Raw genomic sequence first — 1,115,190 nt, 5'->3', positions numbered from 1 at the left:
TTCAATTATTTACACAAATAATAAAATGCAAATGGCAGAAGGAAGGTATGGGGGGGGGGGGGGGAATCCTCCAGTTGACAACCAAAAATCATCTGAATGAATGTGTGGATTGAAAGGAATACCCCTAGTAATCTCCTAAGAAGTGGAATTTAATTAAGTTTTCATTCGATTACAGAGACAGCTCGAAGAAGTCGAATAAATGCACAAAGCAAGACAGCCAATCTAGAGATTTCTCAATCAAATATTATTGGATTAAATGAAATATAAACTAATCTAATTTATGGTGACTTTCTTTGGTTTCGATTTAATCCGAAATAACAAAGATTTTGACAGAGGTTTAGAGTGTTTTGAGTCTTTTAATTATCTGCTCATCTTCATACACACACACACACACTCGCACACAATGCCTTTTCATTCGACTTGCTCTCTCACCAAAAAACCAAAACAATGCGAACGCAGGAGAGTTTTGCGTTGCACTTTGATGCTGTTGCTGTCGCAGCGCTGCCACTCTCCCGCTTTTATTCCATTGAGCTCTCTCCTTGTAGGCAAGGCGGCAGATTTGACAGAGCAACAGCAGGGTTCTGTAGATTAACATGTTAAAAGGCTGTTTCCCAAGCAGCGCTGCTACACTCCCATTTTTATTCCATTGATCTCTCTCGTTCTCTCTCTCTCTCTGTAGGCAGCTCTGTCAGAGCAACGGCAGGCTTCTGTAGATTAACATGTTAACAGGCTGTTAGCGATCGGTTCGCTGTTACGACTCTGTCAGAGCGCTGGGAGAGCACTCGGCTGTCGGCTGTCGTATGGTTTCGGCTTCGTATGGAAGCTAGAAGCTAGATTTCGGCTAGCGGCTGCTCCGACTCTTTGAATTGTTTTTGCATAGTTCTGCTTCGATTGCATTGAGTCACAGTTGCTGTTGTTGTTCAGCTTCTGCTTTATCGCTCTCACTAGGTCGGTAATTTCTTCAATCCTATGATTCTCTCTATAGCTTTCTCAGCAACACCAACAATAATGTGGATCCGCGTGTAGCTATCAAACCTCTGGCTGTCAAGCCTCTGGCTCTCAAACCTCTGGCTCTCAAGGCTCTGGCTGTCAAGTCTCTCGCGCTCTCACGCCTCTCCCTCTCACGCCTCTGGCTCTCAAACCTCTGGCTGTCAAACCTCTGGCTCGCAATCCTCTGCCTCTCTCTCTCAGGAAATAAATGAACACACGAAAGTATTCTTTATGGAAAGTTCCTTACATCCCGCCAGAATTTGGCATCAAAATTCCTTTAAAAAAACTTCACTTATTCCATGTTAAACCGATAAAATTCCATAAATATTTAAAGCCAAGCCAAAAAGTTATAGTTTTCCAATTAAATTCCACATGTTTTTTTTTGTTGCGCTGCGGTTCAGGTAAAAGTTAAACTTAGTCCCAGATCAGCCGCCGCACAATTCCTTGAAATCTCTTCGAAATGCACAAAATCGTAAGTGAAAATCCCCTCGAGGGCGAACAAAAGCCCGCATAAGTCGAGGGAGTAACTACCCAACAATTGCAAAACTCAATCTCGCCAGCCACAAAATGAAGACATTTTTTATCTCATGCGAGTGTGCGAGTGTGCGAGTGTCTGTCTGGTATCCTGAGGTCTCGTCTCAAGGATAAACCCCGTTTGAATGTGATTTCTGCGGCAAACCCAAGGAATGTCGCTTCTTTTCTCTCTCGCTCGCTCTCTCTCTCTCTCTCTCTCTCTGCGTGTGTTTGTTTCGGGCTACAAGCGGATTTGTTTGTTTGTTTGGTTTGGTTCATTCGTTTGTCTGTCTGTCCGTCGCATTTTATCTTTTGCCTCTTTATGGGCAGCCATTTTTTTTATCGCCTAACGTGATAGAGACCAACCCCCCACCCTCCCTGGGGGAGAGCTGGGCTCTGCTCTCTCTCTCCTGGCTTCTGGCTTATCTTCCAAGCGGCGTTTTGTAACAATTTTTATTGTTTTCTGTGACGGGGCCAGGCATCGCCTGAAGTTGGTGAAGATTTATCTTCTGCTTCGGAACGGAGAGCTTTACCCTTCCGATAAGCGACGAGAGATAGAGAGAGAGAGAGAGAGGGGGCCTTGGGGCCTTGGTTGAACGATTTATTTTCTATTTTGTGCCTGCAAAATGAACTCAAAATTAAATCAGAAGCCAGGCACAGCGAGCGTTGCCTGCTGTTTCCGATCAAAAACTGAAAATCCGACCCATATTCCCCAGGACTCGGCACGGCACGTGGCAAACAGCTTTGGACTGCAGCTCCTACTGCATTTTCCTTGCCCCCTGGGGGCAGGCAATCGCTTGACTTGATTTTTGATACGATTTCTGGCTTATTTCACAAATTTTTTGAGCAAACCAAAAGCGAAATGGTCGCCAAAAGGTAAAGGAAAGTCACGTTTCTCCCTCATCAATATTATGGCCACATCCTGTGGAATTATGATTCAGTAAATTGCAGAGGGGCCTGCGCTTATCCTTTTCTATAAAAACTGTAGGCCGACATTGAGTGACAATGAGAATGCAACAAACAAACAAAACAAAAACAAACACAGAACATTTTCTCCGCTAAAGCGACTGTCAGTTTCATGTCATCCAGGAAGCGAGGGGGGGAGTGGATTTCCTCTGACGACTTGACAGCCGGGCCGGGGGACGGGGGCGGGGGCGGGTGCGGAAAAAATCTCTACATTTATCACAATTTTCCAGCAACAAAAGAAAAGTGTCACCATGTGTGTGGGTGTGTGTGTGGGCGTTAAGAACTTCTTGCACTTTATTGAAAAAATATCCAGCGATATTTGAAGCTTGAACTTTTCCACCTCAACGGTAATCGATCCTCTTGCAACTTATCTCATATCGCACATACACCTCTTTTTTTGTCAATCATTAAAAATCAATCAAAAGGCACTCCAGCCCAGCAGCCAGCAGGTAGCTAATGGCAACGGTCCTGCCATCCTGCCGTCCTGCATCGAGCGAAGTAATGAAGAATGTGCGTGTGCGCATGAAATGCGCTGGGTAATTTAATCAGGCTTCCACTTGGGACACGAGAATACGGGAATATCAATCACACTTAATTTCCAGACTGCACGAGCGACGTGTCAGCCATGGCGCATACTTGATCTTTGAGCTCCCTCTTTCTCCCCCCCAATTGAGTGGGCAATCGAGCATAATTTCATACCTCATAAAAAAGGCTTCTAGCAAGTGTTTTTCATTTGATTGAAGAGCATTGTTGCAGGTCCATTTGGCAGGAATTTGGGAGGTCTTAGAGGAGGTTTTAGAGGCGGTTTTAGAGGAGGTCTTAGAGGAGGTTTTAGAGGAGGTTTTAGAGAAGGTTCTGGGGGATGTATTCTTGAGGGACTTCTTTGGCGAAAATTCTAAGCTAATTTTATATTTGATCATCACTCAAGTTTTTCCTGTCTCTCTGTCTGTCTGTGAGTTGCATTTCCGCCTCACAAATTACGTATACGTACACGCCGAGTGGTGTATGCCCCGAGGACAGGCTGCAGAAGGCAGGCGGCAGGAAGCTTGATGGCATTTCCCAATCAACGCCAATCAAATCAATGCCGTCTAATGGCATTAACCCATCAGCAGAGAACTTTCAGTGTGAGAGGATTGGGTTGGGGGTCCAACCCATCTACTCGTATGCATCCTGGACCATCGGCCCACCGTCTGACGTCCTGAAGTCCCGCCATCCCCCCACAACTCTTTTGCAAACTTTGCTTTTGATTCGATCAGGAAATGTTTGGAGTTTTTTCCCCTTTTTTCCCCCTTTTTCCCCATTTTTTTCTCCACTTTTTGCGGCCTGCAGTTGTTGGCCTCTTCTGTAATTTTGCCAACACGCTGGCCACTGCTGCCACTTTGTGGGCGTGGCAGTGACGTCTGTATTTGTCCGGACAACGACATTGCATCCCTTCCCCCCGCCCCCCGCCATATGGAAATTTTTATCAAAAATCACTTTAAGGCTGAATTTTTTGATGTCCAAAGAACGTTTTCGGAACGTGCCCAAATGCCAAATCACGTAACACCTCATTGAGCTCATTAAATGGACACGCTGGGGTTAATCTTAACCCCCTTTGAGCCGCAGAGAATTTCTTAAAGGCTGAAAATTTGCAACCATCTGCTGGAGCCATAAAAGCGCTCTTCCGAATGGATCTTAACGACCAGCAGCGTCTCATGAAACATTAAACAAAATATAAATTGAGGTGGGGTCGAGGTGTAGGAGGGGAGTGGGGGCGGGGTCTCTCCAAAGGGAGGTGTTTGTGTGTGCTTGTCCCCTGTCATGTTATTGATGAAATGTTGTCAGGCCACGTTTTTGTAGCTCCTTTGGTGAAGCCGATACCCCTTGCAGGGAAGGGTATAATGGGTTTGAGGGGGAAGAAAGAGTTTTTTTTTTTGGGAATTGGAGCCCAAGTCGTGGACATGAAAGGACTTGCAAGGCAGAGGAATAGCCCCAGAAAGTATGAGGTTTTTTCTTTGAGAATAAATCCCACAGTAGCCAAATAAGGTATGATATTTTTTGCACCTATGGATAGATAGCCATTTTTCGATGAGAAATCAGCCCATCAGTAATTAAGATAATTTCTGGCTACTTTTTTTGAGTGTTTTTTTTTTTTTATACAGAGAGCTGAGAACGATTTATAGGAACACCTTCCATACGAAAAATCTCTCGAAATTCCAGGGTATCTACCGCCACGAAACCTGGTAGGGTAGCCATCTTCCTGTCATGATTGTGTTTTTTTTTTTTTATTTGTATCCATGATGAGCGGAAAACTATGGCAACAAAATCAAACAAAAGCCAGAGGATGATGGACGCCAGGACGAAGGCGTTGGAAGCAGGCGCCAAAAAACACATCAAATATTTAAGGGGGTGCTGTGGGGGTGTGGGGGTTGCCTAGCAATTCAGCAGACACGAAAATTTAATAGCTTCAACAACGGGGCAAACGAAAAACTTGATGGGCCAAAAAGTTGTATGACAGATAGAGAGGGAGGGTGGAGCAGGGGGTGCATTAATAGTCAGGGGAGGGGCGTATGGGTTGTGCAACAAAATTTTCAACACTTGCCGAAACATGTCATGAATGCGAACATGAAGGCGACGTGGCCAAAAACTGGTAGAAGAGAGAGAGAGGGAGAGCCAGGGGCAGCTGCCAGAGGGCATAAAGTAGAACAGGAAGAGGAACAGGAGAGAGAGAGAGAAGGACACACACACAGAGAAACACGTGACATGCGGCGGGGCACATGCTTTCGTGGGTTCAAAGTAGTTTGTCATAAAACAGGAGCCGAAAAAACAAAAAAGTGGGATCCTAGAAGCCAAAAAGAGGGTCCCAGAAGTCAGGCAGAGCCTTAAAAATTATATAATGCTCAGGCATATTGTTTTTTATAACTTTTCTTGGCACACCCCCCCCTCCACCCCCCCACGTACCGCCCCAGAAAAAAACCCGCAGTTCAATGAACTCCAAAAAGAATTCCATTTGTTGGCAAGCCTTTGGTTCGTGTTGTTCTCCTGTCGAGCGCCTGTCATTTCCATTCTCTAATTCGACTTTTGGCCAAAAACCAGAAAAACGTAGGGCCCCAAGAAGAAGCACGAATTTAATGCCAGAAATTTTGTATGGGCAATTTTTAGCATCAAATTGCAATTAATCAGAGATGGGACACATGTGTGTGTGCAACATTTTGTTGCAAGCAGAACTGTTGTGTTGACAGCGATAAATGTCCCGAGCATTTATAATAATTTGCGACTAATTTATTGCCCGACACATTGCCCCTTGATTTGGTTTTCGGTTTGTGGCGCGACTTCGTTGCACACTTACAGACATCTGGGGCATGCAACCAATGCGACCAATAAGTGAAATTAATGTTGAAACATACCTGAAACGAAACAGAGCGAGAGAGAAGGGAAATTAGTTTTCGAAGGTCTTTAAAAAATATAGAAAATAAATATGAAAGATTTGGGCAAGAAAAGTGGAATATATGAGGGATTTATTTGGTTTTTTTTTTTTGTGGTGGAATTTGTGTAGCTATCATATCATAACAATTTTTATAAAATATTCCCAAAAAACAATGTCTGATAATTTGTATTGGCTTTTATTCAGTTTTTCTTCTAGAATTAAATTCTACACTCAAGAGAAAGGAAATTAGTGTTGAATTCTGAGAGCTAAATATTTTTTTGTTGAAAAACTTTAAACTGTAGAAAATTATGCAGTTTTTTTTAATGAAATATTCCCAAGAAAAGTCTATAAATATTGATTTAAGATTTCGTGAGCTTTTCCCCACAATTTATTAATTTATTTATTAAAAAGCATTTTTGTGTAAAAAACCAAATAATCAAATAAAAAAAAAGACCAAGAAAAAACTATAAAAATTGATTTCTATACATTTTTGATAAGTTTTCAGCTGTAATGATTTTTTTTTTCACAATTTATTAAATCTTTTTGTTTAAAAAACCATCAAAAAACATTAAGAAATGAATTTATAAATTAAGAAATAATCAAATAAAGACAGATAATTTATTAAAATTTAATTAAGATACTATTATTGATTTAATTTAATTACTTTTCATAAATTTAAGCAATTATATTAGTCCCAACCCCAAAAAAAACCCTTTCAATGCTGCAAAAAAGTCTTGAAAATAATTTCTAAATTCCCCGAAAATAACCATAATTTTCGTTGCAAAAGAAAAAGGGTGATAAAAATATTTTTCACAGTATAGAAAAATTTCGTAGCTTCTTTGATCCATAAATTCTTATACCATTTTTTTTTGCTAGCTTATCGTGAAATATATTTTCTTGGCATTTTCCGAACCAACTTTATTTTCGTTTAAAGTTTTTTGTTTTTTGTTGTTTTTTCTGTTGCAAGCGCACTTTGTCGCATAAATCTCTTGCATATGCATTGAAATGTGTCTAATGGGAGTTAAAGTTGCCATAAATAAGCAGAGGATACCCCCAGCAGTGGGTAGGAGGTGGGTCCTGGGTCCTTGTCCAAAGCTTAAAGACACTCAATGTTTGAAAAGGCGTAGGAGAGTGGCACGCACGTACTCTGGACACATGTACGACAACACAACACAACCGCTGGGGTAATAACTGTCCTTGTGTTCTCAGTCATGCTGTTGCTTGCTGGGGTGTCCTGTTTGTATCCTTCCACACACACAGAGAGACAGAGAGAGACAGAGTTTCCGTTTCAGTTTCGTATTTTATGCAATGCGGCGCATAAAACTTTGCGCTTAAACCTTGTTGCTGGCAAAGCAAACAGACAGAGACACTGACCACCATCTCTGTAGACCCTCAACAGTGCCGCCTACACTCCACTCCACTCCACTCCACTACGCCGCCCCTTCCATGATGCTTCAGATGCCCCGGCAGTAACCGTATGCTCGCTCTCCCGCCTCTGTCCAGAGCGGTGGATGTCTCAACACATTTTGCACGGTTCGTTTGGGGGCGCGTGACATGTATATGAGAAATTATACCGATGACTGCCTGCCTGCCACATGCCCCTTTCTCGAGAGAGGGACAGAGGTGCCAAAGGATGGCTGGTTGCATGTGCCGCATGCTGTTTTCATGCTCGAATGGATAGCCTCCTCCTGCTTCCAGTCTTATTCGATTTTCCACCTTTTCTGGTTCTTTTTTTTGGCTGGGCGAATAATTTATTATTTTTTTGCTCTCCCCCCCCCAACCCAAAAGAATGCATAATTCTTCGGCCACAGAACGACTTTGGTCTCCTTAATTCACTCCCGGACAGGACATGTTGGGCCCGATGTCCTTGTAATGAAATTATTTGTCAGCGCAAATGATTTTCAGTTCTCTTATTTTTTTTTGGCTCCTCTTAAAGTTGGATTTTCCCAGCTTTCAACGAAAGGGGCGATTTTTTGGCGTCTGGTTTTTCGACAATCTATAAATATTTAATGGTTTTTTTATGCTGCAACAAATATTTGCACAGCATAGAGGCGGCAAATCTCTGTGGAAACCAATCCTTTCTCTCTCCTCTCTTTCTGCTTTTCACGGAATCACTTTAGGCATTAAAATATTAATAACAATTTTGTGTTGCATATTTGCAGGCTCTTGATGATGATGATGGACGACAGATGCGAAAAAAGCTGGCAGAAGCAGGTACAAATAAATTGACAAAATGCAAATCAGCAAAAGGGTAAAATGTTTTTGTCGGTAGATGAACTGTTGTTGTGGTTTTTTTTCGGGCATTGTTGACTTTTGAAGGGATTTGCCAGTCACAGATTGAATGGCATGTCCATGGAATGTTGGAAGCTGATGGATTGAGGGGCCTTTGTATGATTTAAGGCAGGAAAAAATCTTTAGCTAATGCCCAAAGTACATCACAATTATCGGTACCATAAAGCTCGATAAATGGCCACTGGTTATGGCGATAATTAATCGGAATTTAAGTGATTCGATTACGGTTTCGATGAGATTGTTTTGGTTCGTACAGAGGGAATTTCACCTCATAAAATATTGATATTTATTCGATTAGTTTTTGATGAAAGTATTCATTCAATCTCTCATGAATTTTCTTAAATATATTGCATTTATCGATCTCAGAAAATATCGATTTGTTCCGGTTTTTTTAAAATAATTGTATGATTTTTTTGATTGTTTTATTTCTATCGTTTTAGCATAAAATATCGATATTTCTTCCATTAGTGTTCGATGAAAGCATTCATTCAATCTCTCATGAATTTGCCAAAATATACTGCATTTATCCATATAAAAAATATAGATGAAATCCTATATTTTTTCAATAATTTTATTATTTTGTAATGGTTTTATTTCCATTGTTTCAGCATAAAATATCAATATTTATTCGATTAGTGTTCTATGAAAGCATTTATTTTATCTCTCATGAATTTTCCTAAATATACTGCTTTTATTGATCTAAAAAATATCACTTAATTTCGATATTTTTAAAATAATTTTCTGATTTAATAAACATTTTATTTCCATCGTTTTTTTTGTAATATCGATTATTTATCGATAATTTAATGATTGGTCTGCGGCCTCAATTCGTTTGTTTCCTCATTAAATATCGACCTATAGATTTTTTGCTTAAATTTTATTTTTTGTATTATCGAATATGGATAAATCGATAAATATCGATAGACATACTTTACTCCCCACGTCAATTTATCCATATTCTATAGCTTTTAGCTCTTCTTTAGCAGAGCATACCCACTTCGCTGTGGAGCAAACCTCAATTCCAATTTCCGTTTGGGGCCTGCCCCTGCCGCATGGCATGTGACTTTTGAGCCGCATCAATTTGCGCTGCATGCAAAAACAGCAGCAGCGGGGGGCAATTTTTTTTTTGGTTTGGATTTGAATTTCTGGCTTTTGGCTGATGTTTAACATAAATGATTTTATAGCCCAAGGGGCAGGGGAGAGCAGGGGAGACCTCTATATAGTTGTCCCCCAGGGCATGTCGATGATGATGAGGCTGGCTGGCAGGCAGGCAGGCAAACGATTAATTGCCAGCGATAGCAAATGGTAACGAGGGGCGTGCCCCGTTCCCTCTTCTATGACATGCATTGTGAACAGCTAATCACTGTGAAATCAAGCCCCACAACCCAGTCCCAGCCACAGAACCGAGTGCCCAGAACCCAAACTCAAACCCAAACCCAAGCCCGAGCGATGATCATTGGACCAAAACGTGACATAATTTGGCCTCCACCGTTACGTAGGGGGTGTTCGAGCGGGGGGACGTCTAATTGCTGTTGCAGCTGCACCCTTTTGCATCCGTAATTAATGCCGGCAAGGCTGCGCCCATTTCCTCCATTGAGAGAAGCGTAGCAGTGGCGCAGGAACCATTCAATTTGTTGTCCATTTTCCACCGATTTTTCGATTTAATCCATATTTTCACCACCCCCCTTCCCTCGCACCACCTCTGCGCATTAATTCATTGCAAATTTAATTAGTTTAGTCGATAATAATATTGTTTTTTGGGCACACAAACACACAAACGAGTGTTTGCTTTGCCATCAATTATTATTTTTCATTTGCTGTAATGGAATTAATGCCGGTGTTCAATTCTTATTATTATTTATAATAATTGATGATGTGCATGGGCTAAGCGAAAAACAGTTTTCTAATTTAATATTTAATGAATTGGGATTTGGATGTTGTTTCAAAATTTGTTTAAAGCAGCGGGGATTAAAGAACAGCTTTTATTTGATAGGTTTTCAATCGATTTTTATGCATGAAAGGTCTATGGAATTTTGCGAGTCTGAAAGTCAATGAATTCGTATAACACCTGCCAATCAAACGATTCTTTGCTTCGTTGAATTAGAAGCGAAGAATAGCCCTGTTTTGTAGTTTTTTGGGGAACTTTTTTTCGGAAAAAAAGATTATTTTAAGATTTTTGCTGAAAAATAATTTTTCCTTGAAGGAGCAATAAAATTAAATTCAAGTGCATGAAAATACAAAAAAAAAATACTACAAACATACTAAAAAAATACTACAACAAAACTATAAAAATACTAGAAAAATTCTAAATAAAATACTAAAAAATACCATAGTAAAAAACTAAAATAAATACAAAAAAGTGACACAACATATAGCAATAAAATGCAAAAAGTATGAAACTAAAATACTAAAAATTCTATTAAAATACTAAACAAAAAAAAAGTATATCTAAATTATTACGAAAATTAAAATTTAAAAATACCAGACTTCTGTGGCATTTTGCAATAAAATACCAAATAAAATACCGGAAAAAATAGTAAAAAAAAATACTAAAAATACCTTTAGAGTACTACAAAAAATGGAAATCAATGCCAAACAGTTGATTGGTGACATATTCGATACTACCAATACTACCAATACTTCCTGTAGAATCTACTCTGAAAAGTGTGCCAAGGAAAATCGTTTCGAAAGGCATAACGGATTATCCTCCGAGCAAAGGATAGTTGACTTCCTTTCGTTCTTGAATAATCTTTCGTGTAGCTTGCTTTCATTAAATTTTGCTGTTCCTTAAGACTTCATGGAGTCTCATCTATAGACCTAATTTGCGGCTAAGAAACACATCCTGTCGTGTCCTTCACTGTCCTGGCTCGTTGCCAATGGCAATGTGTGTAATGTTTCCAGAAGTTCTGCGGTTTAGAACTGCCTTTCCATTTGGGTTTATTAAAAATTCCATTACAACCGCACAAATTGAGACCGAAAACTGACAAATCAAAATTAAAGTGATTGCTGGGGCATGCACCATAGCAATGGTAACGACTGCAACTAGCGACAATGTTAATTGCAATTGTAATTGCAAGCACACAGATACACACACACAGATACAAACACACCGATACACAGCAGAGAGAGAGATGAAAATCACAGGAAGGAAATCGGCTTTTTGCTTTTTTTGGGTGCCCTGGCGCTGGGGTTCTGTCTGGTTCTGGGTGTCTCAGGTGAAATATGCGCTAATTAGTGTGTCCGCCGCTGTGCGAGAAGGGGTGCAACTGCAACAAGGGGGCAGGGAGGGGGTAGGATGAGGTGTAGAGTGCTGCAGCGAAAGGAAAGCCATTCACTTGCGAAATATGCGAAAAGCAAAGACAACAGAGAGTCCGAATCAGAACCAGCAAGAGCAGCACCAGCAGCACCAGCAGTAGTTTCTTGCAACAGTAGTGGCACAACAAGTACGCAGTTGTTGCAATTGCTGCCCTGCCCAACAATAGGAACAACAAAGAGATCCATATACAGGCAACAGCTCTACAGCTATACTGCTCTACGGCTCTGGCAGCAACAAACAAAAACCAATTACAATTATATCTGCGCTTGGTTAATCATGTGAGGCCCCGACGCTCTACTACGCCAAGAGCCCAGGCCAGGCTCGTGTGCCTTCCACTTCCACCAGTCGAGAGGCAAAGCTTAAAGCTACTGCCTGCACGATGGGTTTTCTGCCGACGCTTTTTGGGGGGAAGACATTCTACAAAAGGAAATCCTATAATAGAACTAGACCCATGAAATCGGTGTTGTTTTCAAGGAAATATTTTCATTCTCATTTTTCCAAATAGAATTCCTGTTTGGTATTTTTTGTGTAGTATTTTTTATATATTTTTTTTAGGTATTTATTCCAAAGACTTACTAAGGTAATGTAAAATTGTATCTTTTTTATAGGTATTTTTTTATATAGTATTTTGATGGTATTTATTTTTTTTTGTATATTAAATGGGTTTTATTTGGTACTTCATTAGCCGTTCATTATTTTTTTTTTGTATTTAATTTGATATTTTTTTGGTATTTAAATTGATATTTTTACTATTTATTTGGTATTGTTCGTAGTTGTATGGTATGTTTAGTATTTATTTGTCATTTATTTATTTGGTCAATTTAAGTGTATTATTTTATAATTTTCAGTATATTTTTAGACTTTAGTATTTTTAGTATTTATTTGGTTCTTTTGGTCAATTTTAGTATTCAATTTGATATTTTCAGTATGTTTTTAGCTTTAGTATTTTTAGTATTTTCTTTGAAATTTTTCAGTATTTTATTTGATATTTTTCAGTATTTTATTTGGCTTTTTTGTATTTTTCTGTATTTTATTTGTTCTTTTTTTTAAACCCCAATTTTATTTCAGTTTATTTATTTCTCGTGTAAATAAAACGGGTCTTTTAGTATTTCTTATGGTATTTTTTAGTATTTTGTTTTCAATAATGTGATTATTGCATCGGTGCAAAACTGATCGTGGCAAATACAGAATCTAAAACATCTCTCGTTTCTCTGCAGCTAATTCTGTTCTTGTTTCTGCTGCTGCTGTTGTTGTGGCACGTTGCACGTTGGCACGTTGTTGCTTGGTGTTCCGCTTGGTGATCCGTTTCGGGGGGCTATATGCGGCGGATATCCAGGATTTGTTGGAGGCACAACAACACTTTTAGGGCTACTTTATGCTACAGAAAAGAGGCCTGCAACTCATTCGAAATGTTGCCTGTGTGCGTGGCATGCAACCGCTGCTATAAGTTCATTTCCGCTCGATTGTATTTTGGCGCTTTTTCTCGTTGGATTTTCATTTTTATTTTTTGCTTTTTCCAAGAGTCAACATAAACAATGGTCAATGGTTCTGTTTTTAATGCAGTTTTCGGTCTTATTTTGTTATTGTTTCGTGCTTGTGGCAACAACACACTGTTGGGTGTGTGTGGGCTGTGGCTGTGGCTGTGGCACGTGAGATAAGCCACAATTGGCGCTGCGGAAAATTTAAGTAAATATGAAAAAGGAAAATCATTTTTCCTCACCCACCACCCCGCCACGCCCCGTACCGCCCTGTTCTGCTGCTGCTACTGCGGCAAATGCAATTTGCATTCATTTGTGGCACTCTGCCATTGATAGGGCATTACGCATACGCAACGTGTTGCAGGAAACCAACCTAAAAGATGGCCAAGAGATTGGAGGCAGGTGCCACATCAAACACACTGATCACGTTGCCTAATCAGGTTGCCAAATCATTTAATGATGCCCCACTCTTGTGTCCTGTGCCCTTGGGGGGGGCGGGGGTCCATACACAGAATGTTTTAAATATTCGGCAATGACTGGGTTGGAAAAACTGTTTTTCCCCCATGAAAGTCATGTCACGCCTGCGGCTGGGGCGAAAGGGTTTTCGTTGCATTGTGGGGGTGGGGGTGGGGGTGTGGGGGGTTGGATCCTGCGGCCTGTCTAGTCATTCTATTTGCAAATTGACGTTGACAGGCCCTGAAACAGCAACAGCAGCAACCAAAGAGCTGACAACACATGTTTCATTGATTTGCTGGCATCGGTTTGGAGCCAAATTAGTTTACAAGCCGCGCATAGATCATGTTTTGGTGGCTTAAAGCGTAAAAGTTGTAACCGGGATTTCCGAGAGAGAGAGTTTTCAAAGGCTTGTTGTGATATGAGGGATTTTTGGTGTCCGGAAAGTCCATAAATACAAAAGAAAATATGTGTTGTGATTTGAGGGATTTTTGGTGTCCGGAAAGTCCATCAATTATTATCAAATTCAAAAGAAAATATGTGTATTTTGTTGTTGGATTTTTGGAACCGAAAAGTAAGTCTTTAAATCACAGAAAAATAACATTTTGAAGGAATAATTGCACTGGAAAGTGTTTTGGGAGTAACAGTCTTGGTCCTAAATGGAAAATGGAATGCGCCTGAATGATGTAGCCATGAAAAAGAAGCTTAAAAGTGGTTAAAAATCCCTAAAAACAGGAATCCCGATGGATTTGTGGGATATTTAAATGTGTTTTTTCCACCCAGAAATGTTTCTGCGGGGAATTAAGTAAACACTCGAACCCTAGGCTTTGAAAAAGAGTAATATATACCTATATATCCTATACATCCTATATATCGTATATATCCTATGTATCCTATATCCCATATCCTATATATCCTATATCCTATATAAAGAAAATATGTGTATTTTGTTTTTGGATTTTTGGCATCGAAAAGTGAAATCATAGAAAAATCACATTTTGAAGTAATAATTGCACTGGAAAGAGTTTCGGTAGTAAGACCCTATATAGTCTATATATAGACCCTATATAGTCATCCCATATAACCAAATATATCCTCTTTCTCTTCCAAAAAGATCCCCTTAATGGCGAATATATCCTGGACTTTTGACTGGATATTTTCAGAATATTTAGAGCCATCGCTTTTTTGAGTATTTTCTGGCCTTTAGAGAGATTTTCCTCTCTCAATTCAGGCCCTATTTCCTGCCCCTCATCCCCTCTTATACCTTGTAGATTTATTTACAGCAAACAATAATATTTAGGAACGGAACAAAAATCTGTGCTCTAACCGCACAAAAATCCATGAATCAACCTCCTGCCGAATGGCTGCTGCTGCCAGATTTTTGCAATTAATTTAATTAGCTTTAGGACACCATTAAAAACAGAAAAAAAATAGTGGAAAAAGGGGGTACAAGAAGTGCCATTTAAAAATGCAACAAATCGCATGGGCAACAAAATGGCAAACATTTTAATAATTAAACCGCACAGAAAAATGCTTATATTTGCGGATATTTTTTTTATTTTATTTTTTTTTTTGGCTCTAAAAAGGGGGCAAAAAAATAAAAGAAATGTAAAATTTTTGCAAGCGCATAATTTGTCAGCGGTGCAACAAAAGGCAGGTCAGGGTGCCCCTGGCTCCCCTCTGGCTGTTAACGAAGAGGGATCAGCATTTGGGGCCATAATTAACATGCGGCAGTGGCAGTGGCAGCAACAGCCAGAGCCAGAGCAAGAGCAAGAGCAAGAGATGATGGCGCACAGGAAAACGAACGTCCAAAAAGCTCATTAACATAATGTGCGGTTACCTGGCTGGCACCACCCCCACCACACCTTAAACCCACTAGTCACCTAGAATCTTAGCCTATTTTGCCAGCACCCAGCCTCGTTTTACACCTGCATTTCCAAGGCAATTGCAGGGAGATAGGATTTTTTTCTCCATTTTTTTTAGTAGTAGGTCTGGGGTTTTTTTTTTATGAGAAATCTGCGGTCCACTTAATGGGCCACAAAATGTTAAACACAAAAAAAAACATGGAAATAAGAGCACTAGCCCATTTGGCTAAGATTTGGACTAAAAAATACCCTTTAAGTGGAGAAAAAATTAAAAATTATGGAAGAAAAAAATGAGAAATACAAATATTGCCAGAGAAATTCATTTCTGAGAGGAATTACCATAAATGTTAGCACTTTCTAGCTTTTAATGGGTATTTGACTAGTCTTATATTCAATGGATCTGTATCTAGACGCTTAAGGGAAAGATCTACCAAATAAGAGCTCTATATTTGTATAATTTTGGAAGAAAAAGTATTTTTTGATAGTTGTTGATGTCACGCGTCATGCAGCAGTGCCCCTCAGTCGGTGGAAGGCGCCTTGCAGCCTGGGAACAACAATTTTGAGCCTAGAATCCCTACCCACTCAATCAATACACCCTTCTGCTCTACAGGGTATTTGAAAAACTGCATAAAAATGATAGAAGGCTGAAAGCCTTACACCTCATAGCCAGGCCTCACACTCCTCACACTCCTCCCCCTCCCACTCCCACTGCCACCTCTTGCCGCTTAAATCCAATGCGTATTTCCTTTCCCTTTGGCTTCAGTCTTAAGGACATGCCTTTTGCTATTTTTTAGCTTGGGTCCTGGCCACACAACGTGTCCAGAATGCTAAGCAGTCCGGGTGCGGAGGGCTGGGCGATCCATGTCGCACATTTCACTTTGGTTTATGAAAAATTCATAACAAAACATTTCTCCCGTCACGGGCCAAGGCGACACGAACCAACCCAAACCAACCCAAACCATTCCCCATTTAAATGTTAATGCAATTGAAGGGAAACCGTTGGAGGGTCCTTTTATAGGGATAAACTACCTATGTATCTGCCACTTGAACCGGGAATAAGTTTCAAGAGAGCGCACAGAGCGCACAGAGCGCATGATGTGGCAGCCAGTTAGTTATCAAAATGATGGCAGTAATTAAATGAAAATGCACTTGACAGCATGGGGGGCAAAAAGTTCAGCGTTGCACCCAAGAAAGTTGCAAAAAGACGCCACAGAGAGAGAGAGCAACGCTTAAGTAATTTCTTTCAATCTGTAGAAACATGCGGGTTGGGAGATGGTATGTCAACGTCATTACGTCCTCCCGTTGGCAATTGTCGCATTTGTATTGCTAAACCAACAACAGAGCGCAGAGCCATGGCCACTGGAGTTGGCTTAAACGATTCCACACATAAATATGACAAGTTGTCGCCGGCAGCAGCAGCAGCAGGAAAAAAGGGAAGAGGCAGCAGTTTTTCTTGAGACATCTTTTGGTCCTTGTGTGGGGGCTCCTCAAGTGGCAAGATGCTTATGAAAACTCATGTGATGTATTTGTGGCCATTAAATGTGGCAAAACGACAGAACCTTGGCTATTTACGGTCGGGTGCTCGCTCCTGCTCGCTCCTGCGTGCGTGTCTGTGCGTGAACAGTAATGAATATTTATGTTGGCCATAATATTTTCATAGCCTCTATTAGTTGTAGTGTGTGTTGGGTATTTGTAAATATAGGGAAAAATCCCTACCACCCTCCCTCCCACCCTCTTTTGTGTGTGGGCAGTTTTCCATCTCCGCAAATCATTAATCAATTTACCGCAAAATGTCATCGTCACCTGCTCTCAAAAAACCAAAAAGAGCTACGAATATCATCATGATGGCGATGATAATATTTCTGTGGCATTAATTAACAGTAAAGACAGAAATACGCCGTTTTTCTGTATTTTATTTGTTCTTTTTTTTAAACCCCAATTTTATTTCAGTTTATTTATTTCTCGTGTAAATAAAACGGGTCTTTTAGTATTTCTTATGGTATTTTTTAGTATTTTGTTTTCAATAATGTGATTATTGCATCGGTGCAAAACTGATCGTGGCAAATACAGAATCTAAAACATCTCTCGTTTCTCTGCAGCTAATTCTGTTCTTGTTTCTGCTGCTGCTGTTGTTGTGGCACGTTGCACGTTGGCACGTTGTTGCTTGGTGTTCCGCTTGGTGATCCGTTTCGGGGGGCTATATGCGGCGGATATCCAGGATTTGTTGGAGGCACAACAACACTTTTAGGGCTACTTTATGCTACAGAAAAGAGGCCTGCAACTCATTCGAAATGTTGCCTGTGTGCGTGGCATGCAACCGCTGCTATAAGTTCATTTCCGCTCGATTGTATTTTGGCGCTTTTTCTCGTTGGATTTTCATTTTTATTTTTTGCTTTTTCCAAGAGTCAACATAAACAATGGTCAATGGTTCTGTTTTTAATGCAGTTTTCGGTCTTATTTTGTTATTGTTTCGTGCTTGTGGCAACAACACACTGTTGGGTGTGTGTGGGCTGTGGCTGTGGCTGTGGCACGTGAGATAAGCCACAATTGGCGCTGCGGAAAATTTAAGTAAATATGAAAAAGGAAAATCATTTTTCCTCACCCACCACCCCGCCACGCCCCGTACCGCCCTGTTCTGCTGCTGCTACTGCGGCAAATGCAATTTGCATTCATTTGTGGCACTCTGCCATTGATAGGGCATTACGCATACGCAACGTGTTGCAGGAAACCAACCTAAAAGATGGCCAAGAGATTGGAGGCAGGTGCCACATCAAACACACTGATCACGTTGCCTAATCAGGTTGCCAAATCATTTAATGATGCCCCACTCTTGTGTCCTGTGCCCTTGGGGGGGGGCGGGGGTCCATACACAGAATGTTTTAAATATTCGGCAATGACTGGGTTGGAAAAACTGTTTTTCCCCCATGAAAGTCATGTCACGCCTGCGGCTGGGGCGAAAGGGTTTTCGTTGCATTGTGGGGGTGGGGGTGTGGGGGGTTGGATCCTGCGGCCTGTCTAGTCATTCTATTTGCAAATTGACGTTGACAGGCCCTGAAACAGCAACAGCAGCAACCAAAGAGCTGACAACACATGTTTCATTGATTTGCTGGCATCGGTTTGGAGCCAAATTAGTTTACAAGCCGCGCATAGATCATGTTTTGGTGGCTTAAAGCGTAAAAGTTGTAACCGGGATTTCCGAGAGAGAGAGTTTTCAAAGGCTTGTTGTGATATGAGGGATTTTTGGTGTCCGGAAAGTCCATAAATACAAAAGAAAATATGTGTTGTGATTTGAGGGATTTTTGGTGTCCGGAAAGTCCATCAATTATTATCAAATTCAAAAGAAAATATGTGTATTTTGTTGTTGGATTTTTGGAACCGAAAAGTAAGTCTTTAAATCACAGAAAAATAACATTTTGAAGGAATAATTGCACTGGAAAGTGTTTTGGGAGTAACAGTCTTGGTCCTAAATGGAAAATGGAATGCGCCTGAATGATGTAGCCATGAAAAAGAAGCTTAAAAGTGGTTAAAAATCCCTAAAAACAGGAATCCCGATGGATTTGTGGGATATTTAAATGTGTTTTTTCCACCCAGAAATGTTTCTGCGGGGAATTAAGTAAACACTCGAACCCTAGGCTTTGAAAAAGAGTAATATATACCTATATATCCTATACATCCTATATATCGTATATATCCTATGTATCCTATATCCCATATCCTATATATCCTATATCCTATATAAAGAAAATATGTGTATTTTGTTTTTGGATTTTTGGCATCGAAAAGTGAAATCATAGAAAAATCACATTTTGAAGTAATAATTGCACTGGAAAGAGTTTCGGTAGTAAGACCCTATATAGTCTATATATAGACCCTATATAGTCATCCCATATAACCAAATATATCCTCTTTCTCTTCCAAAAAGATCCCCTTAATGGCGAATATATCCTGGACTTTTGACTGGATATTTTCAGAATATTTAGAGCCATCGCTTTTTTGAGTATTTTCTGGCCTTTAGAGAGATTTTCCTCTCTCAATTCAGGCCCTATTTCCTGCCCCTCATCCCCTCTTATACCTTGTAGATTTATTTACAGCAAACAATAATATTTAGGAACGGAACAAAAATCTGTGCTCTAACCGCACAAAAATCCATGAATCAACCTCCTGCCGAATGGCTGCTGCTGCCAGATTTTTGCAATTAATTTAATTAGCTTTAGGACACCATTAAAAACAGAAAAAAAATAGTGGAAAAAGGGGGTACAAGAAGTGCCATTTAAAAATGCAACAAATCGCATGGGCAACAAAATGGCAAACATTTTAATAATTAAACCGCACAGAAAAATGCTTATATTTGCGGATATTTTTTTTATTTTATTTTTTTTTTTGGCTCTAAAAAGGGGGCAAAAAAATAAAAGAAATGTAAAATTTTTGCAAGCGCATAATTTGTCAGCGGTGCAACAAAAGGCAGGTCAGGGTGCCCCTGGCTCCCCTCTGGCTGTTAACGAAGAGGGATCAGCATTTGGGGCCATAATTAACATGCGGCAGTGGCAGTGGCAGCAACAGCCAGAGCCAGAGCAAGAGCAAGAGCAAGAGATGATGGCGCACAGGAAAACGAACGTCCAAAAAGCTCATTAACATAATGTGCGGTTACCTGGCTGGCACCACCCCCACCACACCTTAAACCCACTAGTCACCTAGAATCTTAGCCTATTTTGCCAGCACCCAGCCTCGTTTTACACCTGCATTTCCAAGGCAATTGCAGGGAGATAGGATTTTTTTCTCCATTTTTTTTAGTAGTAGGTCTGGGGTTTTTTTTTTATGAGAAATCTGCGGTCCACTTAATGGGCCACAAAATGTTAAACACAAAAAAAAACATGGAAATAAGAGCACTAGCCCATTTGGCTAAGATTTGGACTAAAAAATACCCTTTAAGTGGAGAAAAAATTAAAAATTATGGAAGAAAAAAATGAGAAATACAAATATTGCCAGAGAAATTCATTTCTGAGAGGAATTACCATAAATGTTAGCACTTTCTAGCTTTTAATGGGTATTTGACTAGTCTTATATTCAATGGATCTGTATCTAGACGCTTAAGGGAAAGATCTACCAAATAAGAGCTCTATATTTGTATAATTTTGGAAGAAAAAGTATTTTTTGATAGTTGTTGATGTCACGCGTCATGCAGCAGTGCCCCTCAGTCGGTGGAAGGCGCCTTGCAGCCTGGGAACAACAATTTTGAGCCTAGAATCCCTACCCACTCAATCAATACACCCTTCTGCTCTACAGGGTATTTGAAAAACTGCATAAAAATGATAGAAGGCTGAAAGCCTTACACCTCATAGCCAGGCCTCACACTCCTCACACTCCTCCCCCTCCCACTCCCACTGCCACCTCTTGCCGCTTAAATCCAATGCGTATTTCCTTTCCCTTTGGCTTCAGTCTTAAGGACATGCCTTTTGCTATTTTTTAGCTTGGGTCCTGGCCACACAACGTGTCCAGAATGCTAAGCAGTCCGGGTGCGGAGGGCTGGGCGATCCATGTCGCACATTTCACTTTGGTTTATGAAAAATTCATAACAAAACATTTCTCCCGTCACGGGCCAAGGCGACACGAACCAACCCAAACCAACCCAAACCATTCCCCATTTAAATGTTAATGCAATTGAAGGGAAACCGTTGGAGGGTCCTTTTATAGGGATAAACTACCTATGTATCTGCCACTTGAACCGGGAATAAGTTTCAAGAGAGCGCACAGAGCGCACAGAGCGCATGATGTGGCAGCCAGTTAGTTATCAAAATGATGGCAGTAATTAAATGAAAATGCACTTGACAGCATGGGGGGCAAAAAGTTCAGCGTTGCACCCAAGAAAGTTGCAAAAAGACGCCACAGAGAGAGAGAGCAACGCTTAAGTAATTTCTTTCAATCTGTAGAAACATGCGGGTTGGGAGATGGTATGTCAACGTCATTACGTCCTCCCGTTGGCAATTGTCGCATTTGTATTGCTAAACCAACAACAGAGCGCAGAGCCATGGCCACTGGAGTTGGCTTAAACGATTCCACACATAAATATGACAAGTTGTCGCCGGCAGCAGCAGCAGCAGGAAAAAAGGGAAGAGGCAGCAGTTTTTCTTGAGACATCTTTTGGTCCTTGTGTGGGGGCTCCTCAAGTGGCAAGATGCTTATGAAAACTCATGTGATGTATTTGTGGCCATTAAATGTGGCAAAACGACAGAACCTTGGCTATTTACGGTCGGGTGCTCGCTCCTGCTCGCTCCTGCGTGCGTGTCTGTGCGTGAACAGTAATGAATATTTATGTTGGCCATAATATTTTCATAGCCTCTATTAGTTGTAGTGTGTGTTGGGTATTTGTAAATATAGGGAAAAATCCCTACCACCCTCCCTCCCACCCTCTTTTGTGTGTGGGCAGTTTTCCATCTCCGCAAATCATTAATCAATTTACCGCAAAATGTCATCGTCACCTGCTCTCAAAAAACCAAAAAGAGCTACGAATATCATCATGATGGCGATGATAATATTTCTGTGGCATTAATTAACAGTAAAGACAGAAATACGCCGTAAAAGGTTAGCTTTGGAGTGATGAAACTGTTGGATACCCTTGGAGAAGTCAGTGCTTTTAGGTTCTTCTATCTATCGTTCCTTTAAAATAAATACTGATTGATTCTTATGTAGGTGACATTTCAACAATGAGTTTTTAGTATTTATTGTGGTATTTTTGTAACATATTTTTTATTTTTATTGGTTGTGGTATATTTTTGTATTTTTAGTGTATTTTAGTTTATTATTTTTTGGACCGTATTTTAAGATTTATGGAATCAACTTTTTTCAATTTAGGAAATATTCTCATTTTAGTATTTGTAGTCTTTTATATGGCATTTTGTTATTATTTTAATATTTCTAGTATTTTAAGTGCAATTTTTTTTAAGTATTTTATATATATTTTTATATTTACCAAAAGTATTTTTTATGGCAATTTGTTTTAAAATTTTTATTGGAATCAAAGAATTTTTTGCTTAAATTTTTTGCATTTGTTATTATTTTGGATGGTATTTTTTGTATAGTATTTTGTATAGTGTTTTTTAGTGTTTTAGTATTTTTGTTTGTATTTTTCTGTATTTTTTATAGTACTTTTCAGTATATTTTTAGTATTTTTCAGTATATTTGCAGTATATTTTCAGTATTTTTCAGTATTTTGGCTGATTGATATTCAAAAACGTGAAACTTTAATTTTTAATTGTGGTTTAAGTGTTGGAATATTAAAGCAAAAAAAAAAACTGTTTTTACATAAACTTGTCGTAAAGGATGTTTTTGCAGAAATGACTATACATTCACTCCGTTTTGATTCCTATCAAGAGAATACATATATCAGGCTTAATCCATTCTAGGGTACGATTCACTGCAAAAGAATCATGACACCCCCTTCCGCCATGGCCCATGCCCCATGCCCCATCGTCCATGGTATAATATGATGATGATATTTGCCTGGCGTTAATTAAAAGCCGCAGTAGCAGAAAAAAAAGGCCAGACAGACAGACAGAAAGTCGGGGATAGTCACCGGCGCTTGGAAGGCGTGACCCTGCAAATAAACTTTAACCCCAATGGCAGGTAGTGCCTCTGTGCACCTCCCCCCACCCCCTGCTGCCGTGTGTGTGTGTTTGCCCTGTCAACCAGTTAACATTTTTCTGCCAACTGCACTTTTCGCATATGCAAAATGAATGTGGATACAAATTCTGTACGAGTATATTTTCCCTTACTTTTTCTTGCTGCTTTTCCACATTTCTTTTTTTTTATGTGTGTATATTTTTATGGTCTGCTGACAAATTACGCGAACTTTCCATTAGGTGGGAAAGAGAGAGATGACTTGCTTTAAATCTTAAATTTTAGGGCCCATAAAAGAAGAATATTCTCAGGCTTAGGCTTTAAATTGCTTTTTAATTGTTTGTCAGTTGGAAAATTCTCTGTGTTTGAGAAGTAAACCAATGAAAATTTCTGTTTGAGTAGGAAAACCCCACCAGAACACACACATCGCTCTGATGAAAGTGGGAACACCTGTCGCCAGCAAAGATTAATATCGTGAAGCTCATTAAAATGTCAGACACGGGACAGGAGGGACCCTGCCACTGCCACTCAGTTTTTTTTCATCCACCTCTAAATAATTTTGTCTACATGGAAAAGTTCAAGGAACTGCACGGCAGGCTCTTCTTTTGTTTGCTCTGTCCCTGTCGCTCGTTCTCTTGATATATGGTCCAGGGGCAGGCAGCAGGCAGCATCTACATTGCCATGCATCATTTGGTGGCATGGAATGAAAGGGTGGTGGGGGTTGGTACTAATAAATTTATTACTGCCACACACACACACACACACACACACACACACGCTAATGATGTAACCACACATTTGGTTTGGAAAATTATCTCCACATTAAAAATAAGGCTGGCGGGGGATGGGGGACGATTTTAATGAGCATTTTCCAGCGGCTTTCTCAGACTTAAAGTTTGACTTTGAACCCAACCATAACCGAAAACTCCAAGGCTTAAAAGTTCCCTTCCCCTTTCCCCCTTCCCCCTGCCCGCCTAACTCTTATACTTGCAACTCATTTCCTGTCTGTTTGAGTGCCTAGGAGTTTTTCCTGTTGACAAATTGGCTTTAGGATGAAAGTTGCTTAGGCAAAAGTTTTCGGGGGCTTTAAGTCGGGGATCCCCGAGCCGGGACATTAGAGGCAACAGCTGTCCTTAAACCAGAGACCATTTACAGCCTGCTGCTATTAACGGGGCCATTTACCAAAATGACTTTCTGATTAGATGGCCAGGCCGGGGGAAAAGAAATCTCTTATCAAAGAAAAACTATGGGCTCTCTATGGTTTATAGTTTGGAAATGGCAAAACTGCCACTCAACTTTTTCTTTAGCCAGCAGACAGACAGAAGGAGAGACGGAGATTCTCTCTCTATCTTTTGCCTAGTCAGTCATCAGATGAAATTGCCGCGATAAACTTGATGAAAGTGTCTGCCTGCGAACCACCGCCTCCTCCTTCCCTTTTTTTTTTGCCACTTCGTGCAAGAGATTTATCAAAAACTGGGCAATCTGCCTGGGAGTTTTGTGCCTTCTGTATCTGAATATTTTTGCTGCCTCAGCCTCTGCTTCAGCCTCTTGTATGCCTCCTGCTGCTGCCTCTGTCTCTGCCTCTTAGCGTGTAAAGTAATTTGTTAACCAAATGACAGGCAGATGCCCCAACAACAGAGCAGAGCAGAGCACAGCAGAAGATGGTAGCAGCAGGATTTCAAATGAAATATTTAATTATGTGGCCAAGCAACAAGTAAGGAAGGAGCAAAGGGAATGGGATTGGGAATGGAGACAAGAATTTGGCATTCAAATGGTCATGCAAATCCACTTTACACCATCTTACAAAAAAAAGTGGGGCCTACAGAATTTTTGATCATCTCTCTCTTCAATAATACAAAAAAAACCTAACAAGAATATTACAATATTTCCGTTTAATTGCGGCCTCCAATCAATCAATAAAATTCCAATCCGTAAATAAATGAAAACAATTGCAACATTTTCCCTACCCCTACCCCCCCTTTACCATGTGTTGCGGTCTCGAAATTTAATTGAAAATCATTTTGTTGTTTAATTTGTGCAACAATACAGCAAACGCATGTAATTTGTGGGTTTTATTTTTGCAAAATCTATTGTTTTTTTTTTCGTTTTGGAAAGGGAAGGAATTTATTTGCTGAGGTGAAAGTTGTGTAAAGATTTCCTTGCAATTTTGTAATGTGTACATTTAGTAATTAAATATTTTAAATGGTGCCTAGAAATGGGTGGGGGGTTGGCTTTAATTGATTGATTGATTGACTGATTGATGGATGGTTTTGTGGGAAAGATTACATGGTCCAGGGTCGTTTCTTTTCATTATTTTAATTAAAGGTTGGGCCAACCATAGAGTTAATTTTTCGAAGGGAAAACTTATATATCACTCTTATACGACTTTTGTACACCTTTTTTATGGCTACTCTTATACATAATCAGCTTAGGTTGTTTCATGAAGGGAAAAGTCGTATAAAAAATCATTTGAGATGATTTCATAAAAATAAAACTCTTATACGGCTCTTATACCACTCTTATACAAAGTCATTTGAGATGATTTCATGATAGGAAAACTCTTGCACGACTTCTAAACCACTTTTATATGATTTTACGAACTAAGCTGTTATGCAACGCTTATACAACTCTTATACAAAATCATTTGGGATGATTTTACAAAAATAAAAAACGTATATGGCTCTTATACAACTTTTATACAAAACAAATTGAGACAAAAAAATTCTCAGAAAGAAAATTCTTATACGGTTCTTATACAACTCTTATACAAAATCATTTCAGATGATTTCATTACAGGAAAACACTTGTACTACTCCTATACTACTCTCACTCTTCTGCTGATTTCACGAATTAAGCTCTTATACACCTCTTATACAAAATATACTAAAACGTTTAAATCAAGTAATAATCTTAAAAAACTTCTATGAAATCAATCGAGTATATTTCGCGAAGAAAAATGTTATACACAAATATTTGCAGAGGATTGCCTCAAGTAAACTCTTATACACAATTAATTGGAATAATTTCACATATGAATAATGCTATAAAATTCGCATACAATTCTTATACAACTCTTATACCAGCTCCCATTCAAAATCCCATTAAAAGGCGCACCAACTTTTTGGAAACAAATCAAAGGCAAAAACTCGAAAGCGCCCTGGCGCCTGATTAATATTTATTATTTCATTAGCTCTCATTACACCATCGCATCAGCCCCATCGCATCAGCAATCCAATTGTTGGAGGAGAATTGTGGTGTGGTGCTTGAATTGTGGTTTTTGGCGGGTTGGCTTTCCATTCGGCATTCGATGGGTAACTTAAGTGTGGGGCCTGAGGCCCTGGGGCGTGGCCAAGACATAGGCACATATGTATGTGTGTGTGTGTTTGTGTGGGGTAATTGGATATTATTGAGCAACTCTTTTGGGGGTAAGGTAGCTTTTGTGGTAAGAGTCTGCTTGCATAAGTCGCCCTTTCCCCCTCTCTTTCTGTCGGTAATATGATCCAACACCTCAAATCCCCATAGCCTAAACCGCATTTGAATGTACATACAATACAAATTATAAACGTACGTATTTTTTTGTATATATGTATAACAAGTTATTATTTTTCATTTGCTACAAACATTTTTTAGACATTTTCTTTCTGTAACTGCCACGAAGCAACGAAATGCCATTAACTTCCTGTATTTTTGTGGATGTTGGCACTCGGCTAATTGTTGTTGTTGCTGTTGCTGCCCCGCATTCGTTGTTGCCTCTAATTTGTCAAAAACATTAAGCCAAGAGAGTCGTAAGTAAAACAATCAACTCTGGAGAGACATTTGGACATTTTTTTGTCGCTTTTTTTTTTGTTTGTTGTTGAAAATGCGACGAACCATGAAGGTTAGCTGATGGAACAGATACATATATATATTTAGAATATTATGGGTGGGTGTACGATTATATAAATGTATTTATCCATGGGAAATTAGCTGCGGTTGGTGTTGGGTTTTTTTTCCTATGGTTTTTATTGCTCTGGGAAGAACGTTACGAGTACAAAAAAAAATCTGTGTGCTTGTACAGTACGTTTCACTGCCATAAAAAAAAAGTGTGTGAATCCGAGGTTAGGTCGTAAAGATAGATCACATGATGCCTTCGTTAGTAAAGTTCATTCTTTAAGACGTTTAAATTTAACAATAAATAATAAATACTGATGGTTGGCTAGGAAGTGGGAAAACTTGGTACAACCGTCCTTCGATGCTAGATATTCGTTTAGTGATACACTTATAAACAGTATTCGACATTCAATAGCCGTGGTATTATATACTGCACTCCCTCTCATGAAAATTCCATTCCCAAAATATGATTTTTAAATATTTCTATCACAAAAATGTACCCTGAATATCATTGTGGTGTAGTATTTCGTTATGGTATTTTACTGCTAGTTTTCTAGTATTTTTTTATATCTTTCTAATTGTATTTATAGTATTTTCTGGTATTTTTCTAGTATTTTTCAACAAATATTTTGTAGATTTAATAAAAGTATTTTATGGAGAAAATTTGTGGTATTTCAGTAATATGTCCGTGTAATTTTCTAGTATTTTCTGGTATTTTTCTAGAATTTAATGTTTTTCTGAAAATAATCAGTATTGTTTTTTTTATTTTATTTTGTATTATAGTTTAGTATTTTCTGTTACCTTAAGTTATTTTTTTCAATTTGTTCAATCAATCTATCACAAATATTCCCTGAATATGTGCCACTTTCTCCACCAAACAGTCCTAAATCACATGAAATGCAACACTTTTAACCTTTTTGTACTACCAAAACGCACTCTAGCATGCGGCATAGATCGTGTTATGGGCAAAAACGCAATGCATGATCATTAAAAAAACAAAAACGCAAACGCACACAACTTCATTTAGTAATCACAAGGGACACAGCACCATCTTTATCGTTTGTTTCTCTCTGAGCGTGTGTGTGTGCGCGTCCGGCACTCATGACAATTGTCAACGACGAGACGAGACACAAATTAGCATTAGTATGAGTAATTAACTTAAATACAATAGAACAATTTAGTTTTCGCCAAATTGCACATGCGACAAACGACAACGACACAACGCCAGCGACGGGCAGAGAGCGACATTGTGTGTGGGTCGCCTGAACCGCCTCCTCCCGCCATACAATTGAAAATTTTGCATGCTAAATAAGGCAGCAGGGAATGCGGAGGGGTTCTGAGGGGGCCGTCGACATTTTGGACTGTAATTACGAGCGTGCACGTCAACTGCTGGCTGACCGCTTCAGCGACTATCGAAGCCATCTAGCGCTCATCTCTCCTATCCCCCCTGCTCCTCTGCGCTCCCTCCATTATGTTCCCATGCATATTTGATTTTCAGTTGGGGATTATATACGTACTCGTACGATATTGGGGGAGTGCTGCTGCTGCTGCTGCTATCGGATCTGTATAATTTCTGTGTGTAAGCGATTTTTTTTTTTTATACGTTTTCCTAAATGGACATTTCATGACCCAAATTTCAGTGTCAGCTAATGAGCATTTGATTGACTTTTTTTGCGCTTTATCAATGATATTCCAAGCGTAACCCCAGCGACATTATAATTTTGTACTTGCGTGTGGAATGATGAAGATACGTTTGGATGGTAGATACACGAAAATAGATAAAGCACCACATACCTGTAATGATAAAAAAAAGAGTAAAGGATTTGGTATTAGTGGTGTATTTTTAAGTGCACAAATTGGTTGTATGGAATTTTCGCGCAATTTTCAGAAATTGCATTATTATTATAGTACTTTCTGGTAATTAACAGAATTTTCTAGAATTTTGTTTAGTATTTCCTGGACTTTGCGCTGATTTTTCTAGTTTCAGAAATTTTTAAAAACCTTCTCATCTAATTATTTGGTATTTTCTGGCAATATTTTCTGGTGCTTTTTAGTATTTCTTTCCTTTTTTATTATGTTCTGGCTTATTTTAAAATTAACTAGTATTTTCTGGTATTTTGTAGTATTTTCAGATAGCTAAAGTCTATCATAAATGGTATTTTTCCTATCATTTTCGGGTATTTTGTAGTATTTTCAGATGGTAATGGTATTAATTGTATTTTCTGGTATTTTTTCTAACATTTTTTGGTTTTAGTGATATTTTTTATTTATTCAAAAACTTTCCCTAGTGATAAATATTTTTGGACCAAAGAAATGCCATAATTTATCCTAAAATGAAATTCTATGGGAATTCCCTTCTCAAATTTTGCTGAATCAACAGGCCACACAGACCTCCCCACCCTGCCTGCCCCACACTTAACCCTCAATGTTGACCGGGGGGACAATTTGAGCTTACAGATTGCCAATGGGCCCTTCAAAATGGCTTTTCCGCCATTCATGCGCCCGCCAAACACAATGCCCCATTCATTCACGAATGCTGCTCCTCGATGATGTTTTCTATATGTAAGTATTGCTTTTTGCTCCCTCTTTTTGATGGCCTTTTCTTCTATTTTTTTTTGTGCTCGGTGAAATTAAGTAGAACGATTCCTTTCTTATTTGCCGCCTTTGCTGCGGTGCGACCGCCGCCGTAGCCGTCGCCGCCACCGCCACCGCCTTCCTGGTTCGCCTTTTGTGACGTAAATAGGCGGAAAAGAAAATTATGTTTACGCAAAGGGTGTGCGGGTTGGGGTGTCTGGGGTTTTGATGGAGTTTCCGCAGGTCTCAGGTTTCTATGGCGTACAGCTTTTGGGGGACGGGGGTTGGGATGGTCCGCCTTCCTGTAGGCCTGGATGAATGAATGGATGTACAGTGGTTTTTCAAAGGGATGTGGAAATGGTTTGAATTTAACGACATTAAGTCGATAAGGAATGGAATGGAATGGAATGATGAATGTTCGCTCTTGGGGCAACCCATGGCGAATGAACTGGTTCAAAGTTGAGTTGGAGGCAGAGAACTGGTTTGCTTTTTTAGAATTCCTTTTTTTTAGAAGTTCCGTCTGTTATTTTACTGTATTTATAGTTTTTTTCTACTCTATGGTTTTTTTTATGGTCTGTTTTTTGTCTAGTTTCAGGTATTTTTTGGTAATTTCTGGTATTTTTAAAAAGTGTTTTAGTAATTACCGGTATTTTTTTTATTGTTTTCTGGTATTTTGTAGAAATTTAAAAAATTTCTTATGAGTATTTTCTGGTATTTTAATTAATTTCTGGTAGTTTGCTAGTAGTTTTATATTTTCTCTGTAATTTTTCTGTCGTTCCTCTTTATGATATTTTCTAGTATTTCGTGGTATTTTCTGATATTTTTAGTTGTTTTAGTGAATTCTCGAATTGTTCTAGTATATTCTGGTATTTTTATTTAGTATTTTGTGGTATTTTCAAGACTTTTTTACTGCTTTTCTCGAATTTATGTCATTTGTCTAGTATTTTATTAATTTTGTTGATGATTTCTAGTGTTTTATAGTATTTTCTGATGTTTTTAATGTTTTCCCTAATTGTTTTAGTAATGTCTGGTATTTTTAGTATATTCTGGTATTTTCTAGTATTTTATGCAGTATTTTCTGGTATTTTTCTATTAATATTCCATAACTAAAAAATTAGTCGGTAATCATGTTGCAGGGCGCTATTAAGTGAAATAATTAAAATAATTTCTCCCTTTTTAGCATTAATTATTCAACAAAAACGAACTTTAATTCGAACTAGTTCGACGGACCCTTGCACAAAGGACACACACACACCCACAGTGGACAGCCGCCTGCCCCTTCATCCCTCGGCTTGGAAGGAGCAGCATAATACTCTACCCCCCCTTACATGGCACGCAAATTAAATGAATTGCTTACCCCCAGCTACATGGCTACCCCATGCCGCATGCCACACCCCGGCCCCCCCCCCCCCCCCCCATCCTTTACACACCCATTAAAATCATGCTTCAATGGTTTTTGACCATTTTTACTCGAGATTCTTTTTGTTGTTGTTGCTTTTGTTGTTTGCTGGGGCAGCGCTTCAATGAAGTTTTTTGCAGCTTTGTTGCAGCACCCAGCGCCAGTGCAAAAAAAGTTCCAAGCCAAGTGGCAAAGTGGAGCAGCAGCAGGAACAGCAGCAGTCCCCGTCCAAAAGGAATGAATCCACTTTTCTGTGCCCCATTCTGCTGCCGCTGCCACACGATACCCGGTGGCACTCCTTTTCCTGTTCCTCTAGGTAAATGAACCTATGCAAGGAACACTTGCCTGCTAAATGATTTACGCACTTTGGGCAATTTAATGGAGCAATTTTCCCAGGCCCAGGCCACCGGCAGTGGGGGCCCATGTCGAGACATCGCTTTGGGGCGCCCCTCGGAAGAATGGAGCAGTTCAGTTTCTCCCTTTAATTTGTTAAATCAGCTGGGCGTTTCCGCCATCCCTTTTTTTTATATTTCTTACACCATTTTCTTAGTTTTTTTTTGGGTATAGAAAGGCAGTTTATTTATGGGGAAACAGAGAAGATAATTTTTGGCGGGGGGTGTTTTTTTTTGTAGGAATGAATCATCGAAAAGAATCAATATCTATGAGGGTATAGCTACGGCCTTTCGTGGGTATTTAAAGGTGTCTAAAATTTGCCCTAAAAGAGGCTAAAACGTAGTGGTAATAAGGGGAAGACCTTAGACAGGGGCATCCTTTTTCCCTGGCTAATTTTTGGATTTTCTTGAAAACTACTTTTTAAGATGGAGTATTTGCTGAAGTAGGGAAATGTTGAGGTTTATGTGGAGGTCATTCTTTAATTTATTTGGAAAATTGCAGCCTTAGATAAAACCCTACTTTAGTAAATTTGTTTGCACCATTTTCTTGGTGTATTTTTTTTAGGGGATTTATTGGGAAAAAGAAAATGATATGAATTGTATGAATTTTTTTTTGTAATAATGAATCATTTTTATTTTAATTAATAATTATATCCAAGAGCTACAAGACCTTCAGGCTGTTTATTTTATTTTCTAATATTTTTGTTCATAAACTTCTTAAGTTTATAATTTTTTTTTTTAATATTTATATACTTTTCTGTAAAAAAAAAACAAAAAAACTAAACGGAAGGAAAATCTAAGGAAATTTTTTTTTTAAATTTTATTTTCTAATATTTTTGTTCATAAACTTCTCAAGTTTTTAATTTTTTTTTTAAATATTTCTGTTCTTTTTTTGTTACAAAAAAACTAGAAGGAAAGAAAATCGAAGCAAATTTTTGGCAGTTTTGTAGTATTTTTCTCCAGATATTCCTTAAAAATTTATTTAATGATCTATTGGTTCCCTTAATTCAGAGATTCAACCACTCCCCTGCCTCGCGCTAGCTATTAAATCCTTTAATCCTTTCTATTTATATTTTTGTAATTTTGTATTTACAAGTTTAATCCGGTATTTCTCTTCACTTTAAAGTTTTTTACTGTTTTTTTTCTGTTTTTCTTTATTTTTTTCTTTTTGTTTTTTTTTGTATTGATGTGTCGGTTTCCCCCCCGTTAAAGCTGTGGTCCCTTCCATCGTGACAGCGTGATATTCTCTCTCTTTGGCGCTGCATAAAACATCAAAAGCTGTGTGTGAAAATCTAAAGGACAGCAAAAACCATACTCCATGGGCCCCTGCCCCCACCCCGCCCCACGCCCCTCTTGCATGCTAAACAAATAAGAACCATAGAGCGCAAAAAAATATGGAAAAAAAAACAAAAAAAAAGCTGCGTTTCGACGACTGATGGCTGGTGGCCCCTAAAGCTGTGCTATGATTTTTTTTCGGCTACCCTTGCAAGAGGGGGTGCTTGGGGGGAGGGTATTTTGATTTTTGGCTGATGTTTGAAAAATCAGAAAAGAAGTATATGTTACAGGGTATCCAACGATTCGATCTCTGTGGCTCTGAGGATTTTCTGAGGTTTTGTTGTGGGGTTTTTTTTTTTGTTTTTTTTTCTTTTCTTGTTGCTGCTGCTGTTTGATGCAAGTGCATATTGTTGTTGGTTGAAGTGTGTGGCAAGGGGAGGGGGGAGCGAAGGGGAAAAATAAAATCGCATAAACAAAAGGCGCCCTAAAGTTGATTTCCGGTTTCCGCTCAAATGGTTGCTGCCTCTGCCGCTGCCTCTGCCTACCCTGCCCCACCCCACCCCACCCCAACCAACAGCAGCAGCAGCAGTACTTTACCCTTGCACCCCTCCCACCCCCTCTCCTCCCTGGGCTCTTGACGCGTTCGTGTGAGAATTCCGTGAGAGATTGAGTGCAGCTGCAGGGTAATTGTGGGCACATATACGTGCATGGCTGTGTGTGTGCGTGTGTATCAGAGTGTGTGTGGGTGTGGCTGTTGCGAGGGCGTGTGTCTATTGGGGTGTGTAAATTTCATATTTTATGATTGACTCCCAACCGAACAACAGCCAGAAAAATTCCAACAAACCGAAACGAAACGAAACGTAGCAAAACTTTAAGTTTTTTTCAATGATGCCGAACAGGATTAAACAAGTTTTCAAGGATCGCCATCCAGAGTGGAGGATTATGTAGGATTAACAGAATTTTTGGCTTGAACGCCGATGGTTTTCAGTGAGGCAGTGCCTCTCTAATGAAGGCCTCCAAAAGCACGAATTTCTGTGGGATGTGGGGAGGGGATTCACCGAGGAACTCGAGCGGAAACTTGCCAAATAGCAGCAGGAGTGAGCCAGGCCAGCCATGTGGCATGTGGCATTGTCATTTGTCTTTGACTCGGCTCTTTTCTCTGATTGCGTGCTGTCAGCACATTAAGAGGCAACATGTGGCGGCAGCACATTAACGCAGGAGGGAGCGCAGCCCCAGCATCGGCCCCATTTTTGGTCACTTTTTGGATTGGGGAAATTTACAATTTGAGTGAAAATAAATAAAAGAACTAACAAATAGGGACTAAGGCTAACAGGACTAGGGAAAAAGAGAGGGGAGCTCTGAAAAAAGGGAAACCTTTAACTTCGGAAAAAGTTTTTCTACTGAAAAATGAAACAAAATAAAGTTGAAAATCCCTTGTAAATTTATATCTTTACACCTGAAGATTATTTTAATTACATTTTTTGATAAATAAAACACTTTTATATCGAACCAATGACATAAAAGAGCATAAACCTCTAGAAGCCCTTTTTCAACCGTAGAGAGAGAGAGAGAGATTCTACTGTTTGTAAATTAAATTTTTCCCTGGCTGCTTATAAATTTTTCAATTGATGGGACCTTGATGCAAAGCCCCTCCCCCTTTCCCCCACATTGCCACGTCCGTCCCCAAACGAATTCTATCAATATTTAATTGAGCTTAACCTTTTTTCCCCTCTCTCTCTCTCTCTCTCTCTCTCTCTCTATCACTCTCTGACCGCAGAAACTTCAACTTTTGCCACCTCCTGTTTGTTGTGTCGTGCACCTTTTTTACAAAAGAACAACAACAACAACAAACAAGAGAAATAAAAACACAAGACGACAACTCAAATGAAACTTCAATTATTCCACGTAAAAAATAAGCAGGCGGTCAAGGCTGTGGTGGGTGGGTGGGTTGCCGTCGCCTCTTGACCATAAATTGTAGGTAAAACAAGAGAATGAATAGTGGAGAGGAAACGACATATTTTGTACCCTTGAAGGGCATTTGATACTCTATTTTTTTGAGAGGTTTATGCCAGGATTTTATTAGTATTTTTATGTATTAATTTTTATTTACTACAATTTTCGGTATTACATTTTTGTTAATACATTTTTCTTGGGTTTTGAGTTTGTTCATTTATTTCTATATTTTCGTTAGAGGCTTTCTATACGTTTGCGATATTATTTGATTTTTGTATGTATTCTTTTTTTAATTAATTTTTTTTTATTATTTGTTTTTTATAAGTTTACGATGTAGTTTATTTTTTAAGAATTTTTATTTTTAAACTTATTTATTTATTATTTTTAAGTGAAAATTGTTTGGTTTTTTATTAAAGGGTTTTATTAGTATTTGATTTGTATTTTAAATTTTATTGATTATATTTTTTTGGTAGGATTTTTCGATTAATATTTTTTGTGTATTATTTATTATTTTTTGGAGAAAATAATTTGTTCTTTTATTATGGAGTTTTGTTAGTTTTTGATTTTTATTTGTATTTTTTTTATAAATATTTTTTTTATGTACTTTTTTTATAAATATTTATTTTCTAATAATTTTTTAAGTTTTTTTGTTATATATCTTAACACAAGAAATATTTTCGGTTTTTTAGAGAATGCTGGTGTCAGGATTGCTGAAATTTATATAATTTTGTTACGAATTTAAAAAGCTAGCGGTTTTTATAGATCTACCGCGATAGGAATAGCTTGGAACACGAAAAACCTCTACAAATTTGTCAAATTCTTAAAATATCCTGAAACAATAAAAAAGACGCTGCCTTTAGACACATAAACCTCTTTTTTTCATAATAAAAACCTTTAAGATAATGTACTGATAATATCCTTGTAAGTCCTATACATTTTCTACCTTCTAAGGAAGACTATCATTTGCCCAAAACCTACTAAAAAATCATCATACCCTGTCTATCTCTCTCTCTCTCCGAAAAAAACACTAAAGAGAGGCACATCATATATTTGTTTCTGTTTTCTGTGTTCTTTGTTGTTCTGCGGCCTAGTCACGATTTTTTGTTTACCCGATAGACAGGGGCAGGGGCAGGTCCTCTTTGAATCTTTTCATTTACCGTTACCCCACCCCGTGCCCCGCCACCGTGGCAGGGGACCCACCAAAATGATGGTCCTTTTGCACTTATTTGTTTGGTGATTTGTTTGACTTGCGTGTCGATGATGACACAACAGAAAGAAAGAAAAACGGCAGCAGCAACAGGAAGAGGAACAGGAACCAGGAACATCACGAAGCAGGAAAAGTACTAAGTAAAATTTTCCACACCAAAAAGAAAAAACCGGGCACCACACCTCCAACAGAAAAAAAGGCAAGAAAAAAAAAACACAACTTATAATAATCATAAAAATGGCAGCAGACAGCAGATGTCGTCGCAGTGCATATGAAGCGGAAAAGGGGGCAGCAGGCGGTCAGCAGGGGGGGCTAAGGGTTGATGGAAGTGGGGGGAGACCCCACTGCTGACCAACACCGGAAATTGTTGCAAATGTCAGCAACATTTCTTCTACACATATTGCGTGTGTTTACACTCGTGTCCTTATTTATTGTATGAGAGATAAAAAGAGGAAGGAAATATGAATGGAAAGGGTAAAGAAAGAGGGCATGTAGAGGAAGAAAGATCTGCTTTAAAGAGCTACATTTTGTAACACGTCGGGAAATGGGAAATTTGCCAAAAATATTTATGAGTAACAAAGAAAAATACGGCGAAAATGTTAAGAAATGTGCAAAGCATAGAGAAGAGAGGGGAAAAAAATAAAGTAGAGAAAAAAAATGAGAAAAGAGCGATGCACTTAAAGATGTGGCATTTTTATGCGTGGAAAAACTGTGCATTTTCTTAAGGTGCAATTGAGGAAAACGTTTTAATTCAATTGTAGAAAAAGGAAGCCTGCGGAGGAATATTTTTCAGGAGGAGTAAGATATTTTTTAGTGGAGAATTTAAGTTTTTTTTAAGAGATATTTGTTTTATATTTATGTTTTATAGAAAAGTGTGGCGAATGTTCCCAAATGTTCCTTGCATCCTTTATAGAATAGAACATCCTTAAAGCTTTTAAAGGGTCTGAAAGAATGACCATAAAGAACACTCTCAAGTCTTAGAAATCAAATGAGAGATTTCCTTGAAATAAAGGCGGTACTGGGAGTCTTTTTCTTTGGAATAAAGAGGATTCCTTGCAGGAATGAGAAGATGGCATATTAAATACCATAATTTGCATACAAATTTTAAGAATATATACTTTTCGGAGTCTGAAATTATTTCTTCTCTTGTGATCCTCTTTACCAACACCTGCAACATGCTCATCTGAGACGCTCTCTCTCACTCAGTCACTGCTCAGACTCAGCAACATTGAATCTAAACCAGATCCATATGTATATCGAGCCAGCTATCGTTGTAACTAATATTCATTGAATACCGATTACTTATTCTAAAAACCTGGACAGATAATTGAACCAAATAATATCCTCATCCAAATTTTGTGTAATTTTATATTTGAATTTTTTATTTTTGTAAATCATCGTAATTTTTCTGCGAGTGTTGTATAAGTCGTTTTAACAGTAGCAGCAAACAACAAAATTTGTATCAGTGATATTTTTTTATAATCAAATATACAAAATAAAATCCCAACTATAATAAAAAAAAAATAATACAAAAATTACAAAATAATAACTGTATTTTTTAATCTTTTTTCTTCTTAAACAACAAAAAAAAACCGTCCCTTAGAGGGTTTTTCCCTTAAAAATTATGCTAATTATAAATAAAGGGTTACTCAAATGTTCTCAAATTATCAGTTGTTAAAAATTAAGCACTTTCTAGCCAGCAATTAATCTTCATAATTGTAGTAACCCTACTTTATCCTAATACTCGTGACCCTTCACCCTTCGCATCAATCTAAATCTTGTTTTTAACCCCCAAAAGACTATCCGCATTACTTCCTACTCCTTAGATGAAAACCCATTTTTATTGTGCTTTAATTACTTGCTTTTCTTTCTGTCTATCTTTTTTCTTGGCATTTTTCTTGATGGTTGGAATCTCTCTTTCTCTCTATCTCCGTTTATGAGGCGTTTGCATGTTCTGTCGATTTGATGGTAACGCATAAACAAGGAAAAACCAAGACAGAGACAGGGAAAACCTGGGACAGAGACAGGGAAAAACCGAGTTAGAGACAGAGACAGATGGAGAGAGAGAGAGAGAGAAACAGGGCTAATGAGTTTTAAGGGGCACCCTGCTTCGCATGGAATCATTCTCGTGGGTGCCATATCCATCCCCGTTTGTAATGAGCGACGGAAAATCTCCAAAAGAAGGCAAGAACCTTCACCAGTTTACGATGTCCGTGGGAGGACCCCTGGGGGGTTGGGGTTGGGGCTTGGGTTGGGGGGCTATGAGCACGTTATTAAACGAGAAGCCCAAAGGAGAGCAGATTCCTGCAGTTTGATGTCAGAGTTCATGGCGGCTGGCTGGCTGGCTGCACTTTTCATCTTCATCAGAGCTCTCCCCCTCTCTTTCTCTCTCTCTCACCCTCCTACGCATATAAGGTAATTAAAAGTTATGGCTGGGCCAGCAACTTATTAATTTCTGCATTATTTAAGCGTGTAATTTATGTGTTCTGTTGGCATTCTTAATTGCATTACACACCGGCGGTAGGTTAATGCATGTTAAATGCATAATGAGAGACCACCAGAGAAAGAGAGTGAGAGCAAGAGAGGAGAGAGGGGCGGAGAGAGCGGGTGGGAGAGGAAACTGTCATATGAGCACTGATCTGTGTGGCATGGCGTTTGTTTTATTAATTGAAGTGTAATCAGAGACACCTGCCAACAGTCACGTAGCACATTTCGCCCCCCCCCCCCCCCCCCCTCCCCTCCCCACCACCCATTCACTCCCCCTGCCAATCGCCACAAGGTCGAAAGCATTCCGATGAGAGTGCAGGGATAAGGCGAAACTCTCTCCACTAAAAGCCGCTGAAAATTATACGAAAACCTTGGGAAAGTGTGAAACACTGGGAGAAAGAAACACCATCGAAGGGAAACTTGAGGAAAATTTCATTAAGATGTATGGATATTCATGGAAATCGGAGGTACAGGCCTTGGTTAAACGATTGAATACCCCATATCGAATATTTATCGATTCCTCAGAACTAGGAACCCGAAGAGGGCAAAATATTGTTTCAAACAGTATCGTATTTGTTTAAATATCCTATAGATTGATGATCCCACATCAAGTAAATAGTTACATAGATTATTATCCCTTTTTGGTAAAAATTATCGGTTATTATCGATATGTAAACTTTGACTAATATGTAGTATAATCGTTATCGATCAGAAAACCATTATTGATATAGATTATTATTTAATTTTATCGAAACGGTAATTATTGAGTTCTATCGATAACTTATTATTGAATTTTATCGAAACGACAATTATTCAGTACTATCGAGAACTTATATAGATAATATTTCATTGGTAATCGATAACCATGTTGTTCTGATAAATGAATGCTATCGAGTACTATCGGCTATGATCAAAATCAAGTCAAATATCCACAAAGATTATGGTAGATTTTTTTGGAGTACTATCGTTATCTTATCCAGATGCAGTAATATTGCATAGGTAATCGATAATCATATTGTTGTTTATCGAGTAGTATCGATAATTATCGACATAAAACATCAGCAAGATTATGGTCGATTATTATCGAGTAGCATTATCGAAACGATTATTATTGATTAATATCGATATCTTAGCTAGATTATTGAATTTAATCAATAATCGATAACCATGTAGCTGTTACTAACGAATGTTATCGAGTTCTATCGATTAATATCGACATCAGACGGATTATTGTCGAATATTATGGAGTGTACTGTCGATATATCCACTTTTAAATAAGGGACTAACAATAAAGTTAGGATTATCGATTACTAGCGAATGTTATCGATTGGAAAACTTAATATTATGGATAAATATCTATTATGCCTATCCTATCTCCCCCCTTTTTGCTCAGTGCATCACTTAGCTCAACGGCAGTTCTCTATTTTCTGTCTCACCAAACTCGTTTTTGTTCGTGCCTGTTTTGGGTCCTTGGTCCTTGACTATCTTTCATCGGCTTGCAATTTGATTTTGTCGCTTTAGTTTAACACAAATTATTTCCGATAACATCTTCAGCGACAGTGAAAGAGAGAGAGAGAGAAAGTGGAGTCTACTTCCACTTCCACTTCACTTTCCTTCCTTCCTGTTGGAACCTTTTAATAATTTCATTTAGTGCCAAAAATTGTCTTAAACGCAAATTGAATTAAGCCACCAAATGGCGGAAGAAAAGCCAACTTCTTGGCACTTTTTTCAGTTTTTGTTTTTTTGCTTTTTTTTTAACCCCAAACTCAAGGGCCTGCCACTTGGCTAATGGCGCTCAAGGACTTGGAGAAAAGGAGACTGTTTCAGGTAGCCGAAATTGGAAATGGAATTTTTGCACCGGACATTTTCCTCATTCTTTTTTTTCGGACCACGTAAAGCAATTTGTGTGGAACTGCATTGATGTCAGGGGCTTAAAAGCCTTGTCAAAAAATGGGAAAAACCCCCTTCCCAACGACAGGTGTAGGGGGGAAAATGCAAATGTAAAGCAAAAGTAAATAAAATACCCATACAATACGGTTGACATTTGGCTTTCCCGCAGAGAGAGAGAGAGAGGAAAGAGTTGAAATGGGAAATGGGAAAACAGAGATCGCTCTTTGGGGAGGCGTGCGAATTGTTTAGCAACAAAAATTCATTGGTCCAAAAAGCTTTGGTTTTTTATTTATAGAAAGAGAGGGACAGACAGCGCCTGTGTGAGGGAGAGCAACAGTTTGCGGCCAAAAGCACAAACAAAAGTTTTTCCCAACTTTTTTGGGGGGGATCCGGGGCCTTATTTGATTTGCATTTCGCAAGCAAATAAATAAGCAAATTGAAAAAAATGAGCCAAGAAAAACTACAACTAGAAAAGCTGTCCCCCAGACAGCACAGAGAGGAAAAGGAAAAGGAAAATGGGGTAGGAAAATGAGTGGCAGTGGGGGAGGTGGCCTGCCATTTTGGCACATAGCAATTTCCGTTGAGTGCAGCAGCCGGCAGCCTGACAAAAATGTGGAATATCTAGACGTGTAGGTCCTTCCATCCTTTGAGGTCTTCTCTGAGGGGTAAGCAGATTCCAAAAAGTTAAAAGTTTAATTGTGCGCAACTGCTCTCTTTCTGCTGCTGCTGCTGCTGCCAGGAGGATGTGATGTCACAGAAGGTTGTGCCTCGAGAGGCAGCAGGACACATCTCTCTCTCTCTCTCCGTCTGTCGCTGTGTGACAAGTTTTATTAAGTTTATTTCTATATATTTTCACATTTTGCATTTAAACAAAGGCAGGGGCCACTGTGGCACTGGCAGGACGTGATGCCACAAAGTTTGTCGTGAGGATGGAGGAGGCGGGGGGGCACAGTGCTACTCGATTGCATGTTGCACAAACACACCAACACACTGTGGATTTGACATGGCACGATGCACACACTTGACTGCTCGATGGCCCCTGCTGTGTGTGTGTGCCACCAGTGCCCCCCCCTATTTTCTGGTCACTTAAAGCCGCCTTTAAGCAAGGCAGGGGGAATTGCCTCTTTTGCCACATCAAAACCGTTTAAAATGAAAGAAAAGCAATATGTTGCACTGCTGCTGCTGCCGGCTGCTGCAGATGACAAGCAAACATCCAAGGCATATGCCCATATACCACCTGGAATCAAGCTGTGAGCCTCAGCCTCAGCCCCAGTACTCTCCCTCCCCCCCTCTCAGGAGTGTATCCTTTCTTGAGTTTTCGGCCTGTGTAAAATATTTACCAACCATCAGTCGCTGTCATACTTTTTTAATTGACTTATCAATAATTCATGCAACAGCCACACACAAACACAAACACATACACATGCCACATGTGGAGTGTGGCACAAGAGGCAAAGACAGGTGGCAGTATGGGCGCAGGAATGAATACTCATAAATACAAATGAAGTCTCACTGCAGTCTCAGTGTGAATGAATAGAGCAAAGAAAAAATGAGACAGAGAGAGGGAGACAGAGAGAGAGAGAGAGATGAGGCAGAGACAGAGAGAATCAGAGCTAGAGGGAGAGTCAGAGATGGAAGAAGAATCAGGCTGCAGGCTGCAGTTCAACGACTTAAATTCATATACAGCCTGCCCCCACCCACTCTCTTTGTAGCACTCTCTATAATGCATCCCTGCATATCTTTTTTTTTTGCGAGTTGCAGTATCTTTTTCCTGTAGATTTCACAAAAAACGTCGCGGTCCCCTTGAGTTCTCCTCAGTTTCTATCATCCTCTGTCTTTCAACAGCTTGCCAGCCATTAAAAAAGATTTATATCGATAGTATTCGATAGTTTTCCATATAAATTATTGAGTTATTGTTTTCTATGTCGATAAATTCAATAAAAACTTGTTTCTATATAATTTATCGATATCGATAATAGCCGATTAACTGATGTCTAATCATATTGATTCTATTGATAATAATCGATAACATTCGGTCAAAATTTACCCCAATTTGTTATCTATATCGATAGACAGTGCCAAAATTCCATAATAATTTGTTTTGATATAAGTTATCGAAAGCGATAATGGGCGATTAACTGATATATTATCATAAAGCTTTATATTGATAATAATCGATAACATTCGGTCAAAATTGAGCCCAATTTGTTATCTATATCGATAGCAATTCATAGAAAAGGCTTAAATTCAATAAAAATTTGTTTTAATTTTAGTAATCGGTATCGATAACAATCGATAATGCTTGATAGCATTGAATAATAGTTTTTAGCGATTATTTTGCCCATTAGTCATCAAATTGAGTACTAATTTATCTATATTTTTATTATCGATACCAAATAATCCCTAGTTATCGAAAAAATTCGATAATAATTTGTATCTATATATATTGGTTAATGATATCCAAAATTATCGTTCGTTATCGAAGACATTAAGTAATAATTTTAGTCTAAAAAATATTGGTGAATGAAATCGATCATTTTTGGTAATATTCGATTACAGCCGATACATCTTCCCACTCCATTTTGAAGTTATATTTCTCCAAAGATTTTGTAGATATTTTCTTGAAATTTTCATACCACATTCCCGTAGTTTTCTCTACCATTTCTATGCCCTCTTCTTGCCTTGATATCCATACCATTTTCCCCGTGTCCTTTACCTTCGCAATCTCATCTTTTATCTCAGGGTTTTTCCACTCGAAAATTGCCTTCGTATATATTTTTTTTTGATTAATTTAGGACCTGCGCTAGTCAGAAATATTTCACATTTTTACTAAGGAGAAAGTTTATCTCTTTTGCACTTTACAGTTTACTCTAGTTCTTTTTTTTTATGGTAAAGGGGTTTCCCCCCTCATGTGATTGATGCATTTTTAATGCGCAAAAGGAGTTACGAGAATGGAATGCATTTTCCACAGAAGAAGGATGGAGGAGGAGGACACCTCTTTAAGGATTGCATTCGGCAGAAGATGGAAATGCTGCAGCGACTCAAAGTCTTTCGTTTAGTCTCTTCACTCTTTGCTTTTTTCTCGCTTTTTAAATTTTCCAAAATCACGCGCTCAAAGTAAAGAAAAAATTCATAATCGAGGAAAAAAGTAGAAGAAGGAGGCAACCTTTTTATCAAGGATGAAATCAAATTTAACGCATCGCTTGGATTTTTAGGGGGCAGGGCATGAGGGGAGAGGGGCATGTAAGGCCACGTATCCCACTTGACATGAAGGCAACGCAGCGAAACGCAATGTAGTTTGCGGGGGGCGGAGGGGGGCAGGCAGGGCACGTGCCGCGTGGATTACGCGTGGCAAAGAGCTCCACACGAGGCCGCCGCCGTGATGCCGAAAGAAATATGAAAGGACACAAGGCAGGGGCAAGGCGTGAGGCAGAAGCAGCGTGAAATATGTGTAGCATAAGACAAGGCGCATAATCAAAATGTAAGCAACAACAACAGCAGGAGCTGAGGAGGCAGCAACAGCCATCAGCATCCTCCGGTTGCACATGCCACTTACACGAGTGCAGAACCCCTGCCCTTAGCCTAGCCTTTGGCTTCATAAAGCAGCAGGGATCTTGCCCCCGAAAAAAAAACAGGAAAAAACAAAAGGCGATGGAATAAAAATCTTATGCCCGAGCTACCAGTTGATGTAGCGCGCACTTTGGGGCACAGAAAGAGAGGCAGGGAGGAGGCATGAATGACATGAGTGCTTCGTGCGGATTCGAGTGTGGGCGGGCGAGAGTGAATGAAATGCAGGCGTACAACCAACCACTCGACATATCGATCATTATATTTTCAGAAAATCAAGCGAAAGTCTTTACCGAACAAATGAAACCGAATCGAGGGGGCGAAAGCCTTTTACCCTTTGAGGGATTTATTTCAAGCGAAATTTCTTTATTTTTGGATTTATTTCCAGAGATTTTCTTTATTTTTGGATTTATTTCCAGAGATTTTCTTTATTTTTGGATTAAATTCCCGAGAATTTTTCTTCATACGCTGAACGTAGAAATTATAAATGAATTAAGGAAATGAAGGGAAGATTTATATTTATATTTAAAAGGAAAAAATTCCCCTTTTTTGTAATTAATAAAATAAAAATTCTCCCTGCAGGTCATATTTGATGGGAAATTCAAGGAAAACTCTACCAAAAATAGTTTTAAAAAGATTAAGGGTTTGAAATGAACAAAAATCTATGGAAAGATCTCTCTTCTTTTGAGGTAAGTGAAAAATATCTTTAAAGAAAATTGATTTTAGAAGAATAAGGGATTTTTTTTAAACGATAAATGATTCATATTTTAATTATTAAAAGGAAAATCTTTGTGGAATGAAATTTATCTTTGAAATAAACCACACAAATAGGTAAGAAAAATCCATACAAAATGTATATAAAATAAATTTTATATGGTACTTTATTTAAAAAAAAAATAAAAATAATAATACAAATAATTTTATAGATTTATTAAGGAACGAAATTTTTTTTATATTTTAATATAGATATATTTTTTTACTTATAAAAATAATTTTTTTCCTCTCAAATTATGATATAAAATATTTTTTTCTCTTTAAAACAAATCACATTAAAAAAAAGCTCCCCTAAACGAAAGGCTCTATCCAAGTAAATGTAGTTATACAATATGTATCTATACAAATGTGCCTATACAAATGCATACACACATATCCATAGGAATGAATGGAATCTTTTGTGACTTTTGTGGAACTTTTTTGAGTAAGAAAAAATAGGCCCAGTCCCCGAGATAATTTGCATTTTTCCTCATGGAAATGTAAATTTTTTGGCCCCAAATTCTACATTTGACTGGAGTTTTTCTTCTGTGGAAAAGTATTCCCCAAGCTGTCACTTTTGTAGCAGGGAAACTTTTTTCTCTTCTGTTTTTCCTTAGTGGCTAAAAGGGAAAAATGGCACTGTCGTCTGTCACTCACCTCTTCCTCGTTGCTGGCCGTATTAACGGAGTCCATGCTCTGCGAGAGTCCCAACGGGGCGAGTGCCATTTGATTTTCCATTATGGCGGCGTTGTTGTTGCTGTCGCTGACGCCTCCTGACGCTGTTGCAACTGTTGTGGTGGTGGCTGCTGTTGTGGCACTACCGGCCGGCGAGGGTGTCGTTGGCGCTGAGGCCGTGGCAGAGTTCGATTCGTGCGAGTGCGATTCGTGGGCGGGGCTGTCCGGCAAACTGCTGCTGCCGCCGCTCGTGGGTACAGCGGCAACGGTGGCTGTTGCTGGTGTCGCTGCTGCAACTGCAACGGCAACGGCTGCTGGTGCTGGTGCGGGCTGTTGTTGTTGCTGTTGTTGGCTGCTGCTGTTGCTGGCGATCTGTTTGCTGCTGCTGCTGTTGCCACTCAGCAGAATGTGCTGTTGCTGTTGCACGTACGGCTGGTGCCTGTAGTAGTGGGCCAGCGACTGTTGTTGTTGCTGGTGCTGCTGTTGCTGTTGGATCTGCTGTGCTGCTGCTGCCTGTTGCTGTTGCTGTTGCACCACCTGCTGTTGGTGCACTGCCGCCGAATGTTGCAAGTGCTGGTTGAGCAAGGCAGCGGCTGCCGCTTGATTGAACTGTGCCAGACGCTGCTGCTGCTGTTGCACTTGCTGTGCCTGCTGCTGCGCCTGCTGCTGCTGTTGCTGCTGGTGTTGCAGTTGTGGCTGCTGTGCTGCCGCTACTGCGTACGCAACCTGTTGCTGTTGCACCTGCTGCTGCTGCGCCTGCTGCTGGGCCTGCTGCTGGTGGTGGGCGGCAACGGCGGCCGCAAACTGTGTGGGATGGGCGAAGCTCAGCTGGTGGTGCGGATGGTGGGGGTGCTGCTGCAGCTGACTCCCAAGATGGCTTCCAATGTGATTTCCCAGATGATTTCCCAGATGGTGTCCTTTGAGGGCGCTGGCTGGCACTGGGACTTGCACGGGCTGCAGTGGTTGCACGGACACGGGCACGGGCACAGGAACTGTCACGGGCAGCACTGAGACGGCGGCGGCACACTGGCGTTTCGGCGACGGCGACAACACCTGTGGGGCACTTGCTGGCGTCTGCGGCAGCGTCGGCCTGCGTTTAATCGCAATCGACGAAATGGTGATGGCTTTTTCGAACACCGCCTGCTGGTTGTTGTTGTTTGTTGTTGTTGTGTTTGTGTTGGTGTTGTTGTGGCTCTGATTCTGGGTCTGGTTATTGGTTATTATGGGTATGGTGATGGTGGCTGTGGATGGCGTCGTCGTCAATTGCGGCAGTTGCGGCTCGACTGCGGCAGCGGCGACGGTGGCTGCGGCTGTGGCGGCTATGAGCAGTTGATGATGGCTGCCCAACAGGTCCTGGTAGCTGGCTATGTTGGCGAATCAGTTCGTACTGCAAAATGGAGCAGAGAAAAAGGGGGAAAAATATGGTTAGAAATGAGGTATAAGAAGAATCAGCGGTATAAATATTAGAGTTGGGTGTAGACAAATAAGTATAAGAGTAAATATAAGAGTAAGTATAAGGTGTAGTACAAGAGTAAAGATAAAGATAAGAAGAAGTATGAGAGTAATAATAAGATGAAATAAAAGAGTGAGTATAAGATGAAATATAAGAGTGAGGATAAGATGAAGTATAACATGGAGTATACGATGAAGTATAACAAGTAATATACCATTAAGTATAATAGCGAGTATAAGGTGGAGTATAAGCGGAAATAAATGATTTCGTATACAATGAAGTATGAGATTGAGTATAAGACAAAGTATAAGAGCAATGATAAGATGAAAAATAAAATGTAGTGTAAGACGAAGCAAAGCACTGAGTATAAGATAAAGTATAAGACGAAGTAAAAGATAAATTTTAAAATGAAGTATAATATGAAGTTTGAGAGTATGTATACCAGTAGGTATACCAAAAAGTAATATAAGAAGAGGTAAAAGAGTATGTACAAGAATAAGTAGTATCAGAAGAGATATACGGCAAAGTATAAGAGGAACTATGAGAATAACGATAAAAAACCGAATAAGAAGTAGTATAACAGTTTGTATAAGTGGTACTAAAGGAAGTATAAGACGAAGTCTACAAAATTTGTATGAGGCGGTATTAGAAACAGTAGTTGAAGAAGTATAAGATGATGTATAAGAAGATTTAAACATGAATGTGTAAAAGTAATAGACTTCGTATAAGTACTCGTATAAGATGAAGTATAAGAAGTTAAGGATAAAAAAGAAGAGGCAGAGATTAAAAATCTGGTGAAGGCAGAAATAGAAGAGATTTAGGAAGAAGATAGGTAGTAGAAGACACGTAGAAGAGCTTGCGATGAAGTATAGGAACGGGAAACGAGAATAAGTGGAAGTAATGTACATCTCTAATGTTCTTCAGATCTATTAAAACAAAGATCAAATCTTCACAAAAAATAGAAGTTTCGTAGGTAATGGAAATAGAGATAGAAGAGCTAAAGAAAGTGGGAGAAGAGGTCCAAAAAGAAATCAAACTAGATTGTCTGTAAAAAGAAGTTGTAATACAAAAGACAGACAAAGAAGTACAGGAATAAGTACTCATAGAATTAGCCATTAAAATGGGCTAAAAGTGGAAAGAGCACAGCAGAGAAAAGAGCTACTCCTCGTATAAGTACTACCTCGTATAAGTAGCACACAAATATTTGCCCTGCATTTGAATGTTGTTGAATGTTGAGGTTATTGTTTTTTTTTTGTGGGGCTGGCAATGCAAATACTATCTCGATATTGTCAAAATACTCGTACTTTTGGGGTTTATTTAACATAATGCAAATGTTTACACAATAAAACACACGGCACACACAGAGAGAGAGAGAGAATGCCACAGATGAGGACTGGAGCAAACGCTGCATAAATCAAAAGTAAATATGACGACAAATGTGTGCGAGGATGGATAGATGGAGAAAGGGGGGCAAAGGGATGACAAATATGAGAGAAAAGGTCGGCATGTGAGGAAATAGAAGGAAACCTAGGAATAACAGTGGGTATAACCCCTTTTTATTCGAGGGGAAAGCTCTTAAGGAGGTTCAGAAACACCCATTTTATGGTTTGGAAATATCAAACCAGAAGTCAAAAATTTATGGAATTCCTTCAACTATTTCTTGGAATTCAAAACTTTCGCTTTAAAGCCATCTTTCTAGATCATCTCCGGCAGTAATTTAAACGGAACTTCCTTTTGAGATAATCACACAAAAACATCTGTTGCAATGCACTGTATGCCTAGGGGGCACACAGAGATAGAGACAGAGAGAGAGAGAGAGAGAGAGAGAGAGAGAAGCAGCATAAATTGAGTAGGTCAGTGCACGGCCGGCAGACAGACAAAACACAGACTGCCCTTGTTCTTTCTTGCAGTGTATGTACGTGTACATTTTTGCCTTATCATAGTGAGACATCACCAAGGGGCAGGCAGGCAACAGTGTGGCTACAACAAAGTCAGCTGCTGGCAAAACTCCTCTTCCAACAACAACAACAACAAATTTGAATACACAAAAGAAGAAAACACAGAAATGGAAATAAGAGGCAACCGCAAGGCAAACAAACAACGCAAAGATACACATGGGAGGAGGAGGAGGAGGAGGAGAGGGAGGAGGAGGATTGTATCTGAAACAACTTGAAAATTGAGCTGACAACAAAAAACCGAAAATTATATTACAAAAATGCTCTACGCTTCAGCAGGTCACAAATATGCACATAACTAAAGCTCAGATCTTGAAAAGATACAAATACAATATGTATCTGTATCTAAGGTGAGAGCAGGCAAACAAGGCTATGAATGGGGCAAGGCCAGAGGAGTACCACCCCACCAGCAGCACTTTGAAGCTCATATGAATTGTAATCGTTGGCTGTGGCAAAGATGTATCTGTGCGATGGCAATGGTTTTGCAGGCAAGATGTCATCGAGTGGACAAATAATGATATGCTACGGCTATGTTGATGCGGGGGCCTCCATTTAATCCTCCTATGATTTATGAATGCAAGAAAATGTCCCATAAAACCAGACAAAAGTTATAGATTTTTAGCGAATAAAATGTTCACACTAGAGGCGGGAATATTAGGAGTGGAAAAGGAGAAATTCCATAATTTTATTGGGAAATATAGATGGTGTTTATAGGAGTTTATGGCGATATGTTGTTGATATTTTTTCGATTCCATTTCCAACTTTTTCAGCTTTGAAATGTACTACCCAACTATGCCTCAATCAGATCTCGTGCTAAACCTTTTCAGACCTCAAATAGATATGAAATCTAGGCAAAAGTTAATATTTAAAAGGCCTTAAATAATTCTAAGCTAATTTAAAAATTAATCAAGAATTTTTGTAATGCATTTTTAAGGCTTGTCTCTAAACCTTTTTGCATTTGTATATTTTGCGTTTTATCGATTCGCATATGGAACGTTTTATGACCAAAAATTGCAGATACTTTTTGTCGATTAATGAGCAGAGCAACCCCCCCCCCCCCCCCCCCCCCCCCCCCACCCCCCTTCCCCCCAGCCAAGCGATATCTATAAATGGTATATGGGTATATTTGTATGGCACATATTGTGGATTTATTTCGATTGAGTTTGACAAAAATGAAATTGATTTCCGGTGGAGGCCAGTAATTGCCCGAAAGATTGAAAGATAATGATGATGCGATATACGATGCGATATGTAGTTGAATCGAATAGAATAGAACTTATTCTCATTGAGCTCTCTCTCTCTCGCTCTTGGAGCTATGACTAACAATTGTTTATATAAGCAGCACAGAGGGCACACAATGGCTGCCTCAGAGAGCAACAAATAATTGATGCAAAACAAAGGAATGGGGAGGAGCGGGGCAGTGGGGAGGGGAGGCTAACGAGAGAGTAACAACAATACACGTAATGACGCTGCCTTTTGGCGGGGCTCTGCGATTATTCCCATTGCCATGGAAATTAGTCAGTAGACAGTAGACAAAAAAACAACAACAACAACAACTACTACTAGTAGTAGTCATAAATATTGCTAATGAATTTCCCGCACGCTCTCAAACAAACAAAAAAAACGAAGAAGCGAATTTCATCTTTTTTTTTGTTTTCGTTTTGGAACGGAAGTTTGCTTGTTTCTGTTGAAATATAATTAAATGTAATTTTTATAATGACAAATGCTCGGCTGCGCCCCTTTCAAAAACGAAAGGGAAGTCGTAACGAAAACTTAATTTGAAAAAATAAAATCTATTTTTGAGGTTCCGCTGGCAAAATCGATTTGACTGCTCGCTCGATTAGCTCTAAGGGGGGGAGGGGGACGGGCAACGGAGGGCTCTGTAAGCCATAGATACACACGATCCAAAAGCTAATCGATGCACGCCCACGATGCCCACGGGCATACCGCGGAAACGAGTTTTATTTTTGCCCATAAAAATAAAGATGATTTTGGCTAGATCACTTGTCAGGCAGGCAGGCAGGCAGGCAGGCAGGCAGCATCCAGCAGACAATTACAATTAGCATTGCAAATATTCCAAGCAATAAAGAGTATCTACAAGTACGCGAATGTATCGCTAGCCCGGGCACCCACGTGATCTTCCCTTTGAGCGACATCTCTCTAGGCAAAGATGAGATGCAAATGTATCTTGTTTCGTGTCAAATGCCCAAATTTGTCATCCCCAATCTACAGCCCCACAATCATCATCATCATCGTCGTCGTCATTCGAGACACTTGGATGAGCCTGACACGCCTAGTGGCATCTAGGAATAATAACACTCTCGTGTGTGTTTGTTGGCCCCGCCATCTCCAAGTGGTTCTGGCCATAAAAATTGTCCACACAAATATATACACTCTCTGGTTATTGTTATTGCTCTGCTGCTGCTGCTGCTGCTCTGTCGCATAATTAATATTTAATAAGCACACGACGAAGTCACAAGACAGGCATTGCCATTGCCAGCTAAAAAAAAAAAAAAAAAGTTTTTCCAGCCACTGAAATATTCCGTTTCCCTCAAGCGCATCTTTTTTTTTTTCTTTCTGGCTGTTTCTCAATTTACAAATTTTCTTTGCACACTCTTTCGATGGGCGATGGAGGGGTCTATTAGCTATGGCGAAGGTCGTTTTAGGGTAAAGGTTCCCTAAACTTTGTTATCGATTAATAATGGAAGTAAGAAATGCAGCTAATGGAAGTTTTATAGGCCTTCAAAACAATAATCGGTGACTTTGTCGATTAATTTTCGCGCTAAATATTTTAAACAGTCGATTATTAGCTAGCATTTTTATCGAAGTGAATTCAATGTCAAAATAATCGATCGATAATATATAATGCATCGATTAATCGATACACATATTCATTCTTCTCTATTCCTTATCCAAAATATCTGTTTTATAGAGCATTTAAAGGCAATCCGACTCTTGTCGCATGTTATCGATTAAATATCGAAGTAAAATTTGAAGCAATAGATAAAAATCTGGCATATTTCTCAATTAATTTACAGTTTGTCCTCTTCAAAATGCATTAATCGCATGTTATCGATTATTAATCGTCATCGAAATATATTTCTATATATCTATTCAAAGATAGAGATAAATACATATCTTTTTATTTGGCAGTGGTTATTGTATGTTATCGATTAATAATGGTTATCGATAAATATATATTTAAAATAAATTTAATTTTGTATGTTATCGATTAATAATCTTGATCGATAAATAGAGTAATATCAATATAAATATATATTTAATAGCTTGTTGGGTTTTAAATGCTATCGATTAAAAATTTGTATTGATAATTCGATAAATGTCTATTCAAACGACGGTTGGGTTTTTGTTGTCACCGATTAATAATCGTTTTCGATAAATCGCTAAATATCTACCATCTTCATGGTTCTTAATCCAAGTCTAGATATTCTACAGCGCATCAAAAGTTCAGCCAAAAGTTCTCTACTGCCACCCAAAATTTGTTTGTTTTCGTTTTCAACTTTTCCCTGAGACAGAGGCAAAGATTGTGGCCGAGAGAGAGAGAGGATATGGCGATGGAGGGGGAAGAGGAAGCAGTCGCGAATCAGCCTCAGTTTGCTTATGTGCCCGCATATATTATGATGCCTGCTCAAGAACACACACACACACACACACACACACACACAAGCAGAGAAGCGGCCACCTGGCCAATAGTACTGGCCGAAATCCCAGTGGGACGCCGTCGAGCCCTAGGCCGAAGGGGGGGGGAAGGAACAGCAGGTAAGTGCCTGTTTTCCTACTCTTCTTCGCTGTGATTCTTGGCGCCACTTGTTGGTTGCTGCCTTCTTTTTGTTTTTGGGCAAAATTGGCCAAGCACACCGCAAGTGGTGTTGGATAACGACGGAAGAACAGCTGACTAAAGGCACGGAGCTAAGTGCGGGAAAACGACAGCGTCTGGCCAATAGAGGGCGCGGCCACAGCAACCGGAGTTGCCAGATCAACGGCCAGATCGGAGATGAGCGATCAGCGGGAACAAGCTGCGGCTTGCAGCACTCCACTGACAAGCTCATTCGCCTGGGATGAGGAGAATCCCTTTCGCCGGAAAAATGCTCTGGCGCGATCGCCAAACCAGCTGGCGGAAGCAGTGGAGGAGCGCTCAAGATCCTCTCCTCCAACGCTGCAGCGCCCCCAAGAGGAGCAAGCAGACCAGAAGGAGAGGGCCATGGCGCATTTGGCGAGCTTGGGCCAAAAGGCCAGAGAGTTGAGGAAGCTGATGGTGCTCCCAAAGAGGTCCATCACGAACCCAATGAGGGATCTGGTGGATGAGATCGAATATCTGCAGCGAGAGTTGGAATCGTGCTGGCAGGCGATCTCTGCGGAGCAGGCTGTAGCCAAGGTTACACAGCCGGCAGTGACGGAGAGGGCGGGAAAGAGGGCACGGCCAGAGCCCAGGAACACCACCCACCCGTCCCCGTCCCCGTCCCCAAGGCCGAAGAAGCCAAAACATGGACCCAAAAAGTCAAAAAAAACGGAGAAGAAGCCGCAGGAAGGCCAAATGAGGGACGCCGTAGCTCGCAAGGGACCGGAGGACGCCCCAAAGGATCGAGATGTGGGGTGGGTGAAGGTCGTAGCTAGGCAAAGGCCAAAGCCAAAGCAGCAGCAACGACCAAGACCGCCACGCAGCGATGCAATAGTCATCGCCGCCACCAGCACTGTCTCATATGCAGACATACTAAGGAAGGTCAAGACAGAGCCAAGTCTTAAAAAGCTAGGGCAATCGGTGCAAGGGGTGCGACGCACGGCAAAAGGAGAGCTGTTGCTGATGCTGGAAAAATCGGCGGACCCGAGAACCCACGAGATGCAGGCAGCAGTCAAGGAAGCGCTAGGAAGCACGGTTGAAGTAAGGAGTCTTACCGAAACTGTCATCTTGGAGGTAAGGGACATAGACGAAGTGTCCACCCAAGAGGAAGTCCTAGCGGAACTCAAAGCGCAGGCAGGGGTGGAAATCTGCGAGGCCGCAGCCATCTCCATCAGACCAGCCTATAGGAGCACGCAGACCCTGACTCTGAAAGTTCCACCGGCTATAGCAAAGCCCCTCCTGGAGAAAGGAAGAATTCGCCTGGGGTGGGGGTATTGCAGAATACGACCCAAGTCAACTCCCCGAAGATGCTACAAGTGCATGGAATTTGGCCACATCGCGCCTAATTGTAAGAGCAGCCAAGACTTCACGAAGTGCTGCTACAATTGCGCAGGAGCCGACCACCAGGCCAAAGATTGCAAAGACGAACCAAGTTGCATTCTTTGCAAGCGCCACCGGGTGAAGGACCCGAAGCACCAAACGACGAGTTCGAGGTGCCCGCAGTACCAAAAGGCGATGCAGCAAATGAAGGATAGATGAAAATCATCCAACTAAACCTCAACCACTGCGAGATGGCACAGCAGCTGCTGGACCAGACCATAAGGGAGCACCGTATTGATGTAGCAGTCATAAGCGAGCAATACCGGAATCGCAACTCGGGAGAGTGGATTGCTGACTCGAGCAAGAAGGCAGCGATATGGAGCTGTGCGAGTCCCACACAGCAACTACTGCAAACATACGTCGGAGACGGATTCGCCAGAGCCCGGATAAATGGAGTGCACATATATAGCTGCTACCTGCCCCCGAGCCTCAGCCTACAGCAGGCGACGCAGGCACTGGAAAGGATTGCTGAAGATGCGCGGGAGAAACACCCTACGCTCATAGCCGGCGATTTCAACGCTTGGGCGACGGAGTGGGGATGCCCGAGAACGAACCCAAGGGGACAGGCGCTCTTAGAATGCTTTGCGACGTTGGATGCCGTACTGCTGAACACAGGCACACAGCAGACGTTCGGCAGAGCTGGAACGGGGTCTATAATAGACCTTACGTTCGTGAGCAGCAGCCTCAGCCGCAGGACAACGTGGGAAGTTAGTGGCTTATACACCGGGAGTGACCACCAAGCCCTCATATGTGAAATCCAGGAAACGGGCGCACCTAACCCGTTCATTGGTAAGCAGATCGGTTATAAGACCGAAACGCTAGAGCCGGATATAGTCCGGGCCATGTTTGAGGACTACGAGACCAACGGTACGGCTGACGAGAGAGCACGCCAACTGGCTATACATACGCTGGAAGCATGTGATGCCTCCATGCTAAGGAAAAGAAGAAGCCTGAACAACCGCAGGCCAACGTATTGGTGGAACGCTGCAATAGGTAGCGCCAGGCAGGAGTGCCAGCGGAAAAGACGACTATACCAGCGTTCGAGAGGTTCCCCGGAATTCGAGAGGCTCCAAGGAGAATATAAGGAAAGCAGACGCTGCTTGAAAAGGCAGATCAAGGATGCCAAGCGCAAATGCTTCGAAAAGCTCTGCGATGACGCAGATGCGAACCCTTGGGGCTACGCATACAGGCTGGTAATGAAGAGACTGCGAGTGTTCAGTCCCCCGCCGCCAATGTGTGCAGATCTGCTGGTTAACATAGTAGAAACCCTATTTCCAGAGAAAGTGGCAGCCCAGAGGGTGATGGATAGAATACCGCCACCTGAAATAGAAGCCACCACGGGAGCAGAAGTCCTCGAAGCTCTACAACGGATCAAGAACGGCAAAGCACCAGGACCTGATGGGGTCCCAAATGCCGTTCTCCGCACGGCTATTGAGACCAATCCACAAATGTACGTGGATTTATTCAATGCGTGCATGTCCGAAGGGACCTTCCCCAGACCATGGAAGCGACAGCGGCTAGTCCTCTTACCCAAGGGGAACAAGCCGACCGAGGAGCCATCATCCTATAGACCACTCTGCATGCTCGACACAGTGGGTAAGATCCTCGAGCGCATAATCCACACCAGGCTGGAGAAGGCAGTAACGCGTCAGCTCTCACCGAGACAGCACGGGTTTCGCAAAGGCAGGTCCACGGTGGACGCAATCGGCGAGGTATGTGAGATAGCAAAGCGAGCTATCGATGGCACCCGATGGATGTACGGGACCAAAGAGTATTGCATAGTGGCAACACTCGATGTCCAAAATGCATTCAACTCTGCCAATTGGGATCACATACTAGAAGAATTGAGAAACTTTCAAATACCGCCGTATCTGCAGAATATCATCGCGGACTACCTAAGAGACCGAGTGCTCATATATGAGACGGATAAAGGGACACGTGAGCACCAAATCACTGGAGGAGTTCCCCAAGGATCGGTCCTCGGCCCGCTGCTGTGGAACATCATGTATGATGGAATCCTCAAGATGGATATGCCAATGGGCGCTACGGTGATAGGCTTTGCCGACGACATAGCAATAGTCGTAGTGGCAAAACAGAAAGAAGCGGCGGAAGAAATCTGCAACGACGCGGTAGAGAGAGCCAGAACATGGCTATCAGGGAGGGATCTCTCATTAGCCACCCACAAAACGGAGGCGGTGCTCATAAGCAGCAGGAAAGTAGTGGAGACGGTCACGATCCGAGTAGGAGACTGCACTATTAGCTCCAGTCCAAGCCTGAAGTACCTGGGGGTCATGATTGACCACAGACTCAGCTTCAAGCATCACATGGCGTATGCAAGCAGCAAGGCAGGAAAGACGGCAGTGGCCCTATCCCGCATCATGGCCAACACCGGAGGCCCGAAACAGCCAAGGCGAAAGCTACTAGCGAGCGTAGTTGGCTCAACGCTAATGTACGCTGCACCAATATGGGTTGATGCAATGAAGCATAAAACATATGCCCGAGAATGCAACGCAGTCCAGAGGCTGTGTGCCCTGAGGGTGTGTTGCGCATTCAGAACGGTATCCCAAGACGCCGCACTTGTGGTCGCAGGAATGATTCCCATCCATCTGCTGGCAAGAGAAGCCGCAGGAATCAGGGCACAGCGAACCCTGGGGACTACGGACCAGGACACCAGAGGTGCCTTAAGGCAGCGCACAATCCTGCAATGGCAAGATTCGTGGGATAACAGCAGCAAAGGGCGATGGACCCATAGGCTAATCCCAGACCTGAAGAGTTGGCTGAACCGTAGCCATGGACAAGTGGAGTATCACCTGACACAACTGCTGACAGGACACGGTTGCTTTAAAGCCTACCTGCATAGGTTTAAGCACGAGGACGACCCCTTCTGCGTGGTCTGCGCAGGGGTCATCGAAGACGCAGAGCACTGCTTCTTCGAATGTCCAAGATTTCGGCAAGAACGAGAGGATCTAAGCAACAAGCTTGGAAGAATGCCAGCGGTGTCAAACCTGGCAGAATGCCTGCTGGAGTCGGAAGGAAACTGGGCCTCGATTAGATTCATGGCCGTAACTATGGCTACCAAACTGCGTCGCGAAGAAAGAGCACGCAATGCAAGGAGATAAAGGATAAAGGAGATTATTAAGAGAAGAGCCCTACGGGCATCTCCCCCCGGCGAAGTAATATCTCGCGACAGTACCGCCGGGATCCGGGATAGGTGTGGTTGGTTTTAGAGCGGTTAGAGTCCCTCACTTCGGCTTCGGCTGAGTCGGCATGAAGCTTTCCTGTAGTCACACAACAAGAAAAAAAAAAAAAAAAAAAAAAAAAAAAAAAAAAAACACACACACACACACACACACACAGACAGACAGACAGAGAGATATTTTTTGTATAACTTGGCCGGCATGCTCCAATTCTTTTGGATGCTTTTTGGTGCAAGAGAGCCTCAGTGGGAGCTTTAGACCCGTGTCTCCTTGAAGAGGAGGTGCCTTTGGGGAAACCATTCCGAATGGCAAATGTCTGAGTGTGCAAAGTATCTACAAGATAGTTTATTCTAGGTAAAAACTAAAAAAGAGAAGAAGAAAATTACAAAATCCATTAAGTTGCTTGCACGCAACTTAAACATAAATCCATCATACGCCATGTGGCACACACACACACACAGGTACACACACAGAGAGAATAGAGGGGTGCCTTTAAGTAGTGGCAAGGTAGATAGATAGATAGATACTCGCATGGGGTTGCATGTCTATAAGGCACACGCCCCCATCCCCATGCCAGTGCTGCATTCCGACACTCGAGTAGGTAAGTAGGTTGCCTTCAAACCACATCTATATCTATGTACATCTATAGCTAAATGTATCTGTATCTATAGTTACGAGCGTGTGTATCTCCATTGCAAAAGGCTTTCAATTTAATTTCCTTTAGACGAACTTTTGAGCTTACACTTCTGCTGTCTGCCGTCTGGGCTCTTCGATACGTGTGCAAAAGATACTTTCAAATTTGTCGGTGGGGGCCTTTCAATGATTTGATGTGTATCTTTTAGCTGATGGCTTGAGAGATACGAGATACCATAAATCATAGAACCGATTATGCCAAATTGCAAACGTTAATGTAATAAAATTGCCGCAGATACAGAGAGCGGGAGAGGCACGTCTTGCGGGGCACACACAAAAAACTGCTAGACAATAGACAGAGCACTTCTCTCTCTAACTCTATCTCTCCCTTTGTCGCTCTTTCCGAGTCTGAGTGAAAACTAGTTCAAAAGTTCAAGCATAAAAGCTGAGATTGAGAGAAGACTGCCACACGACTGCTTTGGAGAAAGGGGTCTGGTCTGGGTCTGCTCTGGGTCTCTTTTGGGCTTCTGTTTTTTGTTTCTTTTTGGGCATGAATTGTGCTTTTTGACTGTGGCAAAACGTGAAGCACCGCAAATCAATCGCCAGTATCGTGTGTGTGTGAGAACGAACAATATGGCAATCATTACGTTCATTTTGGCAGGCAATTTTCAAACCACAAAACACAATCCAAAGGCAAAGCCAAAGGCAAAGGCAAAGGCAATGCCAATACTGTTCTGATGACAAATGCTTTGGACCTGCCTGACAAATGCTATTGTCGTCGGTCTCGTCTCCATCATCATCAATGTCACAAATATCAAAAGCAAAAGCAAATATCACCAGGGCTCTCTGGGTCTCCAGACTTGCAATTAATTTCCATCTTGTGTGTGCATTTTCCAAGCCAGTAAATGCCTTTATGGCCCTGTGGAAAAATCTGTGTTCAACACGAGATTAATTAACATTAATTTTGCATAATTAAAGCGTGCCACCAAAAGCAAACAATAGACAGGAAAAGCACACAAAAAATACCGAAGGAAAGAGCCCAAAGAAAGCGTCAGAGAGATGGAGAAATGCCAAGGGAATCAACGAAATGAAAGCCCAGAGAATCATTGAAATTAAAGGCCCACATCTATGGAGGAAATGTCCTCCGAAAAGACTGGGTTTTTTTCTTATGTGGGTCAGTGTCAAGCTTTTTTTTTGCTTGCTGGTTTTAAACTCAATTTATATACATTTTCTAGCACAATTATTTTGCCTCGGTTTTTTTTTTTAAATCAGAAAAGATTATCAGACTATTTTTGGAATTTATCGATTAATTTATTGTGCCAAATATCGTAGTAATCGAAAAAAATCTACCATTAAATTAATTAAATGAACAAAAGAAATCGAGCAAATAAATTTATCGATTGTATATTAATCGAATATTCATTATCAAAAGGTCAAAAAATCAATAAATATTTCTAAAAATGTTAAATATCTTAAAGATCAATAATCGTGTCCGATTAATTTAAAAAAAGTCAAATATCATATCGATTAATAATCATGATCGATAACTTATAAAATCTTCAAATATATTATCGATAAATATCAATGTTATCGTCTATTTCAGAGTTAAAATATCATCAAAAAAGTCTCCATTTTTTTTTCTATGGTTCACTGTCAAGGATTTTTCCACGCTGGACACGAAAATGCTCTCAATTAATATCAATTTTCCAACTCAATTAATTTTGCCGAAAAATCCAGAAGAAAAATGCCTAAAGATTGCCAGTGGCTTATGCCTAAGAAATCCCTGAGATGCATGTACATATGTATGTATCTGTGGGATGTTTTCATGTACTTCCGGCTGCTGCCCATTCATCAGTCGTTGCCGTCGTCTGTGGAGCATCTTTTGTCTATAGGAGACAGACATCTCATGAAATTGCCTCGAATTAAGAGCAAAGTGCGTGTGCGTTTGGCTTCAGCCACTGCCGCAGCCACTGCCTCTGTCTTTTTTTCTTTCTTTTTCCATAAATTGCGCTTTGTTTATTGTGGCACAGTGGCTGCCCCAACCCCAACCCTGGACCCTCTCCGCTCTCTGTGTGGCCTCCTGCTGCCTCCGCCGCCTGCCGCCTCATTCATGAGTGACCCGGCAGCTCTTGTGAATGATGTCATTAATTAATGTGAATGAGTTCAGTGTATGATGTCAATTAGCTGCGGAAAAGGCAGGCACTACAAGACAGAAGGCAGGGGGCTTTAGGAAAAGTGCATTGTGGATACAGATGCAGATACAGATACACTTTCTCGAGAGAGGCTTAAACAATTGAAGGAAGCTTATAAATTTGTTCGTGATTATCATAAGCAGCTGCCACTTTTGCTTGGGCAAAAGAACTTTCCCAAAAAAAGCCAGGGGAAAAGTTTTGCCGGAAAAGTGCTTAAGACTCCGTCCAGGAACTTTCAGAAAACGAAAGAAAAATCATTAAAAAAGATACCAAACGTAAGCCAAAGGAAGGTGCCCAAAAAACAAAAAATAATAATAATAATAATACTAAGTAAAATGCAATAAAATGGAGCAGCACACCAACTGGTGAAATTTCCCCAGCGCATGATTTATTGTTGGGGAGAAACAAAAGGAAAAGGCAGTAAGCATTATGCAGATCAAATTCAATGGAAAATGGACAAAACTTTTCTTTACTTACAGAAAACAGAGACAGCGACAGAGCTTGAGCTCGAAGCTTTGTCTTTCTTTGGGGGGCGGGCAGGGGTTGGTTTTTCCCTTTGAAACTCACCTGCAAAAAAAGAGAATAAAAGATAAGACATTTTATAAGTATTTTAAAGATTTAAAATTAGTTTTAGAACATAGATCTAAAGCAAAAGAATGAAAAAAGTTAGCCAGGAATAAAGCTTATTTTAAGGTAAAATATTTATATATTTTTTGTAGATTTTTGCTGTTGGAAAGGAGATAAACCCAGAAAAAATGTAGAGAGATTTCCTCCAGTACTAAAGAAATTTGAAGATTGTATCTTTTAACGCTTTTTAAAGCATAAATAAAGTAAAAAAATGCGTTAAAAGTGCTCATAAGTGAAAGGATTAAGGAATGGAATGATAGAAATGGACGGAAACCCAAGAAAATGTAGAGAAATTTTAACATTTCGTAAATTACTAAAGGAATTTGAAGATTGTATCTCTTTAAGGGCATAAATAAAGCAGTATCTCTGTTGAAATTACCCATAAATGAAAGGCTTAAGGGATAGAGTGATGGAAATGGAAGGAAACCCAAGAAAATGTAGAGAAATTTAAAGATTTTCTCCACAACTAAAGGTATTTGAAGATTGTATCTGTTTAAGGTCTAAATGAAGTAGAATCTGTGTAGAAATTACCCATAAGTGAAAGGATTAAGGGATGAAATGGTGGAAGGTAAAATAAAAGTAGAGAAGATGTAGAGAAATTTGAAGATTTCCCCCACAACCGATGGAATTTGATGAGCGTATCTGTTATACCTTTTTTAAGGCATAAATGAGGTAAAAACTGTGTTGAAATTGCCCATAAGTAAAAGGATTAAGCCATGAAATGGTAAACAATCCCAAGAAAATCTTCACAAAATAGAAGGCTGCCGCCACAACTGCTTTTTTATTTAGATTTTGTCAGACTTTTGCTTTAATTTTCGGCGTTTACATGTGACTGGCATTCTGGCAATCACTTGAAATGCGCTGTGGCGCCACCAAAAGCCACTAAAACTTTACGGCACATAAAAACTCGACATTTAGGATCTTTACTCAACTACAAAAATTGAGTAATTGAAAGCACCAGATACATTTACGACTGCTATTAACGCGTATCTATAAGATACAAAACCATTTCAATAGATGAAGCCATAAAAGATGCAGAAACTAGAATTTCAATGATTATTTGGTCTTCAACTTAAAGTCTTTTTTTGGCAGATATTTTGCCAGAGAAAGAGAGATTTCTTGAGAGAAAGGAGGGGAGTTGCTGCCACACAGAAATTACATGGCCTGGTCAATGGTTTTTGGCTTTGTTTTTTGTGGCTTTGGCCAATTGTTTCCAACAATTTGTTTAGGTAAAGAAAAACGAAGAAAAGCAGGCGAAAGGCGATCGTTTTAGTCTTAGTTTTTTTGTCGGTCTCTGCCTCTCTTTCTCTGTGTTTCGTTGGAATCAATTTTTGTGGTCAAGAGCCTCCTTTCACCAAACAAAAACAAGAGCAGGGCCGGGTCCAAAAGGGGGTATGGCGGAGAGGCCTAGCACTGGGTTCAAAGCTCATGAGCTTGGGTACTCCTCTAGTTTTTGGGCCTCAAACTCCTTTACTTTTTGGGCCTCAAACTGCTTTACTTTTGGGCCTCAAACTCCTTTACATTTGGGCCTCAAACTCCTCTACTTTTGGGCCTTCAACTCCTTTACTTTTTGGACCTCGAATCAAAGTATCTTTCAGCTATAATTCCCTTTTTTGGGAGTGCTTTTGGTTAGGCTCCTATTTTGGGCTGGAAAACCATTTGCTGTTTGTCTTCCCATTTGAATGAGGAATTTATTAGGGCCCCTTGTCTCACTCTTTTTCTCCCTGGCTTCTCACACTCTTCCTTCACTTCTTTCTCACTCATTTCCCCTTTTCGCCTGCCTGTTCCTGGTTCTCCTGTGCTTTTCCTTTTGTTTTCTTTGCTGACTTTTTGGGGTTTCCCTTCTGCAATCACTGGTGCATTCATACAGATACAAAAAGTATCTTTAGCTGCGACACTGAGGCATTACCTTTGCACAACCGACAGAGAGAAGTATCTACAGAGTTTGCTTGGCCTTCTACGCGGCTTGTCGTTTTCGCTAATGATGTGCAAATAAGAGGGACAAGAAGGTGGCAAATAAAAGAAGGAGATACCCAGCACAAGAGAGAGCAGAGGGTGTGCAAAAGAGAGAGGGAGGGAGATAGACTACAGTAGAAAATAGCGATAAGAGAAGCGTAAGATTAAACCGAAACGCTAAGCAAATTCCCAGCCATCGCTAGGCTGCGGCAGACGGCGGGATTTGTTCAGTTGCTGCCTCTGGGCCTGCAGCTGCTGCTGCTGACGCCGCTGCTGGTTGCATTCCTCAATTAGCTTGCAGATACAGCTACACCTACACAAACACACACACACACGCCCATAGATAAACTGCCTACACGCAGAGAAAAAAGAGCTGACAATTGAATAGTTATATTTGGTTTTTGATAATTATGTCATTAATTTTTCAAGGAGAGTGGAAACATTTTATCTCAAAATATTTCATATTTAAAAGTAATATATTTCATAAAAAATATATTTCATACTTAAATAAAATATATTTCGTCTATAAAATACATATATTTCAAATTTAAAGTAATATATTTTTTTAATTAAATATTTAATGTATTATATATATTTTTTAAAGTGTCTTACATTTGGAAAATAAATCAATTTAAATGCAAAAAATATTTAAAAATAAAAATATTGTAATATATCGAAATAGAAAACAGTATAAAAAATAAATAAAAATAAATAAAAATGAAATAAAAAATCAAAGAAAAAATTGAAAATATATAAAAGTAACAAAAATATATATTAAGCATAAAAATAAATAAAAAATCAACAAATAAAAATTTAAAATAAAAACAATAATTTTTAATTTTTTTTATATTTAAATCAGAGTGAATTTTATTTTATTATTATTATTTTATTTCTTTATAAAAAATTTAAAAATTTTTTTTTTTAAATATGGTTGTGCTTTTAATTTTTATGTTGATTTTTTTCTCTCAGTGTAACGCATACCTACATACATATATACTAAAACTCCTGGGACAAAACCCGCTCTGAAACAAAAAACTAAAGCGGTATTTACTTATAAGCAGCTCAGAAAGTTCCTCGTCTGAGAAGAGAATCCTTTTTGTCACTCTCTCTTTCCCTCTCTCTCCCTCTTTTGTATATTTACACATGCTATTTGATGGGCTACCTGTTTCTCCAGGCTGCCTCATGGGGTGGCCTCTGATTGGGGGTGTCTCACATGATGAAGTTATGGAGGGGGGTTGGTGGGGTTTTGTAACCCAGACAGAGTCTCGGATTACATGCAGGCAGCCCTTTTTTGCTTGCTGATGGATTCCCCAGTCTCCCCTCCCTCTCTCTGTTGCTGTCTGATATTTCCCTTATTTGCTTAAAGCAAAAGACAAAAGACGGACAGAAACTGGTTGCCACTGAGTGAAGAATCATGTGAGACAGAGGCACAGAAAGAGAGGGGGGGGGGTCTCTCCAATGGAAGAGGATTGACAGTTGGCACGGAAGTGGTTTTGATTTAATGCCGCCGCGCCGCGTCGCTCGCTTTGGCGCTGAAATGACGCAAGATGCGCTACAACAGATGCTACCTGCCACTAGCCCCTCCACTCAGAACAGGTGTCGACAGACAGGTGTGGGAGAAGCAGAGGAGACAAGAAAAAAAGACAAGGCAAAAAGAAGCGCTCAAAGAAAACGAAAGGGAAACAGCAAGAAGTGAAGGATGAAACGAGAGACAAAAGTTGATTAGGATATGCCTTAATAAGCGGCACTTGTGCTGTGGCGGTGGCGGCGGCGGCGGGGGAGGAGGTGACCGAATCGGAAGGAACAAATTTACTTCTTAAACTCTTGCTCTCTCTCTCTCTCTCTCTCTGTCTTGGACCTGCACCTTTTTTCCATAGGAGTTAATGAATTAATGGGAGACGGAAGGAAAACTGAAAGGGTTTCTTCACTCAGAGAATTAAATTATTTATTTAGATTAAATATTACATTTTTAAATTCATAAATAGGGAAATGAAATATAAAAATTGTCTCTGATTTAAATATAGTCTTTTTATACAAGCCATAATTATTTATATATTTTTAATTTTTTGTGTGTTTAATTTTTTGTGTTTTAATGTTTGTTATTTTTAAATTTATTTCTTAATTTTTTTGTATATGTTATTCCCCTTTTTAAAATTTTTTAAAATTTATTTTAGTGTTTTCTTTCAATGCGAGATATTTTATTTTTTAACTGGTTTTTTAAACGAAATTAAGTTGTAATTATATTTTTTATATGAAATTTAATTAAATCAAAAACACTTTTCTTTTATGATTTCCAGTCTAGAAAAATAGAAATTTTTATAAATTTTGAAATCTTAGCTTAAAAATATTTAAATTGATATTCAAGGCTTTTTTGCAATCTTTAACTTTTTAAGTCATTTTTTAGACATTTTTCTTGAAGAATTTTTGCATATATTGGCTTCCATTTTACATATATCTCTTGCTGTAAGCTCTGATACTCCCGCTACCTTTCTCTGCCTTTTGTTGCCCCACCTTCTCTCTCTCTCTCTCTCTTTCTCCCTGCTCAATCAAATCATAATCGTCTCTCTTATGCTCGGCGGTTTATCTAATTTGTAATTGCTGCCCGAAAACGAAAATGAAATTCGAAAACAGCTGAAGACTTAAACCACAGGAATACAAAGTAACCACAAAGTAAACGAGAAGAGAGTGGGAGAGAGACAGGGCTTAAGAGAGAGAGAGAGAGATAGAGCAGAAGAGGGGGATAACAAGAGGCTATAACAGAGGGGGGACTGAAGACTGAATAAATTCCACCACTGGGGGGTGCTGCTGCTGCTATGCTTGTGGGCTTATTGGCAATCAAATTTTGTGGAACCCAGAGCTCGTGTCGACATCGAAGGACAAGTGGCAGGAGTATGTATCCTGGTATCCTGGCATCCTGGCATCCTGGCATCTCGCAGCTGATTAGCATAATTGACTTTGTGTTAAATTTAGCGTTTAATTAATATGGAAACAATACGCAGGGAAGGAGAAGCAGCCAACAATTGGAGCAGACGCCAGACGCATTTCTTGGAGGCAAAATTAGGAGCCAGGACTGTCTAGCCCCAAAGGAAATTTGTTGATTTTAAGAGACACTAGAAGCCGACTCCTCCACCTTCTCTCTATCTATCTTTGGCTTGATTGCAGCAAACATTCACACACATGTGTGTGCGTGTGTGCATGCCCCAAATCCAACCTCCACACTCCCTGTAGCCACTTGAACAAAAGCCTGGGCCATAATTGACTTTACCAAGCGCCAGAAGCCCGACCCCACAACCACTTAACACCTCCCCAAAAAGAACCAACCGAAAAACAAGCAAACCAAAAAAAAATGCAGAAGGAAGCGCCAGAAAGGGCAGAAAGAAGCGGCGGAAGGGGCTGGAACGAAGGACAGAAAAGGGCAGAAGGAAAACTGTGGCACTAAGGAAGCGGCGTTCTAGAAAACTTTCAGCAGAAGCCCAACCAAACCCCGACCCCCTCTCGGCCCAGCAAAGCACTTAACATGTTCATCAATTGCGCTCCTCGTTGGCTTGCTACCCGACATAGACAAAGTGTCGTCTCTCCGAGGGGAGCAGCAGCAGCAGCCGAAGAATGGCAGAGGAATTCCGCTGGTGCTTTTAGAAGGGGAAGGGAGGAGAGGACAGGAGGCTTAGGACTGGTATTCCATGAGGCAGCAAAATCTGGGGAAAGCCAAAACAATGCAAGCGATCTGGAGCCCCACAGGCTGCCGGGCCACGAGATTGTTTTGAGGGCGACAAACAGCAGAAAACACCACAGAACACACATGGATGGAGAGTGCTAACGAGGAAAGAGAGCTTGAGGATGATAGCAGCAGGGAATACCCTTTAAAGTGGAGGGGAAAACTATGTTCTAGGAATGTTTAATGAGCATCTATGTGACGAGTCATGCACACGACATGTATAGTGTCTCCTTTTCTCATTTGGAGCTCTGTTTTCATACTATGCTCGGAGATTGTGCCTCTCGAGTCTCGAGCATCAATGGGCTGACTCATGCACACGCTATGTATGTTGTTTTTTTCAATATTTGCAGATCTACAGACTATATCTTCTATCTTTTCCCTCTTATCGATCACAAACTTCTCTTTAACATAAAAATACCCCAAAATTAGGTAAGAGTATCTAAATATTTCCCAAGAAAACTGGAACACGCTGCCGCCACGACACTCAAAGCTTGAGGGAGTTTGTCGAACGCCCACATGCCTCATGCCACAGAAACTGTAATTTGTTGGATGCCAAAGCCAAAGCCAAAAACTCTCAAGGTCTCTCCAGATGTTTCAAGATGTAATTTGAGCAGAAAAAGAGAGCGGGAGAGGGGGAAAGAGAAGTGGGCGATCCAAGATTAAAGCCCAACTTTGGTCAAACGTCTAGACGACAAAGAAATCACAAGAATCGTCAGCTGATGATTGTCATTCTGGGCCTAGAACTAGTTAAACCAGTTTGTGCCCTTTGGGCCATCTTAAAGATACTCGCACACTTTTTTTTTCCCCCCCTCAGTCATGATTGATATGCCTTTTGGGGGGGCCCGGGCTCGATGGTTTCTTCACTCAGCAAAGATGTCAAACGTTTTTGTTTTTCTTTTAAAAGTTTATGCAAATTACTCAACGCTGATGATAGACGGTGGTGGAACGATGGAACGATGCAAAAAGTATCTAAATAATTGCCCATAATGAGTAGAGAAAATGGAAAGTATCTGTCGAACGGTTGAATGACCAAAAGCGAAAAAGGAGGAGAAGATTGAAATGGAGTGGGGAGAGTGGAGGCTGGAGTATCTGCGGTGCAAATAAAACACATTTTTCCCATTGAAAGTATCTGTATCTGCAGTTGCGCAAATTTGCATTGGCGTCAACAGGTGCTGTGCCGCGAAATCTATTTATTTAGTTGCATCAAACTTCAACTTGAAGTTGTTTCAATTTTCCAAAGGCATGCAACTACTTTGGGGGCAAAACTGTTTGCATTTCACGCCGCCGATGCCGCCGCCACAGAGGCAGTGGCAGAGGCACACTTCGCCTCACCTCATTGCACTTCACATTAACCGAAAATGCAAATGCGGGCCGACACAGGGACAGACACAGCGACAAAGTGATGCAACATCAGCAGGCGGCAGCAGGCGGCAAGCAGGGACACAGCGACAGCTACAATGGAGCCCCCAGAAAAGTCAACCTAAGCAGAAAAGCAAAGCCAGATGGAGAGGCAAGCGATACAGAGGCAAGGGGCGGAGATAGAGAGGCAAGAGGCAGGGGCAACAGGCAGACCTACACAGGCAGAGGTACAGAGGCAGAGATAGAGAGGCAGAAGCAAAAGCAGGAGGCAAGATCCATAGCTGCAGAGACATATGAAGAGGCACAGATAAAGTCCAGACTCAAAGCCAGCGACAGTTGTAGATCCCAGTGCCCAGAGCCGAGAGGCTAGAGAAAAAAAATCACTGCCAAAAGGCACACTCGATCTTCGATGGCTCTCTGATGGGCACTGCCATCTCCTCCCGTCTCTAAAGCTTAAGGCAAACAAAGACCCAGGCAGCCCCGCGGCATCAGTTACTTTGTAATAATCCCCCCCCAACTAACAGTTGGGAGAGCGAGACTACAAATATCTCCATATGGCGGCATCGTACCAAAAGGTAGAGAGAATGGGAATGACTTTCTGATGATGACGACGACGATGACGGCAGTCTGTCAATGCAGCAGCCAACAGCAGCAGCAGCAGCAGCTTATCAAACAACTAGAGATGGCAGCGTTAAGGAAAGGAGTTAAAAGATTGTTCTAGGATTGGAATTGAGGGGGAAGAGATTTTGAGAAAGGAATGACAGGTATAAGAAGATGTTGAAGTGAAACTATGGCTTTAATTCCTTAAAAATAAGAAGGAAAATTGTAATAAATATTTTATTATTATCTCTCAAAGTCTAAGGCTTGTGTGCCTTAAAAAAATGTCTTTTCCAAGGGTCCAAAATCTTTCTATAATTTTTAGCTATTTTTTATGACATTTTTGGAATATTTCTATATATTTTTTAAAGACCATTCTATAAGATCTTCTTGATACATTTAAGTGAAACTTCTGGTGTCTTTCTATAGATATTTTTTATAGAAGAAGGGAAGTACAACCTTGTAGGGAATTTTTCTGTATTTTAAAGCTACATAAATCCAATCGATTACCGAGTATCATGATGTTGCGGCACGTGTGCCTCTACAACAAATATTTTTGACTGCTTTTAAGTGCACTTTCCACCAATTATTTGTGTAATATTACGGACTGATATTTCCCATATATATTTTCTCAGATTTCAGCTAAAATTCCTCAAGATCTAGGCTTTTATAATTTGTTACCCTCTCTGACTGACGAAGAAACCGCTTTCTGATCAGGCCGTCAGGCCTTCTTCATGCCATGCCACAAGAGTTTTTCCTATAACTTTTGTCATCTCCAATGTTTCAACCGCACAGCACGTCTTTTATGCTATTACTGCTGGCTGCCTCTTACCTCTGACTCTGTTTTCTGTGCCTTTGAGCCCGCTTATTGGCATTCGCCATTTCCCGCTGATTTTTCGTTGAAGTCCATTGTCTTTTCAGCTTTCAGATACGTTTTTCAATGGTGTTTTCCCCTGCTGCTTTTATGTGTGTTTTTCTTTTTGCTGTTGGCGCGTCAGAAACTCGTGCAACGGGGATCAATCTCTCCATTAGAGTCGTCATCGCTGGCTGCCTCAATGCCTGCCTCACTGCCTGCCTGCCTGCCACTTGGTTATTGCATTGTAGGCAAGATGGACAGGAGACAAAGGCAATGTAATGACGTTTGCGTCATGAGCAGGCGGCATCTGAAGAGTGTGGAGTCTGGAGTCTGGAGTGTGGAGTATCTGTATCTGTATCTGTTTGTCGTGCACTTGTAGAGCTCCGTGTCTCGTATTTCGCATTTCGCATTGTGTAATCCCCAGGAATTGGGTAATATGAAATATGCAATACCATCCCCCTACCCCCAACCATATACAGCTTTTATTTGCTACATATAGATCTACGAGATACATTTGCATCTTTTGCATAGTTTATCAATTTGTTGGGATTTCTGTGGCATTGAGAGACTTTTGATAAATTGCACGAAACGAAAGCAGCAATCAGCGAGCAGCTGTATCTGCACCTACGAAAATGTATCCACAGAGAGGTAGAGCTATGTATCTACTGAATGCATAAATATGGAGGAGACAAATTCGAACAATCAATCAGCGGAAGAAGACGACACTCGATGCAAAATGAATGCTAAATTGTTTATAAATACATTTCTGACATTTTCTTATGTCTCTCTGTCTGTGGGGGGGCCCCAAAAGCAAATAAATTAAGATATTAAACGAAGGAGGAAACCCAAGAAAGAGATGTAGACCATAAAGGTGAAAGATGAGAAGCTTAGGCAGAAGAAATAGGGAAATAAATGCCTCCAGAAGCTGCTCTTACACGTTACCTAACAAAGGAATGCCATTTAGGTGTCGTTTAATGGTTGCCATTCACATTTTTTGCATCGGAATGCCGTTTTTTAGACAAAAAATGCACCAAAAGACTCTGCTTTTTCGTTTACATAAGAATGACACTGTTTTATCGAAGATAGGAACCGTTTTTCGGTTGCCATTCACACTGTTTGCATACTTTTTAATGGTTTATATTTTGTAGTGCAGTTTTTGAGACAAAAAGTGCACCAAAACGAACTCTAAAGACACTGCTTTTTCGTTTACATGGGCATGGCACTGTTTTGTCGAAGAAAGGAACAGTTTTTCGTTTGCCATTCACACTTTTTGCAGTCAATTTATTCAAATTTTTCTGTCTTCAAAATTGTATTACCTTTTTAGGTTAGAATGGTTCTTTTTTGTTACACGAAAATGTCTTAAAAAGAAAACCAAGTCTTTTTTTCTTCTTTGACATGTGAATGGCAATAAATTTCCCATAAAAGAACCGATTAAATGGAACATAATCATGGGATTTTTAACAGTAAAGTGTTTCTAAATAATTTGTTACTCCAAAAAACCATCGGTGAAACATTTACGGATGGATACAATTTCCATCGATGAAAAAACGCCTCTACGGGTAAAGAATCGGTAACTCAAAGAAGTATCGTTGAGCAAAGTATCGCGGAAAAACGTGTAAAAAGTTGTCGTTGGCCAAAACCATCGGTGAAAACCCTATCGTGTAGGAGGCAATAGACTAACCGCCTAAGCACGTGCGCCTACAATAAAATTTCGAAATTTATTGCCAAAAAACAGAGGGAATAGGGATAGGGGTTGTACCCACTCCCTCTGCCTCTGCCACCCCTCTGGGGTCCTGGCTGTGTATTAATGTTGCATGTTCATTTTCGGTTTGCGTGTGCAAGCAGGTCTTTCGTCTCGTGCCGCCTCTCTTATGCTGGTTGTAAATTACGGTGGTTACCGGCCACCAACCCCCAACCCTTGTTGCAACCCACGGAAGGAAGGAGTGTGTGTCTCTCTCTCTCTCTCTCTCTCTCTCTCTGTCTCTGTCTCTGTCCTAACGAGCCTCGCGACAGCTGATGGTCAGGCCCTTTCCTGGGGTCTGTCGTTGGTTTTATGGCCACCAAAAGGCCACTGAACCGCACCTTAAAACAAAAACAGCACAAAAAGAAACGAGCCAGCAGTCGCTCAAGTAAACTATGTGGCTTGGAGTTTGATTAAAACAGAGCGAAAGAGCAAGAGAGAGAGAAAGAGAGAGAGGGAGTGAGAGAGAGAGAGGTACTACAGTAATAAATGGCCATACATGGACACTGGGGAGCAGACAGCCAGCCTCTGCCGAGCGGTCTCAGGTCTCTGCCGGTTCTTGTTTCGTATTTTTTAATAGTTTTAGCTTGACCTCGTCACCGGTTAGCGTTTTGGCCCAAACACCGGGCCCGGTTCGTTGCCATTGCCGTTGCCGGTGCCGCTCCCCTTCCTGCCTGCCTGCCTGCTGTCGTTCCCCTTCCTGTTGGTTGGCGGCCCATCTGTTTCCCTATCTTTCTCCCTCTCTCTCTTCCCTCTCCACCTTTTCTGTTGTCGCTGTATTTTGTCATGTTTCAGTGTCGCTCCTCCGCAGTGCACTTTTGCCATTGCCATTGCCCTGGTGACTGACTCTGTCACTCCCTTCTCCCCGCAGGTCCCTTAGGGTCTCTCTCTCTCTCTCTCTCTCTCTCACTCTTTGTGCCTTTGGGGGTTTCGTTCTCGTTTTCATTACATACCCCGTGCGAGATATCGCAATCCCTTGGCAAAGTCATTGACACACCTGTGGTAAGCATTATCTCACGGTGGTACCAACGATGGCAGAGCGGGGGAGAGAGAGAGAGAGAGACAAACAGGGTGGGAAGTATCTCTTGTTCTCTGGAGAATTTTCTGAGCATTTGGACCCTGGTGTCTGGCCATTTTGTTGATTGTTAAATGTGATGGATATTTGTACACCCAAAATATTAATGCTTTAACCACAAAATTATATTCAAATATGCATTTAAATATAGGGGAAACGTTGATTGGTTTGAGGGGTGAAAACTGTTCCGAAAACGGAGAAAACTGTCTTGAATTAGGTGAGAATTTCCCTAATAATTTGTGTATTAATTTGGTTTAAATAATTAATAATTATCATATTAGTCTTTGGGTCTAAAAAGGTCGCAAAAAACTGTAGAAAATGTTAAAACCCTCTGTAAACTAAAAGAATGTATTTTTAATAATTATTAAGCATTAATCGGGTGTAAACGATTAAATATTTACTAAAAAAAAAGGATTCTTTGGACACTTTATCGAAGAATTAAGGGCTATTGAATGCTTGGAACTAAGCTGTTCTAAAATTTCTATAAACTCTCATTAGTGGCCTAAAACTAATACTTAATGTGTTCAAGGCTGCTACTAATACAAAAATTATAATACATAAATAAATAATAATAATAATAAATAGTTAAATAGATAATATTTATTATTATATAATTAAAAGAGAAATTAATAATATTTATTATTAATAAATAAATAATGTAAAATAACAAATTTAAATTATTTATTTATTTAAATATTTAAAATAATAAATAAATAAATAAAATTAAATTAACAAATTTATATTATTTATTTATTTATTAATAATATATATTATTATTAAAAAATAAAAATATTACAACTTTTTTTTAAATATTCTCCTAAGCAATTAAAAGCCTTTTTCGACTTTTGCCAGTGCGATGTAGCCTTCAGACGATTGATTACAGATTTTTTTCCAGTTTCAAATATGATTTTGTATTTTTTTTAGTTATATTTTAAGATAGAACATATTTTATTTATTTCGTTGTCGAATAATGAAACTTGTTTGACTTGTTTTTCGATTGGCAAGACATTTTCCTTTAGTTTTTCATTTATTTTACCCTTCAAAAAAACTATATTTATTTAAAAGCTGTCAAAAACTACACCAAAAGCATGTTCTTTCGCTTAAAAATCTATTTCTCTTTTCTTTTGCAGACAATCAAGGGGATTGCCCTTTAAAACTTGGTTCAAATGCCACTGGCAGCGGCAGCAGAAGAAGGAAGTTCCAGGTGATTATCTTGGCTCTCATTTGCAGTTACTAACATTTTCCCCCTCACACCCTCTTTCTCTTGTCTTTTTCTCTACAAAAAATAGTAATTTTCCCACCCCCCCTGCGCGCACCTTTACCCGAAAGTTCAAATAACATTTTCCGAAAAACATTTTCCTTCAATGTTGGTGATAATTGTGTGGCACACACACACACACACACGCAGAGAGAGAGCCCGCAGAAGCCCCTTAGACCTCGTAATGACCCTTATGTGAGTGGCACAGCCCTCCCCTCCCATGGCATAATGATCATTCGATGCATTCACCCAAGGGAGTGCATACTGTATATTATGATGGTTCTCAGAGAGTAGAGAATTCTCATAGTGAAATTCAATTAGATATTTATTGATGATTGATTTTTACAGAGTGGGAACACGATCTTTCCCTCTCTCTTTCACTCTCCCACTCTGGTTATGGGGGAAAAGCCACCGCTAATTGTCTTTAATTCAATTACGGAAACATCTCCACAATTGGTTGATGACCTAACAACACCCCTCCCCTGCCACTCCCACTCTATCTCCCTCTCTCTCTCTCTCTGGTACCCTGTTTGTAAGCTGATTATACTGATTTCATATTGCGGATGATATTGAACGATTTGATGGTTAGATTATATGATATTTCCGCTCTTTAGATACGCCAGAACGACACGAAAAACGAGTATAAAACAAATAAAAATACACGCACACGCACACAAACACGCCTGTGACAGATAAAACAGACATGGAAACCAATCTATCTATAAGTTTTTATTGATATAGTTTCATATCTCAACCATTACGCTTTTTCCTCCCTCTCTCTCTCTCTCTCACACTCTTTACATTTCTCTGTATCTTTCTCTGTCATGTCTGTCATCAACGAAAAGCAAATCAAATATGAAATTATTCATATGTGCAATCCGAAGAGGCCTTGTTATCTCATCTCTGGATATTTTGTATACAGATACATGCATAAAATACATACACGTTATACAGTAAGACTTCTTTAATGAGTTACAAATCATAAAGGCACCGAAAAGTAAGAGCTTTGGTGATTTAGAATGAGAGGAATGAGAGTATTTTCTATACTCTCTAGAGCATTTCCCTGGGAAAAATGTGAGAAAACTATCATAAATAATAATATTATTATTATTTCCATTGTACAGAAATCTAGCCAGGAATCTGTGGGATATTTTTTCAAGATTTACGTATTTTAAAACATATTTCTGGTTGAGAAGAAATCTCCATTGAAAATCATTAATAAGATATTTGTATAAGAATATTTTTCTATGTTTTTTGATACTTTAAAATATGTTATGATTTCGGAAAACATTTCTGTATATCCTTAAGGAAAAAACTTGGGAAATTCAAAGATCAAAGATTCAAAAATAGATAACTGAAGATTTCTTCATGGAAGCTTTTGGAAAATCAACAATATTATATATGTACATTTAAATAGAATAATGTTATGTCCCCATCCTATGGAAAAACGATTAAATTCGTTGTAAAATAACCACCAAAAACGAGCTTGAATATAGAGGATACCTAGAGACGAATACTTTTGTGACTGACTGTATGTAGTATTCCATCAGAAAAACATTATTTCAATATTATTATCATTCTTACAGGGCTTTTATGTACTGAATCATACATTTAAGATATTTTATCTTCACATTGGAGTAATTTTGCCTGAATAATTATATCATTTTTTAGATCTTTCATCAATATATATTAAATTTTAAAGTTTAAAAACCAATTTATACAGAGAGAAAATTCTATAAAAATCCCCAATAATATCTACTACAATATTTTTATATTGAATTTACTGAAGTAAGAGCTCAAGAAGTTCCACTGTATCTTCACTAAGTTTCGAGTTTGCTGTATCTCCACTGTATCCCTATTTGTTTTGTGTTTCATGCATAAATATCTAGCCAGTTCCAAGTAAAATTATTTGAGACTTCCCTTAACTTCGAATTACACAAAATTCTACTTTCAGTCATGGGAGATTCTACTATTGTGTGTAGTATTTATTATGTTTGTGTCCTGTCCTTAAAGCGAAAGATATATTGTAAACAAATATCATCAATCGATAGATAAGCGGGCCCCTCAAACACACGCCTCAGCTGACGCCCCTTACCCCCCTCTCTCTCTGAAGCTATCGATCAATGAGGGGATCGACCATCCATGCGGTCTCTAGGTCTCTATGGCATTCCAGGAATGAAAGAGATAGAGCTAGAGAGAAAGAAGAGAGCACTGTTTGCGGAATGCAATTGTCGGCTGATCGAAGCTCTCGATACACAAGAGCATGACTTTGCCTAAAAGTTCTGCTCGCTTCGCTCTCTTTATGTCTCTCTCCCTCTCTCCCACTCTCTCTCTCTCTAGCGCTAACAAGTCTTTCTATCTCTGTTTCTCTTGGTTTATTGTTTTAGTTGCTTTTGCTTTTGCTGTGCCTTCGCTTCGCTGCTTTGAGCAGCTGCTGGCTTGTCTGTTTGTCTGGCCTTAGGGCTACACACACACACGCATACACACAAACACATACATATGTACACAGTTCATTTTAATTGACATCGATAATTAAAAAAAAAAGAGAAAAATACAACAATTTGCTGCTGTACTTTTTTGCCGAGCTAAACAGTTTTTACCCCACCCCACCGCACCACCCCACCACTCTCCCACTCTCTTTTGTCTCTTTTCTTAACATATTCCCTGATCTATGACCTCTCTCGCTCTCTCCCTCTCTTGGGCCATTGTCTCTGGAAGTTGCTCTACTTTCCCAAGCCTCTCTCTCTCTCTCTCTGTGCTACTGCTGCCAAAGGTCGAGGTGAAACACTTAACGACAGCGATAAAAGTTGTCTCTCCCTGTCTCTCTTGATTCTCTATCTTTTCTAATTACCCAACAATTAATAAAGTTTCTGATATCTCAGTCGGTAGTCGAGTGGGCAGAGGGCACTGATTACCTGAATCACAGCGAATGTCTCCTTCTATCTCTATCTCTCTCTGTGGAGAATGCGGAACGGTAAAGACCCATCAAGTAAATCGCTTATTGAAATATTGATAAAAAATAAAAACTCAACATTTTATGACTCTTTGGGCCCCAACACCATGAATGTTGGCTTTAGATAAGAAATTCTTTGACCCTAAAAACGGGTAGCAAGCGGACGACAGAGGCGCCTTCTTTAATTGAGGTGCAATTGAGGTTTTGTTTTTGGGGAGGTATTTTGGTTTGAGATTTTTATATACAAGACACATAAAAGATAAGAAGTCATAAGGAAGGTTTATTTTTACTACCAATTGGTTGCTTTTTTTAACATACATTTTTATCAGTTTTTAAAGATAATTATCTTTTTAATGGATTATATTATATAATTTTAATTGGAGATTACTTTCCCAACTCTAAATATTAAATCTAAGTATTAAAAATCGTTGGAAATTCGTTCCTTAACCGCAAATAAAGTAAAAATCTTGGGAGATTCACTTCTTAACTCCAAAAATTAGTTTAAGATCTTGAGAGTTAACCTTTCTTTGCTTCAAAAGTTCTTACAGATATTGGGAAATTCCAAAAATAGTTGAAAATCTTTGAAAATTCATTCCTTATCTCCAAAAACGTTCCTGAAGTAAAGATCTTAGAAGATTAATTTTTTGACTCCAAAAGTTGCTAAAGATCTTGGGAGATTCCTTTTTTAGCACCAAAAATAGTTGAAAATCTTTGAAACTTCCTTTCTTAACTCCTAATAATACTCCAAAATGATCAAAGATCTGTGAAGTTTTAGTAGATCTTTTACTTTCAGATACATTTTTAGATCAGTTTACCATTCAATAGCTTACATTTCAAAGTTCAAAGATTTCTCTTAGAGTTTTGAGATCTGTCTTTAAGCTTCAGATTGAATTTCCTTCTTCTCTCCAGCTTTGCATAGTTTTGAATCGCCACAAAAATGACTCAATCGCTGAAGCAAAAGTATATTTCATCATTCCATAATTCTCCCTCTGCTTGTTTCACGACTATTACAACAAAAACACTCGCTCACACATACATAAAAGCCCCCGGTTTCAAGGCGAGAGGCCCCCAAGAGGAATTTCCTAGAAACTGAAACCTAGAAACATTTGCCAGCTCTCAAAAGTCCAACTTAGGCAAAGATAAAACATACAAGACATACGCTATATGTATATACATAGGTACTTGCATATATATATTGTAGTTTTGTTGTAGTTTACATATATATAGCGTGCGTTTTTTTTATCGTCACGTCGCAACTATAAAGCATTATATAATGGCGTTTGGGCTTTGGCTCCCACAGTGCCCCCTCTTCTTGAAGACGATAAGAGTTTCAGGCATAATTTGTGGGTCAAGTACAGACCGCAAAGTGTGGGGGGGGGGGGGAGGGTAGCAAAAGCAGACTCTGTGATCCGCTTAGGAATACAAATATCTATCTATATATATATATATCTATCTATCTAGCATTATTTTCTTTCTTTCTTTTTCTCGTTTTTTCAGTAAATCGGTTTACAATTTACTTTTTATTATATTCCAGAACCCATAGAAATTTTGTTTTTTTTGATAGATTTTCTATAGACTTTTGTGTCGTTTTCTGTGTAGATTTTTTTTTGTCTAGATTTTCTATAGATTGTAGCAGAATTATTTATTCTATAGATTTTTGGTGGAACTATTTTTTTTATAGATTTTTATGGAATTATTGTTGTGTTAAATTGTTATAGTTTTTTTTTATTTAACTATTTTGTCTATATTTTCTATAGATTTTGGTGTACTTTTTTTCTTTTAAAATTCCTAAAAATATTTGGGTATTTTTTTGTCTAAATTTATCTATTTTTTCTCTGTATTCTCTATAGATTTTTGTAGGACTATTTTTTTCTATAGATTTTTGGTGGAATTATTTTTTTTTATAGATTTGTATAAAGTTATTGTTGTGTTAAATTGTTATAGATTTTTTAAGAATTATTTTCTATACATTTTTGTAGAATAATTTTTTTTACTTTTTCTCTCGATTTTTTTACACTTTTCTAGATTTTCTATAGATTTTTGAGTATTTTATTTCTAGATTTCCCATAGATTTTTGTTTATTTTTTTCTTTATTTTCTATAAATTTTTTGTTTACTTTTTTTGTCTAGATTTTCTATAGATATTTAATTGGTTTTCTATAGATCTGTTCGTCCCTTTTTAATGGTTTTTGTATAAAAATAAATTCTATAGATTTGTAATAGATATTTGAAATGAATTTTAGTGAGGTTTTTGTTTTCTGTAATTGTTAATTTTATTTTCTTTTTGTTTTGTAGTGTTTGCAAATATTTTACCTTTTTGTTCGATTTATTATTTATTTCCACCGCTCTCTTTGCTATTTTCTGGTGTTGTTGCCTGTCACTTTTAACTGGTTTTTATATATAGCCAGATGGTTGTTGTTACTGTTGTTGTTGGTGTAGTTTTACTTTTCAGCTGCACTGTAATTGAAATTTTTGTTGCCGTTGAAGCTGTGTTGTTGTGTGTGGAGCATTTCAAATTGTTTTGCACCGCCCACTTTTTGAATTATTTCTTTTCTATCGCTTTGGATTTTTCGCTTGATTTATATATACATATACACTGAGGGATATATCGGACACTTACTCACACACACTAACACACACGTTATATATTTTTCCTCTCGTTTTTTCTTTTTTTTGTATCACAATTTTTTGGTTTGTTTTTCAATTCTTTCTTTAATTTAATAATCCTAGAGGGAGGGAGGGGGGTGGAGGTAGGCTTAGTTATATCATCAATTGCATAACGTGTAATAATTAAGCACTTTGTCTAGTACTTTTTGTTGTTGCAACAAACACACGACACACAACACACACGGAACTCTTTTTGGGGCTTAAAGACCGAAAGTTCTTTTGCATTCTCACAAAAATAAAATAAAAACCTGTTAGCTAACACCGCAGCTGATTTATGTTTCCAAGAGAATATACCTACACATATATCTTCTATTCTCGGTGGATTGTATATTTTTTACCTTTTGCCCCCTCCGGAGAACCGGTTCCTTGGACTTGGACAACAATTGATACAATTTGCGGTATTTTCTTGGCTTTTAGCGGGTGTTTGGTCGGTACTGGGTGTGTGGGAAAGCCAACCGGACCTCACTTGCATAATGACGACTGCAGTAAGCCACAATCCCAGAATACTACAGTCCAGAAAAAGGTAGAAGTCAACGACTTTCACACGCCCAAAGGCAGGGAAGAGACCTCCAAGGGGAAGAGAGGCCCAAAGGCAGAGACCTCCAAGGGGCAAAGGGAAGAGAGGCCCAAAGGCAGAGATCTCCAAGAGGAAGAGGGAATAGAGGCCCAAAGACAGAGACCTCCAAAAGGGAAGAGAGGCCCAAAGACATAGCGAACCTAATGAGGGGAAAGGCAGCCGGCATTGACGTACCAAGAGTTGAAAAGGTCACAGACATGGGACATGAGAGACATGGTGGGGTTTCGTTGCAGAGAATTGTGGGGATCGGATCGGATCCCATGTCTTTCTGCGCAATGGTTTGCCTTAGCGGAAATAATCGTAAAGTAAGGTACAAAACAAAAACCATGATTTCTGGCCCTGGCTTTCAAAAAGAAAGAAGACCAATGGTGGAAGAAAGACCATGGGAGAGACAGAAAGAAGTGAGAAGAGAAGCCAAAGCCAGAGCCAGAGCAATGAGCATGAAATAAAAGTTTAGCACAAAACGGAATTGAAATGAATGGCTGTGGGTCTCTGGCTCTGGCTCTGGCCAAGAACTAGACGACTCTGACTCCCCTCGACTGTTGTTTGAACTTGGCTAAAATAAATAAAGCCATATAACCGACAACCCAACAACTGGGGAGAAGAAACTTCAGACCTCTCTGCCACTGCCACTGCCACTGCCGCTGCCACTGGCACTGCCCCTCTGGGGTGTCGGCAAAAGTTTTGTTAACATTTGGCACCCCCCAAATGAAAATGAAATAGTTTTTCTTTCTAGGGATACAGATGCATTATAGATATAGTACATACATATATATTTAGTATTTTTTTGTGGTTGATTTATTGGCTTTTGGACTCATAATTTTATTTTAACTGCTAATTGATCCGAGGCTTTTAATCAAGAGAAAAAGAGCGCTTCAATTAATTGGCGGGTCGGTGTGGGGTGTGGGGCGGTTTCCTGTGTGTGTGTGTGTGTACTTGCAGCACATTGCAGCACGCAATGTGGCACACAGTCAAAAGGAAGTTTCTCAGTTGCCATGGGGGCTTTGGATTTCAATTTGCGGTTGCAGCTGCCTGTCTGCCTGACTGCCGCCTTGCCCTTGCCAGCCCCACTCCTAAATGAGGAAAATATTTGCGGTTCACGTGTAAGATTCTTGCATAAGATTGCTGTCAGTCCCTGCACCCCGCGCCCCCCATCCCCCCCAAGTCACTAAGTAAACAGTCCCCAGAGGAACCCTAATAAATCGAACACAAGACTGCAGCCGAATGATTGGATGAATGGTAGAGCAAAACTTTGCAAGTTTTTGAAAGTAAATATAGTATTTTTTTAGGAAAATTCAAATTGAAATTTCATCTAAATTTGAATGTTTTTTTAAAAAACTTTTTAAAAATCTAGAAAATATCTTGAGAATATCTAGAATTTGTCTAGGGATCTTATAGGTCGAGTTTTAAGGCATGAAATTTAGGTGTAAATATTTCCAGAATACTTTTAGAATTTTGTATAATTTAAGGATTAGAAAAAAAGGTCTTATAGATCCATTTAGAAAATCGCAAAATAGAAGAAAAAATGTAAATATTTCCAGATTATTTCAGAATTTTGTTTAATTTCTGGATTAGAAAAAAAGTTCTTCTATTTGGAATATCGAAAAAAATAGAAGATTGATAGAAAAATATACAAATTCTGAAGAGAATTACTCTTGAAGTTTATTTTACTATAAATTCCATATAGAATCTTGATTTCTGGATAACAAAATTGTACACAAAATCAATACAAGTGTGTATAGAATTTTAAAGAATTTTATTTGTGTGAAGAAATATATGATATCTGCCATTAAAGAGATGTTTCTTATATGATGTTTTACTCCTATTAACACATTTATTGGCTTTGAAATTAATGCCCCAAAGACCATCGATTAACAGCCAAAAAAGCAACTCAATCCATAGGGAATTTCCATCTTATGGTAATCCAATCCAATCCAATCTTTCATTCCGGTGGTTCTCCCTCTCTCAATTTATTCCACTTCTTCTCTTCCACGTTTTTTTTTCGGTTTTTGCATAGCTAAATTATGTATTTAAATATTTATTTAGTTTTTATTTTCTGCTTAATGAATTGTTGGTTTTATTTAATATTCGTTTTTATCTCTGTTATGCGTTTAACCCATTTAACTTTTTTTATGGTTGTTGTTGGTGTAACTTTTGTTTTGGAGAACTCTTTTAGGTGACTCATATTTTTGTATCTCTTTTTACAGAGCGGAGTATCTGTGTATCGGATACACGAGCATAGTCGTATCTGTGAAAATTGCACAACCAAGCACTCCCTGCAATTTGTTAATAAACAATTACAGTTCTCTTTAATTGTTTATGTATGCAATTAAATTGTTGAATTAGAGTTTTGTTTCGGTTTCAGATTCGGTCTTGGGGTCTTTGGGGTCTTGTGAAATAGAGCTTAGACTTTGGAGCATTCAAACAACACGAAGCACACAAATCACGAATAATCATGGTTCACAAACGAATAACGAATATAATTGCGAATGCGTTTCCGGCTTTTAAATGATCTCCGATTTGGTTTTTGTTTTCCTGAGAGAAGGGAGTGTTTTTAAAACCAAAAAGTGGATTTGTTCCCAGGGTTCCAGTAGGTCTTGGAGTCCATTTATTTTTAGGAGAACTATTTCTTCAATTTGGAGAGAAATCTGTTTAGATCTTTGCATAGATCATTTTTTTGGGAAACTCTAAGAGGAGATTACTATATCACATTCTTTATGGAAGAAGAATCAATTGTAAAACAAGAAAACTTTAGTTCCATATGCCGATACACACCTCCATAAAGTTTCAATCAAATTGGATGAAATTTTGTATAAATATACAATACAAAACATTGCTTGTAACACCCATAAACAGAAAGATATTCCAACCAAACTTTACAAACTGAAGTTAAATACATTCATTCATATTTCTGCCAAAATTTCATTAAAATCGTACCACTATATCCTATAGATATCATGGATTATACGATCGGATTCTTTGGTACCGAAGTTAACTTTCATTCTCTCTAATTGTTTTCCTATTGTTTCTATTCGTTTGTCTATGACTGTGTGTATTGTATTTGTTGCAACTTTATCGCGCGTTTTGACTGTAAGTTTTGTTGTTGTTTATTTTTTGATTTACAATTTTCTCAAGTATTAACCGCTTGTTGTATTTTTTCCCGTGATGGTTACAGTTATTGCAATTTGTTGTTGTTGTAGTTGTGATTAATAATTATTATATTTGTTGGTTTTTTGCTGTAGTTTTTTGTTGCTTAAAAGTTCCGCACTAGAGACTTGAGCGCCAACTGCGTTTCCTTGTCCGCGGCCCGAAAAAGATTGAGGCAACAAAATCGACAGTGGCTCGCATTTTCATAGTGCCAGTACGTTTTTCCCACCGTCCAAAAGCCGACGCGTCGCTGCTGGCGTCACTGGCTGCGAAGGGTAGGTGGCAAAAAGGTATGGAAAACACGGAAAAACACGCAGCAATCAAGCAACGTCTGGGTACAAAGCTCACCTTGTATCGTTTTCCCTCGACATACCTTGGATTGGTGTTTTGAAAATAATTCTCAATTTTGCGTATCGGTAATGAGTTTTGGGAGTGGAAGAGAGCGGCTACGTCACTGGACATGCGACGGATATGTTGCTGGCATGTTGCTAAGATCAACCTTGTCGTGGCAACACACCCTGCAACATTTGAACGCTTCGCTAGCAACATTGTGTGCCCGAACCCAGAGCCGAAAGAGCCCGAACCATCTATTCGTGTCTCTTTTTCTCTCTCGGCCAACTTCGGTTCTCTTTCAGCCGCCCGAAGTGTAGCGGTAAAAACTGTTTCCATTCGGCATTTTTCTCACATTTGTTTTGCTTTCGCAGTTCGCCATGAAAAAAAGAGAGCCAGCGCCGCCGGCGTGTGGATGCTAAGAGAGGCTCCCTACCCGGAATGTGGATGCCATCTAGAGCTAAGAGAAACAGGTAGTAGAGTATGGCGTAGCTTTGTGCTATTTTTGGGTACCCGTACGTACCCTTTTTTCGAGTGGAATTTACCGTTGCAAGCACTTGAAAACATGAAAGCGAAAATGTCCTGAAGACGCACTCCACAAAAACAGAAAGAAAAATGGGCACACTAACAATAAATCACGTGCGGTACGTATACACTGCTCCCCACTCCCCACTCGCCTCCACCCACACTCCTCTGTCAGGTGTGTGCGTCAGCTATTTTTCCAATCAAAAAGGAAAAGTGCAAAGGGGTCGGGGCACAGTGGGATGTCATAGAAATGGTTAACAAATCATTTGCCATTTTTAGAAATCTACTTGACTTGGACTACACAGGGTGTGAGAGGGGGGGTGGGGAGGGAGGGGGGTCTGTGGAGTTATGTAACTCTGTCACTAACTAACTTTAAAAACCCCCGTCGCTGTGGCAGGAGGCATGTGGGAAACTGGAACGGGATCTCTGTGGAGTACGTGTGAGGAGTGGACTTTGATTGGAAGGTGAGTGCCGGCAACTGCAATGCGATCTGTGGATGCCAACGAAGTGGATGTGGAGTGGACTTTGACGTGAGATCGGGATCTATTAAAGAGCGGGGGACTGGGAGGAGTGGATCGAAACGTATTGAAGAGAGAGAGAGAGAGTGTACCAAGGAAAAGTGCAAGGAGACGTGGATCGAAATCTATTGAGGACTGGTTCCGCGGCGACCCGGGGCGTGGGGAGTGGGGAGACTAGACCTAGGAGTGTCCCCAGAGACAAAGGCGGAGAAGGAGGAGGAGGACTGTGGTATGTACGAAAATTGCCAAAAAACAACACTTAAAAGTTCATTCGGTGTGCCCCTCTCGCTCTCCCCCTCTCCCCCTCCCTCTCTGTTTCTTTTTTACTAACTATACCCCCCTCTCTCTGTCTTTTCCCCCCCCTGATTGGCTGAGTTTCGGGTTTATTTTTCCTCCTTCTTCTTTTTCGCAACGATTTCTTCTATTTTTTTTTGTTTTCCGGCGGTGTGGAACTTTGAAACTTGCACTTTTTTCCATGACATGTGAGTGTGTGTGGGAGGGCGGGATGGGGTGTAATGTGTATAAAGAGGATTGGGATAGATGCAGACGCAGCGTAACAACGGGATCAGATGGAGCAGTGTCCCGGGGAGAGTGCAGATGAAGTGGATTGAGAGGTTAGAGAGAGAGAGAGTGTAGGGGATTGAGGAGACCAGAGGTGTATTAGAACGGTGCAGCGATAGGGAACTGTGGAATATTTTTTTGGAAAACGAACGCAGAGTAAGGGATTCTCGTGGGTGGGAGGGGGGAGAAAGACGTTTTTAGTGATAGGTTTTGAGTGGCACTCCGCCCCAGAGTTCATTAGCTATTAAAGAAGAGTGTGGCAGTGGCACAGGAGGGAAATGAAATGAAATGAAAGGCCACTTAAGGCTGCATGCATGACCGAATATCACATCGATATGGGGAATACAATAAAAGCTCTTTAGAGTGGAAAAAGATGGAGCAATTTTTCGAAAGGAGCAACCTATAGCCCTATTAATCCCACTCATCAATAACTCATAGCCCCCCCACCCCTTACGTCGATACATAATTCCCATATCCCGTACTCCATGGGAAAACTAACCTCAAACAAAAAGAAAACTATAACTGTAATTGCAGGTCCTCCCCACCCCCCTACAAATTGTATATATTACACGAAAAAAGTCCCTTCCCTTTGTTTTTTTAGCCACCCGATAATTTGTCATAAAAATTGATCAAACAAGCCAGAGAATAATGATAAAATGCAATTTGCATGTCATGAAGGAAAGGAATGGAAATAAACCCTGCCCTCTGCCGCCGCCCACCCCCCATATCCATGGGGCATATCCTTGAAGGCATATTGCATGTGTGGGGCTCATCGAGGGGGGGGGGGGGGGGTTGGGTTCCAGGTACAACGACAGGCAGTCACGATAAACCATTTACAATATTTATTTATTCATAACTCACCAAAGTAGAATTAACTTTGCATCCACAATGTTTTCCAGGAGTTTTAGTTATAGTTTTTTCTCCCTTTTTGGGTTTTAGGGGGAAAGGCTTTTTTTCTGAGACTGAGGTTTCATGTCAGGCCACGATTTCCTTTGCGATTTGCGTACACAAATTGAAAATTGTCGTCTCTGGCTCTGACGTGATTTTTAGTCATAAGTTTTTTGCTTATTTATTGGCTTTTCCAAAGGGAAGTCCTTTAATCTTGTTTATTCAGGGAAAACAATATTCTCAAATTGAATTTCTTATGGGCGAAGGGTACAAGTACTTTTCGTGGGCCCGTTCAAACACATGATAGATCTAATGGTCTATCAGGTAGAAGGGCCAACAGCCGGTCCTTTTGGCTCGCACAAGACGACAGGTGCAGGCGGCTTCGACTTGTAACACATGCCACTTGCCACATGCCACATGCCATTCAGGTGTGTGTACAATACATGTCCATATTTTTGATGGTTTTCTCGTTTATTTTTTCGGGGGTTACTTTTGACTATATTTCGGGGCAAGGTGAATGCACTCACTCACGCTGGTATAGATATATTCGTATTCGGAAACCAGTCCACAGCCAGAGTCAGAGTCCAGTCTAAGTACTGCATTGCACTGCAAATGCAATTGCCAGAAGACAATGACAATGGTCTGGCCTGGCCTGGTCTGGTCTGGTCTGGTCTGGTCTGTGGGGTACAGGAACCAGAGCCGCCAAACAGTCAGACCCCCAGCCAGTGTTTACACTGAGGGAAAACCTCTTGATCTAGAAATAAGGTTTTGCAAGCCCAAAAGGTGTAGCCTTAAATAGCATGGAAATAAAGGTTTAAATTGTGCAAAAAATGAGATAGAGGATTGTCAAGAAGCGCAGCCTATATCCTGCTCAAACGACCGACGGGCGCTGCCGCATGGTTCGCAATCCAGCAAATAAGATAATATTTTTCTATCTAAAAGCCGTATTTAATAGTGTTGTTGATCATGGAAGCTCTTATTGGCAGAAATATATTCTTTGTGCAGAAAAAGTAAGGGTCTTTGGAATTTATATATTATATATAAGATTAAAAATCGACCCAGCAAGAGAATACATAATGGAAAAGCATTTTAAAACGTTTGTATTACCTTTCAAAATTGTCTTAACAGGAAAGAAGGCAAATTATCTATTAATTTTACCCTCCGAAAGGTGATATCTGAAGATATGGTAGAAGAAAATTGAAGCCAGCATGCAAAGAATTGTCTCTAAAGGATTTAGTACTTTAAAAGTGCACATCTAAATATTTTTAGATATTTTTTTATATATTAGATTTTTAAATATTTATTTATAAATGAGTTCCTTGAACACTCCACAGAAACCTTCAGCGACTTGTTTACTTTAAACACAATTTTCTACCCTTAAGTTTCCAGTTTTCTTTCCAGTGTAGACACTGAAAATTCCTACCAGTCAGTCGAGTCATTGCGGGGCACTTACTTGCCATGAGTTTGCCACTTTTCCTCTTCTTTTTTGTTTTTTTGTTTTTTGTCTTCCACTCTGTGGAACGGAGAGTCTCAAAGAGTTGCAGAGTCGGAGTTGGAGTTGGAGTCGGAGTCGCAGCAGACTCGGACAATGGCAATGACCACCACAAGCGACGGACGGGGCCATGTCGGACACATAATGCAATAAACAATCATAGAAATGCATAATGCATGTCAGATTAAGAAATTATTAGCCGCATGCTCGCAACTTGATGAATTTTCATAGTCTCCATATAGTCGTCAGGGCTAGCGGTTCTCTAACTTTAGTTACAAGAGGGTAGGGGTTTTTCTAAGCTAATTTCTCCGGGAAATTATATTAGTAAAGACTGAGGGGTCATATGGTCATAGTCATTTGAAGCTAATCTTGGAAATATCTTTTTGTAAGAGTTGGAACTTAAGGAAAACCATATTTATGGTGATATATTTATAGTGCCAATTTTTAGTGGAATTTTTTTTAGTAGAGGAAACTTTTTATGGTCGATTGTGAATCGGAGTAATTATCTGTATATTATATATTGTATCTTTTATAGGTAAACAATTTTAAGCAAGAAAAATACTACAAACAAATTTGGAAAAACTATGAGATAATATTAAATTATTTTTTCAAGAAAAGTTCTATTATTTCTAGAAACTGTAGTTCTTTTTAATAATGTGTTAAAATTATATTTAATTTAAAAACAATTAAATTTAAAATTTATAATAATATTATATATAATATAATAAATATTTAGTATTTCTACCAAAATTAATAAAAATTTTCCTTGACAAGATTTTTTTCAAGTGCCAAAAATGTAGTTTTTCATTTAAAAATTATATTTTATTAAAAAAAAATTTAATTTAAAATTTTAATTAATATATATCTATTATATTTATACAGAATAAGCTGAATGTCTTCAATAAAACCTCTACGATGCCTCAAAAGTAAGTAAATCTTTCTTAAAAGCCAAAAAAATAATCCTATATCTATTATATCTATCTATCTATATCTATATCTATTGCTTTTAGAACAATTTCTTTAATTTGTAAAGCCATAAAGCATAGGAAAAGTCAAAGAAAACACAGGAATTCTTCCAACTTAACAATATGTCCACCATTTCTATGGTCTGTACAAACCAGTCCACTATTTCTCTTCATTTAGCGATGGAAAAATGCAACATTCAATGCACTTTGATCATTTAATTAAAGTGGAAGCTACATTCAAATAGATTTCCATAGAGATGGCTCCCTTTCCGGCTGGTTTTTGACTGATGTTTGAGAGGATTTCCACATGAAAGTTTTGACAAAACCGAAACAATTGAGAGAGTTATGCAAGCGGGGGCATGTGCCTTAAAGCCGAACCCCTCGCACGAAGCAGAGAGCCAAAAGAGCAATAATTTGAATAGTTTCGGATGGGTAGAGGGGCGGTACGAGTACGAGTACCAGTAGGAGATCTGTGGGTGGGATGTCCACAGCTGGGCGGGAGAAGGGGAGGAGACAAATGTTGACGGCCATGCTTCAATGCGTGCGCAACGGCGAATGCTTCCGTTTCCGTTCTTAATAGCTTTATTGTGATTTACTCAACAGCAAACAACGGCAGCAGCGGCAACAGCGGCAGCAGCAGCAGAGAAGAGACAGCAGCAAAAGCAATCAACGGAATTACAACAGCGTTAAAAAAGGCAGCAACGATAACTGATAAAAACAACAATCAATGATTGAGAACAATTGAGGGAGCGAACGGGAGACAGATACGAAATAAAATGTTAAACCCAAACCCAAAAAAAAAAAAAGGAAGCAAGAAATTTAAATGGGGGAAACAAAAAAGAAAAACTTTAATGAGACAGGTGATGGGGATAGTCCACAGAGAGAGGGAGAGGGAGAAGGGTGTGTTGTGACTGTTGGGAATGTGGGGAAGATAGGGTTTTACGCTTGAGAATATTTAAAATATATAAAATATGCAAGGATTGCACATAAAAATAGGAATTAAGGGTTTAAACTTGAAGGTTTTTGGGGGATTTGGATAGAGCGGAATATATGGAATCGATAAAACGATCGATTAATTTATAAACTAATTTATTGCATACTAAAAATATATATAAATATTTATCCACAAGTTTACTGAGCAGGCTTTGCTTAGATTTATCGCTAAATTAATCGATAATCTTGCTGTTATCGATTGTGGAAATCAAACTGGAACCTAATCGATAAATTAACCAATTTAGTTGTCGTTATCGATAGGAAAATATGTAATAACTGGGAAGTAAGCCTACTAAGTCCTACCCCAGCTCACTCGCTTTGCACACGCAAATATGAGTAAAATATAGGACGACGTTTATCACCCAAATATTCAACTGATATTGAAGGAAATATCAAAGTCCATTAAGAACAATTTATTAATCAACTTAGTTTTCATTATCGATAATAAAATATGTAATACTACGGGGGCAAGCCACCTACCCCCAGCTCACTCGCTTTGCAAGCGCAAGTATGAGTCAAATATCTTACGATTTATCCTATTCAATTGATATTGAAGAAAATATCAAAATCGATTAAGAACGATTTATTAATCCATGTAGTTGTCGTTATCGATAATAAAATATGTCATACAACGAAGACAAGCCTCCTACCCCAGCTCACTCGCTTTGCTCGCGCAAATATGAGTCGTCCGACGAAGACCCATTGAGAGATCATTCAAATAATCAATTGATATTGAAGTAAATATCAAAATCCATGAAGACTAGCTCTCCAAATCCATTCATTGATTGCATTACATATATTTCAACATTCAAGGGATTTATTTCAACAATTTTCCCATAGAGAAGTGGCTCCCCAAATGATCTTTAAAGATCCCTTTTGGCCTTTCTTTAAATCTATAAAATCAACCAAAAGCATAACCCTTTTTTCAGCTGTAACCCATTTAGAGAATGACTGACATTTCAAGGCTGAAAACATGCAGAACTTTTAAAGGCCACTGGGTGAGTGAAAGCTATACAACACTTTTTGTTTTTTTTCACGCCAGAGATATGGGGTTGTTCCAAAGCTTATAGAGAAGGGGGTGGTAGGGGGTGTAAACAGGCCGTCAATCAAGCAACACCCCCACCAAACCAACCACTGGTCAAAGACTGACTCTCACTTACGTCACCCCATAAAAAAAACAAGGGGAATATCACACAAAAAAACCCCGAAAAAACCGAACAAAAAACCCTGTGTCTTAAAGCACCAAAACTCGTATGTGTGCTACGATTGCAGTGGAGTACATAAAACAGGGAATGCTACTACTTACGAGTATGTATCGCGTATGGCAAGAGAGACAGATATGTCAGATGGTAGATGGTAGGATGGTATTATGTATATGGAAACAAAAGTGGTGGCTTGAGCTGCTTTGTTGCTTGGTTGCGTTTGCAAATGCTCAGCCAGGTGAGACGCCAGCCGCGCATTTTGTTGTATCCACTGACTGTCTGCCACTGCCACTGTCTGTGCCTCTCTCTCTCTTCCCCTCTCTCTCTCTCTGTGTCTCTCGCCAACTCAGGTGTGACAAATAATTATACCATATACCTGTCTGTATATAAAAGATACACAGCAAAAGTTCATTAAAAGGCGAACCACCACCACCTTTTTCCGAGGAAAGACAAGCAAATACTATGTTGGGTCTTGTGTTGGCCGGGCCGACACTTTTCTGACTCATTAATGCCTCCCGCTGCCTGGCCGAGAACATTTTCAATTAGAAAAGTGCGTTCTGAAATGTGGAAACTCTTTCGATCAATAGTTAAAGGCCAGAAAATAGCGGGAAAAACTGGACCAACGCCTGCAGGGGGGCCGGCCTGACTGTCTTGGACCAGGTCGGAGCCGAGGAGCCAATTGTGCAACAATTTGTGGCATTCACGCCGCAGGGAAGCAGATTGCTTTTCTGGTTTTTTTTCGGGGGGGAATTGATTTTGGAAACTGGGACTCTCCAATCAGTGTAAACGGTTCATTTCGTTTCAGATCAATCCCCCAGAGCTGATGGCCAAACGGTATAAGCCTTTAAGGAATGGTCGAGAATCTTAATAATTAAAGCGTTTGTCTTTGAGTTTGCGGCTAACCAACTTTATATCGAAATACCTTCTATTATTATCTATATAATTTATGATGGCGCACATTTGCATACGAGATTAGGCCATCAAAAGAGCCAAAGAGCCATCGTTTCGGCCTCTAATTACCTGCGCATTCAATGCAAATGAATAACCAATTGTTTTGCCGCCAAAACGGGGGCTTCAATTAATTGATTGCTTTTGATTGCCTGAACATAATTTAGCAATCAATTGATTGACTCTCTAATACCCGCCCCGATTATCGAACGTTTATCGAGCACACTCACCTTTTGCCAATCGGAAATTTTCATGCAAATTTCACGGAGCTTCCTGCCGTTTTTCTTTCCACAAATTAAAGTCTGCAAAGAAAATTGAGAGAGAAAGAGAGAGGAAATGTTTAAACTTTAGTTTTTCACAGCTTGCAACGTTGATTAAGGGTTTCGAGGGGGTGGTGAGGTAGGTAAGGGTGTTTAACACTTGATTGGCGCCATGCAAGGGCACACTGCGTTACAGGAGTGTAAGGTTGGAGCAATGAAATTTCCCATAAATTTAAAGATTAATAATTGCCCGAAGTCCGGGTCCCTATTTCTATTTTTCTAGTTTTATATATTGACTCGATAAATTTATCGATAAAATAATTGACAGATTTATTCCATTGTCTATATTTATATTTACTCATAAGTTGAAAGGTAAATTTGTCGATAAATTAATCGATAATTCTGCAAAAATCGATAAAGTACTCCGATCTGCTTTCAAAATGTAGCCTAACAGATACATTCATCGATATCATATATCGCTATCGATAATGGTTTTCCAATCGATACCGATGTACATTCACAGATAAGTTGATAGGTATATTTATCGATAAATTAATCAAGTGGGATTATCGATAAATATGAACAGTTTTCAAAATGTAACTTAAAAATTAATTCGAATATACTATTATAGCATACTAGATTTCTTTATATTGTTTTATTCGATTAGTAAACAGAATCGATATCTTTGCCGATAAAAAACGATAAAATCTCAAAACCGTTGCACTAAATTCCACAATATCTGCGACTTTTATTATTATTTGATATACGATCATGGTACTCAAAGCAGAGCTATAATTTTGATCAAATCCACCTTTCATTTTAATCGATAACTAACACCCACCGATAACTAATGGCTTCCTGATGGCTAAAGTCGATAAAAACACCATAAAAGCGCTTCATTATTTAAGGTTTCAATTCAATTAACTCTTTCTGTATTTTTTTACTGCCCCTACACTATGGAAACGCACTGTATGAATGCAGCCACCAACTCCCAGGCATCACCAACAACAGCGTGTGCCCCCTCCTTTCGGGGAGCAGCAATCTCCTCCTCCAACCATTGATGGATACCCCAATCTCCTGGCACCTTTTGTCGAACATACTTTCGCCCCCATGCCCGTTCCCCATTCCCCAAGCATTCGGTTTTTATTGCATTGCAATTGCAAAATGCTCTCGCTTGCAGTTCAATTCAATTTATCTTTGATTTTCACGGCAGCAGCACTCTTCTCCACGAGCATCCACCTCCCACGAAGCACCTCCACCCCACCTTTCAGTTTGATTAATTTTGTATGTTTTTTGAGTCCGTCCGAGTGGAACGCGGGAGCATCTTTTACTGGGGTTGCCGTTGCGAAAGGAAAGCCCCCAAACTAATTACAGTTTTTGCCAGGACTACTGCCAGGCTGGTGACTAAGAGCTTACTTTGTCCATGGTCCACGGTCCATTGTTCATTGTCCATTTGCTTTTTAGTAAATTACATTTGCAATTAGCGACCACCGAAATCAATTTGCCTTCTCCCTAAACTCTTTCGCTTGTTGCTGGACCTAAAATCGTGTTCCTTGTGCTCCCTAGACCGCACTTTGGCTGTTCCTCAGACCCCCCTTTGGCTGCTCCTCAGACCTCCCCCTGCTGCTCTTCTCCTCATCAGTTCCCTCCTTGGCTCCTCTGCTGTAAATTTTGTGTATAGTCCCATCGTAAATCGTCCTTTGGTGCTGCCAACTGCATTTATGCAGCAGCAAGGCTCCTGCCGAAAAATTGCAGCTGACAAAAGGCCACACAACAACAACAAAAATCAACACGAAAAAACAAAGGTACGGCACGGGCCGGCTACCAAACTAATTTTATTACAACGCCACAGCCAAAGAGCCCCCACAGGAAGGGAGGCACGGCACGGCCCGGCCCGGCCCGGTCCTGGGAAAACAATGTCAGTTTTACACTTGGTCATTTTCGCTTTTTAGACCAGGCTCCTGCCACTCTGCCTCTGCCACCTCTGCCTCTTTTATTTATCTGTGTATTGTTGTACGTATACACGTTGGAAAATTTAGCATATGTTGTTTAAATATTTAATGAAATCCGCCATAGTGCCTTACACAGAGTTGCAAAGGCCCCATACCCTCACCGGTTGTTTTTTTTTTTTGGGTGAGCAGGGAGGCTCAATTTTCTAAGCCAATTTTGTCGTACAGCCCACAGCACAAGCGACCGACAAAAATGTGGCTCTAAAATTCCACTACTGGCAAGAGCAGTGGGGGATTTGTGGATGCTGCACTGTGTGCCACACTGCATCCAAAGTGAATCTAATAGAATAGTCAAAAGTTTTTGTTGGCCAAAGTGCTGCAGGCCCGCCTGGCCGCCCATCTGCCCGGCTGCCTGTCAATGCCAATAGATTGTTATGGTTATGGCCGGGGACTTAAAGGCCAACTAAAGATAATCCCCCAGTGTACGGCCAGATAAGGTGGCAACATAATGTTGTGGGCTATGGGCCAGTATGCTGTCTAGAGTGCCATTTAATGGTCGATTTTTGATGGGAAGTTGTGGAGTTTTTTGAGACAAGTAACTTTTAAGGGCTTAAAAATTAAGTTGCCTCCTTTGTCGAAGGAGATATCGGGGGATATCTGGATGTCGAGACACGTGTGCGTCGAATCTTTCCTCATTTTACAGATGTACTTTCTGTGGAAAATCTTCAACTTATGGCAGGATTTTGGTATCTTAAAGATGGCCATTGATTGCTCTCTTGAGATCTATATCCTTTTATACAATTTTTTCACGTGATTCCCAATCGCATTTGCATGGCTCTTCAATCCATTCCCAGCACTCCTTCTTCTCCTCCTACGGCTGCTGGCTGCGGGCCATAATTTGAAGCCAAGACGAGTCGAAGATGTCTGCGGAGGAGCGAGTCACAACAAACTCAAGAGGAGCTCTTGCTCGGGTTTTGGGGCGGATTTCGGGGCGGATTTCGGGGCGGTTCGAAGCCCGGACAGCATCGACAGGCTGTCAATTAAAATGGAAATGTTTAAGTTTCGCTTGCAATACTCGTATAAAAAGAAAAAAGGCTGGCTGTGGAGGGAGCTCCTTGGCTCCTGGCTGAAACGAAGGCGGAGGACTTACTGGCAGGACTGGCTGCCTGTCTGGGCTGGCGGTTTGGCTCGTTCATTCATCCAGAAAGCGGCAAGTTCTTCCCTGCAATGTTGATTTTTCATGCTGCTTTTTTTTTGTATCACAGTTGAACTTTGACCCAATTTGTTGTTCGCTCCCGGCTGCAGGCACGCGGGCAGGAAGGCAGGCTCCTCCTGTCGTCATCCAGGATTGCCTCAGTCGTCGCTTGCTGCTGCACAACACTCCAAGTCGAAACCAACTCCTTGTGTGCCACAGAGCCCGCTGATTGCACGTGGCACACACACACACAGAGAGAGAGATAGAGATATATACTATATAGTAGAGTGTTCTACAAATTTAAGTCTTCAGCAACGAGTCACGAAATCTAGAGTAGTAGTCTCTGAATATGTGGAACGTTCCACGTTCCTCCACCCATCGCTGCTGCCACACTGGTGGAACGTTTCAACCGTTGCACGTGTATTATATTTCGTATTTCACATTTTCGCATTTCGTTTTCCCTTTGCGTTTGTTGAAAGGAAATTGTGTGATGTGCCTAGTGCCTCCTAGTCCCAGGGATCTAGAGAGCCTCCTCCTCAATGGTCTATACACTGAGGGATATTATGGCAAAACTTGGCGGCGAAAAAGGAAGCTTGTGGCATCGTATAAACTTTAAACTTATATGTATCTTCCAACAATCCAATGTCTGTAGAGTGAAAATATTCCTAGATCTCAAATTTCATAAGATATAGATAATTTTTCAAAGATATTTTGCTGCAACTTGGGGAAACAATGTAGAATGCTTTTATCTACCGGTATACAAAATTTCATTAAAATCAGCCTATTTATACAGATGTTATCAGTAGAAATGTTTTTGATCGACGCCCACGTGTCGTGACATCAAGATACCCCCCGATACTGTGTTTCTATGTACATCAGAAGGTTTTCAGGATATTCATATCATTATCCCAGATTATCTCGGAGATTTTCACTTCTTTTAGTTTGTTTTGAAGCTTTTCTTTCAGTGTAGTGACAGTGCTAATAGCCGGCAGCTTGTTTAAGCCATCTCTAGCTTTTCACTCAGAGTCGGAGAGTGTGAGAGGGACAGCGAGAGAGACTTGTCCCTGCTGCAGAGTCGATTTTTATATGCAACTCTATAACAATTTCACACACACAGAAACAGATGGATACCCCAGACGGACAGAGGCGCAGACACGGACACAGATGGAGACGACGACGACTACGACGGTTACGTGCCATTTGTGTGTGCCAAGCAATTTCGCCTGGGAACACACTCTTTGCAGGCACTGTGTGTAAGCCTCTCTCTCTTTCTCTCTCTCTATCTCTGTCCCGCCTGCAATCCGTTTAAATACAAAGATCTCTGCTTTTGAGCTTGTCTGATGGGTGAGAGGGGCGGGAGGTCGGTCGGTCTGCACCTTTCGTTTCGTTTCCTTTTGCATTTCGTTTACTTTTATGAAAATTGCTTCCATGTGTTCTGGCCGAGTGTTTTTTAAGGATTGCGCCAATGTGTAATGAACTGTACTGTACGAGGTCCTGAGAGAGAGCTGGTCCTGGGCCTGGTCCTGGGGCTGTGGCTGGGGGGTCCTCTGCTTCGGGCAAATGCCTATACTTAAGTCTTAGCATATGCTTTGGGCCAGTCGTCCTTTGCCTCAGTCTCAGGCTTCGCTTTGCTGCAGTTTCTGCCTCCAGCTGGTGTAAGACGATTCATTTTTCACCGACGGCAAAACCCTTCCTTACGATGACGTCTTGGACTGCAATTTCCACTGTAACACCTCAAAGAACAGAGCTTTTTAGCATAAATGAGAATGGTCTTATTTAATCGATGGATAAAACGTTGAAATATGATCAATTTTATCGGTTTTTTCATCGCTGAAATACATTGTAGCTCGAAAACTTTCAGCTGGATTTTCCCCCATCAAAAATTTTATTATATGCCAAAAGCCCATCGGTAAAAAGCATATAATTTAACAACAATATTTACCCAAGCCTCTCCGTTTCAGCAAAGCTTCAAGAGGGAGGGTATCGAGAGGCTTGGTCATTCTTTAAAAATAATTTTATTTACAGGTGAAGCATGGCTCCCTTAACCCTCCCTCCCTCCCTCTATCTCTATCTCTCTCTCTCTCTCTCTCTCTCTCTCCACGTACGTCTCTGTTTCTCTATCCCCAGTTTTGTGGCACTCGATTTATATTGAATAAATGCAAAAGGCGTGTTAATTGACAGACCATGAAGAAGGAAAAATATTTTTGCACTTTTCTCGTTCTCTCTGTCCCCTCGCTTCCTCCCGTCGCTCAACAAAAGCTCTAGAAACAACAATGGCTATGGAGAGCGAGCGAGAGAGGAATATCATTCAAGCTGCTCTCGTGCTGAGCTGCAAAATGACCAACTAAATAAATGACGGGGGAGGTACAGGTAGACCAGAGAGAGAGAGAGAGAGAAAAAAGCAGAACAGCCGGGCAGTGCGGTGCGACCAGAATGCATTAAGTTATGCGGTTCGTATATTTTTTTGTTATTTTTTTGTTGTATACTTTTAAGCTTTGTTGAATTGGAGTACAACGATTTGGTTATTCAATTTGTAAAGCAAAGCAATCAAGTGAGAAAATAGTTTCCGAAGGGTGCCGTTGTACCAGATGAAAGGCTTATAAATTTAAAGCTCAAAAATATGTTCGGGTGAGTGTGAAAGTGGTAAATGTTAATGGTTTTGAATCAAAATTAAGTCGTTTAAATTGTTTTAAAAGTTTGCAACTTTTCTATTGCTTTGAAAAGCACCCCAAGGGTAGGAAAGTTTACCTTAAGTTAGTGATATACCCCAGTGCTATTCAGAGGAAAATAATATAAGGTAAAGCATTCCCCCCGATAGCTAATTTGCCTGGAAACTAAAATAAGCCACTCTAGTGGGAAGACCTTACCTTATACCTTGCATGCCCTGCCTGTCGGCTGCCTGCGCTTTCAGAACTCGCTCTCTCTATTTGTGACTCTCTCTCAGCGACGATCTTTAGATCGTTACAAAAGATAAGCAAGCAAATCGTGGAATTAAAATCTTGCAAAAAGCGTCAGGCGAGGGGGGTCGGCGTTCGTTTATCTCTCGTTTGTCGCTGAGCGCAGCAGCAGCGGCGGCGACGGCGACGTCTATTCATGTTTATGCATGTCTGTCTGCAGTCTTTACTTGGAGCGTATGCAAACGTTTTGTTTTTACGTTCTCTCTCTCCTGCTGTGGCTCTCTTTTTGTAGCTTTACAAGCTTCTTAAAGTTTTTGGTTGAATTATTCGCACTGGCGTACCGTTAAGCCGTTCAATGCATTGAGCAGCGGCAGAAGCAGAGCAGAGAGGAACAGCGGCAGAGGCAGTGAAAAGGCAGAGGCAGAGGCAGAGAGGCACTGCAGCAAAGGCAGAGCGGCAGAGCAGATGAATGGGAAAATGATGCTAGGCAATTATGGTAATTTGTTGTTGCTGTGCTGCTCTTGCAATTTTTGTTTTTGTTATAGTTTTATTTTTAATAGTCGAAGAAAGAGTGGAGGGGGCAGAAGATGGCGTCTATAAATCTGACGGCCAGCGGCGCATACTTTTATGACGCTTGGTTGGCTGGCTAGCTGGCTGGCTCTCCTATTTCTTCGACTCACCTCTCCCCACCCCCACATGCCCCTTGGTCAAGCCAAGTTGCGTGCGGCACTAAATCGTTCATATTTATCTATAATAAAGGCAATTTTGAGCCATTTCCCCCGCCACCCCCAACCCATGCCATGCCATTCACCGTACACCCACACCCAGCCATTCTACACTCGTTTCATGAGCGCCACATCAGAGCTTGGATACTGGCAGAAAAATCGATTAAACAAATCGAGTAAAGTGTTGCCAGTGCCTGCCAGGCACGCCATATAAACAGTATATGGAATACACAGACACAGACGCACACAAACACACATACATACATACACATCTATAAATATATATATTTATATATATATAGGTAAATGGATAGGGTGGTACTATAATTATATGGCTCAGGCTATGGCCCCCTTTCTGGCCCAGGCGACGACGCCTCTGTTTGTTGGGGCCACAGTGCGTTGCCGTGGCTACGCGTCAATACACACACACACACACACACACACACTCAATAGTATAAGGAAATTCAAAATAATATTTACTTAATTTTTCCTTTTTTCCACACGCACACACACACACCACAAGTTTTTCTTTAAAGTTTTCCTTTGCATTTCCTTAAGGATTCTACTCATTTCTCTCACCTTTCTAGACCTGCAATCGTCGAGTCCTTGCGCAATTTAACCGCAAATTTCTGGCAAAATTTCTGCGTATAACTCTTGATTTTATAGATCTTCTGACCCAGCGACATCTTTCTTCAAGATCTTTTGGTTTTTTTTTGTTTTTTGTTTTTTTGAAATCTACTTATGTCACCATTTTGCAGTATTTATTGGATTCTCTTTCTTTGGATTCACAAATTGTACATATTACTTTTTTTTGTGTTGGTATTGTTTTGGTATTATTTGTGTGTGCCACTACTGATGGTGCTGCCACTTGCCACAGAGTCCAACTGCCAACTGGCATGCCAGGACGGTGCGTGGTGTTTTTTTTTTGTTATGGCCTTCTCCAGTTCTCGCGCGGCTTTCGTTCCGTTTCCCATGGCAATGTGTTGGAATTTTTTGCGTGCTGGCCTGGCTAGCGGAGGTAGGTCCTTGGCATGATGGTAGTGTTGGCCTGGCTAAGTCCTAGCATACATATGTACATCCTGTGCATGTCCTTGCTCGCTCCTCGCTAGCCCTCGTTCACAGCCAAAGAGAGAAGGCAGTACGAAAACAGAGAGAGAACGAAAGAGAGCTGCCTTCTTGTTTGGGTAGTACCAACAAGAAATCGTTAGGCTGTTGCCAGGGCAACCCCAAACCCAACCCCAACCCCCCCTCTGGGAGCTCCTGGGTACTGTGTGGAAATATGTGCACTGAGAAATATGCATATGAATCCTTAAATATGTTATGCCAACTAATTGCAAAGGGAATTTGGGAATGACAATCTAGAAACAGGTCGAAGGATCTCGTCATTGGGTTTGATATTAATATTCTACTGAATTTTGAATGATTTGGTGGCCAACAAAAAATTTTAACAAATTTATTAAATATTGAGAAACTTTTTGTTAATCGATATTTTATCGAAAAAATGATACTTTGATGAATATTCCCCTAATTGGATTTATTATTAATATAAATAATAATAATAAAAAATTGTTAAAAATCTGCAAATTAATAAGCATTATTTTGGTATCGATATTTATCGATAATCGTTGACAAAAATTATATTTCGATGAATAAAACCTTCATTGGGTTTAATATTAAAATTCCATTGAATTTATAATGATTTGGCAGTCAAGAAAATGTTAAGAAATCGGCAGAATATTGATAAACGTAATCGATTGCTTATCGAAACTAAAACCTAGTATTAGGCTTAATTTAAATATTTAAATGATTTTAAAATAATTTGAAAGAAAAAAATAATGTTAAAAAAATCTGCAAAATATTGAGAAACCGTTTGTTTATCGATATTTTATCGAGAATCGTTCAGAAATATAATATTTCAATAAATAAAATCCTTCTTGGACTTAATATTAATATTCCATTAAATTTATAATGATTTTGATTCAAAAAAATGTTAAAGAATCTGCAAAATATTGAGAACATTTTTTTATCGTTTTTTTATAGAAAATCGTTGACAAAAAATATTTTGATAGCCCAAAAATTGATAATTTCTGCCCCAACAAAATATAGATTAACCAAAAAGAAGGACAAAAGTCCTCAGACAACGATTTTGCAATCCAAAAATGTTAAAAAATCTGTACAATTTCAATAAACCTTGCTTATCGATTTTTGATCGAAAATCGTTGAATAGATAGCTAAAAAATTGTTCATTACTGACAATAGCAATTAGATATGTTTGAAAAAACAGCAAAGTTTAATTTCAGCAAATGCCAGTTCTGCCTACATTCTCTTCTCTGTTTGCTCTCTCATTGACCTGATTTCTCTCAGTGTGTTTACTTAATTTTCTAAAAAATTTGAGCCATTTTCTTTGGCCCAAAGATTTCAATTAATGTAAACGCCTTCAAGTGGGCCACAATTGCGGTAATTAGAAGAGCAATCACAGAGTGACAGAAACGAGAACCTACGCATATCGATCTAATTTTCGAGCGATGGGAAAAGGAGGCCGGAAGGAAGCAAAGAACGGGAGGGTTTTAAAGTGGTGGTGGTACTGGTAGTGGCTACAAGGATAAGTGGGTGGGCGGATGATTGCATGGATGTGTGGGTGGGTGGGGGGTGTCTGGTGGTATTTGGCTCATTGTTTCAGTGGTTCTGTGGGCTCGGGTCAGACTATGCAAATTTACTTGGCATATATACAACGCTTTGTCTCTCTCTCTCCCCACCCCACTGTATCTCTCTCTCTCTTTCTCTCTCTCTCTCTCTCTCGCACTTGGGCACTGGCTCATTTGCTGCCCTCTGCCCCTCAGCCTGGCATAAACAACAAGAGAAACCTGTTAATCGAGCTAATTGCATAAATTATAATGGATAATGGGCACGCACACGCCCTGACAGGCAGCAAGGACACACCAGGACATCCGAGGCATCACACACAAAAATTTTCCAGCAGTTGAACAAAAGAATGTGACCAACATTTGACTAGAGAAAAAGTTTAACCAAAAAATTGGTAACAGAATAATATTTTTATTTCATTCACACGGAAAACATTTTGGAATGCCAATAAAAAAGGAACAAAAAAGTACGTTTAAGTGAGTTTTTTTAGGCTTTAACTAAGAATAGTTATGGGAGGATTTTCTCCAGTGAGCCTTGAGTTTCTTCTTTAAAAACTGTCGGTAAAAAACCTGTCGTGTAGGCCACAGTATCTTAAATGAATTTCTTTCGAGGAAATTTCCAATTATGCAAAGGAATGTGTTGTTTTTTTTTTGGGGCAAACCAAAATTATTTTTGATTTTTAGTCTACACATCTCTGCCTCTCTTTCTCTCCTGCTCCTTGTCTCTCTTTTTTTGTAGGCCGCACTCACACACACACAGCACACATCTCCAATGGCAACACAGAGGCTTTCGTGGCGTCGGCGGAAAAACTTCAAAGTGAAAATCAATTTCACTTTAAGCAATTTCGAATTGAATTGAATTTTCATTAGACAACAGCACAGCAGGAAATGCGCAGAGGAAAGGAGTGGGCGGCGGTGGGGGGGTGGAGCGGCGTTGCCAGGACTCAACGAATGGCGATTGAATTTCCATAAATCCGTGGACCAGCCCCAACCCGTTGGCCCTTTGCTGGCACTTAAAGGATCTGTCGGGATCTCAAGTTGAAGTTTTGTTTTTCCAAGTGAATGGAGAGTGGAAAAGTGCGTGGGACAAAAAAGGGGTTAGAGAGTGGGCGTGGGGGAAGGAGATTTTGATTGACGTCTTTGCCGCCTGTCAGTTGCCAGGACCTGCCCTGCTCCTGCTGCTGACAGTCTCCTGGGGTTGGGGGGGAAATTGACAAATCGTAAAGGAATGGCAGTGGAAAGGCCTCCATCTTGTGTGGTCACAAGTATGTCACAAATAATTTTAATTATTTAGGAAAACGTCAACGGGCAAAGGACATCTCATCTAGCACTCATCCTTGGGGAGCCCGTCCTTGGTAGCCAAGCAGCAAAGGAAATTTATTGTATATACTACACTCAGGACGAAAGGTCCTCCCTTTCTGGCTATAAATCAAATCAAATGCTTTCTAGAGCACAAAACTAGGGACTGGGGGGGGGCGGCATTGTTTGGTCCTGCTGCCTGTCTCTCTGCCACTCATCAATTTTTGAAAAATTATTAAAAATTTAAATTGAATACCAAAATACTTGAAGTGCACTCCACACACACACACACACACACACACACAAACAGGACACTACCACTATACACAGGAATGCTACGTGAATGTCCTGTCCATCAGAATGAGTTGTGTGCGTTGTCAGAGGCATGTCAAATATTTTCCCCCCTGCATATGAAATTTTAATTTTAATTGTTCACACACACACACGTGCGCGTAGCTGTAAAGGATATAGCCTGAAAGGACACTTGTTTTCGGTCGAGAGTACAATTCAATATAGATTTACTGCCTGCCCTGCCCCCCGCCCCTTCTTTTTATGTGACTGACATTTTAATGGCTGAAATGAAAAGCCTTTGACTGCTGCAGACCAGATTTTCCAAACCCCCAGCCTCGAGGAACGGGTGGGGGGGCCTGGGGGGATACCCCATAAAGCCCGGCCCGTCGGCCACTTAATGACTTCCATTTTATTGACTTTTTTGTGCAGTCTCAGGGCAAGGGCAAGGACCCGAAAGTGTCCTTCATTAGCCGACAATCCTGAGCCCAAAAAAAATCCATAATTATAATGCACCTTACATAACGCTTCATTAAGATAATGATAATGAATACGTGACCGCAAAAGAAAGAGACAGCCAGCGAAAGAGGGGGAGAGAGAGCAGCAGTTCCTGCTAGGTAATGGCACGCATGAGGATGTGTGTGTGTGTGTGTGTGTGTGTGTGTGTAATGTAACCCAGCCTTGGAGGCACTATCACCACCCCTCCCTCCCACCCCCCACAAATGGCCAGCGGGCATGTGGCATTAACCACTTACCGCCCCAAAAGGCAGGGCAGGGCAGGCACCAGTACGGACCGTCGTCTCTGCGTGACAGAGAGCCCAGACCCCAGGAGCCAGTAGCCAGAAGCCAGCAGCAGGAACTGGGCACAGCCAGAGTATGGTCGATGCCTCGTGTGGCTGGGCCGACGACGTCCCTGCAATGGCGCGCGCCGCATGAAATGCGGTCGATAATTTACATAAAAAAAAACCAGCACTCACACACAGACACAGAAAGAAAGACAACGTAAATTAAAATGAAATAATATTTCATCAGGTAAAGGTCTCTGGCACTCGAGAGCGCTCGAGAGAGTCCTCCTCCTCCTCCTCTGACAGCCACCGGGCAATCACTTTTGAGAGGACATTTTCATAGACGGATAGGCAAGGAATCAGCCCCGACCACTGAGAATGAGATGAATGATAAATGCAATTGCAAGAGAGAACTATATTTTAGGCTCTTATTAATCTATGACTTAAAGCCATGATGCGGTTATCGGAAATCGCAAGAATCTTATCCAAAAAAGATTGCGATTTCGAAAATAGATCTAAAATTAAATTGAAAACAAATTTATGAGCGGGAATAAAATATACAAATTTTTGCGGATGTTTTAAGTTTATAATTCTATAATTGGAAATTTATTTTAATAGGTCTTAATATATTTAACAAATATATTTCTAATCATATCTCAAATTTTACCTCAACCAAAACAACAAAAAATTGACAGATGAAATATCAATATCAATAGTTGGATTACAGATGTCGTCGAGCTATTTTTCATCAAATAAAATAGGACCATATGAAGAACTATCGATAGAAAAAAGTTCCCAAAGCCGAAACACACAGATTTCAAATCGTACGAATTTTTTCCTATATTCTAAACGCAAAAATTTGCTAAAATCCGAGCATGGCTGCTTAAAATCAATGGAAGGAATTATTATGGAATTAAAGTAGGGACTCTGCCTTCGTGTTCTTCTTTTATTTCTCTCTTTTTTCTTACATCTTATATATCTTTTATCCTCTTAAATTCTTTTTAACTACCTTTCCAAAGGATTACTTTCAGAGCCATGGCCCCACTTTCTTCCTTACTATTTATATTACCTATCCTACAGTTTCTTTAACCATCCTTAGAATCCTTTTTGGCAGTAAATCCTATATCTATTCAACAGATATCAAATTTTCATTAATTTTTGTTTATTGTTCTTGTTGTGTCTCGACAAAAACGTTTACGACTGTTTCTGAGTAAATGCATTCCGTAAACCACTAGAAGGACTACAACAGGTATTTTCCTCATTGTCTTTTAGTAGAACTCCCCTAAAACCGCACTAAAATCTTTACTAACCCATCTAGCATAATTTTATTCCTCTTTTTTGTGTGTTATTTTTTCCAATAATCAATTGTCAATCATCTTTTCCATTATCCATTCCATTATTTTCCATTATATCTTTATTCCATTAAATTCTATAAGAATTAGTCCAATTTCCCTTCCCTTCACTATTTTCTTCACTCAACCAATCGTATATCGAACCGTCCGAAAACCCTATACCCCTATATCTCTATTCAAACACTTAGCCACTTAATTCTCACTCTACGAAGGAGCAGGTAGGGTGGCATTCTATACTCCTGATAATAAAAACGAAACCCAATAATCATTACACAACAGAGCGACAAATGCCTGCCGGGCGTAAATGGGGCGTGGTCAGGGCCCACGCTCTTTCCCTGGAAAATGGAGATTAGTGTTGTTTTTGTGTGTGTTCGCCTCTCAATTTTAACCTACAATAAATATTCTATTCCCTGTCCAAGGACAAAAACGAGCGACACAAAAAATTCATCAATAACGGAAACGAAACGATGGAATTGGGGGAGGGGGGGGACTACCAATAATTTTTGGAAGAGGGTGGCAGTAGGCAAAAGACCATCATAATTAATTCACTTGCATGATAATCAAAAAATCATTTGATTAATGCCTTTCCATACCCTCCGCCCCATCCGCCTGGAAAAAGCTTACGCAGAGCAAACAAACTGATGTTTGCTAACAAAATACGTTTTTTTTTCCCCCATTTAAAGAGGAGAGGATGATGAGAGAGAGAGAGAGCGAGAGAGGGGGCGCGGGAGGGATGTGGATGTGGACCCCAAACCCAATGGCAAATGAGTTTTATGTTAAGAGCTAATTTGGGTTAATGCCGTAAAATGTGGCGCAGTTAAACAAATGCCAAAAGGGTGAGGGGGAGTGGTGGGGGGGTGGAGTGGGAGAGAGCAAACTTTCATCTGGTGGCTGCCCGGTGCCGCTCAAAAGTATGCTACAGAAAATTGCTGCACAATATGCCACAAGAAAAATCATGTTTCTGCCTTAGTATGTGTCCGTGTGCATGCACGGGTGTGTGTGTGTGTATATGCCATAGTATATGTGTTCATTAGTGTGTGTGTTTCGTGTGTATGTGTGTGTGTACGGTCGTGATTGTGTCGTACAAGAAGTGTAGCATACTTTTGTGCGTTTTCTGCCTCTTCCAAAAGATTTTATTATGTATGGGACAGCGTGTAAGTGTGTATATATTTCTCTGCCTGTGTGTGTGTGTGTGTTTTCCATCCCCCCTCGTTTTGTCCGCCCCCGAGGCTGCCATTTTAAATTAGTCAAAATGTCAACTTGACACAGATTCTTTGGCCACAGCAATGGAAAAGCGGTTCTTGCGGCTAAGATGCCAAGAAACTGCTGCTGCTGCTGCTGTTGCTGCCTCTTCTGCCATGCCTTAAAGGCTGGCTTAAGTCTTTCAATTAACTTCTTGGCCTGAACTACTCCCGGCCTGGCCTACTGGCTCTGACTCTGGGTCGTTGGATGTCGAAGCAAATAAACTCATTTGGGGAGACCATCATTGTTCTCTCTCTATCTCTATCTATCTGTGTGTGGAATATCTCTCTCTCTCTCTATCTTTCTCTATCTGTGGAATCAATCAGTGGCTGTGTCCTTAAAGCATTCCTCCACTAAACGTTCACCTGAGAGTACGTCTCCGATTGCGAATCTTCCACTACTCGGGACAAATATTGACAAAACATTTGCGTTTTCCTTTGCGTTTACGCTTCTCCAGTGACATGGCTTTGCCGGCTCCTTTGCTGGATGCTCCTGCTGCTGCTGCTCCATTTGCTTATCTTAAATTACAAATCAGTCAATATCAAATTGAAAGCAAACAGAGGGAGACAGACAGAGAGAGAGAAGGGGAAACCCCTGCATAAGAGAAGGTGCATCCAAGGAGCAGCAATTGGAATCCACTTGATGCTGTGGAAATCAGTTTCGGTGGCTTTTACTTCTTGAAATTTGAATTTGCTTTGCAGGAAGAAAAGGGGCACTCCTTGGGGCAGGAGAGGGTACTCCTTGGGGCAGGAGAAGGCCCCTTCTTGGGGCAGGAGAAGGCCCCTTCTTGGGGTAGGAGAAAGCCCTCCTTGGGGGCATAGAAAACCCCATTATTAACATCATTTGCATGTCTAATAAATTGGCCCAATTTAAAACAGGTTTTTATAGCCCCGAGACAGCTGTCGAATGTGATTAGAACTGGTCATCGTTAAGGGTTGAATGGGGTGGTTGGGGAGGGGGTTGAACGCATCTGTTCATATGTGGACTTTTGAAAAGTTTGCTCCCACTGACCCATTAAAAATTAAGCCTAATGGGACAATTATAAAACAACAACAACTGGAAAAAACTCTGGGAAAAACCACACAAGTTGCCCAACGCCCTGCCGGCCCCCTCGCAACTGAAAGCAGCTGTCAATCAGCAGTCAGTCAGTCAGTCAGTCAGTCAATCAATTTCCCACTGACATGGATACGTATATTTTCCGGGATATATCCTGGTAGATTGTGGCCGTCTTGCCAGTCCCCTTGTAATTTTCATAAATATTTAATATATATGTATATGCCTGCGCCTCCGCCGCCGTCTCCGCCTCGAGGCTATGGTATATAGGATAGGATATATAGAAACAGGACCTGCCCGTAAGTGACAATTATCCAATGGCTCCCCGAAACCCCTGGCCCGCTCCTCTTCTCTGTCGGAGGTTAGCATTAAGTGTAATTTTTTGTTAGTGGCAAACATTTCATGAATTAAAAATGAGGCACACACACACACACACACACAGGCAAAGCCATAGAGAGAGGGTGGGTGGGTGGTTGTAAAGGTAAAGGAAGGACAAAAAAGTGCGTGGCTTTTCCAGGCTTTGGGGCTGTTGTTAGTCATCCGAAAGTTGCGCCGAAAAAATGAAATGTTCTACTACGTCATTGTCACACATTGACGTACAGAGGGGTACAAAGGGATACAGCTAGAGAGTGGGGGGGGGGAGGGCGTGTCATCTAATGTAATGAACCGAAAAGAGACAGACAGACAAAGGGAGCTCCTTGGGCTTTTCGGAGGGAGGCACAAAAATTTGGTATGCCACGAAGGTTCCTTGGGTTTTCCATGGTTTTCCTCTCTCTGTATGATGTATGGGTAGATGGTATGTGGGCTGTAGGCCCTGTCATATGACAGGTCTGAGGTGCCCCAAAACGTAAGCTATTTAAATGATTGCTTCACACAGATACACACGCACACACACACAGGAGACGCAGGCTAATTGCATTTGTTGTGGCAGGGTGGCAGAGGGGGGGAACACCCTGGGAAGTATGCTACATGAATTTTGATTAATTTGTGATGCGTAGGGAAGTGAAGAGAAGCGCAGAAGTGTTTAAGCGAAAGAGAAAGATTGACTTTTGACACCTTTTAGGGGCAATAAGGAATTACTTCTACTGGAGCTTCGATCTGCAGTCCTCCTCGATTGCTGGCCCTCTTCGGTAGGTCCTTCGATAGCTTCCAACCTCTCCTGTTGCTCCTTCGATAGCTGTCCCTCGCTCCTATAGCCCCTTCGATAGCTTCCAACCTCTCCTGTAGCTCCTTCGATGGCTTTCCCTCTCCTGTAGCCCCTTCGATAGCTCTGGGCTTTCGCCCTCACTCGAAAGTGATGACATCATCTGCCTTTGGCCAATCAACCTGCGTGTGCCATAAAATATGCACTCTAATGTTGAATTACGCCACTCAGTAGACGACTACAGGAATACCCCTTAAAAAAGGGCAGCACTACAAAGCAACACTTGGCTAAAAAAAAGAGAAAAACCACCTCTTTCTCTCACGCAATAAGAACCGAGGAATAGTGGCACGGGCGGGGAGGCGGTGCCACAAGAAACACAAAAAACCCGGTATAAAAAGTAGCAGAAACAATTTGCATGAAATGTCGACACGACGTGGAGGACCACGTGGAAAATTACCTTCACCCACTTTGGTGGGAAAGTTTCGCAGCAGCAAAAGCAGCGGCAAAAGCAGCGGCCACGTTCCCTGAAGCTCATTTTTGCAGTCATTAGACGATGACGCCTGAAAGTATGCAGCCCCAAAGACTGGCTGCCGCTGCCCCATGGCTGAATAATGAAGGAACGTGGAAAAGTCGGAAAGTCGAAGCAGCTGCTGCTGGCACTGGCACTGGCCAGTGCGAAGGGGCCGCATACATTTTTGATGCTGCCTGCAAATTGTGGCAGCTGCAACGAGCGAAGCCTTAAAGTGGCCACAGGCTAAGGCTCCTCCTACACGGTTTTAATGGACAAAATGTAAGCCACACAATTTGTCCAGAGGTAGAGCCAGGGGCACTCTCTCTCTCTTTTGTCGCCAAGGAATTATTCAATCGTTCAGTTATTGTTGTTGAAGCCTGGAAAATGTTGAAATGTTGTGGGAGGGGGGGAGGTGGAAAACCGCAGTAATTGAAAATTAAATTTAATTTTATGGCCAAAGTTAAACATTTGCCAGCAGAAAAACACACACACGCATGGGGCATGCATGGGGTTAGAAGCCTTTCTGTTTGGCTTCGTCATCGTAGGTGTCCTTAGGCTCCAACCCCCCTCCCCCCTTTAACCCTCTCCTCGTGTGCCGTGTGAACTCCAACAATTGTTGCGGATTTTCGCAGGCGATAATCATAAAAACGAAAATTTTAATAGCGCGCGTGGCGACGCTGGTGACGCCCTGCGGCCCCCCTCCTGCCCTGCATGTGTGTTGGTGGATTTTTCTAGCTGTTTACACACACACACACACACACACGCATATTGATTTTGGTCGCAAGTTTGTTTTGTGGCTGCAGCAACAAATTTTACTTCGACAGGCTCATTACGGTTTAACGCAAAAATGGAGATAGCTAGATGGCAAGATAGGGGAGGGGAGTGGGGGGGGGGGGGGGGCGAAAGCGTATCCCCTGTAGAGCCCATACGCATATGAAATTACGGCCGAGCCTCTTGGCCTCTCTGCCTCTGTTGTGTTTATTTTTTGGTCTGTTTTATGGATTATCCCACCTATGCATAGGCTCCTCACCCCCCTCCAACCATGGTTTATGATTGCTTTTGGAGCCGGGCGATTTTTATGAGTACAATATATTGAAACGTTTATTTTTTGACTTTTGAATGTACGATTTTTGGATTCAGAGAAATATTTTGTACCCTCGAGGATGAAAAGCCTAGAACTGATGGGAAAATATGGAACGGAACTGAGGGAATTCTTTTTAAAGAAACCAAAGACTTTTCTGTAAGACAGAGTTTATGGACCGTTTAGTGGAAGAAGAAAGATGTGAAGGTGTAAGAATAATAATAAGGAAAACAAGTATAGTAGAAAAAAATATAATAATATTATAAAATAAAATAAAATACTAGAAAATAATAATTATATTATAAATAATTATTATTATTATATATTAAATTATTAAATAATTATTATAAAATAATTATATTATATAGAAAGTAAATAAACTCAGATATGTATATACATTTCAGCAAAAGAAAAGGAAAAGAAAAGGCATTAAAAACAATATGTAGGTAGAAAATATATAGTTCTTCATTGAAGGATTTCGATCCAATTTAATCTGAAATTTCCCATCGATTAAGTAAAGTTGAATTAATTTTTCTTTAAAGAAAAACAAATTGTGTTTTTGAGCCGAAAAATTTGACAATAAATAAAAAGGTTTATATGAAAGGCTGGTATTTTGGCCTAATTATTGGCTTCTGGAGCTTTGAGATTTGGTAGATCTACCACAAGTTCTTTTTTTTTTTGTATATTTCGTTACAATTTTAATTCTGAACATTTTGATCAGTATTTTAGTCCACCTTTCAGACTGTCGTTCAGCTGATGGCCCTACTGTTGACGGAATTGGGCATACCCTTGTGCTATGAGGCGTTGGAGGAGGTCAAGGCGCAGGATTTGGTCAAATAAGCAGCGCAGTTTCCATAGACCAACATCATCCTCCCAGATATATGCACTCCCGAGTGGGTTTTCTTACTACATTATCTTTAAAGAAAGACCTTTGGCTGTCAGTCATGTACTCCTCCTACGTGATGCCAAAACAGCTGCTGTCTTGAGAATATCGAAGAAAGTCACAAATGTTCAAGCTGCTTTGGTTTGCAACAGAAAAAACTAAAATTTTGACATTTTTTAACGAAAACTAAAAACTGAAGACAAGTTTCTTTAAAAGACTGAGAGTTGTGTTAAAGATAAATAGATTCCTGATGGACTCTTCTGGTTGGCTGCATTCATTGATTTTCAAAGAAATTTATTCATAGAATCCCTGGCTACTTTTGTCAAATCTATTGTAAATATTGTACTTAAAGAAGTGCTTACCTTTTTAGCATTAATTCCTTTTGAATGGTTCGTCCTCTCATAAGAAATTGGTCCTCGTTTTTGATAAAGTAAACAATGATCCTTCTCCTGAATCCTTAATATCCTTAGTCTCTATATATAATTGATATGTTTTATAGCTGCTGCTGATGCTATTGAGGCAACCTCAATGATATGTTTTCTGATATTTTGTATATCTCTTTCTTCTTTTACTCCATTCGTTAACTGATGTAAAACTTCTAACAAAAATCTGCTTCCGCTTCTGTTTCTGTTTCTGCTTTTTAGCTTAAGAATTCATTCCTCTATGTATAATTTGTAGATATTCTATCTCTTAGGTGTAGTGTATGCGATATTTATGCTAGGGTTTTGCTCTTTGAAAGAGCGTTTGATATGTATGCGATAATTTGCACAACGTTTTCTTCCTTAGACTAGTTCATTTGGTTTTTTGGCTTTCTTTGAGATAATGGAGCTTGGTTTTTTGGGGTTTTCAGCAAGCTTTTTCGAGCGTTTTACATGATATGTATGGGTTTCGCTTTGGGTTTTAATCAATTGTTTGTTACATCTCCTTGTGGTTTTTTGTTATAAACCTTTCAGAAATTTTATTTTGTTTCTTGTTTTTCTTCGTATGAAGGGTTTCTTAAGGTTTTTTCGAAGTTACTTGGTTTTGGTTTAAATCATTTGATGCAAATGTATAACATTTGCCTTTTTTGGGGTTTTAGACCTCTTTTTTGTTATTTATGGTTTTAATCAGTTGATTTTTACATTTCTTTTCTAATCCTTTTAATTTTCGCGCTCTTTTTGGGTTTTAGTCCAACAATTTGTAATTTTCTTTTTATTTTTGGTTGTAATCCTTTGAATTCCTTTTTTTGGCTCGTTTTTGATGATTTTAATCCTTTTTCTATTTGTTTTTGTAACAAATTATTTTTCGGTTTTAATCAGTTGATTTTAATAATTACTTTATTTTTTCCATTTTCGATTTAATTTAATTTTGTTTAAATCCAATTTATTCGTTTTTAAGAATTACTTAATTTTTTTGTTTAATTTCCCTTTGCTTTCTTTTGGAGTAATTAACGTTTTGTTTATAAACTTAGCTTCCACTTGGAATGGGTTCCACAAGATCCACTCTCTCTTTGCCTTCCACTGAAGCTCTCTCTTGGTTACTCTCTTTTATTTTCGACGACGCAGTAACGGATGGATGGGATGTTGATGTTTCTCTCCCAACTCCGCGTTCTCTCTCTTCGTCTCTCCCTCTGCTACTCCTTCTCGTTCTACCGCACTCTCTCCCCCTCTCCTTCTACCCACTCTCTCTTCCCTTCCTGGTTTTCAGGCGGCAACGGCAGCGGCTACTCTTCTCCGTCTCTCTATGTATTCCTTTTTTTTTGTACTTTTTTGTATTTTATTTTATTTTGTTGTTGGTATTTTCAGTAACTTTTACCGATTCCGCTTTGGGTCCACATTCGCCGAAAAAAACCGAGCACGGGCCAACAACAACAACAACAAGACGCACGCAATTATCCTGTTTAGAGGCACTCCGAATCATTTATTCAATTAGGTTTTCATTGCTGGCTTATATATTTTTAGCTTTTGTATGAGAACTTTTTCCGGGCCTTCTCTCCTGCTCTCCTCTCCTCTCCTCTCGTCTCCTCTTCTCCCACTCTTTGGCCGCTGCCGTTACCCCGGTCTGCCCCCCGGTTACCCGCACAAATCGGTAATGAAGGAAGGAAATTATACAACCGCCGCCGCGTTGGAAGGATGCTATGCTGCCTGCCTGCCAAAAATTTGCGTAGCACTCGCGGATACGGGATTTTCGGGGATTTTCGGGGATTTCGACTGCGCCCTGCAGCGTATGCAGCGATTTATTTATTGCACAATTGATAGAAAGATTCGTTCAGAAATTCGATTGCTTCTGTGTGTGTGTGTGTGTTTCTATTTCTTTTTATTTTGTGTCTGGTGTTTTTTTTTCTGTGGTTCTCTCGCTGCGTGTGACAGAGTCAAAGTGTTGTCGTTTACTCCCGAGCCAAGGCAGGCTGTGTGCGATGCTAGGCCATGAATTTTTCATGCATCCTTATTAGAGATTTTCGCCCCATCTCTGTTGAGATTGCTCCTCCGCGCAGAGGCAGAGCACACACACACAGCCAGAAAGCATCCCAAATAGAGAGACAGACAGAGAGAGAGAGAGAGAGAGAGCGAGAGCAATCAAAAAGAGAGTACGCGCTTTTTTGGGGAGGTTTATTTCACATTGAAATTGTTTATGTGGGTGGCTCGGCGTGTGGCGCATTTTTTTGAACGTTCCCTTGGAAGACATTTTTTGTTTTTCCTAGAATCTTTTTTCTCTCGCATTTTCTTTGTATTTATTTTTTTGTGAGAATTTTATTTCTTTTCTGTGCTGGTTTTTGGGGGGTTGTTTTGCTTCTGCTGCTGTGTGGGCGTTTGTGTGGGTGGGTGGGCGTTTGGTTTGGTATGAGGGCGGTGGTGGTGGCTTTATCTGTTTATTTTTCCGCTCTTCTCAAACAGCTTTTCTATTGTCAGGCCTTAGCTTGTCACTTTGACATTTCATTCAGCTGGAGAGAGTGAGAAAGAGAGCAGGAAAGCCAAAAGTTCGCTCTGCCAAGAGAAAGAAACTTTGGCTGCTGCTTCTTTCGCGTTTGTGGTTGTGGTATTGGCTAAGCTTTCGGGATTGCAAGCACGATGGTTGTGGTCTTGGCTATTGGTGGCCATTTGTGAATTCGCCGCGATGGAGCGTATTTGGAGTGTCTGCGGAAGGTTTTACACTCAGAGAAAAATGGCACACAACCGCATTTAGATTAAATATTCGGTTAAATATATTAAATTATATTCGGAACGTACGCTTCTTCCATGTCTTTTGTTTACCTTATCACCCCATATTTTCCCATTAAAACACTGCTTATATCCTTGAAAAAAAAACTTTGTTGGCTTTTAAGAGAGACTTTGAGGAAAAACTTTTATCAAGAATCATCCTTCTTATAGGAGAAAATAGTAAAGGAAAACATAACTATAAAAGTGCCAAAATATAGCGAAAAAATCAACTTTTGCCTATTTTACTAGGTTTTCAGATCAAAGTTAATGACATTTAATGCCAGTTGGTTAAATTAATTAAGTTTTATGCAATTTAGAAAATAATATCGGAACGAAAAAGGGTTTCTAGTAGCCTTTAATTTTTTTTGTTTTGGTCTCGTTGGACCACGGAAGTAGCCATATTTAATTTAAATATATAAAGATATATAATTGAAATATGAAATATATTTATTTAGATCAAATTTTTGTATAATTTTTACAATTGTTTTTATAATTTTTTGTTTTGTGTTTAATGGATAAATCGCGGGAATTTTATGTCCTACCTAGGATATTGAGTTGACTATAAAATATCTAAGATCTTGAACAAATATAGGTATAGCCCTATAGTTAATCAAATTTAATTTTCCATAGAATGCTCATCCATCGCCTTTAATCCTCCCTCTATCAAGCCTTTTCCTAGCCATACATTACCGCAAAGCAACACTCGAGTAGACTTAATTTTTACCCCGAACCCAAACCCAAACCCAAACCATAACTTGGTTTGTTGGTTAAACAACAATAGAACCACAAGAGAAATATTCAAATAAATCGGAATGTTTATACGCTCATGCGAGTACTACTAGGCGTATAAATAGAACCAATAAATAGACACAAGAGCGGCAGCTGTGCAGCTGATTACGGGAATCGGAGTCGGAGTCGAGTTCGAGGTAAAGGCAAATAACAAAATTAAATTATACTACGATTATACGATTGGTATACACTTTGATGCGATTTTATTTACCCTCCATCCGCCCCTCTAGCGCCCTCGTGGGACAATGGCAGTTCCTTTTGTGGGCATCCTTCTGCTGCCTTCTGCTGTTTACCATTAGCCTCTACCCTTTCCTGCCCCACTGAAGCTTTTCCCCCCTCTTTAATTGCGCCTCTCGTCGGGGCATCTGTTGGGGGTCGTGGTATTGCCCTTCGTCTGGGTGTCCTAGCCCAAGTCTTTCTTCTGCTTCTGCTGTGACTTTTCTTGGGTTTTTTTTTTCTAGTAAAAATGGAAATCAATAAAAAGCTCAATGACGTCAGTCGCACACACACACACACACACACACAGATACAGATACAATGTAAGAGAAGGAACGAACGGCTATGCCGCAGGCTCCCACAGACTCCCACTTCCGCTCTCCACCTCCCCCCCCGCAACATTTCCGCAGGAAATCAAATCGCTCTCTCTCCCCCCCTCTCTCTCCACCCCTCTCTCTCTCGCCTGTCTCCCTCTCGTGTTGGAGCCGAAGACATGGCAAATGAACAGGCTATCAGGAATCCTCAAAAAGTATCTTTCTGTTTCTGGTTTTCTGCTGTTTTGTTGCCTTAGATAAGCAACTGGCTCTCAGATGGGTTTACGAATGGGACTCGGGGTTAGCGGTTTGGGGGTGGAGTTGGGTCATGGGGTGCCAATTTACGCTAAATCTTATGATGGGCTGCGATAAGCTGCCAGATATAACCGAAAAGCAGCAAACGACAACTGAAATTCAACACAAGACGGGGTCACATTTTGTGGGGGGGGAGAGGATTTTTTAAAGATATTTTTTGGGCTATCACGTGATTTTCTTTTGTTTCTAAAGGGCCCACAAATGGGAAGCATGAATGGAGGGAGGTTTTTTTTAAAGAGAATCTAATTTGAATGGTAATTTTTAAGTAAATTATTTATGCATTTTATTATTTTAAAAATTTATCATGTTAAAAAAAAGTGTGAATACATTTATATTTAATTTTTTTATTGGTATTAAAATTGTCTATTTTTTTATATAAGAAGGGGAAACAATTTAATTTTTTAAATGATTTTTATTATATATTATATTCTATTATGTTAAACAAATTTAAATAATTTTGTTTATACAGAAATATAACGAAAATATATAAATTTATTCAAATATATTAACAACAATTAAAAAAAAAAACTTTAATTTAAAAATTAAATCAAAAAATTCTAGAATATAAATATATGCCTTTTTACTACAAATTTAAGACCTTTACTGGTTTTAAAAATTATAAAGAATATTGTAATATAGTTAAGCTTATAAAAATTAGCTAATTTTATAAAAAACTGATTCCTTTATAGATTAAAATTTTTCTTATCTCAATATTGCGACAGAAACGTTTTCAAATCAGCAGTAAACCGAAAAGAAATTGCTGTGCCGTCATTGTACATTTCTATATGTCATTAGTAATTCAAAAAATATTTAACCACCCATAATAATCATTCTTGATAGGAAAATTACTATTATTAAAGCTAACTGGATCAGTGTTGACAGACTTGTCCATTGTCCAAGTAAACTACTGCATTGAAGGCAAGTTTAGTTATATTTGTGAGTGGTAAAAATTACCAAACCTTTTGATTCTCACTTAAAAATTAAATCTATTCATAAAACACAAAATTCCTGCCTCACTCCTTGGTTAGCGCTCAAAAGTAGGCAATGAAAAATGCATTGAAGATGAAAGGATACAATTAGCCCCCGAACAACAACAACAATAACCAACAACCAAGCGTACCTAAAGAGTTTTGTAATTTTTATGAATATGCAACATGATGTTGCTTGCCCCGTGCCCCAAAACAGCAACATACATCTGTAGATGAGACATTTAATGCGCCCCCAAAGGATGGCCCCTTCCAAAAGTAGTTGAGGCAGAGAGGGATCCTTTGGGGAGGGCAGGGAGTGGGTTGCCACACACAGAAGCGAACATTTATTCCAGCAGTTAGTTTGTAGTAGGTGTTAAAATTGCACATGAAATATGAAAAGCCACTCATAACTGTATTCACACACACACACACACACGCATGCAGCGACAGGGAGAGAGTGAAAGAGAGAGAGAGAGATGTGCTCCCACTTTAATACAAGAGGGACATGTGCTCCCTGTTTCCCGCATTAGAAGAGAGATGTGTGCTGCCACATACTGTGACATGTGCTCCCTGTTTTCACACACACACACACACACACAGAGACAGAGGGCTCCCTCTCACACACACGCACACTCACGCACATCTGCAGAGAGAGTGGCTCCCTTCTTTCGTGGGTTAACAACTCCCGCAGTCAGATTTCACCACAGCGTTAACCAGCACCACAAAGGGAGAGAGAGAGAGAGAGCGTGCGAGCGAGCATTAACCAGAGAGCGGAGCAAACTCTGTGCGTGTGAGAGTAAGAGAGTAATTCCTGAACTGCTGACGACAATCAAAATCCAAGCGTCGGCGTCAACGTAGGTGGGAATCGTCCGTCGTGTGGCGTATCGGCGCTGCCCTCAGCTTCAGCTTCAGCTTCAGGTTTTGCTTTCAGTCGTTGTCGTGTCGTCGTGATGTCGTCGTTGCCGTCGTCGCAGTCGTTGTCGTTGTCGTCGTCGTCGTCGTTGTCGTCGCAGTGGCAGTTGTTGTTGTAATCCATAGCAGCAGCAGCAGCAGCAGCAACAGCAGCAGCAGAGGCAGGAGCAGAAGGCAGAAGGCAGCAGGCAGGCAGGCAGCTGGCGGGGGGGCAAGGCAGGGCTTCAAGCTTCATTCAACAACCAACAAACAGCAGCAACTACAACAACAGCCACAACAACAACAACAACAACTACAACAACAGTAGCAGCAGTTACAACAACAAATAACCCAAAACAAAAAAAATATTTCAAAATATTCAACAATGAAAAAAATCTTGAAATCAGAATAAAAATTGTATGCGCATATGGAATGCACATACGAGGCAAAATACGGCCTTATAGAAATACATATATATACATCGTACATATATAGTATATATATATATATTTGCCTATGTTATACACACACAAATCTATATAGAAAATCTAAGTGCAAACCAATTGTGATTTAAGCTAATGACAGCAACTAAATAAATAGCTAAAAACAACAACAACAACAGTAGCAACAACAACAAATACCAGCAAACAACAACCAACAACCAAAAAGAGTGTTTAAAAAGTAAGGCAACAACAACAACAACAACAAAATTAAAATTTTAATTTTTTTTTTTTTTGTGTAGGGTTTTTTCTTGGGTTTTTCTTTTCTGTACACACACAGCCACGCAATCCCACCCAAAAGGAAGAAAAAAAAAAGAGGAGAGCAGCAAGCACTCCGCTCTCTCTCTGCAGCACTCCTCTCTTATCTCCCCTATGGTCCGCCACTCTCTTCCCTAGCCCATGCTCCTCCACGCTCCACGCTGTGCCCTCCCCCATGGTCCTCCACTCTCTTTTCCCTACCCCACGCTCCTCCGCTCTCTTCTCTCTCCTTTGTTGTGTGTGAGTGTGTGTTGGCCATGATCTCGTCTCTTGTCTTGCTCTTGCACTCATCGTCCAGTGCGAATGAGCGCATTTAATATGCAGAAAAATAAAGCAAAACACACACACACACACAGACACATACATACACGTAACGTTTAAATGCTAAATCCTTGAGAAAGGCAAGAAAAGGCACTTTTCATAAGGGAAAATTTCACTAAGAAAATGTACATTTTCTTGCACTATAATTTATTTTTATAATAAGAAAAAAGAAGTCAAGTCCCAAGGAAATTAATCAAATGTTTGTGTGTAAAAAACAAAGAAAAGGAGAGACAAAGAGAGAGAGAGAAAGAGGGCAGGAAAAGAGAGAGAGAGAGAGAGAGAAGTCACTCACTCGTTTTGTTAAAGTTCACCACACACGAAAAAAAAGTAACAAAAAATAAAGATTAATACAAAATAAAACAAAATTAAATATAAAAAATAATATAAAAAAATTACAAATAAAATGTATTAAAAAATAAAAGTATTTGTGAAATCACAGTGCGTATGATTGATATGCGCTAAGCCCGTGATGGCTTGCCAGCAAAAGGAAATCCACACACAGAGTGGCCCCACAATAAACATCCCAGTATTTCCTGTCAGCTGCATTGGCGCAGCTGTCTCTCTCTCTCTCTCTCTCTCTTTCTCTCTCTCTCTCTCTCTCTCTCTCTCTCTGTCTCTCACTGTCTCTCTGTTACAATAATTGAAGACACAGAGCAGACACCAGGAGGCACTGGCAGCATGCAACATAATTACTACTCAACTTCAAAGTCTCCTCTTAGACGGCCATCGAAGCTGGCGAAGGCAACAACAAGATTCCCAGCGAGAGATATATTGTAGTGTGTGTGCTTCATAAATAATTAAATATGTATATTATTTTACAGTGACATAAACAACAACAAAATATACCACAAATATTGAAACCCCCAAGTCATAAAAAGGCCTTGTAAATAGCAAACAAAAAAAACGAAATCCAACTGAAATTTCTTATATACAGCATTGCTTTTACTACAATTAAATTCCAAACTCAACAAAATATATAACAAGTGTCTCGAACAAAAAAACAAGCAACAACTTTTCTAATTTATAAAAAAAAAACAAAACCGAACAAAAATCTTTAAAAAAACAAACAACGAATGAACAGACAACGCCGTTTACACAACTCTAAAAACAAAAAACAAAAACAAAAAACAACTTGATAGAGAAATGCATGTAAGTTAATGAAATTGAAGGGAAATTTGTGATTGCATTTCGGAGAAATATTTAATGAACATATTCTGTGGTCGAATTTGGGAAAGTTTCTGAAGAATTGAAGCTCAAATTTGAGGTTCTAAGAATTTTCTCAATGCAATCAAAGGATTCTATTTTTTTATTGGCAATACACAGAATTTCATGTGCCTCAAAATGGGAGGAAGGGAAGAGAAATGGGAGAAGGAAAGAAAAGGAAAATGATTTAATGCGGAGGTGTTTTTTAGTTCTACTTATTAGAGTTCCTTCCACTAACTAGTCGCTTTATTACTATTTTTTTTATGATTTATTATTATACAATTTTTTATAAATATGTTCTCAATTAATTTATTAATTCTTTAATAGAGTTATTAAGTATTAGTAATTAATTATTAAAATATTTATTTAATTATTTAATTAACTTTTGAGGGTATTTATTAATTTATTATTTATTGTTATTATTTTTATTATTTATTATTTAGTATGTGTTAAATATTAATTAGAAATTAAGTCATTTTAGATTCTTTTTTAATAATTATTTAATGCAAAGCGTACATAATTTTAATGATTTTTTTATATTATTAATTTAATTTTTGTGTTATTTGTTTTCAATATTTTTTATTAATTTAATTTTGGTGTTATTTCTTTTTTATATTTATTATTAATTACAATTATTTTATTTTATTTTATTATTTTAAGTAAGCATTTAATTAATTAAATTTGTACTTAATATTTTTAAATTTGTATTAATTATTTTAATTAATTTATTTTAATTTTCAAATCAGTATTTTTCTTGCCATTTTGGAGCATTTTTCTAGCCTCTTGCATAAGCACTTAATAACGATTAATGAGTCTGCTATTATCTTAATAAGGATAGCCCCACCATCTAGCTCTCATTTTGCCACAAAATCAGTGCAACACAAGCCGCCAACGTGCAACAACAATTGCCAGTCCTATAGCAAAAGAAAGACTAAACAATGGCCAAGAGATTGCCACCTTTTTGCTGGCTTTTGTTGCTGCTGTTCTGCTGCTCTGCTTCTCTGCTTCTCTGTTTACTGGGCAATAATGAACAGGGGGTTGGGCCCCATCGATGGGCGTTAAATTTAATTAAAAGGTAAACTAGTTATAGAACACAGCAGAACAGTAACACGAGAGGCAATGAGGCAGCAACAGGCGGGCAGGCAACCAGCAGGAATCGATTTTCTTTTCGACTTGTCCGATGCCAAATGGCAAACGTCACTAGGCAACACAGCAGAGGGTGGCAGGGGGAGGTTTTTAGACAAATGATTATAATGACGACACACACACACACATACAGAGAGACAGAGGGACAGACAGAGAGACTAAGAGACCTAAATGGACGTCATAAATGTTTGACAATGCACACGAGGCGTATGAGTAATGGCAAATGGGTGCACCCCGCCCTCCCTCTTTGTGTGGGTGTGGGTGGAACAACTATCCATTGACACAGCATTTGTGCCCCTCTCTGGCTGCCGCTGCCGCTGCCCCCCTTTTGAGGGTCAATGTGTGCATAAAATTGCTTTTTATGCTTCGATGTCATTGCCTCTTCTGACATTCTCTTCTCGAGTGCAGCAGCGGGCGGGGGGTAAAACAAATGCCTCTTGTTGGCCCAACTTGCAGCATCCGTTGTGCCCCCGAAAGGGGGTGACAGCCTTTTTCTTTGTTGTTTGTTAATTGCATGGAAATTGTGAGAGCAATTGAAAAAGTTGAACAGGAAACAGGACGGGCACAGAAAACAGGGAACAGGATATTCATTTGTTTCAGAGGTTTCTCTTTGCCACAAACCGTGTCCGAGTGCCGAGTACGGAGTGCAGTGACTTTTGTGACTGCTCTATGAATGAATAAATGAATAAATATAATTATATGCTCATGTGGCATGTGGCATGCGGCATGTGTGTGTCCGAGAGTGCCACTGAATGCAAAATGGTCATTAGGAGGAAGGAGGGGGGCGGAGACCTCTTTTTGGCAGCCAAAACGGCAGAAAATAACAGCAACAGCAACGGCAACGGCAACGGCCACAAGAGTCGCCAAGTCATTGCCTCGTTTATAGTTTTTGGCTTTGGCTTTGGCCACGTTTTCTTTTCTTTCATGAGTGTTTGTGCCCCCCCCGTCAAGTCGTTTCCCCAAAGTCCATTGCACCCATTGACGGGGCGGCATGACGGTTTAAGTTTTTTCCTTTTTTGCATAAATTTCACAGCGATCTCACACACAGCGGGATAGGGGGAGGGGTTGGTGGGGTGCCACCACCGTGACGTCACCGTGAAAAACTACATTCAAGATAAGAAAAACAAACGAAGGAACAGAACCCCCCCCCCCCCCTCCCCACCGTGTTGACAGGTGTGTGTTCTACCCTCGTTCTCCCCTCTCTCTCTCTCTCTCTCTCACTGGTTGCCCTTTTGGCCGCCAAAAATGGAAAATGGAAAACTACAAAAACTGAAAATAGGGGAATTTTAAGTGGACAAAAATAGGGCAAAGAAAAAGGGCCAACAAAAACGGAAAAGAGAAAGTTTTTAAGGCCAGGAGTTCTATATTTGAAAAGGGCTTTCGGGGAAGGGGAGGAATTTGCAAGAGGGAGGGTTTTTCTAATTAAAGAAAAGAGAAAAACCTGTTGCTGGGAAATTTTTAAAGAGATTTTTGGGATAAATATACGAAGAGTAGAAGGGAAAATGGTAAATTTATATGAAAAATGTGCGAAGGACTAGCTGTAGGGAAGAAAAATGTGTGATTTTTGAGAGAATTAGATAGAAAATAATATAAAAAAAGATGAAGTATGGTATAAAATGAGTGTAGGATGGGTAAGGGTACTCATGAGTGGAAGATTTTCAACTATTATCCGCCAGGGCATTGGGAATTTAGGGAGAGATTAGTGATTGTTTCTACAGAATGAACGGGATGAAAAAGAAGGTCTTTCTTTTGAAAGAGTTGAAGCATTCAAAAGGGAAGATGTTTAAAGCGATTAAAGTAGAAGATTCTTCTTTCTTCGGAATGAAAGCCATGAAAGAGTGGATCTAAAGAATGGAAAGGAGGAAAAGGGGAAAATATGTCCTTCTACAAAATGTAAGGGATGAACAGGGGAAGATGTTTCTTTCTAAAGATCGGAGGAATGAAAAGGCTAAGATGTTTCATTCTAAGAAATAAAACCCATGAAAGAGAGGATCTTCCTTGCTAAAGAATAACGGCGGGGAAAAGGAAAGATCTTTCTTTCAGAATAAAAGGGATACAAGAGAGGATCTTTCTTCCCAAGGAATGGAAGGGATGAAAGAGGATCTTTGTTCCTAAAGAATGGAAGGGATGAAAGAGCGGATCTTTTTTTTTCAGAGAATAGAAGCGAATGAAAGCAGAAGATTCTTCTTTCTTCGGAATGAACTCCATGAAAGAATGGACTTAACTTTCTTTATAAAGAACAAAATTAATGAAATGGATAGATATTTCTGGAAAGAGAGGATCTTTCTTGCGAAGGAATGGAATGAATGACAAGGGAATGGCCATTCTACGAAATGGAAGGGATGAACAGGGGATGTTTCTTTCTACAGAGTAAAAGGGATAAAAAGCGGAAGGTCTATCTTTCTAAAGAATGAAAGGGATGTAAAGAAGATGATGTTCCTGAAAACGAAAGGGGTTTCTTTCCGAATTAAAGGAAATGCAAAAGAAGATCTGTCTTTTTATGGAATGCCCTCCCTTCCAAGAGGAAGATGTTTCTTTTTTCAGAATGAAAGCCAGGAAAGTTGGAAGAACTTTCTTCTGTTTCCGCTTAAAAGCGATGAAAGGAAAGATTTTTTTCTTTCCACAGAATAAAAGCCATGAAAACGATGACAGGGGAAGGCGATTTCTTTCTCAAAGAAACAAATTCTTCTTTTTACGGAATGAACGACAGAAAAGTGATGGCTCTAAGGATTCCAGAAAGTTCTTAATTTAATAATTAATGCAGAATTGTGGTAAACAGATTGCTTGGTTGTATTCCAAGAAAAAAGGTGGAAGGTGGATATATAAATAGTATTCCTGGAAATACCATATTTCCTAGGTAAAGGATTTGTGTTTTGTTAATTGCATGAGCCACCCCCCCCCCCCCTCCCCCCCACTACTGGCGTTGCACCATGTCTACCATAATCTAAAGGTTATAAGGTTATTGCTGGAACATATTTTTAGCTCAATGCAGGGCTCCGCCCACTCTTCCAAGAAATATTTTCATAGAATTTCCCTTCGCTGGTGGCATTTTCCTCAAATTCTCATTAAATATGTATTTATTGTACCCTTGAATGTTTGGAAAACTGTTCTGAAAATAGAAGCTAATCTTTAATACAGAGAAAAGTGCCGAACCCACGCGCCCCACGTATCCACGGACCATCGTTTTCTCTTCTATTTGTTTCCTTCTTATTTTCCACAATTTACATTATTCTCGGCTTTCGATTGCAAGCATTTAGCATGTTGACCTTTTGCTTTATGGTTTTCTTGTGTTGCAATGTTGCCCCTTGCCCTCTGAAACAGAGGGGGGGAGGGGGCGTTTCTGTTAGACATTTTGAAATGCATTTTCAATGCGGTTTCTTGCTGTTTGGCTCTTCTGCTGCTGATTGCGATGGCTAATTGAAAGCGTCAATTATCAGTTGGGGGAAAAGGCAAGAGGCAGCAACAACAGCAGGAGCTGTGGCAGAGTTTGGCAGTGAACTTTCACATTTCACATGGCGGACAGAGTGTGGGGGCGGCGGGCGGCGGGCAACGGGCGGCTGGCTACTGCCACGTATGTGAACTATTCCCTTCACTCGTTTGGTGCGGGGGCGTATGCGTAATGTGGCATAACCTTGGCTAATGGCCAGGCGGCGCCACACACACAGGGCCAAAGAACTGACCTCCTCCTCCTCCTCCTTGCAGTGCAGTGCTTTACTCCCCCCCCCCCATTGGATTTTTCATTATTATTATAATTTATCCTTGTGCCTGATAAGTTTTTCCTTTGCGCTTTGGGGGTTTTCCATCATCTGTTCTTCGGGTTGTACGGTCAGCGGGAATGTGTTTTTATCTGCCACGAAGTAAACGACAGGCGGTTGGGGGGGGGGAATATAATTACAGCGGGAAATTTTGAATACAGGGAATCCAAAGGGGAAATTTATGGGGGAATTTCTCTCGCTCGCCAACGCAAGCGCGCGCATTCGAGAGGAGGTTTCGTGGTGAATAGTTAATGCCCTTCCGCTCTCCTGCCTCCTGCCTCCTCTCCCTCTCCCTCTCTCTCTCTCTCCTGCCTGCCTGCCTGTCTTTTCACAATTTACTTTATTTATTTGTTTATTCAACTAATTAAATAAAGTTTTGAATACCAGAGAATGAATATTCCATTTGCATGATTTATGTGTGCAGAAGAGAAAATCATAAAAATCAAGGAAAAACAATTCAGGCAGAAAAACACCAACTTTTACTAGAAAGAAGGCATTCCTTGGGTTATATTTTCATATTTTCTACAGAAGATTAGAGAAATTTTCTACAGAAAAAGACCTTTTGTAAAAGCATTAAGGTATTTCTTTTTTTTTAATTATTGCATAGTTTAGGTACAAAAAATATGTATATTATAAAATTTCTACAGAAAAAAACCACCCGTAAAAGCATTAAGTTATTTTTTTGTTCGAATTATTTGCATAGTTTAGGTACAAAAAATAGGCATTCCTTGGGTTATATTTTCACATTTTCTAGAGGAAATTAGAAATTTTTTAAATTTCTATTCCAATTTCCAATAAATTCAAATACAGAAAAAAACAAGTTTTTTTTGGTCAAAAAATAGGCATTCCTTGGGTTATATTTTCCTACTTTCTACAGAAATTTTCAAATTTCATATATATAAATTTCCAAATAATACAAATACGACCTCCATGCCTTAACAGTTAATGGTGTCTTAATGTTTCGTGTTCCTGTGGCCAACCATTCCCTCGTTTCCCATTCAGCGACTGTGTCTCGCAGCAGAGCTGTGTGTGTGTGTGTGTGTGTGTGTGTGTCCTGGTGTCCTGATTTCACGCTCGGTATGGCATCTGGTGGCATAAAGCAGCCACTTAAGTCTCACACAGCTGGCCCCCAAACCGAAAGCCCAACCCCAGGCCCAGGCCCAACCCCAACGCAGTCATCAATTTTGCATGGATGTTGTCGCTGTTGTTGCAGGCGCCTCATGCTGCATTTGCTGCATTATCAATTCATGAGCCACAGGGAGCTGATGCTCTGACGTTGAATCCATAGCCGGGAGCCTGTCACAGACAGACAGAGGCACAGGCCCAGGCACAGGGCATAAAGCAGAGGCCCATAAACACCACTGGAAGCTCTGGATTTTATCTCGCTTGAACTACATAAGTTATAGGCCAAGAGGGGGCATGTGTGTGTGTGTGTGTGTGTGTATGCCCTAAGGATAAGACACCAGCAGCCATAAACCCGCAATAAATATCCATTCAGATGAGCAAATCAATTGGAGTTTCGTTGTGCTCGGAGTTTTGATGCTCCATGAATCAAATTTAATTCAAAGACAAATGTCCTCCGACCTGGCGCATCTGCTGCAATATTTATGCAATCAAAGCTGCTGCAAATCCTGTGGCAACAGCTGCTCCTGGCCGCACAGATTAGAGGTCGATACCCTTCCTGCTTTGTGCCAGAAGCTCCTCTGCGTTGAGGGCATTTAATTACGTTTAGGGACGTCGATTGCTTCCTGTGGCATAAGGAAATGAGGCACATTGAAAGCTACTTGCTGCCGTTTCCTAAGTTCCGTAAAGTGTTTGCATCCGGTTGCATACTGCAACACCCTCCCCCGCCCCCAATCAGGTGGGTAGTAGGGGGATTTGTCAACATAAATAGCACCCCCCCCCCCCCCGGTTCCACCCTTCCCCCCTCAATGTCTCTTCCGTCTGGCCAGGCAATCTCCTCTTTATGCGTGGCAGCTATATCTAGTATATCGGTTGGGGAGGGGGGGTGGGGGGGTTGTACAGATGGCCTCGTATATATTTTCGCATTTTGTACGTGCGTCACCGTGTCAACCGCAATGTCCCCACTGTCCCCCCTGTCTCTCTCTCTCTCGCTGTGAAGGGACCGACCCACGACTACGACTACTTGCCCCGTTTTGCGGCTGGTTGGTTGTTGGTTGGTTGCTTGTTTGCCCTGGCACGTTGATGGCCATAAATACAGTTACATATGTTTGCATTGCGGCCAGAAACTCCATCCACCACCCGCCCTGGTAGGGCCCTTGCCTGGACCTCATCTCGTTAAAATTTCTCATTTCCGTTAGTTTTTTTTTTTCTATATATACTTTGTTCTCATTTTAGTTTATATATTACAATTTCTTTCACATGGCATTTTATGTTTTTACGGATTTAAATTAAATGGGAAGAAGAAAAAAGTGTTGCCTGCTTTTGGGATGCGATTTACAATTTAGTTTTAATCCATTAAAAAATGCTGCCTGCTTTTGGGCTGCAATTAAATACTTTGCTCAGAGACATTAAAAAGTGTTGCCTGCGCTTGGGATGCAAACTAAAAATGTTTCTTGGGTCCTGCCTAAAAAGTGCTGCCTGCTTTTGGGCTGCAATATGAAATACTTTCTAAACGTGTTGCGGTATTCTCCCCTTTTCCATGCTCAACAGATTATTGGCAAGTGAAATTAAATGAAATTTAAGCAATTTTTCCATATCTATGCAGTTATTGGAATTTTCTCGAGAAAACTCTCGGACTGTTTTTGTTCCATTTCCCCCGAAGTGGCAGGGAATCTGTGGTTATTTTTCTTCTCTCTGCAATTGAGCTGCTTTTCCAGGAATGATTTTATAAACCAGAATAAATACCAGCAGCAATTCTCACAGGAATGCAATTAATTTCCACTTTTACCTACGCTTTTCCGGTTTCGAGATTCGTTTTTCTAAAGAAAAATTTCTATGTGGACTAAAAGCAGTATTTTTCTCTTTCTTTATAATGAAATTTATATGTCTTTTGGTTTATTTTTGTTTCAGGAATTTATGGTTTCCCTTTTGTTGGAGTTTGAAACCAAAATTTTATTACTTTTTGACTATAATTTATATCCCAAATGGGAAAAAATCCATTAATAACGGATTTCTCTAAAAAATACTTCAAATCTTTCTTTTTTTCCCTCCCTTTGTGCACTTTAAGGGGGAAAAGTCTCTATAGATTAATAATGAAAATAATTGATGTAATCGCAAGCCGCATACCCCTATTGTATGGCGCTTTTTGTTGGACTTCAAAGACGATTTATGCATAGATTAAAGGCATAATTTATGCCAGCTCTGCTCTATTTTCAGTCAGAATTTAAGCAATTTTAAGCCCACATAAAACATACAAACCCTTTAAACCTTTTTCTTGTCTGTTTTGCTTTTTCTAGTGCTAAAAAACTAGAAATTTACAAATCCCTGTGTACCGAGGAGGAGTAGAGTGTTGGTGCCTGTAATTTGGAAAGCAAAAATGACGCAGCCACGCACAAGGCAACATCCACAGCGGCAACAACAACAACAGCAGCAGCAACAACAGCAACAAAATATACAACAACATAAACAAGAACAAAAACTGCAATTAGAGGCAACAGCTACAAAGGGCCGGCAACGATATAGAGCGGCAGTAGAGGCAGTCGAAGTGGCAGCAGTAGAGGACAAATGAGGCAAAAACCAGAAGACGAAGAAGAAGAAACGAAGAATTTTCCACACAAATTTGCATTCAACCAAAGAAATACAAAAGTCTAAAAACAAAGGAGGAAAAAGGAAGCCAAACAAACACAAAGAAGGAAGTTGTGCGCCATCCATCCGCAAAATAAAACAAAAACCAAAAACAAAAAACGGGTCAGAGGGCATGGCACACATACACAAACACGCACACACCCAAGAGACACACCACACACACACAGAGACACAGACACAGAGAAACGAGTGCATTGTGAACAAAAATTTTTCAACGAATTTCCAAATGTCTACAAAACAAATCTAACAACAACAAAAACAAAAAACAAAAAACAAAACAAAAACCAAAAAAAAAAGAAAGAACAAAAGACCATAAGAAATTTTGAAATTTGCTCTGTGATTTTCTATCAGAATGGTTTAACAAATAATCCACATATTAAATTTAAATATTTATAAATACATATTGCTAAAGTGCATTCAAAAAAAAAAAAAGAAAACAAGCTTTAAATCCAACTAAAAAAATTTCTATAAATATTTAACAAGAAGAAAAGTTTATTGATACTAAAGCTAATTAGTGCAACTAAAGTTAGTTTAAAACGGCGCAACTGTGAGACGTGGAAGAGACCATCAACAGACCCACCCATAGACCAGCCAATCAGCCAATCAGCAGCCATGGACGACATGCCCGATCTCTCTCATTTGACCCCCCACGAGCGCATGCAGATCGAGAATGTGCTCATGCGGCAGAAGCAGGAGGAGGAGGCACAGAACGAGATAATGCGGTAAGCTATAGATAGATGGATAGATAGATGGATACATCCTCTACTCCATTCAGTGATTGCATTGTTCTTAATGGTTTTCTTTCTCTCTCTCCTCCGTGCAGTCGCAAACAGGACGAGGTTGTCACTTTGGAAATGCAAATCAGACAACGCTCCGAGCAGCAAAAGAAGGCCGGCGTCGAGCTGGATGCCACCTGTCACATATGCCTTAAGACCAAGTTTGCCGATGGCGTCGGACACATTTGCCATTACTGCAACATACGCTGCTGTGCCCGTTGCGGCGGCAAGGTGACACTTCGCAGCAACAAGGTGAGTGCAGTAAGCCGCCATCCGACATCCGCCATCCGCCATCCGCCATTTGACTGACAGCAGACTGAATCGAATCGAATCGAATCGAATCTCACTCTAGAATGGAGCTGCCTTCAGACCCCATCAGGCCTTTGGGAGAGGGTCAGCGCGTGGCAGCGCGTAAATGCTGACTTTTGGGCTTGGATTCGGGGACAGCTTAATTTTCCGCTCATTGATAAATAGGTCGACGACGTTGCCAAAACTCTGACGCCAGGCGGCTGGCGACCCCTAAGCAGCCATCACTCATACGCCCCATTGGCAGTGCTTGTCGCCTTGTTGCCAACTGTCCCCAGTGACGCGTAGTGTGCATAAATAAACGCCACAGTCGTCGCCGCCGCCCCTCCCCTACCCGTCGTATGGGGGATAGATAATTGGCGAGAGTCGGCGGCCAACCGAGTGGGTGTCCATGAGCTCTGGGGTCCAGTCTGGCGCCTCACAATTTGACACTCATTATTTAAAAAAAAGAAGTGGATTCTGGGTAGGAAGATAGTCCTTTGAGGGTGTTCTTTCTAAAGGTCAGGAGATGAGAGGGACCTTTGCGAGGGATCTGTAAAGGAATGAAACAAATGTAGTTGGGAAAACTGCCTCCTAATCAAGGACTATAAAATAAAAGGATATTGCCTCGAGAGCAAACTCCATTTCGATGCTTTTTGGGGAACTGGAATAATGCTTGGCCTCTGAGCGCCGTGAATGCCTTTTGCAGCTGAGTCGGTCCCCCGAATCCAACAACAATGTACATATTCTTTGGCGAGGAGCAGAAAAAAGTTACTCTTTGGTCTGCAGAGCCTAGAAAAATAGTACAGAGCATTGGGCGACTAGCAAAAGTCGGTGCCAAGAGAGCAAAAACAAAAGATATGCGATATTCAGGGCATGAATCATGGCTCATTTTGGTATAAGAATAATCTTTGATATCCTATTAGGAGGCTAGCATTTGTACGCCCCTTTTCCAGATGAAAGCGTACATAAATGATCGAGGGGAACTGCTGCATGACGCGTAAAACAATAGCGTACCTAGAGGAAAGGATTAAGAGAGTCCCCAGCACCTTTAATAATTCTTAAATAATTCCGTTTCCCCTGAGAATTCAATCATTCAACGTTTACACGTGACTGGCAGCATTCCAAACAGTTATTGAATGAGAGAACCATTCACCACCAGAGAACTCTTCCTCCCCAATCGATGAGCATTTCCTTGAGCTTTCTCTCTCTCTCCGAATTGTTGGCATTGGAATACCTTTCAACGGTCTATGGACTTCTTACCCCGCAGTGCATATCCCTGCACTCCCCGCTCCCCCTCCCCCCTGTACAGTGCAGTGCATCGCATTTCAATTACTTTTTTTTTTCAATTTTTTATTTAACTCAGTGAACCGTATCGCTGGGAGGGGGGGGAGGGGAGGTGGAGGGGGTTACGGTTCCTCCCCGCGAGCTTATCATCTGCTGGCCGTGCTGCCAAACGTTTTTCCATCGTTGAATTGCTGCCAAAATGTCACACAACCTCAGACACGACGAAGATACGATACCAGATGTTGACGGGGTCCTCTCCGTGGCGGAAGGGGGGGCGGGACCAAACATCAGCGTGGAGAGCAGGAGGGGGTGTTTTTATCGAATTTCAAGTGGCATTCCAATGGCACCATGACGAGGACCATTCCTTCGGTGTGTCCAAAAGCTTGTGCCACGAAATACCACCGATATGTGGTACCATTGAAAGTGCCGCAAATTTAATTCTGGATCCAAATAGTCGCCGGCATGAACGATATGGAAATGCCAGAAGCCGGCAAAGTACTCGAGAGGTAAACGCTCCACGAAGGTGACCATCCGGATGTTCCAGTTCCAAAAATCCCACATTTTTGACATGAAATAGAGCAGGGATCCCCTAACAGGTGGCTCCTGTGGCTCCTCCTCATACACTTCCTCATCGGCATTCGCAAACAGATCGTCCAGTGTTGCCTCTTCCATATTCGTAAATTTATTACTATATCCTACAGATAGATTTTCTAGAGAGTGAACGATTGATTGAAGCGGCAATGATATACGGTGTGTCTGTGTTTGTGTCTGTCTTTCAGGTGATTTGGGTCTGTATACTCTGCCGCAAGAAGCAGGAGCTGCTCTCCAAGACGGGCCAATGGATCAACAAAACGGGAGCCCAGCAGGACGGTTTTATCCGCCGCATCGAGCCCGACGGCAGCAGCGTGAGTACAGCCGCCATATGACCTGGTCTCTATAGTGTTTCCTGTATCCTTTCTTGCCCTTAGGACATCTCCCAGCAGGCCATTGTGGATCCGCACGACACGACGGACAAGCGGCCCAAGCTGGAGCGTACGCGCAGTGCCGCCGAGAAGGAGAACCTGCCCATGCAACGGGCTGGCAGCATGCTACGGAGGCAGTACTCGCAGCAGGAGCAGCCCACGAATCGCCGTCTGTCCGTCTCGGACAGTGGCATGGATCCCATGATGAGCCCGGGCCAGCATCCGCATCAGCAGCAGCAGCAGCATCCACAGCAACAGCGAGGCCGAATGCAGCCAATGAATCCGCAGCAGTCGCAGCAGGGATACGGGGGCTATGGCATGCAACAACAACAACAGCAGCAGCAGCAGCAACAGCAGCAGCAGCAGAGATCGGGTGGCGCCTATCCAGAGGATGATCCGCGTTACTATCAGGTGGAGTATAGAAACGACTTCTTTTAGACCGAAACTAATGCTTTTTTCTCTCCAAATAGGGCGAACTGGATGGCTTGATGAAACAACATCCCCATCTGGCGCATCCCAGCCAAGTGCAGCCGCAGCATTCACAACAGCAGCAGCAACATCCACAGCATCAGCAGCAACAGCAACACCCACAACATTCGCAGCACCAGCAGCAGCAGCATCAGCAGCAGCAACATCCACAACAGCAGCAGCAACATCCACAGCAGCAACAATTTGCGGCGAGACAGCAAACGTACCAGGCACAGATACATACTCCACCGCAATCGCACATGCAACAGGGGCAACAACAGCAGCAGATCCATCCCCATTCCCAGCAGTCGATGTCCATGTCCCAGCAGATGGCTGGTGGCTACCAGAAGGCACCGCCACTGACCCGAAACCTGACCATCAGCGGGGGACATGCCATGGACAGCAGCTCGTACGGTCAGCAGCAACTTCAGCAGCAGCAGCAGCAGCAGCAGCAGCAGCAAAATCGAAGACCGCAGTATGCCTCACAGCAGCAGCGATCCTTCAGCAGCTCCGAGGAGGAGTTCCAGAATCAGCTGCTGCAGGCACAGGCCCAGGCGGCCGGGGCAGGAGCCACTGTCAGTGCGGGCTCCGATTACGATGGTGAGTTGAAACGTTTTCTCCAATTTCGTCACTCTCTCTCTCTCTCTGTCTGCTCTATCCCCCTCACTCTCTCTCTCTCTCTCTCTCTATGGATTGCCTTAGCGATCTCCCCCTTTCTCTCGCTATCGCTTCAATTTTAATGCTCTCTTAATGTCCCAACCATCCACGTGGCAACAAGCCGCAACAATTGATGTTTTCTCGCCAAAATATTTCACTATCTCTAAATGAAAACTGTCTTTGAATCGCTCGCTCGCAAACCAAAGAAAACTTTCAAAAAAGTATTTTCTTTACTAAAACAAAAAGTAGCACTCTCTCTCTCTCCCTCTCTCTTGTCTCTTATTGGTACGTTGTCTTTTTCTTTGGCTCCGTAATTGATGTGCGTTTTTCCAACAAAAAAAAAACAAAAAAATCCAAATTCTTCAATGCCTTTAATCTTTAGTTTTCCTCACACTTCTTCATTTATTTCGTGTAAATATTTTAACGATCTTTTGTACATACATTTGCCATATCTCTCTCTGTGTCTTCTTTACATGTCTCAAAATGTCTTTAAGTTAGACCTTAAGTTAAGATCTTTTAAGCTAGTTTTAAGCTCTTAATGGAAGCTCCTTCTCCGGCTCCCGATTTTGTGGGAAAAATGGAAATTTAAGCCACCGCAAAAGCCAAAATGCAGACTGCAAAATGCCGGGGGGCTATAAAAACACAGAGCAGAGCGCACATGCATACGGTACACTGTAAGAAAAAGTCAGGAAAATCATGAAAACCACGAAAGAACTCGATCTGTAGAGGTAAATCATAAGAAAATTTAAACAAAAATTTGACGTATAGCCACAACTTATACCCATTCTCTCTCAGTGTACTCTTAATAAGAGTCTCTTATACTCATGATATATGGGATTTTTTCGAATATTCAGCTTTTAAAAGGGAAAGTTTCATACCGGAACACACTTGTCTCTACTCTCTATTCGCTCAGTGTATAAATTCGCGGTTATTTGCACACACGTGCAATGAAAGAGCGAACGTAAAGGAAGCAGAAGAAGAAAGAGGAGGAGGAGGCGGAGGTGAATGGGAAGTGGAACGAAGAATGTTTTGTAGCGCGGAAACATTTCGATGCGCTTATCTTTTGGGAAGGGGCAAGGGGGCACGGGGGCACGGCACTTGACTCGACAACAGAGGCACCCGTGAATCTGTAACGGCGGAAGAGGGAAAGGAGTAAGAAGAAAAATAAAAATAAATTGTTTACAGAGGGAACAGAATGGAACCGAAAACGAGGCGGCGACCGCGCGACAAGTGCGCACTTTTGGACGCTGCATACTTTTAGGCGAGCGAGCCACTTTTGTCGTACCGTTAAATGCAATCAGCATAAATTATAGACCAGGCCGAAAGCGAACCAAGAGAGTGGGGCAGAAGGAAGGACGGGGAGGGGGTGGTGGTGGCACTACCGAAAGGTATGAAAGAAAAAGCCAAAGATATGGGCCAGGGGGGGGCGGACTCGAAGGTTGCCTGCCTGCTGCCTGCTGCACACAGCTGACCCGAAAACACACATTTTCCAACAAACAAGCAGCGGAGAAAGGCGGAGGTAGATTGAGGGAGGAGGCAGCATGAACGACAAGCAGCTTTTCCTTTTTGGCAGCCACCACAAAACATCAAGAAGTTGGCCAAGCAGCCTGCACTTGGCCAATAACTGCGGGGGCCAAGGAGGGTCTGTCTCCATGGTTGCGCTCTTCTTCTGCTCTTCATGTTTTTTTCCCCCTCCCCCCCCCCCCCTTCTTGTGTTTAAAAAATGCCGGGTACGATGTTGTCAAGTGCGAGATGCTGGGGCGAAATTTATTATCCTAATTAGAAAGTTTCTTGTTGGCACTTGCTGCTGCTGTTGCAGCCTCCCAGTCCCAGGCCCAAGACTTGGGGCATTCCCCCTGCTGTTGCTGCTGGGACAAGAGTATTTTCTGTAGCGCCTACAAGTATGCAACATGCGGCGCTTGGTGATTTAAATTTTTTATTGCCTGCACATTAGCGCGCAAGTTTCTGGCAAGCATGTTGCACTTCCCCAACACTCCCCGCCCCCTCTCCAGCTGCTGTCATTTTCAATTTCCCAGCAAACTAGCATATAATAATTATTGATTTCAACTTTGGCCTCAGCCACAGTGCCACAGAGTGTGTGGCATGAAATTACGGGCTCACAAAAGTTGCGACTGCCGCTCTCCCTTCTCCTTGATCTGTGGTGTGCAACCAGGCCGATAAGGTGGTCGGTCCATGGCCCACCTGGTGGCAAGTTGAGGGCCAAGAGCTTATGTCTTCTCAGCGTGTGTGTGTGTGTGTGGGGGGCAGTGTTGCAAAAACTTGTGTCCGCCTCAGTGTTGTAAATCAAAAGTCAGTGTTGCAGAATGATAATGCCACAAACAAAAACAAGAAGAACGAAGAACAAGTAAATATCTTTTCAAGAAAGTGGAAAAGGGAGCAGGTACAGAGAGTGTGTGTGCGTGTGGGTGTGAATGTCATTGGTTGCCACAGTCTGAGTGGGTGCATGGCAGCGCCTTTCCCTCCCAGGGGGAGGTGAGTGGGTGCACCTCAGTCTGAGTGGGAGTGGGTGCGTGGGTTGAGTGGTTTTCTCGGTGCATCTGCACTCAGAGCTCAAGCCCGGAAAACCCACCACGCGCCGCCAACACGCGCCTCCGCTAAAACCCAACACTTTGTTGCCAATTCACAATGCACGCGGCGCGGTGGTCGGTGGCGGTGGCGGTGGTCGGTGGCGGTGGTCGGTGGCCACCAGACGTCATGCGTTGGAATGCGCTTTCCAAAGCTTGGAAAATTCCCACACACAAAATTTCCATTAAACAAAGCGCAGGCGCTGCTTCCCTCTCACTCTATCTGACTCTCTCCTTTACACCTCTTACATATTCCATGGTTTGGGGTGGCAGCAGCAGCAGCCAACGACAGCAGCAGCAGCAGCAGCTGATGTTCTATAGGGAAGCGCGCGTAAAAGCAGCCACAAATTTTTAGTTGAACTTGAGATTTCCTGCATGGGCCAGTATGTTGTATATTGTTCTACCCAGGAACTAGTTCGTTTTGGAGCTGTCACTAAGGGAACTAGTTCTTTTGGGGGGAAAGAAAATTTAAATTTAGACGAGTAATTGTAATGATAAGGTAAAATTTAACGAATAATGGGGGGAAAAGGTTGTAGTAGTGATATGATCTATCTATAATCGTGGAATCCACTCTTTATTAGCGGCCACTCACATTAGATTTACAAGCGAAGGGCGCTCCAGAGCCGTGTGGATCGGGGTGGATCGTGTGGATCGTGAGAGCAAGCGCGAGCCGACTCTCAGAACGTTTACAGCGCTCTGTTACCGTGAGCGCTGTCAACGGCGAGCGGTAACAGTCTGTTAACCTAGGCTGTTGGCAGCGCTGTTATACTGTTACAGCTCCTGCCCTCAACAATGGCTCTCATTATTTGCTGAAATAATTGTTTATATCTACAAAAATATGCTGCCTTTTATTTCCATTGAATTGTACTTCCATTTCTCTTTATTTCCCTTGTGAGGCCATGATCCAATACTCGTTGATTATTTGGAATTTTTCAATTTCTTAACTCTTTTCCTTGCCGATCTCATGGGCCTTCAACTAATTCCATACTAGTGGCCGTTATATTTAATTTATAGCTATGCAGGTCTCATAAAACACCTTCCACCTATGTTTATACGTTTCTGTAGACTGCCATTACTTGCGTCACATTTGTCATTTGGCTGTCGGCTGACTGGATTCTAGACCGTAGAATTTCTCCACTTTTTACACTGCACTCCTTAGTTTGCTATCTGTTTGCCCCTTCCTGCGTTGCAACCTGCCGCACGACGTCATTTCATTCAGTGCATTTCGGGGGTACTCTGTGCAGCGTCATGCTCTTTACTACGAAACAACAACAGCAACAACAACGAAGGCAAGTTGCAACCCACCATGGAACCAACACGCGCGCGCCTACACTGCACCACACAGCCGGGGCTGGAGCACCACCCCCTTAACTGGAAAGCAAAGACAAACACGTTGCTTTTGGGCCTGTTTTGCCTTGAAGGTGGAAGGGAGAGACAAACACAAACACAAATGGAGTCCAGGTCCAGTCTTTGGCCCACCCCCACCGCCAACCCGCTGACCCCAACGTGGGGCAGCAGCTGTCAATGTTATCGCTGCTGGCGTCGCTGTGGCCGCTGCAGTCGACGCCGGCTGTGGCAGCAGCAGCAGCGCCAGAAGCAGCAGCGTGGCCACGCGCTTAACTTTATTTTTAGTTCGGGACTGGAAGCGCCATGGGAAAGTGCCCCTAACGGCGGCAACAACAGCCAAACAGCGTTGTAACATTGTTATTGGAAAATGTGTTGTAGGCTCCATCCAGCAGCAGCAACAACAACAACAACAAACGAAGGAACGGCTGACTGAAAGACCGAGAGTAGGCGCAAGCAAGGGAAAGCTGAAAGCTGGCTGTAGGAAAAGCAGCGTAAAAGCAAAAATTCCATTGAGATTTTTGTATGAAATCGAAACGAAATTAGTTTTCGATGAACTTTAAAGGCGAGCAAAACACACAGGCCGCATCGGACGCGCTCACGCATGTGGCACGTGTGGCAGCACACACACACACACACACACAGCAAATCAAAATCCAAAATACTACAAAATTACAACAGAATAAATGGCACAAAAATGCAAATAAATCTCCAACAAAATAAAATTAAATTAAATAAAATGGAATAAAAGTGTGCAAAAAGTGAGTGAAAGAAAGCAAAAGCGAAAGCGAAAAAGAGGAAAAGGGAAAACCTTTCCTTTGCTATTTTTGTGAAATTGTGAAAGTCGTGCTAAAAATAACCTTGGTGTGGAATTTTCTTGTACAAGCAGCAGGATATTCAGTCTGAAATGTCCTCCTGGCTGCTGGCTGGATTCGAAGCGGGAAAAGGAGTTGCTTCGTTCGAGTGTCGTGGCGTTGGGCCCCGGGAGAAATCTGTTTAACAAATTGCACTTAATTGGCCATGAGGCCAGGTCCGTGAATAATTGAGAGCTCTTGGCATTGAGCCGCAGACAAGGCTAATTGGCTGCAACAACAAATGAAATACAACAACAAAAACAAATCTGTCTACATACATGATAATCCAATGGAAAAGTGTTAGTAATTTAAATCAAAAGTGAAAATCCAAGTTCAGGTAAACGCAACCTCGAGGCCGCTTTAAATCTGTTTAATTGAGCGAAAGAATTGGCGAGCAAATTTGCTGTCAAATCAGTCAATCGTCTGGCAATACACTGCGCAAATTGTGGCGCCCATTGGACGCTTTAGCATATGGCCAAGCCACTCAGAGAGAACCTCGGAAAAGCCACCCACATGAAGGGCCTTCCTACACAAACACACCTACACGCAGACACACACACACTCGAAGAGTCGAAGGCACACACAGAAGAGCCCGAGGAAACGGAATATTATTATTGTTTTATTTTCCTAGAGGATGAAATGCTCGATTTGTTTACTGTACTGCCACGCAATCTTCTCTTACTCGAGGGTGTGTTTTCCCAGGTTTTCCACCTGAGCTTGTGTGTCTGAGTGTGGGTTGTGTGTGTAGGTGTAGGCCTGCTGCTTGCATGTCTCGCAATTTGTACAGCAAATTAGGCAACACTCCAGCCAAGAGCCAAATGTGAACAAAAAGAGGAGGAAAAGCGTGGAAAAAAAAAGAAAATTCGAAGAAATAAACCCCGAGAGATATTCAATTAAAAAAAGACAAAAACCCAACTCAAAAATCAACCAAAATTTGAGCAAAATCAAAACAAAACGCCGTCTTTAAGGTGAGTGTCTGTCGGTTGCAGTTTAGTGAACGCTTCTCCAGATTGCACCCACAACAACAACAACAAAAACAACTACAACAACAACTGCCACACAGTCCATACACCAGCCACCCAAACACCCACACCAAAAACGCTTAGACAGCCAAAAAAGCGGAATATTTTAAATGCAAAATGCAAATAGATTAGCGCACAGAAAAAAAAGCTTATAGCGTACAAACAAAAAATGGTATGGTATGCCATGTCCATGCCAAAAAAATCCTAAATCCCAGCAAAAACAATCAGAACAACGGCAACACAGCAGCAGCAGCCATAGGATCGGGAATAGGAATCTTTAAACCTTTACGGGGGGGTCTTCATCGAAGGGAATTGGGGAGAGGTTGTAGCATTCTGCATGTAGTAATCTGCAGTGTAGTAATCCAAAGGGAAGTGGTATGATAAGTGGAAAGAGTAATCATATAATTGAAGGGTTAAAAAAGGTAGTAAAAGTGGCCTGAAAGGATCCACTTATGGCTTTCCGCTTATAGAAGAGACAGGCCTAAACCCAAAAAAGGTACCATAAAGCACTAGCTCGCTCCACTAGATTCAGAGGTGAATTAGAATTAGAATCTCTCTTTCAAACCAGCCTTCAATGCGAACCTCAAATGCAGTCTATCTGTCAGCCACAGTCTCTCTCTCTCTCTCTCTCTCTCTCTGTCTCTTCCAGTAGAAATCCCATACGATTAGCTACAAATTATTTGGAAATTAATTACATTTTCGATTAAACACAGCAAATCAATAGACCCCCGGGTGGGGTGTGGTATAAAGAGCAATGAAAAACCAAAAAATAAAAAAGAGCCCTACGGAATGGCAACCACAACATCAACGCGAAATGTGTCGCATATGGGCGCTGTGACCAGGCTGTGAATAAGTAAATATAGACCGCATTTGTGGGTGCTTACGGATATATCGTACGGTTTGGCTATACGGAAGTAACAGTATGTGTGAGTGAGTGAGTGTATGACTATTTTAAAATGTGACCAACTGTAGGCAAGGCGAGGCGTGAGGGAATTGGGAATGGGTAAGGGTAAGGGGGAATGGGAGGATGAATTTAATTAAAACGTTGACCAACACCAGTTGACATTGACGTTGATGTGGTGTGTGTGTGTGTTCTTGTGTTTCCCTGTTGCTGTTGCTGCTGCTGTTGTTGTTCGTTTGCATGTGCAACTGTGCGTATGAGTGACATTAATGCGAACATTGAGGCCTGGCAGGAGGCGGGGGGGACAGGGGGCCAAAGGCAAAGGACGCCAACGCATGTTGTGCGTGTGCGAGGGCCCCTCTCTCGCTCGCACTCTTTCTCTCGTGAGGGGTCCCTTCTCTGTCTCCTTAGGTGTTTGTTTGTGTGTCCCTCTCTAGTATGTGTGTGTGTGTGTGTCTACTGCTGTGTGCGTGTGACTCTATGTTTGTTTTTGTGGTTGTTTGTGTGCTATTTATGCGCCTGCGTCTGTCTGTGTGGGTGGGTGTGCATGAGTGTGTGAGTGTGCGTTGGTTTAAAAATAGCACAAGCTACTGCTGCTCCCAGCTCCCGACTCCCTGCTCCCCGCTCCCCTTTTGCTCCTTGTTCCTACTCCCACTGCCGCTCCTTCTGCTGCTGCTGCTGCTGCTGCGGCTACGGCTGCTGCTGATGATGATGATGATTTTAGTGTCCTTTTGCCAGCCCAACTCCCATTACACCTACATTCCCATCCGCCCACCCACTCTCCTCCGCCCTCTGCCCACCCCCCTCCCTTTGGGTGTCAGCCGAACTGGCTTGAATTTATGGCCAAAAATATAAAGCAGGAAGCAAGCACACACACACACACCCACACCCACACGATTTTTCGTCTGCGTTTTGTGTTGGTGTTTGTTGTAATTGTGTTTTGCGATTGCACAATGCACGATGATTGTGCAGAGAGTTTGCACAAACTCAACAGGAAAAGAAACACCAACAACAACAGCGATGCCAACAAAATCAACAACAGAAACACCAATTAAGCAAGTAGCAAACAAAACAACATTTAAAACAACTACCAACAGCAATGACTAAACCTACACCAACACCAATTACAACAACACCAACACGAAGCATTAGCGTCGGTACAACAACAACAATAGAAAAGGTCGCCAAGGGACAGAAATGACCGTGTTTTTGTATACTTTATTGATTTTTGCTTTCTCCTTTTCTTAGTCTGCCCCCAGCCCCCAGCCCCCAGCCCCCACCCCCCCTCTCGACACTTCCAACCCATTGTCGCCTCTTTCTGCCCAGCGCCTCTCCTCTGTGGAGTCCCGCCTGCAATTGTGCGTGTGGTTTGCTGCCACTCGCTTCCCAAATAATTTACTTTACTTTTTTCTTTGTGTTCTTTGTTTTATTTTCTTACCTTCTTTTGTTTACATTGCTGTTTTGCTTTTGTTGTTGTTGCTGTTGTTATGTTTATATATGTATGTAATTTTTGTGTAGTTTCTTTTTTGTATTTTGTTTTGTTTGCTGTTTTGTTGTTGTTGGCCATTATGCGCACAATAAACGTTTTGTATCGTGACCAAAGTCAAATGAAAGTATGCCAGGGGTATGGCCCACAAACACAAGGGTATCTCTCTCTCCGTGTGTGTGTGTGTGTGTGAGTGTGTCGGAAAAACTAGTTCTTTTTCCCACCCAAGGCGAGTGTCTGAGTGGAGGTTTCTCTTGCGTGAGTGTGTGCAAAAGTGAGAGCATTTGTTTTTAAAGAAATGCTGGAAAATGCGTTGCCTGCTTTCAGGGGCAGACAAAAATAAATGCAAATTTTTGTTGAATTTGAAAATTGTTTTGAATTTTGATGTAAAAATAAGAAGAAGCTTTTAGCTGCTTTCTCGGGCACTCCAAAGACAATCATTTAGTAAACTAGTTCCGCCAGAAGCAGTCCCTTAGTGAACTAGTTCCGTGCACCAAAACCAACTCCTTGTCGTCGTAGTATTTGTACTATAAATATATATAATTAAGCTCAAAATTAAGCTAAATTTTTAACTAGTTCATTTAGATGTACTTCTATTAGTTCACATCAAGAACTAGTTCATATAAGTATTAAAACTTAAGTTTAAGTCTACTAAAGTCACTTTTACCCTCTCGTATCGTCACATTTTTGCTATTATTTTCATATGTGTGTTTCTCCACTCTTTCTCTCTCTCCCTTATCTCTCTCTCTCTCTCTCCCTTATCTCTCTCTGAACTGTCTCACAACCAAAAAAAATCTTGCCCGCCACAAAAACTACTATACTATTTTACTATGCCAAAAAAAAAACCACCCTCCCCTTCTAAATGTACAAAAATTTCAAATCAAAAACGAAAAAAAAAAATTATACTAAAAACCACTCAAAACCAAATACATAGCAGGTAATTTTGGCGGCGTTCAAGGTGTCCAAAAAGTTCTCTCGCCCGGCGATCTACAGATTCATGCAAATGTAAGCAAAAAAAAAAAAAAAAAAAAATACAAAAAAATAAAATACAAATGAAATTTGAATGTGTGTGTGTGTCTCTTGTAATTAATTTTCTTATAAGTTGTTTCAATGTCCACAAAACCGAAATTCAAGGAATGTACAATGTTTGTTTCCGTATACGTTGTTTACTTTCTTCAAGCACTGTCGTACCCACACACTTTCTCACCCCCTCGATACACACCCTAGAATTTTGTTGAACTTGCAAAACATTTGTTTTCCCTGATTATAATTATACAAATATAACGAGGATGATTTTGCTTCAGACTGTACTCTGCTCTGCTCTCTCAATCATCACTTTCTCTCGATTACTCTCCACACACACAATCTTATGGCTGTGAACACGTTCTCTCTCAATTCCACCACACTATTTGTATTCGTTACGTTTTCTTTTTTCCTTTTACTTATTCTGTAAATGTGACTTTTTTGAAAAATATGAAATTTCGAAAAAAAACAAAACAAAAAGAAATACTTGGTGAATAATTTGCATGGATATCGTAACGCTGTTTCCTGTTTCCTCCTTACTTCAACAAAATACAACCAGAAATGACACTGCACACACACACACAAACACACACACACACACACACATAACACTGTCCAACCAAGTCATACTAGGCCTGCCCCCTTGAGATCCGATCCCCCCTTTGAATAACTCTTAATGCTCTTGCAACTTTTAGCCATCACAGATAAGTATTTGAACCCCAAAAGCCAGGCACGGCACCCCTGAGTACTTTGAGCACACCCCAGACCAAGCAAAACCCTTGGCACTTTCGTAGCTCTTAATCGTAGGTCTACTTATGATATCCATATACTTAGCTTACTCATACATCTACATATCTATCTATCTGAAAACACTGAGAACATGCCCCCCGGGGGGTCTAAGTCTACGCTTCCCCCGTTTCCACCGTTTACGTATTTTGATTTTTGCTTTATCAATCAGCAATCAATCAATTAACAATCATTATTTTTAAACATTTGTTAAACAATTCGAAAAGGACAACAAACTAATAAGCAGGCAAGCAGCGAAGTACCTACCCCCTCGAAATCGAGTCCCCGAATCCGTATCTCCCTCTCCCTTAGAGCAATCAAATCAGTCCAACCCACCCCCACCACCCCCTTGTACATCTCTACAACATCATCTACTACCATTCTACAGGCGGCCGTCTACAGGTGCGCACCTCAGTGGATCCCTGGCGCCAGCAGCGGAGCCTCAACGAGCGCGATCTACTGAGCGTCAGTGCCGGCGGCACATCCAGTGACTACCGCCTGTTGGCGCACACCAGCCAGCGGCAGTACGCGTCGGCGGACCAGCGGGATCGCTACGAGCTGCAGCTGCAGCATCGCGAACGCCTGGAGCAGTATCCGCTGACCAGAACGGCACGACTGGACGTGCAGCAGCGCAACTCGTTGAATCGCACCAATCACGAGCGACAGTTCGGGGCCTGTGGCAGCGGTCCAGCTGTTGGGGTAGCCACTGGTGGTGCTGGCGCCTACCGACGTGCCCCGCCCTTGGCTGCAACCGGTGGCGGTGGCAGCAGCAGCAGTAGCACCAGCAGCAGCTACTATCCCCCCCACAACCACAACCACAACCACAGCCAGGGCCAGGGCCAGTCCAAGCCACAGATTGTGATTGGTTCGGGAGCCTATGATCGAGGTGGCAACATGTCGGCTGACCAGGGCGGCGGCAGCTCGAGGGGCAGCCTGAGCAGGGAGCGTGCCCTGTTGGGAGCCAAGAGCTTGGGCGGTGGCGGTGGCAGCAGCTCCGTGAGCTCCACGGAGGCGGCCTACTGGGATGAGCCTGCCGGGGGCAGCACCTCCTCCTCATCGGCGGCCCAGGACTCGCGCCGCTTCACCGAGCGCAGAATAAAGAAGACAGTGCGCTTCGATGCCCACGAGGATGGGGCCTCCATCATGGCCGGAACTGGGATGATGGGCAGCGGATCGCTGCCGCCGGTGACCACGATCCTGCCATCGACAGCGGTGGATGTGGGTTCGGCCACGCTACTGACCAGCGGAAAGATGGGAATGGGCCAGGGACAGGGACCACCGCCCATGGAAGGGGCCAGTGCTGGGGACTGGGCACGATGGGAGGCCGAGCGACAGGGCAGCCAGGACTCGGCCACGAAGGACTCGGGCATCGATACGAGCAGCACCTTCACCAGCAGCGAGGACTCGAACCGCGGCGACGGCCCCAAGGTACAGCCCGAACGAAGACGAAGCTCCAAAAGGGGGAAGAACCAGAACCACAGCCTGAATCCCCAATCCGAATTGCATTGTGTCTGTGTAGAGTCTCTCTGAGTGGTGTACTCTCTCTCCCCGACTCTCCTTCTGTCAGTCTGTGTGTGGCCCACCGATGAACCGAACCAAACGATCCAGCAACTTTCTCTTTAACTTTCTCTCTCTCTCTGTTTGTTGTTCTTGTCATGTCCCCATCGCATTGTAGAGAACACGCCTTAGACCAAAACCCTAGACCCCCAAAATCCATTTTTGGTTTGTAATCTCTCTCTCTCTCTCTCTCTCTGCGCTCGTCTCTGTTCTACTACTCTTGACAATTTTCAGCCATTCCAATATCCACAGAAACAGAAAAAAGATCCAACAACAAAATACAAAAATTCTTGCATGTATATTTTGTGTATTTCTTGCATGGAACTCAATCACACAGCAAAAGCCAGAATTATATCCTGCACGTAACTCTTTTTGCATGATCCTCTAAATGTTGTACCTGTTGACCAACACTGTTTTTTACTCTATCGCTACACAACACTCCCCCGAAACTCTTGAAACGTGTGTGTTCTCAACCGAAAAAAAAGTATATTTAGGAACAAAACCAAACAAAACATGAATGATACTCGTAAATGTCCAACCGAATCTATCTATCTATATCTATACAATCTATCCTACATCTATGAGCTATGCCAAACTATCCGTAATTCAAAAGTAGAAAATGTTTCTAGAATTTAAGAACAAAACAACAACAAAAAACGGGAATGTATGTAAACCGAAAACCAAAAAAAAAAAACTACAAACAAAAAAAACTGTACAAAATGTTGCTTTCTAATTGCTGTTATTCGTTTTCTTGCGTTTGTCAAAATCTATGTGTAAGATTAACCTTTAACCTCTAGAGTGTAAGTCTCTATATATCTCTCTCTCTCTCTGTCTCTCTAAGAACTCTGTGTATGGTGCAATAATCAATAACTAAATCAATAATCATTTATATACTACTACTATTCCTGCATACGATGGCGTCCACAAAAAACCAACACCCCATCCACGATATCCACCGATTACACACGATATATCGATTACAACAACAACAACAACAACCAAAATCTATGCAAAATTGCCATTGCACGATCTATCATCCGTAACCAAATATAATCACTGTCCAACCAACCACCAACCACCAAACCACCATCCACCAAACCACCACCCAACCACCCACTGTATCCACATGTATCAATCGATATATAGAATCCGGTGAATTGGCAAACATCCGCGGATAATACTCGCTTGATTGGGCACATGATATTACGTAAATACTATGATGGGGAAGATATATTAGGCTTAAAGGTCAACGGCGGCCAGCCCATCGGAGGAGTAGGAAGAGGAATAGGAGGTGGACCATTGGGAGTAGGAGTAGGAGGAGGTCCATGCGGTGCTATTGTGGAGAAGGTGAAACGCGGATCGGTGGCCGATCTAGAAGGCCGTATACGACCAGGTAACATCTGCCATCCAACATCCTAGCCATTCTACTCACTCATTGAACATTCTCTCTCTCTCTCTCTGTTCTCTCTCTCTCTCTCTCTGTATCTCTCTCTGTCTCTGTATGCGTTTATCGATCATACACATCACCATCACACACATCAACAATCGAATGTCATCGATGCAGGCGACGAGATCATCGAGTGGAATGGCCGGAATCTGCACAACAAGAGCGCAGATGAGGTCTACGACATTATCGACGAGAGCCGCCTGGATGCCCAGGTGGAACTGATTGTCAGTCGTCCGATCAGTGGGAGTGGCGGCAGCAGCCAGAACGTCAGTCCCAGCAGTGCCTGCTCCACCAACACCAACAGCAGCAGCCTTCCGCCGCGCCGCTCTACGGCCAATTTTCCGCACAGCGGCCTGGCCACTAGCATGGCTGGCAGTGCGGTGGTCAGCAGCGGCGGACGATATCTACAGCGCAAAGGTACTATATAGTCTATAAGGAGAGCTGTTCTCTATTGTGTGTGTGTGTGTGTGTGTGAGTGTGTTTGGGTGTGTCTGGAAAAGAGAAAGTCCTTGGTTAGCATACACTAGACCCTTGGGTTTGGGTCTCCTTTGAGGGTATACAAATATACATTTCATTAAAACCGACTACAGTCAGGAAAATACATATAAAGCGGCATTGATTGTCTTTCGCCTCAAATAAATACCAGACTAACGATACAAACACCCGACTGAAACAGTAACCGCAACAGCAACTCATATTTGATCGAATCTAAACCAATATTCAACACACCATCCTAACCATCTTTCTACCTCTATTTCCTCTTCGATGTGTAGCCCCAGCGGTTGAGGCCATTGAAATCCATCGTGATAAGCCCAGTGTTTTGATAACCTCACCCGGCTCGCCGGATATCCACGTAACAGCTGCATCGGGAGCGGGCAACGGGGTACGGAGTCAACGTGGCGGCGCCTCGCAGCATATACAGCGCCTGGGACCAAGCCACAGCACTCACAGCCACAGCAGCAGTGGGAGTGGCAGCGTCAGCGGCAGCAGCACCACCAGCAGCGTCCACGCAGCGTCCGGCAGTCTTCAGGGCGCCTCCGTTCCCGCCGCCGCGTCGACGAACTCTTCCTCCGCCCCGGGCGGAGGTCTGCACGGCACAACGACGGCGGGCCATCATCACCACCATCATTGCCACCAGCCATTGCCGTCCGTACATTTGCATGGCGCCCACGGGGGCCTGGGGATGGGCAGTGGGGCGGGAACGACGACGCAACCGATACCGATCGAGGGGCGGCTGCAGCTGAAGCTCGGCTACGATCAGAACACACTCCAGCTGATCGTGACATTGGTGTGTGCCACAGGCCTGTCCCTGCGCCAGAGCGGAGCAGGCCGCAATCCCTATGCAAAAGTGAGTAAAATATTACAGATCCTAGAGGTGTGATCTTATGGTGTCGTCCCCGTTTTTAGGTGTTCCTTCTGCCCGATCGCAGCCACAAGTCCAAGCGGCGGACAAAGACAGTGGGCACCACCTGCGAACCGCGCTGGGCGCAGACCTTTCTCTATTCGGGTCTGCGACGCTGTGATCTTAATGGACGGCTGCTTGAGGTAGGTACTAGATGGGGGTCCCCATGGATTCGTATTGATCTTTGGTATACCTCCTCTACCCTAAAGGTGACGCTGTGGGACTATGTGCGCTATGGGGCCAACGATTTCATCGGCGAGGTGGTCATCGATCTGGCCCATCACATACTGGACGACGAGGCCGAATGGTATCAACTGCAGCCGCATCAGGACACCTCCTATCTCGTATGTCTTGGCCAGGCCAGGTTTCCGTGCTTACGTTTCGTTTTTCTCATTTTCCGTTAGTTTTTCGGTTCCATTCCGTTGCGTTCTTGAGTGTGGTGTTGGTAAACGTAACAAAAAAAAAAGGAAAAACTAAACCCCCAGGCCCCTCCACCAAGGGAAATAATAGTTTTTTAGGCTTCAGGCCTGAGATGAAAGTTTGATGCGAGCGAAAAACTTAACACAAAAGAGAAATGTTTTTTGATTTTAGTTTTGTTCAACAATTTTTTGATTTTCGTTAAACTAGATGTAAATGTCCTTCCCGCCCCCGCCCGAACCCCCCGCCCTGCAGCAGCTGTGTACCCGGTTTGAACTAAATTATTAACTCTCAGCATTTGCCATTATCTTTTCTTTTGTTGTGCACCCTACCGCCTACACCACTGCCCCCTGAAAACCACCATCAAAAAATCACCAACAAAAAAACAACAACAACGAACCTACACTACAACTACAACAACAACCACCACCACACGTGCGCTCTCTCTCTCTCTCTCGTTTCGTTCCGTCGTTCCATTTTGAACCGAACGAACATTTCGACGCAAAATTTATGACAACGACCAACAACTGCCCAACCACCCACATATTGTACCTCCCACCACCCACCACCCACCACCCACAACCACCGATGTACGATGTACAGTTACGTGACGAGGGCAGCGATGTGGACGGCCTGATACTGACACCGACAGATCATTTATCACCGCCGAGCACCATGTCGCGTCTGAGCGACTCGGACACGACGTCCGACTGTGACATCGATGGAATGACGCCGGTGGCCAGCATCTCCTCGATGGGAAGCTCGGCCAGTCCGCCGCCCATGTTAGAGGTAACAGCCAACAACAGCAACAACAACAAACAGCAATAACAACAACAACAAACAGCTACAACAATACACTGAAAAACCAAAAAATTAAATCAAATTTATTATTTCATAAATGTATGTATATAGTACACACACACACACACACACACACACACACACACATATATACACACGAAAAAAGAAGAAAGAATGGAAAAAAAGAAGATGAGGAACAGCCAACAACAGTAACAACAACAACAACAACAACAACAATAACAAGAGCAGCAATGACAGCAGAATCAGAGTGAGGACATCTCTCACGGATACAACAAACAGACTACTCGCACACACACACACACAGTCAATGGCAGCAGCTACCACTTTTAGTGGCACTTGAACACCCTGCTGCCACACAGATATGCGAACTTCCTCTGACTCACACACGCATTCGAGACAGTTGGCTCTGTTTTTGTTCTGTATTCCGTTCTGCGACAGCCCAAAAAAAATACCGACCAAGTAGAACAATTTTGGATACTCTCGCTGGAGGGTATACATAGATAAAAGGTATATCTTTGGATAAGATTTAATGGAATTCCAAGCAAGGCTTTAAATCCACAGATTCTTTAGGGAATGTAGGAATTTTTGATAAATATCGTCATCATTTGGGCTTCAAATATTAGCTCCTATAAACTATCATTACAGATAATATAAATAGTTAGATGAGTAACGGCCGTAGATTTTTTTGGTACACCATTTGTTAATGGGTGGATTTTGAAAGTGGCTCCAGGCTCTAATATTGTCTTTGGTATCACTAACTAGTTCAAGTTTTATCAAACTTTAGTAATAATTCTAATCTGTTACAAGTCTGACCAGAATTGATCAAATTTCGTTATTAAGAAACAAGTATATTTGATTTTGGGATTGGGTTTAAGCAGCTTACTCTTTCCCATAACGAAAAGTAACGTTATAAATTCATAAAGAATTCATTGAGTCTTCAACAACAATCCCCAAGCAGAAGAGTATCCAAATATCGAGTGTGGCGTGCGTTAACTTTTTGTGCTTTCAATTGTGTGCTTTAGTTAAGTTTCGCTAGTTTATTATTATCTCTCTCTATGTGTGTGTGTGCCGCTTTTTTTTCCTAACTGTATCTCACATATCACACATGCCACGAGCAGCAGCAGCATTCAGAGCATCAGATTCAGACACTCAGCCTCAGCCTCTTGAGTGAGGCCGGGAAACGCACAGCAAAATGCCAAAAGACACAAAGGAGACAGAGGCAACTGCTCTATCAAAGGATACCATGCTCCATTGCTGTTCCAGTTCCTGTTCCTGTCAGTTATCAGTTTCGCATGCCACTGCCACTGCAATGCTACACAGACACAAATACAGACTCAAAGACACATATGTACATAACTGGTTCATGGTCAGGGACAGAGAATCAGAATCAGAAACAGAAACAGAAACAGAAACAGACAAAAAAAACAAACCAGAGACAGACCGTGTTTATGGCATACACTATCCAACGATTGTACAGAGTAATGTTTTTTGGTTTTATTGTATGTTTGTTTTGATTTGGTTTCAGTTCGTTCCGAGTTTTTTTCAAACTAATTGGTGTCGTTCGTTTGGTTGTGTGCGTGTGTTAAATTTTTCTCTCTATCTCTCTCTCTCTCTCTACTATTCTAAGCTCTAACTAACACCTATACTAAAACGAAAACAAGTTTTGACCACGCGTCTTTTCAGCTAAACGATAAACGATAATACATAAATGTTTCATTTAAGATGATGAAAGTCTAAGTCTAGTCTAAGAATGTTTTAAGCTAAGTTAATGCCGTGTAAACTTCCAAACTTGAGAACACATACTGCCCAGAGCGATATCTCTCTCTCTCTCTCTCTCTCTTTAAAGACTCTATATACTATTTCTCCAATCGAACTCCAAACTGCCGCTATTGCATGCCTCTGTAGAGTACCGCTTTTGCCTTTCCATCACTTGTCACCCAATCGAAAACAAACCCACATACGAGTATATCCTTATGGCTTTCCTTGTGGCTTTCACCTTTTGTAGCTTTAAGTGTGTAGCGTTGATATGTGTTGGTTTGATCCAGCAAAAACCACCAGAGATTAAACCCAGAGACACACTCCCAGATGACACACACACAAACACAATGTAATATATGGTCCTGCCACTCACACATCCACACACATATATGTATACCCCACACGGATACCATTGCTATTCCATTTTGATCCATATGTAAATTTCTTTATTATTCTACTCCTTTTTTCTCTCTCGATCTCTCTATATATCTCACGATAACCCATAACCCAACCAATCACCCGAACTACAACCTTTCGTCCCCATCCCATCCGTATCCGTATCCGTTTCCGTATCCGTTCAACCATGATCCGATCCAGCTCGATCTAAACGAGCGTCGATCCAGACGCGACATGTCACCGCAGGGCCGCAAACGGGTGGCCGGAATGGTGGCCCGTGATTATCGTACTGTCTCTGGCATTGGACAAAGTTATCATAATCAGGTTTGCACCTCCTAAGCTAAATTAACGAAAAACCACAGAAAACAGAACAGACAATAAAACACTTCAAGCTAGAAGAGGATTCGCAGCGCATACCCTACGCTGCACACCAAGCGATCAGAATAGAACAGATCAGATCAGATCAGTCGAATCATCAAACAAATATATCTATATAACAGTAGTAGCTATCTATAGAGCCAGAATCACACCGTCAACAATAGCTGCACTTTTCAGTAACGAACTTTTGCTAATCTTTAACTCGAAACTAATTTACTAATCAACCAACTAATCAATAATCTAACAACCATTCTGCACCTTCATCAATCAGATCAGCCATTCTCTTGTTGAAGATTGAAGAAAGTGCGGCTTCTTTCTCTCTCAATGTATTTTAATTGATCAACTTTTGTGCCTATCTCTCTATCGCTCTTCAATCGTAATTCAGTATCTACGTATATCCATTATGTATATCCAATATCAATGTTCCAGTAGAAGTTGCAGTAACCAACAAATACACTATCCACCATACACTGTATACCACTCGGACACACCACTAAACCACTCCACCACCCAACCACTCACATGCCTAGTATGTAAGGGGAATCGTGGCAGGGATATGATATGATATGATGTGTCCCTTTGGGGGCATGGCATTCTTTCTGGGGGCTACCTTCATTGGAGCCGCACTAAACTTGACTCTACTCGACTCTAGGCATCTGCCACGGGCTATTATCGACGCGGCGGCGGCGGCGTTGGAGTCGGCGGAGGTAATGGTGTCGGCGGTTCCTCCTGCATTGGACCCGGTGGCATGAGCCTCAGTCATCGCAGTCATTCGGCGGCACCCAACGACAGCTACCACAGCGGAGGCGGCGGCGGAGTGGGAGGAGTTCCCTCTGGTGGTCCAGGCTACGGCTATAGGAGCACCAGTCCACGCAGAGGCTCATTGTCGCCACCGGACGATCGGTACATAGACTACCCAGTGCTTCCAGTACACGGCTCGCCCAACGCGCCCTCCATCTATCCGGGTTCGGGTCCGAGTGCGGGCGTTGCAGCCACATCGGCCACACAGCAGCAGAGATTCCAGTCGCGGTCGGCCACAGCCACGCCCACAGGATCGCCAAAGAAGAGGCAACTGCCACAGGTAAGACCACCAGACACACATGCGTTTTTATCGACTATCTCATCAGAATATCGACTTTCCCTTTAGGTGCCTCAAACATCGCGTAGCGCCATGCTGCGGGACCGGCTCGGCCAGGACTTTGACGAGCGTCTGGCCTCGGGCAGCCGCTTTGGGAGGCATCGTACACGACAGCCGCATCACCAGGCCACCTACCGGAGCACCGGGATGGGCGGCTGGGAGCGCCACTACACAGGGCTGTCCGACAGCGACCTGCACTCGATGGACGCGAGGATGCGGCCGCGGCACTCGCTGTCGCCGGACAAGGACTTTATGGGCGAGTTCGGTGATTCCGATATGGAGTCGGTGGTCAGTGTGACGTCCAGCGCCTTCTCCACGCAGTCGGAGCGGCCGCGCACCTCGCGGGGACTCAGGTGAGTGGCACCAGCATAGCGTCCGCTTCGTTTTAGCCAACAAACAATAAAAAAAAAACAGCTTAAGCCAAGCCTAAGCAACGCTGCCAAAATTATGCTGAAATTCCGCTACGGGCCACACATCCACGAATTGGCCGATTCTCTCTGTTTCTGTTTATTCATTTTGTGGAGTAGAAGAAGCTACATGCAAAATCCAAAATTCCCCCTCAATTAGGCTCTGAATTAGTCGATTAGAAACAGCGCGCTTACCGCCCGAAACCGATTTCGAATCTGTAGACACACAAAAACCACACAGATACACAAAAACAACAAACAAAACTGAAAAACACTGAAACAAAAGCAAGGCAACAAAAAAAACATAAAGTTTCTTTTCTGCATTTACTTTTTGCGTTTACCAAAAAAAAAAAAAAAAAAACCAAACCGACAAATCCAAAAAAAATATCGAATAAAATGCAACTCGTTCTCAACGCTCTCGCCGCTCTCTATCGCGCGCTCTCGCCACTCTCTTTTGTGTTTGAAATGCTTCTCAACACACGCTTACACACGCCACCAACCACTCACCAACACTCACCACAAAACACCACAAAACACCACAAAATACACCACACACACACTCACACACCACATAACACACTCTGACCTCGGACGTCGATCGTTCCAATTGTATTCCATGTATTTTGATCATCAAATAACAACAAATAAAACATTCCATCGAACCCACCACCAACCAACGTTATCCACCACACGCCGAGTGCTGTCTTCCACCCACTAACCACCACCTACCCCCCACTCACCATTTGGTCATTTGAAATGCCAAAAACGAAACGTAAAACACTCTTTGCATGACACCACCCCGATATAAACCAAACCCGATAAAAACACCACCCGTTACCGATACCACCCGTTACCGTTACACGATAAATAACCGATAGCTTCCCCCGCAACTGGCGCAATCTCTTTGGCGTTCGCAACAGCTTCTTGGGAGGTGCCACAGGCACTGGTGGCCCCGTAACTGGACTCCGGATGATGCATCCCTTGGATGCAGCCAGCCAACGTGCCAACACCATCGAGGTGGACGACTGCGACTATCTTTCGCACATGGCGGGTGGCGGCACACAACAGCAGCTCCTCCTGCTGGAGCAGCTCGAGCAACTGCAACATTTGGCGGCCATGGCGGCCGCCGATTCCCCACCCATTTCGGCGGGGCTCGGCCACGGAGTTGGAATGGGATGTGGGATGGGGATGGGAGCACCGCAACGTGTCCTGGTGACGGACGCGAACAGCGGCGAACTGGTGGAGCAGTTCTTTGTGGAGCCTGCGACAGCCGCTGAGGAGACATCGGTCATCGATCCGCTCGATCCACTCGAACCACTCGATCCTCATGTGCATCTGCATCCGCATTCTGTCTACTATTCGCCTCATTTGTCCACCAACCATCCGTCATTTTTGACGCCCAACGACATGTTTCAACGACGGCCCAACGGACAGACACCAACCGCCTCCCCCTCCGCCACAGCCTTTGCTCATGCCTATCCGCTGCCGCTGCCGCTGCCCAGCTTTGAGCAATTCAAGCGCATTACTACGCCCGTCATGAATCTCTTCCGCAGCTCCTCGCCCATTCCCAATGTCCACGCCCACGCCCATGACCACGCCCACACGGTATCCTCCTCGCCCAGCTCGTACGTGGGCTATGTGCGGGACCATCTGGACAAGAGCTGCAGCCACTGCCAGAACGGCAGCCAGCCGGTGGTGCTCTCCACGAATACGGCCCTGGCAATGCCCGGACTGACAATCGGAGCCTGTACGGATCCTTGCTGCCTGGTGGACGCGCATCCGCATCCGCAGCACCAACCGATCGCGTACCCGTACAGTGCGGAGCAACTGCTTCGCCGCCCCTCGCTCTCCGCCTCCATGTACCAGCCGAGCAGCTCGGAGCCCTCGCTGCCCACCATGGACCCGGCAATGTGCGGCGAGTGCGTCGACCAGCACTTCCTGGGCGGCCTCACCGGCCCCCAGGTGAACCTCGGCGCCGTGCCCACCTATCACGTGCACACGCCCACCCCGACCGCCCATCGGCGGGCCAAGGCGCAGCTGGCGGCGCCTCCGTCGCTGCCCACCCAGTCCGTGCTGCGTCTCTCGCGCCAGCTGAGCGAGGACGCCCTGGTCTCCTCCATGCCCATCTCTGAGTCGACGGCCAAGGCACAGCCCACCTCGATCCTGAAAAAGCCTAAGCTCGACCGCCGGCGCATGTTCCACGAGGGCCAGTCGCGGTCCCTGGACTACGACGACCTGCACAACAAGAGCTGGGGCCGCCGGCGCATTCGCTACGAGGATGAGGTGGCCCAACACGAGGCGGCCGCCTATCCCTATCCCCATTCCTACCCCTATCCCCATTCCTCGTCGTCTCCGTCGGAGGGACAGCTGCCCATGTCGCGGCGCTACGGGTCTGAGACGAACATCCGGCAGTCGTACATGGGCGCCAATGTGGATGCCCACAATCCGCTGAGTCACTCGCATTTCCTCGTCACCGACGACAAGATTGTGACCATCACCTACGACTCGGACGTGGGCTGGACCCGGCGCGGCGTTGCCCCATCACTCTTTCGCGGGCCGCACCGGCAGCAGAGAGGAGCCATGTCGCTGGATCTGCAGCGGACCAATCAGCAGAAGCTCTACGGCCCGGCAGCGCCGTACCTGAAGCGTCGGCGGAATTTGCCACATCCGCCTAGTGCACAGAACGCGCACAACTTCTCGCCCATGGAGGCACGGGACGGTGGATCGACGGGGATGGACTATACACTGCCGCAGCATGGTGGCGAGCAGCGGGGCAGCGGTAACATCGGAATCGGAGTCGGAAACGGTAGCGGGGGCGGGGGCGGTGGTTCACACAACACCAACAATATTAACAGTTACAGTAACAGTACCACACTCAACCAATCACACCACCAGAATCACACCACAATCACCAACCACCACAATAGCCAACAACAACAAGCGAGTAGTGTTAGTGTTAGTCAAAGTCACAACAAAAAAGGGAAAGAAGGCATCAACGCTATCGGCGGAACGATGGCATCATCGGAGCAACAGACGAAATCTAGTAGTGGGAGCGGTGGTGCAACATCTACTGCCGCCGCTGCTGGCAATGTCGTCCTCGGTGGTAATAATGCTAATAATGCTTCTTCTTCCTCTTTTGCAAATCCCCCACAACAACATCATGGTGTCGCCAATCAACCAATTACAACAAATGCATCACCCAACACCAACACCAATACGAACACCAACATTAACAACTATAACAATTACATGAACAATAACAACAACAACAACAACCGTGCCCAATCATCATCAACAACACCACACCAACAACAACAAAACACCAATTCAACAACACCAATGAACACAACAACAACGAATGACGTTAACAACTTGACTCATGACGCAACAAATCCCACACAACAACAACAACAAAATACATGCACAAATCTCATCAACAATACAACAACAACAATCACAACTTCAACAACAAACACATCGTCGAATGCAACGAATGCGGCGACAACAACGACGACAACGACAACAACTTCAACAACAACAACTGCAACAAATGCTACAACAACTGCCACAAATCCAACAACGAATACAAATACAAATAATACGAACGATACAAACGCAACAACAACGAACGCAAATGCCGATGCGGATGCGGACGCGGATGCTCCGCTCGATGCCATCGACTGGGATGCTATCGATGCCATGTTGGATGACGACTTCAGCGAGTACGACAAGGACAAGAACGGCCCTGAGGGCGGTGCCAAGTCCACAGAAGGTGGCACCGGGGGAGAAGATAAAGCTGGTAGAATTTTTTAACCATTCTAAGAAATTAAATATCCCATAGCTAATGGGCCCTTTCTCTCTCTGCAGATGGAAGCCAATCGGATACCGCTAATGATCGGAAGAAAGGCGGCGCCGTGGACCAGGAACGCTCGCCAAAGGGCGGCAGCGGCATGGGCAAGAAATCCAATTCCACCTCCCAGCTGTCCGCAACAGGTAGGACAATTTTGAATCCATTTTTTCGTGTTTGCGCTCGTTTACAGTTCTCTCGTTCAGTTGCCTTGTGTTTCGTAATCGATATTCAGACAATCAGACAGACATTCTGATCTGTCAGACAGTCAGTCAGTCAATCAATCAGTTATTCGCTAGTCAATGCATTGTAGGCTCAAACCGGAGATTGTATCCGGCTGATGCTGCATTCCATCGCCGTCTCTTTGGTTTTACATACATTCTTAGATCCATATATTTGTCTTTTTGCTTTCCTTACTAACCGTATAACCATATATAACCATTGAAGCTAACCCATTGCTATACTAACCAATATCGTAACTACTAAAAAATACTAAAAAAAAAACAATTAAATAACATATGAAATATATGTATGTATATGCCGTACTCGAAGGTCGTAAAAGACGTATGGGCTTTGGAAAGAAGGGTAAGAACTCGTTCACGGTGCATCGCAGCGAAGAGGTGCTGCCCGGTGATATCACGCGCGAGCTGCGCGGTGGCGGTGGCGTTGGCGTCGGTGGTGCCGCTGGTGGTGCCAGAGGTACGGCCGGAGGCGTTGGTGGTGGCCTCTCGCGTGGCTCGTCCTCGGAGGCGGACCCCATTGAGCAGTTTTTCGGCGATGGCGCCGGTGGGGAAAGGTGCGCACAAGTCCAACTTACTCTTTCTCTACTCTATCTATCTTCTAACTCTTTCTGAATCTATGCTACTATACAACTATCAGTTCTATTTTCGGTTCACTTTTAATTTTTGGTGACTTTCTTATGGTTTTGAGTTGCCTTTTTTCGTAAAGAGGAAAAGAAGAACAAGAAAATGGAAGGAAAATCAATGAAAAACTAAAAACTAATGATCAAAAGATGATAAACATTAGTTAGCCCAGAAACAGTAACAGTAACAAAACTATTAACAGTAACAGTACCTGTAACAAAAACCAGTAACAGTAACAACAAGAAACACTCTCCAAGTAAGCCTCCAATCCAACAAAAAAACAACAAAAAAAAAACATCCCTTTAAGCACACAGGATGTCATGTCCTTCTACTCGTAGCTGTAAGAGCTTTTCATTCTCTCTTTTTCCGTGTCTCTCGCTCTTTCGCTCTTAAATGCTTTTCTGCAAAAAGCTTGAATTCAACCAAAAGCAAAAGCTCTCGCTCTCGCTCTGACGCTCTGCAGGCATGACAAACTGTACCCAGCCAGCCTCTCCTCGTGATGATTTACTTGATTTATGATTTCCGTTCCACCTTGAAACGCAGGCGCAGCAAGCCCAACCAAAAAACAAAACTAAAAACCAAAAAACCAGAACAAACCCAACCAAAAACCAAAAAAACCAACAAACAATCCAAAGTCGATACGTATTTTTAGGCTTAACAGGGAATACTCGATTGAATTCCCAAGGCGATGATGCGAGGCACACGAAAAGCTTTGCCTGGCCGCAGTTGCTGTTGGGCAAATGCGGCACAACGCAAAGCTTTTGGCTGTGCGGCAACACACTCTTCACGCTCACTGTATGTGGGGGCGGTTTATCGGGGGGTGTGTGTGTGTGCATTTGCATTTTCATTTCGTAGCGAGATTTGTTTATCAAGAATAATACTTAATTACTAACTAACCCCCGTTACAATTGTTAATGCCATTTATCGATAATACTATTTCTATATATTGATTTCTATATCCAACACATATCCAACATTGTACTCTAAAGTTCTGTTCGATTTGCATGCATTGAGTTATACCAATACCAATACCTATACCCATACCTATATACCTATGCCTTATATACTCGTTACCAGCCCCACTCGTACTCGACATACCAGCTACTACCAATCTCTTGCAGCCTCCTTATCTCTGTATCTCTGTATTGCATAATGATATCACTACTCGTAAAGCTTTAGCTAAAGCTTAGAGATACGATCCAATCAATTCCCATTTACTATGTAGCTTGTGTCGTGTCGTGTGCGGTAAGAGTCTATCCAAAACATTATTCATACTCGCCGGAGAAGAAATATGTATCGTAAGGGTCCCCGTCCCCACACACCACACACCATACACATCTGCCCAACATTGTCCAACATTAACCAACACTGAACAGATCGGTGTCGGCATGCCCGAGGATCTTGATCAACGAACTAATGTTTATCATCTGTTTCCTACAAGAAAATTTCCTTTCTTCAGTTTCATTATGTTTTGCGAAATCAATTTGGATATTTATCTATTTAAAAAAAAACATATATACAGGGAGCTCTGTCACAGAAAGTCAACAGCCATGCCATTCAACAAAACAACAACAACAACCAACACACATTAAAAGCTCACCACAACAAGAACAAGAACCACAACTACAACAACAAATACCAAAGCAGCATCCACCAAAAAAATAATCATCTGAGAATTGGCCAAACCAAATACAGCAACCAAATTCGTATTCAACAAGCATTCGAACAAGCGATACTAGAAAGTGCATCAACAACAGATATATAATAATACTCTAAAAAACAACTAGAAGAACACATATGTATGTATGTACATCCAAGCAACTGTTTAGTGGAGTCCATCTGGCGGAGGTCCAATGTGGGAATCGATGCCAGTTCTTTAAATTGCAAACAAAAATAATCACCCTGCAAAATTAGTAGCCATTGAATTGCCAAATGAGTAAATGTTTTATGTTGATTTTTTGATGATTTCGCTAATACATAAATATATATATACATATAGGATAATGTGTATAATTAGTCTATAATGTTCTATGTTCTTATCGATATTCAGTTGGTGTTCTCTCTTTATAATTTTTACTCTTTTGTTTGTTGTACAATTTACGTTTACGACTCTTCTCTGTGGCTTTGATTTCTGTACAGTTTTTTCGCTACTTCTTCGGGTGCTGCCAGCTTCGATTACGATTACGATTACGATAACGATTTCGATATAGATTCGGTTCCGTTTTCCAAGAGCCCAACGTCGATGATAGTTCCATAGGCAGGGACCAACTGGTCCAGCGTCGCAATCTCTCTTCACTCTGCATTGTTGCTGTTTTTTCGCTTTTGAGTTTCGATAACGATACGATAACGATAACGTAACACACCCTTTTTGTATATATATATATGTATCTGTACCATATGCCACCACATGCCACATACGAGTAGTATATATCAATATATACCAATATATATATAGATATTCAATCAATATGTATAAATATCGTTGTTTCCGACAGAACAAGAGCAGTATCAGGCACAGTATTCAGGCAGCTCGACTAGCTCCGCTAGTCACCACCATCATATCACACTACCACCACCACATCCATATTACCAACGGCAGTCGCGCGGCTCGGCGGGCAGCATCCAGCGATCGGTGGAGGTGCCGCCGGTGCTATCGGTGACCCGTTACAGTGCCGGCAGTATACACTCGATCTCTAGCTCCGAGGGTTCATCGTAAGTTTACCCCGTTCGATCGTTCGGCATTCTGCCGTTAGCGATAACGATAACGATAGCAATAGCAATTAAATTAAAATTTCATCAACAAAAAATATCTATTATGAAATTGAAAACTCTCCTCTCCATCTCTCTCTCTCTCTCTCTCAACTTTGCCTGTGCCTCTTCTCTCTCTCTGTGTGACTCTCCTTTAAACTGTCCAACTTTTAAATAAAAAACTATTTTTCGATTGGCTTTTGTATATGGTTATCTATGTCGCGTTCCTAACTATAATTTTACTCTAACTCTTACACGCTGTCTATCTCTCTCTCTTTTCCTATAACTCTTTGTGTCCTTTCTTTGCCGTCATCTTAATTGTTGTCTATGTGAGCCTTGAAACCGTTGAGAGCGAGCCTGCATTTCCGTATACCTCAAATATATTTTCTCTTAAATGTTTTCCACGTAATTTTCCTTCCGTTTCCTTCTGTTTCGTTTCGATTCTACCACTTCTTTGTGTATTTTTCTGTAACCACGTGAAAAAGTACAATTTGTATTGATTTCAGTCTTGATTTAATCCTTTTGATTTCCAGCAATATCAACATATATGTATATGTATATAAGAAAGTTATTCTCACCTCTCGATGTGCGTGTGTAAATGAGACAACTGTCGAGTACTTAGAGTACGACCTAGACCTAGGCACCTAGACCTTTCCAGCACTGTGGCTCTTTATAGGGTACTTGCCCACCCCTCCCTCCCCTACCATCCAAAGAATAGACAAACAAGTCTATCATCTCTTGAGATATAGACTGATCATATAAACGACTACGATCCCCAGCTAGTTCAAGTAGCTTCTCTGCACTTTTGCTCCTGAGAACGCTCCGAACGCTTGCATGACCCCATCGTATTGCGATCTGTGACTCCTCTACTTGTCTGTCTTTCTCTGTCTCTCTCCTTTTGCACTGCCACAACCACCTGTCACCCAACCACCCAACACTCAACCATTTCGGACCACAACAGACGCAGTCGCAACCACCAAACCACCAATCACCAACCACCAACAAACTACAACTACATTTAACTGTCTTTCTACAACTCCCTGTGTATAAGAGTTATTTCTTTTTCTTGAAAAATTTGTTGTGAATTCTTATGATCTCTCTTATTTAAATGATCTTAAAATTAAAGCCAAATGAAATCGCTATCAAGAGACTCTACTAATACTATACTCTTTAAACAACTCCTATCCTGCGTCATATCCCCAATGAAACATACAGATTCTCTCCCTCGTTGCGCAATGATGGAGCCCTCAATGAGTTTGTCGAGGGCCTGGGACCAGGACAACTGGTGGGTCGCCAGGTGCTTGGTGCTCCCTCACTGGGCGACATCCAGCTATCGATGTGCCATCAGAAGGGCTTTCTAGAGGTGGAGGTCATTCGAGCCAGAGGGTTGACGGTACGTTCTACATACTCATCTCAAAGAAAAAAGCACCCACAATAAAGGATAATCTCTCTGTAGCAAAAACCCTCATCGAAGATGCTGCCCGCTCCATATGTGAAGGTGTATCTGGTGTCGGGAAAGGATTGCGTGGACAAGATGAAGACTTCGACGGCGCGTCGCACCCTGGACCCGCTCTACCAGCAGCAGTTGGTGTTCAAGCACTCCTACGCTGGTTGCATACTCCAGGCGAGACTCTTTGAAATGTATATTCAAATCAATTGACATCTAACTAATCGTTTGACCTCTCTTACAGATAACCGTATGGGGCGACTACGGGCGCATCGAGAAGAAAGTGTTTATGGGCGTCGCTCAGATAATGCTCGACGATCTGAATCTGTCAAATATCGTGATCGGCTGGTATAAGCTCTTTGGCACCACCTCACTGGTCAGTTGCTCTTCTATAGGTTTAGGCTCTAGGCGCTCATCGTTAGCATCACTTGATTCACTCAAACTCTAGGATTTAGCGATACATCTGCGAACTAAATTCGAAACGTACAAATACAAATTGAAACTTAGCTAGAACTGGCACTAGCAAGTTGCTAAAAAACACTTGCATTATCTATATATTTATGTATAAACCCAGACACACACACAATCACACAATATATATAATTAAAATATACATTTGCATACGTATGTCTCGACATTTAGTTCCGTATTGACCGTAATGTGCAAACCAAGTAAAAGAATTGACCATTAACCAACCAGCAACTAAAAGTAAATAATTTGTAGAGTAGTTAATCACAAAACAAACACCTGTCAAATCAGCAGACCAAACTATCAACCGATTACTGATTGGTTCGATACGCTTAACAAAGCGACCAAAAACAAAAAAAAAAACAAAAACCTAAAATAATATTGATAAAATAGTGAACATCTCAAATGCATTTGTTTTTAGCTAGAATTATTTACATATAAAATAATGACACAGACACACGCACTCCTGTAAATGAAACGCTTGTTATATTCACACACACAGACACCGAAACACCCACAACCACCACAACCATGAGGCCAACAACCACCAAAACAACAACAACAACAGCTATTGACATTGTATGATGAAAAGTCAAATGAACCACAAAAAGGTTGATCGTAATCGCAACCAAATCAAAATCGAAAACAAAAATGAATATATATCCTCTCTCGCTAAGTCACCATAAATCTACCGTTACTACAACGTAGCTTTCACATAGACTCGTTCAATACTCATATAGGTATGTTTCTCTATCCCCGAACTACCCAACCAAAAACCAAAAACTAATCACATACTCGTAGAAACCAACTCACATTCTCACTCACATTTTTTTAAGCATTTTTCTAGTGCATGCCGTAGATGATTAACCAAGAAAATACATATAAAAAATAAGTTCTCGACTATTATCATTTGATAACCACAACTGAATCGTCAGTAAAGTGGTGCATATCATATATTGCTCACACGCACAATAACGAATAACACTACACACAATACTCCAATACTCTTACATTTCTAAAATGGCAAACACCTGGCTAATGATAAATAGCATAAATACAATACACAATTTATACTATAAAATAGCTTACGCTTAGGCTAGCGCAATCTAACAATTAATCTTCTCCTAAGAAACAAAGTTTTACAATGTAAATCAATTTTGAAACCACCACAACCCAGGGTCGTCCGATTGTTTGGGCCGGTGAATCAGTTATAATGGAGGAGCCGGGTGAATAACACTTTCCAACACTAACAACACCACAACCAACAACAACAACAAGAAAAATAACAACAACAACCACTACAACGAAAACACTTTAAGCACCCAAGCACAATTCCAATTCAAAGCGAACTCAAAACTGAACTGAATTCAGTAAGTGAATAATCCAAATCCAATACAATACTGGCGTCTCCTGCTTTTTACTTTCTCTAGCGCGCTAGTCAACACACATTCTGCCACCTTTGCCATTTTACAACAAAACCAAAAAAAAGAATACACATATTTGAAATAACCTAATTAAAACCGAAAACAAAATCATAAAAACACAGTTAATCCGTATAAAAAAAAAACGATTAACAGCCAACAGACATTTCCCTTTATGTAATGCATGTGTGACTAATATATTTACGAATTTTCACATCAATTCTTACAGTAACCCTTGCAGAGAGCTGCCAGCCAGGCAGCCAAATAGCAAAGGACCAAGGTCAGCCTGCAGCAGCATCAGCAGCAGCAGCGGAAGCAACGTGGCATCCGCCGGCCTGTGATCCCCATTCGGCATGTTGCTGGCCTAAGCTAAGTCCAGATCCGTAATTTTTTCTATTCTACAACCGAAAGGCGAGGGAGATATTCAGCAACAAAAAGTAATGAAAATTAAAAAAATTAACAAAAAACGAGAAAAACAAAAATGAAAATTAAAAAAGAGAGAAAATATCTAATTTTTGTAAGTCATGAAAACAAATGCATTTAACGAACCGAGAGAACCGAGAACACAAGAGCAGAGCAGTAAACAGATTAAACGTAACTATGGAAAACAGATACAAGATAGATATATATATATATACGAGTACATACAATACATATACACATATATAATGGATAACATTTGAAAAAAGGATACTTGTAAATTATGCATATTTAAATTAATTTTTACTACACACCTAAGATCACTATTATTTTCGTAATACGATTACTACGATTATTATTACTAAAAACTATTATTGAGATAAAATGAGATAAAAGAGGAAGAAGGAGAAAAAAAAACCAATAACCGAAAACCAAAGAAAGAAAGTACATCTAAGGAAAGGAGAAAGTTCAAGTGCTGACAGTCTTGCCTAAGCCAACGCCTAAGCTTGAGCAGCGTGCGGAAAGGGGATATAAAATGTTTAATAAATAATTAGCTAAATCTAAATCGAAAATCTGTAAATGAAAGTTATAGATTTTCAGATGATGCGATGGCAGTTATTTAAGTATATATACATATATAAATTAATATAAATCTATATATAAATATATTTACAGTCTAAGCAAGCAAAGAACCACTAACACTTAAATAAGCCTAACTTACGATTAAACCTAAACTTAATGTTAATGTTTAGGTTTAAGGTTTGGGTAACTACAAAACGGGAGATTATTTCTAGAGATATATGAGATATGTACGTATTAATCGAACAACAACCACAACAAATATTTACCAAGCGCGAGATGAGCAAGTTTAACTTAATACAAATTCTCAACTTAAGCTGTAAATAGGATCACACACACACACACACCACAGCCGGACTATCGATTGTCGTCGTCTACCGATTACCAGATCTTAGGCTTTATACAAAATTTGTTTGCTCTGCGCTCCGTCAAAAACTCCACAGCAACCCCAAAATGTGCGAGTTTTTGCCGGCTAGCGATGGGCACAGTATACAGCCACAGCTACAGCGACAGCTATGTATCATATAATTTAAACTAGAGCAATGAGAACACACACTCTATCTCTCTCTATCTCTCTATATATATAGACACATACTATATACTACGTATAACGCGATTTTGTTGTAGCTAACCCGCGCTTCACATTTTCACGCTTCTAGAGAATCGCTATAGAATCCGTTTGCGCCGTTTGCTCGGTTCCAATCAACTTGCCTCGAAAAACAAACGCATCAAGTACCTTCAAGTTAATAGTGTGAGCTGTAAAAATCGTTACCTGCTTGCCAAAGACACATAAATTACATTAAAACACACATAGCGTCGTAACACATTAGCATAAATGGAAAAATAGGAAAACTGTAAGGAGGAGGAAAACCAAAGATAGTTTGCAAATTACATTACATTTTAGTTTGAGAGACATTCTATTGGCGTTCTTTTGGGCAACATTTTGCAATGCATTCCCGAAGGGAGGAGGACTCCCCAATTGGTTCACTTTAAGGAAACATATCACAGGCCTGGGACAGACAGTAGGACAGACAGACAGAGTGATGGATGCGAGCAGTTAACTTTTATAAATAGTATACTCGTATTAGGACTATAGGGCAAAGAAATATATACATTCAGATATATAAGAGAAACGTAGCTATTGTTCCTATCCAGTTGTTTAATGTTCGTTCATTTTGCTTTCACTCATGGCTACGGATATTGATTTGAACCTTTCCGTCCATTCATTCAGCTTTCAACACACAACAACGCAAGATAAAGTTAAATATATATTGACAGGTTCATATCCATCCAAGCTGCAGCTTCCTAAATCAGAACTACGACCACTACAGAGATACGTAAAGAATTGCCAAATCACGACAGGCAGAATGCATTCAAAATGTTGCCACAAGAAAAACACAACAACAAGAACACACATTAGAAGAAAAGTCAGGATATGAGGATGAAGAAAAGGCGCTTCAAATATTTGAGAAAAGAAAAAACTACCAGCGAGGTTTCCAGCAACTAATTATACGATATATAAATCAGAGATACATTCAACATAAAAGCATACAGACATTATAGATAGTTAATCCGATTTGTACACTCCACTTCGATAGCCACGAACTTCATACGAACTTTTCTATGATAAAACTCTCTCTCTCTCTCTATCTCTATCTTTGTATTGTTTCCACTGCTCTCCTTCAGCAAACATTCGAAAATGCTTTAATTAATCAGCAAACCAGCAAAGAATATGGACAGGATGTGAAACAAACGGCGGCAAGGGCCGAAGTTGAAGTGCTCTTTCCGTGTACATACCATTGGAATGGAATTACTTGACGCCTCCTACGACACGAGTACAGTTTCGGAAAGGGCATTTCCTCCGTTTAGACATAGAAGATGATTCTTATTAGAATTCCTCTAGAATTCGTTACATTTAAGTCACACAAATGACAAAGCATATAGAAAATGTTACTGAAGCAAATGATATATTACGGCAAGTTATTTCAAGGGCAACCGAAAACCAAGAAACAAAAACAAAACAAAAATGCTACCTACACAACAACCACAAGAACAACAGAAGAATATATCATTTATTGCGAATGTTGAACACAAAATTGATTAAGAGGCAGGGGCCAGCGCTCGCTGGGCGCTCTGGATACCTTGTATTGTATTTTAATATCTCGACAACAATCGAAGGTCGAGAAACGACAATAAACTGTGAAAAGAATATGTAAAAAACAAAAACAAAACAAAAAAAGAAACTAAAATTATATTATTAACAAGATTTGCAGAGAAGGCATTATTAATATTGAAGAACACAGAAACTTGAATTGTGTAAAACTAAAAACTAAAGAGAAACTTTAATGAAAGGCAACATTTAAATAACAAAACAAAGGAAAATTCATTAAAAATTGTTTTCTAATAAAGCAGAAAATGGCCTTTGATTTCCCCAGGACCCCATTCCGCCCAGGAAAACTCGAAGATTTTTGGGGTTTCACATAAAGCGGTGGTATTTCTTTATTTACCATTGATAAACCATTTAATCCATATACGTATAGAATGTATAAATAATTTAAACATTTATGCATTTATTGATTTACCATATTAAATATATTTAGATGCGTTTATCCGTGTGCCATAACGGGTATTGGATTGGGTTTAACCTTACTATCATTTACAAGTTTCGCTCGCTTATACAAAAAATCTAACCCATGATATACGCAATAATTAAATTTGTGTAATTTTTCTGTAGGCATACTTAGTACTTTTACTTTTACTTTGACTTTTATTTGGGTATTTCATTTGAATTAATTTTTAATTGAATTATGAAATTATGTTACAAAAGTTTCTCATTTGCTTAAACGTTGATAACCCGTTTATTTTAGTGCGTTTCTCAAAGGAACCAAAGTTAAAGACGACATACTAAACTATCTTTACGGCCTATCCTCTATCGTATCAATGCATAGGATTTCTAAAGTTTTTTCGGGGGTCTCTTGTATAGGTTCTGGTGTATGTAAGTGCATTTCAAATTGTTTTATAACACTAATCAGTCTTTATAACGAAAATAAATACGATTGGCCTTTCGAATCCTCCACAGCGATGGTGCGCGCTTGTTTTCTAAGAATTATCCTGAACAATCGAACTCTCCTCCAGAAATGTCGTTATACTAATAACCATTCGAAGTTTGAATGCCAAAAAGAAAGTAGTTGACCAAAGGAGCCGAGTAAAGGTCCTTGGTCAGGACAAAGGACATCGGATGTTTGTATATCTGCTCGAAAACATGCGGACCAAGCAGAATAGTCTCGATATGAGGAGAAATGGCGTTTAATAGCGATTAAACGTTCAAAAGGCAATATCCTTATTGTCCTTGATGCCAAGCGATTCGGAATATTCTCCCGATTACAATAAGGTGTGGCATGCCTAAATCGGTAGAGAAACAGTGGAGCTATAGCGATTTAATTATTAAAATAAAATCTGGGCAAGCCCAGATCGGATCATAAATGGCAGAGAAAAGTAAGTATGTAGGACTGGGAAAAATATCCTTGATCCTTGACAAGGACTCTATCGGCGATGTTACCTTTATCTTAGGAACCCATCGGACCACTTAAATCAGAGAAGTCTAAATATGTAACCCTGGGGAAAATATCCTTGATCCTTGAAAAGGACGTCATCAAATCGGGGACATTTTTGCGATCATAGAACTGAATTTGTATGGCTGGCGATGTTAGAGTCCTTGTCCAAAGATCAAGAATATTTCTCCGATCACAGGAAGCCATGACACAACTTGATCGGCCTTCAAATACCGAAGAAAATAAAGTATGCTTATGATTAGAGAAAATTTCCTTTATCCTTGAAGACGTCGCACGTGCCGATCGGACAAGAAATAGCGGAGCTATGACATAAACAATAAATTACTTTCAACCTCTTTCAATTTGCTCGCAAAACAAAAATTTGTCGATTTCAGATCTGGGCTACCAGGCCAACAGAAACCAGCAGCAAGCAACTGTAGAAAATTTAAAAAAAAATTGCAGCATACTTTTGGGGGCTACAAACCACCGACCCTCTGCTGATTTATGTTTGCCTGGTATCCCAGACCGAAATTTCTGATTTGAGCGGCTGAACAAGAATTTACTTTCAGCCACTTTCAACCACTTTCAGCTACTTTCAAGCACTTTCAATCACTTTCAATTTGCTCGCTAAACCGAAATTTGTCGATTTCAGATCTGGGATACCAGGCGAACAGAAATCAGCAGAAGGTCACTGGTTTTTTTTTTGTTTACAGTGGCGCCCCCATTTGTCGCCGGGGATTTTTTGAACTACATTTTCGATGGTGGCGGATATTTTTGTTGTTTTCTCCGGTATTTGTGGACCGATCGGGGAGTGCGACAGCTTCCTGGAATCGGAATAAAATCCTTGATTTGATGGAGTCCTTACCAAGGATCAAGGATCAATGATAAAGGATATTTTCTCTAGTCTTAAGCATACTTTATTTGCTGGCCGATCAGGTTGTGCCATGGCTTCCTGTGATCGGAAAAATATTCCTGATCCTTGCACAAGGACTAAAACATCCCTAGCCACACAAATTCAGCTATCTCGGCCATTTGTGGCCCGATCAAGGCGTGCGATAGCTTCCTGTGATCGCAAAAATGTCCCTGATTTCATGAAGTCCTTTTCAAGGATCAAGGACATTTTCTCAAACAAAGAATATTTTGTTTTCTCCGCTATTCGTGGTTATACATAGCTAACAATGATCAAATAAATGTCCTTGATGAATTCCTTATCAAGGATATTTAACTAAGCGATTCTTTACGCTATATCTCGGCTATAGCACGGCCGATCTGGACGTGGAATGGCTTTTCGAGATAGGAAGAGTCCTGCTAATCTTTTGGCACCTGCAAAAAGGACATTGATATCCCCAAACAGCCTGGAAGGATGCCATAATTTATAAATAAAGCCAAACACAAAAGATACTTCATAAATTTCGATCATTATATTCTCAGCGCAGCCTGAAATATGCCATACTTTCTATAAGATCAATCGTTCTCGAGCTCTGTTCAAGGATAACCAAATGGGATGATTGTTCTAATCCTTAAAATGTGAAAGTAGACCAATCGCCAATCGAAAATGGACAAGAAATAAACAAATCTATGCGGCGGCTAGACGACATTTTGAAGCAATGTGCAGGAGTCCAAAGTGGAAAGTCTTAAGTGTGTGTTTATGTGGAGATATGTATGCGGGGGGGACGTGGATAGTACATATATCATTTGTATCATACATTAAATAATATTATTCATATTGTCGCTTTGTTACATTACATTTTACATCCATCTTAAACGTTAAGCGCTGCGAGACCATAGAAAATACTCGTACATAGGTGTATGTATGCAGAAGCCTTGCTGGGGTGTCTATATCCTCTATATCCGACTAGCTGAAGCATATGGTTTTCGGCTATTAAGTGCCATTAAATTGGTTACCATTTTACAATTACTAATTCTTACAATAAAAACCATACAATCGCTGCTTAAATTCGTATGCCTTTTGTTCCTTCCGAGTGTGTGCGGGTGTGTGTTAATAAGTTTAGTGAAAATTGCTTAGGGGAAAATACTTTGAGTGCTTGCACATGATCAAGATTATGATATTTCTTCCTTCTGTTTACGAGTAATGCGTAGATATAGGGGGCTGGGGAGGGAGGGGTCTTACAGTTAGCTATAGATATTCCATTCATATATGATATGATAAACTTTAGTTTACATTGATTACTTAAACACATTAGATTAGCTTATTATCTTACACATTGTATACGAGCATAGCCATGTATAAATATATATATATATGTAGATATAAATATAAATAGATTTAGATTTGGATTTGGATGTAGATTTAGATGCATGAAGATATAGTTAGTTTTAAGGTTTCCTTTGCGTGGGCGTTTGTCATCATCAGCTACGACTGTGTGTGTCTGTCTGTGTGTGTGTGTGGGTTGTTTGTGCTACAACATACTCATATTCATACTCATAATCGCACTCGCTTGAGTGTAGGTGTGTAGTCGATCATTGTTTTAGGCAAAGCAATCGAAAATGAATAAATACATACTCGTACACTCATGTATACCCAAATCGGGACTCGTTCTCCAGCCGATCTCGAGTGCATTGTTTTTGGAAGATTAGTGGATTAGTGGTGTGGCTTCTCTTGGGCACGGAGCTGTACAAAAACCGAGAGGCTAACTTAGAAGAGTACGGGGTTACGGATACGGTTAGGGTGCTACAGTACTACAGTACTACAGTACTACGAAAAACTGAGTAAATAGTTGGATGAGCTTGAGCTTGAGCTTGAAGCCTAATGCAGCTGGGCCGTCACATACAGTCCGCAGTCCTGATCGGAGGCCATCGAATAGTTGGCCGAGTCGCGGTCCTCGGGTATGGTGGGATGCGTCTCGTGGGGCAGCTTGGCGAAGGCATGGTGTCCGGCCCCGTAGCCCAAGTGGCCGTACGGCGACTCGGCTGCCTTGGTCACATGCGGCAGGCGGCGCAGGAAGTGCGGATTCGAGTAGCGGACGCCGTTCGGTAGGGTGGTGTGCGGCGCCTGCATCTGACCGTTGCCCAGGGCCACTGCAGCGTTGGCATAGTGCATCCCAATGCCGGACGTCTTGAAGCTGGTGACCTGCGAGGGCGGCGGCGGTATGGCCCCACCACCCATCGAGGTGGTCATGGCCGAGGTGGAGGCATAGCCGCCGTTGCCAGCGTTGCCGGCAAGCTGCTGGCTGTGGCAGCCCACCGGCAACGGCATCGTGCTGCAGTGGGCCGTGTAGTCGAACTTCTGCTCCGGGGCGGTGCGCTGCATCGGCAGGGTGGCACTGTTCATTCCGGCGGCGGAGGTGAGAGAGGCCGCAGGATCGGCATTGAAGCTGGACATGCGCATGTTGGTGCAGCGGCCGTAGGGCTCCTCCTGGATGGGCGGCTGTGGTGGACGCGGCGGCGGCTTGCAGCTGGCCCGTGGCCTGATGATGACTTCCAGCTCGCGCTCCTCGCCCGAGTGCACACCGCTCGAGGACTCGGAGGGGGCGCGCTCTGGCGGCGAGGTGGTGGTGCTCTCCGTGATCGAGTTGGTGTCACTGCGTGGCGTCAGGGCCTCGTTGGGTACGCCCGAGTCGGCGCGACGCAGGCAACGGGGTGTGGAACTGGAGGCAATCTGGATGGACGCGGGATAGACAGAGAAAGAGTCGGGAATCAGTGAAAGTGGTTAAGGAATCGGCTATCGGGTAATGACTGATGAGGATGGTTGGGGGTGTGGGTGTGGCTTCAGATGGGCCGTGTCTGCAAGTGAAAATGAAATCAAATCAGATCAGGCGTCAGTCGGGTAGGGTCCGTTGTCGGGAGCCTTCCGCTGTCTGGGCCATCCATCAATCCGTGCACTGGCCCGTAGACTAATTCGGACTTCTATCCAATCCCTATTCCCACTCCGAACCATGTCCCCTGTTCTGTCTGTGGCCCTGGCACTGATTTATGCTGTCTCATAACAGCAAACATAAATCTCCTGCAACGCTCGCCTGCACTCTGCCTCTGCACCAGGGGCGTGACATAGTACACGCCCCAAAACATGGGGCACGCATCGCATCGCAGCGCCTCGCCACGTCTCGTCTGTGGTCCCCAGACCTGGCTTCTCCTACACGAAACATTAAATTATCCTGTGCTTGGATTTTACATCGAAAATGGGATACCCTCTTGCATCTAAAAGGGGGTTTGGAATGGTTGGACTATCGTTTGAAGCAATCAATTTGATACTAGCATCAATCAATCGACAAAATCTTTAATAAATTGTACCCTAAATTGGGATTTTCAATAAGAATACCTTAAGCTGTAATGCTTCCAAAATTTGATACCTATTCCTCTGAAATTCATACCTCTTCTGCTGTTGGAAGCCCCTACCTTGGACATTTGTCTTGTCCCCATCGTCTATAAGAATTATTTCTGCACATTCCACACGCTTCTTCTTTGACACTTACATGCGCCTCATTTGTGTGTACGGCAACCGTGACGGGAGCCAAGGGGCTGACTAGATGCTGATGCGTTGGATTCCCCTGCTGCTGCTGCTGTTGCTGTTGCTGGAGAGGATGATGTGGCGGCTTCTGCGGCTGGAGCGGCTGCTGGAGATGCTGCTGTAGATGCAACTTGTGATGGTGCTCGGGCGACAATTGCATTATCTCGGGCATGGCTTGGGGGGCACGACCGTACGGCCCGGCATGGGCGTGGGCGTGGGCATGGGGCAGCACTGCCGGTGGCTGTGGCATGGGTGCACCCTTGACGGGCAATGGCGGCGGCGGTGGGGGTGGCTGTGCCGCTGCCGCTGGCTGTGGCGGCTCCAGATCTCTGGTCGAGGCATATGTTATACTATCGTCTCGCACGCAGGCCAACAGTTTGCCCTCCTCCGAGATGTTGTCGTCGCTGATGCCGCCCAGTCCGCTGAGGTTCGCATAGTCGTGGGGATGTCCATGGGCAAATTGAGGATGTGGATGCTGGTGGTGGTGCTGCTGCTGCTGCTGCTGCTGTTGTCGCTGATGCTGCTGCTGCTGCTGTTGATGGTGCTGGTTGGTGGTTGGCGGCGGCGGTGGCAGCTCATCATACTCCGACAGGTGGAGCAGACTAACGCCCACCGATGACGAAATGCTGCCTCCACCTCCAGCCCCGGTACCAGCCCCGACAGCACCCAGTCCCAGACCACTCTTCATGCTGCCCATGGTGATGCCCACAACGGCGCCGGCAGTGGCTGCCCTTAGTGTCGCGTACTCGCCGTCGTCAATTTCCCCCGCAGAACTGGCAAAACATATCGAGGCTCCACGGCTCGTATGGCTGTATCGGGGAGTAGATCAACGATCGTTGGGTTATTGATGGGGTTCAAAGGTTGTACAAGAAGGTTAGTATTGTTGCTCTATTGTTTGGTTGTTGTTGTTGTTATCGCTGGGAGGAGCGCAAGGGCTTGTTCTGTACTTTTGGGCATGGAACTAAAGATGAAAGATTTCAAAGATTACTAGATCTTTCATAAATCTATCTGCGATATGGAGTTTTATGGAGAATTTCTATCCGAATTTAAGCTTTGATTCATTCTTTTTTTTTTTAGTTCGTTTTAGTCCTAAATTCTCCCTTTTAAGTAGTCTCTGATCTCTTGCATTTCCTTAAACGCTTCCGGGTGATGCAGCAGCACCCCTCGGTTGGTTTTGCTTAGCCGCCACGCAACAAGCTTCGGTTTTGGGTTACCCGTAAATTAATATCCCAATATTTAAATGCCTTAATTACTATATAGACGGAATTCATTCAAACCTATTGATTCGAGTGTTTAAAAATTGTCAGATTATTTCTTTACAGCTGGAAATCCCTGTAGCTCCCTGTATTTTATTCCTTAAAAATTGTCAGACTATTTCTTTCCCTTGTATATACTTTAAAAGTATGGAAATCCCCGTAGATCTCTGTAGTTTATTCCTTAAAAATAGACTAAATATTGTTGTGCTTTAGAAACACTTTGAAAAGGTGGAAATTCCTGTAATTTGTTCCTTAGAAATTGTCAAACTATTGCTATACTTCACAAACACTTTAAAGAGATGGAAATCCCTGTAGATTCGAGTGTTTATTCCTTAAAAATTTTCAGAATTTTTCTTTGCTTTACAAACACTTTAAAGAGATGGAAATCCCTTTAGCTTTTAGTGTTTGTTCCTTAAAATCGTCAGACTATTTCTTTACTTTATATACGATTTAAAGAGATGAAAATCCCCGTAGGTCTCTGTAGTTTGTTCCTTAAAAATTGTCAGTCTATATCTCTACTTTATTTACACTTTAAATATATAGAAATCCCTGTAGTTTCGATTGTTTATTCCTTAAAAATCATCAGATTGGAAATCCCTACTATTTTTCTGTGTAAATACCTTTCCAAATTACTCCAACCATTAGTTCGATTCCCTGTTTTGGTCAGAACAAACCCCCTCTTCTCTCTGTGCTTTGTGTTAGTTTAATGGTTTCGTTTTCCAGTTAGTTAAACAATTTACAAAACACACAACGATAGCAACAACAACAAACAGCAACAACCACAATACAAAATTGTGCGCAAGTATTGATTGGTTTTTAGTATTTTGTTAATTGAAATACACTTCGGCCATCACATCACACACTCAATTAGCTAGAGTTAGTAGTAATTAAGTTTCTAGTTTAGAAATTATTAAACAATTCGAAAAATGAAAATCAACAAACGAATCTCTTGACGAGTATATAAAAAACAGGCGACAAGCGGAACAAAAATAGTTTCTCTTCATCATTAAACATCCTTCAGCCTTCAGCCTTCCTTCCTTCCATCCTCCATCCTCCATCCTCTAGACATACAATACATCTACATATATATGTCGTATATATGATTCTGTTTTAGTATGAACAATCAGTTTTAGTTTTGGGGTTGATGGACAAATCAAACAACAGAAAGGACAAAATGCACGCACGAATATCACACAAAGGAAAAAATACAAATAAAAATAGTGCTTGGAAATGTGTGAGCGAAATTTGGTGTTGCAAAATCACAACTAGTGTTGGGCAATTAGTTTTTAATGAGACGTGCAGATACACACACACACACACTGGCACACGCCGAAAAATAAATGAATGGAAGATGAAACAGAAAATGGAAATTCCTGAAAATTGTGCATGGGTTTTCCAGATAATGGCTTGGGGTGTGTACGGGATTATGGTTTTGGTTATCTGTGTGCGTGGGTGTGGGTGTGTTTTTGGAGGTGCAGTGTGGACAAAAACTAAATGAAACTAGATGCTAAAGGTTAATAGAAAAACAACGGACAAATATTGGGAGCCGGTCTGCTCTTTTGGTTTGTTTTTTTTTTTTGTTTTTTGTAACTAAAAAACGATTTTTTACCGCTTGCCATCAGTTTGTTCTTGGTCACCAATTAGTAGGACATCATCAGACGTACTCGTAACTTCATTGAAGGTGACCTTCAGCTTGGGCGAGCTGGGCGTCAGCTTCGGCCAGTAGATATCCTCCTGGGCAGCCAGACCCATGCCCATGCCCATGCCCATGCCCAGCTCCGTGCTGGTGGCCGTGCTCATCATGTCCGGCTTCGAGGTGGAGTCGTTGCCGCCGTTCATGGTCGTGCTGGTGGAGTTGCCGCCGCTGCTCGAGTTGCTGCCCGTCCGCTGGCCACTGGACATCAGCAGGGGCTGGGCACTGGCCTTGTTCAGCAGGCCCCCGTAGGTGTTGTCCAGCGGCGGCAGCTTGAAGTGCCAGCGCCGTTTGATCGTCAGACAGAGCCAGACGACAATCCACAGCAACAGATGCGTGACACCAATGAGAGCTGCCAATCCGCATCCAAGGGCAGGCCACAGACAAAGGAAGAAAGAATGGAAATCCAATATTAAGATTAAGGCAAGCGAATGACAGTTTAATTGGACAAAGGCGACACTCGATTGTCTTTTGTTTTCAAGCCCCATGTCCGCTAATTGGATTAGGGGCCACAGACCACAGGCCACAGACCACAGACAAGGGGTTCAAGGCGTTGTTTGACCTGCTTGTTGGTGCCGTCCAATTAATAATTGAACCAAACAATCACTCGATTCAATTACTAATCGGTTTGCCATATTCTCACCTGCCAGAAACGTGGGGCAATGCAGATTGTTCTTGTAGGTGGCACTCAGATCGTTGAGCAGCGGTGCCTTGACCACCGCCAGGGCCAGGACAAAGCACAGCGAGGCGCAGTGGGCAAAGTAAATCCAGGTCTCGTTGGCCTTCAGAGTGATGATCGAGCGATCCCGCATGCGGGTGGCCAGGCGACCATGTCCGTACAGATACATGACCATCGAGGAGGCCAGCACCAGGGCCGTGGCCAGCAGATACAGGGCCAGCGTAACGACGCCGTTCAGTATGAGTCCCGGCTGATGCACGGGCATGGCCTCGGCATAGATCTGCAGCTTGTACAGATTCGAGACGCCCACGTAGCCAAGCACGATGTCCAGGGCGGCCACAATCATCTGCAGACTGAAGACACAGGCAAAGGACTTGGAGGTGTTCCAGAACACGGCCGGATAGCGCACGGTCCACACCAGCAGGGCGCACAGGAGGTTCACAAACTCCGCACTCGGCGGCTGGGCAAATATGGCCACATCGATGGGCTTGTCAATGCCAAAGAACAGCTGCAGCATTCCGGCAAAGCCATCCAGCCGGACGTAGTCGCTGCCGGGCGGTGTGGTCGGCGGTGCCGGTGTGGCGGGCGTCAGGGCCGGCACCGACTGAAAGTCTCCCTCCTCCAAATCAAAGTCCTCGCTCTCTTCGACCTCGTCCTCGTTGGACTTGGCCACAAATTCACTCGAACTGATGCTGCCAGTGCCATCGCCCAGCTGATATTCCGGCTCGATCTCCACGCCAGCGCTGGCCGAACGCTTGCTGATCCTTCGCTTCTGGTTCTTCGGCTTGATGGCTATGATCTTGGAGTTGCTCGACACTGGCGTCGAGGGTATGATGATCTCTGGCAGGACTTCGGGCCGCACGCGGTGGATGTTGCTGTCCCGCGTGGTGGTCTCCTCCGGCTGCTGCTGCTCCCCTCCAGGATAGCTCTCCAGCATTGCCTGCTCGTGCGATGCCACATGATGACGACGCGGCTGCTGCTGCTGTTGCTGTTTCTTGTGGTGCTGCTTGTGATGCTTTCGGGTTTTGCTGTGATGAGGATGTGGCTGTTTGGTTGTTGCCGCCGCTGCGGTTGTCCTGGTCGTTGTGGCAGGAGTCGTCGTCGATGTCGTTGTCGTCGTCGTCGTGCTTGTTGTAGTGGTGCTTCTTCTTGTGGTTGTTGTTGTTGTTGGCGCCTCGGTTGTCGTTGATCCCGAGTCCTTGCCCTTCCCCAGTGTCCCCAATGTCTGCCAATTCTCGATATTCAACTTGTTGCTGCTGTCGTTGTCGTCGTCTGTGGAGCTGCTCCTGCCTGTGGTTTTCGGTGCAAACTCATCAAAGTCGGGCAGTATAACCGTGCCCTGCTCCTCCCCGGAGAGATCCACGTCCTCCTCGTCGTCGTGTATGGCCTCCTCCAGCTCCTGGCGCTCCTCCTCGTCAATATCTTGATTAATTAAATCGGGCACTTCAAAGTATTTGCCCGCATTCAATTTTGTGGATATGGGTGTCGTCTTTGCCGCCGTCTTTGTCGTTGTCTTGGCCGCCGCCGTCGTCGTCGTCGTCGTCGTCGTAGACTTCTTCCTGCCACCAGCATTTGCTGCCTTATCTGGTTGAGGTCGTAGGTCGAACAAGTTGTTATTGCCTCCCAGTCCTGGTCCCAGTCCCCGAATGGCCGTGAACATGGTATCGTTGTAGTAGTCCTCCTCCTCTTGACTGCCGCTGCTGGTTGCGGTCATGTTCAAAGTCTGTGAATGGTCCTCATCCAGCTCGTTCGGCAGCTGCTGATGGTAGTGCTTTGGCAGGGCCGTGGCAGGTCCCACCACCGATAGGGCCATCAAATTGCGTCGATTGATAACAACAAAGTCCATTTCAGTGGCCCAAATTTGTTCTGCAAAGAAGAGACAGCCGGAAAGGATGAGAGAGAGTGTTGGAGAGAAGCCAGAAGGCACTGCCTTGATGGATGGCTGCTCAAGTATATGGAATTAATTGCTTTGAGCTCGAGCATCTCTAATTGGAATACATCACGCAGGATTACATGTAAAGCACCTGTTAAGGACACACACACAGAGAGGGATGCTGCCTGGGCAGTAAATAAACACAAGCCACAGCCCCTGCGCCAGGATCTGGAGCACCTTCTCTCTGCTCTCCCTCTCCCCAAACCAATCGTTAATTAAATGAGGCATCGTTGGGGACGCTTGGTCCCCGCCCAACTGATTAATAAACATGTGTCGCGCCAGCAAATGTATCTCCGGAACCCCTGAATGTATCTACCTATCCCTTTGGTAGAGCTCTGCTCTGGTCGGAGCCCTAAATGTTGACTAAATCTCGCCAGCACTGCCCAAAATGGAATGCTGCCCGGACTACAACACAAAGGAGAAATTGTGGCAGCCATTGTTCGCACAAAAGGATTTGGCCAGGCCAAAAACAAGAACACAAAAAAAAGAAACGAAAAGCCAAGAGAGAAAGCGAGTGGAAAACTATTCCCCATACAAATCCCATTTCCGTTCGCATTCGAATGCCGAAGCGAAACAATGGACCAACAACAACAACAAGAAGAGGATTGTGTTGTAGCCATTAGCCACGCCCCCGCCCCCTGGTCTAATTAAACGAGCATTTGCAGCATATGGTGGCAGCCTTCTCTGGGATCTATCTATCGTTCGACCACCATCTACAGATTACTTCCATTTAACTATAAGCATAATAATATCGATGTTTATTACGGTCAAGCATTCGTTCGACAAGGAGTGTGCTTTGGGGGGGGCATCCTGGCGCTTCCTGGAGCATCCAATCAGGCAAACGAAGGATAAGCTGAAATCTGCAAATATCTAAGGTAATGCATGCCAGAATCAACGGTTATCCTATCCAGGCGAGTGCCTGGAATTATGTATTTCAATTAGGAGAAGATTTAGTTTTTCTTTTCTGGCAAATACTTGAGTTACTCGCAGGGAAAATGGTTTAAGTTCTAGGGGCTTTTAAACTTAACAGTTTCTTGGGTTTATTTCGGAGATATTTAGAGTATTTATATAAGAATTATCTGGTTTTTCTAGGTAGAACATAAGGAATAAGGATTAGGGGTTGGCAAAATTTAAATGAATTTTCATTGAATTTAATTTAAACTAAGTTTTAGAGACAGTTAAAGAAATCTACAACTAATTAAAGGGAAAACAATTACCATAGAGGTATGGTCCCAGTGTTGCTTAGCACTTAAGGGTGGGTTTTCACAGAGCTTCCCTCAAGAATTCCGACTGGTTTTTGGTTAGTTCTTTAAACAAGCCTCTTTTAAGCCATAGTTTTGTCCACGAAAATGATTGCAGATATTTAAAAATCCATGTTTTAGCCCCTACCCAAAGGGAACTCCTTCTAGTTCTGCCCTAAACCCTGATTAATTTCCCCTAGAAACCCTATTTTATGCTAAATACAAAAGCTTTTAGTCAGCTATTAGCCAAGAACTGATTCAGAAATGCTTACAGGCTCTTAAGCCCCAACTTTGTTCATTGAAAGGCAATCGGGCATAAAGGAATCCTGTTGACAGGCTGCCCGGCCCCTGGATATTGGGAATTGATTAAGGGGAAACCCTTCAAGAGTAGTCCGACTCTCACTCGTACCTTTCGCTGCTGTGGCTCCTGGCTCTTGTCTAATCCCTTATTAAAGCCCCACTTCAGAGCCGCACAATTTGTTTGTCTTTGGCAGCTCCTGGGCTCCTGTCTTCGATAGGGGAAGCGGGTCCTTTCCAAAGCTCGCTAATTAGTTTACTTTATGATGTCGGTTATTGCATATCGTATCCTACGAGGATACTTGGAGGATGCCCTAGTTAATAAAGGAACCAACCAAAAGCAGCGGGAAATTTGCCAAGTTAACACTTTCATAAAATTATTTATTAGTGCGGTCGGGGGGGGGAGGGTTTCTTGCCCAGCCGGTAGTCGTGGGAAATAAAAGAAAGTCCTCAAAATGGGAATTGCCGAACAAATATTAAAGACAATGCCGGAAGATCCCCCAAAAGACACGAAAACTGAGTCTGAAGCGGGATTACAACAATGGATGCCATAATAATATGTCGTTGCCGTTGGTGTCGTCTCCCTGGCAGGGGCGGCGGCGGTGGGGGCGACGGCGGCAAGTGGCTCGTAAAACCGACAACACCGAAAATCTCAAGATTAACCCGGAGGCAGCCACGCTCCACGCTCTGCTCCTCCTGGTGCCTTGACTCTGCCACCTCCTTGATTATGCCAATGACAATAACACCAACGAGACTGAGCGGCCAAACAGGGAGGAACAAGGAGGAACAAGAAGGAGCAGCTAGGAAGCTCCAAGGATAAGAGTAATGAAAATGCGCAAATCCAAGTCGGGCAACGCCCACTGGCACTGGCAGTGAAGGAGGGACTTCCCGCTGCGGTAATAGTTGCGATAAGACGACGAACGTACTGTGGGTGGGAGAGGGGGACTGGGGGGGCCTGTTCTCTCCCTTCAACCCCAAAGCCTGCGCGCTCGTTAAGTCTTTAGCATGAATAATGATAAGTTTTCTTCGGGCCAGAGACGAGCCACGAACCGACGACCGACGACCGACGACCTACAGGCCGGGGCTCAACGTCTTTAGCCACTTCCGGAGGACCAGCATCCTTAACGTAATCGGAGAGGGCCTGTTTAGCCAGCCTTTTATGCGCTCAATATGGCGCAGGTCCAGGCTCTCTCCTTCCTTCCTCTTCTCACGCTTGCCTCGGCCATTACATTTTTCATTTGTTTTTCTACTGAAGTCGAGAGATGTCTGCATTAATTATTTATGAGTGCAACATGGCGTATAAGTGATTTCCCCCCCCATAAAAATTGCCATCCCTCTCGGACAGTGATTTTTGTGTCATCTATTAATGAAATTAATTAAGGAATTGTGGTCTTCCAGCGGATCCTTCCGTCGTTCTTAACGCATTTTCATTGTCTTACAACAGCTGCCGGCTTTGCCAAGTTTTCTCTTCCTTTTTGTTGATTTTTTTGCATTTTAATAAGTTTTTCTTTTACTTTCAAGTTAGGCGCATAAAAGCGGCATTTGATGGCTCGATGGGGAGTTGAGTTTTCCCTTGGGGATATATTTATTTTTTGTAACTCTGAGAGTTTAAAGAAAACTCCAGAGAACTCTCTCTAGGAAACAGAAAAGGTTTGAGTGGAGTATTCAGGGATTGGAACTACAAAAAAGTTAATCAAAAAATGTAATCCATTAAAGTTTATACTATTAAGCAAAAGATCCATCAACTATGAACCCTAGAGGTGATGGAAAAATGAGTATAAATATCTACTTTGGCTTTTAAATATAAAAAAAACACCGGCTGCCCATTTAATAAGCTCTTTATTCCCTTCTCATTTTTGCAGGTGCTCTGTTTTTCCCTTAATTTTCCTTCTTTTTATAGGAGCATCCATTAATTTCCTTATCGCCTCTCCTTCGCCCACTGATTTATCACTCCCTCATTTCCTGTTCGGCAAGGGAAATCCCTTTTAGTCATCAAATATTTGGCGAAGTTAATGCAACATAATCATAAAATGCATTTGTGGCTACAGTTGTGCCCCACCGACGCCCCCTTTTTGGGTGGGTCCTTTTTATGCGAGTTGGTGGAAAGTTTTTAAAAGCATTTCTCGTTCTTCTTTCTTTCGTTTTACGATTGGCCCGCGACGCCTAATTGCTTCATCGCTTCTTAGTCTGATTTTATGCTGATATAAAAGTTGAGTGAATTATGGAACATAGACCAACCCCCTCCCTAGCCTTGGCCTAAACACTAATCATTGGCCTGCCGATCAAAGGGGGAGGGGAGGGGTTGTGGAAAATGCATCTAATTGCTTGCTGAAAATAATAATTCTACAACTTACAGCCATAAGCGCATCAGGAAGGGCCGTCTGACAGGCCAATCTTGGAGGAGCTTAAGTCTTTAAGGATGTCAGAGCCTCGTTGACAAATTGCCCAGAGAGGGAGAGAGGGGGAGAGCGGATGGGAGTGCAGGCAAGCGTGAAAATGGAGCCAAAGGAGTCGCGAGTCGCGACAAGGCATTGCACTTAGCTTGACCAACTGCTGTGCTCCCCCCCCCTGTCTCTCTTTCTCTTTTAACTTCTTCGGACATCTCTCGCTGGGTTCTCTCTCTCTGTCCCTTCTTTTTTTTCTATCAACTGCAACTTTGGCTTTGACTGCAGGATTTTATTTGTGCCAATGATTTTCTAATTTAAGTAGGGGAAAAGCGATGGGGATTGCAGCTGCAAAACGTTGTGCGAAAACAATTTCCCCCCGGTTTGGTGGGAGAGAGAGAGGGGATGGAAATGTCTGGCAGCGACAAGAGATTGACTTTGTGGCAGGCAGCAGGCAGCAGGCAGCAGGCGGCCAAAGCAGCGGCAAAACAACAAAAATAACATCGAAATTAATTGAAAAATCACAGAGCCCAGACAGAGTTAGGGGCACAGACGGGGGTCAGTCAGTCAGTCAGTCAGTCAATCATTGATTCAGCGAGGATTTCAATTCATCTCGTCATGGGTTTTTATGATGCCAATGCAAGTGGAATGTCGGATGGAGCCTGTCGGGCTGGGGCATGGGAGTCCTGTCGAGTCCAACTCCAATGTTGGTCTCTCGGCCACATTTTTAATTTACTCCGCGAACCGATGTTGCCTTTGTCTGCTGTCTCTCTCTCTCTCTCTCTCTTTGGTTCAATAAACCCCCGACATCTGGGATCTGGGCCTGGCACTGCGGGATCCCGGTCCGGGCCCGGACTTTGACTCACTTTAAATGTAGTTAATTTTGATTTGCCTCTGCCTGCCGTTTGCCTGCATCTGTGGGCCGTCATTGTTTCATTGGTTTTGTTGTGCTTTCCACTGGAAATTGTTGCCACTTGCCACAGCTACTGGTGCCCTAGTCGCTGGGCATTTAGCACTCGTAAGGGTTCGAAAGGGTTCTAGGGGTATGTATAGTATTCAAGGATGTTTGCTGCAGAGAAGAGCATAGGACATTGATTCTAGGGCAAGGAATTGCCACTGGGTGCCGTCTGGAAGCATTCGACTTGGAGGAAAAGAATATGGAAAGAGGAAAACCCTTGAACCAAAATACCGAAATATTTAAACAGGAATTGGGATTAAATCTTAAGAGTTCTTTTACTCTTTATTATATCTAAAGGATTTAGAAAGAAACTGTGGAAGGGATTGGTATTTTTGTGGGATTCAGAATGTATCTGAAGGAATTATTTTATAGAGATTTCTCATTGAGAGCTTTCCAAGAATCAAATAATTTTTAGAAGCAAAGTATTTTTCTTCGATTTGATTCACTGAATTCTTAAAAAAGGATCTAAAAGAAGTTTTATTCTTTATTTTGGAGAAAAAACTATCTTGAAGGAGAATATATTTGATGCTTTCGAGATTTCTGATCCACAGAAGACCATTTGGAATTCTTTATTTTATATCTCAAAGATCCCTTCTTGTCTCTAGACTTTCCCCGGCTTTTGCAGGGCATCCCTGGATTCGTGTTATTTTAACTAATTTCTGCTGCCTTCCAGTTGGTTTAGTTTCTCTTTTTTTCTAGTCTGTTCTGTTTGCTGGTTGCCATTAACTGTGGAATTAGTTTACTGTGCTACTGTCACTCCCCTCTCCTCTGGCCTCACATGTGAGACTCGTCGATGCGACTGTACACAAAGCACACACACTCAGAGGCAGACAGAGATATATGCACCGACAGAGGCCTCCTCCTTACAGGACACAGTAGAGTAGCGTCCTGCCTCACTTGCCTATGGGCCAACATTTGCATAGAGTTTTGGGTCGCTTGGGTGCCTTCCGCTGCCACGGATATTGCCGCCTTTGCCCTCTGTTAATAACATGGCTTATTGCTGGCCATAATGGCCGCACCTCGTTCCCTGTCAACCTGGTTGCTGTTCCTGGTCCTGGTCCTGTTCCTGGCCCTCTGCCTTGTCCTTCTGTGTTCGGTGTTTGCTCCTGCGGTTGTTAGCCTGTGTGCACGCTCGTTCGGTTGTGTTTTTGTTTGTCGAGCGGTCATGCATACCATATCGTAGTACCTCGTACTGCACACACACACACACACACACACAAATATGTATTGTAGATGTTTGGCTAGCAGATTTCCCCAGCGATTGCCTTTGAAGCTTTTTCTCTTTCTCTTTCTCCTTCTGCTGCTGGTGCGCCTTCTGCTGCTGCTGCTGCTGCTCCTTCTGCTGCTCCTCCTCCTCCTCCTGCTAATATACTTTTTTTTGTGTTCTTCTCCCTCCCTCACACATACCTATTCCCTCAAGCTCACTTTGTTAACCGTCCTTCAGAGCATCCTAAACACATCTTGGTTAAACAGTAAGTGCCGTGTGTCCCTGCCATATGGAGAGTAAATGTATTTAAATTGAAAGCACAAAGCTTTCGTTCGTTTCAGGCACACAAATAATTTAATTAAAATGCAGAATGGCAAACGTAACAGCAAAATTGATTGCATCAACAAAGGCAAATTATTATGATTGATTTTGCAGGCCCTGGCAGGCCTCTGTTCCACATGCATCATTCTGCAGTCTGCAGTCTGTTGTTGGGTCGTGGGTCGGTTTAATAGTTGTCATCATTGTCATTGTGTTTGGGGGGTGGGGGGAGAGGGGCCATCAACGCCATCATCAATATGACAATGTACCACGCGGCGTATGGCAGGACAGACACAACAATGAAGCTGAGGATAACTGCAATCCTCTCGCCAGGCAACAATGCTACCCAACACTCCTCTGTCCCTCTCCCTCTCTCCACCTGCAATCATCATTCCCCAACAATACTTTACCTATAGTTGTGCTCCATCCATCTACCATTCGCCTCCTTGCAATCCCCTGTGGAGCTCTTCTGCTCCCTCTTTCTGTCTCTCAGGAAGTGCATAATCGAAATGCAATAAAAATAGTTCACCAAGAATGCAAGCAGTCGTGCATTGAGACTATAGGGTTACCCTGCTGCTGGGGTTTATTTAAAGTCTTTTGTACTTTTATAAAGTCTGATTGTGTTTGCAAAATAAAAGGTGTTCATAGATGTTAAAAAAAAGACAGAGCAACCTAGGCAGCAAAATAAGGTGCCGTTCATTTATTCGCAGAGCGAGCGAGAGTAAACCACAGAGACGAAGACTCAACCGAGTGTATGACGCATTGTTCTTGTTGCTGCTGAGAGCGCATTAGAATACAGAAATTGCAAGATAGACAGCCGAGTATCGAACCAGAGCAGAGCAGCAAGACAACAACAACAATGCAAGCAGCGAAGCTCTCTCTAATTTTCGTGCCCGACAAACAGCAGAACTGTTGCTGCCGAGAGAGTGCTGAAATGGAAGCTATTGCGAGGGAGTGTGCCTAACGTGAGAGGATCGACGCAAAAAAGAGCAGTGACAGAATGAAATAGCAACAACAACGGAACTGCGACGCAATGCAGTCCGAGAAAAAGCCTAAATATAAAGCAACAACAACAATGTAAGCTTCAAAGCGTCTCTCTTTTCTTCATTGCTGACAAACTGCAAAGCTGTTGTTGCCGAGAGAGCGATGGAATGGAAGCCACTGCAAGAGAGTGAGTTTTTATTGCGTGCTAGCAGCACTGCAGAGATCAAGAGATAAGACGAATTCGACTGCAAAAATGCTAGCACAGTGGAGAATACAGAGAAATCTGCACAGCAAATTCAAGGCATGTCCGATCGTGTGGGCTTGCAGTAATAATATTTAAATAATGCTCTTCTTTCGGTTACAAATCCTTCTACAAATTTCAGTGCCACAAAAAGAACCCTCTGCCTGTCATACCCATCTCCAAAAAGACACAATAAGTACTTCCTCTTGTCCTTTTTGGAATGACGCCCATAAAAAAGTACCGGAGATGCAACAACAGTGACGGCATCCTCTCGCTGCATACTTAAACATTTCCGTTTCTGTTGCATGCCCCTCTGTGAGAGTGACTTTTCTTTATACTCCCCAGGAGCTGCCACACAACAAATGTATTGTGCGCCGGCTTCGGTTCGGTTCGGTGTCGGTCTATTAATTATGCTCACTCACCTTTCGGCAACAGTCCGTTCTCGATGATGCGTGCTTCGAGCAGCAGCCGCGGCAGCAGCAAACAAAGCGCAATCAGGATATGGACAAAGGCCGCCGTCGGTCCGCCGTGTGTCCACAGGGCACGCAACGTGCCGCCGCGTGACTCCTCCTCGAGACCGTCGTGGGGGGCCAGAGTGCAGCGTCGTTCCCTGGCGCCAGTGGCCAATTTAATGCCGTCGTTTGCCAAGTTGCCAACCTGTCAAGAAGTCAACCAAACAATTTTGGGGGATTATTAAATGGAAAAATATAGTTTGTTCAGTGGAGTGTGCCAAAAAAAAACTGTTCATATATTCATTTGCCAGCTGGAAAAGATATGCACATGGGGGGAGGGGGGGAAGGAGCCTGCTCTGCCGTTTCCTTGATCCATCGCTGGGCCAGCCCCAAGAGCGGAAATTAAAATTTTCTCAAGAGTATGCTCCACTTCCGGGAAATATGTAATTTATTGCTCTATCAGAGGGACTTTAATAACCGTATATTTTGTTGTTGGAAAGATGAACAAATAATTTAGTTGCCATACAATTTATTTTCCCGAAATTTTCGATTTTAATCACAGCTTCGCTTTTAGGCATGAAAGCCCTATTGGACACGTGTGTGGGTATCCCAATGGGGCTTTCATTATTTATCTCTGTTTCAACTAAATGGTGGATTTTTCTCATTTATTTTGGCGGTTTTACCGAATGCTTTTGGCACATGCAGAATATGTTGCTTTTGTTTCGATTTATAAATTATTTTTAAAATTTTCTAATTGAATAAATGATACTTTTTCAATAATAGTTAACAAAAATTGTATTTTAAATACAATCAAAGCTGCATGTGAATCGGAAATGACACAATTTTCATTTGCGGTGATATGGCCAGGGGCATATTTTAATAAAGAGACGGAGAGACTATATTTTTCTGACTATTTTGTTACAAAAAAAATACTTTCCCTCCCCCTTTAAGCTTTAAAATCCCTTAAAAATACAAAAGACTGCCTTTCCTTAGAAGAATTTATATTTTAAGAACGAAAACCATCCCTAGAAATAAGGACGAAATTTAGTTGGAAACCTCTTAACTATAAGAATTGTATAAAGCCTTGGAATACCACACAAAAAAGAATTCCTTTGAAATTTAGAGAGCCTCTTTTAAGATTTAGAATCCCTTAAAAACCTAAGGACTGCCTTTCCTTGGAAGAATTTAAATTTAAAGAATGTAAAACATCCCTAAAAATAAGGACAACCTTCAGTCGAAAACCTCTTAAATATAAGAATTGTATAAAGCCTTGGAATACCACACAAAAAATAATTCCTTTTAAATTTAGAGAGCCTGTTTTAAGATTTAGAATCCCTTAAAAACCTAAGAACGGTCGAAAACCTCTTAAATATAAGAATTGTATAAAGACTTGGAAGACCACAAAACAGAATGAAATCAACAGCAGAACTAACAAATATTTAAGGTTCGATAAGTAAACACATTCTCATTCGTTGCCAAACCTCAACATTTAAATAATGCTTTTAAAGTATCTTCTGCAATATATGTAGATTACTCCAACTGGAACTCTCTTTGGTTATTCCCAAGAATCAATAATCCAAAGCCAAAGCCACAAACTACTCAATTATTCCTAGTTTGCCTACGACTTCAGGGCAGTCAAATGATATCGCACAGACACAGGATTTTCATCAATACTGTTAGCATAATTATCTTACCCTCCAGCTTGAATCAATGTAAATTAGTGAGCCAATCAATCTTCATTCTCTGGGCAATACAATCGGTTTAAATTACTGCCCCTATACTGCCATTTGTGCCTGGTTCTACTCGAATTTTGTTGCATAAATTACACCCAAAAATGCATAAATCATAGATGAGCAACAGGCAGCACACCACTAGAGTCCTGTCAAAGAGTTGAGATATCCCTCAACTATTGAGGCTGACCACACCACAGATTTGTTGGTGACCTCTCTGGCCTCTGGGGCAATTAATATAAAAGTTATACAACAACAAAATCCTGAAAAATATAAAGAGTACGTGGTTTTTTTGAATGCATTTTTTATACGCATAAAAAATGGCAAACACATCGCGATTTGATAGAGGAAGACACACAAAGGCGTTGCGCATACGACGCGTTGGCGCATAAACAACACAGCACAAAAACGGGGAATATTTTTGCACGTGACAAATGGCAAAATGAAATATTTATATATACAAGCGTATATCCCATATATAAATCCTGTCGAGGATACACTTGCGCACTCTATAGAACATAAAAATCACGTGCAACATACATATATAAATAAATGCGAGCTGTCGGGCTTTTAAATTAAAAACAATCCCAAGCCTCAGGCGAGGGAATCGACAATGGGAATACCCCATACGGATGCTGGTAATTTTTCCAATATATTCCAAGAGTTTAGAGAGCTGTCCCGAGGAGTGCTTAGCCCGAGAGATGCCCATCTAGACGTCTCATAACTACCCCTTATGTTTCCAGTTTCTTTCGTATAGAATATACCCTTTAAATGTCCCACCAAGTACCGGGTAAAACAAGCAGACATCAGCATGATGAAGGAGCCACATTCGGAGCCGGTTGAGTGCCAGGAGTAGAGGAGCAGGAGCCCCGACCAGGACCAACATCGGCAGCTGCAAATGGTTCACTTTGTTTGGCTTGCTCGGGTTTTTGGCTCTGGCTCTGGGTATCTTCTTCTTCTTTTTTTGGTTTCGCTTCGTTTCGTGCAGCAACAATGATTGCAATTTGCAAAAAGGGAAAATGCATTTGAAGTGCATGCGTGGCGGGGCACAAAGGGGGGCGGTGGAGCTGCAGGGAGTGCGGGTAAGTGGAAAAACCCAGCGAGATAATGCATTTAAATGTGCCAGAGCATTTCGCGGTTTTTTCACTGACGGCGAATGAACTCAACCTCCAACCAGGCCCCCAAATGAAGCTCCCTCTCATCATTTTCCATATGTCAGAGACTGCCTGAGGCTAACCCCTCATTAGCCCCTATTCAGGGCAGTACACCTGAGGGGTAGGGGGGCTTTAGTTTTTCTAACATTTATTCGGGAATTAAGCGACATGCAAAAATATTTTGCATATTTATTCTAGAAACACTAGAAAAGACTGGTAGCTTTTGTTTGGAAATAAAATTCGGCTTCAAAATATTCATCTACATTTATAAACCTTAGAGAATTTGTGGGAATATTTTGTAGGGAGAAAAATGTGGCAAAAGTTTATATTTGTACACAAGAAAATTCTAAATTTTAATAAAATTTTCAAAGAGATTTCTAAGCCTTTGAGGGAAAGAATTTTCCAGCATTTGCAAGTTTTTCTCATACAAAATTCTACAAAAAATTCAGAAGATTATTCCCAAAAAAAAAGAATAGAAATAAATATTTTCTTGAAGAAATGTTCTTTATTTGGGAGTTTTTCTCATACAAAATTCTATAAAAATTTATGAGAAAAAAAAATAGGAATAAATATTTTCTTAAAGAAATTCCCTTTAAAGGTTCCTTCTTTTATGAAAAATATCTGCTATAAAATAATATTTAAAACTTTTAACAAAAAACTCTCTTCAAAAGTCCCCAAAATTTTTAAAACTTAAAAAAAAAATGTCAAGTTTTATAAGCAAATTTTCATAAACCCTTGAAGCATATAATTTTCTAACATTTTGGAAGTTTTTCGACATAAAAAACTGTACAAATAATCCAGAATTCCCAAAAATCCAAATAATTATATGGCAAGCAATAAAAGATTATAAATACACTTTTTCTTAAAGAAATTCCCTCTAAAAATGTATTCTTTATACAAATTATCTTCTAAAAATAATTCTTTAAAACTTTTAGCAAAAAACTCTCTTCAAAAGTTGCCCAAATTCTATCCTAACCTCCTCTAACGCAGTGTGGCATATCATATCTTGTGTGCCACATACTAGTTTTCCACTTTGATGCACCTACCACACCAGCCAATGTTGGGTTAACCGTCTATTCGTTACGTCTATTCCCCTGACATTTAATGCGGTTATCCAGACATGTCCCGTCCCCAACCCCTCCACTCTGCACTCCCCGTTTCCCCAGTCTATTCCTATTCTCTATCTTTATTCGTTTAATTTCGAATGCTGTGCAAATATAAAAGTCGCAAAGTTTTCGTACATGGGGGCTGTGTGTGACAATTGGAGCCATTCTCTTTCTCCTCTGTGGCTCCCCGTGATGGTTTCTGCCTTATCGGTTGCCAGTGCCACACCATGGACGTAATTGCGTCTGTACTGCTAAAAACTAAGCAAAAACTATGCAATACATTCCTGCTGTTTTTGTCTGGAGTCTGGGGTCTGGGGTTTCCATGGGGCTTTCGTGGGGGTCTGGTCTGGTCTGGTCTCGCCTCGATAGCCACGCCTCAATGGTCAATGTTGGGATTTCAGTTTTGCAATTGCAAATGACGATGATGATGATGATGTTGTTGTTTCTGTCTTTTATTAAACGTTCACCGACGTGTGATGAACGTCTCTCTCTCTCCATCTCTGTCCCTCTTTGGCGGTCTGCGGATTCCGCTTCCCTCTCTCTCTCTCTGTGGCAGTCTGTCTGGTCGCTGACTGATAGCCGCCAGCCTTTGGACGGTTTATTCACCGACTTTTGTCCTTCCTGCCTGCTGCCTGCCTGCCTGGTTCGTTGTCGCTTTTGTGGTTATTTGGCCAATGGGAAAAAATTGCATGCCACTATTTGCATACAATTTGTATACCCTTTTTGGTGGTTTCAAAAAGTTTGCAAAATAGATTTCTGTGATCTGTCAAACGAGTAGAAAGTCAGAAAGTGCATTTCCATTGCAAATTGTTGAATAAATGAGGCTTTTGTGGTCTGGATTTTTGTAAAACTATTCGGAACCGATGAAACCCTCTTTTAAAAGGTGTTAAATCCTCTTTTAATGGAAATATGAGCCATAAAAAAAGTTATTTTTGAGATCTTCAAATGAATAGCCACATTTTTTCGATTGGAAATTTATCAGAAAAACCTATAAGAAATGATAATTCATTCGAATTTAGAGTCGTAAGTGAGATATATCTTATAAATATGGCTCATTTTAGTTCAAAAACAACCCCTAAAAAGGTTTTTAAAAGACTATTTCATGGTCTGACTGTTAGGTTTCTATAATCTGTTGAAGAACATCAAGTTTTTTCCTAATAGAAATAGGTTTTAAAAAATTCTGTCATCAAATAATTCCGAATTACTACAAAAACAATCTTCCAGGGGTCTAACATATCATTTTAAGCGTTATTAAATGAGTTAATAACACACACAAAATTAATGATCGTGTCGACACACATTAAAAACTTGTTGTTTTTTTGTACCAAAACATGTTCCAGGCAAGGGCTCTTCAAAACTTGTTTGCACATGCGAAAAATACCCTAACCGTGTCTCTCTCCCTCTCTTAAAAGCCATAATGAACTACTGTTTTTGGCGGTACAGGACACATACACTTAATGGAATTATGCCTTTGGGCAAGAGGAAGGGGGTGGAGGGGGGACCTGCCAGACTCTTCCTGTGATAGGATCTATGGTCTATGGTCAGTAGTTGGCTGTCACATTCAATGGCGATACCCAAAGCCAATCTCAGACCCAATCCTTTGGACTCCCACACGCACACACACGTGGTCTTTCCTTTCATTTGGCTCTTGTTTTTAAAACAAGCCAATTATTTGCGAAAACTTTCACAGAGAGAAAGAGGGAGAGAGAGCGGCATGTCCTGTGTCCCATCTTTTCCTCTTTTTAAGTGGCTTTCAACAGGACACGTGTGTGTGTGTGTGTGTGTGTGTACGGTACATATGTACAGGAGTAAATGCCATTTGTTGGCTATCGTATTTTTGTTTGTTTTCTATCGAGCTTTTGTGCCCCATCATCATCTGCCATACACTTTATAGATGGATGATAAATAAACTATACAAAAACCACAAACACAGCCATCAGATAAATGCATATACATACATATATATAAAATTGTTAAAGGAAAGAAGCTGCAGGAAGTATAGGTTTGGTCATCAGACGTTCGAGGGGGGGGGGGCAGGGATAGATATGAGAGAGAAAAAGCCATAATTGCATTTATTATGCTGATAAAAGCAGAGACACTAACAGCCAAACGGAGCGGAGCACGGCAGAGAGAGAGCGAGAGAGAGGCAGGGGGCAGGACAGGACATACACAGGACACTCACTGAGTGCAGCCAGGCTAAAGGATAACCAACGCAGTTGCCAGACAACACTACGAGTGTCCATGTGTGTCCTCTGTCTGTGTGTGTGCTGTGTGCTCTGTCAGCCATTTTGTGAATGCTGCAATGCAAAGGACCCGCAACGTATGCTATGCTGCTGCTCCTCCGGCTTCTCTGGCTCCTGCTGATGCTGTTTTTGTTTGCAAATAAATTTAATAACGACGAATAATGCCACTAAAAATAATTCACAGAGAGCGAGAGAGAGACAAAGGAGCTAGGGGACCGGCAATATGGAGCACCACCGGAGAGACAACAAAAAATTTAATTATTGAGTGCAGCCACACACACACACACACACACACACACACACACACAAATATGCAGCCAAAGGACAAAGGACTCTCCCCACATGGGTACCGAGTTAATTATTGCTGGGTCGGGCCTCATGATCCCAGTTTAAAACCATTTGAAACAAACAAAACAAAAAAACTCACCTTAAACACCGCCGAAGTGAAGAATACTGGCAGCAGTATGAATACCACGCCAGAGAGCACTATCTGTAGATTCAATTCCGCCACGGGCTCAATTTTCCAGGGTATCAGCGAGCAGCCTAAGGGAAAAAGGAGAGGAAATTGTTAGAAAAAAACGGAAAAGAAGGAAACTTTTTGCATAGCACCTATAATTATAAAGATAGGCTGCCCTTTTTTTGCTAGAATCAAATATAATGGGTTTATACGCCTAAATTCCCAAAATTATTATAGTCGATAATTTTAGCATTAAAAACTCTGAAAAGTTCACAAAATTTCCTCAAGGTTTCTAGGTTATAACCTGAAATGTAGGGTATCCTTCATTTGTGTAGCATTCCGATAGATTTAAGATGGTTTGGAGGCCCTTTAAGTACGACTTTAACTAATTTATACTTTCAAAAATTCGAAAACTATACTAGAGGTTCTGAAAAGCATATATTTTATCCTGCAATGTAGCTATCTTTCATCTGTGTAGCATACTAATCGACTTAAGATGGTTTGGCGGCTCTTTAAGTTCGAATATAACTAATTTATACTTTCAAAAGTTTGAAACTTGTACTAAAGATACCGAAAAACAGATATCTTACTGAATAAAGCTTTCCGAATAATTTTTTAATATTAATTGAAATTCCCAACAAAATTCTTCCCTATCCAAGGATATCCTAAACTCCTAAATTCCTATTAAAACCCCACTAAATCATACAATATTCCATGTCCAACGAAGAAACATATTAAACCACAAGCTATTATTGTATAACAAATGCACATCTGCAACTAATGTGACAATCGTGTGTCTTGCCACACAAAGGATGGAAAGTTTATTTAGTGTACTACTCACCCAAGAACCTGTAGGCTCCATGCATGGCCAGATATCCCTGGAAGAGGGTGAGCAGGACACCGTACCAGATCGACCAGAGCGAATTCAGATGCAGATAGCTCCCTGAGTCGTGACCAGAATGCTGCAGATTGGTGTAGCGACTCTGGTGGCGCTTCGATTTGATGTACTTGGCCTGCAGCTGCTGCTGCTGCTGGGTGAGGCTGCTGCTGGTGGCTGTGGTGGCATTGGTGAGCACCGAGTTGCACATGCTCGAGTTGAGGCTGCCACCGCCGCCCCCGCCACCGTTGCCTCCTCCAGCGTTGGAGCCGGAGCCTGCACCATGATGATGCTTGCCACCCATTTTTGTTCGCTCTATAGAGGATTTCCTTTGTTTGTCTTTCACTCCTTTCGATGACACTCTTTTGTTGTATATTCCTACGGTTGCTGTTGTTGTTTTTTTTTGTGGCTCTTTCCACGCGACAACAAATAATGTTGACAATCAATTTCTGGCTGACTGTCTGTCTATCTCCTCTATGGTAGGAGGTCTTCTCGTATTTGTATTGATTTTGTATTGATTTTGCTCGTTGATTTTCTATTTACTCAAGACCTGCTTTTCCTGATGATGATTTCCCGGCTGCTGCTGCTGTAGCTGCTGCTCATTGTTTTTCCCCTTTTCCACTTCTACTCCCCGGTCGGCTGTTGTCGCGGATAATATTTGCTCGCTGATATGGCTCATTATAGTAGCATCGTCCGACGATTCTGTTTGCTGGCGCATATTTGTGGAGACTCCACCTCCAGCCGCCTCTAGCCTTGATTGCCGCTGATTTGATGATGCGACGACAAAGACTGCAACGATACAGAGCACAGGGGAAACGTGTGAATTAGAGAATTAGTTGTGGGCGCACAAACAAATAAAACAATTGATAGGTGGGATAGGCATACAATAGAGGAAAATACATTACATTCAAAGAAACAATTTATTTTATGATAAGACTAGGGGGCCAGCCGCCTGCCGAAATTCTCATTTTATGCTCAGCACGATTGAGAGCGGGCGCTTTGACGAGAGAGAGAGAGAAGAACAAAGTTTGTAGCAAGCAAAAAAAACAGACCCGAAAAGAGAAGGCGTAGCGGCTCACTAGCACGCGCCGATATGAGTCAAATTTGTATGAAATAAAGAGAGAGACAGAACTGTAACAAATGAGCAGATCAAGTAGGCCTGGAAATTGTGTTTTCGATATGTCAGTATTATTTAACTAGGAAATAGTCAGTCGGAGCTCAAAGCTGACGTGAAAGGATAGTTTCTGGATAGTCGGCTCCCCTGGAGACGTATCAGTTCCAGGCATGGGCTGGTACACCGGACTTCCAGCAGCTCCGCCTTCCATTGTTTGTACAGAAGAATACCACTGGTAACGCAGCTCCCCTTCAGCATATGGTTGAGATCTCTTTGGATAGGCGCTGAGCCGGCATACAAACAACTGTAGGTACGTAAATTCGCCAACGCTATCAATAAATGACACAATTTCTGGAAACATCATGGCCTTCTTGTAAGTACCTCCGCATAATAGCTGTCCAGCAACCTCTCAACTTTTAATCCTTGTAGAGACCAGTACCAGGCAACAGAAAAGAGGCCCAGCAAACCACGCAACACTTGGACTATCCCTTCGTACTCTTTTCACTTGCAGAAGTGCTCTCACTACTAGTGCGCTCTGCCTCGCTCCAACGATGTTCACTTCAGGTGCAAAAGGGATAAAGCTACTACACACATCAAACACAAAGGCACAGAATATACCGATTCTGTAATCCAAATATGATTCGTTGCAAAAAGTGGGTTTTTTTTAGTACGGAGTCCACATGTATAGAAACAACACGCATGTTTAGAAACATTCAGAAACATTATCTGTCACTCGGCAATAAGTTTCTTCGTTCTTTTGGGCAGCCCACGATCTCAGTTTTATTTCCATTCCTTCATTATCCCCCTCCCCAGGCACTGCACTGCCATTCGATGTTCTGCCAGAGAGAACGAGAGAGCAATACAACAACTAAACAGCTGCATTCTGCCTGCAAGAATATTTCTCTGCCGACGCGCAGCCGAAACGCAGCCGTCACCTTCGGCTGCCATGTCGTGGACATGCATGGACTTGCAAGGCAGAGAGCATGGCACCATCAAGAGTGGGGTGAGGTTTTTATGAGAAAAATTCTAAGTTAACTTCCGGGTAATTTTTGTTTTTTTTTTTTTGGGAATTGCCAAAGAATTTTCTTTATTTGAAGAACCCTTTATGTGGATTCTTAAACAGCCTACTGCCAGGGCCCTAATGCTCTCCCTTAGGCACACATTCGCCATCATTCATTCCACACCTCCTATAGACCCTATACACCCTTTCAGACCCTGACCATCACAGGGTATAATCAGATCGCACAATTATAACAAATCCTCTTATAAACCGATAAATATTTCACTCTGTTTGTGTTAAATATTAGATTATATATTTAGGGAGGCAGACGACAATTATCAATCTGTAGAGCGCTTTAAAAATTCATCAGAATTGAACAACACACTTAAGCACATGAATTATTTAAATGGCGAAAGAGCGCAAATCCAAGCCGTATTTTAATTAGTCGATGGAGTGGCAGAGAGACTGTGGCCGAGACTGGCTGGCCAATGGCCAATGGCCAAATTGACGCGCTCAAATTGGCAACAATTTAAACAAGATTACAACTGGCAAATGGATGAGTGGATTGGGGATTGTCGATGGGGGGGTTGGAGGAATGAAAACTATAAATCAATCCTCAGCGGGTGGTGCAGGAAGTAGAAGCTGGACGGCGGCCATGAGGTGTCTGTAAACCAATTTGGCACACAGGAGTCGCCAGAGTTGTCACTGTTGCTGTTGCAGGGTTGCCTTTGGGGTGTTGCTGGGTGGCTCTGGGGTGTTGCAGTGTTGCTTTTGGGTGTTGCCGCGCTGTCGCATAATTAAGGCAGCGCGCGAGTGGCAGACAGACACAAATGCGATTCGAGGGAGCGGAGTGGCAGACAGACAGAAAAGGAGGTGCCTCCAGGGAGGTGGGTCTTTGTCTGGGGCCCTTGTTTAATGCGTTGCGTCTCGCCTCGCCTCGAGTTCTGCCACATTGGAGGCAACATAATTATAGGCCATAGACACACACACGCACACAAAGAGAGCGGAAAAGGAGTATGTGTGAGTGTGTGGCAGGTAAACTATTTGCAGCTTTGCGTGTTGCAGTGTTGCAACAAAACATGTGTAGCGGAACCGTTAACACTGATGCGGCAGCGGCAGCGGCAGCGGCAGCCGCGACTGCCTTTCAACAAAATGTTGCGTTTTGTTCAACACCACCGCAAGAGAGATAGAGAGAGAGAGAGAGAGAGTTGGATGTTGCCCCAAAGGGAAAACGCAATTTTCTTGCCTCTTTGGTCGGCCGCTCCTCCGCCTCCTTCTCTGCTTTTTGTTATGCAAAATAATAAAATGTTTGCAATTTGTTCGAGTCCCTCTACGGTATTTGTAATTAAAAAGTGTTGCACACAGAAAGCCAGAGAGAGAGGGAGAGGGAGAAAGTTTTATACAAATGTGCAACCATGCTCCATGCTCTTTTTTACAGCCGCTTTGTACTCCTTTAGGTCCAGTAATTGACACGATTTAATTGATAATTGCTGTTGTACGGAATGAATGTAAATACCACGTCAATGGCCCCCGGCACTTGCCAAAATGGCCACGGAATCGGACAGGGTTTATCGCTTAAGCGATACTTATCGATATGCCATGGAAAGCTGATGGTTTTTATAATTATGATATGAATTTTGGTAAGAGAATGTGGCTTGGTATGAATGTGTATTGGTGGAGAAAATTAAGCCTATGGAGCGTATATTTTTTGAGAGCAGATATTTCAAGAGTAAAGCAATTCGGAATCAAGCAAGAATCGATTATGAAAAGGTTAGGAATCGTTTATTAATCGGCTACAACCGATATACTTTGTAGTTTTGGGTTTAAATCAATTCTGAATCAATATGAATCGGTTAGAAAACGGTTATAGCCGATAAACCTTGTTTTTTCAAGTTTAAGTCAATTCTGAGTCAGTCATGAATCGGTTTTGAGTCTGTTATAGCCTATATACTTTGTAGTTTCGGGTTTAAATCAATTCTGAATAAATCATGAAGCGGTTAGAAATTGGTTATGAATCAACTATGAAATGGTTGCGATTATAACCGATATACCTTAGAATTTCGACTGTAAATCTAGCAAGAATCAAATAATAATCGGATATTAATTGGTTAAAAATCGGTTATAGTCACCGAGTCACTTTTTTATAGTTTATTAGGTGAATCAGTTAAAAATCTTATGAAAACTTAGTTGAAATTTGTAGACATATGTCTTAAAACCACTTGGGAAGCTGTTCAATCGATTACGTATCGGTTATGAGTGAAAAACTCTGTTATTTCTTCACAACATATACTTTTTCACAATGCAAAACGCTTCCAAAGCAGAATTAGTGGCTTATGGGACGACTTTTCATAAGTTTTCAACGTTTTAAAGACCAAAAATACTTTCGAGGCAGTCAAACGATTGTTTTATTGCATTACTAGTAGATATGCATGTCGCTTTCTACACACCAAAACTTTCAGCAAGGAAATTGCGAACAACTTTGCCAGCAGTTGAGGTGTCAATTCGTGCACTGACATCTGCCATAAGACGACAGGCCAGGCACTTGTCAAGACACACTTGTCCTGCCGACAAACTGTTACCAAATTCAGGGACAAAGAAACAATCAACAGAATTGTAGAACGCACTTCCCAGACAGCAGGAAGACCTTATCCTATCAGAGAGGGTCCCCCCCCCTCACAGAGCAAACATTCGGCTAAGACCTGTTCCGTTTGCTGTACTCGAGCTGGGGGCTCACATGTTGATATTAATTTTATGTTAATTACAATCTTCACAAGACTGTGTTTGTCTCCCCTGCAGAGGCATTCTGGAAGTCCCCTGGAATCCAAGGGCCATGTGGCTGTGTCTCCAAGGGAAATGGAGGGTGGTTAATGGGCTTTCCTTCTGGATTTCCTTCCCTTTTCCTTGACGCATACTCAACATCAGATTAGCCCGGCCGCAGAAGTCATAAATGCAGATGTTTACATTTCTTTTTCCCTCCTTTGGCTGTTTCTTTGTCTTTCAGGGCCAGGACTTTATATCCTTGGGGCAATTTGTCGCGTTCGCACGACTTTTACGCAAATGAAACAGCCACTTTATGGCATCCCTAGAATTTTCTTTTTGCGAGTCATGGCGTAAAATTAAAATGCTCTCCCCACACTCGCCCCCCACTCCTCCACTGCCTGCTAATGCAAATTAAAAACTTCACTCAACTGCATTTATTTGGTTAACATAGTTCTGCCACCCGCCCCACCCGCCCCTCTCCTGGGGCGACCTTCCCTGTGACTCATTCGCAGACGCCACTCCACATTGCCCCCCAAAAAAAAAACAAAGAAAAGAAAAAAAAAAAAAGAAAAGACAAAATATGCTAAATGGCACTTGGCACCCTGCTGCGACCCCCATTTTCTAACATTATGCCTGTGGCATGCTCAAGTGGCTGCCACACTCCAAGCTAATTTATATGGCAGCTTCTTTCTTTTCTTCTTTCTTTCTTTCCACTTCATTTGTTTTCCACAAAAAAAAACATTCCTGTTTTGGTTCCGTTCTCTCAAATTTTGTGCTGACCAAAGCAAAAGGCTTTTGCAAAGAGTTGCACAAACACAAACACAGCTGCCCCATGCCGCATGCCGCATGCACTTTTCATTTTAGATTCTTTAGATATTTATTCAGCAGGACTCGAAATGTTGCATATTTTCATCATTTGATTTCATCTTTTCTTTGATTTTGTTTTCCATTTGTGCTGGCTCTTTGCTTTCTTTTGTTCGGAGTGAGAGCGTGACAAATGTGTGCAACAACATCCCCCTCCCCGCCACCCTCTGTTGCAGCATCGTGACTCACTTTTCAAATGTATTTTCAGCAAAAAGTTCCCAACAATAGACCAAGAAAAGGCAACTGGGAAGGCTATAGTCTTTATAGAGAGAGGGTTTCGACACAGAGATATCCTGTAAAGGGTATTGGGTGGGTTTGGAGGCTTTTTGGAAGCTTATATGCTTTTCTGTAGGCTCTAGGAAGGTTAAGTTGTTTATACTCTAGTGATATCCGGTATAAGTCTTTTTGGAAAGGTTTTTTTGAAAGAATTGAGCTTGAGCAGTCCTGCCTCTTACAGGGAAATGTTTCTCCTATTTTTGTGGAATTTTAGAGTATTTTTAGATCATATTTATAGACATAAATCGTGACAAAGCTGCAAGCTATATCTCAAAAATTATGGTACTACAGAAATAGCTGAAATCTCTTAAAGAACTCCTTGAGCTTCGAAGATGAAATGCTATCTGCTGTTTTCGCTCAAAAGACTCATTAACCTGTCATACCCCCCATTTAATGGGTACAACCAGAGAAGAGGCATTTATTTCTGCATTGGCTGGCAGGAAAAAGTTTTTTCGGGCAAGTTTTAGCAGCGGAAGTAGCAGGAGGGAGCAGGGGGGTCTACACGAGGTCGCACGTGGCTTGTTTTGAATTGGATTTACACATGTGCAGAGTTAATACGTGTTGCCCCATCCAGTGACATTTTTTTTTTTCAATTTCAACTTTCGAAGCGTGGAAAAAAACGTGCGACATCTGCAAAAAATACGTTGCCTACTTTTCAACGGCGCAAAATAATCCCCTGGCTAAAAAATTGCAATTTATTTTGATTTATAATCCAAGAAAATATACAAAAATAATTAAAAGCGAAAAACTAATGCCAGAGAGCAAGCCGAGTGGAAAATTGGGTCAGAAAGCTACTAAACCAGGCACCCAGGGCCAGTAAACCCCAAAATCAAACCAAAAATCCCAACAATAATAAAAGGGCGGGATAACAAAATTTATGACGGCAATTAAATTGCGCGACCAGCGGGCAAATAAAATTAAAATAAAACATAATAAACTATAGAAATTAGAATGAAAATCGCATAAAATGGGGAGCGCACAGCGTCTGCATATAAATTATCGTATCGAGTGGGTTTACCAACACTGGCCAGCCCTAGGGGGGTGTTGGCAAGCCGCATGCCAACGCTTTCTGCGATGTTACCAATGTTTTTGGAAAGCGCTTAAATTGCGTTACTTTCTCCACAGCTGGAGGCGTTCGGGGTGGCTTTCTATGCAGTCGAAACAACCCCCTCAGAGACCTGCATTTGAACCGCTTGCCCTGTAACCCCTCACGTGTTCCGGGTCGTAAAAATGCCAGGGAATTTATCGCTTTCGAGTGGATTTTTTTGAAGGGGGCGCTAGAACTCTCGACACAAACAACATAGCGGTACGCTACCCATGCTAGAGGGTAGCATTTATTTTGAAGAGAGGTTTGTCAGCCATAAAAATCCTTGATACTAGAGCTATATCCAGGCAAATCCTATGATTCTTGAGGAAACTTCTTTCAGTTGAAGGTGGGATCTGATTACTATAGCATATGGATTAAAGTTGGGCACTCTTATAAGTGTTTAGCATACAAAATACGAAATACATCGTTTCAAAGGCCATCTAATTCCATTCTTTACAGTTTTCTTGAGAAATCACTCGAAAGACCATTCTTAGCAAAAGAAACAGATTTCTTTTTGAAGATAAGTCCATAAAAACCAATAAATTAAATACTCTGATCGATAAAAGCCACAATCGAGAGCCATAACCGGCCCTTTGAAACACTTTTCATGGTCGGAAAGGGTATCCTAATCTTCGTTACTTAATTAATTGATTTTTCTATGTTTGCTGTTGTTCGATTCTCGTTTGCCGGCTGCTGTTGTAGTTATTGTGGCTGTTTGTTGCTGTTGCATGAGTGGTTTTTGGGCAGGTTCAAACAAAATATTCAAAGCACAAAAAAAAACCCAACTTTTGCCGCTCAAGAAAATCGATGAATCCTTCAACAACAACATAGCCCCCCTGCCCCCTTCCATTAACGGTCCACACGTACAGGTGGGGTCGCGGGAGGGTGCACCGCCATTTCTCGTATATGGTTCAGGACACGCCACATTAAGCGGCATTTTGTTTTGACATTTCCGCAGGCAGCCAGCCAGGCCCCCAACAAGTCGTTCGGCGTTGCCCACTTTTGCGGGCACAAAAAAAAGGGAAAATACCCGCAGAAAGCGAGAAAGAAAACTGGGGGAGGGGGCGGGGGAAAAAGGTTGAAACTGCGCACTTGGCAGAAAACCAGTAGACGAAAGAAAAACCATCGGCTTTCATCAAATGCACACGAAAGGCTGAGCAGCGGGAAAAGCTACACATTTAACAGGGCTTACGTACTTTTTCAGATGTGAGCGGGACAGGGTATACTCGACTAGGGGAACGATTGAGAAAGTATGTAATATAGAAAATAAGTAAGGAAGACAGAGCAGAGGAATTTTATAACCTATAACCTTCTTCTTTAGAATCATTAAAGAAATAATTACGTACCGCCAAAATAGGCTTAAAATACAGCAAAGATAACAGATATTAATAAAACGAATAAGAAATCATTAAAAATAGATTTAATAATAGAAGAAAAAATAAAATAAACATGAAATATACATGTAAAAAAAAAAATTAAAAATATAACATATAATAATAATAAATATAAAAACTAATTTAAATAAATACACAAAAAAAAATATTAAAAAAAATATACAAAACAAATATACAAAATAAATTTTGAAAAAAATAATAATTACTGTATAAAATAAATATAACAAATAATAAAAAAAAATATTCAAAACAAATAAAAAAGTAATAGTAATAAATAAAAAAAAAAACAAAGTATAAATTCATATAACAAAATTTATAATAATTATACAAACAAAATTCACATAAAAATTAATAATAATATATAAAAATTAATAATAATAAATATAAAAATTAATAAAAATAAATATATGAAATAATAATAACAATATATCAGAAATAATAATTATAAATATATATATAAAATACAAAAAAAAAAAAAAAATGGTTATAAAAATAGTGATGAGCATACAAAAAAAAAAAAAGATATAAATTGAAAAAAAAATATAAATATTTTACAATGATGTTAAATAATAAATACCATAAGAACTATCATGTAATATTGTATTACAACTGTAATTCAAATGTTAATGTTGAGCAAATAAATTGCTAGACCATTAATACATTTTTTTATTTATAAATTATTAATAAATTATTTTTTTAAGCTTGCAGTAATCTTTGACTCAATAGATAAAACAAATTATTTAATATATGCTTACATTTTAAGCCGTATTTAGTTTCAGTACAAAAAAAAATCAAAATTCTAAAATACACTGAATAATATTCAAAAATAAACTTTAACAAATATAAATCAAATACAGCTAAGGATATCCTCATAGGATATCTAATTATTCGTTGCTTGAATAAACATTTGCTTTATTCAATTCATTTTTTGTTTCTTACTTTCGTTTTATTTTTGTATTTATATATACATATGTATATATTTATTTTGGTTGTGATTATAGCAAGACTTTGGGGTAGCCTTTGCCCATTTCTTGACCAAACAAAAAAAACCCCTCCTGCTTTGACCCTATTCCTAAACGGGGCTCGATTCTAAGCAGTGGCCTGCCTCTCCCTATTGGCCTCATTCCTTGTGGGCCCCCTCTCTTCCTGTCTGTGCTTGTCCCTGCAGGCCCTTTCTTCACAATAATTTCCTTTCAATTTCAGTTGCAGATACAAACGAGGAAAATTGGTTTTTTAATTAAGTCTGAAGTCGGAAGAAAAAGTAGAACTCTATATCACTATGTCCTAGCTCTCTGTTTTCTCTGGCATTCTCTTCTGTTTCTCTGCTATTGACTCTTCTTTTTTTTAGTTGCCATCAGCAATAAAGCAGAGGCTAACCGACTGACCGATCTATGGGGCCATCAGGGCTTTTCATTTGAGTTGAAAACAAACAGAAACAGCAATGCGCCGGGAAAAGCTACAAGGAAAATGGAGTACACGGGGAAGAGTCCTGCCTGCTGCCTGGCGCTTCATAATGATTGCATTTTCCAAATGAAAATCAATGTCCTGCCATGACTTTTGGGGCCAAAAAGTATTTTAATTGATTTTGTTTTGTGTGTTTGCGTGAGAGGAAAATTGATAAATCTGCTACAAGCATTTCCACTAAAGCCATCAATAAGCTGTTGAATAAATTAACCAGCCGCACAGGAGACCAGCTACATTTGTGAAACATTTTCCAGCCAGATGTCAGAGAGCCGTAAAATCCAATAAATTGAAAGCAATTTCAAGTGTTTTTGGCCAAAAAACCACAGCCAACAATTGCAAAATGTTTTCGGGATTTATTTATATGACATTGTCAATTATTTCTCGAGAGAAAGAGACAGAGAGGAATGCATCAATCCATCTTTGGGGGGGGGTAAATGTGAGACGAAAGTATTTTGTTCGAGGCTGAAAGAAAAAACTAAAGGACAAAACCGCAGGGCGATAAAGGATCAAGTAGCAGCAGCAGCCAGCCAGAAGTGACAGCAGAATCGACCTCAAGCTTGAAAGCTATTAAAAATTGCACATGCCACATGCCACACATGGCTGCAAAAATTGAGACAGAAACAAAAGAGCAATCAGTCGAGGAGAAAGAAGAAGGTTTCAATTTCACTTAATATCAAAACCACAGGGAGGAAAAAAAAGAGACGGTGGCCTGAGAAGTCTCAAGGATTGAGGATTGCGAGGAGTCGAATGTGGTTGCAGGACTGGAGGGGGAGTGCCCCACTGAATGGCAGGAGAAGTCACTGGTCACTGGTCACAATTCAAAAGGCAAAAAGGCAACAAAGTTGTTGTGCCAACAGGCAGGAGGATGTGCCGGGGGAGGGGAGACACACAACACAAAAGGATAAAAATGCAGGCCACAAATGGCAGCTGCTGCCCCACCCCGGCACCTCATTCTAAAGGAAGAAAAACCTAAAGTCAGCAAATCAAATGGCATCCAGATGCCAAGTGCGTTCTGGGGCAGGATTAGGAGTAGCAGTAGGAGAAGCCAACCAAGCCTGCCACATGAATGCCGATAGTTGTCAGAGATTATGACACGAGAATGCCACAAGCAGTCAGGCAGCCGGAGAGAGGGAGACAGAGGGCTTTGAGGTTGGAAAAACTTTCAAGCAATGAACACATTTGCGCATATTTGCATAAAACTCGCTGCAAGGATGAAAACTGCAGCTGGAGGGAGGTGCAGGCGGAGAAGCAAGGAGCCATCACTGAGAAGAAGGAGCAATCACTGGCTGGAGGAATATTAAAGGAAAGGAAAGAAATGCCAGAGCAAACTCAAACATGGACATTAAAAATGGGCTTGCACTCGTCTTCTGTTGGCGGTACATCACGAACCATTGATGCACTCTTTTACACGCTCTCTCTCTCTCTCTCTCTCTCTCTCTGGCATGCCACAGCCCATGTGGCATTGCAATCGCATCTGAAATGCGATTTTCCAAATGGAAATCTTTGTAAAGTGAGAAAAGCGGAAATTGCTCAACGGAAATACATGCAGCAACAGTCTCTCTCCCTCGCTATCTCTCTCTCTCTTTCTCTCTCTCTGTGACATTTCCCTCTTATGAGGATTTGCTGATAGAAAGTTTATTGACGCTATGAAATTTCAAGGAATTGTCCTTAAAGAAGATTTTTTCGAGTAGATACAAAAATATTTAAGAATACCTACGATTATATTCTGTATCTTTTTCTGATGCTTTGGATTTTGTATCTTTTTTTGGGGGTACAATAAAATCGTTTATCTTTTCATCTTGTGCATTTTTTTCCATCTTTGGGTATTGTATCTTTTGGTGCTTTATATTTTTATCTCTCTTTGTCTTTGTATCTTTTTATCTTGAATATATTTATCTTGGATTTTACCATACTTTACATTTCCATATTTAATCTATCCATCTTTTATACCTCTTTTTATATATCTCCTCAGTATCTATCTTTTATCTATATCTTTCATCTATCTTTATTAGATCTATATATCTATCTCTCTATTAATCTTGTATCTATCGATCTTTTATCTCCCTATCTTTTATCTATCTATCTTTTAACTCTGTTTATATCTTGTATCTATATATTTTGTGTCTATTTATCTACCTTTTGTCTCTCAATCTATCAAGTATCTATCTATATTGTATCTATCTATTTTGTATCTATCTATCTTGTATCTATCTCTTGTGTATATATCTATCTTTTATCTACTTATCTTGTATCTGTCTATGTTGTATCTATCTTGTATCTACCTATCAATCTTGTATCTATCTATCTTGTATCTATCTATCTTTGATCTCTCTATCTATCTTTTATACAACTATCCTGTATCCATCTATCTTCAATCCACATTCAGTATCTTCCATCCATCTGCGTCTTTTCTTTAAGACTCTCCCTCTCAAGAGTATCTGCAACTTGCATCCCATCCATAGCCGAAGTACTACAATGCCATTTCTCTGCAAAAATATTCAACCATAAAACTTGATCAACTTGTGTGAACATGCCACGGAAGCAGGGGCGACTGCGACATGCCACAGGAAGAGCAGCCGGAGGAGAGAGCCGGATAAGAGGCGGGTCCTGTCCCCTGGTACTTATTGGGGAAATTGTGGAAGTTCATGCCTGACGAAGAAAAAACTCATAAAAACTGCTGACAACAACAAACAGAATTACAAAAATTTATTCCCAGGATGCTTTAAGCCCCCCGCCGCACATGTGTACCAGTGTGAGTGTGTGTGTGTGTGTGTGTGTGTGTGTGTGTGTGTGTGTGTGTACGAGGAAGCTAAAGATGCAAAGGACACATCCACCCTTCATTGACAGAGTCTATAAGGTTCATATAAGCTACGATTATTAAAAATTGAAAATATTTTTCTACTAGCAAAGGATTTGCCAAGGCAAGAAGCGGAGGCGGAGGCGGAGGAGCAGTTTTCCAAAGTTTTTTCTTTTCCTTTTGATTGCAGTTTATGCATATGAACAAAGTTGTTTGGCATTTAAACTGGGCCCAAAAGGGGATAAAAGTAGGAGAGATAAAAGACTGCGCAAGGGAGGAGTTTATTGATGAATCTATGAAGGAATAGTAGTAGAAAAATGGAGGGAAATAGTAGTAAAAAAAATTGAAGGAATAGCAGTTGAAAAATTGAGGAATAAAAGTAGAAAATCGGAGGGAAGTTGCAGTAGAAAAATTAAGGAGTAGCAGTGCAAAGAACAGGAGTTGATGCAGGCGGGAAGGGGAAGCTGTACACTCAGAGAAAAAACCCAGAGTAAAAAGAAACAGATCGATTTTTAAATTAAATATTCGGTTTTTAAATACAATTTTAGCAAAATTAAATAGAATTCAATTTGATTCAAACAAAAATGCATTACAAATTATTTTAAATATGGGGCATAAAAATAAAAATAAAAAAGAATATATATAAATATAAAAAAATATATATTAAAAACATAAATATAAACATACAAAAATATAAATGTATAAAAATATAAATATAAAAAAAATATATATGAAAATATAAATATAAAAAATATGAAAATTACTATATATGTAAATATACTAAAGGGCCAAACCCCTTCGCAAAAGGTTCCTCGTGCGCCAACCCCCGGCTCACTCGCTTCGCAAGCTCACGCTGATAAATTTAAAAAAAAAATTATTAAACAAAAAATAAAATAAATTAAAGTTTCTATTAAAATTTTCCACAGCAAACAAAATGAATAAACATTTTTTTAAATTATTTATATTAAAACTGTAGGAAATTTTCTTAATTGAAATATAAAAATATTTATTTTTAATATAAAATGTATGGTTTTTCAAAATTTTATTTTTTTTATTTTGGAAAAAATATTTTTTATTTTAAATTTAAAAAATTATAAGTGAAAAAAACCCTTTTCTTGACAATTTCTACTAAAGGTGCAAAGATATATTGGTAAATATTTAAATCCCAGTGTAACAATTCGATTCTTAGGCATTTTTTGTTCTGAAAGAAGGAAGAAGGAGTACCAGGAGCATCCAGGAGCAGTAGCAGAAAGAACAGCTCCAAAGCGAAGGGCAAAGAACATAAACGATTGACCATTTACATTGAAATCGAGTAGCAGTTAAGGAAGGAAACTCAATCCCCCAGACCAATCACAATAAAGCCAGAGCAAAATGTCGCAGAACACAGAATGCAATTAAGTTATGAGAAGAGGGAAAGAAAGGACGAAACAGGAGACTAAAGGAGAAGAGGGAGATAAGCGGGTTGGCGGGGGGGAGATGCCATTTAGTTGGTGACTTAGTTAGTGACTGGGGAAATACAACTTTTTGCACCGAAGTGTAGGGGGGAAAAAAAGGAAAAGGTGCACCATCAAAGTTGGCTAAATTGTGGATAGAAAAAAGAGAAATGCAATGCATTATTCATTTACTGGCTGCGAACACCCTACCCCCGCACCCCCTCGCTATCTCTCTCTTTTGGGTTTATCCACTCTCCCATCTCTCTCTCTCTCTCCTTCTCTTTCTCTCCTCCTTTCAGCCATTAGTCAAAGCGTCAAGCGTAAAATGCTAAACTGAAATTTTGTGTTGAACAAATGTTGACAGCTAACGCGGCAGTTCCCCTCCAGTGGCAGCCACCCGCCCCTCGCGGCACCCTTCTTTTGATGGGGCAGCTCCATTAGGCGGGAGGCAGCGCCTTGACAGCTGCCGCTGCCGCTGCTGCGACAAAGTGACGCAAAGTTTAATTGAAATTCTAAAAGGAATTTGCACAAAACTCAGGCATGGGATAAGCGGTAGGGCGGCAGAGGGAGGGGCTGGAAAACTTCCCGCAACTTCAAATTAGTTTTACATATTATTATATATTGAAAAAAAAAAATAGGTAGAAAGCACAAGTTTTTTTTTCCAAACAGCACAAATTCTTCATAAATCCAATGCACATAAATATCTTTTCTTTTTTGTTCGTTCCACATAATTATTGGTGATTCTTGGAATATTTTCCATGAACGAAGAAAACTTTAGCTAGATCTCAATTGAAAAGTTTGGAGTAACTTTTAGATGCGAGATACTTATTAGCATTGGCCAGATGTTCATCGGGGATATGCTTAAAGATACACTTCAAGAGAAATACACAGAGATAAAAATTGAATAGAATTAGCATATATGAAAAGACATATGCGTTAGACAGAACTTAATAAATAAAAATAATGTTAAAAACATTTATTAATTAATTAAAAAAGTAATAGTAAAAATATTTAAAAAAAAAATATAATTTATCAAAAATAAAAAATTTTATTTATAAAATATTAAATATATAAAAACTAAATAAAAATATCTAATACTATATTGATTAGATTTATAAATATTCAATATTTTTTAGAATATTATATTTATAGAATATTCTATAAAATTGTAAATAGTCCATTAAAAACAGAATTTGATTATGTAGGAAATAGACAAAATAAAAAAATTAAATACAAAAAATAATTAAATAAATTAAATAAAAATTTAAAAAATTTAAAATAATAGCTAGATTGGAAATATCTACAAAATCTTTTTTGGAAATATTTTTTTAATATAAAGTACACGGGGCTCGACATTAAGATACCGGCTACGCGGTTTCCATATATGGATATTAGATAATTGCTTAAGAAACGTGATTTTTGATAGTAAATAAATTATAATAAAAAAATAAAAATAAAATAGTTTTCAATGAAAAATTCCTTATTCAAAGAAAAAAATCTTACAAAATTCTTAGAATTCCTAAAAAGTTGTATCGTATATCTTGTTAATTTTTAAACCTCTTATAAATTTAAATTCAAAAATATATTCCAAGACTTTTCTGATTTCAAAATTAAATCCACCTCTTTGCCTACTTCTTAGACATTTATTTTTTTTCGTTTTCCAAAAAGATTCCTATTACCCTCTTAAGATATATTCTTTCCCCCGTTTTAAGCACTTTCTTCTACACCTTATACCCAAAATTTCTCTCAGTGTTACAGTACTAACCAAAAGCTTAATGACCAAAGTGGCCTAATCAATTTTTATGGTACGCTTTCAAGCTGCAGCCCACAAATTGAGGGAAACTCGCATTCCCTTTGATTCATCAGGCAGGCACAAAACTGTTTTGCTTCGCTGGAGGTCGAAAGCCACTTGAAGACTGAAGACTGAAAAATGAAGAATGAACATTTCCATTTGGCCTTATGAAAAATTAAATGAAGCCAAAGCCGTAAACTCTGAGCCCCTTCTGCTCCTTTATCTTCGTCTCCCACACTCTCTCTCTCTCGAGGTAAGTGCCAAAAGTCAAGTGGCGCAAACGTTTTTGGTTTCAACAGCAGGAGGCAGGGGCACGGGGGCACTCTCTCTCTCTCATATGGTGCAAGCTGTTCATAATTTGTTGCCTTTCCCCAAACGAAAAAAAAAAAAAAGAAAAAGAAAAAGGAGAAGGCACATATTTTTCTTGTCCTCGGGGTCTGAATTTGAATCGGAATCTGAACATTTTTCTTTCCTTTGAATTTCCCTTTTCTGGCGCTCTGTCTGTTTATTAGAGCAAACTTTTTTTGGGCACAAGTCTTGAAGATTTCAAGACAAATTTAATGTGGCAGATATCCCAGTGATAAGCGAAATTTATAAGTGACACAGCCACATAGAGACTCTCTTGAAACCGAGCCACAGCAGAGGAAAAAGAGGCGTTAGCCCAACGTTTGGTAACGTGAAACTTTCTACTCGTTTTTTTTCATTCTTTTTGGAATCACAGCTGACAGTTGAAAATAACACTTATCGCCCCATGGAATGACACAGGAGCGAGTGGCAGTGGGCCAAGAAAGGGTGCCCGGCGGAGGCAAGAAACGGGGCTTGAAAGGGTGCCCGGCGGAGGCAAGAAATGGGGCGTGAGGCAGGGATGAGGGCCTGTATAAAAGTTGGGTTTATAGATATGCGATCTTTGCTTTTTATTGGCTTTCATGGGGTGTGTGGGGAAACAGAAGGAAAGGAATCTAAGGAGTAAACCAGTCAAAGAGCTAGTACAGGGAATAGGTAGAGAAAGAGAGGGAGAGAAGAGAAAACCAAACGGAAAAAGATGAAGACTTTAAAGGAAAAGATTCCCATCTATCCCATCCCCTCCCATCCCTTCCCATCGTTTATGTAGTTTTCTTTTCTTCAACTTAATCCTTTCTTATTGAAAACAGAATTCTGCTCTGTCCTTCTTCCTCCAAAGATAAATCTTTATGCTTATAACCCTCTCCTCCTCTCCCTCGTGTGTGTGTTTGCGAGACGGCACGTGCGGCCTCTGAAAACGAGTTGGCAGTATCGAATGGTGGAGGGGGATGTGTGTCGTTAGGCGGACTGCCGTGGCAACGCTTTAGACCAATTCGCATTTCGAGCAAATTTATGACTTGATTACAATACGCATCCCCATACACAGGCCCCCCTGTTGACGCTGGGGGGAGGGGAGGGCCTCGGAAACAAGTCTGAAAAGTAGAGGAAATGCGCGGACAAGTTTTGGTTGAAGGCAAATGGCAAATAATGTCTTATTATGGCAGAAGAAAAGCCGAACCGATAATGTAACAATCACAACGTTAGGGGGGCTTGGAAGGGGCATGAATAGAGGGAAGAAGAGTGGAAATTATATGGAAATGAGGGAAAGATTTAAGAGGAGTGTGGGTTATATTTAAGATATAGAAGAACAACAAATATATAGCAAAGTGGTGGAAAAATAAGGGATACAATTTTGTTGAAGATTCCTTCATGGAATAAACAAATAAATTATTAATACAAATTTAAAGGTAAAGAACTTTCTAAAATCTAATTTAAATGGAAAATGTATGAAAACAAAAACTGAGAAAAGATTTAACCATCCATGCACAGTACAAATAATAAATAAAATTAGTTTAGAAAATAAATTCAATTGAATTAAATAAAACAATATATAAAAAATGTATAATAATTAAAAATTATAGATAAAAAATATATATGTGTACGAAAATTATATATAAATAAATATAAAATTATATATAAACAAATATAAAATTATAAATAAATAATATTTAAAAAATTATAAATTAAATAAATAAATTGGTAAACTAAATATTAAAAATATTAAAATATTTAATATATTGAAGCCTGACAGTGAACCTGTATGAGATAGAGAAAAACCAACAGAAAAGTAAGAAACGAGGGGGAACGTTGTGAGTTGCTGCGGACACCGCAACTCTACAGTTATACCCGATACTTAGTCAGTATGGCTCTCCTCCGGCAGACGCCGCTAATATTAAACGACACGACAAGGAGTGCGTGCGAGAGAGACAGAAAATCAGTCTGAGCGTGACGTCGGGGGCTGCGTAGCCAGTGCAAATTGATTTGTTCCTTTTGGGTATAAAAATGATCCGATCTGATCCAGATTCAGCAGTCTGATAGATATGGTCGTTATCTATGATTATGCGTTTTTAGTTTTCTCGAATCTGCAATATTGTGGATGCAACAGATTTTCGTCCTTTGTGGGGGCGGAAGGGGGTGGGGCGAAATTCTGAGATATACGTTTTATAGTGAGATCTAACAGAAGTGCGGATACCAAATTTGGTTACTCTAGCCTTAATAGTCTCTGAGATTTGTAGATGCCCCAGATTTTCGTCCTTTGCGGGGGCGGAAGGGGGTGTGGCGAAATTTGGACACGAAACGGTCAAGGTCCGATAACACAGGAGTGTGGATACCAAATTTGGTTGCTCTGGCTCTTATAGGTTCTGAGATCCTTGAACTCATATTTTGCAATTGACAAAACCGACCATGAAACCTGTGTGTTAGAGAGAGACAGAGCGAGAAAGAATGAAATTGTATTCTTGATTCTGGCTATAATAATTATACGATCTGGTTCAGATTTTGCACTGTAGAAGATATGGTCATCCTCGCCGATTCTGCGTTTTTGGTTTTATCGTATCTTTAAAAATGTGGATGCCACAGATTTTCGTCCTTTGTGGGGGCGGAAGTGGGCGGGGCGAAGTTTTGAAATATTTTTGTAGCAGTGACATATCACAGAAGTCTGGATCCAAAACATCGTTGCTCTAGCTCTTATAGTCTTTGAGCACTAGGCGCTGAAGGGGACGGACGGACGGACGGACGGACGGACGGACGGACAGACGGACAGACAGACAGGGCTCAATCGACTCGGCTATTGATGCTGATCAAGAATATATATACTTTATGGGGTCGGAAACGATTCCTTCTGGACGTTACACACATCCACTTTTACCACAAATCTAATATACCCCAATACTCATTTTGAGTATCGGGTATAAAAAGTACACACAAAACGCACAATGAATGGGGCAAAGGAGGCGCCACATAGCATCGCTATCGGGGCGTGGCATTGTAAATTGTGGCGACAACAATTCAATTTATCGCCCCAATGCACACCAACTCGATTGGGGGTATTTTCGTTTTTTATTTTTATTTTTTCTGTGGCTTTATTTCGATCTATTTTTGCTTTTTAAAAATGTATCTGTGTTTTTTGTGAGATTCTTTAAACTTAATTCAATTGATTAAATTTACTTCTGACTGCCTGTTGCTGTTGACAGGCAGCACGCACATAAAAATATGATTTAATTGTTGTTCAACAACAATATATATTATATATATACACGTACATATGTATATGGTAGGTATATATCGTATATATTAAATAATACCCAGCCAGGCGTCACGTCAATTTTTAATATGACACTGCAGTGGCTGTGGAAATTGATTGATTGATGGATGGTTGGATGTACCCGGGAGTGAAATCAATGAGCCGGACTTTTGATTCTTGAGTGGCTGTCAATATTCTCACTGCTCTGCCTCTGGAGCTCATTTCTCATTAAGAAATCGGTTTTATATACCTATATATGGGATATACTCGTATGTATCTTTGGGTTTGTGCTGGCAGTGAAAAATTATTTCGTCTGCAAATACAGAAATTTTTCATTGAATCGAATTACAATTCAATTGCCTTCAATGGCATGTGTTGTATTCTGGTCCTGGGTGCCACAGAGCTCCCTCTTTGCCTTTGTTTGCTTGCTCAGATTCGGAGAAAAGTTCTCCCAAACGGCGTTACACAATACGAGTAAAAGGAAAGACACTCACAAAGAGAAACATATACATGGTAGCCAAATCTAATAATCAGCTTGCCACCTAACGAATGTTAAGTTTTGAATGGCAGAAGTAGGAAGTGTGAAATGTGTAGTAGAAAGCGAGGAGCAGCAGAGAGAGAGGGGGTGACGGAGATGTGTAGTAGAAGGAGACGTGTAACAATGGAAGGTGTGGTAGAGAGAAGTGTAATAGTAACGAAATGAGTAGTAGCGAGAGTAGTAGCAAGAGGAATAGGAGCGAGAGGAGTAGTGGCGGAAGGACTAGTAGCGAGAGGACTAGTAGCGAGATGAGCAGTAGCGAGATGAGCAGTAGCGAGAGGAGCAGTAGCGAGTGGACTAGTAACGAAATGAGTAGAAGCGAGTAGAGTATTAGCGAGTAGAGTATTAGCGAGTAGAGTATTAGCGAGTAGAGTAGTAACGAAATTTGTTGTAGCGAGTGTAGTAGTAACAGGAGTAGTAACGAAATTTGTATTAGCGAGAGGAATCGTAACGAGATGTGTACTAGCGAGAGGAATAGTAGAGAGAAGAATAGTAAAAAAAAAAAACCTAAAGGGGAAATCAAATACAAAAAACCTATGGGTACTACCTGGAAAATATCTACTTGAAGCTTATAGCTGAAGAAACGAGAGGTGTAACGTTTCCCCAACGGTAAAGTAGCGAGTAGTGTAGTATGTAGAGGTACAGTACCGAGATATTTAATCGATAGAGGTTTGGTAGAAAGACTTACTAAAAAGAGGCGTATTAAACGGTATAAGACATTATAGAGGGGTATAGCATACGGGAAATGAGGATTAGACAAAGATAGTTACGAGAGTCGTAGCACAGAGCGTTTTAAGAGCAAGTATAGAGGAATTGTAGCATGAATAGAGGTAATGGCGAGTATAGAAAACCAGTAACGAAAGATTCAGTATAGAGAAACAAGAGCAGGTGAGCAAAGAACTAGAAGAACAAAGCACTGGAGAAATACCAACGAGACAATGGCATAAATGCCACACCAACTGTTCCTCCATGTCCTTCCTGCTGTCAGCGGAATTCCAAAAGAAATATTCCAAGGTAGAGTTAGAGCAAAGCGATTGATAGAGAGTGAAGGTAACAAGACAAAGAGAACAGAGAACAGAGAGCCGTACAGCGAGTACAGTACACCACAAAGAGCAAAGGCAGCTGCGATGCCATCTCCTCCTTCCCCCACGTTTTGTGAGACGGTGACATTTGAATTTTTTGGCCATTTTAGCGAAAATTTCTCAATTTTTTGTTGTGGTTCTGCGCGGAGTGTTGTTCAACCCAACTCATGATTTTTTGGGGGGTTTTCTTTCATTCTTTGCCAGTTTTCTTTTCTTTTGCTCTTTTTTTTTGCGCTTTTGCCAGAAAATAACGTGACATGCATAAATAATTGAGTTTTTCGGAAAATGCGCCATGGCAGCAGTGGCAGTGGCAGTGGCAGTGCCCGAGCGACATGGCAAACAAACAAAGGAAACCAGGAGCAAATACAGCAACAACACATACATGAGAAAACGGAAATGAAATATGGCGGAATGGCAAAAATGGCAAACTAGTGAAATGCCAAAATGGCGGCAGCCACCGTATTGTGTTTGGCGAGAGCGAGAAAGGGAGATGTGGAGCCTACAAAATGTGCCTTCAAATATTTATTTCCAATGTGAAGGCATAGCCCTGAATGCCAGCTATCAGAGAGAGCGAGAGAGAGATAGGAGCAAGAGTAATGGAGAGAGAAATACAGAAAGCAAAGATCAACGCAATATACAATAGAAATATTTCAAAATTCTAACTACCATCGTTTTAGCTTATGGCCAAAAATGTCAATAAAGTCCAAAAGGGTTTCCACGGCCAGCATTGTTTCTGATTGACAATTAATCAACGTAATGGAAATGGCCATTGTAAAGCGTCTTCCACATTCAGGACACTCACAGATGTTTATATATATAGAATATACAGTCTTTGTGTAGGCAAAATGGACAAATCAATTTGCCAAAATGAAAGCCAAACAAAAGCCCCGCCGCGATAAAGGAGGCAGCCCAATGGAGTGGAATTCCTGCATGGAAGTGAATTCCAAAAGCTAAAAGCATAAATATTTAGACAAAATCTATTTCAAACAAATAAACTGGAGTATTGTGGAGGAACAGAGCCAACCGCCAACAATTGGTGGATAAACTTTTATTACATTATTGAGTACTCATTGGTTGTAATCGTGGCGATAGGGTGTATTGGGCTATGGGGTTTTAATGGTAATTATAATAATATGCCAAAGACATATGAAGCTCCTTCTTTAAGCATAAGTATTTGTTGGAATTGTTATGGTATAAAGTTTCTAGTTTCTATGATCGTTGAGTACCCTATGACATAATCAGGAATAAATTATAGTAGAAAACCAATGATTTGATGAGTATATAGAAGACTTAAGAAGATTAGGGGAGAGAGAATATCATTTAGAGGGTTGATTTCAGGGAAAAGTAGTATGTTGTAATCTTATTCTAGTATTTTCCTAGTATTTTGTGCTCTATTTTCTAGTATCTTTAGATTTGCCTTGTATTTCTGAATTCTTTTAAAGTATTTTCTAGATTTTTTTCTAGAATTCTAAACATGTACATATATATTAAATATACTAGAATTTGTATAATAATTTCCCAGTATTTTCCATTAGATTTAGTATTTTCTAGTTTTTATACCATTTCTATCTTTTTTTGGTATTATTTTAGTATTTCTAATTGTTTTAAGTAGTATTTGGTATTTCTGGTATTTATAGCATTTTCTTTTTTTCTGGTATGATTCTAGTATTTTAAATCTGTTACTCAGTATTTTTTTAGAATTTTCTAGTATTTATACCATTTGCTTTTTTTCTGGTATTATTAAATTATTTTAAATTTGTTACCTAGTATTTTGTAGTATTTTTATAGACTTTTCTGGTATTTATAGCATTTTCTTATTTTTCTGGTATAACTCTAGTATTTTAAATTTGCTATCTAATATTTAATAGTATTTTTATAGAATATTATAGTTTTTATAGAATTTTTCCATTGTTTTTTGGTATTATTCTAGTATTTTTGACTCTTTTATCTAGTATTCTAGAGTATTTTCTAATACTTTCTAGTATTCTTGTGGTATCTGTAAAAGTTTTAGACCTAAAGGAAAGATTTAAGATAATGAATATGAAAATCTAATGGAAATCTAAGATGCCCCTAGAAAATTCTGTTTGGGATATAAATTTCTGAGGCAACATTTCTCCCTAAATAGTGTACAAAATGAATCATTTATTTTCCATACAAACATTAAGATAATCTTTGCATCAAACATCAGACTACTTCCAGCGATCCATTAAGATATTCCCCCCCATTTAGTATCCACTTAAATGCCTGCTAAAAATTTCCAAGGGCATCATTTATTCCATCAAACCCACTCTATATATGCTATTCTTTTTTTTTCCCCAATTTGTTGCAAAGTTTTTTTTGTTTTTTTTGTGTCCCGCCAACGTCTCCTTCTGGTTTTTATGGTCAATTTATAAACTCTGTTCTGCGAAAGTGAGCGAACAAAATACTTTTACTTCTTTTGTGTGGCATATAATAATTTATAAGCCATTTTTACGGCACTGTTGCACATACACACAGCTCTCTGTTCTGCCTGCCTCACATGGTATCAGGGCTTTATCGAATGGTCAATTTGTTGGCACTGGACAATTGAGAAATATTTAATGGCTGGGCATTGTTCCCACTATTTTTGGCTGGTTTTGTGCTTCAGCTCAGGCTGAGCTCAGGGGGAGATCAACCTCCGCCCTGGATCTATCTCCTTCCTGGAGTTCGCTTCTACCTCCCTTCTGGAGTTCTCCTTTCCAGCATTCCAGTCCCCCCCTCATTCGAGAGTTTCGAGTAAATTCAATTCTGTTTAAAATGTTTTCCAAAGTAACAATTTTTGTGTGTGCCCTGTAATTGCATCGAGAGAGAGAGAGAGAGAGAGTGCGGTGTGTGGTGACATATGCCAAAAAATGTGACTGCAATGAAACCGGAAACGAGCAGCCGAGAAAACTACAGCCACAACAAAACACCATCCTTTCAATTTTCGGCGGGGTGGGGGGAGGCGGGAGATAGAGGGACATTGTGTGCACTCAACTGTACCGCAAAAGACTTGAATGTGTCTGCTGCTGCTGCGTGTATTGTCCTTTCTGGTGTTTGCCCTGTTGGGTTCTGTGTATTTTATGACTTGTGTAGGTCCTTCCGAAGGAAGGGAGCATCTCCCCCTCTCCCTTGGTTGCTGGCATTTCAAAAGTTTTTGCAACGGCATTGCAAGCCCCACATTTTCAACATTGTTGCTGTTGTTGTTGTTGTTGTGGCTGTTGCTATTTGGGTTTTTAGCATGTGACGCCATTTGTGGCATGGTCCAACACAGTCCTTTCCCCCCCAGAAGAAGCTCCACGCACAAGCAGCCCCCCCAAAAACCCAATACGAGGACTCTTTTTTGCACATCCTCAAGAAGAACGAGACAGCAGGAGAGCGAAAAACTAAAAAGGATGTAGAATTCTCAACCAAAAGTCCTGCCGCCCCCGCACCCCACACTATTCCACCTTCCATCGCCTTTCCAACATTCGAAAGTCCTTTCCCGCATTTGAAAGACCATCTCTCTGGACAGAGAGGGGTGTGGCAGGAGAAAGGAGGCAGAAAGGGGTGTATGGAAGGTGGGAGAGGACAGAGAGGGGTGTATGGAAGGTGGGAGAAGACAGAGAGGGGTGTATGGAAGGTGGGAGCAGAGACAGAGGGGAGGCAGGGGTGTGTGGGAGGTTCTCTCAAGTACTGAACGGCCATTGTTGTTGCTGCCATTGTTGCCTGAATGCATACCCTGTAAAATGGGGCATATCTAAGTCTTAAAACAAGTTTAAGACTAGGATTAAGCCTTGAGATTCCTACAGAGAGTTAGGACCGTGTTTAAGCAGGTTCTTAGTGGCAGTTCGGACTGTTTCTAACAAAGTTTTTAATGAAAGTTGGTACTAGGTCAAAGAAAGTCAAGGGAAAAGCACCACAATGTGAGGCAAGAAACTGTTTAAGAGTTCGGATTAACTATTCCTTGTTGGAAACACAGGAGATTGTATGGAATATACCTCTTTTAAAGGCACAAATGAAGGATTTTTTGTATGAAATACAGTGGCGAGCACGTGTGGTTACTGTTCATCACTTTTCAGTTTCTACGCCTGTAAAATCTTTAAAAATGCATCAGTCCTTGTACATATGACACGTCATGGTTTTCTCTTGGGAAAGACTTTAATCTTTGAAATATGGTGGCCTCCTTTCAAGACTGGAAGAGTATTTGTTAAGGAAAGACGAAAAAACCTACAGGTAGGTGGAAAAGTCTTTGTAAAATATAACTCTGAATCTTTAAAGGTTAGAATAACGAAAGTTTCTCCTTCTGCAAACAGAATAAACTCCACTTTAAGCTCTTAGATACTTAAGTATTATTTTAGGCCATAAAAGCATAGATCTGAGGTGTTAAAAGCTACAAAGAAATATTATTTCACAGGCATACTACAAAGGGAAAAAAAGTTATTTAAAATAAGGTCCTCCAGAAACTACTTTCTTCATATAAAAATCATATAAAATCCTGGTTTCAAACTCTACCAAATCATTTTTCAATCCATATAAAGTATACCCCTTATCTAACATTTTTCCACCCAATTCTTTTAAATAATTCCTGGATAATTCCCTAAAATTCGTGGATAATTCCTGAGTAATTCCTGGATAATTCCTAGATAATTCCAGGAGTATTCCTGGATAATTCCTGAAAAGTCGTGGATAATTCCTACATAATTCCTGGACAATTCCTGAATAATTTCTAGATAGTTTCTGAATAATTCCTAAATAAATCCTCAAAATTCGTGGATAATTCGTGGATAATTAATGGATAATTCCTAGATAATTGCTGGATAATTCCTTGATAGTTCCTGGATAATTCCTGGCTTTACACTCTACCAAAAGCCAGTTCCAAATACCGTTGCATCATTCCATATACCGTAATGTCTAATATTTTTCTACCCTATTTTTCTGTTGTTTCTTAAAATAATTCCTTTAGTAATTCCTGGCTTTAAACTCTACCCAAGACCTTTCCATCATTCCATCTACAGTATACCCCTTGTCTAATATTTAGTACCCTATTTTGTTCTGTGTGTTTGTTGAAACCTTTTTCACTTATTTGCTGTACTAGTCTCTGGCTTCCGTTTTGTTTCTTTTCACTTGTATTCGTTCCTACCTTTTTCGCCTAGGAAAAGGTAAAGGGAAATTCTTGCCTTTAGTTTTTTTTTTTTTTTTGCTTTGCTTTCATTCAACGCTTTGTTTACGACCAAATCCAAAACAATGCCATTTTTGCACATGAGCGCATTTGAGGCAAGTTCTGTCGTCGTCCAACGTCGTCGATGTTGTTGGTGTTGCACTTAAACTAAACTTTTCAGCTGCTGCCACACAGCCACTAGTGGTCCTTCCTGCCGCCCCACCACCCCCCCTGGCCATATGACTCTTGAAATGTCTTCCTGGTCTCCGACTTGTGTTGAATATTTAATCCTTTTTTCCTGCTTCGCCTTCCAGGGCCAGAGAGAAGTGAATTATTACGAGGCATCTTTCCTTGCCTCAAACCGAAAGGCAATCTAGCACACACCCACACAGAATGGGGGAAGGAGAGGGGGTGGCAGGACTGGTAGTGTGGGTCCTGTTTGCTCCTTTGGAATTCCAATTGCCCGAATCATTCGACTCATTGGCCATTGCCATTTTCCTACTTCTTTTTCTGCTGCTGCTGCTGCTTTCCCAATTTCTTCTTTTCTTCTCCCATTTTTCTCTCTAGTTTCTCCCAGAGAACCTTTTTTTTCCCTCCGGCTCATCTTTGTTTGCCCTCCGCATTAGTAATACAAATTGCACATCGAAAGAAAGTTCAACAAACTGCATTTAAAATGGAACAAATACACACACACACACACGCACACTACAGTGCATATATGTATGGGGAAAGGGGCACTCAGGACTGGCCATTTTTAAGCATTGCTCTTTTATCGATTCAAAATTGAGGGAAAATGTTGACTTAAAGCTTGAAATAATTCTGCCAGAAGCGAGACACAATGGCAGCATAGAAAGGCTTTAAAATGTGGGAGATTAAAAGCATAAAGCTTTTATTATTTAATTTCATATTTGTATTTAAAAAAAAAAAATAATAAACTTCCACGATATATTTAATGCTTGAAAAAAAGATGAAAATTCTTTCCATCATTTATGGTTAACAGTGGAATTACAGATACAATTTAACAGTGTTCCCTAACGGTGTGGCCCAACACTGTTTTCTACTAGTGTCCTTTAAGTGTGTTTCCCAAAACTGTTTCCTACTAGTGTCCTTCAAGTATGTTTCCCAATACTGTTTCCAACTAGTGCCCTTTAAGTGTGTTTCCCAACACTGTTTCTTCCTTTAAGTGTGTTTCCTAACACTGTTTCCTACAAGTGTTCTTTAACTGTGTTTCCCAACACTGTTTTCTACAAGAGTACTTCAGCTATGTTTCCTAACCCTTTTTCTTACTAGTGTCCTTTAAATTTGTTTCCCAACACTGTTTCCTACTAGCCTCCTTTAACTGTGTTTCTCAACACATTTTCATATTAGCGTACTTTAGCTGTTTTTCCCAGCACTGTTTCATACTAGTGAACTGTGTTTCCCAACACACAACACTTTGGGATATTTGTACACTTTTTGTGCAGTCGAATTGCTCAATTTTATACTTTTTGAGCACTTTCCCTTTTTTAATTTGACAGAATAAGGTTCTCGTTATAAAAACACTCGCTTCTCGCTGGCGAAAAGCTTATTTTGACAGCTGGTTACTTAACAGTGGGGCACTCTGTTCATTTCTGTTAATTTTCGTAACATTAAAGATTTTCGAAACATGGGTTTGGGCCACAAAAATTGACAAAATATCCCATAAGCCCACAGTTTTCTAATAATGTTCATTGGCAGACTCTTTCCAATGAGTTATAGCCACAAATCTTCCCATAAAGCGGGCCACAAATATTTCATCGAATTATCATGAATTATTAGATTTTATCGGCACACAGCAAAAACCATTTCCATATCCACACTGCAATAAATGTGGGATATGTATGCATATTTTTCTTTTATTTAACTAAAAAAAAATGATTGCACATTCCTTTAAATATTTATTGAAAGCCACTTTTTTATTCTCACTGTTTTTTTGAGTAAAATTCCAAAATTGAGCAGTTAAATATTTGTTTTAAATCCAGAAATTCTTTTAAAGAATTTCCACAAACGAATTCTCAATTTTTCATTGGATTGACATTTTTTAAACCTGTTAAAAATATAATTGAATTTTATGACCAAATAAAATTCAATTTATTGAAATGAAAGTTCATTAAAAGCTACTACGGAAAAAAACAGCCAGTAGATATATGGCAAAAAAAAACATTACAAAAAAAATTCAAGTAGAAAAATTCAAGTTAAAATATGTAATACATAAAAAAATCAACGCACCATCAATATTATATGGGCGGAACCGCAATGGACTCTGATTTCAAGATTTCGGTTCCAATTGGTTGGCTTCGATTTTTGTTCGATTTGTCTCCTGCAAAAAAGAGAGAGAAAGGAAATAGGGATATAAATAAATTGATTTATGGCTGCGGCAAGAAATCGATGAATCAAGCGAGCTGTTAAACAATAAAGCCAAAAAGCCGCCACTTAAATAAATGACCAGCTCTTTGTGCTCCAAATGGGAATAACGACGATGATGATGATTACCCCCTGTAAGGGCAGGGGTGTAGGCAAAAGGGGGGAATAGTTCGCTGGGAAAAATGTTGAAAAAGAATCGAGAAAAAAGAGTGTAGATTTATGGATTTTTTACGACGAGTTTTGTTTATAAGACGAGGATATAGACCTCGTATTTAGGAGATGTGTGGTCTGTAATGGGTAGTATTTTTTGTAAGGGGAAACTTGAAGAATTTAAAAGATTTTTAAAGCTACTGCGAATGAGGGCAAACGATGGTTAAAACACCATAAGAGAATTGTTTAGGGACTGATCTAGAGGATTGCTAAAAGAGCGTATTATTTAATGTTAAAAACAACAGCAAAAGCAACCCTTATCCACGAGACTCGTTTCAATCAAAGCTGAGCTTCGTCACGCACGCTACATGTATTTTGTTTTTGGATTGTCGCTCGCTAGCCTAGGTCCCAGTCTACATTCTCAGGCATTCTGTCGCCCGTTGTGGAAGAATAAATCTCGAGGCAATGTGAATAGAAGACCGCCATGATAAATTCTCTTTCAGCAGATATTTTTCTCAACTTCTATAAAAGATACAAATTCTAAGAAAATTCTAAAATGAGAATCAAAAATTCTAGAAATTCTATGAGAAATCTAAGTTTTTACAGCTCCTCTCCCTACGCCTCTGTCCATCAAAATGCCACACAAACCCACAACAAAGCCCCACTACATATCCATCAACACATAACAAAACGCAGAACCATTATTTAATAGGACAATTTTGTGTGTTTATTGACTTTATCGAGTGTCGAAAATAGCATCATAATCAGTAGAGAGCAAATAAAAAAACAAATACAAAAATTGGGAAAATACAAAGGACACCAAAAGGACCCCCCAGAACCATTAGTGGAGGAGCAGGCGGAAGGCGGGGCTGAGGACAGAGAAACAATTTCCAGCACTAAATCAAAAAATAAAATAGAAAAACGATGGCGTTGGTGGCCTTCCCCAAAAAAGATGAAAAGTGAAAAAGTTGTGGGCCGCCCCGCTGCAGGAGAGTACTCATGTCATATTATTGACGATGATGGCAAATGAAACAGCTACCGAGTCCCCCTAATGTCGTGGGAAGGGTCCGTGTACATTGGGGGTACTCTGTGGAGGGGGGTAGGGGGTGGCATGTCTGTCGGCAATTTCATCAGCTTAAACCGATGACAGTTGAAAAATGTGCTCCAACTTTTTTTGTGTTTGCATTTTTTCCGCCCACTCTGACATTTTTCCACACTTTTCGCTGTACATTTTCCCCCACTTTTTTCCCTCGCTTTTTCCCTCACTTTTCCCTTACATTTTCCCTTACTTTTCCATTCTTTTTTGCCCATAGATATATATTTAAAAATTGTATAAAATGGCGGTTGACGTTTGACAGCAGGGGAAGCGGAGGCTGTCACTGCGGTGGCAATGTTTTTGAAAGTTGGCTAGGAGAGAGGCAGCTGCCTGCTGCCTGATGCCTGACATTTCATAAAATGCCACATCGCCTTATGCAAATGACGCGTGCTTTTCTTTGTGGGCGAGTCCCCAAGCAAAATCGAAGCATCGATTGGGACGCCCTCCCACCGCAGGTGTTCGGCTTAGCCACAATGTTTTTTGGCCATATCAAACGACAAATCGGCCACAAAAACGCACACACACTGTCAAGCCACAGCGTGTGGCATGCCACACATACACACACACAAAAACTTCTACCATTCTCCTTCGATCGAACCGCAAAAAACTTTCACACGCCAAAACAATTTGTTTCAGTTTCCGGAGAGACAAATCCTTCGGTCCCGGCGATGTCCTCTGCATAACAAATATTGCCCGTAATTTAATTAATCCTCGAAATCCACGAAAGTATCAAAGTTTTCGACCATCAGGCCAATAAAATTGGTAACAGGAGGAGGGAGTGGGGGCGAGGAAAGGGGTGTAGGAATGGAAAAAGGGAGGGGAATGGGGGCACAGTGGAGATTCCACAACTACGAAAATTATTGGGAAATGGATTTCCTTCAAGGTTTTAAAGCATATCCCAAGGAAAATTGAAGTTTTGATCCCAAATTCTGGCTTTAAAAATAACTAAAAATTATCTTTCAATTTAAAAAAATTAATTTTCTTGAAGTAGAATCTATTATAAATATGGAAAAAATTGTTTATGATCAATTGGTGCTCCTTTAAAATGGTATGGGATCGGGATATACGACTTTTTGGTGGAAAATATGCTGGGATTCCATTAATAAAAGGCAGAACCAAACCTTAAAATTCAAAAAATTGTAGAAATACCTTTTATTGAGGACTCTCTATAGTCCATACCCATATCCTTTGCGGATATCAATTAAATGCCAAACACAAACACAAAATACAAAGCAAAGGGGCGGCAGGGAGGCGGTAAAAAGGCAGCAGAGAGGGGGCAGAGAGGCAGCAGAGGCGATGCGGCAGAGAGCCAGCAGAGAAGCAGCAGAGAGGCGGCAGAGAGGCAGCATAGTGGCAGCAGGGAGGCAGCAGAAAGGCGGCAGAGAAGCGGCAGAGAAGCGGCAGAGAGCCAGCAGAGGGGAGGTGGACAACCGGCAGATGCTGGGCAGAAGGCAACAGAGAGGCGTTGGAGGAGGAGTGTAATGAGAGGAAGAGGCGGCAGAGAGGCGTTGGAGGGAAGGCAGATGCTGGCCAAAAGGCGACAGAGAGACAGCAGAGAGGCGGCAGAGAGTCGGCAGAGAAGCGGCAGAGAGCCAGATGATGCTGGGCAGAGAGGCGTTAGAGAAGGAGGAGAATAATGAGAGGAAGAGGCGGCAAAGAGGCGTTAGAGAGCAGGCAAATGATGGCAGGGAGGCGCCAAAGCGATGAAGCGATTTCATGGCGACCAAAAATCTATTAGGCTTTCCCCCAGACCACCCCCAGTCCCCCTCCCCACGCTCAAAACTTTCCATAGAGACACAGGCACACACTTTGATTAATTTTAAGACAATAATCATAAAGGAGGTTTTTCGGTCCCACAAACCACCTCCTCCATCTCTGTCTCTCTCTCACTCTTTCGCTGGAGAGCACGTGCCTGGGGTGCCTATCCTTAAGGATACTTAGGCGGGCTCCTTCGCCTTCGTTTCTTCAGCTCTTACAGAACCCAGGCACGTCTCTCTCCCTCTCTTTCTATCTCTATCTCCATCTCTTTCCACGTGGGTTAGTTAATTTTCGCCGCCTCGAAGTTCTCGCAGGCGATAGAGGAGGGAAAAACTTTAAGTCGATGGAAAACTTAATCAAAGTTCCTTACTGTATTTTCCACCGGAAAAGTTTCCTTCCACCTAACGGCAAAACGAGTCGAGTTTTCGGGGCACGCAACACTATTCTGCCTCCAACGGGGCAATGGCTTCGTTAACTCGTTCCGAGGGGCGCCCCTTTCTCTCCCCCCCCCCCCCCCCCCCCCCCCCCCCCCCTTTCTGTGGCACTTGCCACAAACTGTTTGCGTGTCTGAATGTTATTTATAATATGCTAACCTCGCTGCTGCCTGGCTCCTTGGGTCCTTCTGCCGGCCAGCCTTCAACTTGACCAAATGTACAACATTTCAAGTTTTAATCCTTAAAACTACTCCGGGGGTGGGGGTGCGCTGCCTTTGTGGCGTTTAACTTTTAATTGGATTTCAGTTTTTGGCTTAGTTAATGGCTAAATGAACTCGCCCCCGCACACCCCTCCCCCCCTGCCCATGCCCCTGCCCCTGCCCTGCTGTTGTGTGCAAAATATTAGCGCATAATTTCAACAATTACTTCCAACGGACTGACCAACAGAGGAACAGTCCTGCTCCTAATGCTCCTCCTTCTGCGGCTCCTCCTTCTGCGGCTCCTCCTGCTGCCCCTCCTACTCCTCCTTCTGCTCCTCCTCCTCTTTCTCCCCTGCTTAATCATTTGCATATTTTCATTAGAAATTCTGCATTCACCTTTTGGCATAATTATCTTTCTGCTTTCGAGTATAATTATCATTAATTACAGACTAGAAACATTGCGAAAACTTTTCCCACACACAAAAATCACTGAAGTACGCAACTAAACTTTAAGGTGGAATATTTATTTCGAAAATAAAAAGAAAGCCCAACATTTTTGAAGGTTTTTGCGGCAGAACAATTTTTTTTTATTTTTTACTCTACATTTTGGAGGGTTTTTACTGCAACAATTTTTTGAAGGTTTTTACTGCACAGAAATTTTTTTTTTTTTTTTTTAATTTTGTAATCCAATTTTTTTAAGGTTTTTGCGGCACAAAACATTTTCTTTTTTAAAATTTATACTTCAAATTTTTGAGGGTTTTTGATGCGAAAATTTGTTAAAAGTTTTTGCTGAACAGAAAATTTTTTTTTTTTTAATTTTTTACTAAAAATTTGTGAAGGTTTTTGCTGCCCAACATTTTTGGATGTTTTTTGTTTAAAATCTTTGAAGGTTATTTCTTTGCTTCAATCTTCCAGGGTTTCGCCCCATTGTTAAAGGTCATTGGATCCCTCGTTCGTATCAGCTGCTTCCCACACACATTCCTCTTCCTCTGTGCAATTTCCATATTGGATTCATTGAAATGGATTAAAACGAGGACCAAGGAATCATTTCCATATTAGGTTCATTCAAATGGATTAAAATGAAGGCAAAACGCAGGAAGAATTTAGGCAATGAAACCCCAAAAATGAAGGCAAGGAACCACCGACAAAAAGAAGAGAGGGGAAGGAGAGAGAGAGAGAGAGAGGCAGCCCCAAAAAACAGGGCAAAGGGCAAATGTTAGGAAAATTTTAAAAGAAAAATCTAAGAGGAAGGGGGAAAAACGTAAGAAAAAAGACGAAAAATCCAGAGAAAAATACAGGAAAAAAAATCTAAGAAAAAACGAAAAAAAAGTAATAGAAGTAGAAGTAGAAGAAGTAGAAAAAAACGTCAAGAAAAAAAAACGTGGGAAAACATAAAAAAAAAAAACAAAAAAACGTAAGAAAAAGAACAAATTGTGAGGGAAAAAGTCGAAGAAAAAGCCAAAAATGTAATAGCAAATCCAAGCAGTAGAAGAAAACGTAAGACAAAGAATCAAAGAAGCAAGATAAAAAAAAAGTTGGAAAGAGAAAAAAACGTAAGGGAAAAAAATATGAAAAAAGAAAAATGTAATAGAAAAAAACAAAAGGAGGATAAAACGTATAACAAAATAAAGAAAATAAAAGAAAACGCAAAGTAGAAAATCTAAGAAAGAAAAAAGAAAACGTAAGGAATATAATAGAAGAAACAAAAGAAAACGTAAAGGAAACAGATCTAAGAAAAGGCGAAAAATTTAATAGAAAACAAAAGAAGTAGGAGAAAAATAAGGAACAAATTTGGAAAATATAAAAAAAAACGTAAGGGAACAAATCGAAAAAGAAGAAAACGTAAAGAACACAAATTTACGAAGAAGGAGAAAATGTAGGGGGCTGAAAAATCTAAGACAACGTAAGGGAACACATCTAAGAAGAAGCGAAAAATTTAATAGAAAATCTAAGAATTAGGGAGAAAAAGGTATGGAAAAACGTAAGGAAAAGGACAAAACGTAAGGAGACAAATCTAGGAAATAGGAGAAAACGTAATAAAATCAAAGAAGAAGAAAGAAGAAAACGTAAAGAAAACAAAATCTTAGCAAAAAGGACCACAAAAAATATAAGCAAATATCTATGAACGAACAAAACGAACGAGCGAGAAATTCCTCACTCAAGCTTTCGGGGGGGGCGGCGCCGTGGGGGCCAAAAATGTTCATAACAAGCAAGGCAAAAATGCCAAACCAATCCTCGACCTCTCATCACCCCTCAAACATTCCACAGCCCCATCACACACACACCAATACACCGCCCTCATCCGTGTAAACACATTCAACATTCAAGCCATCAACAATTTATCACAGCACAAAAACTGAACGAAATCTCATTTGCAAAAAGATGCTGGAAGGAGGAAAAGGGTAGGGGGCGGTGGGGGGAAGTAAAAAAAAAAGTTTAGCAATTCCAGGGGGTGGGGGAGCACTCAGTGCTTGTCAAACTGGGTGCACAGAGGGTATACCCTTTTGATGCGAGTACAATAAAAACCGGAAGCTTGGGGACACAGCAGATTTATGTTTAAGGCACAAATATCATCGGAAAAGGGAAAGGAAAAACGTAAGGGGGCCAGGGGGTTGGGAGGTTCCGGTTTCGCTGGTTTTTCCGCAAAAAACTTCACAGGGAAATAAATAAGGGAAATAATGTTTAACTCTCCCGCAGTCCCAGTCCAAGACAATCAAATTCTGCAAGTTGCGGGTGTCCTTCCTTCCTTTTCCTTCCGTAGGAAAAGGGCTTTTCTCATTTATCAAAAATCTGTTTGGGGGAAATAAAGAAATATGCGAATGGAGTCTCGTAGCAATTTACAATGCTGATCCCGATATGATTGCCACAGAAAGAGAGGGTGTAATGCTCGGGAAAATTCTCTGAAAAATGCTATGAAAAACTGATGGTAGTAAACGCCTGTGGTGCTGCTTTTTATGGCATTGAAAAATGATAATTTCCCCAGCAGCAAAACAAAGGAAAAACAAAGGAAAAGTCAACAAGCCCTGAGAGTGGTGTGGATGCAACAACAGCAGCAGCAAGCAGCCACTTGCTACTATTTGAGGAATGTGTCACCTTTCCCTGCCACACCCGTACCCGCCGTACCCTTTCCTTTCTCTCTGTTTCTCTTTGTCTCTCCCCCTGAAATGAATCTTATTTTTTTGGCCACTGGCAAAATTGTTGCAGGGGAAAGAAGTCGTACGCAAACAGCAATCTGGAAGGACTTTATGGATGGTGCAGGGACATGCCTTTGGGTCTGACTCCTCTTCTACTTTGTCTGCGTCTTACACGAGTATGTGTGTGTGTCCATGTGAGGGAATGTGTCTGTCTGTGCTCTTTGTCTCAACCTGGTTAATGGTGCGACAGGACTTTAAACTTTTTTTTATTGTCAACTTAAAAGTTTTTAGTCGTCTTTTTCGTTTATGCCCCCCAAAGTGTCAATTCCTGAAAATAAGTAGACATTTCTTTTGTGGAGAAATGCTTTGGAATGGGGTTTGTAGAGGTCTTTGCTGGTGGGTTTTCGGCTGTTGTATTTTTCTAGAATTTTCTATTACTGTTATCTAGTATTTGCTATTATATTTCTAGCATATTAAGTCTTTGTACATTTTCCCAGAATTTTTATTCTGTTATTTGATATTAATTTTCTGGTATATTTCTAGTAGATTTTGTATTTGTGTAGTATTTTTTCAGAATTTTTAATCTATGATTTTCTATGATATTTCTGCTTTTTTTTAGTATATTTAATATTTGTCCAGACATTTTCTATAATTTTTCACTTAGTATTTTCTATAATATTTCTGGTATATTTCTAGCATATTAAGTCTTTGTGTAGCATTTTTCTAGAATTTGTAGTCTGGTATTTTCCATTAATTTTCTTGTATATTTTTAGTATATTTAGTATTTGTGTAGTATTTTTCCAGAATATTTAATCTAGAATTTTATATAATATTTCTGTTATTTTTCTAGTATATTTAATATTTATCTAGCCATTTTCTGGTATTTTTCTAGTATATTTAGTATTTTTCTAGCCATTTTCTATCATTTTTATTTGCTAATATCTAGTATTTTTCTGCTATATTTAGTATTTATGTAGAATTGTTCTAGACTTTTGAATCTAGTATTTCTATTATTTTTCTGGTATCTTTATATTATATTCAGTATTTGTGTATCATTTTATTCTAGTATTTTCTATGATATTTTTCGTATATTTATTAGTTCTTTAGTATTTTTATATCTAGTGTTTTCTAGTATTTTAAACTAGTATTTATCTTTTCTTGTCTAGTAATTTATCTGGTATATATAAAAATTTTCCGTTATTTTAAACTAGTAAATTCTAGTATTTTTTCATTATAACTTTCTAAAGAGTTTCTACATTTTTTAGCCCACCATTTCGTGGTCAAACATTTGCTTTATTATCTTTACTATTTTCAAAAACTTGCACCCAAAAATACTACCTTCTTGATCTTTGAACCTATCATCTTATAATCACTTTCAGAGTCTACCGATACCAACTGACAGTATCATCATTTATTTAAGCAAATAAAGCCTCAGAGTTATAATAAATTTTGAACCCACAAAAACCACCACACCACAAGTTAATTCTGTGTAAATTCTTGACTTTTCCTATGCATAAACGTGGTCTGCCAACATTTCATTACTTGGCACGCAAATTGTGTACAGCACAGAGAGTCGTCTGCCGCATAGCCATGGACCATGGCAGTGGCATGTCAAAGGATAGAGGGACTCCTTCTGGATTCCAGGCAGCTTTTTCCTGCTCCTGAGCTCAAGAGCTCATTGCAGGCAGCAAATGATAAATTTTACATTTTCTTGCACTATTTTTTTTCGGCTGTGTGTGTGTGTGTGAGTGTGTGGTTTTTGCTCCTTTGTTGTCTGGCGCGTGGAATTAAGTTCTTGCCGGCACAGATTGAGTGTGTCCTCCTGGAGGTGGCGGTGTGGCATGTAAATAAGTTGCAACACATGCGGATGCTGGCGGGGATTTTATCTTCAAAGTTAACGAGCAGAGAGAGAGAGAGAGAGAGAGAGAGAGAGAGCGACGGAAAATTCCTTCGTCACTTATAATTTATGGCCATTTGAATGGAGGCTTTGGGGCAGGCGCCAAAAAAGATGCACCAGGAATCTGAGCCCTGAACCCGACCCCGAACCCAAGTTTGGGGGCAAATCTTTTGCGTCGCTGGCAATTTGCCAACAAAACGAAAAAGGATTTACCTATCGCTATCCACACCTGACAGGACAGGCCAGGACCCCGTCCTGGTATTAAAACAAATGAAATGCCTTTCCCATTTGCTCCCCTCCCCCCGCACTTCATTAGCATTTGGCTCTGGGTGTCACGTGCCAATATAGTGGGTCCCACATGGCACATCCTGTTGGCGGTTCGTTCCATTAGTAGCGGGTCCGCCTGTAAATCAAATTGCCCGGGGAAACCCTTTTTCTTGGTCGGGTCAAGACATTCTATTAGTTGGCCATTTTCACGCCCCATACGATGGCCAAACAACAAATGAACCTTTAAACTGGACGGACCCTCGGCTCGAAAGGTGACCCCGAGACGCACACACACAGCACACCCTCTCTCACCTTTCATCCGCATCTGTTACGTTCGGACACACCCCCAAAAACAGACACACACACACACACGCTTCCCTCCCCTGAACACCACTCTATCGTGTTGTGACTAGGCAAACGCATTGGAACATCAATAAATTAAAGGTACAAATGTAATTTCGTGTCCTGACAACGCTCCTGGAGGAAGTAAGCCCCAGGAAAAACAGAGCAAAGGCCGGAAAGGAGAACTCTTAATGGTCGGAACATGGAATACTCTAAGAAGTTTTGGTTGGAATTTCAATAATAGAATATAGGATTATGATTCCATCCGAAATATGGATGTCATTTCCTTCAAAAGAATAAATTTTATCCCTGCAGGAACCTCTGGCTTTTCCACTTAAAAAAACTCCCAAAAGAGAATTTCATTAATCGATGAAGATTCGATAAAAATTCCAAAGTTTCAATAACAGTTCGATAAACAATTTGTAAACATCTGATCTAAAATCACAAACAATTATGGCTTTAATCAATGGGAAAATCGATTGCTTTCGATAACATGGGGAGGGGGGATATCGAATCCTTTTGATAAATATACCAAAGTTTCGTTGATAGTTCGATAAAAAAACGGTAAGCATCTGATTTATGTTGATCAATGATATGTGTCAATAAATAGTGGAGAAATGTCGATAAAAACTCGATAAATTTCGATAAATACATGATAATTTTCGATTAATATCGATACGCATAAATTGAAGATTTTAAAGAATTTTTTGAAGAAAATCTCATTAAATCACACGTGGAAACACTTCAAAAGTTGTTTACTACGAATTCTGGTGCTACACTGAAAGAAAAGCGCTTCCGTCTATGAAGATTTACTATAATAAAGCTAAGCCAGAGCATCGGTATCATTATCTGTTTATTTGAAGCCATTTTAAGACCTTCAAAAACATAAAATATAACAGATTTTCTCATATCCCAAGACGATAAAAGTAATGGATTTTCTATTAAATCACTACCAATACCAAAACGTTACAAAAACCTACTCAAAATCGTTAAAGCCTTTTCCAAGAGTATTTCAAAAACGGAAAAGAAAATAGAAAAAATAAAAGCCGGAAAAACATAAAATAAATATATATTTCCTCCCCTCGGGGGGAGTTAGACATAGATTAGGGTGTTGCCATGCCATTGGCTGGCCCCCACTCTCTCTTCCGGGGTCACGTCTTAATGTCCTGCTCCTTCTCCCGCTTCCTGTTCCACTCCTGCTGCTCCTTCTCTTAGCCCCCCACGAATACCCCTGTCAGTTTCAGCCTCTGGCAATATTTTAGTCATTTTATGACACGCATTCCTCATAGACAGGACATCCATACGGAACTTTCTACCCAAACAAATTGCAATGAGTCCCCGTATCGATGTAACTCCCTCCCTTTCCCCCTCTCTGGGAGAAGGTTGGGAGTAGAATCCATTTTCAATCTGCTGTTTTCGTTACCTTTACACCTCATCGTCATCTGCCCATCATCATTGTCACATACAGGACTAAAAGGGGGGCTGCTGCTGCTGCTGGACATTGCTACATTGCCGCACATTGCACAAGGGGCACATTAGGGGAAGGTACGAGAATTGCGACTGTTGTCGAGCCCTCTCAACCACAGGTGGATGAAGCCAGCAGTAGCCAAAGGCAAAGCCAAAGCCAAAGCCAAAGGCAAAGGCAGTAGCCATTGATGGCTGGAATGGGGGGGAACCCTTCACAAAAGGCAGCTGCTTTCGGCCAGGAGTGTGCGAAGTGTACAGTGAAGTGCAGAGTGGAGTAACGCACTCGCATGACAACTCACAGATCTCCCCAATCCTGTATCCTGTATTGCCCATTGCCCCCCACAGAGAAAGAGAGTGGGCAGGCCAACCCCTGGCAGAACCCCTTGGCAGAGTGAAATTAATGGGTCGGAAAGTGTTGAGATTAATCATCGCCGCCGCCACTGCCGCGTCCTGGTCGCGGAAGTTGCTGCTGTCCCTGTGTGCCCGTTTATGGTCGAGAGTCCTGCCGCCACTGCTTCTGCCTGCCCCTGCAGTACTGCTCATTAAGATCCTGACGCAATCTGTGCAACTTTATCATGCAACCGAAAAACTTAAAGCTTAACAAATGAGGCGTCTCGCATACTGCAAGTAAAGGGAGGGGAATGAGAATGAGGGGCCAACATTCAGGAGCACAAAAGAGGAGCAGCAGGAGCATCAGAAGGAGAAGGAGAACGAAGAGAGGAAAGAAGAGCACTGAACACCTGCTAAATGAGACTTTAAGCTCGAGTCGAAAAGAGGACAGGCTCTAGGCAGAAAAATTCCTTAACCAAAGCGGGGAATACCCTTATAGGACATAGAAATCGAATGACGCTGAGTGCCCTTTGCCCCGGAATTCTTTAGCCGATCGCGATGAATATTCCCAAACAGTTCGATTATATTTAAAATATTCATCCTGTTAGAACTCAGCTTTATATCCTTAAAATTGTGGGAATCCTAGAATTTGCTTGAACTTAAAGAAGTTCTCCATTTAATAGTATTTATCTAGTATAATATTTTTCAAATATATTACTAGAAAATACTTAAATGTAGTATTAAGTATTATCCTATTTTGATAAATTTTTTTTTAAATCAAGTTTTTTAAATAAGTATCTTCCAGAATTATTTAGTTTTCTATCTTCTAATATTTATCGAATTTTTTAATTTAGTATCTTGTAGTATTTTAGGCATTTTTTTATTTAGTATCTTCTAGAATTTTAAGATTTTTTAATTTAGTATGCTGTAGTATTTTTAATATTTTTTATTCAAGTTTTTTTAGTATTTTTCATTTAGTATCTCCTAGTATTTTAGTATTTTCTAGTATTTTACAATTTATTAGTATGTTCTAGTATTTTAGTATTTTAGTATTTTCTAATATTTTAGTATTTTCTAATATTTTAGTATTTTCTAGAATTTTTAGCATTTCTAGTATTTTCTAGTATTTTTTATAGGCAGGTATTTTAAAATGACTTTCTGAAATTGCTCTTTGGAATACCAACATAACAACAGACCTTTTCATACCTCTGGTATAAAAATAGAACAGGGACATGGTAGAAGACAACCAGAGACATAGAAAGAGACAGGCTACTGGAGAAGAGAATCTAGAGAAAGGGAGGGAAAACTACAGAGAGAGAGGGAGTGAGGCAGGGAGCAAGCTAAAGAGCAAGAAAGATAGACAGATAAACAGACCAGCGGTCTGCTGCGGCATGGAAACATAAATTAAGCTGGAATCTAAGGCGGAATACGGGAATCAGAGGGGCAGCCAGAGAGAGGCAATCATAGAGAGGGAGCCCGAGAGGAGCAGGAGGAGGAACCAAACAGAGTGGAGGATACCACAAAGACAGAAGCCAGAGGTGGGAATCGCAAAAGTTCTGGTGCGGGCACAGAACAGAAGCACACAAAAATGTTTTAGGCAACTTTCCTCCGCCTCCCAGCCAGAGCCACTCAAGAGGCAATCTGAAATTAAAAGAGGAAGAAAAGAGGGTAGGGGCATGGGCGGGCCGGGGAGGGGAGGAACCCCCTGCTAGGTGGAAAAGTAAGCAGAGATAAAGACACTTTTCCGACCTGACTTCGTCATCAAGTCGAGAGTCGGAAAAACACACACCAGTCACTGATATGCAGGAAATCGAGGGGGAGTGGGAGGAGGAGGAGGGGGTGGTAGATGAGGTGGTGGAGGAGGTGTAGACGACCACAGGCCGAAAGTAAATATCACACAGCATGAAATGTGGCATTCAGAGGGGGCACCACTGACACACATAGATACCACACACACATACACACACACACACGAACACTCCCACACAAATATAGATAGAGAAATTGTTTGAGATAACGATAGACAGTGGGGGGGGGCCAATGGGGTCAAACAAAAAGCTTAATTAAAGACAAAAATCGCTACGGAAATCGTTACGGAAAAAAGTTGGTTATTCTCCATTCCGTAGACTCTTTTTTTTACCAATTTTTAATTGACTAAACTTTGACTTAGATTTTGGCTTTTGATTTCGGAAAATAGAAGCAGAAGACCGGATAATAGAAATTATTTATTGGGCTAACACAGGGATGGATGGCAGGAAATTTTGAGAGGCTTTCGAAGAGGGGATTTCGAATACTTGAGAGCGTTTGTAGAGCATTAGATCAATATAATCATGTACTCTTGAGCTGTAGCCTATAGATATGCTGTACCATCTATCGTTTCCTTAGCAAACCATTCCCAAAGATGAAAGTATATCTGATTAAACCTTTTCTCGGACTCAAAACCGAAAAGTTTCTATGCACAGATTATATAGTTGTCACAAACAATCATTCCTTAATATTTTTGAAACAAATTACAACTAAAACTCTGTCTCATTAGAGCATCTGTGCTCTAAAAGACCTTTGAAACATTTAGATTCATGTTTTCCAACTGCTAAACTAAGAAGGCCTTCATTTTGAGCGTGACTCGCCGTGCAGCAGCGCACCTCGACCTGAAATACGCGCGAAATTAGCTTCGATTATACGTCACAGGCTCCATTACTGGCTGACGATCAATAAAATGATAATTTTTACTATTTTTTGTAATAAAAACTTTAGATCGGATAAATCTCATTATTTTCCAACTTTTATATAGAAAAATACCATCATCTAGGGTATAACCACATCCAGTAACTGCTCATTCATGTTCTTTCTCTCTGTGTGTGTGTGTCTTTGGATTTGTCCACCACTCGTTTGTCACTTGAGCAGCCGAAAAGTGCAAAATGATAAATAACCAGAGGCAGATACGGAGAGGACACAGGACACCGAAACTTCAACTTCAACCTGAACCTCGGACCCGGACCCGGACCCGGACCCAGACCCAGACCCAGACCACTCGTCCGTCTTTTCTCATTTGCACTCGAGGCAATTCAAGTGGCAGGCATGGGGCTCCACTTGGAGTGGACTCCCCCACGCAGACAATCCCACTTTTTGAGGGGGGTTTTTTGTGTTTTATGGCCTGGGCACTTGAAGTGATATTTCCTCAATTGATAGGCAGCGCCACAGGAGAGGCCACAGCCACAGGGGGAGCGGGATTCAGAGGAAGAGTCAGAGGAGGAGCCACAGGAGGAGGCAGCGCCGCAGGAGAAGGCAGCGCCGCAGGAGAAGGCAGCACCGCAGGAGGAGGCAGCGCTGCAGGAGGAGGCAGCGCCACAGGAGGAGGCAGTGCCGCAGGAGAAGGCAGCGCCACAGGAGGAGCCACAGCCTCAGGGGCAGCCACAGAAGGAGCCAAAAGCAGTGGCACTAGAAGGCAGACCGACAGATAGACAGACGGAAGGACGAACAGCCTCAATGCGGTTATCAACATCGATTTCCAAAGCTTGTGGCAGCCTCTGGCAGTACATCCACTCGTACCAGTCACAGTGGCAGCCACAGCCCTGCCTCTCTCTCTCTCCCTCTGTCTCAATGGACCTTAACTAAACACGTACTTTTCAGCGTCTGTCAAACATAAATGAAGGAAAAGGAAGCAGTTGCAACAGCAGTCGTGGAGAGTCGTGGGCGGAGCAGCAGCGGGTTTCGGAACGATAACTTTTCTGCTGCAGTGTCGGACATTTTCTGCTTATTGGCAAAATGACATGACGGTCCCCTGTCTGGTTGCACGTTGCACGCTGCACGCTGTACTGCGTGGCGTACACATCTCTTGAAAGTTTTGACACTTGGCTCAAGGTATTTCAGCTACAGCAACGCGTTTCATCCCATGACAAAAGGGGATTATCCTTTAGATTTCAATAAAAAGAACAACATTTCCGTTTCTAAGGAAATTGAACTTCATTCAGATAGTATTTTAGCCTCTATCTGGGTTTTAGAACATTTTGTAGGAGGATTCTTTGAGCAAAGAACCATAATTGGTAGTTATTATCTTAAGTATCTTTTTGGTTTTTTGGCATAAAAGGAGTCTAAGAGAGTTAATATTATGTAAAGAATATAAGTTGGTAGAATTTTAACATGATTTCGTATAAACCAACAAATTTCTATGAAAATTTGTTTTGTTTTTTAAGGAAACCTTTATTTTTCTTCAGTTTTAAAAGTAGTATTTATGCCAGGGGATTTTCTAGCAGAGTTTTGGCACTCTTTGCCGCTATTCTTCGTTAGATTCAAGGTACTAGCCTACGACTCTTCTAATACTTATATTCTTCTACTACTACTCTTCTTTTACTACTCGTTTTCCACTAATCTCCATCTGCTACTCTTCTTCATTCACTCTTCTCCTACTACTATACTGTAGTAGAGTAGCAACTCTTCTTCTCCTTCTTTTCTCCTACTACTTTTCTGCTACTACTCTTCTGAGCCTCTTCTACTACTCGTCTCTACTAGTAATCTTCTTCTACTCTTCTTCTACTACCCTCCTTCTCCTTCTTTTCTCCCACTACTCTTTTGCTACTACTCTTCTTCTACTCTTCTGCGATTCTTCTACTACTCGTCTCTACTACTCGTCTCTACATGTCTTCTTCTACAACTCTTCTACTACTTATTTTCATCTACTACTCTTCTGCGACTATTCTTCTACTACTCTTCTACTACTTCTCTTCTACCATTCTTCTGGTGAGACCCTGCTTTAAGTACTCTTCCCTTTATCTGAGATTCTCCAATATTTCACGTTATTTTTACTTCCGTACTTCCAAAACCCTTAAGTAGAACGTCTCCCATGTGACCTTCTATCATTCATCGAATTCCATGTCTCCTGAATCCTTTTTTCTAGATCTTTATCAACTCCAAAGTTTCATTTATAATTCTCTACTCCCTTTTATCTGAAGCCCTGCCAATGGTATGATCTTTTAACGATATTTCTAGACCCTTAAATAAATGTCTCTAAAATCTTTAAAAGATCTTCCTCGTACCTCCTTCTTTCTTCGTTGATCTTTAACTTATTTTCTTCGTTATCTTCTAAACTTCGTATTATTCTACTTCTCTTTTTCCACTGATCCCTTGTTTGCTTCCTTATCCACTTCCTCCAAGAGTGTCTCCCAGATTCGTTTCAGCTTAAGAGATATTCCCCCCACCTCCCCCTCCCTCTTTCGTTGGATATTCTTATCGATTTTTGGTTTAGTTTGCTTTTGGTTGTGGATCCCCTCCCCCGGCACTCTCTTTCTTCAACGAGAGGAATTTCGTTGAGGAATTGTCGGAAAAGTAAAGTTTTTTTTTCTATTCCGAGGGGGGGCGGGGAGTGGCAGTGGGAGAGCCTGACAGAACTGTCAAACAATGCGAGGCCGAACGGCGTGGCGTTGGAATACCAGAGAGGGGGAGAGGGAGAGGGGGAGGCAGAGCCCCGAGTGGCTGGAAAGGGGAATTGTTTAGCGGCGGGGGGTCCACAGGGGGGGGTACGGGGTAGTGGGGAGCGACAGTTCAAGTTGAAGTGCCTCGTGTACACAATTGTAATTTTCGTAAATCTGAACGACAACTGCACTGCACAAAGCACACAGCAAAACTCTGCACAAAATGCTCGAAATGAGATGAAGATGAACTCAGGAGATACCTTCCCCCTCACCCACCCCCTTCTGAAGTTTAGTTTTTGGCAAGTTCCATTCATTTTAATGAAGGAGGGAGGGCGGAAGGGTGGTAGGAAAGAGCATTTTATTTGGTCAAGTGAAACTCAAGTGGAATCACTTCATCATCAGAGTTTGATAAGAGTTTTTCTTTTAGAATTAGAAACGAAACTGCGGAGTAAATCGAAAGGGAAATGCAAAGGGGAATGCCCTTAACGATGGAAGGAGAGGAACAATCTAATGGTGGACCGTACACTGAGGGAAATGGAGGGGAAAAATAACAGCTAAAGATCATTGCAGAAAGATTCTCTTACCAATGGGTATTTATTTTTAATATAAGGGTTGTTTTTGTGTTATATCTTCTTCGGAGTCCTATTTCAAGCTCTTTATTTCGAAATTTTGAAGCTTTTGGTACCAAAGTCACTGTCTAGCAACAACCATCCTCGTCTGGAAAATAAATACCCATTGAGAACACAAAAATAATAATCTCCTTGGGAGTCCAAGCTTCAAGGAGTTTCAAGCTATTTCTTTTTATTTTTAAAGTTTTTGCTACCAAAGTCACTGTCTAAATGGGTCTTAGACTTACAAAAATGGTCCAAGCCCTCAAATTATGGATTTCTCTCCATATTTCTCGCTTAAGGAAGTTTAAAATTATTTTTCAAGGATTATAATAGAGATAGATCATCTAAAACTGGTTTCCGATATATTTTAAGCTATTTCTTTTAAAATGTAATAGTTCTTAGGCAAGAATTCTCTTATTTCTTTAAGAAATTGGAAAAACCATTAAAAAATTACTAATATTTAATGTTTTATTATTTCTCTTCAGAGGCCTTCTATAATAGTAGATTTTCTTCAGACTTCCCATATGCTTATTTTAATGATAGTTGCAATCCTCCTTGGACTCCTTCCAACCCTCATTCCAAGCTCTTTCCAATCCTCCTTCCAATCCCTATTCCAATCCTCATTCTTATCGTCATTCCAAGCTCTTTCCAATCCTCATTCCAATCCCTATTCCAATCCTCATTCCAATCCTCATTCCAATCCTCATTCCAATCCTCATTTTAATCCTTATTCCAATCCTCATTCTAATCCTCCTTTCAATTCTCATTTCAAGCTTTTCCCTATTCCCCAAAAACATTCCCCAAACCTCTGTTTGAGTCACGTTTTTCTCCCACTGCAACCATAGAAATTAATCAGATTTACACCTAGAAAAAGTCCTCAAAAGAAATTAATACATTCTCTAGGAGTTCTTGCCTTGAGTTTGAGGTTAATTACGAGTTCAAGGGATCTTTATCTATCCGCTCTAGAGGTACAGACAGACAGTAGCAGGTAGGCAAATAATTTATGAGCAATTATTGTGACACACAACAATGACGAAGAGGCTGTTCCCTCAACGCTAAGCCTCGGTAGATAATAATCTTTGAAGAGATCCTCTCTGCACATTTAACACAGGCTACAACCAAAGCAAACAAATTGCGAAAAGGATCGGCTCTACTACCTGAACGTATCAGAGGAAAGAGGAGGGGGAGATAGACCTCTGGCAAACAAGGACTGAACGGCAGGTGTCCCACGAAAACGAAGGAAATCAGTTAAGGCACAAAAGGTAAAGACCCTAAAAACCCCAGTCCATGTCCATGTCCGTATTTCGTATCTTTTTGCACCTGCCACCAGACGCGAACCACCAGACACAGAGCTCAAATCAAAGAAGACACAAGAGGGACTAAAGCTGCCCCCGAAGATCACAGGTAACTCGATCGCAAACGACATCTGTTGTTGGCCTTTTGCTGATTTTTCGGGGGGATACTGAGGCCGAGGGGAGCCCTACATATCGCGAACCAGTCGAAACCAAACCCGTTTTTTTTATTGTTCGTTTCGAGGGTAACCCAAATTTTTTGGCGGATACCGTTGGCCATATAATTTTGGGCATTAGCTTTTGGGTTCAAATTAATGGTCAGCGAGACAGTCAGTCCATTCAGTCGATCGGTTGGACGACGGTTCCAGGTTTCATCTGCGTCTGCTTCGGTGTCTGAAGGCAGCTGTTAGATTTCAGAAACAGGAAGAAAAAAAAACGTGTTTCCTTTATGCTTTTAATGTATTTTTTTTTTGGCAGTTATGCTTACACTCCACAACAGGGTTTCAGTACGGGTTGAAAGCTTAAAAGAAGCCATTATTTGTGTGGGCAGAGAATGGAAGATTTTTATGGAGCAATATATTTTATGGTTGTTCCATAAAGAACGAAATTCAATTAAAATATTGATGTTTTATTGTAGCAATCGAGAAGAACGAGTAGCAATCGTCACAGTAGAACAAGTAGCAGTCGTTATAGTGGAACGAGTAGTACAATTTTGTGTTGAACGAGTAGTTGTTCGAGTCTAAGGAGTAGCTTTATAATAAATTTCTTAGCAGCAACAGCATATCGAATGGTATTAGTTTTAGTAGATAAAGTTAAACAAGTAGTAGCAGTAGAACGAGTAATATTTCTGATAAAATGATTTTTCGTTCAGTATAAAGAGTTATAAGAACTGTTAACCGTCCTTATAGTATAACGAGAAGCAGTCGTTATAGGAATAAGTCGAGAGTAGAACGGGTAGTAGAACGAATAATAGAACGAGTAGTACAACGAGTAGTAGAACGAGTGGTAGAACGAGTAGTAGAACGAGTAGTAGAACGAGTAAAAGGCTTAGTAGAGCGATTAGTTGTAAGCATAAACGTTCAATAGCTTTAATATAACGAGTAGTTGCAGGTTTGAACAAGCATAACGAGTATGAGCTGAACTATAACGAGCAACAGTTTAAAAAATAACGAGTTACATTAAAAACCCATTAAAACGACCCTGAAAAATTTCACAAATTAATTCCACTCATGGATTTCATGAAAACCCAGACCATATGTCGTCTGTGTTGGATAATTTGAAAATATCGTACTCGCAATAAATAATTACTATCGAACAGAGACCCAATCGTATTGAGCACGCCGTCAATTAAGCATTCCGCAAATTGGCATTCAATTGATAAAAAAAAAAAAAGAAGAATGTCTGGTCTGATGGTCCTCCATGCGTCTGGTTAATTTGATTGCATTTTTAATGGCAATTTGCAATGACATTTTCAAGAATATCTGCCATATTAACAGCGATACACGGTTTTATTTTGCGTGTAATTAAAAATCTGTATCTTTTTTATACTTCCTTACCGCCGAAACCACCGCGGAAACAGGCAATGCCATGGAATGTTGATGGGGCCGCAAAGATTGAGGAGGGGCTTAATCGATTTTTGATTTCTTATTGATGGGCGTGTTTTTGATGAAAAGGATAGTGAGGAAACTACGTCGTTTATTCAGCAACGAGCAGCCCAGGAGTAGCTCTTTAGCTCTCGGTCTAATGGACATTATCGATTGAAGTCTATTTTTACTTTTATCTGACAATTATTAAATCGATAGCATTTGCCATTCGGCCCTTAATTGAGTTGGTTATTACCGACGACTGACTGCCTTGAACTTGTCAGTGGGTGAACGCTTGGGGGAGCGTCCGACCACGCAAAGGGTTCCTTCGGGGGTGGTTTTACAGCTACCATGGTATTAGTTTGATTGGATTGGGTTTGTAGTGCTGCAAGGGTGGAGGTTTTAACTAATATGTGGGACATGAGAGGGCGACCCACATAGAAAATGGTAAGGGAAATTAAGTTGTTCGTTGGTGGCTTACATGGAGAATCAGATTAGGTTAAAGAGCGGAACAATACACAGGGAAGAAAACTATATAACTACTCAAAAAATACTAAAATATTCTAAAAAAAAAAAAACTTTAAAAAATACCACACAAAAAATATGAAAAATATGTTAATAATATACTAAATGAATACTACATAGTAACCCAAAATATACTAAATGAATAGAATAAAAATACTAAACAATGACAATGAAAACTACTAAATAAATACCAAAAGTATTAAAAAAAACGAATACAAAAATAAATAAAATAATAATAATAATCAAAATACAACAAAAATAGTAAATAAATTCATCAAAAGTTCGAGATAAACTTTACAAAAAATACTAAATAAATACTACAAAAAATACTATATAAATAGTACAACAAATAATAAATAAATACTAATTAAATACTACAAAAATACTAATTAAATACTACACAAAATACTGAATAGATACTGCAAAAATACTAAATAAATACTACAAAAACACTAAGTAAATACTACAAAAAATACTACAAAAAATACTAAATTAATTCTTTAAATAAATATTACGAAAAATGCTACTTAAACCAATCAAGAATACCGGGCATATAAATACGTGTCTGCGTGGAAAAAATACATTTCCTTTAAAGGAACCGAATTTCTTTAAGCAATATTTTGAAGTGTTGTTCTTTCTGTCAGTGCAGGGATCCAGTAACAGTAATTACGTTTCAATTAGCACTTGCTCTGAGTCTGCCCCCCCCCCTCTGCCGTGGTTCGCCCTTAAGTAGGCTACATGTATCATGGCGGAAAACCAACTCATATGCATATCAAGCGGCACCGCTCCGCCTCTCTTTGTGATAATAAAATGAAATCCCGCACATAAATTATACTCCATTTAATAAAGCAGCGAAGAGATAAAGAAGTTGCCAGGAGGCAGGCAGCAATTCGTTGGCATTTATAATGCTCAACTGTCAACAGGAGGCAACGGATCCTCATCCCCCCACAATGCCTCATGACAATGAATATGATGATGATGATGGTGGTGGCATGTAGCAAGTGGCTTCGTTGAAAAAAAAAAGAATAAAAGTCACAAAAGTCACGCAATTCGCATCAAACGGATGCAAAGGAGACTGCCAAAGGATCAGTGGCCATGGTTTTGGTCTTGGTCTTGGTCTTGGGGATGTTCTTTCAGGTCTGCCAATAATTCCAAAGCCGAAATGGCATATTTTTTCCCGTTCGGCTTACGCACATGTGACGTGACTGGTTTATGCCGTTAAAAGAGAAAATTCCAACCTGTCAATGGCCCAATCTTCACCTCCATTTTTTCCTTTATTTTTCTCTGCATTTTTTTTTGTTTTTTTGTTTAAGCTTTAAGCGAGTAATTTGCATAAAATTCGCGACAGAACAGAGGGGGCAGAAAACCTTCTCACGCTGAAGGCTAACAAGGATTAAGTAGGAAAAGAACAGACACAGACGGAGACGGAGATGGAGAGACAGAAAAAGACACAGAGACAGACACAGAAACAGAGACAGAGATGGAGTGCAAAAAAATGACTTCACAGGATGCCATGTGGCGAGGGAAAAAAAACTTACGACACTGCTCCACGAAATGAAAATGAATTCGGGGCCAGAAAGAAATGCCAAGAGATCCCGGTTAACAAACTCCTCCGGAAAGACGAAACTTCAATGCTCTTACCTAAAAGAAAAAAGAGAAAGAGGAAATAAATAATTAAACCAAATTGAACTGCCTGGAAGATAGAGTTTCGGGCATCTACCGGTGGAAGGGGCATGGAATGAGACTATGGTAGAACCCTTAATTAAAGCTCTCGGCGCACTAAGAGTTTTTCACTGACGATTTTTAAGGAACCGAAGGAAAATCCCATGAAATATAAAACACTATAATTCAAATTTTTCTACCATCTAAGCGAATCTTTTTATGAGTATTTTTAATCTCTAGTATTTATATTTTTTGTAAGTAATTTGTTTTTTTTTTTTTTTTAGTTTTTATACTGCATATTTTTGAAGTATTTATTGTATATTTTTAGTATATATTTATCATTTTATTGTAATTTTGTAGAATTTTACGTATTTTATGTGGTATTAATTCATTTTATAATTTTTTTTGTTTTGTTTTTGCAATATTTTCCTAATATTTTCTGGGGTAAAATATAATCTTTTTTATTATTTATATTTATTATTTTCATTATTGAATTATTGTTTTAATTATTATTTTAATTATTATTTTCACTACGATTTTCACTATTATTTTAATTTTTTAATTAGATAATTATTATTTTAATTATTTAATTGTCTGTAGTTAATTTTTAGTTTATTGTTGTATTTTTTTATTATTTTTTTATTAATCTTAAATAACATTCAGATACGTTTTTTAATATTATTATTTTTTAAGTATTGGTATTTTGTAGTATTTTTATAAAAAAAGGAATATTAAAATATATTTGTTAGTATATTCTTTTTGTTTATATTTTTTCTAGCATTCTAGACTGAAATTTTAGTCTAATTATTAAGTATATTTTTTGGTATGTCTAAGTATTATTATTTTGTAGTATTTTGTTGGAAATCTTTGCGTTTTTAAACAAGTAAAAATTACAGGTTCTCCCTAAAAATCCGATGCAGTAAATGTAAATGATATAAAGTTTTGCCCAGAAAATGTATCGTGTCTGAACTTAATTTTCTCTTAGTGTATTTCTCGTGGCAACAACAGGCACCGCAAGAGTTGATGTTGCTGCTGCTGCAGCAGCCGCAGAAATTTAATAAGTTTTAATACAAAAGTTCGTGATGCTTCATTATGAGAATGCAAGCAGGCTAGTACTACTGCAGCAGCAGCAGCTTCATTCCCCCCTTACCCCAAAACCCCCCTTCCCTGTCCTGTGTTTCTCCCTTGGCAGCCTCAACAGCATCCTCATCCGCATCCTGTGCCATTCTCCATCTCTTTTCGGTTAGTGTGTATTCCATTTACCCACATTATATACTCACTGTAACTGTACAAACACATACAGTGCGTTTCAGAAGTGTAGGACTAGTTGGCTAAAGATTCACGGAGTCTAAGAACTAATTTAAAGCAAATTATCTAGGGATTTTCAGCCAAAAATTGATTGAATTTTGAAACCTCTTAAATTTGATTAATTTATGCATAAATCGATGATAAATCGATAGAAATTGCTTTGATTTACATCAAACTAGTGAAAATTTCCAATTAGATGTCATTAATCCAAACAAATATTCTTAAATATTATATTTTGGGAGATCCAAAGATCCTTTTCAAGTCCTGGAAGATCATAAATCGATATATATTTTTCTTAGATTTACATCAAACTCTTAACTCTTCTTAAATATTCTTTCTTGGTAGACCCAAAGTCTTCTCAAGTCCTGGAAGATCATATTTATATGGAAGTTTATCTCAAATTACGCCATCTTAAAGGTGGATAATCCCCTGGGCTCATAGAATTTTGCCATCCAGCATCTTTTACTTCCCTTGAGACCCTCTTCCCGTCTCGAAACGCACTGTATCTGTTTTCTGTGAGTGTTTCGTGTGCCGTTCAGCTACTCAGCCGTTGAGTGTGAATGTTTTCAAGTCCCTGGCGCTGCCACTGCCACTGCCGCTGCTGCTGCTCTTGGCTGGTAATGTTCCTCAGCTCCTCCTTCAAGTCACCCAAGTGCAGTCCCCCCCCTCTGCCCCATCGGTTGTCCCCAAGTTCGGGATTCCGGGGGGTAAGGGTAAGCGTCGTCGCATTTCATGCAAATGAAGTTAACTTGCATATGCAAATGAGTTTTGTTTGTCTGGCTGCCACTGCGTGGCATGGCCCCTTTGCTCGACGTGGCATGCCACATTCGCGTGTGGGCGGGTTATGGGGCGGCCAAAACTGCGTGCCCCGTAAACATTTCCGTCAGCCGTCAGCTGATTTATGGCTAATGAATTTCATTTTTGAGAATTTTGTCACAATTAAAGTTGAAAATTTTAAGCCCTAATATGGCAGGAAAAAGTCCCGTCAAATCCTGACACACACACACACACACAATGAAATCCTTTGGCGGTACTCATTCCCTACCAATAATATTCCACTTTCCCCGTCCCCACCATTTTCAACACACAATTTTACAAAATCCCATAATATTCTTTCCAACACTCACACAGAGATAAATCAACGCTCTCTTTGTGTGTGTGAGACAAATGCGATTAGCATTTTATACCATTTAAACACTGGAGCACACACCCCAAAACCCTCCAGAGGGGGAGGGCAGGGGGACAACAGACAAAGCATCGGAACAAAGCAAAAAAACATTGTGACAAAAGCTGGCAGGGCCTCCACCTGCTGCTCTGCCTCTGCCTCCACCCCCCCCCCCCCTCTCCTGGTCTCTGCCACAGACACAGTGGTGTGTGTGCATCTCCCTTCATGCAGACCAAACACAATTACATACAGCTTTAGACTCCAACGAAAGGGGGAAAGCACACACAGAGCATTAGAAGGGGGGCCTCGAATGGGGAATACTGTGTGTTGCAGGGTAACAAGATCCATGACAAACTACGATCGAAACATAGTATTTATTTACATAGTGAAAGATTTAGGGGAGAAAGGGGATTAATTTCCAATGGATTTACTCTTGAAAATTGCTGAAAACCAGGTACTTCGTAGGTATTTCTTAGACAATAAGAATTCTCTTTCCATAACCGATTCATAGCCGTTTTTAAAACCGTTTCATAACTGATCTAGAAGTGTTTCTAACCGTTTCTTAAGCTTTTAAAACCAGTTTTTATCATAGTTTCTTAGCCGTTTCATAACCGTTTCTACCCAACCGTTTCATGACCTTTTCATAACCGATCAATAGAGGTTTCATAGTCGTTTCATAACTGTTTCATAGAAGCTTCATACACGATATATAATCGATTAATAACCCTGTTACAACAGTTTTATAACCGTATCAAAACCATTTCAAAACCTTTTTATAACCGTTTCAAACCCACTTCAAACTCGATATAAAACCTCTTTTTATGAACCTTTCATAAAATTTTATTATAAACGTTTCATAGCCATTTCATAGCCGTTTCATAACCATTCGATAACCGTTTCATACCCGTTTAATACCCGTTTCATCCCCGTTTCATACCCTTTTCCTAACCGTTTCATAACCACATTCCAAAAGTTTAAAAACCCAAGTAAACTTCTTCATAACCATTCGCAATCTATTTCTAATAATTTTAGAACCGTTTCAGGACCGATTTATTACCAAAAACCCTCTCCATTTACAGAGCACAGCTCGTTCGTTCCGCGAGCCATCAAAAACATCATCTACCCAACGATTCAATATTATTTTTGATCCAATTCCTCCACAGTGATACATGCTTAAAAAATTTCTTTAAAAATTGATATCCCATCGAAGCATTCAGAAATGCAAAGCAACTCAGCTTCAGAATAAATTATTATTATTAAATAATGATAATAGCTAGTTAAAAACTAAATACTAACAAAAGTTGGAGCTATAGCTACTGAGGCATTAAGCTCTAGGGTTGTCGGGTCAGATTTAATTATTAACTTTTCCTCCACCAATTTTCATAATCAATTTCAATCTTTAAAGATTAAAATGAATACAAATTATATAAATTCATATAAATTTAATGGCTAATTAATAGGCGGTTCAGGCAATCAAAACCGCAATCAAAACCATATCAATATCTGCCACAATATACCCTTTTAGCAGGCTGCCACAGGGGAAGCCCCCCTGCCCTGCCCGAACCCGCCCGAGTAGAAGGCAAAAATCAAAAGGGAACAAAATGGATGCGAGTAGCAAATGTGCAACAAAGCGAACAATTGTAATTTAACTGCAGTCAGAGTCTAGTTGGCAGTGGCAGGCAGTGGCACGCCAGAATTGTGTGAGGAGAAGGCCTCAAGTGTTGTATGTAAGCGGCTTTTGTTGGCCAATTGTTTGCTTGGTGCCCCTCCCTCCAGCCCGCCAGACAGACACACATAATCCACTTTTGCCATAGGATGGAAGGATAGGCATCCCTTTTTCAAATCAAAATGCAGGAGAACCAACAACAAAAACAACAAGTAAATCCGGAAGTTACACATACGCCCCGTTGTGTTTCTGTATCCCTCATATAACTGTCGGAGTTTTTCCTCTGATTTTCCTGTGCTTTTTTCTTTCTGCAACGATTTCGTTGACAAATGTGAGAGCAGTGCCAGTGTCAGTGCTCTCTCTCTCTTTCCAACACCCCGAAACGAATGTAAAACAGCATAAAACACTCGTCGTCACTATTTCCAGATCGCCCCGCCCCTCCCTCCTCCGGCTCCATTATAATGTTCGTGAAAAACTTGACACTTAATTGTCTGTCCATGTCCATGGGCGTCATGTGTTGCCGTTGTTCTCCCCATCTATGGCATCTCGTCTGGCGCCTGTTTCTGTTGTCAATTGTTGCACATTTGCATGACAATTGGATTGGGGCACGTCAGACAGAGAGAGAGGCAGCTGGAGTTGGGCCAATGCCCGTTGTTTCATGATGCGTCGAGTGAAATGAGCCGCCTCTTGGCTAAATGCTAGTTGAGCAGTCAGTCATCATCATCATCATCATCATCATCATCCTCTTCACTCGCCATTCATTCTCTTCATTTGGCATTCTCTTTATGGATTCTCTGGGGTACTTCAAGGCATGATTGCAACAGCGAATCGTATTCGAAAAGATGCGGGAATGAAGGCTGAAGAAATTCTTTAAAATTGAAGCAAACATTGTTAAACCTTTTCAAGGCAGGAAAGGCTTATAGATGGATTCATAAATGGCTTCATAAGACGCTTATGAATCGGCTAGGAATCGCTTATGAATCGGTTACTGACTATATGAAGGAAATTTGAAGCAACCCTGACATATCGGCTATAAACCCATATGATTCAGATCTATGGAACCATGTTGGAACCAATTCCACCTCATTTCTTCAGTATTCCTTGCATAAAAGCATCCTTATTCCAACCGTTATTAACTATATCGTTAAGATAAAGCTTATGGTTATTTTTTGAAGCGACCCTGATATATCGGCTATAAACTCAGATGATTCAGATCTATGTATACCTTCGTGGCACTATGAGAACCATTCTTAAACCAAATTCCACCTCATTTATTCAATATTCCTAGCATTTAGGCATCCTTATTCCATTCGTTTCCAAGAGCAATCCCTCAGAAGTGCTTTCCATTAGGTAGTCACCTGCATTTACCTGTCCCCCCCTACCCCCCTACCCCCTGATGATGCAGGAAAAGCTCTTCCTAAATTTTCAGCAGCTGCTGCCACAATGCCACGGGGCATTTGTTTCGGTTAGCGGTTCTGGTTCTGGTTCTGGGTTTGCTTTAGTTTTGCCGGGGGGGCGGACCCCCTCTTTGGGTTGGGCTAGTGGGCGCTTGGGTGAGCCGCGACTTTTGCTTCGTGTGGGGGAGAAGGGGGTGGGGGGTTTGCACTTTGCTGGTTCGCTAATGAAAATGAAGTCGTTGTAAAAGGGTTTGCCACGTGGCTGGGCTTCCTCTATCTCTCCGTCTATCTCTTTCTCTCTTTGTTTGTTTTTTTTTTTTTGTGAAATCCTTTAAGCGCCATTTAGTTTCAACGAGCGCTTAGCGTAATGAACACAATGGCCGGAAACTGTTTGAAAGAGAATGTTGGGTACAAAATCGAATGGGGTCCCCCATTGGAGCACATAATCATGTTTTAATAGCCTTTTCCCTCCAAGGAAGATAGATCAAGGACACACACACCCACACACACATATATGGGTAGTATAGAAATAACAACTAAAAATCCCATTAATGAAATGATGATGACAATGCCAAAAACTTTTGTTCCTGGCAGGGACCCGAAACCCCGAAATACATAAAACAAAAACTTATCCAAAAGTCGACGATGAAGAAGTCAACGAATACGTGTGGGTGGCAGAAGACGAAGAAGAAGGACAGAAAAACATGCACACAGTTAGAGGGAGATAGAACGAGGGAGTCTCAGCTGAGAGCCAGAAATAAAACATTACACAAAATGCCCAAAAAATTAACGACAAATTGCGCATCATTAAAAGTAAAGAGGGGGGGGGAGACGAAGAGCCTACCCAAAAGCCAATAATGAAGGCACGTCAAGAGCAAAATGAAGCTGAAAGACAGGCAGTGAAAAGAGCTTTAAAGACAGCACAGAAAAACTCCCCCAAAAAGGAAGAGGAGAGGGGTTCCGGGGGCGCTGTTATCGTGGGGGGGGAGCACATGCCTGTGGCAACACCTGGGTGCAGTCATTTGTTTGATTACAAGCCACGAGTACGACAATGAACCGAAATTTGAAGATAGCAGAGCAAAAGAGAGAGAGAGAGAGAGAAAGACAGACACAGCTGAAAGAAGAGCCTGGAGACGGCAGACAGAGCAAAACCGAACATGAATAGACCTGTCACAGCCTCCACCCGCACATCGCACCGAAAACCCCCAAAGAGAAATATTTGCACCATTCATTTTGTTAATTTAACACAACTTCATCTTATAATAATGGTTTTTTAGGGCCAGAGCGGATTTTAAGCCAGAGTTGTGGCACTCTGTAATTGCCAGGACTAGACAGGCACACATCCTTCTTCCTCCTACTGCTCCTTGTCCTCCAACTGCCACTACTTCTAATGACTCACTCGCCCTGTGGCCTTCTCGTCTCGGGTTTCGCTGCTCTTTTTTTTTCGCCCGGAAGGTGACAGGGCGCCATCGTGTCCTGTCGGGCATGTAACATGTTGTCCTTGTTGTTGTTTTTTGTTGTTTTTTTGTGTGGTTAGCAGGGCATTAATTTTAATTGGTTTTCAAAGAGAAGACGCGCAAACAAAAGAAATTATGTTTATTTTAACAACACCAAATAAATTTAATTTTGTATAAAGATTTTTAAAAATAAAAATAATAATTGCAACTGCTTTTGATTTAATTTTTTTCTTTGGGTTTACAGAGAGAACGCTACGGTCTGCCATCAGCGTCAATTTTTTTCACTCTCTCTCCCACCTCCCTCTTCGGCTCAGGCTCGGCTCGTCAACACGATCAGTCCTTCACACCCGAAAATAAATATAAGTAGTATTTAAGCTTCACTTAAATAAATACCGTAAATACTTTTCCCTAAGGTTTTAGTGTCATCTTTAAGCAAAGGATTTTCATTTTTAATAAATTTTGCAGGGCCACAAGTTTGCTCTTTGGTCATTTTAATCAGCATTTTTTCACTTGGCCGCAACATTTTTTTTTTTTTTTTTTTTGCTGTCCTGGAAACTGACCGCCGCACTGGCAGCTATTTACCCACACCCCCCTCTCCACACTCCTCCCCTTCACTGGGCGATGGTACCAGACTTTGTTACGTTCTGTTTGCCTTTGCCTTTGCCTTGCTTTCGCTCTCCCTCTCTCTCTCGGCGCTTTTGTTTGCATTTCTTGTGATTTGTTGTACCGCTTTTCGAGGGGTACTTTGATTGTGACGAGAGGTTGGCAAATATTTTGTATGCCACATTAAAAATATTCCAGTGGAATACCTGTATTTTCTATGAAATTTTATTAGGAAACACCGCTTAACATGTATAAAAAATATCATATTTCAGCTATGAGAAATCTCTATTTAATATTATTAATTATTATGTAACTTCTGATATATTTTGACTACTGGAAAGGGTATGTAAAATTCACTAAAGTGACATATCTTTCAACATTCCTCTGCTCTTTATTTTGTATGCTTTTTTGCTGCGGCTAAAGCTGTGGCTCAGTTTTTAATCAAAACATAATGTAAATGGGATGCAAAATACACAAAAAGGAAGAGAGAGAGAGTGGCAGCCACTAACCCAACAATGCCACTGCACTGCTACTTCTACTCCTCCTGCAGACCGGCGGACCTCTGCTTTTCCTCACTCTCTCCCAAGCCCTTTATTTGGTTTGTTCTAAAAAGTGTTTGCTTTTCTGTTGTCGTCCATTATTCAAAAGCATAATGTCACAATAGACGTAAAAGGTGCAAAATATTTACCAAAGGCAACAGGCAAAAGCGAGTACCACTAACAATAAGAGAGAGAGAGACAGACAGAGGCAGCATATCACAAGAGCAACAGTAATTGCAGGGTATATTGAAGAATGGATGGGATAGGACACCTTACCTTCTTATTAATGTACCTTTCCAACAACAGAAACTCAACTTCAAAACACTTTTACAGTTTGCCGCTTCCCAAGTAACACTAATATGAGGCGAGAGACCAAATAAACGATGATCTTGACTGGAATTACCATAACTCGACTCTGCCCCCACAGGTCTCCACCCATTCGGACTGCATCAATTTTGACCAGGAATAAAACGAGAAAGAACTCCTGTCTCTCATTGTTGTGGCGTGCCCGTCAGTCGAGTGTCTGTCCACGTGCCAGGAATAAGAAAAAACCCCCGCTGGCATGCGCTCAGGGAGAGGGGAAGAGCAGGACATGTGCGGCGATATATGTATATAACGGAATTTCAAGCGCATTTCATTTGTTATCTCGCTTCGCATCCAAAGACCAAGGTGCATTTACATAAGGTGGCAGCCATACCGTTCCATTCGACTTAGTTTCTCTCTTTTGGTCACGTGGCACACAAAAGTAATAAGAAACTTTCCTAAGAGTGCTCTGTGGCAATGCCTTACCCTCCATTAAGTACATCTTGTTCTCAACTAGCCCATTGACCTCTCTTCCTCTTCCACTTACTGCCTTCGTTTACCTGATTTGAGGCACAACATCATTTGCCTTTTGACAGCCCAAGAGCTATTCCATATGTTTGTCACGTGTTTAGCCGCAGGCGGTGGCAGGGGTGGGGCGGCAGGCACTGAACTCATTTACCCTCTCAACTATCGCCACTTCAGAAAATAGAGCCACCAGCCCGAGGGGGACAGGAACAGACCACACTTCCGTTAGCAGAGTGCTCTCTCTCTCTCTCTCGCTCAGTTTTCTTGTGTGCATTGCACTCATCTTCGCCCTGTTCTCTTTGTTATTTGGAAAATGTCACAGGCACACTTGAAGTCGATCAGAGATCTGCACTACACTGAGAGAAACTTAAGAAAATTAGTAAAAACGCGAGGGGCGTAGAGATATAAAAATGGAGGTACTGCCCATAGAGTCCCGCTCAGCGCCCCCTGGCCCAAAAGAACTCGAAACACGCGAGAGACAAACAAAAATAGCGAAAGGCGCACGGAGGCCGCCGCAGTCATACAGAGAGGGATGGACGGGATGTCTCCTCCATCACGATGACTGGCCTGGCCCGGCCTGGCACTACTTTAATTATAGCCCACCTATCTCTCGGGGCGTCTGCGAAGCGGAAGTTTGTTTAGGATATTTTGGCATTGTGTGTGCAAGCTCATGGATGCAGCTGCTGCCTGCTGCCTGCTGCCACATCTCCCCTTCATATACGTACGAGTGCATACGGCTCTCTTCCCCCCCCCAACGGCTCTTCTATCCGTTCTGAATCCATGATGCGAATTATTCAAATATCTCTCCTTTGGAGTTGCGCTCCTTATCCCCACATGCGGGTGGGCTCCACTACACGGCTCTAGCATACAAATTAGATGCTGCGATAATCGACTATTCAGGTTGAGTGCCTCCAGGTCCCTCCGTCAGTCAGTCAGACGAGGACTTACCTGTCGTTCTTCGTTCTCTCTCCCTTTCTCTCCCTGGAGCAGGTTTCCTTTGCTGTTCTTAAGCACTTTCAAAGTGAATTTTTCAGTCCCAAATAATCCCTTCTTTGATATGTTTTTCCTTTATCTGCAAGAGAAAGAACAGTTTTAGTTTTTGGTAAACTAAATTCGAAATAACATAAAACTAATGTTAATCCCGGTCTCACGGCAAACGTGTGTGTGTGTGTGTGTGTACAATGTTCTACCTGTATGTGACTTGAAGTCAAGATTTTTGGCGACATGAGAGAATGACTAACGAGAAAATGAAATTAAAAAATCATAAGAAAAACCTGCAGACTTGATTTTATTATTTTATTGTTTTGTATTCAAATATGCAGATTCGATTTGTTTAAATTTAATAAATTCCTAGCTATTTTTCTATATATTTCCACTGCATAAACCCAATCATAGAAGTGCCCTCGGTTTCCGTGTCTAGACCGGCGGCAGTTGTCCCAACTTTTCTATGCCAAATGCTGCCACCAGGAAAGAGAAAGACCAGAAACAGACCCAGAAAGAGAGAGGTAGAGAACATAAAAAACTTGTGCAACGCAATAAAAAAAAAACACCGCACAGAAACAGAAACTGAAATCAAAAATCAACAGTGAAAAACTTGGAAGCCAACCCCAGAGAGACAGGATTCAGAATACAGGCAGCAGCAGTAGTGGTACCGAAACCCAAACCCAAAAACCCACCCAGACAACTAGACCAACACCCACCCGAAAGCCACCCATACAACTAGACCAAGCCAAACCATTTGGGGGTGGCGTTTTTGGCTATTTGCCTTTGCTGCGCCTGTGGTGGAAGCAGCAGCGGGGAAGAAAGGAGCGTCGTCTCGTCTGGTGCTGCTGCTGCTGCTGCTGGATCCCAGACATGGCGGACGACGAGCCTAATGGGATAAACTACGTGTAGCATTACGCGGATATCCCTTTAAATACGTTACGCACACATACACAAAAACTGCTGCTCCAGACATTCTCATTTGATACGTTTTTTAGTTTTTAATAGAACGCAAAACTTGGTTTTCCATGAGTTTCGAGTAATATAATTTGAAATTCTACTACATAGAAAAGCGTTGACTCAAAATAACCCCACACAAAACGAGAACAAATATCCACAAAACAGTCTCCACAGACACACACACACACAATCACACATACAAAAACACCCACAATCAAAGCGCCAGCCTGCTCCGCAAGAGGGTGGAACTTTGTTTTGCCGGCGAAAATGCCGCAAATAAAGGCAGTCACAAATTGATGCGCGTTTTTACTTACCGGCAAACTTTCGAGTTATCAGACAATATGGTACACTTTTTGACTTTGTTTTAGTATTTGTTAAATATTTCTCTTATTCATTTTTGCTTCAATTGCCAACAATAATTAATTTCTCCCAGTATTTTGGGCACTCCAATAGCACAGACACATAGACACACCCACACACAAACGCGCGAGCACACTTCAATGTCCCGTTAGAAAAAAGCGCCGCATACGCGACCGGCGAACATGCGAAATTACCGCTATCAATTTGTATGCGATATAAAACGCACGTTTATTATTTTATCGAATATGAATATTTATATTTTTTTTTAAATTCATTTGTTGATATTCAGTTAAAAATTCGACACTATTTTACTGTTGTTCGCTTGTTTCCTTGTCCGGACACGTTCAACGTTCTTTCATCTTCATTCAAATACGAAAGTAAACACTTTTCAACTTATTTTCTCAATTTTCTCGACGCGCTCAACACGCGCGCAACCGCTCGCGCTTGTCCGAATTTTGTTTTTGTCCAGTGTGACCTGCGGATTTGTCGATAAGATATACGGTCTGACCCTCACAAATATACCAAAATATACCGTCTCGATTCAAAATATACCGTGGATATACTGACGAATTATTCAAGTTCCTCGTTTTTGATATTCCGTCGAATATTACTAGGCTAAATAGAATCCTCAGCATGCCCACATAGTTTTATCCTGTTGATGAATACATTTTCTACAAGATTAACTACTTTTAAGTACTCCCATTTATTCTATTTTTACTGAAACAAGGCTTAAACAAAAGAGCTCAACCAAAAAACAGTCGCAGTGTTGTCACGTCAATGTTGCTGGTACTTGACGACTTGTTGCTGATCAACTAGAGTATGGACATTGTATACCCTATTTCGTTAATTTATTTTGAAGATCCTGTTTTCAAAACGGTTTAAAACGTACGTATTTAAGAAGTTGTGTTGTTGTTGTTGATATGTTTTTAGACGTATTCATGCATTTGATTATTTCCTGAATATACATATCCTGATCCCGATACTCATTCTTGGTCTCCATAAGACACTAAACTGCTAAGTATCGTTGTGATAGCATTAAAACAGAGACTTAATAGTTTTTGCTATCATTGGAGCCTGGGAGGACAAAATTTTCTTCAATTCTATAATACCTACTTCCCCAGGGTATGCAGATCCGCACCATGTTGAGGGATAAAGCTGCTCGTTTTCTCGGCACATGAGTCAGGCCCATGCAACTGAATGTTGCCAGCAACACTGCTGTGCCCGATTAATACCCGATTCAAAGAGTGCGAAAAAGAGAGAAAAGAGCTAAACCAGCCGAGTGGTGCGCGCCAAATAGAAATTGTTTGAAAGTGAATGAGCAACAGGGATTTAAATGCAATCTATTGGAATAAATGACACACGTAGGTACGATTCGTGAGCGAAAATTCAAAAACCTGCGTATATCATTTTCTGTACCCCTTGTTCTTAAATACACCTGTAAAAATTTAATTTAATATATTAATGAAATTTAAAAAAAAAAACAATTCGCTTGGCCACATGCTGCTAGTAAACTGTCCAAAAGGTGTGTTAGCAGAACAAGTTGCTGCTGAGTTCCACCTTTTTGTTCTAATATTCCTTGCGACGCCAGCACCGAAATAGCACCCAGAAATAACCTAGCGCGTTTTCTGAAAAACCACTGGAGCGGTATTAAACAGCTGATCAGGCAAAAGGATAAAAACCCGTCACTAAAAAACGCGCAATTGCCGGAAAACACTTTGAAATATCCAATTCCAGCCGCAGAATGGCGGCGGAACTGCAGCATAAGAAGCGCCACGCCTGCGTGATCGTGCTGGGCGACATTGGCCGCAGTCCACGTATGCAATACCATGCCCAGAGCCTGCTAGAAGACAACTACAATGTTGATATAATCGGTTATCTGGAGACGCGTCCCCTGGAGGCATTGAGTGCATGCAAAATTCACGAACTGTCGGCCGTGCCAGTGACGAATTTGACGCCCCAGCTGAAGCTACTCTTTAAGGCCTTCTGGCAGACGCTCAGCCTGCTGATGGCTCTGATCTCTATACGACGGCCCAACTTTTTACTCGTCCAGAATCCGCCCGGCATTCCCACCCTGATCGTTTGCTATTTGTACTGCGCTGTGACCCGAACCAAATTGGCTATTGACTGGCATAATTACACGTACACGGTTCTGGCAATGGGCACGGCCGGCGGCGAGCAGAGCCGGCTTATTCGTTTGGTCAAGCGGCTGGAGCGCTACTTTGGCTCCAAGGCTCACACACACTTCTGTGTGACGCGGGCCATGCAGGACGATCTGCAGCGCAACTGGAACATTGGGTGAGGACCGCAGCAGCTAATTTGGGGCGCCTGACAACCAATAAACACTGGGTTTGTTCTCCTTGCAGGCCCGTCACCGTTTTGTACGACCGTGCGCCCACGCAATTCCACCCGATTGATCTGCCCCTGAAGCACGAGCTGTTCATGAAGCTCTCCAAGGACTATCCGCAATTTATGCCGCAGTGCTATGCCGACCTCAAGCAGTCCGGCGTGCTGGAGGCGACAGCTCTCACCCAGAAGCTGGCCAATGGCAGTGTCCTGTATAAGCCACAGCGACAGGCCATACTCGTCTCGAGCACCAGTTGGACGCCCGACGAGGACTTTGGGTTACTCCTGAAGGCCTTGCAGGCGTACGAGAAGACTGCTTTAGCCGAGCCACAGATCTATCCCGCTCTGCTGTGCGTCATCACTGGAAAGGGTCCGCAAAAGGAGCAGTACGAGGCGGAGATAGCCAAAATGCACTGGCAAAAGGTCTCAATAGTCACACCCTGGCTGGAAATCGAGGACTATCCCAGCATACTGGCCAGTGCGGATTTGGGCGTGTGCCTGCACTGGAGCACCAGCGGTCTGGATTTGCCCATGAAGGTGGTGGACATGTTTGGCAGCGGCCTGCCCGTCTGTGCGTACAATTTTAAATGGTAAGTGATCTTTAATCAAGTAGTAGAGCCCTCCTCTGTACACTCCCCTTCTGTTATAGCCTGGATGAACTGGTCAAGCATGGAGAGAATGGCTTCGTCTTCAGCGACCATCACGAGCTGGCCGAACAGCTGCGCATCTGGTTCGAAAACTTTCCGAACAATCCCAGCATCCAGGAGACCCAGTCGCGTTTCGGACGCAGCCTGCAGCAGTTCCAGGAGCTGCGCTGGCGGGAAAGTTGGCGCCTGAATGCGGCACCCAAACTCGAGGCATTTCTTTAAGAAGTTTTTAGCATTTTATTTATAAAAAACAAATGAAACTTATGACAGATTAGAGGATTAAGGCAGACTGTTTAATTGCTTATTGGTTGAAGAGTATAAAGAATTCCTAGAAACTCGATCGACATAGGGGGCAGTTGGTGGCTCCACTCGCTCGGTATTGGGAAAAGCAATCATTATGCATGGCATGCTGACACGGGAGATGTTTCATATTTTTTTTGGTCAGCGGATCCAAGCAGATAGTGCACTGATCTCCGGGCAAACTTGGATTTACGATATGGTTGCACAGCAGGCAACTGCGGCGAAGGTAACGAAATTCCTGGAAGCAGTCGTTATGCAAGGCATGGCCGCATTGCATTCGATGCATATTATAGCTTGACATTTCACTCTGGCAAAGGGGGCACAAGTCGCCAGGCTTGCTAAAATAGTGCACAAATAAAATGGTGCATTTAAAAATGGTTCTTTAAATGCTATAGGTGCTCTTACCTCGTGCGGACACGCTGGTTTTCAAAGTTGTTTTTTGGTCTGCCGCCATTGTTTGCGCCTCTCTCCTCATTACGACGCCTCTGGTGCGGCGGTTCAGTCTGATCAGTTGGTTGGCTCATGTATACAGCGAAACCAGCGGTAACCAGAACCGTAACGATTCCAATTATAAGATTTAAATAAGCCATTTTGCCAAAGAAAAAGAATACGCACAGCGCAGCGCTGATGAGGGCAGCGCAGCTAAGGGCAGGCCGAAGTTTTCCTTAAAGTCCCCAAAAAATAAATAGAAAACACCTGTCTACAGTGAGACCGTCCCTGGAAAATCCTTAAATGCCACACTCTTTTATTGGAAGAAACATCGATACAATGCATCGGTTTTTAATATTATTTGTGATTAAAATTGTTTTTAATAATTATAATATAATATTGACGAAACTAAAAGGAAAAATTATCTAAATATACACGTTTTTAATCTTGATAGTACAATATTCTAAAGACATCGATAGTGCCATCGATGATGGTCTTGCAGCCCTAGGTGACAACGGTCACACCAATTTTCCGTTCTGGGGTTAAATTTTTGTAATAAAAAAAAAACCTTTTTTAGCTTGCATTTGTGTGTGAAAACTGAACTGGTGTGAATAATTGCCGAGAAATATTGGAGCACTGTTTGGTCCCAGCGTGTGATATTGATTTGTGTGTGTGCGCTGTTTGGGGTGCAACGGCAAGCGTTTCGCCGCCGCCTTCTATCCCCCTCCAACAAAGAGCCTTAACGATTTTTAGAAAGTAATTAAATAGTATTAGCAGCCGATACAGTAAGATTGATATGGCGGAACGCGAGCGTAGCATACACGAAATGCTGAAAGATACGCCCTCCATGAACGATAGCTGCGGGGCAGTTCATACCGGCACAGAGGGTGGCAGCAGCATGGTTGTCGGGATCGGGCTATGCGGCAGCGTCAGTAGCCACAGCATTGGAGTCGTCGCTGGAGGTGGAGGCGGGGCCGGTGTCAGTGTCGGTGGTCCCTTCAATGCCCCCAACAGCTTGCCGTTGCGAAATCATTCAGGTAAGAGTACCCGCAACCATAGAAGCACATTTAGTATATCGTATTGATCGATTCAGCACCCACCACACCAATGTCACCGACCAGTCCGACCTGTTCGGGCAATGGGATGATACTGACATCTGCAGATGGCAGCGGCAGCCTGATACGCACAAGTGCTTCCAAGATCGATAGCATCAAGAACTGGAGCATATCCACATACAAGTGTACGCGCCAGATAATGCTCGAAAAGCTGGGCAAGTCGCAGCGCACTGTCGACTCCGAGCTGGAGGCGCAAATCGAACAGCTACGGGAGACGCAACGAAAGTATTTATCAATCTTACGCCTAACGAGAGCATTTAGCTCGCATTTCCAGCATGTGGTCGTCTCACAGCATGCCCTGGCCGATTCGTTTGCCGATCTGGCGCAAAAGAATCCCGAACTGCAGAAGGAGTTCACCTGCAACGCAGAAACGCAACGAAATCTAACAAAAAACGGCGAACTGCTGCTCAATGCATTAAACTTTTTCATTTCGTCGGTGAACACGCTGTGCAACAAGACCATTGATGATACCCTACTGACGATACGACAATACGAAACGGCTAGGTATGAATCATAATTTTATTTATGCTTTTGGAAGCAGACTCTAACACAGGCAGGTCTCTCTCTCTACTTTAGGATCGAATTTGATGCCTATCGCATGGATTTGGAGAACACCAAGCCGGAGATAACACAGTCGGCAACCGCCTTGGAAGAAACCCAACGAAGTTATGCCCAACACAAGGATCAGTACGAGAAACTGCGCTCCGATGTGGCTGTCAAAATGCAATTTCTCGACGAGAATCGCGTAAGTTTTACGATCTTCGATTAGCGGAATATGTTCGTTTATGAAATCAAATTCTAACCACAGATCAAGGTGATGCACAAGCAACTGATTCTGTTGCACAATGCCATTGCTGCGTACTTTTCGGGCAATGCCATGGCACTGGAAAGCACTCTGAAGCAATTCAATATCAAGGCAAGCAAAGACACCTTTTTCCCCCGCCGACAAAATGATAGCTTATGTTCCTCTTTTTAAGCAGCTTAAGTCACCGAATGCCGTCACCGGATCCTGGCTGGAACAGTAGTATCCACTCGAAACACACACGATTCAGACATGCCACAAGAGGAACAACCAGCGCCATTCCTTTTCACTTACTGAACGAGCACGCTCTCTAAAAAAAAAAGTTTAATTGCATGGAAGGATCGTAATAATATTTAATTCCTAACTTTAAGTCGAATTCCTAAACCGTAAGATGAAAGTGGTGATGTGACTGTATGTTATATATTTTTCCAACTGCTTTCCACACTGTATGTATTGTATGTGCCCCCCGTATCCCCCTGTATCTCCCATACTAACCGAAATAGTTCCTGGTTTCTGTTTCAAAATTGGTTATTGCTTTAAATTGAGAACTGATTGCGCTTAGACCAAAAAGAAAAGCAATCGGTGCAATGGTATATTTTTTGTTCTAGATATATACATCTACTATGTATATCCATGTATAAATTATTTCAAATCGAATAACAACATTCTAGAGCTTGATTAATATGTATTCCCTGTTCACTAGTCAACGTATTATTTACACTAAAAGAAAATCCATATATATATATATATATATATATATAAATAAAAACTATTTAATTACACAAAAATGGCCAGACCAGTTGTCTCTTAGTTCTTTTCCAGCTTCAATTCGCTCAGTTTCTCATTGAGGGCTGTTTCCTCGTCCTCTTCCGCTTTGAACATTTCCTGAAATTAAGATCGCATTGAAATTCACTGGAATTAAGGGGTCTGTCTATTGGCTACGCCTTACCGGATCGTAGATGACTTTTATAATGAGGGAACAGCTGGGGCAGGTGGCCACCTCCTCGCCCTCGATTAGCTCCTCCTGCCAGGGGCATTGATTATCAAATTAGTATTGTATTGGGTTGTGTTTTTGTTGTATGTTGCGCATACGAGGCGGTTACCTTGGATATCTGAAATCGATCGCCGCAGGGACAGGGATAGTAGTACATCTCCTCCTCCTCGTCGTATTCGAAATCCTCGATTTCCACCTCGTCGTGGTAGATGCTCATCGCGTCAGAGTCGCCAATGCAATTGATTCATAGTCTGGGAAATTTCCGCCCGCTTGAACAGAAATCCACGCCAAACAAACAGGCACACGTTGTGGCCGCGGAGCTGCCAACTTGGTCCAATGAACAGCTGATCGAGCGTCCCTTAGTACCCGACAAATTGCTGTATTTTTATTTCCTCGCCGGTTGAAATCGTGAAAATGTCCAGCAAAAAGTTTAGCGACATTAATCTGTACGATCTACTTGGAATATCCATCGAGGCCGAGCAGAATGAAATACGGAAAGCGTATCGAAAGCGCGCCCTTGACTGCCATCCGGACAAGAATCCCGACAATCCGCAGGCGGCCGAACGCTTCCATGAGTTGTCCAAGGCCCTGGGTATCCTCACAGATGACACCGCCCGAGCTGCCTATGACAAGGTGCTCAGGGCGAAAAAGGCCGCCGAGCTGCGGAGCAAACAGTTGGACAGTAAACGCCAGAAACTGAAGCAAGAGCTGGAGGAGCGCGAACAGGCGGCCCTGCACAAGCTCCATTCCAGCCAACCGTACAGCACCGTGCGCAAGAGTGATGAGGACGTGCTGCAGGAGCAAATCGAGCGTCTGCGCCGTGAAGGATCTAAGCTGCTGGAGGAGGAGCAGCAGGCCATGAAGGAGCAGCTGCAGCGCACCTATGCGGAGAAGCACAAGCCGCAGCAGGCCACATTCGACTCCGCCCAGCACCGCATCAAGATCAAGTGGAAGACCGATAAGGGTGACTATAGCCAAGAGAAGTTGCTAAAGTTTCTCAAGAAATACGGCGAGGTGGTGGCCCTGGTGATGAATACCAAAAGAGGCGGACGCGCCATGGTGGAGCTGACTACGCGCGAAGCCTGCGACATGATCCTGGCCTATGAGAAGGGCGACTCCTCCAATCCTCTGCACTTTGAGTGGGTAACACCGCCGGCCGAGGAGAAGCGGAGTGCTTCGACAGCAGCCAGCAACAATTCTCCGCTGGACTATGAGGACTTGGTTATGCGCAAGCTTCGACAGGCCGAAGAGCGCAAGCGTTTGATAGCAGAAATGATGAAGGATGAGCAGGCCAACGAATAACCGCTAATTCAACTCAATTTTATTTAAGTTTATTATAAAAAACGTTGTTAAATTTAAATCACTGTAATTAGGCTAATTTTAGTTGTAGATCAAACACAACAAGTTGACACTTCTTAAATCACAGTAATTAGGCTAAATTTAGGTGCAAACCAAATGCAACAAGTTTGCAGTCTGGGTTCAGCTGAAGAACAGCTGTTAAGATTTTGTTGATTGCAAAATGCGAAAAAAATGCCACGAAAGAGAAATAAATCAAGTTTTTATATTAATTGAAAGCGTTTAAAGTAATTTCTCACCATACGTTAAGATGGAGAAGCGCCAGAGGGAGCTGGAGTCCCTGGTCAGCACACAGAAAGAGCAGCTTATTCGCTACGAGAAGCGACTCAAAGGTAAATGAGTCAACAATTGCTAAACATGAAGGTAAATCAATGGGACTTATTTTCTTGCAGATGTGGTTACGGCCTACAAGGGTCTGATAAAGGAAAAGGAAGCCCTGGAGACGAGTTTGGCTGCCCATGCAGAGGCCACAAGTGCAGGATCTCCCGCCAAGGATGCGGATCCTGCAAATGTAAATGGCACCGCCAGTACAGACTCCACCGATGGGGCAGAGGGTGCTTCTCCCTCGGCTGAGGGACAGCTGCAAACTCAGATCATCACGTTGATGAACTCGCTGGCCACCCTGTCGGCGGAAAAGTCTCGAATGGAAGCCTCCTTCCAGGCGGACAAGAAGCAGCTGCGCAGCCAGATTGCCCAAAAGGAGCAGAGCATACAGGAGCTGCATGCCAAGGCCAAGGAACAGGCCGCCAAGGCCAAGAGCGATGTCGATGAGGTCAAAGCCAGGTGGATCATAGAGCGGCAAGAGCGCGAAAAGGAGACCAATAACCAAATGCTGATGATTCGCGAGCTCCAGAAGCTCTACGCAGACGAAAGGCACCTCAAGGACAACATCGAGATGCAGCTGAACAACTTTAAGACGCAGTTCGCCAGCAACGAGGCCGAGAACAGTCGCCTTCGCGATCTGCAGGCGCAGCTCAAGGAGGCCAAGAATCAGCTAAGGCAATTTCAGGCCAAGGCCGAACATGCAGCCGTTGCCAACAACACGGATAACGCCTCCCTGCTGCACCAGGTGCGCCAGGAGATGCAGCAACTGAAGGAACAGCATGCGGTGGCCATTAACCAGGAGCAGCGGAGGGTTCTGCGGGCCGAGGAGCAGAGCCGCAAACAGGCGGCTCTACACGAAGGTCGTGTGGCCAATTTGGAGGCACGCCTTGCCGAGCTGAGCACCACTGTGGGCAGCTATGACCGACTGCGTCAGCAGGATCAAGACAGCATCCATGCACTCAAGCAGCAGCTGCAGGACTTAGAGCAGGCCCAATCCCGCCCGGCCCCCCCTCTGAGGGCTCTCAGTGATGATGTGGATACTGCCACATTGGTGGATGAAATCGTACGCCTGAAGAAGCTGCTCACCACTGCCAATGCCCGCTCTACCAATCCGATCGATCTCAATGAGATTCTCTCCCTGGGCACCCATGCAACGTCGTCGTCATCGTCCGAAAGTCATGTGCAATGCGAGCAGCAGCTCCACGGTGTACAGAAAATGCTGGAGGCTGGCAAACAGCAGCGCCAGCTGCTCGAACAAAAAATCCAGCTGCAACAGTCGCACATCCAGACGCTGCAGGAGAAGGTGCAAGTGCTCAACCGAAACATTGACGAGTCGGAGCAGGAGCTCAAGCAGCAGGGGGACAAGCTGAGGCAGGCCCTGAAGAACGAGCGCACCAAATGGCAGGAGGCCAAGGCAGAGCTCGAGAACGAGACGCGCTGCAAGCTCAACGAGCTGGAGCAGCTGCTGCAGAAGCAACGACAGAGATCCCTGCAGCTTCTCGACGAGAAGGAGCAGGAGATCAAGACGCTGCAGACCTCATTTGAGGTATTTCATACAGCCGGTGGTAGCGGCGCCTGCAGTGCTCTGCCCGCTCTCTCTCTAGACACGGCTGCCGAGTCCTATAACTACTCCTCCGATGGCGACAGCGTGGAGGTGGAGAGCGAGCAACGGGAACGCGATCGCAGGCTGCAGGTGAAATCCAAGAAATTATCCCTAGGCGAGAACTGCCACATGCTGCACTATGCCAACGAGCTGGCCCGCAAGGACATCGAAATCACAGCGCTCCGAAAGGGCAAATATTCTGCGGAATCCACGCTGCGAAAGGCCATACAGGATAAGGTGACTTCGCAGCAGGAGATGCATGAGAAGATTGAATGCCTGGAGGAGCAGGTGGACAGGTGAGAACAGTACTCTGTCCTTTGGCCAGGACTTCTTTTAAGCTACTTTTTCTTTGCCCAGACTCGAACGTTGCAAGACACGCGAGGGCGCCAATCTGGAGTATCTGAAGAACGTCATCATCAGCTACATTGTGACGAAGGATGCCGATGGCAAGCGGCACATGCTGAATGCCATCTCGGCGGTGCTACAGTTCACCGGCACCGAGATGCAGGCCATCAATGCTGCATTCCAAAAGAAATAACATTCGTAATTGTACAACAGAAAAGTTCATTATTAAACCACAAATTTAGCTAAAGCCAGCAACGGGGAATTTTTCCAAATGTGGCGCCACCACACCGGGAAACATGGCCAAGAACTTGAAGCGACTGCCCATTTGCTTGGGATCCGTTAGCATCTCGTAGCCAGAGCGTATAATGGCCTCGTTCTCCGGCAGAGCATTGGCCAGGAGCTGTTCCAATCTGGCCTCGCCCTGCATGCGGCTGAGAAAGAGCCCCTGCTCGATGGGACCACAGCAGTGTAGGTGTCCCCTTGTCTCGGCCGTGCTCTTCACCAGCTTAAAGTCCACGTCGGCAGTGAGATCTGCTGTGCCCGGCTCCAGCAGTGGCTCGTGCAGGGCATGTTGCTTGAAGGCACGAAATGTGTCCGTTTTCTCGCCAAAGTGTCCATAGTCCATGATCAGGCCAATGCCGCCATCCCGTTCAAGGCGTTCGGCCAGCAGACCCACCTGTCGATCCGTCTCTAGCGAGTACTCCAGGGTCTGGCGTGTCTCGCCGGGCATTGGCTGAAATACCCGCGACACTGGGGTCTGTGACTTGGACAGGACATAACGAAAGTTTGCCGCCTCTGGCTCCGACTCAGGCGCCACATCGATGAGCACCTCCTGCCACTGGCCATTGGCCAGCTGCAGCTTGTGCACGGGCAGAGCATCAAAGAATTCGTGGGCCAGCACTAAAGAGAATCCCTGAGGGACATCCTCCAGGCGACGATGCCAGTAAGCCTTGGTCCCAGTGGCCGTTGTGCCCACCTGATAGTGCGGCAGTTGAGCCTCCTCCGGCAGCGTTTCGTGGGTGTAGCAGAAGCGCTGTGCCTGTGCCTTGCTTAAGAACGGACTGACCTCCACCATGTGCATGGAGAACTCGGCCCCCAGCTTGAATTTGGTGAGGATTTTGAGGACATCACGGGCCAGGGTGCCCCTGCCAGGTCCCAGCTCCACCAGCTGAAAAGGCGATGGACTGCCCATCTTGCGCCATTCAGCTACCAGCCATATTCCAACCAGCTGCAATTAAGGCAAATCAAGGAATATGCTTTCTGTTCTGGAGAATGGGCTCACCTCTCCAAAGATCTGCGATATTTCTGGCGATGTAATGAAGTCGCCCTCACGGCCAAACACATCGCGGTTCATGTAGTAGCCTGCCTGGGGATTGGTCAGCACCTCCCTCATGTATTCGGCGACCGTGATGGGTCCAGTGGCCAGAATCTTTGCTCTCAGCTGCTTGGCCAGGCTCCCATTGCCCGTGCCGGGTACAGCATCTGCAGTCTTTTCAGGCTCCGCCTTCGGAGCACTTGTGGCACCCAAATTCGGGCGACGCACAGACTTATAACTGAAGCATCGTCTGCTGCCAATCCTCAAAGCTTCGCGTAACATTTCGGAGCAGCGCAACAAAAACAAAGTTCCCTCCGAAAGGCCGAGGGAGCTGCCAACTCATTTGCAGATCAGCTGATTGCCCAAAAAGACGTTATTTTTTCTGTGCAGGGAATTTATTCCACATTCTTTGCATTTTGCACCTTCAGAAAATCTTAAATCAAATAAAGCGACCAAACAAAGCAGCGATAGCTCAAGTATCCTCAGAACACCTTGATGCCAGCGACCACCTTCTCGTTGTCATAGATCTCCTTGGCGTAGCACAGATTGGGGAAATCGAAGGCGGCACCGTAGCGGTTCTTGCATCCCGTGGTGGCCTTCTCTCCCGGAGTGTACACGGGTTGGCCGATGATGTTCGATGTGGCAAAATTACAGGTGAGCACAAAGTGGTTGTAGAAGTCGCGGGAGAAGCGCACAGCAGCACATCCCACGTGGGTGTTCTTCTCGGCCACGGCAATGGTGAACTTGGCCACATTCTTGTTGGGCAGCTCCTCGGGGAAGTTGGCCAGAATCTCGGGGGTGGCATTCGAACGCTCGGCGAACCAGTTCTCGATCTGCTCCTTCAAGATCTCCGCATCCGTGTACTCGGACTCAGCTCCGCTGTAGCTGAAGATGACATTGTTCTGGCCGGCATAGGCAAAGCGCTCCGTGCTGCGGCACTTGTCGGTTATGGACTCGCAGGTCCTCACGTTGTACGAGGCGAGGTGGGCCAGTTCTTCGCACCACGACATCTTGGCCATGCGCACCGCCTTGGGCAGGTTCTCGATGGTACCACCAGCCACGTTGTTCCGCAGTTCGTTGAAGAGCGTGAGGATGAGCTTGCGATGGGGCTCGATTTTGATTTCGCGCACATCCTTGGGGCAATCAACACTGAAGTTCTAAGAGGGGAGGGGAGGGATTGATGGATTGGAAAGTGGACTAACTGGTTCTAGCGTCTGGCACTTACTCCTTTATTATTGCAGGCCACGTGCTTGTCCATGCAGGTGGGCAGTGCACAGTAGTCGACGGCGATGGCAGCTCCTAGGATCGCAGCAAGCACAATGAGATAAGTCTTCATATTGATGTCCGCTGTTGGATTCCAACTGAAGTCCCACCAGCGGAGTGCTTCCTATTTATAGGAAGACCACAAACCTCTCCTTGGACTGGCTAATGGGCAGCTGTTTCTTGTATGCAGAATGTTTCTCTATTCTGTTTTCCAGCGAATGTAACAAATAGTTATGACAATTGGATTTGGCTATTATCTGGATGCGTCAGCGCCACCAGTGCCGCTCCGCTATAAAAACTGGCCATTCAGATAAGTTTTGCCAGTCTCGTTCCAAGACCAAGCAATTCAAATGGCCTTTACGAAGATAGTTGCGCTCCTGCTTCTTGCCTGCGTTTTGTACGACTCTGCCTTTGGGGTCGACTACTGCGCCCTGCCCACATGTCTGGACAAGCACGTGGCCTGCCACAATAAAGGAGTAAGTACAATTAAACCTTCGTGTAATCTTCTTCCTCCAATCATCTCCCTCTCCTCTTAGAACTTCAGTGTTGATTGCCCCAAGGATGTGCGCGAAATCAAAATCGAACCCCATCACAAGCTCATCCTCACGCTTTTCAACGAACTGCGGAACAATGTGGCTGGTGGTACCATCGAGAACCTGCCCAAGGCGGTGCGCATGGCCAAGATGTCGTGGTGCGAAGAACTGGCCCACCTCGCCTCGTACAACGTGAGGACCTGCGAGTCCATAACCGACAAGTGCCGCAGCACGGAGCGCTTTGCCTATGCCGGCCAGAACAATGTAATCTTCAGCTACAGCGGAGCTGAGTCCGAGTACACGGATGCGGAGATCTTGAAGGAGCAGATCGAGAACTGGTTCGCCGAGCGTTCGAATGCCACCCCCGAGATTCTGGCCAACTTCCCCGAGGAGCTGCCCAACAAGAATGTGGCCAAGTTCACCATTGCCGTGGCCGAGAAGAACACCCACGTGGGATGTGCTGCTGTGCGCTTCTCCCGCGACTTCTACAACCACTTTGTGCTCACCTGTAATTTTGCCACATCGAACATCATCGGCCAACCCGTGTACACTCCGGGAGAGAAGGCCACCACGGGATGCAAGAACCGCTACGGTGCCGCCTTCGATTTCCCCAATCTGTGCTACGCCAAGGAGATCTACGACAACGAGAAGGTGGTCGCTGGCATCAAGGTGTTCTAGGAAATGTCACGAACAAACCGAGTGCAATGACGATCGTTGATCAAACTCATCTGAATATGTAATCCAATGCTTCTGCAGATATAAAGTGCTAACATGTACTCAAATCCTTAAAGGTTTTATTTATCATGAGATCTATTGTAGTTACACGATTCCAAGAGTCGCTATATCTTGACTTATATTATTATCCAGTTGCGTTTAGTTTCCGCCAATCCTCTGGGTAAAGGAAATGTGTAATTTCACAAGGAAACTGAGTGCACAATCTTTTCTTAAAATTAGTTGATTCTACCCCGACGACCCCCATTGACAAAAATTTGTACATTTAGCTTAGGCGTAATCAAAACTCTTTTTATTGAGCGCTACCCTACCGCAGCAGAGGGCGGTAGTAGAGGCAGGCAAAACACCAACAAAGTTCATTTTGGATTAGGCGGTGGCGGCGGCGGCGGGAGCAGCACTGGTGGTGGCAGCAGCCTCCTCCTTGAGACGATCCTTCTTGAGGGGACCCATGAAGGCCAGCTTGTCGGCTGGGGTCTGGAAGCGACCATGGCCCATCTTCGACGAGGTGTCGATGAACTTGAGCTTGATCTGTTCCAGAGCCGAGCGCTTGGTGTGCTTCAGCAGGGACTTGCGCAGGGTGATGATGCGCTTCTTGGAGCCAATGCAGCAGCCCTTGATCATGACAAAGTCGTTGTTGACCTCACCATAATGGGGGAAGCCACCCATGGGGGTGATGCTCTTATCGGTCAGATCGTACTCGGTGGAGGCGTTGTTCTTGATGACCTACAATTGAAAAGAGGGTAAAAATTTGCGTTAGTCTTTGGCACACAACAGGGATAGTGAGTGGGATTGGAAAGGACAAACTGTACCCCACGCTGTTCTGTCTGTCTGTGTTCTCAGTCCTATCATTATAGATATCATGGTATATCAAGGTTTTGTTTGTTTTCGATGTCGTATAATATTTTTAGTTTTTTATCATCATTGCCACAGGAGACGAGAAACAGCCGGGTGCAAATATTGTCTATTATATGTGGGTCAAAAGGGGAAAAAGAATGCTGCTTTACCTTGCCATCCTTGGTGTGGATGCCAGCACCAATGCGGTAGATCTTCTTGTTGATCTCGGTACGGTGGTGGTAACCCTTCTGACCGGCACGTGCCACAGTGGTGGACACACGGGACGGATGCCAGGCACCGATACAGGCGACCTTGCGCAGACCCTTGTGCGTCTTGCGGGGCAGCTTCTTGGTGTGCCAACGCGAGGTGACACCCTTGAAACCCTTACCCTTGGTCACGCCAACGCAATCGATCATCTCATCCTGACCGAACACATTGCTGACCTGGATGGGCTTCTCCAAGTGCTCACGGGCCCACTTGACCTTGTCCTCGATGGAGCCACCGTTCAGCTGGATCTCCATGATGTGAGCCTTCTTTTGACGCTGCTTAATCAAGCGGATCTAAACGAGAAAACAAACGAAATACTTTGATTAGCTCCTTCCATTCCCATGAATATTAAAGAGGTTGGGGGACTGTACGTGATATGGTTTAACCGAGCGATCATAGCCTGAGCGGCTGCGCACCGTTACTGGAATATATCAAGCGCCCGCCACCCGAGGGGCAGGTTCATCTGCGACGTTGCATTCCTTAACTGTGCATCGAGAGACACAGCGTGAATGCTTTTTAGGCCAGGCGCACCAAACGGCCAAGCCCCCAAAAGGACCCAGCACAGATGGCGCAACAAGGCCAAGGACGTCGTACGATCAAGGAGTGTCAATACAATAAAAGGGTGATATTTACCTGCGAGTGGGCAATCACACGGATGACCTTGCAGTAACGCAGCATCTTGCGGAAGTCATTCTCGATGCTCTTCTTTCCAAGATCATCGGTCCACTTCTTGCTGGTCTTGGTGAAGGCCTTCTTCTTGCTCTTGTACCTGAGATATGATTATGGTCAAGTTGTAGATGCAGTCAGAAACAAGAGAATCCATTGGGTTTTCAGTGCACCCCAACTTCTTAGCTGCTGTGTCATTCGGGAGGGGAGAAATAGAACAGGAAGTGCACCTCATCGCAATCGTAAAGGCGAGCGGAGATGCAGTCTTCCATGTCGTGCTCACTCGACAAGTTCTTCGAGTAAAACAAAGATCACAAGGATCAAACTCAACTTGACAGCTCACACGACGTTCAGTGATTTAAAAAGCTCTCTCAGCGTACTGATCGAAGAACTTTATGATATGAGTTTTGCATTTAGTAAGGTTTCTCAAGGAAATACACTATAAAAAGGTCCATCCAAAAGCGCGCACACACACACGCGCAGCATACACGACACGTGGTTCTCTACGAGACCGATCAGAAGGAAGGCAGCAGATGGTAGAAGGTTTCTCAACAAGAATTTTGCTCATTCAGGTACCATCGTATCATCATTCAGGTCAGCAGTTGCACGTGTCTGCGCATGTGTGCACACTCGTACAAAAACAAAATGGCGGCGGCATGGATAAACTGTACCCACGTGGGAGGAGATACATACCAGTTCTTGTAGAAGCGACGACGGCACTCCTCGGACAGATGCTGGGCCCAAACATTGACCAAAGCACGCAGACCGAATGGAGTCTCGATATAACCGACGGCACCAACCACAATCATGGGTGGGGTCTCCAGAACGGTGACGGCCTCAACGACCTCCTTCTTGTTAATCTCTGCAAAATGGTAAACAAAATAATGTTTGGTTTAGACACGTGCAACAGCAGTGGATAAAACGAGGATTTGGATGAGGTTTAGTCAGTCCGCCCTAGTAAAGTAATAATCACGGTTGATCATACAGTTTCTAACCATAAATTTTTTACCTTTTATCATCATGAAAATCGATTCTTAAAACACATTTAAAAAAAAAGTATACTTACTGGAACCAGGACGGTCAGCCTCACGCACAATGTGGGTCATACCGGCCTTGTAGCCGATGAAGCAAGTCAGATGAACGGGCTTGCTGGCATCATCCTTGGGGAAAGCCTTAACCTTTCCACGATGGCGTGCTGAGCGCTTCTTGGGGTAGAAGGCCATGGAGCCATGACGAGGCGCGGAGAACTTACGATGAGACTGCAAGCAAAAAGAAAAAAACGAAAATCAGAATTTGCTTTGAGGTTATGTCGCACACGTGGCTATAGAAAATACAATTTTCGCGAAAAGCGCTTCATTTGTACATTATCTGAAGTGCACAGCGCGTTTGCACTAAATATTTAAACATATTTTCAACGTTGTTCAGTGAACCATAATCCACATCAACTATTTCTAGTCTCAGAGTGGTGCATGGTAATCTCATCATAAAAAAACACATCGCATCAATATGCAATTCCACCAAAATACTTTTTAGTACCGTCCATCCATTAAACAGATCAAGATAATCAATTCTTTTAGTTTATCCGAGTTCACTTTATATCTTCTATTTTCACTATTTGCCGCAGCAAAACTTACCATGACGTCTGTTCACTTCAGACGATGCGATGAAAGAGAAAGAAGGCGGAAATTAATTTTGGAAGTCAACTCGCTTCCCAAGATGACTGCGCCCAGAGTTGCACAAACATCGATACTACTATTGAAAGATCAGGAATGATTTCAGCCCTTATCGATGTACAGGGCTGCTACAAACAATCGGTACTTTTGTGAACGCACTTAGTCCACTTAAGCCCACTTATAAAGTTGAACAAGTTGAGGTAAATGGCGTAAAATAATATCGTTTGTAAATTCTGCTCGTAGATCCATATTTTCTCCCTCTACGATCCTAAATGAATCCATTTTAAGTACTACTTTTTATTTGATTGTTTATAAAATTCGGTTTTCTTTTCCTTTTCAAATTTCATTGTTAAAGGTGGCGTCGGTTTAACACTTTAAAGCCCCTGACAGCTAAGCATGTTATCTAGTTGTTGTTTGTTTGTTATCTTATCTATTAAGATAGTGTATGAACGCTGCAGTTAGATTGAATTAATTTTCTTTAGTTTAGTGGGAGTTTAAATAAACGCGAAGGATGTTGAAAGTGTGCCGAGTGTGCCTGGATGTTGACGTACCACTGGTGGACATATTCGCTGAAATCTGCGATCCCAAACTGGATCTGTCTGAAAATAGCCCCGCCTATGTGATAAGCCAGTTCCAACCAAATCATTCTGTGGTGCGCGGGGACTCTATGCCGCAGTTTATTTGTCTCTCCTGCATTCATGGCGTCCAGGCTGCATATCGTTGTAAGGTGAAATTGGACCAGGGCCCTGAAAATTATCGAAAACTCTGTCTAAAGCAAGCGAAGCAGAAAAGCTGTGATGAAGAGGAGGAAAGCCATGAGATCAAGGCGGAGCCCGAGAATGCTATGCTGCCCGAGAAGACGGAAGATTTAGTGGAGGACTTCGCTGATGCGCAGCCTCGCGTGCAGATGAGCTTTTCAATGGATAACCATGAGATTCGGCCAATGGTACAGATCCCCGGGCTGTCTCAGGTGACAGAAGCGGAGGTTCACATATGCAACAATTTACAAGGGAATAAAGCCAATAAAACGCAGAGGTAAGTATTACTGAGCAGAGTGTATACATAAATTATAATTGATGTTGTCCCCCAGTCGTCACTGTGGCAAGTTACCGTTCGTCTGTGATGTTTGCGGCAAGGGATTCATGACTGAGTACCACCTGAAAAGACATGAGCCCACTCACAGGCACAAGCGGACGTCCAAACTGTAAGTACTTGGCTTGCAACACCGAACCATTGCTTAGCTTTCTTATTAATGCAGCAACAGAAAACATCTTGGAAGTAAGAACACATATCGTAGTCCGGCACTTGTAAAGAAGAAACCAGAGTCGGAAGAGAGTGATTTACAAATGCTTTCCTGCCATGACACCTCTAGTCGCTCAAGGAGTCCATCATTGCTAAAGATGTAGGTTTTCAGTCATACCGAATGATTAAATAGACATTAAATAATTTTTTCTTCAAATCAGAATGAAGTGCACCCAAGACCCCGGCGACACTGATATATCAAGCCACACCAAGAAGAGCTGCTCGACCAAATCATCGCCAAGGTAAGTCCATCTTTTGCCCTAGCAATGGATTTTCGTCTTAATATTAATTTTTTCCCAAAACCAGAAAACTGAATCTTACTTGCCAAGAGTGCGGTAAGACGTTTGCGTTCAAACAAGACTTGGTTAGGCACATTTTAGTTCACAATGACGAAAGTCCTTTCAAGTGTACGTATTGCAAGAAGCAATTTGCTCGCAGGGATCATCTGGCTAATCACACTCGTATCCATACTGGCGAACGTCCTTTCGGCTGCTTCCAGTGTGGCAAACATTTTACGGAAAGGTCTTCGCTGCGGAGACATGTTCGTAGTCGCCACGTCACAAGTCCTCCTGCGAAAGGAAATTCAGTTCGAGTGCGGATCTTGAGGAACATATGCGTGGGTACGGCATAAAGAAAGAAGAACGTTTTGACGAAAGTTCTAAACTGGAGATGCACAAAAGAAAAGCGTCTAACAGGTTAAGCTTAACTGGAGAAAATATGCTTAAAAATCATATTCTCGTGTATTTTCCTCGTATAAAAAATGCATACTTTTTATCACGCGGAAAGTTTGTGCCTTTTTTGTTTAATTTTCTTACATACCAAACAGTACATTATTAAATAGTCGTATGGCTAAGGATTGTAATTAAGGGGTAATAAAACTGTTGAATAAAATGATTATGCATGTAAAAAATAAAATAATTTTAGCCCAAAAGACCATTTATTCATTCATTAACGTGTTAGAGTTAAGTTGAGTTATTTAATTTTTTGTTTGTAATTCTTACGCGCCAAAATTTGAATTTTGATTGCTAGTCTTTATCTGACTAGTGGTGATAATTCACACGATAGGAAAAGCTTGACATATCCGGAAAATCGAACAAATGCAACTGAAACGCAACCATAACTCAATTTTTGGCCCCTTTGCTTATCTTATGAATAACAATACCTTGTTTTGCCAAAAAGGAAATCTTGCGGCAAGATTAAGGTGTATAAATACACCTTGTAACATGTTTTGGCGATATTTTTCCTATCGAAGTTGTCTTTGAATTTTCTAATGGTGTGGCAGCGCTACAAATATCTGAGAGTCTAGTATTTGCTTAGTATTTTTGTAAATGAAAGGGCATACTTTTTGAGCATTTTGGCGCATTTTCTGCTTGTTTGTTGCAAAAAATTGCGAAAGAAAATAAAATTAAATACAGTAATGACGACGTTGGAATTGTGCGAGAAGTACTTTGAAACACGAGATGTGTACAAACTAATGAGTCTGCAGAAGGATGCCAAAGAGAAGGAGATTAAGAAGGCATACCACAAGCTGTCACTATTGGTGCACCCGGACCGTGTGCCGGAGGATCAAAAGGAGGAATCGACGGAAAAGTTCAAGGTCCTGTCGAAGATCTACCAAGTCCTGACGGACACCCAAAAGCGGGCATTGTACGATGAACAAGGTGTCATCGATGACGATGACGATGCGGAAGCCAAGTTGACCTCATGGCTGGAATTGTGGAGCAAAATCTTCAAACCAATCTCCGAGGAGGATATCAACAACTATGAGAAAGAGTATGTTGACTCTGAGCTGGAGCGCACTGACATCAAGAAAGCCTATCTGGGTGGCAAGGGCTGCATAAACTACCTCATGAATCATATCCCCTTCATGAAGGTTGAGGACGAGCCTCGAATAAAAGTGATTGTGGAGGCAATGATTGCTGCCGAAGAGGTTCCAGAATATAAGATATTTACAGAAGAGCCGTCCGCCAAACGCAAGAAGCGGCACAACAAGTACGCACGTGAGTTCAAAGAGGCCACTGTCATCAAGGAACGCATTCAGCGGCGCCAGCAGCAGAAAGATGAAGAAGATCTGGAGGCCTCCGGTGGCAGTCTGCAGCAGATGATACTCGCCCGCAAAAGTCAACGCGAGTCGAACTACAATTCTCTCATGGACCGTCTGCTTGAGAAGTACGGGGGCGAGGATGAATCTCAATCTGTGGACTTTGGCGACTTTGAGAAGAAAAAGAAGTCCAAGGCAAAGAAATCCTCAAAGCCCAATCCCAAAGAGAAGCTCAAAGGCGTTAGGACCGGCCGAGTGGAGAAGGCGAAGAACTAAGCCGCCGTTGAACATATTTCACAAACATACATACATATTCGTATTCGTCAAAAACTTTTGTATAATGCAGTTTAAGTTGAAAAATATTATAAATTAATAAGTATACACATTACAGTTTCATTTTCATTTAGAATTAGTGAGCCATTTTGAAAGGCACAAATATCTTTGTTTAAACAAGTAATAAAAGTGAATATTCTATTGATTCATAAGTAAATCAAAACAAATGAATAAAATTAAATGACGCTGAAAATTGTTCTTCCATTTATTCTTAGTAGAATTCCATTCCTACAGCAACGCAATCTCAAATTACCAAAAACTAATCGGACGAGATATTAAACAAGTATAAAGTTTATTTAAATGTTCAGCTAATTTTGCTACACCTTGCAATGCGTACCTTCCCCCAGAATCTGGTCACACCACCACTGTCCTATCGATATCACATTCAAGTAAAACGTAAACAAAACAAATTGAGTACGAAGGAGAATTTTAATTTAAAAATTAATTAATTTTGGTCCAAAAATGAACTGCGTTGTGATAAATTGCAAAAATGCCACACGGGGCTCTGAAAGAAATCATGATATGTATTTCTTCAAGTTTCCGAAGAACGCCGATTTAGCCAAACGTTGGCTATCATTTTGCGGCAATAAACATGCCCTAGGAATGAAGAATGCCTGTATATGCATCAAACATTTCAAAGACGAGGATATCGTGGGGCTTGAAAAGTTCAAATCAGGTGAGTACTGTTGGTATGTAATTAAGGCAACGTAGTAAAACCCATCCACAATTATCAGGATGGACAAGGCATGTTTCATTGAGCCTCAACGCTGTGCCGTGCATACACGTGAAAAGTACGTCGGAAACGGCCCAAAATTTGGAGGAAACGGAATTTGAGGAATTTCAGACAATACCAAATAACGCGGATGAAGCTGATGAAGGAAATCTGACGCAGTTCAATAAGTGCCGTACTTGCTATCGGGACTATAAGTTTGATTTGGATGAAGAAGATCCATTCGCAGAGGCCAACAGCATGTTGCTGTTTCGCATCGAAGTCATTTGCGGAGTCTGGGTATGTTCGATAAATTATATTCAAGCACTTAAACTGAAATACTTTGCTACCTAACAGCTTAGCAAGATCAAAGGTGGACCACGTTACATGTGCCCGGATTGTCAGTTGTCCCTAAAGAATGCGATCGAGTTTCGTGAGAAGGTCATAAGCACGGAGGTGATGCTAACACAGGGGAGGCCCGTGTGTGATAAACCAGCAGTCGAAGTAGAGTCGGTAGCAACAGAGACAGGTGAAGGGACATCAGCACCTGAGTTGACATCAGAATTGGTATCGATTAATATAGAAGAAGTCGACGAAGAATATACACAGTATGAACACATTTATGATGTACCATCTAGCCCTATCCATAGCCCTAGCTCTAATAAGATGGATCATATAGAAATATTAGAGACCATTGAGGAAAATATCGACGTTGCTAATGCAGATTCATTCAGCGTTGCCTGTGGGACGAAAATCCTCAACGAAATGATAAATGATAATGACAAACACGAAAGGACAAAGAATGAAACAAAAGCAAAGAAACCAACCAAGGAACGCGCCAAGCCAAGGAAAATGAAAATTAAAGCAAGACGCCAAGACGATGACGAGGATGATTCTGAATTTATAATCTTCGGCGCGTTTGACAAGAAAATGAAGTTGAGTGCAACAAAATTCCCAAAACGTACCTCATTTAAAAGGAGAGTTAGGGGTAGACGAGTAGAGAATAAGTAGAGAAGATCTAAGTCGCTTTCAAATCTTCATATTATTATTATTATTATATAATGATAAAATAGTTCTCATATTATTATTATTATTATATAAAGCTAATAAATAGTTAAAACTAGGTATTAACAGGGTATGGGGCTATAGCTGCTGAGGCCTTAAGCTCACTATAGTATTATTATACGTTTGAGGATGTATGTACTTATATACATATGTACAGGGTTGGTTCTATACGTTATTTTTGTGGAGGAGTTATTATCTAAAATACTAATTGTGTATATGTATATGTACAGGGATGATTGTTTATGAGGTTATATGTAGTGAATGATTTTAGATTGGTCTAGATAGTTGAGGATTATTTTTGCGTTTTTGGTGTTAGGGTTGGAGATGTATTGCATGGGGTCGGTGTTATGGAATGTTGAGGATCTTTGAAGAGAGAGGGCGGGGCATGTGTATATTATGTGTCTTATGTCTATGGTTGGGTTGTGGCACAGTGGGCATGCGTTGGAGGATGTTTTATCCATGTAGTGGGCATTGGTGAATCTTGTGTGCCCTAGTCTCAATCTATTTAGGATGACTTGGTGTCTTCTGTTAAGGTTGTTTAGGTTTTTGGGGGGAGGATGAGTGGAAGATAGGTTAATAATAATAATAATAATAATAAATAATAATAATAATAAAAAAGACACTTTGTGAAATAGAATAAGTTGTATTATATGATTAATATTCAAAATAATTGAATAAAACATTTCAGTAAGTGATGATATTTGTTCCTTTATTTTTTGTAGACGAATGAATTCTAAAATCGGTGATAATTATGCAGACTCTTGAGATAAAAAAACTCCAATAAGAAACAATTTGTGTTTTTGTGACGTCACAATTGCTGTTTTGTTGCACCCTTCAATACTTGGCCTTGCACCAGCATCTGGTCGCACTTTCGAAGTGACACCACTATCCGATGCTTTTTTCGTGCTATCGATAACTCATCACATCTTAATATAAAATAAACACAATTTTATCAACATTTATTTGTTGGCCCAAAAATGAGATGCGCAGTGATTAATTGCCAATATGCTACAATGGCCCCAACTAAAAAGGAACAAATATGTTTCTTCAAGTTTCCGAGGAACGCAGATTTAGCCAAACGTTGGCTATTATTTAGCGGCAATAGAGATGCCCTGAAAGTGAAGAATGCCAGTATTTGCATGAAGCATTTCAAAGACGAGGATATCTTGGGGTCTAGAAAGTTCGAATTGGGTGAGTACTGTACGTATATCATTGAGCAGACAATATATTAAAATTCATCCAATTCCATTAGGAATTGCCAAGAAGAGGACATTGCGGCAAGGCGCAGAGCCGTGCATAAGCCCAGGAAACGAAACGCAAATGCGAAAGAGACTATTGGCTGAGCTTCTGGCGGATGTCGAGGAAACGGACATGGCCCCGGAGAACACTGAATCCACTCCCAGCTATGACCGATATAATACTGGAAATGCTTCGGAACCGGACGTTGTCAGTCCGCCGCCCATTGAGGATACTGCCTACCTTCAGACAATATCACATGAAGATTGCCCCGAAGCTGATGCTGATGAAGTGGAAGCTGATGAAAACCAAGAGAGCCACCAGTTCAATAAGTGTCGTACCTGCTATCGGGATTACGACTTCGATTCGAATGCCGAAGATCCTTTCGACAAAGCCAACAGCGTTATGCTGTTTCGTATCGAAGTCATCTGTGGAGTCTGGGTATGTCTGATAAATTACATTCAACGAATTGAACTGAATTGTTTTATATCTCACAGCTCAGCAATATTGAAGGCGGACCACGTTTCATGTGCCCGGATTGTCAGTTGTCCCTAAAGAATGCAATCGATTTCCGTGAGATGGTCATAAGTACGGAGGTGATGCTAACACAGGGGAGGCCCGTGTGTGATAACCCAGAAGACCAAATAGAGACAGATCAAAGAACATCAGTACCCGAGTGGCCAAATGATTCCGTATCAGATAAAATGGCAGAAGACAACGAGGACGACGGCGGCGAAGATACTCGGTATGAAGACATCTATGATGCATCACCTAGCCCTGTCCGTAGCCATTGCTCTAATAAGATGGATCATATGGAAATAATAGAGACCGCTGAGGAAAATATCAACCCTACCAGAACAGAAGTCAGCGTTGGCCGTGGGGCCAAATTTTTTAACGAACTGCTAAACGAAGTCCTAGGTCAAGATAAAGTCAAGCCCGAAAGGTCAAAGCTGGAAATAAAAGCAGGAAAACCAGCCAAGGAACAGCCCAAGCTAAGGAAAATGAAGATCCAAGAAATACGCCAAGACTATGACGACGATGATTCTAAATTTGTGGCATTTGAGAAGAAAAATAAATCCAAGGCAAAGAAATCTTGAAAGCATAACCACAAAGAGGTAGAGAAAAAATACTAGGATTGGTCAAGTAGAGAGGGCCAAGAATGTTGCCGCACTTAAACATAATTATTAACCATAATTGTATTTTTCAAATAGTTTTGAATTATGTGGTTTTATTTTCGTTCAATAATGTTTTTATGTAAATTTCGAACATTCACGCCTTTTTGGAAAGCAGAAATTTTTGTTTACTCTATTGGTAAATAATTGATAAATTCTGAAATTAATATAAATATATAACTTCACATCGTGCCGGTTTTATTGCACACTGTAATGCGCAGCCAGCAGCAGCATATGGTCATACTTTCGAAGTCGTGCATACTACCACTATTTATTCGATACGAGCTATCGATATCTCTTGAAATAAAATAAACACAATTTTATGAAGAACAATTTTTGGGCCAAAAATGAGATGCGCAGTGTTAAATTGCAAAAATGCCAGAACTGCCTCTGAGAAAAATCAAGATTTATGCTTCTTCAAGTTTCCGAGGAACGCAGATTTAGTCAAGCAATGGGTATCTTTTTGCGGCAATAAAAATGCCCTGAATGTGAAGAATGCCAGCATATGCATCAAACATTTCAAAGATGAGGATATCGTCGGGGCTCTTAAGTTCGAATTGGGTGAGTACTGATCGTATATCATTCAGACACCATGGTAAAATTCCTCGACAATTATCAGGCTTGGCGAAGAAGAGGACATTGCGGCCAGGCGCAGTGCCGTGCTTAAACCGGGAGATAGAAACCAAGTCGGAAAAGGCTCGCAAAGAACGAAACCAAAAGCGGGAGAATCAGAAACTGGTGGCCGAGCTTCTGGCGTATGCCGAGGCAAAGGAATTGGCCCAGGATGACAATGAACTCGCTCCCAGCAATGTCCGATATAATACTGTTTCGGCCCCGGCTTTCGTGAGTCCGCCGCCCATTGATGAAAGCGCCACCCTTCAGACCATATTACATGAAGATGACCCCCTCACATCAGATGAAAACCACGAAAGTCTAAACCAGCTCAATAAGTGTCGTACTTGCTATCGGGACTATGAGTTTGATCCGAATGCCGAAGATCCTTTTGACAAGGCCAACAGCGTTTTGCTGTTTCGCATCGAAGTCATTTGTGGAGTTTGGGTATGTCTGAAATGTATTCCATTCCATTCAACGACTTCAATTTGCTATTTCACAGCTCACGAGCATCGATGGCGGACCACGTTTTATGTGTCCCGATTGTCAGTTGTCCCTGAACACTGCGATCGAGTTCCGTGAGAAGGTCATAAGTACGGAGGTGATGCTAACGCAGGGGAGGCCCGTGTGTGATAAACCAGCTGTCGAAGTAGAGTCGGTAGCAACAGAGACAGGTCAAGGGACATCAGCTCCTGAGTGGACATCAGAATTGACATCGATTAATATGGAAGAAGACGACGAAGAAGATCCACAGCACGAAGACATTTATGATGAATCATATAGCCCCATGCATAGCCCTAGCTCTAATAAAATTGATCGTATAGAAATTATAGAGCCGATTGAGGAAAATATCGACGCTGCCCCAGCAGATCCACTCAGCGTTGCCCGTGGTGCAAAAATTCTAAACGAACTGATAAAGGAATTCAAAGGTCAAGATAAAGTCAAAACCGAAAAGACAAAAGAAGAAACAAATGCACCGAAAAAAGAGAAGGAACAGGCCAATCCAATTAAACCCAAAATCCGGGCAAGACGCCAGGCCAATCCCAAATCGAAATCGGAGCGGAATCGCATACGCCGCGCCCAGCTCAGAGACAAGCCCCTAACCCATGTGTGTGATCAATGCGGGCAGATATTTCGTATGGTGCACAATTTACAAATTCATATGCTTCGTCACAGCCGCACGAAGAACTTCGAGTGCCCGGAATGCCCAATGACATTCTACGATGCCTACATGAGGAACATTCACATACGCGTCCGTCACAAGGGCGAGAATCCATTCGTCTGCAGATATTGCCCCGAAAGATTTGCATATGCGGGGAAGCGTCAGAAGCACGAAGCGTGAGTAGTAGATGAATTCAAAGATTAGTAGCATCGTTTAAGATCTGGTTTCCTTCTAGTAAAGTACATTGGGCACCCCCTCGCATAAAAGTAAAGCGGATAAATCCCGCGCCAAGCCCACGAGCTAAGACGCGGTACTTTTGCAAACTATGCGATAAAAACTATGTGTCGAAGTACGCTTTAGCCTGGCACACTAGATCGCATGCAGAGGCAAACGCCTTCAAATGCCAGCATTGCGAAAAGACCTACTCCGAGCCAGCGAAGCTGAAGAGGCACGAAATGACTCACGGGGAAAGGCCACTGCAATGCGACGTCTGCCTGAAGGGCTTCTATCAGCGCACCAAGCTCAAAGCTCATGAACTCATACACACTGGAGAACGCCCCTTTCGGTACGAGTATAATTTCCTCTAGATTATTTGACCCTTAACTGTAGACCCTTTCTTGCAGGTGTGAAATTTGTAACGTTAATTTCCGGTACAAAACTAATTTAAAGACTCATGCGAACACCAAAATGCACCAGGAGAATCTACTCAAATCGGGAGAGAATGTTAAAATTGATGTCGACTAGAACTAAAATGTATTTATTCTATTATGGAGGCCTGATGGTCGCCGTTTTAAATTTACGACTCTCTTCAGGGTCCTCGTCAGTTCTTCCTTGAAAATGAAAGAACCATGTTCAATATCAATCTTTAACCCATTTTGGAAAAAGGAAAAAGTTTTATAAATATACGAATAAGAGGCATCGTAGCTCCATTGGCTAACAGGTGGATATTCGGATTGATTCGAACAGCCTCTGTAATCTTCTTGCAAAAAAAATTCCCAGCGGATCTTCAGCTACTGCCGGATAATTAAAATTATATTTGCCATATATGTAAATTTGTAAGCCATTTTGGAGAAAGAATAAAGTTAGATTTACATTTATACGAATAAAAAACAATTGTAGTTCCATTCTATAACTAAATCAATAATTAAGCCATTGCTTGTCTTGTGTGTCTGGTCACACTTTCGATATAATCGAATAAATAATCCATTCGGTTCCTTAATTCTATCGATATCTCAACAAATCAGTGAAAAAGAAGCGTCACTTTTTTTTAACATTTGGTTCATGGTATAATACCTGTAAAAGGTAAGGAAAATTAGTCAAGTGACCTTTTTTTGTTTATTTCGGACGCTGCAGGCACTGACACTAACATTTGCATGCACATGCACATTAATTATTAGTGGTTCTAATAATTTTGCGCTTGTGTCTGTGTGTGTTTGCTTGTATTGAACTTGACCCATGTGTATTTACATACGTTTAGTGTCTTTTTTTTTAGAGAAACTAAAGAAATATGTCGAGCTACTGCGGTGCCTGTCGAAAGAGAACCAACCTGAAAACGTTTAGAATGCCAGTTAATGAACAAAAACGGAAGTTATGGGCAGATTCGCTGGAAATCGAATACACAAATCAAAGGATTTGCGAAAATCATTTTAAAAAGACTGACTTTTATTATGCCGACAGTATGAATAGTAAAAGGCGACTTCGTCTGCGCCCCGAAGCCATTCCAGAGCAATGTTTATTGTTATTCAAGGACAAAAAATTAGGTTCGCCGACAGAGTAAGTAACTTTTCTAGTTATTAATTGGCCACACGAACAAAAACTGCATTCCAGTATAAAGGTGTGTGTGTGTGCGTGGCAGCATGATACAACTACAAAAAGGTACAGCCATCGCAAGCGCTCTCTTGCTTGGGTAGTGGTGGTATTTTGGGTCAATGGCGCTCGAGAAAAGTGGGGATAGTTCACACAGTACGAAAAACAACTATGCATATATATAGTGCGCAACTATATTATATATTTTTGGTTCTTTTTACAGTGGAGAACAATGGTAAACTGAAACATTTATCAATGGTTAGATGCTCTAGAAATCGACTATAACCATTGGCATAGGATTTGCGAAAATTATTTTAAAATAAGTGGCATAACCGCCTCCGTCTGCGCCTCAATACCACTCCACCCCAATCAAACATATTACCGATTGCAAAACAAACGAAAATCGGGATGGCCGTACCTTGTCTAGTTGTATCCTGCGTGGCAATACAGTTTCACAGCACCATACTCTAGTTTAAATGTTTAATGAACATACAATTCATTATTAATTAGCAGCGCCGAGCAAGGAGAACACCAGCTAAACGATGACACGGAATATGACACTTATCAAACGGAAGACCCATCGGCCCCTTCGTGCGAAAGTCCGCCTATTGAGGACGATGACTCCCTTGAATCCATGTTTCTCGATGATGACGATCCCCTGGCAGGCGAGGACAACAAGGGATCTTTTAGTCAGTTGATGAAATGTCGGGCCTGCTATCAGGAGTATCAATTTGACTCGAACTCCAAAGATCTGTTCCTCAAGCAGAACGCTGTTTATCTGTATCGCATTGAAGTCATTTGCGGAGTTTGGGTATGTCTCGACTACATTCCATTCAGGGACTTGAATTCAAACACTTTGCTATTTCACAGCTCACGAGCATCGAAGGCGGACCACGTTACATGTGTCCGGATTGTGAGTCGGCCCTGAACACTGCGATCGACTTCCGTGAGAAGGTCATAAGTACGGAGGTGAAGCTAACGCAGGGTAATCCCGAGTGTAATATTGCAGCGGTCGAAGTAGAGTTGGAATCGGCTCAGAATTTTCATGAAACGGCAGCAAATGAGTGGCCCTTGGGTTTGATTTGTAAGGAAGAGGATGAGGTAAATTATGCTAAGGCACAGAGCACTATCCTTAGCCCGAATATAGAAATGCTGGAGCCCCTGGAAGAAGATATCAACGCTGACCCATCGGACCCACTCAGCGTTGCTCGTGGGACCGACATTCTTAAGGAGCTCGTTATCGAATTGATTGGTCAGGATAAAGTCACACCTGAGAAGCCGGCAAGAAAAATGAAAGCTGATTCCGGAGACGAACAGACCATAGAAGATGCCATCGAAGATTACATGGATGACGTCATGGAGGAGGAAAGCGAAGAAGCCAAGAAGCAGCAGGACAAGAAACCGACAAAGGCAAAGAAGGCAAAGGCTAGCGAGACACAGCCAAGAAAGGTGAACGCCAAATTGAAGCGGGAGCGGGAACGCCAACGTCTCGCTAAGATGAGGGAAAAGCCCCCAAACTATGTGTGCGATCAATGCGGTTCGGCCTTCCATTTGGTTCACAATTTGCAAATTCATATGCTCCGTCACACCCGCACGAAGAACTACCAGTGCACGGAATGCCCCATGAAATTCTACGATGCCTACATGAGGAACATACACATACGAGTCCGTCACAAGGGCGAGCTGCCTTTTGTATGCAGGCATTGCCCCGAAGCATTTTCAAATGCGGGCGCGCGTTACACTCACGAAGGGTAAGTCGTCAATGCAATTAAATCAAGATTAGAAGTTCACATTGAGATGTGGTTTCGTTTTAGCAAATTTCATGGCGTGAAAATACACCACAATTCGAGGAACAGAGAACCAAACAAGCAACCAACACAGCGCTTCTTTTGCGAAACTTGCGACAAGAGCTATGTCTCGAAGTACGCCCTTGCCTGGCACATTAAATCGCATGCAGAGGCAAATGCCTTCAAGTGCAAGCTGTGCGACAAGAGCTATAATGCACCAGCGATGCTCAAGCAGCACGAAAGGGTACACAAGGAGAGGCCACTGAAATGTGACGTCTGCCAGAAGGGCTTCTATCAGCGCACCAAGCTCAAAGCTCACAAACTTATACACTCGGGCGAGCGACCACATCGGTATGTAGACCTGTTTGAGATCCGTTTCCAATAATAGTTGAATACATACGGTTTTTTTTCCTTTCAGGTGTGAACTTTGTAATGTTCATTTCCGGTACAAAACAAATTTAAAAACGCACGAGAACACCAAAATGCACCAGGAGAATTTAAGAAAGGTTCATGAGAGTGTAACAGCTGATATTGAATAAAATCGTATTTGTCTTTCCAATGTTATATTGTTTCATGTATTTATGCTTGACTGTTGCTGCACCGTTTTGGTTTTTCGCTTCTTTCGGCGTTCGTTTTCGATATGACTGGTGGATTTAATGTGCTGCGTAAAGTTGCCGGCCCTCAAGAACCACAGATCACAGACTTCGCAGCTATAGAAAAGGTTGGTTAATGAGTAAGCAACAATATTTAATTGAGAACTCACTGGAAAGTACGTTCGCCCTTCTTGATAATCTCCCATTTGGATTGGGGTGCTCGTCCTTTTTTGCATGCCTCGCTGCAAACAGGGCATTGCAATTCAAGTAAAAAAAACCAATTCTTCTGTCGGTGTCTACTACTCACCGTTCATGTCGGACCCGAGAGCTGTTTGTGCTGTACTTGAGTCCGCAGAAGGTGCAGGCGTAGGGCCCCTCTGTATGCTTCAGCTGGTGCCGTCGCAGTAGATGCAGTGTGTAGCACTTCTGATGGCATATCTCGCACTCGAACGGTTTGGTGCCCGTGTGCCGCAACAGGTGGACATTCAGATTGCTGGTGTCGCGGAATTGGCGGCCGCAGTGCTCACAGATACAGGGCTTGGCGATTTGGCTGTCCCGATCCACAATTCGTTTGGGATTAGCATCGTCAATCACCTTGACGTGAATGAGTTTTCGTCCCAGGCGCATTGTTTGCTTATTGGCCTTAATTTTGCCCTTCGTTTTGTTGGACCCTGTGACTGGGGGTTCAGTTTCGCTTTTGGCAGTAGCAATTACTGCCTCAGTCTCCGATTCTCCATACTCTGCTTGAAGCGGTAAGTAGTCGTCGGCCTGGTCCTGGTCGTCTTCATAGCTGCAATCTTCGAGATGTTTTCCGAGATACCTTTCGGCTTCATAAGCCTTCTGCTCATCCACCAGTTCATCCTCCACTTTGATTTCGTTGGCTACCAACAGCTCGTCGATCCCCAACGGATCGTCTGCAGCTACCACTTGCTGAGCGGGTAGTTGTAACGACACCGAAGCCGGACCTTCGCCCAGAGTCAATTTTACCTTTCGTCTGGTCAGGTATTTTTCAATTTTCGCACACCGCCTGCGGAAGCGACACACCTTTCTGAGCAGCTTCTGGCAGTCTGCGCACATATAGCACGGGAATTCAGGGTCATTCTGCAGCTGAAAGGATCCATTCATTAGTTGTTTGCCTTCATTTACGTCGGTTTTTTTACTCACCCAGCAATTTGCTATGGTTCGCACACAGAGCAGCAGCTGGCGACCCTCCCGCGAGAAGATCCGGAGGCTGTTTTCTGTGACTATTGTTTTGCCGCAAGTGCGGCAGAACTGATTCATTCTGTTAAATTAATTGGTTTGGAAATTATTTAAATTTGTTTCGTCCACGGGAAAATCTGCCCCACAAATCCAATAGATCTGGCAGTGCCTCGATTAATCGCGACAGCTGATCGCTAGTGGTGGGTATAAAATTTAAATCGATGCTGCTATTGATGTCACTGTTTCACGAACTATCGATAGACGGCACGAAATGTGAGCATGCAGCCCTGTGTTGTTCGCCAGAGGGGTGGTAACTCTGGCGATTTCCGCCCTCCATCTTTCTGCATTGACTTTTCACGATGGTGAGTTCGCTGCTTTAGAATTTTGCGAAAATACTTGATTTTTAGTGTGAAAACGGCGGACAATTGAAAGAAAAACATGAATGAAGTGTTGCCCAAGTGCTGTGCCATGAAATTCTGCCTACCAATGGGCTGGAAAACGTGAAAAAATGGAGGAAAAACAGAAGCACGCCCTAACCTCGAAAGCAGGCGGCGATGCTCTAGGTGCTGCTGCTGGTGGCAACAATTGTCCACTTAAGTGAATTGTTTTGAGTGAACCCACATTAATGTGAATATCTCTTCTCGCCTCTTTTTCCGTGCAGCCGCCTAAGAAGGACGCAAAGTCGTCGGCCAAGCAGCCGCAAAAGACACAGAAGAAGAAGGAGGGCTCTGGCGGCGGCAAGGCCAAGAAGAAGAAGTGGTCCAAGGGCAAGGTTAGGGACAAGTTGAACAACCAGGTTCTGTTCGACAAGCCTACCTACGAGAAGCTGTACAAGGAGGTGCCTGCCTACAAGCTCATCACCCCCTCGGTGGTCTCTGAGCGTTTGAAGATCCGCGGATCTCTGGCCAAGCGTGCTCTCATCGAGCTGCGCGACAAGGGTATGTTATCTAAATTACAATTTCCAAACAAATCATTTACTAATTCTCAAACGTATTCTTTTCGCTTTCAGGTCTGATCAAGCAGGTCGTGCAACATCATTCCCAGGTGATCTACACACGTGCAACCAAGGGTGATGAAGCGTAAAATGTTTTATCAACGCATTTTTATAGTCGCATTCGTTTTACAATGAATTGGATTGTATGGGAGAGCACTAGGACTCTGCTGTGTGTAAAATGTTGAATAAACTTGCTTTCTTATTGATGTAAGGGACATTTGCTTGAGTTTATTGTTGTTTTGATAAGTGTTGGCACCAGCTGGTGTACACAATTGTGGGATCTAAAGTTTTTTGTATACTCTCGTTGCTGCTGTGAGATAGTTTCCTTATAGCTAATGACGTTGGCAGAATAATTCTAGTTTTTAAATAAACTATGCATTGTTCAGTGCTTCTTCTTCGGCCATCGACATTCACTTTTAACGCTAACACGTTAACACGCGATCTGCACCTGTGACAAGCGAAATACTATTTACTCATTATGATAATTATTATTCGGTTACATGAAGAATATATTTATTAATGTATAAAAAACATTTAAATTGAATACAGCTGTTGTTTATTTGTTTTGTCATTCCCTGCGGCCGCGGACGTGGAAAGTTGTACCCAGCTGACATTTAGCTGGCTTGCAACTGTATCCATTCACAGCGAACGCAGCGAATTTGTTTATGTGGTTACCCCAATATTTGTGACAACACGGCAGATTGCTGGCCAACACACATGAAAATAATACATGAAGAATATATTTAGTAATATGTACAAGACATTTAAATTTAATGCAGCAGTTGTTTATTTGTTTTGTCATTCCCTGCGGCCGCTGACGTAGCAGACTTTTAGATGGGTTGTATCCATTCACAACGAACGCAGCGATTAGTGGAGCGAATATGTTTATGAGGTTACCCCAATATTTGTGACAACACGGCAGATTTCTGGCCAATACAAATTTTCTCGTTTTTTGAAGATGAATTAAATTAAAGACGCTTAGTTAAACATTAACTGCACGCAACAGTGTGCAACGGACAACCTGTGCAAATAAGACTACCGTCGGCCTGGTCGACGACGTAGCAGGAAGCGTTGTGCGTTGTGAGGTAATTTGCACAATAAAATAATGGCCGCCGACGCCGCAGACATATGTACATTCTTTTGGGGGCCAGGCCAGAACAAGTGTTTGCAGCAGAAGTAGCCAGCCAGCCAGCTGGAGGAAGTCAACGGCTAAGCCACACCGATTATACCACGTATGCAAACAAATGACGGACCTGATAACAGCAGCGTAAAGCGTATGTTTTATAGATTTCTCGTGTTTGGTGTCTTTGCAGATTTACACGTTTCCCAATTATGATACCGCTGTCGCACAAGGACCGCAGTAGCTTCGGCTACCGGGTCAAAGAACAGTTAAACAGCTGGAGGCGGCTCATTTTCTCGGATCGAAACTCGCGCAATTTGTTTCTGTTTCTGCTCCTCAACCTGAGTTTTGCCTTCGTCGAGCTTTTCTATGGCATTTTGACAAACAGCCTGGGTGTGTACCCCTCAAATTCAATTGGTGTTAATCTTATCCAGGCTTTACAATGCTCTCAATGTTTATCGCCTAGGTCTGATCTCTGACTCGTTTCACATGTTCTTCGATTGCACGGGTCTCTTGGCCGGTCTGGCTGCCTCGGTAATTACGAAGTGGAAGGCAAACGATAAATTCTCCTATGGATATGTGCGTGCCGAAGTGCTGGCAGGATTCGTCAATAGCCTGTTCCTGCTATTCATCGCCTTCTTCATATTGTCCGAGGGTGTGGAACGGTTATTGGAGCCGCCCGAGGTGAAGCACGAGCGTCTCTTTGTGGTTTCCGTGCTGGGGCTCCTGGTAAACCTAGTCGGAATCTATGCGTTTAATCATGGCGGCCATGGGCACTCGCATGGTGGAGGCGGACACGGACACTCCCACGGCGGTGGCGGCAGCGTTGCCAATCAAGGACACGGCCACTCCCATAGTCACAGCGACATTAACAATCACAATCATGAGGCCATCACCTTGGATAATGGTAAATCAGCCGCGAAAACGGTTCACTTTCAATTTCAGCTTCAAATTGTTGCTCTTCTTTCTAGGTCATGGCCACTCGCACGACCACGACAGTCACGGTCATTCCCACGGCGACATGGGCGGCAGCAATTCCCAGATTATGCGCGGCGTCTTCCTGCACATTCTGGCCGACACCCTCGGCTCTGTGGGTGTCATCATATCGGCTGTGTTGATGCAAATGTTCGGCTGGATGATAGCGGATCCAATTTGCTCGATTTTCATCTCCCTTCTGATTGCGCTTAGCGTACTGGGCCTGATTAAGGAGTCCATACTGATATTGATGCAGCGACAACCATCTTCGTTGGACCGATCACTGCCGCAGTGCTATCAGAAGGTAACCGGCCTGGCCGGCGTATATGCCGTGCAGGAGCCGCACTTCTGGACGCTCTGTTCCGATGTCTATGTGGGCGCCCTTAAGCTGGAGGTGTCCAAGAATGTCGACCCTAAGTATGTGGTGACACATACGAGGATGATCTTCGAGTCTGTGGGCGTTAAACAGATCTACATACAGCTCGACTATGTATGATGCAGCGGAACATAATCTTGTATATGTATATTTAACGGCGCGTGTTGTATTTTTGTGTAGTTCGACCAAGATGATAATGGATTTTTTTTATCTAAATTTTAGTTTATTAGGCAATCTTGTCGGTGCCACCACCCACTAACCACGCCACACACCTTCCGAAACCCCTCCAAAAAAAAAAAAACCAACCATGTGTAATCTTAAATTGTACGAGTAATATTTGGCGAATTTTGTTAACTTATTTGTTGAGAAGCGATCGGCATTCATTCCATTTATACTGAAGCATTAAAAAACGGAATGTTTGTGTGCAGTAGGGCAGCCGGTGCTGTCGTTTTCTAGAAGCATAGTGTAATTGTAATATAAGCGAAAGAACTTGTGCAAGAGTAAATCTATATAGTCTCTTTTTATAACCTTGTTTTTAAAATCTGAATGATCAAAAGCCAGAAGCATACATACCTACAAATAGTAACTAGTTTGACTGACATTTCCAAACACATTCCCCTATAAATTGGGGTCAACTAACTGTTCTTGTCACAGTTTGCAGCATCAAAATTATGAACGAAATAAAATATAATTTGTTATTAGCATTTTTATACGTAAACCGAATAGAATTGTTGTTTTAATGTTTCATATGGGGAGCCCTAAGACCCTCGGGCCTTAATCGTTCATTGGCAAGAACATGATTTTATGCCGAACAAGGTCAATACCATTCAAACTTATCTAAAAAATCACGAAATATTCAATAGATAAGATTTTAATTTTTCAGAAGAGTATCGTTTGTGTTTATCTACAGATTTTGAGTTTGATTTATATTGCCATCTCAACGTTTAAACGATCAAATGTTATATTTTTTATGCACAAAATTCATTAAAGATCTTTATTGAAATATATTTCAAAAACACATTACCATCAAGTTGATTTCATTTTAATTTATTCCCATTTTCCATGAGAGCTGCCTTTCCAGGGAGTGCACACTGTACTTTTCTCTCACGCGACGGGCAACAGGTAGACACGTTTTACTCACACACACACACACACACACCCATCAGAAGGGCATTTGTATGGGTTTGCCTCTACGCGCATATAAAAATGAATACATTCATGCGAAAATTTTTAGAAATAATACATTTGGTTTGTTCAAAATGATAAGCGGGCCCAGTGGCCATTGAGGTTATGTCGAATGCAACGTGCGAAAGTAGGCCAAATTGCACTGCAACGTGCAAAAAATAGTAATCAATGCCAAATGGCACTGCGCATGACATGTGCTCGCCTGTGAGTGTGTCTGTACATCACTGTCAAGGGTCAATAACATGTCGGTTGGCCAAAAACTCCCAGCCGACCGGCGCGGCATGACTCAGATGGCGACAAACTCCCTCCCTTCACCCCCTCTCGATTTTGCGCTCGCTCACACCCATCAGGTAGATGCAGGCGGCGGCTGCGACGTCTACCTACTCATACATAGCTGTAAATTTCCCGAAAATGAATCGACGCCGCCCATGAAAAGTACAGACATGCTAGTATTTACAGTTGTATATGGTTTCCGTTTAATTCAGTACTTATGTTCCATTTTTCGGTAATTTCTCTCGATCGATATCTGTTTGAAACATAAACGAAAATGCACACAAAATTGCGTTGTTGCTATCAAAATATTATTTTTACCTTGTTATCAAATTACAATAGTTGTTTCAGTTGTTCTTATTTAGTTTTAGCTACTGTATTTTGGTTTTTGTTTCTCCCGGTTCGCATTTAGCTACAACCACAAATTTGCCTGCTCTTCTGCATTTAAACAATAAACATTGAAATGAAAATTATAGAAAATTTTGTTGTACTTAATAAATCAAATAAAATCGCATCGCTCGGTACAGGGGATTCGTCAGCAGTGTAACATAAATTTAGGACTTTCAAAATTGTAACTAATTATCGGATAAATATATAGAAGGTATGCATGAGTATGTTCCTCTGGTTGGGCTGGGCGGGGGGCCGGTGATGATGCCCCATTCCTGTGCGTCTGCTGCATGGAGCGTTGCTTCTTTGTAGCCGTGGCTGAGGGCCTGAGGTTGGAGGTCTTCGATGGTCTCCCCATGCAGAAAAAAAATCTAGACACGCACACTCAGAGCTTAGCACTTCTCCTCCTCGAGACCGTGCTTGAAGAACATGAGCACTGGAATGCTCTGGCCATCGATTTCGCGGTACTCGACCAGGGCGACCATGCCGTCGCAGTCCATGGACTCGCCGGTGAAGAACTGCAGCTCCTTGAAGCGGCCCAAGATGTCCTTCATGGCTTTGTTCATGTTGGTCTTGAAGACATCGACCTGGTCGGGAGACTTCTCCGCCAGCTTGGCCAACACCTTCTTCATGTAGTCCTTCAGGTAGAGGGTGTACGATTTCTTGTCGCCGAATGCAAAGCATTCCACCAGACGATGATTCAGCACCACATCGACACCGGACTCAACGTTGGTATCTGTGCCTTCATCGGCCTCCTCGGCAGATGCATTGGCACCATCGAGTTTAATTTCGCTGCCCTCACGGCTGATCAGCTTGCCATACACCTCGTAGACTACGTCATCGACCAGCTTGATTTTGTAGGTGTCGGCGAACATCTCGTCCCCGGTGATGATATCCTTGAAGATTTTCATGATTGCTGGTGTTGGATTGGCGAAAAGATGGCGTTTAAACTCCTTGCAAATCTGCTATTATAACTGCACCGAACCGGGACCGCGGGAACAACGTGCCACGCGCTATTTCGAGCAAAAAGAAAGAAAATGGCGGACAGTGTGACCGTGGAGTTATGGAACTTAGCCCACTTAGCCCCCTTAATTGAATAATGGTAACTCTTGAGCTTGACACAGCGGAAAATAATTCTGTTTGTTTACTAGTGTAGATCCATATTATAATTCTTCTATACTTACATAAAAAACAATGATATTATTCAGACAGTTTTCGTGGGTGGTTGTTCGATACCCACTGGTCTATAAAGGGTTAATCATAATCCATCCCTGATCGCAAATCATATTGCTCGATTTTGATATTCGGTCTAGAATTACTAGCTAGATAGATCTCTCAGCCCTGCCCACATAATTTAATCCAGCTAATGAACCTATTTTCTACTTGACTGGTTTATTTTAAATACTGGCTTTTATTGGATTTTGCCTAAAAAAGATTTTAGCGTAAAAGGCCAAACAAAAAAAACGTAAGAAAGCAATCGTTGCTATTGCTCAATTTTGCTCAGCCCTCCCCACATAATTTTATCCGTTCGATGAATCACTTTTCTACATGACTAGATCATTTTAGTACTCCCTTTTATTTGATACTGTCCTAAATAAGGGTTAAACATAAGAGGGAAAACGTAATATCGGTATTTTTGTGCGATAAGCGAGTCAATGGTAATTTTCAGCTTCTGGTATACGGTCATACATACAATTCGAGAAAAACACTGAAATGTACGTAATTTTCGCAATTTTATACATTAAAACTAATTAAAACGTTTTCCTTAGGTATGCACTCTCCAGCACTCTTATTCGGTCGCCGGCCTTGCGCCAGGGCCTCAAGATGGCCGCTGTCAATCGCCAGGCATCGATGAAAGTTGTCTCCGTCGGCTCAACCATTAAGGATGAGACCTACTTCGAGAAGAACGCACGCCTGGGACGCGAGTTGTCGCCCCATTTGTCCATTTACCAGCCCCAGCTGACCTCCATACTGTCGGTCATGCACCGCGGCACTGGCATGGCTCTGGGCGTTGGCGTTTGGGCCTTGGGTTTAGGCGCTCTGATTTCGTCTCACGACATTAGCCATTATGTGACAATGGTGGAGGGACTCCAACTGAGCGGCGCCACATTGACGGCCCTCAAGTTCATCATCGCCTATCCGGCGGGATATCACACAGCGAACGGCATTCGCCATCTCTTCTGGGACACGGGTCGTTTCCTCAAGATCAAGGAAGTGTACTCCACTGGTTATGCAATGGTCGCTGCCTCGTTTGTGCTAACTGCTATACTGGCCCTCATCTAGACGGATGGATGGATGGGATGTCTTTCTCCAGGACATTTGGTGCGGGTGTGCAAGTTAAATATTAGTGTGAATATCGTGTTATAATTCATTGAATGCATTGAATACATGTAAAGTATATTTATTATGCCCAGTTTTGTTCTGTTGCGTAACAGTGGCTTCTCAGTGGCTACGCGGACTGCGCCGCATTTGATAATTTCCGGCTGCAATTTTCGCCAAATGGCGTGTTTTTGTGATGGCTTTAGACGGCTTTTTCTAGGGGTTCGATTTGCGAGTAGATTCAATAGGCATTTAATCTACTATGCCAGCTGTGGAATTCGCGATTAGCTGCGATAGGTTGTTGATCAATTGCACTCATATTAATCGGATTCAAACTGGCCTAACCGGAGGGTGATCTTACTTACATTGTGAGGGTATTGCCTCCTAACTAGCCTACTAACATCCTGTAGATATCCTCATTTTTTAAGATTCCATATATAACAGACTTAAATTGAACTAAAATAGATCTAAAATATTATATAGCTGACAGAACAAGAACAGATCTAGAAGAAGAACGAAAACCCATTTTTTGTTGACTTTCTTCCAACTTAATTAATTTATTTATTGTGCATTTTGGATTATTTCTTGTAAAAAGCTGCAAACTGTCGTCGTGCAACACTCGTGTATGTGTACGAGTTATGAGGCTAAAATTTATCTAACAACTAATATCACAATCGATGTAATGTAATTGAAACTTGTCATCTGGTGAATTTTCGGATGCTTTGTGGCGGCTTGGCTATTGTATGTTGCCATGTTTGCTGCCCTCCCCCTCGCTGTCACTCGCCTTGTCCGCCTGATCCCCCGAGCCAGAGGTTAGTGGTGGGCCATCGAGCAGCTCAAAGTCACAGACCAAAGAGAAATGATCCGATGGATACTGATAGCTGGGCGTGCGATTTTTGCCAATCTCTTCCCCTGCCGGAAATTCCAAACAGTTTTTGATCTGCAATTGGATGGGAACAGCGATTAGAAAATGTCTTTATAACCTTTTAATGCGGTCCCACCTTGAGGTGATCGGGTGTATAGAAGACATAGTCAATGGTGTGACACTCTTCGCCCTCCTCGCGTATCTTCCAGGTGGTGTAGGGCGGCTCACGCTTGATCGACTGCGAGACAAACTCATTGACATCCTCGCTGGGCTGTAGGATCTGCTCTCGCTCCAGCTTAACATCCGCGTAGGCGCTGCCTAGCTTGAACAGATCGCAGCCGAGTATCGTGGCATATATGGGCTCGATGGGCTCCGCATTGAAGTCTCCACACAGCAGCAGAGGCGTCTCGCCAGCAAACTGTTTAACGAATCGCATCAGATCTCGTCCCTGCTCATTGCGCAGCTTGGCCAGCAGGGCGCCATGCCGTGCCTTCAGATGGGTGGTGCAGACACAGAACTCCCGGCCGGAGGCCTTCAACTGGAGTCGGGCAGCAATGGCCACCTGGTTGCTCTGCACACGCCACACCTCCAGGACCCTAGTGTCGTAGCCCATCAACTGCAGCTTGTCGCGTTTGTAGAAAATGGCACAGCCATCGGGTCCGTTGTTCTGCTCTATGTACAGACAAGGCGAGTCCGGTTTGGGGAAGAAGATGCCCGCATAGTTCTGGCTGCCCAAGACGGTCTGCAGGAACTTGAAGTGGTCCACTTCCTGTAAAAGAACGAATGGGGATTCCTTGTTAAAGCGCAACTGCATGGCGGCCAAGGGGGAGGTCATAAATATATACTTGCAGACAAATGACATCGGGCTGATTCTGCAGGATCTCTTGGACAATCAGGTACTTGCGATGCTGCCAATCCAATGCCTCTTCGGGACAGCGTACAAAGCCATCGTTATGCTGGCCCAGAGCTAAAAGAAACCGATTAGGACAAGGATTAAGGATTAATATAAACAGTACTTACTCTGCGACAAAATATTCCACTGTAGCAATCGAATGTTCTGCGAACTATCGCCCTCAATGGGTGCACTGCAAACTAAAAATCCATCCATAAATTATAATAAATCCATAAAAAGCTGTAAGTATCATTTTTGTTACCTCTGGAAACAGAGTTCAGCTGGAGACAACGCAATCCATCGGTGACATCCTCGTCCATCAACAGGGGCTTGAGGAAGCATCGGGACAGGAGTGATGGCTGTTCGATGCCCACGCCCCTTGACTGCTGCACATGTTGCAGCAATGCCGATGTGCTCAGAAGACCCTTGGGCAGCTCGAGACCATCGTCCTGGGAGTCCACATTGTTGATCTTTGGTGCCGAATTGAATGAGCCCATTCTGTAAGAGGTTTTTGGCTATAAATTATGGATTCTTTGTGGCAAAAAAATGCAGCTAAAAACGTGCTCCACAAACCATAAGGATATGGTTTCTTTTGGCATTTAAATCGATATTTTTCAAACAAACAATTTTCAGCTAAAGACGGCAAGAACATCAAGAACAACAGCAACAAAGGAACGCAATGCAACAACAACGGAAGGATACTCACAACGCATCGGGCTTTCTATAAAGGATTTTTCGCAGTATTATGCTGAAAATGAATAGGCTATGACTATGTCGACGACTCGTATATAATTTTGCCATATTTCCCTTGCTGCAAAAAGAATCATAGTGTGTGTGTGTGTGGGGATTGTGTGGGATTAAATACAGATTTTACAGAGCTTTTGAGAGTTACAAATTTCAAGGAAAGCATGGAAAGCAAAATAAATAGATATATAGGCCAAGAAGAAGGTATGAAATTAGGAAATTAGCAGCTGGGAAGAAAGAAGGAGACCTTCGAAACAAAACCGAATCCTGTCTTCTTATAGAATACTTTGCAGGACTACTCTCAGCGCAGCCCTTTGGGTTGCAATATTTTTCTGTCTTAGGATCAATAAAAATAATTACTTTGAAGATTAAACTATTTCAGAACACTTTTCTTTGATCTCAGAGATATTTCTGGTAAAATACAGAGAATTCCCTGTCTTCAGGATCTATTGATTTGTTCCTTTTACAACTTTATCCATCGACAAAGAGACTTTTCAATTGAATACTATTCATTCTGAGAATCAAGACCCCAGTGTCCTACCCACTCGATAAATCTTTTATATTATCACGACTAACTCTTTAGTTTAATCACAAACTAGAAATAGATACGAGTCTCTAATGCACATTTCAGCAGAGAAGTCATGTTATATTTTTAATCAAATCTCTCAGCAATTAGCACGTTTGCTCTGGTTCTAAACTGACGTTTAAGCGCAGATCTTTCTCTCTTATAGAGGGAGATATAGAGAGAGAGATAGAGATGCTTCCCACCCACGCAAAAGTCTGTTAAAAAACCAACAAAAAAATGTCGCTCGGTCAATAGCTTCACAGCTGTTGTGGGGAGGGGGCTCTGTTGATTCTGGTTCTGATGAAAACCAGTTCGGGCATCGAGAGAGAATCTCTCTGGTACGGTTTGGGGTGTATGGGACTGGATTTCGGTGTACGGGTTTCAGTTTGTCAACGCAATCAATCACAGGCTCAGTCCAGAGCGAAGAGCAGCCACAGCCTGGTCGTCCGATCTGATCTCTCACCTGGTCAGCATCACCTTCTGGAGGTAGGACTTGCGGTCGTTCTTGCAGGGTGCCTTATTGGCACGCTTCATATGCAGAGCTTGCTCCATGACTGATGGCAGGACGAAGACGAATCGGTTGATGGAGGTATAGTGTATCTGGTAAAGGGTGAAGGATTTCCAATTTGGGAACTGGGTTGGGGACCGTGGCCGAAATATTTGTTGGAACGAGGTGCGCTTGCAAGCGACTTTGGCGAAACTGAATGCCAACTGAAGTGCGGCGCTTTATTAGAGAGATGATTGTCGCCGGCGGGGCGAAAAAGAGAACGAAGATTCCGAGATACAGATACCAGAGACGACAACGACAGCGGCGACGACGACGCACAAACGAGTATTCCAGCTTGTACATGTATCTGCAAGATATACAGAACGAGATCAATACGTTCTGCCTCACGTGCGTGTGTGGTGAGGTATCGGCCTCAGCCTCAAACAAAAGAACAATTCTTGACAGCCTGCTAAATATTTATGGGACACGGAATGCAGATTGGGGTCTCTCTCACTCTCTGTCCCAGATGGCCGGTCAGCTAATGAAAACAAAAGTGTCCCGCATCTCTGAGATATGCACAAAAAAATAACACATCCTTAGCTAATGTCCAGACGGTGGTGTATGCCTAAACAGTATGATCTCAAATGCTAATCCATCAGACAGATAGATACAACGCAGTTACATTCGTAATGAAGTATCTGTATCTGCAAGGGGTATCTTCTGGATATCCTAGGGGTTGTAATAAAGGGAGTGTTTACCTGGGTATGGGCACGGCCACACGTCTCGCAAACGTCTTCGATGTGACAATCAAACGCGATGTTTTCATTAAAAACTCCATCTTTGATCACCTTTGGTGCACTTTCTCGTTTGGGGTTATCTTTTGTGTCTCTTTAGTCTCTGGTTTTTAGTTCTTAAATTTCTGTCTCTTAGTTTGCTAAAAACTCTGAGTGTTTTATTAGGATAGTTTGAAATGTTTTTTATTTAATTTCAGTATGCCAATGTCAAAGAGACGCGGCCTCATCTGTGTTTCCTAAAAAAATACGGTCAGAAATATATTTTATGGGGTTAGGCATTCATTTTCGGATCTCATATGCTGAAGAACTTCACCCACTTGCAAAAGCGCTTACGAGCCGTAGCTTTTAAATTGTTTTTACTTGAGTATAGGCCACGTGCCATACGATACGTGTGTGCTTATTGTATGGCTCTTATCAGCTGTCGGGGCGTGATCCAGAGACAATTACAAAGTACTAACATTCATTGATAGGTTAACCAGCCAGCTGGCATATTTTATATACTATTTATTGATTAGGTTTATTGATGGCACGGCAAATTCCTATATAGAGTAGTACAGTAGTATATTTGCACAGCAAATTACTCTAAAGAGTACTATATAGTGTTCATCCCATCTAAATCGTTATAGAAATTTGTATAAAAAAAATAGGTGACCCCGACAAAGGGTTTCCTCTATAGAGTATAACATAAGAATTATCCCATCTAAATCGTTACAGAAATTTGTTTAAAAAGAATAAGGTCTTACTTTTTTGAGTCAGCAAAAGGTGACCCCAACAAAGGGTTGGTACTGCATTCCTCTACAGAGTATAACATAAGGATTGTCCCATCTAAATAGTCATAGAAATTGGTTTAAAATGGCATTACTTTTAAAGGACACCAAAAGGTGACCCCGACCAAGGGTGGAGTGACACGATTCCCTGTAAAATCCAACCTCTTTTATAGCTCTATAGCACGATCCAATTCAAAGAAAATTCAAAAAGACTTATAAACCCAATAAAATACCTAAATAAAGTAAAGATAGGTATATAAAACCCCTAATAAATATTAAATTGAATGCTAATGAATCAATAGAACTTTTGAATAGAATTTTTCAGTAAATAAAAGTATCTAAAAATATCATCAACAGATTAATTTTTAATTAAAATCGTTCCTGCCACATTTTCCCCGCCTTTCACTCAACTAAAAAATACAGACAACCAGACCACCCTGATGATCAATTCGCACAAAAATTGTGCAAGGTTAGTTTTTGCTGCCGCTGAAAAAAAAACGGGCCTGAGTGGCTGTGGGGCCGGACAAAGCTTAAGAACACTTGACACAGAGCACAGCCATGAACTTGATTTATCAGCCCCCCAGGCAGGCAACAAGTTTCGGCAACAGTTACTGTCTGTCTGTCTGTCTGTCTGTCTGAATCTCTCACCTCACAAGATACAAGAGCAGATCGCGAGGCGGCTCATAATCGACGGTAAACGACGATGACGGCGGCACCGTGTCTCCTCCAACGGCAGCTGCAGTCTGTCTTCGATTGGAGTTGGAGTTGGAGTTGGGGCTGGGGCTGGGGCTGGGGCTGGCCACACCCTGCTGCTGCTGCTGCTGTTTCTGTTGCTGCTGCTTGGTGGCATCCAGTTCGACATCCATTTCAAAATCGATTTCCAGTTTACGTGCGGCCAGACGCTGTCTCATTTGCACAGTGGAGGTCATTGCCGAGGTCTTGGCCAGTGCTTCCGCAATTTCGTATTGCTTGAGGAAATCCTGGCGCAGACGCTGGCCACCGAGGGAGAGACCTTGCGGCTGGCGGCACTCATCTCCGCACAGACGCAGGCACATCTCATTGATGGCCGACGTGGCGGAGGAGGTCATCTGGTGATCTCCTAGTCCCAAACAATTCAGACAGGGTTTGGCCTCCGCCGAGGATCCGGCCAGCTTTGGTTCCTGTTGATAGTGGGCTGGCGGTGGGGGTGGCTCTTCCCCTCCATCGGGCGATGGTGGCTCATCTGTGACATTAAAGTATCGTGGGGGATTCTCGTCATCTTCATCCCGCTCCTCCTGGACATCCTGGCGCCGGCGAGTGCCATCATCCAGATTGAGATTCAATAGCAGAGCCGTCACGGGCATGGCCTTGCCCAAGGCGGGCTGCCGGCGATGGCCATAATGCTCTTGTATGCAGTTCTTGTTATCCATTTCCGTTTCACTCTTCTTCCATTCGAACACTTTTGAATATTATTTTTGCAATATTTTAGGAGAGAGACCGACTAGCGACTACCGACCGACTGTCCGTTTAGAACATCCAACAATTAATACGCGCGTGCGTTGCTTTTCCTTATTTATATCTTTGCTTGGGGGGGCTCTAGCCCGAGATCGAGGCAATCAAGTGCTCCCTCTGGGCGCTCTCCTCTCGCGCATCGCACATCGTACATCGCACACTCTCATTAAAAGAGGCAGACCAGACAGTTGTCTGTTTTGTTCAGTACCAGTCATAGGTAAATGCTCTCGATCGCTCACTTTGCTCGATCGAAGCCGATTCGGTCGTTGCGTTCGTTTCGTTGTTCCTCTGGCTAAAGGCAAACCACATTTGATCACTTTCCAAAATGTCAAATTCACAATTAGCCGAATCACAATAAGATTTACTGTGATTTACTGCCTAAAAGTTATAGATTGAGTGCCTGCCTGCCTGGCACTTTCATTGGACCTCCCCCCTCACATAAACTTGACCTGATGAGTCAGTTGGGGCTTGTGTGGAAAACATAACATGAATTGTTTTGTTCAATTAAAAAGAATATTCACTTGAACTTGTGGCTGTGTTTGAGGTTAAAGCCACAGTGAAATAATTGCTGAACAACTCAGAGAGATGGCTGTATTTATAAGACAGGAAATGGGCATTAAATAATGGGAATTATCGGAAGGAATGCCTTGTTTAAAAGAGGACATCCATCTACCTCAAAAACCCTTTAAAGAATAATCAAAAATCACCCTAACTTCCTTAAAAAGTGATCTTCAAAGTGTTCCCCAAGCTCCCGACTTCCTCAAAGGGTAGTAAATGTTAGGTAGGTCGTACCTTCTATTGTAATTTCATTTCCAAAAACAACAATAACTGATAAATAATGAACAATTTCCAATCAGAAAAGAGATTGATTAATCAACTGTCTCTCCATCTGTCTGTCTGCCAGTTGACAGTCATTTTTGTTCCTCCTCCCAGAAAGGGGGGGAAAAGCACACAAACAGACATCAAACCTCCAATGCTAATTTGTAGCTAATAAATTATTATACAATTTCATGACTTTTGTTGTTGCCTTTCATGATTTGCATTAATTCAAGAGCAAATTAATTGCATTTCATTTGGTGGCTAATAAACTAAAAGCGAATTAAATACAAAATACAACAACATACCAAACAGAACAACTTTCATTCGTTTCCGCAGTGGGTACATAGTCGTATTTATGTGCTCATGTAGAGCCTACATGTAGATTTCTCATTGAAATCGTAGACTGAATGAAATGTTTAGTTTATTTTTAAAGACTTAAGGACCCTTTTTTCTCAATCTAATCATTACCTTGAGTACTTGTGCAGATCTAGATCTAATAAAAGGTTACAAGTCTAGTACTCTGATATAAGATCTGTTTTTGGATCTCTTTCTTTGATGGTGGCAGCATGGGATGTCATGAAACACAAAAGATATTAACTTGAGAAGTAAGATCAAAGTATTTTTCCAGTTTAAAGCGTGGATGAAGTTCTTTTGGAAGCAGTTCTAGAGCAAAACTCAAACATCTGCCCAAGAAACGAGAAATTTACACGAATTTTACTTATGATTTACATATGTGCATGAGCAAACTACATGCATGTGTAGATATTCATGTACATATGATCGATATCAGAGTCATTCACGTGTACCATACTTTTAGGCGTGTAGAATTGATCCAAGCACAACACAAAATATACAATTCTATGGCGTGTCCCGCCCATATAAATATAAATACACTTAATCTGCCTCCACATACGTTTAATGCAAATAAATTGTTGGAAATATTCCACATGAAAGCCCTTGAAGATGTAATACGTTTGTGTGACAAGAAAAAGTCTAATTACATTGACGATTATACACATGTAAAGCCCATCAAATATAAAGAAGTGCTGACTTTCATGGAATAACTATGCAATAACAACAACCCAATATAACCCCCAACAAAATTGTCTTTATATGTTTGCTCAGTTGATAATGAACTTGGTCTACATGTAAGTACCCTTCTATCTTTAATATTCCTATATTTACAAACCGTTCCAGCACCCAACAAGAAGTAATTCTCGGATATCCCACTAATTAAATATAATATTTACTTCCAATTCCCTGCATCTGCTCTTTGGCTGCTTAAAGATTTGATATAAATTCTGTCTTTTATTTGTTGTTTTTCCTTCTTTTTGGCAATGCACTGCGGAAAGTCGTGTTGAGGCGGCCGACATTGAGTTTTATTTATATATGCGGCTATATGTACTACGTGAGTATACGAGCGGGTCTATAGAGAATCGTCCGTCAACTTGTTGGGAACGAATGCCACATGAACTTGTACGCCCGCTGAACTTATGACAGTTCTAGGCCTCTAGGGAGGGCGTATGCGTGAGGCATTTTTAATACTCTGTAACGGCATTTACCTTGTCAGTTAAATTACTGGGACACCTGCTCCCGTACAGAGGTGATCGGGTCATCGATCAGGCGTCTGGCTCTAGCTCTATATATCAAAAACGAAAAACCAACAAGGGACGTCTGGTATTTAACAAGCTTATCAGTTGTTTGGCACTTATTGAAATTACGAATGCTTTGGTTTAGTCGACTAATCGATGACCTATAAATGATCGCACTAGTGAAAAAGATTATGTTTGGAAATCTATTGATAGTTTATTGTTAAAAAGCAGTTGCGGCGGTTATTTTGAACCCAAAAACAAGAGGGTACTATGACAAAAGCTGCTCAATAATTTACCTTCTGATATAAAGAATTGCTCTATTTGTATGCCATGAGACTCTGCTATACGGTGACTCGAAGGTTGTCCAAAATGGCGCTGCTTCCTTTGCTATATCATAAGTTATCATCGTTTGATTTTCTGTCATGCCTTGACGAGACAGTTTTTGATATTACAGGGCATCTAAAGATGCTTACCATTGCTGTTCTTACAGCAGAGACTTTCCCTGACAACGGTCTGTTGTAATAAATTGCCTACCAAGACTGTTTTCCCATTTATGTGTATGAAAATTCCATTTCTTTTGGTTAGCAACCCATCAATAAAGATCTTCTAGAAGCTAGAAGCACAAGTACATATTCTCCTGTCGCCTAACTAGCACACATATATCATCTGGTTTCTAGGGTATAGGCACACTTTAAACGCTTAAACGCTTTTGCTTAGGTTTGATTAATTCGTTATACAACCGCCTAGCGACAGATTGTATGTTTTAATCGTAAATGCTCGCCTGTACGAGTATGGGCACTATATCGCGTCGACTTTGGCTTGGAAATAACTGGTTCTGCTCCGGCAAAAGCTGATTCCAGCCGCCTTTCATTGGACTGGACTCGAAAATTCGTTCGTTCGGTTCGTGGGGCATTTTGCAAGCGGGTTCTTCGTTCAGCAGAGGATGGGGTCTATCGGGGTCTGTGCAGAACTCACCATTTTGTTGCCCACTATGCTCTATGCACTCCCACACATGGTTAAGTAGTGAAAATCGAAGAGTATCCAAAAAAGCAGTCGAAATGGATCGATAAGTAGATTTTCAAAAAGCGGAAATTTAATTGGTTCTAATGCCTCCGACGAACTGCAAAGAACTAAACTCGATGGATGGTGCTTTGCGCCATTTATACTCCCACTCCCACCACCGAGTACCAGCGAGAGAGAGAGAGCATTGCTGATAAGGATATTGATAATGGTGTGCTCTCTCCCCCTCTAACGCTCTCTGTTTGGGTGTCTGTCTGAACGAGGCGGTTGCACAATAATCGCTACACTCTCTCTCTCACTCTCACTCGCTCTCTGGCTACCTCATTATCGTAATAAGTTCAATGGCTCACTCTCTCAGGGTCTGTAATGCTGCTCTGTGCTCGTATACATATGTATGTTTACAGTTCGTTTAGTATTTGATTTTGGTTTCTATGGGGGCTGACTTGTAACTCTGTTTGACATTGATAGCGAATACAAGTCCACAAGTGTATGGCATGGAAGGGTAAGAGCAAAGAGCTACCGAAGAAATATAGCAGATCGTGCACAAGGCAGATGGAAGGAAGGAATAAAGATATAGAAAGTATACTTATTGTTTCAAAAATATTTATTATTCTGAAAATAAGGAAAATGGTGTTTTATTCTTTTTTGTTCCATTTTGAGATTAAATTACTTGGTTCAAGGTTGTGGCATCTAAATTCTGAGTGAAATTTCAATAAAAATTCCCAGAACCAAGGTTCATCTGTTTATAAAGCATACAGTTCCCTTAAAGGCGACTCCATCCTCTCCATAAAACAGACATTTAAAGCCCTTGAAGCAAAACTCTAGTTTCTTATATATATGTATTCTTCCCTTTATAAATATCTCAGAGATTTAACTCAAAGACAACTCGAGTACATACTCGAATAATTCATTACCCATTAATTTATTGCATGGGAGTGGGTCAATCCATGAACGATTTGTAAATCGGAATTGATAACAAAATGCCTCCAGTGACGCGCTGATCGTGTCTGGCTTCGTCTGGACTGTATCTTATCGGCTATAACAGGAGCACAATTGCCACTTCATAATAGTTCTTTGAACACAACTCTTTCGCCCACATGTTGGCTATAAAAGATTCAAAGGGTGAATTTATTTGCAAGGCTGCTTTGATAAGCTCTGGTTGGGAGAATGCAGAAAAATGTGACGTTGCCTGGATGTATTTGGTTTTAATTAGTTTAAAGCGGTTGCATTTGCGTTGTTCTATGAGCGAATCCAGAGATTGTCAAGGTTACTGCTGTTCGGTGGGGCAGTTGGAGGGGCCACTACAACTATTTAGTTCTATGTGTATTTTTATTGCTCTCGGCCCCAGCCCAGTGCTCTGGCCATTGCGATAAGATTATGGTTTTTCGAGTGGACCCCACCACGGCCTTGTTTGAGTGCTTGCGGCCGGTATAAAGTTTGCTTTCTATTTATCATATATACATATATTTATATTATATGATACTTCAAATGGGTTTTCGATGTAGTCAGCTATAGTCTGCCATTCTACTGTTTTGTTTACGTGTACTTTGAGGCGTTCTGGGTTTTTGGGTCTTATCAAATTCGGCAAACCGTAAGCGTGCCCGTTCTATATAATGTACAAAAGAAATCATATATGTATGTATGTATTTATTTCTTATATTTTTTTGTTTTTGGTATTGGAACTGTTTTCTTTGAGTGTTCTTATCAGAGTGGGACTTTTCTAGCAGTCTATGTATTTCGAGTGTTTGTCCAGAATGGATTATGAGACTCGATTCACATACGCTCTTACATTCATATGTATGCCATTCATATGTACATGTGTTCTAGAACTGAGTCATTCCGGTTGTTTCGAGTTTTCGGTTGACTGCTGATCTGCCGGCTCAAGTCTTTAAGTCGCTTTTGGGGTAGGTTGGGTTGGGTAATGAATGTTGAGTGCTGAATAAGTGGATTTTTGCTTTGGGTGTTGACAGAAAAGGATTACTTAAAGTACATACTTTGTCTGTTTTGCCTGATAGATTTCAAGATTCATCAATTTGGTGCTAAAAATTTTGACAGACGAAGAATGTTGATTGAAAAGTGATTGTTGGATTGATTTTGGAATTTAAAGATTTTAAAATGTACAATTTATTATAGTTTAAATGCAAATAAAATATTGTTAATAATTATTGAGGGTTTTATGGGTTTATATCTTTTATCTCTGAGCTTAATGGGAAATTGATGGAGTCTAGATTAGATGATGGTCAATTGATAAATGCCATGTTAAATTGTTTGTGGACTACTAGATTCCTAGATGGACATGTTCTACCACTGTAGGCTAGGGTATGATTAAAGCCCACCTGACCACAACACACTCAAAAATTCTGCCGGGGTAGCATCTGGCATCTGTCAATTATCCATTTCCTCCAAACAAACTGAGATCTTTTGTATCGGGGTATTCCCCACAATTGCGAATGAAATTATGGGGTCTCGGGTCTCTTGAACAAGGGCAAGCCCCTCTTTAATCAGTGGGGATCTTTTGTGCTTGTTCAAATTATGTACACAACGCCCTCAAACGCACACACCCACATGTACATCCATATACACAAAGAACCGTTATGGTAGGAGTAATTAAAAACCCATTTCTGTTGTCAACCACACACTCATCCACAAACACACACACACACAAAGGCACTCGTAAAACAAGAGCAACAAACAGGAACTTGAGTAAATTATATGCAGGAAGACCCCCCAAATACCAACCCAAATAGCAAGCCGCAGGGCAGGGTGTGTTCAAATGGGGTGACTAAAGCACTACCCAATTAGCTTTAATGTAAAGAGATAGATAGAGAGCAACACACCCTAGAAAAATGCACCATGACTCTAGCCAATTTTCTAGCGGCCTCAAACCCAAACAAAAAACGTGCGAGGCGCTAATATAGAGAGACAGAGAGGGAGAGAAAATTAGCCGGGGATAGATTGAGAGCCAGCCAGAGAGTGTGGGAAAGCTCTCTCCCCCTCTCTTCCCTGTCACTCGCACTAATCAGCAGCTAAAGAGGCTCGCATTGAAGCAAAATTTATTTAAAAACAAAAAAGAAAACCCCCTGCAAGAGGAACAAAGAAAAAGCTGAATAAATGCAGAGACCTGCACAAAGGAAATTTGATTTATGAAAAGCAACAAAGCAACGAAGCAACAAACAAACGGGAACCACAATGCTTTTATTGCAGCCTACTGTGGTTGTTTTTGTTTGCTGCACGGCACGGCCCGCTGCTGAGGTTGTTTTGTCAATAAGTCACAGATTTTTTTCAAGAAAAGGACAATTGCACGGGCACGTGCACGGGCACCTCCCACAACAACAAAGGACACAAGTATTAGATAATTATGGAAACTTACAAAAATTTCTTGAAAAGCTTGTAAAACGCCACCACCAAGAAAACGAATGTGGAAATCAGCTTCATATTTTGCACGTACGCTTCACTCGCTTTTGTTTATGTTAATTTCATTTATTGTTTTTCGTTCCGTTTCGTTTCGGTTGTTTTAGTGCAAGTCAAAGTTTTTCAATAAAAGTTCACTTGTTTATGGTATTTTTTATTGTTTTTTTTTTTAGTGAATGTTTGTGGTTTAAACAAAAAATAACGAAAAAATTAAGCTAAAATTTCACTATCAATGTCATTTCCGCATCCGCGGAACACGTTTTACACTCTAGTGGGAAGATAACGCTTTCTGTGACGTATGGCGACAGACGGGAAGAGAGCGACTAACTGTGCGGCAGAGAGAGAGAGAGAGAGAGAGAGAGCGAACGCGCGTCCCGAAGAGAGTGAGAGTGTAACGCCGTGAATAAGTGCAAGGCAAGCAAAAACGACGACTGGTGAATACTCTACGGCAGGTGGAGAGGGCAGAGGTAAGTACCTCAAGAAATGTATTATTTTAACAAAATGAAGATATAAAGGCCATTTGATTATGATTGATATATGATTTATTTGATTTGTTGTATATATTATTTTATTATTTATATAATAATGATGTTTTTCATTAACATTACTTGAATTTTATTTATATGTTCTAGTAATTATGAAACCGGCTAATTGAGACAAACACTAAACACTTTATTAACATATTGTCCTCTGAAGCACATACACTCCATAGTGCAGTGTATACCGTCACGTCCACTTGTTGTGAGCGGGGCAATAAACTTTTGTGTGGGCGCCCTTAAGAGAACCAACTAACGTAGAAGCTTAAGAGAGCCAATAATCGAAAGAGAAGCAGAGCTTTGACTGCACCTAAAAGCTCTCGGCTTACAGCTGCTTAAGAGCTTTGTTGTTGAGTATAAAAACTGGGTGTAAATAAGTAGAAACTTTTAATAAAAGCTAACCGCTTGCACTTTTGAACTTATGATAATTTAACAGAGCGTTAACAGAGGTGGTTTTTGGCTGAAATTCGAAAGGGCTTTCCAATCAGGAGTTCGAGGGTCTGAAGTCATAGGCCGGTCCCATGCGTATGGAAATATTAATCGGTTCGTTCAAGCGCTCTTGCATCAGCCTAGAAAACAAAAGATTGATAAATAGGGAGAACCTTCAGAGCAAAACAATAACAAGTGGCTTATCTGGGGCACAGGTGTACCACATATATATGTATATGTATATTGTTCTTACCGTTTATCAGCCTCGCTCTCCCAAGACCGATAGCCTTTGCGTTTGGACGACTTACTTAATCGCAGCGATCGCCTCAACTCTTTCGGCAGCGGTTTGTTCGTCTCACGCCTCAGAAATTGACCGAATTTCTCGCATTTTTCCGTCAGACTGTGCCACACCATTAGGATCATACGTTTGTGGCGGGATCCGCCAGATCGGTAGGTATTACCATTGGCCCCAGAGTCGTGCAGCTCTGTGGCGGACACAATCCACGACGACATGTTGACAAAGACTGACTAGGCCAGAAGCGACAGGTGACGACCACTTGGCCAGCCAATTGATAAGGCCCCTCTGAAGGCAATCGACGGCACACTAAACAAGTGCCGGAAATGAGAGACTAAAGACTCTCCGTTGCAGCTAAATTAGCCCCAGCCGCACACAATCGCATTGCCAAAATAGTTCCCGAAAATAGTCCTGAAAATTCAATAAGTGAGAGAAGAACAGAGACCTGCCCAGAGGCGGCATTGGACGCTGCTCCAAAAAATGTCACCCAAAAACGTGGGGTGGCTACAGTTATGAATTTTCGTTCAATAAAAATCTCTCCGACCCACTCGCTGCAAAGGATATAGCCACTGACAGCATGTCCTGTAACAAAATACAAATAGCTGCGTTTTGGGTTCGCTCCCATGTGGCCAACACCTAGGGACATTTACCACCCAACCCAACCCAACCCCCGCCTCGGCCCAAAAAATTGTGGCTAGCAAGTCCAGCCAGCACTGACCATTGGCCATTACCTCCTTTTGGCCCTGGCCATTGGGGGTATCAGCATCCCCAAACAAAATTGCATGTGGTTGAACGCAGTTTGGGGCACACAGAGGAAGAGGCCATTCATGTGTGGGGGTGGGGGTAAGGGTGGGGGTGTGTTCTGTGATGGTCAACTGCATTGTTATAACGAAAATTCGTTTATTGCCATATTGTTGGATTTTGATTTTGTCTTCGAAACGAGAGAGCAGGGCGAATTTTCCATCCTGGAACCAGGCTCTGCTGGTTGCTTGCAGGACCCTGTAACGTGCAATTATCTGCAGCATTGCATTGTCATGAGAATTGCATAGGAGACGCACCCACACAGGATATAGAGGGCAGGGTGGTGGGATACGGAACAACTTTCTGGCAGAGCCCTTAAAGCTCTTCTTTAGTCGGGGACTCAATTGCATTACAAGTGCCGCAGTGGTTACCCATAAACCGAGTGTGCAACGGAGTTCATGCAACCAGGAGGGCAGGAGGGCAGGAGGGCAGGATAAAGATGGCAATCAACAGGAAACGAAGCAGGTTCATATAGGATTCACATGGTCGTATTGCGATAAGTAATGAATATGTTTATATTATGGCATGTGGAGTGGCACTAGCAATGATGAGACCCTTTTGTCTCTGGCTTCCAGCCAGGCTTATTGGTAACAAATCAGAGATGACAGACAGATGGCAGCTAGTTCAGTTTTGGCTTCGGGCGGTGCCTGTACCTATGCTATGCTGAGCAGAAGAATGCATTTTAAATTCCATATAAAATACCATAAAATACCAAGCAGCTGTGGCAAAATGTTGTGGAATCCTTTTATGAAAAAATCCATAACTTGCAATATGTTCATTGGCTGTCTGCTGGCTGCTGGCTGTTGGCTGTTGGCTTTGATAGCAAATTGAAATGCAATAAAAGTAAATAGCATATTTATTCGTATATTTCTTGTATTCATTGGCCTTTCCCTCTATCCCGCTCTCTCTGTATTTTGTGGGTTGCATTTTATTAAATTTTCTATAAAATTCGTTTGGCTTCTGCAGCTCTGCACATCCCATCACTGATCCTTTGACCCCCCCTTTGGTCTGACCTTTCATTTTGTGTGTGGGATATTTTGCCAATTTAAATATTTTACATATTTCGTACAGTAATATACTTCTGTTTACCGTTCGGTTTGTGCAAGAAACATTCTGCAAAATATGCAAATAAACTGTTGCATTTACTCGGAAATCAATCAAGTACTGGGCCCCCTACATACATCCTACACCCACTTTATACAGGGAATCGATATACAGGCATGTCCGTGGGTGTTCTGTGGGTGCAGGACCTTTGCCTGATTCCAGCCGAAAGTGTTTTATATTTCATTTTCATGAATTTTCATTGATTCTCATTGATTTTCATTGACTGTACAGTACAGTGGGCAAAGCACTGTCAAATATTCAACGTGAGGGTTAAGTGCCTGCCAAGATCTTCCATTGGCAAATATTTAACATGAAATATTTAATTTTAAGGACGGATTTGGTATATTGAAAACATGAGTAAGCCAATATGAAACTGTTTGCTGGGGAAAGTGCATGGGAAATTGCTGAATTAAGTGCCTAACCTTACTTTTAGTGGTTGTGCCTCGACAAAAACGTTAATCAGCTGATTTCTGCCCTATCTTTATATTATATATGAAAAAGTTTTCGGTATCGACGAGAGCGAGTGAGCCGGGGTTTGGTGAGACAGCGAATCGAGTGCGAAGGTATCTTCCCCCCAGTAAAATTGCAATTCTCTGTGGTTTGTTCCCCGAAATATCCCTTAAAATTATAAATTAATATTATCCAATTTGTAACACTTTTTTCACTCTTTCTTCCCCTGTTTTTAGTCATTAATTCTTTATTAAAATCATCTTAAGCCCTAAAAATATACAAAAACCTAAGGAGGCCCTCATCTATTTTAAGTTTCTCCCAATTTAAGTTATCCCCAGTCCCCTTTTTGGTCTCCCAACTAAAGCCCTCTCTAGGCTTTTTTTCGCTGCTGCTGATGTCCTTTCCTTGGGCCTGGCATCGCATTACGGCGTCGGCGACAGTCGGCGAGATAAATGTATGCCCAATGCTGATGTGCATGCAAATCTACATTTTTGGACGATTGTCAAAGCCGAAAGCGGTTGGGCTATGGTTCCTGGTCTATGGGTGTCTATGGGTGCTGGTCCTCTCTGGTAGACAGATGTCAAGACATCAGACTCGTTTCTATCTGTGTTGTGGCCTAACATATGTGCCCCAAAACACACACACGGACACCCTTGGAGCAGGGAGACAACTACATGAGCGCATTACAAGCACTAACAAAAAAAACAGAGAGAGAGAAAACAAATGAAAGTTTATGTTATAAAATGCCAAAGTGTGGTGGCACAATCTATTGGCAAAAGAGGCGACAAACCACAAAAACAACAACAACAACAGGGCTAGTGGACGGAGTGTGGTGCAGGCATAAAATAGGGTATATAAGATAAAGGATATGTGTGTTACTGGGGTGTGTGTGTGTGTGTGTGTGTGGCAAAAGTCAACATATGGCGTTAAAGATGCGAACGTGCAACGAATCCTTGAAGTTTTCTCTGGCAGTTCTATAGGTCTGATTTTTTCAGATGTTTCTGTTGGCGACTGTACTTTATTTTTTGAGAGCTGGCTTATGAGAATTTCCCCGCAACTTAAATTGTAATCAAACTTTAAAGAGTTATGGGTAGGTATGCCTCCGTGAGTATCGTTCCAAGGCCTGACTGTCAAATCTTCAAACAAAAAAACCCATCAGCCTACCACACACGCGAAAGGAGAAGGAGAAAGCCAGGAGGCCAGGGGCCAGGGCCATCGCATCAAGGAAGTTTTCCCATTGCCAACCCATACAATCGACCGACCATTTGGCTGAAATATTTTATGCAAATTTTCAATGTAATAAAAATTTTGTTCTCCTCGTGCCATCACACATACACACACAGACAGCACACACACATACAGAGAGGCAAATAAAAATTGATGCCAATGCCGTTTGTCTTTCTCATACATTTTTGCAGCTTCTCTTGTTTTTTTTGGGGTACCCTTCTGTCAGAAGGGTATTATGATTTGGCGAAGCGATTTGTCAGGCAGGGATCTTGATGGGAATTAATAGAGGAGGGTATATAGCATATGTCTTTGTGTACTTATATTTGACAGACTTTTTCAATGAAAAATATTCCTCAAAATTGCTAAAGACGGCTATAAATCGGAATCACCAGGATCAGATGACATATGTCTAACACATGAACAGGTCTTTCAGAGACAAGTCTTTATGAGAAAAGGCAGGTATAGATCGGATTTACCAGGATCAGATGACTATATCATATGGTGGGACACATAAACAAGTCTTTTGAGAGATAAGTTTTTATGAGAGAACTCTTTTGGCAAGCCTCTCTCTTCGTTCGTGCACCTGCCCCCGGCTCACTCGCCCCGATATGAGTAAAATACCGAAGGAGAGTCGCCAAGGTCGCCATCTTTTCCTATGGAACTTCTAGGGTAACTAATGCTTCTATTCCCCCTCCAAAATCGATCCTTCTTCTCCTGTTTCTTTTCCCCCTCCTTCTGTGTGTGTGTGTGTGTGTGTGTGCAATGATTTTCAATATGTCGCAACTCTCGGCCCAAACTTTTGCGCTATCTGTCGACTGTTGGGGTGGTGGTGGTGGGGGGCCATCAGCATTCCGCCACCTCGGACTTGCTTGAAACAAATGCCGAGTTAATGCTTTGGCATACGTCGCCGACGCCATTGCCATTGCCGATGTCGACAATGAATGCCGCATGGACATGACCTCAATTGCGTTGGATACAGACAGGGGGAGCACACTCACAGATACTCCCATGAATATATGTATATGGACATGTATTGGTTTGATCGACATCAATACGCCAGGGCCAGGGCCTGGGCCTTCGCCACTTTGCAACAGCATCACACCAACAGGGGCAGCCACCACCACCGTGGCAAGAATAACACATTGCCATCACTGTCATCTTTTAGGCTGACAAGTGCGAGTGCTGGCATTACGAGACTTTGACGTCGATATCGACAAGTGCAGTGGCAGCGGCAGCAGGACCCCGCTCTAGTGGTAGCAGCAGCACCCCACCCCACGATGTGTCCATCCCATTTCTTTTTCCAGATGCCTCGTAATCCCGGCCAGGCCCGCGGCGTCACCAAGCTCATGCCACCATTTGGGTTTAACATATTGTCAGTTGGCTTAAGTTTGGGTTTCCTTTTTCCCCCCCCTTTTCCGCCCTTTTTGGGGCTGGAGTTTCCGACATTTTCCCGACTCTTTTTTGAGGCGTCGACACTTTTGGCGCACAGGTAACATCCCACTCAGCTGTCCTGCGGTGGCCTGGCTGTCCTGATGTCTGATGGGTTCATTGTTTTGCGTTTATGATGCACTTAAATTTAATATTTAATTTTAATGTATTTTGCCAGCAATAATGCGAGTGATGGCATGTAGCAGAAGCGGCAGGAACTTTGTTGGAGGGAGGTCTTTCCGAAGGGGGAAAGGGTGTAAAAAATGGTGTGTAAAGAAAAGTTACCTAAAGCTTTATTATCTTCAAGTATATTCCACATTTATTAAATTCAATGAAAGCTTCTTACAGAAGCGTTTAAATTGATATCGTATCTAATCTTTTGTCTCTTGGATAGTGGTTTGTTGAAGCCACAAGCATTATGTACTTATGGGTATTTATTTTGTATTATTTTGACCTGGTTTTGAGCTCCCTGACAGAAACTGAAGTCTCTATTAGTCAGTACAGAGGCCACATTAAAACCTATATCAGCCAATCCTTAGCTTAGATTAGTAATCCAGGAAAATACCGAAGATACGGCTACATAAAGTATGTAGATCGACGCTCCATCATTCTAAATGGTGGATCAGGAAAATAAAGTCGTGTTCGGAGAAGTAAAGCAGGGAAAAAGTATTTCTATTTCACTCTCACAAAACTAATACATTTTTTCTGATACTTCAGATAGTTTTATCACTGTCTAGACCATGTTCTTTCCTCTTTATTTTATCCTTCATTCACTCTATCTTTTTTATGAGATTTTTGGCTTGTGGTAGTCCTTGAAAGCTGTTAGGTTTTTGCAGATCAATGAGGTTTATTAGAGGTTTATTGGAGATGGATCAAAAGGTGTAACGGCCATATTTTGATGCTTAAATGGGGCTAAACTTTTACATTAATTTGTGAGATCTTTATAGACACATTTCCTTAAAGATTTCTTTCCAAAATCATTCCAATTTTAATCCAAAACAAAGGGGTTTCCTTTGGTCTGCAGGCCACATAATTTTCCGCCAAATATCTCTGTAAAAAACTTGCATACTCCTCTTGGGAGTCACGACACACCTCCCCAGAGACCTCCATCTCCCTGACTCCCAGTTTGTTGCATACTTTCAGGCGCTTTTCATGTGCCACGTGCAGGACCTTATTTATTGGCGACCTCGTATTTGTTTAGCCTTTGTCTTCGTACATAATTCCAATCAACAGTTTCGCATCGATAAGTACATGGCACTTAGCCGTCCACCCCTGTTAACCTCCTAATGAGTATCCTGGGCGCCAGGATACCTGCCAGAAAAAGCCGAAAGAAGACGAAGAAAAAAGAGGCAAACATAACTTTGAGTGTCTCGTAAAAATTTCAATTATCCTAAATGATTAACTTTGTTTATTACAGACCCAAAGACCCATCCCTACTCATCCTCGTGCCTTCTACTTCTTCGCCTTTTGTGCCTCATCATTTATCAGTTTATGACTTGATTCTATTATTTATTGGCACTCGAACGGAAGCCTCACGGCTTCTCCGTCGCAATTTCAATTATAATTATGTGAAAATCGTAAAAAAAAACAACCGCCTCCTCCTCCTCCTCCTCCTCCGCCTTTGCCTTAGATAAAAATCACTTAGTGTGGGTGCAGGAAAAATACGAAGGGAGGACACCCCCACACACACACCAACACACACACACACACACGCATGATAAGTTTATGGCTAACAAAAATCGTTAATAAATTAAGCGGAAATATATTTTCCTGCCAAGGGCTGGCTCTTGGCTTCCTGGTAATGGTTTTTTAATTTTAGTGTCGCTGAAATTATGGTCGAAACAATAATTTAATAACTTAATGTCTTCTCTTCGGTGGCTGTTGCTCCTCTATGCGAGGTATTCTATTCTGCTGGGGCTCTGCTCCGTGGGCAGCGTAAACAATTTTCATTTTTTGCCCCCCCATCCACACGAGAGAAGGTTATTTATATGTTCTCTTTGTTGTTTCTGGCCAGCAGGTGGGTTCCTTTGTGTGTGTGGGTGGGTGGATGGGAGGGTGGCTCTAGCCCAGAGGGGTTGTAATAGTCGTTTGTATGCAGCAGGTCTGCGGCTCCAAATTGTTTTTCCAACCCCCACGCGCACAGACCACTGCCACACCCACTAGCAGAGTCCATAACCCAAAAAACACTCATATAGCCAGAGGTTATTAGACATTGACTTTCACACAAAGGTTATAAGTTTTTTTTTTTGCTGGATTATTTACTGCAGCTGCCAGGATATACCTTTGCCTGAACTTCCTACTTCTTCGCCTTTAAAACTGCTCCTTGAAAACCTGCCTTTCAGACCACTTAGGTATTCATATATCATCCATGGCATCCACTGCCATAATCGACCTAATCAAATGCAATTTGTTCTAGTTACTTTTTGACGCATAAAGATGCAAAAGCCACAGCCTTGGCAGGAGGGTGGGCAGCGCCTGCCACATGACCCCAAGAGCTGACGCAACGGCAAACAACTTTATGACTTGATTTTTGTTTCATTTTATTATATGTAATTTCACATTTTTTTATGTTGGGCCAAAGCTAAACCCAGAAGCCAATTTTTTGCATAAATTTCTCAGCATTATACTTTATGATTTTTTACGATTCGGTTTGTATCCCCTTTTGCAGCAGCACAAAAATGTACAGAAAAGAGAGAATCCCAACGATGACAAGGCCTTGCCTCCACATGCCGTCTAGGTATCCATCCTGACATTTTTTTGGTTGCTACAACAACCCAAAAAAAAAGAAACCTACTTGAAGACAAAACACACAAAAACCCCAGAAACACACAGAGGCAGAGGCAGGGGCAGAGTTAGGGGCAGGGGCAGGGGCAGGGGCAGAGTCAGAGGTTGCAGAGTCGCACAGAAAACATAACCAATTTGTGTCATCATAATTGTAATTCGTCGTAGCACAGCAGCCTGGCCCACTCACCCACTCTGCCGCAGCCCAGGACTGTCCCGCTCTCAGCAGGAGTGGGCATGGCTGTCAACTCTTTTGCCTGCCGGGGCATTGTGGCAACATATTTCAGGACATGTGGCATGCAAAAATTTAAAGAGTTTCGTTTCTCTGTGTTTTTATGGTTAAACGGAACGCAACTTCTCTGGAGTGGGCGCTGTCTTTAATTAATTTTTGTAAAATTAATTTGTTTGAATCCACATTGAAATATGTTTGGCATTCGGTATTTGTTTTGGACAAAAGGTCAAGTGGAAAGCGAAACGAAAACCCAGAAAAGGTAAAGGTAGCAGGCAGTCCGCCGGAAAAGTCCTCAAAGGGATCCTACAAGAAAGTGTATTTCCAATGGAGTTTCGCTGTGCAAATAATTACCAAAAAGCCACAGAAAAGTATTTAAAAAGTAATAAAAACATCACAAAAATGTTTGATAAAGAGTTGTTCTTCGTTATTTCGAAAGGAAATAAATACAAAAAAAAAAAGGGACAACTATGTGGCATTCAAAAGGAGAGAAGAGACAAAGGAAAAAAGAAACAGAGCCCCAAACCAATAGCCAATAATGATGGCAAAGTCAAGCTGCATGAAACAATCAGTGAAGGGGGGAGGGGTGCGGAGGCAACATTGAACCCATAGCCCAGCAATCAGCGCATAAGCACGCCCTGTAATCAAGCGTGGCGCCACCCCCCCAGAACCCAGGACCCAGCACCCATCACTCCCTCTGAGGCGCAGCGTAGCGAAATGAAAAGTTTTGTAATTAAAATTGAACAAAAAATACAACAAAAAAGAAAGGCCAGGCGGAAGAAAGAGTAAAGAATGTTTCTTTGCTACTTTTGGGTTCGGTTTCCTTCTGTGTGTGTTCTGAAAAACTATTTTCTGCAAATTGTTCAACATTTCCCAGAAAATTCACAGTTGAATTTGTAGATATATTTTTTTGTTTGCTGTGTAATTTCTTAAATAAATATTAATGCGAGGCAATGAACTCAAATTCAAGTGTAAATTTCAATTGAGTAAATATTATGGTGGAAAAAATATATATTTTTAAATGAAATAAATTGTTGTGTAAACGTAGGAGAGATACCAGTGAAATGCGGTGGCTAGGGGGATGGAAAAATTTGGAGAAACTGTTTTGAAGAACACAAAACCGAATCATTCTGGAGCTGAGGCTTTTCAACGTCATTTGCTAATGACGCGCAAAGGAATGCTCCATATGGAAGGGGTCATTCCAGGCAGACATTTCATGTTATATGTAATGATGATGGCTGGCCCCAAAATCCACACCGTTTTCCACGGAATTGGCATTTTAATTGAGGCAATTATCATGTGGCCATAAGTATAATGGCCTTACGAAAGTCCGAGCCCCCAATAGAGAGAGAGAGGGAGAGTTCACTGAAACCGCAGTGGGACACGGCTACCACTTAAAAGAGAGGATAGGAAAGGTAACCCCTGCGAGAAGCACTCAAGCAATTCAATCATACGCCGTGTTTGAGGGGTGATAAATATTCATATTAGCTCACAATTAACATTAATTTGCGTGATAAATACGCAAAATCAATTACTAAACCGAAACATAACATCTTATTGACAGATGACACATATTAGCAGCTCTATGCGCCATCCATTAAATATGCATTTGTTTCAATTATCTGCCAAAGTGCGAGTTCATGGCTTTCATGGATGATGTGTGCGGCCTGGGCGATGAAAAACCTTTAAAGCCTCTGGTGTGTGTGTGTGTGCCTCAAGCAGAGCGGACAAAGTTATTTTCATGCTAATTACAAAAAGCCGCAGACAAAGAAATATGATGAGCTAGTTTTGACTAGAAGATACCTCTGTATTTGGAATAGAACAATAGATAGACGTCGCCTGGAGAAGGAAGACTAGGATAAAAACATCCAAGATTCAATCACTCAATTCTGGCTAGAAAAAAGGAAATAAGTAACATTTTTGACTGAAAAGAATGGACGGTTCCATGGCTCTATTCAGCGAGTGAGCCGGGGGTAGGCGCACAATCAAGTGCACAGCGGAGAATGCCATTGAGCAATCTATAATCTATAAAAAGAAGTTGGAAGTTCTTCAAGCCACAATTTAATAATTATTGATTAAAGTCAGTGCCTAAGACTCCTTCCTCCTTCTGTCACATGCCTCGCCTCGTCTCCTATACACACTTTCCCTCTGTACAATCACTGGGTATCGAATGGTAGCTGTAGAAAGACAGAACAAGCCACAAGGAGAGAGAGACATACTTATAAGGCCACTTGTAAGACAGTTTGAAGTTGTATCACTTAGGGCATTTAAATTTTCAAGTTTTAATGCAAAACATACACATGTATAGACCACCCGTATGCACACACACGTACAGTACAGTACAGTAGAGTAGAGTACAGTGCGGTACAGGTTGACACACATGCATATGCAAGCACATGCATATATGAGACGCAAATTAACTTATGGCAACAACGTCTTCATAGCCAGAGTCCTCATATTCTCATCATCATCATCATCATTATCATCAGCAACAGCATTGTTGTCGTTGGTTGCCGTTGACAACCCTGGATAATACCTAAGATATACAAGTGCTGTGCTGCGGGTGTGGGGTGCTCTGACACAGTTGCCATATCCAAATGTACGTTGACGATGCTGCCAAAGTGGAGAAAATGACACAAACAGAGAAGAAAACTCAAGGGAAAGTCTGTGATGCTCTATCATTTGGCAAGGGTTTTTTGTAACATAATTTGAAGGAGTCTTCAATGAAATTTAAAGTCTATGAAAGGATTTGTTAGAGGGTGGATAAAGTCCAAGGATGAGCACGCTGTATGAAAGTCGAGAGACGTTTGGATCGTGAAAGAGAGCGCTAACAGTGAAAGGTCTCAGGCTGTCCTAGGAGAATGTTAACAGGGCACAGTATGTTAAGCGATATCGCTAACATTGATCTGAAACTGGGAGCGGTTACAGGCTGTTAAAGTGGAGCGCTAACAGGCTGGTAAAGCAGAGAGTTAGCTGGCTGGTGAAGCAGATCGTTTACAGGCTGTTAAAGAAGAGCGATAGCAGGCTGTTAAGGGAGAGCGATAGCAGTCGATAACAGAAAAGCGATAACAGGCTGTAAACCCGGGTTTTTTACAGTCCAAAGACCCTGTTAGAGCTGCTGCCCTGAAAAAATTGTATATTAATGGCAGGAGGCAGAAATCTCTGTATAAAAAAATTATATTTTCATTACATAAACTTAAAACAATTGTGTATTTACTATATTTTCCATACGCGATGACACAAATGTCCCAATATCCAGCATACCCGCGGTGTTCCATCAAATGTTAGTGTGTTTAAAGCCTTTGAACGCTCACGGGCTTTTCTCGGCGAAAATTGTGGCAATTCCAGCACTGTGGCACTGTGCCGTGCATGCAACTTACTTTTTGCCTTGTTTTCATTCTTAATTAATAATTAAGAAATAAGCACAACAGCCCAGGCACCACCAAGGCACAAGCAGTGGCGGTGGCACAGGCAGAGCATTTGTTGTGGAGTGTGGCATAACTTTAGGCGCACAATTCGCGTGGCTTAATTAGTCAGATGAGCTACTGCTTTGCTGGCAGTCAAGGCAACTGCACTGGCAAATTGCAATTCAACTTAATGGCAATGCCAATGGCCAACTTATTGCCGGTCTAAGCCTTCACCCTCTGCCCGTTCAACTTTTGCCTGCTTAGCCGCGAATCATTTGCGGTTTGCCCATCTTCCACTCTCTGCTGCTGCTCCTACTTCTGTATTCAATTCAATAAAATGCAAAATAACCAATGAGGAAGTCAGAGTGAGGGGCAGAGGCAAAATGTAGTGAAAAAAACCTCATAAAAATGTAAAAATTCCGAGCCCCTTCGCAGCACTTAAAAATCAAACCGCAGCAGTAAAAAGAGATAGAGAGAGGGAGAGAAATACCAATACATAACCAATATGAGGGAGTGTGAGTGTGAGAGAGCTGAAAACCAACGCACTTCCGGTTTAATTAAACGGAAACTGATTTAATTGCATATTTGATGAGCTTCGAAGCCGGCGACGCGAATCGTGGAATGTGCGATGTCGGGGGGAGGCGCCCCCAAACCCAAACTAGCGGCGGCTTGCTCTTGTAATCCTCCCAGCCCAGGGGCCACCCACTCCAGCGCACTTAGTTATGCAACAGAGTGGCACAAGACCCCCCCCCCACAACCCAGACCCAAGAAAAGATTCTTCTGGGCGCCTTGTCATAGGCAACTTGATGCTTTGAGAGCTTAGCATAAATTGTGATGAATACTAAAAAGGCATTTTATTTATGCCTCACTTAATTACACACACAAAGACGGGCCAGAGAGAGGGAGAGGGAGAGACGGAAAGGACTCTGTGGTGGAATGAAAGAAAATGTATGTTCGGTTGGGGGGACCATCCGCCAATGTCCTTGTCACCTAAGCTTAATAAATAAATAAAATGTGCTTGCCATTTTCGCAAGGCCGACAAAAGCCATAGCCAACGAAAGAAGGCCACCTTTTAACAAGTGTTCCGTCGGCCCAGAGGTTTATGCGGTGGAAGATCGGGTATTCATTCGAGAGATTAAGAACATGTCTAGATTGTACGGGTTTCACTTTTTTTTAACATTTTTTTCCCATTATTTTATTTAATTTGATTTATTCATAAATTTTTTTTAAAAATTCAAGTTTTTTTTATAAAGAAAAATCTATAAAATTGTGCATTTTATATGTCTTTCATACAGGAAGCCCCCTGCACACTCGCTTTGCTTGTGCTTCAACCCCCGGCTCACTCGCTTCACTTTTGCTTCAACCCCCGGCTCACTCGCCTGGCTGGTTCGCGCCAATATGAGTAAGATATCGGACGATGATGACTATACAAATATTTTGCCCATAGAAAACAAAGGAAGTCGTCGAAATTGGCAGACCAGTGATCTGTTAGGATCCAATTGAAGGCGTGAAGGGTGACCCATCTCTTGAATACGTAGGATCGTTCCAAAGTAAAGGATACGGCCATAAAGAGCCAGCTAATTCCATTGGACTTAAAAAAAAAGGATAGCAGTGAGACTTCCACTGAGAAAGAACTCCAAGCAGCGCATTATCTACATCCCAAACGAAAGTAAAGAAAGGGGTCTTCGACCTCCAAAAGTGCCCACAAATCAAAGGAGTCTTCTCGTGAACTCCTCCTCGAAAATAGTTTAAGGCGTGACACCTCTCATGCCATTTCTTATTCCTCTTTTCCACAGTATTCCCAAAATCCCTCAATAAATTTATCATTTAACCTCACTTCTTCATCCGTTTTCAAACGCTTCGGTTCCCATAAACGTAGTTTTTCCATCTGCAGAGAGTTTCTGTCTTGTATGGTGTGGTTAATTTTTATTATTTCCTCTTCGCACCACCACAAGCCATTGAAATTGTTATTGGTTTTGGCTGTGAAATCTGTCGCCATCTCCACAACTTCTTCTCTTTGCCCTGACTATGATTCCAGGCTTATTCCTTGGCTATGTTTCCTTCTCTTTCCCGGACTATAGTACTGTCTCTCTTGCGGTGACTCTGGATACTGTCTCTCTTTCCCGGACTATGGGTATTGTCTCTCCTTCGCTGACTATGGATCCTGGCCCTCTTTTAGTGGCTCTGGTACTGTCTCTGTTCGTTTGCCATCATCCAGCGCGCTGGCTTTTAATTTAATGTGCGCATTTTTATGAACATGTTAATTTGATATTCAATAAAGTTGGTTTGATTTTCGGCTTTTAATGGATTCTCGCATTTAATGACATGGCGGTTGGGTGGCTTACAGTCGCCTCCTCCACCAGTTTTAATGCTTGTCACTTGCTCCACGCTTCGGTGGGTTCTGGCCAGAGACTCGGATGCTGGTGGGTCGCTGATCCGTGGTGTCCGTTGGGGGGGTTGCACAGCTTGTTGGGTTTCTGATTTGTCTCCACCCCATAGCGGAGCGGGTCAGAGCCACCACTACTAAAAGAGATTGCAAAAATCTGAGTATGCCATGAAAAGTTGGACTTGAATTGGCACCCCGTTCCGCTTCTAAGTGAATTCCGCAATTAGCCGAAGACGTGGAGCTCTGAACTATTTTAAGGGGGCCACAGAAGGCTGTTCGAATATTTTCCACTTTAATGGAGTTCACTTTTCATGGCCATCATAAAGCGGAAACCAGGTTTGAATGCACATTATTGGGTAATTATGCGGCATCAAAGGGTAGGAATAAGAGAGAGGGACTGCCAAGTCCATGAATAGCTGACGAGTGGCCATGATTTACTTTACTGTCTGCTCTCTACTCCAGTATACACTCGCCTATTTTATGAACACTCAAAAGCGCTAACACACAACATTAACGTACTCATTAACTGCCCGAACAAAGCAAATATAATTTGTAGGCCAATAAACTGAGAGCCGCCAACAAGGAGGAAGATTCGAGGCATGCGGAAGCCACAAAACACACAAAGAAAGCGAAGACAACGAAACGAATGAATGGATGGGTCTATGGGCATGGGTCTGGGAAATGGAAAGAATCCTTTTATTACTTTGGCGCGCGGCAACAGATTTCGAAGGCACAAAAATGAATTTAGCATAAATGAAACATTTTTACGAGCTGCCATTACGGCCAAAGCAACATGACAACAATAAAAAAAAAAGAAAAACCAGAAGAAAAATCCAACAGTAAAACCAGGGTAAGTGAAGCCAAACAAAAGACGGACAAGCGAATACCCTTGATGGGAGAGTATCAAAAGAGATGGAGTTGTATATGGGTGTCAAGCGCCCACCAACCCTCGGCTCACTCGCTTCAAACCTTGTCTATAGGTGTAAAATATCGAAAGACTAACCAAAATATGGAAAACCCCTCCGACTTCTATAAAAGACACACCTCTTTGAAACCTCTTAGGGCACCTTTAAACCTCTTAGGGCACCTTTTTTGGGGTAGAGCACACCTTTTGGTCAGTTCTAACCAACCTTTCCTATGTATAGAGTACAACAAATAAAACTCATGAGACAGGCAATCATACAAAACAGTAGTAGAGAGTGGGGAAGACACAAATATTTGACTAGCCCCAAAAATACATCCAACCGTTAAGGGAGGAGCTGTGGGGGAGGCTGTAATGAACAAAATATGCCCGAAATGCAAGTTGAAGTTTACGTATGCGCAATGCGATATATATCACTATATATATATGTTCTGTATGTATACTCTATATAACGATGTCACCAGCCATAGATAGACACACAGAACAGTGGCATTGGATAGGTCTGGGCAATAAAAAACATCATCGAAGCCATTTGTCAAAAGACCAAAGAGAGACGAAAGTGATGAGCGATGAGGCAGTAAGAGGCAGTAAGGAAGGGGAGAGAGACACATGGGTGTGTAAAAGAGAGAGAGAGAGAGAGAGGGCACATGGGTGTGTAAAAGAGAGAGCGCGAGACATGGTTGTGTTAAAGAGGCAGCAAGGAAGTGGAGATGGGGCAGCTGGGAAGAGGAGAGACACCAAGGAGGAAGAGCGAATGAACGTGAATGAAAACGAGAACGGAGATGTTCAACCATTTCGTATTCATTGCCAAAAATCACAATAACAGTGGCAGACGACTCCGTCGTCGTCTCCCTCTTTATGGCACTCCAATTTCCAGCTCCAGCTCCGTGTCCACCTCATCCTACTTTCCACCAGATTTTCCTCCTACATCCTCCTGGTTCTTTTGCCGCACATTGTAACAGCGCCGCGAAGTGGGCCCCCGCCCAGGCTCCAACCCAACAGCTAACTTGTGTCCAAACACGCGCGTCTACAAAATGCGTTCCATTGGCCCAGACCCCGGGATTTTCGCTGCGACTCGACGATTTTAAAGCGTGCCTGGGACTGGGCGAGAAAAACGCATAAATAATCTTGTTGCTCACGGCTGTTGAAATGGCGTGAAATAATAAAAGAGACGTGAAAGCAATAGCCAGGCAAGGCCCAGACAACTCGAAAGGACCTCGGCACAGCCAGGAGAGAAGCAATCGCAATGGCAACACTGGCCCCATGCCCCATGCCCCAAAGCTTGTTGAATTTTTGTTGTTGTTTCTGGGCTTTTGGCCTCTTCTGTTGCCGTAACTGTTAGTGCCGTTAGTGCTGCCGGCTATTGTCGAGAGTGCTTGGGACTCGAATCGCGATTTTTAGTGGCTCGAAACCGTTTGCGATTTTAGTCAACTGAATTAAGTGTAAGCGCAGATTGCGTATACGCAGCGTGTGGCTGTGGGTCTGTCTATGTAGGATGATAGGGCGGTGACGTGGAGAGAGCAGAGCCTCCAAGTATCCCATGAATTTTGGTGAGTCTGGAAAAGTATAATGATGGGTAACAATGTAGATCAGTCGTCGGTTGCCTCATGAATCGAGAGAAAGGAGAGAATGGCCTCCCCGAAAAAAGTCGTGTACCAAACAAATATTACAGAACAGCTGCAAATCTTTCAGAACAGTCGTATTATATCCACCTGCATTTTAAGCCCTAACAAATAGACAACCAGCTCAACTGTTTGACTTATTTCCAGGCAGGGCCATGGTCAGGGCCTGCCACAAAGCTCCTCCTCTAGGGCCTGCCTCTTGTCTTGGCATCATCATCATCATCCTGATCATATAAGCTCTGTCAGCGCGCGGGAAGTTTCATTTGATTTATGCAGGCATTGTTGCGTGGCTACAAATCTATATAGATAATACATTGGCTGGCTTGGGTCGGATGGGTCGGTTATGAAAGCCGGACCCAAGAAGCGAAACCAAATCCCAGACCTGCTCGGGGTGGCAGCCACAAGCCATTCAATGTCCAACGGGATTAGAGACAAATTAAAATTGTAATATTTTATTTATGTGCGTTGTTGCCACAGCCAGGAATAACCACAGTAGGAACAGCAGCAACAGCAGTGGAATACCAAACTGAAATTGTGGCACGTTGTCTGTGGGACTGTGGGCTTGGCCTTGGTATTACGGGTTAATTTGTGTGTTTATTGCAGTTGGCCAAGTTTTGCGTTGGGCTCCATCCGTTCGTTCACTGGCTGCCTCTTCATCTTTGGGGAGACACAACAGGACACGGGATAGCATAGCCGAAGCTCTAGATGCTCTTGATATACCCCTACCGACTGTCACTTCTCCGGCAACTTGTCAGCCATCAGTACTCTGGATTCCTTATAGATATCGGATACCCTATAGATACCCTATACCCCTCTTTAAGAGTATAATAAGGTGGGGGGCTATGGCACAACGAAATATTGTAGACTATTTAAAAAATTTATGTTCGGATGTTTTGCCGTCGGGATATTTCCGGTTTATGATGATTATGTTTTGTGTGCGCTTGCCCTGGCCCTGTCCGCCATTTGCTTTTATTTTCGTTTATTTTTAAAAAGAGGATTACGGGGTTGCCACTGACTGGGGCTGGGGCTGGGGCTGGGTGGGCGGGTCGCTTCTTCTTCTGGCTCTGGTCTCTCACTTCCCAATGCATAATAATAAACATAATTTGGTTTATTCGTTAGGTTTTATTCGCTGGCTCTTGCTGTTGCCACACACTCGCATTTGCCTAGCTGCAAAATTGTTGCGTGTGCATTTTAATTATTGTTTTGCAACTGTTTTTGTTGGCTCTTTGTTTGATTCGCTCACACTTTTTTGCTTGTTTGTTTTCACATATCCCAAGTAATTTATGTCCCTTAATGACAGTAATTGGGAAAGGAATGTGGCCAGGGAATATTTATGGAGTGCCAGTGGGTATGTTGCTGAGTAAATTCCTTTCAGAAGTGGCAGTAGGAAGGCTTTCAGAGGTTTGTTTTGTTGGCAAACTGTTTTGGGATTCCTTTAGATTAAAAAAAAAATATATTAGAGTACACTCGAAAGCCAGAGAGAGCACATGAGTCGTTCCCCAGAAACCCACAACAAAATACACAGTATTTTCGGCGCAAAAGTCGCTCCCAAGAAAGCAAAAACAATCGATCAAAGAGAAACTTCCCTGAGAATTTTCTCCTAGATCGCTGATAGCCTTGCAGCTGCCCATAAATTCAGACATTTCTTTATTATTTCATTTCAAGTAAAAGATTAAGAAAATATTCCATCCTTCTCTTGTATTTCTGTATTTTTGTTTCCCCCATTTCACTATCATAAAGTCCGACAATGAAACCAACGCCAAAAAATGTGTTGCGACAAGAAACAAGTGGAAATTAATTTGCCTGACAAAATCCACCAAAAAAAGGAAAAGAAAAGAAAATGGGGGGAATTATAGAAGGAGGAGAGGAAAAGGGAGAGCCAGAGCAAAGCGAGATACCCAATAACAAAGCATCTGAAGAGAGGATGGGGTTTTCTGTGGAATTATTTTTATTTCTTTATACAAAAGGCGACATCGTCTGGCTTTTATTACGCTGGTCATTTGCTGGACGATGTTGTTGTTGGCGGTGGTGGCTGCTGTCGGTCGAGCCACCACAAAAAGTAATCTCTGAGCATAAACGCATATCCTGGACTGCAATTATGCCAAATGTTGAGCATAATGCCGCCGCAATTTTCATTACCACACACGACATGGCCAATGGACATGTGTGTAGACCATCCCCCCCACAGCATCCCTTGTCCTGTCCAAAAATAAATGCTAAATTTTGATACACATTTTGTTGTGGCTGCCGCTGTTCCCCTGGCGGTGTTAAGCCCTGAAAGCGTGGCCACGACAAGAAACGCTTATTAGGCCAGGCCGAAAAGCACCGAAAAATGGTCGAAAAGGGGTGGTGCGGGGGGTGCTGTGCTGGTGGTGTGGAAAAAACAATAACTGGGCTTTAACCCAACGCCTGACATTGCCACTGCTTTAGCCGCCGCCGCTGCTGCATGCACGGCTCATAAAAGTCTAATTAATTAAAATCGTGCCCGGACCAGAGCCAGCGGCAATCCCAGAGCCAGCCAGAACCCTGCTCCTGCCCCTACCCCATGCCTCGGCGTCAACGCTGCGTATGCGTAATGCGCTCAGGGATTCGGGGCTGACGACTGGCAGGCGCTAATTAAAAGCTTGCCGCATAACTTTTCTAACGTGGAATGGAACGAAAAACAAAAATAAAAAGGCAAAATCATAGGAAAAAAAAAATTATGGCCCTTATCAATCTAAACGAAGCAGATATGCTCTGTAATTCAAGTGAAGGGGTGATAATTTCGAGCAAAAATATAATTGTAATTTTAATCTATACTAGTTTTATCTTTTGGAAGGATTATCTCCCATAACCCATCAATAATTGTTTAATTTCTTTACAATTTCCTTCAGCTTTTAGAGCAAAACAAGAACCCCCAGATATTCCAAACAACTCTTCAAAGTCCATAGAGTATAGGCTTATAAGAAACAGAAAGCCAGTCAGCGAGGGAGACAGCGTCTAAGAAAAGAATCACCAAACTATAATACTAGCCTACACAGAAAGAAATGGAATGGCAATTCAATATAACAATAACAACTTCCCTGAATATTTCTTTGCCGATTTTTCTTGATTTTTAGATTCCAGAATTTATATATTTTTCAAGGATTTTTAAGACATCTAAGATTTGGGTTATATTTGAGTCTGAAACTGGAAGAGCATTACGAAAATATCCATATGTAATTTTTTATTTACGGGAAATATAAAAACAGGATAAACTTTTATTTGCAATTTTTTAATTTAAAATTTTTTTTAATTATAAAAATTAAGTTATAACTTTTATATTCCATATTAATGATAAAAATGAATTTATAAAGTTTATATAAAAATTGATATATTAGAACTATTTTTTGTTGTTATAATCTAAATTAATTTTAAAACCTAAAAACAAATAAAAAAAATTTAATTTTTCTTAGTTTTTTCTATAAAACTTATAATTGTTGCGGTCCCTGCAAAACATTAAAATGTATGGTTTTTTTCGATTAAAAGGAAATTATTTCAGCAGATTTTAATTATTAATATTTAAAAAAAACACATTACTTTTGAGAAGATTAAAGAATTCTGCACAGCGGTACAATGTTCCCAAACATAAGTACACAATAAAAACCCATAAAATTCCTTAAAAAGAAGTTAAAATATTGAGAGCCAAAGCAATGCATCACAGTCTAAAATATAAAATATATAAACACATTTTTACTATACCCCAGCACACATTTCATATGCTAAGCCTTTGCTCATCCATCAACCAAGAAGGAACACTTTTTCCCAAGTGTAGCATCTTTGCTTCTAAGCTGTTAGCCCCCTATATGCCCAAGCCACCCTATATCATGCATGTATGTTATAAAGTTAGTCAGCCCTTAAAATGTTAGTTCTTGGTATCCCAGGGCCCGTGGGGGACTGAAGGAGAATCACTTTTAATAAACTTCTTTCGTACTATTGATGATTTTTATTGCGTGAGGTTTTCTTGAGCCTAGACGGGGATGTTAATTAGATTTTATTATGGGGCATGTGGTGGGTGTGCTTATCGCTGGGGAGGAGACGGGGGTGGCCAGATAATGCCGGAGGGGATTATAGCTTATTAAAAGGCTTATGAAAGTCAAAAGAAAAGTTTACTTCATTTCAGTTAGTTAAGCGCCAATGAAAGCCGCCCACTTGAGTATTGGCCAAGAGCAGTGGCAGTGGCAGTGGAAGAAAAAGTTTCACCAGTGCTTCGTTGCCAAATGGCCAATAAAAATGGCCTGACTTAGGTCCCAGTCCCTAGGTCCCCCGTTCGGTGGGGCTTTGGCAATTTTACAAGAATTTTTGGATTAGCCTCCGCTGGCAGTTTATGGCCAGGCACATAAATTCAAATGCCTGCAAAAGCATAAAATCAAATAAAAATCTGCAATAAACATCAAATTGACAAACACGTTGAGTGCAATATTGGTCCCTTTTTGGGGGTCCTCACCCCCCACTCCAACTTATTAACATGACAACTTTTCGGGCACACAAAATTTCATTTCATTCCATATACATATATATTTTTCATTTGGTTTATTTAAGGGTCTAAATAATTTTGCATTTTTGTGGGCAACTGTTTGAGTTTTATAGATTTTTGTTTTCAATTACCGAATGGCAGCTTCAAAAGAACGCAAATAAATTTGATGAACTGGAAGTACAGTGTGCACTGATTTGATTAAAAATGTTAAATGATAAATGGTACGTAGATAATCGCAGAAAATGGTACCAACCATTTCTATGTGCCAGTTGCAGGCCCCTGAGAGTCGGGCAAACATTGATATGACTTCTCTTTAATTAACCTACATACCCTGTATAATCACTGAATCATTCAGCAAACAAAGTCAGTGTTAATTTACTCTGATATCGCAATGCAACAGACAACTTTTTCTGATAGACTTTGACAATTTTTAGGCTAGATTTTTTGAATGAACAAATTTTATGTTGTTTATGTTTTTTTTTTTAGAATTAAAACCCTTTTTTAATAATCTAAGTATCTTAACATATTTTTTATTTATTTTTTTAAATTTTATTTTCTTTTCTAGTGCTACAAGCATGGGGCTTATAATTAGAGCACTAGTCACTAGATGTCACATTGGTTTTGGTTGGGTCAAACTCAACTACTATGATTATATAATCTTTTCTAATTTAGGGTTACATATGTATGTTATATTCGGCGTTTATTAATTATAGGTAATGTTGTCTTTTATTTAATTTTTTTTATTTAACCGGATACGTTTTAGCTTCAGCTTAACATTTGGGAAACATTAATTTATCAATTAACAATTAATTAAACTATTAATTAATTAAAAATTAAAATAAATAATTAATTAATAATTACTCCTGAAAAGTCGATAAAATTATTTCTTGCGCTTAATTAATTTCTTGTGCAAAATGATTCATTTTTAAGGAGGTATTTTTTTCAAATTTGTATCTTTAAAAACTCTTGAAAGTAGAAACAAATTATTTTTTGTGCTTAATAAATTTTCATGATTATCAATTTTCATGCTGTATTTTTAAATTTTTAAATTAAAAAAAAAAATTATTTCTTGTGTTTTTATGCGGTGTTTTTCCAAATTAGTTTTGAAAGTTAACAACTTTCAAACTCTTGAAAAGTAGAAAAAAATGTATTTCATGTGTTTTTATAATTTTTTTTATAGGTTCTTTAATGAGGCGTCGATGCAGGTATCTTTTACAAAAATCCATGGATAAACAGCTAAGGTGCAGATGCCTAATGTGTCTTACTGCGATTTCTGCTAACCATTTTATTCATAGATCACTGTAGAATGGGTTTTTTTCTTATACTCCAGGCGTTCGTTGCCTTGGCTATCATGGGTCCGGAGGTCCGTCACAGACAGGAGGCACATTACGCTTGAGTGGCTTCCAGGGTGGAGCTCTTGCTGCACCTCAAGAACACCTCAAGACCTCTTCTAGCTCACTTTCTTTGGGTTATTCTACCCCAGCAATTGTGAGAGCAATTGTGCGCACTTTTTTCACCCATCTTGTCCTGCGCATTTTAATGTTCTTTTTTCTTTAGGTTTCCCCCCTTTTTTTTTTTTGATAAATATTGCTGAAAAAGAGCTGAAAACATGCTGGGCACGTGCTGATTGATGTAAAATGCGTAATGAGCGCGGTTAGGTTTATGGGCCAAAGGAAGGGAAAAAACCAACGAAGAAAGAAATAAAGAAAGAAATGAATGAAGGAATAAAAAGGTCTTCGAATAGATAACGACTGAAAGAGGTAAAGTTTTCTAATTATAATATACATGGCAGTTAGCCGAGTGGGTCGATGGGTGGAGGCATCAGCCATTTTTATCTTTTTCCTTTCTTTAGATTTAATTTCTTTGTTCAAGTTCGAGGCAAAACGGCAATTATGAAAAAATAAACGCTGTGGGGAGTTCTGGATATGATTTGTGTGGGTGCTAATAAAAGGTAAGGAAATTGTTGACCTCAAGGCATCGATAGATGTGGAATAGGTTTTGATTTGGGAATGGCTTTGGTCTATGTTAAGGGTTAGCATGTGTTTGTAGGAGGCTGGATAATATTGTAGATGTAGGAGGAGTAATCCGCAGAATGAAATGTTTGTAGGAGGATGGATTGCTTTTGTAAATGTAGTTTTCCAACGATGAACAGTGCGCGAGCCCGCTCTCAGGAGCTGTCAGATGGTGCTAACAGTGAGCTGTAAACTGGAGCGGCCAGAGGCTGTTAAAGAACAGCGCTACCAGAGAGCTGTATACGGGAGCGGCCACAGGCTGTTATAGAAGATCGCTAACAGTGAACAGTAAACGGGAGCGGCCAGAGGCTGTTAAAGAAGAGCGCTAACAGTGAGCTGTAAACTGGAGCTGCGAGAAGCTTTTAAAGAAGATCGCTAACAGTGAGCTGTAACCGGGAGACACACAGCCTGTTAATTGAGATCGGTAACAGACTGTTACCCTGGTCTGTTGGACAGCGCTGTTGCCCTGCTATAGCTTCTGCCTTGAACAAAATCCAATACAAATAATATATCCCTATCCCCTTGGAGTATCGGATGTAAAAAGAATGTATGCCAAACATCAATTCTATTAAATTGTTTTCCAAACAGTCAAAACAGATGTTTATTTATCCAAAATGCTTAAAAAAATTAAAAAAATCAAAATAAATAAACCTAAAAATAATTGAGTTATAATATAATTTGCACTTAATAAGTCTACACAAAAACGACCCTAACATTAGTCGCTTAGTTAGGTCGCTGATAAGATATTTTCATTATCATCAATTTCAGCAAACAATTGGATGGAAATTTACTATTTATCAGGGCCAACAACCGATTTCTGTCGACTGTTATCTGTAAAACCCGACTGGAACAATCAGAAAGGGTCAGAAATGATACGCAACAATGAAATGGGGATGTCGCCTTAGGTTACCACAGGTATACTCAGTCTGAGATGGTACTGGGTGGTCCTCAAAGCTATAGTGACCACAGTGTAGCCCAAGAAGATCACTATCAAGGCCGTGAGTCCAATGCGACCGAAGAGCACCGAGAATATGTCCACGCTGTAGTACTGCATCAGGGACATGTCCTGTTCAACGATTCGCATATGATCGGCCCCCTTGTGCCGCAGCACGTACTCGGTCCACCAAATGGCCGTCTCCATCGGAGTCATGGGCTGATCGTTGAAACGTATGGACAGCTCTTTGGCGTTTTTTGCATAGCTGTCATTGTTGAGAAGCTCGTGAATCGTTTCGACGACCTCCTCAAGGTCCAGAGCATAAATATCAAGAGTCTTGGCCATGCCCAAACGTTCCAATCGATCGGCATTCTTGAACTGATCGTAATAGATGGGAATGCAGAGCGTGGGCACAGCATAATAGGACGCCTCAATGATGGACAAAAGTCCCCCCTGAGTGATGTAAAGCTTCACATTCGGATGGTTGAGGATCTCTCGCTGTGGATGCCACGGTCTCACGTACAAGTTATTCGATTCATTCGGTGTCTGAAGTGTGGTTCTCCAGACAACGCGTTGCTTGAGCCGAGCAAAGGCCTTCAGCATCGTCTTCTGCATGTTGGGCGGCAACCATTTATCCAGCATGTCCGAATTCATTGAGAAGTAGATCGCACCATGCACGGCCTCATCCAGAAAGCCCTGAAGCTCTGCACTCAAAGGTTCGGGTTTCTGGCTGAGATGCATGCCGCCGACCTCCACCAGGTTGGGTACATTCGATCGCACTCGACCGAGACTGAAATGCTGATTGAGCAAGATCAGGGAAAATTTCTTTCGAATCTCGTGAAGACTGCTCGCCTCAAAAGAGAAGTATCGCTTGTAGAGCTCAATCTGACCCGGTAGATAGATAAATCTCTCCACCAGACGCTCTTCGCTGATAAATATCAGATTTTTCATTTTCTCAACGAGACTGAGGCCGCGGGAGAAGCCCAGAGCGGACATGGGCTCGTAGACACTCGGCGCCGAGTTGCCGGCAAGGAAGTCGATGTTCCAGGCCCCACCAAAGGCTGAAATGCCCACCAGAGAGGCATTGTAGTGCTTGGCAAAGCCATAAAGGGCGTCTGTATGGGCTGCCTCCAGGATAACCATCGAGAACTGGGCACTGGCATTCTGGAGCAGGGAGCGCACGCCAGGATCGTCGAGAATCAGCTTCGAGCAGTTGTAGAAGTAATCAGCGACGAACGAAGCCTCTGCCCATTTGCTGGTCATTTCCGTCTCATAGTCGTACTCCTCGAGGTCTGTGAATGTACATATGGGTTTATTAAAGTCCAACTATCACTTGAGGTGTCCATACCTTCACTCAGCTTTTTCAGGCTCTCCACGCGTATATGCTGAACCCCTTCGATGTCGCCCATGTACGAGACTGGCGCCGATATCACAGTCAGTTGGTGTCCCCGCTGAACGAGGTTCTGTAGATAGGGTCTGACTAGCACATAAGAGGAACCAAACGTATACGCAAATACCGCCAAAATGTTGGCAGTCTGGGCGGTCTGCTGGCCAAGTAGAGCCACGACCAGCAGACCAGCAAAGCACATGCGCCTCACCATCTTACAACAAGCAAACCGCACATGTCGCAGCTCAAAATGATACTGTTTTCTGATAGCGGAACCTCAATCATTGGCGAAAATTTTATCAGTAATTGAGTGTTCACTGATGCGTTGGGGCGCACCCGTCGCTCTTGGGCCAGTCAGTCAGTCAGTCATAGAGAGAACACTCGTGCGACATGTTCATTCAGTGGCGATGGCATCTAGCGACCCTGTTGTGGCTGGTGGTTCGGACAGAGGCCGACCAGATTCTTGTGATCAATCCCTTTGAAATGCACTCGCAGTGTCTACTGATGACACCATATATAGAGGCACTGGCACGTCGGGGTCACCAATTAACAGTGATTCATGCCTACGAACTGTGCAAGCCGATAGAAAATGTGCGCTTTATACGCATCATGGATGACCATGAGGCCAATACGGGTGAGTAAAATATTTAAGATCCCAACTTTGATTCACAAATTCCTGATTCCTTATACAGACATTGCGGAATTCCTATATAGCTCAACCGTTAGCAAATGGCGTGAGGCGGTGTCTATAAGGAACTACATGATCAAGGCCTCCCTGAATATACTCCAGAATGTGGAGGTGCAGGCTCTACTCCGCTCGAATGCCACATTTGATATGGTTGTAGTGGAGCCCGGATTTACCGATGTCATGTTTGCTTTTTCCACACATTTTAATGCATCTCTGGTGGGTCTGGCCACATGCGGTGCTGATTGGAATTTGAATAACCTGATGGGTCATGACTCGTCGCCGCTGCTCGAGCCAATGCTGCCGCTGGGTCTGAAGGCCGTGGACAGCCTTTGGAGTCGCATCTACAACTTTTACTACATCTCCGAGGAGTGGCTCCTGATGCAGTTGGTATTCCTGCCGAAGCAGCGGCAGCTGCACGATCATTTCTTTGGCTATCTCGACCAGAGCTTCAGCGAGATCAGGCAAAACTTTGCTTTGATATTGCTGAACCAGCATTTCAGTCTGTTTGCGGCCCGTCCGAGTGTCCCAGGCATGATCGAGGTGGCTGGTATGCATGTCCCCCTGGAGGATCCCCCACTCACAGCCGATTTGCAGCTGTTCATCGATGAGGCGCCGCATGGTGTGATCTATTTTTCCCTCGGCTTTGATATGCAGACCAAGGATCTACCACGGGAGACTGTACAAATGCTAATGGACACCTTTGAGGCAATGCCACAGCGCGTGATTTGGAAGTTTGAAAGTAAGCCATCAACCAAGATCAGCGGCAATATCTATATGGGCGGACTGCTGCCGCAGCAGGCGATACTGGCCCATCCGAATGTCAAGCTCTTCATCTGCCAGGGCGGCATGTTGAGCATCATCGAGGCCGCGTACTATGCCAAGCCTGTGCTGGGTTTCCCTCTCTTTTACGATCAATTCCGCAACATAGATCGGCTGGTCGTGGAGGGTGTGGCCCATATTCTGGACATCAATGCGTTAGACAGAGAAGAGCTAGCCGAAACCGTTCAGCGGATGATCAAGCAACCGAAGTATCAGCAAAGAGCTTTGTTTGTATCAAAAAGGTTTCGGGATCAGCCGATGCCTCCTCTGGAGACGGCCATCTACTGGACGGAGTATGTCCTGCGCTACAAAGGAGCCCGTCACATGCGCGTCTCCACCTCCCACATAAAGCTCATAGACTACTACTGTCTGGACAAGCTCCTGATGATCTTTCTGCGTCTCTCATTTGTGGTGGGTGTTATCTTTGTGGCGCTTTCCAAGTGGACACACGTCCTTGATTGGTTGACGAAAATGGCACTTCGTTTGCAAGGCATCCAGCGGGCTACGTAGTTAAATTTTCGTTTCGGGTTGTAATTATTTTATAGAACCTTTATCTAGATTACAGCAGGGACAATGGAATGATAAGTGAGGCAAACACACGGGTCCCCTATCTAATCTCGATTACCCTTTTTATTTATGCGTATTTAAAAGTGTTTCCAAGTCTTATTTTTATACGATTCGGCTAAGTGTTTTGGGGCAGAGTTTAGTACTCAGACAGTGGAATCTGTGGAATTTCAGGTACTACAGCCCCTGGGGAATGTTTGTTGTGATTGATTTGTGAAAGACAGAATTTAGTTATAATTTAGCTTACGAAATAGAATTCTATTTACTTATGAATAATTTAAAACAGCAGCTGGTTTTTAATTATATGTAAGATAAAAACAGGTTTTAGGAAGATGCAAATACTACGTATCTTCACGTAAAGCAAACATTAAGCAGCTCTAGAATTAATTAAACTACAAATGCAAATGGTAATATACATATAAAAAATTAAAATCAACCATAATTCATTTAACAATTCCGTTTTTAAATACAAACATAGCGAAATTAAATGGAATTCACTTTAAATGTTTTTTAATTTTTAATTTAATTAATTAAACTATAAAACATTTTAAAATTTTGCAGGAAAATTTGAATATAAAATATTATCACAGATTTAATGATAATTAAAAACAAAAAAACAAAAATGCGTGTCATCAAGTTCAAATATGAAATATATGTATTATAAATATGAAAATATTTAATATAAATAAAAAAAAATGTAATATAAATATAATAAATATGAAAATATTTAATGTAAAATATCAATCAAATATAAGTGAAAGCAATAAATAATTTTTAACAAATAAATGGGTATATTTAAATATATTTGAAAATACATACATATATTTGCAAAGTAGTGGTATATTTAAATATATTTATATTAATTTATAGATTTATTTTCTCGATTTGTTCGATTTTCGGGGCTTTCTTCTCTATGAACTAATGGCATAAAAATGACTTATAAATATATATTATCAATAAATATTCATAAATATTGTGTACTTACATTTTCCATAGACTTTTGCCATATGAAATTTGAAATATATTTTCTCTTTTTTTTTTTTACTTTTAATGTTTTCTATAGCAAAACTTAAATGATCAACACTCAATCATGTGTAGGGTACATGACAAATAGTTCTCGGAGCACAAAAGGCGTGTTGTTTAATTAAAAATTTACAAAAAAAGAGTGATGTAGGGAAAGAGCAATGAACAAAGACAGAGAGCCTAGTATACTCCAAGAGAGTAAATGCTAGCCAGAGAGATAGACAGAGAGAGAACGATATTCTCTCAACGATTGCATAACTACCTTAAATGTTGTGTATAAACAAACAACAATGTTGTCAAGAGCTAAAGCCGGTGACGCCTTCGATATACATATGTATGTATATATATTAACAAAAAACATATAATGCCCCGCTCCAGTGAACATATTTTGTATGTGTTTTTCTTTTGGGGATCCGATACAAACAGTAGACCTCCCCGACATTTGCCGATAATTATATGGCAAAGGTTTTTGCCAGAGATTAGTTGTCGTTTGCTGGCGGAACGATTTGGTTGGACATGAGAACGCCCTGCTGTTTGCTGGCCCTGGGCCTGGGGCTGTTTCTGCTGCTCAGTGTGAGGGCGGCTGATGAGAGGGTTCAAAGCTCAAAGATTTTGGCCGTATTTCCATTTACTGGCCGATCCCAGTACATATTCGCCGAGCAGTATCTCAAGGAGCTGGCGCGACGAGGTCATAATGTGACAGTAATCAACACTTTTGACAGCGATAAAAGCGAGCCCAACTTTCGTGTGATTGGTGCCACAAAGATACACGAACTGATGGCAGGTAAGCAAAGAAGAACCCACCTAATCGAGGGATATACAGAGATTGTAGAGTGTTTTTTGTGGCAGCCTTTGCTGCTGCTGGTTTCAGCCAACCGGCTGGGCAGTGGAAAATGCTGTCCATGACCACGGAATTCCTCAATATGCTCACCGCCAATGTCCTGGAGGATGCGGCTGTCAAGGCCCTGCTGCAGAGCCGAGAGACCTTTGATCTGCTGATCATGGAGACGGTGCAGAACGAGGCTCTGTTTGGTTTGGGTCAGCACTTCGGTGCCCTCACCATTGGCATCTCATCGTACGGCACCGATCGACACATCGATGAGCTGATGGGCAATATATCGCCTCTGTCCTACAATCCCATGCTGCTGTCATCGCGCACCGAGCAGATGACCTACGAGGAGCGGCTATGGAATGTGTGGGAGGCTGCTGTCGTGTGGCTGCACAAGCGATTGGTTCATCTGCCCAGTCAGAGGCAGCTGTACGGGAAGTACTTCCCCCAGGCCCAGCAGTCGTTGGAGCAGGTCATGGACAGCTTCTCGCTGATGCTGCTGGGCCAACACTTCAGCTTGAGCTATCCCCGACCCTATCTGCCCAACATGATCGAGGTGGGAGGTCTCCACCTCGAACAGCAGCGAAAGGTGCAGCCCCTGCCCGCTGACATTGCCGAATTTGTGGAGCAGTCCCCCCACGGCGTCATCTACTTCTCCATGGGATCGAACATCAAGAGTGCCGACCTGCCGCCCTCGACACGCAAGGTCCTGATGGAGACCCTGGGCGCCCTGCCGCAGCGAGTGCTGTGGAAATTCGAGGCGGATCAACTGGAGGACAAGCCGGAGAATGTGTTCATCAGCAAGTGGTTCCCCCAGCCGGATATTCTGGCCCATCCCAATGTGAAGCTGTTCATCACCCACGGGGGCCTGCTCAGCACCATCGAGAGCATCTTCTTCGGCAAGCCCGTACTGGGTCTGCCCGTGTTCTACGACCAGCATCTGAATGTGCAGCGGGCCAAGCAGGCGGGCTACGGCCTGGCTGCCGATCTCTGGGGCAGCAACAGCACGGAGCTGCAGTCTCTGATCCACGAGCTGCTCGACAATCCCTCGTACGCGGAGGCGGCGCAGATCAAGTCCAAGCTGTATCGCGATCAGAAGGAGACTGCCTTGGAGCGTGCCGTCTGGTGGACGGAGTACGTGCTGCGTCACGAGGGCGCCGCACACTTGAGATGCGCCTCACGGCAGTTGAACTTTGTCCAGCTCCACGGCTTGGATACATGGGGTGTGCTTGGGGCTGTCGCTGTTCTATCACTGCTCGTCGTTGTGTTTGTGCTTAAGCATTTAATAGAAGCTTTGTGTTATGTCATCTCCAAGCGTCGTCGTGGGTCAGAGAACAAATTAAAGGAACAGTAGAAATTGTAGGTAGCGTCGAGGTCAGCCAGTCAATTACTATAATAGTTATTATTAGTTATGTTATTTTTTTGATATCAAAGAGATTAACTAAAGTCTGTTAAGCCATTAAAAACCACCGAATTAAACAAAACATCACATATTTTAATCCATGGATAACAGTGCTACTATAGAGACAGTTGAACAGGATTTTATGTTCATTTTGATAATTTCAATCAATAATGAAAGCTATAATAATGTATTCTAAAATATACTCAAAAATAATCATAATCAAATTGAACATTTCTATAGAAATATTGACTTTAAAACGTATCCCACTGATGCTTTAACAATTTACAATTTTTAACAATTTTACATTCCCACAACTTAAAACCGTTTACACTGTATGTATTCATGGAAAATGTAGCTAAAATTCTAAATATTTAAAAAAAACTGTCATTAAAACTCATAGATTGAAGGACAAGAGCTGGCAAGGGGGGTTATATGAATAAAACCAAAGACTAAGGTATCAATTTGCTGCCAGTTTGTACAAAGCTATGCTGTAGACTTTACCTTTCGTTGTCAGATTCTGGGGACCGAAAAGTAATCCTGTTCTGCGCCTCGCCATTGAGGGTCGCGTGTATTGTTGTTAGATTCTGGGGACCGACTCAGCCCGCCCAATGCTAGTACCCGGAATGGCCACACCACGAAGCATCTAACGAACAAGTATTATTCCCCATAAAATACCCTGAATATGGAAGAAAAAAAACAATATGCTCGTCGTTTGTTGTTGGATTCTGGGGACCGACTCAGCCCGCCTAAAAGACAATTGAAGTACATGCCAATACTCCGAACGGGGTGGAATTATATGGAATTTCCTAATGCATATCTTGGTATCTTATAGTCTTATATATTCTCCAGACATGAATGAACATATAATATGCTTATAATAACACCCATGATAACTTAATCTTACCTAAACCTTATCCCACGTTAAATAGCATTATCAGCGTTTTAGTGCACGCACAATCCGGACAATCGTTCATCACGATTGCAATCGCGCTCGTCTTTGAACGTGGAGCTGTCAGAAAAAAACACACACAGAGGGAGAGACACGACGAGGCAATTGTCAGCAATTTAATCATGCCATATAGTACTCGTATAGCAGGCTTACGAGAGGCTGTGAGACTGGCGAGGGGCATGGGGAGGCCGGTAGTTGTGGACTGCCTACAAATGCCCACCACAATCGGCTCTTTACTAAAATTGTTATCGCATGTGTATGGGGGCGAGGTTTATTTAATGGGGTCTGGAGAATGCGCCACAGGTTACCCCACGATTCAGTGTATTTCTGGTCTCCACTAGCATCGGACCGTACCCATAAAGATGTTGGCTTTGCGGCAGGCACTGATAAGTCTACTGGTGCTGTGGCCTATCTACAGCCTAGAGGCAGCTCGTATACTGGCGATATTCCCCTTTCCGGGTCCCTCGCAATACATCAATGTGGTGCCGTATCTGAAGGCATTGGCCGCGCGCGGTCACGAAGTGACCTCCATCAATGCCTTTCCCCAAAAGAAACCCCTACAGAACTTTCGCGACATCCCAGTGCTGGAAGTGTTTAACAACTATGAGGGTATTTCAGTGTTTTCCAATTCGAAAGTGTAGAGTAATGGCATCTGTGTTTGTTCTAGATATCATCACCGACCTTGGCGATCCCATGAATCTCTGGGAGGAAAATGATTTCATTAACAAATTCTTTGTGGACATAACACGCGCTGTATTTCTGAATAAGGAGGTGCAGGAGACACTTTTACCCCCGGGAAAGGATCACTACGATTTGATTATTGTGGAGGCTCTACGATCGGATGCGTACTATGGTTTTGCAGCACACTTTAATGCCCCCATCATTGGGGTGTCGACGTTCGGGGCTGACTGGAATATCGATGAGCTGGTGGGGAATACCTCGCCCTTTTCGTATATTCCCCTGCAGACGACGGGCTTTACGGATCGCATGACCTTCCGGCAACGTCTCACCAACATTGTGGATACAGCGATTGCCTGGCTCAACTACAACCTCGTGCATATGCCCAAACAAGTGGAGATCTACGAGAAGTACCTCCCCGAAGCAGCAGCCAGGGTTCCTCTCAAGGAGCTAAACCGAAACTTCTCCTTGGTGCTGCTCAATCAGCACTTTTCGCTGAGCTTTCCCCGTCCGTATGTGCCCAACATGATCGAGGTGGGAGGCCTGCACATATCCCACAAGCCAGCGCCGTTGCCCAAGGACATTGACGAGTTCATTCAGGGCTCGGGCGAGGCAGGAGTCATCTACTTCTCCCTGGGGTCGAATGTGAAGAGCAAGGATCTGCCAGCCGAAACGCGTGAAACGATACTGAAAACATTTGCCAGTCTGCCGCAGAGGGTCCTGTGGAAATTTGAGGTCGATCAGCTCCCTGGAAAGCCACCGAATGTTTTCATTAGCAAGTGGTTCCCCCAGCCAGATATCCTGGCCCATCCCAAGGTCAAGCTGTTCATCACACACGGCGGACTGCTGAGCACCATCGAGAGCATACATCATGGAAAGCCTGTGCTGGGACTGCCCTTCTTCTACGATCAGTTCTTGAATGTGGAGCGTGCCAGGCAGGCGGGCTTCGGCCTGAGCCTCGATCACAAGTCCCTGACTCAGCAGGACTTCAAACATACCATCGAGCGCCTGCTCAAGGAGCCACAGTTTGCGGACAAGGCCCGCCAGATGTCGGCCCGCTATCGCGATCAGCCGATGAGTCCCCAGGAGACGGCCGTCTGGTGGACAGAGTACGTCCTGCGGCACAAGGGTGCCCCGCATATGCGTGTGGCCGGCCAGGACCTGAACTTCCTGGCATATCACAGCATCGACGTTATAGCAACGCTCCTGGGCGGTGCTCTCTTGGGCTTGATCCTGGTGGTGTTTGTTCTCTGGAAGTTGGCTAAGTTTTGCCAAGGTTTTGGTCAATCAAAGACGAAAAAGCAAAAGAATCAGTGAGGATTAATACGATTTTTGGTATAGAAACTATTCAAATTTTGTTATTTTGTGTTTGGCTATGATTATGTGTATTTTCTTATACAAAACAAAGTGTGAAGAAGATAAGATAGTTATTTGAAATGAAAATATAGAAAAATTCCACAAAGTGATTATATTTCGTTGCAGTGTAATCAGAAGTCTCTCCCAGGTCAACTCTTGTTTGATTTATGGCTTTGCTCCTTATCTATAGGAAAACAAAACCCACAGTCATGGTGGTTCTGCTCAGAAACCCTTAAAACGATCGCTGGTCAGCTCTCTCTTGTTCAGTTTCCTGCCAGAGTTCGAGGGGCCACGTTCGATCATGTCCGATCTGCGGTGGTGCTGCTACCTGCTCTTTTTGCTGCTTCCCAGCTACCTGGAGGGTGCCCGCATTCTGGCCCTATTTCCCATACCAAGTCCATCGCATTACTACTATGCCTTGCCCTATCTGAAGTCATTGGCATCGCAGGGACATCAGGTCACATCTGTTAGTCCATTCCCTCAAAAGGAGCCTGTCCAGAACTTCAGGGATATTCCAATACCAGAAGTGCTTGAACATTTTGAAGGTAGGCTCTGGCCAACGTTGAGTCCCGGTGAAATCTGTACATATTTTTCTTTCAGAGTTTCTTTTGACTGCTCTTCAATCCTCGTCCCTTTGGGAATCCAATAATATTGCCCACGACTACTGTGTGAGTCTCACAAAGGCGGTGCTGAACAATGACCAAGTACGTCGCGAGATACTCAAGCCAGGCAAGGCTCAGTTCGATCTCGTTCTGGTGGATCTTTGGCGGTTGGATGCCCTCTACGGCCTGGCAGCCTACTTCGATACCCCGCTCATTGGCCTGGCACCCTACGGCACTGACTGGAAAATCGATGAATTGGTGGGCAATACCTCACCCATTTCCTACCTCCATTCGCCCACCTCCATGGCTGTGCTGCCAGATCGAGACTCATTCTGCGGACGTTTAAGTGACTTTGTGGAGCGTTCAGTATCCTCGATCAACTGGAGGTGGAAATATCTGCCCAAACATGAAGAAATCTATCGGAAATACTTTAGCCAGCTGGCCGATAAAGTTCCTTTGGCAAAGGTCACCAACAACTTTGCTTTGATCTTGGTGAATCAGCACTTCACATTGGCTCCACCGCGGCCATATGTTCCAAATATGATTGAGGTCGTAGGACTGCACATTGATGATCAGCAGTCAGGGGATCTGCCCAAGGACATGGAGGACTTCGTGCAGGGTTCAGGCAATGCGGGAGTGATATACTTCTCTCTGGGTACCCTTTTCCGGAGCAAATCCTTGTCTGAAGATCAGCTGCAAGTGCTGCTGCAGACCTTTGCCAGTCTGCCGCAACGAGTGCTATGGAAATACGACCATGACCAGCTCCCGGGCAAGCCAGAGAATGTCTTTATCAGCAAATGGTTTCCCCAGCAGGCTGTCCTGGCTCACCCCAAGGTTAAACTCTTCATCACCCATGGGGGCATGCTCAGTACAGTCGAGAGCCTCAATTATGGTAAGCCCATGCTGGGATTGCCCTGTTTCTTCGATCAGTTCCGCAATATGGATTATGTCCAGCGAACGGGCCTGGGCCTCGTCCTCAGTCTCCAAACAATGACTGCCTCGGACTTGAAGTCTGCTCTACGCCGCCTGCTCACCGAGGAGAGTTTTGCCCTCAATGCAAAGGAAACATCGGCTCGGTATCGGGATCAGCCCATGACTGCTCTGGCCAAGGCCAACTGGTGGACGGAGTACATCCTGCGGCACAAGGGAGCAGCACACATGCGGGTGGCCGGCAGGGAGCTGGACTTTTTCACCTACCACAGTCTGGATGTCATTGGCACCCTACTGGCTGGTGCCCTACTGTTTATCGTACTCCTTGTGGCTCTGCTGTGGAAGCTGGCACGGATAGCTGGTCTGGGACAATCTGGGAAAAAAAAGCAAAAGAATCTGTAGGATATTAATTATTGATAAAAGGATTAAGCTTTATAAATCTATGGAAAATGTATTTTTAGGCTTAAAACAAATGGAACTGTCTTGAAAATTCGAATTCGTTTAATTTTAGTGGAAGAAGATTTGGGGAAAAATACAAAAAAAATCAGTAAATAAATGGGTGAATAGGTTCCACAGAAGAACAGAGGAGTCCCATCTTTGCGATTGAAGTTTTTTCGAAATAGTGTTCCGATTTTCTCCGCCTTTTATGGAGCTGTTAAACTGCAATAATTTTAATATTTGATTTGATTATTTTCACTAGAAAACTTTTGCTTGTCACCAAGGCTTCTTTTCCGTTTGTATATTAACATTTATGCGTGTATACAGCTGATAAGGGTATCTGGCGTATCATTCGTGTTATCTATAAGAAATCGAATCAAAAATTAGCAATGGTCAGGCCTCGCCTAGGGCGCTAACTGTGGCTGTGCCTCCGATATGGCTGCCTGGAGGTAGACCGTGTTACCATCGCATTAAATCTTTGAATCCGCTGCCGAAATGAAGCCTTTTAAGAAACTGAGATACCTATCTTCCTGTCCTTGATCTGTAGACAGAGTATGTGGGCCTTAAAATATTCGAAAATTAATATACAGAAATACGCAAAATTTTTCCCTGTATAAATGCATAATATTTTCGTGTAATTCTAAATGATTTCCTGCCTCTTGATTGCCCTCTAGTGGACCCGCACACGCATTTTATTTGCCACCAAAATGATGGGGATATTGTGAATCGCGTATTTATTATATAACGATGCTCTTCTGGTCACACACAAAAGCTGCTCGATTGCCGATTGCCCGATTGCCCGTGTGCAGTGAATTATGGAATATGCATACAAATATTTTTCGGGTATCCGGGCACGTGTGCGGTAAGAGAGAGAGAGAGAGAGAGAGAGAGGGAGTGTGCCTGCCTGTGTGTATTTATTAACCGCTGCCAATCAGTTGCATACGCTGCGTATGCGTAATATTAAATTGCATGGAGTCACTTCCGTTGGATTGGTTTGCAGCTCTCTGGCTGGCTGTGTTTTTGGCCGCATTGCCAAATGCGTAATCAAAAATTCATGAGCTATGTATACATATAAATGTGGTGTGGCTACCATAGCCATTAGCCCTTGATAGCCACACCCCCCCCTGCCACTGCCACTGGACTGTTGGTAGGCAAATGTAGATAATTTCATGCGATTTAGGGTTTGGGGGGGGGGGGGGGGGGGGGTATACCAACGATTGATCCCCATTAAATGCCCATGGCTCCTGGCGAACAATTTAATGATGTCCTGTTTTGTGGTCTGACGCGTTTTTAATGAGCTCTCACATTTCGTTCACTGTTTAATTGCCATGGCAGAGGCAGACTTCTTTTTGCTCAATCTCGAAAACGAAAACGAATTATTCACGCAGTGTCAGCAAAATCCAATTTGCACTCACAGAAAATGTGTCACAAATGCTCTACCGTGCAGTGCTCCAATTTTTGATCTGTGAATCTGAACGGAATGCTGTGACTTGGCCAAGCAAATCAAATGCTTCACAGCACTTTTATATTTTTTTTCCCCCAGTTTCTCTCTCTCTATCTCTTGTTTTTACAAGAATTTTTGCTGCAACTGGCATTGCAAATTGGTGCGAAAATATGCTACAAACATCAAGTCCCATGTTCCGGTCACCTTTTTGCGATAGTTATATGTTCATGAGAATTTTTCATGAATTTTTCTCTACTCGACTCATGCAGACGTTTGCATTGGTTTTTGTTTGTTTGCTTTCCTCAGATTGGAAGAAAAGTGATTTCTTGGGCAAAGAGAATTTGGTAGTTTGAAAATGAAATTTATAGCCAAATCGAGTTTCAGTTTCCATGGCTCTTTTCTATTAGGGAAGATCTAGAATCTTGTCAATAGAATCACGGTTATACTTGCAGTATATTTAATAATAATTCCATGATTGTTGAATAAACCTTTATAAATGTACGACTTTTGTATACCTTCTGTTCAGGGGCAAAAACACCTGGTTAACAGTATGTTACCGATCGTCTTTTACAGTCTGTGGCCGCCTCTGGCTACAGCTCACTGTTATCGCTCGCCGCTAACAGCTAGTGGGCGCCACCGGTAACAGCTCACTGTTAGCGCTCGCCCTTAACAGCCAGTGGGCGCTACCGGTAATAGCTCACTGTTAGGCCTCTCTCACTCCCGCGATCTAGATCTAATAACGCAACAACGCCTGAAGAGAACAGCCTTGAAATAATACCGGGAATTATAGCGAATATATATCCCTTCCCTTCCCTCTTTTCAACCTCTGAGAATCAGTTAGAAACTATATAAAAAAGACCTTTGGCTATATATGCAGTATATCATATTTGATTTTCTGAATAATTATTGAATAAACCTTTTGGCATATCTAACTTTAATATACCTTTTTAAATACCCTTAGTTTCCCTACGAAGTTGGCAAGGGAAACAGCTCATCCCAGATCTGATATCTCTCCAGATTGAAGCCACCAGTTTTGGCTGTCAATTGTGTATCAATTTCCAGGTAAGATTTATCTTTATCATTATACAGAGGCCAGTGCAGGTCTTTCAAGTACTCATCGGTCTTGTTGTGGGGATCCCTAGGAAGAAGGCTCCATCAGACTCTGTTGGGAATCATATCATATCAATTTCTTACCCCTTTGCGGCAAACTCAAACCACATGCGTGTGAGGCGCTCTACCATTTGATTCTCGGGATCCTCACGCTTCAGCAGAGGACTCACCAGAGAGACATGGAACAGATATATAAGTTCATCGTGATGGACAGGTCCTGAGAAAATACAAATACCTTTTATAGAACAATCTCTCATTCAGTAACTAATCTCTTACCCATGGCCTGTTGATTATCCGGATTCTTGAGGAAGCTATATCTGCCCTTATAACGAAACAGATACGTATAGATGGGTGTGTGTGGTGCCATCAGGCGTACAAAACGATTGAAGGCCACACCAATCAAGGCATCGCTATAGAGCTCGCCCCAGCCCTTGAGGGATTGCGGATACTCCAATTTTTTTACATTACCCAAATATTTCTCACGCAGAACACGACTGGCAAGACGTGAGTGATTCGTGTCGCGCTCGTAGAGCAAGGCAATCGGGGCATAGTGCTCCCAGTCCCTGTTGTAGTTGCCAATGATGCTCTCGTTTCGCAAATCAACTGCAAGAAGATACATATAGAGAAAAGGAGATACATCGATTTTAATGAAACCTACAGAATGCCGCTGAGAGGAACTCAAACTCCGTGATGCCCGTGATCAGGGGAACTTTGTAGAAATCGCCCCTCCGGGCGGTCTTAAAAGGATCCTCTACCAGAAAACGCTCTTGACCAAAGTCCTCTTCGATGACCACATGCCAGTTAAGCACGGGACTCCATCCCACCTCAAACATGCCATTGTAGGAGCTCACATAGTCCAGGGCGGGCTTCTGCCTCAGGCAATCAACCAGATCCTTTGCAGGCTCCTCCGGACACTTCAGTAGCCTGGCCTGCCGCTGGGCCAACTGTAAGTCCGAACGCTGATACTTGGACTGGCCATAGGGCGAGGCACTCATGCAAATCCCGCGGTGGAAGAGACCCCGCGACATGGGCGACAGCATGTGGAGGCCTATGCTGATACTTCCAGCACTGTAGCCCAGCAGGGTCACCTGCTGGGGATCGCCACCGAAGCGATGGATGTGCTGCTGGATCCAGCGCAGGGCCAGCACCTGATCCTTGAGCCCGGCATTGCCTGGCGCCTCGGCTGTGCCGGTGGCCAGGAATCCAAGGCTTCCCAGGCGATAATTGAGCGCCACCAGAACGCAATCTCTGTCCATGAAGGGCTCCGGCCCAGCCAGATACTTGCTCTGGCCAGAGAACACATAGAAGCCGCCGGGATGTAAGAACACAATCACTGGCCGGCGACCCTGGACATCCTTTGTGTAGACGTTGAGCCGCAGACAGTCCTCGGAGACATCTGTAAGATTTTCCCACGGCTGGGGACACATCGGTCCATCTTCGGTGGCATCGAAGACAGTGGGCGACCAAGGCTTCACTGGCTTGGGGTTCAGGAAACGCAAATTAGCCAACGGCGGCTCGGCATAGCGTATGCCCCGAAAGGCATAGAAGGGTAAGCCCAATCTGGAGGTGAGATCAGCTCCCCGCACGCGTCCCAGGTCGGTCTGCACCTCGAGGGACAGCACGGATGATGAGCCGATGGCCAGGAGAACCACCAAGATCTTGTTCATCTTGCTGCTGTTCAATTCCAACTGAAAGTTTCCCATTTCAGTTGGGGTTTTTTATACAAAAAGTATCGTTGGGAATGGCTTTTGGGGATTTACCCAGCGGCGATTAAAGCCTATAAAAATGAGAATGCAGGGCAGTATATATATAGGTATATATGTAGGTATATTTAAATATATTTACACCCAGAGAAAAAAGCCCAAGGAATCGAATAGAGAACTAATAAATTTTTTCAAAGAAGGAGGACATTGTAAAAAAAAACACTTTCTTTCACAAACATTTTACCATTAACTTAAAAATACTTGATTGAAATATATTTCAAATTTAAATTAAATATATCCATAGTTAAATTAAATACTTTATAATATATACATATATAATAATATATTACCTAAAAATTTAATATATTATATTTATTTTAAAGTGTTTTATATATTTCAATTAATTATGGGCCATCATAATTGATTTCGATTTAATTTATTAAATTTATTACATTTTCATAATTAAATATTTTTGTATATAAATCTAATATATTTCCTATAAATTTAATATATAGTATTTATTTTAAAGTGTTTTATATATTTCCATTAATTATGGGTCATCATAATTGATTAATATTTAATTTATTAAATTTATTAAATTTTCATAATTAAATATTTTTTTTAATATAAATCTATAAATTTAATATATCCAATTTATTTTAAAGTGTTTTATATATTTCAATTAATTATGGGCCGTCTTAGTTGAATTTTATTTAATTTCCCTTTTTTTTATTTTTTTAAACCGATTATTTAATATTAATATGGGTGTGCTTCATATTACTATGCAATTTTTCTCTGAGTGTACATGTATAGGTTTAAAGGCAGACGTTGCTCTTCAGCTGAATAGTCACGTACGATGTGAGATCAATGGAGTGAGAACAAAAAAAATATCAACTAAAGCAAACTGTGATTCAAATTGAAGGCAACTTGCTGTGCATTTAGTTCATGATAAACTCCATTTAAATGGCGCTTTAAACTGAATCGGAAGTTAATTTATTCAGTGCTACAGCTAGAGTTTTGTTGAGTTCTAAGTATGTGCTCCTAATTATCAATTTGTGGGAGCCTATATAAAGACTACATAAGTATTGAAATTTTCCAAAACCTGTTCCTAGTACTTAATTGTTGTAATTCTTAGTATATAAGAATGTGATCTTAATTATCAATTTGTCGGATGATTAGCCTATCTGAAGATTACATAAGTATTGGAATTTTCCCAAACCTTTACCTAGTACTTACTTGTTGTAATTCTTAGTATATACCTTTTTATTTATTCCACAAATAAGCTTCCTTCTGAGGTTCTGTTGAAGCCTCTTTTGGAGCTTCTGCTGCTGCCACAAGAACAATTACTTCATGGGCGAGGAGCCGGCATTAAAGCCGCCAACATTTCCGCGACGGACGTTGATTTTCCAGCAGCATGGCCCTGGCCCAAAACAGTTTCAATAAGTTGTGCTAAAACTTTTACACGCCTTTTGGCCCGTCCAAGGAGCGGTGGAAGCCGGGGCCGGCTGCTGCCACGGCAAAGAAAATAAAAGCATTCGGCCGAGGGGCGTTCTGTGGGTGGGAGGCGTGGGTGTGGCTGTGGGTGAGAGGCGTGGCACTCAGTTGGTTGCTGTTAAAAATTTGAACGCGCTGATGGGCATTTTTACAACTGAAGCGTTAACTATGTGCAACTTGCAGCATCGCACAGAAAGCGAGAGAGATGGAACAGAAAAAAAAGAAAAGAAAAGAGAGAGAGAGAAGGCAGAGGCTATGGCATTTTTTCGATAGAAGTTCACAATATTTTCCCATTTTAGTTTACAAGTTTCCCGGCCCGCGGGCTCCAAAGCGGGACACAACCGCACGCTTTTGCCCCGCAAAAAATCAAATGAAATTTTCATAAGCTCTTCAAGAGCGCACCAAAAATAAATAGTAACAAGAACTAAGATCTATACACAGATATACTCTTAACGGACTCGAGCAGAACCAATAAATTCAGGGAATATTCATACACAAGTTCTTAGCACCTTTATTGAGTCTAATATTCGTTTCTAAGCGGCTTGGAAATGTTCTCTTTGAATCGAAATAATATTTAAAATCACACGAAAATTTCTAGAGCAGTGATACACAAAAAATGGAGCCTCTTATGGAATCTACAATGGGACGGACAGTTCTACACTCTAATTTCGTTTGGCCTTTGGCTTATTTGACCTGGCTTCTGCCCTTCCGGCACAGCACTCCTGCAGGGAGCGCAGCAAGAAACGAATCAGCGCAAACAGACAGTAGAAAACGAAGATGATGCCGCCGTACAGGATTACGATGGCGTCCAGACTGTGGTACTGAATGAAGTTCAGATCCTGGGAGGCACTCCGCAGGTACTTGGCGCCCTTGTGACGGGTCACGTGCTCCACCCAGAAGATGGCCCGCTCCAGAGGCGTCTGCTGCTGATCCAGATAGCGATCGGACATGTCCTTTACCTTCTTGGAGGCCTCTGGATCCTTGATGAGCCGCTCAATGGCTGCCAGCAGCTTGGGAGCTGTCAGCTCTTCATAGTTCACTGTGACACCATAGCCATTCTGCTCGGCACGGGCCATATTGAGGAACTGATCCCCGAAGATGGGGATGCCGACGAAGGGCTTGCAATGGTAGATCGACTCCGTGGTGCTCAGCAGGCCACCGTGGGTGATGAAGGCGATCACATTTTCGTGGGCCAGAATGTCGTCCTGCGGGAACCAGTCCGAGATGAAGACATTCTTGGGTTTGCCGGGCAGCTCCGTGTCCTCGAACTTCCACAGGACCCGCTGCTTCAGCTGGGAAAAGGTGTCCAGGAGGGCCTGACGCTTCTCCAGGGGCAGATCTTTGCTCTTCAGGTTGGAGCCCATCGAGAAGTAGATCACTCCTTGTTTGGCACCCACAATGAACTCCTCAATGTCCTTGGGCAGGGGCTGGCGTTTGCGGTTGATGTGCATGCCGCCCACCTCGATCATGTTGGGTGAGTAGGGACGGGGGAAGCTGAGAGAAACGTGCTGGTTGAGAAGCACCAGCGCTGTGTTCTTTCGCATCTCGTAAAAGTCCTGCTTGTTGTTGGGGAAGTGCTTTCTGTAGATGGCTTCCTGATGAGGCAGGTAGTAGAAGTTCAGGAAGAGATACTCGTACGACACGAAGGCCAGATTGGCCACGCGCTCGACCAGCGACATGTGATCGGAGAACTTGAGCAGTGCATGCGGCACATATGAGGGTGGTGATGGGGTTCCAACCTACAAAATTAACAGTGGGATAAGAAGAGACTTCTTTGGGTAGTTCAAGGCAAGTCTTACCAGATCTGTATTCCAGCTGATGGCCCCAAAGGTGCCCAATCCTATCAGCGGGGCATTGAAGTGCTCCGCCAGTCCAAAGTGGGCCTCGTTGAGGAAAACCTCAGAGATGACGGCATCGTAGGTCTGATTCGAGTTTATCAGTTCGACCACAACAGGATCGCTTAGCAGAAAATCGGTTATGTTCAGGCCCATGTGATGGAAGTTGACAATTTGTTTAATAATCGGTTGCTTAGAGCTGGTCAAGAGGTTGGCTATGTTGCCTGGAAATGGTGTAATAAAAGCCAAGTGCTGATAAGATTGTAAAATACGATAAGCGAGAGGCTCAGAATGCATTTCTATGATATGGCGAATACAAAGTACCCTCTATTTGGGTGTTACAAAATTGAGAAATAATACCACTGCAATGATCCATGATTGTGTTATTTTGGTACTACCAAACCCAAAAACTCACCCTGCATGGCGGCCAGAATACTGGGCACAGGCACATCCCTGATATTCTTGATGGGTTTCTTCAGTTCAAAGGGCGAGACAATGGTCACCTGATGGCCTGCTGCGGCCAGACCTTTGGCCAGAGCCGATCCCACGTGGTAGTGGGAGCGGGCTGCCGTGTGGAGTACCACCAGATAATTGTAGGCCGAGACGCAGCTCAGAAGACACAGCAGCAGCAGAGCCGCGAAACTTGTTTTAAAACTCAATGACTTCATGGCTGTTCAGGGTGTTCCGAATGTTGGAATTATACACGAATAACTGGGGGCCTAATCGCTGCCAGTTGTGAAATAGAATGTTTGTATGTGGGTTGTCGTAGTTCCAGCTGATGTTCTATCGATATTCCCGCGTTGGCGCCCCGAAATAAACTGAGGAAATTCTCGCCGGCAGTGGTGTTATTATAGGCAGGCCGCCGTCTGTCTGGCTTTTGAGTGTCTCGGGCTCAATGGCTGGTGTATCACCCTACCATGGTGTGTTCCCACATCATCGTTACTCAGCCCAAAATCAATCCGAGTTGTATATACGCGTTACGTCTGTCGATACGATTGCGTGCCTGATTGTATGCCACTCTCTTGCCTCTCTTTTTCCCACACTCATTCGCTCTATTCTCGTCTATCGCGTTCGTCTACTACCTCGCTCTTAGACTGTTCTCTGTTTGGTTTTGTTCTCTCTTTCTTTCTTTAATGGGGTTTTCGTTGGTTTCGTGTTTTGTTTTGATTACCTTACCGGCTTTGTGGAGACATAGAAGAATGTTTTTTGTCGATCAGATAAGATTTCTTCTACCTGGTTGTAGTACAAAATTTTAATGAAAAGAAGAAGGAGAAAATGATATAAGAACTCAAATATAACAGCTGAATTCGCTTGGGGCATTGAATTTATAAAGGTTATGGGTTTTCTCATAACTTAGTAATAGGGATCTTCTAATGTTCGGGATATTCCTTGTCTTATAATAATTTTAAACTTAAAAAGGCAACGGCTTGTGGAAATTTTTTCTTAAAATGTTGAATTGTATAGTCTTTGGATTATTTTATTTGAGCCGCAGCCTTGTCGATATATAATACCTGATATTATACCCGATAAACAGACAGTATTTGCAATTTTATGTTTTATTTGCGTCGGGACTGGTATTGGAGGCAGAGACTACCGCATGCTCTCTCTCTCTGTCTTTTTTTCGCGATCTCTCTCAATTTGGTAAATTTTGCTCACTTTTGTCATGAGAGTTGGCATCTTTCTGACCACCGCTCACGGGTAACAGTGTGGGAGAGGTAAGAGAGGGAGCTACAGCAACTCGATTTGTTTCTTCTGGCTATAATAATGATCCGATCTGATCCAGGTTCGGCAGAATGGTAGATATGATCACTCTCCATGATTCTGCGTGTGATATCACAGGAGTCTGGATACAACATTTGGTTTCTGTAACTGTTATAGCTTCTGAGATTTAGGCGGTCATTGACTCGAATCGGCTGTGACTGCTGATCAAGAAGAAATATATACTTTATGGGGTCGACGTTTCCTTGTGAGTGGATCCACAACAGAACTCTTTAAATAGCGGGTATAATCATGTGTCAAAAACATTTAAAGGTATCCTGGACATGTACACATTTATTTCTTAACATAGATTTAATCAAAATTCAAAAATTAACTCTAATTAAGTTTCGCCTTGGGCTTTGTCTTGTCATTTGCTCTTCCAATAAATAGTTCCTGCAGCAGACGCCACACGCGACGAATCAGCAAAAACAGACAGTACAGAACAAAGATAATGCCTCCGTATAGGATCAGGATGGCGTCCAGATTATGATACTGAATGAAACCCAAGTGCTGGGAGGCGCTCCGCAGGTACTTGGCGCCCTTGTGTCGGGTCACGTGCTCCACCCAGAACACTGCCCGCTCTAGCGGTGTCTCCGGCTGATCGCGATAGCGATCGGACATGTCCTGCACCTTCTTGGTGGCCTCTGGATCTCCGATGAGCCGCTCAATAGCTGCCAGTAGCTTGGGAGCTGTCAGCTCTGCGTAGTTCACTGTGACACCATAGCCATTCTGCTCGGCACGGGCCATATTGAGGAACTGATCCCCGAAGATGGGGATGCCGACGAAGGGCTTGCGATGGTAGATCGACTCCGTGGTGCTCAGCAGGCCACCGTGGGTGATGAAAGCAATCACATTTTCGTGGGCCAGAATGTCGTCCTGCGGGAACCAGTCCGAGATGAAGACATTCTTGGGTTTGCCGGGCAGCTCCGTGTCCTCGAACTTCCACAGGACCCGCTGCTTCAGCTGGGAAAAGGTGTCCAGGAGGGCCTGACGCTTCTCCAGAGGCAGGGTCTTACTCTTCAGGTTGGAGCCCATCGAGAAGTAGATCACTCCTTGTTTGGCACCCACAATGAACTCCTCAATGTCCTTGGGCAGGGGCTGGCGTTTGCGGTTGATGTGCATGCCGCCCACCTCGATCATGTTGGGTGAGTAGGGACGAGGGAAGCTGAGAGAAACGTGCTGGTTGAGAAGCACCAGAGCTGTGTTCTTCCGCGTCTCGTACAGGTCCTGCTTGTTGTTGGGGAAGTACTTTCGGTAGATGGCTTCCTGAAGGGGCAGGTAGTAGTAGTTTATAAAGAGATACTCGTACGAGACAAAGGCCAGGTTTGTAATGCGCTGAAACAGCGTCATTCGATCGGATAACTTGAGCATAGCATGCGGCACATAAGAAGGCGGTGAGGGGGTTCCAACCTAAGGGAGAACACAAATCGTAATGAACCTGTCATTGATGGATTTCTGGGTAAAATCTTACCAGATCTGTGTTCCAGCTGATGGCCCCGAAGGTGCCCAATCCTATGAGCGGCGCCTTGAAGTGCTCCGCCAGTCCAAAGTGTGCCTCGTTGAGGAAGACTTCAGAGATGACGGCGTCATAGGTCTGATTCGATTGCATCAGCTCCACCACGATGGGATCTCTCAGCATGGATTCGGTTATGGCCAGGCCCATGTGATGGAAATCAATGATACGTGTGACGATCGGCTCTTGCGATTTCTCCAAAAGCTTACCAATATGGCCTGACAATAGGCGAGAAATAGAATCATATTGATTAGATTATATTTAAGCCAACTGAAAGATAATGTGAACGAGCTGCACTGAGTTTTGTAAGACTATTCCACTTACCTTTCATGGACTCCAAAATACTGGGCACAGGCACATCCCTGATATTTTTGATGGGTTTCTTCAGTTCAAAGGGCGAGACAATAGTCACCTGATGGCCTGCTGCGGCCAGACCTTTGGCCAGTGCCGATCCCACGTGGTAGTGGGAGCGGGCTGCCGTGTGGAGTACCACCAGATAATTGTAGGCCGAGACGCAGCTCAGAAGACAGAGTAGCAGCAGAGCCGCGAAACTGGTTTGGCGGCTAAGTGGCTTCATGACTAATAGAAAAACACGCAATTAATTCGCTTTAATTATTGTATTTTTCGATATTAATTCTTTAGTCTTTCTATAGACTGCTAAGGCTTTGGCGAATCGAAACAAACTGAGAAAATTCTCGCCGGTTGTGGGGTAATTATAAGCAGCTGCATGTTGGGTCGACTATTGGATCATGCTTCGATGATAAGGCGGTGTTTCGGCTCTCTCTTTGCAGTTCTCAGACTCTCCATAGTTTCCTCTCTTTTGTAGGCGCTCTCCCATTCATTCGATTTCTTTAGGTATTGACATAATATTTGTAGGCTATGCACGCTCTTATGTATTCTTATATTTATGGCCAGTGCCTTGGTTGCCTTCCTCCAGTCAGTCTCTTCCATTATTAGTTATATTTGGAGAGAGAATCATGCTTTTTCGAGCGGTTTCAATCAGAATTTCTTCAGATTTTAGCTGATTTTAGTAGAATCTTGACCTTAACCTTAGAATGGTTGTGTATTGAGGTGCTATAAATGTCTTTCTGGTAAAGAATTTGGAGGCTTTTTTACAAATATTTTATTCAACAAGATTAGCCTAAGGAATATTTTGTTTTAAGAACCAAATTACTTATAAAATATCTCTATATCTCTCTATCTCTAGGGTGTATACAAAGGCCAACCTGTTTGGGGTTCCTATCTATCTCTATCCTTCATCTTCCTATCTTCTTTTGTAGATTGAGCATTGTCCTAGATCTCCCTCTGAAAGCAAATGGTTATCCGGCCAAGGGAGCTCTTAAATCCTACCTAAAACCTACCGACTAATTAGCTTTCTCTTTCTTCGAGCTCGCCCTAAGTTTAACCAAAACAAATCGTACCAGAACCACTAACAGTATGATAACCAAACTCAAACCCCCAAAGAATGTGGCCAAAACATCTATATTGTGATATTCCACGAGGCTCAGATCCTGGCAGGCACTTCGCAAGTACCTGGCGCCCTTCTGACGGGTAACATGCTCCACCCAATAGACGGCCCGGTCCAGGGGGGCCACCAACTGATCTCGAAAGCGGCTGGACATTTCGCGAGCCTTTTCCACGTATCTGGCGTCACTGGTAATACGTTCGATGGCTGATCGGAGGAGCGGAGCCTCGAGTTGGTGGTACTTGACGGCGATACCAAAGCCAGCTAACTCGGCATTGGCCATGTTCATGAACTGATCGCCAAAGAAGGGTATTCCCAACACCGGTTTGCCGTGGTAGATGGATTCCGTGGTGCTGAGCAGTCCGCCGTGTGTGATGAAGGCAATCACCTTGTCGTGGGCCAGGATATCATCCTGGGGGAACCAGCTTGAGATGAACACATTCTCGGGCTTGTCGGGAAAGTTTTCATCCTCGAATTTCCAAAGGATACGCTGCTTGAGGCCACGCAGGGTCTCCACAATCTCTCGCCGCTTCTTCAGGGGCAGATCTTGGCTGTTAAGATTGGAGCCCAAAGAAAAAAAGATCACTCCGTGCCTGGCTCCCTCGATGAACTCCCCAATGTCCTTGGGCAGAGGCTGCCTGGCCTGCCGATTGATGTGCATGCCTCCCACTTCAATCATGTTCGGGGCGTAGGGACGCGGTGCACTCATAGACACATGATTGTTCAACAGAACCAACGATGTACTCCGTCGCATCTCATAAAAATCCTGTGTATTGCTCGCAAAATACTTCCTGTAGAGGGCCTCCTGTCGTGGCAGGTTGAACCAACGCTGGTAGAAATATTCAAAGACCTGGAAGCCCAGGTTCTGGGCTCTCTGCGTGAAGTCCATGCGGTCACTGAATTGCAGCAGATTATGTGGCACATAGGAGGGCGGCGAGGGTGTGCCCACCAAGTCCGATGTCCAGCCGGTGGCTCCCAGGGTGCTCAGGGCTATTAGCGGTGCCCCAAGCCATAATGGGCGTCGTTCATGAAGGCCTCAACGATAACCCCATCGAAGGTGCGCTGCTCCTTCAGCAGCTGCTGCACTGAGGGCGCCGCAAGTAGGGCTTCGGTTAGGTCCAGACCCATGCCATGGATAAGAGGATACCGATGGAGCACAGGCAATTTGGCATTCTCTAGTATTCGAGCCTTGTGATCTGTGGGAAAGGGCAGAGAGGGGGGTTTATTGTACATTGTAATGGGTCTATCTGTGCACGTTTCTGCGATATAATTGTCGATAATTGTCGCCTGTTATCAAATTCCCACCCTGATAAGCCTCTACGTGACACATAGCCCGAGAAAAACGGTTTCGATCGTAATACTCACTGGCCATTACGCTGATTATATTCGGCGTGTTCACATCGATCAGATTTTGGAGTGGTTTCGTCTGGGGGAATGGCGAAATCAGTGTAACCTCATGGCCAGCCGCAATCAGACCCCGGGCCAAAGCCACACCCACCGTATGGTGGGATTTGGAGCCCGTATGCAGCACCATCAGGTAGGAGTAGCCATAGACCTGGCAGATCAGCAGGAGAAGTAAAGAAACCAAACGCATCTTGCCACAAACTTTGGATAAGACTGAAGAGTTTTAAGGTTTTCCGCTGCTAGATATACAATTGATAAGGGAATTCGTTCTTTAGAGAGAGACCTGGATTTATCTTTAGATTATCTGTAGATTGTGGTATCTTTAGCATCGTTAGATCTAGTGCATCTTTGTTTTGGGCACTTCTGCCAAGCTTTGTAGTCTGTCTTTTAACTTTATAATTTCTACTTTCATTCATATATTTTAGTATAGATCTTTAAAATTAAAAATTTGCCAGAGAAATATATATTTTGGTGACCCAAAGAAAAAAACCAAAATATATTCAAAATGCATGAAAATACAAACCCTTAATCAAACGCAAAACCCTCCATATGTTTACCATTTGGAGGATAGATTTTTCCCTCTTAAAAACTCTAAACGTTTCTCTTTTTCTCTTCAGTTAAAAGCTAAATTTTTCTCTTCAGCTTAAAGCTATCTTTTCTCTTCTGCTAAAAGCTCTCTTTTTCTCTTAAATTTGAAGTTATCTTATTGCTTAAACAAGTTCGGTTAGGAGCTCTCTTCATTTACTTGATTGATCATCACTTTTTATTAATCTCTTGAGTTCCCTACACTACGTGATGCCTCAGACAACAGCATTTAGTTAAGATAATTTGGAAGAATACTTTCAGTACACAGACAGAGAAAAGCCCTGATATTTAAATATTTTATCTTGGAAATTGTAAAAAGAAAAAATATATTTAATTTAAAAACTATATATTTACACATCAAAGATATATTTGATATTTAAATTAAATATTTTATTATTTAGATCTTGTAGGAAAAGTTGAATATATTTTATTTATTTTAAATATTTAAGAAAGACTTATTAAAAGATAATATATTTTATTTTTAAATTAAATATTATCTTATTTAGATTAAATTGTTTTCCCACAACATTTAATTTAATTTAAATATTTAGAAAAACTTAAAAAAAAGTTCTATATTTATTTAAAAAAATTTGTTTTTAGATTATTTTATTTTTCCCACAAATGGAATATATTTTATTTATTTTTAACATTAAAAAATACTTTTTAATAAATTTAATATTTAAATTAAAATGAATTCTATTTAAAGCACGAATATTTAATTCAATAAAGGGTGTGTTTCTTAATACTATGCCATTTTTCTCTCAGTGTAGATGTACATACATTCTGAGTGTAGGGCATGCAAAAATCGACTTAAAGTAAGCCTTTTGCAATCAAATGAGTATGTATTTTTGCTTACCATTTGGCTGGTGTCCAGTCTCATGCGGAGTACAGGAATTTCACAATAATTGAGTGTAGATATATGCAGCATATCTATAAGAATTCGTTTAGTCTGTGGCAGCAACGTGCTCCGTGCGGTCGGTCGAGGTCTCTCCCTTGCAGTTCTTAAATTCATCAGAATGCGTATTCTTTCGCTGTTTGTGGCGCTGATCTTCAGCCTGTGTTTTTGTGATGGCTACAAGTTCCTGATGGTCTTGAATTCTCCAGGACGATCGCACTTCAATGTGGGGCATGCCTTGGCCAAGGGCCTGGTGCAGGCGGGTCATGAAATCACAGTGGTTTCTGTGTTTCCTCTGAAGAAACCCATGCCTGGTTATCATGACATCAATGTACCAAATGTGATAGGGGCTATGAGGGGTATGTATACGACATAAATGGTGACCAGTTGCTGATTTTTTCATTTCAAGGAGACCTGGCCGCCCTATGGCAGTCCATACAGAAACCTCTCACCCAAAAGCTAATAGATCATTATCATATGGGTTTTCGCCTCACACGAGCTCTCTTTGTGGACCCCAATTTTCAGGATCTGTTGAAAAGCAATAGAACTTTCGATGCCGTCATCTGCGAGACCTTCTACAACGATGCCCACTATGGCTTGGCGGAACATTTCCAGGCACCACTCATTGGCCTGAGCACGGGGGGAGGACTGACCTTCATCACGGATATGGTGGGTGGAAAATTGTTCTCTATGTTCTTAGCTAACTTTCTGTTTTCTCCTTTAGGTGGGCTCCCCAGCTCCCGCTTCGTTTGTGCCCCACATAATGTTGCCCTTCAACGATCACATGTCCCTGTATGAGCGCCTCGTCAATGTGGCTTTTCTGGCCTATGAACGTCTCCTGCTGGACTACTACTATCTGCCCGGTCAGGAGGCGCTCTATAAGGAGTTCTTCCCAGAGAACAAACACTGCTTTTATGAGATGCGCCGTAATGCCTCGCTGGTGCTCATCAATCAGCATGTATCGCTGAGTTTTCCACGTCCCTATGCGCCCAACCTGATTGAAGTGGGGGGCATGCACATCGATGGAAAGCTCAGTCCCCTGCCCGCGAAGATTGAGAAGTTTCTCAACGAAAGCGAACATGGAGCCATCTACTTTTCGATGGGCTCGAATCTCAAGAGCAAGGACTTGCCGCCGGAGAAAGTGCAGGAAATACTCAAGGCCTTCAGGGGCCTCAAGCAGCGTGTGCTGTGGAAATTCGAGCTGGAAGATCTGCCAAATAAACCGGATAATCTGTTCATCTCAGACTGGTTCCCGCAGACGGATATACTGGCCCATCCCAAGGTCCTGGCATTTGTCACCCACGGCGGTATGTTGAGCACCACAGAGTCCATATATCATGGCAAGCCCGTCATCGGTCTGCCGATCTTCAGCGATCAGTTCTTCAATATGGCCCACGCCGAACAGACCGGTTATGGTATTATGTTGAACTTCAAGTCACTGAATGCTGCAGACCTCAAGGCAGCCATCGAGAGGATCACCAGTGTGCCCTCCTACACGGAGGTTATCCGCGGCATGTCCTCCCGGTATCGCGATCAGCAGCAGACTCCTCTGAAGAACGCCGTCTACTGGGTGGAGCATGTGACCCGCCATCAGGGAGCCGCCTACCTGCAGAGTGCCGCTCAGAGGTTGAACTGGTGGCAGTATCACAATGTGGATGTCCTGTTGATCATCTTTGGAGTAGTGATCCTCCTGCTGGTTGCTCTGCCGCTTGCTATTTGGCGACTGCTAAGGGGGGTATTTGGAGGTGGGAAAACACAACCCCAAGGGGAAAAGAGAAAACGCAACTGAATTTTAGTTTAATTTCAATAATAAAAGATCACTTGATGGTCATATTATGGTCATAATGAACTTTGGTTTATTTTAGTGATGGTAACTTTATGATCCTAATTTTTCTATCAAAACCAAGCCTTCGACTCCGTTTGAGCATCATCTTGAACTCATTTAAGCCAGTTTAAGAAGTTATAGCTTACAGTCTTCTTTTGTTTCTTCTTCCTTACTGTATTTATTCACCAATTTCTGGTCTATTCCGATTTATTAATAATATATTCATCATTTATGGGTTATCTCTTTTTTATTCCCTTATTTTACGATTCCTCGCTTGTCATTTTGTTCATTAAAAATCATAATTTCCCATTTATTAACATACTTTTGATTCTATATTATTTGTTATATATTATATTATTTTAATTATATTATTTTTGGTATATTTCATATTTTTTGATGATTTTCAACATTTTTAGTATTGGCTTTATAGTCATTGGTATATTTTAAGTCTGTTTCAATATTAAGTATTTATTTTAAGAATTAAGAACCTTTTTTAGTATTTCCAGTATCAGTATTTTAGTATATCGTATAAGCTTTTCTCGCAATTGCACTTTTAAAACCTCAGGTTCTCATGGTATACCTTAATTTCGCCTTTTTGTTTTACATTTATACCTTTATTCTCTCTCTTATTGTTTCCTATTCCAATTCTCATTCCCAATTGCTTAAGTTCCCCTTCTCAAAAAATTTCACTGCCTAAAAGTATGCCACGCAAAATACATGGCCACTCCCAGTTTTCCATTCCCTACCAAACAATCGCGGCCTAAAAGTATGCAGTAGAAAAAACGCTCAAATCTTTCGCCCACCGAAACAAATAAAATTGATAATTCTCATGCCATGATATCAATGCACACACGTGTGCCGGCCCGGCCGCTGATTGATTCCCAAACGAAATGTAAATGACAAAACAAAATTGGGAATGCAGACAACGATGAGGGACACACAAATTTAAATAGGCATTCAAGCATTAAATTAAGCGAAAAGTATATAAAAAAAAGGAGGGAGAACTGTAACATCCGCCCACGTCCAGTCACACCAAAAAGAAGGAAAACGCTTCAAGGTGCAAAACGGCTGAAATGAAGGAAATGAAATGCCAAGAAAAAAACGAGACAAAGTTTCCCCCCCACACACATACGAGATTTTCCGCGAGTGTGCAATGACATTGAAAAGGCAAAGCCCCAGAGGGAGGAAAAGAGGTGGAGAGGAAGCAACAGAAAATATGGAAAATATACGTAATGTGAGCCAAAAAGTTAGCTATGCACAAAAAAAAGAGGAAACTTTTTTGATGGCGCTGAAAGTGAAAAGTAAATTTACGCTAAAGTCGCCGAAATGCACAGTAAAGAGAAAATAAAAAATTTGAGAGTTGAGTGGGTTGCCCAAAAAGAGAGAGGGGGCTGGGGCGGAGGGACTTGCAAAAGAATATGAAATGGCAAGAAAAGCGAAATGAAACGGAAGTTCAAGTTGATTTGTTTGCAGGCAAAGTGGAGTGAAGTGAAGCTCAGTTTCTCCTCTCGGGAACACACACACACACGCACATTGGCAGACATTTTGCGGAAGCGGAAGTTGCGTTTCAATCGCACTTCTGATGAAGTTAACAACAACAAGGACATCACATCGCCAACAGATGGCAGATGGCTATGGGGGCAAATAAATTTAGCATAACAATACTTTGCAAATTTCTGCGTATGCGTATGCGTATTATGCTGATGATTATGATGCGAATATAATGCCCATAAATTTGGCCAACTTTAAGGCCTACTTGGCAAGTGGAAGAAATGGCAGTTTTTGTTTTTGTTTTGATGGTGTTTTTTTGTTGTTTTGGGGTTTCCGAGGCTTTAGTTTTGAAGATAGTACTTTGTAGGAGGGTCGATAAAGTTGTGGAATGAACATAAGGTGCGATATATATTTTTTATAATTTTCTGGGTTTTTTTACGGCTGTTCTTTCTAGCTTAGGCCGCTCGAATGCCCTGTGGCATGAGAGCTCTGTCCTAGAGCGGCAACAGTGATCTGTAACCGGTAGCGGCCACAGACTGTTAAAGATGATCGCTAACAGTGTGCTGTTACCGGCTGTGGCCACAGCCTGCTAAAGCAGAGCGCTAACATTGAGCTGTTACCGGGAGCGGCCACAGGCTGTAAAGGAGGCTGTTACACGACGGTAACAGGCTGTTAACCGCGATGTTATCAGTGCTCCTGCTCTGTTAGAGCTGCTGCTCCCGAACAGATGGGCTTATATTAATTTTTTTTAAGAACTAAATGAAGAATGGTTTTGTCGAAATCAAGGGCTTTCAAAAGGGTTTTTATCATTCCCAAAAATACAAATTATTCGAGGAATTATTAGTGCCCCAAAAGTTGACTTAGCAAACTCTTCAGATATGTCCTTCTGCTTTTGTCTTGCCTACCCCCCCTTTTGTGTCATACCTTAAGGCTATGATTCATTCATGTGATATATGGCCCTGACTGCGGGTCCTTAATGTCGCAGTATCGTAATTAAAAAATGCATTGCGGCGTATCAGACATCTTTTATTTTTTTTTGTATGCTTTTTTTTGTTGTTTATTTTTTGGCTTGCGCTGATATATCACACATTTATCCACCCTCGGGCGCACACAAACACACACATACATATGCAGAGATTGCGCTTGAAATGACAGTTGCACTTGCACCATGACAATGCGCCCCAAATGGAATGGAACGAGTGATGGAGAATGGAGGAAGGGGGCTGTTGCAGCGGAGCAAATTGATTGCGATTGTTGAGTTGATTGGCAGGCGAAACACACACACACACACACACACACACACACAAAGATAGATTGACTGCATGCGACGCGACACTGGCAAACAAAAGCGCCGCTTTGTGGTTTCCATTGTTGTTGGGGACTTTAACCCCTCTACTTTTTTAATACTCTATCGCAGGCCACAGAGAGGCAGCCATGATTTCTCAGTTTTAAAGATATAGATCTCAATGAAAACCTGCCAAAGAGCCTAGCTTTTTCTGCACAAAGCATATATCTATGCAAATCAGAGCTTACAGGATCGAGAGTACTATTAAATGTAGCTTTCAGATACAACAATCTTCTCTTAGTTGATAATGAAGTTCGAAATGACTCGCGCACCGTGCGGCAGCGCCCATCGGTCGTTTAAGCGGCATGTATGTATGCTGCGCTTTTACCAGCTAAATCGGGCTATAATCATTCTTCTATATCTGTGTACCTAGTAGACTAGGGGCCAAGACCTCCGAGCAATCGCTTAGCTCGTGCACCAACCCCCGGCTCACTAGCTTTGCTCGCTCAGGCCACGACGACAACACAAAAATTTTTTATTTAATAGAGAGATTTAATTTAATTAAATTTATTCTGTATCTATTTATTTTTGCTCGGGGACCAACCCCCGGCTCACTAGCTCGCTCCGATATCAGCAAAATAACAGGCCACCACGACGACCCAAAACTTTTGTATACAATAGAGATATTTAATTTAATTTATATCTATTTTTAGATTATATCCTTGAAAGAGTATCCAAAAGCCCTGCCCTTCTTATTCCTTCTCCTGTTTTTTATCTCTCTCCCTCTTTTGCCCCCATCCTTGTTAAACCTTTTTGATGCTTTTTCTGCACCCATTTATTTTTTGGTTGTCGTTTAAATTAAGTTCGTTGTGTCTTTTATCTGCTTTTCTTTTCAGAGAATTTTTTTCTCTTTTTTTCTGATGAATTTTTAACACGCGCAATTCACAAGATGACAGATAGTTTACTGCAACTCTTAGAACAAAGACAAAGATGTGTGTGTTTGTGTGGCAGTATCTGTGTGTCTTTGTTTTGAAAGTCAGCTGCAGGGAAACAGAATGTCTGTTTTGATTGGAAGATTGCTAAACAAAAGACGATGCAAATGCCAGACGAAAATAAACTGAAATAATATAACATAGATTGCATTTGCAAAGGTAAACGAAAATCTTTTAAATATCACAAAAACAAGCCAAAAATTGTTAGATATTTTTCATAATTAAATATTTCAAGTTACAAAACATTGAAGACATATAGTAAATGTACAACTATTCCTATCTGAAGGATTCGCCTTTATTAAGTTATTTATTATTTATATTTTAACGAGTATCACATTTTAATTTCATCAAACAAACAGAAAGTAACTTTCGGGTCTTTGGGCGCTACGAGGCTTCGGGGGCGTGTAATATGTATTTTCTGTTTGACAAAAACTCTGACAAAAAGCCTCAACAAATCCGCAAAATTTTCCGATGCAATGTTATTCAGAATTTTGCAGGTTTTGTTGTTTTTTTGAGCGTATGATATAAATTGATTAAATTTTGAATGCCTTTGGCATTTGTTTAAAAGTTAATTGTTGGCGCTTTCGGCTGTTGATGCAGTTTGTGCGGTTTGTAAAGCGAAATTAAATGCGGTCAGTGCACTGTCCATCCATTGAGGATGTTCCGGTAACGTATTTCCATTGAAGCCCAAAGTAACAGCCCTGCAGTGAGGCAAATTCCAGGCGTTTGGCATTGCCGGAACGCCCCTCCTTTGGCCAGTAGCAACAAAAAGCCATCAAATTAGTGTGTCGGCTCTTTGCCAAAGTTTGAAACTAGCGTTTTCTTCTACGAGGAGTATACCCAGCCCCAGCACCCCCGCCAGCAGTAGGCGGACATCCATCCGAAGAGCCAAAGCCAAGGCAAGCGCGTGCCAAGTTGCGTTTTTTGTTGTCCCGTTTTGTGCCCCATTTTCCCCCATTTTCCAGTGGCTTTCTTGTCTCTTTTTTCTGTATTTGTGTATCCCTTAGTTGTACATAGATAAAAGGGTATATTGGGTGGGAGTAGAGGTCATACGAATACGAATATTTGTAGCTCCAAAAATTATTTTTTAGTGAAAAATATTATCAGATTATCAGGTTTATAAATTGAAAATAAATATTTGAATCATTTAAGTTGGGCTTTATATTTTCAAATATCTAAAACATAAATATTTGCATAATATATATAAAATGTTATATTTTAAAATAGTTAAAAAATAAATATTTTCGTAATTTAAATCAAATTTAATTTTTGTATTAATTAAAAATTTAATTTTTTGTAATACGCAATTTTTGTAAAATTTATATTAATGATAAAATTCTTACCTCTTTCTTTGTATTAAATAAGCTATAAATATTTATTAATTACTTTATTCTAATTTTATTATTATTACAGGAGGATAATTATTAAATTTAGTAATTTAAAAAAATTATTTAAAAATATTAATAAATATATTTTTTACAATTGTATTAATTTTTAATAATATGTATATTTCACTTTAAAATGTTTGTTACAATTTAAAATTTTTAGTTGAGCTTAAAGTAAAGTTTTTGTACATTTTTCTTTATTTTATTAGCATTTAAAATTTATTTAATGGCTGTTATTATTATTTTTAGCTTAAAATTTATTTAAAAAATTTAATTTTAATGTACAAAAATTTAAAAAAAAAAATCCTTTAGCGGTATGATCTTAAAATGATAATCAAATCATTTTGTAGAGACTAAAAAAAATAGTTCTTTATCTGTAAAGGGTATCTTCCAGTTGTAATATTACTTAGCTATTTCCTCATATTTTTTGTACTTGTTTTTTGAGTATTGTTGGTTGGTTGGCTGCGCTCTTTGAAATATTAAAATTAATAATAAATGTTGACGGCATTCATTTGTTGCTGCTGCCGGCTGCCGGCTGCCGCTACACAAATATGAAGTCTTCATTATGGCCAAACGCATTTTATGTTGTCTATTTTCTGGCACAGACTGTCTTCCCTTCTCTGACACTTCCAGCATCGTTCCATCCCGCTTCCACGAGTTTCTCCAGTTACCGGCACTTGCCCAGCAGCCTGCTGTGCCGCTCCCTCACGTGGTGCTGCCCATGTGGCCATCTCCTTTCATCTGCTTGTGATTTTTATTTCCTTTGGCAATTTGTGCAGTTTCTCCTGTGGCTGTGCTCTGTTCTCGTTTGCCTCTCTCGTTTTTCTGCTAAATTAAATTTTATTTAACTGTTACTGTTATGCATGGAATTGGTTACAACATTTTTATTTTAATGCTTTGTCTGCACACACACACACACAAAATATACGCTAATTTCTTTTTAAATTATTTAACAATTTTTCGACTGGCATTTGCGCGCGTGTGGCTCCTGAGGAAAAACATCTAAGGCTGTTGCCACTGCCAGAACAATCTAATTAGAGCCAACAACGATGACGATGCCGATTTGTTTTATGCCAATTTACTTGGCAACAGTTGTCGTTAATGCGAGTGCCAAGGAATTTGGCACAGGCTCTGAAAAGTCTGGAGCGGAGGGCAAGTCTGTCCGGGAATTGGCTTTGGCCAGCCAAATGGCCATCTCTTGGCTAATAGTTTTTATTTTTCTTCTGTCTAACTGCATAATTGGTGCGAAAATACATAAATTGTTCGTGATAGATGGCCACAAGGAATATTAAAAGTTGTTTTTCCATTCGGTAAAGTAATTGAATTTATAGAAGAAAAAAAACAAGAGAACAAAGAGAAAATATTTAAGAGAAGAAAAAGGTATGGGGAAAAAGGGTTGCCAAAGGAAAAAGGGAAAGAGGGTTATTGAGAATGGCACAAGCAATACCCAGCAGAATGAAGAAACGGCCGAGGTACGCTGCCGCATCACGGGTAGAGCCGAACCAGTTCGCTTACCAAGATATTTCACGATGCACCAATAAGCTGTTCGTGAGGCTCCGAAGACAGGGTTTCCACTCGTCCGCGGGGTTTCAATTCCCTATCAGCCTCTGCTTCGTCTTTTCCCGAGGACCGCTGCCCAGTAGAATGGAGAAACGACCGAGGGAAGCTGCCGCATGACGCGTAGAACCGCACCGGTTCGCTTATATCAAAGACTATACTGTACCAAGATGTTGCATGAGGCATTAAAGGCTCCGTAGACAGGGCCCTTCCACTCGTGCCTGGGTTCTCAATTCTCTTTCAGCCCCTGCTTCGACTCTTCCCGTGACCCGCTGCCCACTCGGGCTCGTCAGAGTCAGGTGAGTCGGTCCCAGAACTCGAAAACAAATAAAAATTCGCAGAAAAGAGGTACTGATTGGTCTGAAAATATACAGTCTTTGACCATTAAAGTAGAATTTATTTCTGCTTTAATATCTTGGTATTTGTATAGTCTTTGCTTTTAGGCAGAAGAGAGATAGATAGGTAGATAAAGAAAATGGTTTATTGTATCAAAACATGTCCCCAGAAGTACCCAGCAGATACTCGAAAGATTAAGATGCAAATGTTTGCCTTTGAGACATTAAGACATCCATAGTTTCTACAGCTTCGATCTGTCTAAAGATGAAACAATTGGAGGCCTTCATGGAGGCTTTATGTCAATAAATAATCAAAAGAAAAAATCCCATTTAAAAGTGCGCAAAGGTTGAATAATAAGTGCAACAATTGCCCCCAGTGGCATATGCAACGTGGCAGGTAATGCATAATGAAATTATAAAATGCAGCCAGCAAGGCCGAAGGTCCAAGGCCCTGGGCCCAGGGCCGGGCAGCAGCAAATGGCGACAATGAAGACTTGTGCCGGGCCGTTGGCTGCCGCAAGTGGCAGCTCTGATTGGATTGTGCGGGACGTTGGCGCTCTTGACGATGTCTTGCATCAACTCAATTGGCAATTAAAGCGCATCAACATTAATGCTGAACTCCATGGCCACCTCCACTGTCCCCGGCCGCCATGATGATGATAATGATGATGATAACGAGACGCTGTCGGCCATTGCACGTATTGCCGGGGCACAACAAAAGCCCAGGACACACAAAAAAAAAAAAACGCCAGGCAATGACCATGATTGTCTCTGACTCCCTCTCTGTCTGCCCCTTGCATTTCTCTGGGTGAAGCATTTTCTGTTAACGCTGACATGTTGGCCGCAATGTCGTGGTCATTGGGTGCCGTGGCTGCTGCTGCTGCTGCTGTCTTTGCCCGTGACGTCTGATGGTAAATTAAAAAGCATAAAGCCCTTGGACAAGCAGGCAAACTGCAGAAATTTATGCACGACTTGCATATTAAACGTGTGTTAATTTTAGAGCAGTACGAAGCGATGGCCAATGTCCCCTGCAGACTGACAGGCAGCGGTCAACGTCGTTTGCTTTTGTTATGCCACATCCCTGGGGCAGCTGCAGCACATCATAAGTTCTTCACCAGCAAAAAAAAATGGGGCTGCACAAAGACCTCAAGCAGGACCTCAAGCTGAAATCCCTGTAGCATGCCACACAGTGAGTGGCACTCCTCTCGCTTGATCTCTCTCTCTCTCTCTCGCGGTGGCCATGCAATTTTCCAGTTCAAAGGCTTAAAACTAAATTAAACTTTATGACTTGGCAGCAGCGCAGAGAAAGCGAGAGAGAAACAGGATTTGCGTCAACTACAAAAAGGATTACAAGGGATACCCAGAGATACTCGTACGCGCCAGAGAGCTCCCTGAAACGCATATGAAGAATAATGTTTTTGGCTTTGCTTAAGCGGATAAATACACTACAATCGAGAAAAGGGTAGCAGGGAATGCTCAAGAAGAGATGTAACAGGAGGATAAAATACAGATAATTATAAGGGATTTTTCAAGGGAATAATGATACCTTTTGCAAGGAATTATAGGAATAGTTCCCTTTTTTAATAATTTATTGAAGAGACGCGTTCAGAATCCAGTGAAATCGAAGGAAAAATTGTAAATTCAAATGATTTTTATACCAGGAATTCTAGCACTTCTATAACCCAAAGAGCTCTCCCAAATAGTACCTTTTGGAAGGAATTCTAGGAATAGTTCTCTTTTTAGGAATTCTTTAAAGAGACGCCTTCAAAACCGAGTGAAATTCAAAAGAGAAAAGGTATTATTCAAGTTATTTTTAAGCCGTGAATTCCAACACTTCTACAACCCAAAAAGCTCTCCCAAATGGTACCATTTGCAAGGAATACCAGGAATAGTTCCCTTCCTTAAGAATTTATCAAAGAAACTCCTTCAAAATCGAGTGAAATTCGAAAGAGAAAAGGTATTATTCAAGTGATTTTTTGGCCAGGAATTCCCAAGCTTCTACAGCCCAAAAAGCTCCCCAAATGGTACCATTCTTAAGGAATACTGCCTAGTATTCCTTTTGTTTAAAATGTACCAAAGAAGCATCATCAAAATCCAGTAAAATTCAAATGAAAAATGGTATTATTCAAGTGATTTTTAAGCCTGGAATTTCCGCCTTTAATATACCTTTGCTCTCTCCCCAAGTTAGAGCATTATCTAGCCTTTATTCCAGGCCCAAACAATAGCCAACAGAAGTGAGAACACGTTAAGGGGGAAAGCAAACATCGTACAAATAAATGTAATGACTCTAAGTGGCAGAGAGACACAGAAATTGTCTGACATTTTATTGAGCAAATATTAAAAATATTACGAATCGTTGGCCATTAGAAGCAGCCGGTGGCCACACCAGAACGAGAGACAGAGCTCCACAGCTCCAAACACAAACACAAATACCACTTAATGCCGATGTGTGTGTGTGTGCAAAAGAAGAAACGAATCTCCACAGATAGCAAACTTAATGTAATGACCAAAAAGAAATCCAAGCTCAGAGCAGAGAGCACAGAGCAGAGAGCTCCCCATCGGTTCTTGGTCGCTTGCTGGACATGTGTTTCCAATGGTTTTTCTTTGCTTTTTCTCGCTTTTCTTTCTGCCATTTTCCCTACATTTTGCCTCCATTTTGCTTGTGCCAGCAGCTCTTTCTTTTTGGCCATTTAAAAACGCACAAAACAAAGTTTCTCTGCTGTCCAGCGCGTTGCAGTTGCACTTGCAACAGCGTTTATTTGATTTTTACACACCGATTTTGAGCTATTCTTTTATTAGTTTTTTTTGGCACTTTGTTTTTTGCTTTATCGTGGTTGTTGTTGCTTTTTTTTCGCTGGTGTGTGAATTTGTAAGATTTGATTTTGAAATTGGCCAGATAAAAAAGAGAGAAACCCCGTCTGAAGGGGTTAAAAATTTTGTGTGTAGAATGGGAATTGGTAAAATGGTTCGAAAGATTAGAAGCTGCAGTGGCAGTGGCAGTGCCACTCCAGGGTATTTCGCTTTTACAGATGGAGTATGACAGATAAGTCGCCGACATTGAATGAATGGGGGGAATGGGGAATGGCTTTTGGTGTAATGTTCTTCAAGCATTCGATATTTTGTGGGGGATAAAGGTTCGAAAGGAGTGGGAGAAATGTTTCTAGCAATCCTCTAAAGATACATGCGAAAAGGGACCCATAAAAGTGTATTTAAAGTTTAAATCTAGGGATACAAAATCCACCTAAATCTAAAGAGGAAATATATCGAAGCTGTAGCCTAAAAGTATGCCACCCAAATCGCCTTTCTCTAGCCTTAAAAATGCTCGAAAGCTAGGTGTTCAAACAGCCAAATAATAAAAAGCGACTTTAACAGGTTTTTAATGAACCGATTGCCCCGATTTTTGGTAGACTAGTAAATAAGATCCTTCTCTATAATTCTGCTCAAGCTTTATACTTAAATCTGGCCAATTTTTGACATATTCGAGGTGTTTAATATATAATTTATACGATTTTTGCATAAGTAAATATATTATAAAGCATTATAGAACTCTCACGTCACTAAACGACTCAAAACACTGAAGATATATGCCATATTTCTTATTTATATTCTCTATTTTCACACAAAACAGCGCTCAAATCACGACTCAATCATTTCTCCATTCCGTTTCGCCAGCCATATGTTATATTTAAATAGCCATACACCCCATAGCCCATACACAAATCACCGCCTCGAGCGAAAGCATCTGCGTTGGCAAATTTAAAGCCATTACACTAATAAATAATCTGCCACAAATTTAGCACATTGCCATCGATTCAGAGCAACAGACTGCAGGAGGCCAGATCTGCCGCAGATTCGTAGGATTCGCTAAAGACACGCCCACACCACACCACACCACATACGAAATCCCGAAAGCAAATCGCAAAAATCCTCGCCCTGGCCACGATTCCACATCCCATTTATACAGACATGTAATTTTGGTATACCCTTTTTTGGCAGAGAGGGAGTTTAGGCTGGAAAAGAAGGGATATTACGAGGTAGAGAAAGGTAGTTTGAAGGATCTGAATAAAGCGTGGATCTATGAGAAAAAATCGGGAAGAATTGAAGAACGAATGGAGCAAAAGGTGGGCCTAAAAAGGAGGCAAAAGATGAGCCATAAGTGGAGTCAAAAGGAAGGGCAAAGGTGGAGACAAATTAGGACCAAAAGTACACCAAAATCCAGTCAAAAAATGGTTCAAAAATGTATATCTAAAGTCCTAGAACTACCATTGAAGGGTAAACAAATGTTCGGCTCTCTAAATCCAATGCCCTGCTCTCCTTCTTATAGATGTTTATCCCGTGTGCAGCATAGGATGTGCAGAATGGGAATCAGTATGAGGATTGGGGCATAAGAGGATGGGCATGAGAGGTTAGGGATAAAGGAGGTTTATCTCAAGAGTGAGAGAGAGTGAAAAGAAAAAACGAGAAAAAATTCATATGTCTGTCTGCCTGGGCTGCTGTGTGGCTGCTTTCAATTGCTGTTGGAGGTGGGGGGGTTGGCCATCATCATCACCATCGATGGCTGCTTTCAATATCTAATAATATTGCGCATACGCCACGTTGCGAGCTGCTGCTGGCTGCTGCTTCACTTACGCTGAGTGCGTGTTGGCGCAATAATCAACAGTTATATTATCAGACACACACACAGACACAGCATGCTGCGACATGTTCATTATGCGCATTTTAACCTCTTTGAAAAACGCGGGCAACACACACACACACTACTATAAGTGAGGCGATCAATTTTGGGATTTTCTTTTGCATTATGTGCAGATTTTCACACTCCCCGAACTGCAAACTTTTTTAATAATAAATAAAAGTGCTTAAACTTAATACTGGATTTTCCCCCACTCCCCCTTAGCTGTTGGTTTTCCACCCACCATTTTATTTGTTTCTTTGATTCGACACGCCCCCTACACACACACACACACCCACACAGATGTGTGGAAATAATTTTTCGTTTATTATCAAGTTTTTGGTTGATTTTTCTGTGTGGTTTTTCCTTCTTCTTCCACGCTGTTTACCTCCGCCAGCGGCCAAAATGCAATTTAGGAGGAGTATGTGTTTCCCTCGATTTTTCCTACGTTTCATTTTCTTTTTCCCTATTTTTTTTTTGGTTTGTTTGTGTAAGGTTATTGGCAGTTGTCATTTGTGGTGTGTGATTTACGTTTATCGTTTCGATTCAAGCGTGTAATTTTCTTATTGGTTAACCAGAAAAAAAGTTTAAAGGGGGAAAAATTCAGGCATTGCTGCTAGATTTTCTATTTTTTTTTTATCGAAAAACCCAACCCAATTCCAGCAACATTTTAGACATTTTCTGTAGCAATTTCCATTACCATTTTGTCCATCAATGGAAAATGATGTGATGTCTACGCATTGACAAAACATTTCGAGACCCTCACGAAAAGCAATTAAAATTTTAATAAAATAAACTAAGAAACGGAAAAGCTGTGAGAACAGGGCCTGCCAGGGTACACAATAGATGACATTAAAAATCCATACAAAAGATAAACACACATTTTTCTGCTCGCTAAGGGCTACACACAGACGCACACAGACAGGAGGAAAAGCCTGACAAATATCGAAGAGAGAAGCGAGAAGAGCATGGAGAAAAGATTAAATTCACTTAAGTGCAAAGTATGCAAATGACAAACTGTGGAGTGGCGAGGAGTGGAGAGGAGATGGGACCCGAAAGACATATATGAAGTGCCTGGGACTCCAGTCCTCAGTCCTGCTCTGAAGCCATAGAAATATTGTAAATTCAAATTAAAATGCATGTGTGACACATGGAGAGAGAAAGGGGGGGGGGGGGGGGACAGAGCAGAGCAGAGCAGATACAGATACAAATGCTTGTGGCACAGAGATACAAAGGAGGGACTCTCTGGTCCCTGACAAAATTGAATGCAATTTGACAAAAATCATAGTCTATAATTTCCAGCAACGAAAGCTTAGCCTGACTTCTGGACCTACAATGGCTTTCGAGCCCGTGCCCAGCCCCCCCTCCCCTTGTGCCCCACTCTCTATGTGGCACACAGACGATCTACAGGCAACATCCTACCATTACGAGTTAATAATTGAACATTTTCTGTTTTAGGCAGAACAAAATTGCTATAATTTTTTTTGTGCTATGCCGCTTTTGATTGGGGCTGTGGCTAGCTGTAGGTACAGTGCGGTTCATGGCAGTAAAAAGAGTGCTAAGATTTAGTAGGATTTACTAGGACACCAAATGGCATTTGGCTAAAGCTTCTTAGAAGCTTATTTCTGGCAGAAAAGGAGTAACGACCGAGGGACGCTGCTGTATGACGCTGTAGTTACTACAGGCTTACAGATATAGAGTTCTTACTTGCTAGATCTGTTCATACGGCTTTTATCTACCTCCTCATGGAATATAAGACTAATCCAATACCCATTAAAGGCCAGAAAAGACCTACAGTCTATGGTGATTCATGACAGACATTCTAATAGACACTAAAGTATCTTTTTCTCTCTTCCTTTCATTGTAAAAGCATTCTTTCCTTAATGTACACTTCCTAAACATCTCAAAGTTCAGGTAAAAGAGTATCACTTGGTCTAAATATTAACACCATTTGGTTTTCCCCACATTCTAGACACTAATTTTCTATAATATTTCAATAATCTTAACTCCTTGTTGATTATGGCCCTGAAACTCACTGTACTTGCTGTTCGGTTCGGAGGCCTGTGCAAATATGGCCACAAAAAAGCAGTGGCACAAGCCGAAAGAGAGAGATATAGAGAGAGAGAGAGAGAGAGACATATGGACACATTTTTGTATTTGCTCGTTGAACTTGTGGCACTGGTGGCTCCACCTCTTCCTCTTTCTCCCCTGCCCTCTCCGAATCTCTCTCTTTCGCACTCTGGATTTTGTGAATGACTTTTTGGCACTAATTAAAAGTAGCAAATAATTTTCTATGCCAACTCACATACGCCCACATATGCAGAAGAAGAGAGCGAGCAAAGGGAAAGAGCAAGAGAGAGGGGCAGAGAGAGATGCAAATATGGCACAAGCCTCTGCCTCTGGTTTCCCTCTTCAGAAATCCCCCTCCCTGCTCCCTCCTCCCTCCACCCTGCTCCCTGCTCCTGTGACAATGACAATGCATGTGACAGTTTTCGGTTGGCACCGTTGATAAGCGTCGCTTATTGTCTCTCTCTCACCCTCTATCTCTCTCTGGTCGCCTCTGCCATTTGCCAGGAAAAAGTTGGCTTAAGTCGGAAAATTTATTATTATTTTTCTGCATTGCAGGCTGTGTGTGCAATTTTAAATGGATTTTAATTAGTTTTGAATTATTTCGGTTTTAGTTTTTCGGCATTTTCGTTCTGTCCCATTTTTGGCATTAAAGTTTTTCCCCCATTAAATGTATTTGGTTTATACACATACAGTATTTCTGTAGTTTTGGCTTCTATGCGGGCAAAGCCATGATATATTTGGGGGATAATTGGTTTAACTTTCACATATATCAAAATGACTTAAATTTGAGTTCGCTGGAGGTCACCAAAGGCAAGTAATTTATCATATTGGATTGGAGAAGCTTTCAAAAGATGATAAAGGAAGAAAACAACACGAATTTACTTTTTTCTTGAATGTGCGGTTTGGTTTTGCTATTTTTCAATTAATTTTCATCTCTACTTAGATTCTATATTTCATTCTGCAGTCACACTGCAGCTTAAAACTCTCCCTCTCGCTCCCACCAACAGCCACACACTTTCGCTTTCATTTTATGTGAGAGAAGCAGAAAGATTAGATCACCTCATTTGCAGTAGAAAAGGCAGAGCGATACTTTCGGCTTCATTTTGCAGCAGCAGCGCAATAGCAGCACGAGAGCAGAATCGAATGTCAAATATGAGAGCAATTTGCAGAGAGAAGCAGCAAGAGAGCATGGAATGAGCGGGTCACTAGGCCGCTGCAACCCACTCCCTCCCCCTCAATAGAACACTCCCACAGCCACACACACTTTCGATTTCATTTTAACATCAACAACAGTTGACCACAGCCACACACACTCGATCTCCCTTTGCATTAGAAGAGGGAGAGAGGAAGAGCAGAGCGAGCAATTCCAATGAGAGAACAATTAGGAACGGATGCAGGTGAGAGAGCGTGGGAATGAGCAACGAGAGCGTCAGCTAAGCCGGCCACGCATCTGCATCGCCGTCGCAGTTTTTTCCCCGCCCCCGACCACTTAAGAGGTCAGCTCCGCGTTTCGGTCCGCGAAAAACGAGTAAATTCGGTAAATCAAATGGAAAGAAGTGTCGCGTATTAGTGCAGTGAAGTGTAGGGTTGTGGTGCAGTGATTAAACATTGAAAATGGCCAAAATTAGTGTTTCAGTGCAAGAAAATCAGCAGTCCCCGAGCAAAAATGGCGTACAAAAGGCAAGGCGAAAGGCAAATGGCGAGGCGATTGGCGGGGGAAAAATGCGGCAATATATTCAAGAGATGTGCAAAAAGTGAAGTGAGGTGTTTTAGTGAACTTATTAAACCTTGAAAATGGCAGAAAATGTGTTTTAGTGTAAGAAAAAGGGCGAAAGCGGTCCACAACGAAAAATGGCGTACAAAAGGAATGGCGAAAAAGGCGGCAAAGGCGAGCGAAAAAGGGACAAATGGCAAGCGAAAAATGGGCAAAAGGCATAGCGGGGCGAGGCGATCGGCGATCAAAAAGGCGGCAAAAGGCTTGGCGAGGCGATATAAGCAGAGAAGTGCAAAAAGTGAAGTGATACATAAAAAAACATATTATTTGATGCAGTAATTCTTTTTTTTCATGTTTCAAAATCAACAAAATCACCGCTCAGTTCCATCAACCCCTGAGGTGTCTAATTTTTTTTCTTTTTTTTTTCGTTTGGTCACGTGATGTCTTGCAATGTGTGTTCCCACTCCACCAGCGAAGAAGCAGCATAAAAGAAAGCGAGCGCAAATCGTCAGCTCTCTCGCTCAAAGTGTCACAGTAGGAGAGGTGGCGCTTTGCAAATCTTGGCGAGGTTGCGCTCTCTCTCTATCTTGAAGTGAGCCCCTGATTTAAGCAAATTCTGCAAGCAGCGTGAGAGTGATGCTTCTATTGCCTCACCTTTAATTAATGTGGTTTTATTTGCTTGTTAAAGAGTGTGGCAGTGGTGTGCAGAAAAGGAGCAGATCGGAGTAAAAAAAGGAAAAAAGGGAGTATAAATATGAAAAGTGTGTGAAAGCAGTGCAATATTTTTTGTTTTGCGAGTGCTAGAGAAATCTTTCAATTTTTCGGGTCTTTCTTTCGTCGTTATCCCGGAAACGTCGTGTGTAAACGGAACAATAAAAGCCGAGAAAGAAAAGCGTTAAATGACTGCAAGAAATTGAAGAGGAATAATTGCAGAGAGATAGAAAAGAGCAATAATCTTTGGGGAAATATTAATGAAAAGGTCAGTTAAATTAATTGTTTTGCTTTTCTTAAGATTTTAAACATGCTTTTATATTTTCGTCTCTCTCTCTCTTGTATAAAAAATTTGCTTATTTTCTTGTTGCTGCTTTTTATCAGGGTAATCCCTTCTGCAATAATAATTTAATCAAGGTTTTTTTAAATATATATTTTTTTGTAATTTCTCAAATATAATTTTGTATTATCATATTTAAAACGGGGTTCCATAAAAGAGAATCCAATAAGGCCTAATGCAATATGTGTATACACGTAAAAATTGAATTGGGAAAAACGATAAACTAAAAGCTGAAAGCCATGGCCCATAGAAGTCGGTGTTGGGTTTCTACTTGGGCTTTTCTTCACCCTTGCCCTTGCCGTCACCCTTGCCACCGCCGGAGGCCAGTTCCTTCATCAGATTCAAGGCACTGCCAGCTTGGAACCACTTGATCTGCAGATCGTTAAACGAATGGTTCAACTGAATCTTGTCGGAGCTGCCGCCGTTCTTGATCTCACAGTCGACGGGCTTGCCGGCGGCCAGATCCTTGAGATTCAGCAGCGAGATCTTGCTGTCGGGCTTCACCTTGTCGTAGTCGCCGGCATTGGCAAAGGTCAGGGCCAGCATGCCCTGCTTCTTGAGATTCGTCTCGTGGATGCGGGCAAACGACTTGACAATGATGGCCACACCGCCCAAGTGGCGCGGCTCCAGGGCGGCATGCTCCCGCGACGAGCCCTCGCCGTAGTTCTCCTCGCCCACGGCCACCCACTTGATCTTGTTGGCCTTGTAGTCGCGTGCCACCGCCGGAACGGCGGCATACTCGCCCGACTTTTGATTCTTCAGTTTGTTCATCTCGTTGTTCTCCGCGTTGGTGGCGCCGATGAACAGATTGTTGGAGATGTTGTCCAAATGGCCGCGATACTTGAGCCACGGCCCCGCCGCCGAGATGTGATCGGTGGTGCATTTGCCCTTGATTTTGATGAGTACCGTTAGATCCACATAGTCCTTGCCGTCCCACTTCTCGAAGGGGGCCAGGACCTGCAAGCGCTCGGACTTGGGATCGACGACCACCTTGACATCATCACCGCTGGCCGGTGGAGCCGTGTACGTGTCCTGTCCCGGATCGAAGCCCTTGGCCGGCAGCTCCTCGCCATGGGGTGCCTTCAGCTTGAACTTCTTGCCGTCCGTACCCTCCAGTTCGTCTTTGAGGGGATTGAAGTCGAGGCGTCCGCAAATGGACAGAGCCGTGACCATTTCGGGGCTGGTCACAAAGCAATGGGTGGCGGGATTCGCATCGTTGCGGCCCGTAAAGTTGCGATTGTACGACGTCATGATGGTGTTCTTCTCGCCCTTCTTCACGTCCTTGCGGTCCCACTGGCCGATGCACGGGCCACAGGCGTTGGCCAGCACAGTGCCGCCAAATTTTTCGAAAACCTCGAACATGCCATCCCGTTCGATGGTGGCGCGGATCTGCTCCGATCCTGGCGTCACATTAAAGGGTATATTCGATTTGAGGCCATGACTAAGGGCATCCTTGGCGATGTTGGCACAGCGGCCCATGTCCTCGTACGACGAATTGGTGCAGGAGCCGATTAGACCAACCTACAAAACTATCGCTATTAAATATCGCCTAAAAACATCGTCTTTTTACCTTAATATCCATGGGATATCCGTTCTTCTTGGAGTTCTCTCCCAATTTGCTGATGGGATGAGCCAGATCCGGGGTAAAGGGTCCATTCACCAGCGGCTCCAGGGTATCCAAATTGATCTCGATCAGCTGATCGTACTTGCAATCCTTATCTGCCGTTAGGAGCTCCTTCTGGTACTTTTCCGCCAGCGCAGCCATCTCGCCCCTGCCGGTGGCACACAGATATTTGGCCATACGCTGATTGAACGGAAAGAGCGATGTGGTGGCCCCAATCTCCGCCCCCATGTTGCAAATGGTGGCCATTCCTGTGCACGAGATGGACTCCACGCCACTGCCATGGTACTCGATGATGGCCCCAGTGCCCCCTTTGACGGTGAGGATTTCGGCCATCTTCAGTATGACATCCTTGGGCGATGTCCAGCCACTGATCTTGCCCGTGAGATTGCAGCCAATGACCTTGGGGCACTTGAGCTCCCACGGAATGTTGGCCATCACATCGACGGCATCGGCACCGCCCACGCCAATGCACAGGCCGCCCAGGCCCCCACCGTTGGGGGTATGCGAGTCGGTGCCGATCATCAGGAGCCCCGGGAAGGCATAGTTCTCCAAGATGATCTGATGGATGATGCCGCTGCCGGGCTTCCAGAAGCCCAGGCCGTACTTGGCGCAGGCGCTGGCCAGAAAATCGTACACCTCCTTGTGCATGTCCTTGGCGCGGGCCAGATCCTCGATGCCGCAGACCTGGGCCTCGATCAAATGATCGCAGTGCACTGTCGACGGAACGGCCACCTTTTTGAGGCCCGACGATATGAACTGCAGCAGGGCCATCTGTGCGGTGGCATCCTGCATGGCCACACGATCCGGGCGCAGCCGCAGATACGACTCACCCCGCTTGATGTCCTGCGTTTCCGGCTCGTCCAAGTGCGAGTACAGGACCTTCTCGGAGAGGGTCAGCGGTCGCTTGAGACGCGACTTGATGCAGTTCAAGGCACCCGCCAGCTTCGCGTACGGCAAAAAGTCGTCCTTCTCGAATTTGGACATGGGCACCTTTTGCCAGACGGGATTTGGGCTCACATGGATACGCCGGGCCCACAGTAGGCGGCACAGCTGTGGTTTTTTCATAACTTTACACAATTTTATTCGGAAATCGTGTGAACTGTTTGACCTGTATTGTTGTGCTGTTTGTGTGATTGGAGTAACTATATTTTCAGTGAGTTTCAATCCTTCGTGGAAAACAGCTGCTAAATCCTAGGTGTACTTTGTTTTTGGAAAGAAATGTGTAACTGTGTTGAATGTTTTTTTTTTTTGGGGAAGTAAAAGTGTTGTGGAAATGCAAACTAGATTTGAATTTGAATGCAATTTTAATGGAACAAAAATTAGGAGTTAATTTTTGTGTTCTTTTTAGAGAAGTGCGAAATATAAAGAATATATATTTATGTCCATTCTTTCTGGGAGGAAGCATAAAGTCTAACAAATATTTTAGATTAAATTTTCTGGAAGGTAAAATAAATTTAAAAAATATTTTCCTTTTAATAAATCCGAAATAATTTTCGATATTATTGACGCAGAAAGTCCACGGATGTTTCGTACTTTTTATGATTTTATTTTACTTAATTCTTCTCCAACCTCTCCGTCTTGTCGATACAGCAAAAGTGGCCATTGAACCCAGCTCCGATCTCTAGTTCTCTTCCGATCTAGTTCTCGCATAGTTCTAGTTCGCAGAACTAGAACTATCGGATGATAATTCATATCGATACTTATTCAGATACTTACGATATTTCGTACAACGTTAATAGTAAATACAATTGTAGATTAACACTAATAATTATAAGCTAGCAGCAAGGTAAATACAAATGTAGGGTTATAATACTAAAACAACCTAACAATATGGATATAATCATTCAATAAAAACAAAATAAGAAAAACAAATATCAGAGACAGAAATATCCACCTGTTTAATAACCATTTCTTCACTTATTTTAATTGGTTTTTAAACCACAAATCGAGGCCATTATTTAGTAAATCTTAACCCTAAATAAATTCCAGGGAAAGTGTAAGGCAGACACCCAATAATTGTATTGAAATAAATTTAGTTGTAACACGTTCCACAGCCATTACAACCTTAATCTAAGCCATTAATTGGAATAACCTCAGATCCCACTGCCATGAGTATTTGTTGCCACAAAGAGAGAGAGTGAGAGTGAGAGAGAGAGAGGGACAGAGACATGTCAACGGAATTGATGTTGCAACTGAATCGGAGGCCGAGACCGACCTGGTGGATCCATCGATGGGCACATAGGCCAACGGCCAACTGACGGACTAGCAGCAAACTGGGCAAGTGACAAACAGAAGGACAACGCGTCGTTCACATTGTGTGTGCACCAGTGCAGGGGCTACAAAAGTGTCAACTGCTGCAAGTGAAGCAGAGGCAAAGGACGCCTACCGCCTACCCCCCCTCTGCATCCTGTGATTGTGTTTGCCAGCGCTGGCAGCGTGTCATAATGGACGACGATATACTGGGCTGAGGCTGAAGCTGAGGATGAGGTGCAAGTGCAGGACCTGTCTCTTCCTCTCCACCTGAACAATGGGACACGGACAATGGACAAACGGACATGGCACCAAACGGTAGTTGGCCGCCGCACACACCACATTCAATTGAAATCGACGTGCCTGTTTGCCACAATGCCATTGACGATGGCTCCTGATGCCCCCCTCCTCCCAACCAAAAGCTGCTGCTGATGGTCAATGGTTGATGGCCGTCTCTGTGCAGTAGAGGCCCAAAAATTGATTGGCAACTACTTGGGGCCCAGGACCGCACAAAACTTTTCCTACACTTGCCTTGCCGAGGAGTGTTCCAGTTCTAGTTGTCGAACGTTGATTATGATTCTGTATAATTGATGGATTTGTTGCTTGTTCTGCTCCGGGGGCTGTACTCGAGGGGGGGGTGGAATATGTCAAGGTTGTGCAAATTTCATCTCCAAAAACACACATTTAGTGCGCTGTCATTTGGAATATTCGATTGGTCATCCTATGTATCTCTCAAAGAGAGAGCAGAAAAAAAATGCAATTAGCTTAAATATATTTACGTTTCACCCACGCCATGGCATGGCCCGGCCTTGAGCTCTACTTTGGTATCGGATTCGCTTTTCGCTTAAGTTATTGCTTTAGAGCAGCTCCTCAATAGAACTTTTCCCATAAATAATGGAGAACTTATTGCCAGCGCCAGCGGCACGGAAAATACGAATTACGTGTAGGAAAAAAAAGTGTAAGCATCCAGGCACCTGGCTATTACTTGCAGGACATAAGCGTCAGGGATTGCCGAACCTGATTGGAAAACACTATATAATCTATGGGCGAAATCGAAATCGTTTGCCGTAAACTTGGCCAAAACTCTTTTGAAAGTCGATTAAAATCAACACCAAAATTTACTTTAAAATAGGTTTTATATATTTTCATTAGAAACACAATAGAAACTTTAATACAACTTTCAAACTCTTTCATTTTATTTTATATTTTTAAACCAATAAAATTATATTTCTGAAAGATGATCTTTTTAGATATATATTTTTTTTTTTTGTTTTATACCCGATACTAAAAATGAGTATTGGGGTATATTAGATTTGTGGTCAAAGTGGATGTGTGTAACGTCCAAAAGGAATCGATTCCGACCCCATAAAGTATATATATTCTTGATCAGCATCAATAGCCGAGTCGATTGAGCCCTGTCTGTCTGTCCGTCTGTCCGTCCGTCCGTCTGTCCGTCTGTCCGTCCCCTTCAGCGCCTAGTGCTCAAAGACTATAAGAGCTAGAGCAACGATGTTTTGGATCCAGACTTCTGTGATATGTCCCTGCTACAAAAATATTTCAAAACTTCGCCCCGCCCACTTCCGCCCCCACAAAGGACGAAAATCTGTGGCATCCACAATTTTAAAGATATGAGAAAACCAAAAACGTAGAATTGTAGAGAATGACCATATCTTTAAGACTGCGGAATCTGAATTGGATCGTATTATTATTATAGCCAGCATCAAGAAAACAATTTCATTTTTTCTCGCCCTGTCTCTCTCTAACACACACGTAGCATAGGCGGCTGTGCTTAGAGTAAAACATTAGCGCCTATATCTCAGAGACTACAAAAGCTAGAGCAACCAAATTTGGTATCCACACTCCTAATATATCGGACCGAGACGAGCTTGTTTCAAAATTTCGCCACACCCCCTTCCGCCCCCGCAAAGGACGAAAATCTGGGGATATTCACAAATCTCAAATACTATTAAGGCTAGAGTAACCAAATTTGGTATCCGCACTCCTGTTAGATCTCACTATAAAACGTATATCTCCGAATTTCGCCCCACCCCCTTCCGCCCCCACAAAGAACGAAAATCTGTTGCATCCACAATATTGCACATACGAAAAAACTAAAAACGCAGAATCATAGATAATGACTATATCTATCAGATTGCTGAATGTGGATCAGATCAGATAGTTTTTATAGCCAAAAGGAACAAATCAATTTGCACTGGCTACGCAGCGCCCGACGTCACGCTCAGACTGATTTTCTGTCTCTCTCGCACGCACTCTTTGTCGTGTCGTTTAATATTAGCGGCGTCTGCCGGAGGAGAGCCATACTGACTTAGTATCGGGTATAAATTTAGAGTTGCGGACTCCGCAGCAACTCACAACGTTCCCCCTCGTTTTGTGTATTATCTATGTATTTCCCTCCAATCGAAATATTTCCCCTAAAATATTTCCCTAAGGTATTTTCTAGATTTCGCACTAAATATGTCCCAATTTTTCGCCTGCTGCCTCCTTATGCGCCTCTTTAGTGACTTGTTGTCTGATTAAGCACTGGCGAATGCCCCGAAAATTGCTGTGAAAATTTATGTACTGCCCGCAGAGTGAGAGAGAGAGGGCGGGAGAGCAGTGTGGGTGGGCTATGGCCATATGTAGAAGAGCCATAGATAGGGGAGTGGGTAGCAGTAGAAAAAGGAGTAGGAGGAGATGTAGGAATAAAGGAGTAAAAGAAGTACTAGAAATAGTAGGTGTGGCTGCCGGGTGCCACTGCCACTGCCGTTGCTGTGGTGTCGGCGGCGGCCAAAAAAGTTGCAACAAAACTGAAACTTTTTGGACTCTGGCAAAAATTTTTAATCCTCGTTTGCTTGCTTTCTTCTTCCTTCTCTGCCTTATCCTCCTCCTCCTCCTGCTTTTTTTATTATTCCCCAGCAGTTTTTTTGTGTGTGAGGAGAGTGGAAACAATACGTTCGTTGTTTTTGGTGTTCTGGGACGGCTCGTTGGCTCTCTGCCTCTCTCGGCCTCAGCACAGCTTGCGGTAAAACTTTTCAATAATATTCCCAAAAGTCCAGTCCAGGAGCAGGAGCAAAAGCATAGAGCCAGACGACGACGACGACGACGACGACTAAGAGGAAGGAGCAGGATACAGGAGACGACACAGAGTGGCAGTGTGGCGAACGGAAGTGCCGCCATAGTTTGGCATCTAACAAAAGTATAGCATAGTTTTTGGCGCACTGGCAGCAATATTGCAATAATACCCCAAACGACAAAAAAATAAGAATGCATTTTGGCCATCACATTTTGCAGAGAGCGTTCCTGGAACGCATTTCTTTGGGAAACTCTTTAATTTTTTGGGTGGGGGGAACAAGCACTAAAATATGAGATTTTAAGGTAGCCTGAGAGGGATATGTATTTTTTATTTTATTATTCATTTATTTTTTATTTATTATATTTTGTTTTATTTATATTTACAATATATTATTTATTTTATTAATTATTTTTGTACTATTTATTTTAATTCAGATTTTAAGGAAGCATGAGAAGGATATGTAATTTTTATTTTATTATTTATATATTCTTTTATTTTAATTTTATATTTATTATATTAATATTTACATTATTATATTTTTTTAATTCTTTATTTATTCATTATTAATTTTCATTAATTTGTTTTAATTTATTTTTTCGATGAAACTTTATTTAATTAACTATTATTATTTATTAAGTTTTTTTTTAAATTTAAAATTTTTTTAAAATAGTTTTTCTTATACATTATTATTAATTTTTTGTTGCATGTATTTTATATATTTTATTTATGAATCTCTGTTTAATAGTCAATAAATTTTGGCTAAAAAAGTTAATGTACAAATTTAAAAAATATATCTTTTTTTAATAACAAAATGAGCTTTTTTTGACGAAATCTCATGAAGAATAATTTTTCTATATTTATTAGAAGATCAGTTCCAAAAAATTACAAGAAATTCCCTCGAATTAAAAAATATACTCAAAAAATGCTTTCGTTTTTTTTTCCATCTCTTGTAGTTTTTTGCCTTCAACAAAAAGCTTAACCTATGAACCGCTTCTCGAATTGGTTTCCTGGAACATCCTTTGGGCAGCGGGGCGGCCGGGGACAGGACCCGTTCCGGGTCTTTTGTTTCTAGCCAAGCGCCAAGCAGACAAATTCTCTATTTCCTGCACACGTGGCTTTGGCGATTTCCTTTCCTTTTGTGCAAACATATTTTACCGCAATTGCGGCACATATAACGGGTCGGCGGTGGGGAGTTTCAGCGCGGTGTCCATTGAAGCATAAGTAACCAGGGACACCGCCCCCCGCCCCCTGGGACACCAGTCGACAGTACTGGGAGGTTCCCAAGCTCCCAGTGCCAGTCCCCTGCTGCCGTTTGCAGTCCGCCGTGCTCCCTGTTGCAGTACCCCTTGCCCCCATTTTGCAGTCCCCAATCTCCATTTCAGTGCCCTGTGTCCCCTGTTCTACTGCATATACGTATCGTACTTATATATGTATATAGAAATATGGATTTTTGCCGTGCGTCTAAGCCATAAGTTGACCGCTCTTTAGCCCTGTTTCAGCACTTCTCCTACTCCTGCACAACCACCCACTAGGGCCTCTCTTTCTTCTACCGTGGAGCCCCCCCCTCTTGTGGGCCAACCATTCATGAGCTCAATTCAGGCGCAAGACTTAGAGTCGAGCTCAGGGCTTGCACATTTTGCAATGGAGAGTATATATATACCCTGTTTTTGGAAAGGGTACTATGATTAGGGAAAGGTGTTTGTAATAGCAGATGAGAGTCGATCGAAAGCAACAAAGGCCAAAGCAAAAACACCCAGCAATCATATCCGCTTCGTTTTTGTCGTATGGCCCACGAGTACGAATAAATCTATAATAAACCGCTCATCCGAAAGTGCTGATTGTTGCTTTCTATAGAGATTGCAGCTGGAAAACTGGAACTCCTAGTGTACCCACCTCTTCGTCTCGCCAAATCGTGCTTTTCATTCTGTGTTTTCCTATATATATATTTTCCCTAAGCTCTTTTGTTTCTCACTTACTACGCGCGCGGTGCGCCCGTCGTCGTTGCTCAATGACGATGACGTTCTCCATTATGGGCCGACTAGTGCACCTGGGTCCGGGTCCTGGGCCTGGTCCAGCAGCAGCAGCTCCTGGCTCCACTTTCCGGGGTCCCCAGTCTGGGGTTTCAGTTACTGCGTTCGCCTTTGTCCGTCGCATTGTTGCAGTCAATAGACGCATTTGTGCGGGTCAGTTTGGCAAAAAGAAAAGCCAGCAGTAGCTCCAGACCCACTTTTTTGTGAGTGTTGTTTTTGGGGGGGCCTCACATAATTAGATTTAATTTGCAGCAGCCTCAAAACGTGGCATGCAATGTTTTTAATGCATAAATTATGCCCCAGAACGAGTCAATTTAGTAGCAGCTTAATCTCCCTCCCCCTCTCCACCTCTGTGTGCGGCACGGATAAAGTTTTGAGCCCTGTTTTATAGCCCCAGCATTGGTTAATGAGTCCATGAGTGCATAATAGTTTCTAGACACACTGGATGACAGTCCTAACCATGGGCTTAAGGCTTTAACTTTTGGACTTGAGGGATTTTCTCATTAATTTCTGGAAAAACAATTCATTTTGGAGAGACAGGCACTCTCACGGCTAAATAAATCAGGAAATATCCCTGCCTTAAAACCCACTTCAGATCTCCAATTTCAAAGCCAATCCTACGTTCCTCTTACTTTTTTGTTGTTGTTTAAAAACGCAGCGAGAATTTATAGACCATTCCATTCCACTCATCCATTCATTCGAGGTCCCTCCATTTACTTTCGGTTTGCCTCCTCCTCTTTCTGCTTCTTTCTTTGTCCTTTCTGCTCCTCCGCTGTGCTCCTCCCTTTAATAATATGTACACAATTATTATTCCCCGGATGGATTACAATATGAACTTGACGCAACGCAACGCAATGGAAAAAGCAAAACGGAAGCAGGAAAAACTCTGTTGAACTCTGAACCCCCCACCCACCATGGGGAAGGTCTGGGCTCCACTTCATTGTGTGGCTCCACCTTGAGAGTGTGAAAAGTGCAGCCCACGCACTAAATTAACGTGAGCTTTACGTTTACTTAAAATTCTGAGCAATTTCTTTGGAATTATTTTCAACACTCGATAGTTTTTCCATTTCCTGACATATTTTTAGTCCTTTTGATTTTCACATTAAATATTTACTTTTTAATTAATTTAATTAATTATTTTGATTTAATTATTATTTATTTATTTAAATTTTTAAATTAAATACCAAAAATTTATTTTTTTTATATTATTTAATATTATTATTTATTTTTGTTAATAATCGAGTCTTTTTTTTATTTTTTTAATCAATTATTCATAAAATTTATTCAATTTATACATATTATTTTAAATATATAAGCCATTTTTTGTGTGATTATTTATTTGTATTATATTTTGGGATTATTTATTTATATTTTTTTTGTGATTAATTATTTTTATTATTTTTTTTTATTTTAATCAATTATTATTATTTTTTTTTTTTTTATTTAAATGACATCAAACATTTATCGTGATTGATTTATTTCGAGATACATTTTAATGTGAATATTCTTTTAAATTGTTTTTTACTCTTCGAATTTTTTGTATTATTATTTAATTTTATTGTTTTATTATTTTATTATTATTTTATTTTTATTTTATTACTATTTCTTTTTATTTTATTATTATTATTGTTTTTTTTTTTTTTAATAAATATTGCTACAATCTCTCCTTATCTTTTATTTTATTATAAATTTTAATTTAAATATATACAAACAAATTTTTCGTTGTATTTATATATATTTTTTTATTTAAATTTGATACAAATTTTTTACTCATATTTAGTATGATTGATTGATTTTAATATAAATTTTAATGTGAATATTTTTTATATATATATATATTTTTTTAAATAAATATTGCCACAATCTCTCTTAAGTTTTTCGTTCCGTATAAGTACCCTGCAGAGCCCCTGCCCATCTTCGAAGTTTAACAAAGATTTTCCGTCACTTTAAAAGAAAATCAACATTTAGTTTGTCCATAAATGTTCGCATATTATATATTCATTTCCCAGAGAGGAGTGCGCAAACTTCTGTAGTTTTGCTGCAGATATTTTGCTGCTTAGAGGAGCTAGCTCCAACCGGAAATTGTGCTTATGCAATTGCACCACCTCCCCCCGCCCCCACCCGCACCTAACCGGAAGAGAGCTTCGAAGTCTGGCATGAAAAAAAAAATATGTCAAAAACTTGTCGAAAAAAGAAGAAGACGAGAGAGTGGGAAAACTGCAAAGAAAACTCCACTCTGGAAGCTGGAGCTGGAGCTGAAGCTGAAGCTGAACTCTAGACAATGGCAGTGTAATTTGCAGTTGAAATGTTAAGCAAAACGTAATAACTGCAAAAAAAAAGAGTTGACAATGTTCCTAACCCAAGTTTCTATACAGTTTTTCTCCACTGATTTCCCTTCTGCTTTTCTTTCTTGCTGGGTTTTTTCCCTGCTGCTGCTGCTGCCCTGTCAACAGCAATAAAAGTCAATTGTCAACGTTGACTGGCATTCTTTGGAGCCCGTGTGTGTGTGTGAGGGAGAGAGAGAGAGAGATGGAGAGAGTCCGAAGGGGGACTCCTGGACGAACGATTTTCAGGTATTCCGCCAAAACTTCTCCTCCACTGCCTGTCACTTAACATTTTTCTCCAATGTCCAAAAGTTACACACAAGAGTGCGAAAGAGATGGCCAAAGGGTTAGAAGAAAGAGATAGATAGATGGGTGGGTGAATGGTGTGCTATGCAGAAATCAGGAAAATGCTTCATAAAAACGGAAATGAAAACAAATGAAAAATGATTTTTACTTATGGGAGAGAGCAAACTGTTCCACACACACACACACACACACACACATAGGTGTTCCTGCTTGTTGCAACTAAATTGCATTTGAAGTGTGGCACAGCTGTTGCTGTGCCCCAGAATCGAGAACAAAAGGTACTTTCACTGTGGAAAAGATTTGATAATTTTCCTGCATCTTTTGGCCTGCTCTTTGCTCATTTCTTTTGTTGTTTGACCATTTTTTAAAGAAGAGTTCACTAGCAGGATTTCCGTTGAAAGGTGAACCCAAAGGGCGGCCGCTGCTTGACCTTTTTTTGTTGTTGTTAAACCCGAAGGATCAGTGGTTGACTTTCAGTGGGCGGAAGCCCCCAAAGTAACCGCAAAATAGCGGCAGGGCTTTGGGGGAGGGGGTGTGGGGACCACTTGTAGAGCCTTACACATGCCTTTTATTAAAAAATTAAAAATGCTAACCTAAAGAAAAGAAAAAAAGAAAGAAACTGACAAAAAAGGTGGATATTTTCTTGCTCCTTTTTTGTTGTTGTTGTTTTTGCTGGCTAAAATAATCAGGCAACTTAATTGAATCAAGTTGCAAGACGATCCGGGAAACCCTCCGTCCCCCAACCCCTTAATAAGCGACAAAAAAAAAAGGCCACAAGGAAAGGGGTTGCCCACAAGACTAAGAGAGAGATAGAGAGAGGGATGTGGAGAAGGGTAAACGGAAAGGCATTGAGTGGGGAAACAAGGTCTAAGGAGTGAAAATGTGCGCAAGAAAGCAAATAAATTGAAGTGAAAACAAATAGCCATGAATGTCGGGCAGGAGACACGGGGGAGGCGGCAAAAAAGGGGCTCAACATTCCATCAGAAGCCCACAATAACAACTCTCCGGCCGCCACTGCCACTGCCGCTGCCGCTGCTGCCTTATTTATAAATTAACAGTAACAATTTTTCCCGCCGGACATACACTTAAAAATTTTTGTGCATAAAAGTTTAATATTTCTCCTCCCCTCGCAGTTTTCGCTTCTTATGCTTTATACCCTTACCAGGGAGGGTATGATGAGAGTCATAAAGTAGACAAAAATATAAGAGAGGGAGAATTGCTAATGGAAATATGCAAATAAATGTTTTACTTTATGGAGCTTTCGGTTGATCTTTCATAGAAACATCATAGTTTATGGGGCTGTTCCTCTACTGAGAAGCGACGCAAGGAAACAAATAAATCCAAACAAATATCACACCTCGCTGCTTTGCAAGTTTGTGCACGTCGAAAGCCGAAGGGAGCCGAAGATAGCGGCTGATCTGCCTGTGTGCCTAATACATAGAAACGTCATACTTGATGGAGCGACTGAGAAACGAATGCGAAGTGCCTGTGAAACTACTGAAAAACGACTGCGAAGCGACTGCGAAACGACTGAAAAGCGACTGCGGGGCGACTGAGGAACGGCTTCCCACTTCGCTGCTTTGTAAGTTCGTGAAAGCCGAAGATAGCGGCGGATCTACCTGTGCGCCTAGGCGAAGAGAGCCGAAGCGAGCAAAACTATGAAAAGATTGTTGTTGCTTTTTACTTTGGTTTTTTCAGCTTGCGGCGGATTTCTGGGCTGATAAATATTTGCATGCAGGCAGAAATGCAAAGCAAAGACAAAAGCGCAGCTGTATTGTTGTTGTTCTGCTCGGTTGCTCGCTATCTCTGGCAGAAGTGGTTGCTGGTGGAGGGGAGTGATCAAGGCAACGATTGAAAACCGAGTGTAAACGAGGGTATGTTGGGCGTTGATTTATTAATTTGTATATTCCACAAAAAACCTTATTTTTTTTTAAATTTTTATTGAATTTGTTTGAAGAGCTGAAGCCTGTCAGAGTATCAAATAGTTCGACCTATTTAAAAGGTGGCATTTCCTACTTGTTCTTTCCGTTTCCTTATTTTCATTCTTGTTGTTCTTTGTGTCTGTGTGTGGGTGTGCTTTGTTCCAGGAAAAAGGAAAAGCCCCGGACAAGGTCCTTTTGCCGTCGTTTAAGCAAATAATTTCTTTTCTTAGGCGCTCGCTTTTGCCTTTTATGCTTCGTTTCGCACCAACCACCAACCACCACCCACCCAACACACACCCCCCCTGCTGGACAGCTGCAGTGGGTACAGCTGCTTCCCCTCCCACTCCTTCTCTGTCTTCCACTCCCACTCCAACTCCTTCTTTGGGAATCTTGCTGCTCCTCTTTGCTGGCGATACTCCCTGTTGTGCGTTTTGTTTTTAGTTGCCTCCTCCTTCGCCGCCGTCGCCATCGCGTTGTTTGGCCTGCACTTCTCACGCACACACTTTGGGGAATTTACCTAGCACTTGGTCGTCGTCGTCGTTCGCCCCCCCCGCCCATCAAAGATCTTTAGCAAACTTACATTTTGTTTGCTTGGAAATATTCCCGAAAGGTTTTGAAATATCATCATTCCAAGCAAACCCAACAGATCTCGAGCAACGTAAAAGATCTTTATTGATATGCACTCGGTTTACATTGAACTGAAACTGTGGATACCCTAACAAGGAAATATATAACGAAAGCCAAACGAAATCAAGATAAACCCCTAATCAACCGTTTCACTGGGTATCACGAATGATTTTACAAAATGTTTTTGTTTTGTGCCCCCCTAAGCATGATGGAGCGCCTTTTCTGTCCCATAGAACAAAGCTTTCTTTTCTTATCAGCTAAAAGCTTACGATTATACATATATAGTAGGAACCTTCAGGGAGGTCCACTCAATCAGTCTTTACTTGCAGTTCGCCATGAGAATACTTTTCGTGTTTATCGGTTCGATTTTGTTGGCTTTGGGCGGCCTACCGCTGCAGGCGGAGGGGGCCAAAATCTTGGCCACTCTGGCCTGGCCGGGACGCTCTCAGTACATCTTTGTGGAGAACTATCTGAAGGGATTGGCGGCCCGAGGACATGAGGTCACGGTGATCAACACATTCAAGAACAAGGCCACACCGAATATGCGTTTCATAGAGGCCCTCAAAGTCCAAGAGTTTCACCAACAAATGCTAGCCGAATTGGAGGCCCCCACGCTGTGGCAGGAATTCAATGCCATATCGGGACTGGAGGAAAAGATCGCGGCCTATACCCTGGACGATGAGGGTGTCCAGAAGCTGATGAAATCTGGCGAGACTTTTGATGTGGTGCTGGCCGAAATGATTGAAGTACCAGCGCTCTATGGGATGGCACAGCATTTCAATGCCACCTTGGTGGGTTTTTCCAGCTACGGGAGCGACTACCGGATCGACAGTCAATTGGGGAATACCTCGCCATTGTCCTATAATCCATCGATTATGTCGCCACGCACCGATCGCATGTCCTTCTGCGAGCGACTCACGAATCACTATGAATATCTAGTGGAAATGCTGCACCGCCAATTGGTGCACCTCCCGGCCATGGAACGAATGTACAACAAATATTATCCGAATGCCAGGCAAACGATGGATGAGGTCTTGGACTCGTTCGCCTTGGTGCTGCTGGGACAGCATTTTTCACTGTCATATCCACGCCCGTATCTGCCGAATATGATTGAGGTGGGAGGATTGCATATTGCCCACAAGCCCCAGCACCTGCCAGAGGACATCAAGGCGTTTATCGAGGGAGCCGAGCATGGGGTCATCTACTTCTCGATGGGTTCGAATGTGAAAAGCAAGGATCTGCCCGCGGAGACACGCGATACGCTGCTCAAGACTTTCGGGAAACTCAAGCAGCGAGTGCTGTGGAAATTCGAAGACGATCAGTTGCCGGGAAAACCCGCCAATGTACTGATCAAAAAGTGGTTCCCCCAGCCGGATATTCTGGCCCAAGCGAATGTCAAGCTGTTCATCACCCACGGCGGATTGCTGAGCACCATCGAGAGCCTGTATTTTGGCAAGCCCGTGCTCGGCCTGCCCGTCTTCTACGATCAGCACATGAATGTGGCACGCGCTCGACGCGTGGGCTTTGGCCTGGGCCTCGATTTGTACAACCTAAACGAAGAGAACCTCGAGGAGGCCATCCACAAACTGCTCTCCGAACCCAGCTTTGCCAAGGCCTCTGCCCAGATCTCAGAGCGGTATCGCGATCAGCCCCAGCCATCGCTGGAGCGGGCCATTTGGTGGACCGAATACGTCATCAGGCACCACGGTGCACCGCATCTGCGTGCCACATCGCGGGATCTCAACTTCATTCAACTCTACAGCCTGGATACGCTTTTCGTACTCGTGGGTCTGCCCCTGCTGCTGGTGGCACTGCTGCTTAAAGTATCTTGCAGATTGTTGCGGGGCCGTAAACCGAAAGGCTGTCCGTATGCCGATAAGCTGAAGAAACAGTAGACACACGCTCTGTGTTTATATTTGTATATAGTTTATTGTTATAAGTCTTATCAGTGTTTTAGGAGCTGTTATCACTGCTGTATAGCAGCTGCTCTGCTATCACTGCTGTATAGAAGCTATTCTGTTATCTCTGTCTCTAAGTTGAAATTATATTTCCTCATTCTTCAAGTATTTGTGTGTTTTTTGTATGGTAAAGTGTGTCACGCACTTGAATCTTTGTGTTTTTGTTTGTTAGGGAAACACCTCTCGAGTGTCTATTCTTTGGGTTTTGATAAGAGCTTGTTGGCTGTTAGGTTGCTGACCTACAAAATATAGGAAATACTCCCACACAGTGAGGTTTGAAAGTATATGCCAACAGCTAGTTTATTTTTAAGGAAAACTGTGTCTTCATGCGGAGACCTAGTACGTGCTGGTATGTTAGGTATTTTATTTATTTTAAATATTTCTATGGTAATTTTCTAGTATATTTCCGGTATTTTGCTAAAATATTTCGGGTATTTTCTAGTATATTTCTGGTATTTTTCTAGTATATATCTGGTATATTTCTGGTGTTTTTAGTTTTTTCTCTTTTATTTTTCTAGTTTTTCTCTGCTATTTTTTCGGTATTTTCATATAATATTTCTTGTTTTTTAAAATACTATAGTATTTTTTAGTGTTATGTGTATTATCTAGTACTTTTCAGGTATTTTTATCGACATTTTCTGGTATTTTTTCAATGTTTTAGCATTATTTTTATTTTCTAGTATATTTTTGTTGATTCTCCTTTTTTTTACGTTGATTCCCTTGTATTGCTTCAGTATTTTTTCGTTAAATTTTCGGTATTTTTTGCATAGTTTGTTCTAGTATATTTTTGCTGTCTCGCTGGTATTTTTCCGTATATATAAAAATATTTCAGGTTTTTTTTATAGTATTTTTAGTGTTACTTGTTTTGTCTGGTATTTTTATACAGTTTTTTGTTTGTTTTTTTTTTCTATATTTTTGCATATTTTTCTGGTATTTTCCTAGTATTTTTAGTATTTTGTAATATTTTTTTTTAGTATATATCTAGAATACAAAATGAGTTGTTTTCCTTAAATTTCCCTTCTCTTTTTCTGGCTTTCTATAAGAGGAAAAGCGTGTGATGTTTTCGTTTATTCCGTGTTCTTCCTAGTTGTAATCGATTCAGCACATTTTTTAATTGAATTGTCAATCAATGATCAAGTCTTATCACACCTTTTAATGTTATCTGTGTGTTTTGCATAAACATTTTGCTGATGAAACTAATCTACAGATACCAAGAGAAAGAGTGAGAAAATATATTCAAGAAGCGAACGAGTACACACCCCTAAATGCATCTCTCGTGCCTTGAATGCATCTCTCGTGGCGTATACGTAATATTTATTGATTATATTTATTTAATTCTCAATTTATATTGAAAATAATCTACATTTTTGTGCCATCAACAGACCACACGTGATGCTTGATTAAATGAAGGGCATTTTAGGGAAAATTTATCTTTTGAAACCCTGCCTCCCTCTCTGAACAACTTTTCGGCCAAAAGTACACAAAAATTACCGGTAAAAAATACTGTATCTTAATTGTGGGTTACTTTTTTTCACGGGGAACAAATGCGAGAGAGAGATTGAGAGATTTTTCGTGCGAAAAAAAGTGAACCCAAATTTGTGCCCGTGCAGCAGCAGCAGCAGCAGCAGCAGCGGCAGCAGGACATCAGGACACGCCCTAAATCACTGGCTTTTTATCAACTTCAACTTGAAACGAAATTCAAATGTTTCGCTCGTTTTTTCTTCGCCTGCAAATGCGAGGCGGCTCCGGCTGTTGCCCCTAACAACTGGTAGGGACAGACATATACAGACACACAGACAGGAAAAAAAGGCAGCGTGTCCCCCAAGCCACTTTGCACTAAGTACTCCACACAAAATTCCGTTTGAAGTTTTTCGGCTATCCGGCAGCTACCCTGGCGATGGCTGTGGCACACACCTGTACAGTGTGGAGGACTCTGTGGATCGTGCTTACCTCTTTCTGCTATGGTGCCGGCGCTTGGCTTGTAAATTGTATCCGTTTCAGGCACATAAATTGTTGTCAACTTCCGTTGGCTGCGACAACGTCGCCAACGCTGACCAAACGCCACTTCTGTGTGTCCGCCAGGTCCTCCTCTAACCCTTTGCCTGCTGGGCTCTCCAAACGTATGGCCAGGCTTTGAGCTTGAGAGCATACGCCAGAAGAGCCAGGGCGTTTGTCTTTCTCTCTCTCTTACCCTTTTTTTTTTTTTGTTGCTACCTTGTAATTGTGGGTGGAGTGAGGGTATATGGAGTCCGTGGTCGGGTATGTTACTGGGGGAAGGAATACAGAAAGGAATACAGAAGGAGATGCGCTAAGAATCAACCCTAAGAATATGAGAGGGCCAGAGTATGAAGTATGGAACCTGCTCGATCCAGTGTGGTTCTTTTCTTGGATGAGACGTTAAAGAATGAAGACGATCGAATTGATATTCCCTTTCGAGGAGAACATTTCTTAGATTTTTCTAACCTTTTTAAAGATCTAAATTTGGTATCTAGTAAATCTGCTATTTTCCTAATATTTTTTTTTGTATATTTATAGAACTTTTATGGTATTTTTATGGTATATTTGGTATTTATGGTATTTTTCTGGCATTTGTGGTATTTTTTTAGTATTTTGGAATTGGAAATACCATCTGATATTTTTAGTACTATATAATTGAATGGGATTTCTGGTATTTTCTGGTATTTTCTGGCATTTTGTGGTACCTTTTAGTATTTTGTAATTTAATGTTATTTCTGGTATTCTCCGGTATTTCTGCTATTTTTAAAGAACTTTTGTGATATTTTTTAGTATTTTTGGTATTTTCTGGTATTTTCTGTAATTTTTAATAAACTTCTATGGTTTTTTTTTTTTAATTTTTCTGATATTTTTTCTAGTATTTTCTCTAAAATCGAATCCAGAGGTACCTCTTTAGTCGCCCTTATCGACTATTTCTTAGTTTCTGTAACCAACTTTTGCCCTGCATGTTTTTTTTTTTTTGCCGTTGGTTTTTTGTTGCTGCTGCTACTCGATGCAGCAGCTTCCAAAACTCCAACGTAATTGAATTTTTAATCTCGTTTATAGTCAAGTGATCTCTGGCATACACTCTGCTTGCCGCTGCTGCCGCTGCTGGCCGGTGTTCCGGGTGCTACCGGTGTACAACTGCCGCATATTTTACGTGCCCGGTGCTTGGGCCTGGCCTGGCCTGGCCTTGCCTTGTCCTGTTCCTGTTACTGCTCCAGGACGCCCACACTCCATGCCACTGTAGAGGCAAATACACTGCGCAAATAAAGTTACGCCTGCCAGGGACACCCGCCTCATAATGAGAGAGCGAGCCCGTCGTTATGCTAAATAGTTGGCCAAAAAATGTATTTTTTTTTCTTTTTTGGGGGGGCTGCCCTCTGCAGGAGCTACAGCAATTGCATATTCAACTTTTGTGCGGGGAATGTAATAAAATATATCCTCAAACAATGCCCGGGGCTCTCCGGGGCTCTGTCTGCGGCAACGATGACACAAAGGACCTTAAATAACCGAACCGCTTCTGGCCATATGGAAAAGTGTGCAAATGCAAATGTTTTAATGGAGTTATGCGATTACCTCCTAACCGACACAGAGAAAACTAAAGTTTGAGCTTGGTTTAAGGAAGGCAAATCGAAATCCTGCCTCCCCCCTGCCACCTGCCACCTGCCCTGCCCTGCCGCCTTCTAAGGGGGTTCTGGATGTGGATGTGGATGTGCCGTGTCAAAGGCGAGTAAACGTGTGCATCATTAACTGGCGCTTACGTGACGACTATGCGCGACGTTCAATTAGGGGCCTTAATTATAAGCAGGACGAGGCACCGCCCCCTCTCCAGCCCCGGGCGTTGCATACTTTTTGGCTTGTGACACAGTTTTCTTATGCTTTCGCTGCAGCTTTGACTGCCACTCAATTATCGTGTTTTTTTCTTCTTGAAGGAGTTTCTTGAGTCCTTGATTCGATAACGCATGATAGCAGATTAAACGAAAGGAAATTGAGGCATAAATTAAGGAATTTCTCGGGGCGGGATGTTCGACATTGCTTTGCAGGTTTTTCTTTTTTCATTTCGTGTGGATTCGAGTATACTTACTGGGGATTGGTGTAGCACATCTGGTACGTTAAGGATTTCTCGGGTATTTTTGTAGTATATTTGTGGTACAAATAATTTTCTGGCATTAATCCATGTAAAGTATTTCTGTATTTTACTAGTATTTATCCGGTATTATATATTTTTTGTAGTATTTTGAATTTTTGAGCTTTTTTTATTATTTAATTTTCTGGTATTTTTCTAGTACTTTTTTGGTACAGTTTTGGTATTTTTATAGTATTTCCCATGTAAAGTATTTTCATTATTTCTCGGTTACTTTCCTAGTATATTTTTGGTATTTATCTGATATATTTCTAGTATTTTACAAGTATTTGTCTGACATTAATTTATGATAAGTATTTCACATATTTGTTGTGTATTTTTCTAGCATATTTTTGGTATTTTTCAGCATTCCAGTTTTCTAGTATTGTTCTAGTATAGCTTAGTTATTTTTCTATTATTTCTCATGTTAATTATTTCTATAATATATTTCTGGTATTTTTCCAAAATATTTATGGTGTTTCTCTTGTATTTTTACAATATTTTTCTGAATATATTTGAATATTTCTTGTAATCTGGTATTTTTTAGTATTTTTTCTTGTTTTATATGGAATTGTTCTGTTTTTTTCATATAGTTTTAGTTTTCGGTATTTACTTACACTTTTCTAGTATTTTTCTGGTCTTTCTCTGGTTTTTTTCTGGTCTTTCTCTAGTATTTAATGGAATATTCTCGATTTTGAGTGCCATTTCCTAAGATACCTTCACGATTTGAATGGTGCCCTCTTATGATGCCCTAACTCTAAACTTTAAGCTTCACAGAGTGATTCGTTGGTATCTTTCGTTGGCTTAAATTGTGCTACAAAGTGGAAAATTAGTTTCACTTTTTTCCAAATCCCCGCCACACTCTAGCCCCCGCTCAATCTTTTTCCACCTGCTCCACTCGGTTGGCCCGTCCACTGGCCACAGGTCTCTGCCTGCATATATTTATTCGAGTACTCATACGAGTACATCTATCTGTTGCGAAGGTGGACGACACATTGGAAATGCGATTGGGCCTGGTAATGGCATTACCTGTGCAGATGCCAGAAGGGTATGCTGCGAGTATGTGTGCACATGTCATAAATTTATGCGACGATTGGATGAGCTTCCAATTCGATTTGATGGCCAGAGGGCCAGAAGGCTGTTTTATTAGATTTCTTTGAATCTCCCTGCTGTATCTGTATTTTTCGTATCTTTTTTGTTTGTGTCGTATCTTTACCTCAAAGCCAATTTGTGTAAGCAATGGATGTGGCGCTAAAAGCATTTGCTTAAAAACCACCGAAATTTCATTTGCAGCTTTCTTTCGTCATTCATTTGGCATTCATTTGCCTAAATCAACACAATGCCCCATTCATTCACGAGAGATACACAGATACAGAGCATCTTTTTGAATAAAATCCACTCCAGTTGAGGCGTGGCTGCGTTTTTCTTTGGGGAGGGCAAAAGTTCACGCTCAATTAGAAGCAGCTCAAAACCGAATTCACATCAAAGACATCGCACTCATCTGCTCATCGATCAATCAATCCAATCAATCATTTTGCTAGGCAAACAGTTCCTTTCATTTGATAAATTTCCATGCACATACAGACATGCGAGTATATCCACACAGGGTTCAAGTTAATAAAATTAAAAGTAACGAAAAGTCAGTAGAATTATAAAATTTATTAAGGCACTGCGGAAGCAGGAAACTGAAGAAGGAAAAACTTGGCCTTGGCCACAGTCCATGGGGTTTTTCGAGTGTATGGAAAAGTTTCTGATTGTGTACTCTCGGCGGAGAAGAAGGAGGCTAAGGAGGTGGAGCAGCAATATGAAGAAAGACGCATGCCAAAGAGTCATTAAGCCTGTATATATACATGCATACATACATACATATTTACATATACTCAATGTAATGATAAAGTACAGGCGACAAAAGTGTCACCCAAAATATCATATTTACTCGGAGAAATTTTTGGATTATTGTGGGATCTATCAAATCACTTGCTAGAGGCTATTTATGGTACGTACGGGTATCAAAATCATAGTGTGATTAATATTTGTTCTAATATTTATTTTTCATAATTTTTCAGAAATTTTTTCATATTGTATCCTTAAGTTTTTGATAAGATTTTTCTGGTATTTCTTATATTTTCCTGTTATTTGTGCTGGTTTTTCAGGTATTTATTATAGTATTTGTTCCGGTATTTTTTATAGTATCTCTTCTGATATTTGATTGTATTTTGCTGGTATTTTTCTTATTTTTATTTTAGTAGCTTTTGTAAGATTTTCTAGTATTCTTAGGAATTTTTTCTTATTTTGTCCTGGGTATGTTTTTGCTGTGATTTTTCCAGCATTTTTTATTTTAGTATTTGCTGATATTTTTTCATGGTTTTTCTAGTATTTTCAGAACTTTTTTCTATTATTATTCCAGAATGGGCTTAGTATATATTTTTAAAATAATTTTTCTTTTCTTTTTTGATATATTTTCATGTGTTTTTTTGTTTGTTTTTTTCTGGTATATTTCTAGTATTTTTAAGAATGGGTATGGTATTCCTCTTTTATTTGGTTATGACTTTCAGATATTTTTGTGTAGTATATTTTGGTATTTATTTTAATATTTCCCCTGATATTCACTAGTATTTTTCTGGCAAATTTTCAGTATTTTATTTAGCACTTTTGGTATTTTTCTTTCATTTATTTAGAGTTTTTTGTGGAATTTATTTGTTTTGAAACAATTAAATGGCTTCAAAATTTTCATGAAGTTTCCACAAAAACTTCCAAGTAGTTTGCCATCAAATATTCACACATTTCTTGGTGATTGGGGAGTTCTTTGGGGATTGCTCTAGAGCGTTTTGGGTCGCCTGTCGCCATTATATCCCCCATACACATTATTATGGGGATAAGTGTGTGTGTGTGTATGTGTATGTGTATGTGGACCATATATGTGTATGAATTTTTCTGCTGAAAAGCAAAATCGTAAATGCAAAAGGCTTTTCCGCTACCTTCTCTCTCACTTCAATCATTTCTCCTTCTTTTGGCTGTCTCCTCTCACTCTTTCTCTATGGGAGAGAGAGAGAGAGAGAGAGAGAGAGAGAGAGAGAGAGAGAGAGAGAGAGAGAGAGAGAGAGAGAGAGAGGGAAGTCAGGCGATTGCTTTTGCCTTTCAAGGAACTCAATATGCGTATCCGTGTTTAATTAAGATTCGAGTTTATGTGTGCCAGACTCGACTCAACTCGACTCGAATCGAATCGAATCGGATGTGTGAATGTGAATGCGGAATATGAGTGTCTGTGAGTGTATGCGTCGTCTGTGTCTGAAGTCTGAGGCACATATGAATAAATGTATGAACGGGGCATGCATTTAATTTAATTTTCATTTCAATTGATTCGATGACTTTACGTTTCATTTCACGTCTCGATGCGATTTCAATTACAACACTCCTTCTCGCACACACGCACACACCCATATTCCTGTGTGTTGACAGATTCGCATATTTGTTTACGAAAAGTGCCAAGGACAGACACAGACACAGAACCCGCCTCTGATAGAGTGCCACCAACAAAAGCATCGATGCAACGCGTCAAGTGTTGCTGGAGCTGCAACTCCAGGCAGATCGAAAGGTTTTCTTTATTGAAATATAGTTATATAGATACTGGATGCCACAGCATCCAAACCGCCTCTCGATTACATGGCTTCAGAGGGAGAGACAGAGAGAGAGAGAGAGAGAGAGAGAGAGAGGCTTAAAAGTTTACCTACAACTTTTGTCGGTCTAAGCCAAAAGCTACCAGAGCCACAGAGCCATGCCACACCATGTTGCAAGTGCACCAATCAGGAGGAGGAGGAGGAGCGTTTTTCGAGGCTGACATTTAACTTTTTGGGCCCATTGTTACGCATTTTTGTTGCTGCCTGCCACACCACGTTGCGACGTGATTTTCTTTCCACACAGCCTAAGCTTTGGTTTGCTTTCGCTTCCTCCTCCTCCTCTCTCTCACTCTCTCTACCCCTTTTTTTGGGTAACAAATGCAACGGAAAACCTATTTCCTTTGTGGATATGAGTAGGAAAATGCTTGTTAGCGCCCAGCACACAGCACACAAAGACGAAGGAAGAGCGAACGAACCTTGAACTTGTTGCTGGCGTGTGGTTTTTGCTGCTGCAACTATCCTTTTTGGCCCTGCTCTCCTGCCCCTCCCCCCTCGATAACAATGCTTATTTCATTAGTGGGGCAGCTGTCACATACCAAACGCAAATGAGAGCAAGGACGGATCGTGGCTAACATTTTCTGGGTGCAAAATGCATTGCATTTACCACAAAATTTTGGATACAACAAAAAAACACACACACACACAAGTAATGAAGGTTAGATTTTGGGCTACGATGGAGAGGGGGCACCCTTTAAGATATATAGTTTTTTTTCTATAGAATTTGTTGAAGCTAAGGGTCTAGATAGACACAAAAAATGCCACAACACAGGCATATTTAAATTCCGAAATTATTTAATTAAATCAAATTTACTTTGATTTAAACATTAACTGTATAAAAAATGGTTTTTTAATGTGGCTCTTAATTAATCCAAATATAAAACACTTTCAAAATAAATATCAAATATTCAATTTATAAGAAATATATATAAAAAAAGGAAAAACATTTATTTTAAATATGAAAATGCCTTTTTTAATTTTTGTATTTTTATTTAGTGGTAAACGTTTGATTGTTTTATTTTTAATAAAACATATTGTTTTCTATCACTGAAAATATCTTTAAATCAAATATTTTCATATTAATGTCAAATTGTAAGTGAAAAAACACGTTTTGCAATTTTTTAATTTCTTTAAATTGGAAAATATTTATTTTAAATATGAAATATAATTATTTTATGTAAAATTGTATTTAAAAAAATATATATATATTTATAATAAATTTGTAGGAAATAGTAAAATATTTAATATATTTAGATTAAAAAATTTTATATTATATCAAAATATCATAAAATAACAAAAATAAATCAACCAAAAAAATATATTATATTAAATTTGTAGGAAATATATATATTTTAAATATCAAAAGATTTATGTTAAAAAGAAAATAGCTTTTAATCAAATATTTGTATTGTAATTATTATTAAAAACCACTTTCGTTAATTTTTTTTAAATTGAAAATAGTTTTTTTTTTTATATAAAATTTAATTAAAATATAATAAATATAAATTATGTTTATTTATTTATTTATTTTTTTTTTAATTTTTTTTTATTTATTTATTTTGATGCATTTATTTTTTTATTAAATGCAATTTTGTTGACATATTTCTTAAAATTAATTTTAAAATCCAAGTTAAAATCAGATTTTACCAAGTGCAATGTTTAATGGTATTTTTTTTAATCCAAGTGTAAATATTAAAATTTCAGTCTCAAAAATCGACTCAAAATCGTAGTACCCTCTGCAAAAAGAGTGGGCAAACACAACGAAGGGAACGAAAACTTTTAATTGCGCATACGACAGGTGTGACACGGGCAATGCAATGCTCAAGTTCTGTATATGTGTGTTTGTTTGTGTGTGTGTGTGTGTGGTAAAAGTTTTTCCAACGGTTCTATGCCAATTAGTGGGTCACAGAACTAGCGAGAGAGAGAGAGAGAAAGAGTGGGTGAGAGGGGGTGGGGCAGGGGTAGGGAGTAACATTTGCAATTGACAGGAGGAGTCGACTCTTGACAAAACGTTTCTTTTACTAATTATAAGCAGAGTTTTTTTCATTTTTTTTCTTTTTTGTTCCTTGCCTCCGGATTGAACCCCAATCTGTGGAGGTCCTTTCACCTTGGGCGGCGGCGTTTCTTTTGTGGTTTTGTGTGATGTCTCGGTTGTCAGTTGTAAAAATTGAATTCTTGCCTCTTGCCTGGTATGCGGTGCATGGCTTTCGAAAGATTTATGTGGCAGAGGGGAAAGCACTGGCAGCTGGGGAAGGGAAGGGAAGGGTCGCCAATGCCAATGGCCGCGTATCGATAAGCACAATGGGGCACTGGACACCACACTGCCACTCCGCTCCCACTCCCACTCCCTCTGTGTGTGTGTGTGTGTGTCTGTAACTGTCACACACACAGACGACGGCGACAAACTTTTTAATCAAATTTTTTAACGCAATTTCTTTGACTACTTTTTTTCGAACTCTCTCTCTATCTCTCCATTTCTGTCTCTGTCTGTATCGTTGCATATGCATGCTCAATTGTGTTTGTATTGGCAAAGGACATGCTTTGTGATTTATACACACATCACACACACACAAACACAGACAGAGACAGAGACAGAGAAAGAAAGAGCGAGAGAGGGAGAGTGGGAGTGTAAGCAAACAACAGCTTTTTTTGATTTATGAGCGCTTTGGGTGCCGCCGCCATCGTCAACGACAAACAGCACAACAAAAAAAACAAGAAAAACAAAACACAAAAAATGGAAAAAAATAAAACACAAAAAACCAAATACAAAATCGACAGCTGAATATATTGAAGCGCCGGAAAACTTTTGCACAAGTTCAAGCCATTGGATGTTAATAATAAAACGGAATGCGAAATGAGAAACGATGGAAAGATATTTAGAAAATCGAATATAAATAAATCTTGGCATCAGAAAAGGAGGAATACAAAGGATCAGTCGAGCTACGTGATATTTACAAACAACTTTATGACATATACACCTTTTCTGCATTAAAGCTGCATAAAATCTACATGGAAATACTAGAAAAAGAGATAATCGAATAAAAACAATTCGAAGTCCTTGAAAAACAGGACTACAAAGGATCATTCGAGCTATATGAAAGCTTTATGAAATCTACACCTTTTCTACATTAAAGCTACATGAAAATCGTAGAACAATCAAGCCCCAAGCGATCATTTGAGCTACATGAAATTTAAAGCTCTTCTACATTTAAAATATGGGAAATCAACACCTTTTCTACATTAAAACTACATATAAAGCCTAGAAAAATAGATTATCGAATAAAAATAAATCTAAGCCCTAGAAAAGCAGGACTAAAAAGGATCATTAGAGCTACATGAAAGCTACATATAAAATATATCAAATCTACACCATTTCTACATTAAAGCTACCTAAAATCTACATGTAAGTCTTTTAAAAATAGAGCCACCAACGATCCTTCGAGCTGCATGAAAGCTAAAACTTTTCTACATTTAAACTTCGTGAAATCTACATCGAGCTTACATCCCAATCCTAGAAAAGTGGCGCCACAAGCGATCATTCGAGCTACATGAAAGCTACAGCTTTTCTACATTCTACACCCTTTCTTAACTTAAGCTATGCGAATTCTACACCGCATCTACTTCAAAGACTGTATATCTACATATTGCTTCGATCGTTTGGCGCTGGTTCAATACATCCCTGACTCTGTATGATTTCACACGTTTTGGCTTGCAATAAAACTCTTTCTATCGATATTAAGGAGCCTCGATAGCTAGTTCTCTGCTTTGGAAGTTCCAAAACTTACAAAATACAGAATGGAAGATTATTTCTCAAGCCCTTCTAGGGCTTCCCACATACATGTATTATCTATCTCGCTTATTCTATCCGTTCCGTTTTTTCGTTCAGTTTTTGTCTCGTTTAAGCCCAGCTGTCTATCCTCCTATCTATCGATTTTTATTATTATTTTTTTTTTATTAATCCCCCCGCTGACAGCATCAGCAAAATGTTATTTATAAATACCAAAAGCGCATGAATTTTAATTAAGCGAAAGCCCGCAATTGCTTTGCAGAGGGAGTCCAAGGGTTTTGGGGTTGCCTGGTTTTTGGCGTGTGTGGCCTGAGCCATTGTCCATATGAAATGTTGATTGATGACTCCCCCGTACAGGATCGGATCCAGCCTTCCTTCCATCTATCGATTGTCGCTGTCATAAAAAAAAAGAAGCAGGAGGCAAGGCAGGAGGTGGGGTATATGCCAGGCCGAAAGCTTATGCAAATCAAGACATGCCGCACACATCACTTTGTTTTACCAGCCATGCACCAGCCCCCACCACACCCCACGCCCCTTGCAGCAGGAGCTTGTCAAAACTTGGTTTTTTCCCCTACCAAAAAAAGAGAGCACAAAAAAGTGCATATTGTTTGGGAATAGAGACCCAGGAATTGCTGCTGGCAGGAGCAACACTTTCTGCTGGAGTTGATTTTTGCATATTTCCTGGCGATAGTGCGCGATGTGGCATTAGTCTCCAGTGAACTGGCACATAAAAGCACAGTTATGGACTGATTGTCGGGCTGCCCCACTGCTATCCGACGTACGTGTAAATTGCCAGCCATCTATAGGGCTTGGGCTCTGGCTCTGGCTCTGGCTCGGGCCACTGTCTGTCGCATCAGGCATCAGGCAGCAGGCAGCAAGTGTTAGTATTTCAAACTTTTGTTCAATAAGATTTATATGACTGACAGGCAGGGGCCAGCACGGTGGAGGGGGCATGGGGGGGCGCAAAACAAGTTTTGATTTTCGATTCTAGTTGGCATTTTTTTTTCTTTTCTTTTCTCACAGCTTAACTGGGATGCAGGAGAGAGGTCCTGGTCCTTTTTTTGGGAGAATTGTTTGCAGCAATTGTTTGGAGGATATTCGTGAGCTTCGTTGGGGGTTTTGTAGGGCTTTAATTGAATGAAAATTGTGATAGGAATTGTTGGTATTTTTTTGAGAAACTTAGGACTTGAAAATTATGGGTATTCATGGCCCTAGCACCCATTGAAATACCTGGAGATACCACAGGATGCTTCACGGACTTTCATTGTTGGATTACAGCCCTCGTGGGAGAGAGAGAGAGAGCATTGAAGATTGTTATTTTGCTCGGCGGCAAGGTATTAACAGTATCACGAGCCCCCTCCCCCCCCACTCGAAGCTGCCTCTTCACTGAAGCTGCACGCGCACACACAGACACAACAATGCTCGAGGACAGGCCAGCAGCCTATCCAATACATTGAAATATCTCTCTCTTTCTCTCTCCTGGCACCGCCCGGTTATTGAAACCACTGGAGCGCGCAGTGTGGCGCACATATAGATGGGTGGGGGCGGGGTGGAGGGTCCGTGCATAGGTCTACAATAATTGCCTGCACTTTAAGTGCGCCATTAGTACTAAATTACAGACAGCAGCAGCAGCAGCAGCAGCAGCGGCGGCAGCAGCACCCAAGCGGCAGCTAACGGCGCGGTCTAATTACGCGCTCACCTGCAGCACCCCCCCCCCCCACCCCACACCACCCACTCCTCCTAGGAGCAAAAGCAGCAAAAGTAAAGTGCGCTAATGGCAATTAGAAGTTTTAAACCCCACCCCCAACCCAACCCCACCCCCCGCCAGCAGTCGAAAAATGAGTGTAACGGCTGCCCAGAAGAGAGGAAAATCGTGAAGCCCGAAAACTGTAAAACTGGGAAGCTGCTGCATTATTGAACATTTGGCTAATTGCCGTATAATTATTGCAGTTACAAAAATTTACCCGGCAGCACAAAACCTTGACCCCGTGAGGGGGGGACAACACTTGCACCAGTCCTGCAGTAAGCCGCAAACATTTGAGGCAGAGACAATGACAGAGAGGTGGTGGGGTGGGGAGGGGAGGGGGTCGTTGGCAGCTGGTTGGCCTCCCATCTAATGCAAATATTATGGCAAAATCTCATAATTAAGATAAGCATGTCGGTTGAGTGGTTTTAATGAAAATCAAACAATTGCCAAATGCAACAATCACACAAAGAGAGAGGGAGAGAGAGAGTGAGAGAGGTAGAATGTGCTGCAATTTCGCATCTGGTCTACGTTTGGTACTTCGCCCTCTGCTGTGTATCTCTGCCTTAATATTTAATTAATGCTTAGGCCCTGTTTGCTGCTGCATCATTGGTAGTCATGACTACAGCACTGCACTGCACTAGCCCCCCCCTCCCCACCTGCCTAATTATTTTGGGCCCAGACTCGGGCTCTCCGGCGCCACATTACAAGAGGTCTTTGAATGTGTTTGCCCCACAACAATAGCAACAGCAACAGCAACAGCAACAACATGAACTAATGAACCAAAGCTCTAATCCATAAAATACATTGAATGGAGCCCGGCTGCAGTGCAGTGCATGACATTAGACTTAACCAATGGACTGGCTGCAGTGCGAGGGAGAGGCATATATGCGTGCAGTGGGAGGGAGAGCTGGAAGCAGTGCTGCGGCAGGGATTCCATTTTGCTGGCCTGGCTGGCCAGGAAGACGCCTTTAGAGACGGCCCCGTTTTGTCTCTCGTCGCAGCAAATGTTGCCAAAGTTTAATGTCATACAGCCATGAATGGAGCGGTCTCTAGATTGATAATGAAAATACATACCCGTACAGTGGGCTCACATCCCGACGCTGACGATCTGTCGCTGCGCTCAATACAGACAAATGCCATACTTTATGGCGCCACATATAAACAAACACAATTCTTTATGGCGGCGGCGGCGGCTATTCCTCTGCCTTGCCAGGCGAAGGAGACGGTGAAAAGAAACCATGAAAAGTTTGTTGCTGCAATTTGCATTGGTTTCTGCTGCTGGCGGGTGATCTGTCGGCAGATAACAATTCGGCTATTCGGCAGGCAGAATTTAAAGCAAAAAAAAGCACACAGCGTTTTAGTTGTTGTATTGCTGGCTCGCTTTCGCTGGCAGCGATGCTCGTGGCGGCGACGCTGCTGCGACGCGCTGCCCAAGTAGATCGGTAGTAGCCGAAGAGTAACCGAGTGTCAGTGTCAGAGCGCATTAACATTATGCTAACAGAAAGCGTTTAGCAGAGCCGGTAACAGTCTGTTAATCTGCGACGCGCTGCCCACAAGGATCGTAGATACCCGAGTACCGAGTGTCACTGCGTATTAGACTAGGATCAAAGTTCATAGAACTTAGTAGGTTCCGCTTGCTCTCTCAAACCATACTCGTATCTCAGTCTAAACTGAAATTTAATTAGAAACACATCTCTCACTCGAGTTCACAAATTTTCTTTTGAAAATGTTTGCAGCGTAAGTAATCGTCAGGGGAAACTGATCTTTTTAAATACCCGCTAAAACGCCGCTGCTGGTGTCTTTCAGTCGCTGCGTGAAACGAGCGCTGCCTCGGTTTACGCTTCACGTGCATCACATTCTGGGCCAAAAGCCATTTTTGAAGACCCGCGAGATGCCGATGTTCTATACATTTCGTTACCTGGGCGCCAAGGATGGTGGAAAGCCGCCAGCTGGTGCTGCAGGAGGAGGCGGTGGCGTCGGGAAGAAGCCAGCTGCTCCTGCAGGCGGAGGCGGTGGCAAGGAGCCAGCTGCTGCAGGAGGAGGGATGCAGCCAGCTCCAGACGGAGGCGGAGCAGCAGTCGTTGAGATGGCGCCGCCGGCAGTTATTTTGAAGATAATCAAGGCCAGGATTGTGCCGGAACTCGGCTACGATGATCGCAACATGCGACTGGGGCGCGTTATGTCGCCGGCTCTGACGATCTACAAGAAACAGCTGACATCGGTGCTCTCCATTCTGCTGCGGATGTCGGGCTTCGCCCTGACGCTGTTCGTGTGGGGACTCGGCCTCACGGGCCTCTTCTCGAAACGCACCCTCGCCGAGTGGGCGGAGAAGGTGAACGAATGCGATGTGCGTCGCAATGTCGTGAGTGGCATGAAGTTCGTGATGATCTTTCCGTTCGTCTATCACGTGGTGGCCGGTACTCGCCATTTGATCTGGCATTTGGATGTGTTCCTCACCAAGCCACAGATCTATGCCACTGGCTATTTGGCCGTTGTGTTGACCTTTGTCCTGGCTGGAGGCATGACCGTGCTGAACGTTGGGGAAGAGGTCAAAAAGGATGTTGTGGACATGACGGACGAGAAGCACTACAAACAGAAGAAGGCCGAGGAGAAGAAGAAGGCAGAGGAGGAGGCAAAGGCCAAGTCCAAGATGGAGGCCGAAAAGAAAGCCCAGGAGAAAGCTCTGGCCAAGGAGCAGAAGAAAGCCCAGGCCAAGGAAGCCGACGGCAAGACCAAGGAACCACCAAAATAGGTTTCCAAAAAAAGCCCCGCCCCAAAAATGTTAATAAATGGATTTAAAATATTTTCTATATTTATTTTGAAGCAATTTGCACTCCATTTTCCGGTCAAAAGTTCCGTCCATTTCTGTATTAAGAAATTATTCGAGGCATAAACTTATAAACTTGGCTTTTAGCTCGAAAGATGGTAATTAAAGGCCATGGAAAAGTTTTCTGTGGCTCGAAGGAAAAATATGAATAAGAATCTAGTACGATGCTTGTGCGGGCACGCCCATAGGCATTTTTCCACTCCACTTGTCGTCGGTGTGTGTGTGCGTGTGGCAACAATTGTGCTTGCGGCTTTGGCTGCAACTTGGCCAACTTTTGTGGCCAGCTGCACGCAATGCAACAGCCACACGGGCCACAGGAGCCCCATAGTGTTTTCCAAATGAGTTCAAGGCTTTTTTGGGGTTTTCCCCTTTAATTATGAACCACTCAACGCCAGTCAAGTGTGGCTGTTGCCATTATTGTTGCCCCTCTGCCCCGTCTGCGCCCTGCTTGTGCCACCCACTTGCACTCTCTTGCCCCTCAAGTTCAAAATGGGCGAAAGTTTTGTTAATTTTTCTCTGTTTCTGTTTTCTAGAGCGAAAGCATTTCTATCCTTCTGCGGATAGAAATGTTTTTGGGGGGTAAATCTATGCCAGACAGGCCTCATTATGCTGCTAATGGTTTTTTGTGCAGCTCAAACTTTTACAGGTAATTATCGACACTTTGCTTGTGGTCCTGTGGTCCTTCGCTCCTGAGGTCCTGAGGTTTCCATTTCCCATCGCTTTGCTTTGCAGTCGAAAAGTTAAGCACTGCATTGAGGCAGGGCAGGACAGGGCGGGGCAGGGCAGGGGCTGTCCACCGATTTGTGGAAGATATACAACACTTTTGTCTGTTCTCTGCTGCTTTTTGGGGGGTAATTAGGTGTGTCTGTGCCCCCCTGCCATATGGCCCCAAAAACAGCTGATGATAACACTGCGTATGCTTGATATTCCCTTGGAGGGGAAACTGCACTCAAGTGTGAAAGTAGTTATTGAAAGTGTTTTTTAAAGGGTTTTTCAGTGCTTAAAGAATTTAAAAATTGATTGAAAAAATTGTTGAATATATTTAATATTTCAATTAAATATATTTAATATTTAAAATAAACATGTTTTCGATTGAAATTATATATGTATTTTCGTGTGCTCAAAAAATATGTTGCTTAAAAATGCAATTAATTTAATTTAATTTCAATTAAATATAAATTATAGACGTTTTAATAAATTTTTACCAATTATATATTTTTTATACATTTTTTATTTTTGTACATAATTTTGATTATAAATAAATATAATATAAATAAATAAATAATATAAAATATATAAATTAAAAAAGTGATTCAATAAATATGTAAAAAAAAAATAAAAAAAATAAATATATAATAATAATAAATATAAATAAATAAAATAAAAAATAAATAAATATGTAAAAATAAAATAAAAAAATATTTAAAAAATATATTTTCAGTAAACAATATTATATTATATATTTAATTTTTAATCCCAAAAATTTAATATTTAATAGCATTTTATATTTCAATTAAATATGAATCACATTAAAAAAACTTTTTAATACATTTTATGTTTAAATAAAAGTGAATTCTATTTAATTGTGATATTTTTGTATTGAAACATTAAATTTTTAATTTTAATTTAATTTAATTTTAGATACTTTATTTCTTTTCCCAATGCCCAATTTTTTTATGAGTGCCACAAAAACGATTGATTTTTAGGTTATCCCCAGATTAAACGTTTAAATCTATCGTTTCATTCGAATTTCGACTAAAATTCCATTAGATTTCCGTTTATTTTTGAACAAATATCTTCCTAATCATTAGCTTTTTCTGTAATTAACTCTGTGACAGAGTAAACGCTTTCCTTGCTATATTTTAATCAAATATTTATTCTGATCTCAAATTACCTTTCATTCTGTGGCCCCCCCCCCTCTCCCCTCCTCAAGAGACCCCTGTGATGTGGGATATGGGAAGGTGGGTCTTTCCTCCACTATTCGACGAGACGGCCACTAAATTTTTATGCATGTCGCTTAAGTGCCGAAGCAAATAGCCGACTGGCAGCGATTTTAATTGAAAAATATTTACCCCACACTAAAAGTTTTTTTTTTGGGTGGGGGGGGGGGTGGGGGTTGGCTGAGAGTCGTGACGTTTTGACGCGGCCGCGACGACCCAATGAACCCCCCCGTCCCACCGCCTGAATCTCCAATTTCCACTGTTAGGAATTTTCTATAGTGGGGGAGGGGGTGGCTGATGGGGTCTGGGGGGTGGGTTTAATTAGTGTGCGTTGGTCGGCGACGGCTACGTTTTGCTGCTGTGTAAACTTCAATTAATATGCGAATGAAATCCGCTTAAAACAAAAGGAACCAGCGAAGCAGGGAACCGGGGAATACGGGAAACGGAAAATCTGATGGAAAATGCTGCCAATCAAGGACCCAGCCCCCCCACCATCAAACCATTTTCTCGAGTGATTTGCGACATTTTGTCATTTTTGCTGATGCAAAGCCCACGACACTCGAAGGAACTTCGGGATGGAGAGGGAGAGGGAGAAAAGAAGGAGATGGAGCCAAGTGGAGAGCATGGAGACCAGTGGAGACATTCAAGTACACTAATTAAGATCAAACGTTTTTCGAGGGTCCAAAATGAGATTTTATCGAACGAAAGCCGCCATCCCCCGCCACCATTCAAACCATTCACGAGTGTATTCACGAGTATATTCATATTAAATATCGCATAATGAAGTGTCAGCACAAATGACACCATCCCCTGCCCACTCGCCCAATCAAAGATAAACGTCAAAAACTTGGGAGGCTGCGAGTGTCCCCCCACCCCCCACCTCATTGTTTGTCGCTGTTTTTGGGCCGCAGGCGGCGGCCATCAAGATGTAAAAAGCGTCTTTAAGTAAGTCCTGGAGGCCCAGGTCGCTTCGGTAATTAATGAAAAAGTAGGCAGAGCGAGAGAGTGGGAGAATTTAACTAATTAAAGCCCCTTAATAAAGTTAATGGATTTCATTCGTCCTCAGACCTTAGTCGAGTGTCCAATGAGCTGTGATGAGAGTCTTTTGTCTACCTCTCTTTATATTTAACCTTATTCATCTTCTTTTTTTTTGTTTTCTTTTTTAACATTTTTATTCCCTTTTTTCTGTTTTCTTTTTTTAATTTGAAAATATTTGCCATCATTTTGCGTTTGTACTAAATGAGCTGTGGCCCTAGCAATGAGAATTGAATGCCCTTGAAACGGGTCTCTGAGCTATGAAGAGGGTTTTTGCTTTAAAGAGCAAAAACTAATAAAGGAAGAGGCGGTAAAGACTGGAGTTTATTTGTAATTTGGATTGTAGAAACACACACACGAATATGCAATCGTTCAAAGTGAATTCACTGATAGATGCCGTCGCCCGATTCACTTTTTAAACTTGCTCTCAGAGACACAAGCGCTAGAAAGGGATAGCAAACGTTTTACGGATGGACTCCGAGCACCTTGCCCTCGGGGACACTCTTCGGCTCCTACCGATCTACTTGGGCAGCGCGTCGCAGACCGAACGACGCCGCCACGAGCAACGCTGCCAGCGCAAGCGAGCCAGCAATACAACAACGAAAACGCTGTGTGCTTTTTTTTGCTGTACATTCTGCCTGCCGAATAGCCGAAGTTATCTGCCGACAGATCACCCGCCAGCAGCAGAAACCAATGTAAATTCCAACAACAATCTTTTCATAGTTTCTTTTCACCGTCGCCTTCGCCTGTCAAGGCAGAGGAATAGCCGCCGCCGCCGCCATAAAGTATGGCATTTGTCTGTATTGAGCGCAGCGACAGATCAGCAGCGTCGGAGAGGGAATTGCCATTACAATTTCTTGTCTTTTGAGACGTGAATGGACATGCAATGGCTTGGCAAGGCAGAGATCGAGAATCGCTGCTACGTTTCTGTATTTTTCTAAGAGCACAAGGCTTGTGTTTTGCAGGGCATTCCACATTTCACCTGGGAATACACTCCACTTTCTGCTAACTGGTTTATAAATATACATAATTAAAATAAACTGAACTGTGATTATTCTTTTGTTTTGTGTGCGGTGTACTTACTCGTATTTTCGTTCTTAATTACAGGCCCCGGCCGCGAAATGTGAGTGCCGATAACTAGGCAAAAAGTTTCGATGTGCCGTTGCGTAATTTGATGCCCCCGAAAGTTAATTACAATTTTCTGTGCTAAGTATTAAAGATTGATTTTTAATTTGCCCTGAAAATTGTGCGTTTTTGTTTGTTTGTAATTCAATACAGGAGCGGAAAACCCCACCAAGTTTATCAAATATTTATGGGGACCACGAAAAACGAAAATGTTGAAGCAAATTTCAGTTTTATGAAGGGATTCGTTGGGGTATTCCTAAACATTTATGACACACCGAACCCCCCATCTTTGGGAGGTGGAGCTTCGAAATTTAAACGTACATAAATATATGAAAAGTTAATTTGAAAAAATCTCTCTTTTGACAGCAGTCAAGGTTGTTCCTTGGGGTCCCACCCTCCCCCTCCCCACTGGTTCTACTCCCACCCCTACTCCTATTTCTGCTGCTGTTTCTATGGCTATTGCTTTTGCTCCTGGAGTCGCAGTCAGTCACTTGCAGGATGCTGTCGTCCTGCAGCTACACACATGACATGACACACACACACACACACACACACAGAGGCAAACATGCAGAGTAAACGATGAAAAATGTGCGAGAAAAAAAAAGCGAATGTACGCGAGAGAGAGGGTCCTGCTGGTGCTTCCTGCTGCTTTCTGCTGCTTTTGCTCGTTCTAGTGATGCTCCTGATGCTCCTCCTGCTGCTGCTCTTCCTTCTGATGCTCCTCCTGGAACGTCCTGCTGCTCCTCCTCCTGCTCTTCCTTCTGCTGCTCCTCCTGCTGTTTATATAGCCCCCCCCCTCCTGGTCGCCCCCCCCCCACCCCCCCACGTGTATAAATAACACGGTACAATTTTAAATCAGTCGAGTGAATGCAGGAAAACGCCAAAACGAAAAGCTCAAACTGTTCTCTCACTCTCTCTCTCTGTGTGTGTGTGTGTGTGTGTGTGTGTGGTGCCAACGTCTGACATGGTTGCAGCAGCCACCATTTCCTGAGGTTTTCCCTCATGCTGACATTGATGTGTTAATGCGGGGGGTGCTGGGGGGTGGAGCATGTTTGTATGCGTAACCGCAAAAATTTTATACTTCATACGGTCGCAGGTCCTTCTACTGCTGGACGCAAGTCCAGTGTCGGTGTGTGTGTGTGTGAGAGTGTCTCCTGCTTGTCCTTGTCGCTGTCATCTCTCCATCTCTCCCATTTCTCATCTTTCGCTTCTTCCGCTTCATCATATTTTCTGCAAAATTTATGTAATTTTAACCCCATTTTTTTTTTCTGCTGTTGTTATTAAATCTTGTCGCACTTGTAATTGGTTTTTTAAATTTTAATTAAAAGCCAGAATAAACGATAAGTTTTGAAGTAGACAGACAGCAGGGGACTGTTAAAGGGCGGAGTATTATCCAAATAGTAAACATATATCATTTGGTGGGGGCGGGGGGGCGAGGGGGCTTTTACTTTCATTTCTTGCATTGATTTCTGTGTCGCTTTGTCATTGCCTCCTCAATGCTGCTGCAGACATAAATCAGTGGCACAGCCGAGGTTGCGGCTGCAAACCGCAGAATGTCAGGCCTGAAAAAAATTATACCCGTCACAGACTGCAGCCTGCCGCCTGCCGCCTGCCGCCTGCCGCCACGACTTCCGTTGCCCATTAAAAGCCAGGGTCCCTACCAAAAATAATTGTATTAAAGGCAGAAAAATTGCAGGTAGTTAAGCCACAGGATGGCCTGTCTTTTCCGATTCTCTTTTGCTGCTGCTGCTGCTACAGCTTTTCCTTCTGTCTAATTGAATTTTTCTGCCCAACGCTCATTTATTAATCCGATTTCAATCGGCATAAAAATCCACACAATCCCCCCCACAGTCACTAGGGAGGGGGGGCACACTGCATTTACCATTTACCTCAGCAAATTAATGACATTCATTAGCCCCGCATCTAGATAGACATCAAATGGATAGCAAAATGCCACGAAAAGGGGAATGAACGTAGAGGAAAAATGGGGGGGAATGAAAATGAAAGCTTCAAATGCATTTTCCTTAGAATTTCTGGCTTTGATTAGAGTTTTCCCCAAGAGCTTTAACTGTGGAAAGTAAATCTGTGAATCATTGGCTTCCTTGTGGCTAAAAAATGTAGACAAGATAACGATTTGTTGGCTGTAAAAAATACTAGACAATTTTAGCTCTACAAAAAGTAGAAATTTCAAGCAATTTTTAGGACATTTATTACAATTTTTAAGTGGTTTAAAGTAGTAGAAGGAACAAACCCATTTTTTAAGGAAATAATAATAATAGATAATCAAAAGTAAAAAATGTAATGCTTAAATCAAAGTGAATTTCATTGAAAAATATTTAAAATCAAATAAAATTTAAATTTATATATATTTTTTTTGAAAACTAAATATTTAAATTAAATGGAATTCACTTTGATTAAAGTATTAAATCTATTTTTTCTTATAGGCCCGTTCTTAATTCATCATATATTTAATCATATATTTAATTGTTAAAAAATATTTAATCGAAACTTTAAAATATTTTATAAAAGTATTAAATATTTGTGAAATATATTTCATCAAATATGTTCGTATAAATATCAAAATTTGAACAAATAAATAAAGTAAATAAATATAATATTAAATTTTGTGGGAAACTTCTTTTTTTTAAATGAAATTTTGATTAAATATTTAAATATAAATATAAAATAAATATAAAGATAAAATAAATATCAAATAAATAAACGAAATAAATAAAATATTGAATTTTATAAGAAATATATTTAATTTAAATTTTAAATACTAAATATATTTCGATCACATATTTTCATATTTATTTAAAAAACAAGACTTTCTCTTTGCAATTTCCAATCTCTGAACAAATTTAATGGTATATACATATTTTTTAAACTTAGTTTAAATATTACAAATTCAAGGCTGTTTTTTTTTAAGATTTTCTTATTAAAAATCGAAATAAATTTTCAGAAAACTACTATATTTTTTAATTGTTTTTAAAATAAATATATCTGTTGAAAGCTGTTGAAAGTGTTTTCCCCCTCAAGGTTTTATTTAATTTTCGTACAAAAATCTACCTCTGGATCTCTACAGTGGGGTATTTCCGGCATTTCCTACGTTTTCCTTATTGACTTTTTGTTGTATCCCTTTTTTAAATTGGGTCAGGGAAATGCTCTTCTACTAGGGGTAGGGGGGTGTGGGGGGGGGGTTTCCTTTTAATTAGCATGTTTATTTGACTTTCCTTTCCCCCAGTGGGGGCGTTGTGGGGCGGGGGAGGGGGCACACGTGGCGTATGTGGAATGTGTGTCTATGCGGAGAGCAGCACAGCTGCTTGTGTGCTCCGAGTGTTGATTAAACAAATTGCAAATGAGTTTTGGCTGGCACAACTCCTCGTGCCGTCTTCCTTTTGTTGTAACAAAACAAAGAATTGGCTAAGACATGCACTTGAATAAACTCTTGTACTAAAACCAAAACAAATAGACAGAAAAAGAGAGATAGCACAAGGGATGGGAGGAGGGGAGGGGGAAGGGGTAGTTAAATGCACACAAATAAATGGCACGCCGCACACACATGACAGTGGCAGGAGTTATTTAAGAAATGCAATTTCAATTAAATATGCAAAATACTCAAAAAGTCTAGTTTAGAGAATACTCCTCAATGATGCTGCCTGCTGCTGCTGTTGTTGTTGTGTGTCCTGGCAGTCGAATGGCAGCAACAATGCGAAGGATACTTAAATATTTATATAACTACACGAGTGGGTTGCTCACAGAGCAAGGGCGCAGGGTGGGGTGGTTGCAACAAAAGTTTGTAATCAACAATTTGCATATTTGCTTTGGCAAACGGCAAAAACTCTTCCGCTCTCTCTCTCTGCTGCACCTTGCGCGCTTTTACTATTGTTTCTCCTTCTCGCAGAATCCTTACTTACGTTTTGATACCCTTTTTTTTTTGGCAGCAGGGTCCTTCAGGTTACCTGAACATGGTTGTCGAGGAATAAAGGAAGGAAGAACTAACCGTTACATCGTTATGGGTGGGATCTTTCTTTTATCCTTTACTTTTACGGAACTAACGGATAGTCAACTATCAGATCACTCTCCAAAGGAAAATCACTATAGTTCACTACTAGTTCTTTGAAATTAGGGATATTACGGGTTTCCAACACTTTAATTGCAACCAAAATAAATGCGATCTCCATGGGATTCCTTTGTAATACAAAAACCATTATTATGTTGAAGAACAGCACTTCGAAATACAAAGATCTTACAACTTTCTGAAGAAAACTCAAACAAATATCAGAAACTACCGAAAACTCATAACTAAATTCTTTATTATTTTAATTTATTTATTATTTAACAAAATAAGAATAAATTTTCAATATATATTTAAAATAGATTTTTTTCTAAAAAAATTTAGACGATTTCGTAAATTTAATTTCTTTAAAAAATGCTAATTAAATTTTTAATTAATTACAGCTTGAAAAACTGATATAGAATTACGATAAAAATAATATATTGTTCAAAAAACCATTTAAAATATTGAAAATTGTTATATTATTAATTTATTATATTTATTTTGTTTTTTTTTTATTATTTCATTTTGTATTATGTTTTATTTATTTTATTTTTGTTTTATTATTATTTTGTATATTTATTTATTTTTTTTTATGCATATTTTTAATTTTTCGTTTTTTTTTTCTTTATATTTATTTATTAAGAAATTTTTTGTATTTATTACATTTTATATTGATTTATTTGTTATTTTTTAAGTATATTTTTTTATTAAATATTTGCTGTATTATTTTGGCTTATTATATTATTTGTTATTATTTTCCATCATATTTTTTATTTTTGTTATTTTTTAAATTTATTTTTGTATTATGTATATTTTTTCATTAATTATTTTTGGTATCTTTGTATTTTTGTTTGTTTTAATATTAAATTATATCTATATTATTTACATATTCGTATATTTCATTCCCTGAAAAATATTCACCCTCCCAAAGGCAGGGTATCTGCCACTTCGTCTCCCCTCCCTCAAAGCCGAATGATTCCCTCTCTCTGTTTTTTTGTTCTCTGGCTGTTCCTTTATTGTTGTTAACATTTGTTAACGTTGCACAGCTCCATAGTTCCACTAGTTGTTGTTGTTGTTTTTGTTGCCACTGTACTTTACACAGTAGTTTTTGTTGTTGTTGTTGTTTTTTTGGTATGCTTTTTGCACGCTTTTAAGCATTTGCGCCAGCATGAAACTTACTTCATTTGCGTTTATGTGATTTTCTGCTCTAATAACTTTAAGTAGTGCCCACCCCTTCCTCCCCCTCACCCTCTCTCCCTTTCCCCACACATACAGAAAAACAACCACATAATAATAATAATAATAATTAAAATGAAAATAAAAAAAATTAAAAACTCTCAGCCAACAATTCGCATAAAACCCCACAGCCTCCCCCCCAAAAAACAACAAAAAAACACTGCACCTAGTCTTCTTTTTATTTGTATTTTTTGCAGCTTTAATTTTTTTCCATGTTAATTATACATTTTGGGGAGACTCCGCTTGGTGCAATGTCAAAAAGGCTGGTGTTTTTCCACAGAAAAGACAAAAGGAGACGTTTTTGGGGGCCAACTTTAAGCCTTCATTGGCTGCCGCCAGTAGCCACTGCCGCTTGGGGCTTAGATGGGGCATTAACAGCAGATACTTGCCACTAAGTAGTAGGCAGGCAATAGCCACAGCAGCCACAGGGCGCCACTAACTTACTCCAGTTTCAGGAGCCAGAAGCCAGGAGGCGGGGGGCAGGACGAGCCGTAGGTCCATTCATTCAGTCGCACGGTCCATTCAGCGTTTGTTGACTGGATAATTATGTTGTGCGTGCGAGATTTATGCCTCATGCCCCCAAAAACCCAGGGGCGCCACCAAAGACAGAGAGAGAGAGTGGAGAATGGAGTGTGGATCGAAGTTTAGGAGAAGGGCGCGGCATACAAAAACGTAAACCAGCCAGCAGCCGCCTGGTCCTGGCCATGGGATTAGAAGGTGCAAAGACGCCATTTTCGGATGCTGATGTGGCGGGGGCGGGGGGCTGGTAGCGGGTGGCTGGTGGCTGGTGGCTGCTGGCTTTCTGCTTATGCCGTTGTTCGGGGGCGCTGCTGTTGCATGTGTTGCAAATAAATTGACTGTCTGTGGTGGCGGCCAGCGATGAGCAAACAAAAGCGAGGGCCCCAGCCCGGTCCTGCCCTGCCCTGCCTCCCCCCATGGACAGCCACTAAATAAGCAGGATCGTGTAGGTGCAAATGGCTCGATGTTTCGGCAGAGAATATGCATGACTGTGTGCGTGCGAGTGTGTGTGTGTGTGTGTGCCAGGACGGGTATGTTTTGGTATGCGAGCCAGGGGCGTAGCCCAACAGGAGGTTGGAGGTTGACTCCTACAATGATTTCGCCTTCATTCAGCCCCGTACAATGTGCTCCGCTCCTCCAGATGAGGCCTTGTTTTGTTTGCTGCGGTTCTACGGTGCGTGCCTGGATGGGCGATTTGTGTGCACCACCGCTACCTATCGCGTAAACGTTGGGTATGAGGATTTAAGCTGAAATGAAAGACTAGTTGGGGTTATGCTTACTGATGAGAATCCAACGAAACTCTGAAGAAAATATCAAGGAAATTAGCGTACTTTCTACGTCTCTGCTTGGCAGGGCCTTGCATGTCTTTGCACGTCTCCAAAGGCGAGAAATTCCCACGCCAAAGCTGCTGATCTGTCGCTGCGTTCAATACAGACAAATGCCGTGCTTTATGTGTACAAATACAAACAAGCACAATACTTTATGGCGGCGGCAGCGGCTATTCCTCTGCCTTGCCAGCCGAAGGAGACGGTGAAAAGAAACCATGAAAAGTTTGTTGTTGCAATTTGCATTGGTTTCGGCTGCTGGCGGGTGATCTGTCGGCAGATAACTTCGGCTATTCGGCAGGCAGAATGCAAAGCAAAAAAAAGCACACAGCGTTTTTGTTGTTGTATTGCTGGCTCGCTTTCGCTGGCAGCGATGCTCGTGGCGGCGTCGTGCGGTCTTCGTTCTGCTCGACGCGCTGCCGAAGCGATCGTCGGAATCCCCGAAGAGTAACCGAGTGCCAGTGTCAGAGCGCATTATCATTTTGCTAACAGAAAGCGTTTAGCAGCGACGGTAACAGTCTGTTAATCTGCTAAGGGAAGGCCTGTACGATGTAAAAAAAGGAAACTCTCTTGATTGGAGTTTAGTGAAATAAATATTAATTTGTTGCCTTAGTTGAACCCCCACCTTTAATCGTTAGTCTACGCCCCTGCCATCCAGGGGGAGGGTGGGTTGAAAGTCGCTTCAATATTCAATATTGCAGACACAAACAGCCTCGATTCGACTCCTACGCCCCCGTCCTGTGGCTCCCGTCCTGTGCGTGTGCGTGCTTTGAAATTAAATGTGGTTATAAGTAGGCATTTATATACAAGGCAACGCAGGGCAAGACAGTCCTCCCCCGCACCCCTGCCCTGCCGCATTCCTGCTGCCACATATCCTGACTGCCACATTGTAAGCGCCCTGCCACATCGCTGCAGAGTGTAGGTGGCAGGGAGATTTGTCTTTCAACACACAAAACAAATATTGAATGAGAAATAAACGCAAGCTAAATAATACAGAGCCCCAACCCCCAAGAAGTTGGATTCTAAAGAAAGCTGACGCTGTCATTAATTTTGGTAGATAGACTTTCATCTTTCCCTTACGAATTTTGGGCAATAATAATGGCCCCAATCGATGGGGGAAGTGTATACCCAAAACTCCTGACACTCATCTAATTATTCTCTCAATTATAAACTGGGGCGGGGGGACGGGGGGGGGATCTGGTGCTCCTTTGTGCCGCATTCAAAATTAGTGACATGGTGCATGCATTAGTGAACCGGCAATCGATGTCATTGCAGGGGCGTAGCCGCATGGCCACACCCCCCGCCCCAAATATTCAATGCAATTTCCGCACAAGTTTGCGGCTGGCCGCAAAGTACGGCGTGGCACGGCGGTGGGACGCGATGCTGCATGCAACTGTTATGAGCTTTAATCATAATTGATTTAGTATGTGGCCCAGGCGCATAACAGCAGACCGGCTCTCGGCTCCTGTCATCGATGCCAAGCGATTTATGCGCTGCACTAAACTTTGCAGACAAATTATGACGACAGACGACCAGGCAGGTCCTTGGACTCTCCCGGAGTTCATTTTTCAAATGCTCTGCCGCCCAAAAAGTTGTGCCGGCCCGCATTTGCAGCTCAACACTCGCGCTTATTGACTTATAGCCAAGCGCCAAAAAGTCAGAAGAGCCAAAAGCAAAAGCAAAAGCAAAAAAAAAGGAAAGAAGGAGCCCCAAAAGTTTTCGGTGGAGGACGGGGGAAAGCAGCTGTAGGCGGCGACAAGTAATGCGAGTGTATGCAAATATTTCCACCATTCAATGGCAAAGTTTTACAATGGCATTGGCCCCTCCCCCATAGCCCCCATTCTCCCCCTCTCCTGGCGGTGGAGCTTTGTGTGCATTTAACAACTGTTTAAAATCAATTGCAATATTGATATGACGGAATAGTGGGATTTGCTGATGGAAAAACGAGTCGAGTTTTGTGGGTCGCCCCAAAGTGGGAGGAGGAGAGAGGAGAGACAAGGAAATGTTTTGCATAGAAATATGGCATGGAAAATGGAAGATGAAATCGGAAAATGCGGGAGAGAAATGAGTTAAAATCGCAGTTTTTTAAGCAAAGAATGGAAATTGGAATATGGAGAAATGCAAAAAGATATTTATAGGGAAATGTTGCAAAAGATTGAAGAGAGTTTTTTATGGAAAATATAAATATATTTTGAGTGAAATAATAGACAAACATTGGAAGAAAAAATTATAATAAAAAAATTAAATTAAATTAAATAATGGGGAAATGATTGAAGAATTTTTAAGGACACAATTATAATAAAAGAAAAATACAAATATAAAATCAAAATAATACAAAATATAAAATTTTAATGAGATAAAATAAATTATAGGGCAAAATTATAATAAAATAAAATACAAATTTGAAATCAAGATAATAATAAATTATTAAAAATATAAAACTAAATTATAAAATTAAAATAACAGGGAATCAGTTCCTACGATTTTCAAGGACAATATTATAATAAATAAATAATAATAAAATAAAATCCTTTAATAGATCAAAAATAATAATAGATTGAGGGGTATACAAAAAAGGGTTAATAATACCAATCACGACTTAATTTTTTTGTTCAATTTTTATTGTAAAAATTTGAAATTAAATTGAATTGGTCATTGAATTTTAAAAATAAATAATAATAATTAAATTTAATAAATAATAATATTAATAAATAATACTAATAATAAATTATAATAATAATAAAAAATTATAGTAATAATAAATAATAATAATACTTAATATATAAAAATGATTAATTTTTAATAAAAAGGAAATTATATTTGTATTATTATTATCCTTACGATCCCTGATAAAAATACAATAGCTCTACCAAATTACTGGATAAAAACTAGTTAAAGAAAACTCTCCAAAAAGCTGGAGAGCAGATCGGGAGCCACTGAGACGAAAATTCGAGAACAATTAAATAAATTCCGGCGTTTTTTTGGGATGGAGGTAGGAAACGGCAGGATATTGATGCAACGAACTAATTTCTGTTGAACGTTGAGCTTAAAAAAACAACAGAAGTCATGAGACAAGAGGCAGGCACCATGTCTTAGAAGGAATAGAACTTAGAAGGGGGTTACCAGGGGGTACAGTCGCAGACAAGACAATCATTTGTCAGCTGCAGTGCCACTGATTGGCCATTTAGTTATGCGCTCTCCCGCTCTCCCGCTCTCTCGCTCTCCCGTCATAAAGATAAGCAACGTGCCACATTCCGGATAAGTCTCTCTCCCGCAGGACCACAGGCGGAGCAGGAGCAGGAGCCTTCTTGGCATTCATTAGCACTGCGTGGTGGGGTGGGGAGTGGGGAGGGGGCCAAAGTGCTGTCAGCTGTCGCCCATTTGGACGATGGTACGTTAGTCCTTTCGGTTAGTTAGTGCAAAAATGCAAATTTTACATGGCAGCAGCACTTCTCCCGACTGCAGCTGTAGCTCGAAGGCTCTAGAGATCCGAGATCCTACATCTTGTCCTTGGTTCCTGGTTTCTCTCTTTGGCTTTTGGGGTTTTGTTTGTTTAATAAATTTTTGGGGCTGCTTTGGCCAAAGACAATTTTAAATTCTTCTAGCAATTGGAGCAAACAGCACAGAGCCACAGCAGAGCCCAAGGCCCACAGAGTGGGGTGGAGGCGGGGCGGGGGCGGGGCGGCCACAACCCCATCACCAAGGCGGGCCGAGGCGGACAAAGGAAACCAATTAACAGACGCCATTGTTTCACTTGGTAATTCAACTAAATTGCATGGCATTGCAGCTGTAAGCAAATCTACAGGAGAGCCAGAGAGCTCCGAGTCGAGCAGGCAGCCAGCCAGCCAGCCAGCCAGCCAGCCAGCCAGCCAGCCAGCGGGCTTATTGGTGCAACATTTTGCTCCTGCCACTAGACGTTGAATGGTTGAAAGATAATAGACGGAACGGCACAGAACGGAACGCCAGCGAATGGAAACAAATGAGTTGGAAGAGAATTAAAACAAGGCATTGTGTGGTCTACATTTGCCATTTTCCCTTTTCCCCCCTTTGGGGTTTTTCGGGCCACACAAACACAGAGAGAGGGAAGCAGAGAGAGAGAGAGGGCCTAAAGATGATTAATCTTACGGGTTTGAAGGTCTTTTCGTTGGAGAAAATCACGAAATTAATCGTTTAGTGCAGGTTCCACATGTGTTCCACTTCGAGCACGAAGGGTGGATCCTAAGCGATCCAGAGAAAAGCACACACAGAGAGGGAAAGGGAGAGGGCTTAGGGAGCTCTTTTCGTGGAGGAAAATTCCGAAATGAATCGTAAGTGATCCGCTTCGTGCAGGTTCCACATGCAAGTAGGATTCGACTCGTGTTCCACTTCGAAAGCCGAAGTTAATCGCTCGGCAGTAAGCTTTTGTTGCCCCTCAAACACGAAAGTGGATCGTAAGAGAGCTCTTTCAAGGGAAGAAAATTCCGAAATAAATCCCTGAATTGGTGAATGATCGTTTATCGTAGGTTTCACATGGATTCCACTCGTGTTTGTTGTGTGTTCGCTTCAAAAGCCGAAGTTAACCGTTCGGTAATGAGCTTTTAGTACGTCTCAAGCACGAATCTGGATCGTAAGCGCTCGACGGCGTAAGGTCTTCGGCTCCGGCGTTCGGCTACCGCTCAAGCAACACATTACATGTGTTGTATGTTATACACTGTTATAAAAGGTGTTATACTGTATGGGTTTAGGGGTACGATCGACTCAAAAGAACACCTGGCTCGATCGTAGTCAAAGCTGGACCTGGCTTGGGGTCGATCATTGAGAAAACCAGATGCCTGCTGAAGGATCGAAGCCTTTTGAGAACATTTTATCTCAGGATTCCTCCTGTTATCCCTCATACAAACCCACTACAAAACGAATCGCTTTTGTAATCAGATTCCAAACCTTTCCAACTGTGAAGGAAAGTTGTTTTATCTTTTGTCTGGGATTTCATATTGGCGGCGATGGTTGCCAGAACTTGTTAATCAGCAAAAGCACTGCTCTCGCTCTCCCTCTCTCTCTCCGTTTGTTTGCCCCAAAAAATTAGCCCAGTGCAACACAGTCGGGGGAAAATTCAAATGGGAAACTTCATCTTTTTTGCCCAGCTAAACCCAGAAATCCCCAAAGCCACAGGGAGAGAGAGCGGGAGAGAACTGGTAACGAGCAACTTTTCATTAGCATTTGGCTATAACAAATGCCACGCCCACACGCACATGACCATTGTGGGCGGTAGCCTGGACAAACATTTTCATTGGTTTTCTTGGTGGAGAAAGTGGAGTGTGGCATCGGTGGCGGTGGCGGTGGCGCCACATTTGAAGCGCGTCGAAAATGCATTTGGCGAGCGATCGAAAGCGACTGCCTGCCTGCCTTCCGTCCTGCCTGCCTGCCTGCCTGCCTGGATGATTATCCTGTGTAAAGTGTGGGTGTGGGTGTGGGGTGTGGGGTGTCCCCACTGCCGCCTGTTTGCCAGGATAAACGACGTAATCCCGACGAAATGGAACTTTTCACATTTAACTGGTGCCACGGCTGCTGCCTGGACCTTGCCTCGGCTTCGGCTGCAGCTGCAGCTCCTGGTGCTCCTGGTGCAGCGTCGAAAAACTTCTCCGGTGAAGAGTGGGGGACCTGATAATGAAAACTTGAATCATTGTAGGCAAACTGCAGTGCCACCGACAGGACAGCAGGAAAGGCATCTGCCGCTGCCTCAGCATGACCTGGACAGGGACTGTCCTCCCCATCCCCCCCTCCCACCTCCCCCTCGGTCTCTGAGGGTAAAGTGTTTTCGTTTCGTTTTCGTGGTCCGTTGCGTGCCAAATCTATGAGAGCGTGCGATGCCCGCAAAAAGTTGCCGGACAGAGAATGAGGAGGAGGATGTGCTCCTTGGACCTGGACGATGATGGGGTTGATGTTCAAGGGAGGGACACTGGCCATTGCCTGCGTCAACCTTTAGTAGCCTTTTGATGACTTTTTGCTACTGCTGCTGCTTCTTCGGCTGTTGTTGTTGTTGTTGTTGTTGTTGTTGTTGGAGCCACCGCAATTTTGCGTTGTTGTAGTAACACGCCCCATTGTTGTTGGTGGTGGAGCCGCCGCTGCTGCCGCTGCCGCCGCTGTCGTTGATGGCGTTCGAATGAAAACTTTTCCAATTATTGCGGTGAGCCAAAAGAGAGACAGATGGGGGGCGGGGAGGAAAAAGAAAAGAAAAATCTCCAACAGCTAAAAGAAAAATCATGGGGAGACACAGACAAACAAGTAAATGAGCATCAAATCGAACTCGTGCGGCGCATAATGAGTGTTGTGCCTCGCATCGCGCCTCCGCCCCCCGCCCCTTCGGTCATTAATCTAATTTTCTGCGGGGCGTTGGTCCCCCGTTGAGGGGAGGCTTAGCCAAAAATTTAAAATTGTTCGAGGTCTGACTTATGGCCCAGGTGTATATCGATCAAATCCCAACACCGACCCACCCCCCTAGTTAATGATGATGACGCCCAGACAATGGGTGACACAACAACAAAGCAATGATAGCACCACTAAGCTCCCTCTCTCTCTCTCCCTCGCTCTCTGTCACACTTCCATGACAATGCAGTGATACCTCCGCTTGCTAATACCCGACCGGAAGTGACGCCGTATTGTTTTTAGGGATTTCCCGGTTTTTGTTGTAACAGGGAAACGAAGCGTCGAAAGGGGTATACAGTGTTAAGGTTTGGGAGAGTATAAAATATTATAATAGATATAAATATGTTTTGCCATGTATATTATTTCTAGTAAAAATAAGTATTTATTGTCCAAAAACTTGCGAATGTCACTTACCAACCCAATAGCCTAATATACTCTCTAAAATGCGCATACCGCTTGGGTTCCCAGCAATCCCTTTGATTAACAGACTGTTACCGGCACTGCTAAACGCTTTTTGTTAGCATAATGTTAATGCGCTCTGAAACTGGCAATCGGTTACTCTTCGGGGATTCAGACGATCAGTTCGGTAGCGCGTCGCGGCAGCGCCGCCGCCACGAGCAGAACCCAGACCGAACGACGCCGCCACGAGCATCGCTGCCAGCGAAAGCGAGCCAGCAATACAACTACAAAAACGCTGTGTGCTTTTTTTTGCTTTGCATTCTAACTGCCGAATAGCCGAAGTTATCTGCCGACACATGATGCAATTATACAAGGTGGTCTCGTCGGGAGCCGAAGTTCGTTCGTGTTGTCCCTTATCGTCAGTGCATGCTTGCTTGTTGATGATGAAGGTTGTTCACGGACGAATTTTTTGATATATTCTTAACCCTTATGTCCCGACAACAACAAAATTATAAAAGCATATAAAAAAAATACCACAGAATTAGAAGTAATCTTTATATATTATGTAAAAGAACATTTTAATATAACTAAAAATGTTGAAGAAAAATTATTAATGGCTGTATAAAATTTAATATATCAGTAAAATCATTTTATTTTAAAATTTTAAAACCCACGGGCCTGTTAAGGGTTAATCAACATCAACATATACCGTCTCACTCACACTCACTATACTACATATGTATGTGCCCTTCACTCGCACTTATTGCTAGCATACGTTAAGGGACTAACTTTTGCCGACGAGACCACCTTGTACATATAATTGCATCATGTGCCGACAGATCAGCCGCTAGCAGCCAAAACCAATGCAAATTGCAACAACAATCTTTGCATGGTTTCTCTTCACCGTCGCCTTCGCCTGGCAAGGCAGAGGAATAGCCGCCGCCGCCGCCATAAAGTATGGCATTTATCTGTATTGAGCGCAGCGACAGATCAGCAGCGTCGAAGAGGCAATTGCAATAACAATTTCTCGCCTTTTGAGACGTGAATGGACATGCAAGGGCTTGGCAGGGCAGCGGCAGCGGCAGAGAATAGCAGCCGCTCCATCGAGTATGATATTTTTAGTGGAATATTCTTGAAAGTAAACAATTAATGAGTACCCTCTAGTCGTGTACCATTGCCAGCACCCATTCTTTACTTTTTGTGTCATTTACTTGCCCTGACCCCCGCCCCACACCGAATGATGACAATGTGCTTTCTTCTGCCTTCGTTTTTTGTGGGTTTTCGGGTTTTGCGACTCGCAAACAAAAGGAAAAGCGGATATAATTTTGTTTGCCACACGGAAGTTTTTTGTTTGGTTAAATCCTTTTTCCCCCGTTGTTGTTGTTGTTGTTGCTCAACGAAAAATCACCAAATTGATTAATAATTGTCGTCATCGTTCCATTGGCGCCGCGGCATGACTCTTTTGTTTTGTTTGTGGCCAAAAGTTTAATTAAACTTTAAGCGTTTGTTGCATTAGCATTGCCTACATACACCTCTCTCCCTCCCCCACTCTCTCTTGCTGTTCGCTTTTTGCCGTTTTTCGTGGGCGTTTTTGCGGCCTGTGCCTGGGATATTGTATGTGTCGATTAATTACGCGTCTCTCTCTCTCTCTCTCTCTCTCTCGTCTGCGCCAGCCAGTGTTGCAAAGTTTAATTAGTTTCGGTTTTAATTGACAGTTGAAAAAGTTACCAGGCCAGAGACTGCCTGACTGCCTTCCTGCCTGCCGCATGTCAAATCATTGCAGAATGTGGAGGGAGGGGCCGCAAATTGGCTAAAGAAACATTTTTCTAAAGAATATCGTGGGCTCGAAAATAGTTCTATCCAAAAAATGTAGCAAAAGGCAATGAAATGAACGATTTTTAAATGGAGTGTGACAAAAAATAGTTTTTGAAAAACCTACCAATCTTTTTTTTGGTGCAGAAAATCGTGTATCAAAGAAATTACTTAAGAAAAAAAGGTAATGCTCTGTTTTGCAGCAGACAATAATCTGTTCTCTCTCCCAGTGTGGATTAGCAGCCAGATTTTTACTCAAAATAAATCCCCAGGATCTAAATATATATTTTTCCACATCTTTCGTCTGAAATTACTTAGGAAAAAGAGGTAGTGCCCTATTTTGCTGCTGTTTTTCTCTCCCAGTGTGGCTTAGCAGGTCGAATATTACACAAAATGAATCCCCAGGTTCAAAATATATCCTTTTCCACAACTATCTTTTGAAATTACTTAAGAAAAAGAGGTAAAGCTCTGTTTTGCTGCCATTGTTCTCTCCCAGTGTGGCTTGGCAGGCAGTTCTCGCTTCAATTGAAGAGTTCTACTTCTTTCTTTGGATTCCTGATAAATCTATTTGCCATTTTTCTGCCCCTGCCTCCTCGTTAAGCGCCCCTCCCCACCAAAAAAAAAAAACCCTCTGCTTAAGTCTGGCTCCCATTTCCATTTAAAAAGTCAATGAAACAAACATTTGCACTTTGTCTTAATTGTTGTGGCGCCCACTCCCGCAGCTTCCATCTTCAATGGGCCCCCAAAGGGCTTCCGCTGGGGCTCCATCTTCCAGCTTTAGTTTTAGTTTTAGTTACAGTTTTCCCTTTCCTTTGATCCTTTTACGTTTGGCAGTGGGTCCTGTAGCTGTTGTTCTTGTGTTGCGTAAGTCAACAGTCGACAGTCGACAGTCGACAGTCGTCGTCCTGGCAATGTTGTGTTAATGTTGGCCATACGTTCTCCGTGCCGTGCCGTGCCGTGCCGTGCCTTACCGTTCTCTCCTTTCCGCTGCGAATGTCCTGTCATTTGTTGACCAAATAAGTACATGGCAAGCAATTTGTATTTGTTTTACTTCTGCCAGAGCGAGAGTCCTGGAGTCCTGATTACGCACCGTAGCAGACCCAAAAACCAAAGGACTCAACTAATTTCATATTAAAACATCGTTTTGCATGCAGAAGCCAGAAAGCAACAGACACAGGACTCGCACTCGCACTCGCACTCAGTTTCTAATGAATTTGATGTCCTGGCCGAAAAATTCTTTGGCCTCAACTTTTGGGATGGGGGGGATAGACACTACAGACACACCGTGACCTCTCCATCCAGTCCCCCAGTTATTGTCATGTGTGTGTGTGTGTGTGTGTGTGTGTGTGTGTGTGGAGCACATACTCGTAATTGTCGGGGCCAGGCTTGTCGGTCGACAGATCAGAGAGCGACGATGAACAATGCAATTAACATTTATGGGATTTTTTTCAACCCCACTCTTTCTCTCTCTCATTTGTTGGAGCACTTCCAAGGGTAATCCTTAAATCAAAGCCAGTCCTCAAATTGCAAATAAATAGGACATTGAAAGTGAATTACAAATGAGAGGGCCTTCAATGAAGCGCACAGCGAAAAAAAGGGGGCACAACCGCACCCGAAATTATCCACAAACAATTTTTCACCCAGGAAATTGGGCAAAAAAAAAAAGTAACGAAGGGATGGGATGGGAGATCGTCGCTCAAGCGCTTCTAATCAAAAGAGATATTCCAATACACACAGATAGATAGATACACAGATACTTTGACAGAGTTTGAGAGTCTGCGGCTAAGTCGGATGTCGCCAGCCCTTGGTGGCCATTTTGAAATTATTGGGTGGGATGTAATAAGACTTTGGGTGGCATTATATCTGACCCCAAGCCCAGGAAAAGGTCAGGGACAGTCGATGATTGAATAAATCACGAGATGAGAGTGGGGGGAATCGCACTCTCTCTCTCAGTGTACTCTTATTCTCTCAGTGTGAATCATCCAGATCATTCATTCATTCATTCAGTGTCTGTCTGTTTCTCTCTTCTCTCGCAAATCTTTTCCCTTTGAGTGGGATATGCATTTCCAATCGGATTTCCGTGCCACGCACACATACACACGCCTTGATTTCACTCTCTCTCTCTCTCCCTTTCTCTCTCTCTCTCGGTCGTTTTATCGACTTTCCACTTTATTTGAGCGTCGTCCGAAAGGACATTATGTGGACGACGCAGGTGGCAGGTGCCACACCCCATTCGGGGGCACGCATCATTATTATGCCATGCACAGTTATGTGACCCAAAAAAAAAAAAAGTCCGCTTTGGAAAATCCTTTTTCCTTTTTGCATGTTTTTCTGCAGAGAAAAATTTTTGACATATAAAATTCAACATTTTTTTCTCATTTTTTTCCTGCCTCAATTTCGCTTTATGTTAATTTAAACATGTGCCCCGTCCAGGCCGCATAAAATATGAACTCTCTGCCGTCTCGTCTCGGCTCGTCTCGGCTCGTCTCGTCTCATTCGTCCTGCCGCCAAGGATTATGTGTCCTTTGGCCTGCATTGTAGTTTTCGGGTCAAGTTTTGTGGTAGTTCTCGTGCAGTGTGTGGTGTGTGCCAAAAGATTTTCATGCCACGTTTTCCCACTTTCACTGCCACATCCACATCGCAGGAGCGCCGCACCAGCTGTGGCTAAGAGGAGGCGTGGCATGTGTGTGTGTGTGCGCCTTCTCTCTTTGGGGTTTTCTTGTTGATTTTTATGTTAGCATACTTTTATTTTCTTCTTCTGTTCTGTTCCAAGGGGTCCTGCTGGGGGCCGGAGGTCCTGTGGTCCAGTGTGTGTGTGTGTGTCTAACAAACAAGCTTTATGCCATATTTGTTGTTATTTCGACTGGAGGTGATTTAATGGGTCTTATTTCATAAATTTTATATACTTATGTGCATGTATTTGCCGCTGCTGCCGGACCACTGGAACAATTCAATTTTCGTCGAGCTTATTGGTGAGGTGGTGGAGCTTGCCTTCTGTGAAGCCAAAAAATAAAGAAGCAATGGGATTACTTCTAGAATATTCATCATGGAACTGCCTTGAGTTTGATCGAACCTGTTGGAACCTGTTCGAATACGCGATCAGCCTACATTTTTGGGCTCAAACCTGCTAGAGCCACCATCTTTCGTTTACCGATCAAACCGCGACTTGTAGCTTCGTCTATGAGACGCTACAGAAAGGAATGATCGAAGGGACTTCGGGTTCCTTGGAATTGAGGGGTTCGTTCGCTTCAGGTTCTATCGTTTGAGGTTCGTTTGAAATTCGTTTGAGACTCGTTTGAGGTTTGTTGGCGCATCGTTTGAGGTTCGTTGGAGCATCGATTGAGGTTCGTTTGATGCTCGTTTGAAGTTCGTTTGATGTTCTCTTGACGATCGTTTGGGGTTCGCTTGAGATTCGTCTGAGGTTCGTTTTAGGTTTGTTTTAGATTCCTCTGGGGTTCGTTTAAGGTCCGCTTGGGGTACGTTTGAGGTTCGTTTGAGTTTCGTTTGAGGTTCGTTAGAGCTTCGTTAGAGGTTCGTTTGAGGTTCGTTTCCAACCGATCGAGCCGTTCACCTCCTACAAATCTTCTTGTTTTCTCCCTTGCCCAAGTGATGGATTTTCAATTAGATATTTTTTCTAAAAATTTCTAAAAGATTATTCCCCCAGCTTTTGCTTGCCCTCCTGCCATATTTTCATAGGGCAACTGCTATTCGTCTCAATCCTCGAATTTCCTTTTCATTTGTGGGTTAAAGATGAGATTAGTGCTTGTGTTTCAGCCCCAACCCCTCCCCCCCCTGAACTTGAATCTAAATTATGTTGGGCTACATGATTTTACCTTTTTTTTTGTGCTTCTGGTTTTCCTTTTTTTTTTTTTTTTTTTTTTTTTTGAGGACTTTCCACATGTGAGAGCTACAAATTTTCATTTTATTTTCGGGTTCGGTCTCGGCCACATTTGTTCTTTGGGTTATTTGTGCAATTTAAGTAAATTGAAATGCTTTCTCTCTCTCTCTGTGTGTGTGTGTGTGCTTTGGGTAAACCCTAAAAGGACCTTCTTTTACATTTCTATTTCATCTTTTTATAATTATAAGCATTTTAATTAGATGCATTCTCCGCCAGAAAATGTTTCATTTTAATTAAAACTAGAGGACAGAAATCAACGGCAAAACTGGAAAAGATTGGCAGGAGGATAATCTATCAGGGTGTTAGAGGGGGACAGAGAGAGAGAGGGAGAGAGTGCGGCGGGACTTTTGTCCTTTATGTTGCTGTCCTCGTGTCCTCGGCACATTTGTCAATTTATATTGCTTTCACTTGTTCTCCATGGCTCTCTATGGCTCTCTCTCTCTCTCTCTGTGTGTTTGTGGCACGCTGGCTCCGGGGGCATTTATCAAAGCAATTGCCATAAATTTGCAAGTGCCCCAACAGATTAACAGTCAAAGTAGGCTATCTGCCTCGTGCCACACACTCTCTCTCTCTCTCCGAACAACAATTTGTGGCAAACAAAATGCAAAATTAACTGCATTTGTGCACTGTTGGGGCTCTCGGACCCCCCCCCCAAAATGCGCTGCTTGCAATGTGGCGCCACTTAAAACTTTCCCATCGATGTTGTGTCCCCCCCTCCCCCCCTCCTGCAACGTACTGCCTGCACACTAATACAATTGCAGGCTTTGAATGCGGCTAATTGTATTGGTAATGCGCATGAAAGCTTTTGATTATTGCCCGCGTGGCCATCGACCATCGTGAGTCTCCAGCCCCCCCCTCCCCATCATTCCATCTGTGATTAGCTTTTACAAATTGCAACACTGTCATTTGTTACAACAACAACAACAGCACTGCATTTAATTTATTTGCAGTGTGCAACACAACAACAACAACAACAACAATGAGTCATTGTCGTCTCTATGTGTGTGTGTGTGTGTGTATGTGTGCGTATTATTGGCTTAGTGCCAAAAAAGTGTCAATGCATAAAATATTTATTGCCTGACCAGGCGGCAAACATAAACGGAAGGGATTTTCCAGTACCCCCCCACCCCTCCCCTAGTTTTTCACTTACAAGAGGGACAATAAATATGGCGGTGGTACCAGGACAAATGGAATCAATGGTTTACTTGCAACTGAAAGTGAATTAATGTTTGGATTTGTAATTGAAGTGTGCTTCACGGAACAGGAACAAAGGTTTTCTTGTGTGAATAATCAGGCAGAGACTAATGTTTAGGGAAGATTTTGAACTAGGATGCCATCAAACAATGCACTCGGATGGCCCCCGAGGATAGTCGGCTTGTAATTCTATGAAGAAAAGACACGCGAAACCTAGGAACGAGGAATTCTCTGCCGCTGCCGCTGCCCTGCCAAGCCCTTGCATGTCCATTCACGTCTCAAAAGGCAAGAATTTGTTATTGCAATTCCTCGGCCGACGCTGCTGGTCTGTCGCTGCCCTCAATACAGACAAATGCCATACTTTATGGCGGCAGCGGCGGATATTCCTCTGCCTTGCCAGGCGAAGGCGACGGTGAAGAGAAACCATGCAAAGATTGTTGTTGCAATTTGCATTGGTTTCTGCTGCTGGCGGCTGATCTGTCGGCAGTTAACTTCGGCTATTCGGCAGGCAGATTGCAAAGCAACAAAAAAGCACACAGCTATTTTGTTGTTGTATTGCTGGCTCGCTTTCGCTGGCAGCGATGCTCGTGGCGGCGTCTTTCGGTCTGCGTTCTGCTCGTGGCGGCGACGCTGCTGCGACGCGCTGCCAAAGTGATCGTCGGAATCCTGGAGTTCCAGTGTCAGAGCGCATTAACATAGTGCTAACAGGTACCAGTAACAGTCTGTTAAAGAGGGGCCCTGACAGCGCTCTTGCTCTGTTAGAGCTGCTTTTCAGGTCAGCAGCTCTCTCATTGAACGAGTATTTGCCAAAAAAAATTGAAGGACTTTTCTGCTTCTGTTACATCTGCAGCGGATTGCAATCATTGGCAGGGTGGCAGGGTGGCAGCACTGTGTTATCTTGATATCAATTTCCTTGGAGCAAATGCCTTGTCACTGCCGCTCGCTGAATGGCAATTAAACAACTCCACAGCTCCTCCTGCACCCCTCCTCCTCCACCCACCATGCTGTGCTATGCCCATTGGAACATCCAATTTTGCTAAATAAACAAACTTTTTCACAAGACAAACAAAGTGACAGACAGATGGACGGACGGCACAGACGGGACAGACAATGGGGAAACTATTCGTTCTCTTTTGGAAGAAAAACAACATTTAAAATGTTCTCTATTCTGTGCTCCGTTCTCTGTTCTCTCTGACGAAGGCCCAGGCGTTCGACTGCTAATCAAGAGAGGGAGAGAGATGGAGAGAGACCCAAACTGCAGCCATTTATCTCTAGAGATTTTGTTTTTATTTTGTTTTTTTTTTTGTGCAATGCCAAAGTTTTGCTCCTTTTGTCTGTATCGCAAATTAATCGATTTAATTGAAGACTCTGCGGAACAGTAAGGAAAAGTTTCGTTTTCTTTTGCTTGCAGTTTATTTACAATGGAAATTTTCCAGTCAGGTGGATTGGGGATGCACAAAACAGTTACTTTGCCTGGGTGCGATTGATGGCTTTTCCCCCCCCGTACAGAAATGTCTTTTTTTTTTTTCTCTCTAAGTATCTGCCCGATGCCTGGCAGCGTTGAAAAGTGCACGAAATGGTGCACATTTGTTGATAATTGAGTGGGAAATGTTGCACTGGCAGGCGCCTAACCCCCTGCCGTGCTGCTAAATGTAAATAACTAAGCCGCTGGCAAGGTTGCATGCCCCATCCAGCAAAAGCAGCAGCAGCGAGCGACTGGGGACGGGGGAGTCGTGTAGTAAATAGTTTTTGCCTGCGAGTGAAAAGTAAACACATTTAGTTTGAGTGCAAATCGAGTTTGAATTTGCTTAAAGGTGCACCAAAGCGACTCCTGCTGCTGCTGCTGCAGGACCTCTCTCCATCTCCATCTCTCTCTGATCCTATTTCTGACTCCAACCGGGGCAAATGGGTGCAAGGAGCAGCAGTGGCAGAAACAGGCAACTAACTAGATTTCGACGAATGCATTAAGCGTAACTCAAAACAAGAAAAAATTTCATTCAACTGCTGTTTGAGACGAACAGGAGATGCTCTTCGGAGAGAGAGAGAGAGAGAGAACGAAAGGGGGAATGCTCTGTGAAGAGAGAGAACGAAGTGCGGATACACTCGTGATGATTTTTGGGATGGAGAACGAAGTGGAAATATTTTTTAGATAGAGAAAAAGTAAAACAAATGCGACATAAAATATTTAATACCTAAATAATAATAATAAAAATATTTAAAATATTATGTATTAACTTTAAATAATAAAAAAAATAAAATAAAATTCTCTAAAACCATTAAAAACTTTTTGAAGTTTATATAATAAAAAAAAAGAATATTAATATTATTTTTAAATAATAAAATGATAAAATAAAAAGGACTCCAAAACCAAAATTTTAAAATTAAAAGCTCACGAAAAAAGGCCTAAAAAATTGGTATAGTTTAAATAATAAAAATAATACATTTATAATCTTTTATTAAATAACATATAAAACTCTCGAATCGCCTTAAAAACTTTTTATATTTTAAATAATAAAAATAATAAACAATATGTCTTTTTTTTAATAATAAATAAACTTAATAAAAATAAAAATTTCTTAAGTAACCCAAATAAACATTTTAAAGTTCATATAATAATAAAAATGAATTTATACATTTTTTTATTTAATAAAAAATATAAAAGTAAAAAAAAAAAATAATAAATAAAAACCTCGAAATACATTAAAAAACATTTTATTGTTTAAATAATAAAAATAATAAATTTATAAATTATTTATATTTAATAAAATACAAAAAAAAATTAATATTATAAATTCTTTAAGAAGAATAAAATAAAATAAAATAAAAAGAATTAAAAACCTGTCCAAAACCATTAAAAACTATGAGTAACACTCCACTCCTCTACTTTGCTTGGCTTTTCCTTTGCTTCTTTTACTTTTCCTGTCGTCGTCCCCGCCCCCGCCCCCGCCCCCACTGTGTGCACCTGTCACCGCCTTGCGTACACTCTTTTAATGGCATAATGGCCCTGTCTCTGTCTTCTGTGCACTACGTTGTGTTTTATTTTTTCTGCTGCAACAAAATTCAATTAAATGCACAGCGAAATTATATTTCAACTGCATGCTGCATGCTGCATGCCGCGAGAAAGTTGCAATCTCTTTGACAGTCGCATTGCCAGTGACAGTCGCAGAGGAAAAGTTGCAGCGTTTTTAGAACTAATTCCATATGCCTTGTAGCCAATTTTCCCCGAACAGATAGTCGAGGAGAGAAAAGCTGCCTGCCCGAAAAACTTATGACATGAAAATAATGTGGGCGAAACAATGAATTATGCACTTGGAAATAAGTTTTGGAGCTCCGGCAGCCAAATTTGGAATGGAAATCACTCATAAATGGTAGCAGATTCCCCCCCCTCCATCCCCACATCCCGCCCCTGGCCCAACCACAGGCTGTAACTGTAACTGTATCTGTAGCTCCAACTGTATCCGTATCTGTATCTGCATTTGCTGGTGGTAAAATGTTGCATAATGCGTGCGGCATGGGCTCATAATAATTCATAAGCAACATTTTGCAATGGCAGAACATTTGCTGGGGCGCCCCCCCCCCCCCGCACCCCCCCGCACCCCTCACTCTCTGCCCCTCTGTGGCGCGTTATGTTGCACAATAAACGCGTTAAGTTGAAAGTAATGCATCAACGTTTTGCACGCGCCGCGTGTGTGCCCCAAAAATGCAGCCAAAAGAGAAACAATACGAGGCAGAGGCAGTGGTAGATGGTAGATGGTTGTGCCGCCTCCACCATATGTTGCCGCCAGACAGAGACAGACAGACGGACGGACAGGCAGCCAGAGAGAGAGGGAGAGAGAGAGAGACGGATGGACAGACACTGACAAGGATGGAGTGTACATGGCGCCCCCCAGGCGTAATGTGAAAGATGAAGAAGCAAATGAGGTTGCAACAGCAACAGCGGTAACAGCAGCAGCGGCACCACCACCATTGGAAAAGCCAGTGGAAAATGCCAGTGAAAATGAAGTCAAGTGCAAAGACATGAATATGTTTTTGTGTGTGCGGCAAGGGCTTGAAGGAGTTTCGAAACTGATCCGCAGATTAAGTGGAGTAGAAGGATTTACGAGACGGGGGCGCTGCAAAAGAGGGGGGTAAGGGATTTTCGAGCGGGTGAGGGCAAGAGAGGAGCCAAAGGGCAAAGGACAAGCTAAAGGATTGTCGATGGAGTGGGAAAAGCAGCCAAAGGATAATGCCAATGCGTATGAAAATAGCAATCAAAGAGAGCCGAATGGGGGATATATTTCTGGAAGTCTCTTGAAAGAAATCCAAATAAAAAAGACAAAAAATAAAAATAAAATAAAAAGAACAAAGAAATAATTGGAAAATTTATAAAAAGGAGCTTGAAAAATTATTCAAAATGCTTGCAAATTTTTCCATTAAAAAACTCTTCAACAAAAATCATAAAAATGCAATAGAAAAACAAAATCATAACGAAAGATAAGGACTTTTAAAGGCAAAGGAAAAATCCTGAAAGTCCCATAAGGAAGGGATAAAAATTGGAAATTTTCTGAAAAAGTTAATTTGGAATAGAGAAAATTATTGTTAAAAGATGTATTATGTCCTTAGGGCTTTTAATATGGTAAGAAGATCCCATGAAAACTTAGAAAAATGTAACCAAAAACTACTCAAATGAATCACTAAATACTTGGAAATATCAACAAAACACCAAAAAATACCGTAAATCATCATTAAATACAACAAAATATAACAAAAATACTCATTAAATACTTTAAAAACCTCACAAAATACCAAAAGTATCCAAAATACTAGAAATACTTATTAGCTAATTTAAAAATTAAAAAAAAAACCGATCATTAAATACTTGGTATATTTTGAGGTACTCATTAAATACAGGAAAGCCGCCAAAAATACCAAATATACTGTACCCTTTAAATATATACCCTTTAACTGCTTAAAAAAACTAAAATATATTAGAAATATCCTAAATCATCATTAAGTACTTAATTTCTTTGAAAATACTCATTAAATACTTGAAAACCAAAACAAAAATACCGAAAATATTAGAAATACTGATTAACTACTGATAAAAACCAAACAATACCAATGATTAAATACTTGATATATTTTGCGATGCTCATTCAATACAAGAAAGTCCCCAAAATACCAAAAATACTGGTTGTACTCATTGATTACTTGAAAAACTAAACAAATATCCTAAATCATCATTTAATACTTAATTGCTTGAAGATATTCATTAAATACTTGGAAACCAGTACAAAAATACCGAAAATACTAAAAAAATACACATTAAGTACTGGAAAACAAGCACAGAAATGCCGAAAGTGGCAAAAAATACTCATTAAACTGTTGAAAAATAGGGAAATTCATGGAAAACTAATAGAACTTGAATACAAATTGGAAATAAATATAATTGATTGATGAAAACGATCATTGATGGATTGTTATTGATAACTAAATATCATTCTTTGGAGTATCCCCCCCTCTCCCAAATAAACTCGTTCTCTAAGAATATCCTTAACTGAATGCCGCACTGATGGCAGCCCATAATCAATAATCATTTATCCCTGGCAAACATGAAAGTAAAATTATAATTAATAAATCCTCCTCCTCCTGCTGCTGCTTGCCTCCCGCTGCTGCTGTTAGTGTCAGGGCCATGCCACGCCCCCTCCCGCTGCCCCCAACACGCCCCCTGCGGTGTTAATAAAATGCGTGAAATTTCCATAGCCCTGGCTCCCGAGGGGCGCTTATGCATCAGATGTGTTATGAATTTCAATGCATTGGCCGACAGGAAAAAGGGGGGAAAAAATCCCAGGAATCGTGGGAGAGGGGCGGGGAAATATTGAACTGCAAAAAAATGCAACCAACAAAAAAAAAGGAACGAAATGGAGAGAAGCAACGAAAAATGGAAGGTTTCACACAGTGCTTCGATTGGAGTGCGTTTTTGTGAAGGGTAGAAACCGGCACCAGCCACAGCCCACAGTCAGCACTCTCCTTTGCTGTATCTGTATCTGTCTCTGTATCTGTGTGTGTGTCCTTTTTTTTTTTTTGGTGGTGGTAGTGGGGGAGACATGTGGAATTCTTGACGGCTCTGTCGCTGACATTTCACATTACATAAACGTATTTATGCAAATGTGTTGCGAGCTTTGCTTCCGATGCCTCCTCCTCCTCCTCCACGTGCCTCTCCCTTCGTTTTGGGCGCCTTATTTGGCTTGTCCACTAACCGACTGCCGCTGCTTGTTCGCTCCCCTTCTCTCCCCTTCTCACTCGTTTCTCTTTTGTGTGCAGAGTCGCACAGAGGTCTTTTTCACATGGGTTTCTCATACCCTGGAATGGGGTTGGTATGATTTTGTACAGGTTTTTGCCACAACCAGAGATTAAAGTGTCTTTGAAGTCCATTTTGTGGTTTGGTTTTTGATCAGGATCTACAGAGAAAACGGTCTTTAAATATTAATTTATATACATGATATTTTACATGATTTTTACTTAAAAAATATGTGTTTTTTTACATTAAAAATACATTACTTTTACTTTAAAAATTCATGATATTTTACATAAAACAAAAAGATTTTGTAGATTAAAAATGCATGATTTTTTACATAAAAAAAAAAGATTTTTTACATTAAAAATGCATGATTTTTAAATTAAAAATACATGTTTTTTACAATAATTTATACCTTAAATATATACCTTTTTTGAAATAAAATACACGGGAATTTTTTTCATGAAAAAATGATTAAATCTCACATTCTATTAAAGAAAACACAAAAGAATTTTATATACAATTTTACATAATTTTTTTATCTGAAAAATACATAATTTTTAAATAGAATAACACATATTAAATATATACATGTGTGTAAATTTATTTATATATTTAAAGCATATAAAACTCAAGTGAATGATTTTAGATTTTTACAGAAAATATATACCAACCTATACTATGTTTTTACATGAAATAAAGATGAAATATTACACTATTTTCAAATTAAATAAACATAGAAGTACAGGTGATTCTTAAAGAAAATTTTACTTAACATTTTAAAATGATTTTTACACGAAAAAAACGTGATATTTACATAAAATCCTATACACTTTTTACATTACATTTAAGATGATTTTTCCAGGAAATCCTATACACTTTTTAAATACTTTACATTTAAATTTTTTAAAATTAATTTTAGATGCTTTTTACTTCAATGTTTTTACATGATTTTTTACATCTTGATGACATGAAAACTACATATAATTTAACATGATTTTTACCTGATTTGCACATGAGTTATACCGGATTTAACGTGATTGTTACATGATTTTTACCTGATTTTTACATGTCTTTTACTTGGTTTGTACATAAAAAATCTTTTTTTTTATTTTGTTTTAGAAGAGTAATATCAGAATTTTTTAAAAATACTTTTAGTCTTTAAAATTGATTAAAATCATGTATTTAATTTCTCTGAAATGGTCTGCCAGGGTATCTTCAGCTTCGTTTCGCTGAAAAACCTCTCTCGTTCCCCGTTTGTTTGCTTATTTCGAAAATGGAGTTGAGAGTTTTTAGTCGATGCGCCCCATATTTGCATGCATTTTAAATGACTCGGATATCAATTTTGACATATCACTTGACAGCTTAAAAAGGTTTATGTATTTATACAGAACGAGAAACGTGGTCTCCCATACAGGCTCTCCCGTACACCCCTCTCACTCTCCCACTCGCTCTCTCCCATACACCCTCTCCCACTCTCCCACTCGCTCTCTCCCATACACCCTCTCCCACTCCCCCTCTCTCTCTGTCTGCCTCTCTCTTTCACCCACAATGATTTTGTGTGGGTTTCGTTCTTGGTTTTTTTTTTTGTCATAATAAAAAAGGTGGATTTTAAATTTATTGCTTCATTAAAGCTTAATACCCAACGGCATGTGTCTCGTTCTCGCTCTCTCTCCCTCTCTCTTTCGCACCCGAAAAATAACCAGTGAAATATTCAGTAGCCTTTGTGTGTGTTTTTTTTTTGTGTTCTTTTGCGGGAAACAATGTTCCAGTAGCTTTAAAAAAAACACCATTTTGAAAGTCATTCTGTATTAGTCCTTACAAAAGGCATATGCATGTGTGTGTGTGTGTGTTTTACGTGTGAAATATTTCATGTTTATTATAATGTAAAACAGCATTAGAGAGCCAAAGAACCAGAGCCTGAGAGAGAGAGAATATCCCGCTTTAATTTCGATTGAAATTTAAAGGAGTTCCCTTCTTAGGTGGGGCCAAAGGTCAATCCATTAAACGAAAGGCAAAGCCAAGAGTAAATAATTAAATTTGCTGCGTAAATAAAAAGTTGAAAGTGGCAGCACTTGAGGCAACAAGAAGCTGCGGAGCTGCTGCCTTGTCTACAATGTCAAAGGCAGTGGCATGCCCCCCGTGCCACGGCACGGCCCCTGCGTCTATCTGTCAGTTACTCCAAATTCTGTAGCTCTGAAACTGAAGCCAGAAGGATGGACTGCTCGTTCTGCTGCTGCTCCTTTTCATTTGGCATTCAGTGAAATTGCTTTTATTAGCGTATAAATCAACAGTGCAAAAATCGTAGAAAATACGTTGCTTGGTCCGTTCTGTCTTTTGGCTTGAAATTAAATTTATGCGCCATTTCCAAGTTGTTTACAAGTTGTTTCTGGCCTAAAAAGAGCTGAGGGCTGAGAGCGTCGAGCGATTCACACTTGAAAAGTGCATAAAAGGTCCTGCCATTATTATGCCTTGAACATAATAATAAAACTATAAATTAAATTAACTCATAAAAATTCCGTGTGCATAAAAAGCAGCAGCGTATAATAACCTTGCCCCAAAACGTGGCATCGCCAAGAGCTGAGGGACGGCCCATCTATCTATCTGTCTATCCACACACACACATCCTTTGCTACATATAGGCGGCTCTTTGGCTGTTGTAAGTAGCATGTAAGTCCTTCGAATGATTTAAATTCCTGTGAGCACGCCTTCGCAGGGAGGCAGGAAGAGCATCAGGCGCGCATATTTGATTTGATTTCATTGCGCAAGAAAAGGAGACGACGACGACGACGACGACGACTGGACCATTGGACCATTTGGTGGAAGAACGCGACGTGCCTGTAAATATTTATTAATGTTGTGGAAAACTTTCCATTCAACACAAGGATATACCCGTAAAGGATACCATTACTTCCCTTCAGTTGCTTTGATTTGGTTTGATTCTGTTATAGTTTATTTTTGTTCGATTCGAGACAAAAGGGAATTGATTTTGAACGGGTTGTTGTCGGGGTTTCTTGGCGATGGACAGGACTTCTTTTCAGACAAGTTTTTGTGGCGGTTGCGGCTCGAGTTTTTGCTTCTATCTCTTACTTTTTGTAGGGATCTCTCAAGGAATATCTTGTAATTTCTTCTGTTTCCCATATAACCAATCTCTTGAGGATATTTCTGGATGGTTTTGAGTCATTTTGTAGCCAGATCATCATCTCCTAGAGGAGGTTTCTTTTTTACTTTCCAGTTCATGGATCACATTGAGATTCTTCTTCCAGACAAGTCTTCTCTGCAGTTCTTCAATCTTTAGTCTCTTCCTTAGGGTTCCGCCTTTAGTTTGTGGTAAGAAAATACGTCTCTTCAGGTCTGTAGACTTCTAGACTTAGTTCTATGATCTCTGGCTGCCTTTCAATGGGTTTCTAGCGCTTTCTGATTGAGATTCTTCGCCCAGACAAGAATTCTCTGCAGTTCTTCAAACCCCAACCTCTGGATTAGGGTTCCGCCTTCAGTTTCTGGTAATTTTCCTTGCAGGAAAGGCCCTATCTTCAGATCTGTAGACCTCTTCCCTCACTTCTATGATCTCCTGCTGCTTGGAAAGATTGCTCGATGGATTAAAGGTCTTTAAAAGGGTTTATTGGGGGCTCTCTTACCTCCTAAAAAGCCTTTACTCAATGCCTAGCGTTTTCTATTTGTGATTCTTCACCCAGAAAAGGTTTCCTCGGCAGTTCTTCAATTCTTAATCTCTTCCTTAGGGTTCCGCCTTTAGTTTGTGGTAAGGAAAAGCCTTATCTTTAGAACTGTAGACTTCTACCCTCTGTTCTATTATCTCTAGCTGCCTGGAAAGAGGCTCCTCAAAGGATTAAACCAGCTTTCAATGGGTTTATTGGGGGTTTTCTTACCCTTCCTCTCCGTCTAGCGCTTTCTTTTAACCAAAAGTCTCTTCTCCAGCTCCAGGATCATAGTTTTCCTGATGAAAATCCTCAATTGCAGCCGCTGCAATGCCTTTTGATTGGTCTTGTGCCGCCTTTTGCATTTGGCAATGCGTTTCTGTAGTTGAGGAATATCCCCTTTTTCCGAGGTTTTTGAGGGTTTGCCCATATTTTGAAGGAAGAAATATCTAATCTATTTACTGGAGTACAATTTTGTTGCCAAAAACAACTGTCGAAATGGAGACTGTGACTGAAACTGTAACTAAATTGAATATTGATTGCTAAATCAAAGCGAAATTTAATAAACTACAGAGAGAGAGCGAGAGGGGGAGAGAGAGGGCGAGAGCAAAGGGCACAAACAATGCCACAGCAGGGGGCAGGCAGGCAGTCGGGAGGCAGGAGGCAGGAGGCTGACTGTGATGCAATGATGACGTTTTGAAGCAATTACAAGGCAAAACCAAGCTCCCAGGACCCAACAACAATGTCTGCATACAAATGCAAATTGCGTTTCTCTGCAGCCGTCGCCGTCGCCGTCGCCGTTGCCGTTGCACTGGCATACGTTGCGTATACGTAACGCCAAATGCCAGCGGCGGCAACGAGAAACATTTTCGCATTGCGTGAACAAAATAGTTTTGTGTTGCGGTCGTTTTTAGTGGCTGCTCTACGCTGCGTACCCTGGATGCAATGCAAATGCAAATGCCGGGGCGCTTGCCTCTCGACGTTGGCAATTACTGTAGTCGCAGTCGTCGTGGCAGTGGCCACGCCCTCATCCTGGAGGATGGGAGGTTGTCGAAATGTGAGAGAGCCTGCAATTTCTAGTTTTCTTTTCGCGAGCTTAACAAATGCATAACTAACTAACGGTACAGGGGGGAATGCCGCGCGTAAGCAAGAACAACGAACGGTGGAGTACCCTACCTGTGCTAGGGAGTACCCCTTGCAGCTGGCAGTGGGAGACCTCTTTTTAGTGGAAATTAGGATGGAAATGGACACATTTTGGTGGAAAACTTGTGAATGTTTGAGCCACTGGTCTAAGTTTTAGAAGCACTGACCATAAGTGTTCATTCTTAGATGTAATCCCAGTTTCAAAGGAATTTTAAACAGTTTTAGAACAGTTGGGTAACAGTTTGAAATATTGGCAACAGTTGTAGAAGCCTTGCAATAGTTTCACCATCGCTGGGTAGATAATCTTTGTATACAGTTTTAGAAGCACTATGAACAGTTTTAGAAGTACTGTCATTGGTCTAAGAACCACTGGAAACGGTCTTAGATGTTGATCAAATGAAGAATAGTTGTAAAAGCTATTAATTGAATTCTTTACAGTTTCAGAAGGATTAAATCGACGCACAGAAGCATTAGGAATAGTTTTAGAAGTATTAAAAGATTTAGAATTGTGTACAAGTTTGAAAACATGCGATACAGTTTTAGAAGCACTTTCAGCATTTTAACAATCTTTGGGTGGATGATCTTTGTATACAGTTCGATAATCACTAGTTACAGTTTTAGAAGTACTGGCATCGGCCTATGAAGAACTGGAAATGGTCTTAGAAATATATCAATTCTAGAAAAAGCATTAGATGGGGCTTAAGAAGCATTTGGCGAAGTCTTAGGCTCATTGTTAACGATTTTAAATGAATTCGTTACGGTTTAAGAATGATTGTATAGATGTTAAGAAGCATTCGCAAAAGTTAAAGAAGCATTCAAATTTATAGAAGTATGATTGGGCATCTGAGAAGAATCCGAGAATCCGTTTTCGAAGAAGATAAAACAGTCTAAGAAGCACTGAACTTAGTGTTAGAGCCACAGCCATAAGTCTTAGAGCCACTGGATCAGTCTAAGATGCAGTGGGATCAGTGTTAGAAGAACTTGCGATTTAGAAGTATTGAAAAAGGTTTCAACAGCACTGGCGTTAGTTTTAGAAGCACTGTGATACTAGAAGAATTTTTTGTGTCTCAAAAGCTGTGGCTTCCGTTCAACTGGCACTGGGAGCAGTTTAAAACGCCATAAGCCATAAGTCCTAGAGCCACTGGTTCAGTCTAAGATGCAGTGGGATCAGTCTTAGAAGCACTGTAAGCGGTCGTACCAAAAATAATATCAACGAAAAGCAGCATTAGGTCTTGGGACCAGTGGAAACAGGCTAAGAAGCAGTGATATAAGTTTTAGAAAAGCTGAAATAAGTTTTAGAAGCACTGTGATACTAGAAGAATTTTGATTAGTCCTAAAACGCCGTGGATTCCGTTCAAGTGCCCGTGGGAGCATTCAACACAGTCTAAGAAGCGCTGAACTTTGTGTTAGAGCCACAGATACAAGTCTTAGAGCCACTGGATCAGTCTAAGAAGCACTTTAAGGGGTCATACAAAAAATAATATCAAAGAAAAATTGCATTAGGTCTTGGAACCACTGGAAACAGTCTAAGAAGTACTGAATCTAGTGTTAAAACAAAAGGAATAGGTCCTAGAGCCACTGGATCAGTCTAAAAAGCTCTGCAAGCGGTTATACAAACAATAAAATCAAAGAAAAGTAGCATTAGGTCTTGGAGCCAGTGGAAATAGTCTAAGAAGCACTTGCCTTTCACGAAATTCGTAAAATTCTGTAAACTTTTCAGTGAAAGCAAACCCCACACCATAGCTAATGTGCCAGCCACAAATACCCTGTACTCCAAGCGGTCCAAGCCCCGCCTGTGGCATTGTTGAGTTTTGTTTGGTTGATTGCTTCACTGCGGTGGAGGGAGCGGGGGGGTGGGGAGCTTCCAGCAGGTGGTTCAGAGAGTGGCAGAGTGGCAGAGTGCACCTTGGGATTGCTGCTGCTGTTTTAGCTGCGGATTCCTGCTGCTGGATACCATTTAGTGAAACATTTTAGTGGCTGCCGCCTCCGGGGGCCTGCAAATTGCAGGTGCAAATCGAAAGATGTTGTCGCCAATGCCATGCCAACGGGGCCATAAATGAGAGCCCCCCACCACAGGCCCCCACAGCCCCGCCGCCGCCGCCACACGCATCAAACATGGAAAAGTAAACCGAAATTGACTTGAGCGAAAGAACAGCAAAAAAAAAATAGGGAAAAACACACACAAAATATAATAGAAAATGTCGGAAGAGGGTTGGGGGGTGGAGGGCTGGGGGTGAGGGTTTGGGGTCAAGTTCGGAATCCATTTGTGTGCATTTCAGTTTCGGTTTAAATCAAGGACTTCCCCTTCGTCGTTGTCGACAATCATTCAGGCTGACAGGATGTGCGCTTCACTGCGCTGATTGTGAGAGAGAGAATCAGTGAGAGAGAGAGAGAGAGAGAGAAAAAAGGCTAACGAAAAGCCGCTACAAGGATAATATATTGCCCTGCTTAAAGCCTGGTTTCTGAAGGAGAGAGGAACCCCCCGTCAGGGGGGACTGTGTGTGTTTTGAAGGGGCACTTTGCTAATTGAATTTATGCCAACGCAACTTGACAACTTCCTGCGAAAGACAGACAGCAAGACAGCCAGACAGCGAGGACTCTTTTCTCCTACGTGGCAACGTGTTAATTTTACAAAAATTACAATTGCAGGAGCTGTACCTGTGCTCCTTTTGCTCCTGTTTCTCATACTTTATCTGTGCTGCCTTTTTGCTCATTAAGCATATGGCAACAGGAGGCGGCAACTGGCAACGGAGCAGCACAGCAACCGGCAACACAGCAACCGGCAACAAGGTGTAAATATGTTGTGTCTCCTCCACCCATTGTCGAAAGAACTCCCTCGCACTCTCGCACCCAGACATTATCCTTTCAGTAAGGTGGTCCTAGGCCAGGACAATTTAAGTGGCAACAGGGAAAGGCTTTCTCCACTTCTGGAGGGGTGGTAGATGCCTTGCCTCGAGATTTTCCTTTTTTTTGGCGTACATCATTTAATTGTTAATAAACCTATTTTTACACTCAAATAAATTGCTTGTAATTACACATGTATTTGTCGGTTGCTAGGGAAATGTGGCATGCGGCAAGAGCATTTGGGGCAAGAATTTAGGGAAATCTAAGAAAGAAATCTATATATTTTGTAGGCCCCTCGAAAATCATAAATCACTTTTATGTGCTGGCCCCTGACCCTGTAAATGTGTGCCCAAGCAGGTCAAAGGGCACAGAGAGAGAGGGGGCTCTCCCCTCCTTTTGGGTGGTGCCTGCGCCCCCATTTCGGATAACCAATTTCTGTCATATCTTTTGCATGAAATGTAAGCCACTAATTAAAACTAAGTGGCGGGTACGGAACGGCACATCCTTGCCGAAAAGATCTCTAGTGCTGCCGCGGCAACCTCTATTAACCCCGCACCGAACGCCCAATTACACTTTTGGCTAACGGTTTTTTACTCGGCAAGGGGGTGGCTGGTGGATGGAGGGGGGGTGGCAACAATTTTGACATTTTGACAGGACTGCTACAAGTTTTACAAGCAAACGAGCAGGCGCTCGCAACAACATTACGCATACGCCGCGTGGCTGGAGAAGGTTGCAGGCTCTAATTTGTTGTTTACACTGCGAGAAAAGCCAAGAAATTTAATACCAAATAAAATGAAACGAATTTGGCTAGAAATATTCGGCCAGGAAGCGGCTACCAGATAATTCCATGCAAAAAACACGATTCAAAGAACTATCATCTTTATTTCACATGAATTTATTTTTAAATCACTTTATTTTACAAAAAAACAGCTGTTTAAATGCCATTCACAGGGGTTTTCCTTAGAAGAATGAGCTTTAGCAGCTTTTTGAAGGCCATTCACATGTAAACGGGGTTGTTAGAAAAAAAAGCAAGCATTTCCCTAACAAGAAATTACTTTAAACAAAGAAAAAACCAAAGAAATTTAAATATATATACTTTTTTGTAAGTATTATATCGAAAATGCAGATATATTTTTACAAAGATTGGAAATGGTAATTATTACATTTATTTAAATATTTTTTATATTGTAATAAAATATTTGCATATTTAAATTATAAAAAGTTGTGGCCCAACAGTTTACTCATATCGGCGCCAGCAAGTGAGTTCAGGGCAGCGCTGTTAGCACTGCGGATAACATTGATAACAGCCTGTCGTCTCTCTGGTTGACAGCGCACTGTTAAGTGCGTTCTGTTTAGAACGATCGTGATTCCTTTGTTAACAGCCATAGCGTTGGCTCTGTTAATATCCCTCGCTTTCGCTTTGTTAACAGCGCCTCGTCTTCGCTTTGTTAACAGCCCTCTCTTTAGCTCTCTTAACAGCCCTCGCTGTTGATATGTTAACAGCCCTCGCTTTAGTTATGTTAACAGCCCTAGCGCCTGCTCAGTTAACAGAGCTTGCTTTCCCTCTGTTTACAGACCTCGCGCTCGCTTTTGCTCTGTTCTTAAGATCCAGACGGATTCCGCTTCAATCCCCGATTCAACCGACCGCGCTCTATATTTACAAAAACACTTCGAAATACAGTGAAGAAATATATATTGAAATATCCAGTGCACTTTGCCGTTATCTCTCTCCTCCTATAAAAATCCGGCTCAGAGGGCTCCTCCCATAATTTCCAACAAATAAAATTTTACTATATTTAATTAAATAACTATGTATGTTATATTTAAATAAATAATAATATAATTTGTATTTTATTTTTACATTAGAAATGTGCCGTGCTCGAAATACTTCACTATATATTTCAATTAAATCTAGATTAATTTGGATTTAAATATTAAGGTTTTTCTTTTTTTTCTACGCCATTTATCTGTGGGTATCGCCCATTTCTTTCAGTGTACCCACCAAGCCTTGGCTTTTGGGTCTACTGATGGCCATAACGTGTAGAGTTTTCAGCGCCTTAATGCCTCATTATGCTCTATCCTGTGTGAGGATATACGAGTACGTAGGATATTTCCAACAAACTCAAAGATAGGCAGATAGTTTTCTTTTTCCTATAGGAAAGAGCATTCCCTGGTCCAAGTATGTCTTGGCTGCCTTTTGGGTTCAGTTGTAGGCCGTGTGTCACCTTGTGCTGCTTTTTGCGGTGTGGGTGGTGGGTGATGGGGGTGGGGTGCCTGACAAATGGCGCACGTTTTACATATGTAGTTACCCGCCACGGAAAACCCTCCTAATTTCTCGCCAGAAACCTCTCCATTGCTGCCGCTGTCTGTGTAAATGTTATACGAAAATGTGCCACAAACGTGTGCGTGGCAAATTTGTAAAGTGCAAAATTTATGCGTAATGTGGGGGCCACACCTCCCATCCTTTCCCCACCCCTCCACACACACCACACTCTATCAGCACTCTTGCCACTTGGCACTTGCCTCTTGGCGCCCCTGCGGCATCTGCAACTTCTGAAGAGGCATCGTCTACTTTCTCGCCTCGTTTTCGTATCTGTTTGCGGGGGGGTGTGAAGTTTTTCAAGTGCCAAAAAGTTGCAATTTTTGAAGGCTCTCTCTTCTAACCAGAAAAATATAACTGTCTGTGAGTAGCATCTACATGTGTGTGTGTGTGTGTGTGTGTGCGTTTAATTTTCTCACCCAAAAAACTAAAATGGTGCCGGAGGAGACGAGAGAGCTTTTCTCGGGCAACTCATGCAAATATTTGGGCTTCCAGCAAAACGACGCCAAAAACGGCGAAAGGTTAGCAAAATAACTTCATATGCTCCAACAAAAGCGCACACACACACACCCAACACACACACACATGTGCCCACAGGACTACGCATATTTGGATTTTGGCTGAAAATTCATTAAAGTTTATGTTTGCGTATGTTTTGCAACTGTTTTTCCAAAAGGGGCACGCGGCACTGCGGGGTGTCACGGGGGTTGATCCCAGGAATAATGTCGATTGCTGACTTTTAGGGCCTGCCTTTTTACGCCTTAATGTGTTAAAACTAATTTGAATTTATTTCAAGAAACATTTTTGGGTCTTAGACCTTCACATCGTTCAAGGGGTTAATAAATAAATTACGTATACGTGCACATAAATTCCGCAGGAGAAGGGGCTCAAAAGTTCAAAGAACAAGGCACTAACATTTTGTTTTTGGTGCAGGGAGGGTCATAATTATACAAAAGGTGAAGGGGGGGGGATGTGTCGTGTCCTCGTAAATTAGCCAAAAGTACAAATGAGTATGAGAGTTCTTAAGCTTTGAAAAAGATATACCCAACAAAATAAATCAGGCAGAGATCCCATTCAATGGTTTTGGTGGTGTCCCAATTTCAGGTAGGTTTTATTTGACTCATGTTTCAATTAGAGCCGATCAGAATGGGTAAATTCTGCGTTTTTAGCACCAATCATCACTTTCGGATGAGCGGTATTTTTTATATTTGGCTTGTAATCGAATGGGAGCTGAAGAAACGAAGTGGCTGTAAATGCTAGATGTATTTGTATTCTCTGGGAGTGTCCTTTACAGACCCTTCCAGTGTCTTGCTTGATTTCATTCAGATCGTGCCAATGATATAAAATCTGCCGCAGAAGCTAATAAAGAACTTAAGACTTGCTGTACTTGGATGTAGGGATCCCCCTTCTCCCTTTCATTCTGTATCTGAACCAATTGGCAATCCCCCTCTGTGGGTCCCTTGGAATACATTTAACTGTGCAAATAAAGCATTGAAATTTCTGTAGCGTTGGCAATTTAATTAAATATGAGGTAAATACGTTTTTCCTGTTGGACATGCACGAAAATTGCATGCGACACACAACAAAAACTACAAACAGATACAGATACAAATGTATATAGATACATAAACAAGTGACAAACTAGTTAAAGTGGGTGCGATGGTGGTGGGTGGCGGCAAAGTGGGGGCGTGACAGTGAAAGCGTTGAGCTTTGACACGCAACAAGAACAAATTGCGGAGTCGAGTCCGAGTCCGAGTCGGGCCTCGTTTCGGTATTTAATTTCATTTGGAAAACTCATTCTTTTCTTTTTTTTTATTGTTTTTTGCAAATCGAATTGTAGAAAATAGCAAAACATGCTATAAATTAGGCAGCAATTTCATAGCCCTCTATGTTTTTTTTTTTGGTTCTAATGAAATTTATGTAAATAATTGTCCCTCCATTGCCCAAAAGAGGAGGGGGCATGATTTGGGGGGCCTATCCGTGCACTTGGCAGCAGTTTGTTGCCCTCTCGAGCTCTTCGGGATGCCAGGCGGCGGCTACAACGCATTAAAACTAATGCTGATGCGGCGTCTCAAAAACAAAAAGCGAGAGATATGCAGAGTGTGTGTGCGTGTGTGTGTGTGTGTGTGAAAGAGAGAGAGAGACAGACATGCAGAGACAGAAACAGTCGTAGACATGGGCTTATGGACAAGTCCATAAGGCCGCCCGTTAACACCTTGTAGCAGCAGGCAGCCACGTCCAAAGTTTGCTTGCCTCTAATGCCAAAGCTCAGAGCCATTTCCCACAAACTGTGTCAGCAAAGCAATTTTTGATACCCTGTAACAAGGAAAGAGTGGGCAAAAGGGTGGCATTGGTTGATGGGTGGATAGACAAGCTTTTCCCGCAGTTTTTTTTGTTGGTTTATTTTTAAAAAATAACAATACTGAAATAATAAAAAATACTACAAAATACTACACAAATTTATAAATTAAATAAACGACTTAAAATAAATACTAGATTATGAAAAAATGCTACAAAAATAAATATACTAAAAATACAAAAAAAAGCTACATTTACAATTGAATTAAATATAAATAAAAATGCTACAAAATACCAAAATACTGAAAAATATAAGATGAAAATACTACAAAATAAAACAAAATAATTACAATATTTAATTAAAAAAATTAAAAATACTAAGAAATACTTAAAATAATTATAATAATTGCAATATTTATGTAATAACTAAAAATACTAAAAAATATTTAAAATGCTAAAAAGTCTTAAACATCACCAAAAAAAACAACTAAATAATACTAACAAATATAAATAAAAATACTTAAAAATACCACAATACGAAATACGGAAACAAAATACAATATGTAAATAATAAATTATAGTTCCAAAATATTATTTTAAAAAATACTACAAAAATACTGAAAAAATACTTAATACTTAAAAAATGGGCTAAAAACTCTTTTGAACTCAAAAAACCCCTTCTACCAACATACATATTTCCAAATAAATACCATGATATTTTCTTCGTTCAATCAATATCTCATTCTTTTGGAGCTCTCACATACAGATATGTATATTTATATCTTCTTAATTTTTTTTACTATATACACCTTTCATCCTTTTTCTATTGCTCCCCACAAAAACCTTCATTCAATTAGAGAGTATTTTACAGTCCATAACTCTCTTTGCCTCTCTCTCTCTCTCGTTTTACGCCCTGTATGTGCGTGTGTGTGTATGGTTGCCTCCGGGCAAGATGCTGCCACCTACCCCAAAAACCCCAGAGCACCAAAGGAATGGAAAGGCTAAGACAGTGGCAGGTCCCCAAGGGATAGCAGCAGTGTCTGGCATGGAAGTGGGTAAGAGAGAGAGAGAGAGAGGGAGAGACATGTGTGTGTGTGTGTGGCTTTTGGTATATTTGTGCTATGTAAACGTGTTTTTTGACAGTAATAGTTTGTAATATAAATTCACACTCCCAGCACCCCAGCAGCGAACGCACAAAAGGAACACTCTCCTCCCCTGCCCCAGCCCCAGCCCCAGCCCCTCATTCAATCTCCCCCCTCAAGACCCTTCTGGGGGCCAACAGACAACAAAGTATTTTCCTACGTGTAACAAAAAAGCCATTTAAGCATTTTGAGGTTGCCCGGGGAACATGGCTCCTTCTCGGAGCAAGAACCTAACCATTTAATGGCTTCACACGACTCCAGGGCGGTGGAAAGAGGGGGTGTTGCCACTGATCCCTTTTTAATGCATGTTACCCCACCAAAAGAAAAGAAAGCTCAAAACAATTTTCCATAAATTGAACTGAAAAGCGAGCCATAAAAAGAAGCTTGTACAGTGAGACCCCCTTTGCAGATCTAGCAAATCTATCAGTATTTTTTAAAGAAAAAGATATGTACTCCTTTCAATTCAATCCTGGATGGGGATGGCATTCACTCCGTTCCGTTCCGTTCTGTTCCGTTTCGTTCCGTTCATTCATTCGCATTGTTGATGATGCACATTTTTTATGTTAATGCAATTAAGTTTTAATTGTTGAATTGTTGATCTTAACGCATGATTTCATATTTATGCGCATTAATGTGAATCGGTTTTACCCGGTTTGGTCGGCCAGCCGCTCATCCTATCATATCCATCCAACCCGTCCGTCCGTCCGTCCGTCCATCCAGCAGCTTCCCTTTCCGCTCTTCTTCCGTTGGTCAGTACCTCCCCCCCACCCCCCTTTGCCCGTCCTTGTCGTTGTTGTCATTGTAATTGCGCCTCCGATAAGCGCAAGGCATTTAAATGTCGCATTTATTGTAATTACACAATTCTCTCTCCCTCTCTCTCTGTCTGTCTTTGTCTCTTTTTCTTTTTTTTTATACATTTTTTTATTCGTAATAATTTTTGATACGCCGTGAAAACTCATTTGGTTTTTGTTTACGGATTTACTTATTTATGCCCTGACAAAAAAAAAGTTTACGTAAAAAATTAAACCAAAAAATTTTAAAATTAACTTAGTATTTATTTTAATTTAATTGAATTCTTTAAAAACTATAGGAAAATATTTAACCCATAAAAACAAGCAGTCTGGCCCATGCCTATAGTGTAGGAGGAAACAAAAATTAAAATTAACGTAAAAAATAAAGCAAAAAATCTTAAAATTAACTTAATTTTTATTTTAATTTAATTCTTTGAAAAATCTAGGAAGCTATTTAATCCCCAAAAAAAAAAGATTCTGTACCATAAAAATAATATTTAAACTTTAAAACAAATATTTAGAAAATATTTGTATAATTAGTTAAGCAATATAATAATATTTATTTCTATTTTTTTTAATATATTCATATTTAAAGCACAAAAAACTTTAGAAAATATTATTTTATTTATTTAATCTATACAATAATATTATTTTAATTTATATAATTTAATAATATATTAATATTTAATCCACAAAAATCTTTAAAAAATAAATGTTATTTATTTAAACATTATAATCGTATATATTTAATTTATTTAACGTATAACAATATAATATTCAATCAACAACAATCTTTAACAAATATTATTTTATTTATTACTATTTGAAAAATTTTTTAAAAGTGCATTTCCTTATTCGACTTTCGTTGATTTCGCTCCTGAATTATTTCCATTTAAATCCTTTTCAGAGCAAAGTCGCTGACACAAATTGTGATCGGCTTTTGTTTTATGTGTTTTATATTATAATAAATTGATTCATCTTTTCAGTGGAAAAACGGATTTACAAGCCTCTACTGACATGAAAAACAGGCAAATTACGCTTCACAATACAAAAGAGAGATTGATCAGCGAACAAATTACAGGAAAAGTATTGGTGATATGCCAGGAGGATGAATATCCATGCTATAGCTATCGAAAGGGTGCTCCCTTTAATTGCCTTAGTTTTTTATGGCCATAGATGCCCTGAGAATATTACAAATATTTCTTTTATTACTGGTACACTTTGTGTGCAGCAGGTGCCTCTCGTCCTCCAACTAAAACCTGGAATTTGTCATAAGACGAAGCAAGAGCGGTTTTTGATTAAAAACTTGCCAGCGAAAGAGGAGGAGATGCCTCTCTCTAACCACTCTCTTTTGTTGCTTTCTGTCACCAAGGCATCCACATATTATGTTTTACTTGTTTCAGGTACACTTTCTATACCTTTCCACAGAGAGAGGGTATGACGAGTTTGAGGAGAAGTTTGTCGCAGGAAAATGGTTTATAAATCCCCTTTCTAGGGTATCTAAGACTTCGTTTTTACTCCCACACTTTTTTTTGTGTTCTTGGCGGCGCCTCTTTGTTCTGTTCAACCACACATGCAACAAAGTCGAAAGTTTTCAATCACATGTCAACCGTTGACTTGACTTGAGGAAGGGAGAGGGTGGGGGTGGGAGTTGATGCCTCTGTGAGGCTGTGTGGTACGTCTTGTGCTCTGGCATTTTCAACAGTTGCCCCATATTGCTCATAAATGTTGAATACATGGCAGAACCCTTTCCCTTTTTGTAACCGCAGCAGCCGCATGCTGAAAACTTTCGCCTCTGAGAACGAACAGGGGGCGGGGGCTGTGGCGGGGTCTGGGGGCAGGGTCCAAAGTGTCGCAATCAACTGGTTAAGGTATTCCAAAAAACCCTATACCCTGTACCCCACCAAAGCAATGCTGAAGAAGTTATTAATGGCCAGAAAGAGACAGAGAAACAGCTGCATAAATAATTAAAATTTTTCACTTGAAAATCACACAGAAAATCGGTTTGTTTGGCCATGCCTCTTTTTGGGGCACACGCCCGCCACAAAAAAGGGACAGAGAAGCAGAAGGATCAGCAAACCCCAAGCGGTAAATGGAGGCCAATCATCATTAAAATTTTCGCCCCAAATTAGTGTTGAAATAAAACAATTTTTGGCCTATTTGCTTTTGTGTGGGCCCAATGTCGATATTTAGTTTTGTTTTTGAATTTTATTTCCTTTTTCCCCTCTGCTGTTTTGCTGCTTTTTTGGGTTTTCATATTGTTTTGTTTTTTGGGTCATTTTACGGTTGAATGGAAATGAAAATAAATGTCTGTGGGGCAGCAGGCAAGGGGGGGGGGGGGGGCTACTATTGAAACGAATGTTGCATATCATGGGTTGTTGTTGTATTTTAATAAAATTACCTTGCTTAGTACCCTTTCGAATATAACCAGAGAGTATTATGGGTACAGTATTATGGAAGGCTGGAAATACTCAGCAAGTCCGTGCATGTCCTGGAGGCGTCGAAAGCCGCAGCGACGGAGAGAGCAAAACTCTGAGACGACTGAAAACGAGAGCAAGCGACTGATCTGTCGGCAGATAAATACATTTTAATGCAGGCAAAAACGCAGCCTGTTTGTTGTTGTATTGCTCGCTCGCTCTCTTTCGAGCAGCGAAGCTCGTGGCGGCATCGCTCGCTCTCTCTCGAGCAGCGAAGCTTGCGTCGGCGTCGCTCGCTCTGCGTTCTGCTTGATGGCGGAGAATGAAAGAACGAAGAAATGGCGATTGCGCTGCCTAAACGATCGCCTGAGCCGAGCGCAGCCGATCCGACGGCTACAGAGGAATATTAGGCTATTTGTTATTGAAGGGCTCTGATTTGTACACTTGATGGGCACGATAAGCCTATAAATCAGCCAAAATATATATTTATTTAATATTATTTTTACTATTAAGCACACACCTGATCTGCCATAAAATTTCTATAGTAAAAGGACTTGCCCCAGAAAAAAAAGGTATCCAATGCGTCGACCTTTGGTATTTATAATCCCTTTCTTGCTTGTTTTGTGGTTGGTTTGGGTTTCGCCAGGCGTTGGGGGTTACGGGCCTTGAGTTGTGTGTTGAAACGTCTATTGTTGTTGTTGTTGTTGTTGTTCTGCGTAACAAATTGCGTTGAAAACCGCAAATGCTAAAATTTTGTTTACTTCCAAAAAGGGAAAAAGGGAGACGCACACACACACACGCCTGCACACAGGCAATTGATTAGCATATTCAATTTTAATTATTGTTAAAACATATTTCACCAGAGAATTCTCCCTCTCTCTCTCTCGCTTTTTCTGGGGGCGAGAAACCGTAAATAATGCTTACATTCCTCCTCTCACGAAATCGTATTATTACTGATTGGCCATTATTTTGATTGAGGGAGAGAGCAAATTTAATAAACTATAAACTAAAACTGAAATGGGAATTAGTTGGTGCAACTAGAGTCGTCTCTGGCGCCAATCAATAATGCAATTTACCCCCCACCACCACCCCCCCCAAAAAAAGATTGAATAAAATGTACATCAATTTGCGAGTGTGCGACAGAAGAACATTGAAAACCACTTAAGAAGCACAATATATAGGCCACATAATTTTGGTTTTTTATTTAGCTTCGCCTTCCAGAGCGGAGGTGGGGGTGGGGGTCCGCCCTGAAAATCTGCGCATAAAATATATAGCTACAAGTAATATTTCAAGCAGCAGAACCAATACCACAGGAGCAGGACTCTGGCATTTGCATACTTTCCAAGGACTCCATATAGGTGGGTGGGTGGTGGTTTAGGGGGGCAGCCCATAAATCTTTGTGACTGGCGGGCAACTCAAATTCAGCTTCTACTTCCACTTCTGCATTTGATTCATGTATAAGTTCTCCTTCTCCCCCTCTCTCTCTCTCTCTCTCTGTGTGTTCTCCAATTTTGATAGATTTCTCTTGTAGTTGCATATCGACAGGAGCAGCATTTGCAATAACTAGACTCATTTCATGTTTAACTCTGGCAAAATATGTATGCGCAAATTTCCATAACGTTTAAGACAAATCAAATAATAATCCAATGCAGAGAGAGAGAGAGAGAGAGAGAGAGGGTATGGGATTGACGGGCAGGTTGGTATCTCAGGTCTCTCTGCTGTGCAAATATTATGTGCGTGTGTCTTTGGACCTCAACATTGTTTCAGGCCAGTCAGTGGCATCAAAACCATGAGCCCAAGAATAATAATAATAACCAACAAGTAGCAGTAGAGTCGAAGATGTTGATACCCTTTACAGACACAAGAAATCCTGAGATGGGGTTTTATAAAGTACAATTTTATCTTTTAGGGGGCAAATTTGGTTTCAATCGGTTAAATATTATAGCCGCGATGAATAAAAAAAGTTTCGTCTATGATGTTTGAACACCTGGTTTTCGAGCGGAATCTAGCAGAGCAGTGCGGTCTTCGTTGCATACTTTTGGGCGGCAGAAGCAGAGTGTTCATGGTCTCCCAAGTTGATGCCTTCTTTGCATTGCAAACATTACTAAAATATCATTAGATCCTGCCACTCCCTCCAGGGTATTGTCGTAATAACTGACCAAACGTGTATGCAGGCTGAGGTCCTGCTCTTGGTCCTGGGCCTCATGCTTGTCTAAGTGAGTTAATATGCCATTTGAATGGCTGAAGCTGAAGCTGAGGCTGAAGCTGAGACTGAGAGACCACCCCAGACATCAGACACAACAGAGACTGCAATGAATTTTAATTAATTAAAGATTTGTTTGTGTCCAACTCTCACGTAATGTGCATTAACCGCAATGTTTGATGTTGTATGTCGGATGACAACGTGTATTCTCCGAGCATATTCTGTGGGTGCATTGACGGTTACATCTGGAGAGAAACCGAACCTGAAATGTTTGCCCAACAGCGGTTGGGCATATTTTGACATTTCCTTGCAACATGTGCGGCAGCATAACATTCGAGTTAATGAGTTTTGAGTCTCATGCATTTCCCTGGCATTCTCATAACTAAAATTGTCATTTTATTTTGCTTCAAAAACCAAAAATGGTATAGAATTTCCCTGGCAGTTTTCAATGCAAATTTTGAGTTAATAATTATGCGGTTTATTTGGGGAATTTGTATTGTTGATGGGTCTCTTGAACTGCAATTGATTGGGTCCAAGAATTTGGTCAGCATTTGAAAAGGGACATTCCTTGCCACTGGACTTACAAGTACCTTTGAGCCCTTGGATACTTTACAGCACTGGATTCCACATTTCTCACAGTGTAAGCTCTGACATATGTACCTCTAAGAATTCCAGGGAAATGTTTAAAGTTTTTGTATTCCTCAAACATTGTTGCAGGACATAATCTAACCTCATACCAAGAAGGATGTGGCTGCCAGCTTCAAGGCAAAAGGAGTAGTATGGCAGTTCCCAGGAAGAAGGAGTGGAATGGCAGTTCCAAGGATGAAAGAGTAGAGTGGCAGTTCCCAGGAAAAAGTAGTAGAATGGCAGTTCCAAGGAAAAAGTAAGACGATGCCAGTTCCATGAAAACTGTAGGGGGATTCTGGCCACAGGATATCATCATAAACGTTTATTATGCCCATAAATAGGTGAGAAATTACAGTGTTTGTTCGAGAGAGTTTTCTTTCTGGGAAAAGCGCTTCCAACTTTGTTGTGTGTGTGCGGCGGTTGGGGGGGTTTTCTTTTAAAGAGATCTGCTCCCACAATTAAGGCTAATGTTTAATTATTTCTCCCTTCTCATCTCATCTTCTAATTAACTAATTTACGGATGGAAAACTCCCGGAGTCAAAGGCGATTTGTTGTCTGTCAACACTCTTTTTCGCCAGAGCTCCACACAGAGGCGTTTTCCTGGTCACATTTCGTGGAACATTTGCCAGTCAAAGCGTAGATTTTTCAACACTACCATGTGCAGAGGATGCTGATGGTCGGGGCGGAGGGGAGGGGGGCGTGGCATGTTGACAAATGAGCGGTAATTTGTTGCGACGTAAATTTGAATGGAAGCGCCTTGATTGCCACTTGAGACATTTGTGCTGCTGCGGCGCGGCAACAGCTGCCAGCGAAAGGGATTCCTCTCGCAGTCTCTCAGCCTCGGGGCCCCCCCCCCTCCAGCAGGATACTCAATTTTCCCCAACCAGCCCCAAACCAGTCCCGGATATGCAAATTATAATGATATATTGGCTGTGAAAAATTTGCGCGACAGCAGCCATCCCTCCCAGGAAAAAACTTGCTTTTAGTTCCAGAAAAAAAAGAAAAGAAAAAAAAATGGATATGCCAGGCATATTGGTTCTAGCACTGGTGGAAGGTTACAGATTGTTGGTCTTTAATAACAAATGAGTTTCATCTTCTGCAGAGAGAGAGAGATGCCTTTTTGCTGGCAAATATTAAATTTTCTCGAGAGAGGAGCAAAGATTTTTCTTTGATTTAAGGGCATATATTTTAGGGGGTATGTTATGAGATATGGGTTTAATTTTTGTGATTGTATTTAAGGTTATTTTGGGTGAGGTTTTAGTATGATTTTTGGTTTATTTTAGAATTTTTTTGTTGAGTTTTTCAATGGTATTTGGGTTGAAAATTCCATGAGATAATATTTATAAAAAATATCAATACATTTTAAATCCTTGGATAGCATAATTTTATTGGTTGTTTATTGTAGATTTTTTAATTTTATGTTTTTTCAAACATTTAAAGTATACAAAAACCAACCTAATAAATTTCTATAAATTAATTACGATTTTAGCATTATTTTTTATCATTTTTAAGTATTTTAAAATATCTGAAAACCTACATAATACATTTCTATAAATTAATCAAGATTTTAGCAGAATAATTATACATTTAAAGATCATTTAGGAGCCTCATTTTAATCAATTAAATTTCAACCAAAAAATTAAATTTTGAGCTACTTCCTTGAACCATTTCCCAGAAAAACAGCCTCTTCCAGGAAACCCTTAAGTTCTAGGGTAGCAAAGCAGCTCAAGCGTTGCTACCTCTTTGTCTTTTGATGCCGCCGACGCCGACGTGGCTTAGGATTACCGCTAACGGTAATAAATAGACCTGCCACGCGTGCTGTAATTTAGACGAGACAGACGAGTATCAGAGGGAGATAGATAGAGTAACAGCAGCAGCAGCAGCGGGAGCAGCGGGACCAGCCATGTCGCGGTCGTTGACAGTAATGAAATTATGACGTTGCTAATAACAGAGGAGCCGGAGCACCTCCCTACTGCCTCCTCCCCCTCCTCCATCATTTCTCAGGGCCAATTTTTTGTTGTTTCTTGCCAGAAAAAGCCTTGAAATATGATTAGCCGGCATTTGCCACCTGCCTTTTCAGCCGAAAAACCCTTTTAGAGGCGTCCAAAATACATTAATTTTTTCTCTCTCTTTTGCCCCTCCTGCCTGTCCGTCGTCCGTCAGTTTGTTGTAATTTATTTTAATTAAAATTTACGCTGATGAAATGCTGTTGATTACAACAGACGAAAAGTCGAAAATGGGTTAGAGAGAGCGAGAGAGAGACTCGAAGGAAGGCAGTTTGGAAAGGAAAATTTATATATGTACACTTTTTCCCAACAAAATTATTTCTCTGCCTGCAAATTCCAGCTGAAATGGCCATAAAGTTTTTAGTTTTAGAAAATGGATATTCCGCTGACGCAGCGAATGGCAAGGCAAAGGAAAACTTTTCCATATTTTCCATATGCGTTGTCATGTGCAAGGGATGTGTATATTCGCACTATGGCAGGACATGTGGGGCCAAAAGAGTACACTGAAGAAAAAGCGCAATCGTTTGTTATTCCCTGAAGGAAAATATTTAATTTACTGCGTGACTAAATCCCATAGAAACAGGCACACAAACAAAGACATTGCCTTGCAAGTCTGTGCATGTCCAAGAGGCGTTGAAAGCTGAAGCGACGGAGAGAGCAAAACTCTGAAACGACTGAAAACGAGAGCAAGCGGCTGATCTGTCAGCAGATAAATACATTTTAATGCAGGCAAAAACGCAGCCTGTTTGTTGTTGTATTGCTCGCTCGCTCTCTTTCGAGCAGCGAAGCTCATGGCGGCGTCGCTCGCTCTCTCTTGAGCAGCAAAACTCGTAGCGGCGTCGCTTGGTCTGAGTTCTGCTTGTGGGCGGAGAATGAAGGAACGAAGAAATGGCGACTGCGCTGCCCAATGATCGGTGGAATCGAGAACCAAATGCTTCCAAATTACACTCGTGGAAAAATTGCGTAGACGAATTAATTCCATTAAATATTCTGGTATTATATACAAAACCTAAAGAAATAAAATACAATTAACTTTGTTTTAAACGGAAATAACTATTCTCTGGTTATGCGATTCCCAAGGCCTTTTTCTTTGGGTGTACTTATATTAGACTTTGCTTTAGCTATCATCTTTTTTCGCTGGGTGTATTGAATGCCATGCAGAAAATTTCGCAGCAAGAAGTGCCTGACAGTGCCTGGACAATTGTCGATGATTAAGAGTTAAGCATCCAATGATGGCTTCTTCATTGGATCGACTGCCTTGCCTTGTTGCCACATAGATGATGGCAATTACCAAGTAGAAGAGGCACAATGATTATGGAGGTGGGGCATGTATGTAGCTTGTAGCAGGAGGTGGGATGATATCCTCCTCGCCAGCTGATGATCAAGTTACAAGCTCTCGCGCATTTGTTTGACGTGGCAGGCAGCGGCAGCTGCTACAGGGGAGGAGGAAGGGGCAGCTGCCTCTGCTACAGGGGAGGAGGAAGGGGCAGGAGCTGCTTCTGGTAGCCTTAGTCATGTTGCTGCTGCCTCGCCAGCTGCCTGAGTGCTACAATAAATCACTGTGGGGCATTTCTTTAGCTTCTGACGCTACCCCACACCACCCCTTTGCCGCCGCTGGTGGTGGTGCTGCATCGTCGTCGTCGTCGCTCATGTCTTTTGCTATTATTTCGCTTGACATTGCGCTTGTCTTTCATGTCCCAGTAGCAGTCCCAGTGCATTTGTGTCAGCGAGCGCATAAAGCAGCTGCCGCCTGCCGTTCCTGCCGCTCCTGCCGCTCCTGCTGAATGTTCCTCTGCTCTAAACCGACATTGAGTTACATGCAACAAACGTATTTTGACAAGTGAACATGCACAGGACCTACAGGGGTAGGGAGATCCAGATGGAGACGGAGACGGAGACAGAGTCAGAGCCCAGCCATTCATGCAATATGCGGGTTATGCGAGGAGCAGATTCCACTAACATGTCCAACATGACACACAGAACCGCTCCAAGGGGCACACCCAGCGAGGGAGAGAGAGAGAGAGAGAGAGAGAGGAAGAGAGTGAAAGATGGGAGTTATGGAGGCCATTTACTTGTTTGTGGGCTTGAGACATTTGCTCTGGCTTTGGGCTGCTGCTTAAATTACTCAAAATTTATGCATACCCCCCACCACCAAAACGGGGCACATCCGCTGGAGTTGTCAACCATTTTCAGGCTCAAAATGAAAGTCAATTTGATGTCAAGAGTGCCTCATTTTGGCTGCTGCCACAAATCAATATTGTTTTGCATAACCGGGGAAAAACAACCATAATTTTCCCACAAGGAATATCTTTCAGCCTTGAATTTTGGAGAGTTCTCATATTTGTAGAGACCTTCTCCTAGGATCCCTCTTTTATCCGGGATTCAAAGAGTTCCTTCCTTCAAAAGCCTTTCTTTTGTGGCAACATTTCCTTTTGGAATTTCGTTGGCCATATTTCGGAAGAGTTCATCGTCGTTATGCTGTCCAACAACCGAAAAGATAAACTACAAATTGTGTATGTTTAATGCTCTCTGCCATGGCCAGGGAGATCATTAATCTTACTCACCTCATAAAAGACAGAGGGACGGAGAGAGAGAGAGAAAGAGGGAGAGGGAGAGTCTGTCCAAAGCAGGGAACAAGAGCAAGAAGCAAAGGACATGGGGCTGTTGTTTTAGGCCTCGCGATGGACCGGACCTGCCACCGAAAAAATTCCTTTCGGCATTCCAAAGAGGCATTCTTTGTCACCTGTTCAAGGACCAACAGCCCCCCTCCTCAGAGTCCTGGATCAAAATCTCTTCATTGTTAGCCAAAATGATTAGCATGGCTCTCGGACCTTCCTTTGCCTTCGTTTTTCCTCTGTTTTCCTTTGATTCTTTGTCACACGGTCCATTTTGTTTGCCATTTGTGATGATAAATTGCCTGGAGATGGCTTGCAGCCAGGGGTCATAGGTCAGTTATTGGATATATTGCAAATATGCGCTGCCTCCCGTCTGCCGCCTGCCGCCTGCTGCTGCGCGTTGCTCAATTTTGATTGATGGTCTATTGACATTTGGGCGTAAATTTGTTTGATTTGTGCAGCACAGCAGCACGATGTGTGCCACTTTAAAGCTGTTTCTTGTTTAAATATCTCACAGATACACCGCACACACACACACACACACACACACACACATATGTGTACTCCGTACAGGTTCTTAGCCGCAGGCCCACAGGCACGCAGCAGCAGCAGCAGCTCCTTTTGCTGTAGGCAAATATGAAAAGATCATAAATTTTCATTCAATTTAATGCCTCAGCAAACAATTTTTATATAGTCAAGGCCCAAGAAAACTGTCGGCAGGCACAAGGAAAAACGGAGTTGGAGCCTGCTGGCTGGCAGCTGTTTTAACAGCTTGTTTTGCGGCTTCTTTCATAATACAAATACCCGTTCATATGTGGGCTATAGCCCCACCCAAGGGACGTCAGGGGGGGGCCCCATTTCATACATGAATGGGGCTCGGCTTGTGTCTGTGCCCAAGAGAGAGAGAGACCCTTTCTGTTCCTCTGCAAGTTATTGACTTTCAAAACCGAAAAAAAATATAAAACTCCAAGTAAATAAATAAACTGAAACTCAAGAGTGAGAGAGTGGGAGAAATGGAGAGGGAGAGAGAGAGAGTGGCCTGCTTCTGGCATTCTTCTACTTCAAAGTTCCACACAAGAAATATATAGAGATTTAATTTATGGAAAACTTTATGGATTTCCAAAGGAATTTATCATTTCTCTCTTGATTGAGTTTCGAAATTGCAGTTGCAGTGGCAGTGCCAGTGCCAGTGGCAGCTTGTGTGTGCCCCAATTTAGAAGATATTTTTTTGATGGATGCTGCCTGCAAATTAAATCTAAGGCTTAGCCTTGATTTCGATTATCTTTTCTTTTAGATAATCGTTGGTGATTGTTTGTGGAATTGTTTGTGCATCGAAAGGCATAATTAAATCGAATTTAATTGGCTAAGAGGGGCTTAAAATTGTTTAACATTTAGCAAGATGAAAATATTTCGAATTTGCTATATAGATATATTTTTTAAACGTATTGTTATCACATTAAGTTTACAATTTGTATATACTTATTTTTATTTAAGTCTTATACTAATTACTGACATTTTCTATTAAAATTTTTGTAAAGGTTTACATTTTAGTGCTTCATTTAATTGTAATTCTTTTTATACATTTTTAAACGTATTTTTTATATTTATTATTAATTTTTTCATACTTTTTTATATGCATTTAATTATTATTTATTTTTTATAAAATATTAAAATTTACTACTTAATTTAATTTTAAATTAAAATTTTTGGCATTTATTTTTTATTTTTATTTTTTTTTCTTAATTTTTGGTTTCAAACTTATATTTTTGTATATATGTAAATGATTACATTTAAGTGCTTGATACTAAATTAATACATATACATATTTTTTATTGTATAGTATTACATTTAAGCATTTAATATTATTTTATTATTATTATTATTATATTATTTTTTAAATTTGCTACTATAATGTTCTTTTATTATTTTTATTAAAATAATATTATTTTTTTTTAGGTTCTCGGAAAGCATTTCATTTAATTATAAAAGTGAGTAGCGCCTTTAATTGATTTTTCTTTATTGTGATTTTGTATTAATTGTTTAAGAAATTTAGAAACCTAAAGAATTAATGTACAAAATTAATTAAAACACTGTGAATTCATAGATTTCTGTTTTAAAGATGAAATCCATCCTTTAAATCTAGGAACCCAGGAATTATGGCATTCAAAATGATAGATACTTTTTTCCTCTTCATCCACTTTCAGAAAATTTTACTCATTAAACAGTCACTATTTTTTCGCCATAATAAACATAATTTAATGAAGTATCCTATGACCAATTAAAATTTTGCTACTTATTTCGCTGGAAACGTAAAAAAGAGCACATTAATTAATGGAATACCCATCGACCTAAAGCCCAGGCCAGCCTTGGCGCTGAAAAGTATGCTACGGTCTAGACCATCCATCCAGAGAGAGAGAGAGAGAGAGAGCTCTTGGTCAGCAGCTCCTTGGGGGCATAGGACTGTCTCTCTCTCGGGTACGCATAATAAATCACAAAATTAATCCTTCTTGAGTTTATTAGCGAAAATTGACGTGGCTCGTTATCTGTAGAAGCGGCAGCAACAGCAGCCCCCGCACGGAGGCCATAAATTATGCGTACATCGGCGGATGGCAGCCATCAAGTGGCCCCAAAGTACAGTCAACGCAGAGAAAGTTTCATTTGATTTACAGAGAGCTCGCTTTGGGTTTTGATAAACGATTTGGCATTCGATTTTGGCAAGCAAAAAGTGTGGTTCAATGCACCAAAAAAATGCAAATGTTTCGATATCATAAATAAAGCTTGGAAAAAAATGACTATAGCCAATCCCAATTCCAATCCCAGCCGAAAGGCAGAAAGTCTTACTCCCGTCTAGACAAGGCTGTCTGGCTGATGATGATGATGATGATGCCCCCGATGATGTTGCGTGTGGCAAATCTTAATCAAAGACCGGCGCCCCAGCAGGTGGCGATTGATGAAAAATGGCCCATAAATACAAAAGAGTTCAAAGGTATCATAGCCAGCGAATGTGACCTTGGGATAAACGAGGGATATTTTGTAGATTTTTTTAAAGCTGATTTCTGTCTAAAATCTAGCCCCTGATTGGCCCCAGAAAACCTCTTCCTTCCAAAGAGTTTTCTGTTATATTGTTTGAGCTTTCACTTGAGTGGAGTTGGAGATACTTTCTCTCTACTTTGTCTCTCCAAAACTCACTTCAAACTCAGTTGAGGACTTCCTTGAGTGCCTATATGACATTTGTGTGGGCTCTCGTTGCATTCACGAGTAAATTGAGTCTCTAATGACATAATTTACTTAATATAAATAAAAATGTCTCTGCCAATAAAGCCATTGAGGCATTAATGGGGGCCCCGCAAATAAGATTGTGTGGGTGGAGCAGAAAGTGGAAATAACAAATTGAATTTCAACAGCAAATTATTTTGAAACTGATTTCAATGTGATCAGTGCTCCATGGCTCCATGGCTCCATGGCTCCCCAGTTTAAAGTATCTCGCCTGCAAAAAAAACATTCTATGCGCATTCCAAAGTAACTTTTTCGCGCTCTCTTTGGCTGTCGCTTTTGGCTTGCAAGTCACGTGTTGCCACAACAACCGCCAAAATTGTCAACAGCGAAAAATTGTGCGGGCGTGAGAGGGGGCGTGGCAGCCGAAAGAAGGAGAGCACAAAGGAATTTCCGGTAGTTAAAGCGCTGCCAACGATTTTTCTTAACATATTTTCATTTTCCTTTTGATACTCTTTGCGTAGGGAGGGCAGGGTGCTTTGATTTTTTTGGTAGGTTAGGAGCTAGACTTAAAGGCAGTATCGAAAAGAACTATCATATCTAGTAGGTTCCAAAATTTCGTGGCAATCGGTTGAATATTTTAGAAGGTATTAAGAAAACAAGTTTCGTTGGGCTGTTTGAACACCTGGCCTTTGAGCAAAGCGCTTTTTATGGCCTATTTTTGGGAGGGTATCTGTATCTTCGTCTCCCCAAAACTTGACCTTCTTTTGTGGCTCTTTTTTTAAGAAATATATATATATATATATATTCTTTTTTTGTATATTTCAAGAGAATTGCTAATGAAATAAGCAGCGCAATGCTTGAAAGATGAACGGACGCCCACGGACCAGAAAAAAAAAACGCCCCCGAGGTTCTGGGGTGGGCTTTGAGTGCCACGTGAGCGGAAGTCATAAAAGAACTTCTTATAGATCTTATGTATATGGTAATGTAAATAAATAATAAATAATATGCAAATGTAATAAACAAAAGCGATGCCAGTGAATTCTTAAGCACACTTGACCACATTACAATGCTCCACACCCCTCCACCCCCGGGTTTTTTTTTTCGGGGAATATTGAAAAGTTGTCATGCACTTGGAACATATTTCTGGTCGAGGCTTTCTATTTATTTGTGTATCCCACACCCCCTCCCACCTGTGTTTCTGTTCCTGTTCAAATTTATGCATATTTTCAAATGCCTAGATGCCCCACGTTTCTGTCAAAATCACTGGAAAACAGAAAACTCAACGAACCAAAAAGTTGGATATCCATTCGGATCTCTTTCTCTCTCTCTCTGTCTGTGACCAAAGTTATGCGCAAAAAAAAAGAAGAAAACTATGGCCTGGCCAACGCATTCCATGCAAATGTTGGCAAAACAGATTTTTAACCACCTATTTTTTCAGTGCTCCTGCTGCTCCTTTTTTTTTGAGAGAGAGATTTCTTGGCCAGCTGGCTGGCTGGCTGGCTAGTTAGTCCCTTACCAAATTGGCTGCCAGCCAGGAGACAGGGGTGGGGGGATGGGGGGTGGGGGGTGGGAAGGGGCCCCGGCTTATGTAGATTTCAGCAAGCCAAACACGTGCCCGCATTTCAAAACTTGAGTTTCGGTTTCACTACTGGTTGTTCGCTTCTATTTTTGTCTGTTTTCCAGGATGTTGATGATGATGATGAGGAGGAGGAGGAGCAGAAAGAGAGGTGAGTCCTTGGCTAAGCTCTTGGGTTTGGCTATGGGATTCTCTGTGTGTTTTCCAGAAGCCTACAACTTGGTCTGGGCCATATTTTTGCGATTTGCATAATTATATGTGTGATTTATGGATTTAAAACTGTATACTTAATATGCCCCCTATTCTCTCTCTCTCTCTCTCTCTCTTCTGTGTGTGTGTGTATGGGTTTGTATAGTTTTTGTGGCTTGTTTAGTTTGCTAGTTTTGTTGGCAACTGAAAAGTTGGCTTTGGCTTTGGCTTTGGCATGGGTCTCTACTATAATTAGATTGAAAGAGGAGGGGCGGCAGTTTTAAAGTTCGCTTCGTCTGTCTTTGTTGTGAGAATGGTTCCGCAAACAGCAGTTCAAAGTCGAGTTAACCTGGTACCCTTTTATAACCGTTTGTTCATTAAGGGCTTACACTTTTTGCACCATAACTCTCAAGGGAAGATAGCTTGGAGTGGAATTTGTTGCTATTTTGCTATATTTCTATTGGTTTTACATATATACTACATAGGAGCAAGGTGCCACCCACTGCCACCCACTGAGAGACTAAGCGATGCGTCGCTCAGCAATTGATGCGGTTGTCGGTTCGGCGACGTCGCCCAGTCGGCTGTCGGGAGTCCGATCATTTGGGCAGCGCTGCATTGCAGTTTTTGCATTGCTTTATTCTCCCACTCCCACGCTGAACGACGCCACGAGCATCACTGCCAGAGAGAGCAGGCAACGCTGCCAGAGAAAACGAACTTCGCTGCTGGAGAGAACGAGCTTCGCTGCTATCAAGCAAGCGAGCGAGCAATGCAACCACAAAATAGCTGTGTTTTTTTTTTGCTTTGCATTTTTGCCTGCGGATTATCCGAAGTTGATCGGAGCCGAAGTTACCGGCCGACAGATCACCCGCCAGCAGCCGAAACCAATGCAAATTGCAACAACAGTCAGTTCATAGTTTCTCTTCACCGCCGCCTTCTCCTGGCAAGGCAGAGGAATAGCCGCCGCCGCCACCATAAAGTATTGTGTTTATTTGTCTGCGGCCCCATAAAGTATGGCATTTGTCTGTATTGAGGGCAGCGACAGATCAGCAGCGGCGGCAGAGGAATTGCAATAACAAAAGTTCGCCTTTGGAAACGTGAATGGACATGCAAAGGCTCGGCAAGGCAGAGGCAGAGCCGTTCTATCAGCAATTCGATCATTTCTCGCTCTGGAAATGCTTCTTATAAACTGTAGACAGTGTTCGCCTCTACTTTTCATGTTCTTGTAGCCGATCGAAGTGTAATTAAGTGAAATAAATCATGAGTACTTATTGCCTGTGCTCTCCAGAATCCTGTGGCTTCCTGCAGGGCAATCAATAAGTTGTGTCTTTCCAATGGAAACGATTTCCCGCATCTTCAAAATTCCTTTATTAATATTTCTCCACTCGAATTTCCCCAATGGCCGTCAAAAGGCGGCCAGAGCGAACAAATGAAAACAACAAATTAAATGTATATAAAAAGAAATATTAATCACAATTCTTTGGAGGATGCTGTGGCTGCTGCTGCTGTTGCTCCTGCTGCTGCTGTTGATGCGGCTCTTGCCGCAATAATTTCAATTTACGCAGCAATGTGACAGGCGGCAACAACAACAAGAGAGAGAGAGAGAGCAAACAAATAGCAAGGCAGATGAAAGGCAAAAGCAGCAAACACACACACACGCACAGCAGAGAGGGCAGAGAGAGCAGAGAGGAGCGAAAGTAGTGTCCGCATTGCATATGCAACATGTTCGACTGCTTGCAACGGACACGCCTTCAAGCCGCATTCGCATTCGCATTCCATCCATGCTGCTGCATTCTCTCCACCTTCTCTCCCTCTCCCCATACCCTTCTGGGGCAGGCTACTCCTGCTTCTGCTTCTGGTCCTGCTCCTCCTTGGCACTTGTCGCTGCTATTGAGATAAGGAAATTTATTGGCTGCGCATGTTCTTTGTGACAGATTTCGATTTATGTGCCTTTTATGCCACTAGTGTATCTGTATGCTGTGTCTGTGTGTGCAGCTTTTTTCCACTTTGCTTTATTTAAATTTTCTTTGCCTCTGCATTTACCGCAGGCATTTTCTGATCCGCACACACCCGTCGATGCCACCTGCCCCTGCCACCACCCCCACCACCCACTTGTTTAACTTTAAGTGCATGCTTACCTTTAATGCGGTGCGGCAGACAGACGTTGCAAGTACAAGCAGGCAATTGAAAATTGGCAAATTAAAACATGTTTCAAAGGCGGAGAAAATCCGGCCAAAGCAGCGACTGTTGAATGCTCTTTTTCTGGGGCCTTAAACCTTCTTAAAATCGTTGACTTTTCATCGGCACTTGTGCCATTATCAGGGTATCCTTTGTACAAATAAGTTGATCCTTGGGGGCTGAATGGTAATAAATGCAACCAAAGGCAAAGGCGAAATGAAATAAAATGGCAGCAAAAGGCCTGGCAGAAGGCTAAGAACAAGCAACAGGGAAAGCCAGAGCGAGACAGAGACATACACAGAGAGGGAGAGACAGAGACAGAGAGAAAATCAATGAGTTGTGCATGTGGTTAATGTCCATTTGGCTGGCTGCCTTTTTGCCCAGACACACGGCTCTGAGCAGCTGCACTTCGATTTGCACTTCTTTTGCTGGTTGGTCCTGCCGCTGCTCCTCCTGCTTGTTGCCTCAAAATCCCATTTAATGCTGCAATCAGCTTTGCTTTTTGAGCCTGCTGCTACTTTACACTGTCTGGGCTCCTGCTGCCGCTTGGCTTTATGTTAATCATACGCCCTGTGGCACACTTCTGCTGCTGCTGCTGCTGTTGCAGACATTTTTATGACCGCATCAAAGGCGCTGGCATCATTAAAACAACTTTTTTTTTGGGGCGGGGGGGTCACTATCGTCTGAAATCGATGGACGATCCGGATTCGTGCCACAACTTGAGCAATTAACGCTCTTTGTTTCCGTCTTGGCGCTCTGTGTGTTGCATTAATAAGAGACTGCCTCAAAAAAGTTTTTTTTTTTTTTTTTTTTGGGGCAATTAAAACCTAGAGAATGAGCGAACGAACGAGAGAACTATAAGAATTGCCTCAATTAAATTGAAAGCTTTTTAAGCGTTTCTACTTTTACTTTTATATATTTTCTTCGAGAGGTGAAACCGTCGCGAGCGGTCGGGGGCTTTTCCCTCAAAAGAAACTCAAACTTTTCTTCTTCGTTTTTCGTTTTTCGTTCATATTTATGCTCTGTTTAATTGCTGTAAGAAATAATTTTAATTGTATGCAAAAGGCAGCCAAGGGAAGATACTTTCCAAAAATAACAAAAACGGAAAAGGAAAATTATTCAAATGTCTATCTGTCTATCTGTCTTTTTCGTCTCTCAAAGGTAGGGTGTAATTTTCTTATTTTTCATATTTTTCTTCAGCACGATTGCAGGTTATTAATTAGCATTGCAAGTTTAATTGGGGCTCAGAACTCGGAACTCGGAACTCGGGAGCCTGGCGACACTTTCCTTTCCTTTCCAGGACCAAGTCCACTTTCCCACTTTTCAACTGAGGCCTGGCCTGTGTTTACTTATGCCGTTTGACTTTCACTTTTTTTCTCCTTGCCGGGGCCAAACCCAGCTCAAAAACTTGCACTTAGTCCTGGGCACTTTTCTTGAAGGCTGCACACGTCAGCCGAGCAGGCAGGCAGCAGGCAAAAGTTTTGTGTTTGTCATAAACGAACCAAACGAAACGCAACGTTGGGCAAAAGTTAAAACAAAAAACAAAAAATAAGAAAAACAAGACGAACGAAAAAGTAATGAAAAGTCAGCCCAAGCAAACGGAAGGCTGCTACTAGAAAAATCGGAAAATTCAAGGAGACCGCGGTGATGATACCCTCAATGGTTTATGGTAACTGTGGAAGGTGTTTAGAAAAAATACCAGAAATATACTAGATATAATATATAAAAATACTAGAAAATACTAGAAAATTACCCAGAAATACTAGAAAAATACTAAATAGTAAAGTTGGCATTATAACAGAAATACTTATAGAACATTTTGGAAAAATTACCAGAAATATACCAGATAAAATACAAGAAAAATACTGGAAAAATATCCGAAATACTATTAGAAAAATAAAACAGAATAAGTCACAATTCGTTTTATACCAGATATATTTATAGACATTTCAAAAAATGTCCAGAAAAATACTGGATAAAATACCAGAGAAATACATATTAATAGATAAACCAGAAATAACAAAAAAAATTCATTTTAGTAAAATTCAACAGAAATATAAAAATAAAATAGCCAGAGAAATACTAGAAAAAAATATCAGAAATACCATACAAGCTCTACATAGTAAAATTCAGCAGAATTAGCTGTAAAGTGCTATAAAAACACCAACGAAATACTACAAAAAATACCAAAAATTCTAAAGAAATACCAAATAGTAAAATTTACTATACCACGAAAATAACCAGGAAAAACAGAAACCAAATTCCAGAGAAATACTAGACAAAAATACAAAAAAAAATCTAGAAAGTTAGCAAATAGTAAATTGTACTATATATTAGAGAAAAAGTAGAAAATGTTTAGAAAAGTTCCAGAAAAATACTATAAAAAATACCTGAAATACTGGAAAAATGCAAAACTAATAGAGAATATTATCCACCGAAGCAGGCGGCTGTTGATGTTGAAATAAAGATCCCTGATGCATTATTCTCTTCCTTCCAAATGCCTTTTATAAATCCCAATACCCTCGTTAAGGGTAGTACCAGCTTCGGCAGCAGCAAAACGTCGATGCTGGAAAGGCAGTCAGTTGCTTTCCTTGGCAACTGAAAAAGAAACGCAATTACAAACACAAGTCAAGTTTTTCACTAGGCCGAAGATACAGAAAGAAAGAGAAAAAGAGAGAGGGAGAGAGGAATGGTTGAGATGATGGAAGCTCTTGCCATCGAGCGAGAAAAAGAGACAGAAAGCGAATGTAAAAAGGGATCAAAGTTGCTTTTGACTGGTCGTAATTTAATTAAAGACCATTCCCTTTGTCATTCCCCTTTGCCCCACTTGTCCCTTCTTTGCCCCTCTCTCCATTCTGCTGCTGACCAAGTGACTAAACTCTGGCCATTTGCTTGATTCCTTGCCTTCCTACCATTTGTCGTCTCGTCTCGTCTCCTCTTACAGTTTCAATTTCAATTTTGCAGTCATCAAGTGGACTGTTTACTGTTTTGTAGTCCCTCTGTTGTCCCTCTGTTGTTGTCGCCTGCCGTCTGTATTTCCGTTTTGGGTTATTCCCCAATCCGCAATAAGTGGCCTACTGTCCTCGTCCAGTGGATGGTTTCGTTGACATTTTAATTTACATTGAATTAGTCCCCATGACAGTTGGCGTGTTGGCCCCGAGAGAGGAATGAGAGATCAGCCTCAAGAATTTGAGGATATTCTGTGGGTGGGCAAAGTAATTGGTGGACGGGCGGAGGAGGGTTCATGCTTAAAGGTTATTTCTTAGGAGATTGTAATCGTCTGGCATCATGTTTCAAAATCTTTATTTACGCTTTATTTTCATGCTAAGAGATGGAAAGTAAATGGAACATAGCAGGAATTAAGTCGCAAAACATACATTCTACGCAGAATTCACTATAAAAAAAAAACTAAAAAAATACTAGACAGTATACCAGAAAAATACCAATGAAACAGTGAAATACTGTAAATGTACTACATAACAACTAGAAACATACCAGAATATAAATGACGAAAATACTAGAAATATACCACATAAATACTAGGAGAAATACTTGATAAGTGTAAAGCAAATACCAGCAGAGTACTAAATTCATTACAAAATAAAAAATACTAAAAATATTCCAAATACACATTAAAAAATACCAAAAAAGTACCAAAAAAGATGAAAAAGAATAAAAATATAGACATATTTTCTATTGTAAATATTACCAATATTCCAGTAAAATTCTGGAATAATTACGTGCTGAATTCCTATAAATATACCGCATAAATACTAGAAAAAATATCAGTTAAAATCAGCAGGAAACAACTTGAGAAAATTCTACAAAAATTCATTTTAAAAATGAAGGAAAATACAAAAAATTTATCAGAAAAACATGGAAAAAATACCAGAAAGTCTAAAAACCAAAAAAACAGATATGTTTTGTATATCCAAAGGTTTATCTTGATTTTGGCTGCGATTTGTCGCAGTCCCCATCTTAACTTTACCTTGAACCTCATCCTGCCAAAAATATTTCCTTTTCTTCCCCTCCAGAGCCGTCTGACCTTTACGCAGGGACCAATCCAATTGCCTGTCAAGTTCAAAAAAGCCCAGTCAAAGTTCTATTATATTCCAAGAAAGAGATCAGCTTTGAGGCCTCGACCTTGGGCCAACAGCGGGATGATGAAAGGGCAGAGGCTGTGGGGCGTGGAGCGCAGAGCGTAGAGCGTTTTCTAATTAGCCAAATGGCCATTTATTGTTACAGCTGTTAAGGCCAGGACCTCAGTGACAGCTTTTGGCATTGGACAGCAGAAGCAGCAGCAACATTTGGTAGCAATTTCTAGAAGCCAAGTGCATTTTTGTTTATTTGTTAGACTAAGCTGCTGTCAGATCTTAGCCGAGTCCTTCCTCCCCTTTCTGCTGTCAGATCTTGGAGCAGTTCTTCCTCTCTTGGTCTGACATCTTAGCCACCGTTCCTCCCTGCCTGCTTAGAGCCCGTTCCTCCCTGCCTGCTTAGACCCCGCTCCTCCCTGCCTGCTAGGAGCCCTTCCTCCCTGCCTGCTCTCACATCTTAGACCCCTACCTCCCTCTGCCCTGCCCTGCGCTGCTCTCTGTCTCTCTCCTTCCCCTGCCAAGAGCCAGTTTGTCTTTCGTTTTGTCATTTGGCCCTTGCATTCGTTTCAATTAAACAAATCCCCTTAAGTGCCAACCAGTGTACGTGCAGGTTGGGGGCCTTGAGGGCTGGGGGGTTGGGGGGCACTTTGTCAACACAGACAGGAACCGAACAGAACAGAAACAAGAGGCTGCGTTAAACAATTAAAGGAATGCACTTGAAAAACAGAAGAAAAAATGCCATTGCGTATACGCCGCGTAGACAATGGGCTGCAGGGAGAGAGAGAGAGAGAGAGAGAGAGAGCCCTTGGGTTAAATCAAAAGGTAGGACTCTACAGCCAATGCGAATGCATTGTCTGATGATGAGTGTTTGATGTCGTAACCCGTATATTTGCATATACTCGTACGATGCGTCGTCTGCCATGAGTGCGGGCTGCCGGATGCAGAATGCAGAATGCAGTGGCTGTGGCAGTGGCAGTGGCAGTGGCAGACGCAGTCTCGCGCTGCCAACACTCTCCACAAAGTATAACTAAGCGCTTCGGATTTGATGATGTGACGTTGAGTAAAGATGATGGATTCATCAGCGTATGCAAAATGCTGTCACACGCTTTGTCCGTCCCTCCGTCCGTCCGTCTGTCCGTCTGTCCGTCATCATCCAGCAGCAGCAGCAGCAGCAGCAGCTCCATTCTCTCCATTCTCGTCTTGCTCGCCTTCGTCCTCGTCAGTCTGTATGCTCATCAACATCATCATAGTCGTAGTCGGGCGATGATAAACGAACGTGATTTTGTTGTTGGCTTTCTGTCTTTCCCCTCTCTATCTCACTCACCCATTCTTTGGGGCCAAATCCGTATCCGCGCCTCAGCCATTGCATAAGTTTCCGAGAATCTGACGGCTGGGCGGAGGGTGTGAAAATGAAAATTTCATGTAAATGAGCATGAAATATCTTTTCCATTTCAGTCAGCCAGTCAGGCGACAGTCAGCCGTTGGCCGAGAGACGAGACAAATGTCAGCTTATGAATTAAAATGTGCCTCATGATGTCCCCCCCGCAGCAATCTGTTTGTGCCGCCCGACTAACTGATAATTCGAGAACCAGAGAAAACCACGATCCAAAAACTTACATTCTAATTAGCGCCAAGAGAGAGAGAGAGAGAGTGGGCGAAATTAATCCGCCAGCGGGTGGCATTGCTTTGGCCTCGCCGTCGAAACACTTTGAGCCCATGCCCAAGCCCATGCCCAGGCCCTGTAAACGGCACTTGATAATGAGCATGACACCTTGACGCCAAGGGCTGCCCTGCCACCCACTCGTGGGAGATGTCTTGCGACTGACCTCTGGGCGGCAATTTAACCACTAATTACATGCACACTGACAGTCATGCTAGACGACCAGCACTGCTCTACTCACCTGCGGGTCATAATTAGTGTGCCAGCAAATGTAGAAAAAGAAAATCTTAGACGGCGAAGAACCCTCAAGGAAAACACCCAAAGCCGAAGGAAAAACTTTGCGACTAGAGGTTACCGTTTAAAGAGAGTTATTGGGATACGTTTTTATGTGCTTAAAATTATCAGAAAGGTAATGGAGAAGGTGTGAAAAGATGGACACTCTCAAGAGAATATTTTTCTGCATTTTAGTGCAAGAAAATCTGATGAAAATTATCGAAAAAGGAAAGAAAAAAGATGTGAAAGGTTGGAAACCTGTAGGAGAATCTTTTTCTGTATTTTTTACTGCAATTAAACCAGCTTTGAAATGATCGGCAGAGTAAGAAAAAAGTGTGAAAAGCTGGACACTATCGATTGAATATTTTTCGGTATTATTACTGCAGGAACAAATGCTTTTATTTGAGGAAAATGATCGGAAAAGGAATGTAAAAGATGGACGCTCTCAAGAGAACATTTCTCTGTATTTTTACTGCAGGAAAATCTGATGAAAATGATCGAAAAAGGAAAGAAAAAAGATGTGAAAGGTTGGAAACCTGTAGGAGAATCTTTTTCTGTATTTTTTACTGCAATTAAACCAGCTTTGAAATGATCGGCAGAGTAAGAAAAAAGTGTGAAAAGCTGGACACTATCGATGTAATATTTTTCGGTATTATTATTGCAGGAAAAACTGATTTTATTTGAGGAAAATTGTCGGAAAAGAAATGGAAAAGATGGACGCTCGCAAGAGAATATTTCTCTGTATTTTTACTGCAGGAAAACCTGAAGAAAATGATCGAAAAAGGAAAGAAAAAAGATGTGAAAGGTTGGAAACCTGTAGGAGAATCTTTTTCTGTATTTTTACTGCAGGAAACCCAGCTTTAAAACAATCGGAAGAGAAAGGAAAAAGCTGTAAAAGGTTGGACACTCTTAGAAGAATATTTTTCTTTATTTTTTTGCACGGAAACCTTCTGAAAATGATCGAAAGGCAATGAAAATGGAGCAAAAGAGGAATCTTTTTACTCCAGGAAAGGTTTAAAATGCTGACTGTCTCTCGATCCAAACCATATAGCACCATCAAAGGACTTTTCCCTGGCTAAATGGACATGTGGACATTATAGAACTTTTCCCTGGCTAAATGGCCCTGTTTTTTGCATCCATCGCGGCCGTTACTCGCGTTGGGGTGCATAGAAGTAGGTTTCCGCTCTGTTCCCAGTAGAGTGCAGCATACCCTCTAATACCTTACCGCATACCCTGTAGAAACAGAAAGAAAGCTTAGCCAAAGTAACGAGAAAACTCTTGGAGAAAATAGAGCAGCAAAAAAATAATAATATAAAGAGTATGCAATGGAAAAAAATAAAGAAGAAAAAACTGTGGCCGTGGCACAAAGATTGCGGTGATGCTGCTTCACAGCGCATTTGCTGGGCAAAAGGTGTGAAAATACAAACGGTGTTTTTCTTTTTTTTTCTTCTTGTTGCAGCATTTTTGCTGCTGCTTCTTTTGCCACTCGGATCATCTCTGACCGCTGCCACTGCCACTGCCGAACTGTAATTAAAATTAATTGGAGGCTTTGGTCAGGGCACAGGACAGAGGACAGTACCTTAATTAAACACGATACCCAGCCCTCGTGCCAGCTTCAAGTTTTTCAAAAACAACAACAGGGGGAGCCTTTCTTCCTTTCTTTTTTTTTTGGTGTTGCGCAGAAGCGAAACTTGTGGTATCCCAAAAGCGCACTAAACAAAAGAGTCAATAAATTGTTAACATGGCAAATTGATCCCCAGCGTGCATTAGATGAGGAAAAATGAGTTGACTTTGAGTGAAAACAAGGAGGAAAACGAGGCGGGGGCAAGGAAAATATGCTGTAAATATCAAGATCTAGGGTAGGGGCGTCCTAGAAACATTTACGAGCCGAAAATGATGTACAGAGAAACCCCTAACTATAGGACTCGACCGTTTAATCAGATACACTCAACCCCTCGCCGTGTGTGTGTCTTGCTAATGTGCCCCTTCGATTGCTGGTTTGCTTTGGGCAAATGGTGGAGTGGAGTGGATTGGCTCGACCCAAATATTTATGCGCTATGACCAACAATTTGGGCTATTTGCTGATGGCTTAAGTGCAACCTCACAGACATAATAATAACATGCACACACACACACACACACACCACACACACACAGAGAATCCGTTAAGCTTAATAAGGAATCGATAATAATCAAAGCCATGACAGACCCCAAAAGCCCCACCGCCCCGCCCCCTCGGATATGCAGGATGTGCAACGCGGCATATGAAATTAATGCCGTTTGCGGTTTGTAACACATTAATTGATAATTAATTAAAGTGTGCTGCCGATGCTGCTGCCGATGTTGCATGTGGCTAAAAGTGCATTTGCAGCAGCCAGCAACAATGGCACCCCACGCAAGTTACGCATACGCACTGTTACCCCATACTTTGGGTGTGTTGCGGGGCGTGACAGCTCATAAATGTTAAACATGAGTGTTTCCAAGGCAAAAATTGCACACCAATAGTGTGTGTGGCAGCAATGGTCTGTGGTTGGGTGTATGCCGCATAGTGCGGAATTATGTTATCGATTAGCTGTCGCAAAAATTGTTGAAAAGTTTTTCGAGTGCTCGCGATACGTATTTGTTATCGGTGAAGAGTCATTTATCATGCGAAATGTGGCTTTAAATTTTGGGCTAACAAGTTTTTTAAGGGAAAAAGGAATATCTGGAATAGGTTTGAACACGAAAGAACACATTGGGGTATCGGGTATCACAATGTCTCGGGTATCACGTTTTCAGGGCTGAAAAATGCTGGGAAACAAAATATAATCGTTCTAGAACCTATTGATACATAGTTGGCTTTAAAGCTTGGGTAACCTTCAGATTGGAATAATTCTTTGTAAATTCGAAATATTGACCTAAATTCAAGATGTTTTATAATTTTGGCGATAATTTTTCTTCGAATCGAAATGCCAGTTATCGATAGAAGCCCACAGCAATGCGTTAAGCTTCAAGAAGATATATCGTTCAATTTCTAATAATCTAATGTTTGCATTTATGTAATATTTCTTTTAAAGTATCGTTTATTAATAACGTTATATTCGAATAAGAGTACAGTCTCGCGACTTTTTGCGCATCTGCTACCAAAAACCGACTGTCGTATCGATAACCCCTTATCGGTTAGGACTTTTCCATATATCGGTTAAGTCTGGTTATATCGGTTAGGTGTTAACGATGGTAACTTAAGTTTAAATGTTAGTTAAGGTGAGATGGCCTTTGCATTTAAGCAACATAAACCCTAATCCAACACATCACTGATCCCAGAGCAAGACCCTGATCGAACACCTTCAAGCCTTTAAAGATTGTGGTCTGATCACCTTCGTTTCAGCTGGTTCGATGGCCACTACACCTTCTGAATGTCCCCGTAGTCCTTATCTTTCATTAGTTCCTGTTATCCTACTACCCTCTTCCTCCAGCAAACACCTTCATAAATAAATATAGAGCCCTCTCAAGGCTACCCTCTCCAAAACTAAAGCCACAGCTCCCAAGAGAGACCGTTTCGAATGTATAAAATAAAATTTAGAAAATATATAAAGTCAAATATATAACCATAATCAGATGGACCTTGGACCCCAACACACAGGGCCAGAGCCACGAACCACGGCCAGGACTAAGCCAAAGCTGAGCTGGGGGAAGGAAAATAATGACAGAGAGCAAATAATTTTCCATTTGGTCAGCAGTAGCAGTAGCAGAATGGCCTTGAAATGCCACGCCCCCACCGCCCATTGTGAAAATAGTTTTACTTGGACTCGGGATTCCATAGTGAACTTTTCCACCTGGTTGGGTCAGGCGGCGCCTCGTATTTGTGTCATGGCATAGCGGGGCAGGAGGCGGCAGTGCATTCTTTCTTCTCGTTTGTAGCATGCCCCAGATGCTTAAGGCTTGTTGCAGCCGTTGCAAGACCCCGAGAATGCCGCACATATTTCGTAGCTGTGTATCCGTGTATCTGTGTATCTGTGTAAAAGTTGAAATATATTTCATATTTTACGTTGGCTTTGGGAGTCGCTGAGCCACGTTTTGTTTTGTTGCTTGAGAGTGCAATAAAATGCTTGGCGCTCTCTCTCTCTCTCTCTCTCTCTCTCTGCAGAAACTTTTGTTTCCAGGGAAGTTTTTTTTCGTAGGGGAATGGCGCTCTGTCGAGTTTTTAGTTAGATTTGCAGTTTTGTTTCGCATTGTCCGAACCGAACCGAACCGAACCGCCCCGAACCCCACCGAACCCCACCGAACCCGGCAAAAGTGTCGCCCCAAATGCGCATTAGACAGTGCCACTCGTGCCACAGCGATAAATGGCAGCCAGATGGCAGTTTGAAGTTTTTCGGGGGTCCAAGAAAGTTTCCAGCAAAAGGTGGTGGCAAAGCAATTGCTCTTTGAAAGATTTTGATGATGAGGCAACACAATTGATTCACTACCCCTACCACCACCCACCCGACCAGCACCCCAAAGAAAGTCCTCGAAGGGATTAGGGCTTTGGGGTCTTTGCCTTTTTTCGCAAAGCCCTTTTTCTGGACTCGGAATTGGGGGAAAATAAATTTGTTCAATCATATTTGCATCAGTTTAGACAAATTGAATGCGAAGCTCATTTGTAAGTTAGTCAACATCCGGGTCCAACCCCCAAAAGCAAGATAAATCGTAGTCTCTCTCTCTCTCTCTGCCCCTCTCTGGCGGGGAAAACTACTCCGTGACACATAGTCCGAGGGCGGGGCCACTGTAATAAAAGTCAAACGTGGTCGCTTTTGTGAACTAATAAGACGAGAGCACCGGATATGAGAAACCAGGACACACACACATACGACCGAGAAGGGGGAGACACACAGAAGTCCTTGGCTAATAGATCATTAGTTAGCAGTTGTCCTGCTGTCCGGGCCATGACCATTTTTGGGTTTGCAGTCTCCGTTCTGGTATTTGAATATTTATTGCAGGCGTAACTGTAATTTATGGGCAAACATTTGTCATCTTAACTGCAAGATCTCGCTCTGCCTCTCCCTCTCTCTCTCTCTTGAACGTGTACTGCTGTCTGCCACTCTCTCTCCCTGTCTCTCATGTGAAACATTCGTTAATTATGCTTCGACAAAACGGAAGGCACAACGACAGCAACTTCAAAGACATTTTAATATCGAAGGGAAAGACTCTGCCAAAAACTTTAACGCTGATGATTATGTTGATGACAATGTTGTCAGTAGCAGCAGCAGCAGCAGCAGCGAAACGAGGCGAAAAAAAGCAAGAAAAAAAATATAGTCTTTGCTGGGAATAACGACTAAAGAATGCCCTTTAGACAGTAGAAGCGGTCGGAAGAAAGAAAATCATACCCTCAATACCCAAGGCAACAATACTGCTGCCAACGAAAGCAGAGACGCCCAAGCAAAAGCATTCGGGCGCAGAGACTCTACTCTGCTGCCACCAAAAGCAGAGACGCTAAGTTCGTTCTCCCTTCGGTAAAAAGCATTCGCTGCGACGAAGCCAGCGATCAAGCTTTCGTTTGGCGACAGCGCTGAGCCTGAGCCTAGGCGCAGAGACTCTGCTCTGCTGCTAACGAAAGCAGAGAAGCCCAAGCAGCACGAAAAGTACGAAGCCAGCGATCAAACCCGACTGTGGGCTCGAGCTGGAGCTTCGTTTGACGGCAGCGCTCGGGCGCAGAGACTCTGCTCTGCTGCTAACAAAAGCAGAGACGCGAAGCCCGTTCCCCCTTCGGTAAAAAGCATTTGCTGGGAACCAAGGCAGCATTCAAGCCCGACTGTTGTTCGTTGCGCTGCTTAGCGCCTCGATCGACTCGACTGTTGCTGCTACTGCCTGCTTCCTCCAACAAACCACTCGACAAATACAACATACCCCTTCTGAAGCGAAAGAGGTATAACAACTCTTGCCTGATAAGGCAGGCTACGACGACGTAGAGTATCGAGCGAGCGAGCAAACAAAAGCCCAAGGAAGTCAAAGTGCAATGCAGCATAAAAAATGCAGCATTGAGAAGGAAGTGGAAGTGGAAATGGCTGTAGATGGGATAGGGGACGGCGACAGGGACAGGGACAGGGACAGGGACAGGAACAGGGACTGAGACTGCGAACAAGAGCAGACGCGTCGAGTGCATTGACAGCTGACAGCAAAGAGGCTGAGCAGAGGCTCCTCCAAGTTATGCATACGAGTGCGAGTACGAGTACGGGTATGTGTGCATGGATGGGGCCCATGTCTTGGGGGGAGTGGTGTGTGGTGTTGGCTGCTTTCTTTTTCAAAATTGCTTGTTTACTTCAAAGCAAGCAATTCCTGTAGCATCAGCTGCGTCATGGCGCAAAACAATGCTGTCACTTGGGCGGGCGGGCGTCCCATCAGCAGGGCCATGAAAGCAGGGAGTGTGCTCCTGCTGCTCCTTGAGACTTGTCCCCGAAGTTCTGTTCTTTTTCCTTCGACATTCCCGAGCGGATATTGCTAGGGAAATTGATTGAAAGTTTGAAGCATCTAAAAAATAATGGTAATGAGATTGTTTTGCTAGTTGCATGGCACATGGAAAAGAGATTGTTAAAGGGAAATCCCCGCCCGGTCCCCAAGAGCAATAATTATAAATAGTGCTCGAGAGAGAGGGAGAGAGAAAGTCTGTCTGTCAGTCAGTCAGTGCGATTAAGCATCAAGCCTCGATGCGTTTGCTTTGTGAATGTTCTGTCAAATGTTATAAATATGCCTGCATTATGCCTGCCTCGATGCTGATGAAAATATCGTCCACCAGCCTCTCCCTCTACCTCCCCCTCTCCATCACCCTCTTGAGAACTGGAGATTCGAGCTGGAGTGTTGTCCTGGTTGACCTGGTTGGATCGAACTCGAACGGAACAGCGTAGAGGTGCATAACAAATGGCCAGCAGATAACAATGGATGATGGGTACAACAAAAGCATTGGAGAGATAGAGAGGGTTGTGTTCAAGTGCCAGTCAGTGGCACTGGCAGAGAGAAGTTTGATTGAGTCCCTGGGAGGAGGATGAATCGATGAAGCTCTACGATAGAGAACACGAAATATGTATTTCAGTTAAAGTCCTGCCAAAAGATACTCCCCCAAGGCAGAAAGATGTTTAATTGCGCGTAGATTTTTACAATTTTTAATTTTGGCAAATCTGTCAGTTAAACGAGAGGAGACAGAGAAGACAGGACAGACAGGACAGATGGGCGGCCACATAAATTACTCCGGAAGGAGACCGAGACCGAGACCAAGAGACCCCCCGCCCCCCATCGTCCCGTCACGACGACTACAAAGTGACATATGAGCCACTGGCCAAAAACCGAGTCCGAGGCTCGTTATATTTTTGTTCACTGCTGCAATGCCTGTGTCTGTTCCTCTGCCTGTGCCCAGGGGTCGCGTCTCTTTCTTTCTCTTCGTTCTCTCTGATTTCTTTTTTCTGTGTGCCTTTTAATTTTGTTGCCAGCGAAACAAAGTAACGCAAATACTTAGTAGGAGCCAGAGATTTACAGAAGAGGGAGAGAGAGAGACAGAGACAGAGACAGAAAGGGAGCTCTTGTCAAACATAAGCAGGACTGTCGATTTCGCTTTTTTCCCCGTCAGATCTAGCTTTTTTTGAAGGACAATGCCAAGGCCAAGCGGAAGTTCTTAATTCATATATACAGTGGGGAGCAAAAGTGAGTACATACTCATAATCACTGACTTTCGCCTCCCATAACAGGCAAACGAATAAAGTCAAACAAACCAAATTTGTTCCCCATATAAATACTTGTATTCTTAACAAATAAGCAATAATTACAAGAACGAGTAAAAATTTTTCAAAGAATGAAAAGTAAAAAACCAAAATAATTCGCATGTACTCGGTTTTGCACTTTTTCATAAAAATTTAAGTAAATCATAATATTAACATTTTGTGCATAGACCCATATTAGATATTACTTTTTTAATACGGTTTGGAATGTTCTCTATCAAGTTCCCAAAAATATCTTTTGGAATACGATTGCATTCCGCATCTATACATCCCCAGAGATCGCCTTGGTTAGATGGCGCTGACTCGTAGTGCTCAAGCCGTCGTTTCACGATTGACCGTAGGATTTCAATCGGATTAAGTTCGGTTCTTTGAGATAACCACTTCAGCAATTTAAAATTTTGATTAACCAGTCATTCTCGAAAAATTTTCGCAATTTGCTTCGGATTCCTGTCTTGTAAAAAAGTTAGTTAAATTCGGGATAAATACATTTCTCGGGAAAATTAAGAAGTTAGGCTTGTAGAAGTTGTAAATACTGCTCTCTGAACTGAATAACATAAATTTTTTGTAGAGGACCAACGTGCTAACATGTAAAGCAACTCCAGACCATAGTAATAAGAAATAATATGAAATATTGAAATATTATGGTCTGAATAATCAAAAATAATAATTATTCAATGAAGATCAAGAATAACAATTATTTAATAGAAATCAAGAATAACAATTATAATAATAATTATACAATAAAAATCAAAAATAATAATTATTCAATAAAAATCAAGAATAACAATTATAATAATAATTATACAATAAAAATCAAAAATAATAATTATTCAATGAAAATCAAGAATAACAATTATTTAATAGAAAGCAAGAATAACAATTATAATAATAATTATTCAACAAAAATCAAAAATATTAATTATTCAATAAAAATCAAGAATAATAATTATTCAATAAAAATCAAGAATAGAAATCAAAAATAATAATTATTCAATAAAAGTCAAAAATAATAATTATTCAATAAAAATCAAGAATAAAAATTAAGAATAATAATTATTCAATAAAAATCAAGAATAACAATTATAATAATAATTATACAATAAAATTCAAAAATAATAATTATTCAATGAAAATCAAGAATAACAATTATAATAATAATTATACAGTAAAAATCAAAAATAATAATTATTAAATAAAAATCAAAAATAATAATTATTCAATAAAAATCAAAAATAATAATTATTCAATAAAAATCAAGAATAAAAATTAAGAATAATAATTATTCAATAAAAATCAAAAATAAAAATAATAATTTTTCAATAAAAATCAGAAATAATAATTATTCAATAAAAATCAAGAATAATAACTATTCAGTAATGGCCCGATCTGGGCGTGCAATCGGGATAGTTTCCCCCATACAAAATACAGCAAGGATGGTAGTTTTCAATAGTTTTAATCATCATAACTTAGCCAAGTATAAATTAAACAATTGAAAAACATTTGCATCTACTATCTAAATATAGGGACGCGTGTATCCTTAATCTATCTAGAGTCTAGTAGGCCGCGTAGCCCCTCCTTTGGTTGCCGAAGTCAATGTCCTTGATCGCTTCTGATGTTCGGATCTTGCAAGGGGTGCACTCCGGGTCGAAACTGAAGCCCAGCGTTGGATTCGGCGGTGCTTAAATGGGCTTCAGGGCTGGTACCAAATTGGAACGACCTTGACTATCAGAATTCGTATCTGAAGCTAATCCTGTAAAAATTCTGTAATACTACTGTAAAAAACATAAAAATACAAAATTGTTTAAATCATTAATTACGCTTTTTCTTTTTTGAATTTTTTTCTAAAATTTTTCAGCTTTTTTTCGCTTTCTTCAAGTTAAAAACAGCTCTTTTTCCCGTTGAAAAGCTGGCAGCACTGAACAAGACCATTGCCATTGCCAAAGCCACAAATCCATGTAATGTCGCTGCTGGCTGTCTTGCTGCCTGTCTTCTTATTTCTCTTAGATCTACGCTTCGCTGCACATGCAAACGTTTGCTTGCCAAAAAAAAAAAAAAAAAAATGAAGCAAGAAAACCAGGATGGGGGGAAAAAAAGGAAAAGGACACACACACACACACACACAAATAACCCATACGTCCTGTCGTCGCATGTCCTCCTACTGCTCCTTCTTCTCCTCGGGCTCTGTGTGTGTCCATTTGAGTGCACAATTTGAAAAGGCTACTTGCCTTCTTGGTAGGGCCTTGGGGCATTGCATTGTCAATGTATCTGTGTATCTATGTCTGTGTGTATGTGTGTGTGTGCATTAAAATTGTTGCAAAATTGCAACAGCAGTAAATGGACAGCCTTGTCGCTAATGGGGCGCAGCGACTTACCAGGCAAAGTGCACTGAAATGTATATGAAATATCTGAAAAATCCTCCTTTTATTTAGTCAAGGATTAGGAATAAAAAAACACAATAGAGGAGCGAGTAACGGCCCGATCGAACAGCTGAAATTATCTGAAAATCCTATCCCTTTCTCTATAATTTTTTAATGAAAAGAAAAAGACCATTCTTTAGTTTTCATTGAAATTTTTGTATGGATTTTATTTGGTTGAGTTCTTCATTCAGTTTTTTTTTTTTTTTTTTTTGGTTTTTATTGTATTCCTTGTATTTCTCTTTGGATTCATTTTGGGAATTTAGGGTTTGGATTCATTTTCCGTATCATTTCGAGTGCTTAATCGTAACATACATTCATAATTCATTTATCGATTATATGCTTTGTTTTTTTTTGTTTTCTTTTAAACTAAATCTTTAATATATTTTACAATTATCTTTATGTTTTAGTTTTTGTTTTTTTTTTAGATGCTAGAATTAGCTACACTTATCGTTAGGTTTATATATATTTTTTTTAGTGGTTTTTTTGTTTTGTTTTCTGGAAACACTTACATGCAGAAATGTACGCGTAAATGTTAGATGAATTCCTTATGTGGTACAATATTGTGAGTTCTTTTGTTTTTCCGTTTCTAATTGATGCAAGAGAAATCACTTTTATTTTGGTTTTTGTTTTTCTTTCTTTCTTTCTTTCTTTTTGCTAGAGTTTTTAGAGAATTGCATTTGATCTTTTCCGTTTTACAGTTTAACATTTTTTGTCCCTTTAAACATTAAAATGTAACAATAATTTACAAGGTGCATTGATTTATACACACACATTCGAAGGAGAACAAATAAAATATAGTACATTTTGATATAGTACACATATAAATGCAATTTACAAACAACAATAGTTTTCATTTTATTCTTGCAACGAAATATTTATAGTCTTTTTTTGTTGTTGCTTTTGTTTTTGTTTTTGTTTGGGAATGTGTGCTGCTAATTTCACATTCATTTTGCTGTTTGATTTTTGTAAAATATACAGATATATAAATTTGATTTACGATTTGTTGTTGTTGTTATATACACGTTTTAATACTTGGTATTTCTCTCATTTCATGCACTAAGCTAATTTGCAGCTAATTTGTGTGTGTGTGTGTGTGTGTGTGTATCCATTAGATTCGAATAATGTAATTTATCTTCAATATATAATTGCCAAGAAGTTTTGCTCTCTCTTAATATCTCTGGTTTTCTGTCTTCCTGTCTGTGTGTGTGTGTGTGTGTGTTAGTCTATTATTTAGTATATGTGTTAGTATATTTACTAGATTTATGCGTTTTTCTTTTGAGCCTAATTGCTAGAAATTGTTGACCAACTTTATACATTTACAAAAAACATTTACAAAATTTGCTGGAAATTTCTCAGATCAGATACATATATTTTGGGTGTGGAAAAATATATATGCTGTGTATGCCATGAACTGTTTGTTCATTTTCGAGTACTTACTGTAAGGAAGGAACATTCTTCTGCTTCTCTATTATTCTCAAACGATACCTGGAGACTTCTTGGAGTGCCTTTTCTTAGGCTTAAAAATTCTGGAAAAATTCCCACTCTCCAAAAAGTGATGGCGTAGCTTTTGTTTTCCGCCGGATTTTCACAAATTCGTGTTTTACGCAATTTATTGTGGAATCGAAAATGAATTGCCATAAATTATGCCAGGCGCTGGCCCTCTTCTCGCTTTTTGTTAATCAATTTTGATTTATTTATGCCTCTCCTCGAGTCGCTTTTGGGAGAGACTGCTCCTAATCCTGATTCCTTTTTAGTTCAATTCAATTCAATTCTTTAATTCAATTCGTTTTGGCAACGCTTAAGTCTAGACACAAACCACAAAGAGCTCAAGACTTAGATAACTATCATTTTTGGGGGAGGTGAAGGGAGAAAGGGAGGACTTAAGGGGCTTGGGGCACTTAAACACAGCTCTCCTGCTGCGAATACATGAGCGGTGTGCGCACAGTGACTATCTCGCGCGAATAGGACTTGCCCCCCACACCGGAGAGGCCCGAAAGGGAGCTGCTGGGACTGGCCACCGCCGCCGTTGTGGAGGCCAATCCGCTGCTGTTGCTCGAGACGAGCATCTGGCCGTGGACCATCTGCTGCTGCTGCTGCTGTTGCTGCTGCTGCTGGTGCTGCTGGTAGGATGGCGGCATGGGCATGTTGCCAGCAGGATGATGATGCTGCAACTGTTGCTGCTGCTGCTGCTGCTGCATCATTTGCATCATCGAAGCGGAGTTCTGGGGTCCCTGCCCCTGCTGCTGATGGTGATTATGTGGCAGAGTGTGATAGCCACCGGGATGGGAGGGCAGCGTGTACATTTGCACCGTGCCCGGCGACACGGTCGATGGAGTGCCGTGCGAGCCCGGCGATGAGATGCACGGCGGAAAGACGACTCCGCCCGGGCCAGGTCCGGCGCCGCCGCCGCCGCCGCCAGTGTCCACCTGCATCTGCATCTGCAGGGGCATCTGCATCTGTCTGTCACTTCCGGCTGCCGTGGCGCCGCCCCGTGTCTTGTATGCGTCGATCTGGGCGTATATCGTCGGCTCCTCAAAGTAATCGTAATCGTATGTGGGCGCCGGAGCGTGCTGATGTGGATGCTGCATGCCGCCCGCATTCGGTTTGTGCCTCTGCAGCGTGGCCGTGGCCGGGATGCTGGGCAACAGCTTGCGCATGCTAGAGCCATGCGGCAGGGTGCCGCCCATCACGCCCTGTCCCTGCCCCTGGCCCGGGGCCTGCCCCTGCCCCTGACCCTGCTGTTGCCCCTGCTGTTGCCCCTGCCCCTGCCCCTGTGTGGCACATGGCTGGCCCTTCTTGGAGCTAGTGGCGGGCACCTGATTCAGCGATAGCTCGGCATAGTGCAGCTCATCGTCCTGCAAAGATATTTTTCATCAATTTAATAAAAAGTACAGTGGAAACTTTTGAAGAATATCCCCCACCAGCCGCCCCCCCCTGGAATCTCTGGAGGTAATCATTTAGTTAAGCAATAATCAAGACTTTTATTCGGTAAGAAAATCAAAGCATTTGTCATGGCAATGTTTTCCTTTAGCGACTTTTACCCGAGTTCGTCATAGAGTAGTTCGACTGTAATTAAAACTTTTCGTGGCCGAAAAACTTTTCATGATGACAGTTTTGGACAGCCCCCCACCGTGCCTCCATAGCTGGCTGACTGGCTTACCTTGCTGCTCTGATAGGTGCCACTGTCGTTGGAGTTGTTGGCCGTGGAGGCGCCACCGACGATGTTGCCGGTGCCACCGGATGTTGAGCCTGGCTTGCAGCTGATTTCCACCTCGCTGGTTGTCGAAAGATGTCCCGATGGCGTTTGTGTTGCTGATTTTTGTTTATATTCACCATCCACTGGAAGGAGACCGAACGGTTGGTTAGTTCAAAAAGTTTGAGGCCCCACCCCCTCTCTCTCCCCCCACCCTTCCATCCCCCGTTGTTAAGTAGCAAGGGAAAAGTTTTGGTCGGCCGTCCGGGTTTTTGGCCGTTGCCCCTCAAATCTTTTGCTGATTTTCGGTAGCGCAAGTTTTCGTTTTCCATCTTCCTTTAGGTTCCCTCCCCCCCCATGGGGTGGTTGTGCAATTTTTTGTTGGCCATGAAATTGCTTTACGTTTGGAAAATTGATTAAATTGTTGTGCTGCTTCTGGAGTTGAGCTTGACTGCCGCTTGATTTCTTGATTGCCATTAATCAAGGAACCCGAAAGGAACGTTACGTGCACTGAGTGAAATTTTGTGCTGGCTGTCCTTTAAGCATCCTCCCATCATCCACATCATCCCGCTTTAAGGCAACACTCGACTGCAGACACATGAGCAAACACAAGCAGCTAACCGATGGCACACGTTGGCACAGCAATTAGCTGTCATTTAAATATTTCAACACTGCACAAAAATGCAGGCAGCCAGGCAGGACAGGCCCCTTCAGGAGCTGTGTTCCTGTTTGCTTTTTGCCTGTCAAATGCATTTGCATAAAGGGATGGCCACAGCAGACTGCTGCTGGCCTCAGGCCCCATGTCCAGGGCTCCATAAATTGCAAACAGAAGTCCTCTCAGTCGCCCCAGACGACACATTCATCTTGAAGGAACTTACCCTCATTGTAGGGCACAACATCGGGATTCTTCTCGTCGTACATCTCCTCGGAGTGACTCAATGGCAATGAGATTTTATCCTTAATTTGTAAATTGCCGGGACGTGAGAATTTCGCATTGGGATGTACAAATTTCTGCTGCTGTTGGTGCTTGTGCGAGCGCAGCTTCAGTGCGGCAATTGTGCCAATGCCAATGCAAACGATGGCCACCAGTATGCCCACAAAGATGCCAATCGAGAGGATCGGCGTTAGCTCAAAGTTGTCCGGACTCTGGGCACTGCCCTTGTACGAGGTGAGGGCGACTGTAACGAGAGGAAAAAGAAATTTAAGCAAGTCTTGGGTTTGGGAGGAGGAATAAACCTAATATTACACTTAACATTAGCTGGAACAACGAACAGAGCATTAACAAGGCCACTTTACAAGGGAGGATAGCAGATTAACAGAAGAACGAACATAACACTTCGCTTAACATAGCGTTAGCGATGCCACTTTGCAGTGCAGAATAACAGATTAACAGAGGAACTAACATAACATTACACTCACTTTTAGCGGCTACAACTAACATAACCTTAACGATCCCCCTTTACATGGGAGAACTAACAGAACTGAAGAATAAACAGTAGCAGCTACACTTAACATAGCATTAACAATGCCACTTTGCATGGGAGAATAAAAGATTAACAGCAGAACTAACATAACATTACACCTCACATTGGCGGCTACACTTAACATAGCGTTAACATTTCGTCTGTATATTAACAGCGCCTTTCCATGCGCTTCTTATAGGAAGCACCTAAGCGGACGCGTTTTTCGGTATTATTTCACTGCTTTTTTTTTAAACTTTCACTCGATCTCTCTCTTCTATTCTGTCTATCTATCTATCTATATCTTTCCTGTGTGTTCTCCTTTTAAATTTCTCCCATGCTCTGTCCCTGTTCTGTCTCTCTTTTCTTTAGCTTCCGATCTCACTCTTGTTCTACCATTCTTTCTTCTGTATATCCATCTCTCCTTATGAAGCAAATGCTCTCTCTCTCCCATTCTCTGTCGCTTTTCTTCTGTTTTTTCGCCCCATTCTTTCTGCATTTCTCCCTCTTCTCTGCCCTTACCTCTTCTACTACTTATTCTACTACTTTTGATATTTCCCCTATAATTTTGCATCCCATTGAATGGCTATTAATTTTTTTGCCCCACAATCTCAATCGATTCATCCCCTCTCTCTTCCCCCCCCTGCAGGGGCCTGTCTTCAATCAAATCCCGTGTATTATTCCTCAAAAAAAACCAATACTTGCAGCATTTATCCCTTTTGGTCAGGGCATTTAAACATTGACTTTAACCAAAGACAAATTTCATTCCTTTTTTTCCATTTCCAACTCCATTTTGCTCTTTCTGCCCTCCCTCTCTGCTGCTTGTCTTGTCCTGTCTGTTGTTTTTTGCACTTTTCTGTCTGTCTGTGTTGGCCATTGCGCCTCCTTCTTCTTCACCTCCTTCTCCGTCTTGGCCTGTGACTTTATGAAAAATTGAAATGTCGGCTCAAGTTGTTTACACAAAATGTGACTCTGTCCCCACAACAACCTTTTAGCTCCCCCCCGAAAAGGAAGGGAAAAGGAAAATAAAACTCTTGTCTGCCTCCCCGCCTCCCTGCCTCCTTGCCACCCAGCCTCCCTGCCTCCTTGCCTCCTTGCCTCCCTGCCTCTTTGCCTAATTAGCATTACAATTTGCTTTCTTTCGTTTAGAAGTCGCCCCAAAAAAAAAAAAACAATTCATTAATGCTAATCATTTCAGATTTTTTGCGCTACTTTTCGTGCATAAAATTTTCCACTCTTTTGCTTTGAAAACTGCAGGGGAGGAGGCACGGAGGCTGGAGGAAAGTTTTGTGTCGCAGAATTTACAATTCATTGAGCAGTTTAGCCGTAATTAAATTGCGAGGTGGCATAATAATCATAAAGCCCCAGAACAATCTTTAGAAGAGGAAACTGATACCGCGACAGACCGAGAGAGGGAGAGCCTCTGCAAAGTTATGCAATTTGTGTGTGAGAGAGAGGGGGAGAGGGGCTCTCCCAAAGTATTAGCATAAAAAATTCATAAAAAGCAAAACGCACGCGCCCCGCTTTCAGAATGCATTAAAAATTCATAGGATAGACAAGAGGTGGCCATGGGGGGGGGTGTGCACTTACCCGTCTGCTTTTCAGCGGCCTTGAGGGTATAGCCATCGAGGGCCACCCCATCGCTGCGTCCGCGTCCATTCACCGCATAGACATAGATCCGGAAGAGTCGGCCCGCATCCAAGCCCGTGACGGACAGAGCCGCAAACTTGGCACTGATGTTGGCCTGAAGCTGCCCGCTATGCTGATCGTAGATTTCCATGAGGAACCACTGCCGCATGCCGCCATCGAAGCCTGCGAGAGACACAGAAACAGAGAGAAAGAGAGACAGAGAGACATTGAGACTCTGATTGCATAACTTGTCACGAATTTGGGATTATTTTGCATATTAACCGAGGATTTGGGGGGGGGACTGTGGGGGTGCGGATTGATGGAATTGACTGTTGCCTCTGACTGATTCTGAATCTGTTGATGATTTGCTTTGGGATTTGCGCCACGGTAAAGATTTATTTATGACTCTCTTGGATATAAATGGCATTTACATTACAGCCAAAAAGTTATTGTTCAAAACAACTTTTAAGCCCGCGATTTGAGACAAGTTTTCGAAGCTTTGGAGGAGCCTCAAAAATGTGCGAAATATATTTAATGTGAAATGAATGTGTAATGAGAGATGAGATTGAATCTGTTCTGTCAAGCTGGAACTTTGAAGTTCTTTTTCTTAGATTTGTTGTGAGTTTTTTATATAGAATATGTACTTAACGATGGCCATAAACCTTAGACGAAGTTATAGACATAATTTTGTCCAAAAAGATAACTATTTAAAGGTCCCACAATGATATTCAAATAGTTCCTTCCTAATAACGACAAAATGTGCAACAAAATTGCAAACTTTTGTATTTTTCACGAGACAAAAATCCTAGGGTTTCGGACTGGATGAATAGATCTCTTCCTTATACGTGGACAACCGAAAACTTTTTAAATAATTTCAATAATAAGAAACAATTTTTACTCAAAATCTCCATCGGGGATGTACCCAAAAATTGTAGGATTTAAAAGAGAATTTTACGACCTTTCATAGGAGTTTTGATTCGTATTTTATGGGAGTTTAGATTTGTATTAATAGAGTCCATAGAAGAAATAGCGACCAAAAGTTGAAGTTTTCTAACATTTTTAATGTTTGTTCAACATTGCCATTTTTTGTAGATTTTTTTAAATTTTTTGTAGATTTGTTCTGTACATTTTCGGTAAATTTTTTAAAAATTTTTTGTGGATTTTTTGTACTTTTGTTGTATGTTTTTGAATTTTTTTTTGTAAATTTTTTTGTACATTTTTTATTAATTTTTTGTACATTTTTGGTAGATTTGTTTTTGTACATTTTTGGTACATTTTTTGTACATTTTTTTAACCTTTTATGTACATTTTCTGTACATTTTTGGTAGATTTGTTTTGGTATATTTTTTGTAATTTTTTTTTATTTTTTATGTAAACTTTTTGTTTATTTTTTGTAAATTTTTTTAAATTTTTTATTAAAATTTTGTACAAATTTGGAAGATTTGTTTTTGTAAATTTTTTGGTACACTTAAAAGTTTTTTTTTTGTACATTTTTTGTAGATCTGTTTTTGTAAATTTTTGGTACATTTTTGGAAAATTTTTGTACATATTTTGTAGATTTATTTTTAAAATTTTTGGTATATTTTTTGTACATTTGTTTTTGTACATTTTTTGTATATTTTTTGCACATATTTTGTTAATTTTTTGTAGATTTGTTTTTGTAAATTTCTTGTACATTTTTTGTAGGTAAGGGTTGTTTTTAGGCTTTAGTTCTTTATCCAAAAACATATCAGAGGTACCTTTAATTTTAGTAAACTAATTTTATTTAAGTACCAATGAAAGCCCCACTGAGAAACAGTTCATTCAACAAATCTTATCCCCATTTATAGCTTCCCTTGACAACCTTCAACTAGAGATCTCTGCCTTCGGCTGCCTCATATTCCCCACTTAATTGCAAAGCCTGCTCCTCTCACATTTCCATCTTCCCCCAAAACCCCCCTCCACCCGAAAAAAAACTACCATCAGCGTCATCAAGTGTTTAGGCACGACCCTTTGCCCATGGAGTCCATGGAGTACTCCACTCGTAATTGAAGTGCCTTTAACCCTTGACCTCCCAGACCCAAAAAAAAAACTCTCTCTCTCTCTCTCCCTGTGTGTGTGTGTTTGTGTATTTAAAGTAATCTAAAGTTACATTTTAAATGCCATTTAATAACGCCACAAAAGATCTCTGGCCCTCACCGAACAACCCGTTTCCGTCTCGAGGCCTGCTGGAGGGGGGGACGGGGACGGGGGGATGGCGAGTGAATGGAGATCCTTGTGCCCAAAAAGCAGGCTAATATCCTGCCTTTTGCTTAGCTTTTTCGGCCTGCTCAAATGGCACTTCATTGTAGACACAAAAGCCGACTTAAAACACTTGCGAAAAATGTTAAAATATTTTGTAATAAAGGCGGCCTGGCTCCGACTCTGGGAACTACTTGAGGCAGTGCCCAAAGGAGGGGGGGTGGAAAATTGTTGTGGGGAAAATGTTTTATATGTTTGGCTATGAATTTAGCCGCTTTTCCACAAAGAAAACGGGGCGAGGAAATAGAGTGAAAAGAATGCGGCTGCTTGGCCTTTGCTTCAAAGGCGGCCCTCCATTGTTCGCTGTCCATTCTCTTTGCCCTTTATCCCTTTTTTTAGGACTTCCCCCCTCTCCCTCCCTCTCTTTCGCTCTCTCACTGTGTTTCCCTGTTGTTGGCGGCCATTTTGTGCGCACTTTAAAACGTTTAGCTAATGAAATTTTCCTCAACAACAAAAACAAAAAAAAAAAAAAAAAAACTTCATTGTAATGGGTTAATTTTATTTACTCGTCTGCTACCAGCGGCGGCAGCAACAATGGCTACAGCAGCAGCAACATTGGAGTAAAAATAATAAAGCAGCAGCAGCAGAAAGGGGCAGCAGCAGAAAGGGGCAGCAGCAAGGGGCAGCAGCAAGGGGCAGCAGCAAGGGGCAGCAGCAAGGGGCAGCGGCAAGAGGCAGTGGGGGAGTTGGGAGTCTTAGGGCCAAGCAAAATGTTATAAACTGAAATTTTATTATATTAAACCGACGCTTGATGAGTTTGGTTAGTTGTTGTTTTGCCCCCAAACCAACAAGAGAGAGAGAGAAAAAACAGAGGCAGCAGAAGTTGTCTTCAAGCTTTCTGGCGGGGGACCGCCCGCCCGCCCGCACATTGAATTCAATTCGAGTCCAGAGTTGGTTCTGGCGGTTCCTGGGCGGTGCCTGGGCGGTTCCTGGGGGTTCCTGGGGGTTTCCTGGCGGTCTCTGGCTTGAGTTTGAGTCGAGGCGACGCGGCCATGTCGAGTTGAGTTGGCCAAGAGTTGCGTGCTGGCTTATTAAAGTCGAAACGTGAACCGACCGCACGGCTAAAGTTGTGTTATTATAAAAACAAAAAGAAAAACGAAAGAGCTCTGCCAATAGTCGAATCATTGGATACCCTGGAAGTCGTCTTTTCTATCTCAAAGGGTACCTCAGTAATCTCTGGTACAGAGGCAGGATTTTGATGGATGAAACGTTTATTCCCTTCCCTTTCCTTTTTTCACCCACAATACCCTCTAAAGAAGCGTACAACAAACGACCAAAAGAACCTCTGGCTTGGGTGGGGCGGGGGGGAGCAAGGGCTCTCCTTCTAGGGCTGGGGTTGGCTGGCTGGCGCTGGGGGGTGTGGCCCATCAGCAGTCGTTTGCCTTAATGTAAAGTGCAATATAAAAAGTATCGCATTGAGCGCTCGCCTTCGTCCTCTGCCCGTCCTGCTGCTCCTGGTGCTGCTGGTGCTGCTCTCGTGTTGTGCTTAAACAACTTGCGTTAAAGTTTTAATGATGCTGATGACTATGATAATAATGTGCAGCCACTAAATTAGCAGCCCGCGGGTGTGAGGCGAACAATGGCAGGGAGAGAGAGAGAAAGAGAGGGGGCGATGGGGCGGCAGCCAGAGTGCATACGTAATGATATTAAGTATACGCACTGGATGATCAGAAATGATCACTGGCAAAAGGAGAAAATTACCAAAAAAAAAAAAACTAAAAGGTTTTTGTGGAATTTTAGAGGGATCCAGAAAGGAATCCAGGAGTTTTTGGAATAGTTTCAGTCGTGCACAATGTGGCTGTGGTTTCCCTGGTGCGAGATGATGAGGATAGCCCCTGAAAATATTTGTTTGTGATCCAACGTGATGTCTCCAATGTCGACTTTAGTTCCCTAAACATCGTGGACCACTCGCTGTTCAAGAGGTTACTTTAATGAACACTTTCTCAACTCTTTCTTTTGGGCTTGTTGTAGAAATTCCATCAATAAATGTAATATTCTCTTGGTTTCATACTGTCTCGCCTTCAAGGGGAGAGTGATCAATTTGTAGGAGGAATTCCGTGCTCCATAGTATTTGAATTAGTAATCCGATTGATATACGAGTTGTGTTCCCTGGCAAAGAGGTCGCCTCTACTCCGGGCACTTCCGATAAAATTCTACACTCCCTTTTTTCCACTTAAATTCTAGCGCAGCTCTTAAACCATATTTAATCACAATTAAGGCACCGCCAAGGCCAACTTTATTCTCTGCAGCGCTGCTACAAATTACGTAGACGCAGTCGTGTACCGCGGCAGCAATCCGTGGGGTAATCCAAGAGCAATCCCCCACTTGAGACAACATTTAGCACAACAATTGGCCAACAGCAATTGGCAGGAAAGCGGCTTAAGGCCACTACACTGGAGAAAACTGTGGAGGGAAAATGGCTTTGTTGCAAGGGGGGTGGCAAGAGCGCGCCATTAAGTATGCAGTTATTATGCGCTTTTTGTTGCACTTTGGCAGTGCGGCAGCCGCCTCGTTATGCTGCACTTTGATTTGCTTTTGCCCCGGCGCCGTGGCACTCAAGGGCTGCATAAATGCATCATAAGCTGATGCCCAGAGTTTCTGCGAGGACATTTCTCAGTGAACGTTGAACTGCTTTCCCCTCTGCTTGCCGCTCTACTGCAATTTGTCCTGCTGGCATTTTTTTTTTCTGTCTTTCCGCTGCGCATAAAATATGCGAATTGAATTTGTATTTAAAGTTTCACATCGCTCGCTTTTGCCTCCGACTCGAGAGTTATCCTTGGCTTTGGCTTCTTTGGCTTCTTTGGCAGCAACTTGCATAACAAGCCAAAAACATTTTGTATGTACAAATTTGCGCTTAACTTTCTACTGCCTCGTGCCTCGTGCCTCGTGCCACTCTTCAGGTCTTACTTGCAGCAGCAGTTCATCGCTTGGTGCGCTTTTATTTTATTTATTACTGACTCGAAAAATTTCCAACTGGAAAACTGTACTGAAAATTTTAGCAACATTATTTGCTGCTTCTGCTGCTGGTAGTTCGTTTCCTTTCTAGTTTTATGCTTTCATTGCATTTTTATTATTATTATTTGTGTCTGTGTGTCTGTGTGTCTGTGTCTGTAAGGATACTTGCTCTATCCACACACAGACACACACAGACTCCTGTGCATTCTCTTGGATGTGCTGCCAAAGTGCACTTAAGTTGCTCATGTATTTTAAATGAGTCTGAAAAGCGTTGCAGGAAACAAAATACACACACACACAACATTCTGCTTCTTTCCTTTTTCCTTCCTTCTACATCTGCTGCTTCTTTTGACCATTGCCTTTTGCCTTTTTCGGCCATTGATTGGCTCATCAGCAATTATTGGAACGCAAGAAAACAAAACCCCCCCCAACCGACCCAAAAAGGGGCAACAAATTGCCTGGAAATTTGATGTACGAGTGCCCCTCTGTATATCTGTATATCTGTATATCTGTTGAATAACTCACCTTCGATGCAGTATACCTCCAAAGAGTCGGACGTCTGATTGACCACCGTACAGTTGGTGGGCGCTTCCGGTTTGCCAGCGGCTATCAAATGGAACACACAGGGCTCCTTCTGCTGACCCACATTGTTGTCCGCCCAGCACATGATGGTGCCAAAGTCCATTTCCTGCAACAAAGGCCACAAAAAAAAAAAGAGTTTGAAAAGGCGGTTTATTGTTTGGGGTTGACGTTGATTCAGTTCATCAATCTGTCAAACAGTTTTTCGACGGGATTTTGGATGTTTTATGTACATTTTTATGGGTATATATTTATTAGAATATATTTCAAAGGACGAGTGGCATCATAGAGCTTGTGGAATAGGTTTTGTTGAAGAGGGAACATTAATCTATTTACGAATTTGGAGAGATAAAAGGTTTCCACATACATTTAATAGTTTTAACCGGTATATAGCCGCTATCCGAAAGATATAATTTGAAAGCATGAGTTGAATCTGCAAATGGACCTCATTAACAGGTTTGAATATGGATCTGTGACGAGGAACAAGTCGTTCAATGGATCAGTGGTGCCTCACTAAAGGTCCCCGACGCCCAACACTTAGGAAATGACTCATGTTTGAATTTGAGCTCATGATAATGGTGAAATTCTTTGTCCATAACACCAATCATCACTTTCGGATGAGCGGAGTGGTCACATTCTTTGTCCATGAGGCCAATCGGCACTTTTGAATGAGCGGAATGGTGACATTCTTTGTCTAAAACACCAATCAGCACTTTCGAATGAGCGGAATGTTGACATTCTTTTTCCATAACATCAACCAGCACTTTCGAACGAGCGGAATGGTGACATTCCTTGTCCATAACGCCAATCAGCACTTTCGAATGAGCGGAATGATGACATTCTTTGTCCATAACGCCAATCAGCACTTTCGAATAAGCGGAATGGTGACATTCTTTGTCCATAACGCCAATCATCACTTTCGGATGAGCGGAATATTCCCTTTTTAGCCCATACTCGATTGCTAGACGACTGGTAGACACCCACTGCTCTCAAGCTCTTTGAATCTATCTCTCTGGAATGAGCTTAATTCATGAAATCAATGCCATTCTACTTTGGGGTGTCCAGAGTGCTGCTCTGGCCCACTCTGATTGATCGCAGCTGTCAATAGGTTTTTCATTAATATAATTTCATGACATGTCAATAGACAGGGCGATGTGGTCCAAGATGGAAGACGGAAAACGGAAGACGGAATGCTTTTACGGACAGTAAAAACAAATGAGGCATTTTGTGTGTGTATGTGTGGACCGCCCAGCGCCCCCATCGGGCATATCCCATGCGATACGAGTGGGCGAAAAGGGAAACAATGTTAACATGGCTTTAATGCCAGCTTGGTCTGGGCTGGGCTCGCCTGTCCTTTTGTCTCTATATCCCTGTGTATCCTGTCTAGTAGCCCTGTGCTAAGTGGCTGCCTGCCTGCGGTCTGTAGCTCTATTGTTTGTCCTACTCGTTTATTTGTTTGCATTTTGTCAAATGTTGTGCTAATGAAATCCTACCCACAAACGGTCAAGTGCACACACACAGCACCCACAGGAAAAAAATATCTAGAAGATACACCAAGCTTTAGATACTCTTGGCAGAGTCTCTCTATAATCGTTGTACACTTCCGCAAACATTTGATTTGGTTTGCCACGTATGTATCTTTGTATCTACGTATCTCTTTGTGTCCTTTGTCGTTGGGTTTAACGGTTTGTTTCTGGTTGGCAAAGAATCAACGCACTTAATCAACTTCAAGCGACAGGAACTCATTAAAAATTGAAATCACTTTCGGTGCACAGCAAAATGTCAACGTAAATTGCAGCTTATTTGTCAGTCGGTACGCGTTCCATGGCGGCCCTTTTTTTTGCCCCTTGGCCCTTGGCCCACTCGCATGTATCTCTCGTGTGCGCGGCTGTCATTTTAATTAGGGCAACAACAGATACAGATAAAGCGGGTAGAAGTTTGTGAACTTTTTGCTGGGGTTTTTTTTTGGGCTTTAGGGAAATGTTAGAAAGTTTTTCCGGGACCTATCAAATGGCACGGAAAAAAGGGAAATCTTAAAAGTTGAAAGACTGATTGATTGATCTTTTCAGAGAGAAAGGAAAATATATCTCTTTGTGGTAATTAAAAGCCACATAAAATAGCAACATACATGGACGTATACGTGTTGAAGGCCCCCCGCCCACAGCCTTTGGGGGGCAAAAGTATATTTATGCAAATTTATGACAAATTTATGAAAATTAAAATATACTCGTACATAGCATATATTTGCTAGGTGCTAGGTGCTAGGTGTCTGTGTGTTGGCACAAAGGCGCCAACATGGCAGCTGCCAACACTGTGCATCAACACCAACAAACAACGAGGGAAAGAGACACCAGAGAGGAAGAGAGAGAGAGGGACAGAGAGGATATGGCAATATAATAATAGAGCTGCCAGGGCCACATGCAGAGGGAAATGCATAGAATTTTAAGTAATAATCAATGTGGGGAAAGACCATTGCATACTTTTTGGGGCATAGCCTGCTTTCTAGGGCTCTCTCTGTTGCAACTGTCATCATCGTACAGCCGACAATCCTTGTGATAATTTTTGCCCGAAGGAGAAAGACACGGCACAGTGCCTGCAAAATTTATGCCCATCTATTTATTATGATTATTTTATTTTGTTTATATTGTTTTAATGTTGCAGCAGCAGCCAGAAAAGGGTAAATATTGTTGCAGTTGTCAGACGTTGCAGCAGCGGCAGCAGCAACACAAACAAAATCCATAAAATATGGGAATATACACACACACACACACACACACACACATACATGTATGGACGTGCATGCGTGCCTGTGTGCTTGTGTGGGTGGGTGCCCAAGTATCTAAAGCAAGGGGACAGCTCCTCTGACAAGACATTGCATTCTCTGTGCAAAATACTATTATTTATGCATTTTAATTAAAAATTCAAACATTTAAGTGACATTTTAATAAGTTTCTTTTGCCAAAAGAGAGAGAGAGCAGGACTGAAATATGTGCGTGCTTGTTTTTTTTCGGGGGAAATATTTGAGAAATTTATATGTCAGCAGCGGAAATTGCTTGACATGACAGCCTGTCGGGCAGCATTTCAATGTTTTTGGAATATACTGAAGACGTGGGACGGCTTGCTCGGCACAAAGACATCAGGGGGCTTTTTGATGTGGTTGCACGTCCAGATAGGTCGGGAAATGGCAGTGTTATGGCGATTAGTGACATTCTACCGATTACGAGAAGGCGTGGAAGCCCTAGATTAGGCGAGACAGAGTGGAGCTATAGCGTTAGAAACGATATATCCCTATTGGTCAGACCTTAAAGGGTTAGGGATGTTCTTCCTACCACAAGGAGGAGTGGCATGGCCAGATCGCATGAGAAAGAGTGGAAGTATATACTAAATGATTACAGATGTTCTCCTAATCAAGAGAAGGCCTGGCATGGCCAGATCGGAAGAGAAAGAGTGCAGCTACAGCACTGGAAGCGATATATCCTTATTGTTCTGTCTCTAAAGGATTGGGGATGCTTTTCCCATCACGAAGAGGCCCGGTATGCCCAGATAGGATGAGAAATGGCAGAGTTATGCCATGGGAAAGTAAGTCCAAAGTAAATAAGAACTGGTGGCATACTTCCATGGGACGGATGGGAAATTGATTTTTTTCAGCCTGAAGAAGGTCGGAGGACCACCCCTGATGGAGTTCTTATCAGAGATCAAGGATATCTAAGCCCAGTCATAATCATAGTTCGATTTCTCGTTTATTTGTGGACCGATCAAGGAAAACCATGGCCACACGCCTAAAAGTATGCCATCATTTCGAAATACCACAGAAATCTCCCCAGAAAGTATGCCCCAAGAAAGTGCCATCGGGATTAACCAAAAAATTCAGTTTCTCCTCTTATACAAATATTAAAAAACCTTTTAATTTTCAATAAATTAAAGGTAGTAGAATACATACGTTTAAAATGTGAAAATTTGATGGAGATGCAGCCCCTTTTCATCTACCAGTGGAAAAAGGGAAAAAGAGAAATGCCCGAAAATTAATGACAAGTTGGCTCTGTCGATTGCACAGCCTGTCTTGGAGCAAATCACACACATACACACACAAGGCACAAAAAATTGGGCAACGAAATGTGGAGCAAAAAAAAAACACAGAACCGACTGAGCTGCGGTTGCGGAAACCGGAAACAGCATATATGACAACAGAACGGAAGGGATTTTTCATATTCAATTGAGCTAAATGATTTATGTGATGTGATGTGCACTAGTGTTTTTTTTTTTTTTTTTTTTTTTTTTTTTTTTTTTTTATTGGGAAAACAATTTATATTTATAAAATAACAATTATGGCTGGGAAGGGGGTGGGGGGGGGGGGGTAGGTCCGCTCCCGCGGGACTGCCGCTAGGCATTACTTCGCGGTGCGGGCTGTGGGGTCATCCTTCTGGCTTAGTTTGTCCGGCTTCGCTCCAGCCTGCGCAGCTCCTTGATCACGCTTGCTGCCATGTAGGCGACCGCGTTCCAAGATTGCTCATCGGCTAGCATCTGGTCGGTGAGGGTGTCCACACTCACTTCTGCAAGCGTCTCCCCTAGCCTCGTTCGTTCTTGCGAGAAGCGGGGGCATACAAAGAAGACGTGCTCTGCATCCTCGTCGACTCCAGGCCCGCAGCAGCTGCAATACGGGTCGTCAGCATGCCTAAAGCGATGCAGGTACTGCTTGAAGCAGCCATGCCCCGTCAGCAGTTGGCCCAAATAATGGTCCATTTGGCCGTGCCTTCTTCGCAGCCATGGGCTAAGCTGGGGAAGGAGACGTCTGGTCCACCTCCCTTTTGCCGCTTGGTCCCAGCGCCGTTGCCACTGGGCTATAGTGCGCTCTCGCCGCTCGCTGGCTACCTCCACTCCGCTCTGCCGCTCAGCTGCCAGGAGATCCAGTGGGACCATGCCTGCCACAATAAGTGCGGCGTCTTCAGACACCGTCCGGAAGCAGCATGTAACCCTCAGGGCACAGCGTCGGTATGCGCTTCTGCAGTCTCTGCTGTATGTGGAAACCATCATTGCTGGTGCCCACACTGCTGATCCATATAAGATTATGGAGGTGACCACCCCAGCGATGAGCTGCCTGCTACGCTGCCGTGGTCCCCCTGTATTGGCCATCATCCTGCTTATGGCCGCCGTAGCTGCAGTCGCTTTTGCGCTGGCGTATTCCAGGTGGGCCTTGAAGTTTAGCCTCTGGTCCATCATTACCCCTAGGTACTTTAGCGCAGGCTTGGTCCTGATGATCGTGCTACCGACTCTCACGCATGCCTGCTCGACCTTTTTTCTGCTGCTCATTAGCACAGCCTCCGTCTTCTTCTCCGCCAATGCTAGCCCGTTGGCTGCGAGCCAGGCCACTATCATCCCGACTGCTACGTTGGTTTTCTCCTCTACGTCTCTTACGTGTTTCGACACTGTCACCAGTGCTATGTCGTCGGCGAAGCCCACCAGGGTGCACCCTTCCGGTAATGTAAGCCGCAGGATATCGTCATACATCACGTTCCACAGTATCGGCCCTAGGACCGAGCCCTGTGGGACGCCTCCGGTGATTTGGTGATGTTCTGCTCCTTCTTCCGTGTCGTAGATCAGGACGCGGTCCGTGAAATAGCTTCGCAGAGTCCGTGTGATTTGCTCAGATATACCCCTCCTGGTCAGGGCCTCTAGGATGCTCTTCCAGCTGGCAGAGTTGAAGGCGTTTCGTACGTCTAGTGTACATACTAGGCAGTACTTTTTGTCGCCTCCAGCCCATCGCGTTCCTGCCATGGCTTCCCTGGCAAGGTTTGTCACCATCTCGATGGCGTCAGTGGTGCTCCTCTGCTTGCGGAACCCGAATTGGAGGTCGGAAAGTCCGCGACGCTCAGCCAGTTCCGCCTCCAGTCGGTTACATACCATCCTCTCGAAAATCTTGCCCATGGTATCCAGCATACACAGCGGCCGGTATGACGATGGGTCGTTGAGCTCTTTGCCTGGCTTGGGTATCAGAACCAGCCTTTGCCGTTTCCATGCTCGTGGGACTGTCCGCTCCGCTAGGCACTGGGTGTACATTGTGGCGAATGCTTCCGGATGGGCTCTAATTATGCATTTTAGTGCTGCATTAGGGACTCCATCTGGACCTGCCGCTTTCCCGATCTTCAGCTTACCCGTGGCCTCCAGTACTTCTCTGGCAGTGATGATGGTGGTGGTGTCCCTCAGGCTAGCTCCTTCTAGCCTAGCTTCCTCTTGTAAGGGTGGTTGTCCAGGGAATAGGGTGCCGACTATCTTTCTCATATGCACCGGATCCTTGGGCATAGGCTGTCTGTTTAATCTCCCCATGACTAGTTTGTATGCTCCACCAAAAGGTTCCGCATCGGCTGCATCGCAGAGCTCCTTGAAGCATTTGAGTTTGCTGCTTCTGATGGCCTCCTTCAGCTCTTTTCTTTTGGCCTTGAATGCCGCGCCATTTCTGCCAAATTGGGCGGAGCCTCTTGCTCGCTGGTAGGCACGCCGAGCTGCGCAGCACTCCCTCCTGGCCTTGGCAATGTGCTCATTCCACCACGGTACTGGCCGGTGCCTGCTTCCTCCGATCTTTCTTTTTTTCATGGCTGCATCACAGGCCGCTTTGACGGTCCTGTAAACGGCAAGCGCGGATGCTTCAGCATCCCCGGCGGCGCTTAGGTTTTCTGCTGCCGAGAGGAGCGCGGCTCTGCTCAGGCTTTCCTCCTTGTACCCGGCCTGGAGCGCCCGCTGTATCCTTGTTGTGTTCCTGGGTGCAAAGGTTTCCGTCATTACGGCTAAGTGGTCACTATGGGTGTAAGCACTCAGCACTTGCCACTTCGCGTGGCGTGCGAGCTCTGGGCTTGCAAAGGTGAGGTCTATAATAGACTCCCGCCCTGCTTTGCTGAACGTTGGTGTGGTTCCTGTGTTGAGGAGACAGACGTTCAGGCTTGCGAACTCGTCCAGGAGCGATGTCCCACGGGGTGTGTTCTTGGCGCTGCCCCAAGTCGTGGCCCAGGCGTTAAAGTCGCCCGCTATCAGGACCGGCGATTTGCCTCGTGCGTCGTTAGCGATGTTGCTGATGATCGCCTCATACTCCTGCTGCGTGAACCTCGGTGCTATGTAGCAGCTGTAGACAAAAGTGCCGCTGTGCTTAGCTCTCACATATCCCACTCTGGATGCTCTGTGGGTAAGCTGGCCTGGTTGTGGGCCACAGCTCCAGATTGCTGCTCCTCCGTCTGAGCTTTGCTGCCAGACTCCTTCGTGTTTTTTGCCGTACGGCTCGCTGAGTAGCGCTATGTCGATCTTCTGCTCCAGGACTGTTTGCGCCAACAGATCCTGAGCAGCTCGGCAGTGGTTTAGGTTGAGCTGCAGGAGCTTAACCATCAACCAGTTTTGCTAGTGCCTTCTTATACTCAGGGCAGCTGCGACTGAGGGCCGAGTGGGCTGCTGAGCGGACGTCTCCTGGCTTGCCAGCGCATAGTATGCACATTGGCGGGTTGTTGCACTGGTTGTGCTTGTGCCCCTCCCCACCACATTTGTAGCATGCATTGCTTGCCACAGGCCGCTTGGATCTGCACCTGGCTGCAGTGTGTCCATAGGCCATGCACTTGAAGCAGCGGGTTGGCGCAATCCGTTGCCGCACGCGACAGACAACCCAGCCGATTCGAACTTTTCCGAGCTCCAGGAGCTTCTTTGCGAGTGCGGGCTGAAGGTTCAGCGTAGCTACCTGCGTTGCGCCATATGCTTTCCGCATGTACGGCACTGCTCCTTGTGTTAAGTCGCCGTCGATCGCTGCAGCTATGGCCTCACATACCTCGTCGCCTGTCGTGAGCTCGTCTATGTTGAGTACCTCAACCGCGACTGTCTCCTGCATGGCCTTCACGGCTGCCTTGTCCCCAAGCGCTGCCTGGATGGCCATCTGCAGCTCCTGGGTGGCGGGGTCTGAGGATTGTTGCATCCTTAGAAGCAGCTCGCCCGAGGCTGTCTTCCTGATGCCCTGAACCTTGTTTTTGAGGCTCTGGAGTGTTGGTGCTGCCTTCACCAGTTTGAGGATGTCGGCGTATGATGCCTCCTCGGTGCATTTGACCAGCACTGCGTCTGGTCGGCCTGTCTGCTTGCGTTTCGCACGCCTGCCTCTCACCTCACTCCACTTCTGTGTAGGGTTGGTGTCTTCCGCCTTGCCGCACTGCATCTTGGTTTCCTCTTGTCGAGTGGCGTCAGCTTGGTGTCCTTGCCTGGGCCTTCCGCGCGCGCTCTTCTCCTCAGTTCGGAATGTTGCCTCGCTCTTGTGGGCTCCTGATGCCGTTTGCGTCGCCTTAGTCGCACTGGGCTTGGTCATCCTGGGTAGGGGGCCAGTTGGGCCTGCAGTGTGATCATGGCACTGGCATCCTCCTGGCGCTGCCCTTTTATCCTCTGGCGCCTGCAGATGGGATTTGACTTCCACTTGCAACTCCTTCATGCGTGCTACCATCTTCTTGATGGCCATGTTGATCGACCTCTGGCCCTTCTCGTTCATCTGGTGGAGTAGGTCGTCCAGGATTGCGCCAATCTCGTCTATGTCCTGTAAGCAGTTCCTGCTTCGCTTGGGGGGGGTTTTTCTCCCGCTACTCGATGGTGTAGGGGGGTCCCTCGGCCTCTTCAGAGTATCAGTGCCCTTGCCGCCGTCCTGCGTAGCCCCACTGGCAAAGCTGTGCAACGAGCTCTGCTTCATTGGCGGTGCTAAAGCTGCTTGTGGCGGTGTTCGGGCCACCTTTGAGGCTTTTTGGAAAGCCATTGCTCCTTGGCTTGTAGCGAATTTTGCTTCGTCGGCCAAGTGTGCCACCGGCGAAGCAGGATTCGGGGGAACATCTCTCAGGGCCTCCAGGGTCCGCGCCCCGGCCACGGGATTCCTCCACGCGTGTGAATTTGGGATGGAACTTATGCGTAGGTGTGTGTGCGGTTTGCAAGTGATCCCGCCTAGGAGTTAGGCAGTACCTTCCCTCAGGTGCGGTCGCTGACAGAAGCTAGCTGCTGTGGGCGCAGTTATCTTCCGCAGCGGGCTCTGTCGAGGGCTGGATGCTTTGGCACCTAGTGCCCCTTCACCGCACTGCAGTCGATCAGCTGGTTAGTGGCCTGCACTATCCAGCCCTGGTACCCCAGTCGATCAGCTGCGAGGCCTGGAGTGAAGAAGAAGAACGGGAGAACCAGCCCAAAGGAGAGAAAGGATGAAAAAAAGGTGGGAATCTCCAAGTGACGAGTGAAAAGCGCCGTCCAAAGCACTCACGGTGGGCCCCAGCGCCCCTGCCCCCTTTGGGTGACCGTGGAAGTGCAACGCGCAGCCCGGATCAGAAGCCAGTCGGGGTGAGACTCGATCCTCCCAGGTGAGCACGCGGTGTCAGCAAGAGCTTGAGCTAATTTCGGGTATTTTTTTTCCAGGTATCTTTCGCGATTTGTCTGTGTCTTGCAGAGCAGCTGTTTGGCGCGTCCGCACTCGAAAAATTCGCGGTTGACTCCTAGTCAACTAGTGTGTGTGTGTGTGTGTGTGTGTGTGTGTGTCCAATCAGTTCTGTGCTCCGTTGGAGTGTTTGTGAACGGAACTCATTTGAATTCCGTTTGACTGGGGTCCTGTGACAGCACAAATTCGTTCGTTTGATCGCTGAAATGTGAGCCCCATAGCCCCCCTGTACCCCCTGTGTAGCTGTCGTCGCCAGTTTGATTAGTTCCCCAGCCAAAAAAGGGCAAATGGGAAGGAAATAAAAGCAGTAGAAGAAGCCGCAACATTTTAAACTGGGTCAGCTAGGGCAAAAAAAAACAACATAGAAACCAAAAAAAAACCCCAACTGGGGTGCCATGCAACTTGAACAACTGTGTTGAGTGCCTTTCTTCTTCTTTCTTTCCACTACCATCTGTAGCATCTACTGCTGCAGCCATGTTGTCTTACAAGCGACCAGACCACCCACAGTGCCAGTCCCAGTCCCAGTCCCAGTCCCATTCCCAGACTTAACACGTTTGTGGTCAGGCATTCGAAATGTTGTAGCTTCCAAAATGAAGCCCCAAATGAAAGATCTGCTCGAGTGGGTTTTCAACGAATCAGTGGACAGGTTTTGTGCTGAAAAATGTGATGAGAAAATGGGGGAAAAAGATCACTAATTGAAGCTGGAAAATCAGAGACACACCACCGAAGAAAGCCCCAAGAAAAAGTAGAGACTAGGAATCAGAGAAGTGTCTTTAAGCAGGAGTTCCATAAAGCTTCGACTGAGCTTTTAAAACCTGCCTTAAAATACCTATGAAAAGCCATTGAATGCACTTCTTTCCGTTCCACAAAACAGAGCCTTCAATTTCAGAGAATGGCTTCTTAATTTTATCCACTGAGAGGAGCAGAGAGAGACACTCGTTTCATTTGCAGTTTCACATTCGAGATATTGTTTTGGCAGAACATAAAAATTTACAGTAGCAGCAGGACCTGCAGGAGCTGCAGGAGAGACCTGCTTGCCGGCTCTGTCAGAGATGATGATGATGGGGTTGATGAGGCACACACACAGAGGATGCAAAAACAGAAACTGAAACTGGAAAATTTCCACACTGATGGGCCAATTTGCTTGGCCAATTGCCGGGGTGGAGCATCAATGGCCAATGGACATTTTTTGGTCTATTAATAGAAAGAACTGAGGGAGACAGATACTTGTCTTCTCTTTTCATCTCGCTTATCTGCTTGATTAGGTGTCCCCTCCCTCTGCCCTGATGATAACTATTAAAGTCAATGGCAAATGGCATTTAATAGCCAATAATTTCCTTGGATCCTTTCTTCTTTTGCCCCCCCATATAACCTTTGACTTTTTCTGTCATGTTCTGTTCGATGATGATGTTCCATTGGCGTTTTTTTCTTTTTTTTTTTAATTAGAAAGCACTGCTAATAGAATTTTTAATTAAAATTGCTTGACTGCCAGGACACGCCCCATACACTGCTGTTGTCTCTCTGTCGAGGGGGGGTCCCCTATCTCCTCTTTTGTCCTCTGACAACATGACACGCACACAGGCCAAAACAGCGGCCATGCTGCCGCCTATTAATTAAAATTTTTGCTATTCAATAACACACACTCGCCCCGCTCTCACCCCTCTAGCCCCTCTTTGAGCAGCCAGCCAGCCAAATGTCAAATGTGTCAATAACAATTTCCACATTAAAACAGAGCGATGGGAAAATATGAAATGAAAAATTCATCAGGCAGCGGGCAGGCAGGCAGGCAGCACTACACAAAATGTCGCTGGGTGTTTAGCATTTAACGCAAAATGTAAATGTAGTTTTTTGGTAGTCGATCCACCAGTCCTTCCGAACCAAACCAATGTGTGTCATACATTTGACATTTGACGAGGAAGAGCCACTACTCCGAGTCCTCTGAGGCCTCCTGCTACGCCTCCGACTCCTCTTTCTACTCCTCCGACTGCTCCTACTCCTCTGACTCCTCCAGCGACTCCTCTGACTCCTTCACCGACTACTCCTACTCCTCTGACTCCTCTGACTCCGCCTCCGACTCCTCCTCTTACTCCTCCTCCGACTTACCTTCACTGGCGTATAGGTGAGTGTCGAGCCCTGTGCCGAATGGGGCCGGAATCCGCTCTGTGGCATATCGAACGTTTCGGCAGTGTTGTTGAACGACCACTTGAAATTCTCCGGCGGCGGAAAGGCATCCACTTCGCAAACGATTTCGGCGGCCTCGTTTCGGGCCACGCCATAGATTTTCTTTTGATCGGGCCGGCAAATTGGTTTATCTGTAACGGCAGAGCAAAAAAGAGAGATGAGTGAGAAACCTCGAATCAATAATCGCATCAGAGTGAAGGCTTTTCTTTGTTTTTGCATGGCTCTGCTTCCCCCCCCCCCCACCCACCTCATGGAATCATCTTCTAAGTAGAAAACTTTGGGCTTTGGGCTTTCTTGTTGCTCGTTCAAGCAGAGAAACAGTGCAACAGAGAAACCTAAAAACACAGGCAACATCAAGAAAAAAAGAAACGAAAAAAATAGTAGGAAAGCCGTTGAAAACTTTCGGCCAAACGGCCCAAAAAACTTTCAGCAGTTTCAAAGCAAAATTCAATTTTCGAATTCTCAAATCTTTCAACTGTCGCTGGCCACAGAGTGGCCCCTGAATTTATTGTGTGCCGCATTCTGACGACAACTGTCGATATTGCAGGCTAGGCCCCAGCCTCCCAGAGGAAGAGGTGGAACCCCCCATTTGTGAGTGCGAGTTTTGTGGCCAGAGCGGAAGTTCTGCTTAAAACAAAAGCCAGAAACAGGAAAAAAGTACAAGTGATAAAAGGGAAATGGCACCGGAAAAACCAAAGCAACACCAGGGGGTGTTCCGCACACCCTGGGGCAGACGAAGATGAATAGGGAATGTGCCGTGCCGCCTGTGCTAAATTGCTCGCAAAAGGGCAAACTAATTAACCAAACTTTTGGCCTCCTTTGCAGCCTCCTTTCCAACTCCTTTCACCCCCCCGAGTTCTTCGGGGTAAATTCAACACAAATTGAGCAGAAGATTTGCGGTGAAAGGTTCGCAGAAAACATTTTGGGGGCAATACTTCTTGGAGTGTCCTTTCCAGCGGCGAAGAGGGAGAGATCTATACCCTTCTCTCTCCTGCACGCAATAAAACGCCAAAGAGCGGCGGCCCAGGCAACAATGCCAGGCACTCATCTCTCATCGCTCTGGCCACACTCGAACACTCAATAATGCTCGTTTTTGTGTGTCAAAGGTCCACTCGAGCAGGGCCTGAAAGAAGGATTTGAGTGGGGCACAGGCAGAGGCACGGGAACAGGCCACGATTCGAACCCGCCACCGTTTGTTAATGGTCTCCAAAATAAGGGAAAGAGAGTGCGATTTTGATGGCTCTGACCAAAACCCATCCTCTGCTGCCATCTCTGGACTCTCCGGCCCCTCTGTTCATATACTTACACATCACTTTCAGTTCGACAACATTTGAATCGCCATCGCCCTCGACATTCGAGGCAGTGCAGGTGTAGTTCCCGGCCTGATGTCGGGTGACGCCCTGGAGGGCCAGGTCGCCGCTGCTGACGATGACACCCGCTCGCTGATTGTGCTGGATGATTTGATGCTGCAAAATGGAGGTACAAATAAAATCAGCATTAAGCTTATAATTAGACAGAGATATGGAGAGAGAGAAAGAGAGAGAGAGAGAGACATATACAAAGCAAGGAAAAAATGGAGGTTTAAGCCCTCTAATGAGCTTTGCTTTGTCCTCAAAGGAGAGAGGGCGAGTCCTGTGCTGTGCATTCAAAAATATTCCATTAATTAGCGCTGGTAAATCATATTAAGTATCTGCACAAAGAGGGATCTACGACATGAGGATCCCCCCCCCCCCCCCCCCCCCACCCACTACTTCGGTTTTCTTTGCATTGAAAAATGCATTGTCTTGGGGCTTAAAAAATAAGCATTAATAGGGTTGCCAGGTACCAGGAAAATGTATAAAGCACGTCTTTAATCCCACTCCTTTGCTGGATCTTTGCCTCTAATCTCAGCTTTAAAAACTCTCCTCTACCATGGGCCCTTCAGCCCGCCTTTTTTCAGACCACAAGGTCACACATTTTGCCACCTTTTTTGGGGGCGCCAAAGAACACTCATAAATGTTTACATGAGTGAACCGAACGGCAGCTTCATTAGACCGACGCCTAAGCCTACGTGTTTGGCATCTTTGAGTGTGTGTGTGCCCGGGAAAATCAGCCAATATTTACTTTAAGTTTTCCCCCCCACACACACACACACACACACAGAGAGGGAATCCTTAACACCCACCCAAATACTTATAGAGGCTTGCTCCTGCTTGACCTTCTTCTTGGGGTGGGGGTGGGGGTTTTGCGGGCACTTTCGCTTGCTCTCATTTTGAAATAATGCTCGATGCTCGTTTTGGGGGCGGGCCTCGACACTCGACAACATTTTGACGCATTTCCCCAGAGCCTTGTGCCATTTAGCAGCAAAACAAATTCGCACTTTCGTCTCACAGAAACCGAGAGGAATGGCAAAAGAGGGATACAATGAAAGCATTCAAATAAATACAAATGGAAATAAATATGGCCAGAGCCACAGTCAGAACAAAGCCTTCGATGACCTTAGCATAGAAAAGACACACACACACACACACGCCCTCCTGTGTAAATAGAAACAATGCAACACTTTGATAATAGTACACACACACACAGACACATCTCTGGGCTCTGAACTCTGAACTCTCAGTGAAAGAAAGGAGGAGGAGGAGGAGCTCCATGGGGCATAATGCATTGTGGGAGGCGGTACATCCCCGTCTTTTGTTCGGCCGTTGTGTGCCCTTTCCATTATATGGATGTCAACAGTTATATAGATGGATAGACAGTGGCTTAGACAGCGGGATTCCTCAACCAAAAACCCCAAACAGTATTTGTATTTGACTGACATTCGGGGGGCTAATGAATTCGGAATCAGACAATGATTGATACACCTATTGTTGGTGCAACCGATAGCCCAGATATGAGATACTAGGCCACGGCATATACAGCGGATACATGTGCTCTCTCTTGGAGAGAGTATTGCATTACACTTGTTTTTAAAGAGATCCTTAAAGAGCACACCCCCCCAGGGCCACGCCCGCACAGCCTCAATTCCCTTGGGGTTTTTTGGGGCTTAAATGGCCCAAATGGTCCTGGGCCCAGCGACCTTGTTGTCATAAAACAAATAAAAATGTCGCCAGGCATATACGAAAAAGTAAATAAAGTTCAAGGTTCTGTGACAATAAAATACCTAAAAAAACGTAAGAAAATGAAGGAAAAAATAATGTTGGTTAGGTGAAAAGGCAACAAAAGAAGGGGAGGGAGTAGGTGAGGAGGAGCGTAGGATTACGGTGAGTATTTTCCAAATAGTTTCAGGGCACATCCGCTGCAGCTTTTCCGCCACGTTGGCTCATTGTCCCTGGCTCTCTCCCCAAATCCCCGCCGCCCCTGGACTCTCGTTCGTTGATGATGTCTGCACAACCCTTTGGGGCACAACCCCTCAATGCTAATGGCGCATTTTATGCGTTGCCATTTTCTGTCCGTCCGTCTGTCCGTCCGTCTGTTTGTCTGACATGTTTGCTCGGCGGCACAGCCACTCCTCTGAAGAGTCCTGCCTGCCTGCCTGCCGGCCTGCCTGTCCGACTGCCTGCCACTTGTGATAGTCTGTCATTGATGTTTGTTTCGACTATAAATACCCAATTAGTGTTGGTAATTTATCTGATGGCTTTGACTGATTGAGGTGGATTTGCTTTATTCATTCCTTTCGTTCATTCCTTTGCCGGTTTTCGGTTCCGTGTTGGCCTCGTTTCGGCCGGATTTCAGGCCGAGTTTTGGTGCAAGAAAAATTTAAACCAAAGGCTTACAACAACAAAAAAACAGCTAAGATATATGCCCCATAGAATGCCAATAGTGGGCTCACAAAAATGGAATACATCTTAATTAAAAATACACTAGTTTTGGAATTATTTCTTAGTTTTTAAATTTAAAATTAATATTTAAGAAAATAATTAAAATGTAGTAAATTCATTAATTAATACTTATATTTAACAAAAATTAAAAATAAAGTGCTAAGCATTATAAGTAATATTTCATGAAATAAGCTATAACTTATTAAAATTAGAAATAATAATATTAATAAGAAATAATAATATTTGATAAGAAATAATAATAGTAATAATATTATATATTTATATTTATTATTAATTAAAAAAAAAAACGAAGTAAATTGTAGAAAATTGTTTAATAATTGCTGATGAATAATTTCATTTAATAAATTAATATTAAAGAATTCTGAGTAGTATTTAATGGAATAAACTATACAAAATATTACTTTTAATTATGATGAAATTTATTAAATATAAATATGTAATATAAATAAATTTAAATATATATATAATATTTAAAAAAATATATATTTTTATAATTTAAAAAAATGTATATCAAAGCTTATTCCATAAAATATTAAAAAATAAAAATTATTTAATTTAAAAAAATGTATAATTGTTTAATATATGGACATATTTATTTATGTATGTTGTGTATGTAACTTGCAATCAATTTAGTTATTTTATAAATATTTAATATTTATTAAATGTATTTAAAATTAACAAAAAAGTGTATCATAGCTTTTTCCATAAAATATTAAAAATATAAATTATTGAATTAAAAAACAAAAATCATAATAATTTCTGACCATAACTTCAAGCTTAAAATTGTTTGAAATTATATTTTTTGTGATGAAATCATTTTTTATGTATGTATGGATATACTCCTAGATATACTCTAGATAGCATAAAATATTGATACATCACTTATTCCGAGGACAAATACATTGTTTCCCGCTCAACCTTGGGCTCTTTCACACTCAATCATAAAATCTATTCCTCATGGTAGAATCCACTCATCATTCATCAGCAGCAACAGCACATTGAGGCATTCAGGCATTCAGGCATATTCAATTTGAATAAATATTTAAACTCAAGAGAAAAGTTTAAAGACCTGTTTCCACTGACTTGCTTTTCTAATCAAATTTTCTGGTTATGTTGTTCTGCTATTTCTGCGGTTCTCTCTCTGTGTGTGTGTGTGTGTGTGGGTGCCTTTGTGTGTGTGTGTGGGTTAAATAACTTTTACTGCCAGTTAGAATTGACTTGAAGCTTGAACTCCCAGTTGCTCTGGCAACGTTTTTCCCCATCAAACTTGTGCCTTGGGGTTCCGTGGGAGACCTACGTCCTCGTCTTCGTTTGTTCCTGTGTGTTCCTGGCCGTTGTTGTTGTTGTTATTAATGAGCATGCAAAAGTTTTCCACACACACACAGGGAAAACTTTTCCCCACTAGGCGTATGTGTGTGTGTGTGTGCAAGTTTAATAAAACTAATTGTTAATTTAATTTGCCAGCTCGTCGTTAATTGTCAGCATGTATAATTGAATAATAACACACACGCACACTCACAAATGACAAGGTCTCTACAATGCCACCACCTCCCTCCACACCCCTTTGTCTTGCCTTGGAATCGATGCTCGTCCTACAGAAAATTAATTTACTTGCCAACTGAATGCCAAATTCCAAATGCAACCAAGAGTTTATTTTAACTTGATTGGACTTTTAATTGCATTTGTGGCTGGCACTGCATTGCTGCCCCCCCTTAGCCCACCAAACCCCTCCCGTGTCCACCCATTAACAATTGACTTTTAATGAATTCCCTTTGCCCATCGGCTTTGACTTGGCTTCGTCTTGGCCTGACTTGGCTTCACTTTTCCGCCTTAGCCTTGAACTCATTACGCATACGCCATGTGTCGCTGTCTCTGTAAGCCCCGTCACTGCCACACTGCCACACACTCTCTGGCATTCGTTTCTCTGGTTTTTGGCTTAGTTTCCATTTCATTTCCATTTTCATTTCTGTATACAGCTGTAGTCAACTTTTATTGTTATGACACTCGTTGGGAAGGGCGGAGGCCCTCACTGCTGCCAGTGTAATGTAAGTGACGATTGCCGACGACTAACTAACTGTATGGGCTATATGGCTGTGCTGTGTGTGCTGTGCTCTGCTGTCGCCTGCTTGTTAGCCCACTCGTACGCACCCCCTTTCAGCCACTGCTGTTGTTTTGTTGGCAGTTCATTTGCATTTAACATTGACTTCTAAAGCTCATTGATTGTCTCTCGCACTCGCTCTCTCTCTCTCTCTCTCGCTCGGTCTCTTGCTTATATAATTAGCATTTTGGTTCAATGTTAGATAACAAGCAGGCAAGGACTCAGCGCTTTTCTCGTACACTCGAGGGGTCGTCATGCAGCAGCAGCCATGGGTTACAGGGTCTTTGCCTAGGTGTCCACTTGGACCACCTCATGGTTGTGTTGTTGCGGCTACAGGAGTCACGCGTCATGCAGCAGCAGCCATTGGTCGGAGATCTGCCTTACAGAGTCTCTGCCTTGGTGTCCACTTGGACCACCTCAAGGTGGAGTCACGCGTCATGCAGCAGCGGCAGCTTTGGAATATCTAATGGTGGATTCTATTCTCTTCTTATATCCTGATGCAGGTGCGTGAAGGCTTGTCTGTACTAATTTAGATGCTGGTTACAGGTTCGAAAAAGTGAATGTATCCTTTCGCTTATGGGAAATGGCATGCTATTTCTTATAAATATACATTTCTTCCACCTTCTAATTAGCCTTCTCTATAGCCAAGTTTATCTGTGTCTTTTCTGATATTTTCCCAGTGGAATTTGCCCACAAATCTTCCCTAAATATTTTCCTTGTACAAGTATTTATTGCCTTTTGTCTTTTTTCACAACTTATTATTTCATATAAAGTTTTTATCTACCTTCGTGTCCGCCATCCCTCTTCCCCTAATTATCCACACCCCACTACACCCCACCCCCTACTCTTTTGTGGAAAACTTTTTGGCCATCTTCGAGTGTACGGACGAGTATTTGTTTTGTTGTTATTTTCGGTTGAAAGTTATGACCAAGTTAAGTTCTTCTTCTGTTCTGTTCTGTTGTTGTGTTGTTGTTGTTGCTGTTGTTGTTTAGCTTAGCTTCCTTGTTTGCCCATGTACTTCATTGTGGTGCTGTTGTTGTTGCTGGCATTGTGAATGAATTCAATTAGCATTCATATTATTCATACACTTGATTCGTCGTCGTTTGCTTGGTTGTTCGTTCTTGTTCAAGATTACCCTGTAGGCGTACGAGTATATCTGTTTTTTGGGGGCAGATGGTAGCATCTTTAACGTCTTTGATACTTGATGCTTTTTGTTTCGAAATTATTATTAATTTATGGCTGAAAAAATGGCAAAGATCTGTGGAAGGTAGTCAGGGCAGCAGTTAGAAGAGGTAGGAAATAGCGCTTGTAACAGTCCAACAGACTAACAGTCTGTTAACGCGGATGGTGTCAGTTCTCTGTTACCGATCGACGTTAACAGTCTCTAGCCGCTCTCGTTTACAGATCACTGTAGCGGCTCTCCTTAACAGAGCACAGTAGCGGCTCTCGTTTACAGATCACTGTTAACGGCCCCGGCTTTCTGTTACCGCTGAATGTTATAGGTCTCTGCTCCCGTTGAATGTTACCGCTTTCTGTGACAGCTCTCTGCTAAAGCTGACTTTTACGTTACCGCCGACTGTTACCGCTCACTGTTACCGCTCTCTCACACTGCTCTTAAGATCCACAAGCCTCCCGAGCGGCTCCCATTACATATTTTTAGGCTATTAATTCCCCCTCTAAGAGAGTATACGGTATCAACTGCTTCTACACCCCCTAGATCTACCATTCCCTTCTCCTGTGTGTGCTCAACATTGAATAACATTTATTTTCCCTGCCCTGCCCTGCCGTGCCCTGCCATTGTGTTGCCATTGTTCTTTGTGTTGCTGCTACTGCTGCTGCCTCTTGTACAACTAATAAACAAATAATTTGGCTTGTAAACTTGCCCCTTGTAAACCCAGCCCCCCCCAAAAAAAAAAAACACATCCTTCAGAGACCCCCGAACCCGTATCGAACCCATCCCAGTGTCTTTGGGATGTTCTTTGGGGCCAGCACTTGACTCAATTGCCTTAAAAATAATTGGCCAATAATTCAGTAAAAATGACCACTTAATTTTGGTTTCATAATAATTTACCAGAGAGTGCCAGAGCCAGAGCCTACACCACACTCCACTCTCTCTCTCTCGTGTCGTGTCGTGTGTGTGTCTCACGCCAATCTTTGGGGAATTGCCGGAAGTTGGTCCGTTCCGTTTCGGTACGACCTGTACGCTCAATTGCCTTGAGTGGAGCCGAGTGATGCATCGTTTCAAGTACGTTTGAAGGTCAGTCATGGAAAATGTTGATGTGCCATCTATTTCTCTCTTTATGTATGTGTATATGTATATGTATCTCTCTCACTTCATAAATATTTCAAAGGAATAAAGTTTTTTTTGTGGTGTGGGGAAGGGACTTACATTATGCTTCCATACAACTTTATAAGCAGCCGGATTTGCATGCACTTTACACTCGAAATAGACATCATCGCCCTCCTCGATATCCTCGGGATTCAGATTGGAGCCCAGGTCCAGCTGCAATGTGGGTATGACTGCGAAAAGAGAGAGAGAGAGAAAGAGAGAGAAAATACAGGGGGATGAGCATTGTATTCATTTGCATTTTGCAAGAGCTTCGCCAGGGCTTAAGATCTAGGACTCCTTCGCTCTCGGATGTAATTTGCTGTCTTGGACAATCCTTCAGCCCCAAAAAAGAGGTTGCCATGGGTGGGTGTGGGTGTGGGTGGTGGGGTGAGTGGCGAAAAAAGGGGGTTAATCTAAGCTTATCTGTGATTAGTGTCGCTTCGCCTTCTTTTTGCCACTTTTCTATCTCTGTTCTGTTTGCCTCTTCCTCCCTCTCCCTACCTCACCTTTTTCCCCCACTTGTTTATTATTATTTTCCACATTGTTTTTTGGCAACTTTTCTTCTGCTTTCCTTTCCTGCTTGTAGTTTGGGTCTTTCCCCCCCCCCCCCCCTGCTCCAACTTCTATAAGCAAGTTTTCTTTAAGCCGATTTCGTCTTTTGCAAAGACTTGTTAATGAAAATGAAAAGTGCTTGCCTTAACACACACACAAAAAGAGAGAGAAAGGAGGAGAGAGTGGGGCTGGGGGGTGTGGGGTGTGGGACAGAAACGGACAATGAGCGACAGGAAGATGGAGTCAAAGCAGTTTGCATAATTTAAAGAGTTCTCGCAGGCTTTTCTCTCGAGTCTTCTTTTACGCTCAACAAGTTCATTAGCGGATGACTTTAAGCCCAGGAAAACTCAGGCAAAAAACTAAGGACACAGACAAGGACAAGGAACATTCTCCATAGAGAAGAGCACTCCCCAGATGGAGAGATGGAGGCCCATGTCCCTGGCGGCGGGGGGCAAAGACAGAGAGATGGAGACCCTCTGGAGGGGGCAAAGCCAGAGAGAGATGGAGATCCATGTCCCTGGAGCGGGGGCAAAGACAGAGGCCATGTCCCTGGAGGGGGCAAGCGGCAAGAGTTTTCTCTTGTGGACAGCGACTGAGAGGCCAAACTGGAAAAGTGGCTGCCCGGCTGCCCGGCTGGCTGGCTGTCTGGCAGGCCACACTGTTGCGGTTAGGATGGGCTTAAGTGGTAATAACTGTCACTGGACGAAAGCTGGCCAACTACTACGTCTCTCTGGCTAATGCATTTTATGGTTCTACAGAGCGATGGAGACGGAGACGCGGACGGAGGAGGTCCGAAAAAACCCAAACTGCAGCTTAACGTAACGACTTTTGAGTGCCATTGCCACACTGCCAGTGACAGTGCCACATTATGTTGCAGCTGCAACTCTCTGCATCTTTGTGTGTGTGTGTGTGTGTGTGCCCCCCCCCTGTCATTGTCTATTGCACACAAAACTTGGACAAGTTCTCGTTAGCAGACCCTTAAATTGATTCCCTGCCTGCCAGCTGCCTGCCCCTCTGCTGCCTGCCACACATAAATTACATTATATTTTGAAAGTTTTGTGCCATTTTCTCTTGGTTTTTTCCTTTTGGAAAATTGGCTTACGACCCGCACAATTAATTGCAAATATAGTTTGGGGAAAAGCCGGCTTTTTTCTACACACATTCCTGCCTTGTCATTGCCCCCACCCCCCACCACCCAGCAGGTAAAAGGTTTTCCTGTGACTGATTGTGTGGAAAATGATATCTGTTTGCCACAGAGAGAGGGAGAGAGAGGGGCAGGGGCAGAGTGAATTAAGATATATTAAAGATAACGCGTTTTTATGGCCCCCTGTGATATAATGAGAAAATTATTGGCAGCGCAGCTTACCCGTCCACCCCCCCTCCACTCACTTTTCCATCATCATTGCATCAACTTTTCAATTTCAGACCCCTCCCGCCCCCACCCTCCCCCCCAAAAGGCAAACAAAGAACGTTCTTAAAAAAGACACAAAATTGTTGAAAGAAGGACGGGAGGAGGGGGTCTGGGTCGGGGTCGGGTGTCGGGTGGAAATATGAAATCTCTGGTAGGAAGTGGGAGGGAAAAATATTTTAAGCACGCTATAAACATGTAAATGAGCATGGAAATTGAAATTGTTATCTAATTTCTTATATCAGCGACGAGACGCGACGCGACGCGACGTGGAGCATCCTCCAGTAGCCAGGCAGACAGCAGCATCCAGCAGAGCTCCTTCGAAAGGAGTAAAAGTTTCAATGGCATTTGGAGGAACGGAACGAGGCGGCAAGCTTTTTAGATAATAGCAAACCCGTGGCAACTGTTTGCCCAGGACGTCAGCGAACCCCTCCAAGGATGAGGACACGAGACTATTGAAACATTAAGGAGCTGTGGATGCCACGAGTGTGTGTGTGTTTTTCCTGCTTTAAAGTAAGCTTTTTCTTTCGCGCTTTGCCCCCATCGCAAACATAAAACAAACGATTGACATACGAGTGAGTTTTTGGCAGCCATTCGTATGCAAATGAATATTGATTCCATCCCGCCCCCCAAAAAAGGGTGAGGGACAAGGACATGGGCGATAAGCGGTTGACATAGTTTATGGAATCCGCCACCAGAAACGGAAACAGACACAGAACCAAAACCAGAACCGAGGCCCATTGATGGTTTATGGGGGACACCACTCATAAAGCACTAGTGGCATATGCCATCATGGCACGAATGGGTGTTATTAGTGGCGAAATTTTGGGGCTAGAGAATGTACTTTAAGCTTTGCGGGTTCTATGGGCTTAAAAATAAATATTTCAATGGGTTTAGAGCTAAAAATACAGGGAAAATGGGCTTCAATTAGGAGAGTTTTAGGGCTGGTAGGGATCTCGGGTTTCTATTTATATTTTTTGAGAGATTTTCAGAGATCTTTAAACATCTATTTAGGCATCAAAATTAGTTTAGGGAAAGAGCTAGGTCTTTTGTTTTCCTTTTCTAACCATTTTCTAATTTTTTTATTATTAAAATTAGTAAAAATATAATTAGACGGTTCGGTGGAGAATTTTGTTGGAGCAATTCTTGGCAGAAAGTACCAGAAGATCCATCATAATGAATAGCAATTTGTATCCCTTCAAATATTTCATAAATCTTTAAAAAAGGCAATTAATTTCTTTAATTAAAGAACTGACTTTAACGTTCTTTTTACAGAAATTATTTCAACACCAGACTTAATTTTGTTTCTTTATTTTTTTATTTTTGATTGGTGTTAATTTTTTAGCAAAGGATTATGTATTTTTATTTAAGTTCCATTTTAATATTTAATCTTTTTGAAATGTTATTTTATTTATATACTTTTTTTTGGTAATTTTTAATTTTTCTGCAATTTTTTCTTCATCTTTAAAAGATTTGTTTTTATTTACCTAAATTTGGTTTGTTTTTTTTTCCAATTTAATTTAAAATTTGTTTAAAATTGAATTTTATTTATATAATTTTTGTTTGTTTTATTATTAATTTTCTTTTTTTTACTTTTTTTAACTATTTAAAAATTTTGTGTTTTTAATTTTAAATGATTACATTTTTTTTTCTAATTTAAAAATATTTGTATCTACTTACAGAACACATTCAGCTTCATGGCCGTTTCCCGTATGCCATTGCGCACCAGCTCGTTTGTGGCGCGACAGGACAAGGCCTTGCCATGGTCCTCCCTTGTGGGTGTAATCGACAGCACCGAAGTGCTGACATTGCCATCCTCAGAGACCTGCAGAACGAAAGAATAGCTGTAGATATAGAGAACTCTCTTTCTCGGGGATTATGTGTACCTTCTGGCTGTGCCCGTGGAGCTCTAGATTGCCCATCCACCAGGTGATCTTCGCCGGGGGTCGAGAGCCAATCGCCTGGCACTCGATCTCGTATTTGCGGTCCGCGGACATGGGCTGATTGTTGAAGCTGATTTCCACCAAAAGGGGACGCACTGCAACGGTAAAGGCAAAGGCAAACAGTTTGTTTATGAGCGTGTGGCATTAATTTCCATAGTTAATTTATTTGCTTAAATGGCATTTAAGGCCCGGCGTTTTCTTTTATTTTTTGGTTCGTTGCCGGGCAGCGCTTTTTGTTGATTTATTCAAATTGTGTGTGAAAAATCGAAAACGAAATGGAAATGGAAATGAAAATGACAGGCAATGCAATTAAAATTAATTGCAACAAATTACGATTCTCTCTCTCTCGCTCTCTCGCTCTCCCGCTCTCCCGCTCTCTGCAGAGCAGCAACAAAAATCGCGGCAAATGTGGCAACAATGTGTGAGGCATGGAAAAAGGGATACATAAACGCTATGATAAATGTCGGAAAGGACTACAAAAACGCCAAGGCAAATGTCAGGAAAATATATCAGAGAAAATATCAATTAAATAAGCAACGAGAAAATCCAAAAAGAAAACAAAGCAAATGAAAAGTCGAAAAATCCCATTATATATAGTTTTAAAGAACCCAATTTAATGACGAATCTCTGTGGAAGTTATCTATTCAATAAATAATTGCCATATATCCTGGCAGGCAAGGGATCCCCATGGCCAATGGCCAATGGCCAATGACCAATAAATATTCATGCAATTATCATTTTGTGTAATTTGAATATTTGTTAATATTCATATGCTGACAGAAATTATTGTTTACCCACAAAATTGAAAAAGTGCCAGGCAATATATATATAGGATATCAGGTGGAAAAACAAATACCATGCCATCACGTAGGGGGTTTTTTTTTGGGTTTAAGGTTCATTATCGGCATTTTCAGTCATTTTTCACCATCCTCCTTATCATTATTATTTTTATTTGTATTTGTATTTGTATTATTTTTAACTGTTATTTCTGTGCATCTTTTCTGCATTTTACTTTGGTTTTCAATTTGAAAATTATTATAAATATTAAAATTGGCATTTTGTTTGTTTGGCAGATTTTTAGGAGATTATTGACAGGGGATGGAGGTATGGAAAGAGCTCTTTAATTGTGGAATTTCAGGTTTTTATTTTGGTATCAATCTAATGCGATTTGAAAGGGGCTTAGGTTCCGCTTTGATTAATTATTTTAGGCATTCCAAAAAGGGTTTCATGGCATACTGCTATTTGGGGTAACATGCCAATAAACCCAAAAATTAAGCAAAAGCCACAGTAGTCTTCTGTGAAGGCTTTTCTTAGGAGAGTTCCTTAGAAGGAAAAGCCATTGAAGGAAGTAATGTGAGAGAAAAATAGATAAAATTACTTCTTACAAGCAATCAGAATGATCGAGCGTCGATCGTCCGTGGCCATATATTCGGTATTTTTCTAGAGTGGCCGTACATTCATGGATTATTAATATAAACTAGGGATGCCGTATGGCCTAATAGGGGTTATCCTACCACCATAATGCTGCTCCTCTCTCTCCAAGCGGAAGAGCCCAAGAACTAGAGAGTTTCTCTCCCCGGAAAGATTCTCCTCGGGGGCTTCATGTCAGGCTTTTCCCTGTAGTCCATCAATTTTTCCATTAAAAACCCTTAACCACAGGAAAACGATCGTTCGATCTTCCATCAACTGCTTAGATGGTATCCATTTCATGAATAAATCATTGCTGATTGCAACGCTTGCACCGCATTATGCTATTGATACAATCATATCTGCATTCCACATATATTTTTTCCAACGACATGGCCAGGTTAAGCTCCACTTTTGTTGTTGTTGCAACATTTACTGCGGTTGGCCGCGCATTTTGTGCGTTAATTTAAAGGCGTGACATTTCAGTTAAGCCAAAATGCGATGATAAAAACTGGAGGCAGTGGAAAACTATCTACAATTTTATTTATTTTTTTTTTTTTTATTTCCTTTGATGGTGAATGGTAAATGCTGAATGCTGAATGGTGTTGCAGCATTTATATATATTTTACTTGCATATATTACAATATTATTTCAATTTTTTATGCTGTCCTGCCGTTGTTTTCATTTGGCATTGAACAGTTTTGTTTCTGTTTCTGTTGCTGTAGCTGTTCGCGTTTTATTGTAATTAAATTAATTATGCACATTTGCATTGGAAAATCGTTTAAATGTTTAATTAAACGCACTACACGCGGGGTGGGGGAGGAAGGGAGTGAGGGGGAGAGCATAGAATATATGTATAAAGCCTCTAAAAGAAGCGGCAACCCGTGTCCAATTATGCAAACAAGGATATTAAACTTTTAAATTTTGTAAAACAAAAAAAACGCACAGATGGTACACCTGTAAAAACACAATAAATTGAAAGAAAGAAAAGAGTTACAGCTTCCATTGAAATTGGGGATTTCTATGGTGTATTTTTATACAGATAAACAGATATTTCATCAGCCAGATCTCTACCAAACCCCAAGGATCCCGAGACCATTATCTCGGCCTCCCGTGGGAGGTACTCTAGAACCGCTTTCCCGAGTGCCAAAGCGGAAACAAAGGAGCCATCTAATCATCTAGCCATCTGCAGAGAAGACCCTGGCGGTCGGGCTAGAAGCCCCTTCTACAGCTACTCTTAATCTCCTCCTGCTCTTGAAAGGAATCAACTACAAATCAATTAAACTTTTGCTAAAAATAGAAGCCTCAAAACCCCTTAAAAATCTCCAAAGAAGCACCTCCAAGAGCTACAGCTGCCACAGGAATCCACTGGATTGCTTGGATGTAGCCCTGCCCCGAAATGTATGCTATATTTTTTTATTTATATAAACCAAAGAGAATTTCCTCCACAAATAAATTTATTAAGAGCTAAAATTAAAACTAAATCTAAGAAAAAAATATACAAAAAATAATCCCAAAATAATTCTTCAATTATGGTTTTTTTTGTTTTTTTTGTCAAGGGGCGAATCCTTAAAGTGTGTGCTAATGAGGCCTATCCTACCTCATAATTGTGTCGCCACCCCCCAGCAGTCAAGAGTGTGGAGCGTGGGGGCTGGGGTTATGTGGAGGGTCTAGTATCGTGACGGGCGTAATCTTATTGCTAGTGGCCATAAAATTAACTAATTAAGGTCATACTTATTATTCAACTAGCTTTCTCCCTCTCTCCCTCTCCCTCCCTGTGACTATTACACGCAAAGTACGAGCAAAAAACGCCCCACGCAATGCTCCCCTCGTCTTTCAAGGTCATCTATTGCACATGCCGCTAATAAGGCCCAAAATGAGTGTAATGCCTTTAGTGAACTTTGGGGCACATTAATTGACCCAATCGTATGTGTGGCATGGCCCCGTATCGCCCATCATTATTAATGCCCGCCGCAATTGCTACACATGCCACCAATGGGGGCGCAATAATATCAAATATGCGGCGCATCACCAGCTGCCGCAGGAATATTTTCAACATTTATTTTGGTGGGTGGGGAGGGACAGAGGATTTGACATCAATTGCTTTGGCATTTTGAGACGCCATGACAGACGCGCCGAAAGTGCCATAAAATTCTATGGCCAATCTTTGGATGTTAGCGCAATGCCGACTGGGGCCTAATAATCAAGTGGCAGGCAACAAAATATTATAGGTGTAAGGGCCATCAAAAGATGGGAAGAGGGAAAGTGGAGGCAGCCGAAGGAGAGGTGTCAGAGCGAATATCTTAAGGAATGTCTTTCATGGGCTACCCATCGTTTGTAAATGAGTGCCCAATATACTTCCTGGTAACTCCCAGTCTAGGGTTATCCACTCCATGCATTGAGTCCTTAAATGATCCTCAATCATTCCGCTTTTCAGCTATATTTCATTTGGAATTTTCGGAGCCTTGGACTCAATAATCAATGGGCAGGCAACAAAATATTATAGGTGTAAGGGCCATCAAAAGATGGGAAGAGGGAAAGTGGAGGCAGGCAAAGGAGAGGTGTAAGAGAAAATGTCTCAAGGAATGTCTTTCATGGGCTACCCATCGGTAACTCCTGGTAACTCCTACTCTCAGGTTTTCTATGCCATTCATTGAGTCCCAAAATAATCCTCAATCATTGCGCTTTTCAGCCATGTTTCATTTGGGACTTTTTTTTTTTTTTAGAATGCAAATCCCTTAAAATGCACTCCCCCCTGACCCCCGTGACCCCCTGTCCGCCCGCGTGCTGTGACTTTTGAAACTAATAAAGTTGATGGAATTTTTTTCATGGCATATTTGTCATTCCAAATAAACTCTTGCTGCAACAACAGCTTGCCCTGACACAAATCCCGCCACCCCCCACCGACTGGCTCTTGCAGCCTTTGGAATTGGCAACAATTTAATTCAATTTAACAATTTGCATGGCCATTGCAACGAGTCGTGGCACAGTCGGGGGCAGGGCGGGGGTGTGTGGCACTAGAGGCATTTAAAAAATTGTCACAAAATAATAAATCGCATTCGGGATGCGAGCCACGGCCGGACCTGGCCTGGCCCGGCACTTGACTAACCTGAACAGAAGGGGGGTAGCAGAGGGGTAGGGGGTAGGTTCAAACAATATGTGCCAGGTCAGGGGTCAGGCAGTGTGTACATACATAGGTAGGAATAAGTTACGCACAAAAATGTTGCTATTCTGTTTTTCCCAATTATTTTTTTTTTGTATGGCAATACTTTCTCTTCCCCCCTCTCTCTTTCCCATCCCTCTATTTCTGTTGTGTGCTATATTTTGTTATATTTGCATAAGCCATTTTATTATCTATTTTTGTTGTGTTGTTGCCAACCCACTTTCCCGCTTCCTTTCTCCTTTCTCCTATTTTTTTTTTGTTCCTGTTTGTATGTCTGTTTTTATCTGCGCAGCTATTTGTTAAAACTTTTATCGCAACGCTTAAAACCCCCTCCCCCAACAAACCCTTGAAATAATCTGTTTGCAAAAAACATTTTTAGCAGCATATTTTCGGTGGAAAACATTTAATGAATGAAGGCAAAAACCTAGTACTCACGGTATAGCTCAATGGTTATATTGGTGGCCACGTATTTCTTGTGGAAATTGCTCGCCTGGCAGGTGTAGACCGCATGCTGGTGGATGCGTGACAGGTTGCGGACCACCAGTTTGCTGTTGATGGTCCCATCGTAGGTGTAATCGACAACGCTGTTCTGCAGCTGCCCATTCATCAGCCAGGTGACAGTGGGTGGTGGAGAACCTAAGGGGAGAGACAGAGACGGGGGGATGAGAGTGATTATTAAAGGTGCTGGGAAATTCTGTAGAGCAAATAATTGCTTGTCGTTTGCTTAAATCGTATCTAGTGTTTTTAATCTTAAGGCTCTCAAATAACCCATGATTTTCGGTAATAGATGCTCTCAGTTATTGTTTGATTGCTTAATTGAATTTCCAATGATTGCTGGCCCCTTCCTTCGTTTCTGGCACTTGAAAGAGACCTTGCCACTTGATTCGAGCTACTAATTAAGTCTGACTGACTACACGCTTGTTAACTGATTTGTTAGACGTGAAGGTGGCTTCAATGGCATTGCACTCACTCGAGGGAGAGTGAGTCTCTTCAACACACACACACGCACGCTCCAGGCAGCGCACATTACTCATACGCAGCGTGTGGCAGTGTGGCAGCAGCACTTGGCCGCTTTTAACGACTTCAACTTAATCAAGCGCTGAAATTAGCTTTTGTGTGCGTATATGAGCGCACATTAATTTAATCGCAACGGGTGGTCCGTCGAGCAAAAGAAAAATAAATACACTACAAGAAAATGTTAGGCTTTTCTATGTATGTATTTTCTCAAGTGTATGACATATATTATACAATAGTTATTATTATGCTTGATGACTGGCCATCAAACAAATACAAGTGCCATTAAATCCACCTGCAAAACAAAAATATATTCAACTAAACCACGGGCTTGGACGTGCCCCCCCAAAAACTGCACTTGATTTGTGTCACACACACACACACACACACAAACACATAGGAGCACACACATTACTTTGATTAATAACAGAGCCATTTTGGTTGAGTTTTATGTTGTTTATGAAAATATTTCACAAATATACTACCCAAAAATAATACATATGTAGCCGCCTGTGTGTGTGTGGGAGTAGATTAGCGCATGTGTGTGTAGCAAGGCGGCTTAATGGTTGCCTGTGATTTATTAGCCTTTTCCCTTAGCCAAAGGAAAAACAATGCAAAAAAATAGGCAACAGCGGCAGAGGGGGTAGAATGGGATACAAATTTTGTTTTGGCAATGCATTTCTTTAATTTTTCCTGCACTCCCTGTTTAAAGAACTCTTTGCCTTAGTTTTTCCTTGAAACTTTTTCGCTTTCGCTTTTTTAAAGCCTCGTTTCGAAGTTTCTTCTGGTCTCCTCGTCTCGTCTCGTCTCGTCTCTTCTCTTCCGTTTTTTTTGATTTTAATGTCAACATAAGGTGCCACACACACACACACACACACACACACGCATACACTCTAAGTTTGCACTAGTTATTTTTTTTGCTGTCCTTCCTTTTATTTTTCTGTGTTTTTTTGTTGAGTGCTTTGCCATTTTTAGAGCAGGCATCAAAAAACGGGTTTTTGTGCCACAGCGACAGAGAAAGAGCGAGAGAGAAGGGGAGGGGGAGAGAAAGCGATGCAAAAGAGGCGACATTAGCATTTCTTTGCCACCTGTCCAACCGTCCACCTGGCATGAGGCATGAGGGAAAACCCGCCTCCTAATGAGCAGCAGCAGCAGCATTCAAATGCGTGCCAGTTTTTAGCGCTTTTCTTTTGAGGAAAAGCAGCAGCCTTAAAGCAGACCGCGCGCCTACTCCGTACTGCCAGGGGACTATGGGAGTGCTCTACGAAATTTTCTTGTAATTTTTGGGCTGGTTTTGTGGAAAAATAAATGATCTTCAAGCATTTTATTTCTGGAAAATATTAGAATTATTTTTTACTCTTTTTGGATTATTTTCTTGCACTTCTATGCCCTTGGGGACGAGTTGGAACGTAAATAATGCTAGCGCGATAGCCGTGGATCGTAAGAGAGCTTTAACAGTGAGCGGGCTGTAATCGAGAGCTCCCACAGACTGTTAACAGGCCAGTGAAGCCAGACTGTTAGCAGGCGAGGGAAAGAACATACTGTTAGCGCGAGCTGTAAACAGATCTATGGCCCTGTTAGATCTGCTGCTCTGCTGTGATAGCCTACTGTTAATGTGGGCTGTAAACAGAGCTGGTGCCCTGTTAGTGCTGCTGCTGGCGTGGGCTGTAAACAGAGTCGTTGGCCTGTTAGTGCTGCTGCCTGTACACAGGATCCTCTCTCAATCTTCAATGGTATCTTTATAGCAAAAATCATGTCTCCGTCCCATAGTCCGTTCCTCGCTGTGGCACTCACTTATGTGTGCTCTTGCACACAACGTTGCCCAGGGTTTCCAGGACTCTTATACTCTTTCAGAAGTCCCTATTTCTTGTTGCTTTATTGTTCTGTTTGCCGACACACACACACACCCACAAACACAAAGAGAGAACACACACACACACACACAGATGCAGATGCAGAGATACAGTGAAAAGTGGAACTTCTGGCTTAGTTATGCAATGCTGAAATATTTGCTTGTTTAGTTTTGCATATCTTTTCTGCATCTGGATCTCTCGTGCATCTGCTTTTGGCTTTTACTCGCTTGCGTTTGCTTTGGATTTTGGATACACCACAGCCAAAGGGTGGTGGTGGGGGGTGGTGAGAGGGTGCCTTGGGAAGCAAACAAAGCACTTAAGAAATAGATGGAGAAAACACAGCAACAACCATTTCGGGAATCATGCTGCTGCTGCTGCTGGTGCATGCTACATGCTGCATGCTGTATGCTGTATGCTGCTCGTGATAGTTACACACAAAACAATAACAGCAACAACAACAACAACAAAAGCACAAAAGGAACAAGTAAAAACCCTCTGCCATGCCACACATAAATATTTTTTATGTTTTGTTGTCTTTGCTACACTTTCTGTTTGCTCAGCGCGCTCTCTTTCTCTCTCTCTCTCTCTCTCTCTCTCTCTCTCTCTCTCTCCCTCTCTCTCTCTCTCTCCCTCTTTCCTCTCTTTTAGTGGGTGTTTGCCCCTCTCTCTCTCTCTTTGCTCTCGTCGTGTCTGCTGTTTTGGCATTTGGCCTTTTGTCCATTGAGGAAGTTGTTAAATAAATTTAAAGCTTTCGCTAACTTCAAGGATCGTCTGCAACAAACAGAACTTCGGAGTCCACTCGGGGACTCCACCACTCAATTGTCATTTGTTGTTCTTTTTAAAGGGAGAAAAAGCTGGCAGGTTCGTGGTTTAAATAAGAATTTAAGAATATTTTACAGAACATTTGAGGAGAGTTTTCGATTGACTGAAGGTTGGAGCACTCGAAGAATAAATATCCATAGGGCATAAACCCCTACCGAGAAGAAACTCATAGATTAATGAACCCCAAATTAATTCAGAATAAATACCAAATAAATAAATAACAAATATCAAATAAATACAAAAAACACCAAATAAATATAAAAAAATATCAAAATAAATACATAATAAATACCAACGTAAATAAATAATAAATAAAAAATAAATACATGTTAAATACCAAATAAATACATATTAAATAACAAATAAATACCAAAATAAATAAATAATGAATACTTAATAACAAACAAAATAAATACGTAATAAATGCCAAATAAATACCAAATAGCTATAAAATAAGTAGCAAATAAATACCGAAAATATACCAAATAAATACAGAAGTACCAAATAAATACCAAACTAAATAGATAATAAAAACGTAATTAATACTAAAAAAAAAACAATAAATACCAAATAAAAACGTAATAAATACCAATTAAATACATATTAAATATCCAATAAATTCCAAATAAATGCAAAAAATAAACAAAATAAATACCCAATAAATACCAAAAATACTGCTGGTAAATATCATGATAAATGATTTTTCATTCCTTTTTTATTTAAGAGCTTTAGAAAAGTTCTCTATGAAAAGTCGCCTTCCTCTGTCGTGGTTTCGTGTCTAATTCTATTCTTTCAAAGTGCCACTGCCACCGCCACCGCCACCGCCACAAAATGCTTTCATTTGAAGGCAATGTGGCAATAAATGAAATATAAATGAGCCTTGGTATTATGCGAAATGTTGTGGCATAGAAGACTTGCCACTTTGCCACATAGCAAGTACCCCTTGCACTTTCCCCATCCACCATTTTTTCCTTCTTGTAAATAACTTGTTTGCTGCAAAGGGGACTCCCCTTTTGTGTTGCACTTTCCTGCTTTGAAATGTGCCACAACAACAACAAAAAGTGGAGTAATAATAATAATAATAATAATAATAGCAACAAACAGGCAAAAAAAAAGAGTGTGGGAGCGAAAAAATATAAAAAATGCATACAATTTTGTAGCCGGCTACAACCTGCCTTACAACAGCAACAGCCATAACAATATGGCCAACGTTCACTTTGGGCCAAAGGCGGAAAACGCCTGCACTTCCGTTTGACACACACCCACACCCCCGAATAGTGGAGAAAGATGGAGAGAGTAAGAGAAAGCCATTTCTAGCACACTTTTTAGTTTTGCTGGATATGCATTCAGGGATATATAGTAGAGGGTATATTGGGTTTTTGGTGAGAGATTGAAAGGAGAGACGATCCAGAGATTAGATCTTAAAGTTAGCGTCTGAAACTCTTAAGGTATGAAGCCTTTTCTTCTAGTATTTCTTCGACTATTGGAGTATCTCTTGACCTTTGATTACCGATTTCTCATAGCCTTCCCTTCTTTTAGTAGTAGTTGTTCTTGCCTAAAGCCTAACCTCAAGGACTGACTGATGGACAATGGGATGGATATCATTAAGTATCTTAGGGATATGTAGAGCCACTGCCTTCTTCATATGTATTTTCTATATATTTTCTTATTTATTGTACCTTCTATTCTCTTTATTTTAATGGCCCATACAAAAGCCAACAAAAGGGTACCAAAATATTCGCTATGGTTGCCCTCCTGCCCTGCTTCTTTAATGTTTTCCTCTGGTGCTTTCAATACTCCAGTCAGTATATGCTCCAGGGAGCGCGAAAAGCAATGGCTAGAATGGGTCCTAGAAGCCGCGTGTAAAATTCATGACGTGCAAAAGAACGGCAACGTTGAATATTATGCATTAGTGGCCACATAAACCCAACCCCCAAGCCCCCAAACACCCACCGCACAATGGCTGCCCCTTAGTCCAACCATCCCCCTCCCCAACCGCCCCCGAAAAATGTGTATATTCTTTATGATTTTGGGAGCGACGGAGTCGAGTCCCTTTTGTAGATTGGTAATTTTTACAACCCACACAGACTGTGTGCCTGCTGCCACCTCTGGCTGTTGTTTTTTTGGTTTATAACTTTATTTCTTCTCTCTCTGTCTCTCTCTCCCTCTTACTCTCTTTGTGTCCATGGCGTGTCGCGTTCATTTGCAATAGAAACCCCTTCCATCTGCAATAAAATTTACAGCTCCTTGGCCGATATTTCGCACACTCTTAAGGCCAAAACCCCACCATCGGCCACCTCCTCCTCCACCACCTATTCTTGGCCATTTCCATCTGTCGTGCAGCACTCGGCTGCCACTGCCACAGCCACAGCCACAGCCGCTTCCTGCTGCTGCTGCTGCCTCCTTTTTGACTTACTTTCTGCTGATTGCACTTGTTTAAGTGGCAACTTTTTGCAGCCACTTTATGGGTCTACTCTCTCCGTTCTGTCTTTTTGTTTTGGCCACAGTATTGCACTTTCTGTAATGGACATTGCATGTTGCATGTTGAATGCCCAAAGACCCAAAGACCACAGAGTGAGACAGGCATCAGACTAGGATTAGGCATAATGTCAGGCCTTTGCTGGTAATTCATTTCCGCCCACTGTTTAAGATTTAGCCCACCACCTCCTCCGTAAGGCTTTTCAATTTTCCAATTTTACACAATTTTCTGGCGGGGGATTGAGACATAATTGAGATATCACTGGGTATTAGCCGTAGGGCAGGAGTAGGGTCTTCCAATTTGTTGCCTGTTTAAAATGTCAGCCCTTGCAACACACACCACTCCCCCCCCTCCCCTCTCTTGGCCCATCGGGCACTATTCCAATTGCTTTTCCTTTTACATTTCCCCCTGTACCCCCTCCCACCCTTCCGTTTTTTGCCTTGTCAACGACTCCGCATGTAGCATGTATTCACATTTGTACATTTGCAACATTCTCCTTGCCCCCATTTAATTGGCACATACAACATTTTGAGTGCCCACCCCCCCACATGCTTTTCCCCACTTGTAAACGCCCAGGCAACTACTGGCCGGCCAGAACCAGAAGCAGTTAACAGTTTGCCAAGGCAGTTTCAAGTGCAGTTTCCTCTGACTCCTGGCTCCTGGCTCCTGGCTTGGGCCCTGGCTCTGCTTCGGGGTCTCCTCCATTGCTCCGTTGCTCGGTGATTTATTTTATGTCAACGTTGACATGTCAAACCATTCAAAGTGGTTTCGCTTCCGCTTTAACCCCCGAAAAAAACACCCACTCCCCACACCCCCCCCCCATTCCACCACACAAACGAAACAAAAGGAGTACGCAGCAGCAGCAGCAGCAGCGATAAAGCACGCGATTGCTGTGACATACTTATGTCGGGCACTGTTGTTGCTGTTGTTGTTTTTTTATAGAAGAGCAGCAGGACATATAGCTTGTCCTGTGGCTAGGGTTCTGTCGGTTCCAGCCTCGCATTTCTTTCGACTGGGACTGGAGCTGGGGCTGGGGCTGGGGGGTCCTTCGGTTCTGTCATTTTATTCTTTCATTTAATCTTTATTTTGGTTTTCATTAACAGCAATTGACTCCCGGGTATGAAGAGAGAGTGGGTTGGCCGTAGTCGTACTCGTAATCGTGGTGTGTGTGTGTGCGGGTGTACACTGAGAAAAATATGAACAATAAACAAACAAAAAAGAGAAGGGAAAAATAAGGGAGAAAATGTGATAAAAATGTATAAAAATCTAAAATATAAAAAAAAAAATCTACAAAATATTTGTTATATATTTAAAGTATATTTTTGGTCTGGTTTTTATAGAAAATTGAGGTCTAAAACAATTTAAATATTGTTGTGACTTCGAATAATGACTAAAAAATAAAAAATAATAAATAAATACAAAATAAATAACAAAAAAAAACCCCTGAAAATCTAACAAAATGCAATTGAAAAATTTGCTATTTTATAGCCAAAATAAAATACATCTTGTTACTTCTTAAGAATACTTACTAAATATTTCATTAATAATTATTGAATTTTTTTGTTTTACTTAATCGTTTAAGTTTAAAAATATTCTTAAAAAATGAAAATGGGTAATCAAAAATTTAAAAATTTTTGTGTCTAAATATTTGTAATTTTTTAGTTATCAAAAATGGGTTAAAATTTTTGTTTGTATTTTATTAATCTATAATTTAAATTTAATAATATTTATTATTATTGTTATTTATTATTTTATTAATTTTTTAAATTTTTTATTCAATTTTTTTAGTTATCGATTTTTATTTTATTTTGTATTCGTTTATTTTATTTATTAATTATTAGTTTATTTATTATTTACGCCATATTTTAAGAGTTTTTCAGAATAACAAAATATCCTATAAATAAATGTACAATTCTTTCATTATTTTCTCTCAGTGTTTTCTGTACTTATTTTTCTCTGCTGAGTGTGTGTGAATATTTATTGTCAGATTTTCGCCTTGAGGAGGAGGAGGAGGAGGTGGAATCATCATCGATAACAAAGCCTGTTGACTGTTTGGCCCTTGCCTCCCCTCCCCACCCACAGTCTCCCCTCTCTCACTCTCTTTCGCCCACTCATTTTTCTTTCTTTCCCTCTGCCTCTCTGTTGCCTCTTTCTATAGCGGCCCTTTCTTTGCAGCCATTTTTAATCCTTTTGTAAGGCGACACATTTGAGAAATTGACTTGGCCTTCGTCCCCCCCACACAGCCCCCACTGCCGCGGCCCACTCTCCCTTCAATTGGCTTCTGTTTTCAGTGACTTTTGTGTTGGCTTTTCCTAACAATTGAACCTTTACTTTTCTTTGCTTAACTTTTTATTTATTGTTTGTTATTTATGCCTTTTGGCCCCTAAGGCTTTTCCCCATCTCCCATTTCCATTCCCATTCAATTGTTTTTCTTTTATTCAAAATTCTGTGATAATATTCGCGTGCTTGTTGTTTTCATTATTTTATAGCCACTTGTAAAAGTTTAATTATTGATGGAAGACGGAAGGAAGGAAGGAAGGAAGGACCTCGCTTACCTCCATAGACGACGCAGGTGACCTCCAGGCTGCCGCCCTCTTCATAGGGTCCAGCCCTCGAATCGATTCTCATGCGGCGTTCATTAAAGATATTCGGCTGCATCGGTGGCACTGCAGATACAGAACAAAAACAAAAACAGAAAGGTAATGCCATTTAATTTGTTTAATTAACAATCATTTAGCAACGAATCAAAGGGAATCCCTTTTTCCGATTTTCCAGCAATGATTTCTGACATTCGCCAGCCGCAAATCGGAAACAATTTTTACCCGAGATTTTCAACTGTCAAAGGATTCGTTTTGCTTAATATATATATATATGTGTGTGTGTGTGTATGTGGATTATACTATTTATGGGCATTCGAATAATAAATTGTAAGTTTTGTGGCTAACCAGAAAATCATTTCAGCTAATTTATGTGCAACGCGTGTTTGCTCTCTCTCTCTCTCTCTCCCTCTCACAAAAAACAAATGTTAATTGCTTTTATAATTGTTTCTGGCTGCGAAAATATCTATACATATTTATTTATTTATTTATACATATCTGTGTGTGTTTTTTCAAGTGGAAAATTGTTTGATTGAGATACACCGAAAATGGAAAAGTAAGCATTGAGCTTTGTTAAGCCCCGCCTGGAATATCAGGGAAAATTATCTGCGGATTTGGCTAGAGATTGAATTTTGAAACATTTCGATAAGCGATTACTTTTGTTTGCCTATCGAGCACATATTTATCACATAAATTGTAAACGATCTAATCCGTATCGTTTAGTAAAAATATCATAAATATTTTTTAAATATAAATTTGGAATATATAAAAGTTATCGATAGCTGATAAAACTTTCAGACAAACACCATACATTTTAATTATCAATCAATAAAATGGAAATTGGTCTTTCAATAAATTACAATCAATAAACTATCGTTTTCTGATGTATATCGATAAATAAAAATAAAATAAAAATGAGCTATCCATAAATAATCGTTTCGCGAGGGTGTTATCGATAAATTCCAAGAACGAACGCCCAACAATTCGATTTATTTAAGCCACAACTTGCCGCCTTTTCCGTATATCCCCTAAAATATCGCTTAATCGTTTAAAAATCGTTTGCAAATGTGTCATCCCTATCAGTATTTTGTATACGCACCAACAACCTCCAGATTGACATTGCTGTTTCGGGTCTGCGATAGCTTGAAGTCCACGCGACAGCGAAAGTTGCCCGCATCCTTCTCCTGTGAAAATTTTCAATTATAAAATTCAATGTTGCCGCTCGCTTTGCCGGGAATGGAATGGACTTACCTTAACCGGGTTTATAGTCAATTCCGCTGGCTCCTTGTGCGTGCGAAAGACGGCCCGATTCTCGAGGACCTCCTCGTCTCGCCAATGCGATGGAGTGCCCGCGTGGGCGCCACGTGTGTCATAGCTGTCCAAAACAAGAGGAAAAAGGATTGAGATATAGAGATGCACAGATACAGAAGGACTTTGGCTTCGACCCTACCTGTAAATGGGTAAATTATTCTTGTACCAGACAACCAGAAGGACTTTGTCATCGGGCAGACTGGAGCCCACATCGCATTTGATTTCGGCCGAGCTGTTCACCAAAACACGCAGGATTTCCCCATCTGAAAATAGAGAGAGAAAAGAAACGAGTTGAGAAAAAGTTGAAGAAAAATTCTTTCTGCCTTTGGCTGGTGGCAAAGGAGAAGTGAAGTCAATTTTTGTGCTGGCAAATTGATTTTCAAGTGGGTGCCGCAACAATTTGTCAAATATAGAAATAAATTGTTCCACGCCCACAAACAAGCATTTACGCCCCCCCTACACACACACAGCCATAGTTATGAAGTGGTAAAGATTTGCTGATAAACTTGTTTTCTGTCAGACGAAAATATGAAATATTTTCTTATTTTCTGGCAGCCATTCAACGGATTTCGGGTAAAGCTTTTGGCTAACCAACCAGAATGGGTATACCCCCAGTACCGACTCCCCTTGGCACCCGCTCCGCCCCCTTTGGCCGCTCTCTAATTAGCCAAAATCTGACCAACTTCGCTGCATTCGCACCATTTGGCTAAGCTTTAAAATATCGATCGATCTGCGGCTGGAAAAATGAAAACCAAAACCAAAAATAGCCCAAAAATTGTACAAACAAAATCAGAGCAGCAAACGCTAGGGGAGTGGTGATTGGGGGTGGGACAATGGAGTGGCAGATGAAGAGAATTAGAGAGGGAGATGGGCAGATAGTGCGAGCGAAAGAGAGAGGTGAGGAGGTGGTGCGGCGACAAGCGGTGCGGCGGCGACCACCGCATAATGCTGCAAAAACAAAACAGCACGGGAAAAAAAATTACAGCAAAACCCGGCAAAATCTGCCACACGTTGCAAGAGGCGAGAGGCGAGTGAGGGGCGGAAGGCGGAAGGGGCACGCTGGCTAGTGGTACAGAGAGAAAGAGTGATGGCCAGGGGTTAGTGGCAAAACGAGGCTTAGGGGTGATTACCCAGCCACATGCGGATTACAAAATGGCCGCCATTTTCGTGTTATGCTCCTGGCGGACGCCTCTACTCCTCCCTTGTTTTTTTTTCTCGGTGTGTGTGTGTGTGTGTGTGTTTATGCGGTAAAAATGCAATGGCAAATGCGTGTGGCAGGGAAAAAACCATAGAGGAAGGCAAACTCTGGCAGCAAAAGCAAATACGAGAGATTCTAAAAATATAGTCAGTGAAATGATGGACCCAGGGGAAACCCTCTAACGATAGAGTTTTAGTGACCCCATAAAAGGGAGCTAGAATTAGAAATATATTCAAAAGGGAGAGGCAATCCTTTAAAGGATCAGAGACTATTGGAAATAGAGCAAAAAGTGCAGGGCCTTTGGGTGGAAATTCCTTTTATCTGAAGAGTGTTTGTGGTTACAATTTGTGGGCTGGTGAAATCTATGCAGAACTGTACTCTTTACCTTGAGATTTACACATGCTCACAGGCGCATTTTCGTTATCTTGTTGGATTTGTGCCTCTGTTCATTATTTTCTACAAAACTTGAGTAGGTATTGCTTTAAAATAGCCATCAGCAGCCTCTAAACTCTGATAAGACAGATCGGATGCACTTATTTTCTATAATTTTGGAACTAAAATCATTTTTCGATCGTTTTTTCGATTCTATTGAAAAGTAATATTTCTCTGACAAAAAGAGAACTTGAATCATTCTAAAACAGTTCCTTATGATACTTAAAACACTTTGCCTAGGCTTTTCTCAGAAATCATACGAAATTGAGTGTATTTTCTGCTCTAAAATATATTTCTAAAGCATCTAGAAACTTCTCAAGGCCTCCATCATTGTGAAAATTAGTAAATAAGGCAAGTTTTTCCTGGAAAAACTGCCAGAAATTTAACAGAAATAGCAAGGCTCTGACTTTTGGCTCCTAATTCCACATACACCACCCCCCCATTCCAATCTATTCCTTAGATCCTTGGGGTATTGGGGGGCCAGCGACAAGTGCCACAAATGGCAGCAATAGCCAGCGTCACGTCTGCACCTCCTACTGCCTCTCAGGCACCCAGTGGATGGATGGTAAACGCCTTTGGCAGAGCTTTTGTTTCTAATTTTGCACTTGTGTGCGCAATGTGGCCGCAAAAGGCCTACACGTAAGGAGTCCTCCCACCCACACACACACACACACCACAGAGGCAGAGAGAGGGAGAGAGGGCCTCGGGCTATACTTCCACTTTGTGTCGTTGTCGACGACAAAAGCGAACCTAAGCGTACACACAGACAACAGACCACCGCATGATAAATAATCGATAAATTATGTGGACACATGTTTAATCTAGCATGAAATGGAATCATTTCCCTTCAATTTGTTGTTAGCCAGGCCAAAACGGGGGGCCAATAGCAGTAGCAAAAAAACAAGCAGCCAACAGATGTGTTTTAGGGGGGAAACGGCAGGGGGTGGTAGAGGGGAGACCTATTTAAATATAAATAATGATCAAATTATAAATGCCACCGAGTGTCGTCTGCTCCAGTCCCCATGCCCCATGCCCCATGCCCATGCGGCCATACGTGAACGGACAGCGTCTCGTCTCCAGACGTGGAATGATTCATTCATCGTTTGTTTAATTGCATGCCAAACATTACAGCGACAGGCTCGAAATGTCCGAGCAATGATGAAAGCGACAGACAGAGAGAGAGAGAGATCTGGGCTCTGTCTGTGTCCACTGTCTACGGCCGTTTCTTAATTAATATTTTATTTCATTAGGAGATAGGCCATGAAATGCCAATGTCATGTGCAGCACCACAGACCACAGCCTCGGCCTCGGACAGCGCTACAGCACAGTCACAGCCACAGGATGGAGACGCAGGGACAGGATGGAGACACAGTTTAAAGGAAGGAAGGCAGCCTTAGGAAGGAGCCGCCTCTTGATTGTGGAGCTTAAGATTTGCCAATAACTGCACTCAGAGAAAAACAGAGCTGGAATTTTAATATTTATGTGAGTAGATTTTTACAGAGAATGATAAAAGAAAGTTTTTAAAAAAAATTACTAAAAAAAAAATAAAAATAAATTACTACAAATATAAAACAAAATAAATAAATAATCTACAAAAATAATAAAAGTCTTAAAATATATACTAAAAGTAAATAAAGCAAAAAAAATAGTTACAAATAAATACAAATATAACACAATATAAATAGATTAAAATAATAATTAAAACTATATTAATCTACTAAAGTAATGCAAATTTAAAAGTATATATTAAAAGTAAATACAACCAAAAAATAGATAAAAATAAATACAATTTTAATATAATTTAAAAAATATTAGAAACCAAAAATAATAAAAAATTAAATATATATACTAAAAATAAATTTTAAAAAATATATAAAACTAAATTAAAAATATAAAACAATAAAAAAAATAAAATGATCTGCATTTATATTTCTTAATACATTTATTTTTAAATGAAAATCGAATTCTATTTAATTTCGCTAGATTTTTACCTAAAATCTGTATAATTTATTTACAAGTGGGTTCATATCTTTGTCTCAGAGTGTATCCTTAACTGTCTCTCTGTCAAAAGCTCACTCTAAAGCCACTTGTACCTCCATTAACCGCTTAACTTTGTCCATATTTACATCTCTACACATCGCTCTCTGCCTGCATCTCTCTATTTATTCTATAGTTCCATCTCTGGGACATTCCTTGTGCCTTAATTATGTGCTCAAGAGTCATGCCCATGCTTCCATGCCGTTCCGTACCAAAAAGTTATCCCAATTATTGTCAGGCCCAGCCCTCATTCCCTCATTGTTTTGCCTGACAAAAGCAGCGCCCCAGCAGCAGTCCCTCCCCCCCCCCCCCCCCCCCCCCCCCCCCCCCCCCACGACACTGACAATGATCCTTCATGGTCCTTCCCCCCCCCCCCCCCCCCCCCCCCCCCCCCCCCCCCCTCAGCCTGCTCCTGACTCATTTGTGGGCGAAGGATGCCTATAACAATGATGCCACTGCCAGTGCCTGTGCCTTGTAGTTTTTCCCACCCCCTTCCCCTCTGGGTACTCCCCACTGGTTCCTTTAATGTAATTGAACTTTTTTCTAATTGACACTTGTCACTGGCAAAGACATTTAAAAAACAAACACAAGAAGAAATAAACTTAATTTTGACGCATTTACACATACATTTATTTCAATTTCCCTAACAACAAAAGAAGGAAGCAGCGCACACAAACACAAACGAAACAATGGGGAAAGCTCACACAGATACACACACACACACACACAGACACAGAGAGTGGCAAGCAGCAAACAAACAAATGGAAACTGAAGCAAGTTGTAGGACAATGAAAGCCGGCGAAACCCCCCCCCCCCCCCCCCCCCATCGTCGGGCAGGCAGAAGAAAAGGGGGCGCCACGAATCGTAGTGGTTGCAGTCACCGCAAAGAAAAAGCTGCAGGAGCTGCTGCACAGGTAGCACAGTGGCGTGTGGAGTGGCAGAAGTGCCAGAATGGAGTCCTTGGCAACGACAGGCAGGCAGCGGGGTGTGGGGGGATCACAACTAAATACAAAAACCACGTGACAATGTGTTCTCTCTTTCTCTCTCTCTCAGAAAAACCCAAAGGGAGGGGGGGGGGGGAGTACCTTCTGTTTGAATGCCAGACATTACTACGGGTGCTGCTGCCACACACAGTGGGGGGGGCGGCAGCCAGTGAAGCAACTTTGTGTCGCATTTGCCACATTCGCAGAATGGCAACCGCAACACTGGTATGCCCCTGGATGTTGCATCAAGCTGTGACGAGCAGCAGCATTCGACAAATGTGGCAGATGCTTCCCAGATAATGGATAACAAGGATAACGATTGATTCGGGATTGAATCAAGGAATGAGGCATCGCACTTTAATGGGTTGAGCCCCATTCCAAAGTATCTTAAAGTTACCTTTTGTTTCTCCTGCTTTTCGGGGGGAGGGTGTGGCATGGGAATTGTGGCACATGTCGGTGCACTTCGTTAAATCGAATAACAAGACACGAGAGCAACTACGCGAAACAACAGCTAAAATAACACATACAACGCTACCCCCCACCCCCTCCCCCCTTCCCCCTCGCACAAGAATAACAAAAGGAAAGGAGCGAGAAGGGGGAAAGGGGAAAGGAGCAAGAGAAGGACAATTGAAGGCAGTTGCAGTCTTCCTGCACTTGGCAATGATAATATCAAAAGTTTTTTTCTCTGCTCTGAAAAAATTAATAACTATGGAAAAAAAAACCATAAAAAATCAAAAGCAAAAATATTGGCGAATCAGCAGCCACACAAAAGAAAGAGATGGAGATATGTGTGTAACCCCAAAGGCAACCCCCCGCCATCCTTCACGGAAACGAGACTTCCATTTATGGATCACTGGAGACACGTGCTCCTCGAGGATTGTGTGGATTCTGGTTGGTATTATTCTTTCATTGCTCACGGACATCGTTAGCACAAATTGTTGTTGCAACAAAAAAAAAAGAACAGCCGGAAAAGAAGGTAGCAAGAACAAGTAGAAGAGGAAGAAGGTCCTGTTTTAAGGCCAAAAACCACAAATCAAAAGGAGGCAACGAAGCAACCACAAAACGAAAATGAAGATGGAAGGCAGGACCCAAGTCCTGGCCTGCCTGCCTGCCTGACTGCCTGCCTGCCTTCTATTGCTGCTGCTAGTTAGTGCTGCCAACTAATTTTAGAGGGAAACACGTTAAGAATGAATGTTCGTTTAGATGTGTAAAAGCTCTTAGAGAAAATGTAATAAAATTATACGGAAGAAAATGCAAACATTTGGCTGCAATTTTGTCTTTTTCAATGCTTTTCCATGCCATATTCACCATAATTTGCTATGATTTTTCATTGATATAATTATATACAAAATTAAAATTAAAATTAATAAAAATTATATGAACGAAATTAAAATAAAATAATAAATAAAATAAATTTAAAATCAAAAATAAATTGAATTCAAAAATATTTTAAAATAAATTGAAAGAAAATGAAATTTAAAAAGAAATTAAATAAAATAATAATTCAAACAAAACTAAAATTTAGTACAAATAAAAAAAAAAATAAATAAATAAAATAAAATAATAAATTAGATAAAATGGATATACAAAAAAATAAATTTAAAAAATTTCAAATAAATCATAAATAAAAAAACTTTAATATAAATAATATATAATAATATAATATACAAAAAAATTAAAAGGAATAATAAAAAAACAAATTTTTTAAATTTGCCTCATTCCTTGATTCAATCCCGAATCAATCGTTATCCTTGTTATCCATTATCTGGGAAGCATCTGCCACATTTGTCGAATGCTGCTGCTCGTCACAGCTTGATGCAACATCCAGGGGCATACCAGTGTTGCGGTTGCCATTCTGCGAATGTGGCAAATGCGACACAAAGTTGCTTCACTGGCTGCCGCCCCCCCCACTGTGTGTGGCAGCAGCACCCGTAGTAATGTCTGGCATTCAAACAGAAGGTACTCCCCCCCCCCCCTCCCTTTGGGTTTTTCTGAGAGAGAGAGAAAGAGAGAACACATTGTCACGTGGTTTTTGTATTTAGTTGTGATCCCCCCACACCCCGCTGCCTGCCTGTCGTTGCCAAGGACTCCATTCTGGCACTTCTGCCACTCCACACGCCACTGTGCTACCTGTGCAGCAGCTCCTGCAGCTTTTTCTTTGCGGTGACTGCAACCACTACGATTCGTGGCGCCCCCTTTTCTTCTGCCTGCCCGACGATGGGGGGGGGGGGGGGGGGGTTTCGCCGGCTTTCAAATGTATAAAAAAAAAGAAAAATAGTTCACAATAAAATTAAAATAATTTTTGTTTACCAGCAGTGCTTTGAATATGTATAAGTAAATCCTGTACCACTAGGATAAAATAGAAGACCAAATAAATAAATAAATAAATTGTAGGTGATTTGTTGAGGATGTTCAATGGGAAAGAATGAAGAAAGAACCCTAAATATAGATACTTTATTGGATAGTTTTACCATTCAAGGACAACCGACCTTCTATACTTCAAATACACAAACAATAGAGGCCTCCCAATAGGGAGCCATGGGTGAAACATCAATTTTATCCATTCAGAGGTACCTTGATTTCGGCAGAAGGAGATATTTTAAGAGCACGTTTATGGGAAATATGCTATTCTTTGCCTGTAACACGTCTCAAACGATTACCGAAAAAGTTTGCCTGATTAAATTTACCTGCCCCATCCTGCTCTGCCTCTCCTCCGCCTGCTCCTACTCCCGGCTCCCCTTCAAAGTCTTTAAATAAATCACAATTGGTGCGCGTTGCACCTCACGATCGCGACACGTTCTGCCCCCCTCCTCACACACACACACACACACACACACACACAAAGTTTATTAAACGAGACTTTGGCAATAATTTCGATTTCGTGTGTTTTCGGCACAGAAGCTGGTAGAGGGGGGTGGGGCTAGAGGGGCGGGGTTGTGGTGCTGCAATAAATTTACTTTAATGTGCAATTTATGGGACACCATTTAATTAGTTTCCTGTTGGGCTCTTGGGCGGCTGTTGAGCAAATTGATGTTGACAGAGATTATTGGCCAGGGCACGTAATGCAGCTAAAGTCCCGTTCCACCCGCCCCCCACACCCACCGCGAAACCAGAACCTACGCTCTCTGCTCCCCCCTTTTCACCTACCGGTTCTCTCTTTCTCTCCCTCTCTCTCTTTTTGCTAATGGGCCAAAGTTGACTGGCAGCCGGCAGCATCTTCCTGGCCTGCCTTCCTGCCTTCGTGCCTGCCTGCTCCTGTCTCCTCCAGGACTGTGGAGTTTATTTGTACGTGTTCGCCCCTGGTGGCCCCACTCTTCCGCAGGGCCATAACTTCCGCTTGTCGCCCATTGACCTCGTCAACATTTATCTAATGGTTAAATGCCATATCCCATCCCCCAGCCAGCACACATGGCTTCCCCCCAACTCCTTTTGCTCTATCTATTGTCTAAAAGTTTTTGTGTGACGCGGGGGCTAAGCATTTGTTGAGTTTCTTTGGCGTTAGTTATGATTATGGCCGTGTTTATTGCGTGGCCTGAAAAGAGAGGCCTTGTATCAAGATTAATTGCTGGAAAATTGTACGACTATTCCCCCCCAGCCCCCCGCGGCGACACTTTTCGGGAGGGGGGCCTAATGTCTGGGCCTTCTGGCACTCGTTGTTAAATATTTTAGTGGCATGTTGAATGCCGGAATACTTGAATGGCTAAATAGTTTTTGGCCACATCGGATCGATACAATCCACCATGGGCTTTCCGCATTTTTCATTATTCTAATGAAAAGTTTTTTGCCGCGGAGAGGGTTGCCACTGGACTTTTCCTGGCCTTATATATATTCCTGGAATTGGCAACTGTTTAGAGCAACCCTCCCTCTGGGGTGGGGAGGGGGGAGGGGGGGTAGAAAAAACCCTATTACAACATGCAAATAATAATTGCGCTATTAAAAGTCGCATATTAAATGCGACACGAGTACAACATCAAGTTGCAACACAACCTGCATCGAAACAAGTGGCAGGCGGGAATGTGTGTAATGGGGCACACGCCAGTAACAACATTTTAGGCTTAGAGGATCATGCACATGCACATGCAACACACACACATGCACTCAGGGGCACAGAGGGGCAGGCTGAATGGTTGAAGGCGTTAACCGAAGCAGCAGATACACTCATAGATATATAGATACATAGATACATCTTTATGCTCTTGAATTTATCATTGGGTTATAATTTTGATGGCAAGTTATTTTTAGTGAGAAATCCTTCAAAATCTAGTAAGAAAATAAGTAGGGTTATTCTTGAAAGACTTCAAAGTATCTTTTACTCCCAGAAACCAATCAAAAATATCTTTTGAATAAATTGGGCAAAGCTTTACGTCATTATTCCATCAAAAATTATCAATAAAATAAAATAAAATAATTAAACAAAGTATTCAAGAGTCTGGTTCCCGTTTTCTATATCTGGAATCATGCTTCAATCATTCCAAAACCCAAGAAACTAACTAGCTTATACACAAAGCTGATGGCAGCCTTTTTTTCACATATATTTTCATTAAAAGATAGTTTGTTTTATTGGCTCTTGGTCACAGCAAACATTTGCAGACAAAATTGGTAGATCTAGCCTTCAAAATCCCTAAGATTACAGATCGTTAGGTCTAAATCCTGACCATAAAGAAGCTTCTAGTCCTTCGAATGGCGAAAATAATACAAAATATTACATCAAATAAAAATTTCTCTATTATTTAAAATAGTTTTGGGTCGTCGTCTTTGGCCGAAATATTATTTTTCTATTAAAAAAATAAAACAATAATAAATAAATAAATATAAAAAAAATTATATTTTTATAATAATAAAAACAAACTAATAAATAAAAAAAAAACATCACACACAATAATAAATAAATAATATAAAAATAAATGAATATAATATTAATAAATACATAAAAAAATATTAAAAAATAATAATAATAAATAAATCAAATAATAGTAATAAAATAAAAATCAACAAATATAACAATAATAAATACATAGAAAAAAAATCTATAAAACAAAAATAAATAAAATAATAATAAATAAATAAAATAATATTAAGAAAAATAAAATAATCTTTAATAAATAAAAAAATTATTAAAAAAGCAACATAGAAATTTTTTTCATTTTGTTAACGTTTTGTATTTGATTATAATAATAGATACAAAAAATAATAATAAATAAAAATAATAATAAATATTATATTCATGCCTTGTGGCAGGGGGAGAACACAGAACTGCTTTACAACCAAATACATATGCATTAGTGCTGTGTGTGTGTGTGTGTGTGTAGAAGCAAAACCTTGGCACATAAATTATTCATTGATTAGCAACAAATGCCATTAAACATGCAACCAAAGTGCCTGCTCCCCGCCCCCAGGCCGAAACCCTTTTTGGAGGCCCACACTCATGTGTGTGTGTGTGTGTGTGTGTGTGTGTTGCAGCAACACTTTAAACTGTCATTTGTTGGCCTGCATTTCTGGTTATGGAACAATTGTCTCCGAATCTCTCTCTGGGAGGGGTCTCCTCGGCGATTCATTTCGCTGATGGCCCCTCGGCCTAAAAGCATGCCATAAATTTTGTGCTGCTTGCCCCATCAAAGAGCGCTAAACGGCTTACATGGCCACGCCTACAAAGAGCACCCCGCCCCTCCTTCCGCCCACCATAACAGTTAATGCCAGAAGCGGCAGGAGAGGCCATGAAATTTTCGGTGCCTGCTGACGCCTTTGTTGCCGCTGAAATCGTATAAATATATATATATGTACGCGATATATATATATATATATATATATAGAGAGAGTGCCCTGTATATATATAGAGAAATTTTAATTTAAATGTTTTTGGCAGCCTTTTCGCAGCGCTTCACCAGCACAAACATCACCTCCCCCCCACCTCCGCCACATTCCCCCCACTGCCACATGCACACAGAAAGGGGAGGGGGGGGGGGGGGGCTGGCTTTTATGTGTATGCGAGGTGGGGAGGGGGGGACCTGAACCTGAGCTTGATGAAAAATCTGAAAATGGCCGGCAAAAGCGAACATTTTTCAATGGCATTTTCCTCCAGCTTATATATTTTTTTTTTGCTCCATTACTTTTTTGTTTGCTGTAGGTGACCCTGACGCTGGGGGGTAGGGGGGAGGGGTTTGGGTTGTGTGGCTGCTGGCTGTGGTTTTCAGTTGTTGCTGTTGCTTGTTGCACGTTATCCGCTGGCATAGAAAGGACATGCCACACACACACACACACACGGACGCACACACGCACACATATGTATAAGTTATGCATCTGTGCTCTGCTCTCGGTGCGGCTTTTAATTTGCTTAATTTTGCGCTTAGCCGCAGAGGCAGCAGCGAGCAGCAGCAGCTGCGTGGCATCGGGGCCTCTGAGGCTACTTTGAAAGGCCGCCAGCATCCACGAGGGATGTGGCAAATGGTTCTCAACTTGTGGGCTAATGTGGCAACAGATGTTGCAAGGCTAACAGCTAGGGGCTGGGGTGGGGTAGTGCCTTTTTTCTTTGATTAATTGCTGGAAAAATAGGTGTTATGTCGGAGGGGGATTGAATTGAATTGGATTGATGAAAGGGTTTCTTGGGATAACAAAAAAGGGAGAAAATTGATAAGGAAAAATTTCCTTGGAGGGGTAAGAGATGGATCACCTTTTGGGTACCTCTTTGGGGTATTTTTTTATTCGGAAACTCCATAGATTCTTCACTTTTTCTGGCTATTGCATATTTCTTTCCGTATTAAAAATTAATTGGGTTATTATTTATTTATTTTTATATTTTGTTTATTTATTATTATTATTTATTATTATTATGTATTATTTGTAAAGAAATTTTAGGCTATTTACGAGTAGTATATATTAATTTTATTTTTTACTAAATTTCCACTAAAAAAAAACCAATTTAAAACTCTTAAAAACACATAAATATAACACAAAATATATTTATAAAATTCTATAAATACATATTCTCTCCTCACTGATTGATTTCCCCAAAAGAAAAACGTCTTAAAGAAAACCTGACATTGATACCCACAGCAGTAGAGAAAAAGGCACACTGTTTATCCCAAGAAAATCTGCATAAAAATATCTTTAAATTGGTTAGAATATAGGCTTTCCACCAAGCCAGAGGGAATATTCTGTGTATTCCAATTAATATAAATTTCCCAGCCAAAAAGGCAAAGTGCAAGGGTCCTTGCCACTCCGAAAACACAGCCATTTGCCCGGTAATAACCATAGCCATATTTTGGATATAATCGCCCCGCACACACACACACACATGCACGTGCACATTGTATATACATATATATTCCACGATATGCCCGATCCATAGCGAGATTAGTCAGCCTTCGGGGTTGGGGGGAAGTCCAGGGCTTGCCTCAAAATTGATTTCATGAATATTTCAAAAGGTTCCACCACGCACACGCATGCGAGGCGTCAAGGGGGGGCAAAGAGGGGCTTGCAGAAGGGCCAGGGGGGGTAGGGGTGGTGGTGAGAGGTGCTAGGTGCGAGTGGTGTCTGCTCTGCGGTGTCTGTGAATCAATTAACCTGGCTCTAACACTTTGTTGTGGTTGTAGCCAAAAGCAAGACAAAAAAGACAAAAAAAAAACATCAAAAGCAATCAGCACATTACTCATACGCCCCCTTGGATGTTGCATGCTGCCAGGGGGAGGTGTAGAGTATCCCTGAATTTTAATTGACCGCCAATTTTCGTGTGGCAGAGTGGCACAAACGCTTTCTATGATATTTTCTATAAATTTTAGACAGAGCCCAAACGAAATTGGTTTTGTTATTGACTTTATCACGTTTTGTGCGGTCTGCCGAAAAGAAAGAAAAGAGAAAGCCAACCAAAGCTGACCTTGCAAAAGAGGGAGAGAGAGAGATTTCTGCCAACGCGGCGCAAAGGCAAAGGACTATGCAAAGGACTAAGGACAAGTTCAACGCACCATAAAGGACATGTCCAGACAGCCATAAGGCATGTCCCGCCTCCTCCTGTGTTTGGCTTTCGGCTTGCAGCCAAAAACTGTTATCAGGGCATTTTAATAATGGAGCCAAAGGGGGGGCTTAAAGTGTAGGACAAGAAAAAAATGTTTGGCCAAACAAAAGGGAGGACACAAAAAAAAAACAAGACCAAGACATTCCACTAGGAGAGTATTACCTGGGTCCTTGACTCACGTCACATGCTGAGTATTTAGTCGGGGCCAAAGGCAAGGACCAGGACAAGGCACAGATAGATAGAGATGGCAGGGGATAGGCTCAGGACACACACACACACACATACAAATTAGTGTATAAGAAAATATACTTGTAGTAGATGGCATTGCAGTAGGAACTGTGGAGTCCTTACGCTCCTGAAGCTGATGACGACTAACTGTCACTCGAGTGTAATTTACAAGCACTGCAAAAAGTCCTAGTCCTAGTCCAAAGAATGTAGCATATCCTTGGCTAGAATGGCAATAAAGTGTTGGCCAGGACTTGGAGATGAATGTTGAGGGCAGGGCCACAAGTGGCTTGGAGGAGGAGTGCCATTTGGTTCTTAGATTTCAGTCATTAGCAGGCACTGGGCCATAAAGTGGGCTAATTAAAATGCTTGGCCTTAAAGGTTGTTGCCTTTAATTTAAGACACAAAAAAAAAGGATCAATATTATACACGGAAATAGAAGAAAAATATAAATAGAAAGGCGGAAAAAAGCAGGCGAAAAAAATACACACAAAAATAAGTAAATGTGTATTTTCTTGGGTTATTTTGGCACTAAATTGTTTGGAGGCACAACAGCCAAGGAGGCCCATAAACAGCTTAACTTACAGAGATACAAGCCCGTGCACACACACACACAGATACACTCGAGGGACAATAATGAAGCACAGATACAAATCGATAAATCTTGAATCCGCTCCGAAAAGCAGGTAGCGCGGAAAACCCAGGGTATTCCAAAAACCAAAACTAAAGGACTCTACAGCAAAGAGTGTACAGAAAGGGATAGAGAGATAGAGAGAGAGATGGACACAGAGAACAGTGGTAGAGTAGAAAGTAAGTTGAAGCCAGGAGCTAACCCGCAGAGCTTTTCCCGAGATAAACGGAATGCCATGGACTGCCATGCAACAGCAGGAAAAGCAGCAGCAAACCACAAGAGTCGTACGCGCCGCACTGCACTGCATGTGTAAATTACGACAGAGAGAGAGGGAGAGGGAGAGAGAGAGAGAGAGATAGTGGGAGACAGACAGACAGAGAGACACACAAGTGGCCCAAAAGTGTACGTAAAAATGCATGATATATGGTAAATGTTTTGTGGCATTTTTGGCTTAGTTTCTGCTTCAATCGCTACAACGCCAGCACTCGAGAGCCCGAAGCTCTCTGTAGCTCTCTGTGCGTCTGTAGCTCTCTCGGTGGATGCTACATATCGTGTGTGGCAGTATCTGTTACTCGTAGCAAGCATAATGCATACAAATTGTGGCATTTTCCTCGCATGCTCGCATGAGTCTGTGCTTTGGATCTGCTGCTTCTGCTGCTGCTGCTGCTGTATTTTTCGGGGGCAAGGCAAGGCGTAGCATTGAACATGACATTTAACGATTGGCCATACGATAACGGGGCTGCAAGGGTGAATGGTGCAATGTGGGGGAGCGTGGAGCGGGGAGCGGGGAGCGGGGAGACAGGGTACTGAAGTGCTTACAGGGAGTTGTCGTGGGGGCGTGGTCTACTTTATGACAGGTACACCCCCTACTACAAGTATAAGGGTGGAACGAATATAATACCAGAATATAAAACAAAGAAAATACAAAAAAATATTTAAAAAAACAGAAAAAATACTCGTTAAATACCAGCAATAAAAAAGATATATACTCTTAAATAAAAACAAAAAATACTGTACACTTTAAAAATACTAAAAACTAGCCAAAAATACAAAAAAAAATTACTAGAAAAATACTAGAAAAAATACTAGATTAATAATCATTTTGATCAGAAAAATATTGGAAACAATTCTACGACAAAAAACTATAAGAAAATAAAAAAATGTACCATAAAAAATACCAAAAATGCTTAACACTACCATTAGTATTTTCTATTATCTATTTCAGTATTTTTCTGTTATTTTTGTATTTTTTTCAGGTTTTATCTAGTTGTTTTTGTATACTTAATTAATACTGAAAAATTGAAAAAAATTCTAGATAAATAGAAAAAAATATTACGAAAAGAGAATACCAAATACCATTTAAAATACAATAAGTACCTTTAGTACTTTCTAGTAGCAGTATTCTTAGTATTTTTTGGCATTGTTTTAGTATTTTAGAAATATTTTCGTAGTATTGTTTTCTGTCATTTTCTAATTTTATTTTCTATTTTACCTTTAGTAAATTCCAGTAGCATTTTGGTATTTTTCTAGTATTTGCTTTGTATTTTATAGATATTTTCTAAGTATTTTTTCTGTAAGTTTCCAGAATTTTTTTCGGTTTTTTTTAGTATTTACTGGTAGTATAAATACTCGTACAAAAACCCCTATTCCAGCCCTGATTTTCCAACCCATTGTTTGCTCTCTCTCCCCCCGTCACCCTGTAGAAAATTCAGATCGGATCATAAAGTTGCAATGTAAATGGACTGACTCTCTCTCTCTCTCTCACTCTCTCGCCCTCTCTTTGTCTTTGTCCAAAAAGGAAACCACAGGCCACAAGGAAACTTTTCCAGCGAACCAGTGCCCGCTCGCTTCTGGTAATAGAAACCTAAACACTAAAATTGAATTATCTTCTCTTCTGACCAGAGCACAATTTAAAAATTACTCGCTTGGAAAATTCAATCAGCCAGGGCCAACAGAAGAGGAGAGAGGCACTACCCCACTGCCCCACTACCCCACACGCTCTCTGGCTCTCTTTGAACACACAAGTAAATAAATAAAATGAAAATAAAAACCCGAAAACAATTTGAGAAGGTGAAAAAAAGCCACCGAAAGAGACAGAGAGAGAGATATGAAAGGTAGGGGGCCGGGGCGGGGCCGGGCCGTTAAGGGCACATCTTTAAAAGCCTGGCCGAAAAATGCCTAAGATGCTTAGTGTTTTTTTTCTTTTACGCTTTTTGCTCAGGCATGAGAAAAATTTACACAATTTAATGCGGGACGGTGGGCGTTGGGTTTTCCTTTGGTTTTTGTGGGCTTCAAGGAATGCCAGCAGCAGGTTTTTTGAGGGTCGGGGGTGGGGGGCTTACCCATTTTTTGTCTTGCTTTGTGTTGACTCTGGGCTTTAAGCGGCTCCTACTGCTTGCTGGCTGCTCAACTGAAGCGCGAAACGACAATTTGTGCCTGTTGTTTGTTCCTGGAACCCCAGGCCCCTTCTTCTCCCTTTTTTTGGGGGGGGCGGGGCATTAGCGCCCAGGAAAATCACTTGGCCGACTAACTAAATAAACGATTTTCTACCCTCCTTAAAGCAGAGACAGGCATGTTTACCGTTTCTTAGTTTATTTTGCACTTATTTTTGGGGGCAACTGGGATTCAAATTGTGGCAGGTTCTGGCACCTCGATGCCTCGCTGTTCGTTTAATTTGTAAGCAGAGAGAGAGAGTGTCTTGCTTTTAAGCATCCTTAATCCTGCTTATTTACCACAACCACAGGCGCAGAGCCAGAGCCAGAGCTTACTTCCTGATTGTTTATAGGAGCCTGCCTGATATGTGTATCCTTTGTCTCCAAAGTCTTCAATTGGATTATTTATGGCACACACACACACACACACAACGAGGCATTCCAAGGGTTCTTCTGCCCGGGAAAGTATGCTACAAATTTTCCACGAACACACACACACACACACACACAGGGCCAGGAATAATGGCTTTGTCTGTAAGTAGCTTGTGATTGAATTGAGCCAGAAGCAGCACCCAATCTCTCCTTTCAGGTGTGTGTCCCCGGAAAAGCTCTCTCTCCCCCCTCTCTCTCTCGACCTCTCTGTGCCACAACCGAAATGAAAAATGAAATCAAAGCATTTAAAGCGCGACATGCGCTGACAATGTAAACGACACCAAAAATGCCACCGACTGCCACCGACGGGGATCCCTTTTTTCTACCCCCCACACAGCCCTAGGATTAGCGACAGATCCTGGCTGTGTGTCTGTGTGTTATTTATGGGTGTGTGTATTATTTTCCACTCTTTCCATGGGGATATTTTCAAGGGAAACTTTTGGCATTTTTCATTTCTTTTGATTTGTAGATTGATTCGCCATTTTTGCCCCACATTTGGGGCGCCTCTAAAAGCAATTCGCTGTAGCGTTAATATCGTTTTGCGTAAACAATTTTAATTTGTCCTGCAAGGGGTTTCGGTGTGCCACACACAACCGAGTGGCAAATTATGGTAAAACCTACACGGACGAGAGAAACGAGGACTTGGCATGCAACCAGAAGGCAGCCCTGCCCCCAGCCATGCCACCAGGCACTGCCACCAGGCACTGCTGTCTATCCGGCAATGTCTGTGGGGACCCTCTACCCCTCTCCCTACCCTACCTACCTCTATCTATCCATCTATCTGTGTTTGTCTGGGCCTCTGTGGCAGTGACAGTTTATGGCATGCAGGTATGTGGCATGCATTTTATTTGCTTTCGATTAGAGGCAGCTAAATGCATGTCCCCCCTCTGTTCCGTTCTGTTTGCCATTTGTTTATGGCGACTAATTTCGTGCTAAGAAATTTGCAAACAGCTCTACCAGAAGCCAAAGGAGCACAGCAAGGGTTCAACGTCTCTCCGGCTGCACATTTGTCATGCCTGATTGGGGATTTTTAAAGTGAGGCAGAGGCATGTCTAGACGAGGGTCGACAACCACGACTCATGTGTGTGTGTGTGTGTGTGTGATGTGGCCACCTGTCAGTGGCAGCTGCTGTTCTGTCTGTCAGTCCTTCCTGCCATGAACTTGAATTTTAAATGCCTTTTCCCTGCCGCAAAATAGCAGATTGTGCGGTCATTAAATGTCAGCTGCAGGGGCAACCAATCTGCCACACACACACACGCATAGCATTAATAAACCTGCCGCCACAAAATGACGCTCATAATTGTCAAAAATTTGTTGTATGAATGGGAAAATTGGTAAAAACCTTCCCTCGGGTTAAATCGATTTTGAATGATTGTTAATTAGAATTCTTCAATGAATCGGCGATTTCGGGGATCTCGGGGATTTCGGGTATTCGTTTTTGCTGGCGTGGTTTTTTGGGCCTGAATGATATTGTCACGTAGCACGGGGGGGCATGCAACATACGCTGCGTATGCGCAACAAAGCCAAATAAACATAATTTTCGGTTGTGTCTGTTTTTTGCTGTCGTTGCTGTCGTTGCTGTCGTTGCTGTCGCCATCAACAATCAAGCTAAAAGCCACGTTTCAGGTGCCAGAGTCCGCCCTCTGCCACACACTCTCCCAATCTCCTTTCGGTCTTTTTGAGTGTGTGTGGGTGTGTGTGTGTGCGGCATATGTAACAATGTTTGCTTTGGCCAGATTAAAAATTATGCTTTGCCCAACTGTCAGCAGAAAAAAGGCACCACAGCACAGCACACCACAGACAACACAAAACAACAACAAAAGTGACACAAAAAATGGAAAAACGTGGGAGAAAATTTTAGATGGAGAGAGTCGAGACATTGAGGATACCCAGCACTAAGGAGTGTTGCATGGGGAACCCTCCTCTTCAGTGCTAAGCCACGCTGGGAGAGTGTAAAAGGTCAGAAAGCTTTCACTGGCAACTTTTCTAAGTTTTTGAGTGAATTTTCATTTTTTTGGCAATAAAATAAAAATAGTACTAATAATAAATATACAAAAATTTAATATATAACAATAAAAAAGGAATAACATAAAGTTAAATAACAATAATACAATAGAATTCAATAAAATAAACTAGATTAATTCTGCTACGATTTCTGTTAAATAATTCGATATTTTACCAATTTTTAAAATATATACATGTGTATTTAAAATGTAAAAAATAAAATTTAATTAAATACAAAAATAGTTATAAATATTAATAAAATGAAAAATAATTCTTTTACAAAGTTTCTGTGAAAGTATTCGATGTATTCTTTATTTATAAAATATACCTAAAGAATACAGAATTAAATAAAAATCAATAAAAAAATAAAACTTTTTATTAAATAAGTCGATATTTTCTTTATTCATAAATGCATTAAAAAATAACAATAAAATTAACTGAAATACAAAATTTATATTTTGCTGTTTTCTGATTTCTTCTAAATAATTCTGTATTTTCTAAAATATGAATAAAATAAATAATAAATAAAATGAAATAGAATAGGAAAATAAAATAATAAAATTAAAATGAAATTAAATAATTCAATATTTTCCTGTTAAAGCCTCAATACCATCAAAATAAGAAATTCTCGAATATTTCCATAGATTTTTAGAGTTTTTAAAGGCATAAATAACACCTAAATAGACACAAAAGTGCCACAAATATGTCAAAAAATATTTGAAATCTTCATCAAGAAATTAGTGGAGTTTTCGAAGTGGTTTTCTTAATTTTCTGGGAACAGATCCTACAATAACCAAAGTCTTTTCTTGTGTAAGCAAAGAAATATTAGAGACAAATCTCAATTTCCAGAAATACCAAATAAATATTAATATAGGGAGGATCAATTTGTGGATTTAATTGGGAATATAAAAACACAGAAATGGGAATTCCAATTCCAATCCATAAAACTCCAAACACACTCTACCATAAATCCCAATTCCCCCTCAAACAATATACCCCCAATCCCAGCTCATCTAAAGGGTATCCGAAATGGGTGTAAAAAACTTTTTCTTTCTTTATTTTCTTGATTTTGTTGTGTGTGTTTTTTATATGTTGGGTAGTGACAGAGAGTGACAACAAACCAAACAAAAGTTCAGCCCCGACGCAGAAACCAAAGTTTTTGGTGTGTTGCTCTTACCTTGCCCCCCACAAAAAAAAAAAAAGAAATGTTGCCGAAAAATGTGTGTCAGCTGAGCGACTGCCCCACCAAAGGCCCCACCCCCCACGCATCATAATCATCTTTTTTCAGTGGTGCCACTGCTGACTGCCAGCCCTGCCACTGGTGCTTCTGCCGCTGCTCTGATGTGAGTCTCCTCCTGTGGCAATCAGCATTTTTCTTTATTTCGTTTGGGCCTGGTCCTGGGCCCAGTGAAGTTTATTTTGTAAACATGCCACTAAAAGTTTTCCACTTTGCCTCTAAAATACACTCAAACCCGAATGCCAACACCACCAGCGACGACGACGACATCGTGTTTCTACTCCGTATTCCGTATTCCGTAGTGCCCTTTCCATCTTTTCCGTTCTTTTGGCTGTTTTTTTAGTTAATTTAAAAAGTTTCCAGCGCATGGCAAAGGGGGGGTATTTTCTTTTTGATTTGCAACAGTCAGAGAAAATTGGTAAACGATTCGTCGAAATGTTGTAGTGGCAGGCCACACTCAAAGATACACAGATACACAGATACATTTCGGGTGTAGTTGTAGTTGTGGCTGCCGCTGGTTGGGAAAACTGACATTTGTGCCCCTTTTTTTCCAAGGAATTGCTTTTACAGTATTTATTTTTTTTTATTTTTTTGGTTTGCTTTCTCTTCTGTTTCTTTTATGCCTTGTTATGTTTTTTTCAAAAAAATGTATCTGCATCTTTTATTTATGTGTCTGTCACAGAAATTGAATTAGAAAATTTCGGGGATACTTTTTAGGCTTCGGCGGCGGCACTGTTAATTGCTGTTTTCCGTAGACAGGGTTTTTAATGACACACAAAAAAAGGAAGGAAGGCAGGCAGGAAGGAATAAAGGAAGGCAGGCGGGAAGAAAGGAAGGTAGGATCATAATAAATAATAATTTTAGGCGTACTTTGGCCTTTAATTGGGCCAGTTTTTAAGGTGATTTCCCAGCTGGAAAGACTTTAAAAGAAAGTCAACTTTATATGCCCCCAAAAAAACTACTTTAAAGAAAAGTTTATGACTTCCATTATTTTAGAAAAATGAAGCTTACATTTCCAAGAATTTTACCTGTCTGTATGATCTTTCCGTCTATTCCACTCAAACAAAGAAATCCACAAAGATCTCGGTGTCCCTGGGGTTCATCAAGAGATTTTCAGGCGTACCAACGCCCAGCTGGAGCGCCTAGACAGACACAGAGCGAACCCCTTGCCTTCAACCTGCACCGTCACCCGCCACCCACCACCCGCTGGGACTGAATCCCCCAACTGCTCGACACTCTAGACCCCCTATTTATCCACACTGAAAATACAATGTAAATTTGAATGCAATGTACTTATAATTTGCTGATTGTTCTATTGAAAAAATGCAATTAAAAAAACATTGATTAAAAAAAAAAAAAAATATGAATTAAAAAACTTGTAATTAATGAAAATTCTGAAGAATGGCGTATAATTATTGTAAATTCAAGAAATGTCAATATAAATAATATAAATATAAATAGATTCAATAACTATAATTAATTCTGTTAATGCTTTTAATTAATAAAAATTCTAAAGAATGGTTAAAAATTTTTGTAAATATAAAAAATGTAAATATAAATAAATTCAATAATTATAATGAATTCTTTTAAATATTTTAATTAATGAAAATTCTGAAGAATGGTTAATAGTTTTTGTAAATATAAATAATGTAAATATAAGTACTATAAATAAATTCAATAAATAAAATTCTGTTAAATATTTACAGTTGTTCCCCTCAAAACTGATGAAATATTAAAAGAAATTTCTTCTTTAATTTTACAAAGCCTAAAATATTTTACTCACAAAATCCCCCCTCCCGAAAATCTCTAGTTCTTTGTTAAAGATTCCTTTCATTTATTTAAATTCTGATGTTAAATCCCAAAATGAACTTTCGAAAGCCCCATTGTGCCAGCAATGGCTCACGTTTTGGCAGCCATAAAAGAACGCTTTGCTTACCAAAATATTCCGTCATTGTCGAGGCACAGGACGAATCCGCTAACTGCACGGAGACATGCAGTGCGCAGTGGCTGTTGCACGTTTGCTGCACGCTTTAATTAGATTTCAGTTACGGGAGGATGACATCGTCCTTCCGTGATGCTCCGATGCTCCACTCTGTCTAGCTGTCTGTCTGCCTGTCTGTTGGGTGTCCTGTCCCTGTCCCTGTCCCTGTCCCTGTCTTTGGACATCGACACCAGACCAGAGGCACGAACGCAATGCCCTGCCGAGCCGGTCCGCGGCGACGTTGACAACTGCGTTGCTGTGTGGCTCTCTCCCTTGCCCCTCCCTTCTGCAGCTCTCTTTTTTGCGCTTTTTGCGTGAAAAATGATGGGAAATAATTTGCCAACGACAAGCCAGGACTCGAACGAGGACGTTGCAAACGATGCTGTTCTGCCCCTGCCCCTGCCACCTGCCTTGAGGAAGGACCCAGACCAAAGAGTAAGTGCTACGTGCGTTTTTCCAGCCAAAAATCCACCTTGCTCTCCTCTCTCTCGCTCTCTAACTCTGTGCAGAATTTTCCGCTGTGTATTTAGGTGAAATTTATTTTACTAATTATTATGTAAGCGGACGGGCGCTTTCCGCAAGCTGCTGCTGCTGCTGCCTGGCCGTCAAGTGCTTTTTTGGTTAATGAAATTAAAGCGTTTATTAAAGTGGGTAGGGGAGGGGGCCCCTCTCTAACCTTTTGTGTAATTTATGTGGCAGCTGTGTGCCCCATTTGCTTATGATCGATAATTTATAACCCTTCGAGATACGTAAAATATAGTTAACCTTCAGTTTAAGCAGCTCCCCAACACCCCTCTGGTACACTCTGGTTTTATTCCGGTTTTAACTCAATTTTCGCTTGGCGGAAATTCCCTCTTGGTCACCAGCGTTGAATAACATCATATATAGTATATATAATATGTGTATATATTTTTATAGCTCTCTGGGGATAATCAGAGGGGGGAAACAACAGCAGCAGCATTGGGGTAGGGACAGGGGACACCACCATCCAGAGGCAAAGCTAATGTAAAGTCCAACAGCAGACACATAAAAATGAGAATTTATGCAATTTTTTTTCGGTCCTGGAAAGTAGCTGCCGCCTGGGGGGAGGGGGGCAGGGGGGGCACACACAGGTGACACAGGTGACGCTTTTGTGGATTTGTGGCCAACATTGGCGTTTATTACAAAAGGGGGAGGCGGAGGGGACAGCAGGCTAGAGCGCACATGTCCCATAATGAAGTTGTATAAAATTGCATAATTTTATTTCTCTCTTTTTTTCCCCAGCTTTTGTTCAACTTTTCTTCATTTATGCAAACAATGGGCGAAAATGTTTAACCACACTTTTAAATGTTTTTGGTCAGGGCATAAAAAATGGCTCAGTAAATGTTCAATAATGGAAAAAAATTACGGAAATACGAAATACACAAAAAAGTTCGAAAAGAAAAAAGATTTTATAAGGGCACAGGAAATGGCACTTTAAGATACATTTTTTTAAGAATATGCACTTCAAAGTTGTCTGAGTATCTTTTAAATATTTTCAGAGTATTTTCAGAATATTTTCGGAATATTTTCAGAGTATCTTTGGAATATTTTCGGAACATTTTTGGAATATTTTCGGAGTATTTTCTGAATATTTTCTGACTATTTTTGGAAAATTTTCAGAGTACTTGCGCAAAATTTTCGGAATATTTTTTGAATATTTTCAAAGCATTTTTGAGATTATTTTGAGGGTATTTTCAGAATGTTTTCAGAATATTTTCAGAGTATTTTTGGAATATTTTTGGAATATTTTAGGATTATTTTCAGGATATTTTCGGAATATATTCTGAGTATTTTCGGAATATTTTCTCAATTAATTTTTATGGAGGGATCTCTTAAGGGAGTGATTTGAGAATAATATATATAAGATATACATATATACGAAAAGGACTAAGGGAACAGAAGGCTATACATAGAGTAAAAAATTCTTTGGGTATTCTTCCCAAATAATATTTGTGCCCAAAGAAAATGATATGAACAAAAAAAATAAATAAAAAATTAAAAATCCATTTTTTAACCTAAAATATAATTCAAACAGAAAACATTTTTTTTTTTTAATTTTATTTCCTGCCAAATATTATTACAAAATTTCTTCCTATAGTTCCCCAAGGAAATCTTTCGAAAAAGTATTAAAGAGCCACTCTATTCTCAGTTTTTCTATATTTTAATATTTCTTTAACATTTATAATTTAATTATATTTCTTTTTCCTTAAAATTTTACACACAGCAAATATCTAAAAACTTTTTAAAATTAATTTTAAAAAGTAATATATTCCTTTCCATAAAATTTTCTTCGAAAAATGTTTCTAGCTCAAAATAAATCATAAAAAAGAGCCCGTACCTTTTTTGAAAAACTTCCCCGTAAATATGGCTAAATATGCCCATAAAAAAAGTTCATGCAAAATATGCAACACATTTTTTCCTTCAAATTCCTTAGAAATAAAACGAAAAAAGTACCCACTTCCTTTTTCCTTTCCAAAATACGTTCCATAATTTTATTCCATAATAATTTTGCCTGTTCTCTCTTCGGCCATTTTGCCGCCTAATTAGCCATATAATAAACCTTATCTTTGGGCAGAGACTTTTCAGACGTTTTTCCCTCCTCTCGTGACTTTGCGCCATAAACGCTTTTCAAAACAAAAGTTAACAAATGACTAATTAAAAATGTGTATAACTTTTTGGATGCATAATTAAATTTTATTTGTCTTCACGACTGGAGAAAAAAACACCCGAATGTGGAATGAAAATGCCGCTCGGTGCGTACAAATACGGCAAATGGCAGGGCAAACAATCCGCAAATAACATTTGCACCACACACAGAAAAATTGGAGGCAACACTTTTTGTAAATAAATATTTTTGCCATAAACTGGCAACAGCAGTGTGTGTGATCTGTCACCCTAAGAAATAAAATATAAAAAAATTAAATAAACACCCTAAAAGTAGGCAATGAAAAGCGCTACGCTGCTAGCCTTCAAAACGAACGCCGGCCAGGTGTTCAAACATCCAAATGACAACTTCTTTTGTGGGTTCTGGCCAAACCAATCAGCCAATCTGCACCAAATTTGGCATTCTAGTAGATACGATCATACTTTATAGTTCTGTGATTGTTTCCACATTTTCCCTTCATTTTTTTTCTCTTAATTCTGTGTTAAAAAAACTCACCTGGTTTAAAACCATCTGCATGCTCATGGGAGTCCGTATAGTGCATGGCTCCCACGACAATCAGCCAGAGCATCAGTGCGAAGGTCATGATTGTTGCTGTTGTTTGTTGTTGTGACTGTTGCTCTTCCTTTTGCTGGTAGCGGATCCTTATGGCACTGTCTAAGCGTTGATTATTATTCTAAGCTCACTTTGACACCAGCTTATGAGATGAGCATTGAATATGCAAATAAATTGTTGCCGCTTTCTGTTCAAACATCTCGTTTATCTGTCACTCGCTTTTCCACTCACTCTCTTTCGTGCTTTTTGCCTGGCTTTTCACTTAATTAAAAACTTTCGGGCTCTGGCACATAAATTCATTTTAATATTAACAAACATTCATTTTTTAGCCGCTGTTTGAACAGAAGAAGAAGAAGAAGAAGAGGTCGCATAACCGTTAAGATGAATATTTAATAGAATTTCGACGTGGCTGTACTTTTTTTTTCGGTGTGTGTGTGTGTTTTGTGTGTGTGTGTGTTTTTTTTATAAATATTTAACATAAAGCGCGCACGTGTTGCTCATTTGGCGCCCCTGCAACAGGCATTAAAAATGTAATTTCAAATCCTTTTTTTTTTGTTTTGCACATCTCCTCACATCCTGTTGTCCGCTGCAATTACAAAAGAGAAAGAGAAAGAAAGAGAGAGTTGGTTAGAGAGATATGGAATTAGTTTGTGGGCGCAGAAGAGGCTAAAAAGGAGACACACAGGACAGGGGCTTAAGCCGACAGGAACATTGGTTTCGTTTGGGTTTCAGCGGCAAGACAGAGACACGAGAGAGGGGGACAGAGAGTGGAGTCCAAGGACTGTAAGGTTTCCATGCATTTTAGTTGAGTTTTAATTAAAATTCTCGCATATTTGTGCGGCCACTAAGCCACTCTCTCTCCTGCTCTCCTGCTCTCTGGCACTCTCCTTTTTGGGGGGATTACATGGCTCTGGGCTGTGGGCTCTCCTCTGCCATAAATAAATGCTCATTAATTTGAAGGCCTTTACCTAATGCCACCACGCCACAAACAGGCCTTGCACACTGGCAACAACTTAATGCCAATCAATAATGATAGATTAGGCCACGACACACAAACACACATTCGCATGAGTTACACGAGGGAGTATGTCCTGTTCTGTTCTGTTCTGTTCTGTTCTGTTCTGTCCATCTATCTAAATGTCTTCCTGTCCGTCTGTCTTGGGCAAATGAATAGCCAAAGTTTTGTTTGGGGCATTAATTGGGAAACAGCAAAGACAGGCCGTAGAAAGAGAGGTACAGAGCAAAAGAGAGGGAAGGTAAGCACAAACCGAGAAGGCTTAGTAGACCTCTATCTCTCTCAGGAAAGGGAGAAGGCTCTACCTCTCTCAGGATATGGAAAAGGCGGACTAGATCGCCATCTCTCTCTCTGGAAATGGAAAAGGCTAAGTAGACCCCTGCCTCTCGCCCCCCACGCAAATCGACTTGTCCCCCCACAACTAATATAACCTCTAGAGCTGCCATTACCACCCCGTAAACCGCTGCCTAACTAACGGTAATTGACAAAAGAGTCATGAAAACTTTGACTGGAAAGTTGCTGCCACACGTTTTTGTTGTTTAACACGCAGTCAGAACAACCTGGTCGCCCCCCCCCCGGCAAGCGCTCCCCTTTGGACAAAAACTTTCATATGACAGGCACTGAAGTGAAGAGCAGCAGAAAAAAACAGGTAGAGGAGCAGGAAGAGGAGGAGCAGCAGAAGGAGGAGCAAAAGACAGTAGCAGGCCACAGGAAGTAGCTGTGGCAAGGTGGCAAGGTGTGTGGCAGGTCACTGCCTACTACTTACTCGTGCGCTCTCCCTCTCCCTCTGCCTCTGTTACAGAAGTTTTTGCATTGGAGGTAATTAAGAGCTGTGTGTGGCAAGTGTTTATTGAGAAGCAGCAGCTCCCCCTACCCAAAAATGGGGGCTTCCCTCAAGGACTAAACTTAGAAGAGGCAACTAAAACTTAGAAAAGAGAAAGAACTAAGCCACAAAGTGGCAAAACATGGCCACCCCGCCCTCTTTCCCCCGATATTGATCTAGTCATAACTCTTTTGCTTTTCTGCCGCTTTTCGACAAATTCCAAGTCACTTGTGTGCAGCCAGTGAACCCATTTGGTGGCAGCAATGCCCCATGCCGGGGGCAACAAAACAGTCAACAAATGGCACATTAGACGGGAAACGGAAATGAAAGGCAAAAGACACACAACAACAAAAAATGTCAAGCAAAAACCTATGACAAAAACCCAGTCAATTATGCCAACAATATGCACCACATTTCATAAAACGACTCTGGATGGACGGAGGGAGGGAGGGACGGTAGGAGGGGCTGTCTGAGGGGGGAGGGAATGGCAACAAGGACTTGGTGTATCCTAGGGCCATAAAACTATAGCCATTGCCATTGTTAAAACAATCACAAAAACAGACAAAAACTATCAATTGTTGTTGTTGCTTTTGTTTGGGGAATATTAGATGCACTTACTTTTAATTTGTTAAGCACAATATTCAAAATTAATAAATTACAAATTAATAGTTTATTTTATTTAACCATAAATATTAATCTTAAATATTTGGTATATTTTTTTAGGTTATTTATTATTATTATTATTTATTATTTATTTTTAAACTTAGAAAAAATATGTGATCTTTAAATTTTAATTCTAATGGAATTTTCTTTGTATTTTCTATACAAATAAATTAACCTTTGTTGAATTTTAAATGTTTGTTTGTTTATTTTTTAACTAAACAAATTTTGAGAATCATCAAAGTTCTTTTGATTGAGTTTTTTTTTGTTTTACTTCCAACAAAGTTATGATTTAATGATATTTTAAATTTTAATTCTTTTTAATTTCAAATGTTTTTTTTTAACTACAACAAATATGGGAAATTTGCAAGTTTTTTAAAATTGTATTTTCTTTGCATTAAATCCATAAAAATTATGATTTATTGATATTTAAAATATTAGCTTTTTAATTTTAATTTTTTGTTTGTTTTGTTTAATTTTAAACTTTTGTTTGTTTTGTTTATTTTGAACCACAAAAAGTATGGAAAATTTGAAATTTTTTTGAATAGAATTTTCTTTTTGTATTTGGTCATGACTTATTGATATTAAAAATTTGATCTATTTTTAATTTAAAATTTTTTTTATTTTAAAAAATATATATGAGAATTTTTGAAATTCTTTTGATGACATTTTCTTTGTCTAAACTCCAAAAATATTAAGAATTCTTGTTATTAAGTATTTAATATATTTTCAATATTTTATTTTATTAATATTTTAAAATTGTAGGGTTTTTTTTTCTATAAATTCTGCTAATAATTCAATCAAAATTCGCTCTTTTATGTGTGAAATTTCCACGAAAAATCATGCTCTTGGCCAACAATTTGGTGATAAAACCTTCGTTATTCAATTTTTATGGTAAATCTTAGCTGTCAAAAATATATTCTAAACCCACAATTTGGTAGATTAAAAGCTTGAAAAAGTTTCCCAAGAGCCAAGATTCAAGCAAAAAAAAATACAAATAAAAGATAGGAATTTCCCAATCTCGATTCCTGATATTTCACAGAGCCTTAAGCTCTTCTAGGCCCTCTTGGGGCTCTCCAAACAGCTCTTCAAATCCACAGAACCCTCGTCGTGCCCTGCGAAAGGGTATTCGAAATGCAAAAACCAAACGAAATGAAATGAAATGAATATGCGATGGGCAGCGGGGGGTAGTGGGTTCTCCACAGCACGGAGTGGAGTTTGGAGTTTGGAGTTTGGAGTTGTAGTTGGAGTTTGCAGCCTGGCAGTGTGAATGTTTTTATGCCCCGTGGAATGATAGTTTTTTTCTCTTGCTCTTTTTTGTTGGGTTTTTTTTACCTGGGCCTCGGCCTGGGCCTGGGCTTGGGCCTGGGCCAATGCCTTTTGGCGTTTAGCGAATAAATTGAGCGCAGCAATTTCATTTAAATGTGCACAATAAACTTAGTTCCATGACCCTTGAGGCAGTTCCCCTCCCCTACAGTCCCTCCCCCACTGTCCCTCTCTCTCTGTCAACCATTTCCCGCTGTTTTTCCTGTCATTTTCCCTGTGTGCTTTTGCCGTCGCTCTTTCGGTATCGTTTATGTCTGCACATCGTCTAAATTGTAAATCACATTAAATTTGCGAGCAGAAACGGAAGTGCAGCACACACACACACACACACACAGACACACAGACACACTTGTGGCCAATTGAAATGAATTTGCGGTTGCAAGAAAAAGAGTCACCCGAAAGGAAGGAAAGCCAGCGAAAGTTTATGCAGCACGGAAAAACTGTCACACAGGAAATCAATAAACAGTGGGGAGAGGGGCAGAAACAACGGAGAGAAGGGTGTGGAAAAAGAGTTAAAGATTGCCTGAAAAAGTTACGTGAAAAGAAAGCAGGAAGGCAGGTGGCAGGGGTATTGTGTTTTTAGTGGGTGGCAAGTGAATGGTAATTTAGTCGCTTGACTTAGCATTTCCCCCTAAACGTGCCCCTTGCCCCACCCCTTTGTTTCCCCTGTTCCCGTTCGGAGCCTTTGTTTTTACAGCCATTCGAAATTTGATTTGCATTCAATTCTTCAAGTCCCCGATTCGAGGATTTCCTGCGGGATATATGTATATCCTTTAGCCGTATAATCATCTGTATTTGTCAGACGATTTGACATTATTTGACGGAACAGAAGGGAACAGCATGGAATGGAATGCCAGAACGGAGAAAGGAACAGCATGGCAGGGAATGCCAGGACAGGGAAAGGCACAGCAGAAGGGAACAGCATGGAACGGAGGGAATTCCAGAACGGAGCCACAGAGCGGAATAGCATGAAACGGTAGGCCAGAACGGAGAAAGGAACAGTTTTGGACGGAATGGAATGCCAGAATGGAGAAGGGAACACCAGAAAATAACAGAATGGGAGAGAATGCCAGAACGGAGAATGGAACGGCAGAAAGAAACAGCATGGAACGGAGTTCCTGAATGAGGATAGGAACAGCAGAAAGGAACAGCATGGAACAGAACGGAGAAAGGAACAGCAGGAAGGAACAACAGGAAGGAACAGCATGGAACGGAAGGCCAGAATGGAGACGATGGAGCTGGAAAAATGTAAATTGATTGACTCAATGAAAATCAGTTTAAAGATCTCGTATAGCAGGGGGGGTGTGTTGCAGGAGATATCCCCCATTTTTCGATGGACACTGGCCTCCCCTTTCAATTAAATCCTGCCGCCTGGATCCAGCCTGGATTCTGGCATACAAAATTTAAGCAATATTTTAAAAGCCTTCCTCCGACCTGCCTCCGTCCTCCCTCTTTTGCATATTTCATGGTTTACATTTTACAGCCTCCCTCCCTTCCTCTTTCCCCCCCCCCCCCCCTTTCGACCACCCAAGAACCTACCAAATTGGGGAGGGGCGGCGGCATACACTTTTGCACCTGCAACACTGCAACAATTTCTTCTGTTTGGTTTTTTTTTCAGCCTCAATTTCCGGCAAAACTGCCGACACGGCTTATCACTGGGTTCCTGTGCCTCTGGGCCTCTAGCCTCCCCATGCCACATGCCCCCTGCCCCCTGCCCCCTGACCCCACTACACGCTCAAGTGAACTTTTTACTAAATAATACAACAACAAAATTGCGCAGCGTCCACTTTGCAGACTCCTTCATGCAACAAAAAAAAAAAAAAGAAATATGATTTTATTTTTTGTTGCATTTTTAATATTGAGCAGAGGGCCCTAGATGGGGGTGTAGGGGGGTGCAGGGGGGGCTGTACGACCTAAATATTTGCCCTGCTGTTAAATTAAAAGAATGAAAAGCAAAAAACAAAAAGAAAAGCCTGGAAAAGTCGGCCGCAAATAGAGAGAAAAAACTAAATCAACAAATGCCTTGCGGCTGCCAAACGACGTCGACGAGGAGGACACATTATGGTAGCAAAATGGCGACAAACGACCGGAAGTAGCCATACACACACACACGCACGCACACACACACATGGATAGTACTGCCCGCAGGATAAACCTACGGCCGCTGCCGCTGCCTGACTTCCTGCGATTTAAATATGCGGCCTAGCCGCAGAGCCAGAACGAAAGCCCCCCCAAGCCAAGGGACACCACCACGCATGCAAATAGACAAGGGGGCGGGAAGGACAACACAGGAAGGCAGAGGGGTGGGTAGTGGGAACATAATGAGGCGCTCTTTCTATGCCCAGACCAGAGGCCAGCCGCCACCGCCGCCGCCGCTTTTGCTCATTTCCAGGTCGACATAATTTGTCCATAATTTGTCTGCGTCTTTTCCACACACACACAGGGGAGAGGGGGGAGGAAAAGACAGGAAGGGGGCACAGGAAAAGCCGTGGGGGGTTCCTTGGCGGAGGAAACCCCCTGTCTGGGCGGAGGGTTTATCTCTGGAGGAGGAGCATTTCCTCTTCTCTGTCTCACATTTTTATTGGTGGGAAGTTCCTCCTTCCTCCTCCCTTTTTCCCCATTCGTGGGGGGTAATGTCTCCTCTCTTTTTCTCATTTTTTGGGGTGTATTATCTCCTCTCTTTCCCCCATTCTTTGGGGGTAATATCTCCCCTCTTTCTCCTATTGGGAGGCGGATAATATCTCCTCCCTTTCTTCCATTTTTTGGGTGTATTATCTCCTCTCTTTCCCCCATTTGGAGCCCTCTTCCTACTCCCATTTCCTCCCGGCTTCCACGCGGAAATGTAAATTATAAAATTAGGCTTAATTTTTTTAATAAAAATCTCCAGGACTCCTGGACTCCAGTACAACTCCTTTGATAAGCCGCATGCAACCACACATTGAAGGTGGCCTATGACCTAATTCTTTGACCCCCCTCCCCCATCTCGTACTCTGTCTAAGGCACGGACACAACCATTAATCTAAAACCATTTTGGACACGGCACAAAACAGTACAATTGGCGCCGCGTGTGGCTGCCACTGCCGCTGCCACAGCCACTGCCACAAATGGTGTTAACAACTTTTTTTTCACGCTCTTCTCCATGGCTGGAGACGTTGGAGACTAATTAAACGGAACGCGCGGCGGGGTCGTCTAATCATGTTGATTGTGTGACCACTGATTGATTGATTGATTGATTGCATGGCTACATGAGACAGCGAAAGAGACACGGGGGAAAGGAAAGCAGAAAGAGGAGCTACTACGTTGAGCGGGGTATTTAGGGGTCTCTGGCAAATGTTTGCTAGGGAAAAGGGTAGATTTCTTATAAGGATCTATAAAGCCCTCAAATATAATAGCTAAAACCACTAAAAGAGGGATCTATAATGGTTTTAAGACATGTATTTGTAGGTTTCTTTAGAGGAAGCCTCTCTCTGAGGTGTTCCTTCACTTCAAAGCCCAATTGGAACCTTTTTTGAGGATATATCTTACATTTCTCCCAGGAATAGTATTTGGGTGATATTCATATGGTATATTAGGGATTATAACCATTTAAAGAGGGATCTATAATGGTTGAAGAACAATTATTTGAACATTTCTTTAGGGTAAACCCTTTTCTGAGGTATTTCTTCATAAGAATCCCCAATTTAATGATCTATCCTTCGTTATATCGATAATATATCTTACAGTTCCCCTAAGAATAGTATTTGAGTAATTTGTATAAGATATAATACCTTAAACCACTTAACGAGGTATCTATAAAGGTTTTAAGACAAGTATTTTGGGGTTTCAATGGGGTAAACCTTTCTCTGAGGTATTCCTTCACAAAAAAAAAGCCAATTGGAGCCCTATTTGAAGATCCATCCCTCGCTATATCGATAATATATCTTACAGTTCTCCAAGGAAAAGTGTTTGGGTAATTTTTATAAGATATAATACCTAAAACCCCTAAAAGAGGGATCTAAAATGGCTTTTTAAACAATTCTTTGTATGTTTTTTTAGGGGAAACCTTTTTCAGAGGTATTTTTTCACTTCAAAACCCAATTGGAACCTTATCCATGGGTATATCGATAATATATCTCATAGTTCCCCAAGGTAAAGTATTTCTAAAGGCTAAAACCAATGCCAAGCTGTTCCACGAGGCCTCTAAGATGCTTCACCTATGACTCATTGCTACCTCCTCGACTGAGTCGGTCCCCAGAGTCCAGCAACAAAATCCCTACTATCCGTTGGGCAACTTTCTTTTGGGCTTTTCTGCCTTCTGTTCCAACAAATTGTGGCTTTATTTTACATCAAACATTAGAGCCGCACCTTTAAAGAAAACACACAAGCCCATCCACACACCCATAATTTTATATTATTTATAATATATTCATGATGATGCTTGGCTGCCTCGTTGACAAGAGGTGCAACAGCAGCAGCAGCAAAAAATAATAATAAAATGCAGGCAGCAGGCGGCAGGAGGCGGCAGAAAAGAGCAACAGCTGCAATGACAATAACTCTTGGCAGTGCCACAGCAGAGCAGAGAAGAGCAGAGCATCACCATAATGTTGCCACACATAAGCACACACACAGAGTGTGTGAGTGTGTGTGAGTGTGGCATGTGTATCTATGCAGCAGCTGCAGTCGCGCCGCCAGCCATGTCCCTTTATCGTTCCCTTTAGATCCTTTTCCTTGCTGGATTTTTTCCTTTTTTTTTATATAATTGCAAAATGTTTTGTTTTAATTAACTGAAGCGAATTTTTACAGCTGACAGACAGGGAAATTCTATAGGCTTTCCACAGCCAGAGAGAGCTCTCCCTCTCCCTCCCTCTCCCTCTCTTTCTATCCTTGCTCCTTTCTCCCGCCTTTTTGTGTGTGTGATTATGATGCGCTTTATTGTCACACGCGAGTGTCTCGGAGACATGGCATACGGGAGTATCTGTATCTGTCTTTCTGTGTGTCTTCTGTGTTGCCTTTGCTTGTGGCGTGGAATTTATGTTTACAGCACAAGTGGGAGGTGCAATGAAAAGCCAAGGAACAGACGCCACCACTGAAACAATAACAAAACGGAAACGGAAACGGAAGCTGCTGCTGCTGCTGTGTTTTTGGGGGGTTATATGAAGACATAAACATAAAAGTGTTTTATAATAAAGCAAAGCGTGAAATAATTCCCAAAGACAGACCACAAAAGCTGACAATTTTTATAGACGCACACACACAGATACAGATACAGAGATACACAGAGATACACAGATGCAGAGATACACAGATACTCAGATACTCAGCCACGCACACATGGACCTGCTTTTGTGGGTAATGATGTTAAATAAAATATTGTTTATGTGGCAACATAATAAATGGCCAACTGCCGCCAACCGACCCGACTCCTCGTAAAGCGCACACCTAGACGCCTTGCCCCACGCCCCCCGCCCCATGCCCCGCCAGAGCCATTCACCATCGACATTATTATGGGCCAAAAGAGAACTCATAATGGTTTATATATATCTCAGATGTATCTGTATCTGTGTGTATCTGTGTGGCTTGGGGTTCATGCGGGGCACTTGACAATTACAATAATGACAGATGTGTCCATTGGAGACGCCTCCCCCGCGCCTCAAGTGTAAATAAATGTTTAGACGCGGTTCTTCTGTGTTTGTATTTGTGTTTGTGTTGGCCAAAGAGTGACAGAGAGTAGAGGGAGAGATGGTGGCCTCCGTTATGGCAGAGTGGAAAGATTCTTAAAGGTAAATCGAAATGATATATGCCTTGGGTTGAGGGTTTGGTTTAAAAATTATTCCCTACAGGAGGTAGCGGGTTTTTTGGTCTAGTCAAAGCCTTTTAAATGTTCTCCTAGTTTTGCTTTTATTTTCAGAATTTTAGAAGCTAAAAAGCCGTCTATTTTTTTCGATGTTAGGCAACGTTTTGCTCTTGCAAAATCCTCTCTTAATCTGGCAGCTTTGTTCCGAATAAAAACAGTCAAAATCCAATAAAAATAATTTTTAAAAATGTAGAAAAAAAATTTAAGAAACAGAAAAAATACAAAAATAAACAGATCCAAATAAAACAAATAATAAACCAGAAATTGAAATTGAAATACTGTTAAAATAAAAATTTTTTTTATTAAAAATTAAATAACATTAAATACTAAAAAATAAATAAGAAAATTTAATTGAAATACTGTTAAAATACATTTTTTTAAGTCAAAATTAAATAAAATAAAAAATAATTCTGAAAGTTTAAATAAAAACCCTTTAAAATATTTTTTTAAAGAAAAAATTTAATAAAATGTATAACTAAAAAATAAATCAAAACACTTAATCACAAAACTGTTAAAGTAATATGCAAAATATACAAATATAATAAACGGATAAAAATAAATTAATTATATAAAAAAAAAAAAAAATATTTTAGTGAAAACCAGATTAAAAAATTAGACAAAATTAAATAACAAAAAATACTATTAAAAAAGCACTAAAAATTAAATATGCCAGACACAAAATAAAAAGATCAAAACAAAAATAAATATTTATTCTCAAGAATTAAATAAAATTAATAAGAAAAAGGAGATAAAAATAAAGTGAAAAGAAACTAAAATAAACAGATATTTATTTTCCATTATTATCCTCTAAATTTGAATCAGAAAACCCCAAACATTATTTTAACTTATCATCTCATTAAGTTTATTCCATAATTTATTACAAATAAATTCTAAAACGTATATTTAAGGACGCCTTAAATTGTAGTCCCCTGCCTTGGTTTTGCCTGCTGTTCATTATTTAAGTTTGGAGTTTTATAATTTAAGCTCCGGTCTTCTGTCTGTCCCTTCCCGCCTCTGTGCCCGGCTCCTGCCGAGTGACCCAGTTGGCGGTCCTCGCCTCATCTCACACTCGAAAGATCCCCTCAGCCGCGCACTGCACTTCACTTCAGCTAACCCCAAGCCTCTTTGCGGCCTCACACTGGGTGTCCTGTGCCGGGCGGCTGTCATGTTAGGTGTCAGGAGAGCCCTGTACATGGACACGGACATGAGCATGGGGCAAGGTCTCCCTCCCTTGCCTTTCACCTTTCTCTCCTGCTTAACCTTCGAAAAACCCCTCCACAAAAGCCCAAAAATTCCATAGCTTCTCCCCAAAAAAGGAAAAAAAAAAGTCCTAATTTATTATTTTGCGCATTTAAATATTTTAAGTGTCCCGCAGGATATGGCACACACACACACATCCCCCCATTCCCCACCCCTTCTTGGCCCCCGCGCCTTTTCATGGATAAACTTGCAAGGACACTAAAAATTAGTCGCTTGGTCGCATTTTCCATCCATGTGTGCTCTGCTCTGCCTTTGGCCCCCAGCCCCCCCTGGCCACCACTGTGCCTCATATGCCCCACTCTTTTCAGCAGCAGCGGTGGTGGGGCATGCCACGTTACAAGTTAATATAATTTTAATGAAAATTAACATGAAGCCTGTGCACTTTTTTGCCACGCTTTAATTTCCCCAAAGACGGTACATCCCCCCCTCCAACCACCCACCCACTCTCTTTTTGGCTGCCTCTGTGTCTGCCCCTTCCTTCTGGGGGCTCTTTCTGGGGCTCTTTTTCTGTGTTGGTTTATTGCACGCCTGCCGCCTGCCCCCCAGCACCCCTGCCTCCCGCACTATTAAGCGGATAGTTTACCATCTGCCGTATTCATTTTTATGCCCCAGGCCCTGCCACTGCCACTGCCCCACGCACACAACTTGCCACATGCTCCTACATAAGCTTTTTGCCTAATTTGTTGCTAGAGAAGGCAGAGAGTGCGTTGTCGAGAGTCGGGCGTCGGGCGTCGAGTGCGTTCTCGTGTTGGGATTTACGCAACTAATTTCCACGTAGGCGAAAAATTAAAAGGATGCTGCCGCATGCCGCTTGCCACACACCTGACTTTGATTTATAATACCCCACAACGAGCGGCTCAGAGACGCCCCAGAGAGGGGGGCGGGGGAGTGCGGCAAAGCCTTTGTAACAGTGTCCTCCATGCAGCGGATCAAATTTTACTTGCCACAGCCAGCAGCAGCAGCAGTCGCCACAAAGCGCGCGTTGAGACTTTGATAAAATGTAATGCCACAGGGGACATGCACACACGGGGATGGGGCACGGGACACGGGGCAGGGACAGTATGTGGCATCAAATTTCCATGTGTCGCTGCCTTCCAAAGACCCTGTGCAAAAGGGAGTGCCCGAAATAACTAAATGCAATGGCAAACGTTGCATGCCCCACACACAAAACAGACAAATTTTTAAGCAGATGATTCATTTTCATTCATGGAAAATCATCTCCATAGATCCATTTTCTTTTGGTTGAAAGCAAACCTTTGTGCTAGAAAGAATTTAGGGATTTTCCGACTCCTTTTTAATAGAGGATATCCTTGGTTGAATGATGAAAAAACTCTTTTACTTTGGCAATAATATTTAATTACATTTTATGGCAATCTCCTGTTACAAAATTTCCTTAATTTTTCCCATATTTTATCAATATTTGCCCACTAAAAACTAACTTTTTCATTCCCCGAAAACCCCCGCAAAAGATACTCCATTAAACGAAAATCTAAAAGGTTTTCAATAGAAAACAATATATAACCAGGAGTACCTTTAATTATTTTCTAAAATTTCACACAAAAGAAAACAAACAAAAAAATAATAAAAGGCGAAAATGTGACAAAAAAGAATATACAAAAAATGCGCCAAAAATATGATCTAAATTATAAATAAATTCCCATGACTTTTCTCAACTATTTAGGCCACATTTTTCTAAAGTAAAACTTTAATTATTGTGTAATATTTCAAGCAGTGGGAAATCCCCTGGAAAAAACTATCAACCCCTTAATTCAAGCAAAAACAATATTAATATTTGAGTAAGTCTCTACCCCTCCCCTCTAACCATCTTTACCCCTTTTTTTGCCCCCTGAATTGGTCATTAGGTGACTGTTCCTTTGGCCGCAAGAGATAATCAGAAGCCACAAACACACAAAAGCCTCAATCATTTTTGGTTTTTGGCCAAGTTTTGTTGTTGTGAAATTTTCTCATTTATCAGAAAGAGAGACAGACAGACAGACAGGCCATGGGCAATGCCCTTGAGAATCAGATTTTGGTAATGCTGCTGGTGGGGGCGTGGTGCGGGGTGCGGGGAAAGGTGTGGCGGAATGACCTTGAATGTAAGCAATTAGTTAATACATTTTTGTTTGTTTGTAAGCAGCATTGACGTCTCTCCTTCTAATAAAAATCACTGATAAATAAGTAACATGACATTTCATTGTGGCTTTGTGTGTGCTTAGGAGATACTTTCACGGAGAAATGGGAAGAGTGTGGAGAGAGAGAGAGGGGAGTATGGGTGGTCCGAGGTGTCGCCTTAACACCATATCAAATACAAGTAACTTTCCAGCTCACTTTTTCGCCTGTCTTGGCCCGTAGATCCCCAAAGCTTTTGCTAGTCTTGAAGGCTCCTCCTCGCTACCCCCCTCTCCCTCTCTCTCTCTATCAACAGCTGCTTTTTTTGTGTTGGCCTTGTCGGTATTCCTCTCTCTGCTCCCTGTTCGTGTATAATTCTGTTTACTTCTGTTCCCGTCTGATGACTACACACTGAGAAAATTCATATTAAAAATAAATATTCTGGTTTTAAATGTACAAAAATTATGAAATTAAATATAATTATTTTGATTTTAATATAAATGCATCTTTTTAACAAAACCCAATAGTATTTAATCTAAATATAATATAATCTAATATAATAAAATCTATATTAAAATTTAAAGGACGTATTTAAAATCAGAATATGAGAATATGTAATTTAATTGTTAAATTAAATTGAAGTTTTAGGAAATATTTTAAATACAAAAATGAAAATATTTAATTTGAATGTTAAATTAAATGAGATTTGTAGGAAAAAGTTTAAATAAAAAAAAGGAAAATATTTAATTTAAATATTTAATTAAAATACATTTTTAGGAAATATTTTATATTAAAATAATACAAGTATTGAATTTGAATATTAAATTAAATTTGTAAAAATTATTGTAAATCAAAATATGAAAATATTTAGATTAAATATTAAAATAAATTTGTACAAATATTTGATCTTAAAAATAATAATGCATATATAAATATATTAAATTTGTCAATACTAATTTTAAATATATTTGTATTAAAAATAAAATAGTTTTATTTTTTAAATAAAATAAAACATATATGTATATTATAATTTTTTTTTAAATTGTTTATTTATTTTTTAAATACGAAAAATATATTTTTCAATATAGAATTGGATGTATTTTGTATATAAAATATTAAAAGAATGAAATACTTTTATTGATATTTTATTAAAGTAAAAAATCGAAGTGAAAAACGCTTTTGTTGGAAATTTATGGTTACACATTTTTAAATCTTAAATTAAAATATACAATTTCATTGTTTTCTTTTATCTGAGTGTATGTATTTGCTTCTTGTGTTTGCCTGGCAAACGCATTTCGCAGTTTTCCCTTTCTCCCTCCCCCCCACTCCCCCCTGCATCCATGTGTTGTTTATTTTATTCGTTGCGATATCGATTGTTTATTTCCCTGCTTTTGTTTTGCTCACTCTCCCTCTCTCTCGCTTTGATTTGACTCTGGAACGGGAATGAGAGTCTGAGATTGAGATTGAAGTCTAAGAAGTGGTCCAAGAGGGGGAAAACACGGGCACGGGCTCAGGGATGGGGATATGGATGGGGATAGGAACCAAGAGGACTTTGCTTTGATTGAAACCCACTTGAAAGTGCCAAGGACTTTTGCTCAGTTAATGCCCAGAGCGGGAGCGGGAGCGGTAGCACCTCCTGGACGGAGGGAGGGCAACTTTGGTATTGATTTCCTGGGTTTTTCGTTATCCTCTAATTAGCGGCTACCCCTCCCCAGCCCGTAGCCCCCCTACCGATAGAACTTTTGGTAATTAGTGTATTGTATTGTATTGTTTGAATTCCTCCCTCTCTCTCTTTCTCTCCCTACCTTGGGTTTTTCATTGATTTAACAATTAGGTATAAAGTTTTCGCAGCGATTAAATTGAAATTATTTCGTGTCCTTAAATCCCAATTAGAAAGCGGCACCAAAATTGCTGGCTGTGGTGTCCTGGCAACACAATCTTGAAATTGGAAGATTTCCAGGAAGAGTAATTAAGCGGAGGCTTTTGCTCCTAATGAGCCCTGGAGAGAACTCTGCATCTGCCTCTTCAGTTGAGAGATTGCCCCTCCTGCCTGCCTCGTTAGAGATTCCTCTTGTCATGTGTCAAAGTTGAGATGCCACTCCCATTGCCTGCGGCTAAAACGCCAGAAAGCAAGATAAAAACAAGCCCAAAACAACACACGACAGAGAAAAAAAACAAAAAAAAAGAGTAGAGTGGAAAAGAGGCCCAAAAAGTCTTCTGGCCCTTCCGCTCTTTTGTACTGGGCCCAAAAAAAAAAAAAAAAAACACATGCCACGGGGATGCGCGGCAGGGGTACAAAAGGTGCCGCCATCAAAGCGGGTGACTATCACATGAGTGCCTCCATCCATGCCCCACTGTCAGGCTGTTGCCCCCCAAAGGCGGCTGCTGCAAGTTGCCGGCAGAGGGGGGGAGCGGCTTTAGACCCACTTTTGGGGCCCTTTTTTATTGTTTGTCTCTCTCTCTCTCTCTCTCTCTCTCTCTGTCTCTGTTGCTGTCTGTTTCGCTCTTGTTTTTTTTTCACAGTTTTTTTCTTTATTTCTCTTCAATTTTTCTTTATTTTTCTCTGTTTTGCTCTATTTTCCCATGTTTTCTTCTATTTTTGCTGTGTTTTCTTATATTTTCTTTTATTTCCTCTCTCTCTCTGTTCGTGTTTTGTGCCCCGAAAAATAGAGCAGATGACAGATTTAGACGCCTGATATGTTTGAGAGCCTGCGTTCGGTGTAAAGTGCCTGCCTGTCCGCCCGCCTGCCTGCCCAGCCTCCCCCTTCAACGAATTTTCTCATGCGCTTTGATGCCACAGCCCGCACATCCTTTCAACTTTTTTGCAAGCCTTTTTCACTCATTCATGAACTGCTTAGAGGAACTCAAAGTGAAAAAGGTGGGATTGGAGGTAGGGTTTGGGGCTCCATTCACACACACACATTAATCAAATGTGAAATTAGCCACAGAGTGTGATGCCTGCCACAAAATTGATGCAAATTAACAGCCTTGCCACGACATGCCGTGTCCGTCATTCGATATGAGCGAATCAATCAAAATCCATTGCTAAATTATGCCCAAAATTGAATTATCGATTCGAAATCGAATCCGAATCGGAAACCAAAGCAAACAAATAAATTCTGCAACTTTACTGAAGGTTTTTACGGCGTACAGTGGCACGGGGTGGGGGAGGGGGAGGTGGTAAACGGTACAGGGAAGCAAGTGTTTTGGTAAATTGTGTAAGCTTTTTGCCATTTAAATATTTATATGTACACTGGGAGAAAGAATATACAAAAAAAAGCAATGGCGAAAAATGTTAACGGAGGAGCAGATATCCCTATAGATGATTTTTTACTGGTACACCAAAAATTATTTATAAATAATTTTTAAATTCTTTTAAAAATATTTATAGATTGTTTTTAAGCTATTCATTATTTTTCTTAATTTTCTATTGAAGATAGATAAGATTTTAATTTATTTATTACTTTTTATATTTAAATATATGATTATATTTCAATAATATTTAATACCGCCTTGTGTTTTGAAACAAATTCGAAAATTTCAATAACTAGAGCGACTTTTTGCTAAAAAAATACAGTTGCTTTAAATTATTATTATAAATTTTTTCATTATAATAATAATTGTTTTTATTTAAATTATTTTTTAAACTTTTTTTATTTTGTATATTATTTTTTTGTATTATTTATTTTTCCACATTTTTTTCTGTAATATTTTTTTTTTATTTTTTTTAGAAAGAATTAAAATTCCATGGATTATGTAAATAAAAAAATGGCTTAAATTCTTGAAAGATTTCCTGCACTGATCCAAAGCTGAATCTTTCAGGCGTAAAAACCCCTCTAAATTTCCCTCAAAAACGTATCTTTTGACTGCCTTTTTTCGTTCAGTGTGTGTGAGTATTTGTATATCCGTGGCTATCAAATTACCAAACGTGTCACATAAAACACAAAGCACCTGTCACACAAGCACAAACACAAACACAAACAAGAAGAGCGGCAGTGCGAAGGAGAAGGCAGTATAATAAGTGAAAGGGAGAGTGAGAGTGAGAGAGGGAGAGGGACAGAGTAACAGCGACTGAGACACGTGTATCGCTTACCGTTTCGCTTATGTAAGGCCACGAAACGCATTAAAGGCTACAAATCGTTTTAAGCTCTCTCGCTCTCTCGCTCGCTCTTCACATATGCAAACACACACTCACACACACACAGCTGTACCGCCCCCTCGTTTTTGTCCTCTCTACTCAACCATTGATTACACTCACTTATTCATGATTTTCTTTCTTATTTCTGCGGCATTTTCATTTTTATATCCTCTCCGAGGGGCACGAGGCAATATAATGCGGTAGCATCTCCAAGAAATACTTGTACTTTCTGCTTCTTCTTTTTCTTCACGACATAGTCCGCAACGTTCGATGGGAATTAAGCTAACTGTTCAATCAGCCTTCAAGTGGATGCGTTGTGGAAATTCGAAGAAATTTTTTGTGGGTTATGTGTGGCTATAAGCAGGGATTTGATTCAATAAAATATATACATAAATACCTTTCCTTGAAGGAATCGATCTTTGAGCGTCAAAACTCGTGCACAATTCTCTAAAATGTGTAACAGAAAAGGGCTTCAACGACCAATCTTTGGCAAGTCCATTAAGAAAACTCCCATAAATTATATCAATCGTTGAGCGACTAGTTTTCATAGAAATATACACAGAAACACAGGCTATTCCTCTCCTAAACATCATACTTAATGGAGCGACTGAGCAGCGACTACAATTACAAATAAATATCACACTGCGCTGCCTTGCAAGTCCATGCATGTCCAATCACCCAAAAGCCGCAGAGGCGCAGCTTTCGGTTGATCTGTCGGCAGGTAAATACATTTTATGCAGGCAGAAATGCAAAGCAAACACAAAAGCGATATTTTTTTGTTGCTGTATTGGCCTGCAAGTCCATGCAAGTCCATCGCTCCCAAAGCCGAAGAGGCGAATCTTTCGGGTGATCTGTCGGCAGGTAAAGACATTTTATGTAGGCAGAAATGCAAAGCATACGCAAAAGCGAAGCTCGCTGGCTCTCTTTCTCTCTAGCAGCGATGCTCGTGGCTCAGTTCTGCTTCAGTGGGAGAATAGAGGAAGGAAAAAAAGCAGACTGCGCTGCCGCAGTGATCCAGAGAACCGAAAAGTACCGAGTGCCAGCGCTAGGGTACATTCGGCTGTGTTTTGGTGAAGGGCAACCATTGCGGGCATCGAATTTTGTACACATAAATGTTCTGATTATATTTACAAGTAAATTCTACCTATTCACCAATATCCCCCACTTTAATAGACACCTCATGCCTCTTCCTGCTGTTAAATTTCTAAAATTCCAATATTTTGTTCAGCTCCCAAATATTGTAATTAATCTAGTTTCATTTCTAATTTATGTTCTATATTTTTGCTAATTTTTTGCAGCTCTTCCATCGCTCTCTCTGTCTGTCTCTCATATTTTCCCTGGCAGATTTATGGTGTTTTTTTTTGTTGTTCGGTTTGGGGGTTTAAATCATTTCTGAAATGGCATTTCATTAGAAAACCACTTTCGGTTTGATGTTAGTTTTTCCCCATGTGTGGGTGTACATATTCCTCAAAATGAAATCGAAATCTGAATGCAGGAGATTTATTTGGTATGAATAAATGATGATGAATGTTTTGCGGATGCAGGATGCAGTTCAAACGTTTTGTTTTGTTTTTGTTGGGGAGAAACCTTGAATAAAAAAAATACATAAAAATACGGATCTGTCTAGTATTTTTGGTGATGGAAGGGGAGACGGCAGCATTATTTTCTTTTGCTCATCTTCTTTTAAATAATATGCAAAGCACTTAAATGAATACAAAACACACACACACACGCACACACACAAAAGTGCTCTTAGCCTCTGCCTCGGGGTCTCCTTTCTCTCTCTCTCTCTCTCGCTGGCTCCATGTTTTCTAGTTTTCTGGCCATAAAATGCTCTGGCAGCGCGAAACAAATTGCATTAAGGTTCTGAACCCTTGCACCTGTGCATGTATTCCCCCTCCCCCACCCCCACTCGCCCCTCCGCCTCTCCAAAGGTACGAGTAAATATGATAAATCACCCATTGCTCTGGTGCCTGCCTGCCTGCCTGCCTGCCTGCCTGCGTCCTCCTGTCCATGACAAATGACGCGACAGCTCCATGGAGAGAAGAAAGAGGGGAGCAGGAGGAAGAGCCACAACGAGAGGAGGAGAGGGAGGAGCAGGCGGTGCAGTGTAGCAGCTCCATAGAGAGAGAAGAGAGGAAGAAAGAACCCCCCCCCCCCTTTACCCCAGGGCAAGCGTAAAAGATGTTTCAAGGAAAATGCTATACAATAATCGATGCGATTTGATGAATGCCAACTGCTGCTGCTGCTGCTGCTGCTTCTGCTGCTCCTGTGGCACATCTATGCAGATGTGTGGCACATACAAAATATATTATGTATAGAGATGTGTAACTGTCGCACACACACACACACACACACATAAATATTAATTTTTATGGCCCAAGGAGACAAGGACAAATTCCGACGTAGCTCGGAGCCGGAAAACGGAAAACGGAAGCTCGGAAGTGGTTAAAGTAAGCACAAATCATAAACGAAAATCACGTAATGCCAGAAGGCAGTTTCCTCTGTTGTTCCACCGAATTGAACTTTTGTGCCTCAAGTGGCACAAGGCGTGAGTAGCGCCTCACGCCACTCGCGTTGTCAGGTGTTGCTGCAATGATATTCAATTTTACGCATGAAAGTCATGCGCTAATTTTCCTCCACCGGGGTTTTTTCTTTCGGTGTTTCTTTTTCTGCTTTTTTTTCTGTCTATTCATTGTCATTTGCCACACTTCCTGGGCTCCTGCTTGTTGTTGCCTCAATTGACATTAATGACTTGAACAAATTGGCCTAATTGAGACAGAAGACGGCCACCGGAGAAGTGGGTAAAAAGGTAAAGCCTGGGCCACAGGTAAATTTTTTAATTAGAACCAAATGCCGCAAGGGATTTACATTGATTCCAAAAGGAGTGTCTCTCTGTCTCTGTCTCTGTCTCTTTGGGATACTGTTACTGATCCTGTTACCCAGTCACGTTTTGCTTTACTTTTGGCCAGTGGCATAGAACATGTCACCGCATAAGCAAGCGATGCCGTGCGATGCGATGCGATTCGAGAGGCACTCAACCAGCGAACTTGACCTTTGACTCTTTTGCCTTTGACACACACGAAAAATTCGCTTATATAAAAGTTTTCGCAGCATATCAGAGGGGATAATACACACACACACACACACACACACTCACTACTTCTTATCCCTCAACCCAACACATCGTTGCAAATCCTTTGAGTGTGTGTCCGTGCACTTGGAGAAATTTACATATTCAATAAAATGGTGGCACAAATTATGCTACACTTTTCAGTCCAAGGAAAATCTTTCGACCTAAATTAAGAATAAATTGGAGACATAAAAAGCACTTGAAAAACTTTTAGGAGACTGGCAACAATAATAATAAAAATATATTTTAAAAATACCAGACATTCCTTTTTTAAGTATTCGAAGTATTCGAAAAAAGAAACTTCACAAAATACCAAAAATTTCTTCCAGTATTTCACAAAATTTATAAAAATATAAATAAAATATAAAAATATAAAAAAATTTGTATACTTGTGTTTTATAATTTAAAGTATTTAAAAATACCACAAAATACTGCAAATAATACCAAAAAAACATTCCAGTATTGAACAAATTTATAAAATATGATTCCAGTATCTTATAATTATAAATAATTAAAAATACTAAGGAATAAAATAAAATAAAAGATCACATTTTTTTAAAGTACAACACATACAAATACGAGTAAGTATTACTCGAAACAGTTCAAAAAAATATAAAAAAATACATGAAAAATATTGTAGTATTTAATAAACTTTATTCTAGTATTTTATACATAAAAATATAATAAAATATTAAGAAAAAAACACCCTTTAAATTAATTTTTATTTTGTTGGATTTTGGCAAATATTTTCCTTTCGATTTCCATCGATTACCTTTGTTTTGGCTGAGTGTAGGAACTACGGATCTGAGCAAAAATGCGTTGAGAATATAAAAGTCACGTAACTGGCTGTCGTTTCCGTTAGTGCCGCACACGCGCTACCATCTCCCACACACCCCCACACACACACTCGGGCATGCACACACACATCTACCACTACTACTAACGGCCACTACATCATTACCCAGAAAGAGAGAAAAAAAAAACCAAGTCTCCGGCATAAGCATTAGCATTTGTTTGTATTCCACGTTGCTTTGATTACGCTTCGATTTTCGGTGGTATTTCGAAAATCTAGGTAAAAAAAAAAACAAAAACTTTATCCAAAGTTTTTTTCCCCAAACTTTTGGTTTAGTTTTTTTTTCGGGCCCTTGTACTCCTTTTTTTCTGTGCGTGTGTGTGAGTGAGTGTTTATGCGTGTGCGTGTGTTTGAGTGGGTATTAGTGTAGCCCAAAATGACTTTATTTATGTGTATTATGGAAATATGAAGTGAAAGCCAAACGGAAAATTTATATGGCCCTCTGACAGGCCAATCGGAATCGAAATCGGAACTAGAGCTTAACCGAAAGCGAAAGGGTTTTGGGGGGTAGAAATATTTCATGTACGAGAAATTTGTATGCGGAATTTGGCAGGGCAAAATCTATTCGAATAGAAATTAAGGAATTTCTGTGGGAATTAAGGGCAAAATTCTATGGAAAATCTATAGAAAACAAGGGCTATTTAAAGCAATTTAATTTCTACAAAAATAAAATAAAATCAGAAACAGAATTTGTGGCAATTTTAATGAAAATAATGATAATAGTTTTAATTGTTATTTATTAATCGCTTTTAATGAAATTATACTCATAAATATGTAAGACTTTTATTTGTTATTTATTAAATATTTATTGAATTAATTATTGATTTAGTAGGAAAGTTTTTATAGCGAATTTGAATATAAAACTTCATATTTTCTTACACAAAAAGTCTTAAAACTCATAGATACATTAACAAATAAATATATCTAAAAACCTAGGGCCCAAGTAGAGATCATATGGTATTGAATTTAGATATATTTAAAATCCTAAACGTCACGATTTCTTTCAAATTTAAACAGTCAAATGTCAAAACAAAAACAAACAAAAAACACATTCAGCAGGCGGTTTTTCTTAGCTTTCTCCCCGGCTTTCTCCTGCTCTCTTTTTGGCAACAGTCAACTTCAACTTCATTTTTGATGGCACACACAAAAAAATAACACAGACATTTCTTTGTATAAAATATCTTAAAAAGATGAGCAAAAAAATAAAACGAATATCAAAAGACACCAAAGGCAGAGGCGGAGTCAGAGAAAATGATGTCCTTACACTCGCGCGCGTGTGTGTTTGTGTGTGTGTGTGCGTGTGCTGGCATCATTTTCATATGCGTTGGAGGGGGGAAAAAGTTTTTGCAAGCCTAAGCAGACGGAAAGGATGCGGGCGTGGCCTCCCCAGAAGAGGGGAGCGAAGCATGCGGGGCGGAAGAGAGGGTCGCTGACATGCAACGCGCTTTCAATTTCAGGGCTTCAGGCGGGGCCTCTGTATCTGTATCTCCCTGTGTGTGTGGGTGTGTGTGTGTGTGCGTCTAGGAAATCTTTAAGCGCAGACAGGAAATACATATTTTGCTGCCTGCCTTTGAGCGAAGGCTTCTTTTTTTTTTGGATACCCTTGTTTTTTGCAGAGAGTTGGAGGGGGGTGTTTTGTGACTGGGAAAGGCAGGAAATTATATATACTTTATTCGCTGTTGCTGTCTTTAGCAGAAAGTCTATCTTTGTCCAACCAAAAAGGTTTTTTTTTATAATTATGTCATTTAAAAAAAATATAGATTCAACTTTTCATATACAAAAATTTTAAAAAAAATTGAAAAATCATAAAATTTTCTTAATATATTTATTACTAATATTAATGGTTAAAAAAATATGCATTTAGAAAATTTAAAATTTAAAAAAAAATCAATACAAAAAAATAATACAAAAAATTTAAATAATAATAATAATTAAAATAAGACAATTTAAAAAAATATATATTAAAGGCTTAAAAATTTTAAAATGCTGTAAAATAATACAATTTTTGAAACATATGTACATATTTAAAGCTGATAATAATATATTTTTAAATAATTGTTTTAATTAGTTTATTCGATAATATTTGTCATGTAATTAAAAATTAATTATATATATATTATATATAGCTATTTAAATACATACAAATTTTATGCACCTAATTTATTCAAAGTAAAATATTATATCTTTTATTTCTATTAATTTAAAAAAACTGTATATAATGCTAAACACAATTAAAATTAAATAAATATTTATTTAAAAAAATTAAATCAAAATTTTCCCCATTTTCTATTTCAATTTGATCTTGAAATAACACAAATAAAAACAGCAAACCATAGAAATCGTGGCCCCCCAAGAGGGTACTGCCATCTTCGAGCCCTTGAGTACGCTTCCTGTCCTGCGTTTTAATGCCACGAGAATATCTATCCTCATCATCATTCCAGAGCCACATCCAACATTTGTGGCTTTTTGCTTCGTTCTTTTTTCGTTTGTTTGTTTCCCCAAGAATCCTTTTGCTTTTGCCACACACACACACACACAGGCAGACATGTGTGTCCTTGCATACATTTTTTAGGCTCGACTTTTAGTTTCTGGCTTTTAATAGTCTCCTCTGACTCTCTCTCTCCAGCTCTCTTTGCTTCATGTTTGCTGCTGTTTTCTGTCTGTTTGCTTTGCTGTCAGCATTTGCTTCATGCGTGACAAACACACACACACACACACACACACAGGGACACACACAGGGACCCACTCGAGACGAGACGCACAAGTTTGCGTGACTTTTCTTGCATGAGCAAAATTATGGCACAGAAAACAGCAAAAAAAAAAATCCCAAAAAAGAAGGGCACTAAAAAATGTTCACAATTTGCCTTGAAAATTAGATAAAAAAAAAAAAAAGAGGGAGAGAGACCAAAAGGAATTCCCGATTAAAGAGTTGAGCGCGCCATCACGCCATTTCCTGCCTTCCTGCCACAGTTTTTGTTGCTGTTTTGATGCCCTTTTATCCTGGGGTTAATCAAATGTTTTTCCCTGTCCTGTCACTCCTTCAGTGCTTTAGATTTTCCACTGATTTTCCTGGGCTTTTCCACTGATTTTCCTGTGTTTCCTCCTTCCCCCTTTCCCTGCTTTTCCTGTGTGTCCTCTTTCCCCCTTTCCCCTGCTTTTCCTGTGTGTGTGTGCGCTGTGCTTATGTTTGTCCAAAATGTCGAAACATGTCAAATTAATTTTCATATTTGTTTTGCTTTCTAGATAATTGAATGTCTCGCTCTGGCACCGTCTCCCTGTCCACCGCCCACCCCTTCTTATTTGCTCATTTCATATGCCACAAAATTTTACTTCTCCATCTGCTGCTTTTTCTTCATTTCCCATAAATTCCTTCCTGGCATTTGTTTGCGGTTTTGCTGCTCGCTTGATTTTACTTCATTTTGAAATCCCCAAAGAAAGTAGGAGTAAAAGTACAGCTCCAGCAGTTGGAAAATGCTTGGATTTTCCCTACATTTAATCCTCTAAAGAAATACACATTTGGACGAAGGAAAACCCAGCACAAAATTCCGTTTTAGGGCACAATTTCCTTTATTCAGGAATTCTTAAAAATTATTTATAATTTTATTATCATTACCCCTAAAAAATGTTATAAATTTTAGTTATACTTTTGTTAGAAAATTCCTAAAAATGAAAGAGAAATCCAGCAAAGTCCTGGCCCTCCTTCATTCGCTCAATCCCCATTCGAATGAATAATTTAGTTAAAATTATAATGAAATTTATGGGAAATCTATATGTGCCCCCCTGACTTTAGGTGTCTGAGGGCTAATCAGGGGCATGTGCCACCTGCTACTGCCACCTCCTTGTGGCATAGATATATGTACATATAAACAATTACCGTAAGTGCCACAATTTGCCGCAGCGAGAGAGAGAGAGAGAGAGAGACCACCATAAATCAATAGAGAAAGCAGAGGGTTTCCTTTTATTAATTATTATTATTGAATGTAGATCAGAGACACAGTGCCCCCCCCAACCCCCTCCCCAGAAAGGGGGCAGGGCTAATGCTCGGTTTAGGACACAAATTATAGAGGGCCAGGGTCTCTCCTCTTATTTGTTCTTGGGGCAAACTGCAGCTCAAAAATTAAGTAAAAGCTCACTTAAGCGCCCACTAAAATATGCAACAGAAATGTGGCAAGAAGTACAGATAAAGAGGGAGAGGTAGAGGTAGAGAGACCTCTAAATAATATGCCAGCAAAGGTGAAATGTTAATAAAAAATGCAGTCAGGCCAAGCGGAAACGGAAATACGTAAGCAACTCTCCCTCCCCCTCGCTCCACCTCTCTTTCTCTCTCTCTCTTTTTTTGTGGTACATATTTTACTCAAAACATAAGCCCTGGAATGGCTATTATTTTAAGAGTTACCCAATGGATGCCCCACCGCTTGCTGATTTAATTTCCACGGGCCCTGGCGCTGGTGCTATTATGCGCACACAGAACGCTGCTAGAGCCAGCGAAAGGTAAACGCGAGAACAGCAAACAGCAAAGAGAGAGAGAGTGAGAGAGAGAGAAGAAAGGTACAGAGACTAGACGATGCTTTTAATACACTTTGCATCACAAAAAACTAACAAAAAAAAGAAAGGAGTAGCAGCTCTTGGAAGAACTCTTTTAAGTAGTGTTCTGTTGCCTCATTTTACGATATGATGGCATTACTTTTGATAGCAGAGGGAGAGAGAGGGAGAGCAAGGACAGCAAAAAAAGAAATATGTTCATTAGACCTTAATAAATTGAGGGACAAATTTTCACAACTAAGCACAAAATATACGATTTATTTACATACATAAATATACCAAATATTTGGGCCTTAAATTTATAGGAAATAGTTTGGCCCAAGGCTTCCACCAATGGCAGAATAATAAATAAATAAACAGGAAATGGTGGTCTTTCTCAACTTTTTTCATGGCCAAAAAAAAAACTAGTAAAATGTTTACTAGTTTATAGCCAAAATAAATAAAGTATAAATATATTAAAAAATAATTACATTAAAAAAAAAAATGTTTAATATATATTTAGAAAAAAAGAAAACTCTGAGGCCACCACAAATACTTGAAATATTTCCTAAAAATATTCCATACTAAAAACATTAAAAAAAAAACTTATTTGGGGTAAAAATACAAAATTCCATGATTTTTCTTTAATCTTTAATTTATTTATGCTCACAAAAATTACATTTTGATAATTTGTTAATTTAAAACCCTTTATAGCTTCCATTATTGTTTTTCCACAATTATTTCAAATGATTGTTTTCTTGAATGGATTTTTAAAAATTTTGCATTTTTTGAGGGTATATAAAACTTCCATAAAATTAATTGAGTTTTAATGAATTCTCTTTTGAATATTATTCACCAAAATCTTGGAAAATGTAAAAAAAAAGGCAGTGAAATATTTATGGTCTGTATTTCAAACCCTTCTAAATGGTTCAGAAATAATTTTGCTGTTTTATTAGTTTTCAAAAGAATTCAACAGAAATTCAACAGATATTATATTTAGAAACATTTTGTTCCCTAGAATTTTTCATATCTTTAGAAGGGGAGTACCCTGAACCTAGAGGCACCGCTAGAACCTTTTAAAGCCTGACTGGAATTCCCAGAATTTTGTATAGAAAATGGGTATCCCATATAATATCCCATATCCCAAATCAAAAAAAAATCTTTAAAATCATTTAATTTAATTTTCAGCGAATCTCCAAGCATTTTCCACTTCTTTGGCGTTGGATTTTCCTTGAAATCCCCTTAACCAAACCTCTTGATATATTTAAGATACCGTGTACTTTTGGTGAGCGAAAAGTAAATAATTTTCGAGGTTAAAAGCTGGCTTCGAGGTTTTGGGGTTTTCGCTCATTTGTATGCTGTTGCATTTTACCTTCATTTTGCCTCATTCTGGGACAGGTGCCGGCTGCAGGATTTGGGTCGAGAGTAGCATGAATGAGTTCATATTTTTCCGCTACCGCTGCTCCCGCTCGTCCCGCTCCTGCGGTGGCTGCCTGCTCTCTTGGCTGCCCACTGTTTTCCCTCTGTTGGGTTCTGCCTTTTTTTTCCACTGGGTTTTCATTATTTTTCAGCTGCTTTCAGCGGCGGTTCAACATTGAAAGTACATTAGCCTTTTCAGGCGAAAGTCGAGTTAATTTTCTAAAGCCGTTCCGTGCTGGACTCCAGGACTACGGGACTCTGAGAGAAGATTCTATAGGGAATAACTGGTATCCGGGGATTAGCATTTGGCGCCGGACTTAACGCATGGCCTGGCATCTCGAAACAATTTGTGCTAATTTACAGGCCGGCAGCAGGCAGGACTTAATGCCTGGAAAATGTATAGGAAATCAAAGAAAAGCCAAGAGACAGAAAAACACAGAGAAGCAGAGAGAAAGAAAAGAGAGTAAAGGAAATGCTGCACTCGAATGTGAATGTGATTTAAGGTCCTCCTTTTTTTTGCTTAATCCGGAAATCTCGGAAAATGCGGAAATGCTAAGCAAAAAGCTGAAAGCAAAGAAAAATCCTCCCACATTTCAAGGGTTTTCCGAGGCAAACACACAAGTGCTTGGGGGAAATGCAGCAAAATTTAAATGGAAGAATTTTCTTTAATAGAAATTTCCCAACAACTTTTTCTTGCGTTTTGTATTTAAATATAAGAAAACTAAATGCAAGACAAGAGCTTAGGAAATTTCATTGATATAGCAGGCTTTCAAGGATCATGTTTAAGCACAGCTTCAAAGGCCTTTAAAAGGGATTAAAAGTAGTTTATACATTCTCAAAATAATGGGAATTTCCAACTGTTCAGAGTATTTTTTTTTTTAAACCATATTTCTTATAAATCTTTTGCTCAAAGAAAGACTGAAAAAAGTTTTCCTCAATCGAAGAAAGAGGAAAATAAACAAGTTTTCTTCATCGCAAGAAAAGTTTCCTTTCACCTGGAAATTCCAGGAAAATAAACCTCTTTTTTCACATTTTCTTTTTAAATTCATTTCTGAAAACCCTTTTTAAAATTTATATATTTTATGGCTTCTGTTAGCTTCAAAAATTCAATAGAAATTCAAAAATTATTCAGAAAATTTTAATCATTTTTATCCACGAAAATCCAATGGAATTTGCATAGAAATTCACAGCGTTTTTATTGTTTTTATTGATGAAAATCCAATGGAACTTCCATCATTATTCAGAGAGTCTTAACCACTTTTATCGGCCAAAATACAATGGAATTTCCTTCGTAATTCATAGCGTTTTAATCTTTTTCATCGACAAAAATCCAATGGAATTTCCATCATTATTTAGAGAGTTTTATTCGATTTTATTGACGAAAATCCAATGGAGTTTCCTGCGTCATTCACAGAGTTTTAATCGTTTTATTATCATTCTTAATATTTTTAACCAAAAGAACCCAATTCATAATTTTGGTATTCCTTAAATTGAGGTCCACTTTGGTTAAGGATAAGCTCCCGTAAATCACATAAGCCACCAAAATCTAGACCATTTCTTAGCCAAAAATATAATAAAAATTCTAAAAAGTCCCACACCTCCTCCACTTATTCGCTCCCCAAAAACTAACCTTTAAACGCAACCCAAAAATCAATCAAAAAATGTCAGAAAATATCTATAATATGTATATCTGCTAAAAGCCAGTTCATAGGTCACTTGCCTTCGGGCTGCAAATTATAGTCTCGCAATCCCTAATCGAACACTTAATCACATACATCGTCAACCGTCTTTGGCATTTCTTTTACCAACGCGAATCAATTATTTAGAGCCATTTGCCGGACTCCCACAAACACACACAAAATAATTTCTAGTGTAGAATTTTATTGTACAACGAAATTCAATCTCTGCGCCCACCCACGACCGAAAGAGGGGCCGAAAGGGCCAAAGGGGGAACAACATTAGCCAAATGTCTAGACGGTAAACAAAAAACAAAAGAAAAAACACACAAAAAATAAATGAAAATGAATTGAAATTCCAGAGAACCTCAAACTTTTGACATTTTCACGGATTCCGGATGGTGATTTCATTCATGGATACCATTTCCATTGCCATTCCCTTCGTCGATTCCTGTTTCCCATTTTTCAATAAGGATTCTCTTTATATGATGGGGGATCCTACCTCAGTCGGATGAGTCTCCCTTCTTCGATGAGGATTTCGTGTCATCAATCCGATTCTTGAATCCGATGTTCCTATTCCCCTTTTCACTGAATATTCTTTTCATTCCGATTCCCTTCTCATTCCGATTCCCTTCTCATTCCGCTTCCGATTCCGTTCTCAATCCGATTTCCCTCTCATTCCAATTATTTTCTCATTCCGATTGCCTTCTTATTCCGATACCGATTCCCTTCTCATTCGGATTCCGATTCCTTTCTTATACCGATTCCCTTTTCATTTCGATTCCCTTCTCATTCGGATTCCGATATTCTTATCATTCCGATTTCCTTCTCATTCCGATTCCCTATTCCGATTCCCTTCTCATTCGGATTCCGATTCCCTTTTCATTCCGATTCCCTTCTCATTCCGATTTCTTTATTCTGCCTTTTCGCTGTTTATTCCTTCATTTTTCCGATGTATGGACTGGTACACTTTTCCCTTCTAGTGTCCATTATTTTATTCAATGATGATTCCTATTTTTCAGAATATTTTGTAGTCTTTCCCCGCGTTCCGAGGCCTCATTCTGACCTCCTGTTTTTCTGCTGACTTTTTCCGATGATTCACATTCAGATTCCTCCTTTTCGGGGCTTATTCTCATACCTATTACCCTTTTTCCGATGTCAATTTCTTCATTTCGATTACGTTTCCTCAGGCCTGAAGACGACTTCCCTATTCCGATGCTCACTCTTCGATTGGAACTACCTTTTGATTCCCTTCATCGATTTGCATTACATCTTTGAATGAGGATCGCTACCTTTTCAATTTCCCAATCCCATGTTCCTATTTGCCACTCCCCTGTTCCGCTGATTCACATTCTCATTCTTCATGATTCCTATTCCCCTGTTCCTATGACTCCCATTCTTATACCCCCGTTCCGATGATTCAGATTCCCATTCCCTTCTTCGATTCATATTCCCCTTTTTACGATGCCGATACACCGATTCCTTCATTCCTTTTTCCGTAACAATCAAAGCGCAGGCAGGGGCATGCCTCTGCCTTTAAGCAGCGTTGATTACCAACACTTTCAAGTGGCGAGGGGGGCTTTGCGGGTCCCACTTTGGTGCCCCCCTTTGATTGTTGCTACCTTTTTGGTGCAATCACAGCCGATTGCCTCGAGTGTCTGTGTGTGTGTGTGTTTTGTATCTGTGCGAGGCATTTTAAACCTGATTAGTTGTCAAGCACTTCAAGTGCTCTGGCTTTGGCTTTAGCTGTGGCTCTGCTTTCTGCCTGGAAAATCTACCAGGGGGGGGGGGGATCTATGAAGGGGCTGTGTGTACGAATTTATTGTTTCAAGTTAATGCCACTTGATGGATTATTTAGCTTTATTTATCCACTAAACGCCTTTGCCTTTTGCCTTTGATTTCTGTTTGTTATTTGATATTCGAGGATTTTTCCAAAGGCTTTAAAGCCTGTCTGTCTGTGTCTTGCCCTTTCGCTCGTTTATAAACTATTCAAATTAATTGTAAAACTTTCTTGGTCCCTCTCCCATAAATCTCTACCCTACACACATATCCCTTTGAGATCCTGTCAACAGGACAGGGCAGCCTTGCCAGTGAAAGTTTTTCGGTTGTGTCATGACAATATTTACACGCTGCATTAAACTTTCACTCCCAAAGAGAGCGAGAGAGAGAGCGCGGGAGAGAGTGTAAAAACTTGTACAGCTACTGTTCCCTAATTTTTACGATTTTCTTTCTCTTTTTTAAAGTTGCGCATACGCCAGGTTGTACGCCCCTGACCAGCTGCTTGATTTATGCGCCAGAATTTTAATAATTTAAGGCTATGGCACAAAAATCAGAAACGAGAGCTGGCTGGCCCACTGCCAGGCCACGTTTTGCGCTGACAGAGCCGAAAAATGTGAAAATTTTGCTCCTTCCTGGCTGCTGCTCCTTCTTACAGCTGCTCTGGCTGCTCCTTCTTGCTGCATGTTGACAATGGTGGCAACAAAGCGCATTTGGCAAGCGCCTGCAGCAATGCCAGCAAATACGCAGCGCTACGACGTGCTCAGCAAAAGTGAAATGGCAACAATACTCGTTGTCGTACAACTGAAGCGAGGACTCAGAGGCAGAGATACAGAGAGAGGAGTAGGAGGAGGAGGAGGAGGAGGAGGAGGAGGAGGAGGTAGACAGAGCCAGCAGGAGGGAGACACAGCAGGGAAACCAGAGGCAGAGACACAGAGAGGCGGTGACGGGAACCCAGAGGCAAAGGCAGAGTCACACAGAGCGGCACAGAGACACAGACACAGATGCGGCGGCGGCACAGACTCAGAGCGACTGAGGCAAACACATGAGAGGACTAGGTTGCAGGCACTAAAAAAAAGAGTTTGTTTGCAACACACCAAAAAAATATACAAAAAGTACAACACAAAACTAGGTTATGCCACAGACAGCATTTTAATATGATTTCTCCCATGGGCCCTAACGCACTTCAACGCCCCCCTCCCCACCGAAACCCACAAAACAAAATCAACGACTAAATGAAACGACTCAGTTTTCAGTAAATGATCCAAAAAGCCTGACAAAATATCCCTAAAAGTGGGACAGCCGCCGACATACTTTTTTTGTTTGTGGTTTCAATTTTTATGATCCGATTTTCGGGGCTTACAATATTTTACGTGTCTAGGGGTATGATATTTAGTTTGCAACAAATTGAGGGTAAGGGAGCGAAAGGGGATCAGCAGGGAAGGCAAAACAAACACATTTTAATCCAAATTTTGTGCGAAAATATAGCATACTTTTATGCGTTCACGTTTGAAAAAATTTCACTTGGAGAACAGATGTTTTTTTGGAGTTTTAATAGATGTTCTTTACAGAGGGGAAATAGATTTCTTCCTAAATAAATTCCTAAATGGATACCCAAATAGTTTCCTTAATAGAATCCCTTATAGATTCCTTAATAGATTCCTTTATAGACTATTCAAAAGATTCCTTTATAGATTCTTCAATAGATTCCTCAATAGATGCCAAAATGGATACCCAAATGGGTAGAATCAATAGAATCCCTAATTGATTCCCAAATAAATTCATAAGTAGATTCCCAAATAGATTCCCTAAAAGATTCCTTCCACAATAGATCCCTAAATATATTTATAAATGGATTCAAAAACATATTTATCAATAGATTCCCAAATGGAATTCCCAAAAAGTTCCTATATAGGATTCTAAATAGCTTCCTTAATAGATTCTTCAATATATGCCCAGATATATTCCTAAATAGCTTCCTTAATAGATTCACAAATAGATTCTCAAAAGGATTTCTTTATGGATTCCTTAAAATATTCCTCAAAAGATTCCCAAAAAGATTCCTTTATACATTCCTCAATAGATTCCTAATAGATTCTTTATAGATTCTTAAATAAAATCCTAGATATATTTATCAATAGATTTCTGAATAAATTCCTAAATAGATTCCCAAATAGATTCCTCAATAAAATTCTCAATAGATTCCAAAATAAATTCCTCAATAAAATCCTCATTAGATTCCTCAATAGATTCCCAAATAAATTCCTTTATAGATTCTTCAATAGATTCCTCAATAAATTCCTCAATATATTTCTCAATAGATTTCTTAATAGATTCACAAATAGATTTCTTAATACATTCCTTTCTATATGAAAATTCCTTATAGATCCTATCAAATTCCAGCCATGCTTTTCAGTAGAAAATTTAATTTCTTCACTTAATTTCTTGAAGTCTTTCAATCAATCTTTCTTATCCATCTATCTCCCTTTTGTATGTATTATATCTTCTTTTTATCTAAAAAGCTGTCTGAAAATCATTTAATTTATATCAGAAACACTTTTTACTCTCTCTTCCACAGCCCCTAAGTTTGGTTTTTGCCATCAATAAATTATTTCTTAACCATTTTCCTACCTAGAAGTTCTGCTCTTGTATTCATTCAAATGTTCAGGAAATAATCCCTTCTTTATTTTGACACCACAATCAGTTTATAAACACTCGAAGCTAACATTTGGGGATTCAATAAAATTTAGAAATGTTTTCAAAGCTTCCCAAAATTCTTTCAGAAAAAGCAGATTATCCCAAGAATTTCAGACGATTTTTTGTACATTCCAAAAACAACTTTTAACCAACTTTCAGTTTCCCAAAGTCACCTGGAAAGTTGCTTAATATTTATCCTATAGAAATTGTACCAAATAATTCCGGAACTCTACCTTTCCTGGCTCTGAAAATTACCCGTTCCAATCTAACATTTTGAGATCTTTATGCCAGGGAATGCCCCGAATATTCAGTCCCCGGGTAATGTCATATGGATTGCTTTACCTTTTTTATGGGTAGGTAGTACTACGGTGCTTATGGCTTATGCGCTACACCTATGTGTGTCCTGTAGGATGTATGTGTCGTGTACATATATCCTGTGCTTGCACTTACCCTCAACAAAAGTTGCCTTATTGTATCCTTTTTTTGGCGTTTTTTTTACGGCTTTTGTAATAAAAGCAGCAGGCCCCGAAGGGGTTCCTATGGAGAGAGGAGGCTACTGGCTACAGGCTGCTGTTCTTGTCGTTGTTGTTGTTGTTTTTCTCTTGAGGGCGTGTAAGGAATTGAGCAAGTTTTATGCAGCAAACGGCGATGGCAACGAGGCACACATCATATCTGGATGGAGTCTGGGCACGCAGCCTCCGCCTTCGCCTGATCTCAGGATCAATAGCGCTGCGAAAGCAATTGAGCAAAAAATATGCCCAGAGTGCGAGAAGGCATAAATTTTCGGGTGTATGTGTGTGTAAGTGTGTGTGTGTGTGTGGGGGGATGGGGGAACAGCCTTGGGGTTTATTTAAAACAGCGGAAAGGAGAACGGCGAAGGGAGCGACGCTGCCTTTCGTCTCGTGGAACTTTATTTATGACTCAATAATGTGTATTTTTGATTTATGCATTGTGGGCGCGTACGCACACACACACACACACACAGATACAGCACTCACACACCCACTCCACTCCACTTCTCTCTCGCTCTCGCTGTAGCCCAGTTATTGTTGCGACGGACGCGATTTGCATAACAACACACACACACACACACACACAGCACTCTCGATGGTGGAGCGGGAGTAGAGTCTCTGGTTCCACACGTGCAACACTTTTATTTTTATTTTTTGGAGCGATGGGGTGTAGGGGGCGCGTATCACTGGGTCAAAAACATTCAACAATTACCGGATTTGTTTTATATTCTTGAAAGGATATTCAACACTTGTTTTCCTCCTCTATATTTATTTCTTTTTTTTCTTGTACGGCGGACGGCGGTCTTTGATGCTGCTGCTGCTGCGACGGCTGCTGCTGCTGCTGCTGCCCACGACCCGCGACAACAGCGACGACGACGACGACGACGGCGGCGACGACAACAACGACGACTCGACGACGGCGACAGCGACGACGACGACGACGGACGGGCAAACACTCTGCGGAGGAGCACACGAGAACTACACAAATCCACGACCTTTTCAGTACTAAAGCGCCCAGTCATTCATTCGTGGCTTTGATTCGATTCTGGACTCCAGACACGACTCCACTGCCGAGGCTCCAGGCCAGGCTTCGGGTCCGCCGCTTCCCCCCGCCCCCCCACCATTCGGTTCGCGCATTATCGAAAATACGAGCGGAATCCACGAGCCACGAGAGCCCTGCGCTGCTGCTGCTGCTGCCTTGTGCATGTCTGTGCGTGTCTTGTAAGTGGGCCAACGCGGCGCTTCGACAGTTTCGATATCGAAAAGCGAAGGCATGGCAGGCTGGGCCGAAAGAGCAAGCTAGCGGAGGCCCGACCGAAAGAGCGAAACAAAAAGAGCGCGAAGGCGTGTGTGGACTCCATTTGGATGGTGGAATGCAAGCTTCGACTTGAACTTGAATGAACATGTTTCTCCGAAGGCGGCACTCGTATAAGATGGGAACAAGATGTGGGGGGTATAAGAATAAGAATAATGTAAATGAATTATGGATAGAAAATTATTTAATTATATAAGAAATAAATATTTAAAATTTTATATTCTACTAAATATTTTTATGAAGGGGCGGTATTAAGTTATATGTATATAAGGGGTTGTTTTTAGTGCTCTAAATATAATTAGAGGATTAAATACAAAATAAAAAAACCCAAAAATAGTTCAATTTCTTTTCTATTCCAAAAATATTGTAGTTTTCTTTTTTTTTCAATTACAAAATTAAAAGTTTTCTATTATTTTCTTTTTCTTTTCTTTTATTTCATTAATTTTTTTATTTTTATTAAATAGGATATAAAATGAAATATTAAATCTAAAGAGGCAACACAGTGTTCAGGGAGTTTGGATTTCGACTCTATCTTTAATGAAAAAAAATAAATAAAACAAAAAAAATATGGAAAAATATATATAAAACAATAATATATCAAAAATAATTTTAAAAAAAATATAAAATAAATATACAAAAATAAAATAAGAAAAAATATTAGGAAAAAAAATATTTTTTCGTTTTTTTCAACATTTTTTTCAGTGAATATTTTTTTAGTATTTTTTTTTATTATTTTAAAATTGTACCAGTAATGCATCAAATTATGAAAAAATTAAATTAAATAGTTTTTTTTATCCAAATTTTTTTCATATTTTAGGATTATATTCATATTTTATTGATTATTATAGAGATTTTTAGTGTTTCTTAGTTGTTTTTTTTAGAAGTATTTTTTAGAATTCTATAAGAATGGAATGGTAAATCTTTTGGGATTAAAAACTACTCAAAATTATCACTGAATTCTCTACATAAATTTCTCTTTTATCAAAAGAGATCCCCATATCATAAAAAAAATCCCGAATCATCGCCATTCTTGAGACTCCTGTTTTGGCCTACCTCAACACCCGCCAAACACCCCCATATTCCCCATAAAGCGACTCAAAAAAATGGTTTTCTCTTACACGTTCCACCACGCACTTTTTGTGGAACCCGTTTCCGAGTGCTCGCTCTTTCGCTCCCACAAGAGCAACATTGCTCATTGCATAAAAAAAAATCACACACCGCCTTGGCGGCACAGTTGCAGGCTGCCGTTGCAGCATCGTGTGGAAGTCAAAGCCACAAATTATGTTGCATGTTGCAGGGGCAACATTAATCGACAAAAATGAAACATTTCTGGCCAAAAAGTGGTCCAAAATCTTTGCAAGATTTTGCAAACTTTTTGTTGAGAGCGTCAGACGGCCACACACTTGAGGCAACGTTCAAGTGCTGCAGGGTGACCAATTTTCCGGTCACTTCATCTTCAAGCAACCCACCACCTACCACCCCACCTACCACCCACCCTTTGCCTATGCTCTTTTGATGGGTTCTTGGGGGTTAAGCCAGTCATTCATTAATAAGATTTTTGCAGGCAACAAAAAAAAAAACTTAACCTACGCCACCATTTCACCCACCACCCCCCGAACCCCTCTAACTGCCAGCCCTTTACACCTCCACAACCCCCCCCCCCCCCCCCCCCCCCCCCCCCCCCCCCCCCCTTAAGGAAACACAGAGAAGACGCGCGTGTAAAATTACACGAAAGCCGAGGCTCTCTCTCGAAATTCGATATCGAATTCAGGGACATGCGCCTCTCTCTCGCTCGTTGTGGACTGCAACATAGATGTTTTACCATGTGGATGCCATTGAGGTTTTATTTTCAAATGTTTTGTTCCAACGGTTTCACTCTTATATTTCACTCAAAGAAAAGCTTTTTACAAGAAGCTGCATGCCACACACACAGTGTGTTGCAACAATGGCAAGTGGTGGAGGGGGGTGGGGTGTGCAGGGGGGGGTGCCTTAATCTTATCAAATTTCATTTATACGCTTGGCCACACTCTAATGGCGCAAAATCCCAATGCCAGTAAAACATTTGCCCAAAAAGCACACACATCTCTCTAACCCCCTCTCTTTCCGCCCCTCTCTCTATGCCCCCCTCTCTCTCACTCATATATAAACTGTTACGAGTGGATGGTGTCATCCGAAAGTATTTGTTGGCTCTTCTTCCGTCACACGGCATTCTTTTGGACCGAAAATTGCGCTTCGCTTCGCTTCGGTCTTCGGTCTAAAAACATTAACTAAAACTGCACAAATTCCATGCCACACACACACACGGACACACACACATGTGCAGTTTTTGGGTCTTGTGGCAAGGACTGGATGCCCCTTCTGTGAAAATCTCAACGCTCAACCGCTAAGCATGGCATTTCATCAGGCGCAAGCGGAAAACCCTAGAGTAGGAGAAGCCCAGCCCTTCACCCACTGGCGACTGCTGTCTCCCCCTCCCCCTCCCCATCATAGCCACCCCTCTGTTGGCCTGTCGAAAAACCCCAGAAATGCGAGTAAAGGAAGTGCGCTAAGTGCAGTGACCAAAGAGCTGCCTCTGCCTCTGCTGCTGGTGATCCTGCCACTGCCACACTGGTGCCGCCAGGAAGTGGCAATGGTGTTGCACATGACTTTATAGCTTTTACATTAGTGTGTGTGTGTGTGTGTGGGGGGGGAGTACGACGAAAAAGTTGACTTCAAAATTTAAATCAGGAGACGGTCACGGCGGTTGCTGCGGCCGACTGAAGGACTGACAGGACACTCGTGGAAATGAAGGACTGTTGCCGGTTGCTAAGCTTCGCTGTCATTAAAAAGTTAAGAATTAAATGCTGGCTGCACCCAAAACTCTCCCTCTTTTGGCGGATACACGCCCCCCAATTAGCCTGCAACGTGATGTGGCACACACACAACAATTACATAATTACAAAACGCACTTTTGGATCTGCATCATCATTGTCATAAATGGATTGTCTATAAGCATGTAGCGGTGTATCCGTGCATCTGTGTATCTGCCGTGCGTGTGGCAAAGAGGCAACTAATTAATCAGCTTGCGTAATCAATGCTTAATGATGCAGCAGCGGTAGCAGTGGCATGCGGCAGCGCCATGCGGCCATGCACCATTTAAATGGTCTATAATTAAATCAAACACTCAATTAAATCAAAGCCACCCAAGCGACTCCATCGATGGAGCCCCGTTTTAGGTCATTTTCGATGGAGTGCTAATGAATGGATGGATGGATGGATGGATGGATGGAAAATCGCATAAGGAAAAACCCACAATTATCTAATCCTTTGAACCCTTTACGGTGCTTCGGTGCTTCGGTCATACATTCATTAATTAATCAAAAACTCAAGAACCACAGAAACCAAAGACAAGAGAACACTGCACCAAAATGGTTACAGTCCTCAAAGGACTCAAAGAGCCAAAAAGCCAAAAAGTTATCATTTAATTATTCAAACATACACATTTTGAAGATATAATATCTATCAAGGCGTAAGGAAGTGATGTTTGGACGAATTAAAAAAGGATTTTGTTCAGATTTTTACCAGGAATTTTCTTACCTTTTTTGGAAGGCTCTTTATTTATGAAAGGCTGTGGTGTGGTTTTATCTGAAATAAGAAAAGGTTTTCATGATTAAAGAGCAATTTTCGAAAGGTTTTTTAGCTTATAATTACAGAAAACTGTATTTAATATTTATTTTATATTAAGATTTATTTTACTTAAATATTTACTAAAGATTCTTTTAATATTTATTTAAGATTATTTTAGTATTTGTTGAAGAATGTTTTAATATTTTTATTGCAAATTTTATTTAAGATTCTTTTCATTTTTATATTATTTATGATTATTTTAATATTTGTTGAAGAATGTTTTAATATTTTTATTGAAAATTGTATTTAAATTTTATTTAAGATTCTTTTCATATTTTTATTATTTGAATATTTATTTAAGATTATTTTAATATTTGTTGAAGAATTTTTTAATATTTTTATTTCAAATTTTATTAAAGATTTATTAAATTATAACATTATTTAAATATTTATTTCTAAAATTCTTTTGATATCCATTACGATTTTTTTAATATTTATTCTAATTTCATATTTAATTTATTTTAATATTTATTTAAATTTATTTTCATATAAATGTATATACATATATATTTTTTTTTAAACATTCATTTAATATTCTTTAAATATTTTTTGTATTTTAATATTTATTTAACATTTTTTAATAACTTCAAAATTTGTATCTTGAGTGTCTTCTTGTTTTGAGATACATTAACCCTTCATGAGATACTTTTTTGAGATTCTTTTCATTCAAAACATGAAATTTATGCCACTTAGTACTAGTTAGGAGTTGTATCTTATAGATTTTGAGGCTGAAAAAATCTCTGAAAATTGTTTTGTATCAGTAGATTTACCTTCATCGTTGCTCAAAAAATTAACAAAAATTGTTCACCATTTCTTCTGCTTTTTCCACATATATTTTTTAGTTGAATTTTTAGTTTCTAAACTTTTTTTATACCTTTTTCTTTTTTTCTTTTAATAAAAATATTCCATATATAAATATTTTAAAGCTTTATTTTTATACATTTTCTTAGTATTACGAATGCTGTACGTGGATTTCCTGTATCCCTACTTCAAAGGATTCTTGGAGTTTTCAAGAGCCATTAAAATCAAAAAGTTCTTTAATTATTGTACAATTATTCCATAATTAATCGAAAATTCCATAATTTTCTTAGAACTTCGATTAAAGTGCAGATAAAAATGTTATACAAGAATCCATGAATTTCAAAGCCAAGTATCACAGCATTTCCTACGTTTTCTTAAAAATATTTGCTAAAATATAATCTAGAACAATTTAAATGATTTATAATCGTTTTCGGATACATCTAGACCTACTCAAGAGATACTTTTTTACCATATATTTCCCAAAACTAAACAAAACCTCAACTTGCCAGGAAGTGCATCTACCATTCGTTGTGGGCTTCTCTCTCTGTCTTCCTCCCTCCCTCTCTTCTGTGTGTGGTTCATCTTCCTTTCTGGTCAAGCTGTAAATTTATTTTACCACACATTGAGATACATTCCGCTGGGAGCTGCAGGAAGGGGACAAAACTCTTCTTCTTCTTCTGGTTCTTCCTTGCCTTTTGGCCAAGTGGCAAGTTTACGCCGAACAACTTGCCACACACAAAAAAAAAGAAGAAGAAGAAGTGGGTTGCCAAAATAGAAGAGAAAACTAAAAACTAAAAGGAAACGGCTGTGGCAGTGGCAGTGGCCGTGGCAACGCTCCTTGTTGCAATCCAGATTCAGGAGGCAGCCGCCGCAGAGGTGTAACCAAGTCCTTGCAACACAAAAAACTTTCAACACATGTATCTCTCTCTCTCTGTGTCTGTGTGTGTGCTGCGGCTGTTAGCAGCCAGTGAGGCGTGGAAAAGCTGGTGGCAGGCAGACATTTGGAGTCCTTCTCATTCGCTGGGTTTACTGTTTTTTGTTTTGTTTAAATATTAAAAGTCCAGGCAGGCATTGAAAGGGGGGTGGGAAGGGGTTTTTTTTCTGCTAGCCGCTTGTCGCACGTTGCACGTCGTCACTTAAGCAAAACGCAAAGTTTTCGTCTCTCTTTTTGGGCAGAGGAACTGCCGCCTGTCTATCTGTAGCTCTCTCTCTATCCCCCCCTCTCTCTCTCTATCTCTATTGTATTTTTATTTTTTTTTATGGCTGTTGTATTCTTTGTTTAAAGTAAAAACAAAAACTATGACGAGCGGCCACAAGGACACACGCGTTTAAGCTAAGCAAAAGTTTTCGGTGGCACCCACACTTGCAACACACACACATGCCGCGCGCGCATTTAACATAAACAAACTACAACACTGCCGAGTAGTTTACAACAAATTTTTCTACAAATTTTTACCCCCACGAATTTTTTTTTTTCTTTATTTTTTTACTTTTTTTCTTTTTTCTTTTTCTTTTTTTTTTTCTTTTTTTTCCTCTTTTTGGGGTTTTTTCTTGGCTTACAGTAAAACGTGTTTGGAAAATTAAAAAAATATACTTTGACAGGGCCGCCGGGCCAATTGTTCTTGAAATTCCAAGGAAATCCCTTTTCCTAAGGATGGTATATGGGGGGATCTTAAGAAAATAATAATGATATAGAATTGGGGTGTGCTATAAATTGTGATTAGCCGAAAGATAAAGCAGACGACAAGGTAAAAAGTAGTGTAAAAACAGCAGGAAATAAAAGCCAAGGGCATTAGGTTTAGTTGAAAGGTGGATCGGGATGTATAATCTATATGGGATCTATAGGATCTCTAGGACCTCTTAGATCTTTGTCTACTTTGTTCGACCCAAAAGTATACACTGCAAAAGCCTATTGATCCTAGCCTTAAAAGAGCTCGCAGGCCAGGTGTTCAAACATCCAAACGTCAATTTGTTTTCTTCATTCCGGCTATAAAAATGAACCAATAACAATCAGATTTTGCAGTTTGCTAAAAGAAACAACGCCTCATGATTCTGCATCTACAGATGCTACAGATTTGTGCCATTTGAAGGTTCAAAGGTTCAAAAACCCCCGCCCCACCCATACTCTAGAAAACACCTGTATAAAAAAACCTATCCCCTCAAGGGCCAGCTTCGAAGCACCATAATAGTTCCTGGAAAATATATACCCCCCGGAAATTTCTTGGAAAAAACAATGGAATTGCCCCGACATTTCATTCAGTCGTAGGAAAAGCATTATCTTAAATATGCGCATATGGAAAAACTATTAAGTAGAAAAAACAATAAGGAATTTTTCAACGAAATTTTAAGCATCCATCCCGAGACAGACAGACAGAGAGATTATTCTAGGGGAAACGTGAAATGTATATATTTCGTGGAAACAGCCCGACGGCAGACTTTTAGAGAGAGAAAGAGAGAGAGAGAGAGCATATGCAAAACGCATACGGAGGAGAGGCAATGCCTAAGCATCCGGCGGCGGGTGGGTGCACAGACAGACAGAGAGACAGACAGATGCCCCATGTATCCTGGGCTGTATCCTTTGCACACTCTCCTCCACTATGTGTATTCATTAAATTTGTATAAACAAATACAGTGGGCATAAATTTCTTCGTGCAACGGTAGTCGGAGTCGTAGTCGGAAATGGAGATGGAGATGGGAGTCGTCGTCGTCTTGAGCGGCGTCTTTCGAGTAGAAGAAAAAGCTATCTATGCCACATTATTCTTTTGCTACCTTTTGGCTACAAAATGTATCTGTATCTGTGTCTGTGTGAGTTAGTTTTCCGTGCATCTGTGTGTGTGTGTGTGTGTGTTTGTGGTCTAAAATGAGCAAAAATGGTAGCCTGAAAAAACAAGTAACAGTTTTGTTGAGCAAACAATGAAAACAAAACACAGGGATTGGGGTGGAGAAAGCAAGGAGAAAGCATCACCACTTTTACCTTATGTTTGTTGATTTTGTTCGTTATTTTATTTCGCTTCACGTTGCTCTCGTTCTCTTTCGTTCCCTTACGTTCTTTTTTCCGACTAAAACACTAACAAGACACAAAATTTACAATTTCAAATTGTGAGCATGTGAATTACGGGTATACATAGATACACATGTATCTCGAACGGGGCAGCCAGCCAGCCAGCCAGTCAGCCACCTGGCCATCCGGACACGCCACGGCGCACACCATACAGATGTTTTAGCACCAGGCAGCAGGCAGCAGGCAGCAGGCAGCACTTGGCTCCAAAAAACTTGAACCTGGAGACCAGAGGGGAAGCTGCAGGAAGCTCCACTGGCAGTGGAGGAGCCACAGCGAAGCCAGGGAATGGTTAAGTTTAATGGACACTTCCCGTCCGTGGCCGTGGCGACAACACAGAACGACAAGAAAGGCAGCCCAGGATACAAGGATAGCTAAGGAGGAGAGAGAGAGAGAGAAGAGAGGAAAGAACAGAGGAGCTACAGGATTGAGGAGAGCAAAGAGAGATCAGGGCAAAGGGAGAGCCAGCAAACAGCTGAAAATATAGAGAAAAAGGACAGTGGACACGGGACACTGGACAGTGGATGGCCATGGTCCCCAAACCGGAAAAACTACAACGAAAACTTATCGATGTTGCACTTTCGAGTGGCGCAAAAAGCTTAGAAGATGAACACCCCCCCACCGCCATGCCCCCCTGCCACTCGCACACCCAAAAAAAAAACTTTTGCAACTTGAAAAAGATTATAAAAATGGCGTTAAAAGCTAAAAGCCAAGATTTTGAAAGGTGCCAAGGAAGAGAGAGAGAGAGATAGAGAGCAGTCCAGACCCACAAAGGGGGACAGATTGGTGGCATAATATATGTTTATTATAAATTATGACTAGCAGAAATCTGCATAAATTTATCTAAATTGCTTTCATAAAATGCGACAAATGATTTCTAATTAATTCCAATTGAATTTCAATCAATTTCTAATATGAAAAATATGTGTGTTTTTGCCACTAAAACAATTGTCTGATAGGCAATCAGATATGATAAATATTTAAATGTTTATTTAAAAAAACATATGAACATTGAATTGGGAATTTGTGATTTTTTAGCTAATAATTAAAAAAAAAACGAGTACAAATTATTTAAAGATATAAGATAAACAAGATAAATAAAGATAAATTAAATACAGAAAATACTACAAGTAAAGTTCCTATAGTCCTCAAAAGTTCACTCCATAGTTTAAAAAAATTAATTAACAAAAAAATTATTTACTCCACATTTGGCTCTCCTTTTATCGGCTGTCTTTCTGCTATTCTGATAGTCTTGGAGAGAGGTTCTTTCGCTTTCTGCAGCACAGAACTGCTTGGAGTATAACCGCCGCAGCCCAATTCAACGATCCAGTTCGAGTTGTTCCTCACACGCCATGAACCCTTGGGCATCGAACCTGTTCGAAGCTTCTTCACTTTCTTTATTCTTCATTGAATGCAGTTCGTTCTCTGTTGCCGGAAAAGAAGACCTTCATGCTAACAGAACAAGAGAAAGAGAACTGCTAATGCTAACAGAAAGGCAGAAAAAGAAACTGATCTCATAACAGAAAGGCTGAAGGGCAGAAGGAGAACTGCTTATGCTAACAGAATGACAGAAAGTTAACCGATTACGCTGACAGAATAACAAAACCTCTAATTCTAACAGAATATAAGAAAGAGAGCCGCTAATGCTTACAGAGGTAAGGAAAAGACACTCTAATCATAACAGAATGGCAGAAGGAGAACCTCTTATGTGAACAGAATGGCAAAAGGGAGCCCTACATGCTAACAGAATGACGGAAAAAAAGACTTTATTGCTAACAGAACGACAGAAAGGAAACCTAAATTCCTAACAGAATGGCGGAAAGAGAAGCGCTGATCCTAACAGAATGACAGCAAGTTAACCGATAGTGTTAACAGAACCTGTAACCCTAACAGAATGTCAGGAGAGAACCATTAATGCTAACAGAATGGCAGAAAGAGAGCTGCTAATGCTAACAGAATTTCACAAAGGGAACCGCTAATGCCAACAGAATGATAGAAAGAGAGCCCTACATGCTAACAGAATGTCAGAAAGAGAAGCGCTAATGCTAACAGTAATGGCTCACAGTAACAGTAATGCTTTTGGCAGAAGAGAACCTGTTATGTCAACAGAATATCAGAAAGAAGGCCGATTCTTGAAAAGCTTTGACTGAGGTTCCAATAGACAAAAAAAAGTGAGAAACTTATGGCGAACTATAGAAACTACTTGTCTACTAGAGACCAATAAATCTCCCATCATATTTATATATAATTAATTCCCTTTTTAATTCCAACATTTAAATATTTTTAATTAAAAATCCTAGCAAAGAGTAAGCCCTTTTTCTCTTCCACATTCATGGGCTCTTTGGTTTTTTTTTCCAAGAGATTTAGCCTACAGATATCTTTGACACTTTCATTATCCTTTTTCTGAGTTGCTCATTATCGCTGGTTCTCTAAGTATCCGCCCACTTGATTTCATTACGCCCTGGGGCGTCACCTTGTCTATGCCTGGACTTTGGGCTGCGTTGCCCCTTGAGGAGTAATCGATAACATTTACAATCTCTTGGCATTCACACCCAGACCCCCCACCCCCCGCACACACACACATCTGTCACCTGCTGTTAAGTAGTGACCCCCCCCCCCCAATGTTCTCCCTCTCTCTGTCTGTGTGTCTGTTTATTCATTACATTAAATCACCTTGTAGTAGCTTTCGGGGCAATCTCTCTCTGTGTGTTGCAAGTGGCAATTAAATGTAATTAAACGTAAGATTAACTCTAATTATAATAAATTAAATGGGACGACGGACGCCTCAAGATCAAAAAATGCCATTAAACATTAAAGAATTTTTGGAGAGAAAAAAGGATCATGAATTATATGCACAGATAAAGCAGAGATAAAGATACGAATAAAAAAAAAAAAAGAGTGCCGCCTGCCACCAATGCGACCGATTTCCATTTGCATAATCAATGCATATTCCCGGGGCCATAAATTAACAAATAGAATTTAATTGCATACTTTTGGGCGTGGCGGGGCGTGGCCGGGGCGGCTCGACTGCGAAAATTAATAATTCATTAATGCGCATTAATTGTTGCAACAAAAACAGCAACAACTGCCATATGCTTATTGGCTATACATTGCACTCGCTCCCGCTCTCTCCCGCTCTCTCTCTCTCTTCTGCTCTCTCTCGCTCTCTCTTTGGTATCTCGATAATCGCCTCTCAATGCCGTTACCGCTTGGCAAATTAATTGGCGGCCTTTGTTTAATCAGAGACTAAAAATAGCGCACATTTATGCCAGCATCGTTTATATTTATGTTGCAAGTGCCACACCACCCCAGCCCCCCCCCCCCCTCATTGCTACCTTTTGTTGAGTGCTGCGGTCAACGAGCTGTTGCTGCCTCCCCACACCCCCCCCTGCCGCCTGCTGTGTGCATGACATGCATTTATTAAAAGCCACACACACACACACACACAGAGAGAGAAAAAATACATAAGCAGTCTGCCCATTGAAGAAAATCGTGGGAAAATAAATATTGTATAGCTTTTTGTATCCTTCTGTCTGTTGGCGGGTGCGAAGCGGGGGGGTGCTGTGCCTGTTCGTGTTAAGCAGATTGCTATAATTGTGTAATTATGCCACACACAGAGACACAAACACATCCACACACACACACACAGAGAGCAAGTCTCGCTTTAACCAGTCCGCTAATGGAATTTATGATGGACAACTGTCCGAAGGAGAAGCAGCAAAAGAGAGAGAGAGAGTGAATCGGCATCAATTGGTTTGATGGCAAGCAACCGAAATCCAAAGCCCGATCGCAGCCGTCGGTAAGATCAACGAAGCTTGCCATCGTAGCTTGATCAGACCTCTGTTAGAGAACTGCTGAGCTTTAGCGGAACAAAGCTTTTTAACAGTGTTCTAGCATGTTAAATCTCCAGCGGGCTGTAAACGATGCAGCGGCTGAACCTGAGGCAAAGCTGTTATCAGGGAGAGAGAGGGAGCGAGAGAGAGAGCCAAAGCTTCTGCCTTGCTGACATAGTGCTTCGCTTACAACCAAACTTCAACGAACACCTGCTTTGATCGTCATCAGAAACAGAACCGAGGCGAGAACGAGCCGAGATCGAACGGAACGAAGCATTTTAACAGAGTTCAAGCATGTTATATCCCCAGCTGGCTGTAAACGAGGCAGCGGCTGTGAGGCTGAACGCTACAACACTTTTCAAGCAGCATTCAGCTCTAAGTTGTGCTCTCCCATAGGCTATTATCTTTTCCACAGGCCAGGAGCAAAGCTTTTGTCTGAGAGCAAATGCTAACTGAATGGATTTGATATTCTGTGCAGCCCGGGAAGTCCCAAATGAGACTGTAAGCCGCCAAACTTGTCTTGATCCCCAGCAAAACCCAAGGAATGTGCAGCAGGTTCGAATTTGAACACTTTCCGTTTGGTGCCACTAAAGCCCAAATGAAAATAAATCTCAATCAACCAATTGGCTGGCAGATTGAAAATTCTTTGGGCCTGCCGGTAGGGGTTTGCTGAGACGTCTTCCTGTGTATAAACAAGTTTTTAAAGCAGGAAGCCCACTTAACGGCGCCACAGAACCAACACAAGATGCACACAGACACACACACGCACAGACACACAGGAGGCATCCTTCCATTGACAGGATGCCTGGCATGTAGTGAGCGGCCAGGAAAAGCGGCCAGCCAGGCCAAGTCAGGCAGGCAGAGCTGCGTTCCATGAATTCAATCAATTTTAATGCAATTTAAATTGCATTCTCTTGTGAAAACACACAATGCACCACACACCGGTCTGCGCCATAGACATACGTGCAACAACCGCAATGCAACCCACCCACACAGACAGACAGACAGAGACAGAGATGGAGGCGGAGGAGGCGGAGGAGGCGGAGCGGTAAGCGGAGAGCCAGACGTGTGTGCGCACATTATGTTGCCAGCGGAAAGGAGGCATCGCCTTGCGTTAATTGGTGGTCATGCCTATCGCCCCCGCCTTCGCCCCGCTCTCTGCCACAGCGGCAAAACTCCTTCGTGTGTGGCACAGACACAGAAATGGCAGGATAGCAGCCAATGCGTCGTCATCGTCTTCGTCCTGGACATCCAGGACGTTTATATTGTTTTAAATGCCACGCATTCATCGTTTGCCCCTTGTCGCATCGATTGGTCAGGCAGAGAGTGAGTGAGACTATGAAAAAAAACCACGAAAGCGAGGAAAATCAAGAAAAACTATGGATCATCTCACGACTAAACGATATCCCTTAAAGAACAAAGGATAAGAGGATTTTTAGTGAATCCGTAATATAAAAGATGTATATTATATTCGATTATATTTATTTTTTTGCACGCCATGGTATTTTTTACAATCCATGATTCATTCTTTTCTTTCTTCATTTTTTTCTTACTGTTTCTTTTTTCCCTTGTTTTTATCCATTTTTTGTTTTTTTTATTTTTTTAATCCCATTTTTCTTTCTTTTTCTTTTTTAAATATTTTTTTTTGTTTTTTTCTTTTTTTTTATATTTTTCTCTTTCGTTTTTTTTTTTTATAGTTTTTTTTTCGTTTTCTTTCTAAAATCTTTTTTTCTTATTTTTAAACCTTTTTTTCTTATTTTTAAATCTTTTTCCCTTTTTTTATATCTTTTTTTTGTTCAAAATCGATTTCCGTTTATAAAGATTTTCATGAAATAGGTAAAAAATATCATCATATATGGCTCTATTAAATACAAGCCTCATATCTTTCCATTTTCCATGGTCAGAAATTCTAAGAAAACCCCAAAAGCCCTTGTTCCACAAGAATCTAAAGACCCCCTGCTTCTCCCTTCTGCCCAATATACCCTTAAAACTATTTTTCTTATCCCGCAACAAAAAAGAACGCACTCTGAAGTAGCGCTGGAAGATAACTGTTGCATACCCAAAGGCGCCAGAACATGGCTGGCAATTATACGACGCCACGAACGTTGTCAGCGCCCGTCACGGGGCTGCCTGGAATGCTCCTTGCCACTCCAAAACGGGACACAGATCCACAGACAAGAGACACAGACAGGGGGGCACGGCTGGGCAGGGCAGGAACGAAGCCTGGGCCGCATATCGGGTTACAATCATTCAATTTTCAACTGGCACTTAATCAAATACTCAGAGCCCCAGCTTCAGGGGCCCCAGCCCGGACCAGCGCTAACCAGCACCAATTGTTTGCATTGGTCAGCGGCTGTCCGAAACCGTATCGGAAGGAGAGTCGCAATCGGAATCTGATTCTGAATCTGAAATCCGAATGGGGAGGAGATCTACATGTGAAATGGATATGACGACGATATGAAGATGACGCTGATGACTGGGACGTGGATGGGATGGATGTTGGATGTTGGATGAGGATGCTCAAGAGCCTGTAAGTGATTGTGGGTCCGGGCCAGACAAGAGGCAATGAAATTTGAGCCGGCATTAGGATCAAGCTATGCCAGAGGCAGGGAGATACATTTGCGTCCTGCCATTACTTCTCGTATTTAAAGATACTTTTGGTTATTGGTTATTGAAGTTTTGGCTATTTTTAGAAATTTCAGATTTTTTATTTGAAAAATTTGAGAATCAAGGAATAATGAAAGTGAAGAGGAAATTGAATGGTATGGAAGGAATGGACTGAGTTTTTTAATTTTATGAATCGGTAATGGATCGGTTATGAAGCGCTTATAGAGTTAAGAACCAGTTTTGAACCGGTTATGAAGTTATATATCGGTTATAAAACAGGTTTCAAACGGCGACGGACTTGTGAATCGGTTATGGAGCTATAAATCGGGCATTGAATAGATACCGATTAATGGTAACGGAGCTGTAAATCGGTTACGAACCGGTTATGACGCGGTTATAAAGTTTAAAACTAGTTTTGAACCGGCTATGGAGCTATAAATCGGGTGTTAAATAGATATTAATCGTTGACGGAGTTGTGAATCGGTTATGAACCGGCTATGAAGCGGTTATATGGGTAATAATTGGTTATGAACCGGCTATGGAAGTTATAAATCGGGTATAAAAAGGGTATCAATCGGTTACGTAGTTGGGAATCGGTAATGGATCGGTTACGAACTGGTTTGAAGCTATATATCGAAGATTTGAGTCGGTAATGAACCAATTATCAACTGGTTACAAATAAAATCCATTTTACTCCGATCCTTCCCTACTTACCGTCCTTCTGGCTGTTGTGTGCCCTCAAATAGTAGCTCTCTAAACTGAAATTTCATTTCGATCTGCACTCGAATTCATTAATCTCTCCATCTCACCGAATCTCCATTCCTCTCTGATAAACCCTGATGGCATTTGTTGGCCCAAACAACAAACCCTTTGGTTTGGTCACACATTAGAGCCGCAATGGAATCTATATCGAGGGGGGGAGGTAGAGTGGGGGGATTGGGTATGGGTTTTGGATAGATTCTTGTGTAAACATGAGCACGAACAAAATTTGGCAAATAAAATCAAGGGAAAATAAATGAAAAGCCTGACAATTTGTTGATGGTTTTTCGATGCGTGTGGCAGCGAGCCGAAAAGCTTAGATGAAAATTAATTTCCAATGTTTTCAGCCATGTGTGTGTGTGTGTGGGTGTGCCCGTGTGTGTGTGTGGGTGTGTTGGTAAATTAAAATAATTTTAATTACGTTTTGCGTTTGCCGTTGGAAAATTGGGTGAATGAATCCGAGGGCCTCCCATTATTATGCAATGCGTGGGGGATTTTAAAGTGGCGATTCCCTGGTATTATGGGCTCTAATCCTTCGATATTTTAGCAAATTGTTACATACCCCGCCGCCCCCGCCACCCCCTAACCATGAGGGGAGGCACTGCAACGGCATGTCAAAGGGCGACAAAGCATAACGGAATTAATTGTGCGCATTAAAAGGGATTGCCGCGAACATTAAAAAGGGATTTGGCCAAACCGAAAGCAAAACTGAAAACCCAAATCCGAAATGCGATAATAAGCGATTCATTGATTCACTTGCATAATGTACATGACCCCTCAACCTCGCTACATCCCCCTCCCTCCCGTCTATCGTTTTGCGGTTTTGTGTAATATTCTCATAAAAAATTCAAGCACAACAGAGAGCCAGAGAGAGAACCAGAGATGAAATCTATATGCAAATATCGTATCTAAATCAATTGAACGGAAGTGATTATTGATTATCATTCAGCAAGTGTTTGGCCAGGGAATTACATACAGTTTACAGTTTTGTGGCTGCCTCATGGGGTGGTGGGGGGGTGGAGTGTGGTTTGTGGGGGACGGGGGACGGGGTGGCACATTAATCTGTGTTTAATATTTGTGGAATTCGATTATTCGGGGTGTGTGCGTGGGCAAAGGTGTTGGAAATTTCGTCTTCTACACGGGTTGGGGGCTAGGACAGTGCGAGACTTGGTGGGAATGTGATTTGGAACAGGACTGTAGGCATGTAGGACTGTAGGCAAAGTCTAAGAGTGCAAAGCTTGTGTGAAAAAGATTCTGGGAAAAAAAGATTAAGGGTTAAAAGTGGAGAAGGATCCGGTTCATAAACGGTTCATAACCAATTCAGGACCAATTTATAACCGATTAAAAACCGATAAATAACCGATTATTAGCCGATTAATAACCGATGCAAAACCGATTAAAAATCGATAAATAACCGATTAATAGCCGATTAATAACCGATGCCTAACCGAATTATTACCGATTAATAGCCGATTCATTACCAATTCATAACCGATTGATAACCGATTTATAACCGATTAATAACCGATAAATAACCGATTAAAAGCCGATTAATAACCGATTGATACCCGACTTATAACCGATTAAAACCCGATTAATAATCGATAAATAACCGAATAATAGCCGATTCATAATCGATTAATAACCGGCTGATACCCGTTTCATTACACTCAATACCACGCCATCAAAGTGTTTTTAAGTGCATTTAAAGGACGAGCATACAAATTTCAAAATTCTGTAGTTTCCATAACCGATTCCAAACCGATTCATGGCCTCTTTATTGTTCCATAAACGATAGATATTTACACTGGCATCACGGGATTTTCTTAAAAAATATATCCAATAAAAAACCGAAAATGAATTCAATTTGGCTGAAGCTGAACTGAGGTTGAGGCTGAGGCCGAGGCAAGCTGCCAGATCTATTACCCCCTCTGCCCCACCCCCCAACAGCCAGGAATCCATCTCCAGCTGTGTCGGTCGGTGGTCGCTCGTCGGTCACTTATATTTTTCAGCACTAAATGCAGCACAAAACACAATTCATTTTTGTGCAATTTCCCGCTGTGTGGCACACAAGCTGACACCACCACGTGGCCCCCAGTCCCCAGCCCCGTGCCCCATACACATGTACTATTATATTTTTTTGGTCATTCAATTGCCAGAGCTCCTCCTCTGCTGCTGCTGCTGCCTTTCTGGCTTTGGCTTCTGGTAGTAGCCTGCTTGAGCTGCGGTTAGCTTTGGTTTTTCGATGGCGCTCTTTTATAGCTCGAGCGCTTTTCTTTTTGCAGCCCCACCCACCGTCCTCTTGTTTTGTTATATATATATTTACAGAGCTTATCTTTGACCACACGTATGTTGGCAGAGTAAAATTGTTTTTGAAATTGAAAAATTGCAATACAAGCTGGGAGAGAGAGCCAGGCCGAGTCCAGGGTCCAGGGACACTGGACACTGGCCACTGGCCACTGGCCACTGGCCACTGAATGTGGGATGTGTGTGAGAGGAGACGCTTCTGTCGTAATACAAAATAATGCGAGAGCCCCTAAAACCCCTTTCTATAAAGGCCATCCTTCTCCTCACTCCCTTGGCCCTCTGAAGCCCCTCTCTGGGCCCTCCCTTGGCCCTCTGTTGCCCCTCCCTTGCCCCCCTCTCAATTGCCCAAAAAGCGCGGCATTTTTCTTTTGGCTTTCAGTTTTGCCTTGCGCCCCCATTTCTTGTTTTTTTTTTCAACGCTTTTCTTTTATTTTCTTTGTTTAGCATTTTTATTTTTTCTGTTCCTTTTTCTAGGATTTTTTCCATCTTGTTTTCTGTATGAAATATGCAGTCGCTTTCGCTCTGCACAGAAACGGGGCAAAAAATGCTTTTGTATGTTGGAATCTCTCATTTTTTTCGGGGGTTTTCTTTGGGGTTTCCTTTTTTTCGCTTTGTTGCAAGGCTGCTGTGATGCAGGTGCCTTTGGGGTGGTGCGGGGATGCATTTGTCCAAAAGTTATGCACATATTTAAATTAAGTGCGTTTGAATAAAAAATAAAAAAAAAGGATAAAATCATAAATAAATGATGGACGGAAACAGGCAGATAATATTAGGATTATTATAGAGGGGTTGGCATGAAGGAGATTGGGGCGATCGGGGATGTTTTTAGAGGAGAGAAAAAGAGTCAGGAGGCTGTGGAAAATTTCGAGAATGTACAAGAGCATCATACTTCTTCAATGGGCTTTTAAAACTAATTTCAAATGATTTTTAAACGATTTTTAACTGGTTAAACAGATGATTATGGATCGGTTATGGCTTATAAAGTTCGAAAAACATATTGTTAAGACCTTAATGTAATTTTAGGACTGCATTGGTTAAGTGTGTTCTCCATTTGGGTTTTGTTGTAGTATCTTTTAATGGGTTAGAGATTTTTTTTACACCCGAACAGTCATAACTTGTCGATTATGGCTTATGAGCGATGATCAATGATACAAATGATTTTTAAACGATTTCAAATCGGTTAAGAAACGATTATGGCTCATGGAGCTTCAAAAACCAATTTCAAATAATTTTTAAACAATTTTCAGTATGAAAAATAATAATAATAATAAACCGTTATTTTTAATCGGCTTTGGATTACGAAACTCCCTTGAAACGTTTATGGAGCCATGAATCGAGAATTAAATAAAGAAAAGGTTAGGAATCTCTAATGGATCGGTTATGACTTGATTATGGGAACTTCAAAAACTAAGAGACTTGAAGAAAAATCCAGAAATGACTCCCTAAAAACCAATTACTCCCTTCAATCCACTCTCTATCCCCCACCTCTGAATCCCCCTCACACTCTCGCCTCCATTCATTGCAGGATGGATGCCAAAATGCATTCTTCAGCATTGACTTTTAGAATCCAAACCCCGTACCGCTCTTCAAATCATTCATAAACGATTTTCAAATTGCTGCCAATTGAATTCAAGGAATGGAATGGAATGGAAAGGAATGGAATGCTCGGCGAATGCCAAACAAATTGTTGTGCAACGCGCGTGTACCATGAAAATCAATGCCAGAGAAGGCTATAACTATTACTGGAAGCAGCACTGTGGCGTTCGGTGTGGCGTGGCGTGGAGTGGAGTGAAGGGGAGTTCTCTGACCGACCACAAAAGCAACTGCTGCTGATGCTGGTGGTGCTGCTGCTCAAGTGTATTAATGTTCTGTGGGTCCAAGTTATTATGCTGCCAGCGGGGGGTTGCCCTGGCAACACTGCAGTGGCAACAATGGCAGCAGCTGGATCAGAATCCGATTCAAAGCCACTGACTTTGACCAGAAACGAATTAAGTTTGATGGCAATGCGTGGCAACGTGTGGCAGAGTGGCATCGCATGTGTGATATCAACTATCAGCGGTTTAGGGGGCGACACAAAGGCGTGCCCCAAAAACTACGGATTGATGCTTGGACGAAAATCGAAATCACAGTGCGTTTCGTATGTGTAATGTGCCCCCCCCCCCCCCCCCCCCCCCTCGAAAGGCACTCAACAAAACCGCAAATCCCTAAGCCGCTATAACATTTCTCAAACAGAGAGAACAGAGGCAGGAGACCGAATTGGAGCCGCATAAGCCGCTGCAGCTGCAGCTGCCACTGCAACAAGCCAAATCCAAAGCGAAACGAAACGAAACGAAAGGCAAACAAAAGCTTAGCGCCGGAGCATAAAAACAAAATCGAAGCCAGAAGGCTAGAAGGCTAGAAGCCCAGCCAACCCGCAGAATCCCAGAAGCAAATCAAAGCAAATGCAACACTCAATTGATATTATCGAAGGAACGCACCCGAAGAGCAACAGCAAAAAGCTACTGCAGTAAATTGCCTTTTCCGCAGACCCCCCCCCCCCCTACCCAACCCCCCACCACCCGCACAGCCCACAGCCAAAAGATCCTGCCAGCTCCTGGGCCCCGCAAATCCGCGGGGCTCAACCTTCTTCTTTTTCTTATATTAAAAACCGCGTAATGGAGTGCAACTTATTGCAGCATGTGGAATGCGGCAAGGCGGGGGGGAAACCCCCCTCCCCCTCTCTCACCGCCCTTTGTGTGCGTGCAAATGCGCGGAAATGCAATTGAAAATGAAATGAAAAGAGAGCCAATGAAAATGCACATTGATTTGGGCCCATTTTCCCCCATTGATTGGCTCTCCTAACCCCACCCCCTCCCACCAGAGATTCTCTTTTGCCACATTTTAATGTTGCAATTGGACAGCCTGCCATGGAAATTTTGTATTTTCAGTCTCCAAGGAGCTCCAAGGAGCTCTCTTTTGGTGGAGTCTTTTGTTGCGCGGTTTTATAGGCCATCTAAGGGACTTATGGCTTATGGGGCACTGCTCTCCAATGAATGGGAAACTTGAGTTAAGTAAATGTTCTCCTTTATGGATTCTGTAAAGGTTAGAGGTTATGGCTATGAGTGTACTTATTCTTGAGGTAGAGAGAGCTCTCTCTTCAGTCATGGCACACCTTAAGGAATTAATTTCATAGCAAATCCAAGCTTTAATCGTTGTGCCCTACAAAAAAAACATTTAAAACAGATTGAGAAAATTGTATAATTGATTTTGGTGATTTGCAAAATAAACTGTTCACAACCGATTCGTAAAATTTGTTTAACTATTTTTTTTTAATTTTAATATTTAAATTTAATAATAAAAATAGTGTAAAACAAGTAACAAACAAGTAAACTTGTTTACAATAAAATACAAATTTTCCAAATGATAAAAGAAAAAAAATTATAATAATAATTATTTTTTAATTTTTACGAGTTTTTGATTTCGTACCAATTAATAACCGGTTCATAAATGTTTCAATTTAGCTCTTTTGCAATACATCTAGCCGCTTCATAGCTGATTCGTAAATTATTCATAATTTTTTGTTTTAATTAAAAGCTGATTTATATTTATTTTTGGACCGGTACTTAAAGGTTGTTTTTTATTTTTTTTAAATATTTTTTTTTTTACTTTTTTAATATATATTTTTTATTTTCTTTATTTAATTAATTTTGTATTATTAATTTTTAATAATCTAAATTTTTAATGAAATCAATTTTTATTAAAATTAAATTGTATAACGGTTTTATACCCGATTAATAACTTTTTAAATTTAACTTTTTTTAAACTTAACCGCTTCGTAACCGATTTAGCACCGATTCAGCCCCAATTCAACCCCGATTGATAGCCGATTCTAGCCGACTCAAATAAGATCTTATGCCGCTTAATAACACACTAAGCACCAATTCATGATGGATACAAATACGATTTAAAACCGATTTAAACACCATTCATAGCCGTTGTGCAACCGATTCATAACCTCTTCATTCAAATCCATACGACGCCCCATCAAAACAGTTCTTATAACCGAAACATTTCCTTCAAAGTACCAGCAGGAAATCATCTGTCAAAGAATTCAATGAACTTGATTGAAAATGGCTGGGAGTTCCGTGCATTCCATAGTCTGTAAATTCAATACTCGATACTTACGATATGCGTATTTCGACGGAGTAGCTTCATAAAACATTAATTTAAATTCTGTTAAACTTCTCGTTGCAATATGGAAAGGGAATATGGAAAATCCAATAATGATCAGGATTCCTGGCCAATAGCCCCGTGCCGTAGTCCCTTCCCAGACGGACCCCGACCCGGCGCAACTCTTTTGCAAAAGTGGAGTGCAGCTGGTGGCAGGGTAGGGCAGGGCAAGGCATGGCAGGGCAGGACTGGCATCAAGTATGCAACGCATACACCTGCACACTCGCCATGCATGAGAGGACATATGGGGCATGCCACCCACCCACAAGCCTGGCTGCCTGCCATACCTTTTGCCTGTACCTTTACCTTTACCGTTGCCGTTACTCCTGGCCAAATAAGTGAGTTAAGCAGCGCTCACGGCGCATAGCGGAGAACGAGAGAGAGGAGCAACAGCAGGGAAGAAGCTGCTCTTTTTTTCTGTTCTTTAATTTGAAAAAATTGTCAAGCATCAAAATACTTTTAGAGCTTTCTGCCACAGCACAGCCAAAGGCGTAGCAGAAAAGTGGGAAACCCCAGGCCCCAGACCAGGCCCAAAGAAGTTACTGGCTGATGGTCGGAAATCTGAAGCCAGGAAAACCGCGTGCTGTGCGTGCAAATAAATCAAATAAATTATGAAAGTAGAAAAAAGAAAACCAAGCAAGCAAGCAGGTAAAAGTGTGAGAAATGGTCCTTGGATCTGCTCTGTTTCTTGGCCTATTCATATGCTTATGTTGTTTTTCCTCCATAAAGCAGAAAAAAAAATAGAAAAAAAGGCTAGCTCTGTAGGTAGACGAAGATTTTGATGCCCTGCGATTCCTGTGGAGCAAATGTCTACATATTCTGATGAATATTGTATGGATTGATGGTTGCCAGGCCAGCTTTATGATATTGGAGTACATAATTCCTATTGAACACCATACCGGCTTATAACCGATTCGTATTTGTGCGATAATCGATTCCAAAATTATTCCAAATAGATTAAAAACCTTTTCATAAGCGTTTCATTAAAGAATGATCCATAATCGATCCACAACTGATCCAGAACCGATCCACAACCGATCTGTAAACGATCCACAACCGATCCATAACCGATCTATAACCAATCCATAAACGATCCAGAACCGATCCAAAAGCGATCCATTAGCGATCCATAACTGATCCATAATCCATCCATAGCCAATCGAGAACCGATCCATAGCCGATCCACAACCGATCCACTAACGATCTTTAAACGAGCCATAAACGATCCATAACCGATCCACAACCGATCCATAACCGATCCATAACCGATCCATACCCGATTCATAAACGATCCATAACCGATCCATAGCCGTTTGATAAGCGATTCATTACCGATTCAACATGGACTGAAATGAGACATAACTGATCCAAAACCGATCTAGAATCGATTCCTAACCTACTCATTACGATTAGAACAAAATCCGAAACGTTTCATAACGGTTTCATACTTTTTTAAACACCGAACCATTACTGTTTCATAACCAAATCCAAACGGCTCCAAAATAGTCATAGCCGATATTCAGAGAACAAATATTTCGTTTATTTCAATGAAAACTTTATTTTCGAAGAATTATAAGATATAGTGATCCGATCTGATCGGTTTCGACTTACAGATTTTTAAGGGAATGAGATTCAGGTCTTAAACCCAAGAAAAGCGTACTGAAGGCCCTCCTGCAGCATACCCTCTGAAAGGGTATTAAAAAGAGCAGTGTCAAGGAGGCAGCAGCGTTGCAGCTTAACTTGCTTACACATCAGCAGAAGAAAGAAGCAGACAGGGGCAAGAGCAGGAGGAGGCAACACCAGAGGAGGTACAGCAAACAGTGGCAACAGCAGCAGCCATCGAGGTGGTAGCAACCAAAAAAGAGAAATGGAAAAAAAAGGAGTAACATCGGTGGCATAAAAAGTAGCACCAACAACATCATAATCAACAGCACAAAAAAATATTAATGGAGTTTTCATGTTTATAATGTCATTAGCTCACAAATGCTGCCGCTGCCGCTGCTGCTGCTGGATGTTGCTGTTGCACATGTGCCGTGATTCGCTTGCCACACATATTTTCTGTGATTTTTTCACAGCTTTCACTCCACTCCGCACACACGGAGACAGCCATAAACATGCAGCACACACACAGATACACACAGAGACACATAGACACCACATCTATAAATGTGTGAACACTAATGTGCACATTATGTTTGTGGGGCCATTATCCTTGGAGCACACGGAGCGTAGCGTCTAGGAGTCTGGGGCATACAAGTGGCAGGGCGTACTGCCCACCAGACCATGCCACACAATAAGTTAGTTGTAATATGATGGTCGGGGTCGGGGGTCGGGGGCCCAGTACGAAACCCTTTAACTCATTTGTTTTGCTTAGCAAAAACAGGCACCAAAAAAAAAAGAAGAAAAACAGGAGTGTTGAGGGTTGCAAGAGGGTTAAGCAGGGCCGGGGTGGGGTTAAAACAAGAGACGTGTGAAAGAATTTCCGCCCGCAGTCTGTCTCGCTTTAGACCCACAAGGGGGTACCCCAGTGAGTGTGTGTGTGTGTGTTTATAAATTTTATAAATAGTCAAAAACTTAATGACTTAACACTTATTTTAGATATATTTTCTGTATCGTAGAAACTGTAGAAAAGACATTTTCATTGACTTTCCATTTTTCTTCCGAAAACTTCTTAATTTTTGTGCTAATTCATTACAGGCCCTCCCCACTTGACTTTCCCACCCCCTTTTCTTGGACATTTTTTCTATTTTATAGTGATAATATTTTCATGTTTAAACCAGGCTTTAATGCCGCCCCACATGAGTCCCTTAGGAGGCAACACACACCCATTTTTATGAAGTCTTTTAATGGGATGGTGTCATTAATTTTCACAAATTTTCCTTGCGGGAAGAACTACTACAGGCAGAGATTTTTGTTTTTGTCAATTAACATTTTGTGCTGGAAAATGCATTATTAAAAAGAGGGAGCCAAGCCGAGCCTGAGCCTGAGACGGAAACGGAAGTGAATTTCAAGTTTTCCTTAGGGGTGGAGGGGGAGGGGCAGGGGCAACCGTTTACATCCGCGTTTAGTTCGCCTTTTGTTTGGTGGGGTCCAAGAAAGTTGTCGCATTTTCATTTATTCATGCCTCGCCTTGACCAGGCGGTGTCCCTGCCATTTGTTGCGTTTTTCTTTTCTGTTTCCCTTCAGCCGGGACTCCCTGGGAGAGTGAGAAGGGGGAGGGGATCTGTGTCCTGTGCTAAATGTAATTTTCCGTTGTTAAATCCTGTTTCTCTCGCGCGCACGGAAGTCAACTCGAGGGGAAAACCAAACAAAACAGAGTACAGAAAAATAAGGAGAAGAAAACTCCCAAGGAGTGAAAATAAATTACTTGCCTGGCACTCGGCATCAGCATCAGCATCGGGCCTCCTCCCAGGGCGCAGGACTCTGCTCCTTCAAATGCAGATTGCATCTATTGCCGCATGTCCTTGTTTTTAACAAATTAAATCTATAAACGCGGGAGTGACCAATGCTGCAACGGTGGCAACAATTAGGCGGAGCGATGATGGCGTGTGCGGAAGTCGGAGTCAAGTTTCGTCCTGTCAGCGGAAATGCCATCAAAAGCGTGGGGACACACTGCATGAGCTATTGGCCTGGCCAAGGACTGCGAGGACTAGGGGAAAGGATAATCATTCCCTTAAAAAAAATATATAATAAATAAATAAAATACTCAAAAAAAAACAAAACAAAACTCAATAATGGATAATCATTCTAATGGAAGCTTTCTCTTAACAAAAAAAAACAATAGAACAAGTAAAAAAAATTAATAAATAAAAAAAATTTAAAAATAAAAATAAAATAAAAAAAAGATATATGTAAATAATTTTGTTTCTCTTGCAGTTTACCATTAATAAACAAATTATTCTATGTATATATATTTATATATTAAACAAAATGATGATAAATTTAATTCAAATTAAATTAAATTTAATACATTTTATTTATTATGTAATTACTAAGAAATATTTTATATATTAAGATTAATTATGAGCAGTAGCAAACGCTTATAAAACGGCGATTTAATTTAACTCAGAAAAGAAATAAATAAAAAATAAAATAGATAAAAGAAGAAAGCAAAAGAAATACAATTTTTTTCAAACTTTTCTGAGATTTTATAGTAAAAATTTTGAAACAAAAAATATACCGCAAAAAAATGGTTAATTTGGAATTAAATTTGTATTAAATAAATAATTTAAGAAAAAGGTGAATTGTTTTAAAGTTTTTAAAGTCAAAATAAAAAATGAAAACATTTATTATATATCGCTAAATAAATATCAATTTGGAATTAGAAAGCTTAATACTTTTCAGTTTGCAATTTTCAGAATGCAACCGATGTAACTTATGTGGAAAAATGGGCTTTACCTCTGCACAAAATATTTAAAAACAAAATACCAGTTTTTAAAAATATTTTAAGAATGTTTTAAGAAGGAACCTTACCACAAAAAAAAAAAACCATAATTCATTAAAAAAAATGAAAAGCCCCAAATCGATCAGAAAAAATATAAAATAGTTCAATTTTGTTGCGTAGTGTAATCTGTCCCATCTGCGTGCCTGATGTCCGACCATGGAGCTTCCTCCTCCTCTTGGAACTCTTCTCAGAACTCTTACACTTGGTGGTGTGGTGGTGGGGCAATTATGCGAGACCCTCAACGTTGCAGGAACTTTCCAGTATTTTTATGGAATTTTTTATAGATAGCAAGCCTAGAAGCGGCATTCACTAGATACAATTTCCACCTCAGGAACACACACCTGAAACACACAATTCCCAAGGATGCTGCTGATTCGAGCTTTCGTTCTGGTAAGTGCAGACAAGATCATTCGAAGAAAAATCTCAACTAACGCTCTACCCCAGATGCATTTGGTCAATTTGGCACGATGCTCACCCAAACAGAACGTAACACTGGCACAGATTGTATCTGGATCTGCCACCAAGCAACAGGCCAATGCGACAGCAGCTGTGGAAGTCCCGACAACAGCGATGGCGACGGCAGCATCCGCTGTGCACTTCAGGCGCGTCCCAAGAAAGGTTGATATCCCAGTGATTGGATTGGACTTTGAGACGTCGCATAAGCCTTGTGATATGGAAATGAGAGGAATTCGTCGCTACATTTCGGCATTCCCCAATCAATGCATCTGGAGTTTCAACAATCGGTATACCACCGAGGGCTACTATCGCGTCTACAAGATGTTCCAATTGGAGGCATTCTTCTTTGGTCAGTACCACGAGCGTCTAAAGCGCTACGAGACGGAGCCACATAACTATAAAGAGGCATGAAGACCACTCGTCCGGCTGACTGTTTAACAGAACTTTTGTCTTTACTTTGTCTAAATAAATTTGGTTTTGAAGATTAATCTATTTGGATGTGTGTAACGAACAGAAGGAAACGTTTCCGATACCATAAACTATGTATATTCTTGATCAGCATCGATAGCCGAGTCAATTAAGCCAAGTCTGTCTGTCCATCCGTCCATCCGTCTGATTCCGCCCCCAACAAAGCACGAAAATCTTTGGCAAACACAAGATACGAGAAAACTAAAAACGCAGAACCATAGACAAGGACTATATCTAACAGATTGCTGAATTTGAATCAGATCGGGCTATTATTATAGCCTGAAGAAGCAAATCAATTTGCGCTGGCCACGTGCTTGCTCATTTGCTGTCTCTCTCTCTCACGCACTCTTCGTCGTGCAATGTTAAGCTCGGGCATAAATACTGAGTCTCGACTGTAGTTCTCCCATTGATGTTAAGGTTTTAGCGAGAGGGAGACGCACCGCTCAGGCAGGATCAAAAGGGACAAGAAAGAGAGCATGCATGGATCTTGCTACTCTTTGCGGCAATGTGTGTGGGTTAGAAAGAGAAAGAACGACAAGGTTATTGTGTCCTAGAAGGATGGTTTGACCATGCTCTGAGTGTTATTGTTGGAATCCGACTCCGACTTACGCCTATGTATAGTATATTCCCTCTGAGAATCAAGCTTTCATTTAAATGTCAAAATCTAGCTATAATTAGCATAATTTTTAATTAGTATATAATTAGATACATGTGCGCCTTCATCACTCGTTGTTCAGTCAGTATATATTGTTTTAGCTACATAGAAAATTAACCATGAATCCAAAATTGTACTTTCTTGCCTTGACGCTCATAGCGGAGCTTTTTCTTATGGTACGTCCAAGAGAAAACGCTCTCAAATAATCCCCCTACTCATTAAATTTCTATAGCAGTTGACTTTAGGGGATGCCAGGAGTGTCTCTGGTGCTTCAACCACCAGGAATGACACTTCAATCCAGAAACAGAACGAGACCCAGAACTCCACTTTCAGCCTTTCAGTATCGAATGGAACATCTGTATCTAGGCTTTCGGCATCTGTTACCCCTCCTCAATTATCGCCATCTGCTGTGAAGCATATCCGTCGTCAAAAGCGAGAATATTCAGTAGATATACCATTTGATTTTATCACAAACCATATGCACTGCGACTTGGATCAAGCGGGAACTGATAAGATTCTGACATTTTTCCCCTTTAATTGCGTTTGGATTGGAAACAATCGCCACCAACACGAGGGCTGGTGGCGCATATACATGCACGCATTGATGGAGGCATTCTTCTTTGGACAGTACTACGAACGCTTGAGACGCTTCGAGCTCGACCCGCACTCCTTCGACTACACGGGTGTGGGTTTCTAGTACTCTATAGTCCCCCATAAAATGGGTGCAAAAATAAAATTATATGTAGATATTTTTCTATAAAAAAATAATCTCTTAATGGGAGGGGCTGTATTTTGTAGATTTTAAAGGGGAAGGGGAAACCCTTTAATTTCAAATTCAAATTTATTTTACTTATTTACATAAAATATTTTAAATAAATAAATATTTTAAATAGATTTATTTTTAAATCAAAATAAAATGTATGTTACTTATGTTTTTGTTATATATTTACTTAATTTTTTATTTTCAATATTATTTAATTTATAATTTATTTTTTTTTTGTATACATTTTTTATAAGTTTATTAAATATTGTTTTATCTATTTTTATTAATTTTTTATATATTTATTTATTTATAAATTTATTAAATGTGGCTTTATTTATTTTTGTTGATTATTTATTTATAAATATATTTATATTTAAATCAAAATAAAATTTGTTTTAGTCGAGCCATTTTTAACATAATTTTTTAATGTAAAAATTATTATTATTTTTTTTAATTTTTTATAATTTATTTAAATGTTACATATTTTTTTATTAAATTGTATATTTGTGATTATTTATTTATATTGATTTTTTATTTTTTTCAGAATTTGTTTATAAATTATTTAATTTGTATTATTTATTTAATTTTGGTATATACATTTTGTATAATTTATTTAAATTTTTTTTAAATCTTTTTTAAAATTTTTTTAAAATATAATATGTATTAATTTATTTTAATTTAAAAACCAAATATTTATTTTAAAAATTTATCTTTTCATTCTGCCATTTTTCTTTCTGATGTTTCTACACATTTTTTTTATATATTGTTACGTCTTGAAGAATTGTTGTTCAACTGCCAAATGACACGCCCAACTAATTACAAAACTTCTTATGTCTCCCGCGGAAAACACATTTACTTTAATTAAGTTATTTACCCCGCCCATATCCCCCACCCGCCCAAAAAGACAAATGTTCCAGAGAGAGAGAACCGCCTACCGAAAAAGAAAAGAAATTTACTTTACAACAAAACGGAAGCGGGTCATAGTTTTTATACATCTCTTGACATGACCTCTTCTCTCCTCCTGCCTCTCTCTCACTCTCTCTCTCTCTCTCTTGTTGCATCTCACCCCCCCGGAGGAGGTCGGTCTTTGTCCACTTGGCAGGAAAACAAATTTACGGCATTGCTTTTAGTTGTTCCGTCGTTATTGTTGTTGCACATTTGAAATGTACATAATAATTCACACGCTACTCCCCAGCCACCGCCCTGCCCCCTCCCCCTTCCCCTCCCCCTCTCACACAGTGAAGTGATGGACAGGGGGTAGGGAGAGGAAAACGACGCACAAATCTACGCCAAAAGTAAAGTCATAAGAAAATGCATAAAACATGGCCCAACATTCGCCGTCAACGTCGCCAACACTTCAGCTGCCTGCCAGGCAAAAACTTTTCTCATCATCAACCACAAACAAAGGCCAAAACAATGCCAGAAGGAGAGAGAAAGAGAGAGGCACGAAAAAAAAACATAAAAAAAAAACAGAACCCGAATCGGTGGACCAGGCCCAAAAACATAAATTGCTGCAGGACAGCAGCAGCACCAGCGCCAGAATCGAGCCTAGGCAATGGGCATATCTCCTCGCTGGCCCCACCCCCCCACTCTTATGGCCAAGGACCCGGCTAAGCCACAACAACTTTGCAGCAATTAAGCTCGGGGCAAGCTCTGACATTGGCAGCAGGAGTGAGACGGGAGATGGGCGAAGGAGAGCAAATAATTTTTAATTGTGCTGCACAATGCTGTAAAATTAATTCATCTTTTTCACACTCAAATAAATTGCTGTTGACGCGACAACAACAGTAGTAACAGCAGAGGAGCACAAGCAAGAAAACAAGACACGAATTTGATTTGAAGGCGCTCAACCGACTGAAAGATACCCTTTACGTATGAAATTCTATCCCAAATAGAGGCTTATAAGGAATTCGATGCCCGCAATGGTTGCCCTTCACCAAAACACAGACGAATGTACCCTGGCGATGGCACTCGGTACTCTTCGGTTCTCTGGATCACTGCGGCAGCGCAGTCTGCTTTTTTTGCTTCCTCCATTCTCCCACTGAAGTAGAACTGCGCCTGAGCCACGAGCATCGCTGCTAACAAGAGAGAGAGAGCCAGCGAGCTGCGTTTTTGTTTTTGCTTTGCATTCCTGCCTGCATAAAATGTCTTTACCTGCTGACAGATCACCCGAAAGCTTCGCCTCTTCGGCTTTGGTAGTGACGGACATGCATGGACTTGCAGGCCAATACAACAACGAACAAGCTTCGCTTTTGTGTTTACTTTGCTTTTCTGCCTGCATTAAAAGTATTTATCTGCCGACAGATCAGCCGAAAGCTGCGCCTCTGCGGCTTTCGGGTGATTGGACATGCATGGTCTTGCAAGGCAGCGCAGTGTGATATTTGTTTGTATTTGTAGTTGCTGCTCAGTCGCTCCATCTTAATACTTATATGATGTTTAGGAGAGGAATGGCCTCATAAAGTTTGCTGTTTCTATGAAAACTAGTCGCTCAATGGGTGTTTTCTTTATGGACTTGGCAAAAGATTGGTCGCTGAAGCCCTTTTCTGTTACATATTCTATGATAAATACAATACACCCCACCATAAACCAAGGTATCACAAGGAACGAGGGAGAGAGAGTGAGAGTTGGGTGTAGAACAGAGGAAGTTGTTGTCGCCGTCGTTGTCGTCTGCTCAAGAGCGTAAATAATTACATTTTCTTTGTGCTGTTGCCAAAACGTTGCAATTGTTGCTGTGGGGGCGACGGCGAGTCCTGTGTTGCCTAGGGGGGATGGAGTGCAACTGCAACCTGTCAGTGGCAGCGACAAGAAAGCACTGCAACTGCGTGTCATACATGGGGCAATGTGCAACGAAAAACAGCAATTTCTTTAATATATTTACGCCCAATGCTTGTTGCAACAACGGGTGAAAACACACACACACAGAACAAACAATGATGCATACAATTTATATTTAATTATGCGCAAATTAGGCCCCCCATCTCCCCTCCCCAACGCAAAGCAGTGGCAAGTGTTGGCACATGACAAACACTTGCAACTTTTTGTAGTGGTGGTGCCTCGTAGCTCAAATGCGGGTCCGGAATTTACAGTTTGAGTTGGGTTTTTGTTTTTCACTCATTTCGAAATTTTACGCTAATTTTCTTTTGCCTGTTTGTATTGCTGCGGAGTGGCAGTGCCCGCCTGCTGCCTGCAGCATGTTGCATGTTCACAAGTAATTTACTCGTGGATAAACTTGATGAATATTCGAGTCAAGTGCTGGCCGCTGGCCCAAGCATCTTTCAACGGGTGTGCTATCATAATCTATCCTTACCCTTTAAATTATTCATTTGTGCCTAGTGCTTCAAGGAAATGATTTGCCCTGGAACATGCCACGTGGCGGGATTAAAGGCCCCCAAGGCCAAAGTGCCGTCAGCAGAGCGTATGAGCAATTAATAGGAAAGGAAAAAGGGAATTTAAAGTAGGAATTTTCCAAGAAAAGATGGCATCAATGAACATTTAAGGCGAGTGATGGTAGAAGACTCAATGGGCGAGAGCTAGAGGTGAAGAGAAAGAGTGTTGCTAACTGCTAAGCCACACTGGGAGAGAGAACCCCAGAAAAAACTAGCTTTTCCCATCCCAAGGGAAAATTCTCACTGGAAGAAAGCTAGAGATGAAGACAGAAACAATTGCTGACTGCTAAGCCACACTGGGAGAGAGAAAACCAGAAAAAGCTAGCTCTTTCCATCCCAAAATAAAAAGTCCCACTGGTAGAGGTCTAGAGGTGAAAAGTTCCCAGCTGCTAAGCCACACTGGGAGAGGGCCACACACCCCAAAAAGTAAAATCATCCATCAAGAAAATGGTAGAATTTAATTTCCATAAAAAAGTCCCTCCCCAGCCAAGACTTTAATCGATGGGCGGCCGCAAGAAAATTTGAATATTTCCCCGAAAATGGAAATTCCTTTCAGCCAAGAATCTCTGCCACTTCCACTGCCACCGCCTGCTGCCTGCTGCTTCAAGAAACTTGTCCATCCAAACTGCACTTGAAGAGTTTTTCGTTCAACAATTTAACTTGTAGAAGAATCTGCTCTGTACAACAGAACTTTGTCAATCGAATAGTTTCGCTCTTAAGAGACACACACCTACTACACCTCTCTGTCTCTGTCTTTGCCACTCTTGCCCCAACAACAACAACAACAACAACAGCAATATTCAGGTGCGTTTGCACACTCATTAAACGTCCCCGAAGCCCGCACAATTTATGGCGGCAACGGCAACGGCAACGACGGCAACTGCAAGTTGCATGCCTCCATAATTAACTTGTTGTACTTTGCATCGCATGCACAGAGAGAGGGAGCGAGTCCCCCACCATATAGGGGCTGCCCCAAAGGGGCTGAACGACTATTATTAGGGGGCCCCTGCACCTGCACCCCTACACCGTTGCACACTGAATTTATGAATGGAAACCGTGTTTAGGGCGGGCTGGTTGTGGGCGTGGGCTGGCCAATGTTATGCAAATACTCATAACAGTACCCGCCCCCCAAAAGAGCTTCGTCGCATGCAGGAGGGCATTTTTAATTTGAGTCCTTCTCGCATTCGTACGAGTATTGTGAGTGCGAATGTGAATGAAATTTTGCCGCGCTTCTGATGACAGACAGAAGGGATTCGGGTTTGGGTTTGGGTTCTCTGTTCTTCTGATGAGGTCGCTGCATGGCATGTGAATTACTGAATTGGGTGCGCCTCCGCCGTTTATGTCGCGACAACAAAACGCTTCAAATGTCTGTGACCTTTGCAGGTGGTGATGGAGTGCAGCAAAGGGGTCTAACGGGAGGGGCGGGGGGGCCTTTCTGCGTGAAGGCATCAAAGGCTCACACAGCGTACAACACCTTCTCAGACGACAACGACTCCCTTGAGTATTTTGTTTGGCAAATTATTTGTGTGGCAGCAACAGCAGCAGCAGCAGCAGACGACGCATTATACAAATGAGAAAATGAATTAAATAAAATGCGACCGAGCGCGTTTTGTTGTTTAGTTTTTTGTTTGTGGTTTGTGGACGGAGGACAGGTCGTCCACATATGAACCTGAAAAACGACAGACACGAGACGGGGACACCTTTCTATCTTTCTCTCTTCAGCCTCTTGCGCTCTTCCTTTCTATCTCCCTTTCCCAGTGTGGCTTAACTGGAAGAAACTCGTCATCTCCCTCTCTCAGTGAGGCTTGGGAAACACTTTAAAATAATACCGAAATACTAACAAGTAAAAAAATATTCTACAATTAATACAAAAATAAATATTGCAAGCGAAAAATACTTAAATACACTAAATAATATTTAAATAAACATACAAAAAAAATATACTGAAAAAATTCTGAAAATTGAAAAATATTGTAAAATAATAAAAAAAATAGTTTTAAAATACTGAAAGTACACAAAAATATAAATACCAAAATAATATGCAGAGAAAATGTTAAAAATGATCAACTACTTAAAAATACTAAATAATACATTATACAAATACTGAAAGCACACAAAAATAATAAATACAAAAAAAAATACTGAGAAAATACTGGAAATTATATAATATATAAAGAGATTAAATAATATTCTTCAAAAATACGAAATCCTAAAAAAAACTGAGAAAATACTAAAAACTACAAAATACTTGAAAATTTCAAATAATATACCACAAAAATACTGAAAACACACACAAAAATACTACAACAATATACTGAGAAAATACTGAAAATTAAATAAAGAACTGAATGAATGAAATTAAATTGATTTTTTTTAATGTTAAATCGTTTAAAATTATTTTCAACGTTTTTAAAATACAACAATTTAATACTTTAAAATCGTTAACCATCAATAATTATTGATTATAGTCCATCTCTCATTCTTTCTTCCAGCGTGGCTTAGCAGCTCGCAATTTGTGTCTCTCTCTCTCTCTCTCTCTTATTTCATTACCATTGACTCTTTCTCTCTTTCTAGCTCCCTTCCAGTGAGTCTCGCATCCGTAAAATATACATATATGACACAAAAAACTGCTTTCTATCATCTTCTATATCGAAATTCTGTTCCACAGCTTCTTTTAGCCATAAAAAAATACGAAGGGAATTCCATGAAGCTCGCTTGACCCACAATTAATATATATACATAAGGCTAATGCCCCACCAACCACATGAAGTATTTTTTACGAAAAAATATGAAATATTAAACGCACACACACGATGGCGGGGAGAGCAGAGGGCTAAGCCTTGCTGCGCATTCCGTGGCGAGAGTGAAGTTCTAGTAATACTGATTTATTTATTTATATATTTATATGTAATGGGCATAAATGTTATCGCTGGCAAGCAAACAATACAAAAGCCTGACAAGGACAAGGGGCAGCAGCGGCAGCTAAACAGGGGCGGCATGGAATCCCCCACGCAAATGGTCATTTATAACGATTGCCCCCAGAGAGGAGGGCACAAGGGGGATCGAAGGATGGGCCAGGCATTACATAATAATAAAATAAACACTGGCTGAGGGAAGACCAAAGGGGCAGGGGCAGGGTTGGCAGGGGGGGTGCCGGGGATAGCATCCCTTTTCACTTTTCATGTTGCATCATTTAATATGCGACGCATTTGAGCGCTTTATCTCAAGCGGCCGGGCCGAATGGTCGCTCTTTTTTCTTCTGGGAGGAGCGAGAGGGAGTATTTATCATCAATCAACGCACGGCCTGCTGCACACACACGCATGCATTTTCCACACACACACACACACAGATACACATATGTGTGTCCGCTTATGACTTTTTGGGGGAACAAACGGAACGATGGCGCGCACATCTCTTGGACTCTCTCCTCGAGAGTCCTGATTGATGAATCGCACATGTAAATTAATTTTCTGATGTTTTCTTCATTTTCCATCTCCGTCTTGTCAGAGTTGTTTGCGCCACACACTGTATCTCACAGATACAGATACTCATACACACAAGCACACCCGAATGTTCTTCTTCTTTTGGCAGTTCTCTGGCAATGGCTGGCATTTGTAAGCCGCTTAATTGCTTTATTCCGCCGTCTTTGACGGGGCTCTCTTCTTTCGAATGTGCTTCGAACAGCCTACTGTTACAGTTACATCTCCTCTTCCTCCTCCTTCTTCTCCTTCTTCTTTCATAGACATTTTCCTTCAATTGGCTTTTCTCTTGAATTTCAGTTAGATACTATTCTGGCAATGGATTCGTCTTACTACTCAAAAGGAGAAGGAGGAGGGGCACAGCAGAGCCTGTTAACTAGGGCCTAAGGCTTTTAACATGCTTCATGCTCCATGCTTCAGGAAGAGGAGTATATTCACGGCATGCCGAAGGTTGAAACAAGGGAAATACTTACGTTTATGATCCACATCAAGGCCACAAAGGCAACCTATAAAGATAGGATAGCAAGGAATTATTTTTAATTAAACAATAACTCAAAAAATACTAAATAAATACTTAGAAAAAATAAAATATGTTAAAACAATACAACAAATTCTGAAAAGGCACACAAAAAAATACTAAATACTACTTATGACATTTTTTATACTAAAAAATATTAAAAAAAAAAAAATTAAAAATTTCTTAGAGAAATATTTAGATTCATTTTGTTATAAAATACGAAAAAAAATATATTCTTTGTAATAATTGAAATTATTAAATAAATAATTAAAAGAAAATACTTTTAAAATACCAATAAATTACTTAGAAAAATACTAAAAATGGTATACCAAAAAATATATTTTATAATAACTAAAAAAAAGATTAAAGAAGAAAAAAAACGTTCAAAAATACTTTTAAAATATTATTAAAAAACTAAATAGAAAAATATTAAGAAAATACCAACAATGATATACCATGAAATGCTATGGAAATACTATACAAAAAAATATAAAAAATACTTTTAAAATATACTTTAAAGTTCTAAATGAACTCTTCAAAATTATAAGAAAAAACCTATAAAAAAAAAAACAATAAATAAAAAATTAAAAACGTATATGGGAAAACACTTAAAAAAATATTCCGAAAATATCGAAAATGATACCATAAAAAACTATACAAAACATTCCAAAAATACTTTTAAATATACGTTACAAAAAAAAATATCGAAAATTCTGTAATACTACATTAAATGACTTTTAAAAAAAACCTTGAAAATAATAGAAGAAATAATAAAAAAAATCTTTATCTTTTTCATGTAATTCTCTGGCTCCTTCTCTGGCCATAGAGCATCCCCGCAGTCAACGCGTTCATTAGGGGTTTCCGGTTTCGCCCAGCCTTCTCGTTATTTATATGCGTGATGCCTTTGATATATTGAAAAGCATTCTCCGCTACGAAGTACAATTGCAAAAGAATGTGGCAAGCCTCCATATAAGCCCCCGCATGCGTGTGTGTGGCACGAAGGATAAGTGTCCTGGGCCACGCATTTAAGAGGGAAAGAGAGAGGAAACGAACCCAATCGACAATCCACAATCCACACATGGGGCTTCCAGGCGGCTTCCAGGAGGTTTGTTTTATGCTACATTTAAGTTAATATGATTTACATTCAAAGGGAACGAACTCCTACAGGGAGAGGGGGGTCGGTGGGGGGGGAGGGGGCAACGACTGCCATTAAAGATCAATCAAAAGCGTTTATCCTTGATTATTTGTCATTATCCTTTTTGCGCTAACCGCAAAACGAAAAACAAAGCCAGTGACAGCAACAACTGCGGCTTAAATTTGTATCTGTGTGAATGTGCGTGTGTGTGTGGGAGAGAGTCCTTTATTTATTTTGTACATTTGAAATGCCTGCTAATGCCACAGGCCCCCACCACCTCCCCACACACCCACCTACAATCCATAGCACGCGCGTGATAAATGACATTAATCCGCCATGTTCCAGCGATATTCAAGTGGCAAAGCCGCAGCCAACAAAAACAATCCGACAACTGCCGTTGGCCCTCTCATGCAGAAACTATATTTGTTTTGTTAATAGTCCTCCCCCAGCACTTCAACTCCTTTCACCGCCACCTTTCTCCACAGTTCTTCTCCTCTGATAAGACAAGTGGCTTTGACGCTTTGATAGATAGGCACACACACACACACACAACCAGGTGGAGCCCCGCACACTACAGCGCATTCATCCAGTTCGTCAGTCAGTCAGGCGACGATTAATATTCATTAGCCAGAGAAGGCCTAAGAACGACTAAGAACTTCTTTCACCAACTCGTAGAAGAAAAAGGTAAGCAGCAGCAGCAGGCAGTGCCTTTGGCAGAAAACTACACGAAGAAAGTGGTGGAAAGTATCCAAAAGTCTCTTAAGAACTTGAAGATACATATATCTCAAGTTAACCTCGGTTTATTCTGGTTTCAAAATCAAAAACAGTCCATAAACCCCATGATATCTTTGGGATTGCATATTTTTACAAGGTCCTAAAGTTTCCTTCTAATTTTTAAAATAATTTTTAACATGAGTTTTTTAATATTTTAGAGACTATTTTTGAGTACTATTTTTCTATTTTTTTATTTTATTAGCATTTTTTAGTTTTTTTTATTAGTATTTTGTGGTAGTTTTTTTTAGTTTTTTATAGAGTTTTTAGTATATTGTAAAATACTTGTTAGCTATTTTTTAGCATTTTTTTGGCTAGCATTTTTATTGGGAGTTTTTCGCTACTTTCAGGTATTTCTTCAGGGAGTTCTGTCAACCTTTTTAACAGTATATTTTCTGTATTTCCCTTATTCAGTATTTTTCTGGAAATTTTAAAATTGTTGTCACAGCTTTTTTATAGTATATTCCCAATTTTTTAGATTTTTAGTATTTTTTAAATTCAACTTTTAGGTATTTTCTTATGTCATTTGTTTTTAAAACAGCTTTTTTTGATTATTAATATTTTCTTAATACAATTTTCAAGTTTTATCTTATGTACATCGTTTTTATCACACCTTTTTATGGTATTTTTGGAATTTTTTGTACATTTTGCAGTATTTTTTATAATTTTTATAATATAATTTTATTATAATTTGTTATTTATTTCGTGAGGTAGTCGTTACTGTTCATTTTTATAAATTTTCCTATAGTTTATTTTAGCTTTTCTTTGGGTTTTTCTTTCATAAGTTCTTCCACATATTTTCTAAAATTTTCGCGACAACTGAGATTTAATTTTGTATGCAATAAAAATCGGTTTAAAATACATTTCAAACACCTTTCAGCTATAGACGTACCCTTTTCCTTTTAGATCGCACCGCCTTCTCAGAGTTTTCATCAAACATCCCAGATTATTAAAACTGAAATTCCTTGAAAAAATTTTGCATACATTTAGATTGATTTCCCATAAAACCCAGCCATTCCCCATACCCCAACCCCTGCATAAACAGCCCTCTATCAACCCTCTCCCATCGACTGCTTCACCTTTCATTCGTCGTCCCTGTGCTCCTTCTGAGGGTCTTCGTCATCATCCTGGCAATCATTAATTTATCAATGTGCCAGCGCCTTGGGAGAGCATGAAAATTTGTTGGCTGCTCTGCTCACGGGCTTTCCGTTTTATGGGGGCTCCTTTTTTTATTATGATTATTTCTTTCTTTTCGCCGAGAGGCACAACAACAGGATTCACATACGGTGGGGCCGCCGTCGCGGCTATAATGTGTTCGTCTTTGTAGGACTCAAGAAATTGGGTTGGGCCTTGGGCCTTGGGCCATTGGGGCCGCGGCTGCTCCTGGGAAGCGCTTGTTGCTTTTGCTCTCGCCTGCCAAAATAAAGTCAAAAATCAAATGTTTTGTGATATCGTCTTTGACAGCTTTCATGACAGCCGCTCAATAAATTTTGATAACACATTTTCCAGACCGCTACAAGGAAATCTCAGTCGACACAGAGAGAGAGAGACCAGGAGGGGGCAAAAACTTTCTCCATTTTGCTGACAGGTGTAGAGACAGAGAGTATCTGTGTTTGTGTATCTATGTGAAGTGCCAAAGTGTTTGTCCAAGCCTTTTTTTTGTTGATGAAGGCCCAAGAACCCACTTGATGGCAATCCCATCGCCAAGGACGTACCAATGACCTCCAAGAGCTGTGTCCCCCTCTTTATGGATAGGCAAACCCTGAAATTAATCATTCAGAAATGGACTACAATTATCTAGCAAAAGACAGCCGCAAATTCATATCGATTTCCAGGCCATAAAGTACACAGCAAGTCCTATGATAATTACCAATTATATTTCAAATCCCAAAGTGCCTTCAAACGCAGGATGCACACACAAAGCCACCACCCCTCCCCCGTCCCTCCCCCCACAACTCTGTAAAAACCAATCAAATGCCAGACAGACATCAAAACTGGAATCCCCCTAACAAAAATGTGTGCGTAATTTTATTTATTTATTGATAATTTGCGGCTCTGCCGGAAAATCGTCACACAATTTTTACGCGCATTTAGACGGCATTTTCCGGGTTTATCTTTATATCTGCCATTGACATATATCATCAAAAAAAAAAATAAAAAAAAAGGTTCTGAGAAGATTTAACTTTTGATTGATGGATGGACAAAATGCTGGAGGGCTTTTCACATCACTAAACGATGAAGCATTTACTTAATGCAATTTAATCATATTTCAGAGCATCTTTTTTCCACATGTCGTATGCGTAATGTGTGCATAATATAATCTAATAGCTGCACGGAAAATATCTTCACGTAGAGCACAGCATAGACAGCGAGAGTCTCCACCTGTACTCCCACGCGGGCGGCTCTAAGGAATGCCAATTTATTTTAAAAGTGCACGTCGACAAAATTTGATCGTTTACAAATGCAAAAACCTGTTCCTCTTCCTGTACATTCCTTTTCCTTAACGCTTTTCCTCCTGTCAGTAAGCCTCCTCCTCCTCCTCCGCCTCCTCCTTCCCCTCTTATGCGTACTATTTATGAATAATGTGTGAATGGCGCCTCCGCTTCTGTGAATGTTTTTTGTGTATTTTCTTATTTTATTTTAGTTGAAAATGAGGGCACGTCGTGGGAGTATTATTCACTTTCAGGTAGAGGCGCAGCTAAAGAGCCGCGGAATGCCCTACAAATGGTAGTTGGGGGTGGGGGCCAAAAGATGGGGTTATTCGGTTTTGGGTAGAGCTTGGTAGTTGGAGGGTATATTTTTCAGGGATTGAAAGGAGTTTACTTTGCTTTCAGTTTAGTTTCAGGAAATATATTATTTTGTATTAGATAAATCCGTTTTTATAATTTTTTACATTATTTACAGATAGTTATATATAATTAACAATATTTTATTATGATTTGATATTATTTAATATTCCATAATGCAACTTAAATACATATTTATTCAGGTTTTCATTCATTCAATAAACATTTATTTCATTCTTTCATTCGGAAATTCACTGAAAGAATATTCATTAATTAGTTATTTTATATATTTTATTATTTTTTTTTATTTTTTCATTAGCTTTTTAATTAATTAATTTATATATTATTTTATTTATTTATTACTTATTTTATTTGTTCATTACCTATTTATTTTTGTATTTTTTATTATTATTACTTTTGTATTTATTATTTTTCATTATTATTATTCATTTATTTATTAAGTATTATTTAATTATTATTTATTTAGATATTACTATTTATTTATATTATTACTTATTTTGTATTATTATTTGCTTATTAATTATTATTTATTTATATTATTACTTTATTATTATTATTATTATTATTATTTTTTGTATCAATATTATTGATGTATTTATTTTTTAGTATTTCATTCATTCATTTGGAATTTCAATGATTTATTAATTAATTTATTAATTCTTTATTTATTATTTATTATAATTATAAGTATCATTCATTCATACATTCAGCATTACATTTACCAATATTGCCCTGTACTTTGTTGTCGGATTTTTGTTTATTTGAAAGTATGTTCCTCTTTCTTCCGTCTGTTTGAACTACCTTTTGTTGCCCAACTTTATCCATTAGGCAATTTTATCCTTTATCCTGAAAATATTCATCCTATGCAATTTTTTCTTATAAATTTCCTTTTTATTTGTTTCTTTCGGTGGATTCTCTTCAATCCATTACCATTCGATCTTTCTTTATATTTCAATTTCTTCAATTTCAATCTATTCCCAGGCAATCTGCTGAACTATCTGTATCTCAAGCTTTATCTGCATCTATCTGTATCTATTACCTGCTCTCAAAATCTACAGGAAGTAAAAATAAAACCTTGAACTCAATTTTTGTTATCTCTTTTTACGTTTCTTTATTTTTCTTCAGCAAACACATAGGAAAACCGCACACAAATTTCCATCTAACCGAAGTGCAACCTTACCCTCAGGTGTTTCACCCCCTCCTCTACACCCCTACACCCCTATGCTCCCTGAGGTTCTCCTTTTCATAGAACAACAAAAACACACACAAAAAAACGAAAGTAGAAAAAGGAAAACCGACCGGAAAACGAAGCTCTCATATACACCCAGCATATATTACGCAAAGGAAATTATTTCTTTCTCTCCCCCCCAACCCAACCCCCTCCCACTGCTCTGAAAATGTAATACACGTTAAAAGAGTTGACAACTCGAATGCTTTTTTGGGGTTGCCTTAACCTCTGAACCCCCGAACCCCTGAAACTCTGTCCCCAATCCCCCTTCCAGTGGCTACGTTTACCGGAGAGTCCAAGTCATTTATATGCAAGTCAAGCGTTTGGCACAACTTTATGTGAAAAATTGACGTTGGCACAAATGCCCCACTCCCCCTACCCGTACCCAAAAAAAACAGCAAGGTGGAGGGTGGCGATCCCCCCGCCCAACGAAAGGTGGATGTGCGTGTGCGGCGAGGTGTTGAGGCAACATGCACGTGCATGCATTTAAAAATGTCCTGTGCCTTGTGCGTCTTAATTTTCAACAACAAAAAATAGCCAAAAACATAATTTACAATACACTCAAAACTCTAGCGAGAGAGAGAGAGAGCGAAGGAAATAGGGTGTGAGCTCTTCAGAGTGACAAAAGATATCGCCACACACATAAGAAAAATTGTATGGCAATTACACGTGCTGGGGATAAACCCAGGATGGATGGAGGATGGCCCACCATTAAAGTTGGCCGCCCCCCCAAAAAATAACATTTATGACCCCCAAAAGAAACATGTTGACAGAAAGAGAGAGAGAGAGAGAGAGACGCCCAAAAGAGTGTCAGAGAGGCAATCCCATAGGTAAAGTCCCAGAGAGAGAGAGAGAGAGAGAGAGTAACGGACAGACAGGCAGATGCTGCTGGGGAGTGAGAAAAAGAGTCAAAAATCCTGGAGACACTCGACAGCGTGTGCCGGCTATTAATCCCGCACACACTTAACCCCCAGAAAGCACCATCTCCATCCTCCCAGTCCCAGCCCCAGTCCCAGCCCCAGCCCCAGTACCTGCTCTCATCAGAGGCGGACAGACAGCTTTTAGCAGCAGGTCCAAGCCATACGGTAAATTGTGCACATTTTGACACATCATTTGACACCGGGTGTCAAACGGTGTGCTCCGCCCGACACGACACTTCCCGAAACACGAAACACGAAAAGTGAAAAGTTGAAAACATACGAAAATCAGGCGAAAAGATTTAACGAAAGCCATAGATACCCTTAATTATATACCAATTTGTCTAGTATTTTACTCGTATTATTTCTTCTGGTATTTTGTGGTATTTTTCCAGTATTTATTGCATTTGTTTTTCTAGTATTTTTTCAATATTTTTCTGGCATTATTTTTTATTATTTTTGACTATTATTTCTGATATTTTGTTAGTATTTTCTGTCATTAGTTTCTTGTATTTTAAGGTACCGGTATTATTTCTAGTACTTCAACTATTCTTTTAAATATTTTTCTGATAGTATTTCTAGGCTTTTTTAGTATTTTATTTGGTATTTTTCAGTATTTTGCTGGAATTATTTATTTTAGTTTTTTTTTACTAATATTTCTGGTATTTTACTAATATTCTATTTTTTTTTTTGTTATTATCTATTTGTATTTTTTTTATTTTTCATTATTTTTTCTGGTATTCTTTCTAATATTTTACCGTTACTATTTCTGGAATTTTCTGGTATTATTTATGGTGTTTGTCAGGTATTATTTCTAGCCTTATCTACGCTGCTATGAAACTAAGTTCCTATTTATGGATTGACTGTGATTTCAATGGTTAAAATGTTGTGCAGGAAATACTCAAGAATACATCATGGAATCAAGGAATACAGCAAGAATCAAAGAAATAATAAAACCCTCTTTTAGGGTATTAAAAGCAGGAAAAAGATAGTAGGAAATATAAGGAGCGGTCGGACTAGGAAAGGTGTTCAGATGAGTCTAGTGAAGGTGCAAGAGGCGAAACTTATAATAAACATGAAGCAACACAGGAGCATGAAGAGCAGCATAAGGAGCAGCAGGAGCAGCAGGAGAGCATCAAGGATAACAGCAGCAGGAGGTGTATCTGTAGAGGCAGGAAGAGGAGCATCAGCAACGGGAGCAATGTTAGGGTTGCCATGCTCCTGGCTGCCAACGGCATCGTTTTTGGGTCAACACAAGAAACTTTTCCGAAACCGGTCGCCCCGTCGCCCAAATTACATTTTATAAATAGCCGTAGTTTCTGGAAGGCTCCTGAGACTCCCTGCCTGTCGCCATACCGTCCTCTTATTTTTAGAGCAGAGCCTCTAAATTTCTGATGAGCAGCCACTTAATGAATATTTTCGCCTGAGCCTTGCATAATTTTCTGTGATATTTTCTAAAAATAATTAAACGACTTCCCGAACGGCCTTCGAAGACGAACGGGGTTCCTGCGTCTTGGGTTTCGTTTCGTTTCTCTGAGTAAATTACCAGTCACCAAATATTTCGGGGGCAGAATGGGTTGGTTGGGCACACGAAATATCAGTATACTAAATTAATTAAAATATTCGTATTAATTGACGACACAGATTGACAGATGAAAGGAATTTTGGGATGGGAAATTGGCGGATGCATTGATAAAGAAGGTAGCCCCGCAGTCCCATAGATGGATTGGAGGATTTAATTTATTAATTGGAAATTCTAAAATATTTATTTGGAATCTCTCTTTTGTCATTCCATCTCCTTGTATTGGCTCGCAGTCCTCTCTCACTATCTCTCTCTCTCTCTCTCTCTAAAAAAAAAAACAACAAACTCGAAGACAAAATACTAATTTTTCTTATATTTTACTAGTATTATTTCCATTATTTCTTCTATAATTTTCTGCTATTTCCCTGAAATTCTGTCTAGTTTTTTTTTGTGTTAGTATTTCCTGTATTTCTAGTATTCTTTCTTGTACTATGTGATATTTTTCTAGTATTATTACTGGTTTCTGTAGAGTATTTTTATGATTCCTTTTAGTATTATTTACAATATTAATTCGAATTTTTTCTGGTATATTTCTAATATTTATCTAGTGTTTTTTACATTATTTCAAGTATTTTCTGATATTTTTCTAGTATTTTTTCAATTATTACTTCAAGTATTTTCTAGTATTTTTCTAACATTTAGCTAGTATTATTTCAATTATTTTCTGGTATTTACTGGTTTTTGAGTAGTATTTGAAGTATTTTCTGGTATTTTTTCTTGTATTCCTCTAGTTTTATTTACAGTATTTATTTTTATGTTTTCTGGTATTTGACCAGTTTGGTATATTTAGTATATTTTTAGTATTTTCTAGTATATTATCTGGTATTTTCTCTATTATTAATTACCAACGCATTCTATTGTGTTCATTCGACTTGTGCTGTAAATAGCCTTTAATTACATTTATGTCTATGCCCATTACATACTTGATTTTTCCTCCCCCTTCCCCGCCCCACACATCACAAGCTGTACCTATTTTTATGGCAATTCCCTCTTGTTGCCAGCATCGTATCCAATTAACATCATTTGGCCACGGCCACAATGGACAGCTTTGGTCGCAGGCAACAGCAGCAGCAGCAGCATTTGCCTGGGCCCATAATTAAAACCAACTGCACAGAAAACTGCAGAAAAAATGAGCATGGGAATGCAGAGGGAGAACCAAACCAAACCAAAATGCAGCAGCTACAATTCTGCTGCAATATTAAACCCCCACTGCCAGGGACTGCGTTCGGGGACAGCCTCGCGCTGCTCCTGCTGCTGGTCAGGTCGCTGGCTAAACTGTTTGCCCCCGTTGCTGGCCGCATAATTACAAAGTTTCGGGGCAGGGAGGCAGGCAACCAGGGAGGACGGACAGGCAACAGAAGCACCAGCTACCATGGCGACATTTTAAAATTGGCACATAAAATGTCAATTTGATGTCATTGGATCAACTTAAATGCGCTTGCTAGTCCGCCTAGTCCTAGCCGGGTACTCCGCCGGACTCGTGGCAATTTACAATGACAGAGGCTCGAGAGCGCGGGCCCCAGGCACCAGGCACCAGCGTAGCGATGCGATGTTTGGCTGGTCCTTGCTGTTGGTTGCTGCATGTCCTGGCGGGTTAATTTTGGCATCGCATCGCATCGCGTAACCTCCACCTCGCCACGCCATGCCACGCCACGCGGAGGGAGAGAGAGCTATTCATATGAAACAAACTGCTGCAAAACACATGCCGCCAGAAGGCAAACGACGTGTCTGTCATGTTGCCGGCAACCGTTGCGGGGGCGTTTGCTGCTGCCTGCTGCCTGTCCTGTTGACATTGATGTTGTCATGTTGTAGGTTGCACGGAGTGTTGCTGCTGCTGTTGCTGCTGTTGTCTGTTGGGCGTGGCCTTTTGGCCAGAACAGCAAATACCTGTTTATGTTATGCCTGGCACGGCACGGCACTGGACATGGGAGGGGGACCAGCAGCAGCAGCAGCAGATTAGTTTACTTAAATTGATGGCAACTTAACGCTAATAACAATGTGCCGCATTCCGGTTGCAGCATGCCCTGAGGCATCGCCAAGTAGGTCACCGAATCGGTGGCAGTTGCTTCATTAATGATGAAGTGCCTGGCCGGTGGACCGACTGTGGCTTAATTAAATGATCTGCCAGGTGCATTAATCAATTTTTTTTCTGCCCAACTCCCGGCTGCTGTTGCCCGTACTTTCCTGTGGCATAAAGTTTTGCTTATTTCCCTGGCGTCCTGCATCCTGCCACACACCGCACTCCACATACACGTACGTACATGGCTCGTACATTATTTACCAGTCTTATGGCGTTCTTTTTTGTTTTGTTTTTGGGCATAACTTTTGCTTACTTTAAATAAATCAACGTTGGGCGGAACGGTGGGGCAGAAGGTGACTCCACCCACTTTTGGGTCTACAACTTTTTCCCTCTTTTGAAATATGTACCAACTCTTGGATGGGCAGGCGGCAGTTTGGGGCAAGGCCCCGTCGCGTAAAGTATGCAACAGTTAATGGGGAATTGTGCGAAAGCCGCCACACATGGCGGAGCATGGAACGGGTGGGGGGGGATCCTCCTCTGGGGTTGCGGCTGGCTATTGACTATAAATATATGACTTCTTTTGGGGGGACGGAGGCATTGGAGGCCAGGCGGGGCATTACCGATAGTCGGATAAAGAAGAATGAGACATGTAAGGGTTATACACTGGAAAGAACATTTTATATTTCATGGAAAATAAAGTAAGAAATTTACGCAAAAGTAGAATGAACCAAATATGATGGGTAAGGAAATAATACCAGAAAAATAATAGAAATAATACTTTGAAATACCAGAAAAATACTAGAAAACACCAGAATAATAATAGAAAGAATACTAGAAAATAACAGAATAATACTTGAAATAATACTAGAAAATGCTCAGATAAATACTATAAATAACACTAGAAAATACCAGAGGAATACTAGAAATAATACTAGCAAGTATCACAATAATACTAGAAATAGTACTAGAAATAATACTAGCAAGTATCACAATAATACTAGAAATAATACTATAAATAAAACTAAAAAAAAAGAATACAACTTGAAGTAATACTAGAAAATATCAGAATAATATTAGAAATAAAACTAGAAAATACCAGAACAATACTTGAAATAAAACTAAAAAAAATTCTAGAATCCTCCAATACAATACTAGCAATAATACTGGAAAATTATTTGAAATCATAACTGAAAAATACTAGAAGTAATAAAAGAAAAATACCAGAAAAATACTAGAAACAATACTGGAAAGTATACCAGAAATAGTATCAAAAATATTGTTCGGAGCAGAACCCAGCCGATTAGCTGCTTGCCAAATAGCACCTAATTCTTGGCCCTCAGTCGCTTATTTTGTTTGTTACTTATGTCTATGTCACTCATTTGTTTGTTAAAGCTTTGCGCTTGCTTGCCCTGCTAAACGCTCTCTGCCAGCTCGCTCTTCGCTATCTCCGCTTTGCGTCTGCCTACCGACGTCGGCCGAGCGAAGCTGCGCTTAGCGATCGGAGCGGCAATGTAAAGGGCAGGCAAGCCACACTTGCAATTTGGATGTCACGCATTAAAGAACATATCGTAATTTTATTTCTGCGCCGAGTTTTATTTAATTCGAAATAATTAGTCGGCCGATTGGGGATAAAAAACATATAAGAAATTATTATATAAAAATAATATAAATAATATCATTATAAATACTAGAAAAATACCAGAAAAACAACGATAAAATACAAAAATGGATACGTGCAAAAAATACAAAAAAAATACGAAAACTTATACCAAGAAATCGTACAAAATACCAGAAACGTATTAGAAACAATACCAGAAAAATACTAGAAATAAAACTAGAAAATTCCAGCGCAGTCTCTCGTTTTATTTTATTTTCCCTTTTCCACCCTTAACTCATGGGAGCTAAGCATAGGAGTATCGAAACTGGCCGTCGTCCATCATCTATCCAAATGCCACCACTGCCGTTCCCTAGGGATCAGTCAAAGGGCAAATCCACGCATAATTAGCAGCTGGCACAGCCCCAACCAAGAGAATTGTTCAGCATCATTAGCAGACGTAAAAAGTGGGCCAACAGCAACTATTATTATGGCATCAATTGCGCCACAGAGCCACAGCGAAAGCCAAAGCGAAAGAAGGAAAAGCAAAAATGAAAAGCAACTTTCCCAAGTGACTTGCTGGCAACAATCTAATAACAAGATTTCGGGCTCTCATTCTCATGTGTGTGCCCCCGACTGTCAGTCTTTGGCTCTGTTTCTGTATGTCTGTCTGTCGTAATTACACGACACTTGACGCTAAGCAATTTGTTAGCAAAAACTGTCGCAACAATAAAAACTACCAGGAGTATAGTGGCAGGCAGCAGGCAGCAAGCAGCCTTTGGCGTCCCAGAGCCCAGACCCAGACCCAGAGCCAAACAAGACTCGGAATTAAATAAAACTTAATGACAGCCCGCGAGCGCCAGCAAAAGAAAGACAATGTTCCCCCCACTGCCGCTGCCGTTGCCGTTGCAGCAGGAGCAAAAGAAATGACAGTCCCTCGAAGGAGCAGCAAAACTAAGACAACAAATGTTTCAGGTCCAACTCCCAGATCGAGGGGGCTCAACCGTCGCTGGCCCCCAGAGAGGGCCAGAGAGCCTACTCCCGGACCAGGAGTCAAATAAGTTGACGGCCCTGCAGAGACTCAAGACTGTCAACAGGAGGGACCCCGATTCCCGAGTCCTGAGCCCCTTCTCGGGCGCAGGAGAGTCCATGTCAAAGGCCCCCCAAAGGCAGCGAGAAAGCTGGCCCACAGGGCAAACAGAATTGTTTTCAGCCTTCAGCCAAAGGCAGATTTGATTACTTGAGAACAGTGGGATTTCGATAGAGGGAACTTTTTATAAGACTAGTTTCTGATTAAAAAAAATATGTTTAATAAAAATAAAAAGAGAAAACTAATTAAAAAATAACAAAAATAATTTTAGAAAATTAACATAAAGTAGCCAGAAAATCGCAAAGAAAAATCCAGATTAATATTAGAAAAATTATCGAAAAATACTACAAAATACCAGAAAGTACTTAATATAAGATACCAGAAAATAATGATACGACGAGATAATTATCAGCAAAATAATATCAGAAACAGCAAATAAATTTTTTTAAAACGCAAGAAAATACCAGAAAATACTAAAAAGAAAACTAGGCAAAAATTGATACCATACGAAAAAAGGGAATAATACCAGAAAACTTAATAAAAATACCAGAAAATACTTAATACAAATACCAGAAAATACTAAACACAAGTATCAGAAAAAACTGATACGACCAGATAATTATAAGCAACAAATATACTAAAAACAGTAGACAAAATATAAAGCAATCCTAGAAAATACCAGAAAATACTAAAAAAAAAATACAAATAGAAAAATTAATATCAGAAATGAAGAGACATTCTAGAATATAACAAGAAAAAAAACAGTTGAATACATACTAGAAAAATACCAATATACAGCTAAAACACTAGAAAAATACCAACAAAAATTATAATTTTGAATACTTTGGTAATTTGATTGATTTTGGCTCAAATTTACTCATGACTTTGGGGAGTATTAAGTCTTTAAACCATCGATTTATGATCTGAAACGTTGACTTCTATTATAAGAAAGTGGCCTATGAAAGCGTGAAGCCTATGTTACTTTTAAAATCCTATTAAATTATATCATAGATGATAAATTAGAGCTCATAATTACTGGAAATCAAGGAAATATCCACTCTTTCTATTATGCCGAGGGGGAAATTTACGTTTACCATATAGTCTTAAGAGTCAGCGATGTCCTATTCTCTGCATCATACACTCTTAGATATCTGACTTTATCAGTGAGCAATCTATAAATGTTCCCCACTTTAAATCTTCATAGAAGCTGTAAAAATTGTTCTCCCTCTTTCGAGTACCTGTAGTACTTTTCATTCATAAAAGCAATACTAAATGGATTTAGGAATACTTTCAGGCCGCCCTTTTACTGGCCTCCCACCTATTCCCCTTCCTGTTAACAGGACAGCGCTCTTATCCCTTATCCCCCTTCCTGTTTATCCCCTATTCATTTTCGTAGAGGTGCCTCCACTCACCACTCAATAATTACCCAAAATCCCACTTTGACATCTAAGGAAAAGAGAATCCAAGCCTGGAAGGCCACATTTCTAATGCCTCAACAAAAAAAAAATTTCGTCTGCTATAAAATTCTTTCCCTTTTCTATTTTATTTTTGTGTATTTTTGTTGTTGCTGTGATTGACGGCTAATTCACACATGTGGAATGAAATGTAAGTGGAGCTCTGTAACCCTTTCCCCCACCCTCCCCACACCACCAACCATCCAGCAGACTATCACTAATATTGTTTTACAGTTGGCGTCTATTTTTTGTTGGATTTTTGTGTGTGTTTGTGCTGCTCATGACGTTGATGAGTTGTTGCTGTCCAAGTGTCAGGCGACGCGCCAAACTTTAAACTAAATGCCAACGCCTCCTCCACTACTCCTCCACCCCTCACTTCCTTCCTTGCCGAATGAATTGTTGTTGGGTGCTTCGGGAGAATGAGCTGTTGGCACATTAATTTTTATACTCTCCCCAAAAACAGTGGGGGAAAACCCAACTAATCTGTGGATCTGCGCTTTGCTTTGACAGCACTTCCGCTCAGGCAGGCAGACCGGCGACCCACTTGACTGATACAAAGGTGTTGTTCCAAGGCATTGTCTAGAACGTAAGGAAAGGCAGCAACAGCAACAGCAACAAACCGTCTAGACGTTCGGCAAAAACCATTCACCAAAACACACCTTCTCCTACTCCTTTTAGTACTAGTCCTGTTTCCACTACTCCTCTTCTCCTGCTGCTACTGCTCCTCCTTCTTCTTCTGCTGCTCCTCCTTTTTCCAGTGCTTCTCCTTCTTCTACTGCTTCTCCTTCTGTTTCCTCCTTCTTCCAGTGCTCCTCCTTCTTCTTCTGCTTCCTTAAAAAGGTGGCAAAAAGGTGAGAGCTGGGTAGGGTAACCTCTCAAGTACTACAACACGACACGACACCTCGACAACACTCGTTCCCATGTCAGCGACCAAGTGATAGTGAAATGAAGTGTCCTACCGCCTGCCACATGGAAGGGGGGCCCCCTTGGCACATTGAGGGGATGCCCATGGAAGGGAATGTGTCCTACCGCCTGTCCCCGAAAGAAGGGTAAATCCTACCGCCAGCCCAGTGGCAGGACGACAAGCCAGAGGTCGAAACCAGACAATAAACTTACACAAAAACCCCCAAAAAAAGAAAAAAACCAAACAGGCATTCATCATACGTGTACACCGTACAGACCACAGGGGCAAAGAGGCAGAAGGCAGTGGTAGAGCGGCAGGAGGCAGAGCGGCCGCAGTCTCGGAGGCTTGGAGTTTCATTCGGTTTTTCGGGTCGAAAATGCATTTTGTAAATTGCAATGTGATTGACACCGAAAAACAGGAAGAGCGAGAGAGAGGCAGAATAGGCAGTGCAAAAGGCTGCAGGAATGGGGAGCCAGCCAGGAGCCAGGAGACCAAGGATCAACAGCATTCTATGGCCGGCCAGGACATGGACATAGAAGCCTCGCCTCCAAAAGCATGCCTGCCCCGCACTTAAACTCAACTCAAGCGGCCACTTTGTTGGGCCTCCCCACTGACCCCCTCTGTCACAATCAAGTGTGAAAACTCTCTGGCTGGCCAGCAGCCCACAGTCATGCCCTTTAACCTTTCGCCTGCTTGTTGCTACTGTGAGTGATTGCATTGAGATTAGGCAGAGCAACAGCAACATGCAACTGCAACTACAAACTTGCAACAGCAAGTGGTGGCAATAAGGATGAGGCATTTTCAAATACTTCATGCAGATAACGTTGCACTTTTGCAAATTCGCTGCAGCTTGTGCCCCGCCTAGCCCAGCCCTGCCCTGGCCCTCTTTTTCCTCGGGATTCCAGGAGTCCCGCCAGCCTGTTTGTTGTCTTAAAAAATGCATTGACAAGAAAGAGCTACTACGAGCGCAGGGAGATGAGCAGGGGATTTACGATGCAGTTTCAGATACAGAATTATCTATTGGCAGAAGGGCGGATAGCAGAGTTTCTGAGATGCACATTGAAGATACACAAGAACAAGTGTTCTTTGGGAACACTAGGTTAGGTTAGGTTAGGTAGAGACGGCCGCCAAGCTCGCTCGGAGCCCAGCACACTTAGGCCGGTTTCGGCCCGTTGTGATACCGCTTGGGATCATTCCCTCCCTGCAGATGAGACTTCATGTCAACAGTTGTCCCATCCAGATGCCCTTATAAAGTTGACGATCTTTCTGGGACATAGCGTGGACATCTCCGAGATGTCGTTCAGAAAGGCAGAGCCCAAGTGATGCAGCCTCCTTCTGCTGAGAGCTGGACAGGAACAGAACAGGTTTGGGAACACTAAGTGCTGCTGATGTTTAGATTTGTTAAATTTTCACCTATTTTTAAGTATTTTATGAGAGTTAATGGCATTTTTCTGTCATTTTGAGGTTTTTCCTGGTATATTATGGTATTTTTCTGGCATTTTTTGTCTAGTTTTGGTATTCTTTAGTGCCTCTTATGAATTTTTTTTTCCATTTTTAGGATATTATTGGTTTTTTGGTATTATTCTTGTATTTTTTGGTATTTTATGATCATTTTGTTTGTTTCTTATGGTAATTTTCTGGTATTTCAATGGTGTTAATGGATTTTTATGGTAAACCAAAGTTTTTTTAATTTATGTTATTTTTCAGAAATTTCATGGTATTTTTTTGAATTTTTTATATATTTTATATTTTTATAATGTTATTTTTAACAGTTTCTGGGTTTTTCTGGGTTTCAGTTTTTTCTGATATTTTGTTATATTCTGTGGTATTTTATGGTAATTTTTTGGCATTTCAATGGTGTTAATTATATTTTAGTGGTTCATCTAGGTATTTTCTTGAATTCATGGTATTTATAGTATTTGCCTAATATTTTTCGGTACTTTCTTTTGCTTTTATAATTTTTCCGGTAGTTTATATACGTTTCTTTAAATCTATGGTATTTTATTGCATTTTTCTGGTAGTTCATAGTCTTTTTCTGGTATTCCATGATAGTTTTTGGTATTTTTCTGTTACGCGTTCTGGTATTCTTCAGGGTTTTAAATTTTTTACTGGTATTTTTGGTATTTTCTGATATTTGTAGCGTTTTCTGGTTTATTTGTGGAATTGTTTCGGTATTTTTCTGGTATCTTCTGCTATTTACTGATATTTTAATATCTTTTTTACTGTTTTCTGTTATAATTTCTTTCTAGCAAGTCTCTATAGACTCTGGAACCTTCTCTCCAAAACTTAATGCACAACCCTCGCCCTCTCTCATCTCTCAGCAGAATGAACATCGAAGTCGTCTCTGAAGTCGAACCCTGAAGCAGAGAGGCAGAAAACGAAGGCAAAGGCAGTGGCAGGGGCAGTGGCAGTGGCACTGGTGGCAGGTGTGCTGGCAAAAGTGCATTGAACTGCTGCTTCCTCATGTGTGGTTGGAGTTCATGGCACTGGCTCTGGCCATTCAATTTACTCATTCTTTGCACAACTTCATCCTCGACGAGTGGCGGCTGGTGCTCTGCTGGTGCTCCTGCCGCTGCTGGGCAACAACTGGGTCAACTGTACTCCGTCGATGCGTTCTCGTCGTCGTCCTCTGAGCAGGTGTGCCAATTTTTGTGCTTACCAGCACCTCAGCCACAAAAACAGAACCTCGGCTTGAGCTTCAGCCTTAAATGTGAAGCCTACTGCCTGCTCGAATCTCAATTCTCTTGCTGGCCCTCAATTCTGCCCATTGGTTTGGGCCTTCAACTTAAGGTCCTGTGCAAAAATATGTAATCAAATATTTATTATAATGGCAAAAGCTCTCTACTCGAAAGAGAGCAGGGAAAGAAAGAAAGGAAGCGAGAGAGAGAGAGTGGAAAAAGGGGAGTAAATGTAAGTATAATGAATACTTTCACTTGGTCGCCGAGGTTTCCGTTTCCGTTGCACATGGCGTATGAGCAATGTGACAAATGAAGCAACTCTCATTGAATTATTACAGAACGAGAGACGAGAGAGAGAGTGGGTGGCACAAGGCCAGGGCTGGCCCAGGCACAAGACTGCCTGCTTCTATATTTATTTTTGTTATTTATTTTTTTGGCAACGCGCAAGTTGTCAAGGCAGTAACCGGTTACTGGCCCTGTGTGTGGGGCATGCCGCTGTCGCACGTTTGTCAAATGAAAAATGAACGCGACAATTATCGTAATTGGCCCCCCGTTGCGGTCGACCCTGCCAAAAATGTGTGGATATACTATACATATATAACTTATAAATGATGTCCTTTAAAGCCTGCCGCCGAAAAACTAATTAACTAAATGGCAAATGCCAAAACGCGTTATTTATGATGCTCCACAGTTAGACGACATCCCCGGGATGAGGCCATCAAATGTCTGTCATCTGAGGAGACTGAAGAGAAAAATTAGCAAACATCAAAGCTCTGACCGCAACACAAGAAGTTCTTCTGTTCTTAAAGCTCTCGAAAACTTCTTCGGAAAAGTAAATCGCCTAAGTGGAAAATACAATACTCCTTCTACTCCTTCGTGGCGGCACTCTCTGGCCATAGCATTATATTGTTATTTTATGCACAGACTTTTCGGCTTGAGGGCGGTGGTGGCGGTGGTGGAGGTGGAGCTCTAAGGCTATTTGCCAACTGGAATAGGAAGATACGTTGCAAAATGCATTTCGGTGCTGCCACTGGCCATTAGATAGACCAAATTATTGGGACAAAAGCAGCAACATCAGCCGCAAAAAACAAAAGAAACCCAAAATCCTGTAGAACTAAGAACAGTCGCCTGCAACCACAAGGGTTAGGCCTCAACGACTAAGCGAATGCTCTGCAAACAGGGAAAGACTAGGGGGAAATTTTGCAGAAAATAGTTCCATGGTTTCAGACATTTTGTGGGTAAAAAAAAGGTTAAAAAAGCTCGTTTTTAAATATTTAAAATTTGATTAAAAATCGGTGAATCGATTATGAATCGGTTGTAAATCGGTTAAGTAAAATAGCGGCTTACAAAGCTTTTAGCATTAAATATCTAATGTTTCATTACTGCCATAACGTTTTTGAATTCATTTTGAAGCGGTTATGAAACGGTTAATCAAACACGCAGTTTAGAAGGCTAACACCAGGATTTTGAATAAATTTTGAATTGGTTATGAACCGGTTATGCACTTTTGATCGTTTCAACACACATATGGTCTAAATATCTAACTATTTTTATAATTAATTAATTAATTATTATTTGTATATATTACTTTTATTACTTATTACTATTATTATTATATACTTTACTTTAGCTGATTTTTTGTCGATTTTTGTAATAATTTAAAATATTTTAAGAAGCTTTTTGGGACAGAAAAATAGTAATTATACAAAAAAAGCTTATTAAAAATAATAATAGTATATAATTTATATATGAATATTACATATTATTATTATTATTATATATAATTATTACTATTATTATTATTATTTGTATTTTTATTATTATTTTTATTATATATTATTATTTTTATTATATATTATTATTATTATTATAAAATATTATTTTATCTTAAACTAACTATTTTTCTGTCCCAAAAAAACTTCTAAAAAAATTTTTAATATTTTTTTTTAGTCCTCCCAAAATTCAACAATAAATCAGCCAAAGGAAATCCATGAAAATCCAATAAAATGTATAAACAATCGCATTTCCCATAAAATTTCCCTAGCCCTACCTTAACCCTTTTCGTCCCAAAATCCCTAGAAAGCCCCACATACCCTCCTCTTTTTGGCAGGAGTCAGAGAGTATAGTCAAAAGCCAGTGGCACAGAAAAAAAAACTAAAATCCTTTTTGGCTATGACTACTGTCAAGGTAACTCTCAGACCCGTTCTTAAGTCCAATTTCCCATTCCCCCCAATCCTTCCCCTTCGCCCCAGCCACGCCAAGAAAACACTTTTCCTGCCCTCTGGATCCCTGCTGCAGCTGTTGCAAATTTTTATGGCGCGCGGACACGTTGTGGGCGGACGGCGGCAACTGCGACAACTTTTGCCTTGGCCCATAAAAGTAGTCCTCTTTCCCACTCCCGCATTTGGCCACCCCTTTTCTTGATAGAAGCGGCAGCCCCAAGATGGAGCAGAAGCAGCAACTATGGAGCGGCAGGAATTGTTAGTTGAAATCGCATATAACTTTAATGCTTTTACCTTTTACTACCACACCAACAACAACAACAACAACAACAACAGCACCAACAAAAATGCAACAAAAACACCAACAAAAACTCACCAACAACAACAACAACAAAAGCATCAGCATCACGTGGAAAACTATGGCAGACAATCTTCTCTTTTCTTTCTCTTATTTTTGCCACAAGAAATTCCCAACCTTCGTTGCCCTGCCCCGCCCTCCTTTGCCCCCCTGTAAGCAGCTTAATTGAAAAATTCTAGAGTTCCTCACGCCGGGGCATCATAATTGAAAATATTTTTGTGTCCAGTTCTATGGCTGCACTGTGGTCGAGGCGGAAGCTGATGCTGTGGCTGCAACTGAAGTCCAAGTCGAAGCTGAAGCTGAAGCTGAAACCCGAAAGCCAGCAGCTGAATGCTGTCGCCGTGCATTTTCTATTTATATTGTATGGTCATTGGATTTTCCAATGGTAGGTGGCCCTGGCTTTTCCTCTCCGTTTTTTTGACACTTTTCGTGCCATAGAATGTGCCCGGACCGGCGGGGGCGAGAGCACAGCAAAAGAGTTGATGAATTTCAAAATAAATCGAATGAAATTATACACCGGCATATTTAAGTCACATTTTTCACATTAAATTCTAGGCATTTCCACGGAGAGCTCCCCCAAAATAAAACAAAAACATTTCTGCAAAGGAATGCCACCTGCACTGAAAAGTTTTGCCACGAGTTGAAAAGGAGTTCAGGAAGTGGAAATACCAGCCACGCCACTGTTCCATAGCCATTGCAAGACATTTGGAGGCATCTTCTATATAAAGAATAGAGACAGAAATTGAGTTTTTTCCATGGGTTTCGTAGGAGATTCTGAATGAATTGTGAACCGGTTATGAACCAGTTATGAACCTGTTATGAATCGGTTATAAGCCGGTTAAGTAAAAAGCCATTTCGAGGGCTTAAATCAATAAAAGGCAATGTTTTAATCCGAAAAATACAAATTCTGATCAATTTTTGAACCGGTTTTGAACCGGTTAATTACCAAAATCTATTTCGAAAGCTCATTGCAGTTAATATAACGTTTTTAATAGGATTTAAACCAATCCTGAAAGAATTCTGAACCGGTTATGAATCGGTAATGAACCGGCTAAGTAAAAAACAATTTCGAGAGTTTAAATCAAGAAATAGCAAGTTTTAAATCAATAAAATTATAACTCTGAAAAAATTTTCAACCGGTTAACTAGATAATTCTATTTAAAAAGCTTATATCTATTAATAGAAAGTTTTAAATAGGATGTACACCAATTTTGAATAAATTTTGAACCGGTTATGAATCGGCTATGAGCCGGTTAAGTAAAAAACCATATAGAGAGTTTAAATCAATAAATGGCAAGTTCTTGATCGGTAAAAGACGAATTTTTAACAAATTTCGAAACGGTTATGAGCCGGTAATGAACTGATTAGGTAAAAAGACAAGGTTTTAATCAGTAAAATACGAATTTTGAACCGGTTTTGAACCGGTTAACCACAAAATTCTATGTCATAATAATTTTCTAATAAGATGCCCACCAATTCTCAACAAATTTCGAACCAGTTATGAACCGGCTATGCCTTTTTAATCGTTTTAGGCCACTTAATGTTTGAAATCATTTATAAATGAGTTGGTTTTCTATCTTAAAGCGATTTTTAATAGTTTTCAAAGTCTGCCATCAATCAATAATAAATCCTGTTCGCTTTGTTTGCCATACTTTCCAGCCAGAAGGAATTTACCTAAAAAGTTTGCCCAGGAGTACGGGCACCGCTCTCTCCACCAACCGCCCGCCCGCCATATAATTGCTATCCATTTAAAACACAACTTCTTTGGGATGTTTTGTTATTTATGACCCCAGTCGGCGGATGGGTAAGGAAACCCGCAACACCGACTGCAAGTCTCCGACCGCAAACAAGTTTTAATGCACAACTTTTTAGATTTCCGTCATAATTTTCTTTTGCTAAGGCTGATAAAGATTTGTGCAGCATGGGGCGTGGCATGTGTGTGTGGCAGCAGGGGGAGGGAAAGCATTTACCACTATAAAGCATGGGGCATAAAGCATATACTTTAGTCCGACAATAAACTCAACTTTATGCACTTTCAATCCCGCCAACTTGTATGCACAGATTTGACTGCCACAAGGACGGGGCCTCGTTCGGGATCTCCGACTGCATCTTCGTTTTTGGGCTTCTAATGGAGTTTCCTGTCTTTGGGCAAAGTTTTCGATAAGCGGGGCGTTTTGTGGGGGCACTTTTATCCCTTTTTCTTGAATGCAATTCAATTAAAGGCCTTTAAAGCCAAACAAATCACCAGAACAAAATCAAAGAACTATAATTCACCTGTCGGTAGGGGGCGGGGGCAGGGGAGGTCGCCTTATCGCGATTGAGAGGAGCCAAGCACTTCGTCTGATTAATTTATAGAGAATGTCGCAGGACCAAAACAATGACTGCGCAAAGGTGCGAAAGAAAGTGCGAAAGAAAGAAAGAAAGAAATCAAGGCAAAGGCAGGGACAATGGCAGAACATCTGCTACCCAGCTGGCTGCTGTTTCCGTTTCCGCTGTCTCCCGAGATCCTTAAGTTGTGATAAACTAATAAAGCGACAAACATTGCAAGGACATTGCCAGGATATTTGCTTTTTACAAGCAGAGCAACAACAAGAACGAAAAATTCAAATTGAAAATACACTGAAAATAGAGAGGCACACAGATCAGGCCTTCAAGATATGAAGCCACTCCCCAGGAGCGACCCTCATCAACCACTCACTCAACCCCAAGTCAGAGTCCGTGGCACACCCTCTTCAAGCCCCCCCCCCCTCCGCCACCCACTCAGGTGCTATAAATTTCTGCCCTGGAGCCTGGGCCACGCAATTTAAATAGCAGTTGGTTAGTTTTTTTTTTTCTCTAGCTTTGGTAAATATTTAAGGCCAAGGAAAAGCTGGAGAAAAATCAGTAAAACGAGCAGCAGTTAGAGCAGGCAGGGCACCTGCAAAAAAAGGTGCCAAGTGTCGCCTTTAGCGACTAGTGGCAGTGGCAGTGGCAGCAATCTGTTTTGCATTAATTCATAAGCCGCTTGGGCCAGTGACAGGCACAGTTCTTGGCTGGCTGGCTGGATCCTGGACTTGGCTCCTGGACTTCTTGTCAATATTTTTTTTCCAAGGCTTTTGCCGTAACGTAACCCTCACTTGCAGGCGTTGGCGTTGGCTTTGGCCCTGTTTGTACATCATTTGGCTTGCATTAAGCTCTCCACTGCCGTGGCGTCCTTGGACCCGTGTCCTTGTCCATCATCATCCCACTGGGTCTTTAAGTGCAGTCTGACCGCAGATACACATAGACAGGGGTGAGGGGGCGGGGGGAGATGGGGGCCATCTGTTGTAAAAGTTTACTTAGGCTCAATGCTTTTTAAGTAAGTAGCTCCGCTGATGCCCGCCCCAACAGTTGTTCTGGGGGTCTGTTGTCCGGGCTTTTAGTTTTTGCCACATTTGCCCCCCCACCCCCTCCTTAGGCGTTCCCGTAATACGTTAAGCAGTCGAAGAAATAAACTATGACCTTTTGCATAAGCCATTATACCGGGCCTCCAAAAGCCCAATGTTCGCACTTTTTCACCATTCTGTTATTTTATCATTAGCCAACACTTATGGCATATTTTTTGCACATTTTTTTGGGGTTTATTTACAAAAATTCTGAAGAATAACATGCGGAAAATGTTTTCGCAAATGGAAAAAGTGGATAAAATCTTGAGTTTAAGGTCAAGATGTTGATGGGAGAGATCTCTGGTGGGTTTTAAAAAGAGAAAAGTGTATTTTTAGATATCCAAAAGATTAAAAGGTTTTCGAAAATCGGATTAAATATTTTTTTAAAAGATTTAAGAGCCTGTGTTGGATTGTGAACAACTTTTGAGCCGGTTATGAAACGGTCATGAATCGATGATCGTTTTAGAAATATAATATACTCGAAAGAGTAATTTTAAAGAATTTTTGAATCGGTTTTAAACCGGTTATGCATCGAAAATCGTTTTCAGTCGATTTATAAATGGGAATTTACTAAAAATAAGAATTTTGAAGAGGATCTTTTGTGATTCTTTAATACCTTAAGACTTTTTAATCGGTTATGAACCGGTTATGAGTCGGTAATCGTTTTAAGTCACTTAAGAAATATAATGCACTTGAATCAGTAATTCTGAAGAATTTTTGAATCTATGATGAACCGGCTATGAATCGATAAGGAATTTTATTTGGATTCATAATTTGAAAGACGATCTTTAATAAATCAGTACTTTTGAAACGGTTTTGAACCGATTATTGATCGATAAACGTTTTCAGTCGCTTTATAAATGGGAATTGATTTGGTTTCATAATTTTGAAGACGATTTTTAGAAAATCTGTAATTCTTAAGAACTTTTGAAACGGTTATGAACCGGTTATGCATAGATAATCATTTAAAATTGCTTTACAAATGGGAATTTATTGGGATTAATTATTTTTAAGAGGATCTTTATAAGTTCTATAATTCTAGAAAACTTTTAAACCGGTTCTGAAACGGTTAGGCACTAACGATCGTTTAAAGGTTTATAAAAACTGGTTTTGAACCTGAATCAATAATAAAGAACTTTAGAATCGGTTATGACGCGGTTAGGCATCCAGTCCTCGCTTTAAATCACTTAAGAACTGGCTATCGATGCTTTACGACCAAACTTAAGTAAAACACCCATTGAAACCTTGGAATTAAACTCAGATACAGCACCTTTCAATCGATTCCAAGAGCATTTGTTAATCCCCTTTAAGTTCGTTTATGAATCGGTAATAAACCAGCTTAAGTTTCCTGTTACTTCATTACCTTCCTACTCTCTCTCTCTCTTCCTCACCCCTCCAGCACACACACACACAAATGCGGCACGTGTCATCACTTCCAGTGCGGGGTCATCATTTCTGCTCTTTGGGCTCCTGTATCCCTGAGGCCACGCCTTAAAGCTCAGCAAAGGGCAAAAAAATCGAAGCAATGTCAAGCGACGAAAAAGCAGTCATCAAAATTGCTTACATGGCACATTTCTCTCTTACGGGACGCTGGGGCTGTCTTTAACAGCAACTTATTGTCAATTTTCGTTGATAACACACACACACACACACACAGCCAGGCACTCACACGCATACATAGATAGAAGGGCAGGCAACAACTTGCCTCATCACTTGAGCGGAAGTGTTGGCAAATGCAGTGATTTTCAATCTCAATGCGACATTTTGATTATTTCCATGTTAGCAGAGACGCAGCATGAGAGAGAGGGAAAAAAAAACATAGAATGATATGTGTGTGTGTGTGTGTGTGTGTGTGTGCGTGGTGTGTGGCAAGTGACGTCTGCAGCAAGTGTCAGAGCTGGGGCTCTGGCATCGGCATCGGCGCGCACGTTTGCCGCACCGGAAGCGCCGCTTGTGCAAGACGGAAATTACTTTATGCTACACACAATGTCATCGATGCCGCATAAGCAGGCAGCAGACACCAACCAGCAGCAGCCGCCACACCAGCCGCAGACACACATCGAGCCACCAAAAGACAGATAGAGAGCGAGAGAGAGAGAGAGACATTTCTTTTGCTGATTGCAAATTGTGCAACGAAAGAGAGCACATCGGTCAAAAGTACAGTCAATTCAAAAAGGGTTTCACCCCACCCTCCCCCATCTGTAATGCACGGCACGCGGGGCATCTTGTGCGTGAGTGTCTCAAATGAATTTAATTAGAAAATTGTGTATGTGCCGGCAACTTCTGTGCCAAAAACTCTCCGCCTGAGCAGACCCCCCTCTCTGGCGCAACTTGTGGCTAAAAGCAAAAAGAAAAAAAATATGAGTAGAAAGAAAGAAAGAAAGAACTTTTGCCCAACCGATGGCCCGTTGCCGCAGGGGAAAAGCCGAAAAACTAAACGAGAGAAAGTCGGGAGGAGGGTGGAGGGGGAGGGGGAGGGGGAGGGAACAAAAAAATGATAACCGCATTGGGTATTTTTCTTAATTTTCGCAATAGTTTTCCACCCAAAAGTTTTGTTGCGAGGGGCCCAAGACTTTTAATTAAATTTTACTTGAAACGGGTATTAATAGATAATAATAGATTGCATTAGTAAGTGGGGGAATGGCATGGGGCATACCCGTGGGGGGAGTGGTTACAGGTCTCACTCGCTTTTATTGCGCGTACAGCAGGACCTTGGAGTTAGGAGGCCCTTCTGTAGATAAACAGAGCAGATGTCAAGTAGGGGATGTATTTATGCATGTAGATGTACAAAATTCTGTTGTGGTCGACGATCGTGGATGTAGTTGCCAATGTAGATATACAAATACTTACTTTTCGGTCCCAAGGAGCTAACAACAAAATACACAGTCCTTGGCGAAGCTTTATACTCGCTCTCAAGGAAGCAAAAACCATAAACATTGCCTGGGCATGGCACAGAAAATTCCTTCAAGCTTATTTATGCATATAGATGTCGTAAAGTCAGTTGTAGTGGACGATCGTGGATGTAGTTACAGATGTAGATACACAAATACTTACTTTTCAGTCCCAAGAAGCTAAAAACAAAATACACAATCCTTGGCATAGCGTAAAACTCGCTCTAAAGGAAGAAAAAACGATAAACGTTGCCTGGACATGACAAAAAATTTCTACAAGCATTTTTCTGCATTTTTTAAAAACAATTTTCCAAATTTTTGCCTAAATTTTGATTATAACTCAAATTTATTAAATTTTGTTACATTTTTTAACATCTTTTTGGCTTGGAAGGGATCTGACTTAGATTTCTCTTTGGAATTGGAAACAAAAAAACAATTTTGTTGATTTCTAAATCAGCTTCAAATCTATTTCTCTTTCGCGATTTGAGTTTCTATTGGATTTTTGGATCATCAGTGGGATATGTGCTTCCAAAATCCCCTATTCATTCCGTTTTGTTAAAGCATTTTGAGCTTGCATTCGAAATTCCCTTTCAATTTTGTTTTCGCTAAATGCTGCTGGTGCCAAAAACAAATATTGGATTATTTAAAAACCGACAGTGACGTTACACGTGGAATAGAAGCAACAAAATGCTGAATGCCAAATGAAAGAGCATCAAAAACAAAAACAAAACCAAAACAGGCAGTAAAAACAACGAAACTTGAATAAACAGAAACAAAATGTCAGATAGAGTTCGTTTTTTGGTTGTTTTGTTGTCAATAAACCAAACATATGGCTAAACAAATACACTTCTACCTATGCAAAAAACACACACACACACACACACACACACACACACGGAGAAAGAGAGGCAGATATACAGATGCAGATACAGATACACAAATATGCATACAAAGAGAAATATAACCAAAAGACAAACAAAAGGTTAGTCCATAGTCAATGTCCTTGTGACTTTTTGTCTTCTGTTTACTGTACTTCTATGCCCAGCATCTCTTCTGGGGCGCCATTGGACACAACAAAAAAATTGTATACAGTTTATTTTATACCCTACACAGAGGTGATGATGGTTTTCACACAGAAATAGTCAGAAAAAAATTATAGAATTAAAAGGCAAAAATTATATTAATTTCTGAGAGGAGAATCACACAGCAAATTTCATAGTTTATGGAGGAATATTTGAAACAGAAGCAGGAAATCGCTCTGTAAAAATATGTAGATAAATAACTTGTTCAAAAAGGATCACAGCCAAGGTCTGAACTTTGAAGTCCATAGCCCTTGGTTTTTTTTTAGTGTGACCAGGTCAAAAGTATGGCATTTTTTAGCCATTTTGGCTAAGAGCTTTTTCATCCACGGTCGCTCTTTTTGTATGATTTAACAATAAAAAAATTACATTTCAGTGTCATGATTTTGTACGATTTTCAGAGTGGATTTCCAAGTCAAGAAGACTTCGTTCATCTTGCTTCAACTTTTGGTAATAAAGTACTAGGTAATGCCATTGCAAAAGATTGATAAAACGAGTTCCGTGGTAAACGTTCTTCGTTGCAGAAGTATCGCCTAAAAATGGTTGTTGTACCATTGAATAGACGCATCTTTGGGCATTAGAGGGACCAAAATACATTCAAAAAGTTAGTTTTCTCTTGAGATGCCGCAATATTTTTTCTCGTTTCAAAGGAGTGGAAAAAGTTATTTGAAAAAGATGGAATTCAGAGGATACAAAAGTGTATCCATCATGATGATAGAGTATACTTTTAAAAGGAATAAAAAGGCATCAAATATTTAATGATATTTTAGTGATTCTTCGGAATATATAAGAATATATGAATAGATATGTATATATATATCTCTTGTTTCTGTATCTTTTCTTTCTGTATCTTTTCTTTCTGTATCTTTTCTTCCTGTATCTCTTCTTTATGTATCCCATCGTTTCGTAGCTCGTCTTTTTGTATCTCTTCATTCTGTATCTCTTCTTTCTGTATCTCTGCTTTTTGTATCTTTTCTTACTGTATCTCGTCTTTATGTATCTCTTCTTTCTGTATCTCTTCATTCTAAATCTCTTCCTTCTGTATCTCTTTTTTCTGTATATCTTCTTTATGTATCCCATCTTTTCGTATCTCTTCCATCTATATCTCTTCTTTCTGTATCTCTTCTCATGTGATTCTCCTTCCTCATCTGAGACGCTCTCTCTCTCTCTCTCTCTTTCCTGCTCAGACTTTGCTCTCAGCAACATATATCGAGCCAGCTATCGTTTTAGCTAATATTTATTGAATATCCTTTATTTATATCCTTATTCTCCGTATGCTAGGGTATCCACTGATTCTACCTCCAAATGCATACCTTATTCGCTTCGAGGAAACGTATGAAAAACGAGAATGGCCATAGAAATATGTAAAATAAATACAAATATCACGCATCGCTATGTTTTACAACCTGACATCATAGATACATACATATATACATATACATATATCCCACATAACGGCATAGATATAAATGTGTATTTTTATCGCTTGTTCTTTTTGATTCGTTTTTTTTTTTTGTGGTTTTAGAATTTTATAGTCACAGTCGCAATGGCACTTTCTCTGTCTCTCCCTCTCTCGCTGTCCCTCTCTGACTCTATCGGAGACATGCAGCAAGCCAGAAAATGTTGCACAAATTTCATATGCAACTTAAATATTTACATTTCAACTTAAATATTCGTATTTTCGCATAAATTACAACGAAAACATTGCACATTCCAGTCCATGATACTACCCCAAAATACATATCCTATCCCCCCCTCCTCCTAACCCCCATTCTAGTGCTAGATTTTATGACATTTTTTTTTTGTAATAAAATTTATTAGATTCTTGATTCTGTGGCTTCTGCCATGTAATTCGCTTTTTATACGTGTGTGTGTGTGTGTGTGTGTGTGTGTGTGGATATGGGCCAGTGTTTTTGGCCATCAACTATAATGGCTGTAAGGCATTCGAGCCCTTCGCCCCCCAAGGGCTCCGAGGAGACCAGGGCTAATGAAAACCGCTTTTGAAGCTAAAGGCAGGCAGGAAATTAAAGGAAATAAATGCCCCAATGGATTGTCGTAAATAAATTTCGAAATTTGGGAAATTCTAGAAAAAAAGCCGCCAAATTTCTATTAATTTTCCAACAATTTCAAGATTTTTTCCTGCCGAGAAAACAGCCGAAAAAATCGCGACTAAAAAGTGTAATTTTTGAGCAATTTTGCACCCATTTCGCACTCAAAAAGAGCGATGGAGAGACAAAGAGTAGTTAGAGGGATGGCTAGAGAGAAGGAGGGGAAGGGGGGAAAGAGACCTAAGCCAAATAAAGCTTTTGGCTAAAAATCAAACGAAACGCGAATGCATATCGAAGGGGCAGAGGAGGAAATAAACCCGAAATTGAAACGTTTGCTGGGGTGGGGGGGGATCACGGCCCCAAAACCCTAACCAGAGGCAGAGACACACAGAGAGGGGAAAGAGAGGGAGAGAGGCATCGGTAGAGCGCCGTTTGCGGTTTTCAGTCAGAATCCACGCGGCAGGTCAGGCATTTCACTGACTTTTATGCAGCCATGCGGCATGCAACAGCAATGCAGAAGCACCTTTATTTCTATTTATATTTCTGTGTGTTTTTTTTTGGTTGCAATTAACTTTTCATCGCCTACTTTTCTGCTGGCAAACACAATTAGAACGGAGTAGTCGCAGTCTCTGCTCCAATGGAGAAAACAAAGGGCATGTGGCATGTGGCATGGGGCATGGGGGCAGCTGGGAAAACTTTAACAATTATTTTTTGGCAGTGGGCGACAACGAATGCAAAAAAGGACAAAGTTAATATTTGATCAACTGGACAATGGGGCAGGCAGAATGGAATGGTGCGGCAGGGGAAGGGGCAAAGGCAGGGGCAGGGGCAGGGAAAGGGAAGTTGCAGTCAGCAGCACCCAGGGGATGGCTAGGAGAGAGCAAAAACTAGAGAGAGAGTAATGTCGTGGGAGCAAAAGATAAATAACACTTAAGGCAGCATTGGGCGGGGTGGCACGATGGAAGGGGTGGGGTGGCTGGGGTGGCTGGGACCCCGTCGGTGGGAGAAACAATTTGTGCCCCGTTTGTGCCGTTTGAAAAATGCATGAGCCAAAGTAAATGGAAAAAGTTCAACGAGCAGCAACCGAGAGCTCCACCAACACACACACACACACACACACACACACAGACACTTTTGCGTTGGCGAAGAATCGACAACCGACGCGAAACGTAGAAGAAGTCCGAGCCCCCTGCTGCTGGGGGGAGGGGGGCTGAAGCGACTGAGGACCACGGATCGCCAGGCAATAGTTTTCCAAGAGGTATTCGTGGGAGTCTTGGACCTGAAAAGAGGCTGGTAACAGGCCGAAATGGATCTAGAAATGTGTCCCCATATATCTAGCCCTCTAAATACACTGTTTTGGGGAGAGTTTATAGACCTATAGGAACTATAGGCCCACGGGATTGGCAGTCTTTGATTTTGAATGAGTTTTAAAACAAATTTTTCTAGTATTCTTAGAAGAGTTTTAAAAAAAATTCTTCTATGTAAAAAGAATTTTAAACATAATTTTCCAGATTTCTTTCTTCAATATTTAAAAGAATATTTCCCTAAAATTTTTAAAAGACATTTTCTAGAATTTGTTACAGAAGTTTTCTGCAATTTTTTAGAACAATTTGACCTTGATACTAAACATTTTTGTCTAGTATTTGTTATAAAATTTGTCTGTAATTTTTAAAGAAATTGTTCAAAACTTTCAAACAAAATTTCTGAAACTTAAAAAAAACTTTTTTTAATTCTTAAAAATTTTAAAATTTAGAAGTGTTTTTCTAGAATTTTACACTATTTGTATACAAATTTTAGAACAATTTTAACATAATATTCACATTTTTCCAGTATTTTTTAAAGATTTTTCATAAAATTAAGAAAATTGTAGAATTTTTTAAGAATTTTTTTACGAAATTTACAGGTTTTCTTATGGAATAAAAAAAAGAGTTTTCGAATAATTTAAATAATATTATATAATATTATAGAAAATAAATAAAATATAATACATACTATCATCTAAAGAACTTATCTAGAATTTTTCAAATTTTTTTCTTAAACTTAAAAACAACAATTTCTAGAATTTTAATAACAAAAATCGATATACAAATTTGTCTTAAATGTTAATATAACTTTTTCTAGACTAAAAAAAAAAAATTCTATAATTTCAATAAAACTTGTTTTAGAATTAATATAAAAATGTTGTTTAGAAATAAAAAAAAAAAAAATTTTGTAGAATTTTAAAACAATTTTTTTTTAATTTTGATAAAAATTGTTCTAGAATTTTGATAAAAATTGTTCTAGAATTTTGTTAAACAATTTTTCTAGAATTTTGATACAAATTTTTGTAGAATTAAAAGAAAGAAATGTTCTATAATTTTGTTAAAAATTGTTCTAGCATTTTTCGAAGCATTTTTTCTAGTATTTTAAGAGGTAATTTTTCTGGTTTTATTTTCTTAAGTTAATGTTCCAATATAAAGCACAATTTAATGGGCATCCCATAGCCTATAGACAGCTTCTTCTCCCAATTTTTTTCCTGTTTTTGTTACAAAATATTGCGGTCTGCTTTTAGGCGCAATTTGACATCTCTTTTTTGTCGGTTTCCTTCTCTCGGTTTTCGTCTGTTGTTGATTTTTTTTTCTGGTTTATTTGTGATTGGGTGCAACTTTTTAGCAGCGTTTTATTTATTTCTCACTTTATTTGCGGACAAGAAATATAGACAATATTATGTTGCCAGCCACACATGAGAGAGAGAGAGAGAGAGAGAGAGGGAGAGCAGCAGACATGACAGGGCCATGTCGCCGCTGACACTTAACATGGCCCGTAGACAGTTATTAGGGTCATTGTGCAGGGCACACAGAAACAAATATGGTATGGCCTATGGCTCCACCTCCTCCTCGTCCTCTTCCTCAGAGATCCTCTGCCAAAGATAAGTTTTGCGTGTGTGTGGGCTTTAGAGTTTTTTTCGGGTTGCGCCCGAAAGTATGCTACAATTTATAGACAGAGGGCCCTATGCCCTGGGTCTGCCGCCTAAATGTATGCTAGATCGAGTTTATAGCAGTTGCCTTTGCTTTTTTTGGTGGTGGGGGGGGGTTGCATAGTCAAGTGTCTCTGTCAATGGCGTCAGGGGAGAATTTACATATGACACTAGCACTGGCACTGGCACTGGCACTAGCACCCTCTCTCTCCCTCCCTCTCTCCCTCTCTCTCTCGTGTGCGTGTGTATTTAGTGCTCTTTTGTGCCAGAGCCCCTTTTGTGTGTTATTTTTAGTAAATTGTATTATAGTTTTAGTGCTCCCTTTAGCTTTGACATTGTTATTTTTTGTACCAATCCCCTCTCCACTCTCTGATGTTGCAATTTCACGCTTTGGCAACTTTGTTCGGAGACTCCCCAGCCCCGTGACTCCCCTTTTCGGTCAGTGGCTGAAAAATTAGTTCATTTTCCTTCTCGTAGGCTGTCCAAAAATTATTTGGGGAGTTAATTCTCATATGAATGGCCTGCAATCTAAGAAGAACTTACTTTCTTTTTGCATTTACAAAAGATTTCTGCTGCCACAAAAGTGATGCTGCTGCCGCTGCTGTTGCACATAAAATATTACTCATATGCCACCGCCGCCGACGCCGCCCCACACTCTGAATGTTTTATTGGTTTCTCACAGGCAGCAGAAGAGCAGCAAACTTTTGCGCAAGGGTCAGTGCCAGACTTCCCGTCTTAAGATGCCACAAAGTGGCAGACACTGAGCGCAAAATGTGGTAGTTGGGAATTTATTTTTGGTATAAAAAGATTTTTGTACTCCCAAGTTCTTCAAATAAGGATTTTGGGGCCCAGTTGGGAGTCTAACTTAGGTTTTAGATGGATTTTAAGATAGATTTCAATATCCCTACAATCAAATTTTGAATTAGAACAAATAGAATCTCTGTATCTGGGATCCTACATCTTATTTGGAAGTTTAAAACACAATTTTCCGCTCATTTTCATCAAATTTTGGGGAATAAATTATATATTTTGCTGATCAGATTCAAAGCCGATTCATGATAGGTTCAGAAGCTATTAAAAAATGGATATTACCAATGAAAACTTCCAGCTTACAGATTTATCCTCTCAATTACAGAACCGATATCATAACCGGTTAAAAAGTGAATCAAAAAGGAATAATATTCTTCACATAACCGGCTCAAAAATTATTCAAAATAATAATAAAAATATTAGCTATAAAATAGTTCTCAATTACTGATTTTTCCGCTCAGTTGTGGAACCGATTAATAACCGTTTCAAACCCGGTTCAAAATGTATTCAAAAAGAAATATTAGCCATAAAATTCTTTACATAACTGTTTCATAACCGGTTCAAAAATTATTCGAAATATAATTACCTATAAAATAGTTTTCATCTACTAATTTTTCCGCTTAGCAGCAGAACCGGTACGTCACCGATTAACAACCGTTTCTGAACCGGTTCGAAATGTATTCAAAAAGGAATAATACCCAAAAAAAATATTTCTTATTTAATGATTTTCTCCGGTTCTCCGGTTAACCGGTTCTGAACCGGTTCAAAATTTGTTCAAAAAGGAATATTACCCATAAAATACTGTCCAATTACAGATATTTTCCACTCAGTTGCATAATCATTTCATAAGCTATCCTAAAATGGATATTACCCAAAAAATACTTCCCATTTACTGAATTTTTTCAGGGTAGTTGCAGAACCGGTTCATAGCTGGTTCATAACCGTTTCATAACCGGTTAAAAAGTCAATCAAAAGGGAATATTAACTATTACCTACCTCCTATTTACAGATATTTTCCCTTCAGTTGCCTAACAATTTCAGAGGCTATCCAAAAACGGTTATAACGCCTAAAATACTCTCCATTTTTTCTGCTCAGTGCATATTCCGTACTGTGTACTGCACACACACAAATATCCTTGTCCAGAATCCGTATCGAGAGGACACGCCAAGAGTTTTGTGGCGCAAAACTTCTGGCTTTTTGGTTTATTCTGCAACTTTTGTTGCTTGAGGACCCAGGAAGCCCAGGCAGCCCTGGCAGTCCAGGAACCCCAAGCACAGATATTGGCAACTAAATTCTAACCAAATTGACTACCAAACACCTTCTCCTTTGGAGGGATTTAGGAGGGGGCCGGGAACCCCCTATGAAATTCATTTGCAAACAAAAATAAAACTTTTACATTTAACTGTGTAAATTTTCCAACATTTGCATTTGCTGTTGCCTCCTTTTCGTGTGGCGCTGTGTATTTATTTATTTGCACGTTTTTGTTGCAAGTTTCAACTGTCAAACACAACATCAATTTGTTCAAAAAATAAGCAACGCGCCCAACTTTCTCTTCAATAAACTGTTTTTTCGCCACTTTTGCATAGGTGTGGCACAGAGAACAATGCGGCAACATTAAAAAGTCACATTGCTGCTGATTTATATTGCAATTCGGAGGCAACAAAAGTTTTTCGTGCGAGACAAACGCTGCCAACGAGACATTTATGAGCCGTGGCCCTGGGGCATGCCACACTGCATTTGCCGCTCAAGAACTGAATGAAGATTCAAGTTCGAGGGCTCTTGTTTTATTGGTTTGAAACTTAATTAATATGCTCGTTGATTGAGGTTTTCTGAAGAGGCTTTTGGGCTTAGAAATGTAATTGGGAATTAATTCTGGCATCTGGATTGTTTGCTCATTTCGTGAGGGACTTTTAAGGATTTAAATTCTAAAACTACAACTACTACTTCCAATCATGATTGATGGCAATCTCTTTGGTTGACAGCCTCAACAAAATTGCCATTCGATGCACTCCACTCCACTCCACGGCCGGAGGCCGATTCGTTCGTTCTGTTTCTGTTTCTGGTTTTCGGGTACGGCACAAAGCTTAAGTAATTGATGTTTAGCTGCGTTTCAGGCCTAATAAAGATTGGCCGAACTGAGTAAAGGGATAGCATATTTTGCAGGGACTCGCCAGCACGCCGCAGGCTTCAAAGCAGGCCAGCACGGCTCGGGGGGTGGGGGCGGCACTGCCACTGCCACTGCCACTGAACGGTATTGGACCCGGGAGACTGCCATGAAAATAAAGCGTGACCACAGCATCAATTGGAGCTCAAGCGTTGAGCGGCGCAGCGTAGAACGTTGTACAAAAAGCCTCGCACAAAATCCATCCAAAACACACACACACACACACAAATACACTGCACACTGCACATTGCACTGCAAGAAAAATTGTTAGGAATTTGTAAGAAAAAAACCTAATTTTAGATAGATTAGAGAAAAGTTTAGACCTATTTTTCGACCAAACTTTAGGCCTGAACTTAGATCAATACTTATACAAAAAACCAAAACTTAGAAAAAAATACAGACAAAGTTTAGTGCAGAGCTTATACCAAAAACAAAAATGTATACCTGCCTTAGACTAAAGTTAATACAATATTAGACCAAAGTTTAGACCAAAATTTTGACCCAAATTAATGCATCAATTAGAACCAAGTTTATACCTAAGTTGAACTATAAATTAGACCAAAATATAGACCAAAGTTTAGACCTAAGTTAAGCCATGAATTAGGCCGAAATTTTGATCAACGCTTAGACCAAAGCTTAGACCGTAAATTATACCTAACTTAGCCCATCAATTAGACCAAAGCCTGGTCCGAAGATTAGGCCAACACTTTTTCAAAGCTTAGACCAAGTTTTAAACACAAAATTAGACCTAAGTTAGGCCATCAATTATACCAAAAATTGGACTAACGCTTAGACCAAAGTTAAAAACTTAGACCAAAATTGATACCAAAAAGTATACCAAAATGTATACCAAAATTTATACCAAAACTTATACCAAAATTTAGACCAAATTTAAGCCATCAATTAGACCAAATTTTGCATCAATTTGAAGACCAAAGTTCAAAGCTTAGACCAATGCTTAGACCAAAATGTAGACCTAAGTTAAGTCATCAATTAGACCAAAGCCTAGATCAAAAGTTTTGGATCAACGCTTAGACTGAAGTTCAAAGCTTAGACCAAAGTTTAGACAGAGCTTAGACAAAAGGTACCAAAAAATGTGTATACCCAATATTATACCTAAATTTATACCAAAATGTACACCAAATTCAACGACAAATCGAATTTTTCAGTCAAATAGATTTATACCTCTTGGAAAACTGGTATAATTTTATAGAAATTTGGTTCGAAATTAGGCCAAAAGATCGTTGACAGATCGTTGCCAGATCGTTGATATTGGGCATCAAAAGTGCTATTTATTCAGCGATTCTTTTCTTTCAGTGCACACACACCTTTTCAATGTACCCTGGCATGGGTGTGTGTTTTTTGTGTGTGTGTGTGTGTGTGTGTGTGTGTGAGTGTGTGTGTGCGCGCATTTCAATAAATCGCTCGCTGCTACAATAACACGAAAGCCGCCTGCCTGCGTGCAACCCAGCGAAAAAGTAGGCAACATGCAAGGGGCATGGTCTGGTATGTGTGTGTGGTAACGCTTGGGATAGATGGCCAAAACGTGCAGGTAACATGATTTTCACAGAGAGCGAGAGAGAGAGAGAGAAAAGGATCGTTTAAAAGGTTCGCCAGTTGCCATTCCCTTTGGGAGCCCTACTGCTGTTCATAGTCCGAAAATGCAGTTTGCATTTGGCAGCTTAAAGCGATTTTCATTGCAATAACCCTAGGAGCCCCACACCCTCCCTCTCTCTCTATCTCTATGGGCTCCAATGTGCGTGCGTGTGCCTGTAGCGAACAAATATGCAGCATGCCCCATCTCTCGCCCAGTTGCAATTGCTAACTAACTGGCAGCCAGAGAGAGAGAGTTGCACACAGAGCCACACAGATACACAGATAGACGGATGACTGGATAGACAGATGGATGGATGGTTGGATAGTTGAATGGTTGGGATATAGGATACGACCTGGGATGTTGCACATATATATATACATATATATATATGTATATATAGTTGGGGGGCGGCCTCCTCCTCTCGCTTGCATATTGAGTTCATTCGTTCAATCAATATTTAGCCATTGAAATCGCGATTTACGCGCATATTGCGCCAATAACAAATGAAAAGTGCACCGACAGCAGCAGCCACCTCCACCTCCCACCGCCCTCCACCCCCTCCGCCCCCCTCCGCCTGCTGCAGCGTAAAGATTTATCGATAGAGCACCAGGCTCTTGCTGCCACGATGAGTTTTTCATTTATTCGCCTTTTTCCACTCTTCATCGAAGTTTATTTTTCTTTTCTTCTCCCTTTTTTTTTAGCACATTTTGCAATTGAAATTCATAATTTTGAATGGAGTGGTTGATAAATAGGAAAAAGAATGCTTCATAAATGGTAATAGAAATCTGGGAAATTCGGGAAATATCACCAAAAAGATAATTGCCGGTGCAGAGCAGCCAAAGAGGGAACAGAATTGATGGGGCAATATCGTATAGAAGTAGGAACAGTACAGTAGGAAGTAGTACATTAGCCCCTCCTCGAGGGGTGTTGGGGAGCAAAATCCTCAAATAGAAACTTCCAAAATCTTAGCAAAACAAAGAGAAACAAGGGAGATACATACAGTGCCGGACTTAAGTGTTTGGACAGCAATTACCTTTCAGTTTACTCCTGTTTTAAGAGCTTTTTCACTGCAGTTTTTAAAAGAGAAATAATTTTGTACGATATTTTAATCAATTTTCGTTAAGATTGGTTCCTTTTATTAAGCGTAATTTTATTGCATTATTTTGTAGAATTTATTCAACGAAAAATGGTCTAAAATTTTACCAGACATGGGAATTTCAAATATTTATTTATAATTATAGATTTATAAATTTTAAATAAACAGAAGAAAAAGGAGTACCTATTATGGGTATAGTTTTTTCTTAAAAATACAGTACAGGGGGAACAGTAGAAGGGGAAACAGTGGCAGGAGGAAATGAAGGAGGAAAAAAGTAGTTGGCGGATACAGTAGAAAGAAGAACAGTTGATGAAGGGAACATCTAACATCTAAACATTGGGAACAGCTACAGTGAGAACACTCTAAAGACGGAACAATTCAAGCAGAAAGTGGTAATATTTTAAGTGAGAACAGCTACAATGGCAACACTCTGTAGGAGAACAATTTCAGCAGAAAAGGGTAATAGAGAACAGTCACAATGGGAACAGTTACTCTGAAAACACTGTGTTAGAGAACAATCCAAGCCGAAAAACGCTAATATTTTCAGTGGGAATTCTCTGAAGTGAGAACAGCTTCCCTGGGAACACCCTGGAAGAAAAAATCAAGCCTATAAAAGGTAATATTTAATAAATAATAATAATAAAGCAAGTATTTTCAGTGAGAACAGCTTCTCTGGGGGGAATAATTCAAGCCTAAAAAAGGTAATATTTTCAGTGGGAACACTCTGAAGTGAGAACAGCTTCACTGGAAACACTCTGCAGGAGAACAATTCAAGCCGAAAAAAGCAAGTATTTTCAGTGAGAACAGCTTCTGTGGGACCACTCAGTGGCAGAAAAATTCAAGCCGAAAAAGGTAATATTTACAGCGATACAATATTCAAACAAGAACAGCTAAAATGGGAACAGCCTAGACCTACAGGCATTCCAAAATCCTAACCCTTAATAACCAACAAATCTAAAACCGATCTTTAGAGGCCCCAATCTCATAGTTAAAGAACATTTTCATCTTCCAATTTAAGCCATAAACTTGCATCAATTAAAACCGGATTTACATATATTTTTGTTTGTTTTTTCCATTTACAAATCATAAAATTCCCATTAAAAATATCAACCAATTGAATGCCATTCCCCCTTCCCACTGCCGCTATTTTGCTGCAACTAATAACTCAATTAATAACTCATTTGGTGAGTGGAGAGGACTTCCAGTAAATAAAAACTTTAACAGCAGCAAAAGAGTGCAATTTGTGTTCACACCACTTGCTAAAAAAAAAAAGAATACAAAATAAAAAACAAAAATGTGGTGTAGGCGCAACTTTTATAAAAAGCCAAATTAAATGACTTGCCAAGAGCTCATGAAAGAGTGAGAGAGAGAGTTGAACAAAAATTCGTCTACAATTTGATTACATTAAAAAAAAAATCAAAAACAACAACAACGAGTGAAAAATAGAGGTCCTGGCACTGCAGGGGTAGAGGCGGTGGAGGGGGGGAGTGCAGCGACAACATTGTAATTCAATTTCGGAGAACAGGAAGTGCACAAAAGGCACACAAAAAAAAGATACAAAAAAATGGGAGTGCAAAAAGGCAATGATGGGACGATGTGATACCCTTCAGAGATTAATTGTTAATATGGTAGGGTATATGATATACGTAGGGTGAGACGTAGAGAGACTGAACAGAATTCTGTAGAATAATAAATAGTTAAATAATAATAATAATAATTTTCAAATAATACAAAATTAATAAATAAATAATAAATTAGTATATAATAGTGAAATAAATAAATAAAATAAATTTTTGTAGAATAATAAAAATAAGAAATTAATAATAAACATCAAAACAAATAAATAAAAATGAATAATAAAATAATATTAATCAAAATAAATATTTTAATAATAAAAAAAAAATTGTAATAGATCATTAAATAATAATAAAAATAACTCGAAGATGTAACTTTTGTAGAATAATAAATATAAAAAGAAAATATAAAAAAGGAAACTAACAAAAAAATAAATAAAAATAATAAAACAATAACAACAAAAAATAATAATAAATTATTTAATAATAATAACTGTTCGGAGCAGAACCCAGCCGATTAGCTGCTGGCCAAATAGCACCTAATTCTTGGCCCTCAGCCGCTTATTTTGTTTGTTACTTATGTCTATGTCACTCATTTGTTTGTTAAAGCTTTGCGCTTGCTTGCCCTGCTAAACGCTCTCTGCCAGCTCGCTCTTCGCTATCTCCGCTTTGCGTCTGCCTACCGACGTCGGCCGAGCGAAGCTGCGCTTAGCGATCGGAGCGGCAATGTAAAGGGCAGGCAAGCCACACTTGCAATTTGGATGTCACGCATTAAAGAACATATCGTAATTTTATTTCTGCGCCGAGTTTTATTTAATTCGAAATAATTAGTCGGCCGACTGGGGATAAAAAACATTATCTCCACAATAACAAAAAACTCGACTTAGTAATTTTTGTAGAATAATAATTAAGAAAATAATAAAGAAAACGATAGTAAAATAATAATAATAAATATTATAATAATAATAAAAAATTAGCTAATAATATATCATTAAATAATAATAATAATACAAATAAAATCCATAATTTTTGAGAAAAGACAAAAAATAAATAAACTAAATAAATAATGGTATTAAATAATAACAACATAAACTCGACTCCGTAATTTATTTTTTGTTCATTATTCTTCTCTCTATTTTTGGCATTCCTAAATAAATATACCCCCTCATTGTAGGGTATACAAAATCGTAGCTGCTAATGAAAGTAACGACGTCCGAGATAGCGAGGAAGTGGCCATTGAAGAGGGATGGGGAGAGAGAGAGAGCGAGGCAGAGTCAATGCAGCGCAACAAACAGAAAAGCAGAAAATAGGAAAATTTCGCTCTTAGGCATTTAGCAGCAAATTTAAATTCATTATAAACAAAGGGAGTGGGGCAGAGGGGGTTCAGAAAAATCAAAAAAGTTAAAAAAGAGGCTTGCAAAAAACAAGGATTAAAAGAGAGGGAGAGAGCGAGAGAGAGAGAGAGAGAGAGAGAGAGAGAGATAGTGCCTGAGAGGGAGATCAAGCCAATTAAAAATGTCATTGAACTAAGGGTGTCCGAAAGGGAAATATACGATAATCAAATGAAGAGCCGAAAGAACATAAAAGATAAAGAAGAAAAAAGCCAAAGCCAAAAATGGAGAAAAGGAAAAAAGAAACCGCAATGGATCCTTGATTGGGAATTGAAAAAAAGTATTGAAGGGGATACTAATTTGTTGGCCTTTCTGACGTAAATGTATGGAAAATTTAATTTTTTATATGTTTTTGTTATTTTATTTTTTTTTTAAATTTATTTTAAATTTATTTTTTATTTTGTTAGGTATTTTTTATTTTTGTTTTTAGTTATTTTTTATAAATATTTTTATTTATATTTTATATTACTTTTTTTAAATTTATTTTTTTAGTTTATTTTTTTATTAATTTTTTTATTAATTTTTTTTTATTTATTTTTTTTAATCACTTCTTTTATTTTTTCCCAGCATTGCTTTTATTTTTAGAATTAAATTGAATCAAAATAAACCTTTATTTTGCAGATTTCCTTCAACTATTTATCATATTTCACCCACACTCCTGCTGCCCGCCTCCTTTAAGGACTTTCTGTCTGTCTTTCCCTCTCAAGTGAACTGCAAACAGGCTGTAAAATTTCTTTGCTTCAACTTCCTGTCAAACAGTTGGCTTTTTGACAAACCACCAAAATGGCATATGTGACACCCGAAGAAGACGATCTGAAGGGGGGGGGTCTGAAGGATGAGAGTGCCGTGCCGTGCCGTGCCGTGTCGGTGTGACTGCGGTTTTTGCAGCACACGGCGGAAACGGAAATGCGCATTTACACGTAACATTAACTGCCGTTAGGCGAAAGCAAACAAAAACCAGAACCTGAAAACCAAAAAACGCAAAATCAACAAACAAACAGAAAAAGCAAAACAGCTGGCATCCCTGGATCCCTGGAGCCCAAAAACGATGCCATATTCCATATGGTAATGGTAAAAGCATTAAGCTGTGGCCCCTCTTTGGCCCCTCCCCGACCCTGGAAATGATTTAGTCGTGTGTGAAGCAACGATTTGCGGTGACGATGCCAATGAGATGACGACGATGCCGTCAGGATGACTCCTTCAATATTTGCATAAGTCCCTCAAAGACCCTCCTCATCGCAAAAGTCTTTCAACAACAAAATATTCAAGCATCAGCGGTTGCTTCTCTCCCTCTCTAATGCTGTGCGCCTCATTTGAAGGTAAGAGAGGGGGAGTGAGAGGGAGCCAGAGAGAGCTTTGCATGTGATAGTGGTTCACGGTTCAAAGGTGGCACTGGGATTCGTACTTAAATTTGAATTATTTATGGGGTTGGCTATCAAATCTGGATAACTGATTCATTAGCGATACAAAAGGAGATTTAAAGCTTGAAGAAAAGCCAGAGAGCCAACGATTCTTAACCGATTCGCAGTAGCTATTTAATTGGTTCAAAGGTAAGGGATATGCAGGAGAAAAAACAGCTGATTCATAACCGTCTCCTAACCGGGTCATAACCGTTTCAGTATCAAGTTAAGAGGCTCTTAAGCAGATCATAATTTTCTATAAAATTTTGCTCTATAATTTTCAATATATAAGCGGTTCAATAGAAGGTCTTAACCGGTTCATAACTGTCTCAAATTCATATAAATAATCAATTTTTTCCAGATTTACAGATCTTCAGATGCATCTTCAAATTCAAATATTCAAAATGATCGATAACTGGTTCATAGCCGGTTCATAACCGGTTCATAACCGTTTCGTAATCATTTCAAGCCGTTTCATATCCCTTTTATAACCGTGTTATAACCCTTTCTTAGCCTTTTCTTAACCGGTTCATAGCCGATTCGATAGAAGGTCTTAGCCGTTTCAGAACCGGTTCAAAACTATCTTCAAAATCAACTTTTTAGACCCCTTTAAACCCCATCTCCTTGGAATTCCTTCATTCCTTTCCCTTCACTCAACCTTCAAGACATTCTCCCCGCTTCATAGTTTCGATCCATTGATCATTACATCCATTTTGCTTAGAATCTCAATTGAGTTTCAGCGGTTCAGGTTCAGGTTCTTTTTGCCTTTCAGCGAATTTGTATCCCCACGTCGCCGCGCATCTTATGAGGATTTTTTATAAACTTTTACAGCAACAAAAAAAAAAAAGAAAAACTCAGGGCTTTGCTGATGATTTTCCTACCCACACAGTTTTTCTTCTACTTTGCCCTTTGGGTGGGGTTGGGGTTGGGGCTGAGCGGTGGGCGGTGTTCCTTTGGTTTCGTTCGCCTTTTGCTCATTACAAAGCCACCGAGACGGGCTATTAATCATGAGCTTATTGAGGCATAAACGCGTTGAGCCACCACACACACATACAGCCCACGCCTTTTACCGTTTCACTGCCTTTATCGCTCTCTCTCTCTCTCTCTCTCTCCCTTCAGAGTTGCATTGCGCTTTAATAAATATTCATTTCGTTTTAAAGGCAACTCTGATTGCAGTACCACCTGTTTGAAGCCAGAAAGTTGTTCGAAAATCGAACAGAGAGTTGAGAATTTTATTAAATTTACATAGAGCGCCTTAAGCGTCACTGGCATTGTCATGTTATAGCCCTGGGAACACACTCTCTCGCTCTCTTTGGGTAAAAGAAAGCTGTCAAAGTATCGCATGACAGCAAGTACGTAGCATAGACCTCTCTGTGCCCCATATACGTGTATATTCGTATGCAGGAGAGCAATCACTCATGCCGAGAGCAGCCTCGGGGCACCAGTAGCCGTTGTCGAGGCAGGCCAGGAACAATAGGAGGAGTGTTGTGGCCAGAAGGCTCTGACAGCATTCTTGGGGGCGGTTGGGGCCTTGATAAGTGCCCCCGGTGGGTGCTTTTACCATAAACGCCATGCATTTATGTTTATTCAAGTGTCAGTCAGGCCCAGAGTGTTCGCGTAGGTGTGTGCCCAGAATGTACACATCTGGAGAGAGACTTTACTGTATGCGTGTGTGCGGTGTGTGTGTGTGTGTGTGCAAACATTACACTAACTCTCTCTCTCTCTCACTCTCTGTTGACGCACACAAACACCACTAGGGCGGCGGGCATTTGGCATTGTAATGATTTATCGACAATTGTTAGTCTTTGAATCCTGTTCGACGTACCTGTCGCACTCGGCAAAACTCTGACACAAGTCACATCACAGCTTTTGCCACAGGCAAACCTCACACCACAAACCGCACCGCATCGCATCGCAGGGTCTCACCGCAAGCTCCACTTCAGATTCTCAAGAAAGTTGTACATATCGATTTCGTTTCATTACCAGCTCGTATACGATTCGTAATGCAAGAATTCGTTATGATGCATCTTGAGATAATAAAACAATTAGAAACGATTGAGAAACGGTTCGTAACCGATTCATAATCGATTCGAAGCAGCTATAAACGTTTCTTAACCGTTCCTTAAAGATTTCCGTTCCATAACTGATTCATAAACGATTTAAAACTGATTCCTAGCCGTTTCATTCCCGTTTCTTATCCGTGTTGTATCTGTCTCTTATCCGTTTCTTATCCGTTTCTTATCCGTTTCTTATCCGTTTCTTATAAGTTTCTTATCCGTTTCTTATCGTTTTTTATCCGTTTTTCCGTTTCTTATCCGTTTCTTTTCCGTTTCTTATCTCTTTTTTATCCGCTTCTTATCCGTTTCTTATCTGTTTCTATCCGTTTCTTATCTGTTTATATTCCGTTTCTTATTGTTTTTATCCGTTTCTTATCTGTTTTTTATCCATTTCTTATCCGTTTGTTATCCATTTCTTATCCGTTCCTTATCCGTTTCTTCTTTCTTTTTTATCAGTTTCTTATCTGTTAATTATCCGTTTCTTATCTGTCTCTTATCCGTTCCTTATACGATTCTTATTCGTTTCTTATCAGTTCCTTTTTCGTTTCCTATCGGTTTCTTATCCGTTTGTAATCCGTTTCTTATCCGTTTTATTCCCGTTCCATTAACACTTTAATGCAGTAATATTTAATCATTTGTTAACCATTTAACAACCTATTTATAACCGGTTCAAAATTATCTGAAAATCGTTTCAGAAACACAATCCTTTGCCCCAGACACAATCTTGCTCCATCGATTTATCCACATTTCCCTATCCGTGTCCCCCCTATAATCCCATCAATATAATGTTTTAATCTTCTCTCTTTGCCACTCAACACTTAATATTAACCCTTATTTTGCACCTATTTTTTGTGGCATCTTTTTAAGTACCACATGAATCATTAAAAACAAAAAAAAGAACGCCAACGCCCCGTTCCACACGCGTGTGTGTGTGTGTGTGTGTGTGGCAGCAAAGTGTCTATAAAAACGCTTAAAATGTGTATAAGCAGCCAGACGAAAAGCGAAGCTCATGAGAGACGAAACTTTTCTGCATATAAAAATCCTTACACCTTTTTGAGGGACAGGCAGGTCGGTCGTCCTTTTGGCTGCGTGTGTGGGGTGTGGCCGTGGGGTTGGGTCTTAATTTTCAATATTTTGTTGCATGCTGCAGCAAAAGTTTTGCCCCAACGCCACAGTAGACAGTAAACAGTAAACTTTTTTTTGCGTGCATAATAACATAATTAATTAATGTATGTGGATGCCACAAAGCAGAGACGAAAGTATGGAATCTGTAGCATACTTAAAGGCCAAGCACTTTAAAATCCCGCCAGAAATGGAATTTTTATAGGACTCGCAATTAGTGGCCCGTGGCCCATGGCCCATGGCCAGTGCCCAGTGCTTCGTGTGGCTGCTGTCAGGAGCTCTGTTTAATTTATCGCTTGTTATGCTTAAAACTTAAAAAAAAAAATAGAAGAAAAAATACTGCCAAAAATAGAGTAAAATCGCAAGCCCATTAACAGCCATTGTGTTACAGACGAAAATATTTGCCAGCTTCTAAGAAAAGCCGAAAAGTGGAAGGGGCATGTGTGTGAGTCTCTGTGTGTGTGTGTGGTTTTTGTATCTTTTAAGCCATTTCCCTTTTGGTTTAAAGGCTCGGGTAACATTATTGCGGCACATTAATCACTGGAAACACAGGAAACTTCTGCCACAGTGCCTGCCACAGGCACTGCCACACACTGGAAAGCACTCGCTGAAAGCAAAAGTGTTTTACTGGACTCTCTCTCTCTCCCTCTCTCTCTCTCTCTCTCCCTCTTTGAAGTGCCTAAAAGCATGCCACAAAAAATATCTACAAAATTAATATGCAATTAAATGAAAATTAGCAGCCAAAAATTGTGCACGCAAATTGATAATAATATTTAATGGCAAGTCAATTTGTTATCTTTTTTGGCCACTGAAAAACACGACACACACACACACACACACACACTGTAAGCGAGAAAATTATCTAAGCATAGCAGTTTTCATACAGAACATACACTCAGAGAAAACAAACAGTTTAATAACTTAAACCAAGAGGGTTGCTCCGGAAAACAAAGTTTTTTCATTTAAATTCTACCATTAATAGGAAAATATTTGATTTAAAAATGTAATTAATTTAAATACATTTATATATATGTACATATGTATTTGATTTAAATATATTTCCTATTTAAAAGAAAATTTTTTTATATTTAAAATAAATAAATATACATTACATTTTTAATTTAATATTTTAAGAAATATATATATTCGTTTTAATTTAAATAATACAACTTAATTTACTTACTATATGTTGTTTTAATTATTTTTTATTTATTTTTGGTTTTTTATTTATTTTGTATATTTTTATATTTTTTATTACTTATTTATTTTTATTATTTTGTTTGCTTATTTTTGGTTATGTATTTATTTTTATTTTTGGGTATTTATTTCCTTTATGTTTTACATTTTGTTATCAAGTCGAGCGCCTCTAAGCCAGTGCTCCGTATAATTTATTTGAATATTATTTCCAAATATAATTAATTTAGTTTAATAATAATAATTTATTTTATTTTATATTTCAGTTTTTTTTATATTTGGATTAATTATGGGCCCAAAATCAAAATAAATTCTATTTAATTTCCCCATTTTTGTGCTTAGAAACCTAATATATATTTTAAATATGGCTTTGCCACTTTTCGCCGAGTGTATCTGTGCGTTTGTTTTTGTGGGGGGAATTGAACTTCAGTGAACCCCCTCATTCAGACCCCTCCGCCTGCCATTTGTACTGCTTGTTGTCAATAATTATGCATTAATTATGCATCCGCCTAAGCAAATACCAAAATTGGAGGCAAACAGAGAGCGAGAGAGCGCCAGAATGGAGGCAGAATAACGAGCGCAGCAAATGCTGGTTCAATGAGCCGTCTGTCGTTCCAGCAGGCCATTCCACCTGTGTTTTTTTGGCTAATTTGGACGGGGACCCCGCGCCCATGCATGTGATGTGCTTTTCCGGTTGCGACCGAGATAAAGCCCCAAACTATGCATTCGAAATTTCGAGAATGCATTGAAATGCATTTGAAAATTGTATTATGTTAATAAATTGCCAGCCTCAAATAATGTTAATTTTTGGGGATTGCTACTCGTTTCAGGAAGCGATAAAATGTCTGCGCCAAATCACATTTTGTTTGGGGCCCGGGCCCCATAAAAATACCACTAAATACCTGTGTAAAACCCAAATATATCTGATAAATATACAAATATATATCTATTATTTCTGATAAATTTATATACATATGTAATTGTAGTCCTGTTGTTGGTTTGCAGCTTATTGAATTTAATTTTATAAATGAAAAATATTTAGCCAGAGCTCTAGTGGCCATGGCTCATTTGCCATGGATATGAGACCCCAAACCGCAAAATGTTTTGTAATTTTAATTCGATTTTATAACAGTTTATATGTATGTTTTTGGCCAGCAGATAATTAATTTGATTTGATTCTGAATTACATGTGTTAGCATGATTTCATTTCGAGTGCACTTTATGGACATTACACGCTCTCCTCACGTCAAGGGTTTGATTTCTCAACCATAGAAAAGGGAAGAAACCAATTTAAATACTCAAGAACATTTACAGTCCACCAAAGGAAGGACTTGAAGAGTAGCCAAAGGATAAATAAACGATGTGTGTGTACATGTATGATGTAGGTATTTTTAGGGGATACATAGAGTCTTCTTACCTGGCAGTAAATCGATAGAGGATACTCGACGATACTTTTAACTCTGTAAAAGAGAAATTCCCAATATTAGTGTCAGTTTAAAATAAAAACATGCTATAAAAATACCAGTAAATACTGGAAAAATATCAGAAGTACTGCAAAAATAGCAAAATATATTGGAAAATGTTTTAGTATACTTGAACAGTAACATCAAAAAACAGCACCAGAAAAATGTAAGACAATATTATCTCAAGATACTAGAAAAAACACTCCAAACTATTAAAAAAGTTAACAAAAAAATATATAAAAATAACATACAATAATCTTATATGCTAAAAATACCTTAAGATCATTAAATTATCGTGAATTATCGAAAATACTATAAAATACCAGAAAACACATCAAATGGCATATAAAATACCAGAAAATGTTATACACAAAATTACCGAAAAAACCCCATAAAATACCAGAAAATACTATATAAAATAGGACCAAATACTATATAAAATAGAACAAAATACTGTTTAAAATACAAGTAAAAACTATATAAAATATTAGAAATATAATCAACAAAATACCAAAAATACAGTTTAAAATACTGGAAAATACTATAGAAAATACCCAAAAATATTAAAAAAACATATCAGAAATTACTATATAAAATACCAGAAAATATCCAAAGAAATACTGAAAGCTTTTCAAAAAAAAATACCAGAACATAATGAAAACACCATAAATTACTAGAAAAATGACAGAAACTTTTAGAAATAACCAGAAAAATGTTCTAACAATACTTTTAAATTTCAAATTCAATACAAGAAAATAATTTGATTCCTTTTAAACAAAAAATTCCTTAAAAAACGCTGCTGCTAATCAAAAGTCCAAATGTTAATGGAAATCATTGAAATTTCCAACTGAATTCCCATAAATTTTCAACAAAAGGAATGGCCTCTCGCTTTCAGCTGTAAAATGCCGTAAGCTGTAATCCCCCGACGCGAAATATTCCGAAAAACTAAGAGAGAAAGAAAAAAAAAATGAAATGAAATACTATGGAACTATCGCGTGCAATCGCGTAAGCTGCAAATATCAAATATTTTCACATTTTTTAACGGCCCCCAAGTGACATTGAAAACTACACCAAAAAAACAAAGAAAAAAAAAATCCGACAGATACGAGTACGAGTATGTTGTATAGTTTTTTATAAGTGCAATGCGTCTACAGAGTGTGGCATTACCCACATTTATGCATAAATTGTATTTACATTTCTATATCCGGGCAGAAAGCAGACAACAAAAAATATATATTCGATATTTGCGCTTTTAAGCTGCACACAAAAAGCAGATTTATTTATGCCACCACATTTTTTTTTGTGCTGCTTTCACTTCGAATGAATCAACTATTCCGGAGAGCATAAAAAGAAGCTCGATGTCAAGGCCTGATGATTGATTTCGTTGTGGGTTAATGATTTTACTAGATGGATTTCCATGGAAAAGAATTGTTTCTTTATTCCTTAAATGTTAGAAGTATTCATTTTTGTAGCAGACAATAGCCTTGTGGCATTTCCCTGATGCTGCCCCTCATCGTACAAGTTGCAACTTTAATTTAATCGGCATATGAAAGACGCAGCCCAAAAGGGGGAAATGTTTTTATTCAATTGCTTGCTGAATGTGGCAGGAGTGGCAGGGGGGCGGCGAGGCAACGGCAACCACTCGAAATGAGTGGCATGTCGTGCATGGTTTCGGTTGGTAGCGTGTGTTCCCATGCCAATGGCTACTGAGGTCCTTCCATCGGTCCAACGGGCAGGGCAGGGCAGGGCAGGGCGACATGTTTACGGCGATGCGTGTGCACGAGGTTGATGCATGTTTATTTCCTTCTGTTGCAATTGAATGCAGCATCGAAGGTAGCAGAATATATGCTCGTATGCATGTACCTGTGTAAGGGCGGCGGGTGGTGGGGGGCACATGCTCATGCGGGTCATATAATCCTCCATTTTTTACGGCCATTTTATGGCATCCATCAGGCAGGGACCCAGAGAACGCGAGAGAGAGAGAGAGAGAGAGAGAGAGAGAGAAACAAACAGACGTGTTTTTCATAATGCATTTTTAATAGAGTAACCCGAGGAGACCCCTGCTGATGATTTCGACTCTGATTCCGAGATTCCAACCCCCTTTACAATCCCCAGAATCCTTATCCAGAGCCCCTCCCCCCTTCCGCCCTTTCCGGATTGCACTTTCATTGCATTTTAAAATTCATTTCCATTTTATTTGTCTTTTTTTTTTGTAGCTCCCTTTTGTTCATGGCATTCATGGTATTTATTTATAAACAAATCACTTGGACTGCTGCCCCATTGATTCATGTCATAATACTTCAGGACAGGACCCGGGCCGTTTCTCATGCACAAAAACGTCCTTCAAAAAAGTCCCGTTATGGCAGGGCACATCAAATATATTTAAAGAAAGGAACAAAAAAAAAAAAGAAAGCAAAAAAAGAAAATAAAGAACAATATATGGGAAAAAAAAACAAAAAATTAAGGAAAAACAAAATATGAGGAATTATATTTTAAAAAAATAAATGGGAAAAAGAAGAAAAAAAATAACGAAAAGAATGGGAGAAAAAACAAAAAACAACAAAAAAAATAAAAGAAAAAAATTGTAAAAAAATTAAATAAATTATTACAAAAATAAAGATTAATGTTCGGCGGCTCTGGACTTTCAGCCACAACAGATAAGGGGATTTTTTTATCTTGGAATTTTCTCCCATTTCTGTTTATTCTTTTCATTCCTGTTTTCTTTCCACTTCGGTTTTCACTTTTTGCTCATTTAAATTCGTATAAATCCACATCATTAACCGATGTGGCGGTATCGAACCAGAACAATCTCGGTTGCATTTCACTGGAAAACCACAAAGCCAAGACTTTGGCTGACCTTTTGGTTGAGGCCTAAACACACGCCCACTGTCCACTGCCCACACGCACAACCCCCCTCCCCCCTGGTCTGAGGCACATTAATAATTTTCGCTATTTGCTAACAATATCAAGTGGCAAGTCATTATTCATGACAAACGGGGCCACCAAAGAACAGAGCGGATTGGATTGGAGTGTGGCAAATGCGAAGGGGAGTGGAGTGGATCACCAGTGGAGCACCTAAGGACTATGAACAGCTTTGGTCATGGATATTTAAGTGGGAGCATGAGTTGGAAAGGAGGTGGAAAGGCAGTGGCCATGGGGGCCGGTGGGCGGCGGCGGTGTGGCAGCGGGTTTTAGGACCTGTTCATGCAGAAAATTATATGCATAAAACCCGTGATTATGTTGTCCAGACTGGCTGGGCATTATTACAACTGGAATAAAAGAAAGAAAAACCAGAAAAATACAGAAAAAGAAAGAAAACCCAGACAAAAATACAGAAAAAAAAATAAATATAAAAAAAGAAAACCATAAAGAAAGAAAGAAAAATCAAGTGATTTAATGCATGAAATTCCCCTAAAAATAGAAATCTAAAGGTTTGGACAGTGATATTTCCTACACTTATTTTTAACGATCTAACAAATATTCAAAAATAAAATATCCAGTTAAAAAAATATCATTTTAGTTTAAGTTAATTTTTTTATTTTATTAATGCTTTTTAATACAGTAAAAAGTCTTGTTTGTACGGTCTATATTTAATCTAAACATAAAAACACTGTAAAATAAATATAAAATACTAAATTTGTAGGATATATATTTAATTAATTAAAAATATAATATATTTCAATCAAATATTTTCATACTAATGCCAAAATGTAGGATACATCCATTACTTTTTACAATTTTTACGCTAAAATTAATTTTAAAATAATTTATTTTAAAAATTCGAAGATAAAATATATAACAAATATATTCAGTTAATACAAAAATAACTTAAAATTAAATATATGCATATTAAAGTCAAAATATTGGAGAAAATAGTTTTTTTTTTTAATTTAAAATAATTTAATTTAAAAAATTCGAAGGAAAAATATATAAAAAATTTATTGCTTTAAAAAAATATAATTTAATAAAATATTTGCATACTAATTTTATTTTTTTTATTTTAAAAAATTTTAATTTAAAAATCCAACGAAAAAAAATATAAAAAATGCCATGACGACATCCAAGATTACCATGAACACCCCTAGCACCCTCTAAAAGCGTTATCCAAATAGTGCCACAAAATGTTTGAACAAACGTAGCAGCTCAAAGAATAATGCAGCTCACTAAAGGAGCCTGGGGGGGCATGCTACATGGTGCATGGGGCACAGGTACAAACGCAAGCCGTAAGAGGACGCCATAGAAAAGTTAACCTAAAAAAAAAAACGAAACAAAAACCAGGGTTGCCAGGGCGCGCGCAGCAGCAGTTGCTTTATGGAAAGTCATTTAGGTGAAGTTTTCTCCAACCCCCACCACCCACCCTCCCCTCTGCCACTGCCCCTCTCTCTCCCACTGCGGCTGTGGCAATTATAACACGACATCCATATGTTGCAAGTGCTACTAAGAGCCGCTGTGTGGCAGCTGTGCGCTAGATGCATTTGCCACTGCCTCCAGCCGCAGTGCCTGCTCCTCCCCCTCCGCCACTCCACTGCTGGGTTGCAACCCGTTAATGTGTTGCACTTAAAATTTATGCCCCCGAAAAAGTAGCAGCAGGCAGGCAGACAACTTTAACTTTGTGGCAGGGCCTTGTGGAAGGTGTTGCAAAGTAGAGACAGTAGCGGCTGCAAAAAGAGTGGAATGGGAGCCTGGCAGAAAGGCTTAAAAGTGCTGTGGACTTCACACAGAGTTTGCCCCCAGAGAGAGGGAGAGAGAGGAGGGTAGTCCTGCGGTCCATTCGCCACAGGTGCAATATATAATTCAACCACAATTTTAATTATGTTGGTAAGAGTGAACCAGGCAGAAACATGGTGCATCATTGCGTATGCGTAAATCTTTAAATTTCGAATATTTCTTCATTTCTTTTTTACTCAAGATTTTTCCCAACAAATTTATTGGATACTGCACTTTGACCTGCCAGTCTGTGATTTATACAACTGCATTAAATTTCCATTAATTGTTAAAACTAAAGTAAATATTTTACTCGATTTTAGAGGCCTTTGACTGTGACAATTGGCCAACAGAGACAGAGGCAGAGACATGGCTTAAATGCAGGACACAAAACACACAAACCGAAAGGTGGCTTGTCTTGTAAATCAAGAGAAAGCTTTCCGCTTTCCACTTTCCCCACAGAATAGTTAATTTTTGGTTCACCTCAGTCTCTGGTCTGGCTTTGTTTTTGTTTAGAAAACTCAATTACTTATCGCAAATTTGTTTAATAAATAGCAAAGTTTTTGGTGCACTTTGAGCTTTGATAAATTGCTTTCATAAATTATGCGCCTTAGTGCTTTACTTTCTCCTTAATTGCTCTTAAATTCCTGTTATATTTTTCCCAATTTATTGTTTTTTTTTTTTTGTGGTGGGTGGGGGGGGGGGGGGGGGGGGTGCATTCTCTGCGATTATTAGATACCGATGGTAGATTCCTTTTGGAAAAATCGCAGAATATTTTGCCAATTAAATGAATCCTTCACGCATATCAATTTAATGCAAAAATAAAATACGAAGGCAAAAATCCTGTGAAAAATAAACAAACGCATACGTATGCCCCATGCACAAAAAAATAAATACAACACAATAAGCGGAATGAAATAATAATGTTTCTACATAACAAAAATGGGTGAAAATTAATTAATTTGCCGCTTGCATCTGGGAGTCTAAGCAAAAACAATGGGGGGCATACAACGCTTCGATAGCAGGCGGCAAAAATGATTGCATCGCATCACGGTTGCCAATTATAATCACCATCAACATAAACACCAACATCATCAACATAAAAATGTAAATTGTGCTCGTGTGTGTGTGTGTGTGTGTCAGAGGGAAAACAACAACAACAATCAGGCCAAAGGCCACTTCGTCGCAATAAGCAGCGAAAGCACGGAGCTGCCCAAAAGTATGCTATAAAATTATGCACTTTACAATTGCACTCGCAAGGCTATGGCAGGGCCTGGGGTGGGGCGGGGGGCGTTGCAGGCAGGAACGTCGCGTACGAGAAAACGAGAAAGCAACAAAAAGCACCAATGCTGCCAATTCAGCTGCTTTATAGCTAGCTCTGGCTATTTTTAAAGTTCTATTGGCAGAAAAATGGTTACTATTAAATTTTATTAAAATAAAAAAAAATTTTTTTAAATTCATATTATAATAAATATTATATATATAAGTATATATGTAAATAGTATATATAAATATATATGTACATATATAATAAATTAATATTATACTAAATTAATATTATATTAAATTATTATTATATTAAATTAATATTATATTAAATTAATATTATAATAGATTATTATTCAAATAAACTATATTATTATTTGTATTAAATTAAATTATTCTTATTAATTAATAAAATTTGGTATTGGCCGGAGGAAGCCAGACTTAAAACAAATATTTTAGATATTTTTAAAATTTTATTTTTGAAATTCTATTAAAATAAATGTGGCAATTCTGTTCGTAAAAAAAAAGAAAAACTAAGCTATGCCTTTGATGTCTAACGATATCTGATATATTACCATCTCAAATTTGCTTCGATCTTTTGCTTATAAATATACATAAATAATATAAATATATATATATGTGTACATACATATGTGCATAAATCACTTAATTAAAAAATGCCTCAAGAATATAAGAACAAATGTTGCTATACGTTGGTTGGTGAACGGAGTTCAGATCTGAGCTTTCAAAGCATAAAGAATAGACAAAATATAATAAAAATGTAATAAATAAAGTGTTTTTTTATTTTATTTCTATTATTTATTGCATATTTTCCACAGAAACAACAGCTATTTTTGTTTCATTTAATAAATAAACAATTTTTTCTTTAAAAAATATGTTGGCTATTTTTAAAGATTTCTTTTTTTATTAATAGATTAGTATTTTCTCATAAAATAGTTGTCTATATTTAAAGATATTTTTGTAATAAAATTTTTAAAATTTGCCAACACTGGAGAGCACTGAAAGACAAAAATTAAGGTAGAAAGAGAGACCTAGAGAGAAAGCTTCGAACGGGAGGTATAAACAGTAGAGTGGCAGACAATACATACGAGTATAACTGTGAATTTAGATAACTTATGAAGGTCCATGCCTCGTGCCAAAAACAGTAAACATGTCTCTCAGTCACTCCTCCTATTCTCCGCCCCTCCTTTCGCTCTCTTTTCGTGCCTGCATGTGCTTGATTCACTCCATTTCTACAAAGTGCACTTCTTAACGATCCCCCATTCTTAGCATACACCATAATCATAATCGTAACCATATTCTGTACCGTACCCGTTCTGTTCTGTTCTGTTTCTGTTTCTGGCATCATAAAACAGCACTACAGCCTTTATGGGGCCATATAAAAAGCGGCCCAAAACACTCATTGCCCGGCCTAATGCCCGTGGCTTGAACTAAATTTCGCTTTAGTTTATAGCACCATTTTTTTAGTAGGAGTTTTGCATTTCAAACTAATTGCCAGAAGGCTATTTTTTGTTCAACTTAATTTAAATGAATTATTTTTAAGTATTTCCGTAATTTAAAATTTAATCTTAAATGAATGGAGTTTACTGCTTTAAAAAACCAAAAATATTTTGGGTAAGTCCTTTCATTGCAAGGAAAAACATTTGTGGGTCAATCTTGATAAAAGAAACTTTCAAATAAATATCGAGCGCCATTCCTACAAATTTAGAATCCTGAGTCGCCCTAAAATGTAGGAAAAATGTTTTGATTTACAAACAAATTAAACAAAATTTATCATTAAATAATTTAAGACATTTTTGTGTGTTATGTAAAAATTATGTGAATATTTTAAACACAAATTAAAATATTTAATATATAAAAATAGTAACAAAATTTCGATTTTATGCCATTTTTTTGGAACTGGTTTAAAATATTCCAAAGATATAAGATTAATTAATAAAATAATTAATAAATAATTTACGACATTTTTTTGTTTTAGGTAAAAATTATGTAAATATTTTAAGCACAAATTTAAATATTTGAATATATAAAAATAGTAATACAATTTAAATGTTATGCCATTTTAGGGGACATTTTCTTAAGGAACTGGTTCAAAATATTCCAAAGATATAGGATTAATTAATAATTAATTAATAATTATGTAAAAATTATGTAATTATTTTAAACACAAATTTAGATATTTAATATATAAAAACACAAATTTAGATATTTAATATATAAAATTCAAGTTAGGATTTTTCGTAAGAAACTGGTTCCAAATATTCCAAATAAATGGAAATACTTAGGATAACATTTTAAAATTTGATTAGGAATGTCTCGTTTGGGTCCCCGTCTCTGGGTCTCTCCAAAATATTCCTAGTTTTTTCCGCACTTTACACAAAAATGTCTAAAAATAATGTATTAACTGTTGTATATTTTTCTATAATTGCGAAACTGATTTGTTGATAATTTCCTTTGATATTTTCTGGGCTGTGCCTGCCCTGTACCTCTTCAATAATTTAAAATATTACGAGATTTATCTCTGAATCGGGGGCAGCATTGAGGGCATGGGGTAAGCGGCAAACGATCCGAATTGTGGGGATTGGGGAATCAGTTTCAGGGATTGGGGGGATTGCTTGGTGGCAAAAACGCAGCTGCTTATTAACATTAATTTCCCCAAATGTGTGGTTACGTTTAAGCCGCAACAAATGCCAGGAAAAAGCACCCATTTCCACCCCTCAAGCTGCCAGCCTCCCTCCAATGTATCTGTATTTACAATTATTAACGTGTATGACACACACACACACAGACACACACACACACATGGAATCCACCGACAAATGTGCGAGGGCAACAGCAATAATAATGTATCTGTATCTGTGTGAATAATGATAAATGTCTGTATGTGTGTGTGTGTGTTTTTGTGTGTGTCCTCTTGTTGGATTGGGGGTCTCTTGGGTCTGTGGGGCCAGGCAATTAAATTAAACTTAACACAGGACCCCTGGCCCAGGGTCCGAAAATGTAGCCCCCAAAAGAGAGACAGAGAGAGCGATCTCCAGCTGGTGGTCCGCTGCTGCTCCATGTGTGGGCGTGGCATTGGCAATCAGCAGTTACAGTTACAGCAGCTAATTATAAGCATTGACTACTGGAGGTTTAACGACACACCAGAGACTGCCACTGCCACTGCCACTGCTCCACCTCGGAGGCCAATCCAATGGACGGCTCAATTATATTTCAATAAAATTGACACTTTTTATTGAGTAAAGCTTGGAAGGGGGGGCTGTGGGCTGAGGATTGGGAGATGAAGAATTTTTGGCACACGGTTAAAAACAAAAAAAAATAATACTTTTTAATACTGGCCACGGTAGCAGTAAACTTGTTTGCAATAAAATACAAAATTTCCACATGAAAAAAAAAAAAATAATAATAATTGAACTTTTTATTTACGCTTCAAACCAAATATATTTGGGACTTTACAAATATTTAATGAATTATAATTTTTTTTTTTTATTAGAATTGTATTTTGTATTTTTTATTATCAAATAATATCACTGGAATTTATTTTTAAAATTTCAAATCTGAATTACATACCATCACAAGAAACTTCTTTTCCTGTTTACGAAATAGGAATAAAATTCTTTTAGGGGGGGAGTGGAGTGGAGGCATGTGGCATATACTTGCATAATAGATTCCTAGGATCAGAACAATGGCGGCTAGGATAAACGCACTCCAGATCAGAATGTGAAGCACCAAAAACCACTGTGCATATTCTATGGAATTGCACGGGGAATAACACTATGCATCGTTCACATATGAAGATTATTTGCTTACGTTGTATGCATTCCACAATCATGTTCAAAAAGGAAGTGAATATCGCAGATCCTGCGACGAAATATGCAATATTTTCTGGCCATCTGCCGCACATTTTGATTTCACGAGTCACGAGAAATTTTCAATCTGACAATGCATGAAAAGAGAACGAGATGTACGAGTAAAACACATTTTTCAATGTATTGCTGTGCAGGGTGGCTGCTTTTTGGGCTGTTTCAAAAGATCTTATAGTCTCTGAGATCTGGACCAGACAGACATGGCGCTATCGACTCGGCTATTGATGCTGATCAAGAATATATATACTTTATGGGATCGAAAACGCCTCCTTCTGGGCCTTATACACATCCATTTTCGGCACATATCTGGTATACCCCTATTTGATTTGGTGACTCTGCCCGAGGGGGATACTCAAGGATTCGAAACATTGTATACCCTTTCTTTCGGCAGATACTTATCCAGAGATCCCCCAGAGATGTCGATTTTTATCAGAAATAGATAGCATGCCATTCTATTCCTAGAAACAGCTGTCGAGTAAATCACATCGGAGCAAAACTAAATGCCTCAACATCAAAATTATCCATAAAGAAAAGCAACGAATTTCAGTGAGTAAAATACGAAAATATGTGAATGTGAATCCCCCATGATCAATCCCTGTTAAAGCACAGCGCCATGTCCGGACCGAATACAAAGCAACAGCTGCGCGGAATCCTCAAGGCTGCCAGAACCAGCCACCAGTCGAGCGTTGCGGGTTCGGTGAATCCTGACGACGAGCCCAGCACCTCGAGGCAGGCCCAAGATGGTCGGAGTCGTCAATCGAAGTCGATAACGGCCGTCGACTCTAATGGTACTCTCTGCAAGCAGGGTGCCATCGAATGCCATGTGCCCAACAGCTCGGACGACAGCATCAATGGTGTGGACGTGGCTTCCGTCCGGGACCTGGAGAGCAGTCACAAATATGTGTCCAGCATTCGCACGGATGACTGGAACTGCTGGACTGAAACGCAAAGCAATAGCGAATCGGTGTATCCGGCGGACTCGTTGTACACAGCCGATCCGGTCGTTACAGTGGATCGTCTCTATCCGATGGCCCCCAGCCCCGACCGTGGGAGCTTCTGGAGCGGCTTTGCCAGCAGCCTCTGCGACTGGTTCAAGTGCATTGCCGCCGGCTTTGGTCTGACTGGCCAGGAGGCGACCTCGGCCTGGTACAAGCACTGCTGGGACACTCTCGCATCCGACTCTACACCACCACGCTCAGGCTGAAGGGCAACACTGCCATAACCATCGTTCCAAAATAGCAATTTTTTGCATTTAAATTAGGTTTCAATTGAACTTGAATAAACTCTAATTACGAAGATCACTTATCCTTTTGTCTTCGTTCGAGTAGTCGTGATATCTATGCCCGGGATCCCCCATAATCATCAATCAACACGAGACGACTGTGATCTTCCTTGCTTCTCCTTAGATAGATTATCCATAGTTTTCTACAAAAATTACCTTAAACCACGGCAAATCAATATACCTATCAAGGAAGAAAAGAAAGACCCAGTAATTAATTTTTTTTTAACTTTTAAAAATCAAATTTTTAAAATAAATTCCGCAAAAAATTATTAACTTTAAATTTTTATCGCCTAATATTTTCCAGGCTACAAACTGTTTGGCTCCGATTTAGCTGCATTAATCAGCTTTATAGAAACCTCTGATTTTTTTTGTTATATATATTTAAAAAAAAAAATTGTTTATATTTTTCATATTTTAAAGTTTGTTATATTTTTTTATATTATTTTATACTTTTGTATATTATTTTATATTTTTTATATTTTTCAAATCAATCAATACACCCAGATTCAAGATACTAAAGTTTTGTGCAAAAAAAGAAGCACAACACCTGATTTTATTTTTTATTTTTTTTTTATATAATTCTGAATATTTTTTTTATATTTTTTTTATTTTTTAAATTTTGTTTATCTTTTTCATATTTTTTGAATATTTTTTAAAAAGTTGTTGTATTCTTTTTATGTTATTTGTATTTGAATATAAAATATTATCACAGACACAATGGTATTTTTTTTTAAATTATTTATTTATTTTTTTTTTTTAGTATTTAAAAAAATTTGTATTTGATTATAGAATAATAATACAATTATGTTGTTTGCTCTTACTGTTAGAGCAACTTATGGAACAATCACAAAGAAAAAACGAGGGGGAACGTTGTGAGTTGCTGCGGACACCGCAACTATACAGTTATACCCGATACTAAGTCAGTATGGCTCTCCTCCGGCAGACGCCGCTAATATTAAACGACACGACAAGGAGTGCGTGCGAGAGAGACAGAAAATCAGTCTGAGCGTGACGTCGGGCGCTGCGTAGCCAGTGCAAATTGAGTTGTTCCTTTTGGGTATAAAAATGATCTGATCTGATCCAGATTCAGCAATCTGATAGATATGGTCGTTATCTATGATTCTGAGTTTTTAGTTTTCTCGAATCTGCAATATTGTGGATGCAACAGATTTTCGTCCTTTGTGGGGGCGGAAGGGGGTGGGGCGAAATTTTGAGATATACGTTTTATAGTGAGTGTTTGAGATGCCAAGCTTTTTTGGCACCTATGTGTTTCAAAAATGAAAAGAGATTTCGGGTTAAACTTTAAAATTCGTATTTAATCTTGGTGGCTTAGCGGAAGCCGATTGCTTGCTATTGCCAGATAAACCTTATGCGAGATCGATATGCAACCAATGCGCAGAGGCGTTAGCATAGAACTAAACTATAGACGACGGCGTTAGATCAAAGTGATTGCCGAAGTGGCGGCAGCAGATCAAAGTAGTTGCCGAAGTGGCGGCGGCAGAGAGCCCCTTTAGCGGGAGAGCGCAGCAGCTCTGCAGAACGTCAACGTTTTACAACATAGGCGGCTCTCTCTGCTCATACAATAATAATGTTAAAGTTACAGTTATTCTTCAGCGGCTGGCCCGAACATACTCCCCCCGTTGGGAGCTAGTCTCTCAACAGATTCCTTAAGGGGCAGCAAACATAGCCGAGTGACGGCCCTCCTGATGTTTCCTGAGGATGTCTTCAGGTCAGCGACGCGACACACTCCGTCCTTGCCCAAAACGACATCGACCACTCTAGCCAGTGGCCAACGCATTGGAGGAAGATTTTCGTCCTTCGCCAGAACGAGGTCGTTCTTGCAGATGTTTTGCGCGGGGGTACGCCACTTCGCGCGCTCTTGCAAAAGAGTGAGATACTCTTCGCGCCAACGGCTCCAAAATATTTGCTGTAGTTGGGTGACCTGCTGCCAGCCATCCAGACGATTGTAGTTCAGCTTCGTTAGGTCAGGCTCGAGGATTTGCTCATGGGGGCCGCCTAAAAGCAGATGAGCAGGAGTCAAAACGTCTAAGTCATCAGGATTTTCTGAAAGCGAGAGCAAAGGGCGAGAGTTAACAATTGCAGTGATCTGACAGATCAGAGTGCGCAGCTCGTCGAAGCTAAGCACAGATGGTCCAACTGAGCGGTACAGGTGATATTTTGCGGTCTTCACGGCCGCTTCCCACAACCCGCCAAAATGCGGAGAGCGAGGTGGGATGAAACGCCAGTCGATCGAGTCAGCCAAGCAGGATTCGTGGACCTCCTTCATATGCGGTTCGCTCAGACAAAGCTTCTTTAGCTCCAGAAGCTCGTTCTTGGCCCCAACGAAGTTTGTAGCATTGTCCGACCAAATTTGACTTGGCCTTCCTCGAGTGGAAGTAAAACGCCTTAGTGCGCCTAGAAACGATGCGGTGGTCAAATCCTTTACGAGCTCCATGTGTATAGCCTTAGAAGTGAAACAGATGAATACGCTAATGTAGCACTTGATCGGAGGCCTCGTGCGGATTTCTGATCGGTAGAAAAAAGGTCCACAGTAATCTACTCCAGTGACTTCAAAAGCTCGAGATCCTTCCAAACGTTCCTTAGGTAGGTCTCCCATGATGTGTTCGACCATGCGTGGCCTAGTCCTGAAGCATCTCACACATCTGCTGACGACCCTTGACACTGCCTTAACACCTCCAATGGGCCAATATTCCAGCCGAATTTTGGATAGCAAGGCGCGAGGTCCGGCATGGAGGTTTCTTTCATGATAATATCTTATCAGCGCAAAGGTAATGGAATGTCCCTTTGGCAGAATGAGCGGGTGCTGAGCGTCAAATCCTAGTGATGAGTTGCCAAGACGACCTCCAACTCTAAGTAGTCCAGAATGATCGATGAACGGGTTGAGCGAACTAATAGAACTGGATTTCATGACTTGACCATTGCGCCGAATCTCCTTTATGCCCATCCACAAATTTGCCAGCTGAATGTGTCGAATTAGAAGATGCGTTCCTTGCCGAATATCAGAAACGGTGAGTCCTGGATGCCTAAGACGATGTATAAATTTATGCATGTAGGCGAATGTGCGCTGCATGCGAAAGAATGAATTCGCAAATTTGCATCCGGACGTGAGATCGGCATGTGGAGACGTGATTAGCAATCCTCTCTTGCGAAGCTCCAAAGTTGCTATGTTGTTAGATGGAGATACAGGCCACTTATCCTTGGAGCCTAGCAAAAAGGATGGGCCGTGAAACCATAGCTCTGACTGGATAAGATGGTTGGGAAGCGAGCCTCTCGAGAGAATATCAGCAGGATTTAACGATGTGGGAACATAGCGCCATTCCATGGCTGCCGTCAACTCCTGAATTGATGCCACTCGATTTGCCACGAAAACTTGAAATTTAGCTGGCTCGTCCCTAATCCAAGATAATGCTGTTGACGAATCCGACCAGCAATAGAACCGACCTGTAAAGATTCCCATGTCCTTTACATTCTGCATGATTTTCGCAAGCAAATGGGCTCCACTTAATTCCAGCTTAGGAATCGATATAGTCTTTAGCGGCGCCACTCGCGACTTTGAGCACAAAACGTGGCTCAAAGACTGGGCTTCCCTGGACACGACATACACGCAAGCGCCATATGCTTCTAAGCTGGCATCACAGAATCCGTGAACTTCTGTAGCCACACTAGAACGAAGAACCAAGCGAGGAAATGAGATCCGAGAAATGCTTGCCAAACTATTTCTCAAGTCCATCCAAGTTGAATGCAACGCTGAGGGTAGGCTTTCATCCCAATCCAAATTTTCTCTCCAAAGCTGCTGAAGGAAGATTTTGCACCTGACAATGACTGGATTTATCAATCCAAGAGGGTCGTAGAACCGCGCAATCGTAGATAAAACCGACCGCTTTGATGGCTTTGAGTTTGTGTCCAGTGCGGACAAGGCAAAAAGCAGCTGATCCGAAGCAGGGTCCCACGCTAGGCCGAGAGTTTTGGCAATGTCGCTTCCATCATTAAACTTTAGGAACTTCTCTATGTCATCTTCAGGGGTTCCCTCAAGTACTTCCTGGTGACTGGAGCACCATTTCCTAAGTCTAAAATTACCACGGGACAGTAAAGCTGATGTTTGGTGCATCTTGTCCATGACCTGTGCGACCGAATTACCGCCCGAAATAAGGTCATCCACGTAAAACTCCTGCCGCAGAGCAGCTGAGCCAAGAGGGTAGGACTCACCCTCGTCGATGGCCAGCTGGTGCATTGCGCGGACCGCTAAAAATGATGCAGCCCTCGTCCCGAATGTGACGGTGTCTAATGTGTAGACTTGAACCTCGGACTCGATGGAATCTCGCCATAGGATGCACTGATACAAATTGTCGGGTGGAGACACTCGTACGCAGCGGTAAGATCTAGGCGCTAATGTTTTACTCTAAGCAAAGCCGCCTATGCTACGTGTGTGTTAGAGAGAGACAGGGCGAGAAAAAATGAAATTGTTTTCTTGATGCTGGCTATAATAATAATACGATCCAATTTAGATTCTGCAGTCTAAAAGATATAGTCATTCTCTACGATTCTGCGATTTTTGTTTTCTCATATCTTTAAAATTGTGGATGCCACAGATTTTCGTCTTTTGTGGGGGCGGAAGTGGGTGGGGCGAAGTTTTGAAATATTTTTGTAGCAGTGGCATATCACAGAAGGCTGGATCCACAACATCGTTGCTCTAGCTCTTATGGTCTTTGAGCACTAGGCGCTAATAGGGACGGACAGACGGACGGACAGACAGGGCTCAATCGACTCGGCTATTGATGCTGATCAAGAATATATATACTTTATGGGGTCGGAAACGATTCCTTCTGGACGTTACACACATCCACTTTTACCACAAATCTAATATACCCCAATACTCATTTTGAGTATCGGGTATAAAAAAAAACCTAAAATACTTTGAAATAAATATCGAAATACTTAATATAAATATAAAATACATTTACTTTATATATTTTTTATATTTTTTAAAATTACATTTAAATATAAAATTGATTTATATAAATATTTGTAGGTTCAATAATTACAGTACATAATGTTATCGTATATTGTTATTATTAATATTACACGAAAAAAAATATATATATTATTTAAATAAAGTTTTAAGCAATTTCCACAATCTGATAGCAAATCTATTGGTATACATTTTTAGGTAATTTTTGTGTGGGTGTACTAATTTTTCTGTACTATTTATACTCCTACTTCTAGTCGTCTTTCCATCTAGAAATATCTAATAATTCCCTTGGAAAAACCCTAGATAAATAGACAAATGTATCTATAATCCCCTTGCCATCTGTCATGTTTTTGACATTAATTCTTGGCATTTTGCGGTTATATACTCACTTGATTTGCCTCTTGATTTTCCCCTTTTTGGCAGCCACTTAATGCCTTCATCAAATGGAAACCACAGAATACGTATCCCTCTCTGACTCTCTGTCTCTCGCTGGATGCATCTGCATTGTTATTTCAATTGAAATATCAAAAAGATAATTACCATAATAATATTGCAGCTACCAACAAAAGGTAGCATAGCAGAGGGGTACAGAGAGGGTGGTTGGGGGGGAACAGAGAGAGAGAGGAGTGACAGAACACAATGGCAGTGGTAATAAATGCAAAATGAAAGGCGAAAATAGAGCGCACAGAACACACACACGAGAGGGGTGGTAGGGAGGGAGGGAGGTAGGGTGGGAGGGAGTACGTGAAATTTATTACCGCCAAATACACTATGGTGCTGGGGGGACGTGCTGGTGTTGAAGTCCCATAAAGCGCTTTTCCACACACACTCGCACACACGTGAAAGGACTCACACATATGAAGCACATTAGCGATTTGAAATCAACTTCAGGGAAACAGAAACAGCACAGAGAGTGGGGGAAAGTGTTGGTAGACCAGGGCTAAAGCTAGAAAGGGACAGATAGAGAAGGAGGGAGACAGAGACAGAGCTCGCGGGGGAATTCTTTGGCACAAATTTGAATTTTATTTGCTACTTCCGTTCGTCCGTCCATCCTGCGCCTCGCATCAGTACTCCTTTTCCCCCACACCGAACGAGGTACGACTGCCGCAGCACCTGCCCCAAACTACCCATCAAGTTGCAAGTAATTTAGTTGAAGCTTCCTACGCGGCAGCGTATGGAGATGCTGACAAAATTTGAGACCACATTTTGAAGGGATTTTTGCGGGGGTGCGTAGGCTTCCAAATCAATGCCTTGAACGTCCTCATCGCCATCGCCATCGCCACCCGCCACCAAACGGACAACATGCCACACGGAAGAGTCGCCCAATTTTCTTTCTGCTATTTGTGAATTTTAAATTATATTTCATATATCTGACTGGTGTTTCAATTTGAGCCCATTGCCATGGGATCAGCACTTTCGGTTGAGCGGAATATTCAATATTTGTCTTGTACACGAATGCATTCACTGGGAATGCCTTTCCACGCGTTTGACTTGATTTTTATGCACATTTTGAGGCCAATTAGCTACCTGCTAACTGACTCCCACTGACTCAATTTTAGCTGCTATTGCGGCATTTTGCCGCTAGGTGGGATATACTTTTGTACAATTTCAATGGCTCTTTGGTTGGCAGCAAGGAAAAGCAACGAACAAATTCAGACGAAAGAGCACTTCATAATTTATTAAATACAAAAATTCACAAAAATTTCATTCCTAATCATAATCGGTATCGTCAGAGCGTCCCATAGTATACAATTGATATCCAAAGCCAAACTGCAAAAAGCGCTGTAAGAGAAAGAGGTATTCCGTCGGGTCCTGCAAATGAAATTGACGGCGGGCTTACCGGGATGGAAGGCAAGTTTCACTGAGGTGTTAACAATGTCAGCCGTTTCAGAAAGTTTCGTTAGAAGTATGATGTTTGCAACGATAAAAAGGACTCCGCACACGATCGCTACCACGATCCATACCATCACAAGAAACTTCTTATTCTGTTTACGAAATAGGAATAATAGGGGGGGTGGGGAGTGGAGGCATGTACTTGCATATTTAATTCCTAGGAGCAGAACAATGGCGGCTAGGATAACCACACAACTGGTAACAATGTAAAACACCAAAAACCACTGTTCATATTCTATGGAATTGCACGGGGAATTACACTATGCATCGTATAAAGATTATTTGCTTACGTTTTATGCATTCCAAAATCATGGACACAAATGAATAGACTATCGCAAAATATGCGACGAAATGTGCATTTTTTTCTTGGCTTTCGTAACACATTTTGATTTCACGAGTCAAACAAAATTTAATACAATTATTCAATCAAGAAATTTTCAATCTGACAATGAAAGAAAAGAGAACGAAATGTCACTGGAATATGCCACTCGATACAAAGAACGAAAGAATTGAATATGTACATCAAATATGTCAGTGAGCCGCGGCTGGTGTCATTTAGCAGGCCCAAACATTTGAGCCCTGTTTGTAGAGATGTTTTATTAGAGTAAGTCACAGAGGCTACTAGCCCTAACCCTCTGCTTCTGCCTCTGCCTTTGCCTCTGCCTTATCCGCTCTCACTTAGCTTCCCATGGCTCCATGGTGTACATCATCACGGTCAATGGGTTTTAATTAGCCGCCTTTTTTTGGGTCTGCAGGAAAATGGAAAATGGTTGGCGGCCGTAAGTAAAAAGTGAATTTGTAACCCGAAAAACGTGAGATGACCGCCGCCAGGCATTGTGTGTGTGAGCTTTGGGGATTCAGTGAATTTTATTTTAAGTTGATTTTATTTTTTAGGTTAGGTTAGGTAGGCAGTAGCCTGGAGGGGCTTATGTTTTATTTTTGTTATTTATTATTTTTTATTTTTAATATTTTTATAATATTTATAATATTGTTTATATCATTGATTATATTTTATTTGTATTATTTATTATATTTTTACTATAAATTTAATTTTTAATATTTTTTAGTTATGTATTTTATCTTTTGTTTTGAAGATTGTTTGAAGATTCGATTCATTGAAGAAAATGTATTTAAAGATCTTTAGGTGGAAAATTCAATAAATATCCTACGACAAAAAGGCATTGAAAACCGTGTATTGATGCTTTCAAAGCTTACCATTCCTCTGTGGATTTTCAGGTCTTCTAATATCCACCAATCCATGAAAAGCACTCCGAACAAATCCCTTCAAAATTGGTCAAAAATTTTGTCAGCATCTCCTCAACTAAATTTAAAAAGAAAAAATAAAAATCTGCCGAATTTTTAATTAAATCTCGTTGCATATTTGAGCTGTTGATGCAACCAGCAGTGAGGCATCCATCGAGCTATAACTCGTCTGGGAAGGGGGCAGAGGGAGGGAGGGGTGGAAAAGGTGGGAAATGAACACGAAATTTAAATGAATTCCAGTTTTCGGCGGCAGCGACAGCGACATTTTGTTTATGGAAATATTTATACAAACATATACATATTTTTTGTTGTTGTATTTTATTTTCTAGTTTTTTAATTGAATTACAACAGATTTGTTTGTATGGGAATGAAGGGTACATACGATATATGGGGGATATTTTTAGAGAATAATTTAAATGTGCCGCTTCTGGGATGCCGTTGAATGTCAGCTGACAAATTGCTAATTGAAAGAGCTCTACGGGAAGCGAAGCTCTTACATGAACTAGGCGTGGCATGCGCCCACACACATGTGTGTAGCATGTGGGGCAAGAGTTTGCTCTGAATATCCAGTGACCTGTGCGAGTCGCGTCGCATTTGTTTGCCCAAATGCAGAGAGAAAGAGAGGGAGAGGGAGAGGAAGGAGAGGAATCGCGAACATGGGTGCCCCGCCTAACGATGGACACATGGTGGGGGTGGGTGTGGGGCCCCCTTCATTTCTCGCTGATTTATATGCAAAACGCGCTAAAAAAAAAAAAAGAAAAAGGAAAACAGTTTTTCAATTAAATTTTCGTTTGAGGATCTGTCGTTGTCGTCGTTTGTCGGTTGCTGGGATTTTTCGAATTTTCCAAGGCTGTCGTATAATTTATTAGCATTAACATTAACCCTCCCCCCCATTCCATGGCACCCCTAAAGCCTGAACCCCAGGCTTCGTCTCCATCAAATCGCGACTCTCAAAACCAATAACAGAAAAAGAAAGAAAGCAAAAAAATAAAAAAGGAGACAAATTTTGTGACAAAATTTGCTTTTCACTTTGGAAAATTAAAAACCGAGAGGAGAAAAACAAAAAATAGATGGGGGAATAATATTCTTGTTTCATTCATCATCATTGCAGAAATTTGCTTGATGAAGCTTCCAGAGAGAGTGAGAGAGAGAGAGAGAGAGGGTAGCTCTTTATAGAATGCACTGGAAAAAAGCGCGGTGACTTTATAACTCCCTAAGAGACGCCTTTTCATTCAGGGAAATTGTTTTTAGATTAAATAATTTGTACCAATAGATTTGCAAAAGATTTTATATTAATATGAAAATATGCGATTTAAATATATATCATTTTTCAATTAAATATATATTTTTATAGTATTTCAATAAAAAATAATATATAAATATAATATATACAAATAAATAATACTATAAACAAAATATATGTATAGTAAGTATTTGATTTTATCTTTAATACCAATACCAATAAATTTGTTCGATATATACATTTGATGTAGAACATTTTTATGTAGAATAAATATTTTATATTTCGTTAAAATAAAATTCCGAAAAGTGTAATACGTTATATGTATTTTAAAATATTTTTCTTTGTATTTTAAATATTGGGCCACCTTAGAAATATTTTTTAATATATTTTTCTTTAAAATGCTCTTTTTTTTGTTAGTAAAAACTTTGTATTTGATTATAAAAAATTAAAACAATTTATTTTTTTGCTGTTACTTTTGTTTAAATCAAAGTGAATTTTATTTAATTTCACTATTTTCGTATTTAGAAATTGCATATTTTATTAAAATATGGGTGTGGCTATTTTTAGGCATTACTAGCGTTTTTTATATATTTTTAGTTTAATTTTTTAGAATTTTCCACCAAAAACTATAATTTTAAACAAAAATAAACGAACAAATCGTAAAAGGAAAGGCTAGGGGAATCAAAAAACTGCTTAAAGGAATTCTAGATCCCTTTATGAGGCATCCAAATCAAAGAATGTATCATCTACAGTCTCCTATATATCATAAATCATTTCTAGTAAAATAGAGCATTCCCATGGCCCGCTTTTCTATAAATGAAAGTTTTTTTCCATGTTATTTCCATTCTTTTTTTTTTTGGCGACTGCAAACTTAAATCCGAAAGGCATTTGGATATTGATTTACGTTTACTTAAATGGCAATATCAAATTGCAAAAGCAGCCAGTAAGCCAGTCAGCCAGACAGCAGCAACCCTTAGCCCTGACAGACAGACAGATAGACAGCCCCCCAACCCCCCCAACCACCCCATACCCCATGGAAACGTATCGAAAAATGCGAAAATTGTACAATGAAAATTGAAGTGAAATTAAACTAAAGCCCCGAGGCGATAACGACTGAATGTCTCCACTGTGTGTCTCCGTAGTCGCCCCCACCCCCAACCAACACTGTATAGAGTGGGAGTCCCCCCTCTGTGTCTCTTCCGACTTGTTGGCATTCATTTAGCTCTGTGGCCTGCCGGACCGCTCCCAACTTTGGGACACTTAAGCGTCCGTCCGACTGGTGCTGGCTGCTTCGAGGGCCAAGAATGTAACGACAATGTCTTCCCCCAATTTCCCCCCTCCCTGCCCCGTCCATGGTATACTTTCTAATGAGACAAAAATTGCGATTTGAATGCAAATAACTGCAGGGGCCTGCTCCTTCACACGACGGACAACAATTACATGGCAATGGAGTGGATACTTCAGGGGAGCATAGGAATTGTGTATCTGTATCTGAGATTAATTCGGTGGGAGGGAGAGACGTAGAAAGGGGGGCTTTTGTGTCAAGGGGCATTTAAATTTGACAAAATGAAATGTAGAAAATATTTTCGGTTTCGGTTACGGGGCTCTCGAGGTAGGGATCGGGGTCGGGGTCTGTCTCTCTTGGCGGCGGCTGCTGGCATTTTAATGAAGTTCTTAAAAAGGTGGACCGCCGACAAAAGGGGGAGAGAGGGAGAGACACGAAACAGAGAAAGAGAGAGGCCCCTTCCCACCACAAAAGGTAGAAAACTGTCACAAAAAGCTGCCCAAAGAGGGCGAAGCGGAGAGAGAGAGAGGGTATAGAGCGATGGAATAGCTAGTAGCTTTTGTTAGCCTCGTATTTGCATTTAATTAAATGCCAATAATTGAATCAATTTGCACCCATGGAATGTGGCGTGGAAAATCTCTGCCACTAATCAACAGAACAGCCTTGGACGCCCCCCCCTCCACCCGTTCATTTTATTAATTTGAAGGACAGTACAGGACACTGGCACACTGGGTAATAGGCCATAAAGCCACAGGAATGTGGGACTAGCCTTCGAGTTTTGTGTCATAGCCTCCTCCTCTTGGAAATACCTTCAGAAAACATTCCGAAATTTAATTTGATTTACTTCGTAGTCGTTTCCATTGGCATTTTACCGTTTACCTTTACGGTTCGTGTGTATCCTGTGGCTTTTTTGAGACGGCTATGGAATTTCTAGTTAACCAATTTTGTCCTCTCTTTCGATTTGCTACCAACAAAATTATCTTTGTCGAAATTTTAGAAAATTTGTTTCTTTTTTTCCTTTCCCTTACTTGAAATTATGTTTAAAATGGAATTTTAAATGGTATTTTTGTACTTTTGTACAGATAAAAACGGTATGTCTATAATTTCATAAATCTCTCACATTTCATTTGACCACATTTTTCTCTTTCTGCCAGACTTTTTCATTTAGTTAAATTTTGTACCATTTCCATTTAAATTTAATTTCGTTTTCAATTTCCTTATAAAATGTTTTCTCTCTGTACAAATCAAATTTTAGCAACTAATTATATGCATATGGGTTTTTATCTATTTTTTCCGGAATACATATTTGCTTTAAATCGCCCCATGAAAACCAATCAAATATTTATTGCTATGCTTTTTGTATGGCTGGGGGGTGGGGGGGGGGGGGGGGGGGGGGGGGGGGGGGGGGGGGGGGGTGTGGTTTGTTAGCTTGTTTTGATTTGATTAAATGTTAACATTTTGCACAAGTTAACGCCAATAAATAAAGGCCAGAAGGTGGAACATTATACAAATATTGCAATTGCAAATACCATTTTTTTTTTTTGTGTTTTTTTTTTTTTGTTTTCAGCAAATGAAAATGCCTTTAATTTAATTTCAAATGCAAGTATAAAGCGGTACAGATTAAAGTGTTAATGCAACATAAAATGTTGTTTCTATTTGTTTTGTGTGTGCGTGTTTCTATTTTTTGCGGTTGCATCGATGGTTTAGCGAACAATTTGCATGGCAGCCACAGAGATACACACATACACACATACACGCGACCCGTACTTTCCAGGCATTACAAAATACTAAACTGATTATCCCCGGCAGCATCGAATGTGCGGCATTTGCGAATGGTTTCTCGTTGCCGTTCTGTTGCCGCGCCGCTGCTCCATCATTATAAATTCAATTTAGTCAATCGAACCGGCTGTCGTAATTTGATTATGTTGATTTTTGCACATTAATTGCATATTTATTGACCCGGCCAACTGCACAATTCGATGCAAGAAAAAAAAAAAATCCCATACCATGGCAATGGCCCCTATTGTTTGTTTGAAATGTGTTACATCAACATGGAATTTGTTATGGCAGTTTAACTATTTTAATTGTCAATCAGAATGGACTTATTGACTGCCAGAAACATTTTTTGCTCTGATGGCGTGCAAATATGTACATCTTTGGGACTGCTTTCGATAGGGATATACCTTCCATGTATCAACTATAGTTTTATATTCTTTTTATGTGATTCCTTATTTCATTCCCATGTAGGCGAAAACTAAGAAGCAGAAAAATACAACATCGCAAGCGCCCCGAGACCGACCCGAAGCTCCTACAGCAATGCAGAGTGGGAGAGACAGAACACCCGAAGAGTGGGCAGAACTGTAAGCTAAGCTTCCGAAGAGTGGGCAGAACTTTAAACTCTGCTTCCTAAGAGTAGGCAGAACTGTAAGTTAAGCCACCGAAGAGTGGGCAGAACCCAAAGCTTAGCGGGCAGAGATAGGGTTATCTTCAAGTAGGCAGAGCGAGAGGGAATGAAAGCAGATCAGCGTATATTTTTGCCGACGGGAACAACGCTGCGCTGTAAGCTGTGGAAGGCAAAGAGTTGAAAAGGAGAGAAGGAAAGCAGGAAGATAGAAAAACTTTACTTTGACGTGGAATCGTAAATAATACCTAAAGTCGGATATCTTCTAAGCTCTACAATTACAATTATAAATTTCACTCACCTTTAATTTATTCCTCTTCCATTTCATTCTGTACTTCGTCTTGTACCGTTATTCTTTCTCGGTATTTGTTGTTGCGTTTACACACAACGATTCCGGAATAATGACGAAAGAAAGACCCGACAAATGGAAAGATATTTCTAGCACTCGCAAAACAAAAAATGCTGCACTGCGCTCATACACTTTTCATTTATACTCCACACTCTTTAAAAAAAAAACAGCAAACGCATTTCGAATAAGACCACATTAATGAAAGGTGCGACAACAGAGGCATCACTCTGACGCTGCTTGCATAATTTGATCAAATGCATGGCACACTTCAAGAGAGAGAGAGAGCGTAACCTCGCCAAGATTTGCAAAGCGCCACCTCTCCTACTGTGACACTTTGAGCGAGAGAGCTGACCATTTGCGCTCGCTCTTTCTTATATGCTGCTTCTTCGCTGCTGGAGTGGGAACACACATTGCAAGACATCACGTGACCAAACGACCAAAAAAAGAAAAAAAAAAAATAAGACGCTGGAACTGAGGGGTGATTTTGTTGATTTTGAAACATAAAAAAAAAAGAATTACCGCATCAAATAATATGTTTTTTTATGTATCACTTCACTTTTTGCACTTCTCTGCTTATATCGCCTCGCCACGCCTTTTGACGCCTTTTCCGCACGCCTTTTTCGCCTTGCCTTTTGTATGCCATTTTTGTTTGTGGACCGCCTACGCACTTTTTTTTTTGCCATTTTCAATGTTTAATCAGTTTACCACAACACTTGACTTCACTTTTTGCTCATATTGCCGTCTTTTCCATCGCCTCGCCCGCCATGCCTTTTGCGCCTTTTTCGCTCGCCTTTTGCCGCCTTTTTCGCCTGCCGTTCGCCTTGCCTTTTTCGCCTCGCCTTTTGTATGCCATTTTGCCTGGTGGATCGCCTCGCTCTTTTTCTTACACTAAAACACTTTTCTTGTCATTTTCAATCTTTAATCAGTTTTTAATCAGTTCACCACAACACTTCACTTCACTTTACTTTCTGCACATTTCTTGCATATATTGCCGCCTTTTTCCCTCGCCGATCGCCTCGCCTCGCCACGCCTTTTTCCTTTCGCCATGCCTTTTGTACGCCATTTTTGTTCGGGGACTGCTGATTTTTTTGCACTGAAACACTAATTTTGGCCATTTTTGGCCAACCCTACACTTTACTGCACAAATACGCGACACTTCTTTCCATTTGATTTACCGAATTAACCCGTTTTTCGCGGACCGAAACGCGGGGCTGACCTCTGAAGTGGTCGGGGGCGGGGAAAAAACTGCGACGGCGATGCGTGACCGGCTTAGCAGACGCTCGTTCCATGCTCTCGTTTCTCATTCCCACGCTCTCTCACCTGCAATCTCTTGCTAATTGTTCGCTCATTGGAATTGCTCGCTCTGCTCTTCCTCTCTCCCTCTCCTAATGCAAAGGCAGATCGAAAGTGTGTGTGGCTGTGGTCACCTGCCGATATGAGAGAGTGAGGGGGAGTTAGTGGGTGGTCTAGTGGTTCGCTCATTCCATGCTCTCTTGCTGCTGTTCTCTGCTCTCATGTTCTTATGGCTCTGCTACTGCGAAATGAAAGCGACAGTTTCGCTCTCCCGTTTCTACTGCAAATGAAAGCGAAAGTGTGTGTGGCTGTGGGCACCTGTCGGTGTGTGGGAGTGTTCTGGTGAGGGGGAGTTAGTGGGTTGCAGTGGCTTAGTGGCTTGCTCTTGCTGCTTCTCCCTGCATATTGCTCTCATATTTGACATTCGATTCTGCTCTCGCGTTCTTATTGCTCTGCTACTGCAAAATGAAACCGAAAGTATCGCTCTTCCTTTTCTACTGCCAATGAGGTGATCGAATCTGTCTCTCGTCGTCTCCCTTTCTAGCTTAAAATGAAAGCGAAAGTGTGTGTGGCTGTGGGCACCTGTCGGTGTGTGGGAGTGTTCTGGTGAGGGGGAGTTAGTGGGTTGTAGTGGCTTAGTGGCTTGCTCTTGCTGCTTTTCCCTGCATATTGCTCTCATATTTGACATTCGATTCTGCTCTCGCGTTCTTATTGCTCTGCTACTGCGAAATGAAAGCGACAGTATCGCTCTCCCTCTTCTACTGCCAATGAGGTGATAAAATCTGTCTCTCGTCGTCTCCCTCTCTTGCTTAAAATGAAAGCGAAAGTGTGCGTGGCTGTGGGAACTGTTTGTGGGAGCGAGATGGCGAGTGTTCAAGTGCAGTGTGGGTGCAGCCAAAGACAAAATAGCTATCAATATCGTTGTATATTGAATATTTGGCACATATTATTTTAAAAAACATGGTTTTCCTTGAATATGTTGTCATAGAGAAAGTATTAGGGAGATATATTCCAAAACAACTCCCAGATCTTGACATTAGTGCCATTTTCCTAACAAAAGAGTGGAAAATATTTCCGAATTGATGAAAAGAACCTGCATATCATCAGCAGAAGTAAGATTAAATGAATTTTCATCCAATATTTCACAATATTTTTATAAATATTCTCCTGTTTGCAGCTTCAGAAATGTCACGTTTAAGGGCAGGCCTTGATCAGCAGATCACCATCTTCTCGCCATCGGGGGATTTACATCAGATCGACTATGCCAGGAAAGCGGCAGCCTTGGAGAACACCACAGTGGCGCTGAAGACCAAAAACGCAGCAGTTCTGGCCACCCAGAAGCGGATTACCGACAAAACCATCGTGCCCCGGTCGGTGAAGCATTTGTTTCGCATCACCCCAAAGATTGGCTGCGGCATGACAGGCCGCATCGGCGACTCCCACTTTCAGGTGCGGCGGTCCCGCAACGAGGCCAGCAAATTCAGATACACCTGCGGCTACGATGTCACAGCCAAGGCGCTGTGCGAACGCATGGCGGACATCAATCAGGTGTACTCGCAGCATCCCGAAATCCGTCCGCTCGGCTGCAGCATGATTCTGATCGAGTACGACGAAAAGCTAGGCCCCACGCTCCACATGACGGATCCCGGGGCCGACTGCAACAGCTACAAGGGCTGTGGCCTGGGTCCACAGGCTGACCAGGCGGAGGCGTTCTTGGCGGCCCACTTGAAGGGGGTTACCCGTAATATGTCCGAGGAGAAGGCCATACAGCTGGCCCTCGAATGCCTGGGCACTGTCTTGGATATTCGCTTCGAGCCGCTGCACTTGGAGGTGGGCATTGTGAGCAAGGCTCATCCAGAGTTTCGGATGCTGGACGAAATGGAGATTGCAGAGCAGCTGAATAATATGCTAAGATCTTCACAAGGCTCTTAAGAAACCCCGCACCCAAAGACATTACTACATTAGACATTACTTCTACTCTACATAAGACATAGCTTCTACATGTAGTAGACTCAAGCAAAAGCTCTCTGGAGAGCGCGACTCCAGCATAAGGCTTGAAGGGCCAAACGAGAGCCTTTATATTTGTATTTTCTTTTGTAAAGCCAATATCCTTGTTGGAAAGACAGTCCCACTCAACCGAGGGGCTCTACCGCATGACTAGTGTCGGATGTCGGATCTACATACATTACCTATCGAAAATGATCGAAAAACATATAAATTACAATCGTATCGCATCTTTTGGGTTCGCAGTTTCCAAGGGGCCATTCCCAGCCATCAACCGAGGGGCTCTACTGCATGACGCCTGTAAGGATGAGCCGTTGCCTTAGTCTCATGCTTTATTTCCCCTTAAATTGCTTTTGTTTATTATATTTAAAGTCTAACCACAAACTTTTCCAACAAATTTCCACTCAAATAAGCCTTGTATTTGTAAAGGAATTATTAATTGCCTGGAGAGAGAGAGAGAAGACCTCAATCGAGTTGATTTGCTGGCATAAAAAGGCTTAAACGTCTATAAATTTGCTCTCAGTGTGGCCTCTGAGGCATGTGCTTTGTTGTGGCCAATAGATCCCACTGGCTTTGGGATTTCTTTCCTTGGAAAATTATATGCATATACCGCAAGCTTTTGCTGTGGCTTCTTTTGCCAAATTGAGCGAGCAGGCAGCTCCCCCATGCATCAATCTCAATCAATGAAACCCGAACTTTTGGATGCCACAAAAGATACTCGTCTCCCCAATGCACATGCTGCAGCAGCAGATGCAGAGACCGAACGTGTCTCAATAACAAAATTAACAGAAATTGCAACATATTGTGCGAGTGTGCCCCATGCCCCGTGCGCCCTTGCGGTCTGCTCGTCCTGCAATCAAATGCCAAAAGAGAAAAATGAACACAGTACGTGAAAGGCCAACATCTGTGTCAAATTGATATTAAAAAGGAGTCGAGATGTGGCAGCAGGAGCCCAAGAAAAACCCCCCCAAAATCTAGTATCTCTATGACTAGACCGTTCCACAGATACCAAAAAATATGAGAAACAAGCTGGAATCTGGTTAATTATTGAAACATTTGAGGGTGCCACACCCACGCACCTTCCAATCCGTCACAGCTTGTGGTTCGTGCCACAAAAAAAAAGCTTAATGAAGCGACACACACAAGAAGGAAAAAAAGAAGATACATATGTTTGGAAGGAGGTCACAGTCTTTGGCAACTGTTGCAACCCCCAGAGAGCTCGTGGCAGGTCCGAGCAGGGACTGGGACACACACACCCGCCACATGTGACCAAGAGTTTTGTGTGGCTGAAATTGGCATTGGTTGGGAGGCCATTGAATATGATAGAAATAGAAAATACGGAGTACGTGCAAAAATTTCAACGCTTGATTAAATTTCGAGTCACAGTCGAGAAGATTGCCAAGGAATCGAATGGGCATGGCCCAACAAGTGTTGGGTCCAACTTGAAAGACAATCAGGCAGCAATTTAAAACCATTTTCACTGTGGCCAGAACCCACCCAGTCCCCCAATCCCCAAATCCGGATGAATGCCACCTGCTGGCCGTGCGGCAGTAACTTCTGCCTGATTAGTTTTGATTTGGTTATTTGGCATTACGAAATATGCTTGCCCTTTTTTCTCAGAACTCTCTCCCTTCTTCTCTCTTTTTTTTTGGTTTGGGATAAACTAATTCCCAGTCATTCGATGACGCAGCTGTATGCTGAATCCCGACCAGAAGGACAGTCTTGGAGTGGGTAGACATGTGCTTCAAGTTTTAATATAAACTTGTTCATTGTGCCATATGCGACGGAAGTTTTGTCCGAAGGTTAACTAAATAAACTCATCTCTTAACTGCAAGGAATGGGGTAGAACAATTGGGGTATGAAAATTGGTCAAGGAAAGCCGAATCAGAAGGTATCTACTAATCTTTATGGATTATAACAAAATTTTCCTTATAAATACTTTCTGTGGCCTATATTCAACCATCGATTATTAATCGATGACATTATCAAGTGTCCCTTATTGTAAAAAAAACCTTTTTTAAGTAGTCTTAAGTCTCCAATAGTTAATCGATAGCCAAATATACACCGATAATTAATCGATAACATAATTTAATTGTGGCTGCTTCTATAACTTAAGATTTTCGATTATTTTAAAAGTCCAAAAATTAATCTCACATTAAAAATAATATCGATTACTAATTTTAATTTAACACTTTCGACCATTTTCAAAGTCCAACAGTTAATCTATCATTAGAAATAATTTCGATTACTAATCGATAACATTTTAAATTGTGACTTCTTCGATAATTGCACTTTTTGATCATTTTTAAAGTCCAATAGTTGATCTATCATTCGAAATAAATTCGATTATTTATCGATAACATAATTATGTATCGTTTATTGTTCAAATTAGCTTTTCCAAACTGTTTTAAGACACCAATCGTTAATCGACAGCCAAAAGTGCATCGATAATTAATCGATAAATTAATTTAACTGCAGCTTTTTCGATAATTGAACATTTTCGAGCATTTTTTAAGTCCAGTTACTAATCGATAACATGGCAAATTGTGGCTTATTACATAGTTCCACATTTTCGGGATGTTTAAAAAATTGAATAATCATTCGATAATTAAAAATGCTTCGATAATAAATCGATAGCATTCGAAATTGTGGCTTATTGAGCAGTTTAATATTCTTGAATATTTATGCGATAATTAATCGATGTTAATTGAACTTCCATCGTTAGTTTACCATAAACGATAGCCCTTGTTCCACACTGGATTAACTCTACAACCCAATAAATCATTCGATAAGCCACAAAAGCACTACCATTTCATACTCCCATCGTGCCTTATGCCGCATACAATATTGTTATATAAAAATATAGATAAATGAACAAACTATAGATTACTTTTGCCCCACGTATGCACGTGCTTATCAATCCTGTATTTGTATCTGTATCTATTTCCAGGAGCCACACATGGCGCATACTCAATATCAGTTAGTGGCACGTTTCAATGCCGAAAAGCAAAAGCTTCAAATTGCTGCCACTGCCACTGCCACCCCAAAGCCAACAAATCATTAACCCTCTTGCCCCCATTGTGGGAGGCGATTAAGACATTTAAGTGCAGGTCACAGGGGAATGGGGGGGAGGGGGTACAGAGCAGTGGCACCTCTATAATTTGAAAGAAAAAACTGTGCGGGGGGAACGAGCGTTTGTCGCCGCGTGTTGAAGTTTGCCGAATGGGGGGGTGTGGGGGTATGCGGGGGAAGGCATTACACTTCCGCTAAATGTCGCTATTATTTAACAATTTTGTTTATGTATGCTTTTCATGCAGGCCAGGCCCTCAGACCAGACCCCAGCAGCGCAGCGCGGCGCATACCATTGCCATGTGAAATATAATTTATGGTTTTCACTGATTCCCCCCCCCCCCCCCCCCTAGGGCCCAGGCAAACTAAATAGTCGTCCTCGTCCTCGTGGACATAGTTGAAGGAGGGTTCGCCAGTGGCAAAAATATGAAGGAAAACAATTACAGCTGACTTAACACTTCCGTTACTTGTTAGAAAAGCCGCACACGTTTACAACTCGTACTCTTGGTCGTCCTACTCCAGACACAGGTAATCTCGGGGGGGGTCGGGGGTCGTGGGGGCGTGGCGACACATCACCGTTGACGTTGGACGGGGACTTCAGCCGTCGAGGCGGTGCCAAAAACGCACTTTTCTTCCAAGCACTTGAAATTGTAATTTAACACGTACAAAAATATATACGTTTCTTTTATTTTCCCCTTTTTTTTGTAGGAGTGTCCCTGCTTTCTGGCCCTGGTTACGGGAGGGTTTTTAGCCACATTTCTGGTTGGTTCTGGTTCAACATGACCTGCTTTAACTTACAGGGTACTTCAATTAGTAGTTAACTCGACAATTGTATACCCTTCAAGTATTAAACTAAAAGATTAGCATGGTCTTCATGGCTAAGGCTTAAAATAAGTCCAAGGGCAGCTTCTTTATGAAAGACTCAGGAGAAACTTAATCTCTGTGAATACGCATCATGCGGCAGCGCCTCTCGGTCGATTTGGTTAAACTGGAGTCTTAAAATATTCCAAGAGCTACTGCTTTGTGAAAGGTTATATTCAAAGACCAGCAATCTTTCAGGAGAAAGTCAATCTCTGTGAATACGCGTAATGCGGCAGCACCACTCGGCCGATTTGGTTAAGCTGGAGCTAAAAATCAGTCCAAGGGCAGCTTCTTTATGGAAGATTATGAACGAAGACAGCAGAAAGCTATTCTCTGTGAATACGCGTAATGCGGCAGCACCACTCGGACGATTTGGTTAAGCTGGAGCTAAAAATCAGTCCAAGGGCAGCTTCTTTATGGAAGGTTATAGCCGAAAAGAAGCACTCTCTCTGGCAAAACTTATTCTCTGTGATCGCGCGTCATGCAGCAGCGCCAATCGGTCGATTTAATTGCGTTTCTGCCTGGGATACCCTCTTTAAATGCTTCTGTTTGGTGTGGCTAAAGGCCATTGCTCTTCAAATTATTTTAAATAATAGGGTATTTAATCCTAGTTAATTTTTTTTAATAAATATAAGAAAAATATTTTAAAAGTACAAATTCTCCTGATAAATTAAATTCACATTTTTCGTCTATAATTTCTCTGAAGCACCAAGCATCAGCAACCAAACGCAGAGATCCACTTTATAAATCCACTAGAAATAGATCCATTAAAAATATCAAACCATAACAAAAATTCTTTCATTTTTTCGGTAATAGTTTGATATGATTAAAAAAATATAAATAAAAATACCCCCGATTTAACAAGAATTTTAAGAGAATTTTAGAAGCATTTCAAGAGAATTTGAGGAACATTTAAGCAGCATCTTATGAGCTTTTTAGGAGCATTTTGAGAGCACTTTATGACCATTTTGGGAGTATATCAAACCATCTATTCCCACAGATTTTTCCTCTCAAAATAAAATGAATTTTCAATCAACAACAATACAACAACAACAATACATCCCACAGGGTACATAGAAATTATCCTTGAACCTTCAGTTTAAGTTTTTTTTGTAATTATATTAACATTTTATTTGCTTGTTCGCTTAAGTAAATGAAATTAGAATTAGTTTTACCACAAAACTAAAAACTCAAAAAAAATCTGTATACAAAAATATGTGTGTTTTCTTTTTTGAGAATTATAAGCACCTTAAAGAAAATCCTTGTTCGTATTTTTTGTAATTGCATTTTGTGCGCTTAAGACTAAAAGATGAGATTGCTTTCGAACGATACAAAAGTTCCATCAATCAACATATTCAATCCGTGCTTAAGTATTTAAATCCTAAAAAAAATGTATAAATTAAGTGGGAGAAATAAATTATATCATGGTTGTGGGGGGCATCGTGTAAAAAACTTAAGCGTATAAAATTGAGTGCTTTGAGAAGATCAGTATCTTTAGACATAAAAAAGTATTCGATAAATAGGCGGGCTGGATGTTTTGAGAAATGAGTGATTAAATTCCCGTGAAAGTCTTTCGTTTATTTGGCTGTCAGAGAGAAAGGGCGGTCCAAAGACAGACTTTTGTTCTAAAAATTCTTTTGATTCTAGGAAGTTTTTAGAGCTTAACTAAATAAATCAGTTTTAATTTTTAATTTATTTAAAAATTTGTTCATAGACATTTTCGTATGTTTATTTGTTAATTTGTTGGCTAATTTGTATGCTATGGGTTTTCTATCTATTTTTTTTGTGCTTTAAATATTTCGAACTGTTGGCATTTTGAAGCTCAGGCAAATAATTTGAACAAAGTCGTGAGAAATCTTTAGCTAATTGTAATTTCCATTAAATTCTATGATTTGTGACATTTTTGTTTAAATATTTAACATATTTCTCTAAAATATGTGAACATATTTGTTTATATTAATTTTCTCCACATTTTGTAGTCTTTATCTGATCTGTTACTTAGGGTCTCTCCCTTTAAACTTTAAAGTATATTTGTTTTGGCTCCAAAAGATACATAGATTGTAGATACATTGGTTTATCTAATGATTGGAACAACTATTTAGATACAGAAGTGGAACATGATCAAATTATTTGCCTTGTTTCAAAACTTGTTGCCAAAAACAAATGCTAACAAAAGCCTACAACAAATTTACACCAAAACAGATCAAATTCTTTTCATTCATTCATTTTTGTGTGCCTCCATTTTGGTGTAAATTCAAGCCTTAAATTATATTGTGCGCACACATTGCCGATTGTTTCTGTCTATGATATATATATTCGATATACCTATTGATATTCGATAACACTATTAAAGTAAACCTGAAGCTCTAAAATCTAGGCAAAGCTTGGACGTAACTGGGTGTCGCAGAGGAAGGCGTCGGTTCACAGTTCGCTCACGTTGTCGTTGTCTCCGCGGGGGCATTGGCCCGACCAAACAGCTCTTCATAGGATGGTGCTGCAAAGAAGGCAAAGGCATGGAGGATTACTTGTCCAACAATATCAGCTGGCAACTTACGCAACTCGTGTACGCCGGGCGGCTGGCGTGGCTGCAGAAACGATGCCGACGATGATGATGCCGTTGTGGATGGCAATTGACTGTACCCGCTGACAGGGGCGGGGGCCACTGGGGGCACGGGCTGGGGTGGTGGCGGCGGCGTCATCGCCAGCAGCGAGTACTGGGGCGACTCTGGCAGCGGATAGGTTGGCAAATGCGGTGGCGGATACGATTGCACCATCATCGGGCTGGACGAATAAGGCATATACGGGACATTGGAGCTGCGCAGACTGGCCCTGGCCGAGGGGCTGCCATACTGCGAGCCGTACTGCGAGCCATATTGCGAGGATTGTGACCCGCCCGACGTGTACGACAGCTCCACACCGCCCACAGCGGGACTGAGCGTGGCCGTCGACGAGTCGGAGGTGGTGGAATTGAGGGAGCTGCTTTCGCTGAACTGCGAGGAACGCGATGGCGAGCCAATCGAAGTGTCCAGCGTGGGAATCACCTGCAAGGCTCCTCCGGTGGGTGCGGGCTCGAACGGATTGCCCATCGTTCCGTTGGCATCGGGTCCGGGCGGCCCGTTCTCCGGTCTGGGTGGGGGCATGGGACGCATCGAGCCCAGACGGTTCGACGCGTCCTGCGAGTACACCTTGAAGGGCAGATTTAGCACCAGATTCTTGAAGAATCCCCGCAGCACTGCCTCCACACGCAGCTCGTAGACAATGGTGATCACGCCGCTCAGATGATCGTCAGTCGGTTGGGCTCCCTCCGGCATGAGGAGCTCGTGGGCGAAGCTCCGTTCGCTCTTCTTCTGCACGGAGCCCGTCTCCTTGTTGGCAATGGCAATGCACTCGACCTTCTGGACGCGCAGCGGCACATGGCTGTAGTATGTCACATACTGGAGCACACTGAAGCGCAGCTTCTCCACATTCGTGGTGCTGTTGTTCATGACGGTGACGCAGATGCGTAGCGGCTCGCCCCGCACTGCAAAGTCCTCGGGCAGCAGGGCCACCATCGTGATGGGGCGCGTGCCGAACAGACTGATCGTCTTGGTTATCTGCTTCTCCAGGGGACTGGGCACGCTGCGTTGCATGGCGTGCAGCGGCATGTTCTTGACCACCGTAAAGCCGATATTGTGGCGCTCATCGAATGTCCAGGGCCGCTGGATGAGGACACGCATCTTGTACTTGATGCTGCCGTAGCTGCCCTTGAAGCTAGAGGGCAGCTGGCGGCCCAGGGCCACCTTGAAGATGAACGTATGCTCGCCGGCGGAGAGCTCCAGGCCGCGCGGCTCAAAATCCGGCAGCGGCGTCTCACTGTGCTCGTATATCTCCTTGCTGGTGTAGAACAGACTACGCGTGAACTCATTGTTGTTGGAGTTCTTGCGCAGTATCTCCATCCACTTGCATTTTCCTTTCCCAGTGACTTGGATTTTAATGGCTGCAAAAAAAACAGACGAAAAACAGAATTCAAATATTTAAAACACCAAACGCCATCTATGGGCAATCGATGGTACCACTGAGTGTACCATTCGATAGTATCGATTGCTGTTTGGTGGGATTTTCTCTCTTTTGTGCGACTTGTGGGCTTTTCTTGTTACTTGCTCTCTTTTTCTAAGTAAAATATCCTCTCTTCGTGGAGGGATTTTTCCTCGCAGCAATGTTCCTACATTCATTTGCGTTTTATGCTGCTGGCAACATTCAGTTTGTATGGACCAGACACATTTATCGAAAAATTAGCAAGAATGTGCCGCAACATGGGGCGCGGGTTAGGTAGCCCTGGGGGAGTGGAAATTATAGAATTGAGGAACTGTTTGTCATCCCAGGCTCTAATTAGTCAGTCTCTGTTTTAAAGCTCATCTTACAGAGACTAAGAATAGGTATAGGGATCGAGATGTATATACCGAAAACAGATCAAATGCATTAATATGTCAAAAACATGAGAATCTGTGAAAAAACATTATTAATTACGATTCAATTACGGCTTGTAAAACGGTATTTTAATATTAAGTTCACGAAATAGGGTATACAAATGTCGGATAAAATTATTTGCGCAGGGCGGAATATCAAAACCGAGGAACATGATGGAACTTGAACAATTCGTCAGTATATTTACGGTATATTCTGATAATGAGACTGTATATTTTGGTATATTCTGAGGGTCCGTCGGTATTCTATCGGCAAATCCACGGTCACACTGCTCTCCTTACTCGTGCGTGCTTTTTTTTTGCCAGCGGCGGCGTACAAAAATATTTAATTTTTAATAAGTAAACACGATTTCAGACAAATAAATTGTGTTTAAAGCAAGGTAATAAACTAGACCTCATATTATGCACTCGATTTAACTAATTTTTGTGCAGCTGCGGCAGGCGTAAAGCCGTCATGCCGGGTGCTCAATATTTTTTCGCAAGGGCTAATACTTTTTTTTGCGTGTCGTTTTTTTTCTTGCAGAGGACGCCCATTGTGAAAATTTTTCCGGGGCTGGGCCACTCCACAGACAAAATGAATACTGAATATATCGGCAAGGCGATCAGCTACCATGGCCAGCCGCTGCAAAAGATTTGGGACGATGAGCGTGGCAGCGAGGAGTTGCGCCAGATGGGCCTCACCCAAATGAACTTCAGTGTGTACCTGGAGCGACAGAAGTATTTTACATTTCAGGAGCGTGCCAAGCGCCTCAAAGTGCATCAGTTCTTGACCAGAAAGGCGACGGATCTGTACGATCGTGGTCTGGTGGCCAATGTTATGGAGGATTCTGTGGTGGCTATCGGTAGGAGATCTCCTTTTTAGCCAAATCAAATCAGTTTCTTATGAGTTTTTGTTGTGTTTTTAGGTAGCGAATACCTTGTTCAGCAGCCCCCATACGAGTTCTTCACACAACTCAAGGACAAACGGAAAGCCTGGACATATCGCTTGGATGTCCTCAAACAGGGAAGCATTATCTATGCCTCGGTCATGAGTTTGCCCCGTTTCAATCGTTTGGTGGTTAAGCCCCTGTGCTCTGAAGAACCACTGCACTTGTATCTGGCAGATATACCCATAAAGGTAGGTAGGGGAGTTTCTTCCTCCCATCCAAAAGCTAATCTCTGCTGCTGTCTGTAGGCCACCATAATGCAAACAAATTGGGGTCCTCTGCCACAGGACAAACAGGGAAATCCACGTCAATTCGGTCCCAACGATATACTCCGCTGCGAGATCTGTCAGATCTCATCGGATGCCGAGCGTCTGGCCCTGAATATGATTGGCATGTACCAGAAATCGCCAGACCTGAAGCTCGGGCTCTGTGACATCAAGGATCTGCCCAAATACTATCGGTAGAGATCGAAACCTACACCACCAAGCAACCAATTTGTAAACCGTGTCCTTTGTTTTAGACAAATCCATAATCTGGAGCATCCTTCGTCCGTGCACTATGAGGATATGTTGCGTTTTGCGCCGGAATTTGAGAATCCCAACTATGATTTACTCTTTCAAGTGAATGGCCTGCAGCCCAACGAGAACTTTTCAATGATGGGACACCTAAAGTTTGGCTACCCGGAGGCGGAATATGCCACAGAGCTGCGACAGAAGCAGGCCTCCCAGTGGGCATTTCGGTAAGTGTTTTTTTGTGGAGTTTCGGAGGATCTTTTTTCTAAGGATTAGTGGCGACAAAATTGTGTATTCCATTCCCACCATTTGCATACCGTTCCGTTTCGTTTCGTTTCCCCATCGATCGCAAAACCGAATCATCCAATCAGCTCCGTGGCTGATGGCATTGAGCACTTTAAGAATGGCCAGCAAGTTGAGGCCTTTCAGTGCCTGAATAAGGCATTGAACATTGATCCGCGCAATGTTGAGGGCTTGGTGGCGCGCGGTGCCCTCTACGCGAATCGTGGCAGCTTCCTAAAGGGTCTGCAAGACTTCGAGAAGGCCCTAAGCTTGAATAAGTACCATGTGAATGCGCGTATATACATGTGCGAGACCCTGGTGGCACTTGGACGTAGCTACGAAGAGAAGAACTGCATACCCGAAGCGGTCAAGGCCTACAATGATTGCCTGAATCTATTGCCCCAGCATGCGGAGGCACGTCTCTCGTTGGATGCTCTCCAGCGCTGCTCAAATCTGCCTCCAGGAGTCGTAGTCCCACCCCCAGTCCCAGTCGGAAATGCTGTTGGCGATGGTAAGCATACACTGAACAGCACCGATGTTGTCGATTTGGCCCAAACATCGGACGAGTCCAGCTCCTCCAGTGGCGGCAGTGTTGAAAGTGATAGCGGGGATCCCAGTAAGTACACGAAAGGGAGACTGCTCCTCCTCCTCCAGCTGCTGTTCCTTTTTCGGTCTAACCTATTTCCCATTTTAGCTGGAAGAGCACGTGGCAACAGTAGCAGCGGCACACATCAGCCACAGTTTGGCGGCGGTGGCGGCGACGACAAGCTGGCCATCATCGATGCCGAAAAGGCCAACGAATTCAAGCTGGACGAAGACGAGACCATCTCCAATGTCCGGCGACTGCTGCGCGAGGCCAACAAGCACAAAAAGGCCAAAAAGAAGGGTAAAAAGAAAAAGGATAAAAAGGAAAAGAAATCGAAATCAAGGTCCAACAGCCTCGCCGGGGACGATGATGATGTGGATCCCATCGAACTGCTCAAAAAGATTGACATTAAAGAGGCCTTCAGGTGAGTGTCCCCTACTTTCTCCCCAGCTAGAAATATTTCAAAAATTTCTCCCTGCATTTACCCCCAAACTGCTAGTCAGGACACGTATGTACTTAGAAATTAATGAATCTGTGGATTATCTGCCGTGCAGTCCCTATTTATGAAATCTTTTGTCTTTTAGGCTAATGCAAAATGTCGGCAGCGATGCCGAACTAAAGGCCAGGCTACGGGAGTATTTGCAAAAGGGTGGCGGACACAATGCCTCACCGCCGCCACCACCACCGCCGATGGCACGCAAACCGGAACCGTTTGGAGGCGGCAACAAAAGGACAAGCTACGATGACATGGGACCCAGCACTTCACGGCATGCGCATGCAGCAGCTTCTGCTTTTACCTCGAATGCTGCAGCGGCTGGTGCAAGTACCAGCGTACAGGTGGCACAGCAGGTGGCAGCCAGTTTCCAGGATCAAAAGAAACCACAACCGCAGGCACAGGTGCAGCCGACGCCCAGGTTCTCCTTCCAGATCAAGCGTCCCCTGCAAATGGACAAGTTCGGATTGCTGCGTCTGGCCGTACCGGATCCTCAGAAGACTATTGGGCGCAGCAGCAGCTCGCGCAGTCGGAGCCGCAGCCGGAGTCGCTCGAACAGGAGACGAAGCGAACGGCGTCACAGCACATCGAGGCGCAGAAGCCGTCGCGATTCGCGTTCCCGTTCGCACAGCCCATTGCGACGAACCAGAACCAGGTCGCGGTCGAGGAGGCGTCGTTCTATATCGCGTTCCCGCAGTCGCTCCCGATCGCCACGACGATTTAGTGGCCGATTTGGACGTGGTCGCCGCTTCGAGCGACGCTCTCGCTCACGGTCCGTTCACCGGCGGCGAACGCCGTCGCCCTTTGTGCCGCGCCGCACACCGTCACCATTTGTGCCCCGGCGCACACCCTCGCCAGCGTCACGTTTCCGACGCACTCGGTCGCGCAGCTACAGTCCGCGTCGCTTTCAATCTCGCTTTATGACACGGGGACGTGGCCGCGGACGCGGCAGGAGCCAGAATCGATACTCGTGGTTTAACCATGACCAGCGACCGAATACTCGGGCCACGGAATCGAATGGACGTAGCGTTAGTCCGGGCAAAAAGGATGATGGTCCTGATTCTAAAAAGAGATCCGATGATCCGAAAAGGAGCGCCGATGGTCCCAAAAAGAATGCAAATGATCCCACCATCGAAGAGGTGGACGAAATGATCAAAAATGCACAAAAGGAACGCAAACAGGGACTCATCGAGGCGACATCCAAGGAGGTCAAAGAATAAACAAACAAAGCAGCGTTAAGTTATATTTTAGTTCTTATGCATATTTGATTTTGATATTCAAAAACTTGTAATATGTTCGTTCTCCTTAACCAATTATTGGACACCAGAAGCCGACTACTCAATAAAGAAGCTTTCGAAGCAAAACTCTTCTAGCATGTCCTGCATGCTGTGTTAACCCAACAAATTTCATTTCATTTAAATTGTTTAATTTATTTTTGGTACTTTCCATTCAGTGCGACAGAACCCGAGTCCAACAAAAATGCCGTGAGCTTCCAGCAGTTACCGATAGTTGCGCTGCCACCCACACACATGCAAATGCCAGTGCAGAAGAGAGAGAGAGCAGCTGAGAGTGGCTCTCTCTCCCTCTGTTCTCAACTGCTGTTGTCTTTGTATGGGTTTGGTTGAGGCAATGGCATATCGAAAAGAAGGTAAGGCAGTCCCACAAAGCTTTCTCCATTCGAAAGTCTAGGTAGAGCGGCTACCAACCCTCCATTGAATATACCCTGCACCCGACCGACCGGCTGTCAGTTTAAAGAAATCATACGAGCAGCCGTACGAAACGGTGGAGCACTTGGGGGAGGGGTATGGGGGATAGAAGCTAAACAACATGAGGGAGACTAAAACACTCAGCCAAGATAAAGTTTCATATCATTTTCGCCAGCCGGCAGCAGTGGAACGCGCGACGGGGAGCAGCATTGGTGTTTGTTGTTCGCACATTATTTAAATATTTGAATGCGACGACGACCAGTTATCGCAATTAGTACGAGGGCGAAAATTGCTAATCGAATAAATCAAAACTAATAATAAAACCCAAGTGCCGTGTAAGTGTGACAAATATGCATACATATGCATAAATTCTTCAAGTTTCTTTACATAACAAAACAAAGAACAACAACAAACACACACATAAAAGTGCAAGGTGTTGCAAAAAATGCAGAAAACATATGCGACAAAGTGCAGGCGCAATAAAAAAAAAAAGAAAAAATTAAGGAAACATGCGCCGACATTGAAACGTTTTTTTAAAATAATTTTCCGCTTGGACTTTGAACGATAAGCGCGACCAAAAACAACAACAAACATCTGCTATGAGAAAGACAAAGAATATAAAATCCAGAAGCCACGCTTGCTCTTATTCGTATTCTTACTCTTACTCTTCGTTTTGTTGTTGTTGCTAGTGTTTGCTCTTCGGGGTGCGGTACACTTGTTGCCATGCGGCCTATGGCCACGCATATCCCGAATGATTTGCGGTGTGCGTAGTGAAGTGGAATAAAACCGGCATTTATCGCAAATTTGTGTTGAGAAAAAGTGTTGCACTACAATTACAGCAGCTATTATTAAAATCACACGTATCTACTTTTATCAATAATTTTCCTGTGTTTAGTCATAAAAATACTACATAAACTATTAAATATTTAACCTTCACTATTGAGTATCGGAATACATGTTTTTGTTGTGTGCCTTGATAATCTAATCAGCAAAACTTACTGGCCCATAAAGAACGTTTCAAATGGCCAACAAGTGCTTCCTATTTTTGGTTCTTCGAGTACTCTATCCTTTTATCAGTTACTAACCCCAACACAAAACACACTTGCACCTCATGTGAACTCTCTTTTCCATCTATTTTCAGCAGAAATAGATCAGAAACAAAGCTATTATGTATTCGAAAATCTTCCGTGCTGTGATAATCGGAGCCCCCGGCTCCGGCAAGGGAACCATTTCCGAACGTATTGTAAAAACATTTGGATTCCTGCACATCTCCTCGGGCGATATATTGCGCCAGAACATTATCAATAATACGGATCTGGGCAAGAAGGCGCAACAGTTCATCAACTCTGGCCAACTGGTTCCCGATGAGATAGTCACAAAGACGATGCTGGCCCGCATCCGAGAGGTGGGCAACAAGTCATACATTCTGGATGGTTTTCCACGCAACAGTGCCCAGGCGGATATTCTGTCCGCACGGGAGCAAATCGATGCCGTTATCAATCTGAACATTCCACACGATGTAATCATTTGCCGTGTCAAGAATCGTTGGATTCACGCACCATCCGGCCGAGTGTACAACATTGGCTTCGATGATCCCAAGGTGCCTGGAAAGGATGATGTGACGGGCGAACCGTTGACCCAGCGTGAGGACGACAAGCCCGAGGTGGTGGCCAAACGTTTGCAGTTATATGACGAGCTGATGAGTCCGGTTTTGGCCTGGTATGCGGAACGTGGTCTGGTCACCAGTTTCAAGGGGCGTGAGACCAAAGAGATTTGGCCACGCGTCGAACGCTTCCTCAAGGATAAGGTCCAAGGATAGGCGGCCAAACCGGTTATTTCCGAATAGAATTTCTTCAATTGTGCACAAATCAATGATAAGAACAATGTGTTCAATTAAGCCCAAACATATTTACGAGTATATGTATATGTATGTATCTACAATATGTGTGGAACAGGATGGAGAAGGAGCACGAGTCTAATTAAATGTAATTGCGAAGCCTTACAATGTGAAAGCGATACGAACTATGCGTCTAACTAAATGTACTTCTTTCTTTTGTATTTGTATTTGTAGCCAGCGACACCCGAGTATACAAAACATTCCCCCTCATAAAAAGTGTATTTTTCCCCCCCATTTTTGTATAAACATCTTTTTGTACTCGTTTTTGTACTATGTGCTCTGATAATAAATCGCGTTTTGTTATACTGTGCGCTGATAATTGAACTTTAGACTATTCTACTAACTAAGCTTAATAGTATGTGGAGTCCACATTTGTGGCTTCCCTCCAAATGACACACAAATGCCCTTCACTTTGCTGCGTAGTGCACTCAAACTTGAAAGCTGCCAGAGGGGATGGTGTGGATGGTGTGGCGCTCCCTTTTGGCGAGTACCTACTCTCTCGCACACAGTCAAGTCAGCTGCTCACACGCGCACACCTGCACACACAGAGGCAAATCACAACAGAGAGCCAAACGAACTACACTGGCGGGCCGAAAAACTGGGCAGTGTAGGTCTTATTCAAATAAAGATTTTACTAGAAATTTTCTTTAATCACATATTTCATAGAGTTTTAAACAACATTCATATGGTATAATGCCAAAATAAGTTTATTTACTAAGGTAGTTGATGGAAGTGTCGTAGATGAACCCACTCTTTTTTTGTAGCCTTGACTGTGCTGAGAGCGCGCGCCGCTCTGATTGCCCTCAGAGACCTGGCTTTGCGATTCACCCATTATTCCGGCATTTTTGGCACACAAACAGACGGAGGTAACAAGAACAACGCTTGCGCTTCTCTCTCTTTCTCACGCCTTGGGGCCTAATGAAATGCGTTTGCCATTTCCTGAAACAAATGCTACCGCTAAACGAGAGCAAATGCCCGGAGTGCAACAGCAATGGAATGCTTATCGATGAATGAAACGCAAGTGCAAAAGGCAATTGAACGAATTTTCGTGCGAAAGGGGAAGAGTGCGAGAGCGATATCATCATGGTCAAGCGGCAGCAGTAGTACACTGTAAAATGGCTGCTGTGCTTTGCGAAGTTCTTTGTTAATGCCAATGGGGCCATAACGAAAGTCCACTACAACTGCCGTCCCGCGCGAACAATGGATTCGAACCAAATGACAAACCAAAGCCCTGAGTCATTGCGACTTCTATAATGCAAGCTCGGCTTGTTCCCAGAAACCAACTATGACTTACCGCGAATCTTCGTCCGCTTGTTCACATTCATCCAGATCTCTCCGCGTATGATGTCGCCGGCAAAGTAGATCCCGTCGGGATTGTCCAGTGTGATACGTAACCGTTCACTTTCCATTCTGACAATTCGATGGCTGCTCTCATTAAACACTTATCCAAAAATAATTTCGTCATTAAAATGCCGCAACATGGAAACGCAGCAACTGCACCGCACTGCAGCACACCTTCACACCCGCGCCGCACCCTTGGTCTATATATATATATATATATATGCAGAATTACTACACTACAACGATTTGGACGATTTACTACATACAACCGCGGAAGAGAGCTTTCCGATTTGGCCACTTCTTTGTCAATTTACTAACTATTTCACGCTAATTTGACACAACCAGGGCGGGCCCCGAGCTGTCCACAGATGCGGCTACACACACGCGGCCCTGTGTAATTGAATTCGATTAAAGGTGCCATAAATGGTTAAATAATTAAATTTCTTATAAACGAGGTTCTAGCTTGCCAATTATTGTTTTTGTTTCAATTTTGGTTCCTTACCAACACTATAGTAAAATCACGAACTTAGCCCACTAAGGCCCCCTCTATATAAATAATTCAACTACCTGAGGAAAATGTCGGGAAAATATTAACGATTGGAAATTCTTCTTGTAGATCCATGACATCTTTCATCTGAACTTAAAAAAACCACGTTATCTTTCACCTGAACTGCGCTACCATTATTAATATATCATTATTTTCGGTGGAAAATTGAAATACCCCCTTGGCTTATAGTAGGTTAATAGTTCTCCGTCATGGATTGAAAACCATATTCCTCGATTATAATATTCCGTCGAATATTACTAGCTAGATAGATCTCCCAGCCCTGCCCACATAATTCTATCCAATTAATGAAACTATTTTCTACTTGACTGATTTATTTTAAATACTTGCTTTTATTGGATTTTGCGTAAAAAAGGTTTTAGCGAAAAAGGTCCAACAAAAACAACGAGAGAAAAGTCGTTTCTATTGCTCAATTTTGATATTCCATTGAATAATGCTGACTAACTAAAACCTTTAGCTCTGCCCACATAACTTTAGGCCATTAATGAATAAATTTTCCACAAGATTAACTACTTTTAAGTTCTCTCATTTATTGTACTTAAACTAAAACAAGGTTTAAGCAAAAAAGGTCAACAACAAAACAGTGGCAACGTAAGTGAGTATGAAAAGCGCCGTAAGTGAGTATGAAATGTGAAGTCAACTGGAGTTTGTGCATAGATATACCCTATTTCGGTAATATAACATATAAAGAAACTGTTTTCCCAGCTGATTTTAAACGTAATTAATAAAGAAATTGAAATTGAAAGAAATTAGACAAATTCATGCATATGTGTAGGGTCTTGTAAATATCGAGATCCCGATACCTATTCATGGTCTCTGTAAGTAAGCCATGAACTGCAATATTTCGTTGAGATAGCTTTACAACATATCCTGCAAGCATTGACGCCTGGGATGACAAACATTCCTCCATTCTATAATATCCTTTTCCACAGGGTATGCGGAAGGCTGCTCATTTCGCCAAAGAAAAACAGCTGTTGACTGGCGCTGCCATCCGGCAGTTGGCGCTAAAAGTCTTTCATTTGAATTTCGTTTAAGACTTTAACACTTTAAAACGAAGAACCTTGTTTTATTTGTCGTTATACATATATCATACATTTTAAAAATACAAATACATTGTTGTGCTTCCCCAGTTTACGTTCTGCGCAGTCTATCGTCTATCTCTCTCCTGCAAGCACATATACATATACATATGTATACACACGCTTGAAATCAGCTTTTGCTGTCAGTATCAGAATTTTGCGGCTCGCGTTCGGTCCATCGCGTGGTGTGTGGTGTTCGTTATTTGTGGAGCCCCGGAGCCGCTCGCTTCCCCTGCTGTTGCTTGCTGCCTTGCTTTTATCAATAAAAACCAAACCCTCCTTTGTCATTTGCAAATATCCTGGTCGCTAAGGCGTTGCCTCTCCGCGTAACTTCGATAAGATGAGCAGCAAAGTAACCTTTGCCTTTGATAATAACCCCTTGGGGGTATATCACGCAGGCCAGGTGATATCCGGAACGGCTGAGCTCACAACGGACCGTCCAAAAACCATTCGCTGTAAGTTCTGGGGCCCCCTCTCCCACTCCCCAACTCAAAGACGTAGTTCTCTGATGGCCGATGGCTGGTGGTAGGAAGCAGTCTTTGTCCATGACGTCATGGTTATATGCTGCTGGCCATCCAATTTCGTTGCGTATGGGAACTGGGGACTGTTCTGTGGGCTTCATTAGTAGTCGCGTCGTCATTTATATTGTTTCTATTGTTGTTGTATCTTTTGTGTATTGCTGCCGGCAGATTTTGATTGTTAAGGTGTATATCCGAGCGGCTGCCTGGCTGACTGGCTTGGGATATCTGATAGCCGCTGGAAAAACTAGTTTGGGGCTTGAAATTACGGGCTGCTGTTTATATTATTATTAGGTATTTGATTCGGTTTACTGGACGCCGACACTGGAGTCGTTTTTATGCAGAAAAAGACAAAATGAACAGAACGCTTGGAATGAATGCAAAGTAATTGTAGTCGGATATATTCCATGTTTATTTCTGAGTATTTCTTATCGCTTAAATATCCAGAGCTTACGAATCTTCTTTCTGTAAATATTTGGACGTTGATATGAAAAGCCTGCAGCGACACAAAGCCGACCGAGGGGCGATGCCGCATGACGCATGATGGTGTCCATGCAGAAGAATTAGGAAAGTAGTAGGATATAATTTGATAGAGGTAATCATAATCCCAGCATTTTTATACTTCAATCATATCGTATACACCCATCTAATGTTTTTGATTCTTTGAATTATTTATGTATATAGTATAGCCAGCGTATAATCCATCAAAAAATTAATTCCAAAGAGGCCAAGGCATGTCAAATGCAATTAAATGCAATGAATAATTGTAGATTACGAAATGTTACAGTGAAAACTCAGCCAGAGAAAATATATTTCCAAGGAAATCTTTGTAGTTTTTGTAGACCAAAAAACCTCTCAAGCTTTGAGTTTCCGCCCCAGAAGAGTGCCCTCTGTATACCCATACTCGTAGTACATCCGAAATTAATTCAATTACAGCGATATTTATAACAATAAATGGATATGGGGAGACGCGCTGGCAGGAGAGTGTGGAGAAGCCCGGCGATGATGGCAAGACTAAAAAATCAATGGAGACGCACACCACTACAGAGATCTACTATAGCAGCGATAAGTATGTGTACGGCCAGAGCGGTGGCTCACAGCTGGAGCTGCCGAAGGGCAAGTTTGTGTTTCCCTTTCACACGACCATCCCACCGAATGCCCCAACCTCCTTCAATGGCAGCCACGGACAGATCAAGCATGAGGTGACCCTCACCATAGATCGCTCGGTGCGCTACAATAATATCTTCAAGCAGTGCTTCACTGTGATACTGCCACACGATTTGAACACCAAGAGAGAGAATGCGGTAGGTGCATCCAGATCAGATCATATCATATCAGTCTCCAATGCCATTCCATTGATCCTTTTAGCAACCCCTGAAACGCATTGAGGAGAAGTCCTTCTGGTGGGGCTCCATTTTTGGTGCCAACAAGCCGATGGTCATGGATGTGAGCACCTCGTACAGTGGGTATGTGCCCGGCCAGAAGATACACTTTCATATGGTGCTCGACAATCAGTCGGACGTCCAGTGCCAGGATGTCAAAGTGCGCCTCCTCAAGAATGTCACATATCGGGCCAATTCCACGAACAAGGAGCAGCTGAAATCCACCGAATCCCGCATTGCGGATATGCACTGCGGCGAGGTGGTGAAACACAACAAGGCCCAGTTCGATGAGTATCTCCTGGTGCCTCCCACAACACCCTCCACGGTGGGGGAACGGGACCCCATACGCGTTAGCTATACGCTCCGGTTTATAGCCAAAACCTTTCGTTTTCATGGCGGCGGGGATCTGGTGGTGGACTTTCCAGTGACCATCGGCACATTGCCGCTACTGGGCAGTGGCGAGGACAAGGGACCCGGAAAGACTGCGTCCTCCAATGGCAGTGTCAACAGTTATCCTGGTAGGTGGTGGGCTCCTAGATGATATTTCCTCTCAGTATAACATTTCATTCTTCTCTTGTTAGGTGCCCCGATCTTCCAGGAGGATGTGAGCGACGAACAGTTCGAGTCCAACACATTCAAGCCACGTTATCCGGTGTACACGTTCGGCCAGCCTGGAAATGCCGCCAATGGAGCTCCGGCAGCTACCCCCAGTCTGTATCCAAGGGCTGAAGACACACCGCCAGTGGCTCCTCTACCATATGCGCCCAATCCAGTAACGCCAGTGGCCAAGCCCACAGCCCCAGGCCCTCAAAAGATACCCCCATATCCGACCAACTCGCCCGCACCTGTGTCTGCGGCTGCTGCTCCTGGTGGCGGTCACTTTGAAGTTCTTGGCTTTAGCATACCGCCCGGGTATCAGCCAACGCCCAGTGCACCAGGTGCTGCTTCCCCGGCTGGCATTGGCTGGAAGTAGAACCCCTATATTTACACGATTTTGTATTATATTTTTTAAGCCATTTTTCAAATAAAACTGAAAGCGCGCCTGCAGTGGCAGCGCTGTGCCCTTGACACTGCTCCGGTCTATCGGTATAGCGTTGCCAGACCTAACGAAAGTGGACAGCGCCGAACAGCTGTTGGCGTGCACTTGACGACGTAATTAGAGGCCGAACTTTTTGTTGTTTTTAAAAGAAACCAGTTTTAAAGTGGGAAGCGGGCCAAATGTGAGCAACGGAGTGCGACATAACTGCATCTACAGCTCATACCAAACTATTACACGCTCTCTCGGAAACACACACGCGCACACAGACAAGCTGATCGAACGAATGCCCCGCGAAAAGAAAGTTTTGACGCAATCCACGGGCCTTTGCTTGTAATGAAGAAGCTTCGCCGCCTAATCATTTACTGCTGCACTCTCCCCGTGTACGGACGCTGTGGACGATTGTCGCCACATTTTTGGAGATACTTAACGGTAAGACATTCCCAGTGTCCAGTGGCCAGTTCCCGCAGTCATAATGCATTCCCAATATGCAACAGAGAGCCTTTTGTCTCTTTATCTTGGCAGCATCAACAACAGCTAGCAACAACGACGGACAACGGACGGGCGACGAACAACGACGAAAAGTGAAATCGCTGATGAACCCAGATACCCCTTGGCTTGCTGGTCAGCCGCCAGTCACTTACTCAAATCAATGAATGAATAGTTGAGGAAGCGCTTGAGTCAGAGTTGGAATCTATTTTAGGAGCATGCACAAATTGGTGCGCAGGCGAGCATAACCCCCAGAAAAACAGACAACAAGTAAATGACATCCGTGCGGCTCCACTGGGCATGACTCTAGTAAGTTTTTGAGCTCCCCTACCCTAATCATCTTCCCATCTTTTGCAATCATAATGTTGATGAGTGTGTAAACAGGCCGCACCTTTGAATAGTTTTGAATAGCCAAAAACATGAAGAAAACTACTAATAATGCTGTTGGTTTTGTTTGTGATTTACAGAAATGCCATTGAGGAGTCAGTCGCAGCAATAAAAGTGAAATCCGCACGAGCAAACACGCACACACACTCACACACCCAGGCACAAACACAGCCGCCACCGCAGACAGGCAGCGAGCAGGCATTCATTTTCGTATTGGTCACCGTAACGAAATGGCGGTAACAACAGGCACCACCACAACCAGCCCCTCGCCAAGTCCGCGACGCAGGCATAGTACGCGCGAGCAACTGCATCAGATTGTGGCTGGAGGCCTGTCGGCGGCCATAACCCGTTCCACCTGCCAACCTCTGGACGTGCTAAAGATACGCTTTCAGCTGCAGGTAGAGCCGCTGGGCAAGAGCCAGTCCACGGGCACACGACAGGCATCCAAATACATCTCCATTACACAGGCGGTGAAGACGATATACCGCGAGGAGGGAGTGCTGGCCTTCTGGAAGGGCCACAATCCCGCCCAGGTGCTGTCCATTATGTACGGGATCTGTCAGTTCTGGACATATGAACAGCTCAGTCTTCAGGCCAATCAGACGCACTACCTCAAGGATCACCAGCACTTGTCGAATTTCCTGTGCGGCGCCGCTGCTGGCGGTGCTGCGGTTATCATCTCCACGCCGCTGGATGTTATACGAACGCGTCTGATTGCCCAGGACACCAGCAAGGGCTATAGGAATGCCACGCGTGCCGTTTCCGCCATTGTGCACCAGGAGGGACCACGCGGCATGTACCGGGGGCTCTCGTCGGCCCTGCTACAGATTGCCCCGCTGATGGGCACCAACTTTATGGCGTATCGCCTGTTCAGCGACTGGGCTTGTGTCTTCTTCGAGGTGGGGGATCGCAGCAAGCTGCCCACCTGGACGCTCCTCGCACTGGGCGCCTCATCGGGTATGCTGTCCAAGACGATTGTGTATCCCTTCGATCTGATCAAGAAACGCCTGCAGATCCAGGGCTTCGAGTCGAATCGACAGACGTTTGGCCAGACGCTGCAGTGCCACGGCGTTTGGGATTGTTTACGGCTGACCGTGCGTCAAGAGGGCGTTCGCGGGCTGTACAAGGGCGTGGCCCCCACACTGCTGAAGTCAAGCCTGACGACGGCCTTGTATTTTAGCATTTACGACAAGCTCAAGCAAGTGCGGTTCTAGATGTTAATGGCAACCAACTGGGGTTAATGGTTCTACCTATTGTAGTGGCACTTCTGGTAGACAGAATATATACAGTGTATTTTCTATTTTTATATATATATTTACCACACCGTGTAAATAATATTAAGCATAGCTTAGCTGTTAATTAGTTTTCGGTTCTGCGTGCGGGTTTTTATCTTTATAACCTAATCATTAGATTGACTTAAGCAATGGGTAGAGACACAAAATACAACATGCAGCGCACCAGTTAAGAAACTATTATTTCTAGTTTTAGGTTGAAGCGGGTTTTTTTTTTATCCACAAGTTCCCCGAATCTACAGCTTTATTGTTTTTGTGGGACGCATAGTTATTTAATTATCTTTATCATATTTTCATATTCAGGGACACAAATAATAAATTAAAACGCACCACGATATTTTTATCTGAAGAGATAAAGACTAGTCGTTATTTATTTTGAATTTCAAATTGCGATTTATCGATAACCCGATATGCTTAGTGATGGCCTGAAACAACAGCTGAAAAGCTCCCGCAGAGCTTTTTACTGTTGTGAAATTCGCCGACAAATTTGGTAATATAAACGATCTCCGTTTCTTGTTCTATTATCAGATAACAAGTAACAACAAATGGCACTTGTCCAAACCTGCGCCATCGACAACAATTCCGATGCCTGGCTGATATGGATGTCTCGAGAGGCGAGCTCCAAAGGAGAAAAACTCAGCTTGGATCCCCCGCGAATCGTGGCATTTCACTTCTTTGATAATCGACACAGAGATGATGTGATTACCAAAAAATGGGCGAAATTAATGGCCAAACTGGCCCATGAATATGCCGGTCGGATAATGTTCGGGATGCGGGACATGAAAAGCATCGGCAATTGGCATCCGAATCTCAGACCGAATGACTTTGGCGGTTATCGGCCAGGTTTGCCGCCTCTTATCTATGGAGAGGATAAGAAGCACAATGTCTATGAGATGAACAGGTTGGTGAACTACAGGAATATGAAGGACTTTTGCGAGAAACTGCTGCAGGATCAGCTCTTCCAGGCGGTTGTTCTGGCCCCCGTTGCCGAATTGGATTCACCTCCTCAAAATTACTTTGACTTGGAAGATCACAAGGACAGGGATTACTTTGTGATGTTGTACGATCCTGCCTGCTACCACTGGCCCATACAGTTGAAAATGCTGCGGAAACTGTCCCGCCTGCTGGCCAACGAAACAACTATCTCTGTGATGATCATCAATAAGTCGCACAACTATTTGGGCGTGGTATTCAACAAGTTTTCGAAGGCGGTCAACTGTCATGGGGCCACAATATTCAGCACTTCACGTCTGGATGGCTGCGACTTTAAGATGCGCCCGAGACAGGACAGTACACGCGAATATCTGCGCTACATTGCCCAGAGCAGACAGCCAGAGTTGTTGGGCTACGATGCCAATGGCGAGCCCAAAGCACCCGAGGCGGCATTGGCTTACATTGAATGTCTATTTGCTGAAAGCAGTTGACGGATTACCATTGCCATAAAGTCTATGTTTATCTATAGATTCTAGTATGTATATTCAAAATTTAACTGGATTGTTGGCATCTCTGGGCTGGACGTGTATCATGACTTTGATAGCACCGCCATGGCCATAGCGGGAAGTTTCGAAGGCCTTCGCCGTCTCGGTGATGTCAAAGTGATGTGTTACCAGACGCTTGACATTCACTTTACCGGATGCCACCAGAGCCAGAGCGGCCGAGTAGCTGTAAGCGCATAATAAAACTCAATTTATAATGTTGAAAAAAGGGCTTCATAGCACTCACTCGTTGCAGTAGCGGAAGACGCCACGTATGTCGACCACTCGTGACAGGGCATTGATCAAGGGCAGCTTGATCTCCGGTGCTCCCATACCCACAATAACGACAACACCGCCGGAACGTGTAGCCTGCACAAAAGAGGGTCAGAGAGTTACTTTCATCCACAGCAAAACCCTTTCATTGAGAGCTTACGAAGATTGCCAGGCGAGCACTGCTCTCTGCCCCACAACAGTCGACGGCCTTGTCAGGGGCCCCGCTCATGGTACAATGGACTTTTTTGACAATATCCTCGGCACTCTGATTCCTATCCAGCAACAGGGTGTGGGTGGCGCCCAGCTCTTTGGCCACATCCAGACGCTGCTGCACCAAATCTGTGATCAAAATCTCAGAAGCTCCCAAGGCTTGAGCGGCCTAGGTGAGGGAAAATATTAAATACAAGTCCAATTAATGAAACTATTGGGTTTCCTACCAGCAGAGTGACCAGACCGATTGGTCCGGCGCCCAGGATCAGGACCTTGGAGCCCAGACCAACTTCGGCCCGACGACAGGCATGAACACCCACCGAGAGTGGTTCCAGGAGGGCGCCCTCCTCCATGCTGACATGATCCGGGAGTTTGAAGCAAAAGTCCGCCGCATGCTTGTAGAAGCGTGTAAGGTTGCCATCGTACGGGGGCGTGGCACAGAACACCATGTCGGCACAAAGGTTGTACTTTCCCTGCTTGCAGAGATCACAGTAGCGACAGGGAACGCCCGGTTCGATGGCTACACGATCTCCCACAGCCAAATGTTTTACGGACTTTCCCACCTTAGCCACTACGCCAGCAGCCTCATGTCCGATGATCATGGGCTTGGTCAGCACAAAGTCGCCTATGCGTCCAGCAGTGAGATAGTGCACATCGGAACCGCAGATCCCAACACTGTCCATGGCCAGGAGGACCTCTGCGGGGGCAACAAATAAAAGGCCTTGATTATTAGGCGATCATTTCCAACCTAAATACTTGCATACCATCGCTGGCTATTTCCGGAATGGGACGTTGTTCCTGCCGGCAGTAAAGAAAATTCAATAATCTACGAGACTAGCCTTCCTCTGGGATTCCTCTTACCAAACGCAAGTCCTCAATGCCATGAAGAACCGCAGTTAAGTTATCCGTTGCCATCTTTTCTGTAAATTTGTCGTCTCTGTTGCTGTCCCTCGTTCGACAGCACTCTGTGTGCTCTGATGGTGAATTGTGAACCGAACGAGGTATTCCGAGACATTTTACACTCTCCCCTGGCGCCGGCGTGCTGCTCAGAGAAGCAATTACCTTAGTTGCTCTACAGTCGTGTGCATACGAATAGCAACAGTTGACTAACCATTTTCTAGCAAGCATCTCTATAAAGATTAGTGTACAAAATGCGACTTGGTTCCGCGAATGTGACGTATCTTTAAAGATCAATTTTTAAATTTAAAAATATCAGTATCAATTTTGACAATATTCTCAAATTTTTTAGCACCCTATTTAACTGTTTCCGATTGTCATTGCGCAAAAGCTTTTGTTAGTTTAGGCAGACTACAGGTAACATCCAGTAAATAGTCCTGGAGTAAAGAACAGAGTACAATGGTGAGTATTTTTGATGCATTTTATGCAATATATTGTCGTGTCGTTTCCAGTTTAATGTTTGGTAAATGTCTCGATCCGCCTCTACGTTTATTATATTGGTATATAACTGTATTGTATTTATTTACTCTCTCTCTCTTTCTTTCTCTCTCTTGAGGAAACCTGACAGCACAGCTGTCTTTGATTACCCGTTGATTGCGTGACATTCTACTAGGAAGCGGGTAGCGACTTCTCTCTCTCTCTCTCTGGCTCGCCCACTCTCACTGTTTTTGATACCCTTGCAGAAGGTATTATGATTTTGATGGGGAGTTTAATATACCTTTTTCAAATGGGGAGGAAAAGGTCAATATTCTTCTTCAAACAATAAATACTTCTTATAGCCTTCTGACATTAGACTTTGCTATCTGCAAAAATCAGAGATTACCTTTAAGGGAAAACATATGATGAGAGCGAAAGATATATATGCCTTAGCTATGCTTTTCAGTTGAGCTGGTAACGGAGCTGTGGCAGAGATTCTATTTTTAGATTATTAATACTCTATAATTATTGATTTTTATGCTATACAGATTAAATTTTGCTGGCTGGCTGGGTGTGTAGCCAAATATTTGCTCAGTTCCTGGACTGATAGCCGGTAGACCTGCCTGGAGGTGGCTACGAGCGTCTATCTAATGTCATATGACTATCAGCTAAGTTCGCTGCCATATAAACGATGGATATGCTAGGGTATCAAAGCGCCGGGGCTGGTCAAAAAACCTAGCATTGCTCCTTTGTGGAAGTGTACCTCTATTATGTCGTTTGTTGATTGTAAAAATAATGCAAATATAAAAAACATCTGGTTTATTGGGTTTTGGCTTGCTAAATAGTTTTTATTGGCGTTATTTCTCTGGGGGCTAATATATTCATTTCAATAAGTATTTGTTTGATATTCGGGTTCCGTTTTTTACTTAACATATAGAATTTCTATTTTAAAAACGTTTACTTATATGTATATTTATGCGTGTATACGTGTGCCGTTTACTATATATTCTTGTTTTTTTGTATGTAGAAATAAATAATAGAAATAGAAATAAAAAAAAATCGTTTGCTTAAAACTAAGAAAAAGTTTCCATCACCTCAACTGCGCAGTTAATTTGTTTTGTTTCTGGTTTCTCTATTATTTGTAGGTGTGTGTGTTTTTTTTAAGATAAATGCATTGTTCTGTAAATGCAATGAGAGTTTATAAATATTTTAGATTTGGCTTTGAGTTTTGAAAGTAAAGAAATGCTGTATTTTATAGGGCTAGTGCCCCAGTTAACGGTTTTTTCGGCCATAACCTTGCAAATTTTTCCGAAATAGATATGGATGGAATCCGATTACTACGAAAGGATATTACATATTGGGCGACAGACATTTTGTACTTTCCATGAGAGATCTACAAAATTTTTTTTAAAAAATTGGAAAAATTGTTAGATTTGGGTTGCTATATCTTAAGCGACATAAATCAAAAATTATGGGAAAGGTCGTACAATTCTCTTTTCAATTCATTACATGGATATACGCGTCGCAGATGCCAACAAAAAAATTATGGAAGTGCGCAAAGTCATAAATTTTAGATTTAGATAATTTTTAGAATTTTAAAAAGAGATTTTGGGGGTATTGCAAAATCCAAGTATAACAAAGTGATCTACCTATCCAGACCTAATTTTTGTCTCGCAGAAAGTACATTCAAAGGTTTTCAGTTTATCACCCAGGGTAATCTTTCTATATCATTATAAAGATAATATATCGACTCTGTAATTATATTGTTTTTGTACTAAAAATAGTAACTTAATTCGAAAAAGCGCTGCTTTTTAATGGGGGTGGGGAAATTAGTTTACAGTTCGTTAAACACGAGATAATAGTAGCTATAGTTATTGTTAGTAAATTTTGTAAATCAATTAACACCTGTTCAGAATGACACTAACCATTTTTTTGAGCAATTCATTCGGAAAACAATTAATTATATTCTATATGGGAGATTATTGTATATGGGAGATTATTGTTGATTTGCAAGGCTATATGGCACCGAAAACTTGAGAGGTTGTTGTTTGTTTCTGTGCGAGTGTTAGATGTTTTTCTAGTAACTTAAATGCTAGTCTCTATAGGGCTTGGATTATGTTTGGTTTAGCTTTGATATCTATGGGGTATGTGGTGTATATACCTATATATTCCTGTTCTCTAAAGCTGCAATTGCATACAAGTAAAAGGAACAAATTTGGCCAAAGGAAACTTAAGTTTGTGTCTCGTACGAGTAGATTTTCAGAGATATATCATTTCTTTTTACGTTTTTTATATCACACTCATGGTCGAAATATCGAAACCGCCGCCGCTGGTCCAGTAAATCCTATAAATTAAACCGTTTACTGGCACCCCTCACTCGACGTTTTCCCCCTCTACATGGATAACTCCTGGCGGGGCTTGTTTATGTGCAGACGCTGTGGATCCTGCGGCGCCACACAGATATCGGTCAGTATAACCACCTCGTAAGGACTACAGTCGGGCATGTGGAGAAATCCACACAGCCAGCCATAGAAGCCCTTCTCAATGTCCGTGATGTCATTCACCCAGCTGCTGTACTGCAGACTCAACTGCCGGAAACCGGAGTAAAGGCCCAACCCAAAGGTGCACAGTACTATGGCCAGCGGATAGGCCAAGAAGAGCAGCGGTGTGACGAAGATCTTGTGCAGATACGACTTCTCCTCACAGTAATAGTTGAACATGTTGTACCAGGTGAGGGTGCCAATGTAGAAGGAGTACACCGCCGAAATAATCGTCACAAACGGCAGGCAGAGCAGAGAGATGAGGAAGATGTGCAGCCCGATGGCACAGCTGCAGGTGCAGCAGAGGCTGCGACCCTTCTGCGACTCATTGGCCATGGCATGGGCGTTCAGTTGCTCCAGCTCCTCGCGACTTATGTTGATCTGCAGATCAATGGACTGGCCCTTCTTCCTGCCGCGCTTGATGGTGCCCGTCATGGTCAGATAGTTGCCGCCGTCGGCTGCCTTCCGTGCCTGATACCGCTCAAGGCTATGATCGTACGTATTCAGGACACTGGTCTCCCCCGACTCCAGATCCTCGTAGTTGGCTATGTCCGGCGATGAGCGTTGATTCCGGGCCGTCACGGGCAGATCTGCGGTTCGTATGTTGACCCTCTTCTTCGAAGACGACCGATTGCTGAGGCAGTCGTGGCTCTTGCTTATTTTGGCGTCCAGGCTGCTCTCCGAATAGCAGCAGCTGCTGGGCGTCACTGTGCTGCTCTCATGCCGCTGCGATGTGGACTTGGTGCCCTGTGAGATCGACTCGAAGTTCTGCAGCTCATTGATGTTGGTCGTAGAGCGGGCCGACTTATTGCTATGCTGCGTGGAGCTGGCCGAGTGGGTGCTGGCAATCGTATCCTGGGCATTCGGCACACCCAACTCCCCCGGCAGCTGTGGCAGTGGCTGCTTGTTCTTGATAATCAACTTAGACTTTAGCAGCTCCTCCTCGAGGGTGGGATTCGAGGGCGACAGCTTGGGTCGATTTTGCTAGAGTTCAAACAGACAGCAGATATAGGAAGAGCATAGTCTCATCATCGTTTTTGGGCACTCACCTGCACACTGACTATATGGTCCACATAGTTTTGCTTCTTGGCCTCAGTTTTTGTTTGTTGACGCTTTCGCGGTGGTATGAAAACAGGGCGTTCCTTTGTCCCTGTGCTCATATCGACGGACAGGCCGCTCGAACCTTTGCCCACCATTTTGTGTCGCCTTTCCTTTGAGTTTCGTGTTTGCACAAAAACTACATATTTTTCTTGCACAATTTCCCCAACATACTGCTCGTTTTTTACTGTTTCTATTACTGTGTGCCCGTTACCCAACGCCCAACACTCACACACACACACACACACGCACGCACAAAATGCACTTCCGGCCGTTGTCTTGTCCGTTTGCCTGTGCTTTTATCGATTTTTCCTGGTCATCGTTCGGCGGCGGCACGTCCTTGTGCTGATTTTGCGTTCATTGGCGTTTGGGGGCGGTGCTGCTGCTGCTGCTTTCTCTGTTGCCGACGTGCATTTTTGGGCTGGGCGGACAATGTTTACAAAAAACTGGCGCCTGCGCTCAAAGTGTTTTGGCAAACTGCAATTTCTGCAAACAACAACAGCTGTTTGGCAAGGATTTAATGGCTGCCTCTGAAAAAGGCGGTTCATGGGGAGTGTACATGTGTATGTATGTGGTCCTGTGGGGGGAGAGGTTGGGGAGGTTGAAACGCTTAATAGATAGAAAAAAAAAATTAAAAAGCTGGAAAAACAGTCTTTATTACGAAATGAAATTCTGAAAGAAACTAAAAACTATTCTTATATTGCCTTTAGTTCAAAAAAATAAAGGCTTCAAAAGTAGAGAAGACATTAATTTTAAATTCAAAAGTAACGGAATGAAAGCTTTTTAAGCTTTTTAGGTCTTACAACAAAATATTAACTTGTAAGCAAAACTGTGCCATTTTTGTTGCTGCCTTAATTTGTATACCATTTTCATCTAACGATCACCTACGTTTTTTGCTTTGACCTTTTTTTCTTAGGGCTTCTTTAAGACACAATCCAATAAAACAGAGTCCCTAAAATTAATCAATCTTGTAGAAAATTGATTCATCTATCGGATAAAAATATGTGTTCACAGCTGAGTGTCCTAGCTAGCTTTAAATATAAGACCGAATATCAAAATTGAGGAATATGATTTCTAATCATGGACAGAGAATGATTAACCCATTATCGACCAGTGGGTATTAAAATACTTTCCACGAAAATTATGATTCTTGAAGAATTTTATCGCAGTTCAGGTGAAAGATATGGTAACAAATGGATCTACAAGAAGAGTTTACATGCTGTAACCACTGTGTAATTCAAGCTTTTAACCTGTTTAACTAGAGGGGGGGTTAAGTGGGCTAAATTCAGTCGCAATGACAACACTAACGATCAACCGGTGCCTCTTATTCGCCGCCTCGCCTGGAACTTATCGCAAAAACTATTTCCTACCAAGATGTCCGCAACAGAAGGCAAAGTACGTACCCAGAATATTAATTAGAACAGCAACAAAAAGCCAGATACTAAACGAACATGCACTACACCTCCGCAGGTAATTAAATGCAAAGCTGCAGTGGCATGGGAGGCGAAGAAGCCGCTGATCATTGAGGATATCGAGGTGGCGCCCCCTCAGGCGCATGAGGTGGGTCTAAATGGAAAATTCCATTTATGATTTGTTTTATAGTCCACTTTAAATCGCTTGGCAGGTTCGCATCAAGATTACAGCCACTGGCGTTTGCCACACGGACGCGTTCTCGTTGAGCGGTGCGGATCCCGAGGGTCTCTTTCCAGTGGTTCTTGGCCATGAGGGCGCTGGCATTGTGGAGAGCGTCGGCGAGGGCGTCACCAACTTCAAGGCTGGCGATCATGTCATTGCCCTTTACATTCCGCAGTGCGATGATTGCAAATTCTGCAAGAGCGGGAAGACAAATCTTTGCCAGAAGATTCGCCTGACCCAGGGCGCTGGTGTCATGCCCAATGGCTCGTCCCGCTTGTCGTGCAAAGGTCAGCAGCTGTTCCACTTCATGGGCACCTCCACATTCGCCGAGTACACGGTGGTGGCCGACATATCGCTGACGAAAATCAACGAGACAGCTCCATTGGAGAAGGTGTGCCTTCTGGGCTGTGGCATTTCCACGGGCTATGGCGCTGCCTTGAACACCGCAAAGGTGTGTACTGTTTGGGTTTACATAAGAGCTATAGTTATTTAATTAATTATTTAGGTGGAACCCGGCAGCACTTGCGCCGTCTGGGGTCTGGGTGCAGTTGGACTGGCCGTAGGTTTGGGCTGCAAGAAGGCTGGCGCCGGCAAAGTCTACGGCATCGACATCAATCCCGACAAATTCGAACTGGCCAAGAAATTCGGCTTCACCGACTTTGTCAATCCCAAGGATGTGGCCGACAAGGGAGCTATTCAAAACTATCTGATTGACCTGACCGATGGCGGTTTCGACTACACCTTCGAGTGCATTGGCAATGTGAATACCATGCGTTCCGCCCTGGAGGCCACGCACAAGGGCTGGGGCACATCGGTGGTCATTGGTGTGGCCGGCGCTGGCCAGGAGATTTCCACTCGACCCTTCCAACTGGTTGTGGGTCGTGTGTGGAAGGGATCTGCCTTTGGCGGTTGGCGTTCGGTCTCGGATGTGCCCAAACTGGTGGAGGCATACCTAAAGAAGGATCTGCTGGTGGATGAGTTCATTACCCACGAACTGCCACTATCAGAGATCAACAAGGCATTCGATCTGATGCACAAAGGCGAGAGCATTCGCTCTATTATCAAGTACTAAGGATGTCCACCAAGATGGTTGGTTTTTTCACTTTTTTATCAGCAAGCAGAGTGTATTCAAATAAATAGAATCTTTCTTTAAATGTTTATTTATGAATCAGCTTATCGCCTGGAGGGCGGTCGTCTTTTATAAATTGTACCACTTCTCGAATGGTCTTCTAATCTAAGTAGTGAACTTTGAATGCTTTGGCGATTGCGGTTGGAGTTTAAATATAGAATTTCACAACTTAGCTCAATTCTAATCAGGTTATCATCCTTGACCTGCTCTTTGCAGCGAAGCAGCTTTCCAGCAGCCGTGATATGTTGTTTAGTGAAAACAAGTTTTCTTTTATCGAATAAACACTAATTAGACCCAAAGACCCACAAGTGGGGCTGTTGGAAGCTTAACTAAAACTCGAATTTATAGACTGATTTATGAAGACTGATAGGCACGTAACGTATATAATGCTGTATGAACCATATTGTGTTCATGTTTCAAGACTTTTTATTGATTTATTATTATATTATTTCTTTTTTTTTTAGTTGAAAGGTTGTAGTCGCTTCGTGTGAGTTCTCCAGGGTTCAGTAAACTTCATGCTGATACAGCCGAATACTATGTTGGGGCCGACTCTATATTGCGTGTAGATCGTGTTCAAAGTCCAAACAAACCATGGAGCTATAAGCCATTAGATGAAAGAGCTATGCATTCTCCATTTTATCAATCAAGAAATGCCATCTTTAAGTACCATAAACCCCATTAAAAAGTTACCCAAATTACACGTACATATGTATGGTCTGTATTTGATTATGTAGTACAACGAGGTTTACACACAAACACAGATACAGATGCTTAAAATCTCTATTAATTCTAGTATGTATATTATTTAGTCCAACAAATACGTAGCAGTTTTGGTATAGTTTGGTTTTCTTTATAAATATAATTCTCATTTTAAATGCGTATGTATTTCTTAGATAAACTTATACTTATATACAAATGTCTTTTATTAGTAATACGATATTGCGCATATATTTAAGTGTTTGTTCATTTGCTTTGATTTTGTGACTACGGTACGGATCACGCTGAGACATTAAAAACGTACAGAGCTGCCTTAAAAATGGCCTATGCCACTATGGGATTATTTATGGGGTATACATACTAGACTGTGTTGTCCGTCAAGAGAGTATAAATATGATTGCAATTTGAACATTAAATGCAAAGGGTTTGAGAACAGAGACAGAGCCATTATTGAAACCAAAACTATTTGGGGGAAAACTAATATTTAAACACTGCTAGGACCACTATGGGATTATTTATGGGTTACAAATATATATAAAACTAGACTGTATTTTTCGGCAAGAGAGTATAGGTTAGGTTAGGTTCAGGCGCTAGCCTGGGGGAGTGATGATTGATTGCAATTTAAACATTAATTGCACAGGGCTTGAGAACATAGGCTGAGTAATAAGCTAACATAAAATATAGAGACATTATTGAAACCAAAGCTATTTGGGAGGAAACTAGTATTTGAGCACTTGTAGGACCAGATTAGCTCGATCAGCTCAGCGGCGGCAGTCGTGCTCCTGCCGCCAGGGCCATCTCTCACATTTGAGTGTTGTAGTACAAGTCTTCGTCGCACGGGTATCCGTACAAGTACGGATGATGGTATGGCACTCACGACCAGCGCGACTTCTGAAGGTCTATCTGTCCCTCCAGGGTCTTGGCCAGATAAATGACGAACAGCTGGAGCAAGGCAACTCCCAGGGCCACGCCAGCAATCACATAGAGATTTCGTTCTACCCAGACGCGCACGATTTCAATGCAGCCGCTAGTCCAGATGCGCTTGCTAGCGGCTGCCACCGAGTGCTCCTGCACGCCATAGCCGCACATTATGTTGACCAGGCCGGAACTGATGTCGGTGGCGTTGATGCAGCAGCTGTAGGGCACGCCGCACTTTTCCACAGATGGGGAGGAGCAATTGAAGTACTCGTTCTTGCCTGCAATGGGAAGGGGAAATGTCGATTAGTTGCAGTCAACTGTGTTGCAGGCTGATTGTGACTCACTCCAGTCCTGGTAGCCAGCATTGCTGAGGCCACAGCACTTGAACTCTTGCTGCGCAAAGTCAATGAAATTCTGCAGATCTGAGTCATCGCGGTACGAGTGTATAATCTTGTCGGCAAACTGTGATTCCAAGAACGAGTTCATGTACTGCGGGAACACGAAGCAGATGATGGCTGCAATGAGAAGAGAGTTAATATTCTTCCTGCGTTGGTAATCGGTGTGTGTACCCACCTAAAGTCATTTCCATGATGAAAAACATAAGCAGACACATCGAGTAGAACTTCAGCAGGCAGGTGTTCTCCCGCAGAGCTCCCAGGCATCCGGCAAAGCTGACTACGAATATCACACAGCCCGCAATGATCATCACCAAGGATATATTGAAGATCACATCGTAGACGGTGTCCAGGCGCAACCACCCATTGCCATCCTTCAGTTTGTCCATGAACGCGTACACACCGATGGCCAGGAGCAGGCCGCCGAAGAGCCAGAAAAGGAAGTTCAGCAGGAAGATCATGTATTTCACGCAGGAGCTGACGTAGGTGAAGTGGTGGGGATACGACATCCGCGGATGCATGTAGCTGCCCCCATGGTGGTATCTGTGGTTACTCATACTAGTCGTATTTGTCGCAATCGAATGATTTTATCTCAATGAAACTCTTCTGTTCTTAATCTCTGGCTTGTCTTCTTCTTTATCAAGTCCACCCCCACGGTTTGTTGACGCCCTCTTTGCGTGTGGTCTTTTCGCGAGCTCAATGGTATCCCACTCTCATGGTGCGCGCGTTGGCTGTGTTTAGTGAAGCTCAGCACACAACAATGGATTAATTTTTCACTGATTTTTTGTATAAACAATTACATTACACAGAGATAAAAAATAACAAATTCGACAGCGTTGCCACACAGTTTTCTGTGGTTGACAAAGAGAGAAGCACTGCTAGTTTTTCCTCTGAAAGGCTGGCAGCACTGCCGATCAGCTGTTCGCTCTGCGTGCGTTGCGCTGTGAATGGCATGTTTTTAATCTGTTTTTTTGCTGTTTGCTGCTGTTTTAAGCTTTTTTTAAGCAAGTTTTCCATTTTCCTTCGCTGCGTAACAACGACGCGCGCTTGTTGGTCCGCGTGCACGCTTTACAAAAACTTCCCCACAAAGTTATAAACAAAGGCCAAAAATAGAAATAAACTATTTCAAGCAGGTGAGATATTTTTTCTAGCGCCGTTCGTCCCAATCAATTCAAGGACACTCAGTCCCCCACCACCCCCCGTAAGTAGCAATGTGTTAGTGGTCATATTTGGATTTGTTCTGACATTGAAGGAAATTGTGTTTGTTGGCCCCAGGTTATGAGAGGGGGTTCTACGAGGCAGACAATTTTCTTTTAATGAGCGTGTGTGCAATTGAGCAACAACGGCTTTCTCTCTAATGCGCTTTCTCCCGTGCGAACATACATTCATACACAGGCGGGGACATAGAAGCAGGCAAAACAAGTTGCACAAAAATAGAACGGATAAAGACGGAAGTGGCAGAAATTGCATAAATATTAGTCGTGTGTGGGTGGACAGACCTGTGCAAGGCATATTAGATAGAAGGTACGGCAGCCTCCGTTCTGGAGTGCATCTTCCCGCGAATGCAGCCAAACGCTATAGATACTATTCGCTTAGTTAGTTAAAATACACAGAAGAGAGTGGGTCTTCCCCTACCCCATAATCAATATACCTTTGGCCTGTCATTGACTTTCCCGTTTTTCCCCATGCTGTTTTGCTCTCGCCATTCACATCGAACGGTGATTAAATAACCACCCAGTGCCAAGTGCAGCGCAGTGCAGGCACCGTTAGTTGCCGTCTCCTCCTACGCCTTCAGTGATTGTCACTTTAAATTTTTTCTGCTGAAAAGTTAAAAATGTTTTCACTTTCTCGCCACGCACTGCGGCACACACGAAATTTCGCACTTATTGCTGCGGCGGCTGCCAAGTGGAGACACCCCAATCGCAATCCATTAGGAGTACTCGCAGCTGCAGTGCCCATCGCACGCTGCTTTGCAGGTGAGTGTGCTGGGGAGGGGTGGTCTATTTATGGGCTTGGTCTGGTTCCCGTGTGGGTGTGTCTAGGCCACACAATGGATTTGATTCATTTGTTGAGCCAATTTATATAGAAATCAATCGATTGACCAGTGTCTAATTATAGACGGAATTGTCTAGTTCAAATTGTCTTGTGCATTCCTTATGCACGCCATAATACCGTACCCCCCGTGCCCCTGCATCTGGCGAAATTAAATCATTGTCTACGACACAGTCGAGTGGTTTTCTATAAAAAAAAACCAAATTAAATTAGACTGTCTCGCCCCTCCCCCGCACTCCTTTTCCCACTATATGCTGTATGTATTTTGTTTACACTCAACGATCGATGGGCGCCACTTTGTTTTATTGCAGCATAAAGTGCTATTTTTAAACCATATGCGTTTCTTCACTCTATTTGTAGTAGTTCCATGCGTTTCTTCGCTTTATTTGTAGTCGGCTGCACTTAACCAATCTGTTTACACCTCCCACAATTAGGTTTATTGCCTGCTTCGGACTTTGTATACAAATTGTGTGTGGGGTGGAGGACGCGCGAGTGCATTTTGTGGCATATCAGAGGGGGAGCAGTCTCTGGTTTATCAAGGGAAAATAAACACCAGTAGGTACATTTCTCCAGCTTTATTGCTTCTAGTTAAAAAAACAAGATGATTTTGGGTTTTCTGAAAATACATTTCGCAATTCATGGCTGATAGTACTAGGCTCTGGTTTCTTATCTTGCTTTTAAACTAACCAATTATGATTGCCCAAGGTTTAGTTGAAAGTTCTGCTGATAGGTGAACGATTAAGGAAGCTTAACGACATAATGTTTTTCCCATAATTATACAATTTCCATTACTCAATTGGTGGTAAACTAAGCAGCACACACGGATCGCACATAACTTAACCGCAGCTTAAGTACAATTTCCGTTTTAAATTACAGATACGCGTCACGACAGCGACGAGGGTAAGACGAATCCCAGTAAAGCCAACAACATGGAGAATAAAACCGAAAAGGTTACCGTTAACAAAGAGGAGCTGCGCAAACGCCTAACCCCACTGCAGTATCAGGTTACACAGGAGGCGGGCACCGAGCGGCCCTACACAGGTGCGGCAAGCACAATAGAAGTGTTTCAAAACATACTTATATTTGTGTAATAACCACCCACTAATTCCTGTTGCAGGCTGCTACAACAAGCACTACGAGAAGGGGGTGTACCAGTGCATTGTGTGTCATCAGGATCTGTTCAGCTCGGACACGAAATACGACTCGGGCTGCGGCTGGCCAGCGTTCAACGACGTCCTCGACAAGGGCAAGGTAACCCTCCATCGGGATGCCAGCATACCAGGTATGTAGCCTCGGTTCGGTCCGTTTAGCTGTCTATCGTCTAGACAATGTTAAGCACACTTAGATGTTATTTGCAAAAACCGTTTTTGAGTTGAGTTTCTATATCATTTGCCGTTTCGTTGCCATATAATCAAAGTTTGTGTTGAGCTTAGGAGATACTAGCCTCAGATAAAAGATAACAAGATGTTTAATAACCAACCTGTAATATACGAAGCAAAGACAGATAAAAAACAGTTCAGTTCTATTTTATGTTCTATAACCAAAGAAATGTATTTGCAAAATGATTTCATTATTGTTCTGTCCCCTATATACATATATATTTTTGTTTGTTGCTTTGTTTTGGCTTGGTTTTGTCTTGAAATTGTGGTACGTGTTCCCTATAGTTCACTGTAGTTGTGCCGTTCGTTAGACGCTTGAATGCCAAACTGTCGGCCATTTGATGATGATGATGATGATGATGTTGTTGTTCTTGTTGTTGTTGTTGTTGTTGCTGTTGATTGTTGATGAACCTGAATGTGCAACTAACCGAAGAAGAAAAGACTAAAATGAATTCCTAATTGAGTGTTATTCTTTTATTCACATCTTTTTTCCCACCCAAAACTAAAAACTATAAACTAAAAAACAAAAACCTCTAACTTTCTCCAAAAATGTCCAACAACAAAAACAAATGCAACCAAAATTTCATATATTCCGTCTCTCTCTCTGCTGCCTAAACCTCCTCTAAACATATATGATTAAAACAACAGTAGTCATTTCAAAAACGTTAGGCATGGTACGCACTGAGGTGCGCTGCTCAAAATGCTCGGCACACATGGGCCACGTCTTCGACGATGGACCACCGCCCAAGCATCATCGTTTCTGCATCAACTCGGCGTCGATAGATTTTGTGAAGAGTGCACCGACAGCCGCCTCCACGACGACATCGTCCAAGAAATAATGCTCGATCTGTGTACTGTTTAGTGTCTCACCGCCTTCCCAAAAAACAGAAGCAAATGAATGAAGTCTCAAGCAGAATTAACGTGTTATGTTACAAGATATTTAGATATTTTATAGGAGTTTATTATGCAAAAAAATGTTCGTGAAACCAATGCTTGGCAAAAAGATATTGTATGTATGATAAATACTCAAATGTATTGTGGAACGAGGAGTGAGACATAAATTATGTATTTTATGGAAGAAAAAAAAGGGGTCTGATATACTCGGCATTAACGATCAGTCTGAAGATCCTTTGGTTTGGTTTAAGTATACTTCATTTTCGGTTGAATTTCATCCATCTTTCACGCGACTCTCTACTGTCTTTCGGTTTCAATATGACCCACCCACCACCACCAAAATCCATACAAAAACAAAAACTAAACCCAATCATCAGGCACGTACACAAGCTTAATACCCGCCATCATTCTCGTATCGTATCGATCATAGTTCAAGGTCAGTCGTCGCTATATTTGGGTTAGGGAGCTCCATTATGTGTATACCGATATTATAATTCTATTTTGATGGTGCATTCATTTTGTTGTTTTTGGTTTTGCTTCTTACTCATGCCCAAAAATACTATATTTCGTTTTTTTGATTTGTATATTTGATTTATGTATAACATAATGCAATACTACTGTATCGTATCCAATCCCATTACATACTATATATAAATATATAGTGTCAAACAACTTGAATAATGTGTATTTTCGTATATTTTCTATTTCTCTTTTTTTAACTCGCTTCAAACAAAAAACTAAATGTATGCCTATAAACGTTCTTTGGGGGTTTGTTTTGCTAACAACAAATAAAAATACACACACACAAAATCCATTGTTAAAAATTGTAACAAAAAAACACTCACACACACACACATTATGCATACAATTTTGCTTTATTAACCGCATAATGATTATATACACCGATCTGCAAATACAAAAAAAAAAAAATAAATAAATATAAATCATTCGTTACGTTACTTGTCATCTCTTTTTGCCTCATTAACGACGTCCATTCTTTTTTCTTCGCTCGCTCGATTTCGCCTCTCTGCTGCACTTGCACTCTCCTTCACTCCTCCCACCCCCCATCGACCTGTCACCTGACATTCTCTCTTGCTGTCTCCGCTGCACTCTCATTATTTGCCGTTGCATTTACTGTTTCTTCTCTTCGCATTCAACCGTTCTCTTTTGACGTCCTGAATGTACCCTGTGCTCTCCTATTCCCGCTCTGTCTTTTTCTCTTCGCTTTTCATTTCATTCATTTTGCAATCTATTTTCTTTTAATTTTGTTTTTTTTTTATAAAAACTTTAACTTGATCTGCAAAAAAAAAAAAAAAAATTATTGTAAAACAAAAATGCGCTATATAAAACCAACAACAAAACGTATCCAATTAATCTCACAAATTTGCAAAAATACAAATTACAAAGGGGGCAATATTTTACTACTAATTGCACATCCAGAACGCATACGCACCGAGGTACGCTGCGCCCGCTGCAACGCCCACATGGGGCACGTCTTCGAGGATGGACCCAAGCCAACACGCAAACGTTACTGCATCAATTCTGCGTCCATAGAGTTTGTCACGGCCGATCCCGCAGCGACAGGAGGAGCGGCGGCCACTGTGGCCACGCCCACGCCCATTGCACAGCAGTAAATGACGAAGGAGAGAAATCAACGAAACGAATCAAAAAAGGAAAAGGAAAATGGTGTGACCGTTACCAAAAGCTTGTGCGAAAGGAGTCGAAACGAAACTCAAAACTGTTGCTGTTAAGACGTTTTTTACATGTATTTTCTAACTATTTCCGCAAGTGTGGCCAATTTTAGCTTGTAGTCGAATGTCCGTCTGGGAATCAGTTTGTCCAACGGCAGCTGGCCGTCATATACTCGTGTGTGTGTGTACGTATGTGTGGAAAACGTAGGCGTCAGTTTTTTTCCTGGGAAATCCTCCGTGTGTTTTGTGTAAATAGCTAAAGTTTCTCCTATTTAATTTGTTTGTTATACATGCAATACCGAATACTACCCCCTGTACAACATTGAAACACATTACTAATTTTAAAGTGAGCGCGCTAAATAAACGTGTATTTTTTACAATATATAAACATCTGTTTTTATTCTTGACAGAGAGGGTATAATGATTTTGAGCAGAGATTTGAAACGCAGATCGGTATAGAATCACTATATTATAAAGCTGCAGCCGCATAGGAACGACAGTTCATAAAGCAAGTCTTTGGAGAAGCTTAATGAGCTTTCGATAGCCTTTCCAAAATGAAATACAAAAATCGAAGTATCACCATGGCTCTGCAAGGGTATCAAAAGCTTCGGCTTCAACGGTAGCTTTCGATTCTGGTTCTTGTTGTTATTGGTTTCACCGACGCAGTTGCCATTCAGGTGGGAACAGCTGCACGGCGCTGTTATTGCCAATCACTGTACAGATGCTTTGGTCGCTCTGTTGCGTTGCTGTGATGTAACAGCCCCACCGAAAGCATGAAATCGAAATTTATTTACGGCCTCACAAAAGTCAATTGATTTTAATTGTTTTGTATTTGTTCATTCATCTGTGGCTTTGGAAGGTAAATTTGTATTTAAATTAAGTGTTGTGTTTTGTGATAAATCGATAACGAAAGCTGTGAGAGCTAGAAAATTCCTTCGATTCGATCTTAAATTACAATCAACAGCAAAACCGCGTGTAGGGTGTCTGAAAATTGATAGCCTGAACACTACAGGTGGGTCGCTTCGATCGGACAGAGGACAGATATATGTACATACAGACATATAAACGATGTGCTGCTCGCGCGTAGATGTTTATTTGACATTCAAAAAGTAAACGTGAGCATATCGCCGGCTGTCGTCGGGCGCAACGTTTTGGTTCTGCATTTAGTTCGGCCTTCGCAGTATAAATCTTTTAATTATCTAACAATCGTTTGAACAGAGATTTCTGTGTAAATATAAATATAAATAGGGTGTTTTAGACTGATAATGGCCATCCAGAGAGAGTGCAAAGATTAGATTGAGTACGGGCGTCCATGGCCTGATACAACAATTGTGGCCGTGTTATTAAAAAGCGCTTAACCAAACAGAACAGCCCAACAGCGGATTCATTCCACGAATGCGGAAAGCCAGCCCCAACCGAACGGCATACGCTATCCATTACGTTACATTACGTTGCGCGCCACCGTTACACAATTAGTACAATGAAAGAGTGGCTGAAAATTTCCTGCCTGCTATGCATCTTCGGATGTGTGCGCGAGATCCGACCCTCAGAGCCGTATGTCACCGAATATCTATTGGGTCCCTGGCGTAATATAACGGAGACTCAGGTGAATGGATGCCAAAACAATCTATAAATACCAATAAATAATATTAATTCTGTTTACAGCTCACACATGATGTCTATCCCGTGGGTACATATGCGTACCTGGTGCAATTGGTCTTTGTATTCCTCATAACCGACTTTCTGCGGTAAACATAATATAACTTTTATTCAATAAATCCAAATAAACATCTTTCCATTTCTTTTGCAGCTACAAGCCGCTCATCATCACAATTGGAGCCACCGGTGTGATCATCTGGAGCATGCTCATCTGGACAACTAGTTTGTTGTCGCTGCAGATCTTGGAGTTCTTCTATGGGACCTACATGGCAGCAGAGGTGGCCTACTTCACGTACATCTATGCCAAGGTGGATAAAAAGTATTATCCTCGCGTTACCTCCCACACGAGAGCTGCCATGTTTGTTGGAAAATTGGTATCCGGCATTACCTCTCAACTGATGATCAATCTGGAGCTGATGAACTACAAAGAACTCAACTATATAACGCTGGCCAGTGAGTGGCAAGATATGCCTTTCCAAAAAGAGAGATTTATTCAACCTGTCCTTTTTTCAGCTCAAATAATGGCCATGTTGTGGGCCTTTGGTCTCCCCAGAGTGGACAAGAGCCTGTACTTTCATCGCGAAGAGTCGTACGACACACCAGAAGCCATATCGGATCAGTCCTCCTATACCCAAACCGAGTTGCCGGGGGATTCCAGCATGGAGGTGTCCAGTCAGTCGCAGGCGGACATTGCGAAGCAGCCCAGGGCCATGCGTTTGCTGTGGATTCACTTTCGCAGTGCATATACCAATGGCCGCGTGATTCAGTGGAGCCTGTGGTATGCCATCGGCCTGGCTGGCTACCTTCAGGTCACCTACTACATGCAGGTGCTGTGGAAGGTGATCGAGCCGGAACCGTTGATAGCCTGGAACGGAGCCGTTGATGCAGTGCTAACCGCTTTGGCTGCACTGAGTGCCTTGGCCGCCGGTTACCTGCACACGGATCGTCTGAATCCGCGCACAAGTCTGCTTATTCTGGCCTTCTTCTCTGCGTTGGAAGGAGGCTGTGTGCTGATCTGCTGCTGGACACACAATATTTATTGGTCGTATGTGGGATTCGTGTTGTTTGGTGGCCTCTATGGCTTCACCATCACAGTTTCCAGGTAAGATCCATCATGACTCTTGTTCGAGATCTGTAGTTAACTCCTTTTCTTGATCGTTGCAGCGCTGAGGTGGCCCGGCATCTGCAGGAGGATAGCTTTGGTCTAGTTTTTGGCTTTAATACGCTGATCGCACTCATTTTCCAGTCCCTGCTGACCATGATATTTGTCACAGAGACGGGCTTTGAACTCGATGCTGTGGGACAGTACACGGCCTATGCCTTCTATTTCATTTGCGTGGGCGTTCTCTATTTGATATCAGTCCTCGTGGAGTATGTCTGGCTTCGCGCAGCAACCAGGGAGAAGCTGGAGAACACTTTGGAATAGTTATAGATGCATTTAGCAAAGTACTTAAAGTCACCTGTTGGTGTGCACAAAAATATATGTAATTAGATTAAGTGAAGCGTGTTCCTATATGTTCTCGTTCCCGTTGAAAGTATTCCCGCGATTTCAGGGTTCGATAATAATGTGATTGTATTCCGAGAAAGATCGATTGGAAAAAGTTTAATAATTGTGTAGATATGTTCCATTTATAGAATGCCCCAATCTGTCTCAAGTGTCACGGAATAAAGACCTGCTTTTATAGACCATCATTGCTGTTTTTGAGTGCTGTGCTAATGATTTAATAAGCTGATAATTTATAAGGCGAATTGCGATTGTATCAAGCACAAGCTTTGTCTAGCTGAAGGGTAATCTTGTTGCCCAGCAGACGCACCCAACTTTAATCATATTTCCAAGTTTAGTGCTTAAGGTATCTTTGTAGTAACCCTCTGCTATTTGTACTATCTTTAACAACCTATAATTTCAAAGGCCTGTCATCGCTATAGCTTGTAAATATGGAAATGAATACATATGTAAGTATTAGCGGACATATACGAATTTGTACGTGAAGGTATGTACATGCATACATATGTGCGGGTCAGTTTTAGCGCTGCTTTCAGCTAAGCTTTTGTGGAATTCCGCTGGGTTTCAAACAGTGCCTGCTAAACCCAGACTCCCCTATTCCTCGATTGAAAATCATCCAGAAATGGCATTTTATCCCTCTATAAAGATGTCTTTGTTTTGTCAGGTTGAAATCCCATTTTAAACGTTTGAATGTCACCTTCCAAAGTTATTAATATTCACCTGGGAATCTCCCGATTTTTTTAGCCTTATCACTCAATACTACCACGCATGTTACACGAGATTTTGATCAAAGTGCTTTAACTTATCAGCCTTCAATTTCACTCATAAGTGTATCGCGAACGAAAACAGAAACCACATTTTAAAGACCTACCAGGTTGTTAAGAATTTAAGTTATACTGAAAGATCCACTTAAGTGCTTTGCTAATAGTCTAATTAGCTGATAATTTTAATTTCATGGAGTGGGAACGGATCCGCGACCGCATCGTGATTGTGCTTTGGCTATGCTGAGAGCAAATTAGCGGAATCTTTTCATCGGATCTCCCTTACGCTCCGCCATGTGTGTGAAGTCCGACAGGGCCAGTCCATGTAGGTTGGCTCGTTGAAAGTCTCCCGCGTCCAATCGCGAGTTGCGCTGATTATAAGACACGTCAAAACGAAATCTCTATAGTCAGAGAGGTACCCTCATAACCCCTTGGCTGGAAGAATGTGTAATTATTTTAATAGGTTGTCTAAGCTTTCTAGACACCGCACAGAGCGGCGCACCAGCATTATCGCTGGATTGTAGTGAATATCGCGATTAGATTCGCATTGGCAGCCGCAGCGGAATGGAGTCGTGGCTGAAGATATCGTGGGTATTATGCATATTCGGTTTCCTGCGCGAGATCCGTCCCTCGGAGCCTTATCACGCTGAGATATTGATGAGTGACTGGTATCATGTCACCCAGGAAGAGATCAATCGTTCCGTCTATCCCGTGGGCACCTACTCCTATCTGGCTCTACAAATCTTTGTGTTCCTCATCACAGACTTTCTCAGGTATTCAGAACCCAGGCATGCAATAATGCGATCGCACCAAGGTCATACCTCTATTTTCTCCCATCAGATACAAGCCTGTAATCATTGCCAATGCTCTGACGGGCATCTTAGTCTGGAGTACGCTGCTTTGGACCACAACTCTGACGGGGCTGCAGGTGGTTGAAGTGTTCTACGGCTTCTACCAGGCGGCAGAAGTGGCCTACTATGCTTACATCTATGCAAAGGTCGATAAAAAGTATTATCCGCTTGTGACTTCCTATACCCGGTCGGCCATGTTCGTGGGAAAGTTGGTGGGTGGGCTCCTGGCGCAGCTCATGATTGGTATGCAGTGGATGGTCTACCGACAGCTCTACATCATCAGCATTACAAGTGCGTTTAATACTCTGGCTAATCAGAAGACTTATAATCCAGCAAATGATTTTTCCTGCAGGTCAAGTGTTGGCGCTGTTTTGGTCGTTCGGTTTGCCAAAGGTCGAAAAGAGCCTGTATTTCCATAGCCAATCTGGAGCTGGGAAAGATGAAACAAAGTCCGATGCAGCAGTCATTGAGAATGGATCACAAAAGCCAGAGGAAACGGTGGAAAAGCCTTCACCTGCCACGAAGCAAAGCTTCCATGCTTTTCAGCTACTGTGGACTCACTTCCACAGCGCCTACACAAATCCCACGGTCCTGCAGTGGAGCCTATGGTATGCCATGATACTGGCCGGCTTTCTCCAAATAAGCACCTACATGCAGGTGGTGTGGAAGTCCTACGATGAGCCAACTGTAAGTGGAGGCAGATGGTGGTATATTGTAGTGTCTTCAATGTTCTCTTTACCAGATTGCATGGAATGGAGCCGTGGACGCTGCTTTGACGGCCCTCAGTGCTGTCTTCTCACTGCTCGCGGGCTACTTTCCTGCGAGTCGCCTGAAGACGCGCACCAGCTTTCTGACCATAGCTGTGCTGTCGGTACTGCAGGGTGGCTGTATACTGCTGTCATCATGGACCAGCAATATATACTACTCCTATTTGGGCTATGTGCTCTTCGGCGGTTTATTTGCTTTTACCATAACGGTGGCCAGGTTTGTCCTAAGCCTCAATCTCTTTGTTGTCAATCTACCCATGTTTCGCTCTTCTTGCAGCTCTGAGCTGGCCAGCAGCCTGGTGGAGGACAGCTTTGCCTTGGTCTTTGGCTTCAACACTTTTATTGCGCTCCTCTTGCAATGCATCCTGACATTTGTGGTTGTTTCGGAAAATGTCAATCTCAATTTGAACGTATTTGAACAGTTTACCGTTTATGCCTTCTATTTTATGGTAATTGGCATTGTTTACTTCACAGTTGTTGTATTGCAGTGCGTTTGGTCTGGCGTGAAAGGCCCGAAAACAAATAAAGAGGTCGTAAATTGATAATTTTGGTTTTTGGTAGCCTTTTGTTTACAATTATCGGTATTAATATCGGTGGGATCACAACAACCTCATGATCGATAAGAAATAGTGGTCGATATCGATATATAGAATTACAAAAATATTTCTGTTCAAAAATAAAAAATGTGAATGATCCAGTAGGGCTATTTCTTTCCAAACAATCTTTAATTGGCGAGAAGTATATTCAAACGCAATTAAACCTTTTTATTTAAATTAAATCGCAAATTGAAGAAACATAAATATCGTACGCTATCGTACATCTCCAAATGGTTCATCTACCGATATACTCCTACTACTCTCACCTCTAACGCCCGGCTGGCTGTTGGTGGCGCGGGTTTTTGTTAACAATTGTTGTTAACAATTACAAACATTTAATTACATTGCCGCTTTTGACACTGCATACTGCAGTACAGCACTAGCTGCCGTATCAGCGATACGTGGATACGTGAGTACGCTGTTCAAAGAACAATGGACATGGTTGACCTTACACCCTTCCTCGAAATTTTTGTTTACAGCCATAAAAAAGATGAGAGTTCTACGTCGCGGGACGGCACAAAAAATTGCTGTGGCCGTCTGCCTGGTGTTGTTGCTCTTTTCCTTGTATGTTTTAAATGAAGAGAGGGATTTGGATAAAAATGTTAAAATGTATGTCTTTATCGTTGCACAAATACCATGTCTGTTTGTGCTTGTGTGTGCTTTGCAGATAATCATTATTTATTAATTGCTTTTGCTTGTATATGCTTTTTCTTATGTGCAGCGAAATTATCGAGCGCTCCATTCGGGCGGCCATGAATCAAGGCGAATGCCGACATCCACAGTTGGATGTGGACAATCCCGATATCATGCAATTCTACAAACCGGTGGGGAAAGTACACTGCGGCGACGGACTCGATTGGGTCATGTGCGAGGTGACTGCGAGAATGTTTGCGAAATAATCATATTCTTATGCCTCCTCTTAATCATTGCTTCTGTAGAAATCCATATGCTTTGTGAGGCCTGAGATTACTGCCAGTCACGAGGATGTCATTTGCTCGTACACGGACATCATACGCAAATCGGACTACAAGGTGCGCTTTGGGCGTACGCTGAGGGTCAAGGAGCCGTATGTCCTGCAGAGCAGTGACTTTGTCAAAGTATCATGCCGGTCGGGCAGCGGTCAAAGGTGACTCTTAGTTCACATTCCTGCCTGTGATATCAGATTACACTTGTTTCCTTTGTCCCCACAGCTGGTTCGGTATGGCGCATGGTATCCGTGATACTGTGCAAAGACCGCTGGCTGCCAATTTTGCCCCAAATCTGGCTGTATTGCCACCGGAGGGAGTGGCCCAGGCCCAGCCTCAGATGCAGGAAGTGCCGACCGCCTCGTTCTACAATGTTCTGATGTTCGGCTTTGATTCGCTGAGTCGCAACGCCTTCATGCGCAAGCTGCCAAGGACATACGAGTATCTGACCAAACAACTGGGCGCCACAGTGCTGAAGGGGTATAATATTGTGGGCGATGGCACGCCACAGGCACTGGTGCCTCTGCTGACGGGCTTTACGGAACTGGAGCTGCCAGAGACAAGGAAACGGTTTTCGGGATCGGGCAGCGTGGATTCGTATCCCATGATTTGGCAGGATTTTGCACGTCTCGGCTACATGACTTCCTTCAACGAGGATTTGCCCAATGTAGGCACCTTCACGTACCGAATGAATGGTTTTCAATCGCAGCCCGTCGACCACTATCTTCGCACATATTTTGTGCAGGCAGAGCAAATGGCAGGCGACAGCCAGCCCAACTGTATTGGCCACCAGCCGGATCATATTACCATGCTGGAGTACACCAAGAATGTAAGACTTTCCCGCATCTTTTCAAGCTTAACTGAACCATATTCCCCTTTTAGTTTATGCTTAAGTATCGTGATGCGCCGCGCTTTGTCTTCAGCTTTCATGGGGGACTCTCGCACGATTCCATCAATCTGGTGGGCGCAGCCGATGATGATGTACACGACTGGCTGTTCGCCCTCAAGGAGAAATCTCTGCTGGATGACACCATTCTCATTTTTATGGCGGATCATGGCAATCGCTTTGCAGAGGTGCGGGCCACCCTGCAAGGCAAGCAGGAGGAGCGACTGCCGTTCTTTAGCTTTGCCTTTCCCGAGTCCTTTAAGAAACGTTTCCCCCATGAGTATAAAAACTTTCTGGCCAACGAGCAGCGCCTTACAACGCCATTCGATGTGCACGCCACACTGAAGCACATCATTCGTAAGCCTTTATATTTCTATCGTAATGTAAGACCATCTCAAATGATTTATCTCTGCAGAGCTGCAGACCGCCAGCGACGAAGAGACGACTGTTGAGAGCGATGATATATCTCCTAAGCCCAGCATCCACATCTCGGAACTGGCTCGAGGACGTGCCATCTCGCTGCTTGAACCCATACCCAGCAATCGCTCTTGTGCCGATGCTTACATAGAGACCCACTGGTGTGCCTGCCTCAATTGGCGTCCACTGCAGCTGAACGACACTCAATACTCTGGCGTGATACTCAAGGCGGCTCAGAGCATTGTGGACACCATCAATGCGGCCACAGCCGAGCAGCGAAAGTTCTGCGTTCCGCTGGAGTTGCTTCGCGTAAATTGGGCGCTGCGCCTGCAGCCGCACAAGGAGCTGCTGCAGTTCAAGACGAACAGCGACAGGGATGGTTTCCTGGCGGATATGACCGGCCAGACGGAGGTGCACGACGAGATGTACCAGCTGCAGCTGGTCACACAGCCGGGCAATGGGCTGTACGAGGCCAGTGTGTCCCACAACCTGCAGACATTCAGTGCGACAACAAAGCTCACGGATATCTCGCGTGTGAACAAGTACGGCACTCAGGCCAGGTGCATTTACGATCGTGATCCAGAATTGCGGAAATATTGCTATTGCCGCGACTAGTCAATGCGCACATGCAGACGCAAATAACAAACACTCTCTAGTCTGTAGTCTCAAACAGTCTCAATTAGTCTCTGCTAATCAATTAGCTCGATTAATATTCGAATATTCACAGCTGTTTGTATTTGTATTCTCCTCCCCACAATGTATTCATATTTGCCACAAAAGACTACGCTCGCTCTCTTTTTCGATATTAAGTTTGAAAGTCTGCCTCAGTTTTTGTAATATAAGTTCCTCAACTCAAAGCGAAAGAAAGTACTAATTATTTTGTATTTATAGTAGTAGAGAAAAGAGCAATGAAATGAAATGAAAACTCTCTGTAACCAAATACCGAACACACATAGATATAGGCATATATTTTTATAATGCACTGTATTTATAGTCGCCTGTATGTACTTTTATTTGAATATTGATAAACATTTCTTCACATACAGACATTTACGATAAGTATATACGCGTAGGGGGGTGTGTTTTTGTTTGATTTTGGGAATGCGGTCTGATTGCGTATCCTGAGCATTGACCTCGCACTGGGTTTTGGGTTAAAATTAACTCTGTTTTTTTGCGTAAATTCGTAATCGCGTATATACAATACTAAACATTACTTTGGTTAGATCCGTAGAACATCCGTATCCGTGTCCGTTTCGTAACTATGTGTATTTCAAGGCAATCCTTCTGCTTTCTGCGCCTCCATTCTACTGATGATATATTATATCTGGTAATACCTTAACGTTCATAAACGCACTGTGCATAATTTGGGGTGTACATATATGTATATCTTATCTAGATAGAACTATGTATAATACTTGCTTCGATTTCAGATTAGTTTTTTTGCTTTTGGGATGGGTAATAAAATATAACAAAAAAATCTAGTAATTGTACAAAAGTCATTATTTATTTTTCAAGTTTAAATACTCAATAAATTAAGAGTAAAGGATCGAGGAGATCATCTTACCAAATAATAAAAATATAATGATATTTATAATCGAATAGGAAACCAGTTAAAATAAGAATAATTATAGGTCTTAGATGGAAATGAGTCTCGAGCTAAAAGGATATGGTTCGCGTATGGTATATGGTTTAGGGGTAGGTGTGCTTATATATAGCCTTCCTGTGCATCGAGACAGAGATAGAGACAGAGAGAGAGTATCGCATACTGCTGCTCTGGCCTGTAACCTAACATCTAAACAAAAGGGAAGGGGGGGGGGGGGGGGGAGCAGAACCTGTGTGGTTTACAACTAAACTTTCTTTAAAGTGTATTGTATTTGGTTATGTGCATGAGGGTTTTGTGCATCGTCTAGCTGTAGAGAGCTGGTGCGGCGGCGGCATTGGCCATTTGGTGTCACGAGACTGAGGTGGCCAGAAACTCCTGGAGCCGCTGCACGGTCACACGATCCAGCTTGCACAGATCAAAGTCGAAGGTCTTGTGCGTGATCTCGTAGCAGCCGGTGGCCGCTATCATTTCGACGACCTGTTGCAGCTCCTCGTTGTCCTGCAGCGTCATGATCTTGTGATGCAGCTCCTGCAGTTCGCTCAGATATTCCGTCGGCAAGGATGTGGTGCTCACCTGCAGGGATGGCGTCATCTCAGCCGGCGAACTGCTGTTATTGTTGTTGTTGTTGTTCAGGCTGCTGGCTGCTGTCGCCCCACCGCTGGGATGGCTATTGCTGGATGGCGAGGACGGCGGCGGCGGCAGGAATCCTGATCCTGCACTGCCAGCCACTGGCGCAAGCGCTGTGGAATTCGCATTCGAAGGACGCAGCGACGGCGATTTGGATTTCTCACGCGGTGCCTTGTTCTGTTCCTTCTTTGAGGGCTTGACGGGGGGCTCCATAAAGCCCCCTCCACCACCGCCGCTGCCGCTGTTGCTGTTCTGGGAACTGCGACGATTCCGTTTCTTTTCCTCTTTGTCCGGCTTCTCGGACTTGTCCGCCGCCTTGGTCTCTGGTGTTCTGTCTGGCCTTTCGGACTTATCGCTGTTCTTCTCCGGCTTTTCGTTTGGCTTTGACTTTCCCTTGTGTTCCTTGCCAGCAGATTTGGCATCTTTTGCGGACCCTGCACTGGCCTTAGCCGCCTGTGTCGATGGTTTTTGTTGGCTGCCCCTCGCTGGCAGATCGGGAAAACTGCTGTTGGAGCTGTCCGAATGCTGGAGCGTGGCAGCCGCTGCTGCGGCCAGTGCACTGGTGGCAGCCAAATCCGGCGCCGATTGAGCCGAGTCCACATCACTGAGGTCTAGATTGCTTGGAGCCTTGTTCTGTCCCGGCTGTGGATGCGTCTGTGGCTGCTGTTGCTTGCCGCTGTGCTTGTCCCCGGCGGTCTCTCGCTGCCGTTTCTCGTCCTTGCTGGAGGCCTTCTCCTTCGATTTCTTGTGTTTCTCCTTCTTGCTGCTGTTGGCATTGGCACTGGCCCCGCTGGTTGCAAATTTGTCCGTCGTCGTGGCCTCACCGCTGGGACTGGCGCCCGTTGTCTTGGGCGATGGCTCAGCCACTGATGGCTTCTCCACTGTCGGTGCTGCTGCTGCCAGCTGCTGCTGTTTGTCTTTCTCCCGCTCCTTGGGCTTCTCTTTGTCCTTTTCGCGCTCGCTGCGCTCCTTATCCTTGTCCTTGCTCTTGTCCTTCTTCTTATGCTTGTGGGACTTCTTGTTGTTGTTGTCGGCATTGCCATTGCTCGTTCCCTTGTCTGACTTTGGATCTGTGGCTTTCTCTAAATGCTTTGGAGTGGCCGCCGTCGATGTGGACTCCTCTTTCTGATCGCCTCCCCGCTTGCCGCTGCTGGCCATGCTGCTGCTGCTGTTGCTGCCCACAGAGGTGGGCGTCGCCTTGCCCGTGGCGGAGGCGCTCTGATTGGTCGCTGCCTGATGCTGCAGTGTATTGCCAGCGGCCAGCGGACTGTCGGTTTGGCCAGTTCGCTCATCCTTCGGCAGCCGCTTGTCCTTGTGATCCTCGCGTTGTTTGTCCCGCTCCCGTTCGCGTTCGCGCTCCTTGTCCTTTTTCTCCTTTTTGGACTTCTTGTTGGAGCTGCGCTCCTTGTCCTTGGACTCGGACTTCCCCGACTTGTGCTCATCGCGCTCTTTGGATCGCGAGGTGGGCACTGCGACCGCATTGGACGCATCAGTGGCCATCTTCTTGGGACTGGGAGCACTCATTTCGGCCTTGCCTAACTTCGGGCTGGCCGTACGCTTCATCAATGCCGAGGAATTTGCCAGGACCAGGGCCGTAGAGGAGGGTGTGCTACTGGAGCTCTGCTCGCGTTCACGCTCCTTGTCGCGGGACTTGTCCTTTTTGGACTTTTCCTTGTCGCGATCATGCTTGCCGCCCCCCTCGCCGGACTTGCTTGATTTGCGATCCTTGTCCCGGCCATGACGATCCTTCTTGTCCTTCTCGCGGGGCTTGTCCCCGCTACTGGACTTGTCGCGCTCCTTGCTCGACTTCTCTTTGCCGCCATCGTGTGAGCCGCTCTTGCCACTGGCGGGCGCGGCTTTGCCCTCCGGCGAGTGTTTTGGGGGAGCAGCAATGGCCAACATATTGCCGCCATTCCCCTTGGTGATGGGCGGCCCGAAGAGCGCAGAGAAGGCGCTGGTCTTGCCGGGATCATCGTTGCGCGACTTGTGCTTCTTGATCGGTGCCGAGTCAATGGTCAAGGTACTGCTGCCCCCACCCTTGGCCTTGACAATGCCCACCTCGTTGTTGGGCCCCCCCTCGCCGCCACCGACGCTGGGCGATAGCGTGCGACTGAGGCTGCTGGGCCCGATATTCGCACCAAACACGGGCACTCCACCGCCGCGCATCAGCTTGGCCCGAAATTCTTCAGAGGGGGCCTCAAACACGTGTGTCTTCACCTCGACATGGTGACGTGGTGGCCCTGTCTGCTGCAGCTCCAGATCGTACTGGTACATGATGCGCTTGGGCTCGTCGCGATTGCGAAAATATATTTCGACTGGCAATAGGAAGCCGGCATATCCCGACTCATGTAGAGCATACGGTGGCTCCTTGATCACTGCAAGGAAAAATCAATGAAATTAACAAAACGAACACTTTCGCGACATTCGACACTTACCACGCTTCGGTTTGGGAAAGGACTCGTGCAGCAGAAAGACAACCTTCTCCACAAAGGCACTGATGTCCGCCTTGTTCACGCCCTGCACGTAGATCTCCCAGTCGTGGGTGAAGGCCTGCGGATGTGGGGTTTTCTTGCTGCGCAGCTTTGACGTGTGGCCAATCTCAAATTGCACCTTGACCGCCATTCCTCTGTGTAGAGCATCAAACTCCGATGTCTCCGGCGCGGTTTCCGTTCAAGTGCTGCAAACAACAAAACAGGAAGCAACAACGCTTTAACAACATGTCAAATATCCCGCCAAAATCGATGCGGGGCAGGAGTAGTGCCCATTAGTGTGAAAAAATAAACCCGTCTTGTAAAAGTTGAATGAAAGATTCCTATTGGCGCCCAATTAAAACCAAAATAATTGGCCAATCCAATGCTTGTGGCACGCCGCCCTGCTCTGCTTCCGACCCGCAGACAGCAGCGGCTCAGGGTGCATGCGTGCTGACTCTTGCAACATGTCACGTCCGCCTTCGTCTCCAGCTACTTTGAGAGCTCTTCCGGGCACCTTTGGCATATTGGGCAATGCGGAATATTTGACAGCTATATAGCTATTGATCGGTATTTGTGTTATGTTTCGCCTTTAAACCGAATTGTTATTGTTTGTGTGTCACATTGTGGCCTTTTGTCCAGGGCAAGCTTTCGCTCGGGTCATGTTTTTCTGCCGCAACAATTCCGGTTGCACAATTCTCTACTTACTATCTGCACTGGGCGCATTCGCATTAATGTGCACACTAATTTCGCATAAGTAACGATATTTATTATTGCTATATACAGAATTCGCGGAAAACGGAAAAACACACACAAAAAATCTATGTTGCCTAAAACAGTTCCATTGATTCGGTGAATGAACTGGTTCGTTGATTTCGCATCGTTCGATTAGTTCAGCGCTATCGATACCTATTCATAGCGATATAATTGTGCCGTTAATAAATGATTTTTAACTATGCTATGCATTCTTCCAATATTATTCAGATTTTTATGAGAAAAACATAGATTTATAAAGATTAATCATCTATATTTCCTTTTGTTTTCCCATCATCTCGCATAATCGAATCATCGCTGTTCATGATACCAGTTCCGTGAGTTCGGTTCACATCTGAGCCACAGACAACACTCAAAAGAACATTAGGAAAAACAATAAAATGTTTTGCGAAAGTGATGGCAGAAACTGAAAACGGCAAGTGAAATTGATCCAATTGATGAGTAGTCAAACCACGCCCAGGACGCCAACCCAGACCAGTCCAAAATGACGACTGAATTTGGCAACAGTCAACAGTTCGTGACGAATAATGGGAATGCCAGCTGCAGTGCGTCTCGCTGGCTCACGGAGGAGGTCTTTAAGCTGATCGATGTTGTGCAACGCGACGAGGCCATTTACAATCCCAGGCACAAGTACTACTTCTGCCGACCGTACGTGGAGAACTTTTGGAGGGAGGTGGACCAGAAGCTGGAGAAGAATCCCGGCGCCAGCCTTGCCAAATGGACAAATTTGCGCATTTCGTTTCGGCGCGAGTACACCAACTATCTGGAGGAGAAAGTTCCGCCCTGCTGGTCGTACTTCGATCGCATGTTCTTCCTGCATCCGTATCTGCGCAAGAAGCACCAGCAGCCCAAGTCGCTGGACACCCAGGTGCAGGATGCCCTGGCGCATCTCTCCAGCCTGTCGAACCGCATGCAAAGGGAGCGCACCGTGACCACCATCGGAACAACAACCAGCAGCACCACCCAGCCGACACCCACGTCTCAGCAGAGTCCCCAGGCGCAGCCGCTGGACAACTATTTGGACTATTTTGACGAGCATGAGCCTAACAACTCTGAGCTAGAGGACCTCATGGACGAGGAGGGACGCCATCGGTACCACAGCCAGCTGGACAGCAACGATATCAAGTCCGAGTGCGAGGAACCAGTCGATGAATTCGAGCAGTTGACCCCAGACCATGACGAGGACGAGCCCGAAGACCCTGAGATGCATAAAATGGCCCCCACTTCCAGCGTGCTGTCGGCGGTGGCCAGCTCGTCCGCGGCAGAGGCCCACCGACGGTATGCCCCTCAACAGCCGCACACCAATCGAATGCATCACAACCGCCTGCAGATTCGCGCCTACCAGGACGAAGTGCGGGCTAGTCGTCCACGCTCGCAGGAGCTGCCGGTGCCCGCTGCTGCAGTGCCAGGCGTCAATTTGCCTGCCCAGCCCACAACCCATTTGAACATTTCCTTTGTACGTCCAACGTTTAGCAAGCCCGTGGATTTGGTCAGCACCACAACGCACACTGGAGGTGCAGTTCCTGCGAGTGGTGCGCCCGCCGAAATGGAATTACCAACTCCATCGAATTTAGCAGCAGGAGCCACCACACCCATGGTGGGGACAATGGCCAGTAGCAGTGGCAGCTATTTGAGCCAGCGACATGTCCACAACCATCATCAGGCGGCGCCATCTCTGCGTCTGGAGGCAAACAACTCGGCTGGTCCGGTGGCGAATGGAGGCGGCGTTGATTTGTGCGACTGCAAAACCGATTCCGATGCCATGTTCCTGATGAGCCTGTTGCCCGACATACAGAAGCTGAACGGTCGGGATCGCGGCAAGATTAAGATTGCTTTCCAAAACATACTACAGGACTACCTATATCCCGACTAGGCGTGGCCATAAGTTCCGATCTCTATCCACACAGTCGCTCTGTGTATAATTTTGTTTGCTTTTAGCATGTGAACGCCAGCGCGGCCCAGCCGCAGAGGTTTCCAGTTCTTAGAGTTTCCTTTTACTTACTTCAAGCTTTGCTGTGCAAGAACAAAGTATCCTTAACACGTTTTGAACACTATCAACTATGTTTATTTAAGTGTATAAATATTTATAAATATTTAACGTTTAACACAAGAATAAATTCATTCGAAATTTAGGCGATAATATATGGCTACAAATTAACTAGAAGTGCAGTGCCCTTCGAACTATCACATTCGTCATTCGAAGAGCTTCAGCTCGCGGGATATCTTCTTGATCTTATTGTCCAGCGTCCTGTCCTCGTGCTCGCAGATGTAATAGTGCCTCGAAGTGCACTCCTGGCCATAGTACACATAGCTATGCTTCCCCGCATTGTAGCTCAGCCGGAGACACCGTCCCTTGCCCTCGATCTGCACGGTGTTGTTGAGGACATCGCTGCCGTCCTCCGATGTCTCCTCGGAGCTATCCACCAGATTGGAGGCCGTGGCATTCTCGCTCTTCTGGGCCATGGCTATCGATGTGAGGTTCGTATTGGGATTCACAGGCTTGGCCGAGTTGGACCAGATCCACAGGAGACCAGGGTTGAGACCGCCCAGCCAGTAGTCGCGTCCTCTGTGCGGCGGCTGGTTCAGCAGATAGGCCATAATCTCTTCGTTCTCCGAGACCTTTTCGAACTCTGCCAAATGCGAGTTGAGGGCCTTGCAGGCCGAATTGGCCGTCTTCCAGTTGACCTGCTGCTGGCTGTTGATGTAATAGCAGTTGTCGCTGATGCGCGTAAAGTTCGTGGGACAGGGATCCTTGACCTCCTTCTGGCCTTCCTTGTTGCCAGCCATCAGGTAGTAGATCAACTGCTCTGACCGTCGCACGCGACTCTCCAGGTAATCTGTAAGCATTCGATGGCTCATGGTTGAAAGGGAAAGTTTTCTTTTCACTGGTTTCTAGTTTTCATTACCAACACGATAGACCAGCTTCTCGATGGCACCCAGCAGATACAGATCGTTCTCGGAAACAGCCCGGAATGTTGTGGGCTGGCCACTGCCCTGGAGATGCTGTTGCTGGTGCTGCTGCTGCTGCAGGGGTACTGGCCGCAGATGCTGCTGCTGCTGGGGAGGAGGAGGAGGATTGGGATTGGGATTGCCTCCCCCAGAACTGCCGCCAATGCCAAAAAGCTGCTGCAGGAAGCCAGGCTGCTGTCGCTGCTGCTGCTGCTGCTGTTGCTGTTGCTGTTGCAGGTGCTGCTGTTGCTGTTGGTGCAACATTTGATTGGTCATCGGCCGGAACTGGGGATTCACAATGGGACTCTGACTCTCCACGGGCTTGCGCAAATGCGGCTCCAACTCCACAGCCTCGCCAATCCGCCGCGTGATGTAAATGTTGTTTCCAGGTCGCTTGTAGGCCGACGAATGATAGTTAAGGGGTCCGTTAATGGACATGCTCATGCCCATATCCCCGCCACCCATGTACGGCAGATCCTTGGACGTTCGCTGGCTGCTGCTTTGGCTGTTGGGGACAAATTAAACCATCATCTCAGGGGGAAACCTAATCCAAAAACACACACCTCAAAACATAATCTTCGAGAAACTGCGACCAAATGGGAGCGTTTGAGTCCGCCTCCACCACTGCGAGTGATTCATTCGCGTATTTTTGCATATTTTCACCATCGCTGTCATTACATAAGACGAACGACGGCCCATGGGCCAGGCATAAAACTACCAGGTAAACAGCAGCCCCAGGCCAAAGCCGGATGGCTGTCTGTTTGCTAACCGTAGCCGGTGACATATGATGGCTGGATGACACCCCCTTCTCACAGAGCAAGCACTTGGCGATTCAAGTCGCGCGGTCACAGAGCACTTTCGATTTCGATGCGTTTTCCGTGCGGTTTAGGCCGACTCCGTTGTTGGTTCGTTTCTGACTGAATGCCTCGCGATCAGAAGACCCAGACTGAGGCTCCGTTCGAGCCCCAGAGCCGGTCGGTCGTCTCCAGCTGTCTGAGTCGCTGTCAATGGCCCATGGCAATGGCCCAGACCTGCTGCTGCTCACTGAGAAATGCAAAAATTTCACTTTCTCCTTCGGTTCGGTTCGGTTGGGGCTCTTTACAAATGTAAGTCATTGGGGCTGTTCGTAGAGTATGTACATATTTCTCCTCCGTGGCGTTGCTTTGTTGGCCGTCAACGCCCGCTTTTTGACATACTCGCAGTCGGAGTCGTAGTGTTTGCACTCCATTAAATTGGTTTCATTCAGACTTAGGTAATTGCTCGGGGGCTTCAATGGAAACGAAAATGTATTCATTTTTTTGGTTTAAATTTAGATATGGGTAGCATTTTAAGGAGTTTGCCATAAAAGAGTTTTTCTAATTTCGAGCTAAAGTTTATTAGATTAGATTTCGGTTGTAGAGCTACCTTTTCCTATTGTATATTATATATTATTATTATAGTTATAGCATTCTTTTATAGACAAAAGTAGTTAGAAAACTCTCTTTTCATTTAAGTATAAATAAATATGCTAAGTGTTTCGGTACCATATTATTGAATCTTCTATTGTTTCAAAAGTGATAATTAGTACCAGTTCAGAGTCTAGTCTTTGCTTTCAATCAACAGACTCTCTGCTTCCAAAATATCAAATTATCCAGAGAATTTGGCAATTTTTTTCCTCGTAAATGTACAAAATATTTTACGCCTTTCTTTCGAGTTCTTTGAGGACCTATTACCATACAAATTTCTTTCAAGACCAGCTCTTTTCTTAAGCTCCACTCTCATCCACATATGGACACACCTACTACATAATGAAAGCATAATACAGCTTATATAAATCATGACTGGGACATTATAATGTGCAATTTAATGCGCCACTTAAAGTTTTAATAACTATTTTATGGAACTGCGAAAAAAGAGATTCGAGAGATTCGAGGAAAAAGAAACACGTTACGGAGAGCCAAAGAAACACTAGACGACAGATGGGGGGGGATTAAAGCTCCATTAATATGAAAGGTGATTCAATTTGGCTGACAGACCGACTCTCAGCGTTAACTGGATTATTGATGGTCACAGCAGCAGCCCACATCGATCAAAGATCTCTCAAAACTGATTTTACCCTGAAGATATGAATGGATGCATGTACATACGATATGTATATGTATCTGTATCTGTATCTGTGGATCGGCATATCTGAACTTTCGTTATTCAGATTACTTTGACAATTAGCGGATGTTAACGATGTTGCAATGAAGGCCTCGATCGAACCGTGATCCCATGATGACGCACTTTGAGTTTTTGGGTTTTTCACTCCACTTCAAATGGGGGGCTTTCCCAAAAAACCAAACAAACAAACCAAAGACCTACCTTTGCATAATCAGAGCAGAGTTCGGCTGAAAAGCAGCCACAATTTCTGTTCAATTTCAGGCAAAGAAAATCAATTGATGCATTTTTCTCATTAAAAGCAAACTCAAACATATAATTTTTTTTTTAGCAAATTTTTTATAAATTTTTTTGTATACTTTTTTTGGGTGTTTTGTTTGTGTAATTTAATTATATAAATTCAAATTTTAAGCAAAACTTCATTCTAAACAGCATCTATCTATCTCTCTCTCTCATTGTGTGTCCGCTGTTTGCTTTTTCTTAATATTTTTAAACAATTGTTTTAAAAATAAAAAATATATTTTTTTGTGGGCTTGGGCTGGTAAGGAATTAACTTTTACTTTCTGCTAAAATGTACTGCCTTGTGGTTCTTCTGCTGACTCCTTCGATTATTTTATTGTTTTAAATAATAAAAAAATAATTAAATTAAATGGTTTTTTATCGTTGGATTCTATTATCAATGCTATGGCTTGGTGTTGTTGCTGTTTGCTGATCTTGTTGTGGTTGTTATTTATTTATTAAGAAATATATAGATTTATAAAGAATTGTAATACACAAATGGATGTTGTTCTTGGTACTTCTTTTGGTTGGTTTTTCAAAATCATTCTGAGATATTCGTTGAATTTTAGTAGAGTTCCTTCCTCTCTTAATCGTCCTCCGTTGTTGTTGGTGTTGTTGTTGTTGGTGTTGTTGGTGTTGTTGATGTTCGTACTCGTTGTGGTTCCAGGGTCCAGAATGGGGTCCCTTAGTATCCAGCCAACTCGGCGAATGTGGAGTCCATCTCGTCGGCGAGGGACTTGTACCTGTCCTTGTTGATGCCCAACTCGTCTGTGGAGTGCAACAAAGAAATGGCAGAACGTTAGATCAACTCGTTTCCAGTTGGTATAAAGTAACATCGAACATAGAACAGTTCAACCTTCGAATTCGGTTGAGGTTTTTGATTTTAGTGGCGCGCTGTTCTGGCAAGCGTTTTTTTCTATAGTTTTTTGGGTTAGTTTTTGCAGCCTATTGTGTGGGAGGGGGTACGGTACGGGGATCTATGATCTATCTATCCAATCATTGCAGACATTGAGCGCATGAGAGAATGAGAGCAAAAACCTAAGCGAAAATCATAAAATGATTTGGGAATTGAAAGAGATTGATGATATTTGGCAGAGAAACAAGTTGACTGAGAGAGAGAGAGAGACAGAGAGATACGAGTATAGAGAGAGAGAGAGAGCGAGAGCGAGAGATCGAGTGGCATTCGATAACGAGTGGGCATTACGAGTAGAGTAGTGTCCGGTAGGTGGAAGAGTAGAGGCAAGACAGGACAAGACAAGAGATCATGCCACATAAGAACAAGGTAATCTTTTGCTCATCATATAAACCACATACACATCATCATAGCAAAAATACATATTTACATATAGATAGATTCACCTGTGTGTTGAAAGCATAATTAACTACAGCTGCAACTGGTATTTGGGCTTGATCTGAACTTATTTTTACAGTGTACTGAATGGGGCTGTGTGTATGGGGTATAGCGGGAGACTAAACAAATTATTTACAGTGTAATTCTGTGACAGAAAATGTGGGTAAATACACTGAATTCTGTCTGAGGATAATCGCAAGAATATAGTAAACTGTTGGGGTGAGGTACTCTTTTTGTTCTTGGGGGGAATGGTGGGGAATGGTGGGGGTTCTGTGGGTCTGTGTTTCGTATTGATTTTGTTTTTTTCTTGTTTTTTTTTTTAATATCCAGTAAGTTCGGCAAATGTCTGGTCCAAATCGTCGCAGATTGCTTTGTACTTTTCCTTCTCATTGAAGAGACGGTCTGCAAAAGGCATTTTGTTGTTTGTTCATTTATATACAGATATATATAGAAGAGATATTTATAGAGAGATAGAGAGAGATATGGGGAATGGGTATATATCACATCAATTAATGTAAGCAGAGTATTATTAAGTATTAAGTATTAAGTAAACAGATATTATTCCGTTTAGTGATATATACAATGCGAGCATTAGTTGAAGCCTTCGTTTCGGACAGCATCTGAGGCGTCTCATTGCCATTGCAGATATGGTACGAGTGTACATATCATTGGATCTGAATGGAGAATGAGGCTGGAAAGCGATGGGCTGTGCTGGAACCTACCTTCTAGCCTGTCGACCTCCTTCTGCAGGCGCTTCACTTGCTTCTCGGCGTGCTCGGCGCGCTGCTCGGCCTCCTTCAACTTGATGGCCAGGGTCTTCATCTCGCGCTTGAATTCCTCCACCCGCTGGTTGGCCTTCTCCTCGGACACTTCCAGAGATTTCAGGGAGTTTCCGACAACCTACAGGAGAGAGAATCCAATGACAAAGGGACTCAGAGACCCAGAGGGAGAGAGCCATACCTTCAACTCTTCCTCGAGCTCCATGATCTTGGCCTCGCCGGAGCGGACACGATCCTCAGCGACCTCCAGCTCGTCTTCAACGAAGGCCAGCTTGCGGGAAACCTCATCGGACTTGGTGTCGGCATCCTCAGCGAGCATGCGGGCCTCCTTCAGCTGGTTGGTCAGCTGGTCCATGCGCTCCTCATCCTGCTGGGAGCGGTTCTCCAACACCTTGCACATACGGTTGTTCTCATCGGCCGACTGTGTGGCCTCCAGCAGCTTCTGTTGAGCGGTGGTCGAGCGTTCCTCAGACTTTTCCAGATCCTCCTCAATCTGTTGGACCTTGCGGTTCTGGGTGGCGACCTCAGACTCGGTGGAGGTCAACAGTTTCTCCTTCTCCTCCAGCTCGGCGTTGGCCTTCTCCAGCTGCTCCTTGGCGGTGACCAAATCGACCTCAACCTGGACGAACTTCTTCTCCAGATCGCGCACTTCCTCATTGAGTTTGTCGGCGCGGGAGTTGGCATCCTTGGCTTGATTCTCGCAGGTATCTGCCTTGTCAATGGCATTATCCTTCTCAAGCTTCATCGCTTGCATCTTCTTCTTGATGGCGTCCATGGTGTTTGTGTTTTTTTGTTATTGGCTTAGAAGGGAAGAAAACTGGAAAAAGCACTGCAAAAGAAGAGATAGAACATTTTGGTTAGATATTTTTTATAGCTAGAAAATAATTTAGTTATATATGATATCATATGATATGGATAACTTTCTTTATTCTTCAGTGGGAGTGTTTAAATCAAGGGCTTGGTTTTTTCGTTGATCTACAAATTTTCTTTGATGGAGTCTCAAAAGGATTCCCATTGGCTGTCATAGCTATTCAAGTAGAGTCTCTTAATAGTCTGTTGCTAAGCAAAATCCTTTAGATATGTCATAATTACTTATTGGGAATTATATATATGGGAAATACATTGACTTTTAGTGCCTGAAAGTCTCTATCAAATTTCTATGGTACACGATTTTTTCAGCTAGGACTTTAGAGGGGCTCCCGGCTCTCCTTAACTTTAGTTGAAAAGCCGCAAAAGAGCGCTCTTTGGTTTAACAAGACCTCTATCTATGTTTTCCTTTAAATACATATAGACACCCATAATATATAATTCCTCGTGTGATCTTTCACTTGACACCTAGCCAGTATCCAATTCTACCATTCAACACCTGAAAAAATGCAATTTAAAAACCCCTCCAGGCGCATTTCGATCGTTTTCGTTTCGTTTCAATAGATGTATCTATATCTACTACATATGTATATATCCATATACGTATAATTATACATATGGTGTATATGTATCTTTGAAATAAATTGAAAATTTTAAATGTAAACACATTTTGTTTGCCCGAGCATTTATAAGCTCGAACGTAATTTTCCCAGTTTTTCCATACGCCCACCTCCGAATCCGGATCCCCGACGATCCGCTGGCTATCGCTGGGCTATATATTTATTTGCTGTACGATTCTGAGCAGGTTAAAAATAAACTTTATAAAATATCCAGTCCGCACACACACACACACAGACAGACAGCAGAAAAACACATCCATGGGCAATGCTTTTTTGGACATTGTGTGCTAAATGTAATTCTAGAGTTTTCCCCTCCCCCCCATATTTTCGAAATACACACACAAATAGATATCGTAGATATAGAGAGAGAGAGCGAGAGATTGCAATTTGAAAAGTTTTCAATTCTTTGGGATCATCGGATGTATGGGTGTGGGGGCGGTGTGCATAGGTGTATTTGTGTTCCTGCTGCCAGAAGTGGGACAAAGTCATTTATGTTGTAGTTCTGCTGCTCTTTTGGAGGTCTTTCGATACTTAAGTGGATATAGATACATTTGTGGGGAAAAATATGGAAGGAGAGTTCCGAGAACGAAGCAGGCAAAAGGTGTCTTGGGAGAGCAGTGGTTAAGAGGTTTTTGGGAGAGATAAGAGCCCTGATCAAATATAGGTACTAAAAATAGTATTCAATCAAGGAAGTACAAAAAGTAGATGGTTAAAAGTGAGATATCCCTAAGAGTAATTCGTAGAGGATATTAATAGAAAAAAGAGTGGATTCTAAGCAGATTTTAAGCCAGATTTGAGACAAAGCTTGGATTAATTTCAGTCCTATATTATTTATGATAATAATGATATGATATTGTAGGTAAAATATTAGGAAAATTTGTATCTACGATCTATCCAAATTTGATATGAAATTTCCACTTTATACGTTATTTTTTGAATGAGAGAAATAATGAATGAATCAAGTCCGATTTGCCAGCACCTAAAAATCACACCATTTTCCATCTATAAGTACAGGCATATTTTGTGGCCTTCGGAGAGCAAGAAAAGCCTTCATAAATGGCAAGAAAATATTCTGTTCGAATTCCGTGTGGGTGGCAGCCACATTTATCCCCTGGTTAAGCATATATATATATACAACGATATGTATCTATGTATACTATATATGTATCTTTTGTACATCTGTGATTTCTCAATTTCTAATAATTTCCAAAGAAGCTCTTTCGCTCTCTCTCTCTCTCGCTCTCTCGCTAGACGAAAAACAAACTCAAGGATAAATACGAAAATATTTCGATTGGCTTCGTCGTTGGGCTGTTCGTTCGGTGAGATCACGAGCCGAACAGCCGAACAGTGGAAAAGAGGAAAAGCTTTTTCGTCTTAGTTTCCACTGAAGTTAAAAATAAAATGCGTCCGTATGTGTTTGTGACAGGCAGGTGTCTGTCTGCAGTTAATTTTAAAGAATTTTTCTAGCGGAAAATCCGTTCGGTGTGTGTGTGAAAATTGTGCGTAGAGAAGAGCTTTCCCTCCACATGTGTGCAAAATGTACCACACATACACACACACACACACACACACACACAGGAATACATTCGTTTATTGGTATTGGTGTGCCGTCAGATTTAGTTACAAAATTCCTTATAAGCGAATTTTTAAATTATCCGAAAAAAAACTCATCATACAATCTCCATTGGAAGATTGTATTTTATGGAAATTCTTCAAAAGTTGAGTATCGGTTGAGAGTGCTTCCTTTTTGATTGAATTTTAATCACTTGGGTTTATTCAGGTTCAGTTGAAGTTTGCGTCACTCTGGGAACTATTTTTATAACAATTTTTTTTTTTTATATTTAACCATATCTTAATATTTTATTTTTTACATATGCACAATTTTTTTTAATGGTTTCCCTTTGGGAGAAAGCAATTGAAAATATTTTTCTTTCTTTGGTTGAATGCATTTCGATGCCATGCACTTTTCACTATTCTTCAGGCTATTTCTTTCGGGAAATACCGATTTTGGTTTGGACAGAATTGGATGAATCTTCAGTTAATTTTTTATATATTATATATTGGTGTTAATATTCTTTTTTGTGGTGCAAAATCCTGGCGTGGAACCAACCTTAGCGTTTCAAACACACTATACGCTGTCGAAACCCCGAGAACACTGATGCTGACCGAGTCGCTTAGCCCAGAAAGCGACCCCAAGAACCAACGCAAGGCAACTCACACACACACACACACACACACACACACACACACGAACACAGATACTAACACACACAAACGCAGTATTGAATAATTTTCCTCGTCTAACAAATTTCCCATTAAAAAATCTAAGCGCAAAAGCGCTTTCACAATTTTCGGCTGCACGATCGGCGAAAATTTCCCTCAAAATTTCCCACCAAAAGCTGTGTGGGCATGTGTGAGTGTGTGCTCTCTCTTTTCCGCTGCATTCTCTCATCATCTCGAGAGGCGTGAAAATTATGCGTTTTGGTTTCCTCTCCTTCTTAAATTTAAATTCAAAAATTTCTTCTGTTCTTTTTACTCAGAGAATTTTCATAGAATGTGTGTGTGAGTGTTGGTGTATCCGTCAGATTTTTCAGCCTAAAAATAGCGCATAAATATTCGATGCCTTGCCAAAGAGCCAGAGTCTAACAAGATGAAAATCTATTTTCACTCAGAAATAAATATTGAGAAATATTTGGAATTTTGATCAAAGCTAGAGAACAGTCGTTTCAGAAGTCTTTCAACTGCAGGCAGCGACAGAATACCACCCTTGGATTGTTGGAAAAATAATATAATATATAAGAGAATTTTGTCATTGCTTTGAAATTTTACTTTTGATATCCATACTCTAGCGGTTTGACTGTCCCTTTCTCATATGTGCCTAAAAAGAATGCCTAGAAGCTTTGGACACTCCTTCAGATCGAGGGATTATGTGGAAACAAATTCTCTTAAGACCGATCCAATCGTTAACTATAATTAGTAGTACAATTCGTTCCCATTCATTTGAGATTTCACTTTTAAGCAGCCCAGAGAAATTTGCATGAACTTAAGACAGATTTCAAATTAGATTTACAAAAGAATAGACAACCGATCACTGCCAAAGTTTAACAAAAGATTGCTCGGTCCGAAATTCATATAGAACTCCATACGATCTCAGAAAATTTTTTTAAATTTTGCATGATGGTCCAGACCTGTAAATGCCATGCGTTCTTCAGTTCAAAATAATCAATAACCTTCCAAGTTTATTTGAAAATGTTGTCAGAATTTAATTGTGTTCAACAAACTCTTGGAACTACCATTATAGATCTTTCCAGTACTAGTCTAGTATCTCCATAATATTTGTTTCTTCTTGCCTTTGAGCTCTGCTCCTTATCGCTCTCCAGATATTCCATTCCCATCAATCCCCCACTTAAATAAAAAACACACTTTTGACGATTTTTATATGCAAAAAATTGTTTCTCTTTATTGATCAGAAAAATATTGAGAGATAAACCAAGATACACATATTGATTTATTTGATTTGCTTGTTTTCATAGAATTATAAAAGCTATGTCGAATTTGTAAATTTTATTTATATATTTATATCTCCCTTTATGTTAATTATTTTTTTTATTCATTTTTCATACAAAGGCCATAAACATTTTACTGCCAGAAAACTCAAGCAATGGGAAAATTAAGAGAAAAATTGACATTTTGCTTAGAGGACATCAAGCGCTATGGATCTTTATAGTGTAGATAATGCTTGAGGGTGTACGATATAGACTGGTGGGTTGAGGGGTTCATTACGAACTTCTTTAAAACTAGCAAGCCGGAAAATCAATTAAAGGCGCAAAAAGGCAGTGTTTTTCTTCACACAACTCTCATTGAATGCTTCGTTTTCTTTATAATTTTTTTTTGTATAAAATGTAATTGCTAAAAAAATTTACTTTATTGTAACACTTTCGGTCTTAGTTCTTAGTAGAGGCTGTTATATCTATGTGTTGTATGTAAATTTGTTCTGGAATGCTTAGTTGAAGAAGTGTCTGTAGTGTAATGCTAAATATAATTTGAATAGCGGACGTCGAAATGCTTTCAGAGTCCATTTTCCTTTTGTGTTGTGTTGTTGTTTGTAGATCGCAGGCTGCATTTGCTGTTGTTCTTGTGGTTGCTTTCATGTCATCTGGATTGGCTTAGTAGCTGTGAAGATCGGCATACTCCAGTTCCTGGGCAATAGTTTTGTACTGTTCCTTACCTTTGCTAACCTCATCTGTGATCGATTGAGCAGCGGCACAAGAATCGAATGAAATCAATGCCAAAAGGTTAATATATTTTTACGGTTGATTGCTTTATTGCTTAGTTTTGGATACAAATAATAAATAAAAATGTTTGAGTTAAACAGATACACAATAGTTTTAATGTTTCCTCATCGTCATCGTCAGGCAAAATCAATCTACACAAACAAAATATGTTACACACGCACGCACAGAAATCAAAAGTACAGCTACCGATAACAACGGCTACGGAATACTACAGTGCGCCTATGGCTATGCTACAGTAAAAACAATCGAAAGATGTGTGGTGTCGGTGTCGGTGTTGGTGAAGTGTCGAAAGATTTCACGCTGCGCTGGAGGAGGTCGTCGTCCGTGGTCGGTACGCTTATTCCTTGAGGATGAGCTCGACGAAGGCGGTGTCGAGATCGTCTCCAATATCCTTGTAGCGCTCCTTCTCCAGGACAAGGTCGTCTGTTCGTTGAAGTGATTGAAAAATCATAAAAGAACGCAAGAATAAAGAACACAAGTTAATAAAAATATATAAAACAAATACAAATTACACTCAATGTGGGACAAAGACCTGACAAAAACTGACACCTGGTTGGAGGGGGGTTGGAGGACTAAATCTGCACAAATAAAACCATAATTACCTCATGTTTGGGTTCAAAATAAATAAAAATGCAGCGCTGGAACTGCTTGGCGGCAGCATTGTTGTACGCATCGGCAAGGCAGTGCGCGTGGCTAGCTGTTAATTTTTGGAAATCAAAACGATAAACGGTAAACGGCAAACAAATAAAATAAAGCAGTGGCTAAAGAGCGGCTTTTTGTTTTTGCAATGCTTCGATTAAATGAAATTTTTAATTAAAGATGTATCCAAAAACGTGCTCAAAATTAGGTGTATAAAAGCAGGGCAGCATTTTGTAGCAGCTGTTGTGTCTTTGGTTTTGCGCAGCAGATTCTGTTGGGGACTAGCATCGGGGTCGCAATGGTCGGCTTAGGCTGGTGGTGCTTCCGCGGGAGCAGCCTCGGCGGCAGGGGCAGCCTCGGCAGCGGGTGCAGCTTCGGCGGCAGGTGCAGCCTCAGCAGCAGCAGGCGCAGCCTCGGCAGCGGGTGCAGCTCCCTCAGCCGCCGGAGCAGCTCCTTCGGCGGGGGCAGCACCCTCAGCGGGTGGTGCTGCTCCATCGGCAGGTGGTGGGGCTGCACCCTCAGCCGGTGCGGCAGGCGCTTCTCCCTCGGCCGGCGGGGCAGCGGCGGCAGCCTCTCCCTCGGCAGCTGGCACGGGCTCTGGCTCCGATCCCGGTGGTGGTGGCTCGTAGTTCTTGACATACGGGACCTCGGCACCCTCTGGGGGCAAATCGATCGAGTACTCGAATGGTGGCGGCGGTGGTGGTGGAGGAGTGGGCTCCTTGGGCGGTGGTGTTGGTATCTTGATGGGCACGGGCGGCTCTCCGGGTGCACCCTCGACGACCAAGGTCGCCGGATCGATGCCCGCAGCCAGGGCAGCAGCCACTGCCGCAGCCACACGCTCGGCCTGCTCGGCGGCCTCGGCTTCGGCCTTGGCCTCCGCCGCTGCTTTCGCTTCGGCAATGCGGGCCAGATCCTCCTCGGTGAGCTCGGGCGTGGGCGGCTTGGGATTACGCGGGTTCCAGAAGGGCTCCAGGCCCACAATCACATCCACGAAGGCTTCGTCGAGGCTGTCGTTGATCAGGCAGTAGCGTTCTTTCTCAACGATCATGTCATCTGTCGCAGATGTCGATCGTCGTCGGCACGCGATGTGGTTTATGGTTTGTGAGAAAAGCAATACAAGCGATGGAGTAGTGCGAGATATCGATGGAGGACAGAGAGAGCGTCGAGAGAGAGAGAAAGCGTGGTGGAAAAATAAAGCGTGAAAAGGAGGCAGTAGAATCGAGAAAACTAAAAATTAAACTTCGATCAAGTTGTGTAATCAGTGGGGGGGAGTGGGAGGGGAGGCGGAGCGGAGCGAAGGAGGCGCACAGGAGGCAGGCGGTGCATGTTAGTGAGAGTCGGAAAGGAAAGACACATTGGCCAGTTCATTAACGGCGACGAGATCCTTCTAGAGATCCTTGATCTATTTTCATCACTATAGAGTACAAACAACATATCAGGGTTTGCTTATGGCTTCTTTAGGCAGGTGGTGCCTCAGCGGTAGGTGCGGCTTCGGCAGCGGCAGGTGCTGCTTCGGCAGCGGCTGGTGGCGGTGGTGCAGCTTCGGCTGCTGGTGGTGCAGCGGCGGCCTCTCCTTCAGCAGGGGCTGCAACAGGTGCCGCTTCGCCTTCAGCTGGAGCTGCAGCGGGAGCAGCAGCCTCCCCTTCAGCTGGAGCTGCCGCAGGTGCAGCTTCCCCCTCAACGGGTGGAACAGCAGCAGCTTCTCCCTCGGGGGCACCCTCCACGGGGGGCAGCATATCGCCCGGCTCGGCATTCTTCACATACGGGACCTCAGCACCCTCTGGGGGCAAATCGATCGAGTACTCGAATGGTGGCGGCGGTGGTGGTGGAGGAGTGGGCTCCTTGGGCGGCGGTGTTGGTATCTTGATCGGCACTGGCTCCTCTCCGGCTGTTGCAGCCTCGACGAGGGCCGGATCCAAGGTGGCCGGATCCACGCCTGCAGCCAGTGCTTCAGCCAGAGCTGCAGCGGCCTGAGCCTTGGCCTCCGCGGCCTGCGCCTTGGCCTCCGCATCGGCCTGGGCCTTGGCCTCGGCCTCCGCAATGCGGGCCAGATCCTCCTCGGTAAGCTCGGGCGTTGGTGGTTTCGGGTAGCGATCGTTGTAGAAGGGCGGCATGCCCATCAACTCAACGAAGGTCCAGTCCAGGCTGTCGCCAATGAGGGCATAGTGCTCTTTCTCGACGATCGTCTCGTCTGACAGTTGACCGATTGGTTGGGTGTGGTTCAGGTTCAGGTGTGGTTTAGTGGTTCATTGGTTAGTGGTTGACGCGGGGCGGCATCAGCGAAAGTAGAAATTCGGATTAGAGCAGAGTCACAGAGTCAGAGATCGCGAGCGAGGGACCCTTTAGTGGCCGATTGGGGTTTTCGGGGGGATCGACAGAGGAGGACACTCAACGATGGACGATGGCACGACGATTCTTGGGGTTAGTTCATACATTTTCTTGAAAAATACTTTATTTGTATTTGTTTTTGTATAGTATATGTGTATGTGTATGTGTATGCATAGGTATATTAAAATATAAATAATTAATTTATGTAAATCGTAAGTAAATCGAATTAAAAGTGTTTTTTTAATGCCATCCTTTTTGTGAGGGCCCCCAATTTCTACCCAGTTCGGATATGGGATATATGCAGAAGGATTTTTGTTTTTTTGTTTTTGTTGTTTTATTTTTCAAATAAAAGATAGGCGCAACCGGAAAATCGGCAAACGCAAATTGCAATTGGAATGGATGTGCGCTGGCTGTGTGTTTTGTCTCGCTTAAAAGTTGTTTTTTTTTTTAAATTTGTCGAAATAATTTTAATTGTAATTATAGTAGTGTGTGTGTGTTTTTGGGTGGTGGTGGTGGGGGTGTGTGTGTGTGTGTGTGTGTGTGGTAGGCGTGGCGGCAAACTTAAAAGTAGGCAAATATTACACAACGTTTTGCAAACACGACAATTTGTTTAAATAATGTATAAACAATGTATAAACATTAGCATATATGTATTGTAAATATTAATACAGTTAAGCGCTGGCGACAAAAATACAAAGTTTCTTTTTTAGCATATAGAATGTACTTCACTTTCTTTAAATATAAATAACAGCGTTTTGTTTGTCTCTCTATTTAAAATAAAAAATACACATAAACTAAGAAGAAGGCGGCAATGCATTTTGTTGTCTTGTCCAAGTTGTCATCTCGATTTGTCGATTTTAATCGTAATACACAAAACAAAACAATGTAAAAGGGTAAAAGGGGTAGCAAAAGCAAGTGTAAATTAATGAATAAAACATCTACGTTTATCTCTCGTTTGTCGAAACGAATAGGGGCACTAAATATTGCAACAGTGTTGTAAAGGCGATATCGATAAATTTTGATTGGAACGCTAGCTGCCAGTCACAGCGACGCGTGCGTGTGCGTGCTCGTCCTTTTTGGAATTTGAAAATTGGAATGCGCTTGCTACGGGAAGAATGTCTTGTTTTTTGCTTCTTTCGTGGTCATTATTTAACCCTAATAATTTTTAATTTTCTTTCGTTTTCTTTTTTGTTTGCTTTTGTTTTTCTCCAGAGTTCTTCGGAAAGATGGCGTTCACTCTGCAAATGGAAGACACTTGGCGTCCTGGGTGTCTTGTCTTGTCTCAAGTTATGCTTTTGGAAGGGGTGTAAATGTGTTTTGTTTTCCTTTTCTAGATTTAAATATGGAAAGCGCCAGTTTTGTTGGGGGGTGGTGGTGGCTGGTTGTGGTTGTGGTGTGTATATAGTTTTGACGTCAAAGCAGGCAGTTTAGTTAATTTACACAAGCAAATTATATGGTTTTACATGTTCTGTATGTCATGTAAAGTGTTCTCCATTTCCTCCTGCAGCAGTTTGTTCTTTCCGCGCTCATTCAGCAAGTCATCTGTTCGTTTTTGTTGTTGTTGGGGATTGGACGGTGCATGCAGGCAGGTTTTACAACAAAATTTAGCGATCGAGCGAGCGAGCGAGGGTACAAGCAGCGCAAGTTGTATTGTTTTTGTTAAGCACAACATTAACAACAAATAATATATGAAAAATAAATAAAAAATACAAATAAATTAAGGAATGTTTTTTGCAAATAAAAGGAAAATAATATCTCAAGGTGTGGTACACTAAAACTTTCACTATAGAACACAATTGGTACTGGATTTGGAGTAAGGAAATTAATTTTGATCCTACTTATAAGTAATAAAGAACTAACATATTTCATAAATTTCAAATTAACTAATATAATCGTTGTACTTTAATTTTTGAAATACTGCTACACAAGTTTTGGAAATATTCAACTGGTTTTTATTTCCGTGGCCAAGTTCTCTTAGAGCCTCAGTAAAATATTGATAAATTCTTTGACGGACATACCTTCGAGCCTGTCGACTTCCTTCTGCAATTTCTGAACGGAACGTTCAGCGAACTCAGCGCGAGCCTCAGCCTTTTGTTTGGGAAGGAGGGAAAATTAAAGTCATATATTAGTAAAAGGTTACAAATTCATTGGGGGGAAAGAAGCAACAAAAAGTGGCTTGCCGGCATGGATTAAAGGGTAACCGAAATATCCCTTTGATCCATCCCTGGCAGACTAATCAAATTCTGTGCCCCACACTGTCATTCACAGCGCAACGCAGACAGAATTTTGATTGAATTTAAAGCCAAGAAAGCTTCCCAAATATGCTACCAAAACCAGCAGAAAAACTTACTTAACAAATGTAGATGAAGAAATGAACATTAGTCAAGATATAAGAAATGATTTGGTGAAATTAGTGAAACAATTGATAGAACTAAAAGTTAAACAAACATCAAATTAAACTTCATTCAGTTAACACTTAAAAAATCTCTCGTTTTTTATTCGACTAAAATGCTTACAAACTGTTGACGCTTTTGTACGAGTACTATTTAGGGTTTTTTAGACAAAACCTAAATCAGACAAATTAAATTATCATTAAGGGAAGTTTTTACATTACATTACTGGTAGAGGAGGCTACGCAGTCACTGCTTGGAAAAAAGAATAAGTGAAACTGAAAATGCTGTTAAGATTATTTAAATCTAGAAGAATCTCTAGAATATCTACGCTCATCGATTCATCGGTTCTTTCGGCGCGACTTACAGTTTCTACATTTAATTTGAACTGTATGAGCTCCTGTTCGTAATATTTCTGATTGACGCGTGCCTAGACGTCGGGAGAAATACAACAAATTATGGTTTATAGTTTTTATAAAATAATAGATCAATTTCATGTCACGTACATTTTGGGTTTTCTGTGTGTGTGTGTGTGTCTGTGTTTGTGTTTTTTGGGGGGTATATAAAATATCTACCGAAATTAGATATCTTTTGTTTTTAATTAATTTTGATTTGCATTTAATTTGAGGCTACTAATCAGGCAGTAGAAGTGTGTAAGAATAGTGTTGGAAAAACGTTCTCATTGGTGGAATTACAGTGTTGGGAAACAGTGTTGCAAGACCATTGATGACTACTAACCAAGCAGTGGAGTGGAAGTAACCCTTCTACTTGCCGCCACTATCCAAGCAGTAGAAGGAGAACAGAGTGTTGCATAACCACGACTAGTGTTGTAAGTCAGTGACAATTAATCGAGTTGTGAGTGGTTCGGTTCTATTGATCATCAGTTACTACTACTACAACAAGCAGTAGAAAGCTGGAAGTATCAGTGCTGGAAAACACATTTTCCTTTGTTGCACAAAAAGTTGTTTTCAATTTTGAACAAATGTACACACACACGTCTTGCGAGAGGGATGACACGACAGAAATACTTGCCCATGGATGTACGCTATATCGTATATAGTGGTATAACGATATTGATCTATAATTTCTATAATTTTCATCATTTTATTTGCCATTTGTTGTATTTTTCCAAAGTGCTTATTTTTGTTTTTGTTTTTTTTTTTTTTGTATAAAAAAGAAAATATTAAATGTCGAATTGACGAATATGTACAATAAATTTAAAATTGAGAATAACGATTTGTGCAATTCAATATTTTCTTTTTTTTTGTTGTTTGTTTCTTTCAGTTTTAAGCTTAGTCTTAGTCTAGAGTTAGTCTTAGTTTTAAAGCGGTTTCACCAACACCAGATATGTTCACATATCAGATATATTTCGACTCTGCATAATACCTCTTTCAGAGAATGATCCAAGACCTTGATTTGCGTTTCAAAGGTCTCCTCTTTTTGTGTGGCCTGGCGTTCAGTGTTGGTAAGCGTTTATTAAAAGCAGTTTTTGTTCAACAGAAATTAAACAAATGAAACAATATTCATGCAAGGAACAAATCAGTGGTCAGTGTTGGTAAACATCCAGCAGGTGCGCAAATTAGAGATTGTTTTTTTAGCAGCAACATTTAACAGAAAAACAATAATATGAAACAAAGAAATAAAAGAAAATATAAATTAGTAAAGAATATCAATAAAATATATAAAATTGATTGTTCTGTAAATATCATGTCGGTAGACATTTTATAAGAATTATTAGTACAACAACGAAATGAAAGATTCGAAAACTCTGCGCAGTACAAGAGTTCCTTCAGAAGATCTTTCTTTTTGGGAGGGGGTTGGCTGTCTGAGGCACCCCTCCCTATAAACATTATATGGTATAAATCAAACAAAAACGAGAAACAACAACAAAAGAGATGTATATAGCCGCTGGTTTGGGGCACTCGTTTTGATCTGGGATCTGGGAAATCTTCTTTGCTTTTTGGCCACTTTTTGATGCAAAGGCTTTTCTTCTTGCTTGATATCTACCTCCTTTAGACGAGTGTTCAGGGTCTTGATTTGGTTCTTGTATTCTTCCTCGCGTTGGTTGGCCTATTTTTGTTTTTTTTTTTATATCGTTTTCGTTGTTGTTGTTGTACATTTCGGGGGGAGTTTTTTGAGTATTTCGGGATGGGGAAAATTCAATATAGATATTTAAGAAAGATTGAGTTAAATGATTTTCATTAGGTATATTCCAAATGAGAGTATATGTAAGACAACAAGAGATACTGACCTTCTCCTCAGAGACTTCCAGGGACTTCAGGTTGTTACCAACCACGCGCAGCTCTTCCTCAAGCTCCACAATTTTGCTGTTGGACAAGAAACGTAATGTTTATTACAAAAATGTGACAAAACAATCAAGTGGCGGAAAAAGAGAAGAACAACTCATGCAATTGTTAAATATAAAGGTTTTCTTTTTGTGCGCGCAATTTATGCCAGACTCCAGCAGCAACACTTCACTTTCGAAAATAGTCTTGTGGCTGTCGCCTGTGTCTCCGACTGGAGGCGATCCACCGATGGATGGATGACCAAGAGATTCCGCAAAAAAGCGTCAAATCATGTTGCCAAGGTCTGGCAAATATTTTTATAATCATAACAATTGTTTTTGGACCGGACCGACATCATCTCCAGACGTCGGATTTCACTTTTTTGGCATTTATTTATAAACTATGGAAATTATAAATAAATATTTGTCCATCGCTGGCATAGATTGCGCACAAAATAAAACCCAAGAAAAATGTGTATTATATTTAACGAAATGCAGTTAGTAAACAGAAACATCGAAGATAGATAGAGTAGAGGCGCTGTGGCTGTGTGGGGCATTGGACAAACCTTTCGCTGAGCTCAACTTTTTCCTCGGAACGCTCCAGATCTCCTTCCATGAGCACAAGTTTTCTGGCAACCTTCGGTCGTAGGCGTAGGGCGTAGCAGCAAGGCGGGATTCAAGGCAGCGCAAGGGCGTGGCAAGGTGTTAGCACGGGCATTGTATTAATGTACACACACACACAACGGCAACAAGGTGTATTTGTTTTTGGCATGAGTTAGGAAATGGCAATAGAAAAAAGTAATGTTTTCACAGATTAGTCGAGTGTCTGGCTTAAACTCTGGGGATGTTGGTACAAAAATGTGAATACTGTGTGCAGAATCATGATGTGATTCATGATACAAAGAGCAATTGGGGCTTAAGAGGTGCAAAGTTCTCATTTTCGCAGTGCCTAGAGTGAGAGAGAGAGAGGAAGCTTGAGAGTGCATTGATTGTGACGTATGAGTCGTAGTTGAGATGACACTCACGCAATCATGAGTTCTTACTCTCTGAGAACACAGAAGAGAGAGCGCTGGTTCTGCACTCACTGGAAAGCTCTTCAAAACACTGCTTAAACGAGGCTTAAACTGCTTCACAGGGAAGCAAGCAGGGAAATCTGAACCTCTTTTGCCTTACTTTGCTCTTTTTGTTTGTTGTGCTTCGTTTTGTTTCTAAACTACGAAACATGCCTTTATTATACACAATATTAGATTCCAGTGGATATAATATTCACATTTTCAAACCAAACAATATACAAAAACATTTATGCAAAAAGCTAGCTAGCTAAAAGAATAAACAATAACAAAAATCAAAATTTAAACTGAAAAATGTAAAAAGGGGGAAATATGTATGTAATATGCAATAAACAGCTTTTGAGGTTAGGTTTGCGGCAATTTCAACATTGTTTTTCATTAAATATTAGAAACAGGAAACATTTTTGTAACATATTTAACGTTTATTTGATATAAATTGAAACTTAAAACGTACTTTTCACCCTGTTCGGCACGTTCTTCGGCACGCTCCAAATCAGCTTCAACCATCGCCAATTTACGGGCAACCTTTTCTCATAGACAATTCATTTACAATTCAATTCGATTCGATTGATTGAGTGTTGGTTTGATATAATACAAGAAGTTTTGTATGGCATATACAGGATACACAGGAGAACATATAGAAAATGTATTAAATTTGATGTTTGGGTTTTACAAGTTTTTTTAGTTGAGAAAAACATAAAGCATTAGAATGATTTAATGGTTAGATTTGTATGTTCTTTGAATGTTTGAATGTATATGTTTTTAATGTATCGCCTTAATGTCTAATTTAGTAATTAACAAAACAAATTGTTTAATTTTATTGTTATTTTGTTGTGTTTTCGGTTTGATTTCCTATAAAACTTGTGCTTTACGCGTGTGTGTCTTTTATATCATACGATCCAAAGGTGTACTAAAGTTATAGTTTGATCTTTGAGATATTATATGGAAAAAAAAGGATATCTGGTAGTGGATTCGATTTTGTTTATACCTTCTCGATGTTGTTGTACATTTCTTAGGGGATTTTTTGGATAGTTTTCCCTATGAGTAAATTCCCAACAGTTGGGTATTTCCTTTCCCCCCTAAAAAGAGTTCTTTGACAGTATTTTTCTTGGGTTAACCTTTGCCAAAGGAAATTAAATTCAAAATCTTTCAGATATCAAAGCTTAAAGCAATTTCCTGAAACATCACCCCCTACATCACATAATCATAACTATGAAAACTCATTTATTTAGAGGAAATCATAACCGACTGAAGCTGAACATTACAACAGCTTTATTTGGCAGCCTTTTGGCCAAAAGATGCTTCTTTTGAGAAAGGCGGAAATCGTTTAACCAATCTAGGGGCTATTTGCCAACAAAATGAGCCAATTTCCTGCTTTGACGTATGCAAATATTTAGTCTCCAGAGGGAAGTGAGGGAACCACCAAATGAATCGTGAATCATGAAAAAGTAAATGCAAGGTAACTACTAAAAAGTGTCGTCAGATTTTTAAACAGAAAAAGATACGATGTGGAGAGGGCGATCCACGCACATTTCTTGCCGTTGATTCACTCTTTTGAGTGGCCACTCTCTCTCTCGCCCCTTCAGAGCGAGGGTCAAGTGGTGCAGCATTACGTTTTGGATTCATCATCGATCGTTTTGGCAACAGTTACAGAGGGTTTTTAGCCGCTTATGTCATGGGGCCTCAATGGGCTGCTGTCGAGCACAATCCCCCCATATTTGGGGAGCGGCCTTCTCTTATCAAAGTTTTCAGTTAAACAAACTCTTTCGCTCTCTCTTTGCCAGTTCTTCTTTGCCTTAGTTTTCCGGCGAAAGATAAGGAAAAAAGTGAGGACGTAGACACGGGGCTTATCTGCAGGCAATGGCCGTGTATCAGTTAACAATTGCTTTATTTTATCGATTTCTGGCGACTGACGTGCGAAACACGTAAGCAAAAAAACACAAGAGGGTTCTCCTTGAGAATGGAGAGAAAAAAAATATTCTTTGATGCCAAGGATTACTGAAGATTAGCGAAGGATCGTTGAAGAAGTATTGGAATGTTTTGTAGGGCAGAGCCTTCTGGATTGTTCAAGGCCTGGAGATAAGGCCCATAGAAAGATCTGCAGAATGGTCAGACATATCATTTTTCGAAGAATACTCGAGTTTATAGAAGGATTTACAAGAATCTCTCTTGTAACTCTTGAAAGAAGAATCTTGACAATAAGTACAAAGATTCCATACGCATATTCTTGGCAATTCATAGATAAAACGTATCCTCTTTTAGTATATATATGTCGATTGAATCGTTTGAGGCAGTTCCATATATATTTTTGGCACCCAGGAACTTCCTTTGTTCTCTCCAATTTCCTGTAAAATTAAGCATGTTCAAGCTCTCCTCTAAAGCAAATAGAGTTCCTGTAAAATCATGGCATAGCAGCATAGTTCCATAAGCAATAATCTGTAATATTTGTTTCAAAGAAAGGCTCCTAAATAATCGTTTAAAGCATTACTTCAAATTCTGTTTCAGCTGCAGAGATTTCCAACTTCTATATTTCATCTATATCATATTTCATCCCTAAACCTTCATCTTTCAGTGGCCAAAACCTGCCTCAAGAAAATGTACAACAAATCGTAAGAGTAAAACATTATCTGCTCCCAAAAAAGTTCAAAAGTTAGTTTTTTATGCTGCATTCATATATGTATTTTATAATATATATATATTTTGTTGTATTTGTATATAATTGTTATATAAACTTTAAATTTGCAAAAATATTAAATCAAAAATTATTAAAGGAAATATTAATTGTTTTTTTTTTTTTGGGTGGTTTTTTTTAGTAATTTATATAATAATATAATTTTGAAATTAAATTAAATAATCTTTACAGTTGTTGCTTTTTGCAATAGAAATATAAATCAAATGACAATTTTGTATAATTGAAATATATGCTTTTTAAGCTCCAATATCATTATATTAGAGAACACTTTTTTTGTGTATAAATCTCTAGTACAGGGACGATAACAAAAGTACACTTGGATCGCTTAACATTTAACATAATTTACAAAATAAAAGACACACTTGTGGGCGGCACTCCCCGTCGGGAGGAGCGATGATATTAGGCTTCATCATTTGTTCATCAAACATCTCATTGGATTGTATGTACATCGACTAATACACATATTTATATTGCATATATATTGTGAGGCAACGGGCAGGCGTTGCATGCCTTGGATTCCTATAGCTATAGCTGCCCTTCAAGCATCATTCGTTCATCATCGTCATCATTGAATCGATTTTTAAGCACAAGTTTTACATCTACACTCGATAGTTGATTCCTGTGCCAAGTATTATGGGACAGACAGAACCCCCTCCTTGAAGGGGGTTTACGTTCCTTTTGTTTTTGTTTTTCTTTCGATCCTTTGGCAAAGGAACCAAAAATCAAGTATCATTGTTTGGTGGTGGACTGTTGTTGTTGTTGTTGATGTGTTCATGGTCGTGGCTGGGACTTGTGGAGGATAAAGTGGAAGTGATCTTCGCTTCACCAACAGCAGCAGATGCAATAGTTCTGGATGCGTTATTGTTGTTGGTGCCATTGTTATTAGCATTAGCATTGGTATCGATAGTATTGTTACTGTTACTGTTGTTGTTCTGGTTGTTGTTGTTGTTATTATTATTATTGCTTATTAAATTAGAAATAGAAGATAAATTGGTTTTTAGCTGCACCTCATCGTATTTCTTGTCAGCCTCCTCAGCAAGGAAACGCGCTTCCTTCAGCTGATTCTCGAGAGCGTCCATGCGTTCTTCATCGGCAAGGGCGCGATTCTCAAGAATCTTGCGAGCACTATATATATTTTTTATTGAATATACATATATATATATATATATAGTCCACATTGTTGTGTGTGTTTTGCGGTTACGACGGCGACCAAGCCCATAGAAGACAGTGACCAAGTGGTTAGCGATGATTTAAGTTTTTTTTTCATTCATTCCGCCATTGGAAGAATCGAATTTTTTTGGTACAGCCCCAAAGGATAGATAGAAGAGTGTGAATCGAATCATTCGACGTCATCATCCACATCGTTGGGTGTTCGATAGTGTTGTTGTTGTTGTTAAACGTTAAAGTTGTTGTTGTAGTTGGTTGTTGGTGGTTTTGTTGTTTTTGTTGTTGTTATGACAAACAGATGGTTTACAACACAGTTGAGGTTCACAGATAGATAGATTGATTGATTTTTGTTTGTTTTAAATGGATTGTTGATGTCGTGGTTCAGTTATAGTTGTTGTTTTGTTGTTGTAGTTGTTGTAAAAAGAGAGACAAAAATTTGGTTGTTGCCAGTTGAGTTTTAAAGTTTCGGATATTTAACAGGGGATTACATAGGGGCAGGAGTACATGAAGAAGCTAAGACAATGGAGTGCTTTTTCTTTTAGGGAAATCTTTAATAGAAAGATTTTACGATGGAATGACTGGAATGAAAGCAAAAATATCATCCACAAATGTGGTAAATGTTGCTAATGGAACTAGTGGTATTTTAAGCTCTAACGGACTGGTCTAGATCAGGTGCTATTGATCCAGATCAAAGAACTTGGAAAGTTGGAAAGTGTTTGAATGTCATAAATCATTGTTTTAGCTTCTCCAAACACACATTACAAAACATTCGTGGGGGGGAGGGGGGTGTTTTTGTACAGACATAATTATTTAAACAGCCATTTTGACTAATAGACTACCATAAAGCTTATGTAGGACATGCCTTTGTCCATAAATTTTACAATATTTATACAAAATCATCCATAGAGCAGATGCAGCAGTTCCAACGGTGGGTCGACGACAACTAAATGCTGTTTACAAAAAAGTTTCTTAAGAACTAACTTAGATACATATATCATCATTATTATTATAATGATTCATATTAATTGTTGTTAAAGAGAGCGCATATATATAGACCCAAAACCTAATTAGTAAACGCAAAAATGTTGACCTAAAGTGAAAACAGAACCTAGAACCTAACCTCAATGGAAAACCTAATAACCCTAAAGCCCTAACGAAAAGATACAGAGAGAGCATAGAAGACTCTCTTCCGTGGATAGATGGTTGGATATGATGACTATACCTCTTCGTATTTCTTATCGGCTTCTTCTGCAATTAATTTTGCTTGTGCTAATTGGTTCTCCAAGAGAGCCACTTTGTCATCTTCCATATTTGTGCGATTCTCAAGCGCTTTTCGTATCCTAAATGCATCATATTATAATAGATATATATGTGGATAGGATAAATATAACTTGAACTTGGATATTTTATGCTGTAAACTTATAAATTATTATAATTATACATCATATATCATATATAGAGGGGGGGATGGGGGAATAGGATAGGGATATGGATATATGGTAACAAATGTACTAACCGTTCGCTCTCATCGGCGGCCTGAGAGGCTTCCGACAGCTTGGCTGTGGCGGAACCCAGACGCTCCTCAGAGCGCTCCAAGTCTTCTTCGAGCAACTGAATGCGACGGTTCAGAGCAGCAACCTCAGATTCGGCCTATAAGACAATATATATGTTCGTACGAACCAAATATAGCATATACATACAACAAAGCATTTATTAGCTATAAACTTATCAAGTAATTTACTTCTTACAAAGCTAAACTTAGGAAATTGGATATTAAATAGACTATAAAATTTATGCTGGTTTTGGTTCTGCTTTTGTTTAAGAAATACACATAAATTGCTATTCAAATCGTTGCCATCTTTGGTATGGTAAATATCTACAAGAAATACACATAAATTCTATATAGAAAACTTTGCTATCTTTGGTATGGTAAATCCTGTTTTTTGCGCTCTCTTTTTAAGCCTAAGAAACCCAATAATTTTGCATTCTTTAAATTAGTTTATTTGCCCTAAAAGTCGACCGGTGTTTCCACATATTGCCTTCCACCTGTAAATAGAAATTCCATTCTTTTTCCGTTTTCCGTCTTACGCTGTCTTCTGGCATGTTGCAAGGTCAAACCCAGTGCCGACGCCCTAAAGCACGCAAAAAAAAATTTGTTTGGCCAAAAGTAATCAATACCCAGGTGTCAAGCGAAGTTCAACAGCACACCGATGAAACCGATATGTTGGTCCAAAAGAAGCCAATTCAAGCCTCAGGCCCTGACGTCATCCTATGGAAAATATTGATGAGAGTTTTTCCCACAATACGCAAGACGACACGACTCGAAATTATATACCCATTAAAGAACGGAAAATATTCGACATTGAAAAATTTGTGGCCATATAGAGGAGTTTTGGTTCGAACGATGAAAAGCGAAAATGTGAGCAGCCGAGCACACGCCCAAAAATGGTGAAAAAAGTATAAAAAACAAAAACAACAGAAACATCAAGCAAAAGCAACAAACTTTTTGATCAAAAACGGCAAGAGCAATTGGACAAGGCAGTCCAGTCCCCATGTCCATGTCCAATGTGACTGTTATGGTCGGACATAGATAGAGAGCTACTGATATGTACATGCCGTAATGATGGAATGACTGAATGACCAATTGACTGATTGGATGACGCTTAGAACCCCTCGCGCTCTCTCTCTCTCCCTCTCCCTCTCTCACGAGTCGTAAAAGTATCGTGTGATTATGAATTGGAACCAACCGTGTTGTGTTGGCTTACGTCATCATCCCAAACAGCGGCAGCATACAAAACACACATACACACACATGTACGTTAAACGATAAAAAGCATTTCGAATTGGGGGAGCTTGAGCAGGCAGAGCGCGTAGCTTTCCAAACACCGAAAGTCATACAACAAACCGTTGATGAAGCACCAGAGAGGAGTGGAGAGGAGAGCGTCCCCGCCACAGAGACAACGAAAAATGCCAAAAACAACAAAACCACCAGAAACGAAGGAAGGAAAACATCGAAAAAGCACAGTAAAGTACTGGCTAAACGAGGCTTTCTGATTACTCGATCATCACTCAGTGAAGAGCTTTCTTGGGCAAAATGAGTGCATAGGCATTTCTGCAAATCAGCTGCTGTCTCGTTTAGCCAGTGCTTACAAAGTCAACTCCAGTTGGGTTTCGTTTTGTAGCGGGAGTTGTTGGCAGCAGCCATGGGCGCGAAAGAGAAGAGCTTGCACACAGTTGGGAGTTGGATAGGGAGAGAGAGAGCAAGCTGTTGTGGCCGTCTCGCTATCCCCCTCTATTTTTGAACTCATTAACAAAATGTATTGAAGATTAAGCGCTTTATTAACAGCAACAAAAAGAGAAGTAGAAGAAGAATAAGAGGCCAAAGAAAAGCGGGAGACAGAACAAGTTTTAAAGTTGGAGAGCAGTGGCCCCGGCCCCCATTGTTGTGGAATTTATGAGAAATGACCGGCAAAATGCAAAAAAATTAAAAATAAAATACAAAACAACAAAAATAACCGATCTTAGCCAAATTCAAAAGCCATGAGCATGCAAAACCAGCTACGGGGCTGAGAAATGGTACACGCCAATGAATTTTTGACGGCTTAGTCACACACACACCTTGGAATCGGGGAGTATTCCATTTGTTTTAGTTTTATTTTCAGAAATTGCCTTGGCAACGATATGTATATAAAACAATAAAAATTTTGTGGAGCGCTGCGCAGGGCGTGTGCGTATGCCAATGTGTGTGTTTGTGTGTATCCATTTTGATGATGCATTTTTAATTATGAACCGAAAAAGTAACGCCATGAAAATGTAAATCACCAAGAAAAACGGTTAAAGACGATGGACGCTCTCTCAGGCATGAAGTGGTTTTTTCGGTGGCCATCGTGAGAGGGTGTGTGCTTGCTTTGCTTCTCTCTTGATACCCCAGTCAGCCCATGGCATCATGTATTGTAATCTCTAAATTACGGAATACACACACACACATAGGCATGCAGTGACAGGGGGCAGGGGGACAGGGAGCATGAATCAAAACCAATTTGTCACAAAAGCGCATTGAAATTATCAACGTTCAATTGCAGGACAGAGGGACACAAAAGAGGGGAGAAAGGAAGACTGCGCAAGGAGGGAAACACTAGATGAGAGGGAGGGCGACTCGCTCTGCCATCGAATGACATTGAAAAGCATTCATTGTATAGAAAAGCAACAACAAAAGCAAATTATGTTTTTGTTTTACATTTCAGAAAGGGGAAACCAAACGTCAATCACTTGCTGGCAGCGTGGAAGCGAAAAGTGAACAAATGACTCCCCGCCGAAGGCAATTGTATTGGTTTTAAAATTCATCCAAAAGTTCCTGGAACACAGTCCTAAGCCGCCAAAAAACATGACGTCAACAAATGCTGTCACACTCTCTGTGATTTCGTACACACACACACACACACACACTTATACGGGTACCAAGGAGCCCTACAGAAATTGCTTGCGGCATTTGCTCTCTCAATTGTCTAATTAGAATCGAATTAAGAACAAAATGAAAAAAAAAGAATTAAGAGAATCCAACCATTTATTGATCATAATTAATCGAATTTAGAACACCGCTAGCTAAACGATGTGGCTGCCACTTTGCGGCTGCTGCCGTTGCTGCTTCTTCAGCTTTGAGCCGGTTTTTATTTTTTTGTCGCTGAGAAAGCAAAAGATTTCTTTTCTCTTCTTTTTTTTGCCTTATGTAAATGCGTGTCAGTGTCAGTGTGTGTGATTGTGAGGTGTATGCTAATGTTGCGCTATGTGCCGTGAAGCGAGAGAGATAACATACAATTTGAAAGGTGAATGAATTTCGTCTCACAGATAACAACAGTTAACCCCAAAACGAAAAAGAAGTGACACAATAAGGAACAAGAGGAAGAACAATAGTGGTGCTGCACGGACACGAACCACCCTGTGTCTCAACAATTCAATTTGCCTAAAATTTCTTTCAAAAGAGTAACAACAAAAGGCAGGGGGGAAAACAACAACAGAATCAACGGGAGAGGCCAGAACCAAAAAGTCGCTCTCTGGAACTCATGCGAGCGAGAAGCCTGTCGCGACACTTGCGGTTATCTCGCTCCCACAAGAACACACACACACACACACAGGGGAGAGCTCTCGTCTCTCTCTTGCTCTGAGAGAGTGTGTGAGAGAAATGGTTAACTATCTTTTTTCCACAGGTAGGATTTATGCAAAATTTATAAGACAGGTCACGCAGTATTTAAACCATACCAAAGATAGCTAAATTTCCACTAAATTCTGTAGAACTAATAGGGAAATGGAAGGCTGGCTTACTTCTTCGCGGCGAACCACTTCGAGTTGCAAGCGCTTTTGGTACTCCTCGCACTCATCTTTATACTTTTCCATTTCTTCTTTGGTCTGACGCATTTTCTTCTTGAGCACGTCCAGGAGAGTGCCTTGTGGAATGCTGGTCGTCATTTTTAGTTTGGTTGTAGGTGTTTCGTTTGGACACTTGGACTTTGCGTTGGCAGGGAAGCCGGGCACTGAAGCACACTTGATATTGGCCTTTTTCGCCTTTTACTGTTATAATTTCAACAGTTGCTTTCTGGTGGTATGGCAGCACCAAAAATATATAATTTTACAATTTGAAGAACACACACCAACACACGCACGGAGAATGGAACGAACACTCACACACACGCAATGAAGAAAAAACCACCGGTTTTTTTCTTCTTTCTCTTCGACTGCTTTTTCTCTCGCTTGCGATGGCTTTCAAGGCAGCGTAAGCTGGTTTTAGGGACTTTAACTGGCACACAATATAGTAGTAGAATAAATAACGAATAAATATTTAATATTTGCTATTTGGTAGCGAAAAACACACACAAGTCGACGACACACAAAACAGAGAAGACCGACGCGACTCGAACAACAAATTGGAAATGATCCGTTAAACACTTGGCATGCCTTTCGAAGCGGTGGTGGGGTTTGACAGTGGTGGTGTGCGACAGAGACAACTGGTGTGTCGAGGAGAAGAACGAGAGAACGATGACATTCATTGAGTGGGAAAAAGGCGCTCAAGTCGGAGTTGGATTCGAGTTGCGTTGGTTTTGAGCGCGATTGTGTTTTGTATGGGAAAATCACTCAATCAAACAAGTAATCTCTCTCTCTCTCGGCTGAATTGGAGTGAACGAACGAGACAAAAAAGAACTAGAAGAACGACTTAGTTCACTTACGAATGAACCAGTAAGATGAAAAAGAGAGGAAACCACCACGTTTGAGAGAGCGAAAATGCATGAGTCGAGCGCGCCGTTGGCAGCGCTGCTGACATGCCTTTTGAAGCGATGAGAACATTGGTGTGACAGAGATAACTGGTGCGTCGTCTGCCTCGCCTAAACTGTATGCTGGTGTGTGCTCAAGAGCGGAGCGACTTTGTGTGTGTTGGTGTGCCGCTGGAAAACCTGTTAAAAGCCGCTAAAATTCTGTCGACATGTTTGTTGTTGTTTGGCATTAATTAGTGAAGAAATATTTCAGATTTTTGCTATTTCTATGCAAATAATATTATGCAAAATTATGCCCATGTCAAAGACAATCTCCATTTAGGCTCGAAATGAGTAATCAGGTAGTACTCTCTAGCTGCACACATACAGACATTCGAACATACAGCTGCGTGTGTGTGCCTTTGCCAACGCAACGCCCCTGCCTTTTCCTCCCCTGTCTATCCACAAGCTAATTGTATGAAAAAAACTACAATGCCGGTGCTTTATCAGGCTTATCAACACGCAAGCAAACAACGTAAGCGTGAGAGCGTAATGACTAATCGGACAGGTTCTCTTTCCGGCGATTGTCCCCCCACACGATATCGATATCATATCGGGAAGTTTTGAATTTGAAAAAGTTCTATGCCCCCGAGGGTTCGTTCTCGTTCACCCACCTGTTGCTGGCAATTAAGTCTGTATTCTCAAACTCTCATCCCTATTCGGCGATGGCGTAATTGTTGATAATGCTAACAATGAGCGCCTGTCCATTTTTAGCCAGGCGGCATTGAAAAGAAATTAAAAGTAAATGCCGCAGTCGCATCGAAGGTCGTTCGGGGGCTTCGGCTTCGCTATGGGAACACGTACATAGCCCGTATCAACATTTAATAATTAATTTGTACACCAAATTGGCAAGTCGGGCTTTGTACAGCATTTGCGCTATGCTTTGGCCATAGATGGTAATGTTTTCCTTTTAGTGATATTTGTAGTAGAAGCATGTAGCCGGCCATTTATGGGGGTTGGGTTGGGGCCAAGACCACATAGAGTATGGTTATAGAACCCGAAACGAAACCCCCACCCACCACCATATAGGCGGGGGAGTCGCACTACCATTTAGAGGGCCCTCCATCTCTCTCTCTCTCTCTCTTTGAGATGGGGGCGGAGGGAGTTTAGTGTGGCAGAGCGCAACAGGTACCGTTAGTTTAATTTTGAGCAATTGCGTAACTAATTAAACAATTGCCTGCAATTAAGCAAACATGTTTGCGTACGAAATTGTTGAAATACTTTTGCTGCTCTCAGTCTACGGGTGGTACAATGTATGCAGGGGGGGGTAAATGCAAACGAAATGCTGACCATCGGAATGGCAAGAGAAAAGGTGAAAGAAATAGGCATAAGTACGTGCAAAGTGGGTCAAGATTTGCATGTGTGTGCGTATGACAAGACGAAACCACAGAAAGAGGGCCTCCAAGACAGAAAATGATTTCCTAGGCGACGGGCCAGCTATTCATAATCAATATATATGTAGAAAGAATTAAAGTGTTCCACCAGAAAATTCCATGTGATTCCCTAACGCAAGGGCAAGAAAATGAGACGGAGAAAGAGGAGAGGGCTTAAAGAAAATCACCACAAAAGGGTTAAGGTTAGATTGGGGATCCGAAACATGTGATACCCTAACACGAAACCGACAATGAACCCCATGCTGCTGGTAAACAAGAATCTACAGAGGTTTATAGGATCAGAAATACCATTTCTCTGCCTGGCAAACAGCTTGCTCAGCACGTTGGACCCTCTTCTAGGGTATATCGCGAAAAAAGAAGGCAACAAAGTCGACGACAAAGACGACGTAATCGCTTTGCAATGTGCAAACCACACAAAACTAAAAAAACAACAACATTATACAAAGAGCGAACCGAGGAAACAAAGGAAACGAGAGATAGGCAACAACAAAAATTGGAGCAATCATAGATAGAAAGAGGCGATACGATAGAGGGGACGGAACCTAACCAAACTTTACAAAGAACAGCCGACGGAAGACATCGTTGGACGGAAGACGTTCTTTTCTTTTGGCTTGAATTAGATATAGAAATGTGATTAGTGGATAATATATAAAGAGACTCCCATCGATCCATCGATCTCCCGTCTGCTAATTACCCTTTTTAGTTGTGTATTCATGATGTTGTGCAGCTCGTTCCGGATGATATTGAACTTCATCATGGTGTCCGAACTGAAGATGGAACGTCCAAAGGCCAGACCCGGATAGTCCGCACACCGTCCCTTGTTCCGACGTGCCTCGCGCTCCGCCACAATCTCGGCCGCCTCGCTGGTGCATCGCAATTTGGACCACTCGGCCGACTGGGTGTCGTCGTCATCGCCCAGTGCGATGCCCTCGTCGATGGCCCCGGCACTGAGATCGGTGGCCAGGCTATCACTGCTGGCCTCCATTGCACTCGTGCCGGCTGCTCCATGTCCATGACGCTTGCTGCGCTCGCGCTTGCCCGACGATGACGAGGAGGACTTCTTCTTTCTCTCTGACTTTTCACCTTTTTCACTCTTCTCCGACTTGTCGCCTCTATCACTCTTCTCGGACTTTTCGCCCCTTTCCCGCTTCTCGGACTTTTCGCCTCTGTCCCTCTTCTTTTTCTTGCCACTGGACGTTTTGGCCTCCTTCTCCTTCCCGTTGGGGGGCACCGGAAGGCCTGAAGGCGTTGCCGTTGCTGTTGTGGTTCCCGTTACGGGTGTGGCCGCACTGTCATCTTGAATGCTGCTCTCATCCGTGGGCGTGGGACTGTTGCTGCCCAGGGAATTGGTCACCGAATCGGTGAGTGGAAGACTTAGGGTGCTGCGGCTAATCGGCGTGGAAGGCGCCTCCACGGGTGTCTCGTTCTCGGGTTCTGGCTCTGGTTGAGCCTCACCGCGCAGATTGGAGAGCACCCCCTTGGAGTCGCCGCGATAGAGAGCGGCCAGTATCTCCTGGACATTGGGCACATTGGGCCGCCGTGTGCCCGAGAAGCGGGGATGATGCTGATGGCCCCGTCGTTTCAGGGCGGCTGGAACCAGGCTGTGGGTGCTGTTGCTGCCCGTCCCGCTGGTGCTGGACAGGGCGTCGTCGTCGGCACTGTTTTGCTGCGACATATTGTCTTCGGAGTCAGAGGCGTCGCTCCAAAAGTCCGTCGATCCCGACTCGTACTCACTGTTGGAGCTCTTGTCGCAGATGAGCTGCTGGTACCTTTCGTAGAGCTGGGCTAAATACAGTTCGGCCTCCTCATCGCAGTAATAGAGCAGATCGTCCAGCACATTCAGCTGCGCCTCGATGGAGCACCAACGCGAAGACTGCCCCGATAGTGCCCCGTCACTGCGACTCTGCCTGCTGCTGCCACGCTGTTGACGCTGGTGTTTGCCTGCTTTCGGCTTTGGTTTATCACTTTTTAACAATTGTTTGTTGCTTGCGCGTTTGTTACGCGGCTGCTGTTTCTGTTTTCCAGCTGCTGCACCCTCCGCCGTTGTTGTTGTTTTTGGTGTCCTTTTTGCAACAGCTGTTTGTAAATCGAGAAAATGTAGTTTATCGACCCTCGGAAAAATACCGAAATATACCGTCGAATTTTCAAAATATTCCGTAACAATACTGACGAATTCAAGTTACCCCCTGAAATTCCCCCTTGGCATATAATATGTTAATCGTTCTCCATCAAGGATTGGAAACCATATTGCTGCATTTTGATGTTCCGTCAAATATTACGGCTTACAAAAGTGATTTAATATAATCTTAGCAGCCAAAATTTAGCTGTTCAATTTTTAATGCTTAATAATTGCTCGTAATTATTGTAATTAAATCATTTTTGTGCGCCTATCGATATCTAGTGTGACCAGACAACTACACGCGCACTGCATACAGACCAAAGCTGATTGCCATGTGCGCGTATAGTTATCGGTGGTACTGCCTCAACTGCTTTAGATTTGATTTGAATTTATAGAAATCATATCTAAATCAACTGAGATTAAAGGCTGATTTCGTTACGCTTTTGTTGTGGTTGTTTGTCGTTGCCGCCGCTGGTCAATAAATGCCGATGCGCCCGCTTTATTTGATGCGCCAGCCGGCGCGCCGCACTGCCGAAGTATTTGTACTTTTGGTTATTTTGTAGTGGTTGTGTGGAGGGTTTAACCGTTTCTTTGGGTGTAGTTGTTGTTGCTGTTGCACTTGCTGCTATTTTTGTTGCATTTGTTTTGGTTGCAGTTTTTGCACTGCTTTTGCTAGTTTTGTGATTGTTTTGCTTTGGTTTGGCTGTTGTTGTGCTTTTGTTGTTGTAACTCACTATTTGCCACTCATATGCATTATTAACTTTTGCATTTCCTATTGTTAATGTTTTCTCGTACATATTAATTATGTGCGCCGGCTTTTGCTACTACAGTTTGTTGTTTGGGTGATTTGATGCGTGATGTTTTCGGTGCTTTTTGTTGTTGTTGTTGGTTTTTTTTCAAACAGCTGCGCTCATGGTACCGTTGGTTGGATTTCGAGTTTTGGTTTTTTTTCTAGCTATTTTTATTGATGATTTAATAGATCTAATGTTTTTTTTGCCCTTTTTATCTCTTTAGATTTTCAATAGCGCGTGAAAAATGGCAGAGAAAAGTTTTCGCCACACACTGGTTTCTCTTTCTCTTGTTTTTTGGCATGTGTAACGGTTTATTTATGTAATTTGTGAAATCTCTAGAATTTCATTTAATGCGTATTAAATGAAAGTAGGGACTTCGCTGATTAATTCATTGATAAACCTACTTAGTTTGATTTATAAGAATGCGGGTCTCATTTATTTATAATTTTTTTTGTAGATTTCCGATGGGGTTTGTGGTTGAGGCGGCGGGCGGCGGCTGGTCTGCTGCTGGCTGCTTGCTGCTGCGGCTGCTTGAGGGTTCTTCGGCCCCGCTGCTTGCTTCGGCGTTGTACTTGAAAGTGTGCTTGCGCTGTGGCGATAATTTTTGGGGCTATGCGCTCACCGGCAGCGGCTCTCTCTCGACCTGCCCAAACTATCTCTCTCTCTAATGCGCCCCCATACGAAGCGTGCGGCCGACGTGTGGCACATGTCCGAGTGAGTCAGCAAGATGTGTGCGCTGCACTCTGATCGTACATCCAGGGGGAGAGTTGATGAGCACGAGAGAGCGCCACATCGCCACATCGCCACAGCCCCACAACACCCACTCACTAGTGATGCTCTCTCTCGCACAAGCTTTCATGCAGGCCACTTGTACTCTCTAGCTCTAGCTCCGCTCCGCTCCTGCTCTCTTACTCTCTTGCGGTATTCGCGATGAGTTTTCCTGGTCTATTCATTCCATTTCAGTTTTTGTTTGATTTAATTGCTTATCTCTGTGTTTTTTTTTTTCTTTTTCCCGTATCTTGTATTATTACTCAGGCGCTGGCATGAACGATACGGGGCAGGGCCAACAGCGCCAGCGACAACAACAAGAAAAGCCATAACTGATAATTTGTCAAGATCTCATAATTTATGCTGTCCGATAAGCATTTTGTATTTATCTTTCACGCCTCTGGTTACCTGAAAATGTTGAATTTTTGAAACGCTGCCAAACGCCCAATCCTTGAAATACTTTCCGAAAGTGTCCCAAATCAAAAAACGAATCGCAAGAAGAACAAAAAATTTAATTCAATTTCAATTTTGTTCTTTTTGTTTTGGAAAGCACAAGGCGGTGTCGGCCCAACGCCAAGAAAATTGTTCTAAATACTGTACAAAAAAATTGAGAGGAAACCATTTTTGTTTTTGCATGAAAATATTTTGGCAAAAACAATTTTCATTTGTCTTTGCGTTATTTGATATTGCCTTGCACACACACACGCATACAGGCGCGCATGCGTTGCCGGGGCGCTCTCCCTCTCGCACCATCGGGCTGCTATTTCCAACGAATTTAAAAATAGCGCCGCACCAAAGGCGCTGCCAACAGTAAAAGAAAAACGCATACACCGACAGAGTGCTGCGTGGCAATTGCTGACTGCTGTTTCCTTTTGTTTGAATTTGAATTCAAAATTTATGAATTTTCTGCTAAGAGCACAAACACCTCAGACTCATAAAATGGAATGGAATTTCCGCCCCCAAACATTTATCCCATTTCAAAGAAGGTGCCGGAAAATTAGCATTAAATTGCCGCTCCGATGACACAGTTTTTCCGCTGGCCCATTTTCTTTCCCCCATTTCTTGAAGCTGTTGAAAAAATCACTTATAATAAATTTATGTGTATTTCTTGACTTGTATCTGAACCCAGATGCATTTCACAGAATATTGTGAAATGGCCTAAAAATTAAATGTTTTTTCTTAAGATCTATAGATACTTATTTAAAGATATAGTTTCTGGGAAATTTGTAACATTTTTGAGGGCTCTGACAAATGCTAGTCTAGAAATGATTAATGGGTCTGCCTTTCTTATGTTTTTTAACGTTTTGTCAAGTGATTAAAGAAATTGTGATTTTTGGGGGGTTTTTTGGAATGCTTTGGAATAAGTTTGAGAATTTAGCTTTTAAATTAAAATAGTAATTTGATCAATTCGTGAAAAATTGGTTATAAATTTAAATGCAAGCTAATTTATTTCTAAGACTTAAATTTAACATAAATTTTCAGCTGACATAAAAGAAATTTTGCATTGAAATCTATAAAAAAATAACGATATTGACTACGAACTTCTATGCCTTCTCTATCCTCCACTTAAGATCTATTCTAAGGTATGCAAGGTATGAAATTATTGAACTTACATTCTGCAGGGCCTTGTTCTTCTCCTCCAGCTTGCCAGTGACAAGGGTGAGGGCCTCCTGGGTCTGATCCAGCTCGTTCTCAACGGTCTGGATTTTCTTTTGCAGCTGGCGAGCCTCCTCCTCGGCCTGTTATTATTATATTTCCAAAAGAAAAAGGAAAATGTTAATAAAAACAAGAAAAATGGAATGTGTTAACAAGATTTGTTGTGTTTCGGTTAGGGTTCGCAAGAGCCTGTAGAGATCTGTTCAGATTTAAACCCCTTTAATTATGTTTTTTGTTACATTAAATGTTTCTCCCACTCTGCCGCTCTGTGGGAGTACAAGTGCGTGTGGTTTATGGAGGGGGGGTGATGCATGGGGGTTCCTGATGGTTGAATTACCTTTTCGGCGCGAGTGTTGGCATCGCGTGCCTCTTGTTCGCAGACGAGAGCGCGCTCCAAAGCTCCATCCTTGTCGACTTTCATCGCTTGCATCTTCTTCTTGATGGCATCCATGGTGTCTGTTTGTTTGTTTTGCTACTGTACTCGAAAGAAACTGCAAATCGAAATGGAAATGGCAATGAAAACGGTTGTTATGTGCAGCCAATAAACCAATTAATAAATTTATGCGATAATCATCTACGAGCATTCGGAATGGATAAGAAAAGAAAAAAACTCGTTTCTTTGTGCACAGAAAGTGAAACTCTGTCTTGAGAGAGAAGGAGAAGGCATTTGCATTTTACAATCTTTAATTGGAAAAGTGAACTCTTTTTGGCTTAATCCTCCCCAAATCCAAGACTATTCTAATTTCTATCTTGGACACAACTAAAACTATAGGAATATTAGATTGTTTATGGCTTGGGTAATCATTCTTTGTATTATCTACCCTCTTTTTCCAACAGAAATACACTTGTCTCTTGGCTTATCTATCTGTTATCAGCATTCAGGGAGGTGGTATTCTCTCTCACAAGCTAATGAGAGAGCCATGTCTACCCTTTTTTGGCTGGAAGGTGGCAAAACCCATTAATTATTCGCCCCAGACCAAAAATCAAACACTCAAGGCCCAGACATCAGTATTGTTCCAGCTCATCGGACTGTGAATTGAGCTTTTAATATTTTGCCGGCGTTTCTTCACGACTTTTATTCCCGCTTCTGGGTCTCCTCTTCAATCTTATGTGTGTTGTTTTTTTGGAGAGTGTTTTCTCATCTCACAGTAAATCATTTGAACGAGAAATACCAGGTAATGCACGTTTTCGGGGCTTAGTTATGCAGATCACATCGGTTCGGATTGGTATGGAATGGATTAAGAACGAAGCTGGAACTGGGAGCATATTTGAGTAGAGAGTTCTGCCACCATCCAGAAATTGTGTCAGTAGATGGAACCCAAATGTGGGCCAAGAAAAGAGGTAAGATATAGCTTTAGCTATACGAATTTATGTTTGGTTTATTATACCATTCTTTCTCGAGTATTTTGGGATCAGTAAAGTTATACGTATATTTGTATTGCAAGGCAAAGATCTTGAGTACTATTTCAAAGTTCTAGTTGATAGTTTTACTAAAGTAATCCCCTAGATATAACCCAAAGATCTTTTACCCAACCTCCCTATTCTAGAACAAGAATAAATTTAGTTCAAACTCTAATTCAAGTTATCTTTCGACTATCTTGAGATACTCTTAAGGAAGAGACTCTTTAATCTTTAAATGAAGAGCACTTTAGGCTCTGTAGATTCCTTGTAAACAAACCTCCTAATCCTACTCTTCTTAACACTCCCCCAATGAATCATTATCATCCACTCAGTTGGCTTTAAACTATACTTGGCCAATACTCTCTGGACTCTGACTCTGACTCAGTGTGGACTCAGCTGGGGCCTGGGGGCTTAACCTCTTCTCAGTCATTCGCACACCTCTTTCCACCTTTCATTCCTTCCTCCAGCTTGCCACCAACCAGACACTCCACTTGACCAACATTTGTCATGGCCTGCACCGAATCCAGGCAGGCCACTAATTGAGACAAGTTTTAAATTCTTTATTACTGCATTGCCCCTCCCGTGTGCTGGTGGTTCTTGTTCTTGTTCAAAAACATTAATTTATTTTTAAAACTTTTCTGTTTACATTCCTGAGCCTCTGAACCTCAGGTTCAACGAAACAGCGAGCAAAAGCGGCCGAAGGAAAACAAAAATTGAATTTAAATTACGAGTAAATTGCAATCGAGGCAAATTTGTTTGTGCCATGTGTCATGTGCATATGGGATCGAATGAGGTGACACATTGAGTTATGTTTGCGTTGATTCAGCGGAATAAATCGCACGGAATCTTAAACCTTTCGGCAATGACATACATCTTTTGTAAAATAAATGAACCCAAAGCCAAGAAGAGCGCCATTATAGAGCGAAGAAAGTAATGGAGTTTGAGGGATAAATACTCCAGATAAAAGAATGGGCAAAACTTCATATTCTATTAATATTTAACATCCACATATGAGTATTTTTAAGAAATAAAACTGAGTTTGAAGATGTTTAACCTTTCTAGTACTTCTTTATATATATTCTATACACCTTTTCTAATACCTACAAAAGCATATACCAGTAAGCTTTGAAGAACCTTCGAACACCATGTGAAATTCTTAGAAAATAATAAAATTCAAGGAACTCATCAAAGCAAAATAACAAGGATTTAAGACTACCAAAGTTTACCCTTAAAATGAAAGAGTAATTTCTACATATTCTCATATGTTTCATTTAATAGAAAACTGGGTGCGATTTAGGTATTTCATTTCCCATATTTAGGAAGCAATTTATTCCACATTTTCCCCCAAAATTTATACACTACCCCTCTAGATATCCTGTCTGCCTTGTTTATCCTAGATCAAGAATAAGTAAGTGCCTCAAAATATATACTCTGTAGGTTAGGAAATATGTTCTTTCACATCTTCTAATTATATCCATCTCTCTCATTTGTACAGCAACATTTCCAAATTATCCATTGGAAAAAGTCAGATTTTTTGTTGTACAGAATACAGAATTCTATTCCGTTTTTTTCTATTTTTAAGTCTCAAACACATAGACAGCCTTGTATATAGGTCTAACGTATATAGAATCTATATCTAAAAGTCTATGGCGGGGCAGAACTGAAAGCTTTATCCCTCTCTGTGACTCTGACTATCTCTCTCTCTCTCTTTCTCTGTCTCTCTTGGACACACAGAAAATACCTAAAAATAGGAAAACTGAGGAGGCATCTGTTGAATATCCAACGGATATTACTTAATACTACAATAAGTATAAAGAAAAGAGAAGAGCTTTCTGGGGAATTCGTTGGGTTGGGGATTTCTCGCCTACGTTCGCTTCAGATACATTTGGCATCTGTGGCCAACGGTTGTGTATCGGATTTCATGGATACAACAAATTGCAACAGAACTGCACGATGTTCTGAATGATTGGGATTTATTCTGAATACCAAAGAAGGAAGGATCTTTTTTTCTATCTCTCTTTTCCATTAGGTCTAGGTCTTTTTATAACCACCTTGAGATCATGGATCTCTTAGTGGTTTAGCAACCTTCAGTGAATTATCCCATATTTGAATAGGATTCTAGAAGAACCGGAAGATGAAAAAGGTAGTCTCTAGGAAGATATCTAAAGAAATGTAAGTCAGGAAGATTCTCACAGATTTTGTATGTAAAATGTAACTCAAGATCCTCTATGCATTCATTTCTTTAGCATATCATAAATTCCTTGAGTCCTAGAACAACCTTTGATATTTACTCTGGCGGATTCGATTCCCAGAACCATGTGAGAACCCCACTGATGAATGCCCACTGGCAATGTTTATATATCTCATGCAGAGGGCATTTAGTGGAAATGGAAAATGGAAATTCTAGATGCCAAATTGTGGTTAACAGACAAACTTGACAAAGCCCCAGAGAGAATCGCTATTAACCGAAAAGGTGCTTAACCTCTATTTGGGTTTTCATTCTAAACTAAGAAATATTTGAAATATCTTTTTTTTGTTGCTCTTCTCAAAAATACTTGCGGTTTCTTTTTTGGTTACTATAGATTTTTCACAGCACTTTGATTTGATTTCAAATTAGTTTTGCCGCAACGTTTTGATGATTATATAATTATTTAGAGCTGATTTGGATCCTTTTTTTTCGCAGGGCTCGCACAGTTTTTGTACTTGTTTTTTTTGCACGCAACAAGATTTACAAGATACTTTTTGATATATTTTTTTGGATATCTTGGTATTTTTGAATAGGAGGTTCTTTTCTTTGCCTTCCTTTTTTTTACTTACAAAACTTTTATTCGGAGTTATCCGCGACTTGAACGGATTGTGATGTTCAACTGAAAATATTTATTCAATATGTTGACGTTCGATGCCCGCCGCTCGGTCGATTCCGAACGATCTGCGCTGGTGTGTATAGGTGTGGGCCATCGCCGCCCAGCGCGCCTGTGTGTGTGTGCGAGAGAGCATGCTTTTCGGCCAAATAAATGCGATGCCGTGCTCGTGTTGTTGCTTTTGGTTTGCTCTTTCGCTTATTATGGAACTGCATTCTGCTCTCGTTTGAGTACGGCGATGATCACTCACTCGCCACAAAAAGAGAGCATGGCATGGTATTGCTAGAGCTTGTACACTGTGCGAAAAAAGTGCTAGGTGGTTGCCGAACATGTAACAACATCTTAAGGAAAAGATAGAAAGACTAGATTTTCAGCGGTAGAGCCTTAGATACCCTGTAAGATGGGTTTATCCTATGGAAGCCCTATAATTTAGTAGTCCAATGAAATCTATGGTTTTTCCTGGTCTTCATTGGATCGATCATCATTATATAAATATTATCGAACTCCACAAATGGGTATAACAATGCCCAAATGGCTTGAAAATGGTGTACTTCACTAAATTCCCTAGAAACGAAATTTGTTTCAATATTATATTCATCTTAAAAGTAAAACTTTCTCTCAGTGCAGCCGAGGAAAATCGAATATTTTCTTCGGCTCGTGTGTATAGAAGGCAAGAGATCGGCGATGAGCAGCACCCTGATTTACGATCTCTTCTCACACAACACAAGCATAGCCGGCGCCTGCGACTGCGCTTTTACTGTTACACTCTCAATCCTCTCTCTCTCGCCATCCTTTCTCCCGCTCTTCGCCAGGGGCCTTCTGTCACCTGTTCACTGGCTGTCTGTGTCTGTGTCTGTGTATGGGTGTGTGGAATTGTTCTGTTCTGCCTATTTTTGAATATTTCCCCATATTCCAAAAAGCTCTCACTCATCACCCCAGTATTTTTGGTTAATGCAAAATATTTGAAAATACAAAAGCAACATTTTTCTCTATCATTTCGGTTTCTGTGTGTGTGACTTAAGAAAGTTTTATTGTGTGCGTGTATCTTTTTGTTTTGCTTTTTGGTTCTTTCTTCAATGCCTATTTTTATCTTTCAGTTATTGATATGCCAAAAAAATCTTGTTTCAAATAGGTATATACAGACACCATAGGTCTACGGATTATTATTTTTTTTTGTTCTATATAATTTGAGTGTTTTTCTATAGATTTTTCAACGTCATGTCTACGAACGGGAAACATTTTGTTGGCAATCATTAATGTCAAAGTACAATTGTACTTTGTATATTGCCTGCTTGTTGGTAACGCTCTCGGAAGAAAACCCCTATATGTACCATGATTCATGTATCGAGCGGAACGTGGAAATCGCATAAATGCAATTTCCTCTTGATCTCAGAAGATCAGTAGCTTATATAAAATACGGCTCTCTTTTGTAGATACTATTTTTTGCCCATTGATCACGCTTATTTTATGTACTAGTAATTTTTTATATGATAAGATATTTAAATTGAATTTTTAAACAAAGGAATACACAATTAATGTATTAATAAAGTATGGTATACTTTTTATCACCGAATCGGGTAGTTCTTGATCTGTTAAAATCTGTAAGATTTCTTGAATTGCATTTTAAATTAGGTAGAATAATTGGTTGAAACGTAGAAAGAATTATAACATAAATGGGGATGATAGAGTAAAATTTCGAAGATTCTGTTAAAGCTTATGTGATTCTAATCAATTAGTTTCTTTTTAGTTAAATTTTAATAATTATTTCTTATTTCCATTCATCAAAATGTATCCTAAAAGTTACTGGGAATATCCATACGATTTTTTAGATTATCAAATTTTTGATAGCATTGAGAAAAAGTCTAAATCATAAATTAAAAAGATATTTTCATTGGATAACAAGGAGCTTTTCTGTTTTATTTTATTCAAAGCGTATATATTTATAGAAAAAGGGACAATTAATATTATTTTAATAGAAATAGACTTGTAAAGTTGTATCCATTAAAAGATATGTACATATGTTATTCAATAAAATTCAATATTCCTTTCTACATGCTTTAATTCTTTCGTGGAAAAAGTAAAATATATAAAGCTTAAAGGTTTTCTTTTATTTCCAACGATTATTCCAACAATGGTGATTATCCTATAAGCAAGTATAGAATTTTGCACACAAATTTATTAAATTAATCGTATTACATAAATTGCTAAAGAGTTGTTCTTAAAACTGATTATATAAATCTTCTGATTGCAGCCAAAGCCCGCTATAAATAAAACCCAATTTGATCTCAGCATATTTATTCTTTTTCTGTGATTTTCTCTTGGAGAAAATAATGTTGTTTTTTTTTTTGCCTGCACTGAAACTGTTGAAAAATTTATAATTAAATCCAGCAACACCCACCGAATGACGTAATTGTTTTCATTCAAAACAAAAAAGTCTTGCAAACAGATCAATATATATGTATATATATCATCCTAAATAAGTATCCATGAGAAAGACCCTTGAGACAACATCGAGAACATTGTTAAAAATCGAAAATGTGTGAGCAACTTGCTAAATAAGAAAAAACGAAATCATGGCCACCTGATGCTGTGGGGCTGAGGCTGTGTTATGGAAAACAAAAGTTTTCATAATTCCAAAAAATATATACCAAATAAAAATAAATAAATATATTGTACGTGTACGTGTACGAGAGCTTGGGTCAGACAACAAGTGCACAATCTTGTTAGGAAAATCGCAACCATATTTGGTGAAAATTGCCTGGAAAAGTGGAAACAGCGGGGCATAGACGACTGTGCTGAAGCCATGAGAGAAGATTGTTCGATCAGATCAGGTAGGTAGGGTGCATCAGAAACTGAAATATAATCTTGTAGCGACTTCAAAGCTGTGTGATTTGAGACCAACCCAGTCTCGAGCGGGCCTGTGGATGACTCAATTGGCGGCGTATCGCGTCGGCTCCTTGTGAATGAATTGAAAACTCGAACTGGTTGAGAGCTATAGCTATTGGTACTAAAAGGAAATCTTTGCAATGAACCACTTGCCTTGCCTATACCCCCAGCCCGGCCGGGACCGACTCGGCCAAGGTGAACCAGCGGACCGTTTGGCTTGCCATATCAAATGTCGTGTACGATGTGAACACACAACATTTTGGCGCTCTTCGACATTGTCAGTGTCAATTATTTGAGAACTAAAGAGATATACGACCTTGAACTTATATGCCAGGCCACACATATGTAAATGTAAGTGCATAAGCATCGGCGTACGCCGGAAAACAATTGTTCTATAGAAACTGCTCGCAATTTGGCAAGGCGTACGCTACATTTAAGTCGCTTCCGCTTCAAGGGCAGGGCTATTTTAATCGACGGGAGCAGCTGCAGATTTTTGAAAGTGATTGAAAGAATGCTTTGTGCAGATGAACCCATGCTATTAATAAGAAAGGGTTGCTATGAAATAATGTCCTAGTCATGGGTTTTTAATTTGAAAAACGGACAAATTTGTAAATCCGTTACTATTACCGAAATGAGCAACATCCTGCATTCCATCCAAGGCTTCAAATAATGCAGACCATGTTTTAAAGCTACTTCAACGAAATATTGCAATTTATGGTCTTCTTGCAGAGTCCTTGAAGAGGCAGCTTGAAAACCAGTATTTTAATATTAACTAAAGGAAATAGGGTACAACGATGTCCATTCCCTGTTGACCCACAACAATGACGTAACATTCCATTCATACTTACGTTTCATGCCGTATACACTTACATACGTTTTACGATCTGTTTGTCCTTTTTCGCTTAAACCTTATTTTAAACAAAACCCAATATAAGAGAGTGCTTAAAATTAGACAATTTTGTAGGAAATCGATTTATTAATGGGATATAAGTACGTGTTCAGAGCTGAGGATCCTAGCTAGCTAGTAATATTAGACCGAATATGAAAACCGAGATATATGATTTCTGATCATGGACAGAGAAGGATTAACCCATTGTCGACCAGTGCGTATTAAAACGCTCCCCACAAAAATGATGAATCTTTAAGAAGTTCAGGTGAAAGATATCGTGAAAATGTTGATTGTAGAGAAAGAGAAATCATGGATCTACAAGAAGAAGAGGTTAGAAACAGTATTATTCTCCGCCACTCAAGTCGTTCACCTGTTTAAATGGAGGTGGTTAAGTGGGCTAAGCTCGGTATTCATCGATAGTATCGATAAGCATTGTGATATAATATACAAATAATGTCGTTCAGTGACAAACTAAAATATTATAGTAAACGAAAATCGTTTAAATATGGTGTGCCCTTCCTTATCATGATGGTGGCCGGCTCTTTTGGACTGCAGCAGTTTTCCAATTTAAGGTAACAGTCAGTCAAGCTCAAAAGCAATGCCAACTGATTGATGTGGAACTATTGCAGGTATCAGTACTCCAAGAAGCAGCCGGTGACACCCGACGAGATGAAGAAGTACGGCGTGAACATGAAGAAACGCCAAGAAGTTACGCTGGAAACGGAGTACGACAAAGTAAGGGCCGTGAACATAGATGAATGGGAGAACAAACGAGGTCCACGTCCCTGGGAAGAGGAGGGACTGTCATCGCCGGCCAAACATTAACTATTGTATAGTGTATAAGCACACGTTTAATAAAGACTGTTTGTTATATATATTTATAAATAAATATAACTAGGTGACTATCAATCATCGATAGAGTTCAGATCCAATCGATAGTAGGCGATGCCATCGGCCATCTTTGACAACTCGCATCACTAGCCTTTTCTTGTTTTTACAATAAAAATAAATAAAACCCGCTAAAATGGAAACCGTGGGATCTGCAGCAGATGCAGCCTCTATATTTGCAGATGGTAAGCTAGAACCTGTGACCCAACCATGCATTTGATTAAATATAGTATCGCCTTGCAGGAGAACGCGTGCTGTGCTTTCACGGCCCGCTCATTTACGAAGCCAAAGTGCTCAAAACAAAACCTGATGCGACGCCGGTCCAATACTACATCCACTATGCAGGCTGGAGCAAAAAGTATGCAATACCGTACAATATATAGAATCTGTAAAGAGTTACCAACAATCCAATCCTCTTACAGCTGGGACGAATGGGTGCCCGAAAGCCGTGTGCTCAAATACAATGATGACAATGTACAGCGACAAAAGGAACAGGCGCGATTATGCGGCGAGCGGTCGAAGAAGGACAACAAGAAGGGTAAGTCGAACCACCTGCTTGTGGTCGTCGGTCTGACTGATTTATTACTTGTTTCAAAGGAAGCGCCAAGGCAAAAAAAATTGAACAAGTGGGCAACGATTCTCGAGCTTCGACTCCCTCCAAGGAGGGAAATACATCTCTACCGTCGGTGGTCAGTACACCCACTTCCAGTACGGGACCGATGACAAAATCGGACAGTGGAAACAACATCAGCACGACCCCTAATAGCACCAACGCCAATACCTCAACTAGTCGTTCCAATCGGAAGTCAACACAAAGTGCAATAGTGTCGGCACGTCCCGGCACTCCAAATGAAAAGAAAGAAGATGCAGCGACAGGAGAGATCACAGAGGACGACGGCGCCACAGTGGTGCCACCCAAAAAGAAAAGGATTAGCGAGCAACGTCCATCATTGAGCGGCAGTGATACCACAACTTCTGCCGAAAAGCAGGGAACACCAGCAGCACCAACTCCGACACCAACGACTCCCACACCGCCATCGGAGCCGGCACCATGGGTCGAAAGTGAAGAGAGCTTTACCAACAAGTTGGAAGTGAAAATCAAAATACCTGATGAGCTGAAACACTACCTGACCGATGACTGGTATGCGGTGGTGCGCGAGCACAAGCTGCTGGAGCTGCCCGCTAAGGTGACGATCCAGCAAATCGCCGAACAGTATTTGGCGCACAAAAAGTCTGTCAAGTCGACCAGTGCCAGCAAGGAGGTGGCCATCAACGATGTACTCGAAGGCATTGTGGAGTACTTCAATGTCATGCTGGGCTCCCAGCTGCTGTACAAATTTGAGCGTACGCAGTACGCAGATGTGATGCAAAAGCATCCAGATACACCGTTGTCCGATCTCTATGGTTCCTTTCACTTGCTGCGCCTTTTCGTGCGACTGGGCTCGATGCTGACATACTCGGCGCTGGATCAGCAGGCCATGCAGAACTTAATCGTGCACCTGCAGGATTTTCTCAAGTTTCTGGTGAAGAATAGCGCTGTATATTTCAGCATGAATAACTTTGTAAACGTTGACCCCGAGTATATGCGAAATGCACAGTAAATTAGTAGTCCCACTCTCTTTGACTTGATGGAAGAATTGTAAATGAATATTTCATTCAAATAGTTTTTAATAGTTTGAGAATTGCTCTTCACAGCTGGTTTGTAACATACAAAAAACACACGCAACGTTTTGTAATTAGTTAATGGTATTTTGATAATAAAACATCAGAGAACCTTGTAAAGATTAGCTTTCGGTTTTTATTTCCTCTTCATTCTCGCTGGCACTGCTACTGCTGCTTGTTGGATAGAAGTCACGTAGGTCTCTGGGCTTGTTGCGCTCCTTCTGTTCCGCCTCCAAATATTCGTTTTGCACCTTGAGTATGTCATCGCTGCCCGTGCAGGCCGCATACGCATTGAGGAGCTTGTCATTTAGCTCCAGAAAGGCATGACCCCACGAAAACTTGCCCATGAACCAGCGTGCCTCTTCCGTGAAACCGCAAATGTATAGTGTTGCTGCTATAGCCTCGACGCAGCTGAGCTTGCAGGGCTTCCCGTAGTTGATGGGATTGGCGGCCACCAAAAAGGGCAAAAGACGGGGATGTGGGCTACGCATGCGACTGAAAGGCGTCTCATCCAGTTTGGCCCAAGAGCAGTCAATCACGGCCACACCAGAAGCAGCCACAATCTCACGATCGAGTGGACTCACACACAACTGGCCAACGGGGGACAGGACGAGGCCGGGAAACTTTTGTCCCAAGCGCAGATTCGAAATCAGTCCCAAGCGTGCCAGTTTTCTGCCAGAGCATTTCTTTGGATCACAGTGATTGAGGTCCCACATGGCAACCGAAAAGTCCGGTGGGTGGCCGAGATCATCCGGACCCCCACCCGACGAATCCGAGTCATCGTTACTGTCGCTATCGCTTTTGGCCAGTTCATTTTCCTGCTGGGCAAAGCTGCGCTCACAGTTGTGATTGGATTTGACATTGCGGTAGGGGCCACCGCCACGTTTTCCTCTACCCTTGTTCCGGCCAGTCATTCTGTACAGTTTAGTTTGTTATTAGTTTATTATTTAAACAAAAACCACTTGGTTTCCATCTCGTGGTGCAGCGCTACCAAATTGTAAAGTGTAAGGTGACGCAGGTGAAGCTACACTCTGAGCTCTGTGACGTCACTCTTCCATAGATGAACGAATCAATTAACTAGAGCCACATAATTTAATTATGCACTCGATATCAATAAACAGCATATAAGGGTAGTATGCATTATAATTAATTAAAACTAGAAAACAACTGACATATATGTATGGCCGAATACAATATCATTTTGTGAGCATATACCCCACGGACTTGCGTCACCTCTTCAATACCAGACCAAGCACTCATCGTATACACATCGATAAGTGCACTTTTCAACCCTGTTGGAAAAGAAACATGGCTGCCTGCTTCGGTTGTTCTCTCTGAAAAAAATTAGAATTTATCCGGCAAAAAAAGAGTGCAATACGAATTAATGTATGTATTAAGAACTTAAATGACCAAAATCAAATCAATTGAAAAAACAAAGGTATTGTTTTGAAAAATTGTGTGTATACAGCATGATTAAGAGAGAATTTTTGTGCTTATAATCTTCGCTTGTTGTGTGAAATGGGGAGGGGAGGCGCCAAATCAGAATAAATAAATGCACCAACGGAACAATTGAAACATATTTCCACGCGCGTGGGCATTAATTAATAAGTAAGGCAATAATAAGCCAAAAGAAAACCTGGCGACGCGCACATTACACACACACAGAGAAGCGTAAATAGGCACACGTACATACCATCTATCGATATCCGAGTTGCATTGCGCGCCGTGGCGGCAGCACCAGCAAAAGAGAGTACTGAAAGAGTGTATGTTTGTTGAAAATCAATTGACGCCCGCCTGAGCTGCACTTCGAGGCTAATCCTAAGTGAACATAACAAACTAAACAAAGTTAATAATTGTTTCTGTGTTGATTCTTTTCATTCTGTTTTTGGCATCAACGTGGCCGCGTGTCCTAAATATAAAATTTCCTTTCCCTTGGTCCGGAGTACAGTTGCGCCATCAGCCAGCTAGAGCAACAACAAACGGGGAGGGCGCGCGCGTTCCATTTAACAAGAAGAACAACAATACTTGCCAAGGATAACAACGTTGAGAAGAACGCAGCCACAAAAATGGGAGAAGTGAAATCGGTCAAAGTGGACAACTGGGGAGTCTTCTTCCTGCAGAAGCTGCAGAATTTCTTTAACAAAACTGACTACTGCGACCTAACACTGCAGTTCCGTGATAATTCACAATTAAAAGTGCATCGCCTGGTGCTAAGCGCTTGCACCGACTATTTCAATGCTCTGGAGCAACAGTGCGAAATAGTCGACGACGCCCTCATTATGCCCAACGAGTTCCAGGCGGATGTTGTGGTGCCCATTGTCAACTTTATGTACACGGGCACCCTGGAGTTTGAGTTGAAAATGTATGGCAAACTGCTGCGCACCGCCAAGGAGATGAACATGACAGTGCTGCTGAAGCTATTGGAGGCACATCGTCGCACCATGGAGAATGTTAATCGCCAGCAGAGGGTGAGTGCTGATTGTTTCATCATATTCCAAAGCGTAGACTAATTTGTATTGCCTCTTTTTAGCCCCCCAGTCCGAAGGGTATACGACGCCGGACCGTGGGACCAGCCATTAATACAGGTAGTCCCCAACAGCGCGTAACAGTACCGGCCCAGCAGAGCCGCGTTGTCAGCAACACAGTTGTGGGGGCGGCCTCGGGAGCCACATTGAGACCAAATTTACAGCGTGCGAGTATAGGGAACACAATGATTCGGACGACGACAAGCAACAAACAAGAGCCCACCTCTCCCTTTGAGCAGCTGCGCAAGGGATACAACAACAATAAGCGACCGGCACAGACGAGTCTCCTGTCGCCGCCTTCGAAGAAGCCCAGCCTAGAGGAGGTCAAAGAATTTGCCGAGCAACAGCGGATGCGTAAGCAAATTGCGGCCGAATTTGGTGACAATGATCCGGAATACGATGGCGGCATGCTCTACGATGATGTCCATGCAGACGATGATGACGACGATTTGCCACCGCAGCCATCCACATCCAAGCAAAACCAGCCGACAACTCCACAGCAGGGCTCACAGACCCAGCTGGAGCATGGCACAACGACCATCATCCTCAAACAGGAGTCGCCCAGCCAGACGCCGACGATTATTGTGAAGGATTCATCCAATGCCAAGCTGAATCACACCAAAATCATAGCCGAAGTCTTGCGACAGTATCCGCATATCGTCAAGGGCCACAAGAACATCAAGCTAAAGATTATGCCCAACAATACGCCAACTAATAGTCCCGCAGAGAAGGCAGCCTCACCTGTGAAGCGTGGTTCGCCAGCAGTAGCAGCCACTGCGCCAACTCAATCCTCATCGGCATCGGGGGGGCCCACATCGCCGCACAAGAAGCTGCATGTTTCTTTCAAAACGGACAAATCCACACCGTTGATAACGTCACAGCAGAAGGCAACGGCAACGACCCAGCAAAAGACATCAGCAGTTGCGCAGTCCGTCCCAGCCCAGACATCAGCAGCGGCAGCAGCAGCGACAACAGCCAGCTCCACGGCAGCGGCATCAGCCCAGAAGCGTCGAATCGACAGCAAGACGATGCATACTTTGATTGCACAGGGAGCTGAGAATACCACCGGTACGTAGAATTTTGTTTAATCTTACTACCCAAACATTTTGCTAATAAATATTCATTTGAATTTGTCATCAGGTCCCTGGCTGTGTCTACGGTGTGGAGTTAATGGACGGCCCATTAGCATTCCTTCGTACAGGGGCTTCAGACGGCATCTCATTAACACGCATAAGGAAACCATCGACCCGGCACTGTGCGAGCATTGCGGCTGGCGATCGCCCAACAACAGGGAGTTGCATTTCCACATTTACACGGATCACCAGATCAAATCGCAGCTCTACACTTTTACCGAGTGTGCCCTCTGTGATCAAACGTTTTTGACCAAAGCCGACCTCGAGGGTCACATCAATGAGGCACACACGGACGAGAACAAGCAACAGTGCATCTATTGCAACAAGGTCTTTGATCAAGAGCTGCAGCTGTACAAGCACATGAAGGGCTATCACAAGACCCAGGCCCTGGAGGATGGCATCATTGATGAGACGGATGAGGAGTATCAAGGCTCACAAGACGACGACGAGGAGGAACCTGAGGAAGAGCAAGAGCAAGAGCCGGAGGGCAAGGTTCGCATACTCTCAAACATCAGTTTGCCTGCCCACAGTGCCATAGCAGCGCAGCGGGTCAGCGCTGATCAAGAAGCGGAGGAGGAGGAGGAGGAGCATGAGGATTTGGAGCAGCCGCAGGAGGTGAAGTTCGTTGGAGCTGATGGCAATGAAGTGGAGCTCACAGACGAGCAACGAAAAGAGATCCTCTCGCAGCTGAATCAACAACAAGCTGGCGCCGCCGCCGGCGGTGTGGTAATGGTACTCAGCGAGCCGGAGGTGGAAAACGCAAAGCAGGAGGGCGACGTCAAATCCCTGGCCGGCACCGAAGAGGAGTACGACGACAGTCAGATCTACAGCGAACTCGGTGCTGCCGATTCAGTGGAGAGTGGCAAGAAGAGCGAGACCGGCACCAGTGCGGCCGATGAGAGCAAAGAGTCCATTGACAATTTGGAATGGGCAGAGAATCTAATTGCCGAATCCGAGGAGCAGAACAGCAAAGAGGTACGTTTTTCCCCATCTCTCATTTACAGAGGAATCGTGTCATTAAATAATATTTTTCTTTGCAGAAACCAGAGAAACCTCGCGATGACATTAGTGAAAAACTAAAGGAGTTGACGGGCGATTGGACCGAAGACGAGAATGAGGATGAAATGATGGATATGGAAAAGCCTGGAAGCACAGAGACTGTTCTCGGCAAACAACAGCCCGAGAAAACAGTGGAAACCCAGCCCATGGCTGAGGAAAGCAATATCGTTGAAGAGGAGGAGGAAGACGATATTGATTTGGCTCTAAAATCGATGCACAAGGGCACCGACGATACGTCATCAAAGACCAATAGTGCAGCAGAGCAGCCTGCTGCGGCCGGTGGCTGCGAGGAAGAAGTCGGTGTAGAAGTCCCGGCCACCAGTACAACAACTAGACAGGACGAAAGGATGGATGTGGACACGGATACGGCTGAGGAGGACCCCGCACCAGCTGTAGCTGCTGCTACGAAAACAGAGACAGACATTAATATCAAGCGAGAGCATGAGGAGGAGCAGGAGTTCATTAAAGAAGATGCGACAGGAGCAGATGTAGCCACGCCAGATGTGGAAATCGATTCAAGTACAGCCTTACCTGCCAACACTGTGGAGCATGTGGTGGGGGAGGAAGAGGAACATTTGGAGACGGACAATATGCGCAAGGAGTTGCTGGATGAATTGATAGCCCAGGCGGAGTTGCCCGAAGATGACAAGAGTAGTACTCCCCTGGAAGCGATAGAAGCAGCAGCAGCGACCACAGTAGACACAACAGACAGTACCGAGACAGATGCAGATCTGGTGCCTCTAACCCAGCTGCCTGCCGATCATCCAAGCCAGGCGGAGATCATTGAGCCGGAAGCAGAGACAACAGCTGATAATAACAATGATGGGAAGACGACAGTAGCAGTGGAGGCTGCATCAAAGGAAACAAAGGTTGACGACACGCCAAACAGCAGCAGCGATGCAGGAGCCGCCACAGATAAGACGTCGGCGTCGGCGGTCGTTGAGGTAGAGGAGGCGGCAAGTGCGGATAAGGTAAAGAGTCTCAGCAGCGAATGGGCCGATGATGATGAAGATGAGGATGAGAATGGGGTTAGTGCTGCGGCAAAGGCGGAACTATAATTACTAGATTTATTTATGTTCTAAGTTTCGTTTTTCTACACTGTCGTGTCAGGCCAAAGGGTAGCCAGAAAGCCTATCTGAAGTCCAGAAGAATTTTCGGTTTCGATTGTAAATTAAATTAGTTAAATAAGGACTGAGAAGAGCATACCCATACATAAAAAAACTATACGCAAAGATATGTATAAGATCTAATCTGCAAGTCTCACGTAATTAGAAATATAGATCCCCCTTCCTACCGCCCGACCTTAAACCCATCTAAAAATCAGCATTAATCAGAGATCCAGAGACCAACAAATCCCCCGCACATTTTGCTATTTTATCATTGTTTTTCTTAACAATCAACCCAACATAAATTACCTTTAGATAAACCCTTTTATATATACATAAATATATACATATATACAAACCTACACGCGTATAGAGATTTATAGTTACATATAGATGTTGTTTTAATTCGTTTAAAACATAAAGATTATAATTGCAGATTATTATTGCAATGAACGATAACTGTTTAGGTATGAAAACAAAAGAAAAAACAAAACAAAACAGAAAAAATTACGGATTTTTTTTGATTACCAACTTAGGATCTTAAGGTTTATCATTATAGCAGAAACAAAAACAAATACACAAACAAAACAGATACTTTGGAGAAAAAAAAAGGAAAAATATATATGTAGAAAATATGTGTGAAATTTAATTGATTTTATTTGCTTCTTTTGCAGCAACTAAAAGCCGTCAATCCAGATACAAATACATTTTATTCTATAACAAAGATTCATCAAACCTACAGTACATATCTATAAAAACTTCTCCTAAACATTAACAATGAGCTGCCCAATTAAATTAATGTCTTAAAAATGAAAAGAACACAGCGCAAACGTCATCCCTCTGCCGACAAAGATTCTTCTCATTCCTCATCTGAAATTGAGGTTTCGGAGATTAGAAGCGGCCCAAAGACAGCAGCCACACAGCGATACGTACCAGAAAGATAAAAGTTTATAATGCACATGGTGGCAAAGCCGGCAACAACAGTCGCAAATTGCGCAAATCCCGCCCAGCGTCGCGTCGGATGCGAGTGCCAGCGTGCCTTCTCGCGGGGTATCACTTCACAGACGGTGACGTAGAAGAGCGTGCCGCCGGCCAAAGCCTGAACAATGGGTAGAGTTTTCGAAGACCATTCGGCGGGCACATCCACGATAAGCATACCCAGGGCAATGCCGCAGACGGCACCCAAAGCGAATACCAAGATGCCAATGAATTGGGAGCGCACACTGGTCTGAGGATTGGAGCGAAACTCTAGGCCCAGGCAGAAGCCCATCACGAATTTGTGGCAAGCCACAGCGCCAAGAAGAAATAAGACCTACAAAGAAACAAAGAACATAAGAGGGGGGGCTTATCTAACTAGATTAAACTTGGCGAAGCTTCTAATATTTGCTAAAGATTGCGGCCTCTGGCTGTCTATTGTGAGGCCTGAAAACTATGTCAAGACCAGACTATGTACAGACCTTTGTGGATGAGTTTTGTACCCCAATCGCCAGTCCCTCAATGGCCGAGTGCAGAGACAATGCAACAAAGAGGCCGAGAGTACCCGTCATGGACTGGGCACATGGTTCCGTGTGGCTGGTATGACATATGCGGGCATTTGCATCCTCTACCCTGGCATCATCACAGCCGGAAGAGGCGTGATCATGGCTACTGCATATCAAAAAGAAATCAATTAATAGGGTCGAGAGGGGGATGCAATCGATTTACTTTTCGTTGTGGTGGGAATGTGAATGCGACGTCGGCTGCTGCTGTGCTGATAGCAAGGGCGCACGTTCACTGATTGCGCCATATCCATTGTGGTCCCTGTCTGGGTCGGTTTGGACATGTGCATGTGAGGGTTCAGGTTCATGTTCATGGCCGTGACTGTGCGTATGCTGGATGGCCTCGCCGAAGAAATAGTGTATAAACTCGTCAATGAAGTAGATGATGAAGAAACCTCCACACATGGCCACCTCAGCGAATTTCGAATTCATTTGCTCGCGCACCTGTTGGGTGTTAGCCAGAAGGAGGATGGATGGATATTCAAATTACATTCCAGGTAACACAAACCAACGCAAACACTCACCTCAGGCAGTATATGAACTAGTGCTGTGGCCAGCAAAATTCCCGCGCCAAAGCACAACAGCAGCGACGTAGTCAGTGGGAATCGTCTCCTGTTGCGCTCTGAGATAATGGCAGGAAGCATACCAGACAGGAAGCTGCCTAGGCCAAGTATCAGCATAGCCAGGACCTTCTCCCAGGTACCGCGATTCGTTGCATCCATATTGCTATTCGGGGTGTCATACATAGCCATAGTTCCATTTGCTAAACTCATTATTCAGCTGGCAAGCTTAGTCATCAAAACTGGGACACCAGTACACACAAAAGTTCGTTGCATTTACTATTTTTAAACGAAACAGAAAGAAACACAGCTGCGGCGCAGCTGCAATAACCGATGAACTTATCGGTGAATGCAACGCTGGGACGCACACGATAACGCCGTCCAAAATTCCACAAAAAAATACCAATCACAGCTTGGAAAATACTGTAAAATAAAATTCCAAATTCCACTGTAATCCGTTTTTGTAAATTTGAAATGGGTCGTCGCTGTATCGTCTGTGGCGAGAAGCCAATTGGAGACTACATCATTCCAACCACCATTGTGGAGGCGCGTAGATGGTTGAATTTGGCAAATCTTAATTCGTCCAATCTGGATGTGGCTACATATCGCAAATGGGCATGTGTCTGCGTCAGCCACTTGAAGGGATTTAACGATGAACTTTGCCAGAAGACGCAATCGGGCACTGAGAATACTCGCAGATGTACAGATGATCAACGACGATGGTCTGAAAATCTTGGCACTAATCCTAATAGTCCAAGGCCAAGCCCAAGCGCCAGCTGTGCATCGGAAATGACGAATCAAGAGGTCATGAGTCTCAGCCACCTGGAAGGATTTAAGCATGAACTTTGCCAGAGAAAGCGATCTGGCAGTGAGAATACTCGCAGATGTAGAGATGATCAAGGGCGATGCTCAAAAAATATAGGCACTAATCCACAACGTCCATACCCAGACCCATTCTATCCATCCGGAATGGGCATAGGTGGGCAACAATTTGCCAGCTATTCGCAGACGCAATGCTTGCGTAGTACCTGTCCATTTTTGAACAATCAGGGGGGCAATCAAATGGGGCGAGGTTCCGAATTGGTAAGCCCCGAATATCAGTCGATGGGGCGTCAAGCAGGAGCCACTAAATCTTGCATGTCCCAGAGTATACCATGTCCACAAAGGTGTCCTACGTGCAGCGCCTGCGCCCAATGCAAACAGAGGGAAATGATGGAGAGCAACGCCAGAGAAGATCAATGCCAACAAATGACAAGGCTGCCGCCATTACAGAAATGTACTCAGCAGCAGCAACAAGAGCAGGACACCGCAGAAAGCATTTACCTCAACTTAAATAATACACTCGGCCAGCAAAGAGGAATGTTGTCCCAGCAGCAACCGCAACAGAAAAATGCGAAACAACAAATGCCACAGAGGCAGCAACAGCAAAAGCGTAAAAATCGTAGTAATTCCAGATCAGGGCCTGGTTCTAATATGCAAAGCAAGAAACCGATGGGCCAGTGCTGTCCGGCATGCAAAATGATGGACCAAGGGGTCCAGTATGCCTCGCAAATGGTCCAACCACCTGCACCGCAACCAAATTGCTCGAATAGACCCCCTCCGACGGGGGGATGCAGAGCCAAGATCCCATTCTCAATTGCCTCCACTAATAGCATTGTGTACCCAACTAAGGGGCCCTCTGCCAAGGCCAGTAAAGTTGATATGAGCCTCATTATTCAGGGTATGCAGAGTGGACAGGAACAGGAAAAGCCTTGTCCTGGGAAGACTTGTCCTGGGAAGAATAAACCGAATATTGTTAATGTCCTTCTCATGGCAGGGTCTCCAAAAGAGAGCTGCGATGCTAGCGAATATATCTGTCCAGAAACCTTCCAGCCGTCGCCCCTTAGTGAGATTCGATTGCTCCAGTCGGATCTAACGGATGCTGACGAGCGTGCCGCTTTCCAGGAACTTGATCATCCCAACTATAGAGTATGCCGCGCTTCCACCAACGATTCGGAAGGCAATTGCCAAGGTGAGGAGCAGGATGAGAACTGCGCGGATGTCCTAGTGCTTGACCAGGGTCCAAGCTGTAGCAAATGTCCACCCATATGCATCTGTGGCATGACAAATGAAAATGGCAACAACTGCGGTCAATGGAAAACCGAAACCCTGTCACAGTTGCCAGAAGGTGCCAACTGGTTCGAAACAGCGGCTACATCGAATAGCACTAAGGTCCTTGAACTGCAGGCGGCACGCATCAAGGAGCTGTACTGCTTGCTGGCAGAGCAAAGCGAGCTGCAGAAAACCATCCAGGCCAAGATGGAGGAGTTACAGCAAGGGCCATCCGACAGTGGAAATTCAGCAGCTGCGGATCCAGCACCTATGGACCCAGCAGCTCCGGATCCGAAAGAGGACAAAAGCGTACAGACGATGGCGACCAGAAAAAGTACAAAATAATGTTTGGGCGCGCCAAACCGTTTACCGACACGGAATTAACACAATCTGTGCCAGTCAAGAATACAATTATGGAAGCTGAAGCGCACATTGCAAACGCCTTTTGTTGCTATATTTGGGGGGGTGAAGAGTGGTTTATTCGCAAATACCGCATGAATTCCAAACGCTTCGGTTGGTGGCATTTAATCAAGAGCTAATCCTTACAGGCCTAGGCAGGAGTCTGCATGACATCTGTGTAGAGCTTCACTTTGGTGGCAATGCTCATGTCGACGTACTTGTCGCCGATGGAAACGATCAAACCACCAATGATGCTAGGATCCACACGAGAGGTGATCTTCAGCGACTGGTTGTCCTTCAAGAAAGACTGCAAAAGGCAAATGATCGACATGTCAAATAGAAGCATAGCAGACAGATATATGAGACTGGGGACGGGACTGGTACCTTGAGTGCGCCCTCCAACTGCTTGCTCTGGGATGAGTCCAGAGGCTTGGCAGAAACCACTTCGCAGACAACCTCACCACGGTGGGCAGCCATGATGGTCCTGAAGGCGGTGATGACGTTATCGAGCTTCTTCAAGCGACCGTTGTCGGCCAGCAGACCCAAAATGTTGGCCGTAGCTGGGGCAAAGTTAAGCTTGACGGATGCCTCCCTCAGGGCAATGGCCATGACCTTCCTGTTAATGATCGGGCTCGTCACATTCTCGCGCAGCTTCTTATCGGTCTTGAGAGTCGTCTGCAGAGCGATCAGATCCTTCTCCACCTTGTCCAGCGTGTTCAATTTGGTCGCAGCCGAGTACAAGGCGGTGGCATAGCGAGCCTCCAGACCGAACAACTGCAATGGAGGCTTCACCGGCTTCGTCGAAGCAGCGGCGGTGGCTAGTGCACGGCTCTGCGGAAATTTCAATTAATCTTCATTATTGCTGTCTGAATTGTATTAAAAAGACCGAGAATTGGTTAATTTTTGCAAATTACATAACCAACAAATACGCGTTAGATAATTATTGATTCGATGGCAGGCCTTTTCTCGCGTATTTTTCACACTTTGACATTTTAATTCCATCGCCTGGCACTGAGAAAAGCTTCTTTTATTTTATTATATGCCCAAAACATACCACAATTGCCAATTTGTTAATGGAGGCCATCGTTTTTAGTCCAAAGAATTTTTCAGCTAAAATCGCAGCTGTGACAACAGGGTTATTCTGATTGGAAGACCTTTCGATACGTGTGCCAGGGCTGCTCAGCGCCGATAGCAAAACGATAGTTGCACTAACGCTAACCTAACGGTTTAGGCGGGCATATGGTCATACTGTTCAAATTTTTGTCAAATCAGGCCGCACGCAAGCTCAGTTTTCACTTTATAAAAGGTATTCATTGTAAAAAAAAATGGCTTCGATGAGCTTATTGAATCCCAAGGCCGAGATTGCGCGTGCCGCCCAGGCTCTGGCCATCAACATAAGCGCCGCCAAGGGTCTGCAGGATGTGATGCGTACCAATCTGGGGCCGAAAGGAACAGTGAAAATGCTGGTCTCTGGCGCCGGCGACATTAAGATCACCAAGGACGGCAATGTCCTGCTTCATGAGATGCAAATTCAGCATCCAACTGCATCGATGATTGCCAGGGCCAGCACCGCCCAGGACGATTCCACTGGCGATGGCACCACAACTACGGTGATTCTTATTGGAGAGCTGCTTAAGCAGGCTGACATATACTTGTCGGAGGGCTTGCATCCACGCATCATGGCCGCTGGCTTTGGCAAGGCCCGCGAAAAGACGCTCGAGGTACTCGAGAATTGCAAAGTTCCGGTGGAAATCAACAAGAAGAATCTGATGGAGGTGGCCAACACCAGTCTGAAGACCAAGGTGCATCCCGTTCTGGCCGATCTACTTACCGAGGTGTGTGTGGACGCCATACTGACCATTGCCAATGGGACCCTGAAGCCCGTTGATCTGCACATGGTCGAGCTGATGGAAATGCAGCACAAGACCGCCACGGACACGCAGCTGGTGCGTGGTTTGGTCATGGACCATGGCGGCCGCCATCCGGAGATGCCCAAGCGTTTGGAAAAATGCTACATACTCACGGCCAATGTCTCGCTGGAGTACGAGAAGGCTGAAGTCAATTCTGGCTTCTTCTACAAGACAGCCGAGGAGCGCGAGGCCTTCGTCCGGGCTGAGCGTGATTTCATCGATCAGCGTGTAAAGAAGGTGATCGATCTGAAGCGTTCGCTGTGCGACGGCACAGACAAGACTTTCGTGCTGATCAACCAGAAGGGAATAGATCCCCTTTCCCTGGATGCCCTCGCCAAGGAGGGCATACTGGCTCTGCGTCGCGCCAAGCGTCGCAACATGGAGCGTTTGGCTTTGGCTTGCGGCGGGACCGCCTTGAACACCTTTGAGGATCTGCAAGAGGAGCATCTCGGCTATGCAGGAGTCGTGTACGAGCATGTTCTGGGCGAGAACAAATACACCTTTGTGGAGGACTGCAAGCATCCGCTTTCGGTCACCATTCTGATCAAGGGCCCCAACAAGTACACCATACTCCAGATCAAGGATGCCATTCGCGACGGTCTGCGCGCCATCAACAATACAATTAGCGACAAGGCTCTGATCCCTGGAGCTGGCGCCTTCGAGGTGCGTGCCTACAACGAGCTGTTGGTCTACAAGGACACCATCAAGGGCAAGGCCCGCCTGGCAGTTCAGGCCTTTGCTGATGCCCTGCTGGTGGTACCCAAAACTCTGGCCATCAACAGCGGCTACGATGCTCAGGACACCATTGTGAAGCTCGTCACCGAGGATCGCTCGACCCCCGATCTAGTTGGGCTCGATTTGGCCACCGGTGAGCCTATGAAGCCCGCCGATATGGGTATCTACGACAACTACATTGTCAAGAAACAGATCATCAACTCGTGCTCAATCATAGCCGGCAATCTGCTGCTCGTCGACGAGGTAATGCGTGCTGGCTTGACCAGCCTCAAGGGTTAGGACTCCCAAAATATATATCTTATCCTTAATACAACTAATGTTCACTTAATACAAACCTAACCTATTGGGTTTAAAAATAAAAGCTATGCTTCAAGCCCACTCTGTTAAGAGATTCACGTCTGTCGTTTTTTTTATTTGTAATTTAAAAATTCCTTTTAATTTTTCTTCATGGCCAATACGCGCTCGATTTTTTACTTCAAATAAAAAAAGGGTTGGGTTTTCAGATTAATTGTGGGGTTGACTTTAGCTCTACGAATTTCTCATAGAATCAAATATAATGGTAAAATTGGTTGTGGGAGGGAGGGAAAAAACACTTTGGGCTTTCTGTTTATCCATACAATAAGGTTTACTTGTCATCTGAAAAAATTGATTATTTAATTTACATTTGTTTTACTTGCATATAATGATAAATGCTAACCTTCATCTTCGTCGTCGTCCTCGTCCTCACCCTCGCCATCCTCGCCGTCTTCGTCCTCGAACGTCTCCTCCTCGTTGTCGTCATCTTCCTCGTCTTCTGGCTCCACTTCAATATCAGGTACTAGGTAATACTGCAGTGGGTTTGGCCAAAGATCATCCTTTATCAGTTCTGCAATTTCATCGTTGACGGGATCGGTGTTATCCGAGAACCAATCAAAGAAGGTCTTATATTCGGAATTGCGTTTCTTCTTGTTGCCATAGGGTTTCGTCAGAAGCTGTTTCAGCAGATTCTTGCCCTCCTTCCAGTTAATAGGAGTGCTAGTCGACGCTGGCCAGTCCGAACCGTTCTCTGAAGCAGCTGTTAAGGCGGTTAAGGAACATATTTAAACACGTTACATTTGCAGTTTGAGAGATCCTATCTTACCCGCTGAGTTCAAATGGAACTCTTTGGTGAGCACCTTATTTTCAAAGTATGGATTCTCATCAAAATGGAAATTAATGCGATAGCCAGATTTGATATCTTCGAATTCCTCAACCTCCAGCTTGTTTAGGGCATGCAAACATTCCTCCTCCTCTTCGTCCAGGATGCCTGATACTTGTGGGTGGTTGATGAACTGAAATGGGGAGAGAATTGAGTTACGGACCTTATCATGGCACAGCACAGCACACAATCGATAACGATAGTCGACACTCTTTCCGGCGCCATTGCACAGCAAGTACGCAATTTTTATATAATTTGCAACACAAGGAAGCAGAATGAAGTCATTTTAATGCGGAAACAGCTTTATCTCAAGTTATTAAACTCAAGCTGCACGTAAAATTAGCTTGTTTTTCTAGCAGACAGGCAGACACATCTATCGATACACACACTCACACGCTCGCGCAGAAAAAGAGCGGTGCGGCGATGGCGGCGGCATCAAAAGATGAAGAAAAAAAATTGCCTGAATAGAGACAAATTTCATGGATCTGATGGGTGTTTGGGGGCAGAAACCATTAAATTTTTTGTCTATCTTGCTGTATCAGCTTTGCCGCCACTTTTTAAACACTTGGAACACGAAAGTCGGTTCCTAACATGAAAACGCACACCATGCAACTCATGGCCGGGACCGGAAAGATGCGAGATAGACTTACCGATGTCACCCAGAAGTTTGGTACCCTCTTAACGAGCTCGCTTCTTTTCTCATAGCACGGCTTCCTGAGTTTGTTGTATTTCTGCTCAACCTTAAGGATCTCCTCGCTGGCCTTCTCGTTTAGCGCATCAATCTCGTTTTGGCAGGCATCGATTAACTCCAACGCCTCAGACTCCTCCTCATTTAGACTGGCAGATCCATCGATGTTTCCATCAAACTTTGGTCGCTTTGGCATGCTCGACATTCTGCTCGTTTTTTTAGTGTGTGTGGGTGAGTCTGGGTATGTGGGTGGGTGACACTTGTGCAATTACAAGTAACTTTACAAGTAAGTAAAACAATTTCAGCAAAACGGCGGTACAGTCGACGAGCAGGAGCGGATTTTTTTCGTTTGCGGCAGAACCAGTGTGACCGACCCTCAGAAATATATCGATGAAAAATCGAGCTTAGCGCGCTACAGCCCCCTCTATTTTAACAGTGGAACGGCTGGCAGTAAATGGCGGATAATATTACTGATTGTGAATTCTTCTTGTAGATGCCATCTTTCCCCTGAACATAATAAAAAACCACGCGCTAAAATTATTATATTTTTTGTATTATTTTCGGTAGAATATTCAAATGTTCAATCTGTAAAAATGTATCGATGGTTTTTTCGACCTTCAAGATACATATCACAAAAAAATAAAATAAAAATAACTTGTACAATTTTGTGGAGATCCTGGGGGAAAATTGCATTACTTATACAAAAAAAACAACGAGCCGACGCAATAATTACGGAGGGCAATTCTTGGAGCAACAAGGAGCAGCGTTTTCCAAATAATTTTAAAAATTGCAATGTCTACATATCGCGGGCCGGAACCATCGGATCGACTATCGACCTATCGAATTAAAGCATTCATCCTCGATTTGTAACACTAGAAAACTACATTCGTGTTTTCCGCCCTTTACAACACGCGCAGAGAATATTTGATGCCTAGGTGAAGGAGCTGGAGATTAATTTTATAATTTTATATATAAATCGTTTTTAAAAACATTAAAAACATGGCCACGGCTGAAGCTCAAGTCAATGTGAATCGGAATTTGCAAAAGCAGGACCTTAGGAATTTGGTAAGCATACGAAAATTGCAATCTACTCGCGACATCTCGTCTTCTTTTTGCCCGTGTGAAAGTGTACGCGTCGTCATTATTGTGCCGCTTCTACTGAAAACGGCGGGGTGCGGAGTCAGAAGGACGCGCCCAGATATCTTTGTATGGAAAAAAAATAATTTCTTAAAGCAGCCACAACAATTGAACTTTAAGCATTTAAGCTAGTATCTGTGTTGCTCACAACATTTTGTTGTTTCTCACACCCACGGGGGGTGAGCGTACACACGAAAAATGCAGCACGTGGCGTTAGTTTCTGGGCTTGTGCGGATTTTCAGGGGTTTTTTCATACAGGGCATCTAGCATTGTCATATGTCTGAAATGTGTCGCATCTTGTCAGTGGTTTTGCGGAAATTGAGCGGCACATTTGTTGCCACCAGTCTATCTGATGCAATACAAATGACATTCTAACCTCAAAATCGACGGCTTTCCCATACACACACACATTACAAATTCTCGTGCGTATACTACGAGAAGTTTAGCGTATAGAGGGGGTGGTAAAACACGATAAGAACATCCCCCACAGTACGCAACTCCATTCATTGATCATTGTTTTGTGTCTACCCTATGCGTCTTGCAGGAAGTCAGCAACCTTACACCTCTGTCGCCCGAGGTGATCTCGCGCCAGGCGACCATCAACATCGGCACAATCGGACATGTAGCACACGGAAAGTCCACCGTAGTCAAAGCCATATCCGGCGTGCAGACGGTCCGCTTTAAAAACGAATTGGAGCGCAACATTACAATTAAGCTCGGTGAGTGGAGGGATATGCAAAATGTGGTGATGATATACTCTCTATACTTGTAAAGCAATAACTTAAACTAAATTAGACCTAACCCTCATGTATCAATGTAAATGGCTTAAGCATTTGGGCTCTGATCTCCTCCCCTGTGTGGTTGGATCGACTCAAGCATTTCCGAAGCGATCTTTAGCCTCTTAAGTACACTGTGACGACGGCACACCCGCGTAGGTAGCCGCCAAATGCTGCTGCTGCCTGCGAGTTATAGCCTGCTCCTTAAATTAGTTTTGAAATGTCGCTGGTTTGCATCGATTTATAAATGGTCAAAAAGCGTTCTGTAAATGATTGTTCTCCTTTTGTAATTGTGTAATTTGTATATTTAAATTGCTGGATTAGCACGCTGTGCCCCTTCCAAGGTGTGTCGTCGCCTTTGTGTAGATAGAAAGAGTTGAAAAGAAAGTTGTAGGCAGTTGCGTCTTTTTGTTAGGAATCTATCTCTCTATTCCTGTATGCTTAGACCTCTTGCAATGATTGATTGTTTATTATGATTGATTGACTGATAATCCAGCAATTTAATTAATTGCAAATCTTTTTCTTCTTTTCCCGTTTTTTCGTTTGTCCAACGACGCGCGGCACCACACGCCGCGCGACCCACAAAAAAACATGTCCAAAACAATTGTCATTTGCAGAACGCTTAAGCGAAAAGAAAATCAAGCTACTTTTGAAATCCAAACACCAGCGACACAAATACGATATCCAGCAGCAAAAGCGGCTACGGATTCTCGCCGAGCGGCGAAAGGCCAGGGCAATGGCACCCCTTGCCTCCGCTTCAGTGCTAGCCCCATCCATGGAAACAGCTCGTCCCCGTATTCGCAGCACCAGCCTAAACTCATTAAGTCCCAGCAACAGCAGCGGCTATGGCAGCATCCTCGGCTGCGATGATAGCGATCAATCATCACAGCTGGTCCTGAAACCGAACGTTCTTAAGCGACGACGTAGCAGCTGTGTCCAGATACCCACTCCAGCAGCCAAAAGGAGCAGGAACAACGATGGAACGACTGTGAAGAGGCGACCCAAGGGCGAGTACATTGTGGAGAAGATCGAGAGCGTGGAGGTGGTCCAGTTTCAGCCCGTTTTCTTTGTGAAATGGCTGGGATACGATGTAAGCGCGAACACATGGGAATCGTACGTAAATCTATCCGATTGTGCCGAAATGGAAAAATTTGTTGAGCGTCATCTACAGCTGCATCAGCATTATATAGCCCAGCTCACGGGGGAACTGGATACGCAGTTGTCGGACATACCGCCGACGGAAGATCTTAAGACTATTAGCATTGCAGAGATTGATGCCTATGATCCGCTCGAGTTGCAGATTGATTTTATACTGCTAGCGCAATACCGTGCCGCTGCCAGCCGCAGCCAGCGGGAACCGGAGCGAATCGGTGCGCGTGCCCTGCACCGCATGCAGGTCAGGCGGTCTCACTTTGCACGGCGCAAGCAGCTGATTGATTTATCGCGGTTTGAGCAGCGAATGAATCGAGTCGAGCTGCCGTCGCCGCCCATACGAGTGGAGAACAATTGGGATCTGGACACGATTGACAGCGGCTTCAAGTACATACAAAAGAACATAATTGGTGAAGGGGTACCCAAGCCGCAGGCTGGACTTGTGGGTTGTATGTGCCGCCACGAGAGCGGAGAACAATGCACCGCCTCCTCCATGTGTTGTGGAAGAATGGCTGGTGAAATCTTTGCCTACGATCGTACCACGGGGCGTTTGCGGCTCCGGCCGGGCAGTGCAATCTATGAGTGCAACAGCCGATGCTCCTGCGACGAGAGTTGCACGAATCGTGTGGTACAGAATAGACGAAAGCATCCGCTTGTGCTCTTTAAAACCAGCAATGGCAGTGGTTGGGGTGTCCGCACACCGCAGCCATTGAAGAAGGGAGTGTTTGTCTGCGAATATATCGGCGAGATCATCACGTGCGAGGAGGCTAATGAGCGTGGCAAGGCCTATGACGATAATGGGCGTACCTATCTGTTTGATCTGGACTACAATATATCGCGTTATAGCGAGTATACGGTGGACGCGGCCAACTTTGGCAATATATCGCATTTTATCAATCATTCGTGTGATCCCAATCTGGCCGTGTTCCCATGCTGGATCGAGCACTTAAATATGGCCCTGCCACATCTGGTCTTCTTCACCATTCGTCCGATTAAGGCGGGGGAGGAGCTCAGCTTTGACTACATTCGGGCGGACAACGAGGAGGTGCCATATGAGAATCTATCGACGGCTGCGCGTGTCCAGTGTCGGTGTGGGGCGGCCAATTGCCGGAAGGTCCTATTTTAAGTTCCATGTACAACGCCAGCGATTGGTTTTTTTTGTTTTTTTTTTTTAAATATTAAATATGTATTGCACAATATGCAGGAGTAATTTATTTCCAAACCCATTGCACTGCCAAAAGCAAGAGCACGACAAGCATGAGTTATCGTTTTTCGGAATATTTTTGTTCCACGGTTAAGTTTAGGATATGGACAACAGCTTCTGCTTATCATTTTTCATGCACTTTATTATTGTTATTATCAAGTTGGCATTGCATTTTAAATCACTATTTATGTAGGATATATGATTGTATATTACTGTCCAAATATCACATTATCAATTAAAAATAAACAAATATACAAATAAATAAGATACAATTTGTATAGATTATGGCACGCTACATAGTTGGGGGCTATGGATGCTCGGTGGTTTATTAAGAGCTTAAAGGTTTTCATTTGTGTGCATTCTTGTTTCGATATGTTTTCCAGGTTATGCCAATGCCAAAATCTACAAGTGCGACAATCCCAAGTGCCCGCGTCCGGCCAGCTTTGTATCGGATGCCTCGAGCAAGGATGACAGCTTGCCCTGCACGCGACCCGCCTGCTCTGGCAATTTCAGACTGGTGCGGCATGTGAGCTTTGTGGATTGCCCCGGTCACGACATTCTTATGGCCACCATGTTGAACGGTGCCGCTGTAATGGATGCCGCACTGCTGCTCATTGCTGGTGAGTGATTATCCAATCTACATCTCCAATCTCCTGGCATTAGCTAAGCTAACCTTTTGTGCTTACAGGCAATGAATCCTGCCCTCAACCGCAAACCTCTGAGCATTTGGCTGCCATTGAGATCATGAAACTGAAACAGATCTTAATATTGCAAAACAAAATCGATCTGATCAAGGAGAGCCAGGCGAAGGAGCAGTACGAAGAGATCACCAAGTTTGTCCAGGGCACCGTTGCCGAGGGCGCGCCGATTATACCCATTTCGGCCCAGCTCAAATACAACATTGATGTGCTCTGTGAATATATTGTGAACAAGATTCCTGTACCGCAGAGGGACTTTAATGCGCCGCCCCGTCTGATTGTCATCCGCTCCTTCGATGTGAACAAGCCGGGCTGTGAGGTGCAGGACCTGAAGGGCGGCGTCGCCGGTGGCTCCATTCTGAGCGGTGTGCTGAAGGTGGGCCAGGAGATCGAAGTGCGTCCCGGTGTCGTGACCAAGGACAGCGATGGCAACATTACCTGCCGCCCCATATTCTCGCGGATCGTTTCACTGTTTGCCGAACAGAACGAACTACAGTATGCCGTTCCCGGTGGCCTGATCGGTGTGGGCACAAAAATCGATCCCACGCTCTGTCGTGCCGATCGTTTGGTGGGCCAGGTGCTGGGTGCCGTCGGACAACTGCCGGACATCTATCAGGAGCTGGAAATTTCATACTACCTGTTGCGTCGCCTGCTCGGCGTACGTACGGACGGCGACAAGAAGGGTGCGCGTGTCGAGAAGCTGCAGAAGAACGAGATCCTGCTGGTCAACATTGGATCGCTCAGCACTGGCGGTCGCATCTCGGCCACCAAGGGTGATTTGGCCAAGATTGTGCTCACAACTCCGGTGTGTACCGAGAAGGGCGAGAAGATTGCCCTCAGCAGACGTGTAGAGAACCATTGGCGGTAAGTACTACACAGCCATCACCCGTCCAATCATACCAATCTAATTACATTCTCTGCTTGCAGTTTGATTGGATGGGGTCAGATCTTTGGAGGGAAGACAATTAATCCCGTTCTGGACAGTCAGCCGAAATAGAAATAGAATAAGGACCCCCCCCAGCCCAGCCCGATTCCGATCCCGATTGGTTCTCCAAGCCGTAGCAGTGCAGTAGCAGCATCATCTTTATTAGCCCCCAAAAGCGTATTTTATGTCCTGCTCCTTGGTCTCCCTCCTTCCGCCGACGCCAATGTGTCCTTTGATCAAACAAAAAACAACAAACAAAGCAAACTACATACATAACTTAATTTATTGAATTTTGTTGTATGTACATAAAAAACACAAATTTCGCTTGCGAGTGTTTTGCATCCATAGCAGAATCAGGCATTACAAAACAAACAAAAAACTAATAGGTTATACCATATACATATAAAACAAAAGGCAAAATCAGATCGCATCGTAAAATTGTTTTTATGATTTAAATACAAAAAAAGGAAAATGAAACGAAACGAAAGATAAACAAAACATAACAAATTGTATTGCATTTTTTACAATTAAAACCATGAGAATGACTTCTTATTATGGGAAATGAATGAGATTTTGAATCATAAATAGCACAGGGTGGATGGAGGGTCTCTTGGAAGCCGCCCTTAATTTGGGATGATGCGACTTTCCCGCCAACGCTGGAAAGTAGGCAATAAATCGGGAAATTCTCCATTCCATATACAATCGGAAACACTCTATGAATATTTCATTATAGACCAATTTATTTTTCCACGTTTTTTAGTTCAATTAAATTTAAATAGTTACAATACGATTTGTTGTTCAATAACACATTGATACTCGTAATATTTGTTTTTTGTGTTTTTGTTTTAAGCAATTATTCAGACAAATGTATGTCATCGAAACATTTGATGGACATTGATTATTAGCCAATGTAATCGCAGGCTATCGACAAACATCATTTTCAGTGCTGAATAATTTTGAAACGGTTTTTGTTTTTGTTTTTTTCGAATTTGGTAAATTTGTTTTAACTATCGCCACACACTAGTTTTAATTATAATTTATTTTTTACTTTCATTTTCCATTTTGTAATTTGTAAACTACTTTTTACCAAGTATTTTGTTTTATTTCGTTTTAGTTTAATATTTGGTTTCATGAGATTTTTCATCAATAGTAAATATAGCTTAATGAATAAAAATTCGTACTTAGCCGTGATGTACATATGTTCTTTTGTTGTTGTTGTTGTTGTTCATTGAATAGTTTTTGGGAACTAAATTTTGATAAATGACTCGTCACTAATAAGTTATATTTTGAAAAACGTTTGATTCCATTGATTATTTTGTAATACTATTGAGTAATTTCTGTTAATACTTTTTAATTTCCCTTTTTGTTAAGTTAAAGCCCCCCACCATCGCCCGTAGGGGTGAAGGGGGGGAGACAAGATTGCGTTGTGGTCAGTACACGCTTTGAGCATTTCATAACAGAGTTTGTTTTGTTTACATTTTCGTTAATTATATATCCGAAACTAAACAACAAATTGTACATTCTTATAGATACATATACTATATCATTGGTATTTTGAGCATCGGTTGAACACAATTCAGTTTTCGTCAGACCAAGAGTCCCCCGGCGGATCCGAGATCGCGTTTTACAACCAAAAAGCCAGAACAAAAAACCATTCTCGTGTCTTTTGTCCATAGTTAAATTATTAACTGAAGAAACTATAAGCCAAAGGAAATCAATATTCATATGCAACTTTTCTCTCTATTCTCTGGAATTCTTTGTCCTTCATCTATTTTAAGCTTTCGACTAATTGCTGGCATAACTAACTCCTGGCTTAGTATCTCCTCTCGGTTGTTGAGTATGATTACGACTAGTTTTTTGTTTGTTTTTGTTTTGCAAATTGATTAAATCAAACAATTTATATTTGTATTATCTGAGCAGCCTAGTTCCTGCTGCCTCTCACTGCTGCTTGGGGACGTGGCTCTACTATCTATCATATATTTTTTGGTGACTACATCGTTAGCATTAGACGACTGACTGCCTTGAAGGGCGGAGATGGTTGGTACGTGGCTACAAGGATTAGCACTGCCTGCCGAATTAAGAGTTAAAATTAAATGATTCGTTAGCCAAGAAGTCCTTCGTTATCGATAAAGAAACCGTCTAATGTCTAAATACGACTTTAAAAACAATTTTTACTCTTACATTTCTATACACTCAATTATGTTCGTTTTATATATTGTACATTCATTTGGGAGTTATTATTATTATGGAAAAAAATAACAATTGAAGAAATTCCATGGAGTGCGGCGTGTAAGGAAGAACTTTAGGCGCTTAGGTTATTGGAATGTGAGCCAATATTTCTTTTGTGTATAAGTTTAAGATAAAGCTTATACTAGAGTCCTTTTTTGTGTGTTTTTTTGGGCTGTGCAGCGTCAGGGAGCGGGGGAATACCTTCAAATTTGGTCAGATTCCATAGTTATAAAAAAGTTACGATACATTATATAGAATAGATATTACATATACAATACATATATAATAATTATTGACAGTTAACGGTTGGCAGATGGCAGTAATGTTTGACATCTTTTTCTCATCTTAATCGTAATATATTCAAATGCATAATACGCCAAGTATTCAACAGTTCCTTTAATCCATTAATTCATTAATCCATAATGTGTGATTATAATTGATTTCTCTTCCTTTGGTTTCCTTCGTTCCTAATGGTATCATATACAGTGTTTTCTTCAATTACATACATACAGAGATATACAGAGGGGTTGGGTTGGTGCATAACAAACACGCAAATTTACATGCCGCCGATTGGTTAGTGTATCTTCATGGATATATCTAAACAGTCAATGAATCTACATATTCAATGCCATAACTATTCGTTAGATATACAATACATTACATTACATTCGTGAGCATTAGATTAAGTACATTTTCGTATGCCTATATACAAGATATCTCTTTCAGTTATGCAGCAACAAGTACGCTGATATCTAACTCTTAGCTTTACTCTTTGCGATTTTTGGGTATTGTTGTTTTGTAGCCTACGTTTTCTTTAGGATGCACACGCTTCTGGCCCGGGGGCACCTTAAAGAAAATGGCTTAAATCTCATTCGTTGACATCCTCGTCCGATGAGCTGGCAGCGGGAATCGTTGAGAATTGCCACGGCTCTCGATTGTTGTTCTTGCTAGAAGATCTGCAAAGGAACAGGCATTATATTATGAACAAGAGCAATCTCTTTTCCATGAGTTGTAGATCACTCACCCATGCTTCTTGGCATTGCTGGGCAGCGTATGCGAACTCCGATAGTAACTGTCGTGCGGCTCTTCTTTGGTCTCTTCGAGCGATTTACGCTGCAGCGTCATGGTCTCTTGCGGGGAGGCTGATGAGCCGCCGCCACTCATCTCCGCATCCAGATAGTATTTGGCACTCTGCGCTATCTTGCAGTTCTCGCACTCGCTCAGATAGTCATCGTCCAGGCTGGTGTCGTTGGGCAGGAAGTGCTCCTTGGGATTTAAACAGTTCTTCGAGGTGGTGCAAACGGGCAATTGCTTGCTCGGTGTTGTAGATGCCGATGCCGTTGCCGATCGTACGCCGCTGGCGCTGCTCTTGGACGCCGCCAACGGATAATTCGGCATCTGGCAATGGGCGATAGCCGGACTCGTGCTCGTGCCCGTCCCCGTTCCTGTGTCGCGCTTTACACGCAATATCTTTGGCAGTGTTGTGCTTTTGGATGTAACAGCAGTCGTTGCAGCCGTTCCCTGTCCTCCCCCTGTAGCATTGTTGTTCTCCACCGACGGTATGCTGATCACCGATGGCACCTTGCTCACCACACTGTTGATGGTGCTGTTTAGCGACACCTTGCCGCTGATGTGCTTGGGCAGGGTGTAGGTCACGTGATTGGCCAGTGGATAGAATGTGCTCGAGTTGATCTTGCCGCTGGCCAGCAGCAGCTTCTCCCCGGTGCTGGCTGCGTTGGGACTTGCCGGCGGCAGTGTCAGTGTGGGTGTGGTTTGCTCTTTCCGCTGGACACTCGAGCTGGCGCCGCCGGGCTTGCTCAGCGTATAGATTGTGGCCACGCTGTTGTTGTTCGACGAGGAGGAGGAGGATGTAGGAGCCGGCGCCGTTGATGTTTTTGTGACTGTGGCGCTTTTTAAATTCGTTAGGCTTTTGTAGAGTTTCGGTGGTAAAGTTGGATTGCTTTGATCGGGATTTTGCTGTTGTTGTTGTTTCTTTTGTTGCTGCTTCTGCTGTTGCTGTTGTTGTTGGTTAAAGAAATGTTGCTGCTGTTTCTGTGTCAAACTCAAGTAGGCATCAACCTGCAAGTACGTACAGGATTAGCCCTAAAAGCCGAAGCAAATCTCAGATCGGGGAATGGAATAAGGCATCATCATCATCTCACATCACGAGCCAATCAAAAATTGTATCAAATTTCGATTATTCGCCATAACATTCTCCGTTCTGCAAGCTAATCTCTCACAATGATGGGATTACTTACATTTCGAACTCACCTTTCGATTCAAGTAGGCGCTGGAGAGCACATCGGCGGCCCCACCGCCACCGCTACTGCTGCTGGATGCACTGCGTCCGGCTGCACTCCCGCTGCCATTTGTGCTGCGACCCCGCAGCTCCCCCGAATTGCTGGACGATGAGGAACGCTTCTGGACGCGACCCAATACGATGGGCGGTGCGGACACATCCTCGGCATGTTGTAGCGGCGGCGGTGGTATGATGGCCGAGACATTCACACCGCCACTGGAGCCACCCGAACTGCCGCTGACATGTGGATGATGATGCGTCTGCGTCTCATCGCCCACCTGCTTGGAGATGGTGGCAATCTTTAGCTCATGTCCGCATGCTGCCCCCCCACTGCGCTTGAGGGTGCCAACGCCTGCAGCCGTTATAAGATCCTGAGCATGTTGCTGCAGATTCGTCGAGGACTTGGCCCGCTGGCCGTATGCCAGAGTCCCAGCATGCCGGACACTGCCACCGCCCCCAACTGCCGCCCCGGGCGACAGGGAGCATGTGGGGCTGGAATTGCTGCTCGAGTTGCTGAACAGCTTGCCGGCTCCACTGAGAAAGGCATTGGCATTGGCCGTGCTGCCCATGTAGGACATGGGCACATGCTGGATGGGGCACTGGCACATCGGCTTCTTGCTGGCCTTGCTGCTAGCTGCCTCACTGCTGTTGCTGTTACTGCTGCTACTGCTCTTGGACTTGCTGCTAACATTCACCTGCAGCGGATCGGCCACGGCAAAGTATCGGGGAATAGTGCGATGGTAGCGACGTGAGCTCGAGGGTGTCTTATTGCTCGACCCGGACACTAGACTGAGCTGCTGCTGCTGTTGTTGCTGTTGCTGTTGTTGGTGCTGCTGCTGCTGCTGTGCCTTGAGCGTCGCATGCAACGGCAGCTGCGTGGCCTGGTCCGCTGTGCTACAGGCAGGACCCGCTGAAATGGTTGATATTTCTAAAGGCTGCAATATCTCCATGGAAGGCGCGGACATGGCAGCTGCCAGCATCTGTTGATGGTGTTGCTGTTGCTGCTGCTGCTGCTGTTGTTGATGCTGCAACACTTGGGCATGCGTGGGTGTGGCCAGAAGTTCGCTGCTGGCGGGGAGGGAATGATAGCTGGCTGCACTGGCACTGGCATTGATCTCCACATCGGCCACCGTGAGATACTGCTGCTGTTGCGTTTGCTGCTGCTGCAGCTGCTGCTGTTGCGGCAACTGATGGAGCAGTTCCTGGGAGCCGCGTGGCGTTGTCCTGCGTGACGCCGTGTAGGAAGCAGAGCTACTGGTGGCAGCCGCCGTGGTAACGCTGGCGCTGATGTTCAAATGACAGTTCTTGTAGCTGCACTCGCTGCTCCCACCCCCACTGGGTTTGGGCATTGTCTGTAGGCAGATGGAACCATTGCTGACCTGAGCCTGGGCCAATTGTTGCTGATGTTGCAGCTGGAGCTGCTGGTGGTGGTGTTGCTGCTGCTGCTGTTCGAGGCTGTGCTGCTGCTCGCTCTGAAGGCTATATGGTGGCTGGTGGTTCTCGCCCGTGGCTATGGTGGTCACGCCCCCGCTATTGATATTGATGTTGATCAGATTCGTGGTGCTCTGCGTGTACTGATTGGACTGTGGCAGAACTGAGCCACCTCCGGCCGCTGCAGCGGCGGCGGCGGCCATCTGATGGGCGTGCTGCGGATGGGGCACCAATTGCTGGGCGTACGGGGCATGATGCTGCTGCGGCTGAGTGTGCAGCTGGAGCGTGTGCTGTTGGAGGTGGGCCTGGTGCGCTTGGAGCGCCTGTTGCTGCTGTTGCTGTAGCTGTTGCTGCTGGCTAACGCTCGCGACGGCACGCTGCGAGCTGGCCGGCAGGCTGACCACGCACTGGGCACTTAGCGCCTCTGCCTGGGAGATGGCCACTGCCTCCTCATACGGAGGCGGAGCCTCGCCGCGTGGGAAGTGCGGCTTCCACAGTGGATAGTGGGTGGCTGCTCCACCGTACGAGTAATCGATGGCACTCAGATTCCCCTCCATGTAGCCCATGTTTCCAGCAATGTATCTGGAGGGAACAGATACAGAGAAATGCTTTCACTGTCTATTAGGGACCGGCTAGGGGCTGTTTAAAGACTCACCCAATGCTTCCCACAATGCTGCGCTGATCCTCGGCATTCTGTCGATTCTCTCGGGCCCGCATCTTGCGCTGCCTCAGCCGATTGACCAGGAAGAAGAGCAAGGACAGGGAGAGCGTGGCAGTGATGCCACTGGCCACCAGTCAAATGCCAAAGTCCGTGCTCCCATCGCTGAACTGATCATCCAGGCAGATCACCTCACAGCAGTTGTTCCCGCTGCCCACCGTCTGGAAGGACTTGCACTTGCTGAACGCCTCGCACAGCACCATCTTGCAAGCCTTGGGCAGACCGCTGTCGCAGATGCACAGCCGGCAGGAGTCCGGCCCGGGCATATAGTGCATTCCCGTCTCGTACAGCTTGCCATTGTAGTCCCGGCAGTGTCCGCCGGGTATGAGGCTAGAGCTCACCGCGTTACCATCTGTGGAATGTTTCCAAAACGATATCTTGAATTGGTGCTGCTGGTACTGTATTTTAAAGCATATTTATAGGGGACTAAACTTAAGACTGAACACTGGAGAGTCTGTAAATTCTGCTAGATTCTGATATAGATTGTTATTGTTCCAGAAACTCTTTCCAGAACCTTCGAACTAACAGCAGCAGCCCTGATCATTCCAGAAGCTCGATGATTTCCCCCTGTATTTTACAGTTACCACAAATCCAAGTACGTATGCACTCTCAAACACATACACTACCATATAATGGCACACTCGATGGAGGCTGGGGGCTGAATTCTTTATTTTGACACACTTGACCAACTTTTCGCTGATTTAACATTGTGCCACCAAAAACACACGTACACAACCACAAAACGCACAGATACAAATGCATAGACAAAGTGCAGCAGGTGCTGAATGAGAGAAAGAGAGAGAGTGAGGGAGCTGCACAGCTACATAAACCAGCAGCGAAAGTGAGGGAGGGAGACCATGATATTTATCACTTGAATGAAATTAAATGCAAACGCAGAATATTTTCGACATCATTTAAATGCTAAACAGCAAAAGGAAATTCAAATTAAAAACAAATATACATACAAATGTGTGCATACAGTACAACACACCCACATATGCGTGTGTGCAGCATGACAACGGCGGGGAGGCAAGCTTAGTTCCCAAAGCGACCATACCATACCTAATGCGAATTTCTGGTCAGGAAACGCACGAACGAAAATGGCAAACACACACACACTCACCCTCGCGACACAAAAAAAGAAGAGAAAAAATGTTGCCTTTTATGCGAGAGTTTCCAAGTGAAATTTCTGTGTACATGTGTGTGAATGCTAAATACATACACAGGCAACATACACACCCAGTCCAGCCTCCTGCCGCCCCCAACACCAGCACAATAGTACACACCCATACACAAACAGGAGCCAGGGTGTACATGCAAAAAATAAACACCATACACACAAACAACCCACCCACCTACACGGACATCCAAACATATATTAATATATGTATATGTGTGTACAGAAGCAAAGCAAAATTTTGCAGGCCACTTCCTTCGTATTGCCATTTCCATTTCCCCAGCACCAAGCACCGTTATGCCCCCTTTTCGCAGGAGTTTCTGCTGCTGCTGCTCTGCTCTGCTCTACTGAGAAAAAGAGCGAACCGAAGCGCAGCATGTGCCGTGGTATTGGTATACATACATTGGTATATGTATGTGTGTGGCCCGTGCCCCATAAATTGTGAACTCTGTGGCCATGGACCATATTTCCAATTATTGTAGAAGGAGCCAACCCAATCGAAATTGATTTTACATGAAAAACCTTGTAGTCGCTTCTAAGGAGTTTTATATATGTTGGACTTTTGAAATATTATACAGTTTCGCCATTTTCACTCTCTTTGCTGCTCCGCCAGGATATGGAGCTGATTTTAACATGTGTATGTGTGTGTGTACCAAAAATTTTTCGCACTAGTTTTCCCCACTAGCTTTTACCTTTGGCATTTCCAATGAACGCAAGCAATGCCAAAAAATACATATTGAGCACGGTGAATTCGCACTTATAGCCGAACAATTAGTTAAAGCTTGTTAATTGATAGAGAACTTTTTTATTAACAGTTTATTTTCAACAGTTTTTTTTACGAACGTTCGAGCCAACCAGTGTGACCGCGGACTTATCGATACGATATACGGTCTGACCCTCAGAAATATACCGTTAATGTACCGATGAAAAAACGATCTTAGCCCACCTAAAACCCCATTGTTTAAACTTGAGTTGAACAGCGGAAATTAGCACTGGTTGTAAATTCTTGTTGAAGTTTCATCCTTCTTTTTTCCCTACATAAAAAATTAACACAATATCTTTTCATTGAACTGCTCTAAAATTCTTCAAGATACCGACTGGTCGACAATGGGTTAAATCGTCCTCTGTCCAGGATAAGAATTCATATTCCTCGATTTCGATCTTCGGTCTAATATTTCTATCTAGCTGGGACTCCCAAATCCGAACACAGAATTTAATTCCGATGATGAATCGATTTTCTACAAGAGTGGCTAGTATTAAGCACTCATTTTTATTGGATTGTGCCTAAAATAAGTTTTAAGCAAAAAGTACAAAGCATGAAACGTAAGTCACGGAATGAAACGTAAGTGTGTGTAGACTATTACGTCATTGCTGCTGGTCAACTCATTCAGCTATGAGTATGGACATTTGTATACCCTATTTCCTTAAATAATATTAAAATAGTGTTTCCCAAACTGCTTTGAAACGTAATTAATAATCAATTTTTTTTAGATTGAAATGTTTTTAGGTATTAATTCATTTGATTAGTTATCTGTATATACTCGATTGTATTGTCGTTATCTTGGCGGCAAATTCTAATTTTAAACGAGGGGGAACGTTGTGAGTTGCTGCGGACACCGCAACTCTACAGTTATACCCGATACTAAGTCAGTATGGCTCCCCTCCGGTAGACGCCGCTAATATTAAACGACACGACAAAGAGTGCGTGCGAGAGAGACAGAAAATCAGTCTGAGCGTGACGTCGGGCGCTGCGCGGCCACTGCAAATTGATTTCTTGCTTTTGGCTACAAAAATGATCCGATCTGATCCAGATTCAGCAATCTGATAGATATGGTCGTTATCTATGATTCTGCGTTTTTAGTTTTCTCGAATCCACAAGATGCAACAGATTTTCGTCCTTTGTGGGGGCGGAAGGGGGTGGGGCGAAATTTTGAGATATACGTTTTATAGTGAGATCTAACAGGAGTGCGGATACTAAATTTGGTTACTCTAGCGTTAATAGTCTTTGAGATTTGTGAATATCCCCAGATTTTCGTCCTTTGCGGGGGCGGAAGGGGGTGTGGCGAAATTTTGATACAAACTCGTCTCGGTCCGATATATTAGGAGTGTGGATACCAAATTTGGTTGCTCTAGCTTTTGTAGTCTCTGAGATCTAGGCGCTAATGTTTTACTCTAAGCAAAGCCGCCTATGCTACGTGTGTGTTAGAGAGAGACAGGGCGAGAAATATGAAATTGTTTTCTTGATGCTGGCTATAATAATAACACGATCCAATTCAGATTCTGCAATCTAAAAGATATGGTCATTCTCTACGATTCGGATGCCACAGATTTTCGTCCTTTGTGGGGGCGGAAGTGGGCGGGGCGAAGTTTTGAAATATTTTTGTAGCAGTGACATATCACAGAAGTCTGGATCCAAAACATCGTTGCTCTAGCTCTTATAGTCTTTGAGCACTAGGCGATGAAGGGGACGGACAGACGGACAGACGGACGGACGGACGGACGGACGGACAGACAGACATGGCTCAATCGACTCGGCTATTGATGCTGATCAAGAATATATATACTTTATGGGGTCGGAAACGATTCCTTCTGGACGTTACACACCACAAATCTAATATACCCCAATACTCATTTTGAGTATCGGGTATAAAAATACAACGCGTAAAACTAGTTTGAGTGATGAAACGTTGATTTGGATTTTCGTTATTCAACGACCGTTGTCTTTCCACCTTCTTCGCATGTTTTATTATGAGTGTAGTATAATTTTCAGGTGCTTTAATGTGATGTCATAAAATCCACATTGAAATCAAGAGGCTTAGAATTACTTATTGATATATGTATGTACCTACTTCTTTATCCCACTTTGGGTAGTTTAATTCAATTAAATGCAAAATGTCCCCATTAATTTTCCAATACGTTTCAGTCATGCAAATCCCAAAAACTACACAATGTCAAGCATTCAAAGGGCCATGTGAAAAAATCAGCAAAAAGAATTTAGCCGCCGTAAACAACACGCACACGAAATAATTGACGAATTGCTGAAAGGCGGCGACTAAATTGCAGTTAAATCAAATGCAGGTAATTTGCAAACATTCATTTATTCAGTGGGAGAATTTGGCTGACTCGAATTTGATGTTTAGCATGACTTCCCGGATACTCGTCGACCATCACGCGAGGCTGTCGGACGTCCTGAGCGGTGGAAGCGGCTTCGAAAATGGACAACGCCACGGCAAGCGGTTTGAAGGGGATCGAGCGAAATCATAGTAACTATGTGATACCCGGACTCTATGACCTCTCCACGGAGGACACCAACTGGGTGCTGACCTCGTCCTTTATCATTTTCACAATGCAAACGGGATTTGGCATGCTGGAGTCTGGCTGTGTGTCAATCAAGAACGAGGTCAACATCATGATGAAGAACGTGATCGATATTGTGCTTGGCGGATTCACCTATTGGCTCTTTGGCTATGGCATGAGCTTCGGCCGTGGGCCGCTCTCCAATCCGTTCATAGCTATTGGAGACTTTCTTTTGGATCCGCCCGTGGGCGATGCCCTGATGGGTCAGATATTTGCTGCCTTTCTTTTCCAGCTCTCGTTCGCCACCACGGCCACGACCATTGTGAGTGGCGCGATGGCAGAGCGGTAAGAGCGATTCTTTAGAGAGTATCGATTATCATGGCATAGCCTTTTCATTCCAGTTGCAACTTTAAGGCCTACTGCCTGTTCTCGTTCCTCAATACGGCTGTCTATTGCATTCCCGCTGGCTGGGTGTGGGGCGAGCATGGATTCCTCAATAAACTGGGCGCCGTGGATATTGCCGGCAGCGGACCCGTGCATTTGATTGGCGGTGCATCGGCCTTTGCCTCAGCCGCTATGCTGGGTCCGCGTTTGGGCCGCTACTCCGAGGGCTATGATCCTCTGCCGCTGGGCAATCCAGTCAACGCCTGCATGGGCTTGTTTGTGCTCTGGTGGGGATGGCTAGCGTTCAATTCGGGCAGCACTTACGGCGTTAGCGGAGCGAAGTGGCAGTATGCAGCGCGAGCGGCCGTAATGACGATGATGGGCTCCTTTGGCGGCGGCTTCACTAGCTCCATGTAAGCATGTTAGCATGTAAAATGTTAGGCTAAAATTCAGTCTTTGCCATCCACAGATTCTCCTTTTGGCGGCACGACGGTGGGATGGACATTATGGATCTCATCAATGGAGTGCTCGGCTCGCTGGTGTCCATCACGGCCGGTTGCTTCTTGTATCGCGCCTGGGAGGCCTTGGTAATTGGAGCGATCGGTTCGTTGCTCTGTGTGCTGGCTATGCCCCTGTTCGATCGCTTGGGCGTGGACGATCCGGTGGGTGCCAGTGCTGTGCATGGCGTCTGCGGAATCTGGGGTGTTATCGCCGTGGGACTGTTTGCCGACAATCCCATACCTCTAGACACGACCAACGGTCGCATGGGTCTGTTCAAGGGCGGTGGCTGGTACTTGCTCGGTATTCAGACCCTTTCTGCTCTTTGTCTGGCATCTTGGGGCATTTGTTCAACGTTTCTGCTCCTCTATGTGATCAACAAGATCATACCAATACGCATGGATCCGCACGAGGAGCTGCTGGGCGCCGATCTCACCGAGCACCGTATACGTCACAGTCAAATTGGTCTGTCGCGTGCCATCTCCGCCCTAGCGCCCATTCAAGTGGATCTCAAGAATATAGCTGGGGTCCAGCCAATCGGCATTAATCCTGGCCACGAGCGCAGCATCGACCAACTACGTGCGGCCGAGGACAAGCTGCATCAGTGGCAATCCTACCTGGAGCAGGTGAGCAATCCGCGGATAACCCGACATAAATTGGTCGCTGATTCGGACATCACCTTCAAACCTAAAACGCCGAGCAAGCCTCCGGGAAATGTCTTCAGCCGCAGACCACTCACCAGAGAGCTCATCAGCGATGGCTTCTATCGTCCCAACAACAGCGAGTTACCTGTGATTGGAGCTACTATATCCAATAAGCTGGACAAAGATCCAAACTTTGCTTGGGTTGATTAGTCAGATGTTAGAATGTTCCCCTCCCCCAAATAGGAAACCAAGTACACGCTCTTTTAGAGTAAACCTTTGAATGTGTTGAGTAAATCTCATGCTCAAACTTGCAATAAAATATAGTAAAAGTATGGCCTTTCATTTGATTTTTAGATCGCTGCCATACAGGTACAATGCACCTGAAGATTCATTTATTTATTTATATAAAGCAAGCTGAGAGCAATAGCTGCTTAGGCCTACCTAAAGATATGTCTACTATACAACCTGGCAAATGTACAAACCCAACGACACTCAGAAGATTATAAATATGCCCTGCTTTTATCTACTAAACCACCTGGCCCGCGTCTGTTTTAATATGCATACAACAGGTCATTAGCCAGATATGATAGTGGCAGCAGAACAAATATTGATCCAACGTACAGTGGGACAAATCATCAATCTTACAGGAATAATAAGAATAAATACAATTGGGTATAAATGTTTTTGCAATTCTCAAATTAATTTATTGAATTCAAGTATAAGCAAATAAATTGTTTGTTTGGTGATCGATCGATGATAATAATATAATATATATTATTTATGCAGCTCTGTGTGGATAGTTGGGTTCCTTTATGAGAAGTGTGGTAATTATTAAATGATCCTCAAAGAAGCAGTCGTCTTATTTTGGTTTGATATTAATCGAATTTCCAATTTAGAGTCCAGATTTAAATAACTCTTGTAGTGTTTTGTTGTTTTTTAGACAAGAGAACTGATGTACTTTTGGATGGTTGAGAGTGGGTGTGGAGTTTGGGTATTTGAGAATGGTTTAGTCGACCTCCTCGATGGTGGGGCCAGAACCGCCGGCACCAGCACCGGGAGCACCAGCTCCAGCTGCACCGGGAGCTCCGGGCATACCGCCGGGCATGCCACCAGGAGCACCGCCAGTGCTCTGGTACAGCTTGGTGATGATCGGGTTGCAGATACCCTCGAGCTCCTTCTGACGGTGCTCGTACTCCTCCTTATCGGCCAGCTGGTTGGCATCCAGCCACTTGATGGTCTCGGTGCACTTGTCCAAGATGACGGTGCGGTCAGAATCGGCGATCTTGGTCTTCAGATTGTCCTCATCGAGGGTGGCCTTCATGTTGAAGCAGTACGACTCGAGAGCGTTCTTGGCGGAGATGGTCTCCTTCTGCTTCTCGTCCTCGTTGCGGTACTTCTCGGCCTCGTTGACCATGCGCTCGATATCCTCCTTGGAGAGACGACCCTTGTCATTGGTAATGGTTATCTTGTTCTCCTTGTTGGTGGAACGCTCCAGGGCAGTGACGTTCAGGATGCCGTTGGCATCAATATCGAAGGTGACTTCGATCTGGGGCACGCCACGTGGTGCTGGGGGAATGCCCGACAGCTCGAACTTTCCAAGGATATTGTTGTCCTTGGTCATGGCACGCTCGCCCTCGTACACCTGGATGAGCACACCGGGCTGGTTGTCCGAGTAGGTGGTGAAGGTCTGGGTCTGCTTGGTTGGGATGGTGGTGTTGCGCTTGATCAGCACGCTCATCACACCGCCGGCGGTCTCGATACCCAGAGACAGTGGGGTGACATCGAGCAGCAGGAGATCCTGCACCTCCTGCGACTTGTCGCCGTGCAAGATGGCGGCCTGGACAGCGGCACCATAGGCAACAGCCTCATCGGGATTGATCGACTTGTTCAGCTCCTTGCCGTTGAACAGATCCTGGAGCAGGCGCTGCACCTTGGGGATACGGGTAGAGCCACCGACCAACACAATGTCGTGGATGACCGACTTGTCCAGCTTGGCGTCACGCAGAGCCTTCTCCACGGGGTCCATGGTGCTGCGGAACAGATCGGCGTTCAGCTCCTCGAAACGGGCACGAGTGATCGAGGTGTAGAAATCGGTACCCTCGAACAGAGAGTCAATCTCAATGCTGGCCTGGGTGGACGACGAGAGGGTACGCTTTGCGCGCTCGCAGGCGGTGCGCAGACGACGAAGAGCACGCTTGTTGCTGGTCAGGTCCTTCTTGTGCTTGCGCTTGAACTCCTGCACAAAGTGGGTCACTAGACGGTTGTCGAAATCCTCACCACCAAGATGGGTATCACCGGCCGTAGATTTGACCTCGAAGATGCCGTCATCGATCGACAGAATGGACACATCGAAGGTACCGCCACCCAGATCGAAAATAAGCACGTTGCGCTCACCAACAGCCTTCTTGTCCAGGCCATAGGCGATAGCAGCGGCCGTGGGCTCGTTGATGATACGCAGCACATTCAATCCGGCAATGGTACCGGCATCCTTGGTCGCCTGACGCTGAGAGTCGTTGAAGTAGGCTGGCACAGTGATGACGGCATTCGACACTGTCTTGCCCAGGTACGCCTCGGCGGTCTCCTTCATTTTGGTCAACACCATGGAGGAGATCTCCTCGGGGAAGAAGGTCTTCTTCTCATCCTTGTACGTAACCTCAATCTTGGGCTTGCCATCTACACTGACCACATCGAAGGGCCAGTGCTTCATGTCAGACTGCACAGCAGAATCCTCAAACTTGCGACCAATCAGACGCTTGGCATCGAAGATCGTTTGGGTTGGGTTCATCGCCACCTGATTCTTGGCGGCATCACCAATCAAACGCTCCGTGTCCGTGAAGGCAACATAGGATGGTGTCGTACGATTACCCTGGTCGTTGGCAATGATCTCGACCTTGCCATGCTGGAACACACCCACACAAGAGTAGGTTGTGCCCAAATCAATACCAACAGCAGGTGCTTTAGACATCTGCAATAAATTATATAAAAATTATTTATTAGTTTCGATTTTCTTTCCACAAACACGTAATAATTCGAATGAAAAATAAACTGACATTGAACAGTTATTTCAAAGGCAGCTGTTTTCTGTTGGAACGTAATTGCTACTGACGTGCCCTGGCACTGGGTGCATTGATCCCATGAGACATGTGAGGAACTGAGTTGTTATGACACTTTCACCCCTTGAAAAATTGTGTAGAAAACGTTGAAAACGAAAGACCATTTCATGGGTCACCGCAGCACTGCGGAAAGTGCAGTGGAAAGCAAACCCCGCAATTGAATGATTTATGACAGCTTTTGTATAAGCAAACAACAGCTCAGTTCCAATGTACCAAAGGGTTCATAAAACGTGGCCAGCGTTAGAACAAATTTTCGTATGCGTCGTAGTAAAAGCGTAATCGCATTTCTCCATTTACAGCGGCCATTTCAGTTTTCGCTTTGCCTTTTATGTTTGTATTTCTCATGTGGCTGAAACTGGTTGCCAGCCCAATGTCGGAGTCATAGCCGAGTTTGGCGAACACACAAAGGCAATGACTAATGCCGAGTTTGTTAAAAAAAACGGGAAGATCAATGATGAAGCTATAAACATGGCGGTCGATCAGCAGCTGCTGCCATTATTTTTCTTTGAAATGCGCAAGTAAAAAAAAAACCGCATGGACAAAGACGAAAATTCTGGAATGCGAAATAAGCGAACACACACGTGCATGCACACAAACACACACGAGTGCGTACGTGAAACCACGCTGAGGCCGAGCCATTTTGAAGGGGTGAGTGTGTGGCGGGTTGGAACGAGACAACTATAGTGTCGAGGGCGCGCAAAGAGCATTTCTTTGTACGTTTGTATTGGTGTTACCCTCTCACAAACACACGTGAGGTGTACTTTGGATGCCGGTTAGCAACTTAATTTTAGCTAAATTATATGAAAAACCCGCAAAAAGTATTAATTTATGGTGTTAAAAACTATTTTTATCTCATCCGTGTTTATTAAACGGATCTGAATCATCCGTCTGTGTGGGAAAAAGCATGTTGTTAGGCGTGGTATGCATGGATATGTGTGCGCGTGCGAGAAGCCGCAAACATTCATTGGAATATTCTAGCAAAGAGCAATAGCACTTTGAAATTAATAGGCAATTACGATGAGTAATTTTGGCATTGATTAATTTTATACAACAGCAGTAAATGTACATGCAATGTAGGCGCTGGATGACGCAAGTTTTTTTTATCTATGCCTGCCATATTGTATGTATGCATGCGTATACATATGTGTGCGAGCGTGCATGTGAGAATGAAGCGGCAAATTTTCCCAATGGAATATTCCAGAAGTTCCACAGTCACATTTTGCATTAATAAGCAATTACAGAGATTAACTCTGGTTTCGTACTATCTGATTAATTATTACTCATCAAAATACACATGAAAATATGTGCATGTCTGCTTGTGTGCGTACAAACTGAAATAATTAGTTTTAGGTCACAGGCCAGAACATTTTCCTTTACTATGCAAGTATTGATTGAACATGAAAATGGGTGCATGTAAGCGGATCAATAAACTACGTTATATAGTATACACGAAAAGCACGTGGCTTCCTTTTCGTTTTCTAGCAACCATATCAAAACTAAGCATAAACACTTTTCATACCATAAATACGTGACTCGGCACTTACCTTTGTGTGTTTTCTTTAGTTAAAACGTACTAAAATATGTGTAATCCTTCACTTTTGTCCCACTTAATCAATCTTTCTGTCGATTAGACACTCGGACAATCAAACTGGCGGTTTTTTTAGGAATAAAAAATTGAAAACCTCCGTCCCGAATGAAATCTTTCTGTCGAGTGTGACCGCGGAAATATACCGAAACATACGGTCTCATTTTAAAAATACACCGTAATTATACTGACAAATTCAAGTTATGTTATACATATTCCTCGTTTTTGATCTTCCGTCGAATATTACCAGCTATATAGAACATTTAACCGTGCCCACTCAGTTTTAGCCCATTGATGAATCAATTTTCTACACAATTGGTTAGTTTTTAGTCCTTGCTTTTATTGTATTTTGACTAAAACAAGGTTTAAACAAAATAGTTCAACAAAAAAAAAACAGTCGCAATGTTGCTGGTATTTGAAGACGTGATGCGTGTATAGCCCTTTGTACACCCTATTTCGTTAATTTTATATGAAGATCAAACGTCATTTATTAAGACCTTTTCTCAAATTGATATGTTTGTGACTTATTCATGTGTATTATTAGTATCTTGTATATATTTATGTCGATCCTGATACCTACTGAGCCTTGGAAGACAAACGTATTCACAATTCTATAACATGTATTTCCCCCAGGGTATGTGCATGGAATTAGCAACATGTTTGTGTGTGGAATGAGACTCATTGTTGCTAAAGCGAAACTGCGGCGAATCGGGTATTGCCTATATTTCAAGCTATAGATTTTCCCACTTAGCTTTATCCCATAGATAAATGCATTTTCTACAAGATTGCTTCTTTTAATTATCTTAAAGTATTTTATTTTGACTAAAATACGGTTTTCAAGTAAATGTTGCCGCAACAGTGTGTATGGAATGTGCAACATTGTGTATGAAACGAGACTCATTGTTGCTAAAGCGAAACTGCGGCGAACTGCGGCGAACTCAAATTCGATTTAAAAAACGACCAATTCTTTGTTCCGTTGAATAATACTATCTATATAGAACATTTAGCCATGCCCACTCAATTTTGTACGATTGATGAATCAATTCTATACATGATTGGTCTATTCGAAATACTTGCATTTATTGGATTTTTATATAACATTGAAAATGAAATTAATAAATGACAAAAATACCATTTAGCACTAAAAAACACCGCATGGGAGCGCGGCGAAAACCAGTTTCTACAGTATGACCCTCATATACGGTCTCATTTGAAAAATATACCGAGTGGTGCGCGCCAAATTGAACTTTTTTGAATGTGAGCGACAAGGATTTAAATGTTGTCAACCGGGCCTTTATCTATGCCCACATAATTTTATACGATTAATGAATCAATTTTCTACTTAACTGGCCAGTTTTTAGTCCTTGCTTTTATTGTATTTTGACTAAACAAGGTTTAAGCAAAATAGTTCAACAAAAAAACAGTTGCAATGTTGCTGGTAAATTAGCAACATTTGTGTATGGAATGGGACTCATTGTTGCTAAAGCGAAACTGAGGCGAATCGGGTATTGCCAAGCTATATAGATTTGCCCACTTAGCTTTATCGCATAGATAAATACATTTTTTACAAGATTGCTTCTTTTAATTATCTTAAAGTATTTTATTTTGACTAAAATACGGTTTTCAAGTAAATGTTGCCGCAACAGTGTGTATGGAATGTGCAACATTGTGTATGGAACGAGACTCATTGTTGCTAAAGCGAAACTGCGGCGAACTGCGGCGAACTGCGGCGAACTCAAATTCGATTCAAAAAACGACCAATTCTTTGTTCCGTTGAATAATACTATCTATATAGAACATTTAGCCATGCCCACTCAATTTTGTACGATTGATGAATCAATTCTATACATGATTGGTCTATTCGAAATACTTGCATTTATTGGATTTTTATATAACATTGAAAATGAAATTAATAAATGACAAAAATACCATTTAGCACAAAAAAACACCACATGGGAGCGCGGCGAAAACCAGTTTCTACAGTATGACCCTAAAATACGGTCTCATTTGAAAAATATACCGAGTGGTGCGCGCCAAATTGAACTTTTTTGAATGTGAGCGACAAGGATTTAAATGTTGTCAACCGGGCCTTTATCTATGCCCACATAATTTTATACGATTAATGAATCAATTTTCTACTTAACTGGCCAGTTTTTAGTCCTTGCTTTTATTGTATTTTGACTAAAACAAGGTTTAAACAAAATAGTTCAACAAAAAAAAAACAGTCGCAATGTTGCTGGTATTTGAAGACGTGATGCGTGTATAGCCCTTTGTACACCCTATTTCGCTCATTTTATATGAAGATCAAACGCAATTTATTAAGACCTTTTCTCAAATTGATATGTTTGTGACTTATTCATGTGTATTATTAGTATCTTGTATATATTTATCTCGATCCTGATACCTACTGAGACTTGGAAGACAAACGTATTCACAATTCTATAACATCCATTTCCCCCAGGGTATGTGTGCATGGAATTGGCAACATGTTTGTGTATGGAATGAGACTCATTGTTGCAAAAGCGAAACTGCGGCGAATCGGGTATTGCCTATATTTCAAGCTATAGATTTTCCCACTTAGCTTTATCCCATAGATAAATGCATTTTCTACAAGATTGCTTCTTTTAATTGTCTTAAAGTATTTTATTTTGACTAAAATACGGTTTTCAAGTAAATGTTGCCGCAACAGTGTGTATGGAATGTGCAACATTGTGTATGGAACGAGACTCATTGTTGCTAAAGCGAAACTGCGGCGAACTGCGGCGAACTCAAATTCGATTCAAAAATCGACCAATTCTTTGTTCCGTTGAATAATACTATCTATATAGAACATTTAGCCATGCCCACTCAATTTTGTACGATTGATGAATCAATTCTATACATGATTGGTCTATTCGAAATACTTGCATTTATTGGATTTTTATATAACATTGAAAATGAAATTAATAAATGACAAAAATACCATTTAGCACTAAAAAACACCGCATGGGAGCGCGGCGAAAACCAGTTTCTACAGTATGACCCTCATATACGGTCTCATTTGAAAAATATACCGAGTGGTGCGCGCCAAATTGAACTTTTTTGAATGTGAGCGACAAGGATTTAAATGTTGTCAACCGGGCCTTTATCTATGCCCACATAATTTTATACGATTAATGAATCAATTTTCTACTTAACTGGCCAGTTTTTAGTCCTTGCTTTTATTGTATTTTGACTAAACAAGGTTTAAGCAAAATAGTTCAACAAAAAAACAGTTGCAATGTTGCTGGTATTTGAAGACATGATGCGTGTATAGCCCTTTGTACACCCTATTTCGTTAATTTTATATGAAGATCAAACGCAATTTATTAAGACCTTTTCTCAAATTGATATGTTTTTGACTTATTCATGTGTATTATTAGTATCTTGTATATATTTATGTCGATCCTGATACCTACTGAGCCTTGGAAGACAAACGTATTCACAATTCTATAACATGTATTTCCCCCAGGGTATGTGTGCATGGAATTAGCAACATGCTTGTGTATGGAATGAGACTCATTGTTGCAAAAGCGAAACTGCGGCGAATCGGGTATTGCCTATATTTCAAGCTATAGATTTTCCCACTAGCTTTATCCCATAGATAAATGCATTTTCTACAAGATTGCTTCTTTTAATTGTCTTAAAGTATTTTATTTTGACTAAAATACGGTTTTCAAGTAAATGTTGCCGCAACAGTGTGTATGGAATGTGCAACACTGTGTATGGAACGAGACTCATTGTTGCTAAAGCGAAACTGCAGCGAACTGCGGCGAACTGCGGCGAACTCAAATTCGATTCAAAAAACGACCAATTCTTTGTTCCGTTGAATAATACTATCTATATAGAACATTTAGCCATGCCCACTCAATTTTGTACGATTGTTGAATCAATTCTATACATGATTGGTCTATTCGAAATACTTGCATTTATTGGATTTTTATATAACATTGAAAATGAAATTAATAAATGACAAAAATACCATTTAGCACTAAAAAACACCACATGGGAGCGCGGCGAAAACCAGTTTCTACAGTATGACCCTCATATACGGTCTCATTTGAAAAATATACCGAGTGGTGCGCGCCAAATTGAACTTTTTTGAATGTGAGCGACAAGGATTTAAATGTTGTCAACCGGGCCTTTATCTATGCCCACATAATTTTATACGATTAATGAATCAATTTTCTACTTAACTGGCCAGTTTTTAGTCCTTGCTTTTATTGTATTTTGACTAAACAAGGTTTAAGCAAAATAGTTCAACAAAAAAACAGTTGCAATGTTGCTGGTATTTGAAGACATGATGCGTGTATAGCCCTTTGTACACCCTATTTCGTTAATTTTATATGAAGATCAAACGCAATTTATTAAGACCTTTTCTCAAATTGATATGTTTTTGACTTATTCATGTGTATTATTAGTATCTTGTATATATTTATCTCGATCCTGATACCTACTGAGACTTGGAAGACAAACGTATTCACAATTCTATAACATGTATTTCCCCCAGGGTATGTGTGCATGGAATTAGCAACATGTTTGTGTATGGAATGAGACTCATTGTTGCAAAAGCGAAACTGCGGCGAATCGGGTATTGCCTATATTTCAAGCTATAGATTTTCCCACTTAGCTTTATCCCAGATAAATGCATTTTCTACAAGATTGCTTCTTTTAATTGTCTTAAAGTATTTTATTTTGACTAAAATACGGTTTTCAAGTAAATGTTGCCGCAACAGTGTGTATGGAATGTGCAACATTGTGTATGGAACGAGACTCATTGTTGCTAAAGCGAAACTGCAGCGAACTGCGGCGAACTGCGGCGAACTCAAATTCGATTTAAAAAACGACCAATTCTTTGTTCCGTTGAATAATACTATCTATATAGAACATTTAGCCATGCCCACTCAATTTTGTACGATTGATGAATCAATTCTATACATGATTGGTCTATTCGAAATACTTGCATTTATTGGATTTTTATATAACATTGAAAATGAAATTAATAAATGAAAAAAATACCATTTAGCACTAAAAAACACCACATGGGAGCGCGGCGAAAACCAGTTTCTACAGTATGACCCTCATATACGGTCTCATTTTAAAAATACACCGTAGATATACTGACAAATTCAAGTTATGTTATACATATTCCTCGTTTTTGATCTTCCGTCGAATATTACCAGCTTTATAGAACATTTAACCGTGCCCACATAGTTTTAGCCCATTGATGAATCAATTTTCTACACAATTGGTTAGTTTTTAGTCCTTGCTTTTATTGTATTTTGACTAAAACAAGGTTTAAACAAAATAGTTCAACAAAAAAAAAACAGTCGCAATGTTGCTGGTATTTGAAGACATGATGCGTGTATAGGCCCTTGTACACCCTATTTCGTTAATTTTATATGTAGATCAAACGCAATTTATTAAGACCTTTTCTCAAATTGATATGTTTTTGACTTATTCATGTGTATTATTAGTATCTTGTATATATTTATGTCGATCCTGATACCTACTGAGCCTTGAAAGACAAACGTATTCACAATTCTATAACATGTATTTCCCCCAGGGTATGTGTGCATGGAATTAGCAACATGTTTGTGTATGGAATGAGACTCATTGTTGCAAAAGCGAAACTGCGGCGAATCGGGTATTGCCTATATTTCAAGCTATAGATTTTCCCACTTAGCTTTATCCCATAGATAAATGCATTTTCTACAAGATTGCTTCTTTTAATTGTCTTAAAGTATTTTATTTTGACTAAAATACGGTTTTCAAGTAAATGTTGCCGCAACAGTGTGTATGGAATGTGCAACATTGTGTATGGAACGAGACTCATTGTTGCTAAAGCGAAACTGCGGCGAATCGGGTATTGCCTATATTTCAAGCTATAGATTTTCCCACTTAGCTTTATCCCATAGATAAATGCATTTTCTACAAGATTGCTTCTTTTAATTGTCTTAAAGTATTTTATTTTGACTAAAATACGGTTTTCAAGTAAATGTTGCCGCAACAGTGTGTATGGAATGTGCAACATTGTGTATGGAACGAGACTCATTGTTGCTAAAGCGAAACTGCGGCGAACTGCGGCGAACTCAAATTCGATTCAAAAATCGACCAATTCTTTGTTCCGTTGAATAATACTATCTATATAGAACATTTAGCCATGCCCACTCAATTTTGTACGATTGATGAATCAATTCTATACATGATTGGTCTATTCGAAATACTTGCATTTATTGGATTTTTATATAACATTGAAAATGAAATTAATAAATGACAAAAATACCATTTAGCACTAAAAAACACCACATGGGAGCGCGGCGAAAACCAGTTTCTACAGTATGACCCTCATATACGGTCTCATTTGAAAAATATACCGAGAGGTGCGCGCCAAATTGAACTTTTTTGAATGTGAGCGACAAGGATTTAAATGTTGTCAACCGGGCCTTTATCTATGCCCACATAATTTTATACGATTAATGAATCAATTTTCTACTTAACTGGCCAGTTTTTAGTCCTTGCTTTTATTGTATTTTGACTAAACAAGGTTTAAGCAAAATAGTTCAACAAAAAAACAGTTGCAATGTTGCTGGTATTTGAAGACATGATGCGTGTATAGCCCTTTGTACACCCTATTTCGTTAATTTTATATGTAGATCAAACGCAATTTATTAAGACCTTTTCTCAAATTGATATGTTTTTGACTTATTCATGTGTATTATTAGTATCTTGTATATATTTATCTCGATCCTGATACCTACTGAGCCTTGGAAGACAAACGTATTCACAATTCTATAACATGTATTTCCCCCAGGGTATGTGTGCATGGAATTAGCAACATGTTTGTGTGTGGAATGAGACTCATTGTTGCAAAAGCGAAACTGCGGCGAATCGGGTATTGCCTATATTTCAAGCTATAGATTTTCCCACTTAGCTTTATCCCATAGATAAATGCATTTTCTACAAGATTGCTTCTTTTAATTATCTTAAAGTATTTTATTTTGACTAAAATACGGTTTTCAAGTAAATGTTGCCGCAACAGTGTGTATGGAATGTGCAACATTGTGTATGGAACGAGACTCATTGTTGCTAAAGCGAAACTGCGGCGAACTGCGGCGAACTGCGGCGAACTCAAATTCGATTCAAAAAACGACCAATTCTTTGTTCCGTTGAATAATACTATCTATATAGAACATTTAGCCATGCCCACTCAATTTTGTACGATTGATGAATCAATTCTATACATGATTGGTCTATTCGAAATACTTGCATTTATTGGATTTTTATATAACATTGAAAATGAAATTAATAAATGACGAAACACAGGGGACGCAGTTAAATTTTCTACAAAAATACACATAAATTGGACATTGTACAACACTTAAATCTTGGGACTACACATAAAAATACATTAGATACTACATACCTTTATCTTCATTTTCCATTTTTAGCCGAATTTATTTGAGCAAATTTACTCGATCGCCACGTAATTTGGCGCCAATTTTTTTCCCACAATCAGCTGATCGATTGTTCACTTTTAAAAGCTCGCCAATATCTTCAGGGAAGCTAAATAATTTTTTATTTTTCATTTTTAATATGTATGATGAATTTACTTTGAGAATTTGCAAGAAAAAACGTAATCCATTCACATAAAAATTTCGACTTTATGCCAAAAAACGAATTCTGGACCATAGTGCAGGGTATGTGTGCATGGAATGGGACTCTTGTCGTCAACCGGTTATGACGACTAATTCTTGGTTATTCTTTCTTCCGTCGAATATTCCCAGCTATATAGATCCAGTTTTGCCCAGATAATTGTATATGATTGCTGAATCAATGTAACGTCATTTCTGGTTTGTTTAGTGCCCTGGTTAGTTCCGATATTTTTGTGCGATAAGTCACCTTGATAACGATATGCACCGGCTGCGACTATACAATTTATAACAAGAAGCTATTTTAAAACTGTTTTGAAACAAAAGCAACAAGTGATGGACTGGGAAGCATGAGTGGACTGTTGAATGAAGTTCAGCGCATCCTCGGTGATGTGCGCTCGGAGAAGCCAGCCACACGAAGCAAGGGCATTGAACAGCTGGACGAAAAGTTGGCCAACTGCAGAGATGATTTGAATGCGCTGATCCTGGACAAAAGGAACGATTTGTCGTGGCCCAATGTTTTTGATGCATCCAAAGAGGCACTTTTCAAGGTTTGTACATTGGTAGTGGCCCATTACCACCAAACGTACCGTCTGACTATCTCTCTCTTCACTTCACAGCACGCCTCAAATTTGCACGATGCCAACGAGAAAGCTTTCAAGACATTGGCGGCAAAGAGCTACTTGTATGGCAATGTTCTGGAAAGGATTACAAAATTCAATATAGAAGGTATGAATGTTTAATAAGGCATACAATTTAATTGGTTAAATGCCTTCGCTTAGCTGGCAGTGACACATCTGGAAAGGGTCACTTCCTGGCAAAGATAACCATCTTTAGTGCATTCGAAGAGGGCATCAAAATGCGAACTGTGGTGAAGTACTTTGGCGATCGATTCATGAACTTACTTGAGCGGGGCATCTACTCCTCGCCCAGCTATGTTCGCGAGCTAAAAATCAATGAGTACAGTCGTAAGTGACACCTCCAAAGGTGGCCCAACATTGCAATTTGACCACCTGTTTTTGCTACAGGCATCCTTTCGTACCTGTTTGAACTGAATGTGCACGATGATGATTTTCTACGCAATAGGATATTGAAATGCATAACCAAGACTGTTGGCTTGGCCAAGGAGCGCGTTCAGTTGCACGTTGATCTTGTGGAATACCTGCCAGAGCTGATCAACTTTGCTCAGACGGCAAATGCTGCCAGAAAAACGGATATTGTTCGTTTATATTTCCTATTCGCCACAGAGGTATAATACAATACGCCTCATAAAAACCATACAACCTGTATGGTTAAATCTTGTATATTTTCTTTCTTTCTTTCATTCAGCTCTCTGTGAACTACCACCATCAATTGTGCCTCCACATGCAAGAGATTCTGCCCAAACTGTGCGAATATCACAACGAGGATGTGTTTCGCGACGACACCAGAAAAATATTCTTCCAGTGCGTCATTCATTCACTGCATTCGCTATATCCCAAGCTCAGCGTTTGCGATTTCAACACCTTTGGGGTGCCGCTCAACGAGAAATGGCCACAGACCATGCTTAGGCTGAAGACAATCGTGGACATGGAAATACGCAAGAATTCTTTGGTCCGCTATAAGACCGCAAAACTGAGCAATGACAAGTTCTGCGAGTCCTTCATCAAGATGTCGGCGCTGGTCATGTATATAGTGAGAAATCGAAATATATTCCAAAACTGTTGATCTTAAAGGTCATGTTTTGCAGGTGCTATGGGACTTGGAGTTACGGAAAAACGACTCGAATGGAGATGGGGATGCGCCCAAGAAGCTACGCAGACCCTCGGACAAAATGGAGGTATTGTTCGGGTTGATTGACAAGAAGGAAACCACATTCGATGATGTCTGGTTTGCCATATATGCAGAGGTACTGCAGTTGAGCATTGTGGTCCTGAATGTGGCCAACTACCAGCAGGCATTAAGCACTGTTCTGGGTATCCTGCAAATGTATGGCAATGTCAGGAACCTGACAAATGTGCGCATATGCGTGAGATGCCTGCTCGCAAAGGAGCGAGAGCTGTTACAGTCGCAATCCATACAGGAGAACTATCTGGCTGACTTGTGGAGTCAAATGGGAAACCATTTGATATCCGTGACCACCACGATCAGTGAGGAGATCAAGGAGAAGCAACTAATGCTGCAGATGCTGATCAAACACGACAAATTGAATCATAAGATGGCCTCTAGCCTGTTGCACAACATCATCTCGAATGAGATGCTGAAGCGCAACGAATGCATTGCCACCATACGCGAGATTTACATACGTGCAGGACAATGCGGTCAGGATAAGGCATCGGCTGCACTGGAGCCCATTATTAGCTGGGCCTATGGCAGCGGTGGGAGAAGCAGTGTCACTCAGGTGATACACAATATAGCCAGCATTGATGCCAACCTCCTGGCAGATACATTTTCGATTAGCATCATCAACTTTCTGGACGAGCAGCAGCTGCAACAGCTGTGCAACAGCCCAGATCCAGGCACAGTCCCAACCGATCAGAATCTCATAGCCTATAGATACAACAAGCAACTGCTTTGCCTGGACAAGGAATATGTGGCGCCTGTTAAGTCTGCCAACCAGCAGCTGCACAGCAAACACAAGTCGCCAGCAAAGAACTGCCTTTACCAAAGCAATTATGAGTTTCTTATGCGCAGCCTCAACTTTCCGAGTGCCAGCGAGAGTCAAGCGGCTGCCATACTAAAGAATCTGAACAATCTGGAGAGGCTAGTCTGCACCATGGAGAGACTTCTTTACTACAAAGTCTTCGATGCCGACAATTTTACTGGCTGTCCTTTGATCAAGAGAATAGGCCTGTTTTTGAGCCACATTGAGGTGGGTATCGGATGGCTTTGATAGCTTTAAAATCTACTTCCTGATGTTCTCTGCTCGTTTTCAGTTCCAATACAAAGCCAATTGTACAGAGATGATGGATGAGAGTGACCTGCGTGAGATTCTTCGGCAACAGATCGCTGTGCTCACGGTTTTCCGATCTAATTCCATTCTTTTGGACTACCTGGAGAGACAACCCATAGAAATGTTGGTGGAATTTACAGGATCTACTCTCAAAGATCATTGTAAAGGCTATCTACGGTATTTTAGTTTGTAATTTAATATTAAATATGTATCCTTTTTCCAGGCATGCGCCGGGAGCGATCTGATAGTGCGGTTCATGCTACCATAACAGCTCATTGTTTGCACATTTTGGGGGCTCTGTGCAGCCTCAGTTCGCATCATGACGAGTCCTTTGAATACATCTCGAAAATTACTATGCGTTGGACGCCTTCAGATGTGATAATTGTGACCAAGGTAGGAGTGTGTCTACAATGAAATTTTACCTTATTCCTTACCCCCTCTTCAGATGCTGTGCAGCTGCGACAGTATATCGGATGCAGCCATCATATGGCTGGTGGACAAACTGAAGTACGTTTTCCAGCATCATCATCTCGATTTGGATGTCATCAATGAGATAGTGGATCATATTCCTAGTAAGTCAAATAACGTATGCCATCCGACAGGACTCTATAAGCAAGGTTTTCCCTTGCATTGCAGCTATTTTCCACTTTGTCTACCATACGGAACAGCAGCTGGATGACATGTGGATGGCGTTGAGTTCACTGCTGAAGATTGCTCTGAAGAAATCCTATACCTCCCGCCTTACAGCCAAAATTGTGCGTTGCGTTGGCTCGATTGCCGAGCGTTGTCCGGACATCTATCTGATGGAAAACTTTTTGGTGCTCTGCAAGTCCACGGCGAAATTCATTACCATGCCCACGCTAGATGTGCGCTTTGCCACGATCTCTACCCTGGGCATTGTTCTCAACACAAACTGCGTGGCCAGCGATCCAATCAGCCATTCGCTGCAGCACTCGGAATTCTGTAGGGAGCTGTACGAGAGCATTGAATTCAAAAAGCTTGCGGCAAGTGAAACAAAAACAAAACCGCGTGAATGTTGATCGAATTCCAGTTCTTACAGTTCAACGATGAAGATGACACACGGAATAGCAACTCGATGATGGTGCAAATGCTTCTAGCGATATTTTCCCTTGGTTCGTTTCACCAGGAGATTGCTCTAAAGGAGCTGCTGTATCATTGTGCCCGACGAAGGTTGGGAGAGGGTATGTTAGGCCTCAAATACACTCCAAGCCCTATTCTTAACTTAACTCTCATCTTTGTAGCTGAATTTGTGGCATTGCAAAATCAAGTTCCGGGCGCTGATCAAACCATGCGCGATCGCATTCGTCCCTATGCCGATATTCTGCTGCACAAGTGGAGCTCTCAGCGCTGGCCAATTTTAAAGTAAATCAATTCCTAGAAAATCAAATGGGAATCCTTTAACGCTCTTCTTTAGGTTTCCCTATTTTCTGTGCTATGAATCGAAGGACGCTTTTCGAAAAGCCCAAAGCAGCAGAATCATGGCCTATTCATTCCTCTATGGGCAGCCCGAGGACATACATCGCCACAGAAAGTCCATCAGCATAGAGGTATGCCTACCTTATAAGTTATTTCTTGCACAAATCACACTAGTATCTTTCTTTAGGCGGCCATGCCCATGATTGCAGCTTTCGTGCTGCCCCAGAGCTGTCTTTGTGCCGAAAGCGAAAGCCAGGACTTTCGGGAGCATCACCTGTTGCTGTCAGAGAATTTGCAGCACTACAAACTCAATCCCAAGGAAGTGTCTCTCAATGTGGAGACGCTCTACATTGTGATTAGTTGGCTGCACGATCCGCAGGAAATGGGGAGATTATTTGGCCCCTCGGTGCCCTGCACCCAAATACGCTACTGGTATAATCTGACAGGGGAGTCGCTCTTCAAATGCCTCAACTGGTTTATAGTGAGTATTCTCCGGAGACTCTTTATTGTCTTTAATTCATGCCCTTTCAGTGTTCTAATAGCAGATCCTCGGGGGATGATCGCCTCCAGGCCATGTCCATGCTTCAGATCAAGCATTCATGCATATTAATCGATCTGTTAGGGCTCTTGAAGACCGATTGCTTCAATGCCATCTTCCCCAGCCAAGCCATTAATGCCTTTTTTCTGTACTGCGCCATAGCCAATGCTCTATACGATTCGGCGTTGGCTCTCGAGGGACCAAAAACCGTCATTCCAATCTCTTACTTTGTGCGGGACATTTGGTTCTTTGTCGTTAGGTTTCTGCTTCACAGTGAGTGGCATGCCACAGTCAATGCAAGCTAAAATATCTAATAATATCTAGTGCTTTTCCAGGCAAGTGCAGTCAAGTGCATCTGTGTGCTCTCTCCTTCCTGGATCTACTGCTCAATAAGCCTGGCTTCGGATCGACTGACTTCTCGAATCACATGACTGAGATAGCCAAGCTATTGATATGTTTTCAGATGCACTGCGATGTGAAAGCCGTCAATGAGAAGGTCGTGGAGGTTGTGAATCATATTCTGAGTGCACACAGCACCCAGATCGACATACAATCCATTCTGGAGGAGAACTCGGAATGCCAGTTTCTTCAGAAACCCAATGCTGCTCTACAACACGTCGACAGGACTGATGTGCCTAGCTTTCTGCGCTCATTCCTCAAAAATCCGACAGCAGAGCGCTTGCATGACCTTAGGATTTATGTGAGCATAGAAATATTATTTGCTAATCCTGACTAATGTACAATACCCTTGACACATTAGATTGCCGAGCACAAGGACCAGTTGCAGGCGCACGAAACACTTCTCTTGGAGGTGATCAAACGTCTTATTCAAATGGCTCGATGTGCGCAAAGTAAAGAGAGCAGCAATCTGGATGCCATGAAGTGTCTGGCCCAAATAGGACCATGGAAGCTAACAAATATTTCATATTATTTTCAAACCGACTTTGATTCCTTCGAAGAGGTAAAACCAAAGCTCTGTTCTCTGTTCTGTCCTACTTACATATACCTGCTTTTGCAGTCGGAGCTAGAGCCCATGGAGAAATTCTTGGTCGTGATATGTGAAGTACTGGAGAAGTATTTGTTCCAGTTTGACCCCAAGACGCATGACGCTCTTGTGGCCGTTGCCATTCAGGTTGCGAACAGCAAGCCCGCCGCCACGATATTGAGTAAGAAAAAGTACCCAATATCTCTAAATTGGCATTAATTTTTGATTTGCTATTAAATCTATTTCGTAGATCGCTTCAAGAACCTACAAATCTTTGTTGAGAAGTCACCAGAATCGAGTTTCCTGAATGCACATCAGCACATACCACCCATAGATTGGCTGAATGCTCTCAAATCCAGCCAGGACTTGGAATATGTGCCCTGGATGTGTGCCTTCGTGTCGCAGGTTTTTAGGGCTTGCGGCTGGCAGGGATTCGATGCTTTGGCTGCGTCTTCCTTTCCGTTTGCCGAGACCTGTCTGCAGCCATTTATCAAGTTGTTGTTGGCCAACAAACAGCAGCAGCACCTGGAGAGTCTCTGTCAAATGTTGGACTACTTTTTCGAAGGTTTCGCCAGCTCCACGGCAGCTGCCCAAACCCAAAATATATTCCACAACAAGCGGGCTATTAAGAAGTGTTTGCACATTTGCGAGTGCATACGGATCGTCAACAATTGGTAGGAAGAAAGAAGCTCTAATCAGCTCTTCGATGTATATATAATTATCTATAATTATCTGAAATGTAACCCACATAGGAGCATTCCCATCAAGCTGGAAAATGTGGTCAGGGCCAGTAATCACTGTCAGGCCTATTTCCTTAGCGTTATGTACCTGGAGCTGTGGGCCTGCGGCTCAGTAAAATCCAAATTCCTGGATGATGAGTCCTTTCAGTCTTCGGCCAAAAAGGTGTGCATAATTCTGTACAATTTGCAAAATGCTAAACGTATATTTTAATAGGCTTACGAGTCGATTGGTTGTCTGGACGCCATTCCTGGCTTTGTCAATCCCATGCGCTCCCGCGTGGATTTTCACGGTCGCAACAACAACTTGTCCGCCATTCTGCTGGAGTCGGATCACCTGGACAGTGCTAGCAGTCAGATGGCTGTGGATCTCATGAAGGGTAACGGTCTGTGGTCATTTGCCAAACTGCAGCAGCAGGAGCCGGACTATGAAATCTTCTGGCGACTTGGCCAGTGGGATATGCCATCCGATCAGCAGCCACAACAATTGAAGCACAGCACTGGGGCCACCATTAATTTGGAGCAGGAATTCAAGCGGCATCATTTTGTGGCACTTAGGAGCATTGGGCAGCGCGAGGAGGAGAACACCCTTTCGGCCATTGGGAGTGGCTATGAGTGCGTGCGCAGGATTCTACAAGACAACAGCATGGAGTGTCTGCAGAGTGTGTACAAGTACCTCACATGGCTGTGCACGCTCCAGCAGGCAGAAGACTTTTGTGAGGTCTCTCGCATGCAGTACAGTCTTTTATATTTTTGATCATTCATCAACCGAGATTTTGTCCCTTAAACAGATCCAGTTTGGGGCACAGCTAGACCCGGGGCAGATGTCTAAACTCTTTGGAAAATGGCAGACGGAACTGGAGCTTAGTTACGGCAACTTTTCATGCAAGGAGTATATCATTTCGCATCAGATTGCACTCTTCAAGATGGCAGGAACGCGGGCCAGCCGTCGCATGCAGGACTATTACAAGGAAAACCCCATGGACACGTATCTGTTGAAGGGGATTAGCGAGTGCAAGGCGGCGGGGAAGCTGAACATAGCCTCTAAATACATTGGGATGCTGCGAGAGCTACCCAATATTAAGGCATCCACCAAGGTAAGGGATGGGGAAGTGGAATTTCGTTGCTAAAAAGGCTGCTAATTGGATTGATTATTGCCATTACAGATCTGCGTGCTGCTGGAAGATGCCGATGTTAATGTGAAAATGGGTAATCATCAGATAGCCAAGGCCATCCTGGAGTACGTGGTCGAAAACCAAGAGTTCGTCTATTGCGTGCAGCGGGTCCCAGCCGTGCTCATGCAGGGAGAATTCCTCATGGACTGCAATGCCGACAGCTTGAGCTCAGTGCTGAAGAATAAATTCAATTACTCGATCCAGCTGATCGATGACTTTGTGCTGCATAAAGATAAACTGAGCGCAGCGTATCCGCAGTCCTTCAAGTGGCAGGAGCTTGAAACCTTTGCTAGGCAGCATCGCACAGCGGCCTATGAGGCCATGGCCAAGTATGCCGATCGGGAGTACCAGCAGCTGCACGAGTATCGCCACTCGCAGGACTACCAGACGCTGAAGGACATCATAGAGCAGAATCGTTTAGTGGCGGAAACGGTATCGAATCGCGAGTCCCAAGACAAGCGCATCATCTCCAATCAAATGAAGCGCTATGCCCTACTGGACGAGATGGAGCTGAAGCGCATTGAACAGAATCTTACAGAGCATTTGTGCACGGCTGTGAGGAATCACATTGCCTACTGCAGGCTGGACAGCGGCTTCTCCAGCGCTGCCATCTATCGCATCATCTCGCTGTGGTTCACCAATGCCCACAACGAGCAGCTGCAGAAGTGCATCAATGAGGAGATCCTCACAGTGCCCAGCTACAAGTTTATTTGTGCCACCAACCAACTGACGGGGCGTCTCAATTCTAAAAACCCCAGCCTGCTTAAGATCCTGTTCGAGCTATTGGTCCGCTGCGGCCAGGATCATCCACATCACACCTTTTACAAGCTGTATCCCCTGGTATTAGCCCGCCTGGACGGCGATGGCAGCAACACGGAACGGGCGGGCATTGTCCGTAAGATAATAACGAAAATCTGTGAGAAGAATCCCCTAGCAGACAGATGCAGCAAGCAGCTGGAGGCAGTGCTGCCAGGTAGAAAGATTGATTGGCTTCAGATGTGTACTGTACTGTATTCATCTTACTCTCTTTTAGCTATTGTCACGTTTGCAAACGAGGGAATATCCGAGAACCGCCATCAACCAATGAATATTGCGATGCGGCTGAAGCAGTTCGAGAAGGTGAGGCGTCATAGGAATCTCGATGCCATGCAGTGTCCCACCCTGGAGCTACCCATTTGTCCCGACAAGGAATACAACAACATTACCAGTAGGTTGAAATTCTTAGCCGAACGAAAACTAGTTTAGCAATTCCTGTACACGATTTAGGCATCTGCAAGTGGACGAATGAAATTGGCAATTGCGGTGGCATTAATGCGCCCATCAGAGTGCAGTGTGTCTGCTCCGATGGCCAGACACGGGCACAGCTGATCAAGGGCAAGGATGACCTGCGTCAGGATGCCGTCATGCAGCAGGTCTTTGGGATTGTCAATCAGCTGCTGAAACAGGACTCTGAGTTCATTGATCGCAAGCTGCAACTTCGCACGTACACAGTGACGCCCCTGTCTATGCGCAGCGGCATCTTGGAGTGGTGCCCCAACTCTATGCCAGTAGCCGAGTACCTGGTGGGACGAGATAGCAAGAGCGGCGCCCACATAAAGTATCATCCCAATGACTGGAAGAACGTGAAATGTCGCACCTTACTAGGGGTAAGAGCAGATATGGGTTAATTTTTGTTTGCTTAGTTACCTGAAAACGATTGTAAATTTGCAGAGCCATGCGAAGTCGTCCAAGGAGAAGCGATTTGAAGTCTTTCAGGAAATATGCGCACATGTGACGCCTGTTTTTCACTACTTTCTGCTGGAGAAGTTCCCCATACCGGGTGTGTGGTTCGAGCGGCGTTTGGCCTACACAAACAGCGTAGCCACCACCTCAATGGTGGGCTACGTTCTGGGATTGGGCGATCGGCATGTGCAGAACATTCTGATTGACCAGCAAACAGCCGAAGTGATACACATAGATTTTGGTATGTATCTGATTACATCCAAGAAATGGATTCGTTTATATTCTTCTTATTCCAGGCATCGCTTTCGGTCAGGGCAAGATAAGTGCAACACCAGAGACGGTACCCTTTCGGCTTACACGTGACTTTGTTGCTCCCATGGGCATCTGTGGAACTAAGGGAGTGTTTACCAAGTCCTGCGAGGCCACCATACATATACTGAGGCGTTACAAGTCCGTCTTCACCACCATACTCGAGGTTCTGCTCTACGACCCACTCTTTATTTGGGGTGTACTCAGAAATAGGCAATCTTCCCAGGAGTCCAGTAAAAGTATGCAAATCAATCGATCTATCTAGATAGTCTCTAGAATTGTTATTTACAGGCGAGGAATCGATTAATCTGGTGGCCCAGCGTGCCCTGCTTCAGGTGCAAAATAAACTAGAGGGTCGGGAGGCAGGTACCCTCGGTGACTCGAATGTGGAGGCTCAAGTGGAACGTCTGATCAACGAAGCCACTCTGCCGGACAATCTATGTATGCTCTTTACCGGCTGGGATCCATATCTATAAGGAAACGCACATCACACATTGTGGAGCACCACAAAAGTACATCACAATTGTTACCCAGTTATCAACAAGATTAGAAATGTCGTTATTTTTTATGTTCTATTTTGCATTTGCTTCTAATCTGTGAAACAAATTCCTTTTCGCGAAATTCGGTTGTGGTTTTTATAAAAGGGAAACATATAAGTGGTTGCCATTATCTTTGAGCTGTCAAATAATGTCATACTTCCACTAAAGTTGTACAAATATGTAGCTTTTATATAACTACACTACAACCTCAGAAAAGATTGTAACGCATAAAAGTGGGAATTTCTACAATGGGTTCATTAGCACATAATACATTGATAAACGTATAGTGGTTACCTGGTAATCGGGTAAAAAGTTCAAGGGTATATTGTATTTTTTGCTCCCGGGAAGTAATGTAGGTAATGTAATCTATGCAAAAATCGTATGATACCATGATATAGGAGACTGTAAGCGTTAAGGGAAACACAATTGCAATGGTAAAACCTTTCAAATATAGTTATTATCTACTAATCTAATACGTTTTATACGGAACCAATCGTATCCCGAGATTTCTTCGCTGAACCTCTTGAACTTCCAACTAACTTTGGCTACAAAAATGTTGGGAAACCTGTGAAATGGGTACCCTAAAGTCGAAATATCTACTGCATATAGTACTTAAAGCTGATTTTATAGAACCCGCAAGGCCATTTCAAATTCGTAGCAACTGGATTTGGTAACCTGCTACTTGATCTTGTTTTGCACGCAAACTAGCAGTAAATCAATAAACGTCTATAAAAATAACACTTATCAGAGACCCCCACAGCGATTAAACGATTCGATGGTAGCAGAACTCTTTGTGGCCAGCGCCTGTGGCGGGAGTGGGGTATTTTCGGGCTGATAAGAGACGGATTTAAATGCAAATGGGATATTGGTAGATGTATCCCCTTATCAGTTTGATAAGTAAATATAGCTAAAACGTCAAACGGTTCATAAATTCTAACACTCAAGTGCCTTATTTCCATTTCCATCACATTTATCAATTCTTTTGAGAGGATATTTTATCTCTATACATAGGTACCTACATATTTTATTTCCTAAACTATTTTAATTACAATTATATTTCAGTCTTAGTCGAGTATTGATTCAGATCCAAGCTTGCAGTCGGGCTCGACGCCCTCGAATATAGGCTTGCTTTCACCGCCCTCTCCTCCTCCGCCACCAGCTATGATTTGGATTATGTCCTGCAAAGAGTATTGCCCCAAAAAGTTGTTGACCAGCTGCAAAAGAGAATCAGAATCGAGAGATGGGATGAGTGAACTCTCTTTTAAAGCACCCAAAAGGTACACCCACCGTTTGAACTTTGGCAACCACCGTTCCCTGTTCGTAGCTCCAGACATCATCTAACAATTCCACGCCCATTTCATTGACAAGGGAATGCACAAAATCATCGATGCGGTCCTCCTCCAGGAGGTTTTCAAAGTTGATTTTCAAATCACCCAAATAAAGCTCAATTTGCAGTGAAGTGATACCCAGGGGTGAGAGAGTTCTCAGCCTGAAGGAGATCAGGAATGAAAAGTCCTTGATGAAGGCTCTACGAAAGAGAGCGAGGGATAATAAGTAAAGAGTTTGATGCTAAAATAAGGATATGCCTACTCTGCAGTGCCATCGCCAGCCAGATTTAGGATATAGGCCAGCGATCCCTTGGCGGTGTATAGGGACTGGAAGTAGGTGTATGGGAAGTTAACCTGGATGGTGCTCCTGAAACCCGGCACGGGATTAAGGGTAAGAGTTGGAACCTCAAAGTCGGACACTCCGTGCAACTGGAAGTCATCGATGGAGCCAGTAAAGCTAAAAATGCGTGGTTTAAATAACTTGTCAGCGGACTAATCATTATGTTGCTTACTCTATGAGGTATTTGTTATTCATAGACGTCTGGCCAGGACCAAGAACGAAAGGATCTAGCGCGGGCAAGCCCAAATTTGGTATGGGATGGCACATACGCATGCGGAACTCTTCCAGGAAGGCACGGATTTGACTCTCGTATAAGCACTCGGCTGGTTCCAAACAACTGTAGAGTATGGCCATGGCCATAACGGCCTGCAAGAAGTATCCCTGGCGCATGTTGTTGCTGATCCGCTTCCGTTCGGCTTGGCCTCGCTACTGAGGAGCTAGCGGGCAGCCGTCCGGATTTTGTTTGCCCTCACTTCAAGTGGGGGCCCGTATCCAGGTGCCACTGTGTCCGTGTGTCAAGATACGACAACGAAGTCGAGCTAACAATTTTATTTCAATATTTGGCCCAACACTTATCTCCGTTAATCGCGGGTGGGGCTCCGAGTGCGATCGCTTATTAGTTCGGTTTATGGGTACGATTGCTGTTCTTCTATTTCAATTTATTTTTGTTTTTGATCAGCCTAATCTCAGCGCGGATGCCGCTGTTGAAATACGTGCTTGAATGGCCGCATAACTGCCCCCGACAAGGGGCTCCAAGTAAAAAACTATTAATAACATTTGCGTCCTACTGGCTAAGAGTTCTTTCAGGCTGCGCTAAACTTGCTCGGGGGGTTGGCGCAAGTGCTCGGGCATCTGCTGGAGCTCTGTCTTGGACACCTGCAGCGCCACGCCTTCGGGCAGGTTGCGTTCAATGTACTCCAGAAATGTGTCCAAGGTGGAGCCTGTCAGTTTGTGGAAATTCATGTACCGGAAGTGCGTTCGCACCTCGTACTGCACACGATGCTTCTTGTAGATGTGCACCGACTTCAGCAGTGTCATGCGCTCGTGGTCTGCCTTGCGTGGGGACCAGCTGTGGGTGGACATTGTTGAATCAATCGAAGATTTCTTTCGGATCTAACTGATTTGATTTGTATCCCCACTTACCACTTGCCCTTCTCAATACCCAAATGGTCTGCGGCGGTGGTGGCAAACCAGGTATAGCTCTTCAGCACGGCCGGATCGACGCCGCGCAGCTCGATTTCCAATTTGCTGAAAAGTTTATCCGGCTCCGGAACGGCTGCTGTAGTTGTAACATTCGTAGCTGCACTGCTGGTGTTTACAGATGATAGCGCCCGCACAGGTTGTGCCCATCGTAAAGTCTTCAACACCTGGAAATCAGAGCTATTGTGATTAAATATAGCTTTATTTGATAAATTGGATTAAATACCTGCAACATATTTGTAAACGAGAAATTATGCAAGGGCTATAGGTGCTAGAACAGCTGTTGGGCAGTGTTTCCCAACACTGGCCACAGAAGGCGCGATATATCAACTGATATATCAATAACATCCCTAATGCCGCTGTTTTGCACGTGCTGGCGGAAGTAAACATACAACCTTTTATTTATTAAACGTTTTGTACGATTTGCTGGAAAACTTTTTATTAACAAATATTAAAAACAAACATGAAAGAGATCGATTCCCCAGGTAAGTCAGCGCTGGTCACTAGAAGGAATCACAAAGTCAAACAAAAGTGTCTTTAAACAGCAGCCAAATCCCAGGCGGAGGAAGCACTGGCAAAGGAGCCCGCGGATCCATGCTCCGATGACGATGACTATGATGACATGGATGACGAAGACGATGAAAAGGACCAGGGCGAGGAGCAAACCACTTGTCTCTTCTGCCCAGAGGCCCTCCCCAGCATAGGGGCAGCCATTGACCACCTGGACAGCAGCCACAAAGTTAATCTGTCGCAGCTTCAAAAGAAATTCCAAATGGATCAGTATTCCTTCATCAAGCTAATCAACTACATAAGGGTCTGCAAGATAAGCGCCGAGCAACTGCTGTCGACAGAGCAGATCCTGTGGGACGATGAGAAATATCTGAAGCCCTTGGAGTACGAGCCGTGGCTGTGCTACGACTATGAAGTTCTCAAGACTGAAACAGAGACTGTGACGGTGCCCGAGTTGTTGCAGCGCATTGCAGAGCAATCCAAGCTGCTGCAGCAGGCCAACGAGGACATAGAGCGGATGCGCAACGACTATAAGGAACTGCTGCAGAGGGTCCATGAGGGCGATAGCAAGGATAAGGCCGCCGCCACCAAGGATCTGCCGCGCAATAATCTCTCACTCGATAAGGAATACTTCAACAGCTACTCCCACTTTGGTATCCATCACGAAATGCTCAGCGATTGGGTGCGAACCAACAGCTACCGCTCCGCTTTGCTCATGAATTCGGAGGATGTGCGCGGCAAGACGGTGCTGGATGTGGGCTGCGGTACGGGAATTCTCTCCATATTCGCATCACAGGCGGGCGCCTCTCGCATCGTCGGCATAGACAACTCGGAGATTGTCTACACAGCCATGGACATCGTCAGGTATGCTTCAAGTTTATCTGTTTTAGTAATTTTGATTAATAAATCCCTCTGTTCGTAGGAAAAACAATGTAAAGAACGTTGAGCTGGTGAAGGGACGGCTGGAGGACACCGAACTGCCCGAGGCCAAGTACGACATCATCATTTCCGAATGGATGGGCTACTTTTTGCTGTACGAGTCCATGCTGGACAGCATCATCTATGCCCGCGAGCATCATCTTAATCCCAATGGTATCATTCTGCCCAATCGATGCTCGCTTAGCCTGATGGGCTATGGCAATGACAAGCTCTATGCCGAGCAAGTGGAGTTCTGGTCCGATGTGTATGGCGTCAATATGCGCGACCTGGCCAAACGCTCCATCGAAGAGCCGCTTATGCAGGCGGTGGATCCCCGGTACGTTCTGACAGCGGCCGATCAAATAGCCAATTTCGATATGATGACCGTCGATCTAAATTATTCCAACTTTACGTACGAGTTCAGCCTGAAATGCACACAGGCGGGTCGGCTGTCAGCCTTTGTGGGTTTCTTTGATACGTTCTTTGAGCTGCCACGCGAGGTCATGTTCAGCACATCGCCCTATCACACGACCACGCACTGGAAGCAGACTGTGTTCTTCATTGATCAGCCACAGGAAGTGAGCTGGGGCGATGTCATAAAAGGGAAAATCATCTCAAGACGAAACACCACCGATGTCAGGGCCTTGAATGTGGAGATTCAGGTCTTTGGGAAGACCTATAAATACACCGTGGACTAAATTTGAATTCGATATTCGAAAAACTGCAATATATTGCCTTTTACAATATTTGTTTCTTTTAAGACCGGTTTTAATTAAAGATTCGTACAACATACGTTTGCTTTTGACAGAAAGTTGACTTAATTCGATTTAAAAATATGTAATATGTATAAATTAAGATGGAGCACTGCTAGATTTCAGGAGCAGGAGCAGAGAGAAAAACGTAAAATTGGTCGTGTGGGAAAATATATGTATGCTTTAAGCGGTGTTTGTTTCCAACTCGGAAGCCGGTATCTCGGGCTCCTCGTCGTTGTATACGTTCTCTGCCATTTGCCACACCTGCATTATGTTGTCCTCGGACACGGAGCAAATGATCCAGGGCTCGTTGGGGTTCCATGAGAAGTCGCTGATCTTGGCCGTGTGGCCGCCGTGAATGAAGAGCAGCTCTGGTGGTCCATCTTCAGCATCCTCTGAGCTCTGCTCCTCGCCTATTTTCGACAAATCCCAAACGTGCAAGCGACGATCGGTGCCGGAAGAGGCAAGAATGGTCTCGTTATGGGGCGACCACTGCACCTGGAAGATCTCGTCCTTGTGCGACTCGAAGGAATGTAGTTTTAGCTTCAGATTACGCAAATCCCACAGTGCCACAGTCTTGTCAGCGGAGCCCGTGGCCAAGATGAACTCCGAATAGGGATTGAAGCTCAGACAATTGACTTCGGCCGTATGGGCATCGACGGTATGCGATGGCTTTGAGGTGTTGTTGTTGCGCGTGTCCCAGATCATGAGCTTCTGATCGTCGGCCACAGAACCGAAAAGCGACTCGTGTAGCAGATGCCAGGCCACATCCTCAACGACAGCGGTGTGACCAGTGAAAATATTCTTGGCATCGATCACGCGATGCTCCTTGGGCGTGGCATTAATGTCCCACAAGCAGATGGTATGATCATCAGAGGCCGAGAGCAAGTAACCTTAAAAATGAACCAACATTTATAGATTCTACACAAAGGAGAGAATAGGATTGCCTTACCATTCAGGTTAGGATTCCAAGAGAGGCCATAGCCCTCTTTCTGGTGACCGCGCAGCCTCAGATCTGGCTGGCATTCACCGGATGGCTCTGGTTTGCTGGGATGTTTTGTGTAGTCAAACACCAGGACATCGCTCGACGGAGTTTTGGTAGCAATAACGCAAGCGTTCTGTGGCATATAACGAGCACGGTTCACCTCGCCTTCGTGATTGATTTTGATCTCAATCTCTATTTTGCCACACACAGAACCAAAGCCACCAAACTCGCCTTTTTCATTTTCGTAGTGCGAGCCATCAAACTGGGCATCTTCGCTGGGCAGCTGGACGCTGGCGATCAGCAAGTGATTCTGTTCGTCCGATGTGTGTGTCCCCAAAATGAGGCGATGCACCGAGTAATCCTTGCCGTCCTGCTTGGTCACATCGGGCAGCCACTGGGCCGTCAGGGATGGCCATTCCAGAGCGTGTGTCATGACCAAATCGTACAGAAAAGGGGTATTCTTCTTCCATATCTTGTACTCTTCGTTGATCACACGCTCCTCGACGGCATCGTCGAAAGATTCCGCCGCTTGGGAAATAAGTCACAAAATTAGCCTTAATTTAATTCACATTATATTCAACCTACCATTATCACTGCGATCCACCATTTCGAACGTGTGCACAAAGTATAATTACACACAAAAATTTGGTACGCGTCGCAAAAATCGGGCGCCAAAACAATGAAAGCCAAAGCGGCAAAACGCGTGCACAAGCCGGGGATAAAAAATGTATCTCACTTGCTACTGCCTCAAGTACGCGCGCTTCAGTTTTTTACTTAAATTTTACACACAGCAATGAGCACTAACAAGCACTTTACAACTTACTTATACTAAAACCAAGCAAATTAACAGCGCAAAATTGGAAAGAATTTTTTTCCTCTTTTTTTTTGCAAGCGCGTCGGCTGGTTCTAGAGATGTAATTCGACTTATCGATAAGATATACCGTCTGACACTCAAAAATATACCGCCCCTTTTTTGAAATATACCGATCAAACTCCCCTGTTTTAAACAAGATAACAGCTTGAGTTAACCCACTAACCATACAGTATTCTGTATACTGTTAAGCCGCGTAAAAAATACTAATAATTTTTTTTGTAGGCTTGCGATACTATCGACTGGACAGTCACGAAAATGTGACTGCGCGCTGTGTAAAGTTGCATAAACATACGATCGGAAAACTTTTATAAGATGATTCAAAACCAGTTTCGCGCCACTCTGCGGATCTCTGGAAACGGTTGCTTGAGCACATATAAAGCTGACTGAACCTCGGCTGCCGGTGGTCGTTGCAATTCAGTTCATAGCACTCTGCGGCGCGAGGCAGGCGCCGTAAATTGAGCAATCAACCGACCACCCGTCGAGAGCCCGGGAAAAATAATGCTAAACTTGCCCATATTCAAGCAATTGTAGATTTGCCAAATAGATTAACTAATGCAAATTGACTTGACAATATGACGAATGGCGTATACACGGACAGCGGCGAGCATGAATCGTGTAAGTGTAAAGTGGAATGGGCCCGCTGCGCCGCTGCCGAAGAAACTTTCTCTCTTGGCACTCGACGGTTTTGTTTGTTTTCAGCTCTTGTGTAATGTTTGACTGGTCTAAAGCTTGTTGTTGGTATGCGTTGTCTTTCCAGCGGCCAGTGGGAAAATGCATTCAGCGCAGGCCCCCAAAAATGGGCATAATGATGCCGAGGCGGAGCAGTATCTGGAGCACCTGCTGAAGGACGGCAGCCAGGAGGGTGATAGCGGGTCTGAGTTGGAGCTTCCGCCATGGTTCGATGAGCAGCTGTTCAAGCGGTACGTTAATTAGTTAGTCTCGCAAATGTTCTGTTCATCCAATTGTGTTTTTGTATGTAACTTTGTAATAATTTCCCTTCCTCGTTTCTGATTACTGCAGCGCTCAAGGGTACTATAGCACATATCGCTTCGTGATGAATGCGGGGATGCTGGCCGGGCTGATTTCCGTTCTAGCCGTGCCCTCGATTCTCCGAGTACTTGCCTGCACGCGACAATCATCAACTGCATTCACAGCTTATCGAAGATACGTGCGCACTATTTTCCATACCCAATCCTGGTACAATAATTCCGTGGCGGACAGAAAGAGCAAGTTCTGGACCAGCATCGCGGCTGTTAGACAGGCCCATGCCCGCTCTAGTCATGCGTGTGCCAGGCGTGGAGCCGGGCAGATCACGCAGAAGGACCTGGCCCTGACCCAGTTTGGATTCATTGGCTTCATAACCCTTGGAGCTCATCGCATACAGCTGTACGATAATGATTTCCTAGAGGCCACCACCCATATGTGGAGAGTTCTGGGCTATTTACTGGGCATCAAGGATGAGTACAACATCTGCGGTCGGAACTGGGCCGAGTCCAAGACCCGCCTGGACATAGTGATGCGAAAAGTTTACGAGCCAGCGCTGGAGCACACAACTGAGGAGTTTTATCGCATGACAGAGGCCCTTATCCAGGGACTGTGGCACGTCAACACAATGCTCTCAGTTGGGGCTAATATCTTCTTCACCAAGCGACTGGCCTGCGTAAAGGGCTACGAGTACTACAGTTTCGACCATCGGGTCGGGGAGAAGCGGGATCCCCAGCAGAGATTGTACTACTACGATTTAAAGCTGTGGGATCGGCTGATCGTCAGCTACGGGCTGTTTATTGTCACCTTTCTGCACAAGTATGCCATTGTGCGGTGGTATTTGAACTTTCGCGTATGGCTGGTGGATCTGCTCACGTACTATTTGCCCTACATTGCCATTTGGAAGTTTGGCGTCAAGTCCGCCTACGTGCGAATCTTTCGAAAGGGAGGTGAGGCACAGGAGTTTAGTTTGGGTTTCAAAGATGATTAGTCAAGCCATTTTTTTTTTGTTTGTTGGTGTCCAATAGCTAATAGGTAAATTATTAATAAATGCGCAATATAATTGTGCCTGCACGGGAATATACACAAATGTGTCATCACTTTTTGAGATGAATATTTAGTTTACAGTTCATTAACTTTAACGTTAATGTTCCACCACAAATTCCACATCAATCTCAGCGCCAGAAGCAGTTACACCTTTAGCTGAAGTTACATGGCCCGCCAGGAAAACTTGGCCCTGCTCTAGAAGCTGGATAGCCATGGAACTAGTATATTACATATACCTCGAAGCTCCTCAATGACTTGGCCAAGGATGTGCGGTGTCCTCGATGCCGCAAGAATAGCTCCCAAAAGGAGAGCTTCACAATTATACAATTCAAATTTAAGCTTCAATTTATTGCTTAAAACTTACGGCCTACAAAGGCCTACAGGCCTTAATGTATATTAAGTAGTAAGATATTCGGGGAGGCGCCGCCTTGGGCGCCTTGGTACATAATATAATAATATAAACCTTAATTTAATTAATTTTATTTATTGTAGCTTCTCTTTACTCAATGTGCGGCGGCTCCTCAACGTGCGGTGGCTCCTCAACCTGCGGCGGCTCTTCAACTTGCGGCATCTTCTCAACGTGCGTGTCAACGATTTCCGCTGAATAGAATACATTGATATATTATCAGAAGAATATTATATTAATTTTACTAATTTACTCATTTCTATCTTGCTGTTCTAAGAAAGTCTTATACAATTGAACGACACCGTTTGGCTCTGCGTCGAGTTTTTCCTGTCCAAACGTCACACTTATTGGCCCGCATTCGTTTGGTTTTCGGTTCTTTTCATGTTTTGTTCCTTGTTTTGTGGTATGGTTCATATATGCCTCATATAAATGTATTACAACGTCGATGTTCGCACCCTCGATTCGATATTCACCAAATTCAATATACATTTTTACGTTTTGTTGTTTTGCTTTTAAATTATGCGCCGCAGAATGGTATGGTTACTTGTAAAACCTATCGATATTTTATTAAAAAATATCGTATCGTATGATACGAACGAATTAATATCACATTATTTGGCGCTCAATTTTCACATTTATAATTTAACATATTTAACAGAGATGGATGATCAAGAACTACAATCGCTGGGCCAGCTGGTGGTCATCCACCAGGATACAGGAGGTGATGGCCAAAGTATTGACTTAAGTCCAGAGGCGGCGAATGGAGGAACAATTGTTGGAAATTATTTCAGGTAACTGCAAGGCCAATTTGGAAAATCGGACCATCGGTATCGGTATATACATATTATTTTATCTATTAAATTTCAGAACAAAAAGTATAGAGTAAGAGTAAGGGGTATTTTTTGAATTTTCGCTCTTTCAAATCGTACTTCCGTTCATCATTTATTCCAATGGATTGCATTTAGATCCTTGTCGCTCATTCACTTTCAAAAAATGTATATTTGGCGCGCCCACTCGGCTCTTTTTGCTCTCTTTGAATCGGTTAAGGCTCTCTTTTAACCGGTAGCACAAAAGTTGCGGCAACGTGGATATTATATAATTGAGAAAATGTTAGTCATCTGAAGCTCCAATAGCTCCAAGTTCTGTTTTAAAGCTATTTCAACGATATTTTGGAGCTTATTATTCCTACAGAGACCAAGAATGAATATCGGGATGAGGATATATACAGGATATATATATATATGAAACAAATCAAATTCATAAATACGTTTAAAACATATAAATTTGAGAAAATTTATTTATTAATTACGTTTTAAAACAGTTTATAAAACAGTATCTTCATAATAAATTAATGAAATAGGGTATACAATTGCCCATACTCGAGTGATTAGTCACATACCTTTTTGTTTTTTTTTTACCTTTTTCGCCAAAAACCTTTTTTATGTAAAATCCAACAAAAGCCAGTGTTTAAAATAAACCAGTCACGTAGAAAATAAGTGCATTAATTGTATAAAATTATGTGGGCATGGCTGAAAGTTCTATTTAGCTAGTAATATTGCACGGAATATATAAAACGAGAAATATGTATAATAGAACTTGAATTCATCAGTATTTTTACGGTATATTTTTAAAATGAGACCGTATATTTCGGTATATTTCTGATGGTCGACGGTATATCTTATCGACTTCAGCTTTATCGAGTCTGCGGTCACACTGGAATGGACGGAACAGCAGCGCGTGTCGAAGGAAAAAAATAAATATTATTATTAATAATATAATATATTAAGTGCGTTCGCGTGTGTGTGTGTGTTTGTGTAAGGAAGCAGAGGCAAGAAGCAGAAATAGCAAACGGAGACACAGCACCACCAGCGAAGACGACGACAACAACAACACCAACGGAAACCGAATGACTAATTTGTCAGTTTTTAGTATTTACTCAATAGCTAATTACACATTGAAACACAGCACAAAAAGAGTTTAGTTTACGTTGGAGACGCGAGCGGATACAAGAAATAGCCAAGATGAAGAGGCAATTCGCGAAGATTAAAATTGCGGCTGAAAATTTATCAAGGTAAGTTCAAAGGCCAGACACGACAGACAGAAGGGGGGGCAGCGTCGCCGACGGCTACATATGTAGATAGGTGTGTAACACCTCAGCTCTCCAGACAAACAGCCTGCCAGCAGGTGTTGCCTCATCACAACAACAGACGAATGTAACAACAAAACCCGACTCCAATGCCAAAATAAAGCGCAGCGTTTACACTTACGTCGTCGTTGACGATGTTGTTGCCTCCAAGTGGGCGCTCAAGTCAGCTGCTACTGATGACCTAACGGCATATTTCCATTCTTTTTCTTTGCCCCCAACAACAGATCAACAAAAGCAGACTGCAAAGATTCCGAGCTAGAGATCATCGAGAAGCAGGTGGACCGGTATCGTGATACCATCGAGAAGATTGTGCGTAAATTGCCAGCACTGAGCAGCAGTGGGGGGAGCAGCAGCAGCAATGGCCAGGTATCCACCGAGGAGCAGGACAAGCGGACCAAGAAGAACAGTCACTACAAGATTGCCCAGGCCCTGGATGAGTCTGCCAAAGAGTTGCCCAAGGATATGCCCCTGCAGAAGGTCTTGGCCAATTGTGGTTAGTTTTTTTCCCTCCCCTTTCTACCGACAAGTGTGTGTTGTTGTTCTGTGATTGTGATAAGAGCCCCGCCGGCGGGTGCACCGTGGTACGCATTCGATTTGATAATCGCTCTCAAGCGCATATGCAAATATGCATACATATATAGACAGCAGAGCGAAATACTTATGGATGGAGTGACTGTGTCACGGGCTTGCGTGCTCCCCAGTGCTTCTGTGTGTGTGTGTTTGCGGCCTCGCCTTGTCTGCGCTTGGCCTTGTGGCATTTACATTTCTCAACATCCAGCGTCGTTTTTTGATATATACTCAAACTGTGCTGTGCTGTGGCCTGCGCCTTTTTTAATCATTATAATAATTTGTATTATGACGGCTTTTTTTGCGCTGCTTTCGCTGTTTTTGTTTGCGGTTTAGGCTATATGTATCTATTTATACACAGTTTTTGTTTTGCCTTTCCGATTGGCTATTGAGTTATTGTATATTGTATTTCGCCACCGCTCCGGCCCTCTTTCTAACCGATTTATTGTGCACTTCATTTAAATTTGTTCCACCCCGGACCCGGTAAAAGTAAATGCCAATAATTATGTGCTGGCCTGACCAGAAAAAAGTAAAAGTTACGCCAGAGATTCATTCATACATCATCGTCATAATCGGACACACTCTGCTCTGCTCTTCATTTATTATATGCGGGCCGCTCCTCCGCTCCCCTTTTCGCTATTACTCATTTCGGTTGCTTATTTTTTTTGGCTGTATTTTGCATTCCACATATTGGCAGATATGTGTGTGTGTGTGTGTGTGGTGCGTCAATTGCAATTTAGTTGCAGTTGCAGCCAAAGAAGAGCCAAAGAGCAGCATGAACGCGAGTCAGTTGCAGCTGCAACCCCTTATAGTGGTTCAAGTGCAGTTTCTAGTTGTATAATGCTCTGCTAGGGATACAGTGCAGCCTTTGTTTTCCACATAAAGTTCATGATTAGACACGCACGTTCCACGTTCATACGTGTTTGTTGGGATGATGTGTGGTGGAGCGGTGCCTGAAACGCGATGGGAATTATTAGTGGTTTAATCAAGGGAAATCGATTCCAAAGCGGTATAAAGTGAATCAAGTTAATTTCCCATCGAAACATGGCTTGTTATGGAGGCTTAGGGCCTGCCCTACATTGAATTTATAAGCATTATTAGAGGGTAATCGAAATCGAACAAAGGTAATTCTCTAATGAACATCCTAATCTTCAAAGAAATGCATTCAAAAGTGGTGATAATTGAACAAATCTTCAAAGGTTTACATCTTAAAGTGTTATATGTACAAAGGTTTAAGGCTTTCTTTGAATGCGGAAATTCTTATCAATCTAAAGTGAATAGCACTGCGTTCACACGCTTTGACCCACTGTACTTAAGGGGCCACCCTTTTGCAACTTTATTGTTAGCCACGATGCGCTTCAATTCAGCTCAATTCCCTCTCAGCGTCGTCGCACACATAGGGGAACAGCACAAAGCGAATCTATCTCAAATGTTATACTCCAGTGCCTCTGTCGTCTTCGGTCTTCGGTCTCCGTGTCGACCTCTTTCCCTCTATAATGGGTTCAGCTAAGCCCCGGGTTGCCTGCCGCCGGGGCACTCAACACAATTATCACAATTTTGCTTACTCAGCTCGCTCGTCAACCTACGAGTATTCGCTGCCTGTCACCTCCCCCAAAATAGGGGGGCCGTCGCAACTCCCCCACCGACAACTGGAACTGGAAACCGGCAACGTCTCGGTGCTACCGCTCTGCGATAAGGTCTTAAATAAGCATTGACTTCCTCACTTGCGAGCGAGCGACAGAGATAGAGGCGACTCCCCATCTCCACTCCAAGCGGGAGCTTTGCATCATCTAGCCGCAGTTTGTATTGTAGTACTTTATTTTTCGTGTGTATTTCGCAATTGCAGGGGAGCTGGAGAAGACAATCGCAGAGTGCATCATCGAGAGCGAACTGGAGACGGAGACCAAGGTGGTGAGGCGTTTAAAAAACATCTTGGATAAGGAACTACAAGAGATCTCAACGTTGAAGCGTAATGTCTCGCGAACATTACAGGAATACACCTCACTGAAGCGCAGCCATGAGGTAAGGTTTTATTTTTCTTTCCGATCATAAATCTAACTCTCCATTAAATACGATTAACAAAAACACTTGGCTCCAAGAAAGAGAGAGAGAGTGATGAATAATGTTTCTTTCCGCTTTCCCGCGAGAGATGGCAATGGGAGATTGTTAAATTAATTAAGAAATTGAGTATGGAAATAATGAGCAGTAAAAGTTACCACCTCTGCTCGACTGGCACCCAGAGAGATAGCCGACTGACCAACCGATCCACACTTACCCGATCCAGAAATTGTCTCTGATAAACGACGGCACAAGAACATCAATATTGCTTAAACAACTGCCGCCGGTAGTTGCCGCCATGTGTATCTCAATCTCCACAAGGAGATCCGATCCATCAGTGGTTGCACAGTGGGTTGATGTTTTAAACACTGCAAGTTTACGGAGAATCAAACTATCTTGATTATAGCTCCAATAAGGGGTTTTCAGAATAAAAGAAGTGGTTGATAATAGCTGATATAATCATCGAACAAAAGCTACGGGGAACACTCAAAATTGGCTAGCTTCCCTTTAGATAGGGTATAAGATTACTTGTCATTGAGTTCTTGAGAGTTTCTTGGTATCCAGCTTAATATTCACTCTCTCGACACCCTAATGAAACCTTCTTTTGAGAGTATTCTCTTGCATAATCAGCATGGAACCACTGTACATGCATCAGCGGATGCCAAGAACCAAGTCTGCGGCGCCCAAGAAGCAATCAATTTTTAATTTCAGTTTATTGTTGCTTTTGTTGGCTCTCTTTCTCTCGTTCGCTCGTTCTTTCTTTATCTCACGTCAGGTTCTATTGTTATTTGTTGTGCCATGCGTTTCATTCGACAAAAGTCGTCGTCCGCTTACGTACATACATACATATATATAGATGTTATATAGTGTGTATGAATTTGTCGCTTAGGCTTTAATACTCTTTCCAAAGGTAGTATTTGTACTATAATTGTAGTAGGCCATAGATCGGCATAGATCTCTGTTCGTCTCGAATGCGATTGCATTCTTCTAATTTTCCTCCAATATAAGTCTAACATTTATATTTCTTGCCAGCACGGGACCGCCGCATGCGGCAGCGCCCCTCGGTCGGAGCCACCTGATGTTACATTTCATTACATTTCAATGTCCAATGACAAGCATTTCTTTGACCATTTCTTTTCTTTAGGGTATCCAAATCTCGTTGCTTTAGAGTTCAGGCTTTTGCAGCATTTTTATGATATGATTTTGATTGTTGTCGGGGTCGTTTCTTTCGTTATTGCCTTTATCGCGGGCCATTGTGCCTCTGAATGGAAATGGGTATAGGGATGAAGAGTGGGATGGGATGGGATGGAAGTAGAATGAAGTGAACGGCTTTTCGGTGTTCTGTTCCAATTTCTTGACATACGATTGGTTCTGCCTATAGAGGGGGAGACTCTTCGTACAAGTGTGGGACACCAAACGGTTATATTTTTGTAGGCAACCCAACAAAAATGTTACTTGACAAATTCTGAGTTTTTATTGTCATTGTTTTTGCTTGTTTTTTGCTTTCCGTTTTATTTTGCGAACAATCACGACGGACACATATCCCATATAAAGAAAACGTCGGGGATGACTAGTCGATGTGGGTCTCGGCTCGGTGTATGTTGTCTGTAGTCCGTTTAAGGTGTCGGAAGACGTTCATTGACATGCCTTGTCTGTCCAGCAGTAGTGACATCATAATTGGAATTGAGGCGACACAATGGATGACCATTTGGATCGGGCGACGGCGACGGCGTATCAGAGAATTTGAAACGCAAGTTATTTACACAGCTAGCTCCGGATAATCTTATCGCCAGTGGAAACAGGCCCATATACTCATACTTCGACTTACATACATATAAGAGGTGTATTGTATGGCTCTTGCCATAATTCGCTAATCAACGTTGCTCTACCCTCCCTCCAACCACCGTCTTGGGTTCTAATTGCATTCCCTGACATGGATCCGATACACAAAATACAGCCTTTGCAAGTGTTAACTTTGGTGTCTGGAATGTGTGTTTTGCTCTCTTTTGCCATGCGCCAATGGCATCCAACTCTCATGTAGGTCATCGAGAGGTCGATGTGACTCACAGAGTCTCACGTTGGGTCTGAAGACAGAGCAAATATTCATAATTAGATGATTTCCATTGTTTATTGTAGAGATAGCTGTCGGGTGTATAGTTATTTGTCACGTTTTCTGTTTTCTGTTTATTTTTAGAATCATTATCGCAGCTGAAAAGTGTGATGAATGCATAAATTGCATACTGACGAATCTCTATCCCATATTTATTCCCTGTACTCTCTCTTGAAGGGCTGTTTCGCACTCCATTTCGACCTGAATCAATTGCATTTCTTATCGCGGCAACTGTTTCCATAAGCTTCTTTATGAGTCAGGGGGAGGCGACGGTGCCCACACGGTGTCAAAGCCACCTTAGTCAGTGCTCCCCCCGTATATAGTATAGGCATGAGAACATATGTTGCAATATCGGATGCACACGCCTGCCCGCATGCCCATTCCCCTTTGTGTGTGGAAACAAAGACCTTGATTCCAGGCGGCAAAACAGCTGGGATTGAGGATTCGCGGTTGAGGTCGAGGTCTATTTTTACAGGCCTCTCGGCATCTCTCCTCTTAGTCATAAAGAAGTCCGACTGCATACGAAACTATTTCCAGTTTGTGGGCGTGGGCGTGGGCAGGGCAGGGCAGGGCCCTCGAGATAAGATAATTTTCCATACTTGAACTTTGGAGGCACATGGGAATGTGACGACTGGTTCGAGGCTTTGCTTATCAGTAAATGAGGAAAAGAGAGTCACACATTTCTTTGATCTATTTCCCTGTAGGCGGCCATACGTCTGGACGAGCCGGCGGCAAAGGTGAACCACATCAAGAGCCAGCAGGAGGAGTGCGCGCTGAAGCTGGAGAAGGAGCGCGATGCATGGGCCGCGCAGATGCTGGAGCTGATTGCCAAAGAGGATGAGATTGTCAACTGCATACGGGACTATGTGCTCAACCAAAGAAACTATCACGAGCGGGCGTTGCAGCATGTGAATGCCTCGCTGGCCCGCATCCAGGACACCATTCAGGCGACGGAGAAGTCGCGCTTTGGCACCTCCCTTAAGGAGCATCTGACGTCGACGCATCGTGAGATTTCCTATATCGTGGAGCTCTGCTGCTGCTGTCTGCTCGAGAACGGGCTGGAGGAGGAGGGTCTGCTCCGTGTGGGCTGTGCCAGCACCAAGCTCAGACGGATGAAGCACGCTCTGGAGGCGCAGCATGTGAAGACACCGCTGCCGCTGGACTACCAGGATCCCCATGTCATTGGCTCCATACTCAAGCTCTATTTGCGCGAGCTGCCCGAGCCGCTGCTCACCTATAACCTGTACAAGGACTTTATACGGATCGCAGAGCGTCACAGCGAGAACGAGCGGAAGACAGAGATAAAGGCTATACTGGGGAAGCTGCCCAAGGAGAACTATGCGAATCTGCGCTACCTCACACGCTTCCTGGCCCTCGTGCAGCAGCGTTCGGTGCACAATAAGATGAGCTCACAGAACCTGGCGATAGTCATGTCGCCAAACATGCTGTGGCCCCGCATCGATAAGAGCAGCAATGCCCAGGCCGACTACATTGGGCAGGTGAACAGCTCCTCGGCGGCCAACATAATTGTGGAGCTGCTGATCAGCCAGTGGGATTACTTCTTCACCGGCGACGTTGAGTTCTACGTGACGCTGCAGAGGCAGAAGCTCTTTGTCGAGGGCAAGAGCAAATCGAATTCCTCCAACGAGAACCTAGACAAACATGACAATGGTAAGTGGAATACGATAAGAGGAAGCAATGCCCTTAACTTATTGACTCATTCCCTCCACAGAAGTCATGGAGAGTCCACGATATGGCACTTTGCGCCGCCAGAAACCGAATGCTCCTTCGCCTCCCAGCACGAATGGGAGCAGCACGATCATGACAACATCACAGACGCCCCAACGGCCGCATGCCAAGGAGCTGTTCCCGCAACAAACACCGCAAACGCAGCAGGAGAAGCCTGCCAAGCCGCCGCTGCCCAATTTGCCGCAATTTCAAGTACCACCAGCCGCCGTGACCCTGCCAACCAACACACAGCTGGAGGCACTGCCGCCACCGCCTGTGACGCCCGCCAAGCCTGTGCCCATGACGCGAACACAGTTCTTTGGCCTGGACAACTTGCCCTCGCCCACAGCGGATCGCAAGAGTACGGACAGTATCGGAAGCTTCAAGCTGAAGCCAGATTTGCCCCAGAAGCCGCTGCTGCCCAAGCGGCCGGCAGTGCTGGGAGTGGGACCAGCAGCAGCTAGGAACGATGGCAGGAGCGACGATGAGGGAGCCACCACGCCCACGCAGGCATCAATTGATAATTTCAATGGCAGCGTACGCTATAAAACGGAGCATTTTCTTGAGAAACTAAAGCAGGAGAATTGTGATACGAATGGAACGAAGGAGGAGGCTCCACCTACGGGCAAAGAGAACCATAACCATAACCATGAACAGAACTCGACTGCAGTCGAGCCACAGAAACAGCAGCAGCAACAGCAACAGCAGAACTTGCAGGTACAGCCTCCGGAAAAAAAGCAGCCCCAGGACAAGGCAACGACACCCATTTCGCCCAACTCATTTCAAACGCCGAAAAGGCCAACGGTGCCAGCGCCGCCGCCTCCCACAAATCGCAAGCCATCGGAATAGATAGAGATAGGCATGCAGTGTGGGGGACGGAGTCAGAGTCATTAGGTGTTACTGTTTACCCGTTAAGACTTGAACGCACAGTAATATATAACATAATAGAATATATATACGATATAATTTATATACAATCCTTGCGGCAACGTAAGAGAAGACCCTTGTGCATTATTGAGGTGGAGATATTTGAGAACCTCTCGTGTATTCTGCATTTGTATTTTTGCCTTGTCCATAAGCAATCTAATTTGTACGTGTTTAGCCATATATAGCTATATATCAAGCGATATCCATTTATACATAGTGTGTAGTAAGGCCTCCATAACTCAATTGTCGAAATTTGATTTGAAATGTTAGCCCCTCGCGCAATCGTTGGCTCTCGATTGTTAATCCTTGTTTGAAAGGTTGTGATACATCATCTGAATGGTTTGTGTTTCCTTAATTTTTGCATTTTGCATTTCATTTTGTTTCCATTTTTTTCCAACAACGAAGATAATTTCCATGGCGATTTGTTGCTTCCGATGTATACATTTTTTTAGCTATTCCAAATTACATTTAAAACATTTCATTAAAATTATGAAAACTTGATTTATGAATGTACTATATAATTTGTATTCTTTTGCTTTATTAATTTGTAATGCAATTATTATTATTTTAATTTTACAATATAATTATGTATGAATTGTTGTGTATATAAAATATACATTAAAAAGATAATGAATTATGATTTTTACCCTAAAATTTGTTATGTTTTCTGTTTTGTTGAGTCCCCAATTGGCATTGAAATTGGCTGAAATGTAGATCTAATGTAGTAGAATTTAGGAATGTGAATGTGGAAACTCTTATGAACATGGGAAGCTTTGGATAAATCACATACTTACCTCGTGGAATCAAATCAAACAAAAATGAAAGAAAACTATATTTCTACCGCTTTATTTGACAGGACCGGGTTTCTGCCATTGAGACCCCCACTAAATGTGCCATATTGTGAAAATACCTGAACTACAAGAGTTATCAACAGCACCTATCATATAAGGCTTGCTATACCTTCGCTATATCCATCATATCTCTCCAGTTTAGTCCCAACTCTTGCTATATTTTCACACGCTGCTGCACGTTGTTGGAAAAAGGGGAGTGAGAGCTTACTAGTGAGAATGCAATCAGGAAACAGACCAAATACACTTATATTCCCTGATATTTGTAGACCTTATGTATGTTTGTACGACTTTGTGGGTAGGTTAGTAAATGTTGAAAACTACAATATATATTCTGCTACCAATTCAAAATAAAAGATCCGAAAATTCCCAGCTCTTGTGGTTGAAATATTTTATTTTAGTCTACGAAAGTGCTGTAAAATCTAAATATATTAAGTAATATTTTGTTAGCTAACTTATGGAACTATTTAGACAAACATCGTAGGCTGGCAGAGTCCCAGTGATCTGAAGGAAGCGCAGCAGTATTTGCGAGTATTCTGTGCCGAGTGCTGGAGGGGAACCAGCGGCTATCATCTGATCGGCTCTCGTCTCATTGGGAGTCTCCAGTTCCCTTACATAATCCATAAAGTTGTCCACATTGATGGGGACTTCTGCCTTTGGCTTCGGGGCGGCATTCGCTTGCAGTTTGCGGTTAAATTCGCTGCGATAGTAGTCGTTGATCATGGACATCATGCCCTTGGAGTACCAATAGATGATGCCAATCAATAGCATACCCTGCACAAAGGGTCCAACCATTCTGTCGGCTTTGACTTGTAATTTTTAACAGAGTATTTGTCTAGTATTTGCTGACAATCTACATGCGATGGTCCTCGCGGAAGGTCTCCAGCCAATGGTTAATCATGTAGAACTGCTCTTTGATGTGGGGCCAGGCCATGGTGACAATCAACATAATCGTATTGGCAAAAACAAACAGTTTCATCATTTCAAATGCTAAGGGGGGAAACAAATTAATTTATAGGGATACCATTTATGAGAAAAATCCTAGACAGACCCTCCGGTGTGCGTAGATAGTCGCCGAACCCGGAATTCAAATCCTTGTCCTGCTCCTCTTTCACCTCATGCTGATCCTTGACCTCTCGGGACTTGCCTTTGCCGCCGCCCTCGGCCTTATCCTTGCCGGACTGTCCCTGGCCGTGTCCGTGACCCTTGCCGTGTCCGCTGTGCTTGTGCCTGCCGTAGCCCGTCGAAGTGTTGGCAAAGGCAGATTTCTTTGATTTCATTGCATCCACCACACAGCAGTTTGGTCAGCCGACAAGAGCTGCGCCTCGGATCGTCCTATCGCGACAAGTGCTGCTCCAGTAATGACTATTTTTCTGCGGCTCATTCTGCGGCACGGCGTCAGCCAATTCCCGTCGCTCTGGTGGCTGGCCATTTTATGGTTTCTATTTTATTGATTTGCGATTTCTGCTTGTCGCTTTGCCGGGCCGGATACAATGGGGAATGTGGCAGGTGGCAAATAGAAATATGCTGTTAGTGGAGCTTGGATATTCGGTGAGGCATGTGTGCTTATTATACATACATTTGTACATATATATACATACATATATGTGTCAGCTTAGTGGATGAATGTGTTTCGCGCCAGTCTGTGGTGGTGGGGTCGAACATTGGTAGGAAATGGATTTGATTTTGGGGAAAAACGAGAAATATAAACGGAATTTTATTAAAAGAATAAATGAGGTTGCATTTTTTTTATATATTTAAATTTTTACTAACAGAAGAAATATGCTGAAAATCATTTAGTTTTAATTAAATTTAAATTGAAAATTTCCTTAAGGAACAATTTTTTTTTTAAACTAGAATTCTGAAGCTTAGGAGCTCCTTAGAAACTTATACTAAATATATTAGTGGAGAGATCATAATTCAATGTTGTAACATATATTCCACCTGATTTCCCTGTATTTTTTTAACCTTTCTTGAGTTTTTTTATTCCTTAAGCGAGGATCCTTTGATATCGATGTTGATAAAAACATAGCTCGTTTCAGTATAAGTTTTATCGAGCTAAATTCGAATACTGATGTTCATTATTTTGTTTAGAAATACTTGGTTAAAATCCTTAAAAATACGAATTTAAAGTAACAATAATAAAGGCTTATAGAATAATATTATGGCAACCGTATCCAGCACGGTATTTTATCTTCTTGTGCACTGAAACCCCCTCCAGTTCTTGTGCCTGTTGCGGCGTGGCCAGGCAACAGGTGCAAAGGCCACCCAGGATGACCAGCACGCAAAAGGCGGTCAAGGAGAGGCTTGTGCCGACCTCCCTCAGCAGGAGGAGAAGGGAGGCGGAGAGCTGCCACACCCTGGCCCAGGTGAGAGCCGAGAAGGCAAACTGCGTTCGGTGCTCTGGCGGCACCAGCTCTTCCATGCAGGCCAGGATCATGGACTGGCCACAGGAGACGGCTGCCTTGGGCAGGGTGCTGAAGAACAACAACAATGGGATCTCGTACACCTCGGGCACATCCTCACCATTCAGGAACCAGCAGAGGCACCCAATACCACCTCCGAAGATGCAGAGACCTCCAGCCCATTGCCACTTGCGGGGGCAGTGATGGAAGGTCACGTACATGGCCAAAAAGCAGCCCAAAATCTCCGCCAAACCCAGGGCCATAGTGTTTAGTAGCAGGTGCTCCCGGCCAAAGGATCGAATGTTGAGCAGCAGACCCACATGAACCACGAGAAATGCAGCCAGAGCCATGTGCACAGCCACCAGGTGGATTGTTGCTCGTCTGTGCCCTCGCCAGAGGTCCAGCCAGCAGACTGGCGAAGGCTGCGCCAGCATCTTCTCCCTGAGGAGTGTCAACTGTTGGGGCAGGTCCTTGGGGACGTTGAACCAGTGACCATTGATGCGGGCTGCCTCGAGAACCAGCTCCACAGTCCCATCGACGGCTAACTGGGAATCCTTTGTGTGCTGGAGCAGCCAACGCGGGGAATCGGGGGTCCAGGGCAGCAGGAAGATAATCACCAGCAGGGGCAGGGTAATCTCCAAGTAAATATGCCGCCAGCTGTGCGCAAATGAGGCCATCCCGGGCAGGAGGATCAGCCCCAGGGCCCAGAAGGAATCGTAGAGGAGCAGTGCGGCCAAACGATGCTTGCCCGCTGTTATGTCGCTGACTGTGAAAGAGAAATAGTCATTATCAGATCTCATCCGACCTTCAAAGATCACTTACATATAACCTCTCCCGAGGTGACCATGAAGGAGCAGGCGATAGCCGCCAGACAGCGCAGGGCGCAGTGCAGACTGAAATCATTGACCAGGCACGTGATCAGGCCACATCCGAGCAGCGACCAGATGCCCGTCACGTAGATCTGGCGTGGACTCAGGACCGGCAGCAGTTTGGTGGCCACCACGCCACCCATGAAGAAGCCAAAGAGATGCCAGTACTGCGACCAGGCCACAAAGATGTCGCTCAGGCAGGCCAAATCGAACTCAACGATGAGGGAGTGGAAGCTCAGAGGGCTGTAGTGGAATTGGTGGCAGCGGTGCATGCTGGCATACCCGGAGTCTCCGTAGTGGACCATCACGTGGCAATGGTCCAGGGAGACAGAGCTGTTGGCCACGGCATCGAAGGAGCTCGTGTCGCAGCTGTACTCCTCCTCCGGATAGATGTCGGGGGCCGTGAACAGGATGCTGGCCATGAACCAAGCGGCGGGTATCTTGCAGAGGAACAGGATGAGCAGCGTGCGCAGTTGCCAAAGCCCAAAGTCTCCCAGCAAGTGCCCAATAACGTCTGCGGATGGATTCCCAGTCGGTGGTGGAGTAGCCTGCTCATTGGCCTCCGGATCGGTGCAGGTGAAGATGTGAGAGTATTGGCCCAGGACTTGGGGCGTGGGCGAGAGGCGTCGGACCTTCGGCTTCCAGCCACTGTTGGGGCTACCAGGCTTCGGCATCCTAAGTTAGCTTTGAAATTCAGTTGCGACGTCTTGAGAGCGCCGACCCTCCAGCATGACTGCGACTTCGCTTAGCACCTCACTCGGACAGGTAAGCTCGAGGGCGATCTGTGCCGGCCTCCGATGTCGTCGCTAATCAAATCAAGTCGCAAATAAGCGCAAAAAATGTTCCTAAATGATGGCGCAAACATTGATCTGCCCAGCGGGAACGATCTATTTTGGCTGCGCATAAATCGGAGTAAGCCGCCGGGCAGTAGACTTTCCACGGAGACTGTGTGCAGACAGCAGGTGATTGATGTGATTATTGATAGTCAATTGGTTAAGTCAATCAATCGATAATCGGTTGATGGTTAATGGAAAGCTTTATCAACTATGGGTTATGAAGAATTTACACTGATCTACACAATATGTGTTTTCTCTTTGGAAAACTTATAACTCAATGCCAGAGAGAATCTCTTCTTCATCCAGTCCTTCATGTATTCCCCATGGATGTAAACACATTTCCATATATCTTATACGAGTATCCCGTTCTCCGTTTCTTCAATGAGTTATTGCATTAATTAACTTCCGAATGAGCTCAAATATTGGTCATACACCGAAGAGAGTCTACCATATATCACATATCTTATCTGAATTTTTTGAGTAAACATTCCATGTCGCATTTCTACCATGAAATCTGATGCCAATTTCAATATCCATACTTATGCAATATACCTTTAGTTCTCGGCCCCATTTCTTGAATGAACTCTAATGTTTATCAGGAAAAAATGCCTCTTCCAATATCCATACATATGGGATACATCCTTAGTTCTATAGTGAGATATCTCTGCCCCATTTCTGGAATAAGCTTAAATGCCAGCATACCGAGCCTTGTCATATGAGGCCATACGTGTTGTAATAGTATATTTTTGTGACCAAGTGTTACGTCTGAAAATTGTTTACTTTCGTTGGACGAATGTATTTCGCCGCACTTGCAATTTCATGGAAAACTTGTTTCTGGAGGACCAAAGCTTTTCTTTGCTTTCCCAGAGCCAGTTGGTGTTGGTTTCGCGGGCAGAGCTGGTGGAAAGTAAGTGTCGGCCAAGTTAGTTGCATTTGTGGCTTCCAAGTGGCCGCACCATGGAAAACGCTAAAGTGGAAAACAAGATGGATATCTACCACGATTCTGTGGTCTTTATAACAGGTAAATGGGGCACAGATCTCTCTGTAATCGAGATTAATCACGTAGATTACAGGAGCCACGGGCTTCGTGGGCAAGACCCTGCTGGAAAAGCTGCTCTGGAGTTTTCCGCAAATCAAGCGGATCTACATGCTCATCCGCCCCAAGGGTGGAGTCAGCGTGAAAGACAGATTCCAGGCGTTTCTGCAGAATCGAATCTTCGAGCGACTGCGAGCCGAACATCCGGAGAGACTGAAGAAAATCTTCCATTTCGCTGGCAACATTGAGGACGACAATTTTGGTATGAAATTGAAATGAGGGAAAATTCACCTTAAACCACTCTGCCTCTACTTGGGGCTGCCTCCATCAACAGGTTTATCGGAGCCGGACAGAGCCAGGTTGTGCGGCGAGGTGAACATTATCTTCCACAGTGCGGCAACGGTAAGTGTGGTGTCGTTTGCCTCTCCAGAGCTGCCTCACCTGAAACGAGTGTTCGGTTTACAGGTGCGCTTCAACGAGTGCCTCAAGGTGGCAGCTCGTGTCAACTCCCAGGCGACATACAATTTGCTGGAGCTCTGCAGAGAAATGACACAATTGAGAGTAAGCCATTCCAGAGGATTGATGGACTGATTGACTGATTGATGATCTCGATTCCCACAGAGCTTTCTGTACGTGTCGACGGCGTACTGCAATCCGGGTCGCAAGTATGTGGACGAGGAAGTGTATCCCACGCTGCCGCCGGTGGACTGGCGACAGTTTCTCACTTGCACCAAGAAGGTGCCCGACGATTACCTTAACCACTTGGCCGACTACATCAAGGGTCCGCATGTCAACACCTACACATTCACCAAGTCCATAGCCGAGCAGATTGTCAATGCCTACAAGGATGTGATCCCCATTGTGATTGTGAGACCCTCGATTGTGACGGCCGCGTATCGGGAGCCGTATCCCGGGTGGATAGACAACGTCCAGGCCATCAGTGGCATTATGATGGAGATCGGAAAGGGCGGAATCAGCAGCATATTGGGGGACAAGGATTTGATATGCGACATCATTCCAGTGGACTTTGTGGTCAATGCCATGATCATGATGATCAACAAGGCAAAGTTGGGCAGGTATGTAAAGCGAAGGGTTCTACTGATTGATTATGATATCCTATCATCTATTTCCTTTTAGTCTGAGCATCTGCAATGCCACATCGGGTGTGACCAATCCCATCACGTGGCAGCATCTGGGGGAGCTCACCATGAAGTGGTCCAGAATCTATCCCACCAAGCGTATGATCATGTTCCCCAACTTCAAGTACCGTCGCAGTGCCTCCACACATGAGTTGGCCGTGTGGTTGCTCCACTTTGTCCCGGCCCTGCTGATGGATCTGCGCACACTTCTGCTGTCCCAAAAGAAGCGCATGGTCACGCCCATTGCCAAGAAGTTTCGACAGGCCTGTCTGGCAGGTAAGCCTCATACGGATACACCTGGAAAAGCCAACCATAATTCGATTTCTTTCAGGGAGTTTCTTTTCGCTGAACGAATGGATCTTCAAGAACAAAAGTCGCTTCTACTTCAAAGAACAGATCGAGAATGGCACCTTTCCCATGCTCTACTGGAACTTGGAAGACCTCGACTACGATGACTATGTGCGACGTCACATGATTGGCATCAACAAATATTTGCATCGGGAAAACTTCACCGTGGACTCCAATAAGCTTATGGTAACAAAGTGAGTGCCTCCTATCCTTTCTTGTTGGTTCTATGAGTAATACTCTCCTCTGTTTACAGGGTCTACTGGGTCTGGATATTTCTTCATTTGTGCTTTTACATGTTGCTTATCTACGTCATATTTTAGTCAAATTAATTAAGAAATACATGTACTATGGTATGTTAAGAGTTTATGTTTGTAATAACTGAAAACATCTAGAGTAACAATTCACTTAACCTAATCACAGAAGAATGTTTGTTGTTTCATTAGCTGAGTAATACCAAAGCTATCCAGGAGCTGGCAATCAAAAAAGGATCTCCAAATCCATCCTACAATCGTGTATTGTTCACATCCGACTCAATGGTCCACACTGGGGCATTCAGGGGCGACTGTTCCTTCTTGTCGCCCTGCTCCACCGCTGCCTGGGGCACAACTGGAGCCACGCTGGTCCTGGGTGTGAGCAGCAGGCTCGTGCAGATCCCACCCAGGATGCTGAACACACAGTACGAGGTCAGCGACATGGCCGTATCGATCTTCTTAAGTACGTTGAAGAACGGTGCCGACAGCAGCCACACACGGGCCCAGGTAACGACGGAGAACACAAAGAGCTGCTTTTTATTGGCCGGCATCAGCTCATTCATGCAGGCAAGGATCATGGACTGGGCACAGGAGACAGCCGCCTTGGGAATGGTGGCAATGATCATCCACAAACTGACTTTGAGATCAGCATCCACTAATGAAAGAAAGAAAGATGGGCTTAAGATTTCGTTGGAATGGAGGATTCAGTGGATATTTACTCTGATCTGCATTGGTGAAGATCCAGCCAAGGCAGCCAAGAATTCCGGCAAGTATATTGAAAACTCCAGCACATTGCCACTTCCATTTGTTGTGTTTGAGGGTAAAGTGTAAGGCCAGGAAGCAGCCAATGATCTCAGAGAATCCTGTGGGAGGAAGGAGCATTAATATCAGAGATCACAGTCATAGCTGGGTATCTCTTACCCATGGCTATGGTATTCGGAACGAGGTAGTCCCTGCCAAAGGATCGGATGTTTAGCAGCATCCCCATGAAGTTAATCACGAAGAAGGCCAGCGCCAGATGAGCGGCGATCATGTGGGTCTTGGCCCGCTTTCCCACCCACAACTCCTTCCAGGGAGCTGGCGGCGGTTGGGCCTTGAGTCGCTCGCTGAGATGCTCCAACTGCTGCCTAAAGTCGGGTGGTATTTTAAAGGTGCGATCGTTGATCGCGGCTCCCTCGCGCACAATCTGCTCTACGTTGTCGATGGAGAAACGGTCGACAGCGTGTCGGAGCAGCCAGCGGGGAGAGTCGGGAGTCCAGTAGAGCAACACGATCAGCATGATGGTGGGGAAGGTGATGCCCACATAGATCAGGGACCAACTGTTGAAGAATGAGGAGAGGCCGGGCAACAGGATCACCCCCACGGACCAGAAGGTATCGTACAGGATGATGGCACTAATGCGATGCATTCCCGCAGTGATATCCGCAACTAGAGAGAGATGACTTTATAGATCTTTACATAGCAATCGATTGATAAAACTCACATATAGCCTGTCCAGCGGTGAACATGATGGCACAGCAGACAGCGGAGAGACATCGAAAGGCGCAGTGAAGACTGAAGTCCCTGGCATACCCTGTGACGACGCCGCACACAATCTGGGCCACAGCTCCCACGCAGTAGGTGCTCCTTGGACTAATGCCCAGCATCATCTTAGTGCCGAGGACGCCGCCCACAAGGACACCAAAGAGATGCCAGTACTGAGTCCAGGCCACGAATATGTCTCTCAGGCACACCAGGTTGAACTGCATGATCAGGGAGTCAAAGCTGGACATGTAGGAGAACTGCTCGCACTCGCTCCTGCTGCCCGTGGCCTCATCCATCACATAGCACTGATTATCCGAGACGCTGTAGTTGGAGCTACTGCTGGCCTCCAGGTAGCTGGTGTCGCAGGTGAACTCCGAGCCGGGGTACAGCTCGGGGCCCGTGAATATGATGCAGGCCATGAACCAGGCGGCAGGAATCTTGCACAGAAATATGATGAGGATCGTTCTCAGCTGCCAGATGCCAAAATCCCCCACCACATCGCCAATGACATCGCTCCCCAATGGTGGGGCCGGTGGTGTGACAGCTCTCATTCTCTTCGCAGAATCAGTTTCAATCTCATTCGAATGGGAGTGCGAGACCTGGCGCTGGGACATCTGGGGACTGGGCGTAGCGGGACGTCCGGCACGTATGGCCGGCAGGTTAACCATGGCTTCCGTAGCTATTCGCTAGTGGGACATTCTGTCGATAAAGAACGAGTGGAAAACATTTGTAAGGTGCTTTGCCAAACATATTTCTCAAATCAGCTGTTTATTTATTTTCTTCTTCTCAGATATGGCCGTAGTACCCCCCTCTGCCACAATAAATTGATATAAATTGAAAGCGGTTTACAGCTGAAATCACTTGAGCATTGAATATCACGCGGAATTGTTGAAATGTCTGCGGTTACTGTTTATTTGATTGATTTTCATTATTACAAGGATGAATGTAAGTTATTTATTTATTTTATTTTAATTTTTCGCATATTCCCGATCCTCTAAAGTTACTATGCGAATGTTTATGGTTGTATATCGGAAAAAATTATTGATAGCCTGCTTAAGTTTAAATACCCTTCTGCCTTTTGACACCAAGGACAGGAGAGAGCGTGAGTGGGACGTGTGCCTTGTTTATAATGTTTCCTATGATGCAGTCGTCCGATTGGGCTCAAACTTAAGTGCATTATTTCGGATCCTATTAAGATGAGACATGCTAATTTAAATGGCTGTAATTAAGAATATATTTATTTGCTGGGAACGAAAAGGCTTTCTGCATAGCTTTAACTTAGAACGAAAGGGTATACAACTTAACAGTTATGCCGTGGGCGCACTCTCTCGACTTTTCAGCTGACGAGAGACACAGTTATGCTGTGGGCGCACTCACTTGACTTTGATTCTCGTAAGAGATGGGAGAACAACATGAACAGACATGTCGTATGCTTTTGTAATGTTCTCTCTCAAAGTTATGCTGAGGGCGCACTCTCTCGACTGTGCTTCTCGAAAGAGATGAGAGTAAACTGAAGGTAGCTTTTGAAATGTCCTCTCTTCTCTCATGGACTTTGGCCCTTGCGCCTCTTCCCAACTAGACTTTCTGCAAGTTCTTCTTCGATATGGATGTTCTTATTGTTGCCTTGCACTGATATCGTATCATCTGTAAATCACACACCTCAAACAATATAGTTGTATCGATATCGGTTGATTAAAGGCAGATAATGAGTGTTTATTCTAGTGCATTATCTGGTTGTTGGTTGTTGGCAATGCACAAACATTGCCAATCTGTTAATTTGCTAGATCTTTGCTTGTCAACCCCCTGTTTGATCGACTTTATTGACCGCAGTCTTTACGCTTCGATTCGGCAGGTGCTAATTTGGTATTGTCTGGTATAGAAGTTGCCCCACCTCCAGACCAGACCAGACTAGACCAGGCGGCACATCTGTTTGTCCAGCGATTGGTTGTGCAAATATTTTAGCTTCATATTTTCCAGGCAGTGTTAATTATGGGAAACTGGTCTGGTCTCTCGCTGGACTTGAATATTTGAATTTCCTATTTGATCCGATAGTGGTGCGGTTCCCTGCAATGGCAGGTCGTGCCATTAGTTGAATGACTTGTTTTGAATCCCAATGCAAATTAATTATTGCCCACAGAGCGCACAACTGACCTAAAAGTACCAGGAAGGCGTAGTAGCTGATAGAATGGTCAAGTTTTTGACAAGATAATGAATTACCCAACTACTTATTCACTTGAATGGAATGCACTCTAATTAACTGTGGAACCACAGTGAGTTTTCTGTTGAAGTTTTGTGCCTATCCTGTTACTGACCTTTATCAACGGCAACTTTGAAAACTCTTGATTTCAGCGATCACAAAACAATTTCGAGTCCAAAAACATTCAAGTGAATATTGTTTCGTTCACGATACACTTTGTAGAAATATCTCTTGTCTGTTTGATTATTTGACTGCATACAAATTATTATAATTAATTAAGCGACAACGAATATTGTGTGCGTGCGGGTATATAAGGCAGCTTTCCAATTTGCACGTCGCGGCGCCGATTTTCTCCTGGGGAGCGAACGCGTCTCAATCGGTTGAGAATCAAATGGCAACTGACGACAGTATCGCCGCCATTGGGGCCTCAGAGACAGTCCCGATACCCACTCGCAGACAGCAACGGAGACCCAAGAGCGTTAATTTTCTAAATGAATTTGCTTAAATAATAAAAACCCATTAACAGAGTTCAATATTTTCCTTTTTTTTTATTGGAAATTTCTATCCAATTTTTGTGGTATTGTAGTTTAATTTTACAAGTTCAAAATATAGTTATGTTTTGTAACGGAGAAGCAATTGTGGTCAAGGGTTACATGTCACTTCCGCAACTTGTTTGCCCATTTAATATTTAATTTTATTAAATAGCAGGCTAATCGATAAAGTGTCGTCTCGTCTCTCAGTGCTCTTTACGGTATGGGTTTCTGTTTGAGTTTAGCAATCAAGTGTGGCATTATCTTGGCGCGACACCGTAAGAAGGGGTCTCTCTCCAGAGCTCCTCCGCTAAAGGGGTTATGGCTTAGGGGCCATAATAATACTATTTTTTTCTCTTTATGTTATCAGCTGCTTGTCGGTGGGGTAGTACTTGTCCCCAACTTGTTCTGCCCTCTGCGGATTCTATTTTAATCTTTATTGTCTGTGTGTTGCTGTTTTATTCTATTTTTTTTTGCAATGACACATCGATTGTTGGGTTCTTTCTTTAGTTGCGATTGACCTACATTAATTTCTCGTTCTCTTCTGATAAATCCATTTTGAGTACTCCTAGTGGATCTTTTGCTCCAGGATGTTCTGTGTGCCATCGATCATCATAATTTTGTTGTTTAAATTAATTTAATTTGTTATAACTCGTATCACGTCGATTGCTAATTGAGTTCATACATTTTTGAAACGAAACAAACGAAAGATTCATAATTTAATTAGCAGACAGTGACGCCAAATGCTCGGATTTTGATTGATACCGGTTACTTTTACCTTTAGGCAAGCCTCGATTTTTGTGGCGAAATCTGTAGATACATAGATACATACATATAGAAGAAGGCGTGTTTTAGTTGGCATTTAATTCCTATGATTGTTTTTATTGCAACAAAATAATTTAAAGCATAGTATTCTCTTATTATCATACAGAAAGGACTCTATTTTGGCACTAGACTTTTAAGGTAATTTCTAGTATAATATCAAGGCCTGACATAATTTATCGTGCATCACATCCTTCTCCCTCCAAAATGTATCTTTTCCAAAGCCTACTTATAGGCTGTCCAAAATCTCCTCAAATGGTTTCCAAGCTGCGCGATTTTGAGGCATCAATTGTCTCCACCTCTCCCGGTCTCTTCTGCAATTCCATCTCCGCCAGGCTGTCGCACATATTAATGGGATAGAAATTGATATGCCAGATATCGGCAATACTGACGGCCATATCCCGCTCAAAGTTGGTCAACAGCTCGTTGCTGAAGCCGCTGACTTCTGTGCTGGCGGAGCTGCAGCGGCGCAGAATCATCTCCGAGTGACGGCGATAGGTGTTGGGCGTGGGCACCTGGCTGATGTGCGGCTGTTCCGTGTTCCAGTAGTAACGGTTGAGGCGTCTCAAGGCCAGGCCATAGATCCAGCCAACGGTGGCAATGATGGTGATGGGCACCAGCGGATGTATCACAGTCAAGGTGCTCAGGAAGGGGCAAAAGACCAGGCATAAACGACTGAACGTCACCACCGAGAGCATCAGCAAGACTCGATTCTCGTTGGAAACCATTTCCCCCGTACAGGTGGTCAGCACGGCTATCGAGGCGGAGTTGGCCAGCTTCAATATAAGCCAGAATATGAGCTCCAGACCCACACGCCGTGAGTTGCGTTCTAGTTACAGAGAAGGAATGATTTTAGGCAGGGTTATTTAATTTAATTCCAGATTTCTTACCAGTTTCAGGCAGCAGCCAGACCAGGTAGGTGCTGAGCCCTGCAGCAATCATCAGATTTCCTGCCCAGCGCCAATGGCGACGCGTGTAGAGAATCATGTAGAGACCCACAAAGACGCCCACCATCTCGGCGAATCCCAAGGCCGCTGTGTTCACATGAACTTGAGCTGCACCCAGGTTTCGTATCATCAGGAGAGTGATGTTGTACAGGACCATGGCACAGCCCCAGATCCAATGAATGTAGATCAGCTGACTGCGCTTCGTCTCGCCATCCCAGATTCGGCAGTAGCTGCGCTTCTGTTCGGCCATCAGTTCCAGATCTTTGGCGTATGCCGTGAGCTGAACATCCAGGGTGAGCGGCACCTTTCGATTGTTGTAGGTGGCCGACTCCAGCAGCTGGCGCAGTGCCGCCTCAACGCGCTGGTGTCGCAACAGCCAGCGGGGAGCATCCGCAATCCAGCGATGCAGCCAGACAAGTACGATGAGGGATGAGGAAATGGCCACATAGAGGTAGCTCCAGTCATCGAAATATATGGATATCCCAGGAAGCAGTACAAGTCCAATAGACCAGAACAGCTCCGACAAAGTGATGACAATAATCCGAGCCTGTCCCGAGGTAATGTCGTTCACTGAAGTGAGTAAGATGTAAGATGGTAAGATGTAAGTTCGTGTCTTGGGTCTTTTGATTTTGACAGCAACTCCACTTACATATAAACTGCCCCGATGTGTACATGAGAGCGCAGAATATGGACGTGAGGCAGCGGAAGTAGATGTGCAACTGGTAGGTGTCCACCAGACCCGTAAGATTCCCGCAGAAGATCTGGCCCAGCATCCCCAACAGCATGAGGCGTCGCGGACTGATGCTAGAGGAGGAATTTCACCCATTAATATCGATCTATTGTAGTAATATCCGAAGTACGTACCGTTTCAGAGCCGTGTAGGCCATTAGACCGCCAATGAGCGCCCCCAAAGCATGAAAGGATTGCGTCACAGCCACCAGAACGCGACGCGAGCAAATCAAATCGAACTCCGTGATTAGCGACTTGTATGCCCTTGTGTGCTCCACTTGTTCACAGGGAAGCGATGACGATGATGCCTCGTCTTTCGAGGCAGTGGCATTCCACTCCTGCCCATGACGAGTCACAAAACCTCGGGCTAGGGTCTGGGCATAGGCGTTACACACATCCACATTGAAAAGGCGATCTGTGCTGCGTTCCTCCTGCCACAGATTGTTAATTCGACTGTCATCCGCTGGCAGCGGTTCGCTGGCATTCCAGTCCGACGGACGACAGACAAGCTCTCCTTTCCAGGGATACGGCGCCGTGTAGATTATGCAGGCCATGAACCAGGCACTGGGAATCTTGCAGAGAAAGATCAGGAGTATGGTCCGCAACTGCCAGCGCCCAAAGCTTCCATGGATCTGCTCCACAACGTCCACGGCAACGGATGACTTGCGTCGGCTTGGACCACCACTCGATTCCGATTCCGATTCCGGCATGACCAGGCCGCGCTGACACCTTGGCGAACGTAGTCGCACTGATTCTGCTAATTTTTCATCGATCGTATATTTTTATGCGAGTATCACTGAAGGGAAAACGATGTTTGTTCTACTGGTTAGTTGTCTCCACAAATTGGTGCAAATTAGTCGGAGATTTTGCGACCAGTCTGAGTGACGACTTATTATTAGCATTGTTTTCTTTTTATTATACCATCAATGACGTGTGCTGCCTGCGAAATGGGAAAGAGCTATCTAAATTATCTAATGTCATTAAAATTGGGCAAGAAACAAATTTCCATTGATCATTGAACCGATTGAATGATATTTTATATTATGAAGCTATAATTAATATGACGAGATTCACACGTCACGGCGAAGATGATCTTTAGATCGAATATCAGATTTTTTCCTTCTGTGATGCTTCGGAAGGTTCCCCAACTTGTGATTTTGATTTGAAGGCAGACACATTAAGTAGTTTTATTATACCAATTATACCATTTTATTCTATAAAACTATGACTATAACTTTCGGTGCCAATCGATTGGCAGAACTCTTCTTATCCCGAAAAGATATGCCACGCGCTGATCGTGGATTCTGTGGCCTTGATAAAGCGTAAAGAAAAAAGCTGCATTCAAATGTATTTGATCCTTGAACGAATCAAGGATATTTTTCCGATTGCAGGAAGCCATGGCACGCCCAGATAGGCCCATGAATGGCGAAGATAGCTAAAGACTGGGGAAAATATCCTTGATCCTTAAAAGGGAAATTTTTTCAATCAAATCTAATCTAAACGAGGGGGAACGTTGTGAGTTGCTGCGGACACCGCAACTCTACTGTTATACCCGATACTAAGTCAGACGGCAGACGCAGCTAATATTAAACGACACGACAAAGAGTGCGTGCGAGAGAGACAGAAAATCAGTCTGAGCGTGACGTCGGGCGCTGCGAAGCCAGTGCAAATTGATTTGTTCCTTTTGGCTATAAAAATTATCTGATCTGGTCCAGATTCAGCAATCTGATAGATATGGTCATTATCTATGATTCTGCGTTTTTAGTTTTCTCAAATGTGCAATATTGTGGATGCAACATACTTTCGTCCTTTGTGGGGGCGAAAGGGGGTGGGGCGAAATTCTGAGATATACGTTTTATAGTGACGGACAGACGGACGGACGGACAGACGGACAGACAGACAGGGCTCAATCGACTCGGCTATTGATGCTGATCAAGAATATATATACTTTCTGGGGTCGGAAACGATTCCTTCTGGACGTTACACACATCCACTTTTACCACAAATCTAATATACCCCAATACTCATTTTGAGTATCGGGTATAAAAAATAGCTTAGAAAACCGGATATATATGGCTGTAGGGGCTGTAGTTCCGATTACAGGAACAGAAACCACTTTCGATTTGGTGGCACTCAAAACCGAGATTTTTGCGATTTTTAAATCTGGGATACCAGGCGAACAGAAATCAGCAGAAGGTCGGTCGCTGAAAAATCGTTTATGAAAAATTATTTTTCCCCCCTCGATTCTTTGTTCCCCCAAAAGTATGCAACATATTTTGTTTGCAATCGCTAAAGTTGCTTGCTGCTGATTTCTGTTCGCCTGGTATCCCAGACCTAAAATTTCCGGTTTTCGATGATTTGAGCGGTCGCAAGTTGTGTAGTCAATATCTTGACTATTTAAGGGCCGAGCGGAGCGTGGCATTTCGAGATTTTCGCATCATTAGATTTGCCAAAAATCTACCTCATTTTCGTAATCCAGACTTTGATGTCATTCTACTGTCTAGATTCGCAATGTCCTGGGAAAGTATGTCCTTACGGTCTTAGCTAATAGCACCACAATAATTAAATTATGCAGCTACCGATCTGGCTTTCCATGATTGGGGGAAAATATTTGTTGGAGTCCTTGTTCAGAATATATATTCATGCAGGATCCCCAATATTCTCGCTTCAGACTGAAAGTATGCTATAATTTTTAAGTACCGCAGATGGTGGGGGCGCTAACGAGCTGAGTGTGATGTAGAATTCATGTAGAAACATGAATAACGCCTTTTTAAACCGAACGATTAGGCCTAATTTTGAAAATGTGACCCGCAAATAAATAGATATGTCTGTTGTGTATTTTATTGATTCATTTGTTTTATTCAATTTGACCTGCATGTATGTGTGGTGTTTACTTTGTTGTTATTATGCTGATTGTGTGGTTCTCTCACTGCAAATTCGTGAAAATGCTAAAGAAAATGTACATGAAAGATGCTTGATGCTTGAATTATTCAATGTCATGGTATTTTCCCTTCTGGTAGCTATATAAAACGGCACAACTGTTGTGCGCCGTGCCTCATAATTAATTAATCAATATTTGAAATATATTTTACATTTGGTTTTCCAGGGTTATGTTGTTGTTTTTTGTTTATGTTTTGATTTATGCAATTTTCTTTGTTGTATATGTATTTCGTTGGCTTTGTTTATTCAAATGTCGCATTCAATCAATCGATTTTTGCTTGGTGTCGATCTCCAATTAATTATTGTCTGAAACAATTATGTCAGCTAACAACTCACTTTGCCATCCAATTGTTTGGCAAAACAATAGTTGTATAAAATTAGCAGTTACGTGCGCCTCTCTACTCGTGTTAAAATTGATTTTTGTTTTATTTTGAATCCTTTTTGTAAGAGTATTCTGCGGTATTTACAGAGGTCTGGGGGTTGTCTAAGCAGTTAAATAAAATAAATGCGTCATTGGATCGAGAACATTTTTCCAAGCACTACGCGCTTAGACTACGTGTGGATTTGGCTTTGCAGAGACTTGGCATAACAATAAAACAAAAGAGCACTATGCTAAAACTAATTATTTAATCTAGTTTATGGCGTGTAGTCGATGCGCAGTGACAGTGTAAATGTAATTCGAGTTTGCCCTCCCACTGGCTCATAACTCGATTTATATTTATAAAATATATATAGGTATTATATCGTATTATGCATTATGCAAAAGTATTTACAATTCGTCCGATGGTATGTGTGTGCGACTTATCAGCAAGGAGTATGTACGGTTATAGGTCATAGATTTCTGAGTGTAGCCTTAGGTTTAAATGTATAATACGCGCACACGGAGATTTTTGCTTTACTATTTGTAGGGCTCTTAGATACATATATGTGTGTGTGTGTGTCTGTGTGTGTGTATGTTTTTTGTTTTAGATGAGACAAGCCGAAACGGCTTAACATTATCCTTAGACGCTAGTGTAAAGTCCTTCGGTAGTGTCTATGCTGCCTCCTCCTCACTCTGCTATATTGTATTTGTGGTTGAGTTGGTGTCTGACTAAATCTAGTGGCTAAACATTAATATTTGGTTTCGAGTTCAATGATCCGTGCTGAGCGCATCATCCACGTTGCTGTCCCAATTGAATTCCGTGACGCCCTGCTTGAAGTAGATGTTCCCGAGATTGGCGTACCGCTGCTCGAAGTTGGTGTCCTTTGCCTTCAGATGTTCAAAACTGTAAAGAGAAATAACACCATAGTTAATATTCACTCAGGTAGGGTACAGTTTTTACAATCCTTAATCTACGTTTTCCTGGGATCTGCGCATTTCCCTACTTGTCTTTGTCGCAGGGTTTGGATTTACTTCCTTCCACCGGGACCAACACCGACCCTCCCTCCTATCCTATCCATTGTTACATGCTTCCTACAAAAGCTGTTCAATTTACTTATGCGCAATAGAATGTTTTCTTATACACATACGTATGCACCCTGCTCTGCCCTGCCGTAAAAACCCCGTCAATTGTGGATGCAGCTGCCTCAAAGTACAGCTGTATGTACGGTATACAATAAATAAATCCAAGACTTGGGCAAGACTTACACACACTCTCGTACGTAGCGTTTGCCTTGCCCCTGGCGCATTGTGAGTGCAGAAAAATGTCAAAGGTCATAAGCAGCGCAGCATTGTTCCGGCCAAGACAAAAGGTTCTCTTTGGCAGGCACCAAAAGATTTTTTGAGGGAAGGCAAAAAAGAGGAAAAACCCCGTCAGTCAACAGGCCCAAGTCACAGTTAATGAAACACTTTTTTCCAGGCCCAAAAACCAACCCAAGCTTGCAAGGCTACCGATGGAGGGACGGGATGGATGGAACGCTGGTGGTGGTGGTGGTGGTGGTGGTGGTGGTGGTGCATGGGTATTTTCTCGGTTCCGTGCTCAAGACGTTAGGCCAACCCACCCCTGAGGATGGGGCGCAGGCGCAGCTGCACATTTCGTTGCGTCGTTTCCTCGTTCCGCCTGAGGAGGTGAGTGCCTGTCAGGGGGTTCCCATCGAGTGAACAGGACTGGCACCGCGCGCACAAGTCTCACGTGTGCGCAATCAGCGTCGCAAGATGGTTATCCAACTGGTCGATCCGGGTGGTTCATCTTCAACCCCCCCCGCCCCATCCTTCAGGCCTACTTCCGGCCTGGGAAAATGCCATCACGCAGCAAAATCAAAGAAGGAAAAGAACTCGTTCTAGTGTTGTATGCAACGATGTTTATGTATTTTGAATCAGATCTTAGCTAACGTATAATTTATAATAGAAATAGTACTCGTATATAGGATATATAGAATATAGGGGTAGATGGTGAGGAGGGAGGGGGGTGGATGGATAGCCTAGATGTTTCGTGCCTTGAGCACCTGCTTCTGGGGCGGACTGGGCACGTTCTCCTTGCCGGGGAACAGCACTGTCTTCTTGGGAGTGCCGGCCGCGGATCGGGGGGTGCGTGGTGTGCGTGGGGTGCGTGGGGTGCGCGGGCTGTGCGGCGTGGCCACCTTGGGCGTGCGCTGTGGGCGTGGCGAGGACTTGCAGGAGAGCAGCTCGCTGATCTCGTTGCTGCTGTCCTGGCGCACACGCTTCTCCGAGGAGTTGAGCAGCCACGAGGTGATCTTGTCGCACTCGGCCCGCAGCTCCGAGTCGATGAGCAGATCCTCGATCTTCTCCAGATCGGTGGTGTTCGGCTTGTTGGCCTTGCTGGGCGTCGTGAGCATCGACACGGATGCCGGCTGCTTCGACTTGAGGGCAATGTTCTCGAGCTTCAGCTGCTCGCACTCCTCGCGCACTTTCACGAGCATCTGCTCCTTGTTGTCGAGCTCCAGTTGGGCGAACTGCAGGACGGTGGCGAACTCGTCCAGGGCCTTCTTCATGTCCACCATGTAGGCCTCGCGGGTCTCGTCCTTGCGCTGCAGCTCGTAGTAGTGGGCCATCTGAGCGTCGCCGTCGATACGCTCCTGGAACGAGTTAGCAATCTTATTGAATTTGGCCAGGGTCTCCGCCTCGCCGGCAAGCAGCTCATGGAGCATCGACTCCTTCAACGATACCTCGCTCTGCAGCGTCTGCGACGAGGACCGCAGGGCATTCAGCGCCTCCTGGGATTCGGTCAGCTGCTGGCGCAGCTGCTCCGCATCGGCCTGCAGGCCCAGGTAGCTCTGCTCGAGGGCGCCCTTGGCCAGCTGCACGGACTCCAGATCCGCCTTGAACTGCTCCACATCGGCATCGGACTTCTTGAGCCGCTCCATCAGGATGTTCACCGTGGACCGGGTGTTGGTCAGCGTCAGCTGGTAGTTGTACTTCTCGGTGATGGTCTTGGCCATGTCCTGCTTCAGCTGGACCAGCTGCTGCTGCAGTGCGTCGCTCAGCTGGATGTAGTAGTCGATGCCGTTGCGCAGCTGCTCCTCGCACTTCTGCAGCTTCTCGTCGCGCTGCCGCAGCATGTCGTTGGTGGTCTCCAGCAGGACCATCACGTCCTGCTTCTCCAGCTCGATCTTGATCAGCTCGTTCTCGGCCAGCTTCTGGCGCTTGTCCAGCTCCGCCCGCCAGTAGCTCTTCTCCCGCTCGACGGCGCTCTCCATGTCGTTCTCCACCTGCTGCTGCACCTTGGCCACCGCCTGCTGCTGTTCCGTCTGGCGGGCCTGCTCGCGGCACAGCTGCCGAATGGTGTCGCAGTGGGCATCGATCTCGCAGTTCTTGTCCAGCAGCTCGTCCTGCAGGGAGCGGATCAGGGTGCACTTGTTGGCCAGATCGTTCTTCAGAGTGTTGCGCTCCACACGGAGGCACTCCTGCTCGGAGTGGCTGCTCTTGGCCTCCTGGGCATAGGCCAGGGCATCCAGCTCGATCTGCTCCTTCAGCTGTAACACGTCGGCCAGCAGCGAGGCATTGTTCTTCTGCAGATTCTCGATCAACTCGATGTTCTGGGCCGTCTTCTGCTGCTCCTCGCTGCACCGCTCCTTGGCCAGGGCCACATCCGCCTGCAGGGCACTCAGCTGGACATTCAGCAGGTTCTGCTCGACCATCTGATCCTCGCTGGTCTGCTGCAGCTGCTCGTTGGCCAGCCGCAGGGCCTCGCTCTCGGCGATCAGCGTGTCCACATGGCGCTCGTGATCCTCCCGCTGCTGGTGCAGGGCCAGCTCCATGGCGGCCAGGCGTTCCACCAGCTGGGTGTGCTCCAGGCTCAGCTGCTCGTTGCGCTCCTTGTGCGAGTGGTTCTCGCTCGACAGGGCCTCGATCAGCTGCTCCGTCTTGGCCACCGCCTGCTCGTGCTCCTCCCTCAGCTTCACCTCCGCCTCCTTCAGCTGCTCCACATGACGCCGCAGGACATCCAGCTGGCTCAACTGGCTCTCGATCAGCTCGTTCTTGTGACGGATCTCCTGCTGCAGCGCCTCCTTGCCCTTCAGACGATTGGCGGACTTGGCCTCCTTCACGGGCGTCGTGGTGGCCGAGTGCAGGGGCGTGGAGGCCGCCGTTGAGGCTCCGCTGGCGGGTGCCTCCGTGTGGCTGGGCGCCGGACGGAAGCGCAGACGCTGCGGCAACGATGGGGTCCTGAACAGACGCAGACCCTTGGACTTTTTGTCCTCCTTGGGAATGGCAAACTCCTTGGCCTCCTTCGAGCTGGAGGCAAAGCGCACCGCATCCTTGAAGAACTTTTCGATCTGCTCCTTGCGCTCCGGCTGCACCGGTGCCGGATTGGCCGCCACAGTGGCGGCTGCGGCGGCAGCAGCAGCTGTTGTGGGCGTGGCACTGCCCGTGGAACCAGCAGAGCTGTTGAAGGCAGCTGGCGAGGCGCAGAGGGCCACATCCACATCATTGAAACGCTTCAACTTGGCCTTGGAGAAGGACATTCTGGCTGCTGTCTTTTGCTTAACTTTGTTATGGCTTTGCACGAATCTCTTTTGTTTTTTTTTTTGGTTTGTTTTTGTTTAACGTCTCATAAATAACTTTCGTTTAACTTTTAGCAATAACAAAAACTCAATAATTAAAAATAAACACAACTTTAACTTTTAATTTCTGTTTAACAAATCTGTCCGTTTCAATTTTGAGTGTTTTTTGTTTCCTGTTTTCTGTAATTCGTGGTCTGTTCTCTACACTACAATAATACCCCGCTTTCCCGTTGCTACCCGTTGCTCTCTCTCTCTCAAAGTCTGTACCTACGCGTTCCGCTGTCAAAACCTAACTGAATTCCCTGTCGATGCGCCGGCGCAGAGGCAGACCCCGAGAAGCGAGCCGAAGCAGGGCCGACGGCGGGGAGAGGGAGAAATGTACAGAGTTATTGGTACCGAAGAACAACCCCCGACAATCGGAACGGGCAAAGGGTCGTCGTCGTGTCGCGTCGTGGAAGTGATCATTCTTTGTTGTTGTTCCTGCAGTGCATTTGTCGTTGTCTCTCACCTCTGTGGCTTTGGTATACCCTATGCCAGGTGGGGTATCTCTGTGTTTCTTAGGAAGTTTGGTGGCTTGAGAAATGAGCAGTGCGTGTATGATAAATCTGTCAGCAGAATTACAGTACTTCGTTGCACTATTTATAGGAAAAGTATGATAACGGATTCTACTTCATAGATGTACAGTTTTCATACACATAAAATATTTTTTTTTAATATACATATGTATATTTAATGGTAGATAACCGGCTATTCTGTGTAGATCTTTATATAGATCAAAAATTCTCAGGTGATATTGCTAAAAAGTATTATAGATTTATACTTTTTCTAGACCAAATGCTTTATATTTCTGATAAATAATTCTGTATTAATTCCGGTAGAAATTACACCTTTTCTAGGAGTAAGGATTTCTAGACAAAATTATTTATATTACAGATAAATAATTCTGTATTTATTCTGATAGTATTATATTATAGTATTATATCTGTTATTTTTAGATATATTACACCCCAAATACAAAATCGCACAGTTCCCTGTTCCCCTTGATATCACAGCGCACTTTCAAGAGTATTCCATAGTCGTTGTGGCTCCTGCCAAAGATTTATTACGCTCTGCTTGTTTTGGTGGTGGTTCGTGCCACAATTCCTTATCCTTAGACACCGCGCCGCAGTCCTTATCTATGTGTTTGTCAAGACGTCGGCATCGCATTTGTGAACTATAGAATATGGTATTTTTTTTTACTTTTAGCGCGCGCAAATGTTGCAATTGTAGTCCAAAGACAAGGAGGGTTCACAGGGGGTACGGGTGGGGGTAAATATATATATATAAGGCATAGGCAGGGGCAGCAGATACGAGAGTTCAGGGGTTCCGCATTCCCTTACTCCTGCAGGAGTGTATATAGGAAATGTGTGCGCCGCTGTCTGGCAAGAAGAGACACTCGCACTCGCACTCCCATCTGTCTGATCCTGTAGGATATATACTGGAGTAGCGAGGATTGGTCTATGGCTTGATGGCCGTTAGCTCCAACGCCAGAACTACATACAGCTGGCAGCCAGCATAAATTTGTTAATTTGATACGAAATCCGATGCCCGCATAAGTGGAAGGAAAATGCGTAAATGTGACGAGGGAAATGGGCGGGTCGTGCGCCCATGCGCATTGAATGGAATTGAATTGCGTGGAAAATTCATGAGGCACAGAGGCAGAGAGCTTCAGAGGCAAATTGATTTGCCTTGATCACGCGAGGGAGTTAGCTAATCGAGCACCGTTCCCATCTATGACATCCTGCTGATCCTGTGGCAAGCAGGCGGCGTGTCCCCGTCCCTTTTTCCCCTCAACTCCAGGGTTAATGTCACAACTGCCAACTGCTCAGCTGGTTGTTACTTTAATGCCCAACAATGGAATATTCTAGCAACAGAAAGGTGCTAATTCTAGGGTTCCAAATCAAGGAAGCATAGAATTCTGGGTGGGACACACACACAAACACACACAGCTGTGCAGGAGACAGACGAAAGGAAGTCAGGATCCATCCCTAAGGGGATTTTGATAGACTTTCCTTAAACTTGGAATAAAACAGAATTTAAGTTCTGGAACTTCTTCCTGAAACCCAAAACACTTTTACAATAATACGGTCTTTGAACAAAAGACCCAAAAGTAATATAAATGATGTTCTGGCCTAATGATGATTTTCCCTTTATTGAAGAAGGTGTTGCTACCTTCTGCAAGATCATTTTCCCAGGCCTGCTCGTGCATAACCGATGTTCATGGCAATGCCGCTAAAAAGTAATGCGATCTAATGATGGCACCACCATGGGATCCATTCAATTTCCCTAACCTTTGGCTGAACCGATGTCAACACAAAGGCAAAGAACCGTCCATGTCAAAGGGTTCTCCTGGCACCCTCTTGGGATACAAAAGGAGTCCGATGCGCAGAAAGAACCGGACTGATGTTCTGATGTTCAGGTTTCATGACCAGAAAAACGTGTTGTAACTACGTCTACAGACTACAGAAGGAGAAGGACATACATAGGCTAGGGCTAAAGGGTTATACTAGCGGCACATAAGCCAATTATGTTAAATCCTCTCTGATTTATGGCACTCACCGTTGAAACAGCAAATTCTTGGCAAAGACATACAGCTCTATGTCCAGACCGTTGAGCTTCTCGATGCGACGCTTCTGGTCCGCTCGCAGATTGGATACGGCTGTCGCCGAAATGGTAGTGTTATGCTGCTCAAAGGGTATGGCAAAGCGCAGGTTAAAGGTCTCCTCAAATATATATTGGGACATCTGGAAAAGGAGAGTGTATTCAACGTTAAACTTCGGCTCAGAGATCTGCGTGTGATGGGGCAACCTTTTGATATTCAGTCAGTCCAAAATAGGCCATGGCAGCCAAATTGCGCTTGGCGCTGGCCAGCATCACCCGATCCCGTTCGTGGGCTGGCATCGAGGACTTGTTGTAGCAGCCGACCAGGGCCAGATCCGCGAGCATGCGGGTCTGCCGATTGGCCGCCAGATTCGACTCGCAGCCGGCAAACTGATCGAGGTCCACGTCCAGCCAGTCCTTGCCCTTGTAGCAGGCTGGCAGCTCAGCGGCGGAGGCCTGTCGCCCCAGGCACCAGTGCCGCGATCCCTTCCAGGTGGCGCCGCGCCGCACATGGCGGTACTCGGACATGTAGCGGGAGATGGGCTCACGGAGCAGCGATATGTAAAAGTACCGACGCTTGGCCGTCTCGCCCTCGTTCTTGTCCAGCTCCACGTCCACGCAGCTCGTCAGCTCGGTCCAGTCGGCGTGGAGGCCGCACTTCCAGCCCGTGGAGTAGCGCGAGAAGAGCCAGTTCTCGTTCCGATGCGGCCGGAAGCAATAGCAGCGTTTTCTCTGTCGCTGACACTCGCAGGGTCGCTACGGGACACGGGAAAATAAGGTTAATGGAAGGGGGGGCCACAGATTAGAGGCTTTCAGACTCACTTTTAGGTCCAAATCCCGGACCAAATGGCGGCCAAAAGAGGTGCCGCCCGTTTTCTGGATGTGCAGAAAGACCATCACATCGTGGCCATCCATATCGAACTGGAAATCATCGTTGAGCACATCCTCGTAGCTCAGTCCGGCATTGGCGATGATGTTCTGCGGTGCGGATGCAGATGCCCTCGAGGCCATGGCCGTAATGCCGCCCAGCGCTCCCAAATTGTTGCTGTTGGCATTGTTGTTGGTAATGCTATTGGCCTGATGGAGTGGGAGCTCATTATAGGCAAGGATATCCGAGGACTGGAGTATCACGGCGCGTTTGGATAGGGCGCATACCTGCGGTTACAAAGAGAGAGCAAAGAGCAAACATTAAAGTGGATGGCAGGCAATGGTTGGTCGACTATGAATATGCCCTGTACTGTCAGGCGTTAAATCAATGGAATACATGCTGCAATCCATCAGATATACCCTTCCTGTATATATATATGTGATCTGAAGGGCATTGCATCGTAATGATCCCCTGAGTGGTGTGAATGTAATTGAATTTTTCATTTTCGCTGTCGCCGTTGGGCCTTAAATTGAATTTATTGGCTGCAAATTTACAACACAAAAAAAAGGCCCAAGCCTCTCTCCCTTTTTGTGGGAGAGTATTTACGTTCAGCATTAATTAAATGCACATCGGGATTAAATGCATATTTTTGCACACGACACAGGTGGGCGGCAACGCCAACTACTGGAAAACTCCTCCATTTATCGCCATTTTCCCCATCATCTCATCTCATCTCTCGCCAGGTTGCTTCTTGTTTTTTTTTTACACCGTGTCTCACTCTATTTACCCGTCGGAATGTGCACTTTTATTTATGGCACGCACGTACTCAACGCTTATTAATATCGAGAACCAGCTTTTATCCCCCTTTCACTGCACTCACAACAATTAAGTTGAAGAATTTCAATATTAACTGGCCATAAATATGTTTGGGCAGAGCAGAGCAGAGCAGAGCAGGTAATGGAGATTTCTGTTATGGTGGGTAGTTCCTTGTATAAGAAAGTTGATTAATCTTGTAGCATACTTTTCGGCTGGCAAGTCAATTAAAGGGCAGGCATCTTTTCGGCTGGCCACTCAATTTAAAAGCAGGGAAATTGGTTTGTGGTAAACGGAAAAACTATCCGGATATTGTCTAGAGGGAAAGCCAACTGGAAAGTATTTTTCCCACTTGTCTCACCGGAATATATGGTTGTTCTGCTTAAAGTCCAATTAGTGATTCTTGAAGTGCTTCTAGTTTCATTTGGACTTATCTTAAAAACCTTTAATTCCTAAGATCTCTGCTGGGTTAAGCAGCTCAATAATTCAAAATTGAAATACATACATATGTATGTATGTATGAACTTATGTATGTATATTTATGTTATATTCTCGCCGACGGCAGCCGCCCATGCAGCCGCTCTCTCTTGTCTTCATCTCGCGTCTTTCTTTTTTTCCTTCGCACTCGCTCCCGCTCTCGCTCACGCACCACTCTCGCTCTCGCTCCACTCTCGGTATCTGGATCTGTCGTGCTCTTGTCGAAGCCTCGCTTGCATTAGGGCACTGGCAATGCGGCCCGCCTGCACTTGATTTCAGTCTTAATCTAGCAATCACTTCTTGCACCTCGTCTATCGCCTTCGAATAGACCTTCAATCCAACACAGTCTTGAATCGATCTTGTACTCTATCGCTTTCAAATCCTCACACCTTTCGCAATCGTTCGATATGCTATAAACCATCGCAATAAACCATATAAGGAGAAGAAGTTCAATCGTGAGACCACTTCAGAGCAACGTTTGATGCTGTTTAAGCGCAATCCGGAGGAGTTTCTGTGTAGTTTTGTGACCAGAAACTAAGGAACAGTTGAAACAGTGGACTTTCCCCGGCGAACGTGCTCCGAAGAAGGCAAAGACTGTCTTATCGGCCGGAAAGGTGATGGCCACAACGACAAGGTGTGATCTACATCGACTACTTGGAGACGGGCAAAACGATCACACGATGGCTCTACTGTACCGAATCATTGGACCGATTCGACGCTGAGTTGCAGAAAAAACCGTATCATTTGGCGAAGAAAAAAGGGCTGTTCCACTTTGACACCCTTTGGCACCGGTGCCACATATACGGTGGAATACTCCAGATTGACTAATTTTTATTTCTAAGATTTTAAAATATTTATTTTTATTTATTTATAGTGAAAAAGTCACTCGCCGGACAGAAATTTGAGTCGAATGAGGAGGTCATACCCGCCGCGGAGGCCTACTTTGCAGACCTCGGGAAAACGTATTTTTCAGATGGGTCCTACGAGTCCGATTCGGCTGAACTTTCACCAGTAGCCGTCCGAAAGAATGAACTATACGATAGTAAATCTATTTGGCGATACTGCCACCAAGTACTTATCAAACCCCCCTCTTATATTGAACCGAACAACCCACGCCTTTTCAATAAAGTGATTGCAACATATGCTGCTGAAGAAGTTCAGTTCAGATGACCATGAAAGGATAGCTTATTGGGTAAACATTTGAGGATAGTTCTGTCATCTTTTGTTAACTTTTGTAAACCGCTAGAAAATCCTCCAACATCTGCCCTGCCTGTCTTATAAGTTACCAGCAGCTGTGGTTATTTTGTGATGGGCCGGCGGCCCCCGCAGAAATATTCAAAAATTGCCAATACACAAAACTTGTGCTGCTGCCACGCATAACTTTCTAATTAGAATAAGTTTCCCCAGGCCAGGCCAGGGCCAGGGGCCATGGGGCACAGCAACATTTTCCTGTGGATGGTGTTATCATTATTTATGAATTTTCCTGACAACCGAGCGTCAATGAAAAGATAAAACAAGACCTCAGCTGTCCGCAAGTCAGCAAGGCGGCTCTCTCGAATACATATAGTTTCTGTTCTCTGAGCAATCAAACTAGACAAAAAGTTTCTCGATTAAAATGAGCAACTTTGTGAGAATTTTCTCTTATCTGACAATTTCCGCTGCTTAGCCGAAGACCAAATGAGCAAAACACGCAACAAGAGGAGCAGCAGAAGGAGAACCGAAACAGAACAGAGCAGAAAACTCAGGCAGAAACTCAGCTCATTAAACAATTGGCAGGCGGGCGGAATGGTTGTTGGCCATAAGAAATTAAGAACACCAGGGGGGTTGCCATGAAAACCCCAACCCCACCCCAATCCTACTCTTATCTTGAAGTCTTTTCGGACCGACAACTTGTGCGTGTGCCCGTCCCTGTGTGTGGGGTGTGCAGAAATGCGTGTAAGCTTGTTTCCATAAAAGTTGGCCATTTAAATGGCCAGAAAAACGAGAAATGAAAAAATGTTACACTGAGTTTTTGAGATTTTTGCCAACTTGAAAATAAATTAGATCTCAAACAAGGCTTTAAAATTACATTAAAGTCATTACACCAGAAATTACAGCAAAGGAAGTCCTTGGCCTGGCTTATTCTTCATCCTTTTCTCTCAGTGTAAGGCCCCAAAGAGCTGCACAAGACCGAAGGGAGTGCAAAAGTTTTGAATTTATTGTGTCCAGGCGGCAAGAGAGAAGCCACAACAGCGAACCAATTCGATTATCAGCAGGGAAAAAAAAGTGTAAGAAAAATCTCGCTGGCACAGCCGTATCCTGTCCCGTCCTGTCCCGAAGCTCTTTACCTTAATCCCCTTAGTGGCACCCGGGGGCAAGTTCGATTTATTTGTTTCTGATATATATTGTTGTCAAGTTGTTTAGTGTTCTGTTCTTAAGTCAGTTAGGTGGCACTTTAAGTGCTCTAAATGGGGCTTTAAAATGTACAGTACTTTTCCACAAAGAGACAAACGGCGAGAGGGAGAGCGACAATAAATTAAAACATAATAAATTTATATGGTGCACGTAAACACACGCATTAAATACAATTTGGTGTCTGGCAAAAAAAAAACAAAGAACAAAAAATATGAGGCGAAAATCCACCCACTAATGGGTAATTTAATTTTATTTTCGTTGCTTCAGCGGCGGCACTGCAACTAAAATGAAGCTCCCAAATGGCGAGCAGATGGCAAACAATAAAAAAAAATATATAACAACAATTTGCCGTGTATGTGTAAGAGAGCACTTTGCCGGCAATTTAATTGCTTTTCATGCCGCCGCTGCCGCTGGTCAGCGTGTGGCCATTGTGCTGTAATAATATAATAATAATAATCATTATTTTGTGCTAAATTCGTTAGATATTTATGCGCACATGGGCGCAGGGGAAAGCCTCCGGCGGAAGTATTAAAATTTGATTTTGCTAAAGCGGAAATGCAAAAATGTGTTGCATACTTTTGGGGCGGTGGGCGGGGACAGACGGGGTATCGCATTTGATGGAAATTCATAAAATATGCAAATAATTGATGAAGCTGCACAAATATTCACTGAATTAAACATAGCATAAAGGGGGTTCCAGAGGGAGATGTGTATATAAAATTTAATGGGAAATTAACTAATTTAGTGGAATAAACGGATGTGTATGTGAATTTCATTGACTGTTGGATTAAGCTTAAAACAATTGTCTGCTCTAGGGAGAGAGGAGGGGAGATATATCTCCAACCGAGGGTGTTCTTTGGGGTAGAATAGAGCTCCATTTAGTCACCCTACAAACTGTTTATGCCCATCCCTAAACCTGACAATCCATAAAAAAAGGAACCACAAAAAACTCATTTAAGTGAAACGTAAACAAAACCTGCCAATAAAAAAAACCTGAAAGCAGAGAGCCATAATTTCCATTCATAAAACCAAAGTACAGGCAAACAAAATGACAAATGTTACGGGAATAAACCGAAAGTAAAACACCCGCAAGTAACAGCGACTAAATTAATATTTATGTGGTCTGTGTGCACAGATTTAAGATTGTATGCTTTATGAACTCCATCCACAGAAGCATGAAGAAGGTACTCCCAAGATTGGGGTCGGGACGCCGTAAATTTCGAGTACAGCGAAAATCAACAATAAAACTTTTGTTTGCCAAAAAAAGAATTCCGTGTGGCGTCATAAAATGGAATAGCCCAGAGATTGTGAAAGCAGTACCCCAATTCCGTTTATTTCTTATTAAGGACATACAAATTTTCAATTAATTCCGAAGCCTAGTAGCACATCTTGTGGCCCATGCCATCGTCAATGCAAACTACAGGGAAGACCACATAAAATGATAGAATTAAAGTTCCATATAGGCGCTGCACTTACTGGTTTTCTCCTTTAGCTCTGCATAATCGAATTCCTCCGCCCAGAGGCTGGGGACCAGCGAGCTCCAAATAGAAATCGAAATCAAGAGAATCGAAAAGAGTGAAAACTGAAAGACGGCTGACATGGTGAACGCTTCGCTGGCAACTGGTTAGAACAATCCGAAATGCCAAGCAAATTACAAATAAAACTAAAATTTCACAGTTTTCTATATTCAGGAAACTGGCGGAGGGGTCGGCCCCGTCCCCAGCTGCCGACACGAAGTTTACGCTTCAGAGCCCCGAGTCGCTTTGCCCTGATGGGGTCTTGTGAGATCCACTGAAAGTTTTTGCATTCGTAGATGGACACACAGCGATCTGTGTGATCGTGCCGCACATATCCAGACTTGCAGCCGCATCCCAGCTGGCAGATAACGTCCCTGGAGCAGTCCGTATCATAGTTGGGCACTGTGCAGCTGGGCTGCTGGCAGGGCAGGCAGGACATCTCCTCGTTCTCTCCGCAGGCTGCCGCACGAGTCCTGGATATGAACTGGATCTGAGGGGCAGCATAGGCGGCACATCCCAGCAGAAGGAGCAGCAACACTGGCTGGCACAGACTTAAAGTTATTTGCAGACCCGGCATGGGGGAATGTGTGAATGTGTCTGCCAGGCAAAACTTTGGCCCAAGACTTGAAAGTTTTCAGGCAAATCGAATCGTTTCGCTGCGTCTGGGGCAATTAGTCAAGGATCTATGTAGAGTTATATCGTATATGTAACAGCTAAGAGCCGAGTGCGCAAAGTTTAATGCCAATATTTACTCTGTATTGCGTATTTGTGCTAACTTTCAGTACTAGAAAGTTATGGGCATTCGAAGAGGAGCCAATTAAACCCACTGAAATTTTAATAATTTAATCCTGCTGTGGACATTGTAAAAATCAAGGATTTTTCCCTGTCATTTAAATATTTTTCGTATTTAAAATAAATGTATATCACATTTCAATTAAATATTGTCATCTATAGATTATATTTCCTACTAATTTAATATATTTTATACTCGCTCATCCGGCAAACCATTTGCCTGCAAACGATGGCATTTGGAAGCATGAATTGAATGTGGGAAAGGACTTCAGGACTTTAGCTTTGAATCTTACTCCTGCATCTTTCAAGTAGTGGCTCTTTTCTCGAAGTGCAACACAAAGCATTTTACTCATGTTTGAATTTGAGCGTCTATAGCACCAATCAGCACTTTCGAATGGGCGGAATATTCAATATTTGGCTCAATTAAAGCTTAGTTGATTATGTTTACATTTTATATGGGATATTTCTTATATAAAAATACTCAAATACCGTTTAAAAATGGTGGATAATGGTAGGAAGGCGAAAAATACCTAAAAGATCCCTGTAGGGTAGGGGAAGAAGACCTTTCACAAGTCTCTTTTAAAACTATATTTTAGCCTTTTAAAATGTTCCTTTTTCAGTGTGATTTATAAGTAAATTTAATAATAAAGCTGTATATACCTAAAGAACTCTATCACTAAACCCATTCCACACTCTCTGAAATATTTATAGCTCTTATGGTATTCCACCATTAAAACCGAGACTTTCAGCTATCAAAAACTTCAGAATTATTACAGCATGCACTTTTTTATGATAGTTGTAGAACTACTTCATAAATGTGCCTTTAACTGTGGAAAAACTTTAGCAAAACCATAAAACCCCTACTTGACTGTCGACCACAATATTTTCATCTCTCATCATTCATCAAAATCATAAAACTGTATTTGTTATTACAATATTTACTGTGGCAGAGAAGTCATTGTGGAGTGGGCTCTATGCAAATATTGCCATCTATTTAAGGCACCGAAAAAGTACAATCAAGAGGCAACATTCAGCTGCATTTAATGGTTTTGCAGAATGCTGTCATTGCGGGCAGTTATAAATGTTAAGGGGCATCCGCTTTTGATGATGGCACAGGACCTGTCCTGCCTGTGGCCGGCCATTCTAATGGTCAACTGGTCGTCGAAAAAACACACAAATACAAAGACAGCCAGACAGGATACACACACACACAGATACCGATACAGAGTGGGAGTGGGGAAAAAAGAGCCTGGCTGTTCAGAATTCCATTCTGTACACAAACAAAGAGGCTTCAAGCCTTTGCCGCTCGAGTCCGGAAATATACAAAATTACCCAACACTGGCTGGCACACACACACACACCCACACACATACTCGTACAGGTGATAAATGAGGCTGGCGTTCTGCATTTGATTATCGCTTTAAACAAATATGTAGCTGAAAATTCCAGGGTAAATGCCAGTAAAATTTCCCAATGAAAATGCATAACTTATGATATTTTTGGGATGCCAGAATTTCCGTGTGTCCATGGCAGGCGGTATAGATATTTCATTGGCTGCTTACCTGAAGGATTTTCCACTCGAAAGAAGCTCCACTGAATCGTGGAATCATTTCAATTACTGGCCTCTATCTCATAGTTCTCCCTGCCTCTCATAAATAGGCTGTCAACTCCATTGAGAACTCTGTTTTACAGGCAATTCGCTTAAAAGCAAAAGAAAAAGGCGCTCTCGTTCATCTTTTTTTTGAAGAGCAAAAACCATTGAAAATTTGCATAAACAAACCATTTTTTGTGCCCCCCCTTTGGAGGTCTTTGGAGGGTCTTTGCCTAGTTGAACGATTGAGAGGCAGCTAATATTTTTCTGCCCTTTTTTTCTGTGTGTGGAGGCACAATAAATAGGAGCAGACGTAACAGCAGGACACAGATTGTCCTGATGGGGCCACATGGAGTGAAAGAGCATATTTAGTTTGGCCTTTTGTTGGGGGCGGGGGGCCCCTCTAAAAGAAGGCAGCCTGAAGACGAATGAAATGAAATATGGGCCAGGCCAGGGCTACAGCTTTGGGATTGGCTATCAACTGAAACGAGATCCCAATTGAGAGGACCTCTTCTTTCGCTTTCGAGCTCTTAATCGCTTTGGGACTCACACGTCCTCCCCCCTCTTCCAAAGAGAAATTTCTCTCTGATTGAAGATGGATTTCTCTCTCTCTCTCTCTCTCTCTCTTTTATGATGGCCTGCCACCAGTAATTTCCTCATCCCATTGATATTTTCCGCATTTCCTTTGGGATTGGACACTGATGAAATGTGTGGCTGGGCGTTGAAATGTTTTGTCATTTCATTTATCAAATTGTCAGCTGGCGGCGTGGGGTCTTGGGGGTTTTTGAACTGTTGCCATTTTGGCGACCTGTCACGCCTAACTATTTGTGATTTCAAGCCTTAAATCATTCGACAGTTGCTTATGTTTTTCAATGGATTTTCCATTAAAGAGCCGGAGAGTTCCTTTCCCCCTCCAAAGGACCCACAAGAGTTATGGTCTTGTCATATATTATTTTCTGTTCTTTCGCTGTCTATTTGTATACACTTTCGGTGGGTATTGAGAGTTTTTATGGATGTTTGAAAGGCAGAAAGTGATTGAAAATTAGTCCCTTTATTTAGGAGATATTTAAGGGGGTACTTGCTACATTTTATGGCTGCAGAGTACAAGAATTAAATAGTAGTTTTTTCTATAGAAATTCCTACAAAAAATCAAACATTTGTAGACAAAATTTAATTGAAATCTTCTGCCTCAAGCCTTTCAAAGTGTATCTAAAATTTCACTAAAAAAAAAACTACACTTTCTTTCCTTCTTGTTTTGGGTTCCACGTTTTTTTTCGAGAACCCGAAACGTTGAAAGCTAATCTATTTTAAGTGGCTGTAAAGCATTCGAGGCAGCTCGGGATGAGGTCTGTCGTGGCTCTCCTTTAATGAAATGTAGCATAATATTTTCATTTTGGCCAGAACACTCGAGTGTCTGTGTCTGTGTGTGTGCGTGTGTTTGTGGGTGATAAGCGTGTAAATCCCTAAAAATAGCCAAAGACAAGGCACAAATCCCACATGCATATACGAAAAAGGAGCTCCTCTAGTGCTGGCTCTGGCTCCACCATAAATTCGAGTAAAATATATTTTGACATTTTGCACGCAAAGCGTGTGGCAAAAACTAACTAAGCGTGGTCTTTGCCATACATACAGATACAGATATATATATGTATATATGTATACAAAGGTCATTCCAATGATGATGAGGAAGGACATCAGGACTGTGACTGGCGGACTAGGATTTCACATGAAGTGTTAACATGCGATAACAGCGCCAGCAAATAAAACACAATGAAGCGCAACTGATGAGGATGTGGTAAATGGTCCTGGTTTTGGTCTGGAGGATGGGTGAATGGTCCTGGTCTTGGCTGGGAGGATGGGTGAATGGTCCTGGTCTTGGCTGGTAAAATACGGGGGAATGCTCCCCCCTAATGCGAAAGGAAATACCCAAAAATCCAAACCACAAACACAAAATGAGTCTTGGACTCCATCTTTTTGGGTAACGAGTTTTGTGATTTCGGAAGTAAATGAACTGAAACGAATGATAAAACAAAATAAATCCAATGCCTCATATTTTTGTGACTTTTTGTTGGTATTTTTTCATAGGCAAAACGTGCCACCTTATTGGAGAATATAGAAAAGTATTTAAAACAGGAAAATCATTTGAAGAGAGACATTTTAATGCTTAAATCCTTTCCTCCTGCTTCTGGCTTTAAAGATTTCCCCCCCCCCCCAATGAAAATGCTTGACTCTTGCTCTGCGGCAACTATTTTTAATTACTATTTTGTTCTCTCTCTTTGCATAAAAATGGCGACTTTATTTTGCAACAAAAAAGTGATGGAAAAAAAAAAATTCTTGCGCTTTTTCAAGCTCTAACCAGTAAACATTTTTTCACGCTCATAAACTCTTGGGAAAATTGTTTGGGTTTCCTCTTAGTGTGAGTGTGGGGGAAGGGGGTGGGGGTGTGACATAATGGGGAAATGGGAAAACCAAGAAAGGGGCCCTGGTCATGGCTGGCTGGCGGTAGAGTCCAGGAGTGGGTGCTCTGGTCGCACTGTCACAGTCATAAAAATGTGCAAAGTATTTTGTATGGACACACACACACATACACACACGCGGACACCACCCACGCACACCCACACTGTGAAAGCTAATAATAAGCGAGGGCCTGCCTGGAAATGGTTTTAATGCATAGGGCAGGCAGGAAAAAAGGAAGCTCATGGAAACAATTTTCTTGTTAAGTGGACTTTTGGACTTTACATTTTTACTTGCTGTTCTGCTGGTGGGTGGTGGGTGGAGGGTGGCTGTTCCTGCTGAGGTGGCTAATGTTGTAGCAGGGGGATGGCAGGGGGGTGTCGGGGCAACAGTTTCATATTTGCTTTTATTGTACTCAAGTTGGCGCGTAAATTTAAATGAAACGCCATTTTTTTCCAGCACCAGCTAAAAGTTTTCCATCTGAGGTCAGGGTTCGGTGGATTTACATACATGAGACTATAGACCGGAAGTCTGTGAATCATAGGTAAAGTTAATGCCAGTAAAAGACCACAAGTCACTTCAGCTGACAGGGGATAAGGGTAGCCCTGTCTACCTGCCTGTCTGTCAGTGGAATTTCCAGCTTAAATTGGTTTACTTTAAGGCAAATCTTAAGGATTTAAGCTTCGGTTATGTTATACCCTATTTTACTTTGGGTTTCTTTTAACAGATCACAGAACTGTTTGAAATCTTGTTTTCTGGCCCACAATAAATACGTTGCAAAGAATGTCTCAATTTTCCCAAAGAAAACAAATATTACTCGTTTTTTTTTATAGCATTCCCAAGAATTAACGCTGAACCACAAACAACACGACTTTTTAGCGGTTACGACCGCAAAATTGTGTTTATAATTGTTTTCCCTTTTGCGGCAGTTAATGTGGCAAAAAACCCGCTGTTTAAAATGTTATTACTCATACCCACAATTTAATACGAACATTCCAAGGTTTTCTTTGTCATCTTTTTGCCACAATTCAATTTTCGTTTGACACTTGTTTTGGCAGCACCGACCATGAAAAATGGTCAAATGTTTTTCTATAAAGGCCCTTAACGTTGCCTCAACGTTTTCTTTTCTCTTTTATGTTTGTTTGTGTTGTGAAAAATGCTGATTGAAATGTCACAACATTTTCGCTTTTATGCCTTTTGTGTGTTTTCTTTATTTCATTTTTTTTTTGTGTGTGATTTTGGCCTTCGGTCATTGTCCGGTCCGGCCAGGGCCTTGTTCTTGGTAAATGTTTCGCACTTTAATCGGAAAGGAAAACCCCAAAAAGGAAAAGAATGCCGGTGCTAATCTGCTAAGCGTTCTGTGCCCTCGTTGGGACCCTCGGGCGGGCCAGCGCTTAACGTATTACCCATACGCCCAGTGAGACAGAGTGTTGCCAGCAGTGCGGCAGGACGGCCACTATCATAACTGACCGCTTGAATGTAACTTAATTGGGATTTTGTTGGTAATTGAAACTGAAAACAGAACCGCACACATTGTCTGGCGGCTCCGGCTGGCCAGCAGCTGCACACAGAGTCTCCAATTATAATTTAATTAAATTTGAAGCACTTTATATGCAACTATTTGTAACCCGGCATCGTCTGGCATCTCAAAACTCTGGCATTTCTGTGGAGTTCCGTGCCAGACACGTTTCCTGGTTTTTGCATACATATGATACGGCTCCAGCTGCGGCTCCGGCTCTTCTTTCTCTCTGTGTATGTGTGTGGCCCTGCCTCAAAATGTGAAACAATATGCCAGGCCAACAATGAAGCGACTCGTGCAGCAACTCGTCCAACGAAGCGTATGAGTGTTGACTGCCGTACAAGATAGCAGGATTTCGAGCATAGAGCCAGTGTGCTGTACGCTTGGATTATTATGATATTCCTCACAAAGTCCCTGCAACAAATCTGGACAAATGACAACAAGAATGGGCCTTTCGAGTGGCTGCATAGCTAAATATTGTACTAACAAAATGCAAGAAAATGCGCCTAAGTGGGGCCCAAAGATTGGAGTACCTTTGTTCAATCCAGCAAAAGTACAGATACCCCTTGTCACCTGTGTGCCCTCTTGGGCCCCAAATAGACAAACATTTTGGATACCCACACATCACATATTTGTAAACATTCCGTTGAAAAATCCCAACAAAACGTGTGCCATGCCTGCAATTGTCTTATTGTTGTCGTGGATTCTTGTTGATTTTCCGTCAATTGTTTGCCCATTCATATGCTGCACACAGATACACACTAGTCCATGGTTTGTTGTCTTTGCCTGGCCCTTGTTTGAGTTTGCTACCAAATTTTTGTTGCCTCTTGTTTATTTATTTACCCAATTCGAAGCAGGCAGAACCCTTCCTGCTGTGGCTGTCGCTGCTGTTATTTCCACTCTTCATAATGTGTTTATTTGTAGTGTTTATACAGCCACCATAGAGCTGTAAGAATATTGGAAGACTTGTTTTGAGTTCTATTTGGGCAAAATTGATGGAAGTAGAGTATTTCAGAGCCTCTGACGGCTCTAAAAGCTGTGAAATATGATCTAAATGTCCACAGAAATATTTATTCCAGCTCTTCAACTCGAATTTGCGCTTCAAGCACATGTTTGAGGCACTAAGAGAGCTGTATATAAAGCATACGCAGCGGTGGCCGTGTAAGAATTACCATGGAAAATTGATGGAAAGTACAATTGAAGCCTCGGACAGCTGTAAAAGCTGTGAAATATGATCTAAATATCAACAAAAATATATATTTTAGCTCTTCAACTCGAATTTCCGCCTTAAACACATGTTTGAGGCACTAAGAGAGCTGTATATAAAGCATACGCAGCGTTGGCCGTGTAAGAAATACCCTGAAACACCTCTCTGAATGCCTGTTGCTTCCTTCCCTGGGCCTGCCCCAACCCCCACCCGCATGTCATGCAACTTTCAGGTTTTTTTTGCTGCTGCTTGTTTTGTTGTTCTGTTCCGACTTCACACCTATTTATCGCACTCGGCACTCGGCACACGGCAGAGGGCGAGGCAACGGCCTCGTGTGGCTTATAAATAATACTGAAGTGGGGAAAAGCACGAACACTTGACATTCGCAATCAGTCAGCCCGCCACTAAAGACATGCTCTTGGTCACAATATTAATTGGAGTTCTCCTGGCGGTGCCAGTCCATCCGCAAACGTAATATACACACACAGAGACCCCATATACAATGATTACTAATTAATGGCCAATCTGTTTACAGGGATTCCGTTCAAAGAAAGCTGGGCTACAATCCCAACTATGATGTCTGGTACTTGATGCCACCGGCACAGGTCCAAAATCTAACACCGACTGTCATGAAGGAATATCAGAGAACCAGAGACGACGGCGGTGTTTGCATTAAAGATAATATTTGGATCTATTGCCGGACTGGCAAACCATTAAATTAAAAAAATCCCAAAATCCCTACGAGTGCTTTTCGCCAGCTTTTGTAGTGCAATGTCACAGCTGGAATTTCAATGGAAATAAATCTAATTTGTTTATGTGAAAAAAAAAACATGTGGAGTGAAAAACGTGGAAAAAAATGTGATACAGGGCTTGGAGGCGTGGATTTCCATTTGTGATTGATTTTCAATGGTAACAGAAGCCCTAAAATACTACTGTACTGCAGCTTTAGCCCTGAAGATATATGGTTGCGGCATCAAAATGTGTTTACCTGAAAGAAACAAAAAGAGAGAAAGAGAAAGTTAATTAGCATGATATATGGCCGACGCATACTCTTATCTCTAGAGATAGAAGATGTTTGCACAAAATCTTATCATTGGGAAATATCAAACAAAGATAAAAGATGTGTATCCGTGGTGAAGTGTGCTATCAAGAAATATACGCTTGGAGGCACCCATTTGGGCCTGCAATTGTGTTAAATATATTTCATTCAACTAATCAAAATGTTGTGGCAGTTGGCATCTTCCTTTCAGCTGCAGTTTTCCCTTTTCAAATGACATTCCTCTGTGCATATTTTCCCCCTGATTTTCCTGCCATTTCTATGCTTTCTGTGGCGGGCATATTAAAGCATTCCGAAACGGGAAAATTAAAGTTGCAGTAGCAAGCAGATTGGAATTATTATTATGTTTGCTTTGGCCAATGCTTGGACACTGAGAGAAGCCCAAAGAAGAGGCCACAAAGCAGAGAGGGGTGTGGAGGCAGAAGGCAGGCATTTTATTGCACTGCCGTGGGCCACAGAGAGACTGAGAGATAGATGTTCCGGCAAACGGCATATATTTGCCTGCTGCTCTGCTCAGTGGCACAGTTTTTCCTCCTCGCAATGCTCAACGGCATGCATTTATTGTTTTTTCTGTTGCCTCTGTTTTTTTTTTGTTGTATATTTTTGTTGGTGTTGCAGCACGCAAAGGAAATGAAATATGAAATAATTTATGAATCAAGACGCTTGCCAGAGAGACAGAGAGGGAGGGGGAGGGGGGAGAAGAAAAGCAATAGCATTGTGCAGTCAAATTTATGATAAATAACCATGCTAAATAAAATATGCATATAGCTATAGAGGAATACCCGTATATATATATATATATATATATATATATATATATGTATGTATATTTATGTGTACATCTTTCAGGAAGTCAGTGATGACAGCGATTTTGATTGCTCTTCCGACACGACTCCCTTGCTCGCTGTCATTGTTATGTTTGCCCGACTGCGTAAAACTTTTCCTACTTTGAGCCACAGAAAATCTGCAACATGCGGCACAAATGAAGTGCGTGGAAAATGAGACCATTGTTGCTGCTGTTGTTGTTGTTCGGTGCTTTGTGCTGCACAGAAAGCCAGTCAGAAGCGTAGACAAGTTTCCGACAGTCCCCGAAAAACAGTTGCAGAAAACAAAACTCTCAACTGAACTCTTCGGCCAAGGATTCCAAGATATTTCGAGGCAAGAACATGCTGCTGCTGCTGCTTCTGTTTTGTTGTTTGCTTGCTGCATGCATCGCACAAGCGTCAGCTAATATTAAGCTTGGATTTCATGGCATGCCCGAAAGTATGCAACACTTTCTGACAGCCCAACAAGTATACGCAATGTGGCACAAGCGCACACAGATTTGAACTGCATATTAATGGAGTTTATTGCCTTGACTTGATAATGGACGGGAGGACTGTGGCATTTAAAGAGAGACCGGAATTTTGAAGGTATTTGGCAGGAAATTCAGTCTAAAAGCGGGGTCAAAAAACGTTGCATACTTTTGGGTAAATCTAGTTTTGCAGGAAATAGTCTGGTGTTCAAAAATGTTGCATACTTTTGGGCATATCCGGCAAAAATTAATAATAAATATTCCATTTAAAGACCAAAACTTCCCCTAGACTGCCGCCCTAATTGGCATCAATTATTCGGCCTGTCACATCGTATCACTGCCGGTCTGGTCCCCCCCCTCGGGGCTTCCTCAAAAAGTGCACTCAACATTTCCAAATAATACGCAAAAATTTTCTTCATCAAAGTTGTTGGAAAAGTTTTTGTGCGGTGACATATCATAGAGAGCGAGCAGTGAAAAATATATAGAAAATCAAACTTATTCCCAAACTAATCGAATTGCCATTCTGTTGGTCAAAAGTTTTTTTCTGGCAGGGTATAGGGAAAACTAACGGCCAACTAAATGTCTGCAAATCAAAGCATATTTTATCGGTGGAAAATCGAATATCTTTTCAGGGGAGAGAGCAGGGGTTTTTGCCCAAAATAAATTTAATATGAAAACAAAGTGACAAAATAACCGAAGAGGCTAGTTTTAGTTGGAAAAACTGTTGCTGCGTGCAGGAAAAATGTTTTCGAGTATGAAAATTGTTCGTTTAAATGCAATTTCAATAGCAATCAATTTTCGCCAGTGATAGGGGGAGGGGGGGCTTCATTTGCCTAAGCGGCTCCTGGCCAAAGAAATTGTATTCCCGTCCGAGATTGTATTTGATATCGGCTTTGGTTTAAATGCATGCGAAATGGATGCTGCCCTGGCGGAAGCAGTATTTCATGTCCATTTCATGTTTAGACAACTTGGCTCATAAATATTTATGAATATTATGATGCAAAAATGCTGCTGCTGCATAATCAAAACGCTGGAGGGCAAAAGAAAAGCAACCGAAGACAACAAAAGACGAGAGAGGGGGAGAGAGGAAACCCAACGAACCCTGAGCGCAGTGCAATCAAATCAGCCATGATGCGGTGGCCCTTCCTCCTTCCATTCGCATCCCCAGTATCCGCCTCCGCATCCGCATTCGCATCTGCAGCTGAAGTGTGAAAATTATACACCGTTGACAATGAGAGGCAGCATCCTGCAGCCACTAGATCCACAGGAGACGGCATTAACTCCAGTGGATGTCATAAAAGATTCCATGTCTCGCATTTCCTTCTTACTTCAATCGCGGATGCCAGGATTGAGGCAAGCAGGAGAATGAATGGGGCTCCCTAACCGCTCCCTACCCCCCCCTGGAAAGCGCACAGCTGGTCAACATCCAATCTCACAAAATATGCAAAACGATACAAAATTTATGAGCGAATAGGGGGAGCAAACTCTTGGGAAATTGGTTTTCCGTGGAAATTTGTAAGCAAAGAATGAGGTATATTGAAAAAAATGCACGTCTTCCAGTAGTCAAATAAAATTCGAATAACCCTTTTGAGTTTTCCATTCAAGTATCTAAAACATTGATCAATTTCAATGAAAGTCTTCGGAATAGATCTTTCAGTCCTGTTCAGGCATTCATTGATCAACGACCCATCAATATTCTACCGAAATGTAGAACATATATTAGGAATATGATAGATTTTAATGGCTCTGCCCTATCTGGCACCTGTTCAAATCGAAATACAATAGAGTTTCTGTATCAACAGATAGAATATCTTACTTAGAGAATCCCTCTGTCGATTTCAATGCCATAAATATTTATTAAAATTGTGCCTTGAATCTCCCTACCATTCTGTTCTTTTGGTTTCAATTTTCAACCATAAGGTTGCACCCATAAATAGCCACAAAATGTTGGACAATCCCGAGTGGGGAAGGAATGATGGTCCACTCGGATATGTATTCCATTAACCAGGAAGCGACTTTTGTTTTGTCGCCGCCGCTGGTCCTCGCATTGAGGTATTGCCCTGTGTTGGAGCACTGGATCCTTGTTCCCCCAGCAGGACTGCTGCTGTTGTTCTCCTGTCTCCGGCCTGGCGGTTGCCATTCGTTTTGTGTACGGAAATTTACGATTTACACGTATGCCAAATGCAATGGCAACTGCAAATGGGAATTGGGGACCCAAAGATTGGGGGAACGACGTGCGGCTTGGGGACACTCAATGCCGCCGCTGCTGTTGGGCGATAATGGTTTCCATGATGTTGGTGTTGGTGTAACAATTGGTGGAGCAGAGGTATTGTAAAAAGATGCCGTCGCGTTGGTGCCCATAACAATGCAATGGCAAATATAGGAGAGTCGGAGAGTGAGCTCTTGTGGCAGCCACAAGTACTTATATGCAACACGCTGAGAGGCTGAACAATTATTGCCAAGGCTGACACACACGCCACAACAAGGCAGCAGAAGGGGGATGGCATTGAAATTCAATTTCATTGTCGTTGGAAGCGAGAGCACTTCTCCTCATTTTCCCTCCATCTCTTCTCTCTCTCTGTCTCTCTCTGTGTTTCTCTGTGTAGGGTTCTCACTTCTGTTTACACAATCAGCAGCAGTGTTTGCATGGCCAATGCGTTTCTCTTGTATTCTTACTGAATGGTGGCAAATCTGGGGTGAGAGCAAAGGATCTGAAGCAGCAGCAGCAGCAGCAGGAGCAGTAGTAAGGACTCTGCGAAAGCTGGATTTGGTGCAGCAGTGGGGCTTGTAACAGCAGCAGGAGACGACACTGGAGTCGGATCTGGCAGCAGTGGCAGAAGGCTTCGGTTTGGAATGCTGCAACTCCTGCCATCGCAGCAGATTTTTGATTTATTGAAACGCACGATGCACGATACAGGATGCAGGATTTAGGATTTAGGATTCAGGATTCAGGATTTAGGAATGGAAATTCGAAATTTTTGTTTTGTTAGTGTCTCTGTTGCTGTCTCTGTGGCTCTCGGGCCCTAGGGCTCTTTTGTGGCATGCAAATTTGTTCTGCCCCTTTAATCGTTGGGTAAAAGGGTATAATATCCTGTATTTCCTTTATTCAATATCTTAGGTCTCGAGCCTCTGCTTATGTAATAATCGATGTATTACAAAGATGATCCAACAATCTATCAACCCTCAAAGCCATAGGACACCTGTGCCCATCAGAACTGTCCCAAAAGAAGACTCCTGGGAGACTCCTCTTTGCCACAAGGCTTAGGATATAGCTCTTAAATAACACAGAATTATGTATGCACCACCTAATGACCATTTTCCAACCGATTTAAAGGGTATTTGCCCCTCGAATGTTCGAGAGAAGCAACAAATTCACGCATTTTCAGTCCGGAAAGTGCTCAAAAAGCAATTAAGTGAAAGGCAACAAAGTTAAACCTCACTAAAGGGAATTTAGTTCGTAAATTAAAGATAAATTCTGTCAGAAAATCAGTTTATTGTTGGCCAGAAGATTATTAGCCCTGGCCTGCATGAAAAAACAATAGGCCCAAAGCCACATTGATACACTCTGGAAAAACCTCAGGAAATGTCCGGAATCCCCCCCTTGTCCATTGGGTTTTTGGGCTTTGATTTCCATTCAATGGCAGGCAGAGCCTTGGACTTTCATTTTCCCAAATTCACATGCATGGGGTGTCATTAGGAGCCCGTCCCCACATGCCACTAAGGTGCACAAATGGCCAACAAAAGGAGGCCAAAACGAGACAAGAAATGGTAAGAAGGGAAGAAATCCCAAAGACTAGAGGAGAATATGTAAATTTATCCCCAGCTTTTGTCTATTTTCCTGGGATATGTTTAGCTTGCTTTTGGTTCCTTGGTTCCAGGTGGCACGATGCGCATCATGATTGTGGCACTTGTTGGGCAGCAGCGTGAAGTGCCAGCTGATGGACCGCAGAATCAATATGCATTTGAATTTCAGCACTGGAGCAGTATGTTAAGGCAGACAGACAGCCACGTACGTGACGCCACGTTTCAGTTTCTGTTTCTGTCTCTGTTTTCGGTTTCTGTCATTTATTTTGTACCCTAACGCACGCAGAGATCCACAGAATATCACATTTGGGAGCAATTGCAAAAGAGGAATGTATGCAATATATATCGTATATGTTTTTCTGGAAGAGCGTAGAGTATTTGAGGGTACTTTGAGCTACAAAATGTAGCTTCTTGAAGGGGATTTTAACCCAAAGAAGCCCACATTAAGAGCCATCTTTCGAGACTGTGCTTTGATCATTCAGAAAGATTATTTTGGTACGCAATATATATCGTATATGTTTTTCTGGAAGAGGGCAGAGTATTTGGGGGCACTTTGAGCTCCAGAATGTAGCTTTTTGAATGGGATTTTAACCCAAAGAAGCCCACATTCGGAGCCATCTTTCAAGACTGTGCATTGATCATTCATTTTCCCTTGAAATTGAAGGACATTCCATCTTCGTTGCTTCGTTGTGCCCTCCGCATGGCTCTGCTGGGACGGCCATCCAACATTTGCATAAGAAGTGACTGATGGCAGTCCGAGGGGAGACAGCAGGCACAGGTGAAAGGTGAACACACACACATACACACATATATCAAGGGGCAAACTTAATTATATACGAGTATACGGGCACAGTAGGAGGGAGACAAGGAAATCCCCATGCAGCATCAGCAAGTCCCAAATCCAATAAATAAAACCAAATGAGAAAAATGCTTGCCACGTTACCGTGACGTCAATGCCACAAGAGTGTGTGTGGTGTGGCGTGTGTGTGTATGAGTAGAGCCAATGAAAAGTCATCAAAATAATAAGTTAGGGGAATACAAAAAATAAAAATAAATAAGGGAGAAATTCTCGGATAAGGGATTTCAAGTTTCTGCCGTAAACTTTATAATGAAAATCTTTTAAAAATCAATGCATTTTGCATCCTTCATTGGCTGCCCAAGCATGCAGGCCTCAAGGAGTCGCATGTAAGTTTTATCAACATTTTTGTGCCTGGCATTGCATGCAGACTTTACCCTCACTTATCGGCTGCACAGCCGAGGGGCCAGAGGGGGCAGAGGCAGGCTAGACCAGGCCAGGGCCTCGTGTGGGGCCGGAACAACTCGCATTCGCCATCAGTCAGTCCCACAGTCAAGACATGCACCTAGCCACAATATTAATGGGTACGCTTCTCTTTTTGGTTCCTGGCATTCCCACGGAAAGGTAACAGTTATTTACCCCTAAATACAATTAGTTTAAATTTATTTATTTATTTCATTTACAGCCATATTGGCGCGCTTAGATTGGCCTACAATTCCAGCAATGGCAGTTGGTTTTTCTTGCCCCAGGGAAGACCCCAAAATGTTGGCATAAACGTACAGAAGGCCTACTTTGCGCATCAAAGTTTAGGCGGTTTTTCGGGAGTTTGCTTTTCAAATAATATTTGGTTCAATTGTCGGACAGGTTTAAGTATAAGGGAGAACAAATGAGGAACAAATACAATGCGTAAAGTTCATTTAGGCACTTATTGCATATGCTTAGGGGTCATGCTTTAAAAATGGTTCCTCTGACGGGTTTCACTGTACTAGGTGTATCTTCCGGGTCCATTAAAGTAACTAAAGATTCGAAAATGTATATTTCCATGCCTATTATAGATTTAACACACATTTTTTTTTGCCATATACGTGACGAATTTTACATTAAGAAAAAGAAAATTTCATATTAAATACAGGATTCCCTGTAAAAATGAACCGATGGGTGGTTGAAGCAGCGATGGACATGCTTCTGCTTTCGTTGCCGCTTTCATGCCGTGAGGAGCGCAGCAGAGACTCGAGACAGAGGCTGGGGACCGAGAGCGCAAAAACAAAATACACACAGTGTGCATAATGGACTGTTTTGTCGTGGTTTATTTGTGTGGACGTTGACATGCAATGACTGCATCTTTCAAGAGGCGATGCAGTTACTGCACCGTCAAGTGGCCCGTGTGACACCAGCAGAAGGCTGTTACGCGCGGATCCCAGGCAAAACGCAGCCCTCCTCCCGCCCAACCGACCGAGGGGCGCTGCCGCATGACGCGCGGTGCGTAGCCGAACCAAACGCGAACATGCAAGAAAGATAGCTATTAGACTAACATTCGAGGAAAATTAGTACTAAACTTACTAAGAAACTAAGCATGCAATCAAAATACAAATACCACTACAGTTACTAATTAATAGAAAGGTGTGTAAGGATTAATAATTTAATAAGAGGAAGAGAATTAGTGGTGGATATAATATGGTAGAGGGAATTATAATCCGAGCATAAGACCCTAAACGGTTCATGCAAGGAATAATTCGATCTACAAAGTGGAAGGAACAACGGTATAAAATTTCTAGTCAGTCTAATAGGAATCGTGAAGTTTATGCGGCTCAACAGATCAGGGCTGTCTATGTCACCCCTGATCAAGTTGTGCATAAATATCACACCAAGCATTTTTCTACGGTTAACTAAGGATGGGAGGTTTACTAATAGTAGTCTACTAGAGTAAGATGGGAGTCTTACACCCGCATCCCAGTTAAGGCCCCGCAGAGCAAAGAGTAAAAAGTTTTTCTGTACTGATTCTATACGGTCCTGGTGTACTTTGTACTAAGGGCACCATACACAGGAGCCGTATTCTAAGATCGGACGAACAAGCGAGGTATAGAGAGTCTTTGTTATATAGGGGTCGTCAAATTCCTTTGACCACCTCTTTATAAACCCAAGCACGCTCATGGCCTTATTTACCATGGTAGAAATGTGTTCGGAAAACTTTAACTTGGGGTCTAACATAACACCCAGATCATCCACCAGGGTAATTCTCTCAAGAGAACCACCAAATAGGGTGTAAGGAGCCAACAAAGGGCTAGAACGATGAAATGTCATAACTTTGCATTTCGAGGCATTAAGGTGTAACAAGTTTGCACAACACCATGACTGAAAGCTATTGAGATCGGATTGCAAGCGAGAATGAAATGAAATGTCATTGTACTGGACACAGAGTTTAGCTTCATCCGCATACATAAGTACTCGAGAGTATGTTAATACTGAAGGTAAGTCATTAATAAAGAGTGTGAAGAGTAAGGGGCCTAGATGGCTGCCTTGTGGTACTCCCGAAGAAACCTTTACTGGGAAAGAGAGGGAGTTTTTGAAGAGGACTCTTTGAGACCTAGAACAAAGATAGCTAGAAATCCATCTCAGGAGGTTGGGCGGAAACCCTAAAAGGTCAAGTTTATGCGCTAAAAGGGAATGGTTTACAGAGTCGAATGCTTTACTAAAGTCGGTGTAAATAACATCCGTCTGTAAGTTACCTTGAAAGCCTTTAATAATGAAAGAGGTAAACTCTAACAAGTTCGTGGTGGTTGATCGCCGCCTTATAAATCCATGCTGAGTTGGAGATATAAGTGACTTGCAGAGATGTTGCAAGTGCGGAGTTAAAACCCTCTCAAACATTTTAGGAATAGCGGATAACTTTGCTATACCTCTATAATTTTTTGCATCAGACTTGCTACCTTTTTTATGGAGAGGAATTATAAACGATTCCTTCCAGATCGGGGGGAAGCAAGAAGAATCAATGGATAGGGTGAATAGTTTAAGCAAAGGTCCACACAGAGCCTCGGCGCAGTACCTGAGTACACAACCTGGAACCCCGTCTGGACCCGGTGAAAACACCGGCTTAACTAGTCGAAGATCATGAAGTAGGGAACATTCATTTAACAAGGGACTGAAAATGCCGTTCGACCTCGGTAACCCGTATGGGTACGGATGACCAGAGTAGCTTTCCTCAGAATAGGTGGTTTGGAAGAATTGGGCAAAAAGATCGGCAATTGCCTGATCATTATTTGCCGACGTATTACAAAATGATAGCGAGGATGGGTGTGCGGACGTTCTACGCTTACTGTTTACGAAGCTGTAAAACTGTTTAGGGTCCTGAGAAAAACGTATCCTGCATCGAGATAGGTAGTTCTTATAGCATTGAGCATTAAGAACTGAAAAGTTTGACCGAGCTAATACATAGCGAGAGTGAGAAGTAGGAGAACCCACTTTTTGAAATTTTTTATAAAGTCTTGATTTTAAGTTTTTTAGACTGGATAACTCTTTGGTAAACCAAGGGGGTTTTCCAGATCTAGTCGGACAAGAAAGCGGGACACAAGAATCGAAAAATGTGCCAAGAGCATTGTAAAAAATGTTTGTGCCTTTTATGATATCAGTGCACAAGTACAAAGCGGACCAATCAAAATCCCTAATGAGGTTATTAAGCTTCGCAAACTCGGCTTTACGAAAGCAGCGGACACGTTCGGGCAGCCTACTCGACCGATCCAATACAGTTGGTCCTATATCTAGCGACACCTCGAAAGTAGGGTGGTAGGCGTCTTCAGGTATAGTGAGCGGAAGGGCTCGGGTTAACAACACTATGGTCGGATCCGATACAAAGCACAGATCAAGCAATCGACCCAAGGAATTATTCACATGGTTGACTTGAGACAGGGATAGGTCAAGCAAGCCGTCAACAAAGTCATGTCGTGACATGGGCACTAGGATACTAGACTCGTTTACCGAAGACCAAACAGTTCCTGGCAAGTTGAAGTCACCAAGAACTATCATACGATCTTTATCAGATAGCGAGGAAGAAACAGCGGTTAAAGCGGACAAGTGCTGCTCATAAATTGAAATATCCGAAGAAGGTGGGATATACGAGCAAGTAATGAATATAGCGAAAGCGGGAAGAATCAGTCTTACACACAGGAATTCCAGTTCCTGTTGAACTTGGACTGTGAAGTGTTCCGACGTGAAGTAAGAGTCCACTGCAATTGGACTTTTCCCAAATTAAACATTGATTAAACATTTAGAGAATAGTTCCGCCTAGGAAGAGGACGTATAGGATATCTTAAAGAAAAGTCTTTTTGGGGAAGGCTTTAAAAGAACATATTTTGCAGTGTATTTGCTATGGTAAGAATCAAAGTCCTTTCTTCTATATATTACACAAAAATAACCTAAAGACAGTCATTGAATACTGGGCATAAAATCGGTCGAAAGACAGGTGCCGCCTGCCTCAAAATCAACCACACATATTCGTTTCCAAGAAGCTTTTGGTACACAGATTTTAATATGATGAAAAGTAATTCAAATAAAGAACATCCTTTTGATGAATGGTGGCCTGAAATTTGGACACCTAGAAACCCAAGTCCTGTGATGATTAATTAATGATAACAAATGCTGATTCTGCACACATGAATGTCCCTCAAAGGCAAACAGTTGGGCATAAATATTTCCCTTTGATGATGTCGAAATTCATTAGGGGAAAGTGGCATTCACAGTGTCTTGTCTGGTAATTAAGAGAAAGTTCATTAGTGGCAAATGTGGAATGGAATTTATAGAACTCACATTGATTATGTAAACAATGGCATGCAAAATATTTGTATAGGGGGGGGTGGGGGTGGGGCACAATACCCTGTAATCCTGCTTGAAGGACATGTGTTTAAGGCTTAACTTTTCTGACGAGCCCAGAGATTGCTTTCTTTGAGAAGTTTTCACCGGCAATTAGCTTGCCGCCAAAGAAGGATCTTCCATCCATCAGCAACAGGGCCCCCAACCCAGACAATGCCTCCAGCAAGGGGGCCGTGGCGGTGGCGGTGGCGGCACTAAGAGATTTATATTAAAGGGAGAGTAACCCTTATCTAACAAATTGCTTTGGCACTAAGCGACGACCAAAACTAATTAAAATCCTAAACTTTTACCTGAGATAGGACCGACTATCGGGGCAAACTATTCTTATATAAAACGCCTGCCTGCCTGCCGTTCGGTTGCCATTGGAACCCTACGACAGACAGGCACAACTTTCCAACGAAGGGCTTTGCCGGCCTGGCCAATTTCGAAGCCAAGCCAAGTTTTTTCTACCATACAAAAAAGTTCTCTCTCTCGCTTTGCAATAATACCAAACAGAGAACAGAAAACAGAAAATAGTAAACTGAAAACGAAACCCAAAAACCCCAACCAAAAACCAAAGCGAAACTATGTAAAGTTTTTAATCATGACTGGGCCTGGGCCAAAATCAAAGTCTGACAGCGAGAATAAAACTCGCGACAAGCCAATTAAAATTTACCACAAGGCGGCTTACACGGCGTATGGGGTATGCGTAACAACACGCCTGCCACAAACACCGATTTAGCCAGAGACCAGCACCAGTACCAGTGCCAGTTTCAGTTTATTAAAATTTCATTTACCACTGAAGTGGTAGGGGCAGGGGGTAGGGGGCTTCGTGGCGTGGAAATTTGTTTTCGCCTCACCAAAAAGTTTGGTTCCGCATATTTATAACCGAAAGTACTTGAAGGGAGTTTATTGAAGGGTATATTGGAGTTGTGGTGTGGTATGTAATAGGTTAGAAGAAGCTTTTTTTGAAGCCCCATAAGCAATACTCTTCCTCGAGTCGATGGCGATCTGGAATACTATAAAATCTAGAGAAATCAAAACCGAAATCAAATCTCAGGGGAACTACGGTTCGATCCCCCAATCCATAGGAAGAAACTGAGTAGCAGCTTTGCCAATTGCGATCCCAAGACAGAGCAAAAACGAGCGAGGGTACGCTTTTACGCTTCCAGGAGAGCGCACATTCGAGAGCGCTAAGCAAGAGCGTGCGAATTCGCTCCCAGGCGAATTCCCAATCACAACAGGCGAGAGCGCTAAGAAGATACGTGCGAATTCGCTCCCCGGCTCCCAGGAGAGCGCAAAGAAAGAACGAGCGAGGGCGAATTACAGAGAGCACAAAGCAGATCGGCGAAAGTGACGCGAGAGAGCGTCAATCCAGCTCATGATGTCATTATACAAGATGGCCCGCAACTCTCTTTCGGGTCTGATGTTACGCTCAGCACTAGTGAGAGCGCTGTGATGCCTTGTTTAATGAGAGAGAGAGAGAATAACGAAGTTTGCTGTTGTACTGAAAAGAGAGTGCGTTGCGGTAGCAAACCACCTTGCATAATTTCATCATGATCAAGCTTTCGGCGAAAACGGGAATGATCAGAGTCCAGACCACGAACGTGGCGACTTTCAAATGCAGTTCCATTATATTTCTGTACTATATCAGCTATCGAAATGGACTCGTATTAATAAAAACAGCCCCATATAGAGGATAGTTATCCATTTATACAGATTCTGTACCAATTTCCACCGATCTACAAGTAATGGTTGGAATTTTCCAAGCCAAACACAGAACTCTCTTCCCTTTTGACATCCCTTGTCATCTGTTCCCTTGTTGGATCATTTTTCAACACCCCACCCTTTCCCAGGGCATCCAAAAATCCAAGCCCTAGATCGCTTTAAATTCTAATATATTTTGCACTGATTTTTGGAATACTTTTAAACTGGTGGGCTTGAAAATGTGTAGTTGCCGTCTAGCCAACTGTTCAACTGTTCAAAAATTTAGTTTATTTTTACTCCTGGGCTTTCCAACTATTTGGCGTTGGCAAAGTTTTTATGGAAAAACTGAAGGAAGGTGCTTCACATTTTCCCCGTTATGTACTCGAGTCGAGGCTCTGGCAAAAAAAAAAAAAAGTTTGTGGTGCGCTTTTGAATATCACCGCCTTGCCTGCGGTTGAATAAAGCCCATCCAGCCCTCTGGGATGCTTGTGTGGGGGCGGGGGGGCGGTGTGGATGGAAAACTATCCAAAAATTCAAAGTCTGTCAAATGCAGAGCAGCCCGCGATCCGTGAAAGTTGTGCGAGCTGTAACGGCAGTGGAAATTATTCGAGTGAATGGAGGGAGAATTTTGTTGTTCCGCCTTTTGTTTGAAATTTTGTTGAGGAGCAAAATAAATACAACGAAAATCTGAATTGCCTTTTATGTACATTGACTTGGAATAGTTGAAGGATCCCACTGATGAAAATTAATAAATATGCTAATAAAATGAGCTGGAAACTTTTCAGCTTTTTTCCCAAAGGAAGACACAACAATTTTTGTGCAACAAATGAAGTGGAAAATCTGAACAGCAAAAAAGGGAAAGACTTTTTCATTTGTAATACATTTTCATTAGGTTTCTTTTCGGGCTGTCAATGAAATTCCTTCTTTTTTTTCGTCAAGAGCTTTTGCCAATTTCAATCATCCTTTGAGGCATTTCTTATCGAGAAAATTGAAATTTAATTACGGTCTGTGTGTGTGTGTGTGTGTATGTGCTGTGGTTCCATTTTCTAGACACAAAAAACTGTCTTTCTGCTTTGATGCGAGTGCCTATCCACTGAAGTGTGGACTGGAGTGTTTGTTTCGAACAAAAGACCAAACAAACAAACAAAAAAAGTAACAAAAACAAGAGCTCATATCAAATATTGCACGTTTCCGCTTCCGCTACTGGAAATGCGAGAAATATCGAGACGGAAGACGGAAGAAGCAGGACGAAGGATGCAGTGGCTTTTTCAAATATTGGCTCAGCGTCTTTTTGGCCTGGCCTGGCCCCTGCCAAGTGTTTCAGAATCAACAACTTCAGTGTAAATTGCCTTGGGGCAACATCTTTTGAGTCTCAGCAGCAGCAGCATCAGCAGCATTCCTTCAACTGCCACATGACGCAGGACTCTCTCTGTCGTGTGTGTGGGTGGCATTTCCTTCATCAAGACAAACAGTAGAGACAACATTAAGAAATCAACTTTAGACGCCAACGCGCCGCGCCTTTTGTTATGCCTGTTTTTCCGTACTTTGTTTGCTGTTTTAAGTCTTTGTCCCCTTCCCAAAAAGCCCCCCCCCCCCCCCCCCCCCCCCCCCCCCACGTTCCATAGGAAAATAGGAGCAAAATCTACAACATAAACATAAAGTTATTATATAAATAGAAAGGGGGAAGGGGGAGGAAAACTTTTGCTCCATCGAAGGAAACTTTTGCTCCGGTTTTTGCTCGTTTCGTTTCGGGTGTTATTTTCTTGTCGGTTTCTTTGGTCCGACCATGATGCAGAGGCCTTTGAATTATGCGGCAGATTAAGTCCCAAGTGCAGGCCTCCTGGAGTTTATTTACAGCCCGGAAAAAACCAAAATCTTTCAGCTGGTAATCTGCGAAAATGATGAATGGGGAGGCCAGACCGTATGAAAATTCCTGAATTGTGTTGAAGGGTTCATTAGGGGGTCTGAGAGGATAACCACTGAGATGATGAAAGGACAAGCCAAGGGTTGGGAGGCTGCGTTGCTTGGAAACCAATGAAACGAAGGAAGTTTTGTGGCAAAACAGTTTTTAAATCAGAAAAATCGGTTCTAGTTTATCGTAATAAATTCTGCTTTAAAAACTGAGAGAATGAAAATCTGAACGGCTCTCCTTTAAGCCCTGTTCACTTTGGTAGGGAATTTTCCCCAGCACTCTGGAAATAGATCCACAATTCATTTTTCATCTCCGACATGCGGCACGTGTCTGAAAAAAACTATCATTCTTTTTCGCTTAAACACAACGCTATAAAGTATTCAATTTAAACAAACCAATTTGACAATGCCAAAGGGATGCTATGGGGAAAACACACACACAGATACAAAATATATAGTTTCCAGATCCAATCCCGATGCATATGCGATTGCGGACGTACGCAGGATGTGGGGGAGTGGCACGGGAGTGGGGGGGCGGCAAAGCAACGCAACCGCAGCGAAAACAAGAAACGTAAAAACCAAAAAAGAGGGGAGATAGTTTTCGGAGAGCCGAAGATGTAGATACTCTTGAATATTCATTGTTTTTGTGTTAGATACATATATGTATGCTATAGGGGGGGAAATTGTATCTGTTTTTTTTTTTTAAATTAAAATAAATAAATTTTTTTAATTAAATAATTAAAATAAAGAAAATTAAAAAATAAATTAAATTCTATCCATTTTTTAAATCAAAATAAATAAATAAAATAAAAAAAAAATCGAATCAATTTTTTAAATTAAAATAAATAAAGTAAAAAATAAGTATTTTAATTAAAAAATTAAAATAAATAAAATAGCATAGACAAAAAAAAATAGTAATGGATGGGATTCTTTAAGGAAACAAAATATATGTTCCCCTAAAGACTACTATATCGATCGAAAGAATTATATTAAAATCCTTACGATATAAACTTAGTAATGCATTCCGATAAGAAATTTTTAAGTCTAATTTCAGACACTAATATATCTTCCAAAACTAAGCCACACGAAGACGGAGCTTTTCGATATCTACTCTGCTTTTCATGAGCTCCAGGAATATAGTACTTCTACAAATTGTTATATGTATAAGCCCTTTTGCTTTGCTGCATTGCAAATCCCCTACCAAAATGATAATACCCATCCATTGGGAAAGGTGTCTGTAGTCTGGCCAAATGCCGACAGTGCTAGACAAAAGCGCGGCATGGCTAAAGCCATTACTCATACGTCATGTGGCACCAGCAAAGGGGAATTCTCGCAATGAAAATACGCAAAAATACAAAATTCATAAAAAGCAAACAAAAGCGCTTGAGGGGTGCTAAAACCAACAACTAGACGAGTACTACAAATATTCTCGTATTGTATATACGTAGACATATTCGAGTATCTGTTCCGCCATATCTGTGTGTGTGTGTGTGTGTTGTGGCAAGTGGATCAGCGGGCGTGTGGCTGCCACACATCGTTCAATCCTCTCACTGGTGGGATTTGTGGTTTTCGTGCTGGGGTTTTCCTTTACGGTTTCTTCTTTTCGGGTTTTCTTTTCTTTTTCCTATGGCGTGGCATTATTTCTATTCCCCAATTACACGTTGCCCGGACAACTTCTTGATTTTTGCTCCTCTCTAAGGCTCCTGGGAGAGAGTCCTCCCCCCCCTCTTCGGGAGTGCATTATTTAAGCTGTGGGCGTAAGGGCGTGCGGGTTTAGGGGCTGTGCTTACATCTAACTTGCGTTTAACCACAAATTGAATTATCCAACAATTTACAACTGCGTGCTGTGCTCCCTCTCTTTGCCCTGTGCCAAACGACCCTGAACCGCACACTCCTTGGAGACCCGCCTACTTTTTGCCCCTTTGATAAACATCGTCATCTGCGGAAGGGGCTCGGGGTATACAAAAAACCATTGCACCAAAACCATTCATATCAACACGTTTAGAACTCAAGAGCGAACTTCTTTGGGGTTAAAGATGCAGAAAAGACACCAAGGTGGTCTGCACTTTAAATCAAATAAATGTGATTTCAAGGATCTCAGAGACTATAAGAGCTAGAGCAACCAAATTTGGTATCCACACTCCTGTTAGATCTCACCATTAAACGTATAATTCACAATTTCGTTCCACCTCTTTTTTTTTTGAATTTTTTGAGTTTCATTTCAAAAATAATAATTATTCAATAAAAATTAAAAAATAATAATTATTTAATAATAAAAATCAAAAATAATCATTATTCAATAAAAATCAAAAATAATAATTATATAATGTACATATATAAAGTATAATTATTATTTTTGATTTTTAAAATGTAGAGTCTCCGCAGCAGCTCACAACGTTTCCCCTCGTTTGTTACTAAAAATCTATTCAGTTCGATATTAATTCCTTATAAAAATTGGGAAAATTTTCATTTAAAGGTTAGAAGATTCCTCTGTCTGTTCCCTAAAAATGTCTTACCAAAACTATACGATCCTCTCCACAAAGGATACCGAAACACTTGCCTGTGTTTAAACCAGTTTTTTGTTTTCAAAAATACTATTTATATTTAATTTTCTTCCAAGTTACATACCTGTAATGAAAAAAAGAGATAAAATAAACGGGTATTCACATGTAAATCAAATATTCATGGATTAAATCGTGACATACGTACATTATTCCCATAAGAAACCCCCAAAAGATGATCAATCAAAGCCCCAAACATATGTCACCGAATAAACCCAATAAAAAATGGAGCAAAAAATACCGTGTGGATAGCGTTTTAGGCATTTACAGCACGTATTGCTACCGAAATCAGCAAAGTAAATAAATAAAATATTTATATATGTAAGAAGAGCTCCCCTGCCCCTCTGGTGGGGACATCTAACCGACGGATCTGTGAGAGAAACGTTTCCTAAATGGTTCCTTCCTGGAGGAGACCCTGTCGCAGTCCATCCATCCATCCGTCCGCCTCCTACGTCACGATTCCACCTAATTGCCAAGTATTCATCACACGTGCGTCCATGCGAGTAAACGTGACAGATGCCGCCTGGCCGGGAGGATTCGAAGGATTTTAATCAAAATGCTTGACGGGAAACAAGGAAAAGCGAGACGTTATCTCGCATTCTCGCATCGATTTGGGGCCACTTTTGTTAATGTTTTATGATGGGCTTAAGCAACATTTGTCGCAAGTTTTTCCTGTGTGCGCTTTAAACTTTTCCCCACGAAGAAAAGCGAAAAGAAAATGCTGCTTATAATTCCCTGTCGCAATCGTAATGCGTTTTTCCTGTTCAATGTTCGGGAAAAACAGACAAAGTAAAAGGAAAGGCAAAAACTGTGGCAGACAAGTGGAGTGGAAATATTTTTTGGCCCAGGAAAGCAGGAGCAAAAGATCCTGCTTCTGCCAGCATTTAGATAAGTTGGCAAGGGAAGAGCTTGAGTTATGGTATCTCTGACCTGGGATGATATCCCTGGCCAACTCTTCTTTCAATATTTCATAGGTAAGACTTCGAAGAGTAATATATGCCAAGGCATAGGCTATATATTTGCCACATTATCGGATAAGCTATAAGCGAGGAAAATTTCCAGCTTTCCCTTTGAGCTCTCCTTGATTTTTAAAAGATAATCCCCGCCTCCGTGTGTGTGTGTGGCACTTTGGCTCATTTGATTCACTAAGCGGTTTATCTCGGAGAACGGAGAAAATGAGATGATGTACAGCCAAAAGTGCAAACATTGAGCGTCGCACTAAATCCATTTTTGCCCAACCCTGTTTACGCTGCGTATGAGTAACAAATCAACAGAGCGCAGAGCAGGGCCATCAGAGGACACACATCTAGAGCATAGAGGATCCCCACCAGGGGCCAGAGACAGAGTGCAACCACAAGCAAAATGCCTGATTGGCAACATAAATCAGAGAGGACAGGTAACGCCACAGTCACCGCTACAGCCGCAGCGCCATGCCATACCGTGCCACGCCACGACAAGCCAGCTGCTCTGCCACTCGACTGACAGACAGCCCACCGACAGTTGCAGTGGCCGCAAAATGCAGCCCATCCTGTGCCCCAAAAAAAAACAAACATGTAAGGATGATACACAAGGCGTTTGAAGACTAGAGAGTACCCTGTGCCAGGGAGGGTCCAGGGACTGGAGCATTGTAGCTATGAAAAAGATGAATAATTTATGATTTAGGATATAATATTTATACATTTGGGGTTTTTTAAGATGGATTGAAAATTGGTTTGGCCTCCAAGCCTCTGTCTAAAGATCCTGCCTCTCCCCTTGTCCCATATACCCCTCGAAACCCTTTGGGCAGAGGGTACTCTTTTGGGAAAAAAACAAGCCCATGATGCAGAGATGCCAAGGCACACCTCACACATGGCAGAGCACCGAACGGCGGCCTGGCATAATGAACGCAACTTCGTGACGCGCTTTTTTGGTGGCATGTTGCAGCTGCAACAGCAGCAGCTCCCTCCTGGCTCTCTCTCTCTCTTCACACACAAACACTGAATGACTTCGTTAGCGGCACACAGGGGGGGCAGGGGGAAACTGTCAAACTTATGCAAAACAGGGACGTACAGAGAGAGAGAGAGAGAGAGAGGGAGACAGATGACAAAGTGTGCCGACAGATAGTGGTATGGGTGTGGGGGCACGGCGTACGAAGGAGTATGCCCTGCAATCCGTGAGAGTTCAATTGAGCAGCAAATTGTCACGGCAAATGTTAAAAAAAGTATATATGTATCTGCGTATCTGCAGATAGAGGGAGGGTGGTAGAGGGGGGTGGTCTATGAACCGACAAAATTGTTAGCACAAATAAATGGCGGCGACTGCAGAAAGTCAAACGTTGCAACGTGAAAACGTTTCAAATTTATTGCTTTCCCCACCCCCCCCCTCCACGACCGGTGTTTGCATGCACTAAAAGTACAGCCCCACCCCCATCCCTATCTGTCTTTCTCTCTTTCGGGGGTTTATGCGGCAGATATGTTCGTGACGTCATTTATGGGTGGAAAGTGTATGGCGTGTGGAAGGGAGAGTCCCCTACCTTTTGAAGGATTTTTCAGATGTTTTTTCAGTGGTTTTTTAGATGTTCATAAGATATGGTAGGGTTATAGATTAGAGAAAGCCGAGACAGGGATCGATTTATTATTTATTTAGATTTATATTTATTTTGTATTTATTAGATTTGTATTTTTTTCGATAGATATATCCTAAAAATATCTAGAATAATTTATATATTATAGATACCAGATACAGAAATCCGCATATAATTTTTTTAGATTTTTTATTTCGATTTATATTTATTAGATTTTTATTTTACTCGAAAGATACATCCTAAGAATATCTTCCAGATACCAGATACAGGAATCTGGTTATTCTTTTTTTTTAAGATTATTTATTTAGATTTATATTTATTAGATTTTTAATTTACTCGAGGGCTACATCCCAAGAATATCTCTGATATGCTGAAACCTTTACAGATCCCTGCATTCAATCCCCCTTTAGGGATCCTCCCTAAAAAAAAAGGTTACCACAACTATCCTCATGACTTCTACTTAACAGGGACATGTTTCATCTAGAAAATGCCTAGGAATACTCCCAAAGACTGAGTACTACTAAATACCCCTATAATACTCATAATCCAAAGACCCACAGCTAGTTATTTGCGTAAATCTCACCTCAATCGGGCTGAAAAAGCAATTTCCCCATCGAAAACCTTTACAAATACAACTCTTTGTCTTAGTTTTCTTCCAGCTAGTGACTTTGTAGTACTTTTTCTGCCAGTTAGTGACTTGTTTTCAAGGATTTCTTTTGGGCGAAGGAATCAAACGAAAGTAAAGAATGGCAAAAGGAACTTCTTTGAAGTATACAGTCGTTGAAAATTCCTTTTTCGCTTGAAATGTTATCCGAAAGAGTACACAAACTGCTGGCGCAGGTCCTTTTGCAGGAAGGCCACCTGATTTTGCCTTTTGCCTTTTGCTTTTTGCACTCTCGTCTGTTCGATTACCCAATTCCTCGATTGGCGATTCCGTTCGTACACCTTTTTTGTGCCGCATTCTGTGAACTGATTTGCATTCTGCTGTCGGCTGTCGGGCTGTCGGATGTTGTTTTTTCCCCCAAAGGAACGAAGGGGGGGGCCTGTAGCCTGTCTAACGAATTTGCTCTGCCTGATGCTGCCTGGCAAATTGAGTTCCTTCGAAAACTTACACATTCGCCAGATGTATTTGCTTTAGTTTTTAGCTTAAGTTTCTATTTATTTATGGGCCCAGGGCGCCCCACAGGATTTAGTGCTTGTTTGAGGAGTGATTTTGGGTGTGCAAATTAAAATGCAACTCCCCGTCTCCCGTCTCTATTTGGGTTAAACAAAGTCTGGTCGGAAAATTAAATGAAAATTTTCCCAAGTGTTCGCATTGGCAAGGATTTGGCATACCCCAAATGGTGTGGCATTCTCTGGAGTACTTGTGTGGTTCAACAATTAAAACGAAAGAGTGTTCCCCCCTCTCGGAAGGGGTATGGAAATGGGTTGTTTGCTCTCTGGTTTTTCCTGGGGGTTTGTCGGTACGTGTGTGCCTGTTCCTCCTCTTTTTTTTTTGGTTTGGAATGTCTGTGAGACAGTGAAACGCAGCTGTGCGTCAACTACATTCCTGACAGGCCTCCCCCCCCCCCCCCCCCCCCCCCCCCCCCCCCCCCCCCCCCCCCCCACCACATCCTCCAGCAAGGCCCAAAGGGAATTAGAACTATTTAGAGCACACAGAAAACCCATTCGCATTCGCATTCCCATTCCCCCTTTTCCATCAGCAATTTATATAATGCAAACCACAAGTCGTTGTGGCAGCCCCAAGAAGAAGAAGATGATGATGATGGAGCTGGCAATCATTCTAATCGATGGGTTGCACCTCTGCAAGGAGATTACAAGGAGGCTGAGACGTTATAGCAATCATATTAATCGTTTGATGAATATTTAGACTGATTACTTTTGGGGTGCCCAAAGAGTCGGAAATCTTAGCTTTTAATCAACTTAAGGCCCTTCCTCTAGACAGGAAAAGGTTACCTCGCAAGTACCTATCCCTCCCCCCTAAAAATCAATCAAATGAGCATATCTATCCATATCCTTGACCTTTTTTCGAGGGGGTACTTGAAACTTTCTCTATTTCTCTATTAAAATGTGGAATCCCCCACCCAGAGAGTAAATATGCTTGAGAAAAAGCCAAAAAGAAAAGCTATTTTGGGAGGGGATAAGGAAATTCAATATGCTCTCGGGATAGAGCCCAAGGAATACTATAAAATTTGCCTGATAATCCAATAAAGTCAACGACAAGCATGAAGTGCCACTGCCACTGCCACTTGAGTAACAACTTCATTGATACGCACAAGAGTCGCCAAGCCACAGGAAAGGGGGGCAGCATGGACACACACACACACACACACGACAGGGAGTAGCGGTGGCAACGCTTATGACAAAACCAGATGGAAGTTAAACCGCATTTATGTATAAGGCGTGCCTCCGCCCTCCAAGCAGCAGTGCCCGTCTCTGGGAGAAGGAGGAGTAGTCCTGGCAGCAGGAGGAGTAGTCCTGGGAGTCGGGAGTCTCCTCTCAATGTCTGTCTTGTTGACATTAGATTGTGTTTAAAGTGGTTACGCATACACACTAACTAACACACACGCCCCTTGCCGGATGCCACATGCCGCATGGCGCATGCCACATGCATATACACGTATATGTGTGTACATATGTATATGTATTGCCTCTAAAATTGTCAACTTATATATATTTATGCAATGTCGGTGTTGCCTCTTGCCGCTTCAGGGATCATATGCCACATTGTCGCATACTTTGTGGCCGGGGTGTGAGTGTGCGTGTGTGTGTGTGCGTGTGTGTGTGCCTTTGACAATTGTTTGCTAATGTCCTTGAGCCTCCTCTGTTTGATAGGAAACGGAAGTCAGAACGGATATGGGTGGTTCCAGCGGATGTCTAAATGACATTTACTCAATTTGCGCGCAATTGATTTTTTTCTTTTTCTTGTACACAACAAAAAAGTAACAACAAGAACCTAAGAAATAAAATAAATACGTGACTTTTTGGGGTTATCAAAATATATAAATTGAGCAGCGAAAGCAGCAAATGGTGGAAGTAATCGTAAAAAAAAGGGAACAGGAATGTAAATGCCTGAAGGCTTAGATACCCTGAAAGGCCTAGGAGTCACTGCCGGAAGGCTTAGGTACATTTGAAGGCCTGGGATTTACATATAGTTTAAGTATATCTGTATACATCCTGGTATATATGATATAGTTAACCAATTTGGCCACAATTCGACGGATAATGAGGGGATTTTTGAGTGTTTGTTTCCACTGAGAAGATAAAGTGGTGTTCATTTTGGTTGAAATCTCTCTGAAAGGTATCACCAGATAGATTTTATGTTTAGTAGATCACAGCTGGAAGATTATATGCGAAAGTGAAAGGAAGTTATGACTGGGATGTACTTTTATATCTTTATTTCTCCGAAAACGACTTCCTTTGACTTCTATGATAAGAAATATTCAAGAATTAGGAATATCGAGCATCGATCTCCATCCTTTTTTCAGTGGCTGTATATTCGGTATTTCTCTAGTGTGGCCTTACATTTATGGATTGTAAATATAAACTAGGGATGAAGTATTGACTGATAGGGGTTATCCTACCATATATAGATCGATTTTTCTTTGATTCATTTTAAGAAAGCATCAGTTTTAGTTTTAGCTAAATATATTTTCAATCAAGGGAAAAGATTCTTAAAATTGTAGAAAATATCACTTAGATTTGTATTTTCTTAAGAATTAAGAAATATATTTAATAAAAAAATATATAAATTAATAAATATAAAATATAATATAATATAAATATAATATAAATTAAATAATAAATGAAAATAATAGAAAATAGCAGCTGTATCTATTTTTTCGTAAGAAGTAAAAAAAAAAAATAAAAGTAAAATAAATAATAGAAAAGAAAAGCTGTATTTGTATTTTCTTTAAAATTAATAAATATGATTACAAGAAATATAATCAATAAACAGATACAAACCCCAAAAAAAGTTAATTTTCCACCCTAAAAATCAAAAATCGTTCAAAAATCCGCATACCCTTACTAAGAGTAGGACATAAAAAGGGCAAATCCCATTGAAACCCCCCATTTGCCAGCCCGCCTTTCCCTTTTTCCCACCCCACGCTGCATGAACTTTTCACAATTTTTCCAGGCTCTCTTGGTTTTTCTATCCCTCAATATGTTGGCACTGGGCGCAGGAATGGGGGCGGCTGGAATTAGGAGAGTGGGTGTGGCGAATGGGAAAGTGTGGGATGTGGTGGTTGCTTGGCTTGGGCTTGGAAGCCAGCTGAACGGCTGATTGTAGTCGATATAATCGCACATTATTGACACATTATTCTAGTGCCACTTGCCCCCAAACACTTGAGTGGCACAAGGAAAGTTAAGACTCCCACTTACACTCCTTTTTAGCCACTCTTTGCTCTCCTTCTCTTTCCCATTCTCATTTAGTTCATTTCTCTGGTATTTCTTTTTTCCTGGCCCTTTTTTCTTTTATTTATTTTTCATTGTCCTTTTTTTGTGACATTTTCCTTTATTAAATATTTTAATTCCAGTTTGAAAATGATTTATGGTAAATATTTGATCAGACATATGTTTTACAGCCGCTGGTCATTAATTATAATTATGGAAAAGGTGTAAAAATATGTTTTAAAGAGGTATACTGGGCATACAAGGCGGTTTGCAAAGGGTAAAACCAGAGAAAATAAAACACAGAAAATGCCAAAGATTCTATTTTTCCAGAGTATCTGCCCAAACAAAAAAATTCCATATTTTTTTTATATCTTTTACATTTTGTAATTAATTAAATGAATTGCACTTTTCGATGGCCTGTAAAATAATGTGATGTGGCAATTAATGTGCCATAAATCAATTGCTGGAACGTGTTAATTAATGTGTCGCTTTTGAAATGCAAAAAAGGAAGAAGAAAAATATTCCAAAAATATTAATAAATGATGGTGAGTGGTATAAAATGTCTCTTCTGCTTTTGGACCCCGAAAAAGCAAAAGAAATTGAATTTTTATCGGAAAAAACTAGGCTTCTGGGGGCCTTCTGGAGTGCTAGAATCGATGTTCGATTCAATAAACAAGAAAAACGTAATCAATACACAAACAGACATGCATATAAGTACACACAAGTATGCAGCATAAACTGTCAGTCTTGGCCAGGGAGGCGGGACACATGGATACCCCCTACGTGACACAGTTGGCAGGCACCACAGCAGAGGCGATGTTCCTCCATTTAGGAAAAACTATCTACGAGTACGTATGCAAAATAGCCATAAAGTATCAAAATATTTCCAACACTTTTATTTTTTGGGGATCTGCTGCATACGTAAATAACCCAATAACAGGGGGGGAGGGAGAGGGGAAACGATAACCAACCAAACGAAACGAAACGAAACGTAATGAAATTGAAATTGAGAAAGCTCCTGGCTTGACCTCTGACCCAAGAAATTTTCCAAGGCACCAGCAGCAGCACATAAATCCATAATCGTATGGAATGGCAGAGCAGCCTTTTGGCAGCCATAAAAAAATCAACAGAAGGGAAAGTATTGGGTTTTTTTTTCAATTTAGAGAAAATCGAAACGGTTTATACCCTTTGGGAATTGTACAAGATTTTCTATAATTTTATACTTAGAAATTTTTATATTTCCTTGAGATTTAGAAAGGGATACTTCCTTCTCTTGAAAGTCAAACCATTTTCCATAGGATATTTGTTATGAATTTTGTGGATTTTCATTAAATGAATAACCAAATATAAATCAAGAAATACCACTAATATTTTCCAGATTTAACCTATTTTTCTTCCAGCAAACGACTCACATTTGTATACCCTATAAAGCCATACTGTGATGCTCTTGAGAGCTCCATAAATCAGAGGCACAGCTCATAATATTGATTAGCCTTGGCCAAAAAGGTACACGTATTGGAAATGCTTTATTTCAAATGCCAGACCCTCAATAAAAATCACTTTGTTAGACCCATATAAAAAACGCTGACCTTCGCAAAATAATCCCACTTTTTATTGGCATTTATGGGTAATATTCGTTTGTGCTTTTTGCCAAACTTTACACTCAATTACTCTCAGGCCCAAAGGAGATCTAATGCGACAGATGAAGATAAGTTTTACGAGCTTTCAATAATTTGACATAATTTTTTGGGGCACAGCCTCTGGAGTTCCTCTGTCTAGTTCCTACCATAGAAAATATGAATATTTAAATTTTTATTGCTTGTGCGTTTAATTGCTTTTAGTTTTAATTGCTGCCAATCTGCCTTTTTGGGGATTTTCTACTCTTAGTGTGTGTGTGTGAGTGTGAGTGGATTATGTGTGGCAGTGGTAGTGGCATCCTTTCAAAGGATCATTTTAATGGAATTATATGAGCCCTGGGGGGCAAAAGGAGCTTTTAAGTGGAAAATCTTCCAACATAATTGACTGCCTTTTGGGAAATTACAAAGTAATTGAAGTTTTCCCTGCGTTTTAGAGAACTTTATTCCATGTTTAATAATTCAGTGTGGAAGTGGAGGCAGGGCACCCCCTTTAATCTACTTTACAGGCTTCAATTGTCACTTGTTTTAGCCATTATCCTTGCCAGAGATCAAGTCTCCCTGCGAGCCCCATTTCAGATGCAAATCCTCGACTTATTTGTTATATTAAAAACCTTTTTCAGCGCTTTCTCTCTTTACATAAATCAAGCCAAAAAAACATTAAATTATGCACACAAAATGGCAGACAAATCCCCGGGACAAAAGGATGCCACGTTAGCGTAAGCGAAAAGCAGGATCCAGGACTCAGGACTCGGGACGGAGAGAAAAAGAGCGCACAATTATGTGTTTAATGCATAAATCAAAAACTCATTTAAAATGAAATCATGGGGCATTCAACAAATCAAAACACAGAAAGCAATTATATGACGAACAGAGTGGAGCAAAACATTCTAAAAGGATATACAAAAAAAAGGATATACATAATAAAAAGAAAATAAATTGAAAGCCAGGAGACCGTGGGAGACCGGGCAGGGGCAGGGAGGGAGCAGCTATTAAAAGTAATGCAACAAACAACACAGACACATCATAATTTATAAAAGGGGGAGTGGAAGATGATTCCCAGGCAGGCATATTACAAGTCCTGTCCCTGTCCCTGTCCCTGCCCTACAGGACTCCCGTCAGCATGTCAACTGTCGTCGTCGTCGTCGTCGTTGGGTGATGTGGCTGGGCTGCCACACATGAATGTCAGACACTTCAATGGCACCTCCGACGGGCGAAGGCAACGACAAAAGCCAGTCCCAGCGCCAGTTGCAGTTCCAGTGGCAGGAAGTGAATGGAGCACTCGACAATGCAGGCAACTTCAACGTCTGGCGACTGGAGAGGGTGCGTGCCACTGCTGCTCCCCCTCATGATGACGATGATGATGATGATGGGAGAGTTGGGGCATAGGCATATGCAAGATGTGGGCTGGGCTTCTATCACCAATTTTCGCCAGGCAAAAGTGCTTACATATACGATACGTTTTATGCCGATGGTAAAATTGCCCATTCACACTGGACGCCTGGATTTTTTACAACAAAAATCATTTAGATTTTTTTGTTGCCGCTGAATTCTTGTGTAAATATTTCCAAAATTATTTCTGACACGTCACGTTTGTCACCGATGGTAAATAGTACCATTCGCATAGGTTTTTAAACATATATCCAGCCGATTTGTTTATTATCACCAAATACTCTGCGAATTAACTAAAATACTGACAAGAAACATATATCACCGATCTTAAATTTTGCCATTCACACTTTTTGCATCGGTTTTACTCACAAATACAGTATTCTAATCGGTTTTTGCGCACAAATCCAACCAATTTGTTTTGTATCACCAAATACTCTGCGAATTAACTCAAATATTGGCACGAAAACCTTTATCACCCAGGTTAAATTTTGCCATTCACACTTTTCGCATCCGTAAAATCATTGAAATTTTGTTGAAACTTTGTTAAAGTCTAGAAATAATATTTCATAACACTGCTTTTGCGCCTACAAGCGAATAATTATCTTTAACCAAATAATAAACCAGGTATTTTTTTATTAAAAATTTTCGAATGATAAATCTTATAATGTCGGCGAAAAATGCAACGTCTATTGGCATTTTTCAACATTACTTGACACGCCGCAGAGAGCAGAGTGTGGTGATGTTGTGACTATCTTTGGATAATACTTTTGTTCAAAACATTTCAAAGAGCTTGGCAGTTCAAACAATGGAGTTGGCCAAGGATCCAGTTAAGGGTCTCCTTTTGGCCTCTTTTCTGTGCATTTGGCTCTAGTGTGTCTAGTGGGTGTGTGACAAGTAGTTGGCTTCATTTCAAAGAGAGCTGCTGCCAAAGTTGAGCAATTTTAAGTGGAACAAGTCCAGAGTTCGAGTGGGCAAAAAATGCAAAAACTCCATTCACAAAGCCACATTTCTCAATTGCTTTTTTTTAAGTTATTTTTTGTATGAAACAAATCCAATTTATCATCGGCTGCCAGGCAACAGGATCAATAGAAAAATGCAACATAATCGCACATCGAACAGACAGATTTATATGCAGATGAGTGCTTGTAGAGAAAGGTTATTTGTTCACCGACGAGTCCACAATATCCCCATTCTAAGCCAATAGTGCAACACATTCAATAATATTATTTCAATTGAAATACACAACAATGCGAGTACGGGTACGAGTGTGTAATGCATTTTCATCCACTCACTCTCACACACTGTATCTCTATCGCTTTTTGTGTCTGTCTGTTTGTTTATGGTATTTGAAAAAAGTTTTTAACACAATACCATTGCCCCTCATGGCTGCATCGTATGAGTACTGTAAGCTCTACATTTGAAGAGCTTTAGCCGTGTTTGATATTGATATGTGCTCGTATTTCTCTTTTTTTTTGCAATTGAGAGCACATTCCTTTCTGTTCTCCCCCCAACTCAAAGTTTCAACAGAGATAATCGCTGGCCATAATTCATAACCATAAAATATCAATTTTTCGGTCTACAGTTTTCGTGTGGGGCGTCGTGTTATCAACGCAGAATAAATTTAAATCTTTGCCAGAAGCAGCAGCAGCAGTTGCCGGAAGTAAGGGGGAAAGGGACCCAAAAGAAATTTCACAGAAGTGACATCACCATCAGCATCATGCCAGACAGGCGGACGGCTGGATGGAGCAGACGGACGGGAGCGTATATCGAGGACAAGTGACAGATATAACGGCAGCAGTTACATTGACAACAAGAAAAGGATGTGCGGCGATCAAGGACCGCAGCGGTAAACACACTATGCTAGGATTTGGATAAATATAACCCTGTGTCAGCAGAAAACTAGGGGGTAAAATGTTGTTCGATAGAAAAATGTTCCCATAAGTGAAACATTTATTTAAAAAAAATCATTGGCGGTATTGGAAGACATCGGCCATTGTAAGTCGAGCACCACGAGCGACTGTAGTTTTAATTTCAAATAAAAAAATTATATTTAATTAAATAAATTTTAAATAATTTGTAGATAGAAATTTTTATTTTAAAACTTAGAACGGTTTCTGGATTTTTCGATAAAAAATATAAAATCTATATATTCTTAGGAAAGAAATAGCAGTGCCGTCATTGAAAAAAAATAAAATACAAATATAAAATATAAAAACACTAAAAATATTCACATTAAAATTTATATTAAAAAAAATCAATCATGATTTATATAAGTAAATATTTAAAACTAAAAATGAATGTATATTTATAAGACTAAAAAAACTTTGTGACTAGTGCCTTAAATATAACTAAATCTTAATTTAATTTAAAATAAATTTGTGATGTACTAAAATCAAATATATATCGAAAATTTGTGTTAAAAACCCCTCATACCCCCTGGCAGAGTATTCCCTGTAACAGCCAGAACAACAAGCACTTCAGTACATCATCAGGAGGTGGTCTATATATGTATGTGATTCAAGTGTGGTGGATGCGTGCTGGGGCAACAGCTGGGGGGAGATACCAGCAGCCCCAGCAACAACGACAGCGACAGCAGCATATGCCCGACAATAAAAATTTATGCCTGATTGAAGTTTTGAAGATTGTGATTTTTCACTCGCTGGCGCTTGGGCTGTGCCAGTGATCCAAACACACCCCCCCTTAACACAACAAAAGAAGGGGTGGCATCTCGGTTGGTCGGAGATGATTTTTGATGAATTATTCATAAAGGGGAAAATCATCTTAAAGTTGATTTTTCATAACCGGTGGCGCCCCCTCCCCGTGGTGAAAAGGGTATTCGAGTGTGTATTGTATTTTGGGATGAGAGAAATACTTTGGTATTCATCGGTTTAATTGTTTTGAAAACGGAAGACAAAATAAAACCAATTTTTCTGCAAAATATTTTCATATGTACCCCCCAGTCATGGCACAAAAGAACCATCTGTGATTGCAATGCAGAACCATTTGAATGCCTCATTTTTTGTTTTTGTTTTTGTTTCTGCCTCAATCTGCATTGCGGCACACAATGTAAGAAGAGGAAATGCGGCGGCGGCGGCGAGAACATTTCATAAAATATGCAACAAGGCAAACGATATTAAATCATTATCAGAGGCAGAACAGAAACAGAAACAGGAGCAGTAGCAGCCGAAGGACATCAGGCTCTGACAGTTACAAAACATTTTACAAGCCATTTCACAGGGCAAAACAACCCAGAGAGAGAGAGAGAGGGACAGAGTGCAAGTAGACAGGCAACAAAATCGTGCAAATGATGTTGAAAGGATAGAGAGGAGTCAGCCAGACACCATTCCCTATCCGCAAAGTCAACGATAAAGTTGTCATAGTGTGAGACAAACAATTCATCAGCGTCAATGTGATAAATTATATTTCCACCGCACTGGAAATTGCTTGAAATTTTTTATTCCGAAGAGGATTAAGACAGAGGGGAGAGCAGCAACGTCTATATATATATATATCGAAAAGTAGCACATGATAAATTAGTTGATTCAATTGAATTATAAACATCAGCCCAGGCAGCAGCAGCCGGGAGACCCAGACAGCGTCTGACATTAAGCATACGCAGGGGTGAACATTTGACGAGAGAAAAGGAAGAGAAAATGGCAGTGGAAAGAAGTTTAAAGTTTGAGTACAGCTTTAAGCAGAGAAAGGTTTATTTTGAATCATTAATCAAGTCTTTAAGCAAATAAAGACAATGATCGAATAAGAAATCTAGCAATATTTGTATTTAATTTATGCTAATTTTCAGACATACCTCACCTCAGAATAGAGGCTTATAACCATTAAGAAAGATTTATATCATTCAAATTATATCCATACACTAAACAAATATAGTATGTATGAGAAGCCAATGACAACAAACAGCACACAAAATGCCGCAAACAGCCATGCAATTAAAATTCAAATGACCATCGGAGCCCGAAGAGTGACCGCAGAAACCAAAGGCGAATGATGTCAAAAGTGGTGCTTGCAACCTCCTCTGTCCATCCCCTAATTGGATTTTATGTATGGCCTTCGTTCAACGTCCTTCTCGGGTGTTTATTGTGGTTATATTCCATTTTAATGGCAATCTCCCCGACCTTTTTATTTATTTTGCGGCTCTAAAAAGTCTCTGCCGTTGCGGTCACCCTCTAATGCGTTTCGTTTCGAAGCTAAGATTTTAATTTGATGCATAAATAATGGCGAATGAACTGAAGAATGTATTTATTTATTGTCTTGATTTTATTGTAATGCCTTGGGATGACTTAAGGGATTTGTAATTTGTGAGGACAGGCAATTGTTTAAGCCAGATAAATGTAGTCTCCTGCAATTTGCTGAGTTTTTCGATGGAGAGAAAAAAAAGAAACATTCTGAGGCGTAAAAGCCTCTCCGCATAGTGTGAATGGCAAATTTTACGGACGTTTAAGCACCCAAGCAATTGTGTGAATGGCAAAATTTACCGACAGCAAATCAGTGGAAATGGTAGTGCGTGTAACATCAGCTTTATGGGCCATAAGTCAAAGACACTACTGCATATAGTCGGATAATTAAGGTTCAACCGACAACACCGTGAATGACAGACAGAGGCGGTGCCAGACACCGTCTGTGTGCTGCAGGCGATGTCTGATGTTGATGTCGCGTTTTGCGGCAGGTCCAACTAACTAACTAAATGGCTGGATGAGTGCCTAACCAGGAGGCAGGGCCACACAACTGACACACTAGCTGGCTAAATAACTGGCTGACTGACTGCTTGACACTGCGCTTGACGACCGACCACCGACACACACACACACACTCACCCACACACACAGAGAGTGGCACGTCCTGAATGGCATAGAAGAGACCCGACCAGGATGTTGCCAGACAGAGAGACCATAGACCACAATGGCTCAGACTTTGACTGGCAGCTGTTGACTGTTGGAACGATGACGACCGCAACACTGGGTCTACCATCGCCACGGCCAGGCCATCCTTCTGATATATCGAATTAAAATGCAGGAGAATCGTAGAACTCGTAGCCGACGGAAATTACTGTCATTCAAATTAGTTCGAAGACTTGATTTGTCTGCAAATAAATGGCATTTCATTCAAGCTCCGGCTCAAGCTCTTTCTATCAACACATAAACAGCATTTTATGCAAATATCAAGATCATAATTCCTGCCTGACAAGATCATGGAACCGCACCGCACAGAAGAAGAGATGTACCATGTACAAATTTAAATGCAAATAGAAAAATATATATTTTTTGGAGGCAATATAAAATAAGCAAATGATGCCATTAAAATGCAAACGAAATTTTCTACGAGAATATTTCTAACAATGTGCTGAAAGGAAGGAAGGAAGGATGCCTTGGATTGGTTCAAGGTAGGTGAAAAGGAGGGCTGTGGGACCGAGGGCCGTATAAATCTTTTACTCCTCTCCACTGGTCTGTGGCTTTTCAGTTGCTATCGAAAAGGAGAAGAGAAAATAAGTACCACAAGCCAATGACCCTGTATTTCTTTGGTCTGGCAAGGGGTATAAGGCACAGCTTGAGTAGAGACACCCTTTGGAGCAAGATTTTCGACAAATAGGAGCTTTCTTTTGCAGAACCATAACTGGGGAACATTATTACTCTGAGTTTTATTAGTTAAATTAATATTTATTACCTAGAAAAGGGTATTAATACGTACTTGTCGAATAAACCTTTGCCATAAGCACATGAAAACAAAAACAAAGAATTGACGCAGCAAAGTTAAGTCCCGCTGGACTTCATAAAAGTGTTTTGTATTTGCTGAGAGCGCTGCCGAGAGCGCGGCCTGAGAGAGAGAGAGCAAGACGAAGACTCAGCGCTGTTGCTCTGCATTGTTTTTGTTGCTGAGAGGGAATAAGAGAACGAAGAACAGCAAGAATGGCAAGATTGTGCTTGCATGCGTGGAGCGAAGATCAAGAGATAAGACGATTGCGACTTCGCTGCGCATTTGTGCCCTTTTAGGGTGTGCCTTAATCTGTCAATCAGTCTCTCCCAAAGTAGAGCCTACAAAATTAAGCACCACCCTATTTTTAAGAGTATTTCAGGCTTCGGTCCGCACAACTTTTTGCCATCTACTTTGGATTTCATTTCATTCTTGCGCCCTTTGCTGTTATAAATTTTCAAACACCCCAAACCCCGCCTCAGACACATTCAGACGAAATGGACAGCCTCCCCCGCAGAGCGACTACCATCCACCATCCACCGTTGAACTGCATTCGGCACCTGGTGGCTGGAAAGAAGCGTGAAATATTTAGCAGGTGGCGGAACACTGATTAGCTCTAGTGCCTGGTCCCTGTCCTGCTGCCAGGCTCTCTCTGGTCTTTCGCTCACTCATTGCCAGTGCTTTAAATTACAATTAAATGTTGGAAACTAAAATATTTTGTTTTAATTATAAACTTGCACGTATTTTCGCCTTCCTTTTTTTCCCCAGTGTGTCTGTGTGTGTGTGTGTGCTGACAGTTTGGCATTGCATTGGCACGTACGGGTTTGGCACTTCATTTGATGGTCATTTAAGTTAATAAAACTGCCAGACTCTAAAGCGAATTCTGTTGCCTGCCTGGCGGAATGTCCTTTCTATTTAGTTTCTAAATTAATTAAATTGGTGTGGTAACAAAAGCAAAAGCAACCAAAATGAAAATCGTTTGAGAGAATGGACAATTTTAATTAAAATTAAATAAAAGTACTTAAACAAATGGGAATTTTATCCTTCTTAATTCTATTTTACAAGAAATCCTATTAGATTCTTTCTTAATCTGTGTCTAATCAATTTGATTGATAAATTTCCCATAAATATGTTACAATTCCAAAATTTCCCATTTAGCTTGTTTTATTTTTACAGTCACAGCAACACCAAAAAGAAGTCAAATTTACAACCCAAAAATTTATGAGGGGCCAAAGGCAACTGCCAATAAAAATACACAAAAGGTAAACCAACAACAATAAACCCAAGGAAAAGATAAACAAGGCCGGCAAACGAGTGGGGGTGCGGGGAATTTATTTATTCATTTTCATGGGCAAATAAGTGAGAGGATTTGGCCAGCCAGCCAGCCCTGAGGGCAATAAAAATACAACTATGCGTTAATTGCAATTCCCAATTGACCACAAAATGTACACGAGCCGCAAAATCTCCCACATAAACTGCTGCTGCTGGCCCCCCCAGACGATTTGTGTGTGTGGGAGGGAGGGTAGGTGGTAGGTGGTGGGGGCTTGTGACATAAAGTAGCTAATTACCGTTAGTTATGTTCCTGCCCACAAAATTCCGCAATTTATGCGTCTCCCTATGCCCCATGGAGTGGGTGGTGTTTGTTTGTGTGTGTGCCATTAAATGTGGTTGCTGCTGTTGCATGCCACCCACACACGCATTATATGGCTTCCTGCAGAACGTAAATTGTGTGGCCAGCTTTTGGGGATCTTTGGGTAAAACCACAATGATCCATCATGCGAGGCGGAGTAAAGTTTGGAGCGTAATCAATCTTCGGAGTATATATATTTTTGAGAAAACTTTAAATGTGCTTTACGGGGAAATTGGAGATCATTCACCAGCAATTCAAAATTCAAGAAGCAATTTAGAAGCAAAAACATGCACACAAGCCAGTAAATTGGCATTTCAAATGGTTGCCAGCAATTACCAGAACCAGAACAAGACCGAGACTCGGGGATTGGGATTGGGATTGGGTACAACGATCCAATGACAACGACAGACAGACAGAGAGACCGAGTGACTGCAGGGTGGAGGGCGAGGCACACACTCTTGTCAATTGCTAGCTCATTTGGCCCCAAAGAGTATGCTCTCCTGCTGATGGTGGAACTATTTAATTAAGCTAATCTATTTGCATTTGGAGCACACAGAAGCCCCACACCCAGGCAGACGACACACAGTTGTGTGTCACCAATGCCTGCCCCTCTTGCCTCACTCAAATGGAAATCGACACACGGGCCTGAAGTGCAGGGCGCCACCCCAAAACTATGCATCGAAATAAGCAAAAAAAACTTTCGAATGTCCCAAGGACTGTAAATGCAACTTTTTTTTGGTATCTGTGGCATTACCATTCCAGCCAGATGTAGATACATTCTAGTTGCTGCCTTGTTTGCTTTGGCTGGAAAATTGAATTGCATTTTTAATAACTACGGAAGCCCTTTCGAAGGCAACCCAAAAGGGGGTTTCGTGTCCTTCGGTAGGAGAGCATTTGGGATATCCAATAGCCTCTTTCAAGTCTTGATTTGGCCCCAAATCGGTGGCCTTCCTACAAAATATTTTCACTTATTTCCCCCTCTTCAAAATGGGTATCATTAATACTATTTAGTTTTACTAATTGCTAATTAAATGCCATAATGCGCTGTGTGAAATGTGGCCAATAATTCAATTAAAAGTAAATAAATCCCTGCGTTAATCGCAGTTAATAAAACGCTACAAATATTGCAAAAACAAATTCAACTAAAAACACGCCGTAAATGGTGCTATTTCTACCGAGAGATCTGTATAGTTTGTGGGTCGGTGAGTGGTCTGATGGTTTCGGTTGGGTTCGGTTTGTGGCGTGTGAAGCTGTGACCACACACAAGCATCACACTCGGATACATTATTGGCTTTTGCCACATGACCACAGGCACATATGAGTACGAATTATTAACCTTTGTACAATAAATTATGTTGTGGCTCTCCCACATGTTTTGTGGCCAAAATGGAACAGCGTCTAACCATATTTATGATGGAAAATGTACAGATTTTTTTTTTGTATATTGGATTGGGGTATAGCCAAAACGAAGACCTTTATAGGGATCACAAAATCCCCGGAATTTTCGGTTCCCAGTGACTGCCAGTTGGAGATTGCTTTCAAAAAGTCTTCAAAGCGGATGACGCGGTGGCTGGCATATTAATTTCAATTCGTTGCGTTTCGTATTCAGTAAATCCCATAATTGACAGACTAATCTTAAAATTATCCAACTGACAGCAGCATTTGTCAAATGTGAAATGTGCAATTCTGTGTGCTCGAATTTCCCCTCCATTTCCCCACCACACCCCACAGCAAATCATTCCTAATTTAATTTCCCTATCATATTGCACGCACGCGTTGGCACACAGAGAACCTCCCCCCGGCACTAATTGACAGCGAGATGGAAGCGTATGGAGATGCTACTTCATACACACACAAATTGCTCATACGACATGTGGCCCCAATTTGGATTTGGTTAAGCAGGCGCTCGTATATCTAAAGGATGTGTCGTTTATTATATGCTAACGTGGTGTACGGAAGCTACGTCAGCAGCAAAATCAATAAAAAATCAATCAGCCCCGAATACTCGTGAGTATCTTGGGTTTTAAGGAACATCATCCTTATACACTGCGATTATGGAATAAGGGGGTGTATTATATTTGATATCCTACCAAAAACAGGAACCATAAAAACGTATAAGAATAAAATTAATATTAAAAAAATACAGAAAAAACAGGAACCCTATCTGAGGCGATATTCTGCCTTCACAGAAGAAATTGAGGATCCATATCTTGAGATAAATATATATAAATATACTTTTGAGAGTACCTATACCCTTTTGCTTCTAAAAAAAATACCGCTGAAGGTAGGGTATCCTTCTATTCCACATATATCCCCTATATTATATGTTATATTCTCATTCAACCGCCTTTGGCATTGGCTTAGTCCTTGGCCAGACCCTTCAGCGGGTCAAGTTGATGGACAGAATGCTGAACATTGCATTTTAAATGAAAGGGAAATCCTATTTATTGAATTTCAGCTTAAAAGAGCTTGACAGCAGCATTTGAAAGCTGTTAGTTTATAGAAATGCATATTCTTTAGTTTAAAAAGTTTAAGAAATTTGTAGAAAACTTTGCATAAATATTGAAACTAATTTGATATGTGAAAATCAATTAACAAACTTTGATCTGCCAGACCCAGCCAACACTTTTTACAGTAGACCAACTTTAGTGGCATTTTTGTGGCAAACGCCTACTGCAGCCTGTTGAAGCAATCTAAATGCAAAGCATCCGAAAATTGCATTAAAAAATTACCATAAAATGAAAGTGCAACAAATGAAAAGTCGCAGACAGCAACGAAAAATTGTCTACGCTGACCACATCGATTTCCGGCTGCTCCTCGAGGACAGGGCCGCCGCCCTTTGGCACCGAAACAGCAGTTGGAGGAGTCGCAGGAGTGGCAGGAGTCGTGGCAGGAGTCGTGGCAGTCGAGTGGCCGAAGCAGCCAAGCGCATTTGTATTCATTAAGGAATTTCCGCAAGTTTTTCAAGTTTTTTTTTCCTGGAAGGCTCTTCCTTCCTTTTGGTGTTTAAGCCTTTGGTCCTTGCACTTTGGGTTATCCTCGGGCTCACTTACAGGCTTTCAGAGAGGGGCCATGGTTGATTAAAATGTCAAATGCCTTGCACATTTTAAATGCCAGTCGAGGGTCTGCCACACAACGTGGCAATTAGGGCCCAAAAAGGACAATCTCTAGCCGGCATTTGTGGTGCGTAGTGCATTTGATGAGTTTGTCAGGTGCGTGAGAATTTAATTTAAATTAAAGCAAATGTTGCCAGCGGGGTATCTGCCGAGTACATTTATATAATTTTAAAGTACGAATATCCGGATAATTTATGCAGCCGGAGACAGCCGGAGAGCCAGAGAAGCAAGGGTTTAATTAATTGCGAAAACCCACAGGCGCCATTCCATTCTTTATTCCATTCCCCCAAAGAATATAGAAAAACAAACACAGCAGCAAGACGGTACGGGACTGCGAGAGAATGAATGTCGTCCTGTCATCGGGTTTATCAACGGCCCTCATCGTCATCAAGTATTATGCTGATCCTTGCACTCCCTCTCTCTCTCTCTACGAAAGTCATGCAAATATTTACTTTCGAGTTCAGAGTTTAAACAGAAGGCTGCAGGAAAAAAAAAACACGACCCGTTGTGCAAACTTTAAATTACAGCAGACAATCAATTATTCATTGCAACAGGGATATGAGTGCTTAAAATTGTTCGAAAATATGAAGGACTAGCAGCTGCAGAGAGTCTAAGACTTTTATTTTCCTGAATGATGAAATGCTCACTGTATATTTGTCAAGCAACGTCCCCGCGAGACTGTCATTTTTTGAATTTGATGAAATGTTGAGGAAAGTCTGAAAAAGGGTTCCAGTCTTTCTATTGAAGGCATGCATTTTGTCATGCAACGTTTACGTGTGAATTTCCACTGCATTTTTTAATGCAATGTCAACGCGTGACTGTCATTATTTGAATTATTGTGCTCAAAGGCTCCAGCTGCTTTATTACCAAGCCCATATTGTCTGTCTGTTGATTAAAACGGAATACACTGCATTTTATCATGCCACGTTTACATGTGAATGTCAACTTTTAAGATGAAATTTTGCTTAAGCCTTTGAATGTTTAATTCGCTCTTTGGAATGAAGAATAGTACCTCCACTACTATTCCATTTCATCATTCAACGTTAACGTGTGACTGGCATCATTGTAATTAGACGATATTTGCTCAAAGTCTCCAGATGCTTTATTATAATGCCCATATTGTATCTCTCTTGATTAAAACGGAATACACTGCATTTTACATGTTTACATGTGAATGTCAACTTTTAATTCTCTCTCTGGAATGAAGAATAGTACCACTACAACTATTCCATTTCATCATTCGACGTTAACGTATGACTGGCATTATTATAATTTGATGAGCTATTATCATCTGAGACTCGAATCGTGAAAGAAGGTGGGAATAATCAAGTGTTAAGTATCCAAAATATCTTCTTTAAACAACTTCAGGTAAACTTATGATTCTATGGACTTCTTATCCACTTGGTGCCTCTAATAAAAGGGTATCCAATGCTCTAAATTTTGTGTGCGACGTTCTTACGTTTTCTACTCCCATTTAACTCTCATTACCTCTCATTTCTTTCTAATGGGAACAATATTCAGCACCCAAACGAAGCTCCTGGCTTCTGATATACATAGTTTTCCCTTTTACCAACTAATCATTTATTATTCACTCCAAGATATCGTCTGCGAGGTGTGCAACAATCTCACCCACAAATTGAGTTTCAGGCGGAAACGAAACTACCTTCGCGAATGGAAAACTACTTCAGGCCAGAGCTGAAAATTAGTGCATAAAAGTTTCAGCAGAAACTTTTTTTTGTTCCGCTGATGAGAAAAAATTCCAGCAGACGAGACTTCTTTTCCTCGGTTTTCCTCGGTACATACCTGAAAAGAGTGGAAAAAAACATATATAAAAATTAGTTGCCAAGAGCGATAACATTTTTGAGAGTTGAAACTAAACAGCAAAACTAAAATTAAAGTGCAACTTTTCCGCACAGCACTCTTTTTTCTCCGTTTTCCTCGCACAATCGAGACGTTGAGAAATGGCCACCGAAACGCGAAAGTTTTCCGCTTATCAAGTGTTTTGGGGGGCCAGCAGTTTGCCGAAGCGAAAAACAAATTGTTGCTGAAGCCAATGGAGTCGAAGATAAAGCATTTTGGATGCCATCCAACGACAACGACGACAAATACTAATTTTACAAGGAAAAGCAAAATGGAAAATGGAAAACGGAAAAAGGGGCCCAGGGGCAGTGGAAATAGCTGCAAAAATTCTCGCTCTCACAAAACTTTTGCCCCAAAACAACAAAATGGAGTCGAAAACAGGGACCGAAGCGAACAAAAGCGAAAGTTTAAATTAGTCAAGCGGCAAAATCAAGGCTCTAACTCCTCTGACTCTTTGCCCTGTGGCAAGAAGTCTATGTGTGTGTGTGGCATGGCGTAAAGTTGATATATTAAGTTGTTTGGCAACGTTCTCGCTGGACGATGGACGCTAGAAGCTGAGAATTAATTACAGTCTACTACTTGAACACACAACCAAAAAAAAAACAACTAGAATGCGATACTTTCTGATGAAATCTTAAAGGGGCAACAGCTTACTGCACAGATTTAAAAGCAGCAGTGGAACTGCTTGGCCTTTGCTTGCAACAGCTTTCAGTGCTTCGACAGAAGGCACCAGCCAGACGCACAAGCGAAATGTTCGAAAGAGAACCCTTGAGAATGCCAAAATTAAATACCCACAGTCGCTTCAAGGTTTTGTTGATGTTGAAGGAAAACTACATTTCAACATCAAGAATATATACCCCCGAAATGAAGGTTCAAACACGATTCAAAATTAGTAATATTCGTATATGCTCAAAGAAGATATAATCACAGTTATATGATACAATAAGATACCCCTAACTCCAGCTTAATGGCAAGATTCTGGCTTCATTTACCACTTTAAATATTCTTTTGTATCTAAAACCTTTTTCTAGAACATTTTTGGGGTCTTTAAAGAGGCGAAGAATCACTTATGGAAAGCTCCTATCCTAGACAATGAGAAATAGGACTTCTTTTTTGTACCTACCTTCTTTTTCATAAGTTATAAAGAATTTCTTTCCCACAATCCTTACTTACAAATCTTAGAGAACCTTCTTTATCTAAAAAAAACCTTCTTTGCCTAATCTGCCTCCCTTTTCTAGCTCTCTTAGTCCTTAGACCCCGATCAATCCCCCACCGCCTTGACAGGCCACTTTTGGAGTGCAACTTTTGGCGCTTAAAACCCAAGGGTAGAAAAAACTTTCTTCATTTTTCGTCAGTTGCATAAATCACATGATATACGAGTATATGCACTCAACGCGTTTCTTTTTCTATACCCTGTACCGAAGGGAAAACAATGAATATATATTCGCAATCCGTAAAAGCCAGAAAAGGAAACAATTTATTATCCTTCAGATCTAGCTCCTGATTGTGCTGATTGTGTAAATAATTGCAGCTAATTTTCAACCGAGGTATCTCATGGTCGAGTGCTTGTTCTCTGGGTTTTGTTCTGATTTTCCCTAATTTTTCTTTTGCCGGAAACACGTCAGCATGTTATGGCAACGGAAGCTGATATACTTGGGGTAGGGGAGGGGGGCAGACTGGCGGGAGAGGGCAACGGAGTTGGTTGCATGTAATGAGGCACTGATTGTTGCATGAGAAATTGCCATAGTGAAGAGGTGTGTGCCTGCCGGATGCAGTTTTCTGCTGATTATTTTTCCCTGGGGCCAAACTAAATCAAACAAGTTGACACTTGCCACGCCCTGGATTTTTGCCAGCACACACACACACAAGCAGAGGCCCATGCATAAGTTTTTCCACTTTATGTGGCACTGGCGTCAAGAACTTAACCTGCATCCTGTTGCAAGTTGGCAGGAAAATGTCGTAGCGCCAGCTCCTCCTCCAGCTCCTGTGCTTTTAACCCATTATGCATTGTGACACTATTTTCTTTTCTTTCCCTCATTTTTTTTTTTCGTGTTTCTTTAGAGAAAAATTCTGCAACATTTTTCAAGTGGCAAACGCTGTGCAAGTTGTCTTTGGCCTCATGTCTCTCTGCTGTCTCCCGACTGCCGTTGCTGCCGCCTGCCGTTGCTGCATCTTGCACTTTGCATAACTTTGTTGCATACTTTTGTGCGTGTTCATGTTCGTACACCCCCACCCCCCTCCCCATCTGACGGCTCCTGCCTGCCATATTATGTATTATAAATGCATAAACATTATGCCTGACGTTTACTTAATGCTGCCATAACTTAGGACCTACAAAGAGGAGAGAAAAAACTTTTCAATAATTGTTGGGGAAACTTCACAGAAAAATGAAGAACACCAGAGTGTAGTAGTTAAATAAGTGCCAGAGTTAAGTAGCTGTACTGTGCTCATGGAAATGCAAATATTCTGTGAGTTCTAATTCAATCATTTGGTAAATACTCCCCACCGCTCCGCTCCTCGACTTGAGTGCATGGCACACCTGGTGTGCATGGAGGTTTATTTGGATGGGGCGCCAAACGTTTAAGAATTGAGACGGTTGTTATTTTTTCTTAAGAATATAAAAGTGGGAAATACAATGATTAAAAATCAACTATATTTAGGGGGACAGTCTAGTCATTGTAAAATAATAATTAAGCCATAATTCGGCATGCAAAAAGTATGCATTTCAGGAACATATTAACATTCGATGATACAAATTTTAATTCAATTTTCTGTGCAAAAGCATATTTTTTTTAATTTGAAAAAATCTTAACTACATTTTTTTAAAGTTTTTTTTTAAAGTAAATTTAAGCATAGTTTAAATTTTGAATTTTTTTTCTTAGATAATATTCTCATTAAATCCTTTTGAAGGAGAAAAAACTATAACTTGTTGAAAATAATTTTAATTTAATTTTCAAACTTAATAAGAATTAATTCTTGTATTCATTAAAAAAAATGGAAGTCGGAAAAATACAGTAAAAAACTTTTGTTTAAATTTTTATGAAACGAAAATATTACTATTTTCTGAACAAAATTATTTTTTTTTTTTTGTATTTGGATATTATTATTTGATGAAAAAATTCAAATTTAATTTTAAAAACTAAACTGAATTATTAAAAAAATTTCATCCTTAGGAAAATATATGATCCGATCATAAAAGTATCTTTTTTTATATTTTGTATCTAAAGAAATCGCATCTTGATTGAAATTGATTTAATTCCTTTCAATTTTTCTTCAAAGAGACACTTAAATAAATTATAAATTCCCTTTTTCCTTCCTCTATAGAAAGTTTATACCTTTATTCCCCTAAGATTACACAAAGATCTTTATCTAGAGGAAAAGTACAACACAAAGTCACTTTGTGGAAGCCCCCTAATACCTCCGCGCTCAAGGCTCCAACAATTACCTTGTTAATGCGCATACAAATGTTGTAACAACGTGGAAGAGACAAGATTCTTTTTTGCACCCTGCCTTAGAACGCCTTGCCGGGGAGCCCAGCACCGCCAATAAAACCCCTTAGCCGGCGAGAGCAGACAAGCGACAAAACACAATCAGATTAAAAAACAATGTGCAAAAAAAAAAAACCGAGAGGCAGACAGAGGGCAGAGAGGATTGGAGAAGTTTTCTTTTCATTTGCCGTAACGCGTTGCAGCAGTTTTAATCCGCTTTTAATTGCTTGAAATCCAATTGGCGACCTACATAGCAACCTTGTTTGAGGCAGAGCCACCGCTTTCCGGATCCCCCCCATTCGAGGTGCCCTTCTTTACGGATCCCCCGAGTCGCAGGCGCCTCCTTTGCGGATCCCATACGAAACCCCGTTCTGGCGAGCCATTCAAATGCTTTAAAGACAATTTTTGCAGACTTTTCGAATACCCTAACAATGCGCATGAAAAAGAAATAAAGAAAACAAGGGCAGGCTTTGGAGAAGGAAGCTGGAGCGACCCTTGGAAACCCCATGTTCCACTAGAAGCGAACGACGTGGTTTCGCTGCACAAATGTTCCCATAAACGAAAGGACACATACTTTTCGAAAGACACCAAAACAGAAGACCAGTCGCCATGAGCATTTCTACAGATATACCAACAAAATATGGATATTTCATGAATATAAAAAGTGCCTTAACTAATTTAAGGGGAAAAAACACTGCAAAAAATTTCTATTTCTTTATGGAAAATATCTCATAAAATTTATAATACCCACCGCAAGAGTACAAGTTAGTTTTGTGGCCTAGAGGGAAGTACCAATAAAAAACTTTCATTCAAACCATTTATGAAGGCGGACTACAAAAATTGCTATTTTTTTTAAACCAATTTCCAATCAATAAAGAAATTGCTTTCTGCCCAGCAGCAGTGTGTGGTATTATTAAATCTATTTTGAAGCCAATTTATTTATTCATTTATTTTCGATTGCCAATCGAACTAATTGCTACGGATTTTGATTTTAATTTTCAATGAAATAAATGGTTTTCCCAGATATTTCCCGCAATATTTGTAGCCTCAGAAATGTACAAAATTTCGTAGAATTTTCACCACAAATGTTTTTCAGGGTTTTCTTCCTTTGCCTGAGCATCAGTTTTCTTCCTTTCTGCTGTCAGTCGTTGGGCTCTTCCTTTGTTGACTCTTCTGCCTGCCTGCACTTGACATTTTTGGCATTTTTGCTGCTGCTTGAGCTCCTTCTTTTATTCGCCCCAAGGTGGACCCACCACTGCAGTGTCTGTAATTGTCTCGAGCTGTGGGACTTGACTGGTTTTGACTTTGGCTTTTTGTTGCCATTTGCTGCTCCCAGCAGAAGAGCGTTTGTCGTTGGGGCGAGTCCAGGCAATATATTCTAATTGTAATTGCGTTTTGACGTTTCGAGCACAGACAAGCCACAGAGAAAGGTGGACACTTGAGAAAGGAGGAAGATCTGTGTCTGTGGCTTCTTCAACTACAAAAAAAGAGGGGTTTTAGAGAGTCTAAAGAATAGGAGACAATCACCACGAGGAACCAAGGACTAAAGCGACAGCAGGACAGAAACAGGTGCAAAGTCTTGGTAAGTAATGCCACCTCTTGATAGTTCTATAGTTTTTGGTGATTTAAATATATTTCATATCTATAATTACAAAATTTAAATTCAAAAAAATATGAAAAGAAATATGTAAAAAAAAAAATATTCTAAATAAAAAAATTATATTTAAAATAAAGAAAAAATTTAAATAAAAAAAAATATTTTATATAAAAAAAATATTTAAAATAAAAAAATTTTTAAAATATTAAAAATATTTAAAAATAAATGAATTTCATATTTAAATTAAATTCTTATTTAGACTAAAAATACATATCCAACAAATTTAATATATTATTTTATATTTTATTAATAAATTTTGCCAACAAAGTTAATTATATTATATTTATTTTCAAGTGTTTTATATTTATATTAAATATGAGCCGGTGTAAAAAGACCTTTATTTATTTTCATCATAATATTGTCTATTTAAAAAAAAAAAAATATTTATTTAATTATTATTTTTTTGTAAAAAATAGCCACTAAGTAAATCTTTTCTGTTTTCCCCCGCATTCCGCACTCATAAATGCTCCTCAAAATTTTTAGTGGAAGATACAAAAAATTTCCAGCTAATATTTCACCCACACAAAATGAAAATTAATAGTTTTCGCTGTTTTTTTTTTGCTCTCGCTCTCCTAATAAATGTCCCAAGCAAAATGTTAATTTCCCGAGGACCTGGAGGACACCTCAACCTCAATGGCAGTAGTGGCGAGCAATTTAAGTCATTTATTAAATGTGTCGCAAGGTCAGCAATGAGGAGCAGCAATGACACACACCCACATTCCCCTCTCCCTCTCTCTCTCTCTGTCTCTCTGGGTGTCCTACGGGTATGAAGATAATAAATTTTCACCACTAAAACCTGAACGACATTCAACAAAATAATTACCAGCATATTTCGAATGTCTCACGGGGAGCAGCAGCAGTACCACAATTTATCTCCTTTTTCGCCAGAGAAAGGACCCAAAGGGAGGAGGGTTTTCATTTCATAACAGGGGGGGGGAAAAGTCCTGAGAGTCATTTATAAGGCTAAGAGGCACAAAAAGTCTACGTTTTCTTTCCTTTTTTTCTGGGTTGCGGAAGTGTATGGGGAAACTTTGACTTGAACTCTTGTTATTTAACACTTTTCAGGCGAAGAAAAGTCAACGCCCACGCCCACAACTGACAAATGGGCGTGGTCATAGCTACATCGTATATATATATATGTATATATATATATGTATATATATATATACATATATATATATACGATGTAGCTATGACCACGCCCATTTGTCAGTTGTGGGCGTGGGCGTTGACTTTTCTTCGCCTGAAAAGTGTTGTGTATATATATATATTAAATATCATTGCACATTCAGGCTGCGAAAGCAGCTGCTGCACGGACACTTGAGACAGCGCCTGGAGTAGTCCTCCAACGGACGGAATGGGGCGGGAGGAAGAGGGGGTTATATTCGGTTTGAAGTGCGAATAGTTTAGGGGCAAAGCATTCGTCTATGTCTCACACTGTACGAGTGTGTGTGTGTGTGTCTAGTGTGTGAATGTGAGTGCCTGAATGTCTGGGAGTGTCTGCATTTACAGTTAAGCATTGCAAACACGTATTTAGTAATTAATTACACTTGTGTGGGTGTGCGTGTGTGTGTCTGAGAGAGCAGGCAACCCTGACACCCTGAACCCTGGAACCCTGACTTTTGGATATGCAATACTCACTTGAAACGTAGGTCAACATTTGTTTAAAGTCAAATTAACATTTGATTAAAGCTTAAGCTGTAGTTAAAGGTCGTTTTCTTTGGTTAAAGAATATCGTATGACTTTTCGGAGGAAGTGACAGTCCTAGAACGGTGCTATTGTGCAACACTGAATCGTTTAAGTGTGCGAAATGCACCTAAATAGATTCCAGATTGATAACTAAATATTTTAAAGTCTCTAACGTTGAAAACAGCAAAGAGATGAATATATTGCATATTTTTGGTGAAAACTTGTATACTTTCATAAAATAGTGTTGTAAAACACTTGCCAGATCGCAGGTGCATCAAATATGAGACAAACTGTACTAAGAATAGTTGGTAAACCTCTTATAGATCTATAAGATGCATAATATGGTATATTTTGTAGTGCAATTTTCCATAACTTTCCACCTATTCCACCTTGAAACCCTTCACTTCACCAAAATTCTATATATTTTTTTGTAGCCACATTCCCAAAGCCCTCAAAAAGGAATGTCCATAAACAAGCAGGCAAACATTCTTGGTGGCATTTCACGTCGAACCAACAAACTCTCATTATGTTTCGCTTAGATGATAGTCATATTATTTATAGTTTACGGGTAGATACGAGTATTCCCTTGCAAATGATGTGGATTTGTTAGACATCAACTTTTGCCCCCACCCGCCACAAAGTAGGCAACAGCAGTGCCAGTGCCACGATGCAGCAGCAACTCAGGTAATATCTGTACAAAAAAACTTTTAAAAGTTGTGGAAAAACTTGAAAAAAATATAGCACACCAGCAGTGTCCTTTTTAGTCTGCTTGGCGCACACATGAATCGTTTGAAAGAGCCAGAGTCGACTCTATGGACCACTGAATACCCTATAATCTGATTCTCTTGTGATTGGAAACGTTTTTTCCCTAACCTGAATGTTATATTTACCTAATTAAAACATTTTTGTGTGGATCGTGTGAAAATATAAGGAGTATCTCTAGAATCAATTAAAAATCCATACAAACATCTGTTTATTGGCGGCTTGGAAGCTCTGCAAACACATTGTAGAAGTTTACATAAAGAATGTTGTTCTTTTATCCTCTCAAGAGGGACCTTTTGGGGTAAGCTCTGATGCCAGATATAAGAAATGAGTTCTCTAATACATACCGTATACAAGAAGTATATACCCCTCGTATTCTCCAACCAAAGGGTATGCAAAAGCTGCGTTCTTTTCCCTGTTTGCACTCACTCCCCCTCTACTCATCCCTTTACTTAGCCAATTTTTAGCTTAAAGCATTTCTCACATGATTTGGCGGAGGATTCCCGTGGAGGGGAAACACCCTTGTTTGCTTTTTGACTGCTGCCTCCCTCGTTTTCCCTGCCACTTTTTGCTGTCGTTGTTTTTGCGTGGCTGTCACCCGCACACCTGCCACTGCCACTGCCACAGCCCTACATGTGACACGATACACATGTACGAGTATTATACACGGATAAATGTTGAAATTAAAAACATTACAAAAACAAAACTTGTCAACCCCCCTAACAAATAATTGGCTTAAATGCTGGCGACTTGGTGAAAACTTTTACCCAACGGAGCGGAGAAATATTTAATCAAATACTTTGATGCCTAATTTCTTTCCTAAATGGTTCTCTTTTTTTTGTGCATTTGACTTTGATGTGAGATGAGGCTAAAAGTTTCTTTGGCAACTTCTGAATAATCCGCACTTTACATTTTTCGTATTCTGATTACGCTTTCTGTTTAATAAATCATTAAAATAGTCTCCCCTCCCGCCGTTACCTACGGCAAAGTTGTCCAATTAAGTTGATTGAAATTGTAATTGCAATTAGGATAAAAGTTTGTTTTTCGCTTGGCAGTTTGTTTGGGTGGAAAAATTACAACAAGAAAACGCTATTTCCAGGTTTAATCGGGTGGGCTATACGTCTGCTGTAATACGATAGGTTTCGCTATTGTTTGTAGACGAACAAAAAATGTGTGTTTAAATAAAATACAGTATACCAAAATGTTCAGGAAGAAAAGATGACCAAGCCACGGCAAAATAAACCAAAAAATACCATGAGAATAGAAACATTTACCAACAAAATCATTGAAAAACCGTGTGAATGGCAAGATGAACTAACGAAACCAAGTGAATGGCAAAATAAACCAACACAACCATTGTCAAACAATGTGAATGGCAAAATGCATAAACGAACCCATTGATAAACATTGTGAATGGCAAAATTAACCAACATACACCAACAAACCGCTTTAAAAACATTGTGAATGGCAAAAATTAACCAACATGCCATTAAAAAACTTTGTGACTGGAAAAAAGAACCAACAAACACGTGTGAATGGCAAAAAAACCAACACAACCATTATCAAACAATGTGAATGGCAAAATTCATCAACGAACCCAATCATAAACATTGTGAATGGCAAAATTAACCATTAATGCCTTTAAAAACAATTGTGAATGGCAAAATGAACTAAAGAAAATATTGCCAAGCCGTGTGAATGGAAAACTAGACGAACAAACCCATTAAAAAACCTTGTGAATGCCAAAATTAGCCAACAATGCTATTAAAAAACCTTGTCGATGGCAAAATAAACCAACGGGAATGGCAAACTTTACGAACAAACCCATTAAAAACCTTGTTAATGGCAAAATTGAGCTACAAAATTAATTAAGCAGAAAATGCTGCAACACAAGCTGACTTTTATCTTTGAAAACTTTATTTTGATGTCATTCCAGTTCAAAATCTTTCGCTAAAAGGCTCGATAAAACATTTTAATCATCTGCCCTGGAACAACGGATAGAAAACTTTCTTTATGAGATCTTGTTATTGTCCGCCCACCGCAAAAACTTATCCCTTATTCCAGATAGTATCTAATATTTATCCCCCCCATTCAGCACTCTTGTTTTTGTTGTTGCTGTGGCACTCGTTTTGACATCCAACTTTAGTTAATATTCCTTGAAATCTTTGTGCAACATGACTGCAGATGTGACCACAGCAGCAGCAGCACCAGAAGCAGACTTACTTTTTACTTCAAGGAACAACTTTTTGAACCACGACACAGAAAACACAAAAAAAAACTTCTAAAGTACGAAACGTGCTTACAATGCAACAGCCAAAACAGCAGGCATCAGGCACCACCCAGAAGCCACCCACCGCCCACAAAAGTATACGGACATGGCTGTCCAAATAAAATCTCCCACGCCCTGTCCACGTGTCCATCATAAACACCAGACGGAGAGGAGAGGAGAGGAGGAGATGGAGAGGGTTGAGGAGAAGCTTTTGAAATGTTTTCGGTCGCGTGGCCTCATAAATGCCTCATTGGCTCATTAGCAAATGAACTGTAAATGGTTGTGGGCCCTGTCAAAAGATAGGAGTAACAGACAAACCTTATCAGAGCCTCTGCTTCCTCCCCTCCCCCCTTCCCACCCTAATCTTCCATCCATTTGTTTTCAATAAACTTAATCATCGGTAATGGAAATTAACGATGGGGCGGACGGCAGAAAGTTTTTGGCAAGGAAGAAGAAAGCCTTTGGGGAAATTTGGATTTCTGTTTTGTACAATTTAAACATTGTTTATTTCCAAGGGAAATACACAAAATGATGGGGGAAAATGAGGACTTTTCTTCATTGTTCTATAAGCATTTATAAATGGATAATTTTTAACAGTTTCAGGCACTTTTTCCAAACATTTTTCCAAGCATTTCCCTTTAAAAAAAAAAAATAAAGCATTTACATATTTTTTATGAAATATTTCTATTATTATTTATATTTCATTTTGAATTTTTTAATTATTTAATCTATTATTAAAACCACGAAAAACGCGTAGATATTTTCTAGATTATTCCTTTTTACTCTGAAATCGTTAAATTCTTCATCTTTCACGATTTCCATGAATATTTAAATCTTTAAAGCACCCAAATGGTCTTAGAAAACCCGCCTCAAAGAACCCCCAATTAGCACCAACAATAATACACTTCGTATATCAAAAGCTTCCTTGTAATGACCCGCAAATCCTTTGGCAAAACCAAAATGTGTAATGCGACCCCTAAAGTTCATTTGCCTTGATCCCCTTCTCCACCACCCCAGGGGAAAGGCAGCCAGTTTTGTTGACAAATTAACATTCCGCTCAATTATCCAATAAATTTCGCTTTGGGCATGCGAGTGGCCCAGGTCGAGTAGTATTATAATTTAGTAAAGCAAACACCGTGTGGTTTTAACAGGAGGTTTGACCTGCGTGGCGGTCAGAGAAGCCAAAGGCAGAACACGCCAAATGTTTGGCTCCTGGGCGCCCCATTTCTGGCTCTAACGAGCACTTGGCCTGGCTGTGAGAATTTCACAAAATTATGCTACTGTAGCTTTGAAATCACGAAACTATAATTAGCTGTTATTAAATATAATCACAGTAATCAAATTAGTAGCCGAAAGCCAAGCTGAGGTGGCCAAAAGGGGCCTGGCTGTTGGTCAATGGGGATAACTGAATTCAATATCACAGTTATCGATACTTCTGAGCGGGATTATTACTCAGTAATGAACGATTTTGATATCCGAAATATAAAAGCATTAACTTGGGGCATATTTTACGATTTCAGGCATCATTGGGGTGGAAAATGTAGGCCGTGATACGAATTATTGCCAAAAGAAAAGCGATAAAAGTTGTGCTTTATATCGATTACAAATTTCGATAACTTTTAGATATTTTTATGATTTCTTAGCTAATTTGTATACATATCTTTTCAATCCTAGACAGAAATCAACTACTTCTTATGCAAACAGACAGGCTCTAAGAACACCTGGCTTTTGTTCAAAGCATTGCCGATAGTTTTCATAATACTCTGGTATTTCCCAATGACTTAAATACTATATGTTCTTGGTAAACAGCCAATTGGCTACCATTAACCTTACATAACTACAGGAAAACTCATATCTTAGGCCAAAGGCAAACAATACGCGATATGTAACGAGTATTTAAGTATCTTTCTGATATCGTTTCGAATGACAAACATGAAAATAATCATCCCCTTATTGCCAACCCATGACCACACACGTAATTACTTTCCGACGACAAAAAATTGACTGTCATGCGAGGTGCTGTCTCTGCCATATGGAGTGGTGGGGTGGTCAGAGTGTCATGTCATATTGTCGATTTTACGGGACCTGCCAAGCACTCTGATAGTTGCTCTTCCATTCCCTTTTCTACCACTCTTTGAACCCCTCCTTGAACCCCTCCTTGAACCCCTCTTTGAACCCCTCTTTGCACCCCTCTTCGATCACTCTTTTGCTCCCTCTTTTACCACCCCCTTTGAGAGCCTCATATAAAACATTTTTTTTGCGCTCTGCCGTTCTAGATAAAACGCGTGGAAAAGCAGGAAAAAGACATAAAACGCGGAACACGTTAAGTGCAGGCTATGGGATCCAGGGGCCACGGACCAAAAACTGATGCCGCCGCCGCCATGTGGCATCATTAGCGAGGCGGCTAGGGGGGGAAGGGGCCTGGGCATAACCGCACATAATGGTGGCGTTGGCCATATCGGGCATATCATCGACTGGACAGGATGTGTAAAAGGAGAGAAGGAATCAGGGAGAGAGTGAGAGAGTGAGAGAAAGAACTTCTCCATTTACGTGTTGAACATGGAATTTAATTTCTTTTGGTAATTAATTGCAATCGTGTTGGCATTAGGTTTAATGCTCTAATTGGGCAAATGTCCTGGGTGCTTTCAGTGGGGTGGCATGTGGCAGGAGTGTGTGTGATATTTAACTTTGCCACCACACACACACACACACACACACACACACATTCTATTTGTCAAGTCAATGAACATTGAGATGAAATGCAATTCTCGGAGTAATTGATTTTATGATTTGCTTAATGACATAATGCCACATGATAGAGCGTGGCTCTGTCGCCATCGTTTAAGTCTGTTTTATTAGTGACTTGTCCGTCTCTCTCTCTCTCTCTCTCCTTCACTCTCTGGCTAAAATTAAATTAGGGCTTGTCTCTGTCTCATTTAGGAGCGCAGTGGGCGACCATTTAGCGGAAATGGTAATTAAATTTCATTGGGTTTTTGGTTGATAACCAGCTGGGCTTAGGAATTTACCAAAATAAATTAAAGGGAAACAAGGGATTTTTTGTTTATTTTGGGAATGAGGTACTAAGGGTTTTATGGAAGATTTACTGGATTTTAGGGGAAATAGCTCCAGCTATAGATAAAGTATAAAAATAAATTCGAATAAAATAATATAAATATAATAAAAAATATAAAATAATACATAAAATAAAATACAATATAATAATAATAAATATAAAATAAAATAATCAAAATAAAGAAATAAAAAATAAATATAATATGAATACAAAAATAGATATAAAATATAAATTAAAAAAAAAATGAAAAATAATATATATAATATATAAAATAAATAAAATAATAAATATAAATTATAAAAAAATTTATTTAAAAAAAAAGCATATAAAATGAATAAAATAATAAATACACATACATATAAATAGAAAATGAAATAGTATAAAATGAAGAGAACTTTTAGAAGTTATAAGGGTTTTTAGGTTTACATTATTAGAAAAGAAAATTAAGAAGAAATATTCTACATTTGAGAACATTTTACAGCATCCTTAACGATCATTTATGGAAATGGCAATCAAATTTGATCATGAATCGATTATAATTAAAACTGGTAGACCTGTTAAGTGCGCTTTGAAGCATTATGGAAGCAGTTCTAATAAGATTTAGGATACATTTAAGCACATTATTAGTCAAATTTCAACAAACATTGTATAAGAATTCAAACAGTTTTTTCGAACCATATGAATGTACAATACAGATCTCTATATATTACGACATTTCTATCGAATATTGTCGTATTTTAAGGGATATTTTTAGCAGAAACCAAGTCTTTCCAAGTCTTACCCACTCCCATATCATTTTTTCCTATAAATGTAGCATATTGGGTCACATTTTCCGCTTACCTGCAAAGAAAACCAAACAAACAAAAGTACAGGAATTAGTAAAAATAAGCAAAAGAAAAGCAAATTTCCATTTAGAAAATCGTATTATTTATATAAGCTAAAAGTACATAAAAAAACATATTCCAAAAAGGTCCGGCTGCCCTGCTGGCCAGCTCTCTGCGAGTAGATGGACCTGCCCCGAAGGCCTGTAAACCGAAACCAACACAAAAGCCTATTACACACACACACAGACACACAACCTGATTAAAGGAAAACCCCCAAAGAAAAGCCAGGGAGAAGCGAGCATAGAAAAAGTAGCTCGGAAAAAAATAGAGCGGCACGGCGACCCAAAGAAGGACAGCCTCAATGTTTTTTTTGTGGCTGCTTGGGTCTGTTTTTAGACAGGCGCCAAAACGCTGCCACACGTTGGCCCCGCTCGGGGGTTGAGGCGCCACAAAGTAAATTTTGAAATATCAGCCAGGCTTTGGGGTCAGTCATCAAAGAGGTAGAAAGGACGAGCAGAAAGAAGGCTTTGTTTTGGGGACAGGCTTTAATTATAACGTAATTACAATATCCCAGCAAAGAGTGGGTTAAATATTAGATGAAGCTTGGATGCTCTTTTGGAGATGAGAATTTTCTAAAAAAAAAATATTACAATATTCAAGAAAATTCTTTAAAGTCAAAAATCATTGCGAATTATCAGAATCAATGTTTCATAGAGGAACAAGAGAATCTCTATTAATCACATATAAATCCATCAAAAATCCTACACCCTATCCTATAATTATTCAAAAAATATCAAATTTCCATGAAAAACTCTTTCGATTGTATTTTTAAGCGCTCCAATCAAAATGATTGAACCCCAACAGGGCGGTAAATGCCATTAATGCAAGAAAATTGTGTCAAAGTACACAAAAGGGCGCACACACAGACTCCGCCCCGCCCCAAGGCCCGCAAAGACACGAAAGCCACCCACCAGAAGGAAAAGGTTAGGGAAAAGCGTTAAGGAAAAGCAAAATGATGCCGCTACACGTGGCAAGCACTTCACTGAAATGCTGCGAGCTGGGAGGAGCTGCAAAATGGCTGTGGCGTGACTTTTGCCATTTTCCAGGAGGATCAGCTACGGCTGTAGGAAAGGGATGCTCCTGCCCCTCTCTCCCTCTCTCTATAAGAGGTCGGAGCCCCAGCTACTTTATGTCTTCGGTGTTTCCTGTGCCATGTCGGCTGACCGCAAAATTAAATTACAAGAAACAAAAACCAACATCCGAATAGAACAAGAAACGAATATGGAAGGGGGTAAACGAAGGATTGGATACCCTTCTAATGGAAGGAATGCCGAGTTCCTGACATGTTCTGACCAGCAAAAGACAGGTCTCTGCACTTCAGTGAATCCCATTTCCTTAAAGAATTCTCTTTAATCGATTTCAAATTGGAAGTATAGTTAACACACAACAAAATCCCTGTTTCTTTAGGAAGGAACTTCCCAAAACAAAAAAAAATGTAAGAATTAATTGCCTAGATTTCAATATCATAGAAAATGCATCAATGGTTCAAGGGATCGAAAAACTATAGTTAAAAAAAAAAAAATGGGACATACAAAAAATATCAAGACCTAGAAAACATTTTCAACCATCAGAATCCAGGTTTTACTCAATAATTATTAATTAATTAATTACTCAATAGTTGACATGTTCTTTCAAAAATATATATATATATATATAAGAATATAAGGTCAAATAATATTATACTTTAGAGCAATCTGTACTCAATAGTTCAGATATTCTTTCTAAGAATTATAAAGAACCCAAGAAAATACTTAGAAAATCCCAAAAAATACATTAAAATAAGACCTGGAAAAAGGTCTAGGAAAAAAGGGACTAACTTCCATAGAAACAACGGATCTATCCACCTCCAATGTTGGTTTTCATAGTGGAAAAACGCCTTTAAATACTCTCTTTTCTAGGGTATAACAAAAGTCGGTAGCTAGAAAAAGAACAGCCTCAGAACGAATGAAGTAGGACAACCGAAAGCCGAAACAATAACCAAACAAGAAATAGGACAAAAAGAGGAACCCCAGAGAGGAAAGACAGAGAGAGAGAAGAGAAACATAATGAATAATAGGGACAGACAGACGGAAAGACAGAGAGACGTAGTCCAAAGTTGGAAACTGTTTCCGCTTTATCCGAACATGGTAATTACGTGCCCCGTCTAAGCCGACTGACCCTTGCCCCCTTACCCCCTTACCACCATATCCTACACACATCACATGGCCAACAACTGTCGCCGTCAGTCTGGGCCATTAGCCCTCGCCATTGCCCCTCCTCAATTAGCAATTAGTTTTATTTCAATTCAGTTTCAGTACAGCGGGTCCCTTCACCTGCAGGCCCAAGCCCCAGGCCCCAAGCCCCAGGCCCAGGGTTTTGTCTAACTTTTCCAAGTACTTAAAAGCTTAAGGTAAGGAAAGTTCTTTTCCAGGGGTTCGGGTCGGGTCGGGTCTTACGTTACGCTTTTCATTTAGGCGGTTTTTCCGGGTCACAGTGTCTGTCAAGTGGCCAAAAGGGGTTCAAAAGCGCTTTTGTTTTTGGGAACCATAATTAGAAAATATATTTAGCAGTATTTTGGGTCGGGGGGAAAAAACTGTTAAGTGGTAAAAGGTCTAAAAACAACAGCAGAACCCCTTCCATATATGAAAGGATTTTGCATAAATAATAATTTAAGGGATTTGTTAGAACACTAAATATTTATTTTAATTTAAATATCTATTAATAAATGGAATAAAGATCTGTTTAAAATCCTGCAAAATTCCGCTGAAAATCCCCCACAGATGGCACATTCTTTAAACATCTTTCGCTAAGAATATAAACCCAATCTTCTTTTCCAGAAGCCAACCCAGGCCTTTGCCATTCAATTAAATCACTTTATTAATATTTTAGCCATAAAATATTCCCTTAAGCTGCAACTCATTGAAGATGGTATGGTATGACGGAACACTCCCTAATTGAATGCCGCTACACTCTTGAAAAGTATCTAAAAATGCCAAGTCATGAGGCAGCCAACACCCCAACCCCTAACTCAAGCTCTCCCCCCTCCCCAACCAATCCCCTCACACACACACACATGATGTATAGAAGAGATATATACAAAAGCTACAGAGAGTCTTAGCTCTGCCTTCGTCATTGTCAAGAGGGGGAGGGAGGGGACCCTGGGAGTGTCGGCGCCATCATTGGAACAAAAAAGAAGAAAAAAGAAGCTGCCTGCCTGCCACATTGTCGCCAATAATTCAACGACAACGTCGGCGGTCATAAACGAAATGATTTATTAGCAGAAGAGCAGCAGAACAGCCAGTGGAAGAACAGGCGAGAGATATCAAAACCTAAACCGAAACTCAACAAGCCTCTTAACGCATCTGAATATCCCCTCCCCTACCCCACGCCCACCCATCGTCGATTCGATTCTGTTGCTCTATACCTCACACATGTGGAGGGAGGATGGGATGGATGGATGGATGGATTTTATCAGTGCCTGCATATCGCAGAGATAAATAATCATTTGCAATCAGAAAAAATGGAGAAAAAAAAACGTAATACAAAATATAATTAATGATAGGCAGACAGACAGACAAACAGACAGACAGCTTTTTGTTTAGTTATCTTATCCGCTTTGCCATTTATACACTGCCAAAATGGGTGCTGGGAGTTTCAGAAGAGGAATATGACAGACTAAAGAGTGTTTCTCTAGGATTTTCTAGCACTAAATAGTGGCAAAGACTTTCCCGCTCTAAAGAGTGTAAAAAATCCCTAATTTAGCAGAAATTTTCATTAAAAACTGCTATATATAGGGTATTCCAGTAAATGTTTAATCACTGCATGTCTGAACTTTCTTCAACTGTTCAGAAAAGTCACAGCAGAAAGGAAATCCACCCCTAAAGAGCATATATATTCCTTAATTCATCAGCCACTAACAATCGGTTTGATGGCGCGTGATGCAGCAGAGCCCCTCGGCCGTTTGCTCGTCGTTTCTGCCTGGGATCAGCGCGTAACAAGCACTTTTGTATCTTCATCGATGCTCTCTGCCACGTAGTGTATCCAAAGAGCCCACCACCATTCGGATACCAATCTACTGCCTATCTTATTTGTTTTTCTGTGACACTGTGTCCCCTTCTGTCCGACCATCTGTCCATCTGGTCAGAGTGACGTTTTTATCGTCAGAGACATTTTGCATATGCTTAACACATTTTCACAATCCTCGCGCTGATTATGGCAACGTTTTTGTTGTTGTACGGCGACTGCCACTGTGGTTTTCGCTGCTTCTAGCCGTTTTTTTTTATATTTGATTTTAATGAATGTCTCTGGGCCGTAAGCCTTGGCGCCAGCATAAATTAAATAAATTCGCATGCTTGATTTTTGTGTGTACCCTCCCCCTTCCATTGTACTGCTATGTTTTTTGTTTGGGCGGTTTTCTTTCCATATTGTTTGGAAGCTGGCGCCAATGTCCACAATAAAAGAAACACTTTGACTGGCGGGGGGGACAGACTCTCAATGGGCATCCCATTCCATTCCAATTGTATCTATTTCTATTTGAATATGCCTTGTCTAATGGAACGCATCCGTGGGGATCCGTGGGGATCCGTGTGGATCCGTACCTCGTAGTAAACACAATATTCTGATTACATCTGTTGATCATTAAATATGCGCATAATTTGCTTATTGGTTACATTTACGAGTATTTGTGCTTCTGATTCTGTTTCTCAGTACTCAATTGGACATATTTTCTGTCCTAAACGTCCTAGAGAGGGCGCAGGTGGCACCGATAGTTTCAAGGATTTTCTATCGATTTTTAATAGGTATGTTTGATTAATACTTCGATTTTCATCGATTCTTAGGCAAATTATATTTTCGATATGATTTTTTATTCACAACGTTTTTATCGATTGATTTTTTATAAATTGATTATTTATTTTTCGATTTTTTGAGTAATCGAATACTGATTTGGATAACTATGTGTATATTCTAGATTAATCGATTAGTGAGTTGTATTAGTTTTATTATTTAGTTATCGATTTATTGATTATTGATCTATCGAATATTGATTTGTAGCTTATAGTATTTATTATTGATTAATCGACTAGCTGTATTAGTTTTATCAATTATTTATTTATCTATCGAGTATTTATTCATTTATAGAGTATACATCTTTATTAACGATTTATCAAGTTATCGATAATTTATCTATCGAATATTTATTTAAAGGCTGTTTATGGATTATTGGTTTATCGATTAGTTTTATTAGTTGTATTATTTTGTTTATCTTCGTATCGATTATTTATCTATTTATCGATGATTTATCTACTAACCGATCAACGATAATTTATCTATCGAATATTGATCAGGAGATTTATGAAGATTTTGTTGATTTATCGATTACTGAATTTCAAATGTATCAAGCATAAGTTTATCGATAATTGATTTATCTATTATTGAAGTCATCGAAGAATGCTTTGGAGTTTAAAGGATCCCCAGTTTATCGATTACTGACTTGTAGACTTTTCTAGCATCAGTTTATCGATTATTGGGCAATTCATTATTGTCGCTTATTCATCTAAAATCGAATTATCGACTTATTGATAATAAAATTACAACAATTTGCTTCCGAAAAGGTCTACCCATGAATTCTTTATTTCCCCTTATATCTTACCCTCTTTCTTCCATTTTCTCATCGCATTCTACGCCCCATTTCCGAGTCCATTTACATTGATTACCGCAACAGATTTCCAAAAACATTTATCGACTGCATAATTTACGAGACGGGTAATTAGCTATTGTTAATGCCTGCTCCTCCACGTGCTTCACGTTGTTTGTTAAATTTGCACACCAAAGGCCGAGAAAAACGCGAGATGTAAGCCACAATTATGGCAGCCTGCTAATTGAAGCAGAAAGCCTCGAAACGACAAGGGGAGAAAGAGGAGGAAAGTGCTGCATGGTTCCGCATTGAAGAAAGGTGCTAGCAAATATGCGGCACATGAATATTCCCGGAGACCATTATAACAATTACTTGCACTTGCACCTTATTCTCGCTCGCTCTCTCTCTCTCTCTCTGGCCCCAAAAAATATACGAGTTTATAAACTACAAAAAATTAACCAAAAACGAAGAGGAAGAAGGAGGAAAGAAAGTGGAAAGCCGAAGCTTTGAATGAGGAAAAGTCAAACACTTGAATGTGGGGTGGGTGTCGGTGAGTGCAAGGCGTTAAAAAACCCCTCCCTCCACCCGAAACATACTTCTGTGGGTAATGGGGCTTTGGCGAGTGAGGAGAGTCCTGCCTGGCTGCCAGTCAGCAGGCGTTTTGCTGTGGCCGTACAATGCGGCGTATGTGTAATATCGTGTGGTGCAAGTGCATGTTGACTTTGGCTCTCAACACGAACCCGCACACACACAGGCACACTCTCAAACAATACACACACACACAAAAAACATTTGTGACCCACATAGGGTGCCCGGCTTTTGGGCTCAAGCCCGCATGTTGCACGCCGCTCGCTGCATGCACCGCATTTCCTACAACTGCAAATTTCCTTACGCAATTCCTTGCTCATCTTTTTTTCCTAGTTGTGATACCCTTTCAAGAGAGAGGGGAATTATGATTTGGCCCAGATTTTGTTGGCCAAAAAGGAACCCTTGATCGATATGGAAATGTGCCTCTGTCTGTCTTTCTGTTGCTATGGAAAGCTCTGTAGTTTCATTGGGTTATGGGCTTCTTTAAGGTTTGAAAACTCTATAAATTTCAACGTATAAGATCTGTTTACTATATTATAGAGCTATGGTTAAGTATTCATTAATGGTGGGTAGAACTCTTGTGTGTTTTTGAACAGAGCTCAAGAAAATGAAGCTAAAAATTCCGTTCTAACATCAGAGATCAGGGGATTACTGTATTATATAGCTGTATTATATAATCATCGATTAAAAAAGATTAAAGATAAACCAACAATTATTCAAAGAAGTTCGATCTTCTATAAAAATCCCCCATTTTCTAGGGTATCTTACAGCTTCGGCATCTAAAACTCCTCTCTCCCTTGCATTTTTTGGGGATTTTTCCTCTCCAGATGGAGGTCATGGCAAACCATCGTGAACTGCAGGCCTCAGCGAGTATTTAGTTAATGGAAATTATTAAAAATGGAAACTTTTGCGGACGGAGCCCTGGCCTGGCGTCAATTGCCATTGGTTTTCCCGCTTTTCCAACCATTTTGATTGCACCTCCTGCTGCTGCTGGGGAGAGGATTCACTGACTTGTAACAAAAATGATGAATTTTTTATTGCTGCCATGAAAAATACCCCAAAAGAAAAGGAATAAATATTGCTGGTAAATGGGGTTGAATTTTTGCACACAAATACTTGTGTTCAGCGAGGAATTTTTTTGTGGCTTGTGGTTTACATTTTTTATATTTTTTTGGTATTTAATATTGGAGTAAAAATTTGTATTTAAAAATGGAAAAGCTTGGGCTCACAGGATGATCTGTTTTGGGAGATTTCTTTCGTTTGTTTTACAGAAAATGATTTATTTAATTTTTAAATATTTATATTTATTTAAAAGGGTTTTATAAATTGTATTTGTATTAATAAAATAAATTATTTAAATGGAAAACGAGGCAAATGAAAGCCAACTTTTTTCTGCTCTTTAATTTCCAGGCATCTACATTTTCCAGCCTCCCCAAACAGCCCCTAAACCACGCCCAATCTTTCCACCCAAAATGGATACAATCTCTTTTCCATGGAGCAACCAGCAGTTAGCATTTTTCGGCGCCCAACTAAATTAGCCACATGCCATAGTCCATGGTCCATGGTCCTTGGTTTAGGCCTCCAATCCATTCGGGGGCTATTCGTGGGACATATTTTAGCTTGGAAATTACTTGGAATATTTTCGTGTCTGCCACGCCATGAAATGAAGCCTCGTGATGACAATCAAAGGCACAGTGGCGGGGTGCAACCCCCCCGCCAAAAGACTAAAGGACTAAAAATTATCCGCACTCCTCGGTGCCGGAATAAAAGCTTTTTGAACCATTTTTCGAGGCAATTTTCTATTTTTTTTTTTTTTGTGCGTTGGCGGCGGCTGCTGTCGTAAACCAGGCGTAGGCTATTAATTTTATCACCGTTTCAGGTAGGACGAGGCCGACGTACAGGGCCGGGCCGGGCAGGGTAATTTTAATAAAATTTTCGTACTCGATGCGTTGGAAAAGCCAGCCCCAAAAGCTTTTCATAATGTAGATTTTATGCTGATTCAATGTTTTCTTCTTTGCTGGCACACAGATTGAAGTTCTTTTTCGGGGCGGGGGCGTGGCGTTAAATTAAAGGACTTCCCCTCCCCAGTCAATTTGTGTTAAATTTTATCAATCGTCGGGGGAGTCTTGGTAGATAAACTTAAGGCATAAATCTGTTTTACGGCCACAACAACTCTCCAAAAAGATGCGATACGAGAAGTAATTTCCCATGGAACAAAAAGTTATGAATATTGATAAGGTGAGCCCCATTTGCCTTCGAAATTGGGCTTTCGCCTCATTTGGGATTACAAACACACACATCCCCCCATAGAGCAGGGTCCCCTCACACTTGCCTTTGTGCCCTGAAAATTGTGTTTAATGTTTCAGTCGCTCAAAATTAGTTTTATGCTCAAGAAAAGGTGAAATGTAGACAGAAGGTTGAGTGTGCCTCAAGCGGCAAGTGTGTGGGGGGGGTCTGTCGGTGTGTTGTCTAAGCAAATTACCACTTGACTGTGCCGGCATGGGTTAATTGAATTGCTCTGGTGCTCTGCTGCTCTGTGACACGTGTGGGCTTTGATAGGCGATCTTTTGGGCACCCGTAAAGGTGCCGAGAGAGAGAGATACAATTTCAGGAAAGTTTTTTGGGCTATTAGAAAAGTTACGGGTAAATGGCCTTTGCCTACGCCTCAAGTGTCTTGCAGGGAAATCTTTAGTTTCTTAATCAAACAAAAACCACGTTTATTGGGGATATTCCATCTCTCTCTCTCTCTCTCTCTGTGCTGGCATTGTGTCTCCTTTCTGTTCTGTTTGCCATTTAAATGGTGACATAAATTAAAAGAAATGGCTGTTTCTATGGCAACTTCTATTATGGGGGCCCCCTGCATTGTATCTCATGCAAATTGTCACATGAATATGAATGCGATTCAGACTGTGCTTAAATGCGTGTCGGTCGCGCAGTGGCTGGGGGGCAAAGGGGAAATGCAGAACAGACCCCGGACGAAACGGCAACGAAAACTGGACAAATGGGCGGCCAACGAGGCGTCAAGACCCCGCAGGAGGGACAGACAGGCGGCAGGCACAAAAAATATGCAAAATATATGCAACAAAAAAAAAACTTAAAAAGAGAGACAGAGAGACAGAGAGAGAGACAGAGAGAGAGGGAGAGATGGCCAAAAGAGCAACGAACTTTAGATACACTTTGGAACTGTGGATACAATTGTTGGGAGGTTTGGATGAAAGCATTCAATTTACGAACCCGGAAAGAACTTCATAGAACAGAAAAGTGACAGAGAAGGACTTCTAAAATAACATAGAAATTATATTATCTACTATTCCTAAGAAATATTTGTCAAATAACAAAAGAATGTGTGGTTTATTCTATTTAAAACAATGCCAAACTTATGACTTATTACATATAGATTTTATTAGTTTTTTTTAACGAGAAATTGTAATTTTTTAAGATACTTCAGTATTTTTTCAATATTTTTGATAATATTTGGAGTTTTAAGAATGTATTGAGTATATTTTAGTATATTTTGACAATATTTGGAGTATATTTCAGAAATATTTGATATATATTTCGGTAGTTTTTTTTAGTATATTTCAGGAATATTTTGGTAATAATTGGGTTAAATTTCAAGAATATTTTGAGTAAATTGCAGGACTTTTTGAAGAATATTTGAAGTATATTTCAGGAACATTATGAGTATTTTCGCGGGAATATTTTAAGTATATTACAGGAATATTTCGATAATATATGGAGTATATTTCAGCGATGTTTTTAGTATATTTTAAGTATTTTGTAAGAATATTTGGCGAATATTTTAAGTATTTATCAGAATATTTTTAGTATATTTCAAGAATATTTCAGTGTTATTCGCAGTTAATTTCAGGAACATTTGGTGTATATTTCAGGGATATTTGTAGTGTATTTTGGATATTTTTTAGGAATCTTTGGAGTATATTTCAGCGATATTTATAGTATGTTTTAAGTATTTTTTTAGAAATATTTGAAGTATATTTCACGAATATTTACAGTATTTTCGCGGGAATATTTTCAGTGTATTTCAGAAAATTTTTTTACAGTAAATTTTTTAGTATTTTTTGGTAATATTTTAAGCAAATTAATAAAGCAAATCTCCCTGTAACTGTTAGTTAATTTTTCAGAAATATTTACCATATCTAAGCTGTATCTCAAATCATCACTAATACCATCTTTCGCCTCAATTATATCAAATATCAACCATTAGTTTTGCTGCTGTAAAAATAGATGAATGAAAGGCTCTTTACCAAGAACTCCCCTACTCTTTTTCCGAACATTGCGTTTCACTTGAAAGAGTATTGAAATGAGGGGCAGCAGGAGATTAAAACAATTTCTATGCGTCACGCGGCATTTGAGGCAGTTTAGTGGAACGAAGAGTGACGATGACTCCACGAGGCCTGGGTCTCTGACTCCGGACTCTGTCTCTGGCTGTGTCTGTGGCATGACTGTGGCTGTCACTGTGGCTGTGGCCTGGCCTGTGTTCTGGCATTTGCCATTCAGTTTTTAGTCGTTTGTCGTCACTTGAGAGCCTAAACGAATGCGGGTTCAAAAAAAACAACTAAAGAAAGAAGCTACGAAAAAAAAGAAAGAATTAAAATTGGCAACCAATGGTCTGCCAATGAATTTTAGCAGCAATGTCAATGCTCTTTTCCGTTGAGAAAAGGCCACAGAAAAATAATTGGAATGGAAAAAATGTGGGGGGGTTCTTTAAAGAGCTAGCCACCTTATTTCGATTGAATAAAACTCATCCTCATTCACATTCATGAGAGGCGCAAAGAACTGTGGCGCCTCCTATGGATTAGGTTCTCCTTTTTTCTTTTAGAAAATTATGTATGCCATACGTAGGAAATATTCAATAAAATTAACAACTTTGATTTTGACAAAAAAAAACACACACAAATATAAACCTTCAAAAACATGTAGTTTTAAAATTCAAGTCACGCTGTGATTTCCGGTCCTCCGAAAGCAGCAAAAGAACCCCTAATTTCTATTAACACATTTCAGGTCTTGCAGGTCTTGCAGGAAAGTATCTTTTGCCTGTTTCTCAGATAAGATCTTCATGTCCTGTGTGTCCTGAGTGTCCTGTGTGTCCTGCGTGTTCTGCTTGTGTGAGTGTTGTGGTACGTGGCCATTGTTTGTGGTCCACCCCCATAGAGACACAGAGGCCCGTACCAGGCCTTAAGCCGCTTTTGTTTCTATTGATTTTCTTTTTTCATTTTGCATTGTGGTTTTTCCCCTTTTGTGTGGTGTTTTGTGGACCCGAAAAACAAGCACAAAAACAACACGAAAACACACGAAAGGTGTCAAATCAGGAAGGAAATATCGATTTCTATTTATGCCACTAGACCCTGTTCGATTGCAACTTCAACGACTATATCTCGCGGCTCAGCCCAGAGCTTCCGGTCGGGATCGACACCATTTATATAAGCCTCGCGTACGACGATCTCCTTCCTAGTCTTACAAATATTGCCCACACAGCAGGCGTCCTTGACCACGCATGCCAGCTTCTTGCGTATGAAGCCCAGCTTGCAGTTGCAGGCCATCACACAGCCCTCGTGGCAGGGCTCGTCGTCGTAGAGCATTTGATAGCAGGACGGCTCAAAGCAGACCCTACAGCTGTAGATCTCATTCTCACCGCAGGCCGCTGCTCCGTCTGTTCGAGGTTGCGCCAGCGAACGGCCTTCCTTGTGCCCATGGCCTGCAGATCCTTCCAGTAAAATTAGGACCATCATCGCACACAGCACTGGGGTATTCATGGTGTAGTTCCTACTTCTGGTTTTGCCGTGTGTTGAATGTGAAATATGGCTAATGTTTATGGTTTTTCAATAACTAAATTAAGTGGTGGTAAATCCGACATTAAATGGAACTAATCGAAGCGTTTAAGAGGGGGTTGGACCGAGGATTTGTATCGCTATATAAAGTGCAGCTAGAGAAAAAGCCCTGAAATTGTAATATTTACACTCGGACCTAAAAATGTACACCAATAGATTGGCTCTGAGTGGGGAAATTTTAAAAGAGAAAGTGTTTTCACTTACATTCGGACAATGATATGAAAATATTTCATTTAAAAAACTATTTTATATTTAAAATAAATATATGAAAATATTTAATTTAAATATATTTCCAGCAAATTTTATATATTTTAATTATTTTGAAGCGATTAATTATGGGCAGTATTTATTTTGTAATAACTTTGTTTATTGTACTTAATTTTTTTTTGCTTTTTTATATTTATATTTTCTATTAATTTTATTTTTTAAAAGTTTTTAATAATTTTTTTAAACAAATTTTGTTTAATATTTTTTTAGTAATTTAAAAATTTAATTTTGTATTGCTTTTTTATATTTGTATTTTTTTATTAACTTTATTTTTTTAATAATTTTTTTTTATTTTTTATTAAATTTATTTTTTAATATTTTTTTTAATTTTATTTTTTTTATAATGTTTTTTATAATTTTTTTAATAATTTATTTTTAATAATTTTTTTGTAATATTTTTTTTAACAATTTTTTTTAAATAATTGTTTTTTTAGCCAAAGTGAATTCTATTTAGTCTCCTAATGCTTGTTATGTAAAGACCGCATATTTCTTTTAAATATGGATGTAATTTTCTCCGAGTAAACCTTTCGCTTATGAGAACCTTTGTACAGCGAAACAGCATCCGACAAATAGGCAGCTGGTGGAATAGGAGTAAAAGTCTGAATCAACTCGTGAAGGAATCAATCAATCTTTTGGTGGATTTTCCAAATATTTTCCCACATTTCACAGATTCCCATAGATCTTGTTAGGCCAGCCATTTCCGCCGCACTCTTTACGGACTTTATTAATACTTCTCTTAACCCGCAGCTCTCTGGCATTCTCCTGCCACAAATGTGCGGATGATGTTGGAACATGTGGAAATTATATGATACAAATGTCGATTATCTTAATCTCGCACTCGCCGCAGTCCATGCCATGCCATGCCGCATCCACATCCCCATCCCCACATCAATCATGTTTGACGGCCTAGTGCCGCCGCTCCACAACTTGGGGATACATACCCATGTTCAGCGCTTAGAAGAGGGGTTGGTGCGCCATAGGGGTGGGTGGTAGCTGGGGGGTGGTGTTGTCCCCAATGAACTCTGGGAAACATTGTTCTCCCATGGCTGGATGGAACGTTTGTCAACATTAACTACACTTAATTCAAATTGTCAGCAGGCCTGTCAGGCTTCACATCTCCGGGTACGGGTCTGTGTCTCTCCACAAATGTTGCATAAATTATGCCACAAGGCAGCAAATTGTCGCCGAACAATTGAAAAACTGTGCGTTCAATTGCATATAAAAAACAAAAAAAAAACTGCAACAACCGTACTGCATGCCCCAATGCATTTTGTTCAACAATTAGAACAGAACTCCAAAGAACCGAAGAAGAATGCACTGGAAAAGGCAGCTGCAGCATTTGGAACTTTGGCATTTCTGATCCGCAAATAAGGTAGAATTCAATCGAATGCGGAGGTAAAAGTGTTTGCATTTCTATGCCCCCTCGACGGCAGCGCGCGCCTTGCCTTTAATTGGCCGATAAGCTTCGGTGTAATTGTTCTTTATGTTTGTTTGCTTTTCCCAGACTTCGCTCTTTCTTTATTATTTGCATGCCCCTGTGGCTAGGGAAGTGTTGAAGTGGCAGCTGCAGCTGCGGCGGCGACTCCATAAGTGGGGGCTTTCTGGAATGCATCCAAGTAATTATCAAGTGGAAATACCATCATTTGTGGTTTTGCCCCCAATTGAGTGTTTTTTTGCCTAGTTTATAATGATTTTACACAATTTTATAGACGATGATCGCCTTCAATATCAATTGCTTTAGTTCTTTGTAACATTTAAAATATAGGAGAGATGAGCTACAATCGCCTCATTCTGTTTGGCCTTCAAGGGCACGATTTCCTGATAACATAAAGTAAGAGTGTATAATTATAAGAAAGAAACAGATCTGAGTATTGTTTGTGGAGCTGACTGATACGCAGGAAACAAATGAAATTGTTGTGCATTTTTATCAGTAGAAAGTTAAAGTTAAACAGGGAGTTCCTTTAAATTCTATAGTGGCCGCCAGTACTGAACAAGACCCTTTTTGAGCAGCAGAGAGAGAGAGAGAAAAATCACGACAGCAGGAGGTTTTTAGGGTTAAGTGTAGAGATCAAGAGTCAAGTCAGCGAAAGCGAGAGTCAGTCGGTGCCAGAGTTTCGCGAGCTTCACACCCAGAAGGCAATTGATCCACATAATCCAAAGTTATACGCACATAAAAATACATTGTTAATCATAATTTTAATTCATTTAAATACTTTATAAAAGTACAACTTAATAAACCGTCGACTCGGGATTCAATCCACATCAGTGCAGAAACCCTGGGAGAACACATAAATATCTATGGTAAGCTTTGACCATAAATGTCTCAATATTTTCAAAGATTTCTTAGAGATACACATCTTTAAATACGAGTACGAAACTTTGACAATGAATGTCTCAAATTGCGTGAAAATCTGCTACTGATTGTCAGAGAACCCTGTAAGATGAGAAGGTACCTCAAAAAATGAAAGGGATTACGAAAGATTAACTCAAAATCTTTCAAAATCCCCCTAGAATATTAGTTTGCATTCATAAAAGTCTTTACAATAAATCTATAATAAAAAGCACCTGTAAAACTTATGAATAGCGTAAGATGAAGGTCTCCAGATGACTCCAAAAGGTCACTTATCCCTCTAAAACACCAAACAAACCCCTATAAAGGCTTTGATAACAGCTGCAGTTTATAGCTAGAAGAAGAGACACCCTCAGAACCCTTTCTGTAGGACCCACACTTCTTGGCAGGTACTCCCAAAACACCAGGGACATGCGGGACCCACTGAAACCCAATTAACTACTATTGTTCTTAGCAGAATGGAGCCACAGAACGCATATTTAGAAAAAGCAAAAGACACAAATGTGCCACTAAAAAAAAACATGAATGAAATAACCACAGAAATATGTACCAGCAAAAACAGAGAAACCACAAGAAAAACTTACGGGAAGTACCTTAAACAATAAACGATAGTGTGCCATATGCATGACTGCATGTGTACATAGATATGTATATGACTCGACAGTATACACCCAGCAAACCAACAAAGCGAGCTCGCAAGCGAGAGTTTTACGATAGAAAAGTGCGCTTTCAAATCCAAAAAAAAAGCAGCAAGGCTTCGTGTGGGTCCGGCAATGTGCCTTCGGCTTTGTGTCTACGTGTCGACAGAAGATTTATTTTATATCAAAAACGACTACCAAACGACTTTGGAAAAGATATCGCAAAAGTCTCGTAAAAGATATCGCAAAAGTCTCACAAAAGTCTCGTAAAAGATATCGCAAAAGTCTCCCAAGAACAATCATTTGCGGGCTATCATAAATGATATTTTTCAGTACCAATTACTAAAAGACAAAAGAATTTATATTTCTTTCAATTTCTATCAAATGCGAGCTTTTTGTCTCTTGTTAAGTCTCGCATTTGTCTCGTAAAAGATATCGCAAAAGTCTCCCAAGACGAATCATTTGCGGGCTATCATAAATGATATTTTTCAGTGCCAATTACTAAAAGACAAAAGAATTTTTATTTCTTTCAATTTCTATCAAATGCGAGCGTTTTGTCTCTTGTTAAGTCTCGCATTTGTCTCGCAAAAGTCTTGCAAAAGTCTCGTAAAAGATATCGCAAAAGTCTCAAAAGGCTATCATAAATGATAATTTTCATTGCCAAAAACTATAAGACACAATTATCCAATTTCCATCAAAAGCGGCTGCGAGTGCGAGCGTTTTGTCACATTTGACTCGCATGCGATATCTTTTGTGAGCATTTGGTTTGCTGGGTTTGCGTTTCAGAGTTTCTTGAATCAAAGCAAAAAGCAAGGCAGAGAAAGAATAACAGAGACCAGAAGCTGGTGGCTTGCTTGCTTCCGTTTGGTCTCAATTGCATTTTGCTGTTTGGTCCATGTTCGGGGGTCCATTCCCTCCACTCTCCACTCCTCGCTCTCTGGATTTTTGTCATCATATGTTCAACATAATCACAAACAAGTCTGGGGGTATTACTTTAACATAAACAAATCTTCAAAGTACAAAGGAAAGAAAGAGAAAGCAGGAGTAGGGGTAGGAGTACGGCGTGGAGGAGAAATTCAATTTTAAATCGATTCTCTCTCTCTCTTTTGTTTTTTTGTGCCCTTGATTTCCACTTGAGGAGTATCGTCGGCCTTATGCTAAATATGCAAACACATTTTTGTAACAGTTTCCCCACACACCCTTTACGCCCCCTCTCCATGAATCCTACAAATGTGTGGCATTTCTTGAGCTGTCTTAAGTGGAGTTGCCCCTCCCTCCATTCTAATAGTTGGCTGCACTTTTTCCATGATGAATTGTTTGTCAGACAGACAGCTGTTGATGGGCTCATGTGTGTGTGTGTGTGTGTTGGCGGTCAAGATGAAAGCCGAGAGAGAGAGATGAGTGGCAAATGCTATTGAACCATAAACAGATACAAGATTCCCTTTCATTCGGGTTGGGCTCTATAAATACAGTCTCGTATCTATCTGGGGAATCGTTTGATATTTCCATATAAATAGCACTCGCTTCACACTATTGACATTTGCACCAAACAGAAGCAGCACAGCACACAGCTCCCCATACCCCTCGTGAGTACTTTCACGTCTTTTGGTCAGCTTCGATGTCTTCGAGACGATTTACGACTTCCGTGAAGCATTTTTCAGTGGACTCCGACTCCGGGACTCGGACTCTTTGCAATCGAATCGGCATTCATGAAGTGCCTTCGATTTAAATACACACATGCACAAGTACACACCCAGAAGAGACTTTTGTGAGTGCGTGTTTGATATGCAGTCCATGTCTCAGATGTCTGCATTGATGGAAAACTGCAAGAGGAATCCTATCCTGTACTTTGGAAAAGAATACACACAAATCACACTCCACACTCGAAATGTGAGAGAGAAAGGAAGCCCCATTGGGGATAGAAAGAAATCCCCAGCCGTGTGGGAGGTCTCTTCATGGAGAGGAGGCTAATCTGTTCTATCACATTCCGAAAATAGAATTCTGTGCGAAAAGGCAGAAGCCCAAAAGAGGATAACAGATAAGAGGTTCAAAGGAAATAAAGATGATTAAAAATTCAATAAATGGAATTATCAGCAGAAATTCACAGAAAGGAGGCAAAGATTTGGGGAGTTCATTGAAATAATATTATCAATATTGTTCTAAAGAATGAGTTGTTGATAAATTTCTTAGTTTTAATGGTTGGAAACAATTAATCCTTCAATTATTTGTGTCTCCCCTATAGAAAGTGGTTAAAGAACCCTTTTCTCTGATAGAATCTTTTGAAAAAAGACTTTTCTGGGATGATAATTCGGATAGATTCGATTCTTATAAGGTTTCATATACTGTCTTCTTATAGATGTTTCGTTTAGATTAAAGAGGTTCTTAGGCAAACAAATCTCCTACGCGGACTTCTTTCCTGGCATTAGATTAAGAGAGCTTTCCCTGCCATCTATGGTTCTAAAATCTCCCCCATTTCAAAACCATTCTCCACACCATTTAATCTCTAAACAATTTCCCAAAAACTACTCCATGACAAGCACAAAACTTGAGTCCCCCACCCAAAAGCAAACCCTTATTTACACTGAAGTTTCATCAACTTCCTACCCTTCCCTTCCCGCTGGACACCTTAACTAATTAAATTAGTTTAACACTTCAGATACCGATAGCCCGATTTGCCAGGCACTCTCCTAACGGGCTGCTAATTAATCAAAGACAGAAAGACCCTTCATAAATCAAAAGAGAAAAGAATGACCATTAAGGATATGCCGCATTATATATATATATATATATCGTATATGTACGATAGGTTTCGAGTATTTTCTTTAGTTCAAGTGCTGGAAAACATCAGAAACATGTTTTGGTCAATAGGCAAGGGGCGGGGGGCGGTGGGGGTAGGGGCAGGGTTTTTTTTTATCCGCTTTGCTTGTCGCTTCCACTTGAGCAATTAATACGTGAGCAAACTGGAAAATATGTCAGTGATGTGGCGGGGGAGGGGTGCGCGGTGCGGGGTGCGGGGTAAGCCAAGTGCAAAACAATGTTCAAGTGATGTATTGTGTCGAAATCCACAAAAACAACAAGAAATAATATCATTTAGAGTGTGCAAAAAAAAAAAAGAAAAAACACACAGAAACTTCTTCATCTTTCGGTTTCGGCTTCTGTCGTCTCTGATTATTTATTTTTATCACAGCTCCCTCCCCCAGCGAGGGAGAACAACGAAACGAAACGAAACGAAGCGAAAAGAAAAGAAGTTCAAGAATGAAACGAGATGAGAGGAAACCATAAACCGAAACATTTTTGCAATTGCGAAATCCAAACACGCCTCTCACATTGTCACACAACTTGATCTATATATAGAGCGAGGGCGGGGCCAGAACCAGAACCAGAGGGGGGTCGGGGGGGAGGCAGAGAAAGCAATGGCAATGATGATTGTAATTATCACTGTCATTATCGTGATGATGATTGAGTTTAGCGTCTAGGCAAGAAATATAAAGCCCTATCCCGCCGAATAATGAATTGTTGTTGCTGCTGTTTGTGCGATACCCTGTAATTGGAGATTGGAGTACAAAAGGGTGTATTGTTTGAGTGGTGGAGAAGGTAACAAGTCGAAGAATAAAGAGGATTCCAATGAGATACATTCTCCTTTGGCTAGACCATGGGTATCCCTCTCTCTCTTGACTTTCTGTACTTGGAAAAAAGTATAACATTGTCAAAAATCTGCTCATATTTCAGTCAACGAAGCGGAAATCCTTTATGCCCCACCGCACACTCGCTGCCCCTCCCCCTCTCTCTCTCTCACTCTCCTTAGAGCATAATAAACACTAACGGTTCTGCCTGCCTGCCCAGCCTTGCCCTCCCCTTCCATGTAAGCGGCTCACATTTTTGCAGCTCGTTAAATAGGCGACAGTCGGAGAGCAGCGCTCTCTCGCGCTCTCGCTCTCTCCCTCTCTGCAACTCTCTTACTTCCCCGCTCTGCCTACTCCTACTTCCCCGCCCGTTATGTCTGTCTCTTTCCCGCGCCCCTGTTAGACACTCTGCATTCATTGTTGGTCCGTTGACTTTTTGTTGCTTTTCGGTTTGGGTTGCATTGTGTGAAAAAGTTTTAATTGGATGCTTATTACACAAATTTGCTCGTTTTCTTTTTTTCTTCTCTCTCTCTCCCTCCCGGTTTCTGTTGCCATCGGTATTCGAACGTACGAATATTTTTGTTAGTCCAAAAGTTTAGTTTAACATTAAAAATGTTCAAAGTTCTACAGTTTTAATGGTTTATTTTGGGGCCAATAAAGTTTTAGATAATAGCTGTTATACGTGGAATGGTGGGGCATTTTTTTCTAAATTTTAGTTTGTTAAAAAGTTTTGGGCTTTTCTGTGTAAAGATAAAAAATAAAAGTGGATTTTTAAATCCATAAATAAATTTAAAAATAATTCAATAGAATTTTCCAGAATAGATTTTAAAAAAAATTCCATAAAAATTTATAAAAAATCAAAATTCTCGAATATTCAAAAAATACATTAAAAAAACCCTAAAATATTTTAAAATCCCGAAAAACACTCGTACTTTATTTCAGGGTCCCCCACGGGCGACCATTCTCTCTAGTCCTGCCGTCCCACGCCCACGCATTTCATAATGCCAGAGCCCAAAATAATCCAATTAGTCGGGGCTTAAATGCACATGATGCTGCATGCAGCAGCAGCAGCAGCCAGTAGCAAGAACAAATGCTTCCAATTAGAATTACAGAACGCTAATTGCATTTTACAAAACGTTTGAATTGAATGTGTAATTGGCAATTGCCGCGGCACAATGATTCCTGCACATTAATGCATAATTCTAAATGGATTCCAAAAATGCACAAACGAAAATGCAGGTCACCCACACACACACCCCCACACCCACACACACAGCTGTTACAGGGCAAAATAATTAGCCAAAAATATAACCAATCACACAATTGAAATCGATGTGGCATTAGAGGCCATCAAAAATTGAAATTTGTAGAGCGATTAAAATGGTTTCAAAACCCCAATAGAAGGGATTTAAATAAATACTAAGCCACCGGGGTGGGGGGGGGAAACAGTAAGTAAATTCGATTTTATGGTTTATTTTTGGTATCAAATTATTATCATTACTATGCAGACGATGATGCCGCCTGCAAAGCGTTTGATCCCCTTTGATGAACAGCCCTAAAGGCATTAAAAAGAGAGATGGAGGGAGGGGGAGCAGGGCAGGGCACCTCCTCCTATCTACCTGCATTGCCATTTAAGATCATAAACGGCTATCAGTTTACAGCGCTTTCAAAACATCAGCAGAGACGCTGGTCGGGCGCTGAAGTGATTCAATAAAAGAGAAGGCCATGGGAGTATGCTTCTGAGGCGACTACATGGATACCCTTATTTTTGTGTAGGGAACCCATAAACCATAAAAATATTGAAAATTTATAATTTAACACAATTTTTGTGTAAAAATTATATACAAAATTAACATAAATTTTTGGAATGATTTTTAATTTTTAATCAGAGTATTATTCAAATAAAAAGCATCAAAACTTGTTTTCGAATATTCAAAATCAATGTTTTCTTGGAGTTTATTCATTGTTTTAATATTAAAAATCAGTTGTATTGATCTTTTATATTTAAATCAATTTATTTTACAAATACAAAAAATCCAAACTTGTTAGAAAATATTAAAAATCAATGTTTCTTGGAGTTTATTTTTTGAATGAATATTTTAGTAATTAATTAGAATTAATAAAGTTAGTTTTACTGATAAAAAATTGTCAAAATCAATTATTTTTTTAAGCTCATTTTTTGGTTGAATATTTAAAATTAGTTTTAATGTTCTTTTATGTATAAATCAAATTATTATTCAAGTAGAATAGATGTTTTCTTGTTTAAGAATATTAAAAATCAATTTTTTAATATTTAAAATTAGTTTTACTGATTTTTTACGTTGTAATCTAAATTTTTTTTAATTAAAAAATTATTAAAACTTGTTATAAAATATTAAAAATCAATGCTTATTTTTGCTTATTAAAATTAGTTGTACTGATTTTTTATGTTTTAATGAAAGTTTTATTCAATTAAAAATTATAAAAACTTGTTATAAAATATTCGAAATAATTTTTTTTTTTAGTATTTTTTTAATTATATTTAGGATTAATTTCCTGAAAAACAAAAAGTCAATCTTCATTCCGAAACCCGTTTACCAAGCGATGTGCGATCTGTGACATCTCCACGCAGACTCCAGCCTCCCGTCGCATACCCTATACAAGGCACACACACGAAAATTATAACTTGCCCCAGACACACGGCCAGGCCACAAAAAAAACCTGTTTACCCGCTCACATGCACCTTCTTCGGGGCCGCCGCACAGCCGGGGCGCATCCGTCAAGCATCGGCGGGGCTATCAAAAAAACTTTTATCAAAAAGAAAAGCTAAACCAGTCAACGGGTTTTTTTTCGGGGTTTTTGGCTAATTTGCAGGAGGGGGATATGCATCCTTTTTTGGTAGGAAAGAGAGAGGGGGAGAGGGGGGGCAGAGGGTCAGAGAGTGTGGCTATTTTTGTTGTTGTTTCTTTTTGGATCTTTTGCGCACGAATTAACTTCAAACAGGCGTGAATAATGCTTTGGCTTTGGCTTTGGCTCCGGCCTGATCTTTTGTCTTTTGTTTTTGGCCTTTTTCGGAAATCACAAAAATTCATTAGAGAGAGAAAGAGAGAGGCAGAGAGGGACCCACATTAAAGTGCCGCTACGGGGGGGCACACGCTCCTCTCACTATCGTCATCATTCTTTATGACATGTGCGGTTTGAGTTATGTATACCCTTACCCTTGCCCCATTCTGTGGCATGTGCGCAGGCATTTCTTGCTTTCAGATTTGCTGATAGTTTAATTGGTCTGGACTTTATGTGGTTTTTGCGGGTTTCTGTTTGTTTCCTTTGTTATTTCTTCGCTGATGCTGCTGCTGCTGCTGCTACTGGTCTTTTGGGAGGCCGTCTTAATGAAGACGTCACATGACAGGCATACATATTAATGCTAATTGATTATGCGGCCAAGTGCTGTAGATGCCAGGAAATTCCATCAAAACTAATCTTGATCAGGCAAAGCAATGAATAAACTCATTTGACACGAAGCCAGTGGGAATTTCGAAGAAAAATTCATAGGGCAAAGATTTATTAGTGATAAAAACCCATCTACCACATAATAAATTGCTTAAACCCAAGAACTGTGTGTAATTGAGACATTTAGGACACAGCAGGGGCTGAAAACTTTCTCAAAATCTGACAAGATATTCCAGAAAACCCATAAAAAAGTGCGTATAAATTCTACAAGTCGCCAACACTCAATGAAATTGATTAACACAGTCATAAAAAGATACACGAATGCAGCGGCAGACACAAATCTTGGCTAATAAAATGGTTAAAACACAGGACAAATAAGTACACAAATTTTTATGGCCCAAAAGTTTTTGGCACGATCTCTGGCCATAAAATTCCGGTATAAATATAGGAATTTCATGGCTATATGTACTTTATCTAGGGGTAAAAGTTCAACCAAAAATTAAGCCAAATATGTGGAAAAACTGAAAACAAAACATTTTCATTGTGGTTATAAATTTTCGAAGAGATTTAGCGATGCAGCCAACAAAAAGTCATAAATAGTTTTACATTTCATTAGCCAGGCTTTGTGAACTGTTCGGAAAACACCAACAGATATGAAAGTTCCAAAAATTTAGAAACATTTTCCTTGTTTATCCAAAAATCAAAAGGCACACACACACCACCTTTGGACCCGCTTTTTTGGGGTATAATATTACGCAAACAATTACGGAATTGAACGTCACAGACAGACAGTCGGAGAGACAGACACAATCCTCTTACCACAAATAATTCACTCAAACAATTCAAACAACAAACAGCTCTCGATCCACTCGGCCGGCCAGACGGCCTTTAATTAATGACTCTTTATCGAGAGTAAATAAATATTCAAGCGATATCCCCCGTCCCCCTCCCCACTAGAAAATGTGCATAAATTGAAATAAATAAAAACTAAATTAAACGCTGGAAACCTATTGATTATTCAGAGTAAAAGTCGTTGATGATTTTGTTTATTGTTTAGTGCCTGATAGGGTTTACACATTTACGGAAGGTTTGGCATTCCGGGGGGATTTCCGATAAAGTTTAGACTCTTATTTCACTCGGAGTCCCAGGGGGGCAATCATTTGATAGTGGCAGAATTATGTTTCAAGAAATTATAAATAAAAAAACTGGTATTATCCGGTATTTATATTATATTATATTATATTATATTTTTGCGTTTAAAATTTCGGAAAAATTTGTACGAACTGAAATCCGTTTGCTCCCGATATTTTTTAATATTTTCAATCTCTAATAATTTAAAAAAAATCTTTTCCATTATTTCTTGAATCCCAACTCTCTTCCAGTGCGGCTTAGCAGACGCAATTTCCAATGTCAAAAACCTTTAAAAAATCGCTCAGCAATTAATCAAAACAGAAAACGAAACACAAGTACAAGTTCAAGTGGAATATTCCTAGAATAAAACACATCAGCGCCGTGGTAGCCACTGAAGTAATTTATGTGCAACTTGCTCGGCGGCCATGGCCCATTAAGAGCACAAATCTGAATACACCCCCGAAAAAAACGCGACACGAGGCCCTCGACATCTCCTGAGTAATGGAATACTACGATGTCTTCCAGGGGGAGGGGGGGAGGAGGGACACACGCAATACACGAGCTCTCGTTCTCGCTCTCGTTTTCGTTTTCGTTTTCATTCCCATTTTTATTTTCGCTTTCGCCACACTTTTCATTAAGTATGTTGTTTTCCCCTGGCTCGGCGCGTACAACTAATTAAGCTATTTTTAACAACAGAAACAAAAAGTAAAGCGAACTTTTCAGAGGCACGCACTGAGCGGCACAGCGTCGGGCGTCGGTCGTCGGTCGTCAGTCGCAATGTCTGGCAAGATCGCGTGCCACAAGGGGGCTGGGCGGGGGAGAGCTGGGGGCAAGGCGCAGCTGTGCTCAATTAATGTCACTTTGCTCATGATTTCAATTTGGGAGATACTAGCACGTATATCTGGCATTTATACCGAGAGCAAACCACTCGCCAATTGCCTAAATGAAGGCAAGCCTTGAAGAGCCTTTGCTGCTAAGCCACACTGGAAGTGGGGGAAAGAGCAGAGTCAGCCATGACTGGGAGCATGTTTTGTTCAAACTGGAAGGCCCCTCAATCTCACAAATAGTGCAATCATTGATGAGAAATGATTATCTTTACTGCTAAGCCACACTGGAAGAGAGACGGGCAGAAAGAGGGGGAGCAAGCGCAGGCCGGTGGAGTCAGTCGCTTCTGCGAATTTCTGAGGGGCTCTCAATATCATAAATAGTGGAGTAAAAGGGGTCTATGGTATATAGCTTTACTGCTAAGCCACACTGGGAGAAGGGGAAAGAAAGCGAGGTAGTGATGGTAGAGAGCTGGTTTTCTTTATTCTGAAGACTCTTCCATCTCCAAGGGATTATAAGGGTTTATTCAATGGTCAATAAGAAAGTCTTTCGAAATCTATAAAATACCTAGATCTCAGAGACTTAACGATATGATGTGTGTGCTCTTCAGAGATGTTTATGGTTAGAAGATATATTTACACATATTTTCACTCGCTTTTCAGCCTAGAAAATAATCTCCCAATCAAATTACAGCGGTGCGGGGGACTATAGCTTTCAGAATATAAGAGATAAAAGACTTTTATTCAATAGAGTTGTAGATATGTAGCTATTATCCCGCTAAATACTGAAAATCATCTAGATTGGTTGAGTATTTTTGTCAAAATAAAGACTTAAACGATCTTTTCTTGGTTTCCAACCGAGAAAAAAACTCATTTTTATAGAGAACATAGCCTAATCGAAAGATCATCAGCAGATTTTCTACTATATTTTCTTCTAAGGAATGAAGATTACCATTTTTGCAAAATAAATATGTTTTAAACAAAAGATAGACACATTTTGACATTGAATTCATTCGAAAAAGTCACGCCCACATGGCTTTTTGGTAGGCGAAACGAATTTGTTAGTGTTTCTTTCTTTTTTGTTAAATTAAAAAGCGCCAAATCGAAATTTAAACATACATATTTCTGCCTTTCCACAGATATACATATGTAGAGCCCAACAAATAGCAAGAGAGACGTGTATACTATATATAAAATGATAAAAGTATTTTTTCCTTAACGCTTTGATTGCATTTGGAAATTTATGATCTGTTCGAGAGGGGGGTCTAATATTAGAGATGATTTTCCAACGGCCCAGAGATTAATTGTGAAAATTTACATATACACAGGCTATACTTATAGATATTGTATCTGAAGTTGAGTTAAGACCGGACTGGTTTTATGGGTCCCCGGGGGTAGCATTTAATGTTCGCAGTTCTGTCGTGTGGGGGCCTTGTTTTTATGGCCACTGAATGCACTTTACACCTCGCCCATTAAATCATTCAATATTCGTGTGGTGGGGCCTCGGTGGAGGTTTCCGTGTAGGGGAGCGCCCTATTTGTCATACAGATTAGAGGCATACAATGCTTCAATCAAGAGCGTGTGTCAAAGATTTATGGGTTACACTGATTACGGATGACAGAAAATTTAACTACAAAATGATTTCCCAATCAAATTACAGCCGTGCGGGGGTATAATCATATATGAGAGCTCTCAACGAGTACTATCCCAATAATATTAGAGAGCTTCCTACCAATACCCCTTTCGATTCCATTTTCTAATCACAAATTGGTTCCTTGTGAGTGGTATTTTTATTAAATTACAGCTTTCAACGAGTACTATAATTTTAGAATAATCATAGCCTTGTTTATGGATTATTGGGGAAATTTCTCAACAAATTACAGCTTAAAAGGTTTAATAATACCTGAGGAAGTGCCCCTTATATCTAAGAGAACTCCAAGTACTCCCAATAATATTAGAGAATTTCTTAATCAAATTCTAGTTGTGTAACGATTGATGTAAGAATTATTTCCCCATGATATTACAGAACTTTCCCATCAAAACTACAGCACATATCCATCTCTTATATTAGATTACTTCCTCATCAAATTAACATTCCATTTCTCAACTAACAAATTGCAATTCTTTCCTCACAGATAAACACTACATTTCCAATCAAAATGTATCTTTAATTTCCCCATCATTTTACAGCCTCCAAACGTTCTCTAGCGTAAACATTTCGTATTTCGTAGGCGCCTAAAACCCAGAAAATATTGTAAACAAAACAGTTTTGTTTTCGTTTTCTAATTAAAGCTCACCGAAATCGACACAGAACACAGAAAACAGTCAACATAAAAAATATAAATTACAAAAAACAAAAAATACAACAGCCTAGCGAAAAGCTAGAAACAAAATTCCGAACAAAACGCCCGGAGGCTAATAAATATTTTTCGGTGAGCAGTGCAAAAACGAGTTTCCAACCAAAAAGAAAAAATCTGTCAATAATAATTTCAATAAAAATGCAAACCACCAATATATAAATTATGAAATTTCAGCGGTTTTCGGACGGTGAGGGGGCAGAGGATGGAGAATCTCATTTGCATTGGCGCCAAAGGCAGAGCGGAACAGAGAAGAAGAGAAACCCGAAAACAGAGAAGAGAAATTTATGTTGTTGGATAAAGTAGGAATTAATTATAAGGATAAAATAAAATGAAGCCTTACCTGATCTTGACAAAAGTATCCAAAACCAATGATGCCTGCGATGGCGAGGAATAAACAAAATACAATGATTTTTCGTATTTTGGAGCGTGGTTCCATTTTCTTGATTTCATAAACACCGCTGGGTAGCAATAGGGCAAAATCACTATCAACTTGTACTGAAACGTTCTTATGCATATCCCCGGGATGCATGTTCCATACCCGTAAAGGATCCCCGCAATACCAGAACTAGACCTAGACCTACAGCATCGATGACAAGATTCGAATCGAATCCAATCGGTTATCGGCGAACCGCAACCGCACGAAAATCGATGGGTAGACCCACTCAAACATAGTTCCCAGTCGTTGCCCGATAAGAACTCGTACAAAAAAACAGTTCTAAAACTCTCCCTCGACCATCAATGGAGGGGCTTTTCTTGTGTCTTCCAGTAGCTCTGCAAAGACAGTAAAGTAAATCGTTAATTAGTGCTTTTGCTCCGATAAGCAATCAATTATAATGTCTCGCCGCTTATCGGACAAATGCCGCGTCGGCAGTAGGTTAAACTATTTTTTATAAAATAAACAAACAAAAAATACCAGGAACGATAAGAATTTCTATAATTATAATTACAAAACTATACAAATTGTGTTTTTTTTTCTATGCCAATCATAAAGCTATATAAATTTGTCTGACGTTTTTATGGCTCAATTTTAATTGAAAAATCACTGAAAAAAAATATATTGATGAGAAGGCGTTGGGGAGATTTGCGATTGGCAAAAGAAAAACGACAAGAGAAAAACTGTGCCTCATTTGTGTGGGAAATCGCTGATAAATGTACAGAAAAAAGATAAAGGCCATAAATCAAGAATTATGATGGGGAAATAAAAGATAAACTATTATTTTTGGGGAGCAAAGAATTTTGTATACCCTGAAAAAGGGAAAATACGAGTAAAATGAAGTGCCATATCGGTATTATTCTTTCTCTGCTGCAAAAACCACTGCTTGAGGAAAGTAGTCAAACGATCTTCTACTGCTTTGAAGCTTCTATTAATGTTTTTGACCTATAATAACATTGCTTGATGACGGCAGGAACAAGCTTCTCTGTCTTTCACTCTTTGCCTGGAACTGCTTTTCACTGAAGGAAAACTGCTTGCTACAGATGTCTTCCCCATCTTTCTGCGAGTGCTTTTGATTTCTAGAAAACTGCTTAACGATTCGAATTATTTTTCTTTCATCTCATAGTTGCTCTACTCTCTCTCAAGGGTAGTGTATCAAATATAAACACGCAGAGGCAGCAATCGGCAGGCGGCAGGCGGCAGGCGGCAGACGCCAACTGGCCCGACGTGCCGGCTAAGCAGTCTGTTTGACGCCCAAACGGAAAGCACTTCTCCACTGGCATGTAGGCCGGTCCAGTTCCTGCTGCTGTGCATCATCGCGGCCTTTTTGGAGCCAAAGATACTGCAGTTTGTTTTAAACAAATTATGGCCAAAAGACCGAGAGTGCGGTGGCGGCATTACAGATGTCAACGGGTGTACCACATGGTGCATGCGGTGGACACATGGTGCATGCCACCAGATGCTAATGGACTGCCACAAACACACACACACATTGTTTAGCTATTAGCCAACTTTGGAGGCACATCTGAACCGCGTAGTAGAATTAAACAGTTTAGTAGAGAAACAACAAATAAATTAATGGAAATGCTGATCTTTCTTCGACAAAAACAAAGGTGTAGACAAACTATGTTTAGAAACAGGTACGATCATAGAGATGCCCTCTCTCAGATCTCAGCATATGTCCGAGGATCTTGGAATAAGCGGTAACACAATGGACAGAAACTGGTCTTCGTAGGAACCTAGCTGAGACTCAACATTATTTATTTCGAACCTTTTACAATGGTCCCAACTGTCACAATGAGATCAACAGAAACTTTCAAACCCACAGAGCGGGACTGCCATACGGCATACCTGCTTATAAATATACCCTGAATGCACGGCAGACACAACAGCTGTTCGACTTCCGATGGTCAAACGCAATTTGGCAATTTTTACACCATTTACTTACTTTAGAGGGTCGGGCCCAGGCTTTTCTTAACTATTCACAATTTGTAGCACTTTGCACGTTTATTTATTTACATTTTTGTGTATTTGTGCGTTTCCACGCGCCTTTAGCGCGCCTTCTGTCTTTCTACGCGCATTCTGCGTGACAGTCGGACGGGCAACACAACAAAACCTCCTTTTTCACGTAAATATCTTTGATATTCGCTTCAAATTGTTTTCCACTCACTTTCCACTGTTGTTTAGCAATTATAAGAATTTTTCTAGTGTGTTTCGTGTATTTTTTACGAGTTTTTAGACGAAAACAACGCGGAGCAGCGACACCACGTCCGTTTACAGTTAAAATCGGCGAACGAATGCACAAAACGGAACAGGGGAAAACACCAAACGAAAAAGAAGCCCAAGACGAAACTGGCAAGCTAAACAGCTGATGGGGCTGCCAGAGAACTGAAGTTCATCTTTTTCACCCGATGTGGCAGCATCATCGCTAATTTTCCGCCATTTTTTCTATCGAAGAAGGGCCACCACTAGAATAAAGTGTGCAAGGTGAAGCTGCCAGACCGCTAGAATTGATACTTTTTTAATCGATCTGGTAGTGCTTCAACCGACTTTGGCGGAATTTGAATTTGAAAAGTATAGTTAAAGTTCAAATTACAAGAATTTATCATTATTCGTTTATTGCATTAGTACGTATCAAATAAAATTGAAACTCAATTGATTTATCGCTAATATTAATCACAGACCACAAGCCCAGCCCCGCTCTACGCATCTAATTACCGCCACCACCTGAGGAGGAGGCGCTGGCGTTTCCAGCACTGGCCGCAAAGAGCTTCCTCAGATTCTGTAAGATCCCCCACAATACGGTTCCCGCCGATCCAAGTGTCTCGAGGACATCGAACCCGGTGCTCTCGATGGCCGTCTCACGATCCTCCTCCGTCTCAATGGCCGGGGAGCTAATGTTGCCGCCACTGTGAGGCGCATGGTGCACGCCATGATGCCCGATCAGGCGATGGGAGTTGGTGCGCACATGCGTATCGTTGACGCCGCCACCGCCAACGGCATTTATCAGATGCTTGACCGGCTCCAGGACGGGAATGGCCAGCTTAATCCGACTCCAGGTATCGGCCGACTCAGTGGCACCCTCGTGCTGCTCACTGGCCGTCTCCGGGTCCAGTTCATCCAAAGTATTACGCTCGCTAACCGGCTCATCGTCCGTTTCCAGGGTCACCTCCAGGCTCTTGTTGCCGGCGCCGGGAAGCAGCAGGAGACTGCCGAACAGCTGCCGCACATGAGCGGAATTCGTGGCCTCTGCTTCGTTCTGCTCAAAGTCGAACTCCTCCCGCGGTCCGGCTGGTCGTTTCTGGTTCACGTAGCTGGACACGTGCAACATGCCATTGCTGGGAGTGGGTGTGGGCGTGGTAGTGGGCTTGCTGGTGGTCTGACTGCCGCTGGCTGGCTTTCCGGACGTCGTCGTCGTCGTCAACAGCAGCAACAGCACGAACTGTACGGCAGGAGACATGGAAATATTAATTGGCGCTTAATGACGATCCATACTTGTATGAATATTGAATGCGATCGGTAATGAGGCATTCTATATGCTGCCCCAGACCTCGTGCTTTTGCAACAGACGGAACGGAGACCTTGAAATGGTTCTAATAGATCTGACAAAACTGCAAATTAGTTAGCGATTTATGGAGTAAATGTGGAATGTTTTGGTGTCCCAGTCAGAGAGGCTTTCGTCCTGATTAAATCTCTGAAACTGTGCCAGGAATGGCTGCTAGATCAAACTTCTAGGCCAAGAAGATCCCAAGAAAACCAATGGGCTTTGAAATGGATCTTAGATACTTGGAGAACTCCGAAGAATTGTAGGCTCTTGGTAGAAAGCAAGAAAATACCGATTTTGAATGATTTTCAAAGTAAAGAAGTGAATACAGAATTTTTAAACCTGTACTCTTCGATTCTTGACCTATGAGGAGTACACAGTAGAAGGCCTGTTCAAGGAGCTACCGGGGGAGCCATAGAAACATCTAGTGCCTTGAAGACCCTTCTTAAAACCTTTCAAATTACGATGCTTACATGCAGAAATACCAGAAAACATATGGAACTATATGTGGAACTTGACAGTCGCGACATTGTCAATGGGGGAATACACAGAGGCTAGAAAACGAAACCGAAACTGAAACCGAAACCACAGCCAGCAAACCCACAAATTGAACTAATCGAATGGCCAACGGTGGGTCTGACTGGGTGACCAACAAAACAATGAGTGGGTGACGAAGGCACCTTGCTCGGTCAATGGCCAATTAATATGCTGGAAATGTCCAAGCAATTGTTGTACCCAAATTTAATTCAATATGCATTTAGAGGCCCCCCGTTCTATGATTTTCGAGAGATGTCTCTCTCTCTCTCTCTTTCTATGTCTTTAAGAGAGCTTTGGATTGGTCATTGATTAAAGAGACTAAAACAAAAAGTTAATTTTCGAAACTACTTTTTGAATTAGATTTGCCATGTTTCGCTGTGAGAAATGAGGTTTAATCCATTGATTGTTTTGTCGATGGAGAATAATATCTCGAGTTTGGAACTGTTCTCCCACTATGACAATGGCCTCTTTGACTACTTAGGAAAAGAATTTAAAATGGTGGTTGGGTTTTCCAAAATCTTTCCCAAAGACCTTCTACGGGCAAATACCAACCACCAGAAATAAGTTTGAACCAAATCGTCCCAGCCGTTCTTAAATTATGTAATACTATACACTTTCCACTCTATTTGTTTATAAATTTGAAATTTCGGTTTTTTCCAAAGAAAACTCGAATAGTAGCTCGTCATATTTATGCCATATTTACGTCTCTCAACTATTTTAGGCATAGTCATAACACAACGTTTCCGGATAGCACAACACAGCAAACAAATATTTGAAATTCGAAATTCGTTAATTTTTTTTTTCGGATCATTTTAGTTTTTTCGTTCATTTAGTTTCATGAGGACAAAAAGATAATGGCGCTGTATGGAAAGATGCCACAAATATTACGCGTAAGTCCCACCGATAACGGTTTTATGAGATATACACTTGCATAAGACCAAAAGTAATGCTTATAACACCTTCTTAGTGAAGATCTGATATGTATTTAAGTGGGGTATAAGTCAAAACCGTGTTTATTTGGGAATCATGCGGAGATCTAGGCGGATCCGAAAGTCGTCTCCGATCATAAAGGGCTCTTGGAACACACTTGATTCGCGTTTTCTAGATTATGTCTTAGTCTTTCTGTTCAGTGTATAAGGGGGATCTGTCAAGATCTGACTACTATCAAAGACTATCCAAGGCCAAGATGTTCGCTCTTCTGAGGCTTCAATTCTCTTTTCACCTATGCTTCGTTCTTGATCGCGGTCTCGCTGCCTTGGTCGGTCCCAGATTCCAAGAACAATATACACAGTCGTTGGTGGTGTCTTATAGCCATTGCTACTATCATGTATGTATGTGCAGATATAGCGGCCATCGATATATTTGCAAAGACTGCAAGAAGTGGCCAAGCCCATGCCAATATAACCATTTCCCTCATTTCCCAAACAACCGAGGAGCGCTAGCGCACGACACATAGAAGAGAATCTGCCGTGCACATGGAGGAGAAAATATAAGTTGTACCAAACTGAACTATAAGATCTAAACGTATACATTTTCTGGAGATATCATATATCATTAACAGAAACATTCGATCTAAAAACTTACCAAAGATAGCCTTCCTCTAGTCCCACATTTACCTTATGTCAAAGAGTATCTGTGTGTCTAATCCGTGGATAATGTACCCATTCGCTTATGGGAAATTTGTAGAGCACCATTCGATTCCGAATGGCTCCGAATGTGCCATAGAGGAACAGGGGTATTCGTCTTTAGCTAGATTTCGTGTGGGTGGCTTTCCAAAGGCTGATTCTGTCGAGCAAAGTATGTATCCTTTTTGGCTTCACACAATATACGTATGTCATTGAGCCTTGATTCTCATTCGGCTTGTGAACACTCAACCGACAACACGGAAACATTTTTTTTTTTTAGAATTAAAATTCACAAAATTTTCCGTAGCAGTATAAATTATATTTAGTTTCGACTTCGACAAAACAATATGTCTGGCATTCTTGGCTGGATAAAGTCCTCAGCCAGCAGTCCATCTAAACGCCTGTCGCCGTATCTCCTGCAGATATCCCGATGCATATGCTACCACGCGCCGGTGTTGCGGCCGCGGTTCCTTCTCAATGAGCGGGCCAGAAGACTCAAGCGTATTGGGCTGCGGCCCACGCCCCAAGCTATGACCATGAGCAACAGCATGCGAGTGCAGATGTACTCGCAGAAGACGAGCAACAATGTGTTTGCCCTGAATGGAAGGGTGAATAATCAGCGGAAGCGTGTCAGCTTCTCTGGGACCCAGGAAGGACCGGAGGGAAACGCCAAGCAGAACGTCATACCGATTGGACTGATCACGCCGGAGACCAAGGATGGCAAGGACCTGAAAATAGTTATTGTCCCACTGGATATAGCCGGCATGAATGCCGAAGATCTGAAGAGCACGCTGGAGAGCATCAACCATCTGCGCAAGTATGCCAATCAGATAGAGGCCTTCTCCTCCAGCATGGTGGACGACTTCAATGAGATGATGCAAAACGCAAACACCGAGGTTCAGAGGGAACTCACAGCAGCCACAGCAGCGGCAGAAGAGGCCGAGGAGCAAGCTCTGCAGGAGCAGCAGCAGCAGCAGCAGCAGCAGCAGCAGCAGCAGCCGCAATCCAGCGCCGGGGATGTAGAATTTTGGAAGTCATACACCATACCCCCGTCTGCGGAGGATAGCAATATCGATGCTATTGCCAAGGACACAATGCCACAAGAGGGCTCTTCGGCAGCCCTCGCGTCCACAGGTTCGATACTGACGACATCGAGCCTGCCACTTGCCGCACCAGCGACCAAAACAGCGAAACTACCGAAGACCACACAGCCCAAGGTGCAGACACAGGATCAGGCAAAGGCCCATACCCAGGCCAAGGTGCAGATCCAGAGCGAGGAGCAAGACCAGCCGCAGGGGCAGACACCGGTGGAGCAACCTCAGGCGCCACAACCCCTGCCTAAGACCCTGCCAGTACATGACCCGGTACAGGCACAGCCCCAGGGCAGCAGCAGTCAGCTGATGACCCAGCCCCCAGCCCCAGAACCAGAAGCCGTCGCCGAATGTGATTTGAACGAGGTGAAGATTTCCGTGCCCAGGACTCTGAGCGATCGTCTGAACGAGCTGGCCATCTCCTCCATGGAGCTGTCCTTCGAGATGGACATGACCAATGTGCACGATGCCATCGAGTGCAAGCAAACGGGTCAGCAAGTGCTGGTGCCCAACAATCCCGTGGTGTCCATGAACACCCGAGTGGAGCTGGCCACGCCTGGCTTGGCCGAGCAAACAGTGCCCCTGCGATTCAATGCCCTAATCGCGGGCGTTGTCAACATCGATGTGGAGAAACTGAAGCTCGAGAGCATGACCGAGGATCAGGTGCCGGACTTCAACGACGATGTCACCTCCCTGGCGGCCAATCTGTGCAGCGCCGCCTTGGAGAACGGACTGTGTGCCGATCAGAATGCCTTCCATAAAGGAGACCTAGTGGACGATAACCCTTTGGAGCTCAGCGACAAGCAGCTGTCGGAGATGACCGACCAGGAGTTGGTCAGTCTGAAGGAGCAGTATGCCGTCAGGCTCTCGGAGCTGCAGAGCGAGCTGTCCGCCGTCGAGCAGATGGATCCCGGGGCCACTGTGTCCGCCATTGCCAGATCGTTGAATCCGCAGCGGGAGCTGCCCCAGATATCGTCGCAGGCTCGCGCGGCTCTAAATCGCAGCCAAACCCAGAAGCACATGAAGCCGACCATGCAGGCCATGGCGGAGCCCGAGGAGGAGTTCCAGGGTCCAATGCTGCGCGATGGCTGCAAGCATGGCGTCATCAAGCCCAAGAAGAAGTGCAAGAAGACGTGTCCGCTGGGCGATCCCTGCAAGGAGGACAAATGCAAGCGTCCCAAGAAGGGGTCCAAGAAAACGCGCAAGAAGAAGGCCTCTTTGGGTGCATCCGAGATCCGGGCCAGTGGTGGCAAGTCTTCGTGCGGTGGCAAAAAGGATGCCAAAAAGGATCCCTGTGCGAAAAAGGATGGCAAAGGTGACAAGAAGAAGGACCCTTGTGCCAAGTTCAAGAAGGGCGGCGACAAGAAGAAGGATCCTTGCGGCAAGAAGGACGATAAGAAGAAGGATCCTTGCGGCAAGAAGGGAGGCAAGGGAGACGGCAAGAAGAAGGATCCATGCGCCAAGTTCAAGTCCGGAGAAAAGAAGGATCCCTGCGCCAAAAAGGACGATAAGAAGAAGGACCCTTGCGGCAAAAAGGATGATAAGAAGAAGGACCCTTGCGCGAAGTTTAAGAAAGGCGGAGATAAGAAAAAGGATCCTTGCGCCAAAAAAGACGATAAGAAGAAGGATCCCTGCGCCAAAAAGGACGATAAGAAGAAGGACCCTTGCGGCAAAAAGGATGATAAGAAGAAGGACCCTTGCGCGAAGTTTAAGAAAGGCGGAGATAAGAAAAAGGATCCTTGCGCCAAAAAAGACGATAAGAAGAAGGATCCCTGCGCCAAAAAGGACGATAAGAAGAAGGACCCTTGCGGCAAAAAGGGAGGCAAGGGAGACGGCAAGAAGAAGGATCCATGCGCCAAGTTCAAGTCCGGAGAAAAGAAGGATCCCTGCGCCAAAAAGGACGATAAGAAGAAGGACCCTTGCGGCAAAAAAGGTGGCAAGGGAGACGGCAAGAAGAAGGATCCCTGCGCCAAGTTCAAAAAGGGCGGCGATAAGAAGAAGGATCCCTGCTCGAAGAAGTACTCAACGTTCGCCAGTCCATGCCGCATCGACGGCCTGAACGATCCCATGTGCCGGATCGGCAACACGTGTCAGGCAGCAGTGGCTGCGTCCCACTATTCGGGCCACGCGGCAGCTCCCGCCCGCTACTTGATCTACTCGACGCTCGTGCGCCGTCACTATGGGGGCAAGCCGACGAAGACCCAGCTCTGCGGCCTGGCAGCCGGCGACGTGCTCACCTGGCAGCGTGGCTATGCGAAGAAGAAGGACGGCAAGAAGGAGGATGGCGGCAAGTGCGCTGCCCTGGAACAAACACTCCCCCTGAATCGTGGCAAGGACAAGAAGGCGCGCAACAAGCTGCGCACCGACTGCTACGTCGACGGCGAGGAATGCCCTAAGAACTGGTGCACCGGAAACTGCTCCAAAGTCCGGTTTCCCCGCAAGAAATGCGATAAGAATAAGAAGAAGAAGAGCGGCAAGAAGCACAAGTCCGGCAAAGGTGCGTATACCGTGTAGATTCCTCTCCTCCCCCTCCTAACTCCGATTGAAACTGTCTACCCCCCAAGGCAGAAGGAAATAAGTTGCTATCTCTGGAGTCAGTCCCTGCCCTGGCCCTGGCCCAGAGGCACCGGTGGAACACAAGGGACTTCACTTGCCAGGCCGAGACTCAGCTCGGTAACGATCGAACCGGATATATGATCCATGTTCCAAGGCGCTATGAGATCGAGATGTTGGAAATACCATTGCCCTGTCCCAAAGAGTTTGGTAAGTGGTGGATCCTCCTCCCTCGACCTTCGACTCACTTACGATCATCTCCATTTCAGAGACCATCATTCGAGTTGGTTCGGTTGCCCTCAGCGGTTCCGATATACACATCTATGAGAACGGGAATGAGGACATGAACGAATTGACGCTGGGGCACGAGGCCACGGGATTTGTGGAGGAGGTGGGCTCTCGTGTCCAGAATCTACAGCTGGGCGATCGTGTGGTTTGTGAGGCGACCATTACCTGCGGCTCCTGTGACCTCTGCAAGGAGGGACGATACCAAATGTGTGAGCGCCTGTGGTACAAGGGCTTCCTGGGCACCCATCAAATCCACCATGCTGATCTCTGCCACCGACTGCCCGACAACATCACCATGGAGGAGGGCAGTCTCATCCAGACGCTTGCCTCGGCCTGTGCCGCCTGCCTGAAGGCTGGAATATTGCCCATCAGCAATGTGCTCATCATTGGATCGGGGCCCACGACAATAGCGGCGGGACTGGTGGCCCAAGCCCTCAGTGCCAAGCAGGTGACGATCGCCACCAACATGAAAGCGACACAGCATATGGCCACAAGGGAGTTTGGCCTCAATTGCGTGCTGTACGGCACGAATGGACTGTACAGCGAGGAGCTGGAGGCCATCTACTGCAAGGGCGGGGATTGGCCCAATGTGGTCATCAACTTTGCCATCTCCGCCCAGACCATGAACCTCTCCATAAGGGCCCTCAGGCCCTGCGGTATTTGTGTGCTGGCCGAATGTGCCTCGGAGGTGGCCAGCTTCAATACCGTGGATCTACTCATGAAGAACATCAAAATAAGGCCCAGCTTTCGATGCGCGAATATGTGAGTAAATCCGTCGAAAAATGTATTCTATAATAATTGATATCCTTCGGCAGGTACCCCATAGCCTTGCAGCTGATGGCATCGAGACTGGCGCCAATGCGCAAATTAATTGGAAAAACATATCACATTACCAAAGTGCACGCAGCCTTCCAGGAAGCCCAGCACGAGTCGAACACGGGCATTAAGAAAATTATAGTCAATTGCTCGACGGCCGATACCGGCCCAAGGATATTGAGAAGACGAAAAGTAAAACAAGGCGATTAGAAGACACAACACAAATCAGTTCTTGTGCACAAGACACAGTAGTAAAATTTCGAAATAAAATTCAGTACAGTTTTTAAATTGGCCTTCCAGAGGGATTTGAACGGGTGGTGGAAATAAAACAAAAAGGTTTTGAAATTTGCAACAAAAATCGCTTCGCATTTTACTAAGTTTCTGCGTTTGCCCATAAAACATTTCATTTAAAAGGTGCATTCTTGAAAATGATTCCATAATATATGAGTTTTTTTTATAACAGCATGTCTATGAACTATTTTCTATTAACGCTCTGGCTCTATGGCTCATTGTGGCTCATAAGTAGATTTTATACATTCACATATATCGTATATATATATTTATAAAAATTATTGTACTTCGCTGCTTACAACAAACTATTTTACAATTTTACAAGAACAGAAACAGTGTGTATTTTGCTCACTAGAAATGTGTGTTTGTGTGTGTGTGTGTGTACCACGAGTATATATGCATGTATGCGCTAAGGAAGGAATCCATAATTAATAATCAATATTTAAGATAAACTAATAACAATTATAATAATGCGTAGTTTTAGTTGGTTTTTATAAGCATTTGACTACATCGCACACTTTGGAACATTGCTTGGAGTTGAGTATAAATAATAATGGTAATGGTTGATATAATCAAGAATTAGAGCTAACTAATCAATATGCAGATATAAAGATATGCCATTTTGTGTCTGAGATGACTACTCGTAATTAATGGACTGTTTATGTTTATGTTTTTGCTTGTGGTTTCGGTTTCGGTTTCCTATAAACTCTAGCTGTGAGTGGTTGTTCCTTTTGTTCCCTGGGTTATTGTGAACTACAGTCGAGTTTTTCTTTTTGTTTGGCTATACTAGGTAGAATCGTCAGTGTCTGTTTGTAAACAAACAAAAAAACTCCATCATGAAGGTAGTTTTGTCTTTTGGTGTTTGCTCCATTTCCTCCTACTCCGCTTCCTCCTTCTCCACAATTCATTTAACTTTGAAACTAGTTGTCATGTATTTGCATTTCCAGTTCGACATCCGAGAGATTTATTTGGCGCATTGAATTGATGAACATATAACGCGATGTGTAGATATATAGCCAGCGGAACCACTTCATTTGTGACTGATGCTCCAGCATGGCACTCCGCACAACCGCTGCCTCTTTCCAACTGAGAATGCACCTGACAAAACAAAAAGGAAAGTTTAGATAGTGCACTATATGTAGATATATTACCATTTTTGTCATACCAATGCGTTGACATGAAGCATGTGCATAGCAAGTCGAAGATGGATAAGTATTTTCGCACCAAATTGATCGAGTCCAAGGTATAAAACTTGCAATCTGCATATGGTATACACATAAAAAATGTCGTTATTTAAAATACATATATATAATGAAGGGCTATAAATAGATGGGCTATACAATTAGCATAGCAATTAACATGCCCCTATTGTTTGAGTGCCCGCGCGCGTGACTCACCCTCTTACCTTTGGGCAATAGGTTGGCCAAACAGAGTGACGCCGCCGCATAGTACACCGCACAGTGATTGGGATGGGAGCTGACGCCATCGCGATCGAACGTGAATATCGCCTGTATGTCGAGACTCTCAACGGTGTGGAGTATCAGGCTGGCCACCGCATCCGGGCGCCATTCGACGTTGGGATCGTCCGGCAAGTTGGTGGCATTCATCAAGACAATGTTCGACTCGGGAATGCCCAGTTTTATGCAGGCCCGCCACAGTTCCTCGCGCCTCAGCTTGGCCTGTTGCTCGTAGTTGCCTACGTATTGATTTAGATGGATCATAAATCTCTGCACTCTTACGGATATTGCTCTCGCAATCCGCCAAACTATGCTCACCATTGGACAGGCACAATATGTACACCTGGCAGTTGTCGCGTTGCGTCAGCGAGTAGATCAATGGGCCAAAGAACATACACTCGTCATCCGGATGGGCGGTGACCAGTAGGACCCGATCCATTTGCGCTGACTTGGGCAGGTGAACGCTACGCAAACGAAGGCCAGACTGCAGCATCTGCCTGAGACTGCCCGCCTCCCTCTCCCTCTCCCGATCCGCTCCATGTGCGCCAGCTCCAAGACGATTGTTGTTGGTGATCGTTGCCGGGGCGGAGAGCCAGAAGGTGAGCTTGTATAGGCCAAGGCATACTAGCAAGTATACCACACATGCAATCACTACGTGCTCCAGTGCTTCGGCAGACGTGGACTTGATGCGACAGTAGATGGCTTGCGGGGTGAGCTGCTGCAGCTGCAATTGCCTCCAGGGAGACGATTCGTGGTTAATACTTGAATCGATGTTGCTTCTGATTTCGGCCAAGTACTCGCTTAACCAGTTAAATCTCATTTCTCATTGCGTCTCCCGTGAGGTGCGAAGGTTTTGGCAAAATTATTCACCAAAAATGGACATACAGTGAACCGAACCGAAACCGAGCGACAAACGACAAAAAAGTTAAATAAAACTATTACACTAGGGAAGAGACTGCTTAATTTGCAGTTTAATACTTGAAATTAATTTGCTTTTGTCCCCGTGCGGCGATTATTTTGCTAAACTCTGCATTTTATTTTTCTACGTGTTTTCGCCTAGCGAACAGGGGGCAGCAAGTAGTGATGGCCTGCTCGGCGAGTGCGTGGCATGTGCGTGAGTCACGTATTTTATAACAATTTATAATGCACTTATCATAGGTTTGTCAGGTGTTTTGTGGATACTTTTGGCTTGAGTTATCAAATTAGCACTTAAATAAAAGTGAAAACTGTTTCCGTTAATTCATTATTCACTTGCAAGTCGCTGCTCGTGAGTACACATCGTGTCATATCTAGCAGTCAGCTGTTTGGCCAGAACGACACTATAGGGGTACTCCGGTACTCAATGTAAATGTACAACTAACAGAGTGGAATGGAAATGTCATTCGAAATTGTATTGAAACTTGATCTAGGTGCAGATGTATTTACAATTGATTGAGCGTGACATTTTGGGAAAATGTTTACTTCTCCAATTTAGCTTAACAGAAGTTTAGAAAGGAAATTCAAATTTTCCACAGGAGTACCATTACTGCGGCCGTGTTCCCATTTTAAAAATACCACAAAAATACCAAAGGTCCGCTCGGTTACCCCTCTCCACCTCTCAACGAATACAGTGGATGGTTTTTTTTTTTAATTTTGAATCCAAATCATTTAGTTTCTTCAAGTTAAACGTATGAAGTTTAACGGTCTATTAAGTGAGCCTTAAGCATAATCGTTATACGCCCGCAATGCAATAGCCAAAACAGTAGAACACTTGCCAGAAGAGAACAACAGCAACAACAATAGCGTGCGGCAAATTTTAGGCAAATCATTTCAAGGCGGTCAAAAGCGTGTGGCGGCGTGCGAGAGGTGCATGTAGCACGTTATAATTAGGTTAACAGCAGCAGCATAATAGTGAGAAAGAATTAGAAGGCTATCATGGCGCATCAGGGCATGGATACGGCCTTATTCGAGCGTAGATTGCGTCCAATCTATGGTGAGTACCAGAATGCAATCGAGTGCAAGGTTAATCTATTATAAATAATTAATAAAAATCCCCACTCGTAGATAATCTGGAGGTGGGTAACAACCGCAAGGCCCTGCAGGAATCCGAGAAGCTGCTACGCAAGCATCCCAGTATGCTCTGTGCACGTGCTCTGAAGGGCCTGGCACTGCTCCGCCTGGGACGATACGAAGAGAGCCACGGCTGCCTACAGGCAGTGGCCGAAGATAAACCCACGGACGATTCTACGCTCCAAGTGCTCTCGTTCTGTTACCGCGAAATGGAGCAATGTACGTATAGCATATTGTGTTGTGGATATTTTTGGATTGATGGGCGGATTATCCGTGGACAACAGAACGGAGAATGCTCATTAATTCTGAAACTAGGTCAACATAGATCCAATTCCCATTTGTGTAGGGTGTCAAAATATCCAGACGACTCTCATATAAATGTTTGCAACATTTTCTGGTCATCCGCCTGTGCTCTCCCAGTTCCAACGTACCAAAGAAACGCACACAAAAAGTGCTCACAAATCATATTTTTACACATTTCTTGGCACGCGCCCGGCTAATTAAAATCGCCTTCGCTTAGTCTGACGATGACAACAGAGGAATGTGTGTGCCAACGTTCTGTACATAGCATTTGTGTACCTGTGCGTGGCTAATTATATTCCGTCCTCCTCATTGCAGTGAACAAAATTGTGGAGCTGTACCAGCACGCGGTGAAGAAGAATCCTGGCAACGAGGAGCTGCTGGCCCATCTCTTCATCTCGTATGTGCGCGTCGAGGACTACAAGGCCCAGCAGGCGGTGGCCCTGCAGCTGTACAAAGCCCAGCCGAAGAATGCCTATTACTTTTGGTCGGTGATCAGTGTGGTGTTCCAGGGTATACGCGGCCCCGAATCGGCAGTGCCAGAGAAACGAAAAATCTATCTGGGTCTGGCACAGCGCATGGTCGAGAAGAACATCAGGGAGGGCAAATTGGAGTCGGAGCAGGAGGCCTTTCTCTATCTGCACGTCCTAAAGCTGCAGAAGAAGTTCCAGGAGGCCTGGGAATTTCTCACGGGCGAGCTGTGTGCCAAACTCTATCCGGGCGCTCCGGTTAGCATGAAGTTTGAGCTGCTCAAAGTTCTGGGCAACTGGCGGGAGCTGAATGAGCTGCTGCAACAGCTACTGGACGCAGAGTGAGATACCATTGGATATACCCATAATCCTGGAGAGATCTTCAATTAACTGTGGTCTTTTCTAGTCGCGATCGCTGGGACTACTACAAGGAATACATCCAAAGCTGTTTCGAGATACTTAAACTTCCAATCACAGAGGGCGCTACCGAAGAGAAGAAGTTCTCTCTATCCGCCTGCCAGGAGTTTCTGCAGGGCATTATTGATTCCTCGGAGCGGAAGAAGCGCGGCCCTTACCTGGCCCGCCTGGAGCTCCACCAACGTATGCGTGCCCATCAGCTGCCGGCCGACCAGCTCATCGGTGACTTTGACGAGCTGGTCGTCGAGTACTTCTCCCTGTTTGCCGACAAATCCTGCTGTACCCATGATATTGCCCTGTTTTTGCCATCGGTTAGTATGAAGCAGCGCCAGGCGCTGGCCAACAAATTGCTGCTGGAGAGTGGCGTCAGCTCCACGTCTTTGCCGATGAATGTAAGTGATTAATCATGCCCACATCAAAGGCCACTAATTCGAATCAACCTTTGCAGAAGGAACAGATGCAGAAGCACATTTGTGCATTGCAAATCTCGAGGATGTGTGGTGCCCACATCGATCTGCCCATTGACCATTTGCTGGCCTTCTATACGGCCCTGAAGCTCCACTATGAACACGGCAGGAGCACGTTTGGCAACAAGCTGCTTTCCACCGAGATGGGACCATCGGATCCGTACGCTCTGCTGGCGGCGAATGTGATGTACGACATCAGTTTACGGGAGAACAAGTCGGATTACCTGTTCGAGGCACTTTGCCTGCTGCAGTATGTGCTGCGGAACAGCACCAGCAATTTCCACGTCAAGCTGTTGAGCCTGAAGATCTATCACATGTTCGGCTGCCTGTTGGGGGCCCAGGAGATGTACGATTATTTGGACATTAAGCAGATTCAGCTTGATTCGATGGGCTATGTGCATTGCCAACTGCTGCCGTTGTGCGGACGCTTCTCTGGCGCTAGGAATAGCTATGATACAACAATGAAGTTCTTCACCAACAGCTACAAGGAGCGATTGGAATACATCGCATTGACCTATCGCTTCTGCACGTTCTCCAAGATGGAAGAGTTCTTGAACTTCAAGGAGCGGCTAACAAACAGTTTGCAGTATGTGACCTGTTCGTTGGAGGCTCAGATCTGCGATCTGGTTAGCTGTTATGGCAATGTCCATCAGAATCTGTCCACCTATACGGTGATGAGCATTGAACCGGCCGAGGATCGCATTGCCTGGCATGAGTTGAGCGACAATCGGGATCTGGATGCCATCATTCGCTGGGATCCCTTGCATCAGGTCGATGCGGATGCCGAGCGCAAGGATTCCTTTGACCAGGAGATTGAAGTGCTGCAGCTTCGCTCGCTGATGCTCCGTTTGTATGCCACATTTATCGACTTGTATCATCCGCCGCCCATCACTAAGCCATCCCTGAGCGATGGTTCAAAGGAAGAAACACCCGCGCCGGCTGTGGAAAGTGCAACCTCGACCCTGGAGCTGTTGCGTGATTCCTGGACGGGACTGTATCAGCGATTGAGGCTGATGAACTACAAACCGTTGCCGCAACAATTTCTAGTCAATTTGTTACCCACGCGGCTGCATTTGCTGCTCGAACTGCCGTACGAGCGTTTCTTTGACGACCTGGCTCAACTGGTGCTCGACCTGCACAGCGGGGCGGCATCATTGGCGGCGCAATGCAAGAAGGTGGGCGACAATGTGATTGCCGTGATGGAGCTGTGTGTCCGGACAATCGAAGAGAGCAACGAATGGAATAACAATGATGGTCTGTGGAAGCGACGGTATCAGCAGCAGAAAGTTGCTGCCAGTCTGGAGGTGAGTTCTCTTTACTACGAATCTAAATCGAATTTTGATGAGAAATTTCTTTGTCCCCCCTTAAGATGCTGTCACTCTATGCCTTCCTGCTGTCCGTGCTTAACGACAAGCTGCAGGTCAGCTCAAAGACCAAGGTCAAGAAGAAGCAGGGGGATAACAAAACTCAGGACACACCGCAGCCCGTCAGCGAGAAGGAGCGCAGTCAGATGGTACAGGAGCTGATGCGTCAGCTTAAACATAAACTAGAGGCCTGTGATGCAGCCATACGTGAGTGATTCAAACGTAGATTATGCTCTCAAACTGAACTAATTCCACATTCACATTCGACATTTAGGGACTTGGAAAGCGCCGGTTCTGCCACGTGATCTTAGCTCCTTCATGGCGGACATGTCGCTGAAGCCCGAGGTGGAAGCAACACTAATTGGCGATGTTTCGGCCACATTCAAGGACTCGCACGAGCTAATGGTCACCGAGCTGCGGAACCTGCTGAAGGACAAAATCCGCATGGTGGCCAAATAGATGGTGGCCCTTTGCTGTGCAAAGGCCAAAACATCCAGCCCAAGGGTCGTCTTCTCCCCCACAATCAGGATCCAAGTTCATAGTTTGTTATTTAATTTTGTTAAAATATAAAAAAACACCCCTACTTCTACTTCAAGTTTATCTCGAAAACAAAAGTTAAGTGTCGGCACTTTTCCCCGCAATCAATTTTCGGCATTTCTCTCGTACAACAGTCTAAAAGTTGTACAACATTTGTAAGACATTAAAAATCCCAATGTGTACCGCTTGCGTGTAAGTTAAATAAAAGAAAAGAAATTGTAAAAACTTAAACAAATTTCGAAGTTTTTAAATCTTTACTGTAGACTGTAGAAAGAGTTCCTCAAGAACTAATTATTTTTAATGTAGCTTTTGCTTAACCAACCGCCGTGGTATTCCCTGCTTTGAGCGTGTTCAAATAGTCGGCGGTTCGTGGATCATTTTGATGCTGTTGCGTTTGCAGATGAGCAACCAGATTGTGATTCCTTGCAAAGCTCTTGCCACAGAGTCGACAGCTATTCAGATAGAGCGAATAAAAGTAAGACAATGGTTCAATGGCACACGACTTTGGTCTTTGGTATCTCCACTTACATGTGCGGCTTTTCGCCTGTGTGCGTTTTGTAGTGGACCTTCAGGACGCTGGCGTAGGTGAAGGTCTTGCCGCAAGTCTCACAGGCATAGGGACGCTCATTGCGATGTGTTCTAAAGGAGAGCGGGTAGATCTTAGCGAGTATTTGGAAGGAAGGTTTCAGATTAACAAACCGTTCGTGCTTGACTAGGGAAGTGCGATCCGCAAAACTTCGCTGGCAATAATGACAGCTGTATGGCCGTGCGCCTGTGTGCTTGCGTATGTGGCGCATCAGTTGGTAGTTGACGTGGAAGGACATGCGACAGATTCTAATAGGATAGACCCAATTCGTCAGCTGTTTATATGGTAGATCGATGCACTTACTCGCACTCGTAGGGGCGCTCGTTGCGATGTCGTCGCATGTGGGTGTCCAGTGTGCTCTTGCGGGGATAGCTATTGCCACACATATCACAGACATAGACTTTGCCAGTACTGTTTGTGTTGGTTTGGACTGGCTGTGGGGCCGGAACAGTCTCAACGCTTAGGACAATGGCCGTTTCCTCGACTTCTTCGGGGGGTTGTTCCTCCTCGATTAGATAATCCGTGGACCACATTCCCTCTTCTAGCACCTCAACTTCTAATTGTTCGTACTGTTCCGCCTCCGCAGGATGTTGGGGCGATGGTGGTATAGCCTCGGGCTCCATCCCCACACCTTTGCAGACATAATCTCGTAGGAAATCGTTCGAACGTTGACAAATCTGTCGGAATTTGTGGGCTAAGGTGAGAAAAGCTCTGCACTTGAGGCAAATTCTGGTGGGCAGATCATCAGTCCGTTTTATCTGAATATATTGGATGTTTTAATTGGTTCAGCTTACAATAAAAAACGGAAGGGATTTTCCATACTTGTATTCCACTAAAACTTTCGATTTTCTCGCAGAGTGAAATGCCGCCATGGTCCTTTTCCTGGTCTCGCTCATATATGGACACCATTAGTTCGTCACCATCCTGCAGGCATGTCCGGCAGACAGACACCATGTCCAGCACAAGCTCCATGGTCTAATGATTATCTCAAAAAAGTAATAGAATTAATTTAATTAATTTTTGCAAAGCATAGACAAAAAGTACTTTTTTTAAAATCCGCTCCGCCAAAACAAAACCAAAATAAAATGCTGCTTCTGCTTTGTTAACCCATTCGCCACGAAACGTAGACAATAACAACTACTTGTGCCATTCGCCTCCATTCTAATTGTTATGGCCGCCGGGAGTTAATATTTTATGTTCTGTTATCAGGATTATCTAGGGATATATATAAGGATAATGGATAGATTACAGTCGCTTTGCCGCATTTGCATTGTGAACCCCGAGGATGATTCGCTCATAGCCACAGGCGAAGACTTTGACGAACTAATCAAATGCTGCACGGGGATTCAGGTAAGTAAATAATTCAATTAGGTGTGTGAAATTGCTCTAACATATTCGTTTTAGTTGAGTGTAAGGCCCAATGGGCTAAGAAAAATATGCATTAGCTGCGAATTACTGATCCGATCGGCTCGCCAGCTGCGCTCCCTCTGCCAGGAGTCCGACGAAAAGCTGAAGAAGTACGAAAGCGATTTGGAGCTGCTGGAAGCTAAAAGGAATGTGGCCAATGAGGATGACATCTCCATTGATAGCGACATGGAGATGGTGCACGAGTATCTAGACTCCTATGTGGTGACCCAGGGATCACCTGAGAGCACCACCGAAAGTCATTTCAGTGTAGAAATTAGCATTAAACGAGCTTCACCTGCTCCAGTGGAACAAAAACCGCCTTCTGCTGTTGCTTCAGTAAAACAGAAACCTCAGTCAACACCTACGCTGGCCCTCAGTCCCGATCCAACTTCAGCAACCGAAATAAAGCCCAGCAAAGCTCCACAATTTGCCTGCCATGTTTGCCCAAATGTCTACCTGGAAAAGGCCAAGCTGACGGTTCACTTGCTGGCCCACAACGATTTCAAGCGCCACGAGTGCGAGTAAGCCCATCCAATGATAATCCTTGGAGATGAATCTCTTTTGACATGATTTCCTACAGGATCTGCCAGAAAGGCTTCCATCAGACAACGTCGCTAAAGCGTCACATGAACACGCACACGGGCCAGCGCCCTTATAAATGTTTCTTTTGTGATTCCAGATTTGCCGATCCCTCCACACGGATTAAGCACGAGCGGTAAGACGTAACTAATGTTTATTACAATCGTAATCTTACTCCGAGTACCCGTCTGTCTGTCATGCAGGATTCACACCAACGAAAAGCCATACAAGTGTACATTTTGTGGCAAAGTATTTGCGTACTCTAATGTGCTAAGGGGGCATCTCAAAACGCACACGGGCGAGCGGCCCTATAAATGCCAGCACTGCAAGCAGTCGTTCTCCCAAATGCACCACAAGAATACTCACGAAAAGTCGCACAGAATGAAGGACACGAAAGACACCATCACAGTGATTGCAGTGGAAGAGGAGTAAATAGACATCGTATGCGTAGTTCAGGGCAGCTTTATAGTACAACAAAAAGATACAAACTTGGTAGATTATTTGATAGGTGAGCAAGATATAGTACCTACACATCTAAGAATATTTACACTTGTTTTATACAGAAGATGAATTACACAATTCCTTCCTTTTGCACTGTTCGGATAGAAAGATTATACTCGTTGACTCCTAAGTACTATAAACTAAGGAAATACAAGTTACAGGCCTGGTTAAATCTTTAAGTTACTACAAAAAAACTGCACATCAGTTTGTTTCACACTAAAATTAATTTAATAAAACTATATGTAAAGTAATTTAAAAACGCAGCCATTTTTCATACTCCTCCGACAAAGGCATATTTGGTCGCTGTAAAACTATGACTAACTGAGAAACTCGGGAACTTCATCTTTAATGCCATGTGATTTTGCGGTGTTTTCCGTATCCGTTTCTAAAGACTTCCAGGGACCGCGCTTCTCGTGCGTCACCCGATGGAGGCGCATTTTGTAGGCCTTGACAAAGCCCTTGCCACACAGATCGCAGCTGCAAAAAGAGAAAAACAAGTATAAGAGGCTCATCCCAGGCATATGTTTTTGTATGTTTTTGGCTTGCTTACACATGCGGTTTCTCGCCTGTGTGGATCATCTTGTGAAACTTTAAATTATCCGAATAAGTGAAAGTTCTAGCACAGACATCGCACTCATAGGGACGCTCCTTTGTGTGAATTCTGCAAATCCGATATATATATTTAATTGTACAAGTTCTGTATGCTCTGATTTATTACCTGTGATGTTTGGTCTTGGTGGAGCGATCGGCAAAGGCAGCTGGACAGTAGTTGCACTTGTACGGCCGATTCCCTGTATGCGTGTTCATGTGCCTCACCAACTGTTGATTCTGTACAAAGCCACGTCCACAGATTCTGCAAGCATACGAGAGATAGTATTACAGCGATTCATTGGTTTAGGCAGCATTAGAGAAAACCATACTCGCATTCGTGCGGCTTGACGCCACTGTGGAACTTCATGTGCTCGGTGAGACGGGCCTGGGTCGGATAGATATTTCCGCATACATCGCATATGTACGTGCTGAGCTTGTCCCGCGGCTTGCGTCCCAGCTTCTTCTCGAAGTGTGCCCCGTCCAAGGCAATTAATCCGAGTTTGCCTGAACGTTTAGCCCGCGACGCTCGCGATCGATTCAATGTCTTCGGTTTATCGTCGACCATGTCGCTGTGTGCGTCCGAGCTGAGTATATCGTCGGCCATATCATCGTCCGGCGGTTCGACTGGGTAGACGTTGCGGGAACGTGTTCTGGGAGATTTTCCTGCTGGGTCGTCTGTACTGTGCACGGGTGTGGATTCGTTTTCGTTGGTCAAAAGTTCATATTCCTCGTATTCGGTATACGTTTCCGTTTCCGGATCCTCGATCACAGTTTGTGCGTCTTCGTAGTCCACGCTGGTCTCCGTGTCGTCCTCCCCAGTGACATCGTATACAATTGCATCAAGCCCCTCGCCCTCTCCTCCGACGTCATCTTCGTGCGGCGTAACTATAAAGCTGACAGTCTCTTCCTGTGGCTCCTCCTCCTCCTCATCCTTTACCTTGACATTAGACATGTCTAGTTGATCTGTGTGTACCTCCAATATCTTGAAGATATTTTCTGCAGCAAAGTCCTCGACACTAGAGACACTCTCTTCGCCGCCGCGCCTGGCCAGCATGTCCGAGATGTGCTGGTGCGATCTTTGGCAGGTCTGGCGGAACTTGAAGGCCAAGCGCAGGCAGCGCACACATTTACTGCACATCTTGTCCGGGAAGTTGTCATCGGCACTGACCTACGTTATATATATTGTGGCAACAATTTTGGAATTTACGGATCACTGGATCTACTTACTGGAATCCCTGCGCAGATGTGGAGCATCTGGTCAAGACGTGTGTTGGCATTTTGGCTGAATATATCCTGGAGCATGTCCTCGCTGTCGGCATGATTATTCAGGCACACGCGACAAACAATCCACCCTTCATTTGATTCCATTTTCATTTTATTGGGAACAGAACAGAACCGAATCAAAGAGTTTTTGTAGTTGTCAAATTTTCAACAGCTGAAGCAAAGCATCTTTGGCCATTCACAGCTGCACTTCACAGCCATTCACATTCCCCGCCGCCATCATTCGCATTGGAGCGTAAACAATTTAATCAATCCATTAAATTTAATGTTTAAAGGTATATTTAAGAACAAAAGGTATAGAAACCTCGTACTCAAGTTTTTTTAAATTAATCATTTATTCCAATGGAATATCAAAATGGAGGAATATGGTTTCTAATCCTTGACGGAGCCCGATTAACCCATTGTAGACCAAAGGGGTATTTTAATTTTCCACCGAAAATAATGAAAATTGAATCATTTTAGCACAGTTCAGGTGAAAGATATCGTTCTTTCTTTAAGTTTAGAGGAAAGATAGCATGAATCTGCAATATGAATTTACAATTAGTAATATTTTCCGCCATTTACCTAAAATGGAGCTGGCAAAAACCCTCTAGCTGAACCCTCCACGAGGGTGCCGGCTGGGCAATGGACACTGCATTATCCCGGGCGAGGATAATGCACTGTCGCTTGCCTTGCCCGGGGTAATGCAGTGTCTAGCTAAGGCTATGGTCCATCGTCTTCCCGATCTAAAGTCGGGGGAACTGAACCAAGGCCATGGCTAGAGGTGGCATAGCGTCATATCTCCGACGACATATCTCCGCCCAGTACATTTTGCCGGCGGAATTATGTCGCTTTTTTTCTGGCGGACTTATGTCGCTTGAAAGCGTCATATCTCCGCTCGGAGATATGACGTTTTGAAACGACATATCTCCGCCGTGTCACAAATGACATATGTATCTCCGCCGTTCCACAAACGACATATCTCCGCGCGGAGCTATGACGCTTAGAAGCGACATATGTATATCCGCGCAGCGATTTTGAGCAAATTATGCCGATACACCATCAAAAAATACAAAAAAAAACAAAAAAACAAAACAAAAGGAACAAATAAATTTGCAGTGGCTACGCAGCGCCCGACGACATGTTCTGACTGATTTTCTGTCCCTCTCGCACATACTCTTTATCTTCAGCTGGTTACCTAACTGTAAATGCACCGTAAAAAATATTGTCTTAATTGAGCAAATATAGCTACTGCATAATTTATGAACAGCGTTTTAATTAGGAAGTTAATTTCATTAAACAAAAATTGTTAAAGAATGCCGTGTTGTATTTAATGTAATATAAACGTATTATTTAATATGTAATATGTAGATAATTTATTGTTTTTAAACATGTGCATAGAATAGAATGTTATAGAATATTTTTTTCTGTGCAATAGGCAAAGCGTGCGAGGCGCGCGCCAAAAATATGCCGCATTATTCTGCTGCATTCATTCCGATTCGGTTGCTCAGACAGTAAGAACATGGATTACGAAAATATTAAATTTGAATTCAGAGAAGGAAGCCGAGCGGGCTGCTCGTTACTGTTGTTTTCATTATGCGAGCAACAAATTTATGTAAAAAACAAACAATTAAAACTAGGCGAAACCACATACATATGCCGGGTTAAACTCTGTAAAGCTAGAGTTTATTTAAGTGCAGACAAATCTAGTGTTTACTCAAATCCTGAATATGTTGTGCATAGCCATGGCCCTCAGAGTGATGAAATGGAAAAAATCAGTGCTCTTAGTGAAATAAAACTGAAGTGCGAAAATAATAGCAATTTCGACACCAAAAAATTATTCAATGATGTTCTTGCTGAGTAAGTTAATATATTAATTAAAATTTTAATAATACATACTGCCTTGCTACATATGTATGTATGTTTGTACAGTGGCTCACAGCTTAAATGAACCAAAGCACGTTAAAAATTTAAAATTTTCATAACTTCTAAACCATCAAACTTACCAATGAAAATCAAATGACAAACAAAACGAACTTCTTATACTTTTTAACATTTTTCTAAGACGTTTTAAATATTGCGTTTGTGTGCGTTGACAGAAGTCAAACTAAAACAAAAAGTATTATTGTGTTGCTGCCGACCACTGTTACAAACGCGTTGTGCCGGGTCGCAGTTTGACATGATCGTTCATGTTCTATTACGTGATCCGGTGTTTCTTGCGAATCATGCCCCTTTAAGTCCGTTTGCGAGACTTTGGTCGTCGCTCGGTTTTTGACCGGTAAATGCTCGTTTCGAAGTCCGTCTGCGCGCATTAGCCGTGCCGTCCCCTGATGTACATACATACATATGTATGTACATAGGTGTACATGTATGTACATATGTATGTGCATGCGAGCAGACAAGAAATGCACACAGACTGATGTATTATTTTTCTATTCAATTAATTAGGAAAACAAAAGGTGAAGCGGAGATTGAAATAAATTATGACTCTGTCAAACGCACTTTGCAAAGAAAAAGACAGCCTTTCTTGCCAAAGCCTCCATCTTCTGCAGAGAATGTTCTGGAAGCTTTTCAAGACGAAAATATTATGAACCGTTTTGGAATAACCAAGGGAAATACTGCAAATCAGTTCTATAAAAAAGTGTACGCATCGAGCTCGTTTGCTTATTGCATATTTTCATCAGACAAGGTAATCACCTTGATGCAAGCCAACATTCCGGAGCATAATAGGCATTATTTAATTGATGCTACATTTAAAGTGTGCCCTTTTGGAGATTTTAAGCAACTTTTAATAATTTATATTAAATATTTGCAGAAGGTAAATTTCTTCTTATGCTACACTTTATTTACTAACTCTAATCAACAATTTTTTGTAATTAGATAACCCCTTTTGTTTTTGTTTTGATGACTCGCAAAACGGAGCTGTGTTATCAGCACTTATTCACATATATAGACTCGAACATTTGCTGCCTTAAAGGAGCATCCTTTATATCAGATTACGAAAAGGCAATGCGTAAAGCGTTAAAAGGTCTGCATCCCAACATGAATTTTTACGCCTGTTGGTTTCATTTTACTCAAGCATGCAAGAAAAATGCCAAGCAATCGAGTGGTTTTGAAAATACGCTGAAATGCAATAAGAAAGCTTACATGCTATTTATGAAATTTTTGCACTTGCCGCTTTTACCAGAAAGCAAAATTGTCGAAGCATTTAACCTTCTAAAAGGCGAAGCAATAAACTTAAATAAGAAGCTGTTTTCTCCATTTTTAAAATATTTTAATAGACAGTGGCTTAAAAAGGTATATTTTATTTATTGTTTAATAATTGAGTTGAAAATGAAAAAAGTCGCGAGTTTTCTTTACTCTTTCAAAATGGTGGTAATGGAAATCAGACACAGAAGAAGAAATTACGTGTAAGTTGAATAAATTTTAAGTTAATCGTTTAAAATAATATGTTAGCTTAATTATTTTTGTTCTCAGGATCGCTCAAAAAAAATAATGGACGCAATGGATCTTTTTGAAAGAGGTGAAATAGATATACAGGGATTTCTGACATGCACTGTTTCCTTAGCTGACCGCTTTTCAAAGCAGGACTTCTTTGAAGGGGTGGACAATGAAAGCAATTTAACTGGAATGTCTTCTGATATGAAATCTTCCACATCGTCACTTTCATCGAATGCTTCTCATTCAAGTCAGTCATCTGATAAATCATTGGTTCAAATGAATCCATGCAATGTGTGCCTATGTAACCCAAAGTCTGTGTTGTTGCGCCCGTGCAATCACGTAAACATTTGTGGTACATGTTGGGATTAAATTTTGGCCCACAACCAAGCAAAAAAAGAGTTGGAAGAAAATGAAAATATAAAGCCAAAATGTCCAAGTTGCAACCGAGAAGTCGAAGAGGCCATACGCAATGTTTTTATTTACAATTAACTTGTGTAAGTTAAGAACGACAAAATTTAAGAAAACTTCTATTATGATTTCTGTGTATTTGGACTATTGCACATTTTTTAATTTCAATAAAATCATGTTATAAAATGAAATGCTGTCAAAAAAATATAAGTGTATTTTACATGCGAAATTAGTTAATTATTTTCTGGCCAGGGTGAGCCGCGCGGGTGCCGTTGTCGATGCAGACTCGGACCTGGAGAGCGTGCTATCCCTTAGCAAGACCGAAGAGGAAAGCCTTCTCCGCTCGCCGGAACCAGGTACCAGCTCCCTGCGTAGGGAAGGGCCGAAGCGTTCCAGGGAGGGGATGAAGGCAAAAGCTCAGTATAAGGCAGCCCTCAAGTTACTGAGCCGGCTCCAGGGCAAGGCGGATATCTCCCAAGAGGAGAAGTCCAAGCTAGCCTGGGCTGAGCAACGGGTACAGGAGGGCCGCGAATACTACGCTCAGCTGCCGCAGATGAAGGCAACAAACGGTGGATTCGCCAACAAGGTGGAGGAGATGTTGGCCACCAAGAGGCAACGCTCGATCGAGAGTGCTGCCAAAGACACTCCGGCGAGCAAGCGGCAACGCGGGCCCAAGGTGGCCACCCCCCAGCCGAAGACGAGGAAGCCGAGGCAGAAGGCCATGAGCGAGGTGTCCAAGAGACATCTCATTGTGGCCTTGATCGATCGCAGCGATGAGAACGGGAAGATGACGGCGGCGCAGTGGAAGTTAGTCCACGCGCAGCTCGTCGAGGCACTGTTCTCGCGAATGGAGGAGTACCCTAGCGCTCCCATGCCCACGTTCGATGGAGCGGGATGGCTGAACGGGGTCAAAATCCTCAAGTGCAATGACGACCCAACGCGGCAGTGGCTGGTGCAGAAGGTGCCCCTACTGGAAGCTCTGTGGGAGGGGGCCAAGCTGGAGGTGGTAGACAGGGAGCTGATCCCGTCCATACCAAAGGCGAAGGTGCTCTTCCCCATTGCTGTCCAGGGGGAGCGAGCACTGAAGCTGCTGCAGAGGCAAAATCCGGACGTGCCAACGGCTGATTGGAAGGTTCTGCATGCCGGTAGCCCACTACCCAACGAGGGGGGCCAGCACGTGATCCTCCAGATCAGCAAGGTGGCGGAGGACATCCTGTATCCCAAGTTCGGGAAGATGGCGTGGGGCGTAGGTAGCGTATACCTACGGCTGAAAAAGCGCCACCCCGAGGATAAAGATGCGCACACCCTCCAGGCAGGCGAGGTCGAGAAGGACCTAGGTCTGGAGACCATAGTGGAGGCCGCCCAGGGTCTTGCGCTGGACGACTCGGAGGAGGAGGAAGACGGTGACGCTGACCTGACAATCATAGTCAACCCGCCGTGCGAGGTTGAGTTAGCCACCCATGACACTAAGGGTGCTGCAACTCAATCTCCATAAAAGCAAGGTAGCGTCGGCGGAGCTCTTCATTGCCATGGAGCAAGGGCCCGCCGACATAGCTTTAGTCCAGGAGCCGTGGATTGCGTCAGGCAACTCTGTGGCCGGACTAAAGTCCTCAAATTACAGCCTTCTCTACTCAACATCGGTAAGCAGGAACAGAACCGCCGTACTCGTACGGAAGGGAATCCATGCTCATCTTATGTCTCATTACAGCACGGATGACCTGACGGTGGTGATGCTGGAGAGCGAGGAAAAGCGCCTAATGGCAGCTTCCTGCTACATGGCACACGACAGGCCCGCCCCGCCGGAAGAACTTATGAGTCTGGTGACAGAAGCCGGCTCCAAAAATCTCCAACTCCTCATCGGTGCAGACGCCAACGCCCATCACAATGTGTGGGGAAGCCCTGACACCAACGATAGAGGTGAGTCACTCCTAGACTTTATCTTATCCACTAACTTAGATGTAGCAAACGTGGGGGAGGAACACACCTTCGTGGGTCCCACCTCGTCAAACGTGCTAGACCTAACTCTTGTCACGGGAAAGAGTACCTTGGTATCTGACTGGAGAGTCATCGAAAGACCATCCTTCTCAGACCATAAGTACATTCAGTTCAAGTGCGAATTCAAACACTCTTCGAAGATAACAGTCTATAGAAACCCCCGAAACACAAACTGGGTAAAGTTTAAAAAGACTGTTACTTCGAAGCTCGCGAATCCGGGCTCAGTGAAATCCGCGGAGGATATAGAGAAGTCCCTAAAGACCCTATCCAACGAGTTACTGAACGCCTACCATGCATCGTGCAAACCCTCGAGAACGAAGAGGAGGTCCAAGCCACTCTGGTGGAACCGAGATCTCTCTCTCCAAAGGAACAACCTCAAGGAATTCTTCAAGATCGCCAAACAAGCGAACGAAGAGATTGTCAATGAGGAATATAAAATCCTACTTAGGAGCTACAAGAAGGAAATACGTAAGGCACAAAGGAACTCGTGGAGAAACTTCTGCTCCAACATTGAGAAAGTGCCCGAAAACGCTAGGCTCCGGAAGCTGCTCTCAAAGCAGCCCACAGTACAGAGCCAACTAAAACTAGACAACGGACAGTGGACAGAGGGCAGTAAAGAAGCCCTAACAGCACTAATGGAGGCGCACTTCCCTGGATGCACCGAGGTCACTGACGCCAAGGAGCATCAGGACCTAGCAACTGAGGAACAGCACCCCCCAATAGGTCTGTTAACCACTAAGAGAATCCACTGGGCCATAGACTCCTTCGCGGCCATAAAAGCACCAGGACTGGACGGGATATTCCCAGCCATGATGCAGTTGACCAAAGAGGTTATTACCCCATGGCTCTTCGCAATATACTCAGCATGCCTAAGTACAGGCTATATCCCCATCCAATGGAGAACCTCGAGGGTTGTCTTCCTCCCTAAGGCAGGAAAGTGCAGCCACGTGAGTCCCAAGGATTACAGACCGATAAGCCTTACCTCCTTTCTACTAAAAACACTAGAAAAGCTGTTGGATTTACACATCAGGAATGAGGTAGGGGGACTGATGTCAATAAACCAACACGCCTACACCAAGGGGAAATCAGTGGAGACGGCACTACACTCGATAGTAGCCACCATCGAGAGCGCCCTTCACAACAAAAAGTATGCTTTGGGAGCATTTGTGGACATCTCAGGAGCATTCAACAACGTGGCAACAACCGCAATAACAAGTCGCCTAGAAGCGAATAACATACACCCTGCAATCAACGTCTGGATCAAAAACCTCCTAAGTTGGCACCGCTTCCATGGTAAAGGGGGCACACAGAGGCACACCTCAAGGTGGAGTCCTATCGCCACTACTGTGGAATTTGGTGGTCGACGACCTCATTAAGAGATTTAAAAGGAAGGCCCCAAAAATAACAGCCTATGCAGATGACATAAGCATACTTATTACGGGTGTATGTCCATCGACCCTCAGCTCCATAATGGAACGTACACTCAGGGAGATACGTGAGTGGGCGGAAGAGGTAGGACTCAGTATCAACGCGGACAAGACGGACCTCATCCTCTTTACCAAGAGGTACAAGGTACCGATATGGACCCCCCCGAAAATTGACCAAACTAGGCTGACTCCAAAATCACAGGTGAAATACCTAGGCACAGTACTGGACAGCAAGCTGGCATGGAGGCCCAATGTAGTGGAAAAGGTGAAGAAGGCTACTATTGCGCTTTATGCATCCAAGAAGATGCTCAGCAGCACATGGGGCCTGTCACCTGCTCTAATGCACTGGATCTACATCTCGGTGGTGCGACCAACTCTGCTGTATGGAGCCTTAGTGTGGTGGCAGGCTATTGAAAAGAAGACATACCATAAGCTTATGGAAAAGACTCAGCGACAGGCTCTGCTCTGTATTACAGGGGCGCTGAGGTCAACCCCAACAAAAGCACTCGAAACTATACTCGGAATCGACCCCCTGGACATTCACGCTCGCCTGATTGCGGGAAAGGCAGCACAACGCCTTATAGCATCAGGAAACCTATCCATACAAGGATACGGGCACAGTTCAATTGGCAGGGACATGACCAGATCAACTGATTACATGACCCCCCAAACTTGCCTTGACGTCAAAACAACCACATCTTTGGGACCTGAAGAATGGAAAATTGGAAGGGACCAAACTGAGCACCTCAATATATACACAGACGGCTCCAAGATGGAAGGAGGAGTAGGAGCGGGCCTATACTGTACAGACCCTGAGATAAGGCTGTCGTATAAGCTACCGGACCAATGCAGCATATTCCAGGCAGAAGTTTTTGCCATCGGGAAGGCAGTGGAGGTCGCTCTCCTAACAGAACGAGCACACGCATCGTGTGTTGACCGAATCGGTCAACCTATTCGTCGACAGCCAAGCGGCGATAAGATCCATGCAGTCGTCCGCGGTCAGTTCCAGAAGTGTCTTGGCGAGCAGGGAGGCATTAGACATCCTAAGCACGACAAAGACAGTGCGGATCTATTGGGTTCCCAGCCACCAGGTCATCGAAGGAAACGAAGCGGCGGACGTACTAGCTAAGGAAGGCGTCGGGCTGGAGAATAGGAGAACCGAGAACGTGCCTGTCTCCCTCAGAACGCTGCATGGCGATCTAGAGAAGCAGGCTAGAGCACAGACTGATAGCAGGTGGAGGAGTACCACCACCTGCAGAACCTCGAAGATAATGTGCAAGGAGCGCAACGAGAAACTTAGCCACTACCTACTGCACCTACCACGAAAGGACTGTAGATTGCTAGTGGGGATACTAACAGGTCACTGTCTGGCTGCTGCACATGCAGCAAAGCTAGGCATCACCAACAGAGACAGTTGTAGGAAATGTGAGGAACCTGGGGCTATCGAAACCCTGGAACATCTCATCTGCAACTGTCCGGCTCTCTCAAGGGCAAGGAGGAGATACCTGGGCGCCCCAGTGTTGGCATCACTGGATGATGCCTCCAAAAGGACGCCACAGGAACTGCTGGCCTATGCTAAAAACACCTCGATTCTCGGGGACTTTTAAAACCACATTAACACTCCCGCGACGGTTCATACACCCCCCCATCCGGATAACTAAGGGCCATATTGGCCTATGCGTGGCCCCGCTGAGGGCCGTCCGGGTTAACCTAACCTTACCTAAAATGGATTAAATGTTTTAATAGAGGGGGGTTTAGTGGGCTAAGTTCGATTTCTTATCGATATACGTCCGCGGTTACACTGGTTGCAATCTTTTCCTTGGCGTCGTATTCTTTTAACTGGTGTATTGATTTTGAAATAATTCGACAAAATGCGAGACTCAGAGCCAACAGATGTTGCACCGCGACAAAACTGGATAGTGTGCCGTTTGTGTCTGACGCAGCCCAAGGAGGCCATGTCCAGCATTTTCAGCGATGATGCGACGAAGGATGTGACAAACATGATCAAAACTTGTGGCGGTGTTCCAGTAAGTTTATATCAATTTCTTTCCATTCTAGCGATCAATAAACAGCATTCAATTTGCAGATCAAGAAGTTCGATCACTTCCCGGATAAAATATGCACCAGGTGCCTGAAGGTTCTGCACATTTCGTACAGGTTTCGTCAGACATGCCAGCAGGCGTACAAGCACCTCCAAAAGTTCGTAGGTCCCATCGAAGTGGAGCAGAAGGCTGACGACGATTTTCCAAATGCGGCGCAAGAAGCTCCAGTGGCCGAAGAGGAGGATGAGGAGCTGGTCGATGGCCACTATGAGCAAATCGATGAAAATATGCCAACCACTCATGAGCTCGCCGAGGCGCAGGCCTTTACCGACGACATGGAGGAGGGCATATTGGTGGAACTTGTAAAGGAGGAAGGTGTCCGTGTGAAGAGCGAGCAGGTGGAGGAAGATGGCATCATTGAGGAGCTATACGATGTCTACGATCCCTACGACGGGGAGGGTGAAATTGTAGCAGATGGTATCTACGAACAGGAACGGGAGCAAGAGATGGTCGAGCACTCGTTGTCTGGTCTCTCGGCGGAATTTGAGTATCTGGAGCATGTCGAACAGGAGCAGGAACAAGAGCCGGATCAGGATCAACTGACAGAGAGCGCCAACGAGGACGAGCTGGAAGGTACAAACTCAGCCGAAGAGGAATTTCTACCAGCCAAACCACTCCGTGGTCTAGCACCCAAGCGACGCATAAACACTCGCGCCAAGACAGCAACAGCAACAGTCACATCAGGAGCCGCCTCCAGGGGTGGCGTTCGAAGCAGTCCGTTGAAGATAAAACGTGGCAACAACGACACAACCACCGATGCTGATGTGACCCTCACAATTTGCGATGACCTGGTGCGAAAACACGGCATCAAAACAAAGGGTGGCCACAAAATCCTTGTCGCCGGCAAGAAGGAGTTCAAGTACATCTGCGACATGTGCGGAAATATGTATCCATCCCAGAGCCGCCTCACCGAGCACATTAAAATCCATTCGGGTGTAAAGCCGCACGAGTGCGAGTAAGTATCTTATATGGACATTTTTGTACTCAAATTGTGTTTTGTTTTATTTTTTTTCGCAGAATTTGCGGGCATTGCTTTGCCCAGGCCCAGCAGCTGGCGCGTCACATGAATACGCATACGGGGAATCGGCCGTACAAGTGCAGCTATTGTCCGGCCGCCTTTGCAGATCTCTCCACGCGCAACAAGCATCACAGGTAAGTGATGTCCAAGACGCAATCTTACAATTCATGCTATGATCTACCATAGAATCCACACAAATGAGCGTCCGTACGAGTGCGATGTGTGCCACAAGACCTTCACTTATACCAATACACTCAAGTTCCACAAGATGATCCATACTGGAGAGAAGCCCCACGTGTAAGTGGCAGCAGCTGACGTCTCCCTACATTCCTTGGATAATATCTCTCCCTCTTTTCTGTCCCTCCGTAGTTGCGAGATTTGCGGCAAGGGCTTCCCGCAGGCATATAAGCTGCGTAACCACCGGGTGGTGCATCAAAAACGGGGCAACACCAGGGACCCTGACGCTGCCCTGATGCCCTATGATACGGCCAACATTGTTGGCATTGAGATGTAGATATCGGCATCTAATCAAAACTTTCAAGATTAAACATATAAAATTGTAATTACAAATCTAATTATATTAAGAATCTTAAGTTTAGCCTAATTATGCGGAAATAAATTAATTATAGCTGCACAGATGGTCTTGGCATCGGTCTCATCGGGATAGAGCTGCAGCACGGCGTGCACCTGATGCGGCGGAAAGAGGCTGCTCAGGTGATAGCGCAACAGACGACGCTGCTCTTCGCGCGGCATTTGCGTGGCGTGCAGCTCCTCGTTGATGCGCGAATCGGAGGCGGACAGGTGCGAGAAATTGTGTGCGGGCAGTGGAAGGGCTAGTCCTTGGTCCGTCACTGGAGCGGACGGAGTGCGCGTCAGATACTGATGATGATGGAAGTTGGAGCTCTGCTGTTGCTGTAGCGAATGCTGCTGCTGCAGTGGAGCACTGTAGGTGGGCACTAGGAGGCGATAGGCGGGCGGCGGTTGTTGGCGTTGCAGCTTCTTGTGGCGATTCGGTTGATTGTCTGTGGCCGTCTCGGAGACCTCCAGTTGGCTGGTAAAGGCCTGGCACAGCTGCTGCTGTGACACTTTCTCAATTGTGTTTGACTTGGTCCGGCCCAGGGGCTCTCGGTTGACCAGGGAATTGATTTTGATATTGTTCCCGATATGGCCACTTGTCAGGGGCTGGCCTCCGTTGGTGTGCAGCGGCGCACTGTGCGAGGCCTGGAGTGGCAGTCGCTGCAGCAATGGACACGGTTGCTGATGTCGGAACTTGCATTTCTGGCCGTAGGTGCATTTCTTGCCGTAGGGACACAGCTGCTGGGCATCGGCCATTTTCTGCTGCGTCTGCGAGTACAGAAACTGATCCAGGGTGGGACCAGAACGCCCTAGGGGGTCGTCGGGCGGCATGAATATGTCATTCACAAACGAGTACATGAGTAAACGTTCCTGTACCACTTTTCTGTACTCATTGCTCTCCAAAATTAAGTCTCTATAGTTATCGTTGGACACCACAATGCCGTCCGTCTCCACCGCCAGCTTGAGTATGAACCGATCGTCGTAGCAGGAGACTCGCTTCCCATCCAGATGCCTGGATGGTGTGAACACCAATACCCGCTCATGCTCCAGTTCATAGAGCAGCTCCTGATCGCTGATATTGTTGTTGGCCATCTCCTTGCGCCAATTGGGCACAAAGGCGGTGATGTCGCGATGGCCCCGCTGCCGGAACCAGTCCACACAGATGCGTATGCCGCGGCAGGAGAAGATTAGGTTGTTGCCATGCGATAGGGCCACATTGCTGCCATCGATCACAATGTGTCGCAGTGATCCCACGCCGCCAGAGGATAGGGCAGTTGAACTGGTTATGTGGTGGTTGCTGTTCGTTAGACTATTGCTGTTTGTGGCAGGTCGGGGGGCGTCCGCCGTTAGTTTGATAAGCTCAGCTAGCAACTCATTCTGTTTAGCCTCTGATCCCAGGCGAGTTAGAGCCGAGTGTATCGACTGATCACTGTACCCCAACTTCTTGGCAAACTCCAAGTTCTGTCGCTCTGTGGTACTCAAGTCGTCATCGTCGCTACTTTCTTGTTGCTGCTGTTGTGGCTGCGGTGGAGACAGGGGCTGAGGCTGAAGCTGCGACGATTGTTGTTGCTGCTGCTGTGGCTCAGGTTTTTGCTGTTCCTGCACTTCACAATTCATTTTGATGCGCATTTAGTTGATCAGCTAATGGATCCCCTGTAACTCCTTCCCTCACAAGTCTTTAAACCCCAATTTAACGTGTTTTTAGCTATTTTTGCAACAAGTTCCGTCTATTTACATTTATTTACAGCAGTGTGACCGCGGATTTAACGATAAAATATACCGTCCAACCATCAGAAAAATACCGAAAATACCGTATTATTTTCAAAATATACTTTACCAAATTAGCCCCCTCAATTTAAAAAGGAGTTTAAAAGGAGTTTAACCAAGCAAAAAAGCTAGAACTGAAGCCAAGCCAAGGGGGAGCATAACGGATTTTAAGTTATCTTATCTGCCAACCTGTTTAAAGTTACAGTCACATTTTCGTGACTTTCCAGTCGATTCAAAGAATCGATTTACAGCACTTAAACGATAGGCGCGCAATTTGGAAGTTAAATAAAACTCAATTTTAGGTTTAATAACATGCATAAACATTTGTTCTTTATTTTATAATGTTGTACATGAAGTATATCATATTTAGTATATAGTATTAACAATCGTTTTTTTTTCCGCTAATCTCAACATTTATATCGTAGATCTCACTGTTTTATTTTCAAAATAAAGTACACATCGCATTGGATTCTTTTTTGTACGTTTGGTCCCTCTTTTCATGCCAAAAAAGAGTGAATTAATTAGCTATTTAATAATTCAATAGGTAATCAATCTATTAGGTATAAGTGGTCAAATCTATCCTGGTTATATAGATATCTATACGCTATGCTTTGAAGTGCAATTGATTAAATGCATATACAAAAACTTTCAGCTACAATAAAGTAATTTCATTAATTTTCGTCGCTTTCCCCCCCTTTTTCTGTTTTTGGCCAAGTCATGTGGCAATTAGTGTGACAGCCACACCAAGAACAAAAACTATAAAAAAATGGACGTAAAGTTTACTACGTGTGTTGTGTGTGTGTGTGTGTGTGTGTGTGTGTGTGTGTCAGAGTCAGAGTGTCTGAGTCGCAGCCAGGGAGTCTCTCAAAAGTTACGAGTCATTCATTTGGCAAGCAGCTTCTGTAAATTTCCTTCAAAAGGATAAGAAGGATGCGTTTTGAGTGGCGAACGAAACGAAACCTTTCCTGCGAGTCAGACAAGTGCTAAAAATTTGTGCTTACGCGTGTTCTGTCCCAATCTTTTGCCACTGACGTTGCACCGTTTATTATGTCCGTCATCAAATTTATTGTTGCACTCGGAGCGTGTCTGGATTTTTATGTGGGAATTTTTCATGGTTAACGGGTAATTAGTAAAGTTTTTCCATTGCTTGATGTTTTCGTCTTCAAAGTACATGGCGGTGGTCGAGTATCAAGTCAGCTTTTGTGGTTGGTCAATGTGGTTTTTTTGTGGCCAATCGACAAAAGCGTAAAGCCACAGAAAATATGCTCAAAGATGAGTAAATTCTTTGGGATGAAATCAAGATGAGCCCCAAGGTCGTAACCATATCCTGATGCTCTTTTAACCTCAAACATGGCCTCTAATAAACCCAAATCCTAGTCATTTCCGTAACGTAATCTTTTGTGTCTTAAATTCAACTCAATTTGGAGTACATTCTTCAACATAAAAATAGGAACTTGGATCTAATTTTCCATTTCAATAGAACCGCTTACTCATAAGTAATTCGTCTGGCTTTGTCATATAAAGTACACTCCGTCTCCCTGGCCATGGCAGCCAGAAGGCTGCTAGACTGCTTGATGGGACTGCTGTGCATCATCAGAGCCGAGAGGAGCCTGGTTGCCAGGCAATTGATGAGCTCTCATCATGGCCTGCCAATTTGTCAAACGATAATTTCTGGTCCAACGAACTTTGTCATTTATCAGTTGTTTAATTTTTAAAAGCATTTCCAGGTCGGTAGGATAAAACGCTCACGCCCTCACAAGTGTATTTGTTTGCTCTTTAGGCCTTCTTGATGTCCCCAAAAAGAAAACATACCGAAATGTTACTCACATCCGATGATGGCGGTTGGTTGCCTAAGCTGATTAACATTAAGACTCTCCTCACTCACAAAGTGCAGAATGTGTTTCCTTTGGGTTTGTGATGCCCCAATACATATGGCACTACGTGTATGGACGATAGACATTTTCGGGTTTGCCAAGAGCTTAAATTTATGCTCAGGACTTGTCGTTATTGTGGCTGAGAACCAGGTTTCTTTAAACGTTCCATTTTGCTCTAATTTAATGGGCGGGAGAACTCTTTTGGGCCTTTATCTCCGGGACTCGGGGTCGGAATCGCTGTGTGCTTCCCCTAGAATTGTTATGCGATTCCTTTTATTGTTTCTTTACGCTTTGTTCGTGTGCGCTGCACCCAGTTTTCTCCGCTGCCGTTTTTATTATTACAGCCTCGAGCTACGCTACCCCAAAAAAGAGGACACAAAAGATGGCCATCTCCGCCAAAAAAGAATATAAGAAAAGTCACTCAGTTTCTCTGTCTATATGTCTGTCTGTCTGTCCGTCCGTCGGTTGGTTAAATGCTCCCACGCTGTCAATATTCGAAATTGGCATACATATATACATATGTACACATACTCGCATGTGGATATGACTCTGGGTGTTAGCAACAATATCGGTTCGAACCCAGGAACACTTGCAAAAGATTCGCCCTTTTAGTCGTATTTCTTTCTTTCTTTACCCTCCATTCTGTGGCATGAGGGTTATGGTTGGTTTTTTTTTTGCGACAAACAAAAGGTTGTTGCATGGCATGGTGGCATCCAGTCGGATTGCATTTTAAATTGAATTGCCTTTGGTGTGGCATACAAATGGAAATTTATTGAGATGTACGTATGAAAAAAGCGCGGAAATCCCACAATTGTGGGCCAGCTTTTTCGATTAATGGATACCATTTTCCTCACATTTCATTCTCATGGCAGGCATTTATTTGTTGTGCCAACTGTTGATCGTTAAATTGAAGTTTTAAAATTTAAACTGTTGAAAATATGAAAGATTTCTTTGTAATAAAAATAAACATAAAATGTTTTCTGACGGCTAATGATTGCTGCCATGGCAATTGCTTGGAAAAATCTGTTACATTATTCAATCCCAATGTGCACACTGTGGCAACATAATAGAGCCATGCCCCATGTCCCATGCATCCTCTTCCGTTCCAGCAGCCACTTCAGAAACTGCGAAGGCAACAAAAAATGCAGAGACGGAAGACTGGAGAGAAACGTTTAAACAGCACAAATTCCGCTGCATTCCGATTTGTGTGACGACTCTGTGTATGTGTGGGGGTCTGTATCTACGCGAGTGGGGCAGGATGCAGGATGCAGGATACCGCCACACTCTTGGTTATTTTTGTTGGCCAACTAAATCGTCAACGTCAACATTGTTGCAGACCGTGTTGACATTTAGCCTTGCAATGCCACCAGTAGGAGAAGAGTAAATACCAACTGAAAGGAAAAGTAAACGAAAGGATCCACCGAGCCCCCAGGCCGTGAAACAGCCCCATCTAGAGCCTCTCTAGGCATTGATATAGTACTCCCGCTTCTTCTGGCACTTCTCATACGCAATGTAGCACAGGGCGATGGTGATAAGGACCAGTATGGTGATTCCCATTATAATGCTAACCAGGATAATCTCATCGTTGATGCTCTTGTAGGAGTGACCTGCACAGAGAGAGAAAGGAAACAGATTAAACAGAATGAGAACAGACATAACGCCAGAAAAGACACGACAAAAGATAAAACAGAGTAAGAGTTGATGGGGAAAGATGCAAAAAGATAAAAGAGGTTCAGGAGTGGGAAAGATTTAGAGGCCGCTTTGACAAATTACAGGCAATTATTCTTGTCAGGTGGGGGGCGGCCGGAAGGGAGGGATGTTTTTGCTGGGCTCCTCCTGTTGTTTGTCAATCAACAATTCGGTTTGTTTGGGACTCTCATGCATATTCAAGCCACAGGAGGAGCATGAGGTGGTGCCTCCTGGACAACAATGTATGTGGCCAGACCATGACAAATGCATTGTTGTAAAAAATAAACGATGGTCATACATACATATGCTTGAAGGCAATCCCACCCACTCGCTGAAACAAACAGAAAACAGACATAAAAATAAGCAATAAACAAAAATAATATAAACATTGAACATGAATTTCGGATTTTTATTATAAAAGCCATTTCAATATTTTACGATGCAAAACTCGCAGTACATGTATTTTCAGATTATTAATGCAAAAAGAACAGATGTACGAATATGGAGAGAGAGCAAGAAAATATTCCCAAATTTAAGCATTTAAGAATTAATGATTCCGTTAATATTAATATTAAACTAAATTCTCAGTTGTATGATTAAAAAAAATATGTCAAGAGTTCCACATTATATTTCGTACCTTTGATTTTATTTAAACAATTTACAAGATTTGTAGCTAATTTTTAAAAAAATTAATGCCACTAAAGAACTTACGGTTAAAAATACAAAAAAATGTATAAGTTGAAGACACATTAAAAATAGTATAAAACTTCAACTTTGGATCGATATATCTTTAGGGAAATCCACGCTACTGACACGAATCAAAAATACTGCGAAAAGTTTTTTTAAACCATTAGAAATTATATTTTTAAAAACATTTTGTGAGTATTTTTCAAAATCCAAGTACGAGGACTTGATCTAAGCATCCAGGCTAACAACCTAATTTTTGGTTCGTTCAAAATACAAAACGACTGTCGCACAGTGCTATTTTCAATAAACGAATTACCAGAATAATCGACCAATTAATTATTGGGGGGGCTGTGTTTTCCCGTAAATACATTTGTAAATATAACAATAAATTAGCAGAATTTCCGCGATTCATTTTAAACGAAAGCCATTTGTTATAATATATGTTATGCCCACCGCCCGCCAAATTTCAATTTGTTGAAATCCTCCAAGCGATGCTTGTTTCTTTTTTGTGGCCCTGCCGAATAGATGGCTCATTGTTCGGGCCCCATTTGGGGCCAGATGTTTGCCTTATGCGTAATTTAACACATAATCGATGGAGCGTTCAGCTCAAAGAGCAGAGAACACACAACATCAAGCAAATTAGAGCCTTGTTTACAGGCAGAGGTCCCGACGACGCCAACCGCTACAGATTTGTTAATTAGACTTCTCGTATGACAAAGACGTCTCAAAGCCGAAATGTCCTACGGCCACTAGCCAATGGCTGACCATAAATCTCATATGCCTTCTGCCTGTATGCGTGTGTGGTCAATGGACTTGATTGCTGGCATCTAGCCGTTGAGTGCTCCTCATGGTTCATGGCCATTCGCTTTCCTGATAAATTGGCAATCATTTCGATTGTTTTTCTCTGCCGTGGCCAACCGTGACCTGCCTTACCTGCTGCCCAGGCAATAAAATTCAAAAGCCTTTCTGCGATTTATTGCATTTTTTGAAGTGCTAATAGACTACAGCTTAAGATTTCTTTTAGGAAGGACTGTAGAAGAAGTAGACTCAAGAAAAGCAAACCAATGAATCGGGATTTTTACTGGTGATTACCATTTCTTTAGAGCTTTTTTTAAACTAATATATCTTACATTTCGAAGGATAATGATAAGGAAATTTGAGTGAATTTAACCAGATGAAAGATGAGAGCAATCAGAGCACCCTGGACACGTTTTCCTCTATTAAAAGGACCAGGACCATTTAGAGATTTAAAGCACTTCCTTTCGAATATGATTAATGTCTGTTCGACTGGTACTCATCCCACAACGACGTTGAATGGAAATTCGAATCATTATCAAAAGTTTGCAGTGCGGTTAAAGTTCTGTGGACTCCCATCCCATACACTCGTACAAATTGGTAGGCCATTCATATTTGAGTTCCCACAAATTGCTTGAAACATCAAAAGCGCAATAAAACTTTTGGCAAAACTTAAGAATAAAACGAAGACCATGAAGCGAGAGGGAGAGTGAGACAGCAGGACGTCCGTCCAGGACAGGCGGCATATGAAATAATTCATAGATATGCCAAGGGCGGTAGGCGTACCGCCATAACTTTTTTGCCTGTCAAACCGTGAATTATGAAAGAATGAAATATGCAAAATGCATGAAGAAAATCCAAAAATGGAAACTGTCAGAGCCCACAACCTAACTAAGCGTAAATTATTTCGATATACGAATGGATGAGCCCACTGGATGGGCGACACTCAAGGACACATGTCCTGCTCTCCTGCTCGCCTGCTCTCAGATTTGTATTAAATTTCGTTGATTGTTTTTCCCAGAAATCCTAACAGTCAATAGAGTCATTTGACAGATTATGTGAATAGACATGGCATACAAAAAAATAAGAAAGGACGAGCCAGTATTCATCTAAGTATGGTTATGTAATATCGGCTTCATGTATGCGGGCTTATATGTGCGTCGTTTGTTTTGCTGTTGTCCTGTCAGTGACATTCTTTCCAAGTGTTTTGTGGCCACAAGGATGTGGCCAACATTAAGGAATTTCATTTGAGCCAGATTGAAGTCGAGAACCTTTTTCAAAGATGTAGGGGTGCGACCCCTCACTTTCCGCTTTAATGTTGGTCTGTGGAAAGCTTTCTTTAATTTCAATTTGACCTTCCCGTTGCTACCGATTGTGTTTTTCGGGCATGGAGTCGGAATAGAGTGTGACAGGAAATTATCAATTAAATGACATCAAAGTGTTTCTCGATTTCAATTTCCGCACCTCGCCCCCCTGTTGTTGGTAGTCCTTGCTGATTGACGGTGGCCTAATTGCTGGGATAATGGAATACATATTTAATAAATGCGGATGGCTACCTGCCTTCTCCCTTCTCCCCTTCTAATGTTTGGCTGTCATCAAAAACGTGACAGACGTGATCCTGCAAAATCTATGGTAAAACCTTAAGTGATTCCCATAATGGAAATTATGATAATTAGCCGGGGATATCGAGGCATGTTTCTTTTTTCAAACAGAGGCCAATACTACCACAAAAACTCAGCATGCCATTAGAACTAAGCATAGAATGTCTTTCCATTTAAACTCCAAATATATGCACACTAACATATAACCCGTATCCCATTAGAAATATAGAACTTCGTTCTGTTTTAAGTCTAAACACAATTCAGTAAATTCACGAAAATGGCCGAGCCAAATAAGTAAGTTTATTTAAATACGAGGAGGCTCACGCCCCCGGCTCACGCCCCCGGCTCACTCGCTTAGGTTTGATAACCATTGAATGATTTCATCTTTCAAAACAGACCAGAGCCAGACGAGAAAATCTCCGTTAAAAGGTGCATGAAAAATTGCTGCCTTTACCATTGGAGGGGAAAATTAACAGTTCTTGTTCCACTAATACTTTTACCATTGCTGGTCCACGGCTGCATTACACAATCGCCGGTGAGTAGCCGCTTTAGCCGCTATTTCTCACACAATATGCATTTGATGTTTGATCTTATAGGAAATTATTTGCTTGTATTTGTTGGTCAATATGGCCATCTTTTGGATAACCGAGGCCATTCCTCTATACTTGACATCGCTAATGCCAATCATGTATTTGCCATTTGCTAACTATTTGGTGAGTGAATTCGAATTGAGAGAAACAAACATAATTTTAATCAATCCCTATGTCCCTAAGAGCTCCGATGATGTGACCAAGCACTACTTCTCCGGGACTGTGGTGATGTTCTATGGCGGCCTAGTCGTTGCATTGGCCATCGAATACTGCAATCTTCATCAACGGATTGCCCTGCGAACGATCATCATTGTGGGCTGCAGTCCCAGGCGGTAAGAGTGGATGCCATTGATGATCCTTTTTCCAAACCAAAACCCCATTTCAGTTTGCTCGCCGGCATGATGATGGTTAGTTCTTTTATGAGCTTATGGATATCGAATTCGGCGGGAACGGCCATGATGTGCCCCATTGTAAAGGCAGTGCTTAATGAAATGGATTCTGAGAAAATCTTTGATGTATACATGACCCAAGAGGAGGAACCCATGGAGGAGGGCGAGTGAGTGGATGTTCTTATGAATTTTCATACATTTGCTAACGTTTCAGTTGATCTTTTGGCAGTCCCCCGCACCTGTCAATGGTGGCCATGTCCTTCTACTTTGGCGTTGCCTATTCGGCCACTGTGGGCGGGTGTGGCACCCTGATTGGGACCGGCACAAATCTGGTCTTTAAGGGTATATATGAAACGTGAGAAAGTTTTCCCTTTGCATTAGGAAAATGCCTAACCATTAGCATTCCCCAAGAACCTTTCCCTCATCCAAGGAGGAGGTCAGTTTCCCACTTTTCATGGCCTATTCGATTCCGCTTGTTGTGATCGCTCTCATGATTACCATGTACTTAAGCCTCCTGCTCACCCACATGGCTCTCTTTCGATCAGGGAGCAAGTCGGGCCAGGCTCTGAAACAGGCCACCAGGAATAAGGACCAAGTGGAGACCGTCCTGCGCGGCCGCCTCGAGGCTCTGGGTCCCATGAGCTGTCATGAAATTCAGGTGGTTATCATATTCACATTGATGATTGTATTGCTCTTCACCCGCAAACCGGGCGTCTTTACGGGCTGGAGTTCCCTTCTTAATGCCATGTAAGTGGTGTGGATATATCTTTTGAAAGATTCTTGGGCTTTATCCTCCTATCTTAGGCCTGTTGGAACATCCTCAACGGTTTGTATTTGTGTGATTTTACTGTTCGCATTGCCCACTCAGTACACATTCTTCAAATATTGCTGTGGCAAGGGTGAGTCCTTCCTTCTCTCAATATATTTATCACCTTTAATATCCTTTTTGCAGCTCCTTTCCCTGGTCAAACCATCGATTCTCTATTGTCGTGGGAATTCTTGCATCGTACCCTGCCGTGGGGACTCTGCTTTCTCTTGGGTACGTGTCCATGGATCTGATGTGTCTCTTATAACAGATCGTTTCCCCCCGTCCAGGTGGTGGCTTTGCTTTGGCCGAGGCCTGTAAAGTGAGCGGAGTGACCAAATATATTGCCAAGGCCATGTCGGGTATCCAGGTATTGCCGAGTCGACTGGTGCTGCTGTTGATACTGATATTCACCTTGTTCTGCTCCGCCTTCACTTCGAACGTGGTGGTGGCCAACATTGTCTTACCAATTTACTGTGAATTGGTAAGCGAATAGCTTTTTTAAAAATATCCTCCAGCTCGTATAACCTCTCTGCCCATAGGCGTTTCACCTGGAAGAACATCCTCTGCTGGTCACTCTGCCCCCAACCCTGATCACAAGTTTGGTATTTCTGTTGCCAGTGAGCACTCCACCGAATGCCATCATTTGTGGCTACGGAAACATCAAGACCAAATATTTGGTATGCTAATCCTTGGGTCTCTTTTTATACATTTACTCAACCGATTGATCTCTCTCTATTTCTTGCTCTTGCAGATAAAAGCTGGCTTATTGCCCACATTCTGGGGACTCTTTTGGGTCTATCTGAATAGCCTCACTTGGGGAATGGTTGTCTTTCCCGAAATGTCTTCATTCCCAGACTGGGCCAAGGAATACAAAAACAAGACCAAAGGTGGTATTCAGTTAGATAACATTCCGGTCTTTAATTAAATCCTTTAGATCGTACTCTCTAAATTATTACGTTGATCAAATAAAATTCCATAGAATCAGGCTTTTTTAGAGGAGATGCTATTTTGCACCACACTCTTGAAATAAAAGTATAAATTATAAAACAGAAGCAACCGTTTAAAGCAAATAGATCTAAATACTTTGTTATATTTGGAGCGAATTAAGTGGCCGCAAGACGATAAATCTGCAAAGTGGAAAGTATGTGGAACAGGTACCCAGAATGTAGAAATAACAGAAGGTTACTCCGATGGCACCCAGTTACTTGACCTAGTGTGCATATGACTTGCCTGTCTTTCGATTTAAAATTCCAAATTGGCCAATGAATTGGGCCAATTCTTTGAAGAAAGAAGGCTCTTTCACCACTGACGTTGCCTTAGATTCTATATTTTTTCATGATATTGGTGTCTTTAGTAAAACCAAGTATGTCATTGGAAATACATAAAATACATGTACTATATACCCTTCAGTCGTTCAGTAAAATACTAGCAGCACAGACGTGTGCTCCGAAACGGAAAAACACAAATTAAAGTGCAGCCGAAATGGCTGAGTAAGTAGAAATAAAGGCCATTAGGAGTTTTGTTTTCATTAACATAATAATTTCTGAATAGACCAGAGCCAAATGAAAAAATCCCAGCTAAGAGGAGCTTGTTAAAATGTTGCGCTCTACATTGGCGGGGCAAAGCAACATTCCTAATGCCATTGCTAACCTTGCCATTGCTGATTCATGGAATTTTAGATGACGAACCAGTAAGTAGCCAACCATTAATGTATTCAAGGAGATCCGCTTAACGGATGTGATCTATAGGCATTCAGATGCATGTATCTGGTGTCCAATATGGCACTCTTTTGGATCACCGAAGCAATTCCTCTCTATTTGACATCGCTATTTCCGGTGGTTTTTTTGCCACTCTTTGACATTTTGGTGAGTCGTGGCCGGAGGGTATCAATCAGCGGTCGACTAATCCCCTGATAATGTCCACATTCTATAGGGTTCTGATCAGGTGTGCAAGTTATACTTCTCCGATACGGTGGTTATGTTTATTGGCGGCCTAATCATAGCCTTGGCCATCGAATATAGCAATCTGCATCAGCGTATTGCCATGAAGACCATTCTCATAGTAGGCTGCAGTCCAAGGCGGTAAGTACTAAAGGAAAGAACCACTCGCCACTCACCACGCACCACTGCATTCATTGTCTTTTCAGTTTGCACTTTGGTTTGGTCATGGTTACATGTTTCATATCATTATGGATCTCCAATTCGGCTGCCACAGCCATGATGTGTCCCATTGTGAAGGCTGTGCTCAGCGAACTCGATTCGGTAAGGAATAGATCTCTTTTCCGAATATAAGGGTATATTTATTTGACTCTTCGTGGTACATAGCAAAATATATTCACGGTGTACAAGTCTCAAGAGGAGGAGCCAGTGGAAGAGGGCGATCCGCCTCATCCATCGACCATATCAATGGCCTTCTACTTTGGCATTGCCTATTCCTCAACAATTGGCGGCTGTGGCACTTTGATTGGCACTGGGACAAATCTGACCTTCAAGGGTCTATACGACACGTAAGCGATGTCTCCAATTGATGCTTCCATCAATATCTAAACTCAAGAGCGACCCTCCCCCTGTCTCTCTTAGACGTTTTCCCAAATCGAAGACTCAAATTGATTTCCCCATTTTCATGGCCTATGCCATACCAATAGTGGTTATAGTGAACGTTTTGCTGCTGTATTTTTCACTGCAAGTCACACACATGGGTCTGTTCCGTGGGAAAAGCCAAACGGGGCTGGAGGTTAAGCGCGGCACCGAGGGCCAGGCAGTGGTGAAGACTGTGATCAAGGCACGTCACGTGGAGCTGGGTCCCATGACCTGTCATGAGATTCAAGTGACTGTGTTGTTCATACTGATGGTGTTTTTGCTGTTCACACGTAAGCCTGGCTTTGTCACTGGTTGGGGCGACTTTCTGAATGCACAGTACGTACTTTGAGGATTGATAATTATCCATGGGTAGCTAATCCATTGTGCATTTCACTTTCAATAGGAAAATAGGCAGTGGACCGCCAGTTTGGCTGCCCGTCATGTTGCTCTTTGCATTGCCCACACAGTATACGTTCTTCAAGTACTGCTGCGGCAAGCGTGAGTCGATCATTCATTAACTATTCCCTAAACCTTAATCCCTAATCCTCTGATCTAATCAGCTCCATTTACTGGTCAGAGCATGGATGCCCTGCTCTCCTGGATCTACATACACAGGAATACACCATGGGGTCTATGTTTTCTACTGGGTATGTGACACAGATCCGTTCCTTGTCCGCAGATACTAATTGGCTCTTTGTAGGCGGTGGATTCGCTTTGGCCGAGGGCAGCAAGGTCAGTGGCATGGCCAAGATGTTGGGTGACTCACTGAAATTCGCTTCCAATTTGCCGCCCGTTGTGGTCGAAGGCATGTGCATTCTCATTGGACTCTTCTGCACCGCCTTCAGCTCCAATGTGGCCATCTGCAATATTCTCATTCCGATCTTTAGTGAAATGGCCTTGGCCATTAAGATGCATCCCCTGAAGCTGACTCTGCCGCCATCTTTGGCTATTAGCATGGCCTACCATCTGCCAGTGAGCACTCCACCAAACGCCATCATTTCTGGCTATGCTGGGATCAAGACCAAGTACTTGGCTCTGGCCGGCATATTGCCGACAATTTGGGCCTTTATCGTCCTGATGTTGAACAGTCAGTATGGCAATATCATTTTCCCAGAGAGCACAAAGTTCCCAGACTGGGCGAAGGACGCCTAAACACGTATTTTTCCATATTAATTTCCCAAACACTCACACATGCCAACAGCAAATAACAAATCAACGAATGACGGACGGCATCGTTAAGGATCTCATAGACCTCTTCATTGATAAATCCATGGCTTACTTCCTATACACTTGCACCAAAACAAAACCAAAATCCACTAAAGGATAGTAAGCCACTTGGAATGTTAATCATATACGAACATGCATATGTATTCGGATATGGTGGACATTTTCCAATGGCACAGAGACATCGTAACACAATCCAATCCAATACACCACAATATGTGTGGCATGTTGTTAAACAAATATGTACATGGAAGATTATTGTCCAAAAATCTAAGATTCATAAGCCAAATCAGCGCAATAAGTTTCCCCTCAATACGAATACACGCATACGGATCCCTCTCGCAAAACACTGAATACAAATCAAATTACAATTCAATGCATGTGTAAGCCCCTCTGAATGTTAATGAAATATATATTGGTTGGAAACACTCGTTAATATCGGCAATAACAATCAAGTCATAAATATTTATTTTCAATTATATTTTCCCCACGGGTCAAAACCGCAGCCAGGAGGTAGGTATACCAAGGGGTATCCGATTTCCACGATGACAACTTATTTAATGCTTATTTTATGCCATTTACCAACACTGAGAGAGCTAAGCCACACACACACAGCCACAGCAGGTGGTCTTCGCTGTGGGATCCTTACCACAAAGATATAGATTACAAAGACGAGAGCGAGGGGAAGCTCATAAATAACGCACAATTTGTGGCAATCAAAAACTATGATAAACTTATTCAAAGCTTTCTATAAGCTGGTGGGGGGTTGGTGGGTTGCGGGTGGGCGTGTACCGGGGCGTTCATAAGGGCATTGAGATACACTTAGGCGATATTTTCGGGGGGCCCGAAGGAAACAAACAAGTTTATGCAAACACAGCAGAAAGTCGTATTTGTCCGTAAAGTACTTGCAACATTAGGCTGTGGCCCCAAATGGAAATCATTCACGTTTCCAAAATCATTAGGATATTCTTGAAACAGAACTGGATTTGTTTTCATTTACATTAAGACAGTACTTGATTACAGAGCTAAGCCACTTGAATTACACTTCTGCCACCCACTCGGAAATTCATTCTTATTTCGGGGAGTGAATGATATGCCCGAGTACCTTGTTCCTTCCTCTCAAACGTCACAGCCTCATTCAGGCGTGAATGATAATACTCAGCCGTGTACGGGTGCAGGGGTGGGGAGCCCATAAAAGAAACACGAAAATCCCCAACTGACATACGCATAAACAAATCATCTGTGCACACACGCACACCCCCACGAAGGCAATGCCCATACCCACACACGTGTGGGTGGAACTCACGAGTATTCAAGCGAATGAGCAACGCAACGAAATAAATGTAATAAAAAAAGCGAAAGAGACAGAATGGCCCAAGAATGAGCTTTGAATATGGGAATACAAATAAAAAAGAAAGAAACCAACAAGCACGCTGTGCAACACTGATTACGGTATGGCATGCGGCAGGACTTCATCAAGAAATGTTCCACCGACAAGGGGACGTCAAGTCGACGCCAGTGGGGCAAACACAGGACCCGCCAAATGGGCGACGAGGCAGACAATGGGCAACCAACCAGCCGCTTTTCTTACACACTGCGAAAATCAAGAATCCACAAAGGAATCAGGAATGAATAGATTTGGCAACAATTGAAGTGAATCGTGAATGCATTACAAGGCTCGGTCGGGAGCCTTGTGAAGGAGAAGAACTTTTCATAAAGTAATTCAAAAGAGTTAGATTTCCTGGGAATGAATGCTGAACATAGGAGGACTGAAACTTGATTCTGAATTTAGTGATTTCTCTCAGTGCACGGCTGATGAAGCAAGGTGGCTGACATCGGATGTACAGTGGTTAACAGAACAATGGAACGGGCATAAAGTAATGAAGTAAGCAGCATGCAAATAAACGTACAATAAAAGTATTAATAAATGGAAAATAATCTTTATTATAGTAGACTCTAATCAGGGTTATCTTTAGCCACTTACTACTGTAATAACTGTTGTCCGAGTAACCGTATTTTCCGGCTGTTCTTCCCCCGCCAGCCATCTTGGCGAATGGCTTTGTTCCTCTGTCGGTTCGGTAGATGATACTTCCTGCCCCAGGCTGCGATGGTTGTTAACGCTGTTCCGTTGTTCTTGTTGCCGTTGCTATATTGCTGCTCTCTAGCACCATAAAGCACTCAAAGTTGAATGAGCTGCTGATCGGCTTTTGGTTGTGCTACAGTTCCGGCTGTCTGTCCAGTTTCTGGGGCCTCAACTTAGGTTACTACTGGTGCCACAACTTCTGGAAAGTCCTGCTCCTGCGGCTGGAAAGAGAGAAAAGAATAGTTAGCGTAAGGAATGCATATCAAATCTGAGCAAATCCCAGACCGACAAATTGTTAATGACTCTGTCAGAAGCATAATCAACTCAAGTCTGAAGAAGAAATCAGAAATCCCTACAGCACACACATGCTGGGAGGCAAACAAAACAGGAAGTTATCCAGGATGTTCTGGATTTCGGAAACGCCAACTCAAACACCAAAGAAGGCGGTGGATTTTAGGGATAGTGCGATTCTGTACTCCGAATAAACAGGATTGATATTTACTTTTTCCAACAAAAGATGACAAAGTCTTCTAGCAAAAGAATACACAAAATTTTGCACTCTTGATAGCTTTTTGTTTTGTCTCCAAAATTAATTGTCAATGCTTCAATTTTTCTAAAAGGGAATACGTCTTGGGAACACCCCAATTTGTGCCTTAGTCACGTTACGTATACGCAACGCCAGGTCCTGTTTTAATTATAGAAAACACCCAACACCAAACATGAAATGCTCCTGTCGCGCCTGGTCGTGTAATTATGCATATAATTAATATGCATGTACTTATTTAATATTAACCAAATGGCTGCCACTTGGAGCATGTCACCAGCAGAAGCAGAAGCAGATGAGTGGAACAGGGAGCAAGGAGTGAGAGAGGGAGTGCCAGTGGGAGTGGAAGCAGGCGATTGGGTATTTGTTGCTTCATGCTCCCTCCTCCACCACCCACTATCTTGGCAACAATAAATTGTGTTCAATTAGAGCAATTAGTGTAAGAAGCTTTCGCGGCAAAAGGTGTACATGCGAGACCTACTGCACATACATATATGTATGGGTGTGTGTGGGTGTGAAGGCGTAACCATGGCCTCGTAGCATACATGTATAAATTGTAGCTCTACACCCTGCTACCCCTGGGGATAGACACTGCCAAGGCTTAGTGAAAGCAATTTGGGAATTGCATTGCCAATTCCTTCCAAGAGGCAAAAAGCTGGGGCAGAGGTGAGCCCTGTGCGGTTAGGCTTGATGCATTTCTCCAGTTTGCTTGCTCCAGTTGCTGGAAGCGGATAGCTCTTAGCAGGGGAATGGAATCCGTCTAATGAGGTTTGGTATTTGCTTTCCGCAAATGAAAAGAAAGCAATTTGCAAACGATAAATATCCTTCGAAATCTGAGCTTTGTTTTAATAGCGTTCAAGGGTTCTCGTTTCTTCCCCCAGCACCATTTTGTTATGCCAACAACCTGAAAATGTTTTGCAAAGGCATTAAATGCGATTAGGTGTCTCCCCTTTTTCTTAAGAACAGTCCAAGTACACTAGATTCCAACATTGAATTTTAATTAAAAAATAATCTAGATCCAACAAACTTCTTCTTTACAGTAGCCCCACCATTTAACTGCCACAACTTTAGTGGTTTTGTCTAAGAGCTGGACAACTATGTAAGAACTTCCATCGATAAGCTATCTGTATGCCCTAGATATCACACATCAGTCAATCCAGAAACAATCTAAGGATTCGTCAGAAAACTTTGTGCACGAGGAAACTTTTCTGTTGGGCAATTGCCTTAGCCTCCAATACAATTTATTAGCTCCCACGCACAGGTTACGGCACGAATTTCCCGCCCTCTCCCTTGTGGGGTCAACAATATGTTGTGTGTACGTAAAAGTTATACAAAATAAAGTGCATACATGCAGATCCATTTTGCATATAACCAGCCAGGCGGGGCATGGCTTCCAACTCGATTATGAGCTCAAAGTTTCCAGTGGAATCATCCAGTGTTTTGGTGATTTCTTGCACGTACTTTCAGCTCAAACTCAATTACACGTTCAAAGAGCAATTCCTTCTTTTTGTGTGCTAGGTGGGGAAAGCAACCACAACAAACCTATACAAAATAATAAAAGTTTTTCCCGCTCTTCTGTTTGTTTTCTCATTGTGCTGCTATCGCCTGTAGTGGAGTGTAGGTACAGCTGTTGGGGCACCGAGGACGAGCCCCACGACTAAGCGAGAACATATGTTGGACAGCAGACTTAAGGGACTTAAGGGACTGAGATATATTCTCTTTTACACTGCAGAACTATTAAGCACCACTTATGAGTATTCTCTTAAGTCAGATCTGATCTCCAATGCCATCTCTCAGGTCGGCTTAAAACCTTAAACAAAACTTTCAAAAACTACTTTCTAGATGAAGTTTTTGGCTCAGTAGAGGCATAAAGTAGGGCCAGTGAGTGCGGATGTGAGGGAGAGAAAGCTCGAATGATGGCTTCCATATCAGGTCCCAATAGGTTCCGCTCCTTTCCGTTCGCGTGTGGCCTGCTGTAAGGCCAAGTGATGCCCGAAAATAGCACTAAAATTGTCGCCTCTGCCGTTCTGCGTATTGTCTGTTTTTGGCTTTACTTCCTGTGTGTGTATGTGTGTGTTGGAGTGCTGATATGTGTGTTTGAGTGAGAGTCTGTTTGTCTCTGTGACTGTGTGTGTGTGTGTGTGGTGCCACATCCCGTTTTCTGGGCATGGCGTGTGCGCACGAGTGCCATTGTCTAAATTATTTGGATGGCGTACATTTTACGTTGAATTTTGCGTGCCATCAACCCAAGGACCCTGTCCATGGACAGATCCTTCCTCACTCAGCCAGGATGCAAAAAAACAATACGTCAATTTGTATATACGTTCGTATGCATGTGTCGCCCTGGTGTTTGTCAGGGCAAGTGATTCCTCATGATTGGCCTAATTGTCAGTCAGGTCAGAAGCACAACATGGGAGTGGAAAACCGATTCGTTCTTCAGTTTCCTGCGTGTGCATTCAAGTACTTTATGTGGGGAAAAGTACGTGTAACTGTGCGGACGTGTATGCCCTCGTATAAGTTTGTATATAGTCCCCGATCCAGGTTGTATGTACAAGTATATAAGGTTACTTAATTGATGTGCTAATGGATGCTTTGTTTTTAAATGGCTTTTATTTTTGCCGAAAGGGAGAGAGAGAGAGGTAGTCCCCCGTCGACGCAAGAGAAAAAACATTTGGCTGGCATTTTCACGCATGCTTTTACCCCTTTTTCAGAGGATATTTATTTGCACAGGATACAAGTAAATAAATTGAAATTGATTCTTTTGGGGATAGTTAGGGTGGCATGGGATACAGGGTTACATTTTAGATCCCTTTCAAAGGCGTTTGAATAATTGAATCATGTCACCAGCTTTGGGTATTTAGAATAGTTTATTATGCATAAAATATTCAGATATTGTGCGGGGCAGATTGTGGTTAAATTTTAGATGAAGTTTAAAGGAAAATCTTACCCCAAAAGAGTATACAGTATTCAGTTCTCTTTTCTTTCTTTCTTAAATTGATTGATTGGCTATCGAACATCAGCAATCAAACTTCAAACTTCAAAGACATTAAATAAACTTTATTTGAAACATTTCTTGGGTCACGTCCATGGCCGAACTTTGCTGTACCATCTACAGATATATTCGTTCGTATTATTCTTCCAAAACTTGAAATAGTGGCCGAAAATCAGTCATTGATGAATGCTTAACCTCTTTGCCATTTTTCTTATTTTCCCTCATTTTCTTTTATTGATTTTTGTTTCACCCCGTTGCGATATAAATAGCTTAACCAAATTAGTTTTTCCTCCATAAACTGCAAGGGAACTACTTTTATTCAGCTCTTACTTTGAGCGCCGTTTCATTCCATGTACAATTCCAATTCTGCGATCCCCTAAAGGGATTCGGGCAGGCGGCTTACCTGTAATTAGACTGGGGAAAACGCGCTCTCCCTTTAATATTTTATTGAACCACACATATAGCCAGATATGTGCTTTAAGGATGCACATTTTTCTTGAACTCACTCAAGTCTTAACCGGATTTCGCTTAAGCTTTCAGTGGGAAAAATTGAAAAAATATATAAACTGCTTCGAGTGCCATAAGCTCTCTGCCTCTGCCAGGCAGCAGAACCGTCGTAGTAGATAAATGGAAATATTCCTCAAGTCGTTTCCATTAAATATTGTGAAACGTGTTCTAGTTTAAATGGAAACTTTTTCACATCTCCTTCTCCTACTTTTTGTAGCTGCCACAGAATGGGGGCTGCACGGATAGAAGCTAATAAAAAATTTAGCCTGAAATTTCATAATTAAAAGCGTGTTTTATGGCAACAAAACAGGAAAATATGTGCAGGTGGAAATGTGAAATATTGCTTTTTAATGCAAATTGGAAAATGGGAAAACTAGGTTGATTTAATTATTTTTAGAGCCTCGTTGTATTTGTATAGGTAAATCATTTTAATCGCACAAATCGCATATCATTTAATTGGAAAAGAGTTGAAAGAGCTTTGGCTGACATTCAAGTAATTGAGTAATTTATGTATATGTACATATATAATTGATATGATGTATGTATCTGCAATTACTCCATGATCAAGGTGTCTCTTTCGTTTGGTTCTCGCTCCTGCTGCCCACCGCCATGGCCTCGTGAATTATGAGATTGTGGTGATATTTTTAGAGCAGATTTTGTGTAACTATGTGGAATATGTTCTGGGTGGTTTGGTTTAATCTAATGTTTCCTTTGTTTCTTGAAAAACTTTCCTCAGAGTGACGAACTCTTTGCCATTGCCGAAGCAAAACCCCTCCATGTAGCCCACTACATCCACCGTTGCACTTGTGTCGCTTTTCAGATCAATGCAATCGTTCCCCTCCACGACTGGGTCGAGGTATTCATCGGAGTTCTCAGAATCGAGAGTGGCTTCCGTAGTGATACGGTCCTTGGAATGAAGTCGCAATTTGGCATCATATCCTTTGCCCAAAGTGAGGTTTACGATATGGACTTTCACGGGAGATGTTAATTTGTAAATGACGCCAGACCTCATCGGCAAATATGTTAAATATGGCGTTTCTTCCTCAGATTCTGTCATTGCAAGCCTTAGGAAAGGGAAAGACCCCACGTTAGGCCAATTGTCCACACCAAAATGGGAATTGAAGTACTTACTCTTAGGGTGCAAAAACACACGGTTCAAAAAGGTTCACTGCTAGTAGTGTAAGGGATTTGAAATTTTTTTTACAAGAAATATTTAATATTTCGTACAAATTTCTCTCCTTACAGGCACTGTCGAGACGACACACTGATGTATACTCGTGTCGTAGTGACTACTAGTTCAAAGACGATACGATAACTCTCTATTATATAAAACTGTTTTGGGTCGTCGTCGTCTGACATTTTACTCAAATCGGCGGTAGAGAGCAAAGCGAGTGAGCCGGTGGTTGGCGCCTGACCAAAGTATGCAAGGGCTTATTATATTATTATCTATTTGGATATTTCGTGGACGTTTTTCACCCCATTATAATTTATACTCATTTTGTTAAGATTTCTATTCCAAATGGTTTTAGAACCAAGGGATTGCCGTATACAAACAGTTCTCAATAGAACTTTCATAATATCTTAAAGGTTTTATCATTGGTTGTCATAGAGCTAAAGAACAGTAGCCTTACAGTCTGCTGCCATGGAATCCGCCCCCCTAATGCTGCTGCCTGTACAAATAATTAAATGTTTCATTGAAGCTTTTGGTAACAAGACTCCAAATAGAAACCCACATCCCAGACAGCTTTAAGAAGAATGCGTAAAATTAAACGTGTAATAAAAGACCATTAATAAAAACTGAAACAGCCAAACAACAATTCCTAGAAGAATTCCCCCCACAGGCACTTTCCAAAGTCCCATTTCATAATACATAGAAACGAGACGAAAGATTCAATAGCTAAATCATAATATGCAAATTAAGGGAGCTAAAAACACGGCTTAAATACTTTAAAGTTTAACTTTTTTTTTTGGCCACGTCCTGACGCAACTCCAACGATGTTGATGGATTGTTATCGGGTTGGATGGTTGGTTGGTAGGCGATGCGTGAACTTGACTCTGAACTGTGAAAAATGAAGTGCTGATGGAAGTATAAAAATTTCAGCATGCAGTAAAACGGTGGCCATAAACCACGTAGCTCCCTAGACGACCATGGTACCCACCCTTCCACCCACTCCCACTCCCTTCAAAGACCCCTAAAGGTAGGGAAGGGCAAACCACACCTGAATGGTGTGCAGCAGGGCAACAGACCTACCAAAGTGAGTCTATAATTGATTTATATTGGCCATATGGCTGAGCGCTTACCTCGGTAGCCAGCTACCAGCTATTGTTGTCTGCCAACTGCCATTAAATGCCTAATTAAGATCTATCTCACTTTACTGGCAGTTGTCCAGCAGTGGGCCGCAAAACTCACGCCTTTTAAGTATCCCTTTTTTGTGGTCCGGGGCTCCAGTTTCAATTTCAATTTCAGTACTTTTCTGACCCGCGCGGGATAATACGTATACGCACGCACACTCGCACACAGCAGCCACAGCAGGCGACACAAAAGCGCGCGAAATTACACAAACAAATACGCAGACGAACAGGCAAACGCACAGCGTAAAAGGACTCCGGGTCTCCGGGATTGGCCTAAGTAAATATGGCGCCAAACGGGGATACGATGTCGCCACCGGAGCACACTCGGATGAAGCTCTCGCGTTGCGTGTTTCTGTAAAGCAACGTCTGCTCTGGCCGACGGTATTTGTTGTACTAACTCTGGCCCCAGCGTGTGATGTTTGTGATGAATGAACATGAAAACCAAGCCGAGTCAGACGAAGGATGCCCAACCACTTTGCATTGTCAGTGAAAGATGCGAATGGACCACCACCCACTGACGCCGTACGTTGGAGAGCTTTTACTACGCCGCGAGCTTTTACCACCCCACCGCACGAGTGGCTTCGTGCGTCCAAAATGCTATGCAGAAGACATCTCCATGGGAGAGATTCAGTTCTTTAACAGAATTTAATTCTTAAACTTTGGTTGCCTTCAACAGATTGGCATGGTAGGCAATGTGTTCGCCCACGAATGTGGATATATAGAAGTAGCCATGATCGTAGCCTTCGCGCTGCTTGTAGATGGTCTGAATATGTTCGTTGGAGTCGGCGGCCGCTAGTAGATTCTCCGGCAGCAGCTGCTTGGCGGCAAGGAAGTTATCCGCCAATCCCTGGTCGATGAACAGCTCCTGGGGCGTGCTCTCGTACTGGGAGACCAGTCGGGTGGCATCCCACTGGTCCCAGTCGGCCTTATTAGCGCCAATGTAGCCGGTGAGGGCCTTTTGGCCCCATGCACCCTCCGAGGGATTGGCAATGGGGGCAAATGCCGAGACCGATTTGTAGAGGCCAGGGTTCTTCAGGGCGCAGATCAAGGCACCGTGTCCACCCATGCTGTGGCCAAAGATGCCACGTTTTCCGGCCGCCACTGGGAGATTGGCATTGACCAATTCAACAAGTTCTTCCGTGACATAGCTGTACATCTTGTAGTGCTTCGACCAGGGCTCCTGCTTGGCATCGACATAGAAACCGGCACCGCTTCCGAAATCGTACGCATCATCCTGTCCCTCCAGTTGGATGCCACGGGGCGAGGTGTCTGGATTGACCACGATGAGCCCGTGCTGGGCGGCGTACTTCTGGAAGCCGCTCTTCTGTATGAAGTTCTCGTGCGTGCAGGTGAGGCCGCTCAAGAAGAATAGCACCGGGCAGGGCGTCTTATCTTCAAGGGCAGCGGCCGGCAGAAACACTCCAAAGGTCATGTCGCAGTCCAGCGTTTTGGAGCTGTGCTGGTAGACGCGCTGCTCGCCTTCGAAGCATTTTACACTGGAAATCAGCTCGAGCATCATGTTCTGCAAGTGATATAGTCGATTCAGTATATTTAATTCAGTTAATTTATGGAAAACTAACAAATTTACGTGTTGTTGTTGTTTCAAAAATATGGATGTGCAATTATTAGTATATCAATATATCGATCTATATTTTAGGTTGATGATATCGGTATTTTTGTGCGATAAGCTGACCTTCTCGGCGTTTTATTTTGAATATAAGGTCTCTGGTTACAGATATTTACACCTGTGGCTTTTAAAGGTTGCCTGACGCTTGCAATGTGGCTCGGACTTATATTGGGCTAACCAATGTTTCACAACATGTATCCATATAAAAAATAGAATGGCGATGAAATTTTAAAATTCTAACAGCCGTAAAGTCACTGGACATGAAATATCGATACATATTGTATATTTTCATCGGAACAACCAAGTGCCTGTTAACGCACTGTTATCATAGCATCCATGTGCATGTTAGCGCAATGTTAACATTAATTTACTCGTTGCACAGCACTACCGATTTTACCACCAAAATATCTGAATTTTTAAGAAAACAATTAATATTTAACAAAAAGAAACACATTTAAAGTTATAAGATGTCGGAGGAACCGCCAACCACCTCAGCCTTTGGCTTCAAGAAGCGCAACATCAACAGAGGAGCGGCCATGCGCCGCAAAAAGGAGAGCAGCAGCAGCAATGATTCAGGTACGTCCCGGCTTACCGCCAAACAAGAAAAACATTGCAATAATGTTCAAAAACATAGCCAAGAGCAGCGATGAGGAGACACAGAACAAGGCCAGTGCTCTTGTGCGGGCCGAGAACCGAGGCAAACGAACAAATCCCAATTTTCAGAGCACCAAGACGGTGGGCAAGGCCAAGCGATTGGCGGGAGTCGCAACGGAGGCCACATCCAGCGACGGCAAATCGGAAGATGATGGACTGGGGGTGGCATACAAATCAAAACGTGAGGCGCTGCCCAGTGGCCCCCAGGATCAGGGTGCCACTTCAGTCAACGAAATGGACACGGAGCTGGATCGCGACGCTCAGGCGATACATGCCCGGGCCCTGAAGATTAACGAGGAACTGGAGGGCAAGGCCGACGACAAGATCTACCGTGGCATCAACAACTATGCCCAGTACTACAAGAAGCAGGACACGGTGGCGGGTAATGCCAGCTCGGGAATGGTGCGCAGCGGACCCATTCGGGCGCCGGCCCACCTCAGGGCCACCGTCCGCTGGGACTACCAGCCGGATATCTGCAAGGACTACAAGGAGACGGGCTACTGTGGCTTTGGCGACAGCTGCAAGTTCCTGCACGACCGTAGCGACTACAAGGCCGGCTGGCAGCTGGAGGCCGATCACGAGGCGCAACGTCGCGGCGACTGTGAATCGGATGGCGACGATGGCAAGTACGAGATACACTCGGACGAGGAATCGCTGCCCTTCAAGTGCCACATATGTCGCCAGAGCTTTGTCAATCCTGTGGTGACCAAGTAAGGGAATTCCCTAATCTATATCTGACCGCTATTGATATTTCGACTTCTACATTTTACAGATGCAAACACTATTTCTGTGAGAAGTGCGCTCTGGCGCAGTACAAAAAGTCGCAACGCTGCATAATTTGTTCGCAGCAGACGAATGGCATTTTTAATCCGGCCAAAGAACTGATAGAACGCCTCAAAGCGAATCCCATGGAATCTGGCGATAGCGAGGACGAAGCTGCAGCAGGAGAAGAGCACCACCAGCAGGCGGATGAGAAAACTCAGGAGATTTCCTCTGAAGATAGCGATTAAGAATAATGTAATTTGTATAAAACTCAGGTTCCAATTCAAATTCCAAAACGTGTACCTGAGGATGTACTGTATAGTGAGGAGAATGTTCCGATCGCTTGAAGAAAAGCTACGCCCTATGGGAGGAGAAAACAAGAATAGAGACTAAAAACAGACGGACAGACCGACCTGGCAATATCGACACCCCTTTTTAATGGGAGTCCTGCGTTTATTGTGTATAGAACTCACCGCTGTTATAATATGGCCAAAGCTAAGCACTCCCAGAGTCTTTTTTGGCGGGTTATATAAAAAGGCGAAGCTACTCCTTCCACTGATGCTCGGGAGCCTAAACGATGGGTTATTAGCATGCAGCTTCAAACGAGGTTTTTTGCTCATTCCAGAGGGTGTCTTGAATGTTACAATAAATTTTTATGCTGACAGCCGTGGGGGTAATGGGAAAAATAGTAGAATTTCACTGGCATAATGTTGACATTTAGGTCTACGAAAAGATCAGGACTTGAACTTTCTTTCTGGGCTGGACTGGAATGGACCTCTCTGCTCTATCTCTATCTCTCTGAGCGGCAATCAAGCGCAAAACAATCAAAAGAACACAAATTGAAGAGCCATCTCCTTGGACTTGCTGAGCGGCGAAAGTCAAGCGCAATTTTATATCCATAATTCAATTGGCAGAACTTTCATTTCCGGTCTTGTGCGCCTCAACAAACACACACACACACAGCTACACAGACACAGAGAAACAGAGGGGAAAAGGAAAAGAGGAAAGAGAGTTTTCCGTGGGGGAATGAGTGAGTTTATGGTGGTATTTCCTTTGACTGCTGCTGCTTTGGCACACTAAAATCAGAAAATCTCCTGCCAAAACTTCAGCCTTGCCGCATTGTTCACTAGCACAAAGCCAGAATATTGCCCAATTGTAACGAATCGAAGCAGAAAGCCACACACAAACACACACATTCTCCCTGTGCGCCTCATCCTTCCAGCAGAAACTCTGGGGCATGCAAAATATGAGACTGAGCACATAAGCTCCTAAAAACAATGCAGCTGCAAAGGGCTGCCGCACTGAAAAGTTGATGCTTGCTTCCATCTACGCAGTAGATGGCTCTGGGCCCACAAATCACCGGGAGAGACGGCGAGAGATAGAGTTGCCACAATGTCGGACGCGGGTTCTGCATCAAGGAGCTGCAGTGCTTTCGATGCCATCGCTGTGGGGCATGTCAAAGGCCCCAAAGATTAGAAAACACGATGCATTTGACTATATATTGGCAATATCTATTTCTGATTACAAGTCGAATCAAGTCGTGAAGAATCCTCCTAAAGCGTGTCTCTCAAAAAGAAATTAATCGCACGCTCAAGTCACGTTCGCTGTTCGCCTCACATTTTATGTGCCACTCACTTATTGGCAATGGATAATTGAATGACAAAGTCGTGCATGATGAACGAACGCGTAGTCCTAATTGAGTGGGAAAGAAAGATGTACAGGAGAGCAATCATCACCCACAGAGACTCGAATAAAATGAGCGTGAAATCAGTTTTAATTATTTCCATAAATGTCAAAGCGGGCCCCATACGTGAGAGTCTTGGAATTTTATAGTTCCTTCAGCAGCAGCAGCAGCAGCAGCTTTGATTGCCAAAGCGGAAATGGGTAATGGGGATATCGCGGAGGGCTTTCAGAAGTTTTCCGCCTAATTAGGAAGTGGAAATTAGTGTACCGCTACCCACACGATTGCCTTTTGGCCCCAATGTAATTAAGCGTTAAATGCGTTTAACGCCTTGAGAAAATCGACTCTCTCCTAGTTTTCTTTTGCGTATATATTTCTATGGTGCTGCCAGGATCATCCTGTTCTTGTTGTTGGCTTTTAACACACTTTGTGAGGGTATAAGGATTTGGCAGCTTTCAATCATCGAACATCATCTTGGTAACAACTTTTAGATTTTAAGACAGACAATTCTTAGTGAAAATACCTCCATTCTTTTTAGGACGATAGTCCAATCAAATTATTGAATTAAAAGCATTTGGCTATATCCTATAGTCTGTCATAGAAACCTTTGGTACTATATCCTCCATACTAAAGCCTAATCTAAGAGGGTATCCAATGGGTGCTTCGGTCCTTTAGATTTATTCTTAATTTCTGTGTATCTTTGTGTGTACAGCTGTATATATGTATGTGTCTGTATCTGTGTTGTCTTTGAGGTAGCTGTCTGCACGTCTTCCTGTGCTGCTGCTTGCTGTTTGTTTTCATTCGCTTTTATTTATTGGCTTCTAATGTCATTGACTATTATCCCTTAGGGCCGGCACCAGAGTCCAGGAAACGACTCCCCTTCCACCGCATCCCTACTCCACTCCCGCCCCCCGTGACTTGGAGCTCAAGTTGTCGCTTATTGTGTCAATTATCATTAATTTCTAAATGCTCTCTTGTCTTCACCGAAGGTTGTCGCACCTTTTTGAATGATACTCCCACCCCCCACAGCCTCCCATCTGAGGCTCCCATCATGGATAGAAGGACGTGTCCTGGCCATGCTGACAATGTTACCCTGGGCCATATAAATTGTTATTGCCTGTCCATGGGATGTAGGACTCTGTGTCTGGACTTTCTTAAAGTTGACCAAAACTCCATTTGGCATCGTAGTTTGTGGGGCGTGGCCGCCAGCAGTATTTATGCTTCGGTTCTTGATAATTTATTATCCATTGGAGAGCGGTTTTCGGATCCACAACTCAACGAAGTGCTACATTGTTACCCAACCAAGGGAAATATTTAAAATTTCAATTGAATGTCTGTTTAATTATTGTATAATTTAACTCCACACTGGGCTTTGGCCATAAATAATCGCCAACAACATTATTAAGCCACCGCAGATATCCAGCCTCATTAATCTTTCACTTTAAATAGCCCCCGCACGGCCACGACCAAACCAATTAAATCCCAATTTAATGAGATAACAATTTATGAAAATCCACAAATTGAATGGCAAAATGAAACGATTCCCTAAGCAAAACAAAAGACCAAAAAGGGAGAGTTTGGGTGATAGGTTTTATATTGAAAGTAGTAAAGATTCGAAAATCCGCGTACAAATCACAAGAAGAAGTACTATTCACAGATTTCTAAAAACATTTGAATATACCAATCCTTTTATTTGCTAAATATCTGCATTAAATTCTCCGCCATTTCTCGAATCCGTTCTTTCAGACTTCCTCAAGAACAAAGATCAGACATCTCTTGGTAAATCTGTTTGCCAATATGTAACCCATGCGAAACTTGGGAAACCACACAAATTTGTGTCTCCGCAACCGCAATGTTAATTTATAGCAAACATTTTGTTTGGAACACCAAAACAGCATCTTTGACACTTGCAGTTCTCGTTCTGGGGGGTCCTGGCTGGTTGGATGGCACGGGTCCAAAGGCGTCTGTGGCACACAGAAAAAGAAAGTTTTCTTCGAAAACAAAAAAGCACTCGACATGTCCGGCCACAAGAATGGCCTGTCATTGGTTAGCCGCAAATGCAAATAAAGATAAAATGCAAAGTGGGCAAAAACTGGCCAAATGCATCCAAAAGGAGAGGGGATGTTGCGATCCTGGGATACAGAACCAACAGTGAACAAATCGCTGCCACTTTTGCGCCATTTTTGAATTGATGTTAGTCGATTTCTTGTTCTCTCAGCCCCAGATACCGTCCCCCTGCCACTTGGTTTACGACTTTACGAGAGTCGAGTGTCGCCTTCTTTTGGTTTCTGGGAGGCACAAAGTTTTCCCTGCACTTTATGATTTTTGTGCAAAACTTTTGTCAGTTCTCGGCCTTGTGCTTCGCCTCTGTTTGTGGCCCTTTCACTGGCTCTTGGCTCCGGCTTTCATTTATTGGCAGAACCAGATGCCTTTTGGCCTCCATATTGATGTTTATTATACTCCCCGAAACGTATAAAGAAAACCCAGCCCGTATTCAAAAAAAGAACACAACATCACAACGTAACAAAAATATAATAATACTCATAATAAGGTAACAAAACTTTCTGGCATTCCCTTTCGCTGGGATTCCCTTCTTTTCAATTGTGTGTAAAGTTGGTAAAAAATCAATATTTTCTTTATTGTTGTTGTTAAAATTGATCTTTATCGGAGATAAAAATAAATTGAAGTTCGAATTACGATTCCTGTGGAGGAGAACATATTTTGTTATTCGGAATAACTTATGATGTCAGGGAGAGGAAAAACTCTGATTGAGATTCAAGACTACAGATTCGGGGGAATGGAATTTTGTAAATCTTTAGGCATTTTATAGAAAGGATAGATCCATCCATTATTTCTTCTATTAAACCGCATTAAACACGCAAAAGTCAGTCACCAATAAACCCACCAAAAGGCTTTTCTCCAAATAAAATCCCATCAAAAGCTACAGCCATTAAAAAAACCGTGTCCTAATGTAATGTTAACACCTTGCCCGTGGATATCCACCAACACGAATGTTGCCTATCCTCGTGTGAAATCGGGGGGCATTCAACGTATCCTGTGCACAGTTACAACTTCCGGTCAGGCACACACAAATGAGCTACAAAATACATACACCACCCACATGCCACACGCCACACGGCACTCCCCTAAACATCTCTTAGATATAACAACATGAGATTGCAATAATCAGGGAGGACACAGAGACAAAAGAAACAACAATGAAATGTCCGGGCCATAAGCAAATGAGGCTATTTGTTGGGATAAACCAGAGACAGAGAAAGGCCAAGAGATAGAGGTAGAAGAAAGGAAGGAAAGGAAAGACAGAGAGAGAGATAGGGAAATCCCATTGTCCAGTCTAAAAAGTTTCAATAAGGAAATATGTGTGCAAATAAAATAAATGAAAAGTGTCTAAAAATTTCAGTTTAATAAGCTCAAGAATGGAAAGAACAAAAAGCACAAAAGTTTTTCAAACTATTAGATGTGTATCTGTGTGTGGGTTCATGCACATATGTGTATTAGCGTGTGTGTGTCGGTGTCAGGGGATTTTGGTGTTGACAGTTTTGTGAGAGTTTGAACAACAAGTTGCCATTTTCCCCCATTTCCCAATGGTTTGGCCAGAGACTAAGCTGAAAATATTTTCATTATAAACTTTACGACAGGTTTTCTTTTCTATATATATGTGTGTGTGTGTGTGTTAGCGAACGGAAACGGAAATGCGCCATTAACTGGCAAGTCAAGCTTATTAGCTGCAACAAAAAATAATAAGCTGCAAAGTTATGTTGCAATTGTGGCATATTTTCTTCCACAGAGAGAGAGAGAGAGAGAGACTCTAAGAGTATGTACCAGTATGTGTGGGTATGTGTATCTGTGTGTGTGTGTCCATTGTGGTGTGCCTCTGATGGTTGTGTGCGTTTGTTGGAAAATTCTTTGCTACTTACTGACTTGGCTTTTTGCACTTTTCTTTCTTCGAGAAGAACTTTTCTCCTCATTGTGTCCGTCTGTCTGTTTGCCTGCCTGTAAGGATGTCTGACAGCCAAGGACAACATGCCAAAGGGGACATCCTTTCTTTACTTCTTCTCTGCAAGAGAAAGACCCACCAAGATAGAGAGAGAGAGAGCAAATTCAAGTTAATTTTATTTTTAAAATCGTGCTACAATATGTTCTCAGTCTTTGTTGAAAATGACCCAATGGTTCCACACAGCCACTGTCTTTTGCCTGATGGTTTGACTTCTTCCCACAGCTGCCTTTGGGCTGCTGGCAGTGGGAAATGATTATGAGAATGGCAATGGTAGCTGGAGCTGTGAATGGTAGCTGTGAACTAAGGAGTCAGACAGTGAAAATGTGTGGACAAGACACTGAAAACTTGACAAATTGAGAAAATGTGATAGAGGCTACTCACCAGAAGGTCTCGAAATGCGCTTCCTAATAGTTTATGTGTTGGCAAAAGAAAGAGTTTTATGGCTGCTAGATAAAGAGGTTTCTTATGTTCAGAGATATTCCATAAAACCTCGCTGCTTTTCCCATTGTTCGTTTAGTGGCCAACCCTTCTATTGTCAGTCCTTTTTTTATTATTAAATTGAATTAAAACATAATCCCCATTAAAATTTATATATCCATATATTCCATGCTATTTTCCCTAATTAACTTTATGCCATTGTTCTCTCCATTTAGCTAAAGTTTTCAACCACAAATTCCCATTTATTTTGCAACTCTCTCTCTCTCTCTTTCTCTCTCTAAATTGTTATAATACATAATTATCCAATCAAAACTTATTGTTATCCATTATAATTATAATAATGATCATCCTGATTGTTGTTGTTATTGCGCCAGAGAGCCAAACACATTAAAACTTTTGAAATTTAAACACCTGTCAGCCGTTTCGACGTTCGATGGCAGAAGACAGGGACATGTACCTGTAAGAGAGAGAGAGAGAGAGAGAGAGAGAGAGGGACTTGGGACCCCTCGGATTAATATCGAAACAATTTATGGAACTTTCTGAAGGGTGGGGGGCAGCTACAGGACTACCCGAGTGGGGAGGAAAATGTAAATTATTTTCAATAATGTCCTGCTAATATCAACCACAATAACAATAACGTGAACAGTGCGAAGAAGAAGGAGGAAACGGAAGTGGAAGGCAAAACTGACCCTGCGGTCAAAATATTTATACAGCCACCCCGTCTGCCAGAGCCCCAAAAAAGACGTTGAAGCTGTAAGGAGGGTGCTGAATGCTGGGTGCCGGGTTTCCTGTGGTTCATGTCTTCACCTTTCAATCATGCTTTATGCCCTAAAATTACCGTTAGACAGCAGTCGAAAGCAAAGTTTTGGTGTTAGTTTAATGGAGACAAGGGGAGAAGTTACTTAAGGAGGGGAGGGCGGAGTGGCAGGGATGGTTGTAATGTATTAAAAAAGTTCAACTCCGCCAACAGGTTGTACAGGGGAATTTCTAAGTAAATTCCCCACAAAAAAAATGAGAGATATTTTGTATACACTTGCAGGGGGCCGCAACATCCTGAACAGAACCAAGCGAGCCATAGCTGCCATAAGATCAATGAGTCTGGAAGCGTATTTCCGGCTCCGGCTTTGAGCATCCCTTTTCCCCTGTAATGGTTTTGTCTTTCTTCTGGTAAAGATTTCTCCCTTTTCGAGTAAGGAACTTAGAGCCAGAGCCGACAACTGCTACGATTTTGAGCAAATGAAGTTGCAAAAACTTTACTTTTATCTGTTGGGCTACAAAGTACGGGGTTTTGCTAGTGGCGGAGGTGTTTTGGTGGTGCTGCTGGTGGTCTTCCAGTGGTTCTTTGGCTCTTAGTTGGTTCTTTGCCTTTTGCGGTCTCTCCGTTGCCATTTCTTGTGTGTTTTCCTCCCTGCAGTTCTGTTGCTTGACTTCTTGCAAACTGTACTTATGAACGGAAAGTGTTTTTCCAGCTTTTCCGCTTCGTTAAGATGTGTTCCTGCTGCTGCAATATATTTTTGCTAGTTGTCCAAGAAAAGGCAAACTAATTGAGAGGTTTTCATAGTTTTCTGCTTTATAATTAGCTGAAAGGAAACTCAAAAGAAACACAGCAGTAATATTTGTACAAGTTTGAATCGAGATATTAAGTCAACAGAAATGAAAACTACTGCAAAGAAAACTCTTCAAATGAAAAGAAATATGTTTTGCAGTGTCTTTTTTGTACTTATCGAATACTCCGACTACTTAAAAGGTTCGATGGTAGGGCTCAATTTTGTATTTGACTCTTCAGGCAATATGCTGGAAAGGATGATCTTTGGAGAGATATAATTTATGAGATGTAATATGGATTTGATTTGGGAGGTGCATCGATTCTGTTTAAAAATAAATGTTCCTTTGTTCTTATTCAACAATAATTGAGAAAACATGTGCCGTTTTCCCTCTCTCTCTTTATCTTTCTTTCTGTATGTTTTTTTGTTTCTCTAAGGAAGAATAAACCCAAACAAATCTGCACGTAGAATCCATTAAAGATAAAAGCCGCCAACGCTAGTGCCCGATGTCCAAACGAATTTCAAACTAGAAAATATGATACAAAAGGCAACACCACACCAGAAGTGAATGCCAAAGACTCACAGCCAGAAAAGGATAGAAAATAGGAGAGGGACAGAGCGAACAGTGTGGGGCCCATAATTTCAAACTGTGGTTTTTATGCTGAATGTGCATTTTACGACTTTTTAAGTGTCAGGGCAAACAAAACTTTCCACGGGAGAGATCCCCCAAACCCCAAACCCACGACCCAAGAGCCACCAAGCACCGCAAGTTGGGGGCATGCAACTGGCAGCTGCTTCTTTTGTTGCTTTTGTATGTTGCGGTGCGGGGACACCTTCTTATATGTATACCAAAGACGCCAGACATATTTTCTTTCAACAGGAATAAAGTTTGCTTTTGAAAATATATATTTTCGAAACTTGCCGCCGCCGCCTAACAAAACCAGGGGAGGGGGGGAAAAGGCGCATTAAGTCCAAGTTTACAAAACTTAATTTTATTTTTAAAGCACCAACACACACACACACACACACATGCAAATACACACCTACGCAGGGCACCATAGAGTTCCGTTTCCGTTTCGCCTGTGCCGCTCCGCTTCGCTGTACTATGCAGTCGCTGCTCCGCTGCTCGGCTGCTTCCCTTTTGCCGTGTACGTAAGTTATCGTCTTTATTGTTTGTCACATACATGACCTCACAATTGTGTTCCTGTTTCTTGGCATTGCTTGCTTGGTTGCTCTCCTGCTCCTACTCCTCCGCCCACTCTGCTGCTTTGCTGCTGCGTTGAATGGCGAGCGGAAACGGAAATGGCATAAGTTGTTGTCGCCTAGTAGTTCACACGTAAGTCCGTTCATTCAACAATAAAATGGCAATGCTGGGACTGCTGCTGCTGCTACACTAGTGACTAGCCACTATGGAGGGGCCTTAACAATGAAATCCCATAAAAGAAAATCAAGGCATTGCCTCTCGGGAGAATCTAGAGATGGCAATGTGATATACGGACTCCATACGGACTGGTGTGTGTGGACAAGGAATGCTCTTAAAGATCTTCCTGTGAAGGATGCACTCAATTGAAGAGTCTGGTGGAGAGTATTAATGTGATGAGGTTATCAAAAGGAAGGAAGCTGCAAACAGAGGAAAGGGTTAAGAAATTGAGCTAAGAAAATATGCAAAATCCTACGCATGGGATGGGTATTTCTATGAAAGAATTAGTGAAATATTAGATAAGATCTTTATTTAGTTTCAAAACAAGTCAAAAAATAATAAAGGGCAGCGGACAACAGGGGGTCAAACCCTTCTATTTCAATATCTCCCTTTGATCTGTCATGAGATGAGCAAGGACACTGAACAGTGTGTAGTTTTAATTCATTTTCATTTATATATTCCTTCCGATTACTTGCAAGGTGCTTATGAATACCTCAGTATTGATTTACCAAGGTTTTCTTTATTCTTGACATCTTCTCCTTTTTTTCCTTTTAACAACTTTCTCTGGTCTTCTTGGGAATTTCATTTCTAAAGTGGCACGTGCTCATCTCTAAGAGCAACCATTGTTGTTCGCTGACTTGTTTTTCTTTTGAAGAAGAAATTTGCAGCTGCAAACACGGCGTATACGTAATGTGCGTTGTAAAATTAGCAAAAGCTTTCACAGGAACCGAACGAAGGAAAGGCAAAGAACGAAAGAGTTGGAATAGTGCTAAAAAAAGGGCATTCGCATAAGACGCCGAGGGCTAACTTCCTAAACTGATTGTCTCGTTTGGCCATTGAGTAAGCCTCAAGTTGAATGGAAAATTGCAGCTGCAGAAAGTGTTTTTGCTCTGTTCAGTGGCTGCATTGGATGAACCTTCCACTGAACCACTTTTCTGTTTCACTGCTGGTAGAGACAACACCTTTGGAAATCATATACCCTAGTCCAGTCCTGTGGTGTGGCCATGCTCCTCTCTGCATCGCCTCATGTCCTGTGGCTCTGTTGGATCAGCCTCTTTGTATTTCCTTTGGTCCAGCACTGATATGCCCATACTCCTATTCGTGTCTCCTGCTTTTTCAACCTTTTCCCCACCCTTAAATCTCACCCACTCTTTCTCTCTTGGAAGCGTTGCACGTTTTTCTTATTCAAAAGTTATTGTGCTGCTGTCAGGGGAAAGTTTTTCTCCTTTTTTTTCCTGCTGGCGGTGCTGCTACCTTCAGAGAAATGACCAGAAATCCAATAATGGCTCAGTCCCTGAGTATCTGTCTCGTTCGCCCGCTCTCCTTTCGGCGAACAGGCAGAGATTTACGCACACCCACACACACCGGGACAGCCACACACTGATGCATACATACATGCATTGCTTTCAAATACTAATCTACGCGCCATAATTGAAAAACTAACGGTTTTTGTAACGAGTTTTTCGTGCTTTTACTGCAAGTATTCACATTTCGCACTGTCTTCTGTCTCTCTCTGTCTTTTTCTTGTGCGTGAGTGAGTGAGTGTCTCTGTCGCACACACACCAACACACTCACACACACATATAGGCACTTTCTGAATCTGAGGCCCCGCTGGAGTTTTTCCCATAAACTGCAACAACAATCGTTTCGTTCTTTTCTTTTTTTGCGTTTGGTTTTGGTTTCGGTTTTGGTTTTTGCTTCCTTCTTCTCGTTCAAACACGCGCTCATATTTTTGCTGACTTTTCGGTGCGTTTTTTCAAGAGGCAATGGAAGAGGGTATGGGGGATCGGTTGGCACGTCCAGCTGTGTCGGGTACACCCTATTCCATGGTGCCGTTCGTTGAGTGGACACCAAAAGGTGGATCGATACCTGAAAATGGATGTGGGATTGATTTTAGGTTAAGGAGGATGTCGTATGTTGGTTTTTTACACCAAAATATATTCAAAAATATGATTTCTGTCTAGGGTGCTTGAGAGATGTGGGGATTGTATCAATATATAAGCTTTACAAATCTAATAAAATACTGCCAGATTATCCTCTCTATACAGAAAACCAAGGGCATTCTTTTGATGGGCCAAAGCCAAAGCCAGTAAGTGGACAAAAACTTTCATTTACGCATATTTCAGTGGATGCAAAAACAAGAAAAAAACAAATACAAACAATATGAGAAGATATGTATGGGCCGCAAGGGGGAGGGAGAAATAGCCATGAAATTGAAAAAATATGATGACACCTTCATTGCAAGTGGAACAACAATAACTACGAGTAGGAATGTGTGTGTTTTCCCACCAGGATATCCCCACATAGGGGAACCGTCAAAGTGTTGGCTTTTGTGTGCACGCCGACTTGAACAATTTTGCGCCATGCACTTTTCGCCAGATTCCTCTCGAAAAAGGATTTCGCAAAAAAGCGAAAGATAATTTTTTGGAAAAGTTGCTTTGGAAAACATTCTGGCAATGCTGGCAGACTTCAATTGTTCTTTTTTATGCTGCGGAGCAGGACATAGGACATGGCCATTGGGGATTTTTGGTTTTTTGTCACGATCTAAGCCGCGGCTCTGTTCCGATTGGTCGTCTGTATCTGCCTGCCTCCTGGTTGTGACTCGCATGAATATTGGCATTCTTTGGCTTTTCAATTTCCCAGCGCGTTTTTCTCCAGACTTCGATTCTTTTTGCTGTCGGTTTTTTCCTGCAGTGTATGCCATCTCGTAGCTCAAATTACCTGGCCAAGTGGCGTGGGCATTAAATTAAATACCTTTTGTCTGTGGCCATTAAATGAAACGACTTCGTACGGGTTCTCGAGCAAGGGAGGGATGGCTGGCTGGTCCCTGCTAGGGTTATGTCAACCCACCCCCTGGGCATTGACCAAAAAATGGCCACTAGGCGTAACAAAAGAGCGCCCCGCACCGCCCCGCCCGAAGGAAGAAATTCAATCAATTCGCACGTGACATGATTATTTTATGCTTTTTATTTATTTATTGTATATGCATTTTATTTTATTTTACTTTTATTCTTTTTATGTGTTACTTCGTCTACCTTCCGTGTGGCTCTTTAAAGCCATAACGTGACGTCTGCCAAATGCTGATGATGGACCGTAAGTAGTGGAGTAGGGAGGGTCCTTCTGAGAAGCTGAGTTAGATGCCACGCGGAATGAGCTACTTAGGCATTCGGATTCCCTGAAGATTCGAGTGAAGAGTAAGTACACGACTCAGGTTCTATGACTACTGTGGGGAGAGATAAAGGGGGAGTTTGGTATGAAACAAATTTTGATAAGTTCTAAAAAATATTGACCCTAAATTGCCATGGCAAAATTTAACCTCTACTTTATTCAAATATTCATAAATAAATACACATTTTTAATGCTTTGCCTGTGGCTCCATTCAAGCCTAAACATCTGCTCCGAGCCGATGCCCCATCAGATGCTCCAATCAATAGGCCTTCCTTCGCTCGAAAAAGGCCATTTTAAGCAACCAAACAACCAGGAAAAAGAAGGAAGAGGCAGAGGGTGGGGCAGAAACGAGGAAAGCAAACAATAAAGGCGTCCACAACGAGTCGCCAGCCAGTCAGCCAGCCAGCCAGCGGATGGCAGCGTTTGTTAGTTACACTTAACGAGCCAAAAACCGTATTTAAGTCAAATCGAGGCGGCAAAAAACAAAAAGTCCCTAAGCCTCAACCCATGTCCAAGGCCCCAAAAAATCTACCCCAAGGAGGAGGGAGATCCATCGATTGCGGTGGGAAGGGATGGGGGGAGGGGACTAGGAGTAGGTGTGACCATTGTGGATGTTGTGTTTGGTTTTGGTGTCAAAGTAAATACAATCAATTTGATTGTGCTGAAGGTCCTTTTTCTACTGCTGTGCGCGACCCTTGTGCCGATGCCCTGCCAGGGCCATCGATTGATAATTTAATTCAATTGTCAGACTGTCATTAAAATTGGCTACTGGGTGCCAGCAAATGGGAGGCCTCGTGGGCTCTGTGGGGGCTGCTGCCCCATAGAATGTTAATTCCTACGGATAATGTGAGTAGGCAGGCGGTAGGTTGGTCGGTGGCCACGTGCCCACAGATTTGTACTCTTTCTGGCCGATAGAAATCATGGACACGTTTTTGATGGATAACAAAACAATTTATGTGGGGAAAAAATGTAGAAATGCCCAGTCGGTCACGTGGTGTGTGTTGTCATATAAAAATCTTATTCAATTGCTTTCACCAACATGGAATTTCTGATCAGGCAATCAGAACGTTTCAATGGACTGGGGGGATGGGCATGTAATACCTGGGGCCATATGGTAGTAGGAGGATGAATTATTATGAAATTATGGTAGAGTTTTTATAGAGATGATTTTGTCAATCAGTTTTTATAGGTAGAAATTAAAGATAGAGTAAGATAAGCCTTGAATTACGCGATTTCTGAAACAATGGGCTCTCCCATCTGAATATTATGATCTTGTATTTATGTCTTGTCTATAGTTCATCCTTAAATTACGATTATTGTTATGGCAGGACCTGCTATTATGCTGCTCCGCTCCAGTTAATCCCCACTGGCCAGAGATAACGAGAAAGCGTGGCCTCTTAAGTACCGAAAGGCCGAAGAACCCTTCTGCGACTCCTTGCTGAGAGGAAAGCAGAGAGTGTCCCACCGTCTGGGCAGGGACAACAAACGAAAGGATTCAATTTGCATGCGGCAACGTTAACAATAAATTTATAGTCTGCTTTTTTGGGTTTCGTCCTTGGTTTTCTGCTCCTCTTTTCCTCCTCCTGCATCTGAACGAAATACTGGGGACTAAACACGTTCAGTTTACGTAGTCGTATTCGTATTCGTGTGATTTGCATTTGGTTGGTGGTGGCTCCTGCAGAGAGTCCTGCGCTGCATGCCAACGCTGCTTCGATTGTTATCCTGCTGATGTTCTTTCCCCTTGCCATTCATTTGCTCTTTTGAATACCCAGTAGTCGTAGAGAGCCTGGGTGTATTGGTCCATCGTTCGCTCCCTGGATGTCTCCCTGCAACGCAGGGCCAGCCTATCCCTATCCCTTTAGTCTGATACCCATCATTCTTGATTTTTTGGTGCACGAACACACACTCGTTGCTCGTGGCGGCTGCTGCCGCTTCATTGACAGGCGTGTGGCTGCCACGGAAGCTGCGTCTTCTATGCCGGCAACATTTGTTGATATGTCGCTTTTGTTTCCCCACTCCAGCCCCCCCACTATCCTCCAGCCTGCACCACCATCCGCTTCCTGCCCCTGTCGCACACTCTCTTTGAGGCTCTCTTTGTTATCTCCACAGACAAGCCCTTCGCTGTCGCTGCATTGCTCCAGGGGGGCCGAGGGAAAGCGGATGGGATAGAGGGGATTTTTTCGCGTCTCAACTTGTCCGCTTGTGTGTGCTTTTTGTGCCTTTGTCAAATGGCTTTATCATTCGAATGACAGCAAAACCAGATCCGGTTACCAGACTGACTTATGAGGGGCCGCAGAGCGGGAGAGCGAAAGCCCTATGCGGTCTCCCCCCTAAAATCACCACTCAAGTGGCTGGCGGCTTAGTTAATGATTCTTAATGGCAGGTTATTGAAATCATTTAAAGCGCTATAAGCCCCAACATAGAGACACGAAATCCTTTCACTCTACACAGAAGCAGGATCTCCAACTGTCTGTCTGTCTAACAAACAGCAGCAGACATCATCCAAGTCCATCAACCCTCCAAAACTGGGTACAGTAGGTTAGAAATGGCATAAATTTGACGAAAAATAGGTTTAGAAGTAGTTAAAAAAGTTTTTTATTGGAGAACTATGTTATGGTAATGGATAGACCTAATTTTGTTTACATTTATTGAAATTTATACAACGTTCTGTGCGAGATAGGATATATCGTGTTATTTAGGAGTCTTTAATAGTATAGGGTTTCTGGGTTCTGATGTTACCTTTAAAAACGCTTTAAAATCATTATACAATATTCTACAAACCGTATTTAATTGCATTCCTTATCGTTATATGTATTTCCTTTCCTATAAATCACATCAAATTAGTTCTGCTTTATCAACATTCAATTTACTCATATTACGAATCGTCGTCAGCCACGTTCTCGCCATCCATCCGCATGACTGGGGACTGGGATAGCAGAGAGCAGGCTAGATAGGAAGTCAGGGCACATCACGTCAGTTGTCACACACTCGACGGAAAAATCGTCGCCAAATCGGCAGACAGACAGACTGGGCAGACAGACAGACGCTGACTTCAGTTAAGAACTTTTCCATAGCCAGACACAGCAGCCTCTGAGAGCCAGAGACCGGAGACCAGAGACCAGAGCCAAAGCCAGAGAGCCAGAGAGTCAGGCAGTGGCTGGCAGTATGCAAATTTTAATTTTATACATAGACACATAAAAATAAATTGTTTTTTCTTCGACACTCGGCAACACTTGCCAGCATATGCAGTGCACCCATATATACAGATATGTATGTATATGTATATATATTTCGTATAAAGAGTGGAGCTACTTGTCATGCAGCAGGCATTGTGTCTGCCTCTCCTTCCTCTCTCTTTTGGTTGAAATTACTGCCTGAAACTTTCTCCTTTCTCTCCCTCTCTCTCTCTATTGCTGGCTCTGGAACTGCAGCGTATCGATTTTCTATTTTTAAGGATTATAAGGCAAATATATTTGTATCATAGGAATTTTTAGATTTATTGGGGAATTATCGCAGGACTCAGGAATAGCAGGAGAGCAGAGGAGCAGTGTCAGAAACTGTAACAATTTAATAGAAATATGATTCTTATAAGCTCCGTCTATTAGTTGAGCTGTTGTTCCACCAGCAATCGATTTACATCGATGGAAAATTGCTATTCATTTTTTGTTATGCGGGAAAAATACTACTGTTGCAAAACAATTTGATTTCCTGGAAGCCTCTGTTCATAATTTGGGGAATACTCAGAAAACTTTGATTATATCTTTTTAAGGATATTTTTTGATTTTGTTGGGAAATTATAGCTGGACATAGGAGTAGCAGGGAGAGCAGGGAAATATGATTCGAATATAATTTGGGGAGGGAAATCCTACAGTTGCAAAGCAATTTGTTTTTCTGCAATCTCTCCTGTGTGGCAGCCCCAAAAAAGACAATTGGCCATTTCCGGCTCTGGCGAAGCAAATCGAAGCTTCTGTTCCTAATTTGGGGAATACTCTCAGATAACTTTGCAGTTGTCTTTGCAGTTCTTCTTCGATTTGTGGAGAGTGGCTTGGGGCCAAGTTTTTCTCCCATTCTTTGGCATAAAAAATCAATTTCGTATTAGACTTTTGTATCCATTGCCCTCTGGTTGTCCAGGAAATAACTTTTCGCTGCTACTGTTGTTTGTTGGCACAAACTATATAACAAGACGCTTAAGATATATAAAATATCAAAAGAGAAGAGAACGCATAGAAAACTGAAATCTACCCGAGGGCCAACCAGAGGACGAACCCCGAAACAACAGCGAAAGAAAGTAATAAAAACTTCCAGCAAGAGCTCTCTCTCTCTCTTTGCATTAAAAATATAACAAGCTAAAGGGGTTTGCCTCCTGTGTCCTTTCCTCCTGCAACTTGAACTTGAAATCGAACTGCCTGAAAGTTGAGCGAGCATGAAAGGCAAAACGCAAATCAAAGAACCACATATACATCGTATGGGTAAGGGCTTGGGTATGGGTATGGGTATGGGTATTGGCTCTGCTCTGGCTCTGATGTTCTTTGCCTCTAATGCAGCCTGCCAACATTGTCAACTAAAACTCGATGCTAACAAGCAGAAAATGGCAGTGGAGGACAGGGCAGAGGGCAGGGCACAGGCAACTCGTAAGCTCGTAAAACTGCCGCCCAAGGATAACTTTTTAACAACCGTTTGGGAACGAACGTTAGCTCCACCACGCTCCACGCCTAACTAGCAGTGGGGCAGGAGCAGTGGGGCATACGGCTGAGGCAATTTGATTTTTACGAGGCTTGCTAACGAGTTTCAGTTGCAGTTTGCTGCAAGAGGAACAAATAAATACAACGTGGCGTATGGGGCGTATGGGGCGTATGGGAAATATGACTAGCATAAACGTAGGCAATCAGTGGAGCAGTGGTGCATCCACGTACACCACTGCGTATGCGTTACATTGCCCCATTGCCGGATGATTGTAACCCATTTTGGGCAGGCTAATCTGCCATCACTCAGGTGTGTGTGTTAATTGCCCCAAAAATGGAGTTTTGCAGGGGAACCAGGGGGCGTTTTGACCTCCTCTGGATAGATATATGTTCGGGATAATAAACATTTTTTTCCAGTCAGCAGCGACCTATTTCATAGATGAGCGGTGGCCTTCAATTCCAGCCATCCATCAGATTTCGACCAATCATTTGGCGGACACGTGCCAGCGATTAGGTTTGCTGGCAAAACTGAGTTGGGTATTCCCTAAAAGAGGTTCCATTAGATTTTCGAGTCTAAAGAGTATTGGTTTCTTAGTTGCTTTTCAAAAAGGAAGTTGTCCTGTTCCTTAATCCATGCATCTTCCACTGAAACGATTATACTGTATATATTTATTTATATCGATCAACCCTTTACAAGAGTATCTTATGCCTCGAGCCTGCCCCTCTTTAATCCTTTTTGCTAATTGAAAATATTTAGGTTTTTGCTTCAAACAGAGTGGAAATTATTTAATGTTCATTTAATTTGTCAAACAAAACAATTTGCATAAATTAGTAGCATCTCGCTCTCTTCTCTTCTCTTTTTCTCTCTGGTAAATTTATTTATAAGGCGAAAGTTTTCTGCCGTTGTTCAAGATCTCTCCAGGTTCCACCAAGTTTGACATTTACATGACACGCGGCACAAGAGCCTACCTCTCGGATATCATCCAGAGATTGCCTTTCGGGGAAAGTGGGGTTGAACCCACGCAAAATATGTCGAGCAGCAGGGGGAGAGAGAATTTTACTTTGACTCAATTAGGCGCATAAATTAGAAAAGTCTACCACAAGTTAGGGCAGGTCCTTTTTGCCATGCGATTAATACGATTAGAAGCAACAGCGAACAATGAACCATTTTCGTATAATTAATGCGAATAGTTGGCATTTTTATAATGTTTCCCCCTTCACTGCCTTAAAGCCCTTTTTGGGGGCCAGGAAATGGAGATGTGGCCTGGGTATTTATGTGTGTACGGAGTGGCTCATGCATTTGCCTTGGCCGCCAGCCAAGTGCCTGCCTCAGACAGGCCAACACTTTGCTCTATTGTTTTCCCCAGCAACAAGAAGAAAGGCAAGAAAAACAACTAAAATGGAAAACAAAAACAAAAACTGTGTATAAGAAGTCCTCAAACGAATACTTTTTGACGCGCCAGCTGGGCCGCAATGCAGTCGGTGTCATTTCCACTTCCTAACCGAAAAAATCAACTCGTTTTTGGTAGAGAGAGGGTGAGAGAGAGAGAGAGTGAGGACTAAAGGGCAAAGGGTAAAGGGCAAAGCCAGCAGGTCATGTCCTGGGCAACAAAAACTTTGATGCAATTATTTGCATGCGGGCGAACAAAATGTTTTTCATTTGCATAGGACTCGACTTTCAATTGCCAGAAGAACGCAAATAAAAAGAGACGAAATTTGCAATTGAATTTGAGACAAATTAGATAAGAACTTAGCCAAATTCAACAGACTAGAGATATTTAAAAAAAGTTACAAGTAAAACTAACTTTCTTCAAGAATTTTAGCAGCTGATAACTTAAATGTATTCCTGCTTAAAGCATAGTTTATTATTTAACTTTTAATTTCAATGAAACTCCTTGTTAATGTCGTGCGAGTTTTATCCACGATATTTCCGAACTAAAGCCCATTCCATGGCCACTCTTCCTTCCTCCTTCCGTAGTCTTGTCATTCAATTGTTTTCGGCTGTGTCCCCCCACACACACACACACACCCAGTCGGGGCCAGAACCACTCCAAAGTATGACTTGCAAATGCACCAACCAGTCGCTAACCAGAGGAAAGTTTTGCATATTCCCATTACCAATCCTCCAACCACCAGCCCCTACCAGCCCCCACTCTACGTGTACAGTACTGTACGGTACGTACTGCCACAGACCGTTCTCCAGCAATTTTAGAGCTTCACGTAGCAGGGCCTAAATTATGTCCTGTTTCGGAGAGTCGCTTTTGGTTGGTTGAGTCCGGAGTCCGGAGTCCCATGCCACGGTTTTTGGACTCTGTCTGTGGCCACATTGCGTATACGCCCGCTGGTCCCTCGTTAATTGCAATGTTTGTCATTTGCCTGTCAATTTGCATTTAAATTACAAAATTTAAACGCTCTTTTTGCGATCCTACATCCTAGGAACTTTACGGCTGCAAAGATACTTATAGATGACGATACAGCCAGAAAGAGGAGTAACACCAGCAGCATCAGAAGAAGGTGGCAACGAGGCATTTGTCATGATGGAGCCCATTGGAGAGTCACTTAGACGTATGCCTTTTGAAGGCCATGCCCATTGTGTATACAGGAGTACATTCGCTTAACCCAATCTTTTGTTTATGTGGATTCTCCTTAACGGGCCACGGCCGGGTTAACGTTTTTTGGGGGCTAATTTTGTTGCAAATTGTTCGACTGTAAAAAAAACGAGAGATGGGTGGGTGCTAAGGGAAGGGAGTGAAAACGAAATTGCCGTGTTAATCATGGCTGCCGACTGCCGACTGTCGACTGCTGACTGACCTCGAACTTTGCTCTCTGACGCGCGCTTGGGATGTTTGCCATTTAATTAAAGCGACACCGACACCCAACCAGGCAGGCCACCATCGCCATCACCATCACCATCTCGTGCTCGTGCTCGTCCTTAGTCCTTGTGCGTGTTGACCTTATTATGTTGACTTTGTGTGCAGTGCATAAACTGTGATAAAAATCGCATATTCCACGCGGCGTTGGCGCTGCCGTTGCCTGCCTGCCAGCCAGCCACGAGCTAGATGAACGTGGCTTTACTCTCTGCTCCCTATATCCTATAGAGTATCTCCCACCACCTCAAACCCATCTCCTGCCCCTTTTTTAAATGTCTATAATTTATGTTTGGCCGTTAAACTCGCTGGCGCTGACTTCAGCCTTCCTTCCGCCTGCCGCCTTTCGCCTTTCGCCTTTGGCTTTAGCTCTCTGCCTCTGCCTCTGCCACTGACTCCTCACTTTGCTTACAACAATTTGATGGCATATAATTATTAGTTCGTATAATTTATGGCTTCATTTTGAGCTTCACAAAGTTGTGGAGAGCTTAGTGCTCTGTGTGCTGTGTGCTGCCTCTTGTCTCTTGTGCATTTCAAGTCGTCCTTTGGTGGGGCTGGGGCTCCCTATCGCTGATTTATAACTAATTTAGCTGACATTTTTATGGGATATCGGGAAGTGCAGCTGCTGCAAGTGATTTTAATCAGCTTTCTGGGGAATATGCAAAAAAGCACAAGCATAAAAAAAATGTTCTTTTGCCAATCAAATTTTCGGCCCATCAAAGTATAAGGAAAGGAACGGGCAAGACACGAGTGTGAATATAAAATTATAAGAAACTTTGTAATTGGCTGAAACTTTGTCAAGGAATTAAGAAATGTAGAAAGTATAGAGATATCTGCATATCAAATAAAGCCATAGTCTGCCAGCAGCTGCCATGGGAGAAATATTAATTGCTTTCCACCAATTGTAAAGGGAATGGAGTTGTGGTTCGGTAATGTCCCGCTCTCTTAGTGGTGACTAAGTTTAGTCGATGTCAAATTTTAGGAGTTCAAACCGCTGTCTCCCTCTCTCGCTCTCTGTTGTGGTTGCATTTCGCTGTCAGAAACTGGAAGGCCGCAAAGTGCGGAGGGGGCCTTCTTGAGCAGGCCAGTGAGTGGTATTGTGTCCGTGCCACGAACCACTCATTAAAGGGCTTCGTGAATGGTGTGTGTGTGTGCCCACGCGATGTATTCGAGCAAATTGTAGGCCTCCTCCACGGCTTGCAGGACCACGAGCAGGCACGGCTAACAGGACCAAGACCTGCAACAGGAACCACACAAGGACCTGAAATGCCAGAGAGAGACATGGCTTAAGCCGATTTGGTACACACAACGAACTTTGAACTGTCACTAAATGCGTCCTTCGTCCTTCATGGGCTCCTGTATTTGGCTGCTGCTGCTGCTGCTGGATGTTCTTTTTTCTTCGTTGAACTTTGAAGGCGTCGAAAAGGCCTAATTATCTTAATTAATGAGAGCCAAAGCGAATTTCGTGGAAGACAAATGTGCTGCTGCCCCGCGCTGCTGCTGCTGCCTGGCGGCATTCACTCACTGCCTCTCTGTTTTTCTCTCTCCCTCTATCTCTCTGAGGCTGCAAGGACGTTCTGTGGGTGCCATTTTAATTGTCCCTTCCCCTTCTCCATCCCCAACCGACTGTCTGTGTGTCTGTTTGTATTTGTGTGTGGCTGTATCTGTGTGTTTGTGTGATTTTCATTAATTTTGCTTCGTTTTTACCATTTGCCAGCGTCGTCGGTGGCTGCGGCCGATTTTGGTTTATGGCCTCGCTCCTGCGCTCACTCGTTCGCTCGTTGGCTGTCTCTCTGTCTTTCTGTCTGTCTGTCTGAATGCGGTTTCGGGTATGCCACAGAACGACGCAGGAAAAAGGCTCTGGCAAATGCCCGCCAGGCAATAAGTGGAAAAGCGTGCTAGGTACCAAGGCAAAACCCCGGTTGAGGGAAGCTTCTGGGATAGGGATAGAGGGTGAGTGGGTTAAAACAGGGAGATAGAGTGGGAGAGAGAGAGAGAGAGAGAGAGAATGCGGTGTGACAGTGAAAGAAATGCGGTAGCTGGGAAAACAATAATAATGAGGCGCCATACAAACACACGGTGCAACACTTTGGCCAAACAAATTGTTAAATGCCATTGACGTAGCGACGCGACGCGGCGCGACGACCATAGCATAAAGGCAGGCGGTGGTAAAGCCGCATGGAGGCCATGTGTTCGCTGTGTGTGGTACAGAGTGTGTGTGGTAGAAAGTGTGATAGGAGGTGGAGTATAGGACTGAAAATCTAGGCGGCGTTTTGTGGCTAAGTGGGTTTCGAGCTTCTTTTTTCCTTTGATAGATGTGCATGGATGCCAAGTGGAACCCATGTGGGCCTAAGTCATATGGGGTCCCTGGGGAGCACGTGCAGGTATTTACGGAGTAACTCCATGTGGAACCCAAGTTTAATTATTTACAGGAATTAACTGTGGACCTCAAATTCGCAATGTGTTCCACAATTCTGTGCGCAAGCGCTTTCCAGCCTCAAAACTTGCTCTCTCTTGAAGCCGAAGAGAGCGTCGGAGCGAGCTTTTGTGGATTCTATGTTCTATGTCCCGGAACTGGGACAACATTTTTGGCATTTTCTCCCATTTTATGCGAGTATATGGCCAATTCTTTTGTTGTTGTCTGTCTTTACTTTTGGATACCGGCATGAAGGCAGTTCGGTTTCGGTTCGTCTGAGTGACCCGCTAAAGGCAACGTCAAGTGCCCCCGAATCGACTGCCTAACGGCTTGGCAGACAATGGAAGAGCAGGGCAGGGCACTGGACAGAAGCAGAATCTGGTACTCCTTCGTGTTGATTAAGCAAAGTGTTAGATTAAAAGGAAATTGCGAAAAAAAGGATATATTATTGCTTGTAAGGGGTTTCAGAAAAATCGGACTAAAGGACACTCTGTATGCCGTATTTCTTGCAATACATTACTATATTTGATTATTTAACATCAAAAACAATAGCCTACAAATCATAATCATACAATATTTCACACATTTTCCACCACAAAGTTTCATCAAAGACTTGAATTTTTATAGAAGTTTTTCCATGGCATTTTGTATTACGAGTTCGTTTCCGGTAGAGGGGAAGCAGTTCGTCATCATCATAATCCACAAATCGATCGGTTTTAGGCCGCCGTCGTTTGCTGCTGCTCCTGGGTGGTGCTGGTGGAGATGACGGCCGCCGATTCGGGGGCCTTCTCGCTGATGGCCAGCCAGGGGCAGCGCTTCTGCAGCTCCATGCGATATCTGGGATGACTGATGGCATACACAAAGGGATCTATGCAGGCCACCATTTTGCAGGTGCAGGCGGGGATCATTGTGGCGCCGGGGGTGAGCAAAGTCTTGTCCCCAAATGCTCCAATGAGGGACATCACGCCGTATGGTGTCCAGGACGCAAAGAACAGGAAACAAATGGTGATGGCCGCCTTGGCAATGCGAATTTCTGCAGCCTCCTTGCTCTTGTCCACATTTGAGCGCAGCGAATCGACATTCATCTTCTTGGCCTGATCGCGCAGCGCCTTCTCGTGGCTAAAGACATGGCCCACAATCTGCGAGTAGTAGTACGTGATCATGGTGGTGGGGCAGACGAAGCTGAAGAAGAAGATACAGGCCACGAAGAGACGCGTATCAAAGTTATCCGTCAGATAGTCAAAGGTGCACGACGTGAGATATCCTTCGGGGACGAAACGGCCCCAGGATTCCGTGTAGCAGGCCACCACCCAGGGCGTGGCATACAGATAGATGAAAATTATCATGGCTATGGCCTTGCCATGCGTCATCTTGCCCTCCATGGGTCGCGTTATCACATTGTAGCGGTCGTAGGCGATGAAGGCGTTCGTGGCACCCGCCGCAATCCCCGTGTAGGAGCCAATGACCCCGAAGATTTGACAGCCCAAGTGTCCCAGGGCATAGCCCTGATGGAAGCTGTTGTAGATGAAGATGGGCGTCTTGATCATCATCATAAAGTCGCAGAAGGCCAGATTGATCACAAGGATGTTGGACGGAGTCCTTAGCGACTTGGCCGCGGAGAAGACCCACATTACGAGGCCATTCCCGATCATCGATATGACCGTAAAGAAGATGTAGAGCGTACCCAGCAGATAGTTCATCGATTCCGGCGGCTCCGGGTATATCAGCCAATGTTCGGGTATGTGACGTAGTTCATCCGGCGGCACATTCCAGCCCAGGAGACGCGATTCTGCGGAGAGTCGCGCATCCGGACGCAACACACTGGACACATTGCCAAGAACACTACTCACGTTGTGGTACTCCATTCTCCCGGCCTTTTGGGCCAAGACAAAATCACAGCAACGCTCGAGCATCGGGCTTTATATTCTCGTTCGGAATTGGATTAGCCATTGCGTTACGGTTACGGCTAATGCAACATCAGCAGCAAGAGGGCATGTGGCATGTGGGATTACCAGGCGGCGGGGATTGACCTAATCCGTCGGCTGACATTCTGCTGATACATCATTTGGCTTTACTTTGATTCGTCTTCGCTGTGGAAGGAAGGTCATTGCTTGCGGCCTTTTTTTCAGCCGCTGAGAGTGATTGGTACCCCTTTTTTAACCCCATTTTAGTGTGGGGCTTAATCAGGCCTAAACTTGAACTAAATCATGGAAATCCCCCCGCTAATAGTTTAGTCAAGCGTTCAAAAATATCCATAGAAAGTGCATTTTCTAAATTGCTGCTACACTGTCTGTATCCACCTTTATCCGTTGGGATATCCCCTTGTCCCACAAACCATAATCAAGGCGTGTAGGCCACGCCTACTTATTAACTCATAAAACAAAAAAGTGTAGCATACTTTTGCGGGTGTCCCAAGACAACGCACACAACACACACATATGGTTTTGGTGTGTGTGTAATTATATATGTGTGAGCAGCAGCAACAATTTAGGTCATAAATCATATGGAAAAAGTACACAAAAGGCATGCAAATATTCCCCAATTCCCCCGTATAGCCCACCAGTACACACACACATGGCCTCTTTGCCTACATATATGTGTGTGAGGATATACCGTGTGCATATGCTAAAAGTATGTAGAAAGATTGATTTCCCTTTTGTTTGGCTTTTAGTGGGTGGAATTCACCTCAATTCCGCAGGCCTACTCGCGGATGCCACCCTGCCACAACCCCCTATTCGTACAACCACCTCCCTGAGCACCCACCCCTCTTACCGCTGGTGCACTGGTGCTACGTACATGAATCGCAATGGGTGGTAATATTATATGTTGAATGAATGAGGAGTTGCCTGTTGAGATAATATGTTATATTCACTTGATTTCGATTTGTGGCTCTGCCTTTTTCCTTTATATTCCTTTTGCCACATTTGTTTTTTTTGGTAGTCCTTTCAAATGGTGTTAAGATTTTGCAAGCAAAGAGAAGCATTTATATATTTTATATTTATTTATTAGATATTTCTACGAGATTGTGCGACAGATCAACAATAAACGAACATTTCCAAATTTGGTCTAAGGATGGATTATCATAAAAAGTTTGGAATACACTGTTACCTGTTAAATCTCACTATAAAACGTATATTTCAAAATTTATAATTTATAATAAATAAGAATACAAAATAATAATTATTCAATAAAAATCAAGAATAATAATTATAAAATAATTATAAAAAAAAACAATCATAATAATTATTCAATAAAAATCAAAAATAATAATTATTCAATAAAAATCCAGAATAATAATTATACAACAAAAATCAAGAATAATAATCAAAAATAATAATTATTCAATAAAAATCAAGAATATTAATTATTCAATAAAAATCAAGAATAATAATCAAAAATAATAATTATTCAATAAAAATCAAAAATAATAATTATTCAATAAAAATCAAGAATAAAAATCAAAAATAATAATTACTCAATAAAAATCAAAAATACTAATTATTCAATAAAAATCAAGAATAATAATTATAATAATAATGATTTAATAAAAATCAAAAATAATGATTATTCAATAAAAATCAAGAATAATAATTATAATAATAAGTATTCAATAATAATCAAGAATAATAATTATAATAATAATTATTCAATAAAAATCAAGAATAATAATTATAATAATAATTATTCAATAAAAATCAAGAATAATAATTTTAATAATAATTATACAAAAAAATCAAAAATAATCATTATTCAATAAAAATCAAAATTAATAGTTATATAAAGTATAATTATTATTTTTGATTTTTAATGTGTAATTATTATTTTGGATTCTTATTGTATAATTATTATTTTTGATTTGTATTTTTTTTTGCTTAAAATAAAACTCAAAAAATTAAAAAAAAAAATTAAGCGCCCGACGATCCGTTCAAACTGACTTTGTGTCTCCCTCGCACGCAATCTTTGTAGTGTCGTTCAATGACAGCGCCGTCTGCCGGGGGAGAGCCCTACTGACTAAGTATCGAGTATAAATGTAGAGTTGCGGTCTCCGCAGCAACTCTTAACGTTCCCCCTTGTTTTTTTTGCTTTGTTCATTTTTGGATGGCAAGGTGAATGACTCCGTGGGGACTCCACTGATGGTGTGGGACTCTAGTGTGGATTTCCATGTAATTAAGGACAGCTGTTGGCGGGCCGCAATTCCCTTAGTGTCTCAAACCAAAGCATTGAAGCCAGAGCACAGAGTGTGGCAGTAGAACAGTGAAGCAGTGGAGGAGTATAAGGCGAGGGGATCAGGAGACCATGGAGCGTAAAGTGGAGCACGCAGAGAGCCGGAGTTGATTAGTGCAGTGCATAAATTGAACATGTGTTCTAGTGCTGAGCTTCTGGAGCTTCCATTTACTCTTTGTGGCACGATTGTCGCACTGTGTGTGGCACACTGATTAAATGATTTCATTAAGTGGATTGCTGCCAAAGCTGACAGCAGCGTCAATTAATGACAAGCAGAAATCGAAATCGAAAGCAGCACAAAAAAACGCAGCAACTCTAATTACAAATTGGAAGCAAAGGAAGGATAAATATGTACTTGGGCTAATGGTTTTACGGTAAAACCATTAAAAAACTATTCCCAATTGTGCAAATTCAATTTTGTTCCTGCATATCACAGACAAAGTCCCATAAATCGTTTCTCGCAAATAAGATTTGTAGAATTTCTGGCATTTATTAATTGGTTTCCGGATATAGTATAGAAAAACGACTCAGCAGACAGAAGCCAATTTGCCGTTTTGTAATGAAAATCTTCAACAGATGCAAGAGAATTTTGGTTATTTATACGAGTGGTGTATGCATTACCACCTGCAACCTGCTACCAGCTTCTGCGGCAACCTCATGGCCCATAGACAATCCCCGCATATTACTCATACGTGCCTCTGTGTGTGGAGCCACCACCAAAGTCAAGTGTATTCTTTGGAATTTACTTGTGTTTTTGTGTCCGCCATGCGGTCGTCGGTCTGTCTGTCCGTCTGGCTGTCTGTCGTTTCTGCTCCTAAATGTGGCCCATATGTGGCTCCATCGTTCTAGCTGCAGCACTTCCTCCTGTGATCTTCCCTCCAGGCTATGGCTATGGCACGGTAATTGATTATCAAATTCAGCGTTGCAGCGTTTGCATGGGGCAATGTGGCATGCGGCATGTGGCAGGCAGCAGCATACCAGCAGCATCGCCAGCATTGGCCTCAAAGTCCTGCCAGGCAGATGCTCCTGTTCTCCTCTCCGGCTCCTCGATTACTTTTTCCCCTTTTTTTTGGCATAAACTTTTCTGGAGCCCTTTTTTCGTGTCTTTTTTTTTGGCATGCTAAAAATGGGCTCATGGAAGGCGTGGCATGGGCCATGGGCCATGTGTGTGTGCTGCTGCTGCTGCTGGAGTTGCAAGCATATTTTTAATGTGCAAAAATCTGTAAAATTTGTGCTATGTCGCTTTGATTGCAGTTTTGGTGAAACATATTTTATTGTCTGTGTGAGTGTGTGTGTGCTGCAGGATCACGAAAGGAGTAAAGGGGGAAAGGGTTGTGGGGAAGCCTGAGCTCTTGGTTATGGGTTCAATAAAGGGTTATCCCCAATTCAGTTGAGTAAAGGCGGAGTTGCACGTCTTTAATATTATGGATAACGAGTGTTTCAATGGTTTCAACAGATGTTTGTAACTCAGAAAATGATACATCTGCCATTTCCTTGGAGTATATATTCTTGACTGGGAGGAAACCCTATTCAATGCACGGTGGAAATTATAAGCTCCACGAATATTAGTTTGAGGTTATTCCATGGCATATGGAAATCCTGCCATTAAATCCTTCTACCATTACACAGTAAATGTACACCCGAAGAGCAATATTAATTTAATATTGGCGCAAGGACGTCCTTTCATTGTTCCCTGTGTTTCATTTCATTTATTTTTATTTTTATGCTACTGGGAGCCGATTCAAAGCCATTAATTCATGGCATTGGGATTCGGCCGCGAGGGCTTTTGAACTGTCAGAAGCCCCACTGAATCCCCAAATGTGACGGGAGATGTGAGGGTGGGTGGACTTTTTATATATTTAAATATTTTTATGAGTTCTCTCGATTAATTAAAACTCAACACAGCACAAGCTTTACGTCGGTCGGCACCTGGCAGACATCGGTGGTGGCGGGGCCGGGGGAGGGACATGCATATTGCATATTATCCGCTGAAGAGGTCATCCAATGGCCTGTACGGGAATGCCGGGTGCAGGGGGCACGGAGCACGAGTCCAGTCCTCTGGGTCTCAGATCAAATGATTTATTCATAAATTCCCGCATACGCTAAGTGCGCAAAAAATGCCCTTGTAAGCCCGAGCAAATTATTATTTACAATACGATTCCCTCTCCTGTAATGAGGTTGCCATAGCGCCAGCGGCCAGGAGCCAGTGGCCAGTAAAAACCTGAAATGCTGAAAGATTTTCCTGTGAAATTAATAAATTGCGAATTAAACGAATGAGTGCCGAGTAGTTGATGGCCTTACCAGAGTGCAATAATTGGCTGTCAATTGGCTGAAAGCTTAAGATGACCCAAAAACACGAGAGGTAAGTGGTAGGACGATGATCCTATTAAGTAAAAAAGAGTTTACAGCACTTAATATTTAATGGGACAATGCAGTATTGAGGCTTAACAATCGAAATCGTATCGAACAATCTCCAGGGCATCAAATCGATCTGAGGACTGCTTTATCTGCACGGATTTTTTCGTCTTCTTCGTAATATTCTACATAACCATATAATATATTATTTATATCGTATTCCTGGCAACAAAGGAATATAAGCCATTCAGCTAGCTACAGACCTTCCTCAAGGGCTCCCCTTTAAGAACAATTTGATTTTTAGAACCCATGAGAGGTGCAAAGATACATATACGGAAAAATTAAATTAAAGTTGATTGTGATTAAGTGTAGTAGTTTTTCTGATCCCACCACTATTATCATACCCCTCCTTATTACTAACCCCAGGGTGATCTTTTGAGCTGCAAGTTATACTGCCTTATACAACAGGATATCCTGTACTGAATCCTAAATTGAATCATCTTACGATATCCGCAAATCTTCAGGAGACGAAATTCCTGTAACCTTTGAACCTATTTTCCTCCCAAAGATGCAGAGAAATATGTACGCCAATGAAACAAAATTTAGTGTTCCTTTTTTAATGATATTTTTTGCAAAAAATACAATTTAAAAATAAATAAATCAAAAACCAAGAAGCAAGATTTATTTTTTTCCTTCTCTGCACATTCTATAGTAGCTAGCCATAGGATTTTAAAATGCCGTTCTTTATAATAGTTTACGTACTAGTGCTTCTCAGAAAAACCCAACCAAAAGCTGACCAATAAAATCAGAAAACAACGAAAGAAAAAACAACTGCAAGAGAAAAACCTCTTTAACAGTTTAAAATAATTTCCGCAAAAACTTTTCGCACAAACATCAACAGAGGTAAAAGAGGAGCAGCAGCTTGTATTTTCTTTAGTGTTTGTTTGGGTGTTGCCTCAGCCCACACCCCACACCCCAGACCCCAGCAACAGAGGCATTCAAGTTTGTTAAACATTAAAATGGGAGACTGCATGCAGTGGGAAAAACGCTAACTAAACGCAGAGCAGACAGCAAACAAAGCATCTCTCTCACATGTAGGGATATGTACCCATACAATCACAACCCACATACACACATGCATACACCATGGCATGGCACTGCCTTCCAGGCATAGCTGCTGGGGAAAATAAACCAGCAGCAAAAATAAATATTAAAATTTGTGCAATAAAATGCCCGAGCAATAAAACTAAAATAAGTGAGAAGAGAAAAACAAGCCAAAAAAAATTTACGAAAAAATGAAGAAAATGGAAGAAATAAATGGTTAGAAGAGGCTGAAGAAGAAGTAGTTTCTTCTACTGCGACTGTGTTAGTGTTTTCTTATAGACCTCCTCCTCCTTCACCAAAAAGCGGAAGTGGCAAGCGCCTCAAGTTGGGGAAATACATACATGCACCACATGCCGGCGCACCACTTACTGTCTGACAGACAGACGAATAGACAGTGTTGAAAAGCGCTCAGAGGGAGCAGTAGAGAGGACGGGGAAATGGGTGGTTAGTTTATCGGGCTTACAAAATCTGTGGAAAGCAGGCAGAAGAAACAGGAAGTGGCACAAGGCACACGAGAGGGCGAGGTCGAGAGGCAAAAGTAATACAAAGTATATGAAAATAAAGAATCAAGATTTGGGTAAGCCGGAAGAGACCCAGAGAGAGAGAGAGAGAGAGAATCGCCAAGAGAAATGCTGTAAAAATAAGTTTAATATATCCGCATTAAGATTGCTCAAGATTACATCCATTCTTGGGGGGCATCTGTCGATGGTAGAAATTCACTTTTCGCCTTAAAGTATGCAACGCTTTCGTGCAGTTTATTTTTTGCCAGAGAAAAGCAAACATCAAGAAAGCACAGCACAGCGCAGAGAGAGAGAGAGAGAGAGCCCCCAAAGCATGGATGGATATGGAATGATGTGTGGAAGGAAGGAATAACAAGAGGCAAAAGCGTAGGAGAACCAAGCAGCAAAAAGCCACTAGGGAAAAGGCATCAGCAGCGGGCCGGTCATGGGGATAACACCTGCCACCGGAAGTGTGGTTGGGGGGTGGTTTTCCCTCTGTGTTTTTGTTGTGGTTGTTCCGGGTACTTCTTTTTCTGCTCCTTCTTCTGGTACTACTGCTGCTCGGGAATTCAATAAAGAGCCGCAAATGATTACTGCAATGCTTGTTTTTGCAGCTTGTGTGCATCCGGCCAGCATTTAGGATAGGTAGGTAGAAGATACATACGAGGACCAGTGTGTATGATAAATAAAATTGAATTCGAAGGTATCTCTGAGAAATCGATTGTTGGAGATGTTCATCTTTTGCACTTCCCTTGGGATTCACCTTGAACAGCAGCCAACCAAACGGAACTTCTGCTGTTTTACACGTGGTTGCCGCTCGAACAAGATGGGGACTATCAACGCTCTCGTGCAAGCAGACAGGCAGACAGACAGAGACACTCAGACAGACAGTCGGACAGTCGGATGGACAGAGGCACTTCTCGCTGGCATGCTCCAATCTCCGTAGGAGGAGTAGGAGGGGCAGAAGAGCAAATGCAACGGAAAAGCGTCAACTTAATGGTCCACAACTGTTGTAATGTTCGCCCAGTGATGCTGTTGCTGCTGCCATTGCACTGTCACTATTGCTGTTGCACTCAGTGTAGCAGTGACAGTGTTGCTGTTGCTGTTGCTGTTAGGGGTGGGATTGGTGTCAGCATTAGTCAATGGGTCTTCGCTGTTGGGGCAGAAATGATATTATGTATGGCTTGAAGCATTGCAGCAGTCGCGACAACATTGGCGACAAACATGGTAACAATAAAGTTTTATGAAACAACAGCAACTTCTACGTAAGTGTTGTTGGTGTTGTTGTAGTTGTTGTTGTTGCAGATACTAGTTGCTGCTGCTCCTGCTGCTGCTGCACCTGACGTTGCGTTGAACTCATCTCCGTCGTAGGTTGAGTCGTCGTTGTCGTCGACGTTGTAGTCGTTGCTTTCGGCCATTTCCGTCGGCGAGGCGCACTTAGTGCCACACGCACACAGCAGAAACAAAGAGACACCGAAGCATGAGCTACACAAAAAATACACTGAAAGAATTAACATATCCCCACCAGATCGATACTGAAGCCTTCGGGCTTTTTTCTACAGCTTTCGCGCAGTTGCAAGCCCATTCATTTCTGTCAGTGCATGGCAGACGAGACGCGCATGCAGAAACTTTGCAGTTAATGACGCAACTGTGGCGTGTGGCGTGTTTGTAAAGTGTTGAAATTGAAATTATACCTTTGGGGGTTTTGCAGTTGCTGTTGGTATTATTATTGTTGCTGCTGTGCACAAAATGCATTCAAGTATAGCTGCGTCAATGTTTCTGCTGCTATTGCTGTTGCTGCTGTTACTGGCTGTGTGCAACAATAGCAGCAACAATAATGTTAATGAAAACAAACATTACCAAGACCAGTAGTGGCAGCAGTGGCAGCAGTGGCAGGGGTTACAGCTACAACAACAACAACAATGGAAGAGCCAAACAACAAAACAGCAAAATGCCTTTAACCAAATTGCCATAGCAAAGACATTAGACAGCGCCTAGAACCACCCTAGAACCCTCCTTTAACCCCCCCTTGAACCCACACACACACAGATGCCACTTTCAGATGCAGACTCTGAGTGCGGCTCTGGGAGCTGCTAATGCATATATGAAAGCCAATTCCGAGTTTTGGCTGTTGTTTAATTAAGTTATGAGAAGTTGAATATTGAGTGCATAAAATATAGGTTGAACTTTAGGAAATGCCAGACGATAGAAGAGCGAGAGAGAGTTACTTCTAACCAAAAGTGAAAGATTGAGGTGAGGAATATGGGAAACTTTGATGCTTATGGAGTGCAGGCAGGTGGATGGGTAGATATAGATAGAACTACAAATTTATAGAGCTAACATTTTTAATTTATAATCAGACAAAAAGCAAGGTTTTTGCGTATTCCCCAGCTATTTACCGCAGCATCTGTTTTGGGAAAACTTTATTCTCATTTTCCTATTGAAAAACTTTTGACCATTTAATTAAATTCAAATAAAATTTTGTCATTCAATTTGCCTTGACGATTCCCGCGCGATTCGCGTATTCATTGTCTGTGCATTTGCTATAGTCTCGCTCTGTTTTTGGGGCGGGATGGTGATGCCGGACATCATTTAAGCACACCAATACCGATTTACGAGGCCCCCCGCCCAAACTGTGTAGAACGCCCCAGCAATAAACACGCTCCACCTCATTCTCTCAGACAATTCTCTCATTTGCCATTTGCCAACCAATAAACTAAAATAAAATGCCAACGCAGAGGACACTTAAAAGTCTGTAACTTTTTATGGCCAACGGATAGGACAGAATGTAGCTGGAGCGTCGCTCCGATGATGGCCAGCCACATCATTATCAACGTCAACATCCTCTTCTCATCATGCCAGCCACGCCATGCCACAGCCACAGTCACAGTCACACCATTCCTTTCCTTTCCAGTCGAGTCCACTTCTATTCTCATTTCCCTCCGCCTTATCCCATCTGCTGATGAACCAAAGCCGAAGCCGGAAAGACAAAGGCGGCGAAAAAACCTACTCAAAGTTAATCAAATTAAGTTTCGGCTGCTTTTGTAAATCTGCGCAAACAATGAGCCGGAGCCGGAGCCCGAGTCCTTCGCTGGAGCAGGACAACGACGACAAATGGACAAATGGGCGCGTAAATTAATCATCTTTTTTTCCTTGCCAAAGGTTTTGGTCCTCTTTCATCCTAGAACTTTTGGCCTGCGGTTTGGCGACAGTTGGATGATACTTCCTCTCCTACAAAAGGACTTTCGGATTACTAAAGATTTTCCATAGAAAAAGAAACCATTTTATATATCTATCAGAATTGAATTAATCGTGGAAAACAATGTCAAATATTGAATCGAACATCAACAATCGGTCCGCTTCTCTCTTGAATCGAAAGATTTGACTATTTTTCTAGGGTACTCCCTGCAGCCACCAAGCTTTTCTCTTTTAGTTATTCCGCTTTTCCTTTTTTATACACTTTGCCGGTTTATTTATGCCTTTGCGGTTGGTATATATCCCCGGTCATCCTTTTGGCCCCACTCGCAACTTATTACGAAACTTATTAACAAAGTCAACACGCTTTGAAGGCAACAACAAAAGACGGCGAAAAAAAAATCCGGGTAAGTTTATTATGCCAAGCAGCGTTTTCCATTAGGAACGGGGTTATGCCCGCTGCGCGCTGCCTTTTCCAAGCGGAAATGTTTGGGGGATGGTCGAGATTTCCGTTTACTTCCGGTGCGACATTTATTCATTATGATTTGCTCATTTTTCGGGTGGGGTACTCTGCTCGCTTTGTTAATTGCAAGGAAAGGAGTTCTTGGACGCGCGGCGATGCCTTTTATTTGCAAATAATTAAAAATGATTTCGCCTGTAATTTATTTACTTGCCCGCAAAAACCGTAACAAAACGAAAAGATCGTCCCAAAAGTTTTAGGAATCGGAATCTGAATATTGTTGACCCGCATTTTTGGGGCAATTGAATCAGCAATTTTGTGCACTGATGTGGGTTTTTCGGTTTACTTTGAGTTATGTGGCCCCTAATTGAATGGGAAGTGGGTTCCAAACTTTGCTGCCAGTGCAAGTACGAGAACGACATACACATACATATCTGTCGACATCCATCTAACTCACTCTCCAGTTTGCAGCCTCTTCTATTCAATCTTCTATCCCGAAACGAAATTGTAATAAATATTTATAGACAGACACACAGATACAGACAGCAGCAGCAGCAGCAGGAAGGCAGGCAGACGACAAAAAATGGTAAAATAATAGTCAAAGCCATAAAATTGTTGGCCAACATACTCACACTCCGCTCCCTCACACAGTTACAGATAAAAGTACACGCTCGCATGTGTATGTGGCACAGTGCACTTTGCCTGAGAGAAGCACACTCATTTTTAATAGAAAACCACAATTGCCCATCCAATTTAAGTGGGTGTGAGAGCAGGCCAGGGACTTCAGAGAGGGCTTGCCCTTCCCTGACCCCAGCCCCCCCTCTGCCCCACTCTATGAGTTTATCCCTCTTGATATATGAGTACATATACAGTATCTACTATGTATTTGTATCTGTAGATGATGCTGGTTTCAGTTACAGTTGCAGCATATAATGGAAATGTCTGGTCAGTGCTCGCCTGGAAGCAATCAGCATTTGTTTTGCATAATAAAATACATAATTTGGAACAATGTTTGATAAATAAAAACATATATTAAGATCGCTCTCTTTCTCTCCAATGAAGAGTAGCTTAGCAATAGAGTTTCGATTGCTTTAAAATGTATTTGAAAAAACAAACATTAGAACAAAATGAAACATTCTCCAAATGTTTTATAATCTCTTTTGTCAGCTCGAAAAGTTTACTATTTATATGAAAATCCTTTTAATTACAGAGGAAAACCCTTTTGCCGCAAATTCCCTCTTTTCGCACGCAACGTGTGTTGGAGCCAAGTGAAATTAAATTTTCCATTAATTGTGGAAAAGAATGCAAACAGCAAAAGGCAGCCAAAAAGCAGAGCAGAAGCAAAGCGGGAAATCACTTAAAATTCATGACTCGGCACTGACTCGGAATTGGAAAGTCTTTTCGGGTTCTAACACTTAAGTGGAGGCGCCACAATCTGTGTACACGAGTATGTGTGTATTGTAGGTCATAAATTAACTCTACGCGGGGCAGTAGAAAAGATGTAAAAAAAAGAGAGAAGGGTAGGGAAGGGATAGAGCAAACCAGGGGGCTTTTATTTATAGGAAGTGAAACACACATGTATACTTGTATGAGAGAGTATCTAGAACTCTTTTGCTGAGTGTGTAACGAGGCCAGCAGTAAGCTGTAAATGTATCTCTGCTGATGTTTCTCTCTCACTCTTTGTGTTTAGCATACCCTTTAAAGAGGGTATTATGATTATGAGAAGAGCAATGCAAAGGAGGTGCCATAAACGATGCATGTTTCTAATTTTCATCAATATCTTTTTCTTGGAAAGTACTCGAAGGTACTCTGCATTCTTTAAATGTTTTATAAGTATCTCTCTCTCTTACTATGTCTCTCCCAGTGTGGCTTAGCAGAGATCTCAAAGGGATCGCACCACCTCTCTCTGGCTCTCTCCACAGGGTATCTTAATGTCGTATAAAATAGCCAGGCTATCCCTTTCATGTTCGGTTTCTGTTTCTCTTCACTGTTTTCTGTACTTTTCTGCCACTTCCTGGACTGGTCTGGCTTGTGTGTGGCCTTTTACGGCCTTGCACATTTCTTACAGCTTCACTTTATGCTCCAATTATAAGCAGAGCACGAAGCATATCCTGTTCAAACACGAGTACACGATGCCAAGTACTGAGATTCGAGCCTCATTCGAGTCACTCCACCTCGTTTCGTTTCTCTCTTTCTCCTTTTCTGGTTGTTGCGGTTTACTGTTTCTCTGTTTTTCTGTTGATTTTTTTTATTTCCGCTAAATTAATGGCGTCCACTACTGACACTTCCGCTTCACACACACAAACACACACACACGGATACACTTGGGCGAAGAGAGAGAGAGAGAGAGCTTAAATGAAGTTGTGTCCTGCTGTTAATCAGCATTTCACCATTATCCTTTTACATGCCACTCCGATTATGAACATCATTAGTTATTGCTAGGACCCAAGACCCCAACCACACCCAGAAACTAGTCACATTGAAGATTTATGGCCCTCCTGCCGTGTTGCCGTTGCCGTGTTCGTTTACCAGCTTCCTCTCACACAGAAACAGAGAAACACAGATTCTATTACTTGGGCGTAGTTACACTTAATTTGACATGCATAATTGTGTGAGTGTTGGGTGTAAGTAATACTTTCCAACTCACTGTCAAGCCACTCCTACGACAAACCCCACAAATAGTTGTCTAATCATGCTCATTAGGCAAAGTGTGGGCTAACAGAAAGGGAGAGAGCCTTTGTTGGACTCACTCTGCAGGAAGAGGTAACCTTTTACTGAATGACTGCAAAAGTTCCCACAACAATAGCTCCATTGGAACACCAGAAGAAAACGGCCTTGTTTGTACCCCCAAAATGTTAACTGCAACTTGTTTTTATGGGGATGGCCCCCGATGTCATCCAACAACTTCTGTGTGTGACCCCGCAATAGCAATAGCATTTCCCATTTGGGCATTTCGTTCAGTCAATTGACGCCAACTGTGGCCAGGGCCCAGGACTACTGGCTGGCTACTGGCTGGCAACTACGCAACGTGTCGCTTAATTGATAACGACATCAACAAAATGGATGCCATGGACACAATTGGAACGAAAACGAAAACATCCACACAACCACTACGGCCTCGCCTCAAATATTGAAGCTGAACTGAACTGAAACCAAGCCGAAAACGAAGCGAACAATCAAAAGAACGACATTGGAAATGCGTTCGTTGCCAGAGAAGCAAGAAGATATCGAATCTGTGGGTTCGCAGCAATAGATACCCTCTGGCGGTACATTCTCTATATGAATCCTTCGATTGGGATCATTTTATGATGCGTTGTAAGAACAGAGATGGAAAAATAAAGTTTTTATTTCTTCCTCCAAAAACTAGCAGCAAACAGAAATAATCAGATCAGACTATCGAGTAAGGATATAAATGCGCGGAAAAGCACAGAAAGTTTACATTAAAACTCACCCTTAAGCCTGCTAAGCCACACTGTGAGTGGCAGTGCGATAGAGAGGGGCAACTTTATCTACTAGACTGTTCTTCACGTCGATCTCTGGGTCTCTGTTTAAAAAACTCATTCTCGAAATCATAATACCCTCATGCATAGGGTACTAAAAACCCACACACACAGACACAGAAAATTGTTTTCAAGTAGACGGCCACTTGACATCAAAAACATGCACATGTCGAAAACAATATGGCGACCAATACGCAATACATGCACGCACACAACCGGAAGTACCAAACACACATACACATAGCCAGAGCATGTCAGAGCCTTTATGTCTCCCAGGAGAGAGAGAGAGAGAGAGAGAGGGTGTGTGAATGTATTTTTAAGAGCAACAATTTTCCAAACAATTATTACAATTTGTATTGACCAAAACGCTTTCCACTGGGCCAAAAGGGAAGTCATAGTCGATCGTCTGGGTGTGGGTGTATAAGTGTATGTTTGAATGGGCAATCAGCAAAGGTCAAAGGTTACATTTTTATGGCCTAATCGTTTGTGACAAATCCCCGGGAGATGCCATTTCTAGGAATAGGAAATAAAGGAGAAACTTTTACAAGGATCGATGGAAAAGTTAAAGACAAAAACATGTATTTAAAGTCCAAATGGGAAATGAATTCGGGCCTCAAACCACTTGGAAGTTTTAAGCTCCCATTTCAATCGCTCTTCAACCTCTCTCTGTTCTCGAAATACATCACAAAGTCGAGTCCATGCTTCCAACCTTCACACGCTATATACATATATATATCCTTCGATCTTTCTGTATATTTTCGGCCACGTATTAAAGTGTTGGTTGTGGGTTTCATATTTCATATTTTTATCAGAGCCCAATTTTTTGCCATGGTTTACGCGTTCTCGTGTGAAATTTTTGCACTGCCTCCGCCAGCCGCCAGCAACGGAACGGAAAAGTATTAAACGCAAATATATCCATCGGTCCACCAAACTCCCGCCCTGGCAGCCACCGCCACCACCGTCTGAATTTATCTACATATATTGCAATATAGAGTAAAAATGAAAGATACAAAGGAAAAAGAAAGACTTGTGTTATATTTGAATGAAAATTTTACCACAGGCGCTGAAAATTTATGATTTTAATTGGTTTGGTCAAGTGGAAATTTCAAAAAAGCGTTTTTAATATGTTGACCAAAAAGAGACCAGAGACTTTTTGGCTTTTGTAATATGCTTTTCCCCCAATATACCCCAGTTGCCCAGTCTCCCAGGCAACACGCAATGCACAGTCCCCTTGCCATTTTGTTCTGCTATTGTTCTTTGTAATAATTTCCCCATGGCCATGCAGTAGTTCTATTGATTGCCTTGTTCAACTGGAAAAATGCGCTACAAAAAACAAATAGGAGGGAAGTTGTTCTCCCCGAAATTTCCCCGCACACAAGCAACAAGCAATGAAAAAGTTACCCTTGGAAAAACAATATTAAAAATGCATAAAATAAATATGTATTGGATATATGAATATTGTCTGTTTATATCTTTATCAAGCTGGCATTCAAGTTTTTGTTCCTTCTTTTTTTGCTTAAGTTAATATTAAATTCATGAAAAAAGTGAAAATCCTTAAAGGTTTTTTATTGTTTGTCTGGGATCTCATCGGATAAACTGATGATCATTTTCGATGAAGAATTTTTTGTGTAAAATTCTTGGAAATTTAATAAACTTTCTGGCCCTAGAACTCACCCTTATTAATATTTAAGAAGTTGGATTTTTGAAGACATAACAATACATTACGTATACGCCACATGTGCCGTGTGTTCTTTTGTATTTTTCCACATTTTTGTGTGTGCCTCTACTGCTGTTGGTGCTGCTGCTGCGTCCAAATGGGAATGAAGCTGTAAAAAGCACCAATGACATCGACAAAAAGGGTACATAAAAGGGGCCTCTCAGACAAAGGCATAAACTGTTAACAAGAGCACAAAGCCCGCATATGTGCGAGTATACAAGTTCGTTTGTGTACATATATAATGGAGATAAAAGGCAGAATCGAATGGTAACAATGACGTCTGCAACATTAGGCATAATCCGCACGTGGAAATGCATTTGGGCATCCATTGGGTAGAAGATACTTTTATTCCAAAAGTCACAACAATGAATCTGATGGGGAATGTAACAGAAAATGAGGGATCATCATGAAATGTAGAATGAGAGAAGGGAAATCCATTCAATCTTGATGAAACAACTTTAATACTTATTTGTTTACTAAAGCTTCAATAAAAGTACAAACAAAAGACCGCCTTTAAACTAATATTAGTACAATAAATACACCTTTAAAGTGCTTAAACAAACAGATAAAATGCCTCAGCAAATAAACATTAAGATTGGCTTCACTTCCAATGAAATTTCGCTTTATTTTAAAGTTTTGTTTTAGTCGCACTTCGATTTTGATGCTGGCCCAGCAAAATCTATTTTATATTTGACCAAAATCACAATTAAATTATCGTTTTAATCCTTTTTTAATGGTATGGTCTATATGTGTTTTATTCTCCATTTTATTTGGTTTATGGGTTTTTGTTTTCCTTTGGCTTTCGAGCGGATGAACGGCTGTGTGTGTGGGCTTTTATTTTCGTTCAACATTCGCGGAACATGAAGCAATTTCTGGCTATAACAATGCCATATAAAACTGGACCATTAACAAAAACAAGAACAACTGCAATAAAAGACTTGTTGTGAACGAATATAAATATATATATACGTATATATATGTATATTCCAATACTCGTATATTGTATCCGTTCAGAGAGGGAGAAAGTCCGAATTGCTTTTCTTTTTTTGGCATTTTTCAGAGTACATTCAATGTTGTTCCCCTCGAATGGGTCTGTGTGTCCTTGGGACCGCTTATACGCCTACAATTCTGATCTCTGGTCAATGGCCAGGGCATTTCACGTTTGCTTGGACAAGAAGTTGCTTCAGAAATTAAATTTACGAAACATGAAAAGCGAAATAAGAAAACCGGAGGAAGCAGATCAATTGATTTCCAGTCAAGTGGAATTGGTGATTCGGTTACGCTAGGGGAATGTGTGTCGTGCCCCGAGTATGCTGCTGCCACACATGAGGCTGTTGCATATCTGTGGGTTTGGGTGCTCGCATTTCCAACTCCTCGCATTACGGAACGCAATTAATCAAGCGCGTTGCTCATTGCGTGTCCTCCAATGGATTCGAATGGATTGGAATGGATGCCGCGAATGGGATTTGGCCTGGGGCAGGCTTCCAACGGAAGCAGTGCTGGCATTAGGTTTCCTTCCTGCCCTCCTCTGCCCCGTGAATCGTGCAACATTTTGCGGTTCCGTTGACAACCAATTTGATGACGGCAATTTTCCCTTTCTCCGCCCGTACGACGAATACCATCTCCGCTGTCCGTGCTCTGATTTGCAATACGATTGTAATAATTATGTGTTTATAGCAATTATATGTTGCCACACACGATCGTGGTGAAGGTTAATGGGTGATTGCTGATGGGAATATACTTTTATGGTTCATTTTTTGATGGGCAACAAAAAGGGACCACAAATTACACAGGGCTTACGATAGAATTGTAATCGGATAGGGTCTTACATACCGATGGAATGCCTGAGAGAGCATTACAACTGGAGGGAACATGCTCGTGAAAACGGGGAACAAAACTAGCACTCTTTTCTCCACCAGATCTATATTTTCCCCCCATTGTGTGTAAATCTCAGCTTGAAATGTGTACCCAAATGCCCCAATATATGGTCTTATATCTACAGCCCATGACAAACCAGCCGCACGTTGGCCTTCTGCCCCTTTGTCTGTCCCAATTGTCTGATATCTGTGCGTAAGTGCAACGTTATCGATGTTGCCATGGCATGTGGGGCCATGAAAGCACTGATTGATAGTGTGGCAACGATTCATATATCAAATCAGCATGTAAATCCGCAGAAAGGCAGAGGTTAAGGCAGACAGACAGACAGACAAGACTGACTACACGCAAGCAATTTAAAAGGCCATTTGTCTGCATAAAGAAATCAGGAAAGAGCCGGGGCCGAAACAGTCCAAAGGATGAGCTGCCGTAGTGTTAACCCTTTTTCCCCCCCCCAACATTTTGGTTTGTATATTTTTTCGGCGGTATTTGTATTCGGACATGACCATCATAGGGTGGAGCGTGCTCTGGGTGTGGCCCCAAGATAGTGAATTGTTTGGCCGCCGGACCGCGGGGCAAACAACATGGCAAGCGACACGCCACATAACAAGATGGTGAACGTGAATCCCCTGCCAGACTCCTGCCATTTGCCACTGCGACTGGGTGCTCTGTCCCGCTGTCCCTCCGTGTGGCCTGTGTGTTTTGCTTCTGAGCCCGTCTGCGTGTGAAACAACTTAATTTCCGTTTAGCTCCGCCCTCGGCAGCGACTCCAGCAGGACGACTCTGGGTCCGTGTCCGGGGTCCGGGGTCCGACCCATCGCCGTGTTCACATGCGTGTAACTATGCATGTCTCTGCGAAGGAAGAACGACTTGGCGTTAAAAATTCAATTTACACTATTTGGAACGCAATTAAATTGGAGCTGCCCCCATCCTTAATCCTCGATGCACGCAATGTCCTTCCCTTTTTGACTATAATTTTTTCGCCAAGAGCTGCTGCGGTTTTGGGTGGCTTTGCAATATTTTTTATGCTCATATTTTATGCATTAAGTGCTGCTCTATTAAAATTGTTGTTGTTCTCTCTCCGCCCAAAGATGACCCGGAGGGAGGGGGAGGCTATGATGGTATTTTATGTAGATATAACCAGGCCCTTGTTTAGCTCTGACCCATGTCCCTGGGTCTGTGTGTTTGTCGGGCGTATAAATGGCAAAATTATATGGCACTCCACATTTCTGATGGCCCCGCTGCGTATGTGTGATATTTATACGAATTTGATGAGGTAATGGAATGGTGGGGCTGTTGGCATTCCATTGAATATAAATGTGTAGAAGAGCTTTGCTTAGTCGGGGTACTAGAGTATGATGATATTTTTGTCTTAATTTGCGAGAACTTTAAATTGTAGAACGAGGTTTGGAAGCAGAAACTAGGCTGTGAGAGCCAGAGATATCTGGGCTACCTTATGCATTATGTTCGGAATTCCATATACTTTTTCCACTTGCTCCTAGCCCACTGTATTGCACTGTAAACTTTGACATCTCGATCATTTACGAGTACTCTATGCATGCGGCATGCATAAAAGTATATCTGTTTATTTGCTTGGTCTGTTATTCCGTGAACTTTTACAGCCGCAATGCCGTTGATGGCCAACACACGACATGCGACATCATCCAACAGTGAATGGCTTTGGCCCATGGCTTTTGGCCATGTAGCGGAAATCGGCTTAAAATTTACTCCGTTACGAGGCTAACACCAAAGGCAACGCGTGCATGATTTATGGGCTCAGCAGAGAATTGGAGAACGAAGAAGGCAGAATAGAGGGAGGTTTTTAGGCTAGCAGTTTGGGCCAAGTTTCGGTCTCAGTCTCGCTCTCGGGCCTGCAATGGTCTTTGGCTTATGCAACTAATGCAACTCAGCGGCACAAGGCGGAGGCAGCAGCAGCACAAAAGTTATTTACGGCCAACTTCCGAATGGTAGGAGACGTGGCACGAGCAGGAGCAGGAGCAAGAGATTGGCTAGAAGGCTTATTCATTGTTAACTTTAGGCCTAGGTACTCGTACCAGCACCTAGATTGGGGGCTCTGGCGAGTTTTTAAATCATTTCTTTTTTTCACATTTGCAGAGCCAGAGCTTAAGTTGGCCAACATTTTGCGTTTCTGGAAAGGCATTTGGCTGGTCCGCGCTCCCGTTATTCGCAAATTATGTTACTTTGGCCAACTCGAATAAATCTTTGGACGGGGGAGAACCTCTTTGGGAGCTGCTCGCGCTGCTGCTGCTCCTACACAAATCACAGGCAAATTAGTTGCACACCCACTACCGCAGTCTCTCTGCACTACTCTCTCTCTCTCTCTCTCTCTCTCTCTCTCTGGGAAAACTTGTTGAGCTGCAAGTTCTGTACGGCGTCCGTCGCGTTGCTCTTCTAAAATATATGGCCATCCGAAAACTTCCAGAACTAATGAGTAAATGTGGCCAAAGTTTAAATTAATTTTTGTGCGAAATGTGTTCCACTCTAAAGATTTTCAATTTCCTCCACGGCCTAATTATATTTTCGATACTTTCCCCTAAGCATAAGATTTTATGTACCTCTCCACAAGATGCTATGACGATGATGCGTTTGCCGGAAGTCCATTGAGGGAGACAAGACATGGGATAACAACATCAACAACAGCAGCAGCCGTGTCAAAGGCCACAGTCATCAGAGTCAGGTCCAGAGGTCAAAGCGTTGACAATTTTATCGCTTGTTAGCGTCATAAAAAAGGTTGTCCCCTTCAAATGGTAAATATTTTGCCAACAATCTGCCCCACATAAACACACACAAACAAAGATGCTTCGTGGCAAGTGCTTCCTTATTGCCTTTTTCGGAGGGTAGAGGTTTTTCTCTTTTGAATTTTTAGGTGTTATATTTTCAAGGTGAAAGGAAAAAGATAGTTTGAAAGACGCGTTGAGATATGCTTTTGTGACACATTCCTTACCTTTTCTTTGCCTTTTTCTCAGGAGCGCTTTCCATGGTAGAAGTTGACTTGTAACTTGATTTAGTTAAAGTCAATTAAGACCAACTCCTGGCCACAGATAGATATACATAGGTGCGGTAAGGTACAAAGATCGTATGCCCCCAATAATATCAATTTACACAAGGCAAAAGTGAAGATTGTGGCAGGTGTGGCGCCTCAAACAATTGCCTGAAATCGAATAAGGCATTATTGAATATTAATTTTGAACGCTTCGATTGCGTTAACTTTCGCATTAGGGCCACACACAGACAGCCATAGACAGACACACACAACAATTGAATTTCGAGTGTCGGAGTGCAGACGGAGCAAAGTTTCTTTGCCTCTCACACCGCCTCCTCCTGCGTTGTCTTGACTCTTGACAGGCGCTTTGGGGCATTTCGGCTCATGTGTCACCATTTTGTTTATGCTGCGCATTTCCGGCTCCGGACTCTTCCTAGGTGACTCCTATGGCTCTCTCTCTCCTCATTCTGTATGTGCGTTCGTGTGTTTTCCTGTGTACATGGCTCACTGCGTCGCTTTAGCTGCCAATCACAACTGCTTGACAAATTGCTTTTGGACACGACTGACATGTTGACAGGCATACTCAACTAGAGCTCCACGTCCACCGCCCCCAGTCCCCATGGGTCGCTCCATGTCCCACCAGTTCCCTATCACACTCTGATTCTTTAAAAATTTAAGTTTTTCAATATATGTATGCATTGAGAACTATCCCACTACCACAAAAAGGGAGTGGCCATTCTCATAAAATATAATTTGCTAATGAATGTACACCAACGTCTTAGCTTCCATAGGTCTTTCAACGGTCTGCAAAAGTTCCTGTAATATTTATTTATTTGGTCTTTATCGTAGCGCTGCAAGATTTATATACATATATTTGTTAAATTTCCCATTGCTACATGCTGCCACTGAGAAGTACAGAAGATAATTTTTGATTCTTAAAGCCTGTATTTCATGCCATACTTGCAAGCATTAAACAACACTAACGAATACTTGTATATTCTCACTTTACTTTCCTTAACATTTTTAATTTCATCATCATCTACCACAAAGCTCCAACCCTTGCAACAAACCCTACCTTCT

At 41.9% G+C, this 1,115,190-nt stretch overlaps 112 protein-coding genes, 5 long non-coding RNA genes and 3 other non-coding genes across 210 annotated transcripts in view; 60 read left to right on the top strand and 60 right to left on the bottom strand.

The window, feature by feature from the left end:
• LOC108153852 (protein couch potato) overlaps positions 1 to 46,312 on the bottom strand; it is a gene marked incomplete at its 5' end in the record, with an annotated part of 81,722 nt that extends 35,410 nt beyond the window's left edge. The window contains 1 exon segment of the mRNA XM_033388913.1: positions 44,918 to 46,312. Within this exon segment, the coding sequence (XP_033244804.1) occupies positions 44,918 to 46,312 (1,395 nt within the window).
• The window catches only part of LOC108154948 (regulating synaptic membrane exocytosis protein 2), a 186,268-nt gene extending 20,497 nt beyond the window's left edge, over positions 1 to 165,771 (top strand). Inside the window, exons 2-27 of one of the 28 annotated variants that reach the window (XM_033390192.1) lie at positions 8,038 to 8,089; positions 44,090 to 44,196; positions 72,661 to 72,734; positions 87,328 to 87,371; positions 127,131 to 128,201; positions 128,303 to 128,507; positions 130,607 to 130,732; positions 130,796 to 131,200; positions 131,260 to 131,857; positions 142,304 to 143,343; positions 144,619 to 144,865; positions 145,037 to 145,336; positions 145,693 to 146,267; positions 146,327 to 146,464; positions 146,531 to 146,665; positions 147,342 to 147,527; positions 149,916 to 150,038; positions 150,745 to 151,173; positions 151,240 to 151,583; positions 152,516 to 155,436; positions 155,505 to 155,630; positions 156,037 to 156,280; positions 160,311 to 160,488; positions 160,552 to 160,719; positions 160,787 to 161,750; positions 162,661 to 165,771. In XM_033390192.1, the coding sequence (XP_033246083.1) occupies positions 128,092 to 128,201; positions 128,303 to 128,507; positions 130,607 to 130,732; positions 130,796 to 131,200; positions 131,260 to 131,857; positions 142,304 to 143,343; positions 144,619 to 144,865; positions 145,037 to 145,336; positions 145,693 to 146,267; positions 146,327 to 146,464; positions 146,531 to 146,665; positions 147,342 to 147,527; positions 149,916 to 150,038; positions 150,745 to 151,173; positions 151,240 to 151,583; positions 152,516 to 155,436; positions 155,505 to 155,630; positions 156,037 to 156,280; positions 160,311 to 160,488; positions 160,552 to 160,719; positions 160,787 to 160,990 (8,802 nt within the window). In that variant the 5' untranslated portion in view covers positions 8,038 to 8,089; positions 44,090 to 44,196; positions 72,661 to 72,734; positions 87,328 to 87,371; positions 127,131 to 128,091 and the 3' untranslated portion in view covers positions 160,991 to 161,750; positions 162,661 to 165,771. Of the gene's footprint in view, positions 1 to 8,037; positions 8,090 to 44,089; positions 44,197 to 72,660; positions 72,735 to 87,327; positions 87,372 to 116,694; positions 117,210 to 118,254; positions 118,757 to 127,130; positions 128,202 to 128,302; positions 128,508 to 130,606; positions 130,733 to 130,795; positions 131,201 to 131,259; positions 131,858 to 141,040; positions 141,112 to 142,303; positions 143,344 to 144,618; positions 144,866 to 145,036; positions 145,337 to 145,692; positions 146,268 to 146,326; positions 146,465 to 146,530; positions 146,666 to 147,341; positions 147,528 to 149,915; positions 150,039 to 150,744; positions 151,174 to 151,239; positions 151,584 to 152,515; positions 155,437 to 155,504; positions 155,631 to 156,036; positions 156,281 to 158,842; positions 159,060 to 160,310; positions 160,489 to 160,551; positions 160,720 to 160,786; positions 161,751 to 162,187; positions 162,381 to 162,660 lie in introns of those variants that run through there. The other 27 variants (XM_033390211.1, XM_033390194.1, XM_033390196.1 and 24 more) reach the window with 27 other exon arrangements.
• On the bottom strand, positions 129,902 to 130,573 carry LOC108154952. Its single transcript, XM_017285459.2, has one exon. The coding sequence runs from the start codon at positions 130,497 to 130,499 to the stop codon at positions 130,143 to 130,145; it is 357 nt and encodes a 118-aa protein (XP_017140948.1). The 5' UTR covers positions 130,500 to 130,573; the 3' UTR covers positions 129,902 to 130,142.
• Positions 165,772 to 165,980: 209 nt separating the features above from the next.
• On the bottom strand, positions 165,981 to 255,246 carry LOC108154208 (protein tincar). 2 transcript variants are annotated; one of them, XM_017284430.2, is made up of 10 exons: positions 254,737 to 255,246; positions 253,430 to 253,553; positions 221,228 to 221,318; positions 192,624 to 193,448; positions 191,753 to 191,868; positions 185,063 to 185,297; positions 175,042 to 176,943; positions 174,315 to 174,750; positions 171,415 to 172,258; positions 165,981 to 170,600 (listed from the first exon to the last, which is right to left on the bottom strand). In XM_017284430.2, the coding sequence occupies exons 4-10, from the start codon at positions 192,961 to 192,963 to the stop codon at positions 169,749 to 169,751; spliced, it is 4,725 nt and encodes a 1,574-aa protein (XP_017139919.1). In that variant the 5' UTR covers positions 192,964 to 193,448; positions 221,228 to 221,318; positions 253,430 to 253,553; positions 254,737 to 255,246; the 3' UTR covers positions 165,981 to 169,748. The 2 variants fall into 2 exon arrangements, with proteins under 2 accessions (XP_017139919.1, XP_017139920.1); XM_017284431.2 differs by lacking the exon at positions 165,981 to 170,600 and having other exon boundaries at positions 172,091 to 172,258; positions 174,370 to 174,750.
• Positions 193,830 to 194,513, top strand: LOC108154225. Its single transcript, XR_001774944.2, has 2 exons — positions 193,830 to 194,146; positions 194,203 to 194,513. It is a non-coding gene; the product is annotated as an uncharacterized LOC108154225 (long non-coding RNA).
• Positions 255,247 to 256,400: 1,154 nt separating the features above from the next.
• Positions 256,401 to 258,107, top strand: LOC108154210 (chitobiosyldiphosphodolichol beta-mannosyltransferase). Its single transcript, XM_017284434.2, has 3 exons — positions 256,401 to 257,077; positions 257,146 to 257,715; positions 257,775 to 258,107. Exons 1-3 carry the CDS (start codon positions 256,524 to 256,526, stop codon positions 257,992 to 257,994), a joined length of 1,344 nt encoding a protein of 447 aa, XP_017139923.1. The 5' UTR covers positions 256,401 to 256,523; the 3' UTR covers positions 257,995 to 258,107.
• Positions 258,044 to 258,786, bottom strand: LOC108154222 (zinc finger protein BRUTUS-like At1g18910). Its single transcript, XM_017284449.2, has 2 exons — positions 258,478 to 258,786; positions 258,044 to 258,410 (listed from the first exon to the last, which is right to left on the bottom strand). The coding sequence occupies exons 1-2, from the start codon at positions 258,660 to 258,662 to the stop codon at positions 258,101 to 258,103; spliced, it is 495 nt and encodes a 164-aa protein (XP_017139938.1). The 5' UTR covers positions 258,663 to 258,786; the 3' UTR covers positions 258,044 to 258,100.
• A 219-nt stretch (positions 258,787 to 259,005) lies between these two features.
• Positions 259,006 to 261,106, top strand: LOC108154217 (arfaptin-2). The gene is made up of 5 exons (XM_017284443.2): positions 259,006 to 259,538; positions 259,595 to 260,120; positions 260,193 to 260,361; positions 260,425 to 260,532; positions 260,597 to 261,106. The coding sequence occupies exons 1-5, from the start codon at positions 259,298 to 259,300 to the stop codon at positions 260,639 to 260,641; spliced, it is 1,089 nt and encodes a 362-aa protein (XP_017139932.1). The 5' UTR covers positions 259,006 to 259,297; the 3' UTR covers positions 260,642 to 261,106.
• Positions 260,977 to 261,649, bottom strand: LOC108154224 (DPH3 homolog). The gene is made up of 4 exons (XM_017284451.2): positions 261,522 to 261,649; positions 261,368 to 261,442; positions 261,200 to 261,303; positions 260,977 to 261,138 (listed from the first exon to the last, which is right to left on the bottom strand). The coding sequence occupies exons 1-3, from the start codon at positions 261,627 to 261,629 to the stop codon at positions 261,226 to 261,228; spliced, it is 261 nt and encodes an 86-aa protein (XP_017139940.1). The 5' UTR covers positions 261,630 to 261,649; the 3' UTR covers positions 260,977 to 261,138; positions 261,200 to 261,225.
• A 145-nt stretch (positions 261,650 to 261,794) lies between these two features.
• Positions 261,795 to 262,980, top strand: LOC108154219 (dnaJ homolog subfamily C member 17). Its single transcript, XM_017284445.2, has one exon. It carries the CDS (start codon positions 261,827 to 261,829, stop codon positions 262,712 to 262,714), a length of 888 nt encoding a protein of 295 aa, XP_017139934.1. The 5' UTR covers positions 261,795 to 261,826; the 3' UTR covers positions 262,715 to 262,980.
• A 13-nt stretch (positions 262,981 to 262,993) lies between these two features.
• On the top strand, positions 262,994 to 265,291 carry LOC108154209 (GRIP and coiled-coil domain-containing protein 1). The gene is made up of 3 exons (XM_017284432.2): positions 262,994 to 263,100; positions 263,161 to 264,991; positions 265,053 to 265,291. The coding sequence occupies exons 1-3, from the start codon at positions 263,019 to 263,021 to the stop codon at positions 265,231 to 265,233; spliced, it is 2,094 nt and encodes a 697-aa protein (XP_017139921.1). The 5' UTR covers positions 262,994 to 263,018; the 3' UTR covers positions 265,234 to 265,291.
• LOC108154211 (protein arginine methyltransferase NDUFAF7 homolog, mitochondrial) lies at positions 265,243 to 266,687 on the bottom strand. The gene is made up of 2 exons (XM_017284435.2): positions 266,323 to 266,687; positions 265,243 to 266,268 (listed from the first exon to the last, which is right to left on the bottom strand). The coding sequence occupies exons 1-2, from the start codon at positions 266,635 to 266,637 to the stop codon at positions 265,279 to 265,281; spliced, it is 1,305 nt and encodes a 434-aa protein (XP_017139924.1). The 5' UTR covers positions 266,638 to 266,687; the 3' UTR covers positions 265,243 to 265,278.
• A 44-nt stretch (positions 266,688 to 266,731) lies between these two features.
• Positions 266,732 to 267,924, bottom strand: LOC108154220 (antigen 5 like allergen Cul n 1-like). Its single transcript, XM_017284446.2, has 3 exons — positions 267,895 to 267,924; positions 267,581 to 267,742; positions 266,732 to 267,512 (listed from the first exon to the last, which is right to left on the bottom strand). Exons 1-3 carry the CDS (start codon positions 267,922 to 267,924, stop codon positions 266,838 to 266,840), a joined length of 867 nt encoding a protein of 288 aa, XP_017139935.2. The 3' UTR covers positions 266,732 to 266,837.
• A 10-nt stretch (positions 267,925 to 267,934) lies between these two features.
• Positions 267,935 to 268,933, top strand: LOC108154221 (antigen 5 like allergen Cul n 1-like). Its single transcript, XM_017284447.2, has 2 exons — positions 267,935 to 268,094; positions 268,155 to 268,933. The coding sequence occupies exons 1-2, from the start codon at positions 267,969 to 267,971 to the stop codon at positions 268,827 to 268,829; spliced, it is 801 nt and encodes a 266-aa protein (XP_017139936.2). The 5' UTR covers positions 267,935 to 267,968; the 3' UTR covers positions 268,830 to 268,933.
• Positions 268,934 to 269,147: 214 nt separating this feature from the next.
• Positions 269,148 to 272,393, bottom strand: LOC108154212 (60S ribosomal protein L3). Of its 2 annotated transcripts, XM_017284436.2 has the most exons (6): positions 272,285 to 272,391; positions 271,717 to 271,909; positions 271,344 to 271,512; positions 270,618 to 270,753; positions 269,888 to 270,277; positions 269,148 to 269,606 (listed from the first exon to the last, which is right to left on the bottom strand). In XM_017284436.2, the coding sequence occupies exons 1-6, from the start codon at positions 272,285 to 272,287 to the stop codon at positions 269,250 to 269,252; spliced, it is 1,248 nt and encodes a 415-aa protein (XP_017139925.1). In that variant the 5' UTR covers positions 272,288 to 272,391; the 3' UTR covers positions 269,148 to 269,249. The 2 variants fall into 2 exon arrangements, with proteins under 2 accessions (XP_017139925.1, XP_017139926.1); XM_017284437.2 differs by lacking the exons at positions 269,148 to 269,606; positions 269,888 to 270,277; positions 270,618 to 270,753 and adding an exon at positions 270,808 to 271,041 and having other exon boundaries at positions 272,285 to 272,393.
• LOC117187603 lies at positions 271,162 to 271,243 on the bottom strand. The gene has a single exon (XR_004472258.1). It is a non-coding gene; the product is annotated as a small nucleolar RNA U83 (small nucleolar RNA).
• On the bottom strand, positions 271,591 to 271,672 carry LOC117187602. The gene has a single exon (XR_004472257.1). It is a non-coding gene; the product is annotated as a small nucleolar RNA U43 (small nucleolar RNA).
• On the bottom strand, positions 272,066 to 272,143 carry LOC117187595. The gene has a single exon (XR_004472250.1). It is a non-coding gene; the product is annotated as a small nucleolar RNA Me18S-Gm1358 (small nucleolar RNA).
• Positions 272,394 to 272,490: 97 nt separating the features above from the next.
• LOC108154214 (zinc finger protein 544-like) lies at positions 272,491 to 274,543 on the top strand. The gene is made up of 6 exons (XM_017284439.2): positions 272,491 to 272,523; positions 272,679 to 273,358; positions 273,414 to 273,527; positions 273,582 to 273,725; positions 273,787 to 273,867; positions 273,932 to 274,543. Exons 2-6 carry the CDS (start codon positions 272,835 to 272,837, stop codon positions 274,254 to 274,256), a joined length of 1,188 nt encoding a protein of 395 aa, XP_017139928.1. The 5' UTR covers positions 272,491 to 272,523; positions 272,679 to 272,834; the 3' UTR covers positions 274,257 to 274,543.
• Positions 274,544 to 274,948: 405 nt separating this feature from the next.
• On the top strand, positions 274,949 to 276,144 carry LOC108154218 (J domain-containing protein CG6693). The gene has a single exon (XM_017284444.2). The coding sequence runs from the start codon at positions 275,043 to 275,045 to the stop codon at positions 275,940 to 275,942; it is 900 nt and encodes a 299-aa protein (XP_017139933.1). The 5' UTR covers positions 274,949 to 275,042; the 3' UTR covers positions 275,943 to 276,144.
• Positions 276,145 to 276,369: 225 nt separating this feature from the next.
• Positions 276,370 to 278,108, top strand: LOC108154215. The gene is made up of 3 exons (XM_017284440.2): positions 276,370 to 276,675; positions 276,734 to 277,008; positions 277,066 to 278,108. The coding sequence occupies exons 1-3, from the start codon at positions 276,462 to 276,464 to the stop codon at positions 277,717 to 277,719; spliced, it is 1,143 nt and encodes a 380-aa protein (XP_017139929.1). The 5' UTR covers positions 276,370 to 276,461; the 3' UTR covers positions 277,720 to 278,108.
• A 563-nt stretch (positions 278,109 to 278,671) lies between these two features.
• LOC108154213 lies at positions 278,672 to 280,366 on the top strand. The gene is made up of 3 exons (XM_017284438.2): positions 278,672 to 278,964; positions 279,026 to 279,450; positions 279,507 to 280,366. Exons 1-3 carry the CDS (start codon positions 278,751 to 278,753, stop codon positions 280,104 to 280,106), a joined length of 1,239 nt encoding a protein of 412 aa, XP_017139927.1. The 5' UTR covers positions 278,672 to 278,750; the 3' UTR covers positions 280,107 to 280,366.
• A 104-nt stretch (positions 280,367 to 280,470) lies between these two features.
• LOC117187250 (zinc finger and BTB domain-containing protein 11-like) lies at positions 280,471 to 283,014 on the top strand. Of its 2 annotated transcripts, none has more exons than XM_033389513.1 (5): positions 280,471 to 280,742; positions 280,801 to 281,240; positions 281,296 to 282,131; positions 282,191 to 282,520; positions 282,579 to 283,014. In XM_033389513.1, the coding sequence occupies exons 1-5, from the start codon at positions 280,529 to 280,531 to the stop codon at positions 282,697 to 282,699; spliced, it is 1,941 nt and encodes a 646-aa protein (XP_033245404.1). In that variant the 5' UTR covers positions 280,471 to 280,528; the 3' UTR covers positions 282,700 to 283,014. The 2 variants fall into 2 exon arrangements, with proteins under 2 accessions (XP_033245404.1, XP_033245405.1); XM_033389514.1 differs by having other exon boundaries at positions 282,565 to 283,014.
• On the bottom strand, positions 282,756 to 283,413 carry LOC117187251. Its single transcript, XR_004471995.1, has 2 exons — positions 283,323 to 283,413; positions 282,756 to 283,248 (listed from the first exon to the last, which is right to left on the bottom strand). It is a non-coding gene; the product is annotated as an uncharacterized LOC117187251 (long non-coding RNA).
• LOC108153853 (zinc finger and SCAN domain-containing protein 12-like) lies at positions 283,166 to 286,112 on the top strand. Of its 2 annotated transcripts, XM_033389515.1 has the most exons (6): positions 283,166 to 283,257; positions 283,448 to 283,728; positions 284,272 to 284,572; positions 284,632 to 285,512; positions 285,576 to 285,899; positions 285,967 to 286,112. In XM_033389515.1, exons 2-6 carry the CDS (start codon positions 283,463 to 283,465, stop codon positions 286,085 to 286,087), a joined length of 1,893 nt encoding a protein of 630 aa, XP_033245406.1. In that variant the 5' UTR covers positions 283,166 to 283,257; positions 283,448 to 283,462; the 3' UTR covers positions 286,088 to 286,112. The 2 variants fall into 2 exon arrangements, with proteins under 2 accessions (XP_033245406.1, XP_033245407.1); XM_033389516.1 differs by lacking the exon at positions 283,166 to 283,257 and having other exon boundaries at positions 283,325 to 283,728; positions 284,275 to 284,572.
• On the bottom strand, positions 286,095 to 287,529 carry LOC108154216 (transcription factor Ouib). Its single transcript, XM_017284442.2, has 4 exons — positions 287,306 to 287,529; positions 286,449 to 287,248; positions 286,312 to 286,383; positions 286,095 to 286,258 (listed from the first exon to the last, which is right to left on the bottom strand). The coding sequence occupies exons 1-4, from the start codon at positions 287,420 to 287,422 to the stop codon at positions 286,120 to 286,122; spliced, it is 1,128 nt and encodes a 375-aa protein (XP_017139931.1). The 5' UTR covers positions 287,423 to 287,529; the 3' UTR covers positions 286,095 to 286,119.
• Positions 287,530 to 287,606: 77 nt separating this feature from the next.
• LOC108154223 (40S ribosomal protein S25) lies at positions 287,607 to 288,561 on the top strand. Its single transcript, XM_017284450.2, has 3 exons — positions 287,607 to 287,703; positions 288,003 to 288,279; positions 288,351 to 288,561. The coding sequence occupies exons 1-3, from the start codon at positions 287,701 to 287,703 to the stop codon at positions 288,422 to 288,424; spliced, it is 354 nt and encodes a 117-aa protein (XP_017139939.1). The 5' UTR covers positions 287,607 to 287,700; the 3' UTR covers positions 288,425 to 288,561.
• Positions 288,562 to 289,145: 584 nt separating this feature from the next.
• On the top strand, positions 289,146 to 291,529 carry LOC108157003 (zinc transporter 7). Of its 3 annotated transcripts, none has more exons than XM_017288799.2 (4): positions 289,146 to 289,567; positions 289,649 to 289,848; positions 289,922 to 290,362; positions 290,427 to 291,529. In XM_017288799.2, the coding sequence occupies exons 1-4, from the start codon at positions 289,464 to 289,466 to the stop codon at positions 290,924 to 290,926; spliced, it is 1,245 nt and encodes a 414-aa protein (XP_017144288.1). In that variant the 5' UTR covers positions 289,146 to 289,463; the 3' UTR covers positions 290,927 to 291,529. The 3 variants fall into 3 exon arrangements, with proteins under 3 accessions (XP_017144288.1, XP_017144289.1, XP_017144291.1); XM_017288800.2 differs by having other exon boundaries at positions 289,148 to 289,420; XM_017288802.2 differs by having other exon boundaries at positions 289,481 to 289,567; positions 289,623 to 289,848.
• A 914-nt stretch (positions 291,530 to 292,443) lies between these two features.
• On the bottom strand, positions 292,444 to 293,690 carry LOC108157098 (translationally-controlled tumor protein homolog). The gene has a single exon (XM_017288963.2). It carries the CDS (start codon positions 293,557 to 293,559, stop codon positions 293,041 to 293,043), a length of 519 nt encoding a protein of 172 aa, XP_017144452.1. The 5' UTR covers positions 293,560 to 293,690; the 3' UTR covers positions 292,444 to 293,040.
• A 566-nt stretch (positions 293,691 to 294,256) lies between these two features.
• On the top strand, positions 294,257 to 295,055 carry LOC108156776 (succinate dehydrogenase cytochrome b560 subunit, mitochondrial). The gene is made up of 2 exons (XM_017288448.2): positions 294,257 to 294,363; positions 294,418 to 295,055. Coding segments are annotated over exons 1-2 (516 nt in total). The 5' UTR covers positions 294,257 to 294,361; the 3' UTR covers positions 294,932 to 295,055.
• Positions 295,056 to 295,499: 444 nt separating this feature from the next.
• On the bottom strand, positions 295,500 to 308,562 carry LOC108156775 (nocturnin). 6 transcript variants are annotated; one of them, XM_017288443.2, is made up of 8 exons: positions 304,959 to 305,112; positions 299,279 to 299,550; positions 297,431 to 297,535; positions 296,987 to 297,222; positions 296,853 to 296,924; positions 296,678 to 296,799; positions 295,969 to 296,601; positions 295,500 to 295,907 (listed from the first exon to the last, which is right to left on the bottom strand). In XM_017288443.2, exons 2-8 carry the CDS (start codon positions 299,356 to 299,358, stop codon positions 295,704 to 295,706), a joined length of 1,452 nt encoding a protein of 483 aa, XP_017143932.1. In that variant the 5' UTR covers positions 299,359 to 299,550; positions 304,959 to 305,112; the 3' UTR covers positions 295,500 to 295,703. The 6 variants fall into 6 exon arrangements, with proteins under 6 accessions (XP_017143932.1, XP_033245403.1, XP_017143934.1 ...); XM_033389512.1 differs by lacking the exons at positions 299,279 to 299,550; positions 304,959 to 305,112 and adding an exon at positions 308,374 to 308,562; XM_017288445.2 differs by lacking the exon at positions 297,431 to 297,535 and having other exon boundaries at positions 304,959 to 305,110.
• Positions 308,563 to 309,320: 758 nt separating this feature from the next.
• On the bottom strand, positions 309,321 to 309,920 carry LOC108156777. The gene is made up of 2 exons (XM_017288449.2): positions 309,633 to 309,920; positions 309,321 to 309,519 (listed from the first exon to the last, which is right to left on the bottom strand). Exons 1-2 carry the CDS (start codon positions 309,890 to 309,892, stop codon positions 309,435 to 309,437), a joined length of 345 nt encoding a protein of 114 aa, XP_017143938.1. The 5' UTR covers positions 309,893 to 309,920; the 3' UTR covers positions 309,321 to 309,434.
• Positions 309,921 to 333,195: 23,275 nt separating this feature from the next.
• On the bottom strand, positions 333,196 to 335,125 carry LOC108155938 (UDP-glucuronosyltransferase 1-9). Its single transcript, XM_017287096.2, has 2 exons — positions 334,821 to 335,125; positions 333,196 to 334,764 (listed from the first exon to the last, which is right to left on the bottom strand). Exons 1-2 carry the CDS (start codon positions 335,071 to 335,073, stop codon positions 333,440 to 333,442), a joined length of 1,578 nt encoding a protein of 525 aa, XP_017142585.1. The 5' UTR covers positions 335,074 to 335,125; the 3' UTR covers positions 333,196 to 333,439.
• Positions 335,126 to 335,196: 71 nt separating this feature from the next.
• Positions 335,197 to 337,423, top strand: LOC108155941 (UDP-glucuronosyltransferase). The gene is made up of 2 exons (XM_017287100.2): positions 335,197 to 335,493; positions 335,552 to 337,423. Exons 1-2 carry the CDS (start codon positions 335,250 to 335,252, stop codon positions 336,874 to 336,876), a joined length of 1,569 nt encoding a protein of 522 aa, XP_017142589.1. The 5' UTR covers positions 335,197 to 335,249; the 3' UTR covers positions 336,877 to 337,423.
• A 983-nt stretch (positions 337,424 to 338,406) lies between these two features.
• On the top strand, positions 338,407 to 340,672 carry LOC108155935 (UDP-glucuronosyltransferase). The gene is made up of 2 exons (XM_017287093.2): positions 338,407 to 338,737; positions 338,803 to 340,672. The coding sequence occupies exons 1-2, from the start codon at positions 338,470 to 338,472 to the stop codon at positions 340,134 to 340,136; spliced, it is 1,602 nt and encodes a 533-aa protein (XP_017142582.1). The 5' UTR covers positions 338,407 to 338,469; the 3' UTR covers positions 340,137 to 340,672.
• A 774-nt stretch (positions 340,673 to 341,446) lies between these two features.
• Positions 341,447 to 343,277, top strand: LOC108155939 (UDP-glucuronosyltransferase 2A3). Its single transcript, XM_017287098.2, has 2 exons — positions 341,447 to 341,742; positions 341,801 to 343,277. Exons 1-2 carry the CDS (start codon positions 341,496 to 341,498, stop codon positions 343,126 to 343,128), a joined length of 1,575 nt encoding a protein of 524 aa, XP_017142587.1. The 5' UTR covers positions 341,447 to 341,495; the 3' UTR covers positions 343,129 to 343,277.
• A 143-nt stretch (positions 343,278 to 343,420) lies between these two features.
• On the top strand, positions 343,421 to 345,319 carry LOC108155937 (UDP-glucuronosyltransferase 2A3-like). The gene is made up of 2 exons (XM_017287095.2): positions 343,421 to 343,712; positions 343,768 to 345,319. The coding sequence occupies exons 1-2, from the start codon at positions 343,469 to 343,471 to the stop codon at positions 345,099 to 345,101; spliced, it is 1,578 nt and encodes a 525-aa protein (XP_017142584.1). The 5' UTR covers positions 343,421 to 343,468; the 3' UTR covers positions 345,102 to 345,319.
• A 2,128-nt stretch (positions 345,320 to 347,447) lies between these two features.
• LOC108155934 (venom carboxylesterase-6) lies at positions 347,448 to 349,409 on the bottom strand. The gene is made up of 4 exons (XM_017287092.2): positions 348,350 to 349,409; positions 347,968 to 348,294; positions 347,776 to 347,908; positions 347,448 to 347,719 (listed from the first exon to the last, which is right to left on the bottom strand). Exons 1-4 carry the CDS (start codon positions 349,392 to 349,394, stop codon positions 347,548 to 347,550), a joined length of 1,677 nt encoding a protein of 558 aa, XP_017142581.1. The 5' UTR covers positions 349,395 to 349,409; the 3' UTR covers positions 347,448 to 347,547.
• Positions 349,410 to 351,373: 1,964 nt separating this feature from the next.
• Positions 351,374 to 353,553, bottom strand: LOC108155936 (UDP-glucuronosyltransferase). Its single transcript, XM_017287094.2, has 3 exons — positions 353,139 to 353,553; positions 352,688 to 352,947; positions 351,374 to 352,627 (listed from the first exon to the last, which is right to left on the bottom strand). Exons 1-3 carry the CDS (start codon positions 353,389 to 353,391, stop codon positions 351,551 to 351,553), a joined length of 1,590 nt encoding a protein of 529 aa, XP_017142583.1. The 5' UTR covers positions 353,392 to 353,553; the 3' UTR covers positions 351,374 to 351,550.
• A 1,202-nt stretch (positions 353,554 to 354,755) lies between these two features.
• LOC108157417 (UDP-glucuronosyltransferase 2B15-like) lies at positions 354,756 to 356,672 on the bottom strand. Its single transcript, XM_017289468.2, has 3 exons — positions 356,319 to 356,672; positions 355,953 to 356,212; positions 354,756 to 355,891 (listed from the first exon to the last, which is right to left on the bottom strand). Exons 1-3 carry the CDS (start codon positions 356,569 to 356,571, stop codon positions 354,818 to 354,820), a joined length of 1,587 nt encoding a protein of 528 aa, XP_017144957.1. The 5' UTR covers positions 356,572 to 356,672; the 3' UTR covers positions 354,756 to 354,817.
• A 112-nt stretch (positions 356,673 to 356,784) lies between these two features.
• Positions 356,785 to 359,088, bottom strand: LOC108157770 (UDP-glucuronosyltransferase 2B20). Its single transcript, XM_017289955.2, is given in 3 exon segments — positions 356,785 to 358,464; positions 358,467 to 358,655; positions 358,825 to 359,088. Coding segments are annotated over 3 exon segments (1,524 nt in total). The 5' UTR covers positions 359,054 to 359,088; the 3' UTR covers positions 356,785 to 357,358.
• Positions 359,089 to 360,375: 1,287 nt separating this feature from the next.
• On the top strand, positions 360,376 to 362,431 carry LOC108157690 (UDP-glucuronosyltransferase 2B31). Its single transcript, XM_017289858.2, has 3 exons — positions 360,376 to 360,702; positions 360,753 to 361,012; positions 361,068 to 362,431. The coding sequence occupies exons 1-3, from the start codon at positions 360,465 to 360,467 to the stop codon at positions 362,130 to 362,132; spliced, it is 1,563 nt and encodes a 520-aa protein (XP_017145347.1). The 5' UTR covers positions 360,376 to 360,464; the 3' UTR covers positions 362,133 to 362,431.
• A 16,393-nt stretch (positions 362,432 to 378,824) lies between these two features.
• Positions 378,825 to 381,570, bottom strand: LOC108157552 (probable aconitate hydratase, mitochondrial). Its single transcript, XM_017289656.2, has 2 exons — positions 380,291 to 381,570; positions 378,825 to 380,241 (listed from the first exon to the last, which is right to left on the bottom strand). Exons 1-2 carry the CDS (start codon positions 381,407 to 381,409, stop codon positions 378,988 to 378,990), a joined length of 2,373 nt encoding a protein of 790 aa, XP_017145145.1. The 5' UTR covers positions 381,410 to 381,570; the 3' UTR covers positions 378,825 to 378,987.
• Positions 381,571 to 393,193: 11,623 nt separating this feature from the next.
• Positions 393,194 to 394,952, top strand: LOC108157677 (UDP-glucuronosyltransferase 2B15). Its single transcript, XM_017289842.2, has one exon. It carries the CDS (start codon positions 393,212 to 393,214, stop codon positions 394,769 to 394,771), a length of 1,560 nt encoding a protein of 519 aa, XP_017145331.1. The 5' UTR covers positions 393,194 to 393,211; the 3' UTR covers positions 394,772 to 394,952.
• A 14,835-nt stretch (positions 394,953 to 409,787) lies between these two features.
• On the top strand, positions 409,788 to 410,965 carry LOC108154347. Its single transcript, XM_017284613.2, has 2 exons — positions 409,788 to 409,899; positions 409,969 to 410,965. Exons 1-2 carry the CDS (start codon positions 409,889 to 409,891, stop codon positions 410,912 to 410,914), a joined length of 957 nt encoding a protein of 318 aa, XP_017140102.1. The 5' UTR covers positions 409,788 to 409,888; the 3' UTR covers positions 410,915 to 410,965.
• A 32,992-nt stretch (positions 410,966 to 443,957) lies between these two features.
• Positions 443,958 to 445,890, bottom strand: LOC108154390. 2 transcript variants are annotated; one of them, XR_001774955.2, is made up of 4 exons: positions 445,598 to 445,890; positions 445,349 to 445,534; positions 444,262 to 445,284; positions 443,958 to 444,200 (listed from the first exon to the last, which is right to left on the bottom strand). It is a non-coding gene; the product is annotated as an uncharacterized LOC108154390 (long non-coding RNA). The 2 variants fall into 2 exon arrangements; XR_004471747.1 differs by having other exon boundaries at positions 443,958 to 444,181.
• A 43,391-nt stretch (positions 445,891 to 489,281) lies between these two features.
• Positions 489,282 to 709,885, bottom strand: LOC108156572. 3 transcript variants are annotated; one of them, XM_033388648.1, is made up of 21 exons: positions 709,437 to 709,885; positions 708,424 to 708,624; positions 683,863 to 683,905; positions 634,858 to 634,890; positions 603,069 to 603,116; positions 564,370 to 565,012; positions 539,728 to 539,851; positions 539,529 to 539,652; positions 539,377 to 539,461; positions 538,236 to 538,346; positions 529,948 to 530,148; positions 524,886 to 525,037; positions 524,680 to 524,824; positions 521,100 to 521,230; positions 514,098 to 514,257; positions 512,714 to 512,922; positions 501,139 to 501,301; positions 495,340 to 495,561; positions 493,168 to 493,467; positions 492,257 to 492,435; positions 489,282 to 491,951 (listed from the first exon to the last, which is right to left on the bottom strand). In XM_033388648.1, the coding sequence occupies exons 6-21, from the start codon at positions 564,455 to 564,457 to the stop codon at positions 490,995 to 490,997; spliced, it is 3,351 nt and encodes a 1,116-aa protein (XP_033244539.1). In that variant the 5' UTR covers positions 564,458 to 565,012; positions 603,069 to 603,116; positions 634,858 to 634,890; positions 683,863 to 683,905; positions 708,424 to 708,624; positions 709,437 to 709,885; the 3' UTR covers positions 489,282 to 490,994. The 3 variants fall into 3 exon arrangements, with proteins under 3 accessions (XP_033244539.1, XP_017143595.1, XP_033244540.1); XM_017288106.2 differs by lacking the exons at positions 603,069 to 603,116; positions 634,858 to 634,890; positions 683,863 to 683,905; positions 708,424 to 708,624; positions 709,437 to 709,885 and adding an exon at positions 598,890 to 599,015 and having other exon boundaries at positions 564,370 to 564,758; XM_033388649.1 differs by lacking the exons at positions 603,069 to 603,116; positions 634,858 to 634,890; positions 683,863 to 683,905; positions 708,424 to 708,624; positions 709,437 to 709,885 and adding an exon at positions 598,116 to 598,843.
• On the top strand, positions 625,456 to 626,120 carry LOC108156576. The gene is made up of 2 exons (XM_017288110.2): positions 625,456 to 625,566; positions 625,621 to 626,120. Exons 1-2 carry the CDS (start codon positions 625,540 to 625,542, stop codon positions 626,041 to 626,043), a joined length of 450 nt encoding a protein of 149 aa, XP_017143599.1. The 5' UTR covers positions 625,456 to 625,539; the 3' UTR covers positions 626,044 to 626,120.
• On the top strand, positions 626,755 to 627,495 carry LOC108156575. 2 transcript variants are annotated; one of them, XM_017288109.2, is made up of 2 exons: positions 626,755 to 626,931; positions 626,991 to 627,495. In XM_017288109.2, the coding sequence occupies exons 1-2, from the start codon at positions 626,875 to 626,877 to the stop codon at positions 627,450 to 627,452; spliced, it is 519 nt and encodes a 172-aa protein (XP_017143598.1). In that variant the 5' UTR covers positions 626,755 to 626,874; the 3' UTR covers positions 627,453 to 627,495. The 2 variants fall into 2 exon arrangements, with proteins under 2 accessions (XP_017143598.1, XP_017143597.1); XM_017288108.2 differs by having other exon boundaries at positions 626,988 to 627,495.
• On the top strand, positions 694,201 to 695,066 carry LOC108156578. Of its 2 annotated transcripts, none has more exons than XM_017288113.2 (2): positions 694,201 to 694,311; positions 694,370 to 695,066. In XM_017288113.2, the coding sequence occupies exon 2, from the start codon at positions 694,379 to 694,381 to the stop codon at positions 694,967 to 694,969; it is 591 nt and encodes a 196-aa protein (XP_017143602.1). In that variant the 5' UTR covers positions 694,201 to 694,311; positions 694,370 to 694,378; the 3' UTR covers positions 694,970 to 695,066. The 2 variants fall into 2 exon arrangements, with proteins under 2 accessions (XP_017143602.1, XP_033244541.1); XM_033388650.1 differs by having other exon boundaries at positions 694,202 to 694,311; positions 694,375 to 695,066.
• Positions 701,689 to 702,380, bottom strand: LOC108156577. Its single transcript, XM_017288112.2, has 4 exons — positions 702,221 to 702,380; positions 702,077 to 702,165; positions 701,878 to 702,022; positions 701,689 to 701,819 (listed from the first exon to the last, which is right to left on the bottom strand). The coding sequence occupies exons 1-4, from the start codon at positions 702,312 to 702,314 to the stop codon at positions 701,767 to 701,769; spliced, it is 381 nt and encodes a 126-aa protein (XP_017143601.1). The 5' UTR covers positions 702,315 to 702,380; the 3' UTR covers positions 701,689 to 701,766.
• Positions 709,886 to 710,747: 862 nt separating the features above from the next.
• Positions 710,748 to 712,183, top strand: LOC108156574 (proteasome subunit alpha type-6-like). The gene is made up of 2 exons (XM_017288107.2): positions 710,748 to 710,876; positions 710,942 to 712,183. Exon 2 carries the CDS (start codon positions 710,950 to 710,952, stop codon positions 711,694 to 711,696), a length of 747 nt encoding a protein of 248 aa, XP_017143596.1. The 5' UTR covers positions 710,748 to 710,876; positions 710,942 to 710,949; the 3' UTR covers positions 711,697 to 712,183.
• A 5,189-nt stretch (positions 712,184 to 717,372) lies between these two features.
• On the bottom strand, positions 717,373 to 728,404 carry LOC108156044 (arrestin domain-containing protein 17). Its single transcript, XM_017287315.2, has 3 exons — positions 727,858 to 728,404; positions 718,253 to 719,674; positions 717,373 to 718,192 (listed from the first exon to the last, which is right to left on the bottom strand). The coding sequence occupies exons 1-3, from the start codon at positions 727,970 to 727,972 to the stop codon at positions 718,131 to 718,133; spliced, it is 1,599 nt and encodes a 532-aa protein (XP_017142804.1). The 5' UTR covers positions 727,973 to 728,404; the 3' UTR covers positions 717,373 to 718,130.
• Positions 720,433 to 724,369, top strand: LOC108156043 (tetratricopeptide repeat protein 14 homolog). Of its 2 annotated transcripts, XM_033388589.1 has the most exons (9): positions 720,433 to 720,541; positions 720,685 to 721,003; positions 721,067 to 721,278; positions 721,336 to 721,547; positions 721,608 to 721,826; positions 721,971 to 722,497; positions 722,576 to 722,891; positions 722,967 to 722,975; positions 723,052 to 724,369. In XM_033388589.1, the coding sequence occupies exons 2-9, from the start codon at positions 720,736 to 720,738 to the stop codon at positions 724,178 to 724,180; spliced, it is 2,892 nt and encodes a 963-aa protein (XP_033244480.1). In that variant the 5' UTR covers positions 720,433 to 720,541; positions 720,685 to 720,735; the 3' UTR covers positions 724,181 to 724,369. The 2 variants fall into 2 exon arrangements, with proteins under 2 accessions (XP_033244480.1, XP_017142803.1); XM_017287314.2 differs by lacking the exon at positions 722,967 to 722,975.
• On the top strand, positions 724,811 to 726,887 carry LOC108156045 (GTP:AMP phosphotransferase AK3, mitochondrial). 2 transcript variants are annotated; one of them, XM_017287317.2, is made up of 2 exons: positions 724,811 to 725,001; positions 725,811 to 726,887. In XM_017287317.2, the coding sequence occupies exon 2, from the start codon at positions 725,835 to 725,837 to the stop codon at positions 726,483 to 726,485; it is 651 nt and encodes a 216-aa protein (XP_017142806.1). In that variant the 5' UTR covers positions 724,811 to 725,001; positions 725,811 to 725,834; the 3' UTR covers positions 726,486 to 726,887. The 2 variants fall into 2 exon arrangements, with proteins under 2 accessions (XP_017142806.1, XP_017142805.1); XM_017287316.2 differs by having other exon boundaries at positions 724,812 to 725,001; positions 725,808 to 726,887.
• Positions 728,405 to 729,567: 1,163 nt separating the features above from the next.
• Positions 729,568 to 732,516, top strand: LOC108157059 (arrestin domain-containing protein 1). The gene is made up of 4 exons (XM_017288889.2): positions 729,568 to 730,003; positions 731,003 to 731,370; positions 731,435 to 731,966; positions 732,030 to 732,516. Exons 1-4 carry the CDS (start codon positions 729,889 to 729,891, stop codon positions 732,419 to 732,421), a joined length of 1,407 nt encoding a protein of 468 aa, XP_017144378.1. The 5' UTR covers positions 729,568 to 729,888; the 3' UTR covers positions 732,422 to 732,516.
• Positions 732,517 to 732,618: 102 nt separating this feature from the next.
• On the top strand, positions 732,619 to 734,820 carry LOC108157060 (mitochondrial thiamine pyrophosphate carrier). The gene is made up of 3 exons (XM_017288890.2): positions 732,619 to 732,916; positions 732,982 to 733,282; positions 733,441 to 734,820. The coding sequence occupies exon 3, from the start codon at positions 733,591 to 733,593 to the stop codon at positions 734,572 to 734,574; it is 984 nt and encodes a 327-aa protein (XP_017144379.1). The 5' UTR covers positions 732,619 to 732,916; positions 732,982 to 733,282; positions 733,441 to 733,590; the 3' UTR covers positions 734,575 to 734,820.
• A 104-nt stretch (positions 734,821 to 734,924) lies between these two features.
• LOC108157253 lies at positions 734,925 to 736,098 on the top strand. Its single transcript, XM_017289231.2, has one exon. It carries the CDS (start codon positions 735,198 to 735,200, stop codon positions 736,074 to 736,076), a length of 879 nt encoding a protein of 292 aa, XP_017144720.1. The 5' UTR covers positions 734,925 to 735,197; the 3' UTR covers positions 736,077 to 736,098.
• On the bottom strand, positions 736,087 to 737,835 carry LOC108157252 (sorbitol dehydrogenase). Of its 2 annotated transcripts, XM_033389001.1 has the most exons (7): positions 737,722 to 737,835; positions 737,472 to 737,652; positions 737,375 to 737,408; positions 736,838 to 737,307; positions 736,561 to 736,779; positions 736,375 to 736,496; positions 736,087 to 736,314 (listed from the first exon to the last, which is right to left on the bottom strand). In XM_033389001.1, exons 1-7 carry the CDS (start codon positions 737,736 to 737,738, stop codon positions 736,131 to 736,133), a joined length of 1,227 nt encoding a protein of 408 aa, XP_033244892.1. In that variant the 5' UTR covers positions 737,739 to 737,835; the 3' UTR covers positions 736,087 to 736,130. The 2 variants fall into 2 exon arrangements, with proteins under 2 accessions (XP_033244892.1, XP_033244891.1); XM_033389000.1 differs by having other exon boundaries at positions 737,472 to 737,835.
• A 971-nt stretch (positions 737,836 to 738,806) lies between these two features.
• Positions 738,807 to 742,057, bottom strand: LOC108157687. The gene is made up of 2 exons (XM_017289854.2): positions 741,574 to 742,057; positions 738,807 to 741,508 (listed from the first exon to the last, which is right to left on the bottom strand). Exons 1-2 carry the CDS (start codon positions 741,718 to 741,720, stop codon positions 740,378 to 740,380), a joined length of 1,278 nt encoding a protein of 425 aa, XP_017145343.1. The 5' UTR covers positions 741,721 to 742,057; the 3' UTR covers positions 738,807 to 740,377.
• Positions 742,058 to 742,908: 851 nt separating this feature from the next.
• On the top strand, positions 742,909 to 744,411 carry LOC108155608 (alcohol dehydrogenase class-3). Its single transcript, XM_017286534.2, has 4 exons — positions 742,909 to 743,017; positions 743,093 to 743,182; positions 743,247 to 743,708; positions 743,763 to 744,411. Exons 1-4 carry the CDS (start codon positions 742,997 to 742,999, stop codon positions 744,327 to 744,329), a joined length of 1,140 nt encoding a protein of 379 aa, XP_017142023.1. The 5' UTR covers positions 742,909 to 742,996; the 3' UTR covers positions 744,330 to 744,411.
• A 670-nt stretch (positions 744,412 to 745,081) lies between these two features.
• LOC108155610 (tetraspanin-33) lies at positions 745,082 to 747,278 on the bottom strand. The gene is made up of 3 exons (XM_017286535.2): positions 746,595 to 747,278; positions 746,366 to 746,536; positions 745,082 to 746,299 (listed from the first exon to the last, which is right to left on the bottom strand). Exons 1-3 carry the CDS (start codon positions 746,971 to 746,973, stop codon positions 745,977 to 745,979), a joined length of 873 nt encoding a protein of 290 aa, XP_017142024.1. The 5' UTR covers positions 746,974 to 747,278; the 3' UTR covers positions 745,082 to 745,976.
• Positions 747,279 to 747,365: 87 nt separating this feature from the next.
• Positions 747,366 to 752,816, top strand: LOC108155611 (methionine-R-sulfoxide reductase B1). Of its 5 annotated transcripts, none has more exons than XM_017286540.2 (4): positions 747,366 to 747,549; positions 749,345 to 749,509; positions 749,586 to 749,750; positions 752,149 to 752,816. In XM_017286540.2, exons 2-4 carry the CDS (start codon positions 749,398 to 749,400, stop codon positions 752,373 to 752,375), a joined length of 504 nt encoding a protein of 167 aa, XP_017142029.1. In that variant the 5' UTR covers positions 747,366 to 747,549; positions 749,345 to 749,397; the 3' UTR covers positions 752,376 to 752,816. The 5 variants fall into 5 exon arrangements, with proteins under 5 accessions (XP_017142029.1, XP_033244069.1, XP_017142028.1 ...); XM_033388178.1 differs by lacking the exons at positions 747,366 to 747,549; positions 752,149 to 752,816 and adding exons at positions 748,103 to 748,392; positions 750,496 to 751,675; XM_017286539.2 differs by lacking the exons at positions 747,366 to 747,549; positions 752,149 to 752,816 and adding exons at positions 748,108 to 748,392; positions 750,517 to 751,675.
• A 105-nt stretch (positions 752,817 to 752,921) lies between these two features.
• On the top strand, positions 752,922 to 755,783 carry LOC108155606 (thiamine transporter 1). Of its 2 annotated transcripts, none has more exons than XM_033388177.1 (5): positions 752,922 to 753,291; positions 753,799 to 754,038; positions 754,098 to 754,180; positions 754,243 to 755,193; positions 755,256 to 755,783. In XM_033388177.1, exons 2-5 carry the CDS (start codon positions 753,913 to 753,915, stop codon positions 755,515 to 755,517), a joined length of 1,422 nt encoding a protein of 473 aa, XP_033244068.1. In that variant the 5' UTR covers positions 752,922 to 753,291; positions 753,799 to 753,912; the 3' UTR covers positions 755,518 to 755,783. The 2 variants fall into 2 exon arrangements, with proteins under 2 accessions (XP_033244068.1, XP_017142020.1); XM_017286531.2 differs by lacking the exon at positions 752,922 to 753,291 and having other exon boundaries at positions 753,306 to 754,038; positions 754,243 to 754,544; positions 754,605 to 755,193.
• A 99-nt stretch (positions 755,784 to 755,882) lies between these two features.
• On the top strand, positions 755,883 to 758,524 carry LOC108155607 (thiamine transporter 2). Its single transcript, XM_017286533.2, has 5 exons — positions 755,883 to 757,129; positions 757,197 to 757,498; positions 757,560 to 757,894; positions 757,950 to 758,191; positions 758,252 to 758,524. Exons 1-5 carry the CDS (start codon positions 756,921 to 756,923, stop codon positions 758,514 to 758,516), a joined length of 1,353 nt encoding a protein of 450 aa, XP_017142022.1. The 5' UTR covers positions 755,883 to 756,920; the 3' UTR covers positions 758,517 to 758,524.
• A 306-nt stretch (positions 758,525 to 758,830) lies between these two features.
• LOC108156072 lies at positions 758,831 to 761,883 on the top strand. Its single transcript, XM_017287356.2, has 7 exons — positions 758,831 to 758,979; positions 759,050 to 759,179; positions 759,292 to 759,442; positions 759,509 to 759,696; positions 759,761 to 760,364; positions 760,418 to 760,778; positions 760,837 to 761,883. The coding sequence occupies exons 2-7, from the start codon at positions 759,061 to 759,063 to the stop codon at positions 761,451 to 761,453; spliced, it is 2,040 nt and encodes a 679-aa protein (XP_017142845.1). The 5' UTR covers positions 758,831 to 758,979; positions 759,050 to 759,060; the 3' UTR covers positions 761,454 to 761,883.
• A 434-nt stretch (positions 761,884 to 762,317) lies between these two features.
• LOC108156071 (protein AF-9) lies at positions 762,318 to 766,400 on the bottom strand. The gene is made up of 3 exons (XM_017287355.2): positions 766,245 to 766,400; positions 765,504 to 765,745; positions 762,318 to 765,443 (listed from the first exon to the last, which is right to left on the bottom strand). The coding sequence occupies exons 2-3, from the start codon at positions 765,688 to 765,690 to the stop codon at positions 762,790 to 762,792; spliced, it is 2,841 nt and encodes a 946-aa protein (XP_017142844.1). The 5' UTR covers positions 765,691 to 765,745; positions 766,245 to 766,400; the 3' UTR covers positions 762,318 to 762,789.
• Positions 766,401 to 766,562: 162 nt separating this feature from the next.
• LOC108156074 lies at positions 766,563 to 768,442 on the top strand. Its single transcript, XM_017287360.2, has one exon. It carries the CDS (start codon positions 766,795 to 766,797, stop codon positions 768,181 to 768,183), a length of 1,389 nt encoding a protein of 462 aa, XP_017142849.1. The 5' UTR covers positions 766,563 to 766,794; the 3' UTR covers positions 768,184 to 768,442.
• A 44-nt stretch (positions 768,443 to 768,486) lies between these two features.
• On the bottom strand, positions 768,487 to 771,999 carry LOC108156073 (nuclear transcription factor Y subunit beta). The gene is made up of 3 exons (XM_017287357.2): positions 769,823 to 771,999; positions 769,217 to 769,764; positions 768,487 to 769,147 (listed from the first exon to the last, which is right to left on the bottom strand). Exons 1-3 carry the CDS (start codon positions 770,041 to 770,043, stop codon positions 768,504 to 768,506), a joined length of 1,413 nt encoding a protein of 470 aa, XP_017142846.1. The 5' UTR covers positions 770,044 to 771,999; the 3' UTR covers positions 768,487 to 768,503.
• Positions 772,000 to 772,117: 118 nt separating this feature from the next.
• LOC108157481 (tropomyosin-2) lies at positions 772,118 to 777,509 on the bottom strand. Of its 2 annotated transcripts, none has more exons than XM_017289566.2 (4): positions 777,405 to 777,509; positions 773,989 to 774,636; positions 773,751 to 773,928; positions 772,118 to 772,445 (listed from the first exon to the last, which is right to left on the bottom strand). In XM_017289566.2, the coding sequence occupies exons 2-4, from the start codon at positions 774,580 to 774,582 to the stop codon at positions 772,363 to 772,365; spliced, it is 855 nt and encodes a 284-aa protein (XP_017145055.1). In that variant the 5' UTR covers positions 774,583 to 774,636; positions 777,405 to 777,509; the 3' UTR covers positions 772,118 to 772,362. The 2 variants fall into 2 exon arrangements, with proteins under 2 accessions (XP_017145055.1, XP_017145056.1); XM_017289567.2 differs by lacking the exon at positions 772,118 to 772,445 and adding an exon at positions 773,317 to 773,430.
• Positions 777,510 to 779,200: 1,691 nt separating this feature from the next.
• On the bottom strand, positions 779,201 to 809,514 carry LOC108155320 (tropomyosin-2). Of its 20 annotated transcripts, none has more exons than XM_017286054.2 (10): positions 809,408 to 809,512; positions 805,527 to 805,680; positions 805,147 to 805,272; positions 793,676 to 793,809; positions 793,382 to 793,499; positions 787,797 to 787,867; positions 787,198 to 787,273; positions 786,954 to 787,016; positions 784,575 to 784,644; positions 779,597 to 780,012 (listed from the first exon to the last, which is right to left on the bottom strand). In XM_017286054.2, the coding sequence occupies exons 2-10, from the start codon at positions 805,638 to 805,640 to the stop codon at positions 779,927 to 779,929; spliced, it is 858 nt and encodes a 285-aa protein (XP_017141543.1). In that variant the 5' UTR covers positions 805,641 to 805,680; positions 809,408 to 809,512; the 3' UTR covers positions 779,597 to 779,926. The 20 variants fall into 20 exon arrangements, with proteins under 20 accessions (XP_017141538.1, XP_017141539.1, XP_017141546.1 ...); XM_017286053.2 differs by lacking the exons at positions 787,797 to 787,867; positions 793,382 to 793,499 and adding exons at positions 788,755 to 788,825; positions 792,000 to 792,117 and having other exon boundaries at positions 779,599 to 780,012; positions 809,408 to 809,511; XM_017286051.2 differs by lacking the exons at positions 779,597 to 780,012; positions 787,797 to 787,867; positions 793,382 to 793,499 and adding exons at positions 781,592 to 782,419; positions 788,755 to 788,825; positions 792,000 to 792,117 and having other exon boundaries at positions 809,408 to 809,514.
• Positions 809,515 to 813,679: 4,165 nt separating this feature from the next.
• LOC108154816 (cytochrome c oxidase assembly protein COX16 homolog, mitochondrial) lies at positions 813,680 to 814,120 on the top strand. The gene is made up of 2 exons (XM_017285217.2): positions 813,680 to 813,798; positions 813,856 to 814,120. Exons 1-2 carry the CDS (start codon positions 813,680 to 813,682, stop codon positions 814,049 to 814,051), a joined length of 315 nt encoding a protein of 104 aa, XP_017140706.1. The 3' UTR covers positions 814,052 to 814,120.
• A 50-nt stretch (positions 814,121 to 814,170) lies between these two features.
• On the top strand, positions 814,171 to 815,899 carry LOC108154811 (nuA4 complex subunit EAF3 homolog). The gene is made up of 4 exons (XM_017285211.2): positions 814,171 to 814,299; positions 814,358 to 814,472; positions 814,537 to 814,652; positions 814,712 to 815,899. Exons 1-4 carry the CDS (start codon positions 814,251 to 814,253, stop codon positions 815,713 to 815,715), a joined length of 1,284 nt encoding a protein of 427 aa, XP_017140700.1. The 5' UTR covers positions 814,171 to 814,250; the 3' UTR covers positions 815,716 to 815,899.
• On the bottom strand, positions 815,765 to 816,815 carry LOC108154814 (ribosome biogenesis protein TSR3 homolog). Its single transcript, XM_017285215.2, has one exon. The coding sequence runs from the start codon at positions 816,688 to 816,690 to the stop codon at positions 815,899 to 815,901; it is 792 nt and encodes a 263-aa protein (XP_017140704.1). The 5' UTR covers positions 816,691 to 816,815; the 3' UTR covers positions 815,765 to 815,898.
• Positions 816,816 to 817,057: 242 nt separating this feature from the next.
• On the top strand, positions 817,058 to 821,985 carry LOC108154806 (centrosome-associated zinc finger protein CP190). 2 transcript variants are annotated; one of them, XM_017285206.2, is made up of 5 exons: positions 817,058 to 817,162; positions 817,725 to 818,244; positions 818,307 to 819,369; positions 819,442 to 820,409; positions 820,475 to 821,985. In XM_017285206.2, exons 2-5 carry the CDS (start codon positions 817,843 to 817,845, stop codon positions 821,549 to 821,551), a joined length of 3,510 nt encoding a protein of 1,169 aa, XP_017140695.1. In that variant the 5' UTR covers positions 817,058 to 817,162; positions 817,725 to 817,842; the 3' UTR covers positions 821,552 to 821,985. The 2 variants fall into 2 exon arrangements, with proteins under 2 accessions (XP_017140695.1, XP_017140694.1); XM_017285205.2 differs by having other exon boundaries at positions 817,065 to 817,214.
• A 305-nt stretch (positions 821,986 to 822,290) lies between these two features.
• On the bottom strand, positions 822,291 to 824,015 carry LOC108154812 (protein zntD). 2 transcript variants are annotated; one of them, XM_017285213.2, is made up of 5 exons: positions 823,662 to 824,015; positions 823,304 to 823,581; positions 823,057 to 823,243; positions 822,533 to 822,911; positions 822,291 to 822,469 (listed from the first exon to the last, which is right to left on the bottom strand). In XM_017285213.2, exons 1-5 carry the CDS (start codon positions 823,908 to 823,910, stop codon positions 822,459 to 822,461), a joined length of 1,104 nt encoding a protein of 367 aa, XP_017140702.1. In that variant the 5' UTR covers positions 823,911 to 824,015; the 3' UTR covers positions 822,291 to 822,458. The 2 variants fall into 2 exon arrangements, with proteins under 2 accessions (XP_017140702.1, XP_017140701.1); XM_017285212.2 differs by having other exon boundaries at positions 823,057 to 823,246; positions 823,662 to 824,012.
• A 66-nt stretch (positions 824,016 to 824,081) lies between these two features.
• On the top strand, positions 824,082 to 826,619 carry LOC108154808. Its single transcript, XM_017285207.2, has one exon. It carries the CDS (start codon positions 824,172 to 824,174, stop codon positions 826,131 to 826,133), a length of 1,962 nt encoding a protein of 653 aa, XP_017140696.1. The 5' UTR covers positions 824,082 to 824,171; the 3' UTR covers positions 826,134 to 826,619.
• Positions 826,241 to 827,356, bottom strand: LOC108154815 (ATP synthase subunit O, mitochondrial). Its single transcript, XM_017285216.2, has 3 exons — positions 827,242 to 827,356; positions 826,572 to 827,018; positions 826,241 to 826,494 (listed from the first exon to the last, which is right to left on the bottom strand). The coding sequence occupies exons 1-3, from the start codon at positions 827,269 to 827,271 to the stop codon at positions 826,339 to 826,341; spliced, it is 633 nt and encodes a 210-aa protein (XP_017140705.1). The 5' UTR covers positions 827,272 to 827,356; the 3' UTR covers positions 826,241 to 826,338.
• Positions 827,357 to 827,426: 70 nt separating this feature from the next.
• LOC108154810 (T-complex protein 1 subunit zeta-like) lies at positions 827,427 to 829,223 on the top strand. The gene has a single exon (XM_033390086.1). It carries the CDS (start codon positions 827,513 to 827,515, stop codon positions 829,109 to 829,111), a length of 1,599 nt encoding a protein of 532 aa, XP_033245977.1. The 5' UTR covers positions 827,427 to 827,512; the 3' UTR covers positions 829,112 to 829,223.
• A 47-nt stretch (positions 829,224 to 829,270) lies between these two features.
• On the bottom strand, positions 829,271 to 831,076 carry LOC108154813 (protein SET). The gene is made up of 4 exons (XM_017285214.2): positions 830,660 to 831,076; positions 829,953 to 830,142; positions 829,530 to 829,886; positions 829,271 to 829,468 (listed from the first exon to the last, which is right to left on the bottom strand). Exons 1-4 carry the CDS (start codon positions 830,900 to 830,902, stop codon positions 829,458 to 829,460), a joined length of 801 nt encoding a protein of 266 aa, XP_017140703.1. The 5' UTR covers positions 830,903 to 831,076; the 3' UTR covers positions 829,271 to 829,457.
• Positions 831,077 to 831,574: 498 nt separating this feature from the next.
• On the top strand, positions 831,575 to 837,151 carry LOC108154809 (histone-lysine N-methyltransferase Su(var)3-9). 2 transcript variants are annotated; one of them, XM_017285209.2, is made up of 5 exons: positions 831,587 to 831,762; positions 832,379 to 832,553; positions 835,350 to 835,586; positions 835,655 to 836,528; positions 836,592 to 837,151. In XM_017285209.2, the coding sequence occupies exons 1-5, from the start codon at positions 831,697 to 831,699 to the stop codon at positions 836,659 to 836,661; spliced, it is 1,422 nt and encodes a 473-aa protein (XP_017140698.1). In that variant the 5' UTR covers positions 831,587 to 831,696; the 3' UTR covers positions 836,662 to 837,151. The 2 variants fall into 2 exon arrangements, with proteins under 2 accessions (XP_017140697.1, XP_017140698.1); XM_017285208.2 differs by lacking the exons at positions 835,350 to 835,586; positions 835,655 to 836,528; positions 836,592 to 837,151 and adding an exon at positions 833,228 to 835,231 and having other exon boundaries at positions 831,575 to 831,762.
• LOC108154818 (homeobox protein prospero) lies at positions 836,921 to 843,290 on the bottom strand. 2 transcript variants are annotated; one of them, XM_017285218.2, is made up of 4 exons: positions 843,204 to 843,290; positions 841,090 to 843,130; positions 839,843 to 840,897; positions 836,921 to 839,774 (listed from the first exon to the last, which is right to left on the bottom strand). In XM_017285218.2, the coding sequence occupies exons 1-4, from the start codon at positions 843,263 to 843,265 to the stop codon at positions 839,687 to 839,689; spliced, it is 3,246 nt and encodes a 1,081-aa protein (XP_017140707.1). In that variant the 5' UTR covers positions 843,266 to 843,290; the 3' UTR covers positions 836,921 to 839,686. The 2 variants fall into 2 exon arrangements, with proteins under 2 accessions (XP_017140707.1, XP_033245973.1); XM_033390082.1 differs by lacking the exon at positions 836,921 to 839,774 and having other exon boundaries at positions 840,805 to 840,897; positions 841,077 to 843,130.
• Positions 843,291 to 843,330: 40 nt separating this feature from the next.
• On the bottom strand, positions 843,331 to 845,305 carry LOC108154819. The gene is made up of 2 exons (XM_017285219.2): positions 845,136 to 845,305; positions 843,331 to 843,618 (listed from the first exon to the last, which is right to left on the bottom strand). Exons 1-2 carry the CDS (start codon positions 845,176 to 845,178, stop codon positions 843,344 to 843,346), a joined length of 318 nt encoding a protein of 105 aa, XP_017140708.1. The 5' UTR covers positions 845,179 to 845,305; the 3' UTR covers positions 843,331 to 843,343.
• A 2,281-nt stretch (positions 845,306 to 847,586) lies between these two features.
• Positions 847,587 to 850,205, top strand: LOC108156385 (putative ammonium transporter 2). Its single transcript, XM_033388786.1, has 3 exons — positions 847,587 to 848,085; positions 848,142 to 848,537; positions 848,594 to 850,205. The coding sequence occupies exons 1-3, from the start codon at positions 847,658 to 847,660 to the stop codon at positions 849,474 to 849,476; spliced, it is 1,707 nt and encodes a 568-aa protein (XP_033244677.1). The 5' UTR covers positions 847,587 to 847,657; the 3' UTR covers positions 849,477 to 850,205.
• LOC108156384 (heat shock 70 kDa protein cognate 4) lies at positions 850,060 to 854,092 on the bottom strand. The gene is made up of 2 exons (XM_017287800.2): positions 853,924 to 854,092; positions 850,060 to 852,231 (listed from the first exon to the last, which is right to left on the bottom strand). Exon 2 carries the CDS (start codon positions 852,229 to 852,231, stop codon positions 850,273 to 850,275), a length of 1,959 nt encoding a protein of 652 aa, XP_017143289.1. The 5' UTR covers positions 853,924 to 854,092; the 3' UTR covers positions 850,060 to 850,272.
• A 7,791-nt stretch (positions 854,093 to 861,883) lies between these two features.
• On the top strand, positions 861,884 to 872,481 carry LOC108155150 (serine/threonine-protein kinase ATM). Its single transcript, XM_017285810.2, has 28 exons — positions 861,884 to 862,185; positions 862,255 to 862,363; positions 862,417 to 862,602; positions 862,663 to 862,883; positions 862,964 to 863,308; positions 863,364 to 864,485; positions 864,550 to 864,727; positions 864,790 to 864,959; positions 865,012 to 865,138; positions 865,203 to 865,570; positions 865,627 to 865,768; positions 865,829 to 865,949; positions 866,002 to 866,134; positions 866,191 to 866,484; positions 866,535 to 866,814; positions 866,877 to 867,241; positions 867,302 to 867,502; positions 867,560 to 867,707; positions 867,777 to 868,200; positions 868,279 to 868,429; positions 868,481 to 868,984; positions 869,055 to 869,360; positions 869,430 to 870,411; positions 870,472 to 870,645; positions 870,705 to 871,084; positions 871,149 to 871,401; positions 871,457 to 871,708; positions 871,761 to 872,481. Exons 1-28 carry the CDS (start codon positions 861,985 to 861,987, stop codon positions 871,943 to 871,945), a joined length of 8,322 nt encoding a protein of 2,773 aa, XP_017141299.1. The 5' UTR covers positions 861,884 to 861,984; the 3' UTR covers positions 871,946 to 872,481.
• A 483-nt stretch (positions 872,482 to 872,964) lies between these two features.
• Positions 872,965 to 874,206, bottom strand: LOC108155155. The gene is made up of 4 exons (XM_017285815.2): positions 873,849 to 874,206; positions 873,599 to 873,793; positions 873,296 to 873,536; positions 872,965 to 873,222 (listed from the first exon to the last, which is right to left on the bottom strand). The coding sequence occupies exons 1-4, from the start codon at positions 874,064 to 874,066 to the stop codon at positions 873,073 to 873,075; spliced, it is 804 nt and encodes a 267-aa protein (XP_017141304.1). The 5' UTR covers positions 874,067 to 874,206; the 3' UTR covers positions 872,965 to 873,072.
• Positions 874,207 to 874,309: 103 nt separating this feature from the next.
• On the bottom strand, positions 874,310 to 875,191 carry LOC108155156 (28S ribosomal protein S10, mitochondrial). Its single transcript, XM_017285818.2, has 3 exons — positions 875,103 to 875,191; positions 874,820 to 875,043; positions 874,310 to 874,745 (listed from the first exon to the last, which is right to left on the bottom strand). Exons 1-3 carry the CDS (start codon positions 875,109 to 875,111, stop codon positions 874,490 to 874,492), a joined length of 489 nt encoding a protein of 162 aa, XP_017141307.1. The 5' UTR covers positions 875,112 to 875,191; the 3' UTR covers positions 874,310 to 874,489.
• Positions 875,192 to 875,223: 32 nt separating this feature from the next.
• Positions 875,224 to 877,096, top strand: LOC108155151 (protein arginine N-methyltransferase 1). 2 transcript variants are annotated; one of them, XM_017285812.2, is made up of 3 exons: positions 875,224 to 875,361; positions 875,425 to 876,250; positions 876,309 to 877,096. In XM_017285812.2, exons 1-3 carry the CDS (start codon positions 875,340 to 875,342, stop codon positions 877,000 to 877,002), a joined length of 1,542 nt encoding a protein of 513 aa, XP_017141301.1. In that variant the 5' UTR covers positions 875,224 to 875,339; the 3' UTR covers positions 877,003 to 877,096. The 2 variants fall into 2 exon arrangements, with proteins under 2 accessions (XP_017141301.1, XP_017141300.1); XM_017285811.2 differs by having other exon boundaries at positions 875,225 to 875,361; positions 875,422 to 876,250.
• LOC108155153 (probable histone-binding protein Caf1) lies at positions 877,051 to 878,966 on the bottom strand. The gene is made up of 3 exons (XM_017285813.2): positions 878,627 to 878,966; positions 878,009 to 878,569; positions 877,051 to 877,949 (listed from the first exon to the last, which is right to left on the bottom strand). The coding sequence occupies exons 1-3, from the start codon at positions 878,646 to 878,648 to the stop codon at positions 877,240 to 877,242; spliced, it is 1,293 nt and encodes a 430-aa protein (XP_017141302.1). The 5' UTR covers positions 878,649 to 878,966; the 3' UTR covers positions 877,051 to 877,239.
• A 193-nt stretch (positions 878,967 to 879,159) lies between these two features.
• On the top strand, positions 879,160 to 881,846 carry LOC108155154. The gene is made up of 4 exons (XM_017285814.2): positions 879,160 to 879,530; positions 879,673 to 879,835; positions 879,936 to 880,849; positions 881,439 to 881,846. The coding sequence occupies exons 1-4, from the start codon at positions 879,488 to 879,490 to the stop codon at positions 881,552 to 881,554; spliced, it is 1,236 nt and encodes a 411-aa protein (XP_017141303.2). The 5' UTR covers positions 879,160 to 879,487; the 3' UTR covers positions 881,555 to 881,846.
• A 1,200-nt stretch (positions 881,847 to 883,046) lies between these two features.
• On the top strand, positions 883,047 to 891,045 carry LOC108156762 (rho GTPase-activating protein 92B). Its single transcript, XM_017288425.2, has 5 exons — positions 883,047 to 883,423; positions 883,723 to 883,991; positions 885,912 to 886,087; positions 888,938 to 889,904; positions 889,966 to 891,045. Exons 1-5 carry the CDS (start codon positions 883,374 to 883,376, stop codon positions 890,808 to 890,810), a joined length of 2,307 nt encoding a protein of 768 aa, XP_017143914.1. The 5' UTR covers positions 883,047 to 883,373; the 3' UTR covers positions 890,811 to 891,045.
• A 1,057-nt stretch (positions 891,046 to 892,102) lies between these two features.
• Positions 892,103 to 892,553, bottom strand: LOC108157781. The gene has a single exon (XM_017289970.2). It carries the CDS (start codon positions 892,529 to 892,531, stop codon positions 892,187 to 892,189), a length of 345 nt encoding a protein of 114 aa, XP_017145459.1. The 5' UTR covers positions 892,532 to 892,553; the 3' UTR covers positions 892,103 to 892,186.
• An 11-nt stretch (positions 892,554 to 892,564) lies between these two features.
• Positions 892,565 to 893,112, bottom strand: LOC108157779. The gene is made up of 2 exons (XM_017289969.2): positions 892,788 to 893,112; positions 892,565 to 892,726 (listed from the first exon to the last, which is right to left on the bottom strand). Exons 1-2 carry the CDS (start codon positions 893,014 to 893,016, stop codon positions 892,590 to 892,592), a joined length of 366 nt encoding a protein of 121 aa, XP_017145458.1. The 5' UTR covers positions 893,017 to 893,112; the 3' UTR covers positions 892,565 to 892,589.
• A 545-nt stretch (positions 893,113 to 893,657) lies between these two features.
• LOC108154391 (solute carrier family 22 member 3) lies at positions 893,658 to 895,753 on the bottom strand. The gene is made up of 2 exons (XM_017284654.2): positions 894,964 to 895,753; positions 893,658 to 894,907 (listed from the first exon to the last, which is right to left on the bottom strand). Exons 1-2 carry the CDS (start codon positions 895,682 to 895,684, stop codon positions 893,886 to 893,888), a joined length of 1,743 nt encoding a protein of 580 aa, XP_017140143.1. The 5' UTR covers positions 895,685 to 895,753; the 3' UTR covers positions 893,658 to 893,885.
• Positions 895,754 to 896,757: 1,004 nt separating this feature from the next.
• On the top strand, positions 896,758 to 898,712 carry LOC108157202 (putative fatty acyl-CoA reductase CG5065). Its single transcript, XM_017289134.2, has 8 exons — positions 896,758 to 896,867; positions 896,920 to 897,144; positions 897,217 to 897,284; positions 897,348 to 897,443; positions 897,504 to 897,958; positions 898,020 to 898,297; positions 898,353 to 898,563; positions 898,623 to 898,712. The coding sequence occupies exons 1-8, from the start codon at positions 896,804 to 896,806 to the stop codon at positions 898,687 to 898,689; spliced, it is 1,464 nt and encodes a 487-aa protein (XP_017144623.1). The 5' UTR covers positions 896,758 to 896,803; the 3' UTR covers positions 898,690 to 898,712.
• A 120-nt stretch (positions 898,713 to 898,832) lies between these two features.
• On the bottom strand, positions 898,833 to 902,751 carry LOC108157200 (solute carrier family 22 member 13). The gene is made up of 5 exons (XM_017289133.2): positions 902,457 to 902,751; positions 900,104 to 900,843; positions 899,542 to 900,048; positions 899,340 to 899,483; positions 898,833 to 899,275 (listed from the first exon to the last, which is right to left on the bottom strand). The coding sequence occupies exons 2-5, from the start codon at positions 900,810 to 900,812 to the stop codon at positions 898,872 to 898,874; spliced, it is 1,764 nt and encodes a 587-aa protein (XP_017144622.1). The 5' UTR covers positions 900,813 to 900,843; positions 902,457 to 902,751; the 3' UTR covers positions 898,833 to 898,871.
• Positions 900,850 to 904,667, top strand: LOC117187216. 3 transcript variants are annotated; one of them, XR_004471974.1, is made up of 4 exons: positions 900,850 to 901,089; positions 903,803 to 903,834; positions 903,918 to 904,510; positions 904,587 to 904,667. It is a non-coding gene; the product is annotated as an uncharacterized LOC117187216 (long non-coding RNA). The 3 variants fall into 3 exon arrangements; XR_004471973.1 differs by lacking the exon at positions 903,803 to 903,834; XR_004471972.1 differs by having other exon boundaries at positions 903,803 to 904,510.
• LOC108157199 (solute carrier family 22 member 1) lies at positions 903,924 to 906,098 on the bottom strand. The gene is made up of 4 exons (XM_017289131.2): positions 905,505 to 906,098; positions 905,290 to 905,444; positions 904,584 to 905,210; positions 903,924 to 904,522 (listed from the first exon to the last, which is right to left on the bottom strand). The coding sequence occupies exons 1-4, from the start codon at positions 906,077 to 906,079 to the stop codon at positions 903,945 to 903,947; spliced, it is 1,935 nt and encodes a 644-aa protein (XP_017144620.1). The 5' UTR covers positions 906,080 to 906,098; the 3' UTR covers positions 903,924 to 903,944.
• Positions 906,099 to 908,711: 2,613 nt separating this feature from the next.
• On the bottom strand, positions 908,712 to 1,013,035 carry LOC108155945 (heparan-sulfate 6-O-sulfotransferase 2). Of its 2 annotated transcripts, none has more exons than XM_017287110.2 (6): positions 1,012,670 to 1,013,034; positions 1,010,629 to 1,011,059; positions 916,713 to 917,045; positions 916,098 to 916,646; positions 915,849 to 916,033; positions 908,712 to 909,574 (listed from the first exon to the last, which is right to left on the bottom strand). In XM_017287110.2, exons 2-6 carry the CDS (start codon positions 1,010,815 to 1,010,817, stop codon positions 909,439 to 909,441), a joined length of 1,392 nt encoding a protein of 463 aa, XP_017142599.1. In that variant the 5' UTR covers positions 1,010,818 to 1,011,059; positions 1,012,670 to 1,013,034; the 3' UTR covers positions 908,712 to 909,438. The 2 variants fall into 2 exon arrangements, with proteins under 2 accessions (XP_017142599.1, XP_033244332.1); XM_033388441.1 differs by lacking the exon at positions 908,712 to 909,574 and adding an exon at positions 914,259 to 914,463 and having other exon boundaries at positions 1,012,670 to 1,013,035.
• Positions 910,621 to 913,561, bottom strand: LOC108155944 (E3 ubiquitin-protein ligase BRE1). Of its 2 annotated transcripts, XM_017287109.2 has the most exons (2): positions 911,415 to 913,561; positions 910,621 to 911,324 (listed from the first exon to the last, which is right to left on the bottom strand). In XM_017287109.2, exons 1-2 carry the CDS (start codon positions 913,209 to 913,211, stop codon positions 910,710 to 910,712), a joined length of 2,412 nt encoding a protein of 803 aa, XP_017142598.1. In that variant the 5' UTR covers positions 913,212 to 913,561; the 3' UTR covers positions 910,621 to 910,709. The 2 variants fall into 2 exon arrangements, with proteins under 2 accessions (XP_017142598.1, XP_017142597.1); XM_017287108.2 differs by having other exon boundaries at positions 910,621 to 913,561.
• LOC108155946 lies at positions 921,748 to 922,780 on the bottom strand. Of its 2 annotated transcripts, none has more exons than XR_001775077.2 (2): positions 921,919 to 922,780; positions 921,748 to 921,859 (listed from the first exon to the last, which is right to left on the bottom strand). XR_001775077.2 is itself a non-coding variant. In XM_017287111.2 (2 exons), the coding sequence occupies exons 1-2, from the start codon at positions 922,040 to 922,042 to the stop codon at positions 921,819 to 921,821; spliced, it is 165 nt and encodes a 54-aa protein (XP_017142600.1). In that variant the 5' UTR covers positions 922,043 to 922,081; the 3' UTR covers positions 921,748 to 921,818. The 2 variants fall into 2 exon arrangements, 1 of the variants encoding a protein (XP_017142600.1); XM_017287111.2 differs by having other exon boundaries at positions 921,919 to 922,081.
• LOC108155949 lies at positions 929,882 to 930,351 on the top strand. Its single transcript, XM_017287113.2, has 2 exons — positions 929,882 to 929,993; positions 930,058 to 930,351. Exons 1-2 carry the CDS (start codon positions 929,935 to 929,937, stop codon positions 930,242 to 930,244), a joined length of 246 nt encoding a protein of 81 aa, XP_017142602.1. The 5' UTR covers positions 929,882 to 929,934; the 3' UTR covers positions 930,245 to 930,351.
• LOC108155950 lies at positions 936,988 to 937,389 on the top strand. Its single transcript, XR_001775078.2, has 2 exons — positions 936,988 to 937,097; positions 937,159 to 937,389. It is a non-coding gene; the product is annotated as an uncharacterized LOC108155950 (long non-coding RNA).
• On the bottom strand, positions 995,144 to 995,638 carry LOC108155948. Its single transcript, XM_017287112.1, has one exon. It carries the CDS (start codon positions 995,589 to 995,591, stop codon positions 995,169 to 995,171), a length of 423 nt encoding a protein of 140 aa, XP_017142601.1. The 5' UTR covers positions 995,592 to 995,638; the 3' UTR covers positions 995,144 to 995,168.
• Positions 1,013,036 to 1,013,313: 278 nt separating the features above from the next.
• On the bottom strand, positions 1,013,314 to 1,014,886 carry LOC108154336. 2 transcript variants are annotated; one of them, XM_017284597.2, is made up of 2 exons: positions 1,014,739 to 1,014,886; positions 1,013,314 to 1,014,163 (listed from the first exon to the last, which is right to left on the bottom strand). In XM_017284597.2, exons 1-2 carry the CDS (start codon positions 1,014,793 to 1,014,795, stop codon positions 1,013,432 to 1,013,434), a joined length of 789 nt encoding a protein of 262 aa, XP_017140086.1. In that variant the 5' UTR covers positions 1,014,796 to 1,014,886; the 3' UTR covers positions 1,013,314 to 1,013,431. The 2 variants fall into 2 exon arrangements, with proteins under 2 accessions (XP_017140086.1, XP_033244333.1); XM_033388442.1 differs by having other exon boundaries at positions 1,014,751 to 1,014,886.
• A 643-nt stretch (positions 1,014,887 to 1,015,529) lies between these two features.
• On the top strand, positions 1,015,530 to 1,021,468 carry LOC108155531. 4 transcript variants are annotated; one of them, XM_017286394.2, is made up of 5 exons: positions 1,015,530 to 1,015,692; positions 1,016,850 to 1,020,015; positions 1,020,087 to 1,020,281; positions 1,020,341 to 1,021,121; positions 1,021,175 to 1,021,468. In XM_017286394.2, exons 1-5 carry the CDS (start codon positions 1,015,657 to 1,015,659, stop codon positions 1,021,383 to 1,021,385), a joined length of 4,389 nt encoding a protein of 1,462 aa, XP_017141883.1. In that variant the 5' UTR covers positions 1,015,530 to 1,015,656; the 3' UTR covers positions 1,021,386 to 1,021,468. The 4 variants fall into 4 exon arrangements, with proteins under 4 accessions (XP_017141883.1, XP_017141884.1, XP_017141882.1 ...); XM_017286395.2 differs by lacking the exon at positions 1,015,530 to 1,015,692 and having other exon boundaries at positions 1,016,664 to 1,019,003; positions 1,019,145 to 1,020,015; XM_017286393.2 differs by lacking the exon at positions 1,015,530 to 1,015,692 and having other exon boundaries at positions 1,016,665 to 1,020,015.
• Positions 1,021,469 to 1,021,520: 52 nt separating this feature from the next.
• Positions 1,021,521 to 1,024,176, bottom strand: LOC108155534 (N-acetylglucosaminyl-phosphatidylinositol de-N-acetylase). Its single transcript, XM_017286402.2, has 4 exons — positions 1,023,242 to 1,024,176; positions 1,022,872 to 1,023,162; positions 1,022,632 to 1,022,725; positions 1,021,521 to 1,022,564 (listed from the first exon to the last, which is right to left on the bottom strand). The coding sequence occupies exons 1-4, from the start codon at positions 1,023,741 to 1,023,743 to the stop codon at positions 1,022,387 to 1,022,389; spliced, it is 1,065 nt and encodes a 354-aa protein (XP_017141891.1). The 5' UTR covers positions 1,023,744 to 1,024,176; the 3' UTR covers positions 1,021,521 to 1,022,386.
• Positions 1,024,177 to 1,024,476: 300 nt separating this feature from the next.
• Positions 1,024,477 to 1,028,722, top strand: LOC108155532 (phagocyte signaling-impaired protein). 2 transcript variants are annotated; one of them, XM_017286399.2, is made up of 7 exons: positions 1,024,477 to 1,024,895; positions 1,024,967 to 1,025,191; positions 1,025,591 to 1,026,083; positions 1,026,149 to 1,026,551; positions 1,026,608 to 1,027,930; positions 1,027,996 to 1,028,197; positions 1,028,265 to 1,028,721. In XM_017286399.2, the coding sequence occupies exons 1-7, from the start codon at positions 1,024,838 to 1,024,840 to the stop codon at positions 1,028,447 to 1,028,449; spliced, it is 2,889 nt and encodes a 962-aa protein (XP_017141888.1). In that variant the 5' UTR covers positions 1,024,477 to 1,024,837; the 3' UTR covers positions 1,028,450 to 1,028,721. The 2 variants fall into 2 exon arrangements, with proteins under 2 accessions (XP_017141888.1, XP_017141889.1); XM_017286400.2 differs by lacking the exons at positions 1,024,477 to 1,024,895; positions 1,024,967 to 1,025,191 and adding an exon at positions 1,025,360 to 1,025,515 and having other exon boundaries at positions 1,028,265 to 1,028,722.
• Positions 1,028,723 to 1,028,743: 21 nt separating this feature from the next.
• Positions 1,028,744 to 1,030,248, bottom strand: LOC108155536 (transcription factor Ouib). 2 transcript variants are annotated; one of them, XM_017286406.2, is made up of 6 exons: positions 1,030,158 to 1,030,248; positions 1,029,936 to 1,030,099; positions 1,029,417 to 1,029,871; positions 1,029,227 to 1,029,361; positions 1,029,056 to 1,029,166; positions 1,028,744 to 1,028,979 (listed from the first exon to the last, which is right to left on the bottom strand). In XM_017286406.2, exons 2-6 carry the CDS (start codon positions 1,030,083 to 1,030,085, stop codon positions 1,028,841 to 1,028,843), a joined length of 990 nt encoding a protein of 329 aa, XP_017141895.1. In that variant the 5' UTR covers positions 1,030,086 to 1,030,099; positions 1,030,158 to 1,030,248; the 3' UTR covers positions 1,028,744 to 1,028,840. The 2 variants fall into 2 exon arrangements, with proteins under 2 accessions (XP_017141895.1, XP_017141894.1); XM_017286405.2 differs by having other exon boundaries at positions 1,029,936 to 1,030,088; positions 1,030,158 to 1,030,243.
• A 42-nt stretch (positions 1,030,249 to 1,030,290) lies between these two features.
• LOC108155535 (zinc finger protein 287) lies at positions 1,030,291 to 1,031,859 on the top strand. Of its 2 annotated transcripts, XR_004471746.1 has the most exons (5): positions 1,030,291 to 1,030,463; positions 1,030,518 to 1,031,041; positions 1,031,101 to 1,031,235; positions 1,031,303 to 1,031,607; positions 1,031,663 to 1,031,859. XR_004471746.1 is itself a non-coding variant. In XM_017286403.2 (4 exons), the coding sequence occupies exons 1-4, from the start codon at positions 1,030,308 to 1,030,310 to the stop codon at positions 1,031,529 to 1,031,531; spliced, it is 1,044 nt and encodes a 347-aa protein (XP_017141892.1). In that variant the 5' UTR covers positions 1,030,291 to 1,030,307; the 3' UTR covers positions 1,031,532 to 1,031,859. The 2 variants fall into 2 exon arrangements, 1 of the variants encoding a protein (XP_017141892.1); XM_017286403.2 differs by having other exon boundaries at positions 1,031,303 to 1,031,859.
• LOC108155533 (zinc finger protein 62 homolog) lies at positions 1,031,546 to 1,033,670 on the bottom strand. Its single transcript, XM_017286401.2, has 5 exons — positions 1,033,419 to 1,033,670; positions 1,032,521 to 1,033,359; positions 1,032,319 to 1,032,453; positions 1,032,151 to 1,032,261; positions 1,031,546 to 1,032,077 (listed from the first exon to the last, which is right to left on the bottom strand). The coding sequence occupies exons 1-5, from the start codon at positions 1,033,563 to 1,033,565 to the stop codon at positions 1,031,918 to 1,031,920; spliced, it is 1,392 nt and encodes a 463-aa protein (XP_017141890.1). The 5' UTR covers positions 1,033,566 to 1,033,670; the 3' UTR covers positions 1,031,546 to 1,031,917.
• Positions 1,033,671 to 1,042,504: 8,834 nt separating this feature from the next.
• Positions 1,042,505 to 1,044,480, top strand: LOC108156812 (zinc finger protein 771). The gene is made up of 5 exons (XM_017288506.2): positions 1,042,505 to 1,042,749; positions 1,042,809 to 1,043,779; positions 1,043,842 to 1,043,976; positions 1,044,029 to 1,044,139; positions 1,044,212 to 1,044,480. Exons 1-5 carry the CDS (start codon positions 1,042,594 to 1,042,596, stop codon positions 1,044,354 to 1,044,356), a joined length of 1,518 nt encoding a protein of 505 aa, XP_017143995.1. The 5' UTR covers positions 1,042,505 to 1,042,593; the 3' UTR covers positions 1,044,357 to 1,044,480.
• Positions 1,044,400 to 1,046,173, bottom strand: LOC108156811 (probable ribonuclease ZC3H12C). The gene has a single exon (XM_017288505.2). It carries the CDS (start codon positions 1,046,045 to 1,046,047, stop codon positions 1,044,443 to 1,044,445), a length of 1,605 nt encoding a protein of 534 aa, XP_017143994.1. The 5' UTR covers positions 1,046,048 to 1,046,173; the 3' UTR covers positions 1,044,400 to 1,044,442.
• Positions 1,046,174 to 1,046,502: 329 nt separating this feature from the next.
• On the bottom strand, positions 1,046,503 to 1,067,340 carry LOC108157534. The gene is made up of 3 exons (XM_017289637.2): positions 1,066,849 to 1,067,340; positions 1,060,406 to 1,060,725; positions 1,046,503 to 1,049,666 (listed from the first exon to the last, which is right to left on the bottom strand). Exons 2-3 carry the CDS (start codon positions 1,060,464 to 1,060,466, stop codon positions 1,049,521 to 1,049,523), a joined length of 207 nt encoding a protein of 68 aa, XP_017145126.1. The 5' UTR covers positions 1,060,467 to 1,060,725; positions 1,066,849 to 1,067,340; the 3' UTR covers positions 1,046,503 to 1,049,520.
• Positions 1,052,998 to 1,055,688, top strand: LOC108157530 (protein I'm not dead yet 2-like). The gene is made up of 12 exons (XM_017289633.2): positions 1,052,998 to 1,053,125; positions 1,053,228 to 1,053,366; positions 1,053,428 to 1,053,544; positions 1,053,605 to 1,053,753; positions 1,053,807 to 1,053,977; positions 1,054,040 to 1,054,165; positions 1,054,222 to 1,054,557; positions 1,054,615 to 1,054,709; positions 1,054,763 to 1,054,849; positions 1,054,906 to 1,055,099; positions 1,055,158 to 1,055,295; positions 1,055,370 to 1,055,688. Exons 1-12 carry the CDS (start codon positions 1,053,109 to 1,053,111, stop codon positions 1,055,541 to 1,055,543), a joined length of 1,743 nt encoding a protein of 580 aa, XP_017145122.1. The 5' UTR covers positions 1,052,998 to 1,053,108; the 3' UTR covers positions 1,055,544 to 1,055,688.
• On the top strand, positions 1,055,997 to 1,058,866 carry LOC108157531 (protein I'm not dead yet 2-like). Its single transcript, XM_017289634.2, has 10 exons — positions 1,055,997 to 1,056,108; positions 1,056,170 to 1,056,308; positions 1,056,367 to 1,056,483; positions 1,056,551 to 1,056,699; positions 1,056,765 to 1,056,879; positions 1,056,943 to 1,057,124; positions 1,057,198 to 1,057,533; positions 1,057,601 to 1,057,695; positions 1,057,758 to 1,057,844; positions 1,057,898 to 1,058,866. Exons 1-10 carry the CDS (start codon positions 1,056,101 to 1,056,103, stop codon positions 1,058,347 to 1,058,349), a joined length of 1,680 nt encoding a protein of 559 aa, XP_017145123.1. The 5' UTR covers positions 1,055,997 to 1,056,100; the 3' UTR covers positions 1,058,350 to 1,058,866.
• A 185-nt stretch (positions 1,067,341 to 1,067,525) lies between the features above and the next one.
• LOC108157028 (S-formylglutathione hydrolase) lies at positions 1,067,526 to 1,070,617 on the bottom strand. Of its 3 annotated transcripts, none has more exons than XM_017288839.2 (2): positions 1,070,416 to 1,070,617; positions 1,067,526 to 1,068,421 (listed from the first exon to the last, which is right to left on the bottom strand). In XM_017288839.2, exons 1-2 carry the CDS (start codon positions 1,070,560 to 1,070,562, stop codon positions 1,067,552 to 1,067,554), a joined length of 1,017 nt encoding a protein of 338 aa, XP_017144328.2. In that variant the 5' UTR covers positions 1,070,563 to 1,070,617; the 3' UTR covers positions 1,067,526 to 1,067,551. The 3 variants fall into 3 exon arrangements, with proteins under 3 accessions (XP_017144328.2, XP_017144329.1, XP_017144330.1); XM_017288840.2 differs by lacking the exon at positions 1,070,416 to 1,070,617 and adding an exon at positions 1,068,480 to 1,068,582; XM_017288841.2 differs by lacking the exon at positions 1,070,416 to 1,070,617 and adding an exon at positions 1,068,488 to 1,068,505.
• Positions 1,068,885 to 1,070,230, top strand: LOC108157027 (E3 ubiquitin-protein ligase RNF113A). The gene is made up of 3 exons (XM_017288838.2): positions 1,068,885 to 1,069,102; positions 1,069,161 to 1,069,890; positions 1,069,953 to 1,070,230. Exons 1-3 carry the CDS (start codon positions 1,068,994 to 1,068,996, stop codon positions 1,070,188 to 1,070,190), a joined length of 1,077 nt encoding a protein of 358 aa, XP_017144327.1. The 5' UTR covers positions 1,068,885 to 1,068,993; the 3' UTR covers positions 1,070,191 to 1,070,230.
• Positions 1,070,618 to 1,092,676: 22,059 nt separating the features above from the next.
• On the bottom strand, positions 1,092,677 to 1,094,065 carry LOC108157619 (opsin Rh3). Its single transcript, XM_017289755.2, has one exon. The coding sequence runs from the start codon at positions 1,094,039 to 1,094,041 to the stop codon at positions 1,092,893 to 1,092,895; it is 1,149 nt and encodes a 382-aa protein (XP_017145244.1). The 5' UTR covers positions 1,094,042 to 1,094,065; the 3' UTR covers positions 1,092,677 to 1,092,892.
• Positions 1,094,066 to 1,115,190: the final 21,125 nt, after the last annotated feature.

Source organism: Drosophila miranda, chromosome 2 (assembly GCF_003369915.1).
Source record: "Drosophila miranda strain MSH22 chromosome 2, D.miranda_PacBio2.1, whole genome shotgun sequence".
NCBI classification, from domain to species: domain Eukaryota; kingdom Metazoa; phylum Arthropoda; class Insecta; order Diptera; family Drosophilidae; genus Drosophila; species Drosophila miranda.
The sequence above is the reverse complement of the archived record's forward strand: the minus strand, read 5'-3'. Positions and strand labels throughout refer to the sequence as shown.

What these genes read in the sequence shown, in the direction of transcription:
- LOC108154216 (XM_017284442.2), bottom strand. Translation starts at nt 287,422, where the DNA reads ATGAATCAGTTCTGCCGCACTTGCGGCAAAACAATAGTCACAGAAAAC. An exon ending in GAACCATAGCAAATTGCTGG is followed by an intron (nt 287,249 to 287,305) that starts GTGAGTAAAAAA and finishes GGATCCTTTCAG; the next exon opens with CTGCAGAATGACCCTGAATT. An exon ending in AAGGGCGAACGTACTTTCCA is followed by an intron (nt 286,259 to 286,311) that starts GTGAGTTCTCAA and finishes CCTTTTCTATAG; the next exon opens with CTGCGAAGTCTGTGATCTGT.
- LOC108155945 (XM_033388441.1), bottom strand. Translation starts at nt 1,010,817, where the DNA reads ATGCATCCCGGGGATATGCATAAGAACGTTTCAGTACAAGTTGATAGT. An exon ending in GACTGACTGAATATCAAAAG is followed by an intron (nt 916,034 to 916,097) that starts GTTGCCCCATCA and finishes CTCCTTTTCCAG; the next exon opens with ATGTCCCAATATATATTTGA. An exon ending in AAGAATTTGCTGTTTCAACG is followed by an intron (nt 914,464 to 915,848) that starts GTGAGTGCCATA and finishes CATATTCTATAG; the next exon opens with TTCACAAATGCGATGCCGAC.
- LOC108157687 (XM_017289854.2), bottom strand. Translation starts at nt 741,720, where the DNA reads ATGGTGGGCAAAGGTTCGAGCGGCCTGTCCGTCGATATGAGCACAGGG. An exon ending in ACCATATAGTCAGTGTGCAG is followed by an intron (nt 741,509 to 741,573) that starts GTGAGTGCCCAA and finishes TTTGAACTCTAG; the next exon opens with CAAAATCGACCCAAGCTGTC.
- LOC108155946 (XM_017287111.2), bottom strand. Translation starts at nt 922,042, where the DNA reads ATGTCAGCCGTCTTTCAGTTTTCACTCTTTTCGATTCTCTTGATTTCG. An exon ending in AGAGCTAAAGGAGAAAACCA is followed by an intron (nt 921,860 to 921,918) that starts GTAAGTGCAGCG and finishes TCTTCCCTGTAG; the next exon opens with TTTGCATTGACGATGGCATG.
- LOC108157252 (XM_033389000.1), bottom strand. Translation starts at nt 737,738, where the DNA reads ATGCTTGCTAGAAAATGGTTAGTCAACTGTTGCTATTCGTATGCACAC. An exon ending in GTGCTCGCCTGGCAATCTTC is followed by an intron (nt 736,497 to 736,560) that starts GTAAGCTCTCAA and finishes TCTTTTGTGCAG; the next exon opens with GCTACACGTTCCGGCGGTGT. An exon ending in GTCTTCCGCTACTGCAACGA is followed by an intron (nt 736,315 to 736,374) that starts GTGAGTGCTATG and finishes ATGCGCTTACAG; the next exon opens with CTACTCGGCCGCTCTGGCTC.
- LOC108157417 (XM_017289468.2), bottom strand. Translation starts at nt 356,571, where the DNA reads ATGAAGCCACTTAGCCGCCAAACCAGTTTCGCGGCTCTGCTGCTACTC. An exon ending in TATTTTGGAGTCCATGAAAG is followed by an intron (nt 356,213 to 356,318) that starts GTAAGTGGAATA and finishes GCCTATTGTCAG; the next exon opens with GCCATATTGGTAAGCTTTTG. An exon ending in TCAGCTGGAACACAGATCTG is followed by an intron (nt 355,892 to 355,952) that starts GTAAGATTTTAC and finishes GTTCTCCCTTAG; the next exon opens with GTTGGAACCCCCTCACCGCC.
- LOC108154215 (XM_017284440.2), top strand. Translation starts at nt 276,462, where the DNA reads ATGAACTGCGTTGTGATAAATTGCAAAAATGCCACACGGGGCTCTGAA. An exon ending in GCTTGAAAAGTTCAAATCAG is followed by an intron (nt 276,676 to 276,733) that starts GTGAGTACTGTT and finishes CACAATTATCAG; the next exon opens with GATGGACAAGGCATGTTTCA. An exon ending in AAGTCATTTGCGGAGTCTGG is followed by an intron (nt 277,009 to 277,065) that starts GTATGTTCGATA and finishes GCTACCTAACAG; the next exon opens with CTTAGCAAGATCAAAGGTGG.
- LOC108155938 (XM_017287096.2), bottom strand. Translation starts at nt 335,073, where the DNA reads ATGGTGAGGCGCATGTGCTTTGCTGGTCTGCTGGTCGTGGCTCTACTT. An exon ending in CCTGAAAAAGCTGAGTGAAG is followed by an intron (nt 334,765 to 334,820) that starts GTATGGACACCT and finishes GTACATTCACAG; the next exon opens with ACCTCGAGGAGTACGACTAT.
- LOC108155937 (XM_017287095.2), top strand. Translation starts at nt 343,469, where the DNA reads ATGTCCGATCTGCGGTGGTGCTGCTACCTGCTCTTTTTGCTGCTTCCC. An exon ending in AGTGCTTGAACATTTTGAAG is followed by an intron (nt 343,713 to 343,767) that starts GTAGGCTCTGGC and finishes TTTTTCTTTCAG; the next exon opens with AGTTTCTTTTGACTGCTCTT.
- LOC108157200 (XM_017289133.2), bottom strand. Translation starts at nt 900,812, where the DNA reads ATGGTTAACCTGCCGGCCATACGTGCCGGACGTCCCGCTACGCCCAGT. An exon ending in CACCGCTGGACAGGCTATAT is followed by an intron (nt 900,049 to 900,103) that starts GTGAGTTTTATC and finishes ATCTCTCTCTAG; the next exon opens with TTGCGGATATCACTGCGGGA. An exon ending in TCCGAATACCATAGCCATGG is followed by an intron (nt 899,484 to 899,541) that starts GTAAGAGATACC and finishes TTCCTCCCACAG; the next exon opens with GATTCTCTGAGATCATTGGC.
- LOC108157530 (XM_017289633.2), top strand. An exon ending in GCTGCATTACACAATCGCCG is followed by an intron (nt 1,053,367 to 1,053,427) that starts GTGAGTAGCCGC and finishes TTGATCTTATAG; the next exon opens with GAAATTATTTGCTTGTATTT. An exon ending in CAAATATTGCTGTGGCAAGG is followed by an intron (nt 1,054,710 to 1,054,762) that starts GTGAGTCCTTCC and finishes TCCTTTTTGCAG; the next exon opens with CTCCTTTCCCTGGTCAAACC.
- LOC108157028 (XM_017288839.2), bottom strand. Translation starts at nt 1,070,562, where the DNA reads ATGAGCAAAAAACCTCGTTTGAAGCTGCATGCTAATAACCCATCGTTT. An exon ending in TTGGCCATATTATAACAGCG is followed by an intron (nt 1,068,422 to 1,070,415) that starts GTGAGTTCTATA and finishes TATCACTTGCAG; the next exon opens with AACATGATGCTCGAGCTGAT.
- LOC108157779 (XM_017289969.2), bottom strand. Translation starts at nt 893,016, where the DNA reads ATGAAATCAAAGAAATCTGCCTTTGCCAACACTTCGACGGGCTACGGC. An exon ending in CTATCTACGCACACCGGAGG is followed by an intron (nt 892,727 to 892,787) that starts GTCTGTCTAGGA and finishes TTCCCCCCTTAG; the next exon opens with CATTTGAAATGATGAAACTG.
- LOC108155607 (XM_017286533.2), top strand. Translation starts at nt 756,921, where the DNA reads ATGGAGTCGTGGCTGAAGATATCGTGGGTATTATGCATATTCGGTTTC. An exon ending in CTCATCACAGACTTTCTCAG is followed by an intron (nt 757,130 to 757,196) that starts GTATTCAGAACC and finishes TTCTCCCATCAG; the next exon opens with ATACAAGCCTGTAATCATTG. An exon ending in TTTACCATAACGGTGGCCAG is followed by an intron (nt 758,192 to 758,251) that starts GTTTGTCCTAAG and finishes CTCTTCTTGCAG; the next exon opens with CTCTGAGCTGGCCAGCAGCC.
- LOC108154217 (XM_017284443.2), top strand. Translation starts at nt 259,298, where the DNA reads ATGGCGGAACGCGAGCGTAGCATACACGAAATGCTGAAAGATACGCCC. An exon ending in AATTTCTCGACGAGAATCGC is followed by an intron (nt 260,362 to 260,424) that starts GTAAGTTTTACG and finishes TTCTAACCACAG; the next exon opens with ATCAAGGTGATGCACAAGCA. An exon ending in TGAAGCAATTCAATATCAAG is followed by an intron (nt 260,533 to 260,596) that starts GCAAGCAAAGAC and finishes CTTTTTAAGCAG; the next exon opens with CTTAAGTCACCGAATGCCGT.
- LOC108154220 (XM_017284446.2), bottom strand. Translation starts at nt 267,924, where the DNA reads ATGGCCAGTTTTTATAGCGGAGCGGCACTG. An exon ending in TTTATAGCGGAGCGGCACTG is followed by an intron (nt 267,743 to 267,894) that starts GTGGCGCTGACG and finishes TCCTATAAATAG; the next exon opens with GAAGCACTCCGCTGGTGGGA. An exon ending in TGGCCTGCAATAATAAAGGA is followed by an intron (nt 267,513 to 267,580) that starts GTAAGTGCCAGA and finishes CTCCCCTCTTAG; the next exon opens with AACTTCAGTGTTGATTGCCC.
- LOC108155610 (XM_017286535.2), bottom strand. Translation starts at nt 746,973, where the DNA reads ATGAGTAACCACAGATACCACCATGGGGGCAGCTACATGCATCCGCGG. An exon ending in CATCATGGAAATGACTTTAG is followed by an intron (nt 746,537 to 746,594) that starts GTGGGTACACAC and finishes TTCTCATTGCAG; the next exon opens with CCATCATCTGCTTCGTGTTC. An exon ending in TGCTGGCTACCAGGACTGGA is followed by an intron (nt 746,300 to 746,365) that starts GTGAGTCACAAT and finishes TTCCCATTGCAG; the next exon opens with GCAAGAACGAGTACTTCAAT.
- LOC108155320 (XM_017286041.2), bottom strand. Translation starts at nt 802,771, where the DNA reads ATGTACGAGAAAACATTAACAATAGGAAATGCAAAAGTTAATAATGCA. An exon ending in CCGATAAGAAATACGAAGAG is followed by an intron (nt 787,868 to 793,381) that starts GTATAGTCATCA and finishes CTACGACCGAAG; the next exon opens with GTTGCCAGAAAACTTGTGCT. An exon ending in AAAGTTGAGCTCAGCGAAAG is followed by an intron (nt 787,274 to 787,796) that starts GTTTGTCCAATG and finishes CTTGTCCAACAG; the next exon opens with CAAAATTGTGGAGCTTGAGG.
- LOC108155934 (XM_017287092.2), bottom strand. Translation starts at nt 349,394, where the DNA reads ATGGGAAACTTTCAGTTGGAATTGAACAGCAGCAAGATGAACAAGATC. An exon ending in GTTCCTCTCAGCGGCATTCT is followed by an intron (nt 348,295 to 348,349) that starts GTAGGTTTCATT and finishes ATCTTCTTGCAG; the next exon opens with TTGATTTGCGAAACGAGAGC. An exon ending in GGATAATCAACAGGCCATGG is followed by an intron (nt 347,909 to 347,967) that starts GTAAGAGATTAG and finishes GTATTTTCTCAG; the next exon opens with GACCTGTCCATCACGATGAA.
- LOC108157098 (XM_017288963.2), bottom strand. Translation starts at nt 293,559, where the DNA reads ATGAAAATCTTCAAGGATATCATCACCGGGGACGAGATGTTCGCCGAC.
- LOC108157060 (XM_017288890.2), top strand. Translation starts at nt 733,591, where the DNA reads ATGGCGGTAACAACAGGCACCACCACAACCAGCCCCTCGCCAAGTCCG.
- LOC108157531 (XM_017289634.2), top strand. An exon ending in TTCAAGGGTCTATACGACAC is followed by an intron (nt 1,057,125 to 1,057,197) that starts GTAAGCGATGTC and finishes TGTCTCTCTTAG; the next exon opens with ACGTTTTCCCAAATCGAAGA. An exon ending in GGGTCTATGTTTTCTACTGG is followed by an intron (nt 1,057,845 to 1,057,897) that starts GTATGTGACACA and finishes GGCTCTTTGTAG; the next exon opens with GCGGTGGATTCGCTTTGGCC.
- LOC108154210 (XM_017284434.2), top strand. Translation starts at nt 256,524, where the DNA reads ATGGCGGCGGAACTGCAGCATAAGAAGCGCCACGCCTGCGTGATCGTG. An exon ending in CAGCGCAACTGGAACATTGG is followed by an intron (nt 257,078 to 257,145) that starts GTGAGGACCGCA and finishes TTCTCCTTGCAG; the next exon opens with GCCCGTCACCGTTTTGTACG. An exon ending in TGTGCGTACAATTTTAAATG is followed by an intron (nt 257,716 to 257,774) that starts GTAAGTGATCTT and finishes CTTCTGTTATAG; the next exon opens with CCTGGATGAACTGGTCAAGC.
- LOC108156575 (XM_017288108.2), top strand. Translation starts at nt 626,875, where the DNA reads ATGAATCCAAAATTGTACTTTCTTGCCTTGACGCTCATAGCGGAGCTT. An exon ending in TAGCGGAGCTTTTTCTTATG is followed by an intron (nt 626,932 to 626,987) that starts GTACGTCCAAGA and finishes AAATTTCTATAG; the next exon opens with CAGTTGACTTTAGGGGATGC.
- LOC108155939 (XM_017287098.2), top strand. Translation starts at nt 341,496, where the DNA reads ATGTTGGCTTTGCGGCAGGCACTGATAAGTCTACTGGTGCTGTGGCCT. An exon ending in AGTGTTTAACAACTATGAGG is followed by an intron (nt 341,743 to 341,800) that starts GTATTTCAGTGT and finishes TGTTTGTTCTAG; the next exon opens with ATATCATCACCGACCTTGGC.
- LOC108155936 (XM_017287094.2), bottom strand. Translation starts at nt 353,391, where the DNA reads ATGAAGTCATTGAGTTTTAAAACAAGTTTCGCGGCTCTGCTGCTGCTG. An exon ending in TATTCTGGCCGCCATGCAGG is followed by an intron (nt 352,948 to 353,138) that starts GTGAGTTTTTGG and finishes CACCATTTCCAG; the next exon opens with GCAACATAGCCAACCTCTTG. An exon ending in TCAGCTGGAATACAGATCTG is followed by an intron (nt 352,628 to 352,687) that starts GTAAGACTTGCC and finishes TTAATTTTGTAG; the next exon opens with GTTGGAACCCCATCACCACC.
- LOC108157027 (XM_017288838.2), top strand. Translation starts at nt 1,068,994, where the DNA reads ATGTCGGAGGAACCGCCAACCACCTCAGCCTTTGGCTTCAAGAAGCGC. An exon ending in CAGCAGCAGCAATGATTCAG is followed by an intron (nt 1,069,103 to 1,069,160) that starts GTACGTCCCGGC and finishes TCAAAAACATAG; the next exon opens with CCAAGAGCAGCGATGAGGAG. An exon ending in GTCAATCCTGTGGTGACCAA is followed by an intron (nt 1,069,891 to 1,069,952) that starts GTAAGGGAATTC and finishes TACATTTTACAG; the next exon opens with ATGCAAACACTATTTCTGTG.
- LOC108156577 (XM_017288112.2), bottom strand. Translation starts at nt 702,314, where the DNA reads ATGTGTTACGAAAGCCAAGAAAAAAATGCACATTTCGTCGCATATTTT. An exon ending in GATTTTGGAATGCATAAAAC is followed by an intron (nt 702,166 to 702,220) that starts GTAAGCAAATAA and finishes GCAATTCCATAG; the next exon opens with AATATGAACAGTGGTTTTTG. An exon ending in TGCTCCTAGGAATTAAATAT is followed by an intron (nt 702,023 to 702,076) that starts GCAAGTACATGC and finishes TTTCGTAAACAG; the next exon opens with AATAAGAAGTTTCTTGTGAT.
- LOC108156812 (XM_017288506.2), top strand. Translation starts at nt 1,042,594, where the DNA reads ATGCGAGACTCAGAGCCAACAGATGTTGCACCGCGACAAAACTGGATA. An exon ending in AAACTTGTGGCGGTGTTCCA is followed by an intron (nt 1,042,750 to 1,042,808) that starts GTAAGTTTATAT and finishes TTCAATTTGCAG; the next exon opens with ATCAAGAAGTTCGATCACTT. An exon ending in ACGCGCAACAAGCATCACAG is followed by an intron (nt 1,043,977 to 1,044,028) that starts GTAAGTGATGTC and finishes GATCTACCATAG; the next exon opens with AATCCACACAAATGAGCGTC.
- LOC108155611 (XM_017286536.2), top strand. Translation starts at nt 748,251, where the DNA reads ATGTTTTCACTTTCTCGCCACGCACTGCGGCACACACGAAATTTCGCA. An exon ending in CACCGAGCGGCCCTACACAG is followed by an intron (nt 749,510 to 749,585) that starts GTGCGGCAAGCA and finishes TTCCTGTTGCAG; the next exon opens with GCTGCTACAACAAGCACTAC. An exon ending in TCGGGATGCCAGCATACCAG is followed by an intron (nt 749,751 to 752,148) that starts GTATGTAGCCTC and finishes CAAATTACAAAG; the next exon opens with GGGGCAATATTTTACTACTA.
- LOC108156574 (XM_017288107.2), top strand. Translation starts at nt 710,950, where the DNA reads ATGTCACGTTTAAGGGCAGGCCTTGATCAGCAGATCACCATCTTCTCG.
- LOC108155154 (XM_017285814.2), top strand. Translation starts at nt 879,488, where the DNA reads ATGACGAATGGCGTATACACGGACAGCGGCGAGCATGAATCGT. An exon ending in CAGCGGCGAGCATGAATCGT is followed by an intron (nt 879,531 to 879,672) that starts GTAAGTGTAAAG and finishes TTGTCTTTCCAG; the next exon opens with CGGCCAGTGGGAAAATGCAT. An exon ending in GATGAGCAGCTGTTCAAGCG is followed by an intron (nt 879,836 to 879,935) that starts GTACGTTAATTA and finishes TGATTACTGCAG; the next exon opens with CGCTCAAGGGTACTATAGCA.
- LOC108154211 (XM_017284435.2), bottom strand. Translation starts at nt 266,637, where the DNA reads ATGTTACGCGAAGCTTTGAGGATTGGCAGCAGACGATGCTTCAGTTAT. An exon ending in TATCGCAGATCTTTGGAGAG is followed by an intron (nt 266,269 to 266,322) that starts GTGAGCCCATTC and finishes CCTTAATTGCAG; the next exon opens with CTGGTTGGAATATGGCTGGT.
- LOC108156385 (XM_033388786.1), top strand. Translation starts at nt 847,658, where the DNA reads ATGGACAACGCCACGGCAAGCGGTTTGAAGGGGATCGAGCGAAATCAT. An exon ending in AGTGGCGCGATGGCAGAGCG is followed by an intron (nt 848,086 to 848,141) that starts GTAAGAGCGATT and finishes TTTTCATTCCAG; the next exon opens with TTGCAACTTTAAGGCCTACT. An exon ending in GGCGGCTTCACTAGCTCCAT is followed by an intron (nt 848,538 to 848,593) that starts GTAAGCATGTTA and finishes TGCCATCCACAG; the next exon opens with ATTCTCCTTTTGGCGGCACG.
- LOC108157003 (XM_017288799.2), top strand. Translation starts at nt 289,464, where the DNA reads ATGTACATTCTTTTGGGGGCCAGGCCAGAACAAGTGTTTGCAGCAGAA. An exon ending in AGCCACACCGATTATACCAC is followed by an intron (nt 289,568 to 289,648) that starts GTATGCAAACAA and finishes GTGTCTTTGCAG; the next exon opens with ATTTACACGTTTCCCAATTA. An exon ending in GGCCATCACCTTGGATAATG is followed by an intron (nt 290,363 to 290,426) that starts GTAAATCAGCCG and finishes TCTTCTTTCTAG; the next exon opens with GTCATGGCCACTCGCACGAC.
- LOC108154209 (XM_017284432.2), top strand. Translation starts at nt 263,019, where the DNA reads ATGGAGAAGCGCCAGAGGGAGCTGGAGTCCCTGGTCAGCACACAGAAA. An exon ending in CTACGAGAAGCGACTCAAAG is followed by an intron (nt 263,101 to 263,160) that starts GTAAATGAGTCA and finishes ATTTTCTTGCAG; the next exon opens with ATGTGGTTACGGCCTACAAG. An exon ending in CTGGAGGAGCAGGTGGACAG is followed by an intron (nt 264,992 to 265,052) that starts GTGAGAACAGTA and finishes TTCTTTGCCCAG; the next exon opens with ACTCGAACGTTGCAAGACAC.
- LOC108155949 (XM_017287113.2), top strand. Translation starts at nt 929,935, where the DNA reads ATGCTCTTGGTCACAATATTAATTGGAGTTCTCCTGGCGGTGCCAGTC. An exon ending in GTGCCAGTCCATCCGCAAAC is followed by an intron (nt 929,994 to 930,057) that starts GTAATATACACA and finishes ATCTGTTTACAG; the next exon opens with GGATTCCGTTCAAAGAAAGC.
- LOC108156811 (XM_017288505.2), bottom strand. Translation starts at nt 1,046,047, where the DNA reads ATGCGCATCAAAATGAATTGTGAAGTGCAGGAACAGCAAAAACCTGAG.
- LOC108155155 (XM_017285815.2), bottom strand. Translation starts at nt 874,066, where the DNA reads ATGCGCCAGGGATACTTCTTGCAGGCCGTTATGGCCATGGCCATACTC. An exon ending in GCTGGCGATGGCACTGCAGA is followed by an intron (nt 873,537 to 873,598) that starts GTAGGCATATCC and finishes TCTCTTTCGTAG; the next exon opens with AGCCTTCATCAAGGACTTTT. An exon ending in TGGTTGCCAAAGTTCAAACG is followed by an intron (nt 873,223 to 873,295) that starts GTGGGTGTACCT and finishes TCTCTTTTGCAG; the next exon opens with CTGGTCAACAACTTTTTGGG.
- LOC108154218 (XM_017284444.2), top strand. Translation starts at nt 275,043, where the DNA reads ATGACGACGTTGGAATTGTGCGAGAAGTACTTTGAAACACGAGATGTG.
- LOC108155948 (XM_017287112.1), bottom strand. Translation starts at nt 995,591, where the DNA reads ATGAATACCCCAGTGCTGTGTGCGATGATGGTCCTAATTTTACTGGAA.
- LOC108154214 (XM_017284439.2), top strand. Translation starts at nt 272,835, where the DNA reads ATGTTGAAAGTGTGCCGAGTGTGCCTGGATGTTGACGTACCACTGGTG. An exon ending in AGTCCATCATTGCTAAAGAT is followed by an intron (nt 273,726 to 273,786) that starts GTAGGTTTTCAG and finishes TCTTCAAATCAG; the next exon opens with AATGAAGTGCACCCAAGACC. An exon ending in TCGACCAAATCATCGCCAAG is followed by an intron (nt 273,868 to 273,931) that starts GTAAGTCCATCT and finishes TCCCAAAACCAG; the next exon opens with AAAACTGAATCTTACTTGCC.
- LOC108155153 (XM_017285813.2), bottom strand. Translation starts at nt 878,648, where the DNA reads ATGGTGGATCGCAGTGATAATG. An exon ending in GGTGGATCGCAGTGATAATG is followed by an intron (nt 878,570 to 878,626) that starts GTAGGTTGAATA and finishes TTATTTCCCAAG; the next exon opens with CGGCGGAATCTTTCGACGAT. An exon ending in TTGGAATCCTAACCTGAATG is followed by an intron (nt 877,950 to 878,008) that starts GTAAGGCAATCC and finishes TTCATTTTTAAG; the next exon opens with GTTACTTGCTCTCGGCCTCT.
- LOC108155536 (XM_017286406.2), bottom strand. Translation starts at nt 1,030,085, where the DNA reads ATGGAGCTTGTGCTGGACATGGTGTCTGTCTGCCGGACATGCCTGCAG. An exon ending in GAGCGCCCCTACGAGTGCGA is followed by an intron (nt 1,029,362 to 1,029,416) that starts GTAAGTGCATCG and finishes CTATCCTATTAG; the next exon opens with AATCTGTCGCATGTCCTTCC. An exon ending in TCCCTAGTCAAGCACGAACG is followed by an intron (nt 1,029,167 to 1,029,226) that starts GTTTGTTAATCT and finishes GCTCTCCTTTAG; the next exon opens with AACACATCGCAATGAGCGTC.
- LOC108156043 (XM_033388589.1), top strand. Translation starts at nt 720,736, where the DNA reads ATGAATACTGAATATATCGGCAAGGCGATCAGCTACCATGGCCAGCCG. An exon ending in GATCTGCCCAAATACTATCG is followed by an intron (nt 721,548 to 721,607) that starts GTAGAGATCGAA and finishes CCTTTGTTTTAG; the next exon opens with ACAAATCCATAATCTGGAGC. An exon ending in AAGTGATAGCGGGGATCCCA is followed by an intron (nt 722,498 to 722,575) that starts GTAAGTACACGA and finishes TTCCCATTTTAG; the next exon opens with CTGGAAGAGCACGTGGCAAC.
- LOC108157781 (XM_017289970.2), bottom strand. Translation starts at nt 892,531, where the DNA reads ATGGTTGGACCCTTTGTGCAGGGTATGCTATTGATTGGCATCATCTAT.
- LOC108154812 (XM_017285212.2), bottom strand. Translation starts at nt 823,910, where the DNA reads ATGAGTTTAGCAAATGGAACTATGGCTATGTATGACACCCCGAATAGC. An exon ending in TAGTTCATATACTGCCTGAG is followed by an intron (nt 823,582 to 823,661) that starts GTGAGTGTTTGC and finishes AACACCCAACAG; the next exon opens with GTGCGCGAGCAAATGAATTC. An exon ending in CATTCCCACCACAACGAAAA is followed by an intron (nt 823,247 to 823,303) that starts GTAAATCGATTG and finishes TTTGATATGCAG; the next exon opens with TAGCCATGATCACGCCTCTT.
- LOC108154813 (XM_017285214.2), bottom strand. Translation starts at nt 830,902, where the DNA reads ATGTCGAGCATGCCAAAGCGACCAAAGTTTGATGGAAACATCGATGGA. An exon ending in CAAACTTCTGGGTGACATCG is followed by an intron (nt 830,143 to 830,659) that starts GTAAGTCTATCT and finishes TCCCCATTTCAG; the next exon opens with TTCATCAACCACCCACAAGT. An exon ending in GTTCCATTTGAACTCAGCGG is followed by an intron (nt 829,887 to 829,952) that starts GTAAGATAGGAT and finishes CCGCCTTAACAG; the next exon opens with CTGCTTCAGAGAACGGTTCG.
- LOC108155532 (XM_017286399.2), top strand. Translation starts at nt 1,024,838, where the DNA reads ATGGCGCATCAGGGCATGGATACGGCCTTATTCGAGCGTAGATTGCGT. An exon ending in TAGATTGCGTCCAATCTATG is followed by an intron (nt 1,024,896 to 1,024,966) that starts GTGAGTACCAGA and finishes CCCCACTCGTAG; the next exon opens with ATAATCTGGAGGTGGGTAAC. An exon ending in CAACAGCTACTGGACGCAGA is followed by an intron (nt 1,026,084 to 1,026,148) that starts GTGAGATACCAT and finishes GGTCTTTTCTAG; the next exon opens with TCGCGATCGCTGGGACTACT.
- LOC108156071 (XM_017287355.2), bottom strand. Translation starts at nt 765,690, where the DNA reads ATGGCGGTCAAGGTGCAATTTGAGATTGGCCACACGTCAAAGCTGCGC. An exon ending in CTTTCCCAAACCGAAGCGTG is followed by an intron (nt 765,444 to 765,503) that starts GTAAGTGTCGAA and finishes TTTTCCTTGCAG; the next exon opens with TGATCAAGGAGCCACCGTAT.
- LOC108154213 (XM_017284438.2), top strand. Translation starts at nt 278,751, where the DNA reads ATGAGATGCGCAGTGATTAATTGCCAATATGCTACAATGGCCCCAACT. An exon ending in GTCTAGAAAGTTCGAATTGG is followed by an intron (nt 278,965 to 279,025) that starts GTGAGTACTGTA and finishes CAATTCCATTAG; the next exon opens with GAATTGCCAAGAAGAGGACA. An exon ending in AAGTCATCTGTGGAGTCTGG is followed by an intron (nt 279,451 to 279,506) that starts GTATGTCTGATA and finishes TATATCTCACAG; the next exon opens with CTCAGCAATATTGAAGGCGG.
- LOC108156572 (XM_033388648.1), bottom strand. Translation starts at nt 564,457, where the DNA reads ATGACCTTCGCACTGATGCTCTGGCTGATTGTCGTGGGAGCCATGCAC. An exon ending in TGCAGATGGTTTTAAACCAG is followed by an intron (nt 539,852 to 564,369) that starts GTGAGTTTTTTT and finishes CTCTATTTTCAG; the next exon opens with ATGGGGAAATCCTGCGTGTT. An exon ending in AATAATTTACCCATTTACAG is followed by an intron (nt 539,653 to 539,727) that starts GTAGGGTCGAAG and finishes TGTTTTGGACAG; the next exon opens with CTATGACACACGTGGCGCCC.
- LOC108154809 (XM_017285208.2), top strand. Translation starts at nt 831,697, where the DNA reads ATGGCCACGGCTGAAGCTCAAGTCAATGTGAATCGGAATTTGCAAAAG. An exon ending in AGCAGGACCTTAGGAATTTG is followed by an intron (nt 831,763 to 832,378) that starts GTAAGCATACGA and finishes TGCGTCTTGCAG; the next exon opens with GAAGTCAGCAACCTTACACC. An exon ending in CAACATTACAATTAAGCTCG is followed by an intron (nt 832,554 to 833,227) that starts GTGAGTGGAGGG and finishes TGTCATTTGCAG; the next exon opens with AACGCTTAAGCGAAAAGAAA.
- LOC108155944 (XM_017287108.2), bottom strand. Translation starts at nt 913,211, where the DNA reads ATGTCCTTCTCCAAGGCCAAGTTGAAGCGTTTCAATGATGTGGATGTG.
- LOC108154212 (XM_017284436.2), bottom strand. An exon ending in CGTCGCTTCTACAAGAACTG is followed by an intron (nt 270,754 to 271,343) that starts GTATGTATCTCC and finishes ATCATATCTCAG; the next exon opens with GTACAAGAGCAAGAAGAAGG. An exon ending in GTGTGATTGCCCACTCGCAG is followed by an intron (nt 270,278 to 270,617) that starts GTAAATATCACC and finishes TTTCTCGTTTAG; the next exon opens with ATCCGCTTGATTAAGCAGCG.
- LOC108157690 (XM_017289858.2), top strand. Translation starts at nt 360,465, where the DNA reads ATGCGTATTCTTTCGCTGTTTGTGGCGCTGATCTTCAGCCTGTGTTTT. An exon ending in TGTGATAGGGGCTATGAGGG is followed by an intron (nt 360,703 to 360,752) that starts GTATGTATACGA and finishes TTTCATTTCAAG; the next exon opens with GAGACCTGGCCGCCCTATGG. An exon ending in TGACCTTCATCACGGATATG is followed by an intron (nt 361,013 to 361,067) that starts GTGGGTGGAAAA and finishes TTTCTCCTTTAG; the next exon opens with GTGGGCTCCCCAGCTCCCGC.
- LOC108157677 (XM_017289842.2), top strand. Translation starts at nt 393,212, where the DNA reads ATGAGAATACTTTTCGTGTTTATCGGTTCGATTTTGTTGGCTTTGGGC.
- LOC108157059 (XM_017288889.2), top strand. Translation starts at nt 729,889, where the DNA reads ATGAGCAGCAAAGTAACCTTTGCCTTTGATAATAACCCCTTGGGGGTA. An exon ending in ACACCAAGAGAGAGAATGCG is followed by an intron (nt 731,371 to 731,434) that starts GTAGGTGCATCC and finishes TGATCCTTTTAG; the next exon opens with CAACCCCTGAAACGCATTGA. An exon ending in CAGTGTCAACAGTTATCCTG is followed by an intron (nt 731,967 to 732,029) that starts GTAGGTGGTGGG and finishes TTCTCTTGTTAG; the next exon opens with GTGCCCCGATCTTCCAGGAG.
- LOC108154224 (XM_017284451.2), bottom strand. Translation starts at nt 261,629, where the DNA reads ATGAGCATCTACCACGACGAGGTGGAAATCGAGGATTTCGAATACGAC. An exon ending in ATCGATTTCAGATATCCAAG is followed by an intron (nt 261,443 to 261,521) that starts GTAACCGCCTCG and finishes TGCCCCTGGCAG; the next exon opens with GAGGAGCTAATCGAGGGCGA. An exon ending in TAAAAGTCATCTACGATCCG is followed by an intron (nt 261,304 to 261,367) that starts GTAAGGCGTAGC and finishes TCTTAATTTCAG; the next exon opens with GAAATGTTCAAAGCGGAAGA.
- LOC108154336 (XM_017284597.2), bottom strand. Translation starts at nt 1,014,795, where the DNA reads ATGTCGCGACTGTCAAGTTCCACATATAGTTCCATATGTTTTCTGGTA. An exon ending in GTTTTCTGGTATTTCTGCAT is followed by an intron (nt 1,014,164 to 1,014,738) that starts GTAAGCATCGTA and finishes CCTGCCGTACAG; the next exon opens with TTCGTGCTGTTGCTGCTGTT.
- LOC108154818 (XM_017285218.2), bottom strand. Translation starts at nt 843,265, where the DNA reads ATGCGGGCCCGAGAGAATCGACAGAATGCCGAGGATCAGCGCAGCATT. An exon ending in AGCATTGTGGGAAGCATTGG is followed by an intron (nt 843,131 to 843,203) that starts GTGAGTCTTTAA and finishes TGTTCCCTCCAG; the next exon opens with ATACATTGCTGGAAACATGG. An exon ending in AGCAATGCCAAGAAGCATGG is followed by an intron (nt 839,775 to 839,842) that starts GTGAGTGATCTA and finishes GTTCCTTTGCAG; the next exon opens with ATCTTCTAGCAAGAACAACA.
- LOC108155531 (XM_017286393.2), top strand. Translation starts at nt 1,016,775, where the DNA reads ATGTCTGGCATTCTTGGCTGGATAAAGTCCTCAGCCAGCAGTCCATCT. An exon ending in GCCCTGTCCCAAAGAGTTTG is followed by an intron (nt 1,020,282 to 1,020,340) that starts GTAAGTGGTGGA and finishes TCTCCATTTCAG; the next exon opens with AGACCATCATTCGAGTTGGT. An exon ending in AGCTTTCGATGCGCGAATAT is followed by an intron (nt 1,021,122 to 1,021,174) that starts GTGAGTAAATCC and finishes ATCCTTCGGCAG; the next exon opens with GTACCCCATAGCCTTGCAGC.
- LOC108157253 (XM_017289231.2), top strand. Translation starts at nt 735,198, where the DNA reads ATGGCACTTGTCCAAACCTGCGCCATCGACAACAATTCCGATGCCTGG.
- LOC108154811 (XM_017285211.2), top strand. Translation starts at nt 814,251, where the DNA reads ATGGAAACCGTGGGATCTGCAGCAGATGCAGCCTCTATATTTGCAGAT. An exon ending in AGCCTCTATATTTGCAGATG is followed by an intron (nt 814,300 to 814,357) that starts GTAAGCTAGAAC and finishes ATCGCCTTGCAG; the next exon opens with GAGAACGCGTGCTGTGCTTT. An exon ending in TATGCAGGCTGGAGCAAAAA is followed by an intron (nt 814,473 to 814,536) that starts GTATGCAATACC and finishes ATCCTCTTACAG; the next exon opens with CTGGGACGAATGGGTGCCCG.
- LOC108154808 (XM_017285207.2), top strand. Translation starts at nt 824,172, where the DNA reads ATGGGTCGTCGCTGTATCGTCTGTGGCGAGAAGCCAATTGGAGACTAC.
- LOC108156775 (XM_017288442.2), bottom strand. Translation starts at nt 301,490, where the DNA reads ATGGATAACAAGAACTGCATACAAGAGCATTATGGCCATCGCCGGCAG. An exon ending in CTGCTCTTGTATCTTGTGAG is followed by an intron (nt 297,223 to 300,729) that starts GTGAGAGATTCA and finishes AACCTCTTACAG; the next exon opens with AATGGGCTCATTCAATTCGG. An exon ending in ATACACCCGATCACCTCAAG is followed by an intron (nt 295,908 to 295,968) that starts GTGGGACCGCAT and finishes ATCCAATTGCAG; the next exon opens with ATCAAAAACTGTTTGGAATT.
- LOC108154222 (XM_017284449.2), bottom strand. Translation starts at nt 258,662, where the DNA reads ATGGCTTATTTAAATCTTATAATTGGAATCGTTACGGTTCTGGTTACC. An exon ending in AACCAGCGTGTCCGCACGAG is followed by an intron (nt 258,411 to 258,477) that starts GTAAGAGCACCT and finishes GCACTATTTTAG; the next exon opens with CAAGCCTGGCGACTTGTGCC.
- LOC108154221 (XM_017284447.2), top strand. Translation starts at nt 267,969, where the DNA reads ATGGCCTTTACGAAGATAGTTGCGCTCCTGCTTCTTGCCTGCGTTTTG. An exon ending in TGGCCTGCCACAATAAAGGA is followed by an intron (nt 268,095 to 268,154) that starts GTAAGTACAATT and finishes CTCTCCTCTTAG; the next exon opens with AACTTCAGTGTTGATTGCCC.
- LOC108157619 (XM_017289755.2), bottom strand. Translation starts at nt 1,094,041, where the DNA reads ATGGAGTACCACAACGTGAGTAGTGTTCTTGGCAATGTGTCCAGTGTG.
- LOC108157199 (XM_017289131.2), bottom strand. Translation starts at nt 906,079, where the DNA reads ATGCCGGAATCGGAATCGGAATCGAGTGGTGGTCCAAGCCGACGCAAG. An exon ending in GCCTACACGGCTCTGAAACG is followed by an intron (nt 905,445 to 905,504) that starts GTACGTACTTCG and finishes TTCCTCCTCTAG; the next exon opens with CATCAGTCCGCGACGCCTCA. An exon ending in CTGGCTGCTGCCTGAAACTG is followed by an intron (nt 904,523 to 904,583) that starts GTAAGAAATCTG and finishes CTCTGTAACTAG; the next exon opens with AACGCAACTCACGGCGTGTG.
- LOC108154816 (XM_017285217.2), top strand. Translation starts at nt 813,680, where the DNA reads ATGTCGTTCAGTGACAAACTAAAATATTATAGTAAACGAAAATCGTTT. An exon ending in CAGCAGTTTTCCAATTTAAG is followed by an intron (nt 813,799 to 813,855) that starts GTAACAGTCAGT and finishes GAACTATTGCAG; the next exon opens with GTATCAGTACTCCAAGAAGC.
- LOC108156762 (XM_017288425.2), top strand. Translation starts at nt 883,374, where the DNA reads ATGAAGAGGCAATTCGCGAAGATTAAAATTGCGGCTGAAAATTTATCA. An exon ending in GCGGCTGAAAATTTATCAAG is followed by an intron (nt 883,424 to 883,722) that starts GTAAGTTCAAAG and finishes CCCCAACAACAG; the next exon opens with ATCAACAAAAGCAGACTGCA. An exon ending in CACTGAAGCGCAGCCATGAG is followed by an intron (nt 886,088 to 888,937) that starts GTAAGGTTTTAT and finishes ATTTCCCTGTAG; the next exon opens with GCGGCCATACGTCTGGACGA.
- LOC108155606 (XM_033388177.1), top strand. Translation starts at nt 753,913, where the DNA reads ATGAAAGAGTGGCTGAAAATTTCCTGCCTGCTATGCATCTTCGGATGT. An exon ending in GTAATATAACGGAGACTCAG is followed by an intron (nt 754,039 to 754,097) that starts GTGAATGGATGC and finishes TTCTGTTTACAG; the next exon opens with CTCACACATGATGTCTATCC. An exon ending in TTCACCATCACAGTTTCCAG is followed by an intron (nt 755,194 to 755,255) that starts GTAAGATCCATC and finishes TGATCGTTGCAG; the next exon opens with CGCTGAGGTGGCCCGGCATC.
- LOC108154810 (XM_033390086.1), top strand. Translation starts at nt 827,513, where the DNA reads ATGGCTTCGATGAGCTTATTGAATCCCAAGGCCGAGATTGCGCGTGCC.
- LOC108156576 (XM_017288110.2), top strand. Translation starts at nt 625,540, where the DNA reads ATGCTGCTGATTCGAGCTTTCGTTCTG. An exon ending in TGATTCGAGCTTTCGTTCTG is followed by an intron (nt 625,567 to 625,620) that starts GTAAGTGCAGAC and finishes GCTCTACCCCAG; the next exon opens with ATGCATTTGGTCAATTTGGC.
- LOC108156045 (XM_017287317.2), top strand. Translation starts at nt 725,835, where the DNA reads ATGTATTCGAAAATCTTCCGTGCTGTGATAATCGGAGCCCCCGGCTCC.
- LOC108155534 (XM_017286402.2), bottom strand. Translation starts at nt 1,023,743, where the DNA reads ATGAGATTTAACTGGTTAAGCGAGTACTTGGCCGAAATCAGAAGCAAC. An exon ending in CATATTGTGCCTGTCCAATG is followed by an intron (nt 1,023,163 to 1,023,241) that starts GTGAGCATAGTT and finishes ATCAATACGTAG; the next exon opens with GCAACTACGAGCAACAGGCC. An exon ending in GGCCAACCTATTGCCCAAAG is followed by an intron (nt 1,022,726 to 1,022,871) that starts GTAAGAGGGTGA and finishes TACCATATGCAG; the next exon opens with ATTGCAAGTTTTATACCTTG.
- LOC108156072 (XM_017287356.2), top strand. Translation starts at nt 759,061, where the DNA reads ATGAGAGTTCTACGTCGCGGGACGGCACAAAAAATTGCTGTGGCCGTC. An exon ending in TTGGATAAAAATGTTAAAAT is followed by an intron (nt 759,180 to 759,291) that starts GTATGTCTTTAT and finishes TCTTATGTGCAG; the next exon opens with CGAAATTATCGAGCGCTCCA. An exon ending in CGGTCGGGCAGCGGTCAAAG is followed by an intron (nt 759,697 to 759,760) that starts GTGACTCTTAGT and finishes TTGTCCCCACAG; the next exon opens with CTGGTTCGGTATGGCGCATG.
- LOC117187250 (XM_033389513.1), top strand. Translation starts at nt 280,529, where the DNA reads ATGAGATGCGCAGTGTTAAATTGCAAAAATGCCAGAACTGCCTCTGAG. An exon ending in AAGTCATTTGTGGAGTTTGG is followed by an intron (nt 281,241 to 281,295) that starts GTATGTCTGAAA and finishes GCTATTTCACAG; the next exon opens with CTCACGAGCATCGATGGCGG. An exon ending in AAGCGTCAGAAGCACGAAGC is followed by an intron (nt 282,132 to 282,190) that starts GTGAGTAGTAGA and finishes GTTTCCTTCTAG; the next exon opens with TAAAGTACATTGGGCACCCC.
- LOC108157552 (XM_017289656.2), bottom strand. Translation starts at nt 381,409, where the DNA reads ATGAAAAAACCACAGCTGTGCCGCCTACTGTGGGCCCGGCGTATCCAT. An exon ending in GATATCCCATGGATATTAAG is followed by an intron (nt 380,242 to 380,290) that starts GTAAAAAGACGA and finishes ATAGTTTTGTAG; the next exon opens with GTTGGTCTAATCGGCTCCTG.
- LOC108156384 (XM_017287800.2), bottom strand. Translation starts at nt 852,231, where the DNA reads ATGTCTAAAGCACCTGCTGTTGGTATTGATTTGGGCACAACCTACTCT.
- LOC108154815 (XM_017285216.2), bottom strand. Translation starts at nt 827,271, where the DNA reads ATGGCCTCCATTAACAAATTGGCAATTGTG. An exon ending in TTAACAAATTGGCAATTGTG is followed by an intron (nt 827,019 to 827,241) that starts GTATGTTTTGGG and finishes AAATTTCCGCAG; the next exon opens with AGCCGTGCACTAGCCACCGC. An exon ending in AGTTGGAGGGCGCACTCAAG is followed by an intron (nt 826,495 to 826,571) that starts GTACCAGTCCCG and finishes TGCCTTTTGCAG; the next exon opens with TCTTTCTTGAAGGACAACCA.
- LOC108157202 (XM_017289134.2), top strand. Translation starts at nt 896,804, where the DNA reads ATGGAAAACGCTAAAGTGGAAAACAAGATGGATATCTACCACGATTCT. An exon ending in TCTTCCACAGTGCGGCAACG is followed by an intron (nt 897,285 to 897,347) that starts GTAAGTGTGGTG and finishes TTCGGTTTACAG; the next exon opens with GTGCGCTTCAACGAGTGCCT. An exon ending in AACAAGGCAAAGTTGGGCAG is followed by an intron (nt 897,959 to 898,019) that starts GTATGTAAAGCG and finishes ATTTCCTTTTAG; the next exon opens with TCTGAGCATCTGCAATGCCA.
- LOC108154819 (XM_017285219.2), bottom strand. Translation starts at nt 845,178, where the DNA reads ATGTATTTTTTGGCATTGCTTGCGTTCATTGGAAATGCCAAAG. An exon ending in GTTCATTGGAAATGCCAAAG is followed by an intron (nt 843,619 to 845,135) that starts GTAAAAGCTAGT and finishes AACATTCCACAG; the next exon opens with ATGGTAACGCGGTGAGCTCT.
- LOC108156074 (XM_017287360.2), top strand. Translation starts at nt 766,795, where the DNA reads ATGACGACTGAATTTGGCAACAGTCAACAGTTCGTGACGAATAATGGG.
- LOC108155941 (XM_017287100.2), top strand. Translation starts at nt 335,250, where the DNA reads ATGTTCATTCAGTGGCGATGGCATCTAGCGACCCTGTTGTGGCTGGTG. An exon ending in TGACCATGAGGCCAATACGG is followed by an intron (nt 335,494 to 335,551) that starts GTGAGTAAAATA and finishes TTCCTTATACAG; the next exon opens with ACATTGCGGAATTCCTATAT.
- LOC108155150 (XM_017285810.2), top strand. Translation starts at nt 861,985, where the DNA reads ATGAGTGGACTGTTGAATGAAGTTCAGCGCATCCTCGGTGATGTGCGC. An exon ending in TACAAAATTCAATATAGAAG is followed by an intron (nt 862,364 to 862,416) that starts GTATGAATGTTT and finishes GCCTTCGCTTAG; the next exon opens with CTGGCAGTGACACATCTGGA. An exon ending in GCTGGAGGCAGTGCTGCCAG is followed by an intron (nt 870,412 to 870,471) that starts GTAGAAAGATTG and finishes ACTCTCTTTTAG; the next exon opens with CTATTGTCACGTTTGCAAAC.
- LOC108155151 (XM_017285811.2), top strand. Translation starts at nt 875,340, where the DNA reads ATGAAAGAGATCGATTCCCCAG. An exon ending in GAAAGAGATCGATTCCCCAG is followed by an intron (nt 875,362 to 875,421) that starts GTAAGTCAGCGC and finishes GTCTTTAAACAG; the next exon opens with CAGCCAAATCCCAGGCGGAG. An exon ending in ACAGCCATGGACATCGTCAG is followed by an intron (nt 876,251 to 876,308) that starts GTATGCTTCAAG and finishes CTCTGTTCGTAG; the next exon opens with GAAAAACAATGTAAAGAACG.
- LOC108156777 (XM_017288449.2), bottom strand. Translation starts at nt 309,892, where the DNA reads ATGTCGTCGTGGATTGTGTCCGCCACAGAGCTGCACGACTCTGGGGCC. An exon ending in GAGAGCGAGGCTGATAAACG is followed by an intron (nt 309,520 to 309,632) that starts GTAAGAACAATA and finishes TTTGTTTTCTAG; the next exon opens with GCTGATGCAAGAGCGCTTGA.
- LOC108155535 (XM_017286403.2), top strand. Translation starts at nt 1,030,308, where the DNA reads ATGTTCTGTTATCAGGATTATCTAGGGATATATATAAGGATAATGGAT. An exon ending in AATGCTGCACGGGGATTCAG is followed by an intron (nt 1,030,464 to 1,030,517) that starts GTAAGTAAATAA and finishes TATTCGTTTTAG; the next exon opens with TTGAGTGTAAGGCCCAATGG. An exon ending in ACACGGATTAAGCACGAGCG is followed by an intron (nt 1,031,236 to 1,031,302) that starts GTAAGACGTAAC and finishes TCTGTCATGCAG; the next exon opens with GATTCACACCAACGAAAAGC.
- LOC108154814 (XM_017285215.2), bottom strand. Translation starts at nt 816,690, where the DNA reads ATGACTGGCCGGAACAAGGGTAGAGGAAAACGTGGCGGTGGCCCCTAC.
- LOC108157534 (XM_017289637.2), bottom strand. Translation starts at nt 1,060,466, where the DNA reads ATGGCTGGCGGGGGAAGAACAGCCGGAAAATACGGTTACTCGGACAAC. An exon ending in GGACAACAGTTATTACAGTA is followed by an intron (nt 1,049,667 to 1,060,405) that starts GTAAGTGGCTAA and finishes CTCTCTGTGCAG; the next exon opens with GTCACTCCTACAAGAGCATC.
- LOC108154208 (XM_017284430.2), bottom strand. Translation starts at nt 192,963, where the DNA reads ATGGGTGGCAAGCATCATCATGGTGCAGGCTCCGGCTCCAACGCTGGA. An exon ending in TCACTTCGGCGGTGTTTAAG is followed by an intron (nt 185,298 to 191,752) that starts GTGAGTTTTTTT and finishes ACTTCTTGACAG; the next exon opens with GTTGGCAACTTGGCAAACGA. An exon ending in GAACGGACTGTTGCCGAAAG is followed by an intron (nt 176,944 to 185,062) that starts GTGAGTGAGCAT and finishes TCTTCTTTGCAG; the next exon opens with AACAAATTTGGGCCACTGAA.
- LOC108154223 (XM_017284450.2), top strand. An exon ending in CATCGAGCTGCGCGACAAGG is followed by an intron (nt 288,280 to 288,350) that starts GTATGTTATCTA and finishes TTTCGCTTTCAG; the next exon opens with GTCTGATCAAGCAGGTCGTG.
- LOC108156578 (XM_017288113.2), top strand. Translation starts at nt 694,379, where the DNA reads ATGTCCGGACCGAATACAAAGCAACAGCTGCGCGGAATCCTCAAGGCT.
- LOC108156073 (XM_017287357.2), bottom strand. Translation starts at nt 770,043, where the DNA reads ATGTCACCGGCTACGGTTAGCAAACAGACAGCCATCCGGCTTTGGCCT. An exon ending in CTCGAAGATTATGTTTTGAG is followed by an intron (nt 769,765 to 769,822) that starts GTGTGTGTTTTT and finishes TGTCCCCAACAG; the next exon opens with CCAAAGCAGCAGCCAGCGAA. An exon ending in GAAGCTGGTCTATCGTGTTG is followed by an intron (nt 769,148 to 769,216) that starts GTAATGAAAACT and finishes GAATGCTTACAG; the next exon opens with ATTACCTGGAGAGTCGCGTG.
- LOC108154806 (XM_017285206.2), top strand. Translation starts at nt 817,843, where the DNA reads ATGGGAGAAGTGAAATCGGTCAAAGTGGACAACTGGGGAGTCTTCTTC. An exon ending in ATGTTAATCGCCAGCAGAGG is followed by an intron (nt 818,245 to 818,306) that starts GTGAGTGCTGAT and finishes GCCTCTTTTTAG; the next exon opens with CCCCCCAGTCCGAAGGGTAT. An exon ending in GGGAGCTGAGAATACCACCG is followed by an intron (nt 819,370 to 819,441) that starts GTACGTAGAATT and finishes ATTTGTCATCAG; the next exon opens with GTCCCTGGCTGTGTCTACGG.
- LOC108157481 (XM_017289566.2), bottom strand. Translation starts at nt 774,582, where the DNA reads ATGGACGCCATCAAGAAGAAGATGCAAGCGATGAAGCTTGAGAAGGAT. An exon ending in AGCTCGAGGAAGAGTTGAAG is followed by an intron (nt 773,929 to 773,988) that starts GTATGGCTCTCT and finishes TCTCTCCTGTAG; the next exon opens with GTTGTCGGAAACTCCCTGAA. An exon ending in GGAGGTCGACAGGCTAGAAG is followed by an intron (nt 772,446 to 773,750) that starts GTAGGTTCCAGC and finishes TGCACTCCACAG; the next exon opens with ACGAGTTGGGCATCAACAAG.
- LOC108155533 (XM_017286401.2), bottom strand. Translation starts at nt 1,033,565, where the DNA reads ATGAAAATGGAATCAAATGAAGGGTGGATTGTTTGTCGCGTGTGCCTG. An exon ending in ACCAAGACCAAACATCACAG is followed by an intron (nt 1,032,262 to 1,032,318) that starts GTAATAAATCAG and finishes TCGGATTTGCAG; the next exon opens with AATTCACACAAAGGAGCGTC. An exon ending in ACAGGCGAGAAACCGCATGT is followed by an intron (nt 1,032,078 to 1,032,150) that starts GTAAGCAAGCCA and finishes CTCTTTTTGCAG; the next exon opens with CTGCGATCTGTGTGGCAAGG.
- LOC108153853 (XM_033389515.1), top strand. Translation starts at nt 283,463, where the DNA reads ATGTCGAGCTACTGCGGTGCCTGTCGAAAGAGAACCAACCTGAAAACG. An exon ending in AAGTCATTTGCGGAGTTTGG is followed by an intron (nt 284,573 to 284,631) that starts GTATGTCTCGAC and finishes GCTATTTCACAG; the next exon opens with CTCACGAGCATCGAAGGCGG. An exon ending in TCGGGCGAGCGACCACATCG is followed by an intron (nt 285,900 to 285,966) that starts GTATGTAGACCT and finishes TTTTCCTTTCAG; the next exon opens with GTGTGAACTTTGTAATGTTC.
- LOC108155156 (XM_017285818.2), bottom strand. An exon ending in GGTATTGAGAAGGGCAAGTG is followed by an intron (nt 874,746 to 874,819) that starts GTAAGTGGGGAT and finishes GTCCACCCACAG; the next exon opens with CTGGTCCCCACGCAAGGCAG.
- LOC108155935 (XM_017287093.2), top strand. Translation starts at nt 338,470, where the DNA reads ATGAGAACGCCCTGCTGTTTGCTGGCCCTGGGCCTGGGGCTGTTTCTG. An exon ending in GATACACGAACTGATGGCAG is followed by an intron (nt 338,738 to 338,802) that starts GTAAGCAAAGAA and finishes TTTTTGTGGCAG; the next exon opens with CCTTTGCTGCTGCTGGTTTC.
- LOC108154219 (XM_017284445.2), top strand. Translation starts at nt 261,827, where the DNA reads ATGTCCAGCAAAAAGTTTAGCGACATTAATCTGTACGATCTACTTGGA.
- LOC108155608 (XM_017286534.2), top strand. Translation starts at nt 742,997, where the DNA reads ATGTCCGCAACAGAAGGCAAA. An exon ending in TGTCCGCAACAGAAGGCAAA is followed by an intron (nt 743,018 to 743,092) that starts GTACGTACCCAG and finishes ACACCTCCGCAG; the next exon opens with GTAATTAAATGCAAAGCTGC. An exon ending in CGCCCCCTCAGGCGCATGAG is followed by an intron (nt 743,183 to 743,246) that starts GTGGGTCTAAAT and finishes ATCGCTTGGCAG; the next exon opens with GTTCGCATCAAGATTACAGC.
- LOC108156044 (XM_017287315.2), bottom strand. Translation starts at nt 727,972, where the DNA reads ATGGAAAGTGAACGGTTACGTATCACACTGGACAATCCCGACGGGATC. An exon ending in CAAGCGGACGAAGATTCGCG is followed by an intron (nt 719,675 to 727,857) that starts GTAAGTCATAGT and finishes TTTTTTTTGCAG; the next exon opens with CCATTAAAATCCAAGTCACT. An exon ending in GCCCGGCGTACACGAGTTGC is followed by an intron (nt 718,193 to 718,252) that starts GTAAGTTGCCAG and finishes CCTTCTTTGCAG; the next exon opens with CACCATCCTATGAAGAGCTG.
- LOC108154952 (XM_017285459.2), bottom strand. Translation starts at nt 130,499, where the DNA reads ATGGAAGAGGCAACACTGGACGATCTGTTTGCGAATGCCGATGAGGAA.
- LOC108154391 (XM_017284654.2), bottom strand. Translation starts at nt 895,684, where the DNA reads ATGCCGAAGCCTGGTAGCCCCAACAGTGGCTGGAAGCCGAAGGTCCGA. An exon ending in CACCTCGGGAGAGGTTATAT is followed by an intron (nt 894,908 to 894,963) that starts GTAAGTGATCTT and finishes TCTCTTTCACAG; the next exon opens with TCAGCGACATAACAGCGGGC.